Source organism: Rana temporaria, chromosome 3, assembly GCF_905171775.1.
Source record: "Rana temporaria chromosome 3, aRanTem1.1, whole genome shotgun sequence".
In the NCBI taxonomy this organism is placed as follows: Eukaryota; Metazoa; Chordata; class Amphibia; order Anura; family Ranidae; genus Rana; species Rana temporaria.
Genome location: NC_053491.1, coordinates 183,036,491 through 184,189,923, shown reverse-complemented (window position 1 = coordinate 184,189,923; position 1,153,433 = coordinate 183,036,491). Strand labels below are relative to the sequence as shown.

At 41.0% G+C, this 1,153,433-nt stretch overlaps 1 protein-coding gene and 1 non-coding gene across 6 annotated transcripts; one reads left to right on the top strand and one right to left on the bottom strand.

Annotated features, from left to right (window-relative positions):
* Positions 1-260,562: 260,562 nt before the first annotated feature.
* SYT1 (synaptotagmin 1) lies at positions 260,563-998,673 on the top strand. Of its 5 annotated transcripts, none has more exons than XM_040343936.1 (13): positions 260,563-260,965; positions 366,371-366,472; positions 434,906-434,958; positions 516,077-516,117; positions 621,086-621,150; positions 766,412-766,595; positions 790,326-790,510; positions 807,017-807,157; positions 822,308-822,475; positions 863,148-863,315; positions 911,932-912,049; positions 995,591-995,724; positions 997,838-998,673. In XM_040343936.1, exons 6-13 carry the CDS (start codon positions 766,427-766,429, stop codon positions 998,042-998,044), a joined length of 1,290 nt encoding a protein of 429 aa, XP_040199870.1. In that variant the 5' UTR covers positions 260,563-260,965; positions 366,371-366,472; positions 434,906-434,958; positions 516,077-516,117; positions 621,086-621,150; positions 766,412-766,426; the 3' UTR covers positions 998,045-998,673. The 5 variants fall into 5 exon arrangements, with proteins under 5 accessions (XP_040199870.1, XP_040199869.1, XP_040199873.1 ...); XM_040343935.1 differs by having other exon boundaries at positions 434,902-434,958; XM_040343939.1 differs by having other exon boundaries at positions 260,569-260,965; positions 434,902-434,958; positions 807,026-807,157.
* Positions 830,464-830,545, bottom strand: LOC120934189. The gene has a single exon (XR_005748335.1). It is a non-coding gene; the product is annotated as a small nucleolar RNA MBII-202 (small nucleolar RNA).
* Positions 998,674-1,153,433: the final 154,760 nt, after the last annotated feature.

The following is a 1,153,433-nucleotide window of genomic DNA, read 5'->3' as shown; positions in this document are numbered from 1 at the left end:
TATCTCAGAGGTGAACCCAGAGTGTGGGCTGATACATACATAGAAGAACATGGAGATCTTTTGGGAGCTTTTGATACTTTCATTAATGAGATGTCTCTCTTATATGAAGATCCTAACAAACAGCTAACAGCTGAAAATTCAATCAGAACCCTCAAACAGGGTAAGAGGCCTGTGGAGGACTTTATTTCAGAATTTAAATGCTGGAGCAGGGAGACCCAATGGTCAGAGATTGCTCTTAGAAATCAATTTCGTTTGGGTTTATCAGAGGCTATGAAGGATGAGCTTGCTCGCGTCGTGCTCCCTGATACTCTAGAAGACCTCATGCACCTATCAGTGACTATCGATCGCCGTCTGCGTGAGAGAAAGGCAGAACGTGCAAATACATACCCAGTCACTTCCTTCAGGAGATTCAGATCGCCTTCAAAAGAGTCTCCAATGGAACTTGGAACTATAAGAGGACCTTTGACTCCAGCAGAAAAGCAACGCCGTAGAGCCAATAATCTATGTCTTTATTGTTCAGCTCCAGACCACATTGTGTCTACCTGTCCTCTACTTAAGAAAAACTCTGAAGGTAAATTTTCCCACATTAATAAAATAGACTCATCCCTTTCCACGTCTAATCGATATATCTTTATCCTTCTTACTCTACAGTGGGATCAAGAAGAGATTTCCATTGAAGCAATGGTCGACAGCGGAGCCTGCGGCAACTTTATAGATTCAAGTATTGTAGAATCAAATAAAATTCCCTGTGTGTTTAAGCAAAATCCAGTGTCACTCACTTTTATTGATGGGTCCAGTTCAACTCATGGTCCTGTTATATCTCAGACATCTCCCCTAAAGGTTACATGTGCCACTGGTCATTCTGAGACCCTCAAATTTGATATTATTTCCTCACCTGTCTTTCCCATTGTTCTAGGCCTCCCATGGTTACTTCTTCATCAGCCTATTTTCTTATGGTCCACCAAATCAATTTCTTTACAGTCTGATTATTGTAAACAGTTCTGTTATTCCCCATGCATCATCTCTTTCTCTGACGCCATTCCACATGACCTACCTGAATATTTACATGATTTCCTTGATGTATTCAGTAAGACTAATGCAGATAAACTTCCTCCACATAGAATTTACGACTGTCCCATAGACCTTATTCCCGACAGTCCTATTCCTACTGCTCGAATCTACCCCCTCTCTCAACCAGAGCTTGTACATTTAAAAGAGTACCTCGATGAGAATCTAAAAAAGGGGTTTATTAGGAACTCCACCTCTTCAGCAAGTGCAGCTCTCTTTTTTGTAAAGAATAAAGATGGTTCACTCCGACCAATCATTGATTATCGTTCCCTCAATAATATCACTGTAAAAAATAGATACCCATTACCACTCATTCCGGAACTCATTGAGCGTCTACAGAACGCCAAGATCTATACAAAACTGGACCTCAGAGGTGCATATAATCTGATCAGAATCCGTTCGGGTGACGAATGGAAAACTGCCTTCAAAACCCGATATGGCCTTTTTGAGTATTGTGTGATGCCTTTTGGTTTGTGTAACGCTCCAGCAACTTTTCAGTGGTTCATTAATGATATTTTTCATGATCTACTTGATATTTGCGTTGTAATTTATTTGGACGACATCTTAATTTATTCTGAGAATCAGGATGAACATCACAAACATGTGCGCTGGTTTCTGGCTAGGCTTAGGACACACTCTTTGTATGCAAAACTTGAAAAGTGTGTATTCAGTCAAACTACTATTTCCTTCTTGGGTTACCAAATTACTCCTAGTGGAGTTCAGATGGATCGATCTAAGGTAGATTGTATTCTGTCCTGGCCTGCACCACAAACTAGGAAAGCTCTTCAGAGATTTCTCGGTTTTTCAAATTACTACAGAAAGTTCATAAAGAACTTTTCAGCTATTGTGAGACCATTAATCAGCTTAACCAGTTCAAAGATACCTTTTGTTTGGAATGATGATGCACAGAAATCTTTTGACACACTCAAGAATAGTTACACTTCTGCTCCTATTCTTCAATTGCCAAATCCATCATACCATTTTACATTAGAAGTAGATGCTTCGCATTTTGCTCTTGGCGCTGTACTCTCCCAACAACCTACATTATCGGAACCACTACATCCAGTTGCCTTTTTTTCCAGGACACTCTCCTCAGCGGAAAAAAATTATCCTATTGGCGAGAAAGAATTACTAGCAATAAGAGATGCTCTCTCTAACTGGAGACATTTGCTGGAGGGTTCAACACATACTATCACCATCCTCACTGATCATCGAAATTTACAACACTTAAAATCTTGCAAAACTCTCTCTGCCCGTCAAGTCAGATGGAGTCTATTTTTCGATAGATTCAATTTTGTTATTTCCTACCTTCCTGGCACTCAAAATACTAAAGCAGACTCTTTGTCTCGTATGCATGAAGAACAAACATTGGAGATTCCACCATTTTCAATTATTCCATCCAATAGGATTCTGGGTACTACTATGACCTTCAATAAATTGCTTATTCAAACCCTCACTAAAGAGAGATCTCATTTACCTATGGGTTTACAACAAGAGTCTAACGGACTATTAACTTTTAACAACAAGATATATGTTCCACCAAAATTGCAACTTATGTTACTAAAACAACTTCATGATGCTCCACTTGCAGGACATCCTGGCATTACTAAGACCCTTCATCTAGTCAAGAGAAATTACTGGTGGCCAAATCTCACAAAGACAGTTCAGGACTATGTTAATTCTTGTCAGACCTGTGCCACCAACAAACATTCTAGAAAACCTCCCTATGGTCTATTAACTTCTATCCCAGTACCAAATAGACCTTGGGACGTTATTTCTATGGATTTCATAGTTGACCTCCCAAGGTCAAATGGAACAAACACCATCATGGTCACAGTTGATGTTTTAACAAAGATGGCCCATTTTGTACCTTTGAAGAGGTTACCAACCTCTCAAGAGACGGCAAAGGCTTTCATATCCAATATTCTTAAACTTCATGGCTTACCATCTCAGATCATTTCAGATAGAGGCTCACAATTCATTTCCAGATTCTGGAAAGCTCTCTGTCAAACGCTACAAATAGATCATCGCATGTCTACCGCCTATCACCCCCAAACTAATGGGCAAACAGAACGGGTAAATCAAACACTGGAACAATATCTGCGCTGTTACTGCACCCACCTCCAAGACGACTGGTTTCATTTACTTCCACATGCAGAATTTGCTTACAACAACGCCTCCAGTTCATCCTCCCAGTTTTCACCTTTTTACGCAAATTATGGTTTTCATCCTAATAATTTACCGTCTACTTTTCCTTCAACTAATGTCCCTGCTGTTCAGAATCTTTTATCAACCATAAAGGATACTCTAGATACTCTCCGTTCTAATCTTGAAGATGCGCAGATTAGACAAAAGAAGTACTACGATTCTCATAGAACAAAACCCCCATCTTATAAGATTGGAGATTTGGTATGGTTATCTACTAGGAATTTACGACTCAAGATTCCTTCTAAGAAACTTGGCCGTCAGTACACGGGACCTTTTCCAATTTCCCACATCATTAACAATAATGCTGTCAGATTAATTCTACCCTCCGATTGGAAGATTCATCCATCCTTCCATGTTTCATTAATTAAACCTTTCAAACCAAACCCTTTTCCAAACAGAGATCCACAACCTCCTCCACCAGTTCAAGTTTTTGGTGAGACTGAATATCAAGTAGAGAAAATTTTGGATTCTAGGAGGAGAGGTTCTTCCATTCAATACTTGATTCGTTGGAAAGGCTATTCTCCCACAGATGATTCCTGGGAATGCTCATCAGATATTCATGCCCCTAGACTTATTAAGCAGTTCCATCACAAATATCCTGATAAACCATCTCCTATTAGGCGCCCCGGATGGGCCCCCTTGAGGAGGGGAGTATGTAACGCTATTAGCGTTAATTTATGTACTAGGAGCGCAGCTTTACCTAATATGACAGCTGCGCTCCATTCACAAAGACATCCGCGTCACTTCCGGTACGCGGACGTCTGCGCTCCACGCTGGAACGCGGAAGTGCGTTCCAGTGTGCGGCGCTCGGCGTGCATGGGAGACCGGGCTATTTAAACCTCCAGCACTGGCGACAGGTTGTTGGAATATTCCTGTTGGACCCTGTCGCCACCTGGAGACCCTCCACCAACTCACACCAACCTTGAACTTCACTTTTGGGATACTTGGATCCTGATCTTAGTTGCTATACTAGATAGAAGGACCACCAGCGTTACACCTGTGCTTATTTTCCCAGTCTGGACTACCTCCTAACCGCAAGTATATAGAGTATATTACTGCATATTGGGATTACCATCTACTCCTGTGCAAACAGACCTGGTCCACACTACTTCTTAAACTGCATAAGGATATATAGCATATTACTGCATAAAGGGATTACCATCTACTCCTGTGCAAACAGACCTGGTTCACACTACTTCTTAAACTGCATAAGGATATATAGCATATTACTGCATAAAGGGATTACCATCTACTCCTGTGCAAACAGACCTGGTTCACACTACTTCTTAAACTGCATAAGGATATATAGCATATTACTGCATAAAGGGATTACCATCTACTCCTGTGCAAACAGACCTGGTTCACACTACTTCTTAAACTGCATAATTATATAGAGCATATTATTGCACATTGGGATTACCATCTACTACTATGCAAACTGACCTGGTCCACACTACCTCTTTAACTGCTTGTGTTTAAAGACTATTTTGCCATATAGTTAGTGTTGTTGCCCATAGTCTGGACTACCTTCTTCTCTCTCTTTCAGAAATACATATTAACTATTGAGATACTTGCTCTAAATATATTGAGGTTTTGCTTCTATATGTTATATCAGGAGTGCTAATTTCCTACATGACTCAAGTTCAGTACCTATATATTCAAAAAGCACTTACTAAAGACTTATCCTTGTCATTGCTCTAGACAAAGGTTACTATATAGTTTAACAAGTATTAAACTATTTCTACATGTTTTGCTCCAATCAGAGGATATGATGATATAGACCCCATACTCTTATAGTTCAGTGAGAGTGAGCTGGTGGTTAATTCTGATAGGCCTCTACAGCTGGAGTCTAAACTTGAGACAGAGTGTTCTCAGAATCAGGGTCGTAACACCCCCACGCTATTTTATTTTTTTTATGAATGAATTTGCTCTGAATTGCCAGAGCCGACAATTCATTATAGCCGCAAAGCCGGTTAAGCCGCAAACCTGGTTTTAAAAGACTTTTTTTCTTTTCAGAAATGACACTTTGTGCAGGGACAGTTCTAAGTACTGGAAACATGCACTATTTCACATGCTAACTTTACACACCCCCCCCCCAGGTACGAAATTTAGTAATATTTCACTTTTATTGTTTCACTTTTAGCATTATTAAATTCACTGCTCCCGAAAAAAAAGTACGTTTTTAAAACTTTTTTTTGCATTGATACATGTCCCCTGGGGCAGGACCCAGGTCCCTAAACACTTTTTAGGACAATAACTTGCATATTAGCCTTTAAAATTAGCACTTTAGATTTCTCCCATAGACTTTAACAGGGTGTTCCGCGGCTTTTCGAAATTGCCGCGAACACCCCTAATTGTTCGTTGTTCGCTGAACATGCGAACAGGCAATGTTCGAGTCGAACATGAGTTCGACTCGAACTCGAAGCTCATCCCTAGTCCCTGCCTTTCCGCGGGTCCGATCGGGACCCCCCCCCTGGTACATGCGGCAGTCGGAAATTGTCGGGGAGTGATCTGGGATGAGGACGCTGCTATTCGTTTCTAGCCGCCCCCTCACGATTGCTCCCCGGAGCTGAAGAACATGGAGAGCCGTATGTAAACACGGCTTCCCCGTGCTTCACTGTGGCGGCTGCATCGATCGTGTGATCCCTTTTATAGGGAGACACAATCAATGACGTCAGACCTACAGCCACACCCCCCTACAGTTGTAAACACACACTAGGTGAAACATAACTCCTTCAGCGCCCCCTGTGGTTAACTCCCAAACTGCAACTGTCATTTTCACAATAAACAATGCAATTTAAATGCATTTTTTGCTGTAAAAATGACAATGGTCCCAAAAATGTGTCAAAATTGTCCGAAGTGTCCGCCATAATGTCGCAGTCATGAAAAAAATCGCTGATCGCCGCCATTAGTAGTAAAAAAATAAATAATAAAAATGCAATAAAACTATCACCTATTTTGTAAACGCTATAAATTTTGCGCAAACCAATCGATAAACGCTTATTGCGTTTTTTTTTTTACCAAAAATAGGTAGAAGAATACGTATCAGCCTAAACTGAGGAAAAAAAATGTTATATATGTTTTTGGGGGATATTTATTATAGCAAAAAGTAAAAAATATTGCATTTTTTTCAAAATTGTCACTCTATTTTTGTTTATAGCGCAAAAAATAAAAAACGCAGAGGTAATCAAATACCATCAAAAGAAAGCTCTATTTGTGGGGAAAAAAAGGACTCCAATTTTGTTTGGGAGCCATGTCGCGCGACAGCGCAATTGTCTGTTAAAACGACGCAGTGCCGAATCGCAAAACCTGGCCTGGGCATTTAGCTGCCTAAAGGTCGGGGGCTGAAGTGGTTAAAAGTGAATGTGCTTTACACCTTTCTAAGGGCAAATAGGCTGTTAAGTTTACAAGAGAATGTTCACATTGCAAGGGAATTTTCCCTAAGCTAAGTGAATACAGTGCAAATTTATTTTGAAAAGAATAACCAATCGCAAACGAGGAAAAGAAAAACAATCCAAATACTGCAGAGGGAGGGGCCGAGATTCCCTCTAACGTCAGCTCACTCCGAGCACTGCAGAGGGAGGGGCTGCTGAAGTCAGCTGGGAGGAGAGGAGAAGAGCTCTGGCAGGTGTAAAGTGTAAGTTCACCTTTTCACAAAAAAATTCAACGTGAACTTACACCCTCCCTACCCCCAGTCTCTGCTACACTTACCTCCGTGAGTGTGCAGTGACAGCCACAGAGGTAAGTGACTCAGGGATTGTGGTGTAGGATGTTAGCTTACCCTACAATTTTCTGTGAAAAGGTGAACTTACACTTTAAACTATGTTTTATGATGGACACTAGAGTTGCCATTCTTTGCTGACTAACTATCAGATTGTTGTTTATGCTACACACAGTCCTCCAAATGTAAACAGCTGGTGAATACTGTCAACTACGCTTTGCTCCACATTAATTTCTGAGCTATAACTCCTATACAACAGTCACCAAAAGAAAATCTATCATATACATCAAATCAAATTTTTGTAACTCCACCTAAACTGTACAACTATCTTCAAAATGGTGTTCTCTATTTATGCTAATCTCAGGCCCCGTACACACGGCCGAGGAACTCGACGTGCCAAACACATCGAGTTCCTCTGCCAGTTCAGCCCTGAAGCCGCCGAGGAGCTCGGCGGGCCGAGAGCTCCCATAGAACAACGAGGAAATAGAGAACATGTTCTCTATTTCCTCGTCGAGCTCCTCGTCGGCTTCCTCGGCCGAAAGTGTACACACGGCCGGGTTTCTCGGCAGAATTCAGCCAGAAACTCGGTTGGAAGCTGAATTCTGCCGAGGAAACTGGTCGTGTGTACGGGGCCTTACACAACTTTGTCTTGTTAATTTGTTACTTTCTAGCTCCATTATATTTGTTTGAATCTTTAATTATCACATCACATGTAAGAAACGTTTCCAATATTACCAGTTTTTGTTATTGCCTGATACAACCACTCGTTTTCCTGTGCATGTCATTTGATGAGCTCGATTTTGTTAAATGTTGTAAATCTTGTAAAAACATACAAATTAATCATAAATAGCAACTCATAAATGTTTTTAGGGAATTAATATTTGTATTTTATCAAGTGACTTTCAAATGGATATGGATGGAAATGAGCACTGATTTTAATAAGTCTATTGAAGTGTAACATTTTACATACTTATCTCCACATCTTGATTGTTTGATTAATATTTGGCATTTTATTTTACATTTTGGCATGCACTGAGCATATTTTCAATTCCATAACTACTTGTAATATCGTGACCTTTATAATAGTCTTTGATTTGATTGTCTAATGATTGTACTTTTAAGGTTTGATTTATGATAATAGCAATCAGAAAGAGAGAAGGTATGCTGAAAACTATTGAACATAGTTAAGCTTTATTTTAGTTTCCCATGATTAGCACATTTTACATTTATAACATCTCTTTATTTGGGTTATGCAAAGTAGCAGCGTATTCAGTACTATAAAATGTACCGTATGAGTAAGTGAATTATGATGATGTCATTTGCAATGACAAGGATTTCATTATTGTTCATGGGGAGTCTGCTGATTACCAGCCATGTCAGTCCATGTATTATAGCATCAGGCACATCCTTTCAAAGTAGAATATCTTGTCTGACACACTGGGAATGCTGCTGTGCCAGCTGGAATATCTTTAGATGCAGTGGCATATCTCACAAATTGCAACTGTTGATGACCCAACAACAGGAGGATCTTAAACCTTTTGTATCATCATGCCACCAAGGGAGAAGTGGATTGCCTGACAATTGTCCATCTTATTGCTTCAAGGTTTCAGGGCTCTGACCATATATAGCAGTTTGTAAGGTAAGATGGTTTGGTATAATCTTGCTCCTTTATATTACAGTCAGTTGACAGTTACCACCCACCCAGGCTACTATACATATATTGTGTATATATGTTTAAATTATAAGTGTTACCTATGCTAAAGCAAGTAAAGTTATAATTTTACTATATTATGATGGTTTTTATCATAACTGTATAAACGACTAAGCTTTTTGGAGTAAAACATGTCAGAGGGAGGAAGTCTTGGAGTTTGTACTGTGTTCAATAAAGTTGAATAAATGAAGACCAGAATTCGGTATGTAGCATCCATCTCTTGAAAAGGCATGTAGTCAGAGTTGTTACATCTTATTGATACTTGGTAATAACACATTGAATGTATTGATACATCAAAGGGAAACTTAAAGCAATTTTTCAGGTTTATTTGATTAAATGTATGATTATGTAATACTGTAAGTATATTTGTAAATGGTCTAGCAGGGATCTACAAACTATGGCCCTCCAGCTGTTGTGGAACTACACATCCCATGAGGCATTGCAAAACTCTGACACTCACAGACATAACTAGGCATGATGGAAATTGTAGTTCCTGAACAACTGGAGGGCCATAGTTTGGAGACCCCTGGTTGGTGGGGAAAGAAACATTCTAATAATTTTGGAGTGCATTATAACAGAAAGACTTCAGAAAAACACCTGGGGGTTGAAACTTATAAACTTGGAAGCTGGATCAGAGCTGCATGGCTTCTGCCCTATTTAAAAGGGAATTGTCTATTTAAAGGATATAACAGATGAGGGAACAGAAGACATAGGTGCATTTAAAAGAACATACATTTTTAAGAAGCACTAAAAAACTGTTTATCTTTTGTATGTTGTGGAATTTTCTAGCGATCTTGGAATATGTGTGTGCTAAGTTTTTCTATATACAGTATAAGGCTGGATTCACACCTATGCATTTTTAGTGCTTTTTGCATTTTGCAGATTTGCACTACAGTCCCTTTAACATTGTTTCCTATGGAACACGTTCTGTAGTACAAATCTGCAAAATGCAAAAAGCACTAAAAATGCATAGGTGTGAATCAGGCCTAACTGTTATAAAGATTATTACAAATAAAACTGATCTATGAATGGAGGAGGAAGACTTGACAATCATTTCAATTCATATAAACTATAGTATAGCCTCTATGAATGGAGGAGGTGGGATGGAAGCAGCCTCAAATCTATTAACCCCTACAACCATAATCTTCTGGGGAGATGATTGGAGGAGGAAGACTCCATCTAAACCAGGGGCCAGTAGCACAAGGAACACATTGCTAAACTTACACTTTAAAATGTCCAATATTTCTCACCCTGCCCATTAAAAAGATTGGGACAGGTTGGGATCAATTGTAGGACTTATATTCTTTAATTATTGTTCCTGTCTTCCTGGGTTTCTTAAAAAATATTTTGAAAGGCGTTGGTGGCATTTGGGCAAAGTGTTTTCTTCTGAAAAGTGAGATGTGTGAGGAATTGCACTATACAAATGTTATATGTCCCTTTACAAAGAACAGCAAGACAGACACAACTGAAGGGCTTGTGAAAAGATTCAAAATGAGTTTGCTAGAGAAGTAAATAAATTACACATTTCCATAAACACGGCATAAGAATGCCAAACTATATGCTGATAGGGATTTTAAATAATTCGCTAAGACATTATAATCAATGCTTATCTAGCTGTGAAATAAAAACTGCATTCTCTATGCGGAAACACATTATGTATTCTTAAAGGTCTAGTAATCATACAGTAACTCAGGCTGAACAATCAATCTAGTGAAATTATTTGCCTTTCTATCTTTTCTAATGTGTATTTAAAGCTTAGAACTGCTTGAAAAGAATTGAACTACGCTCAATGTTTGTGCAGAAGAAATAACAGCTATTAGTCTTAGGATGATTAGTTTTTCTTTAACACCTATACTGTAGGCAAGGTTTTTGCATCAAAACAACACATGCTCCCTGCAGAGATTGTAAAAGTGTTTTCTTTTAGTTTTTTCAAGTTATTTTCCTGCTGATCCAAACAATGAGGATTTGCTCACAAAAGAAATGTATTGTTTTTCTGTAGACAATGGAAAGATACAAAATGATCTATAAAAATGTCTATTCAATACAGGAAATGGAAAATAGGCTATACATGTACATATTTTATATATATAGACATATATATATGTAGCGCTCACCCCCGAAGGAGCCGCTGGTAATGATTGGGCCTGTACTTCACACCAGCTGTGGTGCAGTGCTGGTGTGAAGCTTAATAATAAAAGACAGGTGAATAGACACAGATTATATTCACTTTACCTGTGCTGTTACCCGGGCATACACTGCTACACCTGTTTGGAGAATTAACAAGCCTCACAACAAATTGTGTTAAAACAAAAGGTAAATTTACTAGAACAGGTTTTATCGTTAACATGGAACCACAATTGGTATACAATAATGAGACAAGAGATTGTAGGTGGCAATCGCCTGAGAGCCACCTGTATTGCTTCGGCAGGTGTTTCTCTAAGTGGGACTAATGCTCTGGCAACAACCTCAACACCGGGCACCTTCCCACTTCCAGCACACCATGTAGACACTGTGAAACCCACTATGCGGCACACAGTATTTGTCAAGAATGATATATCACAGTATAGTTAACTCAATATGTGCCTGCAGCACATACTGATCCATTCTGTTGGGATTTGTAGAAATACAGATTTGGGAGGTTTTGTACTTTCTGCCAGGACGTATCTTACACTACAGGTGATCCTGTTATAAGCGTTAAATGTCCTCCTTTTTGGTATCAAAATAGGGGGCATTTTCATCTGGTAAGGAGCCAATTTATCCATTCACTTTGGGTGTTTGTCAGCAATATGGTGAAGGTGAACCATTAATCTGATTGGAAGCATGTGTTGCCGTATGTTTTTTTGGGTAATCTGAATTAAGTAGAGATATGTGTGTATATGTATGTATATGTATGTGTGTATGTATATATATATATATATGTGTATATATATGTATATATATATGTATATATATATATATGTGGCTGTGTCTGTGTATGAATATAGAGATATATGTATTCTAAATATATATGTTTCTCTGAGTAAGAGGCGGAAGACATTTCAGTCAGAGTACAAAGTTTATGGTTCATTTAGCATGCTAATTCATGGCATTTAGCATATAGCAAAGTTCATTGTTTGGTAACAGACATTGTGGAGCCAATGAATTAAACCACCTTATGTGAGGGACCCCATGCTGGGATGTTCAATCAAGATAGCCACATCCTGTTTAAGCTTGGGAAAAATTCACTTTACTCTGCTGTCGGATATAGTCACCAAGATTTGCATGAAAGGGGGCTGACTTATTTAGTCGGGCCTCCAATCATGATCCTAGCTAGGCCAACCAATGGGACGTCAGCTTAGAAAGATATACTCCACAGCACAGATTGATGGAGTTCACTTTATGGAACCACCACTTGATGGAAGGATGTCTTGATGGAGAGCTGGCCTAAAAGGGATGGGTCTTAGTACAAGGGGTAACTATGGTATAGGCATGTGATAATTACTTGTAGCAACTGCCCATGTTTGTAAATCTAAGGTTTTAGAGGAATATACTCTAGATTCCTTCCTGTAAATGTATGTATTTTAACCTTCGGTCTTGTTTTTAGACTATGGATAGGTTCTGTGTGTTAGACTAGACTTTGTATAAGCTCTAATAAATGTGTTATGTTGAAACTTTCACTCTGGACAATAGAACACTCTTATTTTAACCATATATCATATATGTGAGTTATTAAATCTTAAATATAAAGTTACTTGGTAACACATGCAACTTTCTTCAATTGAGGACCACTCACAGGAATTTTTTTCCCAACCTTATATGCTTGAACTGGACTTCTTTACATTGTTTTTTTCACGTTTTGGCACATTCTTGTTTGAGCACTATTGTTTACAACAATACTGCATTCTAGGACTTTTCTACTAGATCATCTAGTACACTAGGTGTTGTAGTATCACATATTTATCCATTTATATTTAAGTATGTATCACTACTAATTGTTTAGCGCACCCACTCACACATTTTTCACTGTATAATCATTTGGTTATTTTGGGTAGCAGCTTTTTATCTTATTTAATTTAATTTTATTTATATTGGCGCGAGATACCACAAATACATTTCCCCTACAGCCCCTAGTCAGTGCTAACAGCACTGCAAGGCCTTGCAGTAAGAATACAGTATAGTCTCTGGTCTTCTTTCTTCTGTCTTCTGCTAGCTATTGTGAGACAAAGGTCGTAATCCAAAGGGTTCTCTGATCAATTAAGCAATGTAGAACAACATAGAACAGTAGCTTAAATTGTGAAAAGTATCTGTGTACTTCTTCTTTGAAATGTACCTCCAGCGGTAGTCACTAAATAGTTAAATCAGGCTTGAGGCCTATGCACAAGTGACTCTATTGACCTGAACTGTTCTGTGGAACTACCGGTCCCAGCAACACTATGCAATCAGTCTAGGTGTGTGAAAAGCAGTACAAAGTTCTGAGCATCTGCCCTCTCACCACACGAGCTCCAGACAGATGGATACCTCCGCTCCACAGTATCTCAGTCTGTTTGCTGCGACCACACTGTCACGCTGTTCTGTTTCACAGATGACCGGGAGTCCTCAGTTACCTCCTTCAAGGGTCTCTGGTTCGACCACACTGCTGCTCCAGCACGCAGTGGTATAAAGCCTAATCAAAGGGGTGCTGTTCTGCTCCGCAAGATGTAGGCCAGAGCTCTATGGAACCCACACACAAACAGAGCTCTGGTGGCAGGCCATGCGTCCCAGGGACAAGAGACCCAAGATGGCCACCTCAGGGCCTTTTATCTCCTACCCAGCATGCACTTCAGCCCAGAGTGTTCATGGATAGGTCATTTGCATAATATTTCACCATGTTCTTGAAAACAAAAATAAATGAAGTCCATTTCACGTTTTAGCCACTAGGTGGTGCCAAAAAACAATTTATAGCATTAGCCATGAAATAACACTGCACAACATTAATATAATATTCAAAGGCAAAAATGCCTGCGCTACATATATATATATGTTATTTATAAATAACTTTTAACATCAAGGACACTAATGCCTCGTACACACTTTCCGAGAAAAAAAGTCAGACTGACTTTTTTGTCTGAAGTCCGACAGACCTTAGATAGAGAATCTGTTCTCTTTCTTTTCGTCGGACTTCTGACGGACTCACGGCGGACTTTTGCATGGTCAAAAGTCCGACTGGTTGTACGAGGCATTACTTGACTGAAACTTTAAAGTTCAATGTCAGCCTAAAGTATTTTTTTGTCTGTTTTTTAAGTTCTGAAGTATAAGAACTCCTACTAAGGTTTTTCTAATGTTTATGTCCCCATAATGAATATTTCAGAAACTATTATCCCTGGGACAAAAGGTAGAGGGTAACCTTTTAAAGGGGATGTAGACAGTAATACTGCATATACATGGAAAAGGTCTTATTCCTTCTCTACTGCAATAACGAAAATATATGTTTTGGCTGTAGTTCTGCTTTTGCTTTGGGGGGGGGGGGTCATTCGTTCTCATGCTCACCTCTCAGGAAAGTACCAAAAATTAGTCGGAGGACTGGTATATTACCATGACTATGTGTGCATGTTCCAATGTAATTTTATTGGGACTGTCAAGGGCAGGGATCTACGGCCCTCCAGCTGTTGCAGAACTACAAGTCCCATGAGGCATTGTAAAACTCTGACATTCACAAATATGACTAGGCATGATGAGAGTTGTAGTTCCTGAACAACTGGAGGGCCATAGTTTGAGGACCCCTGGTCAAGGACATCCATGGTATAGCATGTACACCAGATAGCTAGAGATGTGTTTACAAGGTCATTCATACAGAATCCTACTAAGCATTCTATGCAATCTTTCAAAACTCCATATACTTCTTACTTTCTTGAACTTTCGGTGCTGCCTAAGTGCATTCTGACTATGGCACCGTTGCTCCGGTGACATTGCTACTTTGATGCCTCAAATACTTGTTTACTCTTCATGTGGACTGTTTGTCCTCTTGTTTCTGACAGGTGTTATGGTACTTAAAGTGTTATTAAACTCAAAGCAAATATTTATTCTATTGCAGCTTACTGATTTTTGGATGTGATGGCTGCATTAGTACTATTTTTAAGGCTTTAATTCTTGCATTTTCACCTGGTGATCTAGCCAGTAAGTCTTTTGTTTATCAGCAGAATAATATTTTCTGCAGATGTAGCAGTTAGAGAGTTGGGATTGGGGCAGAATGTGCTGAGTGGTAATTGTGTTTAGGGCACTATTCGTTCAGGGAGTCAGGTTCTTATACAGGAAAGAGATACTGCCATTTAGCAGCCCCCCTATCCTCCCTTGTGCATTCACAGAAGGTCATGTAATACATTGCATTCTGGGAATCGACGATGGGAGAAAGGGTGGCTAAATGACATTATCACTTCCGCTCTCATAGCCACAGCAGGCTGGAATAGTAGCCATAGCTGTAGCATTCTGCTTCAACACAAGTAGTGATTTTGAAGGACTCAGTAGAAATCAGGCACTAAGATACAACTCAGAGGAGCCGATTGTTGTATGTGCATCTAAAATGAAAAAAAAAATGCCTGGAGTTCTGCTTTAATGGGGTTGTAAACCTCAGATATTAAATTTGAACAAACCCAATATAATAATAGTGTTTACTTGCCTTTCTTCAAAGCAATAAGGCTGCGTATACACGATCAGTCCATCCGATGAGAACGGTACGAAGGACCGTTCTCATCGGTTAACCGATGAAGCTGACTGATGGTCTGATGTGCCTACACACCATCACTTAAAAAAACGATCGAGTCCAACGCGGTGACATAAAACACAACGACGTGCTGAGAAAAATGAAGTTCAATGCTTCCAAGCATGCGTCGACTTGATTCTGAGCATGCACAGGTTTTTAAGCGATGCTTTTGCATACTAACCGTCGGTTTTGACCTATCGGTTAGGCGTCCATCGGTTCAATTTTAAAGCAAGTTCTAAAATTTTTGACCGAAGGATAACTGACCGATGGGGCCCACACACCATCGGTTTGGACCGATGAAACGGTCCTTCAGTCCGTTTCCATCGGTTTTGACCGACCGTGTGTACGCGGCCTAAGTGTAATTTCTCTCTGCTGTCTCATTCATCTGTTATCATTGTTATTATTTCTACCTATAAAAGGGATTTTGACAGAAGCTGAAACAGAATGTATAGTATTTTTAATATATATGAAGAATCCCTACCATACCCAATACAGTTGTCTCTATCTGTGGGGGTACAATTCACACATTTTTGGCCCCTGATGAGTCCCTTCCATATTTTGTCACCCAATCTAATAAAAAAAATCTGCAATATTTTCCGTGCAAAATTACTTAGCCATAAACCATGAACTGAATGCTTCAAAAATGCATTCAAATAAAAATCAAGCTCACACCTACCATTTCCTAAATTGTCCACAGAGTTAATTTAAATTGCTATTATGAGTAGGGTTGCAGTGATAGTGATACCGGTATTGGTACCGATAATAATAATTTACACGGGTACTTGTACTTGTACCAATGCTCTGATACCAAAACTGATACCTTTGCTGTGCGATTTCAGCCCATATAAAATGAATGGGCTCAAATTTCAGTGCATAGAATCACATGTGATTTGAACCGGAATGCAGTGTGATTTCTGTCTGAATCTTGTCATAGGGACTTCAACCTGAGATTACACAGGGGCGGTGCGGGAAAATGCATGTGATTCGGACAGAAATCGCACTGTATACCTGTTCAAATTGAATGTGATTTTTTTCAGTGGGATTTGAGCCCATTCATTTTATATGGGTTAAAATCGCACCACAAAGGTATTGGTATTCGGTATCAGTGAGTACTTGACCTAAAGTATCAGTACTGGTGCAACCCTATTTATGAATATTTTTGCGATTCCCACACTGGTGAAACTGGGAAATTCAGACAAGATATGGATTACTGGATAGCTAAAAACCAGCTCCAATATGTCTCTTAGGATATTATGTGAACTTTCACAAGATTTACTTACTACTGCACCCCTTGACATTGACTGAGTATCGTAAGGACACACTGAGATATTACAACACACCTTTATACCTATATATCTTCTTTCTATAGTTCGAATTACTACTGTTCCCATTACTGGTGTAAAGTTGAGGATATTTTGCACTGCTTGATGTAGTTTCCATCTAACATATCATTTATGTGCTTATGTTACATCTTTATGTCTTTGATATGCCAATTGTTTAGCTGTTATCTTAAAGTTCTGGCTTGCTAAACAAGTCTATGTTCCAGATGGTTGTTTGATCATTCTGGAGAATATGTTGCTAAAATTTCAATAAAAATGTTATGTGTTAAAATAAAATAAATAAAAATAAAATAAAAAATAAAATAAAATCAAGCTTAGGCCAGTATGTTAGGAACTTGCAGAACAGACTCAACTACCTAATGCTGTTTATTGTAAACTCTTTAGCTCAACCTGGCTTAAAGATATTATACACGTTCAAATATTTTCATTGTTTTAAATTGGTAATAATGTAGCTATATTCCCTGTGTTGTTTGTATCCCTTCCTTACTATTGTAATGCTGGGCTCACATGAAGTGGCTACAGATTGTAGTGTCATAGCTGATTGTTTCCTCCTTGTTCATGTATTGCATCAGCTAGCTTGTCCCTACTTGCCAAAGAATTGCAGAGTTCTAATGTAATTAACCAACATCTTTCAGCCACATGGTAATGTCTCTGGGTGTCTGTGAATGCTCTGCTTGTTTGTGTCTTTATCAGATCAAATTACTGTGTAGCTCTCATCTGCATCATCAATAGTCTGATATACCCTTAATTGTGGGATATGTGGTTTCTTCACATAAAATGCAATAAACTGTGCAGTTCCATGCTAAATGCTTCATATTTCAACACAAACAGAAATGTCTGACAAAGGAATGTGAACATTTATTCTACTATAGGCTGTGTATAAAGAGCAAAAAATAACACCATGAAGCTACATGATCAATGCACATCGAATGCAGGTGTAAAACACAAGGTGCAGGTAGCAATGTTTACAATCCCCTTAAGGTGCAGTGCCTATAGTTCACCAACTTGTGAATATTTTGTTGTTTTTGTTTGTTTCATGATACTTGTGTCTGAATATTTTACAGTAAATCTATTTAAAATAAGGTTTTCCTTTGGTATGTTTTCAGTGTAATTCACATATATCTGGCATGGATTTCAACTCAGGATTCTTTTGAACTTTCCAAATAAGAAAAAAACATAGGAAACCTACTGTTGTCCAAAAAATATAGATTTCAACCTATAGCCCCCTGTCTTTATGAAAAGTGATAGTGCTTGATCCTTTTCCACATTTTTTTGCATCTATTCTGGTTATGTTGTGAAATGAGAATAATTGAAGTTCAGTTATATCTTAATCTAAAGAAAAGAGAAAGCATTCAGCATTTATTAGAGTTTAGAATCAGAAGAAATCGTAAGTGAGCTAACCTATAATATGAGGGACGTTCAAGTCAAACTGGGACTTTTGAGTTTATATAATAAAGGAACAAATTTTAAGGAGTGGAAACTGCATTTATTATTCAATATACCCCCCTGCTACTTGTATACACTTATTCCAGTGTTTAACTAATGCCTGGAAAGCTTCAGCATAGAAAGATTTGTCAGTAAGCCAGAACTATCCTAGGGCAGCCTGCTTCACTTCATCATCAGTCCTGAAATGCTGACCTCCGAAGAACTCTTTTAGGGGTCCAAACAGGTGAAAACCACTCGGAGCAAGGCCTGGGCTGTACAGGGGATGTAGCAATACCTCCCAGCAGAGTTGCTGAAATGTGTGGTGAGCAGTATGAGCTTGTGCGTTGTCCTGGAGAAACAGGATGCCCTTAGTGAACAACCAGGCCTTCTTTTCCACACAGGCTTATGCACATCACTCAGAACAGGACATTAATATTCACTTTTGGTAGCTGTCTTGATACCCAGTGTGCATTCATTTTTCAAAAAAAGCAAATGTTCTCGAGTGATTGTGTTCACGGCTCCCATGGAAAGATTATTCTCTTGTGTAATTTCATGACCGGTTATGTGTAGATTATCCAGGATCAGTTCCAGGTTACACACACTGAATGTTCACAGGAATGACTGTTGTGGGCTGGGAATCATCACTGATGGGTGTACGTCCATTTTTGAAACATTTGCACCATTCAGATGTCTTACTGCAGCTAGCTGTCTTATCACCATACTGTGCTTGAAGTCTTCTGTAGATATCCACGGGTTTTACACATTTGTTCACAAGAAACTTCATCATCACACACTGTTTCATGCATGCACTAACACTGTTGTCTGCCATTTTGATTAATAGTCTTTGAATTGAACTGACCCATGACATGTGTACCGCCTATTAGCAATAGGACACACTTGCTGCTTACTACTACTTTTAGTACCACCATGCTAGCGTGCCTTTTTGTACCGGTAAAATTTAAATTCCCAATTTGGGATTGGACGCCCCTTGTATTTCTAGGGAAAAACTTTACCCCCAAAAAGCATATTTTTGGGATGTCTGGAGGCTTTGCTATGGGAAAGGGTTTCAAGAGAGTACCACCCATCTGAACCTATGTACTATCAGAGATACAGTTATAATGCTGCCAAATTTGACAAAGAACGTACCTAAGTGCAAAAGCATTATGGTTTATTCAAGAGCAATGTCACATTAATGTAGATGATAATTATAATCTCCCTTTGTTCTAACAATTATCTCCAAAATAAATGTTTAATCTCTTTATGTGTGTCATATATATATACATATATATGTATATATACATATATATAATGTAACCCTCAGAAAACCAAGCAATTGATCTTGAAGTGTATAGTACCTGTCCTAGCATGACAATGCTCACTCACTGTACTGTGCCTATGAGGAAGCAACAGTTGAGCAGGGCTGACTACACCGCTTGGGTTAACACTGCAGAGCGCACAGGACAGCACTAAATCTCTGATAGGCATAAAAGGTAATTCTGAAATTATCAAACATATGGTAACAAAACACTTTTAATTGTATATTTAATATAAGGTGTATATGCTTTCATTAACCTTTGAGCTGTTCCGTGTATTTTCTTTTTTTTAAATAGTACTTTCTTTGCTTAAGGCCCCTTCCACACGAGGCGGACTCCGTCGCTACTCTGACTCTGAGATCAGTCCGTTGATCTCCGCTGAGCTGTCGGATAACAAGCTCCTCTCTGCATACTGAGCGGGAAGGGGCTTGTCGGGCACCGCTGTCTTCTATAGAGAGATCGGACTAAAACGAACAGCATGTCCATTTTCATCAGATCTCACCCGATCCGATCCACCATGGACGTCCCCATACGTCTGTTTTTAGTGGATCAGTTCGGGTCAGATGTCAGCGGACATGTCTCCGCTGACATCAGACGCTCCATTGAGATGCATGGAGCGGCCATTCAGGTCCGCCGTCAAAACTGACAGGCAGACCTGAACGGTCCGTCCGTGTGAAAGGGTCCTTACTCTTGACTTGGCTCTTTACGTCATTCCTCACCTCAAAAACATCTCTGTCCCAGCTCCTCCCACCAGCATAGAATCTTATGCATCACAATCTAAAATGTACTGTAATAGATTAATAGACACATTTCTGTAATGAGAAAAGCTAAAGCCCCAGTATACTATTATAATGCATATCCCTTCTGAGAAAAGCAGTGAACTAAATATATGAGCATGTGATGGTAAGTTCTGGACAGACAGTATGGTTGTCATGGTTGGAAGAAAGAAAAAAACATTGGCAGGTTTATAAATATAAAGCTGGAAGTAGATTAAATGTTAGGGTAAATGTATTAATATAAAATAACATGTGTAGCAATTATAGCATGTATGTTTTAACTACTTTTAACAAAGGTGGTATATTCCTTTAAAATTACAATTGCTTCAAAACCATAACAAGTACTGGATATCTAGCTGATGAGACAACAGGGGCCCTTTGGAATTTCCAACACTTCTGCCAGATTGTTTCAGTGGTACACAGGATATGTCTGCCTCTTAAACCTCCCATTCATTAATGCTCTTACATCTGATCATTGTTATGCTATTTTGGAGGTTTAAATGACTGAAATTCATATGTCTACTTAGCTCCAATACTGATGGATTTATACAAGAAGATTGATGTATTTTTTTACAGAAATGTATATAAAAATGTACTATATAGTGGGACATTTTTATTAAATGCATATAGCCTAGGAATAAATACATGTTGCTGAAAGAAGGTATATGGAACAGTTGAACAATAATTATAACACCACAATGCCCCATTAATAAAATGCCACATTCCACCCAGTTAATAAAATGCTGTAATGTCTTGCAAAAGTAATTAAATGCAACAAGGGGCTGACCAACAAAATGTCATAACATTGTGTTTTTAAAAGAAATGTCAGATAATTCCCCAGGGGGAAGAGATATTTTTAAAACTACTGCAGACTGCATTTTGCTTACTGTTTATACTATGTTCTTGGCCCTTCACTATTTTTAGATTTCTATGCCATTTAAAACCCACAAATGTATTTTTTTTGTATGGTAAATCTTTTTAGCTCTGCATTAGTTTTGAAAATATTCCTCCTATGTATTAAACTAGATTCATTTTATAAATATCCCTCATTTTTTGAGTAAGCTGTGTTTACTTTTTTCCATCCAGATTTCCTCTACTACTATTTGTACCAAACCTTTTGCTGCATTTTATCAGAAAGAAGACTAAAGAATACAAAGTTTACATCCTCATCTTTTAATTCAAGGCACATATGGCTCAGCAGATCATAGTGCCTCTGGCAAAGAGAAAATGTAGTGGGGTAAAAAGTTAGACAAACCAGATTTCAATGGGTTTACTATGTGTAATGCACAATAAAGAGACTTTTGTAATATATGGTCTAAAGCAGTTGCCTCATTTGATGTTCCTTTATGCTGGCCCTGATAAAAAAAAAAATGCTAAAATTATGAAGAAAGTACTTAAAGTGGAACTATAGGTCTGCTGCTCTTGCCATAATTTTGCCTCTAAGAAGAAGTTTCAGTGACTGTGGAACGAAACATGTAAACATCTTGGGAGTAGCACCCCAGACCTACCCCTTACTGAGTCACCCCTGTTATTGGCTCTGCTATGTCTATTCTGGAGCCATGATGCTGTTGACTGGAGGATACCACACAGAGATTTAAACTGATTGTTATTAGAATAACCACCACTTTCAATACAGACTTGCTTCACTAAACTAGACTAGAGGTTATTATACCTCACCTGGTGAAATATTCAAACTACTGTTTCACCTGAATATCATCTCACTTGTTTGCCTATAAGTCGTGCACTCAGTGCGACACTTATGTACTGATGAATTGGTTACGATTCCTGTGAGTGACGCCTAGCTTCTAAACAGTGAGTAAAATTGTGCACTAAGAACTCCCTGGAGAACTGCCTTGATCGATGCTGTATATGAATAACATTTGTCAACAAGTAGTGCATCCAACATTGTGGATATGCATGCAAGGACAGATCGGCTCAGATCCATATGAATGATGCTTGGCAGCTATCATAGTGAGTGATTATATGAACTAAGACATTTGAATTAACAACTGCTTTGAACAAATTGGACATACCTGCAAGGTGTGGAAAACTGTTCTCTGTGGCCATAATTACTCACATTGAGTGCAGCTATTAATCAGGTGAATCAAGCTCTGTATGCATTATTGGATTTACTTATATTGTACATTTGAAATAACAACTGCCTTAAATAAATGGACATACCTGCAAGGTGTGGCAAACTGCTTTCTGTGGCTATAATTGCTCCCATTGGGTGCAGTTATTATTCAGGTCAATCAAGCTCTGTATGCATTCTTACTTATATGGTATAACTACCTTACAGTGCTTGATATTCTCCATGGTTTTCCAGCGTCCTTGATCAATAAGTGAATATTTGAGACTGTATATACATCACATTTACACACTTATATTGTGTGAATTATATCAACAGCTCATAACGATCATAACTTGATCATTAAAACGTCCTTGCCTACACACGATTGTGAAAAAAAATGCTCTAGCAAAGCGCAGTGATGTACAACACCTACGACGGCACTATAAAGTGGAAGTTCCATTCGGATGACGTCACCCGTTAGCTGATTTCGTGTTAGTAAAAGACGATTCGCGCTTTTCTGTCTGTTACAGCGTGATGAATGTTCCTAATCCATTACGAATGCTAGTTTTACCAGAACGAGCGCTCCCATCTCATAACTCGCTTCTGAGCATGCACAGATTTTTCACGTCATTAAAGCCCACACACGACCATTTTTTTCAACCCGAAAAACGACAACGTTAAAAACGTCGTGAAAAACTAGCGCCTGTTCGGAAAAAAATGTGGCCATTTTTTAGAACCTGAAAAATACTCTGAAGCCCACAGACGATCGTTTTTAATGACGTTAAAAAAAACGTAATTTTTTAGAACCTGGAAAACGGTCGTGTGTACGCGGCATTAGTTATGTGTCCTGTATGGTATATGTGTCCTGTGTGCTGTGAATTAGAAAATAAAGTGTTTGTTTATGACAAGTAACATGAGGACTACTCAAATTATCCTGCTGTGCTTTAAAATAAACTTAATTCATATAACCAAAGAGCCAAACATTTTATTTATAAAACAATAAGATAAAAACCATACCATCATGTCTTTGTTATTATGAGACATGGATCTTTGTTCTGTGACAGGTTCCTTCTTTTATGTACAAATAATAAAAAAGCTCTGAACACTATGATACTGAAAGTAAATGGTAATACATGTAAGCCATTTTTTTCGAGTTTATTTGTATTTCCTGGTATTCGTATAATCCTAAAGTATTGGGAACACTATGCTTCAGATTTTTTTTTATTAAGGTTCATCCTCTTAGTCATTTTTCAAAGGGAGCCAGGGGACTGAAGATGCACTGCTGGTTGAAACATAGTACCACTTTTCATTATTGCTATTCCAGAGTAAACGTTGAATACCAGGAGACTGCATTGTTCATTAGTCTTTAAGAATTTCAGTTCCTTTTTAAGCTGCAAGAAGCCTGTTATCCGATTGATATACTGTGCTTGGAAACAAGAACAAATATCCAGAAATACATGTGTTTGTGAAGTTACTTAAAAATGTTGTCTCAGAAGCTGCAATTATGAATCATAACCTCTTTGCATTATGAATTGCAACTTCTTTAAAAACAATTAGTAATGAAGACTTATGAACTCATTGCATATTTTAATTTCTAATTAAAATTAGACATGGAAGCATCTTTATTTTATAATTGCAAAATGTAATTTATTCAACTGCATACAAATAATAAAAAGACGCATGTCTTCACATTGATGGAAATTATTCAGATTAATCTAGGATTAGGTAAAGATATAGCTTTGAAGATCAAAAAGAAAAATAACTTCTAGATGTAACATGTTTTGTAGTTATTAATAATTATGTGATAACTAACTGGGTATTGCCATCTGTTCCAGTATACTTTATTGATACCAGTAATTGTCCCTGGCAGATTCCAAGAGCTAAATCCCTAGATAGAATGCTTAGCTTTCCTTAAGACCTCAATAGTTGGCTAACCCATTAGATGTCCCAGCAATCTCCACAATATGGAGCTCCCTGCTCCTTATGCAGAAGAAGAAAACCTAAAATTCCTGCCCAGCTTTCATAATGTGAACTACAGGGAAATCACACAAAGAACATGAGACCCCCTTATATTGTTGACTCTGCTTAGTTCCATTGCACCTTTAAAAATGTCCTTCTGATGTACCCTTGCATCTTTATGGAGAAATGGGTTATCACAAGGCATGCCTTCCTTCAATTTAATATTTGCTATAAATGATCTCAGAAATGAACTCTCTTAGATCAAAGTTAGGGATTCAACTTTGACTAGGCAATGTGTGTTCCGCATGTATTTTCAAATACATGTAACTAAAAGCCAACTCAAAGTGTTAAAACAGTGTACATTGTTTTGGGCTAGCAGGAAAGCCAGCCAACTGGTAAGTGATTTGCACAAGATATGTTCATTGCTGGTAAGTGTGCTGGGAAATTTTTGTTTTGTTTGTTCACCTAAAACCACCTTTATTTGCCTTTCCCATTTTCTCCAATGCTTTAAACAAAATGGTACAAAAATCTCCTGGTCTAAACTTTGATGGAATGAGAACTCACAATTTTACTTATTGCTACTGGTAAGTCGGTCGCAGAGATCTTACTTCAAGAGGCACCAACAGATAAATGAATCAGGGGGTAATTAAACGTATCCTTTGCTTCTCAGATGCAAACTTTTTTTGGGTTGACTCATCAATTATTAGTACAAAATGTAAATTTATGATTTAGAATTAAAATGTATCAATAATCCCTTAGCGCTGACCGTACGCACATATGCAGCCTCGGCTTTAATGGTTTAATACCAGGATGATGCCTGTAGATGCAGGCATCATTCCAGTACCATTTTTAGAGCAGGCAGACGACTCTTTATGGATAACAACTGATGTGACTAAAAGCCAATTGGCTGTTTTCCCGAATGGAGCGAGAGGGGACATCCCCCCTCCCGCCGCCTTCCGCCGCTCTTCCTGGGCCTCTTGTCCCACCGGGAGACACGATCCAGCACTTCCACCGGCTCCAGTGAGACTGGAAAGAAGCTGGAAATGGCTTCGTACAAGTCTCCTATGTGTAAACACGGAAGCAATGTCACAACGTCCCTTCCGGTTTACTTGGCTGCCAATGACGTTGTTTTTAAAAAAAAAGACAGTAGAGAGGGGCATGTGTGGAGGCTAGCAGGACGGACATGTCGGGCTAGAGCTCTGCTCTGTGAGGGAGAAAAGCCGCATATCTCAGGACGCCAGTCAAATCAAAAGTGATAACATTTGTGGACTAACTTGCCTAAGAGGTGAGGGGGACCTTTTATGAGGAAAATGGTGCTGGGGGGTGCCCGAAACAAGTCAAAAACAAACCCCAATAGCGGCAGCCAGCAGACTAAAAGTACAGCAAAAAAGGCCCCAGCCCCCTCAGCTGTATTCTCCTCAGGGAAAGAGAAAACGAGTATGGCAAAGCAGATGAAACCCACTATCTCCCTGGGAGATTTGAACTCTGACAGCGAAGATGATAATGACATTTCTCAAGCAGCACTTCAAGACACAGCTGTCCCCTCAGGATTATTAAAGCAATTTGAGAAAATGCTGCATAAAGCCTTAAAGCACACCTCAGAACAAATCACCTCTAACCTCACAAAGGAGATTAGAGAATTGAGGCACCGGACAGAAACATTGGTAATGAAAGTTGAAGAAATTGAAGTTTTCACCTAAGAATGTCTGACTGAACTGGACTCACTTAAAGAGGAAAATATAACACTACAAAATAGGTTGGAGGATTCTGAAAACCGTGCCAGAAGGTCCAATTTAAGATTCGGAGGTATTCCTGAATCAGTCTTAGACCTCCAAGCCACCACACTAGCCTTATGTCAGGAATTACTGCCAGGAATAGCAGTGGAACAGATGGAAATGGACAGAGTCCACAGGGCACGTATGCCCAAAAAGACAGAGGGTCCCCCTAGTGACATTATTGCCAAGTTCCATTATTACAGAACAAAGGAGCAGATATTGGAAGCAGCCAGAGAAAAGAACAATTTACTCTTCCAAGGATATAACTATCAGATATTTGCAGATATCTCCCAGCTAACTATATCCAAGAGGCGGGCAATGAAATCTCTCTTATTGGAACTCCAACACCACAAGATTAAATATCAATGGGTATTCCCCTTTTCCCTGCGCTTCACCTACCAAGGAACCAAAATTACTTGCAGAACACCTGACCAACTTCAACAAGCCTTACTTGACCTCAAGCTAATTGAAGGAGCAGTCACAGCAACCACCTCACGCAGAAGATCAGCATCTGCTTCTTCCCACAACAATTTACCTCAGCATGGGATGAATAATGGTACCCACCATTCACGTAAACGAGGCAGATTCGCATCCCAACCCCAGGACCAAGAAGATACAATGGACTGACTGACCATCACAAAAGTTTCCTCATTTTTCTTTTTTGCTTCAACAAGACTTTTTCCCAAAAGGAAATAAGTGTTACACTTAATTTCCACTCTTCAACATTTCTTTTTTGTTTATACTTTTTCTTTTTCTCTCAATTTAAATATTTTTTTTATGAAATACCTGAAGACCTGATAGTAATATTACTCTGTGTGTTTAAAATATACAATCTTATCATCTACTACTTGTGTGTAAATTCAGGGTAGTGTATAAACCACCTATATTAATTTACCCAGTTTGTTAATGTACTTGTGCGTTGCACCCATTTTGCTTCACAAATACTTTAAGGTTATTTGTTTACAAGTGAAGCATAGTTATTAACACACCCTAAACAAAGATAAGGAAATGTTAGATTCTTTTATTATTTTTTTTGTTAAACACTCTGGCTATTATAGTCACATTGCTTAATGTTACAATAGGGGAAACTTCAATATTATTTTAAACCTTGAATAACCCCACATTTTATTGTGGGAATAGTTTAAAAATAACCAGTATTACCCCAGTAGTTTAGTCGTTATTGCATTCCCCCCCCCCCCAATTTCACTTTCATGTATGGGAAATCAAATATAACTTATTCACGGTTTGGTTATATTTAGTTAGGGCGAAAAATTTGCACCCTAAGGGGTGAGCATATCACATTTAGTAAGCGGTTCTCCAGTGCACAGAAAAAACATGTGCCTCACTAGGATCTCCTCGGATCCCCATAATATTATGTGGGGATTTGACGAGGGCCCCCTTCCCCCTGATAGGGGACTTTATCCCTTATCACGGGTAAACCTCAAGTACTTTATCTGCTTAATTGTATCCAGATATTTTTTACTCTGTATTGTCTCTCATTTTCTTTTTAACCACTTGCTTACTGGGCACATATACCCCCCTCCTGCCCAGGTGAAATTTCAGCTTTCGGCACTGCATCGCTTTAACTAACAATTGCGCGGTCGTGCGACGTGGCTCCCAAACAAAATTGACGTCCTTTTTTCCCCACAAGTAGAGCTTTCTTTTGGTGGTATTTGATCGCCTGTGCGGTTTTTATTTTTTGCGCTATAAACAAAGAAGCGAGACAATTTTGAAAAAAATACAATATTTTTTACTTCTTGCTATAATAAATATCCCAATTTAAAAAAAAAAAAAACATTTTTTTTTCTCAGTTTAGGCCGATACGTATTCTTCTACATATTTTTGGTAAAAAAAAAAAAAAATCGCAATAAGCGACTGGTTTGCGCAAAAGTTATAGCGCTTACAAAATAGGGGACAGAATTATTTTTTTTTAATTATTTTTTTTTACTAGAAATGGCGGCGATCTGCGATTTTTAATGGGACTGCGACGTTATGGCGGACACATCGGACACATCGGACACATTTTTGGCGCCATTCACATTTATACTGCGATCAGTGCTATAAATATGCACTAATTACAGTATAAATGTGACTGGCATTGAAGGGGTTAACATTAGGGGGTGAGGAAGGGGTTAAATGTATCCCTGCTTAGTGTTCTAACTGTAGGTGGAGGGGGGGGTGACTGGGGGGGTGACCGATCTGTGTCCCTATGTACAAGAGACACAGATCGGTCTCCTCTCCAGAGACAGCACCGCTGCCTCTGTGTAAAACGGCAATGAGAGATGATCTCATATGTTTACATATGAGATCCTCTCTCATTGGCCGCACAGATCGCCTCGCGAACGGCCACTCTGATTGGCCGTTCGCGGCGATCTGTAATTGGCTGTGTCCGAGGGACACGGCCAACACAGATTTTCCCCGCAGCGCGCTCTGGAGCGCGCGCGGGGAACGCCCAAAGGGGCGGCCGTCAATTGACGGCAGTTTGGAAATTGGGATCCGCACTGCAGCCGTCAATTGACGGCAGGCGGATCCCAAGTGGTTAAGGATGATTATTTTGGATCCCCCTTTTCTTCTTTTTCTCCTTTGTCTGCACGGACTGGGCCGAGAAGCCACTTCACAATGAATAATGGTAAGATTAGCTTAATGGTTAGGCTATCATGGCTCCATTGAATGTATTGACTCTTAATGTACAAGGTCTAAATGTACCTCAGAAACGAACAAAAGCATTTAGATCATTTCAGGCTAAGAAAGCTCACATTGTTTGTTTGCAAGAAACGCACTTCACCACGAACACAACTCCTACATTTTATAATGCCTTTTATCCACAAGTGTATACAGCATCTGCTACTACCAAGAAAAGGGGAACCCTAATAGCATTCCACCGAACTACGCCACTTGTACTGAAATCAGAAATCAAAGACCCAGAGGGTCGATACCTTATTCTAACATTCTTTATCATGGACACTGCTATTACAGTGGTCTCTTATTATGCACCCAACCTTAATCCAGTACCCTTTATGTCACATCTTTTCCAAATTATTAATACTCACAAAATGGGCTCCCTTTTTATATGCAGTGATTCCAATCAGGTCCTCCTTCCATTTTTGGACAAAACCCCATATGCTCCTCCAAAATATCAAGCCAAGTGTTCTCTCTCTAACCTCCTATCCAAATATAATTTAGCAGATTCCTGGAGAGAATCTAATCCAACGAAACGTAAATATACCTATTTCTCTAACCCACATCAATCATTCAGTCGCATTGATCATATATTTTTAACAATTGGTATGATACCAGAAATACTCAACTCTAATATCATACCCATCCCGTGGTCTAATCACACTGCGGTGTTCACCACAGTAGCATCTGCTATACCCAAAAATCATGATCCAACTTGGTATCTCCCAGAGATATTAAAGAATAGAGGAGTAATGCTGCGCTGTGAATGGGGAGTGGGGTAACGTGCAGAGGAAATATGGCAAATCCTTATATATGGAAAAATAAAGTCTGACTTGTAATCACAATAGTAAAGAATGATAATGGTATACCATAACAAGTGAATAACATCAAAATAAACGTGCTATAGTGCAGCCAAGGCTGGCTGCCAAATAGTGAAGTAGTACAAAGTGAAAGTGCAAGTGTCATAAAGTGAAATATAATGGTACCAAATGAACTGATACACAATCGGGTTTACAACGTGCAAAATACAACACACAGCGGTGACTGTAATAACACTAAATTAAATGTCCATGCAGCAGATAGCTGTAAGCATAACAGCAGGAAAAAAATCCAAAATAAAAGTGCTGGTGTAAATGCCAAAGTGACGTGAAAAAAGGTTGATTTACGGTGTTTTCTTCAGAGTAAGTGAGGATGTCCCCTTACCTTACTGCTGTAAGGTAACAGCGTAAAAACCCAGGTACACTTTTCTGGTCAAATCCACATACTGTATTATCCAAAAGGGCTGTAATTGGAAAGGTAGATCCCTCTCGTTAATCACCTCCAACCAGTGACAGTGACTCGCACCCAGGGTGATATAAGTGCCAATATTGCAGTATCGTTTAAAACACAGATTTATTCAAACAAGATAATACACAGGGTACTCACATTGTTGTGATAAAAAACAGGCATATAAAAACAGGGTGTTTGCTGACGTCACCTCCGGTACCTCTTAGTGGGCTCTTTGTTACACTCAAAATACACTGATTGTGTATGAGTACATTTGGTACCATTATATTTCACTTTATGACACTTGCACTGTCACTTTGTACTACTTCACTATTTGGCAGCCAGCCTTGGCTGCACTATAGCACGTTTATTTTGATGTTATTCACTTGTTATGTTATACCATTATCATTCTTTACTATTGTGATTACTAGTCAGACTTTATTTTTCCATATATAAGGATTTGCCATATTTCCTCTGCACGTTACCCCACTCCCCATTCGCAGCGCAGCATTACTCCTCTATTCTTTATTTGCTCGTGGTTTGATACACCATCCAGTGCAGCAGCTGTACCCCTTCCCTTTCCCCATTCCCCCACTCTTGTGGTAAGCATGGTAATACTCACCCCATCACTCCCAGAGATATTGTTTAAGCATCCTACCTATTGCTTAGTGATTGAACAAGCCCTAAAAGAATATTTAACGCACAATATGAGCCCAGAAATATCCCCACTCACGCTTTGGGAAGCACACAAACCAGTATTAAGAGGAACATTCCAACGACAATTAGGGATCCTTAAAAGAGAGCATAAACAAATGGCGGAAAAAAAAATGCGCGGAGGTCCCCGCAAATTCAATAACCAGACCCTTTAGGTCTGGTATGGATATTAAGGGGAACCCCGCCGTCAATTTAAAAAAAAATTACGTGCGGTTCCCCCTAAATATCCATAACCAGACCCTTCAGGGGAACCCCCCCTAAACCCCCCCTAAATATCCATAACCAGACCCGTTATCCGAGCACGTTGACCTGGCCGGCCGCAGAAAAGAGGGGGGGACAGAGTGAGGCCCCCCTCTAATGAACCGCACCAGCTCACATGCTCTCAACATGGGGAGGATGTCCCCATGTTGATGGGGACAAGGGTCTCATCCCCCACAACCCTTGCCCGGTGGTTGTGGGGGTATGCGGGCAGGAGGCTTATCAGAATCTGGAAGACCCCTTTAACAAAGGGGACCCCCAGATCCTGACCCCCCCTTGTGAAATGGTAATGGGGTACACTGTACCCCTACTATTTCACGAAGGAAGTGTAAATTCTTGTAAAAAAAAAACACACAAACCATAGAATAAAGTTCTTTATTAATAAAAAAATGAAAAAAATTCCAGCGGTGATAATCCACTCGTTCCCGGCTTCCTGCTCCAATGATGTCCTGATCCAGCGACGAGTGCGGGTGATCTCCAACGATGAGAAGATCCAGCGACAGGTGATCTCCGCTCCAGCGATGAGAAGATCCATCCATCCGGAGCGCAGCATCGCCGACCTCCTCTCATCGCTGGACACAGCCCAGCGAATGATGCGCTGGAGCTGTGACATTACTTATATAGAGGAGACAGGGCCACCCGTCATGTGACCCCGCACCCTCTGACGTACCCTCTGCTACGTCACTGGGGAAGCCCAGGAAGAGGGAAGACTCTGGGCTTCCCCAGTGACGTAGCAGAGATCGGGACAACGTGGGAGCAGGAAGCCGGGAACGAGTGGATTATCACCGATGGAGTTTTTTTCTTTTTTATTAATAAAGGACTTTATTCTACAGTGTGTGTGTTTTTTTTTTACGCTAATTTACACTTCCTTCGTGAAATGGTAGGGGTACAGTGTACCCCATTACCATTTCACACAGGGGGGGTTCAGGATCTGGGGGTCCCCTTTGTTAAAGGGGTCTTCCAGATTCTGATAAGCCTCCCGCCCGCATACCCCCACAACCACCGGGCAAGGGTTGTGGGGATGAGACCCATGTCCCCATCAACATGGGGACATCCTCCCCATGTTGAGGGCATGTGGCCTGGTGCGGTTCAGGAGAGGGGGGCCGCACTCTGTCCCCCCCTCTTTTCTGCGGCCGGCCAGGTCAACGTGCTCGGATAACGGGTCTGGTTATGGATATTTTGGGGGAACCGCACGTAATTTTTTTTTAAATTGACGGCGGGGTTCCCCTTCATATCCATACCAGACCTAAAGGGTCTGGTTATTGAATTTGCGGGGACCTCCGCGCATTTTTTTTTCTAAAAGTCCGTGTCCCATTGACTACAATGGGGTTCGGAGTTCGGGTTCGGGTTCCCGAACTCAAACTTTTTTTCATTTCTTCTATGCTCATTACTTATGACTTTGATTCTACTGATACCATATCAAACTATATCTAAGAGACTCTGGGAAGAAGCGTTGTTAGACGCGCAAAATCGGTCGAGTCATCCCATTGCAAGTTCCATCTTTCAGACAGTTTATGTCCGAACCTCCTTTACTCACACAGGACATCCTAATTATCTACTCTACTTTTTACAGCTTGTATTTCATTTTTATCTTGAAACGCTGTATTACTATATTTTTGATTATTATTTGAATAATTCCTGTTATGGTTTGGAGGCTTATTGCAATGCCTAGCCATGAATAAGCACTAAGTCAGTGCGAAACGTCGGTTATCCTCCTGTTTCTGTTGCTGTGATCTGGTATGTTTTTGCTGTTCGTTTAAATAAAGACAACCTGTTTGGTTTGGAGTGCGGCCATCCATCCTTCATTTTACGCCAATAGTTTGTCAGTTAGTTCCTTCGGAACGTCAAGTTTTTAATATATGAACTGTACTTCCATGTTCAATTAAATTTAATTTTAAATTTAGATTGTCAGAGCAAGAGCAATAATTATAGAAGACCTCCTCTGTATCTCTAACTGGGCAACCATTAATTGTTTTTAAAGCGCCGCCTACGGAGATTTTTAGTGTGACAAAAAATGTTGCAACAAATGCCATCTTATTCTCTAGATTCTCTGATAATATATATATATATATATATATATATATATATATATATATATATATAGCACATCACATCACATAAATTGTGGCAATTGAACTCTTGCCTACTCAGTGCCAAAGATAGTAGGGATAGTAGGGATAGTATATATATATATAAAATGTTTGGGGGTTGTAAGTAATTTCCTAGCAACAAATATGGATTTTAACTTGTAAGCACTAGGGATGAGCCGAACACCCCCCCGTTCGGTTCGCACCAGAACCTTCGAACGGACCGACCATTCGCGCAAACATTTAGAACCCCATTGACGTCTATGGGACTCGAACGTTCAAATTCAAAAGTGCTCATTTTAAAGCCTAATATGCAAGTTATTGTCGTAAAATGTCTTTGAGAACCCGGGTCTTGCCCCAGGGAACATGTATCAATGGAAAAAACGTTTTAAAAACGGTAGTTTTTTCGAGAGCAGTAATTTTAATGATGCTTAAATAAAAAATAAAATAAAAAAATGAAAAATTCCTTTAAATATTGTACCTGCTGGGTGTCTATAGTATGCCTGTGAAAACTTCTTTGAGCACCTGGGTCTTGCCCCAGGGAACATGTATCAATGGAAAAAAAGTTTTAAAAACGCCTGTGAAGTGGCATGTGTTGAGAACTGTCCCTGCACAAAATGAGATTACTATAAGAAAAAAGTAATTTAAACTGCTTGTGGCTTTAATGTAATGTCTGGTCCCTGCAATATGGATGAAAATCACTGAGAAAAATTGCACAGACACAGACAGTACACACACCACGTAGCTTTAGATGCACACTGCAGAGGACACGGGCAGTACACACCAAGTAGCTTTAGGTGAAAACATTTTTTTTCATTATAATTAGCTTTGTTTAATGCATTCTTCAGTGTCACATTTTACAGTGCAATGATGAAAACAAAAGAAAATGTGTAAATAACTTTGCAATGCTATGTATTAGAATCATGATTTTAGTGTAATTTTACATGGATCAAATTAAACAATAACATTTTTTTTATCTACTTTTTATTTAGAAAAAGGTGCGTTTTTTATAATTGTTTTTTCATCCATCAATGGAATCCATTGAAATGCTTTTAATATCATGAATATGCTTGTAATATATTTCAATGTAGGTCCCTGGACAACCCTTTCATGAAAATTTAAGAAGAAAAAATTGAAATCTAAAAAATAATACAGTAATTTTCTTGCAGTTTTGATACCACATTTGCTCACTGAACTGATACACACTACTGGAAGAGATACAGTATTTCACAAAAGTGAGTACACCCCTCACATTTTTGTATGTATTTTATTATATCTTTTCATGTGACAACACTGAAGAAATTACACTTTGCTACAATGTAAAGTAGTGAGTGTACAGCTGTGTAACAGTGTGCATTTGCTGTCCCCTCAAAATAACTCAACACACAGCCATTAATGTCTAAACCACTGGCAACAAAAGTTAGTATACCCCTAAGTGAAAATGTCCAAATTGGGCCGAATTAGCCATTTTCACTCCCCGATGTCATGCGACTTGTTAGTGTTACAAGGTCTCAGGTGTGAATGGGGAGCAGGTGTGTTATTTGATATTATCATTCTCACTCTCTCATACTGGTCACTGGAAGTTCAGCATGGCACCTCATGGCAAAGAACTCTCTGAGGATCTTAAAAAATGTGGGGGCCTGTCCACAAACGAATATGGCCGCTTAATCACGGAGCTGATAATCAAAAATTCTTCTACAAAACTGTCATGCAAAGATTCAACACTATCCCAGAGACCAACTCATTATCTGCAGTGATTTTAATGAAGTAATTGACCACTTACTCCACCCCAAAGAGGAGAAGATCCACTGTCCTTTCTTCTCTCGTACTCTTAGAAGATTTTTATGATCCCTGGAGATGTCAACATGGCACGGAGAAAGATTTTACTTTTTACTCAAATTCCCAGAGGACCTACTCCAGAATCAACCTGTTCCTGACCTCCAAAACACTACTACAGTCCATATCTGCTTCCTCCATTGGGGTAATTTTGTGGTCTGACCACACCCCTACATCTATCACCCTCATCTTATTTCCCTCCAGCACATCACATCACATAAATTGTGACAATTGAACTCTTCCCTACTCAGTGCCAAAGATAGTAGGGAACAGGTAGGCTCTGCGTTTGGGGACTTCTTTACTCTTGAAGCTGGATCCGTCTCTTACCCCACCACTCTGTGGAATGCCCACAAGTCTATCATCCAAGGGACACTATTGAAGTTGGTAGCTCAGGAGAGGAAAAAACGCAACACGGCCCTCATCACATTTCTAGATGATATAAGGACTCTTGAAACACGTAACAAGCAATATCCCTCAGAGGCCACTCATGCTAAACTACATAAGCTCAGGTCTGACCTGAGCTCCTACCTACAGAACAATTATGACTTCTACTTGAGAAAACTCAGACTTACCTGGTATTCCCAAGGTAATAAAGCAGGGAAATTGTTATCGCAGCAATACAAACACAGAGCAGCCCAGTCCAAAATCCCTTTCCTCTTAGATTCCCAGGGTCAAAGACTACTCAACCCCAAAGATATAGCCAACTGCTTCTACTCTAAACTGTATAATCTCTGCATCTCCCTTACGGAACCCAAACTGGACCCCGCATCAATCCATAACTTTATCTCCCCCATGAATGTCCCCTCTCTGACCCCTGCACAAGTAATGGCACTTGCACAACCCTTCTCAACACAAGAAGTCCAGACTGACATTAAAGCCCTTCCTCTACATAAGGCCCCTGGACCAGATAGTTTTAGTAATGATTACTACACAACCTATTGTGAACAACTAGTTCCCCATCTCTGTAACTCCCTCAATAGATTCTTAGCCACTGGAGACATCCCAACTGAATCCCTAGAAGCTGTCATAACCACTATTTACAAACCCTGTACATCCCCTCATGATCTGGCCAATTATCAACCCATATCCCTCCTTAACACATACCTTAAACTTTATGCCAAACTACTAGCTATCTTGCCCAACACATGCCATACACCCAGATCAGGTGGGATTTATCCCCAAGTGTCAGGCTTCGGATTTAACTCACCGTTTTGTGGACCTGGTCCACTGGGCAGAGCACCAACGAACACCTTCTCTGCTGATCTCCCTTGATGCAGGAAAGGCATTTGATGGGGTCCATTGGCGATACTTAGAGGCTGTCCTGGGGAAGTTTGGCAGATTAAGTACATTTCTACAGGCTATACTTGGTCTATATTCTACCCCAAGAGCTAAAGTATGGACATCAGGCATTCTCTCCGACAACTTTCCGATGGTACCCCTGATTTTTGCTTTAGTAATCAAACCCCTAGTCCAAGCAATTTGATCTAACCCTCTCATTTCTGGGATTTTAGTTGGGAACACCCATAAAATAGGTCTTTACACGGATGACATCATCATCGCACTTAATGATCCGCTTGACTCACTACCCCCTTACGCCAGATACTTGTTGACTTCAACATGGTCTCTATGTACAAACTAAACCACTTTAAATCATCCATGATTGGCATTTTACTTTCACCCTCAATTAAAATGGACATTTCCAAAATCTCACCTTTCTCCTGGGCTCTCACCTCTACTTTGACATACTTGGGCATACAACTTGTATCTCTCTCTACCCTTCTCCGCATGAATCTCTCCATAAACTTCAAACCATAAGTTCATCTATGATGTCTCTTAAAACATTTTGGGCTGGACGTATAGCCTTGACTAAGATGTTCCTCCTCCCGCATGCCCTGTACTTCTTCAGGACTCTACCGCTACCTCTACTTCCAGCTGATCTTGCCAAAATTCAACAAATACATAATTCCTTTATCTGGACAGCCCACAGGCCCAGACTAAAAGCTTTACTTTTAAAGTGGTGTTCCAGGAAAAATAAATAAAAGACAGCAGCTACACATACTGCAGCTGCTGACTTTTAATAAATGGACACTTACCTGTCCTGGAGTCCCTCGATGTTGGCACCGCAGCTCATGTTTCCATCAGCTGTCAGGTGCTGCCGCCGCCACTGCGGGTAAGATTACCCGGCAGTGTAGCCTTTCGGATTCACGTCAGGAACCCTACTGCGCATGCCCAAGTCCCCGCTCCTTTCTCCTATTGGCCAAGCGGCCGGGGGAGGATGAGGACAGAGCCCCACGGTGACGTCACTGGTCGCTGGCCACGGCCGGACTCCCGGAAGAGGGAAAGGATATCTGTCAAAGACAGGTTTCCTGTCTCCCCCTCCCCCAGAAAGGTGCCAATTGTGGCATCGGAGGGGTGGAGGAATCAGATGAGCGGAAGTTCCACTCTAAGTACACCTACAGCTTTCACTGGATTGGGAGCACCCAATATTAAGAGGTATTACAAGGCAGTACTCTTAGACCAAGAAAAACAGTGGTGGCCTCAACATTCCAATGCCTTATGGCTCCAAATTGAGTCAATAGCAATCTCCTTTGTACCACACCTGCTATTGCCAGCTATATGGATGAACTTTCATCCACCACATTCCTTCCTACCCACTGTTAATGCCACAACCTCAGTCTGGAAAGCTTTACAACGAACCTATTAAGGGATACAAAATAATGCCTTGCGGCTTCTCCTATTACTCTCTTTACAACTACTATCCTCAGATCTACCTATTCAGCACTGGTCTATTGCATGAATCCATACTATTGGGGACCTTTATCACCAACAGAGCCTCAAAAGTTTCCAGCAACTATCAACGATCTACAGCCTGCCCAGTAAAGACTTCTACATCTTTCTCAGGATCCGTCATATCCTCTCTTCAGTGCCCACCTCCTTAGAAATTATCCATAAAGATCTGCTCTTATTTAACAAACAAGTATCCACCAAGACCAAGGGTATTTCATTCATCAACAATGCTCTATGTAGACCTACAGTCACAAATAAATCTACCAACATACTAACTGGGAATCAAAACTACAAACTTCCTTCTCTCCAGAGGCGTGGTACCGTGCTCTTCAGCTTCCTGCCACTTTCTCCAAAATTGTATCCCACTTGGAAACCCTAATGAAAAATGTTCACAAATGGTCCTACATGCCGTACAGACTAGCATACATCTTCCCATCCCACTCTCCAAAATGCTGGAGGAAATGTGATGCTATTGGAGACATCCTTCATATCTGGTGGAACTGCCTTCTCCTAGCACCTTTTTGGAAGACAGTATCTGCCCTAATCACTTATATGACTCTAATTACAAGACAGCTGATCCCGCAGATGGCTCTCTTTGGCCTAGATGCTCTCCCCTGGCCCACAGCCTACATACCAATCATATAGCATGTTTTAATTGCAGCACACACTGTCATAGCCGTGCCTGGAAAGATCCACTTCCACCAACTACGCACTCTCTCATCTCTGCTTTAAGTGAGCATTGCCACATATCTCTTCTCCAAATCTCACCTACTGGGAGAGACGTTTCACAGACAGTGGGCTCCATGGCTGGCCCATCCCAGAAGTATCAAGCTCATTAACTGCAGTAACACTCCTCTCTGACTACCTTTGACTACTGGAAATAATGCTCAATACTGTTTGGACCAAAGAGAACCCGTGGTGAACACCTACCCCCTTGTAACTTTGTATCCATATTTTTGCATTAAAAATCAATTCCTAAGTGTCCAAGTTGGCTATTAGGCATCTGCTATACTCACCTTTCTCCTTCTAGTTACCTTTGATCCCCTACTACCACCCCTCCTATCCAATCTTTGACGCCTCCCCTGTTGGGGATAATTGTGGGGAACCTAACGCTACCTTATAGTCTATATATTATCTGCTCGAGCCACTACAAATGGGGTTTTTTTTTACCTAGGTCCCTTTTTTCCATGCTGTGGTCCATTCTTACTAACGGGTCATCAAACCACTATTAGTTTTTCTTTTTTCTTTGCCCTGATATATTTTTTCATTTATCATATATTCTCTTCATCCTTTTACCTACACTGGTCTGTTGATGCGGCTCCTTTCATTGATTTCTATCTTAACCTGGGGGCTGGCATGATCTACGATTACGATCGTTGCCGCCCCGCCTATAGTCACGCCCACTTGTTGGGTCTCGCTGGGATAGGCAGGCATGGATATGCATGTCAGCATGGACACAAGTCGCCCATTGGTTGGAGCTCACTCAGCCTTAGCTGATGCTCCTTTGTTTATGCGCCGCAGGCTCAGGCGCGATGACGATGACGTCATCGCGTCTCTCCGACGTGACACACCCTCCCCTATCAGGCCTATTTAAAGCCAGCTCCAGCCGTTGCCTCGGCGTGGAGCACAGGCTGCTACCTCCCCGGGACACACATTACTCCATAAGCGGCAAGGTAATACTCTGTTGTTATCCCTGCGTATTTGTTATTTTCACTCGCTGTGCATATGGGTTATTCTGGCTATTTTTCATGTAGGTTTCAAAGCCTTTTTTGCCCTCTACTGCGGACAGTGCAGTGTAGTTACCCAGCGACGGAATCTATTTTCCCTCCAGGTTCTTTTTACCTGTCTTCTGCCTTGCTGGTCCCGGTTGTTGCCTTTTTATACTATCTTCGAGGTAATTCAACTACTTTTGATATCTGTCATTTCTGACATCTTATTCATTTACTATTTTGGCTGCTGTCTATTTTCTCATTAGTTTTCATCATATGCACAGATACATTTACCTGCTCCCCCTTTTCTCTCCTAGAACCTATTATTATTGTGGCTCCCCATACCATCAGGAAATCGTGTCTTTATTGCTAACCGGGTAGGTCTCTTATTTGGCCTTCTTTGTTTGCTCAAGTGCAATATTATGCATATATATATGCGTACATTGTTCACACATATATAAAGCTATATATACACTGAGATATCCTGCTTGTCAGTTTTTGGTTATTATTATTTTTTTCTCTGTTTTAACAGCTTATGTACCTACACCTTTTGGTACTAACCTAACGACCCTTGATGTATGCAGATGACCACCAACTTCATTGGTACTATGTTTGGCCCTATTGCATGCTGCCCTTCATATTTTTTATTGGATTATGTTTTATGTTATCTATATGTTAAAAATGTACAACTCTTTTTCAGACACATACAATGAGCAATACTTTCGTGTCATAAAACCATACAACTCGTCCAGAAGAAGCCGTAAGGCGAAACGCGTCGGCGAGACGTTTTATTGCTCGAATATGTATCTATGTTCTCTTTCTTGATAACATTTTTTATATGAATTTTTTCTGTATATGTACTATTTTGTAATTAAACTTTATTTTTATAACAATATACGTCCCTGTGATTGCCCTCTAAAGTCCGCCATGTCGCTACTTTTTGTAGTACAATCTTTTTCTTTTTGAACCTTATAGTCTATATACAATAACGTGTGTAACACTCGTGATGTGTGTCTACCAAGATGTTACTGCACTGTTATATGTTTGCTACATCATATATGGGATGATAGCCATCCCTATATCTGATATGGCCTTTATACCCGGTATTTTCTCTTATATTTGATCTAATAAAAACCAATTAAAATGTAAAGAAAATAATTCCAAAACCACAACAGACTCTTAGTATATGAAAGAACCATACCTAACTATGTTTTTGTACTATCCCCTCACCCAGACACAGTTTGCTCCCAATAGGACAATGGGTGTCCATCTACAGTTCATTGAGGGAACTAGGAATGCCAACAAGTACTGTGACATACTGAAGCAGATTATGATCCCCTCTCTTCAGAGACTGGGCTGCAGGGCAGTATTTTAACATGATAACAACCCTAAACACACCTCCAAGACAACCACTGACTTGCTAAAGAAGCTGAGGGTAAAGGTGATGGACTGGCCAAGCATGTCTCCAGACCTAAACCCTATTGAGCATCTATGGGGCATCCTCAAACTAAAGGAGAAGTCGTGCAAGGTCTTGAACATCCACCATGCCTAAGAGGGTTAAAGCAGTGCTGGAAAATAATGGTGGCCACACAAAATATTGACACTTTGGGCCCAATTTGGGCATTTTTCCTTAGGGGTATACTCACTTTTGTTGCCAGTGGTTTAAACATCAATGGCTGTGTGTTAAGTTATTTTGAAGGGACATCAAATGTACACTGTTATACAAGCTGTGCACTCCATAGTTTACATCGTAGCAAAGTGTCATTTCTTCAGTGTTTTCACATGAAAAGATGTAATAAAATATTTATAAAAATGTGATGGGTGTACTCACTTTTGTGAGATACTGAAATAATGTTTAAAGCATTATGATAAAAATATGACACAAGTATGTAGTGTTGCATTCATATCCACTAGCAAAAGATGCTTGTCGAAATGACTGCAACTGAAAAAGTTTTTTTTAAACTCATTTATAAAATTCACACTGACTGTAATACTGTAAAGGTAAGCTTTTCATTAAGAAAATAATAAATACATAACCTAGTACACATTCCTAAAATGCCTGAGAGCAATTAGAAGCACTGATTACAAGCTTATGTATTATGAAGAATAAAGTATATAAAAAAAGTGTGAAAAATAATCGGGCACAGTATAAATTACACTAATAAATCAATAAAAGGTGAACAAGAACATAAGGGTCCATTGAAGGGTCCTTCAATAACAAAGGAATTAGGAACATAGAAATAAAGATTACACAACAGTTACTGTAACAGAAAAAATATGTAGATGTCCAAAAACACATTCCAGACATTTTAGTTGTAAAAATATGAAAGTACATTAACCATTCTGAGTTGTTGCCTGGAAATGTTAAAACAAGTAAACCCTATAAATTCTCAATTTTTTCATATATTGTCTTTGATTTTGTCTGATGTATTTTAAAATTGTACTCAAATAAATTTTTATCTTTAAAATAGCATCAGTGTCAAGATTTTATTTATTTAGTATTATTGAATGCCCAATAGGGATATTTGGCCTCACTGGTCAGAAATGAAGGGTAATAGCATCGATTTCAATTGTCACTAGGACAGAAGGTGAGGGGAAAACTCCCAAGACACCTGTCCTGGTGACAACTGTCACATTAGTAAAAGGTTAACTATAATTGATTGTCATAGAGAAAATGATACATATAGAAGCCTTAAAGTATATGTGATGTAAATGTGTGTATATATATATATATATATATATATATATATATATATATATATAGTCACGTAACCTCTGTTCTCAGCTATATAAGAGGTAGGGGAGGAGACTGCAAGAGTGGGGGTCAGCAGGAGGTAAAAAAAAGAGTAACACACTGATCTTCCCAGTGAAGAGCTATGCAATGAGTAATGTCAGCACAATTGTGGGCCATTGGGGGACAGGCAACAACTGACACAGCTGGAATAGATTTGCTTTTATGCCTAGCACGGTCACTTTAAAATAGAAAAGCAGGGGGACTGGCAGGATCACCAGGTATTTCACACAATGGACACAAAAAAGCTCTTAATTCACTCCCTGGTCATCAACTACTGCAACTCCCTTCTCATTGACTTACCTCTACATAGTCTATCCCCCCTTTAATCCATCATGAATGCTGTTTCCAGACTCATACACCTTACCAATCGCTCTGCATTTGCTTCTCCTCTCTGTCAATTCCTCCACTGGTTTCCGCTCACCCAACAAATTAAATTCAAAATATTAACAACTACTTAGAAAGCCATCCACAACTCTGCCCCCAGCTACATCACTGTCCTAGTCTCAAAATACCAACCTAAATTTTCCTTTGTTCTTCTCAAGACCTCCTGCTCCCTAGCTCCCTCATCACCTCCTCCCATGCTCGCCTCCAGGACATTTCCAGAGCCTCTCCAATCCTATGGAACTCCTTACCCCGATTATCTCCTACTCTATTAGCTTTTAGGCGATCCCTGAAAACCCTCCTCTTCAGAGAAGCCTATCCTACCCACACCTAACAAATGTATTTTCCTTTTCTCCATCTGATCATCCCCCACAGCTACAGTATTACCTTTTGTTTCACTTGACCCTCCCTTCTAGACTGTAAGCTCTAACAAGCAGGGCTCTCAAATCTCTCATGTATTGAATTGTATTGTGACTGTACTGTTTGCCCCCATGTTGTAAAAACTGTTGGCTCCATATAAATCCTGTATAATAATAATAATAAAAGAACAGGTACGAGTACATGGTACAACAGACACATATTAAGAATATGAAATAACATACTCTTTAAAAGAGGTGTTATGAAAGAAACCACAATTATTCTTACAACTTTTATCTAAAAAAACAGCAATAAAAAACAGACAGCCACAGTTGTTGCATATATCTTCTGATTTTGAGTGCCTGGTGAATAACAATAAAAAGTGTTCTTATATGCAAATATTGAAGTTTCTTCTCAATTGCTGACCCATACCTTCTTGCCTTCTGCACCTAACTCCTTTATCCTTAAACATGATAGATTAGGTCAGGAACCAATGGCTAATTTTTGAGGTGGAAGGAGGCAAGCTGAAAGAAATAACATGTATCGGCCTTTAATAGAATGCAAGAATAGACCTTGTGCACTGCTCTACATGTATGTAAAGAATAATAGATTTTTAAAGCAAGCTTTCATGCTCAGTAAAATAAAACTCTGCCTTTAGGCTAAACTGTTAACTGCCTAATTTGACCAAAGAAGAAATGTTTTTTTTTTTTTTTTCTAATATCAATATTCTGTTTACTTTTCTAATATGTTCTCTTGGGAACTGGATGTAGACACTGTGCTTTAAATTCTGCAGTGTACATGGTAAAATGTTTTCAGGGAAAACATTGAAGTGTGCCAAGTGCCAAAACTTTCAGATGCTTGAATACTGGGAGTTGCTTAGACAAAAATATTCATGCACAAGCATGTAGTGTAATACAATGTTATTAATGTGCACTGTAGCTTGATTTGGGTAAGATCTTTTTCAATGTAGATTAATGGCAACACACATAATGTGTTACTAGGGGTTAAGCATCATTTTGTCTGGTTTATACAATACAGAGATGCCCTTAACAATGAAGAGTGTAAGTTATTATCCTCCTTTTGACTAGCTATTCTGGCTTAATGAACCGTACAAATTGATGTTTCATTTGGAAAGTTGATTAAACACAGTAGCGACAAAATTGTTCTTCATTTGCATTGTTACTTGTGTATGTAAATGCATGAAAACATACATTGGCACATTGTAATGAGAACGGATTGTGTGACTGCCCTATTCTGGAATACTGTTTAATTTTATGAAGTCTAATAAATGTGTGGCCTGACCTCATTTTTAAACCGCAACCATAGTCTTGTTGCTGTGCCACACTGTAATTTTCTAGATAAGCTGCATGAATGAGTATGGGGCTTTGGTTAAATGACCTATGGATTAAATAAATTGAGAGGGCTGATGTACCCACTCTGTATATTACTGTGATACTTACAGAAACATATACAAATGTATAATATATGGGAAGTTCCATTTACTGTATATATAATTATGTTCTCTGCAGTAGTTGTGTATGGGGTTTGCTCTTTCACCTAATTACATCAAATGGATTGGTTAAATTATTAACCATCTCTTTAAAGGATAAGTTTGCCTTTCTACAAAAAAAAAATGCACATTTGTAGTAGCCTATAAAGCATTTCAACCTCGAACAGCAGATCACAGGTGCAATCTCAGGCTATTGCAGACTGTCAGTCTATCTGTCTGCCTGTACCTCGTACGGACAGTAGACATGTACAAAATGGAAAAATTTGTTTAGTTTTGTATAGATTCGTTATGTTAGAAATTTTGTTTTGTTGTCTAGTTTTGGAAGTTGTTTATTTTGTTTCATTTAATTCCATTTCATTTATACATTTTCTAACAAATTCCAAATTTTCAGAATGATTTGAATTCTTTTTTTTTTCAATTATTTATTTTAGTATTTTTTTCACAAGGATAATCATAATACATCTTTACAAATAAACCAACTCGTGCATACATTCTGCTTATGTTACTCATAAACACATTTAATTTCTTCTGTCCCCCTATTTACTACTTTATCTTTAAACTTATATTTTTTTAATTCTATCCTTAATTATATCCTTGTAATTTGACTATCCTTCTAGCCCTTCCCCTACGTACTTCCCTCCCCCCCAAGAAAGAAATAAACCAAGAATATCGGTTTAATCTTAGAATAATTAAACAAAAAAAGGGGGGAAAACACAGTCCCTCCTCTTCCTCTCCCACCCATCCCCTCTCTTGCTCTCCTTAGATCTTCCCTTACTGTTGGTTCCTACCTCCACTCTCTCTTCTCACCTCACCTGCTCCCTATATGCGACGTAAGGAGCCCAGATCTGTCGATACTTGTCCTCCTGCTCTTTCATACTCATAGTGAGAGTTTCCATTAATTGTACTTCTGATATTTTAGCCATCCATTGTGCTTTACTTGGTGCAACGTTACTTTTCCAGAGAGCTGGAATACATGCTTTTGCCGTCGACAGCAGATGTCTCAATAGAGAATTTTTATATTTTTCCACAGACAGGGGAATATCAAAGAGCAGGAAGGCGGCTGGATTATCTCCAAGTGACACATCTATAATTTCTTCTAGTGTATCTGAAACCATTCGCCAAAAGTTCCTTATTTTTGAGCATTCCCAGAAGATGTGTATCATAGTGCCCACAGTCTCTTGGCACCGCCAGCAGAGATTTGAAGTCTGTATATATATATATTCGCTTGAGTACTTCTGGAGTTCTATACCACCTGCTCAAAATCTTATAGCTTCCTTCTTGATACCTAGTTGCTATTGACACCTTATGTGTAAACCTAAATATCTTATTTTTTTGTACTTCTGAGAAAGTGATCTCTCTTTCCCATGTCTGTATGAAACCAAGGCTCTGCGGAGTCTTCAACTCGATCACCCAAGTATATAATGTTGATATTGTGTGTTTCACTGACTCTCCTTTTAAACATACATTTTCGAACCTAGACGGTGTAGCTATTTCTCTTATTTGCATAGAGATTGATCTAAGAAATGCGTTTAACTGCATTCTCCTGAAGAAGTCTAAACTTTCTCCAAACTCACGGTCCAACTCTTCTCTAGACATTACCTGATTGTCTACCGTGAAATGAATAAGTCTATTTTTACCCTGTCGATTTAGAGTCATAAAAACTTTTATCCTTTAGGCCCATTCCAAACTCTGGGTTGCCCAGGATAGAGTCATTGGGTTCAGCAGGTTCAATATCTTAACTTTTTTTTGTAACCTTTTGACTACACTAAGTGTCGCTCCTACTGTCGGATGTTGCTTCGCTGCTTGCGGTATAGTCCTGTTTTTTAGCCAAATTAACCCCTCCAGGAGTATCTCCACTATTGCTTGTTCCATGTGTACCCATGGTTTTTCTTTTTTAGATGCACACCAGTCCAATACTCTTGCTAGGTGTATTGCCTCATAATACCCCTCTGGGTCCGGAAATCCTACCCCACCTTTTTCTTTTGGTAAAGTCAAAATATCTCTGCGGATTCTGGCAGGTTTTCTGGCCCATACAAACCTTGCCAATCTTGCTCTCAACTCTCTCAAATAACCCGCCGGAATCTTAATAGGCAGATTCTGTATAGGTATAGCAATCTTGGCATTACATTCATTTTAATTATGTTAATTCTACCAAACCACGTGAACGCCTCCTTATCCCATTTCTGCAAGTCTAATTTAATCTGTCTTACCAAAGGCACAAAGTTCAGTTCAAATATCTTATTTAACCTATTTGGTATTTTTGTCCCGAGGTAGCCTATATGAGAATGTGTCCATCTAAATGCAAAAAAAATTGATAGCTGCTGTTGTAATGCTGTGCTCTTCTCAATGCCCATTGCTTCCGATTTATTATAGTTAATCTTAAAATTAGACAATTTCCCGTACTTATCCATTTCAGTCATTAGTGCTGGCAAGGATAGCGCTGGGAGGGTTATAAAAAACAGCAGGTCATCCGCAAATGCAGCCACTTTATGTTCCCTTCCCTTTGCTCTGATGCCCCTAATGTCTGAGTTTGCCCTTATCATTCTAAGAAAGGGCTCCAATGTCAGAATAAAAATAATCGGAGATAATGGGCATCCCTGACGAGTTCCATTCTTAATAGAAAAGGGTTCTGAGAGTACTTCATTTATCTTAATTCTAGCTTTTGGGAAGGAATATAGACTCATGACCCAGTTCTGCATCCCCTTTTCAGCCCTACATGTTGTATGGTCGCTCTCAGGAAGGACCAGTCCACCCTATCGAACGCCTTTTCTGCGTCTGTGGATACTAATACTAGTGGTTCTTGATAATGTTGAGCGTAATGTATGGCACTTATGGCTCTTTGCGTATTCTCCCTGCCTTCCCTTTCTGGCGTAAATCCTACCTGATAAGAATGTATTAGTGTAGGTATAAATGGTAATAATCTGGTTGAGAGTATTTTCGCGAGGATCTTTAGGTCCACATTTAACAGTGAGATTGGAAGGTAACTTGAACATTGAGCCGGGTCTTTCCCCTCTTCATGTATCACTGTTATATGTGTAGCGCCCCCCTTTTAGTTAGTGGGGCGTTACACTAAAGTTAGTAGGGAGTGGGAGATTTAAGTTGCTCCCACTCACAAATTGTTTAGTTTGTGCTGTTGCCAGTTTGGTACTGCCTCGTGGGTCAGTCTGCGTGCCAGGGGTGTGTTATCACCCCTGGGCGTCAGTTGGCGATAGAGGGGTTCTGACGGACCTATCTTTCCTCAGCAGCCAATCAGAGTGGTTTTTCCTCTTCGGGCATGTATATCTGTGGCGACCGCCATGAGTAGTTCTGTTCTGCGCGGGGCCCGAGTCCCAGGTGCGGCATCCACCTTCAGGGTGCACGCATCCATGGGCCCCGCCATCGAGGCCTGCCTGGCCGAAGCTACGCACCTACCGAAATCTCACCTTGATGCTGAGAGGGACCCCAGCGGCTCGCTGGGTCCCAGATCCTAAGCTGGGAGCTGTACGATGGGGGGGGGCTGCTCGGGAGAACCTAGATACAGAGGTTGTCTGCGAGGTCTGGACGTGCCATCGGTGATATGGTCACCACACCACATGACAGGTACATTTCAGCTGTCTATTGGTGACCCTAAATTGGACTTACTGGGAGGATTCGCTAGTTCTACCATTTGACCATATTTGAATATATACCAGGCCTGTGCAGGGGCCCTGTTTTCCTCCCAGTGACTTTATTTGCAAGTGACCTTCTGGCTGCCAAGCTGAAGTTAATCACCTGTCCAGGGGCACTTTACCTACTCCGGCGGGAGTGGCGATGTTTGAACTGTCTATGCTGAGAGCAGGCTTGTTCTCCATGTTCTTGATATCCAAGGCCTGATACTGCAGTTTTTCTCTCTCTGCTCATCAGCCCTTTTCCTATTGTGTGCCATGTTGATGTTTGCTATGTTGGCCTTGGAATAAAGCATTGGAAACTCACACTGTTGTCTGAACATTTGCTCCCTATCCACACTCACAAGTTGTACCCCTAGACAAGAGAACTTGTTAACTTAATATGCCGATCCCCAAATTATCTAGCGGCTCCTTCGGGGGTGAGCGCTACATATGGGCCATCAACGTTTCTACTGGTATTGTTCGACCTTCTTGTATCGAATTATAGGCCTCCACAAACCCTGCTGCCAGCTTATCCGCAAAAGTTTTATAGTATAGAAAGGTGAAACCGTCCGGGCCCAGAGCTTTACCAGGTTTTAATGTTTTCAAAGCCTCCAAAAATTCCTCAATGGTTATTGGGCCATCTATATCTTCTGCTTCTTTGTCAGTCAGTCTAGGCATCCCCGAGGCTTCTATATAAGCCCCAGCCTCTTCTTCTTTACTTATCCTACCTCCCTGGTCTCGCGCATCCAATTGATATAGGCCAACATAATAATCACGGAACGCCTTCGCTATTGCCTGAGATGAGTTTACCAATGCATCTCCCTGCGTTTTAATATGTTCTATATAATTTTGTGTCCTTGTCGCTTTCAATGCATTAGCCATCATCCTGCTAGGCTTGTTACCGTATTCATAAAAAGTATGTCTACCCCTGGTCATTGCTGCTTTTGCATTGTCTGTTAGCCTCGCATTCAGTTCCTCTCGTAGGCCAGTTAGTTCCTTCTCTTTCTGGAAAGTTTGCGATTTCTTATGTAAAGTCTCTAACCTCTTAATATCTCCAAGCAGCAATTCTAATTGGCCCCCTGTTGTCTTTTTTTACATGCTCCTGCTGATATAAGTATGCCCCTTATATAGCATTTATGTGTTTCCCATATGCAGAAAGGTGACACTTCCTCTAATTTGTTGATTGAAAAAAACTATTCTAATTCCTGTGATATCTGTGTCTCCCATTCGGGTTCTTTCAAGAGGATTTTGTTAACCTTCCACTGCCATTCTCGAGTGGTAGGTTCTCCCTATTCTATGACACAATTAGATGGGGCGTGATCTGAAATTGTAAATGAACCTATGGAGGTCTCCCTAATACATTGCAGTGCATTTTGTGGTACAAAGACATAGTCTATCCTAGAATAGGTTTTATGTTTTGCTGAAAAGAAAGTATAGTCTCTATCATGTGCATGTAGAGTTCTCCAGCTGTCTCTTACCTGCAGCTCCTGAAACATTCTTTTTGCTTTTCGTAGTTTTATGTACAATAAATGGGAAGTTCCCCTTGAGGCATCTAAAGTTGGATCTAGTGCCATATTTAAATCTGCTCCCATCAACAAAGTTTCCTCCTGAATTCTGATCGGTCGAAAAATCATCGACCAATTTGATTTGTGTGTGAAGACTTGCTGGTTATTAAGGAAGGGGCCGGGAAGCCGACTGCTGTGTGCTTTACAACCGATGACTCATCAGCTGTTAGCAGGCTTCCCCACTGACAGATGAATGTAAACAAAAGAATGTTGGCACTGAAAAATGCAGAAAAAACAATTCCATACCAGGCCCTGCAGGATTTTAAGGGGAAAACATCATATTGTACCCCCAAAATCCATGCCAAACCCTTATCAGGGCATTAATGCCAAGAAAGGGGGACAAGCGAGCGCCCATCCTGAACTGCACAAGATCACATGCCCTTAACATGTGGGTGTGCTTTGAAGTAGGGGGTTGTGGGGGTGCAGTGGGTGACTTATCGACCAGCTGTTCTTCACACAGAATTTGAATTGATTGATCATTTTTGATCAATCCGAATTTGAATTGTTCCAAAAATCAGGAATTTGTTAGAAAACAAATTTACGAAACTAAATTAACCGAATTTAAACTAAATTCGTTACTATTTCATTGGGAGAATTCGGATACATCCGAATCTCTGAATAACCAAAACATTTTCTGAATTTATATTCGGACAGAAACAAATTGCACATGTGTAATAGGCAGGTAGTTACACAATGACTGGAAGACTAAATAAACTACATAGAGCGCTCACTTGTGCTGTGGTAGTTCATTGAGAACTATAAGCTGTCAGCCAGTAAGGGTGTCAGTACTTGTACTTCATTCATTCACAGATGTGGGCTGAGCCCTTTTTTTATTGTGACAGTGGGTGCAGGGAGAATACCCCTGGCCTGCTGTCAGAATGGGGGGATTGGCAAAAGGCTTTAGGAGTGTTCTCAAAGGTGAGCACATCATTTAATAGGAATGAAGTGTTTGGTTTAAACATAAAATTTAGACTGGACATTGGTTGTTCAGGCATTCTTCTGAACAGTGAATGTTTAGGACATTTAACATGGAAGAATGTGACAATTTCTGTCTGTCAGTGGGTGCTAAAGGAAGCAGTGGGTGCTTACCAACCACTAACATAAACTGGCCCATTTACATACATGACTAGAAATCTGGCTGCATAAGAAAATGGGTGGGGATTGGTGAGGGTTACATCATTGCCTAAAAATGGTCACATGGTCATCTTTGAGCAATGATGTCCCCACTATCACCATCCCTTCCATTATATAGCTGATGACAGATTGGGTAGCTGTCATTTGGCTAGTGGATCGGTTGTGTGTGCTGGGTTTTGTTCTGGGCATTGTGATTAATGCTGGATTTAATTTGTTTTAATAAAAGTCAAATATTTGGGTGTCTTAATACCTAGGTGACATTTTTTTGTAAGGGGTAATATGTATCTCTTACTTGTAGGGGTATTATGTATCCCTTACTTTTTCATATAGGGGGCCCGGTATCTAAAAGCCCCCTTTTTAAGAAAGGGAGCTTCCAGGATCCAAAAAGAACCCCCACTCATGGACCCCCCACAACAGCAATCCAGGATTCAAAAACCATATCAGGCTCAAAGGGTCTGGAATATATTTGGGGGGAGGGGGAAACAGAACCCAGGACAGTTCATAGAGATGAGAAAATGTGCTATCTATGAACCGTAAGACAATAGTAACAGACAACTTGAAAGCAAATGGTCATAAAATGTCTTTCTTTCAGCTATCTGCAATTGTTAACACTGCTCACAGGTGGCCCATTACTGGATGATACAGCAAATTACAGCAAATCAAATATTAGGTAGTAACTATTATATGAACAGCAAACAAACAAAATATAGATTTTGAATTTTCAAAATCCACCGTAGCATATAAATGTGATCTCAACAACAAAATGGCATAGGGACAGAGCCAAGTAACCTGCCAAAGTAGTATAAGGTTGGAAATAGCTAGGTATTTTAACAAAGGATACTTGGAAAAGTACACGTTACGGCTCCATATGCATTGTTACATAGTTACATAGTTAGTCAGGTTGAAAAAAGACACAAGTCCATCAAGTTCAACCATAAGAAATAAAATAATAATAATATCGTACAATCACATATACCCAATTGTATACCCACAGTTGATCCAGAGGAAGGCAAAAAAAACAGCAAAGCATGATCCAATTTGCTACAGCAGGGGAAAAATCCTTCCTGATCCCCCATGAGGCAATCGGATATTCCCCGGATCAACTTACCTATAAATGTTAGTACCAGTACCCAGTTATATTATGTACATTTAGGAAAGAATCCAGGCCTTTCTTAAAGCACTTTACTGAGCCGACCAGAACCACCTCTGGAGGGAGTCTATTCCACATTTTCACAGCTCTTAGGCCCCATACACACGAGAGGATTTATCCGCAGATACGGTCCAGCGGACCGTATCTGCGGATAAATCCTCTCGAGGATTTCAGAAGATTTCTATGCGATGGCGTGTACACACCATCGCATTGAAATCCGCGCTGAAATCCTCTGCCGATGACGTGTCGCGCCGTCGCCGCTATTATGACGCGGCGACGGGCGCGACGCTGTCATATAAGGAATTCCACGCATGCGTCAAATCATTACGACGCGTGCGGGGAATCCCTTTGGACGGATGGATCCGGTAAGTCTGTACAGACGAGCGGATCCATCCGTTGGAATGGATTCCAGCAGATGGATTTGTTGAGCATGTCAGCAAATATCCATCTGCTGGAAATCCATCCCAGGGGAGATTTATCCGCGGATAAATATCCGACGGAGTGTACACACCATAGAATCTATCCGCAGAAACCCATTTGATGGGATTTATCTGCGGATAGATTCTATGGTGTGTATGGGGCCTGACTGTGAAGAAACCTTTCCGTATTTGGAGGTGAAATCTCTTTTCCTCTAGACGTTAAGAGTGCCCCCTTGTCCTCAGTGTTGACTGTAAAGTGAATAACTCAACACCAAGTTCACTATATGGACCCCTTATAGATTTGTACATGTTGATTATATCTCCCCTTAATCTCCTCTTCTCAAAAGTGAATAAATTCAGTTCTTCTAATATTTCCTCATAGCTGAGCTCCTCCATGCCTCTTATCAGTTTGGTTGCCATTCTCTGTACTTTTTCCAGTTCCCAGTTCTCCAGTTGTGTGGCACTTCCATTGATTTTTAACAACACCCAAACATATACAAAACCCACCACAATGCACTTGCATTTTTAGCATACTGCAAATCACAGATGTGAACACTGCATTGTGGTGTGCTGAATTAACACTCGTACGTTAACACACCCCACCAATGTGAATGCAAACTCTTTGCTAGCTTATTGATGATCAGATTTCCTTTTGTTCATCTCTTTGAAGCAACCTTCCCTGCAGAGACAGAAATGCCAAATAAAATGTAAAAAACATTTCTAACCCTTCCTCACTTGTCCAAGTATCTTAAATACCAGAAACTGAAAATATGTTTTACAATACAAGTATATAGTATACTGTACGTATACAGTAGATCCATCATTATTATCAAATAAAACACTCAATGACAAAAACAGAATAAATGTAAATCCTGCTAAATCGAACAAATACCGCATTTGGTATTCACTGGTAAATTCTTAGTGAATTGAACTTTCACAACTGATTTACTGCATGCAATATTTTACCACATTTTATGTAACTCTTGGTGAATCTACCCCATTGTATGATCTGTGATGTATTTGATAAAACACAAACTGATGTGTTGTGGATTCTGTAGTATGCACCATTAACTTTTGAGTACCCAGTTATCCCTTTGAATTATGGACCCATAATCTAAGTTCTAGGACTGCTTCATTTTGAATAGGTGAGATTATCAGGTCAGACATAATTATCTTGACCGGACAAAAATAAAAATCACTTTAAATTAAAATAAGGTACCCTCTTCTGGATTACAGAACAGTTATTGGAAAGTTAAAATTCAACTGTTTTCTAGATTGTACAGCCACTTAAAAATCAACAAACAAATGAACACTGGGAAAAGTAATTGAAACAGACAGTGATGGATTAAAGAATGTATAAGGTGTTTTGCAGAGATAGAGAAATGATCAATAGGTCAAGTACAAAATAGACAGCTGTCTGTTATTGAATTTTGTGCTAAAGTGTAATCAACCCCAGAATTTAAAATTTGTAGTTAATGGTAAATGATAATAGCAAGGCTGTCATGAATAAATATTCTAGAAACTGGGAAGTGCTTTATGAAATCAAAAGCAATAATGCCTAAGTTTGAAAGATGGTCCCAAAAAAATGTAAATTTCTAATTTCTGAAACATACAAGATATATATATATACATTAAAGGTGAACTCTAGGTAGAAATAAATGACTCAAACTAAATCCATTCTGTATTAATTAGTACACCTACAAATGTACAGCATTTTTATTGCAATAGTTCCTAGAGGCTTACTTTGTAAAAATAACAATATGGAGGAAATATAAAAACAATTGAATCAGACTGAACTGTACAATATATTATATCAGCGATAGACATCATTTAGATTTGGATCAAAGTCCCAGACATTGCGACAGGATTAGTCAACAACTAATTACAAAACAGTAAGGAGCAGTTTCACAAAAGAATTACGCCGGCGTATCTAGTGATACGCCGGGTAATTTTAAAGTTCCCGCATCGTATCTTTGTTTTGTATCTACAAAACAAGATACGACGGCATCTGGGATCGATCCGACAGGCGTACGTCTTAGTACGCTGTCGGATCTTAGGTGCATTTTTTCCGCCGGCCGCTAAGTGTCGTTTCCGTCGAATTCCGCATCGAATATGCAAATTAGCTAGTTACAGCGATCCACGAACGTACGTCCGGCCGGCACATTTTTTTACGTCGTTTGCGTTCGGCTTTTTCCGGCGTATAGTTAAAGCTGCTATATGGTGGCGTACTCAATGTTAAGTATGGCCGTCGTTCCCGCGTCAAAATTTGAATTTTTTACGTCGTCTGCGTAAGTCGTTTGCGAATAGGGATTTGCGTAAAATGACGTCACCGTTGTAAGCATTGGCTTGTTTCGGTTTAATTTCGAGCATGCGCACCGGGATACCCCCACGGACGGCGCATGCGCCGTTAAAAAAAACGTTGTTTACGTCAGGTCACGACGTATTTACATAAAACACGCCCCCATTACATCCATTTGAATTCTGCGCCCTTGCGCCGCCAAAGATACACTACGCCGCCGTAACTTACGGCGCAAATTCTTTGAGGATTCCAAAAAAAAAAAAAAAATTACGGCGGCGTAGTGTATACGCTGCGCCCGGCGGAAAGATGCGCGGAGGTATGTGAATCTGCCCCTAATATTCTAAAATGCTCTAAAACACTATTGCATTATGAGAAAGGTCCCTGACAGCGTCAAACATAAACAAGCTAAAATCCCCATTACCAGGCTACATTTTAGAACTGGATGGAAATACAAATTTAAAAAAATATCATTTGAAATTATATTTTGGCAAGTAAAATAGCTTCCTTATGTGTATTTCATCTGTGTATTTAGTTGTTTAAATAAAATAAAAAACTGTGCTCTGACATAATAGAAAGCAGCTGGCACTCACTAGACAAATCGTGTAAACGGGTAAAATATAAATAATAGTGCAGAGCTCATGGTGTAAAAAGTGAAGAAATAATACTGTGCAATGAACAAGTATCAAATCAATAGGTGTGACAATAAGAACATAAAACTGTGCACACAAATAACAAAACATAAAGTTCAACAGCAAAATAAATAGTGAATTCTGTGCTGTGATCATTATTGCAAAAACTTGAAAATACTTGTCACTGGTTTGTGCAATCCACCACCAATGAGTAAAATGGGCACACTTACCAGAGAGTGTGGACTCATATACTGGTTTGTAATGAGTTAACCAAGCATATATGAGGTAATACCTCAACCTTATCCAGCTGTATCAGATGGATGGTCTATAGACACCCCGAGAAGTTCCACTTTAAACGAACAAACGCCCAATGGGCACAAACGTCAAAAAGGAAAGTAGTTCCCAAAAATATATGTAGGAAATAAATGGCCACACATAGTGTAAAACTGTATAAAAAGCATTTTATTGTAAAAACAGATGTACACTTACACAAGTCCACTTGAATAGCGCTTAAAAAATCCAAAGATGCATCAGCTAGGGACTGCAATGGCTCCACAAGCGTCACCCAAATCCGAGAGCATTTCTAAGCCTTCTGTAAAGGTGAATTCACCCTTTAAAGGAGTTGTAAAGGAAAAAAAATGTTTGCCTAAAATTAATGTCTGCAAGGTAGACAGACAGAATAGTGTAATGACTCTGTTAAAAAAACGAGTAAATACCTATTAAATTCCTTCATCTATATCACCTCTGGCGTTCTAGTTTCTGTTCTCTCATTCACTTCCTGGTTTGCGGCGCTCATTCATGTAAGAACTAAACTTCCCAGTATGCATTGCGGCACGCCCGGTAATTCACACCTCCTTGAAGTCTCTAACACGTGGAGAGCGTTCAGATGTAGTTCCCAGGAGGGGGCGAGCACATCACTGACCACCGCAGTAAAGCCTCCCTTCACAGTGGTGAGTAACAATCAGACAAGCAGGAAGTGAACAGAACAGAGAAGAAATAGAGCAACTTCTGAGCAAAAACGAACAATGAGGAAGTGAAAAGAGGAATGTCTGCAGGTAAAGGATGCTTGTTATAAAAAAAAAAAAAATCCTTTACAACCCCTTTAGGTACGTAGATCCCTTTCACTTCCATACTATCTTGTTTTCTACTGTGGCATTGGGCAAAGTGTCTTGCCAATGGTTTCTCCAGGTTCTTTTATTTTATCTCTCGCATATGTTCCCCAATCCAAATTTTAAGGGTGCGTTTTGTCCTGCTGATTTCCAGGTTTCATGTAACTTTAATTAGTTAATTTAAACTGCACTACCAAATGAATGATTTACTTCACTAACAGTTGCAGCTGGTGGGAGCACTGTATACATTGTATGTATCCTCAGCTACTTACGGTATACAGCACCGTGTTTCAGCATTGGTACAAGACCTTCTGAGTCAGGCTGAGCGCTGCTCAACATTTAGAGGTTGCTTTGTATTATATGAATGAATAAAAAGTGAGTTTCCCCATTGAAGTCAATGGAAACAAAAATAATTAGTTCCTCATTAACTTCAATGGCATGCAGTACCACATGCGGCCAGAGGTGGGGGCACTGGAGAGCCTCGGAAACGGCCGGAAAGGCCCGAGGACACCTCGGCTGACCTCGGCAAGACTCCGTTCCAGAGATGTCTTTCCGTGCATTTCCGAAAGGCGCCGATTGCCTGCGATCAGCACCGTTCAGCTCCATTCGGCTCCGGTGCCCCCCACCTCAGGCGCACCGCTTTGGCCTGAATCCTGCTAGTTTTGCGAGACAACACTCACAAACCGAGTTAGGATTTTTTAAATACAGTGCTCGTATTGCGAAACGCTCATTAACCGCGAGGTTCCACTGTAAGTTAAGATGCATACTTTACTTTACTGTAATAGCCTTGCCCAATCTGTATGTTTTCTAACAAGCAGGACAACTGAGGTATTTTTCATCCCAGGTAACTGATATGGATCAAGCAAATTAATAACATCGTCTTACAATATATTCAAACACAAGCACAAACATGTACAATATTTTCAGTCATTTTCAGTCCTTAGATGTGGTGACTACATTTGTTTTCTTTTCTTTCAGGTTAAGTACCTTTTCTGCAAGAACAGAAAAAGACTTGTTGATGCTGCAAAAAATCTTTGAATCATCCTGTGCACTGGACTGAAATCCCAAATAATGAAATATGTTTTTTCCGTGAGTCTTCTGTCAGCTGTAAAGCAATTTTCCTCTATGTAATCGATATGATGAGTGGATGAGGTCAAATAAAGAGAGCAGTCTAGGGGGACAATGCTTTGTCATCCTAGGACAGGAAATATGTTAGGTGTAAGGCTGAGATTTGAACGATCTATGGATCACCAGGTGAAAATGAAAAAGAGTCTGAAAAAAAAATCAAATATAGCCACAACAATAATGAGAAAGCTGCAATATGTTGCATTTTAGTTTTGGGTTTTAAACATAATTTAAGTGGCTTTGCCTAGGCTTAGATGATGTCATCAATCTGCTGCAGGCAATAATCATAATTTCCCTGATGTGTGGGCCTGTATGTAAATTTCCCTGTTCATCGGTTTTCCACCCAAACACCATTTACATACGGGCCCACACATGTGTTGTCATTTGTGATTAAACCTCCTCCCCTAAGGGCAATTATTCCGTAGACCTTGGTGCCAATGCCTGCTATATAAGCAGGCAGGTGAAATGCTGGTCCTTAGATAGTGGAATGCAGATATAGAGATGTGTTTCAAGTAAGTGCATATTAGGAGTAGCAAATTTACAGTAGAACCTATATGGAGGCTACAACTAGAGATGGTCCTGATGTTCGAGTCAAGCGTAAGTGAGTGAATACCGAACATTATGGGGTGTTTTCGGCAAATTTGAGTGCTGTGGAACGCCCCATAATGCACTGCGAGATGGCAGTGCATTGATGTCTGATGATTGGCCAAAGTCTGCACCTGACCTGCATGTTTTGGCCAATCACAGTATGCTCTGCTGTGAAAGCCATAATTAGCCAAAAGCAGGCTGCCCTTAGCCAAGCATGGCTTAGGGAGCTAAGTCCACACCCCACACAATATAAGGCTGCTTACACGGTTGCTGTATATAGTGTATTGATTAAAGTGGTAGTAATCTCTGTACTACCACTTTTACCTACAGGTAAGCCTATAATAAGGCTTACCTGTAGGTATAAAGAATATCTCCTAAACCTGTATGGTTTAGGAGATATTCCCCTCGCAATGCGCCGCTGACTGCAGCGGCGCATGTGCAGCGGGGATCCTCGGCTAAAGGCCCGGCAGCCGCCGGACCTTGCCAGAAAGAAGTCTCCCGAGCGCATGCGCGGGAGTGACGACATCGTCGCTCCAGCCACTCACAACGCTGGAGTGGCGATACCCGGAAGACACGCCGAGGCAAGATGACATCTCCCTCGGCGAGGACCAGGTAAGTTCCCCACATCTCGTTCCAAGGTAAGTATTTCATAATGAGCTAGTATGCGGTGGCTTTTGCCTTTCAGGTAGGTAAAAAAAAAACAGCAGCGGGTTTACTACCACTTTAAGAGAATGTTAGCAGACTCTGTGGACTGGCTGACATTTCTCAAAATTAACCACTTCAATACCAGGCACTTTCCCCCTTCCTGCCCCGGACAATTTTCAGCTTTCAGTGCTGTTGCATTTTAATTGCACTGTCATGCAACACTGCACCCAAACAAATTTTTTATCATTTTCTTCCCACTAATAGAGCTTTCTTTTAGTGGTATTTTATCACCTCAGGGTTTTTTTTTTCTAAACAAACTAAAAAAGACTAAAAAATAATTTTAATAAAAGTTTTTCTTAGTTTCTGTTATAAAATGTTGTTCTCTCCTTCACGGACAGGCACTGATGAGGCGGCACTGATAGGCATTGATATGTAGAATTGATGGGCACTGATATGCAGCACTTATATGCAGCACTAATGGGCACCGATAGGTGGCACTGATATGCAACTCTGAGTGGCACTGATAAGCTGCACTGATTAACACTGACACTGTCACTGCTCATTAAAAAATAATGTTATTTACAAACTTGATTTCATTGATACATGTCCCCCAGGACCATACCCAGACCCCCATAACCATTGTATGTCTTGCATATAAGCCTTCAAAATGGGCACTTTTGATTTCTCCAGTTTGGGTCCCATAGACTTCAAATGGGTTTGTTATTAATTTCCAATCTTTTGCAATGTTCAAAATTTCTGCCGTAAACCAAACAGGGGGTCGTTTGCCCCATCTCTATTTAAAAGGCAGGGGGCTATTGCTAGCCTTTTGCTTAGAAGCTGATTGTACTTTGTGCCCATGCAACAGCCAGCTTTTGCATTTATACCCTAAAATGTATCCATGCTTCATTATGGAGGACCAGCAAAATATTCAGTTTAAATAGGAACAGACGTATTAGAAAAAACACCAATAAATTAACCACTTAAGGACCATTTGCCCGCAATTAATTGCAGATGGACAGCACGTGCAGGCAAAGTGACGTACTGGTACATTGCTGCCAGCTCATACGCACCCCCGACTTTAACCTTAGTACAGTGACAGAGTATAGTTTTATCACTGATCACTGTTTTGGTGTCACTGGTGATGTCAGTTAGCCAGTTCCCATCCAATGTCAGTGTCAGATTGCAGCAGCACTATCGCAGTCCCATTATAAGTCGCTAATCACCGCCATTAGTAGTATAAAAAAAATCAATATACAGTGGGTGACCGCGATATTGTGTCAATCTCGCTCCCTTTCTCTGTGAGATAGACCACCTATGAGCCCCATCGCGGGAGCCAGCGCCGAGCCCCCCACCCGTGACCCTAGGTGAATGAATATGGGGTACATCGTGGGTAGTTACCGGAGCATGATGGGACTGTGACATCATAAGAGGCCTATATAAATCGGTGCGAGCAGCGCACCCGGCATTACAGCGGGAAGAAGCGTCGCGTCAACTTCGGAAGAAGAGAAGAGGGCAGAAAACAGCAAAGAAGAGCAGGCTGCGCCACCGCTAGTAATTCAGCTAACACGAAGATAGCGGTGGCCAGCCCTGAAGGAGAAGGCACCGGAGAGCGAGCGGGAGAAGAAGAAGTGGGGAGCGCCGAGACGACAGCGGAGAGCGGAGAAGATGAGAGCGGAAGAGAACCAGATGGCGGTGAGGACCGACACACCCCCCGCCGAAGACGTCGAAGAAGAAGGCCCCCCCTCGTAAAAGAGCTAAAGAAGAGAGGGGGCGCCCCGGAGCTGACTAATAAATGACTTTAAAAACCCTGTCGTGTGTTTATTTTCTTTTAGACTTTGCCTCCAGGTGAATGGGTAGGGGTACGATGTACCCCATATTCATTCACCTAGGGTGGGGGGCCGGTATCTGGGGGCCCCCTTATTAAGGAGGGGGCTCCCAGATTCCGATAAGCCCCCCGCCCGCAGACCCCAACAACCAACGGCCAGGGTTGTCAGGAAGAGGCCCTGTCCTTATCAACATGGGGACAGGGTGCTCTGGGATGGGGGGGCCGCAGTGCGCCCCCCTACCCCAGAGCACCCAACCCCCCATGTGGAGGGCATGCGGCCTGGTACGGCTCAGGAGGGGGGGTGCTCGCTCTTCCCCACTCCTTTCCTGACCGGCTGGGCGGTGTGCTTTGGATACAGGTCTGGTATGGATTGTGGGGGGACCCCCACGCCGTTTTTTTGGCGTAGGGGGTTCTCTTTACAATCCATACCAGACCTAAGGGCCTGGTATGCCCCTGGGGGGGAACCCATGCCGGTTTTTTATTTAAAATTTGGCGTGGAGTTCCCCCTCATCATTCATACCTTTTGCCGTGGGTAGAATTGGCGGGAATCCAAGTCGGATCCCTGACGCTTCTATGACGCGCTTGCTGGAATGTGCTTTTTCTATTCCAGCGAGTGCGACATGTCGGCACCCTTTCGCCGAGAATCAGCTCGATGCTGTCATGCTGAAAACACATTCTCGGTGACAGGTACTGTACAGTGCATCCGGAAATATTCACAGTGCATTCTCTTATTCCACATTTTGTTATGTTACAGCCTTATTCCAAAATTGATTAAATTCATTATTTTCCTAAAAATTCCACAAACAATACACCACAATCACAATGTTTAAGAAGTTTGTTTGAAATCTTTTCAAAGAAAAAAAAAAAAGAAAAAATCACATGTACATAAGTATTTCCAGCCTTTGCTCAGTACTTTGTTGAAGCACCTTAGGCACCATTTAACCACTTAAGCCCCGGACCAATATGCTGGCTAAAGACCCAAGGGGTTTTTACAGTTCGGGACTGCGTCGCTTTAACAGACAATTGCGCGGTCGTGCGACATGGCTCACAAACAAAATTGGCGTCCTTTTTTCCCCACAAATAGAGCTTTATTTTGGTGGTATTTGATCACCTCTGCGGTTTTTATTTTTTGCGCTATAAACAAAAATAGAGCGACAATTTTGAAAAAAATGCAATATTTTTTACTTTTTGCTGTAATAAATATCCCCCAAAAACATATATAAAAAAAAAAATTTCCTCAGTTTAGGCCGATACGTATTCTTCTACCTATTTTTGGTAAAAAAAAAATCGCAATAATCGTTTATCGGTTGGTTTGTGCAAAATTTATAGCGTTTACAAAATAGGGGATAGTTTTTTGCACTTTTATTTTTTTTTTAATTTTTTACTACTAATGAGCGATATTTTTCGTGACTGCGACATTATGGCGGACACTTCGGACAATTTTGACACATTTTTGGGACCATTGTCATTTTCACAGCAAAAAATGCATTTAAATTGAATTGTTTATTGTGAAAATGACAGTTGCAGTTTGGGAGTTAAACACAGGGGGCGCTGTAACATTTAGTGTTCACTGTGTATGTGTTTACTAGTGTAGGGGGGTGTGGCTGTAGGACTGACATCATCGATCGAGTCTCCCCTATAAAGGGGATCACTCGATCGATGCGCCGCCACAGTGAAGCACGGGGAAGCCGTGTTTACACACGGCTCTCCCCGTTCTTCAGCTCCGGGGAGCGATCGCGACGGAGCCGCTATAAACAAATAGCCGCGCCGTCGTCCCGGATCGCTCCCCGAGGGGACCCGACCTCCGCATTTACCGGGGGGGGTCCCGATCGGACCCCCCACCCACGTCAAGCAGGGCACGTACATGTACGTGATTGTGCCTGTCCGTGCCATTCTGCTGACGTAAATGTACATGAGGAGGTCGGCAAGTGGTTAAAGGCTCAAGTCTTTTTGGGTATGATGCTACAAGCTTGGCACACCTATATTTGCCCAGTTTCTCACATTCTTCTTTGCAGGAACTCTCAACATCCATCAGGTTGGATGGGGAGCGTCGGTGCACAGCCATTCATTTGTTATCTTGGCTGTGTGCTTATTGTCATTGTCCTGTTGGATTGGGATTTTTTTTTTACCAAAGACATGTATCAGAAATCTATGAAGAAATTTGATTTTGTTTTACTTTTTAATTGGATATGTTTTATAACAGAACGTAAAATATATTTTATTTTTTCATTTATAATAAAAAAAAAAGAAAAAAATCCAGGGGTGATCAAATACTACCAAAAGAAAGCTCTATTTGTGTGAAAAAAAATCTATAAATTTCAATTGGGTACAGCTTTGCATGCCAACTCAACTATCAGTTAAAGTATCGCAATGCTAAATAGCAAATAATGGCCTGGTCATGAAGGGGTTAAAACCTTTCCAGGAGCTGAGGTAGTAAAAAATTGTAAGGTGCTTTTTTAAATTCAACTAGTTTTAGTACCTAAATCAGAACCTTGCAACCCCCTTAACAGCAGAGCTTAGTCTTGAAAAAGAAGAAACAGCACAAGGAGCCAACCACCTGTGACACAGTGCTGTATGTATGCAGTATGTTTATAGGAGGAGAAAGCTGAGTAACAGAGAGATGATTAGTGTGCTGCTTCTGATTTTATTGTCAGTCATAGGCAGGGGGAGGAACACGATATTTAGGTGTAATATTACTACAAAGAGAAAAGTCAGAGCTGTGTAAATGATTAAATGGACAGGACAGAGTTTACAAAAGTTCATTATTATTAGTTTAAATATTTGACTATGGTTTTGTATGAGTGTAGCACAACCCGCACAGTGGTTGCAGATGACTGGGTTACCCACTTCTGCACAGCCAGGCAACAAAGATCTTTCACACATTCTCCAGACACAAGGAACAGTCTTTGAGCATTGTTTTTATGTTTTATTAGGGGTAATAACGGATGGGGAATAGGAATTTTTGGGATGCCCAACTTGATAGCAACAAAACCAAGGACAACTTCCTCCCTATGTATAACTCCAGATTTGTCTCTGATAGAAAAAAATGCAAAAGCCCCTTAAGGGCTAGGAACTCTCAGTCCCTTTGGAAAGTAACAATTCGGGAGGGCGGAAGGATGGGGTGGGGTAGGAAAAATGTATATACTCATTGTTTTCTATCTAGGTATAAGTAGGAAATTATATGACTTAATATGTACCTTAATTCACCCGAATAACAGGGGATCTGGTCTATATGTTAGATTAATAACTACCCAAAATAATTAGAGAATTGATCGGGTATACTCTTTCTGTCTACTTCAATGATGTTGTAATGTCTGTTATGGCGCAGGGAACACATCTCGTGGTCCTGTTATATCTCAGTTTTTTTTTTTTTTTGGTTTAGTTTGTTTTTGAATTTTTGTTTACCCCCTACATAGATTAGGCACAGTTGGTGCCTATTGTGTGAAGCATCACACAGTGTACTGCATACGCCGGTACATTAGGGTCTCCCAGTGATACTCCTTTTTTTTTCCCCGATTCCATTTTCTTTAAAATTATTTTCTTTCAAAGTGTCCATCCCCCTCTTCCCCCCCACCCCCCCCTTTTTTTTCTCTCCAACATGGCTACTACAATGGTGACTCAACCACTCTTGAACATATGCTCATACAATGTTAAAGGCTTAAATATAGCATCCAAGAGAGGGCAAATTCTATACCAAATGCATAAACAAAAAGTGAATTTACTTTTCCTACAGGAAACTCATTTTCAGACTGACTCCCTTCCCACCTGTCCCAGCAGATACTTTAATCAGTGGTTTCATAGTACTAATCCAGACCAGAAGGCCAAAGGAGTCTCTATTGCTTTTCATAAAACCTTGTCTATTGATTTAATTGACTATATAGCAGACCCCCAGGGAAGGTATGTTTTTGTCAAGTTATCCCTTTGGGGAATTAAATTTACAGCGGCAAACATATATCTGCCAAATTCCAATCAAAGTCAAACTGCAATGAGATATCTGGAAATATTGTTTGGTTTCATGGAGGGGAGACTCATTTTGGGGGGTGACTTTAATCTTCCAATGGACCCGCAGTTAGACACCTCTTCATCGAGAACAGCGGTTTCAGTATCTAGGTTGAAGATGTTGAAGCGTATTCTTTACGATCATCACTTAATAGATGTCTGGAGGATATTGCACCCTAAATCAAGAGATTACACTTACTTTTCTATGGTCCACCAATCCTATAGTCGAATTGACTATTTTTTTGGTGACCATAAATGTCTTGACTGGTCACCAACATGTGATATCGGTACAATGGTTTGGTCAGACCATGCACCTCTTTTCTTGTAGCTTAATATCCCTTTGGCTCCAATTAGAGAATGGACGTGGCGTCTAAATGATGCATTACTAGAAAACTCAGAATGCTCTACCTATATAGCGGAAACTATCTCAAACTTTCTGGTGGACCATGCCTTAGACTCTACTGCACTTCCCATTCAATGGGAGGCTTTGAAAGCAGTTTTGAGAGGGTCTTTTATCCAATTAGGTGCCCGAATGAAAAAGAAGCGATTAGCAGACATTACAATGGCGGTCCAAAAGCTTAGAGCCTTAGAAACAGAACATAAGCGATCAAATACGACAGAAACTCTACTGGAGGTTGCCACAGCTCGGACATGCTTGCGCAAATTATACGAATCTTCAGCTTGCACATATTCGGGTAAAGTGGCGCTACATCAGTACAAATTTAGTGATAAATGCGGAAAGTTGTTGGCTGGTTCTTTAAATCCACGCCAGACTTCTACTTTTATCTCACAGCTTCAGGGATCAAATGGAGAAATCATAACTACACCTTCTTTAATTATGAAAACATTTAGCGATTTTTACCAGTCCTTATACAATATATCCCCAGACCAATCTTTAAGTTTTCCTACCGATGAGGAGGATATTGTAACATCCTATATAGTAGATACTTCGTTACCCATTTTGGAGGAAAATATAGTAGAAGAATTAGAAACCCCAATCACTGAAGAAGAGGTTGCTAAGGTTATCGTTAACACCCCGGGGGTAAAAGTCCAGGCCCTGATGGTTTTTACGCCTAAATTCTATAAGCATTTTTCCCTTCTTCTTACCCCTTCTTTGACTCAGGTATTTAACTCTTTAGCGAATGGGTCCTCCTTTCCTACACAAACGATGGAAGCACATATCTCACTCATCCCGAAACCAGATAAAGATCTTTCATTATGTACAAATTATAGACCTATATCTCTAATAGGGGTAGACGTAAACATTTTTGCTAAGATTCTAGCTAGCCGCCTACAACCATTATTACATCAATTAATACATCTGGATCAGGTTGGCTTTGTCAGAAGTCGAGAGGCTAGAGATAACACACTTAAAGCCCTCCTGCTGACAGACTATGCCCGCACTCAAGATATCCCTCTTTGTTTGTTAACGGTTGACGCCGAAAAGGCATTTGATCGTGTCAGTTGGAAGTTTTTACGAACCTTTCTTATACAGATTGGCATGGGTCCCTATATGATAGCAAGGATTATGTCCCTATATCAATCACCATTGGCTAGAATTAACAATGGAACACCTGGCAAACGCATTACGACAAAACGAAAACATAACGGGCATTCAGGTAGGCCCCCTACATGCAAAATTGGCACTTTTCGCAGATGATTTACTATTATTTGTATCAAAACTACATACTTCCCTTCCATCTATACTTTTAGAATTCCAAAGATTTAGCGAAGTAAGCAATTTTAAAGTTAACTGCAACAAATCAGAACTCCTAAATATATCTTTATCTCAAGCAAATATGAAGCAAATATCAAAGAACTTTTCCTTTAGGATTTCTTCCGAGTCGATTCGGTACTTAGGGATTAATATCTCAGCTTCAACAGCACAACTATATTCCCTAAATTTTCTTCCGATTTTCAATAAAATCCAAATGACTTTGACATCCTATGCACTTAAGAAACATTCCTGGTTTGGTAGAATTAATGCCCTTAAGATGGATATACTCCCTCGGCTTTTATACTTGTTTCAAACGATTCCAATTCATCTTTCGGCTGTGTACTTCCGTAAAATACGCCGGCTATTCTCTAAGTTTATATGGAACTCAGTACAGTCCAGAATTAGCTATGGGACATTATCCCTTCCAAAAAAGGTGGAGTAGGGGTACCAGATGTTTCTATATATCATAAAGCAACTATATTAACACAAATTATTGACTGGTTCCACCACTCCGAATCCAAGTTATGGGTACAACTAGAAGGTCACATAAACCCTATAGATTTATGTGCACTTCCATGGACCTCGTCCAATCTACGCAGGGGCCTTTCAATACCAGCAGATCTCACTAGGCAAACACTGCATGTATGGGATTGTTTGATACCCATTTACAAAATATCAAAACAATGGAGCCCTATGACTCCTTACTTTGGAACGCTGGATTTTTAACCAGCCTTACAATCAGCTACGTTTGGCCCCTGGTATAAACAGGAACATAGAAGAATTGTTCAAGTCGTTCAAACAGACTTATTATTACTGGTAGATTCTCCATCTACAATGATTTCTCATAAGCCGGCGCAGTGGCTTCAAAGACATCAAGCTTTATGTTATATACGGTCAATCCCATCAAAACATGATATCTACGCTAAACCAACCGCTTTTGAATCTCTGCTCCTGCAAGAAGAACCAATATCACATTCGATTTCTGTATTATACTCTATTCTCTTGTTAGCAATCCACCCAAAACTCCCCCCGTATACACGGAAATGGGAAGAAGAAATCCAAGAGAACGTAGCTCTAATGGACTGGCAAAAAAGTTTCATTTTGACCCATAAAATGTCAATAGATATAAGAACTCAAGAAAAGGCGTATAAACTGGTAAGCAGATGGTACAGGTGCCCCTCTATCATGCACCAAATTAACCAAGATATATCTGTTATCTGTTGGCGTTGTCATGAGTCAAAAGGAAATATGCTTCATATCTGGTGGGAATGTACCCCGGTGAGAAGGTTCTGGAAACAAATCTTTGACCTATATGAAAAACTAATGGATACAACTCTCCTCGCATCACCCAAAGTGGCTCTCCTAAACATGATTCCAGGATCTCTAAAGAATGCAAAGGAAGATGTGCTTAGATATTTCCTCGCTGCAGCCAGAGCAGTTATCCCTCGATACTGGAAATTAAGGACAGTACCCTCCCTGGGGGAATGGGCAATAGAGATAGACCTTGTTAGAGATTTGGAAGGTCTGCTGGCACGAGAAATGGGTAGGGAAGAACAGTTCTCCTACACTTGGGCCGTATGGTCAGAGTTTAGAAAATCAGTGGAGTTCCCTATCTGGGTTAAAGGGAAATACACCATTGTGTAGCTATGTTGGAGTGACTATAGGTATTATCCCTGTAGGATGATTATAAAACAATAAAATTAAAATTGTAACGGAAAGTAACACCACAAAATGTTGTAGATTGCAAGTAACTCCACCATAGACACTGATCTCAGTTCTACTGACTGCAGGAACTACCCGCCCACCTGGCTACTTCTTCACCAGTAAACCCGGCTGCTACTATAGATCTCCCAGGGCAAAGTAAAGGAAAGATTTAAGCACAATGCTGTCTTCCAGAAAGGCTATCCCTTCTAAGGCCCCGTACACACGATAGAATCTATCCGCAGATAAATCCCATCGAATGGGTTTCAGCGGATAGATTCTATGGTGTGTAAACTCCGGCGGATATTTATCCGCGGATATTTCCGAATTCCAGCAAATAAATAATTGTCGACATGCACAGCATATCTATCTGCTGGAATCGGATCCCACGGATGGATCCGCTCGTCTGTACAGACTCACCGGATCCATCCATCCAAAGGGATTCCCCGCACGCGTCGTAATGATTTGACGCATGCGTGGAATTCCTTATATGACAGCGTCGCGCCCGTCGCCGCGTCATAATCGCGGCGACGGCGCGACACGTCATCGCCAGAGGATTTCGGCGCGGATTTCAATGCAATGGTGTGTACACGCCATCGCATAGAAATCTGCTGAAATCCTCGAGAGGATTTATCCGCGGATACGGTCCGCTGGACCTTATCCGCGGATAAATCCTCTCGTGTGTATGGGGCCTAAGTCTCTGACCGTGCTGATGTACTCAAACTGTCCTCTTTGCTCCCGCTGCCTCTTAGGTAATATTCCTTTCAAACCAAGATGTGGTCAGGATCTTCCCAAGCCAGCCAGAGCGCAAGCCCTGAGGCAGAGTCTCCTACTCTGGCAGGGGTTGGCCTCAAGGGTTATCAACAGTCTCCTCAGTACTCCATCTTTCACACAGTAAACTCTTGACCCACATTCAAGACTCATCAGTTAATCATGAGCCAAATCATAAATGTACCTACCCTTACACTAGTAGCACACTAGAGGGTGCTACATGAGCTAAATAAGAGTCAAATATTTTAACTTTTCTTCTCTCTGTAAAAATAATTATTTTTTTGTGTAACAATGCAATCATGAATACTGAGAAAACCTACAATGTCTGTTTATTATTCTTTCAGTCATTGCACATGTCAGCACCTACCAAAAGCATTGAGAATAACAGAAAACTATTGTGAAACTCTTGCATGGGATAAAAGATATTTGTATATTTTTATCATCATTAGACATGAAAAAATGTAAAAGTACCCAGTGGTAAAAAGAACAATGACTCGCATGTTCGCATGGAATGCATGTTTTTGAGCCAAGGGTTTCTACTCCATGAAGGTCACTTAACATTTTCTTGAAAGAAATCATAATCTCATTTTTCTATGTAGTCAGAACATTACTGACATGATGCGCACTTAAACCTAATTGATGAACAGGACTGAAGTAGACAACTTGTGATAAGAAAAGGCCATTGGTTGAAGTTAATTAATTCTGACTGATAGAGAAAATAAGTGATAGCAATTAAAGTGAACAGAAAAAGAATGGAGGCAGAATATTATCACATACTGGAAAGGCGTCAGAATGTTGGGTATTACATACCATATATGACCAATTGTTTCTTATTTGTAAATAATAAATACAAATAACTTAAAAAGTTTTAATAAAAGCAGCCCATTTTCTTCTTTCCAGAATGCTCCAGTATTGTGTACAGTCACCTACTGGCACTGGTCCCGTACTATGTGCTTCCTATGCAGTAGGAACTACTAAGTTTCATATTGACCACTTAGCAATTCTGGTACTCAGAGGCCATCTGTGAGGGAACACAAGTTACAACATCTGGGGGCTGGCTGTACTATGAGACTAAATATGGTTGGTGGGGATAATAATAATAGAGCATGTTATGTTAAACTTGTAGGGTTATCCACCTGGGGGGAGCAGAAAGGGCTTACAAACTAGCTCAGCATATGGGATTATTGCTACATATTTCAAGGGCTGGAGTTATGCTATCACCAGCTGGCATGGTGTGAACCACCTCTGGGCTTGCAAGAATCTCTGCTCTAGTTTGGCTTCTGTCCACTAGACAGAACAGCTGAAGCACTGCATGACACCTTTTATCCTGATTCATTGAATAGCTCCTGGAATGCTTAGTGGGTACTCTGGGTCATAAGACAATTTAGCAGAGGAGGAGGAAAAGGAAGAGGGGGTAAAGCTAGAAAATATTGCATCTGCACCACTAGCTGTATGGAGACATGATGGCATAACAAGCTGTTGCACTGAGACCTGTCCTGCATCCTTCCGAGTTGCAAGCAGAGTTACCCAGTGTGCTGTGGACAAAATATATTGTCCCTAACCATGGTTGCTGAACCACGTGTCAGCAGTAACGTGGACCTTGTGGCTTACTGCCTTGCCTAATGATCCCAAAACATTGCTTTCTATATGATGGTAGAGAGCTGGAATGGCCTTATACAAAAAGTAATAGTGACTGGGAACCTGTCATTGTGGTACATCACATTCTGCAAAATCAAGGATGGGGCAGAATCCCCCAGATGGAAAAACAGGAGTTGTGAAGCCAGCAGCTTTGACAAGCTTGAATTTAGACGATAGGCGTGTGGGTGGCAGTGACTGTATTTTTTTCCCCTGCAGCAGATGGGGCAGAGAAATTTGTCTGCTGTAGTCTTCAGCTAGTGGTGTGCTACTGGCAGACATGCTGCAAGGACCTGGGCACCCTGTGTTAAACCATCATCCCTGTCAGTGAATGCTGCTGAGAGAAAAATAAAAAATAAATCTGCGCTATCAAGGTGACAAGCAGCTACATACAATCCAGTGAAACCAAGGAAAGAAATACAAACAAAATTCAAAAAAATGCAGCGCTGAAAATAAATAGTAGGAAGACCGTGATGTCTATGTTCGACATTCACAGGTATCAATGTGAATAAGTGAATCCATAAAATTAAAAGTGATGTCAATTGGTATAGTGAAAGCACTATGGACCTTATTAACAAGACAATATCTATATATGCATGAGTCCACAAGAATATACGTAAAAATAAAAGTCCATATGCATAAACGTGGAAAAAATGTGGAAATTATTTTTGTTGAAATCATCAATGAGAGATCATAGTGACAAGACACCCACGGTGATTCTATTGGAATGTGATGATAGTGATAACGCCCACCACCAAAGGGGAGGCTTACCGGATGCGATGGACCCAAATGAGCTTATACCCAAAGGGTCAAATAGGCTTGTAGGCAGTACAGATGAGATGGTGCAGGAACACGCCAACGCAAACGGACAACAAACAGCGATAAGATCTTCGCTTGGTATCAGGTGGAGGGGGTACCTCAGCTAGGAGATGGCTCATACAGTTGGAAGAGCTTGCCCAAATTATGTGGAGGAAAACGAAAGGCACATAGCGTGATACCGTAAAAACAGAAACGTTTATTATCGGTTAAAAACACTTACAGTTTAGTGGATAAAAAAGGACATCAATGTTTGTAAAGTGCATGGCAGCAGTAGAGTCCCGACATGTTTCGCTACAACTAGCATCGTCACCCCAGACGATGCTAGTTGTAGCGAAACATGTCGGGACTCTACTGCTGCCATGCACTTTACAAACATTGATGTCCTTTTTTATCCACTAAACTGTAAGTGTTTTTAACCGATAATAAACGTTTCTGTTTTTACGGTATCACGCTATGTGCCTTTCGTTTTCCTCCACATAATTTGGGCAAGCTCTTCCAACTGTATGAGCCATCTCCTAGCTGAGGTACCCCCTCCACCTGATACCAAGCGAAGATCTTATCGCTGTTTGTTGTCCGTTTGCGTTGGCGTGTTCCTGCACCATCTCATCTGTACTGCCTACAAGCCTATTTGACCCTTTGGGTATAAGCTCATTTGGGTCCATCGCATCCGGTAAGCCTCCCCTTTGGTGGTGGGCGTTATCACTATCATCACATTCCAATAGAATCACCGTGGGTGTCTTGTCACTATGATCTCTCATTGATGATTTCAACAAAAATAATTTCCACATTTTTTCCACGTTTATGCATATGGACTTTTATTTTTACGTATATTCTTGTGGACTCATGCATATATAGATATTGTCTTGTTAATAAGGTCCATAGTGCTTTCACTATACCAATTGACATCACTTTTAATTTTATGGATTCACTTATTCACATTGATACCTGTGAATGTCGAACATAGACATCACGGTCTTCCTACTATTTATTTTCAGCGCTGCATTTTTTTGAATGCTGCTGAGAGGTCATAAGGTATAGCAGGGGAGGACCAGAAAGGTCAGGAGTGAGGAGGAGCAGAATTGCATCCCTTTTGTGTGGCTTGCAGGTGCTCTTAGTGGTGAGAGGTTAAATGCCTTGTCAAGCATGTGGTACCCAAATGGTTGGTGTTTTTGCTACGCTTGATGTGCTAGAGGCAAAGTTTGCAAAGTGAGCATTGTGATTGGCTGCACATGTGCTAAAAAAGGCCCAAACAGCTGAGCTGTGGAAAGTGGGCCAGGAGATAACAGCTCCACAATCTGGTGGAATAGGGTGGCTGCTCTCTACTCTTCCATGATTGCTACCTTTTTGGAGTTGTGCCTCAACCTCACTTTCCTCGTCTGCTTAATCCGTCACCCAGGTCGCGTCAGTGACCTCATCATCATCATGATCATCCCATCCATTCTCATTATCACTGGAGACATGGCGGGTGAGGGAACATGACTGCCAATTTGTTGTTTACCAGTGTTCTTCCCTCTCTGTTGGTTCATGTTCCTACCTTCCTTAACCTCAGAACCAAGATCTGAATCACTTTAATCAATGGAAAGTGGTATTTGGTGCACTTTAACTTGCGTACTGACTACACAGACACACTCCACTGACACACTACAATATACTGCAGTAAAACTACACTGACACACTGCAATATACTATTTAAAATGTGCACTAATGCACTGAAATATACAGCGTTAAATGTGCAGTAACACACTGAAATATATATTGTTAAACATGCAGTAAAGCACTGAAATATACTGCGTTGGGGCCGTGGCCTAGCGCGTCATGTGAGAGGTAGTGTTTCACAGCGCTCCCGCACACCATCCTGCTACGATCCTTCTCCCAGCCACCCTAAACGCCATAATTCGGCTCAGATCACCGGGGGAACCTCTCTGGACACTGCCGGATCTGCCCCTGAACTCCTGGCGGTGATGCTGACCGGCAAACAGATGGAGACCGGCGGCCCGCTCGAGATCCAAGATGGCGCCGGCCCGTCTCTCCCTAGGACCTTGCGTGGAGCCGATAAGCCCAAGGACGTGAGTAAGCCTCCTAAAACCCCCAAACAGTCAGTGAAGGACCCCCCCAAGGACATGAGATACTACGCACAGAAGCTGGGGGGGCAGTCTGGTCAAGGTGGGGTGACATGGATGCCACCCCAGCCATACTGCATGCAGCCCTGGCAGGAGAGCAGAGCCAGCAGACCCAGGAAGAGTCACAGGACTGTAGCTCACCAGCCGCAGAAATGGAGGAAGGGGGGAAGAGGAGATTTTGCAGCCCACCCTTGCTGACATCCTCAGGGCTGTGCAGAATTGCACAGCTTCTGTACACACACTGCAGGAGCAATTTGGCGGTATGAAGGAAGAATTGGGCTTTATCCGCCATGACATAAAAAAATACGAGAACGTACTACCGCAGCGGAGGGCCGCATCAGCGACATAGAAGATAAAATCGCCCCCCTTCTGAGAGACACTCAGACTACGGCTAGGCTGGCCAGGGCAAATGAGCTCAAATCTGATGACCTTGAAAATCGCATGAGGAGGAACAACGTGCACATAGTGGGGTTACCGGAGAAGACGGAGGGCAGGGACCCCACACAGTTTGTAGAAACGTGGCTGCAGGAGGTCTTTGGGAAATAAGTATTCACGTCACTATATGCAGTGGAAAGGGCCCACAGAGTGCCATCCAGACCGCTTCCACCAGGCCACCCGTCCCGCACACTGCTAGCCAGGCTCCTTAATTATAAGGACAAGGAAATTATTCTCCGCCAGGCAAGGGAAAGGCGCAATGTTACCTTTAACGGGGCAAGCATTTCTTTCTATCCTGACTACTCCGCAGAAGTGCAGCGGCACAGAGCAAAATTCGCCGATGTGAAGAAGAGGCTTCAGCAGCTACAAGCGTCGTATGCCATGCTGTTCCCAGCACGACTTTGCATCATTGCCAGGGACCAAGCACATTTCTTTGAGTCCGCGACAGATGCCTTCCTCTGGATCAACGCCAATGAACATGCCATCCGTCAAGCCAGGAGGGTGACGGATAGCCCTTACAACAGTCCTTAGAGGAGAGGTGAGCGGAATGGAACCTGACTTTACTTTGTTTTAGGTATAAGCAACTTACTACCCGACTGGGAGCCACAACCTAGTTTTCCTTCCAGCGCAGTGAGCAAGGTGAATTGTTTTATTACCACAACACTTCAGTGTAAAGCCATATCTGATCCCTCATGGTTGGCACCGTTTGTGCCTCACGGAGGTGCCCTAAATTTGTCGTTTGGGTCCTCTTGGTGTTATGTTATGCAATATGTGCGACCAGTTTGAAGCAGAAATCGCAGGCAGGCGTCAGCTTGTCCAGGCACGCACATGATGTTTTCCGTACAGTCTTTTGCTTGATACTCCAGTTCCAGGCCCACTCAGTTTGCTGTCATTCTTTTAGAGTTATCTACCTCGCCCCCGCCCATCTTCCCTATGCGGCTGAATGGTGCATGCCCGCTGTCCGATGTGCTCTCATCCCCCTGACCGCCAGTCAGGCCTATGTAACACCCAGGGCATGAAGGACCTGGGAGTCCCAATGCCCCTGCAAGGATGACTCTATACCTACCAATGAGTACTGTCCCCATATTATCCTGGAATGTTAGAGGTCTCCATGACCCCCTTAAACGCAAAATGGTATCCGCGGTACTCAAGAAGCACGCCCCGGCTATTTATTGCCTCCAGGAGACTCATTTGGTCCCAGAGACGCTGTCCTGTGTTGGGTATGCTTGGGTGGGAGAGGGGTTCCACTCCACGCACACCTCCTATTCCAGGGGGGTGAGCGTGCTGGTGCACAGGTCAGTGGACTTCCAAGTGTATGACAAATTGATTGACACAGAAGGGAGATATGTTATATTGCTATGCAAAGTGTACCAACTGAAATGTATTATTGCTGCTTTATATATTCCACCCCCCTTCAACCCAGAGGCATTGAGAACTCTCCTAGCCTTCCAATTAAGTCACCCTGATTTACCACTGGTCGCGGTGGGAGACCTTAACTGTTACATAGACCCCGTCCTGGACAAGCACCCACTCCCAGCGAGCGGCCGCAAAATTCCTTGAACGGCACTGCGGAAGCTTGCGGAGGAGGTGGGATGGTTGGACCCATGGTGGGATCGTAACTCATTGCAAGGACAGTTCTCCTGCTTCTCTAAGACCCACCTCTCCCTGTCCAGGATAGATTTGTGCCTGTGCACAGCCCAAATGCCCCACTTTCTACAGGACATCCAATACCTGACTAGGGGCATCTCTGATCACTCCCCACTCTTGATCCACCTAATCTCCAAACCTGACACGACTCTTGCAAGGGCCCCCTGAAAACTCAATGCCTTTTAATTGAACCTGATCCCCTCCCATGAGAGCCTGACGGAGGCGATCAGGGAGTTCTGGGAGCACCACGTAGACCACCTGGACCCCTGTGCAGCTTGGGAGGCCTTTAAGGCATCCTTGAGAGGTATTCTCATTAAGGCAGTATCAAAAGTTAAATCTAATACAAGGGCACAGCAGAAGCAGGTGGAGCAACTGGTATGCCAACAGGAGATGAGGTTTATTGATGACCCCAGTGATGTAAATAGGGAGTCCTGGGTAGCGCGCAAGAGGCGTTGGATCAGGTCACCAGGTCAGTTGCTGACAAAAAGTTTTTTTTTTTATCAGACTTGCTTTTTATGAGGAGGGGGAGCATACGGGACGCCTGCTAGCAAGTATAGGGAAGTCTTCTCAGACCTCTCCCTCGATTGGCGCACTTCGTACCAGACAGGGGAAGCTGGTGAACACTCCTACCCTGATAATGCAGGAACTGGTGGAGTAATATGCAGACCTCTACCGGTCCAGAGCGGGATACACGGAGGCAGAGTTGCGTACTTATTTGCAGACCGTAGAGCTTCCGTGCCTCTCTGCATCCCAAAGAGCACTGCTAGACGCCCCCATTACAGTTAAGGGGCTACAGGAGGCGATCGCTCTCTCACCTAACTATAAGGCCCCTGGGGACGATGGCCTCCCAACTGAAATCTACAAACAGTACGGGGACTCTATTCTACCTCATCTCCTAAGAGTGCTTAACCAGGCCGGGACCAATCAGAGCCTACCAGAGTCTATGGAAAAAATAAAGTGTAGCGCTTAAACCAAGTAGATTGTAAGAATATACTTGGATGGTAAATAATGTATATCAAAAATAACTCAGTGACAGTTCATACTTGCAACATAGTAACATTGAGTGTATTATCACAATAATAAACCATGAGTGAATAAACAATATGATATCGTGATCATAAAATATTAATTAAAGTCCATATAAGATATATTCCACCACGTGAAATGAGATATAATCCAAAGGAATGTAGTAACGTCATTGAAGTGATCGGACCACCACCAACAGTGTGGAATTCCGGTAAGCAGATTAGTACACTGTTGGCGGTGGTCCGATCACTTCAAGGACGTTACTATATCCCATTTCACGTGGTGGAATATATCTTATATGGACTTTAATTAATATTTTATGATCACGATATCATCTTGTTTATTCACTCATGGTTTATTATTGTGATAATACACTCAATGTTACTATGTTGCAAGTATGAACTGTCACTGAATAAATTTTGATATAAATTATTTACCATCCAAGTATATTCTTACAATCTACTTGGTTTAAGCGCTACACTTTATTTTTGCCTTTCGTTATTGCTTTTTTATTCAAAATTAGCTGTGTTAGCAGCTGTGCTTTTTAGGAAGCGCAGTGTACACCATATTTTTACCAGAGTCTATGACCAGAGCAAACATAGTCCTTATATTGAAGCCGGGGAAGGACCCACTGGATCCGGGGTCCTATAGGCTGATATCTCTTCTGCAAAGCGATATAAAAATCCTAGCTAAGGTACTGGCCCTTAGACTTAATAAGGTTATTACTTCCATTATACACCCGGACCAATCGGGATTTATCCCGCAAAAGTCTGCAGCCATAAATCTCCGCAGGCTTTTTCTTAACCTCCAAGCCCAGTCAGATAATGCAGGAGACAGAGTCCTGTAGGCTCCATAGGGGGACAAGACAGGGCTGCCCGTTGTCACTGATTCTGTTTGTGGTTGCAATTTAGCCGATGGCTGCCCTGATCAGGTTCAGTCCGCAGGTCCAAGGCTTTAGGTACGGGACACTTCATGAAAAAATCATGCTTTATGCGGATGACACTATGCTGTTGTTGGGAGACACTTCAGACTCTGTGAGAGCAGTGATGTCGATCATAGTACAATTCGGTACGTTCTCTGGTCTGGTGATCAATTGGACAAAATCATCACTTATGGTGCTTGATGCCGATCTGAACTCCCAGAGTTTAGCGGTGCTTCAAATACCGGTAACCGCCAGCTTTAAATATTTAGAAATTCAGGTTACCCCGGAAATACTAGAATATATCCCCCTTAACCTATCACTCCTGCTGGGCCATATCCGAGCTCCAATAAAAGTGTGGTCAAAACTGAAAATGTCCCTGGTAGGAAGGGCTAACTTGATCAAAATGATCTTCATGCCCCAGCTTCTTTATATACTACATAATGCCCCTGTGGTGATCCCCCTTAAAATATTTTGCATTATTAATTCTGTTTTCAGGTCCTTTCTGTGGCGGGATGGGCCCCCCAGGGTTAAGCTAGAACAATTGCAGAAACCCAAGGATGTGGTGGGGTTGGCGTTGCCTAACCCGTGGCTTTATTATATTGCCTCCCAGCTGCAGCATGTGGCCTGAGCCAGTGGCGGAACTTTCAGGGTCTCTGCAGTCGTAGTTGCGACTGGGCCCTGCCGTTCTGCCGCTGTGGGGGGCCCAAGACCCGGCATCTCCGGCTTTTTGTTTGGGATGCAGTGGGGGGAGCAGGAGGCGGCGAACGGCAGCTGTATGATGCTCGCGGCATCTCCCTGGGGCTTGTATTTCTCCTTCAGTGTGTATACAGTGGAGGGGGAGGAGCCGCTGACCCGGGCAGCTACAAGTTTCACTCTTCAGTGTACAAGTGAGTTGCTCGAGTCAGAGGCCCCTCCCCTCTCCACTGTACAGACCCAGGAAGAGAATTACAAGCCCCAGGGAGATCCCCCTGCCCATGGACATCATAGAGCTGCCGATCACTGCCTCCCACCTCCCCCTGTGCTGGGGGTTGGAGGTGCACAGCCAGCCAGGTACAGGGGAAGCTCTGGGGGGGGGGTGTTTAAGTCTGGGAACCCTGATGTATTGGGTGGGATCTCTGGGAACCCTGATGTATGGGGGGCTCTCTGGGGAACCCTGATGTATGGGGGCTCTCTGGGGGCCCTGATGTATGGGGAGGCTCTCTGGGGGCCCTGATGTATGGGGGGCTCTCTGGGGGCCCTGATGTATGGGAAGGCTCTCTGGGGACCCTGATGTATGGGGAGGCTCTCTTGGGACCCTGATGTATGGGGGGCTCTCCCTGACATATGAGGGTCTCTCTGGGGACCCTAATGTATGTGGGAGGCTCTCTGGGGGCCCTGATGTATGGGGGGGCTCTCTGGGGGCCCTGATGTATGGGGGGGCTCTCTGGGGACCCTGATGTATGTGGGAGGCTCTCTAGGGACCCTGATGTATGGGGGGCTCTCTGGGGACCCCGATGTATGGGGGGGGCTCTCTGGGGACCCTGATGTATGGGGGGGCTCTCTGGGGACCCTGATGTATGGAAGGGTCTCTCTGCGGACCCTGATGTGTGGGAGGCTCTCTGGGGACCCTGATGTATGGAAGGGGCTCTCTGGGGACCCTGATGTATGGGGGGCTCTCTGGGGACCCTGATGTATGGGGGGCTCTCTGGTGACTCTGATGTATGGAATGGGCTCTGGGAACCATGATGTATGGTGGGGCTCTCTGGGAACCCTGATGTAAGGAGGGGCTCTCTGTGAACCCTGATGTATTGGAGGCCTTTTGGGGACCCTTATGTATGGGGGGAGGCTCTTTGGGGACCCTGATGTATGGGGGACTCTCTGGAAACCATGATGTATGGGGGGCTCTCTGGGAACCATCAGCTCCACCAGAGCCAACCCCGCTCACTTAACCATGGATCCCAGAGTTTGGAAAATGTTCCCGTGCTGCCTCTATGTTGATAGATACGTTTTTTTAGTTTCAAACTGTTACCCATTTGTTTTATCCACTCCTTTACAGTAGGAGGTTCTGTTGACTTCCAGTGCCGTAAAATCAGCATCCGGGCCTGAAAGAAGGCCCTGGCTATCGCCTGTCTGGGCACCTCCTCAAGTGTGTCACCCTCAATAATACCTAACAAGCAAGGTTTGGGCTCTTTAGCAATTTGAACCTGGAAGGTTCGGTTAATGACCTCTATCACCTCCGTCCAGTAAGCACAAAGTTTGGGAAGGGTCTCTCTGGGGACCCTGATGTATGTGGGAGGCTCTCTGGGGACCCTGATGTATGGAAGGGGCTCTCTGGGGACCCTGATGTATGGAAGGGGCTCTCTGGAGACCCTGATGTATGGGGGGCTCTCTGGGGACTCTGATGTATGGAATGGGCTCTGGGAACCATGATGTATGGTGGGGCTCTCTGGGAACCCTGATGTACGCAGGGACTCTCTGTGAACCCTGATGTATTGGAGGTCTTTTGGGGACCCTGATGTATGGGGGGAGGCTCTTTGGGGACCCTGATGTATGGGGGGCACTCTGGTAACCCTGATGTAAGGGGGGCACTCTGGAAACCCTGATGTAAAGGGGGGGCTCTCTGGAAACAATGATGTATGGGGGGGCTCTCTGGAAACCATGATGTATGGGGGTCTCTCTGGGAACCATGATGTATGGGGGACTCTCTGGGAACCATGATGTATGGGTGCTCTCTCTGGGGACCCTGATGTATGGGGGGGGCTCTTTGGGGACCTTGATGTATGGGGGAGGCTCTTTGGGGACCCTGATGTATGGGGGAGGCTCTTTGGGGACCCTGATGTAAGGAGGGGCTTTCTTGGGGCACTGATTTATGAAGAGCTCTCTGGGGACCCTGATGTATGGGGGGGCTCTCTGGGGACCCTGCTGTATGGGGGGAGGCTCTTTGGGGACCCTGATGTATGGGGGAGGCTCTATGGGGACCCTGATGTAAGGAGGGGCTTTCTGGGGACTCTGATGTATGAAGAGCTCTCTGGGGACCTTGATGTATGGGGGAGGCTCTCTGGGGACCTTGATGTAAGGGGGTCTCTCTGTGGAACCTGGTGTAAGTGGGGTGGGCTCTTTGGGGGACCCTGATGTATGGGGTTAGGCTCTCTGGGGACCGTGATGTATGGGGGGCTCTCTGGGAACCATGATGTATAGGGAAGCTCTCTGTGTACCCTTAAGTAAGGGGGACTCTCTGTATGGGGGGGCTCTCTGCGGACCTTGCTGTATGGGGAGGCTCTCTGGAGACCCTGATGTATGGAGGGGCTCTCTGGAGACCCTGATGTATGCGGGGGCTCTCTGGAGACCCTGATGTATGGGGGGACCCTGATGTATGGGAAGCTCTCTGGGGACCCTGATGTATGGGGGGGGGGCTCCCTGGGGACCCTGATGTATGGGGAGTTCTCTGGGGACCCTGATGTATGGGGGCAGGCTCTCTGGGGACCGTGATGTATGGGGGAGGCTTTCTGAGGACCTTGATGTATGGAGGGAGGCTCTCTGGGGACCCTAATGTAAGTGGGGGGCTCTTTGGGGACCCTGATGTATGGGGGGAGGCTCTTTGGGCACACTTATGTAAGGAATTGGCTCTCTGGGGACCCTGATGCAAGGAGGATCCGCACTCAGATATGTAACGATATATATATATATATAACACACACACATATATTGTATACATGTGTATGCCTGCCCAAGCATATGACTTTCTTTACTTGCTACACTGCTATGGGCTCTAGCACAAGATCTTTTGTAGACCTAGCAATGCCTGTGGGGGGGGCCCTTCATGGTTTCTTGCACCGGGGCCCTGAAGATTCTAGTTACGCCTCTGGCCTGAGCCCTCACCCTGCTGGACGGGGCGTTGGAGGACCTGCTGTAGACCCTGTTAAGACTCTCATGTGCCATGAAACTGGGGTATCCGATGTAGCAGTGGGCTTGGAGGCCTTGGCATATGCAAAGTCTAATAAGAGATTCCCCACGTTTGCCCTTGGAACAAGGCCAGGCAGTAGAAGGTTTTACCAAAAACAGCCCAATTTGGAATAATAAATACTACCCTGGACTACAGACTCTGACGTGTGGGGCTCGGTGGAGGAGGTATGGAGTCACGCACCTACGTCACATTTTTGTGGCGGGTCAATTGAGCACCTTTGCTGATCTGAGGGAGCGATTTCGGCTTCCCCGGACGATGCACTTTTATTATATGCAACTGCAACATGCCATCAGGGCTCAGTTTGGTGGGACTCCGGGGACCCTTTCACCGACCACCATATTTCATTATATGGAGGAGGTGGATAGCTATAAGGGCTTTATTTCCAATTGCTACTCAATGCTACTAGGGGTGTTCCTGACGGGATTTCCTTTTCACGGTGACCCAATGGGAGAACGATGTCGGTGCTCTAGAGGGGGAACAGTGGGAGGAGGCGTGGCGCAGCGTCTGTCACAGTTATACATTGTACTGAGAGTGCATTACACGCCAGCCAGGCTGGCTTAATGGGGGTGGGACCAAACTTGGACTGCCCAAGGTGTGCAAGAGACCACGGAGACTTAATTCACATGTTATGGCGCTGCCCAAAGATACATTTGTACTGGACAGGGGTACTGAATACCATAAATAGTGGGGCAGATCCACAAAATAATTATGCCGGTGTATCTGTTGATGCGCCGCGTAATTTTAAATTTCCTGCGTCGTATCTTTGTTTTGTATCTACAAAACAAGATACGACTGCATCTCGGATCGATCCGACAGGCGTGCGTCTAAGGCCTCGTACACACGACCGAACATGTCCGCTGCAACTGGTCCGCGGACATGTTCGGTCGCCTGTACGGCCGACCAGACCGTTTTCCAGCTGACATTTGTCCAGCCAACCGTTTTCCGGCAGACAAAAATTTCTTAGCATGCTAAGAAACATGTCCGCTGGAACGATGTCCGCCGGACATGTCCGATGGTCAGTATGACCGATCGGACATGTCCGCTGGCCCGAGAACCCATGCATGACGTCGAAGTGATTCGATGCATGCGTGGAAGCATTTAACTTCCGGGTTCGCGCACGTCGCCGCGTCATCGTCGCCATCACGTCGCCTTCACATCGTCGTCACCGCGTATTCTGTCTGCGCAGATTTTGGTTTGCGCGGACCGTTTTCATCGGACAGATCCGGTCGTGTGTACGAGGCCTTAGTACGCCGTTGGATCGTAGATGCATTTTTCCGCCGGCCGCTAGGTGGCGTTTCCGTCTAATTCCGCGTCGAGTATGCTAGATGCGTAAGTCGTTCGCGAATAGGGATTTGCGTAGAATGACGTCACCGTCGGAAGCATTGGCTTGTTTCGGTTTATTTTTGAGCATGCGCACTGGGATACCCCCACGGACGTTCAAAAAAAACGTTGTTTACGTCGGGTCACGACGTATTTACATAAAACACGCACCCATCACATCCATTTGAATTCCGCGCCCTTATGCCGCCAAAGATACACTACGCCGCCGTAACTTACGGCGCAAATTCTTTGAGGATTCGGAAAAAAAAAGTTACGGTGGCGTTGTGTATCGGATATATGCGCCGTTCTACGTGGATCTGCCCCAGTGTCTTCTTAGTGACTATCCCGACTGACCCCAAACCGTGCATCCTAGGCATCCTAGACGATCTCCTCCTGGAGGACAATTTCAAACCACCCATTGCAAGACCCCTATTTCAGGCACGGGTACTCATCCTTAGGCGATGGAAGACGGCTGAAACCCCCTTGCTTAGGGAATGGATCAATAAGGTGGGAGACATGTTGAGACTAGAGAAATGTATCTTTCAACACAGGGGGAGCCCTGGTAAATTTGAAAAGGCAGTGGTCATGGTCACCCTGGCTGAGCACCCCAGGATTGTCCCCAGTGGACCTCGTACTGGATAGGTTACTGCTTTGAGACTATTGACTCGGGTATAATTCCAGGTATTGTCCTTAGAGGGGATGGGTGAAGCAATTTCTGTGGGTGTATGGGCGATCTTTATAAACTTTAGTTGCAATCACCATGCATGGGGGGGTGGGATGGGGATGATTGGCTGTGATGTTTGGGCACTATGTTTTTGTGGAACTGGAAGTCATGACATGTATGTTAAGTATTTGTTCTTTAATAAACTTGTTTCTGATAAAAAAAATATATATATACTGTGTTAAATGTGCAGTAATGCACTGAAATATACTGCATTAAACATGCAATAATGCACTGAAATATACTGCATTAAATGTGCAATAACGCACTGAACTATACTGCATTAAATGTGCACAAACACACTGAACTATACTGCATTAAATGTGCAGTAACACACTGAAGTATACTTTGTTAAACGTGCACTAATGCACTGAAATATACTGTGTTAAACGTGCAGTAATGCACTAAAATGTACAGTATTAAACAAAACATGCAGTAATGCACTAAAATATACAGCTTTAAGCATGCAGTAATGCACTGACATATACTTAAAGCGGAGGTTCACCCAAAAAATAAATTTTTAACATTACATTCAGCCGAGTTGTCCTAATGACAATCGGCTGTTTTTTTTCCCCCGTACATACCGTATTTTCACCGCCGCTTCCGGGTATGTCTTCTGCGGGACTGGGCGTTCCTAATTGATTGACAGGCTTCCGACCATCGCATACTGTGCGTCACAAGTTCCCAAAAGAAGCCAAACGCCGGTGGGCAGGCGTCGTATAGAGCCGACTAGCAGTCCGGCTTCTTTCGGCAACTCGTGACGCGCTGTAGGCGACGGTCAGAAGCCTGTCAATCAATTAGGAATGCCCAGTCCCGCAGAAGACATACCCAGAAGCGAAAAAAAAAAACAGCCGATTGTCATTAGGACAACTCGGCTGAATGTAATGTTAAAAAAGTTTTTTAAGGTGAACCCCTGCTTTAATTTAACGTGCACTAAAGCATTAACATACTATATGCTGTCATCAGCATTTGGATAGTAGAGGGAGGTGTATTATATACCTACCCATTTTAGCTTTCTCCAGTTTCATTCCATAAGCGCCGAGTATTAGGAAGGGCCGCTCAAATTTTTGTTTATAATTATACTATATGCTTAGTTAAACCTGTACTAATGCACTGAACTATACTGCAGTAAACATGCAGTAACACACTGAAATATACTTTGATTAAAGTGCACTAACGCACTGAAATATACTGCATTAAACATGCAGTAATGCACTTATATATAAAGCATTAAACATGCAGTAATGCACTGAAATATACAGCGTTAAACATACAGTAACACACTTAAATATCCAGCGTTAAATGTGCAGTAAAATATACATATACTTGGTTAAACCTGCACTAATGCACTGAACTATACTGCGTAAAACATGCAGTAACACACTGAAATATACTTTGTTTAAAAACATGCACTAACACACTGAAATATACAGCGTTAAACGTGCAGAAATGTACTGCCTTAAATTTACACTAACACACTGAACTACACTGCATTAAACATGCAGTAATGCTCTGAAATATACAGCATTAAACGTGCAGTAACGCATTAAAATATACTTTGTTAAACATGCAGTAACGCACTGAACTATACTGCCTTAAATGTGCACTAACACACTGAACTATACTGCCTTAAACGTGCAGTAACACACTGAAATATACAGTTTTAAATGTGAACTAACACATTGAAATATACTGCGTTAAATGTGCAGTAGTGCACTGAAATATACAGCGTTAAACATGCAGTAATGCACTGAAATACACAGCATTATATGTGCAGTAACGCACTAAAATATACTTTGTTAAACATGCACTAACACACTGAACTATACTGCCTTAAACGAGCACTAACACATCAAACTATACTGCATTAAACGTGCAGTAACGCACTGAAATATACAGCATTAAACATACAGTAATGCACTGAAATGTACTTAAAGCGGTAGTTCACCCTCCTTTCCATCATTAGACCATTAAATTCGGCATCGTAGCGCGAGCTACGGTATGCCGGTCTTAAATTTGTAATCCCCGTACTCACTGCGGTATCGCTGATTGAAGAAATCGACTCCCGCGGGGAATGGGCGTGCCTATGGAGAGGGAGGATGATTGACGGCCGGCTCTGGCACGTCACGCTCCCCGAAGACAGCCGGAGTAGGTCTCGGCTATTCACGACGCCTGCGCACAGGCTATGCGCAGGCGCCGTGAATAGCCAAGCCTATTTCGGCTATTTCCGGAGAAGCGTGACGTGCCAGGGCCGGCCGTCAATCACCTTCTCTCACCATAGGAACGCCCATTCCCCGGATTCTTCAATCAGCGATACCGCAGTGAGTACGGGCATAAAAAATGTAAGACCGGCATACCGTAGCTCGCGCTACGATGCCGAATTTAATGGTCTAATAAAAAAAAACTTTTTTTTTTTTTTTAACAGGGCGAACCCCCGCTTTAATTAAACGTGCACTAACACACTGAACTATACTGTCTTAAACATGCAAACACATCAAACCATATTGTGTTAAACATACAGTAATGCACTGAAACATACACATGTTAAATGAGCAGTAATGCACTGAAATATACAACGTTAAACATGCAGTAATGCACTAAAATATACTGTGTTACTTAGACATGCAGTAACGCACTAAAATATACTGCAGGAAACCTGCCCTGACAAAATAAACTGACACTAAAGTAAAAAATAAATGGTCAAACTACACTCACGCTGCACTATCACTAGATTCACACAAAACTGATATTCTACACTGACAATAGAATCACTATAGTACACTATAGCACACTAACTCACTAGTAGCACTAAACAGAGCCCTGTTATATCTCTCTCCATGGCAATATCACACTGCAATGAGCCGCTTTGGGGAGAAGGTTTTTATAGTGTGGGGTGGGACTAAGAGCAATGAGCCATGATTGGATAGAGCCATAATTGCTTTCTCTAATCATGGCTCTGACAGTGCTATGTGCCCTGATTAAACAAAACTTTCAATGCTTTAGCCAAACAGGGCTTATAATGCACTGTGCAGCAACGCAGTGCATTGTGATCAATCAGTGGGCTGTACAAATGGTCGAATACCCTGATAATTTGGGTGTTCGTCGAACGGGCAAACAGCCAATGGTCAGCCTGAGCATGAGTTCAGGCCAACCATTGGCTGTTCGTCGAACACCCAAAGCATCAGGGTATTTGACCATTTGTTCGGCCCACCATATAACCACAATACACAACTCTTTTTATCACTATAAAATGATACTTGGTTCTGTATTAGGGTGACCACGTGTCCCGGATTGCCCGGGACAGTCCCGCATTTTGCAGGTCTGTCCCGGGCACATTTATTCCAGGACAATACGGTGTCCCGGAATGAAACTGACACATCCACCCACCTGGGCCAATCTGATGCCCCCAAAAAAAGCCCCCACATCACCGCTTTACTCCCTGACAGTACTTGTCCTGGCCGGGATTGTCTTACGGAGCACAATCCCGCCCCCTGCTTGTGATTGGAGAAATCCTAAATCCCGCCTCTTGTGTCCAATCACTGTGCTGTGATTTGTTACAGCACAAGCTGATTTTTGGGATGGTAGGGTGTCCCTAAATGGTAGTTTGGAAATGTGGTCACCCTATTCTGTATGTTTAAAAGTGGGTGTTGGGAGTTGGAGAGGAGACAGAGACATGGATAGCCCAGGGGAAGGAGTTGATTACCGTCCCCTTTTCTCTGATAAAAAAAAATAGATAAAAGGAATAACTTGATTTAACTTTATGGATAATAAATGCTGCTGTAAAGAAAGAAAAAATGAAAGTATGTCTTTTACAAGGCACACAAAGTGAATAGACTTCATCACAAAATGCTGGGCAATTAGTTGCTAAGCAACAGCATATAAGCTGGAAGTTTGCACACCCTGTCCTGCTTGAAGTAGTACTGGAGTGACATTAACAGAACACTAAGCATATACAGGATTAAAATACTGCAGAACCATTAAAACATCAATAAAGGAATATATATATTTTCCATTGACAGGTAATGCTTTAATTTGTATGGTGAATCTTTCTGAATACAAATTATTATCTTAGTATAAGTAATAGAGATACAAAAAAGAATAATAGTTTTTATGAAGATTGGTCTGTAATACATAGCTTTGTAAAACTCCAAGTGTTGAGTTTTGAATATTGATCACTCTCTGACATAAAAGCTTCCTGTTATAATCAGTATGCCACAGTCTTCAAAATGTACCTTCGCATTTCATGATAGAACAATTTAAATAATGCGATGTGTGAACATGTAAATCAGTAGTGGACACCTAGATGCTAAAGGTAAACCTGTGCTTTAACCATGAAGCACAGGGGGGATAGCTTAGCGTTCATGTAGGACAGGTGTGTCTGTGGGAGCTCTAGCTGTAGAGATGTAAAAGTCCTACCACTGCAGTGTTTTCTCTGTGTCAAGGGATCCTCGAACCTACAAAGATTCCTGTTACCTGCTGGCACCCAACCTTACTTACCTTACCTGGTTCTGAGGAAGAGGAACAGGAAGGAAGCCACAGCCATGGATCATGTGGGTCAAGTTAGTGTCAGCTCTTATGCTCCCATGCTACAAAGAGGGAGTCACAAATCTGGAACAATTTCCTGTACCTCTGCAAAGGAGGGAGCAGGTAAACAGTTACAGTAGGACTTTTTGGGATACTTTTCATCCATAGACATACTGCTAGCTCACATGTGGAATAAAAGAAGACTGTTGGATGCCCCTGAGCCCACAACTATGGGTACACAGGTTAAAATCACCCTGACAGAAATACTTTGGACTGTCATTAAGGACACTAACTATATAAACACACTATCCTCACAATTAAAGAGTGTTAAAGAGGACATTTCAGGAACCATGAATCAGATTGAGACAGAAAATGCAGTTAAAATCACACCTTTAAATATAGTGGTAAACATGTTACAAATAGGAAATGTAATCAAAACATAGCCAGGGTTCAGTAATCAAAGTGGGTATTTAGTGCAAGCCAGTAAATCAGGAAGCCAGACATCAGCATAGGCAAAGACAGCAAACAGGATCAAGAACCAGAAGGGACTTCAGCCAGGCAAGTCTTTAACAGGAACACAGCAGAGAATCTTCAGATATGTTCACCAAGGTGAAGGCATGGGAGATATGAACCAGGCAGTTTAAATAGCCAGAAGTGGCTGGCTGACGAGCAGGAAATGATCACCAGGTGAGGCACTGTGGAACGATGAGTGCTGGCAATTAACTGACAGCTGAGCACTGAGAAGGGAGGGTTGAGCACAGCCCTGACAGACATATGTTTTAGAAGAAATTACATACAGACTATTGGGTAATGTATGTTAGCTCTTGAGGGGATGATTAGCAATTTGGAGGACACCACTATTCCCTTAAATCAAAATAGAGTCACGTTGAAGCCCAAACGGAACACGTAATGTACTTGGAAAATAAGCTCATACACAACACACTTCAAGTGATTGTAATGGTAAAATGTTGTTGTTTTTTTGTTTTGTGCTTTACAAAAAGAATTATAAATGGTTATGCTTACCTGCTCTATACAATGGTTTTGCACAGAGCAGCCGCAAACGTCCTTTTCTGGGGTACCCCACTGGTGCTGTCCATTTCTTCTCTTCTCCATCTGCCCCACAGCAGGGGGAAGATGGGCGGGCTTGATCCCAAGCTTGATCCCAAGCTGGGCTATGTGTGTTTATAGACACATATAGTGCAGCTCAGCCCCACCCCCAAGCTCCCTCCTCACATCATTTGATGGACATCAGCAGGAGCCAATGGTTACCTGTGAAAAGATAGAAGAGCTGAACAGGGCTGGATCAGATCGGACTTAGCTAAGTTTTTAAGGGGGGCTGGGGGGGAAACTTTTGTACGTTTTTTTTCCCCCAATGCAGAGAATTCATTAGGGTAGAATTTATTTTTGTCTTTAGGCCCTGTTGACACTTGAGCAATTTTCTGCTTGAAGCTTGTAACTTTATTACGCTCAACAAACAAAATCCCATTTATTTCAAAGGTCCCTGTTCACATCTGAGGTTTTTGTCACACGCAGCATAACTGTCGCTGAAAAAAGTATATGAGCTTCTTTTAGGCAGATTGGAGGCAAATTGGCTCCATAGACTTCAATAGGAATGCCTGAAAAATGCCCAACATGAGCATTATATTAGTGTTTTACAAGCTTTTGGTTGCATGTTTTCTGGCAAAACAGCAACTCTCCACCCATAATCTTCTCCCCCTAGTGCTTTCTATTGGCTAAAATAGAAACACCTTAAGCTTGAATATACATGTAAATACTTGTAATACGCTTCAAAAACACCTGTAATAAGCTTTCAAAACTCTCCAATGAACACACTTGAAAATTGCTCTGCTAAGATGTGAACAGGGCCTTATAACCACTTTCACTTTCTTGGTATTACTAAATGAGCATAAGACTCTTATACCAAATTCAAATCTCACGGGCACACAGGAGACTTAACCGGCGGTTTTAAACGCAGTGCACCCTGAATGAAGGCACTAACTAGGGAATCCTATATTCGGCCGGCAGGGGGCGGATCTCACAGAGGCTGTGCGGCGCTGGTGCGCTTTGCTGGTGAGAGGAGTCACGAGTGATGTATCAGCACATCCTGCCAGGCACACAAGCATTTAAAATCACTACCAGGAGCACTGGAGTAAGACTCAGAGGCTGAGCAGCACACATGGCAGAATAGAGGAGCCCTTCAATCCAGATTCCAGAGTCCACGGGGATCAGGGGGGAGTCGGGGACGGAGTGACAGCCCAGACAACGGTGACAGCAGGTGATGGTGGCAGAGGGGGGTGGAGCAGGTGGTATGGGTGGCAGAGGGGGATGGTGCATGATGGTGGCAGAGGGGGATGGAGCAGGTGGTATTGGTGGCAGGGTGTGATGGTGCCTGATGGTGGCAGAGGGGGTTGGAGCAGGTGGTATTGGTGACAGAGGGGGATGGTGGCAGATGGTGCTGGTGGCAGGTGGTGCTGGTGGCAGAGGGGGGTGGTGACAGGGCGGGTGGTGGCAGGGGGTGATGGTGGCAGAGAGAGGGGGATGGTGGCAGGGGGTGATGGTGGCAGAGGGGGATTGTGGCAGAGGGGGATGGTGGCAGGGGGTGATGGTGGCAGAGGGGAATGGAGGCAGGGTGTGATGGTGGCAGAGGGTGATGGTGGCAGGGGGTGATGGTGGCAGAGGGGGATGGAGGCAGAGGGGGATGGTGGCAGGGTGTTATGTGGAAGGGTGTGATGGTGGCAGGGTGTGATGGTGGCAGAGGGGGGTGGTGGCAGAGGGGGTTGGTGGCAGAGAGAGGGTGATGATGGCAGAGAGAGGGTGATGATGGCAGAGAGAGTGATGATGGCAGAGGGGGTGATGGTGGCAGAGGGCGATGGTGGCAGGGTGTGATGGTGGCAGAGAGAGGGTGATGGTGGCAGAGAGAGGGTGATGGAGGCAGAGGGCGATGGTGGCATGGGGTGTTGGTGGTAGGGGGCAATTGGAGGCAGGGGGCAATTGGAGGCAGGGGGATGGTGGCAGGGGGTGTTGGTGGTAGGGGGCGATTGGAGGCAGGGGGCAATAGTGACAGGTGATAGAGGCAGAATGTGATTGGACTAGATAATTTGCCCTACTTATGTCGAAAACAACAAAAATATGTTTTTTTACCTTAACTACTTCCCACCCTGCGGCCGCAAGGTGGCTCTAATCTGCCTGGAAGCTGTCTATATACGGCCTCCGGACGCGCGCCACTGGGGGGCGCGCGCCGCGTCACACAGGTGCCGATGCGCGTGCCTGGCGGCCGCGATGTCCTCCAGGCACCCGCGATCAGCAGTCACAGAGCCAGGGACGTGGAGTTCTGTGTGCAAACACAGAGCTCCACGTCCTGTCAGGGAGAGGAGACCGATAGTGTGTCCCTTGTGCATAGGGACAACCATTGGTCACCTCCCCCAGTCAGTCCCCCTCCCCCCACAGTAAGAATCACTCCCAGGGTACATACTTAACCCCTTGATGCCCCCTAGTGTTAACCCCCTCCCTGCCAGTCACATTTATACAGTAACCAGTGCATTTTTATAGCACTGTTCGCTGTATAAATGTGAATGGTCACAAAAATGTGTCAAAAGTGTCCGATGTGTCCGTCGTAATATCACAGTCATGACAAAAAATGCAGATCACCGCCATGACTAGTAAAAAAATTAATAAAAAAAAAAGAATAATTCTATCCCCTATTTTGTAGGCGTTATAATGTTTGCGCAAACCAATCACTATACGCTTATTGTGTTTTTTTTCTTTTTTACCAAAAACATGTAGAAGAATACGTATCGGACTAAACTGAAAAAAATATATATATATTTTTTTTAAATATGATATTTATTATAGCAAAAACTAAAAAATATTGGGGCAGATCCACATACATCTGCGCCGGGCGCAGCGTATGTAAGATACGCTACGCCGTTGTAACTTACTTTGCATTGGTTTGAATCCTGAAAGAATTTGCGCTGTAAGTTTCGGCGGCGTAGTGTATCTCTCGCGGCGTAAGGGCACGGAATTCAAATTCGGCGGGTAGAGGGCGTGTTTATTTAAATGAAGCGTGTCCTCGCGCCGAACAAACTGCGCATGCGCCGTCCCTAAAATATCCCAGGGTGCATTGCTCCAAATGACGTCGCAAGGACGTCATTGTTTTCGATGTGAACGTAAATGGCGTCCAGCCCCATTCACGGACGACTTACGCAAACAACGTAAAAAATTCAAAATGCGAGGCGGGAATGACGCCATACTTAACATTGAGTACTCCACCATATAGCAGCTTTAACTATATGCTGGAAAAAGCTGAATGGAAACAACGTAAAAAAATGCGACGGCCGGTCGTACGTTCGTGGATCGTCGGAAATAGCTAATTTGCATACTCGACGTGGATTTCGAAGGAAACGCCACCTAGCGGCCGCCGAAAAATTGCATCTAATAGATACGCCGGCGTAATTTCTTTGTGGATCTGCCCCATTGTGTTTTTTTTTCAAAATTGTCGCTCTATTTTTGTTTATAGCGCAAAAAATAAAAACCGCACATGTGATTAAATACCACCAAAAGAAAGCTCTATTTGTGGGGGGAAAAAATACGTCAATTGTTTGGGAGCCACGTCGCACGACCGCGCAATTGTCATTCAAAGCGTGACAGTGCCGAAAGCTGAAATTTCGCCTGGGCAGGAAGGGGGTATATGTGCCCAGTAAGCAAGTGGTTAATATCTACCTTAAATAACATTGCTATTTGCCTTGCGTACTTGTTTGTAGCCTAAATACTGAAATTTGCACCTAAAAATTAAATGTTGTAACTTTTGTGAAATGCCAGTAAAAACTTGGCGGTGCCAGTAAAATTTGAGTGTCGTGCGAGTGCATTACAATCTGGTAGGTTGGCAACACTGCATACAGGTACGCCAATTTGCCCATTGCTGAAATTTTTCCAACGTATATCGGCATGCAGCGGTCAGCAAGTGGTTAAAACCAAAGACAAGGGAACAAGGTGACAAGTCGACTTGTTCATTCCCCGACTTAGTTGGGGTAGGCGGTACACTTTGGTGGGGGTGGGTCAGCCATACCCTGTGACCTTTGACCTCTGGGAACCCGCCTTCTGACCTTTGACCTCTGGGGGAGGTCCCTGTTCCAATTCCTGAGTCCTAGCCATATTTTTCAATGGGGACTATGGCACGGCTTCCCCAACAATATTATCTCAAAATACTCATAACTAGGATAGATAATATAATTTAAAATATGTGCCCTATGAAGGCTTCTCTGCTCTCCGGATTCCTTAATACTCTTTTTTACCCACTGCACTAGATACATTTCCTGAGCCCTGCACACGCCCTGCCACAGGATGATATGTCACAATACTCTCTGTTGCACCCCTATAAAAAGCAAGCAGTATTTCTTGTTGCAACAGAGCTTTCTTTAGTCTTCTCAGAAAGTACAATTACTGCTGCCCTTTCCACCAAACCTGATACATGTGAAGACCATGAAAGTTCAGCTGTTATTATTGTACCCAAAAAACTAAAATTACACACCATCTCAACCCCCTCTCCATCAAAAACCACTGGAATATGCCCCACAACCCTTCTCCTTCTAAAGTCAATACTCATCTCTTTAGTTTCACATTTGAATACAGATCATTTCCCTTGCACCATCTGCACAACTTATCTGTCTGCCTAATATAGAGCTTCATCATTATTTTTATTTATATATTTTTATCCTGTCTACAATGGTAGTGTCAGGTAGTGTCACCTGCAATTTTAATGACATGATTTCCCTCATAATGATCAGCACATCTGTTCCAGTATTTTTACATATTAAAGCCAAAGGTCTGGATAAAAGCTAAGCATTCTTTATTTTCAGATAATTACATTTTATAGTTTAACCACTTCATTACTGGGCACTTAAACCCCCTTCCTGCCCAGACCAATTTTCAGCTTTCACGCTGACTCATTTTGAATGACAATTGCGCGGTCATACAACACTGTACCCAAATTATATTTTTATCATTTTTTTCCCACAAATAGAGCTTTCTTGCGGTGGTAATTGATCACCTCTGCAATTTATTTTTTTTGCGCTATAAACAAAACAAAAAAAAAAAATGAAAAAAAAACCACAATATTTTTAAATGTTTGTTATAATAATATCCCAATGTTTTTCATCAGTCTAGGCCTATACGTATTCTTTTTTTTTTTCATTCAATTTTAAGTTTATTTTCAATAAAAGTACATACATTTGTACTATAACAGCAGTATACAAGTCAATAATATACAAAAAACAATAAAGCAAGTGCATTACTCCACATATTAGACATTCTTGTCGTAGTAACTGTCCATCATATCTATCCATTTCTTATGTTCATCACCATACGGTGAGAGTAAAACAATTTGTATAAGCAAAGAAGAAAAATTAGGTGTAACTAATAATTTATAATTAAATAAAAGAATAATTCAATATGCTATAGGATCCCTTAGGGCTACCGTTGCCACACAATAAATTATATATAAGAAAAAACCCCCATGTGTGTACTAGACCTAAGTTCACGAAACGAATAAAGGATAGGATTTCTGGAGAACAATAACCTCTCCGACACCCCCAACGGGAACTGTCTGTGTCCAAGAGGTCAAGCAACCCCTTCAATCCCCCCTCCCTCCCTCCAATAGTTATTACTAAAACCCACCGGTTTCTGTAATTATATATTCTCAAAACCCTCATCAAACCTAATATCCCCAAAAGTTTGGTGTAATCCTTTAATAACCTAAACATAGGCAAATACAAATGTTTATATTATTTTTTTTTTTTTTTCTAAACATAACACACTGAGAATGAGAAATAACGAGGATTCTATCCTCATAGATAAGACAACGAGATATAATCAAAGAAAAATCAAAGAAAGGAAGAGAAAAGAGAAAAAGAAAAAGATATGGCAGCCTGCCTGCCAATGAACATCATCATCCTCAGTATATAAATGTCATCACAGCCTTCACGGGGTAAAAGATATTCCCATAAATTTCATCCAAGGTTCCCATATTTCATGGAAAAGAGTAGACATATCCAACATGGAACAAACCCTCTTTTCTTGTTCCATAATCCATGTAACCTTTTGTTTCATATACCGGATGGAGACAGTAGTCTTTTTCCACGCTGCTGCAATTGTGATCCTGGCACCCGTCAGAATGTATAGGATGAGTTTTCTAGTAACCTTGGAGGTCTGGGGTAACATCCCGTTAAGTAAAGCAATAGTGGGGGATTGATGTAAGTTACAGCCTGTGACTCGTCTTATTATGTTAAACACCTTATTCCAGTATCCCCGTATTTTGGGACATTCCCACCATATATGTACCATAGACCCCAATCCCTGACAACCTCTGAAGCATAGGGGCGAAGTTGACGGATACATGGAGGCCAGTTTAACAGGAACTAAATACCACCTAGTATAAATTTTTACATTAGCCTCTACAAGGGATATATTCACATATCCTTTAATGGATCTAGTATAGTTATTACACCAGTCAGATAAATCCCATGTGTTATTAAGTTCCTTTTCCCAGGCCAGCATATGAGGTAATTTGGTACAATTATTAGCAAGCGATTGATATATGATTGAAATATTTCCCTTCCTGATCAAACCCTGATCACAATTACTTTCATAAGGTGTCAATAGTCCAGAGATCGAGTCACTATCCCATAGGCTTTGTGCATAATCATGTAGTTGAGAAAATCTTAGTTTTTCTGAGACAGGAAGATCTAGCTTGGTAATGAAGTGTTGTTCAGGAAGTGGACCCGAGCGTGAAAAAAAAACGACCTATACGATACAACCCTTTATCATGCCACCATTTGAAAGAATCTATATCAATTTTAGCAACAAAGAGTGGGTCTAGAAAAACACTTGATAAAGGCCTGCCTTTAGAAATTAGAGAGGGATTGTTTTTAAGTGAATCCCATAAAACTAAGGTTTGAGAAAGAGTCGGAGATAATATAGAAGGCCTATTCTTGGTAGGACTCCACATCAACTCCTCTATCGTTAGATTCGGGGTCGCCTGCTCTTCTATATCTAACCAGTCAGGGCGTTCATGTTTAAGAAAAGTTTCCGATAACTGTGCCAATCTCGCTGATTGATAGTACCATAATAAGTTGGGTACCCCCAGACCACCCTGTTCAGGCAAGTTATAGAGAGTGCGAGATGAAAGGCGTGGACCCTTATTGTTCCAAATAAACTTGGTAATCTTTCCTTGAAAAGATTTTAGATGACTTTTAATTATCGGTATGGGTAATGATCTAAAAAGATACAAAAGCCTAGGGAGAAGAGTCATCTTAACCGAGTTAATTCTACCAATCCAACCTATATTCTGAGTACCCCAATCTTTCAAATCTTTCTCAAGTTTTCTATACATAGGGGGATAATTGGCCAAATACAAATTTTGGATGTTGGGGGTCAAATAGATACCCAGGTATTTGATATAAGAGGTGTCCCATTTGAATCCATAATCTTTCTTCAGTAAAGAAACCGTGGATTCAGAGAGAGAAACATTGAGGGCCCTAGACTTGGCCATATTCACAGTTAGACCTGAAACCATAGAGAATTTGTCTAAAAGAGAATATATTTCCGGTAGGGACTTGTCTGGATCGGTCAAAAACCGTAAAAGGTCATCTGCAAATAAGGCACATTTATGCTCCATTTTGGCACATCTAACTCCCCTGATATTTGAGTTTTCACGAATAGCTATAGCCAGGGATTCCATAACTATTGCAAATATCAGGGGAGATAAAGGGCAGCCCTGCCTAGTACCCCTATGAATCTCAATAGGTTCCGAAAAAATACCCTGAAAGCGTATATTAGCTTTAGGGTGAGAGTAAAGTGCAGATAATACTCCAAGAAATTTCGTGCCAAACCCCCAACGTTCCATTACTCCGAACATGAATGGCCATGATACTGAGTCAAATGCTTTCTGAAGATCTATAGAAAGAAGCATTCCCCTTTGATTAGTATCACCAGTCCAACCCGAGTTCAATATAGAGATCAGATCTACAGCCCTCCTAACCTGATCAGGACCTTGCCTTCCAGCGATGAAGCCAACTTGATCTTTACTAACATACTGGCCGATGAAAGAGGACAATCTATTGGCCATTATCTTAGTGAGTATCTTAAGATCGTTATTAATAAGAGATATTGGTCTATAGTTTTCCACCAGGCTATGATCCTTTTCTGGCTTAGGGATAACCGATATATAAGCCAAATTAAGTTGCCTGTCAACGGGAACTCCACCGGTCATGTGGTTGAAAAATCTAACCATGTAGGGTGTCAAAATGCTCGAATATGTTTTATAATATGCACTCGAAAACCCATCAGGGCCCGGGGCTTTATCTAATTTTAGGTTTTTAATCACTAACGATACTTCTTCAGCGGATATGGGGGATTCCATCACCTCTCTATGTATTTCAGTCAATTGAGGAAGTTTCAAATTGTCCAGAAAATCATCCATTCCCTCTGAAGAAAAATCAGTAGCGGATGCATAAAGCTTAGAAAAAAAATCATGAAAGGCCTCCATTATCTTCCTAGGATTCAGGGTGAAAGAACCATCACTCATTCTTATTTTAGGGAGAGTCCGTGATTGAAATCTAGGTGACAATTTATGAGCTAGCATTGGGCCTATTTTATCTTTAAATTTATAGAAATTAGCACCAGTCCATTTCAAGTCCTCCCCTGCTTTAGTTGTAAGTACCAAATTCAAGGCAGATCTAGCTGCATCAAGTGCCTGAATTGGAAAGTTAAGAGGATCAGATTTATGTTTTTTACGGAGGTCTAAATAGTTGTTTTCCAGTCTCCTTATGTCCATGTTCCTTTGTTTCTTGAGGTTAGCGGCCACTTGTATAATTTTGCCCCTGATAGAGGCCTTGTGGGCAGCCCACAAAGTTTCAGGGGATACATCATCTGTATCATTATGCTCAAAGTATTCTAGAAGAGATCGCTCAATATCCTTCATTAAGACAGGATCCTTCAAAATAGACCTATTAAGTGTCCAATGAGACACTTTAGGAGAAGTGTCCTCTCTCCTCAGTGACAAAAGAACCATCGAGTGATCTGACCAAGGAACATCAACTATATGAGACTCAGGCCCCATACACACGAGAGGATTTATCCGCAGATACGGTCCAGCGGACCGTATCCGCGGATAAATCCTCTCGAGGATTTCAGAGGATTTCTATGCGATGGCGTGTACACACCATCGCATTGAAATCCGCGCTGAAATCCTCTGCCGATGACGTGTCGCGCCGTCGCCGCTATTATGACGCGGCGACGGGCGCGACGCTGTCATATAAGGAATTCCACGCATGCGTCAAATCATTACGACGCGTGCGGGGAATCCCTTTAGACGGATGGATCCGGTAAGTCTGTACAGACGAGCGGATCCATCCGTTGGAATGGATTCCAGCAGATGGATTTGTTGTGCATGTCAGCAAATATCCATCTGCTGGAAATCCATCCCAGGGGAGATTTATCTGCGGATAAATATCCGACGGAGTGTACACACCATAGGATCTATCCGCAGAAACCCATTTGATGGGATTTATCTGCGGATAGATTCTATGGTGTGTATGGGGCCTCAATGGCAGCTGGGATGTGATGGTTAGAGATCAATATATGATCAATACGAGAATAAGAATGGTGAGGGTTAGAATAGTGAGTATAGTCTTTAGTTTTGGGGTTCAACTCCCTCCAGATGTCAGTTAATCTAGACTGATGTAGAATGCGTGCTACTTGCAAACTAATTTTAGTTGGTCTGATGATTCCATTAATAGAAGGTTTGGACTTATCCAATCCTGCATCAAAAGCTAGGTTAGAGTCCCCACCCATAAGAATGATCCCCTCCATATATGGACGGAGGGTATCAAGCATCTGTGAGAAAAACTTTTTCTGACCTCTGTTAGGAGCATAATAAGAAATAAATGTGTACAGTCTTCCATCATGTTGTTCAGTTTTCGAAACGTTAGTGTCCAATTTATGTTCCACAGAGTCAATCCTGTTGCCAAGACATTGGAAGTCTGCCCTAATATCTTTAGTAATTTTTTCGGCCGTAAGAGCTAAACCCCTTTCCATCATTTCAGAGATCCTGTTATAGAGATCAGCAACATTGAAAGGAACTTCTGGGGCATTTTCGGTGTTAGCAGTCACTTGTATAGGGTCATGTGAGGGAGGCACCATAGGAATCCCGTGATCAGCCATTGCAGGTATTATTCCCTCCCGTACTACAGATGAAAATAAAGCTGTAGTTGTAGTTGAACCTAATGAAGGAGATGATGAGGAGGGTGTCACATGAGACAAGAACTGTTCATTAAACTTAGGTTCCACTACAGACACCTGAGGGCCTGTATGAAGAGGGGTGTCCATATCAAGGAGACACTCTTTGATAATTGAGTTCTTATTTTTTGTTTTACCCTGTTTCCCCTTCATATATAAGAAGTGCTGTAATGAATCTGTATCAGTATGAGTAAAGTCGCTCTATAGTTTAGAATCAACAGTTCATTCCAATATCAGCTCCTATAGGTGTAACAGACCTATAACTTTCATCAGTCAATGGGTGTTAATTATGTGATCAGTCCAAACCCAGTTTTGAGCCTTTACAGTAAGTATTGTAAAAAGACCAGCATCATAAAAATGCCTCAAATTACATATCATGCAGGTATCATGTTAGCGGATAGGATTGCATCTTTTGTCGACTAACATCGGACGGTGTGTTGGAACACCTCAGTAAATTCCCATAGCAGGGATAATCATAGGATAATCCTACAATATACAACACATACCCTGGGCACCGTATCCAGTTGGTAGCCAATCATTAACTACCGCTATTAGACTATTATTGCAGTCAGGTAGCCAGTGTACAAAGAATTACCTCAGTTTATAGAAGAGATAAATATAATAAGAACTCCAAATAGCGTGACACAGTGGATTATGTATGTTTCAAGATGATCACAAGTCACCACACATTGAGTTTAAGCTACTGAGGCGGATTATGAGAGAAAAGTGTGTATTTCCAGTATTTATCGCCACAGAAAAGTGTTCATATTATTTTTATAGTATCTTGAATTATGCAGGCCGCGAGATGGCGGCGTTACCTCCTTGTATAGACCTCAAAAGATGTCTGTGGGCTTATGATGTTAAGATCGGGCTCTTTTCCCGGTCGCCGATCATAAATACTAATCAGTTTTTCTCTTGAGGCAGCGTTTTACTGGTGCAAGTAATCTGATGACCTCACTCCAATTTTCGGGCTCCAGGGGATGAATTAATTAGAAAAAAATAAAAAGGCCAATCTGAATCTATGCAGTCTATAGTACAGATGAGCTATTCCTGTATCAATATATTCTTAGACCACAAGATGGCGACGTTCCCCCTCACAGCCTGAATAGAAAGTACGTCAGAGGGCCTAGGCATATCAGCCATGTATCTCCACCAGTCTCCTGTCAGACAGTCGTCCTGGGTCCCCCTGTCGATCGATGCGGTACAGATGGGAGAGGACTGGCAGATTAACTTGTCTGCCTTCCCTGCTGTACTCGACCGCGTCGTCGTCTGCGGTAATTTAGACCGTGGATCAAGGAGGGAGCATAGGCCTCAGGAGCGAGGGATCCGGTGCTGGGGTAAAAAGAATACCTTGTGTCTATCAGGTAACGTATCCTCCTCACCGCGATTGTTACCCGCGAGGGAGAAGACACAAGGATTGTGTCAGCATTCGCCCAGTCTTCCCCACTTGAGAGCGCCTGAGGAGAAGGCTTCGTAGGCCCCAAAATGGCGACGAGATTTCTCCAACAGAGCTCCGTTACGGAGCACTGTACACCACCGGGGGACCCTTTGAAGGGATAATAATGGTACCGGAATGTACTGGGGGATATCCTGAATAGGGATGGAGGATTTAGGAGTGGTAATCTCCGATCCTAGGTACCGGATGGCTCTTGATTGGATTCGGCTAGACGGAGCCTCCTCAGAAAGCCTCCATTGTCCTCCGCGTCAGGCCACGCCCCTATACGTATTCTTTTACATATTTTTGTTAAAAAAAAAATCGCAATAAGCATATATTGATTGGTTTGCGCAAGAGTTATAGCGCCTACAAAATAGGGGATAGATTTATGATTTTTTTTTATTTTTTATTTTTTTACTAGTAATGGTGGCGATCTGCAATTTTTTTTTGTCAGGCCTGCGATATTGCGGCAGACATATCGGACACTTTTGACATTATTTTGGGACCATTCACATTTATACAGCGATCAGTGCTATAAAAATGCATTGATTACTGTATAAATGTGACTGGCAGGGAAGGGGTTAACACTAGGGGGTGAGGAAGGGGTTAAATGTATTCCCTGGGTGTGATTCTTACTCTGGGGGGAGGGGACTGGCTGGGGGAGGTGACCGATGCTGTGTCCTTATGTACAAGGGACACAGCATCGGTCTCCTCTCTTCCTGACAGGACGTGGAGCTCTGTGTTTACACACAGAGCTCCACGTCCCTGCTGTCACTGCCGATCGCGGGTACCTGGCAGACATCGCGGCTGCCAGGCACGCGCATTGGCATCTCAGCGATGCGCCGGGCACAGTTTTTCTCCGCTGCGCGCCCCCAGCAGCACGCGCGGGGAATGCAAATAAAAGGCAGTTGAGAGCCGCGCTGTGGACATCTTTCGTCTACAGCGCGGGTCTTAAGTGGTTAAATGACCAAGATTGCATTTGTTTTTTTGATATAGATGTTGAATTACTCAATATTTTAGTGTTTTCTAAACAGTACATCAGAAAGCTGAACTTTAAACAAAATACAGCACACATATAAAATGGAGCCTTATGCCGCGTACACACGATGATTTTTCGGCATTTAAAAAACAACGTTTTTCAGCATCTAGAAAAAACTTAGTTTTTTCCAACTTCATTATTAAAACAACCTTGCCCACACACGATTGTTTTAAAAAACGGCACAATAAAGGGGAAGTTCCATGCGGATGACGCCACCCTTGGGGATGCTTTAGCTGATTTTGTGTTAGTAAAAGACGATTCGCGCTTTTCTGCCTGTTACATTGCTTACTCCATTACAAATGGTAGTTTACCAGAACGAGCGCTCCCGTCTCATAACTTGCTTCTGAGCGTGCGCAGGTTTTTTAACGTTGTTTTAGCCCACACACGATCATTTTTACAACCTGAAAAATGACATTGTTTAAAACGTCGGTAAAAAATGCAGCATGTTCGAAGAAAAAAAAAATGTGTTTTTCAGAACCCGAAAAATGATGTGAAGCCCACACACGATAATTTTTAATGACATTTTTTAAAAACGTTGTTTTTTTACATGCCGAAAAATTATCGTGTGTACGCGGCATTATTATTAGGTGGGTACATCATTGTAAACTAAAACACAGAGAAAATTGAGTACTGTCCGTGATACTTTTTTTATTTGCACTAATTTTCTCTGTCACAATTGCACTAATACGGCTACAATCACGTCAAACTAAAACACAAAAACCCCCAGCAGACAGGAATCATTTTTCTGCACAGATAACAGCTTACTGGGCCTTTTCAAACTGTTGTTAATGTACTCAGATTCATTCTGCCTTCTTTAACCAAAACTGTAGTAAGGTTTTCTTTCCAGAGATGTCAAATTGTTTGTCATTGTTTTGAGTTATTTGCTGCCTTATAATTTCTCTAGTGGCGGCTGGTGTTTTTTTTTTTGGGGGGGGGGGGGGGGGGCACAAACAATCCAATAGAAAGTATTTATATTTAGACAAGTATACTGTATATATGAACATATATATTTTATATATAAAAACACACATACATGCCCCCCTTTTCCCATCAGTATAATATAGTTGTATTCGCTGATAGGAGGAAAAGTTCGGAACTTTATATGAGGCATATAACAGACCATATTGTGTAGCGGTATAAAAGTATTTATTATCAAAGATTATATTTAACACATGATGCATACATGCAGAGTAAAATTGTATACAAAACATGGACACATTGAATATATGTAAACGCATATATTGCGTTGGTGTCAAAACACAAGCTGGTGGTTAAAGTAGGGTGCTCCATGTATTGAGTATAAAGGTAATAGTATTAAAACCATGAGGATGTAAAAGGAACATGATGGTTTGAAGTCATGACTGCATTTCATAAGGTCCGACACGTTTCATTGTACAATACCACTCTTTAGGGGCGAATGCGTCAATATGTCTAAAAAAGACCAATAAGTTAAATAAAAATCTCAAAAAAAGTAATATGTATATGTATGTGGCAACTAGGAAAGGAAGTCCAATCCTGTATAACTTACATGGAACAGGTAAACAAGACATATGGTATGATCCAACCGAGGGGCCGTATAGTAGCCTGTCCCGGGAGCTGAGGCGGGCAAACTGCAGGCAGCGCGCAAGCGCACACAACATTCAAGTGGATAAGAACCTCTGTGCGTATTGAGTAGAGGTGCATGACTCCAGGGTCTGTAGAAAATATATGTATAATGTGAGAATCTCACATGTGGCGTAGGAGTGTAGAGAATGGAGATAAGCACCATGCATCATAGAGGGTGGTGAGGAATATATGAGGAGTATAGGAGGTAGAAGTGAATGGAATGTGAATGAAGCACTAGCGGGGTGGTGAACGAAAGAGCAAAAAGTGTGCTAGCACTTTTTTTTAGGAACTTTTTTTTTATGACTACTTTTTGTGACAGCGCCCATGTGCCCCCTATGGATGGGCTGCCACTGTTCTCCACTGTAATAGACAGCAATATTAGGCACTAATAGGCTTCACTGATGGGCACTGATTGTCAGTACTGACAGGCATCACTGATGGGCACTGACAGGCAACACTGATGGGCCCTGAAAAGTGGTACTGATGGGGCTGCACTGATAATCAGGGCACTGATTATTAGTGCAGATCCCCCCACGAGGAATACCGCTTATCGGCTCTCCTCTCCTCGCGCGCTGTCAGCATAAGGAGAGGAATTCTGAAAACCGGCATTTACTATTTACACTGTGATCTGCTGTGATTGGACACAGCTAATCACTTGGTAAAGAGCCTACATCATATGCTGTTTAGCGTGAGCGGTGATGCGCTGCATCCAAAGAAAACATGGCGCACCCTTGATTGCCATGCTGCCCTCCCCCAGGGGTGAGCAGGAGCAGCCTGCCCAGCTATCAATCCACTATAGGCTGGGTGGGAAGGTACTAAATAGTCAAATATATCTGACAGCTCTGAAGGTGCTATTTGTGAATTGGCAGATGCACAGTTGACATGTCCAAAAATCCAGTCCCTGGTAGAATGGTCTCCTGCGTGCATAGTTTCTGTACTGATATCAGTGGAGCCAATAGTGATGGGGACTTCTAAATTACACCTGATGATCATTGATAGTCTGCTGACCATATTAACAATTCTGTACATTTTCAGACTTCCTCCAAAATCCAGTTTCCTGCTAGTTACATTATCCAGATTCCCATTACATAGACATCTATAAAGCTAAAAAAAACATCGAGCAGTGTAATCTGTGTCCCATATTTTGAGACTATAGCATTAGTTTATGAAAGGTATAATGCAGGTGGCGTTTTCATTAATTTGCAAACATTCATTAAGGCTAGGTTCACACTGCTGCGAATTCAAATTTGCGGTTTTGCTGCAATTTTGCCACGATTTCGGCCACGATTTAAGAGACATCTGTGCAGGGTTCAATGTAAATCACGGCCCGAAATCGCAAAAAGTAGTACAGGAACTACTTTTTGAAATTGGTGCAGCGCCGCAGATAGGACGGTGCCATGGTACAATTGCCGGCAAATGCCGCCGATTTGAGATGCGATTTGACATGTGAAATCGCATCTCAAATCGTACCAAATCGTACCCAGTGTGAACCTGGGCTTAAGGTGTTATCACACAAGTCAGTTGGATTTATTTAATGTCAAATTATTCTATGCCCAAAAAAATGTACATTATATGCAATTTATATATATAGGCCCGGATTCTCAAACGAGTTACGCCGGCGTATCTCCAGATACACCGTCGTAACTCTGAGTCCGAGCCGTCGTACCTATGCGCCTGATTCTTAGAATCAGTTACGCATAGATTTGTATTAGATCCGACCAGCGTAAGTCTCTTACGCCGTCGTATCTTAACTGCATATTTACGCTGGCCGCTAGGGGTGTGTACGCTGGTTTACGCCTAGAAATATGTAAATCAGCTAGATACGCGAATTCTCGAACGTACGCCCGGCCGACGCAGTACAGATACATCGTTTACGTTAGGCTTTTCCCGGCGTAAAGTTACCCCTGCTATATGAGGTGTACATGAGGCGTACCAATGTTAAGTATGGACGTCGTTCCTGTGTCGAATTTTGAAAATTTTACGTCGTTTGCGTAAGTCGTTCGCGAATAGGGCTGGGCGTCATTTACGTTCACGTCAAAAGCATTGGCGTTTGCGGGTTAATTTGGAGCATGCGCACTGGGATACTTTCACGGACGGCGCATGTGCCTTTTATAAAAAGCGTAATTTACGTGGGGTCACATAAAATTAACATAACACACGCCCACATCTACCACATTTGAATTAGGCGGGCTTACGCCGGCCTATTTACGCTACGCCGCCGAAACTTTCGTTTGAGAATACGGCACTTGCCTGTAAAAGTTGCGGAGGCGTAACGTAAATAGGATACGTTACGCCCGCACAAAGATACGCGATTCTACGTGAATCCGGGCCATAGTATATATACACAGTATATATATATAATGTAATCAGACTGGAAAATCTAGTGTGTTTTCACTCCTTAAAATGTTGTTGGTGCTAATTATTAGGTTGTATTCGTTTTCTTCCAAGACGGAGGAAAATGGAGCCATTTAACCCCTGCCCGTTCACCATCTGTGTGTAAATGTTCTCCTAGCAAGTGTCCATTTCTAGGAGAAGATTTACGAACTTTTGCCTTTTTCGGCTGTAGCATACTGTGAAGATTGCGCTGATCACCAGGAGGGAGATGTAGACTGCTATGGGAAGGCTGTAGGATTTTATCAGAAAAACACCAATTGAATCCTGGGCTCTTTTAGTGCTTTCACTGCAGTGCAGTGGAAGAATGAATATATACTAACAGCCTTTGGTTTGTTTCCTCACATTCTGCAGGTTCTTTAGTGAACTTTTGAAGTGATCACTTCTAAATATATGAAGCCTGGTAATTAAGTAACCCCCTCCCCAACCTGTCTTACATGCCTCTCCAGGCATTTCTTTCTCCTCAGTGAACCTGGGACCTCTGGAGGTATCATCAGAAATGCAAAGCCATTTGCAGGGGGATGGGAATAAAATATATTATGCGTTAATTACTCTAAAAAAAAAAAAATTTTCAAATTTTATGACCATTTGCCCAATTACAATAAAAAGTTGAGTATTTATCAAAACTGTGTGACAATTAAAAGCCTTATATGCCCATAAAAATCCATGCAAAAATATTTTTATTAGGTAAAACAGTCAGGCCGCGTACACACGGTCGATCCAAACTGATGAGAATAGTCCTTCGGGCCGTTTCCATCGGTTCACCGCTGAAGTGGCCTGACGGTCTGATGTGCGTACACACCATCGTTCCAAAAACGGGTCAGAACGCGGTGACGTAAAACACACGGTGTGCTGAAAAAAACGAAGTTCAATGCTTCCAAGCATGCATCGACTTGATTCTGAGCATGCGCAGGTTTTGAACCAATGCTTTTCTGTACTAACCATCGGTTTGGACCGATCGGGCAGCGGTCCATCGGTTCGATTTTAAAGCATGTTTTAAAATTTTGGACCGAAGGACAACAGACCGATGGGCCATACACACGGTCGGTTTGGACCGATGAAACTGAACTTCGGTCCATTCTCATCGGTTTGGAACAACCGTGTGTACACAGCCTCAGAGTCAAAGCTATATTTAGCTTTGACTCTAACTGTTTTGCCTAACAAAAATGTTTTTGCATTGATTTTTATGGGAATATAAGGCTTTTAATTGTCACACAGTTTTGATAAATACTCAACTCAAGTTTTTATTGTAATTGGGCAAATGGTCATAAAACAAACATATACTAAAACTCTTAAGTTTGTCATAAATATCCAGGTTTCATCGAACCTTGTTCATGAAAGGGTTAAGATAGAGATACAATAATAATTAATTGGAAAAAATACAGCATATTGCAATATTTTAATAATAGTAAAATAATTATTTTACGGAAAGTATTAAAAACTGCACAGTGTTTAAAAATTTAGGTTTACATAAGGAAAAAAGGTTAAAGTGTAGTTATTGTAAATCCAAAAACAAAATGTATTATATAGTATGGTTTTGCACAGCTTTGTGGTTTCAGTTGGGCCAATGATGTTCTTCAACAAACCATGAACGCTGTATCTTAAACTATAGCTCACAACATTATATTGGTGGCACCCCAAGATCCTTACACATGATACTTGACTGATACAGACCATCTCTGTATGAGAATCTGAGTCCTGATGTTCTTAACATCAGTGTCTGGTGTGTTTTATCTTGTTTACAGAAACATGATGCTTAAAATGTTTTTTTATTAACTGTTTGCATTTTTGGTAATACTTTTTGCATTTTTTTTCTACAAAAAAAAACATTTTTAAGCTGGTTGCAATTTCTGCAAGTACAGAAAGCAGACGCAGAAGCTAGTTTTCTTTTTTTCTTTTATTAGAACATTTATTAATGTTTTGTTTGTATTTTTAACTGGGATTTCATTAACTGTTCCCCTTTGTGTATTGGTAAATACAAAATGCAAAGAAACAACATGTATATTTACAGTATACTATTTCTTTTTTACATTTTTAAAAATTAGAATTTGATGAGAAAATTCCTATTTAGGTTCAATTCTCTCTTTTTTGTTGTTTGTATTGTGAAAGTCTACAGTATTAGATGTCAGTTAACTGTAATTGCAATACATGACATTTATGCTGTCAGTAAAAGTGTTTTTTTTTATGAATGCTTTTTGCGTGTGTGTGGATACATTTGCAGTTGTCTGCTTTGAGTTTGATTTGTGTAGTCTCCTCTGGATCAATATTGAACTTTAAATTCCTATCCTGTGTCTATCTCCACTTTATCCATTTAAGATTCTTACCACTAAAAAAGGCTAGGCAAGCCTAGAAGCAAAGTGAGGGGTCAATAGCAGTACTAACAGAAAGGTTATCAGCCTTGGTTGATCGCAAAGAAAGAAACATATTTTGCCAATAGTTTGAACTTGACTTTTTTTTTTTTTTTGGCTTGGCAGTTAAGTATCTATCAAACATCATTCAGTTGGAACACCATATACTACAGAAAAGGTACAAAAAAGTAGAAAATTTTAAAAATAATATTGACTTCAGTCAATTAGTCAGAATTCATACTATTTTTTCTACACATTTAAAGTTTATTTGCATGGGGTTGCTCAAATGCTAATATGAAAACATAACAAAAATAGGTGTGACGAAATGCCTAAATCTACCACTATATACCGGTAATCACAATATATTGTTGATAAATTGTAGTATGGGATTTGACTGTTTTCATTGTTCAATTTTTTAGAACCATACACAGAGCAGGTGTACATACAGTAGTACTCTCTTTTTACTACTGATGTGCTTGTGAACCATTGAATTGGATCTTATGCAGAGGTAAACTCTTCTCATATTGTTCATATGTTGATAGCAGATAATATGGAATTAATGTTTCCAGACACATATGTATTGTAAGCTCTTATGAGCAGGGCCCACTTGACCCTCTTGTATTTTATTGTATTGTAGCTATACTGTCTCTCTTTTATATTATAAAGCATTGTTTAAACTGTTGGCGCTATATAAATCTTGTATAATAATTGTATATGATCATTTGGTAATCTTAAACCATTTCTGAAAGTACAGAAACAGTCACTGAGTATCATCTTAAAAAAAACTCACATAGGGCAGTGTTTTAACCAGCATTTTTTTTTTCAATAAGATTTTTATTAAGTAAGAAATGCATATAAAAGCATACAGCACAAAAGAACATAAATAAAATAAGGGTAAGAAGTAACGGTGCGCCCAGACGTGACATTAAAAGCCTTCGGATCAGAAATAAAACTTAAAACGAGTGTAAAGAATAGGAAAGAGGAGTAGAGAGGAGGATAAGAAAGGAAGAAAAAGGAAGGGGGGAGGGGCAGGTAAGGGGGGGAAGGGAAGGGGAATTCCTCTGCTCCTGGCCGCCACCTCAAACCAAAAAGAAGAATCTCTCGGATATAACACAACATTAATCTGACAGTAAAGTACATTGCATCAGGCAGGTTGAGACATGATGTCAGCATATGCCGACTTATACTTAAAGGCAAACCAATCGGACCATATCTTCCGTGCTAAATCAGATTTATTTTTAAGAGAGGAAGTAAGGTCTTCCATGTGAAATATATGATCAGCCGCTTCCAGCCATTGGCGTAGCGAGGGAACCACCGTCTGTTTCCAGAATCGGGGGATAAGGGACTTTGCAGCATTTAATAGATGTGGAGTGAGTGATTTTTTATATGATCTGATTGGTTCAGCCGTACAGTGCAACAGTATCACCCAGGGGTCATGTGGAGTTTCAAAACCTTGTATTTCCTTCATCCAGTGTAGGATGTTTAACCAGAATGGGCAAATGAGCGGACAGAACCACCAAATGTGTGCATGGGAAGCATTCTCACCACAGCCCCGCCAACAGAGCGGGGGTGTCAGGGGGAAAAACCCCGTGCAGCACCGCCGGAGTATAGTGCCATCTAGTCAATAGTTTATAATTAACTTCAGCGTATCTAGATGAAATGGAGGACGTATGAGCAAGCAGCAAGACAGTATCTTTTTGGGAGGGCGAGAGTTCCTTTTGAAGATCCTTCTCCCACCTGAACAGGAAGGCCGGGGTGCTATGGGTAGAGAGGGAATACAACGCTTTATAAAAATAGGAGAGGGGCCTCTCCACTGGCCGGTCTTCGACAAATGCTGATTCTACCAGTGTTAAAGCTGTGTCATCTCTGAAGGGTTGGGGTAGAGAGCGGACAAAAACTGTCAATTGACGGTATTTCCAGGACACCATAGGTGTCACTTCCGAAGAACCAACAACATTAGACAGAGGGGTTAATCCCGAAGGAGAAGCGACATGGTGAAGGAGCGTCGCAGAGCCCAAGGACCAAAGTTGTTGGTGCGGAAGGGTATTACCAGGAGGGAAATAGTTATGACCGGAGAGCGGCATCAAGGGAGAGTTATATGGCCAACCATGAGTCTTACACCATTAGAGTGGAGCGCGTCAGAGGGGATGTCATAGTGGATAAAGACCTGAACTTCCGGGGAATCCACATTTGAACATAGGGGTCTGTACCACACAGGTCCCTCTCAAGCGACACCCAAAGTTTAGACACCTTATGGTACCTCCAGTCCGAGATCCTGGTTAGGACCACAGCATGGAAATACCGCTTGACATCGGGTAAAGCTAGCCCCCCCTCCCTCTTGGGTCTAATCAGCGTGTCCCTAGCAAGTCTGGGCCGCCTCCTGTTCCATACATATTTGCAAAACAGTGATCGTAATATCGTAAAATAACCCACAGGAATCTTGTACGGGATCATCTGAAATAAAAATAATATTCTGGGTAGGACGTTCATTTTCAACACTTTTTCTCCCTAGCCAGAAATGTGCTTACTGAGACCACTTTTGTAAATCTGACCTGATTGCGTTCAGAAGGGGTATAAAATTCGTACGAAATAGGGATGCGGGATTAGCTGTAAGAAATATGCCTAAGTATTTCATCGAATGGGCCTGCCAGCTAAAGGGAAAGGATGCTTTCAATTGCGGCACAATACGAGGAGGAACCGTTAGGTTCAATATCTCCGACTTGGATAGGTTGATCTTAAAATTAGAGACCACCCCGAAAGCTTCGAAAGCAGCCATTAGATTTGGGAGGGTTGTAATTGGTTGTTGTACGTAAAACAGGATGTCGTCAGCATAAGCAGCGTATTTGTGTTCAGTAGAACCCACCATAATTTCCCGGATATTCGGATTGTGCCTAATTGAAGATAAAAAGGGCTCAAGTGATAGGGCAAATAATATGGGCGAAAGGGGACACCCTTGTCTGGTACCATTATAAAGTGTGAAGGGTTCACTTAACGTTCCATTTATACGTAACTGGGCAGTAGGGGAGTTATACAAGGCTGAGATATGGGAAAGGAGAGGGGGACCCACGCCTATGTGAGAAAGCGTTGCCATTAGGAACTCCCAGTCCACCCTATCAAACGCTTTCTCGGCATCTGTGGAGAGCAGAAGGGTGGGCTGGGAGGTCCGACAAACATGTGCTATTAAGGATAAGGTGCGGATAGAGTTATCTCGCGCCTCCCTGCCGGGGATGAATCCCCGTCTGCAGACGCCTGTGTAAAAACGCTATGCGTCTCCACGAGATACAGGAGGTCCCTAGCGATGTGTTCACCGACGGGCCTTCCGCATGATACGCTCCTTCTCCTCAAAATAATGGACTCGGCAGATGACATCCCTAGGGGTGTCAGTAGATAGAGCGCGGGGGCGAAGGGCCCTATGTACCCTGTCTATCTTGAGCGGATTATCTGCCTCCAGGCCCAGCAGGCCATTGAAAATACCGCGAACAGAAGGGAGAAGGTCATCATCACCCGTAGCTTCGGGGAGGCCTCTGATACGAATGTTATTCCTCCTATTTCTGTTCTCTTGGTCCTCTATTTTGTAGAGAGCCATTCTGTGGGCTATAGTGAGGCTCCGAGTGGAGGCCTGCAGGGATCTGATGGCCGAAGCGTGTCGGTCCAGCCGGAGCTCAGTTTCTTCCACCCGACCCAGTACCTGTGAAAGGTCCGCCCGCACAGCCGAGAGTTCCTTCCTTATGGTCCTCTCCAAGCCCTGGAAGAGGGAGGCTAGCTCAGTCCTTGTAGGTAGATCGTCCACACGAACCACCGCGCGGCAGGAAGGGCTGTCGGCTCCATCGGAGCAGGCCGAAGAGGCAGAGGAATGGCGCCTCTGATCCGATTTGCGGCAGGAGGCGGAGCTTGTAGCGGAGTTCGCTCCACGTGGAGAGCGGCCTAGGCCGTCCGTGTCCTCACCCTCGGCCGTTTCCGCGGCCAGAAATCGCTTGATGGAGCCCAGTTGTGGCCCAGCTTTGCGGAGGGACTTGCCCGTCTTTTTCCGCATGATGAGCTTAAATGTGTTGCAGGTTTAGGGATGTAAAAACGGTTAAAAGTTGTGTCGGCGCCGGAGCTCGAGGCAGACACGTCCTCACAGCATCGCGTCCAAACCACGCCCCGTTGTTTTAACCAGCATGATACAATAGCAATGCAAATTACAAAAATTATAGTCATGTGAAAAAGTAATTACACTACTTGGAAAATATTGACGTTTTCAACATATTTAAAGAGGCAAACATTAGATCTTTATTCAAACAGTGCCTACAGACAAAGGTGATGTGCTTGAGCAAATGGCACATACAATTAATATGAAATAGGAACAGGTGTTCCATATTAGGTGGCAGTGATTAGAACCTCCTTAGGGCCCTTTCACACGGGGCGGATCAGTAATGATCCGCCTCCGTGTGTCCCTACAGCTCAGCGGGGATCCTCTGTAAAATCCCAGCTGAGCAGGCAGCTGACAGGGCGGTCCCCGCACACTGTGCAGGGACCGCCCTGTCTTTCCTCCGCTCTCCCCTATGGGGAATCAGATGAACACGGACCGTATGTCCGTGTTCATCCGATCTGGCAGACGGAAGAAAAATAGGGTTTTCTTCTGTCCTAAAATGCGGATCTTTGCGGAGGCGGACAAATTACAGGTGTGAGCGGATGGTCCGTTTTCATCCGCAACGGACGGATGAAAATGCAGACATACGGTCCGTACGTGTGAAAGGGCCCTTAAGAGTATAGAGGTGGAGTATGTCCTATTTTAATCTCAGATATCTATGATCTAGAGTTCTCTTTGCTAATGGAATGTGGAACCATCATGTCAAGATCAAAAGAGCTCTTTAACCACTCACACTTCTCACAGAGCAACCAGCGCAATGTTTACATTTCTGTTGTGGACCTATTTATTCTGCAATAACTTTGTCAATACCTAACCCATTCATGATGGAGGGAAAAACAAATACATTCACTGAACACAGTTTTGCAACTTTAACAAATTGAAAAAAAAATATTATTAATATTTTTTAATGTAGCTGTTTATTTCTTGCTATTATCATAACCTACCATCAAAGAACAATCCAAAATAAATTCTTCTGCTCCTGACGCTAGCAGTGATGCCACATATGATTATGTTATTTGATGTTTCTATAGTAGGGCACAGAAACAATAACGCACATTTATTCTTTTTTATCCTACCTACCTACTAAAAACATATTGACACTAATACTAAATTAAAATTTTGTATTAGTTTTGTACTAATATGAATGGTATTATTCTTATGACCTTTGTTATGCTTTATGAAAACATAATAACATATTCAAACAGAAAAAAAAAATAGTTTTAATCTTGACCATAACGCTAACCCTAACGCTGACCTAGATCAAACCCTGATCTAGTTAGTTTATTTATGTATTACACACACTGTACTTTGTTTACATTTTATCCTTTAGCAAGGATCTTTTTTCAATTTAAGAGAGAAAAAAACACATGAGTGGGCAGTACAGTGACTACTGTGAGAGTCAATCAGAGGCTATTGCAATGATCAGGTGATCAGAAACCGAGCCTCATAATTCCAGATTTATATTAGAAGACTTGGTTCTCCAGGTGAGAGCTCAGCCTCTGTGTTGGTAGTGCTCTGTGCAGCATGCTCTCAGCACAAGAACAGTGGCACACATATGTAGTCTCAAAGCAAAAGATCCTCTTCCATGAGGCTGCATGTAGAGGACCGTCAGGCTGGGCACCAGGCAGAGGACCACCAGGCTAGGCATCAGGCAAAAGAACACAAGGCTGGAAAGCAAGCAGAGGACCATTAGGCTGGGAAACAGGCTTGAACAGATCGGCTGGCATGGAGATAGACTGAAGCAGATGGGCTCGCGTGGAGGTAGACTGAAGCAGATCAGCTGGTGTGGAGGTAGACTGAAGCAGATCAGCTGGTGTGGAGGTAGACTGAAGCAGATTGGCTGGCATGGAGGTAGACTGAAGCAGATTGGCTGGCATGGAGGTAGACTGGAGCGGATTAGCTGGTGTGGAGGAAGATTTTAGCAGATCGGCAGGTGTGGATATAGACTGGAGCAGATCGGCCAAAATTGAGGCAGACTGGAGCAGACCAGTTGGTGTGGAAGCAGACTGGAGCAGATTTTCTGGCGTGGATGCAGGATTAAATAGTTGCAGGATTGTGCGAGTTTGAAAAAACATTTGTTTATTTTTGGGTTTAGCCACTGAGGTTTTGGATAAGAACACAGGGCTGTGAGTGGGGGGGGGGTTCAGTAGATAGAAGAGAACTGATACTGAAGGGGGGAGAAAAGTCATCACTGCCTTTAGGAGTACTGGACAAAGCCAATTCCACACAAACTTGAATCAATGGCTGGGCATCACCAAACAACATCCTGCCCTGATCAACTACCAGAGAATGAGCATGACAAATGCATTCAAACAGCTGTTCGCTGGCCCATTCCTTCAATACCTGGCATCAGTATTCTTTTTCTCTGTCACTAACAAAGAAAAGTATATAACCTCCTCAGGATGCATCTTACCACAAACAACATCAAAACCAATATGACTTCTGATCAGGACTGACCTTGGTGTTATGTCAGGAACAGGTGTGACCAGAAATGTATCAACTGTCACAGAGAATATCAGGCTCAAGTAAAGTGTAAACTAATATAATTTATTTAAAAATAAGTGAATAACACAAATGTAAATGCACCTCCAATATATCAAAACTGTGTAAAGCAAAACCAGATAACCAAACAATAGTGACACACAATGAACAACTGCCCAAACCAGGTTTATACAGGAAACAGGATAAAGGAACCATAGTCGGACCAGATCCAGGGTCATACACAGGAGATCAAGCAGAGTGAGCTGGGAACAAGACAGGACAGGGTGAGGGAAACAGGAGATGGAGTGTGCAGGTAGGAAGGGATCAGGCTGCAGGGTTGGGATCAGGTTCCAGGATCAAGATCATGAACACAGGAATGCAGGTCAGGGGCACATGGAGACAGAACACCAAGGCAGGAATAAAGAGCATGGAAAGGGTTTAAATGCACTTCCTGCAACCAGCATCAGGTGATGACTGATTTCTTGAGATGATGTGAGATTCTGGCTGCTGAGGAACACCTGCTGGTGGAGACGGAATCACAGCCTATAGATCTGAGAGCCTCAATGCCACCAGCAGGCGAACCATTTCCTGACAGGTTGCTCTCTGACCTGGACACCTGATGTAAAGGAGCACTCTGATGGGGACAACTGATTTTTGTATTTATGTCCATCAGTTTACAGATTTACACAGTTCTACCACGCAGTACAGTCCTGATGGGCAGTGGAGGGGAACCAACCTTTCACTGCTGTAGTTTTACTTTCACTTACAGGTCTCCTACCCGCACTCACCCTGTCACTGGACAGTGAAAGGAGAAGAAGCAGAGGTAATCTCTTTGCTTTCTACTGCTAATAGCATGTTCCTTTCACCACTGCACAGCTGATTGACTCATTGTGCAACTTCTATCTCCCCCTTTGTACTCTTTGTAAAGTAGACTGCATAAGGCTGATGCCATGTCACCACTTACGTTAGTACATACATTTATAGATTAATTAATTACAGAGCTGCATTGATTTATGCATGTTATATCTGCCTGAAATGCAGCTTTACCTATGCTAATGCACACTGGGGCTCAGAACTTGAGATATGTTACTAATAGCACCCAGATTCCAGCTGTCATATTGGCAATATTTTTGTAAATTAGCCTGTTTAATTTACCAGACATACACTAAAGATGAAATAAGAAAGGGTATCTGCATGTCTTGCCCTACTGGTTATAGTGCATTTTTATTTTCTACCCCAAAGTAAAAAAACAACAGCTGAAAGTGTTACTGACAACAACAAAAAGAAGAAAATAAAAGGCTTTACAATAATACTTGTGTCTATATGTAACCTGTTCTTGTGATATCCAAAATACAGTGCCTTGCAAAAGTATTCACCCCCCTTGGCATTTTTCGTGTTTTGTTGCCTCACAACCTGGAATTAATATGGATTGTTTGAGGATTTGCATCATTTAATTTACAGAACATGCCCACAACTTTTAAGATGTTTTTTTTTTTTTAAGCAAACAACAAATAGGACAAAATAACAGAAAAGGTCAATGTGCATAACTATTCACCCCCCCCCTAAAGTCAATACTTTGTAGAGCCATATTTTGCGGCTATCACAGCTCCAAGTCACTTTGGTTAAGTCTCTATGAGCTTGCCACATCTTACCGCTGGGATTTTTGCCAATTCCTCCTTGCAAAACTGCTCCAGCTCCTTCAAGTTGGATGGTTTGCACTTGTGAACAGCAATATCTGACCACAGATTTTCTATTGGATTGAGGTCTGGGCCTTGACTGGGCCATTCCAACACATTAACATGTTTCTCCTTAAACCACTGAAGTGTTGCTTTAGCAGTGTGTTTTGGGTCATTGTCCTGTTGGAAGGTGAACCTCCGTCCTAGCCTTAAATCACGCACAGAATGGTACAGGTTTTGCTCAAGAATATCCCTGTATTTAGCACCATCCATCTTTCCCTCAACTCTGACCAGTTTCCCAGTCCCGACTGCTGAAAAACATCCCCACAGCATGATGCTGCCACCACCCTGTTTTACTGTGGGGATGATGTTCTTTGGGTGATGTGATGTGTTGGGTTTGTGCCAGACCTAGCGTTTTCTTTGATGGCCAAAAAGTTCAATTTTAGTCTCATCAGACCAGAGCACCTTCCTCCATACATTTTGGGAGACACCCACATGCCTTTTTGTAAACTCAAAATGTGCCATTTTGTTTTTTGTTGAAAGTAATGGCTTTCTTCTGGCCTCTCTGCCATAAAGCCCAACTCTATGGAGAGTATAGCTTATTGTCGTCCTATGTACAGATACTCCAGTCTCTGCTGTGGAACTCTGCAGCTCCTCCAGGGTTACCTTAGAACTCTGTGCTGCCTCTCTGATTAATGCCGTCCTTGCCCGTTCCATAAGATTGTGTGCGGCCATCTCTTGGCAGGTTTGCTGTTGTGCCATGTTCTTTCCATTTGGTTATGATAGATTTGACGGTCCTCCTAGGGGTCATCAAAGATGTGGATATTATTTTATAACCTAACCCTGACTTGTACTTCTCAACAACATTGTCCCTTACTTGTTTGGAGAGTTCCTTGGTCTTCATGGCAGTGTTTGGTCAGTGGTGCCTCTTGCTTAGGTGTTGCAGCCTCTGGGGCCTTTCAAAAAGGTGTGTATATGTAACGACAGATCATGTGACACTTATATTGCACACAGGTGGGCATCATTTCTCTAATTATGTGACTTCTGAAGGTAATTGGTTGCACCAGAGCTGTTTATGGGCTTCATAACAAAGGGGGTGAATACATACACACATGCCAATTATAATTTTTTTATTTCTGAAAAATAGTTTTATGTATGTATTTTTCTAATTTTACCTTACCAACTTAGACTATTGTGTTCTAATCCATCACATATAATTCAGATTTTAAAAAATTGAACCAAAGGCTGTAATGTAATAACAATCACTGTATGTAAAAGCACACTCCCCAGCAATGCAGGAATCACATATTATAACTAGATTTTATAATCTATAAATTTGTTACAATTTTATTTTTTACATATAATATAATCGTAAAAAAAAGAATGTTTCTGTATAAAAATATGCCTAGACTGGAAAAAAGAAATCCAAGCAGATGGTAACACATGTGTCATGATTGCACAGCTCTATATAATGTTTTCTGCAGGAGCCAGTAGGACTACAAAACAAAATTTGTGTGTCTAAGGCCCCTTTCACACTGTTGGACCAATCATCCATTGCCCTCTATGGAACGGCTAAGGTCAACTGACACCTCTCCATTGACACCCCCCAACATCCAATCCTTCAAAAACAGACGGATGTGGCATCTGTTCCCCATCCACCAGGCGTATCAGATCAGGTGACAGATGTAAATGGACAGGCGGTCCATTTACCTCCGTCCGCCCATATTGGAAAGCAGGCTGTGTCTGTGTCCACTCTTCATAGGCAGAGAAGACATGGACCAGTCATTCACCTGCTCAGTGGGGATCAGTGAACAGATCCCCTGCTAAGCAGGCTGATCCGCTGCCAGAGTCTGCCTGTCTGAAAGAGCCCTAACTGTTACATAGTTATAATCCTCAAAGAAGTGTTTATTGTTTATTTATTTATTTTTAACAATGCATATTGTAGCACTGCATAAAAACGTTTATTTAAAAAAAAAAAAAAAGACAGCTAAGAAGGGAAAGCAATTCGAACTAAAACAACAGATTATGGCCTGTGGCTAGTATTCAAGTTATGTTGGCAGTGGTAAATAATGGTCAGGAATCAGCACTCTATAGTTTGGTGGGATAATTGGACCAATGGTGACTGCCCTGTAACCCCTGCCGTTTTCATACTTTTGCCTATTTTTTTGGGATTGAATTTGCTTCCTAAGTTCATACATTGTACTGTATATCCAGCTACTTTGCTCTCTCAGAGGGCAGATGCTGTATTAGAGAACCTTAGTGGCTGAGAAATCAAAAATAGAAAATAATTAGGGCCAGTCATTCTTGATGTTGACGGATGATGCTTCGATATTGCAAGTGACCAACATGCAAACCTGACATCATCCATCAAGATAGTGATACAGTATGCAATAGTAAGTGGCTGCTTACTGCATTTCTTGCTGCACGATTACTTTTGGGGAGGGTTGGTCATGGTATAAGTATGCTTTAGGAATTATTTAATTAAGCTAATGAACAGGTTGTACCCTCAGTTTAATAAAAAGTAATATCTATAATACTTGTATATGCGTTCTTATTTTTTCTTCTATGTTTTCCATTGCTGGTGTTGAAGTTGGTCTCCACCGAAGAGAGATTCGCATTACATTCTGTCATGGTGACTGTCATCACCAGAAGAGAAAGGGCAACGTTTACAATTATTACCTTACAGACTGTGATGATAATGAGGTATATTGAACCCCAAACTATGTGGGGAGAATAGAACACAAGGCTACTAATTTCCCCAAAATTTGCAAAAGTTGAAAATAAAATCACTCAGATTTAAATCTCACGTTTTTGCCATACATTCATTAGAGGTAACACTTTACAGTCCAGCTCGAAGACAAATTGACACAAAACAGATAAGCTAAAAGTAATGCAGAAACATCATAAATCCTACTTAGGCTAGGATCTGCAAACCCTCAAATGATTTTGAATTAAAGTGATTGTAAAGGCAGAAGGTTTTTTTTATTTGAATGCATTCTATGCATTCAGATAAAAAGCTTTTGTGTGCAGCAGCCCAGCCCCCCTAATACTTACCCGAGGTCCATCTAGATCCAGCAATGTTGTAGGTTTGTCTCAGGGGCCCAGGACTCCCCTCCTTATTGACTGAGACAGCAGCACGGCACCATTGTTTCCCACTGCTGCCAATTAAAGCCAGTCAGCCAATGAAAGGGGTGGGGCCAGGTAACGGCTCCCTGTCTGAAGCCGGGTTTACACTCCGACATTGGAAGCTCATGTTGCATGACGTGTGAAAATCAATGTTTCCCTATGAGAGCTGTCTTAACTGGTCCGACACAAGTCGGTCCGACTTTGAAAATGCTCCCTGTACTACTTTGGTCTGACTTTGATCCTACTTCAGCCCATTAAATATCATTGAAGTCGGATCAAAGTAGGAGCCTTATCCTTACCATCCGACTTTTGACATCCGACATGTGATTACAGCGGCAGTAAAAGGAATTTATCTCACTCTGGGAATGTTTTGATTGGTCAAAGAAGTCAGACTATCACAAAGTCGGATCAAAGTACTATCCTGTTCATGAAAGTCGGATGGATGTAGGACCAATGTAGGACCAATGTAGGATCAATGTAGGACCGATGTCGCAGAGTAAAGTAGGATGAAAGTCGTGTAGTATAGTGTGAACCCAGCCTCAATGGACACAGGGAGCTGTGGCTCAGCTCAGGTGCCCCATAGCAAGCTGATTGCTGTGGGGGGCACTCAACAGGAGGGAAGGGCCAGGAGCACCGAAGTGGGACCCTTATAAGAGGAGGATCTGGGCTGCTCTGTGCAAATCCACTACACAGATCAGTTAAGTATGACAAAAAAAATTGACTTTACAATCACTTTCCATGTCCTAAATAATCTGACAGATAAGTTTACCCTGTTACCTACCAATGTACAGTCATAAAAAAATGGATTGGCTATTACTTCTCCTCTATGTGTTCTGGTCTGTTTTTTTAACTACTAAAGGCCCACTTGGACTCATTGATTTATTACAGGTATTTAGATAATGCTAACAAATTATACAGCTGTTTACATCCTGTACAATAACTTCCAGCTATGTGAAAAAATCCCAAATACAACCAAGGAAACCCAAACGTGAGTATCAAACCCAAGTAATGTAAAAAAAAAATGTTCCACTAGGGAAATGGGGAATGGTGAGTACTAGGGTTTTGTGATACCCAAGAAATTACAAGGTAAGTATAAACACAAAATTAACATAAGAATAAATATTTATTAGAAAAGCTAAAAAAATTCCCTCTACAATAAAATCTGTGAATTTGACTAAACATTCAAATATATATGACATGTAAAAAATATACAAAATTACATAAAAACAATATCATCCACTTTGAATGACTATGCTGCATGGGGCATTTTTCAAGCGGTCCCCATGCATTTTGACCAAACTGGTCAGAGGATTGCCCTTGGCTAGAACTTTAGAGAATTTTCTAGAACAAATACATACAGTGAATATAGTACATATACAACTGTAAAAATATTCAAAAAGCTATTAAAAAAACACACAAAAAATCCAGTTGTAAACATATTAAATATGTTCATAAAATATATCAAACACAGCAGGATACATGATGCTGGAGATCACCCAAGATGGAAGAAGGGCAAAAAACAGCACAGAGGAGAAGAAAGAATATCAGTCTGTGTGTATAAATGGTTTGCCTGGCAAAAATAATAATAAATAGTAATAAAAATTATGCAATATGTACAGGTGTAGTCCATCTTAACATACAAAAAAATATATAATAACTCTATGGCAACCATACCTTGTTGAAAAAATATATCAATCAAGTATGTCACCAAAAAGATGATTGCCAACTGTGGGATAGTAGTCAGGGTATATAGTGGATCTCTGGATCAAAAAGTGTTGTCAAACAAAAGAAATTAGAGCATAAAGCAGCACAGGAGAACCCTTAAATGTCAAAAAAAATTTTAAGAGGCAAAAAAGCACCAGGATTTGACATACTTCCATCCAGTGTATTGCCACTTTTAACAGCAGAGCATTGCCCTTAAGGGCCCTTTCACACTGGTGCGTTTTTGCCACGTTTTTGCCGCGTTTTTTTTAAAAATAGCGCTATTAAAACATTCCCCATGCCCCTCATTATTAAAATTAATTAAAAACATGGTAAAACGCGGTAAAATCGTGGTAAAAATGTGGTAAAATCGCGGTAAAAACATGGTAAAATCGCGGTGTTTTACCACGATTTTAACGCTCCGTTTTTACCGCTTTTTTTTTAAATTGTCGCTCTTCTTCTGTTTATAGTGCAAAAAATAAAAACCACTAAGGTGATCAAATACCACCAAACGAAAGCTCTATTTGTGGGCAAAAAGATAAATATTTCATTTGGGTACAGTGTTGTATGACCGCGCAATTGTCATTCAAAGTGCGACAGCGCTAAAAAATTGGTCTGGGCAGGAAGGGGGTGAAAATGCCCTGTATTGAAGTTGTTAAAAACAAGATAAAAAGTATTCGGTCAACAAATCAGAAACCCCTCCAAGGTCAGCGACTGGTGTTTCGAGGATGGAGTTTTAGCTATTAAGAAGAGAAGTTATTATGGAAGGGTGGGTCTAGAATATAGTGCATGCATGAAAGCCACAGGTGCATAATAAAAATCAAGCATACAGCATATGCTGGATGGGTGGAGTGTCCATATGCTTGCTTTAGCAGAAAAGGATTGAGAATTTTTGAACGGGACTCTGAGGCCGCGTACACACGGTCGGACAAAAACCGATGAGAATGGACCGAGGTTCAGTTTCATCGGTCCAAACCGACGGTGTGTATAACCCATCGGTCTGTTTTCCTTCGGTCCAAATTTTTAAAACATGCTTCAAAATCGAACTGATGGCCCGCTGCCCGATCGGTCCAAACCGATGGTTAGTACACAAAAGCATGGGTTCAAAACCCGCGCATGCTCAGAATCAAGTCGATGCATGCTTGGAAGCATTGAACTTTGTTTTATTCAGCACGTCGTGTGTTTGACGTCACCGCGTTCTGACCCGATCGGTTTTTGGAACAATGGTGTGTACGCACATCAGACCATCAGGCCACTTCAGTGGTGAACCAATGGAAATGGCCCGTCGGACCATTCTCATCGGTTTGGAACGTGTGTACGCGGCCTGAAGGTTTCTGTTGCTTTCAAGCATTATTTTAGATTGTGGCATCTCTTCTGGGATCCAATAAATGCTACTCTCTGGAAGAAACAAGTTGCTGAAGAAATTCATTTGGATTGGAGGATTTTGTGTTGCATACCTGTCTGCGCATTCTTGCTTTCAACAGTACTAATAACATGACACAAATCCTTTAAATTACAGTTTTGTGGAATGCCTAAATACTGTGTATGCTGTTAAGAGGTCATTTGTGCAACTCCCAACAGGGACACCACATTGTATATTTTGTATATACACTTTATCAGTGGCAGCCCAAAAAATTATGAATAATAATATTTACATGAAATTATTAGTCATTATTCCCTTTTTTTGGGGAGCAGTTGAGAATCATTCTACAAAAGAAAAGCCTTTTATTATACCTGACTTCTTTTTTTTTCATCATTTTTTGGGCTGCCACTGATAAAGTGTACAAAGATAGATAAAAAATTGTTCATGTATAGAACAAAATATACAATGTGGTGTCCCTGTTGGGAGTTGCACAAATGACCTCTTAACAGCATACACAGTATTTAGGCATTCCACAAAACTGTAATTTAAAGGATTTGTGTCATGTTGCCCTTGAAACCACAATAAAATGGTCCCTTCCCACCTCTGTATAAATTTGTCATTTAAAAAGTAACATGTTCCTAAGAAATATGATGGGCTTCTCATGCCATTTTCCTGTATTTGGCCACTGTAGCTATGTGTGCCCTCCAGAGGCCCAAAAAAACATCTTCCAAATTCTAAAATTTTTTTTTTTTTACAATCAAAATGTATTGAAATTTTATAATTGATGATATGATGACATCATAGCAATTATCAAATACAGGTTGAGTATATATGTCACTTTACATGGATTTAAAAGAGACAAATAAAAATAAAAAAGGCATATACTTAAAATAATGAATTAAGGAGAGTATAATGTATCTGATTCTATGTAAAGAGTACATAAGCAGAAGGTAGTATTGGTTTTTATAAACAATAAAAATAATAAAACTAACAATAATAATCATAATGGATAAATTATAATATTAATTAACTAAACAATGGAAATAATAAAAGTGTCTGGTATTGCAGATTATGGAGTTTGATGTACTAGGGACTCAAAGTGGTTGTAAAGGAATTTTTTTTTTCACCTTAATGCATTCTTTGCATTAAGGTGAAAAAACATGAGATGATGTTTGAACTTTGCAAATGAACATATAGACAAGCCTGATGCATTTTGGAAACAAGTTCTGTGGACCGATGAGGTTAAAATAGAACTTTTTGGCCAGAATGAGCAAAGGTACGTTTGGAGAAGAAAGGGCACAGAATTTAATGAAAAGAACCTCTGTCCAACTGTTTAGCATGGGGGTGGATCAATCATGCTTTGGGGTTGTATTGCAGCCAGTGGCACAGGGAACATTTCACGAGTAGAAGAAAAAATGAATTCAAAAAAATTTCAGCAAATTTTGGATGTTAACTTGATGCCATCTGTGAAAAAGCTGAAGTTAAAGAGGATGGCTTCTACAAATGGATTATGATCCTAAACACACCTCAAAATCCACGAGGGATTACATCAAGAGGCGTAAACTAAAGGTTTTGCCATGGCCTTCACAATCTCCTGACCTCAACATAATTGAAAATCTATGGATATACCTTAAAAGAGCAGTGCGTGACAGACAGCCCAGAAATCTCAAAGAACTGGAAGACTTTCGTAAAGAAGAATGGGCAAAGATACCTTAAACAAGAATTGAAAGACTGTTGGCTGGCTACAAAAAGCATTTACAAGCTGTGATACTTGCCAAAGGGGGCAGTACAAGATATTAACTCTGCAGGGTGCCCAAACTTTTGCAGATGCCATTTTTTTGTTTTCTGTCATTTTGAAAGTGTAAATGATGGAAATAAAATCTAAGGCCCCATACACACGATAGAATCCATCCGCTGAAAAATCCCAGCGAATGGGTTTCAGCGGATAGATCCTATGGTGTGTACACTCCAGCGGATCTGTTTCCGCGGATATTTATCCCCTGGGATGGATTTCCAGCGGATAAATATTTGATGACATGCTATCAAATCTATCCGCTGGAATCCATCCCAACGGATGGATCCGCTGGTCTGTACAGACTCACCGGATCCATCCGTCCGAAGGGATCCCCCGCATGCGTCGTAATGATTCGACGCATGCGTGGAATTCCTTATATGACAGCGTCGCGCACGTCGCCGCGTCATAATCGCGGCGACGGCGCGACACGTCATCGCCAGAGGATTTCTGCACGGATTTCGATTCGATGGTGAGTACACTCCATCGCATGGAAATCCGCGCAAATCCTCGAGAGGATTTATCCGCGGATACGGTACGCTGGACCGTATCCGCGGATAAATCCTCTCGTGTGTATGGGGCCTAACTTTTTTTTGACATATTATAAGAATGTCTAATCTGTAATTTGATGCCTTTTGGAGATTTTTCCGACTTTCCTTGGCTTCGTTATGCACATTAATACAAATTTTTACCTGGGGTGCCCAAACTTTCGATTCCCACTGTATGTGTCCTTATTTGAACATTTTTACCTGTTCGGCCAAACTGCCTGAAAATTATAGAGAGGCATATTCAAAAACATTAATCTTTACACAGTTTTCTGGAGGAGAGGAGCACAATCCAATGAGCATGCAGGTGATAAAGGAAATCACAAAGAAGCAATAGGAAATAACAGTAGAAAAAGTGGTTGACCAGAATTACAAACAAATTTGTAAGTAAAACATTCTATGTGTATGCTTTTGAAATGTGTATTTAGCTTACTGACTAGAATTGTGTTAATAAACAACACATTGTAAGGTGCTGCACAATATAAATCAGTAATAATAATACTAACTGTATGATATTAGAATTATGAAAAATTAAGTAATGTTTTAATATGTTGGAGGACATTGAAATGTATTTATATTTTAACTTTTTGTAAAGCAATATTCATAAAGTATGTTCATTAACCCTCCTAGCGGTATTCCCGAGTCTGACTCGGGGTGAGATTTTCATACCAAAAGCGGTAACCCCGAGTCAGACTTGGGCTTGCCTCGCTGCAGCAGCAGACAAAATGACTTACCTTGTGCCTGGATCCAGCGATGCCACTGCGCTGTGTGAGCGAGCGGGACCTCGCTCGATTCACACAGTGTCCTCCTGTGCCGCCGATCTCCGTTCCCTGCGACATTACGATGCACGGGAGCGGAGAACGGCGCCAAATTCAAAAACGTAAACAAACACATTACATACAGTATACTGTAATCTTATAGATTACAGTACTGTATGTAAAAAATACACACCCCCCTTGTCCCTAGTGGTCTGCCCAGTGTCATGCATGTTCTTTTATATAATAAAAACGGTTCTTTCTCCCTGCAAATTGTAGATTGTCCATAGCAACCAAAAGTGTCCCTTTATGTCAAAAACAGCGATAATAAATTATAATCACTTGCAGAATTGTGCGATAGCGATTTGTGGGGAAATTCGTCATAAAATAAAAGTAATGACAGCGACAATTCTGCAACTGAGCAAATTTCAGTGATTTTGAGTTGATTACACTATTGAATAATTTTTATTATAATTATAGTATTACTTGTTATAATTATTTATAATTATTTATTATATTATAATTTATAATTTTGTTTTTAAAAACATGTCATACCCGGGATGCCTACTAGTCTCTTGTTTGGTCAGATTTAAGTGAGTTATTCCTAAGAATTGCAGGCCTACAGTATAAAACGCCAAATTTCCTTGCAAATAATGGTACCGATTTCAGCACCTTTTTTCTGAAATAATCATACCGCCAGGGAGGTTAAGGGAACTATAGAGTATTTCTATTTTTTATATTACATACAGTTACATTCATATTTAAGCTAAACACTGGTACAATGGAATTTGATTAAAAAACAGAATACATTTTTTTTTTTAATCTGAAACATTGTAAAACCCTCTCTTATGCCCCGTACATATGATCAGGCTTTTGCCCGGCCAAAAGCACATTCCAACATGTTCTATATTTAAACTCTGATGGAATTCATCTGAATTTCTCCGATGGGGCACACACACGGTAGGAGTCTCTGGAAAAAGTCGGACAGACTTTTTGCATCGGAAATTCTGATCATGTGTACAAGGCATTACTCTATCTAAAATAATTTTTTTTTTTGCCTATAGTTCTATTTTAAGGGCACATGTGATATTTAATAAATCTAATACATTACTGTATTTACCATGATAAAAAAGGTATAATTAACCAAATTTAGAACAAAGCTAATGCAACGTCCTGCAAAACATCCCACAATGCAATACAGAGATCTTTGGTCTAAGGTGAGAATTTCATAATGAGCTAGTATGCTATGCATACTAGCTCATTATGCCTTTGTCTTGCAGGTTCTTTTTTTTTTTCGTGGGTTTACGATCACTTTAACAACTTATTCAGAGGCCACTTGGGGAAGAGGGATGCATAAGGTTGATCCATCCGATGAGAATGGTCCGACAGACCGTTTTCATCAGTTCATCGCTGAAGCAGACTGATGGTCTGATGTGCGTACACACCATCGTTCCAAAAACCGATCGGGTCAGAACGCAGTGACGTAAAACACACGACGTGCTGAAAAAAACGAAGTTTAATGCTTCCAAGCATGCATCGACTTGATTCTGAGCATGCGCGGGTTTTGAACCGATGCTTTTGTGTACTAACCATCGGTTTGGACCTATCGGTCAGTGGTCCATCGGTTCGATTTTAAAGCAAGTTCTCTAACATTTGTGTGAAGGACAAAAGACCGATGGGGCGTATACACGGACGGTTTGGACCGACGAAACTGAACTTCGGTCCATTTTCATCTGTTTGGACCGATGGTGTGTATGCGGCCTAAGATCTACCTTAAGACATTCAATACTTGCATTGGCAGTTTTTTTAACTCAGGGGACACTTGGGTAAAATGGCCAGTAAGACTATGATAACCTTAATTATATACTTTTTTCTCACATTTAGAGTAGATACAGTAATTCCATACTGTTTGTGGTTAGCTGAAATAAAACCTGGCTAGACGGAAGGCTTATTTGCTATAAAGTTAGTATTTTTTATTTACTAGACCCAGTGGTTTTCAAACTAAAAATAAGTTAGATGTCTAAAATTTTAACTAAAAAGAAGTAATAGTTTTTAAATGTTCTTCTCTATATCAAGTGTCTTTAAACAGTCATTAAAATTGGATCATGGTAAATTAAATGTTAAACATTTAGTTAAAGTCTATTAAAACTGTTCCATTGAATTAGCGTTGAAGACTTTTTAACTGATGTCTGAAAATTATAGTCCAAGATTGTAAAACACAATTTGTATAGCACGTAACATGCACTCAAAGATTCTTAGCATCTTTTATTCATCAGTATTTTTTTATTTTTTTCACAAAACATTTGGAAAGTAAATTTAAAATAATGTGGCAAAAAAGAATCTCTTCCAATTTAGCATAGCCAAAATATTACCGAGTTTATGTTTAGTTTGCGGTACTGTTTAAGCTGCACATAATACAATATTTATTTATTACATGAAATAGGCTATTGCACATATGATTGTTTGAACAATTAGTACTTTTGTTTAGATTGGTCCTATTAGGGGTTAAGAGACCCTCTTTTTCTAACTGTAGTTTCACCAAATTATGGACATTACTGTGAGGGAGAGAATAGCCACAAATGAGCCCCATCCCCTCTCTAATATGACTGTTATTTTACTATTATGAATAAAAATATTAATTTTTAATAGTAAAAGATCACCCAGCTTTGCACCTCTTCATGTCAATCTGCAGCTGCTTGTACACATACACAACCCTGGTCAAAGGATAACAAAGCATTGCATCACCGTGTGATCTTTCAGTTTTATGAATGAATGATCAGCACTATTAGGACCAATGCTGTGTATGACACAGCCCACATAGAGCTGGTTGTTCATTCATGAAAGTGAAAGATCACACAGCGATGTGGGTTGTGCAATCTTTTGTTAATGGCAGCACTGGTCTTCATGACATCCGTCACCTTTCTAGAAGTATGGTCAGATGGAGTGGGGGTTGTCTGACCATGCTGCTTAGCAATGGATGCCAATGGGACCAAGTGCTACATGCCCTTAGTCCCCCTAAATGCCCAAATAAAAGTTTAGTGAAGCCATTGTGTTATAAAGTGCAGTTATGTTAATGCTGCTCTTTATGCTATCATCATCATTGTTTAACTGTAGATGGCACTGACATATCCATCAGTTTCCATGCATTTTGGTACTCAGACCCTACGGGACTGAAATACAAAAGGCAAATACGCTGTTTACTTTTTAAGCACATTTTTACTATGCAAGGGAATTTTCCCCTAGCTTAGTGATTGAAATGAAACTCTAGTGATTTCCAAAATCCAATCATGTACAAAAAAAAAATATTTTTCTTATTTTAGCAGCAGATCTCAACAAAATTCTTAAGGATCTTTAAAATAAATTATTCAACTTAAAGCCTAGGTTTTGCTAAAAAAAAAAATTGCACAAGGGGTGTTACATTTAATGCAGGTGCCAGCTGTCATACTGGAAATCAAAAGTCCTCTGCTCCATTTCCATAACCTGTAGCAAATCCAGTAAAACCAGCATTGGACCTGTGACAGGCCCTCATCAACAGTGCTACCTATGCCCAAATTGTCCAACTCATTTCCACCTTATGCTCTTTTATGTTAGTAAATAGTCTAAGTAGGAACTCACTTATTGTGTATACCTATCCCTCACTCTCAATCAAGAGCACATACCATTTCCCTCTACTTTACAATGGGGTGCATACTTTTGAGAGACTATAGGGGGTATAATCCTAAATAGGATTACCTCATTGATATTACAGACAATATGAACTTTATTCTATTGATTGTCATAGGGGGTGTATGATGCTGTCCATATGATCATTGTGTGCACATTGTGCTGTTCTCCTCATAGTTATTTGTACATTGCATTATCAATCTTTCTTTCATCATGTTGTTTTCATGCATCTTTTGTACTGCTGCCATCTGCTGGCCAGAATTTGCATGCCGCACGCCTCTGTTCTTGTTAGTAAAGTTTTTTTCCATCGGGGGGGCGTGGACTCAAGCAGGCCTGGCCTTATCACGTGGGGGCAGCCATCGGCAGTGCCTCATGGCTGTGTGACTAGACACTGCACATTTTTCGGGCTTGAGAAGGCATCAGTTTTTGACCAGCAGTTAGCCTCAGGATAGATACCAACAAGACAGCATTGATACCACTACTGCAGAACAGTATTGTATGACCGTTTATTGCTTATCTGGATTGAATAAACCCACGTTGATTTCATCCTCATGTCTAAGTCTGGATCCATCTAACCCGAGCATCTGCCGGTCCGGTCTCCCCCACTGCTTGGATACGAAGGTAGGAAGTCACACAGCTATTATCAGTTATACCTTCATTCGCCTTCATGTGGGGACAGAAAACACATATTGCAAGACCGAGCATCCATTCTGACCCCTCTTGATGATGGGTATCAAGAATCCTTGATTTTGATATTGGCTGATATATAGATACATACCGTACATTACAGCATAAATGTAAGTCTTCATTCATATACTGACATATTGTGAATTATATTTCTATAACATATACATTATAAAAAAGTGATGATTTTGTTCTCGATATTGTATACTACCCCTGAAGAAGACAATGTTCAAAATGCATCAAACTGTCTGGGATTAGGGATATACTGTATACAGAAACAGCAAATACAACATATCTTATATATGATCTCCTACGGGACTAAAGGCAGCCATAAATGGGATAAAATTTGGCCAGTTCAGCGGGGACTGGCTGCCCATGTATGGGCAGGTTGGTTGTACACAAGTCAATTATTCTAAATTTGGCCAGTTCAGCAGGGACTGACTGCCCATGTATGGGCAGATTGGTTGTACACAAGTCAATTATTCAGGTTTTTGCCACCGGCTATAGCTGGCAGCACTGGTTACTGTATTCCTATGTTGGGGATATCTACCCAACATTAGAACCCATCCACCCTCATCCACCTTAAGACCCCTTTCACACTGAAGCTCTGCTAAATAAGCCTCTGAGGCGCAGGTAATTTTTGTGGTGCTTTAGCAGCGTTTTTTGGGCGCTAGCAGGTTGCTTTTTCAACAACAACAAAGATCCATTTTGCGGAGCTTTCGAATTGCTTTTAAGGTGCGTTGGAAGAGCTGCCCATTCATTACATTTCATTTACAGAGCTCCAAACACGCTCCAAAGATGCTGCTTGCAGGACTTATTCTACCGCCCTGAAAATTCACCACCCCAGTGTGAAAGCACCTATTCAAATGAATTTGAGGGCATTTTCAGGTGCTTTTCAGGTGCTATTTTTAGCACTAAAATGCCTCAGTGTGAAAGGGGTCTCAATGTGTGTATGGGGAATCGGATATTTTTTTTTTTTTTGCTCAACCGCTGGTTAAAAAAAATGAATAATGTATAGCCAGCTTAAGTTGGGTATACTGTATATGTACAATTAATGAAAACATTGCCATGATGTAAAAAAAAATCGGCTGTTTTGTGATTATATTTTTGTCAAACATGACAAAGGAGATAAGACACCATATTTATTTTCATATCAGAGAAATGCTGCACAATAAAGAATTTATGCTGAACAGCAGACATGGGAATTGAACATGCACACATTCTCTAGCCTACAGATAGTTTTGAAGCCAATAATGCAGTGCTGTCTTGTAAAGTCTCATGGTTTTTCACCTTAATGCATTCAATGCCCCCCAAGCCCCCCTTTTTCTTACCTGAACTTAATTGTTCCAGTGATAAGCATGAGCCCAGCAGCTCCAGCCGCTGTCTTGGGTCTTCATTGGATAGATTGATAGCAACAGGAGCCATTGGCTCCCGCTGCTAACCAAATCCAGTGACAAAGGACATGGGGGTGGGGCCAAGATCTGCAGTCTGTGTCAATGGACGCAACAGCAGGATTTAGGGCGTACCTGCACGGGTGCCCCCATGGGACCCCATTAATGAAGGATCGGGGCCACTCTGTGCAAAACCCTTGCACATAACAGGTAATGTAATAACATGTTTGTTATTTTATAAAAAAAAAACCTTTACATTCACTTTAACTCAAATGCTACCTGATAATAGAAGTGATGTTGGCTGCATAGCTTGTGAGAAGTACACATAGAAAACATTAGATGTAAGAGGAAGATCTCATTTATACCTCCTTACCAATCTAACAAATGTACAGAAACAAGAAAAAAATGTATCGATCTTTACAAATCTGTCTTGCTATATTTGTGTCTTTTGTTAAGTTTTACAAAATAGTACGACAATACTTTTACATATATACCTTCAGCAGCAGATAATAGGTGAAGAAAAACAAGGTCAGGGGATTGACCAACTGTCACTGTCTTGGAAATAAAATGTGAATAAAGTTTCTAAGAGACAATTATCCACCTTTAGAACATAGAAATTGTATATCCAACTATCACAGTTGCCAAAGTTTCAAATTCGTTTAGATAATGTTGCCAATGTAAAACATCTTTGACCAATGGTGCTTGTCTATGCTACCTACAGTAAATATCCTGTTTCTTCAAGTCTGATGTTTTCTATATATTGTTTACAAAAGTCAGATAGTATTATTGAAAATATTAACATTATCGTGTAAGTGTGGATGCAGGTATACAACACAGATTTACAGATTTGTTTTTACCGTGTTCTTGCCAGTTACTAAACCTGTTATTGTACTGATTTTAAATGATGCCAGTTTCTGCTATTCTCCAACATTCTAGTGTTTGGCACTTTCCTGTCTGTGCTGTCAGTACTGAGCGAAACAGCAAATTGCTATGGCAGACTCCTACTTCTATGATTAATCTTTCTAAACCTTGGCTAGAAACCAGTATGCTGCAATAGTTCCTCTGCTTTGCTTTTGGGGTTATTGCAATTATGTGATAAGCAACCTTCTCGACTTACAAAATAAGAATTCAGTGATAAGAAAATAAACATATTTCAAAAATTCCTATGTGGGAATGAAGTCGAGAAAGAAAATGCTCCTACCGGAAAATATATGACTTTGTTTAGTTTATGCATAATGAGGATGACATGGCTGTAAAATACAAATACTCTGTAAAATAAAAGATTTAACACTATTTAACATAAAATAAAATAGATACTTTTTCCAATTACCATTTCAAATATAAGTACTGTCTAGAAATATAATGGCCATTGTTAACCCATGTACTAAACCATGGCACCAGGCTAGACACAAAATTCAGTAACACCACTGTAAAGAGAATAGTTATGTTTTGAGTGTTTTGGATGCATTATTTGTTATAAAAAGTTTATAAATTGCTTAGGTACTGTATGTAGTACTTGAATGAGGCTGGCCTCAAACAATGTTATGCTTCTGTGATTTCTAGACAACAACCAAGTCATTAAAGTTCACACAATTCCATCTAGCTAGCACTCACCCATCCACCAATTAAACACTGACAGTAATGGTATTCCTGTACATAAAACATGATTCATAACTGGATAGCCTGGACATGGAAAGAAAATATATCTCTAAATTACATTTATGGGAACTACGTAAAAGAAAAATATAAATAAATAAAGCATCCATGTTTTATATGTATTTTCTATATATGGGAAGTCATAATGGAGGAATGGCTATAAGTAAAAGGCATCTTCTATTATGTTGTAAAAGTTTACATAGACAAAAAATATATTTGATCATATATATTTTATGGATTAAACTAACACAAGAGAACAAAAAAATAAAAATCTTTGGGAAAAAACTATAGTCTTTGCATTGTCATAAAGCTTTCTGTTTGCAAGTACATAAATATCTGGCTTTGGTTCTTAAAGACAATTACAGATAATGGACTACAATCGTATTTCCTGCTTTTACAGAGTTCATTATGCAGTAGCTGTACTGTTTTTGCCATATTACCTTAATCATACATTTTAATACCCTCATCTTGCTGAAATTTTGTCTTTAGTACTTCTGACCAAAGGCAGGCAGACGTGTCACTCTTATGAGACGTCTGCCTGTGCCCAAAACATAGCAGAGAGCAACCTGGGCTCACCACAATCTGCTCTCCAAATAGGTAAACAGGTGTTGTACGTTAAATAATCCAGGATTGAACTTAATAATAAGTAATTAAAATCTTAAGAATTTCTATTCATTAAAAATTCAGCTAAATTCAGTGACAAAGACCTTGATGCATTTCACAAATAGTGGCGTATAGTCATAATGACTAAGCACAGCTATATGTTAAATACATTATGTTCTTTGTTGCTGATTGCAGCTGAAGCTGTTGCCTTTAAAAAAAAAATGTTACAAAGAGTACTGTTACTTAACCTCCCTGGCGGTATGATTCTTTCAGAAAAAAGGTGCTGAAAGCGGTACCATTATTTGCAAGGAAATTTGGCGTTTTATATTGTAGGCCTGTAATTTTTAGAAATAACTCACTTAAATCTGACCAAACAAGATTCTAATAGGCATCCCCGGTATGACATTTTTTTAAAAACAAAATTATAAATTATAATATAATAAATAATTATAAATAATTATAACAAATAATAATATAATTATAATAAAAATTATTCAATAATGTAATCAAATCAAAATCACTGAAATTTGCTCAGTTGCAGAATTGTTGCTGTCATTTTTTTTTTTTTTTTTTTTGACGAATTTCCCCACAAATCGCTATCGCACAATTCTGCAAGTGATTATAATTTATTATCGCTGTTTTCTAGCTGCTCTAAAACTATTTTTGACATAAAGGGACACTTTTGGTTGCTATGGACAATCTACAGTTTGCAGGGAGAAAAAAAGGTTTTTATTATATAAAATGACATGCAGGACACTGGGCAGACCACTAGGGACAAGGGGGGTGTGTATTTTTTACATACAGTACTGTAATCTATAAGATTACAGTATACTGTATGTAATGTGTTTGTTTATGTTTTTGAATTTGGCGCCGTTCTCCGCTCCTGTGCGTCGTAACGTCGCAGGGAACGGAGATCGGCGGCACAGGAGGACGCTGTGTGAATCGAGCGAGGTCCCGCTCGCTCACACAGCGCGGTGGCATCGCTGGATCCAGGGACAAGGTAAGTAAACACTCCCTGTGGATCCAGCGAGCCCGAGTCTGACTCGGGGTTACCGCTCGCAGCATGAAAATCTAACCCCGAGTCAGACTCTGGAATACCGCCAGGCAGGTTAAGATGTGGCAAGTCTTTTTTTTTTTTTTTATCAGAATGTGGCTGGTTCTTGATTGACAGTAAATCTTAGTTTCTGCCTAGATGGTGTGCAGGTACCAATAGTGCATGTATATTAGATGATTGTCCTTTTTCATGTAAACAACCCTCTACAAAACGAGAAAGATTTTACGGGTTTTCCCTTTTTATATGGCAAACCACAGGTAAATGTCCCACTTACTGGGTCTTTAAAGGATTCAACCACATTTGCTAAAGCTTAACAATGGCCAGCACAATTTGACCCTACTGGACTTCATTAACATGAAACTGGTGGTCCTTGTCCTCATGTGATGTACCACAAGAGTGAATTTTCCCTCTTGTTACAAAGTACTAATGATAAAATTTCAAGCAAGTTTCCATAAAAAAATTATAAAAATAACCCTCTACAAATACAGAAAGAACTTCTAGTACATTTTAAGGCTCATCACAGGCCTGTAAGTGGCTGCCCTTCCTTTTCTATTTTAACGTGTCATATGGCACACCATTGTCCTTTGTAACTACAGGGTTGATTTACCAAAACTAGAGAGTGCAAAATCTGATGCAGCTGTCCATGGTCGCCAATAAGCTTCTAGATTCAGCTTGTTCAACTAAGCTTTGTCAAAGAAAAAAATGGAAGCTGATTGGTTTCTATGCAGAGCTGCATCAGATTTTGCTCTCTCCAGGTTTAGTAAATGAACCCCAGGGTTCTCGTTTCTGACTGTGACCAAATCATTCCTCTGAAATTAAATCAGTAACTGTCCTACATGTTAGGTTTTCTGGTACATAGCAGAATTCTTGATTCCTTCAATGTTGGCAAGTCATTCAATTTTAAAGGCAACAGAAACTCCCACTATATCACACTAACATACATTTTGACTATTGGTATTAAGTGTGGCATTCTGTGCTTGCTATCTACCAGGCAAAATTGAACCATGCCATCCCATAAATTACACGTGTGTCTCATCTGTTTAAAGAACATTTCAAAAATGTTAAGTTTATCCAGGTATTTTATGAAAAATGTAAAAATTAATATTCTTGTTTCTTTTGGTTAGCAGTGGTTTCTTCCTTGCTATGTATATTTAGTTTTTATTTAGTGATACACATATGAAGAGAATTACCCTGAATATACTGTACAACCATATATCATTATACGTGTACAATTTTAGTTTTCAGTTTTCATTTCAGTTACAACAGCTAGCAACTAAAAAATGCATAATGAGGGGCGTGGCCTGACCGAGCGGGAAGATGGATGCTTGAACGCTGAGCTCCTGCCACCTCAGAGCGGAATTAGCCTTAATTAGCACCGATTCGGTACCCAGAGTGAACCTTACGTCATGGGGACCTCCTCGAGACACTCATCGGCCTCCCGTTCCCGTTCCCCGAGGGAAACCCCCGGCTCCCAGGGTCAGAATATTCCGGAGATGTTCCGAGCGGCTAGGGGGAACATGGCGTCGTCCCGCCAAGGACCTGCTATGGGCCCCGTGCCCCTGTCCCTCTCAACACCTTCCGACATCGTACTGTCAGCATCCCAGGCTGTGAACTTCTCTCCTACGACAGCGAGCCAGGGCGGTGCGGAGAATTCCCCGCTACCTCAACTAAACATATTGGACCTGCGGGCTATAGCGGCTGACATCAAAGACACTCTGTCCGCCGCCATTGCGGACCTGAGGATTGACATCCGCTCCCTAGCAGACAGAGTCTCTGTCACCGAGGCTACCTTGGAGAACCATGACCAGGTCCTGCGCCGGTCCACCCATAAAATTGATGACCATACCCTTCAGCTTCGAGACGTCAACAGACACCTGGAGGATCTGGACAACCGCGGACGCCGCCGCAATCTACGGGTGAGAGGCCTGCCAGAATCCGTGGAGGGAGAACATATCCAGCGGGAGGTGGTCGCCATCTTCAACGATGTGTTGGGCAAGCCACCGCAGTCCCCGATCGCTCTGGAGCGGATTCACCGCGCCCTTCGCCCTAGAGGCCGGGATACGGATCCCCCCAGGGATGTGGTATGCTGCCTGCTGGACTTTCAGCTAAAGGAGGACATTCTCAAACGAGCTCGGAGTCACAGGCTTGTGTACGAAGGAGCTCAGATACAGATCTATCAAGATCTATCGGGGATTACCCTCCAGCACCGCCGGGACCTGCGGCCACTATTGGAAGCCCTCAGAGCTAAGGAAATAAGATACAAGTGGAAGTTCCCCTTTTGCCTAGCTGCTTCCACCCAGGGTCGCAATGCCCAGCTTAAGGTGCCAGAAGACCTGCCTCGCTTCTGCGAGACCCTCGGCCTCCCGCTGGTACAGGTCCCGGATTGGTACGCGCCGTACCGAAGGTCCGTTGGGAGATGGGGAAAATCTCAGGAAGTGCCCATGGAAACCCAAGCGACGCGCACTCGCAGGAGGAGATCCCCTTCAGAACAGAGGCGCCCGCCAGGCCAGCAAGATCCCAGAGATGCCCGGGATCCATCGGTTGCCCCGGGTCCCCGGAGAGCACGGCGGGATTATTGATACGTAGTGCGCTGAAACTGAACTGAACAATTTGTCGGGGCTCTTGTTTTTTAGTTTTTGTTTTTTAGTTTATACATCTGCACACTGACAAACAGTTTGGCCTGGTTTTTCAATCTTTTATTGCCCCGCTGGAAGCTGTAGAGGCCCGCGCCCCAACATGTTGTCTCCTCCCCGCAAGCTTTGGCGGGCTTGTAAATCAAGGACTCCGTCGCGCCTCAGCACAGCACTACATTGCCCATAGTGCTTAGCGCAGCCTCCCAACTATGGGCGGAACCCCGCCTACGTATGACGTAGAGGAGCGGCGACGTGCCCTGTCCCAACGATGACCGGCTCGCGGCTGAGGGGCTTTCACCGAGATGGAGCTCGCTTCCATGAATACGGGGGGCAGACACATTGGCGGCACAGTGGGCCCGCTGGAGCTTAGTAGGAATCGACGGAGATCCCCGCGGATTGCGTGGGCTGACATCCCTCAACGCCTGGAACCCGCCTATAGATGGTCCTCAGTGCATGACACTTCCCCTAGTCTACACCGGAGGACTCGGACGCTTATACGAGATACCCACACGGGACACTCAGGTGACAGTACTCCTGATGACTTTGAAAGAGCCGTTACCCGCATGCAGACCTCCCAGCAAACTCTTTAGTGCTTGGACGGAATCAGGGGATTTGTTTTTGTCTGCTCTCCTTGTTTTTTTGTTTTTGTTTGCTCTTCTCTTTTTGTAGGGAGAGGGGAGAGAGAAGGAAGGAGAAGAGGGGAAGCCTGGACGGTGTCTGTGCTCGCATCCGGTGGGGTGTACCCTCCGCAACACCCCGTTTTGCCCCGTTGGATGGTCATGACGTTCGGTCGCCCCTCGGCATGACCGGCGGAGAAGGGCAGAGGTGGTAGGTGCCCTCAGTATGGAGTCCTGACATGCTCGCGGGGGTGCAAGCTCTACCCTTTACCTGTTGTTCGGTTTTACAGCTGCACTCCCGTCACACATCTGTTTTAAGTTTTGAATTTTATTATACTGTTTGCAGTCATGCCTTAATATGTAGTGTACCCCGAGACTCAATGCATGCAGCGCGGAAAGTGTATCGGGTCTACCACTGCTCTGATTCCCACATTGAAATGTCCCGACGTGGGGGGAGGAGGGGGGCACACACTCCTCATACTAAATCCCGCGTTGACCGACGGACCACACGCTCATATCAACAGTGTCGCCCGGGCTGACAGCTATAACCTGTCAGGCTAATGTGGATGGGAGGTGGTATAGAGTCTTTTGACCTAAGCTGGAAAAGGACACGGGTCTTACTACGGCTACTTCAGGCTCCCCGACAGCATGACTTGGTGGGCAGAGAGGCAATGGGTCGGGGTATAAATGTAATTGCACACGTGAGCTGACGGAATGCTCACTCTCCGCACCCTACGTGACACCTGTGCACGCAAAGGAGCGGTACCCAGGTTTGACAGTACACAGCTGACACCTCCTAGGCTGCCCCATGACTCCGTGGGCTGGGGGGTATTGCTCCGCACGATTGGGGGACCTGCCCTGCCCTGAGGCACCTCGATACATGCCGTCACGGAGACGCTACATCCTAGACTGTCCTGTCCCTCCCGTTGAGTTGAATATTAAGCCCATACGGAAGATAGAGAGTGTACCGGGACACTGGGAGAGTGGGCGGGGTTACCCAGGTGACATACACAGATAGATCAGTGGCAGTCCTGGAGCATACACCAACATACCAAACCAACCGGCTATATTACATTGATATGCGGTTTAGTGATCTTAAGTGCCCCTGGGGGCCATGTTCTGTTCTGCTCAGTTCATTATTAGTTATGTATGCCTGACCATTTGCATCGCATATTTTATATGTCCGTTCTGGGGTGGCACCCTGCTACCTACGTTGTTTGTTATATACAAATCTGATCTTCTAGTTTGGAATTTGTCTTCCTTCCGGTTCCCGGTCAACCCCCACACAGTAGTGGGCCGTGCCTGCAGCGCTCTTTCTGAGCGCTGGGGTCCGGCGTACTCTGTACCTTACCGATAGTTCTACCTATTTTAGGCGATTGGATACAATCCGATTGCTTAATCGGTTATTCCTGTTCCTGGATATTTAGAGTCGTCGTCCCCCCCCCCTTTTTTTTTTTTTTTTTTTTTTTTTTTCTCTCCCTCTCCCCCGGGGCATCCCTCACGAACATGACTGACAGCGCTCCCCCCCCACCCCTCGACCCACCAGACAAACAACCTTTTACACGACTTAAACTGTACTCCCTGAATGTGCGGGGCCTCAATACCCCCGAAAAACGCGCGCGCGTCCTTCACGCTCTGTGGACAGAGAGACCCCACGTTGTAATGCTCCAAGAGACGCATTTTAGGACTGACAGCATCCCTAAGCTATATGATCGTAACTTCCCTACAGTGTACCACGCCTCTAACGATGCTGCCAAATCTAGGGGGGTGTCCATCCTGATCTCAAAGCTGTGCCCATTTCAGGTCACGGATGTTCAAAGAGACCCTCAGGGTAGATACCTCTTTATTAAAGGCAGGCTGAATGACCTACCTTTCACGTTTGCCAATATGTATGCGCCCAATTCACAGCAAGTGTCTTTCTTCCGCAACGCGCTTTATCAATTGACGGCGTTTCAAGCGGGCACGCTAGTGGTTGGTGGCGACCTCAATGTCCCTCTCGCCCCGTCCATGGACACGTCAAATAATACTTCCTATATGACATATAGGGCCCTGCGTGCGATAAAAACACAACTAGAAACACTTACTTTACATGACGCATGGCGCACGTTATACCCGAACGTCAAAGATTTCACTTATTTCTCCCCTATACACAAGAAGTACTCCCGGCTGGACTATTTTTTTCTGTCTCAAAACGCTCTCACCTCACTGGCGGCTGCTACCATTGAGCCCATGACACTATCGGACCACCATCCGATATCCGTGACTCTGACGATCCCTGCACAACGCACCAGATCGATGATCTGGCGTCTGGACGACTCCCTGCTACTTGACCCGGAAAACTCCAGGCAAGTATCCGAGGCCTTATCCCACTACTTCCTCGAGAATACTATGGCCGACTCCCCACCCACCACGATCTGGGCAGCACACAAGTGTGTAGTTCGGGGGGTGTTTATCTCTCTTCTAGCCAAGCGTAATAAGGCCAGGAAAGCACACATGAAGGAGCTCTCGGATCGAGTGAAAACGCTCGAACGAGTGCACAAGCTCACGCTGGCGAACAAAACACACAAGGAACTACTCGAGGCAAGAGAGGAACTCCTGGAGGAACTCCAGAAGTCTGTGAAACGCAAATTCGCCCTCACTAATAAGATATTTTATGAATTTGGGAATAAGGCCGGGAAACTCCTAGCGAGGGCTCTTCAGAAAAAAAAAGCGTCCCACACGATAAACACGATCACCTCCCCGTCGGGGGAATCAGCCACGAAAACGGAGGATATTGCAAACAGATTTGTGCAATATTACTCTACGTTGTACAACTTGCCAGAACATGGGGCACCGTCGGCAGCACCGAATAGGACAACACGTATCCGCGAGTTTCTGTCGAACTATGGCCCGGTCATCGGTCCCCAAGTGGACGTGTCGAGCCTGGACTCCCCCATCTCGTCAGATGAAGCACTCCAAGCTCTTAAACAAATGAAAGCCGGGAAAAGTCCAGGCCCGGACGGTCTTCCGACGGGCTACTACAAAGCCTTTGCGGAGGTATTGATCCCGAATTTTTTAAACGCTTTTAATGCACTCCCGAGCGCCGTCCCACACAAAAAAGACCTCTTGGAGGCACATATAACACTTATCCCTAAGCCGGGCAAGGACGCCACGTTGGTTTCGAACTATCGCCCGATATCCTTGCTGAACGTCGACGTGAAACTATATGCGAAAATTTTGGCGAACCGTTTGTTACCTCTGCTCCCCGACATAGTATCAGTTGACCAGGTTGGTTTTGTCCCTGGGAGGGAGGCCAGGGACAACACTACCAAGGCTCTTAATGTACATCACTGGCTGACTTCCTCGCGAAATCGGGGTTTCTTTTTGTCTCTGGACGCTGAGAAGGCGTTTGACAGAGTGGCTTGGGACTACATGGAAGCAGTGCTGGTACAGCTGGGGCTCCCACCAGGAGCTATCCAGATGATCATGGCTCTGTACTCGGTCCCCACTGCTAGAGTTCGGGTAAACGGCCGACTGTCAAGCGCCTTCTCAATATCAAACGGAACCCGACAGGGTTGCCCCCTATCCCCCATTGTTTTTGTGCTCACAATGGAGCCTTTGCTCCGCAGACTGAGAGACAATCAGAATATCAAGGGTATTGAGGTGCAGGAGAAGCGGTGCAAAGTTGCGGCCTATGCGGACGACGTTCTCTTATTCCTCTCGGATCCCATCACCACGATCCCTAATCTGTTACAGGACTTCGAAATGTTTAAATCACTTTCGAACCTCCAAATAAATTTCGACAAATCATTGGCACTGAATGTCTCCCTTCCAGAATCGCTGGTCTCCCTCTGTAAACAGAACTTCCCGTTCCGGTGGGAAACCCACAGTGTCACGTACTTGGGCATTAAGATCCCACATGATCTAAAAGACCTTTATGCTCTCAACTTTCTCCCAACCCTCCAGGCCATTAAGGAGGACTTGAGACGGTGGAATAAGGGGCACTTTTCATGGTTCGGTCGAGCGGCAGTGCTTAAAATGAATGCTCTCCCCAGATTGTTATACCTCATGCAGGCTATACCGATTAAAATCCCGCAGTCATTTTTCAACGCATTTAAGAGATGCTGCAGGGAGTTCCTTTGGTCCGGCCACCCTCCCAGACTGAGCTGGGGAAACCTGGTCCTCCCAAAATTGAAGGGGGGATTGGGAATACCTGATCTGGCGCTCTATCATAAGGCCTGCCAGCTCACGAGGATTGTGGACTGGCACCTTCACAAGAGGGGCAAAGACTGGGTGGCGATAGAAAACACGTTCCTCCAATTCCCCATTTCTCACCTACCTTGGATTGCTCCGCACTCAACTCCTAAACAATGCCTAGAACACCCTTTAATTGGACCCTCTATCCTGACCTTTCGGGCAGTTGCCCGCTCATTCAAGTGGAATCCCCCCCCTGGACCTATGACCCCACTCCATCGCAACCCCGACTTTCCACCGGATATTACTGTACGTGACCCGACTGTAGACTTCGACTTAACGCAAATAAGGGCTAGCCAGCTCTTTCGAGATGGCACCCTTCTCGACCCTTCAGAAATGTCCGCTGCCTTACCACACGTATGTATTCCGTTTTTTAAGTTCCTGCAAATCCGTCACTTCCTAGGTAAGACCCCGACGCCAGAACTCTGGTCCAGAAATCTGACCCCGTTTGAACAATTATGTAGCTCTCAGGAGCCCCAACGCCATTTGATATCCTCCCTGTATTCCATGCTGCTGTCCAAAACGACATCCGGACCTACGTACCGATCCGTATGGAATACGGATCTGTCCTTAGACCTCTCGGATGATGACTGGGCCAACATATGGGAACACACACACAAGGGATCAATTAACGTATCCGCGCAGGAAAATAGGTTTAAAATCTGTTCCCGCTGGTACCGAACACCTGTCAAATTACACAAAATTTTCCCGACGGTACCCCCTGAATGCTGGCGGTGTGGCGCGGCCAAGGGCTCGCTACTCCACATTTGGTGGGACTGTCCCGTATTACAGCCGTTCTGGAAAGAAGTGCACAGCCTCATTGCCAAGATTACATCATATCCCTTAGACTTCGCCCCAGCGCAATTCTTGTTGCACCACACGACCTTGCCGAAATCTTGTTACCGCAAGTCGCTCACGATTCAACTCGTCAACGCAGCCACCCAGTGTATCCCCTTGAGGTGGAAATCTACTACACCCCCCACAGTGCCGGATTGGCACCTAAGGGTGCAGAAACTGGAGGAAATGGAACAGCTCATCCACCGTGCCAATGATACGCATGCTAAGTTTATGGACACTTGGACATGTTGGATTCAGTACAGAGACTCATTGAACCCAACGGAGCCAGCTGCTCCGCCTGACGTTCCCCGCTGATTTCCCAATTAGTCCCTGACAAGAAGGTCTAACTCACGAACACATCTCTCCCCCTCAGCATGCCCCTCCTCCCCCCCCCCCTTAGCCCCCTTTGCCCCCCCCCCCTTTTTTTTTTTTTTTTTTTCTTCTCACGGCCCGTGGGGTCAGTCTCCGCCCACTGGACGATGTTAATAGAAACTCGTTGCCTCCTGATAGTGGCGAGATACCGCCTGTTCTCTTTCTCTTTCATGGATTTCTTACTTAGAGACATTCTGATTGAATAAGTCTAATACTTTACTGTACTGCTTCCCGTTTGCAACGGTGTAAGTTTTGACTGTAAAAGCTGTGGGACCTTCCCACACAGGCCACTGGTTGCACCCAGGTCTGACATGCTCTTTTGCTGTATGTTTGTTGAACACCCAATAAAAATGTTTTTTAATAAAAAAAAAAAAATGCATAATGCTCTCAAAAGAGCTATTAACAATAACATATAATTACAATAGGGCTTAAGGCAGTTCCATGACTAACTACAATACTAAACAGTGGCATACCTTGCACATCTGTCACTCGGGGCTGATAATTGTTTTGACACCCACCTCCAAAAATGTTTGTATGAAATGAAATGCTGTGTGCAGAGCACCATGCGGCATTGTGGGTCTGGCTAAATTGTGCAGGAGTAGTAGGAGGGGTTTAAGGGGGCATAGTAAAATAAAACCTGAGCCTACTCTCCATATACTCACATATGCCACAGTCCTTTTATCCACAAAATATGTTTTAATGAATGTGCCACAAGCAAGTGTGTAACAAATGTCCAAACATCAGCACACTCATTTTACTCAAATTCAAATTTTCCATTACAGATCCTTTTTTACACAAAGCCTACCTTAACCACTTCAGCACCAGAAGAATTTACCCCCTTCCTGACCAGGCCTTTTTTTGCAATGCATCGCTTTAAATGACAATTGCGCGGTCGTGCAAGGCTGTACCCAAACAATATTTACGTCCTTTTTTCCTCCCACAAAATAGAGCTTTATATTGGTGGTATTTGATCATCTCTGTGTTTTTTATTTTTTGTGCTATAAACAAAAGAAGAGCAACAATTTTGAAAAAAACACAATGGGGGTTATTTACTAAAGGCAAATCCACTTTGCACTACAAGTGCAAACTACAAGTGCAAAGTGCACTTGAAATAGCACCGAAAGGACATTTGGATATGCAATCACTGTAGATCTGAGGGGGACATGCAAGGAAAATAAAAAACAATATTTTAGCCTGCACATGATTGGATAATAAAATCAGCAGAGCTTCCCCTCATTTCAGACTACCCCTCAGATTTACAGCAACTTCACTTCCAAGCGCACTTTCAGTGCAATTTCAAGTGCACTTTGCACTTGTAGTTTGCACTTGTAGTACAAAGTGGATTTGCCTTTCATAAATAACCCCCAATATCTTTTACTTTTTGCTATAATAAATATCCCAAATAAAAATAAATAAATAAATTCCTCAGTTTAGGTCGATATGTATTCTTATACATATTTTTGGTAAAAAAAAAAATCTACAATAAGCGTATATAATGATTGATTTGCGCAAAAGTTATAGCGTCTACAAAATAGGCGGATAGATTTATGCCATTTTTATTATTATTTTTATTTGTACTCGTACAGCGATCAGCGATTTTTATCAGAACTGCGATATTGCGGCGGACAAATCGGACACTTTTGACACATTTTTCGGACCATTGACACTTATACAGCGATCAGTGCTATAAAAATGCACTGATTACTGTATACATGTCACTGGCAGGGAAGGGGTTAACCCTAGGGGGCAATCAAGGGATTAACTGTGTTCCCTAGGTGTGTTCTAACTGTGGGGGGAATGGGACTGACTAGGGGAGGAGACTGATCAGTGTTTATACTTAGTATGAACACACAATCTGTCTTCTCTCCCCTGAGAGAAACAGGTTTTGTGTGTTTACACACACAGATCCCAGTTCTCACTCTGTCACGTGCACACCTCCTACAGCGTCTTAAATGGCTGACGTAAAGTTACGACAGCTCACCCAGGGGAGCCAACCTGCCACAGTATAACTGCAGCGGCTGGTCAGGAAGTGGTTAAAGAAGAACTTCAAGAGCAATATATTTAGAGTGCATTATTCAGGACAGGGGTCCACTTTGAGACCACTGATTTAGGAGTATAATGTGTAAAGCTGACCATACATTATGCAATCTGATTGTACGATCTCCTTTAGATCTACCATAAATTATGTAGTGCATGGGCCTGCCTGATGTGGTATATATTAAATGCATTGTTTAGTTTTGCCCTCATATTGCATAGCTTTGGTAAATCTAAAGGGGATTGTACAATCAAATTGTACCATGCATGGACAGCTTAAAACAGTGAGGGGAATGTATAAAATCTGGAGCAGACAGAATCTGAAGCAGCTGTATATGGCAACCAATCAGTTACTATCCTCAACATGTTCAGTTAAGCTTTGAAAATGTAAGATAGAAACTGATTGGTTACCATACACAACTCCTCCATATTCTGTCTGCTCCAGTTTTGGTACATTCTCTTTCTATAGTGTATATAGTGTAGATCACTTTACAGAGTACAAACAAAATCACTCCCTCTTTCTGAATACACACCCCCTACTCGGAAGAGCTGGATCACGAATATATACATGATCCGGCGCAGAGATGACCCCCTGTAGCAGTAAAACTGTTATGGGATGGATTGTAAGTGGTTAAGTATATATAAGACACGTTACCCTTATTAGAAGAAGCATTAAAGGAGTTGTAAATAAAATAAAAAATTATGCTAAAATGACTGTTTACAGGGTATAGAGACATAATAGTTAACTGATTCCTTTTAAGAACGATTAAAAATAGATAAAAATCATATAATGTATCTGTAGTTTCTAGTTTAGTTTTTGCATGTTGTTTCCTGCCTCTCTGCTGTACAGAGCCACAGAGCCAAAACAGGGCAGTGATGGTTTGGAAAACTAAACTGATTGGTGCTGAGGGGTTTTAGACACACAGTAATCAAACCTACTTGAAGTTAGTGACCACAGAGAGAAATCTCCCAGCACTGTGGTTATCAGGAAACAGACAACCAGGAAGTGTGGAGATCAAAGACGAAATACAGCAACTTGAGAGCAAAAACGAACAATGAGGACATGAAAACAGCACTGCATTAAGGTAAAGGATACTATTAAGATAAAAAAAAATCCTTTACAAACCCTTTAAGCACCTTAAACACATTTGTTTATGTATGTAATCTAAGGCAACTAAGCTTCTGTTGAGGATGCATAGGGTCAAACTTAGGGGAGATATTAAAAAAAGAAGTTTTAGAATTTTAAACTCATCTTGTAATTGTTAAAAGGATTTTAAAACATTATCCTTAAAAAGCTGATGTATCTTATGCTTTTGGATTCCCATTGTTATATGGTACCAGATTTAGTGACTTCCAACAGAGTAATGAGCTCAAGCTGTACATTGGCTGTTCGCCCATTCAGTGAACATCCAAATTGTCAGGGCGTTCGACTGTTTGTTCTGCCTACTGAATGACCACAATGAACTGCACTGCCACACAGTGCATTGCAAGCCCTGATTGCCTGAAGCAATGAAAGCTTTGCCCAATCAGGGTACATAGCACTGTCAGACCCATGATTGGACCCTGCCATGATGGTTCTATCCAATCATAGCTCATTGCTTTTAGTCCCACCCCACACTATTAAAATATTCTTCCCAAAGCTGCCATTTACAGTGTGATAGTGACATGGAGAGAGATAGAACAGGGCTCTGGTCAGTGCTACTAGTGAGCTAGAGCGCTATAGTAGGCCATTGTGATTCTATTATGGGTGTAAAGTATCAGTTTAGTGTGAATCTAGTGATAGTGCCGTAGGAGTGTAATGTGACCATTCATTTTTAATTTAGTGTCGTTTTGTATTGTATAGGCAGGTTTCCTGCAGTATATTTCAGTACATTACTGCAAGTTTAATGCAGTATATTGCAGTTAGTTACTGCACGTTTAATGCAGTATATTGCAGTGCGTTACTGCACATTTAATGCAATATATTTGTGTTGGTGCACGTTTACCGCGATATACTGAAGTGCCTTGGTGCACATTTACTGCGGTATATTGAAGTGCCTTGGTGCACGTTTACCATGGTATATTGAAGTGCCTTGGTGCACGTTTACCATGGTATATTGAAGTGCCTTGGTGCACGTTTAATGCAGTATATTTCAGTGCATTGGTGCATATTTACTGCAGTATATTTCAGTGTGTTAGTGCACGTTTAACGCAGTATATTTCAGAGCTTTGATGCACGTTTACCAGAGTATATTGCAGTGCATTAGTGCACATTTAACACAGTATATTTCAGTGCATTATTGAGCGTTTACCGCAGTATATAATTATTTTCACGCAAATAGAGCTTTCTTTTGGCGGTGTTTAATCACCACTAGGTTTTTTATTTTTTGCTAAAGAAGCAAAAAGTTTTTTCATAGTTTGTTATAAAATTGTGCATCCTTTACTGATGTGTGCTGATAAGGCTGCACTGATAGGCCCTGGTAGGCAGCGCTGATAGGTGACACTAACGATGACGTACTAATTGGCACTGCTAGGTGGCACTGGTGGGCACTGATTTGCAGTACTGGTGGGCAATGATTGGTAGTACTGGTGGGCACTGATTAGCAGCACTGGTGGGCACTAATAGGTAAAAAAACACAACACTATCTCCTGCGCTCAGGAGCTTAGTCTATGAGTAGGTGGTGTAGCCAACCCTTCAGATAAAGTATGGAATGTCAAAGGTCTTGCTGTGATCCTCAGAAAACTTTTAGAACCCAATTGAAGTCTATGGGACTCGAACGTTCAAATTCAAAAGTGCTCATTTTAAAGGCTAATATGCAAGTTATTGTCGTAAAACAGGTTTGAGAACCCGGGTCTTGCCCCAGGGAAAATGTATCTTTTTTTCTGGAGCAGTGATTTTAATGATATCCTCTACACACTGTAACTCTAACTGACTAGCCTGCCTGCCTGCCTGCTCTATCTTACTCCAAAAAATGACACTCTCTCTGTCTCTCTCTCTCTCTGTCTCTCTCTGTCTCTCTCTGTAAACTACCAACACACTACACAAGGCCGACTTTCAGGCAGCATTATATAGTGTGGGGCGTATACTAAACCCCCTGAGCCATAATTGGCCAAAGCCACCATGGCTTTGGCCAATTATGGCTCTCTGTTTTTTGCGGGCTGTGATTGGCCAAGCATGCGGGTCATAGTGCATGCTTGGCCAATCATCTGCCAGCAATGCACTGCAATGCTGCAGTACATTATGGGCCGTGACAAGCCACTAGAATTTGGCCGCGAACGGCCCAAAACTTTTGTAATTCGGCATACGATGTCGTGAGTTTGACTCGAATACGAAGCTCATCCCTACTCACAAACAAATGTTATAAAAAAAGGCTTATCAGTGCTCAAGAAAGTGGAACCGTGTCTCTAGACACTTGCAACCTGGACCGGGTTTTAGGGGGAACCAGATGGCATCGCAAACGGCTTACTCGTTACGAGGGAGGACCCTCTTCATCAGAGCCACAGCAATAGTAGACTGACCTCCTCCAGTCACCTCTGTATTTAACCACATGCACATGTCCAAGTGAGCGCCCACCAGAGCCTGCCACACCCGTCCGAGTGGGCACCACCCACCATGTCAATCTATCCTAAGATGTATACTGCTATTCACTATCTAAAATCTTTCTGCATAAAGTTGTCCATTAGCCTATAAACAGGGAGCCATATCCCTGCACCATCTGGCACCCTGATGACGTCACTCCAATGCATGCACGCACAAGTAAAAGACCGCAGAGCGCATGCGTCGGTGACATCACTGGCTGCATGCAGTGTGAAAATCTCCTAAACTGTGCAGGTTTAGGAGATTTTTACTGTTCCTACAAGTAAGCCTTTTTATAGGCTTATCTGTAGGTGCAAGTTCAAAAACAGGGTTTACTTCCACTTTAAGGTCAGTATTCACTTTCACTTTTAAAAACGACAAATTTTAGGGAATGTGCATTCTACTAAAATTAGGGCGACCTTAACGGAGATCCTAATGTGTGTAAGGTAGCATAAGAACCTGTTTACCCATAAATATTGGACAATAGTATATGGGGGTAATGCAGGGCTGCCATCAGAGCAGTGAAGGTATTTTCTAATGAGTATGGGGGTAAATATTTTAGGATGGGTCCTGGTTGTTGTTAAAGTTCACATTTGCAAGTACAAAAATGTGCATTTAAAAAAAAAAATACTAGTGCCGGCAGAGCATGGGTGTAATATCATGCTACTGGAATGTCTTCCTCTAGCTTTGTGCCCATATCCTTGTACAGACTTTCCGTTACAAAGTTAAAGGAAGACTTAATAAACTATAAGCGTGCTGTGCAGCGCACTGGCAGTTCATTTAAACTACAAGTATGTCTGCCCCTCACAGCCACACTGTTTTTAAAAAGTGACAGCGGGTCAAGAAGAGGATCCCCCTATCACAGAGAGGGGGTTGCTGGCAGCAGGAGATGGGTGCATAGGAGCATGTTAAATTTTGCAATGTAAATATGGCTGTAAAAATCACTATGCTCCTAAAGGTGAGCTTATCATTTAAGGGCAGACCAGTTAAATGGAACAGAACTGCTGTTAGACTGAGGGAGTTTTTTTAGACAACAAATTAAATTAATTATTTTCCTCAAACTGAAAATGTATTGAGTCATTTGACAGTACTATGTGTTAAAAAAAAAGTAAGCCTAACTATTTATACTGTATTATATTTATATTATATACAGAGATCAACATGAATGTCAAAAATCTGCAAAGGGATTGAAGTCCATGATCATAGAAATTCAGAGCTTGTTAAAAAACATCATGTGATGTTTTTTTTTCCCCACTGTACAGTAACGGATCTAAAACATTACATAGTAAGAGGTCCTGCGATTTAGGATGGTGGCCCTGGAAGGCAGTAAACATTCATAGTACAGGACAGTGCTGCATCCCACCCTGGTAGGCACTAGGTATTGAGTGAAATTATGGCTGGTGATTTGAATACACTGCAACCTGGACTCACCATAAAGGTTAATGAGGGTTGTTATGTACATGATAATGTATCTGACATGTGTCTGAAAAGCAGCTGATATTTTCCGGTTTGAATTAGCCCTTAATTAACAACTAAAAAAAATAAAAAGAGCTCCCTTTAATTTAATTTTTACAAATAGATAGAGGTCTATAGAGTGCATCACAAAGGAAGAGTAGGTGTACAAGAAGCAGAATTTAAATAATGACTTAATAAAACGAAGAAAATAAATGAAACTCATAAATTATTCTGTGAAGCTACACCCACTTCTACAGTTTCCTTAAATGCTGGTTAGTCACATCTGTCATTACACACACAAACGAATGCATGTATTTAGATAAAAGGTATCCCTTGACAATCACTTTAAAGCTGTTGGACACAGATAAAGTGCTGTGAAGTTTTAATGGCTTGCACAAAGAGAACTGCATGTATTAAGTGGGTTATAATGGAACACCGAACTGACATTTAAAAAAAAATTCTCCAGTTTAGAATAAACTATGTAGCACAAACTCAAAGTAGTAACTAAATAACATGGAACAAACACCTATTTTAAATGCTCATGTTAATGAGGATTCTTTCAATTGTAGCATTCAATGTTTACTTCCAAATGTAAGGAGAGCACAGAGTTTGAGTGGAAAAGGCTACATTTGACTTAATTTGTTAAGTGCCCCTATAGGACAGGACATGATGCATCCTAAGAAAAACAGCACACTGCAAAGTAGGCCAAATGCAGCCTCTGAACTGCCATGGGTACTGCTCAATTAAAGTCAATAGGATCTGGTTGATCTGCATTTAAGGTATGTTTCAAGCATAAATCAAACACAGGTACAAAACACCCATTGACACAAGCCCTAATCAATGTTTCTTTTGTGGCTAGCATGTGTTAGAATTCAATCTCTTATTGGGTCTTTATCACCTTCCTGAAACATAAATTAGGGAGGGACAAAAGCCGGCTATAGATCTATGGGCAAGCTGGTTGTACTGAATTTGTTGCATTTATCGTACAACTATCGGATTTTTTTCATGCACTCACTGCTAAAGGCTATAGCCATTAGCAGTGTTATTGTGTTCTGCCGGCCAGGAAGGCTCCCTGCTAGCAGAACAGAATTGCGATGGAAAAGGGAATCCCCTACTGACTGTGTTGATGGAGGAATCTAGCAGTTTCCTTTCCTTCCACCCATGGTGGAAGGAGAGAAATTGTATAATGAAGTAAAAGCAATTAACTCCAGATGCTCAGACATTGTATTTTAAGGCCCAGATTCACGTAGATCGGCGCATCTTTGAGCGGGCGTAACATATCCTATTTACGTTACGCCTCCGCAACTTAGATGGGCAAGTGCAGTATTCTCAAAGCACTTGCTCCGTAAGTTGCGGCGACATAGCATAAATAGGCCGGCGTAAGCCCGCCTAATTCAAATGTGGAACATGGGGGCGTGTTTTATGTAAATGTTATGTGATCCAACGTAATTGACGTTTTTCACGAATGGCGCATGCGCCGTCCATGGAATATCCCAGTGTGCATTGCTCCAAAGTACGCCGCAAGGACGTATTGGTTTTGACATGAACGTAAATGATGTCCAGCCCCATTCACGGACGACTTACGCAAACGACGTAAATTTTTCAAAGTTCGACGCAGGAACGACGTCCATACTTAACATTGGTACGCCGCATGTATGCCACCATATAGCAGGGGTAACTTTACGCCGGGAAAAGCATAAGGTAAACGGCGTATCTGTACTACGTCGGCCGGGCGTACGTTCGTGAATTTGCGTATCTAGCTGATTTACATATTTCTAGGCGTAAATCAGCGTACACGCCCCCTAGTGGCCAGCATAAATATGCAGTTAAGATCCGACGGCGTAAGAGACTTACGCTGGTCGGATCTAATAGAAATCTATGCGTAACTGATTCTATGAATCAGGCGCATAGATACAACGGCTCATACTCAGAGATACGACTGCGTATCTGGAGATACGCCATTGTATCTCCTTTGAGAATCTAGGCCTAAGTTTTTATGCCTATACAGTTTTTATCTAAATGCCCTTGTAGGCAGAAGAAAGCAAAACAGTTGTCTTCTTCACAATATCTGGACACAAACTCAGATGTGTTTTGGAATCATTCCTTTCTATTTATTCACATTGATTTTACTTATCCTTTGTTCTTTAGACTTTATATCTTATATGATGGACAGGCAAGCAAGGCAATAAACAAACACAGTTTACTGCAGGAGTGATTTATACAGCAAGTCCACAACATAAAACAAACAAACATCTGCTTGTCTGAGCCACTAAACTTATGTCAGTTCCGGACTAACAGGGTTCCCCTAATAGGTTCCCTAAAACAAACAGGTAGCACTTGTACCTTTTAGTGTTTTGCCAGTAGTCAGCCTTTTCACCCAGCAGAAGGCTCTCACAGCAGAAAGAGTGCAAGAGAGCCATGGTGAGGTCTGGCTAACAAGGATGATATGAATTGGGAAAAATTCAGGATTCAGCCAAGTACCTAAAGTATAACTAAACTCATCAATTTAACTGTTGCCTAAAACAGTTACATTTATGTCATGCCGAGAATCATACTGTAGCTGTCACAATGACTTGTGCTCTCAACCAAACTGGCAAGTCATCAATGCCTGTTGCCATAAATGATAGTCTGTGCAACACAATGGCAACTGATCAAACACAGGATAACATGGCAGCTTCCTTGGCTGTAAAGTATAAGAGGGTCTAGGTCCACTTTAAGATCTGAGAACACAAAAAGTGTGTTTACTTCAAACAGGCACAAATCCTGGAGCCCCTTACCATGTATAGTTGTAAAACCTGCATGACACATATACACCATTCAAACTTCTGTGATCCAATGCCTCAAAATATGTATCTATGATAGTTTGCTGGGCCTAGGTTTTACATATATTTACAGGTAGCACACTGAAAAAAGCGCAACCCCCCCCCCCCCCCCAAAAAAAAAAAAAAAACTTTACTTCATTTGTAAATAGTTTGCAATACTTTGTACCAAAATCCTAATTTTATTGTTGTTTTGAACAGGGCAAATTAGAGAATAAAATGCACTCTTTTTTATGTGCAGTATCACTATTTCTGTTTAAACTAACACTGCTCATAAAAATAAAAAAAATTTTTTTTTTGTTCTATTACGTTTAATTGTCTTAGGATTGCTAAGGACAATATTCACAAAAAAATATCACTGAATAAATAGGCTCATACCAGAAATTTGAAAATTGCTCTGGTCCATAAAGGGTAAACAAGTGTGAGAGCCAATATAGTTAAGCTGTGTATGTTTTTTTCCCCTGGTTGCTCCTTTTCACCCACTTAATCAACATACAATTTTTTTTTTCGTTTCCAATATTTTTATTAAAGTTTACAAATAAAAGGGGTATACAAAAAAAAAGAAAAGGGAGGGGGAGGAAGATAACATTCGTCATTGTCAGGAGAACAAACATACAAATTCAAATTATTGCAAATACAAACACAACGCTAGCACATCTCATTGCCTTGGGTGCTCCTACTACATCTATCTCCCAACAAGATTAAATTCAGACCCAGCTCAGGGCCACCTAGCTGGAGCACTGACTAGACCCAAGGGGCCAGCAGACAATAAAAAACAATAGCTGATAAAAAAACAAAAAAACAAACAAACAAAACAAGGGTAACAATATATAAAAAAAAGGGGAAAGAAAGAAAGAAAGAATAAGAGAGAGAAAAAAGTAAAAAAGGGAAAAAGAGAAGAAGAAAGAGTGGTGCACCCCACCTCGACAAAGAAGCCCTCGTGTTGGCCCAGATCAATGTGTATTCGTAAGATAGGTGATCCAGGGATCCCATACTTTGTTAACTACTTGCCGACCGTGCACCGTCATTATACGGTGGCAGGTCGGCTCTCCTGGGCGAGAGCCCGTAGCAATACTGCGGCTCTTTGAGCGGCCACTAGGGGCGCCCCTGACTCCCGTGCGTGTGCCCAGCGGGCTCGATCACTGCCGGGCACCCGCGATTGCTCGTTACAGAGCGGGGACCGAGAGCTGTGTGTGTAAACACACAGCTCTCGGTCCTGTCAGGGGGGGAAATGCTGATCTTCTGTTCATACAATGTATGAACAGAGGATCAGTGTTTCCCCTAGTGAGGCCACCCCCCCACAGTAAGAACACACCCAGGGACATACTTAACCCCTTCCCCGCCCCCTAGTGTTAACCCCTTCACTGCCAGTGGCATTTTTATAGTAATCCAATGCATTTTTATAGCACTGATCGCTATAAAAATGCCAATGGTCCCAAAAATGTGTCAAAAGTGTCCGAAGTGTCCGCCATAATGTCGCAGTACCGAAAAAAAATCGCTGATCGCCGCCATTACTAGTAAAAAAAAAATATTAATAAAAATGCCATAAAAATACCCCCTATTTTTACGAAAAATATGTAGAAGAATACGTATCGTCCTAAACTGAGGAAAAAAATGTTTTTTTTATATATTTTTGGGGGATATTTATTACAGCAAAAAGTAAAAAATATTATTTTTTTTCAAAATTTTCGCTATATTTTTGTTTATAGCGCAAAAAATAAAAACCACAGAGGTGATCAAATACCACCAAAAGAAAGCTCTATTTGTGGGAAAAAAAGGATGCCAATTTTGTTTGGGAGCCACGTCGCACGACCGCGCAATTGTCAGTTAAAGCGGCACAGTCCCGAATCGCAAAAAGTGCTCTGGTCTTTGGGCAGCAATATGGTCCGGGGGTTAAGTGGTTAAACACTGCGACTTTGTCATTCAAAATAGCCAACATCCTCTCAATCACCATTACATACAATTTTTTTTAAATAAAACCATTCCATTTTAATTTCATACCTTATTTTGGATCCAGCGACTAGAGTTGGGCCGAACACCCCCTGTTTCAGTTTGCACTAGAACTCCCGAACATGTAAAAAGTTTGAACATAAGCCACAAACTCTATTAAAGTCTATGGGACCTGAACTTAAACATTTAAAAGTCAACATTTTGAAGGCTTATATGCATGTTATTGGCCTTAAAAATGAGCCCTGGGGGACATGTATCAATGCAAAACATTTTTTTTTCAAAAACTTTATTTTTACAGGAGCAGTGATTTTATGATGCTTAAAGTAAAAACAAGAAAAATGAAAAATTATTTTAAATATATGGTGCATATGTATTACTGTTAACCTTTAAAATGTTTATTTAAGATTTATTATCTCAAAGAGAAGTTCTTTTGACTAGAAGTGAAAGCTTTAATAAAAAATAAAATTTTATTAGAGTATTGTTACTAGTCTATCTAATACACCGCAAACATTTATAGTCTTAAGCAAGGCAGGAAATATTAGGTTAAAATACAAAGTATATACTTCACACTACAAATAGCAAAAAGACAAACATATGACAATGCAGGAATACCTTTTAAGTGCTGGGAGATAATTACCTATATTAATGACTCCAGGTACGGGGCATGTGTATCTCTGGTGCAGCAAAAATTACATAAATAAAGAAAAAATAACATTTAAATTGCAGGCAATACAAAAATGTTAAAATAAACTGCATGGGGTCCCTTTGGGTCAGGTATGGATTCTAAGGGGAACCAAAAGCCCCCAAAAAATAAAATGGTGTGGGGTCCCGTCCAGAATCCATACCAAACCCTTATCTGAGCATGCAGACTGGCAGGTCAGGAAAGGGGGGAACGGATGAGCGCCTTCCCCTTCTGAAACATACCAGGCCACATGCCTTCAAAATGGGGGTGCTTTGAGGTGGGGAGCTCTGCATGTTGATGAGGACAAGGGCTTCTTCCCGACAACCCTGGGCTGTGGTTGTGGGGGTTTGTGGGCAGGGGGCTTATTGGAATCTGGAAGCCCTCTTTAAGAAGGGGGCTCCCAGATCCCACCCCCCTATCTAAGGCTAATTGCAGTGTGCCTGCTCCACCATCTGACAGTTCTTAAATAGGTAAGTGGTGGAGCCACCTGGCAACATCACCTTGTGGTACTACCCCCCTGTGACATCACATATGACACTGTTTTGATGAATGGGTAAGTGTACAATGTACCCCATACACCCCCCCCTGTGATATCACATATGACACTGTTTTGGCGAATGGGTAGGTGTACAATGTACCCCATACACATTCACATAGGGGTGGCCCGGATCTGGGGCCCCCCTTGTTAAAGGGGGTTTCCAGATTCCAATAAGTCACCTGCCTGGAAACCCCCACAACCACAGCCCAGGGTTGTGGGAAAGAGGCCCTTGTCCCCATCAACATGCCCCAAAGCACTTTGTCCCCATTTTGAGGGTATGTGGCCTGGTATGGTTCAGGAGAGGGGGCTCTCCCTCCCAACATTTCCTGGCCTGCCAAGTTGCTCGGATAATGGTCTGGTACGGATCATGGGGGGACCCCACACCATTTTTATTTTAGAATTTTGGTGTGGGGTTCCCCTTAAAATCCAAACCAGACCCAAAGGGCCTGGTATGGATTGGGGGAACCTCCACGCCATTTTTTTCACATTTTTCTATTGCTGGCAATGGGAAGCTTGTTGACAGCTGATGACTCATTCTTTATTGAGGACTATTCACGCAAGTCTTTTACCCACAGTTTAAGCAACTTATGGATGCATGCATGTGTAGTGAAAGTCTATTTTCCATTCCATAGTGCAATACAAATGATCATTCGTTGGTTACCAGGTTTCTTGAAAAATGTTCAAAGTAAGTCTTGTGCGAATTAACAAGATAATGTATCCAAGATGGTCCCCCACTTAAAGTGATTCATTTACCCAGTGTCACCTGCCCAAAAAAGCAGAAAGTCGTACTCACCAGATGTAATTGCTGTCTAAGATATGTCTCGCATATTACAGGATCATAAGGTAAGTAGTTAGCTTTTCCAAAAATCTTCCAAAGTTTTCCAATTCGAGGGACTATTTCTGTTGATCCTAAAGGCTGTGCCATAGCCTCTTTGAATATGAGCCTAAAGTCCAACTCGCCAGAACTACAATGTGTGGCACTCATCTGTGCCTGTAAGCCACACACCACTTCCCGTCCTCCCCCCCTTTCCCGCTTATTATGCCATAATAAGTGATTGTTCTTGTGCATGTGAGATATCTCCCCGAGGAAGTCATGAGGAGTGATAGTAGAAGGCTGATGTGGAACTAGTGGGAGGCTGACGTGGAAGGATCCAGAAAATAACAGAAGGAAAAAATAGAGCCAGTATAAAAGACGGGTGAACGCTGATAACCAGGGCTTCAGATCGGAGCGATCACTTGTAAACAAACCGGCGTTATGTGATGACGCCGGTTCCTCCCTCCCCTCTCTGTACCGATCGGTACAGTGTGAGAGGAGATGGAGAGAGAGTGGAGGCAGCAGCAGTGCTGTGGGCTGGATCTGTGACAATTGCAGTCACAGATCCAGCCATCCATCCCTCCATGCTCAGCCATCCCTGTGCTATACTCTGAAATATCCTGTGCAATGCCCTGTGCAATACTCGGCAATACCCTGTGCAATACCTTGTGCAATACACTGCAATACCCTGTGCAATACTCTGCAATACCCTGTGCAATACTTCGCAATACCCTGTGCAATACTCTGCAATACCCTGTGCAATACTCTGCAATACCCTGTGCAATACTCCACAATACCCTGTGCAATACTCTGCAATACCCTGTGCAATACTCTGCAATACCCTGTGCAATACTTCGCAATACCCTGTGCAATACTCTGCAATACCCTGTGCAATTCTCTGCAATACCCTGTGCAATTCTCTGCAATACCCTGTGCAATACTCTGCAATACCCTGTACAATACTCTGCAATAACCTGTGCAATACCCTGTGCAATACTCTGCAATACCCTGTGCAATATTCTGCAATACCCTGTGCAATACTCCGCAATACCATGTGCAATACTGTGCAATACCCTGTGCAATACTCTGCAATACCCTAGGCAATACTCTGCAATACCCTGTGCAATACTCTGCAATACCCTGTGCAATACTCTGCAAAACCCTGTGCAATACTCCGCAATACCTTGTGCAATACTCTGCAATACCTTGTGCAATACTACGCAATACCCTGTGCAATACACCGCAATACCCTGTGCAATACTCTGCAATACCTTGTGAAATACTCCACAATACCCTGTGCAATACTCCGCAATACCCTGTGCAATACTCTGCAATACCCTGCCAATACTCTGCAATACCCCACAATACGTCCCCCCCTCCCGTCACCCTCCGGTGCTTCTACTGACTCACCGCTACGATCAAAGCCAGGATAATTTTTTTATTTTTTTATTTCAGGCTTCCCAACCTAGAGGTGAGATGTGGGGTCAATAAGAGGACCTGTCATGCTATATTCCTATTACTAGGGATGTTTACATTCCTTATAATAGGAGTAAAAGTGATCAAAAAAAATATTTTTGGCGAAAAAAGTGTCAAACTAAAATAAGTAAAATGAACAATATTTTTTTTTTAAAGCGCCCCGAAAAATTGCTTCGCAAATACCGTGCAAGATAAAAAGTTGTAATGACTGCCATTGTATTCTCTAGGGTCTTTGCTAAAAAAGCATATATAATGTTTTGGGGTTCTATGTAATTTTATAGGAAATAAATGATGATTTTTAAATCTAGGAGAGACATGTCAGAATTGCTAGAACGCATGAAGGTGCTCCCTGCATGTTGGGCCTCTGTATGTGGCCACACTGTGTAAAAGTCTGAAACATGTGGTATCGCCATACTCGGGAGGAATAGCAGAATGTGTTTTGGGGTGTAATTTGTGGTATGCATATGCTGTGTGTGAGAAATAACCTGCTAATATGAAATTTGAAAACAAATCTTGATTTTGCAAAGAATTGTGGGGAAAAAATGACAACTTCAAAAAACTTACCATGCCTTTTTCTAAATACCTTGGAATGTCGTATTTCCAAAAAGGGGTAATTTGGGGGGTATTTGTACTTTTCTGGCATGTTAGGGTCTCAAGAAATTAGATAGGCCGTCAGTACTTCAGGTGTGATAAATTTTCAGATATTGGCACCATAGCTTGTGGACTCTATAACTTTCACAAAGACCAAATAATATGCACCAATTTTTACGTATGTTTACGTATGTTTACCAAAGATATGTAGTAGTATAAATTTTGGCCAAAATTTATGAAGAAAAATTAAAAAAAATTAAAATTTTATAACACAAATGAGAAAAATTCATTTTTCTTTTTTTACAGAATGTTCTGTCTTTTTTCTTTTATAGCGCAAAAAATAAAAAACCCAACAGTGATTAAATACCACCAAAAGAAAGCTCTATTTGTGTGAAAAAAAGGACAAAAAATTTCATATGGGTACAATGTTGTATGACTGAGTAATTGTCATTCAAATTGTGAGAGCTCTGAAAGATGAAAATTGATCTGGTTAGGAAGGGGGTTTAAGTGCCCAGTGGTCAAGAGGTTAAGTTTGTTTCCTATAGCAATAGTAAAATATTTTCTCCATACAGCTAATAAGCACTTGTCCTTTGTTCAGTCCTTGTCAAATCTTTATATTAACCGTTATATCTATTTATACAACAAATGCCAGTTTTCTGATGTTAACCTTGAGCTTTAGCTCATATATTATTTCCTCCTAAATACTGTTAACTTTAACTTTACATCTTAAAAGAGACACATAGGTGTGATAAAATGGGTCGACATTAGTTCAATAATTATTTACAGGGCCTAACCATTAGATATAAATTATTCTCAGTGAAATGATATGCATGATTCCTATTTATCATCACTTATAAATATTTATGAATTGGGGATGCTTATACTTAGATGCACTATTGGCCATCAATTATACCATATCAGATGGGGAAATTGTCTTTTTTTCTTCATTTAAAAATTATTATACCACTAAATGCTTTATCATCTGAGATATTATAAGGACTTTGAAAGCTGCGGTTAGCAAGGATTTCAATGCAATTCTTTATGTGAGAATTCAGTATTGGACCCCAGGCATCACTCCACACAAACAGGAGTTTGGGGGTTCTCTACATCATTTCTCTCTCACATAAAGAAAGGATGTTGAGCTACTAAGGGTGGACGCATTACAACATGCGACCAGAGCTTAGCGTTTAAAATTATAGCATACACTTGATTCCAATGCACCTCTGTATGCAAGTGATTATCAGTTCGTGACCCCAGGCGTCACTCCACGCAAACAGGAGTTTGGGGGTTCTCTACATCATATCACTTAAACATATAGAGATGCATTAGGCCACTAAGGGAGTTGGTATGAAATACCATCAACCCTTAGCATAGAAAAGTCAAGCACATAGTAAATAGGAGTTGTTAAGACAACTAATAGTTGCACATGAGAGGTGAATATAGCTCAGGTAATTTTGAGAGTAGATGTCCCTTTAAGATATTCCTCTATAAACAGCCACAGGCACAACAGTTAGTCCCAAGTAGTATGTTAAAAGGTACAAACCATAATAAATAACAGCAAGTGTTTTAGATGGAATATATGCAGCAGATCTTCCTATAGTACTACAAGTGAAACAATTGCTACTTATCCGTTTGCAGGGCTTGGATGTAGTGACAAGGGATTCCGTAGTGTAGGGTGTCAGCAAGGAAGGTCTTGAAGGTTGTCCCCAACAATGTCAATGTGAAGTAGCCAAGGTAGCAGCAGAAATGCTGGAGTTGCAGCTTGGTGAAGTTTTGCAGCATGGGGAGCGATGGCACCATTGATTGTAGCGTGGCCGAGCTACGGCTGACAATAATAGAACAAGGTTTCTATGGACTCTGAATGCCTTTATAGTGAGCTAACAGGTGCAGTGCATAAGCACTGATATGAGGCAAGGCAGCAATGATGTGCGGTGCACTTCCGCGCTCCAGGCTGGAACACACACGGCGCCGGCCGAAAGCGCCTGTTACATCCTGGTGTTGGGCTTTAAGTCTTGTAGTGGAAATATGTTCTTATGTCCAGCATGTCTTATGTTTTTTTTTAATTGATTGCATTAATATACTGTAGTCTCTTGGGGATTACATCTCTAATTTATGGCAATGAGCTGTGCCTTTGTGATGTTTCTAGATAAATATTGATAGTATTGATGTATGATTTACATTGTTCCTCCTGCAGCATATACATATGAAACTATTGTTTTTCATGTTTAGGGATCAACCACATTGTAAACGCAACAATTCAATATATGTACATCCATGCTGTATGCTGTTTTTAACGCAAAAACTGTTTTATAGCAGACATTCTTTGGGTAAAACATAACCAGTAAAAATATCTTCTAATTTCTACAGTCAAGAACACAATTCAAAGCATATAAACAATACCTACAGCTGTTTAATATTGTAAGCAACGTGTACAGTTTTTTGGACCGGAATCATACTGTTGTGTTGCATTAATGCATTTATGTTATAGCAAGTTATTTATTGCATCAATGTGCAGCTCTCTAATCCAGTCATTGAACATTTTAATGCACCTGCACTTTTTTTTTCTTTAACCACTTAACGGCCGCCGCATGTACATATACGTCCACAGAATGGCACGTACAGGCAGATGGGCGTACCCGTACGTCCCTGCCTAGACGTGGGTCGGGGGTCTGATCGGGACCTCCCCGGTACATGCGGCGGTCGGAAATCGTCTAGGAGCGATCCGGGATGAGGGGGCGGCTATTCGTTTCTAGCCACCCCCTCGCGATCGCTCCCCGGAGCTGAAGAACGGGGAGAGCCGTATGTAAACACGGCTTCCCCGTTCTTCACTGTGGCTCCATCATCGATCGTGTCATCCCTTTTATAGGGAGACACAATCGATGACATCAGACCTACAGCCACACACCCCTACAGTTGTAAACACACACTAAGTGAAACATAACTCCTTCAGCGCCCCCTGTGGTTAACTCCCAAACTGCAACTGTCATTTTTACAATAAACAATGCAATTTAAATGCATTTTTTGCTGTGAAAATGACAATGGTCCCAAAAATGTGTCAAAATTGAAGAAGTGTCCGCCATAATTTCACAGTCACGAAAAAAAATCGCTGATCGCCGCCATTAGTAGTAAAAAAAAATTAATAAAAATGCAATAAAACTATCCCCTATTTTGTAAGCGCTATAAATTTTGCGCAAACCAACCGATAAATGCTTATTGCGATTTTTTTTACCAAAAATATGTAGAAGAATATGTATCGACCTAAACTGAGGAAAAACATTTTTTTTTATATATTTTTGGGGGATATTTATTATAGAAAAAAGTAAAAAATATTGAATTTTTTTCAAAACTGTCACTCTATTTTTGTTTATAGCGCAAAAAATAAAAACCGCAGAGGTGATCAATTACCACCATAAGAAAGCTCTATTTGTGGGGAAAAAAGGACGTCAATTTTGTTTGGGAGCCACGTCGCACGACCGCGCAATTGTCTGTTAAATCGACACAGTGCCGATTCGCAAAACCTGGCCTGGGCCTTTAGCTGCATTTTGGTCCGGGGCTTAAGTGGTTAAGTAGCACACTACAACACTTAGATGGTTCATATAGTGTGTAGTTTTCAGCTTTGAAAGAAGAATGGGAATGCAGTTTTTTTTGTTTGTTTTTTTAATTGGTTAAATTAATAAATCATTTACACAAGGGGACGTGTTGACCTCTTCTTGTTTCCACATCATTATTATTTTTGCATAGTGTAGCATGCAGATTTTAGATAGCAATATGCACAGACCTCAGGCATAGCTTCCCTGCAAATAGAGTTTATAATTAATTGTGTTGTACTTCATACATAACAAGATAAAGTGACTTATTAAGGTCACTGCTCAAGAATTCAGAGAGAGAGAGGCCTCTAGAAGGGTTCCTTTTTTATATTATTGTTAAAAAGTCAGAAAATCTTTGAGTCAATATATCCAAAGGGCCCTGGCAGACTTACTGAATGTAATCACTTACTACACAAGGGGTTTTCAAGAACTCATCATTTTATTAACAGCGTGAACTACTTAAAATACCATGTTTACCTTAATACTTGTTCCTTGGTAATTTTGAAACCGGTTTGATTAGTCATAATTGTATTACATAGTCTTACCACCTTTTCTCTACATTATAATGACATGTGTTTATTGCATGCCACTTGCATAGCACAACATACCAACCCACCATAATACATAGGAAAATATAGAAAGCTTTGGTGCTAAAATTTATAGACACATCACCCCTCAAAATGCTTCAGCCATTCATCATTTTAGGCAGACCACAAATACTGCATATGTAAAGGATATTTTGTTATTATTCAGAAGCAGCCATGCTGACGAAAATCGGCTAAAATCAGATTCTACCAAAACAGAAATCGCCATGGATGCTTGTTTAAAATAAATTACTCAGTTGTGATATTTTTTCAAGATTATAAATATTCCTTAGAGCCATTACATTACACAAACTCTGCAAAATGATCCTGATACATTTTTTAAGACATGAATATTAGATCCTTTGCAATACTAAAATCCGTATGTACAGTCGATATTTGATAACGTCAAAGCTGTATTAGTTGCTATTCAATTTACACTGCAATAATTTACTTGGTGGGCACTAACATAAAGTTAAACACTGGGGGCCAAATTCTCAAAAAGTCTGCCTAACTTAAATTTCAGCAGTTAAGTTACACTGACTTAAAATTTCTACCTAAGTGCCCGATCGTCAAAGCACTTACCTAGAAATTTCAGGCCGTGTAACTTAAGTGCCGCCGTCGTAAGGCGGTCCTCCTCTCCTGGGGGCGTTTAAAATTTAAATGAGGCGCGCTCCCTCGCCGGCCGTACTGCGCATGCGTGTGACGTCATTTTCCCGATGTGCAGCGCGCGAATGTAATTAACGCCGGGCGGCTTTGAGAATTTCGACGGGACACTAAAGTTGCGACGGGTGAAAAAAAAAAGACGCGCCGGGAAAACAAATAATTATAAAAAAAAATGACAGCGTCGCTCAGCATGCATTCCTGAGAGGGAGAACTCCATGCCAATTTTCAAAGAAAAAACCGGCATGGGTTCCCCCCCAGGAGCATACCAGGCCCTTAGGTCTGGTATGGGTTGTAAGGAGACCCCCCCACGCCGAAAAATTGACGTAGGAGGTCCCCCTACAATCCATACCAGACCCGTATCCAAAGCACGCTACCCGGCCGGTCAGGAATGGGAGTGGGGATGAGCGAGCGCCCCCCCCCTCCTGAGCCGTGCCAGGCCGCATGCCCTCAACATGGGGGGGTTGGGTGCTCTGGGGCAGGGGGGCGCACTGCGGGCCCCCCCACCCCAGAGCACCCTGTCCCCATGTTGATGAGGACAGGACCTCTCCGGTAGGTACCCACGTGGTGGGTGCACGTGGGTAGGCACCTACCACGTGGGTACCTGCCGGAGCATGATGGGACGGTGATGCCTATATAAATGGGATGCAAGGCGCGCTTCCATCATTACAGCGACAACAGGCGACGAGTCAACATCGGAAGAGGGGAGAAGAACAGAAGACCCTGACGTCACAGAAGACCGCGCCGGCTGCCTGTTACTAATTGAGCTAACACACAAACATAGCAGGCAGCCGGCGCTGAAGAAGAAGAAGGCACCGGACAGCTGGAGAAGAACCGGGGTTCGCCGAGTCAACAGCGGAAGAGGGGAGAAGATGGAAGAAGCCCCCCGGAGAGCGGAGAAGCCCCCCCCCCCGGAGAGCGGAGAAGCCCCCCCCCCGGAGAGCGGAAGAAGAACCCCCCCCCGGAGAGTGGAAGAAGACCCCCGGAGAGTGGAAGACCCCCGGAGAGCGGAAGAAGAAGCCCCCCTGGAAATAGAGCTAATAAAGAAGACAGGGGGGGGGCATCCGGAGCAGAATAATAAATTATTTTAAAAAGCCTTGTGTTGTGTGTTTACTAACTTTTACTTTTTGCCTCCAGGTGAATGGGTAGGGGTACGATGTACCCCATATCCATTCACTTAGGGTGGGGGGCCGGTATCTGGGGGCCCCCTTATTAAAGGGGACTCCCAGATTCCGATAAGCTCCCGCCCGCAGACCCCGACAACCAACGGCAAGGGTTGTCGGGAAGAGGTCCTGTCCTCATCAACATGGGGACAGGGTGCTCTGGGGTGGGGGGGCCCGCAGTGCGCCCCCCTGCCCCAGAGCACCCAACCCCCCCATGTTGAGGGCATGCGGCCTGGCACGGCTCAGGAGGGGGGGGGGCGCTCGCTCGTCCCCACTCCCTTCCTGACCGGCCGGGTAGCGTGCTTTGGATACGGGTCTGGTATGGATTGTAGGGGGACCCCCTACGTCGATTTTTCGGCGTGGGGGGGTCTCCTTACAACCCATACTAGACCTAAGGGCCTGGTATGCTCCTGGGGGGGAACCCATGCCGGTTTTGAATTTTAAAATTGCCGTGGAGTTCTCCCTCGGGAATGCATACCAAATGCCGTCGCTGGAATGGGCCTTTACAATGTGTGACTAACTTTCCACATTATAAAACCAGCCCTAGTTTTGCGCAGGCAAATTCGGAACTTAGGCAGAAATCACAGTGATGAAATGCTTTGAAAATCTGCTTAAGTCCTCATTTGCATACGCAAAGCTGCATTTCAATGAGAAATGCCCCCAGTGGCGGATGCGGTACTGCATCCTAAAATCTGACCGTGTAAGTGTCTTACACATGTCAGATTTTCTGCCTAACTTTGGAAAAAGCCTTTTGAGAATCGTTTCCAAAGTTAGGCACAGGGATACGCAGGCTGAACAGCAGTTAAGTCTGCGTATCTCTTTTGAGAATCAGGCCCTGGATTTTTAGGATAGATACAGTATAAGCTGTAAGTTATACTTACTTCTGTGATTGCTTTAAAGTATATCTAATGTAAAAACTTTTTGTTTCATTTTGGATAGAGTATGAGAGGATAAAACTGCTGTCAGGTTTTTTGGCCATCTCATTAGAGAGCATGCTCTTCCCTTCCTATCCTGTAGACTCAGCAGGAAGTGAAAGGATGTCTTTCCAATATGAGGGATATTTCCTCATGGATATCTTTCCAAAATTAAGGATATTCCCTCTCAGACAGTTGTCATGAGAACATAGGGCCAGATTCACAGACAAATACGTTACGCAGCGGCGGCGTAACGTATCCCATTTACGTTACACCACCGCAAGTTTACAGCGTAAGTGCCTGATTCACAAAGCACTTACCTGTAAACTTGCGGCGGTGTAACATAAATCCGCTCGGCGCAAGCCTGCCTAATTCAAATGGGGCGGGCACCATTTAAATTAGGCGCGTTCCCGCGCCGAACGTACTGTGCATGCTCCGTCCGTCAAATTACCCGACGTGCATTGCGTTAAATGAAGTCGCAAGGACGTTATTGGTTTCAACGTTAACATAAATGGCGTCCAGCGCCATTCACGGACGACTTACGAAAACGACGTGAATTTTCACATTTCGACGCGGGAACGACGGCCATACTTAACATTGGCTAGGCCACCTAGAGGGCAGCCTTAGTTTTACGCGGCGTATCTCGACGGAAACGACGTAAATTTAGAGAGATGGGTAAAGCGTACATTCGTGAATCGCCGTAACTAGTCATTTGCATATTCTACGCCGACCGCAATGGAATCGCCACCTAGCGGCCGGACTAGAATTGCATCCTAAGATCCGACGGTGTAAGTCAATTACACCTGTCGGATCTTAGGGCTATCTATGCGTAACTGATTCTATGAATCAGCCGCATTGATACGACAATCGTATCTCAGAGATACAACGGCGTATCAGGAGATACGCCGTCGTATCTCTTTTGTGAATCTGGCCCATACAGTATGCCCCTATTGGAAAATATCCCTCTATTTCTGGTTTGGTGGCAACTAAAAATTTTGGATTTATCTTCACGTTCATTCTCTGTGACACCGGAGATTAGGAAAATTACAGTGAGTCAGTCTTTCTAACAGGGAATCAGTAATAACCCAAAAATAGTTGTAACCCCATCATTCTATCAGAATATAAAATAAAAAAATGCCCCATGAATATTTTAACCAACAAAGTGCTTTAAAAATAGGGTCCTTACCAGTGCTGCCACTGACCATTTGCCTCCAGTCAGTCAAAGAAATTCAGAATTCTATGGAGCCCTCAGCATAGCCTCCTAATCTGCAAACATATTATAATACCATATCTAGAATATGGAATGCAATTTTGAGACATAAAAGATAATGGGCCAAATCCACAAAGATCATGCCTAACGTAATTTTTTCCATTTAAGTTACACTGCCTTAACATTTCTACCTAAGTGCCCGATCCACAAAGCACTTACCTAGAAATTTTGGGCTGTGTAACTTAAATTCCGCCATCGCAAGGCGTTCCTCTTCAAATGGGGGCGATTCCCATTTAAATGAGGCGCGCTCCCGCGCCGGCCGTACTGCGCATGCTCGTGACGTCATTTTCCCGACGTGCATAGCGCGAAATTACGTTACGTCGAGCTTTGTGGATTGCGACGGGTCAATAAAGTTGCGTCGGGAAAAAAAAAAGATACGGCGGGAAAAAAAAAATTTAAAATAAAAAAAAAATCGCGTCGCTGGACAGAAAGGTCTGCTTTTACATGGTGTACTAACTTTACACCTTGTAAAAGCAGCCCTAATTTTGCGTATGCAAACTAAAACTTACGGAGAAAAAACGAAGCTGAAAAGCTTCGTGGATCTCCGTAAGTGCTAATTTGCATACCCGAGGCGGCATTTCGACACAAAATGCCCCCAGCGGCGGATGCGGTACTACATCCTAAGATCCGGCAGTGTAATTCAATTACATATGCCAGATCTTCTCCCTAACTATGGAAAACTGATTCTGTTGATCAGTTCCATAGTTAGGAACAGGGATACGACGGAGTAACAGCAGTTACGCCGTCGTATCCCTTTTGTGGATTTGGCCCAGTGTGCCTGGGTGAGCAGGGTGGAAGCAGGCCCCTGACAAAAATTCTACCTGTTTTCCACTCAATCTTCAAATAAAAAACACACTGGAGTTAGACTACAATGGGTTTGCTTTTATGCTCCTTGATTAGCAGAATTTATTCATCTCTCCTTCACCTCCCTACTGCTCTGTTCAGCCATCAGGAGCAAAAAAAATACCAGAGAATTCTCAAACATGGAGGAGCATGTGACCTATTCTCCTTCCTCTCATGTAACAGCATTGTTGCTTGGTGATTGCCTTAGCACTTAGATCCAGAAAAGAGAAAATACAATTCTGAGTATTAAGGAGAAAGTGACGTATTCTCCTTTCTCTCAAGTGGCAGTGCTTGTTGATTATCCCAGCACTCGGAACAAAGAAAATACCATGGAAATGTGTCTGATACATTTTTTGTATTTATTTCTTTGTTATAGTTTAGCAGTATCTATTTCTTTAATGTGTTAATTAGCCTGTGAGCTTGAAAAAGGGGAAATGCTGCTGTGATACCTATGCAAATAATTTGGTATGTTTATAGTCTAATAGCCACTCACATGTAGTCTGTCTACTAGTATTTGTTGTACTGGAAGAACAGCTCTTCAAAAGCCAAAACGATAAGGCTTGTAGGCTTTCAAGCTGGGCTGTCTCCATTCCTTATGACCCACCTCACCCATAGTTTCCTTTTTCTATTTCCTGTTGTACTTGTCAGCTTTGCACTTGAACTTTGTTAAGGTTCCTGTAGCTAACTCTAAAGGCAATGATAATATTAGGTTATTGTGGACCCGCTGTGCTACCAACAGTACACATGGCTCTACCTGGGCTACAGAGGCTAAAAAAAGTTCAATCATATTTCAGAACCACTACAATATATTTTGGGTTTCAGTGAGTCACTTTCTCAGACCAAGCAAAAATAAAGTAATTTAGGGATTTGCTTCAGGTTTGGATCAAGATTGGGTTTGCATATAGCTAAACTCGCAGTCCACTGACATAGCAAACTAATACAGCTATTCAGGCCTCTGAACCTAGGTTAGGTGGCTTAAAGCTTTGTTATGTGCCACCCCCACACTTTATAAGTCAGTGTTTTCAGCAGGCATTTGTCAGTGTGTGTTGTAGTAAATAGGGAAAGCTGATAGTGTGTGATTAAGGAGAGATGGTTGTGCTTTATACTGCTATACTGTGCTCTACACTGTCCTGTTTTGTGATACATGACTGTGAATTGCTGTGTGGTGGACTACATTATATTGTTTTCACAATGCATACATCCAACACCTTTTTAGGACTGCCTTTTGTGTGTGTCAGGTTGCTCTTTTGCTGCTGACCCCCACACCCCCTTGCCATTTTTTTTTTTTTATGTTTTATTATTATTTTTTTGCACTTTCTTATACTTACCTGTTAAGTTGGGGTTTCATTTTTATATGATTTTTTTTTTGTGGGGAGGTATGATTATTTTATTTTACTTCAATTTTGCTAGGGCCTTTTTATTTTTTTATTTCAGGTATATCAATGTGAATGTGTAACTGTTAAAGCCAAAGCTGCCCTTTGCAGAAAGCCACCATTGGTGGAGAAAAGTTTTGTGCATTTAATCAGCACATCTTTAGTTCACCAAAGCACAATTTTTTTTAATCTTTTGCCATAACTGACATTGAAGTTAGGAAATGTTGGTATTCATAATTTCAAACAGGCCTAAAGGGAGAGGTAGAAGAGGGCAAGCAGATTCTACGGGACAAAAAAGCAGGGCATGTCTGCCTTTTCTTTGTAGCAGTAGCCAGAGCAGGTGGAGGAGAGTGTCACAAAGGCTTCCTCTTTTTTCTTCTCCCAGGTGCAGTGCAGCCATTTTTCTAAAACTGCTGCAAGTGTGCCTTCTTCTTCTCCCTCCCCCTCGTCTGCTAATCTTGTCATGAAGGAGTTGGCAGAAATATTTCAGCAGACCAATTGCCACTCCACTAAGCCTATGCTTGCCCAATAGAGCTTCTACCAGGAGCTCCAATTCCCTTTGGTCACCTCTGCAACCTTTCTGAGCCAGAACTGAAAGCATTAAGGAATTTTCTAAAAGGAAATCTGGCAAAGGGGTTTATCCGCCCTTCAACTTCCCTTGCTGGAGCCTCGCTATTCTTTGTTAAAAAGAACGATTTTTACCCACTTCCAGTAATTCCAGAACTATTCGAGAGACTAAGAACAGCAAAGATTTTTATCAAGCTTGATCTGCGGGATGCATATAATCTTGTTTGCATCTGACTTGGATATTGAATGAAAGATGGCCTTTCGGACAAGATATGAGTATTATGAATCCCTAGTAAGGCCCTTTGGACTCTGTAATGCACCAGCTACCTTTCAACATTTCATAAATGATGTTTTCAGAGACTTGTTAGACCAATTTGTGGTGGCTTATCTGGATGATATACTTTTTGACTAATTTACAATGAAATAAATGATATATTAAATTGGAAAATTTTGATTTTGAACAGACCCCTATACAGTTCTTGGGCTACAGCATCTCTCCTGAAGGGCTGAACATGAATTCCAGCAAAATCCAAGCCATCCTAGACTGGCCTACCCCCAAGAACATAAAGGATGTGCAACGGTTCTTGGGGTTTGCAAACTTTTACCAGAGATTTATTAAAAACGTTTCTAAAATTGTGGCTCCCATTACTCATGTGACAAAGAAGGAGTTCCAGTGGTCCACAGAGGCAGAAATGGCTTTCTCACATCTGAAAACCTTATTCACCACTGCACCTGTATTGGTAAATCCCAGAACTTCCCTTTATAGTAGTAGCCTTCAATACAGCCATCAGAGCAGTTCTTTCTCAGAGAATTGGTGACATTTTTTTATTACACCTATGTGCATTTTATTTCTGTCAAATGACAGCTGCAGAACAGAACAATGATATCGGCAACAATGAACTTTTAGCAATAAAAGAAGCCTTCTCTGAATGGAAACACCTTCTGGAGGGCACCACACATCCCATAACTGTCCATACTGACCACAAAAATCTTGTATTTATCAGATCCGCAAAGAGGCTCAATGCAAGGCATGCAAGATGGACTCTTTTTTTTCAAGATTCAATTTTGTTATTTCTTACAGACCAGGATGTATAAATAGAAAAGTAGATGCGTTGTCAAGAATGTCTGGTGTCTCTTCTACCAAATTAGAACCAGTAAGTACTATCTTACAAGACAGACACTTTTTGAGCTTCTTTCAAAGATTAACCACTTCAGCCCAGAAGATTTGGCTGCTCAATGACCATGCCATTTTTTTGCGATACGTCACTGCATTGCTTTAACTGGCAATTGCGTGGCCGTGCGACGCTGGACCCAAACAAAATTTACGTCCTTTTTTTTCCACAAATAGAGCTTTCTTTTGGTGGTATTTGATCACCTCTGCAATTTTTATTGTTTGCGCTATACAGCAAACAATAGAAGAGTGACAATTTTTTTTAAAAACACTATATCATTGACTTTTTTGCTATAATAAATATCCCACTTTTTTTTCAATTTTTTTTTTTTCCTCAGTTTAGGCTGATATGTATTCTTCTACATATTTTTGGTAAAAAGAAATCGCAATAAGCGTATATTGATTGGTTTGAGTACAAGTTATAGCATCTACAAAATAGGGGATAGATTTATGGCATTTTTTTTTTTACTAGTAATGGCGGAGATCTGCGATTTTGCGGCGGACACATTTGCACATGGACTTTCATGAGGGCCGCTGTACCTTTGAAAAAATAATGTATGTCCCTGAAGAGGCATGACTTAAGGTCCTTCAGCTGGTGCATGATTTAAAATAAGCTGGGCACCCTTAGGAAAACGGTAGACCTCCTTGCTCGTACCTTTTGGTGGCCTTCCTATTGGAAAGATGTAAAAGAGTATGTTCTCTCATGTGAAACCTGTGCCTGACATAAAGTACCACACTCCCTCCCAGTAGGCCTGCTACAGCCTCTCCCTGTGCCATCACGACCATGTGGATCCATTCCATGGATTTTATTGTAGACCTGCCCCCTTCCAAGGGATTTACAACTGTCATGGTGGTTTGGGATAGTTTAACTAAAATGGCTAATTTTGTGCCCATCACTAGCATTCCTACAGCTGAAGACACTGCTTAAATATTAATACAAGAAATTTACAGACTGCATGGGCTCCCAGATTAAATAATATCAGAACGAGGAGTCACGTTCACATCATGACTATGGAAAACATTCTGTTCTACTTTGGGAATTGAAGTTAACCTATCAACTGCCTTTCATCCTCAATAAAATGGGCATACTGAGAGAACAAATCAAACTTCAGAGTAATATCTTTGTTGTTTCACTTGTCATCTTCAGGATGACTGGACCAATTACCTATCTACCACTAGCAGAATTTGCTTACAATAACTCAGAGTTCCATCTCTCAAAGCCCATTCTTAAGCAATTATGGATGTCATCCATCTTTTTTTCCAGGAATTCCTGTAGAGTCATCTTTACCAACTGTAAAAGCAAGGGTGTCTGCTTTACAAAATAATCAGTTAATACTGAAGAACACTTTACACAAAAGTTCAGGAATCCTATAAGGAAATTGCAAATAGACACAAACGAACCATTCCTCCCTATTCATTAGGTGATACGGTCTGGCTATCTACTAAACACTTACAGCTTAAACTTCCTTCTCAGAAACTCAGTCCTAAGTTCATTTGACACTTCAAAGTAATTGCGCAAATTAATCCTGTGGTCTACAAACTAAAACTACCACGTTCTATGAAGATCCATCCTATTTTTCATATGGCTCTTTTAAAGCCTTTCAGTAATAATCTTTTTTCTGGTCGTACACATCCCCCAACAGACCCTGTCTAGGTGCAAGGGGAAGAAGAATTCATATTGGACAAGATTATTGACTCCCATATACATCATGGTAAACTAGAATACCTATTAAGATTGAAATCTATGGAACACAGGAGGTTTCTTGGGAGCCTGATGAGCACGTTCATGCCCCTAGATTAATAGGAGAATTTTACTAGAGATTTCCTAAAAAATCTTAAGATGCCCAGAGAGGAGGGGAGTACTGTCAGGACGTAGGCTCCTGGAACCTGGGACCTCTTCTATGTCTGGCATTTATTTGCCTCGTTGAGCTGTCTGGGATGATGGAGAGCTCCTTTTGCCTGATCTATTAGCCAACCCTGCCTGATCCATTGGAAAACCCTGCCTTGTGTCTTGATTTCTGTTGAAACTTGAACTCCTTACTCCTCCCATGAACTTCCTATATAAGCCTTGCCTGTGCACTTCCTGTTGCCAGATTATTCTGGTCTGATCCTGCTTACTAATGCTATGGCTGTTTGGAAACTGCTTTGGCTTGTTACTCCGACGATGAAACTCTCCTCCGGCATTGACCTTGGTTTGTGACCCTGACTACGAAACTCTCCTCCTGTATCGACCTTGGCTGGTGACCTCGATTATGAAACTCTTTACTGCATCAACCTTGGCTTGCGACCCAACACTGATCATAGGTCTGGCTATTCAGACTTTCCTATCTCTTGCAGACCTGAGAACTGAGCTTGTCTGATGTTGTCTGCCATTGGTCTACACTCATTATAGGTATTCTCCTAACACCTGGCTTCCCGGATTTCTTTCAATAAGCCAGAAGAATACATGACTAACTTGAGTGGTTATACCCTGTAAGTGTTCACCTGGTCAAAAGGCTGCAGCAGCTCAATTTGCTTGCCAACTTCCTTATATATGATGCACCCATGGGCTTGAACTTGATGTTGGCCATCATGCAGCACTGCAACAGGAGCAGCATGAAATTAACAAGCCTCTGTGTGAGTACAGGAAAAGTGCAAACTCTGGTCCGAGGCCTGGGATGAGAAGGCATCCGTGATAGGCGGAACACTGAACAGAGACTCTGCTGGGAAAATTAGTGTTTTCGCCTATCACGGAACAGGAGGCGCGGCTTTCGAATAATGGATGGCCACCGTCTGACAGACAGGTACTGGCGTATAAGATGACCCTCGACTTTTGGGGCATTATTTTACATGCAAAAGGTTGTCTTATACGCCAGGAAAATACGGTACAACAACATGCAGAGAGAAAACATGTCTCCCTCTTCCAAAATTGCACTTCTATCTATTTTCCCTGGCTCCATGGTATCTCAGATTTTCTTTTTATGTTGATCAAAAACAGAAAGTGAAACCTCACTATTTTGTTTATACAGCATATGCTTTGATGAACTACACTGGTTTCACATCCTGGACTATGTATTTTTGCAATTGAATCTGTGAGTTTCCCTACTTTACGTTTGGCTTTGGCATACATATTTCTTTTAAAAATAATAAACAAAGATTTACCTATAATCAAGCAGATTATACTGCTCAGCAACTTTACATTATTTGTGGTGCTGTCTCTGAAATAATGCAGCCCTACTCTCTCTCCTCCCCCTTCCCTCCTGGCTTCCCTCCATAAGCTCATCGATCAAGCATGGGCGTAGGTCTGGCAAAGGAGATCCCAGTTGTACACTTACTATTTTACATTGTAGCAGTGTAATTTCTTCAGTGTTGTCACATGAAAAGATATAATAAACTATTTACAAATATGTGAGGGGTGTAGTCACTTTTGTGAGATACTGTATACTGTAAGTGCAGCAGGTTCACTAGTACTGTCTGATTTGCAGCTTGTATCCGTATACCTGTTCCTGTGATCCTTACTCATTTGTTTGACCAGGCTTCCTCTGACTAGGCTTGCTATCTATTATCCTGATCCCTGCTTGCCTTGTTGACTTTGCTTAAACCTCTCCTTTGCTTGATATCCTGTTGCCAAACCTTGCCTGAATCCTGACCATCCTTGCCTGCCATCTATGCCTACATCTGACTGTCTGTTACCAACCCAGCTTGTCTGACCACACATCCTGTGTCATGCATCTGCCTGGTTCCTGCTGCCACAAGCCTGGAATCTGCTGGCCTGCCAGCGCTTGCTGTTTAACCTGCCGGTCCACCCTAATGACACATCTAACATGCGGAAGATGTTCCAGGCATCCATACACCGCCCCTCTCTCGCGGCCGCTGTTACAAAACATCAGTGGTCCCTGAACAGGGGTTTTATGAGAGGCCTTCCCTCTGCACATCAGGCTCAGCTGCCAGGTACGTGACACTGGAAATGAACGCATACCTCACTCTGTCCTGTCTTTACTTTCTTCAGTCTGCCTCTGTGCCAGAGTCTTTCCTGCTAAGTGCAGTCTGCCTGTCAGCCTTTACCCACAGCTTATTGTTCATTTTCATTTTCAGCGGTCCTGGTACACTGCTCTTCCCGGCGACATGTCTCCTGGAGTTATTTCCATGTATTGCGGCTCTGACCAGTCACTCCTGTGTGGGAGCCGCTGATAAAGGCACATCAGCTGAGGCAACGACACTAATGAGCAGTTGCTTTAGTGCAAGTGTGCAGATGACATCGGCACATGCTGATACAGGGGATATCTCCTAAACCGTGCAGGTAAGCCTTATTATAGGCTTAAATGTAGTGAAAAGTGGTCTGTAATGCCATGTACACACAATCGGAAATTCTGATAGGAAAAGTCTGATGTGAGCTTTTGGTTGGAAATTCCGACTCTGTGTAGGCTCCAACGGAATTTTTCTTTTGGATATTCCGCCAAGAAAAATTTGAGAGCTGGTTCTCAAATTTTCCGATGGGAAAAATTATTGTCCGAAATTCCGATCGTCTGTATGCAATTCCGACGGAGAAAAATCCTACGCATTCTTCGGAATCAAGTCGACGCATGCTCAGAAGCATTGAACTTAATTTTTCTCAGCTCGTCGTAGTGTTGTATGTCCCCGTGTTCTTGACGGTCGGAAATTGGCGTGACCATGTGTATGCAACACACGTTTGAGCCAAGATTCATCTGAGAAAAATCCATGGTTTTCTTGTCGGAAATTTCCGATCGCGTGTACACGCGATCGGAAATTTCCGACAAGAAAACCATGGATTTTTCTCAGATGAATCTTGGCTACACAGAGGCGGCATAAGGGTTTACAACTACTTTAATCATATGCTAGTTCCTAAGGATTCTTGTTCTTTATTGATCTAATTGATGACAGCCAATTTCATTGATATCCCTAGATTTACTGTACATCGGGCTCTTTTTGTGATATCATTTGGTCCAGAGGCTCTGTTAGTTAAATCTGGTTAATGCAACATATCATGTCCCTTTGGCTGCTGAATCACAGTTCTCCCTTTCTCATTTAATTTCCTGTGTTCCTATGTGTATTTAAAGATTACTCCAGCATGGATTTTTTGATTGCTGCAAAAGAAAATGCATCTTTTAACCACTTAAGGACCCGCTCATGTACATATACATCGGTACTTTAAAGATGGATATCTCGGTAACGGCAGCAGCTGCTCCCACAACCAAGAAATTCATCTTTTCTTTGAGCGGTCCTGTAAACGATAATGGTGGTCTCCATGGCGGGTTCACCGCAAGATCACCGTTATCGGCGGCGGGAGAGGGGCCCCCCTCCCGCCGCTCTCCCACTCCCTCCCCCGCTTACCGGAGCCGTCGGCAGCGGCGGAGGCGATCGGGTCCTTTCCTCTCCTCGGCTGGGATACGAGTGAAGGCAAGATGGCCCCCACCCGTCCCCATAGCATAGCAGGGCGGAAGTGTCTAAATATGGGATCTGAGGTCTTTTTGACCCCAGATCTCATATTTAAGAGGACCTGTCATGCTTTTTTTTATTGCAAGGGATGTTTACATTCCTTGAAATAGGAATAAAAGTGACCCATTTTTTTTGTGTAAAAATTAATAAAATAAATAAAAATAAATAAGAAAACAAAAAAAAATTGTTAAAGCGCCCCGTCCCGACGAACTCGCGCACAGAATCGAACGAATACGTGAGTAGCGCCCACATATGAAAACAGTGTTCAAACCACACAAGTGAGGTATAAGCGCGATTGTTAGAGCGAGAGCAATAATTCTAGCCCTAGACCTCCTCTGTAACTCAAGAGATGCAACCTATAGAATTTTTTAAACGTCGCCTATGGAGATTTTTAAGGTTAAAAGTTTGACGCTATTCCACGAGCGGGCACATTTTTGAAGTGTGACATGTTGGGTATCATTTTACTCGGCGTAACAGTATATTTCACAATATAAAAAAAATTGCCCTAACTTTACTGTTGTCTTATTTTTTCAAAAAAGTGAATCTTTTCCAAAAAAAGTGCGCTTGTAAGACCACTGCTCAAATACGGTGTGACAAAAAGTATTGCAATGACTGCCATTTTATTCTCTACGGTGTTAGAAAAAAAAATATATAATGTTTGGGGGTTTTAAGTAATTTTCTAGCAAAAAAACTATTTTAATTTTGTAAACACCAAATCTGGAAAACAGCCAAGGTCCTTAAGTGGTTAAGAACCACCTCATGTTTAATACTTATCAGAAACTAGTGTATGGTTCATGTTACTCAGTCATTCTTGGGCTTTTGGTGTTTATTTTATACATTATGCTTATGAGCAAAATTTCACTAGTGGGCTGGGTGCTTCTCATCTTGGGCCTTACATTCCCTTATTTGTATATTGGCTTTGGTAGAGGGTAAAAGAACATCTGCTGTTTTTGGTGCAAATGTATTTCTACTTAAATTGTTGGCTGTATGTGTCAGGTGGAATTTGTTTTAGATAAGCATATTTAAGTTGTCTACAAATGGAACAGAATTTATTTGATTTGGCAATTTCCAGTCTTGCACATGTTGTTCAGAGTTTTGATCAGATTATTGTATTTACACCAGTGCCACTAAGAATAATATTCACTCTGCAAGAGATTTTTATTGCTGAATGTATATAGTTCTCACTTCTAAAGGCCTAAAAGGCCTTTAGAAGCAGTAGGCCTAAAAGGCCTTTAGAAGCAGTAGGCCTAAAAGGCCTTTAGAAGCAGTATTTATATGCTGCTATGGGATCACAAATTACATTTAACATGTTATGTAATATCATTACTGCTATGGAATTAATCTGTTCTTTTGCATATATAAAATATGTTAATACTTCTCTCCCACTCAGTTCAGTCTAGTTAGCTGAGGTAAGTTGTTAACTTGCTGGACAGAAGTGTTTTCAGAATCAGTTTAGCATCATAAGAATATGTGGTTATCATTGTATTCAATTATTATTTAACCCACCCACACTAGGATCACCCCTGTGGATATATAGAATATATGGGCCAAATCCACAAAGACCCGGCGTAACGGCGAAATTCTAATTTAAGTTACACTGCCTTAAAATTTCTACCTAAGTGCCCGATCCACAAAGCACTTACCTAGAAATTTCTGGCCGTGTAACTTAAATTCCGCCGGCGCAAGGCGTTCCTCATTTCATGGGGGCGATTCCCATTTAAATGAGGCGCGCTCCCGCGCCGGCCGTACTGCACATGCTCGTGACGTCATTTTCCCGACGTGCATAGCGTGAAATTACGTTACGCCGGGCTTTGTGGATTGCGACGGGTCAATAAAGTTGCGTCGAAAAAAAAAAAAGATACGGCGCGAAAAAAAAATTCAAATTCGAAAAAAAAAACGCGTCGCTAGACAGAAGGGTCTGCTTTTACATGGTGTACTAACTTTACACCATGTAAAAGCAGCCCTAATTTTGCTTATGCAACTTAATACTTACGGAGAAAAATCGAAGCAGAAAAGCTTCGTGGATCTCCATAAGTGCTAATTTGCATACCCGAGGCGGCATTTCGTCACGAAATGCCCCCAGCGGCGGATGCGGTACTGCATCCTAAGATCCGGCAGTGTAATTCAATTACACATGCCGGATCTTCTCCCTAACTATGGAAAACTGATTCTGTGGATCAGTTCCATAGTTAGGACCAGGGATACGACGGAGTAACAGTAACGGAGAGCCGTGACTCACATGTTTCGCGTTACTACGCTATATCAAAGCGTAGTAACGCAAAACATGTCAGTCACGGCTCTCTGTTCAATTCCATCCGATTGCCACTGATGTCTGAGTCCTGTCTGTGTCCCCCCATTTAGCTCCATCTCCGTGGGTACATTTGTGTTGCTGCTGACGCCACGCCTGTGCCTCTGGGTCTCCATTGGCTGTATCGTTGCTCCTTGTTGACGTCATCAGAGCGTGCCCTGCTTCCCATTGGCCGGGCCACTGGCTTCGCCGCACGTGTGTCACAGATACCCCCGCCGTAGTGCAGCTACATCCATCGGCTCTCGGTACAGGTTCTGCCTGTCAGTTGCTGCTGTGATTTCCGTCATTACCATCTCTGGTACCCCTATACCATGCTCTCATCACATCCCTTTGAGCATGAAGGTTGTTTATCACAGCAGGTACATTTGAGATATTACACTGCACTCTCCTTCTCCACCTGGTTTTCGGTGGTCACCTTGTTGAAGGTGCGGCAGGGCTATTTCGGTGCAATAATTGTGTTTTTTTAATTATCATAATCATTGTGTGCACTATATGTTTTTATTATATGTAATACCAATGGCCCGGATTCAGGTAGAATTGCGCTTTATTTACGGAGGCGCAGGGCAACGTTTTTGCCCTGCGCCCCCGCAAATTTGCTCCGCTGCCCTTGATTCACGGAGCAGAAGCTCCGTAAATTGCGCGGGCGCGCCAGCAAAATGCCCGGCACAAGAGCGCGCAATTTAAATGATCCCGTAGGGGGCGGGAATCATTGAAATTAGGCGCGTTCCTGCGCCGATCGTAGAGCACATGCTTCGTCGGGAAACTTTCCCGGCGTGCATTGCGGCAAATGACGTCGCAAGGACGTCATTTGCTTCAAAGTGAACGCGAATGGCGTCCAGCGCCATTCACGAATCACTTACGCAAACAACGTAAAATTCAAATTTCGTGACGCGGGAACGACGGGTATACGTAACATGGGCTGCCCCTGCTAATAGCGAAAACCGCCGTACGTAAACAACGTAAATTGTGTACGCAGGGCTCGCGCAACGTTGTGAATCGGTGTATAGTATGCAATTTGCATACTATACACTGAGCACAACGGGAACGCCACCTAGCGGCCACCGCAAGAATGCAGCCTAAGATATGCGGGCATAAGAGCCTTATGCTGCGCAGATCTTAGGCTGCAGTCGGCGTAACAAGGTTCCTGAATCAGGAGCACTCGTTACGCCGGGGCAAGTAAGCAATTGCGCTGTGTAACCTATGATTACACAGGCGCAATTTCTTCTTGAATCTACCCCAATGTTATTTTATTCTTATAAGACTATAAAGTTTTATGCCATTTCCAATGAGTGCTGCTTTTTTGTTATTGTGTTTTCCTGTCCATCTTTTCAGTGGTTGACAGTTTCACTGGTTATTGGTTATCTTGAACCCTACAGGTTGGACTTTGTCACGCCTAGTTTGTTTGTAGCGCTTACAGGATCTTTTTGCTTTTGACGGTAAATGGCATTCCTCAGTTCGCGCTGATAGAGAGAGTGGGACAGCGGCTCTCCCTGTCAGAGGGGGGTCTGCGCTAATACTCAGCACATTGATTATCAGCGCAACCCACATGAGAGGTGCCCATCAGCTGCCAGTCTGTGCCCCATCAGCAATGCCAGTTAGTGCCCATAAATGTGCCAATCAGTGCCCATAAATGTGTCATTCAATGCCCCATCAGTAAAGCCTGTCTGTTGCTCTTCATCAGTGCTGCCTATCCAATGCCATCTATCAGTGCCCATCAATTCTGCCCATCAGTGCCACCTATTAGTGTCCATCAGTGCCACCTATCATTGCCACATATCAGTGCCCATCAGTGCTGCATTTCAGTGTAGCCTATCGGTGCCCATCAGTATTGCATATCAGTGCTGCCTATCAGTACCCATAAATTCTACATATCAGTGCCATCTTATCAGTGCCACCTCATCAGTGCCCATCAGTTCCGGCTCATCAGTGCCCATTAATGCAGCCTCATCAATGCCCGTCATTAAAGGAGAAAACAAAATTTTATCACAGAAACAAAGAATAACGTTTTTTAGCTTGTTTAGCAAAAAATAAAAACCCCCAGTGGTGATCAAAAAACACAAAAAAAAGCTCTATTTGTGTAAAGAAAATGATAAAAATGTAGTTTGGTTACAGTGTTGTATGACCGTGCAATTGTCATTCAAAGTGCAACAGCACTGAAAGCTGAAATGTGTCCTGGGCAGGAAGGGGGGAAGTGCCCAGTATTGTCTGGGCGTATTTATGCCCTGGGAGTATCTCACTAATTACGCCGGGCCTAGTTCGTATCTCACTGATTACGCCGGGCCGAGTTCTGAGCATGCGCAGAGAGGCGCTGAACATATTCAGCGTCACAGCGCATACGCCATCCGGTCAGCCCTTCATTTGCATGGGGTCACGGCTTATTTCAATGGAACACGCCCACTTCCTTCCTACTTTCAATTACTCCGGCTTACGCCTCGTAATTTACGTTGCGCCGGCGCATCGTCGGGCGCAAATACTCTGAGGATACGGTACTTGCCTCTCTAAGTTGAGCCGGCGTAACGTAAATGAGATGCGCTACGCCGGTCTCTATAAATGCGCCGATGTACGTGGATCTACCCCTAAAAATGTATGTCAGTTCACAGCACTACGCAATGATATATTTCCTTTGTCTTTTATGAGAAACAACATGGATAAGCATTTTCAGAGGAAAGCTAAGGGAATAGCAGGATCAGTGGTAGATGAACAGATTATTAGCTGGAGTACTTGTTTGGATAATACCGCTCATGAGGATTTACTTCATATTACCAAAACAGACTCATTGATTGGTGGATATAATTTATCACATTTTATTTACATTGGTTTTGTATTTTGTTGCACTGAGGGAGTGTTGTTCACTAGACAATCGTTGTGCACATTGGGATTCATTTCCCACATCTATTTATATTCATTTTATCCCACACTCATTTTATCATCTAGTCTATGCTGTGTTTATTAACAGGTTGATTGTAACGCACTATTGCTATTTTTACCATATTCACTAAGGTGTCAGTGCACTTTTTTAATGGTTGCAGCTGTTATCATTTATTTATCTGTTATTATCATAATTAAGTCTTCGTAACAGCGCTTTAGTATTTTATATCACATTATAGCTTTTTACTTTGTTGTTTCAACCACTGGACTTAGTTTATCTTTCAATATTTGTGTTTTGTTGCACCTTGTTCTAATCTGTTTATGGGGCCCGCCTCCCCTATATAAGAAATGTCAAAACTCCGGCCACGTCATTCGGCTGGGCTGTAGGGAAGGCGGGCCACCTGTCATGTGACCCCGCCCCCTCTGATGCAAGGGGAATGTCTGGGCTTTCCCAGTGACGTAGCAGAGTGTGCGTCAGAGGGGGACGGGGTCACGTGACGGGTGGCCCCGCCTCCCCTATATAAGAAATGTCAAAACTCCGGTCGCGTCATTCGGCTGGGCTGTAGGAGAGGCGGGCCAACCGTCACGTGACCCCGCCCCTTCTGACGCAAGGGGAATGTCTGGGCTTTCCCAGTGACGTAGCAGAGTGTGCATCAGAGGGAGACGGGGTCACGTGACGGGTGGCCCCACCTTCCCTATATAAGAAATGTCAAAACTCCGGCCGAATAATTTTTTTTTTTTTTTTTTTATTATTCGGCTGGTCTGTTTCCAGCGGAAGAGAAGGTCGGCGATGCTGCTCTGGATGGATGGATTTCTCATCGCTGGACCGGAAAGATCACCGTTGCTGGATACAGACAACGTTGGAGCGGGGAGCCGGATCGAGAGTGTATTTTTTTTATTTTTTTTTATTAATAAAATACTTTTTTCTACGGTGTCTGTGTGTTTTTTTTTACAAGAATTTACACTTCCTTCATGAAATGGTAGGGGTACAGTGTACCCCATTACCAATTCACATTGGGGGGGCCAGGATCTGGGGGTCCCCTTTGTTAAAGGGGTCTTCCAGATTCTGATAAGCCCCCCGCCCACAGACCCCCACAACCACCGGGCAAGGGTTGTGGGGATGAGGCCCTTGTCCCCATCAACATGGGGACATCCTCCCCATGTTGAGGGCATGTGGCCTGGTACGGTTCAGGAGAGGGGGCCGCACTCTGTCCCCCCCTCTTTTCTGCGGCCGGCCAGGTTAACGTGCTCGGATAAGGGTCTGGTGTGGATTTTGGGGGGAACTCCACGCCATTTTTTTTTATTTTGGGTGGACCTGAAGGGTCTGGAATGGATATTTGGGGGGGAACCCCACGTCATTTTTTTTAATTGATGGCGGGGTTCCCCTTAATATCCATACCAGACCTGAAGGACCTGGTAATTGAATTTGGGTAGACCCCCACGCTATTTTTTTTTTTTATGAATGAATCCTCTCTGAATTGCCGAAGCCGACAATTCATTATAGCCGCAAAGCCGGTTTTAAATTACTTTTTTCCTTTCAGAAATGACACTTTGTGCAGGACAGTTCTAAGTTTATTTTTATGTATTTTTAAGTTATTTCCCTATCCACATTTGTTTGCAGAGCACTTGCCATGCTCTTACCGACATTTTGCTGCCATTTGCAGCCCTCTACCCCTTTCCATTAGTTTTTTAGAGACATTTTAGTAGTCAAAAGTCCGGGTCCCCATTGACTTCAATGGGGTTCGGGTTCGGGTCAAGTTCGGGTCCCGAACCCGGACTTTTTTCCGAAGTTCTGCCGAACCCGACGAACCCGAACATCCAGGTGTCCGCTCAACTCTATTCTAGACTTAACATGTTTTCTCTTTCTATTTGCTCTGAATACGGAGTCTACCCATACAGCTCACTCTTGATGGTGGAACTTTCCTTCCACCAGTTATATCATCTACCTGCTTAACTTCCCACCCATGGAGTTCCTTCAAAAATATAAATCTCTCCATCCAAAGTATGGTTTTGGTAAATTTTCTTAGCTATTGGTAAGAGCATTTTCAATGCTGGATTGTAAAGAATGATTGTTTAGGCCATGGTGGTGGGGTGGGGCCAGGTTCATAACTTGACTTTTTGGCAATGTTTTCCACTTTGTGGATGAACTGTGGTTTGTAAACTGTTATTTGGTTGGTGTAAGATATCACTGCTTGACAAACAACAAAAAGTACAAAAGGGTGCAAACGCCTAGTGCAATATCCATGGCACTTCATTATAAAATAAAAGATACAAATTATACTCACTAGTTACTAACCAAAGCAGATAGTTGGCATATCATAAATTCAGAATTCAGAAGACCACCCTCCAGACTCATTGGACCAAACAGTTGACTGTACCAGCTAGTGTTAAAGGTTAAAGTTAATTTCATAATTAACCACCTCTAGTCTGGGCCTTTTCTGACACTTTTTGTTCACTTGTAACAACCAGTATTTTTTTGTTAGAATACTACTTAGAACCTCCAATCATTATATATGTTTTTAAAGCTGAGGCCCTAGAAAATAAATTGATGGGTTTTGCAATGTTTTGTCAGATTCTATTTGTGCAGCGTTTTTTCAAACACAATTTTTCAGGAAAAAATAAACTTTTTTTAAATTTTAATGCAAGAAAAAAATGCAGCTAGTCAGCCACTCCCATTGCTTTTGCAGGAAAGCCGACCACCAACTCTAATAAATTATACTGGGGTGATGCCTGCAGCTGCCAGCATAATTCCAGTATAATCATCCAAAATCCAGTGACGTACAGGTACGTCGCTGGACTGGAAGTGGTAAAAATGGATTTAAATGCAATAAAAAGCTTAAGGCCTAAACTTTTCCACATTCCTTGTTGCTTGTTTACTTTATTATTTAAGTATGTTCTTGTGGTATGATTGGTGTTAATGGGGTATACAATCCCTTGTAATAGCCATGCGGATACATGCAGATATTGCTGTTTCTCTACAAAGGCTCTTTTACCACTGCATCATTTATATGGACATATTGTATATTTATAAACAATATAGTGCTTATTTTACAAAATGTAAAGTATGCTGTTTATCTAATAGTAAAGAGGTTAATTAAGAAGTCTGCTTTAAAATTGCTGGCACATCTGCTCTGCAATCTAGTTATGAACACTGAGGCAATATAATTTACTGTTCCATCAGTAGACAAAGGTGCCATAAAATATGTGCTCAGTCTTCCCTGCATGCATCATACATCTATCATGCTGCTCATCTGCTTTCACGTGTAGAGCCTTTACCGAAAACAAAATTAATTAAATCACTGCCTTCTGGCTTCAGGCTTCTGGCTTCTGAGCTAAGTTTGGCTTTGCATTAAATTAAGTATGTTTATTATCAGTGTGTCTTCAATTTATTATTTTTCCATACAACTGTGTTTGCTTTCCATCCTCCAATTCCTTCTACATTCAGTGTGACAACCCATTAGTTGTTTGCTGAAAAATAATGACATTTAGAATGTACAGTACACAAAGAAAAGAAAAAAAATACATTTAGGGGTTGATTTACTAAAATTAGAGAGAGCAAAATCTGGTGCAGCTCTGCATAGAAGCCAATCAGCTTCTAACTTAAGCTTGTTCAATTAATCTTTGATAATAAAACCGGGAAACTGAATGGTTTCTATGCAGAGCTGCACCAGATTTTGCACTCTCCAGTTTTAGTAAATCAACCCCTTAATGTGCTTTATAAATGCATTCTAAAATGAAACGCTTAATGCTGTACTTTAGACAAACGGGAAAATACACAAACAGCATATGAGTCGTTTTAATTGCAAAATAATTTTCTCTTTCCATTAAGTCCTAGAACCTACCATATCCTGATATAATGTACAGCCAGGGTGGTGATCTGACATTTCTCCACTGCACTTACAAGCAATGCAGCTTGTTCATCTCCATTTCGCCAGCGTTTGATTAGCCCCTCCCTCCACTCTCTCCTCCTGTTGGAGGATTTCTCATCACCCTGTGTGCATACAGTACACCATACTGGCCCCTAGTGCTGTAACCTCCATCTGCATGACTGAGTGCTACTGTACAGTGAATTACAAAAGGCTCATACTGTATATATTTTCAATATTTTTATTTAGTTTATAAAGTTTTGCAAAATACAACAGGAAGTTAAAGTGTGTTTTGTTAATCACATAAGGTACAAAGGGTTCAGTATATTCAACAGAAAATATGGAGTAGGATAGTGATGGAGTTAGCGTAGATAAAACATTACCAGTAACATGTGTTTAAAAAACACAGGAATGTGTCAGGAGGATAAAAGTATATTGTGCAGGTAGAAAAGCACAATGACATATTCATGGTGGGTGGCCCATGGAGCGGAAAAAAAGGAGGGGGGATTTGTTGATGAGAAAGATCACAATGGGTTTTTTTTACGAAAGGCAAATCCATGCTGCACTACAAGTGCAAACTACAAGTGCAAAGTGCACTTGAAATTGCACTGAAAGTGCACTTGGAAGTGCAGTTGCTGTAGACCAGTGTTTCTCAATTCCAGTCCTCCGGCCCCCCCAACAGGTCAGGTTTTCAGGATTTCCCTCAGATGAAAAGGCTGTGGTGATTACTAAGGCAGTGAAACTGATCAAATCACCTGTGCAAAATAATGGAAATCCTGAAAACCTGACCTGTTGGGGGGGGGGCCTGAGGACTGGAATTGAGAAACACTGCTGTAGATCCAAGGGGGACATGCAAGGAAAATAAAAAAAACAGCATTTTAGCTTGCACATCACTGGATGATAAAATTAGCAGAGCTTCCCCTCCTTTCAGATCTACCCCTCAGATTTACAGCGACTGCACTTCCAAGTGCACTTTCAGTGCAATTTCAAGTGCACTTTGCACTTGTAGTTTGCACTTGTAGTGCAAAGTGTATTTGCCTTTCGTTAATAACCCCCAATGTTTGTCCACAGATCTGTAGTGATCAATTACTAAAGTTTTAATTGGTTAAAATGTATGGTCGATGTCTGTCAGCATGTAATTAGAGATCCCAAGTTCCCATATTTTTAGGAATTTGGGCATTCCATAATCTAACATGCCTACCGTCTTCTCATATGTCATGCAAAGATTGACTTGGACTTTATGTTCTTCAAAATGTACAGTAGCTTTTTCCAGGCACTTTAAATGGTTTGCCTTGCTGCACTAAAAATAAAGGAGAGCAAGAGGAATTCTATCTTAGAACAGTCATCTGGCTTCTTACCCAACAAGGCTTCTAGCAGTTGTCTCTGCAAGGGTATATCTAAAGCAGTATAAATGAGTTGATAGGTTAATAGGACTTGAAATGACAGCTCTTAGGACAACCCACCAGATACAGTATCTCACAAAATTGAGTACACCCCTCACATTTTTGTAAATATTGTATTATATCTTTTCATGTGACAACACTGCTACAATGTAAGGTAGTGAGTTTACAGCTTGTATAATAGTGTAAATTTGCTGTCACCTCAAAATAACAACACACAGTTATTAACAAAAATAATGTTTCCTGGTTAGTACAATTACACTTCAAACGCAGGTATTGACTTTTTGGTACCGACTTCAGCCATGAGGCATGGTGACAACTATCGCTAGGTATAAATGAGTTACGGTCAGTATCCTTAAAGTAAGTGGAAGTAATGAATCCTTCATTGCCCACAGAGATCCTTAAATCCAAAAAATGTATAATTTCTTGGCTAGCCTCGTAACTCAAAAGGATACCCCTATCATTGTCATTAAGGAACTCCATGAACTGCACAAGCTCCCCTTCACTGCCATTCCAGAGGAGGAGGATGTCGTCTATGTACCAACCCCAAAAAAACACTTGGGATCTGATTTGACAACATCCTCCTCCCATTTGGCCATGAACAAGTTCGCCAAACCGGGGGGTATATTTAGCCCCCATAGTGATGCCCCTGTCCTGCCTATAAACATCACCATCGAACCAGAAGAAATTATGGGTTGCTGCAAATTCAAGCAGTTCCATAATATAATCCATCTCTCTGGTTGGAAGATTAGAGTCCCTCCTTAAAAAGTAGGAAACAGCCTTTAAGACCCAACTGATGAGATATGACTGTATATAGGGAGGTGACATCTGTGGTCACCATCCATAGATCTTCTGAGGGCTTGATGGAAGAAAGGCGGCTAATAACATGTCGAGTGTCCTTAATGTAAGAAGGTATCTCACGTACCAAAGGCTGCAGAAAATAATCAATGTACTTGCCCACCCGGGAAGTGATGGAGTCAATCCCGCTCACTATGGGTCGTCCCGGGGGGCAAGACAGACTTTTATGCACCTTTGGTAAATAGTAAATTATCGGAATCCTGGGGGATTTCGGGATCAAAAAGGCTCTCTCTTTTTTATTTAAAATATTGAGATCAAAGCCTCTCGAAACAATTTTCTCCAGAATCCTCTTATACTTGTCACCTGGATTTAATGCCAGAGGGGTATAAGTAGCTACATCAGAAAGAATCCAATACATTTCTCCTTGTTGAGGACCACTATTCCGCCCCCTTTATCAGCAGGGCTTATTACCAAATGTTTATTAGAGCATAGCGATTCAATGCCCCATTTCAATATCCTTTTTACTTTTTATCCATTTAATTTGTAACTCGTCTAAATCCTTAAGGGCTAGATCCCTAAAAACCCTGAGGGAAGGTGGAAGGTGATTTGGAGGATTAAAAACTGAAGCATTAGATAGGCCAGAGTGAACATAGCCTGAAGTAACACTTCTTGATGAGTTGAAAGAATTAGAAGCCATATACCGTTGTACGTTCAACTTACGAATGTATTTGCGGATGTCCATATAGGTCCTGAATTTATTGAGATTTTTCGGTGGTGCATATTTAAGTCCTCTGTCAGGTACTGCTAACTCAGGACCTGTTAGGGGGTGCAAGCTCAGATTGAAGATGCCAGTGCCCACTACATCCTTGGTCTTTTTGGACTGAGCGTGCCTCCCCTCTCTAGTTCCTCTCTTAGCTCTACCACCCATTTTACTCCTTGGTCCAACCTGGGAAAACCCCATTGTGGTTGTCCATATTGGTCTTTAGAATTACCATCATTAGTATTACTATAGTTAAAGCCATAATAGCCTCCCCTTGGGCCTTCAACTTCACCCGCACCAGGTGGCATCTGGTAAGCTTCTTCTTCTTGGCCAGATATACCCCTCAAGGGAAAAAAGCTATTCTGGGTAGAGACATTGTAATCCAGTTCATAATTACCATCATAGTGGGTTACTTCATTTGCTCTATAGGTCTGGGGTTGGTTATAATTTTGTCCTCTAGGTATGAAAAAAACATGATTATCACGGAATTGATTGTTAGAATCGATGACATACCCTCGATTCTGGGATAATGGTGGACCTTGTTGCCATCCACGTCCCCGTGATCTGACCGAGTCGGGGTTGCCCTGTTGGTATTGGCCACGTCCTTGGGATTCACAGCAAGGTTATTGTGTATATAGTGTATTTAAGCGGTGGTCAGAGCGCCGCCCGTTATCCCGTGACCACGTCCTCTTTGCGACGAAACGTTGGGCGGGTGACGTTCTGACATCACCGAGTTAACAGTCGAACCTGGAAGACACGGGCAGGCACATCGAGAAGCCGGCCGGCTCGATTTTACTATATGCTTCTAACAATCAACAGTATTGTAAGTGCGCATTTTATATTTTCTCATAAATATACCCTAGATTTTATACAATGCAAGTTTTCTTTTCATGGCACATGGTTACTGTACATGCACTGAATGTGAATACCTGCATTGAGGATTTCCCTGGTGGAAAGCCGTCTGGAAGTACCAGCCTTTATGCGATTGCGATCTCCTTAATCAGAGATCCATTTTAGCTGTATTGGGATTACACTTACATGGATTGTTCAATACTTGGACTCTGAATGATTGCACCTATCACTGGGTTATTTCATGTATTATAATATTACTTTTAGTCACTCTCCGTTTATTTAGAGAGTCTGGTTCACATTATAGTAATATACATTCATTTATTTATTTTTATTTATATAGAGGCATCTTTATATTAATTTTTAATTTGTTAGCGCAGCTTTTTTGATTTCGTATTTGGTTTTGGTGTAATGTAACACTTTTAGTTGCTTGCTGGTCACTTTTTTAATGAGTGCAATATTTTTTCTAACACACTCGAACCACTCGAACCACACGAACCATTATGCAGCTAAAGGACCTTGCCCCTTTTTGCGATTCGGCACTGCATCGCTTTAACTGACAATTGCGCGGTCCTGCGACATGGCTCCCAAACAAAATTGGTGTCCCTTTTTTCCCACAAATAGAGCTTTCTTTTGGTGGTATTTGATCACCTCTGCGGTTTTTATTTTTCGCTTTTAAACAAAAATAGAGCGACATTTTTAAAAAAAATGCAATATTTTTTACTTTTTGCTATAATAAATATCCCTCAAAAATATATATAAAAAAAAAATGTCCTCAGTTTAGGCCGATGCGTATTCTTCTACCTATTTTTGGTATAAAAAAAATCGCAATAAGCGTTTACACACACCTCTCCCTGTTCTTCAGCTCCTGTGACCGATCGCAGGACACCGGCGGCAATCGGGTCTGCTGATCCCGCGGCCGCGTTCACGGAGCTTCGGATCGGGTCGTGAGTGTGCGACCGCGGCACGCACGTGCGACCCACGGCTGGGCACTTAAAGGGGACCTACCCTTACATGATTGTGCCCAGCCGTGCCATTCTGCCGGCGTATATCGGCGTTAGGCGGTCCTTAAGTGGTTAATGTTTAAACCGCTGGCAACAAAAGTGAGTACACCCCTAAGTGAAAATTTCCAAATTGGGCCCAACGTGTCAATATTTTGTGTGCCCACCATTATTTTCCAGCACTGCCTGAACCCTCTTGGGCATTGAGTTCACCAGAGCTTCACAGGTTGCCGCTGGTGTCCTCTTCCACTTCTCCATGACGACATGAAGCTGGTGGATGTTTGAGACCCTGCACTCCTCCACCTTCCATTTGAGGTTGTCTCATTGCTGCTCAATAGGGTTTATGTCTGGAGACATGCTTGGCCAGTGCATCACATTTACCTTCAGCTTCTTTAGCAAGGCAGTGGTTGTCTTGGAGGTGTGTTTGGGGTCGTTATCATGTTGGAATACTGCCCTGCAACCTGGTCTCCGAAGGGAGCGGATCATACTCTGCTTAAGTATGTTACAGTACATTTTCAAACCCCCATTTATGAAGGACAAAGAAAAGGTAGCTTTTTACAGTAATAGTGTTGGAACCTTTGTGTATTTTAATAAATCTACGAGATGAAGTAGATGAGAAACATTATCTCCAGCTTGTCAGCCAGGTATGAAGCCTACTTGGTCTTGGGAGATTAGACCATCTATATTAGAATTTAAGTGGATGGCTAAGATTCTTGCTAATAGTTTAATGTCAATATTAATCAAGGAAGCAGGTTTAAAATTAGATCAATAAGTATCATCTGTATATGGCTTAGAAAACATACTAATAGCTGCTGTAAGAGATTCAGAATGAAAATATTCTGTACCGAGGTGACTATTTAAGGTTGAAACTAGGACCAAGGCACTTAACAATTTTTTTTTTTATATAAACAATGGTAGTAAAACCATCAGGATTTGGTTATTTGCTAGTTTTGAGAGATTATATTGCAGTTTGGATTTCCAAAAGGGACATTTCTTTTTCAAGAAGAGAATGAAAATTAAACGAAAACTCAGGAAGTGTAACATTGAAAAAAAAAAGAATCTGCTAATTGTTCATTAAAAGGTTGCGAAGAGGAATAAAGGTGAGACAGATGAGTATGAAAAATTTGGATGAGGGTTTCAGAGGATTACTAGTTAGCTGGTCAGCAGTGGACTTAGGTCGGTAAGGTTTAAAGAATGGGGTGTTTCCTTTGAGATAGTATCAGTACTCAATCCAATGCAGCTTGTTTAGGCAAAAACATGTAATGCCGCGTACACACGATCGGTCAATCAGATGAAAACGGTCTGATGGATTTTTCCATCGGTTAACCGATGAAGCTGACTGATGGTCAGTCGTGCCTACACACCATCGGTTAAAAAAATGATCGTGTCAGAACGCGGTGACGTAAAACACAGCGACGTGCTGAAAAAAATGAAGTTCAATGCTTCCAAGCATGCGTCGACTTGATTCTGAGCATGCGTGGATTTTTATCCAATAGACGTGCCTACAAACAATCGTTTTTTTTTCTATCGGTTAGGTATCCATCGGTTAAATTTAAAACAAGATTGAATTTTTTTAACCGATGGATAAATAACCAATGGGGCCTACACACGATCGGTTTGTTCTGATGAAAACGGTCCATCAGACCGTTCTCATCGGTTTGACCGATCGTGTGTACGCGGCATTTCTTGATTAATTTGTGTTAAATCATAGGTGCCTAGGTTTAGGGTATTCAGCTTGTCATGTGGTGTATCTTGCTTGGGAGCAGGTTGAGACAGTAGCAACTCAGTAGCAACTTTTTTTTCTGATCAGTCTTCAGCAATTATTTGCCATACAGGAGAAAATATTTTTCCCATCCCATCTATTTGACAAGTTCCAAGAAAAGCTACTGACCAAAGAAAAACTGAAGAAAAATAATTATCTATTTACAACTTCTCAATCAAAGGGTTAAGGACATTACTGATAACCAAAGTGGAGTACTGATATTAGCAATGTTGAAATGCAGAAGGAGGAGCAAGTAATTAACATCAACAGCAATTTAAGTAATGTATTGTGGGCTTACCATGCTAGTGTATGCTGTGATATTAACAATTTTTATTGACTACGGAGAGGCATGATTCTGTCAAGGAGTGCAGTAGGACAGTAATGGAGAAAGAGTGACCAAGTGAGAAAATCAAAATAAAAGTAGTAGATACATACATTGTAATGTCCTGTATACACGTTCAGAATTTCCGATGGGATAAAATCCAATGGAATTTTCCGTCAGAATTCCGTTCAAGCTGTCTTGCATACACACTGTCAGACCAAATTCCAACCGCCCAAAACTCGGAGACGTAAAACACTACAACGAGCCAAGAAAAATTAAGTTCAATGCTTCCGAGCATGCGTCGACTTGATTCTGAGCATGCGTGGAATTTTCTCTGTCGGAGTTCCACACAGACGACCGGAATTTCCAAAAGGATTTTTTCCATAGAAAAAAAAAATAGTTTCCCACTGAGAAAATGCTGTAGCTCGGTTGCTAAGGGCAGCTTCTGACCTGGAATTAAAGCACATGCCTAAAATTGGTATACGTTGGTGCCTTTAAATAATATTAGCAGAGGTCCACATGTAACCCAACAGAACCAGGTTAAATTTTTAGCTGTTCTCCATACATTTTCATACCTCCAAACTTTCTGAGGGACACCTACTAACAAATGAATGTAGGCATAGGACACGCCCCCTACCACACCCCCTTAAAGGAGAATTAACAAAAATGGTTAATTAAATCCACAAGGACTTTTTTTACCACTATTATTACTTTATATTGGCTCTCACTGGTGACACCTGACCTTTCCTCTTGTCTACTTTGGAATGATGTATACATATATAGATTTCTAATATTTTTTTTGCATTTTAAAAGGTAATCTGAACATCTTAACGCAAAGGCTATGAGCAACCCTTTCCCAATGAACATAATAAAAGCTTGTGTGGGAGATGTAGAAATGTGCTTACACAAGGCTATAACAGATTCATGGCCATTAAACAAGAAACAGATGAAGAGTTAGATGCCCAGGCAGTCTGACAAATTGTTGCCAGCCAGGCTGTAGCTCACAAGTGGAACTAATCCAAAACAAAATAAGATCATTCCAAATGCAATAAAATAATTTTTAATGTTTTTGCCACAGCCATATGCCATTTTTTGTTTTTTAGTACCTGCATGAACACATGGAAACACATACTTTATGCAGATAACATCTCTATTGTGGACTATACCCAGAACCCTAGTTTTGAAAATCAGTGTGTGTAAAAATGTGTGTGTAAAAATGCACAATGATAATGGGGAAAGATAAATCAATATTTTAGATGTAGCAATAATACTAGTGCAAGCTACTAATGGCTTATCGACACCTGTGGCTCAGGAAACCAGAGACTGGCTATTTCAGTTATGAGGTGACAAACAAGAGCTGCTGCCTTGTTTAACACTACTACAAGTGGCAATGAATGGCTTCTCAGTAGAAAGCCTTTTATTAGAAGCAAAAATCATAGGACTCCCAACAGTTGCTAGTAGTGCTGTATGACTGATGGTATTGTCAGGAAATTCAACCTTAAAGAACAGCGTCTGTTTGATGGCTTGTGAACCTGATCAGCTTTGCAGCACAAAATGGAAAAATTAACTGACAAGCTATATACGTGAAAAGAAAACACACATCTCCAGGACATATTGAGACAGAGATTGAATAATTTAATTCTTGTGCTTGCAGACCATGTCCTTGTCCTAGGCACTATCTTCCAGATAGATATATGCATTGTAATAAGGAGCATAAATAGGGTAGGTAAAATTAACCAGCTCCTATGAAAGACAGAGGTGGGGAAAAGGTAGGAATCTCAACAAACAAAAAACCAAGCATTCTGATGCCAGAATATGACAGTTCCATATTTATTTTAATATTAGTTTAAAATAGACATATATTCATCAAGTTCAAAAAAAAAAAAATATTTTTTAAATATAGAAGAAAGGAGCTAAAAAGCGTGATCTATATTTTAACATGGATACAAATTCCCTATTAACCCGAATTGCCATATAATAAAAATCCCTGGATCAATTTTTTTTTTAGAAATGTCCCCTATATAATATTTTCTTCTAAGACAGCATAAATCCATCTGTAAAACAATTACAATATCTGCCAGTTTCTTTGAGAGTTCATTCTACATGTTCACATATTAAGTGCCCCCATTTATTTTGTGGTGACACTACAGTAGGCAGTTTCCTTTGAATTTTCTATGTAGGCTATTAATTTATTAATATAAGGTGAGCACATACCTCTTAAAGTGTAAAAAAGTGTAATAGCGCCAAAACTATTGACATTTCCATTTTTACATATTGTAATATGTGGCAAATGAGTGTTAGAACTAGACCCCACTGACCTCTGTAACTGCAAGCACTATGGTGTAATTTCCAAGAAAACACTAACCCACTGCTCAACTCGAATAGCCTGCTTTAAGTGTGGTGGTTCATGGAGGCTCCTGTCAGCCAAATCACATGTAACTCCAGATGCTTATCACATGTAACTCCAGGAATGGGTGCTGGTATTATGTGTTTCCACTGTGAAGCAATTCATCTGCAAAGTTCCCAGCATCACCATTGAAGTCATTAACCACTTGCTGCCGGCCTGACAACTTTCTACGGCCGCAATGTGGATCCTAATTCCCGGGAGGCCGTCTATATACGAATTCCGTCCTCCAGCCACTGGGGGACGCCTGCCGCATCACTGAGATTCCGATGCGCGTGCCTGGCGGCCACGATGTCCACCAGGCACCCGTGATCGGCGGTTACACAGACAAGGACGTGGATCTGTGTGTGTAAACACACAGATCCACGTCCTGTCAGGGAGAGAGGAGACCGATGCTGTGTCCCTTGTACATAGGGACACAGATCGGTTACCTCCCCCAGTCAGTCCCCCACGGTTAGAAACACTATGCAGGGTACACATTTAACCCCTTCATCGCCCCCTAGTGTTAACCTCTTCCCTGCCAGTCACATTTATACAGTAATTAGTGCATATTTATAGCACTGGTCGCTGTATAAATGTGAATGGTGCCAAAAATGTGTCCGATGTGTCCGCCATAATGTCGCAGTCCCAATAAAAATCGCAGATTGCCACCATTACTAGTAAAAAAATAATAATAATAAAAATATATAATTCTGTCCCCTATTTTGTAGGCACTATGGGGCAGATCCTCGTAGAATTGCATGGGCGCAGCGTATGGGAGATACGCTACGCCGCTGTAACTTACTTTTTGAAGCTTCAAATCCACAAAGAATTTGCGCCGTAAGTTACGGCGGCGTAGTCTATCTCTCACGGCGTAATGGCGCGCAATTCAAATGCGGCGAGTAGGGGGCGTGTTTCATTTAAATGAAGCGCGTCCCCGCGCTGAACGAACTGTGCATGCGCCGTCCCTAAATTTCCCGCTGTGCATTGCGCTAAATGACGTCGCAAGGACGTCATTGTTACGTCCAGCCCGATTCACGGACGACTTCCGCAAACCAAATTTTTTTTTTAAATTATACGCGGGAACGACGGCCATAACATTGCGTACGCCACCAGATAGCAGCTTTAACTATACGCCGAAAAAAGCCGACTAGAGATGACGTAAAAGAATGCGACGACCGCTCGTACGTTCGTGGATCGTCGGTAATACCTAATTTGCATACTCAACGCGGAAAACGACGGGAACGCCACCCAGCGGACGCCGAAGATTTGCATCTAAAAGACGTACGCCTGTCAGATCTAACCCAGATGCCGTCGTATCTTGTTTTGAGGATTCAAAACAAAGATACGACGCGGGAAATTTGAAAGTACGCCGGCGTATCAGTAGATACGCCGGCGTATCAGTAGATACACCGGCGTACTCTCTTTGTGGATCTGCCCTTATAACTTTTGCGCAAACCATTCGCTTATTGCGATTTTTATTTATTTTTTACCAAAAATAGGTAGAAGAATACGTATCGGCCTAAACTGAGAAAAAAAGTTTAAAAAAAAAAAAAAAAAATTGGGATATTTATTATAGCAACAAGTAAAAAATATTGATTTTTTTTTCAAAATTGTCGCTCTTTTTTTGTTTATAGCGCAAAAAATAAAAACCGCAGAGGTGATCAAATACCACCAAAGAAAGCTCTATTTGTGGGGAAAAAAGGACGTCAATTTTGTTTGGGAGCCACGTCGCACGACTGGGCAATTGTCAGTTAAAGCGACGCAGTGTCTGAAGCTGAAATTTCGCCTGGGCAGGAGGGGGGTTTATGTGCCCATTAAGCAAGTGGTTAAAGTTGTTCTATGAGACGCTTAGCTCCCTCAGCTCCACCCCTCCCAGAGCTCTTGATTTGTGCTTACATTAGAGATTAAAAGTCTAGAAGGACTTAATTGGAAACCTGTATAGACAGAAACACAGAGGTTGCCATTGCTAACTTCCTTCTGAAAATATTAGTTGCCAGACTGTGTCTAGCTTCAATACTTTTTATAATATGTACCAAAAGCATACTGTATATTTAGAAAGCAAAAATCATTGTAAAGTAAAGCCTTTTGATCTGCATACTTTTTTCATGTAAGTGATTGGAAAAAAAATACTAAAACCATTGCAACAGCATTAAAAGAAATATGAGACAGATATGGCAGCCCTCATAGCTGCTTAAAACAGTATTTTGCTTTAGATGTTGTGGACTGTAATTGCATGGCATTGATGGAGGGTCTCTATGTCTTCATTGCTTTACCCTGTTCTATATTCTTAGATTGTATGTTGCATACATACTTTCAGTCCCCAAATGATAATTAACATATATTTACATGTCAGGTAGTTGTCTTTTCATTTAAAGTGTCTGTTATTTTGCACATTTGAGACATGTTCCAAAGATTTTATTACACCACCAAACTTCAATCTGAAGTTTAATCTGACATATATATAATTTAGGAATGACTTTTGTGGCAATGCCCTTTAAGACTCAATCTTATTGTATAGCTAAACCTATTAACCAAAATGTAATATATTAAAGCCCACCAGTTCTTAGATGTGGCAAATGCAATAGTTTTCTTTTTCAGGGTATGTAGTTTTCTGTAAGTGATCATATCACAAATTTTGGGTCCTTTAACCTTCTGTGAGCTGAAGTGAATCTCAAACAATCTTATTATCTTTCAGTGATAAAAATGAAACTTGCCGTGCCATGCTGATATAAGACAGAGATCTCCCCGCTGCTCGCTTCCAGTAAAAGGAGCTGATGTCAGTGCAACATACAGAGGTGTAAGGCCCCATACACACGGGAGGATTTATCTCTCGAGGATTTCAGCAGATTTTAATGCGATGGAGTGTACTCACCATCGCATTGAAATCCGCGCCGAAATCCTCTGGCGATGACGTGTCGCGCTGTCACCGCGATTATGACGCGGCGACGAGCGCGACGCTGTCATATAAGGAATTCCACGCATGCGTCGAATCATTACGACGCGTGCGGGGAATCCCTTTGGACGGATGGATCCGGTGAGTCTGTACAGACCAGCGGATCCATCCGTGGGATCCGATTCCAGCGGATAGATATTCTGTGCATGTCGACAAATATCTATCTGCTGGAATTCGGAAATATCCGCGGATAAATATCCGCCGGAGTGTACACACCATAGAATCTATCCGCTGAAACCCATTCGATGGGATTTATCTGCGGATAGATTCTATGGTGTGTATGGGGCCTTAGAGCTTAATCAAAGGGAAGAAAGGGTGCTGCTCACCAGCTCAGTGCATCAATATGTACTGTAGATGAATGTCATCCAGCCAGTGCCTCCTCCTCTGTGACCAAGCCCAAGACCAAGACCAAAACTTTTTTTAGGGGAGCGTGACTGGAGCGGCGCTGGCTGCTGACATATTTATCTACATATTAAAGCACTGGGTTGGTGATAATAATATAATCCCTTTGATAATAATCTTATTACCTTCCCCAGCTATCCTCTGTGAAATACAAAACAACTCCTCAATATGTAATGGGCATGAGGAGAGGGACTTGTGTTAGTAGTCAAAATCTGGAGAGCAGCCTAGGGTGACAAAGCGGTTTCTCCTTAGAGAGTGCAGTGACACTTTGGAACAGGAAGTGTCTTATTTGCAGGATAACCAGGGTAAAATGAATGGGTAAACCCTGAAAAAGTAAATTAATGCAGCCACTACAAATGCAACTAGTCCTTAAAGGAAAATGTTCAAGAAGCATACTATACTAGTTTTTTTTTAATTCTAAATCTAGGGGATTCAGAACAGTTTTAGATGTTATGAAATGTCAAAAATCAATCGCTCAAGAAAAAGGCTGCATTGATTCTATCAAATAGGTAGAAGCAATTCTTGAGAAGGAATACGGTGGTTTGTGCCCTTAACTCAAGGATGGGTACCTTCATGTGCAGGTTTTTAGAAGATGCAAAAATGCAGTGCAAAATTACTGTTGCCATAAAGGGATCTGTAAGACACTGAAAATACTAATCATAATGGCCTGTCTCGCTAGATTGAGTCTGGTGCAAATACAAATCACACCATATCTGGAAATCTGGCTGCTGGCAGCCTCTAAGCTTTTTTTCTTGTTAGTATGACCTTGTTAAGGACACTAAGATTACTACAATTCCTATGTTGATGGATCAAATAAAAGTCAGTTTTGACCCCATATAGATCCATATAGTAGGTCACATTGCGAATTCAATTCAGTCAACAATGTTCTTTTTATAATATTGATGGTCAAATCTAGGTTCTAGACGAGTATATCCTTTTTCAGTCAAAATTAATGTTAAAAAAATATCTTGATTTCTGTAATAGAATTATTAAAACAGTTCCATAGTACTAACTACACGTTAAACATTTACAGCGAGAAATATTTTGGAGATGTTACATGGACCTAAGTTCTCCTGATTGGACATGGCTCTCATCCATGGAGATACAGTAAAGTCTAATTCAAAGTGGATTCAAACCTCTGAAATTAAAATTGAACAAAGCAAAGAATCAAATGTGGTTCCTATGTGCTCTCTCCTTCCTCTGATATCTGCATGAGTCACTTCTTAGGCCGCGTACACACGGTCGTTCCAAACCAATGAGAATGGTCCGATGGGCCATTTTCATTGGTTTACCGCTGAAGTGGCCTGATGGTCTGATGTGCATACACACCATCGTTCCAAAAACCGATCGGGTCAGAACGCGGTGACGTCAAACACACGACGTGCTGAAAAAACGAAGTTCAATGCTTCCAAACATGCATCGACTTGATTCTGAGCATGCACGGGTTTTGAACCGATGCTTTCTGTACTAAGCTGGGCCTTCAGTTCGATTTTAAAGCATGTTTTAAAATTTTGGACCGAAGGACAACAGACCGATGGGCTATACACACACGGTCGGTTTGGACCGATGAAACTGAACCTCGGTCCATTCTCATCGGTTTTGTCCGACCGTGCTTACGCGGCCTAGCAGGTTATACCAACACCACATAATCCTTGGGGATGGCCCCATCTCCCCTTCAGCACACAGAAGGTGATTGAAAAAAATCACCTGTCCATGTTTCCCTATATGTAGAGTGCGGGTGTCCATTCACTCCACACAGGTCTCAGAATACACTCAGCTCTCTACCCTATGCTGTGCATTGCATGATGTCAGATCTCTGTCCCTTGCCTAGTCACTTGGCTACCGAAAAAAAAATGATTGGCCTAAAATTAAAGTACATGTGGTTATATTTCGCAAGAATATGTTTGGCGAGATAGTTCCAGGCTGGTGATATAGTTGTATCATTTGTCAGGGCAGAAAGGGAGGGTACCCAGGAGATTTCAGCTAGAAGCCAGAAGTCATTTAAAGCAGGAACAGTGTATGTGACAAGGTGCACTTCCATCATTTTGCTTTTCTCCATCTTTATCTGCACAATCGCTGCTCCATGTCACTTCTGTAATGTGTTCTGTCTCCAAATTCCTTTCCCAGGTGCTTCTTGCCTAAACCCATTGTGTTTTATATTTCTTGTTCAGTTAATTTCTTTCAACAACATTTGTCTTTAGATCCTTAAATTGACTTTGCTGACATTTTGGTAAAAAATTGTCTTCTTGGGTTCTAGTATGGTAATTGAGGCGAGGTGAAACCTCAAATTAAAAAGTTTAATAGCCTCTGGTCTAAAACAACAACATTGTTATCATGACAACTTTCATCCCTTTGTATGTACATCTTAAAAACTAATAACAAATTTAAAATGTTAACACCATGTAGGATAAAAAAAAATATATTATTAAAGATGTATGGAATTTTTTAGCATTTAGATCTTTGGTCACATTTAGGGAACTATAAAATATAAGGGCACATCATTAAAATGTGTCCTTGGTTCTCCACAAATTTTACTCAAGAAATCATACTACCACATTTTATTATAGACAGTCATTAAATTAGCAAAAGGTTAAGTCGGCCAATCAGGTGATATTTTTGTATGTTTTAGATAAACACATTCTTGAATTTTTTCCTATATGCCCTGCTTTTATTTATATCATACCTAGTGACCTTACCAGCAAGATGTATCCTCAGGCACTTCCTTTTCGAGGGTAAGAACTGTTATTTAGTTATGGCATCACCTTTTTCTTACATTCTCTGAACTACGAATAGCTGTGCAGACGTGTGGTTCACTGGCACATTTCCCCATATTCACAGCAGTATGATTGTGAATTTTAGCTGCTGCTAGAAAGGCGAGAAAGCATAAATAGTTTAACATAAGCAAAAAATATTAAATAGTTTTATATTGTTTTATTATTTTTTTGTTAAAGAAGGCATGCATGTTAGAATTATTTGCCATTAAAGCAGATCTTGCAATACAATACAAGGTCCACATACTGTATAATATACCCCTCCCTCAAAAATCATCATATTAGTAGTTCCAGAATGTACCGGTAAAGAAAAGTGTAAACTTACCTTACCACCATCCCCTCGCATCACTGGTGGCAAGGTAAGCATAAATCTTTTTGTTTACTTTACAGATATATTTTAGAACTACCCACAATAGTGGTTATTTTTTTTAATGGGGAATGCTACAGCATAATCAGACCTTGTATTTTTTAATGCAAGATTTGCTTTCAATAAATGTTCAAATCGTTGCATTAGCCTTGCTACTAGAAAGCTGAGGCATGGGCATGCTTTTTTATAGAGAACATTTAGATTTTTGTGATAAACTCTTTTCTTGTTCACATACTGTATACTGGTCAGTGGGACTCACCCAAGGTTCTGCCTATAGAGGTGCTGCAGCTGACAAAACTGCATATATGCTGTACAATCCCAATCAGTATATGAACTATGTTGGACGCTTTGCCATATTATTATTAATCTTGTTTTTCATCACACTAGATAGGTGTGACATTCTCCTCCTGGGCGGCTTCTCCTCCTGGGCGGCTTCCCAGCTGCTTCTCTTCCTCTGCGGCTTTCCGGGTGGCGTTGACGGCTTCCCAGCTTCTTCTCATCGGCGGCTTCCCAGCTGCTTCTCCTCCTCTGAGGCTTCCCAGGCAGTTTCGGCGGATTCCCCACTGCTTCTTCTAATGGCCAATCTGGTTGCTTCTCCTCCCGGCCAATCGGGTCTTCCTGATTGGCCAGGAGGAGAAGCAGGAAGACATTAGCGAATATTAATTCACTAATGTCACACAAGTGGGTGGGTTTGGGGCGCAGTGCTCAAGCCCACCAATTTTGAAGCCAATTAGAGCCTCAGGCTCTAATCATGTGCTTCTCAAAAAAAAAATGAAAAAAGCCAAAATAAATCAATGTGCATGGAGATTGGGGGCCAGGCGCATGGAGATTAAGGCGGCAGTGCGCATGCACCCCATATGAGCGGTACCACTGCTTAAAGTGTATCTAGAGCCCAAACCCTTTATTTTAGAATAGAGTGGCTAGATTCACTGTCAGATGTTTATTGTTCTCTGTGTCGGGGGAGATCCACTTCTCCCACCTCTCTATAGTGACCAGTATCACTAGGACTAACAAATAGGGAATCTCCATGATTTTTAGCAACCACCAAAACACAAAAGCAGCTCTGTGATTGGCCCTCCTGATCACATGACGGCCATGTCCAATCAAAGCCGTCATGTGATGTAAACACAGAGCCGGATGCTAGGAGCCCAGCTGGTGATCAGTGAGTATGAGCTGTTTTTTACAGCTTTTTACTCACTGATCACCAGCCTAGTGTCACAAACAATGTAAAATACACACAGTAAACACACATGTCTCCCAAAACACATGTCCCCATACACACGTCCCCATACATACGTTCTCACTCAGTAAAAACACATGTCCCCACATAGTAAAAACACCTGGTCCCCACATATGTAACAGTAAAATCACATGTCCCAATGATCATTTGCACACATATGTCCCTGATCTTCTGCGCACATCTGTACATGATCATTTGCGTACATATGTCCGTAATCACACAAACCAATTATTATACACTTAACGGGAATTTTTTTACCAAAAAAATGTAGCAGAATACATTTTGGCTGAAATTTATGACAAAATTAGATTTTATTTGATTTCTTTTAAAATAGAAAGATGAAAATATAGTGTTTTTTTTCCAAATTTCTGCTATTTTTTCGCTTATATATCGCAAAAAAATTAAAACGGAGTCATGAATAAATACCACCAAAAGAAAAAGCTATATTTGTGAAAACAGTACAGTACACCTGTAAGGGGCCCGAAGGTTCCCAGGGCCCCGGATGGCAACCCCCCTTTTTTATAAAAATAATTTGTTTTAATTTTTTAAATATTTTTTAATTTTTAATTATATTAAAGGGCCCGGAGGTCCCCAGGGTCCCGGATGGCAACCCCCCTTTTTTTTAAATAATTTTTATATATATATATATATATATATATATATATATATATATATATATATTGTATATATATATTGTTTTTATTAAAGGGCACAGAGGTCCCCAGGGGGCCGGAGGTACCCAGGGCCCCAGGTGGCAACCCCCCTTTTATTTTTTATTTCTTAAAAAAATGTTTTTAATATATATTTTTTTCTTTTTTCTTTTTATTAAAGGGCCAACAGGTCCCCAGGGACCCGGATGGCTACCCCCCTTGTTTTATATATATATTTTTTTCATTTATTGTTATTTGTAAGGGGCCCAGAGGTCCCCAGGGCAACCCCCCAATTTGTGGCCCCCCCGCTTCTCAATTCACAGCAGCCCCCCGGTTCCCAATTTGAGGCGGCAGAACCCCCCTGGTTCTCTGCTCCAGGGGGTCCATGCCTGAAGCTGTGTAAAGGGCCCTATAATTACTGATGGTAGCCCTGTCTGGGAAGGAAGGGGGCGAAAGAGCCCAGTATTGATGTGGTTAAAAATGGAGTTGTGCAATATTTCTCCCCAAGTAGAAAAAAATAAGTTAGGCCATAGCCACTTGTCACTGGCTGTGCATGCTGATGTGGCAGCCCCATGGGGATTCGATCTATGTTAAAAGAATTCTTTATTTAAAAATAAGGGGTATTTTTAAACATTCTATTATAGGGTACCTTCAACGTTATTTTACAATAAAAATAAATAAATAAATAAATCATGGGTCTACCTCTCTGGACCCCGCTCTTGTAGCAGCCCCATGGCAATTCGATCCTACGGCCGTCAGCACTGGCAATCCGGCTTGCTAACCATTACACCATGACACACTGCCCAAACACAGTTCAGAAATTGATAGTTAAATCACTTACTCTGTCAGATTGCTGCTAATGCGTCTGTTTTTTTTCTATAGGGGATATACCCAATCAGTATAACTTGTCAGGGCCGGCCCTACCATGGGACCGATGGCACCATTGGTCCCAGGCGGCAGGTTCTGAGGGGCGGCACATTAACGCCCATTAATACAGTGGTCCCGCCCGATCAGACTCTGCTCCGTTCTTCATCCCACTATGTGGATGGCCTGGCGCCACTGCTATTGGAGGTATTGGCAGAGTACTCGTTACCATACCTGCACAGCTGGCCACCAGCCATCCTCTCCGTGGCTCCCCCTGCCCCTTTTGCTGACGAGAAAGTCAGCTGACAGGCTAACAGCCAACAGCGTAAAGGGGAGGAGCTTTTGGCTGAGCAAAGACCCCATGATGGAAGAGGGATCGCTGACACAGAGAAAGTAAGTGTCACTAATCACATATCCGAAAATATACTGTGACCCCCCATCTGAAATCATACCGTGACCCCCTATCCGAAAATATACTGTGACCCCCTATCTGAAAATATACTGTGACCCCCCTATCCGAAAATATACTGTGACCCTCATCTGAAAATATACTGTGACACCTATCTGAAAATATACTGTGACCCGTATCTGAAAATGTACTGTGCCCAAATCTGAAAATTGACAGTGACCCCCATCTGAAAATATACTGTGACCCCCCTATCCGATAATATACTGTGACCCTCATCTCAAAATATACTGTGACCCCATCTGAAAATATACTGTGACCCCCTATCTGAAAATGTACTGTGCCCAAATCTGAAAATATACAGTGACCCCCATCTGAAAATATACTGTGACCCCCTATCCGATAATATACTGTGAACCCCATCTGAAAATATACTGTGAACCCCATCTGAAAATATACTGTGACCCTCATCCGAAAATATACCGTGACCCCCTATCTGAAAATATACTGTGACCCCCATCTGATAATATACTGTGCCCCATCTAAAAATATACAGTGACCCCCCTATCCGAAAATATACTGTGAACCCCATCTGAAAAATATACTGTGACCCCATCTGAAAATATACTGTGACCCCATCTGAAAATATACCGTGACCCCATCTGAAAATACACTGTGACCCCATCTGAAAATATACAGTGACCCGGTACTCGCGGGGGCGTGGCCAAGTGTGGACGGCGGCGGACATCTCAGAGAGGAGCTCCGAGTCCCACTAGTGCAATCCGCAGCCATCGGGGTATATATTCACCCATCTACACCCCAAACACAACGGCATCTTTAGCCCTGATCCCCGCGGAGTCAGGTGCTAGTATTCTGGGGAGAATTGGCCGGTCGGCGCCGGAGATATCCCAACACCAGCCCGCAAGGCCGCTGTCATATTGCCTGCTCGAGGCCTGCCGAGGGAGCCGGATCTAAAAGCCTCTGGAGATAGGGGACCACATCCAGCCCTTACCCCCCACCTCCCCACCTACCCGGTGCTGTCTGGCGGCCTCCAGGAATCGTCCGCAGCAGCCGCGATCTAGTGCAGCCTAGTTAGGCCCATGAATCCCCAGACTTTCCTGGCACTGTACCCCGCGGAAGCGCACCTCGGCCGAGCCACCCTCAGCAATACGGTCACCTACTAGCACCCACCCCCCCATCCATCCTAAGCCCCAGTGCGGCCAGTATTCGGAACTGAGCACTTTTCTGTAAAACTGCTATATAGCAGACTCACGGCGGCCATCTTGGTACACCCGAGGCCTGCAGTCCTCCTCCGAACCAAACCAGAACCTGCCTCACTAACAGAACACCCAGACCTAACAGTACTACACCTCAGAGGGAGGCTGGAGTAGAATTGTTTTCTCTATGATTGGAGAGGGTGGAGATGGCCTGCTCTTTGCACCACTATTGAACTGACCTGTCTGAGGCTAGGCCCGCTATGCTCCAAGATGGCAGCATAAAAACGGTGCTCCAGGCCCCACAGGGAATAATTAGCACATAGCAGCCCACACAGTGGAGATTGAGACAACCTGCCTTTATAACTACCCTGCGCTGATTCCTGCAAACATGACCAAGAAACAAAAGGGGCTTCAAAAGCTGCAAAAACTAACAGAATACTTCGCCCTAGAGCAGAGGCAAGATCGCACCGGCACACCTGTGCCCTCTGCAGCCAGCACCCTTCATCTACCGCAGAGGAAGGATAAACCCTCCAAACGAATGTCTTCTGCTAGCAACAGACACTCTCCTGCCTCCTACTCTGCATCTGGAAGCCCTGAGAAAGCCAGATTTAAGTTGTATAGCACGGGATCTTCCCATGAGGTGAGTGCAAGCCTTGAATCTGGAGACGACACCAGGGAACTCCCGGATTCCATTGACCGTTTCCCCACGAGTAACCAACCAGTGTTGGATACCACGCTTAAAGATATGCTGGTATCTCTGAGGAGCTCCCTTCACAGCGACATGATGGCGTGCGTCCATAAATTTGGGAGTGAACTGCAGGCTGTGACATCACAGGTAGACAATGTCGAAAATAGGATGGGGGAATTTGCCACTACAATCAACAGCCTTGTGGATGCCCATGACGCAAGAGACGAAGAGATGGAGGCAGTCAAGGCTAAAATCGCAGACATAGAGGATCGTTCCAGGAGGAACAACCTCAAAATACGCGGGGTTCCCGAATCCGTTCAACAATCAGAATTGCGCGACTATGTCGCCAAGATCTTTACCTCAATTCTGCCTGATCTTACTGAAATGGACATAACAATGGACAGAATCCACAGACTACCAAAACCCTCCTACCTTCCAGATAAAATACCGAGGGATGTCATCCTACGCCTGCATTTTTTTCACGTAAAAGAACGCCTGATGTCCAAGGTGCGTAATAGGGATCTCATCCCCACGCAATACAAAGATCTCCAGTTCTTCTCCGATTTGTCTCAATTTACATTGCAGAAACGGCGAAATCTCAACACCATCTCCAAGGCGCTGCGTAACCACAAAATAGTCTAAAAATGGGGATTTTCAACCAAACTCATTATCACCAATGATGGAAAAGAACATACAGTGGACTCCCTGGCTAAAGGCTTGGAATTGCTCAAGACATGGAATATCATCCCAGGTGATCTCCCCGGTGGGTCTAACAACCACAGTCCAGATCGCGTTGGAGGTTACTGGAATGTGGTCAACTCCAAAAATGCTCGCTCACACCGCTGAAGAAGCTGTGGGCTGCTGAAATTGTTTTATTATTCTTGATTGCCCTGTTCTGGAGGTACCCTGCTGAACTTGCCTTTCACCCTTTTGGTTACTTGCAGCCATGAGCTGCACTCAGGTCACCATGACCTATGTTTACCTTTTTCGGATCTTTTTTCTTTGTTTTTGTGTTTTTTTATTACTGTTCGTTTCTCATTGTTTACGTTGCAGTCTAACAACCCACTATGCAGTTGGTCTCATAAGCATTCTCCTATCCACTGAAGAACTATTGAATGGACTCACACATGATCGTCTGACCATGGAGGCAACTCTTCTTGGCTCACCGGTATGGTCTACTAAGCCACCTGATGTAAGTGTTACTTTTTTTTCTTTATGCTTATCAACTCGGATCGCTGTCCCAGGATGACTATCACTTTCTTGACTATTAACGCTAAAGGCCTCAACCACCCAGCCAAAAGAAAATCATTGTGGGCTGAGGCGATTCGATTTAATTGTGATGTCTTATGCACCCAAGAGACCCACTTTCAGTGTGACAAAACGCTTAACTGCACCCATCCTAAATATCCACATATCTTCAAAGCCAGTGCCTCAGCTAAGAAACGGGGGGTGATGACAGCAATTAGGGACTCTGTTGCATTCAAGTTGCACAATTAAATTGCTGACTCCCAGGGACGCTACCACATCCTTGTGTGCGACATTTACTCTACCACTTATACAGTGGTTAATGTTTATGCGCCTAATGACCACCAAATACACTTTTTGAAACAGGTCCTCAGAAGTGTTAGACCGGTACAAAAAGGTTTTCTTCTCCTATGCGGAGACTTCAATCTCCCCCCTGATCCTCAGATGGACTCCACGTCATGCTCACGCAGACACCATCACTCTCTGTAATCAACACTACACTCACAGGATCTCTATGACGCTTGGAGATGTCTCCACAGCACTGAGAGGGACTATTCTTTCTTCTCAATGAGTCATGGCGTTTACGCAAGATTAGATCTTTTTCTTACGGACAAATGGTTGTTGCCAAAAATTGTGGATACTAAAATTAATGTTATCACATGGTCGGATCATGCCTCTGTGACGCTCTCGGTTGCTGATTCGCCGGGCGTGAATACTACATTCGTCTGGCGTTCCAACCCGTGGTTGTTTCAATCTGACCACTCCAAAAAGACCTAGCAGAAGGAAATAACTGATTTTTTCTCTTGTAATGTTGGCTCTGTATCGGACCCTATGGTATTATGGAATGCCTATAAGGCATTTATAAGAGGGGTTTTGATTAAGATGGGTGCGAGGGCTAAGAGGATGAGGGGGCAGCAGATACAAACTCTCATCTCTAATATACACACTCTAGAATCCCAGAATAAGCAAAATGCTTCCCCACTAGTCTATAGCCGATTAACACAACTTAGAAGCGAGCTCCGCTTGGTTCTACTTGACAACTTTGAAAAATCTTCCAAACAATTTAAAATGACATACTACGCAAGTAGCAACAAGGCTGGGAAACTCTTGGCCAACCGCCTTAAAGGATTAAGACATAAGACCACTATCCCCTTTGTTCGTCACCCCTTCACCCGTGATAAATTGTTCCACCCACAAGCGATAGCTGACTAGTTCAGTTGCTATTATAGCTCACTCTACCATTTAAAAGATGACCCTTCCACAGAACCCATTATCTCAGACTTTCTGAACAAAATTTAACTCCCCCGAATATCATCTGCTCAACTGGAGGATTTAAATTCTCCCTTTTCAGAAACTGAAATCGCCAAAGCTATAGATTCCCTTCCTAACAACAAAGCTCCTGGACCTGATGGCTTTACCGGAGAGTATTATAAGGCATTTAAAGTGGAACTAGTCCCATATTTAGCAAGTATTTTTAATCAAGCTGCCTCCTCGTCCTTTTTTCCATCTGAGATGCTCAGGGCTATGATTGTGGCGTTGCCGAAGCCTGGGAAGGACCCTGACACACCCCAAAATTTTAGGACCATTTCATTGCTCAACAACGATTTGAAGTTATATGCCATGCTCCTCGACAATAGATTGGTGGACCTCTTGCCATCATTGATACACCTGGACCAATCAGGGTTCACAAAGGGCCGACAGACATCCGATGCTACTAGGCGTCTAATTAATATCGTGCACCTAGCCAATCAAACAAAGACGCCTTCTCTGCTCCTTGCTTTGGACGCAGAGAAGGCATTTGACAGAGTCCATTGGGATTACTTGGCCAAAGTGCTTTCCAAATTTGGGTTCGAGGGCAGAATATACTCGGCTATTATGGGACTTTACATAACTCTCTCGGCCCAGGTGTATATATCGGGGATGCTCTCCAAGGCATTCAATATTTCTAATGGAACCCGCCAGGGGTGCCCATTGTCCCCCCTTATATTTAATCTCCTTATGGAACCCCTGGCAACTCATATACGTTCTCACCCCCAGATAAGTGGCTTCATGGTTGGAGGCGTACAACATACCATAAGCCTCTTTGCGGATGACATCATTTTGATGCTCACCGATGTTGAGTCCTCTCTGGCTTCGGCTCACCAGGTATTGCAATTATTTACGACAGTGTCATACTATAAGGTCAATGAAACCAAGTCGCATATTTTAGGATTGGGTATTCCTGCCCGAACTAAACACGCCCTTAGCACAAGGTTTCCCTTTACATGGAAGGAGAAAGGTATATCATACCTAGGTATAACTCTCACATCCTCACCCTCTGAGTTAGTGAGGGAAAACTACATCCCGTTTTTGCAACTGTTACATACTAAATTAGAGGCTCTGGCAAAATTTGAACTATGCTGGTTGGGACGACTGGCCGCCTTCAAAATGCAAGTCCTCCCACAACTACTATATGTCTTTAGAACTTTGCCCATCCCGGTTCCACCCTCCTTCTTCCTCTCAGCGCAATCTACTCTCAATAAATTTCTTTGGGGGGGTAAACGGGCGCGATGTGCATTCCGCAAAATTATCAAGCATAGGAGGGCGGGAGGTATAGGCCATACCCATATCATGGATTACTATATAGCCTCAATCTTAGCCCAGCTGAAGGGCTGGTTTCCTTACTCCACTCCATCCCTGTGGGCTGCTCTTGAACAACAGCAGATCCCGGGCCGGAATCTTTATGACTATATCATCACAAGCAACCTCCATCCGGACCCTCCCCCAGACATTGGACCGACTATGAGAGCATCTACTGATGCATGGCGAATACTAACTTTGCAAGCTTCCCCACAGTAAAAACTCACCCCAATGAGATTTCCGCTGACTGCTCTATCCTTTCTTATCCCTGATATCTCTATGGCAGGCTGGGGTCCTGGTAGAGTATTGGACTTGAAGGACTTGTATGTGGGACCTGTACTCAAAACATTTATAGCTATCCAACTGGAGTACTCTATACCCATACCCATATACTTTCGATATGTGCAAATGTCACACCTACTGAAATGACAAACTGGCCTATATACTTTCCTCCCATGGCATATAGCTCAATATTATTTAGCGAAACGTACAAATATCAAAGGCATATCAGTGTTCTACTCTTACCTACAGGACAAATTAGCATTCACCAAATCTTCTGATATGCAAGCCTGGGAGAGAGAATTCAATGCAGTATATTCAGTCGATCAGTGGCAGACGGCCCTGAGGGTAACGTACTCCTCCACCAAATGTGTTAATCCTTGGGAACTATTCCAAAAAATCTTATTGAGATGGTATCTCACCCCATTCAGATTGTCCAACATCGGTAAGGGTCTATCCCCCGGGTGCTGGAGGGAATGTGGGGGAACAGGTATGCTGTTCCATATTCTATGGTCTTGCCCCACTGTAATGCAATACTGGCAGCTAATCCAAAACCTTGTAGCACAGGTCCTTAAACTTAATCTGACCCTGTCCCCGGTGCTGGCGCTACTTTCCTTGGGTATAGATCAGATCCCTTATCATTTGAGGACGCTTCTATCCCACATCCTTCTAGCTGCTAGGCTAGCTTTGGTCAGACATTGGAAGACCATTCCTCGACCTACACTATTTGAAGTTATCCAAATAATCAATACCCATGGCTCACATGAACAACTATTTGCCTCTGGGGTAGGTAACTATACAGAGATTATTAAACTCTGGGAACCTTGGAACGAATGGTATAAGGTTCAATCCAGGCCTGGCCCTGAGTTAATTCTTGCCTGACACAAGGCAGATATATTGCCCATTGCTAAGGGTGACTGACTGCGTCTGTTTCTAATGCCCTAGTTTTAGTCTGCTATTTTGTTTATTTATTTATTTTTTCCTTGTTTTTGTTATTTCAGGTGTATTATCTAATTTTAGTCGTTTTGATATACTATTACCTTGGTTCTACATGGGAACTGGCCCCTCTGGCATGATGGGTTACAGGAATCCAATTACTCTCATCTGTTATGTATACCATCATAGTATTGTGTGGATAAGCTGTTTCTACACCTTGTGATCCATCTTACTGATATGTTTCTTTGTATTTTTGTTCATGTCATTTATGTTTAAAACTGTTAAAACTAATAAAAATGATTGAAACTAATATACAGTGACCCCCTATCCGAAAATATACTGTGAACCCCATCTGAAAATATACTGTAACCCCTATCCGAAAATGTACTATGAACCCCATCTGAAAATATACTGTGACCCCCCTATCCGAAAATATACTGTGTACCCCGTCTGAAAATATACTGTGACCCCATCTGAAAATATACTGTGACCCCCTATCTGAAAATGTACTGTGCCCAAATCTGAAAATATACAGTGACCCCCATCTGAAAATATACTGTGGCCCCCTATCCGATAATATACTGTGAACCCCATCTGAAAATATACTGTGAACCCCATCTGAAAATATACGGTGACCCTCATCCGAAAATATACCGTGACCCCCTATCTGAAAATATACCGTGACCCCCTATCTGAAAATATACTGTGACCCCCATATGATAATATACGGTGCCCCATCTGAAAATATACAGTGACCCCCTATCTAAAAATATACTGTGAACCCCATCTGAAAATATACTGTGACCCCATCTGAAAAATATACTGTGACCCCATCTGAAAATATACTATGAACCCCATCTGAAAATATACCGTGAACCCCATCTGAAAATATACTGTGTATCCCATCTGAAAATATACTGTGATGCTATCTGAAAATATACTGCGACCCCCTATCCGAAAATATACTGTGAACCCCATGTGAAAATATACTGTGACCCCATGTGAAAATATACGGTGACCCCATCTGAAAATATACTGTGACCCCTATCCGAAAATGTACTATGAACCCCATCTGAAAATATACTGTGACTCCCTATCCGAAAATATACTGTGAACCCTGTCTGAAAATATACTGTGAACCCTATCTGAAAATATACTGTGACCCCCCTATCCGAAAATATACTCTGACCCCCCTATCCGAAAATATACTGTGAACCCCATCTGAAAATACACTGTGACCAACACGTATCATCATACGAATATGACTTTTGACAGCAACAAGTATACTGATTGGGTATATCCCCTATAGAAAAAAACAGACGCAGTAGCAGCAGCAGCAATCTGACAGAGTAAGTGATCTTTTAACTGTCAATTTTTGAACTCTGGATGGGCAGTGTGTCATGGTGTAGTGGTTAACAATCTGGACTACCAGTGCGAACAGCCATAGGTTCAAACCACCATAGGGCTGCTACAAGAGCAGGGCCCAGATAGGTGGGCCAGTCATTTATTTATTTATTTTTGTTGTAAAAAAAAGTTAAAGGTACCCTATAATAGAATGTTTAAAAATACCCCTTTTTTTTTAAATAAAGAATTCTTTAACCACTTCCCACTCGGCCACTGTACGGAGGTCGGTATGACATCACTTGGTTCTGCCTTCACGTGTTACGCTACCAACCATGTGGCTTTGTCAGGAAGGCTCTGTCTGTGTCCACTGAAACTAAACTGAGCAGACATTGATGGCTCATCCTCTTGCTCTGCTCTGACCAGCAGAGTCCTCCCTGTCTGAAAGAGGCTTTATACTTTAGTGTAGACCTTAAAGTTTTACTAAACCCAGGACCCTGCATTCACTATATCTGATCTCCCATGGTACTAAGAACATGGAAATGCAATCATTTTAGTAAATTATAAACTGCTAAATACCTTTTCTTATCAGCAGTGACTTCTATCACTGTCTGATTAAAGCGTATAGGAGTTTTCATTCTCCCATGAATGTCATGTCAGTGCCAATTGGCCCTGTGCTGACCACATGCACTCTCCCAAGAAAAAAAACTCTCTAGCAATACACAACAAACTGAGCATGTGCAGACTGACTCTATTAACTCTATCTTATCCGGAGATGTTTTGGAAACAATACAAGAAGGGGAGGATCTGTACATACAGGATCAAACAGCCTTTTTACACAATACAGAGGGTTAACCCCTTAGGTTCAGTGAGTATAACAAGCATGCTTTACTGCATATACAGACTGTTTTTACTGTTGTAGGTCTAGTAACTCTTTAACACACCTTTTGTTTCCGCTGGTAAAACATATGCTGCACTTACAGTATGCCCATCAAGTAAGGCTAAGTTCACACTGACATTAAAACCTATGCAAATGATGCAATGAAAAGCACACAGTGCTGGTCACACTATCAAAACATGAAGCTTTAGCGCCGCATTGCTTCAAAATTGAAGGCTCATGTCGAGACAGGAGGCGGTCAAAGCCTTTCAACACCTCCCATTCAAGTCTATGGTAATGCACTGGCAGGCAGTTGCGGGGTGTTAATTTTTTTTTTTCTGTAATGAAATATGCATTGGAGGAGCAGTTTTGCCGTGCCTTAAACCTTCATGTTTTTTCACCTTAATGCATCCTATGCATTGAGGTCAAAAAACGTCTGCTACTTACCGCCCCCCCCCCCCCCCCGAGCCCCCATTTACTTACCTGAGCCATCGAAAGTCCCGCGTCAAGAACGCACTTGCTTCTTGGCTATTCTCGGCCAACTCTTTATTGGATAGATTGATAGCAGCGCAGCCATTGGCTCGCGCTGCTGTCAATCAACTCCAATGATGCAAGGGCCGGTTCTTCCCTGATACCTCCGGGTGTATCTCCTGAATCTCTGGAGGGCATTTTGGTGGATGTGAAAGTGGCGAGGGAAGAAACAACCTCCGCCAAAGATAAGCATCACCACTCACTCCTGTCAAGATGCCCGCCGCAGCACTGTTCTCGGGCCTAGTGCATCCCCAGCCTCCACTCTGCATCTCTTTGGAGACAGACACCCTCCCTGGAGTACTAGGACCCCGCAGCTGTGCCCCCTCAAGTGGCCCCTGACCTGGAGGTTGTAGTGGATGCTAAGGAACCCACCCTGGCCGAGATCCTGGCCACCATTAAGATAAACCATGTGAACCTTGTGGGAAAGGTGGATGGGCTAAAAATAGACTTAAACATTATGCGGCAAGACATGCACAAACTGGGTGGTCAGGTCACGGAAGCTGAACAGAGCATTAGTGATCTGGAGGACACGGTTACCCCCATCCTGCCTAAATTCAACTCCTATGGGGGGAAGATTGCCACGCCTGGAGGATAAGGTCGATGACCTCGAAAACCATTTGCGCAGGAACAACCTGCGCCTGGTCGGGTTGCCTGAGAGAGTGGAGGGCTCTGATCCTGTTGCCTTCCTAGAAAGCTGGCTTGAACAAGAATTTGTCCGTGAGCAGCTCTCTCCTGGCTTTGTGATTGAAAGGGCCCACCGGGTCCCAGGACGCCCCCTCCCTGAAGGACACCCTCCCCGTACGATGGTGATCCGGCTCCTGAATTATACAGAGACTCCATTCTGGGGGCTGCCAGGAGGAAGGGTAGTCTCCGAATTAATAATGCCGCGGTGTCCCTCTTTCCTGACTACTCTGTGTCGGTCTATAACAACAGAGCCAGCTACCGACGTGTCAAGCAGAAGCTCCGGGAACGCGATATTCAATACTCCATGCTGTTCCCTGCCACCCTCCGGGTGGCCTACCAGGGGAAGGTCCATTTCTTCCAGTCCCCACAGGGTGCCCTGTCCTGGTGGGAGTCACTGCCTCATCCTCCTAAGGCCCCGTACACACGGTCGGTTTGGTCCGATGAGAATGTACCGAAGTTAATTTTCATCGGACCAAACCGACCGTGTTTAGGCTATCAGTCTGGTTTCCTTCGGTCCAAAATTTCTAAACATGCTTCAAAACCGAACCGATGGACCGCTGCCCCATCGGTCCAAACCAATGGTTAGTACAGAAAAGCATCGGTTCAAAACCCACACATGCTCAGAATCAAGTCGACGCATGCTTGGAAGCATTGGACTACGTTTTATTCAGCACGTCGTGTGTTTGACGTCACAGCGTTCTGACCCGATCGGATTTTGGACTGATGGTGTGTACACATATCAGGCCGTACGGCCACTTCAGAGGTGAACCGATGAAAACAGACCGACGGGCCAGTCTCATTGGTTTGGTCCGACTGTGTGTACGCAGCCTAAGTCTCCTGCCTCCTCTCCTGCCACAGTTTGAAGGTACCGCTGTTGGAACTCCACCTTTTTTGTTGTTTTTTCTATGCTTTTTTGCCATTGACTCTTTATTTTGTTGCTCTGATATTGCTGATGGTGGACGATCTAATTACTCTCCTGGGGGAGAGTTTTTGTCCTTGGTCCCTGACCGAGGTCTAGCTGCCTTGGAGTGGTTCCCCCCTCCACATTTTTTGTCTCTTATGGAACACTATTGCTGAACATTGACTATTTTTCCCTTTTTTGTACATCTTTCTTTCTTTTCTTTTTTTTGCCTCCTGCTACAGGCCATGCACCCATTGCGTGGTACAAGTTTTGGGTATAGGCCCTCTCCTCCTTTTTGGAGCTGGGCAGGGGAATTGTTGCCCTTTTGGGCCTTGAACATGTTACTGTATATAGTTGTGTGTTTTTCTGTAGGTCTGGTGTGTATGTTTGTGTGTGCAGCACTGCGACCATTATTTGCTCCTGTGGCCGTGGCTGGGGATGGGGTTCTTCCGGGGCTCCCCCTCCCTCTTCCTCCCTTTCTTGACCCAGTGATATTACTACTAATCCCATGGCTGAGGTAATTGTTTGCTCGTGGAATGTGCGTGGGATGAATTCCAAATTTAATAGAGCATCCGTTTTTGAGGCTCTGAAACACATTAAACCGCATGTCTTGTGCCTCCAGGAAACTCATCTCATGGGGTCCAAGGTGTTGGCTCTCAAGAAACACTGGGTCGCCAATCACTACCAATCCACCTATTCTAATTATGCCCGAGGGGTTGCAGTCCTGATCCGTAAGGGCTTGCCCTTCATTTGTCACCGAGTCATTCTTGATCCCAAGGGGAAGTTTGTCATCCTGTATGTCTCCATACATGGGACCCCCCTTATCCTGGCCACGGTGTATCTCCCTCCTCCAGTCACAGCTACAGTTTTCTCTCAACTCAGTGTCCATTTTGCCACCTTACCTAATGCTCCTATGCTTATCCTTGGGGATTTTAACTCTGTCATGCAACCTGAATTGAATAGACTGAAACCTATGCAATCTGAGTCTAAGCTATTTCGTGCGTGGTGCTCTACTTATGAATATGTGGATCTGTGACGCTGGAGGTACCCCACTGCGAGAGTGTACTTCTGCCAGTCTAGGTCCTATGCAGTGCTTTTTAGAATTGACTATGCGCCGGCCACCGGGGATCTCCTGCCCTGTGTACAGTCCATGGCGTATGTATCCCAAACAGAATCAGACCATTCTATGTTGCAGGTAGGTCTGAAGCTGGGCCACAGGCCGTTGTTGACTCAGCCCTCTCTGTATTTCTACGCCAGAGATCTCTGAGGCGATCCCGACTGACATGGCCGACTACTGGTCCCTCAACGTAGGTTCTGCAGCTTGGGGCTCTGTATGTGATGTCTTTAAGGCTGTTTTTAGGTGTTCCTATATTTCCCGCATTCAGAACTACAGATGCACCAAGCGGGTGGCAGGGTACACTCTTCAGAAGGCTCTTGAGGAGGCTCATGCCTGACATACGGGTGCTCCCACCTCTGAAACCCGGGGTATGCTGACGGATGCCCACAGGGCATTGTAGCTTCACATGATAAATTTAACTAAGAAACAGCAGCTATATCTTTCTGCTCGTATCCTTGAGCATGGGGGGAAAAATGGTAGGCTTCTTGCATATCTTGCCCATACGGAATTTCAGGATTCCTTGATAGCCACAAAAAAACAGACCTTTGCAGACTTTTATTGTACGCTGTACAGAGGTGTGGAAGTCCTGGCGGAATCTGAATTTGTGGGCTTTTTTTAAACTCTTACTTTCCCAAAACTAAGTGGATCCCAAACATTCATACTAGATAAACCCATTACCCTGAAGGAGGTTGTCGAGGCCATTCGCCTCCTACCTCCCAATAAAACTCTGGGAATGGATGGTCTTCCCTCGGAGTGGTATCGAATGCTTATAGAGCAATGGTTCTCAACCTGGGGGTCGAATGATGATTTGCCAGGGGTCACAGAATCCTGGGCTGTTCCTGGAGCCCGCACCTCTCTCCCAGTATTTTTGCCGCCACCCAGCAGAGCTGTGCCTGGAGCCTGTGGCTGCCCAGCTGGGCTGTTTCTAGAGCCCGCGGCCGCCCACTCAGCCTCTTTGCAGGTGCCTATATAGTTTACGGCATGGCTGGCGGGCAGAGACTAAAGATCAGCTGACTGGAGAGGAATGCAAAGTGGGAGGGGCTGGAGGAGACCCTATCTCCTGATTTCAGCATAGGTGTCACTGCTACGAGACACAATGAGTAACACTACCTGTGATTAGAGTTACCATTAAATATCCCCACTACAGTTCTCAGATCAGCGGATGACCTTGATCAAGAGCACCTAAGTTGGCTGATCAGAACTCCCCCAGCACTGCCACTCATCCCATAACCCCCCACCAAGGAGTAAGAGAATACATGGAAGGGAGAGGAAAAGAGAGGGAGGAACAAAGAAAAAGGGAGAGAAAAAATAAGAAATCTGGCTAGAGAGAGGAATGGGGGAAAAAACAAGAAATTAGGATAGAGAGAGATAAAAGGGAAAGAAAAAACAAAGAGAAAGCGTGGTACATCCTAAAATGTACCATAAGGGGTTTTAATATTGTACAAGTGGAAGGGACTCAGGGAGCGCTAAATGTCCATGGGCTAGGGCCGCAAATTACTTGTCTTGCCTTAGGTGCTGACAATTCATGCTACAATTTTTTTTTCTGTTAGTGGTCCCCAAAACTTGGGAAATTTTATGAAGGGGTCACGAAACTAGAAAGGTTGAAATCCACTGATATAGAGGAACTGGCCCCATAGCTGCTCAAAGTATATCAGGACTCCCTTGCATTGGGGAAACTACCAGATTCTATGAATTAGGCCCTTATTGTGGTTATACCTAAACCTGGTAAGGACAGGATGCAATGTGGGTCTTACCGGCCCATATCGCTCCTGAATAATTACTCCAAAATTCTAGCAAAAATACTCGCCCTCAGACTTCAGACGGTCATTTTATCCCTTATACCCAATCCGGTTTTATGCCTGGCAGGAGTACATATGACAATATCCGTAGACTGTTCTTGCACATCCACAGAGCAGTACGCATGAAATGTAGTGGTCTAGTCCTCTCTTTGGACATATTAAAAGCTTTTGATACTGTGAGCTGGCCCTTCCTCTGGGAAACTATGGCTGGGATGGGGATTGGCCAGGGCTTCATTAAATGGGCCCGCTTGTTATATGCAGCTCCGAGGGCTAGGGTCCGCACGAATAGGGATATGTCTCGTTCTTTTTTTTCTGGAAAGGGGGACCATGCAGGGGTGCCCTCTCTCTCCACTTCTATTTGCATTGGCCATTGAGCCATTGGCTTTGGCGGTGCGGCAGGCATCTGAGATTGGGGGTATCCAATCTGGTCTGCTAGAGGAGACGATTTCTCTCTATGCAGATGATGCCCTGGTTTATCTTGATGGTAAGGAAAGCTCCTTTCATGCGTTGTTACAGGTGGTCGAAGAGTTTGGTGCGGTCTCGGTGCTTCAGGTGGGCTGGGAGAAGTCCCAGGCCTTTGTGATCGGCCCCCCGATTCCACTTGACTATCTACAGGGGTCACGCATACAATTGTCGCAGTCCTTCAAGTATTTAGGCATTCAGATACATGTTGACCTCTCTAGATATGAAGAACTTAACGTTAACCCTACAGTATATCTCATTTTTTGCCAAAATGTCTTTATTGTTTTCGTGCCTCCCCAGTTTTTCTCACCAACATTTTTTTTGCGAAACTAGATTCTGTTTTTTTTTTTTTTATATGGAATGGTTGTCACCCTTGTATAACCAGGTCTTCCCTTCAGGCAGCCAAGGCCGTGGGTGGCTTAGCCTGTCTCAACCTGCGACACAATTTTCTCGCCTCCCAGCTCGCCTATGTCCATGACTGGCTGCACTTTGATCCACAGACTCCGGCTAATGCTCTCTTGTTATCCTTGTTTGAACCTCCTACTTCCCTGCAGGATGAATTGCATAGGTTCCAGAGGTCTGGGGGCTCCAGGCTCTCTCCCATCGAGGTCTGTTTTTTGGCCTGGGACTGCTGTCGCAGGCCACATCTGGTATGTCACCGCAGACTCCTCTATGGCGGAACCGGAATATTCCGGAGGTCTTTGGTCACCCGGATTTGGCATGGTAGGCCCGTTGCGGAATAACGCATCTCTCTCATGTCGTGGTGGAGAATAGGCTACTGTCATTTGAGACACTCAGGCCGCGTACACACGATCGGTTAAACCGATGAGAACGGTCTGATGGACCGTTTTCATCAGTCCAAACCGATCGTGTGTGGGCCCCATCGGTTATTTATCCATAGGTTAAAAAAAAGCAATCTTGTTTTAAATTTAACCGATGGATACCGGTTAAAAATCCACGCATGCTCAGAATCAAGTTGACGCATGCTTGGAAGCATTGAACTTCATTTTTTTCAGCACGTCATTGTGTTTTACGTTACCACGTTCTGACATGATCATTTTTTTAACCAATGGTGTGTAGGCACGACAGGCCATCAGTCAGCTTCAATCGGATGGACCGATCGTGTGTACAGGGCTTTAGACTTACTTATGGTCTGGACAATACATTTTTCTTTAAGTATCTGTTATTGAGACATGTCCTCCGGACACAGTTTTGGTCCCTGACTATAGAGCTCTCGGAGACTTCTATTGAAGATCTAATGTCATCTCCTGAAATTGCCAAGTTGGTGACGACCTTTTATGGCCTGCGTTCAAAGGGTGAGGGCCGATCCCTTTCAGAGCTCTCATCGCAAACGACTGATGTCTATGCCTGAGCTTTCTGAAGAAGATTGGGAGGAGGCTAGGGAGGTGTGTTTTCAGGATATTATTAGCACTGCTGATATGTGTCGGGATAGGATACAGCCTGTTGTAGATGTGGCACAGTGGCTGCTGACTGGTTTCATATGTTCTGGACGTGCCCAGGACTCTCGACATTCTGGAAGGATATATTCACCTTTTTTGCTGACAAGTTACATCTACAGGTCCCTCATATTTCGGAAGTTGGACTCTTGGGAGTGCTGAATGATCATATTCCCCGATCTCACCCCAGGACTCTGTTACGTATTTTGTTATTCAATGCAAGGAAAACTATATTGCTTCATTGGAAGGATGTGGGGCCCCTCTCGATTTGTGTATTCTTTAATATTGTTCATAGTCTCCTCCCCAAATTTAAATTGGTGTACAAATGTAGGGCGTGCCCTAAGAAATTTCATAAAGTATGGCAGCCGTGGCTGGATGTCTGGAAGAACTTCTGGGAGGGGTCCTCTCCTCACAATTCTCCCATTGAATTGGTGTTGTTGTGCTCTTTTTGCCCCAATTGTATATTGCTTACTGATATAGCTGTTTTACTTTTATGTTATGATAGCAGCCTGTGCTGACTTATTGTTATTTTGTAACTTTCTTTACTAAAATCTATGGGCCAGATTCAGAAAGAACTGCGGCGGCGTAACGTATCGTCTTTAAGTTACACCGCCACAAGTTTTCCTCGTAAGTGCCTGATTCACAAAGCACTTGAGTATAAACTTGCGGCGGAGTAACGTAAAGACGTCCGGCGCAAGCCCGCCTAATTCAAATGGGGCGTGTACCATTTAAATTAGGCGCTCTCCCACGCCGGACGTACTGCGCATGCTCCGTATTGAAATTCCCGCCGTGCTTTGCGCGAAGTGACGTCATTTTTTTGAACGGCGAAGTGCGTAACGTACTTTCGTATTCCCGGACGTCTTACGCAAAAAAAAAAAATTTGGAAATTCGACGCGGGAACGACGGCCATACTTTAACATGGCTCGTCTAAAGTTAAGCCATGTAAAAGCATGCTTAACTTTGCGACGGGAAAAATTACTAGCGACGACATAACAAACGCGAAAACCTTCGTGGATCGCTGTAAAAGCTCATTTGCATACCCGACGCTGGAAAACGACGCAAACTCCACCCATCAGCGGCTGAAGTATTGCAGCCTAAGATCCGAAGGCGTACGAAGCCGTAAGCCTGTCCGATCTTAGCCAAAAGCCATCGTATCTTGTTTGTGAATCACAAATTAAGATACGACGCGGCAAATTTGAAAATACGCTGGAGTATCAGTAGATACTCCGGCGTATCTCTTCTGTGAATCTGGCCCTATATATATAAATTCATGAAAGATTCATATTACTCTTCTAATAAAATTTTAACATACTATAAATATTTTTCTGAAAATGGAAGAAAAACTTTCATAATCTCTGGTGCTTGCATAACTACAGCAATTGCTATAAAAAAACAAAAAAACTTTTGGAACTCGCAGACCCACGAAAAGCAAATAAAATCAAAATCATAATATATAAAGTAAAATGTCCAGAAACTATTTCCCACGCAATGGTTTATTGAGCAAAGGATAATCATAAACATTAAAAACCATGAAAGACAATTATAAAATACATTACCATTTGCCCCCCAATTTTAGGATAAGTACTCAGTGGATTAGCTTCATTTTACACTATCAACTATATAATTTAGATCTCTGGCAGGCTAAAGCCATAATGTAGTGCACATTTAACTTTCATTTCAGAGCTTTCAGCAACATGAACATGCTTTTGCTGACTCCATGAGAGAAGGAAACAGAATATTTTTTTTTAGTAGATATTCAGCAAAAAGCAGTTCTGTTCTCAATGCAAATGCAGGGATTCATATCCAAAAATCGCAGCTTCCAGATTAATCTGATGTCTGTTAGGTCAAACAGACACCAGACAGCCACAAGTATAGCTCTCTACCTGAAGATTGTTCAAGACCCTCTGTTATCTCTGTACACGTGGTATATAATACACACAACCAGAGCTTGCTTAGTACGGTATATACTCAAGTATAAGCCGAGTTTTTCAGCAAATTTTTTGGTGCTAAAAATGCCCCCCTCTGCTTATACTCGAGTCACCTTTTTGCACCTGATCTCCTGGACTTTGGGGACCTGGCACCGGCCGGCCCTAGGTCCACTGGATCCAAATCTTGGCACACATATAGCCCCACTCTTCCTCTACAAGTGTGCAAAGTTTGTTGTCTGGGGAACACTGATTTTTCAAAGTCGGGCACCTCTTCTATGTACTCCCATGTTAAACATAAGTCTAGTCATGGACACAGCGAGGCATGGGCACAGTGAGGTATGAGCACAGTGAGGCATGGACACAGTGAGGCATGGGCGCAGTGAGGCCTAGACACAGTGAGGCATGCACATGGACACAGTGAGGCAAAGTAAGGCACAGTGAGGCATGCAGATGGACACCCTTGGCTTATACTCGAGTCAATACATTTTCCCATTTTTTGGTGGTAAAATTAGGTGCCTCGGCTTATATTCGGGTCAGCTTATCCTCGAGTATATACGGTAATTCAATATATTGTATTACATACAGGGATAATTACTCAAAGTTTAGAGATATTCTCACATATGGCATGGCAGCCATATTGTATCAATATTTTTCAACATGTAGTTCATTTGATAATGAAGAAGAAATGCAGTGAATATACAGTTTGTCTGTGGACAGCTGTGGAAATGTGATGCAGAAACCTTCAAAGTTTATAAAACCTTATATTAATACCTGCCAGTAGGTGCCTCAATCAACAATATAATTGTTGTTCAGATGTTCAAATAAATAAAATTTGAGGGCATATAGAGAGTTTAAGAATACTTCCTTTAGAATTACACAATAATGCTGAGGTAGGTCTGTTCATCCCTCTACCCCTCCTGCTGGGAGTATAAAAAAGAAGTAGACATTAAAGCAGAACTACACTGCATCTGAGCACTACAAACCAAATACATTATTTAATACATTTTTATTATTCAAAACAAACTCACTTATCCGTCCATGTCTCCATGATTTTATTTTGCTAAGAAATCATTTTGAAAAAAAAAGCCCCTGGCATTTCTGACCATGGTCGTCCTGAGTGATCCAGATGATTCATGTAGTATTTTCCTGGACTCCATCTGCCCCTACGTTAGCCATGCAGGCAGGAGTGTTTTGCTTAACTGAGAAATCCCCTCCTCCCTTCCTGAAGATTTCTGGGATGTATTACATATTTTGTCCAGTCCTGGAAACCACCTTGAAGACAACCTTGAATTTTTTGCTCCTCCCATAAACTTCCCATTTAAGCCATGCATTTGCACTTTTTGTTTGTCAGATTTTTGTGCTCTCTTCAGACAATATCTTGTTATTGTTATTCCAGCTGCCGTCCATATCTTCGCTATTACTTGTTACCAACCTTTGGTTACTATGCTTCTGATTGATCCCAACCTGCAACAACTTGTTATCTACCTTTGGCTTGTTTATAGACTATGCTTCTGCTTGATCCCTACCTGCCCTATCTGCTACTGGATCCCATCTTGATTACCACCTGTTGGAGCGATCCTGAGGATCACAACCTGGTATTAACATGCAGAAAAAAACCTTCTCCACCATCAGGAGCTCTGGTGAAAACCTGTTAGTGCTTAGACCCTGCACCTTGGACGAGCCTATGTCATCCACCAGGGTGACCTTTTTGTAGTACTTATCCTGCTGGTCGGTGCGAGCAGCTCTACTGCTATAGTTACTGGTCTCCGAGCCTGAAGCTTGACAGTGACAGGTTTTTGGGACACAAGTGGCCAAAAGTAGTACTAACAAGAACTTGTGGATTTATTTTTATACTCATCCTCTGATCTTTTTAGTATTGTTCTTGATAATCTTTGTCCTAGGAGCCTGTTCCTCTGAAAGAGACTCTGGTCTTGGTTCAAAAGAACTATTTAAAGCAACAGAAACCTGGAGATCGACTTTAAAAGTCACATTCAATTTTGGGGTCATCTTACATTAAGTGCAGGAAGTTGACATACTTTAACCTAATTAACATATGGAAGGGTCTGCACAAGTAATTGTTTTTCCAGTTCTTCTACTAGCAATAAGGAAATCTCATTTGTTCATTGAACACATTTATTTTCTTCAGTATATAATAATAAAACAAACAAACATAAAACTGGGTTTTTAAGCTAGCTTATACATGCAGAATTATCTATTTAAAAGCAATTGGAAAAACAGAAGCTATCATTAGATTAATGTAAATAAAAACTACTAATTATGTGCATCTGTTGAAAACTCACCTAACATGTTTCCCACCTTACTACAACTTGGCAAAATGGCTACAAGTGTTAATTGTATTAACTGAGCAGAAATACAACAGACGTTCCTACATAAGTGTTAGTATAACAGATTTGTTTTTTATTGAAGGATGTCTGACCATTTTTGTGCATAGGCTCTTGTGAGTTACATGAGTTCCCAGCTTGGCAGACACAGTTTGTAAAAAGGGACAAGTGTTTGTGACTTACTTTTGCATAGAACTGGGAATAGAATACAAGACAGCTTTGTGGCCAAAACACTTCAAGCAAAGCCTCAGCAGCTGCAAATTTAAAAAGCACTCCTGTTTCCCGGAGAAACAGAAACAGAAACAAAGCAATAGAGTATGAATTGAGTCCTTTGCACTAAACTGGTGTGGATTTCAAGATGTTAAATTGAAGAGATCCATGGCTATTTCAGGTACCTCTACATTTTTTTATTCATTATACTTTGTTTAAATACAAAAACTAAAGTAGAAAAGATTATGGCGGTACAGATGTCATGTGAGGCTTTAATTCTTACTCCACTTGTTGCTATATGAGGGGTGTGTGAAATCTCCATAAGCTAATGTAAATATTCATGTATAAAGATATATATTAGAGTGTGAATAATATGTGTGCATGATCTATCTCCATGTCGTGTTTTCTGTTTGCTCTTAAAGGGGTTGTAAAGATTAGTTTTTTATTTTCTAAATAGGTTCCTTTAAGCTAGTGCATTGTTGGTTCACTTATCTTTTCCTTCGATTTCCCTTCTAAATGTTTTTTTTTCTTAGTTTTCTTTGTCTGAATTTCTCACTTCTTGTTCCTCCTCAGTAAGCTGTTCAGTAAGCTTTTCTGGCTGACTAACCACCGCTCGGATGATGGTGGCAAGTTTACTGAGGAGAAACAGGAAGTGAGAAATTCAGACAAAAATGAAAAAAAAAACATTTAGAAGGGAAATCGAAGGAAAGGGTAAGTGAATCAACAATGCATTAGCTTAAAGGAATCTATTTAGAAAAAAATAATAATAATCTTTGCAACCCCTTTAAGCTAGTGGTAATGTAATTGATTGAATGTACAAATGCCAGGGTGTATTCTGTTAGTTCCAGGTGATTTGCCAAATAAAAGACAGTAGGCTGGAGGAATTTCTACAGCCAGGTTGATGGCAAATGTGTTTCAAAGCCTTTTTTTTTATATATATAAACAGTAATATTGATTGGATTTTTTTGGTGCATACATTGTTCTGGTGAAGCCCTATAACAGCTGTGCCATTTAAATTTTTCTCCCAAAATTTTTGCAGTTAGCTCATTAACACTTTGCATGAAAAGGATTGAGATTGTCGAAACAAAGACAATATGAAAGCATCCAATCCTCGAAGGGCTAGTTTCATTTGTATAGGTTAGAAAAAGCTTCCCCACCAATCAGTTCAGCTCTGTGTTGGTTTATGGAAGCTGGCTCTGTAATAATGGAGATACCCGAGACTAGAATGGGTCTCTGAACATCAGAGAAGGCCCTGTATGCAATTCAGCTGGTACCAGTAATTATATTATATATATCCTGGCACATATTTGGGATTGTTATACATCTTCTCTTTTGAACTTAATAGGTTATGGATAATAAATAGAGTGATTGTTTTCCATATAAAGTTTTATTATTGCATACCAATACATTTCTGTTGTTGTGTTTGAGCTTTATTTCAATTGTCTGAACTTTATTACCAGTTTATATTTGGATGTGGAGGCTTATGTAGTAGTCATACCTGTTCTGTCTCAAGGACATATAGCTAAACCTTCTTGTCCCATAAACTTCAGATACCATATTTCTTTGATCTCAGTTTTATTAGAACAAGCCAGATGAAACTACAAAATAACAGAAATAGACCTCAATAAGTACAATATTGCATATATTACAGAATACATTACAGAAACAACAATCTACAATGTAGGATGAGATAGTAAAAACTTACTTTTTAAGTTCTCTAAGGGGTGATGGCGATAGATTGAGAAATACATGTCTTGCTTTTCTGCAGTATCTTCTCAACGAATGGTGGCTGCTTCACTTCCTTTGAAGATTGTACCCAGAATTCCCTGCTTACTAACAACTTCCTTAACTACACATACAGTAAATCAAATAAACAGAACAAATGCAGCAATACTGAAAAAGAACACTAGATGGAGCCTGCACTCCACATATGATTGTCGTATGTTACATAGTTAGTCAGGTTGAAAAAAGACACAAGTTCAACCACAAAAAATTAAACAATAATAATATTGTACAATCACATATACCCAAAAATTCCTTCCTGATCCCCCATGAGGCAATCGTATATTCCCTGGATCAACTTTACCTATAAATGTTAGTACCCAGTTATATTATGTACATTTAGGAAAGAATCCATGCCTTTCTTAAAGCACTTTACTGAGCTGGCCAGAACCACCTCTGGAGGGAGTCTATTCCACATGTTCACAGCTCTTACTGTGAAGAAACCTTTCTGTATTTGGAGGTGAAATCTCTTTTCCTCTAGACGTAAAGAGTGCCCCCTTGTCCTCAGTGTTGACCGTAAAGTGAATAACTCAACACCAAGTACACTATATGGACCCCTTATATATTTGTACATGTTGATTATATCCCCCCTTTATCTCCTCTTCTCAAGAGTGAATAAATTCAGGTCTTCTAATCTTTCCTCATAACTGAGCTCCTCCATGCCTCTTATCAGTTTGGTTGCTCTTCTCTGCACTTTCTCCAGTTCCCCAATATCCTTCTTGAGAACTGGAGCCAAAAACTGAACTGCATATTCCAGATGAGGTCTTACTAATGATTTGTACAGGGGCAAAATGGTATCTTTCTCTCTGGAGTCCATACCTCTCTTAATACAAGAAAGGACTTTGCTCGCTTTGGAAACCACAGCTTGGCATTGCATGCCATTATTTAACTTATGATCTACAAAAAAAAAAACAGATCCTTCTCCATTACGGATCCCCCCAGTTCTAATCCTCCTAGTATGTAAGATGCATGCATATTTTTAGCCCCCAAGTGCATAACTTTACATGTATCAACATTAAACCTCATCTGCCACTTAGTCGCCCAATTAGACAGAGCATTGAGGTCGGCTTGTAAATTGGCGACATCCTGTAAGGACATTATTCCACTGCATAGCTTGGTGTCATCTGCAAAGACAGAAATGTTACTTTTGATCTCAGACCCAATATCATTTATAAAGATATTAAAAAGTAAGGGTCCCAGCACTGAACCTTGGGGTACACCACTGATAACCTTGGACCATTCAGAGTAAGAATCATTAACCACTACTCTCTGAATTCTGTCTTTTAGCCAGTTTTCGATTTATTTACAAACTGATATTTCCAATCTTGTAGACCTTACCTTACACATGAGCCGTGTGTGCGGAACTGTATCGAACGCTTTTGCAAAATCCAGGTATACCACTTCCACTGCAACCCCTCTGTCCAGGGTTTTACTTACCTCTTCATAAAAAGAAATCAGGTTTGTCTGACAACTTCTGTCTTTCATGAATCCATGCTGTCTGTTGCTTAAATATTTTTTTTCCAGCAAGAACTCATCTATGTGGTATTTTATTAATCTCTCCAGTAACTTCCCAGGTATAGAAGTTAAACTAACAGGTCTATAGTTACTTGGTAAAGACTTTTTTTCCTTTTTAAATATGGGCACTACATTGGCCCTGCGCCAATCCAGTGGTACCATTCCTGTCATTAATGAGTCCCTAAAAATTAGATACAGTGTCTTTGAAATGACAGAGCTCAATTATTTTAGGAATCCGTGGGTGGATGCCATCAGGCCCAGGTGCTTTATCCACCTTTATTCTGTCAAATTTTTTCTGGACCATATCACTTTTGAACCATTGTGTATTTGGGGCTTTGTCACTACCACCCCCATTGTGGACATGAGCTCCCCCATGCTCTTTTGTATACACAGAGCTGAAGAAAGTATTTAATTAATTAGCCTTCTCTTTGTCCCCAAATTACGAACCTTACATGTCATTTTAACAACACAGATACAGATAATTGCATTAGACATTTGGTGGGCAGAACAATATCCACATGCCTACAAAGAATTCCTGACTTCATAGCTGATGTTTTTATTTTTTCGGATTATATTACATGTTGAGAAAAAAGAGTGTAAATAAAATCAAAAAAGTTAGGAAAGGTTTTGCAACTTCCTACATCCTGTTTCAGATGCTAATCATTCTAGGACTCTCCTAAGGTTCTACCTTTATCCCACCAGATGTCATATAGTCAATGACTTCACAAGTCATACTATGTCAAACAAAAGCTAGTAAAATTATGTAACCATGATATCAGTCATAGTACAGTGCATAAGCAATAGGTGGATTACTCAAGTAAATGAGAATTTTCACAAAAAAAAAATCAGTGGTAGATTCATTATAATTATCTGATCATGTAAAAAACAAATCTAATGTAATGCAAAGTTACTATAAAAATGTTCAGTATAACCTTAACCACTTCCCGACTGCCCCATAGCAGATATACTGCTACAGGTTGGTGGTTCTGTGCAGAATAACATATATATGTGATTCTGCCCTTCCGTCTAGGCAGCATGCACACACACCACTGGTGGGGCGCTTCTGCTATGAGTACGCTCAGAAGCCGATCTGCGAGTGCCAGTCAATGGATGTCCTCCGGCACCCGCCAGTCGTAGGGCAGAGGCACAGGACAGAGCTCTGTCTATGTAAACAAGGCAGAGCTCTGTTCTGACAGGGGAAAGTGATGGGTTTTGTGTCCCTGCAAAACAGAGAATAAAATCCATCACTTCCCTTGGTAAAAGCAGCCCACTGTATACACATAAACAGCTAGTGTCATTAGTACAGTGACAATACAAATTTTTAGCAACGATCACTGTATTAGTGTCACTGGTTCCCACAAATTGTCAAGAGTGTCAGTTAGTGTCCGATTGTCCACTGCAATTTGTGGGAACCAGTGACACGAATACAGTGATCAGTGATAAAAATATGTATTGTCACTGTATTAATAACACTAGCTGTATTTTGCCCACAAATCTATTTCAAACACAATACAAGAGGCTGCTTATAGGATCATCATCAGGCGGCTAAAAAATACCCGCTAACCTCCACCAAATGTTTCCCACTACCTCAAGTATCTGCTGGAAGTTCAATGACAGTCTGGGTTACTCTGCTGAGTAATGAAAACATTCTGACTGAAAGTGACAGAGCTTATTTACAAAATTGGAGATGCTCATGTAGATCTTCTATCAGCAACATACTTTTTTTTATTTAAACAACTTTTCAAAAAAGAACTACTATAATGTTTTTTTTTTAAAGCGGAGCTCCACCCAAAAGGGGAAGCTCCACTTGTCTGCCTCCTCCCTCCCACCACTCAAACTTCTGACTGAGTTCACCACGGCAAACTCAGCCTGAGGTTCAGCCCCCCTCCTCCTTCCCCGCAGCCAGGCCATGTACAGATCGCAGTGTGCTTCATGCATGCACAGTAGGGAATCGGCTGTGAAACTGCAAGGCTACACAGCTGGTTTCTTTTAGTGGAGATAGCGGTGGCAGCACGCAATAGCCAATTGAAAAATCTTCTTTATTGATTTTCATTGCAACATCGTTACAAATACATTCCATCTTTCATACCTATACATAAAAATTTACATACAATCCCCTTCCCCATTCTAACCGGTCTCAACATATTCTCCTTAAACATCTTAAACTTTTTAGCATAAGAGATACCTCGGGTCCCGGGTTCCTATTCTACTCTATGGTACTGTCCTCTTATCTAGGCTTTGGGTTAAACAATATTATTTCTCTACTAAGAGGTCATATCCTCCGTAGTTTCTGGAGAAGACGAGAGAGAGGCCCAAAGACCAGAGCACTTTTTGTGCGACGTAGCTCCCAAACAAAATTGGCGTTCTTTTTTTCCCCACAAATAGAGCTTTCTTTTGATGGTATTTGATCACCTCAGCATTTTTTTGTTTTTGCGCTATAAACAAAAATAGAGCGACAATTTTGAAAAAAATGAATATTTTTTACTTTATGCTATAATATCCCCCAAAAAATATATTAAAAAAAAACATTTTTTTTCCTCAGTTTAGGCTGATACGTATTCTTCTACAAATTTTTCTTAAAAAAAAAATCGCAATAAGCGTTTATTGATTTGCGCAAAAGTAATAGCGTTTACAAGATCGGGGGTATTTTTATGGCATTTTTTTAAATATTTTTTTTACTAGTAATGGCGGCGATCAGCGATTTTTTTCGGTACTGCGACATTATGGCGGACACTTCGGACACTTTTGACACATTTTTGGGACCATTGGCATTTTTATAGCGATCAGTGCTATAAAAATGCATTGGGTTACTATAAAAATGCCACTGGCAGTGAAGGGGTTAACACTAGGGGGCGGGGAAGGGGTTAAGTATGTCCCTGGGTGTGTTCTAACTGTAGGGGGGTGGCCTCACTAGGGGAAATGACTGATCTTCTGTTCATACATTGTATGAACAGAAGATTGGTCATTTCTCTCCCTGACAGGACCGGGAGCTGTGTGTTTATACACACAGCTCCCGGTCCCCGCTCTGTAATGAGCGATCGCGTGTGCCCGGCGGCGATCGGGCATGCGCATGTGAGTCGGGGGCGAGCGTTGGGCACGCGCGCCTCTGGCGGTGCGCACACGCCCCTAGTGCCCTGCGCAAGAGCCGACGTATAGCTACGGGCTCTCGCGCAGGGGAGCCGACCTGCCGCCGTAAAATGTCAGCGGCTGGTCGGCAAGTAGTTCATGGCAAACACAACAGATTTAGAACACATGGTTGTCTGGTTAACCACTTCACAAGAATACTAGATGGTATTGGTACTCACTTCTTAAAAAGATCCAACTCATCCCCCTTCTACTTTCTGGTCCCTTACCTGACCCCCCCTCCTTCCTAAAGACTATTCAACCCCACCTCTTACACACCCACCAAATTCCACCACCTGCTTTATCTGATCCACCCACACACACTTTTTTTCTTTTAATAACATCATCTACCTTTTCCACTAACACATTTAACCCAAACTCCAGCTCAAAATTTATAATTAGTTATAGCAAACTGTTTTTTTCCCCCCTTTTGGAATAAAGGTTTTGCATGAATAAATAAAAGCTGATCATTTTAATCACCCCTGCCAATGTTAAGTGGCTTGTCTCGTCCATGTAATCTGATACATTCTGCTGGAGGGCTTGATCTTGTGAAAACAGACTTACCAGCTTAATCACCAGATCAAAATAGAAGAAATAAAGCCTAAAAAAGAAAACTTTTGGGGTATAATACTGCATTAAAGTAGAAGTTCACCTGAAAGCTAACATTTGTAAATCTACTGGCATCCACAATCCAAGACTAACCGATCTAGTCCTGTAAAGAAGAAATCATTATACATACCTTATCTGAAGCCACTCCGGTCCTGTCTCCAGCAGCAGAAGCTCTGTGCACGTGACAGATGACAACGGCTGTGAAATGCCTGGGGAGTGACGTCATACATTAAGTTACTACGGGACTTCCGTTGTCAGCTTCCTCCTCTGCACACTCCCACACACAAAAACCACTGCTGACAGCTCAGCATGGGACAGAACCAAACCAGTTTAAAATAGGCTTCCTACGACCGACGTAACTTGCCTAAGCCGTCGTATCGTGGGCGCATATTTAAGCTGGGTGCATTTGCTGCTCCCATTGATTTTCTATGCACATATGCAAATGAGGGAGATACGCCGATTCACAAACGTACTTGCGCCCAGCATAATATACGCGGTTTGCGTAAGTCGTACGTCCGGCGTAAAGTTATTCCCCATGTATGAGGCGCAACTCATGCTAAGGTATGGACCAGGGAACACAGCCGTCGTATTTTACGTTGTTTACGTAGTACGTGATTAGGGCTGGGCGTAGGTTACGTTCACGTCGTAGGCAGTGACCCGTCGTATCTTAGGGAGTATTTCCGACGTGATTCTGAGCATGCGCACTGGGATACGTCCACAGGACGGTGCATGCGCCGTTCGTTTTATGGCACTCGGCCCATCATTTGCATGGGGTCACGTCTCATTAGCATGGCTCACGCCCACTTCCACCTATGGCGGCTTGCGCCGAGGGAACCCAGCGCAGTTTGGGAGGCAAGTGCTCTGTGAATTCGGTGCTACGCCGGCATAAATATGTGCCAATGTATGTGAATCCGGGCCATAGTGTCTACAAAATAGGGGATAGTTTTATGCCATTTTTATAAATTATTTTATTTTTTTACTAGTAATGTCGGCGATCAGTGATTTTTATCATAACTGCGACATTATGGCAGACACATCGGACACTTTTGACGCATTTTTGGGACCATTGTCATTTTTACTATTTTGCTATAAAAATGCACTGATTACTTTGAAAATACTAGGTGACGCTGAAGGGGTGCCTAGGAATGTGTTTTAACTGTGAGGGGACAGTGATCACAGCTTCCGATTTCAGGAAGCTGTGTACACTGTCCTGTCACTAGGAAGACTGGGGAAATGCTTGTTTGCACCGTGACAAGATCGCGGGTATGCCTGCGGACATCGGGTCCGCGGGACCCGCGGTCGGAGTCACGAAGCTTGCGGCGGGCACGCGCCCACAATGCCACTTCTTAAAGGGGACGTATATATACGTCCTTTTGCCTGCCCGTGCCATTCTGTCGATGTATATCTGCGTGCGGCGGTCGGCATGTGGTTAATAGGTTAGTCTTAGATTGTGGATGCAAGTAGATTTACAGATTTTACTTTTAGGGTGAACTTCTACTTTAAATGTCAGTGCTTCTGATGCTCCATGTGATAAAACTCTGGAGGTTCCCGTTTTCTGTCATGTTCCACTTATGAGATTAATGCTGCACTAAGATACATGCAGCATTATTTTTATGGTACAATCTGCCTGTATGCTCCTACAGAACTGAATCATAAAAGATGTGTAACCAACACAGTTTGTGTTTGTTATTTAACAAATGCAAGATCTTTTGTAAAATTAAAAATATAATTTTTGTCCAATTAAAAAAAGCCAATATATGAGACTTACATTTCCCTTAGCATTAGAATTATCATCAAACATAAGGTCAACTGAGGTTTGTAATAGTTTACGGCAGGCTTTTCTTCAAAAGAACAGCATGCTTATTGAAGAATGTTAAACGGATCGTCATGTTCACAAGGCTTAGTATGCATTATTGTGCAGTGTAGCACAAGAAAATCCTCCCGTTAACAGCTGTACCTGTGTTTTGTTAAAGGCCAAGTCCACTCAATACTACTATTTCAGCTTGGGATGTATGCTGAAAATCTAAATCACTCAATAACTCCCTAGGTCTATGGAGAGACTTTTTTGTCTGTTTCTCTTAGCGACCTATCAAGGAAAATCTATTCATGAGAGTGTGACACTCTTGTAATGGTCTCAGTAAGGGAACAGAGACAACTATGGCTCTGACAGCGCAATGGTGTCAAAGTTTCCAAGATAGCTGAAATATGACTAGGCATTCTTTCTATGCCAAGCTTTCAAAATATATTTCCACTAAACACACGTTTTCTTGGCATACTTTCTGACACTAGTATCTCCATGGATCCTGACAAGGTCAAAAAATCCTCCACTAGCCCCACATTTAAGAATTGAAAGCAAAACAGCATTTTATTGGTTTTGCCACCTTCTACAGAAAATTCATTAAAAAAACCTCTCCATGATAATGGCACCCATCATGGCCTTAACACAGAAAGGTGTTTTTATGTCTAATTGGCCTCTGGTAATACTGTTAGCCTACATATGAAACTCATAAGAAAGCACTTATTTCAGCTACTGTATGCAATCACATGGCTCCTCTTCTATAATTGTGCCTGTAGATGCCTCAGAGGAACAGATGGAGCTATACTTTCCAAATGTTCACTGTCCACTAATCTATTACACCCTTTGTCTTCTTTTCCAAGAAATTGCCCTCCACAGAGGAAACATATATAGGCAACAGAGTGCTCCTGGCTTTTAAATGGGCCTTAGAAGGGTGGCCTTATTGGGTGGATGCCCAGCATTTTTCATGGTTTATACAAACCACAAAATCCTGTCAAATGTTTAAAGTCAATATAGGCTTGCTGCCCCTTGTTTGTCACTTGCTTTAACTTCTAAATTAACTAGACATCCGCTTCCAAAAATGGGAAGGCCATTGATTATTCCTGTAACTTTCAGCTATCAATTAATAAAGACTACCTCAGACTACCCACCAGGTCCTAGAATCATTTTCTTCTCTTTTGCTCTTTTGTCACACCATGTAAATAGGTCTAATAGAGGCCTCTGACCAGAAAACAGTTTTTCACGCTAAGCCTCAGATACAATTTTTCTCTGTGAGGCACACAGTTCTTGAGCAGCTGTGCATCCTAGCATTTCAAAAACTCTCTCGGTTTACTTCTGTGACTTATGGTGGTCCTCTTTGAGGTAAGATGTGACTTGCTATGTTCAATCCTGGGAGTTCTGTGTCAGGTCCAAGTTACCTAGAATGAGACTTGCCAGATTGCTCATGCTATTCCCAGTCATCAATGGATGCACTTCTGTATGGATTTTATTGTTGATTCTCCTTGCTCGCTTGGCTGTATAGTCATATGGGTCACTGTGGATCGTTTTAATGAGATGGCTAACTTTGTTACATTACCCAAGTTACCCTCAGTTACCAACTGACAACAGCATACTGTATCTTCAGACTGCTTGGGATTCCTGTTGGCATACACAAAGGTGTTCTATTGGGTTGAGGTTAAGAATCTGTGCTGGTCAGTTAAGTTTCTCATCCATGTCTTTATGGACCTTGCTTTGTGCACTGGTGTACAGTCATGTTGGAACAGGAAGGAGCTGTCCCCAAACTGTTCTGAAAATGTTGGGAGCATGAAATTGTCCAAAATGTCTTAGTATGCTGACGCCTTATGAGTTCCCTTCACTGGAACTAGGGGGCCAAGCCTAACCCCTGAAAAACAACCCCACACCATAATTCCTCCTCCACCAAATGATTTGGAGGGGTGGCCCAATACTTTTGCCAATATAGTGTGATGAGTAAGTTTCAGGTAGAGGAACTTGACTGGCCACAAAGTCCTGAACTCAACCCAATAAAACACTTCTGGGATGAATTAGAATGAAGACTGCAAGCCAGGCCTTCTCGTTCAACATCAGTGCCTGACCTCACAAATGCGCTTCTAGAAGAATGGTCAAACCTTCCCATAGACACACTACTAAACACGTTAAACCTTGTAGACAGCCTTCCCAGAAGAGTTGAAGCTGTTATAGCTGCAAAGGGTGGGCCAACTCAATATTGAACCCTATGGACTGAGACAGGGATTCCAGTAAAGTTCATGTGAGTTTAAAGGCAGGTGTCCCAATACTTTTGACAATATAGTGTAGTTTCTGTCAATGGCTCTCAATTCATCTCTAAGTTCCAGTGAGCCATTGAACATTGAAATTACACACCGCACTAGAATATTAGTGCCTCTGCCTATCGCCTTCAATTGAATGATCGGTTCCTGGAACTTTTTTTTACTGATTTGTCTTGGATAACCAATTAGACTGGGCATTACATTTACCCTGGGTTGAATTTGCCCATAATATTCATCCACATTCTTTTTTTCCAGGATCTCACCTTTATTTTGTATTTACAGGTATTATCCAAAGGACTGTTCATTCTATAACCCAGGGATCCCCAAACTATGGCCCTCCAGCTGTTGTAGAACTACACATCCCATGAGGCATTGCAACACACTAACATTCACAGACATGACTATGCATGATGGGAATTGTAGTAATCCTGAACAACTGGAGGGCCGTAGTTTGAATACCCATGCTCTAACCTATCTTCCAATGTTCCTGGTCCATAACTTTTCCCACATTTAAAAGACTGTTCAGGCCAACCTGTCTTCTGCAACAACCTCTCAAACAATTATGCTGGTGGTCATTGTTGCCCAACTCCTAAATTTAAAGTAGGCAATCTATCATGGCTTTCTACCAAGAACATTTCTCTCAAAGTGCTATCACCAAAACTTGCACTCAGGTTATACATGGTTATTTGGAAAATCGATCCTGTTTACTTCCATCTCAGATTACCTCACTTCATTGATTCCTGATATGTTTTATGTCTCCTAGCTAAAAAATGTGTCCCCTCGGATCCCTGTAGCTTCCTCCTGTACTTGTTTGAGGAGTCCAGAAAGGAGAAAGGTCAGAAACCTTCCTTAGTACCTTGTCCATTGGATGAGGTACAATCCTTAAAAATGTTTCTGGGTCTAGCCTCTTCTTTCCAAACTAAATGTTTTGTTAGAAAATTCCAGTAGCCCCTCCTCGTGTCAACAGTACTCAGGGTTCCCTAGGGCATGCAGTCTAAACCCCAGCTTTTTTCTTCACCAGGGATGGTGGGGATGGCCTTGCAGCAAGCTGGAACCAGGTCACAGCCCCCAGGTACACTCAGCTGAAAATCTAGAGACCATTTAGCACAGGCATGTCCAAAGTCTGGCCCAGGGGCCAATTGCGGCCCCCCTTGTGATTTAATATGGCCCCCTGGGGATTTGGATATATATAGCTCTTGCAGCCTGACATGTGCCCTGGGGGCCACAAAAGATATATACCGTTTTTATCGGAGCTGCCTCGGAGGGGACAGGATGTGCGCCGTCAGATTACATGAAGAGAATCTCCTGTTTACTCGACGGCGTCTGTAATAGGAAGTCCCGTTTCCTGGGATGCCATTGAATGACTGTTCTGTTTGACATAGGAGGCAGGACTTTGTATTAAAGAGGCCACAGAGCAAACAAGAAATTCTTCTGTTTGTAATCTGACGGCACTTGTCCCCTCTGAGGCTGCAGATGGGCATCGATCAGGCTGCACTGATGGCAATGGTGAGGCTGCATTCATGGCAATGGTGAGGCTCCATTCATGGCAATGGTGAGGCTGCATTCATGGCAATGATAAGCCTGTGCGTGTTTTATGCTGATAAATACGGTATATCCAAATAACACGCCCAAGCTCATCTCTTCACCACACACAGTCACAAAGGCAAGAGAATTCTTGTTGGGCAGTGTATTAGTGCTCGGACGAACACACTTAGATCAAATTTTAATGGTTCAAAAAAAGTCAGGCAACATGGTTGGCCCTTGAGCATGTTCACTTCATCAAATGTGGCCCTCTTTGAAAAAAGTTTGGACACCCCTGATTTAGCATGTACAGAGTACAACAACAGGAGACTAAAGGGAAAACAAGGAGACAAGCCAAGGTCGGGGAAAGTGGCAGGCAAGTAGACAGTAGACACAGCTGGGATCAGTACACAGGAAGTCAGACAGGATTCACAATGTAGTAAACAGATGGGAGCTCAGAGAACTGTGAAGTTGCTCAGGTAATGCAGGCTGGACTGAACACATGTATATATATGGAAACAAACTGGGAGGTGTGCCAAAAAGTGATGGAAGGGAAGGTAATAAAAGGAGGACTGGGAAAGGATTTTGAGAAACACTGCAGCAAGGAGGTAAGGAATTACACATGCAGGAAAACTGTAGGCTAAATTGTGACACCTCAAGGAGGGGGTAATGTTAGACAGCCTTCTAGCTTCATCTATCTTGTGTGTGTTAACAAGCCTTCTCAGACTTCTATCTACTCTCATCATCTGCTGGGTAATGAATCCAGGCAATTTTCCAGCTCCTCCTGACGCTTACTAGCTGCTGTCCTGTACTTTGTCTATCTTCCTTCTCATTTGTGAGGTAACAAGTCTAGTCACATGCCCCCTAGACCTCGATTGTTCCTTCTTTAAGCATCATCAACCTGTGCCTTTGTGCTTGTTATAGCGTTAACTGTGTTATCTGATTCTTATCTTGACTGACCCTTGGCTACCATTCACTGTATTGCTCTCCAATCTGCTGCCCATTCTGACCTTTGGTTAACGTTTATGCCTTATGCACACTAGATGTTATAATAACATTATAAAAACGCCAGTAGCGTTGCAGGGAGTTTTCAACGTTTTTCAGCATTTTTGCAATAGTGTTTTTAAGTGGTTTTCAGCATTTTTTTTAGTGTTAGCGTTTTTTATTTTTTATAATGGGATCTGGTGAGCTGCACTTTTGAGCATATATCTGCGTTGTTTAAAGTTTTTAGGCATTTGAAGTTAGAGCGTTTTTACAGCTGAAAAACTCACCTCAGAACCCACTAGGTTTGGGGTTTGTTTACAGCCAAAAAATGCTCCAGCCAAAAACATTTGATATCAGCCTATGTGTGCATGGGCACCTAGGAAAACATGCTGTAGAGTTTATTGACTGTAGAAAAAAACCTCTGAAGCCGAAAACAGCAGCTGTAAAAACATCCAGTGTGCATGAAGCCTTACTGGATAACTCTCTTGTCTGCTGCTTGTCCTGATACCTACCCGTGCTCTTAAGAGCCATATGTGGCCTCACATTTATTTTTGTAATTTATCAGTAAGAAAAATACAGGTGATTTATTTTTCATTTTAGAGTCGGATATCAACAAAGTATTAATTTCCGGATAAGACCTACATGAACATGTGATAAGATATTAATAATGGTGTGAGGTATGAGATTCTTATATTAGACACCAACATCATATACCAATGATGACAGCTAAAGCAGTGAAGCATCAAGAACTTGCCTGCAGCTCTGTTGTATAAGGATATATGATCACAGAACTGTTCTCAAGGTTGAAGTCCTGTTACCCTATTAAACCTAAAATGAACATTATATCTGGTGGTCTGTGATTATTAAGTGTATAAAAGGATTAGTGCACTTATGCTACAGCTCTTATCTAAGGTCTGATTTTTGAAAAAGCTCATCATATATTTTTGATTATACTGAAGCATTGCCTTACTGCCTTGTCTGTATACACAAACTGCTGTAATTGTGTAAAGAGAACTGGTCTCCATGCACCATATCAATGTCAGATTTACAGTTCACTTTATAATTCTTTAAAATGGCATACTCAATTTTCAACAGTTTTATTACTGTGATCCTGCTCCATGTCAAAGGACCATGGTGCTCCTCATGTAGCGCTGGTTACTGGTTCCCCCTTTTCCTGCACAGGCATCCATACACAAGAAATTAGTCCATGAGCTTGTTTTTTTTTTTTTTATTGGGGAAAACAATATAGATAGAATATAGGGATTATGTGATGCCCAACTTCATTTGAAAAGATAAAAGATGAGGACAAACTTCCGTCACTATGTACAAAAAGAGACAAAGATCCCCCAGAATAAGTGCAGTCTCTATGGATCAGTGGCAAAGTTCTTTTCAGGCCTCTAACTTATCAGATCTTCCTATGCCAGTCCGCATGTCCAAAGGTAATTGGGACACCACTTAGACTTCCTCTCCTTCCTTTCCTCTGCCATCAGCCGCCTCCCAGCCCACACAACAACCACAGCACTCCATCTTACACCCGACTCCTCTGCTGGCCAGGCTCCACCATATTTAATGGCTGACCTAGCCACCCTCCCAGGCTCTCTGTCTGGAGATTGGCCAGATTCCCTCAAGTATGCAGATCAGGACCTCCTGGCCTCCACCCATTAACTTTCAGAATCTTCTCCAAGATTCTAGATCCAGGAGGAGGTACCAGAGACCTGCCCTTCCAGCCTGTCCTGCAGTAACTTTACATAATTACAGACTCACACAGTTGCCATAAGTCATGCAAATAAGTTTACCTACACTAGTTGCACACTAGAGGTTGCTAAACTTAGAACTGAAATATATAGATCAGTACTTCTCATTTATAAGATAAATGCTCAGATTGGACACTGCATGTAGCATTTTTATTTCCTCATAATCAACCAATATGTCTGACAGCATCCCTGCAGATGTATCATTAAAAATGTAAAAACAATCTCAGTTTCAATGAATTTTAGATATGAAGCCCTAAGCGCCCATCTGACAGCCTAATATGCTTTATTTTTTCTTAGGTTCCAGTGAAGACTGACAGTGAGAAACCATTATATACTACACTATGACGTTTTATTGTATATAGGAAAACATTGGGTATTCATTTAAATTATATACTTTTTTTCAGGCTATCGCTGAAAGAACTTAAATATACAATTATTTTGCATCAAAACAGGGATTTGTTTTTTTTTAATTATACAGGGTAGTTTGCAAAAAGCATGGTAGCCTGAACTCCAGGCAAACAGCTAAATGTACAAATGAAGTACATATAAAGAATCTATTTTTACCTGCCAAAGAATAAGGCCCGGATTCAGAAAGAGTTTACGTTGGCGTATCTATTGATATGCCGCGTAAATTCTAGGATGCGCTGGCGTATCTTCTTGCTGTATTCAGAAAGCAAGATACGCCGAAATTTGGCTAAGATACGACTGACGTAAGTCTGTTACGCCGTCGTATCTTAGTTGCATATTTACGCTGGCCGCTAGGTGGCGCTTCCGGAGTTATACGCATAGAATATGTAAATTAGGGCCCGGATTCAGAAAGCACGGCGTAACTTTGTGCGGGCGTAGCGTATCTCAGATACGCTACGCCACCGTAACTTAGTGAGGCAGGTTCTGTATTCAGAAAGAACCTGCGCCCTAAGTTACGGCGGCGTAGCGTATGTGGTCCGGCGTAAGCCCTCGTAATACAAATTATCCAGGCAGTGGGCGTGTTGTATGCTAATGAATGGTGACCCCACGTAAATGACGTTTTTTACAGCGCAAATCCTCATTGGTTTAGACGTGAACATAACTTACGCAAAGCCCTATTCGCTAACGACTTACGCAAACGACGTAAACATCGCAAAATTTGACGCTGGCCCGACGCCCATACTTAACATTGGCTACGCCTCATATAGTAGGGGTAACTTTACGCCGGAAAAAGCCTTACGTAAACGACGTAAAAAAATGCGCCGGGTGGACGTACGTTTCTGAATCGGCGTAATTTACATATTCTACGCGTAAAACTCCGGAAGCACCACCTAGCGGCCAGCGTAAATATGCAACTAAGATACGACGGCGTAACAGACTTAAGTCAGTCGTATCTTAGCCAAATTTCGGCGTATCTTGCTTTCTGAAGCAAACAAAGTTTACGCCGTCTGCATAAGTCGTTCGCGAATAGGGCTTTGCGTAAGTTACGCTCACGTCGAAACCAATGAGGCTTTGCGGCGTAATTTGGAGCATGCGCACTGGTATACGTCCACGGACGGCGCATGCGCCGTTAGTAAAAAACGTAATTTACGCGGGATCACCATTCATTAACATACAACACGCCCACTGCCTGGATAATTTGTATTACGCAGGCTTACGCCGGACCACATACGCTACGCCGCCGTAACTTAGGGCGCAGGTTCTTTCTGAATACAGAACCTGCCTCACTAAGTTACGGCGGCGTAGCGTATCTTAAAAACGCTACGCCCGCACAAAGTTATGCCAGGCTTTCTGAATCCGGGCCTATGTATTTCCCCTCATTCAGCCCTGAGATTTACACAGCCCCATAACACAGCACTCACAGGTAGATGACTGCATTTATAGGTAAATTATATTATAACCTTCTCCCTCCTCTACCAGGCTGCTGACTGCACAGTGAAAGAACAACACACTGATAATTTCATCTCTCCTCCAGTCAGCATGTTCCCTGTCTATACATTTTCACACACATTGGATTGGCTGCCCCTCCCAATCCTGATCTGAGTGCTGCTATATAGGGCATTGTGAGTGGTTGATACCAAGTTAAATTCTGACACTTACACAATTTGCATAAAAATATATATTTAATGAATTATTAATAAATACAGAGCTGCATTAATTTGCACCTTTATATCTGCCTGGAGTTGAGCTTCAAATGTTATTCATTATAGATGCAATGTTAACACCAAACTTGGATAGATTTTAAAATGAAATTATAGTAATTTGAGTCAATTTATGTCAAATGTTTATTTAGAAATTGATATGTAACTTATCTGAATTGCTGGACAACATGGCTGACAGTGGATTTGCATTACAGGACATTCATTTTTTTAGTTAAAGGACTTGTGTGTGTGTGCATTTCTTTAATTACTATTGACATGTTTTTGTAAATGAGCAGGAGTACTATGTAGTACGTACCCCTTACTTATTGTGAGGACAGAATCTTGGGGTTCCCTTATTTTTAGGGGGGCTTCTAGATTCGTATAAGTCCCCTGCCCTCAGACCCCCACAACCACTGAGCTGGGGGTTGTGGGCAAAAGACCTGTGTTCTCATCAACATGGGGACAAGATACATTGGCAGGGCTGTTCTCCCCCTGCAAGGTACCCCCCCAATGTTGAGGACATGTGGTCTGGTATGGTTCAGGAGGAGGAGGTGCACATTTGCTCTCCCTCTTTCCTGGCCAGCCAGGCTGCATGCTTGCATAAGGGTTTGATATGTATTAATTTTTACACTATCTTCCCTTTTTATTTACATTCACCCATCAGCCTGGCATTCCTGTGGGATAGCGGAATGTGCTGGTTGGGGATGAGTGAGTGGTTGTTAAGATTCTGGCAGCTGCCAGCTTTCAAAGAATCAGAAACCTGCGAAAGAAGCTGTTACCTTTAACAGTGATAGTAATGCCCCTGCTAAATTTTGGTTAACACCGGTGCGGTGCCAGACTTTGCATGTGATTCACACCGCATGCCTGTTCACATCACATGCAATGTCTGTGTAGTGTGAATTCTGCCATACAGTTTGTATGGCTGAAACCACATCGCATTCGCACCAAAATGGTACAGGACCCTTTTTTTTTTGTCTGCACTGGAATCTGATCACATGGGTGTTCAGACCCAAGCTGTCCAATTCCATTTGAGGGCGGCAATAACTTTATATTGACACCCGCAGCGGTTTGCAGAGAGCAATGTGAACTGCCTGCGGGAACCCACACAGGCATCACTGTGGTTCCCACATTTCACCAGTGTGAAATCAGCCTTAAGGTTTCAATTCACACTGCAGCTCAAAATTTTCTTAGCCTACGCCTCTTATTTGGCCATTCGCACAGGAATTTCTATAGACTGTGTACATAGCACAGAAGTCTCCCCCATATGTTCTTAGCCCATAGGGGGTTATTTACGAAAGGCAAATCCACTTTCCACTACAAGTGCAAAGTGCACTTGAAATTGCACTGAAAGTGAACTTGGAAGTGCACTTGCTGTAAATCTGAGGCATAAATCTGAAATAAGGGGAAACTCTGCTGATTTTATCATCCAATCATGTGCAAGCTAAAATGCTGTTTTTGTATTTTCCTTATGTAACGCTCCCCTTTACTTTCAGTGAGGGCACTACGCCAAAGTTAGTGGGAGAATGTGAGAGGTAAGTTGCTCTCATTCCTAATTTTGTTAAATTTGTCTGTCGCCAAATTCTGGATTGTCCTGTGGGTCAGTCTGTGTGTCCAGAGATATGGTCTCATCTCTGGACAGCAGATGGCGCCAGAGGGGATCCAGGCGGAGCCACTTCTTCCCAGCAGCCAATGAGAGGAGTTGAGCCTCGCTGTGCATGCTGGGAGGGGGTATTTCTGTGGCGGAAGCCATTGTTCTTCGCGGGTTCCTGGTTCCAGGTGTGGCACCCACCTTTAGGGTGTGTGCACATGGCGGGCACCACCACTATGGCCTACCTGGCCTGGGGTCGCGCGCAACGCGGAGTTCCAGACTCTGGGCCCTTCTTGCCTGGAGCCACTGATGCCACAAAGGGGCCCCAGTGACTTACTGGGTCCCTCTTCTACTGAGGAGATCCCAGGCTGTGTGCCGTTCGGTGGGGGATCGGCTTGAGGAAAACCCGGAGGTAGGTTATCCAAAAGGGCTTGAACGAACCATCGGGGATCTGGTGACCGGTTACTGACAGGTAGGCTGAAACTGTCAGACGGTGACCCTAACGTGACTTGTTGGGAAGATTTGCTCTGCTGTTCACCCTGTCAGCATTGAGCCGGTGGCAGAGGCCTCAACTGGCGTCTTAATCCGATCAGAGCCAGGCCTGTGGCAGAGGCCTGTTCTTCCCAGCAACCTTAAAGTGACGCTCCGGCTGCCAGGCCTGTGGCAGAGGTCTGTCCACAGGCACTTTACCCACTCTGGCTGGAGTGGCGATGAACTGTGTTACTGCAGAAAGCAGGATTGCTTTCCTACTATCCAAAGCCTGATACCGCAAAGTTCCTTTACTTCGTCAACCTTTTCTGTCTACCTCAAGTTGATGTTGGTCGTGTGGGGCCAAGAAATAAAGCATTCAGAAAACCTTATCTGCAGATTGGACATTCGCTTATTGCTCTACTCACTACCTTCACCCCTAGACAACACATAGAGGTAACTTAATACGCCGATCCCAAAACTATCAGCGGCTCCTGAGGGGGTTGCGCTACACTTGCATGTCCCCCTCGGATCTACAGCGACTGCACTTCCAAGTGCACGTTCAGTGCAATTTCAAGTGCACTTTGCAGTTGAAGTGCAAAGTGGACTTTCCTTTTGTAAATAACCCCTAAAGCGTTTGGCTATTTTCTCTATCGGTGAATGTTTTTTTGTAACTCTTATGGTCAAATGTTCTTGTGACTATTTTATTTTAGGATCAAATCATAAGAGATCATTACATTTGCCTGACAAAAAGCAACAAAAAGAAACTGACATTACATGCAAATTAGAAACATTACTGGTATATTTGTTACTTTTAAGCAAATGATTAGATATTTACAAAAAAATTATTTACAAAGTGGATAGAATTAAAAGAAAGTAATATATAAATCTGGGTATATATTTTGTTTTCATCTACCATATATTTTGTTTTTGTCCAAATATTCGTCATTCTTTCGTCTGAAAATTCCCACTAAAAGCTTAATATATGGGAAAACAAGCACTTATGGCTGTATTAATGGTCACACAACTTTACTACACTGTAAATGCACTGCATAGTGACCCTTTGCAGCTCTCAGTTAATAAATGACATACAATAGTCATAATGATATACTTGACCATTAAATTCCATTACCACTTGTGTCTCTTCCTATTGAAAATCTGACCTAACATAATGTTGAGAAAAGACTGGCCTGGACTGTCCATGGTGCTGAAATCTTACCAGGAACGTTATAATACAATGGGGGTTATTTACGAAAGGCAAATCCACTTTGCACTACAAGTGCACTTTCAAGTGAAGTCGGTGTAGATCTGAGGGAGACATGCAAGGAAAATAAAAAAGCATTTTTGCTTGCACATGATTGAATGATAAAATCCGCAGAGCTTCCCCTAATTTCAGAGCTTCCCCTCAGATCTACATCGACTGCACTTACAAGTGCACGTTCAAGTGTACTTGCAGTACAAAGTGGATTTGCCTTTTGTAAATAACCCCTTATGACTCTCTCCCTTTTGTTTTTTTTTTAGGAGTAAGTGATTCACAGCTAATAGTTTTACACTATCATCCATGCAAAAAGCAAAAATATATGCCACAAACTGTTCATGTGTATGATATGAACCATTTAAAACTCATTGTAAGCACTGAAATTGTTTGATAATACTCAGGGAGGTTGATTTACTAAAGGCTAATTGACTGTGCAATTTGAAAGTGCAATTGCTCCAGAGCTTAGTAAATGAGGAGAAGCTCTGCTAACTCCCATCATCTAATCGCGTGCAAGCAAAAATGCTATTTTTTTAAATTCCTTGCATGTGATTGGGTACTCTTTGCAAAGTGAAGCTTGAGCTCATTTACTAAGCTCTGGAGGAACTGCGCATGCAAAGTGCACAGTTTGTTTTTCTTTAGTAAATAAAACCCTTATGGTAACAGCATATATGTAGATCATACACATACACAATGGGGGTTATTTACGAAAGGCAAATCCACTTTGCACTACACGTGCAAAGTGTACTTGAAATTGCACTGAAAGTGCACTGGGAAGTGCAGTCGCTGTAGATCTGAGGGGGAGATGCAAGGAAGATAAAAACAGAATTGTAGCTTGCAAATGACTGGATGATAAAATCAGCAGAGCTTCCCCTCATTTCAGATCTACCCCTCAGATTTACAGCGACTGCACTTCCAAGTGCACTTTCAGACCAATTTCAAGTGTACTTTGCACTTGTAGTTTACTAGCCGGATTCAGGTAGAGCGGCGCTTCTTTGTTCCAGCGTGGCGTATCTCATATACACTACGCCGCCGTAATTTAGAGAGGCAAGTGCTGTATTCACAAAGCACTTGCATCCTAAGTTACGGCGGCGTAGCGTAAATGTGCCGGCCTAAGCGTGCCTAATTCAAATTGTGAAGAGGTGGGCTTGTTTTATCCTAATGAATCGTGACCCGACTTGATTGACGTTTTTTACGAACGGTGCATGCGCCGTCTGTGGACATATCCCAGTGCGCATGCTCCAAATTACGCCGCAAAGACTTATTGGTTTCGACGTGAACGTAAATGACGCCCAGCCCCATTCACGGACGACTTACGCAAATGACGTCAAAAATTTTAGAATTCGACGCGGGACCGACGTCCATACCTAACATTGGCTAGGCCAGCTTTTTGTTGGACTAACTTTATGCAAGAAAACGCCTTACGTAAACGGCGTATCTTTACTGCGACGGGCAAGCGTACATTCGTGAATAGGCGTATCTCGCTGATTTACGCATTCTAGGCGTAAATCAGCGTACACGCTCCTAGCGGCCGGCCTAAATAGACAGCTAAGATAAGACGGCGCCCGCATTCGTATCTTAGCTAGATTTAAGTGTATCTCAATTTGAGAATACACTTAAATTTAGGATGGCGCAGATTCAGAGTTACGACGGTGTATCTATTGATACGCCTGCGTAAACCTCTCTGAATCTGGCTATACATTTGTAGTGCAAAGTGGATTTGTCTTTCGTAAATAACCTTCATAGTAATTTTTTTAAGCATCCACTTTTAAAGTGCATCTAAAGCCATTTTTTTAATCTTTGGATAGAAAGCTCAGGGGTTGGAACCCCTGTCTAGTGTTTCTTGCTGCCTGTGCCTTTGCTGGGCACTTTCACCCTCTCTGTCTTGGTTTGGGAAAGAAAAAGAATTACAACTGTTTGTGTTAGACTACCCTAATTTATTTGACTGTTGTTGTAATAACAGGCAGAAATTGCCTGAACATTGTTATGTGTGTTGCCATCATTAGACATGTAGATAGTGATAGCAAGCAATTTTTTTAATGGTCACAGAGGCACAGAATTAACAGATTTCCAGAAAAAACAATGAACATTTCAAAGGATGAAAATCCAGCTGTGAATATAGGACAGGGTCAGTGCAGACATCAATATTTCAAAGCTGAGGGAGGGAGCCAAGGTCAGAGCAGGTAGTGATATCACAGAGGTGATATTCCAATTCACAGCTGTCAATGCTACAGAACCAGTGAACAAGTGATGTCAAATTCTACTCAAGCACTAGTGCATGACATGGAGCAAAACCTCAACAAAGACAGAAGTAAACTGAAATTTAAGAAATATTTGTGTTATTTGACATTAGGATACTCCCCCAATGCATGCATGCACATTGGCATCATGGTACATGAATTGCAGCCATGCATTATAGAGTGTAAAGAAGGAGGGAAATGCAGCATGAAGTATTCAAAATAGTTCAATGCAATAGATACTTTATAAATATAATCATCACTGTACCATCTGTGTGTCAATGTTATCCAATTGTATAGCTGTAGTTTAACATCTGGCAGACAATAAAGATTCTGAAATATAAATTGGGATACATATACATACAGTATGTGTGAGGCTTCATGCAGGTGAATGTACAGGGGCCGCACAGTATGCAGAGCCTGTGTAATGACATTCCCAGGACCCGCTGCAGAAGCATACAGCTGCCCATAGAAGAGGAGGCTGTACGGGGTTTTGTGCTGAGCATTGTGTACCACAGATAGTGTGTGTTCGGACCATATATCAGTGGGTATGTGGGTGCTTTACACAAACCCTAACCCAAAACCATGTACAGCTGCCTCTTCTAATGCATCTCAGTGGATGGCTGTAGGTGGTGACAGTGGGTCCTGGGAATGTCATTAACCATGCTTTGCATGCTATACTGCCCCTGTGCAGCTTTGTGCACAAATCCTAATAGATTTTGTAGCTAAACTTTAAGTAAATAGAAAAGACACAAATAATGGAGCTCTGTATTCATTTTTATTAATGCAAGCATTGAAAGTACCTAAATTAGACTTAGTATTAGCCTCTCACAGTAATGCAGTAAACTGTGAGAAGGAAAGGCAGTGCAAGGAACAAACCAGGTGTGCTGCAATGTTCATGTGCTAACAAGGAACATGCTGATATGAGGAATGAGCAAAGTGATAGAGAAATGAGCTTATCAGCCTGCTTCTTCTCCTTTACTGTTTAGTCATGGACTTGGGGGGCAACATGACTTGTGTTACTGAACATCAGAAGAGGATATTCAGGTGTTCTGCCCTTTCAGACAGGCAATGGTGGCTGGTGCTCAAAATTATTGGGGAGTGCAAACAAATGAAAAAAAACAACAACAAAAAACAAACAATTGCAGCCTCACTGTGCCCATTAAATGCAGCCACTGTGCCCATCAAATGCAGCCACTGTGCCCATCAAACGCAGCCACTGTGCCCATCAAACGCAGCCAATGTGCCATCAATTGTCACCACTGTACCATGCCATCAAACGCAGCCACTGTGCCATGCCATCAAACGCAGCCACTGTGCCATCAATTGTCACCACTGTGCCATGCCATCAAACGCAGCCACTGTGCCATCAATTGTCACCACTGTGCCATGCCATCAAACGCAGCCACTGTGCCATCAATTGTCTCCACTGTGCCATGCCATCAAACGCAGCCACTGTGCCATCAATTGTCACCACTGTGCCATGCCATCAAACGCAGCCACTGTGCCATGCCATCAAACGCAGCCACTGTGCCATCAATTGTCTCCACTGTGCCATGCCATCAAATGCAGCCACTGTGCCATGCCATCAAATGCAGCCACTGTGCCCATCAATTGTCACCACTGTGCCATGCCATCAAACGCCGCCATTGTGCCATCAATTGTCACCACTGTGCCATGCCATCAAACACAGCCACTGTGCCCTTTAATTGTTGCCACTGTTCCCTTTAATTGTCACCTCTGTGCCCTTTAATTGTCGCCACTGTGCCCTTTAATTGTCGCCACTGTGCCAATTGTCGCCACTGTGCCAATTGTCGCCGCTGTGCCCTTTAATTGTCGCCGCTGTGCCCTGTAAAATGATGCCCCGGCACTTACCTTTCTGGGGTCGGCCATCCTCCTTCCACATTCCCTCAATGTCTTCTCCCGCCCTCGATGATGCTTCAGCCAATCAGGTTACCGGTAACCAGAACCGGTGAACCTGATTGGCTGAGACGCCTGCCAGTCTCATCCAAGAAAAGCACCCCCTGTGCGTCCCTGAATAAGTATTTGGAAGCCTATTACAGCCTGAGAGCTGTAATCGGAAAGCCTATCAGAGCTGCTGCCTCTGATAGGCACTTCCACAGCCAACCAGCTGCCGTTATTCAGATGGCCGGCGCTCACCAGGGGGCCGGCCATCTGAATAGTCGGCTGTAGCGGCGACAATACATAGATTCATGCAATGCATGAATCTATGTATTGTGTCTGTGGCGGTGCGAGTGAGAGGGGGCGGCGCTCCAGGGCCCTCTATGGATGCACCGCCACTGCAGACAGGGCTGTGCTGTGTAGCAGAGCTTTGTAAATCTAAGAAATTGATGGACAGAATTCCAAATTCTTGGGGAGATCAAACAGCTTCCATATTATTAGCCAGATTCAGGTAGGGCGCCGCATCTTTAAGGCGGCGTAGCGTATCGTATTTATGCTACGCCGCCTTAAGTCAGAGAGGCAAGTACTGTATTCACAAAGCACTTGCCTCCTAACTTACGGCGGCATAGCGTAAATGGGGCTGGCGTAAGCTCGCCTAATTTAAATGAGGATGGGGGGCGTGTTTTATGGAAATGATTGGTGACCCGACGTGATTGACGTCATGCGCCGTCCGTGTACATATCCCAGTGTGCATTGCTCCAAAGTACGTCGCAAGGACGTATTGGTTTCGACATGAACGTAAATTACGTCCAGCCCCATTCACGGACGACTTACGCAAACAACGTAAAATTTACAAATTTCGACGCAGGAACGACGGCCATACTTAACATTGGCTACGCCACCTAGGGGGCAGCTTTATCTTTACGCGGCGTATCTCTTACGGAAACGCCGTATCTTTACTGCGACTGGCGCACGTACGTTCGTGAATCGGCGTATCTAGTCATTTACATATTCTACGCCGAACTCAACGGAAGCGCCACCTAGCGGCCAGCGGAAAAATTGCACCCTAAGATACGACGGCGCAGGCCGTCGTATCTTAGCTAGGTTTAAGTGTATCTCAGTTTGAGCATACACTTAAACTTACGACGGCTTAGATTCCGAGTTACGTCGGCGTATCTACTGATACGCCGGCGTAACTATTTGTGAATCTGGCTATATATGTTTTTCAGCTGCCTATTAGTTGTTTGCTTTGAGTTTGGCTTTAATTTCCATGTATAGCCTGTAGCATGATAAAAAAAATCTATATATATCTGAATATGAACATGAAAAGAAAGTAATTCCCTACTATATGAAATGTCACTTTTAAGACAGATTAATTATCATGCTGTCATTTTGGTGTGAATTGGTGTAAATTGTTTAAAGAAATTATGCAAATCACTAAAAGCTGATGTAATAGTGTGGCATAGTGCCCATTTACTCACCATGCTCAGATGCAAAAACAGGTTCCTTTATCTATTTCTCCCACAACTGCCTCGGTTTGTGGACATACTCAGGGGGGATAAGATCTTCATCTTAGCATTGTAGGCACTAGGCTACAGGACAGGGGCTGACTGACAACTCATGGAGCCCCTGGGCAAAAGGAGATTATGGGGCCCCGGGCAATAGATTATGGGGCCACACAGTATACTCACACACACATACAGTATACACACAATATACAAACACAGTATACACACACAGTATACATACACACACTGAAAAGGTACTGGAGAGGCGGGGCAGCTATAATCCTGGGATTTTTTAAAACACAGATTTTTACAGACTGTCCCTGGTTTTACTGAGGCTTGGGGCCCTCCGGCAGTGCCCGAGAGCCCGAATGGTCAGTCCACCCCTGCATCTTGTTGCTTAAGTACCCATTGATATTGTGGTCATAATGCCATATTGTGTACAACTCTTACTACTATATTACCCATTTACTTACCATGCTTAGATGCAACTCCCTGGGTCCTTGGACATGTGTAGGTGAAGGTAAGTTTTACCCAAGTGAGAGACCCTCCAGTGTCAGAACCATAGGTGTGCGCAGCCTATTGCATTAGGGTGTGTACCCCAAAACTCAAACACATAAATATATAGGGCAATGGACAGTGTCGGTAGAGCAGTGGGCGATGTCAGTAGGGCAGAGGTTGATTTTTTTATTATTACATTTTTATAATTGCATTCTTTTTTTTTAGTAATATTTTTATACAATCATATTTATTATTGTTTTTTTACTTTTTTTTTTTAGGTGCCCCATTAGGGGCTTTGGTGAAATATCAGGGTTCTAAACAGGCCCCTGATGTCTCACTTTTGAGACAAAGAAAGGGACTGGGGACAGAGATTCCCCAGTCTTTCTCGCAACCAAGCAGCAGGGGGAATAGGGTGTGCCCAGGCACACCTAGCATGCCCTGTGCGCACGCCTATGGTCAGAACCCACATGTGGGCAGCTAGGCAGCAGCCCAACAGCATGCACCTTTTTCAAACGATCCAGTTATTGTGAACAGAACCTTCCCAATTAGTGCTACGGCACTCTAGATGCAGTTGCACTGTGTTACCAGAGCTACCCTGGACTTGAATAAGAGTGATGCTGTTTATGAGGACAGTTGCAGGTAGCTGTTTGTGTTCTTAACTATTTTTCTGAAGTAGTAACTCTAAGATAGTCCCTCTCAGGAAAAGTCATAAAAACAGTGTATAAAACACTCTTTAGAATTCTGACATGCCTTAACATGACACATGTCATGTTGGTGACAGATTCAATGCATGTTGTAGACATGTACATGAACCTGTGATACGCACCCCGTGCAAATGTAAACTGAAGCCAGATTGTTCATCTGGACAACTGCACTACCTTGTCACCGAAGGACAGTGCAGCCACTGGAAGTGTTGTATCTGGAGGTGGAGCTTAGTAGGGATTCACAGACGTTAGTTCCCCATCAGGTCTGCTTCCCTTTTAACTGACAGCAGGTATTGGACAGATCCTTAGCAAATAGCCAGCCTTCTATTGGCTATATAATCCACCCACTGCCTTATCTTCTTACAAGGAGAGAGCAGACCCGATGGGGGACTATTGTCCCAGCTTCCCCATTAGGCTCCACCCACTACTACATCATTGGTTGTTAAAGCGGGGGTTCACCCTAAAAAAAAAAAAAAAAATCTACCATGTCATCCAGCATACTAGCGCGAGCTACAGTATGCCTTTATTTAATTTGTTTGCGCTGTACTCACAGTTTAATCCCGTAGTTACGTTTCAGACTCCCCGCGAGGAGTAGGCATTCCTATGTAGAAGGGAACATGATTGACGGCCGGCTATGGCGCGTCACGCTTCCCGAAAATAGCCAAAAATAGGACTTGGCTCTTCACGGCGCCAGCGCAGTCAGCTCCTAGTCTGTGCGCAGGCGCCGTATAGCGCCGTGAAGGGCCGAGTCCTACTTCGGCTATTTTTGGGAAGCGTGACGCGCCATAGCCGGCCGTCAATCATGTTCCCCTCTGCATAGGAACGCCCATTCTGAAACTTAACTACGGGATTAAACTGTGAGTATGGCGCCCAAAAAATTAATAAAGGCATACTGTAGCTCACGCTAGTATGCTGGATTTTATGGTAGAAACTTGTTATTTAGGGTGAACCACCGCTTTAAGAGGCTGCCAGCAGCCTGTTTAGCAACCAGTGACAGGGAGGGGGCAGCACCAACCAGCTTAGAGTAGAACTTTATTACCTCCAGTTTCCTCATCTATGAACTGAAGGTAATTACTTTTTAATTTTGTAGCGCTATTAAGAACTACCTGAAACTCTAACCTATTTTTTTTTTTTTATCCGGCACAAGCTATAGTGCCAGATTTACTGAATTCCCTGTCTGTTAAGACTTTGCTACAGTATGCAGCCACACATAACCCTGATTGAGCCAGACTTTGCTGTGAAAAGTCCATGTCCTTACTGCTTTTATATGTTTGTGCGGGTTTCATTATTCTGCAGTGTATGCACGCTCTATGCCATCCTGAACCAGATTTTCATTATTGCTTCAAACTTTGCACGTGTTTAGTAAGTTGCAAGTTAAAGATAAGCACTGCCTCATCAGTTGGCTGGTTACCCATTTTGGTAAATTAGTACGTTTAGCCCAACAATAGAAAATTGTACTAAAATGTAACAAAAACTTACAAATTGAACAAAAAAATGAAAACAAAAATAAACATAAATATTAAACAGTGCTATTAGAAAAACAACACATATTGTTATTCAGGATATACAGTATGTGTGTATGTGTGTATTTTATATATATATCCCCAGCAGTTTGCAAAGAGCCTTACAAAGAAATTCAATACAATTCAATACAAGAGGATCAAGACGGCCCTGCTTATGAAAGCTTACAATCTGAAAGAAAGGGGGAAGTGATACAAAAGATAATAACTGTGGGGTTTGAGCTGATGGAAAAAGCACAAGTAGAAGAAATAGATCCAATAACATTGTTTCTATGTTTATGCTGACAATCTGAGATGAAGATATGACTTGGCCTTGAGCCATGGTGTGTGTCTCTGCAGTGGTATAATTTAAAATACAAACAATTATTTTATTGAACTTCCAAGAGTCCTGAATTGTATTACCAACTAAAACAATTGAGTTTTGCCGGGGTGCTCTGCACCCCCCAGATTTCACTTGTGCCACCCTATGGCCGGCGCTGCCATGGACATTGTGTGTGGCTGCTGAGCTCCAGGGCACCCTGGAGCAGTGAAGTTCAGACAGGAAAAGTGACAGGAGAGGAGAGGGCTGGGAGGAGGTGCGGGCTGTGCTGTGCTTTCCCCCTCCTATCAGAACAGCTCTCCTCCATACAGAAAATGACACGGGATCATAATATCGGACTGTAAATGGTTTGATTACCTGCCCCTACCCACAATTCTTGCAGCCGGGAGATAAGCAGTCCTTGGAGGAGATGGGGTCAGTTAATCAAACTGTGTACAGTCCAATGTAAGAGCGATCCTGTGTCGTATGCTGCATAGAGGAAGGTTGTTCTGACAGGAGGGGACAGAGAACAGCACAGCCCTCACCTCCTCCTAGATGTAAATTGGGGAGGGACTTACAGGCAAATTGTAAAGAATGAAGGGGGGCAATCATTTTAGTTTGAAATTAAAGGTTTGTGCTGGGAAGGGTAATGAGGATTGGGGGATATTTGTGCTAGGAGGAGAAATGAGCAGATATGTGCTAGGAGGGGGAGATGTGTGCTAGGATAGAAGATTTGGGTGGGGAGGGCGAATTTCTGCTGGGAAGGATCATTTGGAGGAAAAGAGGATGTGTGCTAGAAGGGGTTATTTTTCTGGCGAGGTAAGGGAGATTTGTGCTAGGAGGGGGAAATTGGAGGAGTGGGTTCGACTGGGAGGTGGGATTGGGGGGGTCAAAGATTTGTACTGGGAGGGTATTTGAACTGGGAGAAGGTGGAGTTTTTGCATTTGTTTGTTTGGGGGGAATTTTGGCTTGCAGATGGAGTTTAAGATTGGAGGTTGTTTATAATGTTGGGATCTGCCATACCTGCAGTGACCTTGTCCTCTTCTCTACTGACCACTGTCTGTTGCCCTGCTGACCCCTGTACCCTGCTCTGATGACCCCTATACACTGCCACACTGACCCCATTTCTTCTTCCCTACTGACCACTGTCTTCTGCCCTGATAACCCCTGTTCTCTACTCTGCTGACCCCTGTCATCTGCTCTGTTGATCCTTATCTTTTGCCCTACTGACCCCATGTACACTGCCCTACTAACTCTTGTACTCTCTACTGCTAATCCCTTTACACTGCCTTGATAACCCAATGTACACTTCCCTACAATCTAATGGCCTCTGCACTCTGCCCTTCAAACTGCTGACCCTATCCTCTGCCCTGCTGACCCCTTCCCTGTACACTGCCCTGCCGACCTACTGAACACTGCCCTGCTACCTCTTGTCCTCTGCCCTGCTAATCCCTTTACACTGCCTTGATAACCCACTGTACACTGCCCTACAATCTAAAAGCCTCTGCACTCTGCCGTTTAAACTACTGACCCTATCCTCTGCCCTGATGACCCCCCATACACTGCCCTGCTACCCCTTGTCCTCTGCCCTGCTAATCCCTTTACACTGCCCTGATAACCCACTGTACATTGCCCTACAATCTAATGGCCTCTGCACTCTGCCATTCAAACTGCTGATCCTATCCTCTGCCCTGCTGACCCCCTGTACACTGCCCCGCTGGCATCCTCTGGCCCCTTTTACTGCATCCCCACATCAGACAGGCTAGATCCAGTTGTCCTTCTGAGTGCTGTTTACATGGATAATACACAACATTTTCAGCATGCAGGGAATGAACTATATTTGTTTTAGGAGCTAAGCATCTCTTATCTCATAACGTTTGATTTTTAAATACAATGCTTGAATGATAAAGCTATTGGATTGTAAGCCATCACAAGCAAGGCCCTCCTAACCTTCTGTCATTGAAATGTATAGTAACTGTATTGCCTCTCTTTATGTTTTAAAGCTCTGCACAAAGTGTTGTCGTTATATAAAGTCCTGTATAATAATATTAAAGCTACACTTTCATAATATAAACCAAATCTCTTTTGACTAAAGTCAAGTCAGGTAATAGATCAGTTGTGGCTGAACTCAAGGCTTCCTGGCAGTACATACACTATATTGTCAAAGGTATTGAGATGCCTGCCCTTACACACACATGAAATTGTGTCCATAAAGACATGGATGAGCGAGTTTGGGGTAGAGGAACTTGACTGGCCTGCACAGAGTCCTGACCTCGATTGAACACCTTTGGGATGAATTAGAGCAGAGACTGCGAGCCAGGCCTTCTCGTCCAACATCAATACCTGACCTCACAAATGCGATTCCGGAAGAATGATCAAACATTTCCAAAGACACTCTCCTAAACCTTGTGGACAGCCTTCCCAGAAGAGTTGAAGTTGTTATAGCCGCATTGGTGGGCCAACTTAATATAGAACCCTATGGACTAAGACTGGGATGCCATTAAAGTTCATGTGCGTGTAAAGGCAAGGTGTCCCGATACTTTTGACAACATAGTGTACTTCCAGAGCTTCCCAAACTGACTTGCATTGTTCTTACACGTGTTAGTATTTTTCAGCTGTTCCATTCAATCTTTTATTCCCTGATGGCAGTCATTTTGGGCCAAAGCTGGTCTATATGGCTCCATCCCCTATATATATAGATCATCATCATCATCATCTCTCCGAGAAGTCCGGACTGATCTCCAGGATAAAGATAAGAGAAGCCGGCAAGGACCTTCATGACCTGTATAAATCGTCCCTATGCTTACCTGCTGGTGGAGAGTGCATCTTCCAGGATAAACACGGATATACATTCCAGGCCCTTTATTTTCATACTTGTGGTGAGTGCATCCCCAAAAGGGGAGTTAATATCCCCCCACGTGGTGACTGCCCCCCTTTGGTGAAAGGAGCACTGAATAAGGATTTCTTCTGTTTGTTTTTCCATCTGCACTATCATCGATTTCCTATATATGATATATAGAAGTGTTTCAAACGCCAGTTTGGAAGTAGTGCTGCTAACAGTTTTGCATTGAACTTTGGGACTTTATGTTTTCAGTTTTTTTGTTTTACTGTCTGCTTTAGATGTTGTTTTTTTAAGCAGCTGCTGCATTTTACATTTATCTGACAGTCTGTGGCCAATTTTCTTGATTGTGCAGTTCTAAGCGCTGAGCTGTGCTAAAATTGAAGGTGGGGTGACACTAGCACTTATTGAGCTGATATATATATATATATATATATATATATTTTTTTTTTTGTGCCTTTACTCTAGTACAGTTTAGCCCATCTTAGTAGAGAGCAGCAGGATGCTAAGGATAGGGTTGCCACCTCATCCCTTTAAACCTGAACACATATAAATTCCACAGGTTCTGAAGCTAATTTAAAGTCATTTTTTTTGTCTAAAATAACAAATATATTATACTTACCTGCTCTTTGCAGTGGTTTGCACAGGGCAGCAGGGATCCTCCTCTTCTCAGGTCCCTCTGCTGCTCTCCTGGCCTTTTCCTCCTGACGAGTGCCCCCACAGCGAGCAGCTTGTTATTGGGACACCTGAGCGGAGTCCTAGCTCTGTGTGTCTATTCATACACAGAGCTACGGCCCGGCCCTGCCCCCTTTCTTTCCTCATTGGATGACTGACTTTGATTGACAGCGTCGGGAGCCAATGGTGCCACACTGCTGTCTCAGCCAATGAGGAGGGGAGTCCCGGACAGCCGAGACAATCCTACAACATCACTGGAACTACAGGGGGCTCAGCTAGGTATTGGGGGGCTGCTGCACACAGAAGGCCTTTTTAAATTGCATGCCAAATCGCTGCCTAATGCTGGCAATGGCACGTCCCAATCGTTGTAACGCCACCTTTGCGATGCCGCATCAATTCCCAAAAGTAGTTCATGCACTATTTTCGGGGGCGATTTCAATAGACATCTGTGCATGAACCTGTACAGATGTCTCTCAAACCCCCCCTGAACTCGCACTGATATGCTGGTTTGAAATTTTGCGAGTTCAGCTAAACTTGCACAATTTTAATGACTTGCGAATTTGAGCGATCGCAATGGTATAAATTCGCACAAGAATTCGCAGCAGTGTGAACCCAGCCTAAATTGTGTGCCAAAATCGCAAAAAGTAGTACAGAAACGACTTTTTAAAATCGGTGCAGCGCGGCAGAAGCTGCATCGCACTGATTAGGATGGTGCCATTGCCGACAAATGCCGCTGATTTCACATATCAAATCACATGTTAAAACGCACCAGTGTGAACCAGGGCTGATGCAGATAAGGCACCAAGTGAGTTTAATTACCACCCAAATCAGCCACAGAACCAGTGTAATTATTATGTGTTTTGTTTTAAAGGGATGAGGTGGCAACCTTAGCTAAGGATCATTAGGGGTTGCTGAGGGAATGCCATCCAAGGTAACGAAACAGCAGTCCCAAAGGGAAACAAATGTAACCATCTGTCTAAACTCCCAGCAGCACCGCCGGCACGCGGAGAGTTAAAAGCTTCTGTTCATTTCCCTACAGCCCCTCCTCCACTCCCACATCAGCTTGGGTGTCAGCTGCAGCACCAAGGAGATAGAGTGCTGACTGCAATGGATCAGCTTTAAATACAGCTGTACTTCACTGCTTGGGGGGGGGGGGGGGTACATTTAGGCATATCTGAGAAGGGGGGGGGGGGCATCACAGCAGGGCAGATCCTATGTGATCAGGTCCCCCTTTCTGTAGTGCTGATCCTGGCAATCATGATGGCCAGTACTGTAAATGTGCAAGGCAATAAGGTAGTATTTTCGTATTAAAAAAAGCTGATGGATATAAAGCATCATTCTAACAATCAAAACAAAACAAAATATAGATGTAAAGCATCCTTCTAACAAACACAATATAGATGTAAAGCATCCTTCTAACAAACACAATATAGATCCAAAGCATCTTTCTAACAAACAAACCATAGATGTAAAGCATCTTTCTAACAAACAAAATATAGATCTAAAGCATCATTCTAACAAACAAAATATAGATCTAAAGCATCCTTCTAAAAAACGAAACATAGATTTAAAGCGTCCTTCCAACAAGCAAAACATAAATCTAAAGCATCCTCCTAACAAGCAAAACAAAGATTTAAAAGCATCCTCCCAACAAGCAAAACGTAGATGTAAAGCATCCTTCTAACAAACAAAACATAGATACATTTAAAGCATCCTACCAACAATCAAAACAAAACAAACAACGATAGATATAAAGCATCCGAATGATAATCAAAACAAAAACAAAAATGTGCCTGTGACAAATCCTTGTAACAATACAAGCAGATGACAGCATGGAAGTCGTGCATTGGCAGCAGGGTGTTTGTACTGTACTCTGTGATGTGATCTCCTGTGATCTGAAGATCCAGCATCCCTGCCTCCTCCTCCTCCTCATCCCCCCTACACTTGTACCTTTTTTTTATTTATTTTTTTATTTCGGATGATCGGTCCCGATGGGTCCCAGGAGGTTGAAGTGGACTGGGTCACACTGAGGTCACCCAGCCTATGTGGCTGTATAAAGTAAGGCAACGAGGTCACTTTGCTGGACCAGAGGACTCATTCGGTGTCCTTGATTGTCATTCGCCGGGATCTCCTTCCTGCCCATCTGGGGGGGATAGTAATCCATGGGATGGGCGATGCAGGATGGATTTGTGCTGCTAGATTGGATATTCAGGACAGCATCCTGAGCGGGGAGCCAATGGGAGGCGAGCTCTGAGCGCTGGGTCCTGCCTTTTGCACAGGAGGGATGCCGGAGAGGAGGACTGCAGCCAGCTGATGCTTCACTCTTAGCAGTCTAGTGTCATCCCTTCGCTCAGTCTTTTCTATTCCCGACAGCTGAAACTTCACCAGAGGTGGGGAGGGTTTGGTGCTGATGGTGGATAAAGCTTATTGCTTGGAAGGGACGCCCTTGTTAAGGCAAGCTGCATGCATGTAATAAAGATCAGCTGACACAAGCAGATCCCTCTTCTCTTACACTGCACACAGCTTTTGTGTTGCCGACTCAGTCTAGGAGCAGGGGAGACAGTGGGATTCCAGGAGAAGCAAGAGCTGAAGGACACCCACACCTCCAAGGTAAGTCATCCACTGCTGCTGGATTCTCTTGTTTGCCATTATTGTCAATTCTAACTTGTTATGAGCCCCCCTTCCTCTCCCTCCATCCCCGATGATGGCTAAATGGAGCACATGTTAACTGTCATGGAATAAAAACACACAGGGACAGTTTTTGCATTTGCTTTAATTCATTTGGAACCATGCACCTTTGCCTACATGAAATATTCATGGCTGCAATGATCAAGGGACCACATCACCTAAGCTGCTATGGATGGGCAGAGCCACACAATACTCCAGCAACTTGGCTCTGCTGCTTCTTGCACTCAGTTTTTTTTAATTTTTTATACTTCCCATGCTGTGGCTTAAAAAGCCCGGTGATTGCTTAATTGGCGCTGATTGCAAGTGGCAACCATCTGACATCTGCTGCCTCTTTAGCTTCAGCTGAGTTGGTAAAACCCCAATAAAACAAAAACAAGAAAACACTAGACCACTAGGAAGATCTTGGGTGTGGGATTATTTCCCCTCCATGCTTGTTGGAACTTTCTGAAATATTGTAATCAGAATTGTCTTGGGTCCACTCCTATGTGGTCCAGTTGTGTAGTAAACGTTGAATTATATATCCCTTGTAAAGGATGGGCACATTACAAATGCAGCTCCGCCCCAATTTACGTGTACCAATTAGGGTTATCTGGGTCAAATCCTATCCCATCATGCACTGGCCAGTCTGTCTTTTTTTTTTTTTCTTCTTCTCATTATTATCTAGGGGTATGGACAAGTGAACTTTTTAAATCCCCCTCCTACAGCTGTGAAATCTATATATATATATTTTTTTTGTGAACTGCATTATAATTGTGTTCGCTTATCTCTGTTCCTTAATCCTGGCCAGGGTCGCCATCAGGGGGGGGGGGGGTACAGGCAGTACACCTGTAAGGGACCGGAGGTCCCCAGGGCCCCAGATGGCAACCCCCCTTTTTTTATTTATTTTTTATAAAAAAAATATATATTTTTTTTAATATATTTTTATTTTATTTTTTAGGGACAATTTTTTTTATTTTTTTTAGGGGTCCGGAGGTCCCAGGGAGATCCCCCTTTTTTTTATAAAAACAATATATTTTTTTTATATATTTTTTTTATTTTTTATATATATATATTATGTTTTTTTATTATTTATTTATTATTATTATTATTATTAAAGGGCCCAGATGGCAAACCCCCTTTTTAAAAATAAATACATTTATATATATATATATATATTTTTTCTTTTTATTAAAGGGCCCAGCCAGAGGTCCCCAGGGCCCCGGATGGCTACCCCCCTTTTTTATATATATTTTTCTTTATTTCTTATTCTTTTGTAGAGGGTCCCCCCCACTTCTCAATTCGTGGCAGCCTCCTCGCTTCTCAATTTCAGGCGGCAGCACCCCCCCCCCGGTTCTCTTCTCCAGGGGGCCCATGCCTGAAGCTGTGTAAGGGGCCCCATAATTCCTGATGGAGTCCCTGATCCTGGCTATGTGTGGGACGTTTTGGCGAGAGCACAGAGCTGCATATTAAAACTTCCATAGGACGCTGCCACTTTTGTGCAACATTACCATCAGAATGGAAATGGAGGTCACACATGATTAAATGCTTCCAGTATATCTTGAAGAATATAGCCATTATGTGCATTAGAGTGTATCTGCTTCTCCGAGATCCAAAGAAAAAAAAAGGAAATGATTTGTCTAATTGCACAGTATAGGAAAGGAGTGGAAATCTATTGTAGGGGGGGTTATAAGTGCTGAGACAGTAAGGATACTGCTAATGCACCCTAAGCTAGACCACTTGGATATACATTCAGAGACTTGTACATACATATGGTAGCTAGGTAGATAGCTACATAGAGACATTTGGTACTATGTATATATTTACTGTAAGTACTGTCAATACATTAAAAAGGAATTTATGGTGTATTTTAGAAATTGCAAATGAAATGTCTTTCCTTACCAGAATGACTTTTTTTTGGTCCTTTCGGCGATGTATAATTCAATCATCAACCGATGCAAGCTGCCTTCTACCATTATTCATCAGACCCAGCTGGCTGATTTCTGTCAGATGGGAAGTGCTAGTGCAAAATCTCTAGGTAAATGTATCTGGAAAGCTTTCCAAGTGTGGTCTTAAATGAACACACACACGCAGTTGGCTTCAGTCTGTAGGCAGATGTTGGCACACTAATGAACCTTTCCTTTTGATTGTCAATGAGGATGTCATGTCTTACTTTTGCTTATTTAAAAATTAATTTGCAAAGATAATGAACTGTCTTAATTTCTACGATAGTGTGCTTTTCTTTTATCTTGGCGCTCGGAATGTCTACATTTTTGTGTCATGAATTCTTTACCGTCACTTTAGAAATAAGAATCGCTTTTGTATAAGGGATATAACTTGCGTGGAACCGGTGGATGTATGTTGGAGTCTATTGCACAATGTATTTACTTTGTTGAGCTATGGCAAAAAAAAAAAATCCCTATGCCTACATGATTTTTTCCTTTTAAGATCTTAGTTGACTAAATGTTCATATACATATGGATTTTTGGTTAAGATTTCAAAGCATGCCATCCTTTTAACAGATCCTTATGTCTGGCTACAATCTTCTCACTGCAAGGACAAAAGGACAAAGATTCAATTGGTTAATGTGTGTTAATGGCATGTATGGACACTGTAAGTTACAATTGGCAGTCTCCAGTGCTGCTGTTCCAGAGGCAGAGACTAGGGACTTATTAAGGTTTGGCTGTTCTCAGCAGTTTCCTTCATTTTAGTAATAGTTTATGCATGATATGTCTATTAAGATTGTATTCCCAACATAATGGGTAATTGTGGAAGGTCTTATGCTTAAGTGGGATTCTGATCAAATTTCCTAATACACGCCTATGATTAGGGCTGTCGCCAGGGTACAAATATTCCAAGTGCTTGACAGAGACGAGAAAACATTATACAAAAGGACTGCAGGGTATAGGATACTGACATGGATTATAATTATAGAACTGCCTTTGAATATTTAACTAGGGTGCTTTCACTGTTGATAATGCTGTACTTTTCCTGAGCTGAATCTACATCTTGGCTTAATATGGATCATTTATTATAGTCCAGCGTCCAAACAGGATCTGTAAGGTACATACAAACAATATCTAGCAAAGCAGGAACAACAATTGTTTCTGGACAGCCGCACTCTGAAAAAATGGTAGCCTTTATTAAAAAAAAGGACAGCACTACAAATCACAGCAACATAAAATAAAACCCGACTTCTGACGTGTTTCGCACTAAAACTAGTGCTTGGTCATAGCTATGACTAAGCACTAGTTTCAGTGCGAAACGCGTAAGTAGTCAGGTTTTATTTTATGTTGCTGTGATTTGTAGTGCTGTCCTTTTTTTTAATAAAGGCTACAATTTTTTCAGAGTGCGGCTGTCCAGAAACAATTTTTGTTCCTGCTTTGCTAAGTGCATTGCCTGCACCTCAGTTGTCTGCAATGGAGGATATTCATCTGGGTTCCCACCTGGAGCGGCTACTCCCTTTTCCCAAACAATATCTAGCATTATCATGGATGTTTGCTGCTTGCCAAAGTGATTAGGATATACAAACACGTGTGTGTTAATTAAAGGCTATGTAAGGACTAGTATGTACCAACGATAACAGAGAATTTTCTAAATAATAGTATTTTATTTTGAAATGAGGAATATTATATGACTCACCCTCTCTGTCAAGTTGATATAACTCGCAGGCAAAACTTTCCCTTATGAAATGGCAATTTGTAAAATTCTATCTGGCGCATCACATGAATAAAGCAAGACGTTATTGTCAGTTTGCAGAATTATCACGATTGTTTTCCACGTAATCAAGTTCATTACTGCGTTTCTAACATGACCAGCGTATGTGGTAGCGGAGCTGTTGTCACTTTCAACAATTCATACATTTATCATGTACTGCTTTGCAGTAGCTGAAGTTGACAACAAGACTCCTTTTCAAATCATGCCAATGCCAGCAGAAAATATCAGAGTGTAAAAATCTTCATCCCTCAGTATATATCCTATTTTTTGACATTGCTTTTGCATTTCTTATGGCAAAAGCGGTGGCTGCTGAGGAATGAAAATATGGTATTACAGCTGTATCTCTTTGCAAGAATACACATTTTTTTTTTTTTTTTTTTTTTTATGAGCAAATTCATTAACATAAGCTTTGGTCAGTAGAAGGTTGACTCCTTTTGGCCCTGGGGGCAATGGGCGTTTAACAGCTAATTGGAGCAGAGTACCAGCTCTATGTTTATAACAGGCGATTATGGGAAAATAGCAAGGTAGGTAGCCTTGATCATTTAGTAGTCTTATCCTTCTGTAACATAAGGCTAAGATTGTTTTTCCTTTAGAGCCAGAACCGGTAATCAAAGCTATGGAGTGGCTGTAAGGGGCCATCTATTGCTGTACTGACCAAGGGTCGATGGGTGTTCTTGTGAAACACTGCATTTTCCATTTGAACAAATGCAGATGGGTTCAAATGGAAAATATAGCACTTGACAAGAAAAAGCTACATTTTCCTTCTTTGCGTGGTGTTCAAATATGCTTCAATAGGAGTCCAAGGCAATGCAGCATAGCGCAAAGCAGGTCAAACATAGGAGTTGATTTACTAAAGGCAAATCCACTTTGCACTACAAGTGCAGTCGCTGTAGATCTTAGGGGAAGATCGAAATGAGGGGAAGCTCTGCTGATTTATATAATCTAATCATATACAAGCAAAAATGCTGTTTATTTTTCTTGCATGTCCCCCTCAGATCTACAGCGACTGCACTTCCAAGTGCACATGTAGTGCTAAGTGGATTTTCCTTTTGTAAATAACCCCCATAGCCTCTGAACTGTCATGTGTACTTTTCTGTTAAAGTCAATGAGATTTTGCTTATCTGCATCTCGACTTGCTTTCAAAACACAAGCCATATGCAGGAAAATGACCACCAGCGACATAAGCCTTAGGCCTCATGCATACTGGGCATAAAAATGCTGCTTACACGGGCAATTGTCTTTATTTTTTCTTTGAGCCTGTAAAGGTAACTCTGTTAGCCAGGGGAAGTTATTTACTAAAGGCAAGTACACTTGGAAGTGCAGTCGCTGTAGATCCGAGCGGGACATGCAAGGGAAAAAAAAAAAAAAACAGCATTTTTGCTTGTACATGATTGGATGATAAAATCATCATCAATCCCCCTCATTTCAGATCTTCCCCTCAGATTTACAGCGACTGCACTTCCAAGTGCACTTGTAGAGCCGAGTGGATTTGCCTTTACTAAAGGCAAATCCACTCTTGAGGATGGCATTCATGAGGGCCTTCTCCTGACCCCCACTTCTGTGTCCCCGACTCGCTCGTCACTGGCTTTGATTAACAACAGGCTTTACAGTTGCCCCAGCAAAGCCAGTGAGACCTGGAAGTAAGGGGAGAGAAGAGCTGCAGACATGCATAGCGCTGGATCGAATGGGGGTTCAGGAAAGTAAAAGTGGAGTGGTGAGGGGGGAATGCTAATACCTAAACATTTTTTACCTTAATGGAAGGAATGCATTGAAGGAGAAGTCTAGACTGAGCTCATTCGGCTGCATCTTGTTTTGCACTCCTGTGACCCGTTTTCAGCAAAGAGGAGTGGAGTCCGCTCTCTGCTGACGTCACCAGGATCAGTCCAGGCACCGCATCATCCTGACTTCGGAAGCAATGGGGCACTCGGGCACCGCACACTCTCTCCAGCCACCTTCTCTGTGTACTGTGGATAGATTCATGCATTGCATAAATCTATCCACGGCCTCTGTAGCCACCCCCCTTTTCGAATGCCGGGCATCTGAATTACAGTGGAGGGGGGTGTATTACAGCGGCCATAGGCTCTAATTAGCTTAAAAAAACACATTTCATGTTTTAGCAAAAGCAACCCTGATTGGCTGAAGGTAGAGATGTCCCATTGGCCGCCAGGAAGAAGACATGCATGGGAGGAGTCCTGCATCCATCGCCACATTACACATCCCACAGCTAGCCACCTGTCCCGCTGCCTGACCCACCACCAGGCAGGCAGCGGGACAGCGGGTGGGCACAGTAGCTGCATATTATGGGCACAGGTGGCTGCAATTGATGGAGCACAGGTTGCTGCAGTTGATGGAGCACAGGTGGCTGCAATTGATGTTTTTATTTCAGTATTTTTTCAGTTTGTTTGCTCTCTCCCCAAAATTTTGAGCACCAGCTGCCACTATTCTGAAAGTCTGGATCCTCCAGGTCCCTGGACAGATGGCAGTCTCAGCCTCTCAGTGAGCCGCTGAGACGGCTGCTCCCCGCCCCTCCACAGCTTAGTGCTCCAATGAGGAGGAGCTGAGCGGGAGAGATTCTGACTGACAGACTGCAGCTCTCCACTCGGAGAGATGAGAGAACCGAGCCATAGGCTGTGTTCGGTGGCTCAGTTCTCAGTGAATAGGCGACAGAGGACAGATGCATCATCGGTCTGATGCTGCATCCACCTAGGTAAATATGAATATGGGATAAAAAAAATCCCATATTTCTCTTTTAAGGTAAAAAATGTTTAAGCATTTGAACCACTTTAACTTAAAAACAAGTCCTTTCTATTGTTTTAGGCTTTTCCTAATCTCAATTTTTTTTTCTGCTGTGATCTGATTTCCTGTTAGATGGTGTCTACATTTTTTCGGTATGGTCCCACTGCAGGAACATAGCCCCCCTCTTGTTCACGCCCGAGATGGGCTAGGAAGTATGGACTGTTGAATTTGTAGTGTGCATAGAGCAATGCATGTCACTATTACTACCATGTACTGTTCATTTCAAACAAACAGAAGAGACAGGAAAGGAAAAGGTTCAGAAGAGATTACAAGGAGTCTGAAAAGCATAGTGGGGTTAATTTACTAAAACTGGAGAGTGCAAAATCTGGTGCAGCTGCTCACGGTAGCCAATCAGCTTATAACTTCAGCTTGTTCAAATAAGCTTTGACAATAGAAACTGGAAGCTGATTGGTTTCTATGCAGAGCTGCACTAGATTTTCTACTCTTCAGTTTTTAGTAAATCAACCCCGTAAGAAACGGCTTCATGAAAAATAGATGACAGTGCCATCGGGTAAAATAAGTACTGTATGTGGCTTCTATGGGAGAAAAGGGATGTTATTTAGGCTAAGTTTACACTGTTGCATGGGCATGGCAGCCCATTCATTTGAATGAGCTGCTGTGCCTTATTTTCCCAACAGAAAAAAGGTGCCTGCACGTGTAGCGCTACCCCCGCAGGAGCCGCTGGTTGTTTTGGGATCGGCGTATTAAGTTACCTCTTACCGTTGTCTAGGGGTGAAGTTGATGAGTAGATTAGTAAGCGAATGTCCAGTCATCAAATAAAGGTTTTTCTGAATGCTTTATTTTCGGCCCAACATGACCAACATCAACATGATGTAGAGAGAAGAGGTTGATGAAGCAAGAGAACTTTGCAGTATCAGGCCTGGACATGGAAAAGAGCAATCCTGCTCTCAGTAGTAATAGATACAGTTCGTCGCCACTCTAGTCAGAGTGGGTGAAGTGCCCACGGACAGACTCCTGCCACGAGTCTGGCAGCCGAAGTGTCACTTTGGGTGGCTGGGAGGAACAGGTCTCTGCCACAGACCTGGCTCTAGGGACCTCTGCCACAGGCCTAGTACTTAGATGAGCTGAATGGATCGAGCGAATCCTCCCAGTAGATTTAGTCAGGGTCAACGGTTGACAGTGGAAGTGTACCTGTCAATGTCCCGGTCACCAGATCCCAGATGGTTCGTTCAAACCCTCTTGGAGAACCTGCCTCCGGGTTCTCCTCAAGCCGATCCCCCACCGAGCGGCATACAGCCTGGGATCTCCTCAGTAAACGGGGGAACCCAGTAAGTCACTGGGGCCCCTTAGTAGGATCAGTCACTCCAGGCCAGGAGGGCCTCCGCGTGACCCCAGGCCAGGTAGGCCATAGTGGTGGGGCCCACGATGTGCGCACACCCTAAAGGTGGGTGCCGCACCTGGAACCAGGAACCCACTAAGAACCAACAAAAATGGCGTCCGCCACAGATATACTCTCCCCCAGCATGCTCCGCGAGGGAAAACTCCTCTAATTGGCTGCTGGGGAAAAGTGGCTCTGCCAGAACCCCTGAAGCGCCAACTGTCGCCCAGGGATGGGATCGCATCCTTGGAGCGCAGATTGACCTACAGGACAGTTCTGGAATGACAGCAGCCCAAATTTTAACAAATTATGAATGGGAGCAAAATAACTCTCCCATTCCCCCACTAACTTTAGCGTAGTGCCCATACTGAAAGTAAGGGGGCGCTACACACCATTTTCAAAATGTAGCCACAGGGACATCGCATGAAGCTTTTGCACCATGCAATTTCCCTGGGGTTCCTGCACCCGCAAACACACTGCATTTTTAGATGCATGGGTGTGTGCCATTAAGAATGAATGGCATCCCTGTGCAATTTTAAAGAGCAGTGCGTTTTGACTGTGGGTGCTTTGGGGAATCGCTGCGATTCCAGCAACCGCCCACAATACTGTGAACCTAGCCTTAGGTTTGGATCCACATTAAAGTAAAGATATATGTTTTAAAATATGTGCTGTTGTACAATGCACTATTGCTGATATACAGTATAAACACTTAGGCTATGTCTAGTAAACTGTATTGTGAGCAGTGTTGCTGGGCAGAGGAGCACTAAAAAAAGAGTTATGAGAAATAAAAAGACATCACAACAAGGTAATAATGTCTGAAATATGACAGAACAGACAATCTGACAGTATACTTAAAGGGAGCCCACAGTCTTATTTATGTATTTACAGAAATGTATGTGATTCGAAGAAGTTTAGTGAGAAAAACATTATCTGTTAAAGTCAACAAATGATGTAACTTCCTCATGATGTTGTCATATGAAAAAAAAAGTCATTAGATCCCATAAATACTTTCCAGGTCACTGCTGTCTTGTCAGTTACTGCCCAAACCTCTGATCTTCTGTCTGTGCTGTATATCTTTGTGACGCAGAGGCACTGATTGCCTGCTTAGTGCTTCTGTCTCACATGCAGTCCTAGTGAAGATGGGAAAGTGCAATTAAAAACACCATCTGGACTTCACTGGATTTGGCTTAGAACGAACCCACAGTCATCAAAATTGCATGTTTCAATTGACCCACCCTCCAGATGGCAAGGTTTCGTTTAGGAGGTGTGTAGAGTAAGGAATAATTACCTTTTTCTTCATTTCACTACATGCTGGTGCCCATCTGTTCTACTTCACTCTAGCTATGTGGGAGGGCCGTCTATGTCACATATACCCCTTTTCACACTGGGGCACTTTTCAGGCGTTTTAGAGCTAAAAATAGTGCCTGAAAAGCACCTCTCAAGCCACCCAGTGTGAAAGCCTGAGCGCTTTCACACTAGGGTGGTGCGCTTTCAAGAAGCATCTTTGGGGTGGTGCGGGAGCGGTGTAAACGGCATTGGCAGTACCGCAACACAGGCGCTATTAAGCTTTTCTTTCGCTGCTAGTTACAGTTAAAAGTGACCTTTACCGCTAACGCCTGCACCGCCCCAGTGTGAAAGGGGTATTATGCCTTGTACACACGACCCGTTTTTCCTGGCAGGAAAACTACCATGACAGCTTTTGGCTGGGAAAACTGGCCGTGTGTATGCTCCATGGCAGTTTTCCTGACAGGAAAACCGCCAGGAATCCCAGGAGGAAAAATGAGAGCATGTCTTCTATTTTCCTACCGGGATTCCCAGCGGTATTTTTCTTGGCAGATTTGCTATAGTCAAAGCCTGTGGTGGAGCTCTCATGGCAGTTTTCCTGCCAGGAAAACCGGCCGTGTGTAGGGGGAAAAAGCTGCCGTGCAGGTTCTCTGGCTTTCCCGGCGGTAAAATGTCTGCCGGGAAAAGCAATTGTGTGTACAAGGCATTAGAGTGCAGGGCTTCTGGTCTTTCATTGCATATGATGATGTCAGAGAGACCATTAGTGGTGAAGTGGAGCAGTGAGGTGGGACCAGTCATACAGTAGGGGGAAGCATATGGAAATGAGAAATATTGAAAGTATTTATGGTGGATATACTGTATGACTGTTTACATGTACTGTATATACACCATGTACAATGAGAAGGCTTGGCTCACAGTCTCCGCTCTAATTCATCCCAAAGATATTCCATTGGGTTGAGGTCAGGACTGTGTGCATACCAGTCAAGTTTCTCCATCCCAAACTTGCTCATCCATGTCTTTATGGACCTTGTTTTGTGCACTGGTGCGCAGTCATGTTGGAACAGGAAGGGGCCATCCCCAAACTGTTCCCACAAAGTTGGGAGCATGAAATTGTCCAACATGCCTTGATATGCTGATACCTTAGGAGTTCCCTTCACAGGAACAAAGGGGCCAAGTCCAAACCCTGAAAAAACACTGCACACCATAATCCCCCCTCTACTAAATGATTTGGACCAGTGCACAAAGTCCATTAAGACATGGATGAGTGAGTTTGGGGTGGAAGAACTTGACTTCCCTGCACAGAGTCCCGACCTCAACCAGATAGAACACCTTTGGAATTAATTAGAGCGGAGACTGTGAGCCAGGCCTTCTCGTCCAACATCAATGCCTGACCTCACAAATGCGCTTATGGAAGAATGGTCAAATATTCCCATAGACACACTTGTGGACAGGCTTTCCAGAAGAGTCAAAGCTGTTATAGCTGCAAAGGGTGGGCCAACTCAATATTGAACCCTACGGACTAAGACTGGGATGTCGTTAAAGTTTGTGAATGTTAAAGGGGTTGTAAAGGAATTTTTTCCCCCTAAATAGCTTCCTTTACCTTAGTGCAGTCCTCCTTTACTTACCTCATCCTTCCATTTTGCTTTTAAATGTCTTTATTTCTTCTGAGAAATCCTCACTTCCTGTTCTTCTGTCCGTAACTCCACACAGTAATGTAAGGCTTTCTCCCTGGTGTGGAGAAAGCCTCTTGAGGGGGCGAGCAGGAGTGTCAGGATGCCCACTAACACAGCTCCTTTCTCTATCTGCCACAACTTCAAATTCAACAACCTAGCGTGACTTTGGCATGACTTGCATACAAGTTCTTTAACAAAAATAGTGCAGGAACTTTTTTCTAAGTTGGGATGACTCAAGTCGCTCCTATTAGAATGGTTCCATTGCACTTAATAAGGTGTGACTTGTCATGCGACTTGTGCTCTCAAAGTCGGAGCGCATGTCTCACCAGTGTAAACCGGGCCTTAAGGTAAAAAAAATCCAGTTGAAGCATTGCCGATCACCCATACCCATAATTGCCCGAGTCCTATCTCAATCCAGGGCTGTGTCCATCTACAGTGACGCTGGTTCCTCTCTCTTCTCACAGGACACAGAGGCAGCAGCAGGAGACATTGGCTCCTGCTGCTGTCAATCAGTCCTTTGAGCAGACAGCAGGGCCAAGACATGCTATATTGTCTATTAATGCACACAGTCCAGCTCAGGAGCAAGCCTGCAGGAACACTCCCATAGACATATTTGATTGCCTCTCAGGGGATCAGGAAGGAATCCCCTCCCCCCCCCCCCCCACTGGAGCAAATTGGATCATGCTTTGCTGGGGTTTTTTGCCTTCCTCTGGATCAACTGTGGGTATAGAAATGGGTATATGGGATTGTATGATATTATTATTATTATTATTATTATTATTATTATTATTATTTTATTTTTTTATGGTTGAACTGGATGGACTTGTGTCTTTTTTCAACCTGACTAACTATGTAACAGTGGCTTTCTATGGTGGTGCACTGTGAAGAGCAGGAGCCTGGTTCACCAGCAGGAGACCCTAGAAGAGGAAGTTTGGGGGCTCTGTGCAATACCAAAGCGCAAGTAAGCATAACATGTTTATTCTTAAAGGGGTTGTAAAGGTTTGTTTTTTATTTTCTTTAATCTAGTGCATTGTTGGTTCACTTACCTTTTCCTTCCATTTCCCTTCTAAATGTTTTTTCTTTGTCTGAATTTCTCACTTCCTGTTCCTCCTCAGTAAGCTGTTCTGGCTGACTAACCCCCAGCCAGAATGGCTCGGATGATGAGAGCAAGCTTACTGAGGAGAAACAGGAAGTGAGAAATTCAGACAAAGAAAAAAAAAACATTTAGAAGGGAAATAGAAAGAAAAGGTAAGTGAACCAACAATGCACTAGCTTAAAGGAACCTATTTAGAAAATAAAAAACAAACCTTTACAACCCCCTTTAAACTGAGCCTTTACAAACCCTTCAGTTTCCATGTGCAGAAATCTGAAGAATGCCCCTTCACCTACCTGCACAGGCAGTCCAAACTATACACCATTTATGCCCTCTGCTCCTCGTCAAGAAAGTGAATGACAGTGGCACTCAAGGCAAAGCCTCGAGAAACTCGATGGGCGAAACACATCGTTTTGCTCGTCGAGTTCCTTGTTAGGCTGTCGAGGATATCGGCGAGCCAAATTTCCCCATTCCCGTCGAGGAAAAAGAAGACATGCTCTCTTTTTGGCTCGACGAGATCCTCAACAGTTTCCTCATCGAAAAGTGTACACACGACCGGTTTCCTCGGCCAAAAAAAAATACCAGCAAGTTTCTTGCTGGTTTTTGCCGAGAAACACGGTCGTGTGTACGAGGCCTTAGAAGCCAGTTGTTAGAAACTTCCCCTGGAAGTACTCAGTAGAGTGTGTGTCTTCTTGGGCTGTCTGTGCATGTTGGCACAGGCAGCGTCATTTCATCACCCTTCAGATCCCAGGGGTGCTCACAGAAGGATGTCTCCCTAGAATCTTGTGAGGGGAAAGGAGCTACTCTGAAGCAGGAAACAGTGGCCAGCGCCAGGTGAAAATGTCCACTTTATTACATCACGAAGCACCAACAGATGTAAGTCTTCATCTCAGCATTCATATCACTTTAACCTCCCTGGCGGTATGATTCTGTCTGGAATTACGTACCAAAAGCGGTACAATTATTTTGCAAGGAAATTTGGCGTTTTATACTGTAGGCCTGTAATTTTTAGAAATAACTCACTTAAATCTGACCAAGCAAGAGTCTTGTAGGCATCCCGGGTATGATTTTTTTTTTTAAAACAGAATTATAAATTATAATATAATAAATAATTATAAATAATTATAACAAATAATAATATAATTATAATAAAAATTATTCAATAATGTAATCAACTCAAAATCACTGAAATTTGCTCAGTTGCAGAATTGTCGCTGTCATTATTTTTTTTTTTTTATGACGAATTTCCCCACAAATCCCTATCGCACAATTCTGCAAGTGATTATAATTTATTATCGCTGTTTTCTAGCTGATCTAAAACCATTTTTGACATAAAGGGACACTTTTGGACAATCTACAGTTTTTAGGCAGAAATGAAATTTTTTATTTTTATAAAAGTACATGCAGGACACTGGGCAGACCACTAGGGACAAGGGGGGGTGTGTATTTTTTACATACAGTACTGTAATCTATAAGATTACAGTATACTGTATGTAATGTGTGTGTTTACTTTTTTGAATTTGGCGCCGTTCTCCGTCCCCGTGCGTCGTAACGTCGCAGGGAACGGAGATCGGCGGCACACGGGGACTGTGAATCGAGCGAGGAGGTCCCGCTCGCTCACACAGCGGGATGGCATCGCTGGATCCAGGGACAAGGTTAGTAATTTGCCCGTGGATCCAGCAAAAGGTAAGCCGCGTCGCTGCACGTCCACCCCGAGCGTGACTCGGGGATACCGATTTTAGCATTGAAAACCAACCCTGAGTCACGCTCGGGTTTACCGTCAGGGGGGTTAAGGCAGTGGGAGAAAGCTACAGAACCCTGTACTGAGATTCCGTCAGGAACCTATACTCCTCATGTGCCACTTTAACCACCCGTTCTAATTGGTAAATGTTTGTGCCATTATATCAAAAAGTCTTGGCCCTTGTGTCCAACAGATACCTATTCGTCGCTCTGATATATGTCTCCAAGGCACCTGCATGCTTTAAATGTGTTTCTGTATCTAAGAGAAGATATTCCTAAATATACACAAGAGAATTTGTTCTCTGTTTGATGCTTTGTTTGCCACCAACAACTTCAAGAGAAAGAAATTCAATTGTCGAGGTAAATCAACAAAGCTTATTGTTATGTAAATATTGCGAAGCAGGCACGGGGAGTCACATTGGCTGGGCGATCTCATGTCACTTGCAAGTTACATCATTATACGGGAGGTTCTGCTGAATCCATAACACAAACAAAAAAATCAGCAGAACAAACACTCATGCTGTTTTGATAAACCCCTCTATTCGAGGAACATAATAAGAACACTTGTAGTAACAAAGCTGGGACAACTCGCAGCTTCAGAGAGCTAAAAAATTGAATACTAATGCCGGGTACATACGATTGGACATTACGACATCAAAACCGTGGATTTTTTTTTCCGACAGAATGTTCGCTCAAACTTGTCTTGCATACGCACGGTCACACAAATGTTGTCGGAAATTCCAAAATGTCAAGAACGCGGTCATGTACAACACTACGACGAGCCGAGAAAAATAAAGTTTAATGATTGCAAACATGAGTCAAATTGATTCTGAGCATGCGTAGGATTTTTGTGCTTCTGAATTGGCTACAGACTATCGGAATTTCCGACAAGAATTTTTGTTGTCAGAAAAATTGAGAACCAGCTATTAAATTCCGACAGCAAATGTCCGATGGAACATACACACGGTTGGATTTTCCGACAACAAGCTCACATCGAAAATTTGCTGTCGGAAATTCTGACCGTGTGTACGCGGCATAAGAGCTCACAGTTGCGCTTTCTGTTTATAAAAAAATCCTTTGCGAATGTCTCAGCATTTGGGCAAAAGTCACAAATAATATAAAGTTGTTTTAATATGCGTTAAATGTCAGTTACTATTTTTACCCCCTCACAGGGAGAATGTATCCTTAACCACTTCAGCCCCGGACCATATTGCTGGTCAAAGACCAGGCCACTTTTTGCGATTCGGCACTGCGTCGCTTTAACTGACAATTGCGCGGTCGTGCGACGTGGCTGCCAAACAAAATTGGCGTCCTTTTTTTTCCCACAAATCGCTTTCTTTTGGTGGTATTTGATCACCTCTGCGGTTTTTCGCTTTTGCGCTATAAACAAATATAGAGCGACAATTTTGAAAAAAATTAATATTTTTTACACACACAGCTCCCGGTTCTCGCTCTGTAACGAGCGATCGCTGGTGCCCGGCGGTGATTGCGCCCGCCGGGCACGCGCGTTGGCGTTTGGTTGGCGTGCATGCCCCTATTGGCTGCTCGGCTAGATGACATAATATTACGTGATCTCGCCCAGCAGAGCCGACCTGCCGCCGTTTTACGGCGGCTGGTCGGCAAGCGGTTAAAGTTGTTCTAAAGGTGGAAGTTTTTTTTTTATCTTGTTGCATTCTATGCAGTAAGATAAAAAAAACTTTCTGTGTGCAGCAGCCCCCACAATACTTAAGCAGGTGGGAGAATGGATGGACAGCCGCACTCCAAAAAGTCTTGTTGAAAAAAGACGTGCTCTTTATTGTAAAAAGGAAAAAATGCACAGCACACAACAGCATACAGTGGGATAGACACCTGACGCGTTTCGCATTAACAACTAATGCTTAGTCATTAGTTGTTAATGACTAGCTATGACTAAGCATTAGTTGTTAATGTGAAACGCGTCAGTTGTCTATCCCACTGTATGCTGTTGTGTGCTGTGCATTTTTTCCTTTTTACAATAAAGAGCACGTCTTTTTTCAACAAGACTTTTTGGAGTGCGGCTGTCCATCCATTCTCCCACCTGCTTAATTCTATGCATTGCCAGCACCCGTGTGATTCCTGAGTGGACATTGATTACCTGCCTGTGCTCACCTGGAGCGGCGGTCTCCCTACCTATCCCCACAATACTTACCTGAGCCCCATCTCGATCCAGCGATGTTGCATGAAAGCCTCAGCTGTCCAGGGACTTTCCCTCATTGGCTGAGACAGAAGCGGGCGCCATCAAGAAAAATCAGTGAGCCAATGAAAAGAGAGAGGGGGCGGGCCGAGCTATGGCTCCATGTCTGAATGAACACACAGAACAGCAGCTCAGTTTGGGTGCCCCCTTAGAAAGCTGCTTGCTGTGGGGGCACTTGCCAGAAGAGAGGGAATATGAGCGCTGGCAGGGGACCTGAGAAGAGGAGGATCTGGGCTGCTCTGTGCAAAACCATTGCACAAGGTAGGTAAGTATAACATGTTTGTTATTTTTAAACAGCATGAAATGGGAGGGGTTTTTCTTTGTTAAGTAACACCCTTTTATAATTAACTGTCTGCTGGATACCTGTTTAATGAATAATTACACTCATCCTGATTTTGTTGTCTCTTTAGTTTTGCTCCTAAGAATTTAATTGGGGTATATTCGTTTTTGCAACATGGTCTTGAATGAGTTTCTTAGGAAAAAAATTTTTTTGAACAAATCTTGGTCACAGTCAATGACCCGCGACAATGACAAATCAGTTGGGGTGTACTCGTTTAGAGTGAGAGAGAGAGAGAGACTCTAGTGCATTCCATTTATTAGAATGTACAACAACACATACAATTATACTCCCAAAGCCAGATTAGTGTAAGGCACATAACCTAACCAAAAGGCGACTCCAACTGTGAGCTCAATTTGTAGCTCTAGATAGGCACAAAGGACAACCAATGCAAAGCAGACTCTGATGCATTTCAAGGGTAAACCCCATTCCTCTTCCTATCTGTCTGGCATTAACCATCTGGTCTGGACGCGTTTTCATCTGATGTGCATTGGGTGCCGATTGTCCCTATTTAGATCTACAAACTAAGCCTACAGTTGGAGTGGCTTATATTATGTGCCTTTTGCGCATCTTGCTTTGTAAGTATAATTGTCTGTGTTTTTACTTTTTAACAAATAGCACCATTGGTGATGCACTAGGCTGGTGCACCCTTCTTGCTTTTGTTGTCTAGAATTTGCATCCTCCTGCAAAGGCTGCAAAACCTGGAAGTCACCCGGTGAGTACTATAGAGTAACTCTAGCCTGAATACTAAGGTGATTCCCCAATGCAGACAGGGGCACAGCACCCCCCTCACACTCGCAGCTTCCCTTTATATCCCCCAGTGCTTTGTCACAATGCAATTCCAGCATCCAGTTCCAGTGGTGACAGTGCAAAGTTTTCAAATTACTAACCACACATGGGGCTCCTCCCTGGACCCAGGCATCAACCTAATGCAACTTCTTGTAGTGTACGTTCAAGGAGTTACTGGCGTGATTTACGGATATTTGTGTATTTGTAAGCGCCACGGCACTTATTGTTAATGGGAGGCCACAGTTTTTTATTTCAATTTTTAAATTCAATCAAATCAGGGTTGATTTTCAAAAGCAATGGAGATGACTTGCTTATCAAATAAATGTTTTTTTTCCATTTCCCTTGCACATTATTGGGTATTGAAAGTGAACAAAGCTTCATCTCAATTAACAGGCAACATTTACTTTGCAAAACCAGCTTAAAGGGTCACTAAAGGAAATTATTTGTTTTAGCTGAAATGACTGTTTACAGTGTATAGAGACATAATAGTTAACTAGTTCCTTTTAAAAATTATTACAAATAGATAAAAACCAATCATATAATGTGCCTACAGTTTAGTTTAGTTTTTGCTGTTGTTTCCTGGTTCTCTGATGTACAGAGAGCCAATAGAGGGCAGTGAGCCAATAGACGCAGTGATACTGTGTCTAAAACTCCTCAGCACCAATCCAGTTTCGTTTTACAAACGGTAATCACACCTCCTTGATTAGTCACCACAGTGAGAAATCTCCCAGTACTGTGGTGATCAGGAAACAGACAACCAGGAAGTGTCCAGAACAGAGAGGAATTACAGCAACATCAAAGCAAAAACGAACAATGAGGACATGAAACCAGGACTGCAGTAAGGTAAAGGAAGCTATTTAGCTAAAAAAAAAATTCCTTTAGTGACCCTTTAATGTTACTTTTCTGAGTCAATAGCATCTGTTCATTTAGCAAATCAATCCCTCTTCATGTTTCAAAGCTTTTTGCAGTATAGTTTACCTACATTTCAGAATGCATGTAAGTGAGAGAAAATGACCTAGATGTTCTGAAAAGTTGAAAACCTGTATTTTTGGTGATTCAAGGAAAAAAGACCAGGGATCATGGAAAAGACAGTATATTCTTGACCTGATGTTTCTACAAAGGGAAAAAACATAATGATCCATAGCAAAGATACATGTGACCTCATGTATGGACAGATAAAGGAGCATATACATTGTTATCTTGTCACATCACTCACAGTAATTGGTTTGATCTGGGACAAAGACCTTCATATGTGTTAGATAAAATGCTCTACCTTTACTGATCTGTGCAAGTATTACTAACCCAGTATGTATGATTTTTGCTGGTAATTTGTTTCAGTGGCTATATCCTTCCCCCGTTTATCTGAATTCAGGGTAGTTTAAAGGACTACAGCAGATATAACGTTCATATCATAAACCATTTGAGATCAAGATGAGAGATTCTGTAAGACATGTTATTGTTCACTGCACATAGCTGTAATAAATGTTCTCAAAATTGTAGTGTTGAAATAATATAGTTGTAGATAAAAGCATATATTCTGGTATGTCACTTACCTTTTTGTACTTTATGTGATTGTGAAGACTGATTTCATTAATGCCCTGTACATACGATCAGAGTTTCCGTCGGAATAAACTCAGACGGGTTTTTTCGACGGAATTCCGTTCAAGCTGTCTTGCATACACATGGACACACCAAATTCCAACCGCCAAAAACCGTACACACGATCAGAAAAAATTCTGATACCAAAACCGTGGATTTTTTTCAAACGTAATTTTGGCTCAAACTTGTGTTGCATACACAGGGTCACACAGATGTTGTTGGAAATTTCGAACGTCAAGAACGTGGTGACGTACAACACTTAGACAAGCCTAGAAAAATGAAGTTCAATGCTTCCGAGAATGCGTTGAATTGTTTCCGAGCATGCATGTGTTTTTCTCCATCGGAGTTACATACAGACAAATGGAATTTCCAATGGAAAAAAAGAGAACATGTTCTCTTTCTAACTCCGCCGGAATTTCCGACAAAAAAAGTCAGATGGGGCACACACATGGTCGGAATATCCAATGAGAAAATTCCATCTGACTTTTTCCATCGGAAATTACGATCGTGTGGGGCATAAGGGTAGTTGAAATTGTTTGCTTATACCTAATTATCAATGCATCTACAGTAGTGGTGTTTCTAGGGTATGACATGAGCTCTGGGCCCACTTGAAGGGGTAAAGGGAGTGCTGGACAGGAGCATCACCAGATTGGTGCAAAATACATTTTCTTTTAGAACTCCCAATACACCCCATCAGATTAGCAACTAAAAACACCCTTATTTTTATTGTGAAATCTTCTTTCTGTAGGCCAGCACCATAGAAAGGGGTTATGCTGATCCAGGGCAGGCAGCATACAGCGTGGTTCCGAAGAAGAGGACATAAATATGCCTCTGTCTAGGTCCACTCAATCTCCTGCCCATTTCCATGCTAATGCTGTTGTACTTATTATGATGAAGGACACTAATGTGAGAGCACTCTGAGGACTTTGTGAGGGGGCTCTGACGACACTGATGTGAGGGGGCTCTGACAACACTGATGTGAGGGGGCTCTGACGACACTGATGTGAGGGGGCACTGACGACACTGATGTGAGGGGATACTGATGACACTGATGTGAGGGGATACTCAAGACACTGATGTGAGGGGATACTGACGACACTGATGTGAGGGGATACTGACGACACTGATGTGAGGGAGCACTGACGACACTGATGTGAGGGGGCACTGACGACACTGATGTGAGGGGGCTCTGACGACACTGATGTGAGGGGGCTCTGACGACACTGATGTGAGGGGGCTCCGACGACACTGATGTGAGGGGGCACCGACGACACTGATGTGAGGGGGCACCGACGACACTGATGTGAGGGGGCACCGACGACACTGATGTGAGGGGGCACCGACGACACTGATGTGAGGGGGCTCCGACGACACTGATGTGAGGGGGCTCCGACGACACTGATGTGAGGGGGCTCCGACGACACTGATGTGAGGGGGCTCTGACGACACTGATGTGAGGGGGCTCTGACGACACTGATGTGAGGGCGCTCTAACGACACTGATGCATCCTTGATGACACCTACAAAGTCTGCAGAGGAACAAAATCTCCTCTCAACCTCCATTCCCTCTGCATAGCAGCTGCTAGAACAGCGCTACCTACAGAGGGGAGGCTTAACTGCACCTGCTCACACTGGAATCAGTTATGGACTGTGGGGTTCAGGGGGTGAGCATTATAAATATTTGTGAATCCGTATATGTACAAAGAAATAGATAAGCATGACATATGGAATTGTTCTTACATGAAAATCCTCTTATTTTCCTTGCACATAACTTGAAAATCAAGTGAATGCAGCTTCACCATATTTACAAATCGTCACTTTTGAAAAGTGATCAACCTTTACCTCTTTAGTAAATCAACAACACAATATACAAGACAAAACTTCCATAAATAAGTTAGACATTCATGAAGATTTTCTTTGTTTTGCAAATTTACAAATATTAATTTTCCATTTTGGCACAGATAGCCAACATTTTTTGTGTACTGTCAAATTAAAATATTTTCAAGGTGCATACTGTGACTGAGGTTGATTAAGTACGATTTCATACATGAAATCAAAGCAACACAGCAGTCTTAATTGGAACAGACTGTGATGCTGGAGCTTCAGGCTGTGACAAAACACGTTCCAAAACTAGACCAAGCATTTTGCTATTGTGTATATAAATAAAAGGTGTTATAGTGTGAATATGCTGACATTTACCCTTCACTTTTTACAATTTATTTCTTAAAATGTTGTAACCTGTTTTATGTAGAAGTAGATCTCTGTATCTGTGCTATAAATGGATTGAAATTAAACCTTATATCTAAGAACCAAGAAATTATTATTGGAAAGATTCACTTAAAGGGGTTGTAAAGACAAAAATATATTCCTCTTAAATTAAAGTCTAAAGCCTCGTACACACGTCCGAGGAACTCAACGGGCGAAACACATCGTTTTGCTCGTCGAGTTCCTTGTGAAGCCGCCGAGGATCTCGGCGAGCCAAATTTTCCCATTCCCGTCGAGGAAAAAGAAGACATGCTTTCTTTTTGGCCCGACGAGATCCTCAACGGTTTCCTCGTCGAAAAGTGTACACACGAGCGGTTTCCTCTGCAAAAAAAAAAACCAGCAAGCTTCTTGCTGGTTTTTGCCGAGAAACTCGGTCATGTGTATGAGGCCTGACAGTAGCTGATAAAGTAAAAAGTAATGTTTTGCATTATAACTAGTTTGATACCTGTTGAAATCGAGCTGTTTTATTCACCTTCGTCACTCCTGAATCATTATTCTCACTGACTTCCTGGTTTGCGGTGCGCATTCATTCTTGCTACATCACGGCCTAATGGGAACTACAGTTCCCATTAGGCTTAGCCTCCATGCCTGTGAGGGATAAGAGAGCATCTTCACGCAGGGCTGTAGTCATAGGGAGGGGGTGAGCACATTCTGCTTTCCACCATGCAAAACGGCTCAGATGCTGGTGGAAAGCAAGAAGAGGAGAGACAGGAAATGGCATTTTCAAACCTGGATTAATGTATTTTGGAGGTCAAAAGGAAAGACAAGGTAAGTGATATTTAAATGCTCTTGCTTACAGCAATCAATTGATCTAATAAAAAACAAACCTTTAGTGTTCCTTTAAAGGAAAACTACTGGAAGAGTTGTCAGCACCATTGCTGATGGCATCTAACAAGTCTGTTACCCAGCTGACTCTGGCTTCAGTAATTTTTGAATCAATGACCTAGTACTGTGGCACAGATTAGAGAATCAGAATGAAATAAGAACTCCTGATATGCATATAATCGGTGCTTCAGGATGTACTGTAGACTTTTTTTGTTCAACATGACAACCAGGCAAATGGAATTATCAGAAGAAAAGATCAGCAATAGCAGTCATCATATCCCCTCAGTAAAGGGTTCTATTCAAATATCTTAATACTTGTACTGGGTGAAATATGTAGACTGCCCAACTGCATTTCAATATGCCAGTTTCAAAGCAGTCTCTGTTTGAAGCATTTTTGAGTCACTGACCTAGAAGAATACAGCAAGTTAAAGCAGAACTAAATATGTTTGGGATACCCATGTGCAAGTATTCTAGCAGACTAAGACCTCTTTCACATTGAGGCATGGAGCCGCGGTGACGGTATAGCCGCGCTATTTGTAGCGCGGCTATACCGTCGTATTTACCGCGATATTCGGGTGCTAGCGGTGAGGTTTTAACCCCCGCTGCGGGCGGTATTACCGCGCTTTCCCATTGATTTCAATGGGAAGGCGCGGTATAGGAGCGGTTAACACACCGCTCCTATACCGCGGTAAAGATGCGGCTAGCAGGACTTTTGGAGCGCTCCTGCTAGCGCACCGCTTCAATGTGAAAGCCTTCGGGCTTTCACATTGAACACTACAGGGCAGGTTTTTTCATGCGGTATAGCAGGGCCATTTTTAGCTGGTCTTCCTCTGAGCCTAGTACACACGATCAGAAAATTGGATGAAAAGTACAGCTTTCTAAGTGATCATACAATAATCTGATCGTTTGTACTCGGCTTTTGAGAGCCATTCACAAGTTAATCCAAAATTTAACCAATAAGAGAAACCCAAACATTTTTCTTGGACAAAACCAGATCGTACAATTTTTGTTATTTGTCCAGAAAAAAAAGGAAATAGCAAGACCATGCATTCTCGGAAACAAAAGAATACATTACAGTACAATACAACACATTACATCACTCCCGAAGTTTCATTCTGTTGTACAAGAATTTTCATAAGTTTAGTAACCTTCATTCTTGATCGACTAGCATGCGTGAAAAAAAGGACAAACGCTTTAGGGATGATATAATTATATAAGTCTTACTTTGCTCCAGCATCCATGGCATGCAGGGGCGGATTGACAACTCATGGGGCCCCCGGGCAATAGAAGATTATGGGTCCCCCGGGCTTACAGATGGCCACCATGCCAGGAGGCAGTGCAGAGGCTGGCAGCTAAAATCTCGGGATTTTCACATCAAAAGCATGTCGGTTTCAGACATATCAGGGACAGATGTCCCTGGTTTTACTGAGCCTGGCAACCCTGATGGGGCCCCCTAGTGACATGGGGCCCTTGGGCAGTGCAGTGCATTTATACAGTAATTAGTGCATTTTTATAGCACTGATCGCTGTATAAATGTGAATGGTCCCAAAATTGTGTCAAAAGTGTTCGATACGTCCGTCGCAATATCGCAGCCCTGACAAAAAAACGCAAATCGCCGCCATTACAAGTAAAAAAAAAAAAAACATAAACCTATCCCCCATTTTGTAGGCACTATAACTTTTGCGCAAACCAGTCGCTTATTGCGATTTTTATTTATTTTTTTACAAAAATACGTCGAGAAATACGTATCGGCCTTAACTGAGAAAAAAAATATTTTTTTTAAAAAAAAATTGGGATATTTATTATAGCAACAAGTAAAAAATATATATATATTTTTTTAAATTGTCGCTCTTTTTTTGTTTATAGCGCAAAAAATAAAAACCGCAGAGGTGATCAAATACCACCAAAATAAAGCTCTATTTGTGGGGAAAAAAGGACGCCAATTTTGTTTGGGAGCCACGTCGCACGACCGCGCAATTGTCAGTTAAAGCGACGCAGTGCCGGAAGCTGAAATTTCGCCTGGGCACGAAGGGGGTTTATGTGCCCAGTAAGCAAGTGGTTAAGCACAGTAAAATTTTGCTGACGGAAGTGGAAAGTAGATTTATTTAGAGGTTTTACATTGTGGTCCGGTCTGTCTGTGGCATATACTTTTGTCACATCTATTATGCTAGATAGGTGTTTGAATGCTGGCCATCGTTGTAACAAGGCATTGATATTTTATTTGGTGGGATGCTGTCATCTAAAAGAGGCATTAAAAATAAATATCCAGCATGTGGTAAAAATCTGACTGAGCAGAAGTATCCAAAGTGAAGACACGTACACACGCACGTTTTTCTCTGCAAAAAAACTGCTGGCAGAGCTTTTTTTCAGAGAAAACCGTGCGTGTGTATGGTTTCTCGTTGAGAAAACTGCCTGGAATCTCAACGAGAAAAATAGAGAACCTTCTCTCTATTTTCTTGTTGTGATTCTCGGCAGTGTTTTCCTGCCGAGAAACCCGAGCATCTGTATACCTGCCTCCAGGGAAACCCACGCATGCTCGCTGAGACTTCGGCACATGCGCGGTAGCTTCCAAGGCATGGTGTAGCAAGATGGCGGCGACGGCATCGAATGTGACGAGCGCATGCTTGTCGTAGCCGATGACGTCACTGCGTTCTTGCCATTCAAAAGAATGATGGTTCTTTTGAATTGCCCATGTGTACACTCGGCGAGCAAGAAAGCTTGCCAGGAATCTCTTCAGGAAAAATAAAGTTTTTTTTCCTGACGAGGTTCCCGGCCATGTTTACAGGGCTTCACACTTGTCTTAGCATTCGTTCAATAACATTTTGTAAGCTGCAAGTTGCTTTGAATTAAAAATCATTCACTGTAAGAACAAGCAACTCCATGTACATTCTCTGCCTTGGTGTTGGGATGAATTTACTCCTGTGTGCAGGAGTTACGCCGTCCAAGGTTGGCCAATCAAGATGTGTAAAGACCCTAAATCAGGAAGAAAATTGTGTGAAGATGTCAGTGGCTGACTATATCTCTGATCTAATCTGTAACTCTCCCTTAAACAAGATATCTGGAAAAGGTATGTACTATGTACTGAGTCTTGCAACAAGACACAATGTTGTGAGCATCTTCTCAGCAAGATTTGGCTACTCTGCATTCCCCAGACCTTACCTTCAGCAGAGTTACAATCCTTTTCAAGGTGCCATGAAAGAGGAAAGTTATTATATTCCCCTATTTTTTTTCCATACAGGTGTTTTTTACACTTTTAATTTGTGTCTTGGCAAGGGGAAGGGGGCACATTTAACGTGCAAGGTCCACACAGAGTTATGAATTAAATCACTCAGTCAAGTGTTAGGGCTAAGGTTAAAGTAAGGGCTAAAGGGGATTAACTAAATTATCGATTGGGCATGGATAGGAAAAGGTTAATTGTTAAGGGTCTTTTAAGGCGAGGGTTAAGTATTATTGTCGGGTTGTGCTAAAGGGATTTTTTATGATAGTTTAGCACTTGCAACACTTACAGATTATTCTTTAATTTGAATCTGTTTTAACAATTAAAAAATCTTCCTGAGAACCACTGCATTGACCACTAAGGTATTTATGAGATGTACTGTGTGTTATATTATGTATAATTGTAACACATTTTGAATTTTACATAAGTCTATCAACAGTGCCACTAAGCTGCAGAGGGTACTTTGGATCGCATTGTATTAACTTCTGATGGATGACCAGAGTTCAGTGTATATAGTAATAATTAATGTGGTAAATGCATAGCATGACAAAGCTTGATTATGGCCTTGACATCAAACAAGTTCATTTGAAGGCACAAAGACAGAATATGTTGCATATAGCAATGATTACAAATAAAAAGATTAATATGAACTGTTAATTACTAACAATTTTAGAGTTGTTTCAAAAAGTTACAGAAACATGTAAAATCTTAGTAGGAGCCTCTCATATCTCATACAACAAACTTCCATTATGCTGTTTATCTATTTAATGTAGTATAATATGTCATTTTTGGTAAGAATACCATAGGATGTGAAGAGACATGAAATCTGAAAAATAAATTCAAATGAAATCCGCTCTGTATTTAAGAGGGACACCTACCCAGATGAAAAGCAATCAAGCTGCAAGATTGAAAATGACTTGCTAAGCTATTGCTAGACTTGCCAGGCTTCACAAGTTGCATAGGGGGCTACAGAGGGCTGTAGTCAATGCTGGGTTTAGGAGTACATGACACACATAGAGCACAGTCCAGAAGTACATAATGCACAGAATGCAGGATATAAAGTAGGAGTGTACTACATATTAATAGTTAGGAGTACAAAACAAGTGCAGGAGTCGGGTGTGTAACACACAGTGTAGGGGTATGGAGAGTGCAAAATCCCCCTCCCCACAAGCACAATTTCAGCCAAAAAAAGCCCACTACCACCCCTCTAAAAAAAAAAAAATCTAGCACTAATTTGCCCACTGACCACCTAAGCACAGTTCCTCCTATGCAAATTCCCCGCTCCCAACACAAATCATTTTACCCTTTTCTCGGCACAAGTCCTCCTCCACCCTCCCCAAATCCCCAGTCCCAACACAATCCCCTCCTTCTATCCTAGCAATTCTCTCCACACCCCTCAGTTCCCCCTCACATAACAAATCCTTTTTCCCCCCCCAATACTCTTCTCAGAATAAATCCTTTTCCACCCCCTAATCCTCCATCCCAGCACAACTCCTATTTCCCCCAATTCCCCTTCCCAGCACAACAAATCACCTCCCCTAAATCCTTCTTCTAGCAAAGATCCTTCTCCATCCAACATAAATCATTTCCCCTCTTCCCAGCACAAATCTTCTTCCACCCCCCCCCCCCATCTGCAATCCATGCTCATTTCCCATCCCACCCTAAATGTCGGTTGCAAGTGCAGTGAGTTTGCCTGAACCGGATTGTATAGTACAGTAATACCAAGCGATCCGGTTGCTGAGCATTTTTTAAAGTACTACATGCACTACTTTTGGTGCAGTCTTGTGTGATTTCAGCCCATTCAAATGACTGGATGGAAATCACGCAGACAATTGCGTTTCCTGTGCGATTCATGGTGTGAACCAGCCCTGTGCCCTGGAGCCCAGTGCCAGAACATTTCCCATCACTTGGCTCCACTAACTTGCCTGGTGGGGGGCACTAGTTTGGGCAATTGGGGCAATTTGAACCACTTCTCTTGCGGGGTGCCTGGGATCATCCCCTCTGTGGCAGCCAGCATCTCTTTGATTTGGAAGGGGGGGATATGTTCTATGGGTGCTTTGGGAGGGGAGAAGACTTGTCCTGGAAAGGATGGATTTCATTTCCAATGCCCCTTTTAGCACGAGTCCTCTCCAATCCCAAAGTACCCCCAGCAAATATCCTCTCTCCCTCCCAAAATATACCAAGTGAATTTTGTAAACTTCACCTGCCCCCTTCCCCCTCCTTTGCAAGTGTCATGTTCTCGTTACAGACCTTAGATCAGAGCGGTGTTCCTTCTCCTGTCTGTGTACTGAAAAGAATCATAGCAGGAGGAGAAGAGGGCGGGTTCAGTATGCTCCACTCCACTCTGTTTTTAGAGGTAGCCAGCGAGGAGAGATGCTGGCTCTTATAGAAAGGTTTGCCTGTGACGTGCAGGACCCTAGACACCCCGCATAACCTGTGGGTGGGTTATAACTGGTGCCTGCGCCAGTGCACCCCTGCTGGGTGAGTCACTAGAGCCCAGTGCTGGAACTTGTTCCAGCACTGGGCTCCATTCCAGGTCTCCGCCTTGATTTGCCGGGACCCTGGGACATGCATGAAATCCTGTGGCGGTCCCGGTTAATCAAGGATGATTGAGAGGTATGTAATATTAATGCTGAATCTGACTCAATTCCAGGCTCTTGTAATTCCCTGTAGAACAGCACTCAGGCTGTGAGAAATAGGGGTAGTACATGGGCCCAGGAAGGTGTTCATCATCTATATGTGCCGCACAGAAGAGTACAGTAGACGTCCATTACTACTTCTTCACTGTCAATTTAAAGGGTGGTGGCAGAAAACTTATTTGTGTTTAGTAGCTGCAGCAGAAAAATTCAGGGTCCCTGGCTGGATGTACTGTGTGGCAGGACTGTGTAAATCTCAGGACTGAATAAATAAAAATAGAAATAGGTTGGCATGTGAGAAAGCACCCACACATGTATTTCATATGTGTATTTAGCTATTAGTTTTGGGGTTCAGATATAAATAAAGGTGAAGTAGCAGATTTCATGTAGTTATACCCTTTAGACTAAAGACGGTTATCTAGGTTTTGGAAGCAGATGAGGACTAATGTAATCTAAGATCAGTTCAAAACCACTTTTAAAAACTTTTAAATTGCATTAAGATTGACTTTTTTAGAGGCTTAGATGGAAAGTAACATGATACTGAAAAGTGATATGAAAAGCAACAATACATGGAAGTGTCTGCTGATCTTCCATAAGATTCAATTTTATGTATCACCATCTGATATCAGCAGCAAAACACAGCTACATGCATATGTAAGCTGATACTGCAAGTAGATACTCAATCTTGTATAGAATGCATTTGTAATACACACAGACATTCAAACACAGAATATAAACTCCCCTCTTTTTTTCCTACTGAGGTGATAAATGTGTTGACTAAGCATTTTTTTTTAGATAGCCCAGTGATATTGTATTAGTAGTGCTATGTGAGTTACCATTATAACTCATGTAGCACCCTGTAGTTTTGGGCAGGGAGCTTCTCACAAATTTATTTGCCAGGAGTAGTTATCCTGGTTGATTGATGGAGATCTGTTGATTTCTCCCCAAGTTTGGCCTTGTTGAAATTTTCTCTTCTATCACTAGGTGGCTGAGTACTTGGTGGTACTAGATATGAGAAGGGCAACCCAAGGTCAGGTTATGAGTATATGGGGTATCTCAGCCAATGTACAGGGGTTTTCTTGAATCCATTAGCCTGCTGGGAGTACCTATATACTTGGGCAGAGTCAGGTTATCTGTGTTCTGTGCTACCTGGACGGCTGTCTGGGTGGATGTGTGTCATGCCCTGGGCTGCTAGGCTGAATATTGGGCCTATCCCAGGGGCATCTGGCTGCTAGGCTGTGTGAGAGCCAATCCAGAAGTGAGAGAGCAGCGCAGGGTTGGGATTGCGGCTTGTAGTCCAACCAGAAGTGACAGTTCTGCTGGCCGGAGAACCAGTCAGTGGTCAGAGGTAGAAGGGAAGCTGTCGCCACAAAGGGAACAACCACCTTTACCAGGGACCACAGTGAGTAACTGAAGCAAGAACTGAAACCACATTCTCACCGAAAGGGCATGGTGGAGAATAGGGGAAACGTCGGATAGTGATCAAGTCAGGGACCCAACCCGCAGAGGAGAAGCTTGCAGCGTAGCCTTTGTGAGTCAAGCCAAGGACATCGCTGGTTAGCAGGGGTGAAGCTTCAGAAGTATCTGGAGTGCCAAGCTAGGAAACCAGCAGGGAAGCATGGGTGACGCTTGAGGGAATACCACAGCAAACCTTGGAAGAGCTCTAGGGATTCAGAGTCAGTGAATCAGAGGGTCTAGTGAGAGACTGGGAGCTCAGTGTTGAAGAACTACAAGAGGCAGTTGTAGTGGAGCTGAATGTGTGAGTTAGGAACTGTTAAAGACTGTTGCCATAGGAGACAGAAAACCCACACGTGCAGATGTGGCACCTTGCTGGGGGCCTTTCCCTGTATGACTGTCCTCCTATTGAAGTCTTGGAGTCTGCCAATTTAATCTACAACTACTTAAGGGTGTCCTGGTCCTAACGCTCTTTTCCCCCAAAAATACAAAAAAGGACTGTCAAAATAGATAAAACCTCTTTTACATCCAAGAAGTGTCTGGCGCCCAGTGACTTTCAACACCTTTGCACCCACTATGCCTCACAACCCAGTACATATTGAAGGATGTCAGCTATCTTTTGGCCTTGGAGGTCCTCATTAGACTGAACAAGGCCAGAGACCTTGCTACACTAGTTAAACAATCCTGGGGGATATTCAATAAAGAAATAAGTACCATGTAAAAAAATCTCTACCACGCGTTTCGGTAATTTTACTGACGGTGCTATTAATGCACCATATTAAAAAATACTTACCTCCAGTGCAGAGATGACAAAACTGGAGGTAATTAAGGCTTACTCTAAACTGTCATACAGAGACAGGCAGAGTGCCTGTCCATGTCTGCAGTGTAGCAGAGCAGCATATTCACAGCTGCTTCTCTCTCCATGTCACTGGTTGTGAAGGACGCTGTCAGATATATAGCTGACCAACTCCTAACAACCAATGGCGCTACAGTGGGTGGAGCCTGGGGGGGGGGGGCTGATACACCAGAATCCCATCAGGTCCACTCACACCTTGTAATTGTTAGCAGGCAGTGATAAGTTTCTTTAAGAAATAGCAGGCTGTCTATTGGCTAAGGATCTGCCCACTGCTTGTTGTCAATCAAAAGGGGAATGACCTGATGGAGAACTAGTGTCTATAAAGCCTCATCAGGCTCTGCCCCCCAGGTTGAAAATATCCTGCTGCTGCTCTGTCTGTGTGGTAACTTCAGTGTTAAGGAGAGAGCATCACTTTATTGAGGTCAGAGTGTTTGTATGGACACTCCATTCTCAGTGGGCCTCCACAGTCAGTGCTTGCCTGAGATTCATGTACCTGTCTATATCTGGTATATTACTCTGTCACTCACATTGACATTTGTTGTGTGAAGACACATTGGAATTCTAAAGAGTCTAAGGCCCCGTACACACGATAGAATCCATCCGCAGATAAATCCCAGCAAATGGGTTTCAGCGGATAGATCCTATGGTGTGTACACGCCAGCAGATCTGTTTCCGCGGATATATCTCCCCTGGGATGGATTCCAGCAGATCGAATATTTGCTGACATGCAGAACATATCCATCTGCTGGAGTCCATCCCAACGGATGGATCCGCTGGTCTGTACAGACTCACCGGATCCATCCGTCCGAAGGGATCCCCCGCATGCGTCGTAATGATTTGACGCATGCGTGGAATTCATAATCGCGGCGACGGCGCGACACGTCATCGCCAGAGGATTTCGGCGCGGATTTCAATGCGATGGTGTGTACACACCATCGCATGAAAATCCGCCGAAATCCTCGAGAGGATTTATCCGCGGAAACGGTCCGCTGGACCGTATTCGCGGATAAATTCTATCGTGTGTATGGGGCCTAAGACATTCCTTCTGAATTTCACAGACTGTGTTAAATGAACACTATGCTAATAGGAATGTAAATTGACATTTGAAATGCTAAAATTTAAAACTTAAGGCCCCTTTCAAATGTACGGACGAACGGTCCGTTTATTACAAGTCTGTTTACGGACTTGTAATGGTTCCCTATGGGATTGCAGACGTTAGCGGATGACGCATCCGCTAACGTCCGCAACCATCCGCGTCCGCAAAGATCCGCTTTTGCGGACGGAAGAAAACCCTATTTTTCTTCCGTCCGGCGGAACGGATCGGATGAATACGGACACACAGTCCGTATTCATCCAATTCCCCATAGGGGAGAGCGGAGGAGAGACAGGGCGGTCTCTGCACAGTGTGCGGGGACCGCCCTGTCCGCCGACAGCTCAGCGGGGATTATGGAGGAATCCCCGCTGAGCCAAACGGGCTAATGGAGCGGATCAATTACGGATCCGCTCCGTGTGAAAGAGCCCTAAGTTTAGGTATAGAGATTTTTGCATAGTCACATTGGTCTAGCTTGGGCCAGTGTAAGCGTACATGTGTCATGCCTGGAAGATCCCCATGAAAGCTGAAAATCGCTCAATGAGTTGGAAACCTCACAATCTCATCCAATCAGAAAATGCTTTGCATGATTAAGTAAAGTGTTCTCTAAATGCCACCTGTACTGTGTTCAGTATGCAACAGAGCAGCCTTTCAGTAAGGGACCCAGTAACTAACGATGATCGTGGTGGTGTTTACTACCGTGATTTCCAGCTTCCATGGGGATCTTCCAGGTATGACACATGTACACTTACACAGGTCCAAGCTAGACCAATGTAACTATGCAAAAATCTCTATACCTAAACGTAAGCTTTCAATATTAATTTTCAAATGTCAATTTACATTCCTATTAGAATGGGAAAGAAAGGGGGATTTAGGTGACTTTGAACGTGGCATGGTTGTTAGTGCCAGACATGCTGGTCTGAGTATTTCCAAAACTGCTGATCCACTGGGATTTTCTGAACACAACCAACTCTAGGGTTTACAGAGAATGGTCCAAAAAAAGAAAATATTCAGTGAGCGACAGTTGTGTGGACAAAAATGTCTTGTTGATGTCAGAGGAGAATGGGCAGACTGGTTTGAGAGAATAGAACGGCAACAGTAACTCAATTAATTACTTGTTACAACCAAGGTATGCAGAATACCTTCTCTGAATACACAACACATCAAACCTTGAAGCAGATAGACTACAGAAGCAGAAAACCACACCTGTCAGCTAAGAACAGGAAACTGAGACTACAATTCGCACATGCTCTCCAAAATTGCATAATAAAAGATTGGAAAAATGTTGACTGGTCTGATGAGTCTCAATTTCAGCTGCGTCAATCAGATGGTAGGGTCATAATCTGGCATAAAGAACATGAAGGCATGGATCCATCCTGCCTGGTATTTAATGGTTCAGGTTCTTGGTGGTGGTGGTCTAATGATGTGAGGGATATTTTCTTGGCACACTTTGGACCCCTTAGAACCAATTGAGCATTGTTAAAATGCCATGGTCTACCTGAGTATTTTTGCTGACCATGTCCATCCCTTTATGACTACAATGTACTCCACCTTCCGATGGTTACTTCTGCAGGATAATGTACCATGTCACAAAGCTCAAATCATCAAACTAGTTTCTTGAACATGACAATGAGTTTATTGTTCTCCAGTGGCCTCCACAGTCGCCAGATCTCAATCCAATAGAGCACCTTTGGGATGTAGTGGAACAGGAGATTCGCATCGTGGATGTGCAGCCAACAAATCTGCAGCAACTGCACGATGCTATCATGTCAATATGGACCAAAATCCCGGTGGTAGCATGGTGTACCTAATAAAGTGACCGGTGAGTTTGTATACCTAAACCTCAGCTTTAATGTTTTATACAGCTATAGATTACTGAAACTCCAAAAGTATTAAAATAAACCGCATAAGCACAAAAGAACAGTTTTAAGAGATGCATGGAGATGTCTCACAGTACAGTATATGAAGATGTAGGAAATGGTCAAGAATTTTAGCTGCAGGACTAAAACCTTGAAAATTACAGATTTGATAAAGAAGAGTTGTTAATAAAGGTGCTAAATCCAGGAAATGTGAGAAATTGCAAATATAAAAATCTTAAAGAACCCATTAATAGAAGTAACACATTTCAGTGGAAGAATAGTGATTTTAACAATAAACAATAAGGAACATGTTGAAGCTGGAAGGGAAGGAATACATTTACAGGACCCATTAGGTGAACTTGCACTCTATTTTAAATGATTGAAGTAAAATAATTGCCTAAGAGCTGAAACCACAAGATACCTTCTGTCATTTTGTGTCCCTGTCTGGTTTTTACTTTGTTACTAGGGCCTGAATACCAACTGCCATTTCAAAGTGCACTGAGGCTGTCTCAGTGGCTAGTACCACTACCTTCACTGGAGAGGGTAAAGGTATATGTATGTGTGTGTGTGTTCCCTACATGTTCACTATCGACTGGGCAATAAGAGACGGTTTGAGGAGGAGTGCTGCACATTAGATCTCGTATATCCCGCCGAGGATTTCTGTGTATTGTGGTCTGTTTACATCCCGGGTTCAATCCAAGCTGTTCCTCATACTCTGGAGTATCCTGGTGTTAACCATAAATAACGCTGTTATTTGGTTGCCTTGTGGTAAGCCTCAGTCTATGTGGTGGCGGATCACACTTATGTCATTAATCACACACTGGGTGCCGTTTGTTCTGGATTTCATTATTTTGGACTTTTATGTTGCATATGTGCACTATTAAGGACTCATTTACATTTATTTTTGCACGTATTTTGTGCGATCTTCTCCTTAAATAATTTGATAAATTTTTGTGGATACACATAAGGACTTAATTGCATGTATTAGGTTGGCGCAATTTTTTTACTTTTTTCTATTATTTTGTGTTAGGTCACGCAATTGCTGCCTTCATATTTATTCACTTAATCGATTTATTATTTGTTAGCGCAATTTTTTCCCTTTTTCCATTTTCACTTTAATATTATTGCTGCTTACTACATTTTCTGATATGGATATTTTTGAGTTCCGGACTAAGAATACGGTCAAATTGGATGGGGTTTTTGAGACATTTAAAGAGGATGAGGGTGACCTTAGTGGTATTTTTACCAGGCTGAAAAACCTCTTGATATCTGAAAACCATACCAAATGGGACATTGCATATTTAGAGACCTATATTAAATTACAGATGGTCCCACGTAGCCTTCGATGGGATGTGGCCCCCCAAAAGGGCGACATTGACCTAGAGGAGTGGTATAAATATTTTAACCAAGCAGGGGTGACATTCCTCAGATTTTTGGTCACTAGGAAGACCAGTAAATTATTGGTATTAGACGAAGAGGTCAAGGCCATCAAGGAGAAACTTGGCCCTCTCTCTACTGGAGAGGAGTATAGGGAGAAGTCCCTGGCTCTCCTCAAGATCCTCGAGAAAGAGGACAAAGAGCAGAGAGTTTAGAAAAAGAAAAAATATAATAGGGACCTTGGGGACTATGAAAATGAGATAGTCTTTAATTGGCAGAAGAAACTCTTGGAGGAGGCGGCCAAATCAGCATCAAATGAAATGGACACTTCTGCTCCACAGACTTTTGGAGGTGCTGTGGGTTATTCACAAATCCCCCAAAAGGCTTCTAATACCAAAAAAAGTTCTGCCAATAATAGAGGGAGAGGTGGTTCTCTCTACCAATCCCCTAGGAGAGTCCCTAATGCCTCTAGAGGTGGTAATGTACAACAGCTCCAAGGCCGCCCAATGATGCCCTCCGGCCCACCCTACCATCAGAGTTTTGGTCCTGCGTATCAAGGCACCCAGTTTAGACCTAGAGGACACAATCCTCGGGGTAGAGGGTGGAGCCACAATCCCCCAAGAGGTAGGGGTTCCTTTGTTGACCATTCGGACAGCTGGAGATTTAACCAATTGGCTGACTGGGGCTCGCATTCCCCCTCCGCATACCAACCATTGGGTGCGTCAGGTTGGGAGTATAATGTTCCAGTCCAGAATTCATTTTTCCCACTCAGGGATGGAGAGGGTCCAGATGATTATTGGGGTTATGATCCCGCCCCTCCTTTATCCCAATTTCCTAGTACTAATTATCACAATAGTTCAGCCAACACCATGGTCCCCCGAACATCTAAAGATCAAGGGAGTTGGGGTTTTCACAAACCCCCTCAAGGCACAAAAAGACAGGGAGAAAGAGGAGAGGAACCAGAGGGGGGAGGCGGACTAGAGCTGCCAAAGCGGCCAAAAATGTGAAATTAGGTCAGGGAATTTTTAACTTGAGCTCAAAGATCTTGAGTGAACCTGAACAACTCATTCTCGACCAAGGGCTCAAGTTTGCACCCCCAAAGGGTTTGGATAAGTTCCATACGTATATGGATATCCATAAATTCATTAGGAAATTGAGTATAAAGAGGTATATGGCTACTAATACCTTTTCTAACTCGGCAGTTTCTAACAATTATACCCATTCAGGCCTGTCCAATGCATCCCTATTCAACCCTCCAGGGATATTGGCCCCCTCACTCAAAGTGTTTCGTGATGTTTTGTTGAGAGATCTGGACCTAATGGAAGTTAAGAAAGCTCGCCTAAATAAAACTATGCAGGAAGGTTTAGACCTATTATGTCAAAATAAAGAATTGGTCATCAGACCTTCTGATAAGGGGGGCGGGATTGTGGTGTTGGACAGATTGGATTATTTAAGGGAAATGAATAATATATTGGGTGATTCCAACACTTATTCAATACTGCAATCAGATCCCAAAAACAAATACAAAAGGGAATTGGAAGCCTTGGTTTCCAAAGGATTCTATGAGGGGATTGTTAGTCCAAAAGAAAGATTATATTTAATTCCATTGGCACCACGCACGCCAACTATATATTATTTGCCTAAATTACATAAGAATCCTGTCTGTCCCCCGGGGCGTCCCATTGTCAGTGGCATCGACTCGGTGACGTCCCGGGTGGGCAGATATGTGGATTTTTTCTTACAGCCGCTGGTCAAGAGGATACCGTCATATGTAAAAGATTCTAGGCACATTATTAATATTTTGGCCAGTCTCTCCCCTAAAAAAGACATGTGGCTGGTTACAATAGATGTGACTTCTCTGTATAGCATCATTCCCCATGAATTGGGCTTACAGGCTGTTCTCTTCTATTTGTCTAGGGATTCTGGTCTCCCTGTCAAACAGATAGTTTATTATGTCACTTTTAAGATTTGCTACCTCCTCGAATTATTTTTGGTTCGAGGAGAAGTTCTATAAACAGGAAACGGGCGTTGCCATGGGGGCTAAATACGCCCCCAGCTTGGCCAATTTGTTTATGGCCAAGTGGGAGGAGGATGTCGTCTATGATGCTAATGTACCAGAGCTCATGTTATGGGCAAGGTATATTGACGACATCCTCCTCCTATGGGACGGCCCACTGGCCAAATTAGAGGACTTTGTGTTGAACCTGAATCACAATCAGAGAGGGATAGAACTGAAGTTCGAAGCCAGCCAAACTGAAGTCCATTATTTGGATCTTAAGGTAGGCGTTAGGAATAATGAGTTTAGCACCTCTACCTTTTTTAAAGCGACAGATCGCAACTCTTTTATTCCTTTAAAAAGTTGCCATCACAACCAGTGGCTTAAATCAGTTCCAAAAAGTCAGTACCTCAGGCTGCGCAGGAACTGTTCTGATCCTTTGGAGTTCTCTGAACAGGCAAAGGTGTTGACTAGTCGGTTCCTGGAAAAGGGTTACAATATAGAATCTTTGGAAGAGACTTTGGAGACGGTCAGCTTAGTCCCTAGGGAAGAGCTTTTGATGGAGCGAGCTCAGGTTGAACGCGACCACTTTCAGGGTTGTGTACCTTTTATTACTGACTATTCTATCCAGCATGGAGGTATCAAACAGTTATTAAGCAAGCACTGGCATCTGGCAAAGAATGACCCTGTTCTCAAGGATTTTTTGCCAGATAAACCAAGGGTCGTTTTTAGGGGTGCACCTTCCTTACGTAACCGGATTGCACCGAATATCATAAATCCCCCGCGTAATGGTTTGAATTCTTCTTTTTTTTAACCAGTTAACAGGTTTTTATCAGTGCAGAAGGTGTAGAGTCTGTTCAATTAATTCATGTAGGAGTAGACGTATGACCATGTTTGAGTCAACTGTCACAAGGAAGGAGCACTCCATCAAGCCCTTCATAACCTGTGAGACCACAGGAGTGGTCTACTTAATACAATGTCCATGCGGCCTACAATATGTGGGCCGCACCAAGCGACAACTACGTGTTCGATTGAATGAACATATTACAAATATCCTTAATGGATTTGAACAACATTCGGTGTCCAAGCACTATCTTTTAAAGCACAACAAAGACCCAAGTAATATATTATTCTTGGGTATTGATAAATTCAAACCAAACTGGAGGGGAAGTGCTTTAGTGAGGGAGATATCCAGGCTTGAAATGGCCTGGATATATCATCTTAAAAGCTATACACCCCATGGTTTAAACATAGACACCGACGTAAATGCGTTCATAAATAACGCTTAGGGGTATTTATGTTGGAGTCTAGGGTATATACTATTGTTTTATATGTGTTTTTTTATATTAATTTTTTATATTAATTGTTATGTCATTTATGCATGATATCGATCCAGCCTCACTTTGATCTCACCAGGATGGGAATGATTTTTGTCAATCAAAAATAATTTTTGTCCTTTAAAGAAATTTTTTTCTATCACGTAAAGATTTTTATATAACATTGGTTTTTATTATTGATATATTTATTACACTTAAAAATATTTTTCACATAATTGTTTTATATATATATATATATATATTTATATATATTTAATACATCTTAATGAATTTTCACATAATACATTTTTCACGTAAACTTTTATATGAGTTTATAATTTAATTTATGGAAACGAGGGTTGATTTGAATATGTTTCCTATTTTTTATAATATTATATTATACATATACATATATAATTTAAATAGATTTATTTTTAGATACCAGTAATGAGGTTTTATAATATTATATGATGGCATATGTATGTATATATAATTTAAATTAATTTCAGGTACCAGTAATGAGGTAATGCTCATTCACTTTATATTTATTCAAGGGCATGCTGTCCCGTTTTCGATCTGTAGGGGGACGGATGTCTTTGTATGAAATATATACTGTTAATTAAATTAATTCAATTTTTTTCATTTCTAGGGATTCGTTTTCCTAGATAGATCGAGATTCATTACTTGTCTTTGTGCTTGTAAATTCTTGCCTATGGCAATATTTTGAGTCTCGTTAGTATACTTATCTCCCTGTCTTAGCCTTAGGGACTTTCAGGTCTCGCATACAGTTATACCACACAGTTTCCCACTTCCAAAATGGTGTCTCTGTTACTTCCGGTTCCTGGCGGTCAAAGCGAGGGCTGGATATATAAAGCGGTGGTTCACTGCAGAGTCTATTCCCATTGAAAACGTCAATTTGTGACGAAACGCGTCTGGGACAGCGTGCAGTGACGTCACCGCGTTCAGGAAGGACTTCTGCTATATGCCGGCCGGCATTTGTTTTTATGCTCATACTTGCTGTACGCTTGTAAGTAGTTTTAATTACTTTTAAATAAACTGTTGATACCTACTACCCTATGTGCGGTCTCCTTCCCTACATGTTCACTATCGACTGGGCAATAAGAGACGGTTTGAGGAGGAGTGCTGCACATTAGATCTCGTATATCCCGCCGAGGATTTCTGTGTATTGTGGTCTGTTTACATCCCGGGTTCAATCCAAGCTGTTCCTCATACTCTGGAGTATCCTGGTGTTAACCATAAATAACGCTGTTATTTGGTTGCCTTGTGGTAAGCCTCAGTCCATGTGGTGGCGGATCACACTTATGTCATTAATCACACACTGGGTGCCGTTTGTTCTGGATTTCATTATTTTGGACTTTTATGTTGCATATGTGCACTATTAAGGACTCATTTACATTTATTTTTGCACGTATTTTGTGCGATCTTCTCCTTAAATAATTTGATAAATTTTTGTGGATACACATAAGGACTTTATTGCATGTATTAGGTTGGCGCAAATTTTTTTTACTTTTTTCTATTATTTTGTGTTAGGTCACGCAATTGCTGCCTTCATATTTATTCACTTAATCGATTTATTATTTGTTAGCGCAATTTTTTCCCTTTTTCCATGTGTGTGTGTGTGTGTGTGTGTGTGTGTAGTAGGGGGTTGGCCATCAAGTCTGTGAAAATAAAGGGCACAGAACAGCTTTATCTTCCTTATAAAGGTAGTAGCAGGCCTGTCAAGTCTGCTCTTGGGTAGAGTGTGTACTTTTTAGATGGTAAGCTTCATTTTTCCAGCAGAACTAGAAATTAAACAAAAATACAGTCATGCTACTTTCTCGCTGGGTACGTGGAGGTACCTTTTGCATGGAGTACGCTCATTAATGCCTAGGACCAGGCAAAGACTGCAGTCATGTGAAGAATCTAACATTAACCACTTAACAACCGCCCTATAGACGAAATACGTCTACAAGGCCGTTGCTTAACTCTGGGAGGGCGTCAATGTACGTCCTCCCAGAATCGCGCTCCCGCGCGCCCTGTGGTGCGCGCACACGGGAGTCTCCATGACCGCCGGGTCCTTCCGGACCCGGCTGATCACGGATCACGGTAAATCGCCGCAGATAGCGGCGGTTTACCGCGTGATCGCTCCGTCCAATGACGGAGCGATCACTAGTAAACAAACCGGCGTCATGTGATGACGCCGGTTCCTCCCTCTCCTCTCTGTACCGAACGGTACAGTGTGAGAGAGGAGAGGGGAGAGAGCAGAAGCAGCAGCAGCTGCTGCTGCTGCTGCTGCTGCGGGCTGGATCTGTGACACATGCAGTCACAGATCCAGCCATCCATCCCTCCCTGTGCAATACTCTGCAATGCCCCCATACTCTGCAATGCCCCCATACTCTGCAATGCCCCCATACTCTGCAATACCCCAAAATACTCTGCAATGCCCCCATACTCCGCAATACCCCGCAATACTCCGCAATGCCCCGCAATACTCCGCAATGCCCCGCAATACCCCGCAATACTTCGCAATACCCCGCAATACCCCGCAATACCCCGCAATACTCTGCAATACTCTGCAATACCCCGCAATACCCTGCAATACCCCACAATACTCCGCAATACCCCACAATACTCCGCAATACCCCACAATACCCTGCAACGTCGTCTATGGGGATTTTTAAGTAGCGAAGTTTGGCGCCATTCCACGAGCGTGTGCAATTTTGAAGGGTGACATGTTGGGTATCTATTTACTCGGCGTAACTTAATCTTTCACATTTATGCAAAAGAATGAAGAAAAAATACTAAATCTGCCAAATTTTATAACAGAAACAAAGAAAAAATATTTTTTTTTACAGAATTTTCAGTCTTTTTTCTCTTATAGCGCAAAAAATAAAAAACCCAACAGTGATTAAATACCACCAAAAGAAAGCTCTATTTGTGTGAAAAAAAGGACGAAAATTTAATTTGGGTACAATGTTGTATGACTGAGTAATTGTCATTCAAATTGTGAGAGCACCGAAAGCTGAAAATTGGTCTGGTTATTAAGGGGGTTTACGTGCCCAGTGGTCAAGTGGTTAAGGTAGTTTACAAGCTTAAGCCTCGTACACACGGCCGGGTTTTCCGATTGAAAAACTGCGAGGAGAGCTTTTGGCCAGGAATCCCGGCTGTGTGTATGCTCCACCGCAGTTTTTCCGACAGGAAAACTGACCAAAAATAGCCTGCCAAAAAAGAGAGAACCTGCTGTCTTTTTTTTTGCCGGGATTCCCGGCTGACTTTTTCCTGGCAGTTTTCCTATGGGAAAAACTGCCATGGAGCATACACACGGTCAGGATTCCCGACCAAAGCTCTCATTAATTTTTCAGACAGGAAAACCTCTCGTGTGTACAGGGGAAAAGTTACCGAGCAGGTTCTCAGTTTTCCCCCCGGGATTTCTGACGGATCTTTTCCCGTCGGGAATCCCGGTTGTGTGTGTACGTAGCATTAGACATGAGCTTTTACACTGTGTGCAGTAATAATAGAGTTCTTCTGAAAAGTATCTTATGCCTTGTTACTACACACTGTAACTTTAGTTGATGCTGCATTAAGAGGGACATGCTGAGCTTGCGCCCACTCCACCAGTTCAGTGTACCTCTGTTACTTCACTTCCAGTAACAGAATTGGGTCTCGCCAAGCACCTCATGCATGCTTATTAGCTCCTTCACTTCCCGTACCTCGTGACTAGGCCATGGGTCATTGTAACGTTGGTTTAGGTCTGGTTGCTATTGGATACTGACCGCTAGGGAGGAAGCCAGACACCAACTCCCTCACTATCAGAGAGAAAAAATGAAGTCCCGCTGACCAAACTCTCTTTTTTCCCCTCACTGCAAGAGGACCTGTCACCTTACCAGGCCCCACGCCTAATGACTGGTTGCTGTGTGTCTTTAACTTGTGTTTGGTTATTCTTAGCAACTACGCTCATTTTTCTTGTCTTTCCGAATTCCCCTTTTTGTAGTGGTGTAGCTTCATACCCCTTTATGATGTACCCTGGTTGTTTATATATGCCATAACCAACATGCACACCATTTGAATAACTTCAGACCAAGCTCATAATGGTTAATGTAACTTTACTGGAGAGACTTCAGCATTATTGTCCCAATTAAAGAAGTCAGCAGACTGCAAGTCATGTCAGTCCTATGACCCAAGAGTGGGAACAGAACAGGCCAAGAGCCCTGGACCTCAGCCTTCCCCCTTTTTTTTATACTACATGTGGGCTGGCTGGGACCAAAAAGCCCAGAAAATTAGCACACATAACTTAACCCTTTCACTAAGCCTGGGTGAGCCACTAACTAAAGCAGCATTGATGCAAAATGCTTACGGACACTTCCATAATCACAAATATTGTTCATTGCAAACAATCAGATACACCTGCTAGAAAGCGAATGCTAATCTTACATGAAGGCACTTCTGGACCTTTTATTACAAAGAAGATCCCAAGTGTGCATAATTTCACTTCATAAAGGTTTATCTTGTTTGTTCTTTTGTTCCTATATAATTACAGCCAGTCACAGGCAAGTAAAAATACATTTGTTTGGGTGTATTGAAAAAAAGTAAATAATAATTTAATCTGCCTTTAGGCAAGATATGACAAAGTAAACCTGTCACAAATTGGGTCAATACAATGTGAGCATATAAGTGAGCATATGTTGGTCGTTCCCTTTTAGAACTACCTGCACTTAATTCATCCAAGAATTTGCACCAGTTTAAACATTACTGACACAGACAACACATTGGCAGTGATAGATTCTTAGCCACTTAAGGACTACCCCACGTACATATGTGGCAGGGTGGCCCTTAAGCGCAAAACCCTGTACCTGTACGTGCTTTCTTGGATCGGCTGTGGGGCCGCATGCACGCCACCGGAGCCAAACTCCCGCTGTGATTGGACACATCGGGAGCCAATCAGTGGGTCTGGCGACTGTGATGTCCGCCGATCCTTCGCAGGAGAGGCATACCACCGTTCTGTCTCTCCTATCAGAGAGGGAAAGAGATATCTTGTGTTCCTGCTAAACAGCAACACGGATGTCTCTCTTCCTCCATTCAGTCCATCCCCCACACAGTTGGCAAAAACTCCCTAGGAGCACACTTAACCCTTTGATCGCCCCTAATGTTAACCTCTTTCCTGCCAGTGTCATATATACAGTGCTCGTACAATTTTTAGCACTGATCACTGTATTGGTGTCACTGGTCCCCAAAAAGAGTCACTTGGTGTCAGACCTGTCCGCCGCAATGTCGCAGTCCCGCTAAAAATTGGTGATTGCCGCCATTAGTATTAAAAACATTAAACAAAATAAAAGGGTCCATGAATATATCCCATAGTTTGTAAAAGCTTTCTGTGATTTTTTTTTTTACCAAAAATATGTAGCAGAATACAAATAGGCCTACATTGATTTTCTTTTAATTTTTTTTTTGTCAGTTTTAGCCAGTTGACCGATTAGGAAACTGGCGGTCATTAAGACTAGTTCTGAAGTTCTGAGCTAACACACAAGGTAGGGGGGCATGTCATGGCTTCTCGCACAGGGCTGTATCCTAAGCCCCATTCAGCTGTCGGTCAGGAGATTCCTGGGGGGCTGGGGATAGTAGTAAAGCAGTGACCACATTTGGGAAGACTTGTGTCACTGTGTGGGTGGAGACTAGTTCCCCATCAGGTCTATTTTACCTTGATTGACAACACATGGCAGAGAGTGGATTCAGTAAGCATAATCTCCTTGTGCAGTTAACTCTTTGTGTATGTTTCACTTCACAACTTTCCTTTAGCTTCTCCTAATGGATGCAGCAGTTCTGAGTGAGTACCAGGGAACCTCTACCACAATCCACGGTCCAAATTGTTTGACTTCTCCCTGACATATAGAGATATGGGCAGACATTTGCTGAATTGCATGAAGAATCAATAAACTACACAAATCCTAGTACACACTCCAACTTGGGAGGCATTAGCCGGTTTCTATTGGACATTCGGCCCATGTGTACTGCAGCCGGTCTAACAGAAGCCAAAGGGGCATGACCAAAAAAGGTCTCCCGATCTGCTCCCAATGGCTGAGAGAACTGACCAGAGTGTTCTGGTTGGGAGCCATCCCCCTGTTAGAACATAATAGCACAGCAGAGAAGATCATTACTTTTCAGTGATCACCATTACTTACTGAATCCATAATGCTTTATCACATTTACTGTATATTGAAGAATCAATAAATACTCTGTTCCTGTTTAGTAGTTTGACTGAAGGGGGCTTTTGTAGGAGATGTTCAATGGTTTTTAGGTATTACAAGGGGGTATTGCTTCTCGTCTAGTAGCTCAGCAAAAGCATGAACATTGGTGGACAATTTGAGCAATTCTGGCCATTTAACCACAGCATTTTTTTTAAAGCGGCAACAGACAGGAACAAAGCAAAATTAGTTTTTCTTTACCCTTTGGACTGTGCTTTAAGCTGTTCTGCCTCTAAAGTAGGCAATACCGTTCAGAATGGCATCTACTGTTCTTCATATTTTGGTGTTCAGTAAAGGGCAAGCTCAATAGCTTTAACTGAATCTTCTTTAAACACATATCTAATCAACCTTCATCCGTGTTGCCTTACAATGGTGGCTATGCCCTCTGGTTGACACCAGACAAAGTAATAATTTTGGATCACCTGTGGCCAGAAGACCCTAACCTCTAACCCCTAACCTAGCCACCTGTGCTTCTAGGCTACTGATTAAACAAATTAGGAGCAGTAGCAAACTGATGAGGCCAGCCTCGTGCTCCTTCCTCCTGTAAGCACATTCACTGCTAAGCTGAAAAACACTGCAGAAAAAAATAAAGCCTTGACATATAGAATACTGAACCTCAAAAGCTTTCTCCATGTAAAATACATTGAGTGCCAATATTAGTTACATAATTGGATTAAAGTGTGATATATATATTTTTAAATAGCTGCCCGGAGTTCCACATTAAGTAGGATTTTAGTGGAACTTGTCATGGTTGATTAAAGTGCCAGTCCTACAGGTACAAATGCTAGTTGGATGTAAAAAAAACATTGATTGACAAGAACATTTTAATGAATACATGACTGTAGAACTAGATTAAATTGTGTTTTTTATTATGTGCCTGAAGTTGCACTTAAAGGAAAACTTGTCATGATTGAACTGATACATTAATATGAAGATACACTGTCTAGTTTTTATAATCCCACAGTCTTAGGTGACAAGTGTCTGTTGCAGCAAGATAGATACAGCTTAAGGGTCAGTTTAGTGAAGCATAATTCATGTAATATTTTCGTGAACTGTTTGTGAATTTTTACAATTGGAAAAAAGTTTTTAATTTATAAAAATATACATTGATAGCCTGAATTTACCTTGTGAGTTTTATTAATAACGTTTGTGACATTTGGTTTGTTAATGGCAATTAAAAAATATGATTTTACAGAATATTACTCCTTTGAATACTGATGACTTTAGGCTGAGGTTCTATGAAATATCTTGGAAGACCAGAAAATAAAGCACTCTGAGATGGAAAAAAAATGCTTTATGAGAAAAAAATAATATCGTATGCGACATAAATGACATGTGATGCTTTTCTGAGTGAGTGAGTAACTTGTATAACGTTACAAATGCAAACTAAATCGACTCAAGGCGCTTTTGGCATCCAGTGCCGTCCTGTGCCTTCAGAAGAGGCCCGATGGTTTTCTTCCATGTGGATGTCCGTGGGTAGAGCGTTCCATAGCCGTGGTACTTGGACTGCAAATCTTCTCCTTTTAGATTTGTAGCGGGTCTTGGGGATGTGGAGGAGGTTTTGGTTAGTTGACCGGAGGGCGCGACTTCTCGCATAGGTATTGATTGTTTCCTTGTGTGCATTTGTGAGTGAGGCAGAGGGTCTTGAATGTAGCCCGGTCCTTCATGGCTAGCCAATAGAGGGTCCTCAGGGACAGGGTGATTGATTCCCAGGGTTCTTTCCCATTACCAGTCTGGCTGCTGTGTTCTGGACGACTTGCAGATGCAAAATTTGGTATTTGGGGAGGCCGAGGTAGAGGGAGTTTGCGTAGTCCAGTCGGGAATTGATGATTGTTCCAACTACTACTGCTGTGTCCTCTTCCGGGATGAGGGGGATGAGTCTACGCAGCAGGCCGAGAAAGTAGATGAGATCCGCTCACTACTAATCCTATTTGTGCATCCATAGTCATGTCTGAGTCAAAGATGACTCAGAGGCTTTTAACTGGTGCTTGAGGTGTCCAAATGGAGTTGTAGCTGTTGTACTACTGCTTTATCAATGATCTTGGAGATGGTGTCAAGGCTTGTTACTGGTCTGCGGTAGTTTGGGTATTTGGGGTCGAGGTTGGGTTTCTTTAGGAGGGGTATGCCTTGCTAGAGGGAGATCGGAACAATACCTTCTTTGAATGATTGATTTATGAGGTGTGTCATGGTGGGTGCCAAGATGTCGGTACATTCTTTCAGAAGTTTTGTAGAAATAATGTCATTTGGTGATGTGCTGTCTCAGAGACTTCTGATGATGATTTTGGTGGTGTCGATGGGTGATTATGATCAGAGTAAATTTTTGTTTTGTAGAGTATTTGTGTGGTTTTCTTCTTCTTGCTCTGGCCGAGTGCGGTTGATTTTTTTTTTCTGCTGAATTATTTCACAAATGTTTGTGATTTTCTATTAGGGATTTTTTTTCCCCACACATGTTAAAATCTGCATTTTACCTAGATAATTGCTTTAAACCAACAAACCATGATATATTTTCTGAAGACCCTGAAGAATAAAATGGTGGCAGTTTTCTATGGTGTATGAATTTTTTGTGCAGCGATTTATCAAAAGAAAATTTCAGGAAAAACAAACCAAGGAGTTCTAGCACACACAAGCACAATATAATAGCAACAGTTTGGGAAAATATAAAAGTTGGGGTTGTGTCAAGTAAAGAGTTACCCAATATGTTAAGCCTTAAAATTGCCCTATGGCAATTTTACAGATTATCGGTATAATATTAACCAGTAGAATTTTTGCTCTCATGCTGATTTTTATAGCAATACTTCACATGTGCTTACATATGTGTGTGCCCTAGGTGTGTGCTTTTATTTAGGTATGTGCTTTTATATTTTTTAACAATTATTTTTAATTATTTATATTTAAACATTTTTAAAGCGGAGCTCCACCAAAAATAAGAAGTTTATTGCAGTCTTCTGTGACATGTGACAGGTCCCAGAAGACTGTGAGACCAATAACAATGCTGATTGCCCTGCGCAGTTGGAACCAATACCACTAAAGTCCAGCTTTGCCTCCAGATTGTCTGCCTGTATTTTAACAAGTCATATTGTCAGCGAATGGTATTATAAATTACCTTTTTCCTGAAAATAGAATGCAATATGGCTACCTGGAGTTGTTCTGTACACAGAGGGCCAGATTCACAAAAGGGATACGACGGTGTATCTGCTGATACGCCGTCGTATCCCTGTTTCTATCTATGCGACTGATTCATAGAATCAGTTACGCATAGATATCCCTAAGATCCGACAGGTGTAATAGTTTTACACTGTCGGATCTTAGGATGCAGTATGGCGGCCGCCGCTGGGGGAGTTTGCGTCGTAAACCAGCGTCGGGTATGCAAATTAGCAGTTATGGCGATCCACGAAACTTTTTCCCGCCGTTACGTCGCCGCAAGTGTTCACAAAACATTGGCGCGTCGTAATTTCGCGCAAAGCACGTCGGGAAATTTGCATCGGGAGCATGCGCAGTACGTCCGGCACGGGAGCGCGCCTAATTTAAATGGTACCCGCCCCCATTTGAATTGGCCCGCCTTGCGCCGGATGGGTTTAGGATACACCGCCGCAAATTTCCAGGTAAGTGCTTTGTGGATCGGGCACTTAGACAGAAAATTTGCGGCGGTGTAACCTAAATCGGTTACGTTACGCTGCGCCCGGGCTACGTGAATCTGGCCCAGAATGTGTACTGAACACATCCCAGAAACATAATTTCCTGCTTGTGTGATTGGCTCACTGAGTTTACCAGAAGTCTGTCTAAGATACAAGTCAGATTTTAGGGATCTTCTGGAACAAAAATTACATTTTTGGTGAGATACTCCCATTAGGAACACGTCTAAGGGGATGCATGCCCAGTAGATTTCCTCAATTGTGCCCTGCAGGTGCACAGCTGATTGATAATTATGAAACCACTCCCATTAGACCCACTCATAACAGGGGCACAGAGAAACAAACAGGGATTTCTTCAGAATAACAAGTTAGGAAGCTGAAACAAAGGTTGTTATAAGCCGTGTAATGCACATCGATCACCCAGGAGGAATGTTTTATTTTTTTCTCAACACAAGTGGAGTTGCGCTTTAAATAGCAGCTTTAAACCTTTACAGTTTTTAAAGTGATATTAAAGGTTCCGTTAAAAAAAATTGTAAACCTGTCATACTTGCCTGCTCTGTGCAACGGTTTTGCACAGAGCAGCTCTGATCCTCTTTTTCTAGGGCTCTCTGTCGGCGCTCCTCCTCTTCGGCTTTGACTGATCTGTGACCATTGACACAGACCAGGCTCCTCATCATGGCATTTGGTTAACAGTAGTAGAAGCCAATGACTGCTACTATCAATCTGCCCAGAGAGGAGGGTCAGAGGGGGGAGAACCTTGGCTCTCATGCATAGCACTGGATCATGAATGGGCTTAGGTAAGCATAAAGGTTTTTTTTTTTTTTTTTTACCTTACTGCAGGTAAAAAAATTACTTTTAGGCTTTGGAACCACTTGCAGAAAGGAAATTGAATTTTTTTTGCAAAGATTATTGTGGGATAAAAAACAAATTTTTCTAAAACAACTCACACAGAGTTTAGAAAACTAATTGTATTGCTTGTGCAGTGGCCATGTCCAGCAGTTACTGACCAAACTAGAGTATCTGTTGAATTGTGAACAATAGATAGCACCATGTATTTCAACAAAATGATGTTGTTAAGAGACCTTTTACAAGGACAGACATAAATATTATTAGTGTTTTCTTTTTATATGCAAGATGACAGGACCAATACTTACAGTATTGCTTTACTCACTTTGGTAGAAGGAAAAAAAACATAGCTTATTAAGTCACTAGCAGACCCCAGATTGTGCTAAAGTCTACTATCATAAAAATATATGGCAATCCCAACGCATTGACTAATTGTAGAGGTTTTGTGACTGTTGTGCAGGAAAGAATGACACTGGAATAGATATGGCCTTGTAAAATAAATAATGTCAGTATTACAGGTTGCCATGGAACCTAATACAAAATAAGTTGGCCATATATTTAGAATTCTCTAGCAGATAACTGTCCTTGAGAAGAAATCTAGGTCAGAGTACTGTTGTTATAAGTGATAAATCCAAAGGACTGTTACCAATATTATTGTTTTTGTTGAAGTTCTTAACAATCCAAACAGAAGGGAGCTGTTGCTATTGTCTTGTTAAAGCTTAATTTTATTATTGTTATGCGGTCTGGGTATATAAAAAGAAAAGACTGTGTGTGTGTGTGGGGGTTACATGTTAAATGTTCTTTACTACTAAATCAAGATGCTCTGTGCAGTCACTGAACTTCTGCTCTCACTGCTAGTTTAACAGTCCTGATCTCTTGCCATCTGACATATTCAACTGATAATGCTGATTTATATATTCATATATTATATAGTCCTTGTTTTATAAACATTTCCTAATTTCATACTTGACCAAGGATTTCCAGAGCACTGTGGATTAGCAATTGAGACAGAAAAGCGTAATTCTGTCTTTTCGGGTGAATTTCACCTTGAGCTACTTACTGTATCTCTCGAAATAAAATTGTTCAGGTGGTAGAGAGAAAGAAAAATGTGAGAAACGATGTCCAGAGCCTAGAGATATATATTCGGACTGAATAAAAGACCAAACAATATTGTTACACAATATTTCTTTTTCACCTGGCTGAAAAAAAAATTAACATATTTATTTTAAAGGTCCAACCAACAATAAATAAAGATTAGATATACAAAACCACTGTACATTGCCTTTAAAAGATGTATGTGTATCTCACATTACAATGTCTGTCAGGTAATTATAGCCTTGTTTAGTTTGCTGGAGTTGTGCATTATGGATAAGATTCCCTATCCATTTGTGCAGGCCAGGAGCAAATTTGTTGATGGTTGGTTGGTTGTATAGTTCTAGACAGATTGTAGTATGACTTGTTGATACAGTATATTACCATGACGTAGAGAAAATCCAGCTGTAGGAAGCTGAAGTGCATTACTAACACAACTTATTTGATATATATATATATATATATATATATATATACATATATATATATTATAGAAAATAAAATGGTGTATGAGTTGCCTTAAAGCTTGGTTTTCATTTCCATTCCATTTCTACATTTACTTTATCTCTTCTATGGAAAAGACAATACGTTTGTCCTATAATTCTTCACCACAGGGATTACTTATTTCTCATAAATTCATTTGTTTTATCAGTTTTGTACAGACTCAATCCCAGTATTGCCAGTCCCTTGATTAAAGAACATTTCAGTCTGTATATGATGCTTATTCAAGATAAGGAGTCTAAAACTTACGGGATTTTTTCCTTCTACAAACATTCATGATACAAACTTTATGAAGGGCTTCTAGAGCATAATACCCAGCATTCATAATCCTGTGTAATAAAAAAGATGAAAGAGATTTTAAGCTGTATACTTCAGGTTGTAGAATCTTAGCTTTGGTATTTAATTTAGTACATTTATTTAAAAGCGTACGGTAATCCCTTTGTCTTATTTTTATGAACTACCTGCTTTGTTTGTGCTTCCTTTGTATTTGTTTTTCAATATCCAAGACATTGCAGAAATATTTACATTCATAACCGCTGTCACATATTCAGTACTTCAGTACTTCAGAGTCCATGATTCTCCTATAGTTTTATTATAATGATAACTAAAAGAAAGCATAGAATTAAAGTCAAATGCTGGGCAAAACAGGAAATTTATATGGTTGAAGACCATGCTGAGGTTGCCGCATACCATATTAAAGCAGGTCTTTGTGCATGTGCAGCTCATGGGATATCCATCTTGCCATGCATTGAATGCTGGGCACATTTTGGAGAGCATGGGAAGAGTTAGAACCACTGTCCATGGTCTGTGTTCCCACCCAGGAGATTTACCCTCATGCATGACTCACTGATCACACAAGAAATAAGAGGAAACTTTTAAATGGAAACAACAATATAAATAGAGGTCTTTAGGATTTTCCTTCTACTAAAATAGCACTTTTGTTGCTACCATTGTCCTAGAAAGCTGTTTGCGTCCAGGAGTGATCATCTGTCCATAATCGCATGTAATCATTGCCTGTGCAATGATGTTACAGCACTTGCAGCCACAGTCAACCTGTCGCTACTTTGTACAGTTGCTGCAATTGTCTGCATCCACCTGGACAACCAGTCACTGGAATCCACTGCAGTTGGAACTATTTTTAAATCCATATGAGACCATCAAGGATGTGGGTTCAAAAACACACCACAAAAATGCATCAACCGCATAGATGTGAACCTCCAGTTGCTAGTGAAGGTATTCACATATGTTGGGTGGGAAAAAAAAGTTTTAAGCATAAAAGAAGAATAGACTGAAAATTTTCTAACTGCATTGAAGATTTACACTCTCATTGCAATTTAGGATTTTGGTTTATTGTTGTTAAACTGTATTTATTTTTGTTACGGTTTGACTTTTTAGATTATTAGGCATTAGATGCTTATTAAGCACTGCATAATGGTGTATATTTATATAATGTATGCTTTCATTGATTTATTAACTTGTGATTATTGTGTGAGATGTAGCTTATACTGTATATAGAATGCTGTTTATATATTCTTAATTTAATATTTTTTGCTATTTGCAAGTGTGGAGTAGGGATATATACTTATCATCCTATAGAGTTGCCATTTCACAGGAAGGTTTGGGGCATCCCCACACAGGCTATCTAAAGGAATCTTGCATTTTTATGTCTCGCTGCTCCATGCTGAACTGATTATTTTTTTTTTTTATCATTGGTACATGTCCCCCAGGCTGCACTCAGCTCTATATGCCATTTGTTTCAGAATCACATGCCAAAAGCTATGAAAATTACCAAAATTGATTTTAAGGATTCCGCTCCAATTTACTTCAATAGGGTTTTGATTAACATTCAAATTTAGAAGCAGTTTGGCACATGTTCTGCAAACTTAACCCAGGTACAGCATGCTCATCACTACTGATTCATTCAATGAACATGAATCCAAATTCACTGCAGCCTCATTAGTAGGAATCCTTTCTTGGGAAAAAAGCATTCCCTATGTGTAAAAAAAAATAGAAATATTTAGATACAATCATATATACATGCACAATCCTTATACAGAAAATTACCATATTTATTTTACCATTTAAAAAATTACCGTATTTGCCGGCGTATAAGACGACCTCCTAATTTTCGAGCTAAAATTTTTGTTTTGGCATATACTCGTCGTATAAGACGACCCCCTTTCTACTAGTCTGTCTGGAAGCTGAGGGGTAGCCTGAACAACCGCTGACAGGAAAAAACGCTGACAGGAACATGCTTTATTCAGCTTTTTCAAATCTCACTGTGCCATCAACATGCCTCACTGTGCCATCAACATGCCTCACTGTGCCATACCTTTAGTCCTGTACTGCGGGCTTCCATTATTCAAAAGCCGTGCCTCCTCCTCGTGCTGTTCCGTGATAGGTGTCTGTGTTCCACCTATCATGGAGGTCCTCTCATCTGAAGCCAAGGATGAGAAGAATCCGTGATAGGCGGAACACCGAACAGAGGCTCTGCTGGGAAACCAAGTGTTCTGCCTATCACGGAACACCACAAGGAAGATGCACAAGAGGTCTGGTACTGGCGTATAAGACGACCCCTGGGTTTTGAGGCAAGTTTTTAAGCCCAAAAGGTCGTCTTATACGACGGAAAATACGTTATGTTGATTATATTAAAGCAGGGGTTCACCCTAAAAACAAATTTCTAACATTAGAGTCAGCATACTAAGGACATTTACTGTATGCAGGTCATTTTTTTTTGTATCCGTACATACCGTTATATTCTGATTTTGTCCAGGGCTTCCGCGTTCTGATGACTGCGGGACGGGGCGTTCCTATCCCTGCCTCAGGGTTCTGATGACTGCGGGACTGGGCATTCCTATCCTTGGGTTAGATGATTGACGGCTTGTGAAACAGTTCCCCTGTCGCACAACGCGCGTCATCAGATTTCCAGAAATAGCAGAGCTGCGAGTCGACACTATACGGCGCATGCGTCCGCCGTATAGAGCTGACTGCGCAGGCGCCGTATAGTGCCGACTCGCAGCTCGGCTATTTCCGGAAATCTGGTGACGCGCGTTGTGCAACAGGGGAACTGTTTCACAAGCCGTCAATCATCTAACCCAAGGATAGGAACGCCCAGTCCCGCAGTCATCAGAACCCGAAAGCCCTGGACAAAATGACAATATAACGGTATGTACGGATAAAAAAAAAATTACCTGCATACAGTAAATGTCTTTAGTATGCTGGATGTAATGTTGGAATTTTTTTTTAGGGTGAACCCCCGCTTTAAACTAATATTTTATTTACATGGCTATATGTATTAGAAATTCCTGTCAAGCTCTTCAAAGTCATTTTGAGCTAAACAAAAATATATAATTGACGCAATAATACATCTTAAATATAAAAGTCACATAGCAGACAAAATGGCTTCCTTGGTTCCTGTACACACTAAGTAAATCCTGTTTTTGCAGCATTGTAATTGTGTTTATATCATCCATACATTTCTTTGTATGCACAATTCCATGCCTAATAAAATTATGGCTTTGTTTGACCTATGAGCAAAAATAAGATTGAGATATATGCTGTATAGGAACCCCCCCCCCCCCCCATTTAAACTTCTGGGATCCTTACGTAAAATATCTACCTTTAAAATAATACAGGCATAACCCACTTTTAAGTACACAATGGGGTTAATTTACTAAAGCTGCAAAGTGCTAAATCAGGCTCACCTCTGCAAAGAAACCAATGAGCTTCTAACCCCAGCTTGTTTAATTAATCGTTGGTAATAAAACCTGGAATCTCATTGGTTTCTATGCAGAAGTGAGCCTGATTTTGCGCTTTTTAGCTTTAGTAAATAAACCCCATTGTGTACTTAAAAGTGGGGTATGCCTGTAAAATGCCAATCTGGTAATTAATCCATACTTGAGCAAGTTTAGTAACCGTATATTTTTTTTTATAGACTTAAGCTTGGATACACATTATACAATTTTTATTGTTCAATTTCCTTTAGGCCTCGTACACACCACCGGATCTATCCGCTGGGATTTATCCGCAGATCAGTTCCAGCGGATAGATCCGGTGGTGTGTACGTCCGAGCGGATATTTTTCCGATGGATTTCCAGCGGATAAACATTTCTTAGCATGCTAAGAAATCTATCCGCTGGAATCCTGTCCAGCGGATTGATCCGGTGGTCTGTACAGACTCACCGGATCAATCCGTCCGCTCCTCTCCCTCACATGCGTCGTAATGATTCAACGCATGCGTGGAAGTCTTTATCTTACAGCGTTGCGCACGTCGCCGCGTCATCATCGCGGCGACGGCGCCACACGTCACCGCGGATGGATTCCGCGCGGATTTCGATCTGATGGTTAGTACAACCATCAGATCAAAATCCGCCAGAGGATTTATCCGCGGGAACGGTCCTGAGGACCGTTTCAAGTGGATAATCCTCTCGTGTGTACGGGGCCTAAGATTTACCTTCAACTATGTAATGCAAGGGCCTACCTGATTGCTGTATATACAGCTAGATCTGAGGATTTGGAACAAAAGTGGTAGTTCAAACTGCAACATACATTTATTGATAAGGTTACATATTATATACAAGTTACACACCAAACAGTATTTACAAAACAATGTACATTGGGTTACATTATATTTACACATTCACCCCAAAACCATATTTACAATGCTATGTACTGTATAAGTATGAAGTTAGTTTACCTCTCAGCTTCAGGTGTGGTCTTATTGTGTGCTTGTGTGTCCCAGCACAAAGATCACACAGATTGGTAACAGTTCATTATATCCCCTCTACGTTCTGTACAGTGGCTAATTTAATGCACCCTAACTAGCAAATGTATATTGGGTGCAGTCTGATTGGCAGATGTGTTAAGGAAAAACAATGGCCAGACCTTTCAAGTGGAACAATGTATACAGTAACACCAACAGGGAAGCTAGAAAGGGGTTGAAACACACTCAATGGTTTAAATATATTCCCATCTAAATAAAATATATTTCCAATTATAATATTATTTACATCTGTTAATGGAGATTTTACATAAATTCATTATCTAACAACTTCCTCTTAAAAAACAAAACTTATTTGACTTGAATATTATAAAAAAATATATATCTACAGTAAATATAATTTGCTGAGATTTAAAACGAAAAGTTGTTTTTCCCCCTTTAATTTACTAAGATACATAGTACCTCCGGCAAAGGGGACACAGAGCCCTTGGGATTTATATCTATGCCACTGGCAGTTCTATATGATACTGCCATACAGGTTTCTATTATTAGTTCCAAATACATTTAATTTCTAGCTGACCTAAGGCAGAATGTGTATCATGAATTTAGGATATATATATATATATATATATATATATATATATATATATATATATATATATATATATATATATATATATATCTTTTATTTTTACTCCCTTTGCTTTAGATAACCACATAAAACAGCCTGGTATAGTATTTATAAAAGTTTGGTATACCATTTATTTGGACATACAGTAATTGTATATCATTTTTGTACCTTCTCATTAAGTTGTACATGGTTTTATTATGGCTAGTCTGATTACTTTCCACAATCCAATAAAATGCTGGTAGATTTGTTGGCTTTGACTACAAGGATGTGGGTGTATACAAGTGCTTTATGATTCTTGTAGGGACAATAAATTATAATTCAATGTGTATGTACTTTTTGATTCTCCTAGGGACAATAGATTAACATTTCTGCTATGTCATAGTAGACTGATATGAATCATAGAGATCTACTTATTAAAGAGTTATATGTACTTTCTTGTTTTACCATCACACTGCTCCCTGTTTTGTACTGTGAGATTTTTTTGACAATAATATTTGTTAGTCAGTTTTTTTTTTACCAGATGATTCATTATAAGTATATGAAAATACATTTTTGTGTGGTGTTGTGTTATTTTTTTTTTTTTTTTTGTAATGAATGAATGCCTGTGGTTAGGGTTGTTTCTATATTTTGCTACAGTTCTGCTTTAACATTAAATATCGAGCCATTTATATTCAGATGGCTCATGGCATGCCTTTTTTAAATCCAATAACTTTTTTTATTGTTTTTTTTTACATACACAAATAAACAATAAATGTTATAATTGCATGCATACAGTCCAGATACAGATACAAACAGATATAAACACGCAAGAAAAAAGAAAAAAATGACATGCCTTTAAAGCTGTTTAGAAATAATTGATCCGCAAAGGTGCTGCACAAGTATAGTAAGGATGGAAAATAATTTTCTACAGGTGTCTTCAATATTCACTAAACGTGGAGAAAAATCATACCATGTATTTGTATATTCAGTAGATAGAAATTATGTACAATTTAAATTCTGGCAATTTAGTCTATTCTTTAAACAGGTGTTGTAGGTAAATGCTGTATAAAAACCACATAGGTAGCGTTCATTTTAAATCATGTAAGGATGGCCATACGCTGCTTATTTTCAGTAATTATGCAAATATTTTGAGCATGGTTGGTAATAATAACTAAGCCACATAGAGGTTAAAAAATAAGTGGTAATGAGTTCTCAGATGTAATATGAATGTGCACTGTCAGTCACAGTATTTACAATCTACATGTTTCCAGTCAAACAAGAATACTACAAAATCAGGGCAATGATCTCCAGAGAACATTGAAGCTGTGCTAAAATCATAAAGTTTAGTTAACTTCGATATTATCTATGTTTAAAGTGTAATTTCAGTCAAAACCTAAGTTTAATGAATAAGTTCCCCTTTGGAAACATGTTACACGTTTCTTCCGTTTTTAGGGTGGGACATGTAACATGTTCCCAATGCTGCAGCCACTTCCCAATCCACCCTGACCCTGTGGCAGCAGTATGCAAAGTAGTTTCCCATATTAGATGCCACTTTTTAAAATCAGCGCGGTCATGCAGGGTATGCCCTGTCATGGTTGGTGGTACAAGCATGTCCCATTTAAGCAAATGCCCTGCAACCTTGTGCTGCACAACAAACAAGGGGTTAAAGCAGGCAGCGTTATGTTGCTTTCTCACCAACTGGTTTTAACCCCCTGGACCCCGCAGAAGCATGCAGTTGCGAGGCGCTTGCAGAGTGGACCCATTTACTTGAATAGGCTGTGTTTAACAGGCAGTAGCACCCAAAAGCAACAGGGGGTTTAATTTCTGCTGCTGCCTCAGCAGCTAAATGGTGTAGGGTGTTTATTTGTCTAAAACACATAGCAGAGCATGCGATTTTGAATGTATACATAATGGTAAACATACATGACAGTGCATATAAAAAGCATGATGCAAAAACCGTAAACATTGTATAACAACTTATTCCTCGCATTTTTTAAAAATATAGAATCATTAAACCCAAGGTAGGTTCAAAAACTGAAACATGTAGCATCTGTGTAAGCCCGAGAAGCCTTTCATGGCATTATAGCCAATCTTCAGGGGTGGATGCGTGGTGGGGTAAGATCTGCAGAAGTACAAAAGTATAATATGTAAGTTTTAGCATAACACCCAAATCATGGGAAACAATAATTGAGATGGAAAAAGGGGCCATCTCCAAAAAACTTACTCATTTCCAGCATGTGAGGATGTGCGACTAGGAACGCACGGGTCGCTAGGGTTGTTTGCAACTGGGAACTGAGGTACTGTAGGGCCAGTGGGAAAACCAAAAGCATAAACATGTATCACAGATGAATGTATGTTCAACTGGCAGGTGACTGGGGCTCCCCTCTACAGTTGCCGCAAAAAGTATGTGAACCCTTTTGGAATGATATTGATTTCTGCACAAATTGGTCAGAAAATGTGATCTGATCTTCATCTAAGTCACAACAATAGACAATCACAGTCTGCTTCAACTAATAACACACAAAAAATTTAATGTTAGCATGTTTTTATTGAACACACATGTAAACATTCACAACCTACAGTTTGTGTTGGGTTTCATTGCTGACCTAGCCCTAAAAGAGTGGTGAGAAGTGGGAGTGGATTAATAATATTGATATTATTTATGAATACCCATAGTATTATTTGTTTAATCACACCCCCCCCCCCCCATTTTATTACAAAAAGATGAAGTCAGCAGAGATTCGCCACATTTACTAAGCTGTAGGGCCGATTTCCTTTTCAAAGTGCAACTTCTCTTGCAAAGTGACCACCCGTTTTACTTTTAGTAATCAACTACATAGTCCCTATACCTGTCCATATGGTTATTACAGATCTTGGTCAGATATAAAGTTGTTCTATTTGATGTCAGCCTAGTAGATTAACCCCCCTGGCGGTATTCCCGAGTCTGACTCGGGGTGAGATTTTTTGTCTACGATCGGTAACCCCGAGTCAGACTCGGGCTCGCCTAGCTGAATCCACAGGCATGGTTTACTTACCTTGTCCCTGGATCCAGCGATGCCACCGCGCTGTGTGAGCGAGCGGGACCTCGCTCGATTCACACAGTGTCCTCCTGTGCCACCAATCTCTGTTCCCTGCAACGTTACGACGCACGGGGGCGGAGAACGGCGCCAAATTCAAAAAGGTAAAAAAACACAATACATACAGTATACTGTAATCTTATAGATTACAGTACTGTATGTAAAAAAATACACCCCCCCCTTGTCCCTAGTGGTCTGCCCAGTGTCCTACATGTACTTTTATATAATAATAACTGTTCTTTCTGCCTGCAAACTGTAGATTGTCCATAGCAACCAAAAGTGTCCCTGTATGTCAAAAATGGTTTTAGAGCAGCTAGAAAACAGTGATAATAAATTATAATCACTTGCAGAATTGTGCGATAGCGATTTGTGGGGAAATTCGTCATAAAAAAATAAAAGTAATGACAGCGACAATTCTGCAACTGAGCAAATTTCAGTGATTTTGAGTTGATTACATTATTGAATCATTTTTATTATAATTATATTATTATTTGTTATAATTATTTATTATATTATAATTTATAATTTTGTTTTTAAAAAAAATTCATACCCGGGATGCCTACTAGACTCTTGTTTGGTCAGATTTAAATGAGTTATTCTTAAGAATTACAGGCCTACAGTATAAAACGCCAAATTTCCTTGCAAATAATGGTACCGCTTTCAGCACCTTTTTTCTGAAATAATCATACCGCCTGGGAGGTTAATGACCTCAAGATGAATATTTGGTGACTAATATTTTCTTTAATTAATATCAGAACCTAAGCTTATCATTGATGAAGTGGGAGCAGGCACTGCTGTCACTAGGGTTTGGTTAGTAATAAATAGAATGCAAAATTCTACCAAGAACACTGGATATGACTCGCCATGTATACATGGCTTTCCTCTGGGTTCTTAGATTTGATCACACATTCTAAAAATGTACCAGTAGTTAACTGTCTTCTTCACATTGCTATCATGTGTTGGCTTGTGTGTGACTGATTGGGAGAATAGGTAGGAATTTCCTTTTGGGCTCTTTTACACAGGCGGACCTTTCAGGGTCTGCCTGTCAGTTTTTTAGGTGGACCCAAACGGATGCTGCATGCAGGTCTTTGAAGCTTACGGATATCAGTGGTGACATGCCCACTGACATCCGACCTGCTGAATACAGACGAATGGAAACCCTTTTTTTCTATCAGTTTGGTGGATCGGATGAAAATGGACAGGTGGTCCATTTTCATTCGATCCACCATAGAGGATAGTGGAGCTTGGACAGGTCCGTCTCTGCACAGTGAGCGGAAAAGGAGCTGTCATCTTACGGCTCAGTGGGGATCAGCAGAGCGAACCCCTCGTTGTGCAAACTGAGTCCGTACACAGACAGCCCCATGTGAAAGAGCCCTTAGTGACATTTAACTCATTTTGAAAGGTGCAATGCTTTCCAGAAAGTCTTCTAAAATATATTGGCCTCATATAAATGGGAATAAATAAATACACGCAGCACTTATTAAAACCATTAGTTAAATGACTATTCGTGATTTCCACATTAGATCTTCTCTTGCAGTGCAATTAGAAAGAGGTGATATGTAGATTGCTTTTTAATACCATAAGATGACTCTGGAAGACTGACACAGCAAAGAGCTTGCTCTTTTTGACCACAAATGTCTGAAATGGCATTTTACTAAGGTACCAGGAAATAAGAAATGAAGTAGCTTCATAAGGTTAAAACAAGAATGAACTGACATTCTCTGTCCTTCCATCGCTTATTAACAATTCTTCATTTGCTTCTTCTAAAAGCTTTTATATTTAGCAAGCCTTCTGAAGAGAACATCAATCTTGTCTTTTTACAAATGACTTTTTCCATTTCTAGTGCATTGTGAAATCTGCAAACTTTTCCTCTTGAAATACATTACTACTTTTTCTAGTACAATACCGGTATGTTGCCAATATTATAAATCTCTGGATCCAGCTAAGCTAATTATATTGGTCAAAGCCAACATACTTTGGAAGAAGCCATTAGGTGTCCTAATGATTTGTTTTTAAATGTCGGTACAAACCCATGTATTTTTGGTTCATGTTTTCTATTTAATCATTACGTTTATCCATACCTGTGGGTGTATGGGCGTCATTGTAAACCTTTATCAGTTAACCCCTAAACAGTAGGTTTGACATTAACACATGTCTACGACTTTAAAACATGAAGTCATAGTTGCGTATACTGAATTACCATTTGGTGGTCCCATACTAACATTAATAAATGTACTGTTTTTTGTTTTGTTTTTGTTTGTTTTTTTATTACATATTATGGTCAGGAATAACAAAGTTTAAAACTGTTTGTTTTTTTTGTCAAGTAAAAAAATATATATTGCATTTTTTTTTCTTTGTCAAGTATTTTTATTGAATAAAATAAAACAGTACATGTTATTAGTACACTTTTTAAAATAAATAGAAAATAAACAAATATGAGTAAGAATCTCTTCTCAAACTAAAATCTAGATGTAGCAGAAGCTTCATGTCCATATACTGAGCTAACCCTACCCGAGAAAACATTTAATCCATTAGATATATATATATTTGCAACTATAACTGTTACAAGTGGTTCATAAATTAGATAAAGAACCAAGGAAAATAAAATCACATTTATGAATTATATTGCATTTTAAAATTGTATTTTCATACCAGCAGATAGAGATTTACACTTTTTCTTTTCATGGCTTCAGTGTCTGTTTACAGCGCTCAGTGGCTCAAGCTGCAAATTTGTATACGCACTTTAAGGCAATTATATTTTACTTCCACATTTCCAATCCCTACATATGACCCTGTTTTGAAACTGTACGCTTTAATAAACTGCTGAGTTAAAATGGAACCTGTCACGCAACGCAAACAATATTGTGTAAATTATTATTTGTAACCATTCTACCTGTAACCAGTGCCCCAGACTTTGTTATTCTTAAAATTTTCTAGAACTTATTTATTGCCTGCATGCTATGCAGTGACATAACTAAAGCTAAAGATGACTGTAGCAGTATTGGTGCATGGATAACAAAAAGGTTGAGCACAGTTCATACATACAGCAGGTGAGCTCAAGTCTATCACATCAACTCCAGAACATCGGTAGCTAATCTGAGCTTCTGCTTCAAATCTGGTATCCTATAAGATGATAGAAATTCAGCATACTTAAAAAGAAAAAAAACAGTTTTACTCTTCTTTATTAAATACAATAGAAAACAATCAAGTCAGTTAGAAGAAACCCATTTCCTTCTTTTGTATCAATATCCCATCATTTCTTTAAACTCTGAAGGATTTGTTTTTTTCATTATTTTAGGAGATGCCTCTCTACAGAAACAAGATCAGTATTGATCAGACTGGAACAATTTGCACTTGAGCAACAATTTCCCCTCAAGTGTGTTTTGATGCACTCCAGCATTTCACATAGGAGAAGAGATAAACCAGTGACACAGATAAATAGTATGAGCTGGTAATGTTCTGGGAAAAGTGACAGTGTGATAGAGAACAGGCCTGTAAGTAGGCTGCATAAGTACAAAACATTGATCTAAAAGGCATTCATCATGACACATGCTTTGCTAGGCTTGCTTAGGGTACTGTAATTGATACTGTAGGCTATTCTGAAATGTAAAATAGGTTTTGAAGACTGCTACAATTAAATATGAGATTTAAAAATTAGCTTTTTTAAAAAGAAGAAGCCATACAAGATTTTGTTGCTCATCCTCATCATTATTATTATTATTATTATTATTATTATTATCTATAATTTATATTTTAATTTAGGTAAGGTATTATGCCACAACCTTAAAAAGTCAGACTTTCTTCATTAAATAAATCTAGCACCCACCATGCATGTTCATTACATCAAATAAAACTAAGATTTATTTGGCAGCTTGATTCACAATGAAATGTTGTCCACCTATTCTACGCTGAATTAATTATACATGCATTAGGTCTTATCTGCGTTGACCACAGTAATTGATTTTGTATTAAAATTCTTACACCTTGAAAATCAGTGCAGACATTTTTTGTCTTTAATCAGAAAAAAAAATTTTATTTCCTTTTTTTTTTTTTAAAAGGGAAATAATCTTAGTTTGAAAAGATCTGATAGAAGAAGGTTGTCTTTTGAATTAAGATCAGTTAATGGATGAACTAACAAATTTCTCTTGTCCTGTATTTTACAGCATAAGAGGTATTAAGAAAGATAATACAAAGGTGACCCCAGTTGCTGAGAACTAAAACATTCAAAGGATTCATACTTGCCCTTAGTGACAATATATAGAAAGGACTTGCCAGAAATACCTGATAGCAGATTTAGGTTTGTAAAACATTTTAAAGCAAATATGTTTCCAAAAAAAGCTACTAAAAGGTATGAAGTACAGGATCCTACAAACCTGTCACTTTGGATGGATCCCAGGCCATTCTGATGGACAAGGCTCCTGCACATCCTGGTAGTTTTAAAGATTGTCCATATTGTTTTCTACTTTCTACACATTTCTATTGACCAGTGGGACAGCCCAGCACAATGATAGGAGTGTCACCAATAGACATGTGTGTGGAAAGAACAAAGCAACACATTCTGACACTGACACTGACACTCTACAGCATAAAAGAACATTATGATAGACTTACCTTGGTTTGTTCTCTCCTCCTGTGCTGACTCCAAGATTCCTGTTGCCATTGCCTGTGTAATTCATGTGTATGGGTTTAAATGGATGAGGTGGCAGCCCTAGCCAGAAGTGTACAGTACATTGCACATGCATAGGCAAAATCAAAAAATCCTATGAGAAAGTAGAAATAATTTCTTAGCCACAGAGACATGAACAATCTCAAAAAGTTCTACCTCCTAGCAATGGGTGTTTTTTTAAGTTCATTTTAACCAATCGAATATTGGGCACTCTCACCCCCTTCCTGCCCAGGCCTATTTTTAGCTTTCATTGCTATTGCACTTTGACCATTGCGCAGTCATGCAACACTGTACCCATATGTTTTTTTGGGGAAAAGCAAAAAAAAAAGCAAAAAAATGCGAGCACTGATAGGTGGTACTGATGGGCACTGATGGGCGGCACTGATAGGCAAACGCTGATAGATAGCACTGGTGGGCTGCATTGATAATCAGGAAAACAGTGATTAGTGCCCCGATCATCGGTGTAAACAAAGCGCTTGTAGGCTTGTCAGTTAATGGCAATCCTTTCCTCACACAACATGTGAGGAAAGGACTGCTGATACCCGGCAAGTCTGTTTACATGTGATCAGCTCTGATTGGACACATCTGAGCACATGGTAAAGGGGTGCTGTGATTAACCCTTTACTGCAATCTGTGATCAGCTGTGTCTGACGGACACATTGGTCACAGAGCGTGCCAGATGCACGCAAGAGGGAGGTGTATGGGGTGCGTATTTTTTGGGGGGACATCCATGGACGCCCTCCAAGAATTGGACGACTGTGCTGTAGCCATCTTTTGGCTATGGTGCGGTCTGGAAGGTATTAAAGGTTTTTACATGTATGCAATGGCAACTTGAGCAAGCAATTTTTGCATATCATTGTTGCAGTTTGTGTTGACATAAAAAAAAAGTGTTGATGGGGTTCAATGAAAACGTTAAAATCCAAGGTGATCTATGTGAGCCCCTTGTTTAAAAAAACTCAAATAGTCATCAAAGCGATGTTTATCCTGCATCAGATGTCTGAAATCTAAAATAATAATAATAATTTATGGAACCATTCCTTTGCACTATTATTAGTAACAGATCAATGGTTAGGGTTTCCACTTCTGTATATTTAGGTGTGGTGACAACTGTATATAGTGGATAAATCTCCATGTGTGTCTGTTGGGTCTACCTACAGTAAGTGTTGGCAGTCTCTTCACTTTGCTTTTCTAATGCTGGCCATACATGTAACAATAATCAATCAAGTCAGTCACTGCAAATGATCTTTCATTTCAAACAGTTGGACAAAACTAAATATTGAAAGATCGATTTGGGGAATTTTAATGATATTTTTCTCCTGGACAAATCCGTTCTTTTTGATGCAGACTTTGTTCATTGATTGAACCACTTGTTGAGCACAATTGATTTCTGCTACAATCTTTCCATTGAAAGTGTTATGGCCAGGAAAACTATTTCTAAAGTGTTACGCAATGAGGCTGAACGTGTGTGCCAATTATATTAAGAAAGAAGTGATTCAGTGTATGCTTAGAAAGTATTTGGAGCTATATTATTATTTATAAATGACCCAATCTTGGAGTTCTGTGAGTGTAAACTAGGGATTTAGAATGAAGACATAAAGACATAAACATTACAAATATTATTTAACATTTAAAGAAAAGCCATATTAATATATTTTAACAAAACCCTGTTTGCAGGGCTACTCTTGATTTTACAAATGGAGGGCCAGATCCTCATACATTTAGATCCGCGCAGCGTGTCAGAGATACGCTACGCCTCCCTACCTTACCTGGCGGAATTTCGAATCCTCAACGATTTTGCGCCGTAAGTTACGGCGTATTTCTGGCGGCGGAATTCAAATCGGCGATTAGGGGGCGGGTTTCATTTAAATGAAGCGCGTCCCCGCGCCAATTGAACTGTGCATGCGTCGTCCCGACGCTAGGACGTCATTGTTTTAACTTAGACGTGAGTTACGTCCATCCCGATTCACGCATGACTTGTGCAAAAAAAAATAAAAATTCAAATTTCGATGCGGGAACGACGGCCATACTTAACATGGCAAGTCTTATCTATACGCCGCAAAATACCAGCTTTAACTATACGCCGGAAAAAGACGACTAGAGACAACGTAAGAGAATGCGTCGGCCGTGCGTATGTTCGTGGATCGTCGGAAAGAGCTAATTTGCATACCCGACGTGGAAAACGACGAGAACGCCACCCAGCGGACGCCGAAGTATTGCATCTAAGATCCGAAGGCGTACGAAGCCATACGCCTGTCAGATCTTACCCAAATGCCGTCAAATCTTGGTTTGAGGATTCAAACTAAAGATACGACGCGGGTAATTTTGAAAGTACGCCGGCGTATCAGTAAATACGCCGACGTACTTGCTCTGTGGATCTACCCCGGAGTGTCCAGTGAAAAAAAAAAAAATCTGTCCAATGTTCACCAGCTATAAATATATCAACCATCCTATCTACACCAACAGAAAGCAAATATCTAAAAACATCACCACTTTCTCCCATGCCTAATTAAAGCATTACATTTGAGGTGAAAATTCTGAATGTTGTAATTTGCTATCCGAATAAAGTAATTGTTGACCTGACTTCAAGGCATTTTTAAATATATTAAATTCATATTTTCATTTAAATCTATAAACTCTGTAATACAGAACATTTCTCTAGTGGCAGCTTCTAGGATGATAGTTACTAATTATTGCACATACTTGTATAAAGGAGACATGAAATTCGAGTCAGGTTTTGTGCACCTGTTTTCAGTAATGATTCCATGAGATATTATGATTCCCAAAAACCTCTAATGGAAGCAAGAGAAATTGTATTCTGTTAGTACTAAATAGACATTTTGTTTCTACTAATAACAATAATGCTAGTGTGGGTTTGGCTGTTTTTATAGCTAAAACGGCTAAACACAACTTGTGCTACAAAACCACATTCTGTGAATGGACGAATAGCACGGGGGGGGGGGGGGGGCGGCTAAGCAACAGTGTCACTTTCCTGTGTGAGGACTATAGCTCTCAAAGCCACCGCAGGTCCGAAGTAGAGGGATAGCTGTAAATTCTGGCATCAACACATTTTGAAGGATACAGTGACAATCGGACACAGAGGTAGTCCTCAGGAGAGGAAACTGTTATGTGCACTACTAATCTTTAACCACTTCCTGCCCATCCTATAGCAAAATGATGCCGGGCGGTGGTTCTGTTATCCTGATTGGATATCATATGACGTCTTTCAGGACAACAGCCGGCGCGCGCCCTGCAGCGTGTCAATCAGTGGTACCACGTGTCAGTCTGACACACCGCAACGCTGATCTTGGCAAAGAGTCTCTGACTGAGATTATTTACCACGTGATTAGCTGTGTTCAATCACAGCTGATCATGGTGTAAACAGGAAGAGCCATCAGCTTTTCCTCACTTGCGTCTGACAGAAGCGTGTAGAGGAGAGCCGATCGGCAGCTCTCCTGACAAGGGGGGTCTGTGCTGATTTATTATCGGTGCATCCCCTCTGAGGATGACCACCCAGGACCACCAGGGATGCCCACCACTGATAACCACCAGGTATGCCTGCCATTGCCTCTGTATCAGTGCCACCTATCAGTGCCCATCAGTGACACCTATGAGTGCCCATCTGTGCTGTCTATCAATGCCTATCAATACTGCATATCAGTGCCTATCAGTCCTGCATATTAGTTCCCATCAGTGCCACCTTACTAGTGGCAACTCATTGGTGCCACCTCATCAGTAATCATTAGTGCGCCTTGACAGTGCCCATCAGTGAAGGAGAAAACGTACTTATTTACAAAAGTCTATAACAGAAACAAAGAAGCTCTATTTGTGGGAACACAAGGATAACAATTTGGTTTGGGTACAGTGTTGCATGATCGCGCAATTGTCATCTGAATGATGCCTCTAGCTGCAGGCATCATTCAGATATCCACCCGCAAAGCCCAGGACGTCATATGACGTCCACCCGGATCGGTAGAGGTCCTTTGTGGACGTCATATGACAATGGGCCGGTATTGAAGTGGTTATAGGGTAAGCATATTTTTCTCTATATAGGTGCAGTAGGAAAGCAGTATAGGTATATTTACTGAAATCTGTGCTGTGTAACTTCCTCTCTTTTGCCCTGTACACACGATCGGTCAATCTGATGAGAACGGTCTGATGGATTTTTCCATCAGTTAACCGATGAAGCTGACTGATGATCAGTCATGCCTACACACCATCAGTTAAAAAACCAATTGTGCCAGAACGCGGTGACGTAAAACACAGCAGTGTGCTGAAAAAAATGAAGTTCAATGCTTCCAAGCATGCGTCAACTTGATTCTGAGCATGCGTGGATTTTTAACCAATGCCTACAAACGATCGTTTTTTTTCTATCGGTTAGGTATCCATCGGTTAATTTTAAAACAAGTTTCAAATTATTTAACCGATGGATAAATAACCGATGGGGCCTACACACGATCGGTTTGGTCTGGTGAAAACGGTCCATCAGACCGTTCTCATCGGATTGACCGATCGTGTGTACGCGGCATTTGTTTACGGTATCTGCAAGCCCATTCAAACTTCCAAGGTAGGTTTGAATCTGGTTGCTATAAGCAAATCCAAATTGTGCCATTGTTTTCACATCAGATAGTCCCAGCATCAACAGCAAGGGGCTTTTCAGGATCACCATATTATGCAATACAACAATATATGGATGGATAGCTATACTACGCAGCAGATACGCGTTAAGCCCTGTATGATCTTGAGATGTAATTTTCAGTTTTGTTTGAAGGGTACCTTTAAGCATTGAGACTTGAGAGACTGTATAAAAGTGTCATCTAATTATCTGATTGCAATCATTGAGATCATTTTAATGATGCCAAAATACATGCAGTTGATGCCAACTGCAGGGCTGTTTTTTTATGGATTCCTTAGAATTACTCATGCAGATACAAAAGCGTTCTGCTTAGGGAGAGATATTCTGTCATGCAGTCTTGTTATGTTATTCCTATTAGTGGAGGAAAATGCTTCTCAATGTCACAGAATATAAAACATCTCCTTCTTTGTACTCGCCATCGGTGTGAATGTCTAAAACAATATTGGGATGTTTTTCAGCAATTACTTAAATCAATTTAGATGTAGAAGATGTCATCAGATTAATAGCTCATCAGTTAAGTGAGCTTCAGTTATGCTTCATTTATGCTACTAATTATTGCCACACATTTGTCAGGCAGTAAAAAAATATAATTGAACTAATCCATAGAGTCATTAATAAAAAAAAATAAACTGCATCTGCAGGCAATCCATTCTGTTTTATTTTATAAATGAGCACAGTCAATGTCATAGTCTTTACATTAGGAGGGCAGGCCATAGATAATTTCAGTGATGAATGTCACTACTCAAAAATGTTGGTCCCCACTGTCAGCAGGATAGAAAATGACATGTTACAAATTGTATGTTCAATTGAATTCCAGTTATAATCATTTCCTTTGGACCATGGATGCCTATCCTAACCTATTGTGAAATTAAACTGTTATTTCATTTAAATCTATCATATATCTATTTTTCACTAATGTTGTAATTTTTTGTAAGAGATCACATACTGTATCTGAAAGAAATTGAATGCAATATTGCTATGGGCCATGCATGGATTCCCACACTACACTACAAATTTGTATAACATAATGATGGTTCATTTCCAAGGTTCATTAATTGTGTGTGTATATATATATATATATATATATATATATATATATATATATATATATATATATATATATATATATATATATATATATAATTTTATTCATTTATAAAATATTTTAAAGCTGAAAGGCCCATTTAAAATTCACGGTTTTCCCTTCATTCAATGTTATATTCTTCTCAATATTTAATTTGATCAGTTTACAGTATAGGTCATAAATGACATGCTATGGCATACAGTATATTCAGACTCTAATGCCCTTTACACACGATCGGTTTGTCTGATGAAAATGGACGGTTTTCATCTGATGAACCAATCGTGTGTGAGCCCATCTTTTTTTTCCCATCGGTGAAAAAAAATAGAACCTGTTTTAAATTTTTCTTATGGTTAAAAAAAAAACGATAGAAAAAAACAATCGTCTGTGGGGAAATCCATCGGTCAAAAATCTGCGCATGCTCAGAATCAAGTTGACGCATGCTCGGAAGCATTGAACTTCATTTTTATCAGCACGTCTTTGTGTTTTACGTCAGCGCGTTGGACACGATCGGATTTTTAACCGATGGTGTGTAGGCAAGACTGATGAAAGTCAGCTTCATCGGATATCTGATGAAAAAATCCATCGGTCCGTTTTCATTAGACAAACCGATCGTGTGTACAGGGCATAAGCCTAATATGGGTCCTATAGTGAGGATTTTAGCTTCTGCTATTCTGATGAAGCTGACACATGCACTCTAACCACTCCCTATTTCCCAAATGCTAAATGCATTCTGTCTGCTCAGCCCTGGTGTTATAATAAAAGAAAAACAGTATACAGCCCATGTGTCAAACACAAGGCCTGGGGGCCGAATAAGGCCCTCCAGGTTATTTCATGTGCCTGCATGCAGTTGGGGGAAACATGCTAATTATTATTTTTTGTACATTGCTATTAATTTTGACATGTCCTTGGGCAATTTTATATCGCTTAAAGTGGTTGTAAACCCACTATTTGGACTTTTACCTACAGGTAAGCCTACAACAAGGCTTACCTGTAGGTAAGGAGAATATCTCCTAAACCTGCACGGTTTAGGAGATATTACCCCCGCAATGCGGGCGGCGCATGCGCAGGGGGGACTCCACGGCTGAAGGACCGGCATCGCCGGACCCTGACGATTTTAAATCTCCCGCGCGCACGCGCGGGAGTGACGTCATCGCCGCTCCAGCCGATCACAGCGCTGGAGCGGCGATACCCGGAAGACACGCCGGAGCAAGATGACATCCTGCTCGGCGTGGACCAGGTAAGTGGTACACACCTCGTTCCGAGGTAAGTATTTCATAATAGGCTAGTATGCGATGCATACTAGCCTATTATGCCTTTTGCATTGCAGGTTTGGGGGGAAAAAAAAAAGGTTTATGCGGTTTACAACCGCTTTAAGTACTGCAATCAGATTGGGTTTTTGTATAATGGAGTTATGTGTTTTCTTTTTGGTCATTTACAAATGTCGGCATTGTTATTACCAGGGGCCCGGCACAGAGGCTGGATGGTTGGGGGTTGTTAACTCTCATGGTATGCGTTTTTTTCAGTGATTCACACCAGTCAGAAACTCTATTTAAGGGCATAGTAGCACCATAGTAGCCCATTTTATTAAAAAGGCAAAAATAAAAGTCCAATCAAAGGTTTCCCATGCAGGGGGTTCTTCTCCATCTCTCTCTCTCTCTCTCTGGCATCCTCTCTCGTTCTCTCTCTCTCGTTCTCTCTAATTTTCTCGTTCTCTCTTTCTCTCGCTTTCTCTCTCTCCCTCTCTCTCGTTCTCTCGCTTTCTCTCTCGCTCTCTCTCGCGCTCGCTCTCTCTCGCTCTCTCTCTCTCGTTCGCTCTCGCTCTCTCGCTCTCTCTCGTTCTCTCTTTCTCTCTCGTTCTCTCTTTCTCTCTCTCTCGCTCTTTCTCTCTCTCTCTCTCTCGCTCTTTCTCGCTCTTTCTCTCTCGTTTTCTCTCTCTCTCGTTTTCTCTCTCTCTCTCGTTTTCTCTTTCTCTCTCGTTTTCTCTTTCTCTCTCGTTTTCTCTCTCTCTCGTTTTCTCTCTCTCTCTCTCTCTCTCGTTTTCTCTTTCTCTCTCATTTTCTCTCTCTCTCGTTCTCTCTCTCTCGTTCTCTCTTTCTCTCTATCTCGTTCTCTTTCTCTCGCTCTCTCATTCTCTCGCTTTCTCTCGCTTTCTCTCGCTCTTTCTTTCTCTCTTTCACTCTCTCTCGTTTTCTCCCTCTCTCTCGCTCTTTCTCTCTCTCTCTCTCGCTCTTTCTCTCTCGTTTTCTTTCTCTCTCGATTTCTCTCTCTCTCTCGTTTTCTTTCTCTCTCGTTTTCTTTCTCTCTCGTTTTCTCTTTCTCTCTCGTTTTCTCTCTCGTTTTCTCTTTCTCTCTCGTTTTCTCTCTCGTTTTCTCTTTCTCTCTCATTCTCTCGCTCTCTCGTTCTCTCGCTTTCTCTCGCTCTCTCGTTCTCTCGCTTTCTCTCTCTCTCTCTCTCTCTCTCTCACTCTCCCTCGTCCATACCTCTCTTAATACAAGAGGGAACTTTGCTGGCTTTGCAAACTGCAGCTTGGCATTGCATGCTATTATTGAGCTTAGGATCTACCAAAACCCCCAGATTCTTCTCCACCATTGATTCCCCCATCTAGTACTCAAGATGCATGCATATTCTTATCCCCCAAGTGCATAACTTTACATTTATCAACATTAAACCTCATTTGCCACTTAGTTTCCCAATGAGAGTGCATTAAGGTTGGCTTGCAAATTGCAGACATCCTGTAAATACGTTATTCCACTACTTGGTGTCCTCTGCAAAGACAGAAATGTTACTTTTAATCCAAGACACTATATCATTTATATAGGTATTAAAAAGTAAGGGTGCGAGCACTGAACCTTGGGGTATGCCACTGATAACCTTGGACCATTCAGATTAAGAGTCATTAACCACTACTCTCTACATTCTGTCTTTTAGACTATTTTCTATCCATTTGCAAATTAATCTTTCCAAGCCTGTAGACTCTACCTTACACATGAGCCATGTGTGGGGAACGGTGTCCAACTCTTTTGCAAAATCCAAGTATACCACATCCAGTCACCCCTCTGTCCAAGGTTTTACTTTCCTCCTTATAAAAAGAGACTGTGTGATGCTTAAAATATTTTTTGTGGTCTTTTATTAAACTCTCCAGTATCTTCCTGACTATAGAGGTTAAACTAACAGGTCTATAGTTACTTGGTAAAGACGTTGATCCCTTTTCAAATATGGGAACTACATTGACCAAACCAGTGTTACCATTCCAGTCATTAATGAGTCCCTAAATATTAGAAACAATGGCCCAGATTCACGTAGATAGGTGTAAATATAAGCGGGCGTAGCGTATCGTAGTTACGCTACGCCGCCGTAACTTAGAGAGGCAAGTGCTGTATTCACAAAGCACTTGCGTCTAAAGTTACGGCGGCGTAGCGTAAATGTGCCGGTCGTAAGCACGCCTAAATCAAATGAGGAACAGGGGGGCGTGTTTTATGTAAACTAAGCATGACCCCACGTAAATGATGCTTTTTATTCGAACGGCGCATGCGCGCGCATGCTCAGGATCACGTTGAATTTTCAAATTAAATTACGCCCGCTCAATGCCTAGACGACGTGAATGTAACTTACGCAAAGCCCTATTCGCGGACGTTTTACGCAAACAACGGAAAATTCAACGCTGTCCCGACGTCCATACTTAACATTGCGTACGCCTCACTATTGCAGGAGTAACTTTACGCCGGTCCGACGCCTTATGCAAACAACGCATATAGATGCGCACGTAGGTTCGTGAATTGGCGTATCCACCTAATTTGCATATTCTACGCGTAAATCTACGGAAGCGCCACCTAGCGGCCAGCCTAAATATGCAACTAAGATAGGACGGTGTAAGAGACTTACGTCAGTCGTATCTAAGCAAAAATCCGGCGTATATTGCTTTCTGGATACAGAAAAAAGATACGCCGGCGCATCCTAGAAGTTACACAGCGTATCAATAGATACACCGACGTAACTTCTTTGTGGATCTGGCCCATTGGCTTTGAAATGACAGAGCTCAATTCTTTTAGGATCCGTAGGTGGATGCCATCTGGTCCAGGTGCTTTATCCACCTTTATTCTGTTTAAATATTTCTGGACCATCTCACTTTTGAGCCATTTTGGATCATTTGGGGCTGTGTCACTACCTCCCCTATTATGGACATGAGCTCCTTTTTTTGTATGCTGAAGAAAGTTTTTAATACAATATTCTTCTTTGTCCCCAGTCACCCACTCTAGATTAATTTGTAAAGGGCCTACATTGTCAGACCTGACCTTTTTTTACTAGTAATAATATACAGTATTTGGAGAATTTTTGGGGATTTGTCCTACTATTTTTTTTCTGTCATTCATTTTGAATTTTTGCATCCTTGATTTCCTTTATACATATTCTGTTATATTATTTGTAACATTTAAATGATGATAGTGTTCCTTCCTTCATTTTTTTGTTTTTTTTAAAGCTCTTTTTTTTATTATTTATAGCCATTTTAATTTTGGCCTATGAGCCACATAGGTTTTATTTTTAGCCTTTTAAACCTATTTCCCATGGTAATATACTTTGCAGTGAGTTTACATACAGTTACTTTGAAGAATTCTCATTTCTGTTCCAATATTCCCTCCCACTCTAAGTCCTGGAGAGCAGCCCTCATACTTGTGAAAAATTGCTGTCTTAAAGTTAAGGAAAGATTAGAGGAACTGAATTTATTCACTCTTGAGAAGATGAGATTAAGGGGGGATATGATCAACATGTACCAAAATATAATGGGTCCATATAGTGAACTTGGTGTTGAGTTATTCACTTTACGGTCAACACAAAGGACAAGGGGACATTCTTTAAGTCTAAAGGAAAAGAGATTTCACCTCCAAATATGGAAAGGTTTCTTCACAGTAAGTGCAGTGCCTGTTTCCAGTTTTTTACATTAAAGTTACGTTGGATTGGAGTGCGGCTGTCCTGATCATCTTTTGTTCTTATTGGCCAGCTCAGTAGATTGCTTTAAGAAAGACCTGGATTGTTTCCCAAATGTACATAATATAACTGGGTACTAACATTTATAGGTAAAGTTGATCTGGGGAATATCCGATTGCCTCTCTGATCAGGAAGGAATTTTTTCCCCTGCTGTAGCAAATTGGATCATGCTTTGCTGTTTTTTTTTGCCTTCCTCTGGATCAACTGTGGGTGTGGAGTTGGGTATATGGGATTGTATGTTGTTGTTGTTATTATTATTTTATTTTTATTTTTTATTTTGTTTATGGTTGAACTGGATGGACTTGTGTATTTTTTCAGCCTGTCTAACTATGTAACTATCTTAAGTGTTTTTATCTTACCCGTATGAAGATGTTCTTTTATATGAATGTTGGTAATGAGCTCTGCATGGTTTTAGATTACCAGGTCCAGCAGAGCTTCATTCCTAGTCGGGGCCTCAATAAACTGGACCATAACATTGTCTTGTAATAGGTCTATACATTTTTGCCTTTTAACTGTCTCAGCAGTGCGATTACTCCTGTCAATTTCTGGGTAGTTAACAAGCAATAGGCTGTGTACACCCATGCATGGCTTTGCCTACTAACCTAAAATTTGAAATAATCCCATTATTTTATGGATTTGTGATGTTAGTGAGGCATGCAAATCATTTTTGTTTCATGGATGTTCTGCAGTGCTTAGCACAGTATTTAAAATAATAAATGTGTCTCATGATTTTAGCTGAAGTATAAAAAGGCTTATTAGTTTAGGGACTTTTCAAAATTTATTTCAAAATAGAAAATGTTTTGGGAGAGAGGTGTGTTTGAATTACAGTATTCAGTTATATGACAGATTCTTTTCCAGGTTATTATTTGATGGGCATAGAAAAGATATCTTTCAGGTCAGATCATCCTCAGTCATGATTGCATGTCATCATTATTCAACTATACACTCATGAATTTATTATTCATGTCCTTGAAAAGCATGACCTTTTGCATCAAAATAGCTTTTGAAACCAGTAAATCACCCTCTTAGGCAGCTGTTACTATTTTTATCATGGGCAGAGAGTTTCATTGGTAATACTAATATTATGACATTTTAATAATGAATTCATAAAATATTGCAGATACAGGTCACATTTTGCTTGCTGATGAGTGAGTTAGTTTTTTTATTAATTCTGTAGATTTGTGTAAGGTATTAATTTGTTACTATTCTTTATTGGATACTACTTGGTGAAAACTGAACTCTAAATAGTTTTTACACCAGTAGCAATTTACCACATGGGTCTATAACAAGTATCCATAGCCATACCTAACTGTATATCTATAAACAATTATTTTCTGTGTGTTTGTGTGTGTGTGTGTGTGTGTGTGTGTGTGTTTGTGTGTGTATTTAAGTGTATAGATAAAAAGGTATACCCAAACATTTATAACTATACCCTGTCACTTTAAAAAAAAAAATCTGTCTGTGTGCCATTGGTGAAATTTCCCTTCCCTTCCTGTCCAGGAGACGCAACAGGAAGTAAAAGGAAAGTCCTAGAATGTGAGGAGAATTTCCCTGTCAAAAAAAAATGTGTCCCGATTTTAGAATGTTTTCCTTCATCTCTAAATAAATAAAATAAAATAAATAAAAGGTAGAATCTCTCCACTAAGGATATTCAATTTTAAAAGCAACTCTAAGCATTAAATAAAAATGCCATGTGAGTTGCTGATGCTTTCCAGAAAACATTTTAAATTACCAAACCGTAAGCAAAAGGAGTATTAGATGCCCAAATTACAAAAAGGAAGTAGACGGTGCACTACAGATACACCAGACTGCAGTGTTGAGCAGGCAGTCTTTCTTTGTATGCATCATAAAGCAAAAATGTACCTTGCCAGTGATGTGTTCACTAAATTGTAGGCAAAGTAACCTTCCTGTTCCTACCTGTACAGCACTCCCACAATGCTTGATCCATAACCAGAATTTGGTAAAGGGCCTGGTACTTGCGGATATGGGGGAATTTATGATATTAAATCTTGCCACCTACAAAACCATGGTTGGTGCTTGAATGGTTAGGCCGCGTACACACGATCAGTCCATCCGATGAGAACGGTCCGAAGGACCGTTGTCATCGGTTAACCGATGAAGCTGACTGATGGTCTGATGTGCCTACACACCATAAGTAAAAAAAACGATCATGTCAGAACGCGGTGACGTAAAACACAACGACGTGCAGAAAAAAACGAAGTTCAATGCTTCCAAGCATGCGTCGACTTGATTCTGAGCATGCGCGGGTTTCTAACCGATGCTTTGGCATACTAACCATCAGTTTTGACCTATCAGTTATCAGTCCATCGGTTAAATTTTAAAGCAAGTTCTAAATTTTCTGACCGAAGGATAACTGACCGATGGGGCCAACACACGATCGGTTTGGACCGATGAAACGGTCCTTCAGTCCGTTTTCATCGGTTTTGACCGACCGTGTGTACGCGGCCTCAAGTATCAGGCCTGAAGGATGTTGCATCGGGGAAGATGCATGCAATAGGTATGTTTTGATTTTGCATAAAGTAAAAGGTATGCAGACGTTTTTGAGGGCTCTAGAAGTGAATAAAGGTTTTATGGAAGAGCGGGGAAAGAAAGGGCTGCAAAATGACACTGTTACTTTCCCCACTTTGAATAAAGTGCAGGTGAACTTTAAAGCTTTGTATCTAATTTTGAATGGTATGTCCCTTTAACCCCCCTGACGGTAAACCCGAGCGCGACTCGGGGTTGGTTTTACATGTTAGGATCGGCAAACCCGAGTCACGCTCGGGCTGGACGGGCTTACCTTTCGCTGGATCCACAGGCTTGGTTTACTCACCTTGTCCCTGGATCCAGCGATGCCACCCGCTGTGTGAGCGAGCGGGACCTCCTCGCTCGATTCACAGTCCCCGTGTGACGCCGATCTCCGTTCCCTGCGACGTTACGACGCACGGGAGCGGAGAACGGCGCCAAATTCAAAAAAGTAAACAAACACATTACATACAGTATACTGTAATCTTATAGATTACAGTACTGTATGTAAAAAATACACACCCCCCTTGTCCCTAGTGGTCTGCCCAGTGCCCTACATGTACTTTTATATAATAAAAAATGTCATTTCTGCCTGCAAACTGTAGATTGTCCAAAAGTGTCCCTTTATGTCAAACATGGTTTTAGATCAGCTAGAAAACAGCGATAATAAATTATAATCACTTGCAGAATTGTGCGATAGCGATTTGCGGGGAAATTCGTCATAAAAAAAATAAAATAATGACAGCGACAATTCTGCAACTGCAAATTTCAGTGATTTTGAGTTGATTACATTATTGAATAATTTTTATTATAATTATATTATTATTTGTTATAATTATTTATAATTATTTATTATATTATAATTTATAATTTTGTTTTAAAAAAAAAAATCATACCCGGGATGCCTACAAGACTCTTGCTTGGTCAGATTTAAGTGAGTTATTTCTAAAAATTACAGGCCTACAGTATAAAACACCAATTTCCTTGCAAAATAAATGTACCGCTTTTGGTACGTAATTCCAGACAGAATCATACCGCCAGGGAGGTTAACCACTTCAGCCCCAGAAGAATTGGGCGCTCAACCAGAGCATTTTTTGTGATTTGGCACTGCATCACTTTAACTGACCATTCAACTGTATGGTCGTGCAACGTTGTACCCAAACAAAATGTTAGTTTTTTATTCCTACAAATTGAGCTTTCTTTTGGTGGTATTTGATCACCGCTGAGGTTTTTAGTTTTTACGCTATAAACAAAAAAAGAGACCATTTTGAAAAATATATTTTGCACTTTTTGCTGTAATAAATAGCACCATTTAAAAAAAAAGCGTTTTTTTTTTCCGTCAGTTTAGGCCGATATGTATTCTTCTACATATTTTTGGTAATAAAAATCGCAAAAAGTGTATATTGGTTTGCGCAAAAGTTGTACGGTCTACAAAAAGAATAGATTTATGGCATTTTTATTATTATTTTCTTTTTACTAGTAATTAGGGATGAGCTTTATGTTCTGGTCGAATATGAGTTAGACTTGAACATTCGCTGTTCGCCCGTTTGGGGTGTTTGCGGCAAATTCGAAAGCCACGGAACAGCCATTAAAAGTCTATGGGAACATTTTTAAAGGTCAATATGCAAGTTACTGTCATAAAAAGTGTTTGGTGAGCCGGGTCCTACCACATGGGACATGTATCAATGCAAAAAAAAGTTTTAAAAACTGCAGTTTTTTCGGGAGCAGTGATTTTTTTAATAATGCTTAAAGTGAAACAATAAAAGTGAAATATTTCTTAAAATTTTGTACCTGGGGTGTCTATAGTATGCCTGTAAAGTAATGCATGTTTCCCGTGTTGATGGGGACAAGGGCCTTATCCCCACAATCCTTGCCCGGTGGTTGTGGGGGTCTGCGGGTGGGGGGCTTATCGGAATCTGGAAGCCCCCTTTTTAACAAAGGGGATCTCCAGATCCCGCCCCCCATGTGAATTGGTAACGGGGTACATTGTACTCCTACCATTTCAACCAAAAAAGTGAGGGAAAAAAAGAAAAAAAAAGACACACAAAGTTGGGACAAGTCCTTTTAATAATATTTTAAAAAAATCCCAGCGCCGTAATCGCTCTACGAGTCCGACCCGCCACTACGAATGATACCGCCTCTATAGGAGGCTCCCGGCCGAATGACGCGTGACCCGTCTAACAGCTCTTTTATAACCATGGACGGGTGACCCTGCCCCCTCCGAAGTGTCACGGGAAACCCCCGTTGCATCGGTTATAAAAGAGCTGCCAGACAGGTTGCACGTCATACAGACGGGAGCCGCCTATGGAGGTGATATAGTTCGTATCGGCGGGTCGGACTCGTAGGAGGATTGCGGTGCTGGAATGTATTTATTTTTTTATTAAAGGACTTGTCCCAACTTTGTGTGTGTGTTTTTTTTCCCTTTTTTCTCCCTTTTTTTTGGGGTGAAATGGTAGGGGTACAATGTACCTCTTTGTCAATTTACATGGGGGCGGGATCTGGAGGTCCCTTTTCTTAAAGGGGGCTTCCAGATTCCGATAAGCCCCCACCCGCAGACCCAGACAACCACGGGGCAAGGGTTGTAGGGATGAGGCCCTTGTCCCCATAAACATGGGGACATCCTCCCCATGTTGAGGGCATGAGGCCTAGTACGGTTCAGAAGGGGGGCTCTATCGTCTCCCCCTGTTTTCCTGCAGCCTGCAGGTGGGGGGAACCCCACACCATTTTTTTTTATTTGGCGCAGGGTTTTCCTTAATATCCATACCAGACCTGAAGGGCCTGGTAATGGAATTTGGGGCGACACCTGCGCATTTTTTTTTTTTTTTTGGGTTTGTTTTTTTTCAATGAATTTTATCTGTATTGCCGGGACCCAACAATTCATTATAGCCGCAAGTAGTTTTGAATTACTTTTTTTTCCTTTAGAAATTTCATTTTGTGCAGGGACTGTTATAAACACAGAAAACATAGAAAAAAGGAGGATTGGGATTTTAAATGAGGTATGCATGAGAAGACTCAAAGATAGGACAGTGTGATATGGATGCGTTTATTTGTCTAAAACACATAGCAGAGCATGCGATTTTGAATGTATACATAATAGTAAACATACATAGCAATAAGCATAAAAAAGCATGATGCAAGAACCATAAACATTATATACCAACTAATTCCTTGCATTGGTATAAATGAAATGGAAATGGAATCATTAAACCAGAGGTTAGTCCTAAAACTGAAACATGTAGCATCTGTGTAAGCCCGAGACGCTGGGATGCGCGTGCATGTGCCCGCTATTGTGCTTAAAGAGACCGATGTACATTGGCAATAATACCATGAAAGGCATCTCGGGCTTACACAGATGCTACATGTTTCCATTTTAGGACTAACCTCTGGTTTAATGATTCCAGTTTTGAGGATTTTTATAACAATGCGAGGAATTATTTGTTATACAATGTTTATGGTTCTTGCATCATGCTTTTTTATGCTTATTGCTATGTATGTTTACTATTATGTATACATTTGAAATCGCATGCTCTGCTATGTGTTTTAGACAAATAAACGCATCCATATCACACTGTCCTATCTTTGAGTCTTCTCATGCATACCTCATTCAAAGTCCCAATCCTCCTTTTTTCTACATATAACAGGGATGGAGATATATGTTTACATATTTCTCATTTAAAGTAAAAAAAAATAACTTTTTTCTAAACACAGAAAACATGCGCTACTTTGCAAGCATACTATAGACATGCCCCAGGTACAAGATTTTAAGGAATATTGCACTTTTATTGTTTCACTTTAAGCATTACGGCAGTTTTTAAAACTTTGCTTGCATTGATACATGTACCCTGGGGCAGGACCCAGGTCCCCAAACACTTTTTATGACAATAACTTGCATATTAGCCTTTAAAATTAGCACTTCTGACTTTTCATGTTCCTGTCCCATAGACTTTAACAGTGTTAGTGTATTCAAGCACATTTTTTGCCTGTTCCCATGTATTGCTGTGAAACGAATCAGGGGGTGTTCGGCTCATCCCTACTAGTAATGGCTGTGATCTGTGATTTTTATTGACACTGCGACATTATGGTGGACATATTGAAAACTTTTGACACATTTTTTGGGACTATTGGCATTCATACAGCGATTAGTGCTATAAAAATGCACTGATTTAAATGTCACTGTATAAATTTCACTGGCAGAGAATGGGTTAACACTAGGGGAAGATCAAGGGATTAACTGTGTGTTCTAATTCTAGGGGGCGGGGACTCACTATTGATGATGTCAGATCATGGTTCCCAGCTTGTAGGAACTCGCAATCCTTTTCTCCTCTCCTCTCAGAACAGGGATGTGTGTTTATATATACACACACACACATGTCCCTGTTCTTCCTCTTGTGTCATGATAGCTCATGGCCGGCAGTCATCATGACCGGCGGTAATCGTGACCGTCGGTCACAAGCATTGGCAGCCTCGCTGTACAGCGGACACACGCTCCTCTGGTGGTGTGCATGTGCCCGCTATCATGAGACTGACGTACAGCTATGCCGGTCCGCGGTGACAAGCCGACTTGCCACAGTATAATGATGGCGGCTGGTCGGCAATCCTTTAAACACAGAACATCTGCTTAAAGGGGTTGTAAAGGTTCCGCTATAAAAAAAAATTAAAACAAACATGTCATGCTTCCCTCCACTGTGCAGTTTGTTTTGCACAGAGTGGCCCTGATCGTCCTCTTCTGGGTTCCCACGGTGGCTCTCTCAGCTCCTCCCGCAATACCAATAGGATGCAAGGTGAAAAAACATGAACCTTTACAACCACTTTAAATTGAAGCCTTTTTCATTTTGATTGTGTTATTATCATTCACCCAGGTTATGCAGTGAAAAAAGTAGCCAGTATATTCTCATTACTTTGCTTTGCTTTCCTCTAAAATATCATTCAGTACAGATGGCAAAGAAAATTTTAAAATACCTACAGATCAGTTTTTACTTCCAACGCAGAGCAGCCCTTGATATGACTGACAGTAGTAACAGTGCATTATCTAGGGTGAAAGATTGTACTTCTGTATCTATAGGTCTGTCTTTAACTAGATGAACTCTCACAAGGCTACAGATGGTATAAAACGTGTTAATGATGGTCCATAGGATAATGAGATGTATGAAATTCTGCATCTGTTACTTGTTTCCCAAACTATTAATGCCAAAAAAAATCTTTGCCAAGTCTGGTTTGCAGATCTCTGGCTAATGAACCACAACAACAAGTTTAACAGGCTTCTGACAGGTGCAAAACAATTCAAAGAGAAAGTATAACAAAAAATACAAACTGAAATTTTTATGTATGCTTTTCATTTTAATAATGAAGTTAGTCTCACTTAAATAAAAAAACTGCAAAAATGTGTTTCTTTGATCAAGATTTCTTAACTGCAATGCCCTGTACACACGATAGGTTAGTCTGATGAAAACAGTCTGGATTTTTCCATCAGTTATCCGATGAAGCTGACTGATGATCAGTCGTGCCTACACACCATCAGTTAAAAAAACGATCGTGTCAGAACGCGGTGATGTAAAACACAACGACGTGCTAAAAAAAAATAAGTTCAATGCTTCCAAGCTAGCCTCAACTTGATTCTGAGCAATCATGAATTTTTAACTGATGGACGTACCTACAGACGATCGTTTTTTTCTATAGGTTTTTTATCCATCAGATAATTTTAAAACAAGTTCCTATTTTTTTAACCTATGAATAAATAACCGATGGGGCCCACACACGATCGGTTTGGTCTGATAAACGGTCCATCAGACCGTTTTCATCAGACTAACCTATCGTGTGTACGCAGCATAAGTCTCTGCCACTGATTCTAAGGGCTTCTAGAAAGTAATTAGAAAAATTCCCCACACTGAAAAGTCATGGCTGATCAACATTTTACATCAATGAAATGAGGCATAAACTATCAATCCTAGAAATACTGTATTATACTTGGAACCACAAATAAAAGATTTGGTATTTGTCATATAAATATATTTTGGGGTTAGCTGATGTGCTAAAATCTAGATCTGATGTCTAATCATTTATACTTTATGAACATTAACCTAGCACTGTAGATACAGAAGTGTAACCAATTTAATTTGTATATCGTATTTATTGTATTTTTTTGTATATTTTTTGGTTAATTGTTTTAAATCAATTATTTATTTAAAACATATGTTGTCATGCACATTGTGTGCCCAAAAACTTCAAAATGAATTTAAATTCTGTACACAAAATGTGAACCCATTGTCATGTTCAAGAAACCAGTTTGAGATTATGTGAGCTTTGTGCCATGGTGCATCATCCTGCTGGAAGTAGCCATCAGAAGATACATGGTAAGTGACTTGGGAGAAAGTCCCAACTCGGATGGTAGACGGCATGGCCAAGCAGGGAGGACTGCTGATCCTAGAAGAGAACCTGCCACTACAGAGAAAGCTGGAGCTCCCGGGAGCCAACCACTGAAGCCAGGTGGCAAGCCGCTGAAGCCGCCACTTGAATTTCAGCAGGACACTGCCAAGCAAACAGTCACAGCTTTGTGAATTCTAGCATTTGTGTCTTGGGAGATAACCACACCCTTTCCCTCAGCCTCAGAAAAAAAGGACACAGCTCTATTTGTTAAAAGAGATCTTTTTTAAGCGTTAGTTTGGTGAACTCACAAAAAAAGTATTGAAAGAGGAGAAGGTTGTATCAGTTAAAAAATAACTCAACTTTTGGTTAAAAAAAAAAAAATGCTTAACATATACAATTGCTTTAAGAGCCATTCTTCAAATTGCTGTTATTAAAAATGACCTTTCCATTGCAATGTGATAATAGCTATGATTTTCTAAAACTGACAAAACTTTCAAATGTTTAAAATTTTACTTCCTTGTAACCATGGCAACTGCAGTATATGATGCATTGTGTATGTACAGGATGCCCCTTGAAATCGTATTTTCTGCTCATGTGATCAATGTGATTAGCTGACTGCTTTTCCTGACAGTTTTCCCTTATTACACCGCTGAGGCTTATTATGTGGCTATAATAGGCAACTCCCACACAGTAATGGTGATGTAAATAGAATGCCATTTTCTGTCAGACAGCTGAAAGTAATAACTAGCAATGACATTTTTTCTCAAATATCTTTGATGTACTGTATAATAGGGAAAAGATTATTTTCTCAAAGTGGAGTTTCACTTTAAGTATGACGGTATCACTTTTTAGTTCTAAAGTGGATTTTTTTTACTTTTTTTTCTGAGTACAGTATTTATAAGAAATGAACAACACTCGGAACTCATAATTTTACATTAACCAGTTACATTTCTGTTTGTTAAATTTCATGTATGCAGTATCTTTCTACTTGTTCTTGACTAGTGAATCTGAAGCTACTTAAGCCAAAGCCTCAAACAATGAGAGCCAGGCAACTAATATTTTTATCAGAAGTGGTAAGCAATGGCAACCGCTATATTTCTCTCATGACGTGTCCAAAGAAGTAAAGAAGGAAGTTGTTCAAACACTTGTTTGGTGATGTGTTTGAAACATATGTGGGTTTCTTGGTCAAAATTAAAAACAAATCATATAAAGCAAATAAAGTAATTAAAACTGCATACTGTCCATTATCTGTAGTGTTCTCCGTTATGTAATAAAAATGTAGATGTACCACCAGTTAATAGGATTTGCTCTGACAGGGTGACAACACTAAATGCCCTGCAGTGAATTAACTACAGCAGTAAAACCCTGGAAAGCTGAAGTAGAAATTATAACTGCAGGGCTATGTATTTACATACATTTAGGGGAGGGTTATCGCTGTTGTCACCACTGATAACCCTTCTTCTTAATGCAGGAAATGTCCAGCTACACATCCAGGCATTGTGACTGACAGCAACAATGACATCACAGTTGCTAAGAAGATTTCTGAGCTACAGGTTGAAATTTATATAAAAAAAAAATATTATACAAAAAAAGGGGTTAGCGGGCTGGTAAATGGTAGGAGAAAAAAAGCTTGCTAAAGATTTTTACTTTGTATTTTTACCAACTAAAGATCAGACATCTTAATTCTTAGATACCCCAGAATGAGAAAAGGACGACCACAACTTTTCAGATCTATTCTACTTACTTATTCTCTTTATCCAAACACTAGACCCATCCAGACTTTGGTCAATGGCAAACTCCTTCCTATGAGCTCTTTGCCCTGTACTTCACTCCAAGGAGGTTGTAGTTGGCTGAAGTGCCATTCGCTCTGGACTCACAATCATTTTCTCAACTTGCTTTCTCCTACACATATGCCTCGTACACACGACCTGGATTCCCAACGGGAAAAGATCTGTCAGAAATTCCCGAGGGAAAACCAAGAACCTGCTCGGTAACTTTTCCCCCATACACATGAGAGGTTTTCCCGTCGGGAAAACTCAGATGAGAGCTTTGGTCGGGAATCCCGACCGTGTGTATGCTCCATCGCAGTTTTTCCCATAGGAAAACTGACGGGAAAAAGTCCGTCGGGAATCCCGGCGGGAAAAGAGAGCAGGTTCTCTTTTTTTTCTTTTGTCCGGCGGTTTTTGGGCAGTTTTCCCGTCGGAAAACCCGACCGTGTGTACGAGGCTATAGATCTCTAACTGAGCAACGATTGGCCCTTGCCTATGTACTATTTACAAACTATTAAGCCCCATACACACTATTAGATTCATCTTCAGATCTACCAAAATCATCTAATATGAGGTCAAGCCTTAAGAGATTCAATGTGTATGCAATCAGGCAGGCCCTTTCCCTACATGATTTTGGTAAATCTGAAGACAAAAATCTGCAAAAAATCTAACAGTGTGTATCGGGCTTTACACATTTTCCTCACGACCCACTATTTATGACCATATGGACGTGTAAAGCCCCGTACACACGGCCGAGGAACTCGACGTGCCAAACACATCGAGTTCCTCGGCCAGTTCAGCCCTGAAGCCGCCGAGGACCTCGGCGGGCCAAGAGCTCCCATAGAACAACGAGGAAATAGAGAACATGTTCTCTATTTCCTCGCCGAGGTCCTCGTCGGCTTCCTCGGCCGAAAGTGTACACACGGCCGGGTTTCTCGGCAGAATTCAGCCAGAAACTCGGTCGGAAGCTGAATTCTGCCGAGGAAACTGGTCGTGTGTACGGGGCCTGAGTTGAGAGCCTCAATCCCTCTCTGACTGGAAAAAATCTCTTATTAAACACACACTGTTTGTCAGCACAAGGTCTCATATTTGAGCTCAGTGTCTCCCTATCTTCCGGTCAAACATTTTTCTAATTTTTAGAATAAGATCATGTACACATCCCTCCAACCTGATAGAGTTTCTCTTCAAAAAGGTGATACGCCTATCTATCTATGATTGTCTGTTGTCCTATTCTCCTTTTTTTTTTTTTTTTAAGCTTACAGGCCTCACCTGTTTAATCCAGAGCACTGTCCACTTGTTATCTCCAGAAAACATTCCCATCCTTCCTTTCCTACTCCTCTGCCATTTCTCCCCATCACATTGTTTTCTCCCCCTCTCCTTCATCTCTATATTTCTTTCCCTCCTTTTTTTCTTATATGCTTCTCCTTTTTTCTCTTATGGGAACATCTCCCCACATACTGTGTTCCATATGTCCTACTGCATATGATACATATATATTAGGTTTTACACTGTAACATACACTGTACTTTTTATATCATTTTTCATATCATATTTTTTTCATCGATTAATCTACTAATTTCGATTAATTATAAAGCACATACAGATCCAACTACTTTTAGCTGATCTCCTTGCAGGCTGATTCCCAGTGCAGCCACCAACCACTGGAAAAATGGATAGCAGGATACAAAAAAAACACAAAGGCCGCGCTCAATGGGAATAGCATTAAAACTTTTATAGTCTTCAAGTAGGTAACAAAATAAATATTGCACTGGAGATAAAAATCGATGTAGCTACATAAACTGTAAAAATGGTGCGAGTAATACCAAACGGTACCAAAAGCAGTCATAAAAACATGTAGCCAAGTATGATACTGGTATAAAAATGTGTACAATGATACCACTGCTGAATCCAGATGAGGAGAGGCTAACATCAGTCCGTCGGCATGTAGATGTCCTATGAATGGAACTATCACAACTCCCAGTGGATGGTTGTAGAATCTCAGGTTGATAGAGGGAAGTGATAGAGGGAAGTGTAACAGCCCTTGCGTGTGGCAGATAGTAAGGTCCCGCCGGCATGCAGATATGAAGGCACAGCAAAGGAGCCCTTCAGATGGACAGGGCAAGCCCCGCCGGTGTCCGTGACGTTACTGGATCTCTGACGGAACTCCCTGAAGGCCCAGAAGCCGGCGGAGAGGTAAGTACCAATCAAAAGAATTTTAATCGATCAAAAAGATTAAAGATTAATCGATTAATTAAAAGTTAATTTGCACAGCCCTAATATATATATATATATATATATATATATATATATATGTATATGTATGTGTATATATATATATATATATATAGTACATACTGCCAATTTCTATGATATAGGAGGGTTGTGGCAATAATAAACATAATGCCTATAAATAGAATTCAGGAAGCTTAGGAAAATGTAACCTAACACTTGCATCAGGTCGACCCTCTACTCCATATTGTACCATGATACATGTACTATCATAACCACCTGCCATTTGTTATTTGCTTCTACTTGGAATGTTTTTGTATCTCTTTTTTTCAAAGCAAGACCTTTACCCATATACGCTTTAATTGTTAAATCAACTGCTGTTGCCTTCTGATATCTACCTGTATCTGTGAACAAAACAATAAAGCAATATTGAACAGTAGATGCATAAAACAAAATTGGTATTCATTTCCTTCTGTGCTTAAGCACAGACTGCAGTTATCTGAGACTAACTAGTTTATGGGAGTTATAGGTAAACACCTATGTGTTGCCCTATGCCAACATTTCAAAGCATGTTTAACTTTTTTCTTGTTTTATTTAAAGTATGTTTCATCAAAAGTACCTGTGAAAACTTGAAATCATAATCGAGATTATGGAAATTAAATAAAGAAAGGAAAACAATGAAGCTTGTTTAGTAGCTGCACAATGTCCTTGCCTAAGACCTGCTAGAATTGTTTCTGTCCTTGGTATGACCTTGTGAATATTTCGTTCCACTTCTTTTAAGTTGGCAGAGCTTGATGAACTATAAAAATATTAGATATACATTATCTTGCTTTTGCAGACAGTGTTACATTGACACGGCCCATTCTTATCTGGAGAAAAGGTGTAACTATGTTATCTAGCTATTTTCCTTTATTCTTCCCTTAGTTGAGAGCTTCTTTTTCAAGGTTTTCTTTGTATGTAGACAGGAAGAAGATGAACACTAGGATGATTTATAAAAGGAGATCGAACCAAGCTGCTGTAAAATAATTGTGTATCAGATAAAAGAGTTGTAATATCAGTGTTGAAATAGAGGTTAACTGTTTTAAGTATTTCCAGCATGTAACATTTAAATCTGAATTCACCAGTAGGCCCAGTGCACCCCTATACCTAATTTACGGTACATTGATAATTAAACAACTAACACCATTAAATGTGTCTAATATACCCGTCTCCCAAAATGATATACCTATATATAAAATACACAATATTACTAAACGTATTGGGATGCCTGCCTTTACACACACATGAACTTTAACGACATCCCAGTCTTCATTTGTAGGGTTCAATATTGAGTTGGCCCACCCTTTGCAGCTATAACAGCTTCCACTCTTCTGGAAAGGCTGTCAACAAGGTTTAGGAGTGTGTCTATGGTAATGTTGGACCATTCTTCCAAAAGTGCATTTGTGAGGTCAAGAAGGATAAGAAGGCCTGGCTCGCACTCTCCACTCGAATTCATCCCAAAAGTGTTCTACCAGGTTGAGGTCCGGACTCTGTACAGGCCTTCACCCCAAACTCTCTCATCCATGTCTTTATGGTTCTTGCTTTGTGTACTGGGCCAACTCATTTGGTGGAGGGAGGATTTTGGTGGAAGGTTGTTTTTCAGGAGTCGCGCTTGGCCCCTTGGTTCCAGTGAAGGGATCTCTTAAGCCGTCAGCATACCAAGACCTTTTGGACATTTTCATGCTCCTTTTGTGGGAACAGTTTGGGGGTGGCCCACACCAGTGCACATGGATACGCACGTTTGGGATGGAGGAATTTGACTGTCCTGCACAGAATCCTGACCTCAACCCGATAGAATGCCTTTAGGATGAATTGGAGCGGAGACGGTTGGACTAAGATTGGAATGCTATTAAAGTTCATGTGCATGTGAAGGCAGGCATCCCAATACTTTTGGTAATACAGTGTATGGTTTTTAGGAACTAATGTTCATAAAGATATACAGCCTCTATCCTGTTTTACTTACATATTTTGTACATTCCCTCAATACTAAAGAACTCTGCATCACTCCAAAATAGATAAAAAATTATATGTATAATGTTCACACATAGAAATATGTTTCTCCAAGATGGCACATAATGTACAAATGCCAGCATTCAGTTCCCAAATTCAAACCGCACTGAAGTAAAAAAAAAAAGCTAAAAAAACAACAATAATGGCTATTTCCTAGCACAATAGGCAAGGAATTGTAAGAAAGTTTACTGCTCAGAGGTCCCAGAGAACTGCAAAGTGGAGTCCAAACTCTTGGGTGCAGGCACTGCAATAGTATGCAAAAATGTATAAGAAAGAGCCGGGACGACTGCACTCCAAAAATAAAAATTTGTTCCTTTTAATAAAAACTGGTCACAACATGGATGTCACAGCAAAAAATCAGGAAAAAGGGCTAACGCGTTTCACACTCTCATACAGTGCTTATTCATAGATATTAAAAGGAACAACTTTTTATTTTTGGAGTGCGGCCGTCCCGGCTCTTTCTTATACATTTAGGCAAGAAATTGTCAAAGAAATGGCATTGGGGCTGGGGACAGCCCCGAGGTACATGAACAGGCATACCCCACTTTTAAGTACATAATGGGGTTTATTTACTAAAGCTGGAAAGCGCAAATTCAGGCTCACTTCTGCATATAAACCAATGAGCTTCAAGGTTTTATTACCAAAGCTTAATTGAACAAGCTGGGGTTAGAAGCTCATTGGTTTCTATGCAGACGTGAGCCTGATTTTGCGCTTTCTAGCTTTAGTAAATAAACCCCATTGTGTAGGTAGTGGGGTATGCCTGTACCAATTTAAAAATCAGTTTGGTGGGGAGAAGCAACTTTAATAATGTTTTATGTAATACTTTGAAAATGCAAAATTCCTTCTAATAACATGCCCAGGGGATGTCCTGAACATGCCTGTGAACTGACACATGTGTACAATGTATACAACCTAATACAGAAAACTGACATTTACAAAGTAAAAAAACTGCTGTTTCTACAGTAGATAATGACAGCTCTTAATTTTGTTTGCAAAAAAGCATCTGGGGATTCTCTTCATGCCTACCAGACCCTTATCCTAGGTGAAGGTCTGGTATAGACATTAATGGTAGATCCCACACAACAAAATGTCTTCGGGTCCCCCCTAAAAATGCATACCATCCCCTAATCCAAGTCTCGCTGGCCAGGAAAGGGGGAACACGAGTGCAACCCCCTTCCTGAACCATACCAGGCCACATGCCTTCAATATGCTTGGGGAACTCCCCTGGAATATCATTGGCTTATTTGAATCTGGAAGCACCCTTTAACAATAAATAGGCCCCCAGATACCTTCCCCATGTGATACTAGTAAAGGGTGCATAAAAACACAGTAAATAAACACACTGACACTTTTTAATATGGCCTACCACCTGCAGAAAAAAAAAATTCTGCCAACACATTCTCCTCTTGTTGTTTACTTGTGCTGAATAACATCTCCAGGGACCCACCATTAAAAATTTACCGGGGGTTGGAAGTCTCTCTGGTGATGTCATTGATCAAAAATGGACAATTGATTTGGTAAATGATTTAATACTTGGCTAATTCTCTTGGGGGGATACAGACAAGCAGAGCTTCCCTTTTTGGGTGGAGCTCCCCTTTAAAGCTATTTAAATTGAGACTCCCGACGAGAAAAAAGAGAACTTGTTCTCTTTTTTTTTTCTCATCGAGATCCACAACAGTTTTCTCGAAAAAAAACATACACACAACCGTTTTCCTCTGCAAAAAAGCTCTGCCACCAAGTTTCTTGATGGATTTTGTCAAGGAAAACGGTCGTGTGTACGAGGCCAGACACAGATTACCTAAAAATACAGAGGTTCTAGCCATTCCCAACATACCCAAAAATAGAAAAAAAATCACTTTAAGGGGTCTATTTATAAAGGTTTTCAACCAAAATGTATACATAATTTTACCAATGAATTGCACATTTTTACTAACTGGATTGAGCTGAAAAAAAATTGTGAACTCTGAGTTTGCAGGTGCTATTTGAGAGGGTTCTGAGTTTCCAGGTCCTATTAAAGAGGAGCACAATAATGGTTCCCCAACATTTCTGCCATTAATGAGTCTTATTCTGCAGTAACAAGATCCCCTAGCCTTTGAACCACAGCTGATGACACCTATATCTGTCAGTTACTTTCCTCCCCAAAGGAGGTGTATTTTCAGAGTGAACTTAGGATTAAGTAATTAGTCTATTTCTGAATCTTGGTGCTGCCAAATAATAGACTTTAGCTTCAGTTTTCAAGATTTTATTGAATGTCAGTGAAGGCATTCTCAAATTCTGAATTAGCAAATGAAAACCAGAATGACTGTCATATCGGAGGAATATGTCAGGAGCAGAGGTTTTATAGAACACCAGTGATATAGAGACAGCAAAAGCTGGAAAAGACGAAGTGAGATCCTTTTACTTTGTAATTATGTTTTAATTGTCTTGGCAATTGTATATTTGAAAACACAACTAATATTAAAAATACTACTGAGTGGCCCCAGCAGTAAAACAAATGGAGAATAGTATATCTCTAGTGATAACACCTACACTTTAATAATTTGACTTGCATTGCTGTGTTGATGTAATCCTCCAACATTTATCCCCAGTGCATTTTGTTGTTGTTGTGTATCTCTGTGGATAAGCCATGACTGCTATGTTCACTGGAGTGAATATTTGTATTTATGTACAATTAAATGTGTTTGTGTTCTTAATAATTGACGTATTCAATTATATGAATCCAAAAACAGAAAAATTGTATCCCAAGAATAAATATTTTTTTTCCTGTTTCTTTCTGGCTCTCTGGGGTTTCTACTACTGCCCAACAAAAGTCTAGTCCTTTGAAGTTCAAATCTAGACAGATATAAAATACAACTAATGCACTCATTTGTAATCACTAGTACATCATGCATTTTTTCTTTTTATGCAGGCAGTGCGAGTACCTGAATTTAACCTGACATCAGTCTCTTACAGTCCCATTATGCCAATGCTGAAGTGTAGGAGGGAAAAGTAGATCAAGGGGACATTAAGTTCATGTGCTGACATAAAGCATGCTGAAATAGAGAGCTGAGTTACAGTTATACAGTCATCCCTGTAATGCTTCCACTTTCACTATCCAATCACAGGCTGGGTGGGTCCAGGATGACCTGGGCTAAGAGGAAATGGGTAAAATGATGATTATATGATCACAAGTGTAGAATAACCGTGAATGAAAAATAAATGTAAATATGCTGCTAAATCTATATGGGTAAGTAAGTAAATAAATACCTGAAGTGATATTGATAAAAGATTGATCAGCGCATTCACTTCAATAAATAAATATAGATAATAAAACCACTAATGTATAACAAAATAAGTGATAAGTGACAATAATGTGCAATAAATGCTAATAGTCCCAAAGTGCAAACATAAGTGAACAGAAAATGGCAACAAATAAGTGTAGAGGGTCCTTGTGCAATCCAAATCTTAAAGGAACTTCACAATCTTCTGTATAAATCTTCTAGGTGCTGTGCTCACAGAGCGCTTACCTTAAAGCAGGTATATGCAGACTTGTATGAGTGTGGGTAGGTCCAGGGATGGTTCCTCCACATAGATTCCCAGCTACTGTCTGTCTCCACGGGTACAGATAGCCTCACAAGTTCTCTCCTCGTTTTGAGCCCCAGTAAAATGATGATGCCCGTCAGACTGAAGCCATCTAAAGACAAAGAAAAAGTACCGTAGAGAAAATCTCTGAGCTGAAGTTGAATATTTCACAAAAAAACTGGTTTTGTTGTTTTATCTTTTAATGAACTATTTATTTTTATCTTGTAATTTTGGGATAGAGTCCTGCTTTAACTGCTAGTAAAGAATGTTTTCACTAGGCATATTAAAAATGTGTGTGCTTGTTTTGGAGGTGTGCATACCCAATTAAGCCCCCATGTACACAGGACTCTGCTAAATGTACATTCAGAGGCAGTTGGACGCTTTCTTCAACAGCCCCTGAACTCATTCAATGTTATCCTATGTGACCACGTACACAGTTTTGTTTATTGCCATTTTCAGGCAGTTGCGTTTAACTACTTGCCGACCGCGCACCGTCATAATACGGCGGCAGGTCGGCTCTCCCAGGCGAGAGCCCGTAGCTATACGTCCTGCGCGTGAACGGCGATGGGGCGCGCGCGCGCGCCCCCCCGCCGTTCCCGATGATCAGATTCGTTTCAGAACTGATCAATCACCAGGTCCAGGCCAATAAAATCTGGCCTGGACCTGGTGATCACCTCCACCAATGGTTGTCTTCCCCTGGCAATGTTTTGTAAACATTGGCAGGGGAAGTCATGCTCTCTCCCTCTTGTCGGTCTTTCCGTTCCAGACCGAGAGGGAGAGAGCATCTGAAACGTGAGTTGCACAACACTACTCTAACACCAGGTCACATAGGCACACATTTAACCCCCTGATCACCCCCTGATCACCCCCCAAATTAACCCATTCACTGCCTGTCACTGTGTCACCCAGTACAGCAATCAGATTTTTTTTTGATCGCTGTACTAGTGTCATTAGTGACAAAAATAAGTGTTTAGGTAATCAGTCTTAGGCCATAAAAAGTCTAGGGACCCCCCCTAACCCCCCCCAATAAAGGTTTAACCCCTTCATTACCCCCTGTCACCAGTGATCACAGTATAAGTGTCACAGGTGACGCAGTTTAGTTTGTTTATTTTCTATAGCATCAGGGCACCCGCCATATTTTTTGAAATAAAGTTTTAACCCCCTGATCGCCCGGCGTGTGATAAAAGTTTGGTTTTAGCGCCAGATAGGGTCTGCGTCGCCCCAGGCAGCGTCAGATTAGTGCCAGTAGCGCTAACACCCACGCACGCACCATACGCCTCCCTTTAGTGGTATAGTATCTGATCGGATCGATACCTGATCTGATCAGATCTATACTAGCGTCCCCTGCAGTTTAGGGTTCCCAAAAACGCATTGTTAGCGGGATCAGCCCAGATACCTGCTAGCACCTGCGTTTAGCCCCTTCGCCCAGCCCAACCCACCGAAGTGCAGTATCGATCGATCGATCACTGACACAAAACACAAAAACACATAACTGCAGCGTTCGCAGAGTCAGGCCTGATCTCTGCGATCGCTAACAGTTTTTTTGGTAGCGCTTGACTCAGTCGCTAACAGGTCAGGTGCTTTTTTGCCTGTGAATCTCACCACTGTACCCCTAAATTTAGAGCCCAAAATGGCAAATCGATGGTACAGTGATGAAGAGGCCTACTTGTTTATGAGCCTGTCAGATAGTGATGAGGAGGTCACGCATCTGTCAAATTCTTGCTCAGAATACGATCCTGTAGACGACAGTGGCTCCCTGACAGATAGCTCTGACGACGGAGTGGTCCCTGCTAGGGTCAGGCGTACCAGACCCCGATCTTCTGCTGTCGCTGAGGTGCAAGAACCGCAGGGCTCTCGTATGGAGGAGAGAAGTACTAGCGCCGCTATTCCTTCTGGTGAACTGGCAAGCACCAGCGGCCTAGTACATCCTGGTCATATATCCAGCACTGCAGTAACACTTGGTGACGTGGCGAGTCCCATAAGTGCAGTTCAAGCTGGAGAGGTGGCAAGCACTAGTAGTGTCCCGCTGCCACCAAGAAGAAGAAGACGACAAAGACAGGCCCGTCCCCATAGTGTCCTTCCTGCTGCATTCGCCAATCCTGATTGGGTACCCACCACTTCTGCAGCACCCGTACTTCCCCCATTCACTGGCCAACCCGGAATTCAGGTGAATACAGTTGATTTTACGTCACTGGATTTTTATTCGCTGTATTTCACCGAAGATCTCTATAGATCTATTGTGGACCAAAGCAATTTGTACGCTGGTCAATTCTTCGCCGCTAATCCCCAGCTGTCCCTTGCCAGAGATTGGAAGCCAATTACGGTTTCCGAATTTAAGATCTTTCTGGGCCTTTCCCTCAATATGGGCATTACTAAAAAGAGTGAGCTGCGGTTATATTGGTCCACGCACCCAGTTCACCATATGCCCATTTTCTCTGCCTCCATGGCCAGGACACGATACGAGCAGATCTTGCGGTTCATGCATTTTAGTGACAATGAACTCTGTCGTCCTCGGGGAGACCCTGAATTCGATCGGCTCTACAAAATTCGGCCCCTCGTAAACCACTTCAACGAACGGTTTGCAGCCTTGTATAATCCCCAACAAGTTGTCTGCGTTGATGAGTCCCTGATTAAGTTTTCTGGCCGCTTGTCATTCAAACAATACCTTCCCAGCAAGCGTGCCAGATACGGGGTCAAGTTGTATAAGCTCTGTGACAGGGCAACAGGCTATACATCTAGCTTTATGGTTTACGAGGGAAAAGACAGTCACGTAGAGCCGGAGAATTGCCCTGATTACATAGGGAGCGCTGGTAGGATAGTGTGGGAATTGGTGTCACCCTTATTCGGAAAGGGGTACCACTTGTACGTGGACAATTATTACACAAGCGTGCCACTTTTTAGTCACCTTTTTGATTATGGAATTGGCGCATGTGGCACCGTGCGACCTAATCGCCGGGGCATCCCCCAACGGCTTGTAGAATCCCGTCTTAGTCGGGGGGAGAGAGCCTGCTTACGGTGTAATAATTTGTTAGCAGTGAAGTGGAGGGATTCACGGAATGTTTTCGTTCTGTCCACGCTTCACGCAGACACGGCAGTCCAAATTCCTACGGCGACTGGTGTTGTGAAGAAACCCCTCTGTATCCACGAGTACAACCTTAACATGGGAGGGGTGGACCTCAATGACCAGTTGTTGGCGCCGTACCTAATTGCCCGGAGGTCCAAACGCTGGTACAAAAAAGTATCAGTGTATTTGTTTCAATTGGCTTTGCTGAACGCTCATGTGCTATACAGAGCTTCAGGACGGACTGGATCCTTCCTAAAATTCCAGGAAGAGATCGTCGAAGCCCTTCTGTTTCCAGAAGGTGCTGTGCCCCACCTTCCCAACGCAAATGCAGTGAGCCGGCTGTATGAGAGGCATTTTCCTTTTGTCCTCGCTGGTACCCCTACCCAAAGAACCCGCCAAAAAAGATGTCGTGTCTGCAGCAAACTCGGATTTAGGCGTGACACCCGCTTTTATTGTCCCGACTGTCCTGACCAACCTGGTCTCTGCATTGGTGTATGTTTCAAACGCTACCACACACTAATTGAGTTTTAGCGTAGGGTACAGCACCACACAGTCCTAGGCACACCAACACAGGGTCTCGGAATATGTGATGGCCATCACATTTTGAGAGACCATAATCTGCAACGTTCAGTTTATAGTTTTCATAAAAGTGAAAAAAAGTAGAAAAAAAATAAAAAAACACACAAAAACACAAAAAAAATATAAAATAAAAAATCCAAAAATAGTTGTGGTTGTATTTTTCTCCTCTCTTTATTGTTCTCTTATGTTCACTCTCTACTGTCCACTCACTATTGTTCTATATCTATTCTCTCTATTTTTACAATGTTTTATTGTATTTGCTTTGCAGGTATGGTATGTTATACTGTAATGTTTGTTTTATTGTTAACCATCATTTGCTTAGCAGGTACGCTATTCAGTTGCATCGCGGATTTATTTAGCGTGACAGCAACAGCGTTTGCTCCCACGATATATAAAGCCGCGACTCCAACGCTGTAGGAGGTGATTTCACCACCACAGTTAAAAAAAGAGCATATATGCCGAAGCATGGGGGCATTAGGGGCGGAGGAGCGATTTTGCTCCTAATGCCGCGTACATACGGTCGAAATTCCGACGGAGGCTTGCCCGTGGAAAAGTTCGACCGTGTGTACGCGGCATAACTTTTTTTGCGGGAGGATGCCCCCATGCTTCGGCATATATATTTTTTAGGCACAGGTTGCGTTAAAAAATGTTTTGTTTTGTTTTTGATATTTGCTTTGCAGGTATGGTATGGTAAGATCTTACTGTTAAAATGTAATGTTACTTTGTTATAATGTTAACCATCATTTGCTTAGCAGGTACGCCATTCAGTTGCAGCGCGGATTTATTTAGCGTGACAGCAACAGCGTTTGCTCCCACGATACATAAAGCCGCGACTCCAACACTGTGGGAGGTGATTTCACCACCACAGTTAAAAAAAGAGCATATATGCCGAAGCATGGGGGCATTAGGGGCGGAGGAGCGATTTTGCTCCTAATGCCGCGTACATACGGTCGAAATTCCGTCGGAAGCTTGCCCGTGGAAAAGTCCGACCGTGTGTATGCGCCATAACTTTTTATGCGGCGTACATACGTGTGTGAGCGGCATAACTTTTTTGCGGGAGGATGCCCCCATGCTTTGGCATATATAAATGGTGCATGTATGCCCATCATTAGAAGTGGGTGGATGAAGGGAGGTATTCTAATGGTGGGCATACCCACCGATCAATCTTTTTTTCGTTCAGCCAACAGGCTGCATGAAAAAAAAAAAAGATTACAATACATGTCCAACAAGAACCATCAACGTACTGGTATGTTGCTGGACTTTGAATGGTTATACCAGAATGATGCCTGCGGGTTTAGGCATCATCTTGGTATCATTCTTTTCAGCCAGCGGTCGGCTTTCATGTAAAAGCAGTCCTAGCGGCTAATTAGCCTCTAAACTGCTTTTACAAGCAGTGGGAGGGTATGTCCCCTCCCCGGATATAAATTGCGCCATTGGGAAAGTGGGAAAACATTTTATCACACCGATCTTGGTGTGGTCAGATGCTTTAAGGGCAGAGGAGAGATCTAGGGTCTAATAGACCCCAATTTTTTCAAAAAAGAGTACCTGTCACTAACTATTGCTATCATAGGGGATATTTACATGCCCTAAGATGGCAATAAAAATTATAAAAATAATAAAAAAAAGTAAGGAACAGTTTAAAATAAAATTAAAAAAGCAAATTAAATAATAATAAAAAAATAAATAAAAAAAAAGCACCCCTGTCCCCCCCTGCTCTTGCGCAAAGGCGAACGCAAGCGTCGGTTTGGCGTCATATGTAAACAGCAATTGTACCATGCATGTGAGGTATCACCGCGAAGGTCAGATCGAGGGCAGTAATTTTAGCAGTAGACCTCCTCTGTAAATCTAATGTGGTAACCCGTAGAGGCTTTTAAAGGCTTTTAAAAATGTATGTAGTCTGTCGCCACTGCGCATTTGTGCGCAATTTTAAAGCATGTCGTGTTTGGTATCTATGTACTCGGCCTAAGATCATCTTTTTTATTTCATCAAACATTTGGGCAATATAGTGTGTTTTAGTGCATTAAAATAAAAAAATATGTATTTTTGCCCAAAAAAATGCATTTGAAAAATCGCTGCGCAAATACTGCGTGGTAAAAAAAAATGCAACACCCACCATTTTAATCTGTAGGGCCTTTGCTTTAAAATAATATATAATGTTTGGGGGTTCAACTTAACTTTCTTGCAAAAAAATAATATGTTTTTATGTAAACAAACAGTGTCAGAAAGGGCTTTTTCTTCAAGTGGTTAGAAGAGTGGGTAATGTGTGACATAAGCTTCTAAATGTTGTTCATAAAATGCCAGGACAGTTCAAAACCCCCCCAAATGACCCCATTTTGGAAAGTAGACACCCCAAGCTATTTGCTGAGAGGCATCTCGAGTCCATGGAATATTTTATATTTTGACACAAGTTGTAGGAAAGAGAATTATTATTATTTTATTTTATTTTTTTTGCACAAAGTTGTCACTAAATGATATATTGCTCAAACATGCCATGGGCATATGTGGAATTGCACCCCAAAATACATTCTGCTGCTTCTCCTGAGTACGGGGATACCACATGTGTGAGACTTTTTGGGAGCCTAGCCGCGTACGGGACCCCAAAAACCAATCACCACCTTCAGGCTTTCTAAGGGTGTAAATTTTTGATTTCACTCCTCACTACCTATCACAGTTTCGGAGGCCATGGAATGCCCAGATGGCACAAAACCCCCCCAAATGACCCCATTTTGGAAAGTAGACACCCCAAGCTATTTGCTGAGAGGTATGTTGAGTATTTTGCAGATCTTGCTTTTTGTCACAAAGATTTGAAAATTGAAAAAAGAAAAAAAAAAAAAATATATATATATCTTTCTTCATTTTCAAAAATAAATGAGCGCTGTAAAATACTCACCATGCCTCTCAGCAAATAGCTTGGGGTGTCTACTTTCCAAAATGGGGTCATTTGGGGGGGTTGTGTGCCATCTGGGAATTCCATGGCCTCCGAAACTGTGATAGGCAGCGAGGAGTGAAATCAAAAATTTGCGCCCTTAGAAATCCTGAAGGCGGTGCTTGGTTTTCGGGGCCCCGTACGCGGCTAGGCTCCCGAAAAGTCCCACACATGTGGTATCCCCGTACTCAGGAGAAGCAGCAGAATGTATTTTGGGGTGCAATTCCACATATAACCATGGCATGTGTGAGCAATATATCATTTAGTGACAACTTTGTGCAAAAAAAAAAAAAAAAAAAAAAAAGTTTGTCATATTCCAGCAACTGGTGGCAAGATATAAAATATTCCATGAACTCAAAATGCCTCTCAGAAAATAGCTTGGGGTGTCTACTTTCCAAAATGGGGTCATTTGGGGGGGTTGTTTGCCATCTTGGCCTTTTATGGCCTTCAATACTGTGATAGGTAGTGATCGGTAGTGAGGAGTGAAATCAAAAATGTATGCCCTTAGAAATCCTGAAGGCCGTGCTTGGTTTTCGGGGTCCCGTACGCGGCTAGGCTCCCAAAAAGTCCCACACATGTGGTATCCCCGTACTCAGGAGAAGCTGCAGAATGTATTTTGGGGTGTAATTCCACATATGCCCATGGCATGTGTGAGCAATATATCATTTAGTGACAACTTTGTGCAAAAAAAAAAAAAATTGTCATATTCCCGCAACTTGTGGCAAAATATTAAATATTCCATGGACTCAACATGCCTCTCAGCAAATAGCCTGGGGTGTCTACTTTCCAAAATGGGGTCATTTGGGGGGGGTTTGTGCTATTTGGGCATTTTATGGCCTTCAAAACTGTGATAGGTAGTGAGGAGTGAAATAAAAAAATTGCGCCATTAGAAATCCTGAAGGCGATGCTTGGTTTTCGGGGTCCCGTACGCGGCTAGACTCGCAAAAAGTCCCACACATGTGGTATCCCCGTACTCAGGAGAAGCAGCAGAATGTATTTTGGGGTGCAATTCCACATATAACCATGGCATGTATGAGCAATATATCATTTAGTTACAACTTTTTGTAATTTCTTTTTTCTTTTTTTTTTTTTGTCATTATTCAATCACTTGGTACAAAAAAAAAAAATATTCAGTGGGCTCAATATGCCCCTCAGCAGATTCCTTGGGGTGTCTACTTTCCAAAATGGGGTCATTTGGGGGGATTTTGTGCTATTTGGGCATTTTATGGCCTTCAAAACTGTCTTAGGTAGTGAGAAGTGAAATCAAAAATTTGCGCCCTTAGAAATCCTGAAGGCGGTGCTTGATTTTCGGGGCCCCGTACGTGGTTGGGCTCCCAAAAAGTCTCACACATGTGGTATCCCCGTACTCAGGAGAAGCAGGAGAATGTATTTTGGGGTGCAATTCCACATATAACTATGGCATGTGTGAGCAATATATCATTTAGTGACAACTTTTTGTAATTTCTTTTTTTTTTTTTTTTTTTTGTCATTATTCAATCACTTGTTACAAAAAAAAAAAATATTCAATGGACTCAACATGCCTTTCAGCAGGTTCCTTGGGGTGTCTACTTTCCAAAATGGGGTCATTTGGGGGGGTTTTGTACTTCCCTGCTATTTTAGCACCTCAAGAATTGAGATAGGCAGTCATAAAATAAAAGCTGTGTAAATTCCAGAAAATGTACCCTAGTTTGTAGATGCTATAACTTTTGCGCAAACCAATAAATATACGCTTATTGGCATTTTTTTTACTAAAGACATGTGGCTGAATACATTTTGGCCAAAATGTATGACTAAAATTGAGTTTGTTCGATTTTTCTTATAACAAAAAGTAGAAAATATCATTTTTTCTCAAAATTTTCGCTCTTTTTCCGTTTATATCGCAAACATTAAAAATCGCAGAGGCAATCAAATACCATCAAAAGAAAGCTCTATTTGTGGGAAAAAAAGGACGCAAATTTTGTTTGGGTACAACATTGTATGGCCGCGCAATTACCAGTTAAAGCAGCGCAGTGGAAAATTGTAAAAACACCTCTGGTCTTAAGGCTGACAAATGTTCCGGTGGGAAAGTGGTTAACAGCGTTTCCTTGAAAGCAAAAAAATTGGTTCAGACGCAGAAGATTTTCACGTTTCAGACGCGACTAAGCGTGGTAACCCGCATTTCATTTATAAACATTTTTTGTTTTTGCCCATTTAAAAAAAAATATTTTTTAACCGCTTCTAAATGCAAACGGGGCTAAACACAGCTAAATCTAGCATGCAAACGTGGCAAAACTGACATTTTAAACATCGGTTACTATCTGTCATGTTTAATAATTTTAGGAGCAGTTGTAAAAGCATCCTGTGTACATGGAGCCTAACACTCATATATATTTTTTTATGTAACCAAATAGAAAATCATGCTGACCAGTTCAGCAGTATTAATTAAAGGGCTTGTAAAGGTTAGTATTTTATTTTCCAAATAGGTTCCTTCAAGCTAGTGCATTGTTGGTTCACTTACCCTTTCCTTCGATTTCCCTTCTAAATGTTTTTTTTTCTTTGTCTGAATTTCTCACTTCCTGTTTCTCCTCAGTAAGCTTGCCCCCATCATCCAAGCTGTTCTGGCTGGGTGTTAGTCACCCAGAACAGCTTACTGGGGAGGAACAGGAAGTGAGGAATTCAGACAAAGAATACAAAGGAAAAAAAACATTTAACATTCTAGCTCATACTTGACATAGTTGATTTTAGGGGTTCAGTAATACATTTTTTAAATAAAAAAAATGATTTCTTAACATAACAATGACAAGTCAGGTTTTTTATCTTAAAGCATTCCATGCAAACCTTTTGTGTGCAGCAGCCGCCCTCGGCCCCCCTGATACTTACCTGAGCCCCATCTTGATACAACCATGTTGCACGAGAGTCTCGGTTGTCTGGGACTCTCCCTCCTCATTGGCTGAGACAGCAGCGGGGGACCATTGGCTTTTGTTGCTGTCATTCAAAGTCAATGAGCCAATGAGGACAGGTGATCCATATCTAAATGGACACACAGAGCAGTGGCTTGGCTCGGGTGCACCCACAGCAAGCTGCTTGCTGTGGGGGCCCTCGGCAGGAGGAAGGGGCCAGGGAAAACTGTTTTGTTGAGCAAAAATACTGATGTAGAGATTCATAGGGATTGGTTTTCCAAATTGACAGAAGGTTTATTAGTCCACTGAAGCTGTGCTCACTTAAAATACTTCAGATAATGTGCAGGGGAGTAGGAAACAAACTAAAACTAAAATTCCCTTGTACTTGATTGGATGATTTAAATGAACAGTGCTTCAAGTGCACATTCTTCTCTGTTAGTATATCAACCCGACTGTGTGCCTTCATTTGAAAAACAAATGACAGTATTGTTGAATAATGTTGTTTTAAAATGCATGAGAAAACGACATGGAGAGAAAATGGTGTGCTGCGAATCACCTGTGAATTTAGATTAATTTATTTATGCTTATTGCTGTTACATTTTTCAGTAATCCTCTAACTGGATTCCGTGTACTCTAAAACAAAATACATTCAAAGGCTTACATTTTGTCTTCGTATAAAAGCAGCCACAACCTCCGTTTGACTATAGGTTGTAGTGTTTAGAATTTAGGTCCATTTTTTTCCTTTCAAAATATTTTTATATAAACTTTTTTTTCTTTTCTTTTGTCTTTAGTTTTTGTTTATGGAGTTATCTTGCTACCTGCTTATGGTAATACCAGGGATAACAGTGTGCTAGTCTTGCTAACAACAAATTTCCAGGCAGTGTGCTGACTTATATTTATATTTTAGTTTTTTTAATATTTTATGTACAATGGTTACATTACATACCGTACTCTGCCATGCACATAGGCTTTATTGCTTGTATTCAATTCTACAAAATGGAATAAGAGCACATAGCACATCTTCTTTCCCACCTCCTAATGCAGACTTTTTTTTATCTTCATTATTTGGTTGGTTAATTACACCTGAATGTTGTGGGTGGAGGGTTGTATATATGGATGTTACATTTAAGAGAAAAAAAAATTACTTGCCCAGTAGCAAAAAAAGATTTACGCGTTTGGATGTTTCGGGTTGCCAGTTGTTCATCACCATGACTTGAGCAGAAAAGGGACCCTTGTTTGAGAAGCAGTGATCTCTCTACAAAGGACAGAAACATCCATGTCAGAGTTGGAGCTCTTCAATCAGCTGGGATCATGAGCATTACTGATTGCAGAGTTAGAGGTCTGACTCGGTAGGGGGCTGGGCAGACCTCTCCAGAGAGACTACTGCTTCTCTAGAGAGATAAAGGGATCTTCTCTGCAGCTGCTGGTAGGCAAAATACATTTTTACTGGGGATGTAGCTGCTTTAGAAAGAAAATATACTGTAAGGCCCCGTACACACGTCCGATGACTTGGGTACAACCAGCCTGCCGGATTTGCTTCTGATTATCGCAAGCAGCTGCTATAGCCACTAGTGATAATCTGTGTCTCCCCCCTCCCTCCCAGACGATGGCTGATTCCCCTGTCAGCACAACCCGTAGTTACAGGAAAGAAATTCACGACGTGTATAGCCGGCCTTAGGAAAAGATGAAGGCGAGTCATTAGATTAGGATCCACGATATATAATGAAGAAAGACCTAATAAAGCCAGATGGCTTGTGTTTGGCAGCTCTCCACAAAACATGGGCCTATCTTGAGAGACAGAAGTCACTACATTTGAGAAGCCCATATTTATTTTATCTAAAGAGGGAGTCAGAAAAATGTTCAAAGTGGTGTTCTATTGATTCCACAAATGACAACAGTTCTTATCTTGGAACTACAAGTTGAATAGTGGCTGTCAAGTCTCAGATGTGAGGCCGAGGGGCAGAGAGGGTGCCCCTTGCGGCTAAGTGCAGCGCTCCCCTGGGAGTGATACAGGGGATACGGTGCCCAAAGGTGCACGGGTTGCCAGTAGTGCTGCAACAGGCTGGTAAGCAGAATGTAGCTGGGGTGCGCTGGGTAGTGATGTCAGTAGCCATGCAAGAAGAAGTCCTGAGTAGGCGTATGCAGGATAAACCAGAAGCAGGGTTCGCAGCCAGGCCAGAGGTCATATACCGGGAGACAGTCCAAGAACAAACAGGAGCAAGCTGGGTCATAAACAGTGGGCAGTGGATCGAAGAATAGTCAGCCAAGCCAAGGTAAGAACGAGGAGATAATCGGGATCACAGGTCAAGCCAAAAGCAGAGGTCAAGCCAGGAGTTACAAGTACACAGACACAGGAAGCTGAGGAAACCGGTCGTGTGTACATTTTCGCCGAGGAAACTGTCGTGAAACTCGACGAGCCAAAAAGAGAGCATGTTCTCTATTTCCTTGACGGGAATGGAGAAAGTTGGCTTGTCGAGTTCCTCAACAGCCTAACAAGGAACTCGACGAGGAAAACAATGTGTTTCGCCCGTTGCGTTCCTCGGTCGTGTGTACGAGGCTTCATTCCAACTCCACGCCAGCATTGCCACTCATCCCATTCCCACCACCAAAGAGTAAAAGAAGGAATAAAAAAAATAGAGAATACATGGAAGGGAGAGGAAAAGAGGGGGGGGAAGAAAGACAAAGGGAGAGAAAGAATAAGAGAAAGAACAAGAAAGGTGGCTAGAGAGAGGGATAGGGAAAAAACAAACAAGAAATTACGATAAAGAGAATTTAAAGGGAAAGAAAGGAGAACGAAGAGAAAGGGTGGTACATCCTAAAATGTACCATAAGGGGATTTAATACTGTACGAGTAGAAGGGACTCAGGGATTGCTAAATGTCCGTGGGTTAGGGGCACAAATTACTTGTCTTGCCTTGGGTGCTGACAACCCATGCTACAAATAAAATGTTACCATTAGCGGTCCCCACAACTTTTATCAAGGGGTCACGGCACTAGAAGGTTGAGAACATCTGCTGTAGTATTTTTTGGTCCTTGCCAGTTTAAAGTCAATTCAAACATTGGTTGCATGGTCCCACACTGATTTGTACCCTAGTTATTCCTATTGTATCATATTAAAATGATTATTGATAGAATATACAGCACTTTTTTCTATAATGAACTTAGTTTCAGCTGCTATATGCAGATGACAGTCTTGCCCTGTGATCTATGCTGTAACTTTAGCTTAAGTACCATGCAAAAAATGTTCCAACAAAAAAACATAAAAAAAATATTTTTATTAAAACTTTGTCCTAATTCACATCTGATCGCTCACTTTTCAACCAAACTAGTCTAAATGAATTTTTCCTTCCACCTTACCTCCATAGCTATTGTTTCACATTTAAAGAAAAAAAAATGCTATGATTTCATTTTAAACTCCTTTACTTGCTTTATACCAGAAAGAAAATGTGTCCTGAAAAATTATACAAATTGCAGAATCAAATATGTACTTTATGGTTACACGAACACTAGTTCTTTTATTTAATTTTTTCTTTCTTTTTTTTTTCTTTAAGCTGTATAGAAAATAAAATTATTCTTGGAAGACAAAACAAAATAATATGTTTTACTATGATATAATAAAAGAAGCAAGTTAGTTGACAAAGAAACACGTTTTTTTTGCAGAAATGTGAAAGTTGCTGTGTTCAATAAAAGGTAAAGATGGTGAGCGTAGTAGTGGTTAAACAGAAGTAACTGTATCTGTCTTGCCACTCTGGCACTCCTTTATGTGTATTAATTGATAAATAAGTTTGCAAAAAAAAAATGTCACCCATGCTTTAAATCGTATGTATAACGTCTGCTCTCTTTTTTTATCTAGCATTGTGTGCCTCTTATCAATTTGGAATCCGTCAAGGTGATGTTTGCATGAAGACCTGTTAGAGGATAAGAAACAACATACTTGGCTAAGGCATACAAAAAGGTAAAACTACAGTAACGTCATGATTAATTGAAATTATTTTGTTTGTATTATCATCCAAATTAAATAAATCAATCATATTATGTATTTTATTGGCTTCTTCTAATATATTTTAACAAAATAATTACCAAAGGCCATCAACAAAAGAGTATTTATTGCTCAGCCAATATTTTATATCAAGCAACAGTTTGTACCTATCTAACAGGAGCTAATTATTAATGACTGCTCATAGTAGACCAGAGTCAAAGAACAGTTATGTCTCTGACAGGATATCTTTATGGCATTGCTTTTTCTTTGGTGTGGTTCAGCTTCTAATCCTGATGTTACCAGAGAACTATGGCAGTTGTACTATTGTCATGGCAAAGTATGCATTTGTATCACTCAATTTTAGGCAAATTGTAGGTTTTAACCACTTCAGCCTTTGCAGATTTTATTTTATTTTACACTGCATTAGGTTAACTGACCATTGCGCAGCAGTGCAACGCTGTACACAAATAAATGTGATGCCCTTTCTTTCTCCACAAATAGAGCTTTATTTTGCTAATATTGGATCACCTCTGCGTCTTTTTGCGCTATAAACAAAAAAAGACAGACAATTTTGAATAGAAAAAACAATATGTTTTACTTTCTGCTATAAAACCAATAATTTTTTTTTTCTAAATCGAATTTCTTCATCAATTTAGGCCAATATGTATTCTGCTCCATATTTTTGCTTAAAACAAATCCCAATAAGCGCATATTGATTGGTTTGCACAAAAGTTATTGCGTATACTATGGGATATTTTTATGGCATTTTTATTTATTTTATTTCTTTACTAGGAATGGCGTTTTTTTATCGATGCTGCAACATTGCGGTGGGCAAATTGGACACCTAACTGACATATTTGACACTTTTTGGGGACCAGTGACATTATTACAGTGAACAGTGCTAAAAATATGCAATTACTGTACTAATGACACTGCCAGGGAAGGGGTTAACACCAGCGGCAATCAATGGGTTAAGTGTGTCCCTAGGGGGTGCTTACTAACTGTGTGGGGGAGGGACTCACTGGATGAACACAGAGATCCGTGTTCCTGTTTAGCAGAACACAAGATCACTGTGTTCTTCCCTGTCAGAATGGGGATCTGTTTACATCGTGGGGGGGTACAGGTTCATCGTTTCACGCAATAGAGCCGACCTGCCACAGTATATGTACTGTGGCTGGTCGACAAGTGGTTAAATAAAGAAAAAACATAGTTATTCCTATCATTGTCAAGTGCTGATCCTGTGTTAGCACTGGGTCCTTTCATATAGGTATCATCCATTCAGTCATGTTTTTGTGGGGAAAAGGATTCAGTTTAGATCAGTTTCTACACCCATTTTATTTATTTTTTAGTTGTTGCAGAAACCAATCATGGGTCATAAAAGTATAAGCAAAAAATGTTTCTTGCCTAAAAATGGAGATAAATGTTCCCGCCCATAGACATACATTGTGGTTCAGTCTGGAACCATCTGAAAAGCTGAAGGATGGCTCCGGACTGAACACCCATGAGGAAGGGCCCTAAGGCCTTTTTTGTATATTTCTCATCATTAGGATTATCTCCTATTTTTATTGGCACTAGAATTATTATTTTATGTAGAAGCTCATGACATCGGCATAATAACTAGAATCCCTATAACTGCAGGGCTGGTTTACCTTCTTCTATCATGATAGCAGCTCAAATGCTCTTCAGGATCATGATGGAGTTTTGAGTGAAGTTTGAAAAATTAAACCCACTACCTCATACTAGTTCAATGTAAGTAGTCTTATTTTTTAAACAATAATGGTCTGATTTTTAAAAAACCCTATATAAAAAAAAAAAAAGGACTCTGCCCAGCCCACATTCTTGCTAAGAAGACCATGTATGGTTAACATTCAGGAGCTTTTATATTACACAACAAAAAGCTTTGTACTTGTTCTCTTTACACGTGGGAGCACTGATGTTTTAATTATGAACATTCTAAAACAAACACAAATCTTATTTCACCTGTGATTCTGTGCAGATGTCTGTAAATTATGCAGCGTTTGTGGACCTTTTAGACCAAGCTGACAAAATTTGGAATTTAAAATGAAGGAGAAGATGCTCTAAAACCCTATTATAATAATTTCAAGGTTAAAGGTGTTGTAAAGGTGCAGCACAGTCATTGGCTCATGCTGCTGTCAAACGCATCCAATGATGCGGCATGCCGGGGCGTGGGGTCAAGTGATACAGTGAGCGGCTATAGCAGCCTGCTGTATCACGGGAGTGCGCCCTCAAGAACTAACCACCATGCGAGAGAGCTCACATGAAGGTGGATAGTTCTTGTGGGGAGGAGCCGAGACAGCCGCAGAGGGACCCCAGAAGACAAGGATCATGGCCACTCTGTGCAAAACGAGCTGCACAATGGAGGTAAGTATAACATGTTTGTTATTTAAAAAATAAAATGAAAAATTGCCTTTAGTGTTCCTTTTAACATGTTTGTTATTTTTAAACAAAAAAAATTGACTTTAGAATAATGTGTATTTTTATAAATAATGATAAATGATGAGATTGTGAATGGTGAATAATTTATACTTTACATCATGTGTACATATCATTTTTAATTTTTCTTTTCAAAATGCATCAGCCCCCTCAAAACTAACATGCAAAGTACAAATTGCCAATGTGTGCCCCCGCACAGCAAGAAGGCTGTAACACCCAGGCCGTATAGATATTTTGGCATCACAGCTAAATATACTCTGCTATAATGCCTTTGACATCACCACAACAGAATAATCCTGGCAAGGCAGATGGAACGGTAATGAGAAGCAGCTTTACCTGTGTTCAAAATGCATTAGGCACTGTGTAGTGAACAAAATAGTTTACAGGTGTAGCTAAAATGTACACAAGGTGTAATTTATAGAATAATTTAGAATAAATTAATAATAATCTAATTTTAATGTATTTGCTGTCATATCGTGGGGTTGATTTACTAAACCTGGAGAGTGAAAAATCTGGTGCAGCTCTGCATATAAATCAGCTTCCGGGTTTTTTGTCAAAGATAAACTGAATAAGCTAAAGTTAGAAGCTGATTGGCTACCATGCAGAGCTACACCAGATTTTGCACTCTCCAGGTTTAGTAAATCGGCTTCTAATTTTAGCTTGTTCAGTTTATCTTTGACAAAAAACCTGGAAGCTGATTTCTATGCAGAGCTGCACCAGATTTTGCACTCTCCGGTCTTAATAAATTAACTCCCATGCATTCTAAATTTAAATGATACAATTACTAGGTTAAATTAAACTTGGTTTATGTGTTTGAATACATCCTACTATGTTTGCTTGTACGTCAGTAGCGGATGGTATCTTTTTTTTTTTTGTCAGTATTTACGTATTCTGCCTATTTTTGATATATCAGATGCGTTTGAAATGTTAAATGTGACAATAGTTAACGCTATTGTTGCACGATGTGCTATTTTCCTTTTGCAGCTGAGAAGGAAACTGTGTTATGCCCTGTACACACGATCGGTTCATCCAATGAAAACGGACCGATGGATTTTTTCATCAGATATCCGATGAAGCTGACTTTCATCAGTCTTGCCTACACACCATCGGTTAAAAATCTGTTCGTGTCAGAATGCGGTGACGTAAAACACTACGACGTGCTGAGAAAAATGCTTCCGAGCATGCGTCGACTTGATTCTGAGCATGCGTGGATTTTTAACCGATGGATTTGCCCACAGACGATTGTTTTTTTCTATCGTTTTTTTAACCATCAGATAATTTTAAAACAGGTTCTACGTTTTTTCACCGATGGGGAAAAAAAACGATGGGACCCACACACGATCGGTTCTTCCGAACCGATCGTGTGTACACGGCATTAGACTGTGTTGTGTGAAACCTGGAGATCATTACAATATTAGGTATTGCATGTCTAAAGTAAACCTGTACTTCTGGTAGTGTTCTGAAAATTAAATGCTGCCCTACAAGTTTAAATGTTACTACATTAAAGCAGATTATACTGTTTTCTAAGATTCATGTTATATATAAAGTATGTATCTTTGTTTTTTCTTGCTTTACAAAATAACAATAATATTTATGTTTAGCTGAAAATAACGATATTCAACTACGCATTTTGACACCCCTCCTATAGCTAGGGCACCGGCAAATATCTGTAGGATTATGAATTAGTCAATTGTGTTCAACAATATTAGAGGTTTCACTTTTTCAACAATATAACAATGTTATTTATACGTTTTTTGTTTTTTTAAATAAGTCTTGTCATGATCGCAAATATTTTCTGATTTCAGATTCTGTTTATTAAAACCTCAGAAATGCTATGCTCTCCCTTTAATGTAGCTGAGTTAGTCAAAGTTTACATTGTGTTAAAAAAATTGTATGTGTAACTGTTGTGCTGTTGCATTTTTTTTCTAGTAGCCGCACAATGAATAAAGGACATTTTAATTATTTAACACCTTCTACTGTTTATCCGCTATAGGCCGGGTGGGCCTTTTGTCCCTAGATGTCATATGACGTTGATGTCCTTCTGAGCGATCGGTGGTGAGCTGTGTCCCTAGGACACAGCACATCCCCGATCAGGGTAAAGAGCCAACAACATTGGTTCTTTACCATGTGATCGACTGTGTCCAATCACAGCTGGTCACAAATGTATACAGTACACAAGTAAAATGCGCAAGAGCCAAATAGCGACTAATATCTTGTTAGTATATAAAAAAAATATATAAAATAATAAATAGCAATGGTAATGATTAATGCACAGGGGAATTTACAATCAGTGGGGGAAGAGTCCAAGCTCAGGGGATATATGAGAGAGAGTCCAAAGACAATGAAGGGGAAATGTTGCAGTGGTCACGTATGCATTCTCAGGGCTGCCATCATAGACAGACAGAGACAGAAACCGTGTTCCAATACTGTAGACAAAAAGCAAGGGAAGAGGCGCCTCTTTAATAGACAAGTTTAGTACAGGCAACTTACATTTAGCGAGGTAAAAGTAGGCATAGTAGGAATTCCATGGGTGAAAAAAGAGATTCTCGGATCAGTCAATCTATTCCTTCTCCTCCTGGGGCGCTGTGCTGCTAGAAGTCGTCGTGCACCGCTGATTGGTGGTAGAAAGCCGGCGGCGGTGGGGGAGCTTCAGAGCGAGGCCTAGAGTGTGGTACGTCTAGGCATGCGAGGAGCAGTGACGTCACTGGCAAACGATGCGTTTCGTGAGCTGGCATATTGCGTGTGACGTTGCAGCGGCGCTCCTTTGTCAAACTGATGAATGGGAGTGTGGAGCTAGGTTTGTATAGGAGAGCACACAGCTGTATACACACAGCAGTAAATTTTTCCAAATAATTTTTTTAGGATTATTTTTCCCTGCTGATTTACTTCAATTCTTAATGGACCAGACTAACCTTTTTACCCAGCACTATATTGCAAACAACCCCAATTCCGCTTTCCAGCTTTAGTAAATAAACCCCATTGTGTACGCATTGGGTATGCCTGTAATATGTGCATATTCAACCAGATTAGCAAATAATTCAACCTGTAAAAGGGATCACCACCCAGAGGTTCCTGGATTATTATCCTAATGCTGTTTTGCAAAAAGCTAGCTACAGTATATTCAACATATAATACCAGTGTATGGCACCCTAAAAAAATACATATATAAATGCGTAGCGAATGTGGCTGTCCCTATAAAACAAGGGAAATTAAAAAATATAATCACAAACCAAATGAAAGATGGCGCTCACAAATCATAAATATGTGGAGTTAAAATTACAGTCCATAAATTCATGAGAGATGTTAATCTAACAATGGATACCATAAAACAGTGGTCATCAACCTTGTCCTGCAGGGCCCACTAACATGCCAGGTTTTATGTATTACCTTGGGGAAATGCAGTCTAGAATACTGCAATCACTGAGCAGCAAATGATATCACCTGTGATGTATTTCAGTTATCTTGCAAACGTGGCCTGTTAGTGGGCCCTGCAGGACAATGTTGATGACCACTGCCATAAAAGATCAATACCATATTAAAAGGAAAATAATACACAATTAAGTAATACACAGAAAAGTCCAGTGTGGCAATTCCCAACACCAAATAAGTGCTTCAAAATGGAGATATCTTTTTTGTCTTCACCACTAGTGCTCGGTGTAAACTCACCAGATGTGTTTGGCCCTTTTTTACAGTAAAGTCAAAAATTGCTTATGATATCCAATAGGGATTTGTCAGCTGCAACCTCTCCAGTGTAGTATGTTTATTTGTTGGTAATAAAGGATAAAATATAGTTTTGCACTAGCATGTAAATGTGCCTATGACAGGCACTGGTGTATACAGCATGTGCGGATACCAATTTTTCCTCCGGTGCTGGCCTGTGGTACATGCCTCGTTCTTACCACCAGCCCAGAAAGGAATTCACACAAGACACAAAAGTGACAAATCCCCACTCTGACGTACTTTTCACCGTGATTGGTGTTTTTCTTTCTGGGCTGGTGGGCACCAGAGCCAGTGGAACAATTTATATCCGCACATGCCGTTTACACCAGTGCCAGTAATAGGCACATTTACATGTGAGTGTACAGATATGTATTATCCTTTTATTATCATCAAATAAACATACTACACTATGGAATTTTTCAATTCTGTCTCCTGTGGAGTAATTTTCTCTATCCTTACCTTGCATCAATGGAGCAAATGAGTGGAGAGTTTGCAGCTGAAGAACCCCTATTGGTTATCATAAGTGATTTTTGACCTTCCTATAAAAAAGGGTTCAAACACCACCACTTGAGCACTAGCGATTAATACAAAAATAATATTTCCATATTGAAGCACTTATTTGGTGATTGGAATTGTCACACTGGACTTTTTTGTGTATTACTATTGTTCTTTTAAATATGATATTGATCTTATATGGTATCCATTGTTAGATTAACATTTCTCATGGATTAATGGTTACGCACGCTGGTGGATTGTAATTTTAATGCCATGTATTTATGATTTGTGAGCGCCATCTTCTATTTTGTTTTTTTGAAAGCTAGCTATACTGTACAGTATGTGTAAACTTCTCTTGTTTATCCTGAATGAGAGCAATCAATTGATTCTCCCATCCATACTAAACACCATGGATGGAGGAATCTCACCTGCTGGCTATTGTATTCAGACAATCACATGAATCAGCAGAAATTCAAGCTGTGTTTGGCCAGCTTTAATTATTATAATAATTATGCCTACAGGTTTGCTGTAAAGCATTGTTTACATAAACATGTCCCTGCTAATGCTAGTTTTACCTTATGATTTCCTGTGTTCTTGTTCTGAATACGCCATAAAAAGAGATCTAATTTTATTTTCATCACGCTTAAGAAGTATGTCATGTTAGTGAGTTTGTGATGTCTCCCTTGTGTGTGCTTCCTTTGCTCCTTCCCCTAGATATAATGCTCATATATTACCAAGAAGGGTCTTTTAGTGTTTTGTTTTCCTTTCTCCATGTCACCTAAAAATATTTGTGGTGCTTTCTGTGAAATAAGATTTGTAATGCTTTTTGCATTTCACATTTATGGGTAGAATTTAACTGTTAAGTTTATACTCTATCTGGAACCAATAAATTATCATTGCAATGACTTAAACTGCACCTTGCAGACAAAGTAAATCTGTTGTGAGCTTGTGCAAGTAAATTGAGCATATAATTAAAAAATGCATAACTGAGTTTATCTTCAATGAAAACTGCAGGGCAAAGCAATCCGTTAAAACATACACTTAAAAAGGTTGATTTATTTCACTAACACCTTCATAGCTTTCCAATTGATCAGTGTGCCAACATAACATTACATGACCAGTAGACAGGCTTGGGAGGTAGGTAATGGGTCAAAAAAGGATTATTTAAGATATGCATACAGCTTTGGCAATTATTTTTTTCACCAAGTACTCAGTTGCCCATATTTAAATTTATTGGGATTATTTACATTAAACCTGTGGCCAGGCTATAAGCATTAAACATTTCTGACCAGACCCCTTCCTGACCAGGCCATTTTTTGCGATACGCCAGTACGTTACTTTAACAGACAATTGCATGGTCATGCAACACTGTACCCAAATAAAATGTACAGTATGTCCTTTTTTCCACACATAGAGCTTTCTTTTGGTGGTATTTTAACACCTTTTTATTTTTTGTGCTACAAAGAACAACTGACCCATTTTGAAAAATAAATAAATATATTATTTACTTTCTGCTCTAAAACTAATCCAGTAAAAATAGTTAAAAAAATCTAATTTCTTCATCAGTTTAGGCTAATATGTATTCTGCTTCATATTTTTGGTAAAAAAATCCCAATAAGCGTATATTGATTGGTTTGCGCAAAGGTTATAGCATCTAGAAACTATGGGATATTTTTATTTTATGTATTTACTGGTAATGGTGGCGATCAGTGACTTATAGCAGGACTGCGATATTGGACATGCGGACTAATTGGACACCTAACTGACACTTTTTTGGGGACCGGTGACATTATTACGGTGATCAGTGCTAAAAATGCACAGTGACAGTGCTAAAAATGCACTGTACTAATGATACTAGCAGCGAAGGGGGTTAACATCAGGGGTGGTCAAAGGGTTAATGGTGTGCCCAGCTAATGTTTTAATGTAGTGGGAGGTGCTTTTGCTAGTGGAAGGCGTGGATCAGTGTTTTTGCTTTACAGAAACACAGGATCCATGTCTTCTGTACTGACCGAATGACAATCTGCCTTGTTTACATAGGTAGACTGGCATTCTGTTACGTACCGAACAATCAGCAGGTGCCGGCTGACATCGTGTTTGTGGGACCCGCTGATCAGCTTCTGCTATGTAAAAATATATATATTATATATGTGATTCTGAACAGCGCAGCCACCCTGTGGCAGTAAATTTGCTATGGAGTGGTCAGCAAGTGGTTAAATATTTATATATTCTTAAGAAGCAGTAAATTTAGTTTTAACACAAGCCCCAATAGACTTCTGTCACTACAAGCAAGGTGGAGCAGTAAATCCTCTGTAAATATAAGACACTACAGTTAAGTTATAGTTGGTTTCTTGGCAGCTTTAAATTGCTTTGCTCCCTTGACCAACAGTGACTTTGTCAGACTTCTAGTCTTCTAATGTAGGAAATAGAGCATGTGCTCTTTATTTACATTATCAGGCTGGAAGGCTTCCAAGTCACTGCTAAAGCTGTAGAGAAACTGCAAAGAACCAACATTCGTGCCAGCAATGTGAGCAAATGGCCTACAATCACTAATTAGTACCCAAAGCATTGAGGAAAAAAGAAAAAAAATATATATATTTTTTGCATTATATGGGCTAACACTTTGGTCCAAAGGAAAGTTCATAGGGCCAGATCCTCAAAAGGGATACACCGGCGTAACTGCTGTTACGCCGTCGTATCCCTGTTTCTAACTATGGAACTGATCCACAGAATCAGTTTTCCATAGTTAGGCAGAAGATCCGACATGTGTAAGGGACTTACACTGCCGGATCTTAGGATGCAGTACCGCATCCACCGCTGGGGGCATTTCGTGTCGAAATGCCGCCTCGGGTATGCAAATTAGCACTTACGGAGATCCACAAAGCTTTTACGCTTCGTTTTTTCTCCGTAAGTTTTAGTTTGCAAACGCAAAATTAGGGCTGCTTTTACAAAGTGTAAACTGTTTACACTTTGTAAAAACAGACCCTTCTGTCCAGCGACGCATTTTTTTTTTGTTTTGAATTATTTTTTTCCCGTCGTATCTTTTTTTTTTTCCCGACGCAACTTTATTGACCCGTCGCAATCCACAAAGCTCGGCGTAACGTAATTTCGTGCTATGCACGTTGGGAAAATGACGTCACGAGCATGCGCAGTACGGCCGGCGTGGGAGCGCGCCTAATTTAAATGGGAATCGCCCCCATGAAAAGAGGAACGCCTTGCGCCGGCGGAATTTAAGTTACACAGCCCAAAATTTCTAGGTAAGTGCTTTGTGGATCGGGCACTTAGGTAGAAATTTTAAGGCAGTGTAACTTAAATGGGAAAAATTAAGTTACGCCGGATCTTTGTGGATTACCCCCATAGCTCTTAGGTAAAAAAAATTGTATGCACTGTAAGTGTAAGCACACCTTAATTGATCCTGGGCAGAACTTCCGATTTCCTTTTTCTCTTACTTTTGATTATTTAACATAACCCTACTGCAGGAGAAAGGCAGAATGGTGGTTTGCTTTTGTAAAGATGCAGATCTCTGTTCTGTAATGCCCTGTACACACGATCGGTTCATCCGATGAAAACGGTCTGATGGATTTTTTTATCAGATATCCGATGAAGCTGACTTTCATCAGTCTTGCCTACACACCATCAGTTAAAAAAACAATTGTGTCAGAACGCGGTGACGTAAAACACGACGACGTGCTGAGAAAAATGAAGTTCAATGCTTCCGAGCATGCGTCGACTTGATTCTGAGCATGCGTTGATTTTTAACCGATGGATTTCCCCACAGACGATTGTTTTTTTCTATCGGTATTTTAACCATCAGATCATTTTAAAACAGGTTCTAAATGTTTTCACCTATGGGGGAAAAAAACTGATGGGGCCCACACACGATCGGTTCGTCTGATGAAAACGGTCCATCAGACCGTTTTCATCAGACGAACCGTTCGTGTGTACACGGAATAAGAGGGGAATGTGCTGACCCTGTGTTCTTGCTAATCAGGAACATGGATCTTTACATTCCCCCAGTCAAAGCACCACCCAAAGTTAGTAATCACTCCCAGGGGACACATTAACCCTTTGATCGTCCCTGATGTTAACCCCTTCCCTGCCAGTGTCATTAGTACAGTAACTGCATATTTTTTAGCACTGTCACTGGTTCCCAAACAGTGTCAGTTAGAAAAACATATCATACTTGCCTCCACTGTGCAGCTCGTTTTGCACAGCGTGGCCCCAATCCTCGTCTTCTGGGGTCCCTCGGCGGCTGTCTCGGCTCCTCCCCACAAGAGCTAACGTCCTTCTGGGAAGCGCTCCAAGGGGGTTAGCTTGCGGGCACGCTCCCATGATACAGTCGGCGGCCATAGCCACCGACTGTATCACTCGGCCCCGCCCCAGCGCACTGCATCATTGATTTGATTGACAGCAGCAGGAGCCAATGGCTGCGCTGCTGTCAATCATCCAATGAATTACCCGAGAAGAGCTGAGAAGCTCGGCCGAGAAGCCATCGCATTCACGATGTGGGACTTTTGAGGGCTCAGGTAAGTAAATGGGGGGGTGCTAATTGTCGGATGTACATGTACCGTTGCAACCCCTTTTAATAAACTCTGTTTAGTACGATTCACACTATGGTGAGTTCCTTTAATTTTGGGTAACGCTTGGCATACATCTTTGATTGTCCGATCGAGTTTCCCTGGTTTTCTGCTATGCGGTTTGTGCCTGATCATATCCAATATTTGTGAGTTGCCATAACATTATCTTCTGGATAAAGGCCCTGGCTGGGTTAATAGCTGTAGGCTTACAAGAGCTTGCCTTCTGGTAAGCACACACTTCATGTAGTGGAGATGCACATTTTTTGGTGGTGTTTACGTCAAAGAGTATAGCCTTCTGCATGTGGTATATGGACTGAATCTATAAAATGCACAAATCACTTCTGTGTTGGAAGATTCTCAAGATTATTATATATTCACTGTGGTATATGGACTTCAATTTCTTTTATCATAATATTTTTATTTTCATGTTATTTTATTCTTGCTTTCTAGCGCAGCTTTGTCCAGCTTTGTCCAATTTTGCAAAAAATATCCCCTAGTTTGTAGACACTATAACTTTTGCGCAAACCAATTAATATACACATTATGGGCCAGATTCATATACATTTACGTTGCTCCACGGCAGCGTAACGTATCCCATTTACGTTACACCGCCGCAGGTTTACAGCGTAAGTGCCTGATTCACAAAGCTCTTACCTGTTAACTTGCGGCGGTGTAACATAAATCCGCTCGGCGCAAGCCCGCCTAATTCAAATGGGGCGGGCACCATTTAAATTAGGCGCGTTCCCACGCCGAGCGTAAATTACCCGACGTGCATTGCGCTAAATGACGTCGCAAGGACGTCATTGGTTTCGGCGTTAACGTTTATTTCGTCCAGCGCCATTCACGGACAACTTACGCAAACGACGTGAAATTTAAAATTTCGACGCGGGAATGACGGCCATACTTAACATTGCTTAGAACACCTAGGAGGTAGCCCTAATTTTACAATGCGTATCTCGACGGAAACAACGTAAATTTAGATCGACGGGCATCGCGGATGTACGTGAATCGCCGTAACTAGTCATTTGCATATTCTACGCTGACCGCAATGGCCTCGCCACCTAGCGGCCAGCCTAGAATTGCATCCTAGGATCCGACGGTGTAAGTCAATTACACCTGTCGGATCTTAGGGCTATCTATGCGTAACTGATTCTATGAATCAGCCGCATAGTTAGGACGGGCGGATCAGAGATACGACGGCGTATCAGGAGATACGCCGTCGTATCTCTTTTGTGAATCTGGCCCATTGTGTTTTTTTTTTATTTATTTTTTACTAAAAATATATATCAGAATACATATTGGCCTGAATTTATGAAAATGTTTTTTTTTTTTGTTTTTTTGTTTTTTGAGAATGTTTTATAGCAGAAAGTAAAAGATATTTTATTTATTTTTTCAAAACTGTTTGTCTTTTTTTGTATATAGCGCAAAAAAATAATTACCACCAAATGAAAGCTCTATTTGTAGGGAAAAAAAGGTTATGAATTTTATTTGAGTACAGCGTTGCATGTCCACGTAATTATCAGTTAAAATAAAGCAGTGCTGCATCACAAAAAATGGGCTGGTCATAAAGGGGGGTAAACCTTTCGGCGCTGAAGTGGTTAAAACATAAACTTTATTTTTAGCCCTATAAACACTTTGACAAGAATAAGCATTTTTAAGAAATTGCATTTTCTGATATTTGACCTCTGACTATTCTTTTTCTTTTTTTGTTATAGAATTTTAAAATGTTACAAATGCAAAAAAAGGAAAGCAATTTTTTAAATCGCACATTATTACCAAGAACAAATCGTATTCTCTGAAATTATGTGTCAAGGTACATTATTAAGTGTCTTTGTAGCCAGCCATCTAAAAACACGTTATACAGTGCTTCTTTAAGAGGTCAAAAATTAACACACATGAGCAGTGAATCTCATTTGGCCCTTGAGGTTTAAATGAAAATGAGGCAGTCAAGCAGACGCCTGTACTTATCAATTATATATTGAACCAGTCAGTCTGCCTAGGAAAATGAAGTTTAATGCAGTTTCTTTTCAACTACCATTACTGTTTGTACTTGCTAGCACTAAAAAAGCTTAAATAATGGCTTCTGATTAATTTATTCTTCTTAATTTAAGTTAAAGGAGAACCCCAGTTAAAGTTTCTTTGGAGTGGGAGTACTGTACATTTGTACATACAGTATATGCTCGATAGAAATGCCATACCAACAGGTCCTAATTTTTGAAAATTTCTAGGACATAAGCCTAGGACTTTAGAACCTAGACAGGGCTGTTTCTAAACGTGGGCAGTTCTCACAGGAAACATACAGCATGATGTACAAATATAAATACAACCAGAAATGTGTTTGTGGTTTGTGCAGTCATCCTCCTCTGTTTGCTATTAGTAGCATAAAAAAGGACCCATGCAAATATCATCTTTTTAACCACTTGCGGACCAGCTCACGCCGATACACGACGGCAAAGTGTTTCATTCCCGCGAATCGCCGTATGGGTACTTACAGTATGTACCTTTTTAAGGGAGATGGCAGGTGCTCGTGCGCCGCCCAAAGGGGCACGCCACTGCACAGCGGGGAACCCGATGCGTGATGGCCACCGGCCATGCGCGATCTTGCACACAAGAGCAGGAACAGCGATTTGTGTGTGTGTGTAAACACACAAATCCCTGTTCTGTCAGGAGAGGAGAGACATATTGTTTGCTCCTACTAAGCAGGAACAACGATATGTCTCCTCCTCTAGTCAGTTCTATCTAGGCATGTGCATTTTGTTTCGTTCCGAATCGAAATTCGGACACATTTTTCATTATTCGGACATTCGGATGCATACGAATTCCCGAATTGCAATATTAATGAATTTACCGAATCCGAACAAACGTTTTCGATTCCGAATCGAAAACCCACGGACGAAATTCGATCGGAATTCAAATTTTTTTTATTTATTTTTTTGAATTCCGATCGAATTTCGTCCGCGGGTTTTCGATTTGGAATTCGAAATGTTTTTTTTTTTTTTTTTTCGAATTCCGATCGAATTTCGAAATTATATTCAAAAAGAGACTATTTGTTGTCGAATTCCGGTCGAAATACTTTCGAATTCATCCGGATTTTTCGAAATTTGGTCGAAAATGAACGAATTCCGAAAACGGTCGAAATATTTTCGAATTCGACCGGATTTTTCGAAATTCGGTCGAAAACGAACGAGTTCTGAAAACGAATTTAACACATGTAACGAACCTAACTTAACAAAATTAATTAAATAACGAATTAAAACGAAACGAAACAAAATTTTCCCTTTTGCACATGCCTAGTCCTATCCCCTCAGTTAGACCACACCTAGGGAACACACATTTAAACCCTTGATTGCCCCTTTGTGTTAACCCCTTCCCTGCCGGTGAAATTTACACATTTCTATAACACTGATCGCTGTATAAATTTCAATGGTCCAACGAATGTGTCAAAAGTGTCCAATCTTTCCGCTGCAATGTCGCAGTGCCACTAAAAATCACAGATCGCTATTACTAGTAAAAAAAATTATAAGAATAAAAATGCCATAAATGTTTCCCATAGTTTGTAGACGCTATAAGTTTTGCACAAACCAATAAATATACCTAATTTTTTTATTTACCAAAAATATGTATAAGAATATATATTGGCCTAAACTGTGGAAAAAAATTGTTTTTTAAAAACATTTTTGGGGATATTTAATATAGCAAGAAGTAAAAATTTTCAAAATTGTCGCTGTTTGTTTGTTTATAGCACAAAAAATAAAAAACGCAGAGGTAATCAAACACCACCAAAAGAAAGCTCTATTTGTGGGGAAAAAAAGAACGTCAATTTTATTTGGGTACAGTGTCGCACGACCGCGCAATTGTCAGTTAAAGTGATGCAGTGCCGTATCGCAAAAAATCGCCTGGTCATTAAGGAGCCAAATCTGTAAGTGGTTAATGAATGTTTTTTTTTTTTATATATAGGCAAAGGGAAGTGAACTATTGGGGTTTATTTACTGAAGGAGCAGAGCATTTTCACTTTGCAGGGTGAATTTTCACTTGGGTTAGGAAATAAAATAAAGCTGTGTTGCCTTCAATGTGAACAAAAACTGTATTTTGTTAATCTTTATCAAACATAACTTAGAATGCTTTGCAAAGTGAATTTTCACTTGGCTCTGCCTGATTCACTAATTAAAATAAAAATTCACTCTGCAAAGTGAACACGCTCTACCCCTTTAGTAAATCAACCTGACTGTATGTATGATGTGCAGGGCTGGCCCAAGACATTGTGCTCTCTGGGTCCAAGAATAAAATGCTGCCTCCCCATCACCCCCCAAAAAAAATCACACCCACCAAAAGGCCCCCACATCTATTATTTTATATCCTGGTAATTAAAACTAAAATTAAATGTATTAGGAAGTCAGATTTACATGCTTTTACACCTTGTTTATATGCAAAATTATATGACGTACCATTACGTTAAATTAAAATAAGTAGTATATGGACAGGCCAGTGTAGTATATGGACAGGCCAGTGTAGTATATGGACAGGCCAGTGTAGTATATGGACAGGCCAGTGTAGTATATGGACAAGCCAGGGTAGTATATGGACAGGCCAGGGTAGTATATGGACAGGCCAGGGTAGTATATGGACAGGCCAGGGTAGTATATGGACAGGCCAGGGTAGTATATGGACAGGCTAGGGTAGTATAGCGACAGCCTGGGCAGTATATGGGCAGGCTGGGGTAGTATATAGACAGGCTAGGGTAATGTAGGGACAGGCAGAGCAGCCCTGGGGGCGATTGTCATCATGTACACAAAACTGCTGGTCGTCTCTTGGTCGTCAATTTGCAGGGTAAATATAAGAGAAGGAGAGGCAGCCATGGTTCATTTTACTGCACGTCTCAAAGTACTGCCTGGGTTCAATGGACCCACTGGGACCCATGGTAGGGCTTGCCCTGATGATGTGGCACCTTATTTTGCCTGATAATCTCCAGCAGCATCCAGTTGAATTTTATTTGCATAGCAATATCAACCCCTATAAGATTATGTTTCACTTGTTTTGCAACTTTTTGCTCTCTAACTTTATATTTTTATATCCTGTGCATCCTTTTTCCATTTCTTTCAGAGCCTTCCTTTTGTTTTGACGAGAATAAGACCTCTAAAAAAAACAGTTGAAGGTCCTCGCCAACCGTAAAAATTTCAGCCCCGGAAGGTTTTACCCCCTTAATGTCCAGGCCATTTTTGCAATACGGCACTGCATTATTTTAACTGGCGATGGCGCGGTCATGTGATGTTGTACACAAACAAAATGTATGTCCTTTTTTCCCCACAAATAGAGCTTGCTTTTGGGCTATAAACAAGAGCAACAATTTTGAAAAAAAAAAAAAACTTTCTGCTATAAAACACACCCAGTACAAATATGTAAAAAACTAATTTCTTCATCAATTTAGGCCAATTTGTATTCTGCTACATATTTTTGGTTAAAAAAAAAAACACAATTAGCATACGTTTATTGGTTTGCGTAAAAGTTATTGTGTCTACAAACTATAGATTATAGATAGATTTATGGCATGTTTATTTTTACTAGTACTGGCGATCAGCAATTTTTTAGCAGGACATTGCGGTTGACAAATTGGACGCTGCCACTTTTTGGGGACCAGTGACACCAACAAAGGGATCAGTAATAAAAAAATGCACTGTTACTGTATAAATTACACTGGCAGCGAAGGGGTTCACGTCAGGGGCAAGCAAAGGGTTAGGTGTGTTCCCTAGGTGTGCTTTCCTATTGTGTGTGTGGGGGGGGCAGGAAGAGAGACAGCTGTGTTCCTGATTATCAGGAAAACAAGATCTCTCTCTCCCTGTATGACAGAACGACAGTCTGCCTTGTTTACATAATGAATGCCGGTGACTGACGAACCGGCTGATTGGCTCCCGCTGTCCAATCACAGCAGGAGGAGGTTGTCGGCGGCATGGCCGACACCCTCCTGCGGTCTAAATCGGCCACCCTGCTGCGGTATATGTGTGGCAGGGTGCACAACTCCCTGGATTCCTGAACACACTTAGGGAAGATACAGGTCCCTACTTTCCTCTCTCAGCAGCTCAGAGAGACCACAGCTGATGAAGCAGAGGTAGCTAGACAAATTATCTGCAGCCAAGTAAGATACCTTAAACTATCAACTGTGTGGGCAGTTGGATCGGACCCCAATAGTATACAGCCTTTCCAGAAGGCCCAGCTACTGTGTGAAGCACCTGCTAAATTGCTGTCAGAACACTCAAGTTCCAGTGGAGTGCTCTCCCCTTTCCGCCCTTGGGCCTGGGATCATTTCTGCTGTTTACATTTGTTACCAGAGCTATACTGGACTTCACTGATATGAATGCGGTTTATGAGGGTAAGCACAAGTAGCTTATGCTTATTTGTGTCCTGAACTGTTTTACTGAAGTAGTGATCATCAGCTTGACTCTGTTGCTATACAGGCTTATAGAGACTATGCTATGCAGACACATGTTATCCTGATTAAGTCACAGAGACATTGCTGTGAAGAGTCCATGTTTGTACAGCTTTTATTATCTGTTTTGTAATGTTCTGCAGTGTATAGGTGCTCTTCCATTATGACCTTGTTTTGCATTATTGATTCTAACTTTGCACCTGTTTAATAAACAGCAAGTTACAGTTACACGTTGTCTGATCATTTGGCCTATTACCAGCCTGTTACCTATCTATAAATATTAATTGTACTTAAGCAGTACCCTGAAAGATTTAACTTTTTTTTGTCTTCAAATGCTTTCTCTGTTTAACCTGCTGGATATTGCTCATTACCCTACCAGTCATGAGGGGGGCAGCCCTGATCTAAAGGCAGAAAACCTCTGCCTTTATCAAGTTGGCCACCATACAGAGACATGGTGCAGAAAAAGACATAAGATTTAGCAACAGGGAAAATATTAGCTGCAGGAAGATCAAAGGTGACACTTTTTGGGGTTTGCTGCCTCAGCAGTTCCTCATTATGTATGAGGGTTTGGGAGAGGAATGGCTTAGGGCAGGGAATGCTATTTAGTGCTAGGAACTTTGGGCCAGATCCACATACATTTGGATCGGCGCAGCGTATCAGAGATACACTACGCCGCCGTACCTTACCTGGCGTATATTCGAATCCTCAGCGAGTTTGCGCCTTAAGTTACGGCGGCGTAGTGTATTTCCGGCGGCGGATTTCAAATTGGGCGGGTTGGGGGCGGGTTTCATTTAAATGAAGCACGTCCCCGTGCCGAATGAACTGCGCATGCGTCGTCCCGAAATTTCCCGCCGTGCATTGTGCTAAATGACGTCGCTATGACGTCATTTTTTTAACTTAGACGTGAGTTACGTCCATCCCTATTCAAGGACGACTTACGCAAAAAAAAAAAATTCAAATTTCGACGTGGAAACAACGGCCATACTTAACATGGCAAGTCTATCTATACGCCGCAAAATACCAGCTTTAACTATACCCCGGAAAAAGCCGACTACAGACGACGTTAGAAAATGCGACGGCCACGCGTACGTTTTGTGGATCGTCGTAAATCGCTAATTTGCATACCCGACGCGGAAAACAACGCGAACTCCATCCAGCGGGTGCCGAAGTATTGCATCTAAGATCCGAAGACGTACGAAGCCGTACGCCTATCGGATCTTACCCAAATGCCGTCGTATCTTGGTTTGAGGATTCAAACTAAAGATACGACGCGGGAAATTTGAAAGTATGCCGGCGTATCAGTAGATACGCCGGCGTACTTCGGCTGTGGATCTGGCCCAGTGTACCAAACACTAGCAGTGCCAATCTCTCAGAACTGAAAGCTTATATATAATTTTTGCATTATCCAACTTTCAAAAATAATTGAATTTACAAGACAAGGTTACTTTATGCTATGTTGCCATATTCAGATAGCAAATTATTTAGCCAGAATGCAGTAAGCATAATCCATTTGTATATATTCTACAGAAAAACCTAAATGCATGCTTTTTAGTGGGTACAATATACATTTGGTTTAAGCTGTGTATATCAGTACTAAAATCTGTTCTCTACCAGTTTTTTTTTTTTATTCTAGCCAAGGATTAAAATAATTATAGTCCATTCTACAGGCATTTCCGAGTGTTCTTTCAGATGAAAAGATGCTCAGTGGGAGAAACAGCCTTTCACTACAAAAACCCTCTGAGCACAACAAACAAGCTCAAGGCACCAATTTTCTATCACCCCCAGGGTGCACATTTATGCTAATTACAATATTCAAATTAGATAGAGGCTTGCTAAAGCCTCTCACTATTCAGGTTTCATTAATTATTGTATGATTAACCTGTAGAGGATAATGAAACACACCATGCCATTCTGAAATAGCCACCACTTTCACTGACATAATATGTGTAGGTGCCACACAATTGTAGCTAGCATGATCATTACTAATGAACTAAAATCATTGTTATTGTTTTTCCCATTTCACAAATTGTAACCTCAACAAAAGGTTCTGGATTGACAAAATGTCTTGGGTTGGAAAAATGAAAATCCATGGGTTTGCTAGTTTTAAGTGTAACTTTACTTTTGTTTCCAATGTTTATCAACAGATACATTTTAATTGGGCATAAGCAGAGATTATCATTACTACAAAATAGCCTGACAAAACATGCAACAGGGTTTATTTACTAAAGGCAAATAGGCTGCTCGCTTTACAAGAGATATTTCCCTTAGCTAAGTGAATGAGCAAACAAAAATGTACTGTATTTGCTGGCGTATAAGACTACCTTTTACACTTAAAAAAATTGGCCAAAAAGAAGGGGTCGTCTTATACGCCGGGTCAGCTGCTCGGATGCCTGCTGAATGTGTGGTAATACTGTATGTAGCTTCGGCTACATACAGTATATACCGCTTAGCCAATCCCGGTGAGCGATGCATTCAAATGAATACAGAGCCTGCTCGGATTGGGGTAACAACTTCTGCTAATCCGAGTGCCTACATACAGTAGCCTGCTCGGATTGGCTTTGAGAGTCAGAGAGGCGTGGGCTGATGATGTTACAGCCTCTGCCAATCCAAGCAGGCTTTGTGTTCATTAATAGAATACATTGCTCGCCGTGATTGGCTCCAACTCCAGGAAGACGGAAGAATATGGCTCCAGAAGACATAAATATGAAGCATCGGAATGGGGGTCGTCTTATACGGTGAGTACAGGCAAAAAAATCTTAAAAAACTGTAAAATTAGGGGGTCATCTTATACACCTGGTCGCCTTATACGCCGGCAAATACGGGTATTTTTTTTTTTTCCTGGCACATGATTTTTTTTTTGCATATTCTTTGCAAAGTGAATTTTTGCCACATTCACTTAGCTAAGGGTATATTAATTTGAAAAAGCGAAAGTGAACTTCCTATGTGCCTTTAGTAAATCAAGTCCATTATATTGAGAGACGACAGGTGAAGTTATACAAAGATCTTAATTCTGCACCTCCCATCTACTCGGCCTCCTTACTGGCTGTTAACCTTCCTGGCGGTATGATTATTTCAGATTTTAGGTGCTGAAAGCGGTACCATTATTTTGCATGGAAATTTGGCGTTTTACATTGTAGGCCTGTAATTCTTAGGAATAACTCACTTAAATCTGACCAAACAAGAGTCTAGGGCCGCGTACACACGGTCTTTCCAAACCGATGAGAATGGTCCGACGTGCCATTTCCATCGGTTCACCGCTGAAGTGGCCTGATGGTCTGATGTGCGTACACCCTATCGTTCCAAAAACCGATCGGGTCAGAACGCGGTGACGTCAAACACACGACGTGCTGAATAAAACGAAGTTCAATGCTTCCAAGCATGCGTCGGCTTGATTCTGAGCATGCGCAGGTTTTGAACCGATGCTTTTCTGTACTAACTATCGGTTTGGACCGATCGGTCAGCGGTCCATCGGTTCGATTTAGAAGCATGTTTTAACATTTTGGACCGAAAGAAAACAGACCGAAGGGTTATACACACCGTCGGTTTGGACCGATGAAACTGAACCTCGGTCCATTCTCATCGGTTTTGTCCGACCGTGTGTACGCGACCTAGTAGACATCTCGGGTATGATAAAGTTTGAAAAACAAAATCATAAATTATAATATAAATAACTATAAATAATTATAACAAATAATAATATAATTATAATAAAAATTATTCAATAATGTAATCAAATCAAAAACACTGAAGTTTGCTTAGTTGCAGAATTGTTGCTGTCATTACTTTTATTTTTTTATGACAAATTTCCCCACAAATCGCTATCGCTCAATTCTTCAAGTGATTATAATTTATTATCGCTGTTTTCTAGCTGCTCTAAAACCACTTTTGACATAAAGGGACACTTTTTGGTTGCTATGGACAATCTACAGTTTGCAGGCAGAAAGAACAGTTTTTATTATACAAAAGTACATGCAGGACACTAGGCAGACCACTAGGGACAAAGGGGGTGTGTATTTTTTACATACAGTACTGTAATCTGTAAGATTACAGTATACTGTATGTACTGAATTTGGCGCCGTTCTCCGCCCCGTGCGTCGTAACTTCGCAGGAAACGGAGATCAGGGGAACACAGTGCATCGGGAGGGAACATCCGGCCGCCGTGCACTGCGGAAATACATCGCTGGATCCCAGGGAAAAGGTAAGTAACCTTTTCCAACATCCAGCGAGGCAATCCCGAGTGTGGCTCGGGGTTACCGATCGTAGCACAAAACATCTCACCATGAGCCACACTTGGAAATACCGCTAGGGAGGTTAATGTGTTAGGTTTCCTTATAACGGTGTGCTGCCATCCACTTTTTATGCAGTAATCTAGTTTTATATTTTTTATACACGCATAGCTGCCTCAAGGCCACAGGAAGATTCTAAACACCTCCTTTGTTTGCTAGTGCTTTAGGCATCATCACTTATCAGGGTTCAGATACACTGGATGCACTTTATCTGTACTTATGCAATATGATTATATATTTTTCTTTCCCTGACACTATTGCAGCTCCAATAAACACTTTCCTCTAGTCCCCATTTGTTATGCTAGAGCAGAGTTCCTCATGCAGCAATATGTCCCCTAGGGAGTTCGTCTACAGCAGGGGTGTCTAATGTTTTGACATTCCTGGACCACATTAGAAGAAGTTGAAATGTCTTGAGCTACACACAAAATACTAACAATAAGGATAGCTGATGATCAGAAAACGTCGGCACGTTAATGATCAATATATAATGTAACCATCTGAGTAATGAAACTTTTTTTTTTTTTTTGTACATTTTTATTATAACAGTAAAAGAGTGCAATAGAAAACTAGTTGTAATACTTCAGGCAGAGTTACTATAATGGGCGGTGAGGATCACAGCTTTGAAAGTCTAGGGATATGGTATTCTTAACAGTTAACTTTCATTTGGCAGAGATCAGGTAGACTCAGATAATTTGGGAATGTAAGTGGTTTTATTTAGTCTAGTAATGCACAGGCACAATGTGGAGCATCAGGGTTAACTTAAGTTTAGTAGCAGTACACAGGAATACAGTTTATCGTGAATGTAGGGATACTTGCTGTGAGTGGTCTTCTGTTGTTAGTGCCACCCAGTGGCTTCTAGAGAGATATACTGGTCAGCTTGGAGTAGTGGTGTAGGTAAGACATTCTGCCTGTAGAGTAGGCTGACTGAGGATAGGGCAGTGGAGAGCCTTTGACTACCAGCATAGAAGGGGCTCTGTCAGGCCCAAAAGCTGGAAGTTGGAGGGGCTCTATCCGGCCCAATAGTTGGTAGTTGAAGGGGCTCTGTCCGGCCCAAAAAAGAAATGGCGGTCAGGGCTCTGTCTGGTCCAATAGGGAGATTGAAGTCGGGGCTCTATCAGGCCCAATAGTGAAAGAAGGCAGCCGTCAGCTACTGGAGCTATTTGCCTGGCATCAGGTTCCTAGCATGAACATCCAGCAATAGACGTCGGCTGTTTAAATAGGAGCCAGGTGAGGTCGCTGTGACGTCATCACCCTGCGGCGGAGTTGGTGGAGATGTACCAAACTTTTCTTTGGCTACATGTGTTCGCTAAGTGTAAAAGCATTTTTGCAAAAAATTCAAAAATAATCAACAGTTTTAGTTACATTTATGATTTTATGTTGGGCCACACTGATGGCCATCTTGGACTGCATTTGGCTCGTGGGCCACAGGTTGAACACCCCTCTACTACATAGTAAAGTATACGTGTAATAAGAGTATAAAAAAAGGAAATCCAATACTTTTAAATTAGTTTCTTTTTGAAAGCACTATTATACAATTATGGGATATGCGCTGCCCTAAGCTGGCGTTTTCTAGGAGTCTAGAGCACCCATTTCCACTAAACTTGTTTATAACCAAACCATTTTGAGCTAAGCATATCGTTTTGTAGTAATTCTTGTAATTCTTGTGTCAGGATACATAGTTGTAAAATACAACATAGCAAATTATTCAAAGTACAACCGAGAATAGTCACCCTGATTAAAAAAAATTCTATTTTATGTCTTTGTATACATGGGAAGTTTTCCCCTGCCCTGGATGAGTCTGAGCCTCTCGTGTGGTGAGTCTGAGCCTCTCGTGTCCTTGAACCTTTGAGAAAGTCTGGGGTAACTGCTGGATAACTATTCCCTTACAAAAAGGGAGAAAGGCTTGTGCTGTGGAAGTCAGCTTAAACATTGTTTTATTATTGCAGGTGAACAACAGTCAAAAAAATCCAATGTGTTTTGGACGAAACGCATTGGCTTTTTGACTGTTATTCATCTTCAATAATAAAACAATGTTTTAGCTGAATTCCATGGCACCAGCCTTTCTCCCTTTTTACATGGATTATACATGGAGGTTTGCAGAGACTTCCTTGGCTGAGTGCTGTGTTCTTGAGGCTCACCAGGCATTTACACAGGGGGTATTAGCATGGATGCACCTGTTCCAGTAACTATTCTCTTTGTCTGGGATACCTCTTAAGGAGGGCAGTGTCTCTTGTGTATGGATGTAGAGGTCAGTCACATCCCTAAAATACAGAAAAAAGGTTCACTCCGAAGAGTGTGTCTCCTCTAATGGGACTTTAATTGGGTGACTGTTTAACCTCTATGGCCCAGATTCACATACATTGGCACATATTTATGCCAGTGTAGCGTATCCAATATACGCTATGCCAACGTAGCGCAAAGAGGCAAGCACCAAATTCACAAAACAATTGCCTCCCAAACTGCTCTGGGTTCCCTCAGTGTAAGCCGTCGTAGGTGGAAGTGGGCGTGAGCCATGCTAATGAGGGTGACCCCATGCAAATGATGGGCCGAGTGCCATCCAAGTATTTAAAACGAACGGCACATGCGCTGTCCTGTGGACGTATCCCAGTGCGCATGCTCACAATTACGTCGGAACTACTCCCTAAGATACGACGGATCACTGCCTACGACGTGAATGTAACCTACGCCCAGCCCTATTCACGTACTATGTAAATGACGTAAAATACGATGGCTGTGTTCCCTGGTCCATACCTTTGCATGGGTTGCGCCTCATTTATGGGGAATAACTTTACGCCGGACGTACAACTTACCCAAACCACGTATATTATGCGCCGGGCGCAAGTACGTTTGTGAATCGGCATATCTCCCTCATTTGCATATGTGCATAGAAAATCAATGGGAGCAGCAAATACGCCCAGCGTAAATATGCGCCCACGATACGATGGCGTAGGCAAGTTACGTCGGTCGTAGGAAGCCTATTTTTAGGCATATCTCAGTTTGTGGGCACGGCACATGGATACGACGGCACATATTTACACTTACGCGGCGTATCTCGAGATACGTCGGCGTATGTGCTTTGTGAATCCGGGCCTATATGTCTATTAAGAACCTTTTGGTATACCAATTCATATGAGGTTAAACCGTCACCCAATTAAAGTCCCATTGGAGGAGCCACACTCTTCGAAGTGAACCTTTTTTCGGGATACCTCCTTAAATACATTTGTTTTCAGTTTAATTTCCTATGTTTATGTCCTGACTTTTAACATTTAGAAACATTAATTTTTTTAGTAAAATATTAGAAGCAAGTTTGGAAGCATAATTGGCTCATCTTTACTGGCTAGCAGAACGGTGTATTGTAGACCTTCTTGCACACATGTACAAAATGCAAGTTTTAGGCCTGAAGATTACTTAAAACCCCAAAAGCAATATATATATTTGAAAGCAAACCTGTAGAATAAAATTGTGACAGGTTACCCCCCCACCCCCCAGACTGACAATTCTGCTGTCCAAACGTGCCCCCCGTGCTCCTTGATCCAGAATGAGGGCACTTTAATACAGGATGTGTGCTGGCCAGATCATCAGGTAAAACAGAGAGAAAAAAGCCTATCAAAAGAAAATTGAATGCAGTGACCATATCTAGTGATTAGTAAGCTGCAATATATTACATTTTTGGTTTGGGATTTATTACTGCTTTAAGACCGATGCAATGCTGTTGTGCAAAGCACGCAGATAACCTTTTCGCTGACCCATGTAAGTGATAATTTCACAGATTTCCGTGCATTTGGGGCATAGCTACATAGCACAAAGTAATTCCCACTGTAAAATCATGGCTAGTTGCATTCTTCTCATAATCTGCTATTATATTAACCATACCAATATCATGTACAATGGCCTGCAGAACTTTTATTGTTCACTGGGGTCACAAACCGCTAGCTTTCTCCTGCTTGGAGATGTTGTTTGTAAGCTAGAAAGATTACTTCTATCACTGGAAGATGTTTTATTTAAGAACATTTACACATTGCACAGTATACCCGCACAGGAAAATACATAACTCCACTACAGAGTCAAATTTATTGTGGCTGATGTTATGTTATTGTCTGTTTTCAATGTGCCTATGTTTGCAGGCATAGGCCCATTATTACCCAATATTTTGTTTGTAATTTTAAATGACTGTCCTCCTATGAAAACATATTGTTTTCTGTTTCCACAATTTTCTAAATGCATTGCCATAAAATGTCTGTCATTGCTAGTGTTTGTTACCCAGTGGCATAGTCTTATTTGAGAAATAAAGGTGTTTAGGATTACAGTCACATAATGATGATATATTGTTTGCGACCTATCCATGCCATTGAATTACCGTTGTGAGTTCAATTACAAGCTCAAGCCATTTATTTGTTTGGTCTTCTAGTTTAGATCGAACATGACATTAATTTTATTAGATCTTTGTGCCCCTATCATTCACTAAATCTTTATTTTATTATTGTTTCCTTATTTCACTAAAAGCCTCTGAATTCCCTCATGTCTTGCCCTCTTTCTGAACTAAAATCTTTTTTGTTTATATATATTTTTTAAATAAATAAAAGTATATTTTAAAATAGGAGTATCTAAACAGCATATAGAGAACAGCCGAGTTAGAACCTATTGCTCTATTGGGAAGGAACTGAACTGATGCAGTACGGCTGGCAAATGGCAAATTACTTCTCACCAGTATTGTCTGGAGTATGTCTGCATCTGATCGCTCCCTCATCATTTTACCATGCCTTGTTTTACACTGTGTGTGGAGGATGCCCTCTTTGTAGCAGCAGGGCTTTGCTTCCTTGTTTAAGTGATCACCCTGATGAATGATAATGGTAAGGAGAAGAGGTGGCGGAAGCACATATACACAAAATGAATGAGGAATAACCAGGGAGACCGTTGCACTGTAGGCCCTCTGGTACAGCTCCCTCACCAGTAGAAACAGTCATTAGTAGAGTAGTGTAATCACTGAATCTCCTGAGACTAGCAGTCAGAAGCAGCAGTGTCTTAGATCTCACACTGCAGAAAAATACAGCTATGATGCTGTTGGCACAGGAGTGCACTGCTTTTTTACAGGTGGAATTCCAGTCAAAGGGTACATTTTTGAGGGTACCATTTAGACACAATTAACATTTCTAAATGTTCTCTGTAGCCAAGAAAATCTTCTATTTTAGAATTCAGGTCCTCCTAAATAAACCATTTTCATATATTATCAGAAAGGTTTTGAGGGTTATCTACATTATGTGGAATATATATAAAGCGGTTCATTTGGCACTCACCAAACAGCTAAACCTTCCTGGTAATGATATTCTGATTAGTGAAAAGCATGCATATCAATATAGGAGTGCCAGCGGTAAATTCACCAGAATATGGTAGGAGTGGCTGGAAGCCCCTGCGGTAGCCCCTCCTCAACTTGTCAAGGATAGACTGTTATAGATGTGAGAGAATTGTTTTAGATTTCCTGGATAGTGGAGTAATGACAGTGGGTGGACATGGTGATGAGGGAGGTACAATTGTATGACCTTGTATGAGATGGTACACAATCTATAGATTTATAAGTTTGTTTTGGTTTGTTTTTTGTTTTGTGTTATGTTTTCTGAAATATGCACAAAATGGACCCTATTCTGAAGTTTATATCTTGCTAAGAAACGCTAATTCTGTGTATTGGTTCCATTTGTGAAATATCTGGTCATTGATGTACTGTATACCTTACCGGAGGCTTGTTTCTAATCCGGATGTCCTGTACCTTTGTACATTTTTTCTTTGACCTTTTTATACAATAAAAGAAAACCTTTCTGGTACTTATGTTTTGAGTGACATAGACTTATAAACCACATGTGAATGTTAGGTTAAAGTCACCTTCACTGCTTTAAGAAAACCATGTATACCTCTTTGAGTTAGGGATTCATCAGCAGGAATATGAGGTTTTCCCACCCACCAAGCAAGTAGATTTAAAAATGTACTGGAGACAGAGGATGCGGTGAGGTTACACAGCACAGGCTTTAGGAAATAGTCCATATCAACTCTAAATAACTTCACAGAAACCTGGATGTCAAACATCAGTACCAAGACTTTTTGTTTTGGATAGATTGTGGAAGGGTTAGTGTCCTTTTTTTTTCTGTCTGTCCCTACTGGGGACAGGGACACTTTTTTGCGGTCTTCAAATTGCTTATTTCCTCTTATGTCTCTGGAGTGCAGTTTGACAGAAATCTCCCAACTGGGAAACAGACAGCAAAATAGGGTTTAACAATTCCTACTTTTACATTGGGTTTCGCCTGGTGGATATAATTTCACAGTCAGCTCTATATCTTTATACATTTCTTTCAGTGGTGGAATTACCAGGGTCTCAGCAGTCCCCATTGCAACTGGGCCCAGGCATTCCATCATCGTGGGGGGGACCCTGGGCCCCTCCCCCAGCAAAATCAATTTTAGACACGCTGTGCTAATTCCTGGAGCACAGTGTCGGGGGCAATCTCCGGCACTGAGCTCCAGTTGTCTGGCTAACGTGGTGCGCCAGTGTGGGCACTCGTAACATCTTCCCCACATCTCTTGCGGGGTGCCCCATGTCCCACACGCAGCGATCGCCCCATCTGTGGAAACCAGCATCTCTCTCTGCTGACTGGCTGAACACCTCACAGACCTCACTAAAAGCAGGCTCCTCCGCCTTGGCTCTGATGTTCTTCTGTACGTGCACAGACAGGAGGAGTCGGGGAGGAGGAGTATAGAACTGGAAGAACTGTGCTGCTGAGGTCTGTGTTTTTATGTAATCAGAGGAGGGGGACAATAGTAACTGGGAAAGGGGAGGGTTTTTTATGAATATACACCTGGAGAAGTGATGAGTGAGGGGTAAGAGGATATGTGCTGGGGGGTGCTTTGGGAAAGCAGAGGACAGGGTACTGGGTGAGTTAGATTTTGACACCACACATTGTAAGTCCTGTCCGCTCCCAAAGGCCATATCCTCTTACCCCCCCAAATCAAAGAGGTGCCATCTGTCTCAGAGGGGGCAATTGTAGCATCTGAGACCCCTGGCACCCTGTAAGAGATGCGGGGCAAGTGCCCCGTGTGCCCACTCTGAAACATTGTTGGGAGGGAGGGGGGATTTTTTTTTTTTTTTCAGACTCCACCGACCACGAGACTTGCTCACAATCAAATTGCTTGTTATGTCTCCATCTAGGCTTCGCATCATTTGTGGGTACTTATATATATATATATATTTTTTTTAAATACATAATTTTTACTTTATAAAGCTCCATATATATCAGAGAACCAGTATGTATTTTGTTTGTTTATACTGAGCTTTAAACAATTCTTCCTTAATTATTATATCCCTTCCCCCTGTCCCCTTCCCATCCCCATCCTACCCCTCCCCCCCCCCCCCGGGACTCCAGTTACCTTATCCGATTAATTCATTTTCTATGGTTAATTTATTTTCTATCTTATTATATATAATTTTTTTTTTTTTTTTAATTGTATCAATCCTTAAGGGCATGGAACAAAGTCTTATAAGGTCCTATGCACCCATCAGATCCGCAAACATCATTGAATGTTTAAACTCTATCCATTTGGACCAGGTCTCTTCATATTCCTCTAGGCCATCTGTATCCAAAAACCTTAAAAATTCTAGGTTTTGAATGAGGTTTATTTTGTTGCACCATTCACTAATGGAGGGGCTTTCCCTGTCTTGCCAATGACTGGCAATCAGGCTTTTAGCAGCTGTTAACAAATGTGGTAGTAGACTTTTCTGATATATTTTATTTGGTACTCTGATCCTCTGGTGCAAGCATCCCCAAGGGTCATCTGATATCTCTATGTCTGTTATTTCTGTTATTAAAGATCTAATCCTGCTCCAGTACCGTCTAATTTTTGGGCATCGCCACCATATATGAGCCATATCTCCGATCTGTCTGCATCCGCGCCAGCAAAGTTCGGAAGCCTCTTTCTTGTATTTATGAGCTTTGTCTGGGGTTATATACCACCGCGTCAGACATTTATAATTTAATTCAATTATTTTATTGTTTGCTGATGAGGTATGCACTCTTCTCCATATTTGTTTTAATTCTGGGATACTCAAAGGTATCCCCAGTTCTTCCTCCCACTTTTTAATATATGGTGGGATGTCCAATTGCTCTACTTCTATTAAGTTTTTGTAGATCTTAGAGATCACTCCTCTCCCAACTCCTCCTCCACTAATTCTCTCGAGGGGACGCAGGTTATCCGCAGATCTACACGGCTGTGGTAGAGCCTCAAAGAAATGTTTTAACTGGCCATAGCGCCATTCGTTTATATCTATTATTTCCCCTCTACCCTTTAGTTCCTCATAAGTGCTTAATTTATCTTGTGTCATGACGTCTTTCAACTGAGCATTTTCTTTCCTGATCCATTTCCCTGATATCTTCTCTATCCCTGGTACAAAGTGTTTTGAGTCTTTTAATGGCATTAATGGTGAGTTAAAGTCCCAATTTTCCCTCTTATGAACTTTATCCCATATTTTAATAGCAAAACGTGTAATACTGTGTGATTGTTTACCCAACTCCCTGTATTTATCTGGAATCCAGATAATACTCCCGAGTGAAACATTGCTCATCTGGTATTCCATCCTTACCCACCTTTTTTGCTGAGTGTCCCTAATCCAGTCTATCACTCTTGTGAGAATTACTGCTTCATAATAACTTCTAATGTCTGGAGCTCCCCATCCCCCTTGTGTCTTATTTTTTTTTAGAGTTGCCCAGCTGATACAAGCTTTTTTGCCCTGCCACACAAACTTTAATAAAATTGTTTGTAATGTCTTGAAGTACTTCTGAGGTAAAGCAATCGGGAGCATCTGTATCTTATACATGATTTTTGGCAAGATTACCATCTTAAAAATATTCATTCTCCCTCCCCATGATATTCGTCCTACCGTGAATCTACCAAGTTCAGTCTTGATTTCTTCCAGCATAGATACAAAGTTTACTTTATAAATCCTCTCTTTTGAGATAGCTATTTTTACTCCTAAATATTTTATTTCCCTTTTCCCCCACACAAAAGGGAACTCTTTTTGATATATATTTTGATCTTTCTTAGCTATAATTTGTGCCGTGCTGGAGGGGTGTTGTGCTGGGAAGGGGGATTGGTAAAATGTTCGCTAGATTAGGGGAGGAGAGAGGATTTGTTCCAGAATGGAAAGAACAGGGCCATACGTACAGAGATTGCATTTGCAGCGTATAGAGGAGAGGCAGTGGAGGTGGCATATAAAGAAACCAATCCCCTCCATTTTTCACCTACAGCCTTTCAGCAGCTGTAAGAGGAAATTGGAGGGGATTGGTTCCTCTACATGTCACCCCAGCCACCCCTCCTATTCCAGCTCCTACTGCCCCCAGGCCCCTGCGTACTCCCCTGGCTTTCGCTGTCTCAAAGGTGGAACATCAGAGGTCTGTTTAGACCCCTTATATTGCAAATATAATGGTCAAAACAAATCAAATAACAAAAATAAAACTACTGACACCAGTGGTGGAACTACTGGGGTCACAAAGGTTGCACTTGCAATCAGGCCCCAGTGTTTCACCATCGTGGGGGGAGCCCGGCCGTGGGGCTGGGGGGCCATTTATGATTTCTTGCACTGGGGTCCTGAAGGTTCTAGTTATGCCTCTGATTTATTTCTACAGTATAATTAACCAGGAAACATTGCAGTTGGGATTCTTGCTAATTTTACAAGGTGCTAATGCAATTTCTTAGTTTTAATATGTGGTTAACAAAGACCTAAAAATATTTTCTTCCTGGAAATGAGTGTACCCTCATGTACAGTATGTGGAGAGCACAATTTGATTTAGTTTCTAAGCAATCTTGCATCACATATTCATGTCTTTCTTCATACAAGAAGTCCCAGAGTTACATACATCCGACATACTTGCGACTCGCACAAATTGAAGGAGACAATAGGAAGTGAGAGGAAATCTACCCCTAGGAAGGGAAATTGACTCCTGTTAGGCCCTGTACACACGGTCGGTCCATCTGATGAGAACAGTCCGAAGGACCGTTCTCATCGGTTAACCGATGAAGCTGACTGATCATCAGTTTAAAAACCGATCGAGTCCAACGCGGTGACGTAAAACACAACGACGTGCTGAGAAAAATGAAGTTCAATGCTTCCAGGCATGCGTTGACTTGATTCTGAGCATGCGCGGGTTTTGAACCGATGCTTTTGCGTACTAACCGTCGGTTTTGACCGATCGGTTAGGCGTCCATCGGTTCAATTTTAAAGCAAGTTCAACATTTTTCGACCGAATGATAACGGACCGATGGGGCACACACACGCTCGGTTTGGACCGATGAAACTGAACTTCAGTCCGTTTTCATCGGTTTTGTCCAATCGTGTGTACAGGGCCTAAGAGTTACAATCGAAAAGAGGTGTCTCATCTGAAACTTTATCACTAATATAATTTTTTTCATGACCACCCAAAATTTTCAAAACCTAATTGTCACAGGGACAGAGAGTGAGTTGAAATCGTCTGAATAGTGGCACAGACAGTTCCTTTCCTCATATCAGTTTTTGTGTATGCCCTTTCCTCTTTTATTTTTTGCATATGGCCTTTCCCCACATTTTTTTTTTCATGTGCTTTACTAATATCGGTTTTTGTGTATAACGTTTGCAGTTAGTTTTTGTAACCTGTACACCAGCTGTTTTCAGCTACCTTCATAAAGGATTAGGAAATAGTATTAAACATGCAAACTTAATAATAGCCACCAAAGAATGTGTGTTAGAATTACTTACTGCAAGTAACATACTAAATATACACCACTAATCAACGTTTTGTAAACCGACCCCATTTTTTCTGAACCACGGACTTACCTTTCAGTAAAACCTCAGAGAATGAAATTCTGATTGGATACACGGGTTATACAGTAATTTCCTAATTCAGGAATTATGCTGACAGATGAGCTATTTCTCACAGCAACCACTCTGATGCTAATGTTTCCCAAACTTTTATCAGTCAAGATGGCCTTTAGAATTGTGCACAATTGTGCACACCAGTCTGATGGCTCTTTTACACCATGAGGTGCATCCAATTTATGTGTGTTTTTTTTTTTAATGGGCTACCCTATGCATGTGAAACATGCAAAAAGGTGCCAGAGTGACTTAAAATTGTGCCATACCAAACACGTTACTGCAATACCATTTAGCTGGGTTGAATAAAGGCGCATTTGTTAGAAGCATGGAGGTATCTTTAAGAATGAATGACACCCACACACTTCTGAAAAAGACAGTAAGGTGTGGAAACGCATGATTTCACATATGTCACTGCACCACACATGGTGTGAACAAGCCCTAAAATGTAGTCTGTAAAGGCAGAATTTAGTGGTCTGTAGGTTGTAAATCTCCCCTCCTAGCACAAACCCCCCTGCCCCCACCTCCTGGCACAACCCCCAGCTTACAAATCTTTCATTCAACCACAACCCCCAAATACACCCTACTAGTTCAACCCCCCACACCCTTTCTAGCACAAAACCTCTTAACTAACCACGTCGATCTCATCACTACAAGAGTATTGGCAGAAACAGAAAGTAGGAGAGGCCTTTGGATATGGTGTGTGTGTGTGTGTGTGTGTGTGCGCTCCCCCTTTCCTGAGATTACTCTCAGATCCTACTGTACAGGGTTCAATTACTGCCCCCCACCCACAGCTATAGCTGCTGGGACAGTAGCAGTGTGGGGGGAGATAATCAAACCCTGTACAGTGGGATCTGAGAGCTATTCTATATACAGATAGGAGAGAGAAAGCACAACCCGCACCCCTTCCCTGGTCTCTTCTCCTCTCTGCTGCTATCTGTACTAAAGTCGGCAACCCAGAAAGCTGTGCAGGCCGCCCGACATGTCCTTAGCAACCGATGATGTTATCAGTTTAGGGCACAGGCAGGCAGCACAGCTTCCTGGGTTGCCAACTTTAGTAAAGACTGCAGCAGAGAGGGCGAAAGAGTCAGGGGGAGGTGCAGGCTGTGCTCTCTCCCTCCTCCCTGTATACAGGAGTTTACCACTGGATCACTCTCGGATCTAACTGTACAGGGTTTTGTCATTTTGTTGCAGCCCCCCTGAGGATAGTTCACTGTACCCCATGGTGCCACAACACCTTAGCTGAGAAACTGTGCTAAAACATGCTTTATTGTTATGGACATATTTATAATAGAATTAAACATTGAAGCATTGGAAGCAAGCCGCATTCCATGTATTTCACTTGGTAAAAAAATTGCAGGTTTTGCTATAATACAAACACAGACAGCTGAAATTAGAGGGTGCTGGACTCTTCATTTTCTCATTATATTCATATGATAATGAAATCATTTCTAATCCCATCTCAACAATGGAATCTTTTCTAGACCAGCATACAGATTGTGCTTTAAAAACAATACCCTCAGCTTGACTGAATGTTACCTAAACGGCCTGGCTATTAATCATTCTTCTGTACTGTCAATAATGTCACTGGTACCTGTAGCTATTTGCAGAATTTTTAAAAGCTGGACTGCATATGTCAATGTCTTTACTTCTTTTGTGCTGCAAATTGCATCTCCAATTTGTTTTGGATCTCACATTGACTGTCACTGCAACAATGACTCATCTTTTTAGCTCAGATTAATTTCCTTTAGCTATTCAGCTGCCATGGGCAATGTTGAATATTGTGAATACTTTTTACAATGTGTGAAGGAATTGCACTATAAGAAGCCATCACAGATGAAGAAAAACATTATATTTATTTTATGCAGGTTAATTGACAATTATTTGCTGCAGTCACTGGATACATAATGTATATAGCACAACAGCAGTTCCAATAAAATGTGACCTGCAGTATAGTAAACTAGAAGAGGGTGATCTATTATGTGTCAAGAAACCACATATTTTCTAGGTCAGGATACAGCCCTGCATTAGTGGACAAACCTACATCTACAGATATTTCATGTGTTCGCAAGCTTTGTTTTTTTATTACCATTTTTCTACTGAAAACCGTGCCATAAACTAAGAATAGGTACATTTATATAAAATACTAGAAATTCATATTAATATTCATAGGTGTGTGCAGGTGGTGCCTGGGCACACACTAATCGCCTGGAGCTGTCGCCCAAAATCTGCTCTGAAATGTTACATCTAGGCATTGTGTAGCCTGTGAAACATTGAGCAGATTGTGAGGCGAGGGTCGCTCAGTGTGTGAAACTGTCAGCTAATGTAACCGCTTGCAGAGAAAGAGAGATCAGTTGTCATAACTCATCGGTAATGTTGGGGGTGAGCGGGACCGAAAGGACAACAAACATTTATTGACATTGATGGGCAGCACTGATTGGCACTGAGGGCGGCACTGGGCACTGATTGTGGCACTAATGAGCACTGATGGCGGCATTGATGGGCACTGATGGGCAGCACTGATTCACACTGATGGGCAGCACTGATTGGCATTGATAGAGGCACTGATTGAAAGCATTGATTGGCACTGATGGATACTGACAGAGGAGATTGTGAGGAGAGATCGTGAGGAGTTTGTGAGGCGAGATGTAGGGGGTGGACAGGACCCAGGGTGGGCAGAACCGAGCAGCTACCAAACACTAGCCAATGATTGGGCTGCTTAAGAGAGGAGCGGAGCCACAATGTCGCTTTCTGTGCCAATCAGTGCTGCCCATCAATGACAATCAATGGTGCCAACCAGTGCTGCCCATCCATACTGCTATCAGTGCTGCCCATCAGTGCCCATCAATCCTGCCAATCAGTGCCAATCTTAAGTATAATTATAATATAATAACTTAAATGCTAGATGCCAATCTTTAGTATAATCGGTAATCACCACACTATTATTTACAATAAACTACTGGAGGTAAAATAAAAAAAGTGTCAGTAAAAGGACTACCCCTAGGTACTGTTATGTGTTCCCACATCACAAAAAAAGTTCAGTGCTAACTTACTAATTAATAACGTAACAATAATGGTGAAAGCCCATTACTCCGATGGGGCATACACACGGTCGTAATTTTCGATGGAAAAAGTCTGTTGGACTTTTTCCATCGGAAATTCTGATCGTGTGTATGGGGCTTTAACCTCCCTGGCGGTAAACCCGAGCGTGACTCGGGGGTTGGTTTTCAATGCTAAGATCGGTATCCCCGAGTCACGCTCGGGGTGGACGTGCAGCGGCGCGGCTTACCTTTCGCTGGATCCACAGGCAAGTTACTCACCTTGTCCCTGGATCCAGCGATGCCACCCCGCTGTGTGAGCGAGCGGGACCTCCTCGCTCGATTCACAGTCTCCCCGTGTGCCGCCGATCTCCGTTCCCTGCGACGTTACGACGCACGGGAGCGGAGAACGGCGCCAAATTCAAAAAAGTAAACAAACACTTTACATACAGTATACTGTAATCTTATAGATTACAGTACCGTATGTAAAAAATACACACCCCCCTTGTCCCTAGTGGTCTGCCCAGTGCCCTACATGTACTTTTATAAAAATAAAAAATGTAATTTCTGCCTAAAAACTGTAGATTGTCCAAAAGTGTCCCTTTATGTCAAAAATGGTTTTTGATCAGCTAGAAAACAGCGATAATAAATTATAATCACTTGCAGAAATGTGCGATAGCGATTTGTGGGGAAATTCGTCATAAAAAAAAAAAATAATGACAGCGACAATTCTGCAAATGAGCACATTTCAGTGATTTTGAGTTGATTACATTATTGAATAATTTTTATTATAATTATATTATTATTTGTTATAATTATTTATAATTATTTATTATATTATAATTTATAATTTTGTTTTAAAAAAAAAATCATACCCGGGATGCCTACAAGACTCTTGCTTGGTCAGATTTAAGTGAGTTATTTCTAAAAATTACAGGCCTACAGTATAAAACGCCAAATTTCCTTGCAAAATAATTGTACCGCTAATTCCAGACAGAATCATACCGCCAGGGAGGTTAAAGATCCCCCAATATCAAAAATATAATCTTCCCTAGTAAATTGCCCTCCTTACACCCTAGCCACTTTTTAGGCTTTAGAGGGTATGTGAAAAAAGATAATGCAAAATGTGACCTTTTGTTAAGTACTGTCAAAAGACATTTATTGATCCCTCTGGTAAGGTTTACACCATTAATAATTTCTTCACATATACTACCTCATTTGTGGTCTGTTGCTTATCCTGCCCGTGTGGCCTACTTTACATAGGCCTCTCCACCCACACCGTAAGAGCATGATTTGGGGATGGAGATGTGGACCACGGCATCCCAAACATTTTACTCTTAAGAACCACAAATCTACTAAAGGGCTTGGAGTATGAGTGATTGCATGCGTGTCCAATGATTTCTTTTTTGCTGAGAGATTCCAAAACGATGTAGGCGGTAAACGTATTGTATTTTAATGCTCAGCACGCTAAACCCAAAAGGTCTTAAGGAGGAACTTGGAGGTTCACATCATAATATGACTTTAATAATATCCTTCTGTACACAATCATAAGTCATCTATAAACATGATGTCAAGTGAGCCAGATTGTTGCTGTTAATTTTCATATATTTATATATTTATATTTTATTTTATCATATTGGAATATTGTATTGTGTTAGTAATCATGGGTGATCATGTACCTGTATAAGCATTATGGGAAAGAAGTGGCGCAGCACAGCTTTTCACATATATAGCAATAAAAACCTTTTTCTACATTTTCTAAATAATTCTCATACTATTAAAAGCACACTTGTTTCTTTCTGTTTCCCTGTTTTCCTTTTCTTTTTACTTCATATCCCTTGACAGACGTTTTAATCCCTTTACATTCTATCCAAAATTATCCAAGGAATCATAGTTTTGGTGATGTTGGAAATTTTCTATAGCTTAGTCATTTCTATTTGTGAAGGCATAGATGAAGATGTTAAACATGTGCTCATTAAAATGTATTTATTAATATCATTGATTTTTATTTTCCATAAATTGTATACATAATTGCCTGTTTTTTTTTTCCTGTGAGACCTAAGGAAACATGAAAAGCTTACTATATAGAAAATAAATCTCCAATTATGCTATGTGCTTTCTGACATCTGGAGAGATGTGAATGGGAAGTGATGATAAAGCTTTTGGTGTGAACAATTTTCAGGGGAGTTAATTAAAATCTAATTCTGAATCATATACTTCACCATGTATAGCCTATACGCACATGAAGTGCAAGTCTAGGGATTTATTTTTAGTTGATCAAACACTGAACACATTGGTGTGCATAGTGAAAAAAACATGATTTGACCTATTTTTTTTACAAGCCTAGTAAAAATGCAGTGTGATTGTTTCCCACTATCTATCTGTTACATAAACCACTTGACCTCCGGAAGATTTATACTGCATTACTTTAACTGACATTTGCACGTTCATGCAATGCTGTACATAATTTATGTAATTTTTTTCCCACAAATAGAGCTTTATTTTGGTGGTATTTGATCATCAATTGGTTTTTAATTTTTTGTGCTAAAAACAAAACTGACAATTTAAAAAACAAAAAATATATTTTTTTACTTTCTGTTATAAAACATATCCAATAAAAGAATAAATCAAATGTCTTCATACATTTGGGCCAATATGTATTCTACTATATATTTATATATTTTTAGTAAAAAATCCCAATAAGCATATATTGATTGGTTTGCGCAGAAGTACAGAATCATGTGTGTGTTCTATATATGTGATTCTTCACAGAGCGGTCGCCCTCTAGCAATAAAGCTACAATAGTGTGGTTGTTAACTGGTTAATATGTCCTGAGATGCAATCTTAATATCCATACAATTTGTGCCTTAGACTGACCACACATAGATTTACATTTCTGCACAACCATGCCCCTGCTGAATCGGCTGAATTTTGATCCATGTATCGGCAGGCCGAATTTTGATCCATGTATGGGCAGCTAAATCGATCCATAGGCCGACTTGGGTACAATCAGGCTTTCAGGTTTTTCTACATGTGATTACAGCCAGCAATTATAATAGCTAGCAGTAATCATTGTATTCTGCCAACCCGGAAGGTTTCCTGTCCCCCTACCAGAATACAATAGCGGGAGGCTTTTCCCCATGAACACTGACTATGTTGATGGAGGAATCGAAGGTGTTGAACGTGGAAATAAGGAAAACCAATTAATCTATGGCCTACCTTATAGGTTTTTAGTTAGACAGACAAAATGGCAACACTGTCAGTGATTGACTATTTGATATGTCTACTGTAAATTAATGTAGCCTATACAAATTTTTCTTTGTTTCCTTGTATCTCAGAGGATCACCACTTCATGCAATTACTACATTCCAAAAAATATAACAATAATAAGAGTGACCACCTAAAGATGGTAAAATAAAGCTATTATTAGCCAAGAAAGTTAATTTTAAACCCCCTTTATTCTGAATTTATTTATGTGTTGACAAAAAAGATTTTGGGGCAAACAGATATATGCTCAAGCAGATATATGCATTTCCTGCATGCTATTGCCATTTTGGCCCCTGTGCTTAGTATCTATGTCCACAGAAGTAGCCATTAGCACAGATCCAGTTGTACTGCAGAGAAGGAGATATATCAGATGGTCCAATTAAATCATGTTTTTGCAGATCAGGGTAGCAAGGGATGAATTTCACAAAATGTGTGAATTACAACAAGCTTCCATGTGCCATACATTAATTAAACACCCTGCTAAATCTTTATAAAATGGTACAGTAAATGCACAGGGCAGCGCATAATCATTAAAAACTGTCAAAAAAAATATAATCTAACAGCATCCATTAATGGAACAGTAGTGTCGTATAGTTTTGAGGACATAAACAAATATGAACGTGAGCTGATTTATACCACTATTAAAAAGACCATTTCCTGTTTTGTGGTGGTTGCCGTAACTGAATCAATAAGCTCACATTGAGTCTGGAGTCAATCAAACATTAACGCTACATATTCCATTTAGTATTTTCTGTGTAGGTAGAAATTGGTATTTTCTGATTTCTTAGTTCCACTCTGGGTATCATGGGCTGAATATATATTTCCTTTCTGCCTTAAGCAATAGGCATGAAAAGCATCTAAATCTGGCCTTTGTGTGACAGCTTGTTAGTATTTTTGCCATGTAGCTGTAAAAATAGCAAGTTTTGCTTGCGTGTGCACTTTGGTCTTCTTCCACAGCATTGATCATGTTTTTGTTATCTTATATAAATTGAAGGTCACAGTCATCGTTTAGGTTTCAGCTTGTTGTTTAGCATCAAATAAATGACAAAACCCTTTTTTTCGACCAGGTTATGGAGAACAGTCGAAGAATGTACTGTATGTTTCTAGGAAGAACATGCATTGAAATAAAGAATATGAGTAATTTGATTGTTTAGATTTTTTACTTTTATTTTTCAGATTTGTTTTCTATTCCTAAGTCATTGAAACTATACTTAAACTTTGGCATGGTGATCCTCACTTTAGTCTGTCTTCTTTCCTTTTGATTAAAATGATCAGAACTAGTTCAGGTACTCTGTACATAAATGGTTAGTATATATATATATATATATATATATATATATATATATATATATATGTGTGTGTGTGTGTGTGTGTGTGTGTGTGTGTGTGTGTTATATTGAAATTTTGAATGAACTTCAAAAAAATGCCATATAAAAAAAAAGAATGGTCATCTAAAGTCCACAATTTTGGGTAATTAACTGAATATGTTAGTAATCCACTTTGTAAAATATGGACCATAGTTCTAGAGTTCCAGCTGGTTAAAAAGTTTTACTCTATGAATGTATTTTTTCCCCATACAGTAATATATATATATATATATATATATATATATATATATATATATATATATATATATATATATATATATATATATATATATATATAAAAGAAGGTGCAGTGAATATGGCCTATTGTTGCACTTCCGGCGCCAGGTAGCTATATAACCCCTCAACCAGAGTGATAGTGAAGTGGTAAGCACTATTAGGGAGTGTAAAGAAAATGCCAGTGGTATAGGTGGTATTGTTCTTAAAAGCAGCTATTTAGGTTAAATGGAAAACCATCTAAAAGTATACAACCAAAGTTATCAATAAAATGTTCAAAAGATAAAAACAGCGCTGTGAGTGGATGAAACCAGCTCAAATGAAGTGATCCTGGAGATCAGTGATGATGAGGTAGGTGATTAAAGAGTGGTATATGTGCACCAGATACCTAAAGATACACCATCAAATGTGGATTACTCCCCCAATTGGGGTGCAGGCTTACCACAGCAAAAATTGAATATTTTGCTCTCAGACCATCAGACCATCCAGGTATTGCACGGGTTCAACTGCTTAGGCGGAGGTACATGAAAAGCAAATACATAGAACTAACATAGTGTAATATTGCACAGTAAATAGCCCCAACCAAGTTAGATAAAAAACACTTGTTAATGCCCGTACAATATTGCAAACGAGAATGAACAAAAACATAAAAGGTTTCACCGCCATCACCGAGTACCTCCTGCCAGTATATAGTTGTTAAGGAGAATTAATTATGGGGAAGAGGCCCTTGTTCCCATGAGTATTTTTCAAGGTGAAAATAAAGGGATAGTTCCGCTTTGGACACTTTTAGTATATATCCCTATAGCTGCTGCCTCCACTGAAACTAGTAAGGTAGATGGCAGGATGTAGTATAAAGGGAGGAAGTGGATGTGGTGCATCTAGTGGTAAATTGTACTAATCCATGTTACAACATGTGTCTCAAAAAATGAACATGTGATCACTCAAAGTGCTAAGTTACAGTCAATAAAAAACATATATGTCACCTGTGGTCAATAATACAATATTATAAAGGTGCCAGAAAACTGAAAGTGCAAAAAACATTAAAGTGATAAGTGCTATAATTGATGAGTACATTCGTGGTTCAACATAAATTGACAGGTGCTATAATTAAAAGTTCCTTGATATAATGTTGCAAGTGGATTTCATAAAATAAATTTATAGTGCTGCTAAAGGATCACAAAACCATGCAGTGTGTCAGTGTCTCCACTCGTGCTCCCCTTTTCTTGCTGCACTCACCAGAAATCTCTCCCCACCAGGGGGTGACCAGCATTCACAGCACCAATGGCTGCAAGCAGATCATAAACCAAGTGGATGTCTGTATCTTTGAGTGATCACATATTCATTTTTTGAGACACATGTTGTAACACGTACAGTATTAGCACAATTTACCACTAGCAGCTCCACATTTCCTCCCTTTATACTATGGGGAAGGGTGCTTTGGGGGGGGGGAACCTCCTGCCTTAAAATACCCCCCATAATAAGGGCATGTGGCCTGGTGTGGTTCTGGTGTGAGCTTTTTTTAACATCAATACCAGACCCGGCCCGATTCTTAACAAGCAGCTATTCACTGGTTGTTAAGAATGCTGGCGGCCTCAGCTTTAAAAAACAAATGCTCTGCTAAATGCTGGGCACAGGTGTTTAGCAGAGTTTAGGAGCTGTCAGCATTTTTTCTACCAAATTGCTGCTGCTCCAGAATGTTGCCAGAGTGTTTTTTTTTTTCTGCCACCAAACTCTCCTGCTAAAAAACACCTAGGTGTGCATAAACGCATAGGATAACATGCAGGGAATTTGCGAGGCAGTTACAAAATGTCTGGCGCTCAAAACAGCAATTGTAAAAATGCCCAGTGTGCACGAGGCCATCAAATAATTGGTAGTAGAAGATTGAGGCTGGGTTCACACTATTGCAAATTGGATGCGGGTTTGGCCGCATCGAATTCGCACATCTCCGGAGCGGCCCTGGTGCGAATTGCACAGGAGTCCTGTGCATTTTCTGATCTGTTTTAGGTCTAAAACAGGAATACAGCCAAAAATTTGAGCTGAAATCAGACCTGAAATGGTGAACAGGGGGGTAATATACAATGAAATAGTTGTGCGATCACCACGGCAAGCGTGAGTACAGCGGGGGATAGGCACCCCATGTGACTCTCAGCTTGTGTTGTTTTGTCGGTTTACAATCAGCTGGTTTCTAATAGGCACTCAATGAAGGTTCCTTATTGGAGGGGAGGGGAGGGGGAGGAGGTGATTGGGATGGGTGGGTTTTATTTTTTTCACGTGATTTCATTGGTGACAGTTTCCTATATATATATTTGTTTGCTGTATTGTATTTGTATCTTTTGCCTGACGAAGAGGTCCTGCGTGACCTCGAAATGTTGCTTTTTCTGGATCGCTAACATGCATAACATTTTTGGACGTTTTTTAAATGATCCTTGGTGTGCTGGCGAATATGTGTATATGATTTGCTTTCCGGTTCCCAGCCGGTAATCGTTTCAGCACCCTTTTACTTATTGGCCATTTCCTGGAAGGTGTGCAATTGGAATATTTTTGACTGAAATGGTGAACAGGGACGCCCTGGACCGTGGCTGTGAGCCGATCCTTGCTGAGGTATGAACCCAGCCTAAAACCCCTGTTTTGCAATAGTGTTTTGCAGTTGCAGATTTTCCCTGACTTCCATTCTGATGGAAAAAAATGTTACCATGATGTTCTAATCCTTCCCACTTCATCCAAATTCAAATAATCTTTTGGCTGGACATACAATTTTAGTCAACAGAGCTATGGGCTTGAATACTCTCAACACATCAAACACATGAACCCTCATAAATAGTATGTAATCCAGGAATAAAATTACTGTCTTACTGGCCCCTGGACCAAAACCGCTATGGTGGATTGTTATGTTTCTTGGCTGATGTTGTAATATACAGTATCTGTTAAATGATTAGCTTTGAAACTAGATTTGGATATTTTTTCCTCATATCCACATCTTTAAATGATTTAGATTTTTTTTCTAAATGTATTACACATTACATTTCCTACTTGGACCTACTCTTTGAAACATCTGATCCCAAATGAAAGCTATATTATTGAACAAGTGTATAAATAATGCATTGCTATTCAATGAGAATCGTCCCAAAGCATCAGTCTTTCATTAGATGCGTGAAGCATGTACAATGTATAGAGAGGGGTGTGTGTGCTGTTATTATCTTTCTCTGTTTTGTAATTGTATGACAGTTCTGCAGGATTATAGTATGAGCACAGAACACTTTTGTGTAACACATAATAAAATTTAAGTAAATAAAAAAGTAGGCTTTAAAAGCCACAGATTGTCTAGATCTGTGCATATATCAGATGCTAAATGTAGGTCATAAATTCTACCAAGCCGCTGCAGTATATTCACATAAACTGTTGTTCTCTAGAACCTCGAAATCATATATCAGTAGCTCAGAAGGCATGAAAACAACAGACTTGTATAGATTAGAGGTTGGGAAAAACAATGCATCAAAGTATGTTTATACTGCACCTATAAATAGGACTTTGTTTTGTTATTTTTTAAAGAGTTTTCAACTTCCCTTCTCTTCTGCGCACAATAATATATTTTCTATAACAGCAACTGTCATTTTTACTCCAGGCAAAATTTTCTGGTAATATCTGACCTTGTTTTGTATAGCCACTTCTGTAGATGCAGGAGAAAGGCAAGAGACAGAAACCCACAGAGAAGCATATCTGTTTTATGAATGTATACGTTAGCCATTAGATCAAGGCTTTGACTTGTGTGTAATATGACCAGACCTATTAGTCCAAATGACAACTTTCGTTTGGTTGGTGTTCCACAATTGAAATTCCAGGTGTAAGTGAGCCATACCAATAATTTAATTCCAACTAGATTTGCAGACACATTCACACAAATATAATTCAATTGTAAGTGATCATAGAGGTTTCCAAATCTGTAAAAAAAAATTCACACCTGCACTAACAAGTTAAGTTTAAAAATGTATTTGATGGCAAAACTTCTAATTATATATATTGTGACAGCAGGCAGGTAAAATTGGTTGTGTCCAGGATGGCAAATATGTGTGTCCTAGATTCAGGCTCTTTGCAGATTTGTACCACTAGGGAGAAGTGCTGAGAGTCCTGCAGGGGTAGAGTTAATGAGCCCAGATGAACTAAGTTGGCTTATTAGGACCTCTACCAAAACTCCCAGAATTCTTAGGGAGGTGTCCCATCCTAGAATCAGTTTTTGCCTGTTTAGACTGGGGAGTGTGATACCTGTCTGTGCGGCAAGCCCTGTAACAGGGAGATAGGTGCTGGGGACAGCACAAGGCTGAACCTAGCTGATATCCAGGGAAACCTGTGTGTAGTAAGTGGCCAAGTTGGCACCTTTGTTTTTTCACCTTCACTGTTTGCTGTGCCTAATTTTTTAGCAGTGAACCCATCCAGGGGTTACACACACCTGCTACCAGGCTAATTGCATCACAGTGTGCGTGTGTGTATATATAAATATATATATATATATATATATATATATAAAATATATATGTATGTGTGTGTGTGTATGTGTGTATATATATATATATATATATATATATATATATATATATATATATATATATATATATATATATATATATAAGAAAAATAACTGCGCCAACAAAAATTAGTAGCAACCAAGACTAAATTAGAAATAAACAGTGAATATACAAAAGTGTATGAAAAGTCAAACCATAAACATAAATTGGTTTGAGTTAAATAAATATGTATGTAATGTCCCAAAAATGTGCTGAATATAACTCCTTGGTATCCGTAATCACAACAGACAACACCACAGTGCACTTGACATCCGTGAAGACCACCACCACATGGAGAGCCGCTAACCACATTAACAAGTAAAACCAGCAGTAACATATACAGTATTCGTCCATAGGTTAGACGCTGGGTTACAGGAGCCTCCACTGTATGACCTCCGGTCAGGAAATGCTGAACCCTTGTCGTGTATGCGGTCTGTGGATCATTAATTAAAAAGAGCAGACCATGGCGTTATAGTGTTTGAGCAAATGTATTAAAAAGTAGAAGATGTACTTACAAACATGAATTCGTAAAAGCATGTAAAATCAAATGCCGGCGGGCACTATAGGAGCCCTTCCTCCTTCATGTTAAGCACGGTGACGTCACTGTATGCCGTACAGTACAGTGAAAAAGAGGGTTTCCGCTCCCCCCCCCAAAAAAATGACAAGCCAAATGTGCCATGTCAGGGGGTCACCTTCCCTTAAAGCGGAAGTTCCATTTTTGGGTGGAACACCGCTTTAAAGTAAGGACGTGACATATCACAAAAATGGCCTGGTCATTAAGGGGTAAATCCTTCTGGGGCTGAAGTGGTTAATGAGAAAATATTCATTCTGTTTGGCTGTCCAACACTTTTTTTTTAAGTTGTTAAAATACTTGTCTGCACTCAGATTTAGGAAAAAAAATAAACAATTGCTCTCCTTCCTCTTGATATTAGGACTTTTAGGATATTTTTACCAGGTATTTGGTAAGGTATTTTGTACATGATTTGCCAAAAATAAAGTTGGAGTTTGTAAACCCTGAACTGTCATATTTATTGTTTGAAAATAATAATTACAAAAAGAATTAGACAACAATCTGGTTAATAGGGAGCAGTTGTCACTAATTGATAAATATATTGTTAGAAAAGTCAAGGAATTTACAATGTTGGGCACTCATGATGAATTGCAAATATGCACAATGCTGTCTTTAAAACCAAACCAATTCTTTTTTTATGAAGATGCACAGTGGACCTGTTCTACAGATACTAACATTTTCATATGTATAAACCATGTATAACCAGCAGAAACATTTTGATTTGTGCACACATTCTGTTTACAAATTCTGCTTTCGGTTACTGAATTATTACCCAAATGGCCAGCAACCACCATAACTTGCATATGTTTAAGTATGTATGGTCTAGGTTACTCTTATTGCAATGTATTCTAGCTATTTCTCTATCATACTCAAGGGGAGTTACTCACATTGGCTACTGACTATTGACTAGTGGTGTGATAAGTGAAAAGAATGAAAATAAGTTTTGCAGTAAAGAAGGGTAATAACAACCTTTAAGGACTCACTTGCAAATTCTCCAATCGTCATAAGTTACTCCAGAAACAATAGTTAGCAAACACATTATACAAACATCCAATTAATATTTACACTAACATGTATTAACAGTTCCCCAAACTATGACAGCAGTCCCACCATCAACTGGACAGTTTCTAACCACCAGCAGTGGTTACAAGAAGGTCTAAACGTGTAGTATGAACTCCTGATATTGCCAGAGAAATATAACTTCCACAGGTAATTGCATCTTACACCTTTATATCCTAGCTAATAGAATCATAGCACATCCACCAAGTCATGACTAAAATACCAAAGATCAATGAAAGTTTCTCTTCAGCAAAGAAGCAGCCACTTAATTTACATCAATAAAAGGCACACTAAAGTTTAGGATATTTGCAGAAAGGTGACAATGGAACATCTGTCACAGATGACAAAATAATTCTTAAAAGACTAGTTGACTGACTATCATGCTTACTCTTACTATTTAGTGTAACTGACCTAATGAGATGCAGTCTTGCCTTCTTAAAACTGTTAGCACAAAACCCAAAAACAAGGAGCTCAGTTTCTTCTTATAGGTAATTGGGTGCAAATTGTCCCTTTTAGCTATCACTGCATCAAGAACTACTGGTGTATAGCACAGAGGTAGCCGCAATTTTACAGGGCCAGTATGTCATGCTTACCCATAACATAGGTGGTCAGACACTCTAGCTAGCTACTGTGTTCTTCACCTATAGCAGCCCCTTTTCCATAAAGCAAGCAGGTCTACCGGTACACAAACTGTACAAAGCAAACAGGTACTTGCGGTTGGCAGACAGGCAGAGTGGTTCAATGACAGTCCAGGTAAAAGGCAGGCAGAGTTCAGAGAATAGTCATTATCCGGTCCGCGGTCATACACCGGAAAATCCAAACTAGCAGGGCAAAGAGACAGGGACCTTGATCAGTTATTACACACTCTATCACAAGCATGTGTCTAAAGGTTTGGCTGGCTTAAATCAGGTCTGGTCTCCACCCAGAGACTGGCCACATCAATCACATTGCAGGTGACTAGACAGGCAAGGAGAATGCCACAACCAAACCCAAGATGCTGGAATGAGGAGCAGGAGCTCTAGATGCTCTTGACACAGTATTACCAACTTTCATACAGCGGTTTCAGACCTCTTAGGCCTCAAAATTGCAAAATATGACTTTGCAGGCTCTATGATCTATTTTCTTCCCATGTTACTGACATAAAAAAGTGTGCTTATCAGAAACAGAGAATTCTTTCAGGTGAAAAATAGTGATAGTTCATACTCTCACCCCTAGCACTGCCCTCTGCTCACTGACCTATAACACAGAAGCCAGCAGAGGAAGCTTTCTGCATTGTTCACTTTCTCTGCTGGTTTCTTTGTTTACCAGTTGTTCTGTACCAGGGTGTTCGGGGGAGAACTCTTTACTCGAAGGGGGAAAGTTGGGGAAGAACTTTGTCCTGAGCCTTATGCCCTGTGTGATATGCACTTTTGAGCTCTGCATGATACACACAGGCTGAGCCCTGTGGGATACACACTGCTGAGCACTGCACAATACACACCCCTAAGCACTGTGCAGTCTCCAAGTATACAGCAAGCTGCAGCTCACCTGTGTCTGGTATCCATTTCTGCAAGTGTGGTGCATCAGAAAGCTCCTGTCGGCTCCAACACATGTGAATGAATAAATTAATGAATATAGCCAGAACCCTCTGTAGCTCTTGCTGGTCACGCGTGAGCCTGGAGGACTGTATGTTGTATTCCCTCAAGAAAATAAAGTATCACAAGACCTACAGCGGGTACCGGCAATATGCACTCCTGAGCCCTGTACAGTACAAACTCTTGAGCCCTGTGTGAGATACTCCTGAGCACCGCAAATTTCACACTACTGAGCCCTGTACCATGTGTTCTGAGCACAGACCATACCCACCATTTGGAATGGTCTGCTGTGCGTGCCACTTTACTTCTTTCTTCCACAGAGGGATGATGCGGATGATGGGGAGTTGGTGGTAAGGCCTGAGCACCTGCACCTATTTTCTGAGAAAAAAAGCCCCCATCAGGACTTTTTGGGACTGTTTGACCTACTTGACCTGCATGCTTGTTCCAGGCTAGTAACTCAGAAGGTATTGAAGCAAGAGGTTGACAGACCCTATTTTACCTTTGTATCTTTACTCCAGATAACAATTTGACTTGCATAGCTACATAGTCAGGTTGAAAAAAACATATGTGAATCAAATATAAAAAAATAAAAAAAAAAGTTCTGCTAGCATGAATACTATAAAATTGTTAATTTTCAAAGTAAGTTTCACATTAACATCTGCAGTAAGTGTGAACTGTTCAGTGTCAAATCACTTCCTAAAGGCACTAGGCATTTTTATCATCTAAACGAATTGCTTAATTATGATGCAGAATTGAAGAGCTCACATTTTGACTTGGCACTCAGGAAATAGGGAAAAAAATCAGAGCTGCCACATTTTCAGCAAGGTTGAAGCTAATCCTCTGGATATATTTAATTCTCTTGCATTTTGCAAATCTTTGCATCGTAAGTGTTCAAGGTCAAAACTGACTTAAGTTAGGAAAAACAAGTATAGAAAGAGAGAGAGGGAGAGAGAGAGAATATTTTTTGCAAGAAAATTTTGAAATATTCTTCATCCTAAAAGAAACAAACATAATTTTTATAATTGCTAACTTGGTTCCTAGGTGATTTCACCAGATCTAAAGGAACAAAATTAAAGCTAAACTCTATGCAGATATTTTTAAAAAATCACCAAGTAGAGCAGTTATGTATTTATTTAAAAAAAAACATGAAATGCAGTTTAAATGTAATTGGCAAAACCAAAAATGTAACCACTTCCATAATGGAAGATTTCCCCCCTTAATGACCAGGCCATTTTGTGCGATACGGCACTGCGTCGCTTTAACTGACAATTGCGTGGTTGTACGACGCTGTACCCAAACAATTTACGTCCTTTTTTTCCACAAATAGAGCTCTCTATTGGTGGTATTTGATCACCTCTGCGGTTTAGATTTTTTGCACTATAAACAAAAAAGGGACAATTTGGGACAAAAGGGACAAGATGCAATAAGCATATATTGATTGGTTTGCACAAAGGTTATAGGGTCTACAAAATAGGGGATAGATTTATGGCATTTTTATTATTATTTTTTTTTTTTTACTATTTTTAGAGGGACTGGGACATTGTGGCAGACAGATCAGACACTTTTGACACTTTTTTGGTACCATTGACAGTTATACAGTGATCAGTGCTATAAAAATGCACTGATTACTGTGTAAATGGCACTAGCAGGGAAGGGGGTAACACTAGGGGACAATCAAGAGAGAGATAACTGTTCCTAATCACTAGGAACAGCAGATCTCACTCTCCCCTGTCAGAATGGGGATATGTCATTTACATTGACAGATCCCCGTTCTGGCTCTCTTTCCTGATTGTGGGAGGCTGGCGGACATCGCGACCATCAGCCGCGTGCAGTGGGTGTGCGCCTGCTATGGCTCTTAAAGGAGCCAACGTACACCTACAGTGATTTTTGGGAATGAGCCGACCTACTGCAGTAAAATGACAGTGGATGGTTGTCAAGTGGTTAATCAGGTATCCTATATTCACACATGCTAACATGGAACACAGACAGAAAGCGGAAAAAAGGGGGATGACCTCATTAGTCTGTTGCTTCTCCCTCTGTACAATCATAGGCCAGGGGCAAAAAGGTGACATAGCTGGACTTCCTATCTACAGCGGAGTGCTCTGGTTCCTGCATATTGCTTTTTTTTTTTTGGACTGTTACATAAAACATATCTTTTTAGTTTTTCAGACTTGGAAAACTTTCGTTTTTTTATGTATTCATGGAACCAATGTAGATTTTTTTTTTTTTAAATCAATGCAGCTATACGATATTAGCATAGTAATTGTGACATGCTACAGATTGTCTGCTGTGACATTTACACAGGATTTAAAACCATATGTATACACCGATTTACATCTTTAAATACTTACCAGGTTGGCTTTTTCTGAAGATGTACAAATTGCTTCTTGTAAAGCAAATATTTAAAGTGGAGATATAGAAACATAACAATTTACATCAAAACGTTTCTCTTTTTACTTAACTTCTATTTCACACCATTTATTCTTTATTTTTCTTTATTTGAATTAAATATTTTTCTGTTTTCATAATCTTTTATTGTATTACTTTCTTATTCTAAAAGCTGGGCAACAGAACCTGACTGCTGATTCTACAAAATAGGAGAATCCGAGCTTATTTTGGATAGAGTAGGAAATTGTAAAAACCCTTGTTTTTACAGTAAGTAATAAGGAGTATGGCCTATTAAAATAGTTGTCATTGGAACAGGGTAGTTATAGGCAATTTTTTGATTTAGTCCTGATCTGGTAACAACATAAAATGTAAATCTAAATCTATCTAACAGGGACACAGACAGCAATAAAACATGACAGGGGTTTCAATCTCTTCACACTCTACAAAACTAAAAACATTTTGGCTTTAGGTACGCTTCAACGTTTTTTTTCTTATGACCTGCCAACCATTGAATTTATGATATTGTAATTGGAATCAGGTGTGGTAGAAGAGATGAAACATATATTGTATATATTGTTAAGATAGGCATAGCTCTCATACTGTATCTGCAGCAGGCCAGAAGTATAGTGAGAGCCTAACTATCCAGCATGAATTAAAAAAACAAAGATGATCCTGGACAAGGCATAATCCTCAGCAGAGGTAACTTTTTTACATTACGTAAATTACTACAAGCTGTTCGCTTAAACTTATGCTTTAAACAAAGGAGACACTCATACATTTTTTATATCTGTGTTAGTGACATAATCTCTTTGTGTATTTTTCACCTGCCTACAATTCCTAATAAGAACATAAGGCAGTCAAATCTTATTATTTGCTGTTTGTTTACATATCATCCTCCAGACCTCAGGTTCATCATGCAAATAATATCAGTTTAAAGATATTGAAACTTTGACTTTAAAAGGCTCAAACTGATTCTGACTACACACTGACCAAAATGTTGCCAGTTTAGCAGGAACCAGCCGAATTCCAATCAGTGTATGGCTGTATCACTCGACACAACTGCTGTTGATGACAGTCGTTGGTCCCTCTGTAAGGCCCCTTTCACACTGAGGAATTTTTCAGGCGCCTAAATACTGCCTGAAAAACTCCTGCCCAGCCTTCTCAATGTGAAAGCCCTTTCACACTGAGGCGATGCGCTGGCAGGAGAGAAAAAAATCAAGCAGCATCTTTGGAGCGGTATGTATACCGCTCCTTCCCATTTAAAACAATGGGAAACCGCAGTAATACCACCTGCAATGCGCCTCTGCAGAAGCGCATTGCGGGCGGTATGAACCCATTTATCAGTACCTAGTGGGGGTTAATACTGCACTGCTAGCGGCTGAATCCCGCAGCAATTCCGACGGTATAGCTCCGCTATTTTTAGTGGCGCTCTACCGCCACCGCGCCTTAGAATACAATGTTCTGGCAGGGAGATTTCTCCATCCATCTCAGTTTGGCTGGCTGAATGGAAAACAAATAGCAAATATGTCAGCAACAAAAAGTCCTAAGATTTGCAGTTCCACCGATCACATGTGGGAGTCTTAAAATGTCAAGATCCAAATGCTTTACACATAACTAACAGAAAAGTTAGGGGCCATGTTGCTTTTATCGATGAGTAAATGTAACTTGCTTTTAAATTACATTTTTCAATTTAGGATGTCTTTGATATAATTCATTGACAAGTGCAGTTGACCTTTTTCTGACTTGTTTCAACTTGCTTTTGTGTTCTCATTAACTTGTTTGGCTGGAGAAGCAGTTCTGACTTGAAAGAAACCCATTGACAGAGGCCCTAAAAGATTTACTCTGTTATTCTGCTCTCTCCTCACATCAGCATAATTCTTGTTAGCACATGAAAAATGCAGCACAAATACTGGAAATTGCCCTTTGTGCTGCCCTTCTCTCCCATTCTGAGCTCTGCTGTACAAAGGACTGAAAAAGAATGATAACAAGTCAAACTTGGGTACTATACTGCTTGTACTTAAATATATACCGTATTTATCAGCGCGCACTGAAAATCAGGGCAAAATGGTGGGTGCGTGGTATACGCCGATACCCGCTTTCCCGCACCGAGTTTGAATACTGCGCCGACATATACCGAGCGCAGTACACTCGGGTATAGTCGGGCAGTCTCGGATCCTTTCGCGCTCACGTCCTGGACGTACAGGACGTCAGCGCGAGAGTTGCCGAGCCTGCCCGACAATACACGAGTGTACTGCGCTCTGTATATGTCGGCGCAGTATTCAAACTCGGCACGGGAAACGAGCGGGGAGGACGTCGCAGAAGGATGCCGGACCTTGACGAAGAGGACACCCGAAGCCGCAGACGGACGCCGGACCCGACGAGGCCGCCGATGGATGCCGCACAAGACACCGAAACTGTAAGTACAAAAAACTTTTTTCCACAGGAATCCGCTGCAACTTTAGGGGTGCGCGCTATACCCCAATAAATACGGTATATATATATATATATATATATATATATATATATAGTAATAAAGAATACAGAGCTGCATTCATTTATCTTCAGTTTAGCTTTAAAATATACCCTATCAAAAGATACAAAAAAAAGGTAACTGATAAGAGTTAAATCAAAATACCCATGGTTTCATTATTATAAGGATTGAAAAACAATCTTACAAACATTTTATATATTTATTCCAAGCTATACATAAATCAAAAAGCAATATTTCTACAATGTAAAAATATACCAAAAGCCTTAGTATGTGCTATGGTGCAGAGAAGCACATAGGCAGATGCCTTAACATATTTTTAAAACGGAAAGCTGCTCACAATGATGATCTATAGATAATGAGCCATGACAAGTCTGGGGTTGATGAAGCATAAATTCATAGTAATGGAACACAACGAAATCCAAATTTCGACCTAAAAATATCTGTCTATGTTGAGCACAGCAGCAAGCACATCTTGTCTAAACCAATCTATAGTTTAAAAAGAAAAACAAAATTGATAAAACTAGCCTTTTCAGATTGCAATATAGCAGTTGTTATATTTATTTTACAGTAGATAATTCATACAGTGCACATTAAAATGCCAGATTTAAAATATTTGTCATTATAGCACCCATACTTCCTGTCATACATTCCCCATTGCCAAATATATCCATGACTTAACATTGGCCACACATTGATGGTGGTTGAATGATAAAGTAAACATTCTAACAACTGAGATGTATATAGTATATTCTTTGTGACACAAAAAACAAATATGATCATACTTGTTTATGCGTAGACTACTCTTAGGATGATAGTTCAATAGTGGTTTTTGGTTACAAGTTTCTAACCCAGTAAATGGGCTTTACCCTCAGCTGAAATTCCTCAGTGATATTTGTTACTTTTGATGAACATTCAAAGCTTTGGATGTTACCGGTGTCATCTAAGTGTCCTTCAATGTATTTTTGAAGCCTGAATTTAAGGAGTTTGTAAAGGCTAAAGGTTTTGTTGATAGGTAGGGAGACCGCCGCTCCAGGTGAGCACAGGCAGGTAATCAATGTCCACTCAGGAATCACACGGGTGCTGGCAACGCATAGAATTAAGCAGGTGGGAGAATGGATGGACAGCCGCACTCCAAACAATCTTGTTGAAAAAAGACGTGCTCTTTATTGTAAAAAGGAAAAAATGCACAGCACACAACAGCATACAGTGGGATAGACAGCTGACGCGTTTCGCATCAACAACTAATGCTTAGTCATAGCTACGACTAAGCATTAGTTGTTAATGCAAAACGCGTCAGCTGTCTATCCCACTGTATGCTGTTGTGTGCTGTGCATTTTTTCCTTTTTACAATAAAGAGCACGTCTTTTTTCAACAAGATTGTTTGGAGTGCGGCTGTCCATCCATTCTCCCACCTGCTAAAGGTTTTGTTGCATGGAGGTAAAAGAACATCTCTGTGCAGCAGCCCCCCGCCTTAAAATTACCCATTGCAATCCAGTGATGTGCACAAGAGCCTTGGCTCTCTGTGGACTTTCTCTCTTCATTGGCTGAGATAGCAGAGGGAGCCTTTGAAGAGAAGAGAGGGGGTGGGGCCACAGCTCTGTGTGTGAATGGACACACACAGCTGTGGCTCAGGAGTGAGTCTGCCTGGGTGCCCCCATTGCAACCTGCTTTTCCTGGGGTCACTTGTCAGAAGTAAGGTCCAGGATTGCCAGTGGGGAAACCAAGAAGAGGAGGATCAGGGCTGACTGCAAAACCGGTGCATAGAGCAAGTACGTATAACATGTTTTTTTTTTAAGTTGACTTAAAGCGGAGCTCCACCCAAAAGGGGAAGCTTTGATTTTTTACAACCTTCCCCCCTCCCTCCACTGCCACATTTGGCACTTTTTGGGGAGGAGGGAGGAGCGGGTACCTGGTATTGACGGGTACCCACTCCCACTTCTGTATGAGCACGCTGTGGCAATCTACAAAGCATTTCCAGACTCCCCCCCACTGCCTTCTGGGACACACATGGGTCCCAGAAGATGGTGGGACCTTTCAGAAAGTGCTACGTGACTTGCACGTGCACAGTAGGAAACTGGCTGGAAGCCTAAAGACTTCACTGCTGGTTTCCCTTACTTACAAGGCCAGCACCTGTACCCGAAGTCGATTGATGAATCCGCTCAGGATGCCAACATCGTGGGATCCCTGGACAGGTAAGTGACCTTATATTCAAAGCCAGTAGCTACAGCTGCTATAAATATCCTCTTTAAATATCCCTTTATTAAATGATTGATCTTTTTTCTGCTGGAAAACTTTAGCACTAAACGTAGTTAATATTGTCCTCTGGCGGTATGATTCTGTCTGGAATTACGTACCAAAAGCGGTACAATTATTTGCAAGGAAATTTGGCGTTTTATACTGTAGGCCTGTAATTTTTAGGAATAACTCACTTAAATCTGACCAAACAAGAATCTAATAGGCATCCCGGGTATGACATTTTTTAAAAAACAAAATGATAAATTATAATATAATAAATAATTATAAATAATTATAACAAATAATAATATAATTCTAATAAAAATTATTCAATAATGTAATCAACTCAAAATCACTGAAATTTTCTCAGTTGCAGAATTGTCGCTGTCATTTTTTTTTTTTTTTTATGATGAATTTCCCCACAAATCACTATCGCACAATTCTGCAAGTGATTATAATTTATTATCGCTGTTTTTTAGCTGATCTAAAACCATTTTTGACATAAAGGGACACTTTTGGTTGCTATGGACAATCTACAGTTTGCAGGCAGAAAAAAAGGTTTTTATTATATAAAAGAACATGCAGGGCACTGGGCAGACCACTAGGGACAAGGGGGGTGTGTATTTTTTACATACAGTACTGTAATCTATAAGATTACAGTATACTGCATGTAAGGTGTTTGTTTACGTTTTTGAATTTGGCGCCGATCTCCGCTCCCGTGCGTCGTAACGTCGCAGGAAAAAGGAGATCGGCGGCACAGGAGGACGCTGTGTGAATCGAGCGAGGTCCCGCTCGCTCACACAGCGCGGTGACATCGCTGGATCCAGGACACGCTGCAGGCTCTGCATATCTACCCCGAGCGTGACTCGGGGATACCGATCGCAGCAGAAAAAATCCAACCCGAGTCACGCTCTGGGTTACCGCCAGGGGGGTTAAAGTGTATGTAAAGCCAAAACTTTTTTTTGGATTGAAGAGAGTAAAGAATTGTCAAGTCCTCTGTCAAATTTATTTTGCTATCTGCACCTTACTGGGGAGATGTATCCTCTCTATTTGTCCTGGTGACCATCTTCCACAGTACAGGAATTGAAGGGAAATCTAAAATATTAGAACTGTCACAGAAATAGGACTTGAAAACAAATCTTCCAATGACAACACCTACTCTGGTGACAACTGTCTAAGGTGATTTTCCTTTGCTTTGGATAGATTTCCTTTTACTACCAGTTGTTGTTTTTCTCGAGCAGAAAAAAAGTGACATAGACAGTAAAAACACTTGATCATTTCCTTTAAAATATTGTTTTGGCTTTACTTACTGCATATTTCCACGGAACTGTTGAAGCACACACTCTTATGCCACATACACACAACCGTTTTTCATGACGTGAAAAATGCAATATTTTTTTAATGTCATTAACCGCTTCCATACCGGGCACTTACGCACCTTCCTGCCCAAGCCAATTTTCAGCTTTCAGCACTGTCGCACTTTGAATGACAATTGCGCGGTCATGCTACACTGTACCCAAACACTATAAACAAAAGAAGAGCGACAATTTAAAAAAAAACACAATATTTTTTACTTTTAATTTAATAAATATCACAATTTAAAAAAAAAAAAGAAAAACATTTTCCTCAGTTTAGGCCGATACGTATTCTTCTACATATTTTTGGTAAAAAAAATCGCAATAATCATATATTGATTGGTTCGCGCAAAAGTTATAGGGTCTACAAAATAGGTGATAGATTTATGGCATTTTTATTTTATAAATTTTTTTACTAGTATTGGCGGCGATTTGTGATTTTTTTACTGTCACCGTGACATTGCGGCGAACACATCAGACACTTTTGACACGTTTTTGGGACCATTCACATTTATACAGCGATTAATGCTATAAATATGCATTGATTACTGTGTAAATGTGACTGGCAGGGAAGGGGTTAACCACTAGGGGGCAAGGAAGGGGTTAATATGTGTCCTAAGATGTGTTATAACTGTAGGGGGGAGGGGATTCTCAAGGGGAGGAGACCGATGTGTGTTCCTCTGTACTGGGAACACACATTGGTCTCCTCACCGCTGACAGGAGGTGGATCTGTGTGTTTACATCCACACTCCTGCCGTGATTACCGACAGTTGCGGGCACCGCCGGCGGCGCGCGCGCGCGCCCTAGATCGCCGGGAACGCAGGACGTCATATGACGTCCACCCAGATCGAGAAGGGGTCCCTGCCGCCGTCATTTCACAATGAGGCGGTAGGGAAGTGGTTAAAAACGATTGTGTGTGGGCTCCAGAGCATTTTTCTCGACGTGAAAAATGGGCATTAAAAATTTAGAACATGCTCTAAATTTCCGCGTCGTTTTTCACGTTGTGAAAAATGATCGTGATTAGGCTTTAACGACGGGAAAAAAACATGCATGCTCAGAAGCAAGTTATGAGACGGGAGCACTGGTAAAACTAGCGTTTGTAATGGAGATGGCACATTCCTCACACTGTAACAGACTGAAAAGCACGAAGACTGAAAAGCACGATCCGTCTCTCACAAAACTTTTACTAATATGAAAATAAGCAAAAAGCAGCCATTGTACGTGTTGTACGTCACAGCGCTTTGCTTCAGCATTTTTTTTCACGATCGTGTGTATGCAAGGCAGGCTTGACAAGAATCGCGTAGAGAAAAACTTAGTTTTTTCTAGGACAAGAAAAATGGCCGTGTGTACGCGGCATTATTCAATAAATGTGTTGACAAGCTCCATAATTATGTTATACTAGGGTATTAAAGGCATGAGAAGCAGGTCCAAAAAGTTATTTGCCATGCTCTCGAATTAAATAACGCAACGTACATTTAGATGTTAATTATCACAATATGCAGTAAAATAAAACATATATTTATGCTTGCCATGGCTGTACTTTTGCAAATGTACACTGTGTTTCAAGCATGAGCACTGTGGTACCTTATGTAAACAGATACCAAATATCCCCAAAAAACACATATCATTTTAGGTGCACCGCCACTTAGCTGGAAAAATGTTTGTATGCTGGAGCATACATTGTTTGGAAAATATATTTGTTAGTGAATCTACTTGTACACTTTACCAGAGTTGGGTGGCTTCACACAAATTGTTAATCCTGAAACAATATGTTTTTTTTTTGGTTTGGTTCTTGGACGCAGCAATGCAACAGTGTATGCACACATTCTTTAGACCCAATGTTATATATTGTGTGTGTGTGTATTTATTATACATAGACCGTTATCTAATAATGTTATTGCTGTAAACAAAATGGGCATCCTTATCAGCGATTTGTGCATCTGACACGTTTCATCTGAATGTTATGATCAGACATTCAGTTATTTTTTTAGATTTAATTATCCCTCCAAATGTAGCCTGTTCTCAACTGATAGACAGAATTTCATTTTCTTTCAATATCCTTTTTGAGAATATCTCTTTAATATCGATAAGAATGGCTTATGTTAGCGCTTATATCCGCTTAATTCATAAAATGTATTAAAGCAAAAGCAGTTTTTTATATTACATAATGGACATGTTCTGGAGCATGTTAGACTTATTGGAGTTGATTTACTAAAACTGTAGAGTGCAAAATCTGGTGCAGCTCTGCATAGAAACCAATAAGCTTTCAGTTTTTTTTTTTGTCAAATCTTAATTGAACAAGCTGAAGTTAGAAGCTGATTGGCTACCATGCACATCTACACCAGATTCTGAGTGCTCCAGTTTTAGTACATCTCCTGCATTCTGCCCAATGCAATTTTCATCTCTAGGGTCTGGATGGAAATAATTACAAAGAGAAAGGATAGGTTTTACCTAAAACAACCAATAACATATATAAATTGGATGTGGGTATGTTGGACCCACCAATAAAATAGCTTATAATTCAAGGCAGACACAAGATTATTAAAACTTTCACTTCGGTCTGTTCGGGTTTTTGGACAATCCATATCTTACTTGACCCATTGCATGACACCATGTTGATTAGATCAAGTTGAGTTACATACTCCAGTATTTACTGCCATATGGGTGTATGTCATTCATTAGAACTTAAAAACTCATATGGATAATTGATAAACGAGCTTCAACATTACAAAACAAGTCCAGTTGAATGTGATGAACTATGACTAGCTATGCAATATCCTAGATTGAAAAAAAAAAAAAAATTACAGACACATGCAAACTACATATATTTTAGTGTAAATGCAAACCTTTTTTACTATAAATGTTTATGTATTTTTTATTTTATGATCTTAAACCAGTAACAAAATCAGACTTTATAGTGTTTTATTCAGCAAATACTAAAGACTTGGTAGTAAAGGGCAACCAGAGAATTTCCTCTGTCACCTGAACATGTTTGGGTTGGTTTACTAAAGGAAAATAGGCTGTTCACTTTGTAAGGGAAGTTGCCCCGGAGTTTCAGAAATAAGGTGAAGTTTCACTTTGCAAAAAATACACACTCATGTGCAAGGAAATTAAAAAAAAAACACATATTTTTGCTTGCACATGATTAGATGATGATCATGCTGAATTCAAGTCAGTAGAGCTTTACCTCATTCACTAAGCTCTTGATCTAATTCTCTTTGAAAAAGTGCAACTTCCTTCGCAAAGTGAACTTTTTTAACCACGTAGGGTCTTTGTGCAAAACATTTTCCTCCATCAAATCTCTAATATTGCAGTTTCTTCTCTGTATTGTATATTCTAAATGATATTGGTATATTTACTCTACCAAACACGCATTTTGAAATGCATGTGTAGCTCATACCATCCCTGCAAAATAATCAACTGAAATAAAAATGCAGCATCGCCTTGCTGCTTCATTTATATATTTGAAATATGTTTGGGCAGGTAAATCTGGGGCACCAATGAAAAGCATGTAGAGTATGCACTAAGAATGCAATGTATACTCTAATGCCGCGTACACACAATCGAATTTCTGATGGAATAAAATCTGATGGAATTTTTCGTCTGAATTTCGATGAAGATGACTTTCATCAGTCTTGCCTGCACACTACCAGACTAAATTCTGACCGTCCAAAACGCGGTGACGTAAAACACTACTACGAGCCGAGAAAAATGAAGTTTGATGCCTCCGAGCATGCGTTGACTTGATTCTGAGCATGCGTGGATTTTTCTCCGATAGAGTTCCACACAGATGATCGGATTTAACTATCATTTTTTTTTTTCATCTGAAAAATGTAAAACATGTTCTATTTTTTTACACCGATGGAAAAAAAAGTCAGATGGGGCCCACACACAATCGGTTTCTCCGATGAAAAAAGTCCATCAGACTTTTTTCATCTGAAAAAACGATCGTGTGTACACGGCATTACTGTCTGCACAAAACAAATCACATTAATTTTGTGATTTATTTATATTTTTTGTGTCAAATTGAGAGTTTTTTTAATGTATTTAAAAGTTTGTCTGTCCCTTCAAGAATCATGTCATTTGTTGATGCTAGTTGTTAGTATTTGTTTCTAACCATTTTACATAATATGCAAGTTTGCACAGTATATTTTCATATTATAGTAGACTCATTTTCTAGCTTGGCCTTTTCCAGTAATGCAAAGTCTGTGTTGCCCCCCGCCACTCCATCTGCCACCATTGCCATCTTCTTCTAATAGTCTTCCTGCTCACTATTTTATTTATTCAGCCATTGGGTGGCCACTAATGATGTAACCCCTGTTTATTTCAGGAGTGGTTCAGGAATTTACATTGCACTGTGCCTGCGATGAGGGCAGTGTACACACAAAAACATTTTTAACTAGGAGATAAACACAGTAAAGAAAATATATTCATGTTTGATTCAGCTACTGTATAAGATCTATAATGTATTACTACATTGCGCTATGGTATATGGTATGATAGTAAACCATTTTAAGCAGTAACTGGGTTTACTATGGGTGGCTGCCTGCACTACGATTATCCTGACAGATTAATCAAAAATAAAAAAAAGGTCATACGTGTGTGGCATTATTTGCATGGTAAATAAAATATATCCGTTGAATCAATCAAATGTAAAGTGCTCAATATGCATTAAAGTAATATACAAAAACATGTTATAAAGTGCTTTGTGCTGAAAATTCATTAAACAGCCCACATTCAGTGAAAGTTCATATGCTCCAAAGTGCTCAATATATAATCCATATTCAGTGTAAAATAGGCTGTGATATAAAAGTGCTCAGTGCCACTCTGTGCTCCCCTCCTATGTGTCCTCACTCACCGGAACTATATCTGCACCTTGTGAGAAATAGGAGATCTTGTCAGCCTCTTATTTACTTCTCTCCACTCCATGTGCATATTGAGAGCGTAAAGACTGGGCATCCATATTGTAAATCCATTATATTAAATTAAAAACAAATGACAAGTAGCTAATCGCATATAAAACTGCTCATTCCAGAGCTACAAACACTTCAATGCAAACAATATTTGTTCCACGATATGGAACCATCGGGCCAAAAGTGACGTCAGCAAGTCCTGCTTAATGCGCTTCGTCACGCTGATGAAGCCAGAGTGACTAAACTCCTTGGACTGAGCTTGCTGGATACAATTGGAAGCACAAGCCAGTCCTTCACTACCTATGGACCTCTTGCTGTGGCTTCCAACAAGAGAACGTCGGGCCATTTTAAGCCCTACTTTATCCCATTCCCTGCGTCTATGGGACATGATATGCAATTTATATCCACTGAGATCTCCTCATTCCCCTGTAGCCCCAATACTTCATAGCCCCCACACCTTCCTCCTGGAAACAATTCCCAACAATTTTTATGGAGGATTAACAAACGCCTTTACAGGATTGCACATCTTATAGATCACAAAGGAATCAAGCTACTAACTTACTTCCGGGAAACATTACAGATGTCCCAGAATTTTTTCGTCTATATCAAATAACTCACTTCATTAAATCCTTTGAAACCAATCTGATAGATATAACCACTAGGACCTTTTGAAAAAACGTTTGAAAAAAGGTGCTTAAGCAGACCTGATTCATGGGGAGGGATCTCGGAACTCTATAACCTCTTCAATAGTCAACAAGCCAAGCCTTTATACCAAATAGCTTGGGAATTGGATCTAGGCAAAACTATAGAAGAAGAGGTTTAGGGACAATGGTCGACCATGGTGCACAGGGGAATACTCAAATATTCCCTAGTGGAAGGAAATCACAAGGTACTGTCTAGGTGGTATTTAGTTCGAACAAAACTAGCAAAAATGTATCCTGACACGTCGCCCCTTTGTTTCAGAGGATGCAGACAAGAGGGAACCATGTTCAAAATCTGGTGGTGCTGTCCCAAAGTCAAACACTTTTGGATCAGAATTTTTACCCACTCTGATCCACTCTGTGACAGGACAGAACATACCTACAAAACCTAAAACGGCACTATTTGCAGACAAGCTGGACGAAACCCCTAGACATCTTCGAACTCTCATTTTTTTTTTCAGCAGCAAAAATTGTAATGGCACGAGCTTGGAAAACTCAGATAATCAACCTTGCCCTGGTAAAATATAAAATATCTTGGATCATGGTCAATGAAAAATTGACTAGCATCCTTAAAGATAAACAGACCAAATTTGACAAAGTATGGTCCCCGTGGATCAAATATCTTCAAACCCCATAATCTCTAAATTTGAATGGGGAGATCTGGACCTAATGAAATAAGTCCTATTTTGGATTACTGACCTTTACTCTTCTCCTCCTATATTTCCTCCACCCCCCCTCTTTTTCCTTATTTAACTTAATTAATTTAGTTCTACTTTATTTCCTTTCAAGATAAATGTATCTTTCTATATCAATATATTATTTGTATCCCTATATTTTTAAACTTTTTTAAATAGAAATTTATTGGACCAGGACTGAGCTTGCTGATGTCACTTTTGTCCCGATGGTTCCATAATGGTGGAATGCATATTGTGAGTGAGGACACAGAGGGGAGCACATAGTGTGACACCTGGAGCACTGGATTAATGCATACAGAGGCACTATGCACTCTTCTATCACAGCCTATTAAAGGGGTTGTAAAGGAATTATTTTTTTTCATAATAAGCATCCTTTACCTGCAGACATTCCTCTTTTCACTTCCTCATTGTTCGTTTTTGCCCAGAAGTTGCTCTATTTCTTCTCTGTTCTGTTCACTTCCTGCTTGTCTGATTTTACTGACCACCGTGAAGGGAGGCTTTACTGCGGTGGTCAGTATCCTGCTCACCCCCTCCTGGGAACTACATCTGTGCGGCAGGACGCTCTCTACGTGTTAGAGACTTCAAGGAGGTGTGAATTACTGGGCGTTCCGCAATTCATACTGGGAAATATAGTTCTTACATGAACGAGTGATGCAAACCAGGAAGTGAATGAGAGAACAGAAACTAGAACGCCAGAGGTGATATAGATGAAGGAATTTAATAGGTATTTACTTGTTTTTTAACAGAATCATTACACTATTCTGTCTGTCTACCTTGCAGGCATTAATTTTAGGCAAAACATTTTTTTCCTTTAATTTACATTGAATGGAGATTATATATTGATTTCAACACAAAGCACTTTGGAGCATGTGAACATTCACTGAATGTGGACTGTTTAATGAATTTGCAGCACAGAGCACTTGCATTTTTTTTGTATATTAATTTAATGCATATTGAGCACTTTACATTTGATTGATTCAACTGTCATTTTTTTTCCCAAGCATGTAGTGCCACACACATATGACCTTTTACTGTGTAAGATTGTTTTTCAGTTTGAAAAGCAATGTGTTAGGACCTTTTGGTTAAAAATGGTTACTTCAGTGCACCTATGTACACTTCCGGTATGTGCATAGACTTTTTTTAATGTTTTTTTGCACATGTTTGGGTGTTCAAAGTGAATTTTGGTTTACTTTGCTAAGTAAAAAGTACAATATTTAAATAGCACACCACAAATATGTCTTTAGAACACTGTTGCTTTCATTTTCTGCATTGTCTGTATAGATAAAATGTAACAACTTTCATGTAGGCTAAATACGCACATTGGATCTGGCTTTAAAACAATATATTTCTAATCTATAAATTTGTTTGGGACCTTTAAACTGTTTTCTATCTGCCCACAAGCACCATCTGCCAAAGCTGCCATAATGACTTGACAATCAGAACGGACCCGAACAAGATAACAACAGCTAATCCAAAGATAGTAGAAATCACCTCAGACTCTCTTTTAAGCCTACAGTTGGGCCTAATCCACCTAGTCAGTAGTGTACATCCAATAATAGATGAACTACTGAACATTTCTACAGCTTTGGTAAATCTTGATATTTTAGCACTTATTGGGTGAATGTCTGGACAATTTAATTTTGATGGGCAAAAAGGCAACAAGTTACCTATAAATTGTAAAAAATGCTAAAGATCTCAACATGTTTGTTCATTGCAAATGTATTAAAATAGTAATTGCCAACATTTGGAATGTTTTCTTGTAAGGTAATCCACCAACATACAGTACATGCATATGTGTATAGTACTAATGTATTACATTACAACAAATGCTGCATCCAGCACCTGCTTGTCATGCTATAACCAGAAACAAGGAAACTAGGAGTTACTTATGTTTTAAAAGGAGTTAATAGTGTTTATGTATAATATTATATACAGTATATCTTTATTTTCATGGCAAAATATATTTACTTTAATCAGATACATATAAAATATTGCATGGAAATATTTCATATTTACCACTAACAACCAGCAAGTAGAGTTTTAGATTGCTTTTCATTATTTTTATTGACTTTCTTACTGTCCTGAAAATAGCCTGTGTTGTGAATAGAAAATAATTGAATTGTCAGAGTTCAAATTACATACACAAATTAATAAGTCATAGGAAGCACTCTGTTTTACTCAAATGGCATTGACTAAAGCCCTGTACACACGATCAGACAAACCGTCAAACTTTTGTCTGAAGGGCGTTGGCCATGAACTTGTCTTGCATACAAACGGCACACAATTTTCGGCCAAAAAAAACAAACGTAGTGACGTACTACGTGAAATTTCAGCTCTTGAGTACTGTACTTTGGACTTTTTTTCTGACGGACTTGTGTACACACGAAAGGAAAATTTGACAACAGACCGTTGTTCATGGAAAATTTATAAGCCTACCATCCAGCATTTGTCGGCGGAAAGTCTGACAACAATTGTTTGATGGAGAGTACAAATGGTCGGATTTTAGGCCAACAGTCTGTCATCAGACAATTCCCGTTGGAAAATCCAATCATGTGTACGAGGCTTTAGGGCCAATTCACACCAGAAAATGGTGCAGGAAAGGCAAATTCTATGTGGGTTTTCCACACTACATTCAAAACACACTGCTTTTGCAGTCTGCTGCGAGTGCCAATAAATAGTTATTGACACCTCAAACACAGATCACAAATGCAGTGCATTTGCGGGCACCAGATCAAAATGTGTGCGTGCACTACTTTTTGTGCAGTCTGATGCAATTTCAGCTCGTTCAGATTAAAAGACTGAAAATCATACTGCAGGGAAATGCACAGGAATTGCAGGTACATGCATTCTGGCATAAACCAGCCTAAAGCTGGCCATACACTGTATTTTTTTTATTCAGCCATCAGACTGAATGGAAAAAAAAGGAACAGATTCCTCCACTCACACAGATATGGTGAATAGAGGAAATCCCAAAATCAGGACATTGTATTCGGACAGCAGCACCCACTGGTGTCAGGCCTCGTACACACGGCCGAGGAACTCGACGTGCCAAACACGTCGAGTTCCTCGGCCAGTTCAGCCCTGAAGCCGCCGAGGACCTCGGCGGGAGGAGAGCTCCCATAGAACAACGAGGAAATAGAGAACATGTTCTCTATTTCCTCGCCGAGGTCCTCGTCGGCTTCCTCGGCCGAAAGTGTACACACGGCCAGTTTCCTCGGCAGAATTCAGCCAGAAACTCGGTCGGAAGCTGAATTCTGCCGAGGAAACTGGTCGTGTGTACGGGGCCTCAGAGTACACTGATCTGCAGATATGGCTGATTGGCTGCAGCTGCTGAGGAAAATTTGCCAACATATCTGATCAAATGATCAACTTCTGTTGATCGAAGATGGCCACACACACTTACATTCAGCTGGTCCCTGCTTAACTGACTGAATTTTAATTAGTGCATGGACAGCTTTAGAAAAAAAAGTGAAAAGACAGTTATAGGGAGTCTTATGCTGCGTACACACGGTCATTTTTCAGGTTGTAAAAAACAAAGTTTTTCAGGCTCTCAAATTTTTTTCCACCCGATCATTAAAACGGCCTTGCCTACACACGATCGTGAAAAAAAATGCTCTAGCAAAGCACGGTGACGTACAACACGTACAATGGCACCATAAAGGGAAAGTTACATTCGGATGACGCCACCCTTTGGGCTGTTTTAGCTGATTTTGTGTTAGTAAAAGACAATTTGCGCTTTTCTGTCTGTTATAGCGTGATGAATGTGCTTACTCCATTACGAATGGCAGTTTTACCAGAAAGAGCGCTCCCATCTCATAACTTGCTTCTGAGCATTCAAGGTTTTTTCACGTCGTTAAAGACCACACACGGCCATTTTTTACAACCCGAAAAATGACAACATTAAAAATGTTGTAAAAAAATAGAGCATGTTCGAATTTTTTTTTTCATTTAAACATTCAGCTAAAAAAGCATTCTAAGGAGAATACCAATTTTTAAAGTAAACCTGTCACTGCTCTTTTTACTGTCATGCTAATGCTCTCATTTCAATACATAGTCAGCTACTGTCTTAATATATTTTGACTTTCGTTTAGTGTATGGATGTTCTGGATCTGTGACTCTGAAGAATTGAAGTAAAAAAGACAGGAAATTATGATTTTCAGTAGTTGGTCAGCAATGGCAGCCTCCATGTTACTGTCATTACAGATGTAGGTTAAGTTCACTTATAGGAGTAGCCTAGTGGTCATACTGGACAAGAAATTATATAGGTATATGGTGTCTCTGCAAAATAGTAACGCAAAATGTCAAGGTAATTTTGTGTAGCAGAAAAAAAAAATTTTATTGCTTAGCTGAAAAACAAACAAATAGGTAAAGTCATTAAATGAACAAACACTCGAAATCATGGTTACAACTCTTTTTCAGAGCTTGTTTTTACTTCCTTGAAAAAATCATGCTACAGAATATATAAGCAATCAGTAAGTAAGTTGTGCAACTAATGCCCTGTAAAGCTGTCTACAAATAGCCTGTCTTTCTTCTCTCTCTGTATCGCTAGATGGTCAGATTAGGCTCATTCACACTTAAGAACCAATTTGCTTGGTATGCTCTAAAGGGAAACCTTGTTGCATCTTTTTGATCTGTTCCAGAATGTGCTGCTTGTGATTTTATTCATTGCACATTTTAAGCACCTGTTTGATGTTTTCTTTTAGCCCTGTAATTTACAACCAGGCTATGCTCCAAACAAGCCAAAGATGAAAACAAGACTCCGTTATCAATTTTTACCGTATTGTAAGCACTAATCAAAGTCATCAGCCAAGTTAACAAGTAGCTTGTGACAGTTGGTGCATAATTATTTTTTTCCCAAGTACGGTCCTGTTGTCCTTGATCCAGCATTGAATTTATTCATGACAAAGATTGCCTTTCCAAACACAAGTCACAAAATGGAAGCTTAAAATTCATTAGGGATATCTGTAACCTTTATAATGTTGACATTTATGTGGTGCTTTGGCACAGGATAATATGAATACATTTTTTTCATACGTTAATGTTTTTGGACAACTGGTGTGATGGAAATAATAGTGATTATCTCATACCATATTGTGACAACAACATTAATAAATTATTTTTGTTTTTAGGAAGAAAGGGAACTTGCAGCTGCTGCTAGCTGGAGAAATCCAAGCGTCTCTATTCCTGTAAGTATATATCATGCTGTTTGTAAGATATAAAATTAATGTGGATTTTTTTTTTACTACTTAATTTTCATGTTTCTGTATGTAAACATTTCTGTATATTGACTCGCACAACTATGTCTGGATCATAGATTGTACATATTTCATGCCTGTACATCTAAGTAGGAGGGTGATTTATTAACCTGACATGCTGGTCCAGCAATCCTTGTACTTAATAAAAAAAAAAAAAGCCAACGCGAAATGGACATTTTCCTTGCCATTATAAAAGAAAACACTGGGTCCAAGTAGATTAGTCTAGGCAAAAGATCACTGTAGTCATTATAGGTATTATTTATCATTTGAAATGTCAGAGAGTCAATTGATTTAAGCAGCCCATAGATGAGTAGAAAAACAAATGAAAATTTGTGTTGATAGGTCATATCATTCAATTGTTGCATAGTTACAGATCGCCTTGGATAGTAGTTGCAGTGAGAGTAAGATAATAAGGAAGTGGAATCTGCATATGCATACCTTTTTTATTTACAAGCAGTATATAGCAGCAACATAATACATTTGTAAGACTATTTGTATTAGAACAGTGCTAAATTAAAGAGGGGCTTTAGGTCCACATGGTGCCTGTGCTTCTTTCATTACAAAAAGTCTCCAAGAACCTATATCTTGCACAGAGATTCCACAGAGTGTATTCAACCAGTGTATCATTGTTACTCCAGCATTTTGTGCTGTACCTCTGTGACCGAGGAGGTGATTGGCGGACTGCCTGAGCATCCAGTTGGCATCTCTGCCTCACCTTGTGACAAAAATGTCAAATTAACAGTGAGGCATTGGCCAACTGGACTTCATGTCAGCCCACTATCTAGATCAGGGATATGCAATTAGCGGATCTCCAGCTGTTGCAGAACTACAAGTCCCATCGAGCATAGCAAGACTCTGACAGCCACAAGCATGACACCCAGAGGCATGATGGGACTTGTAGTTTTGCAACAGCTGGAGGTCCGCTAATTGCATATCCCTGGTCTAGATACTCTTCTTGCAATGACAGAAGTGTTTGGAATCTGTAGTCTAAAGTATTTTGTTGAGTGTTTTTCAACTAAACTGGCTAGGAATAAAAGGTAAAATAATATAATAGATAAGGTAAGTGAGAGGAGTCATGTCTAAGGAATATAAAACATCCTGTATGCACTTTCCTCATTCCACAACACTTTGTCCTTTGAAGATTATTGCCTTTAGCATTCATCATGATTCAGAATTCATCATCAGCTTTCTCTCGGTACATGTAGACAACAGTCATCAATTATAGCTTATTACTAATTACCCTGCCCTCATTAGTTTTTCATAACTGCTAGCTAATCCTTCCTCAAATCTGCAATATGTTGTTCCATCTAATAAATGCCAATGCTATAGGTGGTTTTAAAATTCATGGATGTTGTAACTTTCGCACAATTATTTAATGTTATCTCTTGCTTTAAAGCATATTTTCAAACCTTGATTTAATTTCAACTTTCTTGAAGATGTCTTCATGTAGCTAAAAACCTTGAATATATTTAGTGCATGGATTAACATGAGCGATTGGATTAACTTAGAATTTTGCTCTAGGTAATTTCATGGTTTTGTAGTTCTACTTTAAGTGCATCTGTTCCTTTAATCATTTGCATGGGGGGGAGGGTCATGTATTTGAGATCAAGGACCAAATGACACATCAAAGACTTTAAAATAATTACTTATAAATTTAAAATACTGAGGGAATATCTTACATTGATAGTATTATCTATTCCTCTTTAGAGCACTTCATACTAGAGTAACTAAAAACCATGCTTGCATGACCAGAATTTTATCTAACTACATATTTAATTCATGGTATTGCTTTGTGCAAAATAACAATAAAAAGGTTATTTAACTAATATTTTCTGAACAAATATATGTAATCAATGTATATTGTGGGAAAATGGCATTCAGCAAAAAAGGCAATGCAACAGGGATCTCAAGAGACCGAGTAAAGGCACAAGTAAAACAGAAGATCTTGACTGGCAGGCACATTAAGTACAATATCAGCAAAGCTCTTTCTCTCCTTACCAACAGCATTGCCCAATCATTTCAGGCACCAAGGATCTCAGCCCTGACCAAAAACCTGATATGTGTTGTCACCAGGAAACCCACCCACTCTTTTTGGCCAGACTACAAGGGGATCTAACTTCACCCCTGTCCATCTCTCTGGCTCCCTCAAGAGCCATGCTAGAATACCTACATGGATGAATGGATGGATAGATAGATTGATTTTTGGGTAACTACTTATTTAATACTTAGGAAACACTTAAATATAATTCATTATTAATTTGTCAGTTGTTTTTAAAGGTTTACCCGCTATTATAATAGTTTCTTTTCATAGCTTTGCGTCTACTGACATGTGGTGCTACTGACTGACCTGGTGCTAAATCAGAAAAAATACTTCTACATTTTCTTATACCTGTTGTTTATCATCTTTTTCCTATATGTATTTGTAAATATTCTTTATTTCATTAGGTTGTCTGTCTGTAGTTATTGGAAAGGAATAAGTTAAACATGTCATTATGCTGTTTCCTGTGGTTAGTTGTGGTTCGCATAGCAGCAGAACCAGTGGTTAGTTAGAGGTCAAAAGGCAACGTATTTGTCTCTATGACTGATAAGGTGTGGCCTAACATCACCCAAGTTTGAACTATCCCTTGCGATCACAGAGGCAGGGAACACTTTTTTTGACTAGCTTTAATTACTGCTCTGTTAAATCATATCAATTGCAACCATTGTCCACCCTTTCTGTTTGAGCAGCCATCCAAATCATTGCAATGATGGCATTATGCAAAGTAGAATTCTTCTTTATCAGGCAGAAATAAAAAAGATCAAAGATAGCTAGTGGTCATATTCATCACCACTGTAAATACTTGTTAAAGCACTGATCACAATTAGTTGCCCATATTTATTCAGCTGTTCAGATTTTTTTCAATGTCTGTATAATGTTTTATGTAAACCTAGCATAAAGCTATGTAGAAATAAGCATTGTGTTTACATGAGAACACTTCATACCTCCTAGGTGTCCTGAAATAAAAGCAAGCATCCATCAAAAGCAAGTTAGCAGTACAGCGCAAGTAGTACACGGGTCTGCAGCTGACATAAATTGCCAACAAAAGACAATGTGCTTCATTGCATGATTGATAAGTTCTGGCTTAATAACTCTATTCGTATAAGCTTACTGCCAGATGACTCAGCAAGGAAAATGAATATGAGCACAAAGAGCCAACTGAAGCTGGGCATGCTGATTAAATCCAAGTGCTGGCTGTTCTGAGAATGAACAAACACTCACAGGTTTCCAAAAAATTATTATTTATTGTTAATCAGCAAGAAAAGTTAAATACTGAATAAATAAAATGAACTGACAATTGATACTGACAATACATTCTATAGCAGTAGTGGCAACCTTACTACATATAGGGAGCCTTACATATGGATGCTGACATACAAAAAAATGACCATACATATTATTAAGTATATGTAATTCTACAGAAGATGGTCAGAGACTGCAGGAATGCCACAGCAGTTGGTCAGTGACTGCAGATATTGGTACAGGTTTAGTTGTAGATATGGGACATGCAACAGGAGACAGTCAGGAAATTAAGTTCTGGAGATCATTGCCATTACTGATTCTTTACAATGCATTACTCACATTTGGGATCCCTATAGTTCCCTTAGGAATTGCTGTCACTGGCTGTTTCCCACAGCTGGATCCATTATTAAAAAAAAAAAAAAAAAAAGAATAGACAGCAAAGCAAAATAAGAAAATGGAAATGGAATAAATAAATCATTGAAATAGCTGAACCCGGTATAATGCATAGTTTTTCCATAGTAGCTGCGGGGCTGGAAGCACAGTTATGTCAGTTATATCAGGGTGGGTGCTGTAGTACCATGCATCAGTTTATATATTGTAAGTATGGTGTTAAATACCTAACATTTTAGTAGTTCAGGACCCATTGCAAAGTGATGCAAGGTGTTCCCACAGGTCACATGATGTAAAGCCACAGTCTAAGAATGCATCTCCTCATACTGCTCCAAGTCATGCTCTGATCAGGCCTGAGTGAGAGCCTTGACAGGGAAAACCCTAATTACTGGCTCCAGGGCTTACAGGCTGCTCAAAAGGGACCTAAGAGACTGCATACAACCCTTGAGCTGCAAGTTGGGCACTGGGGCTCTATAGTATGTTGGGAAATATAGGTTACTAAATGTTCTGGATGCTTAAAGCCTTCATATCAAGATAACAACCAGATTAGTTCAACAACTAGGTCTGTTTAAATCCAGGAAGTGCCATTGCCATCTCTGTGGTATATGTGTGTAAAGAGAGAATGAACAAAATTAGGATGTATAATGATAATCTACTGAGAGCATCCAAGATGGTTGCCTCACCATCTGCCCCAACAACCGATAAAAATGCTTTGAGTCCTTGGGATAAAAAATGCTCTAGAAATATAAATTATTTAAAATTAATTATTTATTGAGCAAATATTCCCGGGTTCAATTAATGGGGATTTGTTAATCTAACAGGAAGTCCATGAAACCTGAACAAGACATCAAACCCCATTGAAGTTCATGGTAGTGGAAATCATGATTTTTAACAGATAGACAGGATATTGTCAATAGAGAGGCCCTATAGCAAAAAAAAAAAAATGTCTATGTTCCCTGTCCCTTTACTTTGTTTGTTAAGACTAAGCTGGTCCAAACAAACAATATCCTGTACCGCATGTAGCTTCAACTACATACAGTACACAGTTCTGGGTTCTGGCTGTGAGACAGAGACTTCTGTGAATGAATACAAAGCTTCCTCTGATTTTCAGAGTCCGAGAGTGTGATGTCATCAGCCCACCCTTTTGACTAGGCCAGTCAGAGGAAGCTTTGTATTCATTCACAGATTACAAAGCTGCCTATGGCCGCTGTGCATGTGCACTTTGCATTGTTCTAGGTATGAGATGGGAACTCTGTCTCACAGCCAGAACCAAGCACTGTGTACTGTATGCAGCTGAAGCTACAAACAGTTTACACAATGCGTAGGCCTCGTACACACGACCGAGGAACTCGGCAGGCGAAAACACATCGTTTTCCTCGTCGAGTTCTTGTTAGGCTTGTCAAGGAACGTCACGTGACGCGTGGCCCGCCTCCCCTATAAAAGAAACGTCAAAGCATCGGCGCGTCATTCGCTGAGCTGTGCTCTGAATGGATGGATGTTCTCATTGCTGGACCAATCGCTGGAGACATCACCCGTCGCTGGAGAGATCACCCGACGCTGGATAGAGACAACGATGGAGCAGCGAGCAGCATCGATCGTCTATTTTCACCGCTGGATTTTTATTTGGTTTAATTAATAAAGTAATTTGTTCTACGGTGTGTGTGTGTTTTTTTCTGAAAACTACTATTTACACTTCCTTTGTGAAATGGTAGGGGTACAGTGTACCCCATTACCATTTCACACAGGGGGGGCAGGATCTGGGGGACCCCTTTGTTAAAGGGGTCTTCCAGATTCTGATAAGCCCCCTGCCCGCATACCCCCACAACCACCGGGCAAGGGTTGTGGGGATGAGACCCTTGTCCCCATCAACATGGGGACAAGGTGCTTTGGGGGGCACTCCAAAGCACCCTCCCAATGTTGAGGGCATGTGGCCTGGTGCGGTTCAGGAGAGGGGGGGCGCACTCTGTCCCCCCTCTTTTCTGCGGCCGGCCAGGTCAACGTGCTCGGATAAGGGGTCTGGTGTGGATTTTAGGGGGAACTCCACGCCATTTTTTTTTACATTTGGGGTGGAGTTCCCCTAAAAATCCACACCAGACCTGAAGGGTCTGGTTATGGATATTTAGGGGGAACCCTACGTCATTTTTTTTTTAAATTGACGGCGGGGTTCCCCTTAACATCCATACAAGACCTAAAGGGTCTGGTTATTGAATTTGGGGGGACCTCCGCGCATTTTTCTTTTACTAAAAGTCTGTGTCCCATTGACTTCAATGGGGTTCGGAGTTCGGGTTCCCGAACCCAAACTTTTTTTTTAAAGTTCGGGTTTGGGTCCGAACCCGAACATCCAGGTGTCTGCTCAACTCTACTCATTAGGAATCATTTATGAATCTTGCTAAGGAATAGAATGATGGTGCAACTTTTTGTAATGCTGATTGGGAAATAAAATTAAATATTTCATTGAAAATGATGGTGGATCAATCCCTGTTATGTAAAACACATGCACTAGGAAGATTCATCTGCAGTAAATGTTTGGTTATAGTCAGAATACCTACTTTTTATACATGCCCACAATTTCATTCACAATACATGGTAGACGTCATGACAGGTTTATCAAAATTCAGAGGGATAAAATATCATCTGTAAACTGTGTGGAGAATTACAATTATGTAGTTAACATAAAATTCAAGAGGTAATTTTGATTCCTTGTACTTACTTATGTTGGGGGTGTTTGATGCTTTACAGCCTACAAGTAATATGCTTCCCAGACAAGCAGTCTGGCTGCAGTTTTTATAATGTATTTATATTTACTAAGAAAGGAGTGGTGATCTATTCTGAGACTCAATATTAGGCTTCATCCTAATAACTGTTGGGTGAATTCCCAGGGCCTCACTTTCATGACAGCTTGATCTGACCTATGCTTTGGGTCTAGGAACTGGAACTGAGGTCAGGAGTTAAATGAATGAATGAATGAATGAATGACTTGTATAGCGCAACGCATGCGAACTGAATCGCCTCTGGGCGCTTTTTCCAGCCAGTATCGGTTTGGCTGGCGCGGTCATTGAGTTAGCTCATGGATTACAAGCTTGCTTGCTGCTTGCCACTTGTGTGTCAGAACAGACACTTTATCAGGTGAGGAAACTCCTATACCCCTATGTGAATATCATTATCTGTGAGATGGGTACTCTAAAGAAGGCTTTCCACTATATACATTTTTCAGACAACGAGTCTGTCTTTGTGCAGCTGATTTTAAATTTGGGCTCCACTTCACACAGCCCACAGCACTCCTGTACAAGTTAATGAGCTTTGAGATGTAAATCACTGAACAGCCCACTTTAGAAGTAAGTGGAGAGTTTTCTATTGCCTAGTGAAACTCATTAATCAGCCGCTTTAAAACCACATATGCAGATTTGAAGGTTTCAAAGAACAGAACCTTGTTTGTTTGTTTTTTCAGATTGTATTTTTAGCAAGGAGAAGGGGGATCTAAGAGCACTAGCTCAACAGGCCAAAAGTCATATAAAAAAGTACATTCCAACATCTTACTATTTTTAACTTTAGATCTTTAGATCTTTACTGAAACAGTGCCTACAGATAAAGGTGATATAAATGAATAAAAACACAAAGAACATGTGCATTTCCAATCATTTATTTAACAAAAATAGATAATAGATAAGCAGTCATTTAGAAAAAGTAAGACCACTCCTCCATGCAAAATTCTTTCAGTTGCAACATGTTTTTTTTTTTCTGCTTGACCTGTACTTTTAAATCACCCCACAACAGTTCAATGTGATTCATATCAGGGCGTTGACTAGGTCAGTCCACAACCCTTTCCATTGGTGTGCTTTGGATTATTATTATGTTGGAAGATCACTTTCCAGTTCAGCTTCAACATTGTTTGTATTTGGCATACTTTATTAGTGCAAGCTTCCCAGGTCCTGAAGCAGCAAAACTACTCCAAACTTCTATATTTCCACAAACATGCTTAACAGTTGGTATGGGGATTTTCTCCTGAAATGCTGTCTTCGATTTGCATCAAACATGATACATTATTTTGGTAAAATATAAAAGATAATGCCACGATGAGTAAATTTAATACCAATCATGTCAAGCTTTAAAATGGTAAAATACCTAGCCTGATGCCTACAAATCCATCACCTGTTCAGAATCTCCAGGAACATTACATAGGCAAATTCGAAAAAAAGGGGATTTACTGTATAAATACCGCAATGGTCTGCTACTATATAATGTTCATAAAATGATTATACTATAAACAAACACCACCGCAAGCCATGTCCATTCAAAATGGGCATTTATTGTACAAAATATCAAGACATCAAGGTTTACCTATCCTCGTTAAATCCCCATCCATCTCACATCCCCAACATATTAAAGGTTCTTCTATATTTTAATATATGACAGTACTGTCAGTAAATCTAGTGGAGCATCAAAAACTGCACAGACATTTTTATGTACCAAGATCATAAATCCATATTTTATATACAGTATATTGCATTAGGTATTAATAAAGTTTGCAGACCTGGGAATATAAAATTGGATTCAGTGTGAATGTACAGTATATGGTGTCATCGTCTGGAGCACCACCAAATATTTAACAATAAATTGTCATACACCCAAGAAAACACTGTCATTTTTAATCATTACACTGATCAATACAGATTGCAGATTTGGCTTTCAAAACAATAGTGGGTGGGTATTAATCCCTTCAGCCCCAGAAGGATTTGCCCCCTTTCTGACCGGGCCATTTTTTGAGATATGGCACTATGTCACTTTAACTGACAATTGCGCGGTTTGCAACCTTGTACCCAAACAAAATTTATGTCCTTTATGTCCTAATATGTTCAATATGTATATGTTTTCTAATAAATGTTTAACAATACTTTACCATTCTTTATTGTTTGTGTGGTAGTGCCCTCAAAGTCCAGCTCTAGGGGTCTTTCTCTTTTTTTATATAGCAATTAGTGCTTTAAATAGCCACTTATTACTGTATAAATGTCACTGGCAGGGAAGGGGTTTATACTAGGGGGAGATCAAGGGGTTAAATGTGTTCCGTGTGTGTTCTAACTGTAGGAGGGATGGGACTGATTAGGGAAGGAGACTGATCGGTGTTCCTATATACTAGGAAGACGCGATCTGTCTTCTCTCCCCTGACAGGATGTGTGTGTTTACACACACACATCCCCATTCCTGCTCTGTCAGGAGCGATCACGAGTTCACCGACGGACATCATAGCTGCCAGGCACATGCACGTGCCCCCTACTTCCCTTAAAGCGGCTGCCGTGCAGCTACTGTGATTTGCGCAGGGGAGCCATTCTGCTGCCGCCAATCGATGGCGTGCGGTCTGGAAGCAGTTAATATAATCCAATGATGGTCCTAATATAGCACATAATTCAAGATTATCAGAAATTCCAAATAGGCATTCTGAAATAATGGTTACACTGGATGTTTTCAACTGTGGAATACATGATCCAAGAACTTACTATGAGAGTCTCAAAAGTCCTCTCATAACTGTGGTTAACATCTTTGTTCTTTGTCATAGATCTCCAAAGTTCGATATACATACTGAATATTTGCTCCAAAAAAATATATTTTCAAGTAAAGTTATTAGTACTCATACGTAGTCCCTTCTGGAACAGCTATGCATACCAAATGTCCAAATATATATTTGGAGGATAAACACTGGGCTCCCTCAGCTGCTGTAGCCATTATATCATGCATCCATAGCAATATATTTAGATATGTTCACGTTAATGAGGCATCTATGTTACCTCTGATGTCTTACCTGCCTTTCACTGATGCTAATGGGGTATAGATTGCACTCTAATAGATTCTTTACCTGCCACAGAGGCAGAGGAAAGTGACAGTCAAATTCATTAGTGATATAATGCAAGTCACTTACATTTTCATTTGAGCTAGTGGATATCCGCAAATTTATGTTCAATCATTATCGTCCCCTCTACCCTTTGCCACCTACCACGGAGGTCCTGGGCTCGCAGGTGGGACATAAGATCCTGAAAAAAATGTTGAGGCAGGTCACACACATCTGTGGAAGTGTTCCATAAGCTGTTCAGCCACTGGATTGCTTCCATATGACTGACAGTTGGTTTGTCAGTTTTACTGTAGTAGCTGGGAATGTATGTAACACCTCCTGCTGCTGCCGAAATATGTCATAAATACACTTGTGCCGCGTACACAGGATCGGTCAAACCGATGAGAGCGGTCTGATGGACCGTTTTCATCGGACCAAACCGATCGTGTGTGGGCCCCATCGGTTATTTATCCATAGGTTAAAAAAAAAAGCAATCTTGTTTTAAATTTAACCGATTAATACCTAACCGATAGAAAAAAAACGATTGTCTGTAGGCACGTCCATCGGTTAAAAATCCACGCATGCTCAGAATCAAGTCGACGCATGCTTGGAAGCATTGAACTTCGTTTTTTTCAGCACGTTGTTGTGTTTTACGTCACCGCGTTCTGACACGATCGTTTTTTTAACCGATGGCGTGTAGGCATGACTGACCATCAGTCAGCTTCATGGGTTAACACAATGAAAACGGTTCATCAGACCGTTTTCATCGGATGGACCGATCGTGTGTACAGGGCTTTAGGATTCTAACCTCAGTGTAAGTCCAGCAATTATATGTGCGTGAACAAAAAATGGAATGTGAGCAGACTCTGCTCTGTAAAACTAGTGCTAAACTATTAATTCATTCATAGTTGACACAATAAAAACATTATTTTAGGGCTATGTATAGCATACCTCATTTTTTTTTTTTTTTGCTGTGAGTTAAAGTATTTAGGCTATCACTCCATGCCATATAAAGGACCCTTCTGTATGTGGCTATTGCAGGCAGTATATCCTGATACAAATTATGGAATCTTAATTTGCTATTTAATTGTACCTAACATTACATATTAACTTAATACTGCAAAAGGTTAAAAGCCAGTTTCAGGGAATTAAGCATTGTAATCCTGTTAGACAATCGGCTAAATTCAATTGCTTTTCTGTATTTAGAAAAATATTATATTGCTGCCTCTATTGTTGTAAACCTTCTTTTTATGGGTTTATTGAACACTAAATCACCATTACTCATTTGCCACAGTTCCTCATGAAACCAAGAACTACGAGCTTTCAAGTGAAATAAATGAGGTTGCACTGAAATAGGGCACTGCTAAGATTACAGTTTGCAAATTAAATTAGGATTTTCTATTCCTGTATTCCTGTAGAGCCTTGTTTGTTACTTGTGGTAAAATATGCAGTTGGGGTCTTCATTTTCGCACAAAACTGTAATTACCCAAAGTTTTGGAGCTTAAGACAATGAAAGAAATTATTCCCAAGACACAGACATTGGTTTATCAACATGTGAATGTAATGTCCTTGTTTAATTAGTGCTTATGTTTAATGCACACATTTATCTTGTATTAGAAATGCACATATTTAAGTGTACTCTTTGTATTTTTTGTTTTATATATATATATATATATATATATATATATATATATATATATATATATATATATATATATATATATATATATATATATTTATATATTATATATATATATATATATATAGTGCAGTTTCTCAAGTGACTTTACAGGGGTTTTGTATTTGTGGTGTACAGTGCATTAATGCATAAGGGTATACATATATGCAGGGGAGACAAAGAAGCCAGCTTTGTCCAGCACCGTTTCAGAAAGCTGCTGGAGGTAAACATAGTAAAGAGACAAATTCTAATGACAAATTAAAGGGTTCAATCAGATTCTTTGTTTGTTTTCTTCTGTTTTTTTTTTTTTGTTATGTTAGGCACTTGGCAGGTGCAACAGACCCCTGCAAAGCACCCTGCAAACTCTGCATCTAAAAGCATGTATTAAATCATGGGCGAGCCATAATCCATGGCAATTTTGATGCCATTTACGTCCCATTGGGGAGCTTTCCTTTCAGTTCCTGGCCCATAGATAAAACAGGAAGTGAGAGGAAATCTCTTCAACATGAGGGAGATCTCTGCTTGTCACCAGGGTCACCAGAACTAGTGTTCCCATTGTAAATTTATTACTGTTCTGGTGACAATCCAAAATACAGAATTTTCTTTCTGATAACGAAAATAGGACAAAAACAGAGGGGCAAATCCCTTTAACAAGGGCACAGATAGCAATAAAAACCTGACAGGTATTCTAATGCCTGTCCATTCTTTTATCCACTTGCCGACCTCCTCTTGTAAATATACGCCAGCAGAATGGCATGGACAGGCACATCAACGTACCTATACGTCCTCTGCTTGACGCGGGAGGGGGGTCCGATCGGGACCCCCCCGGTACATGCGGCGGTCGGCAAGCCTCGGGGAGCGATCCGGGACGACGGCGCGGCTATTCGTTTATAGCCGCTCCGTCGCGGTCGCTCCCCGGAGCTGAAGAACGGGGAGAGCCGTGTGTAAACACGGCTTCCCCGTGCTTCACTATGGCGGCGCATCGATCGAGTGATCCCTTTTATAGGGGAGACTCGATCGATGATGTCAATCCTACAGCCACACCCCCCTACTGTTGTAAACACACACACACTGAACCCTAAATGTTACAGCGCCCCCTGTGTTTAACTCCCAAACTACAACTGTCATTTTCACAATAAAGAATGCAATTTAAATGCATTTTTTGCTGTGAAAATGACAATTGTCCCAAAAATGTGTCAAAATTGTCCGAAGTGTCTGCCATAATGTCGCAGTCATGAAAAAACTCGCTGATCGCCGCCATTAGTAGTAAAAAAAAAAAGAAAAAAAATGCAATAAAACTATCCCCTATTTTGTAAACGCTATAAATTTTGCGCAAACCAACCGATAAACGATTATTGTGATTGTTTTTACCAAAAATAGGTAGAAGAATACGTATCGGCCTAAACTGTGGGAAAAAAATGTTTTATATATGTTTTTGGGGGATATTTATTATAGCAAAAAGTAAAAAAAAAATTTTTGTTTCAAAATTGTCGCTCTATTTTTGTTTATAGCGCAAAAAATAAAAACCGCAGAGGTGATCAAATACCACCAAAAGAAAGCTCTATTTGTGGGAAAAAAAGGACGCCAATTTTGTTTGGGAGCCACGTCGCACGACCACACAATTGTCTGTTACAGCGACGCAGTCCCGAACTGTAAAAACCCCTTGGGTCTTTAGGCAGCATATTGGTCCGGGGCTTAAGTGGTTAAAAACTGAAAAAGGGGTTTGCCTTTTACTTATATTACGTTGAACTGGCCTTGTTCTGTGATATTGAAGATTTTTTTTTTGCGGTATATCCAAATCACTTCTTCAGTTATAATGAGTGTCAGGAACATACCCCAGCCTTTCAACGTCTACATGCTGCGTAAACATCTTTAGCATTATAGAACAAGTCCAGTTGAATGACTAACTAGCAAAAACTGTTCACTGAGCAAAGTGAATGTTCTCCATACTTTGTAAATAAGGTGAAGCTGTGTTAATTTTATTCATCCAATCATGTGTAAACAAAAAACCTGATTTTACTGATTTCACTGGCATATGTTTTAATACTGAAAGTGAGCACTGTTTCACCCTATTTACTAATCAAATGCAACATTTTTTTTCTTTCTTTTTTTGCTAAGCAAGTGAGCGCTGTATCGTTGGTAAATTAGCTTTATTATGTTGAATGCTGCATTTAACCACTTCAGCCCCGGAAGATTAGGCTGCTCAATGACCAGAGCACTTTTTACAATTTGGCACTGCGCTGCTATAACTGGTAATTGTGCAGTCATGCATTGTAGTAGCCAAACAAAATTTGCGTCCTTTTTTTCCCACAAATACAGCTTTCTTTTGATGGTATTTGATTGCCTCTGCGATTTTATTTTTTTGCAATATAATGGGGAAAAAGTGCAAAAATCTTGAAAAAAATTATATTTTCTATGTTTGTTATAAGAAAAATCCAATAAACTCAATTTTAGTCATACATTTAGACCAAAATGTATTCAGCCACATGTCTTTGGTAAAAAAAAAAAAAGTCAATAAGCGTATATTTATTGGTTTGCACAAAAGTTTTATAGCGTCTACAAACTAGGGTATATTTTCTGAAATTTACGCAGCTTTTAGTTTGACTGCCTATCTAATTTCTTAAGGTTAAAATGGCAGGGCAGTACAACCCCCCCCCCCCCCAATGACCCCATTTTAGAAAGTACACACCCCAAGGAAATTTCTGAGAGGCATGTTGAGCCCATTGAATATTTAATTTTTTTGTTCCACGTGATTAAAAAATTACAAAAATAAAAATAAAAAATTACACAAAGTTGATATATTGCTGACACATGCCATGGTTATATGTGGAATTACACCCCAAAATACATTCTGCTGCTACTCCTGAGTATGGAGATACCACATGTGTGAGACTTTTTGGGAGCTTTTTGGGAGCCTAGCTGCGTACAGGACCCCGAAAACCAAGCGTCGCCTTCAGGATTTCTAAGGCCGTAAATGTTTTAATTTACTCCTCAGTACCCATCACAGTTTCGAAGGCCATAAAATGCCAATATAGCACAAAACCTCCCCAAATGACCCAATTTTGGAAAGTAGACACCCCAAGCTATTTTCTGAGAGGCATGTTGAGCACTTGGAATATTTAATATGATGCCACAAGTAGTGGGATAATGAATGTATTAATTGTTTTGCCAAAAGTTGTCACTAAATGATATATTGCTCAAACATGCCATGGGCATATGTCGAATTATACCCCAAAATACATTCTGCTGCTTCTCCTGAGTATGGGGATAACACATGTGGGAGCCTAACCGTGTACAAGACCCTGAAAACCAGGCTTGCCAAGGGCTTAAAATGATGATTGTACTCCTCACTACCTATGATAGTTACAGAGGCCCTGAAATGTCCAGATAGCACAAAACCCCCCAAATGACCCCATTTTGTAAAGTAGACACCCCAATGTATTGTGAGTATTTTGCCTCTCAACATGCCTCTCATAAAATAGCTTGAAGTGTCTTCTTTCCAAAATGGAGTCATTTGGGGGTTTTGTGCTTTCTTGACATTTCATAGCCTCCGAAACTGTGATAGGAAGTGAGGAAGTAAAGCCACCATTTTACGCCCTTAGAAAGCCTGAAGGCGGTTATTGGTTTCCTGTACACGGCTAGGCTCCCAAAAAGTCTCACACATGTGGTAGCCCTGTACTCAGGAGAAGCATCAGAATGTATTTTGGGGTGTAATTTCACATATGCCTACGGCATGTTTGAGCAATATATAATTTAGTGACAACTTTGTGCAAAAAAAATATAACCACTCAAAGTCCAACAACATACCAGTACGTTGCTGGTCCTTGTTGGGCATACATTGTAATATACTTTTTTTTCATGCAGCCTGTGGGCTGAACAAAAAAAAGAGATTGATCTAATGGCCACCATTATAATACTGCCCTTCATCCACCCACTTTAATGATGGGCATACATGCACCATTTTTTTTGTCGTGGTTAAATCACCTCCTACAGCACTGGCGTCACTGATTTACATATCGTGGGAGTAAACGCTGTTGCTGTCAAAATAAATAAATCAGTGCTGCAGCTAAATAGCATACCTGCTAAGCAAATGATGGTAAACAAGAAAGCAAAGTAACATGTAAGTATAACAGTAAGACATACCATACCTGCAAAACAAATACAATAAAACATAGTAAAAATAAATTAATGCGATCTGTGCCTAAAAAAATATATGCCGAAGCATGGGGGCAATCCACCCCTAATGTTAGGAGCAAATTGCTCCTCCACCCCTGCCCCCATGCTTCGTCATATATGCTTTTTTTTTAACTGTGGTGGTGAAATCACCTTCTACAGTGCTGGAGTCACACAGTACAGTGATAAAAAATAATGAACACTGCACTGGGTGACACACTGACAGGTGGTAAAGGGATTAACTGGGGGGTGATCAGGGGGTGACAAGTGTAGATATGTGTACTGGTGTCAGTGTAGTGTTGGTTCACTTCCTCTCTCTGGAACGAAAAGACTTCCACAGGGAGAGATGACATCACTTCCCCTACCTGTGTTTACACTTACACAGGCAGGGGAAGCATTTCATTCACCAGGTCCAGGCCAGAAATCTTTGGCCTGGGCCTGGAGACTGATCGGTTCTGAAGCGAATCCGATTGTCGCTGCCGCCTAGGGGGCGCGTGCGCCCAACGTACAGCTATGATGCTTCGCCCAGCGGTACCAACCTGCTGCAGTATAACTGCGGCAGCTGGTCCAGAACTGGTTAATTCAGTATACACAAGACCTGGTAATAGTTTTTTTTTTTTTTATTGTATTTGTTTTGCATATGGTATGTTTTACTGTTATACTTATATGTTACTTTGCTTTCTTGTTTACCATCATTTGCTTAGCAGGTATGCTATTCAGCTGCAGCACTGATTTATTTATTATCTTTATAGCTGCTCTTTTCTTCTCAGAGTTATTCTCAAAAAAAGAAGAGCCATCCATAACATCACCTCCCAGTAAGGCCTTGTACTCACGAGAAGACATGTCCGATGAAACCGGTCCGCGGACCGTTTTCATCGGACATGTCTGCCCGGGGACTTCTGTTCGATGGCTGTACACACCATCGAACAGAAGTCCGCGCATAAACAATACGCGGGGCGTGTCCGCGGTGTCGCCACGTCGATGACGCGGTGTCGCCGCGACAATGATGCGGCGACGTGGGCGGCCTGCCTTTAATATGCTTCCACGCATGCGTCGAAGTCATTCGACGCATGCGAGGGATGGCGGGCGGCCGGACATGTACGGTAGGTCTGTACAGACGACCGTACATGTCGGGGGGGACAGGTTGTCCGATCCGCCCGAAAATGGTCCGCTCATGCCTACACACGGCCAAACATGTCTGCTGAAACTGGTCCGCGGACCAGTTTCAGCAGACATGTTTGGTCGTGAGTACGGGGCCTGACACTTTGAAAGCAGGTACACTGTATGTAAAAGTAATTATCCAATATAACAACACTTGACTTTACGAATACACTAAAAGCTTCATATATACTTTTGCCTATCATTTTATCTTGTGGCATTCTGTACACTTTAATAACGGGGATTTTTTAAGTGGATAAAAACAAAATCATATTTCCGTATCTTTCTGAATAAGGTTTTCACCAACACTAGTCACATATAATATAATACTACATTTTAGGATATGATTATCATAACGTTAATCATATATAGGCATGATTGGCTCACTAGAATAGTCAATTCATTGCTTTTTTTTATCATCTTGAATATATGCGTGCCAATATGTCTAAGCTGCTGAGAATCATGCATTTTAGGGATCCAGACACTCATAATTTGTCAGATGTATGATTCCCTGCAGACTGGACAAGACTGCATTCATATATTCAGGAGAATCTGAATATTTTAAATTCTCTGACTCATCTATTTTTTTTTTATTTGATTCACACTCTAACTACAAACCTTCTATCTTGCTTGCCATGTAACTGCTTTCTATCTAGTTAGGCTGTAAGAATTGTTTCTGGTGAATTTTAAGTATTAAATTGCTTCTGCACACATTTCTGCTATTTTCTGTGGGTTTCACAAAGTAAGCATTTTGTTGTCTTCATTTTTTTGGGAGGGGCAGAGGGGGGAGAATGTTCTCAGTAGGAAGTCTATTGCTTTGAAATTGCTTGTCTGAATTTTCTTGTAATTTATGACCTTTCATTCCAGGCAAACTTATGTATCCTTGATACAGAAATGCTTTCTTTGCCATGCCAGCTTCAAAGGCATTTTTTTTGCTTTCTTTGTCTTCAGTATCAACATAAAAGATGTGTTAATTATCACATTCCATGAGGTACTATGTTAAACCATTTCAATTCTGTTAAACTACCATGTTGCCTCAATAAAAATATTTCTTCTAAAAAAACTGGTCTTGGAAAACCATATTATTGATCACAATTTTCCTGATGTGCAATTCTGATCAAAAATAATGTATCTTTCTTTAATGGTCTCGCCCATTGTCCTTGAAATGTTATTCATGATTCCATTTAAAATAAGTGCACTTTTAGAGTACTATGCTAATAATAGTTTATACCTCTCTAAACACCACTGCCCTCAGTATCCTTCTTGAGCAACCTGCTCTGAACTGCATGGAAATTGAAGCACCATACCACTGCAATGAGGAGGTCCAGATATACAACTTTATTTCAATAAAAGTCAGATGGACAGAGTAGCCATAACATTTTGGGGGTTCAGATATTCCATGCTTAATTAGAGCTTAAAGTGGATGTAAAGCCACTCTCATCCTTTCTAAACTACTGCCATAGTGCTGATCTATAAGGATAAACATGCCTCCTGCATGTATCCTTACCTGTCAAATGTCTCCCCTCTGTCTGTTATAAGAACTGAACAACTGCAGATTCTGTGGGTGGGTCTGTTGTCTGGAGCTCAGTGGGTGGAGTAGTGATGTCAGTAGACTCCCCGCCCCCTTTTCACCCCTTACACTAAATTCTGCTATGATCACTAACATCCAGTCAAAATCCAGAAAACCACATTACTTCAGAAAAGGAGTAGGGATGGGAATTAAAAAATAATGCCTGTCTCCAGGCTAGTGCATGAGATATGTAAATAACCTGTCACTCACAGCAAGGGGGCGGAACAGACTAAGGTTTTTCTCTGTAAGTCCGTTTTATTTCACTGAACAATAAAAGAGGATTTCTCAGAGCTGGATTAACTATGTGTGACAAGACTGGGCACAGCAAATAGGAAATCTTATACTGTACATTGTAATATCAATTTTTTTTTTAAAAAAAATTGGGTTTACATCCACTTTAAGTGAACACAATGTGAATGGACTAGAACTGAGCTGGACCTTGAATGGTATTTGTTACAGACACAAACCTTGCCAGTAGCTGGTTTGGTGCTTAATTTTCATGTATGTTATATTACAGGTTATATTATATTACAGGTATGACGTCAGTGATCGTCTTTCCCTATATCAGGGAAGAGACAATCACTGCCACTGCCACAATGAAGAACGGGGAAGGTGTATTTACACACACCTCTCCCCGTTCTTCAGCTCCGGTGACCGATCGTGGGACACCGGCAGAGATCGGGTCCGCGGGTCCCGCGGGCATGGTCACGGAGCTTCGGACCAGGTCGCAAGCCTGCCGGCGGCGCACTCGCGACCCCACGGCTGGGCTTAAAGAGACACGTACAGGTATGTGATTGTGCCCAGCCGTGCGATTCTGCAGATGTATATCGGCGTGAAGGGGTCCTTAAGTGGTTAAGCAACCTTTGGTACATAAGTTGGATATACATGTTTAGTTTTTTCATTCAGTCGGCAGGCTTGTTAGCAGGAGCAGGTGTAATGGGGTGAGTTTACCGTCACACCTATGTTTTCCTCCTCATTACTCACATGAGATACCTACCCTGGGGTGGGTTCTTCTGGGCTACACTGTAGATGGGGTCACTACATTACGCATGGGGTACCTTGACTGGAACAGACAAGTCAACTGGAAAAAAACTCTCTATATGTACTACAGTTACTTTTATTGCAATTAGGAGAGACACACAGAGCCCTTGCCCTCTCCACCTGTCCAGCATATCATAGTTAGTCAGGTTATTCACAAGTCCCATATACCCAATTCTATAGCCACAGTTTATCCAGAGGAAGGCAACAAACCCCAGAAGAGCATGATCCAATTTGCTACAGCAGGGGAAAAAAAATCCTTCTTGATCCCCCGAGAGGCAATCGGATTTCCCCCAGATCAACTTTACCTATAAATGTTAGTACCCAGTTATATTATGTACATTTAGGAAAGAATACAGGCCTTTCTTAAAGCAATCTACTGAGCTGGCCAGAACCACCTCTGCAGGGAGTCTATTCCACATTTTCACAGCTCTTACTGTGAAGAAACATTTCTGTATTCGGAGATGAAATCTCTTTTCCTCTAGACGTAAAGAGTGCCCTCTTGTCTTTTGTGTTGACTGTAAAGTGAATAACTCAACACCAAGTTTACTATATGAACCCCTTATATATTTATACATGCTACAAATGTATAAGGGGTCACTGCTATCTCACTCTCAGTAACAGTATGTGGGCCCGCTGTGCACCCAGCGTGGACTTCATGTTTGCACTACACCTTATTCTTGTTGTCTGTAGCTATGCACAGGCTGAGGCCCCCGTGGTGCAGATCTGCTCCTGTTGCAAGTTTATGAGCAAATTCGCAAATATTTTTTTTAGTACTATAACACACTGCATAGACGCTGATCTATGACCAGAAGACTCAAAAGGACCAATAGGAGGGAGGGGGCTTTTGGTTAAAACAGACTCTCACTATAAAGGGGGGAAAACATAACAGCCATAGGTGGTAGATTTACTAAAGGGAAATAGACTGTGCACTTAGCAAAATGCAGTGGCACTCTGCAAGAGCAGTTGCAAGAGCAGTTGCCCCAGAGCTTAGTAAATAAGCAGAAGCTTTGCTGACTTCCATCATCCAATCATGTGTAAGCAAAACAATATTTTTTTTATTTTTTTTATTTTTATTTTCCTTGAACTTGGGTATTCTTTGCAAAGTGAAGTTTTACCTTGTTTACTAAGCTCTGGAACAACTGCACTTGCCTACCTTCTTTTTATAATTTGGACTCGCTTGGCATAATAAAAGGTGATAGGTCTTTAAGTTTAGTTGGTATTATATTGATTGTACTGTGGGAGGTGTTTTAGTGGAGACGGGTAAATATTTTTTTTTTTATATTTCCACCCAGCTGATAGAGTATTGTTCTAGGTCATTAGTTGGTGTAACCTTCTATCTTTATAATAGTGTTGAAATATGGGGAAACCAAGTTCTGCTGGAGCTTTGGCTGCAGACTGTGCAAATTTATTGTTTATGGGAGTCCTCCTGTGCCACTCAAAGCATGTAACCTGTTTTTTGAAGTTGTATCTTTATATAGTTGCATAGCAGGTGAGGTTGAAAAATGACACCAACCTATGTGTGTGATTATAAGTCAGTATTGACTTGTATATCCCTGTATGTTGTGGTCATTCAGGTGCTTATCTAATTTTTTTTTTTTAAACTAGCGATGCCCCCCGCTGAGACCACCTATCTGATTGGAATTTAAATCCAGTATACCACCCGGTTAATTGAACATATTTCACAGTTTTCTATTTTGCCTTTATTCAAGTCTCTCTTGTGCAATTTTATGTATGCTTTTTTCTCAGAAAGCATAAAAAAAGAGTAAAAGGTACTGGTAGAAGAGTAAGCTAACACCCAGTGCATGTAGCAGAAATGTATGGATGAATGTGTCAATCAATCAGTCAGAAAGACAGACAAATAGAAACAAATATAGTACAGTGACATAGCTGTAGCTAATTCTGTTTAATTCTTGACTTCTGAGGGGCAGATCCACAGACGAAGTACGCTGGCGTATCTACTGATACGCCGGCGTACTTTCAAATTACCCGCGTCGTATCTTTAGTTTGAATCCTCAAACCAAGATACGACGGCATCTGAGTTCGATCCGACAGGCGTACGGCTTCGTACGCCTTCGGATCTTAGATGCAATACTTCGGCGCCCGCTGGGTGGAGTTCTCGTCGTTTTCCGCGTTGGGTATGCAAATTAGCGATTTACGATGATCCACGAACGTACGCACGGCCGTCGCATAGTCGTCTTTTTCTGGCGTATAGTTAAAGCTGGTATTTTGCGGCGTATAGATAGACTTGCCATGTTAAGTATGGCTGTCGTTCCCGCGTCGAAATTTGAATTTTTTTTTTTTTTTGCGTAAGTCATCCGTGAATCGGGATGGACGTAACTCACGTCTAAGTTAAAAAAATTACGTCCTAGCGACGTCATTTAGCGCAATGCACGGCGGGAAATTTAGAAACAGAGCATGCGCAGTTCATTCGGCGCGGGGACGCGCTTCATTTAAATGAAACCCGCCCCCTACTCACCGATTTGAATTCCGCCGCCAGAAATACACTACGCCGCCGTAACTTAGGGCGCGAAATCGCTGAGGATTCGAAATTCCGCCAGGTAAGGTACGGCAGCGTAGTGTATCTCTGATACGCTGCGCCGATGTATTTCTTTCTGGATCTACCCCTAAATGTTCTATGCATAACACACATATTAGTAATATAAAGAAAAGACATCCCTAGTGGGTAACATTTCTTGTAGGTAAGGCGCTTGATGTCAAATCTGTTGCTGTGTGTAGCTGAAGGGATCATGTATAGGCTTTAAATGCCAGTGCGAAACTGTCCTGATATGCCAATGATTCAGAGGGTTAGATTCAGATAGCACCAATTTACCCTATGTTCCCTGCACTCTGTACATTGAATAGTCTGATGGGGTACATAAGGGTCAAGGTATGTTTCTATGTTTGATGATTTATTATGAAACCTTTTTGGTCTGGGTGGATTTTCTGGGAATAACTAGTTGCAGCCTACTATCTAAATATTTAAGCAAATATTTTTTACAGATATACGTCTATAAATGGGCCGAGTTATTAAGTGTTGTTTTTAACTGGTAGTAAGGTAGATTTGCTTCTCCAAATATGATTGAATATGAAGTTTCTTTTTTAGATTTAGGCACATTTAGGGCAAATTTGTTGTAGTATAAAGCCGTATGATGTCTGTCTGGGCTTGGTCCTTTTGAGTTATACTTGTATTTTATTTTTCCCAATCTTTTGTTTGAATACACTCCGGAATTTTAAGTCCATAAAAACGTAATGCACTTTTGTTATGTGCTTTCAAGTTTATTGGAAATAATGCCTTAAATTATTGAACAATAAACTAGCTGCTGTCCCCTAAAGATACATCATTCTAGACTGAGGCCGTTATGGTCTTTCTGTGTTGGCTACGTGCTGCATTTGGAACAAGATGGCATGTTTAAATCCAGTATATCACACCCAGTTAATTGAACATATTTCACAGTTTTCTATTTTGCCTTTTATTCAAGTCTCTCTCTTGTACAATTTTATATATGCTTTTTTTCAGAAAGCATAAGAAAAAGAGTAAAAAGTACTACAGTATTGCTAGAACAGTAAGCGAACACCCATTACATGTATGGATGAATGTGTCAATCAATCAGTCAGAAAGACAGACAAATAGAAACAAATATAGTATGACTTAATTCTATTTAATTCTTGACTTAAACTTATGTCTGAACATATATGCTAGTGTCAGCATAGTTTTTTCATTTCCATTACTATCTGCATAGGTCTAGAAAATCAACTTCTAAAATTACAGGTGTACTATTTTGAATATTATGTTTACTGGAAAATTCCCAGTCACACCAGGCAGAATATAAGACCTCTCATGTTGCCCCAAGGATTTTCTGCCAGCCATGTTATATATATATGACAGCCAGAAAATGAAATAAAGATATGAAATGTTTTTGTCTAATGGCTTGTGCATTCAACTGTGCGATAGCCCACACCACTTTTCAGACATACTTGTGCATTGTGATAAAATGGTCCTCAGCTGGAGTACAAGGGAAAGTAGCATCAATTTGACAGCCTAAATATTTTCACTGCAAGATGCCCTTAACTGCTGAATTTAAAGGAAAAAAAAAAACACTTTTTCTTTAATACGAAGCATGCCAAAACTTTTGAAACATATAAGCTACTAAGGTAAAAACACTAACCTCAATGTCACAGAAAAGATTGATAGTATGTAGTGACTCAGCAGATCTCAAGTACATCAAGTGATTATATCAGTGGAAATAGTCAGGTCTGATTTTTCAGGTTGCCACGGATAATTACTGATTGGCCAGTGAAAAGAAAAACACTGGTTACTTTGGCTGTGCTCTTGTGTGATGAGTAGCAAGAATATTAATCTTTATGATAATGGGGCTTAGTTATTGCTGTGGTGACAGATAAATACACATTGCATTATGAAGTGTACCATGTATAATACTATTCTTTAAAACTTAGTCCCATGAATAATTATGTTCTGCTGCTTTTGGATAATGACCAAACTTTTAATGATTAATTATGCATAAAGTATTCAGTGAGCATGGTAAGATTGTTCAGATGTTATTTATAGTCAATTAGGTTTGGATATGTCTTGTAAAGATTAGCATTTTAGAAAACTATTCTTGTATATTGCAACAGTAATGTCAAATGGTTTGTTTCACACACAGGACCACTCCTGCAATGCATGGTGAGAATCTTGACTCCCTTGTAGGGAGTGTGAAAAGATGAATTTGGAGTCAATGAAAACGGCTAAAATAATTGTATGTGCACATAAGTACACCCTAAAAGAAATATCACAGCTTTATTGCTAAATAAATTCATGTCATTGACATTTCTTTATCAATAGAGCCAAAGCCAAATGATAAGCAAAGTAATTTATCACCAAGACTGTTTTGCTGCTGACATGATGATGAACGGCTTTGTTGATCAACAAGTCCACTTATGATCATTTTGTGACTGCTGAAGAATGGCCTTGTTTATGAAAAAAACATGTGGACACCATGGTGATTCTGGTTTTCTTTTTTCAAACTGTTAAGGTAAGTTATGGTTAAATGTAAAGTTAAAACTATGGTTAACATTAGAGTTAAGTTTTAAGGTAGGGTTAGCTTTAGGATTCGGGTTGTCTTTATTGCTGTTTAGAATTTTTAAGCAAATTTTGCCTAAGCGGCCCTTGTGGTGAAATGTGTGGTTGTATTGGACACAAGAATGCAAAACTGGCATCATTGATTTGTTTTTGCTATATCCACAGATGTCATGAATACATTATAATATATACAATATACATTCATTATTATTTTTTTTTTTTTTTCTTTTTTTTTTACCACCTCAGCTTTTACCAAATCCTTGAGACCGGCTCATGGTTTGATGCGTCTTTCGTCTCGTTTTGTGGTTTGCATCATGTGTGGTATATTTACTATGCTCCTTATGTTTTTTTTTTTTTTTTTTTTTTTAAATATAGGCCAACACTATAATAATGGTGGGAATGGATTATTACAATAGCTTGCCATTGTGGCTCTATATTTTTTAACACCCCCCCCCCTCTTGGCTCCCCGGAATCTCCTAACTTTTCCTTCGCAAACTAAAACAATCTTTAACGTTCATTGATCATGAATAGTATGTGACTCGCTCTAGGGAAAGACCCTAGCCTGGGAAATGTTATAATTTCCATGTAGCCGACACATGGCTTGTTAATAGCATGCCCTAACTCTTTCTGCATAACTCCATGTTTTTTTATACTCCCGCCATTTTTCCCATTTTTCCCTATGTCCGCCGCTCGTCTCTAGGTGCCTATCCTTTAACTCTTCCAGCCTGTACGTTTCCTCCACTTCATCTATCCAGTTCCAAACGTGTGGACTTTCCGTCTCCTGCCACTTTTTGGGTATAAGTTTCTTAGCGGCGTTTAGAAGATGAGGAATTAAAGACTGCTTATATTTTTTTTTCCCCTCTTGGCTACAATGAAAGAGCACGACCCAGGGGTCTTTCTTTAAATCTTTGCCCGTAATAACTTTAATTTGACTCAAAATTATGTCCCAGTAAGTTTGTATTTTTGGGCATAACCACCAAAGGTGGGCCATCGTGCCTCTTTCAGAGCAGCCCCGCCAACACTCTGCGGTCTGATCTGCTTTATATTTATTTGCTTTGTCTGGTGTAATATACCACCCTGAGATACACTTATAATTTGTTTTGGCGGTTCGTACGTCAATTGCGGATGAATGGGTAAGATGCATAATCCTCTTGTAACTGTTTGTCCCTCTTGTGGTTCCTAACTCTCTTTCCCATTTACCTATAAAGGGTGCTTCGCTCCGTGAACCTATCTTTACCAATAATCCATATAATTTAGTGATAGTGCCCTTTGTATTCTTAGATTTACAAATCTTCTCGAGTGGAGTTAGCTCCGCCTCCGTCCGTAATGGACAGGGGAGGTGCCTCACAAAGTGATGCAACTGGGAGTAATGCCACCTATCCAGGTTCCAAAAATCTGTTTTGGATCTCAAATCTTCATAGGTCATTATCTCTCCCTCTTTAATAATATCCCCTAAATATACCGTGTCTACCTTAATCCAATTCCCTCCAATTTTATTTTCCCCTGGTGCAAAATAAGGATTTTCTTTAAGGTTCATTAATGGGGAATTAAATTGACCCTCTATTTGTGTCAGGGTCTTGTCCCACATTCTTAAAGTGTCCCGTGTTAAATCATGTGTTTTGTGGTCTAGTACTCTGTGTTGTGCAGGAATCCAAATAATATTATTCAAATGTTTACTAGTTAGTGCTTTCTCAATTTGCACCCACCTTTTGTCCTTCCTATCCCGTGCCCATTCTACCGCACGTGCTAAAACCGCCGCCTTATAGTAACTTTTAATATCCGGAACTGCCAGACCGCCGAGTGGCTTACCCTGTTTTAGGATAGAGAGGGATATTCTATGCTTCTTATTTTTCCAAACATAGTTTAGTAACAAGGAATTAAGAATTCTCAAAAATTGCTGAGGGAGTGCTATGGGGAGTAATAAAAATTTATAAAGAATTTTTGGGACTACAACCATCTTCAGCATATTAATGCGTCCGATCCATGAAATGGGTTTATTAACCGTTCTTTTTAATTCGCTCTTGATCTCATTTAGTAAGGGAATATAATTTATTTTATACATCTTCTGGGTTGTATTGGCCAGTTTGACTCCTAGATACTTTAATTCTTTGGTCCAGGGGAACACACAGATCTCCTTGACCCGACCCACCTCCTTTTTGTTTAAATTAATGTTCAGAATTTCAGATTTAGTTTAGTTAATTTTAAAATTAGAAATGGCACCATATTGTTGCAACACTTTGGAGAGCTTTGGGATAGATTTGGCCGGATTGGTTAGATAAAACAAAATATCATCGGCAAAAGCCGATAATTTATGTTCCTCCCCTTCTACTCTGACTCCATTAATGTCGGGGTCGTTACGAATAGTAGACAACAGAGGCTCTAAAGAAAGAATAAAAAGAAGGGGGGACAGGGGGCATCCCTGCCTTGTCCCATTTTTCATCTCGAAGGGGTCCGATAGTGTCCCATTAATTTTTATTTTTGCTGAAGGGTGATGGTAGAGTGTTTTAATCCAGCGGGACATCCTTTTTCCTATTCCCATGGCATTGAGAGTCTCCATCATGAGCCCCCAGTCTACCCTGTCAAAAGCTTTTTCAGCATCAACTGACAGGAATAGACCTGGGGGCCCATTCTGCCTTATGGTCTGAAGCAGGAGGATAGCCCTGAGACTGTTATCTTTGCCCTCTCTGTTGGGCACAAATCCTACCTGGTCGGGGTGAATCAAAACGTGCATAGCCCCTTTTAATCGCCCCGCCAGAATCTTGGCAAAGAGCTTAGTGTCTGTATTTAACAAAGAGATAGGTCTGTACGCCGAACAGAGAGAGCTATCTTTCCCTTCCTGAAATCAGCAGTAGCATCCCTGCTGATTTCAAATTCAGACCCTAGCCCGTTGAAGTATTTGCACATCTTTGGGATCAAAATGTTGCTGAATCTCTTATAGTACTGGGGGGAAAACCCATCTGGCCCCGGGCTTTTACCCCCCGTGGTGGAATTTAGAGCTTCTTTTATTTCTTCTTCAGTTATGGGGCGGTCCATATTTAAACTTTCCATCTCCTCTAAACTAGGAAGTCCTGCCCTGTCTAGAAATTCTCGGATCTTCCCCTCCCTTTCCCCTGCCTGCCACCCTGGATTTTTTAGTGTATAAAGTTCCTCGTAATAATTTTTAAAAGTATCCGCTATTTCTCTATTTGCGTAAACCATGTTCCCGTCTTTCCTTTTTATTTTATCGATATAGTTTCTAGCTTTCTTTTTTTGAGCCATTTTAGCTAGTTGCTTGCTTGGTTTGTTACCCCATACGTATCTCTCTTTAGAGATACAGTTAAGTTTATTTCTCGCTTCCTGTTCCATGGTCTCCTTGAGGGCGTCTCTCTTTATTGTTAAGTTAAGGTATGTTTCTTTTAATCCCTGCGCTTTATGTTCGCATTCTAAGGTCTCTATCTCTTTAGTCAGGGTGTTTGCTTTACTTTTCAACTCTTTTTTTTTTTTTACGCCCTCCGCAATTAGAATTCCTCTGATGTAGGCTTTGTGTGTCTCCCAAAGGGTTGCGCTGGTTATCCCTTCTGTATCGTTGATGAGGAAGAATTGTTTTAATTCCTCCTCCAACCTGCTTGCCCCTCCTTCATCGCGTATCAGGCTATCATCCAGGCGCCACACCGGCCTCTGTCTCTTTTGTGTGGACAGTTTAATTTTCATAGAGATTGGAGCGTGATCTGACACCGTCATAATTCCTATGTCCGTTTCCGTTATAGAGTCCAGAAGCCTGTGGTCCGCCAAGATGTAGTCGATTCTGGAGTACGTTCCGTGGGGGGGGGGAGTAAAACGTGTAGTCATGTTCCTTAGGATGAAGAATCCGCCAGGCATCGACTAATTGGTGGTCATGAATCTTTTGTTTAATTCTTTGTAGAAGCCCATTTTTTGTCTCCCTCCCACGGAACGTACTATCCTCTTTCAGGTCCAGGACGAAATTTAAGTCCCCCATCAGGATCGTATAACCCTCGGCGAAGTCTTTTAACTTTCCCAGAATTTTCCCTAAATATTGGGTTTGATGAACATTTGGGGCGTAGATATTTGCTAAGGTATAGACAATGTTGTCAATCCTTACCCTAAGGAATATAAATCTCCCTTCTGGGTCTGTTTTCCTTGCATCTAGGGTAAATCCAAACCCCCTTGAGAACCCAATTGCCACGCCCCTAGCGCGTTTCGAGATAGAATCCCCGTAAAACCAAGTGGGATATGCGGGTGAAAAAAGCTTAATATTCGCCTCTATGGTTAAGTGGGATTCCTGAATAAACACGACATCCGCTTTAAGTTGTTCGATCTCTGCGAGGACCTTGAGTCTTTTAACGGCTGAATTCAAACCCTTAACATTGTAAGATAGAAATTTTACTTCAGTCATTATTCTATGGCTGGATCATTTCTTAATGAACTGTCCATGAGATTCCTTGGGAGCCAAGTTCCCTTTTCCCTTCCCCATCCCCCACCCTCCTCTCCCCCTCTCCCTCCCCCCCTGCCCAGGCCAATACCTCGCCTCTGAACCGTAGGGATCCTTGGTACCCCCTACCCATCGGCTCTTATGGCTGAGGTGGAGCTCCTCTACGCCCCTCCCACCCTCTTTTCTCCCGAAATTCCGGGGACTTGATCTTTAGTGGGTGGGGTAACAGATCTGACCTCCCCCTCCTCCCTCCGCTCATCCCCCCCCTCCCTCACCCCTTCCCCCCAATACCGGATAGTATCCCCCGGGACCTATCCCCCAGGACCACCCTGGGGGTCAAGCATCTTTCAACTAGCTATTCCTCCCATCCGGGCAAATCCACCACAGGCATATCGAATTTGCGGCAAAATCCCACCAGGTCCTCTGGAAATATTAATTTTGCTGACACCCCTTCCTTATGGCCTATCAAGCAGGCCGGGAATCCCCACTGGTAATTAATATTAAGTGAGCGCATCTGTTCCAATAAGGGTTTTTGGTGTCTTCTTCTGGCCAGGGTTTCCCAGGCCAGGTCCGAGAAGATCTGAATCTCAGTCCCAGCATAGGATAGCGGCGTTTTTTTTTCTCAGTTTTCGCCAAATCTCCTCTTTATGTTCAAAATGTCTGAACCTAGCAATAATATCCCTATGCCAATTGCCTCCTCCCTCTCTGATCTTTCCCACCCTATGGACCCGTTCTAATTTGAGGGGGCCCTCCGAGGCTTTATCGAGGAGGGGGAGGAGCAGGTCATTGAGAATTTTTCTCAAGTCTTCGCCCTTCTCCTCCTTAATAGAACGTATTCTTAAGTTCTGCCTTCTGTTACGGTTCTCTTGATCTTCTATTCGATATTGCAACCACCTCTGGTTTTGTTTCAACGACAGATGTTGGTTTTTTATTTCAATAAGGTCAAGGTCCTGCTTTTCAATCTTTTTCTCGACTTCCTCTACTCGTTCTAACACGTGATGTAAATCCGTTCTTAATGTGCCGATTTCCTCTCTTATTACATTCTCCAACCTCTTTAACATGGCCTCCATTTCTCCCATTGTGGGAACGTGAGACTCCCGGCTGATGTCATGCATTTGACTGGCTGCTTGTTCTGATTCAATTGAAATGTCAGCAATTGGGGTGGCCACCTCCCCCGCTCCCTTTTTCATTGTCCCTGTTTTTTCCATCTTTTTTATCTGACCTGGGCTCTTGGTACTCCCGTCCGGAGTCATATAATGTCTGATCGTACTTGTGGAGGAAGTCTCTTTAGGGATTTTCGGGGCCGCCCCCCTAGTAGACCTGTTCATATTATACTTTTTTGTCTGTCTGATGCGTTTCCCCAGTTTGATGCAAAAAAAAAAGAAGCAAAGGAAGGATGTTTTGACCCGGCGATTCTGGACGACCTTAAAAGTTGAATATTTCTTTAATTTCCCACATGCATTTGGGTAAACTCATAAGGGAGGGGTTGCGTACGTTTTACATCAAAGGTGATACTACCTCCGTTTGAACCAGCCTTCTTTAGGGATCGTCTTCAATAGGGATCCAGAGTAGGGGGGCTGTATCTCCTCCTCCCCCTTATATGCCACTTATTTCCTTCTTTTTCTTACCTCTTCTCTCCTCTCTTATAGCACCCCTCCTTTCTCCTTCTGTGATAACCCGAAACCACAAAATCAATTGGGCTGTTACGCCCTGTGCCCTGTTATTTACCTCTGATCTTAGGTTTCTAAATGTCCCTCGGGCTTTCCAGCGCGTCAGTCCAACATTCCGGGCCTGGCCCGATGGGGGGGTAAAAAAAAAAAAAAAAAAATGTCTCTGATTTTGTCTCTAGTGTGCCGATCAAGCCCCCCGGTAATTTCGCAGAGGGCTGCGGAGGTAAGTGAGGTATCTCCTGGGTGACTAGTACTTGCCAGTTAACACCTAAGTGGCGGTTCCTACAGGTGCGTGTGGTATGCAAACCTATAGGGCATACATTCTTATGCTCCTCAAGTGTAGGAAATTTTTCTTTTCCTTAATCGTATTTTTTTATTTTTGGTAGACAGCCAAGCTTTTTCATAGGCATAGTGCATATTTAGTGAGTTTAATGTATGCCTCTGATGTTTGCCTACTGTATCCAGTACAAAGCCCCCAGCCCTGATTACCCTACATGTTTTTTTTTTTTTTTTAATATATATAGTTTTTAGCAGAGGTAGGTACGGTGACACCAGGGTGTCTGATATTTAACCACAAAGTAACCACATTGAAGTCCACGTCAAACAGGGCTATATATATTTTTTAACAGAGGTAGGTACGATGACACCAGGGTGTCTGGTATTTAACCATTATGTGACCACGTTAGAGTCCACGTCAAACAGGGCTGAAATTTTTAAACCATCAGCGTTTAAACTCTTAGGGAATATATTGAGAAAAGGTATATATTAATAATTAAAAAAAAAAAAAAAAAAACAAGTTTGCAAGTCACTTTTATGACGTTTGAAGTGTACCACATAAGGTAAATAGCTAGGTTCCACTTTCTCACCCTGTCTCCGCTGCTTGGGCTAGGTCCAGATCCACATGCTGCCTTCCTAAGGTCATATACCAAGTACAAAAGGGTTAATATTACCTCATTCGCTGGTCTTCTTGCAAAGAAAACTTTGTTTTTACCCTTTCCTTTATTCCTCCTGGAGCCAGGGTTTCCAGGGATCTGATCCGAGCAGGAGGGGGGGGGGGGCGGGCGGCCAACCAACGTGCCCCAGCTGGAAGCCTCTCAGCTGTTCCCTCCTGGTGAGCTTCCCCTGCTGCCGGGGGGGGGACGGTGGGGGGGGCGGAGGATGAAAAAAAGATTTCCGGAGAGCGGAGGAGGTCGGCGTGGGCTGCGGGGTGAACGGACTACCCGCTCAGTGACCACCTTCCCTGCGAGGCATCCGCCGTCGCTGGAACACCGCCGGGTCGAGGTCCCTCCATCCCTCGCAGCCTCTCCTGGGTCAGACCCGTGGCGCTTGCAGCTCCTCCCTCCGACGTGCGTGCTTCACGTGCACCACGCCATCTCACCTGCCATGGGTGTTAATAGGTACCACACGGATGATATACATTCATTATAATGTATTACTATGTCATGGGCAGTGACATATATTCATATGCTTTGGCAATGAAGTGTACTTGTCATGAATTGTGAAAAATCTAAAATAGGAGCAGGATGGCAATATAAGTTTCCTGACAATAGTATCTTGGTGTAATGTGAGCACCCAAAAAATTGTTTGCAACCCTATGTAAATTCTGCCCGCTTTCCAAACCACAGAGGTGTATAATGTGCTCCTGTAGTTGAAGCCTCATTGTCTATAAGGGTGTGGGAGGATACCAGCTTTGGCAGTGATTAACCCCCGAAAAATATATTTAGATAATGTAGCACCTTGGGGTTTGGGGCTCGTAGGCAAGTGCCTCTTGTTGCCATCAAATATTTTATGCTGCAAACACTTTAATTTAGTGGTAATCAAATGGCTAAAATTGTGGCTCCTGCCACTTCCAAAGAGCCACACAATATCAAATAATTTAGTGAGTTCAGGTGCTTTGCATTGAGTTACACAGAAATCATAGAGCTACTGTATAAGTCACCTAACATATGGAAATTCCTGTCTTACTACCCTGTCCACCTTTAGGAAATCCCTGAAAACTCATTTATTCAGGGAAGCCTATCCCACAGCCACCTAATAACTGTCCTGAAGCCACCCACGTCAAATCATTATTTGCAGCTAATCCTTTTGTACCAAACAAGTAAAAAATGTGCAGTAAAACCAATGCATCAGGCATCAAATCAGCACAATAGGTACACACGAGATGGGCAGTGTCAGCAAGCAATACATTACAAGGTCTGACAAGAGGGGTTAAAAAAGTCTGCAAAGTGGTAAAGTTTGATGGGGGTACACACTCTCAGGGCTGCCGTCAGAGGGGAGCAGAGACCATGTTCCAATTCTGTAAAAGACAACAAGGGAAGAGGCGCCTCTGGGTGTAGTAGTTTAAAACACAATTTATTATATGCATAGGTATTGGTCACTCACATTTTAGATGTGATAGGTAGGCATGTAAAAAATTCCCAGGGAGGGAAGGGTGTCATCCGGTCGTCGCTCACTTCCTGGTCCTGCTGGAGAGCTGTGTGGTGAGGTTATCTTCTCATCGCTGATGAAAAAAAGTCGGCTGCAATAGGAGATCCTCAAACGAGTCTTGGAACGCTGGAGGACAGCAGGCAGAGGATGATGACGTCACCGGGTATGCAATGCGTTTCCGAGTGAACAGGCAGCGTGTGATGCGGCTGCCGCACTCCTTTCTTAAGCTCAATATTCCTAGCATTGGTGTCAGTGACTGCAATAATAACTGGAAGCATTGGTGTTAGTGACAATATTTTAGTATCCAACAGCACTGGTGTCAGTGACTCCAATAATAACCCCTAAAATTTTTGCCAGTGTCACTGCAATGATAACTCACAACATTGTTGTTAATGGCTGTACTATTAAATCTTTTAATCTATTAAATTGGTGGTTCATGGCAGTGTGGTTAACTCCCCTTCCTTCCTCCCTTTCCTGTTTTTTTACCCCCCCCCCCGCATTGGTGTTTGGCAAAGTGTTTTTAACACCTCCCCCCTCCCACTCTCACTTCCCATTGAGGCTAGGAGGCTATACTTATGGACAGTATGGTCTTTAGTTCATTGCCAGGTGCTAAAAAACAGTGAGTGTTTCACTACTCAGCACCTGCTGCTCTGCAAAGGTCTAAAAGCTGTCCAAACGGTGAGAGCACCAGGGCCTTTATATTCATACAGGACAGAGCAAATATATTTTAGGGTTCAAGGAAGAAATAAATTGACTTAGAATGCAGTAATGCTCAATCAAAGAAGTGAAGAGTAAATATACTAGATGCATTTTGGCACATTTTTGTGTTAATGCATTCTAATGGCCAAAATAAGTTTATATTGTGGCCAATGGAATACATTAATCCAATGCATAAAAATGCAATAACACACGCAAATGCTCATAGATGCATGTGCAAAGGGTGGCTTTTACCACATATTTTTTAAGCAGGGTTTTTCCTGTCATGCGAAAAGGCATTTAGAGGAGCCGAGAAAGTGCTTGTGGCCTAACTGACAGAGGTGTGTGTACTACAATAACAGTTGGCCAAAATTACAAGTCCATTGGCATAATAAAATGTAAAAATATATGCGTTAGGCTAAGATATTTTTGTACATATTTGAGCATTACTGTCAGCATAATGTTGTTGCTTTCTAAAATATAAACTAAAGTCTTACACATTTCCTTTGTTTTATCAACCTCATAAAAGGAATTTCTTTATTTGTAACTGATTACATCCTATGTGTCCTACTACCATTGTTATGTTTGAGCATTTGGTAGGGCAATGAGCTCCTTAAGCCACAACATGTCCAATGTAATCACATCATGTTAAAGTTTAATGGGTTATGCATATTTTGGCCAGTCCTGGGCAGAAAATTATCATTAGACTCCAAATTACCCAGGAAGATGTCACACACAGGTATCAAGCTATAATTCACAAAGTCCTAGGAAGTCTATAAATGAGGCAACCTTACAACTAGAGAAAATCAAGAATTACTTTTATAAGTCATAAAATATTATATAAATGTAACCGGAACAAATGTACATGCCTAGTGTTTGCAATTTGTATGAATATACACCAAACTGCTTATCCAGGAACATGGTGAAAATACAATTGTTAGAAACTTAACATCTACTTGACAGTTTCTCATAAAGACTACATAGATTTTGAAATAAGTTTTCTGTTTGTTATAAACAAAGTCTCTGAATACATTTAAAAGTAATACAAACTGGTTTTATAAAATGAGAATGAATTTAAATATTAACTGGAATCAGAAGTGTGAAGAGCAGTAGCTTTTGGCAGATTCATGCATTTTTAGTAAAATATATTTATGAAATTCATGACTTCTTTATTAAATGTAATATTTTGAAGGCACACAATACACGTATATTGATGCCAAGATTGACCCCGAGGGTAGATACGTCTTCCTATATTGCTCCCTTTATGGGATGAAGTGCGTGTTGGCGGGGGTGTATATCCCGCCACCGTTCTCATCCTACGTTATAAAACTGCTGGTTGAATTTATATCCTGTCTCCCTGGTATTCCTGTGCTGGTCCTCGGGGACTTTAATAATCTCCTAGATTTTGAGAAGGATAGGCGAGGGTGTACAGGGGGGGGGGATGTACATGGGAGGAAGGGACCTACCCCTTTCGCTCGGTTGGTCACTGAACTGGGATTAACAGATGTATGGAGAATGCACAACCCCGATGCAAAGGTATTCTCCTGCCAGTCAGCCTCGGTGGGGGGGCTATCCAGAATTGACCTGGGCCTGGGGAATGGCCCGATGTTGCCCATGGTCAAGTCATCCCACTATCACCCGAGACACACTTCCGATCACTCTCCGTTCACGGTGGATTTAGGCCTGGGGTTGGAAAGGGGGAATAGCCTATGGAAGCTCAACCCGTTCTGGCTGTCTCTTATGTCAGAATCTGACCCACTCCCATTACTACTAACTAACTTTTTTAAGGATAACATAGGCTCCACTACTCTACAAGTTGTGTGGGACTCTGCTAAGGCATATATGCGGGGCCAGCTTATCAGAGCCATTAATGAGATTAAGTCTAATACTAAGGAATGGGAGACTCGAGTCTTGGCAGATGCCCAACGCTCGGAAGCAGACTATATAGCGGACCCCTCTGATAATAACAGGAGGAGCTGGCTAGCAGCACAGACCATGCTCAAGAACCTCTCACTGCAGCTCGCCGAAAATAAAAGGTTTTTTCTGCAGCAGAGACATTTTGAGGAAGGGGAAAACACCGGCCACTTGCTGGCGATTTTGGCTAAGTCACAGCAACCGCCTTCACAGATAATTGAGGTTAGAAATACTAGGGGGGAGGCGTGCCACTCCACACAATCCATCATTGAATGCTTTAAAAGCTTTTTTCAGGATGTTTATACATCGAAGGTTAGCCCCACTGTAGCCCAGATACACGCATTTCTGGATAAATACCAGATGCCGTGTCTCCCAACTGCGGAGATGGCCTTGCTTAACGCCCCTCTTACCAGGGAAGAGCTGCTGGAAGCATTGGCACTAGCACACAAAGGGAAGGCACCTGGGGCTGACGGGCTTCCGTCTGAAATCTACAGTAAGTACTCGGAACAACTCATTCCAATTTTACTGAAGGTCTACAACACTGCTCTTGAAACTGGACGGCTCCCACCCTCCATGGATGAGGCTCTTATAGTGGTCCTGCTGAAGCCGGGGAAGGACCCTCTTTCCCCGGACTCATATAGGCCAATATCCCTATTGACATTTGACGTGAAACTATTGGCTAGGGTGTTAGCTACTAGGTTATCTAAGTGTATCCACCTAGTGGTGCATAGGGATCAATCTGGATTCATCCCTACTAGATCAACCGCACAGAACTTACGCAGGCTGTTCCTTAACTTACAAATACCAGTGGATAACCCGGGTAATAGGGCCATCTTCTCCCTAGACGCCGCCAAGGCATTTGACAGTGTGGAGTGGCCATACTTATGGGAAGTGCTAGATAGATTTGGTGTGGGTCCTTCCTTCCTGAAGTGGGTCCAATTGTTGTATAGCTCCCCGAGGGCTAGAATGAGAATCAATGGTGAAGTTTCAGAATCTTTTCGGTTGTTCAGGGGGACTCGGCAGGGGTGCCCGCTCTCTCCCCTGCTGTTCGCCTTGGCACTGGAACCTCTGGCGATTCATATGCGTGCCTCGCCGGGCATAACTGGTTTTTCCAGGGGTGCCGGGCGAGACGTCATATCCTTGTTTGCGGACGACACCTTGATTTATCTAGGAGACACGGGCGAGTCACTGAAGAACGCGATGTCGTTAATCGCGGACTTTGGGGGCCTGTCCGGGTTCAGCATCAATTGGAATAAATCAGTTCTCATGCCTTTAGACCCGATAGTGAGCCCTCTCCCTGAATGTGCTAAGGATGTATTGGTGGTGAAAGAATTTAAGTATCTGGGGATACAGGTCACTCCCGACCCCACGCAGTTCCTTCAAATGAATCTGACCCCACTATTGACGCGGTTTAGACAGAAATGCGCGGTTTGGAAAAAACTCCCCCTGTCGGTTACGGGTAGAGCTAATCTTATTAAGATGGTGTGGGCCCCGCAGCTCCTGTATGTCTTCCACAATTCTCCAGTCTGGATCCCGCATAAATGGTTCGCACAGATTGATGCCCAGTTCAGGGATCTGATCTGGGGCGGAAAGGTTGCTAGAATTAGCCTCAAAACACTGCAGCTTGCTAAAGATCAAGGGGGCATGGCGGTTCCGCACGCTAGGTACTACTTTGTAGCATCACAGATACAACATTTGGGACATTGGGGAGAGATAGATGAGGGGGACCCGGTACGGACACCACTAATACCCAAGGGATCTGTTCTCCCGGCGGTATCACATCTAGAAGCAGGGCTATCGCACTTGGACCAATCGCTACCCACTGTCACCTTGCTGAATACCCTATGGAAATATATAAGGTCCGCATTTAATATTAAAGGAGTGTGCCCCTTTACTCCCATTTGGAAGAACTCCAACTTTCGGGAACTTTCTAAGTTAGGGGGTTTCAGGCAATGGACCGAGGCGGGAATTCACTACATCGCCCAGCTGTACGCAGGATCAGTTCTAAAGTCCTTCACGGACCTGGGAGATGAGTTCCCATTAGCTAGAACACAGTTCTACAAATACCTACAGCTAAGACACGCTATCCAGAGTGAGAGTAGGCTTTCCCCCCTCTTGTTAGTGAAACACCCCCTCCATACTGACGTTCTAGTGAATAGAGACAAGAAGGGTATGATCTCACAGGTTTACTCCAGACTGATTGGTATCACCCATGACGCTACGACATTGCCATGCAGAAAGGGGTGGGAAAAAGATTTGGGACCCATAGACGGGGATACATGGGAAATATGCTTGACCTCCGCCCCTTTGGTATCGGTATCAGCACAACACAGACTGTCACACTTATTTCTGCTCCATAGGGTGTATAGGACACCTACTCGTCTATTTAAGTGGGGTCTGAGAGACTCTCCACTATGCCCAAAATGTAACGCGCAGGAGGGGGACTTGCTACATATGATGTGGAAATGTCCGAAACTTTTTAGATATTGGCAATACATCACAAACACTATATCACAGGCATATGGCTTTCCGGCACCGCATGATCCAGTGGTATGTCTCCTTGGAGCACTGGAAGTGCCCTCTCTCTCCCCACATGGTCACACGGCCGTACTTCGGCTGCTTTATGTGGCCCGGAAGGCCATTGCTAGATTCTGGATCACCCCCAGGGTACCTACAGAAGGACTTTGGGTGAAGATGGTAAACAGCATGTTGATAAGGGAGAAAATTACATATCAGCATAGAAATGCATCAAAGAAGTTCTATTCCTTATGGCAGCCTTGGCTAGACACCCCTGGGCTGGGTCCGGCGGAGTTGGTTATGGATAGACTTTTACAGGGCTAACAGGTAGTACTGAGAAATGAGGTAGGACAAAAATCAACTGAGAGGTATACAATAAGTTGTACTATGGATGGGGGTCCAGGTTTATAGTACGTTGTGTTAACAGTATGACAGGATTTACACTAAAGGCGTATGGGCGCATAAGAAAGACAACTGTAACATTTGGTTAGACCGTGTGTTTAAAGTTAAGCGGGAGTTCTCTTTTTCTTAGTCATAATGTTCTAAAGACACGTAAACATACCCAAGTTTGCCTAGATAAAGTGCGTAATTTCTGCTTGTATCCTTGATCTTTGATTAATATCCTACTATTATGGAATTGTATGTTTATTTTGTCTCAATAAAATATTTTTCTTGATTAAAAAAAAATGTAATATTTTGGGTCTGCAACTCCAGCTGGAATTGTGGAAATGTCAAAATAAAAATTGTGCAAGTGTAACATTTGGTACATTATGTAAAGGAGGGGAGTTCCCCTGCAGGCTAGATTCTGCAACATGGAGAAGCCATGTGCACTGTACAGAAAGCACCTTACAGCAGATGCCATAATACTTAAAGCAGCTCTACTGTAGACACATTTCTTATCAACCCCCTCCCCAACTCATTCTGTTTTGTTAAAAATAGGTGAGTCTTTTCTTTCTGGATCAATTTCTTCTAATTTTACTGATGTTTAATTTTCAGAATGTCTGGCTTTTGACTAGATAATCAGCCTATAAATTAATGCATGTTGGTTTGGTATTTATTTCATTATTTATTGTGTTAAAGCTAAAATCCTGCTGTATTTGCATTTACTTGCATTCAGTCTGTACAGTACTGTAAGCACCAAATATCTGAAGCTAATACTTGTAGTTCTGGCTGTAGTATAGCTCTGATAGTGGCTCACTTTCCACCTTGTCCGTTCAAAAAAAGTCTTGTATTCTTCTCATTAAATAAAGGCATTTTTGTGATTAGACAAGGGGAGATTATGATGTTCACTGTACCTCCTCCAGTCGCAGAAAGCCTTGTAATCAGTGAAAAGAACGCACAATTTCTGAATGGAAAATGTGGAAAGTGAGTAACCTTCTATCAGAGCTGGACTAATATTGGAACAGTAATGCCCTGTACACACGATCGGAATTTCTGATGGAATAAAATCGGATGGAATTTTCCGTCGGAATTCCATTCAAGCTGTCTTGCATACACACTGTCGGACCAAATTCTGACCATCCAAAATGCGGTGACGTAAAACACTACAACAAGCCGAGAAAAATTAAGTTCAATGCTTCTGAGCATGCATGTTTTTTTCTCCGTCGGAATTCCACACAGACGATTGGAATTTCTATTTCTAAACTTAGACGGAAAAAAGTCCAATGGGGCCCACACACGGTCGGAATATCTGATGAAAAAATTCCATCTGACTTTTTTCATCGGAAATTCCGTTCGTGTGTACAAGGCATAAGTCTCAGCACTGAATATTTGGTGCTTACACAGCAGCAGGGACAGGCATCAATTGAGATAATTTAAATTTACATAGAATTAGGCTTTACAGTCTTGAATATGGAAAAAAAATAATAATAATTTTCAGTAGATAATATGAAGTATTCTGTATAAATATTTAATAATTACCTTTTCCTTCAAAAAGGTGACAACTTTTCACATTTTCCAGGCTAGTCATTACTACTTTTGTTTTAAAAAAATGTAGATAGCTAAAGCCCACATTATGCATATTTGAATTTAATATGAGCAGATATTTTTCCTCTTTCCTTTCCCCTTTTTCCCTCTTTAGTATGGCTCCAATTAGAAAATTTGAAATAGAAAAAAAATTACTGCAGTGCCTCTCATATTGCTCCTCCAAAACCTGGGTCATGGGTGCACCTTGCATAAAATAATTTATTGTAGGATAAAGGTTTTAAAATGCAATTCATCTTATCTCTTTAACCCCCCTCCACAAACATAAAAAAGCATAACATTAGAAAAAAAAGGGCAAAAGTGCTCTAAACTCCAGAATGTCATTACTTCCAAAAGACACCTGTGCTAATATGCTGTCTTTCTGCTGCCTGAATACAGAAAAACCTTGGTTTGCGAGCATAATTCATTCCAGAAGCGTGCTTGTAATCCAAAGCACTCGTATAGCAAAGCAAATTTCTCCATAAAAAATAATGGAAACTCAAATTATTCATTCCACAACCATTTATTCATAGGTCCTTCAGTTTATAGTCCATATAAAAAGATTATAGCAATGTGATAGGCTGTGTAACCATAACATGTCCATTCACAAATGGAAGCCTCCACAAGGGGATTAAATGTGAAATCCAGCAGGAGCTACAGAGTATAAAAAAGGAGAGGCACCACTAAGTGTATTGGTGCCACTAAGTGTAGCAAGATGTTGCTGAATGTTGTACCTTGATTAAATGTAACCATATTGCTACACTTCGATGCACCTCTCTTCTCTTTTATACTCAGTTGTGACATGACGCTACTTGTATATCAAGAAATCTCTTGTATGAAGTCAAAGGGCCAGATTCACATAGAATTGCCCTGGCGCAGTGTATCAGAGATACGCTACGCCGCCGTATCTTACCTGGCGCATTTTTGAATCCAGGAAGATTTTGCGCCGTAAGTTACGGCGGCGTAGTGTATTTCTCGGCGCGTATTTCAAATTGGGCGGGTAGGGGGCATGATTCATTTAAATGAAGCGCGTCCTCGCGCCGATTGAAATGCGCATGCTCCATTTCAAAATTTCCCACCGCGCTTTGTGCAAAATGATGTCGCACCGACGTCATTTTTTTTAACTTAGCTGTGTGTTACGTCCTTTCCTATTCATGGACGACTTACGCAAAAAAATAATAATTAATAATTTGACGCGGGAACGACGGCCATACTTTAACATGGCAAGTTTATCTATACGCCATGAAATAACAGCTTTAACTATACACCGGGAAAAGTCGACTAGCGACGACGTAAGAGAATGCGACGGCCGCGCGTACCTTTGTGGATCGACGGAAAAAGCTAATTAGCATACCCGACGCGGAAAACGACGCAAACTCCACCCAGCGGGCGCCGAATTATTGCACCTACGATCCGAAGGCGTACGAAGCCGTACGCCTGTCGGATCGAAGCCAGAAGCCGTCGTATCTTGGTTTGAGGATTCAAACTAAAGATATGACGCGGCAAATTTGAAAGTACGCGGGTGTATCAGTAGATTGCTTGCAAAACACTGTTAAACCAAGTTACTCTTAATCCAAGGTTTTACTGTACTCCAAATACTACACAGAGGCAGGAGTGACACCACAGGTTCCTAGTGTAAACCTTTTTTCTTCAAATGTTTTACTTTATTTTAGGCTAATTTTGCACATTTTAAAACCCATGGTTTTAGCTGTAGTCCCATAGAGTCATGGCCTCATTTTGATAGAACACCTTTGGGATGAATTAGAACAGAGACTGTGAGCCAGGCCTTCTTGTTAACATCAGTGCCTGACCTCACAAATTCGCTTCTGGAGGGAAGAATGGTCAGACACTCCTAAACCTTGTGGCAAGCCTTCCCAGAAGAGTTGAAGCTGTTATAGCTGCAATGGGTGGGAAAACCCAATATTGAACCCTACTTATTAAGACAGGGATGGCATTAAAGTTCATGTGCATGTAAAGGCAGGCATCACAATACTTTTTTGGTAATCTAGTGTGTGTATGTATGTGCGTGTGTGTGTATATATGTATGTATATATATATACATATATATATATATATATATATATATATATATTACATCATTCGAACAGCAATGGGATCGATTTACTGGAAAAGTAAAAAAAAGTTTTACAGAATAAAATAAGCTTTTAATAATTCAATATATCTTACCCTTTTTTTTTATCAAAGAGGAACCTTTAATTTAGTTGTTTAGTTCTGGATAGAGTGGGGAAGGTTAGCACATCTATCAAGCTTTTATTGTTCCCTCAGGAATTCAACTGAAAGTGAGGGAAAATCCAAAATGGTATGTTGTTCCTAGAACAGCAATAAGGGCAAATGTCTAAAGCACCACACACACTATTACATTTTCTGTAGATTTTTGTCTTCAGATTTACCAAAAACATATAAAGCAAGGGCCTGCCCTAATTTGCATACAAAATGCAACTCCTAAGGTTTGACCTCATATTTAATGGTTTTGGTAAATCTGAAGACAAAAATCTGCAGAAAATCAAATAGTGTGTATGGGGTCTAAGAGAGCATATCTTTCTTTCTTTCTGATGTGTCTTTGGCATAGGAATTGAAGAAAAATATACCTAAAGTTTCAAAATAAAAACTGACAGGTGTTTTAACCTTTCCTACTATAAAACTAAAATAATAGTTTTGACTTTGCATACCATAAAATTGAATAATCACTTTATAGTGAACTTTTAACTGGAAAATTGAGCAGTTCCCCTTATTAGTATGATGGTATCTATGAGATCCAATGGCTCCTGCCAAAACCTACAAGTGTGGCCCTACAGAGGTCACGTTTGCAATTCAGGGACTTCTAATACCATTGCCTGCAGCGAGTCTATTCTTTTATGGTCTGTATGCAATTGTCACATGAGAAAATGTAATTGCTTTACATTAAAGAAACATGCTGTCATATAATCATTTTAGGTACAAGCCACCAAACTATGCTGTAATTATACTGAATTACCACTCATTAATACAATAAATGTGATAAAACTATCATTAGATTGGAATTATCTGTCCTAGAATTGCTTCAGCATTATATTTAATATCTCAATTAGGAAACCTAATACTTAGCTTGAATTAAAATTGCACGATTTAAGTAAATATCTTTACATCATCATTGACAACAATACTTGTGCTGCAGACCATTTAGACTTTGTTTAATGTGTTCTATATGGAGATAAGTGAATTTAAAAAGTCTCCCACTGTTCTGCTACAACAATGCTACCAACCTGACACATAAGGCATATAATAGGTGCAATGGCAAATAGCACATGAGTGTTCTGTGATGAGACTAGCCTGAATGCCAATCAGCATTACACATGTGCTTCAAAAGGGGGCCCCCAAAGATGGGATCCTTTCTGAAAATATCCACTTTGTGATAATGTATATCAGGAGATGTAAGAAGGTGGTGATTTACATGTAACTTACATCTCTAGTTCTGTAACGTTAGACTAGGGATGATCCGACCCCCCCCCCCCCCCCGGTTCAGTTTGCAGCGGAATATGAGAACAGGCAAAAAATTGTTTGAACATGCGAACACCGTCCATGAGACACAAACAAAAAAATTGTGTGCTAATTTTAAAGGCTAATATGCATGTTATTGTCATAAAAAGTGTATCAATGCAAACAAAGTTTTAAAAACTGCATTTTTTTTGGGAGCAGTGATTTTATTAATGCTTAAAGTGAAACAATAAAAGTGAAATATTCCTTTAAATTGCGTACCTGGGGGTGTCTATAGTATGCCTGTAAAGTAGCGCATGTTTCCCGTGCTTAGAAAAGTCCCTGCACAAAATGACATTTCTAAAGGAAAAAAAGTAATTTAAAACTACTCACGGCTATAATGAATTGACAGGTTCCGGCAATACAGATAAAAGTCATTAAAAAAATAGCATAGGTTCCCCCCTTAGTCCATTGCCAGGCCCTTTGTGTCTGGTATGAATATTAAGAGGAACCCCGCACCAAAATAAAAAAAAATGGCGTGGGGTTCCCCCCAAAATCCATACCAAACCCTTATCCAAGCACGCAACCTGGCAGGCCGCAGGAAAAGGGGGGAAGAGAGCAGCCCCCCTCCTGAACCATACCAGGCCACATGCCCTCAACATGGGGAGGATGTCCCCATGTTGATGGGGACAAGGACCTCATTCCCACAACCCTTGTGGGGGTCTGCGGGTGGGGGCTTATCGGAATCGGGAAGCCCCCTTTAACAAAGGGGAACTCCAGATCCCACCCCCCTTATATGAATTGGTAACAGCGTACATTGTACCCCTACCATTTCACAAAAAAAGTATCAAAATGTTAAAAACCACAGGAGACAGTTTGGGACAAGTTCTTTATTAAAAAAAAAAAAGGTTCCAACGATGTAATCCTGCCTCGAGCGATACAGAGAAAAAAAAACCTGACACTACAAACGATACTGCCTCATAGAAGGCGCCTGACTGAGTGACGCTCGCTTGGTGTGACAGCTCTTTTATAGCGGAGGGTGGAGCCACTCCGTAACATGTGCAAGTGACCCTGCCACCTTTCTGACGCAAAGAGGAGAAAGCCCAGGGTTACCCATTGATGTGTACAGATGACCCCGCCCCCTCTGATGCATCACGGGAAACCCGCAATCTCGTCCCCCCCTCTTTTCCTGTGGCCTGCCAGGTTGCGTGCTCGGATAAGGGTCTGGTATGGATTTTTGGGGGAAACCCACGCCATTTTTTTATTTTGGTGTGGGGTTCCCCTTAACCACTTAAGACCCAGACCAATATGCAGGTTAAGGACCTTGCCCCTTTTTGCGATTCGACATTGCGTCGCTTTAACTGACAATTGCGCGGCCAAGCGACGTGGCTCCCAAACAAAATTGGCGTCCTTTTTATCCGACAAATAGAGCTTTCTTTTGGTGGTATTTGATCACCTCTGCTGTTTTTATTTTTTGCGCTATAAACAAAAATAGAGCGACAATTTAAAAAAAATGCAATAATTTTTACTTTTTGCTATAATAAATATCCCCAAAAAAGATATAAAAAAAAGTTTTTTTCCTCAGTTTAGGCCTAAACGTAGTCTTCTACCTATTTTTGTTAAAAAAATCGCAATAAGCGTTTATCGAATGGTTTGCGCAAAATTTATAGCGTTTACAAAATAGGGGATATTTTTATGGCATTTTAATAATATTTTTTTTTACTAGTAATGGCGGTGATCAGCGTTTTTTTTTTCATGACTGCGACATTATGGCGGATACATCGGACACTTTTGACACATTTTTGGGACCATTGTCATTTTCACAGCGAAAAGTGCTATAAAAATGCACTGATTACTTTGAAAATGACAATGGCAGTGAAGGGGTTAACCACTAGGGGGCGCTAAGGGGTTAAGTGTGCTCTAAGGGAGTGATCCTTACTGTAGGGGGGCGTGGCTGTAGGTGTGACGTCACTATATCAGGGAACAGACGATCAGTGTCACTGCCATACAGAAGAACAAGAAAGGTGTGTTTACACACACCTCTCCCCGTTCAGCTCCCGTGACCGATCGTGGGACACCAGCGGCGATTGGGTTCATGGGTCCTTATCAGCACGGTCACGGAGCTTTGGACCGCGGCTGGGCTCTTAAAGGCAATGTACAGGTGCGTGCCTGTGCCCAGCCGTGCCCTTCTGCCAACGTATATCGGCATGAAGGGGTCCTTAAATGGTTAAAATCCATACCAGACCTAAAGGGTCTGGTATGGAATTTGGGGGGAACCCCACGTCATTTATAAAAAATGGCGCAGGATTCTCCTTACGTGGTTAAAATCCATACCAGATGTGAAGGGCCTGATATAGAATTTTGTGGGACCCCCACACATTTTTTTTTATTTTGGTTCAGGCAGGGTTCCCCTTAATATTCATACCAGACCCAAAGGGCCTGGTAATGGACTAAGGGGGGAACCCATGCTGTTTTTTTTTCAATGACTTGTATCTGTATTGCCGGGACCCTACAATTCATTATAGCTGCGAGTAGTTTTAAATTGCTTTTTTTCCTTTTAGAAATGTCATTTTGTGCAGGGACTTTTCTTTTTTTAAATCATTTATTTTTATTTGATTTTCTTAGTTCAGCTCTTGACAGGTACAAATGAGGAAAGGTGTCTCTATATGGAAACACTAACAGCGCTCAGGTAAAAGAAAAAAATCTAAAATTACCCCTCTGCTTATGGTGATAGATAATCACCCTTGGTGAGAGCAATTGTCACTCCAAATCAATCATATACCATGAGTGTAAAAGAAGAGCACAAAACCTCACTGAAATGATAATGGTTGAAATTGCAAAAGAAACGATGATACAAAGTCCATTTACCAAAAAAACTCATTAGCATAAAAAAGTCTCTAAAATTATTGTAATTCCTGTGCGTTGTTATACTCCTGAAGTGTCCACACAAAGATCTTCACATACAGGTCTCCCTTAGGAGTTCTACTCACCAGATGCCTATGGTGTAATCAGCCTTGAGAACTCCTGTGATCCTGCTGGGCTCCTTCAAATGGTATGCCTAGGATGTATCCTGGAAGACTTTAAATATCTTTCCTCCTATTACCAGCGTCTCTCGGTGGAGTGGATGGGTAATCAAGGGCAGAGTATGATCATGGAAAATAAGCATAGGAAAGGAACATAGTGTGATATTGCTTTTTATTCAAACCAAGCCCCTCACAAAATGTTATGCTTACAATGTAATAGAAAAATACAGGCACATCAGATGTTAGGACTATTAGCTCACGTAGCTATGTTGCTTGTCAGCTCAGCTCCAGCTGACAAGTTGCTCGTTCTATACAACTGCTGTCTGTATGGGTGTAGACTCGTTGTGTAGCCACGCCCTGACGCGTTTCGGGATTGGTTCCCGTCTTCAGATTCTCGCCCTCTGAAGACAGGAACCAATCCCGAAACGCGTCAGGGCGTGGCTACACAACGAGTCTACACCCATACAGACAGCAGTTGTATAGAACGAGCAACTTGTCAGCTGGAGCTGAGCTGACAAGCAACATAGCTACGTGAGCTAATATGAAAGCTGGACAGCCGCACTCCAAAATTTTCTTTAGCCATGACTAAGCACTGACGCCAGTGCGAAACGTTGGCCATACTGATTTTTGTGGGCTTGCAGTGACTGTATGCACAGTTGAAAATAAAGACATCTCTTTTAAAGAAAATTTTGGAGTGCGGCTGTCCAGCTTTTGTTCTTTTGTTTTTTGCCATTACCGCATTGCCAGCACCCTGGTGGTTCAACAACCCCTGATCATCACAAGGCTCACCTGGAGCGGTGAGAATTCTGTCTGTACGTGAGCTAATAGTCCTAACATCTGATGTGCCTGTATTTTTCTATTACATTGTAAGCATAACATTTTGTGAGGGGCTTGGTTTGAATAAAAAGCAATATCACACTATGTTCCTTTCCTATGCTTATTTTCCATGATCATACTCTGCCCTTGATTACCCATCCACTCCACCGAGAGACACTGGTAATAGGAGGAAAGATATTTAGAGTCTTCCAGGATACATCCTAGGCATACCATTTGAAGGAGCACAGCAGGATCACAGGAGTTCTCAAGGCTGATTACACCATAGGCATCTGGTGAGTAGAACTCCTAAGGGAGACCTGTATGTGAAGATCTTTGTGTGGACACTTCAGGAGTATAACAACGCACAGGAATTACAATAATTTTAGAGACTTTTTTATGCTAAAGAGTTTTTTTGGTAAATGGACTTTGTATCATTGTTTCTTTTGCAATTTCAACCATTATCATTTCAGTGAGGTTTTGTGCTCTTCTTTTACACTCATGGTATATGATTGATTTGGAGTGACAATTGCTCTCACCAAGGGTGATTATCTATCACCATAAGCAGAGGGGTAATTTTAGATTTTTTTCTTTTACCTGAGCGCTGTTAGTGTTTCCATATAGAGACACCTTTCCTCATTTCTAGCATTTCTTTTATAATAGCTGCTATTCTGCCAAAAACTACCACTTCACATATCTCAGATATCACACTATATCCATAGAGCGCTTGGATCAGTACTATCTTCGGATAAATTCTGATATTTTTTATATATTCTTGACAGGTACAATTGACATAATTACAAAATAGAGAAATAGCAAAATACAATACGTGTATCATAAGGAAAAAGTGTACTGTTATGTTAAGACAAAAAAGGGTATCTTCTTCCTATTATTTCCCCTTGTGTCTGTTCCCTTGTGGCTCCCTTCCCCCCTCCCTACCCCATCCCTAAGGAGCGTACCTCCCTTGTAATTGCCTAACCTAGGAAAAGGCTGGACCACACAGATAAACTCAGTGCGGCCTTGGGTTATTGACTGGGAGAATCTACCAGGAGAACATTATGATTAAGAACCACAGGACTTTTCTAAGCACGGGAAACATGCGCTACTTTACAGGCATACTATAGACACCCCCCAGGTACGTAATTTAAAGGAATATTTCACGTTAGTTTTTAAAACTTTTTTGCATTGATACATGTCCCCTGGGGCAGGACCCAGGTCCCCAAACACTTTTATGACAATAACTTGCATATTAACCTTTAAAATTAGTACTTTTGATTTCTCCCATAGACTTTTAAAGGGTGTTCCATGGCTTTTCGAATTTGCCGCGAACACCCCAAATTGTAAGCTGTTCGGCGACTGGGCGAACAGACAATGTTCGACTCGAACAGATGGCCCATCCCTATGTTAGACACTGATCATTCGAAAATGTTTACATTTATAGAATATTTTAAAAATGTGTGGGCAATACTAGCAATGAGGTTTAATTTTTTATTTTTTTGTTAAGAAATTGAGATTGTCAACAAATGTTTTGATAAATATGATGTAGCAATTATGAAGCCTCCAATCATGTGCTAGTAAATCCTGATAATGAGACCCACCATGTAATTACCACTTTCACCAACAAAATATATGTTGGTACAGTACAACTGCAGCTAACACAATCATTACTAATCAACTAAAGTCATTGTCATTGTACTTTTCATTTCACAAGCTGTAACCCCAAGATATAGTTTTTCTTAGGTTGGGATAATTAAACCTATGCCTACTGGGTCAATTCTGACAATTCTCTGATACATTTTAAAAATCCTCATTTTTTTTTGCTTTAAAATTACTTAGAACCCTCAAATATTATATATTGTTTAAGCCTAGAGACCATAAAGAATAAAACAGCAGGTGTTGTGATTTTTTATGTCATACAGTATTTACGCAGCAGTTTTTTTAATGCAATTTATTTTTTTACAAAATACACTTTAATGATTATTGGTGCACACAAAACTGTATCATTCCCAAATTACCGGAGGATTATAACAAATGTGTTTGGGCCAATGTTGTGTGGCTGCATCTTCTGGTAAGTGGCCACTGGTGTGGTGAAGTTGGTGTAGTTGTACAGAGGCAGCAGGAGTTCAGCATTGTTTCATATTGTCCAGATAAAATTTTGCGGATAGTTGATCTATTGAACCATTGCGGATAGTTGATCTATTGCACATATCACTTTTAGGTGGATGGACTTTGAAGTAGCATCTAATGGGCTGTGTGAGAGCCATTTTTTTTCTAATACTCATGAATTTGATTTGAACTAATTTATAGTTTGCACTTATTTTATTTTGCACCTTGCATTAATATTCTTTTTGCACTTGTTGATGGTTTATGAATTTTGTTTGTATCCTTTCTTCCACTGAAAGAGTCAGCACATCTTTTTTAACATCTAATATTTTGAAGTGAATATCTACATCCCCCATACTCTCATGAAGTATTTATTTTCAAGAAATTACTCCAGATAAGTCTGATATTCCATTGTTATTGGTAGTGGACTTCATTAAAGTGGAGGTTCACCCAAAAAATACATTTTTAACATTAGATTGAGGCTATTTAAGGGGAGCAGAAACGGGTATTTTTTTAAAAAAATTAATGCCGTACTTACCGTTTTCGAGATAGATGTTCTCCCGCCACTTCCGGGTATGGGCTGCGGAACTGGGCGTTCCCATTTGATTGACAGCCTTCCGACCATCACATGCAGTGCATCAAGATTTTCCGAAAGTAGCCGAAGGTGGGTGCACAGGCGCCGTATAGAGCCTAACTGACATTCGACTTCTTTCAGCAATTGGTGACACTCTGTATGCGACCATCGGAAGGCTGTCAATCAAATAGGAACGGCCAGTCCCGAAGATCATACCCGTAAGCGGCGGGAGAACATCTATCTCGAAAATGGTAAGTACGGCATTGATTTAAAAAAAAAAATACCCGTTTCTGCTCCCCTTAATAAGGCTCAATCTAATGTTAAAAAACGATTTTTCGGGTGAACTCCCGCTTTAATGTTATGAAATCCGCTATAGATAAATATTTTTCTACCTCTGCTCAAGTGACGTCGGTCTGCACTATTTTGGCTTATTATGTTCAAGAAATTGATAGATATTTGGAGGATGTGTTACCCTGATGCAAGACATTTGTTGTGCTTTTTCTGCACTTATAGAGCTCTATCAATAATTTATCTGGTCTTGGGAACATCCACGGTGCTGCCTTTAATTTCAGAGGTAACATATGCAACCCAAGGTCTTTCAGACCAATCCCCTTTAGTCCTAACCTTATTGTTATGATCAAGTCCTACTCGTTCCTTCTGAAAGGTGAATCCTACCAGAATTACTGGAGGTGTTTAATGATGCCTTTGAAATTGGGTCTCTTCCTCCATCCATGAATGAGTCTGTCATTATTGTATTGCTAAAGCCCATTAAAAAGTCTACTAGTCTGGAATCTTATGCCGCGTACACACAATCATTTTTCAGCATGAAAAAAACGTCGTTTTTCAGCATGTCGAAAAAACAACGTTTTCCCAACTTCATCATTAAAAACGATGTTGCCTACACACCATCGTTTTTAAAAAATGATCTAGCAAAGCGTGGTGACGTACAACGCGTATGACGGCACTATAAAGGGGAAGTTCCATTTGCCTTTGGGCTGCTTTAGCTGATTCCATGTTAGTAAAAGAAGATTTGCACTTTTTTGTCTGTTACAGCGTGATGACTGTGCTTACTCCATTATGAACGGTAGTATTACCAGAACGAGCGCTCCCGTCTCATAACTTCTGAGCATGCGCGGGTTTTTTACGTCGTTTTAGCACACACATAATCATTTCTTCCAACCCGAAAAACAACATTGTTTAAAACTATGTTAAAAAATGCAGCATGTTCAAATTTTTTTTTTAGTTTTTCAGAACCTGAAAAATTATGTGAAGCCCACACACAATCATTTTAAATGACATTTTTGAAAAACAACGTTTTTTTTTCATGCCGAATAATTATCGTGTGTACGCGGCATCACTGTCTGATTTCTCACGGACGTTAAGCTTTTGCCAAAAATATTGGCTACACCGCTGTCAGAATGTATTGCCAAGATGGTGCACCCAGATTGGTCTGGGTTTATCCCAAATAAGTAAACAGCCCTAAACATTTTCTGTTTATTTTGGAATATGCACATTTTGACTGATAATACTGGTAATTGAGCTGTCTTGATGCAGCAAAAGCTTTTGATATCATAGAATTGGATTGTCTGTGGCATTGTTTACAGCAATTTGGATTTGGGCCCTGATTCATATAGTGGGTGCAACTTCTCTATGCAGCTCCAGCAGCCCGGGTACAGATTAATGGCCATGTTTCAGACCCTTTTCCATTACAACGTGGCACAAGACAATTCTGTCCCTTGTCTCCTCTCCTCTTTGCATTTGCCCTAGAGCCGCTTACAGCTGCCATTCCCCATACCTCTGATATTACTATATAATATTGCAGGTCTACGGGGGAAGATAAACTAACCTTACATGGTGATGACACCTTGTTGTTTCTAGATGGCACCTCATTCTCACTAGTTGAAGTCATGTCCCTTATTACCACATATGGTTCCTACTCAGGTTTTACTATTTAGGACAAATCGGTTCTTTTACTAATGGCTGTCAAGATGGGGGTAATAGCTTCATTGATAACTGTGTAATAATGCCATAGGGGATCCTCAGACACTGTCTAACTGCCTTCACAGGAAGCACCAGATAGGGTGCAGCTATGTACCTGTTTTTCGAACACCAAACGGTGCTTACTTGACCTGTTGCCTCTCTCCTCCCCTCCTCCTCCCCTCCTGACTTACTTCAGAGGGGGATCATTGGCACCACCAGCTGAAGCTGTCAGGCCAAGAGAGGAGAGAGACGGCTGGTCATGTGAGCGCTGATCTGCGCTCTGGAAACAGGTATATAGCTGCATTTTTTTATAAGGCACAGACACAGGATCAGATTACAGTAATAAACAGAGAGGATGGTGTAAAGTTTACTTAGTGTGTTAACAACCACTTTAACTCCCTTTGTTCCACCCAGGTGTCATTCGATTCAAAACTTGCTCTTTTGGGAGTAATTAGAGAAAGATGTGTTCCCAATTGAAATGCATTTAATGCGGACAAGGTCCACATTAACCTGGGTGTCATTGCATATTTTGCTTTTGTTTAGGCCTCTGGGGTTTACCCCTCCCCCACAGGGGGGTTTCTCTCGGCTCTCCTACCTGTCCTTCCCTCCTTGCTCCCCAGTTTCTGTGCCAATATACATCAAACTCCTTAGTCCTAAGGCCCCGTACACACGACCAGTTTCCTCGGCAGAATTCAGCTTCCGACCGAGTTTCTCGCTGAATTCTGCCGAGGAAACTGGCCGTGTGTACACTTTCGGCCGAGGAAGCCGACGAGGAGCTCGGCGAGGAAATAGAGAACATGTTCTCTATTTCCTCGTTGTTCTATGGGAGCTCTCGTCCCGCCGAGCTCCTCGGCGGCTTCAGTGCTGAACTGGCCGAGGAACTCGATGTGTTTGGCACGTCGAGTTCCTCGGCCGTGTGTACGAGGCCTAAGAGTTCACTATGTGCAGTTGTCTATGTTTTTGTTCTATGTATGCAGATTTCTTCTAGTTATAAAAGCTGTACCTTCCTTTTTCATTTGTGTGCAAAACAAAAACATTTACTGTATGGTCCTGTGGACCTCATTGTTTATGGATTATATACTATCATCTAAAAAAAAAAAAAAAGCAAACAAAGAACTATGCATTACAAATAGATGGGAGTGAGACTTCACCTTGCATTCTGATGGGTTGAACAATTAAGGCTTTTATGTAAATTGAAAGTGATCATGTGATAATGATTTTCATATATCGGTACATCCAGGATATTTACAAACCAAGTTCATTATGGGAAATATTTTTTATGCGTTATTAAAGAAACTCTAAAAAAAACAAACAAAAAAAATGGGAGGCCTGCGCTACACTAATTGACATTTTATGAATTAATCCCAATGCAGTCTATAATAAATCGAATTCGCCTATCATTCTCATTGCTCTTCCACAGCTGCCATGCTGCCCCTTTCATCCTGGATAGTTATTTCATGTCAGTGGAAGCTTTTTCATATTGTGTGCATTTTTACTGGGACACACCCTAATGCTTCTATACATTTTTATACGCGTATGTGTATATGTTAATGGGTGTGTGTGTGTGTGTGTGTGTATATATATATATATATATATATATATATATATATATATATATATATATATATGTGTGTGTGTGTGTGAGTATTTTTATACAGTTACCTAGCACAAACCTTTGAACCACTTTTACAAATTCACCTCATGCTGGCACTTTCTACTTAATTGCATGTTCAACCTAAATCATAGAACAATTCAATACGCATCTTTTAACTGTTTAAGCAAATTGCTATAAAAGCTATTTGACATTAAGAGCAGCATATGGCATAATAATATATTGCACTTCCTGTGACAAGCTGTGTTGGATTGGCATGCAAAACATATAGAACACATGTCAGATTATAATGCGACAACAAATCATGTTCACCAGAAAAAATGTAGTTCCTTATCTTATTTACATAAGGAGTATATAATGAATTGCTGTGATCCTCTTATGCTGCTGAACAGATTAATGGCACCTATTATTTACTGGATTTCATGAATGTATAACTAATATGTTTCTATATAAAAGGAAGACATCCTTCACAATGAAGATTTTTTTCAGAAAGTGTACTCTCTTTTTTATGTGTGTAATCCCTCATTATTGTCATCAATTTCCCTGCCCTCAAGATTCTGTTGCAGCACCTTGCAAAGACTGTTATTAAAGTTATCAATTTTTACTGTTATTCTTCATTGGCCAAATTCCAAGTCAGGGTTAGAAATCTCTGATGGTTGCAGTGCTATGGTGCTTCTAAACTTCTAAACAAGATTATAAAATAATTCAGTTTTTTAACTAGTTCCTCTCTAGGGATTATTATTTTGCACATGTTTAAATCAGCATTTTTTAAAACAAAATTACTTAAAATCTCAGAACATTTTATTTGTATCATGTATCCATAATTATCAATAGGTGATGCTTTAAATGCCTATATCAGTTCAGAGCAAATGTAGAAATGGTGACAGGGTGTTTTCTAGTTTTACTACATTTTATTCTTTTTTTTTTTATTATCTTTTCCATTTAGTTTTATTGCTATCACAAGGGGGCCAACAACATCTCTATGGGATAGCATTGCACAGGTGACAGGGCCTCTCTATGGTGACATCAGGGGTCTATTAGATCACCAATATCTTCCCTACCTAACACTGCAGCACAGATCATGCCTAATTAGCTACTCCCCTGGTACAGAAGCAGGGAAATGACAGCTCTGAACTGGAAAGCGCTCAGAGCTGAGCACTTCTGGCTTCATTGACAGCAGAGGAGATTGGGTAATGGATGTTCTCAATCATGAATATATATGACATGGTCCCATACTCCTGTAAAGAGCAGGAGAACTCAGGAACCTTGGGGCGGATGGTGCCATTATGCCAAGACTATACAGCCTCCTGGATCACATTTATATTACAGCCAGATGAAGGAAACCGATACAAGCTAATGGCTGCTACTGCAGCGATTTGCTAGTTTTAAACCCTTCACACTCTGGATGTACATTTTATGTCCAAGGAGGTGATGTGGTTAAGCTAAACTCCAGGAAAAACGCTAAATACACAGAATGCATATCTGCCTGAAAATAAATATGTGGCTAGGGGTATATTAGACCACTTCCCCTTAGTTTTAACATTTTCTTTCAGGACTAGTCCAGGGTGTACTTAATGGAAGGTGAATCCATATTGGCTGTCACTTTTTCCACCATCAGAAGGAATTATGACAGATTTAGCGGTTTATGGGAACATTAATAAACCTTCAGTTTAATTCTTAATATATTAGGACTTGCTGAAAGCTTACCTTCGAGGTCTTCTTATTGTTCAGATGTCAAAGATAAAAAAAGTGATCTAGGCAATGGAAAAAGACTCTAGCTGAAAATATGATGCAAGCAGAACTCCAATATATAGCTTAATCAAATAAAGATACTCAAACACAATGGCTTCAAAGTCAATGCAACGGTGACTATGAAGAAGGCAGCAAAGACATTTTTTTTTTTTACAACAACCATATTTTGAAGAGGGAGAGGGGACAGGACATTTATTGGCCACAATTATGAAGGCTCTGGGGCCTACAATACATATACTGGAAATGCAATCCTCGCAGGATAAGGGGGTATATGCCACCCCAGAAGTTTTGGGGGTATTTTGCTAATTTTTCAGGCTCTATACAAAAGTAGTTTAGTCTACTCCGCAGAAGACTTTACTAAATTCATTGACACTATTGACTTACCGAAAATATTAGATGATAAAAGGGAGTTATTGGAGAGCCCGCTGATGTTGGATGAACTAAAACTTTCAGCAGCTAGCTCCTCTAATAATTAAGCACCAGGAGGGAACTGCTGGAGGTTTTTAATTATGCTTTTGAAATGGGCTCTCTACCTCCCTCTATGACAGAGGCAGTAATTACCGTAGTATTGAAATCTGGTAAAGATTCAAGTAACCCAGAAGTATACCATCCAATCTCTTTGCTTACGTCAGATATTAAGTTGTTGGCAATGGCATTGGCGACCAGATTGATACATTTACTAAATTAATTTATGCTGACCAATCAGGATTTATCCCTAATAGATCCATAGCTAGTAATATTAGGCATTTATTTTTAAACCTGCAACTTTCGACAAATAATATAGGAAATAGAGCGATATTGTTGCTTGATGCGGCCAAAGCATTCGACAGTCTAGAGTGGGATTTTATGTGGAATTGTTTAAGACGATATTAGTTTGGACCTAGATATATAAAATGGATACAACTTTTATATAATTCTCAGCACTAGGGTACAGGTAAACGGATATATATATATATATGTATATATATATATATATATATATATATATATATATATATATATATATATATATATATATATATATATATACAGGCATACCCCACTTTTAAGTACACAATGGGGTTTATTTACTAAAGCTGGAAAGTGCAAAATCAGGCTCACTTCTGCATAGAAACCAATGAGCTTCTAACCCCAGCTTGTTAAATTAAGCCTGGTAATAAAACCTGGAAGCTTATTGGTTTATATGCAGAAGTGAGCCTGATTTTGCACTTTCCAGCTTTAGTAAATAAACCCCATTGTGTACTTAAAAGTGGGGTATGCCTGTATATATATATATATATATATTGGCTTCCTTCTCATTGTATAGAGGAACAAGGCAAGGCTGCCCTCTATCTCTACTCCTCTTGGCAAAATAGAACTCCACGTGGATGACACCTTAGTGTTTCTAGGGAATACATCTTCATCTTTGCCCGCAGTTATGTCTTTAACCACTTCAATACCGGGCTTTAAAACCCACCTCCTTCCCGGGCCTATTCTGGCACTTCTTTCCTACATGTACAAATCCTCATTCTTTTGCTAGAAAATTACTCAGAACCCCCAAACATTATATATGTTTTTTTAGCAGACACCCTAGGGAATAAAATGGCGGTCATTGCAACTTTTTATCTTGCACCGTATTTGCGCAATAATTTTTTAAACGGCTTTTTTTTGTAAAAAAAATGGTTTCATAAATTAAAAAATAACAAAACAGTAACGTTAACCCAATTTTTTGGTAAAATATGAAAGATGATGTTACGCCGAGTAACTAGATACCTAACATGTCACGCTTTAAAATTGCGTACACTCATGGAATGGCGCCAAACTTCGTTACTTTAAAATCTCCATAGGCGACACTTTAAAATTTTTACAGGTTGCCAGTTTAGAGTTACAGAGGAGGTCTAGTGCTAGAATTGTTGCACACGCTCTAACGCACGCGGCGACACCTCACATGTGTGGTTTGAACGACGTTTACATACGTGGGCGGGACTTACGTGTGCGTACGCTTCTGAGCGCGAGCTACCGGGGACAGGGGCATTTTAATTTTTTTATTATTATTTTTTCTTTTTTCTTTTACTTATTTCTTTATTTTTTACACTTTTTTTTACACTTTTTTTTTTTCAATCGCTTTTATTCCTATTACAAGGAATGTAAACATCCCTTGTAATAGGAATGTGTGTGACAGGTCCTCTTTAAGGAGAGATGCGGGGTCAATAAGACCCCACATCTCTCCTGCAGGCTGGAAAGAATGAGATCGTGAAAAAAAATTCACAGATCTCATTCAAACTAGCCGCAATTGCGGTTTGTTTACTTACGGGGACCCGGGCGTGACGTCATCACATCGCGCCCGGGCCTCCGACGGTCATAGAGATGACTGGTGACCAGATCGTCACCAGTCTTCTCTATGGCAAACATCCGGCGGACGGCGATCATCTCTCCGGGCCCCCGGTGGGACGGGAGAGCCCGGAGAAGCACCGGATGGCGGCGGGAGGGGGGGGGGTGTCCCCTCCCGCCGCCTGTAAGAACGATCTAGCGGCGGAACCGCCGCTATGATCGTTCTTACGGTGCGCAGGATCGCCGCCGCTAAAAAATTATATCTCAATGATGCCTCCGGGTGCAGGCATCATTGAGATATCCCCCCCGCAAAGCCCATCATGTCATATGACGTCCACCCAGGATAACAGGTCCCCGTTTTGGACGTCATATGACGGCGTGCGGGTGTCAAGTGGTTAATTGACATTTATGGATTCTTTTCAGGGTTTAACATTAACTGGGACGAATCAGTAATATTACTCTACAGACTTGGAGCTCTCACACTAGGCTCATCAGATTGCTCTGATAACATCATTTAAATATTTGGGAGTAATAATTACTCCCAAAGTTACTGAATATATAGACATGAATTTGATTCCTCTAATTGTCAAATTTTGACATGTAGGTAAAACATGGAGTAAATTTCCATTGACTGTGGCACGAAGAGCAAATGTGGTGAAAATGGTGTGGATGTCCCAACTGTTATATATATACAGGCATACCCCACTTTTAAGTACACAATGGGGTTTATTTACTAAAGCTGGAAAGTGCAAAATCAGGCTCACTTCTGCATAGAAACCAATGAGCTTCTAACCCCAGCTTGTTAAATTAAGCCTGGTAATAAAACCTGGAAGCTTATTGGTTTATATGCAGAAGTGAGCCTGATTTTGCACTTTCCAGCTTTAGTAAATAAACCCCATTGTGTACTTAAAAGTGGGGTATGCCTGTGTATATATATATATATATATATATATATATATATATATATATATATATATATATATATATATATATATATTGCATAATTTCACTGTATGTTTGAAACTAGAGATGAGCTTTATGTTCAAGTCGAACATGAGTTCGACTCGAACATTGGCTGTTCGCCCGTTCGCCAAATAGCGAATAATTTGAGGTGTTTGCGCCAAATTCGAAAAGCCGAGGAAGACCCTTTAAAAGTCTATGGGAGAAATCTAAAGTGCTAATTTTAAAGGTTAATATGCAAGTTATTGTAATAAAAAGTGTTTGGGGACCCTGGTATCAATGCAAAAAAAAGTTTTAAAAAACATTTTTTTTCTGGAGCAGTGACTTTATTAATGCTTAAAATGAAACAATAAAAGTGAAATATTCCTTTACATTTCGTACCTGTGGGGTGTCTATAGTAGATTTGTAAAGTATTTATAACAGTCCCTGCACAAAATGACATTTCTAAAGGAAAAACATAATTTAAAACTACTCGTGGCTATAATGAATTGTTGGGTCCCGGCAATACAGATAAAAGTCACTGGGTTCCCCCCAGTCCATTACTAGGCTCTTTGGGTCTGATATGAATATTAAGGGGAACCCCGAACCAAAATAAAAAAAAATGTGTGGGGGTCCCCCCCAAATTCCATATCAGGCCCTTCAGGTCTGGTATGGATTTTAAGGGGAACCCTGCACCAAAATAAAAAAATGGTGTGCAACCTGGCAGGCCGTAGGAAAAAAGGGGGGATGAGAGAGCGCCCCCCCTCCTGAACCGTTCCAGGCCACAGCATGGGGAGGATGTCAATTGGGGACAAAAGCCTCATCCCCACAACCCTTGTCCAGTGGTTGTGGGGGTCTGCAGGCGGGGGACTTATCGGAATTTGGAAGCCCCCTTTTAACAAAGGGGACCTTCAGAACCCGCCCCCCTTATGTGAATTGGTAGGGGGGCACATTGTACCCCTATAATTTCACCAAAAAAGTGTCAACAATTTAAAAACCACAGGAGACGGTTTGGGACAAGTCCTTTATTAAAAAGAAAAAAAAAAGATTCCAACGATTTAATCCAGTCTTGAGCGATACCGCCTCCATAGGAGGCACCTGGCTGAATGACGCTCTCCCGGTGTGACAGCTCTTTTATAGCCATCACATTTGCGGGTGACCCCGCCCCCCTCTGACGCAGGTAGAAAGGCCGGAGTTACCCATTGATGTGTATGGGTGACCCCTCCCCCTCTGACGCATCACAGGAAACCCCTGGTGCGCCAGAGGGGACGGGGTCACCTGTACACATCATTGGGTAACCCAGAGGTTTCTCCTTGCATCAGAGAGGGGGCAGGGTCACCCGTGAACGTGACGGGTGGCCCCGCCCTCAACTATAAAAGAGCTGTCACGGCGGGAGAGCGTCCTTCTGCCGGGCACCTCCTATGAAGGCGGTATCGTTCGTAGCGGTATCGTTCGTAGGGTTGTGGGGATGAGGCCCTTGTCCCCATCAACATGGGGACATCCTCCCCATGTTAAGGGTATGTGGCCTGGTACAGTTCATAAGGGGGAGCGCGCTCTCGTCCCCCTCTTTTCCTGCGACCTGCCAGGTTGTGTGCTTATATAAGGGTCTGGTATGGATTTTTGGGGGGAAGCCCTCTGCATTTTTTTTAAATGGCGCATGGTTCCCCTTAATATCCATACCAGAGATGTAGGGCCTGATATGGAATATGGGGGGACCCCCTTTTTTTTTGGTTCGGAATTCCCCTTAATATTCATACCAGACCCAAAGGGCCTGGTAATGGACTAAGGGGGAACCCATGCTGTTTTTTTTCAATGCCTTTTATCTGTATATCCGGGACCCGGCAATTCATAGCCGCTAGTAGTTTTAAATTACTTTTTTCCTTTAGAAATGTCATTTTGTGCAGGGACTTTTCCAAGCATGGGAAACATGCGCTACTTTACAGGCATACTATAGACACCCCCTAGGTATGAAATTTAAAGGAATATTTTACTTTTATTGTTTCACTTTAACTACATGCCAACCAGCCGCAGTTCTACGGCGGCAGGTCGGCTCTCCTGCGTGAGAGCACGTAGTATAACGTCGGCTCTCGAAGCGGCCACAAAATAAATATTAATAAAAATGCCATAAAACTACCCCCTATTTTGTAAACGCTATAACTTTTGCGCAAACCAATCAATAAACGCTTATTGCGATTTTTTTTTTATGAAAAAGAACACGTATCGGCCTAAACTGAGGAATTTTTTTTATATATATATTTTTGGGGGTCAAGGCATTGAAAGACTCACTGCAATGCTACTGCCATTTTTATAACATTCAGTTTGCACGGAGCCTAACTAATCCTTCCTCATCTAACAAAGATTGTTGTACCAACTCTGAGGATCACAGTATTACATATCCTTTAGGAATAATAACTAGAGTTGAGCGGAAACCTGGATGTTCGGGTTCGACGGGTTCGGCCGACCCGAACTTGACCCCGAACCCCATTAAATTCAATGGGGACCCAAACTTTTGAGTACCAAAATGTCTCTAAAAAAGTAATGGAAATTGCTAGAGGGCTGCAAATGGCAGCAAAATGTTGGTAAGAGCATGGCAAGTACTCTGATATGCAGGAAACACTGCAGATACTGGAGGAAATGCTGCAAAAAAATTTTTTGTCCTAAATGGGTGTTTTTGAATAGCAAAATAGAAGAACAGTAGCTACAGTGTTTATCTTACACGTACAGATATGGAGGAAACCCTGCAAACACTAGAGGAAACACTGCAAAAAATATTGTTTGCCCTAAATGGGTGTTTTTTTGAATAGCAAAATAGAAGAACAGTAGCTAAAGTGTTTATCTCACATCTACAGATATGGAGGAAACACTGGAGGAAACACTGCAAATTTTTTTTGAATAGCACAAAAGAAGAAAAGTATCTAAAGGGTGTATCTCACAGTAACATAAGCAGTGCTGGTTTTAATTTGATTTCTGAAGCAGGACTGACTCCTATTTCTCTCTTTAAAAGCAAAACCAGGCAGGAACCTTTCCCTAAAGTATCTAAAGCAGATATCTCACAGTAACATATGCAGTGCTGGTCTAATTTGATTTCTGAAGCAGGACTGACTCCTATTTCTCTCCCTAAAAGCAAAACCAGGCAGGAAACTTTCCCTAAAGTATCTAAAGCAGATATCTTACAGTAACATACTGTATGCAGTGCTGGTCTAATTTGATTTCTGAAGCAGGACTGACTCCTATCTATTTCTCTCCCTAAAAGAAAAACGAGGCAGGAACCTTTCCCTAAAGCAGGGATCTTCAAACTACGGCCCTCCAGTTGTTCAGGAACTACAATTCCCATCATGCCTAGTCATGTCTGTGAATGTCGGAGGTTTACAATGCCTCATGGGATGTGTAGTTTCACAACACCTGGAGGGCCGTAGTTTGAGGATCCCTGCCCTAAAGTATCTAAAGCAGAGTGACTTGCACATATGCAGATCGCTGAGTAATTTGATTTCTGAAGCAGGACAGTCTGACTCCTATCTAATTCTCTCCCTCAGAGCAGCAGCAGCGCCAGCCTTTCCCTACACTATCTAAAGCAGAGTGAAGTGTTGTGCTGTGTGCCTCTAGCTTATATAGAGGCAGGTCACATGCTGCACTGGCTAATCACAGCCATGTCATTGGTAGGCATGGCTGTGATGGCTTCTATGTCACACAACGGGTTAAACAAATGTTGATTGGCTGCCCTGCAACGCACCATTACATTACCGAACCCGAACCCAAACTTGCAGCAAATTTTTTGGGTTCGGGTACCAAAAATCCAAAAGTCCAGTACGAACCCGAACTTTACAGTTCGGGTTCGCTCAACCCTTATAATAACCAGTTAATTCTCTTAAATTTACCATTGTTCCAACATGCAGTAGGATATACCACAGTTTGTTTTCTTTTACCCTAAATAAACACATGGCACATATGCTGTAAATAAATCATTTATTTTAATTAAATTATATATTGATAGAAAAAAATCTTACATGTGTTTTTTAAATGTCTTTTTGCATGTCTGTCAGTCTGTACTAGCCTTATGTAATCTTTTGCACATCAGCATTTAGACAAAAAGGGATTGTCAGCAAAGCATTGTTGTATTACACAGTGCTTTGAATCTAAAGCTGAATCTAAATCTAAAATTCAACCAGTTCAGCAGAGACCAGATGATTTTCAATCCATGTATGGGCACTTGATTAATTGACTTTTTCATAACCAGAATTTTTTTTCATCAGAAAAAAAGAGAACATGGTCACTTTCTAAGTCCGTCGGAATTTCCGATAGAAAAACTCTGATGGGGCACACACACGGTCGGAATATCTGATGAAAAAATTCTGTCTGACTTTTTCCATTGGAAATTCTGATCGTGTGTACAAGGCATTACTTGTATTATGAGAGGTATGGACTCCAGAGAAAGAGATATGATTTTGCCCCTGTACAAATCATTAGTCAGACCTCACCTGGAATATGCAGTTCAATTTTCGGCACCAATTCACAAAATTGATATCAGGGAACTGGAGATAGTGCAGAGAAGGGCACCCAAACTGATAAGAGGCATGGAGAAACTTGGCTATGAGGAAAGATTAGAGGAACTGAATTTATTCTCTTCTGAGAAGAGGAGATTAAGAGTGGCTATGATCAACATTTATAAATACATAAGTGGTTCATATAGTGTTCAGTTATTCGCTTTAAGGTAATCACAGAGGACAAGGGGGCACTCTTTAGGTCTGGAGGAAAGGAGATTTCATCTCCAAATATGGAAAAGGTTTCTTCCCAGTGAGAGCTGTGAAAATGTGGAATGGCTTCCTCAAAAGCTGGTTCTGTTCATCTCAATAGATTGCTTTTAAAAAAGGCATAGATTGTTCCCTAAATTTACATTATCTAACTGGATATTAACATTTATAGGCAGTTGATCCAGGTAATATCCGATTTCCTCTTGAGGGATCTAGGAAGGATTTTTTTCCCCTGCTGGAGCAAATTGGATCATGTTTTTGCTGCTTTTTTTTTGCCTTCTAGATCAACTGTGGATATAGAATTGTGTGTATAGGAGTGTATATATTTTTTTATTCTCTTTTATTGGTTGAACTAGAAGGACTATCTTTTTTCACCAGACTAACTATTTACCGTATTTTCCGGCTTATAAGACGACTTTCTGGATGCAAAAAAATGCATCCAAAGTTGGGGGTCGTCTTATACGCCGAGGACAGTCCCGGGCTGCTGCCAGCGTCCATGATTTAAAAGCCGCGCCTCCTCCTCAGATTGTTCCGTGATAGGCAGAACACAAATTTTACCCAATTTTCTGTTCTTTCTTCCTCCTATCACGGATGCCTTCTCATCCTCGGATGAGAGGATGTCCGTCATAGGCGGAACACTGAACAGAGGCCCTGCTGGGAAAATTTGTGTTCCGCCTATCACGGAACAACCTGAGGAGAAGGCGCGGCTTTTAAATCATGGATGCCTGCAGCGTGACGGAGACTGTCATCGGCCTGAAAGCCAGACTCTGCAAAAAGTGAGTGATGGCACAGTGGGGGGGGGGGAAGTGATGGCACAGTGGGGGCAAGTGATGGCACAGTGGGGGCAAGTGATGGCACAGTGGGGGCATGTAATATATTGGCACAGTGAGGCATGTCATGTAATGGCACAGTGAGATTTAAAAAAAGCCTGTTTCTGTCAGCGGTTGTTCTGGCTACCCCTCAGCTTCCAGACAGACTAGAAAGAAGGGGGTAGTCTTATATAGGCATGTGCATTTCGTTTCGTTCCGAATCGAAATTCGGACAAATTTTTCATTATTCGGACATTCGGATGCATACGAATTCCCGAATTGCAATATTAATGAATTTACCGAATCCGAACGAACGTTTTCGATTCTGAATCAAAAACCCACGGACGAAATTCGATCGGAATTCGAATTATTATTATTTTTTTTTCGAATTCCGATCGAATTTCGTCCGCGGGTTTTCGATTTGGAATTCGAATTTTTTTTTTTTTTTTTTAATTCCGATCGAATTTCGTCCGCGGGTTTTCGATTTGGAATTCGAATTTTTTTTTTTCGAATTCCGATCGAATTTCGTCCGCGGGTTTTCGATTTGGAATTCGAAAAAATTCTTTTTTTTTTTTTGAATTCCAATCGAATTTCATCCGCGGGTTTTCGATTTGAAATTCGAATATTTTTTTTTTCGAATTTCGATCGAATTTCGAAATTATATTCGAAAAGAGACTATTTGTTGTCGAATCCGGTCGAAATACTTTCGAATTCGACCGGATTTTTCGAAATTCGGTCAAAAACGAACGAGTTCCGAAAACGAATTTAACACATGTAACGAACCTAACTTAACGAAATTAATTAAATAACGAATTAAAACGAAACGAAACGAAATTTTCCCTTTTGCACATGCCTAGTCTTATACAGCGAGTATATCCCAAAACCAAAATTTTTCCTGGTCCTCGTCTTATACGTCGGCAAATAAGGTAACAATGTTGTAACGATAACAGAAATGTAGTTAAATATTTTCAATGATTTCCATTTACTATACGCTTGGCAGCTTCATAGGAGTGTTATAAAAGCAGCCACCCTTTTGTTCATGAAGTACTAATTTTATTTTTGTTACTTACAAACCTGTTTTTTAAGATGTAGTTGCCATGGTGAACCATGTGGGCTTGAATTCAAAACCTTTAAGTGGTGGTTGTGGAAGGATTCACAGCATGTATTGTAAATCTTATGTTAAGTTAATTCTTAGACTTTCCTTGTGTGTTTCTTGAGTATTGAACTTAATCAATATTACTTACATCTAATGCATCTGGCAACAATATAAAAAATGTGAGAATGTGAAAAGGGGAAAATACTGCGCTGATCTGAATATCAAGTGAGCAGCCACACAAGCAATATGACAAAAATTGAAAATAAAATAGTGAAACAATATGCAGCGCTAAAAATTCTTATAAAGAACAAATTATGCATCAATGTGATGATAACACAATAACCTGTGAGTGAGTGTCCATTTGAAACAACCAGCACAAAAAGAAAAACACAAAGGAAAAAGTCCATCAATATGGGGTGTATGACCACATCCTCATCTTTGGAAAAACTTTCTGCACGGTAGAATCGAAAATAGATGGAATACTCTTACCAGATGTCGTGGATCTGCTTGTCAGCGACAGCAGATCATAAAGGCATGTAAGGGATCGGCTCGGCTCTGCTCGGCTGGATGTTGGTACAATGGTAGACTCACCACGGGGTATCCTGTTGAATGGTTGTAGGCCTGGACTGGAACCTCACCGTAGGTGTACTCGCTCCAACTCGAATCCGTGGACAGGAACCAAGAGTCCGATTCTTTAAACGCCAACTGGTGATGCGAACAGTGGTGTCCACTGATGCAAGGTGCACACTGGTATGGAGTTTTGAAAAAACTTTGTATCCAAGCAAGTCATGCAGGGAAGAGAAAGAAAACAATGCTCCGGATGGTGCAGGTAAAAGAGGATAGGTTTTATTGAAATAAAACCAATGACATAAAAGTGATCACTTCAGTAAAAAATTGAATAAAAGCAATATGGGGTGCAGGTATAGCAAGCCCGACGCGTTTCGTCCAAGTGGACTTCAACTGGGGCATCTAGCTTCACCCCCATATTGCCACATATATATAATGAAATTGCTTAGTCAAACCAGGTGGGCGGACCAACCAGGTAAGCTCGGTAATTAACCAATCTGATCCGGCAATGCTCCCGACCTAAGCATTGGGAGCATTGCCGGATCAGATTGGTTAATTACCGAGCTTACCTGGTTGGTCCGCCCACCTGGTTTGACTAAGCAATTTCATTATATATATGTGGCAATATGGGGGTGAAGCTAGATGCCCCAGTTGAAGTCCACTTGGACGAAACGCGTCGGGCTTGCTATACCTGCACCCCATATTGCTTTTATTCAATTTTTTACTGAAGTGATCACTTTTATGTCATTGGTTTTATTTCAATAAAACCTATCCTCTTTTACCTGCACCATCCGGAGCATTGTTTTCTTTCTCTTCCCTGCATGACTTGCTTGGATACAAAGTTTTTTCAAAACTCCATACCAGTGTGCACCTTGCATCAGTGGACACCACTGTTCGCATCACCAGTTGGCGTTTAAAGAATCGGACTCTTGGTTCCTGTCCACGGATTCGAGTTGGAGCGAGTACACCTACGGTGAGGTTCCAGTCCAGGCCTACAACCATTCAACAGGATACCCCGTGGTGAGTCTACCATTGTACCAACATCCAGCCGAGCAGAGCCGAGCCGATCCCTTACATGCCTTTATGATCTGCTGTCGCTGACAAGCAGATCCACGACATCTGGTAAGAGTATTCCATCTATTTTCGATTCTACCGTGCAGAAAGTTTTTCCAAAGATGAGGATGTGGTCATACACCCCATATTGATGGACTTTTTCCTTTGTGTTTTTCTTTTTGTGCTGGTTGTTTCAAATGGACACTCACTCACAGGTTATTGTGTTATCATCACATTGATGCATAATTTGTTCTTTATAAGAATTTTTAGCGCTGCATATTGTTTCACAACAATATAAAAAACACTGTATTGACACTGAAATACTTTTATTAAAATACTTAGCTTCATACTATTTAAACTGTGGCTTATACAGAATAAGACAAATACAAGCTGTAACCAAATTAGTTCAGTTGTATATGTTATAAGAGTTGAGAGATTCATTATTCAGTGACACTTTTTATTTGTGCTAATGGCACATTTTGCAGTAAAAAATTGATCTACTTTGTAGGAATGTATTGCAGAGTATTGGCGGGGGTATTGCAGAGTATTGGCGGGGGTATTGCAGAGTATTGGCGGGGGTATTGCAGAGTACTGGCGGGGGTATTGCAGAGTACTGGCGGGGGTATTGCAGAGTACTGGCGGGGGTATTGCAGAGTACTAGCGGGGGTATTGCAGAGTATTTGCAGGGGTATTGTACAGTATAGCAGGGGGTATTGCAGCGTATTGCAGGGAAGGAAGAGTATTGCATAGGGTATTGCAGGGATGGCTGAGCAGGGATGGCTGAATCTGTGACTGCAATTGTCACAGATCCAGCCCACAGCGCTGCTGACACCCGCTTTCTCCTCTCACACTGTACCGATCGTACAGAGAGGGGAGGGAGGAACCAGTGTCATCAAATGACGCTGGTTTGTTTACATGTGATCGCTCCGTCATTGGACGGAGTGATCACGTGGTAAACGGCCGCTATCAGTGGCAATTTACCGTGATCCGTGATGTGACAGGTCCTCTGGACCCGGCAGTAACGGACACAACCATGTACGCGCCCCAGGGGGCGCGCGGGAGCGTGATTCTGGGAGGACGTCCATGGACGTCCTCCCAGAGTTAACGAACCGCCCTGTAGACGTCTTTTGTCTATGGGCGGGTCGTTAAGTGGTTAAAAGATGGGCTCATAGCAGGCACATTGTACTTTGTGTGTTGGAGTAGTTAGGGAGAGATACAAATTCTGTATATGGAGACATACTTTTTATTTTGACATTGGTACCCCATGGCACACTCTGGGGTTGATTTACTAAAGGCAAATATACTGTGCACTTTGCAGGTTCAGCTGCACCTTGTAAGTGCACTTGCTCCAGAGCTTAGTAAATGAGGGGGAGCTCTTCTGACTTTCACCATCCAATCATGTGCAATCAAAAATCAATTTTTTTTTTTTTCCTTGCATGCGATTGGCTATTATTTGCAAAGTAAAACCTTACCTCATTTACTATGCTATGGAACAACTGAATGTGCAAGCAAAATGCACAGTCTGTTTGCTTTTAGTAAATTACCCCAATGTTTCTATGTTCTATTGTTTTTTTTGTTTTGTTTTTTCATATTTATAAGTTGAAATACTTCAATGTGAATGGGAAATTGCAAATGAAAGCATTGATTTATGAAAACTCATACAGTACAGTGCACACTTGGAAAACCCATTCTTCCGAATCTATTATGCATATACATGTTGATTTGTCATACGTTAGATCACGTATTGAATGCCTGGATTGAATGTGCGTGACCACCTGCGGTTATTGGTATGCTATAGCACATATTAAGCACACACACACAGCTAAATTGTAAGTATTATGAAATAATATACTTTTTATTCCTTTTTTAATACTTTAAAACCATTTATTGTTTTTGCATAGCAATACTTATTTATGTGATGCTTGATACCTATTCTGAATAAAAAATACCATGTTTTTAAGACCTTTATGAACATTTTATGAGCACACAGAATGTAGCAGAATGAGTGTATTGTCTGCATTGTCAGTCTAGTGGGTGTATTACCAAACATTTGACACCTATGTCCATCAACCTGTCAGAAGGAAACGTGAAACAACAAAGAGATTTCAAAAGAGTAGTACATTGTACACAGGTTTTCGTTCTGAAATTTAGTAATTGTAATTTTAAAAATATGCTCTAAAATCAATACATATTTTCTGTCATTGAGTAAAAATACAGTGCCTTGCAAAAGTATTCACCCCCTTGGCTTTTAACCTATTTTGTTACATTACAGCCTTTAGTTTTTTTTAATCTGAATTATATGTGATGGATCAGAACACAATAGTCTAAGTTGGTGAAGTAAGATTAGAAAAATATATACATAACACTATTTTTTCAGAAATAAAAAACTGATAATTGGCATGTGCGTATGTATTCACCCCCTTTGTTATGAAGCTCATAAAAAGCTCTGGTGCAACCAATTACCTTCAGAAGTCACATACAGGCATACCCCACTTTTAAGTACACAATTGGGTTTATTTACTAAAGCTGGAAAGCGCAAAATCAGGCTCACTTCTGTATAGAAACCAATGAGCTTCTAACCCCAGCTTGTTCAATTAAGCCTGGTAATAAAACCTTGAAGCTCATTGGTTTTTATGCAGAAGTGAGCGTGATTTTTTGCTTTCCAGCTTTAGTAAATAAACCCAATTGTGTACTTAAAACCGGGGTATGCCTGTAATTAGTGAAATGATGTCCACCTGTGTCACATGATCTGTAATTACATATAAACACCTTTTTGAAAGGCTCCAGAGACTGCAACACTTAAGCCAAGAGGCTAGGATGGAGGTTCACTTTTCAGCAGGACAATGACCCCAAACACACTGCTAAATAAACACTTGAGTGGTTTAAGGGGAAACATGTAAATGTGTTGGAATGGCCTAGTCAAAGTCCAGAGCTCAATCCAATAGAAAATCTGTAGTCAAACATAAATATTGCTGTTCACAAGCGTAAACCATCCAATCTGAAGGAGCTGGAGCAGTTTTGCAAGGAGGAATGGGCAAAAATCTGAGTGGTAAGATGTGGCAAGCTCATAGAGACTTATCCAAAGCGACTTGGAGCTGTGATAGCCGCAAAAGGTGGCTCTACAAAGTATTGACTTTAGAGGGGTGAATAGTTATGCACATTGACTTTTTCTGTTATTTTGTCCTATTTGTTGTTTGTTTCACAATAAAAAAAAACATCTTCAAAGTTGTGGGCATGTTCTGTAAATTTAATGATGCAAATCCTCAAACAATTCATGTTAATTCCAGGTTGTGAGGCAACAAAACACGAAGAAATGCCAAGGGGGTGAATAATTTTGCAAGGCACTGTATACCATACAATCCCACATTTATTTTTTATGCCAATCAGATATCTTTACTGAAGATTACACTAGTTGTTACATGTATACTCATTGTTACTATCTCATGTTTAAAACTTCTAGGCCTGCTGTGCGATATGTAAACCTTGGCAGGGCCGGATTCCCGACAAGGCCACTGAGGCCAGGCCACAGGGCGGCAGTGAGTGCAGGGGCTGCACCACGCAGTGTGGGGGGAGGGCGAAATCCTGTGTCAGCGTGTGTCACTCTGGCTCCGTCAGCCTAATTTCTATTTCCTGTGTCCCCCTGTGATCCGGCCGCCATGTTTAATGTCAGCTGGGCGGCCGGCGCTCTGTGATTGGGCAAATGGGGTCATGTGAGACGGTGGGGCTAACCTGTCCTTAATGCTAGTGAAGTCCCGCCTCTGCTATCTTCTCCTCCTCTCCTCCTGACCGCAGTATCTGGGACAAGTCATTCCCCGTTGGTTTATGGCAGACAGCCAGTGAGTGAGGCAGACGAGATCAGAACAAAAAAAAGCAGGAGAGACGAGGGAGCAGCTGCTACTGCAACTAATCATCCTCTGCAAGGCAAAGCCAGCACTGTGAGTTCTGCCTCTCTCCTCACAAGAAATGTATGCCGACTTTCCTGGCTTCCTATTGGCTGTGAGACTCGGGACACTGAGCTGCTTCCAGTCCAATGAGTTCATGCAGTTTACTGCTCAGAGCTCTGCTCCTCTGCTGTTCCATGGACATGTGTGCTGCTGTAAATGGTCACTCAGCATGTATAACAGTCACATAGGGCAAACTACACTCACAAAGTCTACACTACACACATACACAGAGCATCACCCTCTTCTCCACTTATCCCCAATGTCCCTAAATGTCTCTTCTGTCCCCCCACTGTCACCTCTCAATCCTGCACACCGTACACAGATCACCTCTCAATCCTGCACACCATACACAGATCACCCCTCAATCCTGCACACCGTACACAGATCACCCCTCAATCCCCTATACACATATCACCCCTCAACCCTGCACACCGTACACAGATGACCCATCAATCCCCCATACACAGATCACCCCTCATTCCTGCACACTTTGCACAGATCACCCCTCAATCCCCTATACACAGATTACCCCTCAATCTTGCACACCGTACACAGATCACGCCTCAATCCCCTATACACAGATCACCCCTCAATCCCCTATACACAGATCACCCCTCAATCCTGCACACCGTACACAGATCACGCCTCAATGCCCTATACACAGATCACCCCTCAAGCCTGCACACCGTATACAGATCACCCCTCAATCCTGCACACCGTATACAGATCACCCCTCAATCCTGCACACCGTATACAGATTACCCCTCAATCCTGCACACAGTATACAGATCACCCCTCAATCCTGCACACAGTATACAGACCACCCCTCAATCCTGCACACCGTATACAGATCACCCCTCAATCCTGCATACAATACACAGATCACCCCTCAATCCTGCACACCATACATAGATCACCCCTCAATCCTATACACTGTACACAGCTCACCCCCTCAATCATCATACATTTTCTATGTAGGTGTGTTTTCAGGGTTGGTGGACTTTCAGTTTTTTTTTGGGGGGGGGGGGCGGCATTGAAGGACCCGGCCTTGGGGCGGCAAAGGGAGTAAATCCGGGCCTGAACCTTGGTACATTGTTACTATTAGATTTTTTTGTACGATGATATTATGCCTTTTTGAGTACATTGCTGAATGTGAATTTCATATTTTCTTGATACTTATGTTTTATGATTTGACATACTCTGGGTTATGTTGTTTTCTTTTTATTGTCTTTTACTTTATTCGATAAGATCCTTTCCAAACAATTTGTTTTGCTCTTTGAAAGTTTTAACAAAATAAAACTAAATATAAAGTCAAAACTAAAAATTTGAATATAGTAGGAAATGATTAACCCCTTAGTAACTAAGGGTAAAGCAAATCTTAATGCCTAAACACTATTTTGCAACTACTTTATGTATCCAAGAGGATTATGCCTGTTTTTTTTTGTTTTTTTCAGAACAACGTGAGCTTTCTTTTGGAGGTAAATCATAACAGTTATCTCCCTTTTTTTTGTTATCAATAGAAAACTGTCCCAAAATAGGAAAAAAATGCTTTTTTAAATCAAACTTTATATTTCTTGCTACTACCATAACCTACCACCAAAAAGAACAACACAAAATAAATTCTCCTGCTCCTGACAATCCCAGCCATACCACATATGTGTATGTTATTTGCTCTTTGCAACCGTAGTAATGCCCAGAAACAAATGGTGTGCATTTTGCTTTTTTGTGTCCTACCTAAATGACACTGTACTAATCATGACCTTTGACTATGACCTTTGATCTTTACATGACCCTAACACTAAGAGAACACATAAAAAAATTCTCATCATTTATTACTTTAAGTAAATATACCATAGCTGGAATTATTTCTGCCTACTTTAATTTATGAAATTGATGTTGTATGAAAAAATGTAGCATAAGGGTTAAACTGCATAAACCACATCACCAAAAATTGCCCATGATTACCCAGATTGTTGCAGTCCTTTTTAATTTTCTTAACTTTTAACATTTAAAAAAAATAAAAATAAATTAAACTTGTATTGCACTTGCTGGCAATTGGGGGATACGATCATTATTTGACCATCTACTGTTTGATAGTTAACGTTGCAGCTTGAAATCTATCATAGACAGTTGTGGGGTGATTCTGACAACCCATGACTGTGGGCAATATAAGTGGTATAAAGGTTTATGTAACTGACTTTGGAAATTTGCAACCAATTATAGTTAGAGTTGGTCATTTGACTTTGTCCATGTAAAGGAACAAGAAGATAAGGAGACATACTCCATCTGCTTCTTGTGTTAAAATGGGTTCAGGTATACTAATAATAATACAAGATTTAACCAGATTGAGGCGGCATATAGATGATTCTTTTTTTTTCTGTTCAATCAGTGGGTTGAACAAATAAAACTAACTTGATTCTCCATCCACACGTTCAGTGGGAAGACCTCCCTGCTGTCAGAATACACTGATCAGAACTGTTGGCTATAGTTAGTTTCCAAGCGGGTGGTTGTACAGCAGTCAATCTACCGATTGACTGCTGTATAACCACCCTGCCCATACATGGATTGAAATTCAGCCTGTCCCTGCTGAACTGACTGAATTTTGATCCATGTAAGGCCAACTTAAGTCTCTCATTGAGCTAGTGAGCATAAATTATGTTGTTACTACAATATTTGAAAATGCATTAAACTAATATAAGGGCAGTTATTGATTTGTTTGTCAGTAACAGACAATTATCTTGATTTAATTAGATTTTGTGCAATGTTCCTATATACTGTGGCAGACAGTAACATGCATATCGATATTTACTGGTGTCATAGTAGTATGTAGAAGATCTAAAAATATAGCAAATAATTGTTTTATGTGTTTGGCTGATGTAAGCTTTGTTGCTTCATGTATGCATCTTATTATCAATACATAGTAATGCAAAATGCCCCTTTTTATTGTGATATTTTAACTGAAGTAAAAAGACCTATCTGCAGAATTCAGGACTGGACATGGGGGTCACTCTAATTTTCAGTATGAGTCAATAGCCACAGAGGCATCAGTTGATTCATGATGTTGAATTATATTTTTAAATGGCAATTTCATTGTCCTTATATTACCTCTACTGTCCCTCCCCTGTGCCCCTCCAGATTCATTTGGATCAAATAAAATCCAGGCAAGATGAGCAGTTTCTATAGTCCATGTTTTGTAAGATTTTTTTTTCTTACACAACAGACTTTCCCAATTTCAGAATAAGTTCTTGCATTTATCTTCCTGAGGCTTAAAAGCCTTAGAATAAACTGTGTCATTATAAATGAGAGGATAACAGCTACTCACCAAGAAACGTATTACATTTTGTGAATGTGTGAACATTTTGCTTAGCTATATAGATAATTTGACAATCCTATCTTTGTAAAGAAAAAAAAGTTGAGAAAACCTTTTTTTCTTAACAATTACCCCTTGCAACACACAAAAACAGAGAAGTAATAGTGTTATCCACCATACATTTCAACTGTGCTAAAAGTCAGAATGTTCAGTCAGTTAACCTAACTGAGTTCTGTGTAGAGCCCTACAACTAGCCCTTATACAGTACAGCATGCTGGGAGCGTAATTCCTGTAGAATCACATGGGGTGGGTGTGTTTGTTAAAATAGCTTCTGCTTCAATAACAGTAATTCTTAGATCTTTAGATTACCATTTACCAACAAATGGGACTAGTGTGAACTGGTACACTGCAGCTAAAGTTACACTGAAGCAAAGATTGCAAAAATAAATAAAATATCAAATATAAATATCAAATTGACTCAGTGTGTTCTCATTTTGAAACATGCATTTTGAATCTAAGATGTATTTTGTAAATATAATTTTGAACCAAACCTCTAGTTTTCTACTAGCATGGTACTTGTTGGAATGCCACCAACACCCTTCTTTTTTGTCAGGAAGCTTGGGAACAAAATAAAGTGAGTGCAAAAAGAAAGCCACGGAAGTACTTACAAGTTTTATCAAAAGCGTGTTTCATTGGTGAACTGTATACTATAGATCAATTGAATGGATATTTTTGTTACATATTTTTGTTATGTATTTGCTCACATTTTTCATACCATTGAAGTTTGAGCACATCACATTTGTTTTATATAGATATATCACATGTTACTGCATTAAAAATACAAAAGTTTTCTGTGCCATAAACAATCATTAGAAACCTTACCAATATGAATTGTCTAATATATGGAAAGAAAATACTTCCAGAGATTTATTTTGGTATCTGTAGGCATAGGGCTGACTGGTTTTGGCCTTTGCTATGCAGTACGTACTCCCCACTTACAAAACATGGTAAGAAGAGTACCCGTAAGTGCAAAATGTATTTCTCTTTGGATTTCTAGAAACTTTCTCTAGACTTTTTCAACAGCTTAGAGCACTCAGCCCTCACAGAAACAGAAGGCACATGTCAGTGCAACAAGAGTAGTTAATGTTTGGATTAGACTTCCAGGAGAAGTAGTAAGTGAGTCAATAGTACATGAATTCAAACATGCGTGAGGTAAACATAGACTAAACGACAAGTATATTTTACCACTATTTGGGTTGGGGGTCCCTTTTAAGGTGGGTGATTTCAAAGTTTGTTGAGTACTCAGGGGTTCTCACCCATGCAGAATGAGGGGTTCCAAAAATCATTGGTTTTAACATATTTGGTTGGGAAGAACCTCTGAACTCTGATTACTCAGACTTTGCTCCTGAAGGGGCTAACCAACTTGGGAGTGAGTCCATAAAAGGAATAATAGTCATTCATCACCTGGCAGTGAGAGAGTGAGCTGGATACACCTGAAAGAGCCATGGAAGCCACCTCTTTGGGACCCCTGAAAGCATATGGGAAACTCCAAAAGTGGCTGTGTGCCATTATATCATTTTGTGCTTTCGAACCAGTATAGACTGTTTTGTGTTCTTTTGCTGAAGTAGGCTATTTTGTTTTTGGGATATTTTGCATTTTTAGTAAAGACTGTCACTTTTTACATGTGGCTGGCAGTGATCCTGGGCTACCATATCATAGTATAAATGGGGCAGGCTCATTGGACCACTTGGCAGTTTTCTGTCATCACTCTTCTGTGTTTCTATGCTTCCGTATTTAGCATGTAGCTATAGTAAAACCTTGGATTGTGAACATAATTTTTTTCCAGAAACATGCTCATGCTTGTAATCCAAAGCACTTGTATATCAAAGCAAATTTCCCCATAAGAAATAATGGAAACTCAAATGATTTGTTCCACAACCATTTATTCATAGGTCCTTCAGTTTATAGTCCATAAAATAAGATTATAGCTATACGACCAGGTTGTGTAACCATAAAATGTCCATTCACAAATGGAAGAGTCCACAAGGGGTTTAGAAGCAAAACCCAGCAGGAGCTACAAGTAGCGTCACGTCACAACTGAGTTTAAAAGAGAAAAGAGGAGCCTCTAAGGCCCGTACACACGACCGAACATGTCTGCTGAAATTGGTCCGCGGACCAGTTTCAGCAGACATGTTTGGTCGTGTGTACGGCCGATCGGACAGGATTCCAGCGTACATTTGCCCGCCAGACCGGTTTCGAGCAGGCAAATGTTTCTAAACTTGCTTATAAACATGCCCGCTGGAATCCTGTCCGTCGGACATGTTCGGTCATCTGTACAGACTTACCGTACATGTCCGAGCGGCCGCCATCCCTCGCATGCGTCGAATGACTTCAACGCATGCGTGGAAGCATTGACCTTTCAGCGTCACGCATGTCGCCGCTTCATCGTCGCGGCGACGGCGCGAACACGTCACTGTGCTGTCTCTCATTTCTGTATGATGGTGTGTACAGCCATCATACAGAAATCTCCGGGCGGGCATGTCCGCTGAAAACGGTCCGGCGGACCGTTTTCATCGTACATGTTTGCCTGTGTGTACGAGGCACAAGTGTAGCAATATGGTTACATTTAATTAAGGTACAACATTTAGCAACTCACATGGTTGATGATTAAAAGAGACACATCTAAGTATGCAGGCATCTGGGGTAAAGCTGTCCACATAGACCGTCCTCCACACTTCCGGCTCTCACCGCTGTCAATCTACAATCGTGATCGGGAAGACTACCCTGCAGTAGAGCAATCTGAAAGCGAAGCTTGAACCGCTCATGGAATGCAGTGTGGAAGGGAGGACATCGATGGTGGTGCTGAGGATGGTATATGTGGACAGCTTTACCCCGGAAGCCTGCATACGTGTATGTGCCTGTTTTAATCATCAACCAGGTGAGTTTCTAAACGTTGTACCTTCATTAAATGTAACCATATTGCTACACTTAGAGGCGCCTCTGTTCTCTTTTATACTCAGTTGTTCATAACGCTACTTGTATATCAAGACATCGCTTGTATATCAAGTCAAAATGTATTCAAAAATGTTGCTTGTCTTGCAAAACGCTCTCAAACCAAATTACTCTTAAACCAAGGTTTTACTGTACTTAATTATGCTAACTCACACATGTTGACAAACATTTGAATTTGGTGTTGCAGTTACATAGTTACAAAGTAGCTAAGGTTGAATAAAGACAACAGCCAAAAATAAATAACAATGTGAATTTTTAAGAAAGGCAGATCATTTTTAGAATATAACTGCTGAAAGGACTTTCCTATAGAAAGGGCTCATTTTCATCGTTATTCACTATATAGAAGTTTGCTGGAATCTATAATATATGGTATATACTCAGAAGGACTGTCAATTCATGAGCCTGGGCATTTTTGTCAAGGACAAACGCAGCTGACATTTATATTCTCAAGTCTTTCTATATATACCATTAGCCAAAATAGGCTGCTACTCAAATGATAACAAGCGAACTGTGACTTTTGTCATACCTTTTATTTAAGTTATATCTGTTCATTTTCTGTTAGATGTGACATTTGGTGGGCTGTTCTTCTTTGACAGCAATCTATGTAAGCCTAGATATACATTAAAAGCATACTGCTTCTAATAAAGCACTGCAATTAAAGACAGGTGTCACACATCAAATAAACAATTTATTTAACACAATATATATTATTTTTTCTGTAACATTGGACAAGCTTATTCTTCAACGTCTACTGTTACAGCTAGATAATGGATGATATAGGCCATATGTGTGTTGCTGACACAATTGAAAAAGAGACCAGTTTAATAATACATGACTGTAATAGGATTTTTTAAAAGCACAGCAGGTGCAGTTCAGAGAGCCTGTATAGTAACGAGTGTCTGAGGCTATAATTAATGATTTTCCATGCATACAGCATTATGCTTTATGCGTCAAACATGGTATAGTAGCTCATGTTAGCTATTGAAACTCTAGGCTTTCACATTGTAAAACATAGCTTCTGTCAGCGTAGTGGATACATTTAATTAGCAATTCTCCAAAATGTTGTTCAATAAATAATTTATCATCAAATTATCAAAAAAAGGTAAAAAAAAAGAGGAAACAACAAGGGTATTAGATGCATATTGTTTTTCTTACCTAGCTACAGAGTCACACAGGTTGGCTTTTATGACTGTGGTAAATTATCACCAAGTAATCTTTGTGGTAGTCTGTAAACTCTAGCTAGAGATAACAGATTAGTGACATTCTAATTTGGAGAACCATAAACATAGGCTTATGATAGTTTAAAAAAAATCTTAAAGTCTAAAGTGGCTAGCTTTTTTTATAATAGAAAAAAAATAAACATAGTGTAATGCCCTGTACACACGATCAGTTTTTCCGACAGGAAAACCGTGTTTTTTTTGCTTGATTCTGAGCATGCACGTTTTTTGCCCGTCATAATTGCATACAGACTGCCGCGATTCCGGATAGGAATTTTACCTGTCACGAAAATTTAGATCCTGCTCTCAATTTTTTCTTGCCCGGAATTCTCACAGAAAAAGTGTGATGGAGCATACACACGGTCGGAATTCCTGACAAAAAGCTCACATCACACTTTTATTGTCGGGAAAACTGATCGTGTGTACGAGGCATTAGTGTATACATTAGTACAGCCTTGACAAATTCGCTGTAGTCAGAAACATTTATTCACAGCAACCACTTACTAAAAGAGTGAGTCCTGAAACAACCAAAGTGTACAGTTGTGCAAAAACACAAAAACACTGCAAAAACACTATCATGCTCTATAAATGTGTCCCCATATTCTTCAATCTTAACACAGCAATAAGGCTGTGATGGGACCATACCACTTGTTTATAATGAGCCCCTGCAAGTTCTTATTTCCATTTTAAGTCTTTCTTCAGATTTTATTATGGTGATGACAATACACTTAGGCATCACAAATGCAAATCAAATGAAAATAGGTTTAGGCAGTGCAACAGAGACTGAATGAATATTTCACTGTTTGTATAGTACGTGTACAACCTTTACCAAATGCTCTTCACATGCAAGACTCAATATTTACAATTTTCCCAATGAGAATTAGAAATGATGTGGTTGTTACAATAATCTAGTTCACATTTCAGTTGTTTTTCAATACCTCGGTTTTGGCAAAAGTCATATTTGGTCAGTATATGTTTTGGAAATAGCACTTGTACTTGATATGTTAAAGCCAAAAAGTATACAGTCTGCTATCTGCTAAGTACTATTTTGCATTGTGTTGGGAAGCTCTTATCATTATAAGTGATCAAATGAGGCATGTAATGATTGTAAAATATACATTATGACGGTTTACTTGGCCATTACACTCACAAATCTAAGGTGTGCAACTGTATGTTCATGCCTGTAGTAGGAAAGTTAGATTACAAGCTTCATCTGAACATAAGATCTGTATGCTCTGTCATGCTCTTTGGAGTTTGTTGGTAAAGGCCAGAAAATAAATAAGCACCCTTCATCTTGCATGTTCTTTTGCATGAGTACATGTCTCAAACTGTAATTTCACCCTTCAGCACTGGTTTGTCTCTAAGTCTTATTAATTAGTTAATTAGCTGTACTGTATGTTTTTTTATTATTTTCCTGCAAATGGAACTCCCTGTGTTTATTACAATAATCCTTATTGTACAATATTATTGTGGTGTAACAGCTGTGGGTAATTACTAATGCTTTGCGCTGAACACTGATTATTATGGTGTGGGTGGCTCTAATGATAATCCAGCATTTATGACCTTTCGTGTTCTGTGTTGCAGATGTTAAAATTCAGCAGTTTGTACAGTTTTTAAAAACATGTATTGTAAAAAAAAATGTATACATTTAAATAAAATGAAAAATAAATTCAAACCTTTGAAGAAAAATATTTTTTTTTGCTGGGCTTATTTTGTATGAAAATAATATGCTTTGAATATGGTTTTTGATCATGTTTTACAATAATATTTCAACATTTGATCTGCCACATGTGTAGGTTGGTTTTCTGTTAGAAAAGTGCTGTCATGCAGTTTTTGACAAGCTAAGCTTCCTTGGTCTGTCATTCAGAGCAGCACAAGTGTCCATGTTGTTTCTATGCTATGAGAACATAAACCAGACTTGGTTAATCCAAAGTTTGGATATCAGTCCCTTCTGGATTTAACCCAAGAGATTACATTGTTTCTAAAGGAAGAAGTTTTTTTTTACCTTAATTCATTCTATGCATTAACATAAAAAACCTTATATGTGCAGCAGACCCCATCAGCCCCCCTAATACCTATCTGAGCCCCATCTTGATCCAGTGATGTTGCACAAGAGCCTTTGCTTTCCAGGGACTCTCTGGCCTCATTGGCTGAGATAGAAGCGGGCGCCATTGTTGCCTACTGCTGTCAAAGTCAGTGACCCAATGAGGAGAGAGAGGGGGTGGGTCAGAGCCATGGCTCCATGTCTGAATGGACACACAGAGCAGCGGCTCAGGAGTCAGCCTGCTCAAGTACCTTCATAGCAAGCTGCTTGTTGTGGGGGCACTTGGCAGGTGGAGAGAACCAGGAGCATCGGTGAGGGACACGAGAGGAGGAGGATTGGGGCTGCGCTGTGCAAAACCATTGCACAGAGTAGGTAAGTATAACAGTCACTTCCAGCGCTAATAGGTCTTCCAAGGTGTGATGTAACAGATATCAGACAAAATGGTGATGTAAAAGGTATATATGGTATCCCAAAACTAGGTGGATGCTGCCTTCCTCAGATGGGGTAATCCGAAAGGAACTACAAGAAAAACAGAAATGGAAGGCGCGCACACCTAGTGCATTACCAAAGATAATTTAATAATAAAACATGTTTTTATATAAAAATAGGTATTCACAAAATGCAATTGACAAAAGGTCATAAACACTGTGCATGGAAATGCACAGAACACGGGGTACAGCTAACACGTTTCGGGGGTGCACCCCCTTCCTCAGAGCTAGGCTTGCGTGCTTCCATTTCTGTTTTTCTTGAAGTATAACATGTTTGTTATTGTTAAAAAAAAAAAGACTTTAATATCACTTTAAAGTAGCTGCTGGGGGCAAACCGTGGTACATATATATTATAGTGTCTTTATTTTTTTACAGGATAAGGATCGTGACTTCAATAAACAGAAATTAAGAAAGCTGTAAGTACATTTCCAAGAATTATTCTGAATTTTAACATGATCAATATATTATCAACAAATATTACATGAATGTTACATATATGTTAACAGCAAATACAGGTTCCCTATGAACAAACATAATAGAAAATAAAAGTGTATATATAAAGTATATATTTTTTATACTTTGTTATCAAGCCATCACAATCGTCTGTAATGGTCCACTGAGTTTGTGTGTCACATTAAAATAATATTAAATTGCACAGTTGTTAGCATATTTTATAGAACTATAATAAAAATAAACTTTCTTTGTGTTTTGTGCCAAGCGACACAAAAGCATTGCATGAAATGCTGTGTCAAAATGTGAAAGTTTGTATTTAATGTGCTTTGGTATGTTTAACTGTTTAATCTATAAGATGTTATAATATAGAGAAAAGACAAGCCTATAAATTTGTTATAGGGAATCTCGAGTAAAAACCTACCTGGGGCTCATAAACAAAAGAATAACAACTGGAAAAAAAAACTGAAAAAAGATAACTACTACATGCAACACATAAAAATTTGTAAGCTGAAATGTATTATGGTTTTGCTTTTAGGTTTAGGTTTTAAATCACTCGCTAACATGAGATTGAAATCATCCATGCAGTTTAACCCTTTAGTTATTTGCACACATGTCTCTCCAGTGCTTGGGATCTGCTAAATGAGTTCTGGAAGCAGTCATGTTTGTTTTAAAAAAATCATTTCTCGTACCAGAAACCACAACACAATGTATTGTGTATATTCAACCGTAAGAGCCGGTTCACACTGGAGCGACTCAGCCGCCTGACAAGTCGCGTCCCATTTTATTCACCAAAACCGTTCTAATAGGAGCGACGCAATTTGTTCCGTCTTAGAAAAAGGTTCTTGTACAACTTTGGGGGCGACCCGGGGCGACTTGCATTGACTTCTATACAGAAGTCATTTTGCAAGTCGCCTCTGAAAACGTCTTCAGGACGCCTTGCCGAGTCGCCCCCGAAGTCGTGCCGCCGCAGTGTGAACCGGCTCTAAGGTCTCTACTTGTATAATTATTACTGTGCAATACTGGTCTGATCTACGGTCAGTCAAGCAATCAACACACACACAATTGCACAGTGACTGACTGTACCTGCCTATTCTTGAAATTGTGAAATGATGACATTCGTAGAATTCTATTGATGGTAATGGATAAATGCACTTTTTCAGCACTTTTTCAGTTCTTTAGATTTACATAGGCCACTGCAAGAACTTGGCAAACACATTTCCCTATGAGATGTGTCATCAATTCAAGCATCTTGTGTTTTTTTTTATATATCCTTCTTCCACTTCTCACAGACATTTAGAATAAAGATCAATATTACATAAATAAAGGCATCTACTGATCCGCTTAGTAGTGAGAGGTTAGTTACATAGGATAAAGAATGATCCGGGTTTAGATAAAGATATGCAGAGATGCCTCATTCTCTTACACTATTGTTCATGCTTTCACAAACTACATTGACAATACTGCTTTATGGAAATACAAATTCATTGTCTGCCAGCACTTACAGTGCTATATTTGCTATATGAGTAGAGGTTGCTCATTTAGCAAATTTGTTGCCATTTACTTAGATTAGTGAATAAGGTAAAGTTGGGTTTACTTCAAACATCCATCCATACATCCTTTGCAAATGGTTGGGTATTCAAAGTGAACACGGCTTCACCTTTTTTTTTACCAAGCTAAGTGCTCTACTAATACTAATATCTACTAATACTAGTAGAGCCATGCTCTACTAATTTTGTAAATCAACCCCACTGAATCAGCCTGCTATGTGGATAAGTAGAACATTTGCTTTAGATTTTTACTAATCATCTACTTTTCCATAAAAAGAAATGGTGAACAATTTAGTCACAGTAACATTCTTGCTGGTCTGTAGCCCATATTCTTTAATCTGTTGAAAATCGTAAGCAGCATTTCTTTAATGGCCACATTAGTTTTCTAATAATGATTGATGCAGTAACTGTATTGTACTTGAGAAGTCATTAAAGGGAGTTTTTCTCTTCAGGTTTTAAAGAAAGCCGACACAGTTTTTTGTTTCCCTTTAAAACCCCATTGATTTAAATATGTTTCCAAAGCAGATGCTATGTTGGCTTTCCTTCCAGCTAAAGATAGCCAAAAAGTGGCAGCTGGCAATCAGAAACAGAAATCCAGGAACATAGATCTGTGGACATTTATTTTGATACAAATCATTTTTCCTATTATTTACCTAAAAATTTAAATATCAATTGCTTACGTTTTAGCGGTAAATAACACGTGGACAAGAAAGTACATTGTAAATGGTTCCATACATCCTATATTATTGCATTTGACTTGTAAATAAAGAAAAGTCTCTAAGGATAGTTTATTTATGGTTCTATATGTATCTATAGTTATTTAGCTGTCCATGCTGATTGTATAAAAATGTCACTAGTAAGTATTGTGTGATACTGTTGCTCTCTGTGGCTATTACTTTGCATAACTAGTCATGCATATGCTGCTTCAGTAAGCCCTAGTCAGATTTAAAGTATTTCTGTAGTCAGATTAAAACCATGCCAACAACATAACATTTAGGAATGTGCATCCCCTTTTTGCTCTTCTGTATCCCAGCAAAAACCCTCACTTTTTGATATAGGGAGAATAATTACACCTCCTTCCACATTTCACATTGCAGTGTTTAATGCTCCACTGGCCTATCATGGGGGCCAAAATTTTGCAATGTAGGAGAAAAAAAAGTGTGCCTATAATTATTCAAGACTACAAACGATATATCACCAATTTGAAATGTTGGTTGGATTTTTGGGGGGCTCCAGTGGCCTCTGAGAAGAACACGTGGAATAGTAAAGCCCAATACATGGTGTTTGCTGCTTTATCCTAATTACAGGTTTACTTTAACATTACCAACATATTTGGGATTTATTCCTAGTTTGTCTTAATATCTGCATTGTTTAAGTGACCACAATTATGCGACACAAGTCTCTGTACATTACAGATTTCTTGGCTAATGCCATTCCTTTACCTAAGGGATTTTAAGTTTAAGTCCCAACATCAAGACAAAATGGATGAGATTCTCTATTCCTCTATTACTATTTGATGTTTGACTTCCTATAAGTGTTTTATTTTTGTTTTGTTTTTTAACTGTAGATTTTTAATAACTGCTATATAAATGTGGTGTGCTTTTTCAGGTTTACCTGCTGCTATCATGTGGTAAAATGGCACAGCAAACAATTGTGTTAGATTTGTAATGCAGAATATAAATTGTTCAATGATAACCGTATTAACTTTTTCAGTTCATCTGTCTGTAGCAATAGCTGATCACACTGGCATGTTTTCATGGTGTTATCTTGTCTGACCAGTGATATGGCAGACTCCCAGCTGGAACCATCAGCCTAAATGTGCAAATATCTCAACTAAAATGTGAACCCCATATCAGCTCGTTATTGTACAAAAAAAGCTGCCAACTGATGCAGTTAGACAGTTTTACATTTATCTTGTTTCTTGTTTAAAAATGTTGGAGAAAACAATGAACAGGCAGCCTATCAGACTGCTCTGACTATTAAGTGGTTAAATCATTTGCATGGTTTAGACATGTCTCACTTTTTTAGGCAACTTTACAGACAAATTATTATAAAACAAATCTAATTGATCCCGACTCCATGGTAAAGAAAAACAAAGGATGACAGTCTTGACTGGTGTGCCAGCATACTCCTACAAAATATAATATACAAATTTTAACCATAAAATGTAAATCCACACTTTGACAAATCTGATGCTATAAAGCAGGGCAATGAAAGGTTAAGATAGCTAATTTAGTAAAGTTTACAAAGCATGGCATTTTTACAGTTTATGGAGTTCACACATTCTTTGCAAATTCTCATCTGGGCACAATGGAAGATTACTAACTAAATAGTAAAGATTTTTTATTTATTTTTTACAAAGTTGATTGTTTACTTCCATTGTTTAATCCCTTGCCCCCCAGCCCTTTAAGAGGATCCAAATGCTGAAAGGCGAAGGTGGGCTATCAGATGCTGTGACCACTGTGATTGGCTGTCAAAGCGATAACATGATCAGAAGCTCCTAATCGTATTATTGCATTGAGAGTCATTCATGACATGGTACTGTGCTAAGAGTATGCAGTGAGCGTGCTTTCAGCAGAGAATAAATGTTTCCATGGATGCCTATATGTGGCCACTTGGCGTTAAAGCCCACCCACCAGCCACATATATTCTTACAGTGGGCAGGAACAGGTTAAAATATCTATCTATCCAGAAAATGTTTGCAGAGTAAGGCCTCGTACACACTTGCTGGGAGATATTTTTTTGCAGAGGAAACCGGTCGTGTGTATACTTTCATCGAGAAACTCGACGAGCCAAAAAGAGAGCATGTTCTCTATTTCCTTGAGGGGAATGGAGAAAATTGGCTTGTCGAGTTTCTCGACGGCTTCACAAGGAACTCGACGAGCAAAACGATGTGTTTCGCCCGTCGAGTTTCTCGGTCGTGTGTACGAGGCCTTACTCTTTTAAAGCGTCAGTAAATTATTTAAAGTTTTCCGATATTTATTGTCAATTTGGCTAAAAAATATCTGTGCCTTTAAATGTGTATAGCCATTGCACCTGCGAAAAGATTTTATTGCTGCAGTCAACTGAAGATGCATGTAGCTAGTAGGACATTCAACTATAGCAACATATAGTATTCTTTATGGCTGGAATGGCCCTTTAAACATTTTAATGCACTGGGATGTGACTTCACCTAAGATATCACCACGTATCTGTTATCTTTATTATTTTAATTTTTCCATAAATGATACATTTGTTGCAATTACTTTATATTTATATAAAGTGAATTAATGTGTTACATAGTTACATAGTTAGTCAGGTTGAAAAAAGACACAAGTCCATCCAGTTCAACCACAAAAAATAAAAAAACAAAATAAAAAACACAGTAAAATCCTATACACCCAACTCCATACCCACAGTTGATCCAGAGGAAGGCAAAAAACCCCAGCAGAGCATGATCCAATTTGCTACAGCAGGGGAAAAAATTCCTTCCTGATCCCCCGAGAGGCAATCGGATTTACCCTGGATCAACTTTACCTACAAATCTTAGTACTCAGTTATATTCTGTACATTTAGGAAAGAATCCAGGCCTTTCTTAAAGCAATCTACTGAGCTGGCCAGAACCACCTCTGGAGGGAGTCTGTTCCACATTTTCACAGCTCTTACTGTGAAAAAACCTTTCCGTATTTGGAGGTGAAATCTATTTTCCTCTAGACGTAAAGAGTGCCCCCTTGTCCTCAGTGTTGACCGTAAAGTGAATAACTCAACACCAAGTTCACTGTATGGACCTCTTATATATTTGTACATGTTGATCATATCCCCCCTTATTCTCCTCTTCTCAAGAGTGAATAAATTCAGTTCCTCTAATCTTTCCTCATAGCTGAGCTCCTCCATGCCTCTTATCAGTTTGGTTGCCCTTCTCTGCACTTTCTCCAGTTCTCCGATGTCCTTTTTGAGAACTGGTGCCCAAAACTGAACTGCATATTCCAGATGAGGTCTTACTAATGATTTGTACAGGGGCAAAATTATATCTCTGTCTCTGGAGTCCATACCTCTCTTAATACAAGAAAGGACTTTGCTCGCTTTGGAAACCGCAGCTTGGCATTGCATGCCATTATTGAGCTTATGATCAACTAAAACCCCCAGATCCTTCTCCACTACAGATCCCCCCAGTTGTACTCCCCCTAGTATGTATGATGCATGCATATTCTTAGCCCCCAAGTGTTTAAATGAAAACTCAGGGTGGTCAATTTACTAAAGGAATACAATGTTCAGTTAGCCCAGTAAACTTTTGTTCATTTAAAATATGAAATTGTTTACAGAAGATTACAAAGAAAAAAGTTTGCTTGCATGTGAATGGATGATTGAAGTTAAGTGAGCACTATGGGCCAAATCCACAAAAGGGATACAACGGCGTAATTGCTGTAACGCCGTCGTATCCCTGTTCCTAACTATGGAACTGATCCACAGAATCAGTTTTCCATAGTTAGGCAGAAGATCCGGCATGTGTAAGGGACTTACACTGCCGGATCTTAGGATGCAGTACCGCATCCGCCGCTGGGGGCATTTTGTGTCGAAATGCCGCCTCGGGTATGCAAATTAGCACTTACGGAGATCCACAAAGCTTTTCAGCTTAGTTTTTTCTCCGTAAGTTTTAGTTTGCATACGCAAAATTAGGGCTGCTTTTACATGGTGTAAAGTAAGTACACCATGTAAAAGCAGACCTTTCTGTCCAGCGACGCGATTTTTTTTAAATTTAGATTTTTTTTTTTTCCGCCGTATCATTTTTTTTTCCGCCGTATCCTTTTTTATTTCCCGACGCAACTTTATTGACCCGTCGCAATCCACAAAGCTTGGCGTAACGTAATTTTGCACTATGCACGTCGGGAAAATGACGTCACGAGCATGCGCAGTACGGCCGGCGCGGGAGCGCGCCTAATTTAAATGGGAATCGCCCCCATTTGAATAGGAACACCTTGCGACTGTGAAATTTAAGTTACACAGCCCAAAATTTCTAGGTAAGTGCTTTGTGGATCGGGCACTTAGGTAGAAATTTTAAGGCACTGTAACTTAAATGAAAAAAATTAAGTTAGGCACGATCTTTGTGGATTTGGCCCTATATTCCCTTTGTAAATTAAACTTACTGTGCTTTAATTAATGAATTTCATCATGTGCTGCTTCAATTAACAATTTTGTATCTGAAGAAGTTTCTAGTAAACCTATGGCACTCTCTCCCTATTTAGACTTGATAAAATTACTATGCAACTATTATTGCCCGAAGCATGTTTCTCCATATATCTGAATATGTGTATACAGCTATACCATGCTACACTACAATCCCTGTATAAGTGGAAACACCATCCAAACTTGTTTAAAAAAACGCTTAAAGAGGAAGTAAACCCTGATGGGTTAATCTACCTCTTTATTCCCCTGCAAAATAAAAGCATAATGGGCAAGTATGCATTGCATACTTGCCCATTATGTGGCACTTACCTGCAAATGAAGCCTGTGATGTCCTCGCTGGTGGAAGCATCCATCTTCACCCCTCTTCCTTCCAGTGCCGTAGAGTCTGGCTCTGTGACTGGCCGGAGCCGCATGACATCACTCACGCGCATGTGCACAGGAGCCACTAGTCACGCCCCATGCTGGGGATGAAATGGCTCAGAGGGCCGTTTCTTTGCTGAGCATGCGATGATGACCTCATTGCACGTCTAGGAGATATTTACTGTACCAACAGGTAAGCCCTATTGTAGGCTTACCCATAGGCACAATACACATAAGGGGAGTTTACTGTTGCTTTAAGCTTTGATTGTCTATTTTATGACATATTACATTATTTTTCTTAATTCAGGATCACTGTAACTTTGTATATACTATACCTTGCTGATGCCCCTGGAAGCTGTAAATCACAGAACTAGATACTACTACTCAATTGATCTCCTCTTGCTTTCAGGGCCCATGCTGAGTGGCCATTTTCTGAATGAATGCAAATCATTTTCTGATTAGATGAGGCCTCTCCACCTCATCCAATCAGAGTATGCTTTGCATTTATTCAGAAAATGCAACACAAAGTGGAATGGCACTCATGCTTGGCAGCCGACCTCCTGTGTTCTTAGTGCATTGAGCAGACTGCTCAGCATAGGACCCAGAAACAAGTGGAGATCACTGAAGTAGAGGTGGGGGATCCAGCTTCCAGGGGCATTGGGCAGGTATGATATATACATCTTTATATTAGTCTATGTCAGATCAATGCAACCATGTAAAAATATACCAGGTCTGGAATTATTCTTTATATTAGGAAGGAAAAATAAAAATGATATGATGTAGATAAGAGATTAAATAGTTGTATTGATATCATGTATTTTTTTAACTGCTATCCACTTTCTATGTAATCTAATGGCTAAATTTTAAAAGCACTCACATATCTTGAATTTTCTGCCTCCTTTATCAATAACCAGGTTGAGGTATCAGTAGCCTTTAAGCTCTATCTACTGGATACGCTGGTCCAATTTACCATACAAGTCTCTGCTCAGTCTCCAGTGGCTTATTTGAAGGGATATTTAACCACTTCCATACAGGGCACGTATACACCTTCCCGCCCAAGCCAATTTTCAGCTTTCAGCACTGTCGCACTTTGAATGGCAATTGCGCGGTCGTGCTACACTGTACCCAAACAAAATTGGCGTCCTTTTTTCCCCACAAATAGAGCTTTCTTTTGGTGGTATTTGATCACCTCTGCGATTTTTTTTGCGCAACAACTAAAAAAAGACTGGAAATTTTGAAAAAAAAATACATTTTTATTTTTTTCTGTCAATTTTTTTGTAAATAAGTACGTTTTCTCTTTCAATTATGGGCACTGATATGGCGGCACTGATGGGCACAGATGAGATGGCACTGATGGACATCGATGAGGTAGTACTGACGGGCACAGATGAGGTGGCACTGATTGGCGGTGCTGGTATGCGGCACTGATGGGCGCTGATATGTGGCACTTATAGGCGGCACTGATGGGCACACATAGGCGGCACTGATGGGCCCACATAGGCGGCACTGATGGGCACACATGGGCACTCATGGGCGGCACTGATGGGCACTCATGGGCGGCACAGATGGGCACTGTGGGGTGGCACAGATGGGCACTGTGGGGTGGCACTGATGGACACTATGGGGCGGCACTGATGGACACTGTGGGGCAGCACTGATGGACACTGTGGGGCGGCACTGTTTTCCTTTTGTTGCCAGTCAGTGCCCATTTGTGGGCACTGATTGGCATCTTTATTTTTTTTTCCAGACTTTTTTTTTTTTTTTGACTTTTTTTTTTTTTTTTTGACTTTTTTTTTGCCCCGTTTTTTTTTTCTTCCTGCCCTTCCCTGGTGGTCCAGGGTGGGCTTCCCTGGTGGTCCATGTGGCGATCCAAAGGGGGGGCTGCGCTGATAAGCAATCAGCGCGACCCCCCCCTGTCAGGAGAGCCGCCGATCGGCTCTCCTCTACTCGCGTCTGTCAGACGCGAGTGAGGAAGAGCCATCAACGGCTCTTCCTGTTTACATCGTGATCGGATTGGACACGGCTGATCACGTGGTAAAGAGTCTCCGTGAGAGACTCTTTACCGAGATCGGTGTTGCGGGGTGTCAGACTGACACCCCGCAACAACGATCGCCGCGATGCGCGTCCCCGGGGGCGCGCAGCGGCTCAGAATCCTGAGGACGTCATATGACGTCCAGTCAGGATTCTACAACCACTTTGCCGACGTCAATTTGTCATTGGCGGGCGGCAAGTGGTTAACATATAAGGTTCTATCATTGCACCAAGGTGTTCACCAAATTGTCTACGAACACTATGGAAACACAAATTTTTCTCAAAAATAATAATAAATTATTATTAAATAATGCAGTGCAGTAATTTTTAGCCATATCCATCTGATACATGTGGAAAGCTGCTCATTTGCTAGTAACTCATACTACCTCACTGACTCCACCCTGGACCTCTACTTCTTATCCATTCAAATTAGGGCTTCTGTTAGCTATTTGTTCTGGTTCTCCACATAATGCATTACCCTCCTTAAAGAGTTACTGTTGGTGATACTTCTTCCATGCTGTGTAGCTCCAGAAATAAACCATAGGGACCTTAGCAAAAAAAAATAATTTAATCATAATTCCCTTAGCAACAATTCCCTGTAAAGTTTCAGCTGGATGGTGGCACTTCTCAAATTAGTGTGAAACATTTTGTACATAAAAAAGCACATTTCTTTTATAAAATGCCATAATGGAAAATTCTGAATTTGCATTGGATCATTATGCTATGAAATGAGTAAAGGCTACAGACTGAAGAAAGTAGCAAGATTACTAGTTTCTTTTACTTTTAGGTTACACACCTTGTCTGTTTGTTCCCACTCACCCCGTGTGCTTATTTTACAGTTATTTTAGGGGTTGATTTAGTAAAGGCAAATCAACTGTGCACCTTTGCAAGTGCAGTTTTCCATAGCTTAGTACATAAGGTAAAGCTTCACTTTACAAAATGGGGAAAACATTTATTTTTACTTGCACATGATTGGATGATGGAAGTCAGCAAAGCTCTCCCTCATTGAAGAAGCTCTGCAGCAACCGCAAAAGAGCACAGTCTATTAGTCAGGCAACCCCTTCAATAACAACAATCGCTAAAACTGAAATGTTAGCAAGGCATATATTGTTCAAAAATGACATTATTGATAAAAACCAGAGCTCGTTGTAGGGTTATCATATTACACCTCTACACCTCTGACAATATTTGAAATGTATTTTATTATGTAACTTAGTAACCTAAAATTAGGACCAGTTTAGAGTTGCAGCTGAACTCCTGAATTCCCAGGCAGCAGTGGGAAGTGCTTTTGAAAAACAAGCATCTTACTGGTTATACTATGTCAGCAATAGTAACCAGTAATATACATAACACTGTGTAGAGTTTAAAAAAATGTGTATACTGACAGAATAAATCTATTTTTAACAAAGTGTTACCTTGGTTGAGTCCATTGATGTAACCCAGCATTACCATATTTCAGCTGTACTGATTGTGCATTTTCAGTAGTTATATCAATTTACATAATTAATATAGAGTGTTTTTATTTTACAATATAACCATGGTCTGTACATGTAATGTGAGTTAATCAGCATTCACAGGCACTTTATCACATAACAGTACTTTGTCCCTCAGGCAAATTATCTCTGCATAAGAAGTTTACAGTATCCTTCAGTTAATTGGAAGTCATAGAAGTACAAGAGATTGCATATGTCTTAATGGGATAGGAACAACTTAATTACCAAAATACAGTCACACATTGTCTGTTTGACTTTTTATTTTAAACACTGAAAATTAGTTACTTAAGTACTTTGTTTACTAATTTATAAGCGGCAGCATTGTGGTTAAGTGGTTAAGGCTGGCCATACACAGAGCAAATTTCTTTCCTGCAACACGGTCCATTCACTCTTCCTCCAGCTTTCTAACAGAAGGCATGAGCAGAAAGCTAGAGGGAGAGTGTATAGAAGCCTGACATTGCTCCCACAATCCACTTACTGTATAATTGTATGCAATGCTTTGCAGGCTCCTGTGGGAAAAATTATAAATATACATTTTTTTTCTTGGGGACAGAGTTTGACGCCAAACTAAAAAAAAATAAAAACACAGTATAGATACAGTATACTGTAATTTTACAGATTACATTACTGTATCAAATAATTTCACATCCCCTTTGTCCCTAGTGGTTTGTCCAGTGCCCTGCATGCAATTTTACATTATAAATATTTTTTTTTCTGCCTGGAAACTGGAGATTGTCCATAGCAACCAAAAAGTGTCCCTTTACATCAAAAGTGTGGTTTTAGACAGCTAGAAAACAGCGATCATAAATTAGAATCCCTTGCAGAATTGAGCGATAGTGATTTGTGGGGAAATTTGTCATCAAACACTGAAAGTAATGACAGCGACAATTCTGCAACTGAGCAAATTTCTGTGTTTTTGATTTTCATTACATTATTGAATAATTGTTATTATTTATATAATTATTTATAGTTATTTATTATATTATAATTTATTATTTTGCATTTCAAATGTTATCATACCCGGGATGTCTACTAGACTCTTGTTTGGACAGATTTAAGTGAATTATACCTAAGAATTGCAGACCTACAATATAAAACGCCAAATTTCCATGTAAAAATCTGACCTAATCATACCGCCAGGGAGGTTAAGGTGAAAAAACACATAGGTTTACAACCCCTTTAAGTATTAATATCACTGGTGTGGATTTGACAACATTATCATTTAATGTAGTTTTAAGGTAGTGTGTCAAAAAAAGAAGAAGCTGTCCATACATTTCAGACAAATGTGTGCACAAAATGGCAACTCTCTCTGTCCAAAAATCTAATGTACGTTCACTGTATTTAATAAACTCACTAGGGTTAAGTTTGATGGAGGCAAGAGCTTCACAATATGTTTTTGGATTGCGGGAAGGTATGTTAAACAAAACTAAATATATAGCAGGACTTTTTAGGGTGTACCCTCTCAATAAATTACACAACAAAATAGGTTACACGTTTTATTTTATTAATATTGACTGATGATCTAATATCCATGTCATTTAATTTAGTTTGTTTTTTAAAATAAAAACACTGATATATATAATCAAATGTAAGTCATCGTCACACCCTTAAAGAAGCCAAATATTCCCAAGTACCCAATTTACAGTATTACTACAGATTACATCTCAAGTCTGAATATCCAGCACTGATAGACAACTTCTGTTGATCAGAAGATATTCCGTATGAAAGCCAGATGTCCCCACAGTATTCTTATGAAACACAGGAAAATTGGGGGCATGGGGGTTCCTAATATTAAGGACTATCAAATGGTGGCAATCCTAGATCAAGCCAAATCATGATTTAACGCTTCAGATCAAATCCATTGGTGCAGGGCAGAACAAACCCAGTTAGGACGCGGTGAGATTAAAAACTTGTTGCTCTCAACATACCTTGGTAAACATTTGCCTTATAAGAAATTTCCGACCATAGCAGCTACGTTGCAGGCTTGGGGATACTCTATGGCAAGTAAAAACCCTTATGTTGTCCACAGAAAAATACCCATCCCAGTGACAGCGCTCTCATTCCTATCTCCAAACCTATGTGTGTAACATTGGGAGGAGTATGGTATCAAGTATATATCGGACCTGTTCGTCCGAGATCATATTAAACCGTTCTCAGAATTACAACTTACAAATTCTATTCCTGCAAGGGAATTTATGACTTTTGCGAGGGTCACCAGTATCATATCCGTCACTAAGGTACAACATGTACAAATTCCAGAGTCTATCTACAACCTGTGGAATGCCTCCCCTACACCCAAAAAAGGGATAACAGAGTTATATAACTTACTTCATGGTAAACTTCACTTTTAAACCCCAAGGCAGCTTTTAAAAAGGGAATCAGACTTAAACGTAACTATTTCCCAGAAGCGGTGGAGACGAGCTATTAAAACAAACTATACTTGCACCAAATGCTCTAACTTCAGGGAAATAGCCCAGAAGATACATTTGAGATGGTATAGGACCTCATATACACTAGCGAAGTTTGGGGTAAATTCCTCTAACCTTTGCTGGAGAGAGTGTGGGCAGGTGGGCACTCTGGCTCACATGCTCTGGTGCTGTGTTTCCCTTCATAGCTTTTGGGCTGCAATAGCACGATTAATAGCAAAATTGACAGGAATACTTAAAAAATTAGACATAGTATTTGATGCTATATAATATTGTGGGGGGTTTTAGACATACATTTTTTGAGAAAGTCCAAATTAAGAAGCCCTGCTATACATCTACCTTAGGATGTGGTGTATTTTTCTTACATTGTGGGAGGGCACTATAGCACCCTGAGGAAACTTACACAATGAAGAAGTGCACGTTTAAAATGATTATAAATCTAATCTAATCTTTATTTTATTTAAATAATATACATGTTATAATCATCTGCTCTATGCAATGGAAACTCCTGTCCTTCTCTTTTGGTGTCATCTGCCGGTGCTCCTGGTTCTTCCTCTTCAGTGAGTGCCCCCATAGGAAGCCGTTTCCTATGGGAGCACTCGTGCAGATTCTATTTTGAGCCACATGGTCTGTGTCCATAGACACAGACCATGGGCACTGCCCCGCTCCCTGCTCCCTCATCACATGATTTGATTGACAGTAGTGAGAGCCAATGGCTCCCATGGCTATCAATCTTACCTACCGGATGGGTGGAAACACTGATCAGGTGCAGTGAACGATGTGGGAAAGTTCAGTGATCAGTCAGGAAAGTTCATAGGTATGCTTCCCAGTGGAAGGGTAAAACACTTCACCAATGATGCAGGTTCAGATAATAAAAACAACAGTCATGGCTTGTCTGTAGCAATCTCCAAGATATAAAAGAGAATGGGTACTCTTACCAGCTTTGGTGGACTTGCATGTTCGTACTAACATCAAGTCGGGTAAGGCGTGGTGGTCACAACGGACCCTGGGTTCTGTGCGGATGGCTCTGTAGGGTGGTCACTCCAGTTTGAATGATGGGACCGGTCTGGTCAGATTCCTCTCTCAGGAACAGGAACCCGAATGGACAAGGCCGGTGGTAAAAAGGGCCACACTCATAGATCAACACAGCATGTGTAAAAGAGGAAAGAAATGCTCCAATGGTGCAGATCAAAAATTAAAACCGTGAAGGCTTTATTTAAAAAGATAACAATAAAATCATGTGAAAAAGTTATAAAAAGCAGTATGGGGTACTAAGCAAAGTAACAGGCAAACTTTTTAATAGAAGCAGCTCAACATTTTTTAAAAATTCATTAATAGCACATTATGTCTTTTAAGTACGTTGTAGTGATTTGTTTTTAATACCCTAACACTTCTAAAGGAATGCTTTTTTTAAATAAGCTTTGTGAATTAAACAGTAACAACCAAGCAAAGCTTCTTACTTAATTCTGCAAAACGGTCCACCATTAGTCAGTTGATGAATATAGCTGGAGAGATAAGAGCACATTTCTTTAATTCATATTCATTTTAGGTGTTTTTTTTTTTATTCCATGCACTTAGTATTTTTTTGTTAATTCATTATCTTTTTATTCTTGGGATTCATGGTTTAACTTTTTATCTGTTAAAATATAAATGAACACCATATTATTATTACATTTTTAATTCAAGCAAAGCACATGTTTAATCAAACATGTGCTAGAATTAAAAAACTATTACCTTGAAACCTGAATAAGCAGCCTAAAGCAACCAACTTCCCTACCCACTGTTACCGTAATGTTCATGTGGTGTTTATTTAGTAGGAAAAAACTGTACATTACTATACATATAATACTACTCCACTGCAAATGCATATATATTTCCTGTAACTGAGTTTGCTTTGCAGGTTTACAGATTAGGATATTTCACTGCTAAATTTGTTCTATAGATCAATACAATCCATGTATAAAAATTAAAAATACCTTACCTAAATGGTTATAAAAAATATAAAAATGACATTATATAAATGGTTATAAAAAATATATTAAAATACATACTTATTTATGTGTATATTCCCCCTACATTAGGCGGTATAAAAAAGTATTTAAAGTTTCATTAAACAAAAATGTAAAAATATATAAATTGCAGCATACCCATTTTTAGATGTGGTGGCTGCATTGTTTTTTCTTTTAGATTTTTTGCTTAATGTTTAATTTTCCTAAAATACTATACCCTTGCAGTGGGGCTACCCCCACACTGCAAGGGTTAAATGTTCCTTTTTGTCTAGAGTGCCTTGAAATGCAGCTTTTTCTACACTAACCTCTAATGCCAGTAGACTTCCTTGCCTTTGTGCCTGTTCTCTTCGGCCTCGTACACACGACCGAGAAACTCGTCGTAAAAGAAACATAATTTTCCTCGAACGAGTTCCTTGTCAGGCTTGTCAATCTTGTCAATCTTTTTTTGCGTACAAACTGTCAATTCAAAATCTCGTTGTTCTCAAACGCAGTGACATACAACACATACGACGGCACTATAAAGGGGAAGTTTGATTCCACTGGCGCCACCCTTGGGGCTGCTTTTACTAATCTCAAGTTACTGCGTGTTAAGTAAAAGTTTGGTGATAGATGATTCGTGCTTTTTAGTCTGTTACAGCGTGACGAATGTGCTATCTTCATTACAAATGATACTTTTACCGAAGGTGCGCTCCGTCTCATACTTTATTCTGAGCATGCGTGGGTTTCTAAGCATACACACGAACGTGTTTCTAGTCGTAAACCAGCCCGACGAGAAACACGACGAGGAAATTGAGACTCCCGATGAGAAAAAAGGGAACTTGTTCTCTTTTTTTCTCGTCAAGATCCACAACAGTTTTCTCGACGAAAAACATATACACGACCATTTCTTCTGCAAAAAAGCTCTGCCACCAAGTTTCTTGATCGATTTTGACGAGGAAAACGGTCGTGTGTATGAGGTCTTCAATGCTCCATCCATCAGTCACATCCTGATGTCATCACATACAATGCAGGACCAGCAGTCCTTTATTGTACTGTAGGTGAGGACGCCAATGGACCATCCTCAGCTTGGTCCATCAAGAGGGAAAACGAGAGTTGTGGCTGAAGGTGGATTGAGTGGTAAGGTATGTAAAACTGTCTTTTAAAAGTACCCTGACAAAAAATGGGCATTTATTTCTTGAAGTGCAAGGGTAGCAAAGGAACTTTAAACTTTAAGGAGTTCAACTTTAAAAACATTGAAACATGCAGCAATTCATTAATTAGGCAAAAATAATATGTTTATCCAAAGTCTTTCAGTGTCTGGAATAATGTTTTGGTGCAATGCTATCAGGTGCAATGATTTTGAAGTAATATCCTCATTGTGCAAGCACAGAGCATCTAGGAATCAGATCTTGCAGCTACATGCAGATTCTTCCTGTAGAGGTACAAATTGAAAAAGTAGGAAACCGATGAATTATTTTTCACTTCTGTAAACAAAAGTGTGATCTATAAAAAATAGAAACGGCTCATTAAAACCATTGAAAGTAACAAAAGTTGTGTTATTTTTGGTTGCATTATTATATTGTAATATAGCTTTATACCATATGTGCAAGCTGTGCATTAAAGGAAAAAAATACATTAATATGGGTTAAATCTAAAATGGCTGTAATCAGGAAAGCAGCAATTTTAGTTTTGGCCAAGCAAATCATTTGTAGGAGGGCTGGATCCAAACATAAGAATGATAGCTGTGCTGTTCATGAAATACCATTGAGAGTGCGTTTTGATATTTAAGGTAGCTTGTCACACTTTGTCAATCAAGACTGAGCATATGATAAAACATTACATTTGTTCGTAGTGTAAAACCACATGTTCAAATAAGCTGTAGATCCAGAGATATAGGTAACTTAATTTATTTGCCAATCTTAAGAATTTCTGTAAAAGTCCATCATGGCTCTGCCACAAGAGCATTTATATTGGCTGTTTAATGTCATTGACAGCCTTATTGACCTGTAGGCTTATGATGCTAGCGAACAGTGCAAAATACAATATTTACAGGAACAGTACTTCATCCATTTTGATCATATGCTTAGCCTGAATTGTTTGTTTATGTGGTAGGTTTTCTTTGACCACTTGACCTTTGAAAAGTTTTACCTTTTTCTTTATCAGAGCTTTTTTGCTATTCAGCACTGCACCAATTTAACTGGCAATTGTGCGGTCATGCAACACTGTACACAATCACATTTTTATAATTTTTTTTTCACACAAAACAAGCTTTCATCTGGTAGTATTTGATCACCACTGGGTTTTTTATTTTTTGCAATATGAATTAAAAAAAGACCGAACATTTTCAAATAAAAAAACAGTATGTTCTTCTTTCTGTTATAAAACATATCCAATAAAAAATAACACATTTCTTAAATTTAGTTCAAAATGTATCCTGCTACATGTCTTTGGTAAAAAAAATAAAAAAATCCCAATAAGGTTGTATTGGTTTGTGTGAAATGTATACAGCTAAAATGTACACACTATAGACTCTATACTGTAATTGTGGTGATCAGTGACTGTGTGACTGTGATAAGGTGGTGGGCAATCTTGCGCTAACAGACACTAACTGACGCTGAAATTGCTTGTGATACTAATGTCTGGGAAAGGGTTAACATGTAGGGGCAATCAAGGGGGGCAATCAAGGAGTTAACTGTGTGCCTAACAATGTGTACTATGTGCTGCTTTTACCATCTGTCTGTTTGCTTAGTACAGTACTTGGTTTGTTTTTGTAAACACAAAACTCTGTGTGATTGGCCACAGCTGATCAGCTGACTTCAGCTAAAATCCTTGTGTGGTGTCCAATTACAGCACGGGACAGCATGCTTGCCCGCAGTAAAATTACTGTGGGCGAGTGGCAAGCAGTTAAGGTCACTATGCCTTTTTTTAATGGTTTACAGGCATTGTTAGGATTGTGAAAGACCTGAGAGAAGAAGAAAGGAGACATGCCAAATAGTGAGTGTGGCCAAAGTGCAAAGTGGGAGGGTTCTAAAGGAGCATGGTTAAATAAAACTTGAGCCTACTCACTGTATAAATGCCAGACATATGCCACAGTATATGTGCCCACAAAATATGCTTCAATTACTGTGGCATAAGTAGGAGTCCAACAGAAACATTCAAATCTCCTCACATATAAATTACCTATTGGGACAATAAGCACTTTTGTATGTCAGGAGTATATCATGTAGGTAAAAATACAGTGTTTAGGTAGTATGACATTATCAGCACCGTGGTTAGGAGTATGAAATACAGAGTGCAAGGCTCAGGAGTGAATAGCAGAAAAAGCTCATGAGTGTATAATGCACAGAGTGCAGGGTTTAGGAGTGTATAATGCACAGAGTGCAGGGTTTAGGAGTGTATAATGCACATAGTGCAAGGCTTGGGAGTGTATAATGCACAGAGTGCAGGGCTCTGGAGTGTATAATGCTCAGAGTGCAGGATTCTGACATATTGGAAGTGTCCTATATGTCGGTGTCCTGGCACTGCTACAGTATCACAGCCATTGGCCTGTGCAACTGAGCTGCCCTGCTCAAAAATTTAAATATATGCAAAACATTATGAAAAAGTGTCACTAGGCTTCATTCACAAAAGAATTTTGCTCGAAGCTGTCACACAAATCTGTCAGTAAACACCGCATAAAAAGGGGGTAAAGTCAATTTACAGAAGAAAAAAAATAATTAGATGCATGCGGTAATTAAGTAATGGTCCAGGCATGAGTTACTTAGAAATGTAAAAATATAATAGCCAATTTTGAGTAGTCTCTACCTTTCAGTTCTCTCAACAGTAATGCATAGAAACCTAAATATGGAAATCATTGTTAATATACTTAAAGTATAAATAAAGGAAAACTTTTTTTTAGTTTTGAATAGAATAAAGGTGGATTAGAATGCATGTGAGGATTTTATTGTAGTCTATGACCTCACTGGGTAGATTAATCCTCTCTATTTGCTATGTTTACTTTTATAATTTAAAGTAAAAAGAAAAGAAAATTCCAAATGTTGGGTTGTCCCCAGAAAAGTAATAGAGGGGAAATCATCCAATGGGACACAGATGGCAACAAAACCTGACAGGGGTTATAATCCTCTCTTGCTCTATCCAAGATGCAAAAAAAGTTGTGCCTATAGTTCTGCTTTAAGGCAAATAGTCTGTGCAATTTGCAAGTTGTCCCAGAGTTTAGTAAATTAGGTAACATGTACATGTACATTACATGTAGTGAAACATATCTATTTTTTACAGTCATTTTGCCAGATTTTTGGAGACCTTTTTTTGTTTTTTGCGTATTTACTGTACAAGCATATCCATTATTTGCTGCAGACCTCCCAATCACTCCAAACATAATACAGTGTACATGCTTATCACAATGCTTTAATCTAAATTGTTAGAACATATGTCACATGTAGTAGGAATACTTTACCTATTCACAATTATTGTTAGAGATATCTCAAATTTTCACAAGACAGAATGGGATTATGAATAGATAAGTATTCTAACAAAGATGAAGAAATAATTCCGGATGGTTGCACTTCCAAAAATCCTTTTATTGAAGCTTCATATGACAAGTGGTTGACAGATGGAGCAAGTGACAAAGAGGTAGACGCGTTTCGCACAAATATCAGCGCTTAGGCATTAATTAGTCAGAGTAATGACGAAGTGCTGATATTTGCGCAAAACACATCTACCTCCTTGTCCCCTGTTACACACATATATAAATACCACCAATGAAAAAGACAATGGGCCAGATTCACAGATGAGATACAACGGCGTATCTCCTGATATGCCGTCGTATCTCTGAGATACGATTGTCGTATCTATGCGCCTGATTCATAGAATCAGGTTACGCATAGATAGCCCTAAGATCCGACAGGTGTAAGTGACTTACACCGTCGGATCTTAGGCTGCGATTCCATTGCGGTCGGTGTAGAATATGCAAATGACTAGTTACGCCGATTCACGAACGTCCGCTTTGCCCGTCGCTCTAAATTTACGTAGTTTCCACAGAGATACATCGCGTAAAACTAAAGCTGCCCTCTAGGTGGTCTAGCCAATGTTAAGTATGGCCGTCGTTCCCGCGTCGAAATTAGAAATTTCACGTCGTTTGCGTAAGTCGTCCATGAATGCCGCTGGACGCCATTTACGTTAACGTCGAAACCAATGACGTCCTTGCGACGTCATTAAGCGCAGTGCACGTCGGGAAAGTTTAGGGACGGAGCATGCGCAGTACGTTCGGTGCGGGAACGCGCCTAATTTAAATGCGCCAGGCGGATTTACACTACGCCGCCGCAAGTTCACAGGTAAGTGCTTTGTGAATCAAGCACTTACGCTGTAAACTTGCGGTGGTGTAACGTAAATGGGATACGTTACGCCGCCGCAGCGTAGCGCATCTCTATGTGAATCTGGCCCAATATTCTTAATTGATAGAAGGAGGGTATTTATATATGTGTTTAATTTTTGATACTATATTCATTCAATATTTTAATATTTTTAAAGATATTGTGTATTTACTTAATTGAACTTAGTTGTTTTTGATCCTGTGAAAGCAGTTTCTCTTTGACTCATATTCTAGTCACCTTTTTTCTTTTGTATTAATACATATGCTGCAGGGACCGCACTGACCTAGTGAGTCGGCATATTTATATGGTTTAAACCATTTTATTAGCAATAAAAATTGACAGGGGTTCTAATTATTCTCCACTGTATCCATCCCCATGGATATTGCATAAGATAAAATAATCGCATGATTTCATGAGATAAGTACCTCATGCGGTATGTTGGTAGCATTTTTTTGTGAGTTGGGAATTTTTGTTTTTTAAAATGCTATGAGCTATATTACCACACATTTTAAAGAGAAGGATACTGCTTTGTGAATGGAGCCCAATATCACCTATCAGTGAGACCTTGTGCTTCTTACAACAAGGTTTTGATAGCATACTTGCATGTGCAAAGTGATATCTTGGCTTGGCAAGCAAATGTGTACTTTGTACTTTTATCTTCCTTTGCAGAAATGTCAGTTCACAATGTTGTACTCTGCCCTGTAGGTTCCAAGAAGATTGTACAAGTGTTCACAAATACAGTATACCACGTGAAAGATATATAAACATAAAAGACTTGCTGACTCACTTTGACATTTTTCACCTTCTGTACTTCAAAAACATATAGAGCTAGAAAAGAATATTGTAGGAAATTATTGATAGAATTAGCACATCGATGATGGGAAAAGGCTACACTCAAATACATTCCTTTCAAATATAGTCAAATAGAACATGATCAAATTCAATACACCTTGGAATGGGAAAAGCTCAATGTGATACATTAATTTTAACAGAGGAGAGATACACATAAGGAACAGCATCCTGTAATATTATTTGTCCAACGCAATCAAGTGTTACCATAAAACATCTGTGGCTGCTTCGTGTGTTGCAGTTTATTGAAAATGACACACTGACACACAAAATGGACAATTTATCTTACTTGCTTTCATATAACAATTTAAGCAAGTAAACGGTAGCTTTTCTCCATGTAGCGGCAATTCTTTTCAATCCATTTATGAGATCTTGGGATTAAATGGAGTATTCTAGATACTGCTTTTTTTGTTTTGTTTTTGTTTATCTATTTTAACTATAGACTGTTATTTTTAGAGAAATCTGAAAATTAATTGTTACATTTCCATAATACATTTTTGCTAGCACAAAAATTGAAATGATCTGAAAATGATATGTAACACTCATAATTAAATTGTAAACATTATGATAGCTTGATATGCATTTTAAATTTTACATTTGTGTTAGCTGAAACTATTTAATTACAGTATTTGGTTATGCACAGTAACTGCTTTTAAAACTAGCCTTGGGGTTCCTAAACGCATGCTCCTATTCTGTGGGAAAACCAGAAAAGCCCTTTTAAAGTGGATGTTCAAAAGACAAAGTCCACTTATTTACTAGCACTCCATCCCCCATGCAAAACATGCAACATTAACCATTAAAAACATAAAATTACATGAGGAGAACAAAATATATGCTTACCTTAACCCCATCACCTACATAAAGCTATCCTGATAACATCGAGGATGCTTAATCTCATAAAAAAAATGCACAATGCAGACATGTCTTTATTTCTTTAAAGTGATGCTAAAGGCAATACAAAAAGAGTTACCTGCTATTTGCAATGATATTCTTCCCTAGTGCTGTCAGCTCCTCTTGCCTCCTCCAGTAGCAAGCCTACTAGGCAGGTACGTGTGTGTATGTGGGTCTCAATTCAGGCTGTGCCTGTGGCCATAGACACACACAGTACTGGAAATCCGCACCCCTGCTCCCTCCTAACAGGAGTTTGACCAAAGGCTACAGTAGACAAAAACTCCACTGCCCCCAGTTTTTCCTATGGAAGTATGAAATGAGGGGAGCGATGCTGCAGCCATATTAACTGCTGGAGAGGTGACATGGTGGCAAGTAAGTATTTAGGGACAGAGAAGGGTAGTACAGGTCGTGGGACATTTTTTACTATAATTCATTGAATGTATTTAATTGAAAAGGGATTTAGACTTACCACTTTAAGTGCTTTTTTTGAAGGTGTCTTGCACCATTTTTACATGGAGGGTGAGTAGGTGGTAGTGAGTAAGCAGACCTTGTATTTTGACGCAAGTTCCACTTTAAGTTTACTGTAAAATTTTAAAAACATCCTTTATATAAAACATTGTTTCACTTCCTACAATAATAACACACAGAAACGGTTCTCATGTGCCCCAGCTCATCAGGATGTAACTTTCTGTGATAAAGAAAATAAGTAGTTTGTATAGTGCAGTTAGAATATAAATACAATTTACAGAATGTATTTTTACTGCCCTCTCCACCTACAAAAGATACCAGTTTGGCATACCAAATTTCCCCAAATGTAACCCTAGAGGAGATTAAATGAAGAGGGGGCAGAAGATGATATCATCCAGCAAGATAACACCATCTTAAAGCACAACTCCAGACAAACTTTTTTTTGTATTGGCAGAGTGAGAAAGTATATAACATCTGTCAGATTTTTACTGAGGTGTATAGCCCCATTGCTGGACAGAGGTGATGAGAAATCTCTCCAGTGGGTGAACACTTCTTCAGTAAACTGAACAGTAAAATGAGGTTCCTGGTGAAGTCAGGGTGTTGCCCGTTTATTATATTTAAAGCGGGGGTTCACCCTAAAAAAAAAAAATTCTACCATGCCATCCAGCATACTAGCACGAGCTACAGTATGCCTTTATTTAATTTTTTTGCGCCGTACTCACAGTTTAATCCCCTAGTTACGTTTCAGACTCCCCGCGAGGAGTAGGCGTTCCTATGCAGAGGGGAACATGATTGACGGCCGGCTATGGAGCGTCACGTTTCCCGAAAATAGCCGAAATAGAACTTGGCTCTTCACGGCCCCTGCGCAGTCAGCTCCTAGTCTGTGCGCAGGCGCCGTATAGCGCCGTGAAGAGCCGAGTCCTACTCCGGCTATTTTCAGGAAGCGTGACGCGCCATAGCCGGCCGTCAATCATGTTCCCCTCTGCATAGGAACACTCATTCGCCACGGGGAGTCTGAAACTTAACTACGGGATTAAACTGTGAGTACGGCGCAAAATAAATAAATAAAGGCATACTGTAGCTCACGCTAGTATGCTGGATTTCATGGTAGAAACTTGTTTTTTAGGGTGAACCACCACTTTAAGATTTAATATATGAGATATTTAAGATATGATGTGGGTTAAATGAGTGTTCTTTGACCAAGAGTGAAAGCTTTAACACTAACATTTATTGGGAAGTAGTTGAAAAACTAATACACAACCTTCTATCTATGGTCTACACCAAGGGAGAAAATATTAGGTTAAAATAAAATAATTACATGAAGGAATACAGAGTATATTCCTTAATACATTAATCTACAACCATATTCAGTTACAAGTAAAAGGCAGACCTTTCCCATATTTACCCTTTGGTTCTAATTGCTGTGCTCCCATAAAGTGAAACATTTCTCTCCCATCTAGTTCATGTACATCATTACAGGCTGATGCCTCATTGGTTGGCATAGCGTGGCTTCCCTATTACTGGTTACAGACTGGCTACATCTCCAATTCCTATAGGTTGCATAGGTCAGCCCCCTTTAATGCACATTTTTGTGACTATTCTGGGAAGGAGATTAAATAGAATTTTCCCAGGAAGTTAAGTATTGATTAAGGGTTGGCCTCCCTTCATTGCATATCCCAGCATGGGATCCTTTGAAGTGAATATGTATAAAACAATGAGGTTTGGATCTCCATTGTTTGTATAAACAAGCCTAGGCATCGTCTTGTCTGCTTAACCTAGACTTCTTGGTGGCTCGGTTACATAGATACAAAGCTAATTGAAATATATTCATAATTACAATATTTTACAGCTATTAATGAAAATTTTATATAAACTCATCCTCACCAACTCATCTCCCCAGTAGGGTCAGTAGAAAAAAAAACTTGACAAAAGCATTTACATTTAACATTTAGGCCTCTTGCACATCATACTCCTGTTTGAGCATCTACTTTTTCAGACGTAATTTCTGGCATTTTTTTTTTAAGTATTTTCACATATTGTGTGCATCTTTGCGTATTCCCGTGCATTTTTGCTTGCTCTCGTGCAATTTTGTTCAAATTTATTCTCACGTTCTCATTCTGTACAATATGCAAATGGACATCTGCGTGCATGAGGCATAAATTACTGACCAAAAATGCAGAATTTTCTATTTTTTTTTTTTTACTGAACAATGCACAATGCTTGTTTGCATGCCTGTGCGCATAGACACATTCCAATCTTTGGGCTGTGTTTTAGCACATAAAAAAAAGAAGCTGTACTGAGCTTTTTCAAGCTGCAGTGTGCAAGAGGTTTTTAAAATGATTATAAACGATCACCTTGTAAAACAACTCATTCAGTGTAAAACATAAATGAAAAGCAAAACATTTTTGTATAGATATAAAAAAAATATAAATACCTTTTTTCCCCTTGTTTATAAATTATCACATTCCCTCATGTTCTCAGCTGCATAGGAGCTGGAAGAGAAGCAGCACACTGAGCTTCCCAGTGATGAGCAGCGGGGGGCGTGTCAGGACAAGTCTGATCATTAGAGGAGAGTACACAGAGTTCCCAGCATAGCTAGAGAACTGATCTCTGTGTGCTCTCCTGCTTAGTGTGGTCAGTTTTTAATAGGAAAGCAAGGGGACTACCAGGAATGCCAGTGATTTTACATAAAGAAAAAATAGAACAGGATATTTTTTTCATAAAAGTACATGGTACAGCAGGCACATATCAGGAATATGAAGTGTTGGGTAACAACTGCTTTAACTGCAGTATTAATGACTTAATAATAATGAGAATTGGATATTTCTATAGCTCTGGTGCCCAAGAAGAGATGTGGGTAATTGGGGAAGGTTTTCTTTTGTAATTCACACCCGATTAAAAGTGATATTTTTTAGAGCTCAGTTTCACCTCTTTCATGTTTCCCCAGTTTAAGATACTTACAACAAATCCATCATTCTTCAATTATTTTTGAATGACCTCTTTTCCCATTTCATTATTTCCTTTTTTTAACAGAAGAGTTTTTATTTATCTCCAGCGGGAAAGAAGTTTCTATACATAGTACAGTTACAGTCATACAAGTATCATATAATAACGGAGATTACAGCATTTACCAAGGTCATATATTTCCTAGTACAGCATAGCAGAAACAAGTCCATTATTAAACAGATGGTAGGGGTATCTGCATCATAAACATAAGGTAAGTATCCATACAAACCTTTCTATCCTACATAAAATGTAGTACAGAAATAAGGTTGAGGGGTTACCCTGGGGGGGGGGCGGGATGGGGGGGCGGGAGGCCACAGAGGCCATCTTCCCACCGGTTTGAGTCAAGTTGGGAACCTTGTAAAGTGGACGAAGGGCTCAAATTTTGGCCCAGGTACCCCATATTTTCTAAAAACATTTTAGGGCATTTGCGGCGCATATATGTAAGCCTTTAGAGAGTGAGGGCAGAGTCAATGAGTGCTCTCCACTGTGCAACCTTGGGGGGCTCAGGCTGCCTCCACTTAGTTAAGATGACCTTCCTAGTTTAAAAAGAGGCATAAAAAATTGATAGTCGTTTGTGGGTGTTTGCAGTGAGATAATCACAAATGCCAAGGAGGAGGACGCAGGGGTCACATTCCATTATTCCTTAATTTACTTTACTTAATATAACAACAGATTTTTCTGGTTACCATTGAAGATTTCTACCAGATAAATCCCCCAATTTAGTCCCCCAAAATGATAGTAATTACTGGCTGTGAAAAATGTATAAAATCTTTTGTATGTACGTGAAATTTAAATATGCTTTAGGTCATACATACAGAAATCTAGTGTTCTATTTAAATAAACTAGGGGCCAGATCCACAGAGAGAGTACGCCAGCGTATCTACTGATACGCCGGCGTACTTTCAAATTTCCCGCGTCGTATCTTTAGTTTGAATCCTCAAACCAAGATACGACAGCATCTAAGTTCGATCCGACAGGCATACGGCTTTGGATTGTAGATGCAATACTTCGGCATTCGGCTGGGTGGAGTTCGCGTCGGGTATGCAAATTAGCTATTTCCGACGATCCACAAACGTACGTGCGGCCATCGCATTTTCTTACGTCGTCTCTAGTCGGCTTTTTCTGGCGTATAGTTAAAGCTGGTATTTTGCAGCGTATAGTTAGACTTGCCATGTTAAGTATGGCCGTCGTTCCCACTTCGAAATTTTTTTTTTTTGAGTAAGTCGTCCGTGAATAGGGATGGACGTAATTCACGTCTAAGTTAAAAAAAATGACGTTGTTGCAACGTTGCATTGTGGATTCAAAGAATTAAAAAGTAAGCTACAGCGGCGTAGCGTATCTCACATACGCTGCGCCTATCTAATTGTATGTGGATCTGGCCCTAGATGTCTAATTGTATAAGTATGATGGACATCTGAGTTTTTTTTTCTTTTTTTTTTTTTTTACACCTTTGGTATGTAAAGGTTTGTTTTAACTTAACCTAAACTCTGTAGCATAATTATAATTTTTTTTCATTTATTTTTGTAATTTCACCAGGAGTTTTCTTTCATAGTTCTAGAAGCAATCTGCATAAAGGGAGGTGTTTTGTTGATCAGCTGCTGATTAGTGATTTCATTATTCATACAGGGAAAACTGTTAGAGCTATTAAGAATACATATCTCACACATGGTAAATTCTTTCGGAAGGTGAATGTACTATACACATCCGTTAGCGGGTTGCAGGATGACAGTGTCTTGTTTGTCAAGGTGACAGCTGTCACTCAGTCTTATGTGTGGGCTGAAACTCGTCTCTTGCTGGATTTGGCAAATTGCTTTGCATTTACAGGTAGTAAATACAACAAATGATATTAATGCTTTTTCTTTCTTTGTGTGCCTTACCAGCTACAGGCAGTGGCAGTAAGGTGGGAGCGATGACAGGGAACTCTGCCATAAACTTCTCAGGGATAAGTATATCACTAAGTTGTTTGCTTCATTGTACATGCGCTAGTAACACAGCATGCATGCACTGAAATGCATTTTTTTTACATTAATTTTCTGCTTGATCTCATCCCAGTGCTGGGTGCACAACCACAGTGAATAGGAGCTTATGGTCATGAAGAAGCATGATATTCTAAATAGAACAGCTGTTTTATCTACTTTATTGCAAATTTCCCCTTATGGTCTCACAAGCCTTAATATGTCTTTTTGGAATAAGGAAGCATTTTTATGTCATACTTATCATATGCATATATGCAACGCAAGAATGAAAAGGGATGCACAAGCTTCTTTATACATTATAAAGCATTGCCATTTAGTAAATGCTAAATGTAGCATAATCAATTAAAATAATGCAAGGTACCTTTGTATAATTTGCTTGTCTAATTGCACAGGTTACAACTGCATGAAGCATGTGTAAATTTAAGCAGGTATCTTGTAACATGCTTATGATCTCTATTAAAACTTAGGCCTAGATGTATTTAGTTTTTAACATGATATGAAATATAACTAAAGGTGAGCGAATGCAGCATTGCCCCTGATCACCCCAATTTTGTCAGTCATAGATCAAAGATGGATCTATATTTTAAAAGATCTATTTAACTTGTATTCCCATATATTTAATAGCTTTGGTTATGTAAATGATTTCATGCAAATTCAGCTTTGCTGAACACCACTATAAATTACAGATCAGAATTGCTCATCTCTATTTATAAACTGGGGATATAATATAGAGTGTAATAAATTAGTTACACTATATAGTTAAATGTTTGTGGAAACCTGACCATCACACATATAGTATATCAACGTATTGGACATCCCATTCCAAATCTATGGGCATTAAAGTGGAGCTAATTGCAAAATCAGTACAAGACAAATATGACACATTGGGGGAAATTAACTAAAATTGGTGCATTCAGAATCGGGTTCAGCTATGCATAGTATACAATCAGCGTCCAGGTTTTTTTGTCAAAGCTTAATTGACAAGCTGAAATAAGATGCTGATTGGTTACTTTGCCCAGCTGCACCAGATTCTGTGTGCATCTGTTTTAGTAAATCTCCCCCCTGTCACTAGCATTTATAAAGCAGCATTTTGTTTCCTCCACCCCCCCCCCGCCCATAATTGTTTTGTTATGTATAGTAAGAAGTGGTGATATGGATAGGTAACAATGTAAAAAAAATGGCACCAATATCCCTGTAAATAGATATAGGCAAGGGAGTTTTTTTAGAGGGATTTTTGGGGGTTCCAGCAAAAAAGTAATTTCAATACTCCAGAATATAAAATAACAGAGATTTTATTACTACACACAAGACATAGTTAAGAAGTTGGCTATGCGTTATGTGCACAAATACAGAAAAACATCTAGAATTCAAAACAGATGGAGAAATTAGTCACTCAACAATAGCATTGGAGTGATTGTCCCGACATGTTTCCCCAATCAGGGTTTCCTCAAGGGATGTTTTAAAGACAATTGGATGTAGCACTGCATAGAACAAAAAACATTATAGTAACTTTTAATACAGCACATAAAATTTTTTGAATAATAAAATAGAATATGCTGTCGGCTGCCATGCCCATCCCCGTCGCTCACCCATACGAAGATCTTTTTGCCTGCGACTCAATGTCAAGTCAAAAGAAATACCATCACTGGATAACGCACATAAGGAAATGCCAATCAAATCCCGAAAAGATTATTCGGCTGAAATCTATCCTACAAAGTATTGTAGAAATTGATTAGTGAATTAACCCAAGTGAGGGATTTAAATCACTTGCCAATGGTCCGATATATATATATTTTTTATACCGAAGTATCACACATTTTTTGTTGTTGCTCTTCCTCACTTATTAGGTCTCTGAATTGGGCCCCTTTAGAATCAACATTGGCTATTTCACCTCCTTTTTATGTGCCGCCCATTAACCTGTGTGCAGAGGAGAGAGAGACGCGCACCCACTGATTGGTGCGCCTTCTCTCCCTCTGCCCATGGGCGTTATCCAGTGATGGTATTTCTTTCGACTTGACATCGAGTCACAGGCAAAAAAATCTTCATATGGGTACAGGGGGGTGGGCATGGCAGCCGACAGCATATTCTACTTTATTATTTTAAATTTTTCTGTGCTGTATTAAAATTACTGTAATGTTTTTAACTGTGTTTTGTTCTATGCAGTGCTACATCCAATTGTCTTTAAAACATCCCCTGAGTAAGCCCTGAGCAGTGAAACATGTCGGGACAATCACTCGAATGCTATTATTGAGTTACTAATTTCTCCATCTGTTTTGAATTCTAGATGTTTTCCTGCATTTGTGCACATAACGCATAGCCAACGTTTTAACTGTCTTGTATGTAGTAATACAATCTCTGTTATTTTATATTTTGGAGTATTGAAATTACTTATTTTTGCTGGAAGACTTTTTCCTGGTGGAAAATTGCCATTTTTGGCAGTTTTCCTGTGGGGAAAAACATTGATACATACACGGTCGGGATTCCTGAGTAAAAGCTCTCATCTGAGTTTTCCCGACGGGAAAACCGAACGTCTGTACGGGAGAAAAGTGGAGAGCAGGTTTTCGGTTTTCCCCTTGGGATTTCCGAAGGAACCTTTTCCCGGTCATGTGTATGGGGCATTAGGATTTGTGCCCAGCCAGCCAAAAGAGCATTTATAAGGTAGGGATGTTGGATGAGAAGACCTGACCTGCAATTGTAGTTCCAATTGTAGTTTCAATAATTCCAAATCTTCAGTAGGGTTAAGGACTCTGTTCCTTCACACTAAAATCATCAAACCATGTCTTTATTGAGCTGGCACAGACAATAACCTTCTCCAAACTGCTCCTACAATGTTGAAAGTCAACAGTTGTATATAATAAAAATGTACGCTGTAACATTATCAGTACTCTTCACTGGAAGAACTTGAACACAATTGTTTGGAGTGTGTTCATAAACCTTTTGGCAATACGGCATAGCTGTGATGGTCTAGTTTCCATAAACTTGTGTCCATATAGTGTATGTATATATGTATATATATATATTGGACCAATATAATATTGGACCTCATAAAAACTAGAGAAAATGAATGTGCACATATTGCCCACAGAAATGAGAATATCCATCTGTTCCAGGCTTGGAGCAGATTGGCTGACTTGTATCTAGCAGGTATATGCAAAGTAATTTCCAGTACACAAACTGATATGCACTTATTTCATGGCTCTTTTATAAACCTTTTCAAACAATTAAAAAAATGTGTTCTGTAAATTCTATCCACCTTGACTGAACAGCATATAGACTAGTACCCTCACAGCAAGAGGTTGGCCAGCATATGTTAATAAATGTCCCTATACTAACATCAACAGGTCATTTTAGTAGGGGATTTAAAATAGTGTACTAAATATGTCAGCCTTATCTGACTATCTACTATACCACAGATGACTACAAAATAACAAGTTGGTTCTAGAGCATGGAGATTCTATATGCTGCTTAGCTATTTTGCTTTTTTTTATAAGAAAGGGGTTCCCTCTTAAAACACCAGAGCAGCAAGATGTACGCTGGGTTTAAAATTCACAACTTTTGCAGAAAACTTCATTGAAATCTTGATAATTTAATTCTGGTCAGTTATAAGGCTAATTAGTGCACTATTGTTAAACAAAGACACAAAAAGCCATACACTTTAATGGTTGACATGAACCAATGACAAAATGTAAATTATCATCTCTCCGTATCATTTCCAACACAAACTGAAAATATGTGTCCACCACAATGTATGGTATATGTTTATTGCCATTCCTTCTGAAAGGCACCTACATGCACATATGCAGTATAAAGCGCCAAAAAGCACAGATGTGAATGCTCTGTGTTTTGAGGTAACCTGCATTGGCCATAAAAAGTACAGATATATTTTAATGTGCACTAAGGTTCATTATGGTCACATTCAAAGTAAATGTGCTGCTTTTAATACAACCTGTATAAGCAAGAAACAAAAAAAAAAACTGTGACGTGAACTTTAGGAAACAAGGATTATATCTTTTGTAAGTTTTAAATAAATAAATAAAATAAAAACTCTGGATTGGCAAGTTAGAACTTGGCAAAGTCTATCATGAAAAGGGATCATTCATTTTCTGTGCATATTTATAAGAAGTTTTCTCATCAGCTGGTTCAAAGCAACCAATCAACCTCCAATTGTCACTTTCCTAGTGCAAAACAGAACATTACCGGGGACATGATTAGTTGCAATAGGAGGCACTTCAACTCTTCAATTCCTCTAGATTTTAGAGGTAAGGTCCAATAATTTCTGTTTGCCTGCAAGCGCATGCAGCATACTGAGCTAGATGCATTTTAATGACAGAATTGTCTTGCGAGTATTTCTAGGCTGTTACTCAAGTTATGACCATTGTAATTCCAATGTGATGGAATTTTTTTCCTATAAAGGTAATTTTGTTTTTAGTATTACCAGTTTCAAAAATATTTCTGAATCATCTGTTCTTTTGAAAGATAATGAGATGTTTTCTGATCTGTTTTTTTTTTGTTTTTTTTAGAAAGGGAGTATTAGGGTGTTGTTTACAAAGAACATACTTTTTTGTTATGTTTTATATCTGAAATTATTTAAATTAATTACTGCCCAGGAACTCAAGTGAAACTTCTTAAATCTATTTGATAGTATCTGCAGAAGATTGCTTTTTATAAACAATTAAGGTGCTAAATATGATTGCCTAACACATTGCACTTGTGATTACTAGGTGTATGATGAAGACAATGTGATAGTATGATATGAATGCACAGAAGATATGATTCCGTTATGATTGTGTTTAACTACAGTGCAACAACATAATTTCCTGTACCCAACCAGTGTCAGCTGCAATGCCACTCCAGGGAATAGCTAATGATAATGATGAAGCATAAAACATCTGCTGAACCATTGTGCTCCAAACCATGTGCAGCAACTACTTTTCAAGTACTGGAAGCCAGGCACACTGAATAAATGGAGGATGTGCTAGAACAGCAAGGTCAAAGCTATATAAGCGAGTGAAGCATGGAGTTTTGCACTGTATTTGCAGCTTACGTCCTTTCAGTTTATAAGACCAATGTACAAGCACCGCTAAACAGGAAACCATCAATATGATTAATGGTAATTGTGCCTAATTGAGCCAGAGTTTTCCTGTGTGGTTGTGAAAAGGTCTTTTCAATGAACCAGCTTTTATATGTTGCACCCTCAGTGCTACCCCTTGCCCTGCATACAGTTTGTAATAAATTGAGATATAAATACCTTTTTTAATGTTTTTCTATATGGTCGCATGACAACAAAGCTCTGGCTCAATTCTGCAATGGGTAGGACTCGGTCACAATGGAGCTATATTTATTAGCATATCACCCACCAGTATCCACTGTTCTAAGCCATTGCCATAAAAAAGAGAGTTTCCTGCCTCAAGTCAGAGAGGAGTAAGGGCTAGAGCTTTGGAAATGTATGCACTGCAGAGGCAACATGAAAATGCTGATTTTATAGTAGTGGTTCCTTCTACTTTAAAGTGTTTCTAAACCAAAGAATAAAACATGCATATATTGCTGCTTAACAGTTTTCATATGTGGTGGTTGCATTAGTTTTTGTTTTCAGGTTTTTATTACCTTTATTTGGTGATCCTGTAGTTAATACACTTCCTTCCTTAGGGTAGCACTGTACTGTATCTATGGAGTTGTCAATCTGCTCTCCTGATTTGGACTATGAACATTTCCTTTTTTGTAATCTTCTTAACACAGGGGAATGTGTTCTGTAATCTACAGAAGAGACATGAGAAGGCTGATAACATTGTTAGATATTTTAGTTTGGTACACAGGTATTTACAAGGATACTGGATTTCCAACAGAATTGATACATATTTTCTGTAAGCAGAAAATCTACTTAGCCTTAAAAAGGTAAACTAATGCAGCCAGCACTTCTAAGGATTGTAAAATGCAATATATTAAATTTTTATTCTTTAGTTTATGTTGGCAGCTCAGAGAAGATTTGTAAAGAAAGTGTTTTATGGTTGAATATACCAGTCAGTAATCTTTAAACCTATCATATAAATATTAACACATAGAGGCAATTGCCAAACATATTTTTGTTGTCATTGTAGCAGACAAGTTCTTGGTGTTACAATATATTTAATATCTTTGTGTTTACCTTTGTATATGATATTTCAATAATGAAGCATCCACATACTATCTAGCTAATTTGTCAACACAACACTTCTGAAGCCAATGATCTGCTCCATTTACCAATCAATCTTTATATTTTAGTATCAGTATCCCAATGTGTGGTGGTATTCAGAAAAATTCAGTTCAATTGCATATAGTATTCAGTAAAATGAACTTTATTGTTCTAACTGTACTCGTTTTATCTAGTGACATATGTTACAATTTTGCTGTGGTATTTTGACTACAAGCTGGCTTTAGTAGTCTACATTTGTGTACAGAATGGTAATACAGATGCAAAATTCTGAGGGGAGATTTAAGTGAAGCGAATTAAACAAAGGTTTGCTTCAGACATCCCTTGATGCAACAAAAGTTCCAATATTTTATATAATCTAAATAAAAAAGTGAACGTACTCTTAATCTTCGTTCACTTTAGTAAATCATCCCCTGTAGGAGGACATTTTTTTGGTACTGCTTGTACATTATGAAATGTACCAGACAGTAGCTGTTCCTACAATATCATATTTGTGCACAAGCAAATGTGTGGTGATTATTTTTTTTTAACTCTTAATAATAAATTATAAAGCAAATATGCATTCTTTAAAAATGGGCTAAAATCATTAGGCTATTTGGGTTTAGGTTTTCAAAATGCAGCACACAATATTTGTCTGCATAATCACTTTCAGCCAATTGTTGTCTTTGAAATCTAATTTACATAAAAGTGTTCCAAAATTAAAGGGGTTGTAAAGGTTTGTTTTTTATTTTCTAAATGGGTTCCTTTAAGCTAGTGCATTGTTGGTTCACTTACCTTTTCCTTCGATTTTATTTCTAAATGTTTTTTTTCTTTGTTTTCTTTGTCTGAATTTCTCATTTCCTGTTCCTCCTCAGTAAGCTGTTCAGTAAGCTGTTCTGGCTGACTAACCACCGCTCGGATGATGGTGGCATGTTTACTGAGGAGAAACAGGAAGTGAGAAATTCAGACTAAGAAAAAAAAACATTTAGAAGGGAAATGGAAGGAAAAGGTAAGTGAACCAACAATGCACTAGGTTAAAAGGAACCTATATAGAAAATAAAAAACAAACCTTTACAACCCCTTTAAATGTCAGAAAGGATGGTAAAAACAGTGGCACCAAGCATGAGATTGTAAGTATAGTCAAAGAAATGTCAAACATCCCTCCTGAAAAATGTCCTTTTACTTAAGGATTTATACAAAATTATACATAATACAATATTATTAACTGAATTATCTTGTTGTTTTCTAAAAGCTTCTGTGTAGCACAATGGATTTGTTTGAAATGGTCACTGAGTACTATGAACAATACAGGTCGGAAAAAAAGAACGCACTGACACAAATATGTGTGACAATGCTTTTGGTGTATTGGTGTCAACAATGTATCTATCTTGTCTTGTTTTGAAAGTGGGAAAGGAAATGGGGTGCATCGTTAAAGAGAATGGTATTCATATTATCGCTATCTCAAAAATTGCACAAGTTTAATCATTTTTTCTGATGTATGATATATTTTGTTGAAATGTACAATTAACTGCCATATATAAAGTAATATAGACCATTTTCGAAACAACTCAAATTTACCAAAACTATAAATTTAACACTCAGTCAGTGACATCGGCTGTCACAAATGACCTGTGTTCTTTCTCTGAAGATGAGCAAAGCTTAAATATTCACTTTTGAATATGGAGAGCGAGCAGGCTCTCCACCCATCATTACTCAGTCACTAAGCGAATTAACCAAGCAGTGAGTGTGACCTGTTAATGTGGTGTATAGACTTGAATCTTAAAAAGAGTTACAGTAGCCACCACCCATGTACTCTACTGTGTCTCTGTTCCTGAATACCTCACTTTGTACTTCATGTAAGGGGGTTTTTACAGCACCAATCTTGGAATCACAAATGCTTTTTTCTCCAATCCCCCTTCATCTGGCCACAACTGGTGGTTTCTTATTTCTTTACCTGTCAGCCTTGTGAGGCAATGGTTTTTATTATGTCCTATATTTGGTGCTTTACAGACTTAGTCCACGGAATAGTTTTTTTTTAAATGTTATTACTAGAATTGATCATGTAAATGCTATATTTCCTATCTCTTGCAATTTGTTATACTCTGTAACCCGCCCTTTAAGATGTAACCTATCATTAGCACCAGTGTTCTGAAGGTAGCATATACAAAATATATTAATCATTTACCCTAAGACGGCAGCATGAAAAAAAAGATGGAAATGGATGGTAAGGTGACAAGACTCCAAGACACTGGAGGAAGAAACAACTTTATACATAGATAAAAATGTAACATTCCAGCCAGACTGTTAGATTATTGACCCATTATGCTATGATTTGTATTATATTCTTTTTACTGTTGGATTGTGTAGAAAATGGAAAGTGAAATCACAGTATTATTTGGAAAACACAATTTTCATACAACTAAAATATTACTATGGAAAGAAAGGTATCTACCTGTTAGTTAAAACTATGTTTTGTGTGAATAGATACTATTTTGAAATACACATGACTGGGAGTTCTAGGCAGAACCATTTGTTTCACTTTCCTGAAATTTTCCTGAAATATAAGACTTAAATTTGATACAAGGGGCACAAAAAAATTAATCTAACTGTATTACAGTGGGCTCCAACTTCTTACACCTGCCTTACCTGGGACACCATTTGCTGAGCAGTTTGTTTCTATAGGCCAGGTTGTAGACATCATGCATTCTCTTAGTTAAAGAGGGTGGGAGGTTGCAGCAGTAAGTCTGAGAGCTTGCATAATTAAAACGACAATGGCTTGCATATAAACATTAAAAGGTCCAACAGAAATTAGATGTATAGATATGTAGTTAGATCGACTTTGTACAGACAACCTTCGTTTTCCAAGTCTTACTTCTGCTTTTATGTTAAAGCAGTTTTGCAGGGTGTCTAAATATGATTTTGTAGTCCAGTAGTACCAGAGTTAGACCAATTGCTCTCAGTAATCATTACTCATTAACATGTTTGAGACTAGATTCACAAAACTTTATTTTAGCCATGTAAATGTAAATTTCAAATCTGAATTTACTCACTTAAACAAAGCTGAATTAAACCCACTTACTGCTGCCTAACAACTCATCCACTGTTGATAATCTAGCTAACTGGGAAACCTGTTTTAGCATTGCACAGTGAGTTTCACTAGCCATATCAGACATACACAGTAAGGAACTGGAAGCTAAGAATAATCATTATAGAAAAATGTATTGTAAACCCATTAGGGGTAGGCTGGTATAGGCTATCAAATTTTGTATTATTTTGCTAACAACCTTATGAACCAGTGTAACCAAGTTGGTTACAAATGACTAAACATGACAATGACAATATGCAGTGTTAATTAAATACTTTCAATAAAAATCTATTGATAAAAAAATGTATTGTAGAGATTAATGTAGAACTGCATTAAACATGATAGTAGTCTCTTACCTTCTTCCAAGCAAGTAAAAAATAAATGAAAATGTAATATAGAGCGGGACTCTATAGTGCTTTTTCATATAATCCCTTTATGTTTTATACTTAACTGGGAACTACACTGCATCTGAGATTTGCAAACCAAAAATACTATTTAATACATTTTAAACATTCATAGTAATCTCACCCATCCATGTATCCATGCTTTATTCTGCTGAGAAATCAGTTTGCAAAACACACCCTAGCATTTAACATTTACTTCCTGGAATCCATAATTTAGGTATGCAGGCAGAAGGATATAAATGGCGTACTATTCCTATATAAGCAATGTGACTCCATATATAAAACAATGTTGCTATAAAGTGACTAGTGCATAAACAACAATAGTACTTAATCCAAAGCAATGTAACTCAATATAGTGAAAATGTGATTGGTGTATAAACATTGATACTACATATCAAAATAAGTACAAATGCAAAAACTTCTCAAAAGGTTAATTGGTGCCTATGTGCCTGTTGCCTTATGAGTTTATTTAAAATCTCCATTAATAGCTGTAAATTAATTGTAATTATGAATATATTTCATTTAGAGTGGAAGGCCCTGTTATACATACAATTGGGTGCCTACATTTGTTTATCTAAACAATGATAGACACGGGGGGCAGATCAAACCTTGTTTTATGAATGCTTGATCATATATCTTCATGCATTTACTAGTTTTAAGAGGCTTTATTTAACTAATTTATGAAACAATATTTCTGTACAAGGACAATAAACTATCACCACGATGGGTGCTGGAAATGACCCTTTCATCAGCTTTATGCCTTTTTTTAAATAAGTTAAGGCCAACTAAAATTTCTTATGATATTAAATAGATACCAGACTTACACACTTTTTACACACACAATTCTATGCTATGGCCATCTCCACTGAAAAAAAAATGCATGCTTCTGATTCATATTTATATATAAGTATATAAACTAGGCCCCATCAGAATCCAATCTATGTAAGTGTCAACCTACCACACAGATACAATAATAATAAAAAAACTTTAGGTTTAACAGCAAAAATAAATCATAGACTGCAATGCATATTAGGGACCATTAATATGTATGCATGACATGTTTTAATTATATAGAGTTAGAAACAATGCAGAGTTAGAAACAATGCAATGTCCACCATTAAAGTATAAGTCCACCCTAACACTAAACTCCCTACATATACAGACATTCATGATCTAACACTAACCTACATAACCCTGTAAATCAGAAATCCATATACATACCTTTTTTGAAGCTAATCCGGTCCGGTCTCCAGCGACAGAAACTCTACAGAGGGCACAGCTGACAATTGCTGTGAAATTAATGGGGAGTGATGTCACCCATAGACTTACAATGGGGCTTCTGTTGGCTGTGTCCTCTGCATCCGCCTCCACAGCTCAGTGTGGATCAGGTCGGATCAGCTTCAAAAAATGTATGTATACTAATTTCTTCTTTGCAGGGTTAGATAGGTTAATGCTAGATTGTATAAAGTGACAAGTGCTTTTGCGCTAAAATGGATCCTAAATGAGTGAATCCACCAAAAATATATAGTGCAGCAAAACCTAATTATGTTTACATGACATAAAACATGAATATAAATAAATGGTGATTCTGCGCAACATATCACACTAATGGAATAGTGATATCACATAAGCAAGATAAATGTAAGAGCTGACAAATAATCAGCATATAGTATTAAATGCAAAAAGAATAGTGAGTCCAAATATAAATATATATATACTCAAATAGTGAATAGTGAGTCCAAAATATATAATACTCATAAGGCGAATGTGCAAAAATATATAAAGAATATTGTGCAAAAAAACCGGAATGGAAGTTCAATCCCAATAGTAAACACAAATCAGCTGTCAGGGCAGATATTCTGAATGCACTGGATGAAGGTGAGCACCAGCTCTATGGTGTGAGTGCACGGCCGTGCGATAGAAGATAAACCAGAGCTGGCTGAGCTCCGGGGACTCTTACCTCTCAGCCCTCCTAAATGGGCATTGATGTACAGGTCACTCGCAGCCTTCTATGGGTGGTCCCTGATGTTTCCTCTCTTGATCTGATGGATCCTTCCTTAATTGGGACAGATGCTCCTCAAAACCAGATGGATGATGTGGGTTATAAGAGAGAGAGAGAGGGGACTCCCATAGTGAGGTAACGTTTGGTGCAGGTAAAATATGTTTATTGAGGAAAAACCTGCACTTACATTAAAAGAAAAATAAAAGTGCAACGAGGAAACAAACAAGCAGCGTTTGAATCGCCAGCTTACGTCACTCCGGGTGTACGTCCTCCAATTCCTACGCGTTACGACACCACGTGTCTTCGTCTTATATTCTTTATATATTTTTGCACATTCGCCTTATGAGTATTATATATTTTGGACTCACTATTCACTATTTGAGTATATATATATTTATATTTGGACTCACTATTCTTTTTGCATTTAATACTATATGCTGATTATTTGTCAGCTCTTACATTTATCTTGCTTATGTGATATCACTATTCCATTAGTGTGATATGTTGCGCAGAATCACCATTTATTTATAATGCTAGATTGTAGATGTTTATAGATATAGAGATTTTAGTGTTAAGGTAGTCTTATCCTTTAACATTTTTTTATCTGTTGACTAATAAATTCACTCTATCCATGCTTAACCCCCCTGGCGGTATTCCCGAGTCTGGCTTGGGGTAAGATTTCTGTACCAAAAGCGGTATCCCCGAGCCAGACTCGGGCTCGCCTCGCAGCAGCCACAGACAAAGTTACTTACCTTGTCCGTGGATCCTGCGATGCCTCCCTGCTGTGTGAGCGAGCGGGTTCTCGCTCGATTCACACAGTGTCCCTGTGTGCCGCCGATCTCCGTTCCCTGCAATGTTACGACGCACGGGGGCGGAGAACAGTGCCAAATTCAAAAAAGTAAATAAACACATTACATACAGTATACAGTAATCTTATCGATTACAGTACTGTATGTAAAAAATACACACCCCCTTTGTCCCTAGTGGTCTGCTCAGTGCCCTACATGTACTTTTGTATAATAAAAAATGTTCTTTCTGCCTGCAAACTGTAGATTGTCCATAGCAATCAAGTGTCCCTTTATGTCAAAAGTGGTTTTAGAGCAGCTAGTAAACAGCGATAATAAATTATAATCACTTGCAGAATTGAGAGAGAGCGATTTGTGGGGAAATTTGTCATAAAAAAATAAAAGTAATGACGGCGACAATTCTGCAACTGAGCAAATTTCAGTGATTTTGAGTTGATTACATTATTGATTAATTTTTAATATAATTATATTATTATTTGTTATAATTATTTATAATTATTTATTATATTATAATTTTGTTTTTCAAACTTTTTCATACCCGAGATGCCTACTAGACTCTTGTTTGGACAGATTTAAGTGAGTTATTCATAAGGAGTGCAGGCCTACAATGTAAAACACCAAATTTCCTTGCAAAATAATTGTACCGCTTTCACCACCTAAAATCTGAAATAATCATACTGCCAGGGAGGTTAAACTTACATTATCATACATTTACTACAATAACAATTGATTTTCTAAATCAATATAATCATCTTTACCATTATGCTACATCATATCTAAATCAATACATTCACAGTACACAATTACTAATAATCTGTAAATTTTTTTGACTGTGCAAAACAAACAGTTTACACCTAGAAATTAGCTGTCTGTATCTAGAAGTCCTTCTACATTTCATATCCTCCCATGAGAATGTAATATTTACTAGGCTTTGATGTTAGTCGCACAAGGGCATTTGGGTTTTTCCCATCTGTCCTAATGAATGTGGATTTATGCTCTTATTTCCTGCTGTATTGATTGCAAAACGATCTCAGAGCTTGAATGACAGGTTCCCTTTTATTTTTAGAAGCTGTTTTGAAAGTTATTCTATATACTGTAATAAATATTTCAACAGAAGCTCTTCTGCATTACCGGGGATTTTATTCACATTCAACAGACATGCTTCCTGATGCAGTAGTTAAACTTTGCATTCTGTCATTGTCCTCAGGGAAGAAATTGATGGTGTTTAACAAACCATCTTTCCCATAAAGTACAGAGGTTTTTTAACACTCTCTCTTTCTCTTCTCTTTTCTCTCTCTCGCTATCTCTCTGTATATGTGTATATATGTATATGTATGTATATATATATATATATATATATATATATATATATATATATATATATATATATATATATATATATATATATATATATATATATATATAATGTATGTGTGTGTGTGTGTATATATATATATATATATATATATATATATATATATATATATATATATATATATATATATATATATTCTGGAAAAATACAGCATACATATTGAATAGTGACACACACACAGAATTGCAAAATAAAATGTATTAAAATGTTTTAAATAAATTTGTTTCTTGGTATTTTTCATGCTTTTAATTTGTTTTTCTCCAGTGCATTAGAAATAATTTACATGATATACAGAAGGTGGTAGGGGCCTTTTTCATAAATGTGATAATGTCTAAAATTCCAATCTGATTTAAGTGGATTCTTTAAATAAATGTTTTTATATACTATCTTACTGGGACTACTTCATGATTAACACTTTGCCTCCTACAGTATGGAGGGCAACATTCTAATTGCAAATCAAGGAGAAGTATTACTGACTCACGGCATAAAAAAAACATCAAGCAAGCTGTTTATGATTCCTACCTAGCAATTTTTTATGTTTTATTATTTGGGAATTGCAGGCTGAGGAAAACAATCTTCTTTAAAATAAGGAAGTTCTGACATTAGTTTTTATATACACTTTTAATGATTTCAGAATGTTTTTTACTCCCTGATCATTACAAAAGCTTTATCTCTTTTTCTGGCATTCCAGTAAGCCACAGATTCCCAGAGCCAATTTGGGATGGGCTCAACTATTTCTGTGATTTCTTATCTCTTTGTGCACCTATTTTTCCACCCTTGTCACAACCAATGTTTCTGCTATATTACCTGGAATCTAGAGATTTTGCTTGGTGGCCAAGTGCAGGCTTTTATATGGTTCACCACTTTTCACCTCATTATCTCCTGGAACTATATTGAAGAAACCTATTGAATAAACTTTAATCGTTTTTGAAAAGCTTTTTTTTTTTTACATAAGCTTAAAAACATTTTCACAGTTAAAATCAATTAAAGATTAAATTTGTATTGAGAAACCCTCTTAGCTGTAATGGACACCACTATGGGTTACCAATATCATATATGTTAAAGATTTTCATAATGTATATAAAAGGTCTCTATAGATGCCCCTACACATTTTATCGGATAGACCTGCTTCTTCAGGAGGACTTTAAGGTATATAAAATTGAGGCCAACATCCAGACCACCACAAACTCAGATCAGGAAAAAGGCTCTAAGAATATGTCTCCCACCACTCTTCAATTAGACTATACTCATCCTATGCCCCAATCCAATACTATGTAGTATCCTTACTGTTTTTTCCCTGATTTGCATTTGTGGCAGTCTTCAGTAAATCTTATATTCCTCGAAGTTCTCCTGAAAAAGCAGGTCTATCCTGTGAATCTCACAGAGGCACATAAACATGTATGATGACCCTCTATATACATTATAAAAAGCTTTAGCAGATGTGATATGGATATCCCATAGAAGGGTTCAATACAACTAAAAGGGTTTCTTAATACAAATGTAATCTTTAATTGATTTGAACTTTGAATACATGTGTTTTTACATGTACCGGTATGTAAAATATTAACGTTTTTAGCTGGTTCATCCTTCAGTACCTTCAAATTCCACAGTACATTCGTTTTCTTCAATGTAATTATCTAGAATGTAATGCTTGATATACTGATTCCTCTAAATATTTGATCTCTTGGGACTATAGTAACTAACATAACTAACTGCCAACTTAGGAACCTTATCTTTTTCTGTAAATAAAACATCGGATCTCCACTTTTATTACGAGAATAGACCTTTCCGAACCTCTAGCCAGTTCAAACATATCTGCCTATACAACCTGAGTTACCAATCCTCACTTAATACTCTCAACTGAACACATTGCCACAATATACTAGTCATGCTTATGTGGGTAAATGGGTAAATTGATCTGCATCAGGCAAAAACAGAAGAGGATTGAGTAGTCATTTATCCAAATGCTCCATAGGCCTGAGCCTGGATGAAACTAAACTAATATTTTCTCTTTTTCAACTTCCCAATTTTTGCCAGACTTCTTTGTAATTGTATCTGTCATCCCATGCACTTTGTAATCTCACCGTCTTAATTTCACCAGATGAAAAAAAGGTTGTCACTGTGCACATAACACGTGTTCCAATTAAAATGCAAGTAGTGGATGGTAAATAAAATAAATCTTTGTTTTCTGTTATTGATGGCTGTATCTCCACTCCCCAAAGCCTAAAAATATGGGCGTTCCAAGGGGTCGTAGACAGCCAGCATTGACCCCTACCCTGCCCACTTACCATTCTGCAGTGCCATGCCTCTTCATCTCCCCTGTTTAGTACACACAGAGTTCGGACATGCAGTCTGTTATTTTCTTCGAAATGGCGAGTATGGAAATTGTCTGCTTGTTTTATAAATGATTGCAGGTGGAGAAAGGGGCTTTAATTCTCAGAAATACAAGCTGACAACAGCCCACACCAGCTGCTGCACTTGTCTGAAGCTGCTTAGTGTAATACCTGGTGGCTTGTGCAATTGTTAGCTTGAGTATTTGTGAATGAAAGCCCTTTTCTCCAGCTACAATCATTTACCACAGAAGATTAAATTTTCCACTCTTTCTGTTCCCCTGAATGGCAGGCTGCAGGTCTGAACTCTGTGTGTACTAAAGAGAAAGGATGAGGACACAACAGCGGAACAATGTTCTATCTCACAACTTAGAAAGAGAGAGCCAGGGGCTGTGTGGGCTCTATGTGCACTGTATGCCATGTTGTCATGCCTCCTCTCCTCCTGAGCAGTCACTCAGAAATCTGTCTCTGTTGAGCAGTGTTTTCCAAGACCAAAGTTCCCGCAAACCTTGCATTAATAGACATGCAGGCATGTGCACAAAATCCCTTGGGGGGTTACCAGACTTCTGGCAATAGTTTATCTTTAACTATTACCACACAGGGTTAATGCTTTTATGGTTAAGTCTACAGGCCTGGAAAAATGTATTTGTAAATGGATAGAAAACTGGCTAAAAGACCTTCTTTAGAGAGTAGTGTTTTAATGATTCATACTCTGATTGGTCATGGGTTATTAGTGGTGTACCCCAAGGTTCAGTGTTGGAACCCTTACTTTTTAATATGTTTTATTAATGATGTAGGGTCTGGGATTAAAAGTCCCATTTCAGTCTTTGCAGATGACACCAAGATATGCAGGATGTCTTTAACTTACAATCCAACCTCAATGCACTGTTTTTTTGGGCAACTATGTGGCAATTGAGGTTTATTGTTGATAAATGTAAAGTTATGCACTTGGGGGTGAAGACTATGGCTGCATCATACATACTAGGAGTACAACTGGGGGTTTCAATGGTGGAGAAGGATCTGTGTGTTCTGGTAGATCATAAAATTAATAATAGCATGCAATGCCAAGCTGTGTTTTCCAAAGTGAGCAAAATCTTTTCTTGGATTAAGAGAGGTAATGACTCCAGAGAAAGAGATATCATTTTGTCCCAGTAGAAATAATTAGCAAGACCTCATCTGGAATATAGTTTTTAGTTTTGGGCACCAGTTCATAAAAAGGATCTTGGGGAATTGAAGAAAGTGCAGAGAAGGGCAACCAAACTGATAAGATGCATGGCAGAGTTCAGCTTTGAAGAAAGATTAGAGGAACTGAATGTATTCTCTCTTGGGAAGAGTAGATTAACCACTTGCTTACTGGGCACATAAACCCCCTTCGTTCCCAGGCGAAATCTCAGCGTCCGGCACTGCGTCGCTTTAACTGACAATTGCGCGGTCGTGCGACGTGGCTCCCAAACAAAATTGGCGTCCTTTTTTCCCCACAAATAGAGCTTTCTTTTGGTGGTATTTGATCACCTCTGCGGTTTTTATTTTTTGCGCTATAAACAAAAAAAGAGCAACAATTTAAAAAAAATATATATTTTTTTTACTTGTTGCTATAATAAATATCCCAATTTTTTTTTAAAAAACTATTTTTTTTCTCAGTTAAGGCCGATACGTATTTTTCGGCGTATTTTTGTAAAAAAAAAAAAAAAATCGCAATAAGCGACTGGTTTGCGCAAAAGTTATAGCGCCTACAAAATGGGGAACAGAATTATGATTTTTTTTTTTTACTAGTAATGGCGGCGATCTGCGATTTTTATTGGGACTGGGATATTGCGGCGGACGTATCGGACACTTTTGACACAAATTTGGCGCCATTCACATTTATACAGCGATCAGTGCTATAAAAATGCACGAATTACTGTATAAATGTGACTGGCAGTGAAGGGGTTAACACTAGGGGGTGAGGAAGGGGTTAACTGTGTAGCCTGGGTGTGTTATAACTGTGTGGGGGGAGGGGGGTGACTGGGGGAGGGGACCGATGCTGTGTCTCTATGTACAAGAGACACAGATCGGTCTCCTCTCCTCTGACAGCACGTGGAGCTCTGTGTTTACACACAGAGCTCCACGTCCCTGCTGTCACCTGCCGTGTCACCGACGATCGCGTGTACCCGGCGGACATCGCGGCCGCCAGGTACACGCATCGGGTCTTCGGCGATGCGTCGGGACAGTTTTTACCCGCCGCGCGCCACCCAGTGGCGCGCGCGGGTAATGCACATACAAGGCCGTTTTAAAACGGCCACTTGGCACTTGAGAGCCGCGCTGCGGACGTATTTCGTCTATAGCGCGGATCTCAAGTGGTTAACATGGGGATAAGATCAACATGCATAAATACATAAGTGGTCCATATAGTGAACTTGGAGTTAAGTTATTCACTTTAGGTCATCACAGAGGACAAGGGAGCACTCTTTACATCTGGAAGGAAAGAGATTTAGTTTTCAAATACTAAAAGGTTTCTTCACAGTAAGAGCTTTGGAAATGTAGAATATAATCCCTCAAGAGCTGGTTCTGTCCAGCACAGTAGATTATTAAAAAAAGGCCTGGATTGTTTTTTAAATATACATAATATAACTGGATACTACTATTTATAAGTAAAGTTGATCCAGGGAACATTGGGAACTGATTGCTTCTTGGGGGATCAGGAAGGATTTTTTTCCCCTGCTACTACAATTTTGTCTTCCTCTGGATCAACTGTGGGTATGGGATTGTGTATATGTTATTGTACTTCCCCAACCCCTTTTTATTGGTTGAACTAGATGGACTTGAGACTTGTTTTAAACCAGACTATGTAACTATCCAAGTCATGTTGCTTCAATTTGCACAACATTTTTAAAATAAGACCCATCCTAACTCAATAAATGGCCAAAATCCAAGTCCATGTCCTCAAAATCTGTTACCTTTACAGTAATATCCCCTTGGATGGTATTCCACTAACTAAATTATTATCTGTATAATCTATCATAAATGCTGCATCAAAACGTATCCACTCCTCCCTTCACTTCTAAATGGCTGCCCTGATCTGTCAAATTTGCTTTGCACACACTTCTCAACTTCCCCTACCAATATTTATAGCCCTTCTTCTGACCTTCTGATTTCCTTTTCACACATAACTTCATCAAATGTAGAAGTACAGGATTTTTGCAATTTACTTCCTAGAATTTTTTCTGACTCATTTTGACTATCTTCCATTTTTAAATATGCACATTTGAAAAAGTTGGATTTAAAGTATTCAAGTCTAACCTCTTTAAACGTATCCACCTTCCTTTCTTTCTCGGTGCTGCATTACCAATTAACCAACTCCAACCATCTTCAGTCAGCTCAATTCTTTTGTCTAAAATATTCCCAAATCTTCAAAGGTTACATGACTAGAACCCTAGTCTATTGTGTCTTGTTTGTCCATTTATTGTGATTTATTGTGTACACTGATGTTTGTTTTTCATAAATAATGTATACATTTTAAGTTTCCAAAGAGATTTTTTCCCAAAAAGTTTAATTTGAATACTCTTGCATGGATGTTCTGTGGAAAACTTTATATTAGCACCAACTTCGATTGTTGGGGATTATAGGTTGATAAGACTGTGAGGGAAAAGACTGTGAGGGAAAATGACAGCAGCTATGTGAAATCATTTTAGCCTGCTAGGAATAATAAACATTTCTATCAAATATCTCACAGTGAGATGTTCTTAGACATCCTTCACATAAAAGCATTATAAATATTAATGAAAAGTTTTCAACTTTCAGATTATGTAGGTTTTGCTAACAGTGGGAAGTGATTTCATGCAGAGTAATTTTAATTCTTCAGCTGGCTTTCACCTTTATGAACCTGAGAGTAATATATTTGTCAATAAGCCCAAATAAATGTTAAAAGTTTAGTACAGATGTACTGTCAAGTAGCAAAAAGATATAAACTAGAAAGTTGATTGCAGGGAAACAATAATGTGAACTGAGCCTGAAAATGTTTTGCTGTCCATTATAAATGTGCAAGTAGTCGACATGAAGCATATTTTTTCCAAAAAGTGATTTTACAGACAAATGCATGAAAAACATTTTTAGAAGTATTTTTCGCAGGATTGCTTTAATCTAACATCTTACATTTTCCAGCAGACCTCCTAATACAGAGCACCTGAGTATGTGCATGTAGTGGCTACCAAAATGGGAGAGAGAGAGAGTACAAGCCATACAAATACAAGCCATACATGAGCAGTTAACTCACAACTATTTAGTATTACAAACCACAGGATTGACCTTCCAACACCTGCACATTTTTTTTTTTTTTTTTTTTTTACAGAGCATTGAGGATTTGACTTGAGGAATATTAAAATACAGAGAGAGAAGAAGTAATAGGAAAATTATGTATTACAGAAATTAAATGCAATACATTATAGCCCAAACAGAGCTCCATGACCTTACCCTAGATGTCATTTCTGGGTTTTCCATGCTCCTTTACATACATATATATACCCCATGGGACATGGTTCTTCCACTTGATGAAAGTGGAAACAGAGCCGTACTCTGTAAATTTACATCATAGTATGTAGTACAGTTAGCTGGTTTCCACAGACACAAATTCTGCCTTTAAGGGGCATAGCCTAAGGCAGGGACTGTGTCTGTGGAAACCAGCTACCTTGAATAAATACTATGGTGTGATTTTACAGAGTGAGGTTCTGTTTACACTTTTTTGCAAATCATGCTAAGCAGGACAAGCAGAGGGAGCCAGCATCTGGTGGTAGTTTATTCTGTTCTATTTTTCCCCTGAAGAAGATGTGTTTTGAAACGTATTGGTCATCAATCATGATTATAAACATCTAAACTGGTCTATGTGTGGACCATACACTTTTTGACTAGAGGTGTTGTATCAGCACATTTATACCTAGAGTAGAATGATATGTTTGTATGCTCAGTCTATAGCTTTTATTTTATCTTAACCATTGTCATAATTATCTGGCTATTTTGCCATATTGGCTTGTTTGAATTGGTGCCTAAAAAGTCCCATACACAAAAAACACATTCTCAGTTTTGTTATTTCTATTTTGGGGATGTTGGCACCATTTGTTAGTTTTAAGTCACACTTGAACTTTACTATGTCTTTGAAATAAATTATTACCCTTCTCCACCTTTCCTACTCTAATAACGCTGAATTCCCATTTATTACTGCATGCTCCTCATATTAAAGAGATTTTGCTCATATTCACATTTTTTTATTACTTCTTGTTCTAACAGGAAACTGGGGATCTCCCTAAAAAGGGCACAGAAAAAAAATAGGCTCTAACATTCCTGTTTTATCCAAAACAAAATTAAAAGGTTTGTCTGCAGTTGGGCTTTAAGTATAAACTGTCCATCTTAGTAGCACCCTCTTCAGCATGCTTATAAACAACAGGTGTTTCTTGGACCAGCTCTAAGCTTACAACCTTCACACTTTAGTGCTTAGAAGCAGCCACACATCTCAGAACAAGCATCTTCACACAGACTTGTACTGTAGAGACGAAGAGAGGGATGTGCTTAACCAGGCCTGTTCCATTACAGAGTGCACTGAGTCTTAACCACTTCCTCCAAAAAGACACATCCATACATCCTCAGGTTTCAGTGGTTCTACAAGGGTCATGGCTGCAGCTATAGTCATGACCACGGTCTCTCTTTTTTTTTAGAGCTGCCGATACTCTATAATGTAAAAGTGACCCCTCCCCTGCTGCCTCCTGCCACCTCCCCAGGCTCTACTGTCTACTGGGGAGTCGGAGACTGAAACCTGGGGTTGGGATGGGACACCATAAATATACAGGAAGAACTTCCATTCCCTGAACATCTCTCTGGTCTATGAAAACGGAAGTGCCACTCCTGAATTTAGTTTGTTGTTTACAAGCCATTGCCGGCTGTAAAGCATCTGATTAAACCGGTCTCTGATCAGATGCTTTTGAGGGCAAAGGAGAGATCTGAGGTCTAATATCTCTCAGTAAAGAGTACTTGTCACTGCCACAGCTATCATAAGGGATGTTGTTCATTTCTTGGGATAGCAATTCATTAAAGATACAGTGTAAACATTTTTTTTTTATAAAATAAATAAAAAGGGGGCCCTGTCCCCCCAATGCTAACCTGTACAGAATTGTAAAGCATTGTCTATGGAGCATTTTAAGTACCATAGTCTGTCGCCATTCCATGGGCATGCGTAATTTTAAAGCGTGACATGTTGGGTATCTATTTACTCAACATAACATTGTCTTTTATAGTTTACAAAACAATATTGTGTTTGTATGCATTAGCATTCATTAAAATTATTTTTTTCCAAAACATTTGAAAAGCCACTGTGCAAATGTTGTGTGACATAAAAAATTGCAACAATTAACTTTTTTCCATTCCAGGGCCTATGCTTTCAGAAAATTACATAATGTTTTGGGTTTCAAAGTAATCATCTAGTTAAAAACAATGCCGATTTTTACATGTGTGCAAGCAGGGTCAAGTGGTTAATCTAGTGCCTATTGAACCAGACCATACTTGGTTCCTGCTGATCCAACCAAGATTCAAAACTGTGTATGGGCAGTATGAATGTACCAAGTTGATCGATCGATCGATCAACTTGGATATAACCAGCATGCTGGGTTTTACCTGAGATTCGCTCTAGCGACTGCTATAGCTGCTAGTAATAATCACTGTCTTCTCCAGGTGGGGATGGCTTCCCCTGCCAGGAGAAGCCAGCTGCTCATTAGGAGGGATTCCCGCATCAACAATGTCTGGGTTGAAGGATGAATCAAGCTAATTTGTATTCGCTCCATGTATGGCCGGCCTTAAACTCACTGCACAGCTGCTGTACCAAGGAACTGGAGGCAAGAAAATAAAAATAAGGGTGGTTAGCAAAGAGTCTATATTAGTGAAAATATATATCTCTGAATTCAACTGGATTTTTTATTGCAATATTTTTATTGAAGTAAGTTATTTTTATTGAAGTACAATAGTAGAAAATGCAGCAAATGGAACAGCAAAAGTTTCTTAGGTTGTCATCGTAACAGAATTATGAGTTCTTCAATACAGCTTACAATAATAATTCAAACAATCACTGGAAAAATGTACCATAGCCTGGAAGTATCCTCGGACAAGGACTTCAACATAGGAAAAAGGTTATGATCATTAGCAAAGGAGGCAGAAGGCATACATCTGATCCACCAGGTGCCAAAAGCATAACAAACCTAACCATCAGATTTATTACAGAAGAAATCTGGTGTCCACGTGCCCGAGAATATAAACACAGTCAGAGCCACAGGAGGCCCTTAGGTCAACCTGAAGTAAAAGACAAGCACCAAGTATGAAAGACAAGGTAAAGAAGGAAAAAACATGTTTTTTTAATAATTATTGGAGAAGCCATCAGGGCCTGGTGACTTATGTAAAGATAGTGTCTTAATAGCCCCTTGGCTCATCACACAGGTAATAGATTGTTCCATAAGCTCTTTATGAACATCTTTAAGAGATGGGAGGGATAAGGTCATCAAAATAAATAGATTAATGAATAGATGTAGAGGCGTCACCCTGAGGTTTAATGTATAAGTTGACTAAAAAGTGTGAAATTTATGGAAAATGTTTGGGGAATCTTGGGAAATATAGACCAGGTGCGAATTTCTAGGAGTAAGCTCATGTGCTAACAGAGAACCGGGCCTATCACTTCATCTAAAAAATGTATGATTTGCCCAGCGCAATTGTTTCTCCACTTTTTTATAGTAAGGCAAACGTTGCGTTCTGTACGAGCCTCTTCAAGTTTATTTAGAAGGTCAGGAGTTGTGGAACATTTATGTTGGGCAACATGAGCCTCATATTCCTTGGACTTTGCAGAAACATCTCATTAAAAGTTTTTATAAGTCTGGATGACAATTAAATAAAGAAGCCTCTGACTTAGGCCTTGTGTGCTGCCCAATTAATAGTAGGTGTAGTGCCTTCTGCTTTAAATGCGTCAAAATATCTAAACAATAAGATGCGCTATTGAGGCAAGATTAGTTTAATCGCCAATGTGGCTTAGCCAGCCTAGCTGTAGAAAGCGTCAGCACTACAGGGTCATCTCAGACCAGGATGTTGAAACTATTTTGACAGAAAGCAATTTGGGTAGGAGTCGTGAGAGGAGAAACACATGGTCAATACGAGTAATGGTTATGAGCTCTGGAAAAGTGGGAATAGACCAGAGAGGTAGAAGTAACTTATTTCCAAGCATCAACTAGGTCATGATGATATAGTAGTTGTGCAAATGTGCATCTTTGTTTAGAGGGGGATTTAAATGTAACAACATGAGATTTTTACAATATGTAATCCTAGGCTAGGTTAGAATGCCCATCCAAAATAACATTACCAAAATAACATTACCCTCAAAATCCAGAGCCAGGGACCTAAAAGGAGAGCAGAAGAAAGTCACTTGATTTGTAATGGGAGCATAGTAAAACAGAAAGGTCACCAAGTTCCTTCCCAAATGTCCCTTCACCAAGAGATATCATCACTCCTTATCCTTGAGCACTGTAGTTTCAACAAAGTACCATCCCCCTCTTTTCTCTGAGGTATTCCCAGAAAAACAGGGTAATCTTTATGAATATATCGAGGAGTGAAGGAGGGGGGAAATTGTGTCTCCTAAAGAGCCACAACATCAGCTCCAAGAGACCTATAATGTGTAAACACTTTTTAATGTGTTTCAAAGGTTATCCCAACCCTTGTACGTGATGAAAAAGCAGTCATATGGTACTGGTGGTAGTTGCTAACTTGGACATGAGAAATGACAAGAACAACTGTAAACATTTAAACTCACCCACCAACTGGAAGGAGCAAGTATCTTAAAGGACTAAAGGAGTTCCTGGGTATCCCTCAGAACCCCTTGGTAAAAGAGGTTAAAAGGAGAAAAGGAAAGAAAAGAAAGAAATAAGAGATACTGGGGAAAAAAACTCCCCCATAATCAGGTAGCACAGACATCAATCTAGCACAATGCATGATAAAACACAATAAGAAGCAACAAAGTAATCTAGAACCTGGGTTCTGGAAGTGTAGGAGTCTTCTTCCAAGACTAAGGTTTGGAAAGAGTCCTGAAAAAAGTAGGGACAGTGCATAGACTATTTCCGACACTAGCAAATATACAAAAATAGTAATAATAAGGCCCCTGGAAGCTCGAGATAAGCAAAAATGGTAACATCACCAACAAACAGTCAATCAGTATACGCCTTATGGTTAGGCCAAAACAGGTTATATAGGCCAATGAAAATACAATAATCATATTAACAAAAAATATCAGGTGTAAAAAACCTCAAATGAGGTAAATGCAGTGACTAATGTCCCATAAAGGGACCACTGAGAAGCCACAACTATAAAAAAGGTAGCTAGCTTCAGGCGGTTAGTCCTCAAGTAATTTGGTGAGAGGATGTAGATTTCTTCATTGGTGAAGCGGACCAAAGAGGTGAAAGGAAAAAAAGGTAGACCGCTGGATCTTGACTGACTCCAAGATGAGGGGCTGTGGGAGATAAAGCCCAACTTCAGCAGAATTTTTTTCCCCTCAGTGAAAGTAGAGAATGAGTAGGGTTTGCCATCATAGGTGAACTGCAGCTGGAGAGGATAGTTCCATCTGCAGTGGATGTCTCGTTGAAACAAAGGTGAAAGCAAGGGTGTAAAGATCCTTCTTTTTTGGATGGTAGCTTGGGAGATGTCAGCGAAAACCTGGATCTTGCAACCATCAACTTCCAAATCCAGATGTTCTCTAGCATGGCTGCCTCCTTAATCTTGAAAATGTCCAGTACCACAGATTGCATGTTAGAAAACATGACAGAGGTGATATTGTTCATGGTCTCAATGAGGCCCCTAATACGGAAAGCGCCTAAAATGATTTCAAGATCATCAATTTTGGTATACGCTTCCTCTAGGCAATCTTGTAACCCAGTAATCATGTTAATCATGCTTCAGCTCAGTGGCCAATTTAGTGCTGGCCGTCTCCAGCTCTATCTGTAGCAGATCAGAAAAGCGGGCAATGAGAACTGAATCTTCTGAATATTGTCACTGTGCAGGTGGAGAAGTAGGGGATCCCACAGGACTATCGGTGTCAGGCTCCTGGCCACTAATCTGCCTAGAAGTGTGAGACTTATGGCCTGGTGAAGGAGCTGAGGCCTGTGAGTGGAATATGGCAGGGCTGGGAAGGGAAAAGGACCAATCCATTAGCTCACCTGTGGATGGAGTTGCCCTGGAGGAGCCCACACTACTGCTCTAAATACAGTTACCAGTGCCAGTAATGTGCAGAGCAGTTCAGAGATGCATTCACTCAGGCTGTCCACGCATATGCTCTCTCCATTCAACTGGAGTTTAAATATACCCTTAGAGCCACCAGGAGCTACGTGCAGCAGCCAATGTAAATCTAATGGGGCACAGAGGCTCCTTCTAACTTGACAGCCATGCAGGGACAGGTGAGTATCCCGATAAACACACTTTCTCCTCACCCATCCCTGTCCACATTTTAAATTAGGAATAGCGACTGTGTCTATATATAGACTTGCAGAGGCCACTGCCTGCAGCACATGCTGGTTCCAGCCCCATAAACAAACACATAGCTGATTAATGGCAAAGGGATCTCAGTGGCCTTATTCTATATTAAATTGTCTCATTTATCTTTGCTGTTCTGCTCTAGTTATTATATACACATTAATTACATTTTGTTTGCTTAATGAAAATAATAATAAAGCATGTGTATATTTCCCAAACACTGGTAGGAGATCTAAATAAACCTAGTATTATTATAAGTGCAAAATAAATGGTGGCCTTTTATGTTTGTATTCCCTTGTGCGACTTTAAAATCAACTTTTATTTACATGCCTAATTAATTTTCTTGCTGGCACGCCTGTACAAATGCCATGGTTTTTAGAACAATGTTAATAGTCATTAATGATAAAATATTAGTAATTAGAGTGAAGACACCTGTGCAAAGTTATCATGACAAATGCATTTTTTTCATATTAAAAATGAATTTATTTTGTTTCTGCAATATTTATTTATTTATTTTAGTTTCATAAACAATATTTATTTTATTCTTCTCAGTGCAATGCAATTGATTCAAACTTGGTATGAAAAATAATAAGAGCATAAAAAAAATGGAATTTGCATATACAAATGTTGTGTTGTGCCGCGCACACATGATAATTTTTCAGCGTTGTTTTTAAAAAATGTCATTTAGGTTCTGAAAAACGACAATTTTTTTTCCCGAACATGCTGCATTTTTTAACGTTGTTTTAAACAATGTCGTTTTCCGGGTTGTAAAAAATGATCGTGTGTGGGCTAAAACGATGAAAAAAACCTGCACATGCTCAGAAGCAAGTTATGAGACTGGAGCGCTCGTTCTGGTAAAACTACTGTTTATAATGGAGTAAGCACATTCATTACGCTGTAACAGACAAAAAAGCGCAAATCGTCTTTTACTAACAGGGAATCAGCTAAAGCAGCCCAAAGGCGAATGGAACTTCCCCTTTAAAGTGCCGTCGTATGTGTTGTATGTCACCGCGCTTTTCTAGATAATTTTTTAAAAACGATGGTGTGTAGGCAACATAGTTTTAAAGTTGGGAAAACGTTGTTTTTTTAGACATGCTGAAAAACAAAGTTTTCTTTCATGCTGAAAAATGATCGTGTGTACGCGGCATTAAGAGCAAGCAAAGGAAATTGACTACTTTGTCTATAAAGCACCTCTGCTCACATCCAGCTGTATTGTCATGGTTTGCATTGCCACTGATATTATTTTCAATAGATATCTGTACATTGGAATTAGGAATTCAAAGGATGTGCTGCACACCTGTCATGCCTAATGTATAACATTTGTCAAAATTTACAGAGTGCAGTTATTCATTGCTTGTTTGCTTGTGTTGTAGAGCTCTTTCATACAAGTGGACTCCACCTGCTCAGTAGGTGATCAGTCCGCTGATCCCCGTTGAGCAGGCAGTTGACAGGTCCATGTCCGTGCCTTTAATGCACAGCCCACTTTCCTTTATGAGTCGGATGTCATTTTTTAATTCTTCACACACATGTTAAATTCTGCTTTTTTTTGCTTGAAAATGATGAAAGCAGAGGCCCTGGAGAATTTGTGCAGTTATTTATCAAATGCCGATTTTCAAGAAAAAATACACTAAAATGAATTTTTCGTACACCCAAACACAATCTAATACATACATTTTTTTGGTAAAATTAAAAAAATCGGGGGTTGTGTGGAGTAAATAGATACCACAAATGTCAGACTCAAAATTGTGTGAGTCAGTGAAATGGCAACAAACTATGGAACCTAAAAATTTTCATAGGTGACATTTTCAAAACCTTTACAGGTTGTGAGTTTAGAGTTACCCTGAATCACAGCCCTTGACTTATTGGTCCTATGTCAAAGTTCATGATGATATTTCCTGCCTGTGCTCTTGCCCCTCCCGCTGTTGCTGTGTAAGCAGGTAGCAATAACTTGAACAGCTACTTGTTATCGATTGCTAAGATTTTATGCAAGATCAGCAGTTGATTATCTATACACCCATAAAGTAATTAAAGTGATACTAAAGTCTTGTTTTTTTGCCTTAAAATAACAAACATGTTATACTTACCTGCTCTGTGCAGTGGTTTTGCATAGAGCACCCCCGATCCTCCTCTTCTCAGGTCCCTCTTCTGCTTTCCTGGCCCCTCCTCCCTGACAAGTTCCCCCAAAGCAAGCAGCTTTCTATGGGGGGCACCCAAGCAGAACCGCAGCTCCATGTGTCCTTTCAGACATGGAGCCTCGGCTAGGCCCTGCCCCCTCTCTCTCCTGATTGGTTCACTGACTTTGACAGCAGCAGGAGTCAATGGCGCTCCGCTGCTGTCTAAGCCAGAGAGGAGGAGAGTCCCAGGCAGCCGAGTCTCTCCTGCAATATCGCTGGATAGAGATGGGCTCAGGTAAATATTGGGGGGGCTAAGGGGGACTGCTGTACATAGAAGGTGTTTTATTGTAATGCATAGAGTACATTACAATAAACCTTCTGCCTTTCCGTCACAAAAAAAGTACCAGTCTGAATAGATCATTAGTGCACAAACCTGTAAACAAAACAGGCGCTGATTGTAATGTGTGCAGTCAGCCTCTCTGCCTTATTATTAAATGAATAAGAGACTGTTAAGTGAGCAAGCATAAATGATAAATAGGTAATATTCTAAAATGTTTCCCGCACTTAGAACTGTTTCTGCACAAAGTGTCATTTCTGAAGAAAAAAAAGTAATTTAAAACCGGACTCGCGGCTATAATGAATTGTCGGCTCCCGGCAATTGAGAGAGAATTCATTCATAAAAAAAAAAAGTGTTGGGTCCCCCCAAATTCAATTACCAGGCCCTTCATGTCTGGTATTGATTTTAAGGGGAACCCCGCAGTCAATTAAAAAAAATGATGTGGGGTCCCCCCCAAATATCCATTCCAGACCCTTCAGGTCTGGTGTGGATTTTAATGGGAACTCCACCCCAAATTTAAAAAAAAAATGGTGTGGAGTTCCCCCAAAAATCCACACCAGACCCCTTATCGAGCACGTAACCTGGCCGGCTGCAGAAAAGAGGGGGGACAGAGAGTGCCCCCCCTCTCCTGAACCATACCAGGCCACATGCCCTCAACATGGGGAGGATGTCCCCATGTTGATGGGGACAAGGGCCTCATCCCCACAACCCTGGCCAGTGGTTGTGGGGGTCTGCGGGCGTGGGGGCTTATCAGAATCTGAAAGGACCCCTTTAACAAAGGGGACCCCCATATCCTGCCCCCCCTATGTGAATTGGTAATGGGGTACCCATTGTACCCCTACCATTTCACGAAGGAAGTGTAAATAGTTGTAAAAAACACACACACACCGTGGAAAAAAGTCCTTTCTTAAAAAGAAAAAATCCAGCGGTGGTAATCCACTTAGTCCCGGCTCCCCACTCCAACGTTGTCGGTATACAGCGACGGGTGATCTCCTCTCTAGTTCAGCGATGAGAAGATCGCTGGACCGGAGAGGAGAACACCCGTCACTGGATACTGACAACGTTGGAGCAGGGAGCCGGGACTGAGTGGATTACCACCGCTGGATTTTTTTTCTTTTTAATAAAGGACTTTTTTCCACGGTGTGTTTTTTTTTACAACTATTTACACTTCCTTCGTGAAATGGTAGGGGTACAATATACCCCATTACCAATTCACATAGGGGGGGGCAGGATCTGGGGTTCCCCATTGTTAAAGGGGTCTTCCAGATTCTGATAAGCCCCCTGCCCGCAGACCCCCACAACCACCGGCCAGGGTTGTGGGGATGATGCCCTTGTCCCCATCAACATGGGGACATCCTCCCCATGTTGAGGGCATATGGCCTGGTACGGTTCAGGAGAGGGGGGCTGCTCTCTGCCCCCCCTCTTTTCTGCGGCCGGCCAGGTTACGTGCTTGGATAAAGGGTCTGGTGTGGATTTTTGGGGGAACACCACGCCATTTTTTTTTGGGGGGGTGGAGTTCCCCTTAAAATCCACACCAGACCTGAAGGGTCTGGAATGGATATTTGGGGGGAACCCCACGTCATTTTTTTTTAATTGACGGCGGGGTTCCCCTTAATATGCATACCAGACCTGAAGGGCCTGGTAATTGAATTTGGGGGGACCCCACGTTTTTTTTTTATGTATGAATTCTGTCTGAATTGCCGGGAGATGACAATTCATTATAGCCGTGAGTCCGGTTTAACTTACTTTTTTTCTTTCAGAAATGACACTTTGTGCAGAGACAGTTCTAAGTACGGGAAACATGCGCTATTTCACATGCTTACTTTACCCCCCCCCCCCCCCTAGGTACGAAATTTAAAGGAATATTCCTTTTATTGTTTCACTTTAAGCATTATTAAATTCACTGCTCCTGAAAAAACATCCGTTTTTAAAACTTTTTTTGCATTGATACATGTCCCCTTGTGCAGGACCCGGGTCCCCAAACACTTTTTAGGACAATGACTTGCATATTAGCCTTTAAAATTCACACGAATATTTGGTGTGTTCGCAGGTTCTGGTGCGAACTGAACAAGGGGGTGTTCGGCTCATCCCTAGGCACAATAATTAGACCCCCTGGATTTCAGTAATCATCTTTCATAATAGTCTAGGCCCTTCCTTTCTCTACTCTACAAGTCTGTATGAGGACACTTGTGACAGTGTCTATGCCAGAAAACTACACTGGAGAGAGGGGTGAAGAGCAGAAGATTTCTCCAAGCAGAAATTAGTCAGAAATCAGAACATGTGGAGGGTACAGGATTTTAACCACTTCAAATCCTGCCCATAGTCAAATGACATCCACAGATGGGATCTTCCCGGCCGTCTAAGGGGCAGGCGTGCCGGGACTCGGTGCATGTGCCTGTGTAAACACACAGATCCATGTTCTGTCAAAGGTGAAGAGACCGATGTGTGTTCCCAGTACAGAGGAACACAGATCGGTCTCCTCCCCTTGTGAGTCCCCTCCCCCTACAGTTAGAATCTCTCAGTAGGGGAATATATTTAACCCCTTCAGCGCCCCCTAGTGTTGACCCCTTCCCTGCCAGTCACATTTACACAGTTATCCGTGCAGTTTTATAGCACTAATTGCTGTATAAATGTGAATGGTCCCAAAAATGTGTCAAAAGTGTCCGATCTATCCGTCGTAATGTCACGGTCACAATAAAAATAGCATATCGCCACCAATACTAGTAAAAAAAATGCAATAAATCTATCCCCTATACGGTATAACTTTTGAGCAAACTACTTCAATACAGGGCATTTTCACCCCCTTCCTGCCCAGACCAATTTTTAGTTTTCAGCGCTGTTGCACTTTGATTAACAATTGCGCAGTCATGCGACGTGGCTTCCAAACAAAATTGACGTCCTTTTTTCCCCACAAATAGAGCTTTCGTTTGGTGCTATTTGATCACCTCTGCGGATTTAATTTTTTGCACTATAAACAAAAGAAGAGCGACAATTTTGAAGAAAACACAATATTTTTTACATTTTGATTTAATAAATATCAGGGTTTTTTTTATATATTTTTCCTCAGTTTAAGCCGATATGTATTCGTCTACATATTTTTGGTAAAAAAATTGCAATAAACACTTATTGCGATTTTTTTTTACGAAAGCTCTATTTGTGGGAAAAAGGGACGTCAATTTTGTTTGGGAGCCACGTCACATGACCGCGCAATTGTCATTCAAAGTGTGACAGCGGTGAAAAATAAAAATTGGTCTGAGCGAGTGAGTGAGAAACTTATTTAGCGCAACACATGTGAACTGAATTGCCTCTGGGCGCTTATAGGGTAGGAAGGGGGTGAAAATGCCCTGTTTTGAAGTGTTTAATGAGACAAAAAGTGGAAGTGTTCAAAGGGACTTAAAGGTCATTCAATATATATATATATATATATATATATATATATACACAGTGGGGATCGAAAGTTTGGGCACCCCAGGTAAAAATTTGTAAGGAAATTACAGATTAGACATTCTTATAATATGTCAAAAAAGTTAGATTTTATTTCCATCATTTACACTTTCAAAATTACAGAAAACAAAAAAATGTCGTCTGCAAAAGTTTGGTCACCCTGCAGAGTTAATATCTTGTACTGCCCCCTTTGGCAAGTATCACAGCTTGTAAACGCTTTTTGTAGCCAGCCAAAAGTCTTTCAATTCTTGTTTGAGGTATCTTTGCCCATTCTTCCAGTTCTTTGAGATTTCTGGGCTGTCTGTCACGCACTGCTCTTTTAAGGTCTATCCATAGATTTTCAATTATGTTGAGGTCAGGAGATTGTGAAGGCCATGGCAAAACCTTCAGTTTACGTCTCTTGATGTAATCCCCCATGGATTTTGAGGTGTGTTTAGGATCATTATCCATTTGTAGAAGCCATCCTCTCTTTAACTTCAGCTTTTTCACAGATGGCATCAAGTTACCATCCAAATTTTGCTGACATTTTATTGAATCCATTTTTCCTTCTACTCGTGAAATGTTCCCTGTGCCACTGGCTGCAATACAACCCCAAAGCATGATTGATCCACCCCCATGCTTAACAGTTGGACAGAGGTTATTTTCATTAAATTATGTGCCCTTTCTTCTCCAAACGTACCTTTGCTCATTCCGGCCAAAAAGTTATATTTTAACCTCATCGGTCCACAGAACTTGTTTCCAAAATGCATCAGGCTTGTCTATATGTTCATTTGCAAAGTTCAAACGCTGATTTTTGTGGTGAGGACATAAAAGAGGTTTTCTTCTGATGACTCTTCCATTAAGACGATATTTGTACAAGTATCTCTTTATAGTGGAATAGTGTACCACAACTCCAGTGTCTGCCAGATCTTTCTGGAGAGATTGTGCAGTCAAACGTGGGTTTTGAATTGCTTTTCTCACAATTCTGCGAGCTGTTGTGTCTGATATTTTTCTTGGTCTTCCAGATCTTGCTTTAACTTCCACTGTTCCTGATGACCACCATTTCTTAATTACATTCCGAACAGAGGATATTGACATCTGAAAACGCTTTGCTATCTTCTAATAGCTTTCTCCAGCTTTGTGAGCGTCAACTATTTTCAGTTTCAGTTTTCTAGACAACTGCTTAGAAGAACTCATGGTGCTGATTGTTGGGGCAAGGTCAGATGAGTCTGGGCATTTAGGGCCAGTTCCACAAAAGGGATACGACGGCATATCTACTGATACACCGTCGTATCCCTGTTTCTATCTTTGGAACTGATCCACAGAATCAGTTTCCAAAAGATAGGGAGAAGATCCGACATGTGTAAGGGACTTACACTGTCGGATCTTAGGATGCAGTACTGCATCCGCCGCTAGGGGCATTTCGAGTCGAAATGCCGCTTCGGGTATGCAAATTAGCACTTACGGAGATCCGCGAAGCTTTTACGCTTCGTTTTTTCTCCGTAAGTATTAGTTTGCAATCGTAAAATTAGGGCTGCTTTTACAAGGCCTAAACTGTTTAGGCCTTGTAAAAGTAGGCCCTTCTATCCCGCGTTGCCGTCTTTTTTTTTTCACATTTTTTTTTTCCCGCCGCAACTCATATTTTTTTTTTACGCCCGTCGCGATTCTCAAAACCCGGCGCAACGTAAAACCGCGCTAAGCACGTTGGGAAAATGAGGTCGTGAGCATGCGCAGTACGGCCGGCGCGGGAGCGCGCCTAATTTAAATGGGACTTGACCCATTTGAATAGGAACGCCTTGCGCCGGCCGGATTTAAGTTACACAGCCGAAAATTTCTAGGTAAGTGCTTTGTGGATCAGGCACTTAGGTAGAAATTTTCCGGCCGTGTAACTTAAATTGAAAAAGTAACGTTGCGCCGGGTTTTTGTGGATCTGGCCCTAAAAACCTTTGAGATTGACATCACCTGGTCTTCCCAGACGATGATTGAGAACAATCCATGACACTGGCAGGTCTCAGCTTAGCAAAGGGGGCAGTGCACGCTATAAATTCTGCAGGGTGCCCAAACTTTTTTTGTTTTCTGTAATTTTGAAAGTGTAAATGATGGAAATAAAATCGAACTTTTTTTGACATATTATAAGAATGTCTAATCTGTAATTTGATGCCTTTTGGAGATTTTTCCATCTTTCCTTGGCTTTGTTATGCACATTAATACAAATTTTTACCTGGGGTGCTCAAACTTTCGTTCCCCACTGTATATATATGCATATATATAATACTGGTATATAAATAATCTAGACATTCTGTTAAATAATATAAGTGTGCATATGTTAATAAGCTACTTATGTGTATAACTCAGAAATGGAACCCTGTCATTTGTACAGAATGTTTATGGCCATTAACAAGCTCTTAGCAATGAACTGGTATCCTATCATGCGAAAGCATCATTTGATAATGGCTTGTTAATGAATGTTTGATAATGGCTTGTCATCATATATTGTGAGATCTTGTGGCCATTCCTCTACTAACCTCTGACACTGGCTGCTTCTTGAAGCATTATAAACTTGCCCCTAGAAATACATGGCATACACATGGCAGTGACATTCAGCAGAGGTTGAACAATATTATGATGGTTAAGCTAGAACAGAACAACATTTAATTTACAGTTTTTCCACCTAACTTGACGTAAATTATATAGTAAATGGTTTACATGGCAAAAAGAAAGTGAATGCACAATATTTTGGAAGTTACTTAACCTGACGATGCCACGTCGGGTTCAAAAATACTTTGAGTTGAATGGCAATGTTCTGCAATCTGGTTATGCTACAGCTATGCTAAAATGTAATAGTATATTTGTAATATTATATACTATAACTTTTAGATTACAAAAGCATAATCCTAGCTAAATGCATACTAAGTAAAAGCTACAGACATTTATGTTCAAAGGAAGACTAATTCTTTGTTCTCGTAACTTGTTTTGACTGTTACTAGCCATGTGTATTTATTATAGTAAATAAAATAAATGCTTCTTTTGCATCTCTTCCCCTTCATTACTTGGTCTAGGTAAGTATAAAACATTGTAAATTGTTGACTAATTTTTTTTTTATATATATATATATATATATATATATATATATAAATGTCTTCACAGCCTTATAGCAACCAGTTAGATGGTTGCCCTTCTTTACTTCAATTCTGTGACAGATATCAAGCATTCACCATTGAAGTACCCACTTCTATTTTTGATCAGGCATATGTGCACAGTATCAAGAAAGCTGTGCTGTAATAACACTGTCACATGCCAGAACATTGGAGAGCAGTAAGGGGCTTTGCACCACTATTGAAGGAATTGCGCAAATATGGAGTTCCTATGTACTGGGCCTTGGAGATAAAGGCTCCACAGAAGCATGGGAATTGTTTTACACTAGATAATAAGATTTCTGTGCTATTATGTATGACTCCTAAAACAAGCTTACAATCACCTGTAGACCTCTTATGAAAGTCACGCGACTAATGAAGAAATATGTCAGGGCGGAACCTGTGACATCATCACGCATCACTGGGAAGTAGACTGCTAGCCATTGGTGACTACAGAGCCGAGTACCTGCAGGTGTCTCGGTGACCTTAAGGAGACAATGCACCCCAAATGTGTATAGCTAGCTACCTAAGTGCACCAGAGTTAGTGCACCTACAAATGTGAGTAGGATTGTTTATCTTAACCACTTGACCACTGGGCACGTAAACCCCCTTAATAACCAGACCAATTTTCAGCTTTCGGTGCTCTCACAATTTGAATGACAATTACTCAGTCATACAACACTGTACCCAAATGAAATTTTCGTCCTTTTTTTCACACAAATAGAGCTTTCTTTTGGTGGTATTTAATCACCGTTGGGTTTTTTATTTTTTGCGCTATAAGAGAAAAAAGACTGAAAATTCTGTAAAAAAAAATAATTTTTCTTTGTTTCTGTTATAAAATTTGGCAAATTTAGTATTTTTTCTTCATTCTTTTGCTTAAATGTGAAAGATGAAGTTACGCCGAGTAAATAGATACCCAACATGTCACCCTTCAAAATTGCACACGCTTGTGGAATGGCGCCAAACTTTGCTACTTAAAAATCCCCATAGGCGACGTTGCAGGGTATTGTGGAGTATTGTGGGGTATTGCAGAGTATTGTGGGGTATTGTAGAGTATTGTGGGGTATTGTAGAGTATTGTGGGGTATTGTAGAGTATTGTGTGGTATTGCAGGGTATTGCGGGGTATTGCGGGGTATTGTGTGGTATTGTGGGGTATTGCGGAGTATTGCGGGGTATTGCGGGGTATTGCGGAGTATTGCGGAGTATTGCGGGGTATTTCAGAGTATTGCGGAGTATTGCGGGGTATTGCGGGGCATTGCGGAGTATTGCGGGGCATTGCGGAGTATTGCGGGGCATTGCGGAGTATTGCGGGGCATTGCAGAGTATTTTGGGGTATTGCAGAGTATTTTGGGGCATTGCACAGTATGGGGGCATAATTGCACAGTATGGGGGCATAATTGCAGAGTATGGGGGCACTGCAGAGTATGGGGGTAATACTGCAGAGTATTGCACAGGGAGGGATGGCTGGATCTGTGACTGCATGTGTCACAGATCCAGCCCGCAGCAGCTGCTGCTGCATGCGCTCTCTCCCCTCTCCTCTCTCACACTGTACCGTTCGGTACAGAGAGGAGAGGGAGGAACCGGCGTCATCACATGACGCCGGTTTCTTTACTAGTGAGACTCCCGTGTGCGCGCCCCACAGGGCGCGCGGGAGCGCGATTCTGGGAGGACGTACATTGACGCCCTCCCAGAGTTAAGCAACCGCCTTGTAGACGTATTTCGTCTATAGGGCGGTTGCTAACTGGTTAAATCAAGATCCCCTTTTACACAGTTTAAACACTATATCAGTTTCCTCCTGCTCACATGCTACATGTGTATGAGGTATAATACATAAAATGAACAAGAGTCTCAGGACCAACTGAGAAGTCGCCAACTACTGGATTTATATCCCTAAGAGAAAGTCGATTATAGACCCCTTGCAGGGTCTCCCCAGAAGTTGAACGCATACTTTGATCGGTGGAGGGCACTTTTTTCTGTGTGAAACACACAATCTTCACGAAAGGCTGACACTTGATTAATGAATATTAACATTATTATTAACAACTGAATGGACTTAGTGTGACGTTTATTATTTTACAAAGAACATTGATACTATTTATGAAGTATTGGAGATTGGCCAAGTTGATTTTTATTTTGAGTGTATGTTTACACTATTTTGTTTTACTTTTTCATCTTATTAGTACTTACACTTTTATTTATTTATCACTTTTTGTTAATTGGGGGTTACCACCACTATCGCTAGAGCATTACATATATTGCTTCCAAGTTCTGTATAGGTATAATTACCATTTGGGAGCACCACCACTTTGACTTTATGTCTATGCACATTTTGTGTTATTTGTTTAGAGAGGTAGCGCTTCATTCTTTTTTATATAGTATGGGAATAGTCTATTGCAGGTATCTAGTTGAGCTTCAGCATGGCTTTTACCATAGAAGTGTTTTAGGCCATGTCCGCTTTAAAAAAACAGCCTCATTCAAAACTAGTAGCCTGAATAATCTGTTTTTTTTTTTTATAACACTCAGAAACTCCAGTGGGGGATTCAACCCAAAATTTAAATGGTTTTCTTTGAATTTGACACATGGCCATACTTTGCAACTGTAGGTAGTGATTTTTCTAATCTAATTTAATGATATACAGTATATGGTACAAATATGACCAGGTGTATTTGCTTGGAGATAACTAGCTGTCAGTAGCTGCAGAGAATGCTATAATGCAAATAGAAAAACCTGTTCATTGCAATAGTGCACACAGCAGGGCAACCCATCTGTGGCTAAGACACCGGCATTGAAAAATAATATGCAAATGGTTTTTCGTATAGCAATCCTTTACTGATAAATCCCTATGGCGGTTTATAGTTGAAATTCACATTTTTATTTTTATATCCAAATCTTATTTTCTTACCTTTCTTTTTAAATATAAGTGTCTCAAATCAGAATGTAGTATGAAATAAAATATGTAATGAGTGCTTTAATGCAAGACAAGCGTGTGAATCAATTGCTCCTCCCACCAGGAAAAACATAACTCGAGTTCAGCAGAGCTTCATGTTATTATTTTTTTTATTTCCAGTATGATCTCCTAAAGATATTTCAAATAATGGTACATTTATATGAAGTAGAAGAATTGAATGTATTGTATTGTATACTATTACAATGCAACAAAATTGCAAAAGAACAGATTACAATGATTGGATTAAAAGATAGATATAGTCAGATACTGTCAGAAAAGATAGAAAGCAAGAGACATGGATGGGTTTCTGTGTTGCTATGCGTAGCTGAAAATTCAGGAAGGAATAGATAGATAAACAGAAAAGCATACAGTGAAATATCATTGCAGCATAGTGCTGTTAAGCATGGTTGACTGAACAGCTCAGCTGACATTTGGCATGTTTGTTTCCTGGGGCCACATACAGTTTTCAGCTAAAGACTGTTCATTCCACAAGGTGATGCATTGAATATATACAAAAGCAAGGTTTAATTTATCAAGCTATAGAAAATATATGAAAGTGGAAATGTTGATTCTTAGGTTTTGTTAGTATATATCACTCCCAATGATGGTGGCTTCACATGTGGACTCTCTGATCAGAAGTGCATTCTTTGATCAAAAGTGCCTGAGTTAAAAACCAGGAGTTGGCTATTATCTGCTTCTGCTTGCAGATTTGTTTCCCCTCTTTTTCTCTGACACTTTTTAAACAGCTTTTTTTCTTTTTCCTTTCTGCTAATTAAGGGGAGGGTTTAATTGTTCACAGGTGTGTGTTTGTTCACAGGTCTTCACATGTGAGTATAAAATGGCTGTACAAGCTCCCAGAGGAGCTGGCTCCCAATGATGGTGGCTTCACATGTGGACTCTCTGATCAGAAGTGCATTCTTTGATCAAAAGTGCCTGAGTTAAAAACCAGGAGTTTGAAACAGGAGGTAAGACAGGAGTCTTCATTATTTTTATTTTTTTTCAATCACTGATCCAGAACAAGCTTGCAGCTAATAAAGTTGGAACTCTTGCTATATAGATTCAGCGGTGCAGCAGACGCTCTCATCTTAGTCTGCTCACCCCAGGGATAGTGAGAGCAGGACGCTCTCAAACGAGTCGGCTCTCCCCAGGGATAGTGCAGCCAGGCAGGGTCCTCCCAGCTCTCAGGTGCTGCAGACACAGCTCAAAAAAACAGGACTAAGACCCCCCCCCCCCACACCCCCCTAGCCAATTGATCCAGGGTTGCACCAATCGCCGTTAAGGGGTCAGGAAGGAATTTTTTCCCCCGATCGCTGCAGATTGGCACAGCACGCCTGGGGTTTTTCGCCTTCCTCTGGACCAATCGGGGAGAGAAGACTCAACGAGTGACGGCTCACTTGGACAGTCTTCCACCCATCACGTCCGGCGTCTCGCGGCTCTTCCCGCATCCGCGCCAGACCAGGCCTCATTCGCGGCCGCCGCAATTAGTAAAGACTGACGACAATGTGACTGGCGACAATGGCTAATCTACGATACTCTGCGGACTCTATTCGGGGTCTGAGACAATTCGCAACAGCATTACCAGCCGTCACCAAAAAGGCCTTAAAAATTGAGCAACTTTTGAGATTCGATCGACGATCAACCATCAAAAATGTAAACTATTTAACCCAGCTCAAGCACATATCATGTGCTTTGATCAACACAAGATCGGCAGTAAAACACCGATTAGAAATCCACGATTTCTTACTACAAAACGATCTAGACTGCCTCTTTATTACAGAAAGCTGGCTCTCAGACGACTGCAACACCATTCTCGGAGAATTGGTGCCAGAAAACTATCGCATTATAACGGAAAACAGAATAGGGCAAAGAGGAGGAGGCCTGGCGGTGATCCACAAGAATCACATTACAATCACTAAGCCAGCCCTTCAAAATCCTCTTCCATTCATGGAAACCCTTACTCTTCAACTTCAAACTTCCCCCCAGGAGACTGTTCACATTCTCCTCTGCTATAGGCCACCTGGGCCAAAACTGGGCAGTTTTTGCCATCTTTAACGGAGTTTATATCCACTTATACCCTTAACAGCAAACACCTTTTGCTGCTCGGGGACTTTAATCTGTGGGCCAACTCCGCACAGGATCCCATTGCGGACGCCTGCATCGATCACCTGGAGGGATTAGGGCTACAGCAACTTATATGCGGGCCAACACATGCTTCAGGTCACACACTCGACCTAATTTTCAGACAAAATCTGAAAATAAGCATTTTAGAAAATGAACCATTGCCATGGACAGACCACCATGCAATCAATTTCATAATCTCCAAAATTCCCCCAGTGATAAAAGCACCCAAGCCAATGACAATACACTGGGCTAGATCTCAGAAGAAGCTCCATTCGGAACTCTTTAAATCTACCTTGGGAAACAGAATCAAAACAATCCATCCACATCAAACAGCCGCAGATACACTGGATGCCATAAACGCAGCCCTGCTACAGTCAGCCGATTTAGTAGCACCGAAACGCAAAGCCTGCATCCGAAAAAGAAAGTCTGTCTGGTTCAACAACCAGCTGTCGCTTCTGAAGCAAGAGCGCAGAAGGGCGGAAGCCGCCTGGAAAAGAAGCCCTGCAGAGGATAACCTCATCATCTACAAGGCAATAACAACACGATATCATAAAGAAATCTTCAAAGCCAAGAAACATAATTTTTCTATGGTGATTAACAGCGCCCTAAACCGCCCCCGCAAACTCTTCAAGATGGTCACCCAGACCATGAATCCAGGATGTCTTGAAGTCCCCAACTCAGACACCCAAGAGTTCTGTAATGAACTATCGGATTTCTTCATCAACAAAATTGAAAGAATCCGGGAAAGCATCTTGCAAAACAATACCCCCCTCAACCCCACCGTCAATCAACCACAAAACACCCACAGAAACGCTCTACAATCAACAAAGTTCACTCTGGAACCGATCTCCATTGATACCACAAAAAATATCATTGGTGCTTTGCGGAACAGCACATCGCCCAATGATATCATCCCCACCAAACTGCTGAAGGAATGTGCCGACATCCTGGCACCACCCATCACACAGCTTATAAACCAGTCATTTAAGGAAGGCACAGTGCCATCCCTGTTGAAAGAGGGCACAATCCAGCCCATCTTGAAAAAACCTAACCTGGATCCCAAGGACCCAACTCACCGCCGTCCCATAACAGGCCTAAATGTTCTCTCCAAGATAATGGAGAAAGTAGTGGTACAACAGCTGCAACAGCATCTAGATACCCACAATCTACTGGATCCATTACAATCAGGCTTCCGTCCCGGACACGGGACAGAAACGGCCTTACTCAAAATATGGGACGATGCCCTCGAGGCCGCAGATGAAGGAGAATCTTGTCTCCTGGTTCTGCTGGACCTAAGCACAGCCTTTGACACGGTAGACCACAAACTGTTACTGATGCGACTAGCCAAGGTAGCAGAAGTCGCAGAAGGTGATTTACCATGGTTTTCTTCCTTTCTTGAAAACCGATCACAAACAGTTAAATTGGGTTCTTTCACGTCGGAAAAGCGCACGGTGTCATGTGGAGTCCCCCAAGAATCCCCCCTGTCACCGGTGCTTTTCAACATCTATCTTCGCCCTCTCTTTGATATTATCAGTAGCCAAGAACTACTCTATCACTCTTATGCAGACAATACGCAACTGTATTTTCGCATCTGCAACAAAAAGGATCATCATCCCAGTTTAGAGAAATGTCTCTCTTTGATAGAAAACTGGATGACAAAGAGTTATCTTAAACTCAACAGTTCAAAAACAGAACTCCTTATGTTTCACGCCAGCCGAAAGAGTCAACTGGCAACAACCTGGACACCCCCGCCCATTCTGGGCCAAATCATCACCCCTAGCTCCAAAGTCAAAAGTCTCGGGGTCATCTTCGACACCTTCATGACAATGGACGCACAAATAGGGTCAGTAGTCAGCGGAGCGCACCATCTGTTGCGCCTACTACGCAGACTTATTCCATTTATCCCCAAAGAAGACGTAGCAGTCGTGGTGGGAACAATCGTGAATTCCAGACTGGACTATGCTAACGCCCTGTACCTCAGACTCCCAAAGTACCAAATCTCTTGTCTGCAAGTCGTTCAGAATACGGCCGCCAGACTGGTGACTGGGAAAAAAAAATGGGAATCAATCTCACCTTCGTTGAGAACCCTACACTGGCTGCCAGTAAAAGACAGAATTGCATTTAAAGCACTCTGCCTGACACATAAGTGCATCCATGGGAAGGCTCCGCAATATCTTTGCGACAAGATAGAACCTCACAATTCTAATCGCGTTCTGCGATCCACTGACCAAAATCTGGTCAAGGTGCCAAAAACCAAATACAAGTCCAAAGGAGAAAGAAGGTTTGCTTTTCAAGGTCCGAGACTATGGAACGCTTTACCAACCAGCGTTCGGTTGGAGGAAAACCACCTGACTTTCAGAAGACAGATCAAAACTCTGCTCTTTTGATGTCATGAGACACGAACAACTAGCACCCAGAAGCGATTCAGTTCGCATGCGCCGCGCTTTATAAGTTTTTCATTCATTCATTCATTTTTTTTTTTCATTCATATGTTTATAATAAAATAAATACAAATGGATACCATGTTTGATACTTATCTTGCAACAATAGATTATTTTCTGGACAAGATTTCACATTTGAGGTCAAAGCAGTACCTGGTTCATAGATTTAACCTGGAAATGGACAGTATCTGACTTACTAAAGCCTCATACACACGATCGGACTTCAGACAAACTTTTCAGTGAATTTTGTTTGAAGGGCGTTGGCCGTGAACTTGGTATGCATACACACGGCAGGACTTTTTCAACAAACTTTCCCAAAATCACGTTTTTTTTCTTTTCTGCTCTTTACCGCCACCCTTTGGTCAACTTCTGCTATTGTTGGTTGATTTTAACATTGGTTCTGAGCATGCATGCTTGTACCTTGGACTAAAGTCCGATGGACTTCTGTACACACGATAGGATTTTGCACCGTAGGACTTTTGTTGCCGAAAAGTTTGTCTATTTGCAGAGCGAACTTTTGTCCAATGAAAAACGAAAAAGTTTGTCCGATGGAGCATACACACGGTCAGATATTTTTGAAAACCTGCTCAATTTGAATTTTTTTGTCAACATTTCTGACCGTGTGTATGGGCCTTTACATGTATGTCTGTACAGCCATGGATAATTGCCATTAGTGTGAGCAAACGCTATACCATGGGTGCTCAACCTGTGGCTCTCCAGCTGTTTCAGAACTACAATTCCCATGAGGCATTGCAAGCTACTGACTGTTACAAGCATGACTCCCAAAGGCAGAGGCATGATGGGACTTGAAGTTCTGCAACAGCTGGAGAGCCACAGGTTGAGCACCCATGCGCTATACTTTTGAAATGTATCATTGAACTGCAGTGTGTGTGAATGCTTGCACACAGGCTATAACAAGTATGCCCAGAATTAATTAACAGGGGTAATTTGCTGCATATGGTATGCTCTAGTTTCTAAGCACATGCTAGCTAAGCTTTGGCACACCTAAAATTATAGTGGCAATTGTACAAGTATAGTTAAAAAAAGATCAGTAAACCACATACAAGCCGATATTGTTCTGCACATGTAGGAATCTTTCTGCAAATACCCAGGAGTTTATTTACTAGACGGCTCACAAGATTCCATTCACTGATACTTAGAATATAGATTCCAGTGGTAATTATTCATACATATGGTACACTGTTGTTTTATTAGGACAGAATTGCATACAGGGTTTTATTTAGTATACCTTTTATGGACGTGCACATTTCATTGAATAGCTAGTTAATCAATTTAATTATTAATTTTATATTTTTCAGGTTTTGCCATGCATTTGCAAAGGTGCACAACAGCAACAATTTTTGCTTGTTGAATGCACATGGCAAACTAGGTCTGCATTGTATGCATTGAACATTAGTGTACAATCAGCTAGATAAGTTCTTGGGTCAGGATTGCACATGCGAAAAAAAACATTCCTACAGGTTTGTTAATGTACATGTTCATGTGATCCAGTGATATCCTCACAGTGGCCCAGATTCAAGAAGCACTTGCGCCAGCGCAACCATAGGTTACGCAGCGCAAGTGCTTACTTGCTCCGGTGTAACGAGTGCTCCTGATTCAGGAACCTCATTACACTGACTGCAGGCTAAAATCTGCGCGGCATAAGGCTCTTATGCCTCGCAGATTTTAGGCTGCATTCTTGCGGGGGCCGCTAGGGGGCGCTCCCATTGTAGCCAGGTACGGAGTTTCCGTATGGCTACTTTTAGCGCAAGGCTGCCCCTTCTAATAGTAGGGGCAGCCAATGCTAAAGTATAGCCGGCCTTCCCGCGCCGTGAAATTTGAATTTCACGGCGTTTGCGTAAGTGAAACGTGAATGGCGCTGGACGCCATTCACGTTCACTTAGAAGCAAATGACGTCCTTGCGACGTCATTTGCCGCAATGCACGGCGGGAAAGTTTCCCGACGGAGCATGCGCTGTACGCTCGGCGCGGGAGCGCGCCTAATTTAAATGATTCCCGCCCCCGGCGGGATCATTTAACTTGCGCGCGCTTACGCGGGGCAAATTTGCCGGCGCGCCCTCGCAATTCACGGAGCTACTGCTCCGTGAATCGAGGGCAGCGTAAAATATTTGCGGGGGCGCAGGGCAAAATCGTTGTCCTGCTCCCCCGCAAATATCGCGCAATTCTTCTTGAATCTGGGCCAGTATATCCTGCTTTCCTTTAAATCATTTTGTAGATCATCCTCAAAGCAAAAAAAAAATAAAAAATCTGAACATTCTACTCTTTTATGGACTTGTGATGATGTCCTTAGCTTTTTTTTTCTCCTAACTACACATGCAAAACATTTGCCCCAAAAAAATAACTGAATTTGTAAATTAAATGCATCTTGCTAAGACTACTAAAGGTCATAGTATTGCTTTAATAATGTGTTCCATAAGGGTAAATGACTACAGTAAGAGAAAATCAGTAGTTATTTTATCCTGGAAGAGATCATTTAAGAACTTACCATATATACTGTGTATGTGTGTATGTATGTGTGTATATAGTGTGTGTGTATGTGTGTCTCAGTTCTCTTAGCAGTAACTGTGGATTGACTATGCCTAGGGCCTTTTAAAGATGAAATCATTCTAGCTTTTAAATCAACTGTATTCAAATGTATAAGGTCAGAACTTGATGGACTTTGTCCTCTTTAAACTTTGCTTCATTACTATTTTAAAATGTTATGTACGTGCTAATTATATGGAAATATATTGCAGAGCATTATGCAGATACTGGGAATCAAGGGAACAGTTGTGTATTTAGCTGAACATTTTAAGATTTTTTTTTTCAGTTGTTTAAGAAATTGTCACTACAAAGGCAAAGCCACAAGAGGGCTCTAGGCTATAATGGCTTTTACCATTGATGTTGACATTTATCTATTATTAAAATCCTCATAACCTGCGCAGAATATTCATTAAATCACCTGGAGTTTGCTTTAAATAAAATATTCCACATACATGATGTTTTTTTAGCATGATTACTTGAAAGATATTATCGATACTGCTAGACTAGAAGCATACCTCAGGAAAATGGGTCTGTGATATACAGAGCAAACATTTCAGATCACCAAAGGTAGGTAAAAGCCTTCATTTTAAATCAACAACTATATAGTATTTTAGTATTGTTAAAAGCATCAGATCTCACCAGGAAAACAATGAAACTAGAAATATGCAAATCCTGACACACAGTACAATCCCTCTTCATGACCAGGTCATTTATTGCTATTCAGCACACTGCTACTGTAACTGGCAATTGTGCGGCCATGCAAAACTGTACACAAATGAATTTTTCATCATTTTTTTTACACAAATAGAGCTTTCTTTTAGTGATATTTAATCATCACTGGCTTTTTTATTTTTTTGCTATATAAATGGAAAAATTCTGAAAGCTTTTTTAAAAAAAAAAACACACATTTTCTTTGTTTCTGTGTGTGTGTGTGTGTATATGTATATTTAAAAATTGTTCAATCCTGTCATACTGACATCATTTTCTGACAGTACACATATCCAGTGGCATCTCCAGCTTTCATATTGAGGGGGGGGGGGGCACATGGGGGGACAGAGACAAAAGTAGGGGGGCCAACTATAACAGTTATATATATATATATATATATATATATATATATATATATATATATATATATATATATATATATATATATATATATATATATACACACACACATACACACACACACACACACACACACACACACGCACACACACATACAGTGCCTTGAAAAACTATTCATACCCCTTGAAATTTTCCACATTTTGTCACATTACAACCAAAAATGTAAATGTATGTTACTGAGATTTTGTGTGATAGACCAACACAAAGTGACACATAATTGTGTAGTGGACGAAAAATTATAAATGTTTTTCAAAATTGGCACCTGGGGCCGATCCTATATCTGGCACCCCCCCCCCCCCCCCCCCCAGGCAGACAGGCAGCACGCCATACACCAACGTCAAGTGATGTTAGGGTAGTATACTGGCAGATTGGGGTGATATAGTGTCAGGTTAGGTGATATACAGTAGTGCCTGGTTAGGTGATAGTGCCAAGTTAGGTGATAGACAGTAGTGCCAGGTTAGGTGATGTACAATAGTGCCAGGTTAGGTGGCAGTGGCAAGCTAGGTGATAGTGGCAGGTTAGGTGGTAGTGTCAGTTTAAGTGATAGTGCCAAGTTAGGTGATATACAATAGTGCCAGGCTAGGTGGTAGTGGCAGTCTAGGTGGTAGTGCCAGGTTAGGGTGGAAGTGGCAGGCTAGGTGGTAGTGCCAGGTTAGGTGGTAGTGACTAGCTAGGTAGTAATGCCAGGTTAGGTTATAGTGGCAGGTTAGGTGGTACTGGCAAGTTATGTGATAGTGGCAGTTTAGGTGGTAGTGGCAGGCTAGGTGGTAAAGCCAGGTTAGGTGATAGTGGCAGGTTAGGTGGTAGTGGTAGGTTAGGGTGGTAGTGGTAGGTTAGGTGGTAGTGCCAGGTTAGGTGATACTGCCAGGTTAGGTGGTAGTGCCAGGTCAGGTGATAGTGGCAGGCTAGGTGGTAGTGGCAGATTAGGTTGCAGTGCCAGGTTAGGTGATAGTGCCAGGCTAGGTGGTAGTGGCAGGCTAGGTGGTAGTGGCATGTTAAGTGATAGTGACAGTGCCAAGTTGGGTGGTAGTACCAGATTGGGGAGTAGTGCCAGGATAGGTGGTAGTGCCAGGCTAGGTGTGTTATACCTGAAGGGTTCCACATGTACTGGCACTTTAAGGCTGGCTCCACCCAGGAGTGATGACAAGGGGCGTAGTAGCCATCTTAGAGAAAGCACATGTAAAGGAGCTGATAAGATTCACTGTCCTGAGATGCATGTTGCAGTGTACAGATGACCTGAAATAAACATCCATTGTTCCAGACCATAGTATTGTGTATCTCACAACACAGAGGATATAACAAGGTGGTAGTGCCAGGCTAGGTGGTAGTGCCAGGCTAGGTGGTAGTGCCAGGTTATGTGGTAGTGACAGGCTAGGTGGTAGTGCCAGGTTAGGGAGATAGTGCCAGGTTAGGTGGTAGTGCGAAGTTAGGTAATAGTGCCAGAATAAATACCTTCCTACATCACCTGCACTAAAAGTATAAATATATGACTGTCTCTGCTGCTGCAGTGCAGAACCTCCTTCTCCCCCTCCTTGAAGTAAAGATCAAGAAAAAAACGTCACATGGGTGCTGACAAGCTGGCTTCTTCCTGGAACTGAAGTCAAAATGTGGTGGGCAGGAGGGGCTGCCGCATTGGGATTTGAACCAGCGACCCTTTTTACTGCTAGACGAGAGTGCTACCCACTACACCACTGTGCCCCCCAAGGATAAAACTCCTGTAGAAGCAGAACCTTTTTTTTTTAACTAGTAAAGCTAGCCTATCAATCCATATCTTTATGTGCTGAAATAGAGTCATCAGTATTGAATTTGGTCCCCCAAAATAATTACAGTACATTTACCACATGGCAAGCTTACCCTAATCTTTATTGTAATAAAAAGGCTTTCGAAAATCAAATATTATTGCTATGCATTTCTCACATTATGAAGGGTTTTAAATTTAAACCCAAGGATATGATATAACGCAGAAAATGTATAAAAATAGCCATTATGGGCTGGCTATTATGTGCTATATGACTGCACATAGCACCACGAAAGTTATATAACAAAGTGGCATGTATGTCACACAAGAATAATAACTGAAAAAGATTTTCTTTGATGCTTTTGCACTGATTGTAATCCTTGTATTGGCACACATTGGCTTTCATGCTCAGACATCAATTAGTCATTGTGAAGTATTATTACAAATACTGTTTTGATCAACAATATCCTGACATGTGGCCTAACTAGCTGAATGGTTGGGAACAGTTGTTTGATACATATTAAGGTATTTTAAAGCGTGTTTTCTTTCTTTCTTTTTTTTTTGTTTGATCTATGGGTATCCAGGGTATATTTATTTTTATTACACTGCTGTAGCTAAATTGAAAAGTAGCATTTTTTTTAAACTCCATTAGTAGAATATATTTATGTACAACATTTATAACCCTTGCTGGGATCCTATAAACAATTTCTTTACTACAACAGTTCTGGATCATTTATCTGTCTTCGAAATGTCCAAAGAGAAAACATTATTGTGTGCTTATCGAATAACAAAGGGATTTGAGCTTGCTGAATCTAGGCTATTTTTCAATGCCCCTATGTCCAAAACCATCATGAAAAACCATGATCCATACTGACTGGTTGCATTTCATTGATTGTAGTCTGCAGGGATTATACCAATACTGACTGTGAAACAAGTTTTGGGGTAAAATGATCTCCATGGCTAGTCTTGCATGAGATAACTCCCCAGTGTGAAGGACAAATGGCTGCAGCTTTACTGCTGATTTGCTCTTTAGATGTGTCTTTGCAAGGCAGTGGGTCTTGTTACTTTCGCATTGCTCAGCACACATACTGTCACACACATAATACATTGTCCGCTTGCCATCCTGATCAAAAGAAAAGACAGCAAAAAAGTTTTACCTTTACAAGCCTGCTGCCCTATTAAGGCTTCAAAGTTCTTTTTCTCATTTAGGTCTGACAACATTTTCCCTTCTCTAATTTATTTTTACAAAGACAGGAAATTATACTGAAGGAGTCAAAGGAATCGTATAACAATGAAACATTTCCACCATAATTTTTTTTTCATCATGATTTAATTATCAAATGATTTCAAGGCAGAACGTTACTTATTTGACAAGGCAGTTGCTTTTATAACGAGAGCATTAATGACATAGGGATAGGGAAGTCATCTTAGGCAGAATATGTTATATGTATACATATAAAAAGCTATATAAAATGTAGCTCATTACGTTTAATGCGGAACTCCAGGCACATTTAAAAGATACAAATGAATAAGCTTTGTATTCATAAATATATAATTACATTTTTTTCCTTCATATGCAAGCAATGTAAGTGCATGGGTTTGACCTGGTATTAGCCACTTGCGATCCCCTATACAGCAGCATTTAGAGTGGGAAAGTGAGGGGCAGGACTAGGAACCAATCAAGTGTGCAGCATGCAACTGTGTTGACAAGGAATATGCTGATGGAGGGAGAGAGCAGAGTGATAGAGAGATGAGATCTTCAGTGTGCTGTATCTCCTTTTGAAGTTCACTAACAGACTAGGGGATGAGAAAGACCTGTAAGTATTTGTGGATTGAAACAGAGAAAAATGTATTCTCCTGCACTGTGCTGGGTGACAAGACAGTGTAAACAGGGCTGCCATCAGGGGGTACAGGCATTACACCTGTAAGAGGCCCAAATGTACCCAGGGTGTTGCTTTCTGATCTTAATATTTGTTATTATATTAATAATTATTATTATATTTAAGATTTAATATCTCGCATATACGATATATGGTTAAAATAAGGGTTCTGTGACTAGAGTGAAAAGCTTTAACATAACACATTTATTTAGAGAAAAGATATTAGCTATCTAACATACTGCCTACATTTACAGTTTTAAAGTAAGGGAAATAAAAGTTAGTTTCAAATACAAGATAAGCACATCACACTAAAAGTATTAAGAAAACAAATTATGACAAAGTATATAAGTGCAGGGGAGAAGATAGATTCTGATGTTACCTTGACATCCCGGGCCCGGGAAGTTCTCATCATCTCTCTCTAATTCTATTGATGAGACCCCCTGACTTTATAATCCTGATGTCACTTCTGATTGGCTGAAATAGCCTTTTCCAAATATGGGCAACTTCCTTCTATCTTTAGGGATGAATAGGCTTGAAGTTTAAACTAATTACCTCTAGCTCGTTAGACTTCCTGTCTATTCATGGAAGAGTACAGTCTTTTCCTGGTGACACCATATTGTCTACCTTTCCCACTGTGATTTCTTCCTGGCTTGCTTTGTATCTCAAAAGATGTAGTAGACTGGTTGTCACCTGCCACCTTCTCACAAAGCAATCATGCATATCAAACACGGAGAGTGCTAAATAGATATATTCAAGCCGTAACTGTCAGCCTATTTAAATTATCTATCAGAACTTCTCCCCCACCACACATATACTGTTATCGTAATATATATTTATACCTATGTACAATAATGGCGATTAGACATTAACAATTCACCCAGGGCAACAGATGACCCCTTGTGGCCAGTTGAGACAGATGAGACTAGGCCACACTTTAAGTGAGTAATTGTTTATGTCTGATATCCATTAGAATGTTAAGTTTCTCCCTCTGCCAATATTTTTTTTTTTTTTTTTTTTTTTTTTAGAAGTCAGCCAATATATATCACCATGCCCGTCATAAAAATCAATACCCCACGTTGCAATATGAGAAAACCTTTTCATCCCATTTCCCTCCAGGTTCTAGTGGTGACTAAGCTAAAATCCCCATCATGTAAAAGTTCATTTAACCTTTCCTCGGTTTTCACCATATCATTACTAATTTGATTGTGGAGGTTTACTGACAAAGTATACATTTTTACATCAACATGGGGTATGTATGTGCTAGGATCTGGGACCGCAGGGGTCCTCTCAATGATGTCAACACTGGTATGGGGTTTCTATAGTTTGCCCAATAGTACTGTACTCATGTGGAATGAAGCAAAAATTTGGATAGGGTATTTGGACACGACTGACCCCCATAGAGGAATGTCTGGTGATTGGTAACGACACAGTACAGTCCATCCATGTGGTAGGTGACCCTTGTGCTTGGTGTTCTCCATTTTGACCACTTCACTGGGCAGTTAGCCTCCATTTCACGTGGAATGGTTTCTTGAGGTGGTTGGCGTGGACTTTCCAGTTGGGGGTCCCTTGCTACGTTGGCTGTGGGATCCGGGTCATTGTTTAGACCACAGACTGGGGTGTCAGTTTCAAACACATCACAACGGCATACGTATCTATTGTCTTTGACAGTGCAGCAGGCAGTGTGCGGTGCTTTCCATCGCCCTTGAACTTGAATGAGCATTTCGGGGAGGTGCAGCCTTTCCTTGTACACGTCATTCTCAAGGTATCCGAGGGAGTGTATGGACGCCATTGTGTAAAAAGTAGTCCTCTTGTGGATGGAACACGGGCAGCGACATTGTGAAGGATATGTACATTAGGTCACGGTAGGTGCACAGTGACTGGCTTTTCTTGCAAAAAAATGGCCCTCTATTTGGGTGTGGTGTCACTATCCCTATGCTTCAAATTGTGGAAACTGGCAAAGGTTTGCACGTGTCTCCAAAATGTACATTCATTCCACCACTAGTATTAGTGTGAGTACAATACCATTGTGTAAGATCTGTGTCTTTTAAGATAAAATTTCCATACGCGGTGCATATTACCTCTTGGCCCATACCATCCTCTCTAGCTTTATGTTATAAACCGTAAAAAAAAATAAAATAACAAAAACCTTTCCTCCCCTGCAAGCCCCTCAACACCCTGCAGAACTGGTTTCAGCACTTGCCGAACCTTTTTCCTATTCACCATTTCCGATATGCCGGCGAATCGCTGTCAAATCGGCTTGGTTCCAAATTGACATGTCAGTTTCACAAAGTTATGGGTTGGATGCTAGTATGCTGTCCGTGCCCTTTACCTTTCTGGATCTGAAAATGCCCCTATGGTTCTGCCAATGGATCCTGAGTTTGCTTGCCTGGGAGGTAATAAAAATCTACTAGCAAGGAAGAGTAAAACAAAGATACATTTGTCCGGGCACATGAGCCGAATTCGGCCATGTTCCACTGGGACAAATTAAGTACCACCTGCACATGAATAAACTTAACGTTATTAAACAATATTCCAGGGATTGAGTTTTCCGTTAGGCTACTTGGTGGTTCCTCTTGCAGTGTTGGGCATTCCAAGGAGGTTGGTTTGTAATAGGGGATTGCAGCTGTATTTTTGGACAAAGTTGTAGGAGTAGGGGTGTTAGTCTTTGGGGACACCTGCAAGGTAATTTTCCCTGGGACGTACTGAAGAGTGGATGCATGAGTGTTGCTGGACAAGAGGATGGAGATAACGAAAGAATATTTCCACTCTCCGGCATCCCTCAACCATGTCTCTTGAATCAATAAACAATAAAGATCCGTTGTGAAAGCTCATGGCTCTGTTCTGGTAGTCCGTGATCTTCCCAGCAACGCCATTCATCCAAACTAGATGATTATCAATGGGACTCCACCCATAAACTTGCTTCCCTACAGTCCCTACAATGGCCACAGGCATTAAGACGGATTCCCCCTCTAGACAGTAGACCGTATTCTGGTCAACGATCACGCTGATGAGCGGTCCAGTCTTCTCTCCCTTGGTATGTCTGATCAGAGCAGGATCACAATCCACATCGACTTCATGGCTCTAAAAGGGAAGAAAGCAAAACATTTTAGTTGCAGAATTTTGTGAAGGCACAAACAATGGGGCACAAAACTGAGCCCAGTAAATTCAAAGGAATTTCCCAGATCTCCCCCCCTTGTGCTCCTTGTTTGGCCCAGCAATCTGCTACGTCATTTTGTTCCCAGTATGGGGCAGTGCCTATATGACCTTTTACTTTGCACCCCCATGTTTTGACTGGCAACTTTTGCACCAATGTTGCAATATATTTCACCAGGAATACGTGTTTACGTGGAGACCCATCTGAGGACATGTACTGGTGGGTGTGCCCGAAGGGCAGAAATTCTGTAAGAGCCTTACAGACCCATGCAGAATCTGTGTATAAAACAATTTCTTGATCCCCTTTCATCATTTCTAGGGCAAGAGCAATCGCAGCCATCTCAGTGAATTTTGCTGATTTGACTTGACATGACCGAAAGATTGATGTTTGGGTCTTTGCATGCGGATCGATAATGTATATTCCCAATCCTGCATGTGGGGAACTCTCCACGTAAAAACATGATCCATCTGTGAAAATTGGGACTGCCTTTTCCGGGACCTTTTCATTTGCTGACAAAGGTCTAGAGAAATGTTGTGCCGCTGATTGTGGGGTGATAGCACATTCATGTGGTGTTCCTTGGAAAAGGAGGCCATGGGTAATAGTGGAACGAATATTTGTTTGTTTGGCTTTAATGCCTTGATTTTGGAGCAACAGAGCCCAATGGGCCTGTCTGGCATTGAATACATTGCCATCTTCCACTCTGTCTGTGAGTAGACACTTAGTGGGCATGTGCAGAATGACTGTGTTAAGTCTTATGATGTATGTGTAGTATTTCGCTGCCCACAACGTGACAAGAAGGTGTTTTTCACATAGAGAGTACTTCCTTTCCACAGGAAATAATGCTTTAGAAGCATATAATATGGGTTTTTGTTGCCCATGGATTTCCTGTGCCAGAACAGCTGACAGGGCTGTCTCTGATATGGCAGTCTCAATGTGAAAGGGCAGTTGGTACTCTGGGTTGGCTAATACTGGCGCTTGTGCTAAAGCTTCTTTAAGCTTCTGCACTGGATTGGTGTGTCGCTCCTTTTTCCCCCAAACATACAGTGGTGCGGACTTATGCGCCCCATCAGGGATGATATCCCACAAATAATTTACCACTCCTCGGAAAGATCTGAGAGTGGGCTTACTCACTGTTAGAGGGAATTGTAGGATGATTTTTACCTTCTCCGTGGCTATCTTACTACTGTTTGCTGCCACTGTAATCCCCAGAAAAGACACAGATTCCTGCGACAATTGTGCGTTAATGGGGTTACACGTCTGTCCCGTTTTTCCTAGGATTCGTCGGAGTTCCTCCAATAGCCGCAAATGCTTTTCTTTGTCGCATGTGGCTATAAGCAAATTGTCATTGTACTGAAAAAGATTCTTAGTAGCAGAAAAATCAGTTAAAATATCTCTCATGGTTACATGTGAAGTACTGTGTTCATGGGATCTAATTTTGCTAATGACATCAGCCATACTCATAATGATTTGTACCGGTTGAATGGGGTATACATTGGAAATCATCTCATTCCCTTCACTATCAAACCCTAAAAATGTTTGATTTCCTTCATTGGAAGATAGGATCTGGGGAGTACCCATGCTGGGGAGCTTGTCCTTCTCCTCATTTCTGGATAGCTGGTCCCCATGGTCTGGTGAGTCCATGACAATGGGACCTTCTCGATTTTCCTGTGGCTTTGCGATTTCTCCCATCGCCACAGGCAAAGTCAAACTAGGATCCATATCTTCCTCAATTTCAAAGGCACAGGTATTACTGTGTTCTCGTATGCTAGCCACAGCCTGTCCTTTAAATTTTTCTTTGTTAGGTTCATGTAACTGATCTTGCAACACTTTGTATGCAATAGTTACATGGTCCAGTTGTGTTTCAACTTTAATTAGCATGCTTTTGTATTGTACCAGTTCTTTTTGGGCCAATTGGTACTTTTTTAAATTTTCCTCCTGTGAGGCATTAAGTATTTGATTAAGGGTAGATAAGGATTGTACTTGGCTTTTTAAAGCTGTATTCTCCTTTTCTCTTTCAGAAATTGTAATATTTTTATTACAGACTATACCTTCCAATTTCTTTATTTTAGTATGCATAGACATGCAAGCCGCATACATGCCTGCTAAGGCTAGATTTTTAAGTTTTTTGTTATTTTTGGTTGCTTTTGCTTGTTCTTCCAATACTTTAGTATCACAGGCAAAATCCTTGTTCTCATGTTTATGCGTAAACGTTGCTACAACACTTTCTAGCCAGGAATCCATTACGAACAGCTAGTATGCACAATTTGTGAGCTGAATTTAAAGTAATTGTTCCCTTCTACTGTAAAGTCATTTACAGTAAAGGAGAAAAAGGCCAAGAGAAAAACAACCAAATAAAATATATTCCCCAAAAATACAGTTTAAAAAAAAATAATATTTTCAGCTGTCCCTAACACAGTCTTTTTTATTTTTTTATTTTTTTAGATTAGAGTGGAAACCTAATTATCCTTGACAAAGCATTGTGCCTATCTTGTCTGAATAGTAGACAAAGGAAACAATAGAAGCCCCCAAGGATCAATTAGGATGAACACCTCTAAGCTATCAATAGCAAAGGTAAAGAAAGGAGTGTTTACACTGTGTAACACTCAATTCAGTAAAAACTGAACTAACCCAAAAATAAAATAAAATAAATAAAAATAAACCAAAAATGCAAGATATCACTTTCAGTATTAAACATCCACTGTTTTGTACTGAATTAACAATAATGAGAATGTTACTACTTGTAAAATTTCCTCATAATAAAAAAAAGTCAAATAAAACTACATAAAATTAGAACCAACTCTTTTGTAGATTTGATTTCAATGTTAGTGGACATATAATTCAACTAACAAAAACTCATTGAACTTTTTGAACATCAAAGTCTAGTCAGCTTTTTCTTTTTTTTCAGTGTCTTTCTGCAGACAACAGAAAATAAGCACGTTTTTTTGTATATATAAAAAAAACAATCCATAAAAATAAAAGCTAAAACTAATACAAAAAAAAAAACAAGAACAAAAAAAAATCTTAACAGCAAAAATTGTGTAATTTGCAAAAAAAAACAATAAACATTTATTTTTTTCCACAAAAACCAATTGACAACCCTTTCAGTGTGTCAATATAAATGATATTTAAACAAAAATGTGTGATCCCATCCTTATCTCTCCCCATTACATTGACCGGTTATAATGGTACATCCGAGATTTTTTATCAATTATGATTTTGGGATATTAATGAAACACAAAAAAAAATAAAAAAAAATCAAATAACCTTAGAAAATATTAACATATATTTTCCCTAGCTAGGATAGGATAAACTGACTCAGTTTGAACTCCTACTAACCTTTAAAAAAAAAATAACTTGTAGGTAAGCTGACTCAGCTTGAATCCCTTAATTAAAAAAAAAAAAAAAAAACTTGGTGTATTATCTCTCCTAATACCCACTAAAAAAAACAAAAATATTTTACTTATCTTTTCCTTAGATATTTGTTATTGCTAAATACTTTCAGTCTTGTTCACAACGTCGTGGTCGCCACTGTTGCTTTCTGATCTTAATATTTGTTATTATATTAATAATTATTATTATATTTAAGATTTAATATCTCGCATATACGATATATGGTTAAAATAAGGGTTCTGTGACTAGAGTGAAAAGCTTTAACATAACACATTTATTTAGAGAAAAGATATTAGCTATCTAACATACTGCCTACATTTACAGTTTTAAAGTAAGGGAAATAAAAGTTAGTTTCAAATACAAGATAAGCACATCACACTAAAAGTATTAAGAAAACAAATTATGACAAAGTATATAAGTGCAGGGGAGAAGATAGATTCTGATGTTACCTTGACATCCCGGGCCCGGGAAGTTCTCATCATCTCTCTCTAATTCTATTGATGAGACCCCCTGACTTTATAATCCTGATGTCACTTCTGATTGGCTGAAATAGCCTTTTCCAAATATGGGCAACTTCCTTCTATCTTTAGGGATGAATAGGCTTGAAGTTTAAACTAATTACCTCTAGCTCGTTAGACTTCCTGTCTATTCATGGAAGAGTACAGTCTTTTCCTGGTGACACCATATTGTCTACCTTTCCCACTGTGATTTCTTCCTGGCTTGCTTTGTATCTCAAAAGATGTAGTAGACTGGTTGTCACCTGCCACCTTCTCACAAAGCAATCATGCATATCAAACACGGAGAGTGCTAAATAGATATATTCAAGCCGTAACTGTCAGCCTATTTAAATTATCTATCAGAACTTCTCCCCCACCACACATATACTGTTATCGTAATATATATTTATACCTATGTACAATAATGGCGATTAGACATTAACAATTCACCCAGGGCAACACAGGGGCTTTGACATTTTCGGCAGCACCCCTCCCCCGGTTCTCAACTCGCTACAGGAGAGGGAAGAGGAGGTGAGATGACACTTTGACATTTCGTCAGCCACCCCGCCCCGGTTCTCAATTTGTGGCAGGAGGACGAGGAGAGATGACACCCCCTGCCCCCCCCCCCCGGGTTCTCTGCTCCAGGGGGCCCATGCCGGAAGCTGTGTAAGGGGCCCCAACATTTCTGATGGCTGCCCTGAGTGTAAATAGCAGGGCTTATTGGACAACAATGCAAATCCTTTTGGCAGTAGTTTATCTAGCTGTTTTCCTGGAGATTAGCTTCAACATTAGAAATAAACAAACTGAATATATTTAAACACTTCAATACAGGGCATTTTCACCCCTTTCCTGCCCAGGAAAATTTTTAACTTTCAGCGTTGTAACATTTTGAATAACAATTGTGCAGTCATGCAACACAGTATCCAACTTTTCCCCCACAAATAGAGTCTTCTTTTGATGGGATTTGATCACCTCTGCGGTTTTTATTTTTTGCGCTATAAACAAAAAAAGAGTGAAAATTTTGAAAAAAAACACAATATTTTTTACTTTTTGCTATAATAAATATCCCAATTTAAAAAGAAAAAAATGTTTTCCTCAGTTTAGGCTGATATGTATTCTTCTACATATTTTTGTAAAAAAAATATCGCAATAAGCGTATATTGATTGGTTTGCGCAAAAGTAATACCGCCTACAAAATAGGGATTTGATTTATGACATTTTTATTATTATTATTTTTTTATTAGTAATGGCGGCAATTTGCGATTTTTATTGTGACTGTGACATTGCGGCGGACACATCGGACACTTTTCAAACTATTTTGGGACCATTCGACCAGTCCTTTAAATATGCACTGTGACAGGCAATCGTGGGTGCACAGATGTCGTGGCCCGCGGGCACAAGCATCGACTCCTGAGTGATGTGGCATGTGCCCCCTATACCGCTGAGAAGCCGAGGACGCATTTAATTTCTGTGGTCTTTTACGCTAATATCAATGTCTTTTTTTTTTTAAGCACAAATGAAATCTCACAGACATCGAAATACACAGATGAAATACATTTAAGGGAACTGTTTTACCTGCCAAATGATTTTCAAGATTTACACAGACCTATCGCACAGCACAGCTAGAAGGAAGGCACAATTTGATCTGTTAAAATTAAGGAATACACTACTGAATTAGACAGTAAAGGAGCAGCAGTAGACAATCTGATGCCGCGTACACACCATCACTTTATGTGATGAAAAAAAACGACATTTTCTGTGAAGTAAAAAATTACGTTTTTGAAACTTCAATTTTCAAAAACGACGTTGCCTACACACCATCGTTTTTCTCACAATGCTCTAGCAAAGCGAGGTTACGTTCACCACTCTTTTCCATTGAAGCTCGCTTCATAACTAGCTTCTGAGCATGCGCGGGTGAAAAAAATGTCGTTTTAAATGTTGTTTTTTGCTACACACGGTCAATTTCTGTGAAGTAAAAAACGACGTTTGGAAAAACGACACATAAAATTGAAGCATGCTTCAATTTTTTTTGTCGTTTTTCAGAAAACATAAAACGACGTTTTCCCCCACACACGGTCATTTAAAGTAACGTTTTTAAAAACGTCACATAAAGTGATGGTGTGTACGGGGCATTACTCTTATATCAGCATGTTCCTTGTAAGAACATTTGCATGCAGAAGACCTGACTTCTCTCTATCTGCTGCTTTACAGGGGATTGCTGTAAACTGATATCAAGTCATATTTAGGTACTTACATTTGTTGTGTATAAAAAATGCATGTAATGATTTATTCATGCATATAAAGCTGCATTTATTTGTGTCTTTTATATATGATTTAAGAAAAAACTGAGCTCCATTCCATCGTTGTTTAAAGTATGAACATATTTTTCTATGCAGCCCTGAAATGTCACGTCTAAAAGTTCTTTACTCCTTCTGCATTAGTGTAAAGTTATCAGTAGGTCTCATAAGTCTCCCTACAGCCTGCAAAACCTCAGAATGTGCACACGTGACTACTGCTTTCGAGCACCTACTGTAATGCTTCAAGTGCAGCAGTGGGTTTTCATTTTGTAGATTATGACTCTCATGGTATCATTTTCTATTTAATTCTGTAAATTAGTGCTCTCTACTGTGGGTGCCATGTAAAAAGAAAACAGGAAATAGCTAGGTGATGCTTAAGTTAAGACTGTATTTGTTTAATATCAAATTTGCCTGGTGGAGATGGAGCTGGATAAGGAGTTTTTCTTGCACCTTTTGTCCAACATCTCTGGTAGTGATGACACAGAGTAGCATGATGGATTGTGTAGTGGGCTGCTCTAGCTGGTGTTTGCAGGATACGGATGACCATGGATCTCCAGACAGGAACTGGAATATGGTGACACTTGATTGGCAGATGGCAGCATAGTCAGGACACAAGCCAAAATGTCATTAACAGCCGGGCAGAGAGGTACAGGAACAATAGCCAGAGGCATAGTCAAAATGCAAGTCTAGATCGATACACAGCGACGCAGCGAGGTACAGGAGCATAGAACAAGAGTCGGTGTACAAGCAGGCAGGACTCCACAGGCAGGTCAGTAGCAAGCAAGGTTACAATATTTGTCTTCCTGTGTTTGAACACAGGAAGACAAATATTGTAGGTCAGGGTGTAGGTAAAGCAGGAACTAGCTTAAGACCACTTGGTAATCTGTTTATTTCATACTCCAGCCTAAATAGGCCATTTGGCACCAGTGCTAGTGCCGTGCATGTGTGTGCACATTCTGATTTCCAATACATTTACGTGCCATCAATCCATAGAAGAAATTAGCCGGTAGCCCGGTATGTTCCCAGTTCCAAATTCTTAGGCTACAATAAAAGCATTGCAAATTGGCATATAATAGCTAACATATTTTGGCCGCCATCATGGCTAAAACATGTTAGCTGATTTGTGCCATTTTAAATGTTTCCTAATAAAGAATTTGAAACTTGGAATGTGCCGGGTTGCCAGTTAATTTCTTCTATGGATTGAGGCCTTGGGTGCACACACTGGAGCCATGATCATCGGCCCTCAACAATCTATGTGATAACACACCAGTTGAGTGAGGGTACATTTTTTTTATTTTCACATTTGCAGGGCATGCTAATACCCATCTTGTAGTGAGCCTTTGCTCAGAATTATGAGCATGTGTATAAACATGCAATATTCTTCTAGTTCCAATATGTACTGGGCTTTTCTTACAGTGAGATTGGGTTTTCTCTTGGATATATGCACGGACTACAGTGGCGTGCACCAACCAATTGGTCAGTATATAGGCGAGAGCTGGTAAGGGTAAAGAAACTGTCTCATAGTCTCAGAAATGTCAAACTTCTGCTATACAAACAGAACAGAGTATAGGTTGTACACAACACAGTACACAACATTTAATAATACTGATTTATGGGTGTTGCGTTACAAAAGGAGTACAGACTGTCAATTAGTGATGAACCTGAAAGTTGATTTCACTTCAAAAATTGATTTCACACCCCCTATGTGTTCCCTTAGTCATTTAGGGCAAGCACGCAACTAATTTAACCCTTGTCACACCCTGAGAAAGCTTTGTATTTGCTGAATTGTCAGCTAAGTGATTTGTAAAGTTTTGCTTTTGCCCAATGTTTCCTGAGCAAAGTGTATGTTAAGTTTTCACAAAGAATGTAAATAAAGTGAATATGTGTTCACTTTGAATACCCTGTCATAGCTGAGAAACTAAAAATATGATTTTTTTCTACCATATAGTTGATTGAAGGGAACGCCTACTAGACACGTTTACTAAAAAAAGGTCTGATCAACAAAATCCACCCATGTTTAACTCATTGTATTGCTTATGGACCCAGGGAGCAATATAGGCAAAGATGTTCTCATGTCATGTTATTATGATATATATTTCCAATCAAATTTCCTGTAGCACCCCACTATGCCTCCAGACCTAGCCTATGGGTCCACTATAATTACAATAAAACTATTGCCTCTATTAGTTATTTATATTTTGGGAGATTAGATTCTGGTCTTCACATGAATTGACTTCGCTATATGCTCAGAGATATATTTTTTGGAGGTTAAATTAGCATCAGTTTGACTCCACTCTTTTAAGTCATGCTAGACTAACCATAATGAATTATGCAGAGGAGAATGACAATTTCAGATTGGCAGAAACACAGTTTTTAAGCATTAGGAATAGACAGTGCTGGCTGTTCCCATGAGACATCTGTAATGCAAAGTTAGAACCTTTACAAATAATTTGTTTTTCTTATTGACTTGTAATAAACATCCAGCATTTGGCAATAAAACTAGGCTTCTGTGGAAGACCTATAAAAACTGAAATGACACCTTTTTGTTTGAATACTAGCTGAATTGTGATAGATATTTTAAGTCACAAAACAACAAGTGATTTATGTGTATGAATATCAATTGATGTTAGGGTGTAGGGTGTAGAAAAGTGTTAAGGTCATGACCAGTCCGTCTTGATGTGTCATGTACTGAATATTTTTGTGACATGATCTGGAAGCCATAATACATTCTGACTGCACAATGCAAATATAAGCTCAACTATTCCTGGCTTTTGCTCAAAAGGCTTAACTATATGGAAATGAAAGCATTTGTCCTAGGTGAACTCATTCTTAAAGCGGAGTTCCATCCAAAAGTGGAACTTCCACTTTAAGCACTCCTCACCCCCTTACATGCCACATTTGAATGTAATTTTTTTGGGGGGGCATCCGTAGGAGTGGGACTTCCTGTCCCACTTCCTCCTTCTGCCCAGGGACTGCCTAGGCGACTAATACTCTCGCCTTAGGTGAACACTCCCTTTAGGCGATCTTCTGGGACATGTGACAGGTCCCAGGAGATCGCCTGTCCACTCACAGAGCGCAGCGCGACTTGCGCATGCACAGTGAGTGTCCGGCCATGAAGCCGAAAGCTGTCACGGCCGGGTGCCCACAATGTGAGTGTAGGCGCCAGTAGAGGGGGAGAGAGGAGTGGAGCTCCGGGTGGCTGGAAAGTGTCTGTTGATTAAAAGTCAGCAGCTACACTTTTTGTAGCTGATGACTTTTAATAAACAGTAAAAGGCTGGAACTCCCCTTTAACTTCCTTGTTCTCATGGAGGCACAGGCAGCAATAAAAGTATGTTAACAAAGGAAAAGAAGGTCTGTGGGCAGGGGGTAATAGTTTGGTAATTATTTATAGTTATGAGTTAATGTAGGCTGTTTACATGAGACACTGAGATCAGTTTCAGAGGAAAAAAGTAGCATGCACACCATTCCTTATGGAGGGACTGTTTGTAGAGTTACTATAATGGGTGGTGAGGATCACAGCTTCGGAAGTCTATGGATATGGTATTCTTAACAGTTAACTTTAATTTAGCAGAGATCAGGTAGGAAGACTCAGATAATTTGGGAATGTAAATGGTGTTATTTAGTCTGGTAATACACAGCCACAATGTGGAGCATCAGGGTGAACTTAAGTATAGTAGCGGTACACAGGAATAAAGTTTATCATGAACGTAGGGATACTTGCTGTGAGTGGTCTTCTGTTGTTAGTGCCACTCAGTGGCTTCTGGAGAGATATACTGGTCAGCTTGGAGTAGTGGTGTAGGTAAGACATTCTGCCTGTAAAGTAGGCTGACTGAGGATAGGGCAGTGGAGAGCCTCTGACTACCAGCATAGAAGGGGCTCTGTCCGGCCCAAAAGCTGGAAGTTGGAGGGGCTATATCCGGCCCAATAGTTGGTAGTTGAAGGGGCTCTGTCCGGCCCAAAAAAGAGATGGCAGTTGGGGCTCTGTCTGGCCCATTAGGGAGATCTAAGTCGGTTCTCTATCTGGCCCAATAGTGAAGGAAGGCAGCCATCAGCTACTGGAGATATTTGCCTGGCATCAGGTTCTTAGCATGAACATCAAGCAATAGGCATTGGCTGTTAAAATAGGGATACGGGGAGGAGCCAGGTGAGGTCGCTGTGACGTCATCACCCTGTGTCAGAGTTGGTGGAGATGTCGGAGCCCCAGTGGAGATATGGGAATATTACAGGAGCCCCAGTGGAGAGATAGGAATATTACAGGTGTCCCGGTGGAGAGATAGGAATATTACACTGTTCCCATGGTTCAGAGGAATAAAAAAATTAAGTTTGCTTAAAAAAGAATTAGATCAGTCTTAATAAAGTGCATTAACCATATGGTGTATATCCTCAAGTCAATAATGTAGGAGGATCTGGTTGTTCTGGAAGATTACAGAATTAATAACAACATGCAATACCAAGCTACATGTTCTAGGGTGAGCTAGATACTTTTTACCATAAAAAGAGAGAATGAGAGAGAGAAAATAAATCATACACTTATTCATAATGTGAGTAAGGCATTGGTTAGAAGAAAATGTAAAACAATAACACCACTCCAAGAATCAGGGTCCTCTGGGCAGATCCAAAAAGTTTCAAATGTTTGTGCATTAGTCTGTCCTTACATCAAGTATCAAGTATCAATCTTTGATTAAGCCTGTATGGCACATACCGTGTTCGAATAGAGTGACTTCAAGGTGGGATATTTGGATAGTTTGTTGGACCTGCAATAAAGTGTAAAAAAAATCTATGATAATAAAAGATTAAACCAAATTGATTTTTTTTTTTTACCTGTGTAATGCCTCGTACACACGATCAGTTTTCCCAGCGGTCAAAAGTCCGCCAGGAAAACCGAGGGGGAAACCGAAAACCTGCTTGGTTGCTTTTCCCCATGTACACACGGTTTCCTGTCGGGAAAACTGCTATGGAGCATACACGCGGACCGTTTTCCTGACCAAAAGCAAACATGCCAGATTTCCCGTCGGGAAAACCGATCACGTTTACGAGGCATTAGGGTAAAAAGGTAGTTTTTGTTTATAATGTGTCCCATTTAAAATCACCTAAAATAGTGTAAGTACAAAGCATGTCAAATTTATGAACAAATTAAAAGGGGCATTTTTTTAATGTGAAAAAAATAAAACATTTTAGATATTAAAGCCAACTCCATGGATAAAAACGTTAAATTCATTCCTCAATATCCACAGAGGATATACTTAAGAGGTATACTTAAGCACTAAGTTTTGGTGTGAAACGCGTCAGCTGGTATTCAAGAAAGAATACACATACCTCCTGCAGACAATATTTGCTTACTCTGAAGTCCAGATTTATTGTTAAGAATAAAAATAAAGAATAAATCTGCAGAAAAATAGAACCTAAGGGAAGAAGGTAGCAGATAGTGCTGATTTGCATTAGCTAAGGGTTACAGTTAAATAGAAATACATTTTACTTAAAATATTTGTTTTCCTTGTAAGGATTCTTAACCCCCCTGGCAGTATTCCCGAGTCAGACTCAGGGTTAGATTTTTGTACTACGATCGGTAACCCCAAGTCAGACTCGGGCTCGCCTCGCTGGATCCACAGGCATTGTTTACTTACCTTGTACCTGGATCCAGCGATGCCACCGCGCTGTGTGAGCGAGCGGGACCTCGCTCGATTCACACAGTGACTCTGTGTGCCGCCGATCTCCGTTCCCTGTGACGTTACGACGCACGGCAGCGGAGAACGGCGCCAAATTCAAAAACATAAACAAACACATTACATACAGTATACTGTAATCTTATAGATTACAGTACTGTATGTAAAAAATGCACATCCCCCTTGTCCCTAGTGGTCTGCCCAGTGTCCTACATGTACTTTTATATAATAATAAGTTCTTTCTGCCTGCAAACTGTAGATTGTCCATAGCAACCAAAAGTGTCTTTTTATGTCAAAAATGGTTTTAGAGCAGCTAGAAAACAGCGATAATAAATCATAATCACTTGCAGAATTGTGCGATAGCGATTTGTGGGGAAATTCGTCATAAAAAAATGAAAGTAATGACAGCGACAATTCTGCAACTGAGCAAATTTCAGTGATTTTGAGTTGAATAAATTATTGAATAATTTTTATTATAATTATATTATTATTTGTTAGAATTATTTATAATTATTTATTATATTATAATTTATAATTTTGTTTTAAAAAAAATGTCATACCCGGGATGCCTACAAGACTGTTGTTTGGTCAGATTTAAGTGAGTTATTCCTAAGAATTACAGACCTACAGTACAAATCACCAAATTTCCTTGCAAATAATGGTACCGCTTTCAGCACCTTTTTTCTGAAAGAATCATACCGCCAGGGAGGTTAAACTACTTTCATGTGCAAATCAAATGTCACTCTTTTAAGTAATATAGCAATACAATATTAAAGAGGAACTTCACCTTCCCAAATGATTTTTTTCCACCCACTTATCCTTGGGATGGTTTTCTTTTGTAATCAGAAACAACCTCAGCAGACACTGTATTTTTCTCCTCTCTCACCCCAATGTCCTCATACAGACCATCTTCAGCCCACTAGGTCTCACTCTGAATAAGTCCTAGTAGTTTCAATTGATGATCCTGAATAGGCCAGGGGCCTGCAGTACCCCTTTTTGTGGCCGTGGACATTACTTGAAAAAAATATTTGATGATGGACTACTGATCCCAGCAGCCCTGACTTGCAAATCCTGCTCCCTCAGGCCGCATCGATTTGACACAAACTCCACAGTCTCTCCTCTGTCTCTACACCAAGCTCCTGTTCCAGGACACCTTTCCATGACCATGTCAGGAAAGGCTCCCTCCCAGCTCACCCTGGCCTGCCTCTTCCAGATCTCCACTGTGCTTCACTGACCGACTCCTGCCCTGAGTCCTTCCTGAAGGAATTACCCAGACATGTGGACCAACTGATTCTCCAGCTCCTGTTCCAGGACACTTCTCCATGACTGTGTAAGGAGAGGCTCCCTCCCAGCTCCCAAGCTCCTCTTCCGGATCCACACTCCCCCAGATGGGGGTGTTTCTCCTGCAAGCAGATTAACACGCCATCCTTCAGTTCACCCAGCTGACAACTCCCCACAGCAGGCTGACTAAGGGAATTCATAGGAGGCCCACCCCCTGCCAATCCTAGTTGGGGATTGATCAGAGCTCCTACATACACCCCATGCCACACCAACTCTCATCCCTGCCCTCTTTCCAGAACATTCTCACTGGAAACAGGGGAGGCACCCAAAAGCTGAAGTACATGTGAGTCACACCCACTGCTACACTAAACCACTCCCTGCCCCCAGATCAAAAACAAACAAAATGTACCTGCACTGGCAGCTTTACTCAACAACCTCACATCTCATATCTCTTAGTTTAAATCCTGGTGGACAAGTGTCTTTGTAATGAACAAGGCAACTATGTAACTTATAAAAGCTATACTTGTTTTCAAACCATTAATCCATCAATGTCATATTAATAACAGATTGCTGCAAGACGTGTGTTATCTATGCTTAAAAAGGGTTTCATAGAATAAACATTGTTGTGATTTTGCATAAAATATAAATGGGCTACAATTCTGTAGTTGTCTGCAACTGATAGTCATAGTAAAGGCAATGCAGAGGACATTGGGTAGTATTTGCTGTTGTTACAAAAATATTAATATTTATGTCAGAATAATATAACAAATTATTTAAACCGTGTTTATTTCAAATGATTACATTAAATTTGATGTTAAAGGTGTGCTATTGTAACTTTTTTAAATTTCACTGCTGAAATAAATACATGTCATATGTATTAAACATGAAATGATATATAATTTGCACATTAACAATGTGACATTCATAATGCAAAGGTCAAAATCGTTCACCCTTTCACTCTTTCACTCAGTCAGTATAGGAGAGCTATCTCTTCTTTGCTTTACTGAAAGCTGTCTTGTGCGTGTCCTTCACTTCTGTCTTCCCCATTAAACTAATTAGAATGGCTAAGCCTCAGGACCTCAGGGCCTTCTTACTTAGAAACATAAAGAAGATTTTCTGTTTTTCAGTTTCAACTGTTAATTCCTGTTCTCTTGAAGGCAAATAATAGTCTAATCTTATTTTCTTCTCATTTGTACCAAAACTCATATTATTAAATTTGCCATTACTGAAAAATAGTAACTGTGCTTAATAATCCGTATACATCAGATTTACCTGCTTAAAAAAAAGTCTCAATAGATTTGCATTATTATTAGTATTTATTAGGTTATATTTCACTGGGACTACATTAATAGTTTAAGCCACTGATGCTTCTTGAACACAATAGACTAAGAAGATGTCTGTTTTAAATCCCTAGGGGCATGACATCATCAGCAAAGGTCATTGTACTCCAGACTCTTGCAGGAAATGCATACCCCCGGGTCATGATATCAGAACATTTAATTCCCAGTGCAAAAGCAAAATGGATGAATAACCGCTGCTTATCAATTAACTGCAAAGCATCAGCCTGGGACTCCAGCAGCAATTTTTGAGCAGGTGTTCCCCTCTTTCATCAGAAACCTAATTTGTCTCAAAATATATTATAAAGAATATTTAACGTTAACAGAGACAAGGGGCTTCATCTACTTTCGTGTTTAACAAGGTGAAGTGGAATGATCTTAGACCTACTTTACACATGTCATCACGTGCAGGGACATTTCACGTAGATAGTGAAGGCTACTCTTCAAATGCTGTGAGTGTAAAAAATATTGCGCAAACTGAAATATAATATGGGTAGGCAGCCAACACACAAAATGTATTTGTGAAAGAATGTAAAAATATAAAGTGTAGCGCCAATGACTCAGCTCTACTCGGGATGCCCCAAATGGAGTAAGACACTCCTAAAAGGAATGAAAAAACAACGTGTATCCACACAGTGCTAGTGGGATAATGTATAGTATCACAAATGTGAAATATCAATCACAAAAAATAATAAAATTAAGAATATTAAATAAACCTGTAAATTGAACAAAGTGCAATAACACAAATTCAACCCAACACCATATTATACATGATCAATCTGTGTTATGTGTCCATAGAGATCAATCCAGCAATCAAAAGGTGTTTAATAGCCAAAAGAGGAGGTAGCAACTCTCCCAACTTGGCATATGAACCAGACACCCAGCATCAACATAAATTAATATGTGGAAGAATCTTTCCTGGTGGTCCTGGCGGCTTCCCTGGTAGTACAGTGTGGGCATCTGAGAGGGGGCTGCGCTGATAAACAATCAGCGTGAACCCCCCCTGTCAGGACAGACGCCGATCGGCTCTCCTCTACTCGCGTCTGTCAGACGCTAGTGAGGAAGAGCCGATCAACGGCTCTTCCTGTTTACATCGTGATCAGCCGTGATTGGACACGGCTGATCACGTGGTAAAGAGCCTCCGCCGGAGGCTCTTTACCGATGTTGGAGATGCAGGGTGTCAGACTGAGACCCCGCATCACCGATCACCATGCTGCGCGCCCCAACGGGCGTGCGCCGGCATGTTATCCTGCTGGACGTCAATAGACGTCCAGTCAGGATTACACAACCACTTCCCGGATGTCAATTTACTATTGACCGGGCGGGAAGTGGTTAAAGGAGGCCTTTTTTACTAAGTAGGTTGAACCTCTGTTCTTGTAGTAAATCGGTCTTATTCTATCTTACTTTTCAATTTTTGCTGGATTTGGAGATGCCGGTATATACTGAGTTGTGGCAATGTTGATAAATGCATATAGGTCTATTGGCATATTCTGATAGATATATATGAAAGCTAACAGTTGCTGAGGCAAATCATTTTTAAGATGTGCATGGCTTTTATGACAGCAGACCCAGGTATCAAAACAATGTTTATAGGCTTTTGAAGCTGCTTAATGAGCTGGCTTTGAAGACACGATTTTAAATGCTATGTGAGTATTGATTTTGTCCTTTGGAGTTTCATAATCACTGCAGTTTGATAGATGAGAAATATTAGTGAGAAGATAAGCCTAGCTGCAGTTTCTAAGTATGCTTACCTTTCAAGAAATAGTTTTATTTTCACAAACATGTCATCAGAACTTCAAAACCTTCATACATCCAACCCATTGCAATAAATTACTGGTTTTAAAGCAGTGAAGCATGTGCATGCATGCAAACATATACGCTACTTGTGGATACAGTATATTTTGAAACACATTGAATATATTGATTCAAACTATGAATTCATTAGAATGATCTTGACCCTTAGAATGAACTTTAGAAAATGACGTTCATTGAATTTAATACATGATCAGTTCAGGTTAAAATCCATATGCAGCACCTTGGTAGAATGTATCCTATGGACAGGTTTTAAACACATTTTCATAGATATTTTAATCAAGAATACCACAAATCATGTTTCCCATATATAACAGTAATTTTATATTTTTTAAACAAAGTGAATTATTACAAATGTGCAGTATGTATTATTTTTGTTGCTTGTGAAAAAGTAATTGTAATTCACAGCCTTTCTGGTAAAGGTAAAATGTTAAAGGTAAATCTGTAAAACTGATATGAACAACCCCCCCCCCCCCCCACACACACACACACACACACACACACACACACACACACACACACACACTTGCTGGCTCCACTTCAATACCAGTACATTAAGATGGACATTGCTGTTTTTATCACTGTAAATAAAGCTGCAGTTGTTCAATCACAGGCTCTTCCAATCTAATGCAGATTGGAAGAAACAGATTGAGTTCTCTGTCTATCTCTAGCCATCAGGGGAGGTAGTGAAGTCTATTTACATCCCAGATATCTCCATGATTTTGACACGTCACCCCTGCGTATAGCGCCACATAAGGGGCTTATTGTTATATTAATAATAGTATAATATTATATTACTAAGTAACATTGGCCATTTGCACAGCTATCATGGGATTCAGCAGTACCATCATTTTATCTTGAAATGTCCTGCACGTTCAGAAAATGTATGGTTTAGGGGTTTATTTTGCAAACTTTCAAGGCTGTACACTACATTTGAAAAAAAGCTACAATGTCTGATTTCTGATAATAGAAAAAGTAACAATAGACTTTTCTTTGCAACTTAATCCTTTTAAATAGTTGACTAATCCCATGGATCACTTATCCCCTTGGCTATTGATTGCTCTAATTATGCAGAATTTTTATCAGGACTTTTCTCTTCTATACCACTGACACAATATTGATCGACCACTTCTATTTATATAACCATACATTGTCCTGCATCATCACAATGATGAACCAAATAGGAACACTCTAGGGTAACAACAGGGTATAGACTTCATGCTACATAGCTAATCTATTGATCAATGGTCCATTTAAATGCTGTAGTGCTTTACAGCAGACCAAATATGATACTCTACTGAGACAACAGTGAACCGCATTATTAATTTTCTCTACAAAGAAAAGATCAGGAATTTCATGATTTATTTTAACTTCTTTCCGCCTGGTCAATGTTTTTCTGGCAGGACACGTGGTTACATTCTCCTTGTGCACCTTGCCTCTGGGGCCCACCGCAGCGTGACATGTGACAGCTGTGTCCAGTGAACACAGTGAATCATGGTGCTCGATACTGGGGCTGCTGTAAATGGCCCAGGTATCATGTGATCACTGTGACCAATTAAAGCGATCGTAGGTAAACAGCTTACTTACTTTTGCAACCTCTGTGATTGGTTACAGTGATAACACGGTACAGGGTCAATTACAGCAGCCTTGTACCACATGATAGCTATAACCAATCACAGCAATCACAACAGTAAACAATGTGTCGTGAATCCATTCGATACAGTTAAAACCATTGCTTTTACAGTGACCATCACTGCTTTAAGCAATTATAGTGTAAGAAAAAAATTATTGGTCAACCTCCCAGAGTAGTACAGTCTCACTATGGTGACAATATGTGAAAGAAAATGATAAAACAGTAAAAAAAAAAAAAGTAAAAAAAAAAAAACAATCCACTGCAACACTTGTCCCAGTGTCCCTGATCACTGCCACACCAGCCATATTGTCCCTAATCACTGCCACCCCAGTTAGTGTCCCTGATCATAGCCACATCAGTTACAGAGTCCCTGATCAGTTGCTGTGTCACCATAAGTACTTGCTCACTGTGCAATGCTCTCTAAAGAGCCATCCATGTTCGGGTGGCTCTTTGGAGAGCTTTTGACAGGCAGCAAGGAGGTATTTCATTGCCTCCTCACCACCTGCTTTAAACCCTTGGACCTCACACAAGCAACTCAATTCACTTAAATGGATCATGATCAGTGAGTGTACAGGGGGTATAATTCCTTCCACAGCCCTGAAGTAAAACATTGCAGCCACAACAGGAGTACACCCCCAGCCACTGCCTTTGTATCTAAAAGGGGTAGCAGTCAAGGGTGGTACAATTTAGGCTCAACTGCAATGTTTTACTGCCCCGCAACTTCATGTTGCGTCAAATCACAGTTCTCGGATCACCACCACACCAGCCATAGTGTCACCAGACCAGTGTAGCTAAACTCAGTGGGCTAGATTCAGGTAGGGGGACGTAGGTTTATGCGGGCATAGCGTATCCTATTTATGCTACGCCTCCGCAACTTAGACGGGCAAGTGCAGTATTCACAAAGCACTTGCTCCGTAAGTTGCGGCGGCGTAGCGTAAATCTGCCGGCGTAAGCGCGCCAAATTCAAATTGTCAGGAGGTGGGCGTGTTTTATGCAAATAAAACATGACCCCACGTAAATGAAATTTTTCACGAACGGAGCATGCGCCGGCCGTGAACGTATCCCAGTGCGCATGCTCCTTATCACGTCGCAAATAGTTAATGCTTTCGACGTGAACGTAATTTATGCAATGCCCTAATTGCGAACGACTTACGCAAAGGACGTAAAAAATTTAAAGTTCGATGCGGGAACGACGTCCATACTTAACATTGGCTATGCCTCATATAGCAGGAGTAACGTTATGCCGGAAAAAGCCTTACGCAAATGACGTAAAAAAATCCGCCGGGCGCACGTACGTTTCTGAATCGGCGTATCCAGCTCATTTGCATATTCTACGCTGAAATCGACGGCAGAGCCACCTAGCACCCACCTTAAATATGCACCCTAAGATACGATGACGTAAGAGACTTACGCCAGTCGGATCTTAGCCTAATTTTGACGTATCTTGCTTTCTGAATACAGAAAGAAGATACGCCGGCGCAGATTTGAATTTACGCGGCGTATCAATAGATATGCCAGCGTAAATTCTTTCTGAATCTAGCCCATTGTTCCTAATTTGTCTGTTTATTGACCACGTTTCTGTCTGTTGTCTGGGCCAATCCTTTGCCCATATGCTGACCATTTCTCTGCCTGGTTTGAATGGACCCATCTGCACATCCCGCTGGCTATATTTCTGTGAGACACCAGTCCCAGCCATCCCCTGCAGACAACTGCAGTCCTGGAACCACAGAATGTTGTTCTTCCTTGACCTCCTGTACTTCTTGGCCAGTAAACATGGCATTCCTGGTGACAGCCTTGTACTAGTTGGCTAGGCCTGCTTGGCTTATAGGAAGAGGTACTGCTATAGGTGATGTTACATAATCCAAACATTGGGAAAGCCTCACACATGTGGTATTGCTATACTCAGAAGGAGTAGCGGAATGTATTGTTAGATGTCATTCTAAGCATGCCAATGCTGTGAGTGAGAATAACCTTTTTAAATTGACAACATTGTGTTCAAAATAAATCATTTTAATTTTCATTCTGCATTTTCCAAAAAAATGTGGCAAAAAAATGAAGCCTTAAAAAAACTCACCATGCCTCTTAGAAAATAACTTTTTGCTTTCCAAAACTTGTTTGCTTTTCAAAATATGGTAATTTTATGGGCGTTTCCACTGTTCTGGCACTCCAGGGCCTCTACAAATGTGATACTGTAGGTAGTCAAGAAATGTGATGCATAATTTATGCTTTTTGAAAGGCCAAAGGTGCTCCTGGATTTTGGGCCCATCTAGACTGTGAAAAAGACCCATACTGTGATATTCCAATACTCTAATTACACCCCAGTGTTTTGTCTACTATTTTCCTGTCTCATATTGTCAAACAATCATGTATGTAAAACGTTGGGGGTGACTGTGTCCCTTTCTACTGCACATCACCCACAAACTGACTGTCAAACCAAACTGAACCAGACCCTCAAAACCTACCTTTGGCATTATGTCCATTCATTTTATAATGTAATTAGTCTGAATATCTACCTTTAGCTGAACTTGCCATTAACTCTCCTTGGCATGTTGTCTTTTATTCCATGCACTTCCCCGTGTTGCATCCTTCCTTTGGTGTACTGGCAGGAGGCTTATGAGTAAAGGTTGTCTTACTACACTGGAGGAAGATGTGCCTGCCTCTACAAAAGGCATTAGGGAAATTGAAATACTGTTCTGATACATTAAGGCCATATGCATATACCTCCATATGCAGTGGTAAATAATAATATTATAATAATAATGTGAGACTGCAGCAACCTTCTTCTTCTAAGTTGGGCCCATGTGTATTAGTCCCTACAGGAAACTCTAGACTTTAAATGTTTGCCTGATTCCTGGACTACTCTCTTTGTCAGACGATTTTGGATTACTCTGCCAGTCTGTATGACCCTGCTTGTCCCCAACCATGCTTCTGAATTCTGACTTTGTGCCTTGCTGTCAAGGCTTGTTTCTGACCTGGTCTGCCTGACTATACTACATTTTAACCCCCAGCCCAAGCTCCACTCTGGACTAAACCTTTCAACAGGTACCTTACAGTATTGGGTATTAGTTATGATACAAATTCTGGTTGCTGTGGGATACATAAGTTGAAGCTAACCTTTGTCTAAACAGCTAAATATTCATTGAAAATACATACAGGGGTACTTTATTTTCTGCAAAAACTTTAAAATCGTAAATTTGTTCAGCCACTTCTTTTATTCACATATCTCTTCCACACTGATTATATGGGTGATTCTGCTTTCTGTCTTACAGATAAGAAACATTGCTAATTGCACAATGAATATGCAGCAGCATAATGATGAGGTCATCCCTCTGCTCTCCTCTTTAGTATATACAGTAAATTCACAATATTAGACTAACAACATTATTCAAAGCGGTAACATAATAAAGAAAATTTAGTTTTAGGACTTCCATTTTTAACGAGGTAATACAACGAAAGTAAAGCTGGGTGCACACTATGAGAAACTCGGATGCAAAAATTCTGTATAAGGCCCCTTTCACACTGGGGTGGGAGGTGCGGTGGCGGCATAGCGCCGCTAAAAATAGCGGCTCTATACTGTCGGAATTTCCGTGGGATTCGATAAAGGGTTAATACCGCCTGCAATATGCCTCTGCAGAGGCACATTGTGGGCGGTATTACCACGGTTTCCCATTGTTTTAAATGGGAAGGAGCGGTGAAGAAGCGGTATACATACCGCTCCTCTCATCGCTCCAAAGATGCTGCTTGCAGGAGATTTTTTCATCTCCTGCCAGCGCATCGCCTCAGTGTGAAAGCCCTCCGGCTTTCACATTGAGGTTGCTGGGTAGGAGTTTTTCAGCGCTATTTTTAGCGCTGTACCGCCTGAAAAACTCCTCAGTGTGAAAGGGGTCCAAGGCATAATCATTCCATTTTTGTAAAATGTGTGCACAACTTTCAACATCTGATTCAGACTTTCTAAAATAAAATTTACGAAGGGACTAACTCCAAAGTTTTCCTTGTATGTGAACAGAACGAACGATTTTCACTTAAAGCAGCATTCCACCCAAAAACGGAACTTCCACTTTTTGGAATCCCCTCTCCGGTGTCACATTTGTCACCTTTCAGGAGGGAGGAGGGAGCAGATACCTTCCGGGCATAGATCACCAAGGTGACCTATGCCACATCCATCGCCTACTTCATCCCCCCATCTGTCTTATGGGAGACACACAGGTCCCAGAAAACAGCAGGAAACAGTGGGATCGGGCAGTGCAACTCGCGAATGTGCAGTAGGAAACCAGGATGCAATGCCGCAAGGCTTCACTTCCCGATCCCCTTACCGAAGATGATGGTGCCTCCACCCAAGAGGCAAGGGACAGATCGGCTTTGGGTGCTGACATTGCGGGCGCCCAGGACAGGTAAGTGTCCTAATATTAAAAGTCAGCAGCTGCAGTATTTGTAGCTGCTGACTTTTATTTTATTTTTTTCGGCAGAACCCCGCTTTAATGTGTACGGTTTTCAAACGAGAAAAATATGATAAACAGCAAATGGTCAGAAACCATAAACAACAAGAAAAAGCCCTTGCCATACATTAATTTTTATACATTATTTTCATCCTTGGTTCCAACTTGCTGTGAAACATCTAGGAAAACCAAAGCCTTTGACCCAATTTTCTTATAGTAGTGTGTACCCACCTTAAGAATCTCAGTGATTGACAAATTTCACAGTAAATTGTGCATATTCCTCAGTATAGTTTAGTAAGTCAAAATCTAGAAATTCCTAACAGGCAATCAGAAACAATATTTTACTAAACACACTTTAGTAAGCTAAATTCTGTTTATCTCCTTTGTTGCTTTTATATGGTTCTGCACTATATATCACATGTTTGTTGCTTACAATACATTAAAGTGGTTGTATAATCATTTTGTTAACTTTTACCTACAGGTAAGCTTATAATAAGGCTTACCTGTAGGTAAAAAAAAATATTTACGGTTTAGGAGATATTTCCCTTGCAATGAGCCACTGACTGCAGCGGCGCATGCATGAGAGTGACGACATTGCGGCTCCAGCCACGCACAGCGCTAGAGCCGCGATACTCGTAAGACACACCGAGGCAACATGTCAGCTGGACCAGGTGAGTTACCGATGCCTCGTTCTAAGGTATGTTTTTTATAATGAGCTATTATGCTGTGCATACTAGCTCATTATGACTTTTGCCTTACAGGGTTCTAAAAAAAAAAAATTCACAGGGTATACAACCGCTTTAATACCTTCTACCAATCTACTTTTGTGTTCTGTGAATTCTGTTAATATACTTTTAAAGGAATACTAATACTAAAGTTTTTCTTTTTTTATGTATTTAAGCATACCAGGGCATTTTTTTCAGCAGGAACGTAGGGAAACGCAGTTCCAACACCTCCAACACTGAATGTATGCAATGGCAAGGGGCGCTTGGGTGTGATGGAGGGTCTATTGGTTCTTGCACATATTCTCTGAGAAAAAAATCCCTGCTAAGAACAATAAGGCCATGGTGATCCTATAATTTGATCATTGCTCCCTCACATTGATGCATACTCATGTATGCCTGTTACATCTCTGTTTCATTGACTTGGAAAATCTCCTGGCAGAATAAAAATTACTGAGGTGTATTACAATTTGTTCTGTGGCCTCCTTAGCAGTTCCCTTTTTTATGGGGGGTTGCTGAATGATGTAGTTCTTTATACTGTATCTTTTTTTGTGTAGGAAGCAGATCTAACTTTGAACTTGAATGAGAAAAATATTTTTTAGTTATTATATATTACATACATGTAACTTTTTTTAATCTTTCCTTTGTGTAGGGAGCAGATCAAACTCTGAACTGGAACTAGAAAAAAGAAGGGATTTTACCAATCATATTTAAAAGGTATAGTAAAAATGTGCCTTTATTTTAAAGAATGGAAATAGTGAATGTTTGCCTTTGAAAATAATACCATTTATTCCACTATATAAAATTAAAAAGCATTGCCTGTTGGAAAGGGCTGCATGCTGTCTTAATGTAGCCATGAGGCATCCTGATGTTTGTACTATTTATAGAATTCATAATAGATTGTAATCCTATTACAAAGTCGCTTGGTCTGGTTTATCTGGTGCCTGCTCTTGTTATAGTTCAGCACTTTTATATAATACAAAACATAATTTTATTTCCAGTTGAATAATTTATTGCTCATTAGTGAAGAGTCAGTCTTCCTTCCTTTGTATTCTTGCTTTTGATTCCTGCTAACAAAGAACATTCTCTATTAGTTGTATTATTTACATTCTGTTAAATGAAACAATGAACACAAATAACATCAAATATATTTATGCACAATTTTACCAATGTATATCATGGTATATAAGATATTTTGTGTTGCCATATTGTCCTGTACTCAAGCACAGCTAACTTTTAAAGGCTTGAAATAGTTGCTCCTAACAGATGGTATTTGTATGCTTGCCAGCTGTGCCTGTAGCATATTATCTTTTAATTGCCTAAAGGTATGGCATATATAACTTTTTTCTAAAAATGCTTTACTTTTGTATCTCTTCTCCTAGAAATACAAAATGCAGCACAATAGGGAAAGTTAAAACAAATCCTTTATAAAACTGTTTTGCAGCTATTGTTTAAAAAAAAGTATGAATAAAACGTATTTGCAAAATAAAATGAAAACTGTATTAAGGGCTTTCCTTTGTTGATTCCCAAAAATGGTTGATTGTACCCATTTTGTTTTACAGCCATGCTTTGAAATATTTAAACATTTTATACATTTTTGGGAAAAGCTGTTTTTCAGATTGTATAATTCCTATGCAATGGTTGCTACTTATTTTATTCATAAATATAATCAACATTCATTATCCCAGGAGAGTGAAACCTAACTTAAAATGTGGACATCTGCAAGAACACATGATTATATACCATTTTGCCTATTTTTGTAGTGGGCTCATGACCACTATACTTTTTCCTTGGCTCAGCTTGAAAGCCTGTGGGTAGAGCCTATGGGTAGACCAGTAGGCCTGGTGGCTTGGAATGTCACAGGCGGACTGCAGGAGACTACAGGTCTGTTTCCCTTACTTTTTCTTGCAGAACATATCAAATAAAAACATTTTCTTCATAAATTTAGACCAAAATGTATTCTATAGGGGAAATAGTGTAATATTGGCATGGGGTTCCCCTTAAAATCCATACCAGACCCATTCGTTACTATTTCATTTGGTAATCCGAATACATCTGAATGTCTGAATAACCATACATTTTTCAGAATTTGTATTCATACCAAAACTAATTGCACATGTCTAGCATATAATCTGTGCATATGCAAAAACAAAGATAGTGGAGTCAGGACTTTAGATGAGGCATAAAGGTGTAATGAATAGAATATACGAAAAACCTTGAATATCAGAGTTTCCTATGGATTGGCATGATACGGTATAAATGAACCAGTAATCATGTTACATTTATGATACAGAAATGTAATCAGAAAAGAGCAATTCATAATCATCATTAATTTAATAACACATGATTAGTTAGGGAACATGATTAATGACATACAAACATAATACTAAATAAATACATCAAGAACTGATCAATAAATAAATAAGCTACATGGTCAACATGTGCAACAATAAATAAGCGATGATATAAGTTTATGTAGTGCATCCAAGGATGTGTACTCTACGCGTTTCGTGGGTGCCTGCCACTCACCACTCATCAGTATTATGCCAATCCATAGGGAACTCTGAGGCCCCGTACACACCAGAGGATATCCGCTGGAAACGGTCCGCCGGACCGTTTCCAGCGGATAAATCCTCTGGCGGATTTGGATCTGATGGCTGTACTCACCATCAGATCAAAATCCGCGCGGAATCCATCCGCGGTGATGTGTCGCGCCGTCGCCGCAACGATGACGCGGCGACGTGCACGTCGCTGGAAGGTAAAGACTTCCACGCATGCGTCGAATCATTACGACGCATGCGAGGGAGGGGAGCAGACGGATTGATCCGGTGAGTCTGTACAGACCACCGGATCAATACGCTGGACAGGATTCAAGCGGATAGATTTCTTAGCATGCTAAGAAATTTTTATCCGCTTGAAATCCATCGGCTGGATTTTTTTCCGCCGATAAATGTCCGCTCGGACGTACACACGACCGGATCTATCCGCTGGAACTGATCTGCAGATAAATCCCAGCAGATAGATCCGGTCGTGTGTACAAGGCCTGACATTCAAGGTTTTTCATATATTCTATTCATTACACCTTTATGTCTCATCTAAAGTCCCGACTCCACTATCTCTTTGTTTTTGCATAACATATTTAGGGATGGAGGTATTCTGGTGTGTTTTTAGGCTGGGATGGGTCTCACCCTCTTTCCATAATCTGTGCATAGTTTCACATTCATTGGAGGCATGTTGACCAATTCAGCAGCAGTCTGGCTCCCCCCTTTCTCTCTCTGGCAGAGTGAGAGGTTATCATCAACCCTTGTGTGAGAGAGGGGTGGTCTGGTGTTTGTTTACCTAAAGTGTTCACACTCATGAGCAACATGATTGCTTCACAGTGATCACACTGGTACAGAGTCATTATGATAGACTCTGTATATTTTGCCTGTGATCTGGTCTCAATCACAGGCATTTGGCACACTGGCCAGCCATGTGTTCTTTCTAAAGTGATGCTTGTTAATGGTTCTCCAGAATATTGGGTTTACTTACCCACTTTTTTTTTTTTTTGCAATAGCACCATAGTAAGGTGTTTAAGATATACCTGTAGTAATTTTAATGTTACCACATTTTCTTCAGAATTCTACATCAGGCACCTCTAAATGCCAAAAAATTGCCTAAAATGATATGCAAAGCACCATGGTAACACCAAAGCATGTGATTCTCTAATATGTCCTCTAATACCTCATTGACTAATGTGAATTGGGTGGGAGAAACAAAAAAGTCATAAACTTGTTAAAATTTGGACAGAATTTGCATCATAGGGCTCTCTGGGTTTTGAATAATTTCAGAAAACTCTGGAAATAAACATGCGTGTGTTCCTGCACCTGGTGTTGCCATGTATTAAGCCCCTGGGGTAGTTTAATGGGGCTAAATACCATAGGCATTTTGTAAGAACTTAACAAACTATGGATGCATTGTGCCACTTACTTTAAATACAATACTTTTATCTCTTTACTTGATTTAGCACATGTTCAAATGTGTTAAAGCTCTACAAAATGACCATTAGGCATAGATACTGAAATTCAGCAGGGTTAAATTAGATTTGTTACATCTTGAAACCAAAGTCCCTTTGGTAGTTGGGATAGACTGTAAAGCTGCAAAAAGAAAAGGAGAGCAAGATGCACACTGCAATTTTTCATAGTTATTGCTGGTGACACTTCTAAACTACTAGAATGCAAGCCTGGGAAAGCTTATAAATTAGACAAATGAAAGAGTTTCTCGACTGGTTCAAAAGAGCCAACAAATATGTGGAACAAATAAACCTTAATAATGCAAGGCTAGCTGACAAATGGCTTCATCTAGTCACCTAATATGTTCTTATATACAAAGAGACAGAGAGACATGTCTCATGGACAGCTCAGCACTCAAGCTTCTATATTTTGAACGAAATATGACATATTCATGAACCAGAGCTAAAATATTTTGACATCCACAATGAAAATAACAAAATAAGTGTTATCGGTTGCTATATATATATATTTACAGTGTATATATACATTTTATTTAGGCCTTTCATTTACATAATATATGTTAGATATATTTTAAAAACACAGTAACTCTTGGAATATTTTGCTATTGATTTTATACTATCAAATTTGATTTGTCCAAACCATTAAGCGCAATTCCAAGAAAAAAGTAAAACCAATTAGTCTCCGATGCAGGTTTGCATTGTCCACTATATCCACTATATCCACAAAACACACAGACTCACTCATGAAGTCAGTAGACATGTATCTACCAATGCCTATCATTGCATCCTGCATCCCCAATTATATTCTAATTATCAAGACCGTTTTGGATCTGTTTGGTGGCTGTAAGCAACAATTTAATAAGGAATTTTGTGAGTAACAACCACAATGAAAATGCTCCAGCATCACTAGCCGTCACATTTTAGGATCACCAAATTAACAATAAAAAGGAGTAGGGTACACTTGGGTATTACAGCAATGATGGATGTGTTCATCTCAAGGCTTAATTTTTTTTTTTTCAGTTGAGTACTGTTATATAATTCTCCTATACAAAGGAAATTTTAAACATCAAATGGCCATTAAAAGATTACTTACTGCCATAACATTGATAAAGAACAAATTAAAGATTTTAGGAATTTTGGGCCTCATGCACCAAACATTTCTGGAAAGAGTGTTTCTGTTTCCCATAACAACCACTTAGATTACATACAGTCAGTATGTCATTAAACAGTGCAGATTACCTATACGAGTAAGGGCAGAGATTCTGTTTGGGAAGTAGTGAAATCGTTTTTAGGACTGCACAGCTTAAATCTATTTTTCTTTTTAGAAATGTATATTTATTATCAGTAAATGTAAACACTTGACTGTGTCTTGTCCAATCAGGTTGTACTTTATTACAATAAAATTCGTCAATCTCATGGCTATTGCCTTTCTATGTTTTTTAATCTTTAATTAAAAAAAATGTGGGTCTCTTCTACTCTATGATACCATTTTAGAACTCCATGTAAATGTCTGGCATTTCCAGCCACTGGAGGGTTTCTGTGTTGCCCCCTGTCATGATGATCACAGCTAAAAGCACCAGCTTAATGCTGTTAAATAATTTCTGGTGCTCCAGGAGGAGAATCTTAGCTTTTCAGGTCAGGTTCTTTTAAACTACAAAGTTTCCCATTGATCAAATACGGTTTTTAAGAATTACCTTGTGGAAAGTAGAACCAGTAATGGGCAGTCACTAAAATTAATTGCTACCGAGATTCATTTAGTTATAGCTGAGAACTCTGAAGATAATGCCAATATGAAGATAGTTTTTCACTAGATTTTACCTTATTTTTTTTTAGAATCCAAACTAAAATAAAATTAAAGCAGGTTGTTGACTTTGGTAAACTAGGCTACATACAGTAATAATTTACCTGTAATATTTTTATAGTCATTTAAAAAAAAAAGAATTGGGTCTTATGCCACTGTGGTAAACATAAATCTGTGATGCTATTTATACTCCCATAGCAATGCTCACAAAGCATTAAATTAGGGTTCTAGGAGTATGGTTCCAAATAACCAGAAACAAACCTAGATTGTATGTACATATTAAATATGCAAATTACAAATAATATAGCCATATTACAATTTTAGTAATACATATTTTCATAAATGTGTTTATGGTACTCTTTACTACCCACACTTAGCTTTTCTTCTAGTACTCCTTCTGCCCATGGCCTAGTAGATCAGAATCAGGAAAAGTTTTTTGCCCATATCATGTGAGGCTTCCTTAATTCTTCTATGTGCAAACTGTGAATTTTATTTAGCATGATATTAAAGATCTGGAATGCATATTTTAAGGGTGTCCCTTAACCATTTTGCACCTGAAACAATTATTTGGAGATATTTAACACTTTTCAACAAATCTCAGGTTAGAGCATTTTACTCTAGCAGTTATCAGCAGGCTATCAAGGACTGCCTCCAATCTTTTTTTGCCATAAGTAATGATCAAAGTGTAAGCTTCTCTGAATATTTCTATTTGTAAAGTGTGTCAAGTTTTAGTTACCCGAAGCATGATCTTTATTGGCTATTGAGGACTATTTACTGTTCTAAATGTCCATCAATGTAACAGCTAAGATTTAAAGATCAATAGACAGAGGTAATTATTGACATGAATAGGTTTATAAATGAACATACTGTATTAAAAGCACCAGTGGTAAAACAGATGAATATAGTATGGCAGCTAAGTGGCTAGCATGCGCACTTGCTATGCAGCTCTGGGGCTGAGTTCAAATCACATCAGGGACGCTATCTGAATTGCGTTTTTTTGTACTTCCCATATTTGCATGGATTTCTCCCCACAACTGTAAAACATCTGGTAGGTTAATTGGACAGGGACTGATTCCATTTACAGTACTCTGAAAAGTACTACGTAAAATGTCTGCATTATATAAATACAGGATAATTGGTATCAAATAAGTGTATTTATTATTCAATGTATTTAGGAGGTGCAAATAGTTTAACACAGTGGGTAATTATTTATTGACTTCAAACTGATTCTAATTTGGTTTTAATATTACTGTTTATTGGCGTATAACACTCACTTTTTGGGCCAGATCCTCATAAGGGATACGCCGGCGTATCCCTGTTTCTATCTTTGGAACTGATCCAAACTGGAACTGATCCAAACTGATCTTACGTCGATCCTCAAAGCTTTTTCACGTTCGCTACGTCGCCGCTACGTTAGTTTCCCGTCGCTTAGTTACACTTTTGTAAACCAGCCCTACTTTTACACAGCAGGCGTACTGCTGTGTAAAGTATGGCCGTCTTTCCCGCGTCGAATTTTTAAATTTTACGTCGATTGCGTAAGCCGTACGGGAATACGGAAATACGCTACGCGCCACGCCGATCAAAAAATGATGTCACGTCGGGAAATTTGCGTCACAAGCATGCGTAGTACGTCCGGCGCGGGAGCGCGTCTAATTTAAATGGGACTCGCCCCATTAGATTAGGAACACCTTGCGCCGGACGGATTTGAGTTACACCGCCGCAAATTTGCAGGTAAGTGTGTTGTGGATCGATACCTAACTTAGGAAATTTGCGGCAGTGTAACTTAAAACTGTTAAATTACGTTGCGCTACGGGGCTGTGGATCTGGCCCTTTATCCCTGAAAATAGAGGGTAAACTGTGCCTGCGTGTTATACGCAGGGGCTATGGAATATTTTTTCCTGAAACTTCCCTCTTAAAGTTAGGTTGCGTGTTATACGCATGTGCGTGTTATACGCTGATAAATACGGTAAATTCTATTCGATTATTGGAAAAAATTAATTAGGCAGGCCATTTTGAATAGAAGAGGGTTGCTCTAAATTTGATAGAATTTGTACACTTTCTTTAATATTGTTTTACTTTTCTTTTTAAAAATAGAATTTGCCAAAGGACTGTTTATAAATAGTTTCTATGTATTTTATTCACAAAAAAACATAAAAAATAAAAGAAAAACATCTTAGTAACAATATTCTTGGGTAAACTGAAGATTTGGCTTGGAGAAGCTACAAACTGTCTTGAACATTGCAGAACAAATCCAGATGAATGTGACTAACTACTACTAGCAATATTCTTACACTATTAGTTGTCTATCGTCTGAGTAACTAAAATATTACTTGGCAAAAAATATATCTACACACCCTAATGAGATATAGGCATTAGCAGCGCTAAACTCGTGTATCAGTCCCAGGAAGATATTAATTTTAAACACATAATAAAATATAAATTCATTATAAACAAGAATAAAAAAGTATAAAGTCTCTGTAGAGTAATGAGCTGTAACAAATTCACCAACAGTTTGTGGGGGAGTGTTGAAAAAATTGTAATTATAATTAATTCCTCAGAATCTTCATCCCTTCACCACACCACGTGGGGTATTGCTCCCTTAAGATTTTACACTCACCAGAAATCAGGTGATAATCAGCCACAAATAATCAGACTTCCTCCTCTGGTCATTGGATCATGGTACTGACTACCATTTTAGCTTCTAACGTAATTTCACCAGTAGGGATGAGCTGACCACCCCCCCATTTGGTTTGCACCAGAACCTTTGAACGGACCGACCGTTCCCATTGATGTCTATAAGACTCGAACGTTCTAATTCAAAAGTGCTCATTTTAAATCCTAATATGCAAGTTATTGTCGTAAAACGTCTTTAAAAACCCGGGTCTTGCCCCAGGGAACATGTATCAATGGAATTTTTGTTTTTAAAACGGTAGTTTTTTCTGGAGCAGTGATTTTAATGATGCTTAAAGTGAAAAAAAAAGAGAAAAATTCCTTTAAAATCGTACCTGCTGGGTGTCCATAGTATGCCTGTGAAGTGGCACGTGTTTAGAACTGTCCCTGCACAAAATGACATTACTATAAGAAAAAAATATTTTCAAACTGCTTGCGGCTTTAATGTAATGTCTGGTCCCTGCAATATGGATGAAAATCCTTGAGAAAAATAGCAGACACAGACAATACACACACCGCGTAGCTTTAGGTGCACACTGCAGAGGACAATCAGTACACACCACATAGCTTTAGGTGCACACTGCAGAGGACACAGGCAGTACACACACCACATAGCTTTAGGTGCACACTGCAGAGGACACAGGCAGTACACACCATGTAGCTTTAGGTGCACACTGCAGAGGACACAGGCAGTACACACCACGTAACTTTAGGTGCACACTGCAGAGGACACTACGTGAGAATACTGCAGCTAGCACAATCACCTGCCTGTCAGTAAATTAGGAAGTGCAGATCTAGCTAAACTATACAGTGTATAAATATATATACAACACCTGGGATGCATATATATCCTCTACAACACTGTAACTTTAACTGACTTGCCTGCCTGCTCTATCTATCTACTAAAAATGACACTCTCTCTCTCTCTCTCTCTGTCTTCTCTCTTTTAACCACCGCAACACACTACACAAGGCCGACCTGCAGGCAGCCTTTTATAGTGTGGGGCGTGTACTAAACCCCCTGAGCCATAATTGGTCAAAGCCACCCTGGCTTTGGCCAATTATGGCTCTCCGTTTTTTGCAAGCTGTGATTGGCCAAGCATGCGGGTCATAAAGCATGCTTGGCCAATCATCAGCCAGCAATGCACTGCGATGCCGCAGTGAATTATGGGCCGTGAAACGCAACTCGAATTTGGCGCGAATGTCTCAAAACTTTCGTAATTCGACGAACGATCAAACATACGATGTTCGAGTCGAACATGAGTTCGACTCGAATACGAAGATCATCCCTATTCACCAGTATTGGGTCTGTATGGGTTCACACTGTGTTCTATAATGGAATGCCAGACTCCAATAAATTGCTACTGGATCCCAAGCTCTTGAGTGATCATGCCCAAAGGATAAAGAAGCTCTCATAGTATAATTCCATTTTAAACTGTTTTTAATTAAACCCCAAATCCCCCCTTACATATTGCACTTACAAATATAGGATTAAAAACAAGCATGTAAATAGTAGCTTGACTGCTTGGTGTCACTCCACCGCTCCTAGTATTGATAGGATCGCGGCGATGCCCAGGTTGAGCGCCATGAGGGTAGACAAGCTGAGTGGCCAAATAGCTTCACTCTAACGTGTATCGTACCATACATTGCATTAATACCTCCACCAAACGTGTAATGCAATTTTGATAGTGAAATATACTAACTATATGATATGCTCTAATGTCTCTGGATGGATCCATGAATGGGTTTGTGCTTCATTTAGCGCTTCAAAACCACCACAATATATAACTGGATACACCTTCTTTATGAATTTCAACAATTAATTTGATATATTATCTCATTCTAAATGTGTTATATGAATCCATCTAAAACATAAATACTGAATAAAACATAAAAAATACATAATTAAAAACATCTATAATTCATAATTAAAAATATTTAAAAAATCCAAACGATTACTATTCAATAATTGATGTACTGCAAACCCCATAAATTTATATGTAAAGCCAAAATAATAAAAATCTATATTAATAGTCACTAATGAAAAAGTTTAAATCCAGCTCAATGTTAATACCTTTTGAACTTAAAGCGTCAGTCAAAAAAATCCATTTAGTCTCGCATTTTGACAGTTCCCTAAATCTATTTTCACCTTGCCAAAGAGGTTTGGTCCTATAAATACCCAAAACTTCAGGCATGCAGGATCCCTGTTATGCTTACGCCTAAAGTGTAATGATACACTGTGATCTTTATATCCTGTGCATATATTATAAATATGCTCTGAGGCCCGCTTACCTAGTGTTGATTTTAGTTCGGCCAATATACATTAAGCCACAAGGGCACTGCAGGGCATAGACCATATATGTCGAAGTGCATTAGATGATAAACTGAACTTAGTAAGACCTCTATTATAAGTATTAACCTGCTGGCACGCCTTACATTTTGTGCATGCGTAAAAACCAGGTGTGTGCCAGAACATCTCTGGTCGCGTGGGCGGATCCAACACTTTGTTTACTATCCTATCCCCAAAAGAAGGTGCTTTTTGACAAATAATAGTGGAGTTATTTGGTAATACTCTTTTTAAAGTTTTGTCCATACCTAATATCCTCCAATGCTTTTTAAAAATATGACACATTTCTATAGTGCATGTGGAAGTTGCTAATGAACCCCTATTCATGTTTTGTACCATTGGGTCTCTCTTTGCCTTTTAAACATACAGCCTGTGATATATGCCCTACTTCCTCGATTGCTTTGTTCAGCACTAAGGTGTCATAGCCTTTTTCTTCAAAATGTTTTCTTATGATTTGTGTTCTAAAATCAACGTCTGCAGTAAAGTTTCTCCTGGCCTGCATAAACTGAAGTGGGGGATGTTTCTTAGCTATAAAGGATGGTGACCACTCCTTACTGGTAGATAGCTATTCCTATAGCTATTGTTATCAGTGACAGTGACTTTGAAGAAAACTTTAGTCAGAGCATTATTCTGTAACATTATAGTTAAATCAAGATAGTTCACATGTTCTCTACTATAATGAAAATCTAATCTTATATTGTTAGTGTTGTTATTCAACTCCTCCAAAAAATCTTTTAATGATTGTTCAGTCCCTGCCCAAATATAAGATTGTCTATAAATCTTTTGTAAAAAAGAATTTACTTCTTCTTACCAAAGATATGTTTATCCTCCCATTCGCACATAAAGAGTTTGGCAAGGCTCAGCGTAAACTTCGCTCTCATTGCCACACCTCTTATTTGGGTATATAATTTGCTGTCATACCAAAAGTATTTGTTTGAGAGGCAGAAATCAAGGATCATCCCTAAAAACCTCTTCTGTACATAGGGAAAATTATCTCTCTCATTGAATGCCCACATGGCATTGTTGTGTTGGATCACTGTATACAATGATGCCACGTCGGCAGTTACCAAAAATCTATCAGGTTGTATGGGTATTCTTAATTCTTTTAACAACAATAATAAATTACTTTAAGGTAGGCTGTAGTGTTTAAAATGATGATTTGGAGAAAATTGTCCAGGAACTGGCCCACACTTGAAGAGACTGAGCCAATACTATTTACAATTGATCACGCTGGAGGATTCACAGAATACTTGTGGTGTTTTGGCAATGTGTAAATTGTCGTTATCCTATTGTAACTCGTTGATAAGTATCTTTTTTCTTTCTTAGTAATGACCCGTGTATAGTAGCCCTACTCAATAAAATAGCTTAAATCATTTCTGAAATCAACTGTTAGGTCTTTATTTAGAACTGTATATGTCTCTGGATCTGCTAACATACTAGACAATTGGGAGTGGTAATAGTTTTTTTCAAGTATAACCACCTCCCCCCCTCCCTTGTCCGCAGGGCGTATTATCACCTCTTTTCTCCAATGCCTCAATCCCTTCTCGAATATATTTAGGGTTAATATTCTTTTTAGGTTCAATTCCATCCAGATCTTTTAACACTAGTTGCTTGAATATTTCTACATGGTGATTGGCTGGTTGTGGTAGATTTGTTCTTTAGACCACTATCTACTCCTATAGTGCTCTCTTTAAATATTACTTAAGTTATAATTAATACATTAACTATTTAATTGCACACAACATGCTTGCTTAATGCATGTTTAAAGTACTGCAGTCCGTATACTAATATCAAAGGCTGTTATGGATCAAAGTAATATTCAAGAGTGTAACTGAAATATAGTAACTGGCATTTATATAATTTGATCCCAGATTTGTTATAGCTATGCTGCAGATTGTCTGAATTAACATATATTGTTAGGTAGGTTAAGTGCATATGAGATTACATTCCAATCACTATATGTATTTACATAAACACAGCTACATCTAAGGATTCTTGGACAAAAGAAGTAGTTCTGCAGTATACAATTATTGACAAGGTCACATAATAGTTACAAATAGCACAATAAAGAATATTTGCAACACAGTGTACAGTATAGGTTTAGGGGGTTACATGAAATTTACAAATTATACACAAAAAGTATTTTTATAATTTAATGTACAGTACAAGTATGTAATCGGTATACCTCTCAGCTTTTTGTCAGGTCATACTTATTGATTTTGTGCCCTAGGATAAAGAGACATCACAGCTTGGTAACAGTTCATTCAATTACATATCCCCTCCCCTTTCTGTACAGTGGCTAATATAAGGAACACTGGTTGCTACACCTAGCAAATGTACATAGGGCCCAGCCTGATTGGAGGATCTAAATAAGGTTGCTGTTTACAACCTATGTGAGATTTGATAAGGAAACAAAACAATGGCCAGGCCTCTGAAGTAGAAAGCATCGTAGTAACACCAATTTGGAATCTGGGAGTGAAATAATATGTGGAAAAACACAATCAATAATTTAAATTTAGTTTCACTGAAGATATTACACAAACAAACTTTAACCACTTCCCGACCGCCGCATGTAGATATACGTCGGCAGAATGGCACGTACAGGCACATTGGCGTACCTGTACGTCCCTGCCTAGACGTGGGTCGGGGGTCTGATCGGGACCCCCCCGCTAAATGCGGCGGTCGAATTCCCACCCCCTCGCGATCGCTCCCGGGAGCTGAAGAACGGGGAGAGCCATATGTAAACACGGCTTCCCCGTGCTTCACTGTGGCGGCTGCTTCGATCGAGTGATCCCTTTTATAGGGAGACTCGATCGATGACGTCAGTCCTACAGCCACACCCCCCTACAGTTGTAAACACACACTAGGTGAACCCTAACTCCTACAGCGCCCCTGTGGTTTACTCATTTTCACAATAAACAATGCAATTTAAATGCATTTTTTGCTGTGAAAATGACAATGGTCCCAAAAATGTGTCAAAATTGTCTGAAGTGTCCGCTATAATGTCACAGTCACCAAAAAAAATCACTGATCGACGCCATTAGTAGTAAAAAAATAAAAATAATAAAACTATCCCCTATTTTGTAAACGCTATAAATTTTGCGCAAACCAATCGATAAACGCTTTTTGCGTTTTTTTTTACCAAAAATAGGTAGAAGAATACGTATCGGCCTAAACTGAGGAAAAAAAAATTATATGTTTTTGGGGGATATTTATTATAGCAAAAAGTAAAAAATATTGAATTTTTTTCAAAATTGTCGCTCTATTTTTGTTTATAGCGCAAAAAATAAAAACCGCAGAGGTGATCAAATACCACCAAAATAAAGCTCTATTTGTGGGGAAAAAAGGATGCCAATTTTGTTTGGGAGCCACGTCGCACGACCGCACAATTGTCTGTTAAAGCGACGCAGTGCCGAATTGTAAAAACCCCTTGGGTCATTTAGCAGCATATTGGTTCGGTCCTTAAGTGGTTAAATAGTGAAATAAAGGATCCCACACAGTGGATGAAATAAATAAATACATAAATAAATGGATGAACGGCTGCTAACACCAAACACAAACTACAACAATTATCTAATAAAACAGTGAAAAACGCAAAAGTGTATTGCCCATAGAAATTCATCATTTAGTGCATGTAAATAAGTTGAATTTGGATTGGCTGATATTTGTTTTTACACTTTGCACTTGCTGCTTTACTCCTTTACGTTTTTGATAAATTAATCTGGTAGGTTTACAAACTACAACTATTTTTTTTTTAAGAACGTAGAACAAACCTTTTATCATGTTTCAGTTTTATTTATGTAATCATTCCTAAATTTCCTACATACTTTTATTTTATTTTACATATTATTTTTTCCTAAAATAGAAAACATGGCACTGGTTAAGCCTGGTATTTAAATAAATAAAATAATTACACATAGAAGACCTTTGCTTTTTAAAAGTCCCCCCCCCCAACCCATCTATACTCTTGTGACCAGTGGTCATCCCCTGCTTGTTCCTCATCCATAGCTATCCAAAATACTTGACACTTTCAAGTATGGAAGAACAAATGATCTTCTCCCTGTGACAGTGCTTGGGTCTAGCAAATAATCACTAGGCCCAAACACTGCTGCATTACTGGAGAAGTGACATCACCCCTTGCCCAGGTTTGCTGGTACCATTCATTTTGGCACTTGAAAGTTTTTAGTATGAGGGTGCTGTTTTGCCAAAAGAGATGAGGGAGGTGGACCAAAATTTGCTGTAGAAAATAGATTTGTATGAGAAAGTCCCATTCAAGGCATAATTAGTCACTGTCTGTAGCATTCTCTGATGAGTTCAAGGTGGGTAGCAGAACCTTGATGCTCAGGGCTTACAAGAAGCATGTTGAAAAACTCTAAACAGTATTTAATGCAGAAGAGGAGTGGCAAAGAGAGTATGTTGGGACAGTGCCAGAAAGGAGATGAAGAAGAACAATCATTGTTTTATTTTTATTTTTTATTTAACTCCCCGGGGGGGACCAAGTGAACATATAGCACTTTGTCCCATCTTGATCTGTGGCTCTGCTGTCCCCTAACATACCTCCACAGGCTGGCTGTAGCTCCAGCCCCTTTTGACGCCCAAATAATGGGCGAGGTACAGTCAGCACAGAGCCCCACCTTTAAACTTCTTGTGCTTTTACTATCACGAAGGAACAAGCAGTGCTGCTCGTTCCTTCATAATAGTAAAAGAACATTCAGTGTTTTAGCTCTGTGTGTAGAATTGTTTTCCTTTTTTTGTACAAGCAGCTGCAGATAAATTACACAGAGCCACAACTCTGAATGATGTATGAATTTGTGCCATGTATAACACAGCCTGACATTGCTGATCTCACATTCATAAAACTGAAAGCTCACACATCACTGCAGCATCCATCGGCTGGGCAGAAGCAGCCCTGATAGACTTTTTGTTGTGAAGTTCACTTTTTTTATGAATGGCAGCATTGGTCTCTGCAGGAGTCCATACTATCAGAGACTAGAGCTGTCAATCACAAATCTGTCGCTTTTCTAGCAGCATTGTTGGATATGGTAAGAAAACCTGTTTGACCACGCAGTTAAAAAATGAAGGGATGAATTATAGCAGGACCACATGCTATAGGCACATGGTACCCTATGGAATTAAACCAATAAAATATGTAATGATACTTCTATAATAAGTATAATACAATTCTGCCCTAAGCACACATGCATTGTTTTATCTTAATTTGTATATGCTTTCTGCAAATGCTATACCTAAAACATGATTTTCAGCAAGCACATTTCAGCTTTGGTATACGAACACCGAATACAGATTTTAAACCCCAATTCCTGACTCCTATACCCAATCACCCCCTCTGCTGCCCAAGAGACTGCTTTAAGAAATTATTTGATGCTTCCTTTAATACTTCCTCAGATGTCTTCAGGCTGCTAAAGTGACAAACCGATACTGGCCATTCTTTACTGATACAGAGAGAAGTGATGATATGATAATGTAAGCACATTGTTTGCATCATTACGCTGTGATTGCAGGGTAATGTGGTTACACCCCGTTTGGGGAAAAAGGGGTCAGTGATGCCTGGCATGCTCACAGGAGGTCCTTAGTTTTCTGGGTTAAATGACATTGTGAGGTTGATTTGCAAAAACTGAAGAGTACAAAATCGAGGCCAACCAGCTTCCAAGTTTTTTTGTCAAAGCTTATTTGAACAAGCTAACGTAGAATCTGGCTACCATGCACAGCGGGACTCGCTTTTGCAGTCTCCAGTTTTAGTAAATCAACCTCTGTATGTCATAAGGAGTTTTTCCTGTGGAACAATGGTCAGGAGTGCTGAAGACTGAATTGCATTTTCTATATGCCTACTCCTTGGGCATTTTTTTTTTATTTAGCTCAAAGACTATAAAAGGAGTGCTGGCTGTAGTTTTAGACTAGATTATATAGCATATTTTCAAGCTTTAGGCAATGCTGTTTCTTAAAGCTACCTATCACTTATTAACCACTTAAGGACCGGACCATAATGCTGCCTAAAGACCCAAGGTGTTTTTACAGTTCGGGACTGCGTCGCTTTAACAGACAATTGCGCGGTCGTGCGACGTGGCTCCCAAACCAAATTGGCGTCCTTTTTTCCCCACAAATAGAGCTTTCTTTTGGTGGTATTTGATCACCTCTGCGGTTTTTATTTTTTGCGCTATAAAAAAAAATAGAGCGACAATTTTGAAAAAAATGCAATATTTTTTACTTTTTGCTATAATAAATATCCCCCAAAAACATATATAATTTTTTTTTCCTCAGTTTAGGCCGATACGTATTCTTCTACCTATTTTTGGTAAAAAAAACCGCAATAAGCGTTTATCGATTGGTTTGCGCAAAATTTATAGCGTTTACAAAATAGGGGATAGTTTTATTGCATTTTTATTAATTTTTTTTTTTTACTACTAATGGCGGCGATCAGTGATTTTTTTCGTGACTGCGACATTATGGCGGACACTTCGGACAATTTTGACACATTTTTGGGACCATTGTAATTTTCACAGCAAAAAATGCATTTAAATTGCATTGTTTACTGTGAAAATGACAGTTGCAGTTAGGGAGTTAACCACAGGGGGGCGCTGTAGGAGTTAGTGTTCCCTTAGTGTGTGTTTACAACTGTAGGGGGGTGTGGCTGTAGGAATGACGTCATCGATAGAGTCTCCCTATAAAAGGGATCACTCGATCGATGCAGCGCCATAGTGAAGCACGGGGAAGCCGTGTTTACATACGGCTCTCCCCGTTCTTCAGCTCCGGGGAGCGATCGCGACGAAGCGGCTATAAACAAATATCCGCGCCGTCGTCCCGGATCGCTCCCCGAGGGGACCCGACCGCCGCAAGTCGCGGGGGGGTCCCGATCGGACCCCCCACCCACGTCTAGGCAGGGACGTACAGGTACGCCAATGTGCCTGTACGTGCCATTCTGCCGACATATATGTACATACGGCGGTCGGGAAGGGGTTAACCTCCCTAGCGGTATGATTATGTCAGATTTTATGAATCTCAAAGTGGAACATTGTTTTGCATAGAAATTATATTGTAGGCCTGTAATTCTTAGTAATAACACACTTAAATCTGTCCAAACAAGAGTCTAATAGACATCCCGGTATTATAAAGTTTGAAACACGAAATCATAAATTATTATATAGTAAATAATGATAAATAATTATAAAAAATAATAATATAATAATAATAACATAGATTTCCCCACAAATCACTATCGCTCAATTATGCAAGTGTTCTAATTTACTATCGCTGTTTAACAGCTGGTCTAAAACCAATTTTGACATAAAGGGACACTTTTTGGTTGCCATGGACAATCTCAAGTTTCCAGGCAGAAAGAACAGTATACATAATATAAAATTGCATGCAGGACACTGGACAAAGCACTAGGGACACAAGGGAGGTGAAATGATTTGATACAGTACATTAATCTTACAGATTACATTACTGTATGTGTTATGTTTTTTGTACTTTTTGAATTTGCCACCGGCCTCCGCCCCATGCATTGCGATGCTCGCAGGAAACGGAGCGCCACACACAGAGCATCGAGCGGATGATCCGGTGGGGACACAGTGGGGGGACATTGCAGGATTCCGATGACAAGGTAAGTAACCTGGACCAGGATACTGCAATGCAATCCCGAGTATGGCTCAGGATTACCGTTAATGGTAATGAAATTTAACCCCGAGCCACACTTGGGAATACCACCAGGAGGGTTATACACTTAGTCATTGTTTACTCAATTTAATTCGATTAAGTCTGGCGTAAAACAATGGCTGTGTGTTCAGGACTTTATAGTTAACAAATATCAAGGCGAACAAATTACATATATTGGGGTTCAGGCACATATGCAGTTCACATACTAGCCACACTGCTTAGACTGCATTATGGATTCCATAGTCCTACTGGGGTTGAGTTATTAAACATGGAGATTGCAAAATCTGGTGTAGCTCTGCATAGAAACCAATCAGCTGTCAGGTTTTCTTGTCAAAGCTTATTTGAATAAGCTGAAAGTTAGAAGCTGATTGGCTACCAAGCACAGCTGCACCAGATTTCTTACCCTCTGTTTTAGTAAATCATCCACGCTGTTCTTGCTTTGCAACCTCCTGTGTCATTTCCCTTCTTATTGGATAATAACTGTACATAGTGACACTGATCAGCTTACCGTTCATAACCTCCCACTCTCCCACAGTCTAGTTTTTGAAAAGGAAATTATGGAAAAGTAATGTAAACAAATATTTTGTGCATTTGTATTTATACATTTCATAACATTAATCAATTTCTTTCAATACACAACTGCATTAGTAAATGATCTTTTTTTTTTCCTGCACAAAGAGATGACCTCTAATGATACATTTTCTTTTTAAAACAAAGGAAATGATTGTTACAGCAACAGTCTCCAAATAATATTCATCCTTTAATATTTAATTTGATATAATTTTATATTTATGAGTTCTTTAATAATATATAGCCGTTTAGATTTACTTTTCGTACCAAAGTTTAAAAGCAGGAGTGAATTGTGTTATTAAATTTTATGCTACATGGCTGGCTTGTGTTGTCGGGTATTTAGAGGGAAAATTAAACTATCAATGCTAATAATCTTTTGTGCCTTCCGTTTTTCATTTTCTAAATACTTAAAATACAAAACAGTTATGTATTGTTTAAACATTAAAACAATGTCATGGTAGTGGCAATGCTATGCAGTTATTTTCTAACTGGATTAAGATGACAAAAAGACGTTTTGAAAAGTGTAACCACATTTTAAAGTGTTTATAAAATGAGAACAAAACTGTAATATGTTTCAGCTTTTCTGTTCTTAGATGTCACGTATGGACATGTTTTTTAGGACTAAAGAACACCTCCCCGTCTCTTCTTTACCATATGATAATAGGGAGGTGTTCTGTAGTCTTAACACACTTCCTAATAATATTGAGTATTATCAGGAAGAATGCACGTTAAAGTGGTTGAACCCCCCCCCCCCAAAAAAAAAAAAACTGCAAGACAAAGACATAATGAGATTGTATGCATAGCATTCTAGCTCATTATGAAATACTTACCTTAGATCAAAGCCCCCGCAGCGGTCCTGACACACTGCTCTGCCCGGAAACATGTCTCCCGGAGTAATTTTTGGGTATCGCATGCTCCGGTGCTGTCATTGGCCGGAGCCACGAAGACGTCACTCCTGCACATGAGCGTGGTATTGGCACATAAACTGAAGCAATGGCACGTATGAGATATCCACAGTAGCTACAGGCAACCCTTATTATAAGCTTACCCATGGTGATAAGTGGTCTGTAAAAGTTTACAACCACTTAAAGTGGTATATTTAACCACTTAAAGGAACACTAAAGTATTTTTTTTTTTGTAAAATAATTTGTTATACTTACCTCCACTGTGCAGCTCGTTTTGCACAGAGTGTCCCTGAACCCTGTCTTCTGGGGTCCCTCGGTGGCTGCATCGGCTCCTCCTCGCAAGAGCTTTCCACCTTCATGCGAGCGAGCGAGTAAAAATTGACTTTAAAACTTTGTTAGTAAGTCAGGCTCACTGTTCCCTTACTGCATTAGTATCAACCTGGAGGCCTCATCCATGTAATAAGTTCCTTGCTTTTTTTTTTTAATCAAAAAGGTTTTTATTGCTCACACAACACATTGACATGTAAAGGATGACATTTTACACTTTGTAAATAAAGATGCATAACAACAGATTTACAGTTCAAGCCATTTGAACAGATGCACTTCCTCCCACCTTATTATTCCGATACTGTATACCCACATGAAACCTGACCCCCAGCCCTGAACGCCCATCTCCCCCCCCCATCCATTTCTCCTCCCCTCTCTCGGTCTCCAAAACTACTAGGCCACTAGCCTTGCTGGTACTTTTTTCCTTTTCTTTTTCCCTACCTCACCATCCCCCCAAGTAACCTTTCTTGAACTAGCTCCAAGGGGCTTAAACCGGGTGTTGCGAGCCATGGCTCCCAGAGTTTCAAGAATTTCCCTGCATTCCCCCTGTGCTGGTAAATGTACTTCTCCATAAGCATTGTTCTACCCACATGTTGTATCCAGGTCTGAACCGAAGGGGGCCCCCTTGATTTCCAGTGTATGAGAATGAGTTTCCTCGCCTGGAACAGTGCCCTGGCGAACGCTGCCCTGGTGGCTTCTTCCTCTATCACTCCCTCCAGAGTGCCCAGCAGGCAGCACAGAGGGTCCAGTGGTACATTGGTCTGAAACACAGAGTTTAGGGTCGCCAGAACCCCCGCCCAGTATCTATGCAGCTTGGGACAGCGCCAGAGCAGGTGGACCAGATCCCCCTGTACCGCCCTGCACCGCCCACAAAGTGGGTCCGGAGCCCGGCCCATCTTGAAGAGTCTCTCTGGAGTGTAGTGCACCCGAAGTAAAATGTATAGCTGGGATACCTTTTGTGATACGTTTAGTGAGCAGGTATTAACCGCCTGTAGAGCCTCCTCCCACATTTCCCCCTCAATGGGCCCCAAATCTGTCTCCCACTGTTCAGCCACCCTCATGGGATGTCCTTCCAGGAATGTAGATAGGAGCATGTTATAGCAGTGTGAGATCATGCCCTTGGTGTCCTGCGCCTGACACAGTGCCCGGAAAATCGGTGTGGGGGACTGAACCCAGTCAACTGCTGTCCCCTGAGCCCTTACTGCATGTTGTAACTGTATGTAATAAAACTGCATGGTTCGGGGTAGGTTAAATCTTATTTGTAATTCACTGAAAGGTAACAGGGTCCCCCCCCTAAAGAGATGTTTGAGATGCGTGATCCCAAAAGCACTCCACCTGTGACCCTGCTCAATTTTGGCCAACTCCTCATAGGAATCGTTCCCCCAAATTGGGCTAAATTCAGTAAAGCCCCCAACATCCTGTAGCTGTCTGGCCTTATTCCACACCTTTTGAACAAGAGCATAAGTGGGCATGCGTTTATTGGGTTTGTGGAACTTACGAGCCTCCAGCCCCTCAGGTATCGTGGCTACCCCCGCTCCCTTCAACATCAGCCTGGCCGCCGAAGTCCCAGGTTGCGACCCCATGGCCCCTATCAAATGTTGGAGCTGGGCAGCCAGGTAGTATATCCAGGGATTGGGTAGAGCCAGCCCTCCCCCCTCCTTTGGGCGCTGCAACTGTTCTAGTTTAATCCTGGGGGTTCTGCCATGCCACAACAACTGTCTGAAAAGAGAATTGACCACTCGGAATATTTTAAGGGTAATCACCATGGGCGCATTATGCAGGAAATATAGCAATTGGGGCATTAGTATCATCTTGATGAGGTTGGTTCTACCCGCTAGTGACATTCTCAGTTTATTCCAGATTAGTATTTTGTCTCTGAATTTGGATAAGAGGGGGTGGATATTCAGTTTACAGTAGTCAGTTATTGTGGGAGATATCCAAACCCCCAGGTATTTAAACGATGTCACTACAGGTACGGGGCACACAGGATCCCTCCCTCCCTCGGGCTCCCCATCTAGAAACATCAGGGCGGACTTAGACCAGTTAATCGTGAGCCCCGAAAAGCGGCCAAACTCTGTGATGATGGCCATGACCTGCCCTAGGGATCCCCCTGCATCCTCCAGAAAGAGGAGCATATCATCCGCATACAGCATGATTTTCTCGCGGACTTCGCCATATCTAAACCCCCGAACCGCCTCACAGCTCCTTACCAGCGCCGCGAGGGGCTCTATAGCCAGAGCAAAGAGCAGGGGGGACAGGGGGCATCCCTGCCTGGTCCCCCTACCCAGAGCAAAAGTTTGTGACATCCTATCCACCATACGTATGGCCGCCTTTGGTGTATCATACAAGAGCCGGACCCACCCCAGGAACCTAGGGCCGAAACCGAATTTGGTCAGTACCGCCCATAGGTACCGCCAGCCGACACTGTCGAAGGCCTTGTTGGCATCAAGCGACAACAGAGCCCTACTGCCGGCGGATTCCGATGGGGTCTGCATATTCAAATATAGCCGCCGGAGGTTCGTCGCTGTAGATTTACACGGCATGAATCCCGCTTGGTCTGAGTGTACAATGGACAAGATAATTTTATTCACTCGCAGGGCCAGCACCTTTGCAAGTATTTTCACGTCACTCTGCAGGAGAGATATAGGTCTGTATGACCCAGGATCTAGGGGGTCCTTGCCCGCCTTCAACAGCAGGATGATATTCGCCCTTGTCATTGACGGGGGTAAAACCCCCGATTCCAACGAGGCATTAAATACCTCGAGTAACTTGGGCAAAAGCACCCCTCCGTACTGAGCATACACCTCTATGGGCAAACCGTCGTCTCCCGGGGCCTTACACGTGGGGAAGGATGCAACCGCCTCTCCCAGTTCCTCCAGGGTCAGCGGTTTCTCCATCTCACTCCTCGCCTTGTCATTCAAGGTCGGGAGAGCCACCGCACCCATGTAGTGTTGCAGCTCCCCGTCCGTGAAGTCGTCCCTAGGTTTGTACAACTCAGAATAAAAAGCAGCCAGTTCCCCCAGGATCAGCTCTGGGTCATTCACCAGCCGCCCCTGCCCATCCCGGATCGCTCCTATGGCAGGGGACGCCTGCTGAGACCGGGCAATCCTGGCCAATAAACGACCCGTCTTCTCCCCCTCCTCATAGAAGGCCTGTTGGGTGAAAAATCGCTTTTTCTCCGCGGTGGAGGATCTCAGCCGGTCCAGGGAATCCTGGGCCGACATCCATCCCTCCCTCGCGGACTCTGAGGGGTCGAGCACATAGGCCAGTTCCAGCTGCTTCACCTGGTCCTCCACCCGCTCTAACAGGGCTGACGAGTTGTGTTTTATTGACGCAATCTCCTCAATAAATGTTCCTCTTAAACAGGCCTTGAGGGCATCCCAGCCCTGAGTTCGTTCCACCCCCTCCCAATTCTCAACAAAGTACTGCTCTATCCGGCGGGTAACCTGGTCATGGGAGCTGAACAATTTCAGCCAGAAAGCGTTTAGTTTCCAAGGGGCTCTGGGCAAAGAGGACACCTGGCGGGTGGTCAGGTGTGCCACCAGCGGAGAGTGGTCAGAGACCCCCCTCGGAAAGTATTCTATCTTGGGAACCATGTGGAGAACCTGTGGGGACCCAACACACAAGTCTATACGAGACAATGAGCCATGCGTTTTAGAGAAACATGAGAACTGTTTAGTTGTAGGAAGTCTAGCCCTCCAGACATCAAGCCACCCCACCTCCCCCAGCAATCTGCTTAAGGCCGTTCCCCTGCACCCCAGGGGTACCCTAACTGGCGGATGTCTATCCTCTCTCGGATCCATACAGGCATTGAAGTCCCCCATAACCATTACAGGGACATCCGGCTTATTCCCCAAATATGTCAAAAGCAGCTGCAGCACCTCCCTCGAAAAAGGGGGAGGGATATATACAAACGCTAGAACCATAGACACCGTGTACAGTTTGCAATATAAAAACACATATCTCCCCAGCGTGTCGACTAGCGTATCAATTTCCTGGTAGGCCAAGGCACTATGTATCAGCACACTCACCCCCCTTGAATAGGAGGTGTGGGTAGAATGATAGGCCTTGCCCACCCAGGGAAATCCTAGGCACCCCACTGTGTCTTTAGTGAGGTGGGTTTCCTGCAAACCCACAATAGCAGGGAGAAATTTTTTCAAGCCAGCCCGTATCATGGTTCGTTTCAGGGGGTCATGTACACCTCTCACATTCCAAGATACTATCGGGGTGGTGGCCATGGTTGGGGTAAACAATAGTTACCGACTGAGGCCGGAGGCCTCAGGGTCAGGTCCAATGAGTTGGGCCCCAGCCGGGGCCAGTCCAGTTCCAGTAAGTAGCTGTGCATCAGGTAGTGTAGTCTTGTGAGCAAAATATCAAAAACTGTTAATAAAAAGTAACTTAACATACGTGTCCACCCCTCAGCCCCGTCCGGGGCCGAGGTCGATCTCCTCCGCGCTCTCCCGCTACGCGGGCACAGCAATCGTCGCGTGCCAACAGGGCACCCAAAAACAAAGGTGGACTCCCCCAGCCGGGGGTCGGTGGTTGCATCGAGTCGCACTCGCGTGCGGGCCCCCCCCTGTAGCATAGATTCCAGAGGGGGTGCAATTCAACTTCCGAAGCTCCATAGTAGTGCTAACATAGCAAGAAAAAAAAACCAGAAACAGTCCCGGCTTGCAGGTAACTCTTCAACGGGTCTGCGCCAAGCACGATATTCAAGTACAAGTACAGGCAATGCCTCAGTCGCCTCGGTCCTCCTCTCTGCGCCTCCTCAGGTCTTGCTCATTGTGATCCAGCCACTGTGCGGCCTCTGCCGCCGATTCAAAGAATGTAGCCTGGCCCCTCACCGTGACTCGCAGCTTGGCCGGAAACAGCATAGCATAGTTAACTTGGATCCTTTGTAGGCGTTTTTTAACTTCCATAAACTTGGCTCTCTTTCGCTGCACCTCTGCTGAGAAGTCTGGGTAAAACGATACTCTGGCTCCATTGTAATGCACCGTTCCCCTTTCCCTGGCCAGCCTCAGGATGGTTTCCCTGTCCCGGTAGTTCAGAAGTCTGGCAAGCATGGATCTGGGGGGGCTGCCGGGGGGAAGGGGTCTGGGAGGCGTGCGGTGCGCCCGTTCTACAGCAAACAGCGTGGAGAATGCTTCCCTGCCAAACACCTCCTGGAGCCAGGTCTCAATAAATGCAGTGGGGTCCCTACCTTCCACCTTCTCCGGGAGGCCCACCACACGGACATTGTTCCGTCTCAAGCGGTTCTCAATATCGTCTGTTTTCGCGTTGGCCTGTGCGGATTGCTGTAGTGCAGTCCTGGTGTCTCTGGTAAGGGGTGGCAGCGCATCCTCTATCTCACTGATGCGGCCCTCCACTGCCGTGGTCCTTTCCCTGATCTTCTGGAGATCATGGCGCATAAGGGACACCGTCTCCGTGAGCTCTCCAAACTGCACCTTCAGGCCATCTACTGAGGCAGTGACCGAGGTCGTGCACTTCTGCACCGCCCGTAGGATTTCACTAAGTGTGGGCTGTGGGGCATCCTCCTGCAATTCCCCAAATATGTCCTGTATAGTGTCTGAGGAGCTCTCCAGCGGCAGCGTGTCATCCATGGCAGAATCGCCATTTTGGCCCTGCACCCTCTGCGCCCATGTTAACTGCGAGGGAGCCGGGGAGCTGGCGGGGCCGTGCAGCCTCTGGGTGTAATATAGCATGTCTTTGGGGGGTTCTTTCCCCTGTTGTTTAGCCGCCTTAGCCACCTTACCGCCAGTCTCCGAAGTTTTCTCCGGTCCGCGCGCTGCCTTCTGCTGCTGAGAGACCCCGGCGCCATCTTGGATGTCCATGGCCGCTGAGGCCGTGGCCCCTTTCTCCGGTTTACGGGTCATTCGGATCCCCACCGACCGTTGGTTCGCTTACCGCTGCAGCCTGTGGAGCGCACCGGATCAGGTAAACCGGTCGTCTACGTCGGTGATAGCCGGGAACAGGATCACTGTAGGATCGTTAGCGGGAGCTCCGTGAACTGCGACTGTTCACATGCCCGTCCAGGCCACGCCCCCCAAGTTCCTTGCTTAATGATATATTTAGCATTCATATAAAATGCCGCTGCTATACTATATGGAAAATACAGTGCTAAGGTGATGATTACTAGTCTGGCTCCATGTATCTTTATCCTCTCTCAGGTGCTGCAAATTTTCATGGCATGTTTTTTTTTTCATGAAGTGTACCTGGATTTTTTAACTTGAAACTGTGCATTCTTGTACAACTGTATGTTGGATAGGACTGCATTTATCATAAAACACTTGCGGGCTAGTGTGCTAGCCTCCAAACAGACAAACTGTGATCTTTTTTTTATTATTTTGCTTAATCCTTTGGCTACCCATGTACATATTTGGAAACCTATAGCAAGGGAAATGTGTACACAGGATGTTAAAAAGAGTCAGAAGATTTTTTTCTAGTTTTGAAAACCTAAAACCATCTCTTTTTTTTTTCTTGTCTATTGGTTTGTACAATTAAAAAATTGTTATGAATATAAATCCATCCCAATGCATTTTCTAATAGCACATTTTAGCATTACTTTTTACCAAACTAATTACATAAGCCAAGGGGTAGGACTTTCACAAAAGGATGCCATTTAAGTGTGCCTAGGATGTCATGATGTTTAAATATAGCTCTGTTGCAGAAATTGAAAAGTATGGGCCAGATTCTCGTATCCTGGCGTAAAACTATGCGGGCATAACGTATCTCGTTTACGCTACACGGCCGCAAGTTTTACGGGCAAGTGCTTGATTCACAAAGCACTTGCCTGTAAAGTTGCGGCAGCGTAGCGTAAATCCTCTGGCCCAAGCCCGCCTAATTCAAATGATCCAGGTAGGGGGCGTGGATCATTTAAATTAGGTGCGTTCCCGCGCTGATTGTACTGCGCATCCGCCGTCTCTAAAATTTCCCGACGTGCATTGCGCTAAATGACGTCGCAAGGACGTCATTGGTTTTGAAGTTAACGTAAATGGCGTCCAGCACCATTCACGGACGACTTACGCAAACGACGTACATACAATTTCGACGCGGGAACGACGGCCATACTTAACATTGGTTGCCCCTCATATAGCAGGGGCAACTTTACGCGTCACAAATGCTATGGAAAGGTCGTAAATTCACTGCGTCGACCGCGCGTACATTCGGGAATCTCGCGTAAATAGCTAATTTGCATAGACGACGGGGAAAACGACGTCGGCGACACCTAGCGGCGGGAAAAAAATTGCATCTAAGATTTGACAGCGTAAGAGCCTTACGCCTGTCAGATCTAATGGATATCTATGCGTAACTGATTCTAAGAATCAGTCGCATAGATACGCCGGGCCAGATTAGGACTTACGACGGCACAAATGGCGTTGCGCCGTCGTAAGCCCTTTGAGAATCTGGCCCTATGTCTGCTCAAATGATCATGAGTGGACAAATGCCTTCCCTGGCTTGACCTTGATCAGATCTGGATAAAGTCCTGGACCTGAAGCATTTTGATTTTTTTGATGGAGGAATAAAGAATGGTTAACTGCCTACCAACAACTGAACTTTTAGTGGGTAGTTTATATTATTGTCATAAAATGTTCTTTTTCCTTTTTTTTTTTTTGCCATTATAGACAGTAAGGTATGCACCTCTGCGAATATGCTGTAACTTCTACTGCTTGTACTTATGACCTTGTCTTTTTTAGTCATTGCCAATAGCTCATGACTTTCACAGAAGGCAGAGTTTCTTCACAATCCCGAAAGCACCATGACTTTATATTCCAGGAGATAATCTTTATACTCTGCAGTGATTTAAGCTTTTGACAGTATCATATTTCACATTTACAAAAAAAAAAGTGAAACCTGAAACTACTGTTTCTGCTCTCTACATTAATATACCCATAGCTTTGACGCTTCGGAGAACTTGACTTTAGGCTGACTACAGCATGAATATGAAAGTGTGCTTGAATGTATTTTATTGATTCTCTTTTTGTCTGTATAACCCATTCAAAATGAATAGATTTCTTTATCAAAACATTTCCAGTTCACCACAGGACAATGTGCGCATATGAAACTACATATTAACCCATTCATATAATGAATAATTTATCTTCTTTAAAGGGTCACTAAAGGATTTTTTTTTAGCCAAATAGCTTCCTTTACCTTACTGCAGTCCTGGTTTCATGTCCTCATTGTTCGTTTTTGCTCTGATGTTGCTGTAATTCTGCTCTGTTCTGGACACTTCCTGGTTGTCTGTTTCCTTTGGACCACAGTACTGGGAGCTTCTAGTTTGGTTTTCAAACCCTCACTTCTCTATGGCTCTATACAGCACAGAGGCAGCATAACATGCAAAAACGAAACTGAAACTAAAGGTACATTATATGATTGTTTTTTATCTATTTTTAATCGTTTTTAAAAGGAATCCGTTAACTATTATGTCTCTATACCCTGTAAACAGTCATTTGAGAAAAACAATTGTTTTCCTTTACAACTCCTTTAAATGCAAGGAGGGCAGCTGCATTTGTAAATAAAAGGCCATAGATCTAATTTATTGAGTTTAAAATTATATATAATCATAAAAGTATTTAAAGAATACTTGCAAGATGAAAACAAGTGATACATTTGAGACAAAAAACCTTCAGGAAGGTGCTTTCTCATTGCCCTTTCAGGCACTGAAAATATGGTATCATTAAATCAGATGGCTTTACCTCTGTTGGATGCCTTTTCTACTTTTTACTGAGAAATTGCTATCAATAAATCAGTGGGAAAAAAATGACAGTAAGGTGAAAGCAATATAAGGATTGTCACATTCTCTACTACAATCTACCTCAAAGACAACAAAGAAGAGGAACCACTCCAGTTTAAAAACATTGCAACAGAACTTTATTCACTTTTATTTTGTTGGATCCATTGTCCCGGTCAGAAAATTGGATAACAAGTTGAATGCATGATCTACATTTAATTTAGAGATATGTTGTATAGTTTTAACCCTTCCCTGCCACTGCTGACAGCAACATATCTAGTATGACAGAAAAGGCTGGTTTGCAGCAGACCAAGTCATTAAAGCAGGATTCCGGGAATAGTTTTTTTTTTTGCAATCCACAATACATTACATTCAATTTTCTTTTACAGTTATCAAAAAAACACGATCTGTACATAAAACAGTGTAAACACTTACCTGATATCTGCTCGGCGATCTTGTGGCCGTTTCCATGTTAGCTGTGGGCATGAGAAGCCCAGTTCCTGTGTCTTCCTGGATTTCCCTAGAGAGGTGCCGGGATTTTTAGGCACAGTAATGCCTAATTTTTTGTCCTAATTTCCCAGGAGGCAATGGGGTCTTAGGACAGGAAGTTGAACCACCCCAGACTAGAAACTAGACAGATTACAAAATCTGCCTAGTAACCGCCATATACATTTTTAAGATTTTTTTTTTTTTTTTTTTCAATTTCAAAGCAGTTTATTGAAAGGCAGTACAGTACATAGCATGAGCCTCCAGCACAACCTGGGGCTAAAAGGTATACATACAGTTCAGAGACTAAGGTAACAATATTGTCAGAAGGAGTTTAGAGCAAGGACATCACATATACATGTAATAGGATAATTTCACCACTTTGAGACTAAAGTCTTCAAAAGGGAGAAAACGAGAATAAGAATGCGATCCAAAAAGGAATAAAATGGCACCTGGTACTGACTGCATTCCCGGCACCCCCAATGAGTTCATACTGTGCCTAAGAACCAGTGAATGCGTTCAGCTCGCAATGTGTGCCTAACTAGGGTAAGAATGGACCCCCTATCCCGGAATAACTGAAATTTCCGAGACCATGGGCCCATCCCAACGTAGGGATTAACCTAGCCTGTTTCCATATTTTAGTGAAAGCATGAGACTCCTGACGATAGCTTAATTAACAAGCAGTAATCTCCAGTGCTCACTATAACACATAAACATAAGCAGAGAAGATAAAGTTCTCTACTGTAGTCTTTTCAAGATGCAACTGCCTATCATACCTTAATATATTTATGGAGATATGTAAAGGAAAAGGAAGAGAAAGAGGGTAAGAAAAGAAACAGAGAGACAGAGGAAGACCAGAAAGAAAGAAAGCATAGATTAGTGTCGCCAGCTACGGACTATATGATTCGCTCTATACGTCCCAATATCAAAAATAACAGCAATCCAAAAAGGATGGATATCCCCCACCTTCCCTTGTCCTTATAACAAAGAGATGCCTATATATCTAGCCCAGGGTTCCCATACTGCCTCGAAAGATTTGGAAGAATTGAGTATTGTACTGACCATTTTCTCCTGGTGCATGATCCAAGAGATTTTCCTTTTGGTCTTCTGGAATGATACAGAAGGTTGTTTCCACGCCCCAGCCAGTGTGATCCTAGCACCAGTGAGCAAGAAGGCTATCAATTTGAGTGTATTTGGTGGCCTGGGGGACATTAACCCCCAATAACGCTATTTGTGGAGATTTGTCCACCGGTATCCCGGTCACCTTCCTAATGAGAGAGAACACTTTGTTCCAAAATCCCCTGATTTTAGGGCATTCCCACCAGGTATGCAACATAGAACCCTGGGCTAGGCAATTTCGGAAACACAATGGAGAAGTGGTTGGGAACATTGCAGCTAGCTTGCAGGGAACCAAATACCACCGCATAAATACTTTGAGGTTAGCTTCTATTAGAGAGATGTTGATGAGACCCCTAGAAGCCCTCAACCCTACCTCGTGCCACTTCTCCATGGACCATGACATCTGTAGATCCCTCTCCCACGCCTCCATGTAGGAAGATTTGGATGTAGGTTCTGATAATGAATTGTATACAATGGAAATGCCACCTCTTTGTTCTGTAAAATTGATGCACCATTTCTCATAAGGAGTAAAGTCAGGGGGATTTGGCTTATTTTTCCAGATTGAGTTAATAAATTGAGATATTCGGGAAAATCTATCTTTTTCTGTATCCGGCATTCCTAAGGTCCCCACACAATGTGCTAACGAGATCAGTCCCGATGGGGCAAGAAAGTGTCCAATCCTGTAAAGTCCCTTGTCCGACCACCAGCGATAAATTGTAGAGTCCCCCCTCGGATTAAAATAGGGATTTTGAAATAGATTAGCCAAAGGTTGTATGGCAGAGGTTATAGCTGGAGACTTCCGCAATTCGTCCCAAAGCCTGAAAGCTTGGGAGAGTGTAGGGGCCATAATGGCCGGTCTCAGTCTTTGGGGACACCAAAGCAGGTCATCCAGAGAAATGTGAGGAACTGCCTGTCCCTCCATCTCCATCCAATCCGGTTTCTCTCGACCGGAGTAGATAGAAGACAACTGAGCCAGCCGGGCTGCTTGATAGTAGCGAAAGAGATGAGGTAGTCCTAGACCCCCTTTAGTTATGGGCCCATATAAAACATTTTGGGGCAACCTGTATCCTCTACCACCCCACACAAACTTAAGCACCCTTCCCTGGAATTTTTTAAGTTGATCTTTCTTTATTGCAATGGGGAGAGATCTGAATAAATATAGCAGTCTGGGTAGGAGCGTCATTTTAACAGAATTAATTCTCCCTAGCCAAGATATTTTGTGAGTGGCCCATGTTTTTAGGTCCATTTCGAGTTTGCGGTACATAGGAGGAAAGTTAGCCTGATAAAGATTTTCAAATCTGTTAGTTAGATTTATCCCAAGGTAGCGAATGGAAGAAACAGCCCACTGGAATTTGAAGGAAACCTTCAGATTCTCTACCATTGTGGATTGCAAATTTATATTTAAAGCATGTGATTTGTTCATATTCACTCGCAATCCCGAGACATGTCCGAAAGATTCAAGTACTTTGCAAATGGCCGTCAAGGATGTATTTGGGGAGGTAACAAAAAGGAGACAATCGTCAGCAAACAAAGCACACTTATGAGTGTGTTGTCCGCAACAAACACCAGTAATGTCTTGATTAGATCTAATGGCAATGGCCAAGGTTTCTATTGCCAATGCAAAAATCACCGGTGACAGGGGGCAACCCTGCCTGGTCCCTCTTCTAATCTGTATCGGATCTGAGAAGTATCCCTGTAGTTTGACCTTCGCCTGTGGTCCTGAATATAAGGAGCGCAGTATACCCATAAAACTCTCTCCAAATCCCCACCTCCTTAATACCTCAAATAAGTATGGCCACGATATAGAATCGAAGGCCTTCTGAAGGTCCAGTGAAAGGAGCATTCCCTCCTGGGGATGACCTCCATCCCACCCCGACTGCAATATTGAGACCACATCAATCGCCCGCCTGATCTGGTCCGGGCCCTGTCTCCCCGGTATGAAACCTACTTGATCTCTATGTATATAATGGGAAATGAACGAATTTATTCTGTTAGCCAAAATTTTTGTAAGAATTTTCATGTCGTTATTGATCAGCGAGATGGGTCTATAATTTTCAACTAATTCCGGGTCCTTATCAGGCTTGGGGATAACAGATATGAACGCTTCGTTCAGATGAGGGTGTAGGTCCTCCCCCGTTCTTTTGGAGTTGAAAAACCTTGTAAGGTGAGGGGCCAAGGTATCGGCAAAGCTTTTATAATAGGGGTTTGAGAAGCCATCTGGCCCCGGGGCCGACCCGCCCTTCAGGTTCTTGATCACCTCCAATGTTTCCCTCACGGAGATAGGAGCCTCCATGAGTTCCACATGCTCCCTGTGAAGGCTAGGAATAGGTAGCTTGGCAATATAGGACTGAATCTCAGGAATCCCAGCTGAGTCATCGGACTGGTAAAGTGTAGAGTAGAAACCTTGGAAGGTTTTAAGTATGTTTTCAGGGTTGAGGGTTGTAGTCCCGTCCCGAGTTTTAATTTTTGGGAGAGAGAATGTGCGATAAGTCGGTGATAGTTTGGTGGCCAGCATAGTGCCCATTCGATCCTTATGTTGGTAAAATTTTGCTCCGCTCCAACCCAGGGACCCTTCAGCCCTTACGGTAAGCGCTAGATTAAGATTAAGTCTAGCGGATTCCAACTGGGAAGTCGTAATTGTTGTTTGTTTGTTTTTGTGCTGTTTGCAAAGTTCTGAAAATTCCCTGTCTAATTTTTCTATTTCCAAAGCTTTGGCCTTTTTCAGTTTAGCAGCAATTTGTATCATCTTACCTCGGATCGAGGCTTTATGCGCGGCCCACAAAGTCTCAGCTGAGATCCCTTCTACATCATTTAAGCTAAAGTATTCCTGTAATGCTTTCTCAATGTCCATGATAACATTTGGGTTTTTAAGGAGGGTTTCATTAAGGCGCCAATGAAATTGACGATAGTCGCCTGTTCGACCTCGCAGGGAACAGATCACCATTGAGTGGTCGGAGAGAGACGTATCCTTAATAAGTGCTTTAGTGATCAGGGGGACATGCCTCGAGGTGACAAGAATGTGGTCTATCCTTGAATAGGAGCGATGAGGGTTGGAGAAATGAGTATAATCCCTTTTAGAGGGATTAAATTCCCTCCAGACATCCACAAGACTTCGTTGGAAGACCAGCTTTGCTAAGTGTGAACTAATCCTAGTAGGACGGGTTAATTGTGATGATAAAGGTCTGGACTTATCAAGACTTTGATCGAAAGCCACATTGGAGTCTCCTCCAAATATGACTATCCCCTCCAGTAGTGAATCTAAAGTGTTAAACATATCTTGAAAAAATTTAAGTTGGCCTCTATTAGGAGTGTAGTAAGAAACAAAAGAAAAGAGTTGCTCATCTAACCACCCCTTCACTAGAATAAATCTGCCGTCCGGGTCCCTGTGTATCAGCTGCGATTTAAATTTACAAGATTTAGCGAAAAGAACTGCGACCCCTCTGGTCTTATCCTCAGCATTTGCCAGGAAGAACTGTGGGTAATGAGTGTGGATGAACGAAGGGGAGTAACTTGCAGGGAAATGGGTTTCTTGTAGAAGAAGTACTCCCAATTTTTGTGAACGATAGGATTGGAACACTTTCTTGCGTTTGACCGGGGAATTCAGGCCCTGGACGTTGTGGGACACCACTCTAAGGAGTGGAGACGGAATGGTATTACGTGGCATAACCATTGGAACACAAAATCATATCATAGCTATGAGAACTTACCCCGGACGGTAGGAGGCGTGGGATCCGAGAGCAGACGATACCAGTGGGACCATACCCCTGAGAAGGGCATGGAAGGTGCTGTGTCCGTAGACTGGCGACAATAGAGGACAGACTAGAAGAACAGGAAAGAAGAAGAAAAATGCATATAATAAAGCATATTAAATGAAACCAACGAGAGTGGTGGGGGGAAATCCCCAACCCCCTCCCGCCAAACAAAACATTCACATAGCCCAAGTTAAAGGCTACCAGTCCAACTCCCGACTGCGAAGTATCCACAGTCGAAGGTCGGACGTGGGCACAAGGCGTCTGCCCCGGCCATAGCCATCCCTGAGAGGAATAAGGCTCATAAAATTATCATAGTTATATAAATCCAAAAAAAAAACTGTAACATAGTAGAACTTGTAGAACGAGGGCAGCCGGAGCCCTTGGATCAGGAATATACTTAAATCAAACACAGCAACATGTAATTCTAGAACAGTAGCATATTGCTAAATTTTGCATCTATGTTCAATGACCATGAGTCAATGAAAACTAAATTGAGGTTCTGAGAGGGCTAAAAATAAGTGTAGATGTTATCAAAAAATACCAAAAAATACCAAAGGAGTATTTATCTCAGATTTTCTCACCAAACTGGAACAATCAAGAACTTGTATAAGTAGCCTAGTAGTACTGAAAAGCCAAAAAAAAAAAACAGGTAATAATAAGATTTGCAAAAGTCGATCCTGAGGAGGAGCAATAGCAAACGGAATTGGTTGAACATATTTTGGTCCAAGTAGACCAGAGATTCCCCAATGAACTTGGGAACTCCTGGCAGAGAAGCCCCCATAAGGGACATCTCAGGAAACCTTTAGAAGGAAAGCAGGTGTGTTGACATGAAAAAGTCAAGTCGCGGCTGATTCTTTTATGCGTCTGCTTTTGTTAGACTTCCATGGCGGCGAAATAGGGCTAGTGGGAGTCGGCCTTTTGGACGATCCTGTCTGTGGGGCAGAAGTGTCCATTGCTGGATCCAATGAAATGAGCTTCAGGGACAATAGGATCTTTTCTCCCTCAGCTAGGGATGTGAAGGAATAATTTTTCCCATTAATTGAAAATTTCAGGGCAAATGGAAAGGCCCACCAGTACCGAATTTCCTTTTGAGACAGAACAGATAGCAGGGGCTTCAGGGACCTGCGCCTCTGGATTGTTAGGGGGGATATGTCTGCAAAAATTTGAATGTTGAATCCTTGAAACAAGATGGAGGGATGTTGACGTGAGGCTTTCATTACTTCTTCTTTCACTGAGTAGTAATGTGGTTTTACTACAATGTCTCTGGGTGAGCCGTCCTTCCTGAGAGGGCCTAAGGATCTGTGTGCCCTGTCCAGTTCTAATTTATGACCATTAATTGACGGCAAAAGGTGCTTTAAGAGGTCTTGAACTGCTGTGGGAACATCCAAAATGGATTCAGGGAGCCCCCTGACCCTAAAATTCTCTCTTCTCGAACGATTTTCGAGGTCGTCAATTCTGTTCAAAGCAGTGTCCAGTTGTTCTTGTAAAGACTGTATATGGTCAGTGTTCTGGTTGGCCCTGGAAACTGTGATATCCAATTTTTGCTCTATCACCTCCATTCTGGATCCAAGGTTTTGGAAATCAGATCTAATATCATTAGTTATCTTATTAGCAGTAGTGGCTAAGCCCCTTTCCAGCAATTCAGATAGTTTTAAGAAAAGTTCCCCTGCGTTTTGAGGCATAATGTGTTCCTGGCTGCCTGAGGAGAATATGGCGCCTGAGGGGGACAGGGCGGCTCCCATATGGGTATTATGAGGGACAGAGTGCTGCTGTGATGGGTTCCCTTTATGAGGCTCTGAGGCAGCAGATGAGAGGGACAAGAGGAGAGGAGCTCCATGTGCAGCCATTTCAGCATAAGAGACCGGGTTCTGGGATGCAGCCTGTCTGCCCTCCTGCTTTCCCCCAGCGTTAGCGTCTGTTACCTGAGGTGCGGTCGCCATTTTGGATTCGACCGCGACCTCCGTCGGCGTATAGCTTGTCCTCCGGTCCCGCCGGACCGAGCTGCTGTGCATGGGCTAGTAGCCCTGAGGTTCCCCGAGGTGTACAACCAAAAATATCGGCTGCCGGCTGCCCTCGTCCGAGGCTAGGACGGCGGAATGGCCGGGGCAGTGCGGAGCTCCGAGCTTAAGCCGCCATCACGGGAGCCTCCGCGCATGCGCCAAGATTTTTTTTATACATTGAAGGCAAGCTGTTAATAAAAAGTTAGTTTTTAGGGTGGAACTCCACTTTAAGATCGTTTTTCCCCTTAAAACTGTGACAATGTTGCTGTTTGTACATGACCTCCACTTGCAGCACACAGAGGAGGCATCAGAGATCTATTTAGATATCTGATGTCTCCACAAAGCTCGCCCGCCCCACATTTGAAGGGAAAAGAAAAGTAGTAAGGGAAAAGTAGTAAAGCCCCAGATGTCTATGGACCTTTTTCTTGATGCAGGAGATATTCAAGAAATGTTATGTTCTCATAATGGTCTATGAAGTTTTAATGTGTGACACGTGAACTTGTAGGAAGACTATCCAAGATAATGGTATGTAAACCTTGTATGGAGCTAGGGTGGTACTTAGTTTGGGGGACAAAAACGATAAGTGCACTTTATATGAAAGTATACTTACCCTTTAAAGTGGTTGTAAACCCCTCCTTACAACTTGCACCTACATGTAAGCCTAGATTAAGGCTTACCTGTAGGTGCAAGAAATATCTCCTTAACCTACACGGTTATGGAGATATTTGCAGTAAGGACTGCACCAATGCGTGCCGTAGACAATGGCATAGGCGCACTGAGTGTGCCGTTTTTGTGAATGGGATAATGGGGGGTTAATGCCGTAATCCCGCGCATGCGCAGGGATCTGCTGGTCTCGCACGCATGCGCGGGAGTGACGTCATTGCTGCTCCAGCCAATCACAGTGCCGGAGCGGCAATATAGGAAAGATCGGAGGAGATATGGCTGTGGCGGCGGAGGGGACCGAGGAGAACTTCGGGGGCTTCGATCTCAGGTAAGTCAATCATAATGAGCTAGTATGCTATGCATACTAGCTCATTATGACTTTCTCTTGCAGCTCAGGTTCAAACTTAACACAGGGATATTTGAATGCTGCAGATGTGAATCAAAGCAATAAGGGAATTTTCTAAAGGTAAGCAGAGAAACTTTTTCAAGCCTGTTATCAAGGCAAAACGTTGACAATCTAAAGCAATCCCTTTAAAACTTGGTGCCGCTACAGCATGTTAATACACATAACTCTAAACTGAATCACTATAAAACAGTTATGTTTGGAGCAGTGCACAAAACAGCAGCTGGCTACTGCTGCAAAATCCAAACAAAGGAGAACACCTTTCTATTGTGCGCGTGTGTGGGTGTGTGCAGTACACACAGACTATCAAATACAAGTGCCAGGTGCTGGAATAAACATTATAGCACCTTCCAAGAAGACATTTCTTGGATCTGTGCAAACCAAAGATTTTGTTCAAATTCCAGTTCAGTCCTGCAGGATCTGGGAAGGGGAGGTATGAATATTGCAATATCCATTGCACATTAAAACTGAACATAGTACTGCAGTACTAATATGCTGCTTTTTGGAGAAATATGCTATATGATAGATTCCAAATACTACCATCTATCAGATCCTTAACAATGGAACTTCAGTAGTTTTGTAACTTGGCAGTAGTAATTTGTATAACAGATATATGGCCTCAAAATTTACAATATTCATTATGTGAAACAATTTAAAAAATACACTAGTCTTTAATATAGCCCAAGGTAAATGTATTGTTAAATTCTCACACCTTCAGGAGAAAGCATAGCTTTTCTAAGCCGCTTTAAAAGCCATGAGGAAAACCAGTAGGGCTATTCCATCACAGAGACCAGCTTGTGATTCAGCTGAGTAAAGATATGTCAAATAATTTCCATTCTTAAAAGAGCAGTATGTTTTTTACCCCTTTTATACTTAGGTGGATGCAGCATGGGACCAATGCTGCATCTGTCCCCTGGAATCTCTACACTGAGAACTGAGCCATCAAATATCGCAGATAGCTTGGTTCTGACATATCCCTGAGAGGAGAGTTGCTGGCTGTCAATCAACAGCTCTCATCTCTGCTCCTCATTGCTCATTGGAGTGCTGAGCTGTGGAAGGGCAGGGATCGGCCATCTCAGTCTCTCAGTGGCTCGCTCGATGGGCATCAGTCCAGGCACCTGGTGGGTCCAGACTTCATTGTTGTGATGACGCGGTGTCTGGACTCATTCCAGTGACGTCAGCAGAGAGCAGATTTCAGACCGCTCTCTGCTAAAAACGGGTCACAGGAGTGCAAAACTAATTGCACTCCTGTGACCCTTTAGGAGAAGCCCACCCAAATGAGCCCAGGCTGGACTTCTCCTTTTAAAGGCCTGAATTACTGAAGCAAAAACCATTCACTATGGCAAGCGCCCAACTCAGACAACAGCTAGAGACTGGATACTCTGTCCTTTCTGCATTCTGCTACTGCAACAGTGAATGGTATTAAAGATTTCACACCCTGACTCATATCACCAACATTCCCTCATATACTGTATTAACTACATGATGGTTGTATAATGATGGTCCTTGACCTGAAAAAAGACAGTCACAGGATATCTGAATGACTTAGTGAAAACATAAGAGAAGGGGTTACAAACAGGAGTCTTCCACCAAATGTACTGGCGAAATGAGTGGAATTCTGTCACCACAGTGTGACAGTCTAAACAGGTCCCACATCCAGGTACTATGTGACACAAGCATTGAAAAGTGAAAACAAAATGATTGTATGTTACCTCACTTGAGTGAACAAAATGCTCCTTCATATGTGCCTTAAATGCTACTCCTTCCAATCCTAGTAGCTCACAGTAGGAGGGTTTCAGCAGTAGCTCTGTCAGTCCATAAATCAGTGGGCAGACCTAGATGTGGTTAGCTAGCGAAGAGAGTTAAAAATGTTTTCTGCTCTAACTGTAACAAACTCCCTCTGCAGTTTAATATAAAATCTTCTTTTCTCCTGCCTTAAATTATGTCCTAGTTTAACTGCCTTTGCAGTCACAGCTGATTTTCGATAGTGATCATATCTCCTCTTAAGCTCCTCCTTTCAAAGGTAATCAAGTTTAATATAATATTATTAGTATTAAGTTAATTTCAAAGCCCTTCACTTGACTCTTTCTAATTTCTATTAAAGTGTAAATGCAGTTACACTTCATGGGCAGTCTCTACCAAGGGAGAAAGAGGAAGGTCCCTCGAAATACATCCAGTGACCCTGGACTCTAGGTGGACTTTTTTATCCATGTTTGATTTAATGCTGCATATATAGGGTTTTAGGCTACATGTAAATCAATGAGCATCCCTGCCAGGTTCTCTGTGTGGTAAAAAAAAGCTATAGGAAAAAGTACAGTTTATTCAAATTTTGGCATTAAGATGAGAGAAAAGTGTTAAGTGTTTTGAGAATGAAGCAATATACATAACTATTAAAGGTATTGTTGGCGCCAGTTGATAGGAGCATCAGCCAGGTGTTGGTACAGTGGACTCAAAGGATCTCATTAACAGAGTATATGGTGTGTCTTTGGTCTTTTTCGATTAAGTTAGTAAATGAGCCTATTTGATCAAGATAGATGAGCCCTCAGTTCATCATCAAAGACTAAGGGGAACTGAAAATGAAAGCAAAGTAAGATAGGTACCTCAACTGAGAACTTACTGTTCTATTTCCTAAGAGCAATATTTGAGCCAAGAGTTTATAAAGGTGCATAAGGCAAGCACTACTTTTTGTACAAGCTGAGGAAGTACCACATTACAATTATGGTATGCGTCTGTTGGAAGAGGAGGGATCCCAGACGTTTTCTTGTAGAAGAGGGGAGAAACTGAGAGCAGGCTCACTTGTAGCTTCCACATTGCAAACAAAATCAGATTTGGAAAAGGTTATATCAGAAATCCTTTGGAAGACTGGAATGTTTCTTCCAGGGCTCTACTCTTTGTGGAGAAGCAGTAGTGAGAGACGGTGCCATCTGGCTCAGTATCTTGATGGGGTCAGTTGCAAGCATAAAAAACAGGGCTGGGAGGTCTTTAGTGGTGTGAAAAGTTCATGACTTCAAGCTTTACGGATATGTACCTGAAATGGGACCCCCAGCGGTAGGTAGTTTCATGTGAGGTGTCATTGCTCTGCAGCCTTGTAGTAGGGTATGGTGGGAGAGATCAGCAAAAAGTGCAGCTCAGTCCCATAAAAGTCTAGGGGACCCTTGCATCTAACACATGATGTATCTCCTCCTTATCTAGAAAGTAGTGAATGTGGCAGATGACATGTCTTGGGGAGTCATAGGAGACACTAGGGGGGTCACAGTGCTTTGTGGATGTGACAGATAACCATTTAATGGTCAAAAACTTGTTCAACAGTTAGTTGAAGATTCCTTACAAGGTTGGTATTAAATCTTCAGCCATGGTGGCCTCTGTTAAACCCTAAAAGTAAATGTTTTTTTTCAGTGCCTGTTTTCTAAATCCTCAAGCTGTGAGTTAACAGCTTTGCTATTACCCAACTGGCTGAGCTGAAAGGAGTGTAAGGCATTTAGGTCTAGAATGTAATTATTAAATGATGAGTAATGATGAAAAATAGAATATGGGCTGATTAAGTGCACCCACATATACTGTATGTCATTAATTTGACGTTACATACTGTGGTTATGGCAGCAGGTGCCCCCCTCCCGTGGCTTCCTGGTCATTTCCCGCGCTTACCGGAGCTGTTAGTAGCAATGGAAATGATCAGATCCTGTGGAGTGATGGGCAGGAAGTTGAATGAGGGCAAGATGGCCACCAATCAACTCTTAAAATAAAATAAATAAGATAATTTTTTTTAAAGCGCCCCGTCTCTCCGAGCTCGAGTGCAGAAGCGGATGCATGCATAAGTCGCTCCCACATATGTAAATGCAGTTCAAGCCACACATGTGAGATATCGCCGCAATCATTAGCGTGAGAGCAATAATTCTAGTATGAGACATCCTCTATAACTCTAAACGGGTATTCTGTAAAAATGTTTAAAGCGTCACCAATGGAGATTTTTAAGTACTGTAGGTTGTCGTCATTCCACAAGCATGCACAATTTTGAAGCATGACATGTTAACTCGCCCTAACATAATCTTTCACAATGTACAAAAAATTGGGCTAACTTTACTGTTTTTTTTTTCATGAAAGTGTATTATTTCCCCAAAATTGTGTTTAAAACACTGATGCCCAAAAACAGTGTGACATAAAATATTGCAACAACCACCATTTTAATCTCTATGGTCTCTGCTAAAAAAATATATGACATTTTTGGGGGTTCTAAGTAATTTTCAAGCAAAAAACACAAAAAATAACAGAAAAAGGCCTGGTCCTAAACTGGTTAAATTATCTCCGCCTAAGAGGTTATGTTGTCTTGTTTGGGGAGGATTTGACAATACCACCAGAGATACTCTACACTGTGAGTTGAATTGAAGTCCATGGAGGAAAGCAGAGAGGCAGCATTTGGCTGATCAGAAGAAGCTGGATTTGGTTCTGAAATGAGAGCTGACACTATTTGGAGGCAGCTAGCGTGTCCACCATTCTTGATAGGTAACTGTGGAGGCTGTTTGGAGGAGTCCTAGAGAAGCCTGTCTGAGTGAGATCCATATGATCAGGAGTCAGTCTATTGTTTTTATGAACTGATTATAAGGTTGGATGTCAGGAGCAGGGGTGAATCACATATTCATGGACTCATTGCAAGCCCTGCCCCTTGAAGCACTTTTAAGCGTTCTAAGTATGCCTAATTCACATATTTCAATAATCATTTAGCAGTGTTTATAACCATTTATTCCATAAATATCAATTGTATAAATGAATAGAATCAATCAGCAACATTGTAAATTGGAGTCTATGGTTTATTTTAATAATACAATTGGCTGATGCTGTCTATTAATGTATTCACTTGAAGCCAGCAGGAAGCCAATGTGCATTTTATAGAAAATCAGAAGGTCTTTCAGCTATCAGAATTACATACTGGAATTTTATATGTCAATGTGGAATGTGAACCTGAGGCATTGTACCTATGGCACTTGCTACTTTAATAAATGCTGTTACTGTATTGATCACTGCATAATTATGGAAGGAAATTAAATGCAAGTAATAAAAAAATCATATGTCTGAATTATCTATTAAATGTGTGTTTATGACACCCATTTCTCTCAGCAGCATGCTCTGATATACATCTGGGCCCAGCTTAGATAGCAACAGCTTGAGATGTGGAATTAGCATACTGTTTCTTGGGGAATGCCCTTGAATGTGCTTTAGTAGCTATCTTGTATTAGACGTGAGCAGCATTGCTAAGGAAGTCGATAGATAATGTGTTTCACACATTGTGCATAAATCCTGGGTGAATGTGTCTACTTTTAGAGCTCAGAAAGGCTCTACAGAAATGTCAGGATCATTGTTCAGTGATTAACGAACATCAAGTAGTGGACTGGGGTTTGCACCTTGGGATCAGGCAGGCTCACTTTACTACATATTTACACAGATCTGCTCTTGCCAACAGGTAAGGTCTTAATCTTTCATTTAAAAGCACATTCTCTTGTTTTTTTTTTTTTTTTAGTTTTTTACTTGTTGTTTCTGATGGAGATAAACATTTATCGATTGATAATATAAATAGTGCCAGAAATATAGACGTTAGCTCGGTGTCACAAAGTACAGCTGTAGAGAAATTCCTTTTTATATTATAAAAAACATAATTCAAAATTCATATTTCAAAACATAGTTCTTACTTGCTACAAACAGTATAATTCACTGTAACACTGTTTTGCAAATTCATTTTACAAATGCATGATAATGGTAAATAAAAATCAGTTTTTGTTACGGCATAATAATACAAACAATACAAGTAGTGGTTAGGGATGGAAAAATAAATTATATGGCACATTTCACATTTAATTACACAGGGAAAACAATAAGGAAAATTATGTTTTTTGGTGTATGCATGCCTAGCATCCATCTCTAATTCAGACAAGTGCTTGTTTTAGTATGTCTATTTATAGTAATCAAGTCTTTAAAAGAAGGCCATGCAAATGATTGCATGATAATATGCTTGTGAACTTTTTTTTTTTAGGCTTGGCTGCTGAATGACCTTACAAAAAGCCGGAGCATATTTAGGATATTACACTAAAACACACCAAGGCCAAGATGGTTTGGGTGTATTTTAAATAGAAACATAAGAAGGATCTAGTTGGGTTATTGAACATTATTTCATTTAGAAGAGTGTTCTACATTCATAGAACTAAATGGAAGGAAGTAGTGGAAGCCTAGATGAGAGTGCAGAGATGCTCCTTGCTTACTCTTTGCTTGGTAATCTGATTTGATCTATATCTTTTGATACAGATCAGACCAGATTACCAAGTGAAGGGCAAGCAAGAAGCATCTGTCTAAACTGTCTTCCTCTAATGTGATTAGCAGATCTCAGCTGGTGCCCTTTGCAGTGACACTAGGGGACTGATTTATAAAGCAACCGTATCACCATACCAAAGCTCAATAAAAGCACCAGAATATTTATAAAGCACCATTGTGCTATGTAAATGTACTTTGCACTTCCCTTTGTTTTTTTGGGACTCTGAAACAAGTAATCCTTAAATTGAAGCCTGGTCATTTGACCTTTATTAAGTAACATGCTTCTCCTCTTATTTAGACATGGGCCGAACACCCCAACCCCCACCCCTGTTCGGTTCGCAGCAGATCTCCTGAAGAGGCAAAATGTTCTAAGCGTACCCCATTGAAGTCTATAAGAACCGAACAGGAAAAATCAAAAGTGCCCATTTTGAAGGCTTATATGCAAGTAATTGGCCATAAAAGGGGTATGTAGTTTGTCTACTGCCCTGAGAAACATGTACCAATGCAATAAAAAAAAACACAGCAGTAATTTTAACCAGTTCCAGACCACACACCGCACAAATACTGACCTGGCTGCACAAAACAATGTACCTGTATGTCGTTTTGTGCATGAGATATGCCCACTGCACACCAGGGGAGCATGCGCATAGGTCCGGTGGACTCGATGTCTGCCGGAAACCCACGATCGTTCCACAGAGAGGCAAGATGGGGATCTGCTTATGTAAACAAGGCAGTCTCTGTTCTGACAAGGGACAAAATGGAGATCTGCTGTTCCTATTAATCAGGAACAGTGATCTCTGTGTTGTCCCAGTGAACCCATCTCCCACACAGTTAGAACACACCCAGAGAACACAGTTAATCCTTTGATATCCCCTAGTGTTAACCCCTTCCCTGCCAGTGCCATGTATATATTTATCAGTGTTTTTTGTTAGCACTGTATTGGTGTCACTGGTCCCCAAAAAGTGTCACTTAGGGTCAGATTTGTCCGCCATAATGTTGCATTTCCGCTAAAAATCGCAGATCACCACCATTATCGGAAAAACAATAAAATAAATTAAAAGTCCCTAAATCTATCCCCTATTTTGTAGACGCTATAACTTTTGCGCAAACCACAAACTTTTTTATTATTCTTCAGCAGTCAGTGGGGAAACCCATTAACAGCTTATGACTCAACAGTTGTTAAGGACGCTGTGGCTGGCTTTGCCCAGTCAGGGTGCAGAATGCACTGTGTTCATCGGGGCGAACACCCTGCTAATTCTGGTGTTCAGCGATTGGCTGAACAGGCCAATGTTCAGCCTGAGCATGAGATCGTCCATCCCTACTCTTATCTAAAGTTCTCTCTGAAGACTAAGGCCCCTTTCACACGATAAGCTAGCTCGGATCCGCCTGTCCGTTTTTCCAGCTGATCGGAGCGGGCCACCCATTGACGTATGTCAGCGGAGATGTGTTCGCTGACACCCATCTGCCATCCGATCTGCTACAAATAGACGTTCAGCAATCCGTCTAGTGGATTGGATGAGATCTGATAAAGTGGTCATTCTGTCCATTTTCATCTGATCTCCCCATAGAAATCAACAGGGCTCTGACAAGTCCCACCCTGTTCAGTGAGCAGAGACAGACCTGTCATCTGCCAGCTCAGCGGAGATAAATGTAGTGATCTGCCGCTGAGCTGGAAGACTCTGCTGAGTGGCTCCGCCTCGTGTGGAAGAGGCCTGAGGCAGAGAGAACTCTGTGGGGCACCAAAACATGCATTGAATAACTCTTTAAATGCAGGTGCAGTATGCATGAAACACTATGGTGTCCAACATAGAGTCGTTTGGGATATCTTTCTCCATTTTAAATGTCACCTAAAATATTTTTGGTCTGCATTAGAGCAATACCCAGGTCATAGAATTTTGCTAGTCTTTTTTTTACATTCCTGGCAGTAGACAATGGTGGTGCCTGAAGATGATTAGATCATTATATACATGTACAAACACCCTTTCCATCCTTCCAAAACATACACTTATTGTAGCATTTACACTACCTTATTTAATCCTCACAGTCAACAATATGTTGAGACTTCTGCTGGCCCTAGCTGCTTTTTGTTAGTATGGATGCAATTTAAGCATCCCTGCTCTTTCTTAGGGACACAGGGCCAGATTCACAAAAGAGATACGACGGCGTATCTCCTGATACGCCGTCGTATCTCTGTTTCTAACTATGCGACTGATTCATAGAATCAGTTACGCATAGATAGGCAGAAGATCCGACAGGTGTAATGGACTTACACTGTCGGATCTTAGGATGCAGTACCGCGGCCGCCGCTGGGGGGAGTTTGCGTCGTAAACCAGCGTCGGGTATGCAAATTAGGAGTTATGGCGATCCACGAAGCTTTTTCCCGTTGTTACGTCGTCGCGAGTGTTAGATTTCCGTCGCAAAGATAGTGCACCTTTAACATGGTGTAAAAGTACTCCACCATGTTAAAGTATGCCTGTCTTTCCCGCGCCGCTTTTGAATTATTTTTTAATTTTTAAATTTTCCCGGCGTAACTCTTTTTTCACGTCGCGATTCACAAAACGTTGGCGCGTCGTAATTTTGCGCAAAGCACGTAGGGAAATTTCGAACGGGAGCATGCGCAGTACGTCCGGCGCGGCAGCGCGCCTAATTTAAATGGTACCCGCCCCATTTGAATTGGACCGCCTTGCGCCGGACCTGTTTACGGTACACCGCCGCAAATTTCCAGGTAAGTGCTTTGTGGATCGGGCACTAAATCGGAAAAATTGCGGCGGTGTAACGTAAACCGGTTACGTAAAATTGTGCCCGCTCTACGTGAATCTGGCCCACAGTTCTTACCTTTCCTTATAGCAGTGATAGAACTGAAAGTGTATTTGAATCCTTTAGATTTATAATTGTAAAATGTAAGGAACACATGTCTAGGACAGAAATCTCTTGAGAACATTTATAATGTTCAAGTAGTCTCTTACTGCATTTTGTTTGCCTGTGTATTATTTTCCTAACAATCACAGCTGTTTTAAATAGAGAAAGTGTTACATTTTGTTTACTGGGGGTTTTCCCATGCTATTAAGCAATTACACTACATTGAATGTTCATGCACTTTGTGTGTTTGCCCAAAATATCCCTTTAATATAAAGAGAGGGAAAAGTGAGTCAATTGCTGGTCTGATGTAAGATAGAGATTGAACGTAAGAGCAAGGTACTTATCTTGACACTATTTAGGACCTCACTGTCATCTTGCTGGGAACATTGTAAGCAATCAGAGAGGCAATTTACAGAGCTGATTTACTAGAAGTGCAGACAATTTAAGCCTACTGAACATGCATGATTCTTAGCACACAAACACACAATGTTTGTAAAGGTTAGCAGTGATTTATCCACAGGGTAAAGTCAATAAAAAAAAGACACACACTATAATTATCATGGTTAAATATCTCAGATATTCGGAGGCAGGTCAGACTGCCACAAGCAATTGGAAGGCACCGTAATGTTCTCCGCTAGAGCAGTGTACCATATTTTTCACTTATATACATGTTATAATGATAATATGCCTATGAGCATTGACTGCACAAGAATTTGCATGAGCAGTTTCATTTTCCTAGCCCTTCACACCGACCGTATGCAAATATGCGGCCTCGGTTTGAAGGGGTGCATACAGTACATCACTCCAATACCATTTTTTAGAGCGCCGTTGGCTTTCTTTGGATAACAACAGATGAACAGATTTTAGCCACTTGGCTGTAATCCGAGCAATTGGAGAGAACTAAACCCCCCTCTCGCCACCTACCGTGGCTCTCCTGTCCCACCGGGGGAGACCTGAGCGACCAGCCGGCCCATCCACTGGCTCTCCGGAGACACAAATGAAGTCAGAGTCGGCTTTGATCGAGTCTCGGATCTAGTAACCCGAAAGCAATGTCATGTTCGGTTCACAGAAGACTTAAAGCCGCCAAATTTAAAAAAATTACAGTATTCAATATATATATAATGTTTGGGGGTTTTAAGTAATTTTCTCATCAGTAGAGTTTTCAATAGTTATCTTGATTCATAGCAAAACTCAGTAAAAAATATTGCAGCTAAATTAGTAATTGTTCATTTGGAAGAACATTTGGTAAGTAAATCAATGCATACATTTTTTTTTTTTAAATCTAAGTGTGTAGGGAAAAATATGGTATAGTATAGTTATAATTGTATTTACTCACTGTATCTAACTATTTTAAAACTTTACTGTAGCTTCGAATGAATGTGTGCAGATTGAATTACTATTTTTTTATTATTATTATTCAGATATTAAGCAACAAAACACCTACACAAACATTTACAGCTTCATCCAGTTGTATTACAAGTTGCATTATAAGAGGATTCCACTATCCCTTTTGATTTGTCATTTATTTTGCTTTACAGTATTAAGAAAGCTGGAGGAGTAGTAAGATTCAAATTGCTGCAAAGAAAAGAGCGAGACTCATCCACTGGGTAGAATTAGAACTGAGAAGGCCGCTTTATTCACAAATTTAAGAAGTCAGGGAATTCATTAAATTCCTTATAGGATAATTTACTTAATTGTGAATGGCAGTGCAGGAATCCCTTGAGATGCCATGTGCTGTCACAGAGTTACAGTGTGTAGAGGATATATATGCATCCCAGGTGTTGTATATATATTTATACACTGTATTGAGTTTAGCTAGATCCACTCTTCCTAATATACTGACAGGTAGGCAGGTGATTGTGCTAGCTGCAGTATTTTCACTTGGTGTACTGTGTCCTCTGCACAGTGTTTACCTTCCTGTGTACCGACCTTGGCTCGTCTCTGACTTCTCCTGTTTGCCTGTTTCCCTGACCCTTGGCCTGTTCCTTGTTTACCCTTGTCTGCCAGTTGCCCCGACCTCAGCTTACCCATCACTATCGCTTGTCCTGGTTGCTGCTTCCCCTCTCTCCCTGCGGAACGTGACCTTGGGACCCCAGGGGTCGTAACCTGGATCCAGCTGCGGTGAAGGCCATCCTCACCACCAGAGGCTCTGGTGAACACAAAGCTGGGTCTTAGACTCCGCGCCCTGGGAAATCTTGGGCTCACGCTTCCTCTCTGATCACAGCAGTCGGCCATAGGGTTCACTACCCTGTGGTGCATCCCTGACCCCAACGGGGTGCACTTGTCACCTAGCCACAGGTGACCTGATGTCCCTGACCCCAACGGGGTGCACTTGTCACCTGGCCACAGGAGACCTGACATATATATATACAGTTGTATTCAAAATTATTCAACCCCCACTGAAATTGATTGTTTTGGCCAGTTTGACAATGATTTTGATCATTCAGTCATCCTGCTTACAATTAAATCAAAGAGGCACGTGTAGGTCAGACAAATATAACATAACATTTATAATGAAATAACCACAAATGTCTTTTCTGTGCTCACATCATTATCAGTTTTATTCAACCCCCAAGTGACATTCAATCTTAGTACTTAGTACAACATCCTTTTACAGTTATAACAGCTTTTAAACTTGAAGCATAGCTTGACACAAGTGTCTTGCAGCGATCTACGGGTATCTTCGCCCATTTGTCATGGGCAAAAGCCTCCAGTTCAGTCACATTCTTAGGCTTGCGCACTGCAACTGCTTTTTTTAAGTCCCACCAGAGGTTCTCAATAGGATTTAAGTCTGGCAACTGCGATGGCCAGTCCAAAATGTTCCAGCCTTTAATCTGCAACCATGCTCTAGTGGAGTTGGAGGTATGCTTGGGATCATTGTCCTGTTGAAAGGTCCAATGTCTCTCAAGCCTCAGGTTTGTGACGGACTGCATCACATTGTCATCCAATATCTCCTGGTACTGAAGAGAATTCATGGTACCTTGCAAACGCTGAAGCTTCCCTGTACCTGCAGAAGCAAAACAGCCCCAAAGGATGATTGACCCCCCGCCATGCTTCACAGTAGGCAAGGTGTTCTTTTCATCATAGGCTTTGTTCTTCCTCCTCCAAACATAGCGTTGATCCATGGGCCCAAACAGTTCTAATTTTGTTTCATCAGTCCACAGAACACAATCCCAAAACTTCTGTGGTTTGTCCACATGACTTTTGGCATACTGCAGTCGACTCTTCTTATTCTTTAGAGACAGCAAGGGGGTGCGCCTGGGAGTTCTGGCATGGAGGCCTTCATTACGCAGTGTGTGCCGTATTGTCTGAGCAGAAACTTCAGTACCCACATCTGACAAATATTTTCACAGTTCCTCAGCAGTCACACGGGGACTTTTCTCCACTCTACGCTTCAGGTAGAGCTCAGCAGTCGAAGTCAGCATCTTCTTTCTGCCACGACCAGGTAGCGTTTCAACAGTGCCCTTTGCCTTGAATTTGCGAATGATGCTTCCTATGGTGTCTCTTGGTATGTTTAACATCTTTGCAATCTTCTTAAAGCCATTGCCCTTCCTGTGAAGAGTAATCACCTCTTCTCTTGTCTTTCTGGACCATTCTCTTGACTTCACCATGTTTGTAACCACACCAGTAAATGTCTAGAAGGAGCTGAGTATCACAGTCATTTTAAAGCTGCCTAATTGGTGCTTATTATGCTTTATTGCTGCTCCCCGACATCCACAGGTGTTTTCAATACCTGATTGAAAACACTTCAATGAACCTCTGTTCTTCAGAGTGGTAGTCTTTAGGGGTTGAATAATTGTGTAAATGAAGAATTCCCAAAATAAACATTTACTACTGTATTACAAAACCAATTGATGTCATTTTAGTTGCATATGGTTCTTTAAGAAGTCCTTGTAGGATTTCATTCTAAATACAATTACAAAAGTACACTAAATTCCCTAAAACCCTTTACAGCATTGGGGGGTTGAATAATTTTGAACACAACTGTATATATATATATAGATGGATATATCTATCTGTAAATCAAAAAATAAATAAAACACTTTGAAGGTTAATTTGTACTTTAAAAAGGTCGATCCTCCTAAAGTTATTTCATTATAGATTGAATCTGATGGAATGCAACACCATGCATCTTCCTGTATTTTTTTGAGGGTTTTAACAGTGAGATTGTGGGGTGCTTTTGCTTGCAGTTTCTTGTAATTAGTTGAATTTAGCATGGCTGTGGGTGGAACAAGTTCATGCAGCTACATCATCCAGGTTTGGGAATGCTCTTACTACTAGCCTTATCTGCCACTATGGCAGAGGGAATATGCAGAGCTCAGTGATGTGTCTGCCATATCCATGCTCTGTGGTTAAGCAGCATTTCCTCCAACCTCAGTGCAGATCTGAGTCTGGGAAAAAACATTGCAAGAGCCTGTGCATTGCACCAATGATGCATTAATTACAGGTACAATTGTAAATTCACATTGAAAATGGGATCAATGTTGCTGCATTACTACTTTTTTGCAAAAGATGGGCTTTGCCTTTTAAAGGAGTTGTAAAGGAAAACTTCAGTGTATACCGCCCCCCCTCCCCCGAGGCCACGTTTAACTTACCTGACCTGTCGAATGTCCCGCGCGCGGTCCCGAGATCCTCTTCGCCGCTCAGCATGGCCTCTGATTGGCTAGAATGGATGGATTGAGAGCAGAGCAGCCAGTGACGCGGCGCGCCAAGGGGCGGGGCTGAGTGATACAGTGAGCCGCCATAGCCGCTTACTGTATCACGAGAGCGCGTCCGCAATTACTCACCACCATGCGATCGCTCTCATGGTCAGTACTTGCGGGGAGGACCAGAGACAGCCGCCAAGGGACCTCAGAAGACGTGGACCAGGCCACGAACTGCACAGTGGAGGTAAGTATAACATGTTTGTTATTTTAAATGAAAAAAAAAAATTTCTTTACTAACACTTTAATGACTGTTGATGCATTTTCAATGCAAAATGTATGGATTCTTTCAATCAGGTTCCTCAAATAAATAAAAACAATCCTGTTGCAAGATTGTGCTAAATGACATGGGCTATAAATCAGTCCAATGACACAAAATGTATACTTTTTTTGTGCCCAAAAACAAAATACATAAAATAAAACATATTTACCCTAGAACCAATAACAATTGTATTAAATTCAGAAATGGCCTTGAGACTGAACCAATAAAGCAAGATAAAATCATAAGAGATTTTAGCTGAAACTTCACTTTAAAGCATATATTATTATTGAGAAAGGACCACATTATTTCATGTTCTCTACATACATAATAGTTCCTAATGATAGGGCACACAGTACATCATGTTTTTTATACATTGTAAGCATATTCTGTTTGCGAACAAAAGAACAGATTCAATTCAGGAATATATGCACAGCAAATCTTAAAAGGGGGGGGGGGGGGGGCAAAAGATAATTGCACACTTATATGAATGTGTAATTGGTTTGAGATGGAATTTTTGTAGTCACATCAAAATGCAGACTAATGTAATCCACCACAGGTAGTAATTACTGAAAGTAATTGTAATGCAGAATGAGAGGTAAACGTTAATGAAATAGATGTCTAAGGATATAAAATCAGAGGTGAAAGAAAGGAAATCGTTTTGTGAACCATGGCTTTTCGAATTTTCTCTGACCAGAGCCAGATAGCAGTCACAACCATTTAATAGGTAAAGTTAAACATGAAGAAGAAATTGAAAGGATGAAAGGAAACTCCAACCTTCAATCAATTGTAAGACCTTTTATTGATATTTAAGACTAAAATGCTTTCTCATTTAGTAGATATAAAGATTGCCAAACATAAGCAATGAATTAATATGCAGAATGATTCGGTTCTATTTTAATTTTTTTCAAAAAGTGATGTTTTTATCACTTTGATAAAGTTGCGTTCTCATGTTAATTTACTAGGTGTGAAGCATCAGCAACCTCAGACCACGTAAAACTGGCATAGGGAATAACAGATCCTTACCTTGGCACTGTCATAGGGATAAACAATCCCTTCCCTGAAGGGATAAATGAAGCTGATAAATAGGGTCTTCCCCTTTTGCTGTTACATGCATAAAAATCCCTAACCATTTATCAATCCCCTGGGGTTGGCTTAAAGATAAACAGGCCCTCACCCTTCTCCTGGTCTAGCCACTAATAGGCCCTCACCGCTGCCGCGAGCTCCATGACCGTGCCCGCGGGACCCATGGACTCGATGTCCGCCGGTGTCCCGTGATCGGGTCACAGAGCTGCCGAACGGGGAGAGGCAAGTGTAAACAAGCATCTCTCTGTTCTGCCTAGTGACACGGTCACTGATCTATACTCCCGCTCATCGGAAGCGATCAGTGGCGTGTCACTCATAGCCACAACCCCTAAAAGAATTACTCCCTAGGACACACTTAACCCGTTTAGCGCCACCTAGTTGTTAACCCCTTCACTGTCAGTGTCATTTTCACAGTAATCGGTGCATAATTATAGCACTGATCGCTGGAAAAATGACAAAGTGTCGATGTGTCTGCCATAAAGTCGCAGTCATGATAAAAATTGCAGATTGCCACCATTACTAGTAAAAAAAATTATAAAAATGCCATAAAACTATCCCCTATTTTGTAGATGCTATAACTTTTGCGCAAACCAATCAATATACGCTTATTGCAATTTTTTTTACCAAATATATGTAGAAGAATATGAATCGGCCTAAACTGTGGAAAAAAAATATTTTTTAATCGATTTTTTGGGGATATTTATTATAGCAAAAAGTAAAAAATATATATTTTTTTCAAAATTGTCGCTCTATTTTTGTTTATAGAGCAAAAAATAAAAACTGCAGAGGTGATCAAATACCACCAAAAGAAAGCTCTATTTGTGGGGAAAAAAGGACTTCAATTTTGTTTGAGAGCCACGTCGCACGACCACGCAATTATCAGTTAAAGTGTCACATTGCTAAATCGCAAAAAGTGCTCTGGTCTTTGGCCAACGAAATGGTCCAGGCCTTAAGTGGTTATAAGAGATGAGCTGGATTGTCAGGTCAAACATAAGTTTGAACTCAAACATTGGGTGTTCGCCGTTCGCAGAACAGCGAACATTATGGGAAATTTTAGGGAAATTTCGAGCACCGCGGAGTGCCCCATAATGCACTGGATCACAGTGCATTGCTGTATGATGATTGGCCAAATAATGCATGTATATATATTAGGGCTGTGCCAATTAACTTTTAATGAATCGATTAATCTTTAATTTTTTTGATTGATCAAAATCTTTTTGATCGATTACAATTCTTGTGATTGGTACTCCCCTCTGCGCCGGCTTCTGGGCCTTCAGGGAGTTCCGTCAGAGATCCGGTGACATCACGGACACCGGCGGGGCTTGCCATGTTCATCTGAAGAGCTCATTTGCTGTGCCTTCATATCTGAATGCCGGCGGGACCTTACCATCTGCCACACGCAAGGGCTGTTACACTTCCCTCTATCACTTCCCTCTATCAAGCTGGGATTCTACAACCATCCACTGGGAGTTGTGATAGTTCCCTTCATGGGACATCTACATGCCGACGGACTGATGTTAACCTCTCCTCATCTGGATTCAGCAGTGGTATCGTTGTACACATTTTTATACCAGTATCATACTTCGCTATATGTTTTTATGACTGCTTTTGGTACCGTTTGGTATTACTTACACCATTTTTACAGTTTATGTAGCTACATCGATTTTATCTCCAGTGCAATATTTATTTGGTTACCTACTTGAAGACTATAAAAGTTTTAATGCTATTCCCATCGAGTGTTGCCTTTGTGTGTTTTTTGTATCCTGCTATCCATTTTTCCAGTGGTTGGTAGCTGCACTGGGAGTCAGCCTGCAAGGAGATCAGCTAAAAGTAGTTGGATCTGTATGTGCGTTATAATTAATCGAAATTAGTCGATTAATCGATAAAAAAAAAAACGATTAATCGAACAGAAACATTTTGATCAGTAACAGCCCTAATATATATATATATATATATATATATATATATATATATATATATATATATATATATATATATATATAAATCATATAAAATCATATAAAAATACATCATGTCCAGAGGGCCACCAAGGAGAGGCAGATGCTCACAGGCCACTAAAGGCAAGCAGCCTCTGTGTCTACAGTCAACAGTGGTGGTTGTGGACATGGAGGTGGCCGTGGGGCACATTTGTCCCTTTTTTCTGCTACTGGCCGTGTTATTAAGCCACAACATGTGGAAAAGTTGGTGGAGTGGATAACGAAGCCAGGCTCAGAGTAGTTTGCCTTCCAACGCAGCTGCTAAAGCGGCCTATTCCACCGGCTCCTTGTCCAGTTACTCCTTCCGTAGCCCCACCATCATGCACGGAGGAATCCCCAGAATTATTCGACCACAGTGTCGGTTATATGCTGCTGGAGAATGCGCAGTGATTTGAAGACTCCGATGTTGGTTCACAGGTTTAGGAAGGGAGTAACATGAGCCTAGAGAGAGGGAGTGGCACAGAAGGAAAAGAAACTGGCAGTCATGTTCCCCCAGCTGCAGCATGCTGCCAAGTTTGCTCCAGTGACTAGGAGGGAGGGGATGATGAGGTAACCGACTGTACTTGGGTGCCTAAGAGAAGAGAGGAGGAGGCATAACGCCAATGAGGCAGGATGTCCTCTAGGGGGCATCTTAAGGGCACCCTATTGCATCACACTGCAGAGCTCCGCAGTTGCAGGGCGCTGACTTTTAAAAGTTCCTTGGTGTGAGCCTTTTTCAACATGTGTGTAGCAGATCACACTGTTGCTGTTTGCAACCTATGTCTGAATCTGATCAAGCATGGCCAAAATGGCAGCCACTTGTGCACCACATGCTTGACCAGACATATGACGACCTGCCATGCAGTCCATGGGCAACAGCAATTGAAAGAACCACATCATAGAAAAAGGCAGTCTTCTCCTTGCTCCTCATCTGGGATCTCCAACCCTACTATACCTCCAGTCCTCTCAAAAATTTGCACTGAGAGGAATGAAGGTATAGCAATAGGTGTCCCAAGTATGTGCAGCCAATCTGCTAGCACTACACCACCAGATGAATTTAGCAAGCAAATTTTCCTACCCCAGTTGCTGAAACATAAAAAGTAATTTGGTCCCAGCCATCCACATGCTCAGCGTCTAAATGCTAGCTTGGCCAAGTTGCTAGCACTGCAACTGCTGCCTTTTCAGCTGATAGACTTTTCCCCATTTTGTGAATTTGTAAAATGTGCTGTACCTCAGTGGCAGGTTCCAAAATGCCATTTCTTTTTACCGAAGGCCATTCCGAGTCTCTACCAGCATGTGGAAGGCAGTGTTTTGGCCTCGTTTGGACAGGGCGGCCAGCAGTAAGGTTCATATTACCACTGACTCATGGTCCAGCAGGCATGCGCAGGGACGCTACCTTTCCTTCACTGTGCACTGGGTAACTCTGCTGGCAGGACAGGGTTCAGTGTTGTTGATCTTGTTCTGCCACCACGCCTCCAAAATACTAGTGGTGATTCTGCGACAGCTCTCACCTCCACCCCCTCCACTTCTTCTTCCTCTATGGCCTTTTCTTAAGATTGGTCCTCTGACCCAGCAGTGCTCCATAACCGTTCAAGGGGCAAAGCAAGCAGTCAGGCTAAAATATGCCATGCAGTGCTTGAGTTGGTCTGCTTAGGGGACAGGAGCGACACTGGGTCAGAGATTCTGTCAGCTCTACAGGGGCAGGCTCAGAGGGGGTTGTGCCCCGCCAGCTTTAGCAAGGAATGGTTGTATATGACAATTATACCAACCTTCTCTACGCCTTTGACAGGAACACTTGAACTATGTTGCATGTTTGGCACATGTCCTAACTTTTTCTTGACCAGGTACCCAGGCTTACAAGATCTACTGAGGCAGGTCAGAAAAGTTGGGGATCATTTCCACCAGTCATACAATGCCAGTGCTCAGCTGGCTGACATTCAAAGGGAATGCAACCTGCCCACCAACCGCCTCATTTGTGACATGCCCACCAGGTGAAACTCAACATTGGCAATGATGCAGCCGCTGCACACACAGCAGAGGGCCATCATTGAGTACCTGTGCCAGTATGGCACTAGGTCAGGGGAGCTTGGGCTTTTTTTGCCACCCCAGTGGCTAATGATCAAGGATGCATGCACTGTCCTGTCACCCTTTGAGGTGGCCACAAGGATGGTGAGCAGTGACAATGCATGCATCAGTGACACTGTCCTACTAGTCTTCCTGCTGGAGCACACGCTTAATGGAATCATGGCAGAACAGCAGAATGAAGAGGACTTCCTTTTCTCTCAAGGCCCCCTTTATCCAGATAGCATTCCTGCGAGACAGCCATACACACATGAAGAAGAGGGGAGGAGGATTGTGTCAGTATGGATGTAGAGGATAACACTCGGCATCAGTCTTCAAGGGATGGTTTTTAGTCCCCAGAAACTCAAGGAGTTGTACATGGCTGGGAGGAGGCAGTTACAGATAATGTGATCTTTAGTGACCCAGAAAACTCAGAATCAAATGCTTTTGCAAACTTACGCTGCATGACCTCCCTGATTATGTAAAGCCTGTGAAAGGACCCTAGGATTCGTGGTATCAATGAGAGGGATCATTACTGGCTGGCAACCCTTTTTGATTCATGTTACAAGGGTAAAGTTTCAGAACTCATCCTGCCTTTGCAGAGGGAGCAGAAGATGAAACATCTTCAGGAGGCCTTGAAGAAAGGTTTGTGTAACGCATTTCCTGACCCTGGGAGGTTACCATTTCCTGGTGCTGGACAACATGTTGCTGAGGCTTTGTTCAGTCAGAGGAAGAGCGGTGGAGAAAGTGTCCGGCTGACCAATGCCGTTAAACAATTTTTCAGTCCTCAGCACCGTCTGATCGGTTCAAGCAACCATCCACAACGTCTGCATTATATGGTGCAGGAATATGTAGGGGAAAGAGCAGACTTGGAGACCTTTTCAACAGAGCATCCACTGGGTTACTGGGGGTGGACCACTGGCCAGAACTTGCTCAATATGCAATCAAACTACTGGACTGTCCTGTATCCAGCGTGATTTCTGAACACACATTCAGTGCTGCTGGAGGGTGTGCAATGGATCAAAGAGTGCGCCTGTCCACAGACTCCGTTGATAGGCTCACATTGATAAAAATGAATCAGTGTTGGATTAGCAGCTACAGTATCAAGCACCTGATGCTGATGTAACTGATTGAATGTGCTATGGATCTGGGATGCCTTGAAGGCTGCCTATGCTGACTATCCTATTCCACCTCAGTCTTGATGATGCTAGCTTCCAACAATATTTTTGGTTTAGGACACCACCACCACCACCACCACCAAGGTCCAATTTTTCTGCCCCTATTTAACAGGGGCTTGTAATCACAGTTTTTAATCTAATATTTCACAGCAGGGCCAGTTCCTGTGCCCAAAAAGAGTAACTATGAGGGTTACAATGTTCTGGCATCACCAAAACCAAAGGCCCAATGTTTCTGCAGAGTATAAAGGGCAGGCAGTATAGTGTGTATATATACTGCTGTTCAGAGAACCCCCACGTAATCTTTTTAACTTTGGTGCATGGTTCCCCTTAATATGCATACCAGACCTGAAGAGCCTGGTATGGATTTCGGGGTGGACACCTACGCAATTTTGCCTGTTTGCATGTTCGGCTGCAAACCGAACAGGGGATGTTTGGCTCATCCCAAGTGGTTAACTGTAAACTGATGACCTGTAAGAGCTTTTAAAACACTGCCTATGGAAAATATAGGGTGTGTCGCCATTTCAGTGATGCAAACCATTTTAAGGTATGACATGTTGGACATCTAGTCATGTGGCACAACATCATCTTTTAAATTCTACCAAATAATTGGGGAATGTATTGTATTTGTTTGCCCCAAAATAACTAGTGTATTTTTTACTAAAATTACCTAAAAAAAATAATTGGATATATCACTATTTTATTCCCTAGGGTGTCCGCTTTCAGAAAATCTTCAGGTCTAAAATTATTTTTTAAACATGCATGCAAGAAACAGTTCTAGCAGTGAAAAGATTAAACTTTTATTAACCCTTTGCTTTCTACCTGCTCATAATTGTTGCTACCTTACTACAGCAGAAGGCAGAGTGTTTCCATTTAGCATGCATCTTGATAGTGTGTAAAAAAAAAAAAGGACTACTTTTTAATCACGTGGAATTAGATCAAGAATGCAAAACAATGTCTGTGTTGATTTAAATTATTTTTTTTTTAAACTCCTTCACTTCCTGTTAGCTTGCAAATTGCAATTTATTAATTGATTTTCATGATCTTTTTAGCTAGTTGACATGAATTTGTATGAATTTTCTTAAATTTTGTACTCCAATTTTGTGTTTGCAATTGAGAAATTTAAAAGTACTGTAAATACTGGAGACAAAGCTGCATACACAAATTGTGTAAAGTAGAACTTAGAGAAAACGGAAAATTGTATACTCACCTTTCCGTAATTTTCCTTTCCTGACGCATCTTCATGGCAGCACACAATGGGTTGTGACTCCGCCCCCACAACCTGACAGGATTGGTTACCTATAAATTTGAAGAGGGAACACCCCGCACCATTCTCTGTATATATCATCATTAAACAGCAGGGTGGGATCTGTGTGCTGCCATGAAGATGCGTCAGGAAAGGAAAATTACGGAAAGGTGAGTATACAATTTTCAGTTTTCCTGACGCATTCATGGCAGCACACAATGGGAAATAACTCGCCAGTCGGGAGGGTTTAATGCAATAGTATTTATTTCCTAGTGAGCGGAAGAATTGGCCCTGATGATGGATCTACCAAAGTCGGCTGTAGACAAAAGAGCAGCGTCCACTCTATAGTGGGATATAAACGTATGCCTGGAAGACCAGGTTGCTGCCCTGCAGACGGATTCTGATGAGACACCACAATATGCTGCCCAGGATGTTGCCACTGCCCTGGTCGAGTGCGCTCTGATGCCCTCCGGAACTGTAAGTTGTTGAACGGAGTAGGCCTTCTCGATAGTTTTGACTAGCCAGGAGGCGATGGTACGAGAAGTAGCTGCTTGGCCGCGTCTGGCTCCGTGTGGAATGATCAGGAGAGCCTCTGTCTTTCGAAGGTGAGTGGTAGCCGACAGGTAGCTGGATATAGTGGTCTTAATGTCCAAGGCGTGGGGTTCGCCGTTCTCGTCCGTAAGGTGTGGAAGGACGATATCCTGGTTGTAGTGGAAGGCCGAAGCAACCTTTGGTAGGAAACGATCTGAAGGCCTTAGTACCACTCTGTCGGATAAGAAGACTAAGTAGGGCTCCTTGGCCATCAGAGCCTGGATCTCTGACACCCTTCTGGCTGAAGAAATAGCGATGAGGAAGGATAATTTCAGAGTCAAGTCCCACAGGGAAATGGAGTCAAACGGAAAAAAGGGTGGTAAGGAGAGAGCTTCTAGAACCACCGAAAGGTCCCATGTAGGAAAGGATGGTCTTCTGGGGGGTCTGATCTTCAGACAAGCTCTCATGAACTGAATAACCAGAGGGTGAATAGCCCATCTAGTGCCTGTTTTGGCGGACAGGGCGGATATCTGTACCTTGAGGGTACTTGAATTAAGTCCCTTATCAACGCCCGACTGCAGGAACTCCAGAATTTGGGATGGAGCTGGAGAGACAGGATCCCAGCCTTTTAATTGTGCCATCAGGAAGAATCTTTCCCAAACCCTAGTGTAGGTGGTATTTGTGGAATTTTTCCTGGCTTGCATCAGTGTCGTTATCACCTCTTGGGAGCAACCTTGTTCTCTCAGCCTAATCCTCTCAACCTCCATGCTGTTAGGTGCAGTCTGTCCGGGGCCGGATGGAGGAACTGGCCTTGATATAGGAGATCTGCTGAGAACGGCAGGTGGATTGGAGGCCGGGTGTTGAGCTGCAAGAGGGTCGTGAACCACGGCCTCCTCGGCCAGAATGGCACCACCATGATTACTGTGACTGAGGATCTCCGGAGCCTGGCTAGGAACCTCGCTATTAGAGGAGTTGGGGGAAAGATGTACCCCAGGTTGAAGTCCCACGGGTGTACTAGGCAGTCCGTCCCCTCGGCTGACCGAAAGGGAGCTCTGGAGAGGAATCTCGGGCATTTGGCATTCGCTGGTGTTGCTGCCAAGTCGACCTCTGGGATGCCCCATGCCTTCGTTAGGAGGGAGAATGCCCGGTGGTTCAGAGACCACTCGTTGTTCGAGAGCGATTCCCGACTCAGATAGTCGGCTAGCACATTCTGCGCTGCCGGGACATATACTGCATTCAGATCCAGAAGGTGTATCTGAGCCCACTCCACTATGGGACGAACTTCTTCCGACAGCGTGCGACTCCGGGTACCCCCCTGTCTTCGAATATAGGCCACCGCGACCTTGTTGTCTATTCGGAGAAGGACACTCTTCCCTCGTAGTAGAGGTGCGAAGGCCAAGAGGGCTTGGAAGGCTGCTCGTAGCTCCAATACGTTGGAGACTACACCCTGGGCTGGAAAGTGCCAACGACCCTGGACCGCATGGTCCTGATAATGAGCCCCCCAACCTCTCTGACTGGCGTCCGTAGTCACTATTTCCGGACTTGGAGGGACTATAGGCCTGAATCTTCTGAGGTTGGGGTGGTGAGTCCACCACCAAAGTGAGTGCTTCACCCAGTCGGGAATATGGATGGACTGGGACATTGAGGTCCCGTTCCACTGTCTGAGGAATGCGTTCTGCAACGTTCTCATGTGCCACTGGGACCACTGCACCATGGGTATGGTTGATGCCATGGAGCCCAGCATGCTCAGGCAGGTTCTGGCTGACGGACGTCTGGACGACATTAGGTTTTGTACTTTCTGTACCAAAGGTACCACCTTCTCTGACGGGAGCTGTACCCTGTTCCGCTTGGTATCCAGCTCTGCTCCCAGGAATACCATGACCTGTGACGGTTGCAGGCTGCTCTTCCGCCAGTTGATCAACCAGCCAAAGTTCTGGAGGGTAGATATTAGGGTCTCCCGCTGGAGGAGCAGAGTCTCCCGATCTTCCGCCAATAGGAGAATGTCGTCTAAGTAGTGGTGCACCCGTAGCCCCTTTTCCCTGAGGAGTGCAATGAGGGGAAGGAGAACCTTTGTGAATGTTCTGGGTGCCGAGGAGATGCCAAATGGTAGACATCGGAACTGGAAGTGGCACCTGTTGATGGAGAAACGGAGAAATTTCTGGAAGGCTGGATGGATTGGCACATGGAGATAGGCGTCCGACAAATCTATGGACAGCATCCAGTCTCCCAGATTTACTGCCAGAAGGATGGACTGGAGGCTCTCCATCTTGAAGGCCTCTATTCTGATGCTTGCGTTGAGCCGTTTGAGGTCCAGAACGGGCCGAAGATCCCCCGACTTCTTTCGCACCAAGAATAGAGGGGAATAAAATCCCCTGCCCCTTAGGTGCGGAGGAACCTCTATGACTGCCTCCTTCTGAATTAACTCCGAGACGTACTGCAGGAGCAGTTTCCTCTTGTCCGGGGAAGAAGGAACCTTGGTAGGACGAAAGAAACTTCCTGGGAATGACATAAAATTCCACTTGTGGCCATATCTGATCGTGGAGAGTGTCCACGGGTCCCTTATGTGCTCTGCCCAAATTCGTGCAAAACTCCTGAGCCTGGCGCCCACCTGAGCTGGGTGGGCAGGCGAGCTTTCAAAAGGACTTCTGCTGGTCTCCGGCGGTGAAGGCCTTGGATTTCTGGACCCTCGCAAAGGAAGGACGAGTCGACCTCCAATCCCTTCTGAAATCCTTGCCCGGGTTCTGCCCCCAGCGGTAGGATCTAGTATCCCTGTACCTGTCCGGCAGATTGCGCCTGAAGGCAGGGCCCTTCTGAGGCTTGGGCTTTCTGTCGGAGGGAATAAGTCCAGACTTTCCTCCAGTGACTTTAGAAATTGCTGAGTCCAGTTTCGCACCAAACAGATTCGTGCCGTCATAGGGTATTTTACACCAATTAGACTTGGAAGCAGAGTCAGCGACCCAGGGCTTCAGCCATAAGGCCCTGCGGGCCATTACTGAGGCCAACATAGATCTAGCGGCGGAGCGAATAATGTCCACTGAGGCTCCTGCCATGAAGTCGCCTGCTAGCCTGATTTCTTGTAGGGAGGAGAGCACTTCATTCTGGTCAGTCCCTTCTCGGAGGGCTTTTTCCGCATTGGCCGCCCATGCAGAAATGGCCTTAGCCACGGCCGCTGTGGTGATGGCTGGCCTGCAGGCCCCCCCTGCCGAGGAGTAGGCTTTTTTCAGTTCCAAGTCGATCTTACGATCGAGGACATCACGGAAGGTGACCGCATCCTCTATCGGCAAGGTGACATGCCTAGCGAGTCGCATGAGGGATGAGTCCACAATAGGAGCATTAATGAAGGAGGTGACCTTGGACTCCTTTAGAGGGTACAGCTTTGCCAGCTTATTGGACAGGCTGGGCCGCTTGTCCGGCTTTTCCCATTCGTCCCTAATGAGATCCTCCAGTTCCTCAATGAATGGAAATAGCTCAGGATCTTTTCTTAATTCAGGGAAGTATTTCCCAAGTTTTTGGGGCTCTTCTATGGCCTCCTCCCAGCCGATAGCCTCCTTAACAGAGCGGGCAAAGGGCTCCACTAAGCTGAAATCAAATCCTGATGTTGGCTCGCGTTCTCCGAAGTCAGAGTGGGTCTCTGCTAGTTGGGCATACGAGCCATGCGCAGATGAAGGACCCGGAATAGGGTCAGTAGGCATGGCCGTGGTCTCCATGAATGATTCCCGTACCGACTCTCTTAAGATATCCGTGGCCATTCTGGCGTCAGCTTCCTTCTCTCTGGTTGCCTCGGCAAAACAGGAGCGACAGGATAATTTTCCTGGCAATGCAGCAGCACCGCACACCCAGCAAGCATTTGCTGCAGGACGGGTCTGAAAATGCTCGCGGTGGACTGACGGAGACCGTCTGCGGTGAGACCGGCTTCGACGGGAGCGGCTGCGATGTGACCGGCTATGCCTCCGATAATGGCGAGAGGTTGATCTTGACCGCCTTCTGCGTGAGCGTTTGCTGGATGCACGGCTGGACCTCCTTCTTTGCCGTGGACTTGCATCTCTAGGCCTGATGGGACTGCAAAAACAATGCAGTGTTAGTGGCCGGCACTCTTTTGTCTCTTCACTACTTACCAACTTAGACGGCCTCCTTACCTTGTTTGCTGGTGGTGGTCTGCTAGGGCAGTGGACTCCATGAAAGGATGCAGGGACAGCAGCAGGTGTCTGAAAGGAGAAAGGAAGATGTTAGCTTAGGGGAATGAGAAAGGAGCAGAAGGGCCTGAAAGGAGAGAAGCCCCCAGGTACCTGGATAGCTTTTCTGAAGTTTTTTAGGCAGAGCAGCAGCCTAGAGAAGGAAAAAACAGATTTCTCTGTTTTTAAAATTGGCGCCGTAGTCGCGGCGCTAATGACGCGTCCGCGCATGCGCAGTAGCGTCCCGCGCCGACCGCCGCCATCTTGGGTGAGGGCGAAAGGAACCGCCGACGTCATCAGCCTGCTGCGCGCATGCGCAGAACGGCCGGGAGATGCAGCGGTGGCGGTGAGAGGGACAGCAAAGCCCAGCAAAGCCAGCAACCCAGGTAAATCATTGCAGGGGCCAAGGAACAGAAGAGCCTAATAAGACCAATAACCAGGCAGCAGCAGCAGACTCTGGGGAAGCCATGAATATAGTAAAAGGAAAAAAAAAAGGGGGAGCCATGCCACATTAAGCTTATTTAAAGCTTGTAAGATAGCCAGGAAAGACCTTGAACAGACCCCTGAGACCACCAGAGCGGGGTTCCCACCATATAGCTCTATTAGAGACTGTACAGGAGGGACTTCCAACAGGAGAGGCCTGAACCTGCTGGGGCGATTGCGGTAAGAGGCAAATCTTCTTGTAACGTCCAGTCTTGTCAGGTGAGGATAAAAAAGAGAATGGTGCGGGGTGTTCCCTCTTCAAATTTATAGGTAACCAATCCTGTCAGGTTGTGGGGGCGGAGTCACAACCCATTGTGTGCTGCCATGAATGCGTCAGGAAAAACAGTTAAAGCCTAAGGGTCTATGAATGACAGATGATCTCTGAATGGATGGGGTGGAGCTATAAATCATCTGTTTGTCCCCAATTCAGAGATCCTGTGTCAGTCATAGAAGTGGTAATATGACATATTTGAAAGATAGGTCTGGCAGGAAAGGGCAGGCCTAGTCAAGCTCTCGGGATGAGAGTTCCTGACAGCCCTTTAGCTGTATTAATGCCCACCACACTGGAAGATTGGGGTGGTGGAGCGAGTAAGGGGATAGAACAATTAAAGATTTCAACTAAAAGCAGAAGAATCAGCATAAGGCAAAACAGATTACAGTGCACACATGCAAAAATTACATTTATCCTGCAAGGCTAGTTAAAAACACCTGAACATATTCCAAAATACGGGAGTTTGGTAACACTATATGGTCATATAGTGCTAAGCCCACTTACTGTAACAAAATTCCCCGAAGTAGTGGTTCCTAACCTAATAATAGAATGAAAGAACCTGTGTCTCAACTATGGGAGATAAACACCTCTATATGGGAGAACTGAAGGTTAGGACCCACTAATTAGGGGTACTTTGTCGCAGTAAGTGGGCTTAGCACTATATGACCATATAGTGTGACCAAACCCCCATAATTTTGAATATGTTTAGGTGTTTTTAACTAGCCTTGCAGGATACATGTCATTTTTGCATGTGTGCGCTGTAATCTGTTTTGTACTGTCTTTGGTCTTATAGCAGCACCATCTTAAATGTGGTGGAGTGAGAAAATTAATTAAAACGACCAGCCAAAAATTGTAAAAACAGAACCCCAGTGAGGGGTATGAAGCAGCTACACAGGAATGTGACAAATTCAAAGGGAGTGAGGATGATAATGTAGCGCTACATATGAGTCATGGTAACACTATGTGTACCCATTAGGGTGTGACCATATACAGGCATACCCCACTTTTAAGTACACAACGGGACCAGAGCATGTATGTAAAACGAAAATGTACTTAAAGTGAAACAATACCCTTTTTCACTTCTAGGGCGTATTGGGGGGTCAGGGACTGTAGTGGGGGTGTCAAGAGCTGTAGTTGAGGTGTCAGGTGCACACTGGAACAGGGTGGGGTATGCTCTCGGAGCTTCAGCTCCTTCTACTGCGGCTGCAAAATGTCCGTACAGTACTTGTAAGGCACTTTACATACACTCGCAGGTATGTCCTTACTCGCGAGTGTATGTAAAGTGAGTGTACTTAAAGCGGGGTATGCCTGTAGTATGTTATAAAAATGTTACGCAATAAAAACTCAGCAAAGTCAACAAGAACGTGAAAAACAATCATCAAAATTTCAAATATAATCAAAATTTGAAAATATAGTGTCCATCATAAATAAATATAATCAAAAAGATGTTATGAGATGGAAGAAAACATCCCAACGGAAATCTTCAGATGAATGATGAAATACATATGCGCTTACCAGAGGAGTTGGACCCGACTGCCATACAACAACGGATCGATCGAGCTTAGGGTGTCCCAAACGGCTCTTTCACAAACGTGTAAATGAGAATCCAATGAAGGATGGATTGGCGACCAAACCAAAAAGGACGGATAGGCCGATGTTCCTCAGCCACAGATTACTCTGATATGGAAGACCCGGCTAAGTTGTTGATATGGCAATCATAGGGATCCACAGACATCTATGTGTACCAGATTCAGGCAAGCAACAACCCTGATAAGGGTGTTAAAACCAACTGGAGAGAACTCAAAAAACGTATCTTCCACAAATTCATGTAAAAAGAAGAAAAACATAGGGGGCTCTAATGGTGTAGTCAAAAGGAGGTTTTAATAATAAAAACCAGCATACATGATAAAAAAGTGATCACAGTTCATAAATTCTGAAAAGCAATATGGGGAGCAAAATGCAAAGCCCGACATGTTTTGTTCCAATATGGACATCAACAGGGGCATCTTAGATGTAAAGCAATTTTTAGGGTGTGTCCCCCCAAGTATGTTTTTTGGATTTTGAATCAGGACAAGGGACACACCATACTAACTAACTGTATGTAGTTATGTCCTTTGTGCTGACTTTTCTGTACTTAGTTATAGCTAAACCTACTTTTTAACTACAGTTGAAATTCCAATTTTTCAACTGTTGGCCATACCAAAATATTATTTTTGCTATTCTCTTTAGCCAGTTTTGTGATTCACACACCATTTTTACACTGCACAGTTTTCTTGGGGAACCATAAAAAGGCATTGACGTACTATGCTTCCTTCTTCCTGTAGGTCTAAACTTTTCCCAAACCAACTTCCAATGTTTGTCCTTGTTTTTTATTGACAACAATGCAATGAAGCCTGTTTGGTTGGTTCCTTAGTTCTGGCTATGATGTATAATTTGAAGGATACTGAGAAAAACAATATATAGACAATATATAGATTTAAAAAAGATTTTTTTTTTTTTAAATACATGAATGTGATTTTATAGTATAGTAACCGATCAGATTATATATTTTATATTCCTTGAAAATGATTGGCCACATTTTACAATGTAAATGATTGGCCACATTATGCATCTATAATTCTGTTCCAATATTTATTTTCCCAGGTTTACTCTAAATAGCTCCCTGAGAATTTTTGTAACTGAATATGTGCTTGTATATTTGCCAAGGTCTCTGCCTGTAGTTTAGTTCCATCTTCCTTATTTGCTTACTTAGTATAAAGCATGTAAATAATAGCATCATTAGTTGTTGTTATGATCCCTAGGACATGTACATTCTCAGAGCAAAAATTGATACTCCAGATAGTGGTTTGTGAAATATTTAAAGGAAGATTTTGCAGTGCTGTAAAGTGGTGGTGTTGCAGATATTTGTTACATCATGCTAGTTCTGGTCTCTTTGAAACATCAAACAAGAATGCATACATGACTCATCCAAGTCTGCTTATCCCACAAAGCTCAAAATGAACATCAGGTTAAATAGCTAACTCTCACTGAAGCGTATTAGCCATTATGGATGTTCCGGGTCATATTAACATCCCATTACACGTAATAATACCTCATAAAACATAAAATAAATGTGTACATTTGATGCATGAATAGACAAGAAATTAGATTTTTCTTCTTTTTTTTTTTTTCTTTTTTTTTTACGTAAATGGTAAGCTTGCTTCACTGTGCTGGAAAGTGCTTAAAGGTTAAAATGCAGTAATGCTTAATGTTTTATGTTCATGCACTGAATATTGTAATATGAATGTGCTGTTAATAGGAAAATGTTGATGACAAAATGCATATAGAGCTATGTTTCTGTAGCTACATTTTCCTATCCTAACTAAAAATGTATTTAATAAAATATGCTTAGTGCAAATATGGTACAAGATTGTTAATGAATGCTTTGCTGATATTGGCTAATGGCCACACAAGATCAGCTCTAGCTAACCGTTATGGCAATTCTGCCTTGTAAGCCTGTTTTTACAGATGTAGGCCCGGATTCAGAAAGGAGTTACGTCGGCTTATCTCCAGATACGCCGTCGTAACTCCGAATGCGGGCGTCGCATCTCGGTGCCTGATTCATAGAATCAGATACGCCTCAATGTTGCCTAGATATGAGCGGCGTAAGTCTCCTACGGCGTCGTATCTTAGGGTGCAATATTTACGCTGACCGCTAGGGGTGCTTCCCAAGACTTCTGGGTTGAATATGCTAATTAGGTAGATATGCCAATTCAGAAACATACATCCGCCCGGCGCATTTTTTTACGTCGTTTACTTAAGGCTTTTTCCGGAGTAAAGTTACCCCTGCTCTGAGGTGTAGCCAATGTTAAGTATGGACGTCGGGCCAGCGTCGAATTTTGTGTCGTTTACGTTGTTTGCGTAAGTTGTTCGCGAATAGGGCTGTGCGTAAGTTACGTTCACGTTGAAAGCATTGACTATTGCGGCGTAATTTGGAGCATGCGCACTGAGATACGTTCACGAATGGCGCGTGCGCCGTAAGTCAAAAACGTCATTTACGTGGGGTCAGCCTTAATTAACATACAACACGCCCACTGCCTGGATAATTTGTATTACGCGGGCTTAAGCCGGACCACATACGCTACGCCGCCGTAACTTAGGGCACAGGTTCTTTCTGAATACAAAACCTGCCTCACTAGGTTACGGCGGCGTAGCGTATCTGAGATACGCTACGCCTGCACAAAGTAATGCCGGGCTTTCTGAATCCGGCCCGTAAACTTTTTAACATAGTTTAGGATTCAACCAAACAATCAGAACCTGAAGAAGGCTTTAACGAAGTATAGAATCTCTTGATGGTAAAGAATCTTTAAAGACTGGATAAAATGTCTGTGATAATTGGGGAAAAAAATGTAACAATAAATGAAAAAAGACCATTGAGCATTACTGTGCAAGAACTAACAGTGTCTTCATTATACAGGGTGCGAATAAGAGATCATTACGCTTCACTTGCTTCTGACAGCTGGGGTTGGAGGGCTTTGCTTCTTCACCTATTGGTGTTATTGTAGTAATTCTCACCCCTCTCTTTTAATAAAGGACCTGAACTCAGAAAGTGAAGATTATGCTATTTTACAGTGAACATTTAGAAATATTACAGCTTATCTAAACCCAAAAACATTTTTTTTATATATTGCAGTGGATGTGTCTGTATTCATTTCATTTTCTGTTTTTCTTTACTTCATTTAAAGTGGTTGTAAACCATCACATATACCCAGTGAAGTGAACAGCCTCAGATGATACGCAGAGAGGCGATTAAGTTCGCATCTGTCGCGCTATATAAGTTTCTCATTCATTCATTCAGAGATGAAACAAATCCTCCTACACAAGTTATACTTGTATATCTGCTGTCTTCCCATCTCTGCACTCCTTCCAAAGTGAAGATCATGTTAAAAATATTTCTTCATCTGTCAGCAGCACATAGGGAAGGGCAGAGAGACTGCAGTTACACTGCGTGAGAGCTGATTGGGGGAAAGGAACGCTCCCCCCTCCAGAGAGCAGAACTGTGTTCTGAATAGACCAGCTCCATTCTGAGCTCTCCCCTCCAACACAAATGTATCTCATGTGTTGGGAAAATGTCTCAGAAGTGACTCATGCTGATAACAGAGGAACAAAGCACCAGAGAGAAATTACACTTAGAGCTTTGGAGATAGATGAGTAAACACTATAGATATGTGTTTTGCTGAAATTCCATACAACCATACAACCACTTTAATACCAGGCACTTTCCCCCTTCCTGCTAATGATACTTTTCAGCTTTCAGTGCTGTTGCACTTTGAATGATTGCGCAGTCATACAACAGTGTACCCAAACTACATTTTTATAATAATAGAGCTTTCTTTTGGTGGTATTTAACCAGTTAAGCCCCGGACCAATATGCAGCCTAAAGACCCAAGGTGTTTTTACAGTTCGGGGACTGCGTCGCTTTAACAGACAATTGCGCGGTCGTGCGACGTGGCTCCCAAACAAAATTGGCGTCCTTTTTCCCCCACAAATAGAGCTTTCTTTTGGTGGTATTTGATCACATCTGCGGTTTTTAGTTTTTGCGCTATAAACAAAAATAGAGCGACAATTTTGAAAAAAATGCAATATTTTTTACTTTTTGCTGTAATAAATATCCCCCAAAAACATATATAAAAACATTTTTTTTCCTCAGTTTAGGCCGATACGTATTCTTCTACCTATTTTTAGTAAAAAAAATCGCAATAAGCGTTTATCGATTGGTTTGCGCAAAATTTATAGCGTTTACAAAATAGGGGATAGTTTTATTGCATTTTTATGAATTTTTTTTTTTACTACTAATGGCGGCGATCAGCAATTTTTTTCGTGACTGCGACATTATGGCGGACACTTCGGACAATTTTGACACATTTTTGGGACCATTGTCATTTTCACAGCAAAAAATGCATTTAAATTGCATTCTTTATTGTGAAAATGACAGTTGCAGTTTGGGAGTTAACCACAGGTGGCGCTGTAGGAGTTAGGGTGCACCTAGTGTGTGTTTACAACTGTAGGGGGGTGTGGCTGTAGGAATGACGTCATCGATTGTGTCTCCCTATAAAGGGGATCACTCGATCGATGCGCCGCCATAGTGAAGCACGGGGAAGCCGTATTTACATACGGCTCTCCCCGTTCTTCAGCTCCGGGGAGCGATCGCGACGGAGCGGCTATAAACAAATAGCCGCGCCGTGGTCCCGGATCGCTCCCCGAGCGGACCCGACCTCCGCATGTAGAGGGGGGGGTCCCGATCGGACCCCCCACCCGCTAATAGGCAAGGACGTACGTGTACGCCCATGTGCCTGTACGTGCCATATTGTGGACGTATATGTACATGCGGGGGTCGGGAACTGGTTAATCACCTATGCAGTTTTTATTTTTTGCTAAACAAACTAAAAAATACCAACATTTTTGAGATTTTTTTTCTTAGTTTCTGTTATAAAATGTAGTTTTCTCCTTCACTGATGGGCACTGATGAGGCGGCACTGATGAGGCAGCACTGATGGGCACTCATGAGGCGGCACTGATGAGGTGGCACTGATGGGCACTGATGAGGCGCTGATATATAGAATTGATGGGCGGCACTGATATGCACAGATAGGCTACACTGATGAGCACTGATAGGGGGCACTGATGGGCATGAATAGGTGGCACTGATAGGCAGCACTGATGGGCCCTGGTAGGCAGCACTGATGGGCCCTGATGTATGGCACTGGATAGGCAGCACTGAGGAGCTACTTGTGGGCATTACTGATTTGCATCTGAAGGGCACTGACAGGCACATTTATGGGCACTGATTGGCACTTTTCTGGCCCCAGACAGGCATTACTGATGGGGCACAGACTGGCAGCTCAATGTGCTTATTATCAGCGCAGACCCCTCTCTGACAGGGAGAGCCACCAACACTTCTTGGTTCACGCTGTGATCAGCTGATCACGTGGTAAGGAGCCTCTGTCAGAGGCTCCTTACCATGATTGGAGATGCTGCGTGTCAGCTGGATGTCATATGAAGCCCAGTTAGGATAACAGAACCACCGCCCGGTCGTCATTCTGCTATAGGTCAGACAGGAAGTGGATAAAGCTGACGTTTTTTTTTTTTACATTATTATCTATAATGAAGGATGCTCCATGATCTGCTGGATTCTGTAGAAATCTTCACTGCTCTGTCCTCTTTCTGCTGCTAATCTTCTACTACATCTGGGATTTCCAGCTTTGGATCTCTGACCTTAGCTGCACTAAAGATGATCCTGCCCTCTCCTCATTGAGAAAAGTTGATGTTACACTACCTGTAACATGATCTGTAAATTAGTTAAGAGTCTCACGAATTACATGATTCCTCTGCTCAACTAGTGTGAAAAGCATCAGAGGAACATGGTCACAGACAGGGACTCGCAGATAACAGACTTAGAATAAATATATATATTTTTTTAAAGGAGTGAAGATATCAGTCTGTGGCCACTCATATGGGGCCATTTCAGTGCAGAGACCGCATTATAATTCTTAAACATCAAGGGGATATTAACAATATGCTTTCTTGAACATTCACACTTCTAAAGAAAATCTCCAAACCGGAGTCCTCATTATAGCTCTATAGGCTCTTAGAAGAATGAACAGTTGCTTGCAGTAACCACTAGTCTTAGGCATAAGGCAATCAAATGTCTGAAAATAGAAACTATTTATTTGACATGATTCTTATTTTTAACTACAGTTTCTAAAATGATATATTATTTACATGTAGTTTTACTCTATAAGGAAGTGCCGAGAACAGTGATTGTGTACAGAAAATAGAAATGTGATTCTTTAATATATTAATATACTCTGGATGTTAATACTATGCTTAAATCGTCAATATACAGATTATTGCCTTTTACATTTTATAGGATAATCCTACAACAGTTTTAACACATGTGTCTAAATATTACATCCTACACTTTTATCTGTAATTATTTAACAACTTTTTTACAATGACAAAATTAAATTAATTACTAAGAACATTACAGTGAAATTGCACTGCAATACTAGTATAACACAATTTAATACCTCTTTGGGAATATATTGTAACTGATTATCCAGATATATCATAAACAATTTAAAATCAAAGTGAGCTTTTATTTTAGATAAAATCTATAATTATTAATAAAATTGTATGTTAATTAGAAAATTGGAATACCAGGCACAGTTATAATTTGGACCTTAATGAGCTTGCAAAGGTTTTCATCAAGTTCATTAGAATGCTTTTCATTTGCATGAGAAAAAAAGCATGTATGTACAATGTACTCAAGGGTGTTGGAAACAATAATTACACAACGTATTAACTTTATTTGGATAGACAAACAATTCTGAAGCCTCCTTTCATGTGTTTACTCATCTTTCATTTTATTTTAGTTTTAATCTAGATAAAGCCTAATTTTTCAATGAGGACACTTTCTTTGGTGACAACTGTCTAAGAGGGGACTATTGCTCAATTTGTGGGGGTTTCCTGTCACTTTCTCTTGCATATCCATGACATAAAATGAAGGGACATTTCTTAAATGGTACACAGGCAGCAAAAAAAATGGACTATGGTTTAATACCTTCCCTACTTCACCCAAAATCCGAAAGAACAGTTTTGATACTACAAAGTGAGGTTGATTTACTAAAACTGGAGATTGCACAATCTGGCGCAGCTGCGTGTGGTAGTTAACCAGCTTCCAACTTCAGATTGTTGAATTAAGCTTTGACAAAAAAAAATGGAAGCTGATTGGTTTCTATTCAGATCTGCAATACATTTTGCACTTTTCGGTTTTAGCAAATCAACCCAGTTTGTGTTATACTACAACCTTATAGGGGTATAGTGGGGAAAGGGCAGAACTGCTGTTGGCTAATCAGGGCTTCATTAGTGAGTTTAACCCTCACTTCCTCCTCCTAACAGTTTTACAAGACAGATGGTGTGGGTGGATTTTCAACAGCAACAACAACAGGCTTTTTGTTATTTTACAGTAAATTAACCACTTGACTTCAAGTGGTTGTACTGAAGTGATTCCTGCAGCTGTAGGCATTACACCAGTACCGTTTTCTAGAGCCAATCAATGTGGCTAAACAGCTGCTTGGCTGTTGTTACAAACAGCGGGAGGGGACATCCCCTCCTGCCACCTTCCACTGCTCACCCATGCTCTCCTGTCGCTCCGAGAGGCCCGAGCAACCAGCCGACACATCTGCCGACTGTCCGAACACACAAAGCTGTAATCAGCTTTGATTAGGTCCTGGATATGGTGACCCGGAAGCAACGTCATTACATCACTTCCAGTTTACTGGAATCTTGAAAGCATGCCAAAATGCAGATCTTGGCATTTTGAATGCTTTCAAGTGCAAAGAAGGGATTTGGGGTCTCATAGACCCCAGATCCCTTCATAAAGACTATCTGTCACATGCCTATTGCTGTCACAAGGGACAGAAATAAAAGTGCCCCATTTCCCAATGCTAGCATGCAAAAGGTGAATGTGTGCATCAGTCCTGTATGCAAGCAAACTGCGATCATCCCACGCATTTGAGGTATCACCACCAATGTCATATCATGGGCAGTAATTTTAGCTCTAGATCTCTTCTGTACATCAAAAGTGGTAACCTATAAGGGCTTTTAAAGTGTTGCCTATGGATAGTAAAATTTACGCTGTGTGCGGACGTGTGCAATTTTAAAGCATGACATGTTTGATATCTATTTACTTGGCATGACATCATCTTTTATATTTTACAAAAAAAAATGGGTTAAGTATTGTGTTTTTATGCATTACAATTTTAAAAAGTTTTTTTCCCCCAAAAACTGCATTTGAGGAGCGATTGCGCAAATACGTGTGACATAAAAAATTACAAAATTTACCAATTTATTCTCTAGGGCCTCTGCTTTAAAAGTGCCAGAAAATGCCTGGCCTTCAACTGGTTAAGGAAAATTACTCTAAGGCCCCGTACACACGACCGCGGACCAGTTTCAGCAGACATGTTCGGTCGTGTGTAGGCCCGAGCGGACAGGATTCCAGCGTACATTTGCCCGCCGGGCCTTTTTCCAGCGGGCAAATATTTCCAAACTTGTTTAGAAACAGCCGGCTGGAATCCTGTCCGCTCGGACATGTTCGGTCGTCTGTACCGACCTACCGTACATGTCCGAGCACCCGCCATCCCTTGCATGCGTCGAATGACTTCGACGCATGCGTGGAAGCATTGAACTGGCAGGGCCGCCATCGTCGTGGCCACGCCCCGCGTATTGTTTACGCGCGGATTTCTGTATGATGGTGAGTACAGCCATCATACAGAAATCCCCGGGCAGACATGTACGGTGAAAACGGTCCGGCGGACCAGTTTCATTGTACATGTTTGCTCGTCTGTACGCGGCCTAATAGGGCCTTGGATAGTAGTAAAAATGTGACAGTGGTTTAAGCCCCCTTCTTGCTCTATCCAAAACTAGAAATAAAATGTCGGCTAGACAGCCACTTTTGCTATTTTCAAACTCAAGCAATTCAAGAAATATGTAGGTCCTTACTAACCTTCGATCACATTAAACAGCATTTATATTGGAATTGTATTTAGTTAGTAGAAAAGTAATTTTAAAATGCTTTTTGATAAAGTGTTAATGCTTTTCATATGCTCATTCTGTAATATGTGTGTGTTTTCCATTTTACATAACGGCAGTAGAAGTATCCTCAAATGGCTAGATATATGCTGAACAGTTAAACTACTGCTATATAACTCTAATTACAAGCAACCTGCGAGTCAAATTGTATTCTGTGTAATCAAAGCTAAACCAGTTTTCCCTGGTGATATACCCACTTTCAATGATGTCTATGCTCACAGCTATCTATGAAATCATTGGTCTGCATTTACTAAATGTAAAGTGAGAGTAATGCCGCGTACACACCATTGGAATTTCCAATAAAAAAAGTCCACTTTTTTCATCATAAATTCCGATCGTGTGTGGGCCCCATCTGACCATCGGTGTTTAGAAAGTTTTTTTTTCCCATGGGAGAAAAAACTATCGGAAATTCCTATCGTCTGTGTGCAACTCTGACAGAGAAAAAACCCACGCATGCTCAGAATCAAGTCGGCGCATGCTCGGAAGCATTGAACTTCATTTTTCTCGGCTTGTCGTAGTTTTTTTACGTCACCGCGTTTTGGACGGTCAGAATTTAGTCTGACAGTGTGTATGCAAGACTGATGGAAGACAGCTTCATCGGAATTCCGACGGAAAATTCCATCGGATTTTATGCCATCGGAAATTCCGATCGTGTGTACGCGGCATACGTGACATGCAATGAAGCGAACCTGTGTTCCCTAACAAAAAAACAACTTCTCCTGCTTACAGTTGGATGTTGGTGAACACAGATACATTTCACTGGACTGCACATCATCTAACATTTTAGGCTCATCGAGAGAGCAGTCAGACCCATGTGTTTTAACCACTTCAATACCGGGCTTTAAAACCCACCTCCTTCCCGGGCCTATTCTGGCACTTCTTTCCTACATTTACAAATCATCATTCTTTTGCTAGAAAATTACTCAGAACCCCCAAACATTATATATGTTTTTTTAGCAGACACCCTAGGCAATAAAATGGCGGTCATTGCAACTTTTTATCTTGCACCGTATTTGCGCAATAATTTTTCAAACTGCTTTTTTTTGTAAAAAAAATGGTTTCATAAATTAAAAAATAACAAAACAGTAACGTTAGGCCAATTTTTTGGTAAAATATGAAAGATGAGGTTACGTCGAGTAAATAGATACCTAACATGTCATGCTTTAAAATTGCGTACACTCATGGAATGGTGCCAAACTTCGTTACTTAAAAATCTCCATAGGCGACACTTTAAAATTTTTACAGGTTACCAGTTTAGAGTTACAGAGGAGGTCTCGTGCTAGAATTGTTGCACATGCTCTAACGCACGCGGCGACACCTCACATGTGTGGTTTGAACGACGTTTACATACGTGGGCGGGACTTGCGTGTGCGTACGCTTCTGAGCGCAAGCTACCGGGGACAGGGGCATTTTAATTTTTTTATTATTATTATTTATTTTTTATTTTACTTATTTATTTATTTTTTAAACTTTTTTTTACATTTTTTTTTTCAATCGCTTTTATTCCTATTACAAGGAATGTAAACATCCCTTGTAATAGGAAATCTGTGTGACAGGTCCTCTTTAAGGAGAGATGCGGGGTCAATAAGACCCCACATCTCTCCTCCAGGCTGGAAAGAATGAGATTGTGAAAAAAAATTCACAGATCTCATTCAAACTAGCCGCAATTGCGGTTTGTTTACTTACGGGGACACGGGCGTGACGTCATCACATCGAGCCCCTGGGCCTCCGACGGCCATCTGGTCACCAGTCATCTCTATGGCAAACATCCGGCGGACGGCGATCATCTCTCCGGGCCCCCGATGGCACGGGAGAGCCCGGAGAAGCACCGGATGGCGGCGGGAGGGGGGATGTCCCCTCCCGCCGCCTGTAAGAATGATCTAGCGGCGGAACCGCCGCTATGATCGTTCTTACGGTGCGCAGGATCGCCGTCGTTAAAAAAAATGATATCTCAATGATGCCTCTGGGTGCAGGCATCATTGAGATATCCCCCCGCAAAGCCCAGGACGTCATATGACGTCCACCCGGGATAACAGGTCCCCATTTTGGACGTCATATGACGGCGTGCGGGTATTAAGTGGTTAAATAATAACACCTCCAGTATTTGACTGCAAGTCTTTTTTTTAATACAATTACAGGATTTCAATTTACTGCATTCAGACTTTTTCAGCATTTCTTTTTTTGCTTCTGTTTACTATTTCAAGTGGAACTTCACTTAAAAAGTGAAGTACACCTGTTGTTTTCCCTCACCCCCACCCTGTAACCAAACTGCATTTTTTCAGTACAAATACATAATCCTAGCCTAAGTGAGGATGACGTTGATTGTCTCACCCCTCTCCCCACCCTCAGTGTTTGTCACACATCCAAGGAGACTGCACAACCAGTCACACTGCATGGTACAATCTCAAGCATGCACATTGGGGAGGCGAGTTTAAGGGGACAGTGAGAGAAAGGAAAAGCTGTACTAGGTAACTGGTGGTTTGCCTGGGTAGATAATATAACTATGTGATAAGAATTCAATTACCCTTTCACATTTTATTTTAGTGTATTTGGAGTCTGTTTGAGGTGTTGATGCACTTTACATTAACAGATCTTTATTACCACAGGAAATAGAAATGCTATGGTCATATGATTTTGCTGGAAAATAACATACACAGTAATAAACCTGAAGTTTACAGGACACATGTTCATTGATTTTAACCTTTTCTTTAATGCAGTAGTTGGTAGATTTATTGATCCATACAAAATCAGATAATGTACTCTGTTATGTCACTTGCCATTACAAATATAATTTCAGGAATTCTGATGAAAGAATGTATTCAGGGTTGTAAGGATAAATTGCAATCAAGATTTTTAACTTCAGCAATAAGTCAATGGCCGACCTGGAAATTATTGTCTTGCGCGCATACCAATGTTGATCAGTATATCATTTTATCTCATAACTGGGTCTGTCTAAGAAAGCAGTTAAATTAATAGATAATTTGTGACGTGCAATGACCTATAGCAACCAGAAATCTGTCTATACTACCAAAACCAGTGAAATATAAGTTATTACTAGTTGCCATGGGTTATTTTACTTGATCCTCTGTATTAATGTATATGTGAAGACACTACAAAAACTGAACAATATAATACTAAAATAAATTTGCTTAACTAGAAAACTAGAAAAACATCTATTTTTTATATATATATATATATATATATATATATATATATATATATATAAAAACTCAATACCCATGTTTTTATTTTGCAAACAGGTGACGGCACAGCCTTACTTCCTAAATACAGCTATCCATACATTATACAATTTCTGTACAATCTCCTTTAGATTTACCTTCAACTATGTAGTGCAAGGTCCTGCCTGATTGGGCACAAATTGAAAGTGATGTTCAGGTTTAACCTCATATTATATATTTTTTGGCAAATTAAAAGGAAAATTGTATAATGTATAACCAGCTTTACTCACCTTTAAAGTTGGCGGTGTCATCTTCTGGGGTGAGAAGGCAACAGCTGGATATCAAAACCAGTGTGTGGCCATAATAATATAATGTATTATGGTCTCAGAAACTGACATTAGCAGTAAACTGAATCCACTAATAACAGAGTGATGTCAAGCCACTTAAAGGGCTTGTAAATGTACAATTTTTTTCCCTAAATACCGGTAGCTTCCTTTGCCTTAGTGCAGTCCTCCTTCACTTACCTCATCCTTTCATTTTGCTTTTAAATGTCCTTATTTCTTCTGAGAAATCCTCACTTCCTGTTCTTCTGTCTGTAACTCCACAAAGTAATGCAAGGCTTTCTCCCTGGTGTGGAGTGTCGTGCTCCCCCCCCCATGGACTACTGGAGAGTCAGGACACCCACTAACACACAGCTACTTTCTCTATCTGCAATGTAGAGAGTGTCCTGACTCTCCCGTAGTCCAAGGGAGGGGGCGAGCACGCCACTCCACACCAGGGAGAAAGCCTTGCATTACTGTGTGGAGTTACAGACAGAAGAACAGGAAGTAAGGATTTCTCAGAAGAAAAATAATAATATTTAACAGCAAAATCGAAGGATGAGGTAAGTGAAGGAGGACTGCACTAGGGTAAAGGAAGCTATTTAGGAAAACAAAATTGTACCTTTACAACCCCTTTAATATAATGCTTAATATAGAAATACCTAAAGCAGGGCTTGCCATGGCCGTGGCAGCAAAACTGACTACAGAAGTACAGAAATGTTGTACATTGGCATGGATTGTTGTGAGCAGAAAACCTAGGGTTGCAATTGAACCACACCAACACAGATCTCCTTCTGTGCATTGTCAGATTGAAAGAAAATTGAGGAGCTAGGTATTTTATATTAAATAAATCATAATTAAGATATAAGGCAAACCTTATAAAAAATCTATGTTATTACACAAATGCATATATTTAATATCACCTGGACCTTGACAGTGATTTTTTTTTGTTTTACTACCTAGTGAGTAGATGACCTGGAAAATGCATATACAGTATGATAGATGGTGGACACCTGATGTGCACATGCCTATTCTAAATCAGACACTTCAGGCCCCATACACACCATAGAATCTATCCGCAGATAAATCCCATCAAATGGGTTTCTGCGGATAGATCCTATGGTGTGTACACGCCAACGGATATTTATCCGCAGAGAAATCTCCCCTGGGATGGATTTCCAGCAGATGGATATTTGCTGACATGCACAACAAATCCATCTGCTGGAATCCATTCCAACGGATGGATCCGCTCGTCTGTACAGACTTACCGGATCCATCCGTCTAAAGGGATTCCCCGCACGCGTCGTAATGATTTGACGCATGCGTGGAATTCCTTATATGACAGCGTCGCGCCCGTCGCCGCATCATAATAGCGGCGACGGCGCGACACGTCATCGGCAGAGGATTTCAGCGCGGATTTCAATGCGATGGTGTGTACACGCCATCGCATAGAAATCCTCTGAAATCCTCGAGAGGATTTATCCGCGGATACGGTCCGCTGGACCGTATCTGCGGATAAATCCTCTCGTGTGTATGGGGCCTCACAAGGTGGTGAAGGAAAGATAATGAAATGGCAGAACCCATATTTGTATCCCAAGGATCAGCTACAACTTAACATTTAAAAAAAGAGGTTCAAATATACAAAATGATTTGTATTAAAGTCATTCACCCTGCCTCCTGTGGTTGGAAGTGTATCAAAGATTTTTTTCCAATGGTGTGAAGGGTAATAACTGTTTGTGTTGCAGTTGGGGAGGATAGTCTCATGTCTGGTGCCATATGCAAATGGTGCCATATGCAAAATCAAGAGAGGGAAATTCTGCAACAATTAGAGAGATTTATATGACAGTGGTTGAAACCCTACCCTATTCTATACTCTACTATGAAAAAGTGTCTATTTGAGAGAAGTTGATTGGATGGTTTCCAGCAATAGACACAAAAATCCAGTCCTTATGTGCTTAAAAGAAAATTGGAGAAGGAATTAGACTGAGCAGGTGTGAGCCCATTCAAAATAATTAGGACTTTGCAGAGGGGGGGGGGGGTGTATATTGAAGGTGAGCAAGGATAACAACAATGTTGTAATACAAAAATATACATGTTATTAAATAATTAAAATTATAATAAAATCATTTTTTTCCCTGATATAATACAGATGACAAGATGATTTAGATGGAGATAATGCTGGTCGCTGACATGTTTCACAGTTTTTGCGTCATTAGAGCGATGCATCCATCTATTTCTTCATCTAGTTCTATACAAAGTAAAGCACAACGCATATTACTAGTGTAGGTTTGTATTACAGGGTATAACAACATTTTTCAATCATACATTTATTTGCTGGTAGACTAATTGCACTTTTATGCTCACCTATTTTGTCTAATGAGACAGGGACTGCACAAGACGGTTCGTGGTCGCAGAGAGCAGGAACGAGTACACATGGAAGGACACTCACCTGATGGGAGCCAGACCCATCAGGTTACTGTGGAGCTCCTGGACCTTATATGTAACGGGATATGGGGTTGCCAATGTCTAAAAAACAATTTATATGAAGGTAATTAATGTAATATAATAAAATACAATTATAGTTAGCGTCAGATAGCTAGATCTACCGCAAAAATACATTTAAGTTGGTAATTACTGAGGTACCTACTAGATAGATGGTTAATTTTCCACATGAATATTATCCCCATAAATTAGGTGATGGTTATTATACAAGGCAAATGACTGGTGAGGAGCTGGGGCCACAGGCAGAAAATGCTCTAAGGATAAAGGACAATAAAGCTATGTTAAAAAATGTATATAAAGAAGGTATGTAGAGTATATATGAAATATCCATACAGCTTCTAAGGCAAAGAGAGGAAGTAATTCTATCTATGCAGTACCCCACTTTCTCACTCAAGCGTGGGTAGTTAGGAGTTAAAAGGGACCCCAATAGCGTTATTAGCAGCGCTGCCCGTGAACAACCGCCGGAAGTGATGTCAGGGATCAGTCATGACCCATCACTTCCGGGTGGACCTTAGCATTTAGGACGCTGATGCGGACGCTGGAGTGTCAGACGCGTCCGACGGTCATCCTATTAAGGCAGTAGATGGTGGGAGCTCACAGCGGGGAATATCACCACAACGCCCTTGAAAGGTAATAACGCTTTTGGGGTCCTTTCAACTCCTAACTACCCACGACTGAGTAAGAAAGTGGGGTACTGCATAGATAGCATTACTTCCTCTCTTTGCCTTAGAAGCTGTATGGATATTTCATATATACTCTACATACCTTCTTTATATACATTTTTTACATAGCCGTATTGTCCTTTATCCTTAGAGCATTTTCTGCTTGTGGCCCCAGCTCCTCACCAGTCACTTGCCTTGTATAATAACCCTCACCTAATTTATGGGGATAATATTCAAATCTACACTAGTAATATGCTTTGTGCTTTACTTTGTATAGAACTAGATGAAGAAACAGATGGATGTGGCGCCCTGATGACGCAAAAACTGTAAAAAACACCTCGGCGACCAGCATTATCTCCATCTAAATCATCTGTATTATATCAGGGAAAAAATTATTTTATTATCATTTTAATTATTTAATAAAATTTATACTTGTGTATTACAACGTTGTTGTTATCCTGCTCACCTTTAATAGACACATCCCCCTCCGCAAAGTCCTAATTATTCTGAATGGGCTCACACCTGCTCAGTCTAATTCCTTCTCCAATTTTCTATGAAAAAGTGTCTTTATTTCTATTCATGTCACTTTTTTCACACTTTTTTTTTCTACACAGCAACTTACATTGGATTATTAATTGTGTCACTTATTCTTATCATCACTTCAATGACCGAAAATGTAGATTAGGAGTCAAATAAAAGTCATAAGTGTACTAACTGTACATATGTGTTCTAGTTTAGAGATTCAAAGTATTGAAGCAAGACGAACGGCATGACAGCCAGGTAGCTATCATTTTCAGTAGAAGAACCCAATAATAATAATAATAATAATATTAATCACAATCATAATAATTAATATCATTATACAGGATTTATATAGCATTAACAATTTGTACAGCCCACAGCCCTTTACAAAAAATAAAGGGAGACACAGTACAGTTTTAATGCATTTCAAGCCAAGAGGGTTTGTGGGCCCTGCTCAATTGCAGTAGCTGTGTTTCTCTCATAATAGTGTACTTGGTGTGACTATTACTCCTAGACTACTAGACAAGTACTACTACTTGTCACACAGATGGAGTCCTATTTAGTCAGGGACATTTTTAGGATCTGCTAGTTAGCAAGGGTCAAAGTAAAGACCAGAGTGAAACTAATATACCTGTAGAAGCTAGTTGAAAAATAATAGTTTCCTGCTTGCCTTGTGTATGCTTCAAAAACCCAGAAGCTCTGAAGATTGTTTTTTATTTTTGCTTCCAACCTTTAGACTTCATTTAAACTATAACACAACAGTGATGAAAAGTTTGGGTGTGGAAGCTTTTTTTCCACATTGACAAGTATGTAATCCATATTAACCACTTCCAGACCGCCGCATGTATATGTACGTCGGCAGAATGGCACGTACAGGCACATTGGCGTACCTGTACGTCCCTGCCTAGACATGGGTCGGGGGTCCGCTCGGGACCCCCCTGCTACATGCGGCGGTCGGATACCCGCGGGGAGCGATCCGGGACGACGGCGCGGCTATTCGTTTATAGCCACCCCATCGCGATCGCTCCCTGGAGCTGAAGAACGGGGAGAGCCATATGTAAACACGGCTTCCCCGTGCTTTACTGTAGCGGCTGCATCGATCGAGTGATCCCTTTTATAGGGAGACTCGATCGATGACGTCAGTCCTACAACCACACCCCCCTACAGTTGTAAACACACACTAGGTGAACCCTAACTCCTACAGCGCCCCCTGTGGTTAACTTCCAAACTGCAACTGTCATTTTCACAATAAACAATGCAATTTAAATGCATTTTTTGCTGTGAAAATGACAATGGTCCCAAAAATGTGTCAAAATTGTCCGAAGTGTCCGCCATAATGTCGCAGTCATGAAAAAAATCACTGATCGCCACCATTAGTAGTAAACAAAATAAAAAATAATAAAACTATCCCCTATTTTGTAAACACTATAAATTTTGCGCAAACCAATCGATAAACGCTTATTGCTATTTTTTTTACCAAAAATAGGTAAAAGAATACGTATCGGCCTAAACTGAGGATTTTTTTTTTATATATATATATGTTTTTGGGGGATATTTATTATAGCAAAAAGTAAAAAATATTGAATTTTTTCAAAATTGTCGCTCTATTTTTGTTTATAGCGCAAAAAATAAAAACCGCAGAGGTGATCAAATACCACCAAAAGAAAGCTCTATTTGTGGGGAAAAAAGGACGCCAATTTTGTTTGGGAGCCATGTCGCACGACCGCACAATTGTCTGTTAAAGCGGCGCAGTGCCGAATTGTAAAAACCCCTTGGGTCATTTAGCAGCATATTGGTCTGGTCCTTAAGTGGTTAATGAGAGGAATGCCAAGTTGTGAAGCCACAATGCAAAATGAGAGATGTTTTAACACTTTAGAAAGAGCATCTAAATGATATGATCATTCCATGCAATCGGCTTGTAGCATCTTTTGCCATGTAGGTGTCTGCTGGTTCAGATTTTAATATAGGGGCCCTTTACTGCTGCTCATTGCATCATTACTACACTACCTTTGCCACTCCTGACAAAACCAGCAGCAGAGATTGTTCTCAACCACCATGCTATGATGAGGTACTTGACCTAATCGCTAACAGAATCTTGAAAAATAGTTACTCATAAGTGGACTACCCACCAGCCCTAGGAGATAACCAAAGCAATGAATAATAGAACCTACAAAAGTAAAGACCAGACTATTAGACTGAACTACCACAAAGCCATTTCTTTCTCAGGTTATCACAGTCGCCCATCACACATATTGCCAGTGTTTGTCCTGTCTATATTACATCTTTACAATATTGCACCACCTTCCAGAACAATACCATTACAGAACATCAGGGGATCAGAGAGACTGGATGAATGATTTTAATAGGTTTCCGTACCTTTGATAACTAAAGAAGGGACACTTTGATATAAATATCCAGTTATAAATGGTTGCCAATAAATGGACTTGAAAATGTATTCAGAAGTTTGTTTTCCTCTGATAATGGTTTGGAGATTAGTTTGACACAAAGTTCATTTCTTTTAAAATGACTATAATTAAGTTGAACTGCTCATGGAAGAAAATTTCACATTAATTAGTGCAAGGATTGACAAGCATTTTAAATCAAGCATATTATACATTTTTGCATATAAATGATACCATTATGCAAAGGGGATGTTTATTTAAAAATATAGTTGTAAAATCTTTACTTGAATATTGGTAATAAGTTACATATATTGGCTAATCCTATATTTTTCATAAAAAAACTACGATGTTTGGGAAACAAGCATTAAATACCAACACATGTGTAGGCAATATTTAATGGTATCTGTGGTGGAAAAAATATTAAGGGATAATTAATAGTAATTGATTCCCTAAGCACAGCTCAACAATATGACCCTATGACTAAGCCCTGGTGGGTGGGGCAAATGCATTGAGTGTGTGGTTTGGTGGAGACATGTAGTCTGAGGCTGCTCTTTATCATTAATTTACCTGGGTTGATCGGGAGTAGCAGCGATTTTTTCCCCTCTTTACGGGTCAACAATGGTGCCTTATTCTGCCCCTCCAAGATTTTGCCCCCTTCATGATCAGATTTTTTTTTAGCACTGCACTACTTTAAGTAGCGATTGTGCGGTCAGGCAGTGCTGTACACAAATAACATTTATATAATTTTTTCCCCCCACAAAGTGTTCTTTGCTGGTATTTGATCACCACTGAGTTTTTCATTTATTGCGCTATAAATAAAAAAAGAGCATACATTTTGAAAAATAAAAATATTTTTTACTTCCTTTTTCTTTTACATACCTAATATTTTTTTTTTAAATTCAACTATCTTATTTCTTCAGCTAACATGTATTCTGCTACAATCCCAATAAGTGTATATTGATTGGTTTACATGAACGTTATAGCGTCTACAAACTATGTACGGTGTATTGGAATTAAAAAAATAAAATAAATTATACTCGTAATGACAGTGATCAGTGACTTATAGTGGGACGGCAGGAACCCTACCTGGAAATGCAGAATTAATATGTGATTCTGTGCACCCAGCCCACTGTTGACTGATGTCAGCTGGTCTAGGCTCACAAAAGATCTTGACCATATGGTTAGGGTCCACCCAGATGCCTGGACCGACACCTGGCTCATCCTCTCAGTGATCCGCTGAGAGGCTGAGTCATTTTTTTCTGACCCCTCCACAGTTATCACATATTGCCCAACCATACTGAGCTATTCTCCTACTGTACTCTTCAGTTGAAATATTGAAGAATATAGGAAATGTATTGGTAGGTGTACAGTAGGCACACTTCTACAGGAAATGCTGACAAACTGGTAACCAAGTATGCACTGTCGTGTGACATTTTCCAGGGTTAGTGAGAGTGAGATCACTTAAAGACTAGTATGAGCTCCAGGTTGTTGTTGTTCAATCACCATCAAATAATACAATTCACTGTAGTTGATAATATTTTATACTTCATGAACAAAATATGTATTTTCTTGGTACCCCATAAACATATAACAGACTTATTAACAAGTACAAATGTTTCTTACAAAGATTTTATAAAATTTTAAAAACAGAAGCATGTACAACATATAAAGATTAAAATATGGTGCTCCCCTGTAACAGTGAGTTAATTTTTGCATTTGTGAATGTATTTTAGGCTATTGTTTGCTCTGTTTAGACATTGGATACCTCCTTTAACTCATGAAGAAGAGGTGTTTTATCTACAAAACATGTAGAGGATTTGTTGTGTGCATGTTTGCTTGCATCTCTACAAAACTATCTGTGGGATTTTAATGACATCTCTAGTATTGAGCATGGAAACCAACTCACTGTTATGGGGGAGTATCATATTTTATTATTTATATGTTGTATATGCTTCTGTTTTTATAATATGATTGTAACCGTTTAAGAAAAGACAACTGTACAGGACTGACACCATTGCATGCTGTTTGTCTAGCAAAAAATGTGTGTTTTCAATCCACAGCAGGAAATTAAGATCTGGGAGATTTTCTGGCATATCAACAAGTATTTTTATGTACTTGCAGGGTCTTTAACCACTTCAACCCCTGCCCCATTTTGCTGGTCAATGACTGGGCCACTTTCTGCGATTCGGCACTGCGTTGCATTAACTGACAATTGCGCGGTCGTTCGTGGCTTCCAAACAAAATTGGCGTCCTTTTTTTTCCCACAAATAGAGCTTTATTTTGGTGGTATTTGATCACCTCTGCGGTTTTTATTTTTTGCGCTATAAACAAACATATGGTGACAATTTTGAAAAAAAATTATATTTTTTACTTTTTGCTGTAATAAATATCCCCCGAATATATATAAAAAAACGTTTTTTTTCCTCAGTTTAGGCCGTTTTCTTCTACATATTTTTCGTTAAAAAAAAACACAATAAGCTTTTATTGATTGGTTTGCACATAAGTTATAGCATCTACAAAATAGGGGATAGTTTTATGGCATTTTTATTTATATATTTTTTTACTAGTAATGGCGGCGATCTGCGATTCTTATCAGTACTGCGACCTTATGGCGGACACATCGGACACTTTTTACACATTTTTGGGACAATTGGCATTTTTATAGCGATCAGTGCTATAAAAATGCATTGATTACTGTAAAAATGTCACTGGCAGGGACGGGATTAATTATGTTCCCTGTGTGTGTGTTCTAACTGAAGAGGGGTGGGACTGACTAGGGGAAATGACAGATCGCTGTTCATACATTATATGAACATGCGATCAGTAATTTCTCCCCCTGATCTCGCTCTGTAATGAGCGATCGCGGGTGCTTGGCGGTGATTGCGCCTGCCTGGCACGCGCGTCAGCACCAGGGGCGAGCAGGTGGGCGCACGCGCCCCTAGTGGCTGAAATGCAAAATCACATTATATTACGTGATTTTTGCACAGCCGAGCCGACCTGCCGCCGTAAAACTACGGTTGGCAGTCGGCAAGCGGTTAAAGGGATGGAAAAATGTTCATGTATTACAAAGTTGTAATGCATTTTTTTTTTGTCTCAATTTTTCTTTTGCCTTGATATATACTTCAAGTGTTAAAGCTCTTTATGTACTGTATACATTTTGGATTTTACTGCTTTCTAGTGCCAGTCCAGCATGACTGAAAGCTGTGATGTAGTCTGTTTAATTTAATCTTGTGATTTTTTCAAACTGACTATAAGGCCTCGTACACACGACCGAGGAACTCGGCAGGCGAAACACATCGTTTTCCTCGTCGAGTTCTGGTTAGGCTTGTCGAGGAACTCGACAAGCCAATTTTCTCCATTCCCGTCGAGGAAAAAGAGAACATGCTCTCTTTTTGGCTCGTCGAGTTCCTCGACAGTTTCCTCACTGAAAAATGTACACGGCAAAAAAAATCTCCCACCAAGTTTCTTGATGGCTTCTGCCGAGGAAACCGGTTGTGTGTACGAGGCCTTACACACCTGAAGAGAAAATGTAACTGTAACTTACCATCTAGAAATAATAGCCTCTAGAGTTCCTTCTTGTGATGGCAAATTTGCATCCTGGATTTTGAGCTGGCCTAAAAGTTGCAATTTAGACATATAGCTCTTCAATCAATGAGAAAACAAGTCCTTTAATTTTGTAATCCTCAAAACATGTGGTCATGTAGCCCACGGTTAGCAGATGTAATTTGATTATGTATGTGTAATTTTTTCATGAACCATAAATCAAATTTTCAGTTAACATTAAATCAAATTAGAATGTATACATTTAGGCCCTTTAGAACAAAAATCACCTAAATAAGCTCTAACTATATATGGGGAAAAAAACATATTTAGTCTAGTTGTGTACTTATTAAAAATAATTAGATTTCTTTGAAGTACTTTTTAGGTAGCTATCTTTGTAATAGCTTCCTGCAGTTCTCTTCACAACAGCACCTCACACTGGGATGCAGAGGGTTAGCAATGTAAAGCACCCAAGGCTCTATCGCTTTGCACAGTGCTTCAGTCAGTCTAGTTCAGAGGGCATGCTTACAGGAGAGGAGATCACAGGTTTTTTCCCATAAGTGTGTTGTTCATTCAGCAAGCAGAGAGGAGCCTTCGCCATTCTGTATTGTTTAAAGTGAACATACTGCTTTTGGGGTACATTTTCTTAACTTCATATTTGAGGACCATATACTGTATATATAAAAAGTCAGGTAAACACTGCATATGTCTATTTCAAGCCAGAGGTTTTACATGTTTAGCAGACTAATTTTGCTAACAAAAAAAATGTTATAGAACTCTGTTTTCGAAGCTCTGATTACACACATAAGTGAATGAGGTAAAACCCATATCCCCCCCCCAAGCACCCCAGCAATCTGTATGCCCCTAACAGACTTTCAGTTTAGAGCTTACAGTACATAATACAGTACATATTAATATAAATAGGAACACAATATGACACTATATTATTAAAACATATATTTTGAAAAAGAAAAACTATCAACCCAAATCAATTTAATTTATTTAAAGAAGGAAAGATGATCTGGATATGCAGGGGTGCCTGGATCAAAAGACTGTCTGAAAAGGGTTGCAAAGAATTTATATAAATGTATTTTAATTATGTATTTAGCTGTTTGCCCGAAGTTCAGCTTTAAAGTGGAACAATAGGAAAATACAGCCATGTGGTCTGTCACTAGAATTAATACAGTATTCTTGTTTTTCTGTCCCCCCTGTTATATAGGTGTATGTTTCAATGTTTTTTATTAAGGTTTTTCAGAATTATTATTTTTTTACAAACGTTCAGATGAAGCAAAATCTTTTGTCTTTTACAGCAATAGAAAGAACAAAGATGCACGGCTAAACAAATATATTGAGATCATTACAGAACAAATAAGGCCGAACAATAGGAAAAACAATGTTGGTTGGGGGGTTCTGTAACCAACTGAGAGAGATACTGGACATGCCTCCTGATTACCCAACCTCCCCTATTGGGAACAAGCTGTGATCGGGAAGAGGCATATCTATCCCTTCCCCACTTGTTTTATTATTTCTATTCCCCCAATTTTTTTTTTTTTTATTGTGTGCAACTATCTATCGCTCAACCTAGAAGCCATCTGAATGAAAAGAGGAATATGGAGAGATCACTGGGGAAGGAGTACAAAAAGCCAGAGTGAGAGCAGGGAGAAGAGAGGGAGAGAGAAGAGAGAGAATACTGATGCGGAAGGCAAAAATGTTGGAAAATACTTAGTTAAGAAAGACCATGAGAATGAGGGGGACCATATGGTGAGCCCAAGGTGCCCAAATCAAGTCAAATGTTTTACTGGTATTATGGAGAGTACTATCAGTTTTTTTTTTTTTTTTGCGCCATTATCCAGGAAATTATCCAGAGCATTTCCATGCATTAACAACTGTAATTTTGGCTCCTAATAGGATAAAAAATATCAGTGCTTGAGAATATTTAGGAATTGTATCTACCTGTTGGTTGAGGAGAGATACCTGAGGGGAATCAAATGAAATATCTTGTTTCAAAAACCCCAGAGTCTGGGACATGACCATAGGGTATTGAGCAGGGAGCCCATATGTCCACAGTCTCAGAAACATAAAGGGAATGTATCGGGGTATAGTCTAGTAAGGCGGGTTGGTACCAGATACCAGCAGGAGATGACTTTCAAGGCAGAATTATTGGTCTCCTTAAATGAGCGAAAGAAGCAATGATGCCAGGTATCTAGGTCCCAGTCCATCTCTAGGTAATTTTTCCAGTTTAGCATATAGGAAGATTTATTCTTGGAGTCAGCTAGAGCAGAATAGATCATGGAAATACCTCCTCTCTGGTCCATGATCCTAGAACACAGCTGTTCATAAATAGTGAACTTGGGAGAATCTGGTTTGTTGGCCCAAATTGAGTGCAAGAAGTGTGAAATTTGGAAGAACCAGAATCTTTTCAAAAAAGGAATCTCCAATTTGCTAACACAAAATATATAAGTTAAAGGGCCATTGGAATTGTAGAAATGCAGATTCTGAAAGGGGCTTTATTCAGCCACCATTGGAAGGCTCTAATATATAATCCCAGAGGAAAGAGGGGATTGGGAAATATATGCTCTCAGGGAGCGTAATTCTGAGCTGATTTTGGGGGATTTGTGCAAGACATCACACAGAACGATTGAATGCGATATGGTGGGAGATAATATGGGGTGGGTGGGATTTCGGGGAGCACCACAGGGAGGTAGTCTAAGGTGTTATTAGGTACCGCTTGTCTTTCCATAAACACCCAATCAGTCTTCACTCCTCGAGTAAATAACTGATGTCTGAGATAGTTGTGCCATCTGATAGTACCACCATAAAATTTGGAAGTCCCAACCCCCCTTGATGGCGGGTTCTGTATTGATTTGGAGAAGCAGTGTTCTCAGTGTAACAAAATAGGTAAAGGATACATGGAAAGGAGGGTCATCTTGACCATGTTAACCCTTTATAGCCAAGAGAGCCAATGGAGGGAACACTGTGACAGATCGGCCTCTAATGTTTTGTAAATAGGGAGATAATTAATCTTGTAGAGATTGTCGATGGCGGCAGTCAAGTTGATTCCCAAATAAGGAATAGGCGAATGATTTCATGAAAATGAGAAATTATCCTGGAGGTGTTCCACTAAGGGTAGGGGGTTGATATGTTAAGAGCCATGGACTTGGCCATGTTAACTTGGAGGCCAGAGACTAGATTAAAATCTTAAAGCAATTTAACGATATTAGTCGAGATAAGGGGAGAGGTTACAAAGAGGAGTATGTCATCTGCAAAGAGAGCACACTTGTGAGTAAGGGGACCGCAGCAAACTCCATGAATGTCAGTATTGCCTAATTGCATTAGCAAAAGTTTCTATGGCAATCGCAAAAAATCAACGGAGCTAGGGGACAGGATTGACTCGTACCTCTGGCAATAGGGAAGGAGTCTGAATCTAAATTCATGCTGTAGGGTTTGAATAGAAAGCCTCCAGAACTCTCATGAAGTTTGGGTCAAAGCCCCATCTTTCCAGAATAGGAAAAAGGTAGGGCCAGGATATTGTGTCAAAGGCTTTTTGGAGATCTATTGATGGTAAATAGCCTTCCTGGGTAGGACCCCCGTCCCAGACAGATTTCATACGAGAGATCACATCAATTGCCCTTCTTATGTGGTCCGGGCCCTGCCTACCCAGCATAAATCCCACCTGGTCCTTGTGGACATATACTCGAATAAAGGAAGCTAGGCGATTTGCCAATATCTTAGACATCATTTTTAAATCATTATTGATAATGAGATGGGTCTATATTTCCCAACATCACTGGAGTCATTCCCTGGCTTAGGGATCACAGAGATATATGCCAGGTTGGAAGTTGTTCAAGTGATGTACCACTCTGGATAGAAAGTCCAAAGCAACAAGTGGGGAGAGAAAGACCGCCGCTCCAGGTGAGTGCAATAAGCAATCAATGTCCTCCTCAAAAGATGTGGGTGCTGGCAATGCACAAGGCAAAAATCAGGAGAAAAAGTATATGGACAGCCGCACATCAAAAATAACCTCAAAAGGTAGCCTTTATTGGTGCAAAAGGATAAAAAGCACTACAAAACACAGCAAGCAGTGGGATATATAGCTGATGCGTTTCGCACAGAGGTTTAGTGCTTGGTCAATTTTTGGTGTGTGGCTGTCCATATACTTTTTCTCCTGATTTTTACCACTTTGGATAGAGTTGAAGTAACGGACCAGGTAAGAAGAAAGGGTGGTTGTAAAAGTTTTATAATAGCCGGCTGAGAAGCCATCCGGCCTGGAGCCAAACCATTGCAAAGGCCCTTGATAACGTTTAAGACCCCAATATGGGAGAGTCAAGGATAGAACGGTGACTATTTGTCAATTTAGGGAGGGGAATCTCCTCCAGGAAGTCCTCTAAGAAGGGAGAATCAATACGGTTCTCAGTCTGGTATAATGTAAAGGGAAAAAATATGTGCGCTACCCAAAAACAAAAATAAGTGTAACAAAGAATGAACTCTGAACAGGAGTGAAGCAGCTACACATGAATGTGACAAAACTCAGACAAATGTGGATGGAAATGTAGCGCTACGTGTGAGCCAAATGACAATGGCTGTATACACCTAATGGGGTGTGACCATATATTGTAACACAAAGGATTTAATAGCAAAAATTGCACCACAACAAAATGTGAAATTCAAATCAATAAAGTGAACAATATAAACAAAAATGTAATGTAGTGTCCATAAAAAATAAAACGATGAAGATGTCATGAGTGCTAGTCTTGTCGAGTCAAGTTTGGCTAAGGAAGCTGATGTGAGGTTTCGTTTGTGAAGTTTAAGTGATTTAAACTCCTTTTCCAGGCTCTGTCGACCTGACATTCCCTTTTGAGTTGGGAGGCCAGCTGGAAAAATTTCCCCCTCATGACTGCCTTATGGACTGCCCATAACGACCCTGGTGAAAAGTCTTAATATATACATAATTACATATATATACATATCTACATAATTAGGGAGAACAAATTTCTTCAAGTCCTTTTCTAAAATAGTACATCTCACAGGATTACTCAGCAGTGATTTATTGAGGTGCCATGGGGGAGGGCCAGACAAGGATGGAGTCTTTACCAGGTTAACGAAAAGTAAAGTGGTCTCACCATGAAATGTCTCTGATGGAAGTTTGTAAAGCTGTGAGCGAATTGTGGGGACAAGATAAATATATGATCAATCCTTGCGTGAGTCTGATGGGGGCACAAAAGTGGCCGTCAATTAGTCCCTTAACAAGGATGTAGTACCCTTCCTGATCCTTGGTTCTCTGGGTTGGGGAGAAGGATATTTGTTTAGAGAAAGGGATGATACCCCCCCCCCCCATTTCTTGTCCTCAGCGTTGGCCAAGAAAAAAATTGGGTATTTATGGTGAATTAAGGATGGGTTAAATTGTTTAGGAAAATGTGTCTCATGTAAAAGGCGGACATCACGTCCCTATGAATGATGGTGTTGAAATGCTTTGCATCTTTTAATTGGGGAATTTAGGCCCTGAGTGTTATGTGATGCCAATTGGAGAGATGCACTTTCATGAAAAAGAGAGGAGATAAGTACCATCAAAAGATGACCACATACCCCACAGTCCTGCAAAAGATCCATGGATAGACTGGTCAGAGGAAGCCTGAGCTTAAATATACCTGTAAATTAATGAAACTTCCGCATCGGTATCTGAAAAAGAAAGTGATGCATAAGAACAGGAATAGGAATGAAGAAAGAGAACATGATGTGAGCACAGAACAGGAACTATTCACTACTCTGTTTTCTCAGAGAGCAGGACAGATCCTGGCTAGACCTGAACAGGTAAATACTTGTCGTAGTGACCTGCAATGTACAAGGCACTGTTCTATTGCCACCCCCCCAGAGGTGAAAAGGGCTGAGACACAGCAGGGGAGGAGCATGTATACCGCTCCAGCCTTAGAACCTCTAGAAAGTTAGGGCCCACCAGTGGCGGCTGGTGCTCAAGATTTTTGGGGGGGCGCAAAAAGGAAAAAAAAATTGCAGCCCCACTGTGCCCATCAAATGCAGCCACTGTGCCATCAATTGTCACCACTGTGCCATGCCATCAAACGCAGCCACTGTGCCATCAATTGTCACCACTGTACCATGCCATCAAACGCAGCCACTGTGCCATCAATTGTCACCACTGTGCCATGCCATCAAACGCAGCCACTGTGCCATCAATTGTCACCACTGTGCCATGCCATCAAAAGCAAGCCACTGTGCCATCAATTATCCCCACTGTGCCATGCCATCAAATGCAGTCACTATGCCATCAATTCGCACCACTGTGCCATTCCATTAAACGCAGCCACTGTGCCATGCCATCAAACGCAGTCACTGTGCCATGCCATCAAACACAGCCACTGTGCCATCAATTGTCACCACTGTGCCATGCCATCAAACGCAGCCACTGTGCCCCTCAATTGTTGCCACTCTGCCAATTGTCACCACTGTGCCCATTGATGCCACTGTGCTTGTCACTGTGCCCTTTAATTGTTGCCACTGTGCCCATTGTCACCACTGTGCCCATTGTTGCCACTGTGCATGTCACTGTGCCCTTTAATTGTTGCCACTGTGCCCATTGCGCCACTGTGCCCTTTGTCACCACTGTACCTACCCATTGATGCCTCTGTGCCCATTGTTGCCGCTTTGCCCTGTAAAATGCACTTACCTTTCTGCTTCCACATCCCCCTATGTCTTCTCCTGCCCTCGATGACGCTTCAGCCAATCAGGTTACCGATAACCAGAATCGGTGAATCTGATTGACTGAGACGGCCGTCAGTCTTATCCAAGGAACGCACCCCCATACGTTCCCTGAATAAAGCATCCAGGAGACCAGGGCTGTACTCGGAAAGCCGCTGGCTCTGATTGGCACTTCCGCACAGCCAACCTGCTGCCGTTATTCAGGTATCCGGCATCCAAGGTCCGGCTATCTGAATAGACCAGCAGCAGCTGACAACAATAACATACATTCATGCAATGTATGTTATTTGCGAGAGCCAGAGGCGGCGGTGCTGCAGTTAGTAAAAACGACATTTTAAGGAAACACATAAATTCTTAAAGGGCCCGTTTTTTTGGTGACTACAGGAAGGGGGGGCGGCGCCCGGGCGCCCCCCTATGGACGGGCCGCCACTGGGGCCCACACCATGTAAAAATATAATTTAGTAAAATAAACTGTTTCAGCGTGTAGAACAATTGGCTGCTAATTGGGTCTCATGGGGGGGGGGGGAGCCTGCCATGGGTTAAAGTGAAGAGGGGGATGGATAATATATGGGTTTATTACATGTTGATCCTGCCAAGTGACAGCATTGTTCATTCTACAGTCAAATCGCACAGCAGCATTGTCACCCTTTGGACAGTATAGTCTTAGATATATATGTAGTTTAAAATGGGGCTTAAAGATGTAAAAGGAAAGCAAACCAGTTTTTTTTTTGAGAAGGTTTAACTACATGTCAATCAATGCCATTTATAAATGGCAGCTGGTATGAAGGGATTTTTTATTTGTTCAGCTGACAATGAACTGGTGAATGAACACAGAAGCAATGTGAATTATGTCACTTCCGGGTTTGGCTGTCATTTACACTGTCTGCTTTGTCCAGAGAAGACGCTAATTGAGCATGATCTGTGCTCCATTATCTTTGATGGAAGTTTGGAGAGATCTTTAATAGACCCTTGATATCTCAGTAAAGGGAACCTGTCATTACAGTGTGCCATCATGAGATTGCAATAAACTTCAGTTTAAAAAAAATGTTGCATATTAACAGAAAAAAAAATTATATTTTTAAACTTTCCCACCCCCATGTACACATGCATAAGAACATAACATAACATAACACATTAATTATCATCAAAAATGTTGGAATGGCAGCAATATTTCTATGGTCATCATATTTTTAGGGTCATCATTTATGGTTAACCCTAAATTGATAACCTATAAAAGCTTTTAAAGCATTGCCAATGGACAACTTTGGGCACAGAAGTTTGTCGCCATTTGTCAATCACATACTATTTTAAAGCTTGACATGTTTGGTTTGCTATCTATTTGCAACATTCGCAACACTATCTATTATATTTTACAAAAAATCTGGGTGATATATTGCGCTTGCATGCAAAACCTGAAAAACATGGCTCTAGTAAAAAAGTATTTAGTGCCATATGAATAAAAGTTGACCATTGTAAGTAACCATGTCCCAAACCCCAAAACTGGCACTTTTTCTGGACAGTTTGGCCTGGCAGGATTTGGAGGTAATAAAACTACCTCTTGGGGGGCTCTCACCCTATATCTAACTTTAAACCATACCACCATTAACCTAGCTATCTAAAAAATTTAATTTTTATCTGAACTATTAGGTCTATACATACTGATATTTACTTTATTAGACCAATACGTTGAAGCCAATCTGTCTTGGTTTACTAATAACATTAATTTGTTGGAGCACTGTAGTATTGGCAACTGAATGTATATGTCATCATACTACACTACAGTATATCAAGTTCTGAATTCACAATACTGAGTGAAATTCAATTGTATGTTAGTGCAATTTTCAGGACACATGCTAAAAAATAAATGCTCGCTATTTTAAACTTCAGTATCTAAAATAATTTGTGACAGATGTGCACTAGTTACTCTTTATGTCAGTCATTTATTATTTACAGTATTTCTTATGTGTATCTGTTTAGCTAGGCAAACCTGTATAAAATGTGTTGATTATTTCAGGATCATCTCTGATTATCATCACTTCATTTTATTAGAGTTGATGGAAATGAACATAACCATATTTCAGTGAATGAAACTGAATTATTAATCAATTTTTATTTGGGTTAGAATAAACAAACACGCCAAAGGAATACAATTATTAATTAATAAAGATGGAACATCTGGTAGATGCCTTATTGATTCTGTGTGTTTTTGACAGTTGGAAATCAAATCACAAAAACTGCCTTAAAAAAAGTAGATTTGTTTTTAAGGTAAAAGTATGACGGGTTTGAAAACGAACAACTGCGGATAATTCCAATGCCTTGACATTCCATATTCAACAATCTCAAACTCCAGATTGCATAAGCTGGTAAAGACATGTCAAAAACACCTTCGGATTTCACTTTTATATTTAGAAGTACATTTGCATATCACCCAATAACGTTGTTGGTAGCACATCAATGTCAGCCTTCTGCAGTTACATTACTGCAAGTGAAATGAGGTTCTATCCGTTTCATACATGTTCCCCTACCATTTAGAATTGAATGATTTTTTGTCATATTTAAAAGATTGTTATTAAGAATTGAATTGTCTCAAGTGTTCGTTTGTATGTGTTAAGGGAGGTAGTACAAAAGAAATATGAAGATCAATTAAGGCTGAAATACAGGCAGATATAAAAGACACAGATGTATGCAGCAATGTAGTCATTAAAACATCATTAAAAGTAATGTTAAATGTAACCAGTGTAATTACCAATATTTGGCCTGTCTCAGCCTCTAGCAATACCTTCTTTAGCAGAATTCAGACTAGGGGAGGGAAAAGCAGCTCAAGCAGTCAATCAGTTGTGCTGCAGTGAAAAGAGCATGCTGGTAGGTGGAGAAGCCAGAGTGACGGAGAGAGGAGTTAATCAGTGGGCTGATCCTCTTTCAACTTTTTAGAATATAAGGCTGGGGAGGAGTGTTACTGAACTGCATTGGAGTAAAATCAGGTCTCCTACTCTGCCAGACAGAATATTCCTGTAAATCTCCTAACTAGATGAACAGAAATGCAAATCCTTTGACAGGTAAACCAGCTCCCATGTATTTAGACAATTTAGCTAGTTTCTTATAGTTCAGCTTTAATATCCATATCCTACTAAATTCAACATAGTTATTTTCCATTATTTTTTGTTTGAGTTTGCCTATTAAAAATATTTAAAGCATATCTATGGTCAAAATGCAATTTCAATGATTCCTTTCCTACGTCTATTGATCTTGAATTTTGGAAACTTACTTTGTAAATAATCTCACACATTTACTTCCTTGAATTTTGTAACACATATGCCCTGTGAGTAGGCACTGCTGTATCAAAGAATTCACAAAGCATGGCTTCTGAACTACAAAGGAGAGGTTTAAGGGGGCAGAGTGGGTACAGGAATTACTGTTTTCAGTCGGCAAAGTACAATGCGATATGTAGGCCTTAGAAATAGAAAGTATACAGAAGAAAAGCTGCAAAGCATGCAGGGAATCCAGGAAGTTGTGGAATAAGATGGCTAGTAGAGAGGCAGGAATATTTTCAAGTAAGCTTTTTTTGACTTGTCAAAACAAACTATTTGTATTGTCACCACAATGTTGAATTTATAAAATGAAAGTGTATGCTGTGACCATAGATTTCTATTAAAGTCAGAACATTCTAAATTGAAGAACTGCTTCAGACCATGAGGGGTAGGAGTCACCAATGAAAACTATTAGACAATAATTCATTTTCCTGCCAGAACGAATGGCAAATTCCTGTTGTTCTGCACTCTCCCTCTGTGTGCTTGTATTTCTAAAATTTCCCCAGTGTTCCTATCATTTGTTTTCCATGATAAGAATTTCATTTATACTTTGTTATTCTGGGATATAAAACATTATGTTATCCATTTAACTGAGTATGGTACTTAAGGTTTAAAAATAGATGCATTGCACAACTGAACATATTGAAATGCTACAATTAATGTCCCATATTTTTTCTTAGCTGTTCCATAAAGAGAAATTTGTGGTACAGCAAAATAACAATGATCATGGGGTGCTTATTTGCTTCTCTGCGTTATGCTAGCAAGTGAAGTGAGACAAATAAAATTCATGGTTAGCAGAGAACATGACCATTTTATTCACTTGACATTTTAAGATCTACTTTTAGCAACAGAAAAGCTAAATTTGACATTAAGCTAAAGTGCCTAGCTGAGCCAGCTCTGAACTAAAAATGGAGATTTGTGAAAGTTGTGTTCATAAAAATCGCATTAAAAACAGTCCATAAAATGTATAATTTGCCTCATAAAATAGTGAGTGCTTTGAAAATATTTGCCACTGCTTGGAATATATTAGTTGTTTTTGCGCTATAGCTAATGTGATTACATTGCAGAAGGTGAAGTGCTGAGAGCACAAATATGCTAGTCACAATTGTTTTACTTCAATTTAGACTGGTACATTAGCAACAGCTTTAATAGCACCTTATCTATTGGAACATACAAAACTATACTGAGTTATTATATAAAATAATGAGTTTTCTGAAGATGTGACAAGCTCGGTATTTGTAGTATATTTTCTAAACCCTAGTTTTTCAGCTGGGTGGTAAAGGTTGAATTCTGCTTTTGAGCTTCCAATGTATCTGATAGAATGTAGTCTTCATGTTTCAGCAGATAACTTGGAAGTCTGGGTAAAAACAGATTTTGGACCACCACACCCATGGCAAAGGTAGAGGAAAATTTGTGGGTCAACTTCTAATACACAGTGAGTGAGTGAGCTCTGATACCCTTCCAATTTTAAAGACCTGGACTGCAATATTTAATCGGATATAGGGTTATAGCAATATATTACGAGCGATAAACAGTGTTGACCTATTTTGTGCTTCCTGGCTCTAAGCCCCTCCCCCTCAGAACTGTGTCTGTCACTGTAGAAAACTAAAAGGAGAGATGCAAAGATCATAGCGAGAGCCATAAATGAACAGTTGGCAGTTACTGACCTCTAAACACAACAAAAACGGGGGAGCTTTGCTTTGGGGGCATAGTTTGCTTTAGAGGTACAAGACCTGCTTGAATAACCATGGGCTGAAAGGTTACTCTGTAGGGTCTGTTTAAGTCTTCATTAATAGCACTTGGATAGTGAATTTGGATAACCTAACAGTAACAGGCATTTACTGTAGGTGAAGCGGCCCATAAATCAGTGCCTAGTTGTTTATGCACTGAATAATTGCTTATAGATTTGTTAGAACAGTATTAACCATGGCCTTCTGATTTTGATATGCAAATGGCTATTTTATAAACATTGCTAATCACATCAGATTAATCAGGTCCCTTGCCCTTCATGTTATAATGCCTCCGCTTTCTTGATAGGTCACTCTGGTAAAATACAGGAAGTAAAGAAACAAGAATAACCAGTGAGTTTGGATGTCTTACACTGACGGCTCCGTCTCAAGCATGTTAGCTGAATTTTGACTAATTTAAGACTTTACTGATTTTGGATAACATTTACAATGTTTAACAAATGCACATATTCCTTAAGATAGTATGGTTCTTTCCAAGGTAAACTGTTTGACTCTAACACATCTGCAGTCATATAGGTAGTGCTTTACTATAATTTGTGCAAATGCATGTGAAAACTGAGGCAGGTTGAGGCAGGACACACAAGTTCTTTTTTTTTAGCAAACTTTGGGGAGATAATGCATGTTCTAAATATTAATATCAATTAACAGCAGAGATACGACGGAGTATCTCAGATACACCGTCGTATCTCTCAGAGTATCTAAACGACTGATTCATAGAATCAGTTACGCATAGATAGCCCTTAGATCCGACAGGTGTAATTGTTTTTCACTGTCGGATCTTAGGATGCAATACCGCGGCCGCCGCTGGGTGGAGTTTGCGTCGTATTCCAGCGTCGGGTATGCAAATGGGTTTTTAAGGCGATCCACAACGATACGTAACGCCGCCGCAGTTCTATGTGAATCTGGCCCACAATGTGCTTTTATTTAAGCCTTCCAGTCTTTAGGTGTCATTTTGTTTTAATTTTTTAGGCTTATTTAAATTGTTTCACCTGGAGATCCTGCCTTTAACATACTTTCTGTCCTTAGACAACAGTGTTGTCATCATAGCACAAGAAGTGTATAATAATTACTGAATACTTCCCCTCTCCTCATCTCCATAACATAGGATTATATATTTAACAGACCAAAAGAAAGGATACACTAAAAGAGTGCACATATACTTAAATGTATAAATATGTGCCGATATCTGCTTGCTTGAACAATAAATTCAGCTTATTTACAGGTATACATATATATATATACAAACTTTAAAAGCTTAGTATTGCCAAAACATGATGAAAAGTGTGAGAACTGTCTAAAAACAGGTCTGCATTTTCTTGTATGGAAAGAAAGCTCAGCTTGTCTGATATGGCAAAAATAATTGAAAGATAGAGTGAAGGTTTGTGTTCTACAGAGTGATGATGCCTGCATAAGCTAATTCATTAAAGCTGAAGTTTAATCCATTTATATATTGCCTTCCCTGGTTCATTTTCTGTATGTTTTGTCTATCTTGAATTCCAATAAAATGTAAATTATTGCATGTAAATATATTCATTAACTACAGATACAGATTATGGTAGCTGTCCTATCCAACACATTTCTTAAAATATACAATGGCGCTTAAAACTTAATTTTACAGATTTGTACTTTTAATTTTCTGAGGATTTTACAGGTCATAGAAGTACACTCCTTTCTAAATGCACCCTCTCAAATTGTGCTTGTGTTGCAAAATGGACTGTAAAGCCTATTCAGTAATAGCTATCTAATCTTTTCAGACTCCTTGGCTTAATCTTAGTTTCTTTCTATATCTAAGAATTAGGAAGTAGAAAGGACAGGATAAGGATAAAATTATTTAAATCCCTGAGCATCCAAGCAAAGGTTTCTATAAATATAAAATATAAGGCATTTATAGGTAAGTATAAAAAATAAGTTATCAATTTGTTTCTTTGACTTTTTTTTAATGGAAATATAGAATTTTAACAGGCCAAAAATACACTTCAGTTTCAATTGTTTAAGCATTATTTTCATAAACTAAATGGCAGAATTTAAAATGTATGAATATATATATATGATCTATTATTTTATAAATATATATTTTGAAGTAGTTCTAAAATGTACTTGCGTAGGTCACGAAAGAGTGAAAGAAAGATATTTATATATATATATATATATATATATATATATTTGTTTATACAGTTAGAAGATACATTCCAGAAAATATGCTATAAATGTAATTAAAGTTGGTCATGCACAGTGAATGCACTGGCAAAGCTATTAAGGGGGCAGGAGTTACGGCTTAATAAAATGCATAGGACCCAGGCTGCTTCACAATGTGACCAGAGTTCTAAAATGTACTTACATAGGTCACGAAAGAGTGAAAGAAAGATATTGAACAACAGTCTTCCTGTTTTCTGTTTACATTTTGTTTATACAGTTAGAAGATAAATTCCAGAAAATATGGTATAAATGTAATTAAAGTTGGTCATGCACAGTGAATGCATTGGCAAAGCTATTATGGGTGCAGGAGTTACGGCTTGATAAAATGCATAGGACCCAGCCTGCTTCACAATGTGACCAGAGTACCTCTTCAAAACATTATTTCTCCCCATTTACATGTACGGAGCAAGGATGAGTGAATGTGCCTGGGATCAGCTTACAGGCCACTCACTGAACAGTGCCTAATAGACAGCAAAAATAAAGACTTCTGCAGTGTGTTTTAATGTTTCTGTTGTCAACAGCAGTGTTATAGTCTGTGTCAACCATGGTAAAAGTAACAGCCATTTGGTTACCACATGCACAAATAAACACATTACTCTGCAGCAAAGAGCTCCATAGAGCAGTATCCCAATGAGCCAAATTGGCAGTAAAAGGCATGCAGTCCTTCTCTTGAAGGATGCATAGCAGACACCTTAACTTAACGCACTCTCTTCCTTATCTTCTTCCTCCTCCTCCTCAAGGGCCCATCGCATCTATTTTATTGGGGCTACTAATTCACCCTGTTCCTCCTTCTCTAGGATGCATAACAGCCATTTTTGTCCCCTAATGCAGCTTTTTTCTCCTCATCAAGGGCACATAGCAGACACTATTTTTAAGTGCTGTTAATGCATCCTTTCTCTTCTCCTTCACCCAGTTGTGCATAGAAGCCATTTCTATAGTTTTCTAATGTGGTCTTTTCACCTCTAGGGCACAACAAAGTCATCTTTTCAACCTGATAATGCACCCTTTTCTCTTTCTTCCCCACAAATGGGCATATAGGCTATATTGGACTTCTAATGTGGGCTGTTCTTCCTCTGCCAACTCTAGAGCACATAGCAGCACATAGCAGCCATGTTTTTTGGCATAACATGTTCTTTTACTCATTTTCCACTTTTCCCACATACACACATATAGGCCATTCCTCCTCCTCAACCATGCATTAGGGCTGCGCATCTTCACCGGTCTCCCGATTCGATGTGATTACGATTATCAAGTCCACAATTCGAATCCGCAATGCATCACGATTGCAGCGCAAGTGCGCATGTCTCTCCCCCCAAAATACTAAAGGAGATGATCAGAGACGGCAGACGTGGTACAGGAGATGATCAGACTGTAGACATGCTACAGGAGATGATCAGAGACTGCAGACATAGTAAAGGAGATAATCAGAGACTGCAGACATAGTAAAGGAGATGATCAGAGACTGCAGACATGGTACAGGAGATGATCAGAGACTGCAGACATGCTACAGGAGATGATCAGAGACTGCAGACATGCTACAGGAGATGATCAGAGACTGCAGACATAGTACAGGAGATGATCAGAGACTGCAGACATGCTACAGGAGATTATCAGAGACTGCAGACATGCTACAGGAGATGATCAGAGACGGCAGACATGCTACAGGAGATGATCAGAGACTGCAGACATGCTACAGGAGATGATCAGAGACTGCCGACATAGTACAGGAGATGATCAGAGACTGCAGACATAGTACAGGAGATGATCAGAGACTGCAGACATGCTACAGGAGATGATCATAGACTGCAGACATGCTACAGGAGATGATCAGAGACTGCAGACATGCTACAGGAGATGATCAGAGACTGCAGACATGCTACAGGAGATGATCAGAGACTGCAGACATAGTACAGGAGATGATCAGGGACTGCAGACATAGTACAGGAGATGATCATAGACTGCAGACATGCTACAGGAGATGATCAGAGACTGCAGACATAGTACAGGAGATGATCTCAGTGTTTGTATATGCCACGCTCATGTGACTGCTCGGAATGGCCGCCAATTCGGCACCCCTAAAGAGCACATAGCAGCGCATAGCAGCCATGTTTTTTGGCATAACATGTTCTTTTACTCATTTTCCACTTTTCCCACATACACACATATAGGCCATTCCTCCTCCTCAACCATGCATTAGGGCTGCGCATCTTCACCGGTCTCCCGATTCGATGTGATTACGATTATCAAGTCCACAATTCGAATCCGCAATGCATCACGATTGCAGCGCAAGTGCGCATGTCTCTCCCCCCAAAATACTAAAGGAGATGATCAGAGACGGCAGACGTGGTACAGGAGATGATCAGACTGTAGACATGCTACAGGAGATGATCAGAGACTGCAGACATAGTAAAGGAGATAATCAGAGACTGCAGACATAGTAAAGGAGATGATCAGAGACTGCAGACATGGTACAGGAGATGATCAGAGACTGCAGACATGCTACAGGAGATGATCAGAGACTGCAGACATGCTACAGGAGATGATCAGAGACTGCAGACATAGTACAGGAGATGATCAGAGACTGCAGACATGCTACAGGAGATTATCAGAGACTGCAGACATGCTACAGGAGATGATCAGAGACGGCAGACATGCTACAGGAGATGATCAGAGACTGCAGACATGCTACAGGAGATGATCAGAGACTGCCGACATAGTACAGGAGATGATCAGAGACTGCAGACATAGTACAGGAGATGATCAGAGACTGCAGACATGCTACAGGAGATGATCATAGACTGCAGACATGCTACAGGAGATGATCAGAGACTGCAGACATGCTACAGGAGATGATCAGAGACTGCAGACATGCTACAGGAGATGATCAGAGACTGCAGACATAGTACAGGAGATGATCAGGGACTGCAGACATAGTACAGGAGATGATCATAGACTGCAGACATGCTACAGGAGATGATCAGAGACTGCAGACATAGTACAGGAGATGATCTCAGTGTTTGTATATGCCACGCTCATGTGACTGCTCGGAATGGCCGCCAATTCGGCACCCCTAAAGTAACACAAAAAATGGCCTGGTCATTGAGGGGGTAAATCCTTGTGGGGCTGAGATGGTTAAAGCTTTGGACTCATCTTGGTGTGCTGGCGGTGACATTTCCTTAACTTTCAGCAGCTTAGTAGATGCCCCCTTTTTATTCTTATGTGATAGTGCAGTCTTAATTTAGATGTAAAATTTCAATTTAGTTTTAGTCAAAGTCTTTTGACTAAAATGCAATTTTGGTTTAAGTCAAATTTTTGTCTTTTGACTAAAATGCCATTTTAGTTGTATCAGGCCCTCTACACACGATCGAACATGTCTGCTGAAACTGGTCCGCAGACCAGTTTCAGCGGACAGATCTGACCGTGTGTACAGCCTAGCAGACATGTTTCCAGCAGACAAAAGTTTTAAAGTATGCTTTAAAACTTATCTGCTGGAAACCCGTCCGTCCGACATGTCCGCTGGTTAGTACGCTTAACCAGCAGACCGAAATCTCCTGCATGCGCCGAATGGATTTGACGCATGCGTGGAAGCATTTTACTTCCTGGTTTGCAGGTGTGGCAGCGTCAACGTCAATGCCACGTCACCGCGCTGTCTGTCCGCGGGGATTTTGGTTTGATGGTGTGTACAACCATCAGACCAAAATCTCCTAGCAGACATGTCCGATGAAAACAGTCCACGGACCGTTTTCATCGGACATGTTCGAGCGTGTGTACAGGGCCTCAGTATTTTAGTCATCTGAATTGTTTTAGTTTTAGTCATATTTTAGTCAACTAAAATTAGTATTAATTTAGTGGACGGAAATAGCTAATTTGCATACTCAACGCAGATTTCGACGGAAACGCCACCTAGCGGCCGCCGAAAAATTGCATCTAAGATCCGAAGACGTACGAAGACGAACGCCTGTCGGATAAAGCCGCGATGCCGTCGTATCTTGTTTTGAGGATTCAAAACAAAGATACGACGCAGGAATTTTGAAATTACGCCGGCTTATCAATAAATACGCCGGCATAATTTCTTTGTGGATCTGCCCCTATGTGTTTACAAAATAGGAGATAGTTTTATTGCATTTTTATGAATTTTTTTTTACTACTAATGCCAGCGATCAGCGTTTTTTTTTCATGACTGCGACATTATGGCGGACACATCGGACAATTTTGACACATTTTTGGGACCATTGCCATTTTCACAGCAAAAAATGCTATAAAAATGCATTGTTTACTGTGAAAATGACAATTGCAGTTTGGGAGTTAACCACTAGGGGGCGCTGTAGGGGTTATGTGTGACCTCATATGTTTTTTTAACTGTAGGGGGGCGGGGATGGACGTGTGACGTCATTGATCGTGTTTCCCTATATTAGGGAACACAGATCAATGAAGCTGCTACTGTGAAGAACGGGGAAGCTGTGTTTACACTGCTCTTCCCGTTCTTCAGCTCCAGGGACCGATTGGGTCCGTGGGTCTCGCCGCCGCGGTCACGGAGCTTCGGACCGGGTCGCGGGCGCGCGCGCGACCCACGACTGGGCACTTAAAGAAGACGTACAGGTACGTGCTTGTGCCCAGCCGTGCCATTCTGCCGACGTATATCTGCAGGAGGCGGTCCTTAAGTGGTTAAAGCAGAGCTCCATCTACAAGGAGAAGCTCCACTTGTTTGCACCCTCCTCACTCCACTGCCCCACTTGGCACTCCCGGCTCAGTTCGCCATGACCATTTGTCTTCCCCATGTTATCTTCTGGAACACAGCACAGGTCCCAGAAGATTACGGAGCCATTCACAAGGCGCAGCGTGACTTATTCATGCATAGTTGGAAACAGGCTGCGAAGCCACAAGGCTTCACTTACTGTTACCCTTACTAGAGATGCCAGTGCCTGCACCCAATGCCAAAGTATTTGCTTAGTTGAGGGCATCAGGGGATCCCTGGACAGGTAAGTGACAGTATATATAGCTGCTAACTTTAAATTTTTCCTAAAGGAGCATGGAGCTCTTCTTTAAGTTTACTTGGTTCAACTTTGTTCGTAAGGGTTCAGGCTTTCTGTAGGTGATTTTGGGTCTCTCTAAGATAATAGACTGCAAATGGGGGTCATGTCAAAGAATTCCCCAATGTTTGACCAGAATCCACTCCATCTTGCAGTATTGGTTGTGATATCTGTGATATCTCGTAATAATAGTTTGTTCATTATCCTCTTTGGGTTGTTTGGGAGGCTTACCTTGAAGACAAAAATAATATGCCTGGTCAATAAGGGGCTCAGTGTATCCCTTGTCCTGGAACTTCTTTTCAAGTACATTACTCTGATTGATATCATCACTATTCCTAGTACAATTTTTTCTAAGACAACATAATTGGCCCTTGGGGATATTATTAACCCATTACGGGTGATGACTGCCATCATAATGTAGAAATGAGTTTCCTGCTGTCAGTTTAGTACAATTCCTAGCAAAAATACTCCCATTATTGCGAACCCATCTCTAATTCAAGGAACACCAAGGTGTCCTGGTCCTTAACTGTGGTGAATAATAGACCAATTTGTTATTGTTACAATAAGTGACAAATTCATCAACTGAGCAGGAGGGGTCGTCCCACATGATAATGTCGATGTAACGACTATAAAAAATAATATGAGACTCAAAGGGGTTATGTTTCCAGGTAAATAATGTTTTCAGTAACCCATCATTAAGTTTGCGTACAAGGGTACAAAATTGGCTGCCATCTCAGTTCCATGTATCTGTAAATAAAATTGACCATTGAAACTAAAATTGTGGGTTAAACCAAAATAATAAGCCACTTGTTTGGGATTTATTAGTGGGTCTTAGGCTAGAAAGTGTTGTAGAGCTGCCATACCTGTATCATGGGGGATTGATGTATATACAGGGGCAGATCCACAGAGCAAGTATGCCGGCGTATCTACTGATACGCCGGCGTACTTTCAAATTTCCTGCGTCGTATCTTTAGTTTGAATCCTCAAACCAAGATACGACAGCATCTGGGTTCGATCCAACAGGCGTACGGCTTCCTACGCCTTCGGATCGCAGATGCAATCCTTCGGTGTCCGCTGGGTGGAGTTTGCGTCGTTTTCCGCGTTGGGTATACAAATTAGCTTTTTCCGACGATCCACGAACGTACGCGCGGTCGTCGCATTCTCTTATGTCGTCTCTAGTCGGCTTTTTCCGGCATATTGTTAAAGCTGCTATTTTGCGGCGTATAGATAGACTTGCCATGTTAAAGTATGGCCGTCGTTCCCGCGTCGAAATTTGTTTTTTTTTTTGCGTAGGGATGGACGTAAGTCACGTCTAAGTTAAAAAAAATTACGTCGTTGCGACGTCATTTCGCGCAAAGCACGGCGGGAAATTTCAGAACGACGCATGCGCAGTTCATTCGGCGCGGGGACGCGCTTCATTTAAATGAATCACGCCCCCTACCCGCCGATTTGAATTACGCGCCGAGAGATACACTACGCCGCCGTAACTTTCGGCGTGCAAGCTTTTAGGATTCGAACCAAAGCCAGAAAAGTTACGGCGGCGTAGCGTATCTCTGATACGCGGCGCAGGTGTAAAGGTATGTGGATCTGCCCCACAGAGTTTAAATATACTCAAAGATAAGAATGTTTCCAAGTATAGGGGCATGCAGATGTAAGAATCCTTAAACAAAAAGAAGGCCTCCATTTTATTTATCACCCCTTCTATCAGTGTCCTGGTTATCAATATATCAGCTTCTGATTTGTAAGAGGGTAATGAATCTTTAGAAAGTTTAACCACTTCCATACTGGGCACTTATACACCTTCCCGCCCAGACCAATTTTTAGCTGTTGCACTTTGAATGACAATTGCGCGGTCATGCTACACTGTACCCAAACTAAATTTTTATAATTTTGTACCCACAAATAGAGCTTTCTTTTGGTGGCATTTGATCACCTCTGGGATTTTTATTTTCTGCAAAAAAAATAAAACAATGCCCGAAAATTTAGAAAAAAAGTTTTTTTTTGTTTCTGTTATAAAACATTGTAACTAAGTAGGTTTTCTCCTTCACTAATGGGCACTGATACTGGTACTGCACTGACGGGCACTGATAAGGCAGCACTGATGGGCACCGATGAGGTGGCACTGATGTGGTGGCATCGATGGGCACTGATTATGGGCACTAATATGCAGCACTGATGGGTGGCACGGATAGGCACTGATAGGCGGCATGGATGGGCACGGATAGGTGGCTTTGTTGGGCACGGATAGGCAGCACAGATGGGCACGGATGGGCACGGATAGGCGGCACGGATGGGGACAGATAGGCGGCATGGATGGACACTGATAGGTGGCATGGATGGGCACTGATAGGTGGCACGGATGGGCATAGATGGGCACTGATAGGTGGCACTAACGTATGTGTTGTACTAATGGATGCCAATCAGTGCCAAACAATGCCTGCCAATCAGTGATGCCCATTGTGGGCACTGATTGGCATCAATTGCAGGCACTGATTGGCATCCATTATTTGTGTCATTGTAATCCCTGGTGGTCTAGGGTGGCATACCTGTGTTTTGAATCCCTGGTGGTGTAGTGGCATCCATGGTGGTACAATTCCACCACCCTTGTCAGCTGTTTTTATTATAATATTAGGGTCATAAGTCAAATGTTTTAATGCTTGATGTTCACCAGGGCTGAGGTTGCCGGATGAAAACTTATCCATGGTATGTTTTTTTTACATAAATCCAGAACTTCAGAATAAACCACCCTATAGAAGGCTTCAAGATAGGGCCTTTAGCATGAGATGGATAGAACACAGATCTAAGTTTGGTGTGTTGAATGGGTGGAAATGTACCCAAATGTTGTGTTAATAGAGCAAGATCTAGTTCTAGGTCCACATTTAAGGCACACTGTGGTTCAACAGTCACACAGTCCTCTATATCATCAACAAGCTGTGTGATACATTCCTCAACCAGAAAAGTGTCTAAATGGAAATCACTGATGGTTCCTGTCAGTTGTGAATTGGACTTAATTTGATAAAAATCTTTTAAGGGTCAAGTTCCTAATGTATATATTTATTTATATATGATATCCAGTGACTGAAAGGGAAACTTGGTAATTTAGAGAACCACTCATGGGGTAACAAAATACAATTTAGAGGTATAGGAGAGGCTTTAGCTCAGTCTGGACTGCAGTCATACCTACAGCAATTATTGCAACATTTTCTACCTAATGCAAAAGATCAGGAACTCATTATTTATAAAGCTCACAGATTACTGAGGCAACATTTTTATCTGCGCAAACACTGCATGATGTCTTTGCTAGAATTCATTTTTTTTTATGCCTAAGAAGCAGCCATGTCAGCTGCCAGGAATAATTCATTCTTTTCAGGGACAGTTAAATTCTATACTGATCTTTTGTAGCACACTATACAACACATTGAGCACTTTTACTGCTAACACAAATCTTTATACAAATGTAGACAAATAACATAAATCTAGGCATAATTATTAACTCTTTCAGTACGAAGTACCTTGTGAATTCCTGAACCACCATATTACATGATCACAGAAAATGACCTTAAAGGGGTTGTAAAGGTAAATTTTTCCCCTAAATAGCTTCCTTTACCTTAGTGCAGTCCTCCTTCACTTACCTCATCCTTCGATTTTGCTTTTAAAATGTCCTTATTTCTTCTGAGAAATCCTCACTTCCTGTTCTTCTGTCTGTAACTACACACAGTAATGCAACACTTTCTCACTGGTGTGGAGAAAGCCTCTGCAAAGTAGATAGCGTTCTGACCCTTCTGCTCGCCCCTCCCCCCTCAAGTGGCTTTCTCCACACCAGGGAGAAAGTGTTGCATTGCGGTGTGTAGTTACAGACAGAAGAACAGGAAGTGAGCATTTCTCAGAAGAAATAAGGACATTTCAAAGCAAAATCGAAGGATGAGGTAAGTGAAGGTGGACTGCACTAAGGTAAAGGAATATATTTAGGGAAAACAAGTTTTACCTTTACAACCCCTTTAAGCCTAGGTTCACATTGGAGCTATTTGTCAGGTGATTTGAGAGATCAAATTGCATGATAAATGGCAGCATATCGGAGGCAATGGCACTGTTTCAATCGGTGCGAAACTGATTTTGCTGTGCCACACCGATTTGCAAAAGGATTTCCTGCACTACTTTTGCCGATTTCAGGTGTGACTTCAATAGACATCTGTACATGAAGCTACACAGATGTCTATGAAGTAGCAGCTGAAATCGTGCTAACCTTGCTACTTTGAAATCGCGCTACTTCAAGTGAAGTAGCGCGATTTGAAAGTAGCATAAACGTGAACCAGGGCTAAAAGACAAATGTCACCTTGTGAAATTTGGAAGATGTTATCCTGGATACTTTGCTATTAAACATTTATATAAGTGATACATCATGCCTGTAGTGAACTTACCTTGGATGCAGTGAGTAGTGACTACTAATGTTTGCCAAGGAAGTGATCTTTTAAAGTCTGAGCATTCTGGAAGAAAGCATCTGCATTTCATGTCAAAGTCAATAGAATATTAATTACAGCAATAACATTCTTTGCAGCAGTATTTCTATTTTTAATGAGTGTCTTTGCCTGGTGATGTGTTTTTTTTTTTATAGTCACTCACGTGATAGGAAGACGATTCACAAGCATGGCTAAAAATAGCACTGTAAATTGACAGGTATAGAAATAGTAATTTTCATTAACAGCTTATTCACTCAAAGTAACTTTTTTTCTTAGGTGACAGTAGTCTTTGTACTACTTTTGCTAAAATACTCTGCAGTACTGATAGGTATACCTAGCTACTAATAATTATGTAATTTATACAAGGGACAGGCAAGATCAGCGATTTCTAAAGATACCAAACAGCTGTGATGCATCTTCACATTTCTGGTAGTACGCAGTGGGATATTAAGCAATGAGCCTACACAGGAGCAATTTTACACTTTAGTGTCTGCTGCAGAATATTTGAGGGAGCATGGATTTATTAGTCATAAACCAAAAAGGTCTACTCTTTTGAACTCTGACAGCCATTTTGAACAGACTGTTGTACTAATAGGATTACTCAGGGAGAAGGTGAGCTTCTCCAAATCCTTTTATACCTGAAACAAGGGGTGTGCTTGAACCACTGGAAGAATGCAAGTATGTTTTTCTGTATGTTCAATTAACATTTTGCACCAGTCATAGCACACAGTTGCCAATATTTTTGAGACATAGAGCCATAGAAAAACGTAAATACTAGAATGATTTAGAATTAAACATTATTTTTTCCTTTGATAAGTCCATCTTCCTTCTCAGCCTTTATTTAAAAATAACTTATTATTTTATGATGAAAATGGTTTTTAAAATAAATATGCTTGATATGCATCTAATTCTAATATTGTATATTGCATGCGCTGATGGAAGATGAGGTAAAATGCATCAAGGCATTTTGTATTTCTAAGAATATAAAAAATGATTAAACTTCTATAAGAGTGAGAGAAAGTAAAAAACAGAAGAAAAGGAGGAGTAGACTGGGTAAGAGCCCTCTGGGAGTCTATGTGCTTGAAAATAGCAATAAAAGTGAGAGAAGGATCGATTTAGGCAGTGGATGCTGGATTAACACAGCTGTATTTTCACCTCTTTTAACAATTTATTAAAATAAATGATAACACATACTGTAGATATACTTGTAGTAATACCTTCTTATATTCCATCTGGGCTTCTGCTCCCTGAGCTTAAGTTTGTACTCTGTGTAATAGCAATAATACATATAAGTAAAAAGGAAATCAGAAGTCAGGAGGGCTGCCCATTTCTTTCTTTGCATGCAATACAACAATATATATATATATATATATATATATATATATATATATATATATATATATATATATATATATATACAGGGAGTGCAGAATTATTAGGCAAATGAGTATTTTGACCACATCATCCTCTTTATGCATGTTGTCTTACTCCAAGATGTATAGGCTCGAAAGCCTACTACCAATTAAGCATATTAGGTGATGTGCATCTCTGTAATGAGAAGGGGTGTGGTCTAATGACATCAACACCCTATATCAGGTGTGCATAATTATTAGGCAACTTCCTTTCCTTTGGCAAAATGGGTCAAAAGAAGGACTTGACAGGCTCAGAAAAGTCAAAAATAGTGAGATATCTTGCAGAGGGATGCAGCACTCTTAAAATTGCAAAGCTTCTGAAGCGTGATCATCGAACAATCAAGCGTTTCATTCAAAATAGTCAACAGGGTCGCAAGAAGCGTGTGGAAAAACCAAGGCGCAAAATAACTGCCCATGAACTGAGAAAAGTCAAGCGTGCAGCTGCCAAGATGCCACTTGCCACCAGTTTGGCCATATTTCAGAGCGGCAACATCACTGGAGTGCCCAAAAGCACAAGGTGTGCAATACTCAGAGACATGGCCAAGGTAAGAAAGGCTGAAAGACGACCACCACTGAACAAGACACACAAGCTGAAACGTCAAGACTGGGCCAAGAAATATCTAAAGAATGATTTTTCTAAGGTTTTATGGACTAATGAAATGAGAGTGAGTCTTGATGGGCCAGATGGATGGGCCCGTGGCTGGATTGGTAAAGGGCAGAGAGCTCCAGTCCGACTCAGACGCCAGCAATGTGGAGGTGGAGTACTGGTTTGGGCTGGTATCATCAAAGATGAGCTTGTGGGGCCTTTTCGGGTTGAGGATGGAGTCAAGCTCAACTCCCAGGCTTACTGCCAGTTTCTGGAAGACACCTTCTTCAAGCAGTGGTACAGGAAGAAGTCTGCATCCTTCAAGAAAAACATGATTTTCATGCAGGACAATGCTCCATCACACGCGTCCAAGTACTCCACAGCGTGGCTGGCAAGAAAGGGTATAAAAGAAGAAAAACTAATGACATGGCCTCCTTGTTCACCTGATCTGAACCCCATTGAGAACCTGTGGTCCATCATCAAATGTGAGATTTACAAGGAGGGAAAACAGTACACCTCTCTGAACAGTGTCTGGGAGGCTGTGGTTGCTGCTGCACGCAATGTTGATGGTGAACAGATCAAAACACTGACAGAATCCATGGATGTCAGGCTTTTGAGTGTCCTTGCAAAGAAAGGTGGCTATATTGGTCACTGATTTGTTTTTGTTTTGTTTTTGAATGTCAGAAATGTATATTTGTGAATGTTGAGATGTTATATTGGTTTCACTGGTAAAAATAAAAAATTGAAATGGGGATATATTTGTTTTTTGTTAAGTTGCCTAATAATTATGCACAGTAATAGTCACCTGCACACACAGATATCCCCCTAAAATAGCTAAAAATAAAAACAAACTAAAAACTACTTCCAAAAATATTCAGCTTTGATATTAATGAGTTTTTTGGGTTCATTGAGAACATGGTTGTTGTTCAATAATAAAATTTAATCCTCAAAAATACAACTTGCCTAATAATTCTGCACTCCCTGTATATATATATATATATATATATATATATATATATATATACTTTGTTATAAAACCTATACCAAAAAAAAAAAATCGAATGTCTTCATATATTTAGGCCAAATATGCAATCTGCTACATGTTTTTGGTAAAAGAAAATCCCAATAAGCTAATATTGATTGGTTTAGGCGAACGTTATAGCGTCTACAAACTATGGGATATATTTATGGATTTTTTTATACTAGTAATGGCAGCGATCAGCAACTTATAGTGGGACTGCGATATCAATGCGAACAGTTGGACACTGAAATTGTTGACAATTTGCTGGAACCTGTGACACCAATACAGTGATCAGTGCTAAAAATATGCACTGTCACTGTACAAATGACACTGGCTGGACAATCAAAGGGTTAACTGTGTACCTTGCCAGTGTTTATGTGTACTGTATGTGCTGATTTTCCCTTGGGATGAGATGGATTCTAGTCCCTGCTTTGCAGGAACACAGAATCTATCCCTTTCCCCCTGTCAGAACGGAGATCTGCCTTGTTTACATGGGCATATCCCCATTCTGTGTTTACTGACGATTCGGTTTACTAATGTATGGTATTCTCAATAAACTTCAATATCACCACAATACCAATATCTGTGATATGAAATCACACATATAATACACATCAAAAACACATTAACCCATTAAACTTTTTTAGGGATGGTAGAAACTCCTCATATAGATATATGCCTTAACAATTTGATTAAAGTGCAATGATACAAGTGATATGTGATATTTGACTTCACATGTAATACACATCAAAATGAAAGATTTACTTAATGTGCAATAAATAATAACTAAAACATAATAAATTCAGTGTAACACTTCAAACAAACAACAACATAAAACATGCAATAAAGGTGGGAACCTCCCAACTAAAAAAGTCTTAATTTTGTGAAAAAAATAAAGCAGAAATAATAAATTCACCACCAGTCTGTAAATGCTCTGACCCTAATCTCAGACCTATTCACAGGTTCCAATGCACTTTACCCTTTCAAGGGTATTTCCCATGGCTATCTGCTCCTCAGATTCTGCAACTCTCCTCTGCAGGAAACCATGCACTTATGGGATCACCATTCCTCAACGTATATATTATTGGAGAAATTCACTCGTGATCATATGAAAATACTCAACAAAGAGATACATTTTTGTAGGCCAGCCACACTTGAGAAGGTTTACCGCTATCTCCATTTGTGGATAATGGCTCTTCCCATGGTTCACGGGAGTTCCAAAGCCTTAGAAATGGCTTTGAAACCCTTCCTAGACCGCTTCATGTACATTACTTTGTTTCCAATTTAGATTGTGGCATGATGTGTGGCTGTTTGTGATCTGTTAGCGTGCTTCACTTTGACCCCTTTCACACTGAGGAGTTTTTCAGGCGGTACAGCGCTAAAAATAGCGCTGCTATACCGCCTGAAAAACTCCTTCACTGCCTACTCAATGTGAAAGCCCGAGGGCTTTCACACTGAGGCGATGCGCTGGCGGGAGAAAAAAAAATCTCCTGTCAGCAGCATCTTTGGAGCGGTGAGAGGAGCGCCATGTATACACTCCTTCCCATTTAAAACAGTGGACACCGCGGCAATACCGCCCGCAATGCGCCTCTGCAGAGGCGCATTGCGGGCAGTATTAACCCTTTATCGGCTGCTAGCGGGGGCTAATACCGCACCGCTATTGGCCGATTCCCGCGGCAATCCCGGCGGTATAGCGCCGCTATTTTTAGCGGTGCTTTACCGTCACCGCGGCTCAAGCTCCAATGTGAAAGGGGCCTTAATCAGACAGCTTCTATTTATGTGATTTATTGATTCAATATGTCTGGCAGTAATCAGGCCTGGGTGTGGCAAGTGAAATTTAACTCAACTTTCCAAAAAATGTTGGTTAACCACTTAAGCCCCGGACCAATATGCAGCCTAAAGACCCAAGGTGTTTTTACAGTTCGGGACTGCGTCGCTTTAACAGACAATTGCGCGGTCGTGCGACGTGGCTCCCAAACAAAATTGGCGTACTTTTTTCCCCACAAATAGAGCTTTCTTTTGGTGGTATTTGATCACATCTGCGGTTTTTAGTTTTTGCGCTATAAACAAAAATAGAGCGACAATTTTGAAAAAAAAGCAATATTTTTTACTTTTTGCTGTAATAAATATCCCCCAAAAACATATATAAAAACATTTTTTTTCCTCAGTTTAGGCCGATACGTATTCTTCTACCTATTTTTAGTAAAAAAAATCGCAATAAGCGTTTATCGATTGGTTTGCGCAAAATTTATAGTGTTTACAAAATAGGGGATAGTTTTATTGCATTTTTATTTTTTATTTTTTTTTTACTACTAATGGCGGCGATCAGCAATTTTTTTCGTTACTGCGACATTATGGCGGACACTTCGGACAATTTTGACACATTTTTGGGACCATTGTCATTTTCACAGCAAAAAATGCATTTAAATTGCATTCTTTATTGTGAAAATGACAGTTGCAGTTTGGGAGTTAACCACAGGTGGCGCTGTAGGAGTTAGGGTGCACCTAGTATGTGTTTACAACTGTTTGGGGGTGTGGCTGTAGGAATGACGTCATCGATCGTGTCTTCCCTATAAAGGGAATGACGTGATCGATGCGCCGCCATAGTGAAGGACGGGGAAGCCGTGTTTACACACGGCTCTCCTCGTTCTTCAGCTCCGGGGAGCGATCGCGACGGAGCGGCTATAAACAAATAGCCGCGCCGTGGTCCCGGATCGCTCCCCGAGCGGACCCGACCTCCGCATGTAGCGGGGGGGGTCCCGATCGGACCCCCCACCCGCTAATAGGCGAGGACGTACCTATACGCCCATGTGCCTGTACGTGCCATATTGTGGACGTATATGTACATGGGGTGGTCCTTAAGTGGTTAATCACAGTTCATTCATGATTCAGCATGGGAGGGGACAATTACATTTTCACATACGGCCAGCCAGGTTTGAACAGCTTTTTTCCCTTAATAAATGACATTTTAATTTAAAAACTGCATCGTGGATTTACTTGGGTTATCTTTGTGTAATATTAAAATTTGTTTGATGATCTGAATCATTTAAGTGTGAGAAATATGCAAAAAAAAAAATCAAGAAGGGGAAAATAGTTTTTCACAGCGCTGTATAGTGCTGCCAGCTTATGATAGCTGTGATTGGTCATCACATAAATCACATGCTATTGTTTACATGGTTTATCCCTTCATTCATAGTAATCTGTGAGTGGGAAAAGTGCGAATGGATCAGCAGCAGCTGCAGATCTATTCATTCATTTTCACTGGGATCTTTTTTTTTAACCTTTTTTTACCGCTCCTTCTTCCTCTCCTGCACAATTAATCTGCTGTCTCTGTGTGTGAACTGTATATTAACCCGTCACATTTCTAATCCTGCACATTAACCCTTAATTTTCGTGATGCCAATTTAGGTGACCTGTATATTACCCCCTTCACCTCCTCCTCCCACTGTATACTAATGTATCTAGTACACTGTTACCAAACCCCTCAAGAACAGTATGTTTGTTAATTTGAAAATAAAATGTGCCATCAAAATTAGATCTTTGAAGTTTCTACTTTCCATAAAAAAAAAATGTTTTGGGGTGTTGGTACTGTTCTGCTGTTTATATTTGTTTTATGTTGTTTAACAAAAACAGTGGTTAATAAATGCCAGCAAAGGAAAGCTTGAGCTTTCTCAAAAAAATCCATTAGGGTTCAGTGTTTTATGGGTAACCATCAGTCAAATTATCACAGCACAGAAAACTGAAAATAGTCTGGTAATGAAGGAGTATTACAGCATGGTACACAACAGGTTAAATGTAAGCAGCATAAATACCTGAACTTGAATTGGTATGTACAGGAGACCAGCAGTGTGAGAGAAAGCATCAAAAAAGTGCTGGCAAGAAGCATGCAAATATGAAGAGGAAGTGAGAGAGATGAGCTCATTACCATGCTGCTTTTCCTTTCAATATCCACTGACAGGCTACAGTAGGTTCAGGACAACTTGGGTTTACAGGAAGGGAGTTATATGATCCAGGCCATCAAAATGAGAACATCTGGTGGATGAAAAAAGTGCTGCATGAGAAAGCTGGTTTTATTATTTTACTTTTTATTAAGCTATTCATTTTTTATAGTGGTATTTTTGAACAGAGTTTTGCTTTATTTCTGAACTATTTTAAAGATACACATTAATGCATTCCTATAATTATTAATACATTATTAAAAGTACCGTATATACTCGAGTATTTTTTGTGCTGAAAATGCCCCCCTCGGCTTATAGAGTCACTTTTTTGCGCCTGATCTCCTGGACTTTGGGGACCCGGTACCGGCCAAACCTCAAACTTGGCACACATGTAGCCCCACTCTTTTTCTACAAATGTGCAACGTTTGTTGTCCAAGGGACCTACGGCCGGGGAGCACCGATTTTTCAAAGCCGGGCTCTACTTCCATAGACTCCCATGTTAAATGGTCATTTCTCCAGTGACTTTGGGGACCTGGTACCATCCGGTCATAGGTTCCTTGGACCCGTAACTTGGCACACATGTAGCCCAATTTCTCCTTTATAAGTGTCCAAAGTTTGTTGTCTGGGGGACCTACGGCTGGGGAGCACCGATTTTTCAAAGCCGAGCACCCCTTCCATAGACTCCCATGTTAAACGTCAGTCTAGTCATGGACACAGTGAGGCATGGGCACAGTGAGGCATGGACACAGTGAGGCATGCATATGGACACAGTGAGACAAAGTGAGGCATGCAGATGGAAACCCTAGGCTTATACTCAAGTCAATACGTTTCCCAGTTTTTTTGTGGTAAAATTAGGTGCCTCAGCTTATATTCGGGTCGGCTTATACTCGAGTATATACGGTATATATTTTTAAAATGCAAGCAATGTTTGTACATGAAGTTGATTTGGTATCAGCTTCTTGCAGTCCTTATACATCAGAAGTTAGAGTGGGAGATAAAGAAGCAATTCAAAAAGAAAGCAGATTGACCAAGACATTAGCTCAACACAGTACTGCTTATTTTTTCACTGAACAAAATCAGCCTCATCTCAGAGGAGGTGGGTTGACTAAGGGCATTTAGTGGCATTGAAAAATAAAAACTGAGTAAAGGTGCGGCGGGGGGTAACTGTGTCTTGAAGGTAAGGATGGTTTTAGGTCCCCAACTTTGGTGTCAATCTTGTAGATACTCCAAGTTTTACATTGATAGGCAAACATTGTTTTTTAAATCTCTAACATGTTGTTATTTTTATATGTTTAAGATAAAGTGGAGATATTTGGTAGATAAAGTGGTCTTTAATGAAGAAAAGTAGTCCTTTGCCAATTTGAGAGACCACAAACCTTAAACAGTAAGGCCCCGTACACACGACCGAGGAACTCGACGTGCCAAACACATCAAGTTCCTCGTCGAGTTCAGTGTGGAAGCCGCCGAGGAACTCGGCGGGCCGACTTTTCCCATTGACTAACGAGAAAATAGAGAACATGTTCTCTTTTCGGCCCGACGAGTTCCTCGTCGGCTTCCTCGCTGAAAAGTGTACACACAACCGAGTTTCTCACCAGAATCCAGCTCTGACCGAGTTTCTAGCTGAATTCTGCCGAGAAACTCGGTCGCGTGTACGGGGCCTAAGTGGAAGTTGGTTGATAGGTAGAACGACACCCTAAATTGTCTGCTTATCAACTGAGATCCAGTAATAATATATATACATTCAAATTACCATATACTATCATTGCACAGAATTTTTAAAGCAGGTTGATGGGCATGATAACATGCAGTAACAATTAATAATTTCATCTAGTAAACAAATAGTTTAGCTGATGTAGATCACTATGGCAATGTAAAGAAATTTCTGGTGTATGTTCTATAGTAAGACACAAACCTGACATAACACCCCATCATGCTGTAGCAGAAGCTCTGTGTATCTGTGTGATCCGCTCAGCAGTTGTAAGAAGCTGTATATTTTTGCACTGCATGTATTCACAGTGTAGCTGCTATTTCCCCCAAAAAAAAGAAAAATCACTGCATACTGATGCAAAGTGATCACAAAAGTACATTATATATCGAAAATGGAAACAAACTGGTGGGGAGTTGTGACCGCTTTTGTAGAAATGCACTTGTAATAGACAGTGTTCATTAATAAAGTTAATAGAAACAATAAATAGGCCAGCATATTTTATTTTTATTTTGTAACCTCTGCTACATAGCACACTCCAGTCATCCAGACGTCAGACGAAAGCGCGCTTTTGGCTGTGACCCAGAAAGGAAGCAAATTAAAAAAAGCTTTGGTAATACTTCTCTTTTAATAGTTGCAGAAAATCTGAAATACAATTTATATTTACTCTAGACATACCAGGCCATAAGAAGCGCATTTGTTGATTGAATTGTGTATTGCACGTTAAGCATATTTTAGTTTGAAGCAGCTAAAAAAGCATATATTAACATGAGCTTTAACATGATTTATAGATTTTTCCCAAAATACAGTTACTGACAGCCTCAAAAAGTATGATGTGAACCAATTTAAATGCCATAAATGAGTAACGATATCCATACACTTCCAGCTTCCTTGTCTATCCCTTTGTGCTACAGAGATGATAGGAGAACAATTATGCATGTACAGTATGCAGTATATTGTTCTACAGTTGTTTGAAAAGAGGTCACATACTGAAGGATCATCTTTCATATATCTACATCAAAATTGATAATTCAGGAATACCTTGTCTCTCTAGTGCAATGGTGATATTTGTTCCACTATATGAAAATCCAGCTTTCCACAAAGTTCATGCCTGGAAATGAAGATCGCTATTTACTGTATGTTACCAGTGACTGTGATGGTTGGATCAATGATACTTAAAAGAATAACTAAAGTTAGGCGAACAGTTTTTGGGTGAGCAAAAATTCGACCCGAATTTGCAGGGCGTGTGGCGGGTTTTCGCCCTCCAATGCACTGTGCGCTGCACAGTGCATTCTAAGCCATAATTTGGTAACGCTTTGCCCAATCAGGGCACAGTGAATAACTGGTTGGTAAGGAGCAAGCCAGATAGCCGGCCATGATGTCCTTAACCACTTGCCAACTGGCTCACGATGATATACGTCATCAGATTTGCACCACTGCGCAAAACGACGTACCCGTACGTTGTTTGTGCCTGCGGGCAGGGGGCACACTCTTGCGCCTCCACCGTGCCCACGGCGATTTGATTAGTTGCAGAACTGATGATTTCTGGCCTGGATCCGCTGATCGGTTCTGACCAATGAAATGCCCCCTCTGCCTGTGAATTGTAAACACAGGCAGAGGAAGTGATGTCTCCTCCCCTCGTGAAATCCTTTTCAGTTCCAGAGAGAGGAGAGAGGACATGCTAACGTGAGTTGCACCAACACTGCACTGACACAGTACACATAGGCACAAATTTCACACCCTGATCACGCCCAGTTAACCCCCTTCACTCCCTGTCACTGTGTCACCAATTGCAGTTTTCAGATTTTTCACTGATCACTGCATTGGTGTCACTTGTGACACTAATCAGTGTTAGGACAGCTAGTAGTAGGCCCAGGTAGCTTTATGGTACACCCATTAACCCCCTAATGAAGGTTTAACCCCTTGATCATCCCCCCAGTTAACCACTTAAGGACCAAGCATCTTTATGAGATTAGTTGTTTTCGCTAGAAAATTACTTAGAACACCCTAGAGAATAAAATGGTGGTTGTTGCAATACTTTTTGTCACACAGTATTTGTGCAGTGGTCTTACAAGTGCACTTTTTTGGGGAAAATGTACTTTTTTAAATTAAAAAATAAGACAACAGTAAAGATTGCCCAATTTGTTTTTTTTATATTGTGAAAGATGATGTTACGCGGAATAAATTTATACCCTACATGTCACACTTCAAAGTTGCGCCCGCTTGTGGAATGGCGACAAACTTGTAACCTTAAAAATCTCCATAGGTGACGTTTAATTTAAAGAAAAATGGTGTCACTTTTATTCCTATTACAAGGAATCCCTTGTAGTAGAAAAAAAAGCATAATAGGACCTCTTAATTATTTGGTCTGGAGTAGAGTTGAGCGGACACCTGGATGTTTGGGTTCGGGTCCGAACCCGAACTTTAAAAAAAAAGTTTGGGTTCGGGAACCCGAACCCGAATGCTGAACCCCATTGTAGTCAATGGGACACAGACTTTTAGAAAAAAAAAATGTGCGGAGGTCCTCGCAAATTCAATAACCAGACCCTTTAGGTCTGGTATGGATATTAAGGGGAACCCCACCGTCAATTTAAAAAAAAAAATGACGTGCGGTTCCCCCTAAATATCCATAACCAGACCCTTCAGGTCTGGTGTGGATTTTAAGGGGAACTCCACCCCAAATTTAAAAAAAAAATGGCTTGGAGTTCCCCCTAAAATCCACACCAGACCCGTTATCCGAGCACGTTGACCTGGCCGGCTGCAGAAAAGAGGGGGGGACAGAGTGCGCCCCCCCCCTCTCCTGAACCGCAACATTGGGAGGGTGCTTTGGGGTGCCCCCCAAAGCACCTTGTCCCCATGTTGATGGGGACAAGGGTCTCGTCCCCACAACCCTTGCCCGGTGGTTGTGGGGGCATGCGGGCAGGAGGCTTATCAGAATCTGGAAGACCCCTTTAACAAAGGGGACCCCCAGATCCTGACCCCCCCCTGTGTGAAATGGTAATGGGGTACACTGTACCCCTACCATTTCACGAAGGAAGTGAAAATAGTAGTTGTCTGAAAAAAACACACACACCGTTGAACAAAATACTTTATTAATTAAACCAAATAAAAATCCAACGGTGAAAATAGACGATCCATGTGGCTCCCTGATCCATCGTTGTCTTGTATCCAGTGGCGGGTTAGTTCTCCATCGACGGGTGTACAGGTGTTCTCGCCCACGATTGGTCCAGCGATGAGAAGATCCGTCCATTCAGAGCACAGCTCCGCGAATGGCGCGCCGGAGCTTGACGTTTCTTTTATAGGGGAGGCGGGCCACGCATCACGTGACCCCGCCCCCCTCTGACGCACACTGTGCTACGTCACTGGGAAAGCCCTATTCCTTACTAAGGAATAGGGCTGTCCCAGTGACGTAGCACAGTGTATTAGTGTCATGGGTGACGCTGGTTTATTATTATTTTTTTTTAGGATCAGGGTACCTGCCGTATATTACCCAAAAAAGGTTTAACCCCCTGATCACCCAGTGAATGACATCAGTTAGGTTTTAGCATCAGTTAGGGTCAGCATCACTCCCAGGCAGCGTCATATTAGTGGCAGTAGCGCTAACACCTATGCACGCACCATACACTTCCCTTACTAGTATAGTGTCTGAATGGATCAATATCTTTAATCTGATCAGATCTATACTAGCGACCCCAGTAGTTTAGGGTTTCCAAAAATGCAGCATTAGTGGGATCAACCCAGATACCTGCTAGCACCACTGTTTAGCCCCTTTGCCCAGCCTAGCCCACCCAAGTGCAGTATCAATCGATCACAGTCACTTACAAAACACAACACACATAACTACAGCATTTGCAGAGTCAGGACTGATCCCTGCGAATGCTAACAGTTATTTTTTAGCGATTGAAGCAGTCGCTGACAATCAGGTGCTCTTTTTGCCTGTGAGTTGCACTAGTTGTACCTATAAATTTAGAGGCCAAAATGTCCAGACAGAGGTACACTAGTGAAGAGGCCTACACATTGCTGAGCATGACAGATGAGAGCAAAGGGGAAGCCGCCTCACTGGCAGATTCAGGCTCAGTATGCGAACCAGTAGACAGCAATGACACCCTAACAGATAGCTCTGACGACAGAGTAGTGGTCCCTGATAAGGTCAGGCATACCCAACCCCGTTCTTCTGTTGTTGAGGTGCAGGAACCGCAGGGCTTTCGTATGGAGCTTGGCTTGCTTGTCTTGTCGCGATGGGCCTGGACATATAGAGACCTTCTTGTCAACCACTTGTGGCAGGTCTTTAATTCTTCCAAAGAGGTGGGTAAATTAACAGTATCTATGAAGGAAGTCATTATTGTATTACTCCCTAAGTATGGGAAGGACCCCCTAGACTGTGAATAATATCATCATATCGATTTCACTTATTAATACTGATGTTAAAATATTAGCTAAAGTGTTAGAAAGAACACTGCAGGCAATGATTACTCAACTAGTTGGATTGGATCAAACCAGTTTTATGCCAGGTAGATGGGCGCAAATCAATCTTTGAAGGCTATTTGTTAACTTACAACTTACTTAATAGAGTGATGCAGCATTGAATACAAAAAAAAGCCATTGATTCATTTGAATGGACATACCTTTTTCCATTATTGGCCAAATTTGGTTTCGACACTTCATTTATTTCATGGGTAAAATTTATTTATGGTGATCATATGGCTTGACTTATGGACTTATTTCGGAACCTTTTCCAATATAGAGGGGAGCCAGGCAGGGTCACCCTTTATTCCCTTTCCTGTTTGTACAGGCTATTGAGCAATTGGCTGCGAAACTGAGAAAGGATTGTTATGGTCCAGTACCTTTGTATTGGGGAGGTTGATGAATGTATATCACTGTATGTAGATGATATGCTTTTATACCTGATTGATCCAGGTTCTTCACTGTCTGTGGCATTCTTCTTATGCAATAATTTGGCGACTACTCAAGATTCTGCATAAATTGGACAAAATCAACACTATTCCCCTTAGACAGGCAGCCATCTTTGAGATCACCTCTTATGTGCCCAATCTCGGTATCGGACTTGTTTAAATATCTGGGAATCAATATTAATTTTTAGCCAGTTATCAGGGAAAAAGCACATAAATTGAAAGACCTTTCCATTAACATTGTTGGGTAAAATAAATGTATTCAAGATTTTCTTGCCAAATGTCCTCTAAATTCTTTTCAATGCCCCAATTTATATTCTTAAAAAAATCTTCCGGTAATTACAATTTTTGCTTAGCTCCTTTATGGGGGGCAGGGTACCTAGAGTGTCTTTGGAGATTTTACAATTTCCAGTTTGTAGAGGTGGTTTAGCACTGCTGCGTATTTTGCCTCACAGTTGGTGTATGTTTAAATCAGTGGTAGAAGCAGTAATTTTTTTTTTAGGGGTGAGGTTTTCACTCCTGAGGGTATGAATATATTGCAGTTATCAAAGAGGATTGTTACCATATGCTCCAAACTAATTTCATATGTATGCCTTTCCTTGAATGCTCCTCTGTGGCACAATTCTAACTTTCTCAGGTGGGAAAAGGGCCATAGATGGGCATATTTTGGTATTGAGTTATGGTTATGATTTCTAGTGGTGGAGACATCAGTAGCAGGCTTGGGGAATGCTGCATTGCTATGCATGTTAGGGTAAGATGGAGCCCTGGAGTCCTCAAAACCTGTAAGGACGTAAGGAAATATATGGATGAATGATGCTAGGCTGTTATTGTCTTTTACATGGCATAAGACTTTTGTGTAACACAGTGCTCTGGCTGAGGCAGCACTCATACACTAGGAGACCACGGGGATCTCCACATGAAGAAGCAATGAGAGTGCCACACCAAATGTTGTAACATCTATAAAAGTGTATTTATCAACACTTAATCGAGGTCACATGAAAAATGACTCTGTCAATGTGATTTTGGGGGGTTATAACGTTGCGCTTTCATCATGGCTTTTTGTGGTAGAACTCTGTTGCAATTGAAACGAAATACTACAAATAGGTACAGTATCTAATTGTCAAAGGTGTGCTTTTGTCCTACTGAAGCACATCTTTATCAACTGGCTACCTGTTTCAAGTACCTTTAATTGCAAAAGTCCTATCACTCAGTTCCACGCACTATTCAAAGTCTGAAATGGATCTGTTGTAACCCCCTGAAATGCTTTGGCTTTAACCTTTTTAATATCACCTCACCTCATTAGGGAGTTAATACATACACAGTACTTTTTCTGAACTTTATACCAATGGATGTGGCACTACCACTTCTCTTCAAAAACTTTGAAGCCAATAGGAAGTGTCCACATCAACCAGACAGCAACATGCATACCCAAATAAAAACCTTTCCACTCTGCAGTCCCGGGGAAAAAAAGATTCAAGACTTGGTGCATCACGTGACTCTGATTTTAGGTAACTAATAATATAGACAACAACATCTTCCTCTGCCTTCCATAGTCCTGTAACATTGGGTCTCTAAATTTAAAGGGGTTGTAAAGGTGAAAAAAAATTCCCTAAATAGCTTCCTTTACCTTAGTGCAGTCCTCCTTCACTTACCTCATCCTTCGATTTTGCTTTTAAATGTCCTTATTTATTCTGAGAAATCCTCACTTTGTGTTCTTCTGTCTGTAACTCCACACAGTAATGTGACACTTTCTCCCTGGTGTGGAGAAAGCCTCTTGAGGGGGGAGGGGGCGAGCAGGAGTGTCAGGACGCCCACTAACACACAGCTCCTTTCTCTATCTGTAAAGTACATAGCGCCCTGACCCTCCTGCTCGCCCCCTCCCCCCTCAAGAGGCTTTCTCCACACCAGGGAGAAAGTGTCACATTACTGTGTTTAGTTACAGACAGAAGAACAGGAAGTGAGGATTTCTCAGAAGAAATAAGGACATTTAAAAGCAAAATCGAAGGATGAGGTAAGTGAAGGAGGACTGCACTAAGGTAAAGGAAGCTATTTAGGGAAAACAATTTTTACCTTTACAACCCCTTTAACTCTACCTAACTCACTCTATTTTGACACAAAAAAAATTATTAGATTTTTTTTTGTTTAAGCATTTAACTTAGTGCAGGTTTCTCTTTTTTCAAATACACACTGCTTGACATTAAACCTCTCCGTACAGATAAAAGGAAGATAATACTTATTTTAAATATTATGTTATTATTTTCTCAGAATCTGGTGATGATCCCACATGAACATCAGAATCATAGGATGCAGAATCATACAATCTGGACAGTAGAAAATTATTTTAGATGGAGATTTGAGCACACAACCTAGACGTGAAGAAGGGCAGATTGCTACTGCTGTAAGATCAGCCTAAAAATAATGTATATATTGTGTTTAAGTTAAACAGATTAGGCTAAAGAGAGGCATCCAATTCAGAGTCATGTCTACAGAGATGCAAACAGAAGAGGATTGCAGTGAACAGTGTATTGCATCACATTTAAAACACTAATGAGAAATAATAGCTTGGCATTCCCACAACAACATAAGGGTCTTGGAGAGCAAACCTTTATGAAATTTATAGGACATCATTAGGTCAGCTTGAGTCATACAGAATATATCCATTTAACATCAGATTGCAGAATTATGTCAGTTCAAATCCCAATTGCTAAAATGATTAGTTCACTGTTAAAATCTCAAAACCTGTATTTAAAATGCTAATCTCAAGACATATTTCTGACAGCTAACAACATTGTGAGCTGAAACTAATCTTTGCTTCTAAGATCCCCATGTTTGGTACATCAGTGCATGAACTATGTTGCATGTTCTAATTAATTTTACTAATCCCTTGGTTACTAGTGAGTATATTATGCTATATAAAGCCTGGATATTATTCACAGGAATAATTAAATTCCAAAAATATGACCCACATAGGCAGTAACAACTAAACTACATACGCCAACTATAAAGTTTTACTGTAGGTTTGACATGTTTTATTTATTAGCTTATTATGTTGCATGTATTCTGCAGAAGCTGTGAAATTGGATTTATATATCGTTTCATAAATCATACAAAAAATTAATTTCTTGAAAAAATGATCACATAAAGTACACAGTACAACCATAATACAGGCTTATTTATTTTGGAAAGGAGTCATGTAAAGAGGCATAATCCCTGTACTTGGGGGTTCCAGGATAGCTCCTGCATTCTTCCTCTTTACTCCTTCTGCAGTGGTAAAGCCACCACCATCAATTAATTTATTAATGTAACCCTATCACCGCAATCTAAACATGTTAATGTAATTTGGAAAGTAATTTACATTTTTTTTTCACTTGCAGTTGTGTTTATCTACTATTTATGTACTATAAGTATTCAATCAAAATATGTGACAATCAATTGAAAGATAAAAAAAAAATGAAAGGATAAATCCAATAACAACATTGTCCCAATAATGTCCAAGTAGCTAAAAGTGCTAAATAGTGACAAATCTTTTTTTTTGTGGGGTCATCACCAGATTCTGAGAAATCTGGATCACTGTGTGCAGAAAATAATCCACCACCCGAAGACTCACAAGATGACCCTTCAAATTAATGTAAAATCATGCATGTGTGTTCTATTTATTTTGTAGGCACCAGATCCAGTGAAGTCCAATTCCACCACCATAACATATAGTAGTCTCTCACCTCAAATCATGGACCAGGTCAATTGTACATGTGTTCCCCTTTAACAAGCTGGGATTAGCTGAGGGTGAGAAGATTAATGGCAGGAATCCTCTCTTCACCAGGAGTTATAGCAATGCAGCTCATAAAAAATAAACATGTACCAAATAGTACTCTCTGACTATAAAATCAAATTTATTTTATTAAAAATATGTCTATGCAACATTTACAAAGCATGTAGACAATGTTTAGTCACAGAGCGGGGTTAACCTGCAGATCACTGCTGCATAGGTCTCCTGCTGCTGGCAGCTTCCATACTAGTAGATGGTTTATCTGATATAGGGAGAACATCACTTCTCAATCTAACAGAAAGCTCTGCTATATGCTTTACGTCTAAATTGACTTAAAGTTTCTTTCCATGTGAACACATCTGTCAATCATTATTTGTTATTATTGGATTTATCTTTTCATTTTTTTTTTATTTCAATTGATTGTCACATATCTTGATTAGATTTAAAGTGCATACATATTGTATGGATGCTTTAACATTTACACAGTTTATTAAAATGTTGCCACTTTTGTGCCCTGCAACTTGCTTGATCAATAGCACAAAATTGTAGGTGAGTGTAAAAAGGTTTATTTGTATTTGATATTTTGTTGGAATCCTACCTGGCAATCCTGCCATGAAGGTCTTTGTTCAGGCACTTCTTGTTATAGGGTGACAAAGCTTTTGTCCCTATATTGTCCGAAAATTCATGCAGGCATGGTCCACTGTTGTCACCATCAAAAAAACTGACCTTTAGATATGGCAAACAGTCATCATTGAGGTAAATGCATGTAGTTGTAAGAGCATACAGGAGATCAGTGGTAATAGTATGCAATAAATGAAAAAAATTAAGTTAGCCACAGGTATTGTATTTAAAAAATGTTTAATATACACTGGGCCGGATTCAGATACCTGAGCGTATCTCTCCGGCCGGCGTAACGTATCCTAGATACGTTACGCCGCTGTAACTTTGGGCGCAAGTTCCGTATTCAGAAAGAACTTGCACCCTAAGTTACGGCGGCGGCGTAACGTATGTTTGCCGGCGTAAGCCCGCCTAATTCAAATGGTGATGTGGGGGGCGTGTTTTATCTAAAATTTTGCTTGACCCCGCGTATTTTACATTTTTTTTGAACGGCACATGCGCCGTTCGTGGAAACATCCCAGTGCGCATGCTCGAAAATCCGCCGCAAAACATCATTGCTTTCGACGTGAACGTAAATTACGTCCAGCCGTATTCGCGAACGACTTACGCAAACGACATAAAAATTTAAAAACTCGGCGCGGGAATGCGGCCATACTTAACCTAGGATACGCTGCACATACCCCTCATATAGCAGGGGTAACTTTACGCCGGAAAAAGCCGAACGGCAAACGACGTAAAAAAAAAGCGCCGGGCGGTCGTTCCTTTCTGAATCGACGTAAATAGCAATTTGCATATTCCTCGCATAAACAAACGGAAGCCCCACCTAGCGGCCACCTAGAAAATGCAGCCTAAGATACGACGGTGTAAAACACTAAGGCCCCGTACACACGGTCGGACAAAACCGATGAGAATGGACCGAGGTTCAGTTTCATCGGTCCAAACCGACCGTGTGTATAGCCCATTGGTCTGTTTTCCTTCGGTCCAAAATTTTAAAACGTGCTTCAAAACCGAACCGATGAACCGCTGCCCGATCGGTCTAAACCGATGGTTAGTACAGAAAAGCATCGGTTCAAAACCCATGCTCAGAATCAAGTCGTTGCATGCTTGGAAGCATTGAACTTCGTTTTCAGCACGTTGTGTGTTTGGCGTCACCGCGTTCTGACCCGATCGGTTTTTGGAACGATGGTGCGTACGCACATCAGACCATCAGGCCACTTCAGCGGTGAACCGATGAAAATGGTCCGTCGGACCATTCTCATCGGTTTGGAACGGCCGTGTGTACGGGGCCTTACACCTATCGGATCTTAGGGATATCTATGCGTAACTGATTCTCTGAATCAGGCGCATAGATACGACCGAGCGCACTCAGAGATACGATGGCATATCAGGAGATACGCCGTCATATCTCTTTCTGAATCTGGCCCACAGTGCTTTAGCAAACTAAATATCATTAATCTAGAGCAGGGGTGCCCAAACTTTTGAAGAACGAGGGTCACTCAAGCAGCTTGGTAACTGGTCGCGGGCCACAATGAGAGGAACGGGTGGATGGCATATCCGTGTCGGCTCTGCATATGCAGAGCCGACACGGATACAGCCCACAATACTTTTTAGCGGATCGTATTGGAGGTAGAACACAAGTTTGTCTGCCACTACTTAGAGGTGAATGGAGGGTCCAATTGGTCGGACTGACCATGTGAAAGGGGCCCAAGGCTGTTTTCACACTGATGCGCTGTGGTTTACCCACACCACGGGTGCAGCACAGTGTACCTTTGGCTTTCCTGCACTTTGTAATAAACTTCTATTATATTCTGCAGGTTTGGTGCACGTTCAGAAAGCTCTCTAAACTTGCAGGTAATAACAGAAGTCTACGGCTCAGTTCAGGTAAACTGCTCTGCACCTGCAGATCAGTTTGAAAGCAGTCCAGTAACCACTGCAGAAAAGATATGTCCATACAGTGATGGCCGAAATTGAACTGTACATTAAAGCATTGAATTTAATTTTTCTCAGCACGTTGTTGTGTTTTACGTCACCACGTTCTGAAACAATAGTTTTTTCAACCAATGGTGTGTAGGCACGACTGATGAAAGTCAGCTTCATCGGATATCTGATGAAAAAATCCATCAGATCGTTTTCATCGGATGAACCGATCGTGTGCACAGGGCATAATTCACTATATATGATTATACTATGGCTGTCTATAATGTATTTTACTAGTACCCTTATCTGTCCTTTTAATGTTATTCTTTTAAATAAAGAATAAAATAACATTCCTATGACAAAATCTGTAAAATATTTGCAAGTTAAGCTATGTAATTGGAAAAGTAATGAATCTAAACTCATTATAAAAATAGTACTTTGCTCCTCATTTCCAGGTTACCCATGTACTCCTAATTGTATTTTTATAGTACATGGCTGTAAATATCAGTATACATATGAAATAGAATCATTTTTATCAGTTCACATTATTAAGTTCCCATCCTTAGCCAATGACCCACACTGGATGTTTTAGAATAAAATGTCTTTATCTCCCTTTGTTCCCATGATAGGTTCATTAAGTGTGTACAGGATGATACTTGCAAAACACAATTAAACAGAATGAAAAATGGTCTTGTTGGAAAAAAGAATCTTTTCTTTACTAATTGGTTCCTTTGCTTTTTGTCATGTCTTGGATAAGGCTGACTTTAGTGTGACAAGTTCATTTAACTTCAGTCCTTAGAACACATACCTGTTAGAAGTCTGAGAATATATCTTTTCCGAGCTGCCATTTATTTCTTCAAAAGATAAATGAATGGCAAATCTTGACTAGCTGATGAAAGAAAATAGTTTTTGTCTTACTGAAAACCTATATATGTTCAAAGTGATTTTTAGATTTTTGAATTATGTATGTAGAGGTACGCAAGGCTTCTTCTTTTTATAGGTGTTTGGTTCCAACTCTGCAAAATGCAGGCAACTTAACACTAGTAATTTAATTTAAATAAAAATTACTACTAAAGGGTAAGATCTTAACAAGATAAGCTAAAAATGATAAATGTTGCAGATCCATAACTAAATAAAACTACAGTACAGCAAATCTAGCCTAACCTGGCCAAAGGCAAAACATATTATTCACACATTAGAAAATAACTTGCTAATGATCTTGTTCTTCAGTCATATATACATGAACATGCATGTTCATTTCCTATGACCATTTTTTGCAGGTTTGCACACACCAATTAGGCTCTCATTGGATATGTTAGTGCTTTTGATTACATTATGCTAGTGAAAAGTCAAGGAATCTTGGGCCAGATCCTCAAAAGAGATACGGCGGAGTAACTGCTGTTACTCCATCGTATCCCTTGTCCTAACTTTGGAACTGATCCACAGAAGCAGTTTTCCAAAGTTAGGCAGAAGATCCGGCATGTGTAATTGAATTACACTGCCGAATCTTAGGATGCAGTACCGCATCCGCAGCTGGGGGCATTTCGAGTCGAAATGTCGTTTCTAGTATGCAAATTAGCACTTAAGGCGATCCACAAAGCTTTCCAGCTTCGTTTTTTTCGCCGTAAGTTTTAGTTTGCAAGTGTAAAACTAGGGCTGGTGTTACAAAGTGTAAACTAGTCCAAAAGCCCATTCCAGCGACGGCATTTGGTATGCATTCCCGAGGGAGAACTCCACGGCAATTTGTAAAAACAAAACCGGCATGGGTTTCCCCCCAGGAGCATACCAGGCCCTTAGGTCTGGTATGGGTTGTAAGGAGACCCCCCTACGCCGAAAAATTGACGTAGGGGGTCCCCCTACAATCCATACCAGACCCGTATCCAAAGCACGCTACCCGGCCGGTCAAGAAAGGAGTGGGGACGAGCGAGCGTCCCCCCCCTCCTGAGCCGTGCCAGGCCGCATGCCCTCAACATGGGGGGTTGGGTGCTTTGGGGCAGGGGGGCGCACTGCGGGCCCCCCCACCTCAGAGCACCCTGTCCCCATGTTGATGAGGACAGGACCTCTTCCCGACAACCCTTGCCGTTGGTTGTCGGGGTCTGCGGGCGGGGGCTTATCGGAATCTGGGAGTCCCCTCAAATAAGGGGGCCCCCAGATACCGGCCCCCCACCCTAAGTGAATGGATATGGGGTACATCGTACCCTTATCCATTCACCTGTAGGCAAAAAGTTAAAGTTAGTAAACACACAACACAAGGGTTTTTAAAATAATTTATTATTCTGCTCCGGATGCCCCCCCTGTCTTCTTTATTAGCTCTATTAGCAGGGGGGGCTTCTTCTTCCACTCTCCGGGGGGGGTTTCTTCTTCCGCTCTCCGGGGGGGGGCTTCTCCGCTCTCCGGGGGTCTTCTTCCATCTTCTCCCCTCTTCCGCTGTTGACTCGGCGAACCCCGGTTCTTCTGCAGATGTCCGGTGCCTTCTTCTTCAGCGCTGGCTGCCTGCTATCTTTGTGTGTTAGCTCAATTTCTAACAGGCAGCCGGCGCGGTCTTCTGTGACGTCAGGGTCTTCTCTTCTGTTCTTCTCCCCTCTTCCGATGTTGACTTGTCGCATCTTGTCGCTGTAATGATGGAAGCGCGCCTTGCATCCCATTTATATAGGCATCACCGTCCCATCATGCTCCGGTAGGTACCCACGTGGTGGGTGCACGTGGGTAGGCACCCACCACGTGGGTACCTACCGGAGCATGATGGGACGGTGATGCCTATATAAATGGGATGCAAGGCGCGCTTCCATCATTACAGCGACAAGATGCGACGAGTCAACATCGGAAGAGGGGAGAAGAACAGAAGAGAAGACCCTGACGTCACAGAAGACCGCGCCGGCTGCCTGTTAGAAATTGAGCTAACACACAAAGATAGCAGGCAGCCAGCGCTGAAGAAGAAGGCACCGGACATCTGCAGAAGAACCGGGGTTCGCCGAGTCAACAGCGGAAGAGGGGAGAAGATAGAAGAAGACCCCCGGAGTCCGGAGAAGCCCCCCCCCCCGGAGAGCGGAAGAAGAAACCCCCCCCCGGAGAGCGGAGAAGACCCCCGGAGAGTGGAAGAAGAAGCCCCCCCTGGTAATAGAGCTAATAAAGAAGACAGGGGGGGCATCCGGAGCAGAATAATAAATTATTTTAAAAACCCTTGTGTTGTGTGTTTACTAACTTTAACTTTTTGCCTACAGGTGAATGGATAGGGGTACGATGTACCCCATATCCATTCACTTAGGGTGGGGGGCCGGTATCTGGGGGCCCCCTTATTTGAGGGGACTCCCAGATTCCTATAAGCCCCCGCCCGCAGACCCCGACAACCAACGGCAAGGGTTGTCGGGAAGAGGTCCTGTCCTCATCAACATGGGGACAGGGTGCTCTGAGGTGGGGGGGCCCGCAGTGCGCCCCCCTGCCCCAGAGCACCCAACCCCCCCATGTTGAGGGCATGCGGCCTGGCACGGCTCAGGAGGGGGGGGCGCTCGCTCGTCCCCACTCCCTTCCTGACCGGCCGGGTAGCGTGCTTTGGATACGGGTCTGGTATGGATTGTAGGGGGACCCCCTACGTCGATTTTTCGGCGTAGGGGGGTCTCCTTACAACCTATACCAGACCTAAGGGCCTGGTATGCTCCTGGGGGGTGAACCCATGCCGGTTTTTTCTTTGAAAATTGGCATGGAGTTCTCCCTCAGGAATGCATGCCGAGCGACGCTGTCATTTTTTTTTTTCCCGACGCAACTTTTTTAAGCCGTCGCGATCCTCAAAACTCGGCGTAACGTAACTTCGCGCATGCGCAGTACGGCTGGCGCGGGAGCGCGCCTCATTTAAATGGGACTCGCCCCATTTGAATAGGAACGCCTTGCGCCGGCGGAATTTTAGTTACACAGCCTGAAATTTCTAGATAAGTGCTTTGAGGATCGGGCACTTAGGTAGAAATTTTAAGGCAGTGTAACTTAAATGGGATTTTTTAAGTTACGCCAGGTTTTTGTGGATCTGGCCCTATGTATTTTATTAATACTCTTGTTATTTAGAAATATTTGTTATAAATTAATTTGCTATATTTATCAGATCCATAGTGTGTGGAAAAATACATTGTTTATTAAAAATTTGTATTTTGTTATATAATCTATATAAAAAATTAAGTGAGAAAGTATTCTAACTAATGGCAGCTCTACAGAAATTTGAGAATCTCTTTGTAGAGTAACATCATTTCAATTCTCATCTATATTTTTTAACTGAATTTAGGGATTTCTATTTTGATATTTAGCATCTGAGATATTTTACAGCTGTTGGTGTCATTCCCCCTGACAAGTGCAGTAATGTAATTTATTCATTTCCTAATTTAATTTTGTGAGGTTTTCAGTTAATGATCCTTCTCAGGATCATTTTCTTCAAGGCCTAACTGGATTTTTTTAACACTACAAATATTTTTATTGATGTTTACCGGAATTTGCATAAAGTGAAAATGAATGTATATGATGTAATATTTCTTATAATGTCTCAAGTTAAACAAGCATAAAAACAAATCATATAGCCTCAAATTTTGTGTTTTCAGTTATTTTAAAGTTACAAGTGCATCTATAGAGATACAGTACATACAGTACATGAAAATAAGTTTGAAATACAGTATTTTTAATCCCTACCCACTGTATACTTGTCTTACTTAACTTCAGTCTTTAAAGTCAAGATGAATCATAACACAGGTAGGAATATACAATACAATGAATATCCTCAGGATACTTGCACATAATAAAGTACCGTATTTATCGCAGTATAACGCGCTCTGGCGTATACCGCGCACCCCCAATGTGGCCCCCAATCCTGTGGGAAAAAAAGATTTTTAGTTTTTTTGTACTTACAGTTTTGATGTCTTGCGCGGCGTCCATCTGCGGCCTCGTCGGGTCCGGCGTCCTTCTGCAGCTTCGGGTGTCCTCTTCGGCGGGTCCGGCGTCTGTATTCGGCGGGTCGGGTGTCCATCTTCGGCGGGTCCGGTGTCCATCTTCGGCGGGTCCGGTGTCCATCTTCGGCGGGTCCGGTGTCCATCTTCGGCGGGTCCGGCGTCCATCTTCGGCGGCGTCCTATCGCTCGTTTCCCGCCACGACTTTGAATACTGCGCCCGCATATAGCGAGCGCAGTACACTCGTGAATCTTCGGGCAGGCTCGGGCGCCTCTCGCACTGACGTCCTGTACGCTCAGGACGTCAGTACGAGAGGCGCCGAGACTGGCCGAAGATTCACGAGTGTACTGCGCTCGCTATATGCGGGCGCAGTATTCAAACTCATGGCGGGAAACCGGGTATCGGCGTATATCGCGCACCCACGATTTTGCCCTGATTTTCAGGGCAAAATAGTGCGCGGTATACGCCGATAAATACGGTAATCTTTTTCAATAACAGCCCCTAAAAACATTTCAGAGCATTAAACCAAAGTCTTTATAATCTAAAATCGTGGCAGGAAACCTTTGAGAGGTGAGGTGGAGATCTACTTGGACAACATGGAAATGATCAAACATCACCGGGGTGTTGACAAGGACAGCACAGGGAAAACTTAAAAAAAATTGGAAAATTTGAAAAATTATGTCATTATAAAAGCATAAACTTAGCCTGCATTAAACGTTAGCTTTAGTGAGAATGCAACATTCATTTACATTTACACATTTTTTTCATGTTTGGGGAATAGTTGGTCAGCCCCACAAGTCTGATGCAGGAGTCCATCATAAAAGCAGAACATTTGGTACTGTAGGCTAACTTGCTCGACTAGTTTTCGGTCTGGCTGCCATCAATACTAGCCTGGCAGTCTCCTCTGAGTTCTGGCCAATATAGGAAGTAGGTAGAGCAGAGTAAAGGTCAGTAGTGTGCAGGGCAGTGTACATAGTTCAGTAAAGGTCCGTAATAGGTATGGAAGTGTACAGAGATTAGTATAATGTGGGGCAGTGTACAGAGGTCAGTAGTGTGTAGGACAAAGGTCAGCAGGATGCAGGGCAATCAGTAGGGTGCACTACTGAGGACCCAGGAGGGCACAGTACTAGGGGCTCATGAAGGCATGATACAGGGAAGTCAGGAGAAAACAATGCAGGGGGTTAGGAGGGCACAACACAGCGGTGTCAGAAGGGCACACCCCTGGGGGCAAACCCCTGGGAGCTCAAGGGGGCATGCCACTAGGGCATCAGGAGGGCACACCACTTGGGTGTCAGGAGGGCACAGAAGGGGTTTCCTGATGCAGAGCAGCACTGGTAAGCTTGTGTGTTAGGTCCACCTGTTCCAGTGCTAATCCCAGTCAGTACGCCTCTCTCATCCATCCCATATGATGTCATTCACAAGCACCTTGAATGGATTGAGGAGAAAGACTGGTGGGGATCAGCACAGTACACTCTGAGAATGGGCTCAGGCACATTCACAAAAGAGTCTGAACCTGCCTGAGCTATACTTTCTGAATGCTGTTATAGGCAGCAGAGGCATTCCCTGTCCCCCAGCCACACGTAAGAAAAGGATGTGCTGTAGGATGGGGAATGACTTTGCTGGATAGGATTGGCTTTGACAGTTCTGGAGGTCGAGGGTTGGCAGAGGCATGGATGATCATGTTCTGCCCACAGTCGACTGGTAGATCATGACTGACCTGTTGCCCACCCCTGGCCTAAAATATCTAGCAGTCTGTATTTTATTGACATCTGTACTGTATTAAAGGTGAGTTGAACATTCCTTGGACTTTCTAAGTTTTTTACTGTTGGAGGAACGTTGTCCAATCTTCTTGAAGAGAGCTGTAGGGGATGACCTGTGATCTGTATATCTTATACACTTAGGCCGCGTACACACGGTTGGACAAAACCGATGAGAATGGACCGAGGTTCAGTTTCATCGGTCCAAACCGACCGTGTGTATAGCCCATCGGTCTGTTGTCCTTCGGTCCAAAATTTTAAAACATGTTTTTAAAATTGAACCGATGGCCCGCTGCCTGATCGGTCCAAACCGATGGTTAGTACAGAAAGCATCGGTTCAAAACCCGCGCATGCTCAGAATCAAGTCGACGCATGTTTGGAAGCATTGAACTTCATTTTATTCAGCACGTCGTGTGTTTGACGTCACCGCGTTCTGACCCGATCGGTTTTTGGAACGATGGTGTGTACGCACATCAGACCATCAGGCCACTTCAGCTGTGAACCGATGGAAATGGCCTGTCGGACCATTCTGATCGGTTTGGAACGACCGTGTGTACGCGGCCTTAGAGAACATGAGTATCAGATTCAGAAGCAAGTCAGATGCAGCATGTTTTCAGGTGCTTTTAGGGAAAAATGCTTTGCATATTACATGTGTTTGACAGTTATTTCATATTACCGTATATACTCGAGTATAAGCCGACCCGAATATAAGCTGAGGCACCTAATTTTACTACAAAAAAATGAGAATGCTTATTGACTCGAGTATAAGCCTAGGGTGGGAAATGCAGCAACTACTGTAAGTGGAAAAGAGGGTCAACAATGCCTATTTCCTGCCTCATTGTGCCCATTTGCAGCCTCACTGTGCCCATTTGCAGCCTCACTGTGCCCATTTGCAGCCTCACTGTGACGATCTCCAGCCTCACTGTGCCCATTTGCAGCCTCACTGTGCCCACCTGTCTCATCAGTGCCCATCTGCAGCCTCATGTACCTTGTTGCATGCTGTACTCATGTACCTTGTTTCAGGTGTTCTGTCAAAAGTTCCAACTTCTCCCACTGTGTTAACTGTAGTCGGCGGCCGTTGCCGGGTCTACTGCACATGCGCGAGCGCATCCTTCGTTTAATGCATGATAATCCCCCATCACACCAAGAAAGATGTTCTTGTGGACGTGCTTGTGTATGTGCAGTACACCCGGCAATGGCCGCCGACTACAGTTAACTGAGACTAGAGTATAAGCTGAGGGGGGCTTTATTAGCATAAAAAATGTGCTGAAAAAGTCTGCTTATACACGAGTATATACGATAACTTGTACAGAGAAAAAAGGAAAAGCAGAATGATGCATGTCAAAAACAAATAAAAATTAACACCACTGCACATACGCATGCTTAAAATGCTAGCATGCTGGATTTTAACAGTGCTTTCAAAATACAAGTCAAAACCAAAACGTACATTATTATGTGTTATTACCCTAAGCTGAGTTTGAGGCGTTTTGTATTTCTTCTGTTCTGCCTTGTGATTGCTTGGTTTATCATTTGTTGGCTAGTGTCAAAAAATCTTTGTATCAGTAACGAAAACAGGATTCATTTAATCCAAGCTGCAAACAAACAGTTGTAAGAAAGAAAATAAAACACTTATTTGAAGAGAGACAGGTTTCCAGTGCCTGTGGCTTCTCTTAAACTCATAATTTCAGCTAAAAAAGGTTTCAAGGTTTAAGAAAAGCTGCAATAGTTTCAAAATTGGCAAGAACGTTACACAGGTTGCTAAAGAGAGTATAACAATTAAAAATTATTATTACTACTATTATGTAATGCTACTCTCTGAGGAGTCACTGAATTATTTTGTGATTTCTCTGCACATCTGAAGATGACACACCTCTTACCGACACACCTTGAGGTATTTCAAAGAATTTATTAGTAGAAGCATAGCATAAAAGAAGAGAAGTTTATTAAGTGTACTTATACAATCAATAGGACAACAGCATTACTCTGAGAGGTGTAGTTAAACACCTGTGGTATTCTGACTAATGCCTCGTACACATGATCCGTTTTCTCAACTGGAAAACTGTGAGGAGAGCTTTTGGCTGGGAATCCCGGCCATGTGTGTATGCTCCTCGCAGTTTTTCAGACAGGAAAACTTCCCAAAAACCCCTGGACAAAAAAAAGAGAATCAGAAAACCGGCAGACTTTTGGCCGGCGGTTTTTGGCAGTTTTCCTATGGGAAAAACTGCGATGGAGCATACACATGGCCAGGATCCCTGGCCAAAGCTCCATCATAGTTTTCCTGTCAGGAAAACCGGTCGTGTGTAGGGGGGAAAACTGACCGAGCAGGTTCTCGGCTTTCCCCTCTGGATTTCAGATGGGGCATAACAGTAATTATTAGAACTGAACTGCATTTACCTAGCCATGTAGCATTGCACAGAGTATGATGGCAGCAGCAGTCTCTAATCAGCCATTTTCTGTTAAGCAGCACAGCATTAGATAGCACCAGCAAATGATAGCCACGCACCACTGTTCAACATTTAGCTCAGCTAAGCTGCTCAGCACAGGAAACTGGTTGTCATCACATGGTCCCCATAGTGGCTTCCTTCCTGCATACTCCAAGCTGGTGGCACAACAGAGCCCCCTTTCTCCAGCAGTCCAGTTAACTATCTCCTTGCTCTGTTGCATAACCAATCTCCATCCTCCAGACCCAGCCAGATGAGCAATGCAAAGTGGTCTCATTAAAGATGGTTGCTGCACTTTTGCATATACAGTTTAGCCTTGTCCATAGTGCAGAAAGATAATACAGCAGCAACAAAGGAAGAAGTTCCACAGCAATTATCAGCTACAGCCCTGGTTACAAATATACAGTATATCATATATATTTATAATAAAAAGCCTTTGAGATAGCCATTGATAATTTGGAGTCTGATGTAAATTTGCATTGATTTATTGAAACCTTTGGCCAGGCTATTTAGCAGAGATAGATAAATGTGAATAACAGGCACTCCTTTAAAAATGGTCTGTCTTTATGCATAGGTGAATATTGTCTTTCCATATGCACTTAATAGGACCAAAATCTATTTTTTTTTTCTAAATATCATGTGCATTTTCCTGTAAAGAAGTGGCTGTTACAGTTGATGACCTATCAAAACAAACCATTTAACATTTTATTAGTATTATACTACTTTCTACCTGCTAAATCGATTTAAATACAGTGTCATCTCAACTCGTTTGGATACAGATATCACTTTTTCGGCTTAATATCTTTTGTTTAATTTGATGTACAGTATACTGTACAAGAACACAACATACCATTTTCTCCTCAAATATATATTATATATATATTCATCCCAAAATATGAATATGATACATGTATTCTATTTTGGGGAAACAATATGCTTTTCATCATACCCAATGTAGAATGCACCAATTTTTTTTCTTAATTTAGTGCATGTATGATTAATGGTAAGCTATGAGTGTAGCCAGCAAATGGAGGATCAGAACCAGTTGCTGGATCCAAAAAGCTTCCAAACCTGATATTTTCCTGAATAGGGGGTCATCAGCAGATGATGTACAAAGGAACCAAGTTAGGAACAGCTCCAGAGCATCCAGGGGACTTCACCCATACAACGAATGTGTAGTCAGATCCAAATAAGACATAAAATGCTGGATAGTGTAAAACCTCAAAGTATTGCATATCCATAGTAAAAACAGCATTGCATGGTAAAAAAAAGGACGGTGGCTGCCACAGAACATCCAAACATGTAAAACATGTAATACCAGGAACATACAGCTCAGCCTATGTTCCTGCTATCGCACATATTACATTTTGGATGTTCTGTGGCGGCCACCTTCCTTTTTTGCCATGCAATGCTGTTTTTACTATTGAAAAAGTATTCATTCCCTTTAAAAATGTTCCACATTTTGTCAGGTTACAACCAAAAATGTAAATTCATTTTATTGGGATTCCACTTTGTGTTGGTCTATCACATAAAGACCAACACAAAGTGGCACATAATTGTGAAGTGGAAGGAAAATGATAAATGGTTTTCAATTTTTTTTTACAAATAAATATCTGAAAAGTGTGGTGTGCATTTGTATTCAGCCCCCTTTACTCTGATACCCTAACTAAAATCTAGTGGAACCAATTGCCTTCAGAAGTCACCTATTGGTAAATAGAGTCCACCTGTGTGTAATTTAATCTGAGTAGAAATACAGCTATTCTGTGAAGCCTTCAGAGTTTTTTTGGAGAACCTTAGTGAAAAAAACATCATCATGAAGGCCAAGGAACACACCAGACAGGTCAAGGATAAAGTTGTGGAGAATTTTAAAGCAGAGTTAGGTTATAACAAAATATCCCCCGCTTTGAACATCTCACGGAGCACTGTTCAATCCATCATTGCAAAATGGAAAGAGTATGGCACAACTGCAAACCTACAAGACATGGCCGTCCACCTAAACTGACAGGCTGGACAAAGAGAGCATTAATCAAGGAAGCAGCCAAGAGGCCCATGGTAACTTTGGGGGAACTGCAGAGATCTACAGCTCAGGAGGGAGAATCTGTCCACAGGACAACTATTAGTCGTGAACTCCACAAATCTGACCTTTATGGAAGAGTGGGGAGAAGAAAGACATTGTTGAAAGAAGCCCATAATAAGTTGTGTTTGCAGTTTGCGAGAAGTCATGTAGGGGACACAGCAAATGTGGGAAAAGATGATCTGGTCAGATGAGACCAAACTTATTATTTTTTTTTGTTGTGTGAGAGGATGAATGGGTATGGAATATAGTAGAATATATGTAGAAATATTTTGTAGCAAATGTTGTTTTTTAAGATAATGTGAATTATGGAAACTGATTAAGATTCTGTATATTGAATAATGAGTAGAAATTGATATATAATGTGATATATAATGTGTATAATGTATAACTAAACGTTTTGGCTTAAAAGCGAACACAATGTGGAGAATTTCAAGGGGTATGCATACCTTTTCACAGCACTGTAGAATAACAGCAAAGTAATGGTTGAAGTCATGGAAAACTAGCACAATGATAGTTGAGTCCCCTTAGAACAAAGTAGTGAAACTAGTTTTACAATCTAATTGCAATTTTGTAATTTTAAAACTGTTTGTGAAAAGCAAATATACACGTCAACCTTAATGTTTTATCATAAAATTGTTCTGTTTGTGAACAACCAGCATTTGACATCATTTCACTTAGCCTTATGTTCTCGTCACTCTGTCTTTCTATGTGCTTTCTCCAGGCAAATCTATATAATAGAGCACATTCTGACCTCACCCAAGACCTTTCAATAGCACAGTTTGCCTCTAGCAATCATTACAAAGTACTTTAATACTTAAGTCAAATATTTCATACCCGAGTTGCTGTGAAATGACAATTACAATCTTCACCTACACATGTCCACAAGCATGATTTTGGGATCTTACAACTGTAGGAAAAATAATAACAATAATCATAATAGAACTATAAAGACAGCCATAAAAGTCTAAATGATTTCTATGGCCCTCCAATAGAATATTTTTAGATTTTTTTTTATTTAACAGCAGGACTACTAAAACACTTCTCAGAGTAAAATGCACTCATTGTTCCTTATAATTATTATTACTACACTAAAATACTTATTTAACTCATAACTGAGAGTCAATAATGGATCACAAATGTGCTTAGTAACTGCAACATTTAGGTTGCTGTATTTGCTAAATGCGAACTGAAAGATCTGCCACATAGCAAAATGCGCTACTGAAATCTGCCCTGTGCCATTAAGGCAGACACTTACACAGCTTTGGAAGTCTTTGAAATGTTATAACCCTTTTTTGTTTTCTTTTTAAACATGTTTAATGAATGAAGCCTTTTCCCAAATGAAAGGTGAATTCCAAGGGGTGTCATCACATTTTTATTAATGTCTTCAGGGGAATAGTAAAGGAGAAGCATGGAAATAAAAAAAAATTACCAGCTCTCCGTTCACTCTGAGCAGAGAGAAGAGACCATCAGTCACCACTCTCCGCTCTGCTAATCTTGTGCTTTCTGGAGTGGACTGGGTCAAGCTCTCAGTAGGAGTGGATAGCTCAGGCCAGCTGCCAATCAGGCATCTGGGTGGATCCCGAAATTCAATATATATATTATAGATTATAGATATATATATATATAGATATACAGTATATATAGTATATCTTCTTAGAAAGCCCAGAATGTTAAACCTTCTGCTGTAGGCCAAAAGCTTGATGATACAAAAAAACATTTGTATATTTAGTATTAGTGTTTTCCAAAAATAAATACAATTAACCTACATGTATTGTCATTTTTTTCAAATGTTAACCACTTAAGGACTGCCCCACATACATATACTGAGGCAGGGCGGCCCTTAGGTGCAAAGCCACATACCTGTACGTGGATTCTTCTATCGGCTCTGGAGAGATCTTGTGTTCCTACTAAACGCAGATGTCTCTCTTCCTCGAGGCAGTCCATCCCCCACACAGTTAGAAATCACTCCCTAGGAGCACACCCAACTCTTTTATTCCCCCTGTTGTTAACCCCTTCCCTGTCAGTGGCATTTATACAGGTACATTTTTTAGCACTGATCAATGTCACAGACCTGTCGATGATCTCCACCATTACTAGTAAAAAACATAAAAAAAAGAAAAATTCCACAAATATATCCCATAGTTTTTAGATGCTATAACTTTTGCGCAAACCAATCAATATACCGTTTTTTTCTTTACCAAAAATATATAGCAGAATACAAATTTGTAAGTAATTTAATTTTTTTACATTTTTTTATTGGATATGTTTTATAGCAAAAAGTAAAAAATACTGTTGTGGTTTTTTTTTCAAAATTGTTGGTATTGCGCAAAAAAACGCAGAAGTGATCAAATACCACCAAAAAAAAGCAAAATTTTGGGAAAAAAATTACATCAATTTTATTTAGGTACATTGTCGCAAGACCACGCAATTTTCAGTTAAAGTAACACAGTGCAGTATTGTTGTTTCAGTAATAAAAGTATGATATGAGCATGTGTATACATTAAGAGAAAGGGAAGGCTAGTATGAACTGGTATGCTCTCCATACTTTAATCTAATGGTGGGATTTCAGTATCTCCCTGCATGTCACTAGTTATGCCTCTAGTTATCTAGTTATGCTGTTAATAATTATAAACAATTTGCATAATCATTTTCATCTGTCTTTGCATTTATCCTTTAATATGCCCTTCCACACACTCTCAGTTTAAGAACGTTATAATTTTATTTGTTTGTTTTTTGTTTTTGTAACTTTTACTACACTTTAATGTGATGAGAATGCAGTTTTATGAATTCAAGTGTAGTCTTAAAAAGTACAGTGTATTCAAAACTATCTAAGAAGTTGTGTTAATGCACTAAAATGAAAAAAAAAAAAAAGTTTAGGTCTCAAATAAGCTTGAACCACACTTACTGTATATGTATACACAGAGAAGCGTATGTGAGAAAAAAAATGTTCTTTTGTTAAATATTATATGAAACAACACCAATGAATGCACAAATGAAGTCATATTTATTTAGTGAGCAGGTGCACAGCAGATGCAGCTTTTGATGACTTTCACTAGCTGTGAGATAGAATTCATCTTGGATCTTTAGAAATAATATTTCTCCTGTTATCTTTCATCTGCAACAGTTCCTTAGGGCCAAAATGAAGTCAAGCGAGAGCCGTCATGAGGCGATGACAGCACCCCAAACAACAATTGTCGCACCTGCTTTACGGGAGAACACCACAGAGGCTGTAGCTCCAAGCGATGGGAAAGATAATCACTTTTCAAAGATCAAAGAGAAGTTCATGAACGAGCTGAATAAAATTCCATGTGAGTAACAAAAAGAAAAAAAAAACTATTTTTTTATATACCCAATGATAGCATTATAGCATCATAAAGTATTTTATTTTTATTACAATAACATAATCAAAACGCATTTTCAGTATAGTTGTAACTTACTGTGGCTTGCAATACCTTACAATCTTACATGTTTAAATGTTTTTTTGTAATTTGCCAATTAAAACAATGTCATATCAGGCTAAGCAGCTAATTATTTTTATTGATCTGCATTTGGAAGTAAGGCCCGTGCCCTGCACATCTTATCTTCCCACTCCTATTGTTTCCTTTCAGGTTTCAACTTTGAATACTTAAGCCTTTTACTTAATACTTAACTTTGGATACTTAAGAATACATGGATTGAAACTCAGCAAGTACAGGATGAATTTTGATCCCTGTACTGTATGGTTAGCTGGTTGTACACAAATCAATTCATGGATTTGTGTACAACCAACCTGTTGGGTTTCTCATGAACAATCAGTGCCAATGGCTACAGTTGGCAACACCGCTGTCAGAAAACAATATCACAGTGGGACAGATTCCTCCATCCACATAAAATGTTTGGATGGGGGAATCCAAGCATTTTCTTTTGTTCAACTGGCTGGTTGAACAAAAAAAAATGCATATTGTATGGGCTGCCTTAAAGTGATACTGAAATCACAAGTTAACTCCTAACTGTAACAGGCAGGGGAATTGACTGATTGATCAGACAAAGAGTAGTTTTAACTTGAAGTTTTCTAAACAGGGGCAAATTAGGAATAACAATGCAAACAGGTTCCAAATGGCAAGGACACTGTTGGACCAATTTTATTGAGAACACTAGGTGACAGTACAGTGCAGTCTCCATAAGGCTCTGTAGTCGCAGATACTAAAGAACGATTACTGTTTCAGTAAATAGTACAGTACATTAGCAGAAACTTCCTATTTAACTCAACAACAATGTTTCTCACAGTGAGGTTCACAGAAGCTCCCAGCACACAGACAAACAGCTAAAGTTATCCCTGGAGTGGAACCACAGGTGGGTGCCTGGAAATGCGAGACCATACCACTTGAAGCACAAGCAGCTAGGTCTTCTGTAGAAGCTTCATGTTATTGGACTCCTGCCTTGCTGCCTGAACGCAGGTCTTTACAGTGAAGGTTCACAAACCTGGCTGCAGATCACATGCTTAACTTACAGTTGCAAGAAAAAGTATGTGAACCCTTTTGGAATGATATGGATTTATGCACAAATTGGTCATAAAATGTGATCTGATCTTCATCAACAATAGACAATTACAGTCTGCTTAAACTAATACCACACAAATAATTAAATGTTACCATGTTTTTATTGAACACACCATGTAAACATTCACAGTGCAGGTGGAAAAAGTATGTGAACCCCTAGACTAATGACATCTCCAAGAGCTAATTGTAGCGAGGTGTCAGCCAACTGGAGTCCAATCAATGAGATGAGTTTGGAGGTGTTGGTTACAGCTGTCCTGCACTATAAAAAACACACACCAAATTTGGGTTTGCTTTTCACAAGAAGCATTTCCTGATGTGAATGATGCCTTGCACAAAAGAGCTCTCAGAAGACCTAGGATTAAGAATTGTTGACTTGCATAAAGCTGGAAAGGGTTATAAAGTATCTCCAAAAGCCTTGCTGTTCATCAGTCCACAGTAAGACAAATTTTCTATAAATGGAAAAAGTTCAGCACTGTTACTACTCTCCCTAGGAGTGGCCGTCCTGTAAAGATGACTGCAAGAGCTCAGCGCAGACTGCTCAATGAGGTGAAGAAAAATCCTAGAGTGTCAGCTAAAGACTTACAAAAGTCTCTGGCATATGCTAACATACCTGTTAGCGAATCTACGATACGTAAAACACTAAACAAGAATGGATTTCATGGTAGGATACCACAGAGGAAGCCACTGCTGTCCAAAAAAAACAAGAGCACCTGGAGGTTCCACAGAAGTACTGGCAAAATATTCTGCGGACAGATGAAACCAAAGTTGAGTTGTTTGGAAGAAACACACAACACTATGTGTGGAGAAAAAGAGGCACAGCACACCAACATTAAAACCTCATCCCTACTGGGAAGTATGGTGGTGGGGGCATCATGGTTTGGGGCTACTTTGCTGCATCAGGGCCTGGACGGATTGCTATCATCGAAGGAAAAATGTATTCCCAAGTTTATCAAGACATTTTGCAAGAGAACTTAAGGCCATCTGTCCACCAGCTGAAGCTCAACAGAAGATGGGTGTTACAACAGGACAACAACCCAAAGCATAGAAGTAAATCAACAACAGAATGGCTTAAACAGAAGAAAATACGCCTTCTGGAGTGGCCCAGTCAGAGTCCTGACCTCAACCCGATTGAGATGCTGTGGCATGACCTCAAGAAAGCGATTCACACCAGACATCCCAAGAATATTGCTGAACAGAAACAGTTCTGTAAAGAGGAATGGTCAATAATTACTCCTGACCGTTGTGCACGTCTGATCTGCAACTACATGGAACGTTTGGTTGAAGTTATTGCTGCCAAAGGAGGTTCAACCAGTTATTAAATCCAAGGGTTCACATACTTTTTCCACCTGCACTGTGAATGTGTACATGGTGTGTTCAATAAAAACATGGTAACATTTAAGTATTTGTGTGTTATTAGTTTAAGCAGATTGTGATTGTCTATTGTTGTGACTTAGATGAAGATCAGATTGTATGACCAATTTGTGCAGAAATCCATATCATTCCAAAAGGGTTCACATACTTTTTCTTGCAACTGTACATACTAACAACCAGGGTTTTTTTTTGAGCCAGAATTTGGTGGAACGCTGTTTGCACTAATCACTACCATCTTCTGTGTGCTATTTCCAGGCAACCAGGGCATACTTGGGGAATTTACTGGTTGGTGTCCTGGGTCCAGACACCACGTCTGCCAGCATTTTTTTCTTATTCCTGTGGTACATCAGGAGTCGACTCATGTCCCCGCCTGTCAGACCTTTGCAACACAGAGCCGAATGAAGTGACCGGGCTGTATGGTACAAAAACAGTAAGATAAACTGTCAGCGCAAAATACTAGTGCATAACAAATGTAAATGGATATGGACAGAGGATAGATCTAAAAAACAGTCACGGTTCTTTAGTCCATATTCTAATATGTGGTAATAACCAGTCCTTTAAAGGAGGAGAGGAGAGGGATAGGAGGATGGTAGGCGGCAGCTGTCCTTAGAGAATGTCGGCTCTGTAAGGGGAAGACAGGGGAACAAAAAAGCGCCACCTAAGTGCAATATGTTGGTCACAATTTAATATACCCCCCACTCGCTCAGCATCTGATGTCACCTAGTGAGCATGAACGAGATGTGGCTACCGCGCATGCGCCAATGCAAGCCTGACGCTTGCCTACAGGGACCAGGATTTCTATGTTTTAGAAAGATCTTATTAATAGACAACTTTGTGTAAAAAAAAAAAAATATATTTCCTGAATTTTCCCAAAACATTTGGCAAAAATTGCATTTTCAAAATACTTACTATGCCTTTCAAGCACATACCTTGGAGTGTTTGCTTTACAAAATGGGGACATGTTATATTGTCCTGGTAAATCATAAATTGGGAAAATATATGTGTAATTTATGCTCTTTGAAAGCACAAAGGTGCTCCTTGGATTTTGGGTCCCTCTATGCACCTAGACTGTAAAAAAGTATCACACATGTGGCATCCTCATATTCAGGAGACATTGCAGAATGTTTTTTAGGGTGTAATTGTAAGTATGTCTATGCTATGTGTAAGAAATGGCTTATTAAATTTACAACTTTCTTAAATTTCCAGAAAAAAAGTGACAGAAAGTTACAACTATATACAGTAGGTGCACGCGATATTGTGTCAATCTCGCTCCCTTTCTCGGCGAGATTGAGCACCTACGAGCCCCATCGCGGGAGCCAGCGCCGAGCTGGCTTTCCACGATAGAGACAAAGCCGTCATAGAAGCGACGGGAGATCCGACTTGGATTCCCGCCAATTCTACACGTGCGCGGCGTTTGTTATGAATCCTGAGGGGGAAGTCCCCGCCGCATTTTAAATAAAAATCCGGCATGGATTCCCCCTCAGGAGCATACCGGGCCCTTAGGTCTGTTATGGATTGTAAGGAGAGCCCCCCCTACGCCGAAAAAACGGCGTAGGGGGTCCCCCTACAATCCATACCAGACCCGTATCCAAAGCATGCTACCCGGCCGGCCAGGAAAGGAGTGGGGACGAGCGAGCGCCCCCCCCCTCCTGAGCCATACCAGGCTGCATGCCCTCAACATGGGGGGGTTGGGTGCTCTGGGGCAGGGGGACACACTGCGGGGCCCCCCCACCTCAGAGCACCCTGTCCCCATGTTGATGAGGACAGGGCCCCTTCCCGACAACCCTGGCCGTTGGTTGTCGGGGTATGCGGGCGGGAGGCTTATCGGAATCTGGGAGCCCCCTTTAATAACCGGCCCCCCACCCTAAGTGAAGGAGTATGGGGTACATCGTACCCCTACCCATTCACCTGCAAGAAAAGTGGTAAAAACACAAATAAACCACACAGGGTATTAAAATATTTTATTAGTCTGCTCCGGAGGCCTCCCCTGTCTTCTTTAGCTCTTTTACTCTTCTTCCGATTTCCGGGGGTCTTCTCCTGCTCTCCGGGGTCTTCACCGCTCTTCTGTGACGTCTTCTCCGCTCCGGGGGGTCTTCTCAGCTCTTCTGTGACGTCTTCTCCGCTCCGGGGGTCTTCTCAGCTCTTCTGTGACGTCTTCTCCGCTCCGGGGGTCTTCTCAGCTCTGGGGGGGTCTTCTTCTATATTCGCCACTCTCCGCTCTTGACTCGGCGCACCCCGGTTCTTCCTCCCGCTGTCCGGTTCCTTCTCCTTCAGGGCTGGCCGCCGCTATACTGGCGGCGGTCAGTCCGCTCTTCTGTAACGTCATCTTCTTCTCTTCTCGTCTTCCATCTTCTCCAGATGTTGACACGCCGGTCGGCTCTTCTCGCTGCAATGACGTGTGCCCGGCTTGCGTCGGATTTATATAGGCCTCACAGTCCCATCATGCTCCGGTAGGAACCACGTGGGTAGGTATCACATGGGTAGGTACCAGAGCATGATGGGACTGGAGAGCGGAGAGCGGCGAATATAGAAGAAGACCCCCCCAGAGCTGAGAAGACCCCCGGAGCGGAGAAGACGTCACAGAAGAGCTGAGAAGACCCCCCGGAGCGGAGAAGACGTCACAGAAGAGCGGTGAAGACCCCGGAGAGCAGGAGAAGACCCCCGGAAATCGGAAGAAGAAGCCTCCCCTGGTAAAAGAGCTAAAGAAGACAGGGGAGGCCTCCGGAGCAGACTAATAAAATATTTTAATACCCTGTGTGGTTTATTTGTGTTTTTACCACTTTTCTTGCAGGTGAATGGGTAGGGGTACCCCATACTCATTCACTTAGGGTGGGGGGCCGGTATCTGGGGGCCCCCTTATTAAAGGGGGCTCCCAGATTCCGATAAGCCTCCCGCCCGCATACCCCGACAACCAACGGCCAGGGTTGTCGGGAAGGGGCCCTGTCCTCATCAACATGGGGACAGGGTGCTCTGGGGTGGGGGGGCCGCAGTGCGCCCCCCTGCCCCAGAGCACCCAACCCCCCCATGTTGAGGGCATGCAGCCCGGTACGGCTCAGGAGGGGGGGGGGGCGCTCGCTCGTCCCCACTCCCTTCCTGACCGGCCGGGTAGCGTGCTTTGGATAAGGGTCTGGTATGGATTGTAGGGGGACCCCCCTACGCCGTTTTTTCGGCGTAGGGGGTGCTCTCCTTACAACCCATAACAGACCTAAGGGCCCGGTATGCTCCTGAGGGGGGAACCCATGCCGAATTTGTATTTAAAATCCGGCGGGGACTTCCCCCTCAGGATTCATAACAAGCGCCGCACACGTGTAGAATTGGCGGGAATCCAAGTCGGATCTCCCGTCGCTTCTATGACGCGCTTGCTGGGATGTGCTGTCACTATTCCAGTGAGTGCGAGATCTCGGCACCATGTCGCCGAGAATCAGCGCGATGCTGTCGTGCTAAAAACACAATATCACAAACACCTACTGTATATACACAATACATGTGAATAATGGTGAAGGTGAAGGTGAAAAGAGTCCCAATATGTGATGAAATGAATCAGAAGAGTGAAGCTCAAAATGAGTGAAATAAATGAATAAATCAAATGAAATGGATAAATATAAAAATGAGTGGAAAAAATTAGTGAAAAATTTGTGTAAAAGTGTCCCAATAATGATGTGCCAAGCTGCCAGATGATAGCCGCAATGTAGCTGAACTTCCACTAGGCGGATGATTGACAGATGTATGGTCCACTCCCTCACCAGGCTCCCAGAACTCTTACCTCAAAACAAAAAATAAAAGGCATCCAATAGATCCTGAGTGTAAATCCTCTGTTGACAACCATAAAGATCTTCCCTCTTAATAATGACTGCTGGAGCGTCTCCTCGGCCAATCCCTAATTAAGCTCCAAACGGGGAGGGAGAAAAGAGAATACAAGGGCTCCAATAGTGTATTATCGTAAGACTCAGGGGGGTATTTTAATAGAATAACCTGTGCTTACATCAAAAAACTGTAAAACATGCAACAAGTAAAAAACACGAGCGGCGTCTTCAGCGCCGGCTTACGTCACTCCAGGTGTACGTCCTATCCAATCCCTACGCGTTACGACATGGGGTCACGTGTCTTCGTCTGGGGAAAAAACTTTTTCCCCAGACGAAGACACGTGACCCTGTGTCGTAACGCGTAGGGATTGGATAAGACGTACACCTGGAGTGACGTATGCCGGCGCTGAAGACGCCGCTCGTGTTTTTTACTTGTTGCATGTTTTACAGTTTTTTGATGTAAGCGCAGGTTATTCTATTAAAATACCCCCCTGAGTCTTACGATAATACACTATTGGAGCCCTTGTGTTCTCTTTTCTCCCTCCCCATTCGGAGCTTAATTAGGGATTGGCCGAGGAGACGCTTCAGCAGTCATTATTAAGAGGGAAGATCTTTATGGTTGTCAACAGAGGATTTACACTCAGGATCTATTGGATGCCTTTTATTTTTTGTTTTGAGGTAAGAGTTCTGGGAGCCTGGTGAAAGAGTGGACCATACATCTGTCAATCATCCGCCTAGTGGAAGTTCAGCTACATTGCGGCTATCATCTGGCAGCTTGGCACATCATTATTGGGACACTTTTACACTAATTTTTCACTAATTTTTTCACTCATTTTTATATTTATCCATTTCATTTGATTTATTCATTTATTTCACTCATTTTGAGCTTCTGATTCATTTCATCACATATTGGAACTGTTTTCGCCTTCACCTTCCCCATTATTCACATTTATTGTGTATATATATAGTGATCCATCATTTTCTCTTGTCCCACCAGTGTGTTGGTTCGCGCAGAACCCCTTTATATTTATGATTTCTGTATTTGTGTATTGTAAACACTATTAGGTATTGCTGCACCTTATTTGTTCTGGGTTATTACTATCAAGGAGTCTGTAGTAGCGCGAAGGCATTTTTTCAGAAAGTTACAACTGCTACAAACTTACCATGCCTCTTACTAAATACCTTGGGCTATCTACTTTCCAAAAAAGGGTCATTTGGGGGTATTTGTATTGTTCTGCCATTTTAGGGCCTCATGAAATGAGATGGGCAGTCAGTACACCAGAAATGATCAATTTTTAAATATATACAGTATATACTGTAGTTTGTAGACTCTACAACCTCCACACAGACTAAATAGCATATAATGATTTGGGTTATTTTGACCAAAAGTAATGTAGCAGAATACATTATGGCATACATTTATGAAGAGAGATTATTTATTTGTAAAATTTTATAACAGAAGCAAAGAAATGTGTTTTTTTTTTCTCAAAATGTACTGTATTTTTTTGCTTTTATATTTTAAAATACAGTGGTGAATAATAGCACCTAGAGAAAGCTCTACGTTTCTCAATAAGTTGCAAACAATTAATTTGGGTACAGTGTTGAATGACTAAGTAATTGTAATTTTAAGTGTGAGTGCACTGAAAGCTGAAAATTAACCTGGGCAGAAAGGGGGAGAAAGTGTCTGTTACTGAAGTGGTTAAATAGTCTTTGCATTCTCCCCCAGAGCTGTGCCCACCTGCCCTATCCTTTGTTTTAGAGTCCCTGGTCTACAAATTTTTTAAATATTTACATTTAAAGGTTCAACTAATGGCATGTGAATCAAGCCCAGGCACGCATCAACCAATAAAAATGTTTATTGTCTGTAATAAACTAAAATGGACTATGATTGGTTGCTGTGCTTTGAAACCGGGTGCTTTTATATATTTATTAATTTATATATCTATTTATTTACTTTTCTATCTACCTAGTATTTTGAAGATACTTGGAGTCATGCAGTAATTTGATTATTGCTCAAAATCCTTCAGTAAATGATCAAAGCATTTAAAATTCAAACCACATCATTGAATTATATTTCCCTGTTTTAATGTTTTTTTTCTTAAAATTGTAAGTTTCAAATGTATAAAAATGGTGTTGTTGTAAGAACTCTGAGGATATAAAATGAAGCAAAAAATAGACTGCATATGTCTTTCAAAAACAGGCATGTAGGACTTCATAAATTGGGATGAATAATGCACTGTGACCAGTAATGACAGATGAATTAAAATATTAATTGATTTTCATCCCTGAGATGGATCTTGGCAATCTGGCAGATGCCGTGTTTGCAGAATTGATAACAAGCATATTTTCCGTGTCACATAAAATTCCCCTTTGCCAGGAGAGAGAGGTGCTATTATAGCTATAGCCTGCATGTCATTAAAAAAAGACATATGCAGTGACCAACAAGGACAGAACACCACCAGCATTTTATTTACATATTGCCACCCTGCTGAAACTTGTGAACAAAACAAACTTATATTGTTGGATTTGCTTTAATTTAGTGTTTATTTCTCACCGCCTTCTTTAGATCATTAAAGTTAACAAACTGTCAGTGTCTACTGTCTACCATTTCATTATCTCCCCTAACAATTAATTAGGCAAAGATAAACTCTGTAGTGTTAAATAAAAGCAAAATTAATTACATAGCTGATGCAGGATATTAAGTTGTCCTGCATTATGAAAATTGCTAAAACAAGAGTACTGCACCAGTGTATATTCTATGTCAGTACTTCTTGCTGCTAGCAATGATTGTTGAATACTATGGCCCAGATTCTTAAACGAGATCCGACAGCGTATCTCCAGATACGCCGTCGTATCTCTAAGTTGCGTGGTCGTATCTATGCACCTGATGCTTAGAATCAGTTACGCATAGATTTCCCTTAGATCCGACAGGCGTAACTGTGTTACACCGTCGTATCGTAAATGCATATTTACGCTGGCTGCTAGGTGGCTCTTCCGTCGAATTCCGCGTTGAGTATGCAAATTAGGTAGATACGCGAATTCCCGAACGTACGCCCGGCCGACGCAGTAAAGTTACACCGTTTACATTAGGCTTTTCCCGGCGTATAGTTGCCCCTGCTATATGGTGGCATAAGTTCGACGTAACAATGTTAAGTATCGCCGTCATTCCCGCGTCGAAATTTTAAAAAGTTACTTTGTTTGCTTAAGTCGTCCGTGAATGGGGCTGGACGTCATTTAAGTTCACGTCAAAACCAATGACGTCCTTGCGGCGTACTTTGGAGCAATGCACACTGGGAAATTCCACGGACGGCGCATTCGCCGTTCGGGAAAAACGTCAATCACGTCGGGTCACAGTACATTTACATAAAACACGCCCCCCTGATCCAAATTTGAATTAGGCGGGCTTACGCCGGCCGATTTACGCTGCGCCGCCGCAACTTACGGAGCAAGTGCTTTGAGAATACAGCACTTGCCCGTGTAAGTTGCGGAGGCGTAACGTAAATCAGATACGTTACGCCCGCACAATTTTACGCGGATGTACGAGAATCTGGGCCTTTGTATACATTTTCCAGAAAAGGGTGACATGATTCTCTTGGAAAAAAATTCAAGATCTGTTGAATATGCTCATTTCATTCTGCCCATTTGATTTTTACAATTTCCCACAGCCTACTTATACTGAATTTTCTTGGGCATGTGAAAAGACAACAGGTCCCCTTTGAGTGCAGACATGCAGCATCTAGGTTTAGGAGGGTTTTCACTTTGACACATGAATCTCTGTTTGTTATTGGTGGTGAGAAGCTCTGGGTAGAAGTCCAGGGCTTGGTTTAAGACACTAAATCATGGAGGGCAGATAATCAGATTGATGGATTTGTGGAGGCTTGTACTCAAGTGAAGAACCTTATGTGTAATACTCCTGACACTCAGGTGTCTCTGCACAGTTGTCCAGCTAGACTAAGTGGGAAAAGTACTTACTGTAGAAGAGTTAAGATTGCCGAAGGCAAAAATGACAGTGCCAAAACTTCAGGCGGATCCCTGCTTCTCTCTATTAGTACCAAGTGAAAGAATTGTAGAGATGATGTTCTAGTAAAGATTGACTTGTTTATATAAATGCTTTACATTAAAGCATGATCCATGACCCAGTGTGCTTGTTTTCCTAGGGGTTTGAAGGAAAATACTGTCAATGTCCTATATCTACAGTCTGTCTATGTCTGTTAACATGGATAACAATGAGTCTTCTTACACAGGCATTTTGCATCATGACAGCTATCATTTAAAATCCTGCTTTTCCACCCTGGTGTAAAAACAGCATACGAAGAATTGACAGTAAGCAGTGCTGCCTGTTCAATTAAACCTGGTATTATCTGAGGCATTTATATTTGGTACATTATCGGTTAAATATTTTTTACAGAGCAAATTTAATTTGTTACTCATTTTAATGAAATCACAAAATCTGACATGTCGAAATTGCAACACTAAATTTTCTAATGTATTGTTCGCATTATGAAATAACAATGTACTTTTTCTGATTACACACTTTCCTCGACAGCTTTGAATTGCCAGTCATGCTTCATCTGACACTTTTAATTTAAAATTTTAATTCAAGTCCTTTAGTCATTATAAAAGTCACTGCATTAACTTGATACATAAACCGCAAATGCAGTGAATGCACTTAGAGTATAAATCAAGTGGCATATAATTATGCACAGCCACAAAACAGAAATTCTTCCTTGTTTATTTAAATTTTCTTTTGTCCTATCATGACAAAGTAAAGAAGGTATTTGAGCACTGTTATTTTTATATATTTCTTACTACTACATTTCTTCTAAGCATTGTGAACACTGTTACTTTTATTTTTCTTCCTACTTTTTTTTTCAAGCAATGTCAAAAATAGAAATCCGCAACTATACAAAAAAAGTTAAAAGCCAAACTCTTAATGCACAGTTGAGATATAGGAGCTGTTTTGCCTGCCAAAGGATTTGTATTTTTGTCCATACAGTCCTGAGTTTCACAGGGTAGCATAGCCAGGTTTTCTCTGCTGCAGTAAAGCAATAACACCCTGCCCCAGCTTGTGCTTGAACAGTAAAAGAGCAGCAGCAGCTGCAGCTGCTCACCCCTTTCTCTGATTTGTCCTCAGCTCAGCATGTTCCTTATTAGCACGTTTGCATGCCACACATATAATTGGCAATTAGTGCTGTTCCTACTCCTCCCAGGGTGAGAGGGGCTGATACCAAGTTAATGTATTTACACTAGCTATAATTTAATATGCTTTAATTTTTAAACTGTTATTAATGAAGTTTTATGTTTTTCTCACATTCAGCTGTATTACAGACATAATCCCAATAGGCAAGATTGTTTGAAACCAATCTTAATGTTTGTACTCAGGGCCGGGACACAGAGGTGGCAGAATGGGCACAGGCCCTGGGCACAGCATGTCTATGGGAGCTCCAGCAGCTCTCTACTTCCTGCCTGCAGTGTCACTCATGCCAGCACATTTTTTTAATGCAGAACACGTTGTACTCATACCGCTACCTCTGCCACTAGTCCTGTTCTCACCGCTATCACTTCCTGTGCCAGATTCTGTGTTTACAAGTAAAAAAGTGATTTCCTCACACGGAGCACTTCCCGCTATGCAGCATGACTTCCCAGCCTCCTGGCAGCTGCTCCTTCTGTACTCAGGTCTGGGTAGGTAGCTGGGGGTGGGGTTGATGGAAGATCTCTGTACTTGAGAGAGTGAGCTTTGTAGTGGGAGGAGGGGGCGTTGGAGGGAGAGCTCTGTACTGGGTGGTGGGGGAAGAGATTTGTAGTAGGGGGATAAAGAAAGAGCCATGTGCTGGAGAGGAATGAGGGAGGAGCTTTGTAATGGTGTTTTTTTCAGTGATACAAACAATTTAGGGACATTTTTTCATTTCAGTCACGCTACCGACTTTTTCTTTTCAGTGAGACCACGGACTCGGGCATTTTTTCTTTCCATGACACCACCAACCCAGGGATTATTTTTCTTCACGATTGATAGCCCTATATTTTAAATATTTCTGTTTGCTAGAGTGTACCACAAATATTGGTACTATTTGATTTAATGTCACAAACACTACAAACATGCTGGCATGTGCCATTGTTGGCCCCATCCCCTTCTCCATCCAACAGGGGTCAAGGGGCCTGATAGGTGGGTGATAGCCTAGGGGGGTTTCAGGTGGTGGTAGGGTGCCAAGAGAAGAGCACAGTTTCTAATTTTTACACTAAGCACTGGATGACCCTGTCTGAGAAATTATTGCCCTACTTACTGTGCAGTGTGGGCTATATTCTAGGACATGCTGCTTATTGTCTGTTCAGGCCACAACTAATCAGTAGCCCTACCTGCATGCCTTTCGCACCTAGTGTTGCAATTCAGGTCCACAAAGGGGTATAGTCTCCTGATTAATGTCATTGACCAAATATGGACTTGACTATATTTGGTCAATGTACAGTGCCTTGAAAAGTATTTATACCATTGAAATTGTACACATTTTGTCATGTTAAAAACAAAAAGGTAAACATATTTTATTGGGATTGTATGTGATAGACCAACACAAAGTGGCACATACTAGTGGAAGTGGAAGGAAAATGATGAATGTTTTAAAAAAAATTACAAATTTATATGTGAAAAGTGTGCCATGCATTTGTATTTAGCCCCCCTGAGTCAATACTTTGTAAAACCACCTTTCACTACAATTACAGCTACAAGTCTTGTGTAGCTGTAAAAAGGTACATCTAGCACATCTAGAGAGTGACATTTTTGCCAACTCTTCCTTGCAAAAAAGCTCAAGCTCTGTCAGATTGGATGTAGAGCGTCTGTGAACAGCAGTTTTCAAGTCTTGCCACAGATTCTCATTTGGATTTAAGTCTGGACTTTGACTGGGCCATTTTCATACATGAATATGCTTTGATCTAAACCATTCCATTGTAGCTCTGGCTGTATATTTAGGGTTTTTGTCCTGCTGGGAGGTGAACCTTCGCCCCAGTCTCAAGTCTTTTGGAGACTCTAATAGGTTTTCTTCTAAGATTGCCCAGTATTTAGCTTCATTCATTTTCCCATCAACTCTGACCAGCTTCCCTATCCCTGCTGAAGAAAAGCATCCCCAAAACATGATGTTGCCACCACCATGTTTCACGGTTGGGATGGTGTGTTCAGGGTGATGTGCAGTGTTAGTTTTCTGCCACACATAGCATTTTGCTTTTAGGCCAAAAAGTTACATTTTGGTCTCATCTGACCAGAGCACCTTCTTCCCCCCTGTGGCTTCTCACAAGCTGCAAACGGGACTTCTTATGGCTTTCTTTCAACAATGGCTTTCTTCCTGGCACTCTTCCATAAAGGCCAGGTTTGTGGAGTGCACGACGTATAGTTGTCCTATGAACAGATTCTCCCACCTGAGTTGTGGATCTATGCAGCTCATCTAGAATTGCCATGGGCCTCTTGGCTGCTTCTCTGATTAATGCTCTCCTTGCCCAACCTGTCAGTTTAGGTGGATGGCCATGTTTTGGTAGGTTTGCAGTTGTGCCATACTCGTTCCATTTTCCAATAATGGATTGAACAGTGCTCTGTGAGATATTCAAAGCTTGGGATATTTTTTTTACAACCTAACCCTGCTTTAAACTTCTACAAAACATTATCCAGGACCTGCCTGGTGTGCTCCTTGGCCTTGGCCATTAGGCTATTTTTTCCTCTAAGGTTCTCTAGGCATCCAATCACAGCGCCTATTGTTTCAGCCAATCAGGTGACAGATAACAGACCCAACCACCTGATTAACAGGGAGGCTGTTCAGTGTTAGAACAGTAAATATTAATTCGCTGTTCTAACACATCTGGGTGAACTGCGAGCGGCAGGCATGGCACTCACAGGTCACCGTTTTTGATGCCTATGGCTCTAATCAGGTGCTTCAAAAACACCCCCAGCTGCTGTAATTCAGTCGGCCGAAAAGGGGTCGGGCGCCTGAATAGGGGGTGTCAGCGTCGGCCATGTATAGATTCCTGCAATGCAGGAATCTATCCATTGATCATAGCGGGGGGTGGCCAGACAGAGGGGGCGGCGCCTGTGCACCCTTATGGACACACCACCACGGTCCCTTACTCATTCACCTAAAGGGGTGGTGTATGCATGCTCTCCTATTGTTAAAGAGGGCTTCCATGTTCTGATAAGCCCCCTGCCCACAGACTTCCACAACTACCTGATCAGAGTTGCTGTCCTAGTCCTTATCAACAGGGAAATAAGGTGCATTATTGAGGGTGTATGGCCTGGTGTGGTTCAGGAGCTACATGCTTTTTAGGCCCGCCAGGTCAGATAAGGGCCAGATTCAGCATCCAAACATCCCTGCTTACTGCATTGTGACATTGCATGTGCAGGCAAAAACAGCATTTCCTTCTATTTAACACAGATTTTTTTCTTTTTGCAATCTGCCTTTAGCAAACTTGGAAAGGATTGCAAATACTTGCCCAATTTTATTAAAAATAAGAACACACTGAGATATATGTATATGTGATTTAAGGTGCCCACATTTATATTTTGCACAAAGGCTGAAAAGATTTTAGTTGCATCTATGAGCTCCTGGTATAGAGGCTTTCTTGTGAATCAAAGAAAAGATGCACATAGGTATAGTTGTACAATAAACAATACAAGATTTCCCCAGTACCTAATCAACTTGGTCAGCCTGAAAAGACCTAATTAAAAAATGGTTAGTTTTACTACATAAAACTACCTTGAAAAGAGGGCTTTTGTTTATACTCGAGTATAAGTCATTTTTTCATTTTTTTTGTGCTGAAAATCCCCTTCTCCGCTTATACTTGAGTCTGTGTCTGCAGCCTAATCCCCCGCGCTGTGATACATTCAGTGTCATCGGCTGCTGTGCAGTGTAACCAAGCACCGCCTCCTCCTCCAGGCTGAACACTGACTCACACTGGCAATCATTGATGTTCTATTTCCCCGTCTGTTCTCTCTCGCACAGTATGAGAGAGGAAACACAACTGATCTCTCTGCTCCCCCTTCTCCCCCTCCCCTCTCCTGTGTTCAGTCAAGTGTGAAGCTAACAAGCTCACATGTCCCGTGGAGCACACAGGAGAGGGGAGGGGGAGAAGGGGGAGCAGTGAGATCAGCTGTGTGTCCTCTCTCACACAGTGCAAGAGAGGACGGATGGGGAATAGAACGTCAATGATTTCCGGTGTCTCTGTGCTACTGTTTCATGAAAGACGCGATCTCCGCTCAGAGCTGTGCTGTCCTGAGAAGGCAGACAGCACTGATGGACATTAATAGCATTCACTGATGGACACTGAGAGAAGAAATTGATGGGTACTGATAGGAGGCACTGATGGGTACTGATAGGAGGCACTGATGGGTACTGATAGGAGGCACTGATGGGCAATGATAGAAGGCACTGATAGGCACTGATAGAAGGCACTGATGGTCACTGAGGAGACACAGTGAGGCTGAGGCATGCAAATTGGCACAGTGAAGCTGTCAATGGGCATTGTTGACCCTCTTTTCCACTTACAGAAGCTGCTGCATTCTCACCCTAGGCTTATACTCGAGTCAATACTTTTTCCAATTTTTTTGTGGTAAGAGTAGGTGCCTCGGCTTATATTTGGGTCAGCTTATATTCGAGTATATACGGTATATAAAAACAGAAAACAACCTTTTGTTTAGAGTTCCACTTTAAATTATGAGCTGATTTATTTCTACAGAAATTCAATGCAACAGTCAGAGCTTAAAGGACATTATATTATACACTGAACACTTTAACGTGTATAATGCCAGAATTACATTATTACCAGAATAATGATAATGCCAGAATTACATTAAAAAACATTTTTTTTAATGGTTCTGCACCCCTGGGATACATGTAAAAGAAATTCTGTAGATGCTTTTTTTTCTTCTTATATGTTTTATGATATACCTTCCAATATCATGAAGGAACAATGACTGGCAGATTAATAATTTTCTTGAAAGCGGTCTTGATTTAAGAAAATTACTATAGGAATTTTCTTTCATGATAAAAGTTATGCAAATACGCTTGTTGAAATAGCTGGGAGGAAGCCATTTTTCTCTTGACATGTAGGAACATTGCTGCTACTCTATGAACAATGTGACCATCCATGGAAGGTGTTCATTTTCTCACCAAAGACATAAATTATCACTTCAAGTAGCAATATCCTATCCAGCATCTTGCAATCATAATTTCCACTCCATTTGGCTACTTTGAGTGAGCAATTTTCCTGTTTTCAGCCTCTGTTCTCGCTTTACTAAATTACTGCTGTTTCGTTTTTTCCATGTAGATGCTAAGAAAAGTGTTGAGCTCTACCAGAAAGGTATGTTAGAAAGGGAAAATGATCAGTCCAGTGATGGCAGGCATTGTTATTAGTGTCTCTGTCAGCAGATGGTTCTTGGATTTTCTTTCATCATTATTCTAGCGTGTAATCACACAAGCAGAAATTGGTGACAGTTTGTTATGCACTGAAGGGATGCACAATGAATAGCTTTGTGTGTCAAAACATTATGGTGCACATTGTTTCTTCTTAAGTAACTACTTTAATGTGGTTTAAAAACCTTTGCATGTTAAAATGTCCATTATTTTCTTTACATCACAATAAATCCTTTATATGGGATGACAAGTGTCTAATAAAATTGGTCATCTCACTTAGAAATTCATTATATTGTTAATTGAACAAGAAAATCAGATACAGTGAATGCTTTTTTGGGGGATAGGCCTTCCCTTTCTTCAGGATAGAAATAAAAATAAAAGGTATATTTATTATATATGTGGTGAATGACAGTCCATTTACAACATAAAAAAAAATAAAAAGAGAAATAACTAAGGCAGTTCATCCGAGGGTTGCATAAAAATGAAAAAAAAATGCTAAAATGTATAGTGATATAATTTAAAGAGGAAGTAAACCACTGCCTTTTTTTCTGACCTGCAAAGTAAAAGCATACTAGCACATTATGTGAAACTTACCTGCAAACAAAGCCCTCCACCGATGCGTTGTCATCACTGGAAGCTGCATCCATCTTTAGCAGTCTTTGTTTCGGGTCAGTGGACTCCAGGCTGTGTAACTGGCCAGAGCCGCATGATGTCACTTCCACACATGCGCGCTGGAGCCGCCAGTCATGGCACAGGGCGCTGAAGAAATGGCATGCATGGACGTTCCTTCAGAGCGCATGCGCTGATGACGTCGTCATCGGCTACATATACAGTAAATATCTCCTAAACAATGCATGTTTACCAGATATTTACAGTACATATAGGTACGCCTTATTATAGGCTTACCTATAGGTACAATTAATCAATGGGTGTTTACAACTACTTTATGTATAATCAATGAAAATATAAATAATACCTAAAATATAAACCATAATTCAACTATTCATACAATCACTCATAATCATGAACATCTGTAAAATATATAAAATTATATGAAAAAATGCATCATAACATTGAACTGGATCAAGAAAAATAGGAATAAGATCTACAAAAAAGGATCGTACTTATAAAACAATTAATTGATTAACCAAGGGAGTGTTTGTTAATTAGTCTAGAATGAGTTAAGTAAGGCTGAGTGAGTGCTGAGTAGGCTTTATTTAAAAAATGTATTTAAAAAAAGATTTCAGCGGTGGTAATCCACTCTCGGTCTCCACTCCAACGCTGTCCGTATCCTGCGATGGATGCTCTCATCTCCAGGTTTCCAGGGGGGTGGGGTCACCCATCACGTCACTGGGCAAGGGTTGTGAGGATGAGGTCCTTGTCCCCATCAACATGGGGACATGGTGCTTTGAGGGGTCACAGACCCCCAAAGCATCCTCCCCATGTTGAGGGCACGTGGCCTGGTACAATTCAGGAGGGGGGGCTCTCTCGTCCCCCCCCTCTTTTCCTGCACCCTGCCAGGTTGCGTGCTCAGATAAAGGGTCTGGTATGGATTTTTGGGGGGAACCCCACGTAACTTTTTTTTGTATTTGACGCAGGGTTTCCCTTAATATCCATACCAGACCTGAAGGGCCTGGTAATTGAATTTGGGGGGACCCCCATGCATTTTTTTTATCAATGACTTTTCTCTGTATTCCCGGGAGCCAACAATTCATTATAGCCGCGAGTGGATTTAAATTACTTTTTTTCCTTCAGAAATTACACTTTGGGCAGGGACAGCTCTAAGCACGGGAAACGCGCGCTACTTTACAGGCAGAATATACACACCCCCTAGGTACAAAATTTAAAGCAATATTTCACTTTTATTGTTTCACTTATTAAAATCACTGCTCTCGAAAAAACAGGCCAAAACAATTTACATTGATACATGTCTCCTGGGGCAGGACCCAGGTTCCCAAACACTTTTTATGACAATAACTTGCATATAAGCCTTTAAAATTAGCACTTTAGGTTTCTCCCTTCGACTTTTACAGGGTGTTCGGTGGCTTTTTTCGAATTTGCCGCGAACACCCCAAATTGTTTGCTGTTCGGCGAACGGGCGAACATGAGTTTGACTCAAACTCGAAGCTCATCCCTAAAGGGGAGGCCTATCCCCTGAAGCACATTGACGTATCTGAAGGTTTTGCTCCATAAATGTATATTGACATTGCAGTTTTCAAGTGGTATGCCAGGATAATGCCTTTAGCTACAGGCATCATCCTGGTATTGTTTTTTTACATCAGACAATTGGCTTTTATGTAAAAGCCATCTGAGCAACTAATTAGCCTTTGGATTGCTTTTACAGTTGGAGGGAAGGGTTGCCAAACCGCCTCTCCCCGGTGCCTGCCAGTGCCTCTCAGGGATCTCCATCCCACCAGAGAACCTGGAACTGAAGCCAGCGGTTGGTTATTCTTACCACAGAGCCATTGGAGGACCGTGCACTCTGGTATATAAAAACCGAAGGTGAACAGTCTTCACTTCCAGTTTCCCTGGATGTAAGCAGCGCCATTTTTAAATCTTGAAGGCATTTAATACACTGAACTTTTAAGGGCAGAGGAGACATATGGGGTCTAATAGACCCCATATCTCTCTATAAAGAGTACCTGTCACTGCCTATTGCTGTCACAAGTGATGTTGACATTCCTTCTGACAGCAATAAAAGTCATCAATACAAGTTTAAGAAAAATAATAAAATTAACAATAAAGAAAAAATTTAAGTGCCCCATCCCCTGTGCTTGTGCGCAAAGGTGAACGTATGCGTTGGTCCCATACCCAATCATAGACGGCGATCACACCACACATATGAGATATTGCTGTGAGCATCAGAGAAAGAGCAGAAATGTTAGTACCAGACCTCCTTTTTAACTCTTCACTGGTAACTTGTAAAGGCTTATAAAACTTTGCCTATGAAGATTTTTAAATACCATTGTTTGGCGCTATTCCACAAGCATGCACAATTTTAAAACATGACATGTTAGGTTTATATTTACTCAGCATAACACCATCTTCTATACTTTACAAAATAAATTTGAATTATGGTGTGTTTGTGTAAATTAAAATTCATTAAAGTGTATTTTTTCCCTAACATTTGAAAAACCGCTGTGCAAACACCGTTCGACATAAAGAATTGCAAAACTCACTATTTTATTATCTAGGCCCTCTGCTAAAATATATATATACTGTTTGTGTGTCTTGTTTTCTAGCAGAAAAAGCAGATTTTTTTTTGCGTAAGACGTCCGGAAATACGAAACGACGTAACGCACGTCGCCGTTCAAAAAACGCGCCTAATTTAAATGGTACACGCCCCATTTAAATTAGGCAGGCTTGCACCGGACGGCTTTACGTTACACCGCTGTAAGTTTACACGCAAGTGCTTGGTGAATCAGGCACTTGCGCTGAAAACTTGCGGCGGTGTAACATTACGCCGCCGCAGATATATGTGAATCTGTCCCAGTGATCTTAAAGTGGTTGCAAACTTAGATCTAACTAAAGAACAATTCATATTTATGATTGGACTGCATTTACATTGTTTTGAGTTGATATGTAATATGTTTTGGAATTTCCTTTTCTATCTAATGTCTATTATCTGTACTTTGAACTGTATGTGTACAGCTTAAATGTTATTAAAAGCTAAAAAGTGTTTGTTGTTTGGGAAAGGGTGGTGAGTTATTAAAGCCTTGCCAGGTGGTTGACTTTGAACCCACTGTAGGAAATTCACATGCTCTATTTATCCTATTGCCCATTGTCACTGGGAATAAACTTGATGACAAATACAAAATCTTAAAGAGGAAGTAAACACTGTGGGCCAGATTTACAGAGACTTACGCCGACGTATCTACTGATACGCCGTCGTAAGTCTCCTACGCCGTCGTATCTTCGGTGCATATTTACGCTGGCCGCAAGGGGCGCTTCTGTTGATTTATGCGTCGAATATGTAAATGAGCTAGATACGCCGATTCATGAATGTACTTGCGCCTGTCGCAGTAAGCTACACCGTTTACGTAAGGCGTACGTCCAGCGTAAAGATAAAACACCTCTATAGGTGGCGCAGCCAATGCAAAGGTATGGACGACGGAACAGCCGTCGGATTTTACATCATTTATGTACGTGAATGGGGCTGGGCGTAGGTTACGTTCATGTTGTTGCCATTGAGCCGTCGTATCCTACGGCATAAATTCAACGTGATTCTGAGCATGCGCGCACATGCGCCGAACTAATTCATTTACATGGGGTCACGATTCATTTCAATACAACACGCCCACTACCAGCCTACTTTGAATTAGGCGGGCTTACACCGGCCCATTTACGCTACGCCGCCGTAACTTACGGAGCAAGTGCTTTGTGAATACTGTACTTGCCTCTCTATGTTACGTCGGCATAGCGCATATGAGATGCGCTACGCCCGCACAGAGATACGCAGATCTATCTGGCCCTGTGTGTTTTTTTCTTTTCTTCTCTGTAAAGTAAAAGTATAATGTGCTAGTATACATCGCATACTAGCACATTATGTGACACTTACCTGAAAACAAAGCCTGTGTCATGCCTGCTGCAGGCCGCATACATCTTCACCCGTCTTTCTTCTGGGGCTGCAAACTCTGGCTGTGTGAGTGGCCGGAGCCACATGACGTCAATACCGTGCATGCATGTGAGCACAGACGTTCACGGCACGCGGTCCTGAAGAAACCACACAGGAGCATGTTTAGGGGATATTTATAGTACCCATAGGTAAGCCTTGTTATAGGCATACCTATAGGTACAAACTATACAAGGAGGTTTACAACATCTTTAAAGTACAACTAAAGGCAAAACGGTTTATAGTTTTGAACAGAGCAGAGGGGGATTATAACTGCTGTCAGGTTTTTATTGTTGTCTGGGCCACCTTTAGGGAGATTAAAGGCCCTGTTTACCATTCAGACCAAAGGAAAAAGTCAAATAAAGTACTACACCTGCTTGAGACGTGACAGAGTTTTTCCAAGTACATAATGGGGTTGATTTATCAACCTCCCTAGCGGTATGATTATTTCAGATTTTAGGTGCTGAAAGCGGTACCATTATTTGCAAGGAAATTTGGCGTTTTATACTGTAGGCCTGTAATTTTTAGGAATAACTCACTTAAATCTGACCAAACAAGAGTCTAGTAGGCATCCCGGGTATGAATTTAAAAAAATATATATATATAAATTATAATATAATAAATAATTATAAATAATTATTACAAATAATAATATAATTATAATAAAAATTATTCAATAATGTAATCAACTCAAAATCACTGAAATTGTATCAGTTGCAGAATTGTCGCTGTCATTACTTAAATTTTTTTATGACGAATTTCCCCACAAATCGCTATCACACAATTCTGCAAGTGATTATAATTTATTTTCGCTGTTTTCTAGCTGCTCTAAAACCATTTTTGACATAAAGGGACACTTTTGGTTGCTATGGACAATCTACAGTTTGCAGGCAGAAAGAACAGTTTTTATTTTATAAAAGTACATGTAGGGCACTGGGCAGACCATTAGGGACAAGGGGTGTGTGTATTTTTTACATACAGTACTGTAATCTATAAGATTACAGTATACTGTATGTAAGGTGTTTGTTTACCTTTTTGAATTTGGCGCCGTTCTCCGCCCCCGTGCGTCATAACCGCGCAGGGAACGGAGATCGGCGGCACACAGAGGCACTGTGTGAATCGAGCGAGCACCCGCTCGCTCACACAGCACGGTGGCATCGCTGGATCCAGGGACAAGGTAAGTAAACCATGCCTGTGGATTCTGCGAGGCGAGCCCGAGTCTGACTCGGGGTTTCTGATCGCAGCACGAAAATGTAACCCCGAGTCAGACTCGGGAATACCGCCAGGGGGGTTAAAGGCAAATAGACTGTGCACTTTTGCAAAAGCAGTTGCACTCTGCAAGTGCAGTTGCACTCTGCAAGTGCAGTTTCTCCAGAGCTTAGTAAATTAGGGAGAGCTCTGCTGAGTTCCATCATCCAATCATGTTCAAGCACAAATTCTTTTTTTTTTTTTCTTGCATGTGATTGGGAAACTTTACCTCATTTACTAAGCTCTGAAGCAATTGCACTTGCAGAGTGCAACTGGACCTTAAAAAATGAGTGGTTAGTAAATCAACCCTAACATGGAGTCTTTTTGCTGAAATAAAGATATGACCCTAGAAAAGTTCCAGTGTTTGTTGGCCAGGAGTAGAATCCCACTAATTGTTTTTACTTGTTACTTGGAATTGATCCTTTAAATAGAAATGTGATTAGGTTTTAGAAATATCCTTAAAAAACAATAAATACACTTTACAAGACTTCTCTGACTTTTGTAGCTAAAGATGTAATGAACATATTTGTCTTCAAAGTTCTCAAGTGATTTAGTGAAGTCGTCCAAGTCAACACTCTCCAAGTGTTTTCTCCTATTTTCTGTGTACCCGGTTTGTATGTACATTACAGCATCCCTTTTCAACCAGGATGCCCAGTACCAGCATACAATGGTGGATTTGCTTTGGGAGAATAATTCTCCTCTAATATGGTTGTCCTACATGTGTGGATGTTGCTGCATTATGTAAAACTATTTTTTTAATTGTTTACATTTTAGAATGGGGTGCCTTGAGATTATGCAGAGTTTTAAAGGGTACCTTGACTGAAAAAAAGTTGAGAAACACTGCATTAAAGATTAGAAGGTTGGCAGGCTGCCAAGTCACTGTTGGAAGGCAAGAGAAGAATAAATTGATCTACTAAATAGAAACTATAATTACTTTGAAATATTAACTTTGAGGAGGATATGTTCTGCAGTGGCTACAGCTAAGCTTATGGGTTGTTTATTAAGATTAATGTATGCTAAGAATATGTACATTTTCTACCAAATAGGTTTTATAGGCAGATGCATTGCTTCTGTTTTTCAGTGCCACCATGGGCCTTAATTGCAATAGCCATAGTTGCCGTTCTCTTGATTCTTACCTGCTGTTTCTGCGTGTGCAAAAAATGTTTATTCAAAAAGAAGAACAAGAAGAAGGGCAAGGAAAAGGGTGGAAAGAATGCCATCAACATGAAAGATGTTAAAGATGTAGGCAAGAATATGAAAGACCAGGTAAAAATAATTTATTATTTTAGTTGTTGATATTATCATTTGTAGAACAAAATGATAATGTGTAAATGTTTGATGGGCTTACCTATTTTCTTAAAATAAACTCAAAATAAAATCAATGTAGCTTGTGGAATGCCACGTAGACTAGTGAATTAGTATGACTTTATTATTATATTTAATTACATTCAAAATATTAGGCAATAGAAGGGAACTTATTTGCTAAGAATGAGTGTTAGTAAAAAAATATTACAGCATTCAACACTCCTGGAAGTGTTGAATGTTGAAGACTTGTTCAAATAATGTACTGCCTGAAGTCAGCAGAGTTCATACTCACTAGCCAGCAATTTACATGGATTCTGCTTGCTCTGAGTTTATAAATTGGAATATGCATTATTGTATTATATTTACAGGATTATTTAAATGTGCTATCTTCCATCTATATAATAGGAAAATGGTTTTATATTTATATCTTTTGTATAAAACATTTTATATGACAAATAATGTATTGTGCTAACTATTTTGATTAATTAATTAATATATATCTTGATACAGATATATAATGTAGGCTAGGGAAAGGTCTGTTTATTGGATAAAATGCTGCCTTTTTTGGGAAGTTGGCAGGTATTAACATTTGTTTGGTTTACCCCCAAATCAACCCTGCTACTGAAGTGCCTTTTGTGTGTACTTTGTGAGAACTCTTGGGCTTCATTTACATAGGTGTACATAGTTCACACCCATGTGAGAGCCATGTTTTCCCACATGGGGATGCACAGATCATGCACAGCCAATGCTCCCAATTTGACATCCATTTGGGTGCAGGTCCCCAAATCCTCACTGTCTGCAATCAGCTCTACATAATTGAAGCAGAGTACGTAAAAAAATGTTTCTTAGTGAAATATATTGTGATTTATACAGACTCATTCTCTGAAACAGCTGCTTTGGTGGTGTGACCGCATGGTCTGTAAAAACACCCTGGGAATTATTTAGAAATAGAGTGCAAAATATCAATGTGCTTTTGTGTCAGATTTCAGTCAATGATTTATATTTTAACAAAATTAGTTAACCAGACTAAAAAAATAATATATCATTAGGTTGTCTGAAAAGCATTTTCCTTACTTTTTTTATTTTGTGCATTAAAGCTCATAATAAAAAAAAGCATATATATGACAAACATATTGAACCATTCAAACCAAAAAATAAAATCAGTTCCATCTTTTTTACTTTAGGCATGGGAAGTCATGATGTTTAAATCCACTTAATATTTAAATTGATCTATACTAGAGCCTTTCAAATCTGTAAACCTATCTAACAGATATGTGGAATGACGTGACCACAATGTTTCTTTGGAAGTATGAACCAACATAGTCTTCTAAGTATCCTATGATTTTCTGGAAATCATCTACTTTGAAGAAAAATGTTTTTTCTCACATGCCTATACTGGTTAGAATTCATCATACTCTAAACATATAATATTGTAGTCTATAGGCATGCGCAGGGGGTGTGCCGGGTGTGCCTGGGCACACCCTAATCACCGCTTGAGGTGCAGATTCCCCCTGTTAATATTGAACCAATGGCCCCGAATGGGGCTCCTAAAAGATAAAATAATAAAATTAAAATAACAAAAATAAAAAGCTACTGGCACTGTCCACATCCCTACTGACACCAACCACTGCTCTACTGACACCGTCCATGTTTTAATACAGCCTAATGCTAAATAGGCTGTGCACACCTATGTTGTAGTCTATAACAAAGCCTGCACGTAAAAAATATTTGCAGTATCACAACCAAGCTGTAGAATAGGTTGTGCTGTAGAATGAACTAATCAAACTATATTTTGGTTCCTTAATAAAGTGATTTTTTAAATACTTTTTCACAGAGGGTCATCAATTAAAAAAAGTTATCCAGCTCATACTTTAACATGTAGATTAGGAGGTGATTGTGGGCACTACATCCCTTATATTTAATAGAACAAGATGCAAACAATTCATTTTTTTAGGTGCCAAAAATAATATATACTATAAATTATATTAAAAACAAAACATTTGTATTGATACTTACAGAATACAGTATGTATCAATGCAGTACTGTGTGTATATGAATGTATGTTTGTGTATGTATATATATATATATATCAAAAATATATATCAAAAATATATTCCCACATATGCATTCAAATATATGCACTTCCAGCGCCAAGGAAATAAATTAACTGGTTCTGAGACCCAACAATTAATAAATATAAAAAATGGTAAAACCTGATATCACAACAAAGGATAAAAGATATGTGCAGAGCAGCTGTTTAAAGTATAAAATGAAAAAACATCCAATACATAAACTAAAATATAAAATATATACCAATATCTAAAATCAAAATGATCAATTGATAAAACAGCGCTATTATTGCATACGTTTTCAACCTCACATGAATAAATACATAAATAAATGATGACGCGGCAAAAAAAGTCCTAAAGTGGTAAGTGCTTCTAGGGTTAAGTGGGTAGTGCACCCTCCACCAACTCCCAATCTTCACCAACAGTGGCACTCGCCCCCTCTGGGGTTCAAACTCACCAGAAGGATGAATCAAAAAGCCTTGAAAATTAATTTATTTTCATTCAGAACTCTGTCATCACCTCAGAAAGCAGCAGGGCTTAATTCCCAAAGTTGGTTCATATGAATACACAAAAACACCAAAAATAGTGCAATACTGCTTTAATAAAATAACCCTGTATACATAACAACCCACTTCGGAACTGCATACATTTATATCACTTGGTAATGAACGTATAAGGAAGTGTGTAATCACCGCTATTCAACAATACCCGGAAGCCGTGCATGGTGATTTTATTAAAGCAGTATTGCACTATTTTTGGTGTTTTGGGGTTTTCATATGAACCAGCTTTGGGAATTAACCCTTGCTGCTTTCTGAGGTGATAACAGAGTTCTGAATGAAAAGAAATTAATTTTCAAGGCTTTTTTGATTCATCCTTCTGGTGAGTTTGAACCCCAGAGGGGGCGAGTGCAAGATTGGGAGTTGGTGAAGATTGGGAGTTGGTGGAGGGTGCACTACCCACTTAACCCAAGAAGTGCTTACCACTTTAGGACTTTTTTGCCATTTCATCAGTTATTTATTCATGTGAGGTTGGACACTTATCAAATAATAGCGCTGTTTTATCAATTGATCATTTTAGATATTAGTATATATTTTATACGTGTGTATATATATATATATATATATATATATATATATATACAAAGTAGTACTCTAACGCTTATTGATGAAAAAAGTCAGTCCATTCAATAAAATAAAGCACAAACAGCGCTGATCTTTAGGTGGCGTAATCACCACCACTATGAAAAGATAGATGAAGAACGGCAGATGAAAATTGTCCAAGGAGGAGTGTTTAAAAAGAATATAGCAACGTGCAGTCTAGGCATGTGCAAAAGGGAAAATTTTGTGTCGTTTCGTTTTAATTCGTTATTTAATTAATTTCATTAAGTTAGATTCGTTACATGTGTTAAATTCGTTTTCGGAATACGTTCATTTTCGACCGAATTTCGAAAAATACAGTCGAATTCGAAAATATTTCGACCGTTTTCGGAATTCGTTCGTTTTCGAACGAATTTCTAAAAATCCAGTCGAATTCGAAAATATTTCGACCGGATTCGAAAACAAATAGTCTCTTTTCAAATATAATTTGTTTTCGAATTCGATTCGAAAAGATTTTTTTTTTTTCGAATTACGATCGAATTTCGTCCGCGGGTTTTCGATTCGGAATCGAAAACGTTTGTTCGGATTCGGTAAATTCATTAATATTGCAATTCGGGAATTCGTATGCATCCGAATGTCCGAATAATGAAAAATTTGTCCGAATTTCGATTCGGAACTAAACGAAATGCGCATGCCTAGCGTGCACCCTCCACCAAAAATCTTCTCAATCCACCACTTGTGAACACTCGCCCTGTCGGGGTTCAAACTCACCACAATGAAATGTATGATAAGCCTTTCAGTGAATCAAACTTCATTGGCCATCAACCTCTGCAGACAGCATCTATTAAGGAGCCACTTATGATAGGGAACCTCAGGTGAGACAAGTAAAAACAAAGGAAGCCACCATAGCGTAATCCAGTTTTAATTATCATAAACCCTCAAGTCCCATCGCATCAGGCTCCCCTATACATTAAACGTGCATTCAAATCAACAAAATGAACATTTGAAAAGTCACCAGATCCAGAGACTATCGGTATCTCCTGCTCACACCGCCGATAGGATACCAGGCAGAGCGAAGCTTCCTAGTCCTGCTCAGTGGAGCGCAGGAGTCTTTCCAGTGTGTCGTGTAGCCTACGCCCTGACTAGTTTCGTCATTCGCTGACTTCTACGGAGGGCCTCTGAGCGGGACTAGGAAGCTTCGCTTTGCCTGGTATCCTATCGACGGTGTGAGCAGGAGATTCCGATACCGAAAACAAATGCACATGTCTAATAAATATATATATATATATATATATATATATATATATATATATATATATATATATATAATGTGAATATACAGCAGGTAAAATAAGTATTGAGTAAATCACGTTTCCTATCATAAGTGGCTCCTTAATAGATGCTGTCTGCAGAGGTTCATGGCCAATGAAGTTTGATTCACTGAAAGGCTTATCATACATTTCATTGTGGTGAGTTTGAACCCCGGCGGGGCGAGTGTTCACAAGTGGTGGATTGAGAAGATTTTTGGTGGAAGGTGCACGCTGCTATATTCTTTTTAAACACTCCTCCTTGGACAATTTTCATCTGCCGTTCTTCATCTATCTTTTCATGGTGGTGGTGATTACGCCACCTAAAGATCAGTGCTTTATTTTATTGAATGGACTGACTTTTTTCATCAATAAGCGTTAGAGTAATACTTTGTATATGTTGAGTGTGAAGATTTCCCTTTACTTCCAGTCCCATAGCAAAACAGGAAGTGAGAGGAAATCCCTGAAAATGTTAGGAATTACTTGGCCACCAGAACTATTGGAAGATTTCCCCAAGATTTTTTTTTTTACTTTCTTTTTCAATGGTAATAGTAAACAGGACAAATAGAGATGGTGAACTTCCTTAATGGGGGCACAGACATAAAAAAAAATTGACATGGGCTCTAATCCCTCTCCACTCTGTCCAAAAAAAAAAAGTTTTGCCTTTATATACTTTAAATATATGCAAAATAGCTATTACCTGGGATTTATGCTGTACCAGAGGTACAAGGTTCATGTTAAATGCAGAGGATCATTTGACAGAAAAACACCTTGCATGAAGGAAGTCAACAAGGCAGTATTTTGTCAGTTTCCTTTAAAGATGCACTCCACAAAAAAGACAACATTATTTTCCATTTAAACAGTTATAAAGCAAATTGCTTACTCAGTTAAAAGTACTTAATTCGTGAATCGTAAGTTCTAATTATTTGCTTTGCTGAAATCAAACTTATTAAAGTGGAGGTTCACCCCAAAAACTTTTTTTTAACATTAGATTGAGGCTCATTTTGTCAAGGGGAATCGGGTGTTTTTTTTACAATCGAAGCAGTACTTACCGTTTTAGAGATGCATCTTCTCCACTGCTTCCGGGTATGGGCGGCAGAGAAGATCGCTCTCTAAAACGGTAAGTGCTGCTTCGATTTTAAAAAAACTACCCGATTCCCCTTGACAAAATGAGCATCAATCTTATGTTAAAAAATTATTTTCGGGTGAACTCCCGCTTTAAATTTAAATTGACTGCTATAGGTTTTTGTAGTCAGGAAAATACACTAAAAGGAATGAAGTATGAGGTAAATACATGTGATGCTATTTATTATATTAATTCCATGTTTTATTTTACAGGTCTTTATTTTTATGAGTAGCCTTTTAAGAGTTAGATCTGGTTAACATCAGTGCAGTGCACTATTTTGCACATTTTATGCATGTTTTTAGGTGTACTGCCATTAAACTTTATTAGAAAGCGTGTTTTGTGAAAGCACATGAAAGATGCAGCATGTAGGGCTTGGATGTGATTTTATGAAAATGCCCATTATTACACACGGCTCTCCCCGTTCTTCAGCTCCGGGGGGCGATCGCGACAGAGCGGCTAAAAACAAATAGCCGTGCCGTCGTCCCGGATCGCTCCCCGAGCGGACCCGACCTCCGCATGTACCGGGGGGGTACCGATCGAACCCCCCACCCACGTCTAGCAGAGGACGTACAGGTACGTACATGTGCCTGTCCGTGACATTCTGCTGACGTATATGTACATGAGGAGGTCGGGAAGTGGTTAAATGGCAGCACACCTAAAAACTAATGTGAACGGGGTCCTAAGAACTTGTGACTTTTTCTGTTTTATAATCTTTTTTTCTTTGTTAAAATTTGGTTTAAAGGATAATTCTTCCCAGTGTATAATTTAGTTTAGGCTTATTTGGTAATGCCAATAGTAAACTGTGGCCGTTGATATTAACCAAGCATAAGTTAATGCATTTTTTTCATAAGCGTTGCTGTTTTTACAGCCTTTTTGTGTATTTCTGTTAGAGTAATAACTAGCATAATATGATTTTAGGTAACCATGCCACATCTGCTGGCTTCAGTAGTTTCATTTGGCTACTATTGCCAATTTCTTACTAAAGCAGAATACAGTTTCCTTAAACTGGCCATACATGCTGAGATAAAAGCAAGCAGATCACTGATAGAAAATTATTTGCTGTAATCCCCAATTTTGCGGATGTGAAAATCATTTATATCAGGTCAGAGGAGTGGCCAAGTCATTAGTAAACAGGAAAACTTCTTAGCAGTCTTAGTTTGTGTCACACTGTACTAAATTATACATTATTTATCTTCACTTTTGAATGAACTAAATGTTGCTTAACCATGAGTTCTTCATTTGTATTGCAAATAGGTAGAAGTTCTAATAGACAGCAGAAATAAGAAAGGAACAAATACACAAAGGGAAAAATCATCAAAGAAGGCTAAATGCCATTGTATTAATAAATTAACATTGGTGGGAATTATCTTTTAAAAATTAGTATTCAAGTTTTTTATTCCAGCTCAAAACAAGGTGTATTATTTTGTGAAATATTATGCAGTTTCTTAGGGAACTGACATTTTACTTTGTTTAACAGCATAATTGTTCCTTACAGAGATACAGTTGAGAAAACAATGATCTAAATATTTTTTTAAAGCTGCTAGTGACCCCCTTGGCTTCCTAAATTTATTGGGGATCCTGGCACTTCCCTTTCATTCCTAGGTTCGCAAGCTGGGCTAGAAGACATGTGGCTGGTGCCCATGTAGTATGAATGAAACAACAGAGGTCCTGCATTTCATTGACTGTAATGTCTAAACACAACCTATAACCCATCAGACACTAGGGTCCTGATGTTCGAGTTATGTGGCGTTTGCGGCAAATTTGAGTGAAGCGGAATGCCCCATAATGCACTAATTAGAGGCAGGTTAATTAGTGGCATGCAGGTAATATATGTATATATACAGTATATATATATATATATATATATATATATATATATATATATATATATATATATATATATATATATATATATATATATATATATAATAAAATTATCAGAGGCACTACGTGTCACTGGTCCCAGCGCTCAAATGGTAAAAAATCAAACGCACTGTAGCTACTATTATATATGTATATACGTTAAATATTGAAAAAGTATGTTTGGACTAAGGTCAAAACATTAACAGCGCTAAAAGAAATCAATATAACATTTCAGTGCTAAATAATTACATGCAATGGGTTGAAATGTGTTTCCCATACCACATACAAAAACGTACCAACAGATATCAGCAAAGTTCATGCTTAAATATATGCAAAGGGTGGCATGCAGCGGGCTATATATATCAAACACCCATCCAGTGAAATGATGGTAAAAGTTTGTGCAAATAATCCTAAATGGTGTGCCAGGTTGTATCCATAGAGATCTTATATCCTGAGCATACACTGCTTGAATACCGCCACCGATCCACCTCATGAGCACCCCTTTGTGAATTATCACCAGAGAGGTGTGTGTAAAACGAGCCTGTAAACTCCTCTTATTCAGACTACACCTGAAGCCTTTGGACTAGACCATCAACACTCTTTGCCTTGAACCAATCAGCATAGCAGGTATAACATGAAAAGATATGAAGGAATGCTTTGCATAGTGTAATACTTTATTATAAACATCAAAACCCCTGCTTACATGATATGTCAAAAAGCCTATCTCACCACCGACTGAAGTTCCGAAAAACCTATACTTTTTTAATATATATATATACATATACAGTGCAGGGCATGTGTGTGTATATATATATATATATATATATATATATATATATATATATATATATATATATATATATGTGTGTATATATATACTGCACTTTTTGATTTTTCATGTTCGTGTCCCATAGACTTTAATAGGGTTTGCATGTTCGCACAAATTTTTGGCCTGTTCTGGTGCGAACCGAACCGGGGGGTGTTTAGCCCATCCCTAACTGACAGTATCAGATCTTCCTGATTGGCTGAATTTTTAGAGTGTTTGATGTCGTAATGACTCATTAAATGTAGTAAACTGCAGGTCCCTGAAAACAAGGAATTAATGTATGCACCATTTCTTTAAAACACAATATTATTTATTTAATGTTTTACATACAGTACTGTAATCTATGTTACTGTAATGTGTTTGTTTACCTTTTTAAATTTGGCGCCGTTCTCCGCCCCTGTGCATCGTAACGTCGCAGGGAACGGAGATCGGCGGCACACAGAGGCACTGTGTGAATCGAGCGAGCACCCGCTCGCTCACACAGCACGGTGGCATCGCTGGATCCAGGGACAAGGTAAGTAAACCATGCCTGTGGATTCAGCGAGGCAAGCCCGAGTCTGACTTGGGGTTACCGATCACAGCACAAAAATGTAACCCCGATTCAGACTCGGGAATACCGCCAGGGGGGTTAAACCAGCTCTCTTGGCAGCAGGAGGTCAGAACGCCAGTAGTTACACTTTTCCATATGTGCCACAATAGGACACCAAGCTAGCACCACAGAAACACAGGAGACAGGCTTTGCTTTTGGTATGTAATTTATGAAAATTCACCCAACAATTTAAATGGTTACTAAAACCGTTTATAGCTGTTTTATTGAAACGGTACTGGGACATACACAACGGATAGTGCAATACAATATGGAATCTGCGCATCCACACAAATCAGTTCAGGATTCATCCTAATGCTGCTAATATTTATTTAGTTGGCTCAAACTCTTTAACACAGCTTGCACCACACAAAATAAACATTGAGGGCCATATTCTGAAAGGACTTACGGCGGCGCAGCGCCATGTACGCCGTCGTAAGTCCTAATCCAACCCGTCGTATCTATGCGCCTGATTCTTAGAATCAGTTACACATAGATCCGACAGGCGTAAGTCTCTTACGCCGTCGGATCTTAACTGCATTTTTTTTTGACCGCTAGGTGGCGCTTCCGTCGAATTCCGCATTGAGTATGCAAATTAGCTAGATACACGAATTCCCGAACGTACGCGCGGCCGACGCAGTAAAGTTACGACGTTTACGTTAGGCTTTTCCTGGCGTATAGTTGCCCCTGCTATATGAGGCATAAGTGCGGCGTAACAATGTTAAGTATGGCCGTCGTTCCCGCGTCGAAATTTGAAAAAGTTACGTCGTTTGCGTAAGTCGTCCGTGAATGGGGCTGGACGTCATTTACGTTCACGTCGAAACCAATGACGTCCTTGTGGCGTACTTTGGAGCAATGCACGCTGGGAAATTTCACGGATGGCGCATGCGCCGTTCCGCAAAAACGTCAATCACGTCGGGTCACAGTAGTTTCTCATAAAACATGCCCCCCTGATCCAAATTTGAATTAGGCGGCCGATTTACGATACGCTACCGCAACTTACGGAGCAAGTGCTTTGAGACTACTGCTCTTGCCCGTCTAAGTTGCGGAGGCGTAACGTAAATCGGATACGTTACACCGCCGCAGAAATACGCCGCTGACTGAGAATCTGGCCCTGAATGAACATTAACCAAGTCCTACAATTTGCAATCCCAGATAAACTTGCAAGTGGTTTGAGTTCTTGGACTATTTTACCATGCAGATGGATCGAGAGCAGACAGCACCTTTTTTACATTTCTACAAAATCTGTAAATATAAAATCTGTATTATCATGTTGTCTAACTGTATATTTAGAACCATAACTGATCCAAAGTAAATATACATATAGACAATAATTTTTTTGCTGTTTGATAGATACAATTGAATATTGTTATAACCCTAGTTAAAATCGACATTTTTCATGTAAATGGTCTACATTGTATTGCTGTGTTACTAACAATGTGTATTGTAAATGCTTACTTGTGTTTTTGTTTCTTTTTCTTTTTTTTTTTGCAATATGTCAGTTTTGTACAATGTATTATCTTTATTGCTAATTGGAAAAATGACCTATTTGTTTGAGATTGAATGTCTTTGAAGGCAAATAAGATATTTGTTAAGAAAGAAAGAAATTTGCATATTAACTCAATATGAGATCTTTTCCATGACTGTACTATTCAAAAAGTCATCTTATTTACAGGCACAATTCTTTGTGGTTACTGCTGTGTAGATGAGATTCAGTCTTATGGCAGGTCAATGGTCATTTCATAATGGATTTACAGAAATGTTTTAGTGGTAAGGACCTTTCTTTAAGGGTGCAATTAATATTAAAACTACAAAGTCATTCCCAATTAAAGAAGACTGGGTCCATTCTACATACCCAATGCTTTTTACTTTTGTTTTATTGTGCTTAAAAATATCAGATAAAACCAAAAAAATCACTTTGAAGTACAGGTTACATTTATATGAATCTTTTAATTAAGCACAGTTAGCTTATATGAATAATATGACTGCACAATATATACACTTTATGCCATCTCTTGTTATGTGAATTCATTTTAAAAGGAAAAGAATAATCTGATATAGCATATAATCCAGATGGTCATAAGCACCTAGGGTATGGAGAGTACCCTGTCCCATGGATCAGAAAGTAAAGGGTCCAAGCACATTCACCTCCCACCAATTATCAGCTGAATTGACCATACCCTTTTCCTTCATTCTATTTTGCCAATGATAATATTTCACTTAAACTGTTATTAAGATTATTATAGAAATGTGTTTATATACATTATTATGGCAATACAATACAGCACTTCCCCCAGTTTCCATCTGATTTATTGTTATCTTTTATTTGGGAAAGAGGTCCTTGTTTAGGTCATGTATAGGAAGGTTTTGGTGGCTCTCATACAATGGTCCATGAAAAGGGTATTTAAAGACATGACACAAACAATCACAGGGTCAGAAGGGTGTGCTAAAGGGATGGTATATTGTTTTATTATGCTTTATTGGGCACCCTCTTAATGCCATTTATTCTATATTTATAATTCCAAATTACGGGGGTTTCACAATCTGCTTGGTTTCTGATTGTTCTTTTCTATCATAGCATAACAACTTTTTTGAAAGTATCCCCATTACAGCCAAAATTATTAAATTTGAACCAGAATTGTGCTTTGGTAGTTATTAAAACCCAGACCAAAATGTGTATTTATGAAGACCAATAAACAGCTTGTAATATGACCAGTTTATGGCGGCCATTTATGAAAAAGCTACATTAAGAAGATTTGCAGATCCTGGCTAAGGTGTTTTTGCATTTCTTTTTAGTTTACCTGCTTTGTGTCAATGTGTTTGAGCTGGTTATTTATTTTGCTAAATGTATTACACCCCCCCACAAATGCCTAGCATGGAAATTTTAAATCTTTTGTTATCAGCTAGTGATTTTTGGAAAATTAGGGTGGCAGTGTGTGTAATATGATTTCCCCATTCTCTCCACATAATTTTCGGTTATTAGACCTCATTATCACAATGAGCAGTAGCAGCTACTGTGGCAAACAGGAATTAATCCAGGGGACATTTGAAGTTCTTCCTGTAGAACAGCATTGACCTACATGGCAATTTTCCCTGTAAATAAAATGAAGTGCTAATGAGATGCATATCTAATGGTCATTTCTCCATGGCTCTTACAATGGTTATGTGTGGCTGTCTTAATTTGATTTCTTCCTTCTGTGTCCTCCCTCTCTGTGTTGTATCTCATGACTGTTCTGGATTGTCAATTGCGGTAGGTTTTTTTTTTCCTGTTTGGATAAACCATAGACAGTGAAAACATTTTGTGATTAGTTGTCTTGACAGCTGGGGCTTCTCAATTGAGATTAATCCACTGCTTAACACTGCTTAATACATCAAGAGGCTGAACTAAATTGATTTCATTCAAACAAAGTTATCCCCACAAATGCAAACAGAATTGCATTAGAAGGCTAAAATTGTGTAATTGCTGCAAATAATTAACATTTATGATATAAAGGGTACAAATCAATCATGTAGCCCATGTTACATTTCTCCCTAATATTATTTGATTTAAGGCCTGCTATTTATATTACTTAAAATGATTACAACTGCTTAAGGTCATAGATAGATAGATAGATAGATAGATAGATAGATAGATAGATAGATAGATAGATAGATAGATAGACAGATGTAATCATATATACATGTTCTTTTTTGTGTACAAATAAAACAATATTTCAAGCAAAACAGAGCAAAGTAGGCCTGTGTTATATTTTGTAATAAATAAATATTGTACTAAGATGATCTGAAGCATACCATGGTTATTATGTTATTATAAATTTGAAATACGCCCCCACACATACAATATCTAATACAGGGGTCCTCAAACTACGGCCCTCCAGCTGTTGTAGAACTACACGTCCCATGAGGCATTCTAACACACTGACATTCACAGACATGACTGGGCATGATGGGAATTGTAGTTCCTGAACAACTGGAGGGCCGTAGTTTGAAGACCCATGATCTAATAAATAAAGTCCTACACATAAGAAGTTTTTTATATCTAAGCTATCCTCTTCTGCATTGAAATGTTAGTATGAATACCATATACTTGCTCCTAAGTAATAGCCTATGAATCTCTGCCCTTTATTTCACAACCTTCAATCATAACAGTATGGAAGCTATTACAAAGACTGTATAGTCAAAACATACATATAGATCAAGTATATATACATCTTATGAAAAGGTATACCTATCACACAGAAGGGCAATGTACGTTCCTAAATGTGGCATAAAACATAAAGGTTGCATAGTTGCCATCTTCAGTAAAGTATGGATTTAGAAGAATAACATGGACCTTAAGATCCAAATACTAGAAATAATACCCTCATGTTTACAAGGTAGTTTAGAGGTACTGTATTGTGTAACTTTACTTTGTACCTATAGCAGACCCATTACTGCTGCTCTCACAAGGAACCAACAACAAACTGTATACTAGGACAATTGTGTGAATTGAGAACTTTGCCTTTGGCACACCTATGAGAGAGAAAACTGAAAGCAGATTCTAGAATTGGTCTTTGTAGTAGGAAAATAAAGTTGTTCTGCTAATACACACAGTAAAAGACTTACGTCGGCCATACACATTTCAAATCTCAGCCAGTTCAGCAGGAACAGGCCAAGATGCAAACCATTGATGGGCAGGCTGAATGTACCAAGTTGATTGATTTATCAACTTGGGTACAACCAGACTGCCAATTTTTCTTGCGATTATCGCTAGCAGCTGCTATAGCCACTAGTAATAATCACTGTCTTCTCCCAGCGGGGACAGCTTACCCTGCCCACCCCTCCACCTGGAGAAGAAAATGGCCTAGCTGGAGGGATTCCTGCATCAACACTGTGTTGATGAAGTGGATCATGCAAATCGTGATTGCAGGAAATAAATATGCACTGTCTATGGCCTGCCTAACTGGACATCATTTATAAATAGTGCAAACTCATTATCGAATCTATATTTGCATACCAAATTAGGCAAAGTAATATTGGCAACCACTCAAATTATGTCTAGCAAAACTAAGGCACACGTAGGCAGGGTAGTTTACAGAATACACTACAAAAAAAATTCCAGCACATTTACCAGTTTGTCAGCGCAAAAGTCTTAATTAACATTTAGCTTTAAAAACTAACGTTTTTGCTAAATGAATTTGCAAACAATGGGACATATATAGAGGACACACCAGAATCCCAGACTCATTCAAAGACAGCTAAGCTCCAGTGTGTATTAGCATTAAATTCAACAGGTGAATTTATACCAAGAAAAAGTAAGGTGCACATGGACAAGAAAGTTTATAGAACAATAAAGTTTTTATTGTATTATTTACTGAAGGAAGACCATTCCAATGCATTCCCAGTCATAGGTACTTAAAACAGCTACATTCCTGGCATGCCAGGATTGCCAACTGTCACATTTACTTGTGTTCTCATTCAAAATATTAAAGCATCAAATTTTTCTTGTCATAAGTGATAACATGTGCAGCACCATGGCAGTTGCAAGGTCCAAGGTGGCAGCTTCCTTGGCTGAAAAGGATAGGATATAGGATGGTTTACATCTGCTTAAATCCTTAGGCCTCGTACACACGACCGAGTTTCTCGGCAAAAACCAGCAAGAAACTTGCTGGCAGATATTTTTTTGCCGAGGAAACCGGTCGTGTGTACATTTTCGTCAAGGAAACTGTCGAGAAACTCGACGAGCCAAAAGGAGAGCATGTTCTCTATTTCCTTGACGGGAATGGAGAAAATTGGCTTGTCGAGTTTCTCGATGGCTTCACAAGGAACTCGACGAGCAAAACAATGTGTTTCGCCCGTCGAGTTTCTCGGTCGTGTGTACGAGGCCTCACACTTTTTATTGAGTAACCCAGTCAGTTTGTGGGGGGTCCTATAGGAAAGTATTAAGACACTGCAGACCTCTGTAAAAGCTGTAAAAATGCTATACAGTAACATAGAAGATCTTAAACATGCTGTTGGAGGCTTAGATCAATGTAGAAAAAAACTGCTTTGTGAACTATTCATTGAAATTTTTGTTGAGGACCAAATGGTTTCTGAGTGATTTGAATGCCTGTGCTGTAAAACCTTAGTTTTTCCCGAAAAGACTAAAACATGGCAATAAAAAAAAGCATTTAACATTCTGGCAGTTGTAGGACAGTGTCCTGCCAGATATATTCCTTAGTTAACATTTATCATGAACTTTTTTTGCTGTCGTTTCATTTGCTGAATAGCTTCTTGGCAAATATCACTAGCTCTAAAGCCAAATCATGTTGTGTATTCCAGTAAAAAAAATATTATGCTAAAATGAGCTCCTCTTATCAGACAATCAATAGAATAGATTTAATACACTGTGTGTTATGCAAATGCTTGACTTGGTGCTCATTATGTAGATATGCCAAAGCCTTAGATGAAATCTGCTGAAGGTCGTTTTAGACAGGTCTGTGCACCACATAAATATGAACACAATCTGTTGACTAAACCTGTGGTCAACAGTTATTTTATTTCTGGCCATCACAGAACAGATATATAAATAGCAGTTTATTCAATTGTTTAGGGTCCACAGTGGCCTGGGGCAATAAAGTAATAGTTTGACAAGGGGTTTATTGAAAAGGAAAATTACTTAAAAAGGAGGTATTTAAAACCACATTATGATTACTTTTGGACATCTTTATGTATACTTTGTATAAATGGCTAAATTTTTGCACTCACAGTTGGATAGCTGAAAATATAAATAATATAAATATCTCACGACTAAATGATGGAAGACAAAAACATAAGGATTATAAAAATTGTCCCGATCTACACTGGGTAGTGACATTTATTTTCAAATGTTATTATAATGCAGCAAGCAAGAACACATAAGCCTCCCATTACTAGTTGAAAATGTAAAACTTAATCTCAAACATACTAAATTGCAAACTGAATACTTAATTACCAAAACAAAAATGCCTGACATATTTACTGAAATATTATGACTATGATTAATTTAGATCAGCCTGGCTTTTCCTAAAGAATTAACCAATTAGAGTAGACACACCTTTATTCCATGAGCTTCCATTCTATATAATAGCATGTTGTATTTCTGCGCTGCATATGTATCCATGGTTGGCACTTCCATACTGACAAATATGATACAGGCACGAGAAGCTGGCAGCTAAACATTTTTGAATGAGGCCTGACATTTTGCATGCAGTAATGTTATAAATTTGCTATGTTACTTTGCAATGAGATTTTTCTTGTCATAACTCTATCAGCATGTTCACAAAGCCTTAATAAAGTATGTTAAATCTCTTATACTTTACAAAATATTACATACATTATTAGATATTATTTTTATCTGCCTGCTTTAAAAAAAAAATACAGTATATATATATATATATATATATATATATATATATATATATATATATATATATATATATATATATATATATATATATATATATATATATAGCTGCTTGCTGAGCATATACAGTATTTAAATTGACAGATACAAAAATTAGAATTTTGCTACTTTGAGTTAAATAATGTTATATTTTTTAGGAAGCTTAGTAATGTCATGCATTATCTTGCCAGGCTTTGAAGGATGATGATGATGATGACGATGATGATGCTGAGACAGGTTTAACTGATGGAGAAGACAAGGAAAAACCAAAAGAAGACGAAAAGCTTGGAAAGCTTCAGTATTCATTGGACTATGACTTCCAGAATAACCAGGTTAGACCCATGTCTTAAATTATATATCATACTGTACGTTTTTTAAAGGTCATTACTCCCATGAGATGCTGCAAAAAGTCAACATATTACACACAGTCCCTATGCAAAGAAAAAGATGAATTTGAAGAAATGTATGATCTCGCTCTTAAGACACATTTGTCTTTGTCAAGAAACTACAGTTAGCTGGTAGTATGTTGTGTCTGTCTATCATAACTAATGATCAAAACACACTCACAAAAGGGGAGCTTGTGCAAAAGTATTAAAGTCAAAAGCTGCTGTCTCTGGAGCCCTGTCGAATTTCCCTGCTTTGGCTGTGAGCAGGGGGAGAAGTGCCCAGGCAGGAGGGATCAGATGAGGAAACCGGGACACATTTCCTTTAAAGGCATTATGGGGTTTATTTACTTAAGGCAAATAGGTAATTCACTTTTCAAGGGAAGTTGCATTTTGCAAGGGAATTTTATTCAGAATTAAGCGAATGTAGTGAAATTTCACTTTGCAAGAATACCTAATCATGTGTGAAAAAAAATTGCATTTTTGCTTGCACTTGATTGGATCATAGATGTCTGCAGAGCTTTTCATAATTCACTAAGCCCTGGGGAAAATTCCCTTGCAAAGCCAACAGTTAATTCACAAATAGTCTCAGCTGAGTCTGATTTATGTATAAAGGGTCTCAGATGATCAGTTGTGAAAACCAGAATACATTATTTTTAAGGATACCAAGCATCAACTGAATCTGTGCTAACATTTACCAAAACATTGCACTATAGTAAGTCCAAAATATGATATAACTGCAAAGTGAAGTGAACTTTTTTCTATACAAATTTCAGATATAACATATTAGACAAATACCTAGTTATATGTATCTATTGATTTAAAACATTATCACTAACACTGTTCCATTAGACAACACACATTACTTTTTGATGGTTTAGTGTTATTGTTTCTAAATGCATTTGTGGTTATTTGAAAGACAGGAAAACAGCCTGTAATTTTGATTTAACATGAGTACATTTCAAATGAACCAAATCTAGGAGCCTGCAGATGAAAGAGACCTCATCTTAATGTTCTGTGCCAATGCAGGAGCACAATTTCTGTTCCCTTTCATTGTGACTGACCACTCAATACTCAGAGAATATCATTAAATCGATGGGGGACTTTATAAACCTCAAACAGCTTATTCCTGCCAAAGAATAATATGTGGAAGAAATTGGTCCTTAGAAACACATTTCACTTTCTCTGCAGATGGAAACAAACTTGTGAACTTTATTGAAAGAAAGCAGTTGTTCTGGTTCTTGTTGCTACAAAGTCAAATAAAAAGTCATTAAACTTCCCTACTGGGTAAAGTGTTCGCAGAACAATTGAACTGTATTTAAGAGCTGTATTGTAAATATACAGGCTTGTGCTGGTAATACACTGAAACAGTTTCTGTGACCCTGGGTTTTAAATGGGAGATGCAATAGTATTGAATATACACATATAACTGCAGGAAAAGGCAGACATGAGGTTTGGGTGATGGATCTCTACAAGCCTTTTGTGTGAGTAAGAAGGTCTATTTATTCTGACTATTTACTGTAGGTACTCTGGGCTACCAAACCTGTCTGCCTACAGAAAATCCTGTGTAATACAATACAAATTTTTGCATTATTACCATGTTGTACTTCAAGTTATAGCTACAAACAATAATGAAGTTATTTATATCTGCAGAAGAGACCCTTTGCACAGTAAGATCTGCTATGCACTATTCACATAATAAAGTGGCAGAAGAAAAAAAATCATATTGTCTGATAGCATATATTTAATTGTATGATTACATCTGTTTTCCTCTTAGGCTGAATTTTGTAGTTCTAGTCATCATGTTTGTATATGTTTATTAATTTATAGTGTCATCATACGCCATGGCACCTTACAGTTGGAAATAAGTCACCACACCGGTCACAGTTTGCGTATGACACGCTTTCCACTTGCTTTTGATGCCTTTCTGTTAATGAACCAAGTCACATTTAAACAGACACACACCAGAGAGCAAAGACCTATTAACATACAATTATGTTTTAGGACTGTGGGTGCAAACTTGTAAAACAAGCAAAATATCTCAGATTTTCTAAAGGAGAATAGCATGTTCACTTCAAAAATGAAATTTCCACTTAGCTTTGTGAATGTGAAGAAGCTGTGAATGCAAAAATACCCTTTTTTGTTTAAAATGGATTTGCAAAGTGAACATGCTCAATTGCGTTAGTAAATAAGGGTCAATGTATACAACCATAGAGAGGACACAACGAATGGTTGAACATAGTATCCTGATGGAAAACAAAACCCCAGCACAGCCACACAGCAGTGTTTATCAAACCACCCAAATTTCTGAGATTAAAAAAGAGGGATGCCTTGAGTACAAAGTACTGTAGGTAGGCAAAGAAAGGGGTCTGTTAATCCTACAAGTCCTTTTTACTAGCCCTTTTAATTTATACGGACTTTTCAAAATAACAAATAATGCAATAATTGAGAAGTCTGATGAAAGATTTAGTATGGTATACCAATTTGGTAGTTAAATAGTGCATTTTTATAGAGGTCTCTAGATCAGACAAAAGAGAGACAACAGAGAAAGAAAGAGGAAAATAAGAATGTGGTTCCCAAAAAGGACAGTCCTGTAAAATAAAGGGCATGTGGGAGCTGTGGTGTTTATGGCTAACTCTGATAAAATTCTGACCACCAAGACCTTAAAATATGTTGCTAGTTTTATATGAATAGGGGTCTGTTTAAAAGGATTGGATCTTGGGTGAAAGTTGTGAAGATTGTGGGTAAAAAATTTGGAGTTTTATACTGTAGGCCTGTAATTCTTAGGAATAACTAACTTAAATCTGACAAAACCAGAGTCTAATAGGCATCCCGGGTATGACATTTTTTTAAAAACAAAATTGTAAATTATAATTTAATAAATAATTATAAATAATTATAACAAATAATAATATAATTCTAATAAAAAATATATGTAATCAACTCAAAATCACTGAAATTTGCTCAGTTGCAGAATTGTTGCTGTCATTATTTTTTTTTTTATGACGAATTTCCCCACAAATCGCTATTGCACAATTCTGCAGGTGATTATAATTTATTATCGCTGTTTTCTAGCTGATCTAAAACCATTTTTGACATAAAGGGACACTTTTGGTTGCTATGGACAATCTACAGTTTGCAGGGAGAAAGAACAGTTTTTATTATATAAAAGTACATGTAGGACACTGGGCAGACCACTAGGGACAAGGGGGGTGTTTTTTTTTTACATACAGTACTCTAATCTATAAGATTACAGTATACTGTATGTATAGTGTTTGTTTACGTTTTTGAATTTGTGCCGATCTCTGCCCCCCGTGCGTCGTAACGTCACAGGGAACGGAGATCGGCGGCACAGGAGGACACTGTGTGAATCGAGCGAGGTCCCGCTCGCTCACACAGCGCAGTGGCATCGCTGGATCCAGGAGAAGGTAAGCCAGCGCTCGCTGCAGGCTCTGCACATCTACCCCGAGCGTGACTCGGGGTTACCGATTTTGGCCAAAAAAATCAACCCCGAGTCACGCTCTGGGATACTGCCAGGAGGGTTAATAGACCATATAATGTATTTTCTATATTTCTTATCATTTTTAAGAGTTATGTATTTTTACAAATCAATTCTGAAAGAAGCCCAGACAACAATACCATTCACTACATTTGTTTTGTAGTTAAAGGGGTTGTAAAGGTAAAAGAAGTTTCCCTAAATAGCTTCCTCTACCTTAGTGCAGTCTTCCTTCACTTACCTCATCCTTTGATTTTGCTTTTAAATGTCCTTATTTCTTCTGAGAAATCCTCACTTCCTGTTCTTCTGTCTGTAATACCGCGTACAGACGATAATTTTTTGGCTTGTAAAAAATGCAGTTTTTAAAAAATGTCATTTAAAACGATCGTGTGTGGGCTTCACGTCATTTTTCGGGTTCTGAAAAACAACAAAAAAAAATTCCAACATGCTCCATTTTTTAACAACGTTTTAAACTATGTTGTTTTTCGGGTTGTAAAAAATGATCGTGTGTGGGCTTAAACGACGTGAAAAACCCACGCATGCTCAGAAGCAAGTTATGAGACGGGAGCGCTCTTTCTGGTAAAACTACCATTCGTAATGGAGTAAGCACATTCATCACGCTGTAACAGACAGAAAAGCGCAAATCATCTTTTACTAACAGAAAATCAGCTAAAGCAGCCCAAAGGGTGGCGTCATACGAATGAAACTTCCCCTTTATAGTGCCGTTGTACATGTTGTACGTCACCGCGCTTTGCTAGAGCATTTTTTATTTAACGATTGTGTGTGGGCAACGTCGTTTTAATGATGAAGTTGGAAAAAATGTTGTTGTTTTTTTAGAGGCTGAAAAACGTTGTTTTTTTACAAGCCGAAAAATGATCGTGTGTACGCGGCATACCTCCACACAGTGATGCAAGGCTTTCTTCCTGGTGTGGAGTGTCGTGCTCGCCCCCTCCTTTGAGGGGGGAGGGGGTGAGCAGGAGAGTCAGGATGCCCACTAACACACAGCTCCTTTCTCTATCTGCAAAGTAGAGACCATCCTGACTCTCCTGCTCGCCCCCTCAAGGGAGGGGGCGAGCACGACACTCCACACCAGGGAGAACGCCTATCATTAATGTGTGGAGTTACAGATAGAAGAACAGGAAGTGAGGATTTCTCAGAAGAAATAAGGACATTTAAAAGCAAAATTAAAGGATGAGGTAAATGAAGGAGGACTGCACTAAAGTAAAGGAAGCTATTTAAGGGAAAAAAAATGTACCTTTACAACCCCTTTAACTATTCTCTGTAAACGAAGCATTTAAACGTATATTCTCGCACTAAAATAACTGCTTAGACTACGTATTATTTGTTGTACCCGCTAACAATTTTCAACAATGATGAATAGTTAGTTGACCAGTTATATAATAGGAATATGAAACCAATATGAATCATTGCATGACAAACCTATAAAATAAGTAGACTGCTGCAATGTGCGGCGACCCAGTGATTCAGGTTGTTAGAAGCCTTATTGTCATTCACCTTGCGCAGAGCATTGCACTGGGCTTCAAAGGGAGGCATGACCAAAGAACTCTGTAGGAGCATGATAGCTTATTTCAAGCAAATATTTCAGAAGAGGAAGTGAATTATTTTTCCACTCCACTGGGTAAAAATCATAGACTCGTTTTCTGCCTTTCATGTAAAGTTATAGCTGTTGTTTGGGTCTCAAATAATAATAGCATCAGAATAAAATAAATTACATTAAATTATGATTTCCATTTTCTACCTCAGTTTAGAATATTACATAGCAATTCTCCCAACTTTGAACTTTGCTCTTGACATATACTATGTATACGGCCATCGAAACCTAGAAGTGATAAAAGTCTGATGGACCGTTTTCATCAGACGAACCGATCGTGTGGGACCCATCGTTTTTTTTTCCCCATCGGTGGAAAAACTTAGAACCTGTTTTAAAATTATCTGATGGTTAAAAAAACGATAGAAAAAAATGATCGTCTGAGGGGAAATCCATTGGTTAAAAATCAAAGCATGCTCAGAATCAAGTTGGAAGCATTGAACTTCATTTTTCTCAGCACGTCGTTGTGTTTTACGTCACCGCGTTCTGACACGATCGGTTCATCCAATGAAAACGGTCTGATGGCTTTTTTCATCAGATATCCGATGAAGCTGACTTTCATCAGTCTTGCCTACACACCATCAGTTAAAAAACCGATCGTGTCAGAACGCGGTGACGTAAAACACAACGACGTGCTGAGAAAAATGAAGTTCAATGCTTCCAACTTGATTCTGATCATGCTTTGATTTTTAACCAATGGATTTCCCCTCAGACGATCATTTTTTTCTATCGTTTTTTTAACCATCAGATAATTTTAAAACAGGTTCTAAGTTTTTCCACCGATGGGAAAAAAAAAACTACAGGGCATTAGAACCTTTGGACTTGAACTGCTAAGTGACTGTGAATTGTGTGACTTTGTTAATCACCAATATAAACAAACTGAAAATAACCTGTTAAATGCACACAGTGTTTGAAAAAGTTTGCCAAGCAAAAATTTAATTTGATCAGTTTCATCCTGGACTTTGTCTTTGTCTAGCAGTGTTTTTTTTTTTTTTTTTTCAAATGGGACTGGTCAAAATAAGCTGATTGCACAGATATATTAAGAAATCAGACAGGGTTATTTGCATTGAAAAGTTGCATGTGCAGGGCTAATGCATGCTTAGAAATAATCAGAGGTATCCTAATGATGTAGCTGTAAACGAGCAGAAAAATAAAGCATATAATAGACAGCACTTCAAAACTGATTCCAGATTCTGAGACAAGTGCAGATAAGAGATTAGGAATCGTTGAAGCAGAGGCTAAATAAGCCATGCTAATATGCATTCGTGAAGAACATTGGAGCTTTCCTAAAACAAACAGTAGTATAGCATGTCTTATTTCCATCAAAAAAGTCTAAATGTAATAATCGCAGATAGATCCATGTTAATCATTTCTTTTTGCCTCTGGGCCAAATGTGAATCCAGGACTGCAAATACAGCACAGATACAGCCTATTATAATTATAATGACATACAGATGTATAAGGTTTTGGCCATCATCTTTGCAGCAAAGAATGACTTTTATGGAGGGCAACAAAAAAATATAATCCCAAAAAGCACAGCAGGGCAATCTTAAAAAAAAAAAAAAAAAAAAAGAAGGTATCAATATATTTCACTTTCATTACAAAAGGCCTCCATGTAGTTAGGGGAAAAAAAACTGTGTACAGCTAACTAAATTATTATTATTATTTTTACTTGGATTTTTTCCATATACATTTTTATCACCTAAATGCATGCAGACATTTCCCTAGGTGAGAGAGCACTTTAGCACCTGAGCATATTTTCTCCTGGCCAATTTTTGTGAACTTTTTTTATTTTTTAGAAATATAAATGTTAGATTATTGCACAAAAGTCACACATTCAAAAGGTTTGGTCTGTCATTACCTAACATAACTAGTATTATATTCATTGTAAAGCTTCAAACTGTATTTTTTTCATGACCATGTCAGTTTGGTAACACAATGTGCACTAGTGGACATCCAGGTTAACTAATTTATCAACTCTACAAGTAATATTTTTTTTTAAGGATAACTTCTTGTCTAGGAACGTTTTATCTTTACATATCACTTAAAGGATATTTAAAACTTAATTTAAAAATCAACAAAAAAATGTCATACTTACCTCCTCTGTGCAGTTGGTTTTGCACAGAATGGCCCTGATCCTCCTTTTCTGGGGTCCCTCAGCGGCGCTCCTAGCTCCTCCTCTTCTTGAGTGCCTCATTGGAGAGCTGCACTCCCTTGGGACATTCATGCGGGCATGCTCCTGTGTCCTGCTACTGCGTCTATTGACACAGACATCAGGACTCAGCCCGCCCCCTGGTTCATAATTAGAATTGATTGACAGCATCGGGAGCTAATGGCTGCATTGCTATCAGTCTATCCAATCATTACCTGAGACACCGGCTGGAGCTGGTGTGCTCGTCCCTGTCTCTGGTCTCTGCGGTAAGTAAAAGGGGGGGGGGCTCTGGGGGGCAGCTGCAACACAGAAGGTTTTTCACCTCAATGCATAGAATGCATTAAGTTGAAAAACCTTGAGGGTTTACACCCCCTTTTACACCCCCTTTAAACCCTGTTTCTGGATAATTTTGCATTTATGGTGATGGATCACAGTGGGTTATCATCTGCAACACAATCCCTTTTCCTGTAAAATCTGTTTTTTCATGTTCACTAAATCACTGTTCAGCATCTTACAAAGGCTCACATTAAAAATCCTACCACTAGGGAAAATAATTAATGTGGCATCAAGTGCTCTTTGTCTTTCCTTAATTTTGGAAGCCCTACATTAGTCAAAGGCACAATCACTGCCCCTGGCTTTTTTTTTTTTTTTTTTGAGGGATTTGAGTTCTTCAGTTGTGCAGTATTCACTGTCATACTTCTTATTAGATAATGACATATTTTTTAGTTGACATCATTTTTTTCATTGACAGCGGTGACATCTTATTTTTATTATTTTGCTTGACACACTTCTTGGAAGATTGATTTGCAGAGACACTGTCTGAAGCCTGTCACTGAACAACTAACTGACATAAAAATATTCTTTTCAGTTCAGTAAGAAAAATATATACATTTAGAAAAGGATGCGTTAGAAGTTAAGACAAAATGTCAATGGGAGAATCGGACTCCTCAAGAATAACAGAAATCGTCACTGCAACCATGACTGTTATTAAATGTTTGCTCTACTATATATATATATATATATATATATATATATATAGATAGATGTATGTATGTGTGTGTGTATATATATATATATATATATATATATATACAGTATATATACCACATATGTATATATTTTTTGTGGAACAGGCACAAGTGGTAGTGGTAGAGGTAACTGAGCATTCTTTTAGTAGTCAGCCTTTCACCCAACAGCAGGCTCTCACTTCAGGAAGAGAGAAGACTCTGCAAAGCTGATAAGCATCAGATTTGGAAATTTAATTTAGCTTTCTGAATTTTTAGAAGAACTTTGGGCTGCCATGCGGCTTAGGGATGAGAATTTTGGGACTTAAACACTTGCTGTTAACTTCCTTGAATATCCCTTGGGCTAACCATTGTTGTACCTTCTCTTAAATGTCTTTACTTTTTGCTTCAGATACCTGATAATGTTTTAAATTTCCTTAAATATATGATAGTGAAAATCACCAGTTCTCAAAAATGAAGAACTCTACTCCACAAATTTCACTCAGCTTTTACCAATCTCTGTTGGAGGTGTGAGATGGAAGAGGGGATAATGATTCATATCTGGTGGTCATGCTCCAATATACAACTTTTCTGGAAGAAAGTCCACAAAGTCATTGTAGCTGTTACAACTGATCCGCTTGAATTCTCTCTGGTGCAATATCTTCTGCATCACACATCTGTCCCTAGGAACACTTACTGCAAATCTTTAGCAATGTTCATGATCAATACAACATGATTCCTTGCCATTAGCGTTCAAATAGACACACTCAATGTTGAGTCCTGGTTCAGAAGAATAAATGGCATTGATTAGTATTTCCAAGGAAAAAATGTCCAAATTTACTTCTACCTGGTATTGCTGGACTAATTATAAATTGACTTTGGCATACCCTGACCTTTGCTCTTAGTGTGCATGCAGGTTTGGTGCAGGGGTTAGGAGTCAGAACAAGTACATTCAATACCCTCTTCCTTTTGCCATCTATCCTACTGCTTCCAATAAAATACCATTAAACAAATATCTAAAACATAAAATCCTGTGTACAAGCAATATAGTGTCCTAAATTAAAAATATCTGTGAAAATCCAATCCAAAGTGTGGTGCAATCATTCATTGAAAAAACAAGTTCAGAAACCATGTTTATCTTCAGCCTCTAATGGCATCCAGTAAAACCTCAATTAAAGGTTATCTCCCATAGTGCTCCATCACCACACCTGAGGAAGTACACTCACCAAGAGTGTATGCCTATCTTAATAAAGATTAGGCAAACATAGTGATCTCTTTCTTACACTGTGCAAATAAATTGGTAATGCACCGGAGCTTGAAGAGACTGCTGGCCTCTATGCTCCCCCGGCTTACATCGACTTACACAGGCAATACACTCTCAACTTGCCTGACAGTGTATTAGGTGAGGTGTGACCCTGTGCTTTCATGTTTCCTAGACTATATCCAGGAGCCCAACACATTTGTGCAAATTGTTGGAATTGGAGCACTCTGTAGAGAACTGTGGCACTTCCCTGATTGAGAACATTAGAGACTTGTTCAGTTATTCACAGGATTCTGTGAATGACTAAAGCAGAGCCCCGCACAACTGTGCTGTTTTAAAATTGTGACACCGGGTGCGGGAGTGAAGATCCCCTGCCCACTGTCATGGGGAAGGGGGGTGGGTAGATGCTGAATGTGTTCAATGTGATACATGTTATACCCTAAGACAGCACTACAACCCAGTTAGCTTACCTTAATGGGGAACATTTTGGGGGGATGCAAACAAACTGAAAAATTCTGAAAGGAACCCATCAAATGCAGCCACTGTGCCCATCAAATGCAGCCACTGAGCCCATCAAACGCAGCCACTGAGCCCATCAAACGCAGCCACTGTGCCATAAAATGCCGCCACTGTGCCCCCCCCCATGCTCGCCGTCTGCATGGCACTTACCCTGTCTCGATGGGCAGTGGGTGATGGTGGTGAGCAGTGTACACAATGCTTTCCCTCCCGTCCTCTCCTCCCGATCTCTCCTCTTGATAGGTGTCCAATCACAGCGCCTGTCGTTTATGCCAATCAGGTGACGGTCACAGACCCGAGCACCTGATTGGCCAGGAGGTGGTTCAGTGTTAGAAAAGGGAATATTCATTCCCTTTTCTAACACACCTGGGTGGACTATGAGTGCCAAGCATGGCACTCGCAGGTCACCTTTTTTGATGGCTATAAGAGCCTATGGCCCCCACCGCTGTAATTCAGGTGCCCAAAAGGGGCCCAGGCACCTAAATAGGGGGTGGCAGCAGCGGCTATGGATATCCATTGGTCCTAGAGGGGGTGGATGGAGAGAGGGGGCGGCACCTGTGCGCCCTTAATAGACACACCGCCACTGGTTCAGAAAGGTAAATGTATCCTTTAACGCCTAGGGGAGGGGTTGATTCCTTGATTATGCAGCAGTGTAGCTGCAGCTATTATAACAATGCTCTTTATGACCTGCTTGTTAGTTTAACCACTTCAATACCAGACTCTTTCAACCCTTCCTTCCCTGGCCAATTTTCAGCTTTCAGTGCTGTTGCTGTTTAAATGACAATGTTCCTACAAATACAGCTTTCTTTTGGTGGTATTTGATCACCTGCAGAGGTTTTTTTTTTGCTAAACAAAATTTAAAAAAAAGTTTTTTTTTGTTTCTGTTATAAATTTTTGTAACAAAGTAAGTTTTTGCCTTCACTGATGGGCACTGATAATGTGGTACTAATGAGGTGGCACTGATGATGGGCACTGATATGCAACACTGATGGGCACTGATAAGTGGCACTGATGGGCACTGATAGGTGGCACTGATATGCAGCACAGATGGGCACTCATAGGCGGCACAGATGGGCACTGAAAGGCGCAAGTGCCCTGTGGCCAATGGGATCTACTGCTTCTGGAGCGCATGTCGCCACCCCACCTGGAAGCGATGTGGCCTCATACATTCCACAGACACCCCTAGTGTTAATCCCTTCCCTGTCAGTGACATTTATACAGTAATTAGTGGCTATTTTTAGCTCTGATCGCTGTATAAATGTCACTGGTCCCAAAAAAGTATCAAAAGTGTCAGATATGTCCGCCGCAATGTTGCAGTCCCGCTAAAAATCGCTGATCGCCGTCGCTACTAATAGAATAAAAATCAATAATAAAAATGCCATCCCTTCCAGGATAAAATGTTTATATTTCTTAGAATAACTTATGTTAACCTGCCTGGCGGTCTTCCCGAGTCTGACTCGGGGTTAGATTTTCCTGCTGCGAGCGGAAACCCCGAGTCAGACTCGGGCTTGCCTCGCTAGATCCACAGGCACAAGTTACTTACCTCGTCCCTGGATCCAGCGATGCCACCGCGCTGTGTGAGCGAGTGGGACCTCGCTCGATTCACACAGTGCCTCCGTGTGACGCCGATCTCCGTTCCCTGCGACGTTACGACGCACGGGGACGGAGAACGGCGCCAAATTCAAAAAAGTAAACAAACACCTTACATACAGTATACTGTAATCTTATAGATTACAGTACTGTATGTAAAAAAAACACACACCCCTTGTCCCTAGTGGTCTGTCCTGTGTCATGCATGTCATTTTATATAATAAAAACGTTTCTTTCTCCCTGCAAACTGTAGATTGTCCATAGCAACCAAAAGTGTCCCTTTATGTCAAAAATAGTTTTAGATCAGCTAAAAAACAGTGATAATAAATTATAATCACTTGCAGAATTGTGCAATAGCGATTTGTGGGGAAATTCGTCATAAAAAAAAAAAAATAATGACAGCAACAATTCTGCAACTGAGCAAATTTCAGTGATTTTGATTTGATTACATTATTGAATAATTTTTATTATAATTATATTATTATTTGTTATAATTATTTATAATTATTTATTATATTATAATTTATAATTTTGTTTTTAAAAAAATGTCATACCTGGGATGCCTATTAGAATCTTGTTTGGTCAGATTTAAGTGAGTTATTTCTAAAAATTACAGACCTACAATATAAAACGCCAAATTTCCTTGCAAATAATGGTACCGCTTTTAGCATGTTTTTTCTGACAGAATCATACCGCCAGGGAGGTTAAGATCCATTTGGTGTTTTTGGGCTTGCAGGCACAAACTGTAGGGAATACAGGCATGGCACATTAGATGTCACCAACTCCAATTTTTTAAGTTTCTGTATAACATACTTTGGGGGTTATTTAGTAAAAGCAAATCCACTTTGCACTACAAGTGCAAACTACAAATGCAAAGTGCACTTGAAATTGCACTGAAAGAAAATAAAAAACAGCATTTTAGCTTGCACATGATTGGATAATAAAATCAGCCGAGCTTTCAACCATTTCAGATCTACCCCTCAGATTTACAGTGACTGCACTTACAAGTGCACTTTCAGTGCAATTTCAAGTGCACTTTGCACTTGTAGTTTACACTTGTAGTGCAAAGTGGATTATCGTTTTGTAAATAACCCCCATTGTGTCAGAAAATGTAAGAGGGTAGTCTCACCACAAATAGAGTAGGGTGTCTATTAGACTCCCCGAAGGTTCACCCAGAGATCCAATACTGGCCACAATAGGCCTGCCTTTGACCTGGATGCCTGCTTTGTGAATCTTTGGTTTGGAAAATAGGAGCCACTGTAAAGGTTGGTACAAGTTATTGGTCACTGGGCATCTTTATCCAGGATCCCTAAAGTAACTGCTTCTCTCAAATAGAGTGTGCACTTTGCAAGTGTGGTTCCTCTGGAGCTTAGTAAATAAGGTAAAGCTCTGCTTACTTCCATCATCCAATCATGTGCAAGCCCAAGGATTATTTTTTTCTTCTTTTTTTTCCTCTGGACATTGTGCAGGGGATGTTGAGTGGATTCTTTTTATAAATCGGGAAATATAACATGGTCTTTTTCTTCTCTTGTTTGTGCCGTGTACAGTTCAAAAATACTCCTTCATATATAGCATACCAAATGCTGTCTCTTATTGTTTACGCTAGCATTTGTTTTGCTAGAATAATTACATGCAAGAAGGAGCAGCACTTGCACAAATGTCTAAATCCTGCTCTATATTTGGCAAAGTGTGCCTGTTCATGCAAAGGAAGGGTGGAGGGGGCTTCCACAAGCTCATATTTGTGTGTTCCAATCCATTGTCCATACCTTATGTACTGTATGTGTAACCTAGCTTTACGTATATTGTATATATATATGTGTATATATATATATATATATATATATATATATATACATATACATATATATATATATATATATATATATATATATATATATATATATATATATATATATATATATATATATATATATATATATATATATACAGTGATTTACACTTTGCAATTTTCTATGAGCTGAACTTTCAAAAATGTACCTGCTAAGGCACATGAGGCAGAACCTCACTTGATTGATCTATCCGACCCACACTGAACTTACACACCACTAGTTCAGTTCATTTATTTTCTATGTGTCAAACCGTTCTGGCTGGGTGAATTGGGCTTTTACATTTAGGAGCTGGATTTGAGTGAATCATGCAACAGCAGGACAGCAGCATGTACATGTGCCTGCTACTATATATTTAATAATATTTTTCTGTTTCAAGTTGATCAGTCATCCAAATTTCACTTTTATTTAACATTTTTCAGGGGCAGTTACACAGAATTTAAATGTCAGATGAATCTTTCTGCTTATAATAGTATAGGTTACAGTATATTCCTATGTATAAAATGATCTACTGAAACATACAGTAGAATAAAACTGCAGTATCATGGCAGTTATCAAAAATAGGAGGTTATTACAGCATTTCAGATTAATATTGAATGAACAAACTGTTCTGTTTAGACTGAGGCCCCGTACACACGTCCGAGGAACTCGACGGGCTCGTCGAGTTCTGTGTGAAGCCGCCGAGGATCTCGGCGAGCCAACTTTCCTCATTGAACAATGAGGAAATAGAGAACATGTTCTCCATTTGGCTCGACGAGGAACTCGCCGGCTTCCTCGGCCGAAAGTGTACACACGGCCGGGTTTCTCGGCAGAATTCAGCTCCGATCGAGTTTCTGGCTGAATTCTGCCGAGAAACTCGGTCGTGTGTACGGGGCCTAAGGGCCCTTTCACATAGGGCTGTCCGTGTGTGCGCCCCGCTTTGCTCAGCAGGCAGATGGCAGGTCAGTCTCTGCACACTGTGCAGGGACCAACCTGTCAGAGCGCTGCTCTCCCCTATGGGGGATAGGATGGCGACAGACCGTAGAGACCGTAGAGTCCATAGAGGAGCACAGAGCGCCTGTTCAGGTCCGCCTAAAAAACTCACAGGCGGACCTGAATGATCCACCCGTGTGAAAGGGACTAGTCTGTGATATATATGTCAATCTACGAATTCATTCAAACTATACTTCATTCTATTGTTAAATGGTAAAGCGTAGCTTCAGGCAAATTTTATATAGTTTTGGATAGGGTAGCAAAGCTATAACTGTCTGTGTCCCAGTCATACTGTCCCTCACTTTTGATTAGTGAAAAACAACAAAATGTTTGGGGAGGACAAGAACCTCCCCAGCAATAATACAGACAACAATACAATGTTTCCACTGTTTCTTGTGTTTCCACTGTGGATATTTTGTCTTGGGAAAATAAATGCTGGAGTATGATGAGTTTTATTTTTTATTTTTTTTATTTGAAGTAGAGGAGCTATTACAACTGGAATTAAGCTTTTATCCTGTATAGATCACAAATGTTAAGGAATGAAATATTTCAAATGTATTCTTAGCATTGAATTGAAATCATATAGAATAGTATGTGCATTGCTATATATGACATAACTGAATCTGATCTTTCTTTTTTGTTTTATTTTTAGCTGATGGTTGGAATAATTCAAGCTGCTGAGCTGCCCGCTTTAGATATGGGGGGTACATCTGATCCTTATGTGAAGTTGTTTCTTCTGCCAGATAAAAAGAAGAAATTTGAAACTAAGGTTCACAGGAAGACTCTCAACCCTGTTTTCAATGAACAGTTCACCTTTAAGGTATTTAATCTTTGTTTCTATATGGACTGGATTGTAAAATGAACAGAAATATGAAAATTAATGATAATGTGAAACAATATCAATGTCATCAAAGAATCAATGATATGTCACATTATAGGGGTCAGAACCGTGAACAATTACTTATTGTCATGTATGCATGTTTGTCTTTGATTTTGTAAATAAGCCTAGAAGTTTCCTCTTTCAAGCTAACCAACACAAAAAAGTCTATATACTTTGTAAAATTTCATTATACTGACTGTTGCAGATGAAAAAATGTATTCTTTAAATGTAACTAAAACCTATTGTGATATGTAAGTAAAACGGTTATAGACCTTTAGTTGCTCTCCAAGTCATTAACCATTACATATGAAATTCACTCAGCAATATAGTCATAGGACATAACCTTGTTATGTATTAAATTTCATCTATATCTGTAAAAATAAATTTATGTGTGTTTATTCCCCAAGCTGCCAGCTGTCAGGTACAAATGTAGAAATCTTCACTAGCACTGCTGAGTTTGCCTGTTCTTGCTGAAAATGCATAGTAGATTAGGCTTGAATTGGCTCTGTTTCCAAGATGCACTAGATGAACCCAAGCTCTGCTCTTGAATAAGCCATGCTTTCACTAATGCCGCGTACACACGATTGTTTCGTCTGATAAAAACGGTCTGATGGACCGTTTTCATCGGACAAACCGATCTTGTGTGGGCCCCATGGTTTTTTTCTCATCTGTGAAAAAAATTAGAACCTGTTTTAAAATTATCTGATGGTTAAAAAACCGATAGAAAAAAACGATCGTATGTGGGCAAGTCCATCGGTTAAAAATCCACGCATGCTCAGAATCAAGTCGACGCATGCTCGGAAGCATTGAACTTTATTTTTCTCAGCACGTCGTAGTGTTTTACGTCACCGCATTTTGACACGAACGGATTTTTAACTGATGGTGTGTAGGCGAGACTGATGAAAGTCAGCTTCATCGGATATATGATGAAAAAATCCATCAGTCCGTTTTCATCGGATGAACCGATCGTGTGTACGTGGCATTAGAATACTATACTGCATACACAACATTAGCTTTTTCAATGAAAGCCCAAGTGTAGCTAAAAAAAAAGAAGTTGTAAGTGGGGTACCCCTAGGCTTTGTCCCGTTCAACTTGAACATACATGATATAAAGGTGGAAATAAATAGTTTGATCTTGGTGTTTGCTAAAAAGAAAAACAATTGAGTACTGTCCACAATACTTTTTCAGAGGAAGAGCTATAGACTGGGGGGGACAGTCACAGAGGGTATAATAAAACTGTTGGATAATGATTAAGAAAATCCATATCTAAATTTAGGTCGTTATGCTGACAATACAAAGCTAACTAGGGTAATAATCCCACAACAGGATATAGCAACCTTTTAGGAAGACTTCAATAAAATAAAGGGTGGGTAACTACATGGCAATTGAGGTTTAAAATGTATAAATGTAAAGTAATGTACTAGGTAACTATAAATGTGAATGCAAGTTACATGCTATGGGAAGAACCTCTGGGGGAAAATAGGGTGGAAAAGGATCTGGGAGTCCTAGTAGATCACAGGCACAGCAGTAGCATGCAATGCCAAGCTGCAGCAAGCAAAGCTAGATGGCTATTGGCATGCATTAAAAGGGGTATTTACTTAAGTGATAAAGCTATAATCCTACCAGTTTGCAAGACTCTGGATCGACTGTACCTTGAGTATGCCATCCAGTTCTGGTCTCCAGTCCTCAGGAGGGATGTGCTGGAACTAGAGAGAGTGCAAAGAAAACTGATAGAAGCTAACTTTTAACTGAAAACTGGAGAACCTCAGTTACAAGGAATGACTACATACATTGGGCCAGATCCACGTAGATCGGCGTAACCTTAAATGGGCGTAGTGTATCGTAGTAACGCTACGTCGCCGCAACTTTGAGAGGCAAGTGCTGTATTCACAAAGCACTTGCCTCTAAAGTTACGGCGGCGTAGCGTAAATCTGCCGGCGTAAGGGCGCAGAATTCAAATGATAAAGATGTGGGCGTGTTTTATGTAAATTCTACTTGACCCCACGTAAATGACGTATTTTTTGAATGGCGCATGCGCCGTCCGTGGGGGTATACCAGTGCGCATGCTCGAAATCACATCGCAAATAGTCAATGCTTTCGACGTGAACGTAATTTACGCAAAGCCCTATTCGCGAACGTTTTACGCAAACGACGTACACAACGGAAAATTCTACGCTGGCCCGACGTCCATACTTAACATTGCGTACGCCTCATAGAACGTTACGCCGAAAAAAGCCTTACGTAAACGACGTAAAAAAATGCGCCGGGCGGACGTACGTTTGTGGATTGGCGTATCTATCTAATTTGCATACTCAACGCGGAAATCAACGGAAGCGCCACCTAGCAGCCAGCGTAGATATGCACCTTAGATCCGACGGCGTACTAAGACGTACGTCAGTCGGATCTAGCCCAGCTTCAGGCGTATCTTGTTTTGTGGATACAAAACAAAGATACGCCGGAGCATCCTAGAAGTTACGCGGCGTATCAATAGATACGCCAACGTAACTTCTTCGTGGATCTGGTCCATTAAATGTATTCTCCCTGGAAAATAGACGCGTAAGAGGAGATATGATTGCCATATACAAATATCTAAATAGTGATCCTAATATAGGGGGAAATATTCAATCTCAGATCACTTTAGAATACACCTGGCTATTCAATGAAGTTGGACAATAAGTTGTTTAATCACAAACTGTGCAAGGGGTTCTTTACTGTTAGAGCAATAAAGATGTGAAACTCCATTCCACAATTAGTGGTGCCGGCAGAGAGGGTTAAAAAAGACTCTTAGATGGGCATCTTACAGAGATGCATTATGGGAAACACATACACAATCATACACCCACAGAGGTTGAATTGATAGTCTTTTCTCAACCTTACCAACTGTGTAACTATGTATGTAACAGAACAATCAGCACAAGGGACAACATCCAGTCAGTAGAATGTGTATCTTGTGCTGATTCAACTTCTTTGATAAATGTTCATGAATGAAACAGGAACTAAAAATGGAAGATGGGCAGATGATTGATAAGTCTGCCCCATCCATTATTAGATTCGGTTGCATTCATACAAGCTATAGAATGGCTTCTATGAATGGCAGAGCTGAGAAGGAAAGGCAGGCATAGTCATGCTTTGTTAATGAGAGCTTGTGACAGCCCATTAGTTATATTAACCCCAACTGCACCAGAGAATCACAGCGGTGGGGGTTGTGGGGGCATGGACAGAATAGAAGTTCACATAAAAAGGGGGCAATGCTACAAGGGATGAATCCTACTGACTGTAAGTTATATCCCTTGTTCTGATGTTTTTTTGTTTTTTTTTAGCTATACTTAGGCTTTAAGCTGTGCAATGAAATCTGATGATGTACAAAGTTATGTTGCCTATAGCAAGCTATCAGATTACAGTCCACTTTACTCATACCAGGTGTTATGCTGCACGTTAACATGCTTTGCATTAAGGCAGCTTATTCATTTAAAAAGGTACCTAACACACCATAAAATGGCGCATGTATCATTTCTGGCACTTTATCGCACCAACGCATGAATATGAATTGGCCCAAATTCTTGATGGATGTTTTTAGTTGCTTCCCTATGCATTTTGCTCTTTGCACAATTGTATAAGCCCAGTCGTTTGAATGGCTATTGAGTACAGAATACCTATTAAAGGATAACTTCTGATTAAACAAAAACTACAAGTCATAGATATGTATAGTAAATAGAAAATGTTTTTTTGATTGCGCCATGACCATGCAAATAGAGGTTCCAGATAAAGTAGTAGCTAACTATGCAGCTCACAAACAATAGTTGCATACATCCCTATACAGAAGATGTTTATGGATAATATACCCCAACTGGAGTTCTCCTTTAAATTGCATATTAACTGCACCCCCACCACAAAGGTGTTAGCTTTTATTCAGGGATTTGGAATCTGATCATCGTAAAATGATCCCTTGCTTTTTATTGATCAAACCACAGATGTTACTATATCATTATTTATGTATGCTGTACCACTGTAAATCAAATCTGTGTGTGGAAACTTCTAAGCTGACAGAGCATACCACTTACATTAACATTTTTCCCTCAAGCCCTGCTCACAGCCTTAAAGGTAAATTTACATGAAGATGCTTTTATTTATAAAGTGAAGTATAGAAACAGGGTCACTGTTATCAAATTATATATAACAGAGTAAGGGAAGCCACAGTTAGTTAGCCTGATAAATTAAACAATGTGACTGTATCAAACATTACTGTAATCTGCATGTAAAGGCATAATCTGTAAACTGTATGTATTATCACACAAATATATTTTTTAACATGAATTTAAATGAATGTGCTAGGCAAACATTTGTGTTTCTGTTGAAAATGAATGGATGATAAATGGTATGTGATTCATTTACGGTCATGGGTCATTTGAAGTCAGATTTACCCCTGACCATCATTCTTGGTGAATCATTTGGCCTCCACCCTTAAGTATGCAGTTAATTTAAAAAGCAAGGATTAAACTCTATGAGGTCCTGAAACATTGTAGGTGTTCAGATGACTGAATAACATGAATGAAGCCTCGTACACGTGACCGAGGAACTCGACTGGCGAAACACATCGTTTTCCTCGTCGAGTTCCTTGTTAGGCTGTCGAGGAACTCGACAAAGCAAGTTTCTCCATTCCCGTCGAGGAAAAAGAAGACCTGCTCTCTTTTTGGCTCGACGGGATCCTCGACAGTTTCCTTGTTGAAAAATGTACACGCGACCAGTTTCCTCGGCAAAAAAAAAATCCCAGCAAGTTTCTTGCTGGTTTTTGCCGAGAAACTCGGTCGTGTGTACGAGGCCTAGGACTATAGTCCGTTTGAAAATGCCTTCCGATGTTTTCACCTATGAGAATTTTAGTGGTTTACAACGTTGTTTCCTGTTGCTAGCCAACCTTGTAAGTTAATGCCCTATCTACGTATGCAATCTAGGCAGGTGATGTACAAGGATCGTTTTCTGTTCTAGAAAGCTGCATATATGACTAAAGTTGTTTGAAGTATGTAATAGACTTCGGAAAGTTCGAATTTACCATAAATAATGACAAGAATAACAAGTCATATAAAAAGCAGCCACACAAATCACTGCATGCAGTAGATTAGACTGGAATATTTTCACTAAAGCAACTGCAACTATGAAATACCGTTTAAATATGTTAAAGAAATATATTACAATAAAGTACATGCTGCAATATTTCAAACCCACTTAAAGGTTATTTTGATTATTTAGATCTGTTTTCCGGGCAGCATAGGTTATAAATAATATTAGGCATTATACACATTGTAAAGTTAATTAAATAATAATTTTCTAACCAGGCAATGCCCAAGAGCTCATCATCTGATTGGATGAGCTGTTTTCAGCCTCTTAAAACATACAATGAAATCACATCCCATCTGTCAGTGCAAATTGTGCAAGTGCCTTTTAATCTCAATCTGTCCTCCTATGTTTCAGCGCAAATGGCTGCCAATTACTATTTTATCCAATTTGTAAGTAAAAACTGCCTTTATTCAGGCACAATTGCAATAAAAAACTACTTTAAGCACTAGCAATCACACTTTGAGATTATTAATCATAGTGTAATGTAGGAAACACAGGTATAGGTGCTACTCCATCCAGTTTGAAAGTACATTTTACTTGAAAATTTTTGAACTTTTAAAGTTTAAATTTCTAATAACTATTTTCAGCAGCCTTTTACTAGTGTGTATAAAGTAATAGCTTGCATTGCAGTGACAAAGAATGGCATGTAGGAAGACAATAAAAACACAAGCAACAGTGATTGTAGGATGGACCAATTGTGATAACTTGTGCACCTTGTGATTTTTCTCTAAATCTAAACTTTGGATAACATTTTTTAAATAAAGTAAATAATATTTCACACTGATAAGGAAAATCAGTAAGGTATCAGGTATATATGATGTAGCTATACGTGCTGCCAGAGTTAGATCTTATTGACCCAAAAAGAAATTGTAACATGACATCTTTAAAAACTGTTAGGACAGAAAGTGATCTTGTTGCTTGTTCCAATGTAATGAACATTCAATCAAGGCTTTTGAAAACAAATATTTTAATACATCGGGCATATACAGCATTGCCATCCTTTATTGCGGCTAAGATTTGTATGTCCTGTGTTCTGGTAGCTGTTATGTTCATTAAAATATTCAGTCCTCACACCCCCTCCCCCAAGCTACCCCCACAGCTGTGATCATCTGAAGTTGCTGGAGTTAATGTGAGTAGCTAGACCTGTCATAGGTACTATGTAAAAGGGCTGACTATGCTCACCCTTTCCAACCCATTGCTGCATTCATAAAAGCTGTATTGTTGCTTCCTGCTATGAATAGAGGATTGGCGGGTGAGTAAAAGGTCCATCTCTATTCATAAAGTGCACTGAAAGATCACAGATACAGGGGTATCTGGGTATCTAGGGAGCAGAGTAGTAAAGTTTTCAATGAACATAACAGCCACAAGCACAAATGACACTTTTATTCATTCTAAGCACCATCCTTATATATATATATATATATATATATATATATATATATATATATATATATATATATATATGTGTGTATATATACACATATACACATGTATATATATAATATATATATATATATATATATATATATATATATATATATATATATATATATATATATATATATATATATAAATATCCATAGACTTAAAGTATTATTAAACCCACAACAGTAAAATCAGTCTGTATATGCAGACATGATTGTTCTACTCACTGTGGAACCCAAGGGCATTGTGTAAAAAGGCTGTTTCATACTGTCTTCTTTGACCTCCCCTTCTATTACTGTCCTGAATCCCTCTCCTAACAGTACAAAGCCTTTGGAGTCACTCTACATATGCTCAGTTTGGTGTGTGCTGCTTGAGAGTTTTTTTTTCTTGGGAGGATGCACATGATCAGCACAGGGCCAATCAGCACTGTCCAGACAGAGGGTCGGGGCACCTGCAGCTTCATAGGACAGTCAGAGTAGAATGAAAACTCCTCATACAAGCTTTAACCACACACTGATAGAAGTCACAGGATTGCTTCTTTGTATACTGCTTAAGAGAAAAGGTATTTAGCAGTTTATATTTACTAAAATAAATGCATTTCAGTGTTTTTGTACTGTGTGGCATCTGTTTTTGTCTCTTGGGTGAAGCTTGATATGTTATGTTAGCAAGCAAGTGATAGTGCATCCTAGTGAATCATACCCAAAATGTAGGAATCATAGACACTGACGTAGGATGTAGGTGGTCTAGTATAGTATTATAGATACTCTCCTGGGTGTCTAATATATTGACTTATAATATAAGGACATGTGCCCTTTTTTTTATGCATATAGACAAGAACTGTGGATAAGTCATATATTTTTTTTGCCAAACATTAACAAAGTTTATAATAATACTGTATGTATGTGTTCTGTGTGTATTTTTTATTTTTTTTTACATAGTACACATGGGCTTATATCAGTGGTTCTCAACCTCTCTAGTGCCGTGACCCCTTGATAACATTTCCCAAGTTGTGGAGACCCCTAACAGTAAAATAATTTTCGTAGCGTGGGTTGTCAGCACCCAAGGCAAGGCAAGTTATTTGCGCCCCTAACTTACAGCCATTTAGAGCTCCCTGAGTCCCTTCCACTCGCACAGTATTAAAACCCCTTATGGTACATTTTAGGATGTATCACTCTTTCTCTTTGTTCTCCTTTCTTTCCATTTTATCTCTCTATCCTAATATATTGTTTTTTTTTCCCCATCCCTCTCTCTAGCCATCTTTCTTGTTCTTTCTCTCTCCCTTTTTCTTTGTTCCTCCCCTTCTTTTCCTCTCACTTCCATGTGTTCTCTATTTTTTTTGTTTTTAAGATCAGATGCTGTAACTGCACATACACGATTTGGGGGTGGGAGGAGAATGGGGGTTTACAGTCATCAGCTGCACAAGGGTTCAAAAGTCTTTACAGGAATACAGAGATTCCGGAGAAAGTGTAATCATCTGATGTATTCTCTATTTTTATTCCTTCTCTTACACCTTGGTGGGGGGGGCAGGGATGAGTGGCAGTGCTGGAGGGGAGTTTTGATCAGCCAACTTAGGTGCTCTTGATCAAGGTCATGTGCTGATCTGAGAACTGTACTGGGGACTTTTAATGGCAAATATAATCCCAGGTAGTGTTACTCACTGTGTCTCCAACTCTGTGGTGTCTCCCAGCAGTGACACTTATGTTGAAGTCAGAAGAAAGGGTCTCCTCCAGCCCCTCCCACTTCACATTCCTCACCAGTCTGCTGACTCTCTGCCCCCAGCCCTGCCATGCCATTAACTGCAAAAAGCCTGAGTGGGCAGTCACAGGCTCCAGGGACAGTCCTGCTGGGCGGCCGCAAAAAGGCTGGGAGAGCGGTGCGGGCTTCAGGAACAGCCCAGGATTTGGTGACCCCTGGCAAATCATCATTCGACCCCCAGGTTGAGAACCACTGGCTTATATGAACCCAACAAAGCCTGCCTTGTCCAAGAATCAGACAGCTTTTATAAGGAGATACATATTTGCTTTATAAAACATACAACATATATCCCCTGGTTTACAAACTGTTGGCATCTATGTAGTTTTAATATCCTTCTAGGTCAACTATGGTTCAATGGATGGATACATCAAAGATATAGCTAAATAACAAGAGCGCAGGCTACAATCACAGGGTGTCTATACATAAAATGCAATATGCATTACAAAAACCCAATATACTGGACATCCTGTGATAGCAACACATATGGTATGGAGTCAGTCATTCATTGGGTTGGACTGTCCACTTTGCAAGGAAACTTGCACTTTGCAAGGAAATTTTCCCCAGAGATTAGCAAATGAGGTGTAGCTCTACATTTAATCATATACAAGCAAAAATTATGTTTCTTTTATTTTCAATGCACGTGATTGAGTATTCTTCACAAAGTAACATTTCACCTCATTCACTAATCTCTGGGGAAAATTATTTTGCAAAGTGCAACTTCCCTGGCAAAGTGAACAGCCTATTTGCCTTTAGTGAATCAGCTGCACTGAATAAATTAGACTACATCTGAAGAAATAAGATCAAGGGTATGTAATATTGTGCACATTTACTGTATTTGCCGGCGTATAGGGCGACCCCCTATTTTTCCAGTGAAAACTTAGGTTTTGGGCTATACACGCCGTATAAGACTACCCTCTTCTGAAGCAACACCATTTAAAAAAAACACTTTAGAAAAATAAAAAAAATCATCAGAAACACAAGAAAAAAAACACATCAGAAACATAAAAAAAAATCAGAAACATAAAAAAAAAAAAACATCAGACTTAACATCAGATTTGATTAAAACACTGTAATTTATTTCTTATTACTTACTGGTAAACTTTTGATGGGGCTTTTAAATAAATTACCTTTGTTATTACAGTATAAAGATGTTTTTGTTACTGTTCCAAGAAACCCACTCCAGGTCTTTATAACCTTCTTAAATCTGCTTTAAACAGTTGCAGTCTTATCAAAAGTACATTACTGGTACAGTACAGTAGTGCCAGGCAATAGTAACACTGCAGAATACAGTGTGCACCACTGAGCCAATCACGGCAGGCAATGCATTTTATTACTCTGTTGATAAAAGCAAAGCCTGCTCGGATTGGCAGAGGCTGTGACATCATCAGCCCGTGCCGCTCCAATCCGAGCAGGCTTAACAAGCTCTGTTTTCAGCAGAGTGCATCGCCTGCTTGGATTGGCTGAGCGGCGCATACTGTATACAACATTATTACCGAGCACCCGGCGGGCTTCAGATCTGGCAGCGGTATCTGCACCCGGAATTCATCTGTACCCGGTGTATAAGACGACCCCCGCTCTCTGGCAGTATAATTAAGGCTAAAAGGTCATCTTATACGCCGGAAAATACACCCAAACTCTGTTTTTGGTAGACATGTGCATTCGTTTTTATCCGAATGCATTTTCGTCCGAACTTCGGGTATTTTTGTTATCATTTTAAAAAACGAAAACAAACGTGCAGAATCCGAAAACTGAAAGATCCGACATAAAAAAATGCTTTATTTTCATTTTCGTTGCTACAACAGTTCGATATAGATAGGAGATTCGACATGACACTGACAATAGCAATCTGTGTCTATCGAACCTGTGGTCGAATGTGCCTAACCTTAACTCTATTAGTCCAAGATTATTGTACATAGAGAGGAAAGAATCGACAGAGAGAGAAAAGATTTGACATTATAGAGACAGTGTTGGGGTAGACTGTTCGACATGAACGACGAAGATTCGACGAAGCAGCGAAAAACATACAAACGTCGAATCTGTCATTGAAGGATTATGGTGTCTGTAGAAAGTTCTAAGAAGATTCGACAAGCAGATTGTACATTTCAAATGCTCGGCCCATAGGCTATAGAAGAATTTGAATGTTGGTTGACTAGTAATAATAATTTATAAATATAATTATTACTAGTGTCATACAACATTAGAATTCTATCTTGTTGGCGGAACATTCGACCGGAAATAGAAACGATTGCATCGTGGTACAGTTTAGCTGCTCCGTCAAATTTTCTTAGAACATTCGACAGACACCATAAGCCTTTAATGACAGATTCAACCTTAATTAATTCGGATTTTCGGACAAATGCCTTTTTTAACTAAACAAAATAAATAAAAACAAATTTCGGGAGTAACTAAATAAATGTATTTTTCGGATGAAAACGAAATTCCAAAACAAAATATTTCAGTGTGCACATGTCTAGTTTTTGGGCCCTTGGACTGCTCTGCCAGTTTCAAATCTCTGAAAAAAAAACATTTGAAATGCCAATTATTTTTAACTTGGGTTGGGTCAACTACAATATTAAAGTTGTTATGAATGGAATTGTTTTTTTAACTTAAACAACACAGCTCACACATACCTGTGTTGTTATTCATTGTTGAAGGACATTGCACATGTTTTTGTTTTTTTATTATTTATTTATGTTTGCACTCTATTTATAATTCTGAAGGAATTATCATTCCAAAGTCTGCTTGTGCCACAGAAACTGTCACTACTCACTCAGTAATTCTTCATTATGTTCTGTCGTCTCCTAAATATCTTTTTAACGTACATACCATTTGTTTTTCTCTAGGCCGTTTTCATTTCAACAGCATGCTCAGTCTTATGCTGACAGCTCTAGTTCACAAACAGAGACAATAAAAGATCCAGGCTCAATAATCACTCAGTAAGATAGATATCCCTACAGGCTTTAGCCTTTACTGCGTGCTAAAGTCTTTCTGACCCCCTCAGGTAATTTAGCATCCCAATAATTCTTTTATTCTTCTCTCTTACTAGAAGATTCTTCTCTGTAAAGATGTTTTAAACCCAACAGGCCTTTATTAGATTAACCCCTTTTTCATCCACATGGTAACAAAATAAATGCTTTATATACATTAGTTACTTTAGATTCAACACATACTGTATATATTTTTTGAGTTTTGTTGGTATTTGGCAACATTTTGCTTTATACCTGCAATCTATATAATGCGCCCAAGCCAAGGTAATAGCTCTGCCATATAGAGGTTGACTTATCAAAGCAATCTAGACTGTTTACTTAGCAAAGTGAGCCCTTACGTCGCCTCGTAAATATGTTGAAGCTGCATTCGCTTCAGTCATCCAAGCATGTACAAATGTTTTATTTTATTCATCTTGGATATTTAATGTGAACATAGATTTACCTTATATACTAAGCTCAGTAAGCATACATTTTTTTCAAAATGCATATTCTCTTTGATACATGAACCATCTCTACTTTATCAACCCCATACATTATACTTAGAAATACATAAATGCAATCTTCTAACACTCTTCCAAAAAGTAATAACATTCAAATCTATCACTACTATGGTTAAACATGTCAATAGGCTCCATTCTCAAAAGCAACTTGCATGTGGTATGTAGATGTCGGGACACATTTTGCCTAAATATTGAATGCAATCCTGAAACTGTCAACTCACTATACCGTTTTGAGGTATTTTTCTGCAAAACGCGCTAAAAAATACCTCATGAAAAGGGGTTAAAGTAAATTCACAGAAGGAAATAAATAATTAAATGCATACAGTAATTTAGTAGTGGTCCAGGCACGTGGTATTTAAGGAAGGTAACAAATATAATAGGCAATTTTGAATAGTTTCTGTTTTTTTAGATCAGTTCTTTCAGCATTAATGCAAAAAAACGAAATATTGAAATATGAAAATTATTGGGGGTTGATTTACTTAAAGAATAACTTGGAAGAATAAAAGGAATTTCTTTTTAACTTTTGGATAGAGTGGAGGTGGATTACAACACCCATTTATTACTGTCTGTGTCTCCATTAGGGAGATTCCCCCTCTGTATTTGCCCTGTTTATCATTATCATTGAAAGTGAATGGAAATCCAAAATTTTGGGTTGCCCCCAGTAAAGTAATAGAGGGGACATCTTCCAATGGGGACACAGGTGGCAAAAAAAACTGACAGGGTTTTTTTTTTATTATTATTTGTTTATATTTGTTTTATCAAAATGCCAACACACACCCATTGTTGTACAAAATGCTACTTTAAATATTACATTAATACAGTTGCCATTCCAATCCCCCTCCCCTCCCCCCACCCTGCACCCTTCCCTTCCCCACCCCCCTACCCACAACCCATACTCTACCTCTCGCTTAGAACTTTATTGGCCATCTGTTGGGCGCCTTCAATCTGCGCAATGGAACCAGACAGGGATGCCCCCTTTCCCCCCTATTATTTGTTTTAACACTCGAACCCCTATTAAATAAAATCAGATCAAATGAAGATATCAAAGGAATTAAGATCCAGAATACTACATACAAATTGGCAGCTTTTGCAGACGACCTGCTCCTCTTCCTTTCAGAACCTCACATAACCTTGCCTAACCTTCTTAAAGACCTGGAACATTTCCATTTATTATCTAATCTAAAAATAAACCATTCCAAATCTAATGCCCTCAACATCTCAATACCTTCCAGTGTAATAGACCTTTGTAAAAAAAACTTTACATTTAACTGGGCAAAACGAAGCATCAAGTATTTGGGAATTGAAATCTCTTCTGATCTGAAAGACCTCTTCCATCTCAATTACATCCCAGCAATGAAGGAAACACAAGAGGATCTGAGGAGATGGAATTCTCACTAATCAAAATGACTATCCTACCGCGGTTCCTCTACATCATGCAAACATTGCCTATCAAAATCCCCCTTTCATTTTTCAATACCTTCCGTAAAGCTTGTTCCTCCTTTATCTGGAGAGGCAGGCCCCCAAGAATTAGGTTTTCCAGATTGAATCTGCCCAGAAATGGGGGAGGCATAGCTCTACCTGACCTAAGAAAATACCATCAGGATGCCCTACTAACAAGAATTGTGGACTGGAACCTACATTATAGGGTGAAAGATTGGGTGAACCTTGAGCAATCCCAATCCCCTCACGATTTAAAATATCTACCTTGGATTAATCCCAAGTATCACTCAAAGTATATCAAAACACATCCCATTATAGGCCCCACCCTAGAGATCTTTCGATACACCTTCAAGAGCATAAATCCTTCCCCGTGGCTAAGCCCTCTAACACCACTTTTAAACAATCCAGACTTTCCTCCTGGACTGGAGAAATCGTTCCCGACGCATGAGTGGCCTCACAGCAATGTCCTATCTAAACACTTCTTTAAGAACGACAAGTTAGTATCTAGAGATGACCTACTCAAGAACATCAAGCCCTGTATCTTATCACACTGGAATTACATCCAAATCAAGCACTTTTTAACCAAGAGAGATAATATTCACCATTGGACAAGACCCTTGACAATGTTAGAGAAACTATGCACCAAAAAAACTCCTCAAAGACACATTATCTCATCCCTTTACAATTCCCTATTTGAGGACTCCAACGACTTCTCCAGTTCATCATGCAAGGCTTGGGAGAGAGATTTAGACACCACTCTGTCCACCGACGACTGGGAAAAAATATATCTGTACGCCCAAAAAGGATCACTCAATGTGGCCACACAAGAGAGTTGTTATAAGATCATAACCAGATGGTATAGAACCCCTTCTACCCTACACAAAATTTCACCTCAGGTATCTGATAGATGCTGGAGATGTAAACGCGAGGAAGGCTCGATGCTACATATTTGGTGGTCATGCCCTTTAATTCAATCTTTCTGGATGTCGGTACACGAAACTGTTGAACAGGTCACATCAGAGAACCTGAGCTTTACGCCGCTTCAATACCTACTGCACTATAACTCTATCCCTAAGAAACAATACCTGAAATCCCTCTCCATGATCATGATCAACGCGGCGCGACAGTGCATTCCCTGTCACTGGCGTTCCCCCCATGTACCAACGAAAGTGGAATGGTTTAGGAGAATTAATAACATAGAAAGAGTTGAAGAAATCATCAGCATTTCCCAAGAGAGAATTATACAATTCTCAGCGATCTGGTCTAACTGGACTGCATTTAAGGTATCCCAAAACTATCAGCAGGTTATTACATGAAAGTGGTCTAAAGACAGGAAAACACCTTAGATTTCAGTGTATATATAATCTTTCCTTCATCTACATATGTCACTATGGCTAAAATGTCTTGGAGAATTATTACATTTTTTTTTTTTTTTTTTTTCTTTTCTTCCCTTTCCCCTCCTTCCTACCCCTTCCCATACACCGGTAAGAATATGCACTTACATGCGCATACATATATTTCTTCTTTTTTTTGATTCAGTTAGAAAAAATGAGAAAACACAACTTAAGGTGACGGATCTGCTATTTATGCTCGATTTCCAAAGCTATTCCATGTCATAACTGAATGGTTGTATTTTAACTATGCCAAAATTATCTTATTGTCAAATTGCCTTCTTATTGTATTATGTACTATGTATGGTACACTGTTATTCACCCAATAAAGAATTTGTGAAATAAAAAAAAAAAGAACTTTATCTTATTGCTACTCCGTTTCAACCGGTTCCCCCCAAACCAACCAGCTTATTGCTTCTACGTATCTCCACGTCTTTTTGAACATCTTCAAGTTTTCCCATTTATTTGCTAACCCCTCCATTTCTTCCTCCCTCCCCACTATACCTCAAATACTCCATATTATATGTCTCTTCTACTCTATTTATCCAGTCCCTTATTTTCAATTTCTTGCCACTTTTTGGGTATCAAGCTTTTAGCGGCATTCATCGTGGGGGATTACTGATTCCCTATATTGCTTTATTGAACCTTCCACCCCGTGGAACAAACACATCCACAGTTCTTCAGGTATTACTCTATTGGTAATCTCTTTTATAAGTTGTAAGACCTCCTTCCAATTATTTTTTTATTTTTGGACAGTCCCACCAAATATAGGCCATTGTTCCTACTACCTTGCACCCTTGCCAACACTCCAGGGATTTTCCCGGTTGATATTTACATGTTTTATCTAGGGTTATATGATACAATGTCAAACATTTATGATTCATTTTGGCAGTCTTTGTGCCTACCACAGAGCAATGTACCAATTTAAAAATTTACAAAAATATTGCTAGTTTCCCTGTGTCCCCAATTCTTTCTCACATTTTTTAACATATGGCAGGACCTTCGGCTCCTCTACTGCTAATAATATTTTATAAATCCGGGATATACTATTTATAGTATTTATCAATGTGCATGGCAACTGACAAGGGTTTTAATCCTTCCTTACTTTATCTAACAAAAATTGTAAAAGTCATATTTTAAGACAAATAGACTGTGCAATTTGCAAGTTGCTTCAGAACTTAGTACATGAGGTAAAGCTTCACTTTTCATAGAATACCCAATCACATCCAAGGAAAAAAAACAGCATTTTTGCATGCACATAATTGAAAGATGGAAGTCAGCAGCACTTTCCCTCATTTACTAAGATCTAGAGCAACTTGCAAAGTGCTCAGTCTATCTTTAGTAAATCAATCCCATTACATTTAGTAAATGCACCCCATTAAATGTAGTAAAATATACACATTTTTTCCCATAATTTTGTCAGATTTTTAGAGACATATTTTTCTGCACCCAATCACTCCAAACATAATACAATGTACATGCATATCACAATGGTCTAATCCCTTGTTATAAGATATGTCATATGTAGTGGGGATACTTTACTTTTTCACAAATATTTTTAGAGATATCTTCCCACTGACATTATTGATCTTTTTAGCTACCTATAAAGGGGTAATTCTTCCCAGTGACCACAATGTATCATGAGCTGCACATATAGATTGCTGTGTATGCGCTCGACGCACAATGATGGCGATTTGGCAAGTGGTTAAGTAAATGCAAAATATCTTTCTACATGTCAAATATTGAAAGAAAATAATATTAAAAATCACACTCATCTATACATACCCTTTTCCCACCGCATGCAGCCATAGGTGATTAGCGCCGAAGAGCCTCCGAAATTGCCGGAAAGGCCAGAGGACACCACGGCTGACCTCAGCAGACCTCAGAAAGACTCCGTTCCTTAGCCTTTCCGAGGTTTGCCGAGGTCAGCTGAGCTGTCCTCAGGCCTTTCCGTGCATTTTCAAATGGCGCCGATCGGCTCTGGCGCCCCCCCACCTCAGGCCAAATGCGGTACTGCACTTTGGCCTGAATCCTGCTCGTTTTTGCGAGACAACACTCGCAAACCGAGTTAGGATTTTTTAAAATACAGTGCTCGTATTGCAAAACGCTCGTTAATGCAATCTGAGGTTCTACTGTAATTACATTTTAGGTGCCTTTAAACAAAAGTTGTTTGAAGTCCTATAGTTTATTATTTATAGAAAAAAAGTCAGTCCCCTGCCAGCATGTTGCAAGGGCCACTGCTTATTCTGTAGAAGCAGTGTTTTTTCTGCAGAGGTCCAACATGCCACCACTGGGTCAGAGCTAGACCTCCAATCAACAGGTAGCATGAGCTTTCCTGATTGGGGTCAGCTAGCATTGACCCAGTAAGGAACATGTTGGACCCCTGCTGAGAGACAACTGTTTCTCCAGAGCAGGGATCCTTCTCTGAAGAATGCTTGCAGGGGATGGGCTTTTCTACTCGGGCTGTGGCTGATTTCTAAAAAAGAAAAAAAAACTGTAAAGCCCTGTACACACAATCGGTTTGTCTGATGAAAACGGACCGATGGACGTAGTGTTTTATGTCACCGCGTTGGACATGATCGGATTTTTAACCGATGGTGTGTAGGCAAGACTGATGAAAGTCGAAAGTCGGCTTCATCGGATTAGATTTCATCAGATATCCGATCGTGTGTACAGGGCTTAAGACTTTGAAAACCTTTTGTTTTGGTGCACGTGAAATGTGATTTAAACAATATGTTCTATTGGTCTCTAAATATTATACCTACTGGTACTGTAACAGAAAGTTGTATTTCATGTTTAATAAATGTGTAAACCCAAATATTTCAAGTTGCTCTTAAGTGTTGAACTAGCAACTTGTGTATTACCTCTAGGAGCCAGTGAATTTGTTCCATGTATTCTTTTTAAAGATTATAACTTACTGTTGATTGAGATCAGTCTTTTCTGCCCTGGCATTTCACAAAGTCAGTTTCAATCTAGGATGGATGTATTACCTAATAGTCATACATAAAGAACAGCAGTTAATCTTGGCTAGCATAGGCTGTTACTGAACTTTATTCCTGAGCTGTTTTCAAGAGGAGTAACATCTTAGATATACCAGGGATAAGGATAAAATATCCACTTCTGTATCTAATGTATACACTTTTATCTTGTGGAATATAATACTCTCCATCATTGTGGGGTATACTATCCCCACATATAGTTCTTCTTGTTGATAATTTAATGTGACGTGTCCTATATTTAAAACTATAATAGAGCATTAATGGTTCTGTATTTCCTATAATTTGCAGTAGATGAAAACATGCATGCTGTTGATTGACCTGAATGACACATCAGAAAAAAAAACAATAATAAAAAGCAAAACTAAATTTCCTCAAAACACTCACTGAAAATATTTGTGCAATCTTGGTTCAATCATACGGTGTGCTTCACTGAAGGCCCAATAGGTCTGGGAATGCACAGGTGTTGTGTGCATCCCAGTGCCGACATTCCATTAATTTCTATTGGGACACATGGCTGCACAGACACACTGCTGTGTTCTAATGACTGAGTGTGGGTGCAGGTCCCTGAACGCACCCTGTATGAAGACATTGTATATGTGGGGATAACTTTGTTGCTGCCTACACACAGCCCCTGGACACAGTGGTGCTTTAACATTCACTTGTGGGCTGAACTATCACTTAGGTGATCTAGCATTGTTGAAATGCTGTTGTAGGTGTTAGAAGCAAATTACTGTTGTTTACAGAAAAATATTTTTTAGCTCATACCATCCTTACAACAAAGCTGACATCTAGGAGGCTATACAAGATACAAATACATGCAGCTCTTTATTCATTAAATGAAATCATTGAATGTGTTTTTTTTTTAAATGCAGCTAATGTAAGTACCTGAATTTGACTTGGTGACAGCCTTTCCCTGTATACTAGCACTCAGACTGGGATAGAGAGAGGCAGCACTGAGTGTCGGTCAGGAACACTGCATGAAAATGTACTGAAAATAAACATGCTAAAAGGAGGAGAGAGCAGAGTGAGCTGAGAGATTACCACTTTAGTTGACTGCTGTTCTCTCCAGTCAGAAGGCTGAGGGTGTAGGGATGCCACTACTGTATTTCTGACTGAAACTGGTGTCATGCTCTTAGTTGTACAGTATGGCTTGAAGAACATAAATGAGGCCTTGTACACACAACCGTTTTCCTTGGCAAAATCCATCAAGAAAAATGCTGGCAGAGCATTTTTGCAGAGAAAAACGGTCGTGTGTATGTTTTTCGTCGAGAAAACTGTCGTGGAACTCGATGAGAAAAAAAGAGAACATGCTCTCTTTTTTCTCCTTCGGGAGTCTCAATTTCCTCATCGTGTTTCTCGTCGGGTTGGTTTACGATGAGAAACATGTTCGTGTGTATGCTTAGAAACCCGCACATGCTCAGAATAAAGTGTGAGATAGGAGCGCACCTTCGGTAAAAGTAACTTTCGTAATGGAGATATCACATTTGTCACGCTGTAACAGACTGAAAAGCGTGAATCGTCTCTCACCAATCTTTTACTTAACACGCAATAACATGAGATTAGCAAAAGCAGCCCCAAGGGAATTGAACTTCCCCTTTATAGTGCCGTCGTACGTGTTGTACGTCACCGCGTTTGAGAACGACAAGATTTTGTCTTGACAGTGTGTATGCAAGGAAAGCTTGACAAGATTCTCGTCAAGCCTGACAAGAACCTCGTTGAGGAAAACGACGTTTCTTTTACGACGAGAATCTCGGTCGTGTGTACGAGGCCTCAGAGTTGTTTGGCTGACGAAACAGCTCCCATGTATGGTTTTCATATGTGAAAGATTGAAGATAAGAGGTGTTATTCTCGGACTACGAGGACATTAAAGCTTAATCTATTAAGTAGTAGCATAATTGACTTCCCTGCCTTAATTCAGTAAATGGTCTTAGAGTCAGAGAATGGTGAAATTCATCTGTATTATTTATGACTGATACCTTTTTAGAGGTTGTTTTATACATTTTTCAGATCATAGGATTTATAGTTAAGCCTGGAGAGTTAAGTAAGAATTGTAGGTATGCCTAAATCAAAATTTCCACTAGTTCCAAAACATACTGTTGAAAGAGCAGAAAATTGGCGTTATGACAAGCTATCATAAATGTATCAAAAGATCATTGGGGTCAAGTCTTGTAGTGGTCGGTGTACATGGAAAAGTGGAGGGACCCAGAGACACAGGAAGATTCAGATAGGTACACAAAACACACACTAAATGATGTAATACTTACTTGTATTAAATCTTTTCATGAAAGAGCACAAGCATTTTTAATAGACCCCTCAATGTGCATTTATAGACACTCAGGGGTTGATTTACTAAAACTGGAGAGTGCAATATTTGGTGCAGCTCTGCACAGAAACCAATCAGCTTCCCCCTTTTTTTGGTCAAAGTATAATCGAACAAGCTGACATTAGAAGCTGATGAGCTACCATGCACAGCTGCACCACAGTTTACACTCTCCAGCTTTAGTAAATCAACCCTTCAGGACTTTGCCATTAGTCAGCAACAGTTAATTGAAAAATGTAATTAAAGTTTGACTCTATTTGACTCTATTTTGAAATCCCAAAATGTCTATGATAGTTAAGTACTGGTTCATGAACTTTTATTGATCTTCAAAAGCATCTGATATACAAATAGTACTTTTAGTATAAAGACCATTTGGAATCACATATGTCCAGATGTACATTTTATTGTTTCTCTCTGATTTTCGCTTTTTCAATTTACCATATTTATATTACTATACAGATTTTAAATATATGGTAATTGTAGGAAAAAAAACAGCTGGCTTAAAGTATATATAAAAATAGTTTTTGCCATTTTTTTCCAATCAAAAGATTTCTCTTCCCTTCTGTCCTGTAGCCACAACAGGAAGTGAAAGTAAGACCATCCAAAGTGAGGAAAATGCCATCAGTTGTCATGGGAAGTATGCCCATTAAAATATTTCAGCTCTGTTGCTGACGACAACTCAAAATTCTGGATCTTCCTTTTTAATTCTGGCAGCAGTAGTCACCAGCACAAATACATAGAGAGTGGATTTCCATAACTAGGTCACAGACAGCAGTAAAAACATGACAGTCGTTTTAACCACTCACCACTGTATTCAAAACATAAAAAGTGTTTAACTGTAGATAGACAATAAGTAACCTATTTAACTGCCTCTCACATAGCCAATGTACTGATGCAGCCAGGCAGTACAAGCCGGCACTCCCAGCAGTTGGAGATGGACTAGAATCCTCTGGAGCCTGAGCGGCACCTACATTTGTACATTGGTCTCTGATCACAGCCACACCATTCATATTGTCCCTAATCATGGTTATATCTGTCAAATTCGGGTCAATTCACTAACTTTTACCACATGCTATAACATGGTCACATCACTCATTTGCATAAATTATCGAATGCGGTTAAAAAAAGTCAAATTTACAAAAAAAAAAGGGTCCTCAGGGTTTTACTTGCGGTATTTGTCAGTAAGAGCCAACTAATAACTGGTTGCTAAGGAGCCGGCCGCCGCCTACTTAAAGTGGTTGTAAAGGCATAAGGTTTTTTACCTTCATGCATGTTATGCATAAAGGTAAAAAAACACCCCCAATACTTACCTGAGTTCCGTCTCGATCCACTGATGTCCATGAAAGCCTTGTCTCTCTGGGGACTCGTGCTCCTGATTGGATTTTGGCAGCAGTAGGATCCATTGGCACAGAGAAGATAAGTAGGACATGTTTGTTATTAGAAAAGAAAAACAATGTCGTCGTTATACATCGCTAATTTGACTCTAAATACCATTGTCATGGCAGCAGCTAGCAGCCATAACCCCGGTATTTTTTAAAACGGCCGGCGGTCCTCTTTCAGATAAAAGTGGTCTCAGTGGCGGATTCACCGCACGATCACTTTTATCAGGGACGGGAGTTAAAATGGTGTTTAAATCACACATATGAGGTATCGCCATGATCGATAGAGTGAGAGCAATAATTCTAATCATAATTCTCTTTTAAGGGTATCAGTTTCGCCATTTCACGAGCGGGGGCTTTTGAAGCATGACAGGTTTGGTATCAATTTACTCAGTGTAACATTATCTTTCACAATATTTAAACAAATTGTGCCAACTTTACTGGGATTGGAAAGAAATCCTGGTCTGCCGCACTCCATTAAACAACATCTTTATTGGATAAAATCAAATGGCTAACATGTTTAACATCATGAGATGCTTACTCATAGCTAGGAGTAAGCATCTCACGATGTGAAACATGTTAGCCATTTTTTTGTCCTAGTGTTCACTTTCTATTTTTGACTGCACTGTTTTTGGATCATGTTGTGATTTGATTTTATCCAATACAGATGTCGTTTAACGGAATGTGGCAGTTTAGGATTTCATTCCAATCCCATGCATTTGTGTAGAGCCAGCACCTGTCGGACTCAGTAGGGCGGGAGTCACTCAAGGGAATAGTAGCTTTTTCAGAGCGGTATCACCTCTTCACTGTGCCAACTTTACTGTTGTCTTATTTTTTACGTCCAAAAAGTGTATTTTATCCCAAATCAGGGCCCATCAGTGCCGCCTATCAGTGCCCATCAGTGCCACCCTATCGGTGCCCATCAGTGCCACCTCATCGGCGCCCATCAGTGCCGCCATATCAGTGCCCATAATTGAAAAAGAAAACTTACTTATTTACAAAAAAATTAAGTTGTTGTTCCACGAAAAAAAAATCGCAGAGGTGATCAAATACCACCAAAAGAAAGCTCTATTTGTGGGAACAAAATTATAAAAAATTGTTTGGGTACAGTGTAGTATGACTGCGCAATTGTCATTCAATGTGCGACAGAGCTGAAAGCTGAAAATTGGCTTGGGCAGGAAGGTGCATAAGTTCCTGGTATTGAAGTGGTTAAAAGACTCACCATGCCTCTTAAAAATACATTAGGGTGTTTATCCTCCGAAATTTGGTCTTTTGTGGGTGTTTCTACTATCCTGGTGTTCCAGGGTCTCCAAAAATGTGATAGGTAGTCGGGACATTAGATGTGTAAATTTTACCCCTTGAACACTTAAAGGTGCTACTTGGATTTTGGTCCCCTCTATGTGTATGTGGCTAGGTTGTGGAAAGTTCCACACATGTGTTATTGCCATACTTTCAAAGAGTAGTAGAATGTGTTTTGGGGTGTAATTTCAAGTATGCTTATGATGGGGGTAAAAAGTATCCTATTAAATTGATAATTTTCTGTAAAAAAAAAAAAAAAATCCTTTTCTTTCTGCATTTTCCAAAAATGTGTGGCAAAAGTCTTCAAAAGATTCACTAGGCCTCTTAAAAATACCTTGGGGTGTTTTATTCTAAGGCCTCGTACACACGACCGAGGAACTCGTCGGAAAAGACACATCGTTTTCCTCGACAAGTTCCTTGTTAGGCTTGTCGAGGAACTCGACAAGCTTGTTTTGCATACACACGTCAAGACAAAATCTCCTTGTTCTCAAACGCGGTGACATACAACACATACAATGGCAGGGGAAGTTCGATTCCACTGGCACAACCCATGGGGCTGCTTTTGCTAATCTCATGTTACTGCGTGTTAAGTAAAAGTTTGGTAAGAGACGATTTGCACTTTTCAGTCTGTTACAGCGTGACGAATGTGCTATCTCCATTACAAATGCTACTTTTACTCCCGTCTCACACTTTATTCTGAGCATGCGCGGGTTTCTTAGCATACACACGATCGTGTTTCTCGTCGAAAACCAGCCCGACGAGGAACACGACGAGGAAATTGAGACTCCCGTCGAGGAAAAAGAGAACTTGTTCTCTTTTTTCCTCATCGAGTTCCTCGACAGTTTCCTCAATGAAAAACGTACACACAACCGTTTTCCTCGGCAAGAAAGCTCTCCCATCAAGTTTCAGGATGGATTCTGTCGAGTTTCTCGGTCATGTGTACGAGGCCTGAGTGTGCCTATTATGTGTTAGAAATATCTTAATTGACAACTTTGTGTAAAAAAAAATATATATATATAATTTTCTTTTCAAAGGGGTAATTTACAAGGTATTTGTACTACCCCTGGCAATTTAGGACCTCAAGAAATGAGATAGGTAGTCAGTACATCAGGATTGATACATTTTCAAAAAATGTATACATATATGTTTATATATACAGTACGTATATATACACATACATAATCCATAGTTTGTAGACTCTTTAACTTTTACACAGACACAATATTATACACTGATTTGGTTGATTTGGTACAAGATTGTTTGCAAAACTTTATTACAGAAACTAAGGATTTTTTTTTTTCTAAATGTTCCATATTTTTCCATTTTCTATCGCACAACATTTAAAACCCAGTGGTGATTAAAAAAAACACCACAAGAAAGCTCTATTGGTCGCAAATAATGATAAAAATGTACAGTATTGCATAATAGTGTCTCAGTAACTGTCATTCAAATTGTGACGGCGCTGAAAACTGGTCTGGACAGGAAGGGGGTGAAAATGTCTGGACTTGAGGTGGTACATATACATATAAAATAAAATTAAATGTTTGGATGTATTCAGCTGTATTTCATATTGCATTTTAAGTACCTCCACAGTGATAATAAACTGCTACTTTGCAAATGTCAATAAAAAGTACATTAAGGATATTCAGATTAAATTGGAGAAACATGAAAATAGCCTATTCCATAGAGTAATACAGCTTGAAAAGGCTATTTTCAACATAATTGAACATTTAATTTCAACAGTTGCACTGAAGGCTGTGTTTTTTTTAACATACCAGTAAGCCATGAATTCTAGCGCAAAATGTACTTTATTCTATTTCTGCTGTGTAAGGAAAATAACAGATGTGTGTCTGAATTGCAGTTTGCAAAAGGATTACACTATTTCAGATAAACATGTTACGGTTGAATCACCAAAGATGCCAGTACAGAATATAATTATATAGTTTTCCAGGTCATGTAAATTTGTATTCCTTTATGTCAGTTATAAAAAAAATACTATTCCTTTTCAGCCTGCAGTTGCTGCAATGTTCTGTAAAATTCAAAGCAATATGGCAACCTGGAAGTGTTCCGTACACCATTGATGTATAGAGCACCCCCAGAAATGTAATGTCTTACTTGTGTGTTTGACTCACTGATTTCCCTGAAGTCTGTACAAAACACGTCAGATTTTAAGCATTGCCTGCAAAACTACCATTCAGATTAATTCTGCAGACAAAAAAATGCTTTTTCTTCAAAGCAGAAACAGGTAGAGCTCAGCAAAAACATTTTTTTGAAATCCCTGAAATGTACATTGATTGCCCAGAGGGGAAGGCTTGTTCCCAACATAAGTGAGGTTACGTTGAGCTCTTTAAGGTCTTAAAATGATATAGTGAGACTTTATACCTGAAAAAAGCACAACTCAAGGTAAAAGTTATCCTGAACTAGGATATGGGAACGTGTAAAGCCCCATACACACTATCAGTTTTCCTGACGGTTTTCTCTTCAGGTTTACCAAAACCATCTAATATAAGGTCAAACCTCAAGAGTTTCAATTTGTATGCAATCAGGCAGGCCCTTGCACTACATGGTTTTGGTAAACCTGAAGAGAAAACTGACAGGAAAACTGATAGTGTGTATGGGGCTTAAGGCCCCATACACACGACCGAGTTTCTCGGCAGAATTCAGCCAGAAACTCGATCGGAGCCGAATTCTGCCCAGAAACCCGGCCATGTGTACACTTTCGGCCGAGGAAGCCGACGAGTTCCTCGTCGAGCCAAATAGAGAACATGTTCTCTATTTCCTCGTTGTTCAATGAGGAAAGTTGGCTCGCCGAGATCCTCGGCGGCTTCACACAGAACTCGACGAGCAAAACGATGAGTTTTGCCCGTCGAGTTCCTCGGACGTGTGTACGGGGCCTTAGAGTCGTGATACAGTGATACAGTAACCTCTTTTTCAGTATTATTGTCCGATTTTTGAATCTTAACCACTTAAGGACCGCCTCCTGCACATATACGTTGGCAGAATGGCAAGAGGACTTACAGGTACGTGCTTGTGCCCAGCTGTGGGTCGCACCCACGACCCGGTCCGAAGCTCCGTGACCACGGCCGCGAGACCCGCGGACCTGATCACCGCCGGAGTCCCGCGATCAGTCACAGGGGCTGAAGAACGGGGAGAGGTGTGTGTAAACACACCTTCCCCGTTCTTCACAGTGGCGCTGTCATTGATCGTCTGTTCCCTGATATAGGGAAAGGCGATCAATGACGTCACACGTCCAGCCCCGCCTCCCTTTAGTTAGAAACACATGTGAGGTCACACTTAACCCCTTCAGCATTTGTATAGCATTTTTTGCGGTGAAAATGACAATGGTCCCAAAAATGTGTCAAAATTGTCCGATGTGTCTGCCATAATGCCGCAGTCGCGAAAAAAAATCGCTGATCGTCGCCATTGGTAGTAAAAAAAAATATTAATAAAAATGCAATAAAACTATCCCCTATAAACGCTATACATTTTGTGCAAACCAATCGATAAACGCTTATTGCGATTTTTTTTTTACCAAAAATATGTACAAGAATACATATCAGCCTAAACTGAGAAACATTTTATTATAGCAAAAAGTAAAAAATATTGATATTTTTTTTCAAAATTGTCACTCTATTTTTGTTTATAGCGCAAAAAATAAAAACCGCAGAGGTGATCAAATACCACCAAAAGAAAGCTCTATTTGTGGGGAAAAAATGCGCCAATTTTGTTTCTGAGCCACATCGCATGACCGCGCAACTGTCAGTTAAATTGACGCAGTGCCAAATCGCAAAAACTGGCCAGGTCCTTTACCTGCATAATGGTCCGGGTCTTAAGTGGTTAAAGCGGTACATTGTTTTGCATAGAAATTTGGCATTTTATATTGTAGGCATGTAATTCTTGGTAATATCACACTTAAATATGTCCAAACAAGAGTCTAGTAGATATCACGGGTATGGTAGTTTGAAACACAAAATCATAAATTATAATTATAAAAAATAATAATATAATAATAAAATGAACTTCCCCACAAATCACTATTGCTCAATTCTGCAAGTGTTCTAATTTATTATCACTGTTTTCTAGCTGGGCTAAAATCACTTTTGAAGGGACACTTTTTGATTGCCATGAAATTCTCAAGTTTCCAGGCAGAAAAAACTGTATATATAATATAAAAGTGCATGTAGGGCATTGGATAAAGCACTAGGGACAAAACGGAGATAAAATGATTTGATACAGTAATGTAATCTGTCAGCTTACAGTGTACTGTATGTGTTATGTTTTTTGTACTTTTTGAATTTGCCGCCGAGCACTGCCCCATGCGTTGGGACACTCGCAGGGAACGGAGCCCGGCACACAGAGCTTCGGACTAAGGATCTGGCGGAGGACACAGCGGGGGGACATCACAGGATCCTGGGGACAAGGTAAATTACCTGGACCAGGATTCTGCTATGCAATCCTGAATGTGGCTCAGGGTTAACGCTAATAGTACTGAAATTTAGTCCCCGAGCCACACTCGGGAATACCGCCAGGAGGGTTAAAGAGGTTTTTCATTCTAGAAAAAAAAGTCAGCAGATATAAATCCTGTAGCTGCTGACTTTTAATAACAGGACCCTTACTTGTCTAGGGATCCAGCGCTATCTTTATCCTGGCTAGTTCTTAACTTGATTTTTTGTTCCCGGCAAAGGCATCCTAACTGTGGGCAGCTGGCTGTGCTGCTTGCGAATTCACAGCTGGCTGCCCACTACGCATGCAAGAATAATGCTGTGCTTTGTGAAAGGTTACACAGGTTTCTGGGACCTGTGATGTGTTTCAAAAGGCTACGGGGGTCAGAGGTGAACTTCTGTTTGAATTGTCTGTCAAAACTAGGTACCCACTCCCCCTCCAAAAAAATGACAAAAGTGGTAAAGAAAGGAGGGGGACCTAAAGAGGAACTTCCCCTTTTGGGTGAAGTTCCTCTTTAACCACTTCAATACCAGGCACCTTCCTGCCCAAGACAATTTTCAGCTTTCAGTGCTGTCGCAATTTGAATGACAATTGTGCGGTCATGCTACACTGTACCCAACATTTCATTTATTTTATTTATTTTGTTCCCACAAATAGAAGTGAAAATTTTGAAAAAAAACAATGTTTTTCTATGTTTCTGTAATTTTTTTTTGTAAATAAGTCCCTTTCCTCTTCAATGACAGGCACTGATATGGCTGCACTGACGGGCACTGATAAGGCGGCACTGATGGGCTCCGATGAGGTGGCACTGATGGCACTGATGATGGGCACTGATAGGCGGCACTGATGGGCACTGATAGGTGGCACTGGTATGCAGCACTGATAGATACTTATAGGCGGCACTGATGGGCACTCATAGCTGGCACTTATGGGCACTCATAGGCGGCACTGATGGGTACTTATGGGTGGCACTGATATGTGGCACGGACGGCACTGATAGGTGGGCACTGATTGGCACAGATGGACATGGATGGGCACTGATAGGTGGCACTGGTGGACACTGGTGGGTGGCACTGATTTTGTTTGTGCCATGATGGTGCCAGTCAGTGCCCATTTGTGGCATATGTTATGCATACATTATGGATACATTTGTACATGTGGATGTCCATGGGGGACTTGGGACCTGGCCATCCACATGTTAGGTGCTTCCCTGGTGGTCCTGGGCAGCATCCTGGTGGTCCAGTGTAGGCATTCGAGGGGGGGCTGCACTGATAAACAATCAGCGCAAACCCCCCCCCGTCAGGAGAGCCGTCGATCGGCTCTCCTCTACTCGCGTCTGTCATACGCGAGTGAAGAAAAGCCGATCAACGGCTCTTTCTGTTTACATCATGATCAGCTGTGATTGGACACGGTTGATCAAGCGGTAAAAAGCCTCCGCCGGAGGCTCTTTACCAAGATCATTGTTGCAGTGTGTCAGACTGACACACCGCACCACCGATCGCCGCGATGCACGCCCTCACAGGCGCGCGGCAGGTGTTATACTGCTGGACATCAATAGACGTCCAGTCAGGATAACACAACCACTTCTCGGACGTCAATATGCCGTTGACCTGGCGGGAAGTGGTTAAGACTGCTTTCACACACCCTCATGTTTATTATCCACAGTAGCATCATTTGTCCCATTAACCCCCCTGGCGGTATTCCCGAGCGTGACTCGGGGTAGGTTTTTTCTGCTATAATCGGTAACCCCGAGTCACGCTCGGGGTAGATATGCAGAGCCTGCAGCGTGCGCTGGCTTACCTTCTCCTGGATCCAGCGATGTCACCGCGCTGTGTGAGCGAGCGGGACCTCGCTCGATTCACACAGCGTCCTCCTGTGCCGCCGATCTCCGTTCCCTGCAATGTTACGACGCACGGGAGCGGAGATCGGCGCCAAATTCAAAAAAGTAAACAAACACTATACATACAGTATACTGTAATCTTATAGATTACAGTACTGTATGTAAAAAAAACACACCCCCCTTGTCCCTAGTGGTCTGCCCAGTGCCCTACATGTCATTTTATATAATTTTTTCTTTTTTTCTGCCTGCAAACTGTAGATTGTCCATAGCAACCAAAAGTGTCCCTTTATGTCAAAAATGGTTTTAGATCAGCTAGAAAACAGCAATAATAAATTATAATCGCTTGCAGAATTGTGCGATAGCGATTTGTGGGGAAATTTGTCATAAAAAAAAAAATGATGACAGCGACAATTTTGCAACTGAGAAAATTTCAGTGATTTTGATTTGATTACATTATTGAATAATTTTTATTAGAATTATATTATTATTTGTTATAATTATTTGTAATTATTTATTATATTATAATTTATAATTTTGTTTTTAAAAAAAATGTCATACCCGGGATGCCTACTAGTCTCTTGTTTGGTCAGATTTAAGTGAGTTATTCCTAAGAATTACAGGCCTACAGTATTAAATGCCAAATTTCCTTGCAAATAATTGTACCGCTTTTGGTACGTAATTCCAGACAGAATCATACCGCCAGGGAGGTTAAGTAAGGTACCTTGTTCTCTTAAGGATACAACTATCTAACTAAAAGCTTAAAGTGGTTGTAAACCCACTTTTGAAAAAAAAAATAACACCTGCAAGACAAAGGCATACTGAGCTAGTTTGCATTGCCGGCGACATGTCGTCCGGGGGTTACTTCCGGGTATCGCGGCTCTGGTGCTGTAATTGGCCGGAGCTGCGATGTTGTCACTCCCGCGCATGATCGCTGGAGCCGCCAGTCACGGCATGACCTCCTTTAGAAATGGAGTGATCGCCGTTTCTAAAGTGTGCCTGCGCCGTTGTCGATGGCACATGCTCTGTGGTAAAAATCTCCAACCGTGGAGGTTAAGGAAATATTTCCAGCACCTACAAGTAAGCCTTAATCTAGGCTTACCTGTAGGTAAAAGTAATAGTACAGGATGTGGAAACATGAGGACCATATAATATCTGAACATGTCAGGCAGAAAGTGAACTGACTTTCATAGATAGATAGATAGATAGATAGATAGATAGATAGATAGATAGATAGATAGATAGATAGATAGATAGATAGATAGTCTATCTTTCTAAGTAGATAGCACGAGCACTGAAAAATTGCAAATGTAAAATCCTGTAAGTATCTAAGTTTATATTAGGGTTGACTAAGGGAGCACAGCATGTTCACCTTGCAAGTCACTAGCTGCGAGCAGCAGCTTGTCAGCTATTCATTTAATCGAGAGTCTGGGGGACACTTCTGTAATAATTTTGTGGTCCCTGAAGCAACCTGAGCTTAAAGCAGAGGAGAATACACAGGAGTTAAACGTATTGAGCTGGCTAGCTGCAAAGCATTACATCCTTGGCAGTGAAAAGATTTAAGTGCATAGTGGGGTAGATTTATTAAAAGCAAATAGTAGTTTTTACTTTGCAAGGAAATCGGCTCTGCTGGCTTCCATAATTCAGTCATATGAAATGTCACCACATTCACCACATATTCACACACATTCACAAAACAGTCTTTTTGTAAGCAAATATACAGTTTTTTTCTTGCACGCATTTGGGTATTCTTTGCAAAGTAAACACCCACTAAATTAGGGGGAAATTCCCCTGCAAAGTAAAAATTCCTTTGCAAGGTGTACATCCTATTTGCCTTTAGTACAGTAAATCCTCCAAGTAGGTGAGATGCAGTCATGCTAACATTCACTGGCTAAATAACAGAAGAGGGTCTAAAAGAGTAATAGTGCAATGTGCAGTACATTTTCTATATCTTCTTTTTCTGCCTGTAGCATTTAAAGGGTTATGTGGGGATAAAAGGAGAAAAACATTTATTGGCAAATTGTAATAATTCTTAAGCTATAAATAACACACATATCTTTCTATCATCCTTCGAGACTGTAACAGTTTATGAAGGTTAAGTGTCAACCAAGAAAAGTGTGTCTGCTTTTACTCTCTGACTTTTACACATGTTCAAAATCTACTGTACAATATAGCAAATGTTCTGTTTCTGCTTCTACCTGTCATCTAGACATATGACATTTTTCTCTAGATTAAAAATTTGATAAAACAAAATACCAGTTCTTTACTCTGACTCTTCTACACAGGAGAGCTTCAGAATCATTTTATTTTTGTAATTTTGCACTACACTTTGAGAACAAGGCAAATCCTAGTGGACCTCATTGGACTCGAGGCTCATCAGCAACTGTCATAGACCCATCCAAAGAAAATGCAAGTGATTTCATGCTTTGTATTGGATGGAATTTCACCCCTACGTACAACTGTGGCACTATACTTTTTTTGTATCACCACAATAAGTCATGAAGTAGTTAGAATATTAAGAATTATGACTATTATGCTAGAAGACTGATACACTGATTCCATATGTGTAGACTCTACTTAAAAAGTAAACACAGTTATGTATGCATGGCCCCCAAAGACTCGCTACACAGTACAACTGCTCTAACCACAAGGTGCTACACCTTTGTCTTTTTAATCCTTCCTACTGCTGCCGACTAGTATTTTCCAAAACCAGCTTAAATAACTAAAATACTTAACAAAACCTACACTCTGGACTGACTGATCCCACATTTTAAGAAAGGACAAGGAACATTTGGCCTGGGAGAGAAACACAGCCAGCTGTTTTTTTTTTTCATGGTAGGGACTGTTTCCTGTGGACTAAAGAGTGCAGCACACACAAAGTATTGTTCTAAATAACTTGTCACTGATTGTAGGTCCAATTAAGATCTGAGTGGTAAAGTGTCTTCATTCCGGACCACCAGTCCAAGATATAATAGACTATATGTATTGGTCCAAGAGGCAAATGTCCCCTATCCTAGTCCTCTTTCTGATCTTCTTCCTTGTACACTTGAACAAACATTGCATATCTGTTACTAATTATTAGCAAACCACTAACTTTTAAAATGTTATGGAGACCAGTATATAAACAAAAGGGTATTTAATTACATGAACCAGAATTTGATATAATTATAGTTTGTGCACTGCTCTGCAATTTTCATACTATAGTTGCAGAATCAACAAATACCAGATCACATGTGTATAGGGTAATGTACAGGATATCAACATTTCTTGGTGATTAGATGGCTGAAGATGCCTGGCTTTAACCACTTTAAGACCAGGCCTATTTTTCAAACTTGTTGTTTACAAGTTAAAATCAGTTTTTAAGTAAATGTGCCCCCCTGATTGCCACCACTGCGCTGTGGAGGATAAACAAACGTAATCTCCTAGCTGCTGTTTTAAATTAAATGAACATGAAAACAATGTGTATATAGTAATTGTGTGATTTGTAAGTTTAATCACACAATTACTATATACACATTGTTAAAATCAGTTTTTGTTTGCTCGAAAATTACTTAGAAAAAAATATATATATAATGTTTTGGGGTTCTAACACCCTAGAGAAAAAAAAGGCGGTCGAAAAAAATGTACTTATTTGAATAAAAAAATAGGACAACAGTAAAGTTAGCCCAATTTTTTGTTTGTATTGTGAAATATGATGTTGCGCCCACTCGTGGAATGGCGACAAACATTTAACATTAAAAATTTCCGTGTGCGTCATTTAAAAAATTCTACTTGCATGTTTTGAGTTACAGAGGAGGTTTTTGGCTAGAATAAAAAAAAAATGTGTCACTTTTATTCTTATTACAAGGAATGTAAATATCCCTTGTAATAGAAAAAAAGCACGACAAAACCTCTTAAGTATGAGATCTGGGGTCAATAAGACCTCAGATCTCCTATTTACACTAAATTGCAATAAAAAAAAAAAATTAAATGTACTGTAATAAAAAAAAAAGAAAATGTTGCTTTAAAAGCATTGGGTGGAAGTGATGTTTTGATGTCGCTTCTGCCCTGCAATGGTATGGAGATGGGTGGGGACCTCACTCATCTCCATACCTAACAGGGAGAAGAACGCGATCGCCTCCATTGATAAAAGTGATCTTGCTGTGAATCCGCCGCAGAGACCACTTTTATCTAAAAGAGGACCACCCGCTGCAAAAGAGGATACCAGGGTTATGGTAGCTAGCCATATATTGACGGCGGGCGGTTCGTAAGTGGTTAATATGCTGATAAACTTAGAATGAAATATTTTTTCAATGTCCGATGTTAGGTAATAGCAATATATTTTTTCCAGTAGCAGGTAACTCAGGAGCACATCCCTTCTCAGTAGATCATGGCGTCGATCTACTAAAGGCAAATAGACTGGGCACTTTGCAAATGCAGTTACTTCAGGACTTAGTAAATACTTCTTCTTGCATGAGATTGGGCATTTTTGATAAAGTGAAGCTTTACATAACTTACTAAGCTATGGAGAAATGGCACTTGCAGAGTGCAACTGCACTTGCAAAGTGCCCAGTCTTTTTGCCTTTGGTAAATCAACCCCTATGTATCAAAATTGAAAAGGACTGCACCCTGATGACATTGCATTGGAGTGCAGCCCTTTTCTTTTTTGAAAAGCTTGGTTTTATTACTCCCCATTAGGAATGAAGTCTTGTACACAATATACAATATACAAATTAGATGCCCACTTTTTCAGAATATTACAAGGGATCACAACAGTAAAACCCAGAATTGTTTGTGGACACTACCTACATCTTTGGAAGTGATATATACCTTTGCAACTGACTGGAAGGGTCAACATTGCATAGCAGAATTCATAGTTACATAGTAGGTGAGATTGAAAAAAGACACAAGTCCAACCTATGTGTGTGATTATATGTCAGTATGACATTGTATATCCCTGTATCTTGTGGTCGTTCAGGTGCTTTCCACATTGGACCATTCCTAGTACTCCCCATTTATCATCACCCTCTGAACTCGCCCTTGTAGCCAGTTTTCAATCCATGTACTCACCCTATGGTCCATGCCAACTGACCTTACTTTGTACAGTAAATTTTTAATGGGGAACTGTGTCAAATGCTTTTGCAAAATCCAGATCCACCACGTCTATGGGCCTTCCTTTATCTAGATAGCAGATAGCTCGCCTCCTCATAGAAGGTTAATAGATTGGTTTGGCAAGAAGGACTCCATGATGATTACTGCTAATTATACCATTTCCATTACTAAAATATTGTATATAGTCCTTTATCATCCCCTCCAAGAACTTGCATACTATTGATGTTAGGCTAACTGGTGTTCCCATGGATGCATGTTGGCCCTTTTTTAAATATTGGCGCTACATTGGCTTTTCTCCAATCAGCTGGTACCATTCCAGTCAGTAGACTGTCAGTAAAAATTAGGAACAACAGTCTGGCAATTATTGATTTCTCTAAGGACCCTCGGGTGCAAGCCCTCTGGTCCCGGTGACTTATTAATGTTACGTTTTCCAAGTCTATTTCTAATTCTGTCCTCTGTTAGCCATGAGGGTGCTTCCTGTGATGTGTCATGAGGATAGACACTGCAGTTTTGGTTACTGAAGCCCCACGTTTCCCTCGTGAAGACTGAGGAGAAGTATAAATCCAATACCTTTGCCATTTTCCCATCCTTTGTATCCGGATTTCCTTCCTCATTATTTATGGGGCCAATATGGTCTGTCCTCTCTTTTTTTACTGTTTATATACTTAAAGAATTTCAGGGATTTTTTTTTTGCTCTCCTCCGCTATGTGTCTTTCGTGTTCTATCTTAGCCACCCTATTTGCACCCTTACATTTTTTGTTGCATTCTTTGTAAAGTCTGAATGCTGATGATGATCCCTCAGCCTTGTATTTTTTGAAGGCCTTCTCCTTTGCTTGTATATGTATTTTTACATTGGAGTTAAGCTATCCAGGATTCCTAAGATTTTATCCCAATTTATATCTTCTAGCAAGGTTAGAAGTTTAGAGAAGTTGGCTCAATCATGTCATCCCACAGTAACAACACCTTTGTAAGCACAATTATAAGCTAATGAAACTTTTTCTAGAGTAGGTTTACTGATGTCTATATGTCAGTTTTAGTTACCAAAATATTCAAAATTAGCTTAAGCAAAAGAAAAACTAATTTCGCTCTTAGAATTTGCCAGGCTAGTAGGTAATTAATAGCAAGCAACCTTAAAAATACTTTTTCGAAAATGTTTTTGTTGCTTCTTGTTCTATGTTACATAAATATTAGAAGCTCTCTGATTATACCTATGCAGCTTTTTCTCAACAAGCTTTCATCCATTTGACTTCTATGCAGACTCTAAAGAGTGACGTCATAGAAAATTATAATTACAACATTTTAAAGATTATCCTTTCAAAAGAAGGAACACTTACAGCAGGACAGACAAGATAATTTAAACAACATCATTTTAATAAATTTGAAATTAATTCATTTTAATAATTATAAATGATATCTGTTTTTAATGTACCATCTCTTTAAAATTTTTTCCAAAGAGTGTGTCATGTTATTCTTCAAACTCTGCAGTAATGTCACTTTTCATTCGGCAGTTATTCATTCATTGAGACCTAGATGCACAGTCTCTTGGAAGAGGAACATGGATGACAGCCAAAATACAAATAATATAAATACAAATGATAAAAGACTATTATTAGATGCTCAGCATGAAGATGAGTCATCCCAGATGAGTCATCCCTTTATCTGCAATGATATTATAACATATGGCATAATCATCATTAACAACATTTCTAACTAAAAATGCACACTTTAAAACAAAAACCAGTATGAGCTGATCACTAGTTGTCTAAATAATCCATTGTTTTAAATGAATAATTAGAAGTCACTTATAGTTCAATTATAGTTAGTACTTCTATAATTTGTAACATTGTGAATGACACAAAATGCATGGTATAGCAAGCAATGTATCTTTGGCCTTACCCCTTTCATTAATTCCAAGTTGTTTACAGTAATGCTATCTGAGATCTTGCTATATATACAAATTAGGATGTAAATTTAAAATGGTAGAATTATGACTGTAAGGACCGGTTCTCACTGGTGCGATGTCCGACATAGGATAGGATTCACACCGCACTGCAGTGCAAATAGCATGTGATCTCTGTGCGATATGATGGGCACCCATAGGCTGCACTGATAAGGCACTGGTGGGCACTGATGAGGAGGCACTGATAGGTGGCACTGAAGGGCATTGATAGGTGGCACTGATGGATGGCAGTGATGAGCACTGCTAGCTGGCACTTATTGGCACCACTGGTGGGGATTGATAGGTGGCACTGGTGGGGTGGGCACTGGCAGGTGGCACTGATATGCACTGGTGGGCACTGGCAGGTGGCACTGGCAGGCAGCACTGGTGAGGTGGCTACACTTCTTTCTCTTCAGGACCGATGTCCCTTTCACAGAAGCCGGTGAACAGATTTTTTTCTCCTCACGCTCTCAGATTACCGATCTTCTGTTTACATCACATGATCTGCTGTCATTGGCTGGTTGTACAGAAGTTGATCTGCTGGAAGGCTCCCCACTGTCAGAACACAATAACTCAATGGGAGTGATGATAGTTACGGTTACACACCAAAGCATATTTCCGATGCAATATATATATAGTACAAGTATGGTGCAAAACTCATACATTATTCTTTTTTTTCCATTTAACCAGCAGGTTAACCTCCCTGGCGGTATGATTCTTTCCGATTTTTGGTGCTGAAAGCGGTACAATTGTTTTGCATGGAAATTTGGCGTTTTATATTGTAAAGCCTGTAATTCTTAGAAATAACTCACTTAAATCTGTCCAAGCAAGAGTCTAGTAGACATCCCGTGTATGATAAAGTTTGAAACACAAAATCATAAATTATAATATAATAAATAACTATAAATAATTATAAGTGAAAAAAACTTGAAAATATCTGCGCTAACTTAAATGTAAGGAAAAAAGCTGCTAGCACAATATGTGTATAAGACAAGTAAAAATAAAGTTCAAAAGTGCAGCACTATAGAAATTATTAATGAAATAAAACAGTGTCCAAATGAGTACAAAAAATCTTCAAAGTGTTCAAAGTGTTGAAAACGAAGAACCTCCACCAAGAATTCAGTGTGCAGATATGGAAACACACCACACCCTGTGCAGTCAAACTGCTTACCAGATAAACATCATTATAGGCATGTAGAGTTAGATAATGCAGGGATCAATGGCAGTCGCACTTCCACTCGGAAGGTAATAATCCACAAACCACATCAAGGGTAGGAAGACATCCACAACTCAAAAGATCCAAAGATATATTTTGCATTCATCAGCAAAAAGGGAAAACAAAAAATGCAGAGAGGAAACACAATAGTGAAGCCCGTATGTGAAAGCAACACGCAGTTTATTGTAATGTACTTACAAACATAACGGGTAAACAGGCATCAAAAAACATAGAAAGTTCCATGGAGTATAGCGTACATGTGTCAGGTCAGCCTTACATGTTTCATCCGACAGGATATCTTCAGAGGCACTTTTGAACTCTATAAATAATTCTAACAAATAATAATAATACAAAGTATTCAATAATGTAATCAAATCAAAAAACACTTCAATTTGCTCAGTTGCAGAATTATCGCTGTCATTACTTTCAGTGTTTGATGACGAATTTCCCCACAAATCACTATCTCTCAATTCTGCAAGTGAATTTATTATCGTTGTTTTCTAGCTGGTCTAAAACTACTACATAAAGGGACACTTTTTGGTTTCTATGGACAATCTACAGTTTCCAGGCAGAAAAAAAAACTGTATTTATAATATAAAAGTGCATGCAGGACACTGAACAGACCACTAGTGACAAATGGGGTGTGCAATTATTTTATACAGTACTGTAATCTTACAGTATACTGTATACTGTATACAGTATACTGTATGTGTACTGTGTATTTACTTTTTTGAATTTGGTGCTGATCTCCGCCCCCGTGCGTCCTAACGTCACAGGGAACGGAGCTCGGCGGCACTCGGGGCACTGTGTGAATCGAGCGAGGAGACAGCTCGCTCACACAGCGGGGAGACATCGCAGGATCCAGGGGACAAGGTATGTAACTCCCTGCCTGGATACTGCAATGCGTTCCCGAGTATGGCTTGGCGTTACTGTTATTAGTACTGAAATTCCACCCCAAGCCAGACTCAGGAATACCGCCAGGGAGGTTAAATGAAAAAAAATTGCCATTTGTGGATGGGGGATGTAACTATCAAGTAACCCACTATACTTATACTGTACATTGTGGTGTAAATAAGATTTAGCGTACTATTTGGAAATGTTATGTAACCCTATTAATAAATATATGTTGCAGACTGAACTACTTTTGTCCAAGGATTTTCAGATCTAGCTGCGTATAAGTAAATACCCTTATTGGATTGGAGAGTGTTCACATATACACTTAACTAGTTTAACAACAAGCACCCTCACTGACCACTGACATCTCCAGGAGGTTTTATTCTGACTTTTGATTTTCAGCCATTTTGATTGACCAAGCTGGGATGACATCAGTCCCATGAATGCATAACTCAGTTTACATTGCACACAAGCAGATAACAATACTTTATGCAGAAAAGGCATGCACAATTTAGTGCAGCTCTGCAAAGAAACCAATCAGCTTCCAGGTTTTATTGTCAAAGCTTACTTAAACAAGCTAAGATTAGACGCTGACTGGCTACCATGCACCGCCGCACCATATTCTGGATGCTCCAGTTTTAGTAAATTGCCCCAAGTATGTCTCGTCTGTAATAAAAATCCTGCCTTTTCTCATATTTTTATTTATTTAGTAAAGTTCCACTTACATTTTTACAGCTCACTGAACATTATTGTTTGTATGCCAGATTAGTGAATGAAACCCATTAAATCTCTTCAGTTGTGCCCATGTATAAACAATGAATTAACAGGTGAAGTGAAATTAATATGGTTTAACATTGTGTATTTCTTAACACCACTGTGTGCTGCCTAAATGTCCATTATAATATATGCTGTTATAAATATTAATGGAGACATTATATCATAGCTTTTCAGAAAAAACATTTGGTCCTATAATTCCCATTTAATTTTGACAAAATTGATTAATTAGTGTAAGTAAACAAAGCATTTTAATTATATCTGTGTTAACTCAATCCCATAGCTGGTAGAGAAAATACAGCTCAATAAATGTCTCCCTGTGAAAAAGAGATCCCTTTCCTACACGTGCTTAAAGCGGGGGTTCACCCTTAGAGGGCACTTTTCCCCCTTAGATGGATGCTCGTTTTTACTAGGGGAATCGGCTATTTATTTAAAAATAGGTGCAGTACTTACCCGTTTACGAGACGCATCCTCTCCGTCGCTTCCGGGTATGGGCTTCGGGAATGGGCGTTCCTTCTTGATTGACAGGTTTCCGAGAGGCTTCCGACGGTCGCATCCATCGCGTCACGATTTTCCGAAAGAAGCCGAACGTCCGTGCGCAGGCGCAGTATAGAGCCGCACCGACGTTCGGCTTCTTTCGGCTACGAGTGACGCGATGGATGCGACCGTCGGAAGCCTCTCGGAAGAATGTCAATCAAGAAGGAACGCCCGCTCCCGAAGACCCATACCCGGAAGCGACGGAAGAAGATGCAGCTCGAAAACGGGTAAGTACTGCACCTATTTTAATACAAATAGCCGATTCCCCTAGACCGAACGAGCAGGAATCTAGGGGAAGAAAAAAATTTTTTTTAGAAATGGGTGAACTCCCGCTTTAATCAAGCTTTGAAAGAGACGTACAATTTTATATAAAAAAAAAAGAAAAAGAAGCATATTCTGCACAAGCTTCTTTAACAATAAATAAAAAGTTCTAGAGGTTGCAACACTACTTTCCACTGCCCAACTGTTAAGGGCTATCTCTATCTTCTTGCGATATTCATGGCATCTTCTGAAATATTGCATAGCATCAGTTCAAGAAATAGTGACCATCTCTGGTAAGCTAGAGATGGACAGGAAGTATACAGTACTGCAATAGCCTTCTGCGCTGCTATAGCATATCCAACTCAAACTGCTTAGCCAGCTAGCATTCATGATTCACACATCAATAGACAAATGAAACAAAAAACAGTGCAGTGATAAGTCCAATAAAATTTATAAAAAAAGTATAGAAAAAAAATATACAAGAAACAGTTTGGGGTATTATGTATATATAAAAAAAAACAACCACTTGTATTTTGTGGTGGCATTTACAGTGCGTGTAGACCTTCTTATGTAAGAAGGGTCTAGCACAGGAGGTGACCATTAAATCTGGATGTTTTCATTCTAAAGGTGGATATTAAATGATAACGAATGCGCAAAATCCGAAATCCAAAAGATCCGGCATAAAAAATATTTTATTTTCATTTGTTGGGAAAACCATTTAATATAGATAGAAGATTCGACATGACGGTGACAATATCGATCTGTGTCTATGGAACCTGTGGTTGAATGTGCCTAAACTAACTCTATTAGTCCTAAATTATTAAACATAGAGAGAAAAGATACCACATTATGGACACACTATGAGGGACAGAAATACAAATCATTTGGCAGATAAAACCACTACATGATATCTATTTAATTGGCATATTTAGTAGTTTTTTTTGGAGTAGCTTAAGGCTATCCTGCTTGTTTTATAATGAATGCATAATAGTAACATTTTCTTCTTTTAATAGGTGCCCTACGCTGAGCTGGGAGGCAAGACGTTGGTGCTGACTGTTTATGACTTTGATCGATTCTCTAAACATGACCAAATTGGAGAGGTGAAGGTCCCTATGAACACTGTAGATTTTGGCCATGTGACTGAAGAGTGGCGGGATCTTCTCAGTGCTGAAAAAGAGGAGGTAAGGGAATATGCTTGTTCTTTTTGCAGATTTGTATTTCAATGTATGTAATATAAAATATACTTCCATGAGGGGGGCCCAGATATCGCCCCCCCCCCCCCATGAGGTATATTACTACTTATTCCCCCCCAAAAAAAGGTAAAATGTATATAAACACACTAACTCTGTCATGATGTTTACTCACCATCAATGCTGTCGTCCTGCCGCAGTACCTTTGCAAAATTATAGAATTCCTAGAGTTACTGTAATGTATGCCACAGCCCTGGGTGATGTCATTGACCAAATATGATCATGATTATCATTTGGGTCATCCAGGATCTCTGGGGCTGTAGTATATATTATAGCAGTGCTGGGAATTTTGTCATTTAATGGCACCTGGAGGATCCTGAATTGATGAAGATCGCCTCTCCTACACCTCTGACTCAGGACACCAGGTGATGCAAGGGCAAAGGGTGGTGTGAGTACCTTGTAATTCTTGCTGTAGGCTGGTTAGGGTAAACATGCAGAGCATCAGCAGTCAGGCCGGGCATCAGGCAGAAGGTCTGCAGAGAATGCCCTGGCAGCATCCAGATAATCAGCAGAGACTGTCTGGTCAGCAGGCCAATGATCAGAGAGGTAAGGCAAGCTGGCCTGGTAACTGACAATCAGATCAAGTATGATCATGTAGACAGAAGCATAATCAGAGGTCAAGCCAGAGTTGGTAATAAATGAGCAGGACAGGAATGGAAGGAGTAAGCAGAAGCATAGAACAAGTGCAAGCCAAGGTCGGTACAGGTGGATATCAGGAGAAGTCAAGGTAGGTCTGGTCAATAATATAGTCAGATACAGAGTAGCATATAGCAGGTTTCACAGGAATGTTGTAGACAAGACCTTATTGGTCATGTACAGTAGATTAGTTCAAATAACCTGCTTGGTGCCAGCATTAGTGATAGATGTGCATGCATGTTCTCACGCATGTGTTCATGCATGTGTGACTGTTAGTCAGCCTGCACCTGTGCACAGATACTCATGCTCATCTCAAGGCACAATTCCATATGCTGCAATGCCCTTTCTGACAGCAACATTGTTAGACAACAGAGAAACATCAAAGTGTGGCAGTTTGTCATTATTAACGATGGATCTTCATACGTAAATAAAAAATTACATATTTTTGCAATGAAGATCCATCATCAATCATTCATGATCAATCAATTATTATCAATTATCAATTATCCTGTGTAGAAAAGTGTAGCGCTAACAATGAAACAATTAGTGATAAACAATTGTAAAAGATAACGTGCAACACCACGTGAATTAATGGTATATTAAAGTCCATATATTAATGACTGAATCAGTGAATCCTTCTCAAATGAATGGAAAATGCACACATAATCCAATGCTTAAAAAATGTGAAGAGTCCACCACCACTTATGACAAGGGGCTTACCGGATCGATTGGACCCAGACAGGCATATACCTACTAGGCCAATCAAACTTTGTTAAAGATGATACGCTGAAGAGGGTACACCATACGCGTCATGCGATTCGGTATCAATGAAGAAAACCTCAGGCAAATGGTATGAAAATGGTTTCCAGCAAGCAGCAATGTTCACACAGAGGGTATATATTTTGCAATGTTCAATCGAGCTCATAAAAAAGGGTAGCAGGAACAACAGCAGTTCATCCCGACATGTTTCGTTACAAAAAGATGATGTTCTTTTTGTAACGAAACATGTTCATTTGCTGTGTTAGCGGCTTTTCAGTTTACTAGATAGCGCAGTATTTTTTCTTTTATCAATTATCCTGCACTTCCTTAATGCTCCTTGTGCTACAACCACCACTGCCAATTGTAAGGGTTGCAAACAAAATAATGTTTTCTCACACCCCTATAAACAAATAAATATATCTTCGTTGAGCCTCCTAAAAATCTCAATAAACATACATATATAAACCATATATAATAAAATAAAATAATATATATATATTAATTCAATACATTGTATTATGCATGTACAATACAACATGTAAAAACAGGCTCTGGTGTTATTTCCCTTTAAACATGTTCAATCATTCTCCACATTCATATGCAATCAATTCCACCAGTCTCTATATGTGAATAGCTTCTATTTAGTGATATCAGAGTGCACAAATTCCACCTTGAAGTGTCTTCAAAATTCAATCACATATGTAGTGAACTCCCACTACCTTTCTACCAATGCACTCATCTTCAGTCTTTGACCTTTTACTTTGTTTCAGTACTGTAGAATAAAACTGAAAACAGAACTAACCTTTTGTTGTTGGGGAAGAATGTCTCATCATAATGTGAAAAAAAGTGCAGCCTGTTGACACATCTTACATCCTATTGTGCTGTCCTTCAGTGAAGACTCTAGGTCTAGGATCCTGTCATCCCCTTTTTCTGCTGTCACCATCTCTGCTGCTTTTTCTAGGTGCCAAGAAATCTTCTTTGGCCATTGGATGGTCACTTTGGTCACACAAGGTTAATTGTCCCCAGCACCAAGCTTTACTCTTAGTATGAAAGGAAAATAAGTTGCCTGGATAGAAGAGTAGTAAGCTATATGAAAGATTGTGTTCAAGTTATTGAAATAAGAAGTCAGTTCAGGAAAAAAAATGTAATAAACATAACAGTGTGCATACATTTAAAAACAATCTGGCTTGGGAATGTCTCCTAGCATGCTGCCCATGGAAATGTCCTTGTGCCCCCCATCGCTGGCTAAGCACAACTTTGTACCTCTCACTTTCTATCACTCTGTTTATCTCTAGCTCAGCTGTTAAGTGTCCTTGAAAATATTGTTTTACTCCTATCACTGTTATAGTAGCTCTCCTGAATGTCACTCCCCAATATTCTGAGTTTAGTAGCTTATAAATAAATTCCTTATCCTTCTTGAATTAAAAAAAACTGCTCATGATATAACCCCCCTTGGACTAATAATTACTCCTTACTTAGTTGATGAACCAGCCAAAGGGGCTTATTGATTAAGGCAGTGAACAGCCAAGTGATAAACAAAGTGCAGTAATCTATAAAAAAACAGATATACTCGGTTCTTGATGTATCTAATTCCAGTCAACTCAAATTTAAGTGATAACACGCCATGTTCACTCTGTGTTTCTTTTTCTGTTTTCCATTTAACAAGTATTTGTATTTTTGTTTTCTAGTGCAGCAATATGTAGTGCCAGGAGAAAATGCATTGTTTTTTAAAAGGGCCCACTCACACTAATGCATTTTGTTGCAGTGCAATAAAGTGACTTTGTTGCTAAATTAAAAATTAAAAGCAAAATTATCTTGCAGAAAAGGAGATTCATACATAGCTGTATCTGTTTGTGGAATATTCACTGTTTTGCAAAGCAGCTGGTAGAATCTTTACATCTGACATCTCTCCAAGTGTGTTGGATACATGCCCCCATGCACTCTGTGGTTCCCCTTGCTGGCTTGTATCTCACTACAGGATACGTAAGCAACATAAAGGCTGGTGGATGAACCACAGTGCAAGCTTCCAACTTCCAACTTCCAAAGCTTCAGCTTTCCTGAAATTTGAATGTGAAAATTCTGCCAGTCTCTTTTCTACATTTGGGTTCATGGGTAGTTATACTGTAAATCAGTGATATGCAATTAGCGGACCTCCAGCTGTTGCAGAACTACAAATACTATGAAGCATAGCAAGACTCTGACAGCCACAAGCATGACACCCAGATGCAGAGGCATGATGGGACTTGTATTTTTGCAAGAGCTAGAGGTCCGCTAATTGCATATGCATGCTGTATATCATTCAGTCTAAATTCAATTCAACTCAATTAGCTAACCATGCATTAAAGCTGGGCATAGAAAGATCAAAATCTCATCTATGGCCATTTCTGCTAGAGAGTCACTTTAATGATTAGCTTCTCTCAAATGGGAGTGTTGGAAAATTGTTTGATCAGCTCTGCAGATGATTTCCTGAAGCTCTGATTAGTGTATTCTGACAGCAGGGGAGTTTCAGCTTTCAGAATACAGTAGCACAGTGGGGAGGATTTTCCATCCACCTTTATTGTGTAGGTAAGAGAATCCATTTGTTTTCTTTTTTTTTTTTTTTTATCAACTGGCTGACTGATTAAAATCTCATAGCAGACTGAAGAATAACAACCTAAATCTGCACTTTTTTTTAAGGATTTTTTCTTAAGTGCCAAGCTGCTTTTGAATGAAAAAGCATGTATGATAAAGCTTAATAATTAATTATGTCAACATATTAAAGCTAATCTGAGCTATTTTCATTTTATTTAATTAGAACTATATATGTAAATTCCTCAAAAGAGTAGATTTAATTAGGTATTTTATTATGCATCAATGCACAATCTCTTTATTCTTCATAATCGTATTGCATCTAGAGGATAAATGTAATTACTCACCATATAAAGCTTCACTTCTATGGCAATACACCTTTTTTAATATACCATTAAGCTTCTACCATTCTCTGTAATGCTTGGCCATCCACTGTAAAGGTCATTTTGTTATTCAGCCTCATACATGCTATTATCTTCAGATCACTTTTCCTATTCATTTTATTACACACACAGCTCAAGCTTAGATAAAGAAAACCACCATGTATGTATGCTTTTTAGTCAAGCCTAGAAAACTGAAGGATAAAGGAGCAAAAATAGTTTATTTCAAAAACAAAAAAGGCAAATTGTGTAGATTGACTTCTGTACAACCAGCCTGTCCATACATGGATTCAAATTCGGCCGGCCCCTGAATTTCCTGCTGAATTGCAACCCATGTATGACCAGCTTTAGTAAGTGTAGAAGCTTCCATAAGGTTAAAACACAATTGTACAAATATTAATTTAATGTATATTCTTTAGATCATCAAGTGACCTAATGCATGGGCCACAGTCTATGCCAGGCCAGATGCAATCCTTTACTCTTCCAAGGCTAATGCACAGTACAGTACCTTGAAGGCTCACTAGGTATACAGGACCTAAGAGGCTATGTCAATTGAGGCAATGTGAAAATCATTGTCAGACTGGTTAAGACTAGATCTTGGTTTGAGGGGAAAATTGAGGTACACAAATAATAGAGAATTTGTTGGGTAAAAGGAAATCAAGGTGAGGTAAAGTGAGTTATAGGCATAAGGGATATCACAACAGCAGTGGAAACACAAAGAAAGAAAAAGTGAATGCAAGGTTGAACCTATATATAAAGGAGAAAGGAAGGTGTGTGGCCTAATGCATGAAACATTTAAAAAAATAAAGTTCAGTATAAACAAACTAGGTATGTACAGAGAAATACTATGTATTCGTACATATGAATAACAAGCAATGTTAAAAACTTGAAGGATTGTTATAAAGTGATATCCACACAAGGGATGATCAAATGATGGCTGAACCTATAACTATTGTTATAAATATGAAGTAGAATATTTTCTTCATATCCAATTGGTAGTGCTAGCAACCACACATTTTTGTTTAGATTATATTAGAAAAAAATTCTGCATGTTTCTTGAAAGTTATATATACCTATATTTTTGTCTTCACTAATTACATTTTTCAAGTGTCATTTAATATATGTTTTTTTTTTGCCATATACAACTATAGAGAGATTTTTGTTAAGCTTGCCAAAGCAAGTTTAGGAAGCTTGCTCGATATACAGTTAGTAAATATATTTTATTTTTCGTAAATTTAGACTCTAGACATCACATGTTACCAACTAGAGATAATAAAATTGATTATTAACATTTAAAATTATACTAGAATAGACACTTTTGAAATTACTAAAGTTTAAAAGAAAGAGGTAATTTAGTTGCATTCAGCCAATATGTATCTCAACATTTTTTATAAGTTTTATTACATTTTGCAAAGAAGGATGTATGATGCCACCCTTGAAGATACCAGCCTGGTAAACATACTGTAACATGTAAAACTAAATGCAAAAATGCCTTTCAAGCCTGTTTTAAGACCGTGTGACCCTTGGCACTGAATGAATCTGATCCCCATTTACCAGTAATCCATGGATGTTGGCTTCAGTTTTAGAATGATCATTCTTCATCTGTCCAATGCTAGGTGTACTCTTCTGTCAAAAAAAAAAAAAAATGCTGTTAGTGATTGAAAGTCAGCTACAAAACTATCCTCAATTTTTTTTCTAGCTTAAAAAAACATATATACTGGCCATTCTAGAACCTACAACACTTCATTTTAAATTGCTATTTTAAGAAGTGCTTTGCTACAGCCATGATCAAGAGTCTTCTGAGACAAAGGGCAGATAAAAGTACTATTTTTAAGACCCAATCAATAGGAGCACATGAAATGTGAGTTAGAAATAGAAATATAGTGTAAAAATGGCATATGTGGCCTCAAACAAGTCTAAGAAGTTTGACTGTTCCATGGTGTCTGACATTTGACAAAGGAAATATAATTTCTTAAACTTGCCAGGCATACTATTTTTGAAATATCTCTACAACATGACAATCAATATTGTAGCATGTACTTGGCGTCATTATAATAAACTTTAATTTTTTTATGGTTTTATAGAATGCTTGACAAACATGCATATATCAAATTATAAAACCACTTTATACCTATTTTTATTAGACTGTATATCTATAGAATCCAGAAAGGGTTGATGATTAACATTGCTAGCTGTCTTGTCCTTTAACCACTTGCAGAGCTCCCCACATTCATTTACTACGGCAGGTAGGCCGGCCACTCTGTGCCAGATCATGTACCTAGTACATGATCTGACACTGCCGGGTCTGGGGCATGCATGCTCGCCACCGTCGACTTCCTTCCACTGTGAGTCTATGCAGCGGGAGCCCAGCGAATGCTTCCATGGACTCGATGTTCGTCGGTGCCCGCCAATTACACAGTACAGAGGCGGAATGACAATCTGCCTATGTAAACAAGGCAGATTGACTTTCTGTCCAAAGAGAAAGTACTGATCCTATGTTTCTGCTAAGCAGTAACATGGATATCTGCCTTCCCATAGTCAAAACGCTTCCCCCACAGTTGTTAACCATAACTTAGGCATACATTTAACCCTTTGATTGTCCCTGATGTTAACCCCTTCCCTGACGGTGTCATTAGTAAAGTGACAGTGCATATTGTTTAGCACTGTATTAGTGTCACTGGATCCCAAAAAGTGTCAAAAGTGTCAGTTAGGTGTTCGATTTGTCCACCGCAATATCGCAGTCTTGCTAACGGTTGCTGATTGCTGCCTCTATCAGTAAAGAATTTTAATTAATACAAATATCCCATAGTTTGTAGACGCTATAACCTTTGCGAAAAACCAATCAATATACGCTTATTGGGATTTTTATTTTTTTTATCAAAAATATGTAGCAGAATACATATTGGCCTAAATTGATGAAGTAATTAGATTTCTTAAAAAAAAATTGTGTGTCTTTTATAGCAGGAAGTAAATAATATGATCTTTTTTTGTTCATAGCGCAAAGAAATTAAAACTGCAGAGGTGATCAAAAAACACTAAAAGAAAGCTCTGTTTGTTAAAAAAAAAAGACAACAATTTTATTTGGGTACAGTGTTGCATTACAGCACAATTGTCAGTTAAAGTAATGCAGTGCCATATCACAAAAAATGGCCTGGGTGTTAAAGGGGTTAAAGAAAAGTTATAAAAAAGGGAAATTCAAACTGAACATGTCATGAAATTATTTTTAAAGCTGAACTCAACTATATTCCTTAATAGCCACAAATGCCTTTGCAGATCAAGTTATTACCCTAATAAGTGTTGACATCATCACTGTGCTACACATAGCCTGTGAGTAGATTTATGGGAGGGACCCAGCAGGCCTATCTACTGTATCAAGGATGCACCGATACCAGTTTAAGACTGAGTATGGGTACCAATACTTTTTCCTAAGTGCTCGCTGATACCAATTACCAATATCTATTTTTAGGGTTATGTGTCTGTTTTTTTAGGGCACATTCACACCACACATACATAAAAAATTATGGGGAAACTGCACAGATTTCACATCAGTTTTCATGTGAATTACAGTGAGATTTTACAGTGAGATTTTACAGCCTGTTCACATATGTGCAGACCAGAGTGTGGTTTAAAAAAGAGTCCTGTGCATTTTCAGTCTGGTTCAGGTGCAATTTCTAATCTCACCGGACTGGGCATTAAAATCACACTGCAAACCGACCAGCACATATGTGAACTGAGTCTGAAGGTATCGGTTTTTGTATTTGCATGCATACAAGTACTCATGCAAATGCTTAAGCCCCATACACACTATCAGTTTTCCTGACGGTTTTCTCTTCAGGTTTACCAAAACCATCTAATATGAGGTGAAACCTCAAGAGTTTCAATTTGTATGCAATCAGGCAGGCCCTTGCACTACATGGTTTTGGTAAACCTGAAGAGAAAACCGTCAGGAAAACTGATAGTGTGTATGGGGCTTAAGTATCGGCACCAACTCTGCAACTGACTTGATCTGGAAAAAATATACAAGGCTCACCAAGACTCAAAAAGATACAAATGCCTCTCAGGCCCCGTACACACAATAGAATCTATCCGCAGATAAATCCCATCGAATGGGTTTCTGCGGATAGATTCTATGGTGTGTACACTCCGGCGGATATTTATCCGCGGATATTTCCGAATTCCAGCAGATAAATATTTGTCGACATGCACAGAATATCTATCTGCTGGAATCGGATCCCACGGATGGATCCGCTCGTCTGTACAGACTCACCGGATCCATCCGTCCAAAGGGATTCCCCGCACGCGTCGTAATGATTTGACGCATGCGTGTAATTCCTTATATGACAGCGTCGCGCCCGTCGCCGCGTCATAATAGCGGCGACGGCGCGACACGTCATCGCCAGAGGATTTCAGCGCGGATTTCAATGCGATGGTGTGTACACGCCATCGCATAGAAATCTGCTGAAATCCTCGAGAGGATTTATCCGCGGATACGGTCCGCTGGACCGTATCTGCGGATAAATCCTCTCGTGTGTATGGGGCCTCAGATTTAAACAATATTTGCATATTGCAGAGTCGAGTTTTAAGTGAATGTTGCCCATGGGGTGATGTACTAAAGGCAAATTAGCTGTTAACTTTGCATGGGATTTTTTATTTGGGTTAGTGAATATGGTGACATTTTACTTTGCAAAGATCACCAATGATGAAAACCAACACAGTTTCACTAAGGGAAAAATTCCTTGTAAATTGAAATTCCGTTGCAAAGTGAACAGCTCCACATGGCAAAATAAACAATAAATTCAGAGATGTAAACAGTTGAAGTCATATCTCTATTTTTGTAAATGTACAGCTGGAATGTTCTTATTTTCTGCCCCAAACCTCTTATAATTAGATATATAAGTTTAATCCAATCCCACTGGCATTCTGACAAGTATCCTCCAATCACATGATAGCACATGGCAGTGTTAGCAACAGATATGCTACATCTATTATTACTATATATATATATATATATATATATATATATATATATATATATATATATATATATATTTGTTACAGTATATGACTAATGCTTATATGCAGTGATTAATGGTGAGGTATCACTCTGTAAAGTGTAAAATCCTTGTTTAGACACAGAAATTGTGATCCATGTTCATGCAGATGAATTCACTGATGCCTACATGCATGATTAAATAGTTACACAAATCACACTAGCACAAGCAATTGCAAAGCGTAATAATGATTCCAGGCATGGCAGCAGAAACAATAGCAAAGCTTGCATTCATCCAGTTTACAAAAGGCACTTAGGAGCTAAATAAAACATGCATATAGCATACATTTTAGGAATACAACTAGGGGAATCAATGATCAAGAATTGTCTATGTGTCCTGGTAGATCATAGAACTAATAACAATACAATGCCGATCTGTAGTTTCTAAAGCAAGAAAATACTTTCTTGTATTAAAAGAGATATATACACCAGTTTACAAGTAGGATATCGGGGAACTGGAGAGAGTGCAGAGAAGGGAAAACAAATTCATTAGAGGCATGGAGGAGCTTAGCTATGAGGGAAGATTAGTTAAACTGAATGTATATATATGAATATCAGATGTGCCATCTCAACAAATAAAAACATTAAGGTAAATAAATCACAGAAACAAAAATATCAGTTCAACATGGCCATATGTAATGTGGCAAAAAGCATCAACATGTGATAATACACCACATGAAGCATGACATCCTCTCTCTCTCTCTCTCTCTCTCTCTCTCTCTCTCTCTCTCTCTCTCTCTCTCTCTCTCTCTATATATATATATATATATATATATATATAATATATATATATATATATATATATATATAAAATATATTTTAGCAGATACTCTAGAGAATAAAATGGCAATCATTGCAATTTGTATGTCACAAGTTACAAGGTATTAAAATACACTTTAATGAGTTTTAATGCAAAAACACACAATGTATAACCTGATTTTTTGGTAACATATACAAGATGATGAAACCCTGAATAAATACCTAACATGTCACACTTTAAAGATTACCAGATTACCAGATTAGCATTACACAGGAGGTCTGGCAATAGAATGGTTGCTTTCATTCTGACATTCACGGCTAAACCTCAGATGTGTGGTGCGATTACCATTTTCATATGTGTGCAGGGTCTATATGCATGTTCGCATTTTGCTCATGAGCACTGGGGGTCAAGGGCACCTATTTAAAAAAAAATATTATTATTTATTTTATTTAAATCAAATTTTAACACTGTAACTAACATTTTTTTTTTAATAAACTTTATTGCTATCACAAGGGATGAACAATATTCATGCATGGGCATGACATGTCCTCTTTTAGACCCCAGATTTCTCCCCTGGCCTCCAAAGCATCTGATCAAACTGATATTGGTTTGATCAGATGCTGTACAAGCCGATAACAACTTGTGAAAAAACAAACAAAACCTTGTCGCTTCCAGGTTCTGATGTTATGGAGTGGCTGTAAATTTTGATACCACTTCAACTCGAAAACATCATATGGAAAAAATACATTGGTACATGTCCCTCCTGGCAGTACCCAGCCTCCTATGTCCTTGGTTTGACAATTCCTTGCTTGCTAGCTTTGGCAATGATAAGTATGGTTCTCCTCCCATTCATTTCAATGGGGTTCACATTAATGAAACAAGAAAAACTGCTCCAGGTGAGTGAGTCTCTGGTTAATCTCCACACACACGCTAGTCAGGTGCTAGCCCAGCCCGCATGCTGTGTAAAGTGAAGAAATAAGTCCGGATAGCTGCACTTCCAAAAATCATTTTATTGAATCTTCATATGACAAGTGGTTGACAAATGGAGCAGGGGACAAAGAGGTAGACACGTTTCGCGCAAATGTTAGCACTTAGTCATTAAACTATGCAATTTGTTGAATACCTGGGTGTGTTCAGAGCCTTTCCTCAAATTGAGCAAAAGCTGATTTGCTCATCACTATACCGTTTAATTCACAGATAGACGTGACAGCATGAGAACTTATTGTTGTACTCTGTGTTCAGATAATTACATTTTACAGTATTTTTGTAGTAAATAAGCATATCTTTTATATGAATACAGCATATGTACCTGACATTTTGGAAAATTACTTTAAAGATTCTCTGCTCTTTTGGATGTTTTTCAAACAGATCTGGAATGCTTTCAACCGGCATCTAAGGATGTATTTATTAGTTTTTTTTTTTTTAAGTTTTTCTTTTTTTCTTAAAATGTGCTACAGCCTTTTTCTGTTTTGGTGAATGCTTGAGGGGAACTTTATAAAATAAAAGAGATGTACTTCAGAGCTTTCTGCTAGTTTTTTGTTCTTTCAAAGCCTGGAAACTGGCAGTGGGAATTAGGAGATGGCATTTTGTGGATGCCTAAAAATACAAACTTTTTAGTACATTTTTCCATTAAAAACATCTTTAGACATTGACATGATAATTTCCTTTTTCAAAAACTTTGTAAAGAACCATCTACCTACTTTTAGCAGATATAACAGACACAATGAAAGCAACTTTCTGATCAATAATACCTAATTGAATGTATTTTTAAATGCAAGCCGCTTAAAAACCTGAATTTGACCTAGTCACAGCCTTTTGTAATGCCTGTTCAGCCTGGCTGGGGTGTGAGATGAGAAAACTGTACAAGTACCATTGACTTCATGTGTTGTTAATAATCATGCTGATTGGAAGAGTAAGCAAGGAGGCAGAAAGATGAACTTAGCACTGTGCTGCAACTCATTTCATTGTCCTGTCACAAGCTGGGGTAAGTTCAGGTTCACCTGAGCTCAGTGGTAGTGGGTTAAATTATGCTGGGCATCAGACTAAGGACACCTAGTAGAATCAAAAAATACATCATAATATTGCAGGAAAAGCTGGTTTTGTTATTTTTTTTTATCAATGGGCAATTCTTCCATAGCATAATTTCATCAGTAGGTAAATGATTGGATGCATTTAGGTTGACCTAAGTAAAACTAGTTTTCAGGGGACGCTTGAACTAAGTAAAAAATAGTTTCTATAGTTTATGTTAAGCATGCACTTAGGGATATGAGCCTGTAATTTCAAAAATTTCCCCCACCAAAAAGCTAACTCAGCAAAGGCCATAGATGAGGTTTAACTTTTTTTTTTTTAAAGTACACTAAAATGCATTGTTGTGACTGTATATGTGTATTCAACTGTATTTGAGCATTTAGGCCAGAATTATAGAAAAGTCAGAAAGGCCTAGGCTTTTTGGTAGCAGAATTTTACAAAACGGCAATTATTTTATTTCCATAATCTTAATTTTCTGAACCAAATGGAGCCTGGCAGTATCAAATGGAAAGTTATTTTTAGTTGTAGGCACTGGGTGTTACAGACAGTGTTGGAACTGGTGTGGTCACAGATCTATTTGGTAATAGGAAAAACAAGATAGAAGTAGTTTAACTCTGGTCCTGCAGGTATTCCACTGTTATGTGACTAGGTTTGGAGTCATTTTGTTTGTTGTTAAAGCTGAGCATCAGGCAAACAGTTCCAATGTTTTACTTGCTAAAAGATTTGTAATTATGTGATGATGAGGTCATATCAGTGCTTTCCCTTCCTGTAAGTATGTACATACACAGTGTTAGACTGACAGCATTGTGGAAAGCAATTCAACCCTAATGCCCTGTAAACGCAACCGGTTTTCCCGTCGGATTAAACTCCAACGGAATTACGCTCAAGCTGTCTTGCATACACACGGTCCATCAATTATGTGGTAACGTACAACACTACGACGAGGCGAGAAACATTTAAGTTCAATGCTTTCGAGCATGCATCGACTTGATTTTGAGAATGCATGTTTTTTAGTCAGAATTGCAGAAAAATTGAGAACATATTCTCTATCTAATTCCGTCGAAATCTCCGAAGGAAAAAGTCCGATGGGGCATACACACGGACAGAATATCTGATGAAAAGCTTCCGTCTGACTTTTTCCGTCGGAAATTCCACTCGTGTGTACAAGGCATAAATGGCTCAAGTTACTTGCACTCCATTTGAGTGTGAGTGCCGCTATGTGGAAGACAGGCGCAGGAAAGTGATACCAAAACGAATTCAGATATATATACTAGACTATTATTATTTTTTATTTTTTTACCTGGAATTCAGCTTCAAATTTGGAGTCCCGGGTTTTAAAAGCATAAGTACCATTGCTCTGTATCACATAAGTTATCTACTTCTATTGGCTAGATATCTGTCATTTCCTGCTAAAAGCTATTTTTTTATTTTATGTCTAGCCCGCAGCATAACAATTACCTTGAGAGCGAAATGCAAACCACTAAAACTTGGAGGTTTTATTTAATATTTTCACACAGTGGAGGGAGAGACAGAATGTTCTTCTAAAGGTTTTTCCTTAAATGGTCATGTTGGAACTCTCAATATTTTCTTCAACCACTTCAGCCCTGGAAGAATTTACCCCTTCCTGACCAGGCCATTTTTTGGGATATGGCACTGCATCGTTTCAACTGACAATTGCGCGGTCATACAACGTTGTACTCAAACAAGATTTACGTTGTTTTTTTTCCACAAATAGAGCTTTCTTTTGGTGGTATTTGATCACCTCTGCGGTTTTATTTTTTGCGCTATAAACAAAAAAAAGAGCGTCAAATTAAAGAAAACAAAAATCACAATATTTTCCACTTTTTTTTTTCTATAATAAATATCCCAATAAAAAAAAAACATTTTTTTCATCAGTTTTGGCCAATATGTGTTCTTCTACAATGCACAATTGCAATAAGCATATATTGATTGGTTTGCACAAAAGTTATAGCATCTTCAAAATAGGGGATAGATTTATGGCATTTTTATTATTATTACTTTTTACTTGTAATGGTGATGATCAGTGATTTTTATTGGATTGTGGCAGCCAGTTCGAACACTTTTGACACTTTTTTGGGACCGTTGACATTTATACAGCGATCAGAGCTAAAAATACCCACTGATTACTGTATAAATGTCACTGGCACGGAAGAGGTTAACACTAGAGGGTGATCAAGAGGTTAAGTGTGTTTCCAAGTGTTTTCCAACTGTGGGGGTGATGGGACTGACTGGGGGAGGAGACAGATCATTGTTCTTACTTAGTAGGAACAGACAATCTGTTCCTGTGAGAACAGCGATGAATGTGGGTGGCCAGTGGCAATCATGCCCACTGGCTACGCACATTGGGTCCCCTGCCATGCAGCTATAGCTCTTAAAGTAGCCACCTTATATATAGTGATTTGTGCAGGAGAGACATTCTGCCGCCATGTACAGTATATATAGAAGCTAGTCGGGAAGCGGTTGCTATTTTTTTTTACATTTCAGAGTTTATTTAAAAACTAAGCTTGGTTATCCATACTTAAGAAAAAGTTTATTTGATTTTATTTTTGCTATTCCCCGCTTGTGTATACAGGTCTTTTCTAAATGCAGTAAGTCTATTTTACTAAACACCAGAGTTAAAGTAGAAATCCATTAACGTTTTTATTTTGTTTTTGTTATAAAGTCAGAACCTCTGTCACACTTTTGCTTGAATTTGGATGGGAGCGTTCCCCCAGGGGGTTTTCAGCAAATTGTCAACTCGTTTAAAGTATAAAATCTTTATTAGAGCAATTTCAAATGACATATTAAACATTAAATATGAGCTCTGGTCATGGGACATATTACATTCCAAAATGCAGCAATGCATAAAATCGATTACACACAACTACATTACATGTGATGGCTATGTCAAACCCTCTACGTGTTTCGACATATAAAGTCATGGTCTTTTTCTGGGGGCTAGTTTGCTGTAGAACAGGGGGTCTACAAACTGTGGCCCTGGGGCCATATGCGGCTCTTTGCTTGCTTTTATGCGGCCCTCGGGCATGGTTTCATTCATTGATACCAACAATGGGACATAATTCCCCCCCACTCACACCAATGAAGGGACATAATTCTCCCCAATGATACCAAATATGGGGCACAATTTCTCCCAATGACACCAATAATGGGGCCCAATTCCTCCCAATGACATCAATGATGGGGAATAATTTCTTCCAATGACACCAAAGATGAGACACAATTCCTCCCGGTAATTCCAGCAATGGGGCACAATTCCTCCCACCGACACTAATGATGGGGCAACATTTCTCCCAATGACACCAAAGGTGAACCACAATTCCTCCCAGTGACACAAAAGATGGGGCACAATTACACCCACTGAGACAAACAAGGTGGCACTATTTTTCTCTTAATGATGTCAGGACCTCTTTTACTCCCAATGGCCACAGTCCGGCCCCCCTAAAGTCTGAAGGGCAGTAAACTGGCCCTTTGTTCAGAAAATTTGGAGACCCTGTCTAGAATGATACATTTAAGATTTTAGATTACAAAAAAACATTTTCTATCATGCACCAATTTACATGTACATAATATTACTATATTTACCACTGAAAGTTAGAATGAATGGCCTTGAAACCAGAAATTAAAATCAGTTGGATGATCCAGTGGACTCCATGGCTCCCCCCCCCCCAAACTTCCAAGAGAGAATAATTCAGTCCATGAGGCTTGCAAGAAGCCACACTTGGTATAGCCTCAAAAGGAAGTGGAAGACAGCACTTGCAGTGAATTTCCAGATTGTTTGTATTATGTCAAGAAAAAATCAAATCAATAAACTCTTGACAAACTTAAAGTTGTTGTAAACCAACTTTTTTTACTTTTGCCTACAGGTAAGCCTATAATAAGGCTTACCTGTAGGTATAAAGAATATCTCCTAAACCTGTACGGTTTAGGAGATATTCCCCTCGCAATGCGCCGCTGATTGCAGCGGTGCATGCGCAGGGGGCATCCTCGGCTGAAGGGCCGGCCCCGCCGACCCATGCCGGAAAGGAAATCTCCTGCGCGCATGTATATGCGGGTTTACAACCGCTTGAATAGAGATGGCTAACATATTATAAAGATCTGATTATCAATTTGTGGACTTACTACTGATATTATCATTGTTATGTGAATCTATTAAAGTGATGTTTTATCACACAATTAGCAGATCTTAATGATTATAGTGTGTTGGTGATAATCCCCCACCAAATATCGCAACCATGGTGTGAACAATACCGCATTTTGGGCTGCCATATGTGGCAGTCCATAAGCTATGTAAAGTGAAAATAAAGTATTACAGTAAAGGTGTAGTATGAAAACAAAATATTGTGATAACATTTACATAGTTAATTACTTGATACAAAGACTAACCAACTATGTGCTAAACTAAAAGTGAAAACCAGATTAAATGTGTGAATACGTTGTGTGGACAAATATCAGTAGTCACAGGCACCTCACCCCAATGATAAGAAAAAAATGAGAAGAGGGGGGGGGGGAAAGGGGTAACCAAAAGGACCCCGGGGCTTTTGAACGGTGCAAATAGATAATCAGACAAAAATTGATTATAAAATTAGAAAATATAATTTATTACACAAATAATTAGTATGCCATAAATACGATAAATTAGAAATACATCTCGATTAAATACGTGATATCAAGACGAAGCATTGTTTAAGTCAGCTCTACATGTTTCACTCCGACGAGTTTCTTCAGGAGCTTTCAGACATACAATGCTAAATATCAGAAGAAAAAACAACAAGACATATAATTAAATGACTGTTGAAAACAATCATTTATATATCAATACATTTTGGTAATTAATGTCAAAAAAAGGGAAAAGAAAAATATTGATCATGAATACATCAGTTATTGTAGATAATGCATGCTCAAGGATCTCAACTACATATAAACAGGGGCCAAAAGTAAAAACAATAATATTTACTTACCAAAAAGGTAAAACAGCAAAAGACAGCAGACCATATAGGAAGGAACCAGAGTCCTCAGGGAAAACAGAATAGTTCAGGAGAGCCACAGCAGGATTTTAAGCCGTTAATAGAATTAATCTGAAAAATCAGGAAAGCACATGTGGAAACACATATGCAAACTACTCTCAGTTGTATTATGCAACAGTGGTTGAAGAGAATATACACTCCAAAAACTTTTATAATGAACAATATATGTAATATATATACCTGTCAAAAGTAAGCAAAAATGCCTATTGTCAGTAGAGACAGTCTAATGTTTGCCATAGATATGGATTGAAAGAGGATAAAGGGGAAGGAAAACACTCTCACAGCCCCTCAAATGGCCTGATCAAAAAGCGGCATCCGCTCTGTTAAGGAAAAGGGGAGAAATAAAAATGTATATTGTGAATAAATAGGGATAGTTAGGTGCCAAAAAATGCACAAAACAAACAAATCCCTAATGCTCACAGTGTGTAAGCACAAAGCCAAAAAGCTTGTAAGGTAAATACCTGATTAGGACAGAGTCCAAAGATGAAAAGGCAGAGCCACCTAGATAGCTGTGCATACAGCAGCCTTTCATTGCATTAATTAGGTCTGGTCTCAGCTGGAGCGCCTAACACAGCGCTTGGGCTTTAAATCTGCCACCACGGCGATGATTGACCAATCAAAGCGCCGCGGTGCAGACACGTGACCAGGGCGTCAGCAGAAGGAAAACAATCCACCCAGCTGACAAGCTCAGCTGATCCCAATGTAGCCAAAAGTAACGACGGCACACATGAGACCAAAGAAAAGGTCTCTGTGGGCGGTCCAGAAACGATCGGCGCCATTTTGGAGGCTGGAAAGGTTTCCAGTACAAGATAGCTGGAAGGCAAATTGAATAGACAGCGCAGAAGCGCTGAAAAAACACACACAACTCAAGCTGGGAATGGATGTGCTGGCGTAATTGGTCTAAAAGAAAGGGACCTGAGGGGAAACAATAATGAAAGGGGAGTGATAAACCCTCTTAACCCCTGCAGCTCCCTACGTGTCCGTATGGCTTTCCTGAATCCATCCTGCGCCCAGAGGCATGAGGGAAAAAAACATTCCTTGGTGTGCCGTCAATATGAATAGAAGTAATACAATGAAAATAAAAATAAAACAATATGATATGTTGTTACTACTTGGAGGTAGAAAAAGCAAGTTGTTTTGACATATAGTATTCTTAATTAATATTTATAAATAGCACTCTGTTTTTATGAGATCCATGAGCGAGCAGATCCAACAATCATTAAACACAAAGTTTTATTTGGAGAGACAATCCATACATAATTGCATAAGAAGTTACAGTATGATAAACATACAGTGATTATTACATCTCTATTCTCTAATTTTTGTCAAAAATCTATTTTTGTCTGATTATCTATTTGCACCGTTCAAAAGCCCCGGGGTCCTTTTGGTTACCCCTTTTTTTCCCCCCTCTTCTCATTTTTTTCAGATTAAATGTGTGTTAACAATCTACTAAATGTTAGTGGTAGTATTATACATCTATAGAGTGTGTAATCCAAAACAAAAGTGAAAATGTGTTTACTAGTGACATCATTTACCTTGAATATTGATATAATTGATATAGACTGTCAGTTTCAAATGGATATAGATATAATCCCTGACTGCAATTTTACAAGGGAAATAGAGGCTCTATAAACAAAACAAAAAGGAGAGCCAAGTAGTTATATTTAAGATAGATTTAAAGCAGCATTTTTTTTAAATTTGGGGTGAAGTTCCCCTTAAAATCCACACCAGACCTGAAGGGTCTGGAATGGATATTTGGGGGAACCCCACATATTTTTTTTTTAAATTTGACGCAGGGTTCCCCTTAATATCCATACCAGACCTGAAGGGCCTGGTAATTTAATTTAACGCTTTTTTTTTAATAAATGACTTTTCTCTGAATTGCTGAGAGCCGACAATTCATTATAGCCGCAAGTGATTTTAAATGACTTTCTTTCCTTCAGAAATGACACTTTGTGCAGGGACAGTTCTAAGCATGAGAAACAAGCGCTACTTCACAGGCATACTATACACCCCCCCCCCCCCCCCAGGTACGAAATTTAAAGGAATATTTCACTTTTATTTTTTCACTTTAAGCATTTTTAAAATCACTGCTGAAAAAACTTCAGTTTTTAAAACTTTTTTTGCATTGATACATGTCCCCTGGGGCAGGACTCGTGTCCCCAAACACTTTTTAGGACTATAACTTGCATTATAGCCTTTAAAATTAGCACTTTCGATTTCAAACGTTTGAGTCCTATAGACTTTAACAGGGTTCTAAAGTTCACACAAACTTTTGGTCTGTTCGCAGGTTCTGGTGCAAACCGAACAGGGGGGGGTGTTCGGCTCATCCCTGTTGGTGAGGTTTATCCCTCCCAATTAATCACCAACACACTATAATCATTAATATCTGCTAATTGTGTGATAAAACATTACTTTAATAGATGAACATAACAATGATGATATCAATAGTAAGTCCACCAATTTATAATATGTTAGCCATCTCTATTAAGTCTGTCAAGAGTTTATTGATTTGATATTTTCTTGACATAATACAATCAATCTGGAAATTCACGGCAGGTACCGTCTTCCACTTCCTTTTGAGGCTATACCAAGCGTGGCTTCTTGCAAGCCTTATGGGCTAAATTATGAATTATTCTTTCTAGGGAGTTGGGGAGAGCAATGGAGTCCACTGGATCATCCACCTGATTTTAATTTCTGGTTTCGAGGCCATTCATTCTAGCTTCCAGTGGTAAATATAGTAATATTATGTACATGTAAATTGGTGCATGATAGAAAATGTTTTTTTTTCTAGACTAGAGATGGCCTGGCGGTTCGCCCGGCCGATATTTGCGCCTGTCCGCAATTTTACATTGAGAAGAACTTTGACCCATGACACATCCATCAGGTGGTACAGGACAGCCAATTGAGACATTTCAGCACATGGACATACCCCCTACCTTATAAATAGACCTGATCTGGTGGCCATTTTACATTCTGCTTTTTGTCAGTGTAAGGAGAGGTTGCTGTGTGGAGCAGGGACAGGCTGTATTCAAACAAATCGCTAGCTAAATGGTCCACAAAAGTCCTTTTAAGGACTGGTATAGGTGTACTATTGTTTGGTGTACAGTATATAGGGGTGTAATACACTTATAATATACTTTCTAATATAGAAAGCATATTATAGTGGATTTGTATTGTGCAGCATTGTGACTGGTGGTGTATTTGGGTACTGCAGAATTTTCTTTTCTGTTTTGCTACGTTACCTCTGCTACACACAGTGACAAACATTACTGGAAAAAAAGTTTTATAACTGGTGCGATAAACCAGTGGCCCCCCAAAATGACAGATTGAAGCAGGGTGTTATATAAAAATATACTTTCATAATAGTGTATTTGGGTACTGCAGAATTTTTTTTCTGTTTTGCTGCTTTACCTCAGCTACACACAGAGACAAAAGTTACTGGAAAAAAAAGTTTTATAACTGGTGCGATAAACCAGTGGCCCCCCCAAACGACAGATTGAAGCGGGGTGTTATATACCTTCTTCCACGTATACTGTGCTTCTCTAGAGACTTTTGTCACAGGGTCATTTAAAAAATCACAGGCCCTTCTGCAGGGGTGGTAGGGCAGGAGCACCAGGCCGGAGCCAAAGTGGGAAGTGGCACAAGGTGTGACACACCACACTTGGTTGAGTGGCTCACCACCAACACCACCACTATATACCCTCCGCTTGAGTCACAGGAATTATTTTCCGATCCATCAGAAGACATTTCCGATGCGCAGCCATTCTTGGCATTGGACCAGGAAGAGGAGGTAGCAACAGCTGACGACAGTACCCAGATCAGCCCAAGGAGGTTGGTCCCCGCTGTTGCTGCCTACTCCGAGATCTCTAATGTTAGTGGTGGGGAAGGTGACGTCGATGATGACGTGTCTACAGATGGCACGTGGGTGCCCACAAGAGAGGAAGAGGAGGGAAGTTCAGAGGGAGATATGGACCAGCAGATAGGGAGGAGAAGCAGGCCGAACTTACATTGCACAGGAGGGACAAACCAGACTGCTAATGTATCAGGAGCGAGCCATCAATCCGATGAATCCGGTGAATGCCTAATGTACCACCAGCCACAGAATACAAAGTTGTTTGCTGTCAGATGAACGCCTGTGGGCTAATTTTTGGGGCCTGTACTGGCCGACACTTACTTCTGTATCCGTTTTTTCGCTTAATACTTCTGGTAGATCAGTGTCCATGTTGTGGGACTATTTGTGCACAGCTAGTAAGTATTTTGTGGCTGCAAATATGACCTGCAGGTTTTTAATGTTCGCCTGCCATTAAAGTCAATGGGGCCTGCCGCAAACATTTGAGAAAGTTTGCGCTTAGCTTTCGCGAACCCCCCTGTCAGATGTTCGTCCATCACTATTCTAGACAGGGTATCAAAATTTTATAAACAAAGGGCCAGTTTAATCTATGTTTTCAGTGCTGCATTTTGGAATGTAATATGTCCGATGATCAGAGCTCATACTTTTATTTTTAATATGTCTTTTGAAATTTCTCTAATAAAGATTTTATACTTTAACCGAGTTGCTAATTTGCTGGTTTAAACAAACCCTGGGTGAACGCTCCCATCCAATTTCTATTGGGATGTGCAGCCTCTCATTCTTTCAATATGTGTCTCCCCATGACACTCCTTTGCTTGTAGAGACTCCCCACCACTTTCCCTGGTGAAACAAGAGAAATTTAATATATCCCCCTAAATTAGAACTAAGAGCCCTTAAAAAGCTAAACAGTGTGTGGACTGGTATCCGCATGGCAGGAAGGTCTATATTTACCAATTCTTTTATGAAGATGGCAGTATGCAGCAGCATGTCATTTTCTGTTTACATTTTTATGGGGAAGGAATAAATATATAAATACAAGTAACATTACAACTCCTGAAACAACAAAAACAAATTCAGCACCATGGACAGCATTTTATTCCCAGGCACATATTTTTCACATACGCACTGCTGATTTACTGAAAAAAGGCCCTACTATACAGTGCCAACAAAGCATTGACTCCAATGGAAATTTTGCCAACAAATGTGTTAAGTATATTCCTGGATTTGTTGGGTGTTTTTATTAAATATGTCCCTTCAATGTATTTAATGCTTGTTGTGTATTGTAATCCAGCCGTTTTGCTCCTTAACATTAGGAAAAATATCGATCAAAGTCCCTGAATGAATTTATCCAGGTAAAATGTAAAGAAGTAGTCGTGTACTGCCTATAGGTATTATATAGAAGAAAGATGACTCAACGGCTCCTAGGCATTCATAAATCTCTGCACACTGACAATCCATGAGCTCCAGTAAGCTGATTATCCCTGTAGGCAGAGGTTGGCAAAACCACAAATCATTGACACATCTTGTTTGAGCCAAGTACACTAGGCATGGGTACAGCTTGCCAGAAGCAACTTAAGCTACATACAACCCAGCAGGCTGCAGATCAAAGTCAAATATCTCAGTTTTGATTCATTCTTTTACACAATCTTGGACAGTAGTACACTTTCTACATGATGCAATCTGTACTGTAGGTTTACCATTTTAATAACACATCAGATATTTATATTGATTTCTGGATAATTTACTGAAAAATAAGGGGGAACAAGGCTCTAGCTTTGTTTATCTATATAAGACCCAGACTGTTTTAATGTGTTAAGTACATATAAAGTGTGATTCTGCATGATTTATCAAGCATTGAGAAAAAAAGTTAAATAATCCTATATTTTAAAGCAGTATTAAACCCGAAACCAAATGTGTACAGGCATACCCCGCTTTTACGTACACAATGGGACCGGGGCATGTATGTAAAGCGAAAATGTACTTAAAGTGAAGCAATACCTTTTTTCACTTCTAAATGTGTGCACTGCATTGCAATAGTCATTTACAAGCATAACTGATATGAATAATGCATTGATAACTAAAATAAACACAATATTCAAATAAAAATTGTAAGCTTACCCCATCTCGTTGTTGCAAGGCCAGAGCAGCTGAGATAATTCATTGTGGTAGGAAGGGTGAAGGCATACAGGTATCTTCTGTTTCACTAGTCAAATCTTCAAAGGCGAGATGCTTTCTTGCTGGCGAAATGGGTGTACTACAAGAAGAAATCAGAGTAGGAGCAGGACTTGATGGTGATGTCAGAGCTGGAAATGGACTGTCAGGTATGCAGGTATCTTCTGTTTCACAAGTCAAGTCTTCAAAAATGAGGCGCTTTCTTGCTGGAGAATTGGGTGTACTACAAGTAGCAATAGGAGCAGGACACGGTGGTGATGTCAGAGCTGGAAACAGACTGTCAGTTGATGATGATCCGCGTGCTGATGGACTTTTAGAAAAGTATGTTTCTATGGAGGTTTGAAGTGTAGCTCTCTTTTTCTCCCTGTAGATTTCTTTGTAACAGGCATAAGCCCCTGAGATGTTAGCATTGACTTTGGAACTTCTTTCAAAATCCCTATCATGCTTTTCAAATAGAGCCATGGCGCTATCAAGATGACGGAAAGCTTCAAAGAGAATTTTTGTTGTTAAACCTTCAGGCTGATGATCAATGATCTCAACCCCATTATGCACATCTTCTTCTCTCTCCTCTTCAAGTTCTAGAAGATCTTCATTGCTGAGGGACTCTGTGTGGGACGCAAGCAGTTCAGCAACATCTTCTGGCTCCACTTCCAGCTCTAACTGCCTTGCCATATCTACAATATTTTCAGTAACAGTAGCTACATGATCTTCACAGCCTTCTGAATCATCAACTAACTGTGGGCATAATTTTTTCCAGGCCCTTTTCATTGTGGTTTCCTTTATGTCATTCCAAGCATCTCTTATAGTTTTAATGCAATCCAAGATGTTGTAGCTTTTCCAGAATTTGGATAGGACTTCTTTACCGTCTCCTTCTTCTTTGTCTATTGCTGCAATACACTTACTGAATGTTCTTTTTAAGTAGTTTAACTTGAAGGCGGCAATGACGCATTGATCCATTGGCTGCAGTAGTGAGGTAGTATTTGGTGGTAGGAACTGCACTCGAATGTTAAGGTTCAGCTCATCTAGTGTTCGAGGGTGTCCAGGGGCATTATCAACAAGCAGCAAAATGTGGAAAGGGATATTGTTGTCCTTGCAATAGGCTTTCACCTCTGGAACAAAGCAGGTGTCAAACCAATCTCAAAAAGGGCTGCAGTAACCCATGCTTTTTTGTTAGCTCTCCAATGCACTGGAAGCCTAGTTTTAACGTAGTTCTTCAAAGCTCTTGGATTTTCCCATCTGTAAATTAGCAAAGGCTTTAGCTTTAAGGTACCAGAAGCATTGCCACCTAACAGAAGGGTTATTCTATCTTTAGCTGGCTTGTAGCCTGGCATTGATCTTTCCTGTATTGCGATAAAGGTTCTTGCAGGCATCTTCTTCCAGAATAGACCAGTCTCATCCACATTAAAAATCTGATCCATGGAGTAGCCTCCATCTTGAATAATTTTGGCAAGCTCTCTTGGATAGCTTTCTGCAGCCTTATGATCTGCAGCAGCTGCCTCTCCTTGTATTTTAATGTTATGTAGGTTAGACCTTTTCTTGAACCTATCAAACCATCCACGGCTTGCAGAAAATTCTGCATCCTTTGCTGTCTCACCTTTCTTAGCCTTCAGGTCATTGAACAGACTTAAGGCTTTAGTTTGTATAATTGCCTGGTTGACAGGAACATGACGTGTAGTCTGATTTTCTATCCAAAGTATTAAGAGTCTCTCCATGTCTGCAACAATGCTATCTCTTTTTCGAATTGTTGTTGTGTTAACAGGTGTAGCACTCTTAATTTCTGCAAGAAGTTTTTCTCTGTTTTTTATGACGGTGTTAACTGTAGTCCGAGTGTAGCCTAGCCTTCGGCCTATTTCAGCTTGAGTTACACCTTCATCATACAACTTAATCATTTTAGCCTTCATATCCAAAGTAATTGATTTACGGCTTTTTTTGGTACTATCTGCCATTATTCAATGCGTACCTGGCAAGCAATGCTGGGCTGGCTGGCGGACACCTCTGGGCAATGCTGGGCTGGCACCTCTGGGTCTTGGTGCTGGCTGGCAGGCACCTCTGGGCCTTGGTACTGGCTAGTGGGTACCTCTGGGCCTTGGTACTGGCTGGCAGGCACCTATGTGCCTTGATGCTGGCTAGCAGGCACCTCTGGGCCTTGGTGCTGGCTGGTGGGTACCTATGGGCCTTGATGCTGGCTGGTGGGTACCTCTGGGCCTTGGTACTGGCTGGCAGGCACCTATGGGCCTTGATGCTGGCTAGCAGGCAACTATGGGCCTTGGTGCTGGCTGGTGGGTACCTCTGGGCCTTGGTGCTGGCTGGTGGGTACCTATGTGCCTTGATGCTGGCTGGTGGGTACCTCTGGGCCTTGGTACTGGCTGGCAGGCACCTATGTGCCTTGATGCTGGCTAGCAGGCACCTCTGGGCCTTGGTGCTGGTGGGTACCTCTGGGCCTTGGTGCTGGTGGGTACCTCTGGGCCTTGGTGCTGGCTGGTGGGTACCTATGGGCCTTGATGCTGGCTGGTGGGTACCTCTGGGCCTTGGTGCTTGCTGGCAGGCACCTCTGGGCCTTGGTGCTGGCTGGCGGGCACCTCTGGGCTGGCAGGCACGATAGGTACCTGTAACAATGAAAATAACAGTGGGGGGGTCAGGGGCTATGATGTGGGTCCAGGGCTGGTAGTGGGGGGGGTCAGGGCCAATAGCAGGGGGGGCGTACGGTACTTACGATTATGCAGACTGTGGCTGGTGAACAGCTCTGGGCTGGCGGCACCTCTGAGCAGCGCTGGGATTGCTGACAGGCTGGTGGGTACCTCTGGGCCTTGGTGCTTGCTGGCAGGCACCTCTGGGCCTTGGTGCTGGCTGGCGGGCACCTCTGGGCTGGCAGGCACGATAGGTACCTGTAACAATGAAAATAACAGTGGGGGGGTCAGGGGCTATGATGTGGGTCCAGGGCTGGTAGTGGGGGGGGTCAGGGCCAATAGCAGGGGGGGCGTACGGTACTTACGATTATGCAGACTGTGGCTGGTGAACAGCTCTGGGCTGGCGGCACCTCTGAGCAGCGCTGGGATTGCTGACAGGCAATGCTGAGCACCTATGCTGAGCACCTCTGGGCCAACAGGCAATGCTGGACTGGCTTGCTGGCAACGCGCAGGACGTTTTGCCTCTTCCCTCACAACTCTGGGCGGCAGCTCCGCCCTCCAGATCATACTGCAGCTGCGCGGCGCGGGAATGTCCGTAATTGCGAGGCACTTTACGTACACTTGCGGGCATGTCCGTACTCGCGAGTGTACGTAAAGTGAGTGTCCGCAAAGCGGGGTATGCCTGTATTATATTGCAGCTTACCAGTTCTTAGATGTGATAGCTGCATTCGTTTTATTTTTTAGACTTTCTTCTATTCTCATTTGGTGATCCAGCCAGTAAGCCTGTTGTTTTTCAAAAGTACAAACTATCTTTCAGGTGTATTGGTTTATAGGGGTGAGCCAAACCATTTGCCACTGACAGGGGTGCTTACAATGATCAGTTTTTATTTATGTAAAACCTTTATCCCAAAAGTAAAACATATGATGTAATGGATTATAAAGAATGATCTGGCATTTGGCTTCAATGTGTATTTAAATCTGCTAGTCCAGCTAATACTCCCCTACCCTCTAGACTGACAGTGCTGGTGTCTGCATTGCTCCGTGTGCTCATTCAACCAGAGTGGGGCACTGTAATACAGGAGGTGTGTTACTGGCCAGATCACCAGGTAAAAATAGAGGGGAAAAAAGGCAAAGAAAAGAAAACAGATGCGACCACCACATCTAATAATTGGTAAGCTGTAATCTATTAAAACATTTTGAGGGGGGTTAATACAGCTTTAACAAATGACGGCAGGATGAAGACCCTCTTGTTCTGGGCGAACGTCATATGATATTGTGCCTTCACATGGACCCAGTACACGTGCTCGGCGGACGCCGGGCACCCGCGATTGCCCAGTAACTGAGCAGGACCGTGGACCTGTGTGTGTAAACACACAGATCCATGTCCTGTTAAGGAGAGGGGACCGATGGTGTTTCCCTTGTACATAGGGACAACCATCGGTCACCTCCCCAGTCAGTCCCCTCCCCCCACAGTAAGAATCACTCCCTAGGGAACACATCACACATCACCCCTAGTGTTAACCCCTTCCCTGTCAGTCATATTTATACGGTAATCAATGCATTTTTATAGCAGGGATCACTGTATAAATGTGAATGGTCCCAAAAATGTGTCAAAAGTATCTGATGTGTCCGCGGCAATACGTAGTCACGATAAAAAAATAAAAATGTTGATCGCCACAATTTCTAGTTAAAAAAAAATAATAATAAAAATGCTATAAATCTATCCCCTATTTTCTAGCCGCTATAACTTTTGCGCAAACCAATCAATATATACGCTTATTGCAATTTTTTTGTTGCCAAAAATATGTAGAAGAATACACAACGGCCTAAACTGAGGAAACAAATTGGAAAAAAAATTCAGTATTTCTAATTGTAAATTAATGCACCTATGAAAAAAGAATCCCTTGACAGAGTACAACATTGGGGGTACGGTGTTGGTCAGCACCAAAGAGAAAAAAGATTTGGGGGTTCTTATTCCAGATGATTGCAAAATGAGCAAACAGTGTGGCCATGGAGAGAGAAAAGCAAATAGAATTCTAGGATGCATCACTAGAGGAGCACCAGCATGTAAAATGAAGTCCCTGATTCACATATTATTTAAAATACTAAAAACAAAAAAATGCAGCGCTGTGTGATATTGATCTTTACAAATGCAAAGAATACAAATAGAGAAAAGAGAAAACTGCGCCAACTAATACATATACTCAGCAAGCAAGGCTGGTATAAATATGACAGTATGAACAAAGTCCAAATGAATGTTGAATATTGAATGGCCGCCTCAGATAGTGAAAATCAGGACGAAAAACACCCAGTTGCACTTGACATCCGTGGAAACCACCACCACATGGAGAGCAACTTACCAGATTGCAGATAAAAAACAGCAATGTATGATGATCCAACAGCTAATGAGACCAAGGTATAACTGAGCTACAGTAGGGTTGTCCTCAGAATGTGGAGATTCAGATCTTTATCAGGCGACCGATCCGTAGGTCATACACATAATTGAAAGAAACCGGACCATAGCGTGATAACGTTTAAAAGGCAGGTTTAATAAGTATAAAATCTTACTCACAGACATCCGTGAATTGTAAGCATGTAACAAACAAATGCCGGCCGGCACAATAGGAGCCCTTCCTCCTTGCGTTGAACGTGGTGACGTCACTGACGGTCCGTGTAAATCCGATCCCCCTATAGGAGAGAGTGAAGAAAAGACAGGGCAGTCCCTGCAAAGTAGTAACATAGTGTGGTGAGATTGCATTGCAGCAGCTGTGCTATGACTATTTCTGTTGTCATAGCTGAGAAAATGTGTTATCAGATCATGCAGGCAGGATAAATAGTATTTGCTTACCTTGACCCTTAGACTGGTGATTTCCATATCATAATTATTTTGAAAAAAATATTAGACACGTCTAAAGAATATGCAGTACATGACATGGTATATTAAAACGTATAGAGTCCAGGCAGATCCACGAAAAACATTCATATTGATTCCCCACATTGCCTGTCTGGTCTATCCAGCTTATTTGCCATGCAAGCAATCGTATTGTAAATTCTGATTAGCTGTTATAATAGAACGATTACCTCTCCACACCATACAATGGGCCCATTATTTCCCCATAATTATAGAAGAGCTGTGTGCAGTTTAACTTCTCATAAAGTATAAAAGAAAACAGCTCCAGCATATATTATGTTTCCGCTCAATGTTTAATTCATTCATGGAAAAGCTTTTTGACAAGCTATAGTTAATAAGTTTTCCATGCTGTCAAAAGTAATAACATTAAGATTCTGTTCTGAGTTAAATTAATTTTGTTTTGTGCAATGGCCCACATAAACATGAGTGACATTTCGAAATATGATCAGGCAGAAGCTTAGGAAAAGCCAAGTTGCAAAATGGAATGAGATGCAATCATTAAAGCACTGCAGCCAGCTGTAGGCATTAGTGGTAAGAGCCAAAGTGCACTTGAATGTCATTCCTGGGTGATTTTCCTTTTTGGTCTCATTTCAAAGAAATTCTCCCTACCTTTTTCTTGTTTTCTTTCTCTTTTTTAGTTCTAACATTTCCCTTGAACCAAGGCACATGATGGTTGACATCGTGACCCCCATTTTGAAATGAAAGAGCATTTCCCAGTGTCTAAGCAGTGATTTAATGTTTTCAACCAAAGCCTTTTAGAGATGTGTGAAGAACAGATGATTGCATAGGCTTTTCACCTAGTAATGACAATCAAGCAGCATTTTCATAAAACCCAAATTATAGTGTTTGTTTGTGAAGCACTTTCAACTTTCTGTCAAATAGCAACGTAGTCCTTACAGATAGTTAAGAAAATATATTGAAGTGCTGAGGTCTCAGGAAGGAATTTTCGAGCTTGTCAGTAGAAATGTGTGTTGTTTACAGCCACACAAAGGCAAACTCTCCTCTAAAAGACAAGAAAAACAACCATAATGGTAAGGCTTGTCAGAAGGCTAATGCTGCCATAAAATAAGATGTCTCAGTACTCCCGTTTACCAAAATGTTTAAGTACAAAGTTACAATTTAAAGGCTTTCAAAATAGACGTTAAAGGGGTACATAGTACATTTGTTTATGGTCTACTTTTATGTTTTTTCAACTCGAAGGAATGTTGGAAATGCAAAGGTTAATTTCTCAATTCATCTGGATGTCTTTTCATATGAACTAAAGAAACCGTTTGGGTGTTAGGCCGCATACACACGGTATCATGGGTTAATATGGATAAACTCACCAAGGCCAAGATGCTGAGGGTGGCTCGCTTTGCGACCCAGCACGGTACGCCCCCTGGAGTGGGAACAGGGGGAAGGACGCACCAGGAGGCACCGGTACCGACAGGAAGGTGAAGACTGGATGCATGGATCAGGCAGTAGCTTGCTGAGGACAGATGGGAATCACACAGAGACAGTCCTGGAAGTCCGGGTACTTAAAACAGGAAACAGGCAGAAGATAAGTCTGAGAGGCAAGCCATGGTCAGGGGGTTGGAGAGAGCAGGAAGTCCGAGGTTCAGAGCCAAAGGTCAAGGGCAGGAGATAGCAGCAGTCCAAGATACGTTAGCCAAGGGTCAGGTGATCAGGAACAAAGGTAGCAGATTTTCAGCAGGAAATACACTCAGATGCTGTGACAAACCAGCAACCTGACAGGAGGAAGAGGGCGGTTTAAATAACCCGCTCAGGCCTCTGATTGGCCGAGAGGGGAGCGAGCCCGTGCGCGCCCGTACGCGCGCACTGCGTGCGGCTACACCGTGCATGCGCGTGCCTACACTGCGCATGCGCCTGCCTGATGCAAACAGGCGCGACAGCGCGGCTCTATGAGACTGGGCAGGATTGGTGCCCTGATACACGGTCGGTCAAAACCGATGAAAACCGACTGAAGGACCTTTTTATCGGTCCAAACCGATCGTGTGTGGGCCCCATCAGTCAGTTATCCTTCGGTCAAAAAATGTAGAACTTGCTTTAAAATTTTACCGATGGACGCCTAACCGATAGGTCAAAACCGACCGTTAGTATGCACGACCATCGGTTAAAAATCCACGCATGCTCAGACTAAATTAGGGAACGGGAGCGCTCGTTCTGGTAAAACTAGTGTTCGTTATGGCGATAGCACATTCATCACGCTGTAACAGACAGAAAAGCGCAAATCGTCTTTTACTAACACAAAATCAGCTAAAGCAGCCCCAAGGGTGGCGCCATTGGATTTGAACTTCCCCTTTATAGTGCCGTTGTGCGTGGTTTACGTGACCGTGTTCTGACCCGATCGGTTATTTAACCTATGGTGTGTAGGCACATCAGACCATCAGTCAGCTTCATCGGTTAACCGATGAGAATGGTCCGAAGGACCGTTCTCATCGGATGGACTGATCGTGTGTACAGGGCTTTAGGCTTTGTGTATTATATGTCAGCTTTCCTTTTACTGCAGCAAGGCCCCTTTTACACAGGTGCCTCTATGAAGCAGGATCTGCTTACTCAGCGGTGGATCTCTTTGCTGATCCCTGCTGTGCAAGCGGATGGTATGTCGATGTCCGCTCTGTTATTCAGCATGGACACGGACACAGCCTACTTTTGTCTATGGGGCAATCAGATGAAAACAGACCACCTGTCCATTTCCATCTGATGCCATTCAATCCAATCTGCCAAACGGATGGGGAATAGGTTCCCCATCCATCTGTTTTTGGCGGACAGGATCGGATCAGATCGGCACGTTTCAGCGGACTTGTCTCCGTAGACATCCGCCGCTCCATAGAAGAGACTGAGGGGTGTGATCAGGTGTGCCTGAAAAACAGATGCACCTGATCAGATCCCATGTGTGAAAGGGGCCTATGTCTTATGCAGTGTCCGTATGCCCCCTTTCTGCTACTGGTGATCCCAAGGCTGATGTCACATGGTTAATTTTGTAGAATCGATTTGCATCAGCTACAGATTGCTTTGCCTGTTTTCTCTGTTGAGTTGTAGCTATCTACAGATTTGCCACTGTACAATACTTATCAATGCAGTCACAAATCACTGGAGTGCAATGATCATTAACAGCAGCGTTACATGTGAAGCTACAGAAGTTGATCGGTTCTGTCACTGGCTTCAAATGCTGCAAAAAGTCATTTGCTCAGCGTTTGCTTCAGTGACCAGGTCTATTGTTGACTGAAATTAATTTTTTTCATAGTAACAAAAATGCTAAGGAGAACAATTCTGTAGCTTCTAAAACTTGCTGCAAAATTGCCTGACCATTATACTGTTCGTATTGTATATAGAGTGTATATAGACATTATTTTAAAGCAGAATTCAAAGAGAAATATGGTCAAAGCCTTCCTGGCCATACTTCTCTTCTGGATCACAGAGTAGACTTATTTCTGCACTCCTGTGACTCAGATTCAGCAAATGGTGGGTTGAAGCCTGAAGCTGACATCACAGACAAAGTTCAGCCTCTGAAGGGATCCCAACAATAATGTCAGGATCCAGTCAGATGTCTGACTGGCAGCTCCAGTGAGCACTGGAAGGGCAAAACAGAGAATAGTGACTGGCAGTCACCACTCTGTGTTTAGGGAAGACCGAGAACTGAGCAATAAACATGTTATCGGATCAATGCTTCAGCCATATCGGTGAGTATATATGTTTTTTTGCCCTCTGCAAAACAATAAATTAATAAATAAATGGTGTATGCACACCATATTAGAACATTATGGCAGACTTACCTGCATAGTAATCTCTAGTGCTGCACTGTCAGTGCTATTGTTGGTCATGGGTGCTGTCATCTTCTCCCATGCTTCTTTTTGGGGTTTGACTCTTGAACCACTTGGTTGTCCAGGCTATGATGACTTCACCCCTGTATATGCACTAGACAATTTGTTTTGGTCCAAATACTAATTCAGATCCATGTTTGGTTATTCAGAGATTCAGATGTATCCAAATTAAATAGTAATGAATGTTGTTGAAATTCATAAAATTGTGTGTCCTATATTCATTTTCTAAAGAATTCCAAAATTTTCAGAACGATTCGAATTTGGATCAATCGAAAAATAATCTACAGAACAGCTGGTTGTTAATCCATACCAGGCTCTTTAGGTCAGGTATGGATTTTAAGGGAAACCCCATGGCAAAAAATAAAAATGTGGGGTCCCCTCTAAAATCCATACCGTTATCAAAGCATGCAACCTGGCAGGTCACGTGCTTGGTGTGAGGCTTCCCTTAAAACCCATACCAGACCCGAAGGGAATGGTATAGATTGGGGGGGACCCCACTCAGTTCTTTTTCTGACTTTTTAATTGCCGACATTCCTTTGTTTAGTGGGGAAGCCCGCCGACAGCTGATGAGTCATCGGTTATTAAGGAAGTAGCGCTCCTTAACAACCAGTTTATTCTTCACACAGAATTCAAATCAGTCGATCATTTTTCATCCGATCCAAATTCGAATTGTTCTAAAAATTTGGAATTTGTTTGAAAATGAATAAACAAAATTAAATTAAACTAAACTAAATGAATTCTGGAACATATCAACACAACTAAATTAGTAGCATAATAAATGTATCCAAAATTAAACTAAACAAATGTTCCTGTTCTGCACAGGTTTAATATGCACACAGAGTCACAGAGCTGTGCAGTAAATATTTGCTGAGCTGTGCATGCATGGCTCAGTGTGCACAAATGCTCGCAGGAATGGAGAAAGATTTACAACAGAAAAGACCAAATGGGTTTCTTTAGTCATAAAAATCCTACCCATTAACAGGTTTATTTTTATTTTTTTTAGGCGTAGTTCCACAATAAAATATCTTCAGTACATGTATATTTCTGTAATAGCTGGTATAGTTAGAATCAGACTACTGCAATATATGATAGCCAATCTTTTGTCCCGCTAGTTCCATCCATTTGTTATCCTAAAACGCAATCTTACTTTAGGGCTGTTGTAAAATAAAAACAAGTCCACTCTGTTGTTCACCTGATCAATCTTCAGATAAAGCCAAGTTAACACAGTTGAAGCATTACTTTGTTTTCACTGCACACTGTGAGCCTCTCGCAGTGTACATTATATGCTGCAGAAAGTCCGTAGTGGTTCAGCATTACATGTGGGCATTACTTCGGGGAGTCTGAATGCAAATACATTTTGCCTAGAAATGTCTATATCTCCAGATTGACAACCACCCATTCAGGCATTTTGATATCTGCAGTGCCTCGCAATAGCCAGTCCACTACTTGTATCAAATCTGAGAGCTCTTAAATGGAGTACTTTGGCAGGGTGTTTTTTAGGAAGCAACCTGCTGGTCCCTCTTATCAGTCATGATCTGCCTGAATTGCATAGAAAAGCACAGAGACTCATGCCTCGTACACACGACTATTTTTCTCGGCAGGAAAAAAAAGTAGTTTTTCCCGACGTGATTCCTCTCCAGCCTGACTTGCATACACACGTTCATGCAAAAAAAACATCCGACCAAAGTGCGGCGCCACCCTTTGGGCTGCTTTTGGGCTGCATACTTGATTCTGAGCATGTGCGTTTTTTTCTCGCGACAAAAAAACTGACGGGAAACACGACGAGAAAAAAGAGAGCTGGTTTAAATTTTTTGCGGGAAGTTTTTTCGTCGAGAGAACTGCTAGGGAGCATACACACAACCGGTTTTCACGACCAATATAAAAAATAGCAGTTTTCCCGTTGTGAAAACAGGTTGTGTGTACAAGGCATCAGAGGTGACTTATAAATAAATGGTGATTCTGCGCAACATATCACACTAATGGAATAGTGATATCACATAAACAAGATAAATGTAAGAGCTGACAAATAATCAGCATATAGTATTAAATGCAAAGAGAATAGTGAGTCCAAATATAAATATATATATACTCAAATAGTGAATAGTGAGTCCAAAATATATAATACTCATAAGGCGAATGTGCAAAAATATATAAAGAATATTGTGCAAAAAAACCGGAATGGAAGTTCAATCCCAATAGTAAACACAAATCAGCTGTCAGGGCAGATATTCTGAATGCACTGGATGAAGGTGAGCACCAGCTCTATGGTGTGAGTGCACGGCCGTGCGATAGAAGATAAACCAGATCCCTGGCTGAGCTCCCGGGACTCTTACCTCTCAGCCCTCCTAAATGGGCATTGGTGTACAGGTCACTCGCAGCCTTCTATGGGTGGTCCCTGATGTTTCCTCTCTTGATCTGATGGATCCTTCCTTAATTGGGACAGATGCTCCTCGAAACCAGATGGATGATGTGGGTTATAAGAGAGAGAGAGAGGGGACTCCCATAGTGAGGTAACGTTTGGTGCAGGTAAAATATGTTTATTGAGGAAAAACCTGCACTTACATTAAAAGAAAAATAAAAGTGCAACGAGGAAACAAACAAGCGGCGTTTGAATCGCCAGCTTACGTCACTCCGGGTGTACGTCCTCCAATTCCAAATTGGAGGACGTACACCCGGAGTGACGTAAGCTGGCGATTCAAACGCCGCTTGTTTGTTTCCTCGTTGCACTTTTATTTTTCTTTTAATGTAAGTGCAGGTTTTTCCTCAATAAACATATTTTACCTGCACCAAACGTTACCTCACTATGGGAGTCCCCTCTCTCTCTCTCTTATAACCCACATCATCCATCTGGTTTCGAGGAGCATCTGTCCCAATTAAGGAAGGATCCATCAGATCAAGAGAGGAAACATCAGGGACCACCCATAGAAGGCTGCGAGTGACCTGTACACCAATGCCCATTTAGGAGGGCTGAGAGGTAAGAGTCCCGGGAGCTCAGCCAGGGATCTGGTTTATCTTCTATCGCACGGCCGTGCACTCACACCATAGAGCTGGTGCTCACCTTCATCCAGTGCATTCAGAATATCTGCCCTGACAGCTGATTTGTGTTTACTATTGGGATTGAACTTCCATTCCGGTTTTTTTGCACAATATTCTTTATATATTTTTGCACATTCGCCTTATGAGTATTATATATTTTGGACTCACTATTCACTATTTGAGTATATATATATTTATATTTGGACTCACTATTCTCTTTGCATTTAATACTATATGCTGATTATTTGTCAGCTCTTACATTTATCTTGTTTATGTGATATCACTATTCCATTAGTGTGATATGTTGCGCAGAATCACCATTTATTTATATTCCTGTTTTATGTCATGTAAACATAATTAGGTTTTGCTGCACTATATATTTTTGGTGGATTCACTCATTTAGGATCCATTTTAGCGCAAAAGCACTTTTCACTTTATCAGAGGTGACTTCACTGGGTCTAAAAAGAGGTATGTAGTGAAAACAGAATGGTTTTATTTAAAATATAAGATTACCGTATTTATCGCGGTATAACGCACTCCCGCGTATACCGCGCACCCCTAAAGTTGCCCCGAATCCTGTGGGAAAAAAGTTTTTTTTGTACTTACAGTTTTGGTGTCTTGCGCGGCGTCCATCGGCGGCCTCGTCGGTCCCGTCATCCGTCTGTGGCTTCGGGTGTCCTCTTTGTCGGGTACGGGTCCTTCTGTGGCTTCCGGGGGTCCTCTTCGTCGGGTCCGGCGTCCGTCTGCGGCTTCGGGTGTCCGCTTCGTCGGGTCCGGCGTCCTTCTGTGGCATCCTCGCGTCCTCCCCGCTCGTTTCCCGTGCCGAGTTTGAATACTGCGCCGACATATACCGAGCGCAGTACACTCGTGTATCGTCGGGCAGGCTCGGCAACTCTCACGCTGACGTCCTGTACGCTCAGGACATTAGCGCGAGAGGCGCCGAGACTGCCCGAAGATACACGAGTGTACTGCGTTCAGTATATGCCGGCGCAATATTCAAACTCATGGCGGGAAAGCGGGTATCGCGCACCCACGATTTTGCCCTGATTTTCAGGGCAAAATAGTGCGCGGTTTACGCCGATAAATACGGTAAATAGAATATATGAATGTGTCTCTTTATCAAGGTTTGTGAGAGCATATTGTATCAAGAGGGTAATCAACAGACATGAAAACCTAATGGATCAGAAATGACAGAAAATAAAGACTGTGCTGCAATAAAAAATAATACAAAATATTACAGTTTAACCTTAAACTTTGCATAGCATTATAGGGAATATTGTATGTTTTATATTAAAAAGATCTTAAGCTATTTTTTTCTCATGCATTACAACTTGCCCCTAAATGAGTGACAATCATTGCTATGAAGTTTTTATAGTGACATTTCTAAAGCGTCAGTTTAATTTGCATGATTAAGTACATTTGAATTAGCTAGTTGATGAACTCAATTAGTATTTCATTTGTGACCTGCTCAAGAAAAAAATCCTGTAACTATATCCTGTCTTGTTTTATGCATATTGTCTGGATTTTTACAGCATATAAATCAAGGAACAAACCAAAAATAGTGTGAGCACTGCTTACCAGTAAGTGATCTGCATTTAAATGTGAGAATATCTGAATTTCTAAAATGGTAAAAAGCTGATGTCTCAATGACAGTATAATATAAATGCTTCTTGCAAGGTAATTATTGCATAACACAAAAATTGTAGATTAATTGAAAAATGAAAAAGTATAACTCTTTAAACTTGCATAAAATCGAATAGAGTTTTGATTATTCATTTCCACTGCAGAATTATAAAACCCTTGGGGATATGTCAGCAGCTAAATATAAAAGAATGTTTCGCCCAACAGAGCATTTCATTAGCCCCACCTAGGTAATCCACTACCTTTAGATCTTATGCCGCGTACACACGATCATTTTTCGGCATGAAGAAAATGTAGTTTTTCAAAAACGTCATTTAAAATGATCGTGTGTGGGCTACACATCATTTTTCAGGTTCTAAAAAACGACCAAAAAAAAAACATGCTGCATCTTTTAAACGTCGTTTTAAACTATGGGCCAGATTCTCAGAGCAAGTACGCCAGCGTATCTACTGATACACCAACGTACTTTCAAATTTGCCGCGTCATATCTTTAGTTTGAATCCTCAAACCAAGATACGACGGCTTCTGGCTTCGATCCGACAGGCGTACGGCTTCGTACACCTTCGGATCGTAGGTGCAATACTTTGGCGCCCGCTGGGTGGAGTTCGTGTTGTTTTCTGCGTCGGGTATGCTAATTAGCTTTTTCTGTCGATCCACGAAGGTACGCGCGGCCGTCGCATTCTCTTACGTCGTCGCTAGTCGGCTTTTCCCGGCGTATAGTTAAAGCTGCTATTTCGTGGCATATAGATAGACTTGCCATGTTAAAGTATGGCCGTCGTTCCCGCGTCAAATTTTTTTTTTTGCGTAAGTCGTCCGTGAATAGGAAAGAACGTAACTCACGTCTAAGTTCAAAAAATGACGTTGTTGCGACGTCATTTCGCGCAAAGTACGGCGGGAAATTTCGAAATGGATCATGCGCATTTCAATTGGCGCGGGGGACTTTAATTTAAGAGGAAAATATTTTTGTCTTTACAACACCTTTAACCTCCCTGGCGGTATGATTCTGTCTGGAATTACTTACCAAAAGCGGTACAATTATTTTGCAAGGAAATTTGGCGTTTTATACTGTAGGTCTGTAATTTTTAGGAATAACTCATTTAAATCTGACCAAACAAGAGTCTTGTAGGCATCCCGGGTATGAATTTTTTTTAAAAACAAAATTATAAATTATAATATAATAAATAATTATAAATAATTATAACAATAATATAATTATAATAAAAAATATTCAATAATGTAATCAACTCAAAATCACTGAAATTTGCTCAGTTGCAGAATTGTCGCTGTCATTACTTTTATTTTTTTATGACGTATTTCCCCACAAATCGCTATCGCACAATTCTGCAAGTGATTATAATTTATTATCGCTGTTTTCTAGCTGCTCTAAAACCATTTTTGACATAAAGGGACACTTTTGGACAATCTACAGTTTGCAGGCAGAAAGAACAGTTTTTATTATATAAAAGTACATGTAGGGCACTGGGCAGACCACTAGGGACAAGGGGGGTGTGTATTTTTTACATACAGTACTGTAATCTATAAGATTACAGTATACTGTGTGTATTGTGTTTATTTACTTTTTTGAATTTGGCGCCGTTCTCCGCCCCCGTGCGTCGTAACGTCGCAGGGAACGGAGATCGGCGGCACACAGGGACACTGTGAATCGAGCGAGGAGGACCCGCTCGCTCACACAGCGGGGAGACATCGCAGGATCCATGGACAAGGTGAGTAACTTGTCTGTGGATGCTGCGAGCAGGTAAGCCGCGCCTCTGCACAGCTACCCCGAGCGTGACTCGGGGATACCGATCGCAGCATGAAAAAAACACCCCGAGTCACGCTCGGGGATACCGCCAGGCAGGTTAAGGTGAAAAAACACGAAGCTTTACAACCCCTTTAATATACTTTAGAGCTGTGTGTCATTCAGTGGCACAGGGAATATTGTTTAGGTAAAGGGAAAAATAAATAGTGAATCTTGGAAGCATGGGTCCACCAGTCATAGAATATCTAAAAATCTAAAACACACCAAATGAATGAACCTTAAGCTACTTTAACCACTTAAGACCCGGACCAATATGCAGGCTAAGGACCCGAGGTGTTTTTACAATTTGGCACTGCACTGCTTTAACTGGTAATTGCGTGGTCATGCAATGTTGTACCGAAACACAATTTACGTCCTTTTTTTCCCACAAATAGAGCTTTCTTTTGATGGTATTTGATTGCCTCTGCAATTTTTATTTTTGTCGATATAAATGGAAAAGGACTGAAAATTTTGAAAAAAAATGATATTTTCTACTTTTTGTTATAAGAAAAATCAAATAAACTCAATTTTAGTGATACATTTAGGCCAAAATGTATTCAGCCACATGTCTTTATTAAAAAAAACATCGCAATAAGCGTTTATTTATTGGTTTTCGCAAAAGTTATAGCGTCTACAAACTAGGGTACATTTTCTGGAATTTACACAGCTTTTAATTTATGACTGCCTATTTAACTTCTTGAAGTGCTAAAATAGCAGGGCAGTACAAAACCCCCCAAATGACCCCATTTTGAAAAGTAGACACCCCAAGGTAATTGCTGAGAGGCATGTTGAGTCCATTGAATATTTAATTTTTTTGTCCCAAGTGATTGTGAAGTGACCAAAAAAAATAAATGTTTTTAAAAAGTTGTCACTAAATGATATATTGCTTACACATGCCATGGTTATATGTGGAATTTCACCCCCAAAATACATTTTGCTGCTTCTGAGTACAGGGATACCACATGTTTGGGACTTTTTGGGAGCCTAGCCGCGTACGGGGCCCCAAAAACCAAGCACCGCCTTCAAGATTTCTAAGGGCATAAATTTTTGATTTCACTCCTCACTACCTATCACTACCTATTGATTGATTGATTGATTTTTGAGCTTAATTAGGCGCCAAATGCCCACTGTGAAGTGAGCGTCTAAGCGCCGCTGGAGAGATGTAACTTTGAATCAATCCGTGGTGAAGAAGAGAGAGAAAAGAGAAGAGAGGGCGGTGAAAGGAAAGGGTATCCAGCCCTTAGGGGAGCAAGAGGAAAGAGCCGTGAAGTGTATGAGAAAAAATATAAAAGAAAAAAGGAACAGTGGGGATACTAGAGGAGGGGTAGAAGACATCATAGTTATTAGAGAGGCAAGTGGCCCCTTCAATGAGGGGGCGGACTGTGAGAGGGAAAAGAATATAAATTTATCCATAGGCCTGGATGAACAGCTCCGTCTTTAGTTTTTTTCTGAAGAGGAGCAGGTTAGGTGTCATCTTAAGTTCCAAGGAGAGGGCATTCCACAGCATGGCACCCCTACTCTGGAGTCGTTTGCCTCCCATGGAAGAAAGTTTAGATGGAATGACTGTGGCTAAATGTTGGGTCTTGGATCTAAATGGGCGCGAGGGTTCATAGTCCACCGCCAAGCTGTGTAAGTACTTGGGACCCTGTCCCCAGTATGCACGAAAGAAGATACAAAGCGTTCTAAAGATCACTCTCTGCTCGATGGTTCTGAACCACCTGAAGCTTATGGGCCCATTTCTGCGGGGCACCCAATAGGAATACGTTTGCCCCGTCTAACCGGGAATGGATAAAAGCCTGGGCAAGTAGTGATCTGTTATTTTGGGTGAATAGATGTTTTACTTTTCTGAGGAGCCTTAGATGGTAATTGGCATTCCCGCAGGATGTTTCTGAAGTGGGGCACAAACGAGAGGGTGTCATCGATTATGACTCCTAGGTTTTTTACCTGCTTGGCTGGAATGGGTGTGGGTCCGAAAGATAGAGGCCAAGCAGCCAGCAATAGGGGGCTAGTAGGACCAATTAATAGAACTTCAGTTTTAGCTGCGTTCAGTCCAAGCCTATTGCCAGCCATCCAGTCCTGTATTTCTACCAGGCATTTCGCCAACTGAACTGGCTGCTGAGGTCCTCTTGCTGAATCAACCAGAATTTGTGTGTCATCGGCATAAAGCTGACACTCCAAGTTATTGTTCTGGATGATGTCAGCAAGAGGACGAACATAGCAGTTAAAGAGGAGTGGCGATAGAGCACTTCCCTGTGGAACTCCGCATGTCAGAGGTCTTGGGGTAGACCGGTGTGTTCCCATCTTGACACATTGTGTTCTCTCATGGAGAAACAAGGGTATCCAGCTCAGGACCACCCCGTTAAGATCTATCACAGTTTTGAAGGCCATAAAATGCCAAGATGGCACACAACCCCCCCAAATGACCCAATTTTGAAAACAAGACACCCCAAGCTATTTGCTGAGAGGCATGTTGAGCCCATTGAATATTTAATTTTTTTGCACCAAGTGATTGAATAATGACCAAAAAATTATTTACAAAAAGTTGTCACTAAATGATATATTGCTCACACATGCCACACACTATATTGCCCAAATTATTGATGAAATAAAAAAGATGATCTTAGGCTGAGTACTTGGATACCAAACACGACATCATTTAAAATTGCGCACAAACATGCAGTGGCGACAAACTTCATACATTTTTTAAATCTTTTAAAAGCCTTTACAGGTTACCACATTAGATTTACAGAGGAGGTCTACTGCTAAAATTACTACCCTCGATTTGACCTTCGCACGGTGCAATTGCTGTTTACATATGACTCCAGACTGATGCTTGCGTTCGCCTTTGCGCAAGAGAGGGGGGGACAGGGATGCTTTTTTTAATTAGCCGATGGGATTGCTTTTACATGTAAGCCGACCGCTGGCTAAAAAGAATGCTACCAAGATGATACCTAAACCCGCAGGCATCATTCTGGTATAACCATTCAAAGTCCAGCAACATACCAGTACGTTGATGGTTCTTGTTGGACATGTATTGTAATCTTTTTTTTCATGCAGCCTGTTGGCTGAACGAAAAAAAGAGATTGATCGGTGAGTATGCCCACCATTAGAATACCTTGCTTTATCCACCCACTTCTAATGATGGGCATACATGCACCATTTAAATATGCTGAAGCATGGGGGCATCCTCCCGCAAAAAAAGTTATGCCGCGCACACACGGTCAGACTTTTCCACGGACAAGCCTCCGTCGGAATTTTGACCGTATGTACGCGGCATAAAAAGTTATGGCGCATACACACGGTCGGACTTTTCCATGGGCAAGCCTCCATCGGAATTTAGACCGTATGTACGCGGCATTAGGAGCAAAATCGCTCCTCCACCTCTAATGCCCCCATGCTTCGGCATATATGCTCTTTTTTAAACTGTGGTGGTGAAATCACCTCCTACAGCATTGGAGTCCTGGCTTTATGTATCGCGGGAGCAAATGCTGTTGCTGTCAAGCTAAATGAATCCGCGATGCAACTGAATAGCGTACCTGCTAAGCAAATGATGGTTAACATTAAAACAAAGTAACATTACAGTATAACAGTAAGATCATACCATACCTGCAACGCAAGGGGGCAACAATAACAATAAAACAACAACTATTTTTTTTTTTATATATATATTTTTTTGTGTTTTCATTTTTTTACTTTTTTTTGTAACTGTAACTGTTCAACTTTTCTGTTGGGTGGGCTGGGCTGGGCTGGGCGTAGGGGAAAAATGCAGTTGCTAGTGGGTATCTGGTCTGATCCCGCTAACAATGCGTTTTTGGGAACCCTAAACTGCTGGGTACGCTAGTATAGATCTGATCAGATCAGATATTGATACTATACCACTAAGGGGGGTGTATGCTTTGCACGTGGGTGTAAGCGTTACTGGCACTAACCTAATGCTGCCTGGGGCGACACAGACCCTGACTGACGCTAAAATTTAATTGATATCACCCGCCAGGCGATCAGGGGGTTAAACCTTTATTGGGTTATATACGGCGGGTGCCCTGATGCTATAAACAGCAAACTAACTAACCAGCGTCACCCATAACACTTATACGTGTTTACTGGTGAAAGGGTTAACTAGGGGGCAAACAGGGGGTTAAAACCTTTATTAGGTAATATATGGGGGTACCTGACGCTATATAAAAACCTGGCGGCGAACCTAAATAACGAACTGGCTAACCAGCGTCACCAGTGATATCTTATATGGTGATCGCTGGTGAAACTCTAGGGCAGTGGTTCTCAACCTGGGGGTCAAATGATAATTTGCCAGGGGTCACCGAATCCTGGGCTATTCCTGAAGCCTGCACCACTCTCCCAGACTTTTTGCAGCCACCCAGCAGGGCTGTCCCTGGAGCCTGTGGCTGCCCAGCTGGGTAGTTCCTGGAGCCCACGGCCGCCCACTCAGCCTATTCGCAGGTGCCCATTCAGTGCACAGCATGGCTGGGGCAGAGACTTGAGGTCAACTGACTGGTGAGGAATGTGAAGTGGGATGAGCTAGAGGAGACCCCATCTCCTGATTTCGGCATAGGTGTCACTGCTGCGAGAAACCACAAAGTCAGAGACACAGTGAAGCCGGAGACACAGTGAGTGTGATTATAGTTGCCATTAAAAAGGACTCAGTGAGCGCTAAATGTCTGTGGTTTAGGCGAAAATTACTTGTCATGGCTTGGGTGCCGACAACCCATGCTACAAAAATAATTTTACTGTTAGGGGTCCCCACAACTTGGGAAATTTTATCAAGGGGTCACGGCACTAGAAGGTTGAGAACCACTGCTCTAGGGGAAATCAGGGGGTTAAAACCTTTATTAGAAAATGTATGGGGGTACCTGACGCTATAAAAACCTGACAGCGAACCTAAAAATGGAACTGGCTACCTAGCGGCACCAGCGACACTAATACAGCGATCAGAAAAATGATTGCTTAGTGACACTGGTGATAGGGGGTGAAAGGGTTAACTGGGGGCGATCAAGGGGTTAAACCTTTATTAGGGGGGTGGGGGGCTACCCTGGACCTAAAGGGGCCTAAGACTAACTGCCCTGACACTTTTTACAGTGACAAATGACACTAAATGCAGTGATCAGTAAATAAATGATCACTGTAATCAGTGACACTGTGACTGGGGGCTGGGGGGGTGATCTGGGGGTGACTGGGGGGTGAAAGTGTGCCTATGTGTACTGTGTCAGTGTGCTGTTGGTGCAACGTTGGATATCTTCACTCCACGACCCAGGTCAAAAAAACCGCCTCGTGGAGCGTGACATCACTTCCTCCTGCCTGTGTTTACATTACACAGGCAGAGGAAGCAGATGATTCGCTGGGAGCGATCGCGAGGGGGTGGCCAGAAACCAATGGCCACCCCCTCATCCCGGATCGCTCCCACAGGCTAACGGACCGCCACATGTACCTGGGGGGGTCCGATCGGACGCTGACCTGCGGAAAGGCAGACACGTACAGGTACGTGAATGTGCCTGTATGTGCCATTCTGCTGACGTATATGTAAATGCAGCGGTCCTTGTGGTTAATAAATTAAATGTTCAGGTTTAGAATGGCTGTCATAGTTTTTAGGTTTGAAATATTAATAACAATTTGTGGGTAGATGTTTTACATAGGAACGACTAAGAATATTTCTAAAATAAACATTTTACCAAAAGATTTTAAACAGGAAAACAGTTAAAATGTAAAAATAACTTAACCACTTCCATACAGGGCACGTATACACCTTCCCGCCCAAGCCAATTTTCAGCTTTCAGCACTGTCGCACTTTGAATGGCAATTGCGCGGTCATGCTACACTGTACCCAAACAAAATTGGCGTCCTTTTTTACCCACAAATAGAGCTTTCTTTTGGTGGTATTTGATCACCTCTGCAATTTTTTTTTTTGCGCAACAACTAAACAAAAACCGAAAATTTTGAAAAAAATTAAGTTTTTATTTTTTTCTGTAATTTTTTTGTAAATAAGTATGTTTTCTCTTTCAATTACGGGCACTGATATGGTGGCACTGATGGGCACAGATGAGATGGCACTGATGGACATCGACGAGGTAGTACTGATGGGCACAGATGAGGTGGCACTGATTGGCGGCGCTGGTATGCGGCACTGATGGGCACACATAGGCGGCACTCATGGGCACACATAGGCGGCACTGATGGGCAGCACTGATGGGCACTCATGGGCGGCACTGATGGGCACTCATGGGCGGCACTGGGCACTCATGGGCGGCACAGATGGGCACTCATGGGCGGCACAGATGGGCACTGTGGGGTGGCACTTATGGGTGGCACTTATGGGTGGCACAGATGGGCACTGTGGGGTGGCACATATGGGCACTGTGGGGTGGCACTGATGGACACTGTGGGGTGGCACTGATGGACACTGTGGGGCGGCACTGATGGACACTGTGGGGCGGCATTATTTACTTGTTTACTTGTTGCCAGTTAGTGCCCATTTGTGGGCACTGATTGGCATCTTTTTTTTTTGCATCTTTTTTTTTTTTTTCAGACTTTTTTTTTTTTTTTTTTAGACTTTTTTTTTCAGACTTTTTTTTCAGACTTTTTTTTCAGACTTTTTTTTGCCCCTTTTTTTAAGTTTTGCCCTTCCCTAGTGGGCATCCCTGGTGGTCCATGTGGCGATCCGAGGGGGGGCTGCGCTGATAAACAATCAGCGCGAACCCCCCCTGTCAGGAGAGCCGCGAGTGAGGAAGAGCCATCAACGGCTCTTCCTGTTTACATCGTGATCAGCCGTGGTTGGACACGGCTGATCACGTGGTAAAGAGTCTCCATGAGAGACTCTTTACCGGGATCGGTGTTGCGGGGTGTCAGACTGACACCCCGCAACAACGATCGCCGCGATGCGCGCCCCCGGGGGCGCGCAGCGGCTAAGAATCCTGAGGACGTCATATGACGTCCAGTCAGGATTCTACAACCACTTTGCCGACGTCAATTTGTCATTGGCGGGCGGCAAGTGGTTAATAACTAATAATTGCGTGCTTGAACTTTTCTGCATGGTTTTATTTTCAGTTCTTTAAAATCAACAAGAGTAAAACTTGTCATGATAAATTGTATGTAAAGAACATTTTAGTGTTGCATAATGTGGGTAAGAGTCAGGCCTCGTACACACGACCGAGTTTCTCAGCAAAAACCAGCAAGAAACTTGCTGGGATTTTTTTTGCCGAGGAAACCAGTCGTGTGTATATTTTTCGACGAGGAAACTGTCGAGGATCCCGTCGAGCCAAAAAGAGAGCATGTCTTCTTTTTCCTCGACGGGAATGGAGAAACTTGCCTTGTCAAGTTCCTCGACAGCCTAACAAGGAACTCAACGAGGAAAACGATGTGTTTCGTCCGTCGAGTTCCATGGCCGTGTGTGAGAGGCTTTAGGTGCAGGTTTAGGAGATATCCTTTTTAGCTACAGGTAAGCCTTAATATAGGCTTACCTGTAACATTAAGTTGTAAACAAGGGTTTATAACCACTTTAATGTGCCCCTTGCTGTAGAGATTATTTATGTTTGCCGTACTGAAGCTCAAATATAAATATAGTGAACTTGCTACACACCATTCCCTTGAAAAGGATGTAATGCGTATCAAAGATAAATGGGGGACTGTTACCCCTTGATAAAATGAAATTAGTTTATTTTTACTTTTTAAATGCTTCCAAAAGTTTTCATGGATATTTCTGTTGTCATATGTTAAAAATACCTGCTATCCTCTTATCTTTTTTATAAAAGAAGCCCATTATGTTACTCCAAATTGCGTTGTAGTTTATTCAGGAAACAACTTATATATGTTTTGAAAGAATTCCCCAACAAAATGTCGATTTGGTACACTTCTTCAAGCTTCTGATTCAAACTTTATCTTAAATTAAAACAGAAACCACTAATGCTTTACAAGATGATAGAAGAACTTTACTTGTTGTCAATTTAGTGTTCTAAGAGAGAAGGTTAGTGCTGTAACTGCAAGCCACGCAGTGGGATCCCTCCAACAGTACCTTACAGATTTCATGTAATGATCAAAGTCATTTACTTACATAAATTATTTATTTTAAGGGACGAAAAAAAGTTTCTACTACTCGATCCACACAGTATCCATATGAAATAATGAGGCCACAAGAGACCGTTTCTGCACATCATAACACTTTATAGTCCAGAGGGCCTGCAGCTCTCACTTCTGCAACTCTTGGTAGTTGTTATCAAAATTGTGTGACTGCTACAGTCAAAATGTGGAGTGTTTTCTGATCTGTTTAAGTATATTCTGATGGACCTGGTGCAAACAGCAATAAAAAAAACTGTTCCAAATTAAGATGCATGCAACTACACATTTGTATGAAAGAAGGTAAACTGTTAAAGAATGGCCAGTCACTAAAAAGATCTTCCTGATCACCCTGCTGTCTGTTCAAAAACCAAAACCTTTAGCCACGGTGTTGACGGCGTTGCCTACCTGTACCATTAATATTGACTAATTTCTAAGTATAAAAGGAAAATAAAATCATCTCTGTTCCATTTTCTTATTTGGTGCTGTAATAATAATCTGGGATATCATGTGCTCCTTGTTTCAATTACTATTTGTAAATTTCAGCTGATGACTATGTGGGTTGACTGAAGTAAAGTTAGGATTAGCCTAGGTTCACACTGCTGCGAATTCAAAATCGCGGTAAAATGTGCGATTTTACCGCGATTTCGCGGCTGCGATTGTGCCGCGATTTCGGCCGCAATTTAATGTAAATCGCGGCCCGAAATCGCAAAAAGTAGTACAGGAACTACTTTTTGAAATCGCAGATGCGGCGTCGCACTGATTAGGACAGTGCCATTGCCGACAATTGCCGCCGATTTGAGATGCGATTTGACATGTCAAATCGCATCTCAAATCGTTCCAAATCTTACCCAGTGTGAACCAGGGCTTAAGAAGACAAAGTGACTCTGCAGTTAGAAGAAAAAAAAATATATTGTTTTGTAATATGAAAGGAATAGCCCTGACTTATACTGTCCCTCTGTTTAGCTACTTACATCTCTTGAATGGGTCATACTTAAACCTAAACTCTAGTCTGATATTAAAGACTATCATTTAACCCACTTATGTATCCTCAAGAACAGTTAAACAAATTTAAAATAAAACAGGTGTGTGTACCTGAACTTGTTGAGGGAGGGCCAACACTGTGAGCCAGTCAAGCCCTGTAGCGTTTCACAGCACTGTCAACGAGCATAGCATAGATTGAGCATAAGAATAACATCATTACATACTGCTGCTATTTATTTGCCCAATCAGGGTGAGTCTTTAACTATGATGCACTGTAGTTGAGAATAATTTAACGGTCTAAGAAATCAGAGCTTCAAACTACTTAACTGCATTCTACACATATAACTTGATGAGCTTCTGGAAATATTGCGTGAGTACAAACATTTTGGCTGATTTACTGGTTGGATTGTTTTACAGCAAGAGAAACTTGGGGACATCTGTTTCTCTCTCCGCTATGTACCCACGGCTGGCAAGCTCACAGTTGTTATTCTGGAAGCAAAGAACCTTAAGAAGATGGATGTTGGTGGTTTATCTGGTAAGTGACACCTAGCTACATGTGAATAAATGTGTTTGCAATTAAATCTGAAAGAGAGCTGAATGCTAATACTTTTTGGGTTTTTCATTTTCAAGTTAGTGCTTTAGACAATGAATCAGAATGTATTATATTATTTGTGCATACATACATACAGTGCATGCACTAGAGCTTTAGAATGGTAAAATAATAATACCATACCTCTACTTCCATGTAGAACTTTCTTGAAAATCCCAAAACCACATAACTTGCTCAACTAGACTAAAACTTTAATCTATTTTTAATATATAAGAGGGTTTGTGGAATATCTTATTTTTCCTGTCCTGTCCAAACTAATTTGAATCCTTATGCAGCTGGGGCAATTGTTGCTGTTTTTACATGAAATGCACATTTTAAAGTTAAGGAAAATGTACTAGAAATCTCCAAATCATATTATTTTATTAAATAGAAGACCTTTAAATCTGAAAATCTTGATTTAGTACATTCTACAGTAAATGGGCAAACTTTATCAAAGCTATATTTTCAATAAAAATGCACTAAAACTCTAAATTTCCCATCAAGCATCAAATATTAATCAGTGTTGTGAATAAATAAAAAATATCTCTAGGTATAAAATCATGTGCAGGTTTTTTATAGGGGTACACATTTTAAGTATTGTGGAAGTGGTTGAGAAGATTTCAAGCAGCCCAAATCACTTCTTCAATATGCATAGAAGCTGGGTGGTTAAAGATTGCAAATAAAAATGTATAGCATATTGTAAATGAATGTTATTAAAAATGTCCTTATATTTAACTTCACAATGTTATTTTTGTTTATAATCTATTTGCATTTGGTGATATTGTGATTTCTCTTTGACTTTACATTGTTTACCTTTAGACTTTAGTATTGCTTTAAGTATTCATGACAGTGATGAAAGAAAATAAGCCTATTACTGCAATAAACGGTAATAGCATTTCACTTGTACAGGTGGTCCCCGGGTTACAAACACGATGGGGTCTGTAGGTTTGTTCTTAAGTTGAATCTGTTTGTAAGTCGGAACAGGTAACATTTTTAAGTGTAGCTCCAGACCAACAAAAAATATTTTTAAGCTTTTTGGATAGCATAGGGAAGGGGTGACAACCCTGTAACGTTTGTTTTGCTGTTTATGTCCCTGTTCAGAAGATTTCAGTTCTTTCTGTCCTTATAACAATTGGATTTTGAAAATTTGGGGTTGTTGTGGAAACAAGCCTTGGTGATAAAGCATCAGTGGAGACACCCTTTTCCCATAATAACTCCTACAGGAGTGAATTTCCCTTCCTAGGGGTAGATTTCCTCTCACTTCCTGTTGTCTCCCTCCGTTTGTAAGTAGGAGTCGTTTGTAAGTCAGATTTTTCTAACTAGGGGACTGCCTGTATTTCTAATGGGACTAACATTACTAACATACTATATAATAACATAACCAAGATTCTTTAAAATTAGAAGATGTTTTAAGTATGTTTTTTAACCATGACTATATTTACTAAAAAACAATGATTTAATTAAAAATGCAAAAGTACCTTTTTTAAAGGCACATGTCAGACTCTAAAAGAGAACAATGATTCATGTATTTGTTGTCTTCAGCACAGAGCACATCTAGACCTAAAATCTTTATAAATTGAAAATCTTTCACGTGATGTGTTCCAGTCAATAGTTCCCTTTGTGAAGTGCATGCACTTAGGCATAAGCTGATCTTGAGCAATGATTCCTATCTCATTAGGAATCTGAACATATGTACTGTACATGACCTTGAAATTGTTAGAAGTGGCAAGTGGGGTACACTCATCCTTCAGTTACTGCAAAACAGTGTTCCAAATTAATACCTGCTGCAGCTTTCTATGTTTGTAGAGTTTAAAACGACCTGTTCATTATTTAATTGGATTAGACTAAAAATGGATTTCTGATCTGAGAAAAAATATGGAACACAAGTTAAACAAAGAACCAATGTATAGATGCACCATTCCAGGTAGGTACCCAATGCCCAGCAGGCAAACCCAAAACCATGTTATTATTAAGCACAGTTTAGCGTGAACTGCGCTAACATTTGTTCCCAGCTAATGTGACTGTGTTTGGTGGATTTTACTGCAATAAAGTTTTCTACTTGGATTTTCAATCCCCGTGTGCAGCTTACCCCATTTGCTTCACAGACCAGTAAGAACCAGTGACTTTTTTCTGCTAAAGTTGACTACATGAGCAGTACAGTAAAAGTTACTATAGATAGAATTATTCTGTTGTTTAAATGCAAATGTTTCACTCATTAGCAGCTCAAGACTTGTCAGTACCCTTGGCATTGTTGGAAAATTCAAATACTGCCATGCATATCTACTTTTTTTTTTTCTTTTTTTTTTAAAGTGTATTTTGTGCGTGTACTTGAGAGAGGAGCCGGACTGCAGGAGTTGGGAGTAGGCAGGCCTCCCCCAGAGGCAATCTGCCACCTTTCTCCATGCCCCGGGTGGCAATGGTGGGGGTCCTCCCACACAGCCCGCCCTACCTGCTCCGCTTTGAAGCCCAACGGGGCAGAGGGACTTCCTATAAGGGAGTGAGAGGATCTAGCCCGCTCAACCAGCCCCGTTAGTCCTTTGCCTCTCTTTTTAGAGACCGCGTGGTCAAAGTGCGTGCATGTTAACCCAATTTTGAGTGCGTGTAAGTGTGGTGGTTTTTGTGGAAGGGGGGTGGGCGTACTAAGCGCAGGCTTACCTCGCATAGCACACCCACCGGGAGCCGGGCTGAGACCACCAAACTCAATTCACATGTAGCTGAGACCGGGATCCGAACCCCTAGCTGCAGAGGTGAATGGCTTGTCAGCGCAGTGGCAATCGCGTTGAGCCACCGCAGCTCCCATGCATGTCTACTTAGAACCAATATCCTAATGAACATCACAAAACAAAATAGATACACAACGCTGCCACAATTTGATAGCATCTCTCAGGAAAGACCTTCATTTCATCCTTTTTGTAGACAAGATAAAATATGGCAATAGGACAGTCAGCCTAGCTAATAGATAGAATCCATGTTATGCACTTAAATAAAATAAAGACAATATTGTTATAATTACCATCAAACTAATATACAGTAGTAAATAGCAATGTGTTGTGAACATTCTTATCTGAGATGAGCTATGCCATATCTAAACTTTCCTAGCCGGATGGGAAATTAGGATTGATTGCTAAATCTAGATAAATGCATAAGTGAGAATTATCTATAAATAACCTATATGTGCATTATAACAAGATTTTATACTTTTAATTTAAATGCTTTTTCAAACTGCTTCTGAAATAACAACTGCAAAAATATGCTTTCCCATCTGCTGGTAAAATAATTCTGCTCCAGGGAATACTTTTAAATGCTTAACATTAGCATGCAAATTACCATACATATTTTTTGCCTTTATTGGCCTTTGTTGTAAAATAAAAACCAGCAAAAAATAATCAGTTAGTATTCAAAGATTTGTGCACTTAGTCTTAATAAATCATGCATGGCTACCGTTTACGGTAAATCTTACATTAATGAGTAGTTTAGGTAAAAAAAAGTGCCCTGTGTAGGAATATTAAAAGAGAAGTTCTGGAATAGGAAAAAAAAATCATACTCACATAGATTGCTGAAGCACAGACCCCAGCTTCAGCTGTGACCCACCATCTCTATGCCGAGAAGAGAGCGATCAAATACCGCTGATTGCTCAGTTCTCCCCCTCTACTCTGAGCAGAGAGCCCTGACTGTCAGTTACTGGCTCTCTGCTTTGCCCCTCCAGTGCTCACTGGAGCTCTGGGCTGTGGAGGGGGTGGGAGGGGGTAGCTCAGGCTCTTGGCCGCATACTGAGAGGCTGAGACAGATGCAGGTCCAGACATCTTGGTGGGTCCAAACTGTAAAGTTGGAATCTTTCCTGGTCCTGGACCAACAGAGTGACATCGGCTGACAGCAGGCTTTAGCCTGCTGTAAGCAGAAATCAGGTCACAGGAGTGCAGAATAAACTGGACTACTGTAATCCATAGGAGTAGTAGAGCCAAAATAGCTTTGACATAATTTTTCCTTTAAGCCAGCATGCCCTAAACATTCTGTACATACTATTAGTTGTTTTAGGCCGTCACTGCACTTTACATTATATTACTACAAATTGCCCAAGAAATACAATACAGGCATACTCCACTTTTAGGTACACAATGGGCTTTATTTACTAAAGCTGGAAAGTGCAAAATTAGGCTCAATTCTGTCCATTGTTATGTCCATGTCAGTGAGATCAGGCAAGATTGAGGTAAATATCTTGGCGACATATTCGCGCAGTTCTGATTGTGGAACAGATTCAGGAACCCCGCGTATTTTGAGGTTGTTCCTCCTGGAACGGTCCTCCATGTCTGCAATTTTGACTTTGACCGCCTCCATCTCTTCGTCTCTTGCGTCATGGGCGTCCACAAGGCTGTTGATTGTGGTGGCAAATTCCCCCATCCTGTTCTCGACATGGTCTACCCGTGATGCCACGGCTTGCAGCTCACTCCCAAATTTATGGACGCATGCCATCATGTCACTGTGGAGGGAACTCCTTAGAGAGACCAGCATATCTTTGAGTGTTGTATCCAACACTGGTTGATTACTCGTGGGGAAGCGGTCAATGGAGTCTGGGAGTTCCCTAGTATCGTCTCCCGATTCAAGGCTTGCATTCACCCCTTGGGAAGAATCTGTGCTATCCAATTTAAATCTGGCTTTCTCAGGGCTCCCAGATGTAGAGGAGGAGGCAGGAGAGTGTCTGTTACCAGCAGGGGATGATCGTTTAGGGGGTTTATCCTTTCTCTGCGTTAGATGAGGAGTGCTGGCTGCAGAGGGCCCAGGCGTGCCCGTGCTATCCTGCCTCTGTTCTAGGGCAAAGTATTCTGTAAGTTTCTGTGGCCTCTGAGGTCCCTTTTGTTTCTTGGTCATGGTTGCAGGAGTCAGCGCAGTGTGGTTATAAAGGTAGGTTGTCTCAATCACCACTGTGTGTGCTGCTGTGTGCCGTTTTTACCCTGTGGGGCCTGGGGCACCGTTTCTATTCAGCCATCTCGGAGCAAGGCAAGTCTCGCCCCATATAAATGACTTCAGTGACAGTGTAGAGATCATACTATTTCCCCCCCTCCATGCATGGATGGGGAAATTCCACTCAAATCCCCCACTGAGGTGTAGATCCGTTAGGTCTGGGGGCTCTGGTGGTAGGACAGGGTCTGGTGCAGTTAGCAATAGGACTACAGGCCTCGGGTGTACCAAGATGGCCGCCGTACTTCCATACAGTAATTAAACAATCCGGTATTTAGGGCCTGATAACGGCCTCAGCAGGGTCCGGGATGGGTGGTAGAGTGGATGCCAGGGGGGTCCATGCTTTCGAGGACAGTTCGGCCGATGCGCACCTCTGCTATCGCGGAGTGTAGCGTTAGGAAAGTCCGGGGATCCACAGGCCCAACTAGGCCGCACCAAACCGCGGCTATTGCGGACGACTCCGGGACCTGGCGCAGCCTCCGGATAGTGCTAGGTAGGTGGGAAGGAGGAGAGAGATGGCTGGGAGCGGTCCCTTACCTCCAGGAAAGGTTGAATTTGGCTCTGATGGTAGGCTTCAGGTAGGCAGTATGGCGGCGGCCTCGAGAGCTGTGGCGTGGTATCTCCGGCTCTAGGCGGCCTACTTTGTCCAAACTGTCAGCGCCGGACCCTGCGGGGGTCCGGGCTAAAGATGCCTGTATGCTTTGGGCCCAAACGGGTAGTTAGATACCCCGATGGCTGCGGATGAGGCTGGTGGAACTCGGAGCTCCTCTCTGAGACGTCCGCCGCCATTAGGCTCAATTCTGCATAGAAACCAATGAGCTTCTAACCCCAGCTTGTTCAAATAAGCTTTGGTAATAAAACCTGGAAGCTCATTGGTTTTTATGCTGAAGTGAGCCTGATTTTGAGCTTTTCAGCTTTAGTAAATAAACCCCATTGTGTACTTAAAAGTGGGGTATGCCTGTAATCACTATAAAAAGTGCTTTCTCAACCCAAGAAATGTTAATAAATAACAGATATACTTTATACATAGATGAACAAATATTGAACTATCCTAAAAGAAAGCTCACTTTTCTTATAGGTCTTTAAAGATGAACTCCAGGCAGATATACTGTAGAAGACACCATTGTTACTGCATCTCTGTAATCATTAATACATTATTAAATGCATTTGTATTGCAAACAACACTTGTACCTTAATTTGACATGGTATCAGCCTCTTATAAACCAGAGGATGAGGAAGAAGCAGCAGGAGGACCAGTAAGATGTGTTGTAGTGCAAGAAGCATGCTGATGGTAGAAAAGAGCAGAGTGTTCGAGTTAGGCTCATTGGTGCGTTTTGCCTTCTTTCACTTTCCAATCTCAGGGTGGGGTGGGGAGGAGACCTAGATGTGAAAATGAAATTGAAACTGAGAAAGATCAGGTCCTCACCCCTGCCAGACAGGGCTATGCTGCAGAGATTTGTAAATGTCAGGTAAACAGAAATGCAAGTCCTTCTGGTATTTCTTTATATATATATATATATATATGTATTTCATTTGTGTACCTAGCTGTTTGCCTGGAATTCAGCTTTAATCTTTTTTGAAGGATGTCTCATCTGCCACAGTCCTCTGTAATTTGCAAATACAATTAACTTGGGCTAGGCAAGTAGTACATGTGTCAGTTGTTGTTTATTTTATATTTTACTAATCAAATGATAAAAAGCAATAGATAAGCTGGTTCTATTAATTTATACAATGTTGTATTGTAAACATGGTCTTTTGTGTAGCCACATTATCAGATATGAAATACTCTACATTCTGACGGACAGGCTAAATAGAGCTATGCAATTTTGTTTCACAAGCACATCTGTGCAGCTACAAGCTTACATGAAAGCTAGCTTTTTTTCATGAAAGAAACACTCCAAGTCCAGCTGATTTATATTACATTAACTGAGAGAACTCTCTCTGTGATTCTGGCTTCCAAGAGAGACTAGCATAAAGAAACTGTTTGGCCTATATCTTATAAATTATCGTTTTTCTTTTTTTTTTGAGAATGTTTCAGCAGAATTTAGGAGCTTTTGAATTGAAACACTACTTCTGACAAAAGGCCAGAATATTTGCTATTTACACAAGAGTTTGCTTGCTCCTGGGCATTCATGTACAGCTTTCTATGTTTGCAGTCATCTCTTGCTTCATTATTTACAGTACTGGCATATCTGAATGCTAATATTTTCTGCAAAGAAATCTACTTTAATACTCTGATCTACTGTACAGCTACCTGAGATCCCTGGTAAACATCTTTCTCAGAATACCCTGGGGCCCATTTTAATATTGTTCTGACATGTGTCCATTTTTGTCTAAGCTTGTGTAGGATGCATCCTGTCTGAGAGCATCATATTGACAGCTCAGCTGCATTGCCATGCAATCCATTCTAATTTAGACACACGTTTGAGAGATGTATGCAGTTTTGTTTTATGCAACATTGAACTGGCATAAACAGTGGATATATGACATGTTTTATGCAAATAAAGTGTGCAGGTACACTGTCTAATAATAATCTCCTGTACTTAGTAACAAGGCAAAGTAAATTGGATGTCAGTAAACTGTTGAGCAGATGGTTGGCATTCTGCCCCAAGACACCTGAGATATAATGGTCATGACCCCTGTTCTTGATGAAGTTGATGAACGCCCTCTAATTCTCTGATGTCTGAGCCATAGTTAGATGTGCATTCATTATAGATGCTTTCTCTAAATGTATTTTTTGAAGACAATGTTATGTGTTTATTCACTTATTTAATTCATTTATATAGGCAAATTCCATCAGGAATTGCTGAGTGCATAGGCCATGAAATTAATTTTCTGTAATGGCGAGGTATGTGCTTTGATGTTTAGCCCACTGCAAAATGAAAACTTAGAATAGGAATTCAAATAAATGAGGTTAAATATTGTGCATATATATTAACATCTAATTGATGTTCTCTTGGTCTCATTCATCAATGACTATGGACGCCTATGTGCCCTTACCTTTGTGCAGAAAGCTCTATATGTATAAAAAAAAAGGTGAATACCATTAACTAAATGATTGTTGTGCTTGATAATGATTTACTACAAATAGTTACATCCATTATAATTTGCTGACAGTAATGGCTGTTGATGACTGGGCGCTTTCTAAGGCTTTCAGCCAGAAACTCGATCGGAGCTGAATTCTGCCAAGAAACCCAGCGTGTGTACACTTTCGGCCGAGGAAGCCGACGAGTTCCTCGTCGAGCCAAATAGAGAACATGTTCTCTATTTCCTCATTGTTCAATGAGGAAATTTGGCTCGCCGAGAACCTCGGCGGCTTCACACAGAACTCGACGAGCAAAACGATGAGTTTTGCCCGTCGAGTTCCTCGGACGTGTGTACGGGGCCTTAGAGTTTGATTCATAACTGGTTTATAGCCTGTGGTCTAGACTGAGATTTTATTTTGAGGTAATGGTTGCCAGTTCTATGCCATTGGTTTTTCCACAGCTTTATGATTACCAGTCTGACAATTGTTATGGACCTGGATGTATTGATAGTTTAAAAGGAAAAAAAAAGAAAAAAAAATCAAAGATGCAAGTATTAGGTAAGACCCTGCAGACAGACTGCTACTTCAAGCCATGCGCAAACCCAGGATAAAGTGTACTAGTTTCTATGTAGGTCAGATGTATTACATTGTTAAGCATCTTTACTACATGTACACATGCATACAAACAGCCAAAAAGACACTCCATCACTTTGTCTGGGAAGATGTTATGTCTTTGTGACAGTAGACACACGCCAAGCTATACTTGAGGAAGGGGGGGGGGTGGAAATGTAATACTGCAAAAATGCCAGGGGCAGATATGTGAAAATAAAGCAAGAAAAATTCTTTTTCACAAATCCATTCCACTACATTCCATTACAATACATTACACTTGGTGACGTTGGAAATTCCCCATCTCCAACATTGTGATTGTAGTCTGTTCTTACAATGTGCTGAGTCCTAGACTGCCGGGATAGAATAAAAAGAACCATTTGTCATAAAAATGATCTTCCTCCCACATTAGTTTATGGGGGTCATACAGCAGATATCTTCTAAAAATCACTGACCAGGGATATGTTTGCCCATGGTTGCACATATGTACTGAACAATTTCTGCCATGTAAAAACTCTGAGCCTTAAGCCCCGTACACACGGGCAGAATGTCGGGAGACATTCTGCCTGGATGTATGTTGGTCTGTCCAACAGAAGGCAGGTGGCTTCTGTCGCACGTGCATGCTGGAAAACCAGCATCCAACCGACTCCCGATCAGTGCTCTCAGCCAATGGCAGAGAGCACTGATCGGAGCTTCTGGTGGGGGGTGTCCCTGTCAGAACACAACAGCTCATTGGGGGAGTTCGCAGAACTAATGTTGCATGGTTAGTAAAGCGGCTCTGACAGGAGCTGTCAGCTTTTTTCACTCAACTCGGGGGGGTTGCACAAAAAAAAACTGTAGTGTGTACCAGGCTTTAACATTTCTCTATAGAAAATGGGGTTGCAAGGAGACTGTTCAACAATTTAGTGTGGAAAAAATAACCTTTTTAATTATAAAGGGTGTTGTCTATCTGCTAGGTCAGAAAAATCAGGACATTGGCTGTTTTTATTGGCCTTGTATTGGTCAGTCTTTGTTGACTTATGATTGATGATATAAAAGCCTACATTTCTCCTCTTATGTGCTGGTTGCTAGTTTAAACCATAGGAAAAATACGTAATAATTGTATGCATAGTCTCTCCTATTTGTAAATGCTACAAAAAAAAATCTGCTGTTGCAAAATGCCATGCATAAGAAAGTTTATTAAAATTCAGAATCCATAAAACAGGTTTTAACTAAACTATAACACTTTAAAAAAGTTAATTAGAGTTTTTAATCCAAGCATAACTCAAATGAAGGATTACTGAGGGTAATGATATGCAAATTACCAGGTAGCTGATAAGACTTTGCGAAAGACCTATACAAATTGTCAGCCAAATCTGAACCACATAGTGTGATGTTAATTATGTGCAAAACACAGATAGTACACTGCAATCACCCATTGGTACTTATTATCTGACAATTTAAGCTCCAAGGTCAGCATGGCAGCATTGGAAAGTTTTATGTAAGCATGGAATTAAAAGTTCTGCTGCATTCATGTACCTACGATTATCAGTTCTACTCAACATCTCGGCAATCCAAATAATACACTGATAACGTGCAGTTCAGCAGAATAATGCTTTCTTTGAGCACATTTTAGGTACCAAAATGTTTTCTATATAGGGTTTTCCACATGGGGCGGAGGCTATTCAGTTGCCCTAAAACTGTTACATCTCAAGTGACCTAATTCTTAAGCCCTCCAACAGTTATTATGCTTATTATTAAATAAAATGTAGTCTGTAATGCAAAAACAGTAATCACTACCTGTGTATTGCTGGGTTATGTTGGTTATGTTGGTTATGATTTTCTCTAACATTGAAATCAATGTAAATATTACTATAGGGTTTCTTTACTATAGGCAAATAGATTGTGTACTTTGGAAAGTGCAGTTGCACTCTGCAAGTGCAGTTACTCCAGAGCTTAGTTCTGCTGACTTTCATCATCCAATCATGTGCAAGCAAAAATGTTTTTTTTTTTTTCTTGCATGTGATTGGGTAGTCTTTGAAAAGTGAATCTTTAACTCATTTACTAAGCTCTGGAGCAACTGCAGTCTAGTACACAGTCTATCTGTCTTCAGTAAATCATCCCTTATATATTTAGGCCCGGATTCACGTAGGAGATACGACGGGCGTATCTCCAGATACGCCGTCGTATCTCTGAGTCTGAGGCGTCGTATCTTGGCGCTTGATTCAAAGAATCAGATACGCCAGAATTTGTATAAGATACGACCAGCGTAAGTCTCCTACTCCGTCGTATCTTAACTGCATATTTACGCTGGCCGCTAGGGGCGTGTACGCTGATTTACGCCTAGAAATATGTAAATCAGCTAGATACGCCTATTCATGAACGTACGCCGCAGTAGAGATATGCCATTTAAGTAAGGCTTTTTCCGGCGTAAAGTTACCCCTGCTCTATGAGGCGTAGATGAGGCGTACCAATGTTAGGTATGGACGTCGGAACAGCCTCAAATGTTTCACGTTTTACGTCGTTTGCGTAAGTCGTTCACAAATAGGGCTGGGCGTCATTTACGTTCACGTCGAAAGCATTGGCTTTTTGCGGGTTAATTTGGAGCATGTGCACTGGGATGCTTTCACGGACGGTGCATGCGCCATTCGTAAAAAGCGTCATTTACGTGGGGTCACAATAAATTTACATAACACACGCCCACATCTTCCACATTTGAATTAGGCGGGCTTACGCCGGCCTATTTACGCTACGCCGCCGCAACTTTGCTTTGTGAATACTGCACTTGCCTGTCAAAGTTACATTACGCCCGCACAAAGATGCGCTCTCCTACGTGAATCTGGCCCTCAGTTAATGCATTAAGAGGTTATGTTGAGACTTATTTGCATAAGATCATTCATTAATCTATTAATAAAGAGATACGTCCTATTTATTGTAAAACAGAAGGTTGGACAAGCATGTCTACAGCTGGCCATTTACAGGATATGGTGATAATTTATCTCATACAGCCAAACATCTAAAACAATCACATGACACCATGTAGACACAGCAGCCGTTTTCTCAAACCTTATGTTAACAAACATGAACTCTGCTTTCATTGCATATTGTTGAAGCAAACTGTTGCTTCTCAGCTGGTTAGTGTGCTTGGAAATTCTTGCATTGTGTTTGTTCTGTGAAAAGCCTTTTTCACATGTACCTCACTTAATTATACATTGATTTGAATGGTTGCCATTTTTGTTTTGCTTGCTAGATTTGGAACACTGTGGGGTTATTTTACCAAAAGCAAATTTTGCATGTGCAGTTGCTCCAGAGCTTAGAAAATGAGGTGAAGCTTCAGTTTGCAAAGAATACCTAATCACTTGCAAGTAAAATAAAATGAAAAAAAAAAATGTTGCTTGCTCATGATTGGATGAGGATAGTACGCAGAGCTTCCTCTCATTTACTAAGCTCTGGAGCAACCGCACTTGCAAAGTATGCAGTATTCCAGGCCTATTCTGACACTTTCTGTTTACTTTTTGTAAAAATCTTAATTTTTTTTGCCAGGAAGTTACTAAGAACCCTCAAAACATTATATTTATTTTCAGCAGAGGCCCTATAGAATAAAGTGGCGGTCGTTGCAATTTTGTTTTTGTCACACGGTATTTGTGCAGTGGTATTTCAAACGCAATTGTTTTGGAAAACAATACACTTTAGCAAAATTGTATTGAAAAAAACACAATATATAACCCATTTTATTTTTTTAAATATAAAAGATGATGTTATGCCAAGTAAGTAGATACCTAACATGTCACTCGAAAAAAATGCGCATGCTTGCAGAATGGTGGCAAACTACGATACTTAATAATCTCCATAGGTGATGCTTTAAAACTTTTTAAAGGTTACTAGCTTAGAGTTACAAAAGATAATTATTAAATGTTCCTCTTTTCTTGACACTGTCCCTTTAAAACATTTTTGGAGCACTTTTATTGCTATCATAAAAATGTAAACATCCCTTGTGATAGCAATTAAGCATGACATGTTCTTATGAAGACATCTTGGGTCTATAAGACCCCTGAAGACATGAGATAAAAAAAATATTGATCTCATGCTTTCCCCAAAAAAAGACCTTGTTTACATTTGCCCCAACTGGAAGTGATTAAAATGCTTGTCGCTTCCAGTCTTCTAGATCATAGAAGTGATCCGAAACGATCCAGTCTCTGGTCACCTCTATCGTCATTGGCTGCAACCGCCGGACCAGATCCCGGGCCCCCCGATGCCCCAGAAAACAAGGTACTGGCACCAGTGAGCAGCAGGGGGGGGACCCCTCCCACTTCTTGTAAAAGCGATCCAGCAGCTAATGAGACTATAGGATCAATTTTATAGGATAGAGAATGGACGGCTGAAAATGTTGATACTGGGGTAATGGCTGCCAGCTTGAGCCATAAGCCTGGTATAACCACTTGAAGTCAATCACATACATGTATGTGATTTGGCAGCAAGTGGATATGTTTTCCTTTAGTAAATCAACCCCACTGTGTCCTGAGATATTGGTGACAAAACATAATTTTGTGTTTACATTTTTCTGCAACTATACTGTCAGAATTTTAAGTAGTATTAAGCACAAAACTAAACAATTGTATATATTGCATTCTATGAGTCATTAGATGTAGTGGCTGTATTAATTATTATTTTTTGGCTTTTTCCCATCAGTTTTTTACCTGGTGATCTGGCCAGTAACTCACATCCTGTATTAGAGTGTATCCACTCTGGATGAAGGAGCATAGGGGGCATATTTGGAAGCAGCATTGTCAGTCTGGGGGAAGAGGATTGTTAGATGTATTAGCAGATTTACATGTAGTAACAAATTGAAGCTAATACTTTATAAACAGCATTTTTTTTATTTTGCAAGTAAAGGTTTTTCATAAAAAAAAGCTAATAATTTTAAGACTTACTAGCTAGCTCTCCAGTTGAAAATAAGCAAAATAAGCCCAAAAAAAATAAAAAATAAAACAAATGCAGTCATCACATCTAATGCCGCATACACACCATCACTTTATGTGATGAAAAAAAACGACATTTTCTGTGAAGTAAAAATTACGTTTTTGAAACTTCAATTTTCAAAGACGAAGTTGCCTACACACAATCGTTTTTTCACAATGCTCTAGCAAAGCGAGGTTACGTTCACCACTTTTTTCCATTGAAGCTCGCTTCACAACTAGCTTCTGGGCATGCGCGGGTGTAAAAACGTCGTTTTAAACATCGTTTTTTGCTACACACGGTCAATTTCTGTGAAGTAAAAAACGAAGTTTTGAAAAACGACACATAAAATTGAAGCATGCTTCAAATTTTTTTTGTCGTTTTTCACAAGACATAAAACAACGTTTTCCCCCACACACGGTCATTTAAAGTGACGTTTTTAAAAACGTCGTTTTTTTTCATCACATAAAGTGATGGTGTGTACGCGGCATAATAATTGGTAAGCAGCAATATAATAAATGTTTGTTTTTGGGCTGCTTTAAAATTCTTATCAAAAGCAAGGAATGGCATGAGCCCTAAAAGTAAGGGTTGACAGTGACATTGATAATGATGGTAATCGGAAATATGCCCACAGTTATTGATATCTCCAAATTGCTGGGAGATATGCCACTTTATTGTTTACAGCTTGGGTAACAGCATAATTTGATGTTCATAAGGAGAGACGTTTTTTCACATCTACTCTGTAGAAAAGGAAACAAATGTATCTGCTGGGCATATACAGAGTTTCCAATGTGTTAGATTATAAATGCACATAATAATAATAAGAACCTTGCCAGGTAACAAAAGAGACCAAATGTAAAGATGTCTCTAAAATAATAATAAAAGCAGAAGGTTTATTTGCCCCTTCTTATATTTGCTTTCTACCATAACTAATAGGAAGATTACTAAAATGAGAACAATGTTTAACTGGATGTTACCCAGCCCTCACTTCTCCCATGTTCCTGCCTGGTCAAAACTACAAGAGGGGGTAATGGACCCCCCAATCAATTTTTTTGCTGGCAGAGGGAGAAGTGTGTACAAAGCAATTTACTTCCGATGCAAAAATATAACTTATGACTATTCAAGGCCTTGTTTACACCTGCTTTGCTGTTCGAAGCATGATCCACTTTCAGATCACTCTTCATAAAGTAATAAACAGATGGTCCTCACTTCCCGTTTCAACCTTGCATGTTGTGCATAGTTGCAGGGAGGTTGCATTCACCCCAATAGGTGTGACCCCAATGGGTTGCACTTAGTGGGTGGAACCACCTGCTAAGCGCAAAGTGGGGTATAATGCATGCCGTGGCCACGAAGCAAAGCATCATGGCTGTGACATGTGTACACCCCTGGCCACTGCCTCCGCTTCAAAAGGGGAAGTGGTTAAGGGGTGGCAAAAATGTGGTCTAACCTTTAAATGTATTTACAGGGAAACTTGAAGGGTATCATTGCCAACCTTTCATTTTGAAAATATCAGTAGCCTGACTGTCATAATATTGACCATCTTGCTTAATTAGGTTGAGCCACTGGGAATTTCCCCACGGATTTCTGACCTGTATACTTTTTCTAGTAATGTATAAATTGTTTATACTAGGGTCACAATAATAGCTAACTAGTGTTTTCTGAGGAAGATCAGATTTGACAATCCACATGATATTTTTCTGACAGGTGGAGGTGAAGCCTAACATTGAATTTCTCTTGTTTGCTTTCTTTTGGTCTGTTAGATTTACCATTGAAAGCAGTTTTATAAAGGTGTTGAATAAGTGCCAGAAATAACAAATGATCCTGCCAAAAACCCATCACCTTCCTTTTTTATATTATTGCTCCCAGTTCACTTCCTTCAGCTCATAGGACTACAGAGCACCTCCTCTCTATGTTCTGGGGATGAAGGAGAGGGGCAGGTATGCTGTAGTCCTAACACACTTCCTGCCCTAGGGAGACCACACTGCTCCTCAACTGAAACAGCACAGCGAGTGAGCATTGTCACCCTATGACGGGAAGTTTGTTACTGGCAGGATCACCAGGTGAAAATAAAGGAAAAATGTCTGGAAACAAAGAAAAACAATTCAGCTAACACTTTATAACTATGATCTACAGATTTTATTTTTTTTATTTTTTTTGTAGCAAAACTTCATATGTTTTTATTAGCTAAATAATTTCAAATCATACATCTGTATATGACTCCGTTTTGCTTGGTTGAGTATTTAAGTAATTACAAAATTGCCCTTGAGAAACACATACATTGCTTCTTCAGGAACAGGTCATCTGAGGAAAATCCCAGATAAAACAACAAATTGATAGGGCTTAAGATTGGAGCTCAAGTGTATAGAACATTTCAACTGTAAAGCGAGGAATAGAAACCAATGACTCAGAAAATAGAGAGGAGGCAAATAATTTAAGGTCCTTTGCCAAGAACGGAATATATAGATCTTGCAGATTCGGTAAAGCTGTGACACAGTTTGAAATGTTCTGTTGCACTGAAAGAAAGTAATTTAAAAAAGCGCAGCACAGACAATAGGTCATTATCTTAAAGCAGACTCAGACAGGCTAGAAAAACTGACTGCAAAAGTAATCATAGCATAAATGGCTCATTTTTATGCAGTTTACAAACTGAACACAGTAACAATGTGTGGATTAAAATGACATAACCTTTGCAGCATGTGGAGAGTGTGATATACCCTAGGTCTAAGTAAATGAAAGTAGTGGAGCCTACTGAGCATTTAACATGGTGTTTTAGCTAACACAAATGTCAAATATGCAGGATTATGTGATAAAATAAATCTAATATTTATACAATATCTTTTTTCATTTAAAATGTTTAAAGGTACTCCTCAGCCGATGAGCATTTCCTATTTAATGCTCACTTTTGGTTGTATTGAGTGGTTAAGTATGTTCCCAATGAGGGAATTGCCATTCACTTTCTGCCTCCTTATCATTGGGACAAGAAGTGTGAACAAATTTCAATGTCAATTCAAAAAAGTAAAACTTACATGTCTTTTTTTTTCATTTTTTTTAACATGCACCGGTAATCTTGTAATTTCTAAAAGGTAAGCCCTGTACACACAATTGGAATTTCAAATGGAAAAAGTCAGACAGACTTTTTCCATCGGAAATTCCAACCGTTTGTATGCCCCATCAGAGTAATTTCGATGAATTCCATCAGGCCTCGTACACACGACCGAGTTACTTGTCGGGCGAAACACATCATTTTCCTTGTTGAGTTCCTTGTTAGGCTTGTCGAGGAACTCGACAAGCTTGCTTTGTGTACACACTGTCAAGACAAAATCTTCTCATTCTCAAACGCGGTGACCTATAACACATACAACAGCAGGGGAAGTTCGATTCCACTGGCACAACTCTTGGGGCTGGTTTTGCTAATTTCATGTGTTTGCGTGTTAAATAAAAGTTTGGTAAGAGACGATTTGCACTTTTCAGTCTGTTACAGCTTTAAAAATGTGTTATCTCCATTACAAATGCTACTTTTACTCCCGTCTCATACTTTAATCTGAGCAAGCGCGGGTTTCTTAGCATACACACGCTCGAGTTTCTCGTCGGAAGCCAGCCCGACGAGGAACTCGACAAGCCAATTTGAGACTCCCGTCGAAGAAATAGAGAACTTGCTCTCTTTTTTGCTCGTCGAGTTCCTCGGCAGTTTCCTCGATGAAAAATGTACACACATGACCGGTTTCCTCGGCAGAAAAGCTCTCCCACCAAGTTTCTTGATGGATTCTGCTGAGGAAACTGGTCGTGTGTACGAGGCCTGAGAGTTTAGATAGAGAAAATGTTCTCTTTTACTCCGATGCAACTCCGTCAGAATTCTGATGTGAGTTTGGTCGGACAAAGGTCTGATCGTGTGTACGGGGCTTGAAGTACCTTATCTAATAACATTTTGACATGTTGAAAAGTCAAAATCTCGCCTTGTATAACTTTTATACAACAATATATCCAAAAGAAAGAGTGATTGATTTAATAACCCATCACACTGTAAGTGCAGTCTAATCCATCTCTGCACTGTTGGACAGTGATGTCACTCTAGTTGCATTAGCAGCGCTTGTGTTTCTTTGTTTTTTGTTTCATACATGTTTCTTTGTTGAGATCGTTAATGTCCCACACCCCTCACATCAGTGTTATCGGAGCCACAGATCAGTGACCTCAGAGCCCTCCTCACATCCGTGTACTTGAAATACCCCTCTCATCGGTGTCCTCAAAGCCCCTCACACCAGAGTTCTCAGAGCCAACTCATGTCAGAGTCCTCAGAGTCCTCAAAGTCCCCTCCTGTCAGCATACTACTTGATAATTAGTACATCAGCGACAGTGTGGCAGAGGGCAGGAGGCAGAGTAGGACTGGACAGAGGCAGGCTTCCTTCCTCTACTTAACACTGGGAGTGACACTGGATGCTGTCCACCCTGGATCAGCATCTTATGTTCCTGTGGTGCAGGTGGGCTGGCCCGTCTCCACCATGGAAACACATGACCTTGTGTAGCACCATTAAATAAAATACTCTGGGAAAATCAGGATTTTGCCCAAAGAAAGGGTTCCTTAATCTGCTAATCTGATGGGGGTGCTATACGTGCCTTACCCTGGATACACCACTGGCAATATCACCTCCTATCCTACCTGGTAACACCCAATATGTAATCAGTGAGATCAAAAGAGAAAATCTCTTTAGTGTAAACGACAGCAGTAAAAACCTAAGGTTGTAGCCTTCCCCACTGTATCCAAAGCTACATAAATCAGACACAGTAATAAAGTATTTACTGTTCATACATTGCCTGTAAATGTCATCAATTCTATACCCAGGTTCTGTAATAAAGTGAAGGGAAATGTCCACCAAAAGAAAAAAGATCACAAAATTATTTACAAATGACTGTCGCGCGAGAAAAATACAGATACTTACTCTTGTGTTAAATTTCAAGCCTATAGACTTGAATACAAATGGAAATATATTCATTTATGTACCGGTAATTGTTAAAAAAAAAAAAAAAGATCTATTTTTGGTGGGTTACTGCATGATGAATATTGGGAGTCTTTAAAGCATAATAAAGGTATGCAACAGATATGCGCAAACCAGGAAAAGTTTGGTTCACTGTAATTTCGATAAACCCAGTGGAAAATTTGCACTGAACATCATAGAGGTCTATGGGATCCAAATCTTGATCTTTTTCTCGTTATCTAGACCTTTTTGAGGCTAATTCAAAAGCTTGGCAGTGGTAGCACCACTATTGCAAAATGACAGATACCTGGCTTCTGTTTGTAAATATGGTCATGGCTCTGTCATTTAGCAGTGATAGTGTTACCCCAAGCTAATTCTAGTGCTACCACTGCATTAATGCTAGTGCAGCAGAAGTGATACCTTTACTAAATAACAGATCCCCAATCTCCCATTTTTTGATTTGTAACGCCACTACCACAAAATGACAGAGCCCTTGATGTTTCTTATTGTTAACAAACTGGCCAAATATACCGTAGTCATTATTACATTAGTTCAAAAATATTACCCAATATCTCAGCCTATTTTTCACATAGAGAAGCTGGCAGCAATCTGTCATTACTGACTGGAGTAGCAGGTGGTTAACCTTGTGCACCTAGAGGTGAAGCCAGATAACTATTCTAAAGGGGAACTTCAAATTCTGCCCCCCCCCTGCTTCCCACAGACCCCCATATTGCTGTTTGGGGACAGGATGTGGAGATGAAGACAAAGACTTGCCTGACCATTCAAGGTAATTTTGAAAGCATTTGGTCTGGTATGGTCCGGGGGTGGGGCATGCTTGCTGACACCACTTTCCTGGCCACCAAATCTGCATGTCTGCATGCCTGGATAAAAGTATTTTATGAATTGTTATGAGGTCCTGCACCATTAACAAAACTGCTTTGCTGCCCCATTAAAAAGGGGGAAAAAAGGCATAGGGTCTCCCTAACAATCCAAGAAAGACCCTTTTCCAGGCATGCAGCCTCAGTGGCCAGGAAAGGGGAGGCAGTAAGCATATGTACCCTCTTCCTGAACCATACACCTGCCTTCAACCTTGGAAGGGTACCTTTGCGGGGGAGGGTGGCCAAGCCTGCCCCCTCTTGCAAGGTACCTTGACACTTTATTGAGTGGATAAGGGCTTGATTTGCTCACCCTGTCCCTCAAAAGGCATGTGGGTGGGTCTGAAGGGGGAAATAATTGATCAGAATCTGGAGGACTTCTTTAGAATAAGGGAGCCCCCAGTACATCAATCACACTGGTCAGTGATGTATATCCACATCATTTACGAGGATCCACTGCACAACAATGTTCATCCATTACTACTCCTGTCAGAATTCACAGATTCCATGCCTGCTTCTGTATGTAAATCCAAGGCAAACCCAATATCAGTCACATTTTCCAGTGTTTTAGATCCACCTCAATCACAATGTATCTACCGCCTGTCAATGTTGATGAGCCAACACAACCCACAATCCGAAAAATCTCATCCTATGCAGCTCCCATCCCAAATTACAACCTTGGCTGGCTGCTGCATGTAAACAAACCAGCTGAGAATTCTTTGATGTTTGATCAATGATATCATCCGGGATCGCTGGCTGGTTTGTATATAGACACCAGTTGCATGGGATCTGTCATGTTGTGGCAGTAGAGCTACCAATACAAAATGAAAAACTTCCAGTTGATGTTTGTTTATAAACATCAGTTGGGGGTTTGGGCAAGCAAACTGCACAAAGTTTGTTCTCCCATTCACTGAACTGTGGGCAAGGCTGGGTTCAGGTCAAACTCATGCTCAACCAAACCAGGGAAATCTACATTGTACTCCATAATGTAAGCTGCTGCCAGCTCATTAGGAATACATTAAAGCCTTTCTATGTATACTGTAAATGAGATGTGTTTATTACCCTGTCAGCGGTATCACATTTTAAAGGTGAAGTCCAAATACATTGCTATATGACGCAAAATAGACACGTGAGTACTGTGTATGGAAAAGTATGCATTTATATTTACTGGAGAATCTTTGCCTGGAACAGTTTGATATTCTATAAAAGTGCTCTTTATTGCAATACAATTAGTCTAACAAGTGAATATTTATGTGCTGATAACTGTGACAGGTGGTGTTCCACTGCACAGCTTGACTAAAGCTTAGTCGTACTCACACAGTCTACACTGTGGGTGGTACCTCTGCATATTTATTTTGTTTTCCATTGCACTACTTAATAAATAATAATCACGATTCTTGCATGATGTATTTCCCAGAAGGGTGTTTTTTTTATTTTTTTTATATATTTTTGGCAAAAGAAAATGCTCAATCATTTATTTGAAATCAAGAGTAGAAAAAGTGCCAGTAAATGATTACACTGTTAATGGCTTTTGACAATTAGTAGTGGCATGCTTTAGATGATCTCAAGCATAGCATGCACTGCTGGCATACATAATAACTACTTATGGTTTGATTATATTAAAGCTGATCTGATAGTTTTGCCAGAAATCGGAAATCTTAAAGTTGCTGTATTTTTTATTAAATAGTATATGCACACAAATAGCCATTCTACAAAGGCTAGGTTCTGATATACTGTATAGAATTTCGTGAATCCATTAGTTGTAGCTTTGATGTGATACTACATGATAGTTAGAAAATTTTTAGCAGAAAACATGGGCTTTTAGTAGGATAACCAAAATAATAGCTTTTTAGCCATGGTAACACTAGTCTTTTTGCTTGGTATGAATGTATAGTGACTCTTGCAATATTGATTTTTTTTCTTCATAATAGGAAAAAGTCTAAAGTGCTGATTTAGAGTAAATATATAATTTATTGTGCTCAGCTGAAGAAAAGCAAAAGGAAAGGGACTTTCCAAAATTGACACAATATTATATAATAAAATGTTAAAATTTTTATTACAATATAAACATGATTAAAAAAAACATACTCATTTAATAGCATTGAATATAAACCCATCACAAAGTGTCAATGTGGCCTGAATACAAATTAAGTATTTCCAGCTTTACATGTTTCGCCATACAATGGCTTCCTCAGAAGACTTAAAGTGATATTAAAGTCTTGTTTTTTTTTTGTTTAACCACTTAAGGACCGCCTCCTGCACATATACGTCGGCAGAATGGCACGGCTGGGCACAAGCACGTACCTGTACGTCCTCTTTAAGTGCCCAGCCGTGGGTCGTGGGCGCGTGCCCGCGATCCGGTCCGAAGCTCCGTGACCGCGGCCCCAATCGCCGCTATAGTCCCGCGATCGGTCCCTGGAGCTGAAGAAAGTGGAGAGCTGTGTGTAAACACAGCTTCCCCGTTCTTCACTGTGGCGCTGTCATTGATTGTGTGTTCCCTGATATAGGGAAACACGATCAATGATGTCACACGTCAACCTACAGTTAGAAAAACATATGAGGTCACACTTAACCCATTCAGCGCCCCCTAGTGGTTAACTCCCAAACTGCAATTGTCATTTTCACAGTAAACAATGCATTTTTATAGCATTTTTTTCTGTGAAAATGACAATTGTCCCAAAAATGTGTCAAAATTGTCCCATGTGTCCACCATAATGTCGCGGTCATGAAAAAAATCGCCGACATTAGTAGTAAAAAAAAATTAATAAAAATGCAATAAAACTATCCCCTATTTTGTAAACACTATACATTTTTCTGGAGTTAAAGTGTTACTAAACCCAAAACAGTAAAATCTGTATATGCACTAAAACATGCTTGTTATACTCATTGTGGAACCTAAGGGGTTAATCATCTACATTGTGTATAAAGGCTGTATGATCCTATCTCTCTGATCCTACACATCTCTAACTGACTCCAAACCATCTTGTGATAGAGCATGAGCATTAGGAGTCAGGCTGCACATGCTCAGTTTGGTGTGTATTGCTAGAGTTTTTCTTTTTTTTCTTGGGAGAGTGCATGTGATCAGCACAGGGCCAATCAGCACAAGACAGAGGATCGAGGGAGAATGAAAACTCCTCCTACAAGCTTTACTAGTCAAAGATACAAGTCACAAGGCTGCTACAGTATAGACTGCTGATGAGAAAGGGTATTTAGCAGTTTATATTTACTAATAAGATTGCATTTCCATGTTCTGTGTACTATGGGAGACCAGATATAGCGAATGCAGGTTCTGGGTCAAGTAACCCTTTAGCAGTGATAGTAATGGGTGTACATGAAATTTTAAATCAAGGAATGAGAGATAATGTAAGTGTATTTGAACCCAAGAACAAAAGTGTAACATATTGCAGCTTACCAGTGGCTGCACTAGATTTTTAATTCCTATGTTATTATTTCTATTTGTTAGGCCTCATTTCCTTAATTTTACCTTGTGATTGTGTAATTACCATATTTTTTAGTAAAGAATTACAAAACCTTTCCCCCCTCCTTTCGTCCATGGTGGTTGGGGGAGGTATATTCCACAGAACAGAGAACACTGCTGATTAATAAGGCATCATGCTCAGGCATAAAAAACACTGCTTTTTCAGGTGTACAACATATTTTTTATGTCTTATGCCGCGTCCACACAATCATTTTTCGGCATGAAAAAAACATAGTTTTTCAAAAACGTCATTTAAAATGATTGTGTGTGGGCTTCACATCATTTTTCAGGTTCTGAAAAACATCAAAAAAAAAAATTCGAACATGCTGTATTTTTTAACGTCGTTTTAAACTATGTTGTTTTTCGGGTTGTAAAAATGATCGTGTGTGGGCTAAAACGACGTAAAAGACCGGATCATGCTCAGAAGCAAGTTATGAAATTGGAGCGCTCGTTCTGGTAAAACTACCGTTCATAATAGAGTAAGCACATTCATCACGTTGTAACAGACAAAAAAGCGTGAATCGTCTTTTACTAACACGGAATCAGCTAAAGCAGTCCAAAGGCGAATGGAACTTCCCCTCTATGGTGTCGTCGTACGCGTTGTATGTCACCGCGCTTTGCTAAATCATTTTTTAAAAACGATGGTGTGTAGGCAACATCGTTTTAATGATGAAGTTGGGAAAACGTCGTTTTTTCGACATGCTGAAAAACAACAAGTTTTTTTTTCATGCTGAAAAATGATCGTGTGTACGCGGCATTAAGTCTCCATTCACACTAGCACTACTTTTTAGTATTTATGTAATACTAAAGGAATATTTGTGTGCTCACCATATGAAACATTGAAAGCCTCTCCATCCATAAGAACAGTGTGCAGAGGTCCCCATATTCCCATACATTTTCATTGGATGATTCAACCCAGACCCCATTCTTTGTGCTCATGGTGGCTTCAATTATGAAAAGATCTCCTTCATAGAGTTCCTGAGTTCACGCTCCTCCAACATAGAAGCGCTTAGATAGCATGCGCTTTAAGAAAAATGATGGTCTAATAGAAGTCAATAGGAGCGCATTTAAAACTGCATGTAAAATGCAGATACAATTGCACTGCACCCAAACCACACAACACCTGTGTGAACCCACCTAAGAAAAAGACAAAAGATAATTCAACCTGTTAGTAGTTACTTATGACTAAAATATAATTTTTAGCTACACTAACCCTTAATTATAGTTCCATATGGCAGTTTCAATTGTTGATGAACATACTCATGCATAAAGTAAAAGATAGCTAAAGGCTTTCATGAAACTTACAAGATGTACCCTAGTTATTATTAAGACACACCAGAAATAATGAGGGCAGTTTGTAATCTCCACATATTTTACTGGATTTTTTTTAAATTATACCCACTATGCTATGGTTGCCTGGGGCAGAAATTCTAAATGCATTTAACAAGTACATATATCTTTTGTGCTCTCTCCATTATCTAAATAGTTTTCATGTGATTTGGAGTTTTTTTATATGAGGTTACAAATGTTTATCTATGCAGAAATGATTATTGCAGTACACTTCTAGGGTGAATTTAAAGTTCAACCGAGTCTTCAGTTTAACTCCGCTAAATACATTTCAGGTTCACCTCTGCAGAGAGACCACTGCTTCCACAAAGAGATCAAGGTTCCTTTTCTGCAGCATGCTGGCAGGGGACATACGTGGTTAATTTTATATTACATATACTTTATAATGTATTTTTCATTCCTTGAGAGTTAATAACCGAATAAAACTCTTGCATACTCTTTTTAATTTAATTTTTATTTGAGTGAAGTGAAAAAAAATGTAAATCAGAAGTTCAAAGCATTTTGGAAGGGGCTTGTGAACTCCGTGATACCATTCTATAAGGCAACATACCTTTCCAGGGGTTGTGGGAAGAAATTTGACAAGGTGTGGCGAGCATGGTATAATTCGGACGCTACGGTGGGTTAGGAGGGCTGTTTGTGTAACCTAAAACGATTTGGTTCCAATGGTCATAGCATGGGTGGCAAGCTGGTATAATCCTATTAGATTGGGGGTGGGGGCACTGATACCCATTGGTCTGTCCCCTGATTTTTCCGCTCGGTCTGCTGGGGCTGCATAACAAGAGTTTGCTATATTAGGCCAATGTCTGTAGCCGCATATGCCTATTACTCGTTTTCATATGTCTTTTATTGAGGATGTTATCCGGAGTGGTGGTGAACTGAGTTCTGGGGTGTTGGGGGGAGGGGGGTTTGTTTTGGTGGTTGGGGTGACTATGCGGGGCAAGGGCAGTTAGAAGCCTATGTTAGGTAGGTTGTGTGTGTGGTAGACCATGTTGGTCGTGGAGGGGCCGCGTGTGTTGCCACGGCGCTCTCTTTTTTCGATGTATGTTTGTCTTATTCAAAATCTTTAATAAAAAAAAAAATTCAAAAAAATCACAAGTTCAAATCACCGGGAATAAAATGTCAAGCCTCGTACACACGGCCGAGGAACTCGACGTGCCAAACACATCGAGTTCCTCGGCCAGTTCAGCCCTGAAGCCGCCGAGGAGCTCGGCGGGACGAGAGCTCCCATAGAACAACGAGGAAATAGAGAACATGTTCTCTATTTCCTCGTCGAGCTCCTCGTCGGCTTCCTCGGCCGAAAGTGTACACACGACCAGTTTCCTCGGCAGAATTCAGACAGAAACTCGGTCGGAAGCTGAATTCTGCCGAGGAAACTGGTCGTGTGTACGGGGCCTCAGAGATAAATAGTGCTTGAAAATCTTGCCTCTTTGATGTATCCAGCTATTTCTATCACATGATATAACACTGGAGTTAAACATATTTAGTCTTCAGTATTATGCTACAATTTGAAGATTACGTTTTGGTATGATTTTAACAGCATAGTTACACTGGTCCAGCTTGAACCAATGTAAGTATGCCTATCTCATATTGAAACCTGTGTAAACCTGTATAAGCGGCAAATCACTGTAGTAGCCCCTACTGCAATGAGAGCAGTAGCCTTCCAGGTCCAGTGCCGATTGGCTGCCCTTCCACGCAGGGCGTTGCTTACTAGGTTTGAACATTACTAGAACACACTGGGGTTGGTTTACTAAAGGTAAATCCACTTTGCACTACAAGTGCAGTCGACGTAGATCTAAGGGGCACATGCAAGGAAAAAAAATTGCATTTTTACTTGTACATGATTGGATGATAAAATCAGCAGAGCTTCCCCTTAGATCTACAGCGACTGCACTTCCAAGTGCGCTGGTAACGCAAAGTGGATTTGGGCGTGGGTTTGTCCTGTAAGTTTGTGGATTTTCTTCCAAAAATATATTGGTTGGTTGGTTGTCAATTGGTTGAATAATTGACACCTGATTACATTTTAATTTCATGTATAGAATAAACATTTGACCAAAATATAATCATATTTGCTAAGAAAACCTATTAGGGAGACAACAGTCCAAAAGTCTGCCACCGAACAATGCTTTAAAACAGGTTTCAATTTAAGACTAAGGCCCCGTACACACGACCAGTTTCCTCGGCAGAATTCAGCTTCCGACCGAGTTTCTGGCTGAATTCTGCCGAGGAAACTGGTCGTGTGTACACTTTCGACCGAGGAAGCCGACGAGGAGCTCGGCGAGGAAATAGAGAACATGTTCTCTATTTCCTCGTTGTTCTATGGGAGCTCTCTCCCCGCCGAGCTCCTCGGCGGCTTCAGTGCTGAACTGGCCGAGGAACTCGATGTGTTTGGCACGTCGAGTTCCTCGGCCGTGTGTACGAGGCCTAATGGTTTGCTTCTGTTTAGTCTGCTAAAACAAGCAGCTGTAGTAATCTCTTTATAAACTTTAATGCCACGTACACACGATCGGAAATTCCGACAAGAAAAGTCTGATCTGAGCTTTTGGTAGGAAATTCCGACCGTGTGTAGGCTCCACCTGACTTTTGCTGTTGGAATTACCGCCAACAAAAGATTGAGAGCAGGTTCTCTATTTTTCAGACGAAAATCCGCTCATCTGTGTGCAATTCCGACACCCAAAAAAACATGCATGCTCAGAATCAAGCAGAAGAGCCGAACTGCCTATTGAACTTCATTGATCTCGGCTTGTCATACATCTTGTATGTCACCGCCTTCTTGACGATCGGAATTTCCGACAAGATTTGTGTGACCGTGTGTATGCAACACAAGTTTGAGCCAACATTCCGTCGGAAAAAAATCAGCGTTTTTCTTGTCGGAATTTCCAATCATGTGTACGCGGCATAATACTTCAATTCACAGAACTAATATTGTCTAGTTCAAAGGACTTAAGCTGGCCATAGACAAATCAAAATTATTTTAATAAAAAAAAAAAAAAGTATCTTTTCCTAAACAATTTACAGCTGTCACATGACCCAGCTCTTTCCCAGCCTGTCTGCAGGGAAACATAAGCAGGAGAAGCTTTTAGTCTTCGGCCTCGTACACACGACTGAGGAACTCGTCGTAAATGAAACATCGTTTTCCTCAACGAGTTCCTTGTTAGGCTTGTCGAGAATCTTGACAAGCTTTCTTTGCGTACACACTGTCAAGACAAAATCTCCTCGTTCTCAAACGCGGTGACGTACAACATGTAAGACGGCACTATAAAGGGAAAGTTTGATTCCACTGGCGCCACCCTTGGGGCTGCTTTTGCTAATCTCACGTTACTGCGTGTTAAGTAAAAGTTTGGTGAGACGATTCGCGCTTTTCAGTCTGTTACAGCGTGACGAATGTGCTATCTCCATTACAAACCCTACTTTTACTGAAGGCACACTCACATTTCATACTTTATTCTGAGCATGCGCGGGTCTCTAAGCATACACACGAACGTGTTTCTCGTCTTAAACCAGCCCGACGAGAAACACGACGAGGAAATTGAGACTCCAGACAAGGAAAAAGAGAACTTGTTCTCTTTTTTTCTCGTCGAGTTCCACAACAGTTTTCTCGACGAAAAACATACACACAACCGTTTTTCTTGGCAAAAAATCTCTGCCACCAAGTTTCTTGATGGATTCTCTTGGAGGAAAACGGTCGTGTGTACGAGGCCTTCTGCTGCTGGTCATATGTTCAAAATAAATAAAAAATCAGCCTTTGGAATACAGAGTAAAAATAAATAAATATTATCAATATATAAGTATAAATATATAGTTTAAATGAAATCTTTATTATTTTGTGAAAAAAGATGGTGTGGGTGAGTTCTGGCAGTCACAGGTTGTGTCATACCACTCCAGCCTGTGTTTAAGAATAAGAGGGAGATGAAGCCACCATTAGTCTACATAAAATATCCCTCCCCCATTGCCTTTAGCTGGTAAGTGGGCATGGAGGAGGAGGGAAGAAGTGGACTGTCAACTACCACTGTGTATACACCTACATGTATGACTCTTTAGTCACATGGGCTGCTATGATGTGATAGGGAAGAAAAGATCAGGAAAGAAATTCAATGAGCCTGTGCAGAGTTGCCACCACAGCTACAAAATCTCTAGCTGACTTGGAGACATGAGCAGAAGATGAAGATAGAGAGCAGCAGGATCAACCATTTTTTTTGCAGAATACAGAAAACAAGTCTCATAGTTACTGAGCGAGTATGACCAGCATGTAATACAGTATTTATTGATAGGTTTTATATCATGTGGGCTTAGTGACACTTTACCGTCCAGGCCCAATTTTGCAACTTTGACATGTGTTCGTAAAACTGTACATATCATCAAAACTACCTAGCGTGACCAGGTGGAATATACCTTGTTTTTTTTAGGACAGATTGGTCAGTCGTTGTGGGAAATGTTAAGGATTTTCCTGATTTATTTTTCTTATGAAAGAAGAGCTGGTCCAATTTATTTTTTCATTTTGGCTGTATATTTTTATGTTACCATGATTCCCCTCCCCCCCCCCCCAAAAAAACCTCCTACTCCTGACAATCATGGATATACCACATATGTGTGTGCAATTTGTTCTTTCTAAACAAATAGTATGTTTTTTACACTAAAATTCGCACAGACATTAAATATAAAACCTTTTATTTTCTTATCTAAAACATACTGACCTTAATACTGTCACTAACTGACACTAACACTAAGGACTAAAACGAAGGTCTCTTTGACACATGTCATCTGACGGACTCCGCTTGCTCAGCAGGGATCGCTCCGTTGATCACCACTGAGCCGGCAGATGACAGGTCCGTCTCTGCTCATTGGGCAGAGACAGACTTGTCAGAGCCCTGCTGTTCTCTATGGGGGATCAGATTAAAATGGACCATCTATCAGCTTTCATCCGATCCAATCTGCGGATTGAAAAGACGGATGGAAAATAGGGTTTACATCCGTCTTCATTTAGCGCATCAGAGCAGATGTCAGTGGACATGTCACTGCTGACATCCGTCGCTCCATAGAGGTGCATGGAGTGTCCGTTCAGGAATGCATGTGTGAAAGAGCCCTAAGGGGTGGATTTACTAAAACCTGGTGCACCTCTGCATAGAAACCAATCGGCTTTCATTTTTTTTTTTTGTCAAAGCTTAATTGAACAAGCTGAAATGAGAAGTGGATTGGATGTACAGCTGCACCAGATTTTGCACTCTCCAATTTTAGTAAATCAACCCCACACTGACAATTACATTGCCACTAACTGACACTAACTGATATTTACACTGACACTTATTAACACTATCAGTGACTGACAAACTGACACTAACTGATGAATTACCACTAAATCCCACTAACGCCGACACCTACACTGTCACTAACACTGATATCTACACTCACTAAGCTAGGGAAAGCACTGAAGGAGTTAATCTTCAGCATATATTTTTTTTGCAGAGATGTCCTCTAGCAAGGAGGAAAATATACAGTTTATCTTCTCCTCCCCACTAGAGGGAAAGTGTGTTGTTTATCCTCTTCACAGCCCGGTCACAGTGTTGGTCTCACCGCTGGATGCCGCAGTCTCAGTGCTGGAAGCCGCACAATCAAGCGTGATCCCAGCACAAAAACATATATGCAGCGCCTAGGTTTAAAGCCCACTTCCTGGATGCCGTATATGTGTCACAGTGTTTTAAAGGGGTTAAATACATTTGAGGCCATAATCAAATGTAGCCCCAAAATTCAGCTTGGCATGACTGATACAGGGTTAAAAAAACAAAGGCTATTATACAGCAAGAAAGAGAGTTGATGAATAATGCGGAGAAGACGGGAGCTTCTGCAGCAACAATGTGAATGCTTCATTTTCCAGCTTTGAATAATGTATGTAAAATCTCCTGCTTATTAGAAACCTTTGTTCAGAATGACAGTTAGCATTCTGTATGAAAGAAAGAAATCACTATAGACTTTATTTTCTCCAAAGTCATCAAGACAATAGATCTCCACTTGGCGCTTGGGACTTAAAAGACGCTGTTGAAAATGATAAGACTTGAGGCAGATTCTGGTAAATTACAATTTAGTACCATTGTATTGTCTAAATAATGTGCAAGGTGTAAATGAACAGAATTTTGTAATGTGCTGAGAGTGATTAGATTGTGGTTCATTTGTATGATGTTTTCTATTATGTAACTGCAAGTTTGCATCATTATATGCAACATTAAAATATTGTGTTGCTCTCCCAAGACAGCAGTGTAAATGTGTATTCATTTATGTTTCATAAATGAGGATGTTGCTTGCTTTATCTACACATTACATATTGTTTTATGCAATAATTGTACTGTAGTGCTTGGAACAAGCTTGTTACAGTAGGTAGAGAAATATTTTGGGGATGATTATTGTGAAACAGCAGGATCCATGAAAATTCATATTTTTCATGTTTTTGGTAGTGTTAATCGAAGTGGACAATAGTATGGTTCGAGTTCGCCCTGCACATAACAGCAGTTCAGAATTTTTGTCTTTCAGTATCATCTATGAAGCTTACATATGCAATATTTGCAGCTTCCATGTGCAGTCAATAAGATTTACAGTATGTCTATATGGAAAAAAATATATCCGCCTAAATTACAACTGTAGCCCAGACTATCAACATTATATCACTCTAAGAGACTATTTACTGTATAGTGTTCTGGACCTGTTAAGAAAAATATATTTTCATGGGATAGTCCACTCAAAACTCATGAGCTGAATGAGATTATATCACACATACAGTGCCTTGATAAAGTATTCATACCCCTTGACATTTTCTACTTTTGGTCATGTTACAATCAAAAATGTATTCTATTGGGATTTTATGATAGAGCAACACAAAGTGGCACATAATTGTGAAGTGGAAGGAAAATGATAAATGGTTTTCAAAATTTTTACAAATAAATGTGAACATCTAGTGGGACCAATTGCCTCCAGAAGTCACCTAATTAGTAAATAAAGTCTACCTGTGTGTAATATAATCTCAGTATAAATACAGCTGTTCTGTGAAGCCCTCATAGGTTTTTTAGAGAACCTTAGTGAACAAACAACATCATGAAGACCAACAAACACACCAGACGTGTCAGGGATAAAGTTGTGGAGAAGTTTAAAGCAGGGTTAGGTTATAAAAAAAATATCCCAAGCTTTGAACATCTCACGAAGCACTGTTCAATCCATCATCCGAAAATGAAAAGAGTATGGCACAACTGCAAACCTACCAAGATATAGTTGACCACCTAAACTGGCAGGCCTGGCAAGGAGAGTCCCAACTGTTGTGGAGCTGCAGAGATCCACAGCTCAGGTGGGAGAATCTGTCCATAGGACAACTATAAGTAGTGCACTCCATAAATCTGGCCTTTATGAAAGAGTGGCAAGAAGAAAGCGATTGTTAAATGAAAGCCATAAAAAAGTCCCGTTTGCAGTTTGCGAGAAGCCACGTGGGGACACAGCAAACATGTTGAAGAAGGTGCTCTGGTCAGATGAGACCAACATTGAACCTTTTGGCCTAAAAGCAAAACGCTATGTGTGGCAGAAAACTAACACTGCACATCACCCTGAACACACAATCCCCATTGTGAAACATGGAGGTGGTAGCATAATGTTGTAGGGATGCTTTTCTTCAGCAGGGACAGGGAAGCTGGTCAAAGTTGATGGGAAGATGGATGGAGCCAAACACATGGCAATCCTAGAAGAAAACCTGTTACAGTCTGCAAAAAAATAGAGACTGGGGCGGAGGTTCACCTTCCAGCAAGATAACAACCCTAAACATACATCCAGAGCTACAATAGAATGCATTAGATCAAAGCATATTCATGTGCTAGAATGGCCCAGTGAAAGTCCAGACCTAAATGCAGTTGAGAATCTGTGGCAAGACTTGAAAATTGCTGTTTACAGACGCCCTTGATCCAATCTGTCAGAGCTTGAGCTATTTTGCAAAGAAGAATGGGCAAAAATGTCACTCTCTAGAAGCTGGTAGAGACATACCCAAAAAGGCTTGTAGCTGTAATTGCGAAAGGTGGTTCTACAAAGTATTTTTTTTTTTTTAGAAAACCATTTATAATTTTCCTTCCACTTCACAATTATGTGCCACTTTGTGTTGGTCTATCACATAAAATCTCAATAAAATACATTTTTGTTTTGGGTTGTAACATGACAAAATGTGGAAAATGTCAAGGGGTAAGAATACTTTTTCAAGGCACTGTAGTAGCAGAAGCACACCATTTGAGTCTCTGGCTTTTCCATTCTCTGCTGTGGAGATAAATATGTTTCAATATAATAAATTGCATTGGTGTGTGTATATGTATATCAAATAATGAAGAGAGCTAGACAAAAAACTGCAGAATAGTTATGTGAACCATAAATATAATTTGCTTGCTGGTGTGCAGCTACTGAACTGTAAAAAAATGCTACAATAGTGCACTAAAAACAGGAACCCTGCTAATAAGAATTATAAAGTACCAGTCATTGGCGATAAAATAGACTGTATTCAATGTCAGTTTTGCTTAAGGGAATATTTAGCAAGTGAGAGCCACAAACCTAGTTGAAAGAAAGCATACATCCTTGTTGTGGGTTTTCCCCTCACTTCTTATCACCAGGACAGAAAGTGAAGTGAATTTTTCAAATGAAGATCCCAACAGCTAGAGAAGCTTCATTACTGGTATAGTTATTTTTGTTGCTCCGCTGATGAGATTTCCTTACCTCCTGTTGTATTACCAAGGTGAGAGGTATGAATAATTATCCCCAATGAGGAAAAGACCTTACTGATATTTAATAATCCTTCCCCACTCTATCAAAAAAATAATAATATATAGAATTCTATTGTGAGCAACCATCTAGGTAAGGGGTCTCCAGACATTCTAAACAAAGAGCCGGTTTATTGTCCTTCAGACTCTTGGAGGGCCGCACTTTGGGCAGCGTGAGTGAAAAATTTCCTGGCATCAGTGGGAGTAAACATCTGGTATTGGGGGAAGAATAGTGCCCCATTGCTGGAATCATAGGGAGGAATAGTGCCCCCCCCCCATTTGTGGTGTCAGTGGGAGAAATGGTGCTCCATTGTCGGTGTGAGATGGCAGAATAGTATCTCGTATCATTGGGAGGGATAGTGCTCCAAGGGCCGGATAAAGGCAAGCAAAGGGCCACATCCGGCCCTCGGGCCACAGTTTAAAGAACACTGATCTAGGTGGTTGCCCTCCACTTTCCTCTTCCCTCACCTTTTTTGCTGTAGTGTAAAGTTGCACAATAAGAAAATATAATAAAGCTGTTAGATAATACATATTTTGCCTAGTTTGCTTGAATTATTGCTGCTTTGTTTTAAATAGCACATCCCTCATTGACAACAAGGCAAATATTAAGCACCTGAAATATAATGTTTATTTAGCATAACTTAGTTGGCAAGGGTGAAAAATCTCAAGTCAACAACCCATTAAATAAGTGAAAATTTGCTCACTGGCTGTTTACCAATTATACTCACTGGCTGTTCACCAGTTATATAAGCCTCCTCTCTGCTCCTCACAGATGCAGATGGATTTTTATTATAAATCTGTACTTTTGACGGGATATAGGGAAGAGAAAACTGCAGATGAACAAGTAAAACTTATGTAGGAGGATTTGTTTCATCTGTTGCATTCGTGCAGATTTCGTCATACAAAACGGAAAAGGATGTCCGGTTCATTACTGTGTTTTGGTATACCCACTTGAGAGAACTATGGGCCAGATTCAGGTAGAAATACGTTACGCTGCGGCGGCGTAACGTATCCCATTTACGTTACACCGCCGCAGGTTTACAGCGTAAGTGCCTGATTCACAAAGCTCTTACCTGTAAACTTGCGGCGGTGTAACGTAAATCCGCTCGGCGCAAGCCCGCCGAATTCAAATGGGGCGGGCACCATTTAAATTAGGCGCGTTCCCGCACCGAACGTTCTGCGCATGCTCCGTGTTAAAATTTCCCAACGTGCGTTACGGCGTTTCGTATTCCCGGACGTCTTACGCCAAAAAAAAAAAATTGGAAATTCGACGCGGGAACGACGGCCATTCTTTAACATGGCTTTTCTAAAGATAAGCCATGTTAAAGCAGGCGTAACTTTGCGATGGGAAAAACCGACTAGCGACGACGTACGAGATTGCAACGAACGCGCGTATCCTCGTGGATCGCCGTAACTAGTCATTTGCATATTCTACGCCGACCGCAATGGAATCGCCACGCCGTTGTATCTCTTTTGTGAATCTGGCCCTTAATTCTCTTTCTGTTTATGCGATTTGGGTCTACCTCAACTGCGTCCCTTGGGCCCTCTTGTGGACGAGTTTTGAATATGTACCATTACTCCCCTATATTGTAGATTTAATTGCGGTGGATCCAGGCATCCCCTTCTTTTTTTGCGGTTGATTACTATACATATACAACATCAAAAATTCTTTTTGTAGCACTTGAACATTGCTTGAAGTCTTGTTACTTGTATTTTGTATTCCAGGGAAGTCATATATTTCTATCCCATGAAATACTTGTATGTTTTAATTCCAGTTTGATGAATACTCTTGAATGTCTGATTCAGGTTACAAAGGTCATCTTGGTACAATAAGTATCCAGCTGGCAGAAATCCTGCTGGTTCAGAAATACCAATGTACTTAGATCTAAGAAAGATCTATTCACATCTATATAGTCTACTTTATAGAGAAATGTAACAAGGCCACAAATATGAAAGGCTCTTCATGTTCCTTTGAGTCAGCTATAAGCTACAAAGATATAGTTCTATCTTTTAATTTAATCTTGAAACAATTTTGGAAACAGCTATATTTTTCTTTCCAACCCTAGTGTGCACACGTATACTAAAACAAAAAGTGATGCAATGTCTGTAACATCACAGCAAGATATTGCTTAGGTAAAAGAATGCATATAACACTTTTTACATTACAGAAATTAAGTTTGTCGTCAGATCATGAAAAAGATAAACATTTAAAGCAGTGGTCTCAAAGTACCGGCCCGCGGGCCATTTGCGGCCCGCAGACCAGTTATAAATGGCCCGCAGGCAGGGTGGAAGTGAGGGGAGCAAAAAAAAATATTTTTTTTTTATTTTATTTTTTTTAGCTGGCGCCATCTGGTGGTGAGCCGTTGGTATTACAAGTTATTACCACCAGATGTGAGCTGGCGCCATCTGGTGGTGGCCGTTGGTATTACAAGTTAAGCATTACAAGTTAAACAGCAATTCTAATGTCATTTTACACTATTTTCACTGCCATATTCTTCCCTCTAATTAGAACCCCCAAACATTATATATATTTTTTATCCTAACACCCTAGAGAATAAAATAGCGATCTTTGCAATACTTTCTGTTACGCCGTATTTGCGCAGCGTTCTTACAAGCGCACTTTTTGGGGAAAAAATTACACTTTTTTTTAATTAAAAAATAAGACAACAGTAAAGTTATCCCCATTTTTTTCATACCCAACATGTCACGCTTCAAAATTGTGTCTGCTTGTGGAATGCCGACAAACTTTTTTACCCTTTAAAATCTTCATAGGCGACGTTTAAAAAAATCTACAGGTTGCATGTTTTAAGTTACAGAGGAGCTAGAATTATTGCTCTCACTCTACCAATCGTGGCGATACCTCACATGTGTGGTTTGAACACTGTTTACATATGCTCAAGTATGTGTTCGCAAGCTCGTCGGGACGGGGTGCGTTTTCTGGCTCCTAACTTTTTTAGCTGGCTCCTAGATTCCAAGCAAATTTGTCAAACCCTGACTTACACCAGTGCTGGTGGTAATAATGCGCTCGCTGACACCAGTGCTGGTGGTAATAATGCGCTCGCTGACACCAGTGCTGGGGGTTAATAATGTGTTCGCTGAATGAATGAAGAATTTATATAGCGCGACGCATGCAAACTAAATCGCCTCTGGTTCGCTGACACCAGTACTGTTGTTTTTGAAGTTTGAAAGTTTGCATACGGCCCCCCATGGCATATGAAAACTTGTCTTGTGGCCCTCAGGCAATTTGAGTTTGAGACCCCTGATTTAAAGTATATAAAGTTGTGGATAAATTATGTAGCTTAGTATAAGCTTTACAAGATTTACAAATTCTAGCAGTAGAAGTATTCAACAGTATAGCTACAAAAAGAGTATATATATATATATATATATATATGTATTTTCCGGCGTATAAGACGACTTTCTGGATGCAAAAAAATGCATCCAAAGTCTTATACGCCGGTGACAGTCTCCGTGCTGCGAGCGTCAATGATTTAAAAGGCGCTCCTTCTCCTCAGAGTGTCCTGTGATAGGCGGAACACATATCTTCCCAGCAGTGCCTCTGTTCTGTGTTCCTCCTATCACAGATGCCTTCTCATCCTCGGATGAGATGAGAAGACGTCCGTGATAGGCGGAACACAGAACAGAGGCGCTGCTGGGAAAATTTGTGTTCCGCCTATCACAGGACAGTCTGAGGAGAAGGCGCGGCTTTCAAATCATTGACGCTCGCAGCACGGAGACTGTCACTGCCTGCAAGTCGATTCAGAAAAAAAGTGAGTGATTGCACTGTTTGCACAGTGGGGGGAAAGTTCAGGCACAGTGGGGGCAAGTTCAGGCACAGTGGGGGCAAGTTCAGGCACAGTGGGGGCAAGTTCAGGCACAGTGGGGGCAAGTTCAGGCACAGTGAGGGGCAAGTTCAGGCACAGAGAGGGGCAAGTGATGGCACAGTGAGGGGCAAGTGATGGCACAGAGAGGGGCAAGTGATGGCACAGTGAGGGGCAAGTGATGGCACAGTGAGGGGCAAGTGATGGTACAGTGGGGGCAAGTGATGGCACAGTGGGGGCAAGTGATGGCACAGTGGGGGCATGTAATGTAATGTTACAGTGAGGCATGTAATGTAATGTAATGGCACAGTGAGATTTGAAAAAGCCTGTTTCTGTCAGCGGTTGTTCTGGCTACCCCTCAGCTTCCAGAAAGACTAGTAAGAAGGGGGTAGTCTTATACAGTGAGTATATCCCAAAACCAACATTTTTCCTGGAAAATTAGGGGGTCGTCTTATACGCCGGAAAATACGGTGTGTGTATATATATATATATATATATATATATATATATATATATATTTATTTGGAAAAGAAAAGTGTATACTAGTGGCCTTCAATACACCACTCAGCGCCAATGGAAAATGTAGTTGCTGTTCAAAAAGAAGAGTTAACAAGGAGACAAAAAGACAAAATTGACAGAAATATAATATAAAATCCCTTAAAATGATCACATATAAAAAGGATAAAAAAAAATCTAAGCTGCTGTTTATAATAAATGAAAATTCAGAAAAAGGTATACAAATACAAAAAAACAGTCCAACTGTTTCAGTCCTATACCCAAACAGGGCTAATGTTGGAAAGGCTTAAATGGCCAACTCCACAATGACAGTTTTGGATAGAGAATAAAGTGCAAAATATCGAACAGTGTCCATGGGTGATCCTATAGAAATAGACAGTGTGCACCTTCCAATGAAAATTCCTGGTCCACCAGGTGAAAACACACTCCCCCTTAGGGGTTTGAACTCACCAGAGCAAGTAAATAGCCAAACCATAAGCAGGGAATCAGCATCAGATGAGAGACCTGCACTGCACCGTCTCCTCCACGGGGAGAATCGCCACTCAGACCTTTAAGATGTACTCAGGTAAACAAACAAGAACAAGCCAACATATCATAATTCTGTTTATTTAGAAAAAAAGAATTACCCCTCATAAACCATCCCCTCATAAAATGCACGTACTTGAGTGTAAAATAATGTAGGCAAGTAGACCTGCACTGCACCGTCTCCTCCACGGGGAGAATCACCACTCAAACCTCAAGATATTTGTGAGGAACGAATAACTTCCTGCTTCCGGGTTAGGCTGCGGTGGGGCGCACGCGTCACTTCCGTTGCGTCATGTAGGTCACGCCCTGACGCGTTTCGTCATATCCTGACTTCGACAGACGGTGTCCCTCTGTCGAAGTCAGGATATGACGAAACGCATCAGGACGTGACCTACACGATGCAACGGAAGTGATGCGTTATGGGCAGCGCTGCCAAACCGCCAGCAAAGCGTAGTTAAAGCACCCGCTAGTGACCGTAAAGTGCAGTTAAAAAAGACGGTAAAGCGCAGCTAAAAATAGCGGCGCTTTACCGCCGATGCCCCCACCGACCTAGTGTTAACAGGGCCTAAATTAAATCTAAATCTGACAGGGGTTCAAATCTTGCTTTACTCTACAAAAATTAGTTTTGCCTGGAAATACAGTTTAAATGTGTACCACTAGGAAGAAGTTTGAAGACTTTCCAGCGTGAAATGCAACTGCATACTGTATGCATAAGTATATGCCTCCTAAATGAATGCCAATATAACCTTTGATGTACAGCTGGCATGGACCATTTTGAGCAGGAACTTCCTGAGTCACTGGTAAAAGTCACTGGTAAAGGAAAAATAATGTATACCAATTTGGTAGCAAAAATTTATGACGTAACCAGAGGTTTAGGTGTTATAAAATGTTTGACCTATAAAGCAAATGCTACTCTTTCACATTTTTTTTTGCTGAATTGTATATCCAGGCCATTTTTTCGGTTTTTCAAAGAGTGGGGAAGGGTTAGAATACCAGTTTGTTTTACAGCATGATTTCCCCTCACGTCCTGTCATTGAACATTGGTTTCGCTGAAAGAAGAGGAGTAAACATGCAGCAGGGACACAAACTGTTATAAAATGCCCATAGGGATTCTAGACTGCGCCTACTAAAATGCATTTTAGGTTTCATCTATTTTGTTGTTAGAGATTTACCCCCACTTCCCGTTATTGAAACCACTGTCACCAGGACAGGAAGTGAATGTAAATCTCTTGTACGGCGCCCCAAATAATAGTTTGTGACTGCTCAGTTGGTAACAAGCTTGTGAATTGTTCAATACTTTGTAATATAATAAATTATAAAAAAATTATATCATTTGTATATTAGATAGCTTTGCTACCAATGGCATGGCATTATTTGGAAATTAGGATTAGCCTAGATGATTTAAAGAGTAAACCCTAAAACCTAGTACACCCTGCAGAGCTAGTGTGTTCTGACAGGGGGCGCGCCCCCCCACCAGAACACACCGGTCAGCACTCTTATGTTCTGTACACACGATCGGATATCTGATGGAATCTAATCCGATTGATTTTTTCGTCGGATATCCAATGAAACTGACTTTCATCAGTCTTGCCTACACACCATCAGTCAAAAATCCGACCGTGTCCAACACTACGACGTGCTGAGAAAAATGAAGTTCAATGCTTCCGAGCATGCGTCGACTTGATTCTGAGCATGCGTGGATTTTTGACCGATGGACTTCCACACAGACAATCGTTTTTTTCGATCGTTTTTTTATTTATAGGAACATTTTAAAACATGTTCTATTTTTTATCACAGATGGAAAACAAACCGATGGGGCCCACACATGATCGGTTTGTCCGATGAAAACGGTCCGTTTTCATCAGACAAACTGATTGTTTGTACAGGGCTTTAGCCATAAGCTAACCGGCAAACCTTTTTTGGTCATGCTGGCTTATGTCAGGCTTCTGTACACATGAGTCGAATGTCGGCCAGTTTCTATTAAAGCAGCTGATGCCCCCTAATATTCAGCCCATGTGGATGGCCCTTTACAATATATATGGGATTTTTCTAGTGCCATTCACAATCAACAACACAAAATATTCAATAAAATGTATATTTTTTATAAATATGGTTAAACTGTCATAATAAAATAGTGTACAGCAACATAGTAACATCATTCAATGAGACTAACCCATAGAGTATAATAGAAGCTTGTATTGACAATTTTTTTTGCATTACATACATACCATACATATAATTGGAAGCATTTTGTTACATCTCTTTAATAACTGCAAAAATAAACCTGTCATATTGTCATACATTCTGAGCTGTCTTGTATCCTTTGCATACTTCCTGTGTTATCCTAAACCACCCCCTTAGTTCTTGTTTTGGACTACAGAATAATTAGCTTTAATGTTGTGGTGATCTGAGAGTAGAAATGATTGAGTAGTTTAACATGGGCAGACTATGGGCAGGGCTGACCTGGCAACACCCAGTCCACAAAAAGGCTGAGTATTGTCAGACCACAACTGAGTACATTTCTAGCAGATCACATTGTATTTTTCATACTTGCAGGGTCATGCAAGGGATAAAACACAGGAATGTACACGTCTTGAATATATTTATTGCATGTTGTGCCTTGACACAAGCTTTAATGCTTGGTCTACACCCACACAATGTTTAGAAATATGCATAGTTTCATTGATGCATACAAGTCTATTTATATTTTGCATATGAGAAAAACATTGTGTGTTCTGCTTACAGCTCAGTATGAAAATTCAGCATTGGCTTTGTGCTAGCATTTAGAATTCAGGTCACTGAGTCTCTGCATGATAAATGAATGCCCTGAAAAAATGAAATGTGTTGATATGTTAATTACATATCTCATTGGCTCTGGTAATGCAAAGAAAAAAAAAAGCACATGCCATGTTATGTTCTTGAAGGGAAAAAATACACATTTCAACATAGTTTTTTTTGTCATTCATATTTCTTTATTGAGTTTCAGGGAGGTACATACATGTTATGCCATAGCCATAACTGTAGTAACAAAGTCAGATGTTCCGACTAGAAACAAGCTCTTTTATAGAGCAACACTGTGTTAAACGTAAACAGTAAGATTTTAACTGAGATTGGGTGAAATAAGGTAGTCAAGTCATAAGAGGTTCTAGACGGTTCAACATAGTTTTTAAGGTAATATATATACAGTGCCTTGAAAAAGTATTCATACCCCTTGAAATGTTCCATATTTTGTCATGTTACCATCAAAAACGTAAATGTATTTTATTGGGATTGTATGTGATAGACCAACACAAAGTGGCACATAATTGTGAAGTGGAAGGAAAATGATAAATGATTTTCCAATTTTTTTACAAATATGTGAAAAGGGTGGCATGCATTTGTATTAAGCCCCCCTAAGTCAATACTTTGTAGACCACCTTTTGCTGCAATTACAGCTGCAAGTCTTTTTGGGTAATGTCTGTACCAGCTTTGCCCATCTAGAGTGTGAACTGTTTGCCCACTCTTCTTTGCAAAAGTTCTCAGGCTCTGTCAGATTGTGTCTGTGAAGAGAAATTGTCATGTCATGTCATGCCACAGATTCTCAACTGGATTTAGGTCTGGACTTTGACTGGGCCATTCTAAAACATGAATATGCTTTAATCCAAACCATTCCCTTGTAGCTCTGGCTGTATGTTTAGGGTCATTGTCCTGCTGGAAGGGGAACCTCTGCCCCAGTCTCAAGTCTTTTTCAGACCATAAAAGTTTTTCTTCTAAGATTTCCCTGTATTTAGCTCCATCCATCTTTCCATCAACTCTGACCAGCATCCCTGTCCCTGCTGAAGAAAAGCATTCCCACAACACAATGCTGCCACCACCAGGTTTTACAGTGAGGATGGTGTGCTCAGGGTGATGTGCAGTGTTAGTTTTCCTCCACACATAACATTTTTTCTTTTAGGCCAAGAAGTTCTATTTTGGTCTCATCTGATCAGAGCACCTTCTTCCACATGTTTGCTGTGTCCCCCACATGGCTTCTCGCGAACTGCAAATGGGACTTCTTATGGCTTTCTTTCAACAATGGCTTTCTTCTTGCCACTCTTCATAAAGGCCACATTTGTGGGTTGCACGACTAAGGCCCCGTACACACGTCCGAGGAACTCGACGTGCCAAACACATCGAGTTCCTCATCAAGTTCTGTGTTGAAGACGCCGAGGATCTCGGCGGGCCAACTTTCCTCATTGAACAACGTGGAAATAGAGAACATGTTCTCTATTTGGCCCGACGAGTTTCTCGTCGGCTTCCTCGCTGAAAAGTGTACACACGACCGAGTTTCTCGGCAGAATCCAGCTCCGATCGAGTTTCTGGCTGAATTCTGCCGAGAAACTCGGTCGTGTGTATGGGGCCTAATAGTTGTCCTGTGAACAGATTATCCTACCTAAGCTGTAGATCTCTGCAGCTCCCCCAGAGTTACCATGGGCCTTTTGGCTGCTTCTCTGATGAAAGCTCTCCCTGCCCGCTCTGTCAGTCTAAGTGGAAGGCTATGTCTTGATAGGTTTGCAGTTGTGCCATACTCTTTCCATTTTTGGATGATGGATTGAACAGTGCTTTGTGAGATGTCCAAAACTTGGGATATTTTTTTATAACCTACTAGTGCTTTAAACTTTTCCACAACTTTATCTCTGACCTGTCTGGTGTGTTCCTTGGCCTTCCAGGTGCTGTTTGTTCACTAAGGTTTTAACTAGGGATGTCCCGATACCGATACTAGTATCGGTATCGGGACCGATACCGAGCATTTCCCCGAGTACTTGTACTCGGGGAAATGCTCCCGATGCTTCACCCGATACTTGGGCGGGCAGGCAGAGGAGTTGCAAATCTTCTCTCCCCCATAGTCAGTGTTGTCTTCCCCTGTCCGTGCCGTTCTCTCTCCTCTTCCCCCGTCTGTCCATCCATCCGTGCAGTTCTTCCCCCCCCCGTCCAGATCTCTCTCCTCGTCCATCCGTGCAGTTCTTCCCCCCCCCGTCCAGATCTCTCTCCTCGTCCATCCGTGCAGTTCTTCCCCCCCCCGTCCAGATCTCTCTCCTCGTCCATCCGTGCAGTTCTTTCCTCCCCCCCCCCGTCCAGATCTCTCTCCTCGTCCATCCGTGCAGTTCTTTCCTCCCCCCCCCCGTCCAGATCTCTCTCCTCGTCCATCCGTGCAGTTCTTTCCTCCCCCCCCCCGTCCAGATCTCTCTCCTCGTCCATCCGTGCAGTTCTTTCCTCCCCCCCCCCGTCCAGATCTCTCTCCTCGTCCATCCGTGCAGTTCTTTCCTCCCCCCCCCGTCCAGATCTCTCTCCTCGTCCATCCGTGCAGTTCTTTCCTCCCCCCCCCCCCCCGTCCAGATCTCTCTCCTCGTCCATCAGTGCAGTTCTTCCCCCCCCCCCCCCCCCCGTCCAGATCTCTCTCCTCGTCCATCCGTGCAGTTCTTTCCTCCCCCCCCCGTCCAGATCTCTCTCCGTCCATCCGTGCAGTTCTCTCTGCATTCCCCCCCCCCCCGTCCGTGCCGCTCTCCCCCCTCAATCTGTCAGGGGGAGAGCGGAGGTAGGAGCCGCTAAGCCCGGCTCCTACTTTTTCCGAATGAACAGAGTCGGTGATCACCGACTCTGTCCATTCATATAACTGAGCATCGTAACCTCCTGTGTTTACGATGCTTCAGTTTATGAATGGAGGAGCTTCCCTCCATTCATTTCAGCTGAGGCTGCTGAGAAAGGGACTGGGGAATCTGTTTCCCTAGTCCTTTTCTCTGTCTTAAAGGGGAGATGCAAGAGGTCTGTTAAGACCCCTGATATCTCTCCAAAGACCCCCTACAGGGCTGATTAAAAATAAAATAAAAAATTGCAATAAATATTAAAAAATAAATAAAAATAAAATGTAAAAAAATAAATAAAAAAAAACACACTGACAATTCACCCCCCCCCTAAAATAAATAAATAAATAAAAATCACTGTAAAAAAAAAAAAAGTGAAAAAAATAAATAAATACTGCCACTGTCACATGACATTAAAAAAAGTATCGGTATTCGGTATCGGCGAGTACTTGAAAAAAAGTATCGGTACTTGTACTCGGTCTCAAAAAAGTGGTATCGGGACAACCCTAGTTTTAACCTTTGAGAGCGTCACAGAACAGCTGTATTTATATTGAGATTAAATTACACACAGGTGGACTTATTTACTAATTAGATTACTTTTTTTTTTTCCCCATTTCAGACTTAACCATAGGCAGAAAGGAGGTAGCGAGGCTTGCCCGCCATTTCATTTACCCGCCACATCTCCTTCATGTTTTCGCATCATATATTTTTTTTTCTTCCCTCTCCCTTGTTATAATTCTCTTTATACTTCTTTACTTTTTATTTCTTATTCCTTTTATTTTTATTTCTTTACTTATTGGTTCTCTTTTTTTTTTTGTGTCTCTGAAAAGGGAGAGTAAAAATTGATCATTCATAAGCCAGTATCTTTAGATGACTTCTGAAGGCAATTGGTTCCACCAGATTTTAGTTAGGGGCATCAGAGTAAAGGGGGCTGAATACAAATGCATGCAATACTTTTCAGAGATTTATTTGTAAAATAAATGTAAAACATATTTATCATTTTCCTTCCACTTCACAATTATGTGCCACTTTGTGTTGGTCTATCACATAAAATTCCAATAAAATACATTTATGTTTTTGATTGTAACTTGACAAAATGTGAAACAATTACAAGGGGTATAAATACTTTTTCAAGGCACTGTATTGTATAGTCAGCATGTTTTATCCCCTTTTGGTGCATTGTCATCTGAAAATTGGTTTGAAAATAAGTTAAATAAATTATCCAATTTTAAATTCTTTATTTTCTTTCATATACAATATGCACAAACAATTGTCCAGTCATACACATACAAGAATCATGATTGCCTAAACTGTGTGAGTCTCTACAGATCTAAATTTAAAACATTTAGACGAATGAGGAATTGAGAAGAAGTGAGTCTCCTGATTTGATTATCACTATTCATCAGTGAGCTAAATGCATCACTGGGGGGTCTCCTTTGCTGGCAACCTTTAACATAAATTACAGAACACACAAAATGTTGAAATTCAAGGATCCTCCTATACCAAGACACTAATAATAGACTCCAGTATTAGCTGGCATAGGTATTGACAGCCCGAAAAGCAGACAATTTTGGAACACAGTTTTCATTGGGACAGACATAGACATATTTTTTGAAAGGGGTACATGTCTATTCAAATTTAAAATTGGTCTTTAAAAACACAAAAAAAGAGGAGGTACAGTTATTGCACAAATTATTTAGCAATCACTTCACACCGTAGCACTTTTCTATTATCTGCATCTATAATTAAATGTTCAGAGATGTTAAATAATTCCTAATAGGTCCTCATTTTTATTTTCTATGTGATAACTTCCCTCCAGAAATATTACTTTAAACCTTCTTTCCTTCTTCTGTTTTTTCTGTCCATCTTTGCTCTTGTTCATGATCAGGTCTGCATTGCTAACCTTCTTATGAAAATTCTAATTGCCTTGCTGTCTCTTTGAGTCTCCACAAGCATGTAGCATGTCTTGTTTCAGTCCTTTACACATAGTATACTCTTCTGTCACAATGCCTATATATTAATACTTTCTTGTTATGTCTTTACTTGTATTTTCTCAAGTATTATGTTCAGGAATAGAAAATACGATTTTTCTTTAACTCCTTTTAGTGAGCTAAATATGAAATATATGCCAGCAGATGGCAATTGTACTTCACATAGCTGGTTTGTTGTTGAGCTGCATACAGATCTAATAGGAGGATTTTGTGTTACACACAACTTAATGAGTCAACTAAATGATTCGAAGGAGGGAGTTTCTCTACTCCCTCTTCCCAAAGAGAGAAATTTAAATCTGTAGTTGCAGTCAACAAGTGCAGAATCAGTACTGACAATTTTTGTTAGGCAACTTGGCATGCAAAGCACACACTAAAGCATAAAATCACAATCACCCTGTATTTTATGTTGGAATTATTCTGCAAACAATCAACAAAACAAACTCTTTATCTTTGCATTCCTCAAAATCTTATAGTCCACAGTTCATATGCAGCATATCTTCTGAAATGTCTTCTTTAATCTGCTTTAAAAGCAACTGAACAGATAACTTCTAGTCATTTGCACTCCAAGAACCTCTGTGGGGAGAAGAGGGATCTTTTCAAATTCAAGGTCACACACCCCCTGCCTAGGTTATTAAAGCTTAGATTTAACCGTATTCATCCAAATATGAGCCCTTTTTCTGCAGTCTGAGTTTCCTGGTAATACTGTGTATCGTTTCCTGGTAATAGTGTAGCACAGTAATCATTTTGGTTAGATAAGTCTAAACCGTCTTAGGCCCCTTTCACACGGGGCGGATCAGTAATGATCAGCCTCCGTATGCTCAGCGGGGATCGCTCCTTTGATCCCCGCTGAGCCAGTGGATGACAGGGCGGTCCCCGCACACTGTGCAGTGACCGCCCTGTCTTTTTGGGGGGGATCGGATGAACACGGACCGTATGTCCGCGTTCATCTGATCCAATCCGCAGACGGAAGGAAAAATAGGGTTTTCTTCTGTCTGCAGAATCAGATCATTGCGGAGGCGGACGAGATCGGGTGTCAGCGGATGTTCATCCGCTGACACCCGCAATCTCATAGGGACCAATGTATGTCCCTTTTTCATCCACAAACGGATGGATGAAAAAGTGGACATACGGTCCACAGGTGTGAAAGGGGCCTTACTCTCTAAGTTCTATTCCCTAGCTGTAGAGTTCAAACGCAGCTGGGTCTGCTAACATGTTTCAACCCTAAAGAAGGGACTTAATCATAGCTGATGATCAGGACCACTTTTTTTAGGATTGAAACATATTAGCATGCACAGGCTTTTGGCTGTATGTCTTTGAATGAAAAAAAAATGTAAACCTTGAACTGTGTGCGGCATCATCCATATATATACTCTGCAGCTTGGGTCACAGGAACCTTTCCCAACACCAGTGCCCTCCCGCAGAACAGAGGACAGCGGAAATGGAGCAGGTATACGTTTTGTATATCCATCAAAGTTCATGTGCCCTCAAATTTCTCATATCATATTTTCCCCTTTAGGCTTAATGTACACAGGACATTTTAAAACCACCCCTGAACAATCTAACTTGACAGATAATAAACAACGTTTAAAAACATCTGTTTTGCCATATTTACATGCTGTGTTTAGCCACATTTAGCAGCATTTGTGTTTAAGAGCATTTTTTCAAATAGTCAAAAATGTATCATGTTTAAAAGCGCCTGTAAACAAAACTGCGTTTACATGCATTTACAAGCTGTTCTAGGCATTTGGCGTTTCAAATGCCTCTGAACATCCGTCCTGAAAGCGTTTTTATGCTTTCTAAAAAATGCTTCAAAACTCAAGTGTCTAAAAATTACTATAAATGACCCTGTGTACATGTACTGATAAAGATATCATAGAGGAGAGTTCAGGGGCACCTGAAAAAAAAAACGCCCAACTGCTCCTTAACATCCGTTTAGCAACAGCAGTGTATGTGAAGCCTTAAGCCTCGTACACACGACCGGTTTTCCCGTCAGGAAAACTGCCAGGAGAGATTTTGTATGCTCCCTAGTAGTTTTCCCACTCTCTATTTTCTCGTTGGGTTTCCTGGCAGAGTGTTTCCTGCCAAGAAAACCGGTTGTCTGGGTGAATAACCGCGCATGCTCGATAACACTTAGCATACAAGGTTAGTGTGGGGTATAGCAAGATGCCGGCGACGGCATTGAATGTGACGGGACACCGGCTCGTCGTAGTCAATGACGTTACCACGTTCTTGCCATTCAAAAGAACGGTGGGATTTTATGTGGCCATGTGTATACACGTCTTTTCAAGTCAAGCCTGCCAGGAATCCCGTCGGGAATACCAACGTTTTTTTTCCCTGATGGGATTCCCGGTCGTGTGTTCAGGGCTTTAGGTTTCTTCTTTTTTTCATACTTGGCTTCTGCTTATTGCTGATCCTAACCATGAAGAAAAAGATCCAGGATTGGGTGATGCAAAGGAACTAGTGGGAGGGGGATAGCGGCTGCACTAACATATGCCATCAAAGTGTCTTATCTCAGATTTTATAGCCTCCCTGATCCAACTGTTTTCCCAGAAAAGAGCAGACCCACAGAATCATGTCTGTTGATACTTTAATAATATTAATAAATAAGAGGTTCTCTCGTACAGAAAGTTAATACACTTTATTTCTTGAAAATGAACTAAACAAGATTTGGCAAATTTACATTTTTTATTTATTTTTTGTAAACTATTTGTGAGCCCTTCCTAAAAAGGCAAAAATTCCCTGTAACTTAGATTTTGCTGGATAATTCCCCCTTGTCAAAATAGGAGCTGAAAAAATCTTCCATACTCAAAATTAATGTTGACAAAGTACCCAAAAGTGTCAAAGGGTTGCAGCAGTTGCAACGTCACCCAACCCAGCAGCTCACTTGGAGCAACCTTTAATCCTCCTACTTCTAAAGGCACTAAAAGTCATATGTTTCTTCCCCACACTGCTTGTATTTTGCAAGAGACAGTAAGCACAAAGCAGGAAGCAGGTTCAGCAATGTTAGCACACTTGGGGTGAATATTACATACAATAAAGTTTCAGATGGAATAGAGGTGTGACTAAACAACTTACATCTATGGCCATGGGCCAGAGGTTTTGCCTTTGTTTTTCAGACAGCAAAAGTACTTGAAAAAACAGGACAACATTATATTAAATTTAATTCAGGACAACAGCAAGAAAATGGAATGTAGTAATAGGAAAGAAGTGAATAGAGAGTAATGAATAAGTAATTTGTATCATATTAGTGTCTGGCAAACCTTTACTGCAGTCTGCGTTTCCTGATGAACATTTATTGAAAGAGACAGCAGCAAGATGATATATGCTAATAAAGGACTGATGAAGTAAAATTTAGGCCTGTGGGTCTGCTTAGTGAATAGTACAATTTTAATTGAAAATGTAATGCCAGCATGAGGGTCATGCTGCTGATCAAAGCATGGTCAAGACTTGGGCATTTCTATTACAATCTATTACAGTTTTTGTAACACACTAAATATTTTTTATGAAGAAAGCAACAGCAGCACTCTGCATACACATTTTTGTGAACTGCATGCATCACTACAGATGTTTTCACTGCATTATTTAGCGGATTCAGCTTGAAAATCCTACAGGTGAAAATGTAATCAGATGAAAGGATTGCTATATTTTGACTCCTGCTTCTCTAACAGAGAAAATTTGATTTCTTTGATTGAAGTACTCAGAATAAACATTTCTTCATCAAATCAAAACTTTATCTGCTATTCATTCTAGTTAGTATTCCTGATTCCTTCATTCTTGCCGATATATTTGTATATGTGCCAATTTACATATGACTTCGTATACTGCATTTGTAAAATAACACTCAAAAATACATTTAAAGAGGAACTGAACCAATAAAAAAAAAGGCAGGAAAATCTGAATAAAAAAAAAAGGCAGGTATAGTGCAAAGGACTTGTCACCAGTATTGTTTGTGTCCTCTCTTATGCTGATCTTTGAATATTATTAATTAACTGTGCTTTGCTCTACACTGTGTGGAGATGGGCACCTTGGTAGATGGATAGGACTTTGTTTCCTTATGTCTGAGCATACAGCAAGTAGAACAGTGAACAGTTGCATAGCCAAATATCACTCCCCTTTCCTTCACTTCCCCACTGTGCCATTTAGTGCCAGAAACCCAAGGAAAATCAAAGTTCTTTCAGGTATGGAGAGGTATGAGACTGAGGCCTCGTACACACAGGCAAGAATCTCGTCAGGAAAAAAACGTTGTTTTTCCCAACGAGATTCTTGGCAATAATCTCCTGCCGTCCGAGTGTACACACTGACCTTTTCAAAAGAACCGCGGTTCTCTTGAAAGGCAAGAACGGTGACGTCATCGCGTAGGACGAGCATGCGCTCGTCACATTCAATGCCGTCGCTGCCATCTTGCTTTATCCTACTGCTGTAGAAGCTACTGTGCATGCGTCAGTCATTTTGAGCATGCGCAGGTTTCCACGGCGACAGGTAAGTATACACACTCTCGGGTTTCTCGTCGGGAAACAGGCTGACAAAAATCTCGACGAGAAAAAAGAGCGCAGGTTCTCTTTTTTTCTCGTCGAGATTCTGGCCAGATTTCCTGATGAGAAACCTGAAAGCCTCGAACACACAAATGATTTTCTCGGCAAGAAAGCTCTGCCAGCAGTTTTCTTGCTGGTTTTTGCAGAGAAAACCGGTCGTGTGTATAAGGCCTTACTTTGCTTGAATGCCCTGACCAGTCAGTGCTGTGATACAGGAGTCCATAGCACGTCAAGATAAATGCACCTTCAATTATTAATTTGATATTACACATTCATACTCATATTTATCTAAACAGAGCAGTAAAATGTAATTCTGTATTTTCATCCGTTAATTCCCCAAAATTCTATATAGTACAGTATGTGTGTCTTTCTGTATTAGAAATAATTGCTTCAGGTATTGTGTTATACAAGTTCTCCAGATAAAAAAAAAAGAAGCAATACAGAGTCTCAGAGCTCTTGTTCTAAGCTTATAAAAACATGACCTCCAGATCTTTTCTGTTGGTCAGTAGAATGAACTTGTTTCTCTGGGGTACAGACATCAGTAAAGCCTTTTGGTTATGTACACTACAGTCTTATCATTTTAGTGTATCAAACAAGAGAGGATAGACTGGGAGAAAATGAAGTGAGCAGAGGTACAAATTGTCAAAATGTTCCTTTTTTATTGTAAGACTGATACACACCAAAATATGCAATGAGTCATATGATCGTATTGAATTCTGTCCACTTTATATGATTAGATCACAAAGACAGAAAAGTAATAAGAAACCTTCTATCAGAAAATACTCTGTATTACATTTTGTTCACTTATGAACAGCCAATGGGCCGGATTCAGATACAATCGTGTATCTATCGGCGGGCCTAACGTATCTCAGATACGTTACGCCGCCGTAACTTAGGGCACAAGTTCCGTATTCAGAAAGAACTTGCGCCCTAAGTTAAGGCGGCGTAGCGTATGTGGTCCGGCGTAAGCCCACGGAATTCAAATTCTCCATGCAGTGGGCGTGTTGTATGGTAATGAAGGCTGACCCCCACGTAAATGACGTTTTTGTCTAAAGGCGCATGCACCGTCCGTGAACATATCCCAGTGCACATGATCCAAATTAACCCGCCAATGCTTTCGACGTGAACGTAAATTACGCCCAGCCCTATTCACGAACGACTTACACAAACGACGTAATCGACGGAAAATTCGACGCTTGCCCGACGTCCATACTTAACATAGGATACGCCTCATATAGCAGGGGTAACTTTACGCTGGAAAAAGCCTAACGTAAACGACGTAAAAAAATGCGCCGGGCGGACGTATTTTTCTGAATCGGCGTATCTACCTAAATTGCATATTCGACGCGGAAGTCTAGGGAAGCGTCCCTAGCGGTCAGCTTAAATATTGCACCCTAAGATACGATGGCATAGGAGACTTATGCCGCTCGTATCTAGGCAACATTGAGGCGTATCTGATTCTATGAATCAGATGCCGAGATGCGACGGCCCGCACTAGAGTTACGACGGCATATCTGGAGATACGCCGTCGTAACTGCTTTCTGAATCTGGGCCTTTGTCTGTAAAGTGGTCAAGTGTTTTAAATAACTGTAATAATGTGAAACATAGGCTAATGAAACAAATAAGCATTGACAATAAAGTGAACACATAAAAAAATGACCTTTCCCCCGATATTCCAGTCTCGTTCAAAGTGGAAATGTTTGTGCCACACAAAATTGATCACCACATTTCTTGTACACCTTTTGTGTAATACCTAAAAAAAAAAAATGAAAAACTTTTTGAATGCTTTAAGGAACCACTGTTGAAATGTGTCCATCTTCCATGGATGCTTGTTTTTGCATGTGATCATCTGAATGTAAATAATCTCATCATGGATTAATATTTTAGTTAACCTGTTTCTATATGTGGTTTATAAATATATCTGTACATGAAGATAGCTATATTTGATCATTGTTTATATAGGCTAGGGTTCCTGTTTAGTGCAGCAACTGTGTTTCTCTGTCCCTCCCTTTCTGTGCAAATGTATAGATGGGGTCTGGCCCCTGAAAACAGCTGACTCCATGGGGCTGAGCTAACTAATTTTGGTAATCATAAAGCAGGAAAAGTTATTCACATTGTGTAACATACAGCTGACCATTAGAGAACATGTCCAAAGTTTTAGATAATCAAATAATGGGCTATCAAGCACATAAAATTAGTTTTGGCCAAACTTTACAACAATGGCTGAAAATGCATTACTTGCTAAAAGTATACCAATGTGTTCTTTAGGGCTCAGTTAAATTTGTGTGGAGCGTTAATGCACATTATGCTAGATGATACTGTGCATTTCATTAAGGTATACCATTCAAAGTGGGTTTTCCAGTGCACAAAAATGCCCCAATTATTGGACAAATATAAAAAAAATGTTTTGGACAAATATAAAATAACATTTTTGACACAATGAATTGCAATGTTTGTGCATTGTCTTGGTGCATTGGGGTGCCATTTTCCTATATGTCAACACCCCTGTTGGTTGACTTAATCATTATGGGGTAAATTATTTCTAGGTAATCCTAAAACAAATGACATCTTTTAAAGCCCCTGGTACTGGCAGAAAAGCTTGGAAGTAAGAGTCTTATGACAGTCCAAAGATCTCTGCACACCACATGGAAAGTTTTTACCTCAGATATGATGTACTTAATCAATTACAGCAGACTTTTCACAATGCTTTTCATCACATGGTTCCCCATTTCTATCATTGACAACCTGTAATAAACAGCCCTGAACCTTTGTCATCTGTTTGTTATTTGGCCTAAGATTTTAGGTCTCTTCAGTATACACCTATTCTAGTCAAGAGTTTTTAGGAGACTGCTGGACACTCAGTCTGCGCCTGATCAACCTGCTAGTCTGATGCCCTGGATTAGAGTCTGATGCACTTATGTCTGTTAATGTCCTGCATTATTCTTGTGTTTGTAGTTTGTCTGTGCTGATCTTAATCATCTACCTTGATCATCTACCTAAGCTTTGTCATTTCAGGGTCATTGTTTCTAATATTTAGGGACTCGTTAATGACTGGAATGGTACCACTGGATTGGTGCAGGGCCAATATGGTGCCCATATTTACCAAGTAACTATAGACCTGTTAGTTTAACTTCTATAGTCAGAAAGATACTGAAGAGTTTAATAAAAGACCACATAGACGAGTTCTTGCTGGGAAAAAATATTTTTAGCAACAGACAGCATGGATTCATGAAAGACAGAAGTTGTCAAACAAACCTGATTTATTTTTATGAGGAGATAAGTAAAACCTTGGACAGATGGGTGGCTGTGGATGTGGTACACGTGGATTTTGCTAAATAATTTGACACAGTTCCCCACACACGGCTCATGTGGAAGGTAAAGTCTACAGGCTTGGAAAAATCTATTTGTAAATTAATAGAAAACTGTCTAAAAGACAGAATTTAGAGAGTAGTGGTTAATGATTCTTACTCTGAATAGTCTAAGGTTATCAGCGATGTACCCCAAGGTATAGTGTTGGGAGTCGGGACCCTTACTTTTTAATATCTTTATAAATGACATAGGGTCTGGGATTAAAAGTAAAAATGTTGTCTTTGCAGATGGCACTAAGCTATGCAGTGGAATAACGTCCTTAACCCCCCTGACGGTAAACCCGAGCGTGACTCGGGGTTGGTTTTACATGTTAGGATCGGCAAACCCGAGTCACGCTCGGGCTGGACGGGCTTACCTTTCGCTGGATCCACAGGCTTGGTTTACTCACCTTGTCCCTGGATCCAGCGATGCCACCCGCTGTGTGAGCGAGCGGGACCTCCTCGCTCGATTCACAGTCCCCGTGTAACGCCGATCTCCGTTCCCTGCGACGTTACGACGCACGGGGACGGAGAACGGCGCCAAATTCAAAAAAGTAAACAAACACATTACATACAGTATACTGTAATCTTATAGATTACAGTACTGTATGTAAAAAATACACACCCCCCTTGCCCCTAGTGGTCTGCCCAGTGCCCTACATGTACTTTTATATAATAAAAAATGTCATTTCTGCCTAAAAACTGTAGATTGTCCAAAAGTGTCCCTTTATGTCAAAAATGGTTTTAGATCAGCTAGAAAACAGCGATAATAAATTATAATCACTTGCAGAAATGTGCGATAGCGATTTGCGGGGAAATTCGTCATAAAAAAAATAAAATAATGACAGCGACAATTCTGCAACTGCAAATTTCAGTGATTTTGAGTTGATTACATTATTGAATAATTTTTATTATAATTATATTATTATTTGTTATAATTATTTATAATTATTTATTATATTATAATTTATAATTTTGTTTTAAAAAAAAAAATCATACCCGGGATGCCTACAAGACTCTTGCTTGGTCAGATTTAAGTGAGTTATTTCTAAAAATTACAGGCCTACAGTATAAAACGCCAATTTCCTTGCAAAATAAATGTACCGCTTTTGGTACGTAATTCCAGACAGAATCATACCGCCAGGGAGGTTAAAAAGGGTCCAATTTACAAGCCGACCTCAATGCACTAATTGGGCAACTAAGTGGCAAATGAGGTTCAATGTTGATAAATGTAAAGTTATGCACTTGGGGGCTAAGAATATATATGCATCATACATACTAGGAGGAGTACAACTAGGGGAAACCATAGTGGGGAAGGAACTGGGGGTTTTGGTAGATCACAAGTTCAATAATAGCATGCAATGCCAGGCTGCGGTTTCCAAAGTGAATAAAGTCCTTTCTTTTATTAAGAGAGGTATAGACTCTAGAGCAGGGATCCTCAAACTATGGCCCTCCAGCTGTTGCGGAACTACACATCCCATGAGGCATTGTAAAACTATGACATTCACAGACGTGACTAGGCATGATGGGAATTGTAGTTCCTGAACAACTGGAGGGCCGTAGTTTGAAGACCCATGCTCTAGAGGGACAGATATCATTTTGCCCCTGTACAAATCATTGGTAAGACCACATCTGGAATATGTAGTTCAGTTTTGGGCACCAGTTCTCAAAAAGGATAGCGGGGAACTGGAGAAAGTGCAGAGACGGGCAACCAAACTAATAAGAAGCATGGAGGAGCTCTGCTATGAGGAAAGATTAGAGAAACTGAATCTATTCCCTCTTGAGAAGGGAAGATTAAGGGGGATATGACCAACATGTACAAATACAAAAGTGGTCCATATAGTGAACTTGGTGTTGAGTTCACTTTAAGGTCATCACAGAGGACAAGAGGGCACTCTTGAGGAGGAAAACAGATTTAATCTCCAAATATAGAACGGTTTCTTCATAGTAAGAGCAGTGAAAATGTGGAATAGACTCCCTCGGATGTGGTTCTGGCCAGCTCAGTAGATTGTTTTAAAAAAAGGCCTGGATTCTTTCCTAAATGTACATAATATAACTGGGTACTAACCTTTAAAGGTAAAGTTGATCCAGGGAAAATCCGATTACCTCTCGGGGGATCAGGAAGGAATTTTTTCCCCTGCTGTAGCAAATTGGAGCATGCTTTGCTGGTGTTTTTCGCCTTCTTCTGGATCAACTGTGGGTATAGGATTGTGTATATGTTATTGTTTTGGAGTTTTTTTTGTTTGTTTTTTTCGGTTGAACGAAATGGACTTGTGTCTTTTTTCAACCTGACTAACTATGTAACTGTCAGACATTGTTCTGTCTAGAATCTGTCCTACCTGTTAGCTGTTTCCCCTGGTGACACAATAGGGTTGCTTTACTTAAGGCAAATAGAATGTTAAATTTACAAAGTTTAGTTGCATTCTTCTAATGCAGTTGCTCCAGAGCTTACTAAATTAGGGACAGCTTCTCTTTGTAAAGAGCACCAAAACACATGCAAGGAAAATGAAAAAAAAAACAGCATTTCTGCTTGCTTTATGTTTGGATGATGGAAGTCAGCAGAGCTTCTGCTAATTTCCTAAGCTCTGGAGCAGCTGCAAAGTGCACAGTCTATTTGCCATTAGTAAATCAACCCCAATGGGTTCACTAAACTCTGTGCCAGGGCCAAATGGTCCAGTGCTTAGTACCTCAGTACATTTGGTCCGAATATTCAGATGAGCATATTCAGGGCAATTCAAACAACTAAAATTACTGACAAGAATTCAACATTTCATGTTTGCTTGGAGTGTACTTTTAACATTTCTAACCAAATAAAATGCCCTGATAAACTGCACATTTCCTGTAAAAAGAGCAATTACTTGTAGTCAGAGCATGAAAGCCCAGTGCATGTGTTCTGGAAAAACCTATAGATAGTGTTTTGAAGAGTATGCAGAAAAAAATGTTGCAGTGGTTATAGAATTCTAAGCACATCTTATGAGCTGTTTTATTTATCCTTAAATAAATCAGTTCATGTGAAAAGGAATTGCCAATTTGCTGTTTATATAATACTATTTCTATTTTTATTCTCATGATAAGCAGGACAATTGCTCAGCTTCAGATAATTGGCTGATATCTTGCTCTAATTCTAAGTGAAATAAAGGCTTTCAAATAAGTACCTTCACATAATTATGGACCTATTCAGCAATCACGGTTAGAATGCTAAGTAGAATTTATATTTTGCTAATGTTAGAATTACTGCTGTATTTATCCAGAAAAGTGCCAGTTGCTCTTGTCAGTGCTTAGGCAAAAAGATAACACAGATTCTCAATTTAGCAACAGACAAAACCTTTGAGAAACTCTAGTTACAGCTAAAATACTTGGACTAAAAGAGATACAAAGCAAGCTGCAGTCAACAATCTGCTGTTGTGTAGAGAAAGTGCCGGCCCAGTAATTGCTTTACCTAACTATTTTGTTTTGTATGGAAAAAGGAGCCCCATGAACTGGAGTCCTGAGCTGCTGGCTAAAGAGAGACAACAGTTGGTTCTTGGCGATAGCCTGTCCACATTTGACAGATTACCACTTATAAAATAGAGGTTGCCTTTAATTTCATGTCCTCCCTAGTGAGTACAAGATGCCACAGCTTGAAGAATGTTTGGAGATTGGAAGGTTTCCATTTCTGTACTGTTAATACAAAGTTAATCATTTCTGTTTGCCATAATAAATTATAACCAGTAATTCTTCAGTTTATTTTAGCTTGTCTTTTACATATCAAGTATACTTTTCTTGAGTTGATTCTAAATGCAAAAATAACATAACAAAGGCACTTTTGCGCACTGTTGCGTATGCGCAGTAGGAATCTTCATACGTACCTCTGCATATGGGTAGGCTTCTATTAAAGAGGGCAACCTAAGTGCAAAAATAATGAACCTAAAGTATTAACATGTCTGAAATAAATACCTACTGTGCAAGGCAACCAATCAGATTCTTTAAATATAATTTTTCCCTGCAGTTTGGTATTTTATTGTTTGCCATGTAGTTGCTGTGAACGTTGTCTAAGGCCTCGTACACACGGCCGAGTTTCTCGGCAAAAACCAGCAAGAAGCTTGCTGGGTTGTTTTTTTTGCCGAGGAAACCGGTCGTGTGTACACTTTTCAACGAGGAAACCGCCGAGGATCTCGTCGGGCCAAAAAGAAAGCATGTCCTCTTTTTCCCCGATGGCAATGTGAAAAGTTGGCTCGCCGAGATCCTCGGCGGCTTCACAAGGAACTTGACGAGCAAAACGATGTGTTTTGCCCGTCGAGTTTCTCGGCCGTGTGTACGAGGCCTAAGGCAAAGCATTAAAAGCTCAGGTCTCACCCAGCCATGCAGACGTGCATCTTATGTATTTTGAGACTTAATATGGGTCATAGACAGGGATATTGCTATTGGCAGCTGCAAAGCGATAGAGAGATGTATTGGCAAGCTGGAAATGGGGCAGTGGCAGATGAGTAAGAACAGTTAAAAATGCAAGGGTCACACAATGGCTACAGTTGTGGTAGGATTTTAAAAGACCATTGAATTATCCTGCGCTACCTTAAAATGACATGTATGTTAACCGTCAATACCCTATAATGAGGGGCTGCATACAACCTGATTGTGTTCCCACTATATGACTATATAACCAAATAAATAAATGTTGCTGCGCCTATACCCTCAAACTTCAGTACTAATCATGACAAACATTATCATATTAATTATCATAAATATTCAAACATGACAGTGTTCTTATATATATCCCCCCCAAAAATTAAAGATTAAATATAAAAGCGTATATACTCCATCCAGTGAAAACATTGTGGAAAAATAGGTGAATCAAATACACGGTGAACAACATGAACATTTAAACTCCCAAAATGTCCTTTACATTCATAACATGTGATACAGTTCATTAGTGAATCCATAAAGGTAATATCCACAATAAAGTGCTAGTGCTTCGATAACTGCCACCACCTTCCAACTTATGTGCCCACGCTTTCCTCTAAGCTGGGGTATGCAAGATTGGACTCCCCTGTTTTGCTCCTCTGTTATATCACTTTGTATCTTAACACTCTATCAGTGATCAGGTGTGGCCCTTTAAAAACCTATTCTAGTCTGCATCTCCCTAAGGTAATATCTTAACTTCTGGCCTGTTAGTGGGTCCCGAAGACAAATGACAACACATACCACAGTGCATTGCTTTCACATCAATGCACTTAAAGTGATTGTAAAGGCAGAAGTTTTTTTATCTTAAAGCATTCTATGCATTAAGATAAAAAGCCGCCTGTGTGCAGCAGCCACTCCAGCACCCCTCAGTACTTACCTGAACCCCTTCTCTATCCTGTGATGTCCACGAGTGCCTCAGCCATCCCGATTGGCTAAAACACAGCAGCAAAGCCATTGGCTCCCGCTGATGTCAATAAAAGTCAGTTAGCCAATCAGTAGAGAAAGGGGTGAGGCCGAACCATGGGCTCCCTGTCTGAATGGACACACAGAGCTGCAGCTCAGCTCGGGTGCCCCCACAGCAAGCTGCTTGCCTGTAGGGGCACTCATCAGGAGGCAGCGGCCAGGAGCACCATAGAGGGACACAAAAAGAGGAGGATCTGGGTTGCTCTGTGAAAAATGACTGCACAGAGTAGGTAAGTATAACATGTTTGTTATTTTTAGAGAAAAAAATGAGACTTTACAATCACTTTAAGCAATACACTAAAGCAATATACCTGTGTTGCAGCACACCACAATATATAGTTATGCGCTCGTGGTGTGCTGTGTTGGCAAAAATGGTGCAAGGATGATTTTAGGTGCAATATGTTATGTTGACCGCTCATTCAAAAGAATGTGCAGCCTTAATGCAACACACAAGAGAATGAATGTGCATCAACGCAACTACAATGCAATGGTAATGTGTGTAAAGGGTCCAGTAATATTTATTGAGAAGAGCAGTTATACTATATAATATTTGTAGATTTATACATGTATGCATTACAATTATTAAGCATTCTAAATACTTTTTACATGATTTTGATAATATAGCACAAGAAGAATAAATAGTAATGGTCTATGCACTCTGTTCTTAAACCTGGATGGCAAACAGACATTAAGGTCCACATTTAATCCAGTTATTCATTCATTATGAAAAAAAAATTGTACATAAAATTACCATAAAAACTTGAGTATGTTTTGATATTAGCCATTACACCGCATTCGATCAGACTGGGCATAGGAAGGACAGCACTGTAAGGTGATCAGGCTCTGCTGCTTTACACACATTCTTCAACCTTTCTAAGAGGAAGAGAGTGCAGAGACTTCATCAGTATGCTCCTTGACAGGGCTGGTAATAGGGGTGGGCGGGAGGGACATCTGCCCTGGGCAGGATGATTTAGTGTGAGAAGAGGGTGCAGTTTGCCGGGTACAGCCCTTCCCAGGACAGAAAAAGCGGCTTTGTCCCTGCATGTAGATCGTAGCTACACCCGCCCCTCTGCACAGTTCACTGTACTAGACCTTCAGCAACAGTAGAGTGGAGCAGGCGGGGGAACGTATCAATGATTCCTGATTTAGTCTACATGCATACAACTTTTCCTCTCCTGGACAACAGCTTCTCTCCCCCCTCTCCAGTACATTCATATCTACTGGGACATGGGGCTGCATGGACACAGCTTCTGTATCCTAATATGACATCCAGGTACGGGTCCCAATAGAAGTGAATATGACACTGGCACAGTGATATGCACACACTGCCCGTACATCCCTGTGCTGATAAAAGAAAGCCCTGCACAGGACACACATGTCTGCACCACATGTGATGGGGCCCTAAAGAACTCATGTACACAGAGGCTTAGTATGCTCCCCAGGCAATAAAAGTAAACAACAGGAGCTACTAAACCTGGCCATAGATGGATGGAAATGTAACTTGTCCAGCAAGGGCCGGACAAGTTTCATTCCTTCTGTAGTCATTTTTGCTAAAGAGACATCAATTTAATGATCAACTTCTCTCAAACCAGCAGAAATCTTTCCTTAGATTTGCAGCACCAACATAGATGTCTAAGCGGAAAGGATTCCCTCATGCACCTTAGTTGTGGGGATTGGGGGGGATACATTCAATTTTTTTCACCTCCAGCTTACCATACTTATACAATCTGATTGTACACTATCTTTTGGATGTATCACCAACTATGTAGTACAAAGGCCTGCCGATTGGATATTACTTAAATTAATTGTACTAAAAATTACAAATGTTCTCATACTGTATATGCAGACTTGTTTGCCCAGGAGCTTTGTCTTTGAGTCCATTAAACACATTTTCTAAAGCTGGGTACACACTAGGGTTGCACCAATACCTGTTTTGTACCAACAATACTTGTGTTTACGTACTGATACGAGCTGGAAATACCTTTGTGTTGCGATTTGAGCCCATACAAAATGAGTGGGCTCAAATCGCACTGTAAAGAATCACATATGATTTGAACAGGAATGTGGTGTGATTCCTGTCTGAATCACATATGGTTTCCTTTGTGAACCCAGGTTTAAGTCATTATGGCAAGCCTGGGTTCACACATGAGCGATGTGGGACACCGCAGGTGATTCAGACAGGAATCGCACCACATTCCTGTTCAATTGACATGTGATTCTTTACTGTGCGATTTGATCCCATTTATTTTGTATGAGCTCAAATTGCACAGAAAGTATTGGTTTTAGAATATTGGAGCATTTGCACAAGAACTCTTGCAAATGCTTAGTATCAGCAACAATACCAATATTAGTGCCACCCCAGTAAACACAATTGTTTTTCCAGCAAGCTGAACAGATTCCTGCATCCACTCAAAACAAGGTGGATGGAGGAATCCCCCACTCTGTGCAGGACTCCTCCACTGTCAGAATACAATTATCAGCGCTGCAGCCCACAGATCCTAGTTCTACGTAGAGCACCATTTACAATCTTCAGAAATCACCCCTAGGCAGCCAGGTTACTCCTTATTGGCTGTGAACCAAGCCATCATCAAAGCAATCTAATTGGCTGTGTTCTTTGTGATCATTGTGATGACCAACCACAAATGTAAATAGTAATACTGGTGCACTCTGCAACCATCACATATGTTTTGTGTGCTGTTTCTACTAGCTCCGACCCCTGTTCTACGACCGGGGGGGGTGCATTTTGGTATCTTCGCCCTGGGCACTGGAACACCTTGTCCCGCCACTGCTCCTTGACAATAGTACCTGGACCATATGCTTGGATACATACATGTAGCTGTTTGTCTAGATTCCAGATTGAAAAATATGCCATAACTATAACTATATAACCCCGCTGACGAAGTCCAACCAGGATGTAAAGCTGCGTACGGGAAGAGGAGCTTATGCACGGACGTCACCCGCTGCCATCTCTCCGCTGGATTGATATATTCAGCTTCCCCGCTTGTTTATTATTTTTGTTTTATCCCTGTGCTACCATCAGCGTACACCTTTTTATGTGTCCCCCTCCTTTTATTCAAATAAACATACGGAAGCCATTTAGATAGTTTCCTTTTTTTTTTCTGGTCATGCACTCCAATGCGATTTCAACCAGCAACTTTTAGTGGAGATCACGGACACTGCAGGCCAGCCCTGGTTTTGCTGCTCACCTGTTTAGAGACACTCCTGCTGCATGGATCAGTTCGTATTATCCCTTGTTGGATACATGCTCACATGACCTTCTCCCACAGAGAGGTCTATTTTTTCTGGTAAGCACATTGTGTATGTGGTGGAGGATTCTGTCACTTTTACCAGCAGAGGATTCAAACTCACCTTTTTCATGAGGGACTTTATCCTTACCTTGGTCTTACTATTGGGACCTATATATATATATATATATATATATATATATATATATGTTGTGATTTGCATATCACTGTTTCATTTATTACTTTATTTGCGCTGCACATACCCATTGTTTTTGTATTGTTTCTATAGGCTTGTGATTACCTATTTGTGTTCAGCTAGCATTTCTTTTCGTTTATTCATATTGGTTGTTTGCACTGATTGTTTTTCCAATTTTTACATAACTATAACTGCATGAACAGTAGCAGTAAGAAAAAGCGGAATATCAACAGAAATTAGTCTGATCTAAATATAAATATATATATATATATATATATATATATATATATATATATATATATATATATATATATATACAGTATATATATACTGTGTGTGTGTATATATATATATATATATATATATATATATATATACTGTGTGTGTGTATATATATATATATATATATATATATATATATATATATATATATATATATATATATATATATATATATATATATTTATTTTATTTTATTTTTTAAATTGTTTTACGTGAAAGCAATTTTATATTTATAAATTAATCCATGTATAAAATCCCCAACATGTGGAGAAAATTTATACAAATGCATTCAAACAAGGTTTCCTGTGAGATATTGAGTGCCTTCAAGAGAAATCAGTATTTCATGTACCGGCTTATCTTTGTCTGCAGTTTCTTCATTCCACCTGAATAATTTGTAGCAGTGAGTTATTTTCTTGTCACCCACTGTCTAAATGTATTTGTTGGCAAGAGTACAGGCTTTCTATAACAAAGAAACAGGAGAAGTAAGCAGATGTAGAATGTGTCACTTCTGTGTCTTACCTAGCATTGGTTTTAATAAACCTCTATGACAGCTATCTTCCAAGTCCTTATATAATCTTTGATGGGGCCTTTTAAACCACATATGGTGTCAGTGATTTTGCATACACAATACTTAAGTAATTGCAATAAAGTCAGAGAGTCAAAGTCATTATGAAAATGATAGCTATAAATGAATGCATTGCAAAAGAGAAAAAACTTACTATTTCAGCTATAATTTTATTCAATAATGTTGCCTATTGCCCTTTATATTCTGTTATATTTTTGGTATGCAGGGTACTGAAACCTTGGCTGTTTGGAGTACAGAGGCTTTTTTCCCAAAACATGAAAATCCACTGTAATGCAGACAGACGGCCCGCACAGGCAAAGCGACATACTGGTATGTTGCTGCCAGTTACTGAAGCAACAGACTAAAAATCGCTCTCAGTCATCTATGGGGGAAAAGAAAATAAGCAATAAGAACAGCTACAAAGGGGAAAGCCCACATTCTAAATACGAACTAAGTCTAGAAGCAGTAAAAAGATCATAGAGGTGATGAGCATTAAGCAGGACAATGAAAAGTGGAAAGATAAGAGAAAGAGAGAAGGAACCAAGAAAGAACCAACCAACTATCAGGAGAAAAGTTCAAAACTAATCTTAGAAAGTATTATTTTGCTGAAAGAGTAGAATAAACTTACAGAAAAGGTAGTGAGCCAATCAACAGTAAGTGGATTTAAACCTGCTTGGAATAAACATAGACCTATGCTCAGACAAAAAAGTTCAATAATTGAATACAGATAATACAAAATGTACTTAAAAAATTGAACAGACCCGATGGACCACTTGGTCTTTTTTTTTTTGTTGTCACTCTTCTATGTTTCCAAGAAAACAAGAAAGAGGGCAAACAGTAAAGGAAAGGCAGAGCTTAGATGCAGTTTTCAAAAGTTAGCAGTACACAGAGAGGTGTCATGCTGTACTGTGTTTGAAGCCATTTAGCAAGAGGCTAGTAAGTTGTGGCAAAGGAAAGATATAATAATGCTGCTATGTTGGTGTTGTATTTTTGTTTATAATTGTTTTGTGTATAAAAGATAAAGCATAGAACTTTGACGTAAAAGATGAAGGTAGCATTTTAACTTTTGATACTCAAGGCTATTTCAAGAATTTGAATAGCATAGATGCACACAGATAAAAAAAAGAGGATCATTAGTTTAGTGTATTTAGTTAAATTACAGCTTCTGCTTATTATTGTAATATCTAAAAGTCTAGATTTTTCCATAAGTAATTTAAAATAGTTTGTAAGGTCTACAAAAGTAAGTTGAAAATCTTAGAAGATCTTTAGTGGAGTATTACTAGGAGATAGGTTTGTGACCTTTCATGCACAAGAGGGTTAACTACTTGCCGACTGCCTAACGTAGATATACGTCGGCATAATGGCACGGGCAGGCAAAGCAACGTGCAAGTATGTTGCTTTGAATCTGCCGCCTAGCGGGCGCACGCTCCCGCCGCAAGTTCCGTGTCCACGGGACCTGCAGATCCGATGTTCGCCAGTGTGTCTCGTGATCATGTCACAGAGCTGCAGAACAGGGCGATGACTGTGTAAACAAGGCATTTCCCTATTCTGCCTAGTGACAAGACACTGAACTACTGCTCCCTGTCATCGGGAGAAGTGATCAATGTCGTGTCACTGGTAGCCCAGCCCCCACACAGTTAAAATCACTCCTTGGGACACACTTAACCGCTTCCTCGCCCAATAGTGGTTAAACCCTTCCCTGCCAGTGTCATTTACACAGTAATCATCAGTATCATTTTATAGCACTGATCGCTGTATAAATGACAATGGTCCCAAAAGTGTCCAATGTGCCTGCTGCAATATCGCAGTCAGGATAAAAATCTCGGATCTCTGCCATTATTTTGTAGACGTTATAACTTTTTACCAAAAATTCGTAGAAGAATACATATCGGCCTAAACTGAGGAAACAATTATTTTTATATATATTTTTGGGGGATATTTATTATAGCAAAAAGTAAAAAATATTGCTTTTTTTCCAAATTGTAGCTCTTTTTTTGTTTATTGCGCAAACTGCAGAGGGGATCAAATACCACCAAAAGAAAGCTCTATTTGTGGAAAAAAAAAGACGTCAATTTTGTTTGGGTGCAATGTCACACGACCGTGCAATTGTCAGTTAAAGCAACGCAGTGCCGAATCGCAAAAATTGGCCCGGGCATTGGGCAGCCAATTCTTCCAAGGCTGAAGTAGTTAAAGGACTCCAAATAAGAGCTGCCATTTAGAGCATACTTAGTGTAGAGCTGGCCATACATAGATAGAAATTCATTCAGTTCAGCAGGAACCAGACAAATTTGATCCATCTATGGGCATTCACGTTCTATCAATCAATGTCTCATGAACCGACTTTTTGGAAAATTTTCCTCGATCAGTGCATACTGACAATAGGGGAGTCCCACAATTAAAATACGACACAGTGGGGAGAATTACCACATCCACCTTGAATTAAGCCCCCTGGCTGAATGAAAAAAACTGAATCATGTATGGTCAGCTTAAGGGTTTTAAGGAATTCTGTGTGAGGAGAAATAGATAGGTTGTCATTTATGGTATGCATACCTAAGTTTTACTGTGATAAGAATTCTTAGCTGAAGATTAGACTGTATACCTTAAGCCATTTTCTTCTTCAACGACCTCAATATTAAGGGGCTACTTAAAAGAACTATTCAGCTAGAAGCTCTTAATGTCTTGATTATTTTGTTATAAACTCAAAGCAGTTGATTTACTAAAAGGCAAATAGGTTGTTCCCTTTGCAAGGATATTTTCCCCAGAGCTTAGTAAATGTTGTGAGATTTCACTTTGCAAAAAAATACCCTATCGCATTCATGGAAAATAAATCCCCAGTGAGAACACAGACACATTAAAAAGTTGACAAGAGTTATCTTTCATATTCTATTGGAAACAAAATACAACAAAAAAATGTTTGGCTTTACATACAATTTACTTATTTTTCTACATTTCTGTTGGTAAGGCTACAGAAAAGGGAAATAAACTATTACACCACTTCTATATGTCTCTAAAAAGTACTAATAGCTTTATTACATCAAAATATAACATATACTTCCAGTCCCTGCATAAAAGGACAGAGTTTTCGCTGAAACTAAAGTGTTGAAAACAGTGGCGGCTGGTGCTCAAAATTTGGGGGGGGGGGGGTGGCGCAAACAAACGAAAAAAAAAACATAAATTGCAGCCTCACTGTGCCCATGAAATGCCGCCACTGTGCCAATGAATTGCCGCCACTGTGCCCATCAAACGCAGCCACTGTGCCCATCAAACGCAGCCACTGTGCCATAAAATTGTCGCCACTGTGCCATGCCATCAAACACAGCCACTGTGCCATGCCATCAAACGCAGCCACTGTGCCCATCAATTGTCGCCACTGTGCTATGCCATTAAATGCAGCCACAATGCCATCAATTGTTGCCACTGTGCCCATCAATTGTCGCCACTGTGCCATGCCATCAATTGTCGCCACTGTGCCATGCCATTGTCGCCACTGTTCCCATCAATTGTCGCCACTGTGCCATGCCAAACGCAGCCACTGTGCCATAAATTGTCACCAATGTGCCATGCCAAACGCAGCCACTGTGCCATGCCATTGTCGCCATTGTGCCCATCAATTGTTGCCACTGTGCCATGCCATTGTTGCCACTGTGCCATGCCAAACGCAGCCACTGTGCCATCAATTGTCTCCACTGTGCCATGCCATTGTTGCCACATCAATTGCCACTGTGCCATCAATTTTCACCACTGTCCCATGCCAAACGCAGCCACTGTGCCATGCCATTGTCGACACTGTGTCATGCCATTGTCGCCACTGTGCCCATCAATTATCGCCACTGTGCCATGCCAAACGCAGCCACTGTGCCATGCCAAACGCAGCCACTGTGCCCATCAATTGTCGCCACTGTGCCATGCCATTGTCGCCATTGTGCCCATCAATTGTTGCCACTGTGCCATGCCAAATGCAGCCACTGTGCCATCCCATTGTCGCCACTGTGCCATCAATTACCACCAGTTTGCCCCTAAAATGAGGCTAGATCCCCCCCCCCACCTGGCACTTACCTTTCTCAGTCAGCCATCCTCGGATTCTCCTCCACGATGCCTCGAAGTAGACCCGCCCTAGATGTCGCTCCAGCCAATCAGGTTACCGGTAACCAGAACCCGTGAACCTGATTGGCTGAGACGCCTGTCAGTGTTAACCAGGGAACACACACCCCCTGCGTCCCCTTGTTAACTATTTGGAAGCCGATTACAGCCCTCAGACACTTCCAAAGCCAACCAGCAGCCGTTATTCAGATGGCCAGCGCTCACCAGGGGGCCGGCCATCTGAATAATGGGCAGCGGCGACAATACATAAAGTCATGCAATGCATGAATCTATGCATTGTTTTTCAATGGTGGTGCAGGAGCGAGAGTGGGTGGCGCTCATGCGCCCTCTATGGACACACCGCCACTGGTTGAAAAACTCCCAAACACTCTATTTGGGCTCAGAGTTTTGAGGAGTGCCAACAAATGGCCAATTCATTCATTACAAGCATGTTTAAAATCAATACAATAAACAAACATTTGCTAAACATGCATCTGTTCTAATGTGTAAATATATATATGTACTGTATATGTATATATGATATGTATATCCCTCAAAAATATCCCCTGGTGACTGTTACTCATAGCTTCTAGCACAGGAGTACATGATTCATTAATAGTCTGTTGCTAAATATCCAACCAACACCCAAATAGAAAACGGGGATCATAAATCCCATTTCTGTAAGTTTAGACTGTTGTCACAGATCAAGTCTTAGGTTATTACAGTTTGAATTATATCATGTAAACATCAGTAAGTTAGACTTATTTAGGAGGGATGTTGGTACTGTAGCCATATTCCAGTGAAGCATCATATATGTAAGTTGTGCACATAAGGATCCCAGCTCACTTCATTAACCTCTTCCATACAGGGCAGTTATACACACATCCATACCAGGCCTATTCTGGCACTTCTTTCCTACATGTACAAATCATATTTTTTTTGCTAGAAAATTACACAGAACCCCCAAAAATTATATATGTTTTTTTAGCAGACACCCTAGGGAATAAAACGACGGTCATTGAAACGTTTTATCTTGCACGCCATTTGCGCAATAATTTTTCAAACGCCTTTTTTTTGGAAAAAAATTGTTTCATGAATTAAAAAAAATAACAAAACGGTAAAGTTAGCCCAATTTTTTTGTAAAATATGAAAGATGATGTTACACCGAGTAAATAGATACCTAACATGTCACGCTTTAAAATTGCACACACTCATGGAATGGCGCCAAACTACGGTACTTAAAAATCTCCATAGGCAACGCTTTGAAATTTTTTACAGGTTACCAGTTTAGATTTACAGAGGAGATCTAGTGCTAGAATTGTTGCTGGCACTCTAACGCACGCGGCGATACCTCACATATGTGGTTTTAACGGCGTTTACATATGTCGGCGGGACTTGCGTGTGCGTTCGCTTCTGCACGCGAGCTACTGGGGACAGGGGCGTTAAAAATTTTTTTTTTATTTTATTTTTTTTTTTTTACATATTTATTTATTTTTTTACACTTTTTTTTTTATTTTATTTTTTTTATTATCACTTTTATTCCTATTAAAAGGAATGTAAACATCCCTTGTAATGAAATGTGTGTGACAGGTCCTCTTTATGGAGAGATGCAGGGTCAATAAGACCCCACATCTCTCCTCCAGGCTGGAAAGCATGAAATCAGTGAAAAAAAATTCACCGATCTCATGCTTGTGGTTGCTTAGCAGCCGCAATTGCGGCTTTGTTTACTTACGGGAACCCGGGCGTGACGTCATCACATCGCGCCCGGGTCCTCCGACGGTCATAGAGATGACTGGTGACCATCTGGTCACCAGTCATCTCTATGCTTCCTGCCAGCGCCGGACGATTCGTTCTCCGGGCCCCCGATGGCACGGGAGAGCCCGGAGAAGCACCGGATGGCGGCGGGAGGGGGGGGATGTCCCCTCCCGCCGCCTGTAAGAATGATCTAGCGGTGGAATCGCCGCTATGATCGTTCTTACGTTGTGCAGAATCGCCGGCAGGAGAGAAGGATATCTGAATGATGCCTCTCGCTGCAGGCATCATTCAGATATCCACCCGGAAAGCCCAGGACGTCATATGACGTCCTCCTGGATCGAGGAGGGGTTCCTGCCGCCGTCATTTCACAATGACGCGGTAAGGAAGTGGTTAAGTAAATTTCCCAGTGCAATTATGACATATAGTGGAAAACACATTTACAATAAGTAATTACGGGTCATGGGGGAGGATGCTGCAAGCCAAGCAGTTGAAACCTTCCCTCAGTCACTGGGGTTTTTTGGTCCAAAAGCATGGACAAGTGGGTGGAACTGCAATTGAGGATGTTGGAGCATTTCGCCACTTGACCTCTAGACTTCATCAGGATGTACAGATCACCACCAGTCTAAAACCTTTTATACATTTCACTTCATTGGCAACTGCCCCCTTTCAGTCACTTATGGATATGACAGGCCATTAAAATAAATAAAGTCAATAAAAAATATATCAAGCGTAAAAATTGAGCATACAGTTCACTGAGCTATAACATCCTCTAGTATACAAGTATTATCAGATAGTGGCATGTCAAATACAGCACCCAAGGGTATAAAATACCTCCGAATTAATTCTAACACTAAACACATAAAATGTTTCTGTTGATTGTCAAAGCACTGAATAAGTTATGTTCAATATGTATGAAGTATCTTACTTAAAGTGGAGGTTCCATCAAAAAAACTATTTTGCTTTAAACTCTAGCTTACGACTAAAAAAGAAAAACAATTTTTTTTTTTTTACTCATCTTGAAATGCCGGTTGCTATGCGGTCCAACGAAATCTGCCTTTGAATCCACCTAGGATTCTGACATCATCTCCCTCTAATGCTCCTGGGAAATGTGTGTCATCATTTCCCAGGATGCAGTGCGCTGTCCAATTATCACTCCCCATCCAAGACTTCCAGGAAGTAAGTGCCTGTAGGCTTCACATTGCCCACAAGCAAAATGACAACAGTGTAGATATAGTTTTATAAACTATCTTTTTTGAATATCTATGCGGATCGGCGGCGGATTGTAAAATAGTAAGTGACCAGATTTATATTCTAAAAACGCAGGATGAAAGGACATACATTTAAAAAATGCTAATTGTGGTTGGAACTCCGCTTTAAGCCATAAATCTTGACTTGCTACTTCCACCCCCTCAGATAAAACAAAAAACTGGGCATATCTTGTTTACACCTGTAGTGTTATAATACAAGTCCTTTTCATGTGTAGCTCGGACTTCCTACTTCTCTCTTGTTAGGCCCCTTTCACACCGGGCGGAAGGTGCGGTGGCGGTATAGCGCAGCTATTTTTAGCGGTGCTATACCGTCGGAATTGCGGTGGTATTCGGACACTAGCGGTGCGGTTTTCACCCTGCTAGCGGCCGAAAAAGGGTAAATGCAGAGGTGCATTGCCGGCGGTATAGCCGCGGTGTCCCATTGTTTTCAATGGGAAGGAGCGGTAAACACACCGCTCCTCTCATCACTCCAAAGATGATGCTGGCAGGACTTTTGGAGCGGTCCCGCCAGTGCATCGCCTCAGTGTGAAAGCCCTCGAGCTTTCACATTGAGACTGCAGGGCAGGAGTTTTTCAGGCAGTATTTAGGTGCTATTTTTAGAGCTAAACTGCCTGAAAAACTCCTCAGTGTGAAAGGGGCCTTACAAAAAATGTACTTGTTTGTTTACGCCTAAGGGATTCATTGACCCTTCTCCAATAGCTACTTTACATTTCTCAATGTTTTGGAAATGTTTCTAAACCCTTAGGAAGAAACCACTACAAAAAAAAAATCATTATTAACTAATGGATTCAGCGCATATAAGATGGCTGTGCATTGAATAAACTATTCTAAGAAAGATTCTTCAAATCACTCCATGTCCATGTGTATACTTCTCTTTGGTATTAGCCTAGTCAGGAAGTACATTTATCAAGCTTAAATTAAAAAGATCAGTTGTGCTTTGTTGGGCTTTGATGACATTTTGCTTCATTTTCACCATGGTATTTGATGTAATCTGTGAGAGAGAGGAGTATAAAAGCCTTTAAAGAGTTTTTCAATGAATTCTGAAAAATTAAGGATTTTCCAAGCTGCTTGTTTTTTTCATTAGGCTTTTTCTTTTTAATTATGTAAAATCATTTTTCCCCTGAATTCAACTAGTAATGAATGGATCCGTTGGATCTATATTGGTCTGCTGACTTGAACTTAGAAAAAAGCAATTGGCATAAAAGCTACATTTACAGATTATTGTAAATACGCTGGCCAATCACTGTCTGTCGCATTCATTAGGTGCACATTGGACCTGTTAAAATAATGGGAGTGTGACTGGTGAATGTCCAGTAAATATTGGCATGTGAGCAGCAGACAAATGTACCGTAATATAGTAGCCAAAGAATGGACTACTAAATGTTTTATAAATATGTTTAGCTTAGCCCACTAACAGCCACTCTTAAAAATAACAATAATTTATTAAAAAAAAGTGCAAAATATGTAAAATAAAAACAGCAGCTGAACACTCCAGGTCAATTTACAACACCTCAGAGGAATAAAGTACAAAATCGTGCAGCGCTAATTGAGGAAAAGTTCATAAATAATGAGCATGCAAGATTCCAGATAAAGTGCCTTTAAGAGAATGGACTGTGTGCCATAAATGTGTAACCTCCACCATAGACACTCTTAGCTGCTCACCTTAACAACAGGACCCCTGAATTAACAAAGGACAGGGGCGTACCTAGAGCATTTGGCACCCCGGGGCAGATCCTATATCTGGCACCCCCCCACCTTAAAATGTAAAAACACCCCACTGTGCCCCCTGCATACCTCTGTATCCTTCAATATCTCTTTGTCACTACTGTGTATCCCCCTCTCCACAACTGCACTTCTGGACCCCTTTACATTACACAGCACGCACCTCTGCACCCCCTTACATTACACAGCACTCTGGACCCCCTTACATTACACAGCACCTTGCACCTCTGGACCCCTTTAAATTACACAGCACCTTGCACATCTGGACCCCTTTACATTACACAGCACCTTGCACCTCTGGACCCCTTTACATTACACAGCACTCTGGACCCCTTTATATTACACCGTACCCTGCACCTCTGGACCCTCTACATTACACTGCACCCTGCACCCCTTTACATTACACAGCACCTTGCACCTCTGGACCCCTTTACATTTCACAGCACCCTGCACCTTTGGACCCCTTTACATTACACAGCACCCTGCACCTCTAAACCCCTTTACATTATACAACACCATGCACCTCTGGACGCCATTACATTACACAGAAACCCCCCCACAGTACAGACCCCCAACAGTTCAGACCCCCCCCCACAGTACAGACCCCCCACAGTACACACCCCTACAGTGCAGACCCCCACCCCCCGCAGTACAGACACCCCTATAGTGCAGACCCCAACTCCCCCACAGTACAGACACCACTATAGTGCAGACCCCCACCGTACAGACACCCCTGCGGTGCAGACCCCCACCCCACCACAATACAGACACCGCTACAGTGCAGACCCCCCCCCCCCCCCCCCACAGTACAGACACCTCTACAGTGCAGACCCCCCCACAGTACAGACACCCCTATAGTGCAGACCCCCACCCCCCACAGTACAGACACCCCTATAGTGCAGACCCCCACAGTACAGACACCCCTACAGTGCAGACACCCCCCAGGAAAATACACCCCTATAGTGCAGACCCTCACCCCCCCACCCCCACAGTACAGACACCCCTATAGTGCAGCCCCCCCCCCCACAGTACAGACACCCCTATAGTGCAGACCCCCCCTCCACAGTACAGACACCCCTATAGTGCAGACCCCCCCACAGTACAGACACCCCTTAAGTGCAGACCCCCCAGTACAGACACCCCTTAAGTGCAGACCCCCCCAGTACAGACACCCCTATAGTGCACACCCACCCCCACAGTGCAGACACCCCTATAGTGCAGACCCCCACCCCCCCCCCCACAGTACAGACACCTCTACAGTACAAACCCCCACAATGTACCTCAGTCAGATAAGCGTGGCATATGCATAGATCAACTGGTCAGGTCACAGGTGACGGGTCCCCTCCCCCTGTGTAGGGAGAAGGAGGGGGAGGCGGCTTCACTCTGCATGGCCGAGACTGAACAGAGGCATGGCCACGAGAGAAGGAGATTGATGTGGGTCCCGGGTGTCACTCAGCTCGCACCCCCACCTCCTCTCCTTGAAAAGCCACAACAGGCTCTACGCGGGTGTTGTTCCTGTCACCACCGAAGTGCCGCAGCTTAAACCCGCCCACCCGCTGTCTTCACTTTGGCCGCAGAGGAGGGGGTGCTGGCCTGACACCCCCCCAGTGTGTGTCACCCTTAGCGGCCTGCCCCACCCCCCACTTAGTACTCCTCTGACAAAGGGTAACATAGGCTTTCCCATACTGGGTATATATCCACGAGCATTGTCTCAAAAGTCTCCATGGTGTTAATCACACAGTACAGCCAGGCTTGTTCATACATGGAAATCCCAGGGAATAGCTTGCATACAGATGGTCACCAATATCCAGAGATAAGGAAATAAACAGGAAACATATAGTGCTCTCAGCTAACATACATTTAATCAAGGTAAAATAATTACACTTACAAAAAATGCACGCAGGTGAGGTCACATGACTCCTCCCCGTACACGTTTTGTCCAAGGGGGCGTTTTTTTTGTCAGTGGGTTTTAAAAATAAGTAATATATGAAGAGCTAAAGCTATCCAATCACTACGAAGTAAGGGCTTTGTTGTCTGCAGGATTACAGGTCAGATATGATTCAGCAGGGGACATGTCAGACTTCTGCAGAGAGCCCACTGTTTCCACACAGAGAATTAAGGTCCTTCTCTGAAGTGTTGACAGGGAGCATATTTTTCTACTTATGCTGTGGCTGCTTTTTGAATAAAATGAACTGCAATTCATTGCAAACCTTTCTTCACAGTAATCGTCTGCAAAGTACACAAGTGAATAGATTGTTAGACTGATTACTGGATGCCAGTAGAGTTACAGAAAGTTGCTGTGTTGTGCTATACCATTTGAGCCATAATAAGTTCAATTTAACTGTCTATTACAGAAGGGAACAAATTGTCAGCTATAACTTTTTAGGAAGGCTGGCACTTATTTTACCTGCTGGTTTGAGCAATTACATAGCTGTCCATCAACAAGGCAGCATACCATTGAACATTTGTGAAAAGCACCTGTCAGGCCTCGTACACACGACCAGTTTCCTCGGCAGAATTCAGCTTCCGACCGAGTTTCTGGCTGAATTCTGCCGAGGAAACTGGTCGTGTGTACACTTTCGGCCGAGGAAGCCGACGAGGAGCTCGGCGAGGAAATAGAGAACATGTTCTCTATTTCCTCGTTGTTCTATGGGAGCTCTCGTCCCGCCGAGCTCCTCGGCGGCTTCAGTGCTGAACTGGCCGAGGAACTCGATGTGTTTGGCACGTCGAGTTCCTCGGCCGTGTGTACGAGGCTTGACTGTTCAATACCTTTTACAAATAGGCATTTTATTTTGCTAAATAGAAATACCTAACCTTCATTTCAGATGTAGTTTTTCTCAAAGGCCCCATGTATTTCTGACTTTATCTTAAATATTGGGCACTGATCTAACGGATTTTGCTGTTAAAGATTTTTTCATGTCTCCAAATCCACCGAGCCGTCCATTCCCCCTTTCATTGGCTTCTGTGAAGATAGTAAGCCATCTGCTACTGCATGTGTTCACGCTTGCAGTGTCCCAAGAGACCAATGTCTGCTGGGATATTTCATATCATGCGTTTGATAGACTCCCTCATGCTACACTAGGTATCAAGAGGGCAGCATATTCCGCAGGGCCAGCCAACTATTTAGTTTTAAGTGCAAAGTGTGCCTTACCAGGTGCCTGAGCATTCAAACACCATTTAGAATGCAACTGTATTTCCAATCAGCTTTTCTGATTGAACGTGCCTTCTGGAAAGAAAATGTGTTTACTGCCTGTTAAGCTTTTACTGCAGAAAAAAAAAAATGCCACATAAAAGCAAATTCTCTAACATGCGGTGAATTACAAATTTCTTGCTTGGAATTTCAGTCTGTAATAACAACTATAAAGTTGTAATTGAATTTGCTGCTTCTGTGACGCCAGTTCGTTTATAAAAAGAATCCAGTGAAGTTAAACTTAGAATAAAAGTTTATGTCCCGCACAACAGCCCAGACAGATTTCTGTTGTTTAATAAACATTAAAAAGATACACTTTAAATAGACTAGGAATGTTTGTTTTTTTTTGGGTTTTTTTTGTACTTTAGCAGCAGATTCTCTTCTCTGCACATTTTCCTGAATAGCAGATATACACTATGAGCCAGATCCACATAGAAATAGATCGGCGCAGCGTATCAGAGATACGATACGCCGCCATACCTTACCTGGCGTTCTTTCGAATCCTCAAAGATTTTGCGCCGTAAGTTACGGCGGCGTAGTGTATTTCTGGCGGCGGAATTCAAATCGGCGATTAGGGGGCGTGTTTCATTTAAATGAAGCGCATCCCCGCACCGAATGAACTGCGCATGCTCCGTTTCTAAATTTCCCGCCGTGCATTGCGCTAAATGACATTGCAACGACGTCATTTTTTTTAACTTAGACTTACGCCAAAAAAAATTCAAATTTAGACGCGGGAACGACGGCCATACTTAACATGGCAAGTCTAACTATACGCCGCAAAATAGCAGCTTTAACTATACGCTGGAAAAAGCCGACTAGGGACGACGTAAGAGAATGCGACGGCCGCGCGTATGTTCGTGGAACGTCGGAAATAGCTAATTTGCATACCCGACGCGGAAAACGACGTGAACGCCACCCAGCGGACGCCAAAGTATTGCATCTTAGATCCGAAGGCGTACGAGGACGTACACCTGTCGGATCTAACCCAGATGCCGTCGTATCTTGGTTTGAGGATTCAAACTAAAGATACGACGCGGGTAATTTGAAAGTACGCCGGCGTATCAGTAGATTCGCCGGCATACTCTGTTTGTGGATCTGGCCCTATATTATCAAAAGTATTGGAACACCTGCCTTTACACGCACATGAACTTTAAGGGCATCCCAGTCTTAGTCCGTAGGGTTCAATATTGAGTTGGCCCACCCTTTGCAGCTATAACAGCTTCAACTCCTCTGGGAAGGCTGCACCCCAATATTGAACCCTATAGACTATGACTGGAATGCCATTTAATTTTCATGTGCATACAAAGGCAGGTGTCCCGATACTTTTGACACTATAGTGTATTTATATACATCTTCTATCCATATGTGATTACTTTAGGTGATTTTTTTTAAAATAATAAACATGTCATATTTACCTGCTTTGTGCAATGGTTTTTCACAAAGCGCCCCCAAATCTTCTGGGGTTCCCCATGACGCTCCTGGCTCCTCCTTCCTTCCTCCCTTCTGAGTGTCCCACTTTCTATGTGGGCACTCATGCGGACTTGATCCTAAGCTGGGATGTGTGCATCTATTGACACACACAGCATGGCTCAGTCCTGCCCCCTGCTTCCTCCTCATTTTATATGACTGACAGCAGCAGGAGCAAATGACTCCCGTTGCCACCTCCATGTCCAGCGAGCAGAGAGAGAGAGCAGCATTACTGCTATAGTGCACAGAGCTGGATCGAGATCAGGCTCAGGTAAGTTTTTAGGGGGGCTGGGGGGGTAGCTGATCAGACATTTTTTTTTCTTTAATGTACAGAATGCATTAATATAAAAAAAAAAAACTTTTGCCTTTATAACAACTCTAAATCTGGCCATACACCATACATTGTATATAAACAAACAATTGTATGAACATTTTTATTAGTACATTTGATGAAATGATGAATATCATAATAACTTTCCCAAATGAAGACTACATTCACCAATGCATGATTTTATTTGAGAAACATTTTCAGTTCTTGCTACTTCTCATTTTCTCACTATGGTTGAAAACAAAACATTGAATTGACCGCACTAACTTTTAGACCGCGTACACACGATCGGATTTTCCGTTGGAAAAACCTTGGATGGTTTTTCGGACGGAATTCCGCTCAAGCTTGGCTTGCATACACACGGTCACACAAAAGTTCTCTGAACTTTCATCCGTCAAGAACGTGGTGGCATACAACTCTACGATGAGCCGAGAAAATTAAGTTCAATGCTTCTGAGCATGCGTCGAATTGTTTCCGAGCATGCGCCGGAATATTGCGCGTCGGAATTGCTACAGATGATCGGTGAACCAGCTCTCAATCTTTTGTTGGTGGAAATTCTGACAGCAAAAGTCCGATATAGTATACACACAGTTGGAATTTTGCACCAAAAGCTCACATCTGACTTTTCTTGTTGGAATTTCCAATTGTGTGTACGCGGCATTAGAAATTCAAACATTCTGAAAAAAAAATCTTTGAATGAACCTCTACTAGTGTATTGGCCAGCTTAATTCAAGCATGATTTTTATAAAGTAGGGAAGAATTATAATATGTATAATATTTTGTAAAATATTTAGGGAGCTGTTGTCACTTGCAATGGAAGAAACGGAGAGGAATAAAAAACATTGTGGGAAGTTCAGAAACTTCTTCATTCTACTCAAAATATATTTTTTTCCCCATTGAATAGATTGGCTATTACTTCCTCAAAGGAAATTAAAAGAAATCTCATCAGTAGGGACACTCAGCTCCCTTCTATATGTGGTGCAATGTGTGACATCAGATCCCCATCCCCAGCCTCTTTAAGTAAAAAAAATGCTGTGTTAAATTGTGCATGTTGAACAGCTGTAGACGCAGCTAATAAACAGGTACAACTTATGTCAGGGGGTTTGTTTCACCTCTGCATATCCCCAGAGACTAGTCACTTCACTGAGTATATGCAAGGGTTGATAACCACTTTAACCGCTTGCCGACCAGCCGCCGCAGTTTTACGGCGACAGGTCCGCTGCGCAAGATCACGTAATATTACGTCATTTCGTGAATCAGCCAATAGGGGCGCGTGAGCGCCGCCGGAGGCACACGCGCGCACCCCCTGCTCACCCTCGCTCCCGACGCGTGTGCCTGGCTGGTGCGATCACCGGCGGGCACCCATGATCGCTCGTTACAGAGGGGGGAGAAATGCTTGATTGTCTGTTCATACAATGTATGAACAGCGATCAGTCATTTCCCCAAGTCAGTCCACCCCCCCTTCAGTTAGAACACATCCAGGGAACATACTTAACCTAATATACACCAAAAAACCGCGCTATCACAACACAATAAATTCAGGCAGCGGCTAGCGTGTGATGACAAGAAAAATAAAACAATATAAAAAGCCGCGCCAGATATCAACAACAAAAAATGAATATAATAGTTCAACAGTCCACAAATGGTATGAGTAAATGGATTTTAGATTGGTTCTCAAACAAAGGCAGAATCGCTGTATTGATCAGAGGCTGATTTGCATGTAGAGATGTTCAGCTTTTCAATGCACCAGGTGACATGCATACAATGTGTGAGATCCCACCACCGGAATTGTATATCAGCTTACCAGATAGCAAGCCTTTAGTGCAGTTGGCTATAGCCCAGCCACGGCCTTTGAATCCCCTGGGCTAAGATGTTTCAAAATTCCCAATCAAATGGCAGCCTTGAAGTTGAAAGTGGTGCGTGTTTGCGATTTAGAACACCCCGCACCTCATCAGTTATCACAGTAACACGACAAGCGTAACCCAATCCGGTTCACATGCAGACAGGAAGATAGAAAGGGACGCAATAGCGTGATATCGTAGGTAACAGATTTATTAAAAAAAGGTAATGTACTTACACTTAGACAGTATAAACACAGCATGTAAACAGGTAAAAAAGCCGGCCGGCTTACGGAGCCCTCCTCCTAGGTGTGGTGACGTCACTGACGCTGCCTCCAGACGCGTTTCGTCCTATTGGACATTCTCAATGGGGGTAGGGCTAGCAGCAGTGTGTCACCTTATATAATAACCACTCAATGCAAAGGGAGGTCCATAGAAACTGACCCCGCCATCTTTGTTGAGGGAAAAATTTCCCATACAACCGCGCGCAATCTCGCGGCCAGGGAAGGGAGTGTAAAGCATTCACCAACGTTCTGTAACGGGGATGAGGATACTCTCTCTACGGATTGATAATATAAATATAAAAATAAAATTAAAAGTGTAGTCTTAATACCTACAGCATAAAGAGGACAGAGGAACCAAGGGAAAAACTATATGTCCGGCACAAGACAAGAATCCCTTGGCTCACTGTGGCCATCTTGTGGACAAAGTTAAAAACTCTTTTTAGAAAGAGATAAATTCATTCCTGACCATACATGGTTTAAGAGGAATCAAGCCTCTAAACTAACATGAGATTATAATGGGTTTTATTGGTTATGTTAATAGGAGATTCTCAGAGTCTCATATAACATTTCATAAAGTCCTCATCCAAAATTCATTTAATTCATTTTGTTAACCAAAATATATACGACTATATAGTGTACTAAAGACCATTTGGGAAAAATAATAATAATACAAAAAGTCTATAAATATTATATGAAAAAGAAAAAAACAGATCACAGGGCCTGTTGTAATACACACCCTATGGTCAACGTGATCCAAGGGTCTTTAATGGCCCAAGGGTATCAATTTAAATAGTGTGTATAAACTATTCTACTTTTAGTGCTAATTTAATTAATTATCTTATATGAGAGTGGATACACATATGTCGTGAAAAATTACATAAATGCTAAATCCACCCAGTTTTTCAAAAAACTCAAGGGGGAAAGGGCCAAAAAGCGGCCAAAACCCGTGCTAAAAATATATATAAATAAATCCATATGATGTGAAAATATTTTAATGTGAAAATTTTTTTTTTTATTTTTATGTGAAAAAATTATTTTGAGGCTATAGTACCTTCTTTGAACAGAATATGCGAATCATATAGGAGCAAACTTTAAATCTAAATATTAAACCCAAAATGTAGACATAACCACAGTCTAGGATTTACTTAAAAATATTTTGACTTAAAACCCGCGTCTGTTTCTATGGGACCCTATGCAAAGGTTCACATCAGGCGTTGTTAATGAAAGCATTCACGTCAGTTTCAATGTTCAGGCCATGGGGGCTATATGATTTCAAACGATGGATCCACCCCATTTCCATTTTAGAAATTTCCCTCACCAGATTGCTTCCCCTCCAATGTGCCTTATACTTGTCAATCCCTAGGAAAAGGGTATTGGAGGGGTCCTTATGATGTTTAAGCCTGTAATGGTTGGACACGGAGTGGTTCCTAAAGCCCGCTAGGATTTTTGTGATGTGTTCATTAACCCTTACTTGCATTGATCTCTTGGTCCGGCCTACGTATTGCAGCCCGCAAGGGCATTGGACCAAATATACCACCCCTGTAGATGCACAGGTGATGCATGGTGCAATTTTAAATTCTTTTGATGTGACTGTAGAAATGAATGATGTTACACATCTTTGGTGATTGCTACTAAGGGCACATACTCGGCACTTGTTGCATTTGTAGTAGCCTTTAAGCTGATCGAAAAAACCAATACCTCTAAGGGGAGGGTCAATAACGTTAATAGAGATCTTATTTCTAAGAGACTGCACCCCTTTAAAGATCACCTTGGGTTTTGGTGGTAAAATTTCCCTCAACACTGAATCACTCCTGGCAATATGCATCCATCGTTTGAAATCATATAGCCCCCATGGCCTGAACATTGAAACTGACGTGAATGCTTTCATTAACAACGCCTGATGTGAACCTTTGCATAGGGTCCCATAGAAACAGACGCGGGTTTTAAGTCAAAATATTTTTAAGTAAATCCTAGACTGTGGTTATGTCTACATTTTGGGTTTAATATTTAGATTTAAAGTTTGCTCCTATATGATTCGCATATTCTGTTCAAAGAAGGTACTATAGCCTCAAAATAATTTTTTCACATAAAAAAAAAAAAAAAAAATTTTCACATTAAAATATTTTCACATCATATGGATTTATTTATATATATTTTTAGCACGGGTTTTGGCCGCTTTTTGGCCCTTTCCCCCTTGAGTTTTTTGAAAAACTGGGTGGATTTAGCATTTATGTAATTTTTCACGACATATGTGTATCCACTCTCATATAAGATAATTAATTAAATTAGCACTAAAAGTAGAATAGTTTATACACACTATTTAAATTGATACCCTTGGGCCATTAAAGACCCTTGGATCACGTTGACCATAGGGTGTGTATTACAACAGGCCCTGTGATCTGTTTTTTTCTTTTTCATATAATATTTATAGACTTTTTGTATTATTATTATTTTTCCCAAATGGTCTTTAGTACACTATATAGTCGTATATATTTTGGTTAACAAAATGAATTAAATGAATTTTGGATGAGGACTTTATGAAATGTTATATGAGACTCTGAGAATCTCCTATTAACATAACCAATAAAACCCATTATAATCTCATGTTAGTTTAGAGGCTTGATTCCTCTTAAACCATGTATGGTCAGGAATGAATTTATCTCTTTCTAAAAAGAGTTTTTAACTTTGTCCACAAGATGGCCACAGTGAGCCAAGGGATTCTTGTCTTGTGCCGGACATATAGTTTTTCCCTTGGTTCCTCTGTCCTCTTTATGCTGTAGGTATTAAGACTACACTTTTAATTTTTTTTTATATTTATATTATCAATCCGTAGAGAGAGTATCCTCATCCCCGTTACAGAACGTTGGTGAATGCTTTACACTCCCTTCCCTGGCCGCGAGATTGCGCGCGGTTGTATGGGAAATTTTTCCCTCAACAAAGATGGCGGGGTCAGTTTCTATGGACCTCCCTTTGCATTGAGTGGTTATTATATAAGGTGACACACTGCTGCTAGCCCTACCCCCATTGAGAATGTCCAATAGGACGAAACGCGTCTGGAGGCAGCGTCAGTGACGTCACCACGCCTAGGAGGAGGGCTCCGTAAGCCGGCCGGCTTTTTTACCTGTTTACATGCTGTGTTTATACTGTCTAAGTGTAAGTACATTACCTTTTTTTAATAAATCTGTTACCTACGATATCACGCTATTGCGTCCCTTTCTATCTTCCTGTCTGCATGTGAACCGGATTGGGTTACGCTTGTCGTGTTACTGTGATAACTGATGAGGTGCGGGGTGTTCTAAATCGCAAACACGCACCACTTTCAACTTCAAGGCTGCCATTTGATTGGGAATTTTGAAACATCTTAGCCCAGGGGATTCAAAGGCCGTGGCTGGGCTATAGCCAACTGCACTAAAGGCTTGCTATCTGGTAAGCTGATATACAATTCCGGTGGTGGGATCTCACACATTGTATGCATGTCACCTGGTGCATTGAAAAGCTGAACATCTCTACATGCAAATCAGCCTCTGATCAATACAGCGATTCTGCCTTTGTTTGAGAACCAATCTAAAATCCATTTACTCATACCATTTGTGGACTGTTGAACTATTATATTCATTTTTTGTTGTTGATATCTGGCGCGGCTTTTTATATTGTTTTAACATACTTAACCCCTTCCTCGCCCACTAGTGTTAACCCCTTCCCTGCCAGTGGCATTTTTATAGTAATCAATCCATTTTTATAGCACTGATTGCTATAAAAATGCCAATGGTCCCAAAAATGTGTCAAAAGTGTCCGAAGTGTCCGCCATAAGGTCGCAGTACCGATAAAAATCCCTGATCGCCGCCATTACTAGTAAAAAAAAAATATTAATAAAAATGCCATAAAACTATGCCCTATTTTGTAGACGCTATAACTTTTGCGCAAACCAATCAATAAACGCTTATTGCATTTTTTTTAACGAAAAATATGTAGAAGAATATGTATCGGCCTAAACTGAGGAAACATATATATTTTTTATATATTTTTGGGCATATTTATTACAGCAAAAAGTTAAAAATATTCTTTTTTTTTTTTCAAAATTGTCGCTCTATTTTTGTTTATAGCGCAAAAAATAAAAACCGCAGAGGTGATCAAATACCACCAAAAGAAAGCTCTATTTGTGGGAAAAAAAGGACGCCAATTTTGTTTGGGAGCCACGTCGCACGACCGCGCAATTGTCAGTTTAAGCGACGCAGTGCCGAATCGCAAAAAGGGGCCCGGTCATTGAGCAGTAATATGGTCCGGGGCTGAAGTGGTTAAGGATGTAATAACCAATAAAGAGTTGCAATAACGTGTGCCTTTTATGTGTGCCTGAAGGTCAGCTCTAAGCACTTGTGTAGACATCTGTAATATTCATCTTATTGACTTCTCGAGCCACACAAATTCCTATGCAGGATTGTTTAACATGGGTTAACTATTATCATCGGTAGTATTATCTACTGCTAACATTTGTTTGCACAGAAATGTTAAAGACCTTTTTTTCGACCTTTGCTTTCAGTTTACATGCTTCTAATTAAATTTAAATCTTTTCAGATCCCTATGTGAAAATTCATCTCATGCAGAATGGCAAGAGACTGAAGAAAAAGAAGACAACTATTAAGAAGAATACTCTTAATCCCTACTACAATGAGTCTTTCAGCTTTGAAGTACCATTTGAGCAAATTCAGGTAATCTAAAACATCACCTTATAGCATCCAAACATGTTTTCTGCTTTGTTCTATTTTCAAACAGGTGTATTAAGGCTTTAAATTACCATATTCTTCATGTTCTCAGATGACCTTCAAAATGACTCTACTGAATCCTACTTAAAACCTTATTAACTATGGATGTAGTATTGAGCAGGGTAAAACATGGGTGCAGGCCTTTTGTGCTATTCAGTCACTTTTCACTAATTAGTGTGCCTTTTTATCTACTATTATATTTAAAAAGAAATAGGTCTGAACATTCCATCCTAAGTAATTACAGGAGTGCCAACCCCATATGTGACATTGTGTTTAAATAATACAGGCTCTAATAAGAATATCAAGGACTAAATAGTAAGAGGTGTCCTGATAAATGTTATATGGATAAAAGCAAATGAGATTTTGCTTCTTTTCTCCACGTCATATTTGACAGGTAATTTGCCTTATCATAATCTACCTGCCATGGAATAGATATGTGATATGAAGCCGTGGAGTTTTATTTTTTCAGATATAAAGACTGTATATTCATTTTCTTCAGGAAAAACATCATATTGGTTCACAGAGCCAGAATATTCTCTCCATAGTCTTTGTTAAAGTGAATCTATCAGTAAAACTTACACTTATAAATAAATTGATAAGGCAAAGTCACATTACTATTTAAAAAAAAAAACGCTAGAAAAATGCTATTCCAGAGCCTAAGCAGCATAGGCCATATGGTCTCTGGCTACCAATCATTGGATCCTCCAACGTTACCCACTCCATAAATTACAAGATATAACCGCTTTTAATCCCATTTTGCAGTTGGTAAGTGATTTAAAACAGAAAGGTGAAAAGAAACCAACTTCACTGAGCAAAATGAATGTTCACAAGCTTAGAACATTGTCCATTGGCTCTCACTGCTGCCAACAACATCCAGTGTATTAATGTTATTTAAAAAAGAAAAAAAATACATTAAAAATCACTTTAAAGTCCAACTCCAGGACAAATAAAAATCCAAATAAATTGCTAGGGAATTTCACAAAACATTCTACCCAATTCCTCACTCTAGGTGGTTCCAGTGGTCTCCTCCTCCACCCAAAGCACCAAACTGTGGGTGAAATCTCAGCATCATCAGTTACAATATAGCAGGGGTGCCCAAACTTTTGAAGCACAAGGGCCACTTAAGCAACTTGGTAACCGGTCGCGGGCCAAATTGAGCGGAGTGGGCGGATGGCAGTTCCGTGTTCACTTTGCACATGCAGAGTGGATACGGACACAACCCCCTATAGATTCTTTTTTTTTTTTTAAAGGATTGGATTGGAGGAAGGACACAAGTTGGTTTACATCTGCCACTCCTTAGAGGTGAATGGAGGGTCCAATTGGGTCGAACTGACCGTGTAAAAAGGGCCCAAGGCTGCTTTCACACTGATGCACTGCGGTTTACCCGCACCGCGGGTGCAACGCAGTGTACCTTTGGCTTTCCTGCACTTTGCAATAGACTTCTATTATATTATGAAGGTTTGGGGCACTTTCAGAAAGCTCACCAAACTCACAGTTATTAATAGAAGTCTATGGCTCAGTGCAGGTAACCCGCAGGTGCACTGCTCTGCATCTGTTAGTCAGTTTGAAAGCAGCCCAGTAACCACTGCAGAACAGATATTCCCATATATACACTGTGATTTTAGTAATAAACTGACCTTCAATAACAGTATTCTATTCCATCCCAGAGCAGGAGGTCACGGGTCACATCAGAGGGCTTTGCTGGCCGCTGGTTGGGCACCCCTGCAATACAGTGAGATAAACTCTGAACCCTGAGCTGGAGTGCAACAGGAGCTGGTTGCAGCTTAGAGAGCAAGCTGCGGGGCATACCCACGCTGCGATGCATACAAGCACATTATAACTTTGCCTTGAGGTTTTTTTTTAAAAAAGCCGAAGGTTTACTACTGCTTTAAGCCAAGTTACTTTGCAGGAGGAAAAATGCATTGACTAAACTAAGAAGGCTTGTTAGTGACATACATACATTAATGTTTTGACAGCTCAGCTATACTAAACTATACTAAATGTGTTAGATGTTTTGTTTTTTGTTTCCCTACTCATATTTATTTCCTTTCTTTTACAGAAAGTGCAGGTTGTTGTGACAGTTTTGGACTATGACAAGATTGGAAAAAACGATGCTATTGGAAAGGTGTTTGTAGGATATAACTGCACTGGAGCGGAACTTCGGCATTGGTCAGACATGTTGGCCAACCCACGAAGACCCATTGCACAGTGGCACACTTTACAACCTGAGGAGGAAGTAGATGTAATGCTTGGAGTGAAGAAATAGAAACAAATTCTATCTGCTGTTGCCCACATAGTGCTCTTTAGCCAGTATATGTAAATACCTCAGTAGTATGGGTCCTTTCATGTCTTTCCATGCATACCTTATTCAGGTCATTTGTACTTAATTCATTTTATTTGCACAGATTTAAATGTACTTCTCCAAAAGAATCCCAGTTGTGCGCCACAAAACTGCCCTCTTACTCTTCTTCTAAGCAATATGATGTGTAGATAGAGCATGAATCAATTTGTTGTTAACACATTCCTGTATATAACAGTATGCCAACATTGATTTCTAGTCCGTGTATTTGTATGTTGTAAGCGTTTCTTATTATGTGTATACTTCAATGTTTTTAATAAGATGTTCTATTTTAAAACAAAATGTAAATTGACTAAATATAGAAGAGCTGATAATATTACAGGTTGTATCGCCCGCATTCCAGGAGAAATTCCAAGTTATAAGGCACTAGTAAAGTTGCACTGACATCTTAAAGGACAACTTAAATCTATGGTTGGCCAGATACATTTGAATACAAGACAGGCAACATTCCAAATTTACAGGTTCATATACGTGTAGATTACAGTCAGGATCAACAAAGTTTGATCAGATAAAAAAAAAAAAAAAGCACGACTGTCCTCAAGAGATCTGGTCACTAGATGCCATGCTATCAGTGTATATATATATATATTATTGTCTTGAAAAAAACCAAAGCTAAAATGTTGTTTTTCAGATATGAGTGAGGTGGTTGCAAATATATATATATATATATATATATATATATATATATATATATATATATATATATATATATATATATATATATATATATATATATATATATATATATATATATATATATATATACATATACAATTTGGAATGGTTATTGCCAAGATGATTATAATGTCTCATGATACTTGCTTGCAACCCTCACTCATCTCTGTAAATTTTAGCTTTACATAGAATGTACATCTTGTGATTTATCCATGTGTTTGCACATGACATATTTCATAATATATGTGTGTTTCTTGTAAAAAAAAAAAATATCTTGTGATAATGACAGATTGTGCGGCATACTGAACATTGCTGGAAAGCATTGTCAATGAAACCACAGTCATGTCTTCATACTTAACAAACAGTATTGTGACCCTCTCTCTCTCTCTCTATCTCCCTTTCTCTATCTATCTATCTATGTATATATATATATATATATATATATATATATATATATATATATATATATATATATATATATATATATATATACTAAACTAATTTAGCCATAATTCTGAATGCACTTCAAGTAAGCCAAAACAGCTAGTGACCTTTTTTATATATATTTACTATTTGTATAATGAGTTTTAATTTGTCCTTTAAAAAATGGTATAAAACAAAGAACAAGTGCTAGCAAACTGGAGCACCCTCTTGTGTATACTATATGCTCATTTCAGGAGGAGTTTCTAAATGTTTTCAATGTTATTATGTAGTAAATGGCACTATTATGAAGCTATTAGTCATTCCATAAGTCTTAAACGACTGCTCTGTGTATCACTGTGACTGCCGTGTGTGCTTAGATAAAACTTAGTTCTCTCAGTGAATAGCAATCAATTAATTCTATAGTGATATTGTACTGATACTGCCATTTCTTTCTACTGCACTGTTGCAGGAGAGCATAGCACAAACAGGTTACTACGGACCAATTAGGAACTGGGAGCTATGCTGCAGCTTGGTCATAGAACAGGTAGATCACACAGCAATGTATTGAGCACTGTGCAATATAGCCCCTAAATTATCTATCTATATATATTATAAATAATATATAAATATCCATGAATATTGTAGATTATATCCTTTATGCATATCATTTGGTGGATAAACCTTGAACAGCAGGATACAATAAACATTTATCGTCCAGTTTTTTGCATTGCACAGAATGTGAATGAGATTTCTATTGTGTTTTTTTCTTATAAGCTGGTAAGAAGGATACAAACTAGAGAATATGTCCTCAAGTTACCTTGCATTTCGTTTTTTAAAGGGTCTCAATGAAAAATGATATCATTTTCTCCTGCCAGGGTAAAATATACCATTTTAGATTTAGCAATTGGTATTGTTGAATATCAGTTCTGTTGCATGTGATTGTAATATATTCCTGACAGATTATTTCACTAAATACTGTACAGTGTGTCAGAAATAGATTTACTCCAAAACACTTTTGGGCAATATCTGCCCACTGATGAATTACAGGTCCAAGCACACACTGTGCACCGTTTGCTGTCAGGACATGCAAGGATGTGTAGTTCCTCAGTAACTGTTGGGACCAAAGGTTTTCCATAGCTGCTTTGAATGGTGACAGTAGGTACCCTGCTGTATTGGTTTTTGAAAGGCACAAATTAGGGTATGTACACACTAGAACAATTAGAGGAGGGTATTCTTAATTGTGATGATATTAAAAGGGTTGTAAAGGTTCGTCTTTTATTTTTTAAATAGGTTGCTTTAAGCTAGTGCATTGTTGGTTCACTTACCTTTTCCCTTCGATTTCCCTTTTAAATGTTTTTTTCTTTGTTTGAATTTCTCACTTCCTGTTTCTCCTCAGTAAGCTTTCCACCATCATCCGAGCGGTGGAAAGTCATTGAGAACAGCTTACTTAACAGCTTACTGAGGAGGAACAGGAAGTCAGAAATTCAGACAAAGAAAAAAAAGAAAAAAAAAACACTTAGAAGGGAAATTGATGGAAAAGGTAAGTGAACCAACAATGCACTAGCTTAAAGTGACCTATTTAGAAAATAAAAACGAACCTTTACAACCTCTTTAAGTCCAGGCAAAGGACAAAATACAAAATATGGCATTCCTTAGCAATCAATCAGCAATAATCTTTCATACCTCTGAGTTAAAGTGGATGTAAACCCAAAAAAATGTTTTTTTGTTTTTGATGTCACAATGTAGAGTATAAGATTCCCTATCATCTGTGCCCAGTCTTGCCACACAGAGTTAATCCAGCGCTGAGCAATCCTCTTTTAATGTTCAGTGAAAATTAACAGAATTCCAGATAAAAACTTGCCAAATTATAAAGTCCGTTTCTCTGTTCTTGCTTTGTGTTACAGGTTATTTACATATCTAGAGCTTGGACATGTTTATCATATGTTATGTTATGTTTATCATAATATAAGGTGATCCAAAGTTCATTGTATATTACCAGGATATGTAAATAACCTGTAACACAAAGCAAGAACAGAGAAACGGACTTTATAATTTGGCAAGTTTTTATCTGGAATTCTGTTCATTTTCACTGAACATTAAAAGAGGATTGCTCAGCGCTGGATTAACTCTGTGTGGCAAGACTGGGCACAGATGATAGGAAATCTTATACTCTACATTGTGACATCAAAAACAAACAAAAAAATGTTTTTGGGGGTTTACATCCACTTTAAGTAAGCTGATGTCTGAATGGTTTCTGTGGATTGCTGCTGAATGTACTTTATCATTGCTCTTTGTGGTACTGGATGTAAGATACTGGATGCTGTATGATGGGTACATCATATGTGTATTTAGTCGTGTTTCTCAAATAAAGACCACACTATAGATATGCCAATTATTTTTGATGTGTAAATGTGTAATGTATACACACAATGCATATTCTATTCAAAGTAACTGTCTGCCATATATTAGCCATCACAGTACGACCACTACAGGCAGACCCTCCAAATGTATTTTTTTTTTCATGAACCCCCCCAAGTGTGTACATACCCTAAATGGGACAAGTTGTATGCTGCATAATCTGAAATAGTAAGGTGACGCATATCTAATGTAACTACACCGACCAAAATTCATCATACTATTTCAGCTTATTTTATTTTCTCAACCTATGTGTATATGTCTAACAGGTATGCTCAAAATGCAGGTTCATATCACCCAAGATGCATTGATATCTCTTGATGTGCTTCTACTGTACTGCCTAAATTTATCATACAACAGCAATTTGCTATATTGAACCTGCTATTTGATCAGTATATGGTTTAATCCATAAAAAGAGCCACATCTACCTTTTGGACAAAGCTGTGTAAAGTATTAGAATCTGATGCTGTAGAAATCCTAGTTGCCTTTGTCTATACTTACTGCCTGCTTGAGTGTTTCTATGTGTGAGTTTCTCTCTTGTATCTCGTAGAAATGTTCGGGTGTTTTCTCTTGCCATACTGCTCGTGACCCGCGGGCTAACAAAGTTTGCTGTGTAAACCTTCATTTTTGATGAAGTGGTTATAATTTAGTTTCACTTTGTGTAGTGATTCCCACAGTAGAGTTTTCAGGTCGTTGTTAAAAATCTTGACATATTCAGCAAATATTCAATAAAAATATTTTATTTCCTGTTTTTGTCTCCTGTTGTAAGTAGATTGCCAATGTATTGATTTTTGTATGGCACTGTGAGGGTTACTGACATGATACAACAAAGCTAAAGCAGAAGAACCACACAAAACCCTATTGTAGTTAAGCTGGTGACTTCATATCAATATGGCTTAAGATGATTGTAAACGGTAACCTTTTAAAAAAAAAACATTCAGTTTTATGAATTTTTTTAAAAAGGCAAAAACTTTGTGTAAAGGTAAAAAAAAAAGAATATATAAACACTCCTTTCCCATTCTCATTTTCACATTCCCTTTGTTCTCAGATGCATAACAGCTGGGGGAGGGGAAACAGCAGAACACTGATCTTCTCATTGAATGGCTGTGCAGGGGGGGGTGGGGGGGTCAGGTCAAGTCTCCTGCTTTATGTTGTCAGTTTTTAATAGGAAAGCAGAGGGAATGGCAGGAACATCACAGATTTTACACAAAGCACTACAAAGAGGACAGGATACTTGTTCATACAATTACATACTACATCAGACACAGAAATATGAAATGTTTTAAGAAAAGCAATAAATCTGTAAAATAAACCTAAAAGGGAACACAGTACTAGTCACCGTTATTGCCTCTGGTCCCCCTGTAGCTGACCCCCCCCATTAATGACCTAATGACCATTTATTATTCTTTACCGGGTCTCTGTGTAGTGCAATGCCCTCATTGTGGAGACTTCAGTTCACCAAAACAGGAAGTGAGGCAAAATTTCTACAGCAGGGCCAAGAAAGGCAATAAAATCCTGATAGAGTTTTTATATATACTGTGTGTGTATATATATATATATATATATATATATATATATATATATATATATATATATATATATATATAACATTCTATTGGAAATACAACAAATGTTAAAAAAGGCCAAAAGCACATCCACAGCCATCCAATGTAATTTGTTTCCTGGCCTTGAGATCTGTTTATTAGGCCATCGCATTTCGAGGACACCCCCTACTTTATCAGGGTCTCAGTACTGTAATATTAAACAAAAAGTCGATAAACAGTTTATTAACCAAACATAACATATATTCTATTATATTTTTCATGTCAATCAAAACAAATATACATATGCATCATACAGTACCTGCCCTGAGTGCAAAGGAGAATAGAATCCTGTACCATGAATGTCTGACAAAAATATGGGAATATATGGTTTATCACCTGTAAACGTATATGTGAAATGCTTGGTGGTGAAAGCCTGCCAGGTCTGTGGGAGACCAACCAAACCCCCTGAATATCACTCCACATCCAAGAGTGGGAATTATGTAACTTTCTGTATAATAAAGTCCAATGTTTAGAATCAATATAAGGAATGGATGGAGGGGGAGGACAGAGTTTTGAACAGAAAGTAGTCTGGAATTTCATCTTCTGGCTTGGGCCCTTATGTTTTTATGTGCTTTAAGTAAAAGTGTATTATGCCACGTACACACGATCAGACATTCCGACAACAAAACTGTGGATTTATTTCCGACGGATTGTTCGCTCAAACTTGTCTTGCATACACACGGTCACACAAATGTTGTCAGAAATTTTGAACGCCAAGAATGCAGTCACGTACAACACTACGACAAGCCGAGAAAAATTAAGTTCAATGATTCCAAGCATGCGTCAAATTGATTCCGAGCATGCGTAGGATTTTTGTGCGTTGTGATTGTGATTGCATACAGACGATTGGAATTTCCGTCAAGAGCTTTTGTTGTCAAAAAAATTGAGAACCAGCTCTCAAACATTGTGTGCTCTGGTGTGGATAGCAGAAAACAACATATCCCATGCAGAAACTGAATTCCCACATGTGAAGTATTTTTTATGTTTCTGCACTTATGATTTGCTTGAGGGGATGAATCTCATTTTTTTTATTTTCTTCACTGGGAAAGAGAATGTTAATTGGGTTGATGCTGAAAATAAAATGTGGCCTAACTCAACTACCTTAAATGTATGTGCCCTAAAGCAGACATCTATGCCTTATTACCGTGTGTGCAGAAAACTGTAACAGAATTATTTAATTATAAATGTGCAGTATATCACAATAAACATGTGTTTACTGCCTTAGAGGCCTTTGTCAGTTTTAAAGGAAATGACAGCCATATTGAGGATGTTGCATGCTTGCTACCATTTTGGGGGTTATGGTTTATTAGAATTTAACTGAATGAAAATTAAGAGAAAAAGAAACACACAATGTTAAATCAAGCAATCTAATTCAAAATAAAATAAACACAAAAGATGACCTGGAAAGTAAAAAGTCAGACCAATCAACCAGACATAACCTTTTATCATTGCAGAAAAGAAAAAAAAACAATGACATATGATTGCTAATTGGTTCCTGTTTTGTTGAATTTTGCAGATTCTTTGCTTTTTCAATAAGCCTGCTAATTTCATAAAATGTAGTATTGTAAGCATTGAACGAAATGAGGCATTCAGTATAATCTGTGATAATACAAAAATACATCTGTATTCTAAAGTAAGCAAATATAGAGTTTCTTAAGTAACTATCTAACAAAATTATTATTTTTTATTCACAAATGTACCAAAAGTCCTGGACGCTTATGGTTGTAGTTGGTTTTCAGTTGAGAATTGCAAGCCTAATGATTAGTCTTTTTTTCATTTTTACAACCCGAGGCTTTATAGTGTGCACACAGCTTGAACCTATTTACCCAATATGATTTCGGGTCTTATTCTTATAATTCATTCAAATGTGCACAATAAAACTACATTATTAATACAGAAGTCAAACTTCCAGTTATTACCACCAAGCTGATTCTGCTATGTAACGTCAAACTGTACACTTGTAGTTGGTATTTCTATCTAATTAGGATAAATGAACAGCCTTCATTATTTCTTTAATAGTAGAGGTCACTGCACACATACTTATATTTATGCTGTATACTGTATGTTATGACTGTATTTAGTAGAAGCCATGGTGTCTGGAATGGCCTAACAAGCCTGAAAATGTATGCAAGCTAAAGCCTCAATTACATGGGGAAAATGTGCAAGCTGTGGCCAGAATCCAGTGGATTCCTGGGCCTGGATTAACAGGTGGATGCTGAGAGTCATGGCCACTGAGCTGTAGAAAGCAATGATAGGCTGCATCAAAAAAAGGCTGTCCCTAACTACAGATAATCTCTTTGGGGCAGATCCACAAAAGAATTACGCCGGCGTATCTATTGATACGCCGCGTAATTTTAAAGTTCCCGCGTCGTATCTTTGTTTTGTATCTACAAAACAAGATACGACTGCATCTGGGATCGATTCCACAGGCGTACATCTTAGTACGCCGTCGGATCTTAGGTGCATTTTTCCGCCGGCCGCTAGGTGGCGTTTCCGTCAAATTCTGCGTCGAGTATGCAAATTAGCTAGTTACGGCAATCCACGAACGTACGTCCGGCCGGTGCATTTTTTTACGTCGTTTGCGTTCGGCTTTTTCCGGCGTATAGTTAAAGCTGCTACATGGTGGCCTACTCAATGTTAAGTATGGGCGTCGTTTCCGCGTCAAAATTTGAATTTTTTTGCGTAAGTCGTTCGCGAATAGGGATTTGCGCAGAATGACGTCACCGTCGGAAGCATTGGCTTGTTCCGGTTTAATTTCGAGCATGCGCACTGGGATACACCCACGGACGGCGCATGCGCCGTTCCAAAAAAACGTTGTTTACGCCGGGTCACGGCGTATTTACATAAAACACGCCCCCATCACATCGGTTTGAATTGCGCGCCCTTACGCCGCCAAAGATGCACTACGCCGCCGTAACTTACGGCGTGCATTCTTTGAGGATTTGAAGAAAAAAATAAGTTATGGCGGCGTAGTGTATCTTAGATACACTACGCCCGGCGGGAAGATGCGCCGCACTACGTGGATCTGCCCCTTTGTGTGCAATTATATATGAACACTAGGGATGAGCTTCGTGTTCGAGTCGAACTCACGTTCGACTCAAACATCGTATGTTCGACCGATCCTCAAAATACGAACATTACGGGCCGTTCGCGCCAAGAGTGGCGTGTCAGTGCCCATAATTCACTGCGGCATCGCAGTGCATTGCTGGCTGATGATTGGCCAAGCATGCACTATGACCCGCATGCTTGGCCAATCACAGCTTGCAAAAAAAGAAGAGCCATAATTGGCCAAAGCCAGAGTGGTTTTGGCCAATTATAGCTCACGGGGTTTAGTACACACCCCACAATATATAAGGCCACCTCCCTGGCAGCCTTGTGTAGTGTGTTGCGGTGGTTTACAGAGACCAGAGAGACAGAGAGAGAGAGAGTGTCATTTTTTGCAGTTAGATAGAGCAGGCAGGCTAGTCACTTAGGCCCCGTACACACGTCCAACTCATCGTTTTGCTCGTCGAGTTCTGTGTGAAGCCGCCGAGGATCTCGGCGAGCCAACTTTCCTCATTGAACAACGAGGAAATAGAGAACATGTTTCTGGCTGAATTCTGCCGAGAAACTCGGTCGTGTGTACGGGGCCTAAGAGTTACAGTATGTAGAGAATATATATGCATCCCAGTTGTTGTATATATATTTATACACTGTATTGAGTTTAGCTAGATCCGCTCTTCCTAATATACTGACAGGCAGGCAGGTGATTGTGCTAGCTGTAAAATTTTCAAGTGGTGTACTGTCTGTGTCCTCTGTACAGTGTGCACCTAAAGCTACGTAAAGCTGGTGTTTCTCATATTAGAGGCAGGGATCTGCTCATATTAATACCACAGGCAGGGGATCATTCTGCAAGTACTTCCACATGGTGTACTGTCTGTGTCCTCTGTACAGTGTGCACCTAAAGCTACGTAAAGCTGGTGTTTCTCATATTAGAGGCAGGCATCTGCTCATATTAATACCACAGGCAGGGGATCATTCTGCAAGTACTTTCACGTGGTGTACTGTCTGTGTCCTCTGTACAGTGTGCACCTAAAGCTACGTGGAGTCTTCAAAGAACCTCCTCACTGGAACCAAACCATGGGTCTCGGCAATGCAATAGTGATGCAAAAATACGAAGGAAACTTGGACAGCCGCACTCCAAAAATGTTCTTTTAATTAAAATCGATCACAAAATAAACATGCCACAGCAAAAAAGTTGGAACAAAAGCAAACGTTTCGCACAGCAGTGCTTAGTCATAGCTGGTACACTGGGGCAGAGGTTCTGTCAGCTCTGCAGGGGCAGGCTCAGAGGTGGTTGATGCCACGCCAGCTTAAGCCAGGAATGGTGGTTTGCGACAATGGCACCAACCTCCTCTACGCCCTGCGACAGGGACAACTGACCCATGTGCCCTGTTTTGCTCATGTCCTTAACTTGGTGGTGCAGCGGTTCTTGGGCAGGTACCCAGGCTTACAGGATGTCCTGAAGCAGGCCAGGAAACCCTGTGTGCATTTCCGACAGTCATATAATACCAGTACTCGGCTAGCAGACCTCCAAAAGGAATACAACCTGCCCAAGAACCGCCTAATCTGTGACATGCCCATCAGGTGGAACTCTACGTTGGTCATGCTGCAGCGGCTGCACATGCAGCAGAGGGCCATTAATGAGTATCTGTGCCAATATGGCACCAGGACAGGGTCAAGGGAGCTTGGTTTTTTTCCCCACGCCAGTGGGCCATGATTAGGAATGTATGCACTGTCCTGTCACCAACGGAGGCAACGAGGATGGTGAGCAGTGACAGTGCATGAATCAGTGACACTGTCCCTCTTATCCACCTGTTGGAGCACGCGCTGCATGGAATAATGGACAGGGCCCTTGAGGCAGAACAGAGGGAGGAAGAGGAGGACTTCCTTACCTCTCAAGGCCCCCTTTATCCAGACAGTGTTCCTGCTTGCCCGCCTATCACACAGGAAGAGGACGAGGAGGAGGAGGAGGATTGTGTCAGCATGGAGGTGGAGCCTAGCACTCAGCATCAGCAGCAGTCTTCAAGCAAAAACTGATGAGGAAGACTAGGACAGCCGTACTCCAAAAAACGTAGCAATGATTAAGCACTGTATGACAGTGTGAAACGCGTCACCTTTCTTCTCATTTCATTTTGGACTTAGCAGTCTTCAAGGGATCAGTTACAGTCCCAAGAAACCCATGGACTTGTACGTGGCTGGGACCAGGTGGCTGCGGATCCTGTTGTCCTCAGTGACCCAGAGGACTCCGCACCGAATGCCTCAGCAAACCTACGCTGTATGGCCTCCCTGATCCTGCAATGCCTGCGGAAGGTTCTTCGTATTCGTGCTATCAAGGAGAGGGATCATTACTGGATGGCAACCCTCCTTGATCCACGTTACAAGAGTAAGGTTGCAGACCTTATCTTGCCAGCGCAGAGGGAGCAGAAGATGAAACATTTTGGGAGGCCTTGCAGAAAGGTCTGTGCAACGCGTTCCCAGAGACTGGGAGGTTACAAAATCCTGGTCCTGGACAATGTGTTGCTGAGGCTTCGGTCAGTCACAGAAGGAGCGGTGGAGAAGGTGGCCATCTGACTGATGCGTTCAGACAATTTTTTAGTCCGCAGCCCCAAGGTATGACCGGTTCCAGCAACCATCGCCAGCATCTGTTTTACGTGGTGCAGGAATACCTAGGGGCAAGATCAGACTTGGACACCTTTCCCTCCGAAAATCATCTGGCTTACTGAGTCTTGAGGATGGATCACTGGCCAGAGCTTGCACAGTATGCAATTGAGCTACTGGCCTGTCCTGCATTCAGCATTTTTGCGGTGCTGCTGGAGGCTTTGTAACCGATAACAGGGTGCGCCTCTCCACCGACTCGGTTGATCGACTGACCTTCATAAAAATGAATCAGGCTTGGATAACCATCAGCTACCAAGCACTTGATGCTGATGTAACTGAATCATTTTTTTTGAAATGTCAGATCCCTTCAAGACTGCCTATGCTGATGCTGAGTGACTATCCTGTTATGCTGAGTGACTATGCTTTTCCTCCTTTTTTTGCAAGCTGTGATTGGCCAAGCATGCGGGTCATAGTGCATGCTTGGCCAATCATCAGCCAGTGATGCCGCAGTGAATTATGGTCTGTGAAACGTAACTCGAATTTGGCACGAACGACCCGTTTTGTTCATATTTCGACGAACGATCGAACATACGATGTTCGAGTCGAACATGAGTTCGACTCGAATACGAAGCTCATCCCTAGTTTTGATATAGAAGCAGCGCTAAGTTTAATGTTGGATTGTCATTGCACCAATGTTCCTGTTATATCCTCCTTCAAATATCTGGGAATTCACATTACTTCACAGCTGATGGATATCTGCCACTTGAATATTACCTCATTACTTAGTCGCTTCTGAGACAAAATTAAGATCTGGAATAGGCTTTGGTTGTAAAGTAAATCTGATAAAGATGATTTTCATGCCTCATTTGTTGTACATTCTGCACAATTCCCAAGTAGTCATACCGCTGAGTGTATTTCAGGAGGTCAGTTCCATTTTTAGACAACTGTTACGGCACAACAAGGTACCCAGTGTGTAAGTAAAACATCTCCAGAGACCTAAAGATGCTGGAGGACTGGCCATGCCCAATCCCTGGCTGTATTACTTGGCTGCACTTGCAGCGCTTATGCTCGTCTCCAAAACAGTACTGATTCTTCTTTAAGTATTTTTCTCCATACAGCTGGCGCGCATGACCTGTTTACAGGTTTGGAAGCTGGAGTCTTTGCTAAATCGAATCGCCTATTGCCTACCTATAACCTTATTCACAAAGTTTGGAACAAGGCTAAGCAGCTCCAACAAGTTGCAGGTTTTATACGATATAGCCCTATATGGCATAATACTAAGTGCCCTGAATTAGCCAAAATTCAACAGGCCACGGGGTGAAGTGGGTGGGAAATAACTCACCTTCGCCATATTTTTAGTAATGGCTCACTGTGCTCCTTCATGCTGAGCGCTCACTGCACAGGTCCATGCTCTTCTATTACCTTCAGCTTAAACATGCGGTTACAGCACAAGGTCCAGTGATAGAATGACAGCAATCACCGACACAGGTATTAAATATGATGGCTGAAACCATTTCTACTAAGGAATTAATATCCCAATGCTATGCAATGATGTTAAATGATTTTCTGACTTAATTTCCTTTAAGGGTACATGATTGCTAGGAAAGGGATGTGGGCCATTTAATTGATGACCAATGGGAAGAGGCCTTGCAGGCAGTGCCCCAATGTTCTCTTAATGTTTTTCAGAGAGTCATGCAAATGTACATACTGCTGAGGGCTCACTTCACCCCTGTCAGGCTACATAAAATTGGTATTTTGGATTCCTCTACATGTGGCAAGTACCTCAGGGATAATGGTGACTTGATTTAAATAAATCAAGTCACCATTAACGCCCAAAACTGCAATGTTATTGGGTGGAGGCGTTGGATACCCTAAATTCGGTATTCCAAAATTCCATCCCTTTAGACCCTAAACCCTGCCTTCGTGGGTGACCTTCAGCTGCAGATTCACATTCATATCTGTGAGGTGAGCGGCCATTGCTACCATTGGTGGAGGTGTTTCTGCTTGATTCCACGCTACAGCACCTGCATGATTTTTCTTCTCATCACCAGTCACTTTAGAAAAGATTCTTTATGGACTTTCTATTATTGGACTTTTAGCGCTGCACTACCTACTTGTATTTACTTTCAGGAATTTTATTAATTGAATCCCAGTGTTCAGCTGCTTGTTTTATGTGTGTTTTTTATTGCGCTGATTATACTTTTTACATTTAGATTCACACGAGAGAGGCAGTTTCTATAGTTCTTTTCCAAGCACGCAAGGTACTGCTTAGAGACTGTAAAACAGGGATGCCCAACCTTTGGAGGAGCAAGGGCCACTTTATTGACTTAGTAACTGGTCGTGGGCCACAATGATCGTCAGTGGCGTAGCGTAGGTTGTCAGCTCCCGGGGCAAGGCAAGTAATTTGCGCCCCCTAACCTGTGGAGTTTTAGCACTCCCTGAGTCCCTTCCCTTCCATCAATAGTACTGACCAACTTGATTCCCACACTGACCACTACACTAACCTACCTGACCACTACACTAACCTACCTACCTGATTCCTACACTGACCTACCTGACCACTGCACTAACCTACTTGATTTCTACATTGACCTACCTGACCCCTACACTGACCACTACACTACCTACCTGCTTCCTATACTTGCCAATACACTGACCTACCTGTCCACTATCCTCACCACTACAGTACCTGATTCCTACAATGTCCACTACACTACCCACTACACTACACTGACCACTACACTGTCACCTACATTGCACTGACCACTACACTACACTGACCACTGCACTGACCATTACACTACACTGACCACTACACTGTCACCTACATTGCACTGACCACTATACTGCACTGTCCACTGCACTGACCACTACACTGACCACTACATTGTCCACCTGACTGCACTGACCACTACACTACACTGCACTACACTGACCACTACAATACACTGACCACTACACTGTCACCTACATGGCACTGACCACTACACTGACCACTACACTGACCACTCTACTGCACTGACCACTACACTGTCCACTGCACTGACCACTACACTGACCACTACACTACACTGACCACTACACTACACTGACCACTACACTGTCACCTACATTGCACTGACCAATACACTACACTGACCACTATGTAATAGAGGTACTCTGGCCCAATTCCAGAGAATAAACCCATTCTGCCGCTTGACCCAAATTAATATGGTGAAATGTGCAATCCAGACAAAAAGATTTACATCTCACCTTTCCAGCTTCTCAGCCCAACAGGAAGTCCCTGGGCTTGCCCAGTTAATTTTATTAGCAAAATTACATCACAAAACATTATGCATGCTGATTGGTTCACATTATACATTCACACCCATTCTACCCTCCCAATCACCCACTGACCCACCCCTCACCCTCCTCTTTACACTCCCCCCTGTGAGCACATGTCTAATTCTTTGTTCAATGCTCAAACAGAGGGATTCCCAGCCAGCTTTGCAAGGGTTTTCTCCTCAAACCCATGTAAACTTATAGGAAAAGAGAGTAGGAGGTCTTTTTACAAGATTCAAAGTTCCTTCAGCCATCCAAAAGGCAAGGGTTTCCTTTCAAAAGTACAAAACAGTCCACGTATACAGTTCCTTTCACAAATCGGCATGTTTGTTCTCTGTGTGAATACAAGAAGGAGACAGAAGGAGGAGGGGGGAGGGGCGGTTGAAGTCCACTTTAGAATGCAGTAGAAAGGAGGGGCTGGAGAATCAGGAGTGAGTAGGGGGGGGGGGTCGGAGCTGCTTTCAATAATAGTATATGTCCTTTGTATCTCCATTTCAAATGGTAACTTTTACAACTTAATATCTGTTTCTTCATATTTTCAATGCTGAGTTTATAACTTTAAAACAATATCTGATATAAAATCCTCAAGGAAAAAAAGCAGTATTGTGACATACCCATACATACATATGCATAATAAACAGTATAAGGAATATAGGAAAGAGAAACATTTCAGTGATTCTAATAATAAAACGAATTAGCCTAATTTGAAAATAGGAATTTTAGAATAATCTATCACAACTATACTGCACTGTCCACTACTCTGACCACTACACTACACTGACCACTACATTGTCCACTTCACTGCACTGACCACTACACTACACTGCACTACACTGACCACTACACTGACCACTACACTGTCACCTACATTGCACTGACCACTACACTGACCACTACACTACACTGACCACTGAACTGACCACTATACTGCACTGACCACTACACTGTCCACTACACTACACTGGCCACTACATTGTCCACTTCACTGCACTGACCACTACACTACACTGTCCACCTCACTGCACTGACCACTACACTGCAATGACTACTACACTGACCACTACAATACACTTCACCACACTGACAATTACACTGACCACTTCACTGCACTGCCCACTACACTGACTACTACACTACACTACACTTATACTGACACCAGACGTTTTTTTTTATTTATAATGACTCTAACTCTGGATGGCTGTTCCCTCTCTCCCCAGACTGTATCTACCCCCTCACCTGCAGTTTGTAGCTTTCATCAGTCCGGAGGAGAGGGGGAGCCTGGAGGGAAGTGAAGGCAGCAGTGTTCACAATGCGGTGGAGGTGGAGGCGGGACTCCAGGCTGGCCGCGATCACAGATAGGCAATCTTTTTTACGGGCACCCGATGCCCATAACGGACTTTAACAGACAGCCCGAAAAGGGGTTAAATTTACCCACTGTCCGTTAATATATGGACAGTTGGCAACACTGCCTTGCCCACCCTGAAAAACCCTCACCTACCCATCTGCCCTTCCACCCCACACACCACGGATCTGTAGTTTAAACTAATATATTTCTTAATTGAATCTTCCCTAAAAAAAATACACGATCGAGCGTTATGATCAACATACAAAAGTGAAGGACTAAATTCCATCGTCTTTATATAGGACATCCTATTTCATCTAGCCAAGGTTTCCATATCCTCTCGAACTTCCCATAATTTCCCTGTCTAGTGAGTGTCACTCTCTCACTCCAAATCATTGAGTTTATGGTTTCAACACAGGATTTTACAGTGGGTGGTGTCTGCGCCTGCCACCTCTGTGCAATTAATTTTCTTGCTTGGAAGAGGCATCTCAGCACCACCTCAGAAGAGCCAGCTGGCACTCTATCCTCCTTAATACTGCCCAATAGGCATGTCTTAGACTCAGGTTCTAAGTTGGTTTTAAAAGTTCTACTTAGGGGGCCAGATCCACAAAAGAGATACTCCGACTTAACTGCTGTTCAGTCTGTGTGTAACTTTGGAAACGATCCTCAAAAGGCTTTTTCCAAAGTTAGGCAGAAGATCCGGCATGTGTAATTGAATTACACTGCCGAATCTTAGGATGCAGTACCGCATCCGCCGCTGGGGGCATTTCGAGTCGAAATGCCGTTTCTAGTATGCAAATTAGCACTTAAGGCGATCCACAAAGCTTTCTAGCTTCCTTTTTGCGCCGTAAGTGTTATTTTGCAAGTGTAAAATTAGGGCTGGTTCTACAAAGTGTAAAGTTAGTCACACCATGTAAAGGCCCATTCCAGCGACGGCATTTGGTATGCTTTCCCGAGGGAGAACTCCACGGCAATTTGTAAAAACAAAACCGGCATGGGTTCCCCCCCAGGAGCATACCAGGCCCTTAGGTCTGGTATGGGTTGTAAGGAGACCCCCCCTCCGCCGAAAAATTGACGTAGGGGGTCCCCCTACAATCCATACCAGACCCGTATCCAAAGCACGCTACCCGGCCGGCCAGGAAAGGAGTGGGGACGAGCGAGCGCCCCCCCCCTCCTGAGCCGTGCCAGGCCGCATGCCCTCAACATGGGGGGGTTGGGTGCTCTGGGGCAGGGGGGCGCACTGCGGGCCCCCCCACCCCAGAGCATCCTGTCCCCATGTTGATGAGGACAGGACCTCTTCCCGACAACCCTTGCCATTGGTTGTCGGGGTCTGCGGGCGGAGGCTTATCGGAATCTGGGAGTCCCCTCAAATAAGGGGGCCCCCAGATACCGGCCCCCCACCCTAAGTGAATGGATATGGGGTACATCGTACCCCTATCCATTCACCTGGAGGCAAAAAGTTAGTTAATAAACACACAACACAAGGCTTTTTAAAATATTTTATTATTCTGGGGATGCACCCCCCTGTCTTCGTTATTAGCTCAATTAGCAGGGGGGGCTTCTTCTTCCGCTCTCCGGGGGTCTTCCACTCTCCGGGGGTCTTCTCCGCTCTCCGGGGGGGGCTTCTCCGGACTCCGGGGGGCTTCTTCCATCTTCTCCCCTCTTCCGCTCTTGACTCGGCGAACCCCGGTTCTTCTCCAGCTGTCCGGTGCCTTCTTCTTCAGCGCTGGCTGCCTGCTATGTTTGTGTGTTAGCTCGATTTCAAACAGGCAGCCAGCGCGGTCTTCTGTGGCGTCAGGGTCTTCTCTTCCTTTCTTCCGATGTTGCCTCGTCGCCTGTTGTCGCTGTAATGATGGAAGCGCGCCTTGCATCCCATTTATATAGGCATCACCGTCCCATCATGCACCGGCCCCCCTGCCCCAGAGCACCCAACCCCCCCATGTTGAGGGCACGCGGCCTGGCACGGCTCAGGAGGGGGGGGGCGCTCGCTCGTCCCCACTCCTTTCCTGGCCGGCCGGGTAGCGTGCTTTGGATACGGGTCTGGTATGGATTGTAGGGGGACCCCCTACGTCAATTTTTCGGCGTGGGGGGGGTCTCCTTACAACCCATGCCAGACCTAAGGGCCTGGTATGCTCCTGGGGGGGGAACCCATGCCGGTTTTTTCTTTGAAAATTGGCATGAGTTCTCCCTCAGGAATGCATGCCGCTGTCATTTTTTTTTTCCCCGACGCAACTTTTTTAAGCCGTCGCGATCCTCAAAACTCGGAGTAACGTAACTTCGCGCATGCGCAGTACGGCCGGCGCGGGAGAGCGCCTCATTTAAATGGGACTCGCCCCATTTGAATAGGAACGCCTTGCGCCGGCGGAATTTTAGTTACACAGCCTGAAATTTCTAGATAAGTGCTTTGTGGATCAGGCACTTAGGTAGAAACTTTAAGGCAGTGTAACTTAAATGGGATTTTTTAAGTTACGCCAGGTTTTTGTGGATCTGGCCCATTATATCTACCACCTCCTCCCAATATCTAAATAGCTTTGGGCATTTCCATAGCATATGGATGAGATTGCCTGATGATCTACACCTTGGGCACTCATCATTTTGTCTCCACCCAAGATTAAACATCCTCTTTGGCCGGGTTCACACTGGTACGACAAACACTCCGACATTGGGAGCTCATGCCGCATGACATTAGTGCATGGTAAGTGTCTCACTGGCAGGTGCTGATATGTGTTTGCCCATAACTGAAACACACAGGCAGAAGGACAGTGAACAGTGCAGAACAGCTGGCACAGGAGCAGGATGGCAACAAGACAGAGTCGAACAGTCTGTCCATGTGCAGAGTCCCTTACGTTTGTGGATCTGTGCACATGAATCTTCCTTTTCTGACAGATGGTATAGTAATGAGGGAGGTGTGGTCCAGACAGGTGACTATACCCTATCATGCCCTCTTCTGTGATGCAGCAAGGAAGTGCATGGTGGGATATGATCTACAGGAAGTGATGGAATCAAAAAACATTTTTAAACATCCAAACGGATTAAAGTTCAACGCTTCTATAGATGAGGTAAGTGAAAGATAAGCACATTGGGATGGCTGGACTAGAAATTACATTACAAAACATTTATTTTTATAATGAAAAGTGAAATTCTGCCCAAAAAGGTGAACTTTGCCTTTAAAGGGAAATGATCGATTGTGTCATGGGACAGGCATATTTGTTTCTCTGTCACAAAACTATCTACTGCACCTAATGCACAAAGTGGTATTAAAGGCTTGTTTAACCACTTAAGCCCCTGAAGGATTTACCCACTTCCTGACCAGGCCATTTTTTGGGATACGCCACTGCGTCGCTTTAACTGACATTTGCTTGGTCGTGTGACGCGGTGAGACTGTAATGACGGGTATGGTGAGGCTGCAATAATGGGCATGGTGAGGATACATTGATGGGCACAATGAGGCTGCATTGATGGCACAGTAAGGCTACAATGATGGACACAGTGAGGCTGGTGATGCTGCAATGATGGGCATGGTAAGGCTGCAATGATGGGCATGGTGAAGCTACAATGATGGGCATGACAAGGCTGCAATTATGGGCACAGTAAGGCTGCAATGATGGGCACAGTGAGGCTGCAAATAAGGTAAAGCCTCGTACACACGATCAGTCCATCCGATGAAAGCGGTCTGAAGGACAGTTGTCCTAGGTTAACCTATGAAGCTGACTGATGGTCCATCATGCGTACACACCATCAGTTAAAAAAACGATTGTGTCAGAACGCGGTAACGTAAAACACAACGACGTGCTGAAAAAAATGAAGTTCAAAGCTTTCAAGCATGCGTTGACTTGATTCTGAGCATGCGCAGGTTTTTAACCAATGGTTTTGCATACTAACGATCGGTTTTGACATTATAGCGCCGACTCGCAGCTCGGCTATTTACGGAAAACTGGTGACACGCCTTGTGCGACATGGGAACTTTTTCACAACACGTCAATCATCTAACCCAGGGATAGGAACGCCCAGTCCCGAGGGAATCAGAACCCGGAAGCCGGGGAGAAAATCACAATATAACGGTATGTACTGCGGAAAAAAAAAAGACCTGCATACTGTAAATGTCGTTAGTATGCTGGATGTAATGTTAGAATATTTTTTTAGGGTGAACCCCCGCTTTAACAACATTAAACAGGAGCTTGACAATCCCAGCTAGTAGCATTACTGATTTTTCAAAGTCTTGAATCAGGGGATTTGGGAATGCACATTGCGTTGCTGAAATTATCCTTGAAATCCTGCTCATTTCATGCAAGACAGGATGCCAGCCTTTCTATCGTGCACACAAAACCACATATTAAGACACATTTATTCATGCAGCTTAGAAATTTTCAAGCATGTTTACACATTCCTAGCAGCTAAACAGAACTGCTTTGCTTTTACTTTGAAGTCCTGCTCTAGTTATTGACTTGAGCTATACAGCAAAGCAGAGGCAATGCGCTGAAAAAGGCACATTGCCATTCAAAGTTATGGTGGAGTGATGCACATCTTTCAATGCTGTTTTCAAATATATACATGATTATTATTCAAAAAGTTAACAATAGAAACATTCTATTTTCTTCAGTATTTGTAACCCAAATCAACTGTCAAAATGAAGAAGTCCCTGCTGGCAGCCCCAGCTATGGAGTGTAGCATGAATACATTTCTAATTTCTAGTTCTAGCTGATAGTGATCCAAAGAAAGCAAACTAATTACTTATCAATTATGCAAAAAGAATGCGCTTGTATGTGTTCTGATTACAGTTTTTAACATTTTCCTATATATTTTTTTTATTATTATTCTCCTGTTGCCCTGTCAAGCAAAAATGCTGTATTTCACCATTTGTGAATTCATATCCAAAAGCAAGTATCTATTGAAGTTAATCTACACTTCCCAGCATGTTTTTTTTACAATGGATTGACATTGACAGAATTTCAAACACATCCCTGTAAAAGAATATGTAGAGCTATTACACTGGCATTATTCTTCAGAACCAGAACCTTCCTCCACTTTGTCGCTAAAACAAGATTGACCAGTTTGAATTTTTAGAAAGCCTGTGCTAGCCTGGCTGCATACATTGTACTAGCTGTATGCAGGGCTGGACTGGGACAAAAATTTGGCCCTGGACTTCATCCAGACCGGCCCACTTTAACAGGTCTCTCCCACAGCGGCAGGACAACTCCCGTACCCCCGGCCTCCCAAGCCACCTCTCCCCCTTCACTAGCCACTAGCCATTTTACTTTATTAGAGTAGAACGGCTGGTACTGGTACTCTTATAGGCAGTACCAGTGGGGAAGCTAGACATTATTTCACCCGGGACAAAGAATCAGTTTGGTGCTCCCCCCCCCCCATGGGACAAGATTAGGCAGAAGTGAGAAACTCCCAGGCCGCTGTCACTGAAGCCGGCCCACTGAGCCATCGGCCCACCGGGAAACTCCCTGTAGTCCCAATGGCCAGTCCATCCCTGGCCGTATGCATCTCCAAATTAATGCCCAGACTGCATTCTGAAGATTTGTCTACATTCTTGGATTCTCTAAGGCTGGTTTACTAAAGGGGTTGAAAATCTCCACGCAGCAAACTGTTTGAATATTCACTTTAAATTTTCAATGATATGTAAAACAAACACATGTTTATTTATTTTATTTGCACATGATTGGATAAATGAAATTAATATTAACATAGTTTATTGTTTGAAGATTCTCAAGTACTTTCATATATGATCATGTTGCAGTTGCTCTAAGCATCCCATATCAAGGATTTACACTTTTAGGATTACTCTATGTCTTAAGGTAAATCTAAGGCCAAAACTTTTTTATCATTATTTTTATTAAAACAGGCAATGTTAAAATAATACAAATAAAATTGCAGAGCTTAAAAGTGAAAAACAGTGTATAAAAATATTAGTGATAAATAAGTTCTTCTTTGTTCTTATGCAGTTCATTATAACGATAACTGGAAAGGCCTAAAACTTCACAGACTTTGGGGTCTAAAACAGGAGAATTGGCAACTCACCAGAAATATATGCTGCCTCATTCTAGGATGCAGCTTAAAGGCATTGATTAACAGTCATCAAATCCTCAGTCCGTCACGTTTCATCCTAAAAGATTACTCCAATGACTCCAGCCAGTATAATGATATTGTCAGGTCACCCGTGGCCAGGTGACAAGTGCACCCCGTTGGGGTCAGGGATGCACCACAGGGTAGTGAACCCTATAGCCGACTGCTGCTATCAGAGAGGAAGCGTGAACCCAAGATCACCCAGGGCGCGGAGTCTAAGACCCAGCTTTGTATTCACCAGAGCCTCTAGTGGTGAGGATGACCTTGGCCGCAGCTGGATTCAGGTCACGACCCCCGAGATCCCTTAGGTTACACTCCGCAGCTAGCAGGACAAACGGTAGTGATGGGTAGGCCAAGGTCAGGGCAACAGGCAGACAAGGGTAACCGTGGGACAGGCAAATGGTCAGGGACACAGGAAAACAGGAGAAGTCAGGGACAAGCCAAAAACGGTACAGAGGAAGATGATCGTAGCACACTGCAGACAGGAACTTAGCAAACTACACTGTTGAACAGCACTGCAGACTTGCAGTGCAACAGTTAATATAGACTTCCTGGGATGGCCTGGGTGGTGCCATACAGGAAGAGGAAGTGATAAAAAAGGGAACCAGAACAGGGTCAGGCCTCTAATGAACAGATGGAAAAACAGGTAAGCTGCCAGACTATTGCATATCCATGACAGATATCACAAGTTGCTTATAAGGAAAAGATAAACCATAAAGTGTTGTAATTTTTTATAAGAACGTCTTAAACTAATACCAACCTTGTGGTGAAAATACTCTTAATGTGCTTAATTCATATGTGTAAAAACAAACTCCACTACCCTTATACAGTGCACTCTCACCTTCACGCTATGTTGTATCAAAACATATGTAGTCAATATCTCATCAGGATAAATGAAGCTGCAGGAAAAACTTGCTTCTCCTTCTTATTCAAGATTCTAGAACCGGAGGCACTATTTAACTCTCCCAGTAAAAAGCACCTCCAGGCAAACAGAATAAAATGCCAATATAGTGTAGTATTTATTAAGACACTGGTAGATAACAGCACAATAAAAGCAAACATACAATTTTTCTAGAACCACCTATTGGTTGCCAGCTTGTGTATAAAAAGCATCATCGGCAGTCTTAACTTACATCACCAGTCGCCACTCCGTGAGCCCATATGGCGGCATTGCGTTCTGCTTAGACAAACACTCAACATATAAAACCGGTGAAAAAATCAACTCCCTAATTACTCGTAGCTCCAAATGTAATTTAAAAAATGGATTCTGCATACTACCTAAATTGAATAAGAAGGAGAAGCAAGTTTTTTCCTGCATCTTCATTTATCCTGATGAGATATTGACTACATATGCTTTGATACAACATAGGTGTCCGTTTAATAAACTGAGAAGTTTTTTCTCAGTTCAGTTCTCTGCAGTTCTCAGAGGAAAATTATCTCCTCTGCAGCCGGTTTAATAAACTGAGAACTTCAGTTCTAAGAGGAAGAAAAGAGGAGAAGTGTTTCCTCTGAAAACAGCTGAGATCTGTGTAAAAGTGGGTGGGCTACATGTAATCTTGTGAGATATTGTGAGATTACAGTGCAGCTGAGTTCAAAAAGTGAAACTAAAGTTTAAAAGAACATGTAATTACATGTTTTCAGACATGTGATAACTATATATATATCCTGTATATATACTGTACACACACATATATACAGTGTTTATATATATATATATATGTATACACACACATATATACAGTATTTATGTATATATATACACAAATACATGAATATATATATATATATTCATGTGTTTGTGTGTGTATACATATATATATAAATACTGTATATATATGTGTGTGTGTGTATACATATATAAATACTGTATATATGTGTGTGTGTATACACATACAGTATATAAATACTGTATATATGCGTGTGTATACATATATATATAAATAATGTATATATGTGTGTGTATGTACAGGGTATATATATATATATATATATATATATATATTTTTTATATATATTTTTTTATATATATATATATACATACACTTGTAGCACTACCCCCGGAGGAGCTGCTGGTTGTTTTGGGTGACACATTTACCTTGTGGCTCTTCCAAATTCCTATGGGTAAATGGTGCGTATAGCAATAGTGAAGGAATGTCCGCAACAAGTGTCTTTTTTGTGCTCTTTATTACCCAGCCGGGTAAAAACAATGAACTGGTGATGAAAGGGATAGAGTTTGTAAGAAGAAGGAGAATAGCAGATTCAGGCGTAGTATTTGGAACAGTCCTGCTACCATTTGTAAAACTTTCCGTACCACTCCTGCCTGATTGGGCTTAGTGTACCTAGACAGGCCTCTCTCACTGACCTGGCAGCCGGAGTATCACTCAAACCTTTTTAGGATAAAGTCTCTGCCACAGACCCTCCTGAAATGAACTTGGACTTGAGGAAAAGTCTCTGTCACAGACCCTCCTGAGATGGACGTCAGGGAGACACCTCTGCCACAGGCTCTCTCTGATTGCAGTTACGGAGGCAATCCTCCTTAGGTGAATTACGCCTGGATCTCCTTTTTAACGTCGCCCAGGTACCGACTGACAGGTGATCAATCCTTCAGTGTCCGGCAACCTTGATCTACGGTGGTTTGTCGAAATCCTTTTGGATCGCCAGCCTCTCATTGACGCTCCTCAGACGGACTCCCCACCGAATAGCTATATCGCTTGGGATCCTCAAAAGTGGGAACCCAGTCAATCACTGGGTCCCCGTCGCTGCTCAAATGCTCCGGACCAACATGGTCCCAGGACCAGGAACACCGCGTGGCACGCACGCCCCGGCCAGGTAGGCCATAACGCTGGGGCGCCGTGATATGGTCACCCTAAAGGTGGATGCCACACTCGAAGAAAAAGACCCAGAATCAATGGCGTCTGTTCCATAAGTACCCTCTCCCAGCATGCCCAGCGAGGTCACTCCCTCCTGATTGGCTGCTGGTAAAGGACACCCAAGCCTTAACTCCACTGCTGCCACCTGTCGCCCCGGGGTGGATAACACCCCAGCAACAACAGAATGAGCCCACAGTACAGCCAAGCTGAAACAGAGACCCTACTCAAACATTGTAATTGGAATCAGAGTCATTAGCACTCTGATCACCCTCTAAATTTCAATAGCACCGGTACTTGGAAGTAACCAGGCGCTACATACTGTATATATATACACACGCGTGTATATATATATATATATATATATATATATATATATATATATATACACACACATACGTGTGAATATGTTCTCTGCTCCTTATCTCAGTTTATTAAACCGGCAATGCTCTGAGATAAGCCGTGATCATCATGATCTCGGCTTATCATGGTTTATTAAACGTACACCATAGAGTGATGGTGAGAGTGCACTCTTTAAGGGTGGTGGAGTTTGTTTTTACACATATGAATTAAGCACAGACTGTGTTTCACAACACGGTATTGGTAATGGTTTAAGGCCCCGTACACACGACCGGATCTGTCCGTTGGGATTTATCCGCGGATCAGTTCCAGCAGACAAATCCGGTCGTGTGTACGGCCTAGCGGACATTTTTCGGTGGACATTTGTCCAGCCGACCGGTTTTCAAGCGGATAACAATTTCTTAGCATGCTAAGAAATCTATCCGCTGGAAACCTGTTCGTCGGACTGATCCGGTCATCTGTACAGACTCACCGGATAAGTCCGACCGATCCCCATCCCTCGCATGCGTCGAAGTGATTTGACGCATGCGTGGAAGTATTTACCTTCCAGGGTCGCGCACGTCGCCGCGTCATCGTCGCGGCGACGGCGCGGCCACGTCACCGCATATGTTTTCCACGGGGATTTTGATCTGATGGTGTGTACAGCCCATCAGATCAAAATCCGGAGCAGAAATGTCCGCTGGAAACGGTCCAGCGGACCGTTTTCATCGGATATCTGCTCGTGTGTACAGGGCCTAATGCCGCGTACAGACGGTCGTTTTTTGTGATGAAACAAAACAACGTTTTATGTGATGAAAAAAAACGACGTTTTTGAAACTTCATTTTCAAAAACGACGTTGCCTACACACCATCGTTTTTCAAAATGCTCTAGCAAAGCGCGGTTACGTTCAGCACGTACGACGGCACTCTGTTTCATTGAAGCTCGCTTCATAACTTGCTTCTGAGCATGCGCGGGTTTAAAAACGTCGTTTTCAACGTTGTTTTGCCCACACACTTTATTTTAATTGACACAAAAAACGACGTTTTGAAAAACGACACAAAAAATTTGAGCATGTTCGATTTTTTTTTTGTCGTTTTTCAGAAGACATAAAACGACGTTTTCCCCACACACGGTCATTTTAAATGACGTTTTCAAAAATGTCGTTTTTTTTCATCACAAAAAACGACCGTCTGTACGCGGCATTAGACTTTCTTATAAAAATGCCTACACTATATAGTTTATATTTTACTTCTGAGCAACATCTCATATCGTTATACTGGCTGGATTTATTGTAGTAATCTTTTGTGACGCAGCTTATATTGATGGTGAGTTGTCAGTTCTTCTGTTTTGGACTCCAAAGTCTGTGAAATTTTAAGCCTTTCCATGTTATAACAAACTGCATAATGACAAAGAGGAACTGATGCTCATTGTGGAACTGTTGTTTTATTTAATATTTGTAAACACAATTTTTCACTTTGGAAGCGCTGCAATTTTATATTTATTATTCACAGAAAGGGTGTTGTATACTTCACTTGTATTGCTTGTGGCTTTGTTACATTTTTAGTAGATTATAGCGCTGACTTTACTTTGTATTTTCTGAGGTAATGGTAAAACCTGTGTTGGTTTTTTATTTGCCAAAGTAGGAGGACAACTCTTCAAGTGAGGAAAATCTCCATCTCATCCCAATTTTAATGGTAGTCACTGAGATAAATGTCCCCAATGGAAGGTTTCCTATGTATTACTGTTTTGGAAGCAACTTGATATTTAATTTGTTTCTCTTGCAGTCCCAGTGACAATGATCACTAGGGCAAACAGAGTGAATTTCACCAGCAGGGACACAGATAGAGTAAAGATCTTGACATAGATTCCAAATCCCTCCCACTCTTTAAAAAACAATTAAAAATGACTGCACAACTGAATGGTCAATGTTATTCATAACACTGAATAAAAGGCCAATAGCAATAATATATTTTCTAGCTGCGAAAATGTTATACGCTACAGCAACCCTTGAAAATTCCACTTGTCTGCTCGCATTTTGCGAGTGGATTTTGAGGATGGCGAGGAAGTGCTGCCTGGGAGAGGGGAGTGAGCATCACTGACATGCGGGGGTTGTATGGGAGTCCTTCTCCCAGCTTTCGCGGAGGGGAAGAGAGGAGAGCAGACGGCCAGATCATCAGAGTGCAGGGAACATCACTAACAGCTTAATTTCAATTGCTGTGTGTTCCCAGCACTTGCTGTCAGACACAGCCCCGCCTCCTGGTCCCAGGACTTTGAAAGACAGATCACCAATCACGAGTGACATGTACCAAAGTTCCCCCTGCTGGAGGGGTTGTATGTGAAGCCGAGTGGCGGGAACACACAGCAATTGAAATGAAAGCTGTGATGTTCCTTGGCGCTCTAATCATCCACCCGGTAATCCACTTCCTCTCCTCTGTTGCCCTGCATGAAGGACACAGATAGGCAGCATGAAGGACACAGATAGGCAGCATGAAGGACACAGATAGGCAGCATGATGGGCACAGATAGGCAGCATGATGGACACAGGCAGGCTGCATTGGTCTTTCTTTCTTACCACCGCAGTCCTTTCACACACTAGCCCACACATTAGTACACATTTTCTTGTTCTCAACACATCATTATACCTTTCCCACACATCTCACAGGTTCCCTCCCGGCATCGTCATCTGTGCCAATGTGGGCATCACCTCCCCACTGGAGGCTCCCTGCTGGTGTCCCTCTCAACCCCATGCCCCCTCAGCTCCCGGCAGAGATATGTGGCATTTGCCACCGATGCAGTGCCACTAGAACATTGTATGCGTACTGTGTAAGTAGGAGGTTGGTTCATATCCCTCCTCCATACCCCCAATTTTTGTCCTCCTTTTCATTTTTTATTTATATATTTTAAAAAAATTGCCTTCTTCATGAGTTTTGAATATACTTTATTGGTCTTTATTTTTTCCTATAATGTTTTTCCAGATTATATGCATCTGCTCCTGATGAGGCGCCAAAATCGCCGAAACGCATCGAGCCTACAGCCTTGTCAATCTTTAGGCTATCCTAGATGCTTGATGATATCATACATACTGTGATGTAGCCGTTTTAAGAAATGCCGTTAACATATCTTTATGTGGAGCCAGTTGGCCAAGATATTTGTATAACTTGTGCTTATTTTATTAAAATAGCTTTTTCATGCAATCTATTGTTCTTCTTACGAGCCTCATTTAAAGTCCTGAACTTCCTCCATTTTATTATATGCATATGGTATGATTACCGATGACAAATATGTTGCATTTCCTGTGGACTGAACTGGTCTATTGCATTTGGACTCATAACCATAGATCTCTTTTATCTTTTTAAAATTCTTCCACATAGGCACCACAGTTTGTTTGTACTCAGAAACGTTCTATTTTATTATTGTTAGTTCCTGAAATGGTGTGTTTTGTTTACAGGCGATTTAGTCAGTGGACTTCTTTTCCTTTCTTTAATACTAACAACTTCTGTTACTTAAGGAGTGACAGGATGAATGGCATTGAGCTATCAGATATCAAGAGTTTGGGAGATATGCAAGCCCCTGGGTAGGGTACAGTTCCAGTAGAATTGCTGCTTCACACTTCCTAAAGTTTAGAAATTAATGATAAGACTTCCAACATAAGTAATGAAAGTACTCCTTTACAAAACTGACTGTATAATATCCCCCTAGGTAGTCTCGTTTGCAGGGATAGACAGAGAGTCTGGCCCTTATACCATATAATAATCCACCATATTTAAATAGTGTGTGTGGTGTGTATGTGTGTGTGTGTTGTGGGTGTGTGTGTTATACTGTTTATCTTTTCTTGCTTCAGCTTGGATTAAACATACTCTTCTTAGAATTTGTAAAGAAGGATATAGTAGTACAGTTATGTAGCTATTCTTTCCCATGATAGGCTCCCAGAGAATGGTAATCATCTGCTTTGTTGGGGTCACAGAGTATGGAATTGTACATTCATGTGATGATGAATGTATAGCACACTCGGGTAGACCAAAATGTGTTTAGAACCACTGTTAAGTTATCGGAGAGAGATTGATTGTGGTTCACAATGCGATCACAGCAGGCAAACACAGGCACATGGTAATTGCACTTAGATGTGGATCCATATGAACCTTTAGCAAACCATCAAACTGTAGCACTTTTAGGGCCTATACTTATGCATTTATGAAGCACCCAACTGTTGCCAGCAAGTGAAATTGCACTAACATAGTTTTTAGCATTCAGGCAACATGCTATGTTCATGCTCCACCAACTTGAAACGTTCACACAATTTTTACAAAGGCCACGTCAAATCTGTTGCATCTACACTGTATAATGAATTGCATAGCATAGAACATTAAAATGAAAATTACATTCTAAATGTATCATTATTCACTGAGACGCATACAGGGAGCACATTATGCCCCCTCATTATTTCTATTTTTCATTCAGACATTGCTATAGCACAACAGTTCTCCCCAAACTCTTTTGTCAGTATACTGGTAATCTGTGAATCCCTTTTATTGAGAGGCTTATAATGCAGGATAGCTATACCCAAATGCACACACTACAGGTACCTTTCTCATCATACAGAAAGCCTGATGTATCAAAATGCTAGTGCTAAGAACTTTCTCACAGACACCTATCAGATAGAAACTGGCCTAGGAAGTTTGAATATGATAAGTGATGCTAAGTGAAGAAGCAAATTACCCCCTTCCCGTCCGCGCTATAGCTGAATGACGGCTACAGCACGGACCTACATTGCCGGGTGGGCATCAAAAGACGTCCTCCCGTGCTTGAGTGGCCTGCAGGGTGCATGTGGCACGCTCTGTGATCAGCCAGTCTATGAGATCCCGAGATCCCGACCCCTTACCACGTGATCAGCTGTCAGCCAATGACAGCTGATCATGTGATGTAAACAGAGTCGGTAACTGTCTATCTTTTCTCCTGACGCTGACAGTGTCAGTAGACAGAAACAAGACGATCACCGGCGACTGTCAGAGGGACATCGGTCCCGATCAAGGAGAGCAGGCACAGAGTCATCTGTGCCCACCAGTGCCACCTGCCAGTGCCACCTACCAGTGCACAACAGTGTCATCTACCAGTGCCCACCAGCGCCACCTACCAGTGCCCACATTGCCAACTATCAGTGCCCACAGTTCCATCTATCAATGTCACCAATCAGTGCCTCATCACCAGTGCTGCCTATTAGTGCCACCTATCAGTGCCCATCGGTGCCCATTTCAAGTGCCCTTCGGTGCCACCTATTAGTGCCCATCAGTGCCATCTATCAGTGCTATCAGTAACACCTATCATGCTTTCCTAATGCCAACTGACCACTCTCCAGATGCCAGACTATAAAGAGTGTACTAAGCTGAATTGCTCAATATACACAAATACGAGAGAATGCATTTAGTGCCCATCTGTAACTGAGCTTCTATGCTTCACTGAAAACAACTTCAGTGCAAGCTCTTTAAAAGTACAGTTAATGAGAATGAAGATTGTCAGTAAATCAGCCCATCATGCTCACCCTGGACACTATTTAAGTACCTGTAAGGCCGGGTACACACGGACAAACATGTATGGTGAAAGCGGTCCGTCGGACCGTTTTCACCATACATGTCTGCCAGAGGGCTTCTGTACGATGGTTGTACACACCATCGTACAGAAGTCCGCGCGTAAACAATACGCGGGGCGTGTCCGCGGTGTCGCCGCGTCGATGACGCGGTGTCGCCGCGACAATGACGCGGCGACGTGGGCGGCCCGCCTTTAAAATGCTTCCACGCATGCGTCGAAGTCATTCGACGCATGCGAGGCACGGCGGGCGGCTGGACATGTACGGTAGGTCTGTACTGACGACCGTACATGTCCGAGCGGGCTGAATTCCAGCGGGCTGTTTTAAAACAAGTCCAGGAATATTTGCCCGCTGGAAAAAGGCCCGGCGGGCAAATGTTTGCTGGAATTCGGCCCGCTCGCGCCCACACACGACCAAACATGTCTGCTGAAACTGGCCTGCGGGCCAGTTTCAGCAGACATGTTTGCTCGTGAGTATGGGGCCTAAGAAATAAATATACAACGATACATTATGGAAAGAATATAGAATATAATATCCTAGTGGAGGAAATGTCCTGCTATCAAGATATGTAGTTAAGGCCCATCTCATCAGTAGAATAAACAGATATTATCAAATACATAAATTAACCAAGGCCGACTATTGAAGACCAAGGTTACAGCTGAGGAAAGTTGACATTAAAAAGACTCCAAGCCAGCCTCTTAAAACTCTGAGGACTGGCTGTATAAACACATTCAATCTAATAAAGAGAACAGGACATCCTCAAGGACATGGAAGAAATCAGATCCAGTCAATCACAAGGAATAATAGCTCCTTCCTCCACTTCTCTACTTACCGGTAGCTTTTATTTTTCAGCTAATAACATTTGTTTATTTATTTTTGTTGCCAGTGATGATTTAACTAGTAGCAGCAACTGAGCCCAGCCTCTGTAACAGGGCAAAAGAGAGTGCAGTGCTTTTGCAGTAGAAACATTGCTTGCTACTGTGTTGGTGCTCAGCATGTGCTACGTCCTACTAGCTAGCCAGAATGGAGAATGCAATCATTATAAGCCTTTTTTTTTTCACTAGGCTTGGCTTCTTTGGTGCTGCGATTGGCCTAAGGGTATGGCAACTACATTAGACAATATTTTTTAAAGCAGCATATTTTAACCTACTGCATAGTCCATCTTATTTAAAATGCAAACTTAGCCTTCCATAAGAGATGTACAGGTATGAAAGCTGCAGTGGCTAAACTTCTTGGATGCTCAGCCTCACAACCACTGCCACTGCATTAACTGTTGTAGCATGAATATAAATTGATTTATAAACATAAAATGGGGTCAACTTTTAAGGGATTCACTGAGGAATTAGCCCACAAAATCTTTTACTGACATTTGTGAAGTGAGATATGATAGCATTGGAATTCCACAATAAAATTAACTTTATTTACAAGAGGATGAGGGTGCACCTAGTAAATACAACAGCTGTCAAATGTATAGCAACTGTAAAGAATACATTTTACCCTATGCTGCAAATATAATAGAAATAGCTCTCTGTGGTGCCAAAGCCATGAATATACATTGTTTTAATACTAGGAGGGGTAACTGTCTCTTGTTTTGATGAAAAACATGAAAATGCCCTTTTCTCAGAACTAACCATCCTGGCATGTATTAAGTGTGCAAGCTGGTATCCCCATAGAAAGGGAGCAGCAAGTGCACACCCCCATACTATCCTGATATTAGCCCTCATGACTTTCTTTGAGAGAGGTGCCCAGTGCTTGGTGGGGATGTGAATGTATCAGCACTACGGAGAGTGGCTGCCAGCAGAATGTAATTTATTTTTGTTTATTTATATTAAAAAAATCTTGTGTGCCCACCATCGCCCTTTTCATAGACCAAACCAGCATGGCACACTAGGCAAGCGGACTGGTATACCCATAGCAAGGGAGTAGCAATAATGGACCACATGCTCTTCAAAACTAGTGTTGCTCACGAATATTCGCATTGCGAATATTCGACTCGAATATAGCATATTCGAGAAATCGCGCTATATTTCGAAATTCGCGGTGAATATTCGCAATTCCGAATATTCGATTTTTTACAATTTTTTTTTTGAACCAGATCACATCCTAGATATCTCCATCGACGTCTAAAAGCATTGCTGGTATCATTAGAGTTCCTGGGCCGAGTAGCTGAAGCGTTCATTGAATTTTCCAGAAAGATCGCAATGCGATTATTCGGCAAACGCAATATCGCGCGATTACTTTCCTCGCCCCGATCTTCCGCATCAGAGCGATTTTTACAGTTTCATTTTTAAAACAGATCACATCCTAGTGATCTCCATAGACGTCTGAAAGCATTGCTGGTATGATTAGAGCCATTGGGCCGAGTAGCTGAAGCGATCATTTTATATTGCCGAATATTCGCAATGCGAATATTCGGCAATAGGAATATTGCGCGATTATTTGCTCCGCCCTTTTGCATCAGAGCCAATCAGAGTTCTCCTTCCACACTCGTCAGAGGTTAGCAACCAATAGGAACCTGCCTGCATGGACATTATATAAGCTCACTCCCAGCACCATTTCATTGCAGATTCAGAAGCTGGCTATAGAGTGTGGAGGCTGTTTCTGTGTTCCTGGTTTCCTGTGTCTTTGTTCTTGATTGATTTAGATCATCACCAGCATTGCTATTTAGTGATTCCAGTGGATCTTTTCCAGTATATCAACTGCTTTTTTCAAAGCAATAGACCCAAGAGCTTTTTTCAAAGCTACGTTTTGTGCTGTTTTGTGCTGTTTTTTTCATTTGTGTTACTGTTTGATCCTGCAATCCTCGCTGTTCAGTGATATTTGCTAGAGATTTCAGAACACATTTTGCTGAGCTTTCTAAAAGAGCTTTTCTAAAAGCTAAGTTTTGTTCATCTTGTGTTACTGTTAGATCTTGCAGGTTCGCTGTTCAGTGATATTTGATAGGCATCTCAGTTCACATTTTGTTTAGTTTTTCCTAAAGAGCTTTTATAAAAGCTAAGTTTTGTGTTCAGTTTAGTTAAATTTTGTGTAGTAAGTGTACACACTGTTAGTGTACATTTATTTCATCTAGCTTAGCTTAGTGTGTGTTTAGTGTCTGTGTTTTGTGTTTAAAAAAAAAAAAAGTTAGTGTTTGTTTAGTGCTTTTTTTTTTTTCTTTAATTTTGTAGTCCTTGTCTGGTGTACTACTTTTCTTATAGTTTAGTAGCTGTCTGTGTACGTCTTTGTCTGCGTGCCTGTCTTGTAAAAAATACACAAAAACACATTTTGTTCACATTTTCCCCCCCCAATAAAGTTTACCCCCCCCCACACACATATCAGCAATAATGAGCGGCATCCGTGGCCGTGGCAGCAGGGGTAGGGGAGTTACTCCCAGTGCTGGATCGCTGCCAGCACGGGGTACCTCTCGTGCCCCTACTAGTGGTAGAGGATCGGGTGCAAGGGGAGTACGCCTGATCCGGGAGTTCTTCCCATCGGGCAGCCGCCCGATATTGCCATCTCAGGCTCAAGTAGTGGTGGACTACATGGGGCACAGCAGTGCCACTGAGTCGTCGGTCCCGACTCACAGTAGTACCACCATTACACCGGTGCCTGTACTACCCCCCCCCAGCCCCCAAGAGTCCAGCATCTTACTGTTCGACAGCGACAGTGAGAGGGATCTCTTGGGGGAGGCCATGCATCAGGCAGACCTCCAGCTCTGTCCTGATGGTCAGGACCTTTTTGAAGGGATGGATGAGGAGGATGGGATACCTGCTGGCAGTATCCCAGAGACATCCCTTCAAACTGGTGCTGCTGTTTTGGTGCAGGAAACAGCAGCACCTAGTCAGACCCAGGCGTGGGTGAGGGGACAGCGGAGCCAGGCTAGAGGCTCCATGTCAGGTGGTTCCCTCAGACCAACACATTTCAGCTCTTGGTCTGACATCTCTGGGGGCGAAGAGGGTGACCCATCATGGTTGCCATCTGACGCGTCGGCTCACTACGTCAGTGACGACGGGGAAGGTAGGCACCCTGGTGAAACGGTGCGCCAGGTCACCACCAGGGAGACCATCGTCAGGGTCTCCACTGGTGATGGCAGCAGGAGGTGTCAGGAGGAGGAGCAGCAGCAGCAGCAGCAGCAGCAGGCAGCTCCACCTGTGCGCACCGAGTCCCAGCAGGTGCAAGTAAGCGTCACCCCATCTGACAGGAGGGCGGTGCTGAAGTCACCTGTCTGGAATTACTTTACCCTGGTGGCAGACAACCCTACCGTGGCCATCTGCCGGATTTGTAAAGTGAGGGTGAAGAGAGGGAAGTGTTTGGCTCGGGTGGGTACCACAGCCCTGAACCAGCACCTGAGGATAAACCACTGGGCGGTGTATGACGAGATGAAGCGTGGTGGTGGTAGCAGCGCCACCACCACAAGTGAGCAGGGTACAGCAGCCCCTGCCACATCTTCATCTCTTTCCAGCAGGTCATGCCCCCCCGCTCCCTCTAGTAGAGGTACTGGTACCGACAGCCAGACCTCTACTTCCACAGCACCCTCCGCGTCTGTGTCCCGCACTGCCGTCCGGCGCCAGGCGTCGATTCCCTTCCCCCCTGGAGACCGACGTGTGCGTTCCCTCAATGGGCTCCTGGCAAGGGTTATTGCCCAACATCTGCTGCCCTTCAACATAGTTGACAGCAACCCCTTCAGGCAGATGTTGGAGCAGGCCCAACCCCAATGGCGTGTCCCCAGCCGCCATTTCTTTGCCAGGACTGGTGTCCCTGCCCTACACCAGCACATTGTGCAGAATGTAACCCTGTCGCTGGATCACGCTGTCAGCGACAGGGTTCATCTGACAATGGATGGCTGGACCAGCAGGCATGGGCAGGGACGCTACATCAGCTTCACGGCCCATTGGGTTTCCCTCCGAGGCGTCGGTGAGGGATCGGCGGCAACCAATCTTGTGGTGCCGCCCCGGGGTGTCCAGGGGAGAACTGCTGGTCTCCCTCAAGCCACTGTCTCCGCAGCTGCTGAGCCTCCCAGCAAGCGCCCCCGTAGCTACTCAAGTGTGGGGCACGTGCGCTGTCAGGCCGTGCTCCAGCTTGTTAGTTTAGGGGACCGGAGACACACTGGAGAAGAAGTGCTGAAAGCACTTCAGGCTCAGGTCCAGAAGTGGCTGACACCCCGAAGGCTCCAGGCAGGTATGGTTGTCTGCGATAACGGCAGCAACCTACTCGCCGCCCTTAGTGCTGGCAGTCTGACCCACGTGCCCTGTCTGGCACATGTCCTCAACCTGGTGGTGCAGAAGTTCCTGCGCACTTATCCAGGGTTGAGTGACATTGTGGCAAAGGCGCGTAGGATTGCCAGCCACTTCAGGCGCTCCCCAACCGCTACCGCGTCCCTGTCCAAATTGCAGCGGAAGTACAATCTGCCCCTTCACAGGCTGATTGTGGACAGTGTGACGCGGTGGAACTCCACCCTCCACATGCTGAAGAGGTTGTGGGAGCAGCAAAGGGCGGTGAGGGAGTACCTGATGGAACTAGGCACTGAGAGGGCTTCACCACAACTCCCTTTCATCGCCTGTGCGCAGTGGGGGCAGATAAACCAGGTCTGCCAAGTGTTGTCCTCCTTCGAGCAGGCGACCAAGATGGTCAGCAGTGAGCAAATTGGCCTCAATAGCGTGCTGCCAATACTGTTCATGCTGGAGAGGACACTAGATCGCCTGCTCGAGGCTGGGGAGAGTGCCTTGGTGGAGCAGGAGGAGTCAGCAATGCTCCACCGAGACCAGGGCCAGGACGAGGAGGAGGAGGAGGAGGATGATGATGAAGAGGAGGAGGAGGTGGTTGCTGGTGTCGTCCCGGAGTCAGGGCCTGGTCAGGAGGGAGAGCCGGTGTTGGGGGCACTGATAGTCCGGGGGTTGGGCATGTCTGAGTTTGACCAGCAGCGCCTCAGGGATGAAGAGTCGCACCTCATTCACCTGGCCAGCATTGAGGAGTCACAGCGGGCTGTGCTCTTCCCCATGGCTGCCCACATGCTGAGATGCCTCAGGAGGGACCCCCGGGTTAAGACCATCAAGACGAGGGATGATTTCTGGATGGCCACCCTTTTGGATCCCAGGTGCAAGGGGAAACTGGAGCAGTTCATCCCAGCCAGCCGGAGGCAGCACCGGATGGAGGAACTGCAGGCAGCCATTGTCAGACGGTTGGAGCAGGCAACTCCCCGGCCTCCAGTTGTCCCCCCTCATCTCACCCAGCAGGTGGCTGCACCCAGCTGCAGCCGAGCAGGGGACCTAATGGAAGAGATGAGGATGTTCTTCCAAACCGAGCGACCCAGTACCAGCACCAGCAGCAGCAGCAGTCACCACCAGCGGCTGGCCCACATGGTGGCAGACTACATGGCGTCCGTCGGTGCTTCTGACAGTATGAGCACCGACGACCCCATGGAGTACTGGGTTGCCAGATTGGACACCTGCCGCGAGCTCGCTCAGTATGCGCTGGAGTTATTGTCTTGCCCCCCCTCCAGCGTACTATCTGAGCGGACATTCAGCGCGGCAGGTGGGGTGGTCACGGACAAGAGGACCCGTCTGTCCACAGACTCCGTGGACAGACTCACATTCATAAAGATGAATGAGTCCTGGATCGGCGGTGACTTTCTGGCACCCGTCGTCGGTTCAGGGCGCTGAAGGGTCCCTTGCCATGCATTCCCTGATGAAGCCCCGGACCTGATGTATTTACAGTGCTGAATATAACTATTTTAACATCAGAGAAAATCAATGTTAATATTTGGTACAGTAGGCTTTCTTTGCAATTACAGCGGTCAAACCTTTCTTGTAGTTTTACACCAGCTTTGCACACACTGGAGGAGGGATTTTGGCCCACTCCTCCACACAGATCTTCTCTACATCAGTCATGTTTCTGGGCTCTCGCTGAGAAACACGGAGTTTGAGCTCCCTCCAAAGATTCTCTATTGGGTTTAGGTCTGGAGACTGGCTAGGCCACGCCAGAACCTTGATATGCTCCTTACAGAGCCAATCCTTGGTTATCCTGGCTGTGTGCTTTGGGTCATTGTCATGTTGGAAGACCCAGCCTCGACCCATCTTCAAAGCTCTAACTCAGGGAAGGAGGTTGTTGCCCAAAATCTTGCAATACATGGCCACGGTCATCCTCTCCTTAATACAGTGCAGTCACCCTGTCCCATGTGCAGAAAAACACCACCAAAGCATGATGCTACCACCCCCATGCTTCACATTAGGGATGGCGTTCTTGGCATGGTACTCATCATTATTCATCCTCCGAACACGGTTAGTGAAATTATGATCAAAAAGTTATATTATAGTCTCATCTGACCACATGATTTTCTCCCATGACTCCTCTGGATCAGTCAAGACAATTATGTCAGCAGTTATTTCACACCCTATATACTCTTATTAATAATGCTGTTCATCATGGCACCTCCTGCCCATGTGATATGACTCTGTATCAACTACTACTGTTAATACTACTACTGCTGCTTCTGCTGCTGCTGCTGCCGCCCAGTCAATACACCTATGTCAGCAGTTATTTGACACTCTATATACTCCTATTCCTACTGCTGTTCATCATGGCACCTCCTGCCCATGTGATATGACTCTGTATCAAGTACTACTGTTAATACTACTACTGCTGCTTCTGCTGCTGCTGCTGCCGCCCAGTCAATACACCTATGTCAGCAGTTATTTGACACTCTATATACTCCTATTCCTACTGCTGTTCATCATGGCACCTCCTGCCCATGTGATATGACTCTGTATCAACTACTACTGTTAATACTACTACTGCTGCTTCTGCTGCTGCTGCCGCCCAGTCAATACACCTATGTCAGCAGTTGTTTAACACTCTATATACTCTTATTCCTACTGCTGTTCATCATGGCACCTCCTGCCCATGTGATATGACTCTGTATCAACTACTACTGTTAATACTACTACTGCTGCTTCTGCTGCTGCTGCCGCCCAGTCAATACACCTATGTCAGCAGTTATTTCACACTCTATATACTCTTATTAAGACTGCTGTACATCATGGCAACTCCTGCCCATGTGATATGACTCTGTATCAACTACTACTGTTAATACTACTACTGCTGCTTCTGCTGCTGCTGCCGCCCAGTCAATACACCTATGTCAGCAGTTATTTCACACTCTATATACTCTTATTAAGACTGCTGTACATCATGGCAACTCCTGCCCATGTGATATGACTCTGTATCAACTACTACTGTTAATACTACTACTGCTGCTTCTGCTGCTGCTGCCGCCCAGTCAATACACCTATGTCAGCAGTTGTTTCACACTCTATATACTCTTATTCCTACTGCTGTTTATCATGGCACCTCCTGTCCATGTGATATGACTCTGTATCAAGTACTACTGTTAATACTACTACTGCTGCTTCTGCTGCTGCTGCTGCCCAGTCAAGACACCTATGTCAGCAGTTATTTCACACCCTATATACTCTTATTAAGACTGCTGTACATCATGGCACCTCCTGCCCATGTGATATGACTCTGTATCAACTACTACTGTTAATACTACTACTGCTGCTGCTGCCGCCCAGTCAATACACCTATGTCAGCAGTTGTTTAACACTCTATATACTCTTATTCCTACTGCTGTTCATCATGGCACCTCCTGCCCATGTGATATGACTCTGTATCAACTACTACTGTTAATACTACTACTGCTGCTTCTGCTGCTGCTGCCGCCCAGTCAATACACCTATGTCAGCAGTTATTTCACACTCTATATACTCTTATTAAGACTGCTGTACATCATGGCAACTCCTGCCCATGTGATATGACTCTGTATCAACTACTACTGTTAATACTACTACTGCTGCTTCTGCTGCTGCTGCCGCCCAGTCAATACACCTATGTCAGCAGTTGTTTAACACTCTATATACTCTTATTCCTACTGCTGTTCATCATGGCACCTCCTGCCCATGTGATATGACTCTGTATCAACTACTACTGTTAATACTACTACTGCTGCTTCTGCTGCTGCTGCCGCCCAGTCAATACACCTATGTCAGCAGTTATTTCACACTCTATATACTCTTATTAAGACTGCTGTACATCATGGCAACTCCTGCCCATGTGATATGACTCTGTATCAACTACTACTGTTAATACTACTACTGCTGCTTCTGCTGCTGCTGCCGCCCAGTCAATACACCTATGTCAGCAGTTATTTCACACTCTATATACTCTTATTAAGACTGCTGTTCATCATGGCAACTCCTGCCCATGTGATATGACTCTGTATCAACTACTACTGTTAATACTACTACTGCTGCTTCTGCTGCTGCTGCCGCCCAGTCAATACACCTATGTCAGCAGTTGTTTCACACTCTATATACTCTTATTCCTACTGCTGTTTATCATGGCACCTCCTGTCCATGTGATATGACTCTGTATCAAGTACTACTGTTAATACTACTACTGCTGCTTCTGCTGCTGCTGCTGCCCAGTCAAGACACCTATGTCAGCAGTTATTTCACACCCTATATACTCTTATTAAGACTGCTGTACATCATGGCACCTCCTGCCCATGTGATATGACTCTGTATCAACTACTACTGTTAATACTACTACTGCTGCTTCTGCTGCTGCTGCCGCCCAGTCAATACACCTATGTCAGCAGTTGTTTAACACTCTATATACTCTTATTCCTACTGCTGTTCATCATGGCACCTCCTGCCCATGTGATATGACTCTGTATCAACTACTACTGTTAATACTACTACTGCTGCTTCTGCTGCTGCTGCCGCCCAGTCAATACACCTATGTCAGCAGTTATTTCACACTCTATATACTCTTATTAAGACTGCTGTACATCATGGCAACTCCTGCCTATGTGATATGACTCTGTATCAACTACTACTGTTAATACTACTACTGCTGCTTCTGCTGCTGCTGCCCAGTCAATACACCTATGTCAGCAGTTATTTCACACTCTATATACTCTTATTAAGACTGCTGTACATCATGGCAACTCCTGCCCATGTGATATGACTCTGTATCAACTACTACTGTTAATACTACTACTGCTGCTTCTGCTGCTGCTGCCCAGTCAAGACACCTATGTCAGCAGTTATTTGACACTCTATATACTCCTATTCCTACTGCTGTTCATCATGGCACCTCCTGCCCATGTGATATGACTCTGTATCAACTACTACTGTTAATACTACTACTGCTGCTTCTGCTGCTGCTGCTGCCCAGTCAAGACACCTATGTCAGCAGTTATTTGACACTCTATATACTCCTATTCCTACTGCTGTTCATCATGGCACCTCCTGCCCATGTGATATGACTCTGTATCAACTACTACTGTTAATACTACTACTGCTGCTTCTGCTGCTGCTGCTGCCCAGTCAAGACACCTATGTCAGCAGTTATTTCACACTCTATATACTCCTATTACCACTGCTGTTCATCATGGCACCTCCTGCCCAAGTGATATGACTCTGTATCTACTACTACTACTACTGCTGCTGCTGCTCAGTCAAGACACCTATGTAAAAAGTTAATTCCCACTCTATATATACTCCTATTACCACTGCTGTTCACTGATACCACTGATAGTTAATTTATCCCTTAACTACCCCCATTTGTGAGGGTCGGGGTTTTCCTTTAAAGTCCCATGCAAATCAATGGAAAATGTATGTTCCCACATAACTTCTGTACGCCTGGAGATATTTCAATAATACCCGCTATACATATTACTTATATGCCAAATAAAAATATATAACAGTTAAATTAACCCTTACCAACACCCTTATATAAAAGATGGGTATATTTATATTACTATGATTTTTCCTCCCCAAAAGGTTAAGATAGGAAGACCGGGCAACGCCGGGTATTCAGCTAGTAATAGTATAAAATGTTTTCGGTTATTATTAAGCTAGATGTGTTGATGTTGATGTTGATGTTGATGTGTTAGATGTGAAGTTAGATGTGTTTAAAAAACTAACAATTTCAATAAGAAATGAAACCTTTGCAAAATATAACATTTTTTATTAAAAAAAAAAAAAAAAAAATTAGGACATTAACTTCTGAAGCTCTGTCACCTCATCCATGTTTTTCGCCAGTTGTTGCACCAGTTGTTGATTTTGGCGCATCAAAAAAAGTATCTGCTGCTCATTTGCCATTACTCTCTGCGTCAGGTTTTTCATGGCAGCTTGTTTCACCTCTAGCTTTTTTAGAACTGTTAGGATATAAAAAAAAAACATTTGGATTTCAAAGACCGTTACGAAAGATTATTTTCAGCCATAAAAATAATAAAGTCTGACTTAAGAGACTCTATGAAAGAGGATCTGGCAGAGGCAATTCTCTTCCTTAGAACTCTACATTGCATTTATTTGCATTTGCTAAGCCTAGAACTACATTTCAAGATTAATATAAACCATTTCTAGGTTTTCATATTTTTTTTTTGGTTCATTATAGATAAGCTTTGTTTTTGTTCTAAAACAGCCAAATAATGTGGTCTGTATTTTTGAACTGTTAAAGATCATGTTCCTGATGTTTAAGCCTGCTGCTACTATCCAGTCACTTGATTGTTTTCATTGTGTTTGTCTTTTGCTTAAACTGTGCAATACAGTAGACTGTTGGCTTCCCAGCCAGTAGTCCTGTGGTAGTTTGCGTTTCTTTCCCTCAAGGAATCTATAAAATACATTCGCATATTAATACAGAGGAGTCGGGGAGTCGGGGAGTCGGGGAGTCGGAGTCTGAAGTCCATAAAACTGAGGAGTCGGAGTCGAAAAATTTATCTACCGACTCCACAGCCCTGCTTTAAATGCTGTCCATTTTTAGAGCTACATTTTATTGTTGAAATTTTATTAATCTCTGTGCACATATTTACCCTCCTGATTGATGGTAAAATTAACCGTCTCATCCTGCTCCTCTTCCTCGTCACCCACTACTCCACCAGAAGTTTCGGGGGGGGGGTGCAGCTCCTCCTCTTGCTCCTCCACAGGAACTGGGGGTGGTGATGTGGATGGCCCTGGCTGCTCCTCCTCATCCCTCTCCTCCTCTTCCACATCCTCCTCCTGCTCCTCCTCTGCGGCCTGTCGCCTTGTGCGCTTGGGGCGCACAGTTGGTAGCGGAGCTCCTATAATAACACAATGTTCATATATTATAAAAATGTTTTCTAATGACGTATGCAAATTCTGTGTACTCTACTGTATTGTATATGAATACAAATTAATTTATATAGACAGTTAACCAATGGGACAATGTTATATTAAAGGGTCTTGTGGGCACTACAGGGGACTGAGCGTGAGCTGGGCTGCCACCATGGTAAAATGAGCTGTTTTTGTCTCCTTTGTTTTGTTCAGACGATCTCATGTTAAAAAAAAGGACTTGATGGAGTACACAGGATTACTATAACAACCCCACGCCTAACACAGGAATTTAGTGGGAATCTATATATATAAAACTCAACGTGTGTGTGCATGTATGTATGTATGTTCCACCATCACGTCCAAACGGCTAAAGATATTTACATGAAACTTGGCACACAGGTTACTTATATGTCAGCCACAAATATAGGATTGGTGGTTTAACCCTTACCCACCCCCATTTGCCTTGGTCAGGGTTTTTCTTTAAAGTCCCATTCAACTCTATGGGAAATACATGTTATTTCATAACAGCTGTAGATATTTCGATAACACTTGGTCACATGTTATCTATACGTCCACTTAAAGTATAGGATCGTTAATTTATCCCTTAACTAACCCCATTGGTGAGGGTCGGGCTTTTTGTTTAAAGTCCCATGCAAAGCAATGGGAAAAGTATGTTCCCACATAACTTCTGTGTTCCTGTCTGCTGTCCCATGTTTTTTTCCAACAGTACTATGAATACCTTGGCTGGTGGTGATATATGTTACAACAACATGGCGTCTTGGTTAACAACATCTGACCTTACATTAATTACATATGACCTTACATAACTGTCCCCAAGGGACCCGGGCTGGCTCAACGCGATTGCCACTGCGCTGACAAGCCATTCACCTCTGCAGCTAGGGGTTCGGATCCCGCTCTCGGCTACATGTGAATTGAGTTTGGTGGTCTCAGCTCGGCCCCCGGTGGGTGTGCTATGCGAGGTAAGCCTGCGCTTAGTATGCCCACCTCCCTCCCACAAAAACCACCACACTTACACACGCACTCGCAATTGGGTTAACATGCACGCACTCTGACCATGCGGTCTCTAAAAAGAGAGGCGAAGGACTAACGGGGCTGGTTGAGCGGGCAAATCCTCTCACTCCCTTATAGGGAGTCCCTCTGCCCCGTTGGGCTTCGAAGCGGAGCAGGTAGGACGGTCTGTGTGGGAGGACCCCCTCACACCCGCCATTGCCACCCGGGGCATGGAGAAAGGTGGCAGATTACCTCTGGGGGAGGCCTGCCTACTCCCAACTCCTGCAGTCCGGCTCCTCTCTCGAGTACACGCACAAAATACACTTTAGGGGAAAAAAAACATAACTGTGACCAATAACTTACCAGGATGATATTTATTCCGGATACGCCTGACCCGGTTCATCTGGCGCCTCTTCAGGTCGGACCATTTTTTGAGGATCGCCATGCGAGTGTGTTCTTCGCCTAGTTCCTCAATCAGGGAGCTTATAACTCCCTGTTTTTCTTGCTGCCTCCGCAGCTCATCGTATCCTGTTTCCAGGAACTTCTGCAAGATGAAGAACAAAGTATATTGTAATACTTTTGTTGACAGCCTTATGGATATATGACGTAAATGTATGCTATTCAACAATTGGAAGCATTCTCGCCTTATTAATCAATGACAGGGGTAACATGACAGATTTTATATCCTGCCATTTCGGTCGCCACCTTTTTTACATAAATATAGCAGCCATTATCATTTGCATAATTATGAATATATTATTAACAACACAGGATACACGTATAGGGGAGATATGCGTTGCTAACTCTTTTCCCTGTCAGGAGCCTAACGCCCCGGGGGGTCAGAGACGGGACCTTTTCGGAGGACCACTGACGTATGCAACCGTCGCAGTTTTTTGTGATGTCACTCTTTAGGTGTGTGCAAATTTTTCCTTGCACCGGGTGGAGTTTTTGGGTTGTGTTTTGCACGCCACAGGCTTTTCAACAGAAAATAACCAGCTGGAGGCAGAATGGTTGCAAAACACTACGGGTTTGTTACCTAACTCTGGGTTTCAAGACCAGTCCAACTCCAGCTGTTGCAAAACTACTACTCCCATCAGCCACGGTCTGTCAGTGCATGCTAAGAATTTTACTTTTGCTGCATCTAGGGTGCCACAGTTTAGAGACCCGTGCATAAAGGCCTGAAAAATGGGGGCCTGCAGAACTTACAATACTAGATCTGCCAGCATTCCCAGGCATGCTGGAAGTTGTAGTTCTGCAACATCTAAAGGGCAATATGTATTCGAACGTCCTTGGGCCTTGAGGACACTGAAGTCAGGACGTTCGCATACGTCCTATGTCCAATAAAATGTTAAATTCATTATGCTAAATAACAAGGAAAAGTGCCTAAATACACATTTGCCAACCAGGGTGTCTGCAGCTGTCCAGGCATGCTGGGACTTGTAGTTTTGTAAAAGCAGGAGACACATTTTTTGTGAAATACTAATATCTGATCATATATACTAACTTTTAAACTAGACTAAAATGCAGTTGAAGATAATGAAATAACAGTGGTCAAAATACTTACACAAATCAGCATCTTTTCCTCAGATACAGTGAAATTACTTCCAACCATCTTGCTCTGCGATTGCGTTGCGATCATAAAGTTGGAAACTGGCAAGGGTCCAGGAAATGGTCGCGTGTTGTTCGCGTGTTGATTGCGCTGCTTGGACCGAGATGGGTCCATATGGCTTTGGCTGTATGGACCACAGTAACTCTTTTCCCTGTCAGGAGCCTAACGCCCCGGGGGGTCAGAGACGGGACCTTTTCGGAGGACCACTGACGTATGCAACCGTCGCAGTTTTTTGTGATGTCACTCTTTAGGTGTGTGCAAATTTTTCCTTGCACCGGGTGGAGTTTTTGGGTTGTGTTTTGCACGCCACAGGCTTTTCAACAGAAAATAACCAGCTGGAGGCAGAATGGTTGCAAAACACTACGGGTTTGTTACCTAACTCTGGGTTTCAAGACCAGTCCAACTCCAGCTGTTGCAAAACTACTACTCCCATCAGCCACGGTCTGTCAGTGCATGCTAAGAATTTTACTTTTGCTGCATCTAGGGTGCCACAGTTTAGAGACCCGTGCATAAAGGCCTGAAAAATGGGGGCCTGCAGAACTTACAATACTAGAAGTGCCAGCATTCCCAGGCATGCTGGAAGTTGTAGTTCTGCAACATCTAAAGGGCAATATGTATTCGAACGTCCTTGGGCCTTGAGGACACTGAAGTCAGGACGTTCGCATACGTCCTATGTCCAATAAAATGTTAAATTCATTATGCTAAATAACAAGGAAAAGTGCCTAAATACACATTTGCCAACCAGGGTGTCTGCAGCTGTCCAGGCATGCTGGGACTTGTAGTTTTGTAAAAGCAGGAGACACATTTTTTGTGAAATACTAATATCTGATCATATATACTAACTTTTAAACTAGACTAAAATGCAGTTGAAGATGATGAAATAACAGTGGTCAAAATACTTACACAAATCAGCAACTTTTCCTCAGACTTAGTGAAATTGCTTCCAACCATGTTGCTGTGTGATTGCGCTGCGATCATAAGTTGGAAACTGGCAAGGCTCCAGGAAATGGTCGCGTGTTGTTCGCGCAATTGCGCATGCGCGATCGAAAAATCGCAATCGCAATATGTATTTTGGTTAAAATATCATACATATTCGATTTCAGAGTGCTGCTACAGCAGTTTTCGAAATATCTGCAATCAATTTCGCATTCGCATGTTGCGATATTTCGATAAAATATCAGGAATATTCTGAGCCAATCAGAGCGCTCCTCCAGCATATCTCGAAATTGCGCAATAAATATCGCATTCGCATGTTGCGATATTTCGATAAAATATCACGAATATTCTGAGCCAATCAGAGCGCTCCTCCAGCATATCTCGAAATTCCGCAATAAATATCGCATTCGCATGTTGCGATATTTCGATAAAATATCACGAATATTCTGAGCCAATCAGAGCGCTCCTCCAGCATATCTCGAAATTCCGCAATAAATATCGCATTCGCATGTTGCGATATTTCGATAAAATACCACGAATATTCTGAGCCAATCAGAGCGCTCCTCCAGCATATCTCGAAATTCCGCAATAAATATCGCATTCGCATGTTGCGATATTTCGATAAAATATCACGAATATTCTGAGCCAATCAGAGCGCTCCTCCAGCATATCTCGAAATTCCGCAATAAATATCGCATTCGCATGTTGCGATATTTCGATAAAATATCACGAATATTCTAAGCCAATCAGAGCGCTCCTACCGCAGTTATTAAAAAATCGCAATTATTTTCGCATTCGCAATAGCGAAAAATCGCAATCAATTAATTTCGATAAAATATCACGAATATTCGAATTTAGCGAATATATCTCGAATATTCGAATATATATTCGAGATATATCGCGAAATCGAATATGGCATATTCTGCTCAACACTATTCAAAACTGGGGGGGTGCTTTGAAAGGGGTTCCCACCAAAATAGGAGTACACTTCAAAAGCACTGCTGTTTAATGCTGACAAACTCCTTGCAATCTTTTTTTCCTAAGAAGGGGTGCTAGCATAGGGTGGTTGTATGGATATCACCATGGGCAGCAAATGCCATCAGATGAGTGAAAAGACTGCAATTGTTTACCAAGATCCACCCAAAAATAACCTATGCTCTCTTTCAGATATTCAAATGACATTCACCCTGACAACATTTGATTTAATGGGGTTTGCCCATCAGCTGCCCACATAATGAACAGCGTAAATGCAGACAGAGACTGATGAGCTAATTCCATCCAATCCTGGGCTGAATCATTTGGGAAAATATTTACTGGATGAATATTCTAGTGAATCTTTCATAAAGAGACATCTTAGGCTCACTGATGCATATGGCACTATGTATACAAACAATATATATATATATATATATATATATATACACACACACACACACACAGGTCCTTTCCCAAAGCCCATTGTCCAATGTTGGCTTGTACTTTGAAATCCCTTGTGCGTGCTGACTGGGTCTTATTGACAGCACCATGGACAGCAAATGTCCCTTGTGCTAAAGTACTATCCTAATCCTACCAAAATCCAGCATATACATAACTACCAAACTCTAGACGTTTAGAAAACAAATCAATGCTGGACAATGTAACTAGGAAATTAACTAATATGATCTATATTTTTAATAATGATCATCAATCTATACAATTAATACCAAAAAAATATTAACCTACTTATATTGTGGTATTAGAAAAAAAAAGTTAGGTTTACAACTTCAAGATAACAATTTGTACAAGATCTATGGAGACATGCTGGAGTTTGCAATTTTTTTTTAGAACTGTTAATTTTAAAATGGTACCTAATGCCTGCACATTTAAAATGTCATTCTAAAACTCATACACCAACTTGTTATTAATGGAAATAAGAAGTTGGTACATACCTACATATTTAATGGTATTTTGATATGATTAGAAGTGCGTTACGCACAAAGTACAGAGTTCAGGAGTGCATTACATACAGAATGCAGAGTTCAGAGGTAAATTACATACAGTGTGCAGAGTTCAGGAGTGTGTCACATACAGAATGCAGGTGTCCACGGGTACATTACATACAGAATGCAGAGTTCAGAGGTACATTACATACAGTGCGCAGAGTTCAGGAGTGTGTCACATACAGAATGCAGGTGTCCACGGGTGCATTACATACAGGTTGCAGGGTTTAGGAGTGTGTAACACACAAAGTACAGAGTTCAGAAGTGCATTACATACAGAATGCAGGGTTCAGGGGTGTGCTACATACAGAATGCAGGGTTCAGGAGTGCATTATATACTGGACATGCTGGACAATGTAACTAGGAAATAAATAAAATATATAGGGCTGGATTCAGAAAGCCTGGCATTACTTTGTGCGGGCGTAGCGTATCTCAGATACGCTACGCCGCCGTAACCTAGTGAGGCAGGTTCTGTATTCAGAAAGAACCTGCGCCCTAAGTTACTGCGGCGTATCGTATGTGGTCCGGCGTAAGCCCGCGTAATACAAATTATCCAGACAGTGGGCGTGTTGTATGTCAATCAAGGCTGACCCCACGTAAATGACGTTTTTAACTTACGGCGCATGCACCATCCGTGAACGTATCCCAGTGCACATGCTCCAAATTACGCCGCAAATAGTCAATGCTTTCGACGTGAACGTAACTTACGTACAGCCCTATTCGCGAATGACTTACGCAAACAACGTAATCGACGGAAAATTAGACGCTGGCCCGACGTCCATACTTAACATTGCGTACGCCTCATATAGCAGGGGTAACTTTACACCGGAAAAAGCCTTACGTAAAAGACGTAAAAAAATGCGCCGGGCGCACGTATGTTTCTGAATCGGTGTATGTACCTAATTGACATATTCTACGCATAAACCTAGCGGCCAGCGTAAATATGCAACTAAGATACGACGGTGTAAGAGACTTACGCCGGCCGTATCTTATGAAAAATTCTGGCGTATCTTGCTTTCTGAATACAGAAAGAAGATACGCCGGCGCTTCCTAGAACTTACGCGGCGTATCAATAGATACGCCAACGTAAACTCTATCTGAATACGGGCCATAATCTTTATTTATAGGAATAATCTTCAATCTATGAAATTAATAAAAACAATGAATAATCAACCTACTAAATTGTGGTATTAGAAAAAAAACTGCAAGATAAAAATTGGTCAATGGAGACAGGCTGCAGTGTGCAAAAGAAAATTTACAATTTAGAACTGTTCATTTTAAAATGACACCTAATGCCCATCAATGATGACGTGCTGGAGTGTGTATAACAAAATTACAATTTAGAACTGTTTATTTTAGAATGACACCTAATGTCTTCACATTTAAAATGTCATTCTAACTTGTTGTTAATAATCGAAATAAGAAGTTGGTACATAACTACATATTTAATGGTATTTTGATATGATTAGGCTATTCTGGAAGGCAATATTTCACTTTTGCCAAAACCACCAGACAAGACCCCATATTGTATTATCATTGTTTATGTTGTTTATCATTTTTCCCTTTTTTGTATACTGAAATATCTTATAACAACTTTAATATTAAAAACTAGAAAAGTATACATGAATATTTGGAAAGCAAGTGGGTATCTAGCCTGTCCTTCACACTGAAAAAGATTTGTAGCCAAATCTTACTGATTTGAATAGACTCGAACATAGAGAGAATGAATAGTGTCACACAAAATTATAGGCAGGGAGAATAGTAGGATAACTTATTAAGTAGGATAAGAGTGAGCAAAAACCCACTATAGGGGAAACTAGGGTAGGTGTCCTAGTTCTCTTTAGCTTGTCTCTGTATGATGTAGTCCTTGTATTTGTCTAAAAATGACATATTAATGTAAATAGCATGTATTGTTTTCCCTTTTGATGACACCAATTAGGGTTGTCCAGATACCGATACTAGTATCGGTATCGGGACCGATACCGAGTATTTGCGGGAGTACTCGTACTCGCACAAATGCTCCCGATACCTAAATAGAATACTTTTTTTGTATTTATCAACATGTTCTATGAAAATTCTTTGAGTTTTTTACTACTGCGTGACAAGCAAATAAAACATTTTTATTCATTTTTACTCATTTTTATTCTTTTATAATGTCTTGAGTTAGAGTTCTTCATAATTCTAAAGAAAATATCCTTAGTCTGTATTGTGGTTTGAAAACTGTCACATGACATTTAAAAAAAGTATCGGTATTCGGTATCGGCGAGTACATGAAAAAAAGTATCGGTACTTGTACTCGGTCCTAAAAAAGTGGTATCGGGACAACCCTAACACCAATGTCAAGTTTACCAACTCTAATAATATGGCTGGGCAGGAGATTCGTTATCCTGGGTGGACGTCATATGGCCTGTTATCTGTGATAAGCTGTGTCCCTTGGACACACCAGTAAAGCCGTCAACAGTGCCCTGATCAGCTAGTCTGCCTGCCACACTATTAGCTAGTCTACCTGTTACATCAGTGCAGATATCATCAATGTCCTGATGAGCTAGTCTACCTGTCACACTAGTGCAGCCATCATCAATGCCCAATAAGCTAGTCTACCTGTTACATCAGTGCAGCCAGCCATTATCAATGCCCTGATCAGCTAGTCTACCTGTCACACCAGTGCAGCCATCCGCTGATTGTCAGCAGAGCCAGCTATATCCAAAAAAATGAACAACAGTGAGGAGGCATTTCAAATCCTTTATATGACTAGATTAGAGAAGCGGGGAGCTCTCATTGTCAGATTCGGAGACTACGTAGGAACCCATGAATAGCAGTGGGTCAATAACCACATCAAAGGAGGAAAGGAAGCACAAGAAAAAGGGTGGTCCCACGCTCCAGTTGAGGGGAAAAAAAGCGGTTACATAAATTACAACAGTGGTTTAATCACACACACACAAAAAAAAGTTTTATTGTAATAATTTTAAATGTCAAAAGGAAAAAAAAACACATAATTGCAAATAGTGTAATATAAATGTGTGCAGTACCTTAATTCCACCTAAATGCCCACCCTCTTTATAATATTAAAAACAATGACCACAGAGATGTCCGGACATCATAAATTTGTATAGAAAGTGGATAAACGGCAACATGCTGCTTAGAAAACGACATCATTCATAAAAAAACATCCACAATGTATGCAAATCCTTGCCAGCTCGAGCATGAATCGGATAGGAAAAAAAATGGTATGATCTACAAAGCTGCATGCCAACAAAAGACACTGTATATGTCAAAAAAAATGGCTAGTTTCTTTTAACGCTGATGCAGTCAATCACACTTCTTCTCATAGTAGGAAAGCCAAGCATAACAATAGCGTATATTGAAAAGTTATCACCAAGTCCCAGTTGTCACTGTCATATAATTATAAACCCAATGCATGGGTTACAATGATGATGGAGTCCTCCCCTGGCTTGTCACAGGGAATGATTAGTAGAGGCCAGAAAACATAAAGCAACATATAACAAGTTAGAGCACAGTCATTGACTAAATTCATTGTTAGCAAAGCAGCTTTCAGCAAAGCAACAGACAGGCACCTGTACCGAAAAATGTAAATGTATTTTGGGGTGTAATTCTTGGTATGTCCTTGTTGTGTTTTTGTTAGGAATTGGCAACTTTGTTTTAAATACCACCAAAAGAAAGGTCTATCTCTCTCAAAAAATTATAACAAATTTATTTGGGTACAGTGTGGCTGAGTAATTGTCATTCAAAGTGTGACAGCAATGACATTTGAAAAGGTGGTTAAAGATATACACTCTAAGATTGGATACTGTTGGTAAACATATTAAGTCGGTATTGTGAAATGAACAGATCTTGGGTTGTTGATGTTATATTGCTCTGTATATTATGTATTATAATTTATCTGTGTCGCTGTAAATATGGAAAGTTATTGGAAATAAAGATTATTTATTTAAATTCCCGCAAAACACATTATTCAATCATCCACTTTCATGACAGTGATCTATTACTACTCACCACATACCTGAAAAACACTTAACACAGGCACTGTAAATTTCAATGTTTTCTGACCATTAGAATTAAATGTTCCCTTAGGTACTGACTAATCAGAAGAGATCATCATAACATTAACAATTATTCAATAAAGAATTATTTTTCATCTGAAGGATTGCATCTGAATTTGTAGACCTTATAATTTATTTCCAATGCATTTGAAACACTCTGTGAAGAATAGACCTAGCAGTGTGGACTAAGCCTGAGAAACAGTGCCACACAAGGTAATGGATAACAGGATTGGCATTGATTAACTTGTATAAGTTTTTGTTCTAGTAAACAAAAGAAATCCCGGAAGGCCGCACTGCAGCAGATCCTTTTTATTCAAGTATAAATGAATGACTCCTGCATTGTCTAAGGGAATGCTAACAAGCTAAAGGGAGGGGGCACTGCTGCAAACACCTGTGGATCTGTTCCTAAGCAGACAAAGAAATAATAACGTAAATGGTGGTATTTGCGCTGTGTATAACAAAGAGAGTATACTAGGGGATAATAGGTGATAGCAGATAAAATAGGAACATAAATGAACTACATCAAATATTGCGACGAATACTGAGAAAAGGCAATAAAAATGAAAAAAATATAAATTGATCCCCTGATGAAGTCATGTGATGTGACGATACTAGTCGGGATTGGAGCATTAGGTATCATTCACAGCTGATGAAAGGATACGAGCTTGGCGTTTGTGGTTTGCTGCATTTTTGACACAGCACTAAATGTGAGTTTGTTTCTTATTGTTATTGTCTAAATAAATTGGTTTTATCATATGGGATTACGCTATGGGCACCTTTCTTTCCTAATTTTATACATCAAACCTATCTCAGGGACTTTGGACTTAAGACAGTGCCAGGAACATATACAGATGCTTATGATCTCGGCGTTCAGGATTGATGCTCATGTTTTATATTTAAAGAGATCAAGAGTAGGACAACCAGAAGGAAATTACTCCCCAGTCTGGGGAGGGTGACCTTGGGTCTGGGCTCGGATGCAGATGGGACCTTCTAAGAACATGGGGGTGTCCTGGACAGGAGGCACGGAGGCAAGGAAAGGACAGCAGTAGAGAGCACTACCAGACAAGTCTCCAGGGAGGAACAACAGGTAACAGCCAAGTGTGAGTGGCACACAGTTGGGAGGACTGGGAGGCACGCCTGAGAGGACTAAGATATTGCAGTCTGGGATGGGTGCAGAGTCAGTGGAGTGGACTGTGGTGGCATGGGAAGTGGAGAGAGGCAGCTGCAGCCATGAGGGCTGGCAGGGCCTAAAGATATGGTACTGGGCTCTGTAGCCATGTGGATAGCTAGCATTGGGACTACCTACTTTTGCTTCACCATAGGGCCCCCGTTCCCTGCCTGTAAAGGGCATTGGCTTTGGGCCTGGCTGAGCCAGTGTCAGGCCTAACTATCAGTGCTAGCTGGTCATGGAGAGTGAGATGAATTGTCAAGTAAAGTGCTGGAGAGTGAGATTAAGTGTCAAGTAAAGTGCTAGAGAGTGAGAGAGAGAGAGAGAGAGAGATCAAGAATTGAGTCTATTCTGGAGGAAGTAGTATATACCGGAGGTTTATATAGTTGGTCACAAATATATTTTCTGCAATCAGTTGGGCATCTCATGAATATCCCATCCCTATTCAAGTTAAATCCCCTCAATAAAAATACAAAACACAGTTCAATGACTGGTTTTCTGCCTGAGGGTGAATGAGAACTGTGTGCCTGGCTGGGCTACCTAGCAGCTCCTACATGGGTACCGCTACATGAACATCTGGCTGTTTGCACCACAGACACCCACTGGTTGAACGAAAAAATAAATTACTAACGTATAGGCTGCCTTAATCTGATTAGCACCACAACACAACCTAGGAAATCTCATCAGTTGGTATTATCCTCAGCAGAATGATCACATCACATTCTTCTAGCTTTCAAGATTTGTACTGGCCTTGTTAGGTTTGCTAGGGTATGAATGGTACCTTGTAAACTTATAAAAAGTCCTTTTGTTGAAGAGGACAAGGGCCTCAAATTTGGAAATTCAAAAATTCTAATCGAAAATCCGAAAATCAAAAATTTGAAAATGTTTCAATTATAAAAATCTGAAATAATAACTAACTAATAATAACTATCACTAACTATTACATTATAGGAATTGCAGTTTACTTTCAAATATGGCTGTTAGTGAATGTAACAAATACAAATTTATCCCAAGTTACGAATTATCTGAAATGACGAATGCCGCATCCAAATGAATGGAACATAACTAATTAATGATAATAAATAATAATAGTTAGTATGTTTTTATTATTAATTCATTACATTCAATTAGTTATTTTGAATAGTTCGTAACTTCAGTTAATTTATTATTCGTTACGTTCACTAACAGACAAACTTGAAAGGAAATTCCAATATATATAATTTAATAGTTAGTTATAAATCGTTTAAATAGTTAGTTATTTTTAGTTAGTTATTATTTTGGATTTTCATTTTTTTGGATTTTCTGGATTTTCGTTCCTATTTTTGGATTCTCGTTCTTTCTAATTTTCGGATTTTATTTCTTATTTTAGAATTTTCAAATTTTTAGAATTTCTAAATTTCCGAATTCCTGAATTTTAGAATTTCCGAATTTTAGAGTTTCCCACTTTCTGAGGTCCAGTGGATGTAAGGGTCTGCAGAGGGGAGGGACTTCAGAATCTAAAAGATTCCCTTAGAATAAGGGGGCCCTTGATATCCAAATTTACAATTACAATTTACAATTTTCAGATCTTTGAATTTCCACATTTTTGAATTTTTGGATTTCGAATTTCCGAACTTACGAATTTTCGAATTCTCAAAATTATGAATTTTCAAATTTACAAATTAATTTGAAATAACGAATTTCGATCATAATGAATGACCCAACAAGCGTAATAAAAAAACGAAAGAAACTAAAACAAATTCAAACAAATTATTTGGCAGTACACATGTCTAGCAGTCTGGTCAAATCTTCATGCTACAGATTATCCTGTTGGTAGATCGCCAGTGTATCACTCATTATGATTGATAATAGATCTATATCACTTCACAAGTTAATTGATGTTGGATTTACATCAAGGGACTTTTTTTTTACTTGGTGTGTTTGTGCTATTTAGATTTCTTGTAAATAGATAGCAGGAGATATTAAGGATATATCCACCTCTACCCCTACACTCATGTAGGGGGTAGGGATGGATATCAAGGGCCCCCTTATTCTAAGGGAATCTTTTAGATTCGGAAGTCCCTCCCCTCTGCAGACCCCCACATCTACCGGACCAAGGATGTGGAGATAAGGCTTACAATTTGGGCTGTCCCCATCAACATGCTGACAAGATGCCTAGGGAGACACCTGACAAGGTACCCCGTAAAGATGAGGACATTGTAAACTGGTAAATTGACTTGGAATGAGAAGGAGTTGCTCACAACCAACCCCCCTTCCTAGCCAGCCAGGTTGCATGCCTGGTGTGGGTCTAGTATGGATTTTAAGGGGAGTCCCATTCTGTTTTTTTTTTGCATGGGGTCCCCTTTAAAACTATAGCAGACCCTTATCTATTCACTTGCATGTTTAAGCCTTCCACAAAGCATGCAATTTAAAATAATTGTTTATTGTTACTCCTTTAGCTTTATTGAAAATATTCTCTCAATTGAACAGTATTTTTTTTTATATATTTTTATAATGTTCCCCTTCGCGGTGCCCAGCTACCTATTTTTTATTTATTTTTTGCCTTTTTTTGTTTTGTTTTTGTTATCAAAAGCTTGAAAATTGGCCTTAAAAAGACCAGAAAAAAAAATAAACAAGATTGGATTTTATAGATTTTAATTGGGTTCGGATGCTATATTTGGGGTTCACAGATTTCAGGTTGGGTTTGCAGGACCTCCCATGAATTGAACCTAGGCCAGTTTGCCTATTACTACAGGTGACGTTTCAGCACCCTCTAAAAAACCCTGTGATACTATTGGGTGTGCCCAAAGTTTATGTTGCATTCCCCTCTCCAATTCTTTCCTAAAGACAAGGCGGGGGGACAAACCCAATGGAACTAGAGTACTCTGGCATACATCAGAAGTGGGACCACCACAGTAACTGGGACAACTGGAGAAACTGTGTACTGTTAGGCTCCTACACCCCTGCTGTACACCAGTTCTGACAGTAAAGGGCCTCTTACCTGGCTGCAGATTAGTTGCACAGCTACCTCTAGCTCTCTGAGCTGCTGAGGGAAAACAGAAATATTTATTTTCTGGGTGTGTCCAGGAGTTGTGGGGCAAAGGAGTAAAAGGGACCTGCTCCTTGAGTAAATAGGCACTATACCCCACATTTTGGGAAATTTGAATATTCTCTAGAGACACAGGGCTAGATTCAGCATTGTGTATCCATAGATACGCCGCGTAAATTCAAAGCTGCGCCGGCGTATCTTCTTTCTGTATTCAGAAAGCAAGATACGCCGACATTAGCCTAAGATCCGACTGGCGTAAGTCTCTTACGCCATCGTATCTTAGGGTGCATTCTCACGCTGGCCGCTAGGTGGCGCTTCTGTCGTTTTCGGCGTAGAGTATGCAAATTACCTAGATACGCCGATTCACAAACGTACGTGCGCCCGGCGGTAGTTTTGTACGTCGTTTGCGTAAGGCTTTGTCGGCGTAACGTTGCTCCTGCTTCTATGAGGCGCACGCAATGTTAAGTATTGACGTCGTTCCCGCTTCGATTTTTGAATTTTTTACATCGTTTGCGTAAGTCATTCGCGAATAGGGCTGGACATCATTTACGTTCACGTCGAAACCAATACGTTGTTGCGGCGTACTTGGGAGCAATGCACATTAGGATATGTACACGACGTCAATCACGTCAGGTCATCATACATTACCATAAAACACGCCCCCTTCCACATTTGAATTAGGCGGGCTTACGCCGGCCCCATTTATGCTACGCCGCCGCAACTTACGGAGCAAGTGCTTTGTGAATACTGCACTTGCTCCTGTAAGTTGCGGCGGCGTAGCATAAATAACATACGCTACGCCCGCACAATTGTACGTCCCCCTACCTGAATCTAGCCCACAGTATTCTACTTCAAAGAAATAAAAATAAAAAAGTGCATATCTTTTATGGTACTCTGCTAATTTGGCCGAAAATGTGTTTGCTCCTTCAAGTGAACATCATTATTTACCTGTAAACTGTGTTATTTACAGTGTTGTGCATTGACCATTTATCCAAAGATGCTTTCATATGCTATATGAAGTTTTCTCTCAGTGTACAATAGTGAACCATAATATTTACCCAAGCAGTGATATATTTTACAATGACATTGGTGCATTTCTAAAATCTCCAATACAACATCCTAACGTGTAAAATACACTTATCCTATACCATTTTCATGTCCACACCTTTATGAATGTGTGTAAGGGCAAAGCAATGTTTAGGGAACTCAGTAGGGATAATTTTCCTGCTTCTCTCCTCATAAAAATACAATTGTGTGAGCAAAACAAAGCTGTTTCACTGGTTTCCAGGCCATTTCTAAATGCTAATGTATTCTGTATATACACGTAGCCTTGAGGGTATTCACTGTTTCTTTTGAATCTCCAATAAGAATGAGCCAAGTGTAACGAAACTGCATTTTGTCCAACATATCATATGTTGAGCCACTGAATCCTTTGAAGTCAATGGGAGCTGAATCTGTCAAATTAAGTATCTATGTTTAAAGGCTAATATGCAATGTTTTTTTCCCCAAAAAAGGGCACGGGAGTTAGGAACTGCCCTGGAGGACAACTACCAATGTATTTTTTTTCTTCATACCATTTTGTGGGAGCACTGAAACATTTAAATCCAAAATTCCTTTAAATACCATGTCTGGGGGATGTCCTTAACAAGTCTGTCAAGTTGTGCATCTGTCAAATGTCTACAATCTACTGCAGCAAAACTAACATTTACAAAGAAAAGAATGCAGTTTAAATTGCAGCTAATTTATTTTTCCCTGCATGCTTCCTTTAGTTTGTACAAAACAGCAATGGCCCCCCTCCAAAATATATACCATATGCTCATCAAAGGGTTCCCTTGCCATATTTCAGAAGAGAAAGGAAGTCGATTGTAAAAAGTAAATTACCGTCAAAGTGAAAAAGTATTCACACCCCTTGACATTTTCCACATTTTGTCATGTTATAACCAAAAACGTAAATGTATTTTATTGTAATTTTATATGATAGACCAACACAAAGTGGCACATAATTGTGAAGTGGAAGGAAAATGATAAATGGTTTTCACATTTTTTTTACAAATAAAAAGGGATGAGCTTTATGTTCGAATCGAACATGAGTTTGACTCGAACATTGGCTGTTTGCTTGTTCGCCGAATAGCGAACAATTTGGGGTGTTTGCGGCAAATTCGAACGCCGCCAAACACCCTTCAAGAGTTTATGGGAGAAATCAAAAGTGACAATTTTAAAGGTTAATATGCAAGTTATTGTCATAAAAAGTGTTTGGGGACCTGGGTCCTGTCCCAGGGGACATGTATCAATGCAAAAACGTTTTAAAAACTGCAGTTTTTTCGGGATTAGTGATTTTAATAATGCTTAAAGTGAAACAATAAAAGTGAAATATTCCTTTAAATTTCGTACTTGGGGGGTGTCTATAGTTTGCCTGTAAAGTAGCGCATGTTCCCATGTTTATAACAGTCCTTGCACCAAATTTAATTTTTAATTTCTAAAGGAAAAAAGTCATTTAAACTACTACTCGCAGCTAAAATGAAGTGTTGGGTCCCAGCAATACAGATAAAAGTAAAAAAAACGGCATGGGTTCCCCCCAGTCCATTACCAGGCCCTTTAGGTCTGGTATGAATATTAAGGGGAACCCCAAACCCAAATTAAAAAAAACAATGTGGGGGTCCCCCCAAATTCCAAATCAGGCCCTTCAGGTCTGGTATAGATATTAAGGGGAACTCCGTGCCAAAATAAAAAAAATGGCGTGGGAGGTTCTCCCCAAAGATCCATACCAAACCCTTATCTAAGCATGCAACCTAGCAGGCCGCAGAAAAAGAGGGCCGCAGGACAAAAGAGAGCCCCCCTCCTGAACTGTACCAGGCCACATGCCCTCAACATGGGGAGGATGTCCCCATATTGATGGGGACAAGGGCCTCATTCCCACAACCCTTGCCCAGTGGTTGTGCGGGTCTGCTGACCAGGGAAGGATAATGTCTACTTCATCACTACTCTGGATAAGCAAGGGAAAACTCTGACCTTGCCTGATCCCCGGTTTAACTGGTGATAATTTACAGTGACTGTCCGGGTTTTCACTTTGCTGAAAGAGGAAGATTTTCTTTTTCTGAAGGACTGTGGGGTACATAGCTAGGTAGTGTTAGATTACCGGGAAAACGTTGGAGTCAAGATTCCTCTACCTGGTTCAACACCTGTATTTCAGGACTTTGGTCATGTTCTTCTGCCACTAGGTGGTGGGAGTTTGCGCAGCAAAACTGGATTTTTCTCTTTTACGTTTAGCTACCCACACATAATAATATATATGGGGAAAGAGAGGCTAATTTATTTGGAAGTAAGGCTTTTCTTCCCATTGTATAGTGAGGCATTTTATATTGTTGCCTGTGTCTGTTTTGTTTTTGTCTTTCAGGTACATTGGATCTTCTGTCAAACTACTGGAGAAGGGGTAGTTTAGAGAGAGAGAGAGATATTGTAATGTACATTGATGTGACTCTACTGTATGTGCATGTTAAATTTTCCTTTTCTTTTATCACTATACCCTCTCCCCTCCCCGTCCAAGTTTTTGGGATTCAGGTGCCGACTCTCAGGAGTGAGAGTAATTTTTCTCGACGATGAGGACATCGTCTGTTGCAGTGGGGGAAGTGTGTAACGCCCTGCTCCTGTTGGGTAGGCGCTATTTGTAAATTTAAGTTATCTGAGCTGTAGTTTAGCTCGGAATGATTATGTCAAATTATTGGTTTCTGTTCCAGTTCAGCTGCGTTGCGCGTTTTCCACTTGACTGTAGGTGTCGCTGTCACCATGGGTCAAGGTTGGAAATGCAGCGGGCTGGGTGTATTGAGTATTCTTTTCCCAGAAGCAGCCCAGTGGGCATGGTCCCTGCCGCTCTGCATTCTGGGAGAGGGTACTTAAGGGACAGACACCGTTTTGGCTGGGTCTTCCGATCCTGACCTGATGGCCCTCCTGGCCTCAGGGATGTGCTAGCAGCTTTTCAGCCTCGGGGCCTGTTGGTCCGAGGCTTCGTTTACTGAAAGTAGGCCCAGGAGTTTCTGGGGTCTACTGGTCCAGGGGTGGTCCTGTGCTGTCTTGCCTGTGGGAAGAAGCCGAGCAATTGGGGACTTAATTGGAGGACGCATCATGGCCAATCTACCTCACAGTGCTTCCGGCTGGCTGAAAGATCCTGGTACTGTGCAGCTGTGTCTTTGGAACTTTGCAAAGTGTGTGTGTGAGGACTGTGCAACGACTCGACGGCACTCATCAAGTCTGTGGCAGAGACTTTTGAACTAGTTTCGCACCGGCTGCTAGGTCAGTGAGAGAGGCCTATCCAGTGTGGAAACGGTTTGTACTCTGGATCTAAGAACGTAACCGTGATCCGCAAAGCAAGGTACCTGAATGTCCCCTAACCCTCCATCCCTCTGTTTGAATTTGTTTAATAAAAACTAGAAAGAAAAGAGACTAAGTGCTGGTGCAGACATTTGTGAATAACTCTTCAAGGAGGACCCCTAAGACGAACATGGTGAACGGTGAAGTAACACCAGGCCTAAATTTAAACCAGCGGCCCCTTCGGGGGTATTGCTACATATCCCTTAACCACTTGGGATCCGCCTGCCGTCAATTGACGGCTGCAGTGCGGATCCCAATTTCCAAACTGCCGTCAATTGACGGCCGCCCCTTTGGGCGTTCCCCGCGCGCGCTCCAGAGCGCGCTGCGGGGAAAATCTGTGTTGGCCGTGTCCCTCGGACACAGCCAATTACAGATCGCCGCGAACGGCCAATCAGAGTGGCCGTTCGCGAGGCGATCTGTGCGGCCAATGAGAGAGGATCTCATATGTAAACATATGAGATCATCTCTCATTGCCGTTTTACACAGAGACAGCGGTGCTGTCTCTGGAGAGGAGACCGATCTGTGTCTCTTGTACATAGGGACACAGATCGGTCACCCCCCCAGTCACCCCCCCCTCCACCTACAGTTAGAACACTAAGCAGGGATACATTTAACCCCTTCCTCACCCCCTAATGTTAACCCCTTCAATGCCAGTCACATTTATACTGTAATTAGTGCATATTTATAGCACTGATCGCAGTATAAATGTGAATGGCGCCAAAAATGTGTCCGATGTGTCCGATGTGTCCGCCATAACGTCGCAGTCCCATTAAAAATCGCAGATCGCCGCCATTTCTAGTAAAAAAAAATAATTAAAAAAAAATAATTCTGTCCCCTATTTTGTAAGCGCTATAACTTTTGCGCAAACCAGTCGCTTATTGCGATTTTTTTTTTTTTTTTTACCAAAAATATGTAGAAGAATACGTATCGGCCTAAACTGAGAAAAAAAAATGTTTTTTTTTTTTTAAATTGGGATATTTATTATAACAAGAAGTAAAAAATATTGTATTTTTTTCAAAATTGTCTCGCTTCTTTGTTTATAGCGCAAAAAATAAAAACCGCACAGGCGATCAAATACCACCAAAAGAAAGCTCTACTTGTGGGGAAAAAAGGACGTCAATTTTGTTTGGGAGCCACGTCGCACGACCGCGCAATTGTTAGTTAAAGCGATGCAGTGCCGAAAGCTGAAATTTCACCTGGGCAGGAGGGGGGTATATGTGCCCAGTAAGCAAGTGGTTAAAGGATAAGTTCACCTTTTAAGAAAGCACTTAACCCTTTCCTCGGCCGCTAGCGGGGTATAAAAGTGCCCTGCTAACGTCTGAAAAGCACTGCTATAACAGCGGTAAAGCACTGCTAAAATTAGCAGCACTTTACCACTAACTGACTTGAAAACCCAGTGTGAATGGGGTCTAATATAATATTATATCTCCCACACCATTTACTCTGGTATGAGGGCAACTGGCGCTGTTATCAATTACCACCCATTTAACAGATTTTGTAGTTTATGCAGGGAAATGCCTCTACAGTCAGCCATGAGGTGAGCCACAGTACTGCATTAACCCCTTCCCTGCTGATACAAAACCCTCAGCCTGACTCCATAGCTGCCTTCCCCACTGTGAGACAACCTGTGATAGATACTACGCTGAAGGACATGTTAATGTCCTTAAGAAGCTCTTTGCAAGTTGACATGCTTTCACTCATGCACTGATTTGGCCACAGCATAAATGTGCTGGAAGATAGAGTCTCCCACATTGAAGCTAACATAGGAGATTTTACTAACATTGTAAATTACATCATTGATACCCAGGAAGATCAGGCTCAATACCAATTGTATAAAAGATAGAATAGCGTATGTCGAGGTTAGGTCGATTCACAGACTGCCTAAACCTACATTTCTCTCTGACACGTGATTTTCCAAATATTAATTTTTTTATTTATTTTTTTCACGTCAAAGAGCAATTTATGCAGAAAACTAGAGCATTAGGCATCTTACCTGACCCCTATGGCCAACTGCAAATTTTTGCGGACCCAATTCAGCACACACTGAGGCGCTGCAGACAACTCAACACCGTCACTACGTAACAACTATATCCAGTACCAATGGATAGCTCCAGCCAAAATTTCCATCACTTATAATGATACAAAGCAGATGGTGTCCTCGGTTCAAAATAAGATACATAGTCATGTTGAAAAAAGACACAAGTCCATCCAGTTCAGTGAATAACTCAACACCAATTTCACTATATGGACCCCTCATATATTTATACATGTTGATCATATCCCCCTTAATCTCCTCTTCTGAAGAGTGAATAAATTCAGTTCCTATATTCTTTCCTCATAGCTGAGCTCCTCCATGCCTCTTATCAGTTTGGTTGCCCTTCTCTGCACTTTCTCCAGTTCCCCAATATCCTTTTTGAGAACTGGAGCCCAAAACTGAACTGCATATTCCAGATGAGGTCTTACTAATGATTCGTACAGGGGCAAAATGATATATCTCTCTCTGGAGTCTATACCTCTCTTAATACAAGAAAGGACTTTGCTCGCTTTGGAAACCGCAGCTTGGCATTGCATGCCATTATTGAGCTTATGATCTACCAAAACCCCCAGATCCTTCTCCGTTACAGATCCCCCCACTTGTACTCCCCCTAGTATGTATGATGCATGCATATTCTTAGCTCCCAAGTGCATAACTTTACATTTATCAACATTAAACCTCATCTGCCACATAGTGGCCCAATTAGACTGAGCATTGAGGTCGGCTTGTAAATTGGAGACATCCTGTCAGGACGTTATTCCACTGCATAGCTTGGTGTCATCGGCAAAGACAGAAATTTCACCTTCCCAGACCAAATAACGTTTATAAACATTTATAAACATTTTAAAAAGTAAGGGTCCCAACACTGAACCTTGGGGTACACCACTGATAACCTTAGACCATTCAGAGTAAGGATCATTAACCACTACTTTCTGAATTTTGTCTTTTAGCCAGTTTTCTATGCATTTACAAACTGATATTTCCAATCCTGTTGACTTTACCTTACACATTAGCAGTGTGTGCGGAACTGTATCGAACGATTTTGCAAGTATACCATGTTCCCTGCCACCCCTCTGCCTCCTGCAGGACTGGATCAGTGTACTGACTAGGGATGAGCTTCGAGTTCGAGTCAAACTCATTTTCGACTCGAACATTGCCTGTTCGTCTGTTCGGCGAAAAACAAACAATTTGCGGTGTTTGTGGCAAATTCGAAAAGCCGAAGAACACCCTGTTAAAGTCTATGGGAGAAATCTAAAGTGCTAATTTTAAAGGCTAATATGCAAGTTATTGTCCTAAAAAGTGTTTGGGGACCTGGGTCCTGCACCAGGGGACATGTATCAATGCAAAAAAAAAGTTTTAAAATGGGAGTTTTTTTTCGGGAGCAGTGAATTTAATAATGCTTATTAAGTGAAGCAATAAAAGTGAAATATTCCTTTAAATTTCGTACCTGGGGGGGGGGGGGGTGTAAAGTAAGCATGTGAAATAGTGCATGTTTCCCGTGCTTAGAACTGTCTCTGCATAAAGTGTCATTTCTGAAGGAAAAAAAAGTCATTTAAAACCAGACTCGCGGCTATAATGAATTGTCGGCTCCCGGTAATTCAGAGAGAATTCATTCATTAAAAAAAAAGCGTGGAATCCCCCAAATTCAATTACCAGGCCCTTCAGGTCTGGTATGGATATTAAGGGGAACCCCGCCGTCAATTTTACAAAAAATGACGTGGGGTTCCCCCCAAATATCTATTCCAGACCCTTCAGGTCTGGTGTTGATTTTAAGGGGAACTCCACCCCAAATAAAAAAAAATGGTGTGGAGTTCCCCCAAAAATCCACACCAGACCCCTTATCCGAGCACGTAGCTGCAGAAAAGAGGGGGGACAGAGAGCGCCCCCCTCTCCTGAACATACCAGGCCACATGCCCTCAACATGGGGAGGATGTCCCTGTGTTGATGGGGACAAGGGCCTCATCCCTACAACCCTGGCCGGTGGTTGTGGGGGTCTGTGGGCAGGGGGCTTATCAGAATCTGGAAGACCCCTTTAACAAAGGGGACCCCCAGATCCTGGCCCCTCCTATGTGAATTGGTAATGGGGTACATTGTACCCCTACCATTTCACGAAGGAAGTGTAAATAGTTGTAAAAAAACACTCACACACCATGGAAAAAAGTCCTTTATTAAAAATAAAAAATAAATCCAGCGGTGGTAATCCACTCTGCTCCCCGATCCAACGTAATCGGTATCCAGCGACGGGTGATCTCCTCTCCGGTTCAGCAATGAGAAGATCGTCCGGGATCCAGAGCAGAGCATCGCCGGACGCCTGTCACCACCGCCGGAGACAGACCGGCGAATGACGCTGCTGAAGCTGTGACATTTATTTTATAGGTGAGGCGGGGCCACCCGTCATGTGACCCCGTCCCCCTCTGACGCACCCTCTGTTACGTCACTGGGGAAGCCCAGGCTTCCCCCTTGTGTCAGAGGGGCGGGGTCATGTGACGGGTGGCCCGCCTCACCTATAAAAGAAATGTCACAGCTTCAGCAGCATCATTCGCCGGTCTGTTTCCGGCGGTGGAGACAGGCGGCTAGCGATGCTGCGCTCTGGATCCCGGACGATCTTCTCATCGTTTCGTGAAGCGGGGAGCCGGGACCAAGTGGATTACCACCATTGGATTTTTTTTTTTAATAAAGGACTTTTTGTGTGTGTTAAATTCACTGCTCCCGAAAAACTGCAGTTTTTAAAACTTTTTTTGCATTGATACATGTCCCCTGGTGCAGGACCCAGGTCCCCAAACACTTTTTAGGACAATAACTTGCATATTAGCCTTTAAAATTAGCACTTTAGATTTCAAACGTTCGAGTCCCATAGACTTTAACAGGGTTCTAAAGTTCACACAAACATTTGGTGTGTTCGCAGGTTCTGGTGCGAACCGAACAGGGGGGTGTTCAGCTCATCCCTAGTACTGACAGGAGCCAGCAATCTTACCTGTTACCACAATGATCCAACAGAACCTGTCAAACCATTTAGCAGACGCAGGATGCCCGCACAAAGGCAGACCGGCATGTTGTTTGCTCACATTTGGTTTTGTGAATTCTTTATCCCTAACCTCGCTTTCCTTGGCACCAGTTGTGCCTTACCTCAGAAAGCATGATTTAGGTGTTGACCTAGAGAACATTTTGATTTTCTTTCTTTTTAGTTATTCCTTTGTTCTAACAGTTACTGTAGCGACTATATCAGGTTGATTGCCCACCTATTCTACTAATTCTGCTAACTGCTGACTGTGACTTACAACCTTGCACTCAAACTTTAAATTTTGCCAATACCACAACTAAGAAGTTTAAACCAATGACCATCAAAATCCTTTAACTCAATGTTAAGGGTCTTAACCATCCAGCGAAATGGGCTACACTCTTGAAACACTTTCAAGAGCCTAACCTTCCTACCTACTCCAACAAAAACTTCATTAATATTTTCACAGCCCCAGCTTCTGTGAAGAAAAAGGGAATATTATTTACCATCAATAATTCTCTCCACTTCCAGTTACAAGAATGCATTAAGGATACTGAAGGTCCTTTCATCATCCTCCGATGTACTATCAACAATGCTCCATACACCATCATCAATGTATATGCACCGAACGTCCACCAACTTTGCTTCTTCTGAAAACTACACAAAAGAGTAGCCTCAATCCAACAAGGAGTAACAATTTGGTTTTGGAAACTTTAATGCCACCCAAGACCCTGGCCTGGACTCCAGCACTTTAGCCACAAAAATCAGACTCTCACTGTACACCCTTCTATGCTCCATTAACTTATACTTTTTTTTTTAGTAAATGAGGACTTAGGAGCCAGGGATAAGAAGATAAGGAAGCAGTGTCTTGACTCCCTTCTCTTGGAGATTCAGACCACTGACTTGCTCAATAAATCTCAACCTTTTACTAACCTCAAATCTAAGCTGATTAAGCTCCCACATATTAGAACATTTTGACCACCAACAGAAGCGCCTTAAAATGCATTTTTTATTCATGGAAACAAAGCGGGGAAACTTCTAGCTCAACAAATCCAAGGTCACCGCACTAAAACTCAAATACCTTACCTCTACCACCCCTCGAACAAAACTAAAGTAATAGATCCCCAGGCCACAGCAGATGCATTCATTCCCACAACTAATGTTAAAATCTTTAATCATTACCAAACCAAAGCCAGGTAAGGAACTTACTATACCCCAACATTTTCGGCCGATCTCCCTACTCAACCATGCCACCAAACTTTATGCTAAAGTAATAGCCACCAAATTAGTGGACCTACTACCCTCCCTCATTCACCCAGACCAAACCAGACCTATCCGATCAATATCATTCACCATGCTGAGAGATTGGGGATGCCTTCTCTGCTTATTTCTCTGGATGCAGAGAAAGCATTCGATAGAGTCCAGTGGCAATACCTAGTTATGATATTGCAAAAGTTTGGATTTTGCAGCCATATTTGCTCAGCAATCATGGCCTTATACTTCTTCCCCTCGGCTCAAATTTACTGCTCTGCCATGCTATCCAAGCCCATCTTAATAACCAATGGCACAAGACAAGGTCGCGCCCCTTTCTCCCCTTATCTTTAACTTGGTTATGGAACCGCTGGCCAAAAAAATTTTGATCCCCTTCAGGTATATCCAGTTTCAAATTGGCTCCACGGAGCATAAAATGTATTTATTTGCAGATGATGTCATACTAATGCTGACTTATCCTGCATCTTCCCTGGATTTGGTACAACGATCTCTAAAGGAATTTAGCCTTGCCTCCTACTACAAAGAACGTTTAGGCTTACCACACAACTTACACACCACTATTGCAGACAAATATCCCTATGTTTGGGCTAAGGATTCCATCTCATACTTAGGAATCAAACTTACAAATTCTGTGTTCTTATACCAAACCAACTTTATCCCCTTCTTAGAAAATCTGCCTAAGGAGTTAGGGAAAATCACTAAACTCACATTATCCTGGTCAGGCAGATTATTTGCATTCAAAATGATCCAACTGCCACAGCTACTGTACTTATTTAGATCCTTACCCATTCTAATCCTACTAACCTTTTTTAATTCCCTACAATTGTTACTTAGAAACACAGTGTGGCACAAGAAAAAAAAAAACAGAACTGCTCAAGCATATCTCATCAAACATAGATATATGGGAGGAACATATGCTTTAGGGACTATTACATAGCTTCCATACTAGCACAAGCCCAATCATAGTTTCAACCTAGCTCCATATGCCTGTGGAGTAATATTGAAGCCCTCCAGATTTCAGGGCTCAATCTGAAAACACTACAACAGGGGACAGCCCTTATAAAATCCCAATTCCAATCTCAGTGCTTTCACTATTCATACCAGAAATTAATATGAAATCCTGGGAGGAAAAGGACATTGTACTCCTATCTGACCTATACTCAGGTGACCTTCTCATCCCATTTCCCTCCTTACAAGCATCCATTTTTCTGATGGAAGGAGCACATCTGAGAGCTGCGTCAAGCCAAGTGGGCCTGGCCCGGCCCAAATTAGGCTAAGAAGCCACAAAGTACACTGTTTCAGCTGAGCATCGAGTGGAAGAAGCAGATTGGTGGGGACCTTTTTGCTGCAAGATCGCGGAAGTCATCATAATCATCACATACTCATCTTCAAAGAACCAGGGGACCCACAGCCAGACACTCATTGCTTCAACCTACATTACATAAGGAACGGGTGAGAGGGTTATTGTTATTAAAGTTCAAAGACACTATTCAGCAAGGAGAAGAGAAGAGGAAGGAGTTTGCCGCCCAAGTTTAACTTCATTATTTTGAGAGGCAAATACATCCCCCCACCCACCCTTAAGGTGACTCTGATTTTTAATTTCATATCTTAAAGTGAACCTCTCCCATCTATTCACCACATATTAATAAAAAATCTGCAAATCACTTTGCCGCTGAAAAGGGCATCATCATGTTTCTTCACATCCTAAAGGGACAACGCCTTTTACTGCACACGACTTGTAAACCCACTTTTGCAAGTTACACCTACAGGTAAGCCTAGATTAAAACTTACCTGTAGGTGTTAGCAATATCTCCTAAACCTGCACGGTTTAGGAGATGTTCGCGAATGATAGGACCGTTGTCTACGATGCATGCGACGTAGACAACGGCGCGCAGGCACACTAACAATAGCCGTGATGCGTGGAGTGACGTCAACGCTGCTCTGGCCAATCACAGTGCCGGAGCGGCGATACCCAGAAGTAACTTCCAGGAGCGATGGATGGGGCTGGAGGACAGATTCAGGGGCTTCGGTCAGGTATGTAATGCATAATGCGCTAGTATGCTAGTCATACTTGCTCATTATGGCTTTGTCTTGCAGGTTTTTTTTTCAAGGGTTTACTTCCTCTTTAAGTGTCCTAACTAAGCCAACAGAAGCCTTAAATGGGTATTGTACTGTATTGCATTGTTCCTGTGTTGAAACCCATTGCTCACTGTTACCTCCTGCTGACTGTTAAAACACCTACTGTACACTTTATTGATCTAAATACAACCTACTACAAAATAGGAACTTGTTTTAAAATTATCTGATGGATAAAAAACCTATAGAAAAAAAAACGATCGTCTGTTAGGGCCCTATCACACGGGCGGACGAACGGACCGCTTATTACAAGTCCGTTTACGGACTTGTAATGTATCCCTATGGGATTGCAGACGTTAGCGGATGATGCATGCGCTAACGTCCGTAACAATCCGCGTCCGCAAAGTTCCGCTTTTTCAGACAGAAGAAAACCCTATTTTTCTTCCGTCTGGCGGAACGGATCGGATGAATACGGACACACGGTCCGTATTCATCCGATTCCCCATAAGGGAGAGCAGAGCAAAGACAGGGCGGTCTCTGCACAGTGTGCGGGGACCGCCCTGTCTGCCGACAGCTCAGCGGTGATTAACGGAGGAATCCCCGCTGAGCCAAACGGGCTAACGGAGCGGATCAATACGGATCCGCTCCGTGTGAAAGAGCCCTAAGTATGTCCATCGGTTAAAAATCCACGCATGCTCAGAATCAAGTCGACGCATTCTTGGAAGCATTGAACTTCATTTTTTTCAGCACGTCGTTGTGTTTTACGTCACCGCGTTCTGACACGATCGTTTTTTTAACTGATGGTGTATAGGCATGACTGATCATCAGTCAGCTTCATCGGATAACTGATGGAAAAATTCATCAGACCGTTTTCATTAGACTAACCTATCGTGTGTACAGGGCATTAGGAGTGGCAGATGTAAACCGACTTGTGTCCTACCTCCAATCCGATCTGCTAAAGAAAAAAAAAAGATAATAGTGGGCTGTGTCCATGTCCGGACCTGCCATTCGCCCGCTCCGTTTATTGTGGCCTGTGACCGGTTACCATGTCGCTTAAGTGGCCCTCGTGCTTCAAAAGGTTGGGCACCCCTGCATTAGATGTTACCAATGTAACTCAGGCTCTGATATGTGCACCTTTTATTCTTGTCTGTGAGTGCATGATATTTATCTTTGTTGATTTAAACAATTTCATACATGGTTGTTTTGAATAACAATGAGTACAGCTTCAGAATAGCAATGCTTAAAAGGGTTGTAAAGGTATATTATTTTTAAATAACAAACATGTCATACTTACCTCCACTGTGCAGTTCGTTTTGCACAGAGTGGCCCCGATCCTGGTCTTCTGGGGTCCCTTGGCGGCTAACCCCCTTCTTGGGAAGTGCTCTCCCAAGGGGGTTAGCTTGCGGGCGAGCTCCCGTGAAACAGCCGGCGGCTATAGCTGCCGACTGTATCACTCGAACCCGGCGCACCGCATCAACGATTTGATTGACAGCAGAGGGAGACAATGGCTATGCTGCTATCAATCTCCAATGACGAGCCGCCTCAAGCTGGGGGAAACCATCGCCGGAACGAGCCCACGGAGTTTCATGGCTTAGGTAAGTAAAACGGGGGGGCTTGAGGGCCCGAGAGTGCAAGGTGTTTTTTGCACCTTAATGCATCAAGGTGAAAAAACACAAAGCTTTACGACCCCTTTAAGAAGAAACAATGACTTTTATGTCTAAAAGCACTGGGTTCTAAAACTGACTTCATCTACAAGGACAAATGTTGTTTCATTCATGACAGTGCTCCTCTACGGCAGCTAAGGAATGCTACCTCTAGCTCTCCTATGCTCCACAGACCCTAACACTGCACACAAACCAAGTGTATCTGGATTTAAATGCAAAATATATCCTTGCATCTCTCAGAAGATTAAGAATTGTGAAGGCTGTGCTGACTTTAATAGAAAATAATATTTTAACTGGAAGTCAAGCGACACAGAAAGGGCATATTTGATTGTGTTACCAATAAATAAAGTACAAAGTAAAAGATGGATGGATAACGTTCAAACATACATCAGGGTAGAATGTTAAATAAGAGTCTCAGAGAGAAGCTGACATCTAACACTGCAATAAACATTATGTAAAATAAGGGACAGAAAAAAAGACAATGAATAACTATGACAAAGCACTACAGCAACATGCATATTACATTCCATAGCATTCATGCATCCCAAGGGTTCAACTGTCAGCACATGAAATAGCACTTTGCTCAAAGCTAAAACAGCGAGTATGATTTAAACTGGGAAAGAAACAATTAATAAACATTCGTAATTAACAATTCTGTCACAGAGAGAAAATAAGAGCTATTATACTTGCCAAGGGAACAGATGAGTCGTTATTTCTTTTATCTCATATATTTAGCAATGCTTAAAAAGCAAATATGTTCAACATGTCAATGCAGAAAAATATTTTCTAAGAAAGATTCAGGGAATTGTTATATGTTGTCTTATATTTACTGTGCAAATACAATGAAGGTACTTTTATATATGGAATCTTTTTCATCCTTTGCCATTGTTAAGGATACTTTCTTCCTCCATCCCTCGTTCATATCAGACTATAACCCCACCCCCTTTGAGCCACGTCCCATTAAAGCCACGCCCATTTTCCAGTTAAATCCCTTGGGTTCTGGGCATACATAAATTTGAACACAAGTCACTTGTGGTTCAACAAAATGTCAAATTGTAACAATGAATTACCAACAAGGCCGATTTGCTCCAACCTTTTAATACATGTTTTAGAAATGCATTCATTTCAGCAAAAGTTGCCTATTTAGAAAGCAAAACTTTAGTTTTTATATATGATTTTCCTGTTCATGTTTTAATATCAAAACAAAAGACACTGGTGATCACTAGAACTCAAATTTGCATACTTGATGGAAGTTGCATTGTCCCCAATTTAATGGTGGTATTGATAAAGCACGAATTATCATGTGCAACACGTCTACCTATCTTTTTTAATGTTGTGTAGTATGGAGCATAAGCCTTATGCTATTTTTTAAATTCAGTATATGGCAACTCCAACTCCACTCTTTCCCACTCAGTTTTTTCTGTATAGTGTTTACCCTGGTACAGTTACTTCCCAGTTATTTGAATTCTTAAATCATGTCTCTTTAGTCACAACAAAATCCAAATTGTCTTTAGACATAAGAGCTGTCAGCTCACAAAGCTTGTTGCCTAATAGGGATGAGCTTCGAGTTCGAGTCGAACCAAACAGTGAATTTTATGGGGCGTTCGCGGAAAATTTGAGTGCCATGGAACTCCCCATAATGCACTGCGAGATCGCAGTGCATTGCTGTATGATGATTGGCCAAAGCATACACCTGACCTGCATGCTTTGGCCAATCACAGCATGCTCCTCAGCGAGAGCCATAATTGGCCAAAGGCGGAGTGACTAAGTCCATGCCCCACATTATATAAGGTTGTTTACACAGAGCTCATATAGTGTGTTATAGTGGATGGCGATAGAGAGATTGAGCTAGATTAAGCAGGCAGGTTAGTTAGTTAGTGGCAGTGTATTTGATATATATATATATATATATATATATATATATATATATATATATATATATATATATACTGTGTGTGTATATATATATATATATATATATATATATATATACATAGTACAGACCAAAAGTTTGGACACACCTTCTCATTCAAAGAGTTTTCTTTATTTCCATGACTATGAAAATTGTAGATTCACACTTAAGGCATCAAAACTATGAATCAACACATGTGGAATTATACATAACAAAAAAGTGTGAAACAACTGAAAATATATTTCATATTCTAGGTTCTTCAAAGTAGCCATCTTTTGCTTTGATTACTGCTTGGCACACTCCTGGCATTCTCTGGATGAGCTTCAAGAGGTAGTCTCTATATACACACATATATACAGTCAGACTAGACAACACAAGGTGATGTCACAAGATGGTTGTGCCACCAGGTGACGTCACCAGGTGGCCCCACCCCTTAGCTATTTAAGAACTAAACAGCCATCCGGCGATCAGCTTCCTCGCGGGCATAGCGTTATTTTTTTTTGGTCGGGCAGTGGCGTTGGGCGCAGTGATTGATGATGGATCTACATCAGGGGACATTGTTTTTTATTTAAAAAAAATTTTAAATAAAGGAATTGTCAAAAACATTTTTTCTTATTGACACTTTTTTGGTGAATAAGTAGGAGTACAATGTACCCCATAATCATCCACATGGGGGACCAGGATGTGGGGGCCCCCTTGTTAAAGGGGGCTGACAGATCCAGATAAGCCACCTGCGAGCATACCCCCACAACCACAGCCCATGGTTGTCAGGAAGAGGCCCTTGTCCCCATCAACGTGGGAAAAAGTTGCTTTGGGGTGGGGGGCAGAGACCCCTGCTCTGAAGCACCCCCCCCCCCCATGTTAAGGGCCTTTAAACAGAGAAGGCTTGCCGCTCCAGGTGAGATAGAGAAGCCTAACGGACCTCGTGGCTGCCCCCCTTGGCTCAGCTCCGCAATCATTACCTGATTGAATAAGCAATAACAGTGTGAAACGCGTCTACTGGACACTCTGCTCTTGTGGTGTCATTCTTGGATGTCGCAATAAAGGATTGTGGATCACAATCATGGTGTGCAGCCTATTCTTTTTCTTATATTAAGGGCATGAAGCCTGGTATGGTTCAGGAGGGGGAGCGCTCGCTCGTCCCCCTCTTTCCTGACCTGCCAGGCTGCATGCTCAGGTAAGGGTCTGGTATGGATTTTTTTTTTATTTACAGACAAAAACCCTTGGAGATTGGGATTATGAAGGCACTTAATAATAGTCAAATTAAAAAGTAACATTTATTGATATAAAGTTAACCACTTCTGGACCGACTCGGCTCACGACGATATACGTCAGCATCTTGAAGAGAAAAATCGTTGTTATGGTAGCAGAAGTATCCTCTTCTTCAGTGAGTGGTCCAGTTTCAGAGAAAAGTCTTCCCTCAGGCAGATACGCAGCAAGATCACTTTTATCTGTGGCAGGAGAGGCTTCGGTGCCCTCTGCCGCTTATCGGAGCTGCCGGCAGCGGCGGAGGCAATTGAATTCTTCTCTCTGTGTGGTATGGAGCTGAGTGAGGGGGAGATGGCCTCCACCCAGCTCCATATCATTGCAGGGCGGAAGCGACGTCAAAACGTCTCTTCCGCCCAATGGTTTTAAAGGGACATTTTCTTTTTTCAAACAACATTTTTTTTTCTTTATTGTATATTAGTGTAAATATGAGATCTGAGGCCTTTTTGAGCCCAGGATCTCATATTTAAGAGGTCCAGTCATGATTTTTTTTCTATTGCAGGGGAAGGTTACATTCCTTGTAATAGGAATAAAAGTGACACATTCCACGAGCGGGCGAAATTTTAAAGCGTGACATTGACATGTTGGGTATCAATTTACTCGGCGTAACATCATCTTTCACATTATAAAAAAAATTGGGCTAACTTTGCTGTTGTCTTATTTTTTCATTCAAAGGAGTGTATTTTTTTTTTTTTAAAGTGTGATTGTAGGACCGCTGCGCAAATACGGTGTGACAGTATTGCAGCGACTGCCATTTTATTTTCTAGGGTGTTAGAAAAAAAAACAATATATAATGTTTGGGGTTTCTGAGTAATTTTCTAGCAAAAAAAAATATTTTAACTTGTAAATACCAAATCTCAAAAAGAGTCCTTAAGTGGTTAAAACACAAATCTGGAATAGCACAATGCGCCCCTAGAGGTACAGATATAACAATATTGTTACAAGAAAATATGTACATCTATAGTAATGACACCTGGTATGGATTTGGGAGGACCACCATGCTGTTTTTTAAAACATTTTTAAATTGCCGGAATGGTATTGTATTGCCGGCAGTTTAAAAGTCATTCTTTTTTCTTTAGAAATGTCAGTTTTGCTGCAGCAGGTTCAATACATGGTACGGATGTGCCACTCTACAGGCAGACTAAGGGGACCCCCAGGCACTATATTTAAAGCCATTTTTCATTTTTATTGTTTCACTGTAACCACTTGCCATTATACTGCAGCAGGTCGGCACGTTCCCGCGAGCTGTTGATGCTGTACATCGGCTCCTTTAAACGGGATAGCAGGTGCGTGCGCGTGTAAACACACAATTCCCTGTTCTGTGAGGAGAGGGAGATTGTGAGTTCCTACTAGCTAGAAACACCGATCTGTCATCTCCTCTAGTCAGTCCCATCCCCCTACAGTAAGAACACACACTAGGGAACACAATTTACCCATTGATCACCCCCTAGTGTTAACCCTTTCCCTGCCAGTGACATTTACACAGTAATCAGTGCGTTTTTATAGCATTGGTCGCTGTATAATTGTCAATGGTCCCAAAAATGTGTCAAAGGTGTTCGATCTGTCTGCCATAATGTCGCAGTCCCGAGATCACAGCCATTACTAGTAAAAAAATAAATAAATAATAATAATAATAATAAAAATGCCATATTTTATAGACACGATTGCCGCGTACACACGCCCGTTTTTCATGACGAGAAAAATGCAATTTTTTAAATTGGTTATTAAAAACGATCGCGTGTAAGCTCCAGAGCATTTCACGATCGTGTATATGCAAGGCAGGCATGACAAGAATCACGTCAAGAAAAACTTTGGGCCAGATCCTCAAAAGAGATACGGCGGAGTAACTGCTGTTACTCCATCGTATCCCTGGTCCTAACTATGGAACTGATCCACAGACTCAGTTTCCCATAGTTAGGATGAAGATCCGACATGTGTAATTGAATTACACTGTCGGATCTTAAGGATGCAATTCTAGGCCGGCCGCTAGGTGGCGAGGCCATTGCGGCCGGCGTAGAATATGCAAATGACCAGTTACGGCGATCCACGAATGCTCCGACGGGCCCATCGCTCTAAATCTACGTCGTTTACGTCGAGTTTCGCCGCGTAAAACTAGGGCTAAGCCCTAGTTGTCTTAAGCCATGTTAAGTATGGCCGTCGTTCCCGCGTCGAATTTTAAATTCTACGTCGTTTGCGTAAGACGTCCGTGAATGGACGCCATTTACGTTAACGTCTAAGCAAATGACGTCGGAGCGACGTCAGTTAGCGCAATGCACGTCGGGTAATTTACCCGACGGAGCATGCGCAGTACGTCCGGCGCGGGAGCGCGCCTAATTTAAATGGGACTCGCCCATTTGAATAGGAACGCCTTGCGCCGGACGGATTTAAGTTACAGCGCCGCAAAATTCCAGGTAAGTGCTTTGTGGATCGGCACCTAACTTGGGAATTTTGCGGCGGAGTAACTTAAATCCGAAAAGTTACGTTGCGCCGCGGCTTTGTGGATAACCCCCTTTGTTTTTTCCATGACATTAAAAACAGTTGTGTGTACGCGGCATATAACTTTTGCGCAAACCAATCAATATATGCTTATTGCGATTTTTATTACCAAAAATATGTAGAATAATACATATCGGCCTAAACTGAGGAAAAAATGAGCTTTTGAGGATATTTATTAATACAAATAGTACAAAATATTGTGCTTTTTTAAAAATTGACACTCTTTATTTGTTTATAGCGCAAAAAAAACGCAGAGATGATCAAATAGGACAACTTCCTTCTTTATGCACACCACAAAAGCAAACAAATCCCTCACTGTATTCCCTCCCGAACAGCAACAGCCTTTCTGTACTTGGAAAAGGAAATCCCTCTTCTAGGAGATCTGTGTCCGCTGGGTGTGATTTTAACAAAGTCCCAACTTGCAGGAGCTCTATGTCCCCTCACTTCAAAATACCAGCCCACCTGGCTGCTTGGTGAAATGTCCCAGGACAGAGGTTTGGGTAGAAGCTTGTTGGCACAATCCCAAAAAGCTTGCTGGATGTTGTATCTGGCAGCTTTATCCTTTTTTTGCCCTGGTGGTAAGAGGTACTCACACTGTCACTAGAAATCCTGCTGCTTCAGAAGAGACTGCTGTTCAGGCTTCCTGCTGTCCAGGTCCTTCCATTCAGGCCAGCATGTGAATAATCCAGTCGCACAGTGATGCAGCTGCAAAGAGGTTTGTCGAATAGGAAATTTAGAAAACGGGCCTATTACTTGGTTTAGGTTATCTAAAAATACACCATACAGTGCATCCTGCGACACACTGCTCACCCTACCATCAGGGGCATCAGGGGTCAAGTCCTGGGGAAAAAAGTGTGGGAACTCCCACCCAAGATCCACTCCCCCATCAAAAAAAAAAAATTATACGCTCATATGCTTAATTACTAAACCGCATGTTTTTTTTTCCAATCCACTGTACCTTAGTAATCCTTTATGTTACTGGCCGTTTCCTGTATATGGATTCATCGGGTAGTGTGCGGGTATTCCGTCACTTCCTCGATGCCGCAATGTCTCCTGGGAGATTTTGTCATTGTTCCCAGAAGACATTGCGGAGGTCTGCCACGAGTTATCGCGGGATTTAGAAAGAACTTTAAGCAGTGACTCGAGCTGGGCATCGCCACTTAGTGAAGGATTGGCTCGGGCGGCTCGGCTGCTCTAGTCTGAAAAAGGGAACTGCGTTCCTGCTGTGAAAAAGGTGCAGGAACGATGTTCCCACACGTTCCCGCAGGACTTGAGCCCTGCCTACCATGTTATGTCACAGTCCCCACATAAGGACTAGAGCATGCCCCAACTTTCCGAAGAAGATGAATTTCAGTATGTTAAAGACCAGTCGTAGGTGGAACATGGAGAGTTGGGAGCCTCATTCATTTTCAGATCACAAAGGTTTTAAAGAAAGTGGATTGACAGATGGGCAACAAGCTTTTTAAAGGAAAGGTCAGCAATGATAGCCTCCAGGTTTTCCTCAAAACAGTTTTTCTTTAACTATTTCCATAGGTAAAAGTTATGTGGTACAGTTGTATGCTTGTCCAATACATGTTCGGTTATCAACTCACTAGGTCTACAATAGGCTGTGTATTGCAGGCTTTATAATGCAAAAGTGTTTTAAAAGATAAAAAAAAGTGCTAGGTTCATGGTATTATTTCACTGTTTCCTTATTTTATTCATCCAGACATGATGATGTGGATAGACGTTTGAAGCACTTTACCACAGAAAACCACTTTTGTTTAAATGGTTTAAATCTGTTACATAGCAGTTATTTGTCAGCACCACTCATTTGTGTCCCTGTTATTTGGCCAGTGAAAAGTGGAAATGAACAAAAAAATCAGAGAAATTGAAAACTGTAAATTACAACCAAGAAGCATTTTCACTCTTACATATAAGCTGTATTCTTGAATTCCCTATGGCCAATCAGAAACCATCCAAGCAGTAAGCTATAGTCAATCTATGTCCTGTTTATGTCAGTCATCTAGTTTTGTACACTATAAGCAAAATGGCCTTTACTAGAAGTTCCGTTGACAAAGTGCTAAATTGCTTTGAGTTTGGGAAACACAAATATGAAAATAAATAAGAAAAGCATGGAAATAAACAAAAGGGCAGAAAGAGGCAATTGTGATTCTTGCTTGTAGATGGATTTCACATATAGACATGCAAGGCCATCATTTCTGAACTGACAAATAATTAAAAAGTAATCTGTTAATCAATCTGCAACTGGTTCTGTTCCATACTGAAAATTATAAGCACCTTAGCAAACCGTGACTTTATCTTGTAACCATTTCAGCTCTTGTATATCCCAGGGGGTGGACCAGAACAATTCTTCCATTTATGCTATGAGTTTATTTATTCAGCAATAATTTTGTCATTACTCAACATAACAAAGTAATACATACATATTTTGGGGACAAATAAGGCTTATATAGATTAGAAGATATTATAAAGAAAAAAAATGCTTGAATAGGGTTAGTTTTTAGACAACAATGGATATATTTTGGATAGGGTAAGAGAGGGTTATAACCCCCATCAGGTTTTTTTTTTTTCTGCGGTCTGCATCCAATTAAGGAAATTTTCTTTCACTTACTGGCCCATAGCCAAAACAGAAATGGAGAGTGAAGGAATTCTGGTGTGTCACCAGGGTCACCAGAACTAGTGTCCCCATTGGAATATTTTCCCTCTATTAGTGTTCTGATATCAACCCCCCCCCCCCAAAAAAAAGGGTTGCCTTTAGTTACACTTTAAGTGGCAGTAATTAAAATGATTGCTTTATTTGTTTTAATAAAATAACAAACATGTTATAGCTACCTGCTCTGTGTAATGGTTTTGCAGCCCTGATCCTCCTCTTCTGGGGTCCACCTCTGGCGCTCCTGGTTCCTGCCCCCACCAAGTGCCCCCATATAAAGCCACTTTCTATGGGGGACTCATACAGGCTTGTTCCTAAACTGCCTGGTCTGTGTCTATTGACACAGACAGGGTGGCTCAGCCACACCCCATCTCATGGCCTGGACCCCACAGAATTTGATTGACAGCACCTGTCATTATTGTAAATATCTCCTAAACCGTGCATGTAGGTCTAGTAGATCTAGGCTTACATGTAGGTGCAAGTTGTGTGGTTGGGTTTACAACCACTTTAATGTCTGTACATGGTTAAAGTTTACACCTTATGGGCTGGAGCAATACTCACATTTCAGCTACTGTATGTCCCTATTGATTTGGCAATAACAATAAAATCAAACTGAACACTATATTGTTTTCCTTTGGGTACAGTGAAACATTTATTTTGTAGGGATGAGCCCGCTGTACGAGGCAAATGTAAGTTCAACTCAAACATCGGGCGTTCGTTTGTTATAAAATGCACTGCGATGTCCACGCCCCACATTATATAAGGCTGCTGCTTACATGGCGGGCGTATAGTGAAATGAATGAAGAGAGATTAGACAGCTTAGTGGTGTGCTAGCAGTGTATTTGATATATATACACCGGTATATATATATATATATATATATATATATATATATATACATACACACACACAGTCTACTTTCAGTTAAAAGTAGTAAAAGTAGAGCAATCATCAAGGGGGACAACTTGGACTCTGGGAATGTGGGGGGGACTCTGGTGACCAGAGACTACCTTTCGCAGAAATAATACAATGAGGTAAGGGGGTGGGTTTACTGATATAGGGGGGGGAACTCTTATATCAGTGCCCCCTTACATTATTGTATTCATTCCTCCTTACATCAGTGACCCCCCCCTCAGATTAACCTGGCGGCGCTGTCACTGACCACCTCTCAGGTGCACCTTACAGGACTCAGTTAGTTGGCTCCAGCTTGGTGGCTCTGGTTTTCCTTTAGTCTCCTCTCCACAGTCCACACGTCTTACTTTTCCCATGACCCCCATCCCGGCCGTGCTCCCATTGTTGACTCCTCTCCAGACTCCCTTAGAGACTGTAGACATGATATAAGACAAGAGATGGTCAGAGGTTGCAGATCCAATGTTTATGGGGACAAGGGCCTCATCCCCACAAACCTTGCCCAGTGGTTGTGGGGGTCTGAGGGTGGGGGGCTTATTGGAATCTGGAGGCCCCCTTTAACAAGGGGCCCCCCAGATCCTGTTTCCCCTATGTGAATGGGTATGGGGTACCCATTCACCAAAAAAAGTGTCAAAAAAGTAAAAATGGCAGAAGACAGTTTTGGACAATTCCTTTATTAAAAAATAAAGAAATACAAGTGTCCCTGGAATCTGCTATAAAAATGCACTGATTACTGTGTAAACGACACTGGGAAGCGGATAACCACTAGAGGGCGAGGTAGGGGTTAAGTGTGTCCTAGGGAGTGATTCTAACTGTGGGGGGGCTGGGCTACGAGCGACATGACAGGGAGCAGTAGATCACTGTCCTGTCACTAGGCAGAAGAGGGAAATGTCTTGTTTACATCTCCCAGTTCTGAAGCTCCATGACACGATCGCGTGACACCGGCGGACATCGAGTCCGCGGTCCCGCGGGCACGTCATGGAGCTTGCGGCAGGGGCATGGCGGCAATTTCTAAGCAACATACAGGTACGTTGCTTTGTGTAGCCGTGCCATTCTGCCGACGTATAAGTACAAGAGGTGGTCGGCAAGCGGTTAACAGTGTTCACATGTTTGCACAAATGTTTTGTCTGTTCACATGTTCGCATGTTCTGATGCGAACCAAACCAGGGGGGTGTTCGACTCCCTATTTTTTTGATTGTCTAGGGGTTGATTTACTAAAACTGAGGAGTGCACAATCTGGTGCATCAGCTTCTAACTTCAACTTTAACTTCAACTTGTTCAATTAAGCTTTGACAATTAAAAAAATGGAAGCTGATTTGGTTCTATGCAGAGCTGCATCAGATTTTGCACTCTCCAGTTTTAGTAAATCAACCCCCGATGTGTCTTTCATCTGCTGCAATAAATTTCCATGGCAACCACGGCAACTACGGTCCTCAATGTTGCCTGTTTCTTTGTGCTTCTTCAATAGAGCTTGAACAACACATCTTGAATCGACTCTATAATGTTTTTATATTTTTTTATTATTTTATTATAGTTTTAATATTTTGAATGAAGCAAAAACAGAATAAATACACTTTTTGTCCAAATTGATAAGAGATGGTTTTACAACTAGTATTACTGCAGATAACATATAAAAATGTATGCATATACATTTTGTCATATGTCCTACTTATCAAAACACTAATGCCGCGTACAGACGATCGGACATTCCGACAACAAAACCGTGGATAAATTTCCTACTGATTTTAGCTCAAACATGTCTTGCATACACACAGTCACACAAATGTTGTTGGAAATTCCAAACGTCAAGAACGCAGTGATGTACAACACGTACAACGGCACTAGAAAAGGGAAGTTGAATACCAGTCGTGGATATTTGGTGAGAGACGATTTTCGCTTTTTAGCCTCATGCTTTTCAGTCCGTTACAGCGTGACCAATGTTCTATCTACATTACGAACGCTAGTTTTACCAGACCGAGCGCTTCCCTCTCGTACTTGATTCAGAGCATGTGTGGAATTTTGTGCGTCGGAATTGTCCACACACAATCTGAATTTACGAGAACAGATTTTATTGTAGGAAAACTTGAGAACCAGCTCTCAAATTTTTGTTTTCGGAAATTCTGACAACAAATGTCCGATGGGTTCTACACACGGTTGAAATTTCCGACCAAAAGCTCCCATCAAACATTTGATGTCGGAAATTATACGCAGCATTAGATTATATTTCTAATACCATGCCTGGTAAAGTTATTTAAAATATATACTTTTTACAAAAATAACTACAGTATCTAAGGAAAGATGGTAGAGAAAGGCGTTAATTAGGGCAAATAATGGTTTAATAGGGGTTAATTATGGAGTTTTATAACAATTTAAATATATTTAAAAAAACATATATTTTTTTAAATTTTCTGAGGATATAGAACAGATGACATGAAGTACCTGTTGCATTCCGAGATGTTTTGTATAAGATAGCAAGTCTTGACTTCCAGATTCCAGGTATAATCTAAGCTGACATTGCTGCAGTTAGGTAGAAGAAGATCCACTGGAAGTTCTAAAGACCTTGCCTAAGTCTGAACCCTTTTTCATGCGATCCAAAGTGAAGTAATAATTTCTTAGCAGATTTCTTCTTTAACCACTTCCCGCCTGCCATATACCAAAATGACGGCCATAAAGTGGTTAAGTTATCTTGACTGAACGTCATCTGACGTCCAGCAGGATAATCTGCTGGCGTGCACCAGAGGGGGCATGCAGTGTGGCGATCGGTGGTGTGGTGTGTTAGTCGGACACAACGCATCTCTGATCCTGGTAAAGATCCTCTGACATAGGCTCTTTACCATGTGATCAGCTGTGTCCAATCACAGCTGATCACAGTGTAAACAGGAAGAGCCATTTATCGGCTTTTCCTCCACTCGCACTGACAGACCTGAGAAGAGGAAAGCCGATTAGCTGCTCTCCTGACAGGGAGGGTCTGCTCTGATAATCAGTGCATTGATTATCAATACAGATCCATCGAGGATGCCCACTGGAGGCCACCAGGGATGCCAATCAGTGTCAATCAGTGCCCATTAGGATGGCACTCTGTGCCCATCACTGATTGCCTGTCAGTGACTGCTGATCAGTGCTGCATATCAGTGTCATCTATCAGTGCCACCCATCAGTGTCGCCTATAAGTGCCCACCAGTGCCACCTATGAATTCCCATCAGTGACACCTATCAGTGCTAATTAGTGCCGCCTATGAGTGCCCATCAATGCCACCTATCAGTGCCCATCAGTGCTGCATAAAAGTGCCTCATAGTTACATAGTTAGTCAGGTTGAAAAAAGACACAAGTTCATCAAGTTCAACCACAAGAAATAAAACAATAATAATATCATACAATCACATATACACAATTCTATACCCACAGTTGATCCAGAGGAAGGCAAAAAAAAAACCTGCAGGGCATGGTCCAATTTGCTACAGCAGGGGAAAAAAATCCTTCCTGATCCCCCATGAGGCAATCAGATATTCCCCAGATCAACTTTACATATAAATGTTAGTACCCAGTTATATTATGTACATTTAGGAAAGTATCCATGCCTTTCTTAAAGCAATCTACTGAGCTGGCCAGAACCACCTCTGGAGGGAGTCTATTCCACATTTTCACAGCTCTTACTGTGAAGAAACCTTTCCGTATTTGGAGGTGAAATATCTTTTCCTCTAGACGTAAAGAGTGCCCCCTTGTCCTCAGTGTTGACCATAAAGTGAATAACTCAACACCAAGTTCACTATATGGACCCCTTATATATTTGTACATGTGGATCATATCCCCCCTAATTCTCCTCTTCTCAAGAGTGAATACATTTAGTTCTTATAATCTTTCCTCATAGCTGAGCTTCTCCATGCCTCTTATCAGTTTGGTTGCTCTTCTCTGCACTTTCTCCAGTTCCTCAATATCCTTCTTGAGAACTGAAAAACTGAACTGCATATTCCAGATGAGGTCTTACTAATGATTTGTACAGGGGAAAAATTATATCTCTGTCTCTGGAGTCCATACCTCTCTTAATACAAGAAAGGACTTTGCTTGCTTTGGAAACCGCAGCTTGGCATTGCATGCTATTATTGAGCTTATGATCTACCAAAACCCCCAGATCCTTCTCCACTACGGATCCCCCCAGTTGTACTCCCCCTAGTATGTATGATGCATGCATATTCTTAGCCCCCAAGTGCATAACTTTACATTTATCAACATTAAACCTCATCTGCCACTTAGTCGCCCAATTAGACAGTGCATTGAGGTCGGCTTGTAAATTGGCGACATCCTGTAAGGACGTTATTCCACTGCACTCAGTGCCCATCAGTGCCACCTCATTGATGCCAATCATTACTGCCTCATTAGTGCCCATCAGTGCAGCCTCATCAGTGCTCATGAGTGAAGGAGAAAACTTACTTATTTACAAAGTTTTGTAATAGAAACAAAGAAAAGTGTTTTTTTTTTTCAAAATTTTCTGTCTTTCTTTATTTGGAGCGTAAAAAATAAAAACCCCAGTGGTGATCAATTACCACCAAAAGAAAGTTTTATTAGTGGGGGAAAAAAATGATAAAAATGTTGTTTGTGCACAGTGTTGCATGACCACACAATTGTCATTCGAAATGCATTTGAAAGCTGAAAATTGCACTGGGCAGGAAGGAGGTGAAAGCGCCCTGTATTGAAGTGGTTAAAGAGCACCTAGAATTGGAATTTAAAAAACTCTTATAAACCTGGTGAGCATAACCAACCCCTGATTTTGAAAATCCTGAAACGTTTTCCGCGTCAAATTGGTTTATTGAAATTAAACAATTCAGGAAACAGTGATGCAGGAATATAATATGTTGGGATACAATAGAAGATTATAATTCCTTGATATAACTAAAAGTAGAATTTGTCCAATACTTTTGTCAAAAGATTAATAACTCAAAGAGACAATTCCCTATACTAGTCAAGAGAGAATAATTATATGCATGAATAATGGTAATGAAGTCTCAAGTTAATAAAAAGTTGTGATTATCTAGAGTATTCAATTATTGAAGCGTTAAGGGATTATCAATGTTATACTTCAAGCAGGAGCAAATATCCCTGAAAAGTTTTTAACCTTTTTTAGCAGAAAATCCAGCAAGGATCTAAAGAAGTATATGTCAAGAAAGATACATGCCCCCCCCCCCATAAAGGCATGGCCAGTTTAATGACTAGGTTGAGCCTGGCAACAGTTATGTGCAGATCTTCATTCACTGACTGACTAAAAGTGTATCTATTTTATTATTTTTTTTAGTTTAGGACAGAGCAGTTAAGGATTAGAACTTTTGTCAGGTTTTACTGCCATTGGAAGCCCCATTGGAGAGATCCCTTCACTTCCTGTCTGGTAAAAGGTTGTCCCCAGGACAGAAGTAACCATTTTTTTTAGAGTTAAGAGGAATGCTAAAACCCCTGTCAGGTTTTTATTGTTATAAAACGAAGTATCATAAATAAATAAAGAACCGTTGTTCAAATGATAAAAACAGCGCTATAAGAATGGTTTTTAAAGTGATTAGCCCCAGAGCGGAGCTTAAAGGAAGAGACAGGGGTGATGTGTTTGGTGATCAGAAAACAAGGCGTTAGTGCACCCTATACCTTATTCAAGGTTCACCAATAGGAGTGATAATGCTCCCTTATGGGGTGCAAGCTTACCACTACAAGCAAGAGAAAATTAATATCCTCTTAGGCACATCTTCCACTGCTCTTACTGTCTGCGGCGGTCATTCTCATTGAAGATGCATGTAAGCAAAGAGACACTCAATAGTGAAGTATTGCTAAAACAAAGGTAACTACAATGTATAGAGGGGAACAATCCCCATATGTAAATGCCCGTACAGAAAATATGTAAAGAATGAACGAAAAAATAGCAAGCCTGTGATTCCAGTCGTCACCGACGTCCTATGGGCACCAGGGGCCGCACGAGTGCTTGTAACGCTGATGTAGTGATAGGTGGTTATGGAACGAAAGCAGGCTCCTGTGTTGCGCTGTTGTAGCCACGCCCTGACGCGTTTCGTCACTTCCGACTTCGACAGAGGGCGGAAGTGACGAAACGCGTCAGGGCGTGGCTACAACAGCGCAACACAGGAGCCTGCTTTCGTTCCATAACCACCTATCACTACATCAGCGTTACAAGCACTCGTGCGGCCCCTGGTGCCCATAGGACGTCGGTGACGACTGGAATCACAGGCTTGCTATTTTTTCGTTCATTCTTTACATATTTTCTGTACGGGCATTTACATATGGGGATTGTTCCCCTCTATACATTGTAGTTACCTTTGTTTTAGCAATACTTCACTATTGAGTGTCTCTTTGCTTACATGCATCTTCAATGAGAATGACCGCCGCAGACAGTAAGAGCAGTGGAAGATGTGCCTAAGAGGATATTAATTTTCTCTTGCTTGTAGTGGTAAGCTTGCACCCCATAAGGGAGCATTATCACTCCTATTGGTGAACCTTGAATAAGGTATAGGGTGCACTAACGCCTTGTTTTCTGATCACCAAACACATCACCCCTGTCTCTTCCTTTAAGCTCCGCTCTGGGGCTAATCACTTTAAAAACCATTCTTATAGCGCTGTTTTTATCATTTGAACAACGGTTCTTTATTTATTTATGATACTTCGTTTTATGTCTTTTAGTGGGGCTTTTCCCATTTTTTAAAATAGCTGCTTCTTGGATTTTTTATCAATTTTAATTATTATTGATATTTCCACCACATCCCTTTTACATCTATTTCTTCACTCGGGATCAGTTGTTTTATCCAGTCTTTGGCGCCGGAAGTGCATTTTTAGGTTCCGTTTGTCTGGCTTATGCACCTTAAATTTAGGTTTTTATTGTTGTCTGTCTCACTGCTGTCGACTTTCTCGCACTACCTGCCTGGTAACATTTTGTCCTCAGAACAGAAAGTAGGGGGAGGATGGCACTGTAAGGCCTCTTTCACACGTGCGGACCCGTTTTTAGACATCCGCTTGCTCAGAAGAGATCGCTCTGTTAATCCCCGCTGACCAGGGATCGGATGAAAACGGACCATCGTTTTCATCCGATCTGATCTGCCAGAGGGATGGAAAATAGGGTTTCCATCTGTCTGGATTTAGTGGAGCGGATCAGATCAGAGAGGATCAGATGTTAGCGGACATGTCACCGCTGAAACCGGTCGCTCCATAGAGATGTATGGAGCGTCTATTTAGGTCCACCTGAAAAAACTGACCAGCGGATCTGAACCGTCCACATGTGTGAAAGGGGCCTAATTATTTTTTTTTAAATCATATCAATATACAGCTGTCACATAACCCAGATCTGTCCCAGCCTTTCTACAGGGAAACATAAGCAAGAGGAGCTTCTAGTCCTATGCTGCTGCTCACGTGTTAAAATAAAAAAATAAAAATTGCCTCTGGAATACAGAGTGAAAATAAATAAACAATATCAATAATTTTTTTTAAATTTACATAATATACATTTAAAATAAAATCTTTAATAAAACATGAAGATGAAATAACATGGTGTGGGTGGATTTCTGCCAGTCACAGGCGGTGTCACACCTCTTCAACCTGTGTCTTAGAATACAAGGGAGGTAAAGCATACATTCATCTACATGTAATATCCCATCCCAATTGCGTTTAGCTGGTTAGTGGGCATGGAGGAGGAAGAGGGAGTGGACTGTCATTTACATTCTGTGTATACACCTACATATGTGACTCTATAGTGACATGGGCTGCTCAGATGTGATAGGGAGGAAATGTTCAGCATAGAAACTCACTGAAGACTGAACATGTGCAGAGATTTCACCACAGTTGCAAAATCCCTATCTGAATTGGGGACATGAACAGAAGGTGGCGATTGAGAGCAGTAGGATCAACCAGGTTTTTTTGCAGAGGACAGAAAATAAATCTCACAGTGTCTGAGTGAGTATGAACAGCATGCAATACAGAATTTAATAAACTATAGGCTATGCCCACCTCAGTTGGTTCAGCCATGAATGCAAATGCACATAAATGTGCACACTATGCCCTCTAGTTGGGCATTTCAACTTGTTGGCTGCAGGTGCACTTTTTAGCATTATGGATTTCTTTAGTTGACCCAAACTGATCCTTGAACTTGCACTTCCTGCCGTGACCTAGGGTCAGATAGGTTAGTGATTCATGAGGCTATCTGTCTCTTGTCGTTTGGACTCTTGATTTACTTCACTATGCATTTGTTTTCCATTCTGATACAATAATCTCTGTGTCCGGACAAATATGAGTGCCAAGAAACATTTTTAGCTGTTTTGAAAAGAAGCTGACAATGTTACGAGCAGTTTGTTCCTCCCTGGATGCTTACTTGATATTTTAGCATTGTCCAATCCATTATGCTTATACAATTGATCATAAGTATTAGGACAACAGCAATATTACTGTACCAAATATTGACAAATCCCTACTGCAATATTCAATCTTTGCATTCATTCCTCTCATGGCTAGGTTAATCTAATCAGTCAGGGAACATAATATTCCCACTTTGCAGATGGAAGTTTGCCAGACCCAGACTATAAATGTTTTCTGTTGTTATAGCTGTCCTATCTCACATCCTCAACCATTTAGGAAAAAAATGTCCAGTCACTGAGTAAGCAGGCTAAATTGATGTTCTATATATAAATGAAAGCACCTCTTCTCTACCTTACAGCTTATTAATTATTAATCATTTTTTGCTATAGTGTACAGTGAAAGTTATACCGTATTTTACGTCGTATAAGACGACCTTTTATACTTCAAAGTATGCCTCAAAACTCAGGGGTCGTCTTATACGTCAGTACCTGTATGCAGAGTCTCAGTCAGACTGTGGGCATCCATTGGTCAAAAGCTGCGCCTCCTCCTCGTGCTGTTCTGTGATAGGCAGGAACACTCAGTTTCCCAACAGAGCCTCTGTTTAGTGTTCTGCCTATCACGGATTTCCTCTAGTTCGAGGCCGAGGGCATCCGTGAGAGGCGGAACACTGAACAGAGGCTCTGCTGGGAAACTGAGTGTTTCCGCCTATCACAGAACAGCACGAGGAGGAGGCACAGCTTTTGAACAATGGACGCCCGCAGTCTGACTGAGACTCTGTATGTCAGGGATAAGGTATGGGATCGTCGAGGTGAGGCATGTAATGGCACAGTGAGGCATGTAATGGCACAGTGAGGCATGTAATGGCACAGTGAGGCATGCAATGGCACAGTGAGGCATGCAATGGCACAGTGAGATTTGGAAAAAAAGCTGAATAAAGCCTGTTCCTGTCAGTGGTTGTTCCTGTCAGGAAGGGGGTCGTCTTATACGGTGAGTATATCATAAAACCAACATTTTAGCTGCAAAATTAGGGGGTCATCTTATACGCCAAGTCGCCTTATACGCCGGCAAATACGGTAGTTGAAAAATAAAATTTATTATATACAGAAATTATAGTGAAAAGTCAGAAAGCCAGCCAGTAAAGTATTTACTAAGCTACACTGACAAAGGTCAGGCTGAATAAAGCCAACAAGTTGCGAATGCTCTAGGCCACCGGAATAGCAATCAATCAGCTGAATGACTCGGGTCAGAGCAGGAGGACCCCTGTTGCTGCATAATGCTCTGGGGCAGAAAGCAGAGAAGCACTTCATTATGATATAAACAACACATTTTTTTTTATAGCAAAGACACATAGTAAAGAGGTCATATAATCTACTACAACATTTGCCTGACCCAACAACCTAAATTCTCCTGCATCATGTTGTATGCTATCACAGCAGTTCTAAATTGGACACTGTGTAAAACAGAAGGATTTGCTTACAAATTAAATAAATATAGTTATCATAAATCACATAATAAGAGGTAGGGGAACACATTCATTAGCTATGGTCTTACAATTCATAGCTATGGTCTCACCCACCTGAGTATTGGGTCAGCCTGTCTTTGCTTGAGTGTGCCCGGCCCTTCCATGCCTTTCCTTATGACTAGGACTAACTGGCGTGTAGATTGAAAAAAAGATGTGATATGCTAATTCTATAACTGATCCCTACTAAGAACACCATTGCATGCAGATTGAAAAAATATGTAATATGCTGCTTTTTTTAAGATCCCTACTAAGAATATTCTTGTGCCTGCTCCTGGAGACAAATATGCCATGAATATTATGCAGCATGGCACAGAGACTGCCTATCCATCTACAACTTTGGGACTAGGGGTGGATACAGATACATAATCAGAAGCAATATCCTATACATAAATAATGGAGTGCAAAAGATATATACATTTTATGTGTGTGTGTATATATATATATATATATATATATATATATTACACACATAGGGGCAGATTCACGTACAGCCGCGCAATTTTGTGCAGGCGTAACTTATCTGATTTACGTTACGCCTCCGCAACTTACACGGGCAAGTGCTGTATTCTCAAAGCACTTGCTCCGTAAGTTCGGCGGGTAGGGGGCGTGTATCATTTAAATTAAGCGCGTCCCCGCGCCGAACGAACTGCGCATGCACCGTCCGTAAAATACCCCAGTGTGCATTGCTCCAAATGACGTCGCAAGGACGTCATTGGTTTTGACGTGAACGTAAACGCTGTCCAGCCCCATTCACGGACGACTTACGCAAACGACGTAACCTTTTCAAATTTAGACGCGGGAACGACGGCCATACTTAACATTGGCTGCGCCTCATAGACCCAGGGGCAACTTTACGCCGGGAAAAGCCTAACGTAAACTTGACTGTGTCGGCCACGCGTACGTTCGGGAATTCGCGTATCTAGCTAATTTGCATACTCGAAGCGGAATTCGACGGAAGCGTCACCTAGCGGGCAAAAAAAAAATGCAGTTTAGATCCGACGGCGTAAGAGACTTACGCCTGTCGGATCTAATGGATATCTATCGCATAGATACGACGGCGCAACGCAGAGATACGACAGCGTCGTATCTCCGTTGTGAATCTGGGCCATAGTGCCTTGAAAAAGTATTCATACCCCTTGAAATTGCCAACATTTTGTCATGTTACAAGAAAAAACGTAAATGTATTTTATTGGGATTTTATGTGATAGACCAACACAAAGTGGCACATAATTGTGAAGTGGAAGGAAAAGGATAAATGGTGTTCAATATTTTCTTAAATAAATATCTGAAAACTGTGGCGTGCATTTGTATTCAGCCCTGTTTACTCTCTGATACCCCTAACTAAAATCTATTGCAACCAATTGCCTTCAGAAGTCACCTAATTAGTAAATATAGTCTACCTGTGTGTAATTGAATCTCAGTCTCAGTGTAAATACAGGTTTAGAAGTGTGTCTATGTTTGACCATTCTTTCAGAAGTGCATTTGTGAGGTCAAGCACTGATGTCGGACGAGAAGGCTTGGCTCACAGTCTCCGCTCTAATTTATCCCAAAGGTGTTCTATCAGGTTGAGGTCAAGACTCTGTGCAGGCTAGTCAAGTTCCTTCACGCCAAACTCACTCATCCATGTCTTTATGGACCTTGCTTTGTGAACTGGTGTGCAGTCATGTTGGAACATGAAAGGGCCATCCCCAAACTGTTCCCACAAAGTTGGGAGCATAAAATTGTCCAAAGTGTCTTGGTATGCTGACGCCTACTGTACCAGTACACAAAGCAAGGTCCATAAAGACAGGAATGAGCATGTTTGGGGTGGAGGAACTTGACTAGTCTGCATAGAATCCTAACCTCAACCCGATATAACACCTTTGGGATAAATTAGAGCAGAGACTGTGAGCCAGGCCTTCTCGTCCAATATCAGTACCTCACAAATGTGCTTCTGGAAGAATAATCAAACATTCCCATAGACACACTCCTAAACCTTGTGGACAGCCATCCCAGTAGAGTTGAAGCTGTTATAGCTGCAAAGGGTGGGCCAACTCAATATTGAACCCTACGGACTAGGACGTGGATGCTATTACAGTTCATGTGCTTGCAAAGGCAGGCATCCCAATACTTTTGACAATATAGTGTGTGTGTATATATATATGCATACATACATACATACATACACACACAATATCTCACAAAAGTGAGTACACCCCTCACATTTTTATAAATATTTAGTAGTGAGTGTACAGCTTGTATAACAGTGTAAATGTGCTGTCCCCTCAAATTAACTCAGCACACAGTTGTTAATGTATAAACTACTGGCAACAAAAGTGAGTACACCCCTAAGTGAAAATGTACAAATTGGGCCCAAAGTTCTCAATATTTTGTGTGACCACCATTATTTTCCAGCACTGCCTTAACCCCCTTTGGACATGGAGTTCACCAGAGCTTTACAGGTTGCCACTGGAGTCCTCTTCCACTCCTCCATCATAACATCACAGAGCTGGTGGATGTTAGAGACCTTGCGCTACTCTACCTTCCATTTGAGGATGCCCCACAGACAGTGGTCATCTTAGAGGTATGTTTGGGGTCGTTATGTTGGGATATTGCCCTGCGGCCCAGTCTCCGAAGGGTGGGGATCATGCTCTGCTTCAGTATGTCACAGTACATGTTGGCATTCATGATTCCCTCAATGAACTGTAGCTTCCCATACCCAAGGGTTTTTTTGCTCCACAGCACCCCATACTGCTTTTATTCAGTTATCTATGTGATCATTTTTATCCTTTTTGTCATGTTTGTATGACTTTTTTTATCTAATAAACCTGTTATGTTTTTTATGACCTGCACCATATGGAGAACTCTTTTGTTTGTTTTATCTTTGGAGTATATACAAATTGGTCCATACTCATCCTGTAGCAGAAGGTCCAGTGGTTCATCGCTCCAGTCTCTGGGATCCATTTCACAGGAGTCATTGAGACCATACAGCCAACCTGGGAGACTGCCGCACTGATCCAAGTCCGTTGAGACCATAAGCACATCAGACTTACTGTTGTATAAACAGATGAGTCCACAACAAACGGTAAGAGTACCTCATCTTGTCTCTATGTGAAGTCACCTTGATTCCTTTAGGCAGTCATGCCACAGATTCTCAATTGGATTTAGGTCTGGACTTTGACTGGGCCATTCCAACACATAAAAATGCTTTGATCTAAACCATTCGATTGTAGCTCTGGCTGTATGCTTAGGGATGTTGTCCTGCTAGAAGATGAACCTCTGCCCCAGTGTCAAGTCTTTTGCAGACTCTAACAGGTTTTCTTCTAAGATTACCCTGTATTTGGCTCCATACATCTTTCCATCAACTCTGACCAGCTTCCCTGTCCCTGTAGAAGGAAAAAAACTCTTCAACATGATGCTGCCACCACCATGTTTCACAGTTGGGATGGTATATTCAGGATGATGTGCGGTGTTAGGTTTTCGCCACACATAATGTTTTGCTTTTAGGCCAGAAAGTATATGTAGCGGGGTGCCACTTTGATATGGATAAAAGACTGCCATTTGCAGATGAAGAAGGAACTCAGCTCCCTCCAGTGGCCAAATGTTGTCATCGACCACCTCCTGTTTGTTTTACCATGGTACAGCAATGAATGCTGGGAATTGAAGTGCAGGGAGGAAAAGACTTCATTGCCCTGGTCAGTTGACAGACTACAATGCCCAGAGTGCAACTTTGCGATCCCAAAATACTTTACGCCCCGTACGGCCTGCTGGGGGAAGGAATTTAAGGAGGAGGACGTCCTTGACTCGCTCTCTCTGGACCACCTCTCCAAGCAAGAAGGGGGCCTGTGTTGAGGCTTGTCTCCTGGAGTTTAGGCCTGAGAAGCCTGGGCCTATACTCGCCTATGCGGATCGCCCCATCCTGTGTGAGGGACTCCTGATGGAATTAGCTGGTGACCTGTTCGATCAGCAGTGTGTGACGGCCATGTGGAAGACCGGGAACTGTCGGTGATGGAAAGGACCAAGTGTCTAAGTTTTCCGCTGACGGAGCAATCCAGAAAGGCCAGGCCTGGTTGGGTGAGACGTGCACCTGCCCAACAATATTTGGATAACAAATTACTTAATGTGCACCACCGCATGCCGGCTAAAATATGCACAAACTGTTGAGAACGATCGTATTGAGGTTTGGTCTGATCAACCAAACCTTCCTATCTATTATCACATATTTTGAAGGCTGCTTGCACATATTTTGAAGGCTCCATTGTTGTACATCATACGTCGCCATAACCTTCTCTTCCACATCTACGCAGACAATACCCAGATATACTTTCGCCTCCCAGGACCAACGAGAGGCAAGTGGATCTTGCCTCTTGTTTGGAGGAGATTAGAACCCGGATGGGAGCCAATTACCTCAAGCTTAATGGCTCCAAAACTGAAACTATGATCTTCAGTAACCATGATTGCCCTAGTAAGATGCCTGACTGGCCTGACTCTTTTAAACCGAGTCTGGCACCAGTCTCTAAGGTCAGGGACCTGGGGGTTGTCCTTGATTCTAAGTTGGCATTGCGTAGCCAGGTGAATCAAGTGGTAAGTGTATGTCACTTCCACTTGAGACTCCTGAGATCTACGTTTCGCTTTATCGAGGACTCTGATAAAATCTCTATGGTCAATGCAATGGTTGGTAGTCGACTCGATTATTGCAATGCCCTGTACATGGGTGTGTCTAATAACATCTTGCACAAGCTTCAGCTCAGAATGCCACTGCTAGGCTACTCACGGGTGTGGGCCGGTACGACCACATCACTCCATCCCTACAGGCCTTGCACTGGCTGCCCGTGGCACAACGGGCTCAGTTCAAGACGGGGTGTCTTGTGCATAAGGCCATCCATGGTTTTGGACCGGGCTATCTCAGAGAAAAATTCATCAAACATGTGCCTACCAGATCGCTGCGGTATGAGAATTTGGCTTTGTTGAACATCCCCAAATTTGCCAAAAACAAATGCGGTGGGAGGACCCTGGAAGTTCAAGGAGCTCAGTTCTGGAACTCCTTGCCCTTTCACATAAGTCTTGAGAATGATCTCCTAAAGTTTAGGAGATTGTTAAAAATATGGCTATGATGGATCTCTTGACCTCAAAGGGGTCAACATGGGTTTCTACTGCTGTTCCAAATCACATATTTCAGATCACCATGCATGGCTAGGAATGAGTCACTGACACATCTGTCTCAGTAGAAGCACACCATCATCTGTGTTTATTACAGACAAGACAAAGCACTATTACAGTATGATACGTCATTATTATGTTAATGTGAAGCTAGAAAGCGCATCTAATTGGTCAAGGTGCAAGATGGGGTGTTGATCTTAGCCGGCCCTCAGACGTGTCTTCACCTCCGCATTCCAAAGGCTGTGTGGGAGTGGGGGATACGCGCCATGTTTGGGAGGGATGCTAGCAGGGCTGATTTGAGTGAGGGAGGGTTGCAGCAGTGGTATACAAGAAAAAGCAATATAGACTTTATATTAAAGATGCATAGAGAATAGACATTTTCTAATTCATCATTATGCTCATTGCATTCCTTCACAGACCCCCCTAAAATGGCTATTTTCTATCTGTCCCTCAAACTAAAGGACCCAAAATTCCCCAGGGCACGGAGTCTAAGGTCCAGCAGGTTTTCTCCAGAGCCTCTAGTGGTGAGGATGTTCGCTGCAGCTGTACCCAGGTCGCACCACTGGGTTCCCTATCCTTTCCCTAAATCACTATAGGACTGTGAAATTATGGACGGGGAGTGACTGTAAAGGAGTAAAAGGTTTGTCCTCTTCCTTCACAAGGGGATCCTCTTCTTCTTGGTGGAGAAATGTAGGTGTTCTGTTATCTGCAGCCTTGCTCATTAACTTCTTTACAAAGGGCAAAATACAGCATTTACCTGGTCCCTTGCTTTGAATTGATCAGGAACCCCCCTTGAGACCCCTATGTCATCTATGTACACATGAGGGTCAAAGCTTCCGGAGGGAGCTGCTCGCTTCCTCCTGTGACTGGGTGTGTCACGGTATAAGTTACATTGCCAGCGAACTGGAGGGCAGGAGACTATGTTACAGTAATCAAAGATAAAGGTGGCCACACGTGTGTTTGAAGAGTTATACTACAATGTGGTGAATAACTTGTCATTTTGTGTAATGGCTACCTGCTGAGCCCCCCCTTGGACCAAACAGAAAAAAGCATATGCAGTATAGTCAGCACTAAGTGGGCGGGATCTTTCCCTTAGGGGGTGGAGCTTTCTTGCAGTGGGAAGTGTGTAACCAGATGTTCTTCACAGCCAGTTTGACTGAGGTGGCTGTGGTCAGCAAAACTTGGAACAAACCATCATATCCTGGCTCAAGAGATCCTCACAAACTTCTTTACTAGCACCCAATCTCCAGGCAGTAGTTGGTATGTTCCTGTATCTAATTCAGGATCTGGAATGGGAGAAAACACTCGAGAATGGATATTAGTTAATGAAACAAACGTGTGACATAGCAAAACACATCAGATTGTAACTGCAACTACTGTGGGAAGCCAAGTCTGGGGGCTGAACCAAACAGAATTTCATTAGGGGACAGAGCATGTTTCCCCCCGGGGGGTGTGTCTGACACTGAACAGGGCAATGGGCAAACTGTCTGGCCAACTCATGTTAGTCTCTTGGGCCATCTTTAACATCCTGTCCTCTAGAGTCCCATTCATCCTTTCTACCTTCCCGCTACTTTGAGGGTGGTATGGGGGGTGTAGAGCTAACTGAACTCCCAGTGCTGCCCAAATCTTTTTTGTAAGGGTTGCTGTGAAGGCTGGGCCCTGATCGCTCTCTATCACCTCTGGAACCCCACATCTACATACTAGCTCACTCAGTAGTTTCTTAGCCGTGGTCTTGGCTGTCATGTTTGTTACAGCGTAGGCTTCTAGCTAACCAGAGGACATGTCCACCACCACTAGGGCATATTCATATCGGCCACTTTTTGGCATCTGTATGTGATCAATCTGTATCCTCTAGAACGGATAGAGCGGTTTCGCCAAATGCTTGTGCGGTGTCTTCTCTGTCCTCTCCGGGTTGCATTTTGCACAAACTGCACATGAGGCGCAGTCATTTCTGGTTAGGGTGGTTATCCCTCTCATTAGACATGGATCTCCATCATATTCTGCTCCTTTATTGATCCATTCCAAATGTTCTTCTGTGTGAGCTGCATTTTGCATAGAGGCCAGGTATAGCCTGTCAGATGGTACACGGACTTCCAAAGGCATCTGCGCTAAAGATTCACTCTCCTCTTCGGCCACTTCAGCCGTTTTTCGTTGGTCTTTCGCTGCTTGTTTGGCAGCTATGTCCGCTAGGTGGTTCCCTCTGGCTTCTTGAGAATTTAGTTTGCCATGTACTTTAACCTTCAAGACAGCCACTTGGTCAGGCAGGGGTAGTGCATCGATTAACTCCTTGATGGCTGGGCTGTGTTTCACCAGTGTTCCGGCCGCTGTCAGAAATCCTGTAGCCCTCCAGATGATACTGAAGTCATGGGCCACTCGCAGAGCATACCCTGAGTCCGTGCAAATGTTGGCTCTTTTACCTTCTGACACACTGTAGTGAGGGCATGGAACTCCGCTTCCTGAGCAAATACAGTTGGAGGTAATGCTCCTGATTGTAGAATTTCAAATTCTGAGTATGTAGTCAGGGTTTTCCAGAGGAGTTTCACTCGCTGAACAGTATAGGGGTCTTTTTCTTCATCTTCTCTGATTCCTTCTTCATCTTTTCCATCTTGTCCCCCCTCGAAAAATGGCAGAAGTGTGGCCGGGTTGAGAGTGAGACATCTCTGGAGGGTTACATTGTCTGGAAGGAGGAGGGAGATTTGCAGCCGAAGATGTCAGCAGTGTACAGGTGTAGGAGTTGCACCTGATTCAAGATGGCAGCAATGTCAATGCGGTGCCAGAAGAAGCAGGGGGTGTGTTTAAAACTAGGTCTGAAATTTTGTCCAGTAGTGCCTGGGCAGCAAAGACTGCTGTTAAGCAGGAAGGGCCACCCCTAGCCACGGGGTCTAAGCGACATGAATAGTACCCAATGGGTCTAGTACGGCCTCCATTTTGTTGAGCTAGGAACCCTGTTGCGTGGCCTTTTCTTTCCGACACAAACAGCTTAAAGGGTATTCCATAATCTGGGAGGCTCAAAGCAGGAGCTGTAGATATTGCTTGCTTCAGAAGAAAGAAATTGTCCAGGGCTTTGCTTGACAGGTTAGACAGCACAGACTTGAGAGCATCATAGAGTGGTTGCATGAGGATCGATGCATCAGGGATCCACGCCCTGCAGTAAGATGTGAGCTCAAGAAAAGCATGCAGTTGTTTAGTGGCCTGTAGTTGGGGAATGTCCTGGATAGCAGCCACTTTGTCGAAGGTGATATGTCTTGGAACACCACTGTATTTTGGCTTTGGAGGCCTTACAGCCTCGTTCCGCAAGGTAGCATAGTAGACTTTCTGAATTTTCCTCTGCAGTGGGTTGGCCATCTGTGCAGAAAAGAAGGTTGTCCACATATATGAGAAGAGTCACTGTAGGGTGTTCTTTTTGCCATGTATCAAGTATTGAAGTTATGGCTTTGGCAAACTGGCTTGGAGATTTGGCACAATTAGGGGTGTTCAACACTGTGGATTCATTAACTGCTCGGAGGTCTTGGACCATTCTGTATTTCTCTGGCTCTCCTCTTGGGGTCCGTTTCTTCACTGGGAACAAGGGTGTATTGCATTTAGAAGTACAGGGTATCAGAGCTCCATTGGACACAAGTGTCTCGACCTGTTTTGAGATAGCTGTGGATTGAGCTGGCTTCAAGGGGTATTGTGGTTTCCGGGGCAATGAGCTTGACCAAAACTGGTGGCACTTTCAAATGACCAACGTCTCTCGGTCCCGTGGACCATAGGCACGTAGGGATTCTGTCAAGTACGTCTTGTGGTATTGTACTTGGAGGTATTGCTTCATGAAGTATCATCATGCGAGGCAGAGAACACAAGGCAGATGAGTCTTCTGGGGATAAGGGAGTATGTAGCTGTACTCCTCCTTCAGGCGTGAAAATGATTGAGGCCTGTAGTCTGGACAGCATATCAGCTATGAGCAAATTCATGGGACAGGTAGAGGACTCTGTCATAAGGGGTGACACAGGTTTGCCCAGTCCCTAGGGAGAGTTGGGGCGTGGTGGTGGTTGCTGATGTCCGCGTTGTCCTTCACGGGGGTCAGTCTTGTCTGGGATGTCTTGGGGCTCTACATCCTCTTCATCATGGGCCACCATGAGGGGCGTTGATTTTCTATACCTCTGGCCACCAACAGTATTCGGGGCGAGTCACCATCAGGCCTTTTCTGGTATCCTCTCTGCACCCTGAGACAAAAACAGTTGATGATGTGTTTGTGTGCGCCTTTTCATGGCGAGAGAAGCCCACATCATCAAAGGCTTGTATGAGTCTGGCATCATACTTCTCCACAGACTTCATCTTCATCTTGGGTAATATCTTGGTTGGTGGTGGTCTGATCCGTCAATTTCTCCTTTTCCCATTCGTGGAGTTGGGCATAGAACTCCACACCTGAGGAACAGGAAGTGGCACTTTTCAGGCGGGCATCATTGAAGGCCGCTTGCATGACCGGCCACAAAAAACATGTCCTGCTTTAATCTGGCATAAACTGATCAAATCTCTCCAAGCAGCTGAATACGTTTCTTGTATTTGCACCATGCTGCAGTAGAGGGGCATGTTTCTCCGGGTCAGGTGGGCTTGTGTTGGGGTAAGAGCGACATATATCACAGGTGCCCCTTCTGGCAACTGAGACTGGTGTTGGGGCGGGGGCTGACAAGGGGGCATTGTTCTTTACGGTTGGCAGCATACGTTTGATATTCTCTCCGAATTGTGAGTCTGGAGCTGGATTGGGGGTTAAATCAGCGGATGGCCTCGCTGCCTGTTGTTGATCTTCCCACTCTACGCTTCTCCATCATTTAATATATCCGGCTTGTGAAGGTGACACTTCTGTATTGGAGAAGACAGGAGTGTGGTAGGAGCATACTGGTTTAAAACAGGGAGAACTGGGTATATGCATTGGTTAGGCCTTCTGGGTGTACCAAGATGGCCACCTGCAGGAAGTGCACTGGGCTTGGCAGGAAATGATGATGTGGGTGCACTAAGATGGCTGCCGGGAGGAAGTGCACTAAGATGGCTGCCACAGGAAGTTGTCACAGTTGGTTGTACTTGAGAGGGCAGGGTTGTCCCTCCCCTCCTTTGTTCCAAATTCCATAGGGCGGGGGGTTCGGCACATCAAATTTGTGGTAAACATATACAAAACAATCTTCATCTGTCTTCCCTTCTTCATACAATGTTCTAGCAGCACAAAACAAAGATTCTGACACTTGCACTAAGCTTTTATCACATAGAATTACTTTGCGTTCCTTTTTATCAACATACACCACTCAATTGGCAGCAATCTGGCAGTCTTCCAATTCACAAACTTTTAGTTACTTCGGATAACTTTTTATCTGTTTTCACTACCTTCTCTCCTCTTCACAATGTTCTTGTTTCACATCCAACAAACCTCATTAATAATACTAACATAACATTCTGTCCGCTTCTAGTGCGTTTCACTTTCAAGTTCTTTAACCCTTTCCTTGCTGATTCCTTGCATCTCATGCTACCACAGAGAATTCCTATCTATTCAGGAATTAACATTTCTTATACACAGGAATTTATTTACGAGACATTCTAACATACTCCCCCCTCTCTCTCTCTCTCTCTGGAGGAAATGTACATGTAATCTCAGAACACAAACACAATGAGAACAGAACATTCCTGCTATCTTTCAAGTTGCAAAAGCATCAACAGCTGAGATTCACCCTCATGGGTTAACCATTAACCCTGAGACACCTGTCTTAAAAAAAAAGACATTTGTTGCAAAGTTCCCCTGCCCTGTAAAGCGTTAAACGCCTTCTGGGCAACCTACACATCTTCCCGGGGCAAACAACCTTTTACCTCCTGGGTCAGCGTACATTTTGCAACAACTTTCAACTTGCTGACTTTGCAAATCTAAAATACAGCAGACACAGAACAATACAAATACACAGTCAGTAGAAATCCGATAGCAGGTTCGTTAAAACAACCCCAGGCGAGATATAAAAATTACCTGCCTCTATTGTTGACTTTAGGAAGCCGACACAGGACTAATTGCCAATCTAGACAGAAGGAATTTCCGTATAGTGGTAAATACATAATATGTAGATACTCACCATGACAGAAGTGTGGGATGATCAATCCCTGTATTCGTCTGTCCCGATCGGCAGCGTAACCCTTAAATTGCGGTCTTCCTTTAGTCAAAAGAACCTGGGGCCACACGCTGGGCGACATCTATGATGGATCTCTTGACCTCAAAGGGGTCAACATGGGTTTCTACTGCTGTTCCAAATCACATATTTCAGATCACCATGCATGGCTAGGAATGAGTCACTGACACATCTGTCTCAGTAGAAGCACACCATCATCTGTGTTTATTACAGACAAGACAAAGCACTATTACAGTATGATACGTCATTATTATGTTAATGTGAAGCTAGAAAGCGCATCTAATTGGTCAAGGTACAAGATGGGGTGTTGATCTTAGCTGGCCCTCAGACGTGTCTTCACCTCCGCATTGCAAAGGCTGTGTGGGAGTGGGGGATACGCGCCATGTTTGGGAGGGATGCTAGCAGGGCTGATTTGAGTGAGGGAGGGTTGCAGCAGTGGTATACAAGAAAAAGCAATATAGACTTTATATTAAAGATGCATAGAGAATAGACATTTTCTAATTCATCATTATGCTCATTGCATTCCTTCACATGGCTATATATCCAGGCTTTCGGGGTGACTTCAATATTAAACATTCTAATAGCTCTAAATTTTATATTTTTAACTTTGTATGTTTTATATATCTTCTTGTTCGCTGATTGTTATTGTTTTATTGTTACTTGTTTGATCGATGTAGTTTCTGCCCCTTTTCTGTTCTGTTTTTATCCTGCCAGCGCATCAAGGCATGTGTGCAAGACTGTGCTGTTGCTTTACAAGCATTTTATTAAATAAATATATAGGAAGAGTCAGTTTAAGTTGTACTGTGTTGCTGTTAGTGAGAGCTGGGTGAGGCATGGTAACGAGGTGCTTTAGTGCTAGACATATCTTGCTGAAGGAATCCCTTTGCTGTGGGCTTACACAGGTCTGTCTTAAGTACTACAATCAAACCTGTATTTTGTTATTATTACTATTGACTCTTACAGGGCCCTGTAAGCAGTCCATTAACTGCTTTTTACTTTGTTCTTTTACTTTAATTGCTTACCAAGTAAAGTTTCCTTGGTTAAGTTTAAACCTGTGTGCTGTCTATCTATTATCCTGTGGGACCAGTAAAACACAAGGTAATAGTTTATCTACAAATTTTACTGTGGTTTGATAAAATTGTGTTTCCCTAACAGTCAGTGGGATTCACAATCCTCACCAATACCAGTTGTGCCAAGGGAGGGTTCGAGACAGTTTAAGGGGTTGATAGCCAAAGTACAGATACCAAAACAAACCAGCAGCTCCTTTGGGGGTAGTGCTACATATAATTGTGGTCTCTACTGACAAGAGTACCTTCTTATACATGTTCGCTGTGTCCTCTACATGGCTTCTCGCAAACTGCAAATGGAACTTCTTATGGCTTTCTTTCAACAATGGCTTTCTTCGACACTTTTCCATAATGGCCAGATTTGTGTTGTGCATGACTAATAGTTGTCCTGTGGACAGATTTTCCCACCTGAGCAGTGGATCTCTGCAGCTCCTCTAGAGTTACTATGGGACTCTTGGCTGCTTCTCTGATTAATGCTCTCCATGCCCAGCCTCTCAGTTTAGGTGGACGGCCATGTCTTGGTAGGTTTGCAGTTGTGCCATACTCTTTCCATTTTCGGATGATGGATTTAACATTGCTCCATAAGATGTTCAAAGCTTGGGATATTTTTTATAACCTAGTCCTGCTTCAAACTTCTCCACAACTTTATCCCTGACCTGGTGTTCCTTGGCCTTCATGATGCTGTTTGTTCACTAAGGTTCTTTAATAAACCCCTCAGGGCTTCATAGAACAGCTGTATTTATACTGAGATTAAATTACACACAGACAGACTCTATTTACTAATTTGGTGACTTCTGAAGGCAATTGGTTCCACTAGATTTTAGTTAGGATATCAGAGTAAAGGGGGCTGAATACAAATGCACTCCACACTTTTCAGATATTTATTTGTAAAACATTTTGAAAACCATTTATCATTTTCCTTCCGCTTCACAATTATGTGCCACTTTATGTTGGTATATTCCATAAAATACCAATAAAATACCTTTACGTTTTTGGTTGTAACATGACAAAATGTGGAAAATTTCAAGGGGTGTGAATACTTTTTTAATGCACTGTATATATGTATCTACAATATACAAAGGTATATGTATCTACAATTTGCTTAACTAACAGGGTATTGCGCGCTCCGGCGTATAGCGTGCACCCCTAAAGTGGACCTGTATTCCTGTAAAAAAAACATTTTAGTACTTACAGTTTTGGTGTCTTGCGCAGCGTCCATCGACGGCCTCGTCGGGTCCGGCGTCCGTCTGCGGCTTCGGTGGTGTCCTCCTCGTCGGGTCCGGTGTCCTTCTGCGGTGTCCTCCCCGCTCGATCCCCGCTTCCCACGCTGAGTTTGAACCACTGCGTGGCATATACCGAGCGCAGTACACTCGGGTATAGTCGGGCAGGCTCGGCTCCTCTCGCGGTCATGTCCTATACGTCCAGGATGTGACCGCGAGAGGAGCCGAGCCTGCCCGACTATACCTGAGTGTACTGCGCTCGGTATATGCCGACGCAGTAGTTCAAACTCGGCTCAAGAAGCAGGTATCGGCGTATATCGCGCACCCACGATTTTGCCCTGATATTCAGGGCAAAAAAGTGCGTGGTATACGCCGATAAATACGGTATTTAACATACTAGATTATATACATTCATTGGAATAATGAAAAAAATAGCACTCACATTGCCACATCCATATATAATATGTTAAAAAGAGAGGAAGGGGGAGCCCAAAAATGCCCAAAGATCCTTTTGTACATTATGTATGTGTCTTTTTTCTATTAAAATTATATTTTTTGTACATTGTTTACTGTGCCGTTATAGTATGAATCGGGTTCAATTTTTGGGCTCCCCTTTCCTTTTTTTTCTAAATACATTCATTATTAAAATCCACAATATCTGTGAATACTGTATATAAACCAATAAGATGAATGATACATTTGAGGTTGTATAATATTGCAATTTGTTTGTTTTTTTTAGCTGATCTTGCATGACCTCTACAGAAAGATGACCTGTGACCATCATATTACATTTATATTTATATTTCTGATGCCAAATTATGCTGTGAAATATATTTACTAGCTGTTATCTGTAGGATTTTCCATTTGATATCACTAGCAGTTTCTCTTTTTGACAGCCCTTTCAGAAGAGCAGGAGAATGTTTGAGGCCACTGTTTGCAGAAGCTCCTGTAAGTCAGAACAGCACTGCCACCTACATGTCCCCATCTATCATTAGTCAACATCATTACATTTAACGCCCAATGTTTTGGGCTTCTGAGCTATGCAGCAGGGGGCAGTGTGATGCGGATTTTATCACATAACACAGCTTCCCCAATTCTTTTTGTTTCAACTTTATGTGAAATGTACAAACGGACACTTCATTCATGTCACTGCACAACAGTGCGATGTGCTGCACTTAATGCATGGGGATATGTGGGGCCATTCAAAGCTGTGTGATATTATGCACACATCCATAAAGCAACATTGCGTTCTGCTCTAAACATGGCACACAGAAAATGATTGTCTTCTGTGTGTCATTGCAATTACCTGCATTTTTCAATGAGGAAAAACAGGTAAGTGCACATACACTATAATACCAAAAGTAGTGGGACGCCTGCCTTTACATTCACATGACATTTAACGACATCCCAGTCTTATGCCCCGTACACAGGATCCATAAAATCGGACGACAGATCGTTCGACTTTTTTCTCTTACTAGTCGCAAGTTGAAATTGAATAGGTTACTAAAGTGACAAATTCTCGTACGACAGAAAAAAAAGAAATCGGAAGTGATGTCATGTGTTGTAGCATATTTGTATTGTATTTTCGGACAACAACTGTACTGACTAAACGAAAATCGTACGATCTGGTATCGTGCGAGGAAAATTTTCATGCTTGTCCAATCGAATAATATCAGATGAACTGTTGTGATCGTCTCTCAAAAGCTCTGTACTAACGATCCGATTATCGTACGATCACGTCGTACGTGGTATTTTTCGTCCGATTTTCGTATCGTGTGTATGGGCCATTAGACGCTAGGGTTCACAATTGAGTTGGCCCACCCTTTGCAACTATAACAGCGTCAACTGTTCTGGGAAGGCTGTCCACAAGGCTAAGGAGTGTGTCTATGGGATTGTTTGACCATACTTCCAGAAGCACATTTGTGAGATCAGGCACTTATGTGGACAGGGAGGCCTGGCTTGCAGTCTCCGCTCTAATTTATCCCAAAGGTGTTCTATCGGGTTGAGGTCAGGGCTCTGTGCAGGCCTGTCAAGGTCCTCCATGCCAAACTCACTCATCAATGTCTTTATGGACCTTGCTTTGTGCACTGGTCCAAATCATTTGGTGGAGAGGGTATTATGTTGTGGGGTTGTTTTTCAGGGGTTGGGCTTGGCCCCTTAGTTCCAGTGAATGGAACTCTTAAGGCATCCGAATACCAAGACATTTTGGACAATTTCATGCTCCCAACTTTGTGGCAACAGCTTGAAGATGGTTCCTTCCTGTTCTAACCTGACTGCGCACCAGTGCACAAAGCAAGGTCAGTAAAGACATGGATGAGTAAGTGTGAGGTGGAGGAACTTGACTGGCTTGCACAGAGTCCTGACCTCAACCCAATAAAACACCTTTGGGATGAATTAGAGCAGAGACTGTGAGCCAGGACTTCTCATCCACATCAGTGACTGACCTCACAAACGCGCTTCTGGAAGAATGGTCAAACATTCCCATAGACACACACCTAAACCTTGTGGACAGCCTTCCCAATATATTTGAAGCTGTTATAGCTGCAAAGGGTGGGCCAACTCAATATTAAAGCCTACTGACTAAGACTGGGATGCTTCTAAAGTTCATGTGCATGTAAAGGCAGGCATCCCAATATTTTTGTTAATATTTTCTGAGTGTTCGAGGATGATCAGTATTTCTAGATCCATTTCCCACAACAGTGCCTGTATTACAAATTTGCATTTAAATGTCTTCAGCCAAAGTGATGCCAAATGATGTAAAAGTATTGATATGCAAGTGACATTTTCAGAACAATCATGAATCCATATTCATTACATGGAATTTTCTAGAGGGCTGTGGTTTACCATAAATTGTACAAATGAATTCTGTACTGGGAGAAATAATAAGGCCCCGTACACACGACCGGATCTATCCGCTGGGATTGATCCACAGTTCAGTTCCAGCGGACAAATCCGGTCATCTGTACGGCCTAGCGGATATTTATTCGCGGAGATTCCTCGGGCTGATCGATTTCAAGCGGATATAAATTTATTAGCATGCTAAGAAATCTATCCGCTTGAATCGGATTGATCCGGTGGTCTGTACAGACTCACCGGATCAATCCGTCCGCTCCCCTCCCTCGCATGCGCTGTAATGATTCGACGCATGCGTGGAAGTACTTACCTTCCAGCGTCGCGCACGTCGCCGCGTCATCGACGGCGCGACACGTCACCGCGGATGAATTCCGCACGGATTTGGATCTGATGGTGTGTACACGCCATCGGATCCAAATCCGGAGGAGGAATCTCCGCTGGAAAGGATCCGGCGGATCGTTTCCAGCGGAGATCCAGTGGTGTGTACGTGGCCTAAGGCGTCCATTATAACTACATACTGCAACTCCAATTCGTGGGAGTCTATAGCCACATTTTGATTGGGCCCCCATTAAATCTTTCTGTGTGGCACTTACTGTAGCAGTAAATTGTGACAATAGTGTAACTTTTTCTAACCAAAATGTTTTTTCTTAGTTTTGGATAAAGAGTGATCGTTTTTTTTATTTTCTCCTTCCTCCCTCCTTCTTATGCTCTATTCCTTGTGCAAGAAAACATGTTTAAGTCAATTGGCACAATAGTGCAACTTTACTTAAAATGTATGCCCAAACAAAATGTTTTTTCTTAGTTTTGGATATAGAGTAATGCCGCGTACACACGATCGGAAATGTTGACAAGAGAAGTCTGATGTAAGCTTTTGGTCAGAAATTCCGACCGTGTGTATGCTCCATCGGACTTTTGCTGTCGGAATTTCTGCCAACAAAAGAATGAGAGCAGGTTTTCTGACGGAAAAAGTTCCTATGGAAAAAACAACGTATGTTACACAGTGACTGAGCATAGCAAGCATGCATATACAGACTGATTTTACTGTTGTGGGTTTAGTGAGGCCGCGTACACACGATCGGTCCATCCGATGAGAACGGTCTGATGGATTTTTCCATCGGTTAACCGATGAAGCTGACTGATGGTCAGTCGCGCCTACACACCATCAGTTAAAAAAACGATCGTGTCAGAACGCGGAAGAGGAAGTTCAAATCCAATGGCGCCACCCTTGGGGCTGCTTTAGCTGATTTTGTGTTAGTAAAAGACGTTTTGCGCTTTTCTGTCTGTTACAGCGTGATGAATGTGCTATCTCTATAACGAACACTAGTTTTACCAGAAGGAGCGCTCCTGTCCCCTAATTTAGTCTGAGCATGCATGGATTTTTAACCGATGGTCGTGCCTACTAACGATCGTTTTTTTTTCTATCGGTTAGGAATCCATCGTTTACATTTAAAACAAGTTGGCTTTTTTTTAACAGATGGTGAAATAACCGATGGCGCCCACACACGATCGGTTTGGACCGATGAAAACGGTCCATCAGACTGTTCTCATCAGTTAAACCGATCGTGTGTACGCGGCCTAACACTATAATGTTTCAATTTGCATTGCCTTCTAGTGTGTACTTTTTACACAAAAGGGCAGAAAAGACCAGAGTAGAAAGAACATAGATAAAAAGCACTTGTCAAGGTTTTATCAGTTCACAAAATAAGAATCCAGGGGTGCCACCAACTCCAGAAACATTTATACTTTTGTCAGGTTAGCCCGCAACTCCTAGGGATCCCAATGTCCAAATAGCAACATGCAGTTAATACATACAGTGTGGAAAATAATTATTTGATCCCCTGCAGATTTTGTAAGTTTGCCCACTTACAAAGAAATAAAGGGTATATAATTTTAATCATAAGTGTATTTTAAATGATAGAGACAGAATATCAACCAAAAATCCAGAAAAAACACATGATACAAATGGCCTTCAAGCATGACAATGACCTAAAACATACCACCAAGGCAAAAAAAGAGTGGCTTAAGAAGAAGCACATTAGGATTATGGAGTGGCCTAGTCAGTCTCCAGGCATTAATACTATACAAAATCCTATACAAAATTTTTGGTGGCAGCTGAAACTTTGAGTTGCCAAGAGACCTTAAGGATTTAACTCAGATCTGTAAAGAAGAGTGCAAACCTGGTCACTAACTACAAAAAAACATCTTACATCTGGGCTGCTTGCCAACAAGGGGTTCTCCACCAAGTACTGAGTCATGTTATGCTTGGGGTTCAGATACTTATTTTACTCACTGAAATGCAACTTAATTCGTTTTTTTTTTCTGGATTTTTGGTTGATATTCTGTCTCTATCATTTAAAATACACCTATGATAAAAAATTATAGACCCTTCCTTTCTGTGTAAGTGGTCAAACTTACAAAATCTGCAGGGGATCAAATAATGGAAAATTATATCATACTTACCAGTAATTTTCCTTTCCTGGTGCCTATCCATGGCAGCTTAACTGTGATAGAGCTCCGCCTCGACTCCTCCTTCAGGACTAGTGAATAGCATAAATTAAAGACATAGTCCCTCCCCCAACATTCTCTATAATATAGAATACCGAGGGTGGTAGCGTATGCTGCCACGGATAGGCACCAGGAAAGGAAAATTACTGGTAAGTATGATACAATTTTCTGTTTTCCTGGTGCCTCCATGGCAGAATACCTGTTATAAATAACTAGCTGACATGGGTGGGATGATGCTTAATAAATGTTAGAAGAGGACATAGCAGCCTGAACTGCCCTTCTTCCGAACTCAACAGACGTGAGAGATCCTGGATTAATATGGTAGTGTCTGAGGAACATATGGTGAGAAGACCAGGTGGCGGCCCTGCACACCGTCTCCAACAAAACATTAACCCTTGCTGCCCAGGAAGCCGAGACTGCCCTTGTAGAATGAGCATTCACTCAGGATGGAAGATATTCTTCACCTTGTAGGCCTTCTGGATTAACTTTACAACCCAAGATGCCAGAGTTCTGATGGAAGCTTCTTTGCCCCTGTATTTACTGAACGGTACGATGAAAAGTCTCACAGAGTTTCTGTGCCTTCTAGGTAGGCCCTGAGCACTCTGGATACATCTCTTCCTCCCATGCTCGTCTCCAGGATTTCTCCAGAGCCTCTCCCATCCTCTGATACTCACTACCTCAACCTGTCTGGCTATTCCCTACTCTTGCTACCTTCAGGCGATCCCTGAAAAGTCACCTCTTCAGGGAAGCATACCATGTCTCCAACTAATCTTTTACCACTTCCATCAGCTCATTCCCCACAGTTACAATCTTTTGTACCACCTGCCCCACCCTATTAGATTGTAAGCTCTTCTAAGCAGGGCCCTCTTAATTCTCTTGTATTTTATTGTATTGTAAGGCAGTGTACACACGGTCGGTCCATCCGATGAGAACGGTCTGAAGGACCGTTCTCATCAGTGAACCGATGAAGCTGACTGATGGTCTGATGTGCCTACACACCATCAGTTAAAAAAACGATCGAGTCCAACGCAGTGACGTAAAACACAACGACGTGCAGAGAAAAATGAAGTTCAATGCTTCCAAGCATGCGTCAACTTGAATCTGAGCATGCACAGGTTTTTAACCGATGCTTTTGCATAATAACCATCGATTTTGACCTATCAGTTAGGCATCCATTGGTTCAATTTTAAAGCAAGTTCTAAAAATTTTGACCGAAGGATAACTGACCGATGGGGCCCACACGCAATCGGTACTGACTGCTGAAGGACCAGGGAGATTAGGTTCTGTATCCTGAACCTGGGATATCTGCTGAACTGGTTGAGCTGGGACCAAAGCCACACGCTCAGAGAAGGAGTCCTTCATTGTTCACTTGAGCAGATCTACAGCATGCTGATTTTCTTACTCGCGGCTGGACGCATAGTCCATAAAACAGTCCTTACAGACCACTCTGTCTGGTAGTGATGTAGCCCCACATGTCCAGCATTTCTTCTTTGTATAGGTCCTAGGAGAGGGGGAACGATCTTGTCCTCTGGATCTTGACCTCTCTGATCTGTGACATGAAGAATGGGACCTGGGACCGGTGGCATGAAGAATGAGACCTGCGGTCTGGGCTGTCATCATCACGGTGTCTTGAAGATTTTCTGGACCTCTTGGAGTAGGCAGGGCTACGATGTAAGGAACTCATGTTAGACCAGTGAGCGGACTTTTTTTTTACATACACTCACGTATAGTTGGTCACATACCTAATAGAAGTGTGAGGATCTTTGTTGCGAGATTAATGACTCATTGCGGAGTTAGGCAGAAGGATCAGCTGCGGAAATTTAGTAAGAAAGGGGGAAAAAAGGAACTATGGAGTTTTTGTCACTTTTTTTTTAAAAACATAATTATTATTTTTTTTATCATCATTTTTTCGAGAAGAAAAATAAAGGTACTTATCACAGAGCAGCATCAGAGAAACCTAGCAGGGAACAGCTGAGGAGACTCTAACAGCTAACCCTGAATCTGAATTTAAATAGGCTCAGGTGGGTGGGCTAATCCCATAAACCACCATTGCGAATTGATTCTGGAAGAAAAGGGCAAATTTGGCCCTTTTTCCAGAATCCAAGATGGCCGCAATGATGTTGAGTGATATACGAAAAAAAAAAAACTGTAGCCCCCAGCTGATTTCAGGGGAAACAAACAACAACTGCAAGCCAGTCAGGTTAAAAGGCACCTGCCCCATCAAACTGACCAGACTTAAAGGGAGCATCACAAAATAAGAAAACAAGCACACTTTTTTTTTTTTTTAAAGGAGACCTAACAGGCAAGTTAAAGGAAGGATGGGAGCTGATCCTTTTGCGACTCCACTGCATTCATCATGGATGTGATAGCAGACTGCGTTCCTGTGAGGAAACTCTGCGAAAAGACCCCAACAGATCCACAGAGGGGTTCCCAGTCTTATCAGCGCTGTGAGCGGCCCGAGAACAGGGACTGCGCACGGGAAAGGCTAAACCCGGCGGACGCTGCCGACTGCAGAGGTATGGACATACTGCTACTCTTCACTAGCACAAGAAGGTATGAGGAAAAAAAGGAGAATGTTGGTGTAGGGACTATGCCTTTAATTTATGCTATTCACTAGTCCTGAAGGAGGAGTCGAGGCAGAGCTCTATCACAGGTATGCTGCCATGGAGGCACCAGGAAAATGATTTTCCCCACTGTAACTACAAGTCCTAGCAGTCCTTGTGTAAGGACACCAGCACGCAGCTAATATGGAACTACAAGTCAAGCAGTCCCAGTGTACACACAGCAGCAAATAGCAAATACAGAAGTCCCAGCAGTCCCAATTTTTTTTTTCAATGGCCGTGGTGTGTGAAACACACTCAGACTAAGATCCGGTGGCAAAAAATAAGTGCACACACAAAAACGTGAGAACACAAATAAGTGCACAGGGTGTACACATGGACCTCCTCTGAAGAGGAGGGACCCTTACCCTGATTCCCCAGGGCGCAAGGCTCCTGACAGGGACTGGGGTACTCAATGGCCCACCTAGTCAAAACAAGGCGGACCCTGTTCTCTGGGAGTTTTTTTTCATAAACAGACCAACCCCAAGTACTAGGTGAGGCTCCCCGAAGAGAGGCCCCATGAGAGAGTCTAAACTAAGCCAGATGGCCAAATCCACCCCCTCCCAAGACTTTCAGGGCAGGCCCAAGGACCTACACCCTACTAATCATGCAGTGAACACAGGAATCGGCTGATGATCATCCATGCAGATAAATTGACTGATTTGCACACTGACAATTTTTTCATATAACATTTGTTTTATAGGGGCTTTTAATTTATTTTTAAGTAATAATACTGACCTATTTTGCAATACTCATAAACCTTAGTAGCAAAGACTTAGGCAAGCATGTGGTGTAAATTGGTTTAAGACAGAAACACAGAACATTTTCTCCAGTGTTACTACATTAAGCCTAAAGACATGAATACAGATGTGACACACATTTAGATTTTCAATTGTCAATGCAGAGGGGGTGTCTTTGTTTAATTAAACAGCAATCTTACCAAGACATTCGCAAGTTTGGCTTGCAGAAGGTACTAACATCCCAGATGAAGGCATGCAGTAACAAAGAAAAGGTTAGCATTTAAACTTTACTTAGGGAAATGTAGATTATGAAATTTCCCTGTCTTGCGTCGTGGGGCTTATATGTCAAGGATGAAGCCCTGAAGCTGCAAGAAGCTATACCGCTGTTCTTACACACCAAATAATCCCCTGCCTTATCTTTAGATTCTAACTCAGGAATGCAAGTATCAAGTAAAGTAGAAAACAGAGTCGTATTTGCAGGTTAGAATTCTTCCAGGCTGATCTAATGTATAGAATTATAATGAGATACTTACTGAAACAACACAATACAAAAACAAATACAGAAAAACTTGAAAATCAATTCTACTTTTGTCTGTAGGAGAAAGCCCAAGAGTACATAAATTACTTCTTTTAGTCGATGTTCCGTATAGCAGGGCATCAGATGTCAGATGAAGTAAAGAAAAGAAAATGATCCAAACGCAACAGGGACAATATTTGTTGGGCCCCTATCACAATTATTTTATAGCCCCCAGGCTTGCCAACCTCATTATTAAATAAATTACCACTACAGAGACCTGTGCCATTCTACTGTACAGCAATAACTATGGTTCCCCATAGACACTGCTTGCCAGTCTTGTGGGTGATACCTTGGTCATAGAGAAGAATATTAAAAAACAGCAGCCATCAATATATTCTACCTACCAATAGAATTGTACGTACAGTAAACATAACACATAGTGCCCAATAACTAAAAGTAGGCTTTTCTGTACCACAACTGAATACGTACCTATTTTGTGCGCCAACTTGTATATTCCAAACGATGGAAAATGGGCACACAAAAAACAATTGATAGTATGAAAAAAAGGCCAAAAACTCCAGTAGATGTCTGTCTGTTGGTGAATAAAATATAGTGTAGTACAGCGCTACTAAATAATTAATTATATGACACCACAAAAATAACCAAATAATAATCGCAGCATATAACAAGGGTAAACCAACCAAAAATATAAGTGAGAAAAATATTATGCGCTGAAAATTAACTCAAGTGGTGTGAAACTTAATGCAACAGTGCAAATAGTAGTGCAATTGTGTTTAAACAAACATGTAACAAAATCATAACAGTAGTCCCAATCAGTGGCTGGGTGTAAACTCGTTCACTACACCCTCTGTGTAGGAAGAAAAGACACAATACTGATGTAATGACTTGAACAGTGTTAGGTGGGATCAGCCTCCCAAGCCTCAGATAGCTGCCTCACATCCAGGTGTATGATCTTCCACACTAGCACAGCTCATGCAAGACAAGGAGAGAAAGAAATCCTCATAGCGCAATCACGTAAATACCAATAGGAGACAAATGACAGGCTTGTGACAAAGGCGCACTCACGGATCCCCTGGACAAAATAAGCACCAACAATCCTCCTTTAGCCGCTCAGGTTAGATGTTCTCCTCATTCGGATGTGTGATCCATCATTCCTGTTACGTCACTGGACACGTGACTTAGTCATGGGTCACGTGTCTAGTGACGTAACGTGTGGGGGAGGAGCTACGAACTGTTGCATTAAGTTTCACACATCTTGAGTTAATTTTCAGCGCATAATATTTTTCTCACTTATATGTCTGTTGGTAGAATCACTTTATTAAATAATTTACTACATTTTTCAAAGAAAAATTCTAAAAAAAGAATCCAGTCTTTCAGTATAAATGTAAAAAAGTGCACATTCTTTAAGGCGGCGTTCCACCCAAAAGTGGAAGTTCTGCTTATCTGCCCCCCCCTTCCAGTGCCACATTTATTATTATTATACAGAGTTTATATAGCGCCAACAGTTTACACAGCGCTTTACAATATAAAAGAGAGACAATACAGTTACAATACAATAAAATACAATTAAGAGGGCCATGCTCAGAAGAGCTTACAATCTAATAGCACCTTTTGGCACCTTTCAGGGGGATGGGGGAGTGGGTACCTGTTTTTGACAGGTACCCGTCCTCACTTCTTAAAGATCTCGCAGTGGCGAGAACACTTGGAAGTTTGGCCCCCTCCTCCTTCCTCCGCTTCCGGGCCATTCTGAAAGCACTTAATGCATGTGTAGTAGGGTTTCCCTTACAGGCAATGGCGGCAGCACCCGAGAGCAGATGTAAACATCGGCTGGGGTGCCAACATCGCTGGATTCCAGGACAGTTAAGTGTCCTAATATAACCACTTAAGGACCGAGGTTCTTTCTGAGATTTGTTATTTACAAGTTAAAACATTTTTTTTTCTTGCTAGAAAATTACTTCGAACCCCCAAACATTATACTTTTTTTTCCTAACATCCTAGAGAATAAAATGTTTTTGTCACACTGTATTTGCGCAGTGGTCTTACAAGCCCACTTTTGAATTAAAAAATAAGACAACAGTAAAGTTAGCCAAATTTTTTTTAGATTGTGAAAGATAATGTTACGCCGAGTAAATTGATACCAAACATGTCACGCTTCAAAGTTGCTCGTGGAATGGCGAAAATTATTTTTTCTTATTTATTTTACCTTTTATTTTTTTACACTGTTCTTTAAAAAAAAATTGTGTCACTTTTATTCCAACTATGCCGCATACACACGATCGGAAATTCCAACAAGAAAAGTCCAATGTAAGCTTTTGGTCGGAAATTCCGACCGTGTGCATGCTCTTGCGACTTTTGCTGTTGGAGTTTCCACCAACAAAAGATTGAGAGCAGGTTCTCTATTTTTCCGACAGGAAAAAGTTCCTATCGGAAAATCCGCTCGTCTGTATGCAATTCCGACGCACAAAAAACTATGCATGCTTAGAATCAAGCAGAAGAGCCGAACTGCCTATTGAACTCCATTGATCTCAGCTTGTCGTACGTCTTGTACGTCACGTGTTTTTGACAGTCGAATTTCTGACAAGGTTTGTGTGACCATGTGTATGCAACACAAGTCACGAGTCAACATTCCGTCAGAAAAAAAACATGGTTTCTGGGAATTTCTGATCGTGTGTGGGAAGGGATTAGAAAGAGTTATGTCATCATCTTTCTTGTCCGCCGTATGTGATTTCTCAATCTGATGACTTTTTAAATATGCCCACTTAGCATGCTGGGTTTTTAGGAAACTCTCAAAGAAAACTATTGGAGCCAGCTACTTAAACTTGCACATTTCAAAGCAGTTTTTTAGTACCAGTAGAGATCGGGAATTAAGCTGCCAGGATCCAAATTTTATACCAGCAGATCTCTGGTTGCATCCATGGAGGTATGCAGAATTCCCAGCTTAACACTTACCTTCACAGGAGCCAGGGATCATATTTAGGGGTATAGAATTCCTTACTTTAAAAATCATATTTTCACTTTTTTATTTTTTAGTTTCTATTAAAGTTCTACCTTTAAAACTATGAATAATCTATTTATTTCACAAATTTGACAGGTAGGTTGAATTTTAATCAAATCTGACAAATTAGCTGTAAATACCGATAGCGATGTGTCATTAATCTGAACAATAACAATTCAGGCATGTGTGGTCCACTACAGGGAAAGTCTCTGGGGCAGAATAACCAGTGTGTGAATTTAGAATACATGCTACATTTGCAGGGGCAACTGTTCTTTGAATGTGATGAAAAAAGGTGGAGAGATTACTTCCCAGAAGGGTAAAAACAATTTATTTCTGTTTGCATGCCCTCTTCAAAGAATGACATCCTGCAAAGCACAACAGTGGATGTGTGTGATAAAATCTGATCTTGCCTTTCCTTTCTAATTGCAATGGAAGTAATTAACTGGAATCAGAGCCAGAGTCTAATTTCACGTACTAACTACAGTCCAGGGGATATTAGCTCAAAAGAATGCATTGGAAGCACAAGCAGAATATTATCTCACTGCGGGAAGTGGTTCGATTTGCTAGTATTCAGCTCACGAATACTCAGAATGCAGTTTTAGTATTGAACACTAATGCTAATGAATAGCATTTGAACTTTTTAAACAATTGTCTTAAAGGGGTTGTAAAGGTTTTTTATGTTCTAAATAGGTTCCTTTAAAGGATCACTAAAAGGAAAATCTTTTTTTAGCTAAATAGCTTCATTTACCTTACTGCAGTCCTGGTTTCATGTCCTTATTGTTCGTTTTTGCTTTGAAGTAGCTGTAATTCTGCTCTGATCTCCACACTTCCTGCTTGTCTGGCTCCTTATGAAAAATCTCATGGGAGCTTTTCACTGTGGTCCAAGCTGTGTGTCTAAGGCCTAGTACACACGAGAGGATTTATCCGCGGAAACGGTCCTTGATCTCATGGTTGTACTAACCATGAAATCAAAATCCCCGCGGAATTCCGTCCGCGGTGACGCGTCGCGCCGTCGCCGCGATGATGACGCCGCGGCGTACGCGACGCTGTGATATAAGGACTTCCACGCATGCGTCGAATCATTACGACGCATGCAGGGGATGGATTCTGACGGATTGATCCGGTGAGTCTGTACAGACCAGCGGATCAATCCGTTGGAATGGATTCCAGCGGATAGATTTCTTAGCATGTTAAGAAATTTTGATCCGCTGGAAATCCATCCCCGGGGGAAAAAATCAGCGGAAAAATATCCGCTGGATTGTACACACCAGGGGATCTATCCGCTGAAACCGGTCCGCGGATCAATTTCAGCGGATCGATCCTCTCGTGTGTACGGGGCCTTAAACTCCTCAGAACCAATCAGATTCATTTTAAAAACAAAACACTGCCCTGGATTTGTTTGTTTTTGTTCTGTGGGCCTCTTTACTTCAGAGAAACATGAAACCAGTTTAAAACCGAAAGTGAAACTAGAGGCACATTATATGATTGAATTTAATCTATTTTTAATCATTTTAAAAGGAATCAGTTAACTTGTATGTCTCTATACCCTGTAAACAGTCATTTCAGCAAAAACATTTTTTTCCTTTAGTGACCCTTTAAGCTAGTGCATTGTTGGTTCACTTACCTTTTCCTATGATTTCCCTTCTAAATGTTTTTGTTTCTTTGTTTTCTTTGTCTGAATTTCTCACTTCCTGTTCCTCCTCAGTAAGCTGTTCAGTAAGCTGTTCTAAATGACTTTCCACCCCTCGGATGATGGTGGAAACCTTACTGAGGAGAAACAGGAAGTGAGAAATTCAAACAAAGAAAAAACACATTTAGAAGGGAAATGGAAGGAAAAGGTAAGTGAACCAATAATGCACTAGCTTAACGGAACCTATTTAGAAAATAAAAGACAAACCTTTACAACCCCTTTAAACTATAACTAAAGACAAAATTTTTCTTTTAGCGTGGTGAGGGGTTAAAACCTCTGTCTGGTTTTTATGGTTGTCTTTGTCCCCGTTAGAGAGATTAACTTCCCTTCATTGGCCTGACTGCTAATGTCACTGGGAATGACATAAAATTTTGAGTTGTCGCAGGGTAGGAATAAAGGGCACATCTTCCTGTGGCAACTGTCTAAGCGGTGATATCCTGTTCTGTTGCATTTAAAGGACAGGAAGTAAAAGGAAATCCCTCTAATGAGACACAGAATGCAAAAACAAAAATCACTCCCCTATTTTATCATACCTCCCATGATTCTGAGACGAGAAATAGGGACACATTTTACGTCACTGTAATGTCAATTCATACCCCTGCCACATCCCATACTTTGTAGACCACAAACAATTAATATGCATAAAATGAATCTTACAAATTTTCATCACTACTATTCATTTATATTTGATTTTGAGGTGGTATGAACGATTGGAGGGGAGATGGATCAGAACACTTGTCAGTTTTTATTGCTGTCTGTGCCCCCGTTTCACTCTCCGTTTGTTCTATTTACCATTATCATTGAAAGTGAAAGTAAAGAAAAGACCCAAATTTTGCATTGCCCCCAGAAAAGTAATACTGAGGAAATCTTCCAATGGGGATGCTAGTTCTAGTGACCTAGGGGTCCCAAAAAAAAAAAACTTAGTTTGCAGGAATTTCCTCTCACTTCCTGTTTGACTTTGGGAAAGGAAGTGAAGGAAAATCTCTGCAATGGAACACAGATGGCAAGTAAAAATCTGACAGGGGCTATAACCCTCCCTTACTCTAAAATGAAAAAAAGTTTTGCCTATAGTTCTACTTTAAATAGTACATTTTTTAAAGGTCTATACATCAGACCAAAAAAAGTGAAAAGTTAGGAGAAAAGAGGTATAGATTCATTTGGTTCCAAAATAGGGACAGTGCTTGCAAATGAGGGACAATTGAGAGGTGTGGATTTAGGTCTACGCCTGAGTTCACACTATTGCGATGCGGGAACCAGTGCGATTCCAGAGCCGGCTCCCACATCGCATCTCCCTCATAGGCAGTTTACACTGCCCTCTGCGAACCGCTGCGGGTGTCAATTCAAAGTTATTGACACCCCCAGATTGGTCCGCAGATCGCAGTGCGAACTGTCAATTCAGACAGGAATCAGATCACGTGGGTGTGAACATCCATACGATCCGATTCCATGTGGGGAAAAAAAGGTTCCTGCACCTTTTTCATGCAAATCCAATGCGAGTTCAGCCATACAACTGTATTTCTGAATTTGCATTGCACAGACATCGCATGTGATCTGCACCACAATGTGGTGCGAATCACATGCGATATCTGTCTTCGCAACAGTGTGAACCCATGCTTACTGTGCCACATACTTTTTAATTTGATTGTATAATCTCATTTAGTTTTTACCAACAACCGGCTAGTGTGAGTGCCTACCTAACTGGATATAAACTGAAAAGATTGCCTAAGTATTCCCTCACACTATATAGTTGTTTGTAAATCCCCATTCACATCTGAGTGTTTTGTAGCTTGAACCTCCAAAGCTCCAAAAGGCTGAAAATAAAAAGTCCCCCGGTTTCCATTGTGCCTGTAGTTGTACATACCTGACTGTAAAGCCACTTGAAGCTTGTAGCTCAAAAAAAGTGAGCCTCTTTTAAGCTTCAAGATTCAAGAGATTTTGGCCCCGATAGACTTGAGCAAGAACGCTCAAAAAACAAGTAAAAAATGCATGGAACGGTATTATGCTTTCTTCCTAGTAACTAGTCTTCCCTTGAAAGAAACCCTTAAGTAAAAACACCTGAAAAAAACTCAAATATGTCTAAATGAATGCTAAAAAAAAGGCTGTAAAAATACCCGACACTAAGGGACATTGTACAGAAATCATACTTTTCCTTTGCAATGTTTGTGATAGAGTAAAGCAAAGCGGTGGGGATTTCAGATTTGTTTAACTGTTACCAACTTCTACATAAGACACTTCAAAGTGTCAGCATACTGTTCCAATTTATTCCCAGAGGGACTTAGCAGCCTGATGTTTACTGTGCACATTGTAGCCAAAACTGGGAAATCAAGCGCTAGCCTACCTCCCACATCTTCTTTAGGGCCACTTTTCAAATCTGATTTTAGAATAAATCATTTGAAACATTTCACATAAAACTGGAGCCATTGTATTGCTTAAAATACAGCACATTGATTGCATAGGACAGAAATGTTTCACCCTACTTGCATGCACTAAACATCATGTCCAGTAGGTGGCAGAAGCACACTATAGGAAGCTTTGTATGATCATTGTATTGTAAAGATACCCCCTCTAGCAAACACTTCATAAAAACCAACAGAAAAGTCCCAGCATGTCATAAATAAACGTCATTGTTAATGAAATATCAAAAACAAGTGAGGCGTGGCTATATAATTTTCTACTATGGTTGCAAACGTTCAAGTCTGCCATTTTATAGCATAAACTATAATTCGGTCTGAACCTAAATTTAATACACACACACATCTGCCCGCTTCAAATAATAATAATCAAAGTAGTAATAAACTACCCTAGCTTGTGTATTGTGTAAGCAGCAGAAGAATCTAAAGGGGGTTGTGATAGGTATGATGTTGGTGCCCACAGCCTAAGACCACTCAAGCTACAAGCACTAGGAAAGTCAGTTTTATACAAAATCATGTTCTAAAAGGAACATTTACAGAATCTCAAACAAAAGCTCGCCCTGCTGAAATTTGTACCCGAGCCAAAAGTATAATGCTCAGACAGCATTGTGTACTCTGGCCTGCTGACGTCATTACCAGTGAAGCAAATTAGTGACTTGAGATAGCATGAATCACAAGGACTACAGATAGGAAGATTGAGAGTCGTGAGTATATTGTTTGCTTTGCAAACACATTCTGGGAGAGTGATCACGCAAGTTCACAACAGAATGAGGCACATTTCTTGTGCTAATCAAGCCACCTTGTCACTCAACAAAGGAGTTGTGTTATATTTTGTGTGTATTTGTAACCCCTCCACCTGCAATCCTGAGCAGCCAACCATCACAGTTATAAGACCAGTGTGAAACGGCTTTTTACTTAAAGGGTTAGTTGACTACATCGGCTAGTGTGTGAAAAACTTCCTGTATGTGGAGTATATGCAGTAACCCTCCAGCACTCTATTGCCGTGTACACACGATCGGACATTCCGACATCAAAACCATGGATTTTTTCCAGACGGATTGTTCGCTCAAACTTGGCTTGCATACACACGGTCACACAAATGTTGTCGGAAATTCTGAACATCAAGAACGTGATCACGAGCTGAGAAAAATTAAGATTTATTCCGAGCATGCTTAGGATTATTGTGCGTCGAAATTGGCTACAGACGATCGGAATTTCCGACAAGAACTTTTGTTCACGGAAAAATTGAGAACCAGCTCTCAAACATTTTTTGCCGGAAATTCCGACAGCAAATGTCCAATGGAGCATACACATGGTCGGAAATGCCAGTAATGTTGGAGGTTAACCAATGAAAATATTGCTTGGAGGATGATAATAACGCACAAGAGACCCGGTCTCGTCTCCATTTCATCACTAAAATAATATGGAATGAGCCCTTTTGTTTTACACCTTGCTGACTGCATTATGCTGAGGTCTCGATCAGGGGAGGGCTGGCAGCCTTAGGCCTGGGGGGCAAGTCCAGTCAAGTGGCCCATAGAGCGTGGAAAAGTGATGGATCGAGGAAAACAGTCTAAGATTTTTTCATGATCACAAGAGTCCGCACATAGCCTCCCCTTACATCAGAGTCTGCATAGAGGCTCCCCTTACATCAGAGTCCGCACAGAGGCCCCCCTTACATCAGGGTCCGCACAAAGGCCCCCCTTACATCAGAGTCCGCACAGATGCCCCCCCTACATCAGAGTCCACACAGAGGCCCCCTTTACATCAGAGTCCGCAGAGAGGCCCCCCTTACATCAGAGTCCACACAGAGGCCCCCCTTACATCAGAGTCCGCACAGAGCCTCCCCTTACACCAGAGTCCGCACAGAGCCTCCCCTTACATCAGAGTCCGCACAGAGCCTCCCTTTACATCAGAGTCCGCACAGACCCCATATACATCAGAGTCCGCACAGACCCCATATACATCAGATCTGATGTAAGGGGTGTTCTGGGAAACTTGATTTAAGGGTGCATGCTGTAGACTATTGTGTAAAGAGGGTCTCTGCTCACCAAAGCCTGTCCCCCCTCCGCCTTTATCAAAGTCCACAGAGCACCCCTTTTTATACACTGGGAGGCAGGAGAGACTAGAGAGGGTGAGCTTACCAGGATGGAGGCTGAGATGCAGGCAGGCTGTCTGATGCTTTTTTGGGTTCAAACTTTCTGTCCAGTGCCCACACATGCCTGGGGAGTGTGGGCAGGGCAGACTCAGAAGGAGAAGGATCAGATGAGCTCTATCTCTCCTTGTGTCTGTGCAGAGAGAGAAGAGGATGTCAGCGCTGGTGTGCGCTGAGGCTGAGCTATGTGTGAGACGAGACATAGCTCAGCTCTGCAGCCATCTATCTCGGAGACACAGGCACGGCTGCACAGTGGGAGGTGAGCAGCGGCTGTGACCTGTGTTAACAGAGCTCCAGCAGGCATATTCCTGCTCTGCAAAAACAGCATTGGTAGTGGCTGTGCAGTGGCTGTGCATAGTGTCACCAGCCCGGGGGGAGATTTCCACCATGCCCCCCCCTGCCAGCCCTCCCCTGGTCTCGACTAATAACTGCCTTTCATAATAACGTTGCTATGTGATTGTGAATACCATAGCTCCCAACTGTCCCTGATTTTGAGGACATCACCAGCAACACACATCGTGCACATGCAGTGCAGCCACTGGTCAAGGTACTGGCAACACTGCATTTCCTCGCCAGTGGATCTTTTCAGCGTACAAGTGGAGTCGTGTCTGGGATGTCACAATCCACCATGAGCAGATGCCTGCACCAGGTTGTCCCTGCAACGTTAAACACACACATTCATCATGGCACAAGGAGAATGCACACCACTGTGGTCCCTAGCTCACACACACCACATCCACATCACATTGGATTAGCCCAAGTCCACCATGCAGGACTTGGGAGCAGCGACGCCACGCCAAGGCCCCAATTATGTCGCTGTCCATTCATACCACATTCACACGGTCGTGGGGATCACTTCTCCCCAACGACCCAGGGTGACACCCCTTTGTCAGCAGGAATGTCACCCCCACATTCACACACCAGTCACACTGTAGCCAACACTCCTCACCGTGTGCTTACATAAATAAAAAAAAGGCTCATGACCTGAGTATAAAAACTAAAAAACTAAAATCCTGAGCATAAATAACACAAAACAAAAAAAACAACTCCTGAGTCAAAAAACTAAAAAAGTCACTCATTTGGCCTGACGGGGGCTGCGCCTGGTGGCAGCTCTCTGGCTTCTCAGCTGCCTGGGGGGAGCCTGGGGTGGGGGGTGGAACATCTGGAGGTGGCTCATCCCCGGGTGTGCCACTCCTGGCATGTAATGACTGCCTGCCCTCCAAGGCCACGGCAATCCGGCTCAGAAAATGATTTGTCTGGGCCTGCATCCTCAGCTGGCGGGTGAGGTTATGCCGCTGGTTGCGCTGCCTCTACCTCCCCTCCTCCTGGATGGCAGCCATGTTGGCATGGACGGCCCCAGTAAGGGTTTGAACCTCTGCCACTAGGTCCGCTGTGGTGGCCTGCAGCTCCCCAACGCAGGTGACCACTGCTGCGCTATTGGCATTGCCATCCTGCACTGCGTCCAAAATCAGGCCAGTGTTTTCTGCCACCCGGTGCAGGTGCCCGGCTATCTCCCCCATATGCCGGATCTGCCGGCCCTGGTCCATGGCTAGTTGGTCCTGTAAATTTTGAGGAACACCCCTAGTCTTCTGTGTCGCCTTCCTTGGGGCAGAAGACGCTTGGGAGCGGCTGTAGGGTGAGCCCCTTGAGGGGGTTCCCCTGCTGGTGCCTGAGACAGAGGGGCTTCCCCTGATGGGGGGAGTTGTGAGAGGGCCCAGGCAGAACAGTGGACTCCTCTATAATGAGGCAAATCTGCCCAAGGTCCACCGACTCCTCCACCACCTCCTCGAGAGGATAGGTGTGGCCACTCCCCTCCACCGCTGGATCTAGGGGGTCTGGCTGAGGCTGTTCTGGGGAAGATGTTGTGGGACGGCCACCGGCAGAAGATGGGCTCGCTCCCTCCTGCACATCTGTGGATGACACAAAGCAGTCACATGTTGGAGGACCCACACACTTGTCACATGTTCCCTTCTACCCCCTCACATGCTACACACCGGATAGGGGAGATAAAACACTTACCTGTCCTCGAGGCATCATCATGGGAATCATAGCCCTCAATGCCCTCCAACTGCTCCCTCTGCAGACACCGGGCGACCACCTCCTCCTCCGGGGTCAAACTGACATTGCATGGTGGTCCACCCCCCGTGCCCCTCTGGTGCTTCCTAATGGCGGGCAGATTCTCCCGCACACGGAGCTTCAGATCATTGATCTTTTTGTTAATGTCCTGGGCGCTGCGGGTCGCATTGCCAAGGGCACTAACCTCAGTCCCAATGGTCTCCAGGATGACCTGTTTCCTGGTGCGACTAGTATCCCGACTCTGGGCACCATGGAGGAAGGTGCCATATTCCTCCATGGCAGCGATGAGGACTGCCTTCTCCTGGGGAGAACAATTCCTCTTCCTCTTGTTCACTGTAGCAGCCATCGCACAGTAAAATTACCTTGCTCAGGGGATGTAAAGCAGGATGTAATTTTGCGTCGGACGTGCGCATTTCTGGGCGTATTTATGCGCTTAGCGCAAGCCGGTAGGCCGGCATATACCAGGAAGTTGGGCCGGCGTAGTTGTGAGCATGCGCACAAGGAAGTGATCATACGCCGACTTCACTGCGCATGCTCCGTTGATGATACGCCGGGCGTAAGCCACTGCTCCATGCTCAGGCCATCATTTGCATAAGGCCACACCCACTTACACTTACGCCGGCTTACGCCTTCAAATTTACGTTACGCAGGCGCAACGTTGAGAGCAAGTGCTTTGTGAATCGTGTGTTACCTCTCTGACTTATGCCGGCGTAGCGCATATACGTTGCGTTACGCCGGCACAAAGATGCGCCCATCTACCTGAATCTGGCTACCTTTCTATAGGTAGTAGCTCATGCCTGAGGACTATTTTAGGGCAACTGTTAACTCATTCACCAATCACTAGTAAGTATTTATTTCAATTGTATTTATTTATTTTTTATTTTATTTTTATTAATAACTTACAATTTTTAGCAATTTCTTTGTCTGCCATGATCCCATAGATGGTGGGGTTGGGACATTTTATGCCACACCCTTCACCTTTAGGGCAATCCTTAGGTGGTAACATACATTTTTATTAGGGACTACTGCTGCTACTCACACTCATTCCTCAATTATCCTCAAATCACAAGGATCACTAGCATCCATTTTACTAAGAAAATTCCAGTAAGAAAAGTCCCAGCCTCTTTGTATAAAGGGAGAGCGTCATGGCAGAATATGATCAGGTAAGAGGGGGCTAAAATTCACTGCCTCACTGCACTGACCACTGATGGGGCAGATTAAATTTCACTTACTCTTGCACTTAGCACCAAAGGGGGAGGGGGTAAATTTTATTAACACTCCACTGATCATTATTGCTGGGGGTTTCACTGCCTGTGCACTGGTACCAAAGCTGAAGGTTATTAGTGCTGTCACTTTTAATGGGCTGTCTGACTCAACGCAATGCACCTTGACAAACTTCTATTGTGTGGCCCTGAGGATATGTCAGGGCTGTAATTGAGGCCCTCTTTTATTTATAAGTGGACCACTGATGGTTTAATTTGATGAGCTAGAACAGTGGTGATCACTATATATCGTGAAGCTATGAGTTATAGGGGTGCAGATATCCAGGTATGGGGACCACTTCAGGACCAATGGTATAGTATATAAACAGCAAACACATAGAAACAGGGTTTATACACACAGGGGAGGTTATGTATAGTTTGTGACTGCGTGGTGAAGAAGAACTATCATGCAGAAGGGATGGGCCATTCTCTCTGGTACATTCTCAGTGTATGTTTCTGCACACAGTAGACAGAGTAGGTAAGAATACGATTTGGAACCTTTGGTAACAAGATGAGGGGCGTAGGAAGTATTATGTACATGTTGTGAACTGCAGAAAAGTTTACAACTTATAAACATTAGATTGCATGTAGGCAGATGCCTACTTTATGTTGTAGTCTTTAAGTTTTGGATGATGCTGTAGGGGTCGGGCCAGTTGCAACATTGTTACACCTGCAGGAAAGTCACTTTCCCTTATAAAGGGCACAAATACAAGGGAGCCAACCTCATAGTAGAAAGTCTGGTATGGGAAGCAGACTAGTGAGGACCTATTCCATCATGTATTTTTTCTTCCAGCTGCCACCCCCTCTAGTGGAACCTGTTTTTTAGGGAAACCACTTGTTATGGACTTTGTTGCTATGGACTACTGCATCTTAAAGCGTTTGTTACCCTAAAAAAAAATGGATCCTGTTCCTTTAAAGCATGTTATACAGCACAGGGTTTGTGCTGTGTCATTTGGCCCCTTGTATTACCTGAAATACCTGTCTGATCCTGCCTGGTTCTGCAATCCCCCTGTAAACTGACCACGGTTTATCATGGCAGCTGAGCCCTGACACTGTGGTCAGTTCACGTGCCTCCGTCATCTGCAGCTCTCCTTTGTCCTCCTCTCCCCCTCCCTCCCTGTCAGTTAGTGACAGTGCAGTCCCTCCCCTCCTGCTGCTGAAATTACTTTAACATGTTCATACAATCCTCTGTGTTTGATAAAGTCAGGTGCCCAGTTTATGTGCTTTATAAAACAAATGCCACTCTATACCTTATTTCAGAGCATCGCTCGGTGCTCAGGTGACCGGCCACCTCTCTCCTCCTCTCCTCCTTACTGACGTCAGCAGGGGATTCTTGGCCCCTCCCTCTGCAACTTTCAGATCGAGAGAGGCGGACAGTCACTTGAGCGCTCTGAAATAAGGCCTAGAACAGCATTTGTTTTATAAAGCACACACGCTGGGCACCTTACTTTATCAAACCGAGAGGATTGTGTGAAGAGAGCAAAGTGGCTTAACAACCACTTTAAGGTATGGACAGCACCACTCACTTATGCATCATTGTTTTAAGCACCACTGAAGATCATGATTTTGCTGTATTGAATAGATAAGGTGTATTGGCCTACAGGTTAATCACACAATGAAAAAGAAATTGCTATGAATCCATATGGGTACAAGCCTTAGGCCCATTTCACATGGGGTGGATCCACTCAGTGGACTCTGCTAGCTCAGCAAGGGATCGCTCTATATCAATTTGTTCTGTTACTACACAAAGGAGAAGGGTGGTTTTAGGTCCTCTGCCTCCCTGTGGGGAACTGAAAAATATTTTAAAGAAGAGTTTACCCTTACAAAAAAAAAAAAATCACCATGCAATGTAGGGGCCCCATTAGATTAAAAAATGGTAGGTTGGTTTAAATGCCTGTTGACCTTTTGTGTCACTGTAATAATCCATGTGAAAAAAATACAGTTTTCAGCAATGCCCTCTCCTGCATAAAAACTAGGGAGCAGAAAGCCTTGGGAGGAGTGAAGAGGATGAAATGGCTGATATTTTTTGACAACGTTTACGGTACAGCTTGGCATAGAGCTGTAGATGGCTTTGCAAGTTGTGGCTAAAAATTTCAGTTCTATTTGTTGCTTGATCATAACCCAGTTGAGGAATTGTCAGAAAGGGAAGGCAAATACTAAGCGGCTGTAAGATGAATGCGTCTGGCAGTAGCATTCATGATAGATTAAAGGGGAGATAGAGGGAGTTTTAATAGTTAGGACAAGTAATTACAATTGAGTGATTAAGTAGCTTGGTGGTGTCATTGGTTAAAGTGTTATTAAACCAAGGACCCTGCATTCACTATATCTGGTCTCTCACAGTACACATGAGGCTGCAGGACCCCTGACCCTATTGGACAGTGCTGATTGGTCATGTGCTGATCACATGCACATGCACTCAAGGAAAAAAAACTCTCTAGCAATACACACTGAACTGAGCATGCACAGCTTGTCGTCAAGGCTCTGTTCTATCAGCAGATGGATTGGGGGTAGTGGCAGAAAAGGAGGTTAAGAGAAGACAGGATAAAATAGCCTTTTTACACAATGTGCAGGATTAACCCCTTAGGTTCCAGAGTGAATATAATATGCATGCTTTACTGCAGTGGTCATCAACCCTGTCCTGCAGGGCCCACTAACAGGCCAGGTTTTATGTATTACCTTGGGGAGATGCAGTCTAGAATACTGCAATCACTGAGGAGCAAATGATTTCAGCTGTGATGTATTTCAGTTATCTTACAAACCTGGCCTGTTAGTGGGCCCTGCTGGACACGGTTGATGACCACTGCTTTACTGAATACACAGACTGATTTTACTGTTGTGGGTTTAGTAACACTTTAAGAATGAGCATATTGTGCAAATGTTAAAGGGTAGGGGTGGAAACATTTGGACAGTGACTGGATTTGGTACAGAAAGGAGAGGTCAGAGTCCATGAATATAACTAGCACCTTGGTAAGAGGAAAGGATAAATGTCCTATTAATCTTTATAGAAAACTCTGAGGAGGGGGAAAATAGGGTGAGGAAATTTTATGGTGGTATACAGGATACAGTGGGGTCAATTCACTAAGAGTTAAATATCGACTGAAAAAATGTGGTAAAATAACGTATGTAGAAACAATTGAACAAATGTTAAATTGACAAAAAAATTGCCAGTAAATAGCTCATGTGGTAAAATAACAGTAATGCGGCAGTTACCGCATATTTTAATGCAGTAATTTATCGCATGGTAGCTGGTTGTTAAGGAGCGGCCCGGCTGCCACATCCTGAACAACGGATCAGCTGTCGAGTAACCCATTGACAGCTGAATGTAAAAAAAAAATGCAGGTAGTTAAAAATTCTTAAATTAAACAGCTTGGGGCCCCCAAAATCCATACCAGACCCTTATCCGAGCATTCAGCCTGGCAGGCCAGGAAAGGGGGAGGACAAGAGAGCTCCCCCCTCCTTAAACATACCAGGCCACATGCCCTCAACATTGGGGTACATAATCTTATATTGTGTTTTTATTTACTTTTATTACTCATTCACATAGGGGGAGGCAGGATCTGGGGGCCCTCCTGTTATGGCCCTCCTATGTTGAGTTATGGGCATGTGGCATGGCTCACTCGCCCCCCCCTTTCCTGGCCTGTCAGGCCGCATGCTCGGATAAGGGTCTGGTATGGATTTTGGGGAGGTCCTAATGCCATTTAAAAAAAAATGGGGTTTATCTAAAATCCGTACCAGATCAGAAGGGCCTGGCATGTATTTGGGGGACCCCACACTGTTTTTTTAAGAATTTTAAATTGTTGTATTGTTTCTTTTTAATTCAGCTGTCTGCGGGAAACCCGCTAACAGCTGATGAGTCATACATTGTTAAAGACACGGCAGCCTGCTCCTTAACAACCATGCTGCATCTGAGCAATACCGCATGTGATATCGCCAGAAAAATCCAGGTGATAAATACCGCATCTGTTTTTAATTTCTGTCCCATTTGTCAATTGGACTTAACAGCATATCACATGTTTTTTTTAACAATATTTATTGGCACATTTAGAATTTTGTGACCGCATGTAATAATTTATTCAAATGAGTCACGTGATCATGTTATCACATGCGGTAATCTTGACCCCAATGTCTCTGTATTGCCTCAGGAAATCTACCAGAATTACTTACCAACTTAGCAATTCTTATTATTTTTCGAATACATTTGGGGGGTGTGGTTCATTATGTACCCCTTGAGATTTACTACTTTCAGAAATACTTTTTAGTTTCATTTTCCTAAATGGCAAAACTCAGAAAACAAATTAAGCCCTGATCTATGACCTTACTACAGGATTAGACATGAGCTGTCCTTAATTGATGGCTACATTGTCCATAGATTAGTAGTACTGGATACCCTTTAAAGAGATCACCTTATGAGAGTCACCAAGGAATTGTGAGAACAAAGCATAGACTGTGAACTATGTGGCCAGCAGGAATGCCCAACTACTAACTGCCATGTAGTCTTGGGTTACTTGTCAGAATCATGACAAATCTACTCTCATGCACACTTCACCATAGCAGCCAGTGCCATTGCCTGATTCTTTAGCAGAGGTACCTGCAGACTACTAATTTGCTGTAACATTACTGAATTATGACAGTAAATGGCCAGAAATGGTATTTAACATCTGCTACTGTAACTACATCTCTTGCCATAATCAGCAGGGAAGGTAACTCAAATAATTTATTCTTGACAATGGTCCACAATTTGTTTCATCTAAGTTTGAGTCCTTCCTGAGAGTGGAAAATGTTGTTCATAGGAAATCCTTTGTTATTACCACCGAATAAATTGAGAGGTTGAGAGATTCAAAAAAAGTCTTTAAGAAGCTCGTCAAACTGCAAATCTAGCAGGGAGTTCTTACATGTCTTCAGAGTGAATAAACATGCAACAACACAGGCATCACCAACTAGACTACTATGGTAGACAAATGCGCTCTAAACTTTAAGTTACAGACAAACACAGACACAAAACAGACACAAATCCCACACAGTCCAGTGCCTCAGCTGCTAAGACTGGTAGAAATTTAAAAAAATGGTACATACAGCAGGTAAAATAAGTATTGAACACGTCACCATTTTTTTAGGAAAATATTCTACATTTCTAAAGGTGCTATTGACATGAAATTGTCACCACCTATTGGTAAAAACCCATGCAATCCATACATGCAAAGAAACCAAAACAAATGCATTTAGAAATTAAGTTATGTGTAAAAAAATAGAATGACACAGGGAAAGTATTAAACACATGAAAAAAAGGTGCAAAAACGCATGGAAAGCCAAGACACCAGCTGAGAAAATATAAGTAATTAGAAAGCAACCCTGCCCCTTGTCAGTGCAAATTAAAATCATCTGGTTCAGTCTCAACTGATGGCCTATAAAAAGGCCTCTCATTACCAAGATGTCACACAAGAAACATCTCATGATGGGGAAAAAGCAAAGAGCCCTCTCAAAAGCTTTGCAACCGTATTGTTGCAAAGCATATTGATGGCATTGGTTACAGAAGGATTTCTAAACTTCTGAATGTTCCAGTGAGCACTGTTGGGGTCATAATCTGGAAGTGTAAAGAACATAATTTCACCATAAACTGGCCACAACCAGGTGCTCCACTCAAGATTTCTGACAGCAGAGTGAAAATAATTATCAGAAGAGTTGTCCAATAGCCAAGGACCACTTTTGGAGAGCTTCAGAAAGACCTGGAATTAGTAGGTACAATTGTTTTAAAGAAAACATCAAAGTAATGTACTCAACTGCCATGGCCTGAATGCACACTCATCACGTAAGACTCCATTACTGAAGAGAAAGCTTGTTGTGAAGCTTGTTTAATGTTTGCTGCACAACATTTAGACAAGAAAAAAAAGCTATTTTTTCTAACATATATTGCATTCCAATGCTTCTTGCTGCAATGGGCAGTTATAGGTGGGGGCAGAGACTTTCTTTTTTGTACAACATTTAGACAAGCCTGTGAAATACTGGGAGAAAATAGTCTGGTCAGATGAGACCGAAAGGTAACTCTTTGGATGCCATAATACACACCATGTTTAGAGGTCAAATGGTATTGTACATCACCTCGAAAACAGCATACCAACTGTGAAGTTTGGAGATGGGAACATCATGGTGTGGGGCTGTTTTTCAGCATACAGTACTGGCAAATTTTATATCATTGAGCCTGGGTTCACATATGAGCACGCAGCGGCTCACAGCAGGAGTCCGGTGCATTTTCATTCACCATTTCAGGTCCGATTTCAGACTGAGTTTTTGGCTGAATTCGGACCTGAAACTAACCAAAAGACACACAGGGCTACTGTTCAAACCGCACTGAAGCCGCTGCGGAGATATGTGAACTGGCTCCATAGAGAGCCGGTCACAATCTCCTGCTGTGTGAATTGAATGTGGGGAAACCAGCATCCAATACGCACTAGTGTGAAACCAAGCTTAAGAAGGGATGAATGGAACAATGTACAGACATTCTTGATAAAAATCTGCTGCCATCTAATAGGATGATGAAGATGAAACAAAGGTGGACATTTCAGCAAGGAAATTATTCCAAATACAAAGCCAAGGAAACTTTAAATTGTTTCAAAGAAATAAATCAAAGCTGCTAGAGTGGCTCAGTCAATCACCTGACTTGAATCCAATAGAAAATCTATGGATAGACCTAAAATCAGAGTTCATAGACAAGGCCCATGGAATCTTCAAGATTTGAAGACTGTTTGTGTTGAAGAATGGACCAAAATCACACCTGAGCAATGCATGTGACTAGTTTCTCCATACAGGAAGTGCCTTGAAGCTGTCATTACCAACAAAAGATTTTGTGAGAAAGTATTAAATACATTTTAGTTAGCGTGTTCAATACTTTTTCCCTGTGTCATTCCATTTAATTACACATAACTTAATTTCTGAACTTATTGTTTTTTGTTTCTTTATATTTATGGATTGCATGGGTTGTTACCGACATGTGGTGAAATATTCATGTCAATAGCACCTTTAGAAATATATTTACCTCAAAAGCTGGTGACGTGCTCATAACTTTACTTTCCTTTACTTTACCAGTTGAATATATATACAGTGGGTACGGAAAGTATTTAGACCCCCTTAAATTGTTCACTCTTTGTTATATTGCAGCCATTTGCTAAAATCATTTAAGTTCATTTTTTTCCTCATTAATGTACACCCAGCACCCCATTTAGACAAAAAAACACAGAATTGTTGACATTTTTGCAGATTTATTAAAAAAGAAAAACTGAAGTATCACATGGTCCTAAGTATTCAGACCCTTTGCTCAGTATTTAGTAGAAGCACCCTTTTGATCTAATACAGACATGAGTCTGTTTGAGAAAGATGCAACAAGTTTTTCACACCTGGATTTGGGGATCCTCTGCCATTCCTCCGCCATTCCTCCTTGCAGATCCTCTCCAGTTCTGTCAGGTTGGATGGTAAACATTGGTGGACAACCATTTTTAGGTCTCTCCAGAGATGCTCAATTGGGTTTAAGTCAGGGCTCTGTCTGGGCCATTCAAGAACAGTCACAGAGTTGTTGTGAAGCCACTCCTTTGTTATTTTAGCTGTGTGCTTACGGTCATTGTCTTGTTGGAAGGTAAACCTTTGGCCAGTCTGAGGTCCTGAGTACTCTGGAGAAGGTTTTCGTCCAGGATATCCTTGTACTTGGCCGCATTCATCTTTCCCTCGATTGCAACCAGTCTCCTGTTCCTGCATCTGAAAAACACCCCCACAGCTGCCACCACCATGCTTCACTGTTGGGACTGTATTGGACAGATGATGAGCAATCCCTGGTTTTCTCCACACATACTGCTTAGAATTAAGGCCAAAAAGTTCTATCTTGGTCTCATCAGACCAGAGAATCTTATTTCTCACCATCTGAGTCCTTGAGCTGTTTTTAGCAAACTCCATGCAGGCTTTCATGTGTCCTGCACTGAGGAGAGGCTTCCGTTGGGCCATAAAGCCTCGACTGATGGAGGGCTGCAGTGATGGTTGACTTTCTACAACTTTCTACCATCTCCCGACTGCATCTCTGGAGCTCAGCCAACGTGATCTTTGGGTTCTTCTTTACTTCTCTCACCAAGGCTCTTCTTTGGCTCTTCTTTGGCTCAGTTTGGCTGGATGGCTAGCTTTAGGAAGGGTTCTGGTCATCCCAAACCTCTTCCATTTAAGGATTATGGAGGCCACTGTGGAACCTTAAGTGCAGCAGAATTTTTTTTGTAATCTTGGCCAGATCTGTGTTTTGCCACAGTTCTGTCACTGAGCTCTTCAGGCAGTTCCTTTGACCTCATGATTCTCATTTGCTCTGACATGCACTGTGAGCTGTAAGGTCTTATATAGACAGGTGTGTGGCTTTCCTAACCAAGTCCAATCAGTATAATCAAACACAGCTGGACTCAAATGAAAGTGTAGAACCATCTCAAGGATGATCAGAAGAAATGGACAGCACCTGAGTTAAATATATGAGTGTCACAGCAAAGGGTCTGAATACTAAGGACCATGTGATATTTCAGTTTTTTTTTTTTTTTTTTTAATAAATCTGCAAAAATGTCAACAATTCTGTGTTTTTCTGTCATTATGGGGTGCTGTGTGTACATTAATGAGGAAAAAAATGTACTTAAATGATTTTAAGGGGGTCTGAATACTTTCCATACCCACTATATATACAGTACAGACCAAAAGTTTGGACACACCCTCTCTTTCAAAGAGTTTTCTTTATTTTCATGACTATGAAATTTGTAGATTCACACTGAAGGCATCAAAACTATGCATTAACACATGTGGAATTATACATAACAAGTGTGAAACAACTGAAAATATATTTCATATTCTAGGTTCTTCAAAGTAGCCACCTTTTGCTTTGATTACTGCTTGGCACACTCTTGGCATTCTCTTGATGAGCTTCAAGAGGTAGTCACCTGGCGCAGCACCCCATCACTCTCCTTCTTGGTCAAATAGCCCTTACACAGCCTGGAGGTGTGTTTGGGGTCATTGTCCTGTTGAAAAATAAATGATGGTCCAACTAAACGCAAACCGGATGGAATAGCATGCCGCTGCAAGATGCTGTGGTAGCCATGCTGGTTCAGTATGCCTTCAATTTTGATTAAATCCCCAACAGTGTCACCAGCAAAGCACCCCCACACCATCACACCTCCTCCTCCATGCTTCACGGTGGGAACCAGGCATGTAGAGTTCATCCGTTCACCTTTTCTGCGTCGCACAAAGACACAGGGGTTGGAACCAAAGATCTCAAGTTTGGACTCATCAGACCAAAGCACAGATTTCCACTGGTCTAATGTCCATTCCTTGTGTTCTTTAACCCAAACAAGTCTCTTCTGCTTGTTGCCTTTCTTTAGCAGTGGTTTCCTAGCAGATATTCTACCATGAAGGCCTGATTCACACAGTCTCCTCTTAACAGTTCTAGAGATGTATCTGCTGCAAAAGGTGGCTACTTTGAAGAACCTAGAATATGAAATATATTTTCAGTTGTTTCACACTTTTTTGTTATGTATAATTCCACATGTGTTAATTCATAGTTTTGATGCCTTCAGTGTGAATCTACAATTTTCATAGTCATGAAAATAAAGAAAACTCTTTGAATGAGAAGGTGTGTCCAAACTTTTGGTCTGTACTGTATATACACATGTAGAAAAATCACCGAAGATTTCCTGTAAAGCTCTTCTTTAATGTGCTGAGAGACTTCATTGTGCATCTCATTTGGCTATTTAAAAAAAAAAAAAAAAAAAACATGCTACTGAAAACAAGAGAAAATAAAATCCTAATAACAACAGCAGGCACCGCACACAATGTGCCCATCTGGAAAAGGCCTATAATGTAGAAAGTAGCCAATGCAGTGCCAGCAATCTCAGAGTTAATGAAATATCTGGGGCACAATCTGTTTTTTATGATCTGCTTCCACTCTGGTAATAGTTTATATTATATATAACACTAGAGCAAGCAGAAAGGATATAGGTGGGAGCTACATTATATAAACATTGATTATGGTGCTGCACAGCAAAGCATGTTTCAAATTGCAGACCTTTGTATGGAACAAAAGCTATTCAGCCTCTTTTATCTGCCAAGTTCGTGTGAAGGAATTACAGTAATGAACATTGGCAGCTGTACAACCTGGGTGTGTGATTAGGATTAGAATCATGCTGGTCTAGCCAATGGAAAATAAATCCTATATGAAAAGATCGGGAAGATGTGGAAGATGAAAAAGAGTCATGTCGAACTGTTCAGGCTCACATAAAGGGAACTTTCACTGTAAATCATCAGTTCCACAATAAAATCTCAATAATGCAGCTGGATTCAAGTATACAAATGAGTAATATAGAAGCAAATGGTCTTATTGTTTTGTTAAAATAAGTGCTTACATTTTTCAAAGTAAATGTACACCCTGTTCCAAATTATTATGCCAATGATATTTTTCTCATTTCCCTAAATAATTGATGTAAACAAAAGTCAGCATAATTCTCATGTTATCAACTATTAAGAGTACAATTAAAATTGTATTGAACAGACCTCCTAATGATAACAGTTTTTTTTTTTTTTTTAATAAAAAACGTACAATGCACTGTTCCAAATTATCACGCACACTGGGCCAGATTCAGAAAGATCAGCGGATCTTTCTGCTGGCGTAACGTAACTCATTTACGTTTTTCAGGCAAGTGCTGTATTCACAAAGCACTTGCCTGTAAAGTTGCGCCAGCGTAGCGTAAATCCACCCGGCGGAATTCAAATTTGGCGGGTAGGGGGCGTGTATCATTTAAATGATGCGTGTCCCCGCGCCGAACGAACTGCGCATGCGCCGGCCGCGACTGAATCCCAGTGCGCATGCTCCAAATGACGTCGGCAACTCGTCATGCTTTCGTCGTGGACATAAATTACGTCCAGCCGTATTCGCGAACGACTTACGCAAACAACGTAAACAATTCAAAACTCGGCGCGGGAACGACGGCCATACTTAACATTAGCTACCCCTCATATAGCAGGGGTAACTATACGCCGGAAAAAGCCGAACGCAAACAACGTAAAAAAAAAGCGCCGGGCAGTCGTTCGTTTCTGAATCGGCGTAACTCCTCATTTGCATATTCCTCGCGTATACAAACGGAAGCTCCACCTTGCGGCCGGCCTGGAATTGCAGCCTAAGATCCGACGGTGTAAGTCACTTACACCTGTCGGATCTTAGGGATATCTATGCGTAACCTGATTCTATGAAATCTATGAAATGTCCTTATTTCTTCTGAGAAATCCTCACATTTAAAAGCAAAATAGAAGGATGAGGTAAGTGAAGGAGGACTGCACTAAGGTAAAGGAAGCTATTTAGGGATTTTTTTTTTTACCTTCACAACCCCTTTAAGTCAGTATCATTCGACCCACTTTCTGTGCATACATCGCATCAACATGCGGCATCTCCTCGCAGGGGGACATCTACACATATAATCCGGGCACTGATCATAAGTACCCTGATTACAATATAGCACCAACAGTGTCAACAATCAGTGCCCACCATTGCCCACCAGTGCCAGCAATCAGTGCCCACCACTGCCCACAAGTGCCGCCAAACAGTGCCTATTAGTGATGCCAGTCAGTTATGGCTATCAGTGCTGTCCATCAATGCACATCAGTGCCATACATCAATGCTGATCAGTGCCCATCAGTACCGCCTATCTGTGCTGCCTATCAGTGCCCACCAGTGTCACCTGTTAGTGCCCATCTGTGCCACCTAACAGTGCCTATCAGTGCCACCTATCAGTGCCCATAAGTGCGGCATATTGGTGCCTCTTAAATCAGTGCCACCTAATTAGTGCCCATAAGTGCCGCCTCTTCAGTGCCCACCAGTTCAGCCTATCAGTGCCCATCAGTGCCACCTCATCAGTGCACATCAGTGAAGCAGAAGAATTAGTTAGTTACAAAATGTACTGACAGAAACTAGTAAATATATTTATTTATTTTAGTAAAAAAAAAAAAAAAGTGACTAAATACCACCAAAAGAAAGCTCTATTTGTGTGAAGAAAATGATAAAAAATGTCATCTGGGTACAGTGTAGCATAACCGCGCAATTGTCATTCAAAATGTGAAATCGACGAAAGCGGAACAATGGCCTGGGCAGGGAGGGGGTGTAAGTGCCCTGTAGGCAAGTGGTTAATGAATGATGGTGTCATTGCAAAATCAAAGCCTGAACCTTCAGGATCCTCTGCCGAAGAGGAGGCGAAATCTTCTCCCTCTGCCTGGAAGGTTGACTGTAATACTGGGACTGGGTTATCAGCACGTCTAATTCGCTGGGCTGGAGTCACCCCTGAAGTGCCTGATATCCCTCTAGTTAGAGGGTTAAATGGCTTGGTTTAGACCTTGTGCAGGGCCTACACTGTTTGTCTGCAGGACCTACACTGTTGTTCTGCCAGGGAGTCGCAAACTACAAACTACTTTCTTGAGCAAGGTTGACACCTGCTGACTTTCGTACTCCTGGTCTCTGGCAAGCTGCCTGAAGCAGTTGCTGCAAAATAGCTTTCCTGGCATAGGGTCATCTCCACATAACCAACATTTGCCTTTTAGGGCGCTGAGCCCTCTGAGGAGAAGCGGTGTGCTTTCTCTTAAGCGTACATTTGTGCCCTTTGTACTGGGGTCTGCCAGGACTGGAGGAGTCACTTTCTGCCCTGGAAAAGTCCTGACGATCCAGAGGGCCTCTGGACTTCCTAGAGCTGTAGTGTGAGCAGCCGGGGATGCAATAGACAAGAAGGCACGCACGTCAGGGCATATTGCACTCTTTTTCCTGCATCTTCTTACTTAAACTTGGCCTTTACCTGGTATTGCGGTGGTCTTGGTTATGTGATGTTAAGCTCATGCTGGTGGAAGAACCGAAAGGTGCAAAGGGGATTGCATGGCAACAGAGATAAATAAGGGAAGTGAGAGAGGGGAAAGAAATACATATATACCCCTTTTTTTTGGCAAAGAGAAATAAAATAAATCTGGGTACCCCCCCCCATTCCCTAGTAATGTATTCTTTCTTGCTCCCCCTCCCTTCTATCCCCATTGCTGGATTAGCAAGACTTACCCATCATTGACTGTTCCTCAGAATGAGATGCTGCCTCTCTGGATGCCTGGATCGCAAAGGCATCCATTACCTGGCCATTTGTGCCCTTTAAATAGAGCACCTGAGAGAGAGACTCAGTGCTCCCCAGCCTCTGTTCTAATCAAAAAAGGGCTAGTACAATCGGAGGGAAGCCAACCCCCATCCACACAAAAGGACACTTTTAAGCTGACTACACGTCATACCATATCAAATCTGCAGATTTTTTCCCTCAGATTTACCAAAACCACACAATACGAGGTCAAACCTTAAGAGCCTCAATTTGTATGCAATCAGGCAGATCTCTGCACTACATGGTCCTGGCATATCTAAAGGAAATCAGACAACAACAAGCTGCACAATGTGTATGGGGTATTAGAGACATGATAGCAAGAAAAAGTAAAACTTTTTTTTATAGAAATTGACAGACCTGAAAAGAGTTCCATAGGAGAAAAGACATCATGCAGTCCCAACTCCTGGATTTGGACCCCACAGCAGGCATGCCACAAGAGGGATATCGTCTCTGATTAGAGAACACCTTGGCCCCCAAAAAACACCAGAAGAGCCAGCCCCCCCCCCCCCCCGTTCTTGGTGCATTTAGAAGACTAAGATGTGCGACTGTGTGCTGGGAAAGGGTGAACACAGACGAAATCTGACAGGCAGGTAACAGCATCTCCTGATTGTAACGGTCTGTAGGTGTTGATCTTTGAGGACAAAAAGGAGAATGGGGGATGTAGCTCTCAGTCAGACTTTTATAGAGCCAAACAGGTCCTGTGTGTGGATATGGGCGGAGCTATATCATATGTATGCTGCCATGTTGGCATCAGGGAACATTGTTTCAATATTATCTGCAATCACTACAATGGATTCAATTAAAGCTGAACGAAAGGCAAAAACCTTGTTTTTTTCCCATTTTGGAAAGAGTAAGGAAGGGTTATACTTCTGTCGGTTTATTTTTTTTTTGTTAGTTCTGTCTCATATCCCAAACAGGAAGTGAGAGGAAATCCTTTCAAAGTGAGGAAATTCCTGGCTGTCATTAATTCTGCTCCACGTTGGAAGATTTCCCTCTGTTCCTGTTCTGGTGATAGCCCAAACTTTGGGATTTTCTTTCACTTTTACCTTCAGTAATAATTGTAAACAGGACAAATAGAGAGGGTACATCTTCCTTAGAGCCGATTCACACAGGGGCAACACAATTTCCAGCAAGACTTTGGGAGGCAACATGGACACGACTTGAGTATGAATCATCAGGCAACTTACAAGGCAACTTCAAGTTGCCTCCAGGACAGTACAAGGCAACTTCAAGTCGCCTGCAGGACAGGAGGCTTTCCAGTGGCCAATCAAACAACAATCAGCTCTGTGGGAGGGAGGGGTTTGCCTGAGAAATGTATGTTATCTTCCTGTATTGTTGCTTCAGTTAAGACAGTGATCCGACTTCTGATGCGACTTCCAATGAAATCAATGGGTACAAGTTGTCTACAAGTTGCCTAGAAGTCGCATTGAAGTAGTACAGGAACCTTTTCTGAAGTCGGAGCGACTTCAGTAGTGTATTAAGACGGCTCCCATTCACTTCCATTGATTTTCTGAACCACGAGACTTGGGACGACTTGGGGCAACTTCAAGTCGGATCCCAGGTCGCCCCAGTGTGAACCGGCTCCAACAGAGACACAGACAGCAATAAAAACCTGACGTGTTCTAAAAAACTAAACACAAAAAAGGATTTGCTTTTATAAATTCACTGCACTCCAGAACCTTCAGAGAAATCTCACAAACCCATATAAAAATTAAAACAGGAATGTCTGTGTACAGAAACTCTTTTGCATAATAAACTGACAAAGATCCATGAATTTAAAACAGCATAGGGCCCAAGGTACAATTACCACTACATGAGCCTTTAATTGTAATTGGAAGCAGAAATTAATTGTGTGAAATCAAAGAAAGAGATGATTGAGAGGATTTAATGTGCATTCTTTCGGCATTCAGCGCAAGAATTCAAGCTTTTCCATTTATAGTCAACAAAATGCATGCTTTGGAATCACTTTCCGTAATAATACATAGCTGGTATGAATAGCACTCCTAGCAGCTGGAAAAATGTATTCTTATGTCAGATTGCTCTGACAGCAATTTGTGCCAAAGATAACAATATACTTTATAATTTTCATGTACTGTGCCCATCTCTTCTTTTTCAGCTACAACTACTGAGCTACCTTTGATAATTTCAAAGTTCAATGAATAGACAAGAGGATAAATCAGTGTAACCTAAATGCAGAAAAACAAAGCACATCTACACCCAAAGCGGCCACAGATAGGTGGGGGGGAGGGGTTCAGTCATATACTCAGAGTAACCCTTTGTCCATATATAATATTCAAATCCAAATTATTCGAAACTGTTCATTGTTATTGCCATTCAACTCTATTCGAAAAGTGTACCAATGCTCCATCCTTATTGATACAGGGCAGGGGTATTACATAAAAAGTCACAGAGGTCCAGTCAGTAACATTTTCTTCCAGCAGAGGTCCGAATATCATATAGGTACAAAGGCACATTTTCGCATGTGCCAAACCACCTGTTCCTGCAGCACCATGCGGCCTGATTTTGGAAAAAAAAGGTCAACAACTTCTTTCTCTGTGTTTCTTGCGGGTAGTGCAGCCCATTAAAATCACAGTCCTTATCTCCCCGCTATAATGACCTCAGCCCCCCCCACATTATAGTCCTCAGTCCCCTCACATTATAGTGCTCTGTCACCCGTCAGTGATAGTGGCCTGTCACCCATCACCCATCAGTGCACATAAGCGGTGCACCCGTCACCCATCAGTGTCCATGGCCTGTTACCCATCACCCATCAGTGCACATAAGCGGTGCACCCATCACCCATCAGTGACCTTGGTCTGTCACCCATCACCCGTCATCCATCAGTGGCCATAGCCTGTCACCCACACCCATCAGTGACCGTGGCCTGTCACCTGTCTGTGACCGTCGCTCGTCTCTGACCAAAACCTGTCAGTGACCATCACCCGTCACCATCCGTGGCCTGTCACCCATCAGTGACCACCGTCCGTCACACCATCATCACCTATTAGTGAACGTCACCTGCCACCCATCGCACATCCCATCAGTGAACGTCACCTGCCACTCATCTGTTACCTGTCACACAGCCCATCAGTGACCGTCACCTGCCACCTGTCACACAGCCATCAAAATAGTATACATCAGTGAGGAGGCGTTCCAGATCCTCTCCATGACTGATGAGAGCAGCGGAAAGTTCTCATAAGATTCCAATGCCAATTCTGATTACGAATTAAATTTGGCATTTGAACCAATTGAGTGTAGTGGATCGGCAAATGATTCGGATGAAAAATGGGTCCCTTCTAAAAGGGCACATCGCTCTGGAAACCAGGCAGCTGCCAGCAACCAGGATTATATTCCCAGGCCCAGTACCAGCGCTGCCGTCAGCAATAGGCCCCAAGAACAAATTCCCAGGTCCAGTACCAGCGCTGCTGCCAGCGATAGGCCCTGGGAATAGATGCCCAGTACCAGTCCTGCCAAAAATGGTAGGCCCTGTGAAAAAATGCCCAGGCCCAGTGCTGCCACATCACGCCTGAGTACCATCACAGGAAATTAAAATTCCCCAACTACTAGAGTGTCACGTCCCCCAAGAGCTAGGGCCACTACATATATGCGAGATAGTCTTGCCAACCCAACATGGCTGCGTTCCGACTCGGGAACACCAATTATTCCCCCTTTCACAGCACAGCCAGGGGTGCAGGCCAAAACCCCAAATTTCACAGAGATTGATTGCTTTTATCTGTTTTTGCCAGACACTTTGCTGCAATTCATTGTGGACCAGACCAATTTATATGCCCAGCAGTATATTGCTAACAACCCCCAATCATCATATGCCCGTCTGTTTGAGTGGAGAGATCTGAATTTGGAGGAGTTCAAATTGTTTATGGGCCTCACCATAAACATGGGGCTTACAAAAAAAATTAAGAACATGCCTATTGGTCTACCAACCCCATCTGTCACGTGCCCATTTATTCAGCCGTAATGTCCAGGTCCGGATACAAGATGATTATGAGATTCCTTCATTTCAGCGACAACACCCAGTGCCCTCCCCACAATCATCCAAATTAGATAAGTTATATAAAATTCGCCCACTGATGATTTCCTTTCCCAAAGATTTGCAGAACTCTATATCCCCGATCAGCATATATGTGTAGATGAGTACCTGGTACGTTTTTCAGGCCGGCTAGGAATAAAACAATACACTCCAGACCCCTGATTGCCCAGACTAAATGGGCACAACTGAAAAAATTGTATGGGACCTGGCATCCTCACTTCTGAACAAAGGATATCACATATACCTTGACAACTTCTACACCAGCCCCCACTTCACAGTCCTTAGCTCCCCCAACTTCACAGTCCTCAGCTACCCCATTTCACAGCCCTAAGCCCCCACTTCACAATCCTCAGCCCCCCACTTCACTATCCTCAGCTCCCCCACTTCACAGTCCTCAGCCCCCCCACTTCACAGTCCTTAGCCCCCCACTTCACAGTGCTCAGCTCCCCCACTTCACACTCCTCAGCTCCCCCCACTTCACACTCCTCAGCTCCCCCAACTTTAATGTCATCAGCCCCAAATATCACTGTCCTCAGCACACACAATCTCATGACTGTTCAGCCTGTCACATTAGTGTGCTCACTCCCTGTAACTTCTCCCCCTCCCTCACCCTCTTACCTTACACAGATCAGAGATCTGAGAAAGGTACATCATGTCTATATAGAGGGCGGGTGCTGCAAGATAGTAATTGGTTGCTAGGACTGCCCTTCATCCTAGCAGCCAATCACCTGATTGATAACCTCGGGCAGCTCCACCCTCCATCCAGAACTGTCCTGCCTCCCGCTGTCAGCTCTGTGAAGATTACAGAGCGACGGAAAGTGGAAGAAAGGGCTACTAAATGGCGGTGCCATAGCGGGCTGCATGAGAAAGTGACGCGGTCCGCATTTGGCCCGCAGTCCACCATTTAGTGATGCCCGATATGGGGAATACTCGTCTGCCAGAATTTTTGATACCAAGTCCAAGTATTTGATACCAAGTCCCTGCAGAAACAGATGATTTTTATTGTCTATAACTCAATAAATTATTACTCTAAATCCTATTTTAATTGAGATCTGTGCAAGGCCTAAGCAGTACTGTCATACTGTATAACAACAAATTGTGTTATTACAGTTGTTGTGCAGCTTAGGAATAATGACTTACATGGTGCTTTTCTTTTATTAACATTTCTGCCATTTCCCTTGTTTGTAATAGCAAAATAGTTCCATGTAGACAGTATTAGTTCCGCCCAGCCAAAGGACACAAAATAGGTGAGTGGGGGGGGATGTCTTATTTTTTATTCCTTCTGTTCAACTGCCACCATAAATGTTACAAAGAATTATTTAGCATAGGTAATACAAAAATGTATAAATATGTTCTTGTAGAGAAATGTACAAATATAAATGGTAGACCAAATATTTGCTATATGATGGTCTAATAATATGTGCCCCCACAAAGAATTGTATTGCAAAGAAAGAAAGGGGGTTGTATCATACCAGTTCTGTTACTGAGCATGGATTACTGAATGCGCAAGGTCTAACTATGTTGCCTATCAGAGTACACAGTCATATTCATTTGTCAGACTCTTACAGTCCTTTATACATTCAAGCTGTCTATGATGAGCAATGAATTGATATGAGACCACTTTCTAGTGTTTCATGGCAGTAGTGGATAGCAGATGGGATCAGGTATGCCTTTATTAGTAAACTGTATAAAAGTTTTGTGATCAATTTCTAATTTTTTTTAGCTATTGTTGTTTAATCTGCTTTAAATTGAGTGTGAGCCCTGATATTTACTTTAATGGTTGTCTCCAAGTACCTCCAAGTATTCTAATGCAGCGTCTTTTGTGTTGCTAAATTTACACAGTCTGCAGAAGTGGATTAAATGATAGGTCTGTCCTGATCATTTGCAGAAATGGTTTTGCCATAAGTAGCTATTCTAATACATTTTTCTTTGAATATAATTTTTTTTAAAGAAGTAGGGGGTAGCGGCCATACCGGAAGCAGAGATGTTGGGGAAAAACATCACTTAGCGCATGAGGTTGACACGGGAATGTATTTATTATGGTTGATACAGTTTACCAGAGTTGTTTCAGCAAAGAAATAGGAGAAAAAATTACCGTATATACTCGAGTATAAGCCGACCCGAATATAAGCCGAGGCACCTAATTTTACCACAAAAAACTGGGAAAACGTATTGACTCGAGTATAAGCCTAGGGTGTCCATCTGAATGCCTCACTGTGCCTCACTTTGCCTCACTGTGTCCATGTGCATGCCTCAATGTGTCCATGCCTCACTGTGTCCATGCCTCACTGTGCCCATGCCTCACTGTGCCCACACCCCATTGTGCCCATGCCTCACTGTGTCCATGACTAGACTGACGTTTAACATGGGAGTCTATGGAAGGTGTGCCTGGCTTTGAAAAATTGGTGCTCCCAAGCCGTAGGTCCCCCAGACAACAAACTTTGCACACTTGTAGAGGAAGAGTGGGGCTGGTACCAGGTCCCCAAAGTCCGGGAGATCAGGCTCAAAAAGGTAACTCGAGTATAAGCCGAGGAGGGCTTATACGGTAAGCGCAGAATTTCAAAATGTGTGTTGTATGGCAAATATTTGTTCTTACGAATGTTAAGAAATTTGAGAAATTACCTACTATATCAACTTATTGAAGCTACAAAAAATGGGAGTTTTCAAGGTGCCAAAATCAATACTTCACAATTGACATTTAGAATTAGATAAAAAAAATAATTATTGTATGCACAAAAGTTTAAAACCACCACAGAAGAACATGCGGCTTAAGCAATGAATGCTGCATAAGCTAGTAATATGCAGAAAGAGACATATATAGTAGTTCATAAGTAAAAAAAAAAACATATAATGCAAATAATCAACATGTTTGAATCAACAATAATAGTTAACAAAACATAGTATAGATCATACTGGGGGAATAGCCTACTAGGGTGCTCGAAAGAGTGAAATAAGTTAAACCAATCGTGCATCAAAATTCAGAAAATGTGTTGCTGACCATACAAGGGACATACTGCAACTGCTTAGAACAAACAGATGTTCTATGTTTAAATGTTCCATTCACCTTGAAAAACCCATGTTTTTGTTGTTTCAATAAGTTCTTTTGGGATGTGGCCTTAATGCTCTTTCATCTAATATTTTTGATAGTTACCTACTGTATTCTTTACCTAGAGTCAATTGAGCCACCTGGATCTTTGAACCATTTATATTTATGTATGCATGATTGTTTCAATGATGGCAAATACAGAACAATTTTTGGACCATTTTTCAGGGCAATTGAATTTCATTTTCATCATTCCCCCTTTTCCAAAAATTGTCTGTGACAGTCTTCTGAATAATGCTGCAAAGGCCATAACATATTCATGGTTGTTGCATCTTTCACACAATCATTTTTAATAGGAGCAATTCTATGATATTAATAGGTACACTTATCTGTGTGGGTTGATATCTCACAATATCTAACCATAGTTCAAGAGTTAAAAAGCTTAAAGGATCACTAAAGGATTTTTTTTTTAGCTAAAAAGCTTCCTTTACCTTACTGCAGTCCTGGTTTCATGTCCTCATTGCTCGTTTTTGCTTTGAAGTGGCTGTAATTCTGCTGTGATCTCCACACTTCCTGGTTGTCTATTTCCTTATAATCATCGTACTGGGAGCTTTTCACGATGGTCTAAGCCAGTGATGGCGAACCTTGGCACCCCAGATGTTTTGGAACTACATTTCCCATGATGCTCGTGCACTCTGCAGTGTAGTTGAGCATCATGGGAAATGTAGTTCCAAAACATCTGGGGTGCCAAGGTTCGCCATCACTGGTCTAAGCTGTCATTACTGTGTGTCTAAAACTTAACAGAACCAATCAGATTAATTTTAAAAACAAAACACTGCCCTGGATTTGTTTGTTTTTGTTCTGTGGGTCTCTTTACTTCACAGAAACATGAAACCAGTTTAAAAACGAAAGTTAAACTGTAGGCACATTATATGATTGAATTTAATCTATTTTTAATCATTTTTAAAAGGAATCAGTTAACTTGTATGTCTCTATACCCTGTAAACAGTCATTTCAGCAAATAAAATGTTTTCCTTTAGTGACCCTTTAATGTTTTGTTTTAAGAAGTTTTGATTTTATTTATATTCAATATTAAATGCTCATATTCTCTAAACTAGTCCAGGTTACCTCTAGAGTTTAATCAAAGTTCATCTGCTGTACCATATCTGAGATTCAATAGCCTTTGTCTGACCTAGAAATCTTATGAGAGGTTTCAGCTCATGTTCTCATACTATTTCTGTGCTTAGACCAGTGAACCTTTCACTTCTTGCAGACTGCAAAGCAATATACAGTATACTGAATTATAAAAAGTGGTACATTACACTTCATGTAAACTGAATAATTGAACTTCCACTGTATCAGTGAACATGTACAGTATAAATAAACACACTGGGGTTGATTTGCTAAAGGCAAATAGATTTTTCACTTTGCAAGGGAAGTTGCACTTTTGCAAGGGAGGTTGACATTTTCCCTAGAGCATAGTGAATAAGATGGCAGTGTGCTGAGTTTTATTATCCAGTAGGGTTGTCCCAATACCGATACTGATACTAGTATCGGTACCGATACCGAGCATTTGCCTGAGTACATGGGGGGGCCCCAGATCCCGGCCCCCCCATGTGAATGGGTATCGGGTACATTGTACCCCTACACATTCAACATAAAAAGTGTCAAAAAAGTAGACAGTTTGGGACAATTCCTTAAATTAAAATTATTAAAAAATAAATAAATAATAATATTCTGCAATGTCCATTCATCTTTGATCACAGAACCGCTGACTCGAGAAAAAAAACAGAAAATCTCTGCCTCGACGGGAGGCTCCCGCCGTCTGCAGCCTTTTTGCTTTGACAGCTGTTATATAGCAGAGGGCGGGGCCACCCGGTGATGTAAGCGGGAGACCCCGCCCCCTTATGACATCATGTGATGTCACGTAATGTCAGAGGGGGCAGGGTCACCCAGTGACGTAAGCAGGTGATCCCGCTCTCAGCTATATAACAGCTGTCAAAGCCAAAAGGCTGCAGTAGGTGGGATCCTCCCATTGAAGCAGAGTTTCTCCGTTTTTTTCTCGTGTCAGCAGTGCTGTGATCGAAGATGAATAGACATTGCGGGACATTTTTTTTTTACTAAATTACAGCCACAAGCAGTTTTGCATTCAATTTTTTCCTTTACAAATGTAATGTTTCTGCTCTCATTCATAAAACTATGTATGGCTGCTATGTAAGCATATGATTGCTGAGCCATGATTGGCCAAAAGCACCGCAAACACCCCATAATGTTCTAAATTCGGTGAACTTACATTCGACTTGAACATCGGGCTCATCCCTAATTCAGAGTATTGAAAGTATAATTGGTTAGTTCCAGCAGCAAAGTCCAGCGACATGGGAAGTGGTGAACTGGCAGCAGGCTTCTCAATTGTCCAGGAAGTGTATCAGCAAGTGGGTGAGTGGTTACCTCCTGAGAATAATGTGTGTCTCTTTTATGGGGTGGAGTACCATTGTTTGAAATTGTACCTTCCCCCTCATGCTTACCACCTCATGATTGGTTGGTTTCGAATTTGGGCGGTAACTGTCCCTTTCTCATCTGCCCACTTGTGGTCATTGCAGTTGTAGAATAGGAATTGTGATTGTCCTATAATTGCATCTGGTATTTTTATGAACTGTATTTTAATATGTTTCATATTACGGTGATCTGGTGATTGCCTGCTTTCATAACTCTTTAGTTCGCTGCCCCCATATCCATGTCCTTTGCTGGTTATAAGAAATTGAAACCTTTAGTAAATATATTGTAACTGTCAATATATGACAGCCAATGCAAGGCGCAGAGGACAGGGGTGATTTGATCCCGCAACGGGACATCCATGAGTAACCTTGCCGCAGCATTTTGAATAAGTTGAAGCTTCTGCACTATTATCCTTGGCAATCCCAGATAAAGACAGTTGCAGTAGTCTAGGCAGCTACCTATCATGGCACAGATGACAGTTTTTCTGTCCGAGATACCCAAATATTTAAACAGCCCCCTCAGAAGTTTTAGATGCTAGTGCCTTGCACTGACAACCTTTTTTATCTGAGGAGCCAGGGTTAAACCTGAATCTAGGACGAATCCCAGATCACAGACCTGGGGGTCCACCTCCAGAGCAGGGCCAAATGAGGGAGGCCAAGGTGGGATATCTGGGGGGGTGGCCAGATCACTGAAGATGATCACCTCAGTTTTTCCCCCATTAAGTTTCAGGATGTTGGCAGACATCAATGTAATGATGGCCTCCAAACAGCTGGCAAGGGTTGCATCAGCTGTCTGGTTCCTAGAAATCTTCAGGTAAACCTGGGTGTCATCCGCATTAACATGGTACTGGATGGCGTGTGACTTTAGCAGGTCGGCAAGGGGCCACATATAGATATTAAACTACAGGGGTGACAAGGCAGAGCCCTGTGGCACTCCGCAATCCAGGGCAGTGCACTTAGAGTAAAAGGGGCCAGTCTTGACTCCCTGAACTCTACCCTCTAAAAAAGAGGCCACCCATGCCAAAGCCGACCCGGCTCATACCCAAAACAGATCTCATCCACTCCAGTATGATTCCATGATTTATGGTATCAAACGCGGCCGACAGATCAAGAGAACCAGAGCTACTGAGTCACCCCTGTCCAAGCTGTGAAGGACATCATCATAAACACAGATGAGGCTCTTCTCTGTTCCATGTCCAGGTCGAAATCCAGACTGGATATCATCCAAAAGATGGAAAGACCCAAGGTAAGCCTGTAGCTGGATAACCGCCAGGTGCTCCATCACCTTTGCCACAAAAGGAAAGATGTATAACTATGTATTACCACTTCCTGTCTCCGGGAGGCCGGCTTTAAAACCCCTGCTGGAAGAGAGAGAGAGAGAGAAAGTCTCAGCCACATGTCCTGTCCATGCTGCTTAATCCAGGCTGAAGGGACTATTATTTAATATTCCTATGTTTTAATAGTTTAACTGCAGCTGCCCATAACTTCTTAAATGTTTATCGGAATCCTTGTGACAGACAGAATAGTGGCAGATAGCTAGATTCATGCTACTGCATGTGTGTGCAGTAGCAGTAAATGAACATTAGACATGTGCACTGCCAAAAAATGTTATGAAATGTGATGAAAACAAATGAAAACAAATCGTTTTTCCGGTCATTCATTATGATCGCAATTTGTAAATTCGTAAATTTGAAAATTCTTAAATTCGAAAGTTCGAAAAAATTAAACAATTTGAAAATCTGAAAATCCACAAAAAGAAAAAATGAAAATCCAAAAATTCTAAAGAAAAACTAACTAACTACTAATAATAGCTAACTATTAAATCATAGGTATTGGAATTTTCTTTCAAATTTGGCTGTTAGTGAACATAACAAATACAAATTTATCCGAAGTTACAAATTATCCGAAATAATGAATTCAAATGAAACGGAACAAATTAATAATAATTAATAACAATAATAATATGTATTTATTATTATTATTAATTCATTACGTTTCATTCGTTTAGATACAGCATTCTTTTTTTCTGATAATTTGTAACTTCGGATACATTTGTATTCGTTACGTTCATAATTTAATAGTTAGTAATAGTTACGTTTTTATTATTAGTTACTTAGTTATATTTTCGGATTTTGGAATTTTGAATTTCCGAACTTGCGAATTTACGAATTTTCGAATATTCGAATTTACAAATATATAAGAAAAAATTCATTAAACAGGTTTTTGTTAATTCTGATAATTCCGAATTAGGGAATTTGTCGAAATTCATTAAAAAAAAAATCGGAAATAAACAAATTGAACATGTCTAGTGAACATGTTCATAGCAATAGAGTTTATGTACAGCTCTTGTTGTTTTGGTTAACCCGGTGCTTTTTCATCTGGGATTTCATAGTTATTTGTAGCTTAGGATTTAATGGTCAGTATAGACCTGAAACCAGGTTGAGCATCTGATGGCAACTTCATGAAGTCGGAGGTCCGCTTGCATGACAGAGTACAACACCATAGTTTCAACTGATGAGAATCTGCACTTCAGGCTGGTTGGACAATGGTTGGAGAATCTCCCCATCACTAGGGTTGAGCGAACCCGAACTGTAAAGTTCGGGTTCAGTACGGACATTGGGTTTTTCCCGAACCCGGACCAGAACCAGAATAATTGAAAAAAGTTCAGGTCCGGGATCGGAGTTCGGGAAAAAAAAATGTGCGGAGGTCCCCACAAATTCAATAACCAGACCCTTTAGGTCTGGTATGGATATTATGGGGAACCCCGCCGTCAATTAAAAAAAAAATGACGTGCGGTTCCCGGTAAATATCCATAACCAGACCCTTCAGGTCTGGTATGGATATTAAGGGGAACCCCGCCGTCAATTTAAAACAAAAATGACGTGCGGTTCCCCCTAAATATCCATAACCAGACCCATTATCCGAGCACGTTGACCTGGCTGGCCGCAGAAAAGAGGGGGGGGCAGAGTGCGCCCCCCCCCTCTCCTGAACCGCACCAGGCCACATGCCCTCAACATGGGGAGGATGTCCCCATGTTGATGGGGACAAGGGTCTCATCCCCACAACCCTTGCCCGGTGGTTGTGGGGGTCTGCGGGCGGGAGGTTTATCAGAATCTGGAAGACCCCTTTAACAAAGGGGACCCCCAGATCCTGACCCCCCCCTGTGTGAAATGGTAATGGGGTACACTGTACCTCTACCATTTCACGAAGGAAGTGAAAAGTATTGTAAAAAAAACACACTGACACCGTAGAATAAAGTCCTTTATTAAAAAAAAAAAAAAAAAACTCCAGCGCTGAAAAATCCACTCGTTCCCGGCTTCCAGCGTTGTCCTCATCCTGCGACGGTGATCTCCCGCGATGAGAAGATCCTGCGGCGTCCATGTCATCTTCGATCCATCGCTCAGAAGATCCATCCGGAGCGCAGCATCCCCGACCTCCTCATCGCCGGACACGGAATGACGCGCTGGGGCTGTGTGACATTACTTATATAGAGGAGGCAGGGGCACCCGTCACGTGACCCCGCCCCCTCTGACGTACCCTCTGCTACGTCACTGGCGAAGCCCGGCTTCCCTCTTTTTGGGCTTCCCCAGTGACGTAGCAGAGGGTACGTCAGAGGGGGCGGGGTCACGTGACAGGTGCCCTTGCCTCTTCTATATAAGTAATGTCACACAGCCCCAGCGCGTCATTCCGCTGGGCTGTGTTTGGCGATGAGGAGGTCGGGGATGCTGCGCTCCGGATGGATCTTCTCAGCGATGGATCGAAGATGACATGGACGCCGCAGGACAACGCTGGAAGCCGGGAACGAGTGGATTTTTCAGCGCTGGAGTTTTTTGTTTTTGTTTTTTTTAATAAAGGACTTTATTCTACGGTGTCAGTGTGTTTTTTTTACAATACTTTTCACTTCCTTCGTGAAATGGTAGAGGTACAGTGTACCCCATTACCATTTCACACAGGGGGGGTCAGGATCTGGGGGTCCCCTTTGTTAAAGGGGTCTTCCAGATTCTGATAAACCTCCCGCCCGCAGACCCCCACAACCACCGGGCAAGGGTTGTGGGGATGAGACCCTTGTCCCCATCAACATGGGGACATCCTCCCCATGTTGAGGGCATGTGGCCTGGTGCGGTTCAGGAGAGGGGGGGGCCGCACTCTGTCCCCCCCTCTTTTCTGCGGTCGGCCAGGTCAACGTGCTCGGATAATGGGTCTGGTTATGGATATTTAGGGGGAACCGCACGTCATTTTTGTTTTAAATTGACGGCGGGGTTCCCCTTAATATCCATACCAGACCTGAAGGGTCTGGTTATGGATATTTACCGGGAACCGCACGTCATTTTTTTTTTTAATTGACGGCGGGGTTCCCCATAATATCCATACCAGACCTAAAGGGTCTGGTTATTGAATTTGCGGGGACCTCCGCACATTTTTTTTTCTGAAAGTCCGTGTCCCATTGACTACAATGGGGTTCAGAGTTCGGGTTCGGGTTCGGGTTCCCGAACCCGAACTTTTTTTTAAAGTTCGGGTTCGGACCCGAACCCGAACATCCAGGTGTCCGCTCAACTCTACCCATCACCATTGAACTTGTCTTCAGGTCTCCGACACAAAGACTGACACTGTGCCGTAATCATCCTGAACTGAACTTTGCTGTAACATTCATCTGGAGATAACCTTATTGATACATATATACAGTATATACCTGGGTATATGTTGATGACTTTTATTGGGCCCTTTGCTGATAATACCTGTTTGTACATTGGATATATTACTATTATCGTTCTTTTCTTATATAAAGCTTGTATTATTCCCATACTAGGGTGCATCTATATACTTACGGTTAGTGTTATATACTTGTTGCAGTAGTTCTAAATTACTTTGGCTAGATTACTGGTAATTTCGCAGAAAGGGAATCCCCTCTGTTCACAGAACCCATTTCCTGGTTGGAGGCACTGCCAACTTTATTTTCAATCCCACTCTTATGCCGCGTACACACCATCACTTTCTGTGATGAAAAAAAATGAAGTTTTTAAAAACGTCAATTTAAATGACCGTGTGTGGGGGAAAACGTTGTGTTATGTCTTGTGAAAAACGACAAAAAAAAATTGAAGCATGCTTCAATTTTTTGAGTCGTTTTTCAAAACGTCGTTTTTTGTTTCACAAAAAATCACCGTGTGTAGCAAAAACGACGTTTAAAATAACGTTTTTAAACCCGCGCATGCTCAGAAGCTAGTTATGAAGCGAGCTTCAATGGAAAAAAGTGCTGAACGTAACCGTGCTTTGCTAAAGCATTGTGAAAAAACGATGGTGTGTAGGCAACGTCGTTTTTGAAAATTGAAGTTTCACAAAAGTCGTTTTTTACTTCACAAAAAATGTCGGGTTTTTTTCATCACATAAAGTGATGGTGTGTACGCAGCATTAGACTTAGCGAGGATCTGGTTCTCTTAACCTACAGGTTTAGCGCAACAACCTGTTTGAGGTGGACCATTTCTCCACCAAAAGAGGGTTACACTTATTTAGCATTTCAAATTTACACCTGCACTTAATGTAACTTACCACATCCCCAGAAATAGAAAGAAGAATAGATCACACACATATTAATCACATTTAAATTCAAATATATACTGTACGAACTGTACAGTACTTGTAAATTTGGCAATGGAGATTTTACATAAAGCTCACATTGCAACATTAAGCATGAGATAACCGATGAGTTTGAATGGGTTAGTAGAGGCAAATTGGTTTAACATTAGTCTTGCTGTGATGCAATATGTTGATAATACGGCAAGATTGAATAGCGACTGGAGACATAACCAGCATTCAAGCTGGGAGGCTGGAGTTTCAGTTATATATCATGATTAGTCAAAACTTTCAGCCACTTTCAGATATATTTTGACAGACCTGTAATGAAGTGACACGGTCTCTAGAACAGTACAATGCAAAATGTCACAGAATGGTATGAGTAGATTTGCAGTCAGACAACCAGACTATGAGTAACTCTACTATAGAAAAGGGTGTCTAAGATACAGTGCAGTTAAAACCTTTGATATTCTCCGGAAACAAAAGTAAATAATGGTGGCAACAAAACCTAGAACTATATATAACTCCAACTAATGCTTTTAAATACCAAGATAAGTATAAATGGTTATTGTATTTGGAGGAAAGGAAGGTTTAGCGTTGCAAAACACTAAGGCCTCATGCACACTGGACATTTTAACAGCTGCTGTTTTTAGCTTCTGGTGTTTTTCTACAGCCAGTAAACCACCCAGCATGTTATCCTATGTGTCCATACACACATACAGTAGACTGTTATCTGCATTTTTTGGCTGGGAAATTATCTGGCGGAAAAAAAAACCCAGAACTAGTGGGTTTTGAGAGCAGTTCTTGAGCTGTAAAAATGCTAAAAAAACGCACTCCCCCTGTCCCTGTCCTGGCCAATCAGTCTGAGCAAACCCTGCAGCAGCCATCAGGCTCCGCAGGGAATGGATGAGCAGAGAGCACTGGCTGCTGCTGTGGATGGATATCTAGTTTCTGTTAACACTGCCTTGGTCAGAGTGAGTGAAAGTGACATGATTTCTCTCTTTCTCTCCAGCCAGCCCAGCCGCGACCTAAGGAGAAGGGGGGGTAGGGTGACCATGTGTCCCAGTCTGCCCGGGATTATCCCGTAATGTACATATTTGTCCCCGGTCCCGGACACCTTCATTGCGGGACAATACAGTGTCCCGCAATGAAACTGACAGTCTGGGAACAGGGGCAGACCTAGCCACCATAGCGTTGGCTCTGGCTCCACCTACTCCTGATCACTGGTTGCTATAGCCGCTTGGCCTCTGGCAACCAGTGACGTCACTGCCCACGTTGAAAGCGGAGGAGGATTTCACTTCCTCCTCCTCCGCGCTAGTGCTGCTGGGGAGTCACCACTGCTTCTCTCACCTCCGCTCCAGTGACTGGCTTGCTGCTTCCTTTTGGGTGTTTCTGACACGCTGCAAGGAATCTCTCCCTTCCTCCCCCCTCCTGCCCACCTCACACTAACACACGGACTGAAGTCCCCTCCCCCTTCTCCTTGGCTCGGATGTCACAGGAGGGAAGGAGGGGGAGGAGAATGGGCACAGCACTCAAGAGGATGGGACATGCTGATTTGAGGTCAGTACATACACAATATTAATGCTTGGCACTTGCAGGAGAAAGAGACACAGAGACAGGGGGCAAGTTGTCAAAAAATAATACTTGCAGTGATTTTGGGGGATAAGAGCATGCTGTGTGTGCTAGGGGGGCACTTTAGGAGGGGAGAGAAATAGTTTTTTATTCAACTCCCCCTTCCAGCACTATTTCTCTCCCCTCCCAAAGTGTGCCCCCCCAACACATACAGCATGCTCTTATCCCTCAAAATCACTGCAAGTAGTCTTCTTTGACAACTTGCCCCCTTCCCCATCTTCAAAGACAAACTGGCTGCTATTGAGGGGACAATTGTACCATC

What these genes read in the sequence shown, in the direction of transcription:
- SYT1 (XM_040343936.1), top strand. Translation starts at nt 766,427, where the DNA reads ATGAAGTCAAGCGAGAGCCGTCATGAGGCGATGACAGCACCCCAAACA. An exon ending in GCAAGAATATGAAAGACCAG is followed by an intron (nt 790,511 to 807,016) that starts GTAAAAATAATT and finishes TTATCTTGCCAG; the next exon opens with GCTTTGAAGGATGATGATGA. An exon ending in TCAGTGCTGAAAAAGAGGAG is followed by an intron (nt 863,316 to 911,931) that starts GTAAGGGAATAT and finishes ATTGTTTTACAG; the next exon opens with CAAGAGAAACTTGGGGACAT.